We start from the raw sequence: 1,153,433 nt of genomic DNA on the forward strand, positions 1-1,153,433 counted from the left end.
TCATTGATTAGCTCTAGTAGATTTCTGGTAACATCTTTAGGATTCCCTATGTAGAGTATCATGTCATCTCCAAACAGTGACAGCTTTACTTATTCTTTTCTGATTTGGATTCCTTTTATTTCCTTGTCTTCTCTGATTGCTGTAGTTAAAACTTCCAAAACTAGGTTGAATAAGAGTGGTGAGAGTGGGCAACCTTGTCTTGTTCCTGATCTTAGTGGAAATGGTTTCAGTTTTTCACCATTGATGATGATGCTGGCCGTGGGTTTGTCATATATGGCCTTTATTATGTTGAGGAAAGTTCCCTCTATGCCTACTTTCTGTAGGGCTTTTATCATAAATGGGTTGTGAATTTTGTCAAAAGCTTTCTCTGCATCTATTGAGATGATCATATGGTTTTTCTCCTTCAATTTGTTAATATGGTGTATCACGTTGATTGATTTGCGTATATTGAAGAATCCTTGCATTCCTGGAATAAACCCCACTTGATCATGGTGTATGATCCTTTTAATGTGCTGTTGGATTCTGTTTGCTAGTATTTTGTTGAGGATTTTTGCATCTATGTTCATCAGTGATATTGGCCTGTAGTTTTCTTTCTTTGTGACATCCTTGTCTGGTTTTGGTATCAAGGTGATGGTGGCCTCGCAGAATGAGTTTGGGAGTGTTCCTTCCTCTGCTATATTTTGCAAGAGTTTGAGAAGGATAGGTGTTAGCTCTTCTCTAAATGCTTGATAGAATTCGCCTGTGAAGCCATCTGGTCCTGGGCTTTTGTTTGTTGGAAGATTTTTTATCACAGTTTCAATTTCAGTGCTTGTTATTGGTCTGTTCATATTTTCTACTTCTTCCTGATTCAGTCTTGACAGGTTGAGCATTTCTAAGAATTTGTCCATTTCTTCCAGGTTGTCCACTTTATTGACATAGAGTTGCTTGTAGTAATCTCTCATGATCTTTTGTATTTCTGCAGTGTCAGTTGTTACTTCTCCTTTTTCATTTATAATTCTATTGATTTGAGTCTTCTCCCTTTTTTTCTTGATGAGTCTGGCTAATGGTTTATCAATTTTGTTTATCTTCTCAAAGAACCAGCTTTTAGTTTTATTGATCTTTGCTATTGTTTCCTTCATTTCTTTTTCATTTATTTCTGATCTGATTTTTATGATTTCTTTCCTTCTGCTAACATTGGGATGTTTTTGTTCTTCTTTCTCTAATTGCTTCAGGTGCAAGGTTAGTTTGTTTATTCGAGATGTTTCCTGTTTCTTAAGGTAGGATTGTGTTGCTCTAAACTTCCCTCTTAGCACTGCTTTTGCTGCATCCCATAGGTTTTGGGTTGTATGTCTCCATTGTCATTTGTTTCTAGGTATTTTTTTAATTTCCTTTTTGATTTCTTCAGTGATCACTTCGTTATTAAGTAGTGTATTGTTTAGCCTCCATAGTGTTTAGTGTTAGTGTTTGTATTTTTTACAGCTCTTTCCCTGTAATTGATATCTAGTCTCATAGCACTGTGGTCAGAAAAGATACTTGATACAATTTCAATTTTCTTAAGTTTACCAAGGCTTTATTTGTGACCAAAGATATGATCGATCTTGGAGAATGTTCCATGAGTACTTGAGAAAAATGTGTATTCTGTTGTTTTTGGATGGAATGTCCTATAAATATCAATTAAGTCCATCTTGTTTAATGTATCATTTAAAGCTTGTGTTCCTTATTTATTTTCATTTTGGGTGATCTGTCCATTGGTGAAAGCAGGGTGTTAAAGTCCCCTACTATGATTGTGTTACTGTCAATTTCTCCTTTTATGGCTGTTAGTATTTGCCTTATGTATTGAGGTACTCCTATGTTGGGTACATAAATATTTAAATTGTTATATCTTCTTCTTGGATCGATCCCTTGATCATTATGTAGTGTCCTTCTTTGTCTCTTCTAGTAGTCTTTATTTTAAAGTCTATTTTTTCGTATATGAGAATTGCTCCTCCAGCTTTCTTTTGGTTTCCATTTGCATGGAATATCTTTTTCCATCCCCTTACTTTCAATCTGTATGTGTCTCTAGGTCTGAAGTGGGTCTCTTGTAGACAGCATATATATGCGTCTTGCTTTTGTATCCATTCAGCCAATCTGTGTCTTTTGGTGGGAGCATTTAGTCCATTTACATTTAAGGTAATTATTGATATGTATGTTCCTATTCCCATTTTCTTAATTGTTTTGGGTTGGTTGTTGTAGGACTTTTCCTTCTCTTGTTTTTCTTGCCTGGATAAGTTACTTTAGCATTTGTTGTAAAGCTGGTTTTGTGGTGCTGAACTCTCTCATCTTTTGCTTGTCTGTAAAGGTTTTAATTTCTTCATCAAATCTGAATGAGATCCTTGCTGGGTAGAGTAATCTTGGTTGCAGGTTTTTCTCCTTCATCACTTTAAATATGTCCTGCCAGTCCCTTCTGGATTGTAGAGTTTCTGCTGAGAGATCAGCTGTTAACCTGATGGGGATTCCCTTGTGTGTTATTTGTTGTTTTTCCCTTGCTGCTTTTAATATGATTTCTTTGTGTTTAATTTTTGACAGTTTGATTAATATGTGTCTTGGCGTATTTCTCCTTGGATTTATTCTGTATGGGACTCTCTGTGCCTCCTGGACTTGATTAGCTATTTCCTTTCCCATATTAGGGAAGTTTTCAACTATAATCTCTTCAAATATTTTCTCAGTCCCTTTCTTTTTCTCTTCTTCCTCTGGAACCCCTATAATTCGAATGTTGGTGCATTTAATGTTGTCCCAGAGGTCTCTAAGGCTTTCCTCTGTTCTTTTCATTCTTTTTTCTTTATTTTGCTCTGCATCAGTTTTTTCCACTATTTTATCTTCCACCTCACTTATCCGTTCTTCTTCCTCAGTTATTCTGCTATTGATCCAATCTAGAGTATTTTTCATTTCATTTATTGTGTTTTGAATTGATGCTTGATTCATCTTTAGTTCTTCTAGGTCCTTGTTAACTGTTTCTTGCATTTTGTCTATTCTATTTCCAAGATTTTGGATCTTGGAAATAGAATCTTGGATCATCTTTACTATCATTATTCTGAATTATTTTTCAGGTAGACTGCCTATTACCTCTTCATTTGTTAGGTCTGGTGGGTTTTTATGTTGCTCCTTCTCCTGCTGTGTGATTTTCTGTCTTCTCATTTTGCTTATGTTACTGTGTTTGGGGTCTCTTTTTTGCAGGCTGCAGGTTCATAGTTCCCGTTGTTTTTGGTGTCTGTCCCCAGTGGCTAAGGTTGGTTTAGTGGGTTGTGTAGGCTTTCTGGTGGAGGGGAGTAGTGCCTGTGTTCTGGTGGATGAGGCTGCATCTTGTCTTTCTGGTGGGCAGGTCCACGTCTGATGGTGTGTTTTGGGGTGTCTGTGGACTTTTTATGATTTTAGGCAGCCTCTCTGCTAATGGGTGGCATTGTGTTCCTGTCTTGCTAGTTGTTTGGCATAGGGTGTCCAGCACTGTAGCTTGCTGGTCGTTGAGTGAAGCTGGGTGTTGTTAGATGGAGATCTCTGGAAGATTTTCGCCATTTGATATTATGTGGAGCTGAGAGGTCTCTTGTGGACTAGTGTCCTGAAGTTGGCTCTCCCACCTCAGAGGCACAGCACTGACTCCTGGCTCCTCAATTTGGGATGATTTGTTGTCTATTCATGTATTCCACAGATGCAGGGTACATCAAGTTGATTGTGGAGCTTTAATTCACTGCTTTTGAGGCTGCTGGGAGAGATTTCTGCTGATCTTGAATAAACCCATTTTGCTGGAGAAATAACTGGCAGACTATTTGTTTTAGGTCAACAATGATGAGTATTTTTTTTATAACTTTTCTCCTAGGAATTGAAGGAACACCTCAAATCTTACAACTAAGCTAGTTTAATTCTTTAAAAGAAAGAGAGTTCTTGTGGTTCGTGGTGGTTTTTCCCCAATGGATTGAGACAAAGGTAAGTCAAATGTCATTGATGGATATTTGGCTGTGATTCAAGGCTGAGAAATGCAGGCATCTATTTCTTTTTCTATTTTTCATGCACTTATTGTTCATTTCCAATCTACCAGTTGGTTTGTGCAAATATTTTGGAATTAGTGAAATCCGTCTGTGAAGGCAAGGATATTCAGTTCACAAACATGATATATAGATAAACTATTCCTTATTGTCTTGACATAACTTCACATAATATGAACACAAAGCTAACAGTTCATTTCAAAACATTTATGTAATTAAAATTATTTAATAACTAAGAATTTCATTCTCAAAATTACAAAAAGAACTATTTATTTTTAAATGGTTGATTTATTGATTTATTCACATTTAAATTTAATATTTTTGTGAAAAAGAAAATGTAGCTCCCAACTATTAAAAAAAAACACAAAAACTAAAACAATTAACAAAATTTGATAGAGCTTTCAAAAATAATAACCCCAAAGCAAATTTTAAAATAAGTTAAATATAATATTCTCATCCTACTCTTTCCACTGCACTCAGTTGTCTCACTTTATAATTGGAGATGAATGCCCATAACAAGTTCCCTAAAATGCCTTTATGTATATTCTTCCCTATCCCCAAAGGAATTGCAGAGTTTACAGAATATCTAATTAACTTTGGAATCTGAGATATTTTATAAAACTATGTACACAACACACTCACATACCATATGTGTTTCTGTTAATATTGTTATTAAATTTTACCATAATATTTATCATTTTATTCTCTGAGCATTTCATGTTGCTTTATAGACAGTTGGAGAAGAGAAATGGTTCTTGATGTTTATAATAGAGATGACGGTGTCTTTCCCCCAATCCCCACCCAACTTACCTCTTCACAGCCAAACCCTTCCCCAAACTGCTAAGTGTCAGCTACTGACTTTTCATAGCTGGGCCCTCATGTAGACTTGCTCAGGATTATGGTCCTCCCAGAAGTCAGCATTAGCCAGTGACTGACTAAAGCAAGAATGCCTCATCTGATAACTCCAAAGGACCATCACAGTTCCAGAGCTACAGGTGGGATCAGTGAAAGCCTCAACTGTGAGTGGAATTTGATCACCTTCTACTGTCCAACTCGACTTCCTCACTTTTTTATTTTGTATCCAATTCACACTTATATACCTTTTTACATGTTAAGTTTATGAATCTTTATCTTAATCAATATAAAGCATTTTTAAAAACTAATGTAAAGACTTTACTTGGATTTTATCAGTTTCTGCAAATGTCATTTTTCTGTTCCAACATCCAGTCTAGGACACCACATTGCATTCAGTAGCTCTATCTTCTTAGTTTCCTGCAATCTATAACAACTCCTCAGTCTTTGTTTTTCATCTTAACAATTTTAAAGACTCGTGGTCAGGTATTTGGTAGAATGTCTTTCACTTTGGGTTTGTCTGATGTGTTCTCATCATCACACTGGAGTTACTGATGGGGTAAAATTACCTCAGATGTAAAGCATTCTTCACATTGCCTCCTGTGGGGGTGTCTGATATCAACAAAATGTTACTTGTGACTCTAACCTTGATTATTTGCAATAAGTAGCATCTGCCAGGTTTCCCATTGTAAAATTGTTATTTTGCCTTCTTCTACTTCTCTCCTGAATAAATAAATTCTCTCCTTGCAATAAAACTCCTGCATGTAGCTCTCAGTCTCATAGTCTGTTTCCACAGGATAAAAATTAAGAAAATATTTATTGTAACATTCACTGTAACCTGGAAAAAGAAATACTGAATAATTTAGTCTTTGAAATTTAATTTTGTCAATACCTATAGAATAGGGGCAATATAATCAAGTTAATATTAATTTTGCAGCCATATTAATGTTACACCAGGATATACATTTATAAAGTTTACCAGATAATTTAATAGCTTTTTTTAATGCAATAGCTTTAATTCAAGGAGCTCATAGAAATAACAATATATATTCAATAATCACATACATATTCTCACATATATGTTGTTCCTGGCTGTGATTTGATATGCAAAGTATACAAAATTAATGTTGCATAAAATTGTGGTACAAGGCTCTAAACCTCTATCTTCACCAGTTGTCCAAACTACTAATTAACCACGCCAAAAATTAGCACAGTCCACTCGGAGTCCTTTTAAACCACTTCAATGAGACCATATTTTATGAAAATCACTAACATTAGTAGAACTTACATTGAAAATTATTAGATCCAACATTCTCATCTTTGCCACATCAAGTTGTCCACTGGAAAAATCTTTACAAGAAGGCTTAATCAACTATGTAAAATCACTGTCACTTCTGTTTCAATGACTTTTTCTTTATTTTCAGAAGAGAAATACTTTTTTGAGAAGAATTAAGTTATTAACTTTTTTTTCTCTCAGCTTAATTTATCGAAATTGGAAGTTTTCTAATAAAGACTTTCAAATTATCTTTGGCTCACCTTAGCTCACATGTGGTATATAAATATATCTGTCAAATTGTTAGGTATACCGTAAATTCTCTATTTTATGCTAATTCACTGTTAAATACTTTGTGAAAAGTCATGCATTTTTTCACATATTTTAGAAACACAGTAGTATCTAGCCTCAAAAAAGCCACCTTCCTCCCCCCCCCCATAAAAAGAAGGAACAGGATACTTGGTACTTTTTCTTAAAAAAAAAAGAAAAGAAAGAAAAGCACAGGAGAGGTGATGATTTAGACCATAGGCTTTGATGAGGTTTACTGCAATCACCTCGGAAGACAAAACATCCTTCATTTTTGTAGGCAGTCTTGAGAAAAGTGTACACTGGTACAGCATATTATGTGTGATCATGATACCAGATTACTCTTCCTTGACAGAAGACACAAATCCTGAATTTTCTCCCCTTGGCATGGTAGGGTCATCCTTGCTATAAATTGAGTCACATATATCAAGTTAAATTAAAAGTCTCCTTGGGGATTGAACAGAATGATTTCCTTCATAGTTCAATGAAATCGTCCTGGATAGTGATGTGGCTTTCCCCATGACACTGCTTTCTTTGGGCCACTGCTCTAATGTTACCTTATCAGTGAGGACTATCAAAAAACTCTGTTTAAAATATCTCACTCCCCCAGCAATTACACCACTTCCTTGTTTATTTTTTTCCATAGCACTAATTATTACTATCCTAGTTGGCTCTACATTTTACTTATTTTTAAATGTCTGTCTCCTTGTTCTAGAATGCCAGGGATTGTACATGAAGACAGAGACTCCTTGTCTTGTCCACATTTTATTCCTAGTGCCTACAATAGTGACTGACATATAGTAGATGCTTAAAAGTTTTTAATGAATGCATAAATTAATACATTCATTTAACAAATATATGTGGATTGTATGCTACTCTAGATACATACAGGGAAAGGAAACATGTCATATTGACCTTTATGTTACTTTAAACCAAACACAAAACAGATATTATCAATTTTAATCTACTTCCAAATATGTTTTTAGTATTATACTACAAAGAACTTTACTTAAAACTAATAGCTTATCCTTCTCTCCACCTCCTTTGCTACATACTATGAATAAAAGAACCAGTGTGATACTGTCTTTATCAGACTCCTTTTGCTATAGCATTCAACGTGTCAAATTAATTTCAACAATTCAAATAGTAACTAACTTCTTAGAAGGCCCATTTTTCTTGAGCAAATTCATAGCCTACAAATAATCTGTTGTGCTTTTCCTTGTCAGAGCCAAGATTTTTCAGTATTTCAAGGTAAGCATGTGTATTTCTACCTAATTGTGTTGATCTTTTCCATAGGATTACTAATGACCTCCAGGGTTATACTGTGGTCTAAATAGCATGTTTTATTCATTCTCTACCCATCTTGTTGCATCTTCCTGAATGTATTGAGGTTAATTCCATTTGACATTAATTCTTGCAACCTTAAAAAATACAGTAAACAATTGAAAGTAATAAACATTTGTTTTTATATTTTTTCCCAAATAGAAAGTTTGGCTGTGTCACAAGATATGTTCTACAAAGACTGATGTTATCAGGACTATTAAAAGATCAGAACCAGAAGCCAAATCTTCACAATTTTATTCTAGTTACTTATGGTTGTTAGCTGAAATTTATGGAGGAAAATATCATAGTAATATGCATCATCCTCCTTAATACACCAGGTCAGTCTTAAGAATGATATTTATATTTGAAAGGTCATTTTCAGGTGAGACAAATAGTATGATGCCACACCAATTTCAGAACCTCATCTTTACTGATATGATTGTGTTGCCAAAACTATCAAACTTGCACTACTTTTTTAAAGTTATGTTGTAAAGGTTTTCTTTAGGAAATTTGAAACTAGTGAACTTGGCTTTGTCTATAAGTTTGCAAGGGCCATCCCCAAAAGGATGTGTCACAGGTAATAAAATAGAGCAGATGGTAAAAAGAAGTTGAAGCTACAGACTTTTTCATCTTTTGGGCTATTGGGATAGTTATAGGCTATGGCAATTTGTTCCATATATATATTCCCAGTCTTGATATTTTCAATGCTATTATGAAAATTGCCTTCAGATTAGGATGACGCACAGATCTTCCTGTCACTTAGATAGTAGTCATCACCTGAAGAGATGAACAGCAGCTCTGAATTAGCCCTTGCTGGAAATGTCTTCCTTTTACTTTGTTTATATTATATTTGGTTTACTGTGTTCCCCAAAGTGCCACACATTCTTCCTCTTCCAGGTTCAATAGCTTATTATTTCAATTAGACTTTCTTATTACAGGAAACTTTCCATTAAAAAAGATTTCAATTTATGAACATTTACTTTTAATATGTTTTTCATCACTTTTCTTGTCACTTTTCTTCATTGTCAAAAGAAACAGATAGAATAACCTTATCTACCCTTTCAAAGGTAATTACTCATAGGACAAGGAGGATGGAATGTATTTCACAATGTTTGAAAATTGTGTCTTTTCTTTGCCAATCCCATGTCCTTTATCCTACAGTGAAATAATCATATTAAATACAGTCCTAAACATGGGATTATAACTATTTTCATTGTAGTATCCCATCAGCATTAGGGTAAAATATTTTATAACTTGGAGAATTTTACTTTTTACTATAGAAAAATTATTAAAAGTGCTTGTACTATAATTTCTCTTGCAATTATAAAGGTTACTGTATGAAAAAAATATCTCAGTTAAAGTGTTACTTCGAGAAATTACCAGGAGATTAACAGAGTGACAATCTCAGCTCCTTTACATAAAACACTTGAAATATCCATCCTAATGAATTCCCTAAAAAAAAAAAAAAAAAGTATTGCCCTTAAAATATTGAAGCTTATCTTTGAGCTGTATTGTTTCAGAAATTCTCCTTTGTTGGGAAATATTGAGAGAAGTTGAATCACTTCGTACTAGTGTCTCTTTCAGTGCTTTATCAGTTGCAATATAAATTTCACTAGAATAAATCAAATTAGTCAATTTAGGTAAGGGTATTATTTCTCACAGCTACGCTTAGCCCAGATATTTTCCCATTGTCTTATGTATAATAGACATTCAATGAATATTTGATAAAAACATAAGTGAACACTAATTTTCAAATGAACTTTCTAATGTACACACTACACACTATAGTAAACAATCCCTGCCTCATGACACATATTCTAAGAAGTCACTCTTGATGAAATTAATTCAGTTGAGTAGTCAACACATTTTTCACTTTCACATATTATTCTCTGCAGGGGAGGAGAAGAGTAAGGTGCATCTGGTAGAAAGAGTTCTGTATTTTATATAAATGCATATATATAAATAAGTTGGTGGAATACTGTGTACATATGACATGTAATATGGTCAAATATGGAACTGTCATTGAACAAAATATATTTTAGGGAATAGATGAGAAGAGATGATTATTTTCTCATGTTAAAGTATCCTCTCAGTCATTAGGTACTATTTTTTTAAACATATTTGTAAAGTAGTTGGCTTTCTTTGAATACTGTCCAACATATTGGTCAGTCTACAGGCTCACCCCCACTTAAATATACATTGGCTGCCATTGACTGGCACCACCTGGAGAGAGCAAAAGGAAGTCATTTTTAACACCTGGAAGATTTTCCTCTGGGTAGTGGGTTATAATAAATATCCTGTCAGGCATATGTCTCAAGGTTTCTACCACCTTCTCCAGTGAGTTCTCCTATAATGAGTTGGGGGGAGCAGAGTGTCAAGGTAAAATAATTGCAAGTGACTTCCTTTTGTTAACTTTCATCCCAGGAGGCACCAAAAAACTACCTGGTAAAGTGGAATTACACAGATATAGATTCACAGGTAGATCTGAGGCTTCAATATTCTGAACTATATTTTGCTCTTCTTATGAGTATCTTAAAATTATCTTATTATGTTGATGTGGTGATAAATTCAGATAATCTATCTCAAGTGGTAAGCACAACTAGCATATTATTAAAATGAATAAATATATTAATGTTATTTTACTATATCAATTTTGAGCAAGAGGAAAAGGAAGAAATATATTAGTTTCACCTCTCTGAAATGATGATACCTGTTGGTTGGAAACAAGAGAATATATAAAAGTGTAAAGATAAAAAGGAAATTACTCTGAATATTCAGTCATTCACATTTTGATATATTGAATATTTCTACACTTTCTTCAAATAGTTTGCTATTTTTAAAAAGTGCAGCAATGAAAACCTCAGCAAGTAATCTTCATTTGTGTTTCTAATTATGTCCATAGGATAAATTCCTAGATGTAGAATTGATTTTAGTTTTAAAGTTAACATTTTAAAGTCTTTTACTGTATATTATCATATTGCTTTATGGAAAAGTTTTATCAGTTTACACTACAGCAATATAGCAATTCCTAGGTGATCTCATCCTGGCTAGTGTCTCTTAATTGTTATCCATTTGACAAAGGAAGATTGTACTCTGGTGTTTTTGTTTAATTTTACATTCTCATATTATTAAGGTCATCTTGACTTTGTTTATATTTATTTGAATTACTTCTTTTTGACTATCTACATGTGCTTCATTTTTATTTTTGGTTCTAATCACTTTTTTACAATGTTAGTCAAAAATGCATCTTCTAATTTGCTAACTGCTTTTTACTTTTGCTATGTAGGCTTTGATAAACACTCCAATTTTTGGTGATCAACTTTTTATTTATTTTCCTTTTGATTTCTTCTATTATACGTTTCTTGTAGAAGTCTTTCTGCATAGGAAGATAAAATACATTTCATGCTATATTTTCCTCATTTTTTGGTACTCTTTAACTTCTTCCTATTTAACCTTTTTGTTTGTTTCTTTGTTTTCGTGGTACACGGGCCCCTTACTGTTGTGGCCTCTCCCATTGTGGAGCACAGGCTCCAGACATGCAGGCTCAGTGACCATGGCTCACGGGTCCAGCCGCTCTGCAGATGTGGGATCTTCCCGGACCAGGGCACGCACCCGTGTCCCCTGCATCAGCAGGCGGACTCTCAACAGCTGCGCCACCAGGGAAGCTCCTATTTAACTTTTTAATCTCTCTAATTGTGTGAACATAAGAGCATGTATATGTGTTCTTGCACCTATTTGTTATTTAATATGAAAAGAGACTTTAAATTTTTCTAAAAGCCTAAATTTTCCAAAAATGTAGACTTTGTTTTGTTTACTTCTTTCTTCTTCAGTGGCTGAAAGATCTCTTTGTTGTTTTTAAGTCTATTAGTAGTTCTCTTTGTTTTTCATAAATATTCTTGAACTTTCTCTTTTCACCATAACAAAATAATTAAACAGGATACTTTTAAGACTTGTAAGGTCTGAAACTTAATATCAAACTCACCATTGTCTTTTTTTTTTTAAATTTGGAGTATTAGACTCTTATTCTAATTAATAAAGTATTATTTATTTTCCTTTTATATCTTCCCTTTCAAATGTATAAACTGGCATTTGTAATTAGATAATTATCAGTAATGTATTACATAACCAGTTTTAGTACTCAACAGCAAATTTTAAATGTTTAATTTTGGTTGATTTTTACTTGTCCATCTTTTATGATTTAAGAAATATTTTCAAAAGGGTTATATGGTATAAATGATTCCCCATTTCTTTCCTAAACAAATAACCTAGAACATTAATTATAAGCAACATTTCTTCACTTCTTTAAGCATCACATCCCTTCTCTGTGAAAAGGGGGACTGGCCATATTATCTAACTCATAAACTTTGTGTGGGAATTAAGTGAACTAAAGCTAGCTAGCAGTTACCCACTGCGTTTGACACTATTCAGTTAATATCATTATCCTGAGATTCTTTTAATTTCTTTAATAAGTGATGTCACTTGGTTAGCAGGAAAAGTCTTTGGCTATAGTATTGGTCCCTCAAATATCTAACTTCTCTTTTAGCATTTAATATGCTAGAGAAATCTGAAACTTGCTTGATTTTTATTCCATTTTTAATATTATGTATTTGGTTATTGTGGATTGAGGCTTACTTCTTTTCACATTTGATGGGAGGACGAGTGGCTTTCTCAAGACTGATTTTCCCTAGTTCATGACGAGGCATTTCAATCCACATAGCTACAGTTAGATGTCTTCTTCATCTTTGGAAATTCTTCTTCAATTATATCTATAAGTATCTTTTCCATTTCAACTGTTTTGTTTTCTGCACTCTTCTCCAGATCCTTCTTTAATTCAAAGGTTGTCTTTCCATTATTATTATTATTATTTTTAAATCACATCTGAACCCTTTGTCCTTCTGGGAGAACTTCTTTTATTTATCATACACCTACTGATTTCATCTCACACTGTATTTTCTGCCTTAGATGAAGCATCTATTTTTTCATTTTACCCATTGTAGTGGGTTGAATTTTATCCCGCCAAAAGTTAATTTCAGATCTTAAACCCCAGTACCTGTAAATATGTGGAAATAAGGTCTTTACAGATGTGATACATTTAAAGATTTCAAGGTGAAATTATCTTGAATTTAGAATGTATCCTAAATCCAATGACATATTATTTTTAAAGAAAGGAGAGTGATATTTGAGACACAGAAATATAGACAGTGAGACCATGTGATGAAGGAAACGGAGATATAAACCAAAGAACACCAAGGATCACATCACTGACAATCAATGGAAGCTAAGAGTAGCATGGAAAATATTTTCCCTCAGACCTGTTTGCATACCTCAATTTTGGACTTGTCGTTTTTCAGAATTGCGAGACAATAAATGTCTTTTGTTTTAAGCTGCCAGATTTGTGTTACTGTATTGTGGCAGCATTAGGAAACCCAATTTTTATTTTATATTTTTATAATTCATTTGCATCCATTTTGTATTAAATGACACTTCTTCCAAGAGTCAGGAAGTAAGTAGTAAGTCCTATTGTTTATTGCCATTTTTTCATTTCTTATTTCCTTACTTTTTTTTTTTTTCCATTGGTATGCGGGCCTCTCACTGTTGTGGCCTCTCCTGCTGTGGAGCACAGGCTCCGGACGCGCAGGCCCAGTGGCCATGGCTCACGGGCCCAGCCGCTCCGTGGCATGTGGGATCCTCCCAGACCGGGGCACGAACCCGCATCCCCTGCATCTGCAGGCGGACCACCAACCACTGTGCCACCAGGGAATCCCCCTTATTTTTTCTTTCAAAGATATTTTAGTAGGCAATTATGGAGGTCTCATTGGAGGATAGAAGCCAAATGCTATTTAAAAAAAAAAAACTTTACTTATATTGGTAATGGAATGCTTACACGCTTAATCATAAATAGGGGATACAGTGAAGACCAAATCACATTGTATAGGAAATGAGAAAAAGAAAATCTAATATACTGCATGATATTTAACATCAAGTGCTAGAATAACCTTTTATATTTATAACTCTAAATGAAAATCATATTAAAGACGTGCATCTTTTAAATTCAATGCATAAAAGATGTCTTAGTTTGGAGTTTCCCAGAACAAAATCCTAAAGCAAAGATTAGAGTAGATTTAGTTTATTTTGGAGGTGATCCCAAGAAACACTGGTAAAGAAGTGAGACCAGGATGGAAAGTCAGCCAATAAGGATTGCTATTAAGTAATAATATGACAGAGCTTAGCCATGCAGGGAACTCTGGGCACTAGTGTAAACAAAGTCATTTCACTCAAGAGGGATATGTTTATACGCCAACTGCCTTTTGTCATTGGTTGAAGTCTGCTCTTACAGGTGGGAATGGCAGTGTTCCCTTGAACACTTTTGGTTTACTAATTGGGTGGGAAATCAGGCTCTGATTAACTGAGAAAGCTCTTAGGGAAAAAATATAGATTATGTCAATTAAAATCAAGCCAGTGCATTCTAAAGTGGTATAGAGCATGGGCAGGGCACAAGTCACGTCTGCTACAGTGGCATTAAAATACAGGGACTCTCTCAAAATATCTGAAAGTCCAAGATTAGCATTTGCTAGCATTGATTCTATATCAAAAGAGCACTGACACAGTGGGAGCTCTGGATGGCATTTCTGTAGTTCTCTTGACCTTCCTGTCATGCTTGCTAGTTGAGTGTAGTATCTCCAAGCTTTGTGTTCTTTTAACTTTAGTCAAAGAAGAACAAAAAAAAAAAAAGAAAAGAAAAGAAAAAGAAAAAGGAGCAATGCTCAGTAGAGATTTTCTCTTTTTTAACAGGAGAGAAAAATCTTCCCCAGAATTCCCCCAGCTGACTTCTTAATACCTCACTGATCTGATGGAAAAAGGGATGGACCTATTTTTTTCAGATCAAGGGCTCTCAATCTAGTATCTGAACTAAACTGAGGTTTGATAGCAAGGAACATGTAGAAAATAGAGATGGCTTCTGGAACAAACAGCCTAACCTGCTATAAGATGTAAAAGAAAAAATAAGCCTGAAGATGTTTTAGGTGCAAAAAACAGTTGCCTCAGTTTTATTTTGTTAACTATTCTTATATATAATGTTATTACTATAGGTAACAAAATAACATACTTACCTACTATATATATATACTTACATACTCTCTCTCTCTCTCTCTCTCTCTCTCTCTCTCTCTATATATATATATATATATATATATATATATATATATATATTGAATTAGTTTCAATGTGACAAGTTCAAATTTTTCAGTGTTCTCAAAATTCAAGAGAGATTATCTCCTACTTTTGAAGTCCCTCAGGTCTCTCTTGTTACTTTATTTTCTGGCAGTCAGTACTCCATGTAATCACAGAACTTAATCATTATTCCCAACTAAATTTTTAAGACTTAGACATGTATAACTAAAATATATACAATGAAAAGACATATATTATTTTGAAGACTTTAAAAGGACAGTGAGTCTCTCTTCTATATAACCTTTGGTCTCATTTAAATAATAGAAAATGCTGTAAACGTGAGTGGCTTCTGTCATCTTTCAAATATTAGTATTGATGTATGTGCTGTCTTAGAGACGTCATGTTTTTCCTTTTCACTGCATTTCATTCAGTAGTTCCCCAGAACTTAACAAGATTTATAAGCTTAATTTAAACTTAATTTAAATTAGACAAAGAAAAACAAGTTGTTCAGAAAATCATGAAGCATTATCTTAGATTCGTATGAACTTACTTTTTAGATCTAAAAAAATCCCATTCCATTTGATTTGGGAATTGTTCACTCCGCTAACCTATAAAACTCCAAATCTCAGAGGCTTGACATGATACATTTATTTCTCATCTAACCAAAATGAAATTTAAAACAGAGTTCATTTTTGGTCCAAGTTGGTCCTTGTTTCTCCAAGACCAGATCTACCTTTGGTTTTTATCTCCTTTAACAAATTGTTTCCAAGACCACTAAGCTAGGGAAGATACTGATAGAAAGGGCATGTAGGAGGGACTAGGGAGATATGTATGGGTAAGTCCTAGAAGCAGCACACATGAAATACCCACTCACATTTCATTGACTAGACTCAGACACATATTCGCGACTAATTGCAAGGGAGTCTGGGAAATACAGTCTAACTCTGGGAGCAATAATAAAAGAAGAGATTTAGTGATCAGATAGTATACTCATGACATTCTCTTAATCACTCCATGGTCCTCTTCCCAAAATTATAAAATGCAAGAAAATAATTATGTCATTCATTAACAAACAGATAAACAACAATGTAAGGTGCTTTCTAAGGTTTATTCATTAAATAATGTTGTGGTCAATTCAGTTAATATTGGATCAAACTAAACATTATATTTGTAAGTGATTTTAAAATTGGAAAGCAACTTGCAAGTGTTAATCTCTTGGCAAAATGCTTTTTGAAAAAAAAAAATCATTGCTTTATTCCACAAATATTGTCTACTCTCCACCAAGACTTGTAATTACATTTAGCACTGTATAATAATATTTTAATTGGTTAGCTTTACCACATACTGATAACACCTAAGAAGTAATAGTGAGGTTTATTCATCTCTTTTTACATATGAGAGCAGAAAGACAACTTCTCATTTCATCAAAAAAACATAAAAGTATCTGGTGGTGGTTTTGTTCTCTATCACCAAGATGACTTCTTTTTTGTGATGTAATAGGAATGACAACCATTCTTACCTAATTACTGGTACAAAAGATGTAAACACGCCAACTTTTATGGAGAAATTTCATACTTTATATTTATTCCAAATTGTATTCAATGAAGAGCACAATTTACTCTAATTCAATCTAATTCACTTAGAGTTTAAAATTTAGTGCCCATGCAGTATATTCTCAACTTTTGGAAAAATTTTAAAACTGTGTCCTTGGTGAATTGTAAAGACATGAATTTTTAAAACAGACTTATTCTCATAAGTAGCTTTTGTTTATTTTGCTTTTGTTTTATTTACCTTTTTTTTTAATGGCATAAGGCTGTATGGTAAATACTTAGTATTAGCACTAAAACACCTTCACAGAAATTTAATATTACAAAGTTTCTTTCATCACGTTCATTTACCTAATGAATTATAACTCTAATTAGTAGTTCTTGATATTATTTTACTTTGTCATTTTCTTGTTGGAATTGAAAAACAGTGAAGCCTTAAGCCACATAGTGGGGAACTCCACTTATTCCAAGATGTTCCACCTTGATTACCAAACAATCAAAATTCCTGATCCAGATAGAGGCTGTTTCCCCAGAACAAAGAAGATAAAGAATTAAGAATTGCACACACACACACATACATGCACACAAACCTGAAAAATACAAGAAATAATTTAGGAACAAGGCATAGGCATATGTTTCCTGGTCTCAAGTCAGAGTTTTTTCATTAACCTTCTTCCTGCTAAAAATAAAGAGATATTTATTTTATTTTTTCCTGTTAAATGTAAATGGAAACCTCAAACTGACAAGATTTGTTTCCTTGTCCCTTTTTTTTTTTAATTCACAATACTTGAGTAACCTCTCTTGTATGGTCTGCATAACATAAAAGGAGAGATAATTGTTCCTTTGAGAATGGCATCATATATATATATATATATATATATATATAAAATATTATATACAATAAATCAATAAGCAGAAAATGCACCTAATTATCTCTCTTTATATTTGTGAAGAACTTTTTGGGAGTGTGGGAAATAGAGGCTACAAATCTATTTATATGTTTATTTTTTAAAGTATGAAGTTAAGAGAAAATGGTTAATGAATTACAGAGTTAGATAGTTCCCATTTTGTAGCAAAGGTATCTGAGGATTATGACACAAATATATGTATACACTCAGAATAATTACCACCAGCACCTAGCATGAGGTCAAAAATAACTTACTGACCAAATATTTAAATATTTTGTCAATGCAAGACTCTTCATGTATTGTTTGTAGTCTTATACTGTATTATATATTTGAAAATTAGGCAGTCAGTTCTACATATTTAACAAAAGAGATTATGCATGGAGTTGAGGGTCCATACTTTGAAAAACTTTCCACCAGACCTACTTAGCATGGAAACCTGATCTGTTAACCCATTGTGATAGCCAGACTCCAAGATGGTCCACAGTAATTCTCACCATCTGGTATTTATACCACAATGTTATTCCTTTCACAGTTAACATGACTGACCTGTTCAACCAAGAAAATATTGCAGAATTTATGGTGTGTGACTTTCTAGGCTAGGTCATAGAAGATAATATTACTTCTACATTGCTCTCTACCATATAATTATTCTATAGGAAGCTAGACAATAAAGCCAGCTCCCAAGCCTTGAAGATTTTCAAGCAGTCTGTGGAGAGGTACCCATGACAAGGAACTGAAGCCTCCTGTCAATAGCCAGTATCAACTTGTTAGTGATATGTTAACCATCTTGGAAGAATGTCCTCCAGACTCAGTCAAGCTTTCAGATGCCTGCTTTATTAGCTAACATTTTTAAAACAAATAGTTGGACTAGAACCATCCAGCACAAATACATGTGCAAAATCTGGAGTCAAGAAAGAACATTCCACAACTGAAAGGTGTTATATTTGCCTTGGATGTAGATTTCACTCTGTAGCTTCAGGTTAAAAGCTCCTGGAAAGTTTTGAAAAGACATTCTCAATGATTACATAAGAAATAGTCTTGCATAGAGTTCAGGTTTCCTAGGCTCTTTAGAAGACAGGACAACAAAGACCCCCATATGTCTCTCCTCTCTTTGACTTGCTTCAGCACATACCCACATGTTTCACACAGATCCAGGTTGGATTGTGTCTTTGAGTGGGATGAGATGAGAGATGTGTTGCTGTAATATCCACTTCAAATACAGAAATGACTTCATGTGAATTCTCCTGAACTCCGCTCTCTGTCTTCTTTTAGAAGCTGGTCAGTTTGGAAAGATTTTTTTTCTTAGTTGAATGTCTGCTTTCTTAATCTCAATGCATTATTCTTTGGTAAGCCTTAGAATTTTAGTTGCTATAAATGATTCTCCATACCCTCACAATTAATTTGTATGCTCAATGTAAGCAAACTTGTGCTAGTTTAAGCAAAAGTGGGAAACGTATTTTAAGACATCTAACTGTGGCTAGAAGGGTTAAAATTGTTGCATAAACAAGACTTCCAGGTCATTGTTTTTGAAGGTTGTGACAGTTAACAGAATTACTGTTAGCTCAGTAATACTCAATGTTATTATAAATGTAAAGGCTAAAGTTTATGACAAAATGTTGTAAAGATTACTTTTTTAAACATATATTCACATGACAATGAATCACTATAGTTTCAGGAAAGTTGTCTGTGAACTTAACAGATATTGGATGAATCTATGTAAATATGATATATTATTCGAGGTTTTTAACATTAGATTTTTTCTAAAAATAAAATTCAAATAATTATGAATCTCCGTATTATATTGAGCTGCATTTCCTATATATCCTACTGTTCTATTTGAAATTTAGTATTCTATTAAAATACAATTAATCTATCTACCTTTTTTCCGCAAATTTCTTAAATCTTAATTGGAAATTTTGGTTGGGCAAAAAGAAAAAATCTTTATTTATGTTGATAAAATATCTGCACATTTTTAGTTAGTGATATCAGAAAATTATAAGGACACCAAATAAGTAAGAGTTCTTTCAAACTGAATGCCAGTAAAGGGTCAAATACATAAAATTCATCTACATATCAATAAAAATATGCATCATTCTATTAACACCATTTTCTCTTATAGTTATCTTAATTCACAAAGTGGGACTCTTCTTTATGGAAAACTCTATAGTTACTGAATATATTAACAGCTCCTAAGATAAAATATTCTTAAACAAAGGAGTTATATGATTAATTGGTGATGAGATATGCACACTCTTTCACTAAGACCTAATCAGAAAATGGGATCTCTCTGGAAGCATACTTTTTGTAGCCTGGCCTAAATTTGAACCAGTGATTTGAGGGATACAACTCTTCATGTTTGAAGTTTAGGAGAGTACATAGGAAGAGGTCAGATTTTTTTCCCAAAGAATATTTTCTAAAGGGTTTTATATGATTTAGGGGAGATTGTCAGGCTGGGAATTATCTCTCTGGGTTAACGTCTGCCTGTTCACCCTCTAGTCTGGCTTTGCCTGTGATGACTGTATGCATCGCTCTATGCATCTGTGACCCATTGTAAGAACTGTATATAATATATACACACTTCAAATAATTAAAATATGTATATATTGGCTCGTATCTCCTCAGTCTCCCCTGACTTTGCTGTTGATCAGTTTTAGAGCTAAGATATTTTTATCCTCTTCCCTTATCTCATACATCTCCAGGAACACAAGTCCGTAATTTATGAGAGGTTTTGTGAACATTTGGAAGCAATGGAGACTAGAGCATAAACAGCACACAACTTTAAGAAGAATGTCAAATATTATTGCTCCTTGAAAATCTTGATCCATTTCTCACTGCAGGGAACTTCTTGGTGATCATGTCCTTCCTAGGTCCCAGCTGCCAACAGAACATTCGAATCTCAAGATCCTCTCATTTTCTTTCTCAGGTTCCCAACACACTTCTCTGGAAATCAGAGAGAAATTGCAAATCCCTAATACTGGAATATGCAGGAATAAAAAAAAAAAAACTTTGGGAACTTATTCCATCTAGACTATAACCAGAGACATTTTCTTTCATAGCCATTAGTTTGAATTATTTTCTTTAGCAAATGAGTAATTCTCTTTGTAAGAGAATATTATTTATTTATTCAGTGCTTCAAGGCAAGATGACTCAAATTGTAGCCCTGTGTTAATAAAATTTACATACCCCTGCTTATACCATACAGAGTGGGGCATAGTGAAGCAGCATGTAACATCAACATGGTTGCCCAGTATCTCCAGGTGGCCAAAATAAAAACATAAAATCTATTTTAGTTCCTAGGGGGAAGAATTAAAAATAAATTAATAAATATTCTCCTTATTCTAGAAACATCCATCTTTTTTTTACAAAAATAGCATTCACTTAATTTGATTAATATAGCCCAGGCTTGAAAAAAAATATTTCCAAGGTGTCTAACATTTCTCAGGTTAGCTGATGAGTTTATGTCACCTGACTTCATAATAATATTTCTATGTAGTCTAAGTTTTTCTTGAATATTTGATGCATTTTAATTGTTTTTTTTTTTTTGTATGACCATCTGAGTGGAATTTTACAAAATGTTAATTTTCTGAGCATTTAACATGAAAACTTAGTAACTTATTTTGGATAGAATATCCCACTATCTGGGGGCATAAATGGAATTAGATATTAATACAATTGTCTTATTTTTTGCACATAAACACAAGGCCAAAATCATTTGCAGATTTAACTCGAGGAAGCAATATCTTCCTCAGGGCATTTTGCCATTTTGGCAGGGATCTTGAGTTGCTTTTTCCTCTCCTCTTTGGCCGTTCTCCCCAGGGCTCGGAGCAGGGACTATCCATTAAGATCAGATGCATATAATCATGATCAATTTCTTGCAAAAGCAGAAGGGGTGAGCAATCGGATGCTTGGCCTGTCATTTTTTATTCTGTTTCCACTGTAGTATTTTTCTATGTGTAATAGCAGCTGGAATCCAACTATGTAGTGGAGAGGAGAAGAGGGAAAATTAAACTCCTCTTAGGAATGAGTATTCTCCATTTCTCTGTTTTTTTTTTTTTTTCTTTAAGTGAATTTTCCATAGTTCCAGTTTCTCTACTACATGCAATGTGATGAAAGCTACGGGAACCCAGACTCAACTCAATGTATACGTATTTGATGTTACAAACCTGAAGGAATGTCACTTTATTTCAAATGTTAGTATCCAGTGTTTCATGAAGAACAAATCTGCCATACAAGTCTCCAAAGTACCTGTAACTGGATGTTGCTTGCTTAAAGTCTCAGCTGTGAAAAGTTATTTTCATTTTTGTTGGCACTCAATGTACTTGCAACTATAAGGACACCTGGTATATTGGTAAGTTATATAATGAATAACAAAAAGAGAGCAGAAAGGGCTTCTCTTGTTCTATAGAATATATATGTGTATGTGTACAAACATACATAACTCTTTCTATATATTATATATATATATATATATATATATATATATATACTTTCATATATGAGTTGTGTATTCTATGGTATATACTGCTTATTTTATATACTAGCTCATTTTTCTCATGAAAATAAAGATTCTGACTTAAAAAAAAAGCTTCCTGAAAAATCAGATATTTCAATACCTTGATGTCATTTTCTTTCAGTTCCCTTCGAACTACTTTACTAGACCTACAATTTTCTGATTATACTCTTAGCTTCATATCAAGAATAGAGATTTAAAAACATGTCATATGAAGAACATTCTGAATCTTTTATGAAACAGTTCCTTCAGAAATTGTTCATTATGATATCCAGTTCCTCTAATATGTAGATCTACACAATAGCAGCACAAGGAAAAAGCATCTCTCATTGTGTAATCGTTATTATATAAAGAGAGTATATAAAAGAGTTTCCTTCTCGTTTGGCAGGAAGCTCATTGCTAAAGTTTAAGCTTACCTGCAGTTATTCTCTTTAGCTCAGACATTCTGATAAAACTTTCCACCTCATATTATTATTATTATTGTAATAAGAAGTTTACTTCCTTCACACACTCAGCTAGACCTCAGGGCAGAGGATGTGGTGACTTAATAGTCATTTGAGAGCATAGTAAGGAGACATCTCCCCGGTATAGCTGGAAAAGTCACGGTTTGCCTTCCGTGGTTCCTACTACTTAACAGCTGGACAACAAGAAGGCTTGGTGCAAACAACTGGAAGTCTGACCTCACATAAAGACTGGGTGGTTTACTGGCCCAGTTTCTTAATCCAGGTGATATTAATTTTCCCTGTATAACAGTCCAGTCAGTTGGTGAAGGTTCCAAGGCATTAGAGCTTCTGAGAATGCAAGCAGTTACCTCCTCATGGTAGACTTTCTCTTAGCCAGACTCTTTCTGACACCTTCTGGACAGATGTTTTCATCTCAAAACAATTTCCTACTTGAGGCTCCCCATCAGTGAAATTTCCCAACTCTTCTTCCTTCCTTCCAAGCCTCTCTGGCTTACACACTCACCTCATCCCTGCAGACCACAAACCCTCGTCCCATCTTTACTTAATTGGAAGGTCCCCATGACTGTTCAACATGAACCTTAATTACCTGTGAAAACTAGACCACAAATTATTAGCAACAAAACATTTTCCTCTTCTGTTCTTTAATTCAGAGAAGACGTGGTTTTCAGAACATAACCAAGTGTCATCTTCCCTGAAGGAATGAATGAATTTTTTATTCAGCATGACAAAATGTCTCTCTGCTGTAGGATGGTATAAATCAATTAGTATAATGCAGCAACTAAAGAAACTAAGTTGAATTTTCATATGCAAATAATTTGAAGATTGAAATTCTGCTGATTTCTAATGATCATCAGTGCATTACTGTTCATAATAAGATTTTGTACACTTTCCCTTCATCCACATAGAAATCTGATTAGTTATTTTTATCCTCAATATACCAATGAAGACATAGAGGTTCAGGTAAATTGTAACTTGTCCAGGAGGTCAGGGCAGAGATTTGAAAGATAAATATCTCAGTCTGTTTTCTTTTTATCACATATCTAAACCATACAGAAGACTTCTCTAGATAACACTTCACCATACTCATTTTGTATTACCATTTTTAGTATACAGATTTTCTCTTTTTTTGTTGTTTTTATGGCAACTCGATGATTATTTTGAAATAAGATGGAGTAAAAATCTTAAGTACAATAAAGAATGGTGTTTTATGTGTAAAAAAAAACAATAAAAATTTCACCAATATTGTTAGTCAATTAAACTTCCAAACTTCAAAAGATGATACATTGTTTTGGGGGGAATAGAAATACTATCCAATATGTGCTTTGAATATTTTAAATACGATTCATGGTTAAAATTTGTCCTAAAGTAATGGTACCTGCAAAACTCACTATACTTTGTAAAGCAGAAAATCAACTTCATGGATAATTCTGAGCTTAATTCTAGCTCTCTCTGAGGATTTTACTCGTTTACTTTAATAGGATGGACTTTTAGACTCCATCATTCACCTTGAGAGACTTATGAGAGGCTCAAATTAAGTAAATGATTAGAAATGTCAGGTGATTAAATGTCTGTTTTTTTTAATATAAAATAAATCATTTCATGCCTGTGATCTCTGTCACTTGATCCTTCCCAGGGCTCTCAGTCTTTAAGCTGCTTCTGGCTACATTTAACCTCTTAGTCAAGCCAGACATAACTCTATGTTCCTATAGTTTCTTGGACATTCTTTTCCCCAAGGCCTTTACCTACATTTACTGAGTCTGGGGCTCAGGCCTGAGATTAGAGTCTAATTTCTCTCTCACTCTCCCTAGTTAAAATATGGCTGAAAAAAACAATACTTGTATGTGTTTAACTTAAACTGGGACTTTTAATTTTTCTGAGCAAGCAGAGTAATGGAGGAAACCTCTACCTCCTCCCATCCAACTAGGTCCCTCTCTTGGGAACAATACACTCTCATCTGATTTTTGAGATGGTATATTTGGACCTCTTTTCATAGTTTGTTTAAAACTCTTTAATTGGATACATTTTGGAAGGGTTCCACTATCTGCTAAAAAAACAAAATGTTTTCTCACTTGTATTTATTACAAATGAGGACGATTTGGGACACTTCTTGGATGCACTGTATATAATAAGAGTCAGTGGAGCATGGATTATTCTCCATGCCACACATCCAAAAGACATCATGCCTAAGAGGTTGACAGCTAAGTTTTGCCCCTGATAGGGAACATTTGTTAATTTTGTCATCCAGGAATCTATGATTCCTCCTCTGGTTTATGTTTGGAGACCACAGCTCCTTCAATCTCTCTCCATGGGTTCTATGGGACAATCTCCTACCTTGTTTCAAGGCTAGACCTGGATAATCAACTATTCCATCCCTCCGACATAGTAACCAGTTCAGTCATGAGAAAGTGAAGAATTAATGCCATTTCAATAAGATTCAATCCTTGGATTTTTCTGGGAAAATTACGAAGAGGAAGACCGTGTTTTGTTGAACTTGCTGAAAGAAGAGAATACAAGCAAGAAGTTTCTTCTGGTCATTTTTTCTACCAGAGGCAAAAGAATCTTGCCTTAATAACATGAAAAACTAAAACAGACAGGGAAGATTATGCAAAATGGAGTATAATAACTAGACACGACCAGAGCCTCTCTTTATGTGTTTCAGTAGAATAAATCAATGCATTCCTTTTTTGTTTAAAACAATTTGATTTGACTTGAAGATATTTTGGTTGTTGTTTTTGTTTTTATTTTTGTCTTTTACAATCAGAAGATTCTTGACCTATATAACTTTACATCAAAGGCTCAGATAATTTTAGTTTAGAGGTAAACTCCATTTGGGAAATAGTATAAATTGAAGCTTCTGAGTCCTGTTTTGAGCTCACTTTGGTTTCTTGTCTCTATTTTCAAATAAAATGGAGGGGAAGGAGTTAATTAGGCTTTCTGAAACTTCCAACATCCCATGACACTTTGATTCCTCTTTTGTAAGGGATAATTTGGTACAATTTTTCGCTCCATCACAAAACCTCTGTCTATAGTGGCTCACCTGGGGTTTCCCATTTGTTTCCCTGATTGTCTAATGTGTAAACTTACCTGATAAAACATAGTCATGGGCCATACTTAAATTAAAGAATTATTTGTTGTTTATTTGAAATTCAATGGTAACTTGTGTCCTCTATGTTTATTTGTTAAATTTGTCAACTCTACTTATTGTGCTAATAAAACCACAGAAAAAGCTGTCACTTACTCTGGTTTCATTTGAATTAAATGTTAACATCCTTTAATTATAGACCTAGTTCCACTATTATCTATACTAGCAAGATTTTATCTGACTATTGATTTTTCTATTTACTGTGTTCTAATCAAGCCTTAACTGTGAAGTGTCCAGGGAGATATGAAAGGGATATGGAAAAATGTGAGTCTCTTCAGCATTCTGAGATTATTTACTTTGGAGAAAAGAAAACTAAGGGCTAGTGATGGGGGAGACATTTTCGCCAAATAACCAAATGTGTCTTATATAAAAGAGGTGGCAAATACAATCCCTGTTTCTACAAAATATGCAACTCAAATTATAGGGCAAGTTACAGGATAACATGTTAGATTCTATTGCAATTCTAACTAAAAAGAAAACAAGTGTTAAAGTGGGCATTTGCTATGGAATGAAGCAGAATAGATTTCTGCTTATAAAGACTTCCGATGTTTCAGGAAACAGACTGTCAGGATCATTATAGAAAACGTCCGTTAAGTGTTGTGTTTTGCTGGCAGGTCATGGAAAATAGTTTTGGGAAGTGCATGGACCTGAGAAAAAAAAGAGAGACAGTGAACATTTCTGAGCACAGAGTAAGTGAAAGTTGTTCCCACAGAAAAGCATGTGTATGGGATTATGGGGAAAAAAAATGGATAGTAAAATATTTGTCACAGCTGGATAGCCAGAACTTTTTAAGAAAAAGGCAGACAAATATTCAATTTAAATTGTTTCTTACTTTTTGCTGGAATATGGTTTCCCTCTATTATCTCAAAACCTTCTCTTATTAAGGTGCAAGCACAAGTATTATGTTAGTGGAATTTTAGGGTATCAGGGGAGAGGAGCAGTGGCTATATGTGGAGTGAAATTCTGAGGAAAGGGGATGGCAGTCATAGATCTTGAAAAAAAGAAAGAAAATAAGGAAACTGGCAGAGAAGAAAAGTTAGACAGGATGAAGTTAGATAATTCAAGCTATCATTTGGAACCTCAGAAATTTAAGAAGACAAAACAGATGCTATGGGAGATAGTATCTCAACACTCTCACCCCATTTTTGAGTATTAAAATGTTTATCTTTTTAAGGGAAGAGTGCTTGGAGCTATGCCAATGACATGAGGAAAAGCTTTATAACTTTTAGAACTTTCCATCAAGGTGACGGGCTGCTTTCTATTACAGTGGAAGCCTGTACTTATACTTTCTGGCAAGAACATTTTAGAAGGCATCCTTGCATTGGGTGGGGAAGTAGATGGAGGTCTCTATCATCCTTTATATTCCACAATTATTTTATTAAATTCTCTGCAATTTTGTATATGCCTACCCTCTGACCATCTACTACACTGTGCTCAAATTCCCAGAGTATCCTCAGATGGATTTCAAGCTTCCTGGAAAACTATTTTATTATGTCTCTATAGCACCGATAATACAGTGTTAGAAATCATGTACTAGAAAGTTAATGCACAACTCAATGATTAAATATAAATTCTTACAACTCTGACAACAAATCAAGAAAATGTAGAGGCAAAATCAAAACAAAACAAAATGGCAAAATACTGTGTTCAATTTACTAAAGATTAAGATACATCTATAGGATCATGTAATTCTAGAATAAGCTAATATATTTTTAGACTACAATAAGAGCAGAATTGTGAAAAAGATAGGAAGTTAATGACTTCTTTCTCAAGCCACAAAAACAACATCTAAAATATTATTCTTAGTTTAGCTCCCTTTAATATAGGTAAATTTTGTCTTCTAATTAAAACTATAATGATAAATTGCCAAATGCAGAAATACTAAAATTTGTAAAGAAAAAACTATTCTTATATCCATCTCCTCATTTAGCCAGTTTCCACTTATGCATTTCCTCATTTCCTTGAGCTGTTTAATATTTTTCAATAGAATTTCAGTGTGTAAAATGAGCTTTTCTTTGGCCATGCTGCACGACTTGCAGATCTCAGTTCCCTGAACGGGGATTGAACCCCTGGGCCATAGCAGTGAAAGCGCCGAGTCCTAACCACTGGACTGCCAGGGAACTCCCTGAATGTTTTATATTGTCTTTGTTCTTGGTTGAATTATTTTTTTAAATTCTGCAATTTAAAAATTCTTACCACTTTAATGACTCACTAGTATACCATTGTGGGGATATAATACTATAGTTTAATGATTCCCCTTCTCTAAGTTTGTATGTTTTTAATTATAATTACCATGAAAATAAATTCATTTGTAAATCAAGTTTTCTATATTTTAAATTATGTTCTTTAGATTTACAAAAGTAGAATTTCTATATAAATAAAATGAACATCTTAAGGTGGATATAGATATAATCTTACTCTAATTAAATTGCCCATATTAATATATCAGGTATATTAAAACATATTATTATTATACATAAATAATATATTATTATTTATTTGCTTTTACAATTTAAATGATTTAAAATATAAATTTGCATTTTTTAGGATACTGGTGAGTTTTAAAATTTTCCCCAACGTGTATTAACTATTCATATTTTCTTTATTCTTATTTGTTTCTTAGTTGTTTGTTCAAGTTTTGCATATATATTATTGTGGATCATAATATTTCACATCAGTCTGTAAAATACTTACTTAGAATACATTAATTCTATATGTTTCACTTATTTTTTTTAACATCTTTTTTGGAGTACAATTGCTTTACAATGGTGTGTTAGTTTCTGCTGTATAACAAAAGTGAATCAGCTATACATATACATACATCACCATATATCCTCCCCCTTGCATATCCCTCCCACCTTCCCTATCCCACCCTTCTGTGTGGTCACAAAGCACCAAGCTGATCTCCCTGTACTATGCGGATGCTTCCTACTAGCTATTTTACATTTGGTAGTGTATATATGTCCATGCCAATCTCTCACTTCATCCCAGCTTACCCTTTCCCCTCCCCATGTCAGCAAGTCCATTCTCTCTGTCTCTGTCTTTATTCCTATCCTGCCCCTAGGTTCTTCAGAACAATTTTCTTTTTTTTTTTTTTTTAGATTCCACATATATGTGTCAGCATATGGTATTTGTTTTTCTCTTTCTGACTTACTTCACTCTGTATGACGGTCTCTATGTACATACATCTCACTACAAATAGCTCAATTTCATTTCTTTTTATGGCTGAGTAATATCCCATTGTATATATGTGCTACATATCCTTTATCCATTCATCTGTTGGTGGACACTTAGGCTGCTTCCATGTCCTGGCTATTGTAAATAGAGCTTCAATGAACATTGAGGTAAATGACACTTTTTGAATTATGGTTTTCTCAGGGTATATTACCTGTGGTTGGATTGCTGGGTCGTATGGTAGTTCTATTTTTTTGGTTTATGAGGAACATCCATAGTGTTTTCCATAATAGCTGTATCAATATATATTCTCACCAGCAATGCAAGAGGGTTCTTTTTTCTCCACATCCTCTCCAGCATTTATTGCTTGTGTGAGGTGATACATCATTGTAATTTTGATATGCATTTCTCTTATTATTACTGATGTTGAGCATCATTTCATTTGGTTGTTGCCAATATGTATATCTTCTTTGGGAAATGTCTATTTAGGTCTTCTGCCCATAGTTGGATTGGGTCGTTAGTTTTTTTGATATTGAGCTGCATGAGCTGCTTGTATATTTTGGAGATTAATCCCCTGTCAGTTCTTTCATTTGCAAATATTTTCTCCCATCCTCAGGGTCGTCGTTTTGTCTTGTTTATGGTTTCCTTTGTTGTGCAAAGGATTTAAGTTTCATTAGGTCCCATTTGTTTATTTTTGTTTTTATTTCCATTTCTCTAGGAGGTGGGTCAGAAAGGATCTTGCTGTGATTTATGTCATAGAGTGTTCTGCCTCTGTTTTCCTCTAAGAGTTTTATAGTGTCTGGCCTTACATTTAGGTCTTTAATCTATTTTGAGTTTATTTTTGTGTGTGGTGTTGGGAAGTGTTCTAATTTCATTATTTTACATGTAGCTGTCAGTTTTCCCAGCACCACTTATTGAAAAGGCTGTCTTTTCTCAATTTTATATTCTTGTCTCCTTCATCAAAGATATGGTGACCATATGTGCATGAGTTTATCTCTGGGCTTTCTATCCTGTTCCATTTATCTATATTTCTGTTTTTGTGCCAGTACCATACTATGTTGATTACTGTAGTTTGTAGTATAGTCTGAAGTCAGGGGGCCTGATTCCTCCAGCTCCATTTTTCCTTCTTAAGATAGATTTGGCTACTTGGGGTCTTTTGTGTTTCCATGCAAATTGTGCAAAATTCTGTTCTACTTCTGTGAAAAATGTCATTGGTAGTTTGATAGAGATTGCGTTGAATCTGTAACTTGCTTTGGGTAGTATAGTCATTTTCACAATGTTGATTCTTCCAATACAAGAACATGGTATATATCTCTAATTGTTGTGGGTTTTTTTTTTGTTTTTTTTTGTTTGTTTGTTTTTTGTTTTTTTTTTTTTGCTGTATGAGGGACTTTCACTGTTGTGGCCTCTCCCTTTGCAGAGCACAGGCTCCGGAAGTGCAGGCTCAGTGGCCATGGCTCATGGGCCCAGCTGCTCCATGGCATTTGGGATCCTCCCAGACTGTGGCACGAACCTGTATCCCCTGCATCTGCAGGAGGACTCTCAACCACTGTGCCACCAGGGAAGCACTCTCCAATTTTTTTTATCATCTTTAATTTCTTTCATCAGTGTCTTATCAGTTTCTGCAAACAGGTCTTTTGTCTCCTTAGGTAGGTTTATTCCTAGGTATTTTATTCTTTTTGTTGCAGTGGTAAATGGGAGCATTTCCTTAATTTCTCTTTCAGATTTTTCATCATTAGTGTATAGGAATGCAAGAGATTTCTGTGCATTAATTTTATATCCTGATATTTTACCAAATTCATTGATTAGCTCTAGTAATTTTCTGGTAGCATCTTTAGCAATTTTTATGTATAGTATCATGTCATCTGCAAACAGTGACAGCTTTACTTCTTCTTTTCTGATCTGGAATCCTTTTATTTCTTTTTCTCCTCTCATTTTTCTGGCTAAAACTTCCAAAACTATGTTGAATAATAGTGGTGAGAATGGGCAACCTTGTCTTTTTCCTGATCTTAGAGGATATGGTTTCACTTTTTCACCTTCAAGAACGATGTTGGCTGTGAGTTTGTCATATATGGCCTTTATCATGTTTAGGTAAGTTCTGTCTATGCTTAATCTCTGGAGAGGTTTTATCATAAATGGGTGTTGAATTTTTTCAAAAGCTTTTTCTGCATCTATTGAGATGATCATATCGTTTTTCTCCTTCAATTTGTTAATATGGTTTATCATGTTGATTGATTTGCATATATGGAAGAATCCTTGCATTCCTGGGATAAACCCCACTTGATCACAGTGTATAATCCGTTTAATATACTGTTGGATTATGTTTGCTAGTATATTGTTGAGGATTTTTGCATCTATGTTCATCAGTGATATTAGCCTGTAGTTTCCATTCTTTGTGACATCTTTGTCTGGTTTTGGTATCAGGGTGTTGGTGGCCTCATAAAATGAGTTTGGGAGTGTTCCTCTCTCTGCCATATTTTGGAAGAGTTTGAGAAGGATAGGTGTTAGCTCTTTAAGTGTTTGATAGAATTCATCTGTGAAGCCATCTGGTCCTGGGCTTTTGTTTGTTGGAAGAATGTTAATCACAGTTTCAATTTCAGTGCTTGTGATTGGTCTGTTCATATTTTTCTATTTCTTCCTTGTTCAGTCTCAGAAGTTGTGCTTTTCTAAGAATTTGTCCATTTCTTCTAGGTTGTCCATTTTACTGGCACATAGTTGCTTGTAGTAATCTCTCACGATACTTTGTATTTCTGCAGTGTCAGTTGTTACTTCTTTTTCATTTCTAATTCTATTGATTTGAGTCTTCTCCCTTTTTTTCTTGATGACTCTGGCTAATGATTTATCAATTTTGTTTATCTTCTCAAAGAACCAGCTTTTAGTTTTATTGATCTTTGTTATTGTTTCCTTCATTTCTTTTTCATTTATTTCTGATCTGATCTTTATGATTTCTTTCCTTCTGCTAACTTTGGGGATTTTGTTCTTTTTCTCTAGTTGCTTTATGTGTAATGTTGGTTGTTTATTTGAGATATTTCTTGTTTCTTTAGGTAGAATTGTATTGCTGAAATCTTCCCTTTTAGAACTGCTTTTGCTGCATCCCATAGATTATGGGTCATCGTGTTTTCATTGTCATTTGTTTCTAGGTAGTTTCTTATTTCCTCTTTGATTTCTTCAGTGATCTTTTAGGTTATTAAGTAGTGTATTGTTTAGCCTCCATGTGTTTGTATTTTTTACAGATTTTTTCCTGTAACTGATATGTAATCTCATAGCACTGTGATCAGAAAAGGTACTTGATATGATTTCAATTTTCTTAAATTTACTAAGTCTTGTTTTGTGACCCAAATATGATCTAACATGGAGAATGTTCCTTGAGCACATGACAAGAGAGTGTAATTTGCTCTTTTTAGAAGGAATGTCCTATAACTTTCAGTTAAGTCCATCTGGTTTAATGTATCTTTAAGGCTTGTGTTTCCTTATTTATTTTCATTTTAGGTGATCTGTCCATTGGTGAAAATGGGGTGTTTAAGTCCCCTACTATGATTGTATTACTGTCAAATTCTCCTTTTATATCTGTTAGCATTTCCATGTGTATTGAGGTGCTCCTATGTTGGGTGCATAAATATTTACAATTGTTACACCTTCTTGGCTTGATCCCCTGATGATTATGTAGTGTCCTTCTTTGTCTCTTGCAATAGTCTTTATTTTAATTTTATTTATTTATTTACTTATTTATGGCTGTGTTGGCTCTTCGTTTCTGTGCCAGGGCTTTCTGTAGTTGCGGCAAGCGGGGGCCACTCCTCATTGCGGTGCGCGGGCCTCTCACTATCGCGGCCTCTCTTGTTGTGGAGCACAGGCTCCAGATGCGCAGGCTCAGTAATTGTGGCTCACGGGGCTAGTTGCTCCGTGGCATGTGGGATCTTCCCCGACCAGGGCTCGAACCCGTGTCCCCTGCATTGGCAGGCAGACTCTCAACCACTGCGCCACCAGGGAAGCCCAGTCTTTATTTTAAAGGCTATTTTGTCTGATATGATAATTGTTCCTCCAGCTCTCTTTTGATTTCCATTTGCATGGAATATCTTTTTCCATCCCCTCACTTTCAGTCTGTATGTGTCCCTAGGTCTGAAGTGGGTCTCTTGTAGACAGCATATGTATGGGTCTTAGTTTTGAATCTATTCAGTCAGTTTATGTCTTTTGGTTGGCGCATTTAATCCACTTATATTTAAGGTAGTTTTCAATATGCATGTTCCTACTACCATTTTCCTAATTGTTTTGGATTTGTTATTGTAAGTCTTTTCCTTCTCTTGTGTTTCCTGCCTAAAGAAGTTCCTTTAGCATTTTTGTAGAGCTGGTTTGGTGGTGCTGAATTCTCTTAGCTTTTGTTTTTCTGTAATGTTTTTAATTTCTCCATTGAAGCAGAATGAGATCCTTGCTGGGTAGAGTAATCTTGGTTGTAGGTTTTTCCCTTTCATCACTTTAGATATGCCCTGCTACTCCCTTCTGGCTTGCAGATTTTCTGCTGAAAGATCAGCTGTTAACCTTATGTGGATTCCCTTTTATGTTAATTATTGCTTTTCCCTTGTTGATTTTAATATTTTTTCTTTTATTTAACTTTTGATAATTTGATTAATATGTGTCTTGGCATGTTTCTCCTTGGATTTATCCCTTATGGGACTCTCTGTGCTTCCTGGACTTGATTGACTACTTCTTTACCCATATTAAGGAAGTTTTCAACTATAATCTCTTCAAATATTTTCTCAGTCCCTGTTTTTTGTTTTGTTTTTGTTTTTGTTTGTTTTTTTCTCTTCTTCCTTTGGGGGCCCTATAATTCAAATGTTGGTGTGTTCAATGCTGTCCCAGATGTCTCTGAGACTATCCTCAATTATTTTCATTCTTTTACCTTTTTTCTGCTCTGCAATAGTTATTTCCAATCTTTTATCCTCCAGGTCACTTATCAGTTCTTCTGTCTCACTTATTCTGCTATTGATTCCTTCTGGAGAATTTTTAATTTCATTTATTGTGTTGTTCATCACTGTTTGTTTGCTCTTTAGTTCTTCTAAGTCCTTGTTAAATGTTTTTTGTATTTTCTCCATTCTATTTCCAAGATTTTGAATCATCTTTACTATCATTACTCTGAATTCTTTTTCAGGTAGACTGCTTATTTCTTCTTCATTTGTTTTGTCTGTTGGGTTTTTACCTTGCTCCTTCACTAGCTGTGTGTTTCTCTGTCTTCTCATTTTGCTTAACTTACTGTGTTTGGAGTCTCCTTTTTCAGGCTGCAGGTTCATAATTCACATTGATTTGGTGTCTGCTCTCAGTGGGTAAAGTTGGTTCGTTGGGTTGTGTAGGCTTCCTTGTGCAGGTGACTGGTGCCTGTGTTCTGGCACATGAGGCTGGATCTTGTCTTTCTGATGGACAGGACCATGTCTTGTGGTTTGTTTTGTGGTGTCTGCAACCTTATTATGATTTTAGGCAGCCTCTCTGTTAATGGGTGGTTTTGTGTTCCTGTCTTGCTAGTTGTTTAGCATAGGGTGTCCGGCAATGTAGCTTGCTGGTCGTTGAGTGGATCTGGGTCTTAGCATTGAGATGGAGATCTCTGGGAGAGCTTTCACTATTTGATATTATGTGGGGCTTGGAGGTCTCTGGTGGACCAATGTCCTGAACTTAGCTCTCCCACCTCAGAGGTTCAGGCCTCACACCTGGCCAGAGCACCAAGACCCCATCAGCCTCACAGCTCAGAAGAAAAAGGAGGAGAAGTATGAAAGAAGAAAGAAAGAAAGAAAGAAAGAAAAAAAGAAAGAAAGAAAGAAAGAAGAAAGAAAGAAAGAAAGAAAAAAGAAAGAAAGAGAAAAATAAAATAAAAGTTATTAAAGTAGAAAAACTATTAAGAATAAAAAATAAAAATGTAATAGAAATATAAGAGGAAAGAAAGTAGCATACACATACAAACTCACAAAAAAAAGAGAAAAAGGAATAATATATATATATATATATATATATATAGTTTAAAAAAGATGAGAATAACCAAATCAATAAACAAATCTCCTACTAAACTAAGATAAACAAAAAATCAGAAACAAATTAGATGCAGAAAGTGAACAACAAGTCTACAGTTGCTCCCAAAGTCAATTTTGGGGTGATTCATTTCCTATTCAGGTATTCCACAGATACAGGGTACATCAAATTGATTGTGGAGATATAATCCTCTTCCTCCGAGGCTGCTGAGACTTTCTCTTTCTGTTCTTTGTTCACAGAGCTCCTGGGGTTCAGCTTTGGATTTGGCCCCAACTCTGTGTGTAGGTCACTTGAAGATGTCTTTTGGGAAGTCTGAGGTCTTCTGTCAGTGTTCAGTAGGTGTTCTGTAGGAGTTGTTCCACATGTAGATGTAGTTTTGATGTATTTGTGGGGAGGAATGTGATCTCCACGTCTTACTCCTCTGCCTTCTTGAAGGTGCTGACTATATGTCTCAATTTATCACACTTATTTTTCCTCTTCAGCATTTGCATTTTAAGCTTGGTAGTATTATAGGGACACAATTTTAAAATCTTTTATGAGCTGAAACGTTTTGATCTATTGTTTGCTTTATCTGACATTCAGTATAACATTAGATAATTTTTCCTTTCTATGAACCAGTTGGATGTTTTTACTTTTAAAGTTAATTTTTATTTTATCTAATATCATATAGTTAACCTATTATGTTTATGAAGTAGGAGATACAGATATACACTTATTCTCTTCTAATTGATTAATTAACTGGCCAAGCACTGTTTATTAAATTACCTTTGCCTTCTTTATTGGTTCAGGATAAGTTTTTCATCTATTTAGTTATTTAATAAAATTAAATACATTTTCAATCAAACTATTTTTATTGCCCTTGTATTTTGAGTCCAGTATTATTATTTTAAATAATTTACTAATTAAAAAATGTAAAGTTCATTAGTATTGAGCTATCTATCATTACTCCTCTATTTCCAAATTCCTTATGCTATTCTCATAAATTTTTTCGGTCTACATTAATTTTTAAATTATTTTATTAATTGAAAAATTACCATTAAGATATCACACTACAGTAGCTGGTTATCCTCACTTTTGGGGCATATTGAAGTCTATAATTTCTAGCTTTCTTGCAGGTAGGCAAGGCAAAGTGAGTAGCTCTGGTCACTGGAATCTGGGCAATGTGACCTGTTTTACCTCTAGACCAAAACATGGAGGAATAAAAAGGAGATCTTCATGGACTTTCTTCCCTCGAAAACTGAAAAAGGAAATCACATTTTCAACGTGGAAGTCTCTTTCAGCTTAGAGTCCTGAGCATTATGGAAGATATCATTGCCCATAGACCTCCACTGGATATGCACTGTGAATGGAGTTAAGCACTTTTTATGTGCTAGAACTGATGAATCATTGCTTACTCCAACTTAACTAGGTTATCCTGACCTGTGTAGCACTGTTTTTGAATTATATTTATTTATCCTTAAGGAAAATCCTACAGGCATACTTTCCCTTTCCTTTGATGTAGACTCACCCTGCCTCCCCCCCACTCATTGGCTATTTGTGTTTCTTTTCATTTTACTAATCTTTAAGAGAAAGATTCGTTTTTACTTTTATAATAATAAGTGAGTAGGAACTCTGACTGGTGCTGCTACTTCATAAAACCAGTTCCCAGATGTGCTCTAATTTTAGGGACATGACTAGGCTCACAACATCAATGTGAGTCAAGAAGTAGGGTCTGTTGGCACCAAGTGGTCAAGATGTAGTATTTCAATGGCCCAAGCTATGTTGGATCCTAGAGAACTGAGGAATTTGAAGCTAGGAAGAGGGACAGGAGCAGCTGGGATTTAGAGAAGTAAAGAACATAGAACTAGCTTGGATAGGTAGGAGCATAGGTTAAAGCAATTCCTATAGCATTATAGTGATGAAGAATATTGATATTGAGAAAGGAATTAGATAAGGAGCTGAGTCCGAAGCTCTAATCTTTCACTAAAACATTTAAGAAAGGTTAAGGTAGACCTCAGTTGGAGTTGTCCTCTGAATACTCTCAGAGTCAGAAGCAAATCCACTTTATTGTAAGGGTTCTTCATGGAAGGTCCACAATATTCTCACAGATTAACAACAAGCATACTTTTACAAAGATTATTGAATGCATAAGAAGTCAAGCCACTATGCTTGAAACTCAGGAAAAAGAAAAGAAACAACAACTTTTGTTCTTTGATAACTCAAAATGTTAGTTAAGGTGCAAAATAAATAGCAGATATGTATTTTTTTTAGAAAAAATGCAAATAGAAAAATGAGTTTAAAAACAGAAACTCTTGACAATGAACAGACAAACATTAAAAGCAGAACTTAAGAAAATGTAAAATATAACTGTTAAAATTTAGCTGATGGGTTAAGCAGGAGGAATATAAACAGTTGAAGAATAAATTAGCAACACTGAAGAGTATGTAGATATATAGTATGTAGTATGTGTTAAAGAATGTTTATGAGGTGGAAAGAATGAAATAGAAGTAAGAGACATGAAAGACAAAATAAATTCTGACATCTGATGAAGGTTTAGGATGAGAAAAAGAAAGAGATTGTAGAAAAAGAAATAGTTTGAGATAATGTTGTTAATTTCCAAAAAATGATATAACACATATACAAGAAGCACAAAACATTCCAAGCAAGATTAAAATATATGTATATTTCTACTTATATTTAGAAACCATAGAATATCAAAGACAAATAAACTATATCACAAACTCCTAGAAAGAATGAAGAGACTGATTAAAAGAATGATATTAGAATGACAGCAATTGCAATCTATGACACAGTAGGATAATATTTACAAAGTCGAGCAAAATTAACTGTTCTTCTAAAGTAGTGTGCACTGGAAAACAATAAAAATGAAATTAAAATATTTACAATTACTTCAGGGAGTTACCACCAGGAGAATTTCTGAAAATAAAATTCTACAAGGAGACAAACAAAGATCAAAAAATGATGTTGATCAAATAAGTAGAGAAATTCAGACAAATATTTTTTTATAAATATTAATATTGAGCTTAAGAAAGGAGAGGATTTAAAAAATAGATTACAATACCATGTAAATAAGGATAAAATATTTTAGAGCTAAAGATTTTTCTTTCTTTGGGGGGTGTCCTAGACCATCAATAATTTGTTAATTTTAAGTCTTAGTTAAGGTCAATATATTTGACAAAAATATAAGTATGATAATTTTAATTGGAAAAATAGTGTAAAATTTCAAAACTACTAAAATGAAAATGAAAAAAGGGTGACAGTAGAATAAGAAGAAGCTCCAGTACATGCAAAAAAGGAATGAAAAATAAAATTTAAAAAAAAAATTGGGGCTTCCCTGGTGGCGCAGTGGTTGAGAGTCTACCTGCCGATGCAGGGGACATGGGTTCGTGCCCCGGTCCAGGAGGATCCCATGTGCCACAGAGCAGCTGGACCCATGAGCCATGGCCACTAGGCCTGCGTGTCTGGAGCCTGTGCTCCACAACGGGAGAGGCCACAACAGGGAGAGGCCTGCGTACCGCAAAAATAAATAAATAAATAAATAATTTAAGTGAATGGAAAATGAAAAGTCAGATGGTAGCAAAAAATCCAAAAGTATTAATCTTTATCAATGTAAACTTGAATGGACAATATCTGTGAATTAAAAGTCAGGATTGTCAACCAGACTAAAACAAAAGTGTGGCTAAATGCTATTTACAGGAGATATAAAGTATAAACTTGGGATGAGAAAATATTTATCAGATAATAGCTTTCAAAATAAAGCTTGAGAAACTATGTTAATATCAGGTAAAATTTACTTTTTCATAAAAATAACAATCCATAACAGAGAGAGCAATGGAATAATAGCACAGCACTTAATTTTAGCTTAATGTCAGAAAGTTGTAATAATTTTGAATGAGCATTTACCTTTTGTATGTGAGCTAAAAATGCATTGTACTATAAGAAGAATTAGGTAAATTATTCTTATAGTGGAAATTCAGCATACTGCAATTTAGATAAGCTAAAAATCAGCAAAAATATAGAAATAGTTAAATTTATATTGAGTTAATTAACATACAGAAAACTCTACATCCAAAAATAAGTACATATTTTTTCTCTACATATATGGCACATTTACAAAAATTGACCTCATACTAAGCCATCAAGTAAGCCTCAACCTATTTCAAATAATAGGCATCATTCAGGGAACTGTTTTGATATAAACTGCTTCCTTCCATGTATCTCACAAAAGAATTTAATCATGTTAGCACAGTCATTTAGCAGATATTTCTCTTTTTTTTAAAGGAATTTTGCCTTTTTTTAAAAAAAAATATTTATTTATTTATTTATTTATTTATTTATTTATGGTTGTGTTGGCTCTTCATCTCTGTGCGAGGGCTTTCTCCAGCCGTGGCAAGCTGGGACCAATCCTCATCTTGGTGTGCGGGCCTCTCACCATTGCGGCCTCTCTTTTTGTGGAGCACAGGCTCCAGACGCAGAGCCTCAGTAATTGTGGCTCACGGGGCCAGTTGCTCCACAGCATGTGGTATCCCCTCAGACCAGGGCTCGAACCCATGTCCCCTGCATCAGCAGGCAGACCCTCAACCACTGTACCACCAGGGAAGCCCCTAGATATTTCTTATAACTGAAAATATTAAAGAAGCCACTTTTGAAGAAAGGATAATAGGACCTCATTTGTCAAACGCTAGGAAAATTCTGGGTCAAGCAATCAGAATTTCCTGAGCCTTTTATAGCCTAATGTAGGGGTCAAAAGAGGGTAAGTTAAAGACCTCATCCCTGGCCTGAACCAAACTTAAATCCAGCTCTGGCATTCACAGCGCTATAGACACCTGGGACAGGATACTCTACCTCACAGCACCTCAGTTTTTTTATTGATAAAATGTGAACTCTACTATTACTGTAAAACTTAAGTGTGAAGATACATATAGAGTCTTTAAAACAGTGCCTGGCCCATATTAAGCAACTTAGAGATATCAACTTCTATTATGCATGTTCATATTGACTCTTAGAGAGGATTCATAGTACCTAACATTCTCCAAAATTGGTTCCACCTGGACTCCTTTTTATTTTTTATTTTACTTATTACCAGAAGCAGTGTAAGGAAATAGCATACACAACACATTTTGGGAAATGCTCTTGTAGAGGGATCTTTCTCATTTTATGGTTAGGATTCTGCACCCAATTTCAAGATATATATGTTTCTCCCACACTACCAGGCAATTCTTGAACACAGCTAGGTGTCCTACAATTAAATTCTGAAACTATCTACCTGGAAACATCATTAGATCCCACAGATGAAGGACTCAGTCCTATAAGACTGCACCCCTCTTCAGATGCCAATGGCAATTCCATGTTATCACCTGTGCTTTCAACCAACCAGCTACAGAGTGAAGGTTCCAATGACCCTCTTCTTGCATTCAGTTAATTTGCTAGAGCAACTCACAGAACTAAGAAAAACATTTTACTTACTGGATTACTGGTTTATCATAAAAAGATGTCAGGAAGAGCCAGATGGAAGACATGCATAGGGCAAGGATTGTGAAAAGGGCATAGGGCTTTCCTGCCCTCTCCTAGAATGCCACTCTCCCAGCACTTGAATGTGTTCACCAACCCAGAAGTCCTCCAAACCCTGTCCTTTTGGAATTTTATGAAGGCTTTATGACTTAGGCATGGTTGACTAAATCATTGGCCATTGGCAATATTTTCTACCTCCAGCCCCTCCTTTCCAGGGGGTTGGGACTGAAAGTTTCAAACTTCTAATCACAGGGTTGGTTCTCCTGGCAACCAGCCCTCATCCTTAGGTGCTTTCCAAAAGCACCTCATTAAGGTAGCAAAAGACACCTTTGTAGTTCTTGTCACTAGGAAATTCCAAAGATTTTAGGAGCTGTATGCCAGAAAAAGGGGACTAAGACCAAATATACATTCTTTTTGTAAATCCCAATATCACAGACTCATTAAATAAAAATTAACTTAGCAAATTTTCATTCCTCCAACAAATATTTCTTGAGCTCCTACTGTGTACTACATTTGTAGGTGGATTCTACATTGGCAGGTGGGAGTTAGGGTAGAGGAATCTTGTAGTATAGCTAAAGAACAATACTTTTCAAAAAGTATGTTTCAAAAAATTTCAGAAGTCATTAGGGAATGGTCTCTAACTTCAGAAATTGCAAAGATTTCCTTCTCCTCCTTAGAAATTATTTGATTCCTACATAGAGAATTATGGACTTTTTGTGTTTACTTTTGTTCCTCATGTAGTTTGCTTATGCACTATCCCCATGCCTTTTTGATGTCACAAAATTAATACTTCACTCAACAAATATATTTGTGCCTCTGCTATGGCATTGTGCTAGATACTGTAACTAAAACAGTAAGTATGAATGACACTATTATTCATTCAGTGAATTTAAATCTGTTTTGGGAGAAATCTATCTTAATTAGCAATGCAAAGACTACAGAGCATATGCCATTAAGTAACAGCAATGACGATTTATACATAAATTAATATTTGATTAATTTATATAATCCACATTATTTATTCAAAAAATACTCAACAAAAACAAAATTTTCTTTGACTTTAAACTTACAATGCAATTTATATTATTGACTAGAATGATCCATCATTAATTTGAAGACATTATGGATTTAAAAGAAGACAAAATGAGAACTCTGTCAGGGACATTAACAATTACAAATCTCATTTCCAAGGCAAAGACTGGGAGTCTAAGGACATTGGGAAGACATTTCCAAAGTTCTAGGCCTAGAGACACTCATCCAGAAGCACTAGGTTAAAGAAACTGGAAAGCAACACTAAGTATGCGCGTATGCCTATGTGTGGTGCATGCACAGGCATTTTCTTTAATGAGGTAGTACTGATAGCTTCCTTACCATCTCTCCATCTGAGATTCTTTAAAAAACTCTTCTAAGTTTTTGGCTTCCTGACAACCAAACAAACTGAGAAACAAGATGCTCATCTGATTATGTAAAAGCTGGCAAGGTAGAAGTCAAGTATATCCCCTTTAAGTGACCTTTCTAATAAGATTTTCTCCAGGTCTCTCCTCTCTGTGGGAATCAGCTGTATATTGCTAATTAATTTCTTTATTAGTTCACCTTTTCCTGTTAATTGGCACTGATCAATTTGTTTCTTATCACCTCCCTTCCAATATAATATTATTCATTAAGAATAGTTACAAAAATAATTATTCATGCTTATGTATTCAATTTGTTGGTTTGGAAAGGATTCAATATTGACAATTAAGTCTAAGCAACAGCCTTTGGAAGAAAGATAATTATAAAGACATTTTGATAAGTAGTGTTTATGGGTGTGGCAACTCATGCAATTTCAGTCACCTGATTGCCCAGAAAATTCGAGTTGGAGATTGAGACTCTAGGGGAGGAAACATATCTTCTTCCTCTATTCTTCTAAGCTCTCAATTGAGATTCCTGTAATAAAACATAGATGAACAAGGGGAAAACATTTACATTTATCTAATATAAATTTAATGTGACACAGAAACCTTCATAAGGAAATGGACACCCAAAGAAATGGTTAAAACTGTCTTAAAAATGAGTGTTTGTATGCTAGTTTTGCCGATGAGTAGAAAGTTCTGGAAAGATATAAGGCAAAGGTTATGAGATAAGCGTAGTAAACTGGAAGGAACTTGGTACCTATTGGTTCAGATAGCTCTCTGTGTCCCTTTGCCTTCTGAGCTAAGAATGCTCCTTTCCTGTGTGTATAGGGAGAACACCTCTCACATGAGGGTTTTATCACCTGCTTCAGAGAGGGTCAGAAATTCCTTCCTTCACATGCCATTTCTCAAATTCCTTCACCTTGAAATATTTAATATGTCCAAACTCCATAATTGGGGTAGCAATTCCTGAACCCCATCAGACAGAATCAGAGTTTTGTGGACACCCAAAAGTGGTTCATGAACTCCTAAGTTCATGGAACCCCACTTCACCAATTAGTTGGAAATATATGTTATGTCATAGATTTATGTAGAAAATCAGTGGTGCTGACATTGAATAACTAATGCTGTAAATGATGTTTCATTTCACAGCAGGTACAAAGAGCAAGTGATTCTTTACACAAATGCCTTGCCTTTTTAGAAATTCTTCTGTCACTCTGTCAAAGATATAACATATGGCTTTATAGGAAACTAAAGTATTTTTTTCTAAATATATACGTTTACCTGTGTTCACATGCTTATATTATGTGTGTGATTCTTTTAGAGGTATAGAAACTCCTCTCTTTTAAATGCATTAAGTTCTGAATGGGTGTTTTAACTTGGTGACTGAGACCTCCCCCTAATTTTCTGGTCTGAAAAACCCTCCTAGCCACCTGTATCTTCAAATGTAGCTTATTTTGATTTCTGCTTTATTGTGCATGACTGGATTTCCCATTGTTTGTTTTGAACATTTTCTCAGCCCAATCCACCACATAAACTTACCACTGCATTCCTGCCACCGCCTGTACTTCAACGGTGGATAGGTCTGCTCAAAAATCAGGAACTCTAAATCAGCTCTTTGGTAAGGAAGTAACTAGAGGATAACAGCCAATCAAGGCTCTAGTGTTCAGAACTTCTAATGGTATTAGGGCAGGATACCCCTCATAAACTTTATTTTCCACTCAGTTTTCTCTAACTTTTTTGTGGTGGAAATCTTTTCTCAGAACAAAATTGTCTGGGCAAGCTTGATATAGAAAACATATAAGGAGCATATCTGATTCAACCAGGGCAAAGTCTACCTCACTCCTTAATCATAAGTACAGTGAATCCTTAATTTCCGGTTGAGTCCACCAATCTGTTTTAATTTCATCATTTCATAAATGATAAAATTAAGGTCCGGAGCAGTAAAAATTACTTAGTATTAAAAAATATCAGAGACCTGAGGCTAGAACCAAGGGTTAGTGGGTTGTGTTGCCTGTGCCCACACATTCCTACATTTAAAACATACCAGCAAATTTAAAACATTAATGTTTATAACTGAAAGTAAAATCTGGTAATTCTCAATGGATTATAAAATATTAGACACTGTATTCCAAAGAAGTTATATAATAAGGCTGTTCACATTTTTACATTCTCATAATTTTATCGGGTTATAAATTATTCCATGTATTTTGTTCAATAAAATTATTTAATTGGTAAAAGAAATTACAGTTTGGATAAAGATACAATTTAACTCATTTTATGCATTTTGGCATACTATTCCATTGTGAAATTTATAAATTACAGTGAATGAAGTCACGTAAGTGGCAGTGGGAAATAAAATGCATCAATATACATGCATTTTTAATAGGATTCAGCAGATTTCAAGAGCACAAAAGCAATGTGAGCAGAGGCTTTTTGTAAATATTAAAAATACAACATTCAAGAAACCATATTTCTAAGATAATCTTTCCCTACTTTTCTCTGATTTCATTATAAAACTTCTTGTGTTTGGTTTGTAATTCATATTCTAATAATTGGATTCTATTGTTTTTTAGGTATATGAGAACAAAAATCCCAAGGCGGTGTTATTCATTAAGATAAATTGTCATAGATATATGATATAAATAGATAGATACACAGAGAGGTAGAAAGATAGACAAACATAACTTTATACACTCACAACTATACACACATACACAGCTATGACTGTAGACATAAAATCTTTTTGGGAAAGCATCATCTCTTTCCACACTTCCTTACCTTTGTGGTCCCAAATCTAGTATTTTTTGTTCTAGCTGTATAAACCTGGTTTTCAAAACATTTTGCACTGTTTTTCATCATCTTTGTGACTACTCTTTCCTTGTGACTAGATTGACAGAAAGCATGGCATCTGGAAAATAATTACCTTGAAATCTATTATTTTCTAAATAAAATCTTTCCACTGGCCATAATAGTAATTTGTATCTTCTCAACCTGCCTCACATATATTATCACCTCTCTCTTCCTTCCATTTAGTAAACAGAATAGAATGGTAGTTGCCAGAGGCTGGGGGGAGGAAGAAACAGGGAGCTGTTGTTCATTGGGTATAAAATTTTAGTTATGGTGATGAATGAGATCAGAAATCTGTGTAGCACAGTATATATAGTGAACAATATTCTACTGTGTATATAAAATTTTGGGAAAAGGTTAGATCTCATGTTGAATGTTTTCCCAACACACACAAAAAATAATAACAACAAATAAATGACATAAGAACAAAACCTCAAAACAAGTAAAGAAACACTTTGCTTTTGGAGGTGATAGATACAGAAACTTTTGGAGGTGATGTACATGGCTATTACTGTGATTGTGACGATGGTTTCATGGATGTGCATATGTCCAAACTCATCAAACTGTATACATTAAATACTTGTAGTTTTTTTAAATTAGGTGTGCATCAATTAATCTTTTAAATAATTAAATCATGGATGCCAATGAGCCGCTTGATATTTGAGAACCAAATGAATCACTTCTGCATAATTAACATTGTAGTCTGGAAGTCATGGTTAGTCTATGCATAGATGCTAATATAGTCCTGAACAAGCACATATGATTTCAAGTACTAAATAATTTAATATAAATTTATTTTATTTCACTTTATATTACAGTAATATATTGTGCTTCTAAAAATATATGTGATAGTAGACTATAGTATCATTTTTTTAACATTTTTATTGGAATATATTTGCTTAACAATGGTGTGTTAGTTTCTGTTACTAACAAATTGAATCAGCTATACATATACATATATCCCCATATACTCTCCCTCTTGCATCTCCCTCTCTCCCTCCCTATCCCACCCCTCCAGGTGGTCACAAAGCACCAAGCTAATATCCCTGTGCTATGTGACTGCCTCCCACTAGCTATCTATTTTACATTTGGTGGTGTATATATATATGTCCATACCACTCTCTCACTTCATCCAAGCTTACTCTTTCCCCTCCCCATGTCCTCAAGTCCATTCTCTACATCTGTGTCTTTACACAGGTCCTGCCCGTAGGTTCTTCAGGACCTTTTTTTTATGATTATTTCATATATATGTGTTAGCATACGGTATTTGTTTTTCTCTTTCTGACTTACTTCACTCTGTATGACAGACTCTAGGTCGATCCACCTCACTACAGATAACTCAATTTTGTTTTCTTTTATGGCTGAGTAATATTCCACTGAATATATGTGCCACATATTCTTTATCCATTCATCTGTCGATGGACACTTAAGTTGCTTCCATGTCCTGGCTATTGTAAATAGAGCTGCAATGAACATTGTGGTACATGACTCTTTATGAATTATGGTTTTCTCACGGTATATGCCCAGTAGTGGGATTGCTGGTTAGTATGGTAGTTCTATTTTTAGATTTTTAAGGAACCCCCATACTGTTCTCCATAGTGGCGGTATCAATTTACATTCCCACCAACAGTGCAAGAGGGTTCCATTTTCTCCACACCCTCTCCAGCATTTATTGTTTGTAGATCTTTTGATGATGGCCATTGTGACTGGTGTGAGGTGATACTTCATTGTAGTTTTGATTTACATTTCTCTAATGATTAGTGATGTTGAGCATACTTTCATGTGTTTGTTGGCAATCTGTATATCTTCTTTGGAGAAATGTCTATTTAGGTCTTCTGCCCATTTTTTTTTTTTTTTTTTTTTTGCGGTATGTGGGCCTCTCACTGTTGTGGCCTCTCCTGTTGCAGAGCACAGGCTCTGGACGCGCAGGCCCAGCAGCCATGGCCCACGGGCCCAGCCGCTCCACAGCATGTGGGATCCTCCCAGACCAGGGCACGAACCCATGTCCCCTGCATCAGCAGGTGGACTCTCAACCACTGTGCCACCAGGGAAGCCCTTCTGCCCATTTTTTGATTGTTTTTTTGTTTGTTTGTTTTTTAATATTGAGCTGCATGAGCTGTTTATATATTTCAGAGATTAATCATTTCTCTGTTGATTCATTTACAAATATTTTTTCCAAAATTGAGGGTTGTCTTTTCGTCTCCTTTTTAGTTTCCTTTACTGTTCAAAAGCTTTAAGTTTCATTAGGTCCCATTCGTTTATTTTTGTTTTTATTTCCATTTCTCTAAGAGGTGGGTCAAAAGGATCTTGCTGTGATTTATGTCATAGAGTGCTCTGCATATGGTTTCCCCTAAGATTTTTATAGTGTCTGGCCTTATATTTAGGTTTTTAATCCATTTTTAGTTTACTTTTGTGTATAGTGTTATGGAGTGTTCTAATTTCATTCTTTTACACGTAGCTGTCCAGTCTTCCCAGCACCATTTATTGAAGAGGCTGTCCTTTCTCCATTGTATATTCTTGCCTCCTTTATCAAAAATATGGTGACCATATGTGCGTGGATTTATCTCTGGGCATTCTATACTGTTCCATTGATCTATATTTCTGTTTTTGTGCCAGTACCATACTGTATTGATTACTGTAGCTTTGTAGTATAGTCTGAAATCAGGGAGACTGATCCTTCCAGCTCCGTTTTTCTCTCTCAATATAGCTTTGGCTATTTGGTGTTTCCATACAAATTTTGAAATTTTTTGTTCTACTTCTGTGAAAAAGTCCATTGGTTGTTTGATAGAGATTGCATTGAATCTGTAGATTGCTTTGGGTAGTATACTCATTCTCACAATGTTGATTCTTCTAGTCCAAGAACATGGTATATCTCTCCAACTGTTTGTATTCTCTTTAATTTCTTTCATTAGTGTCTTATAGTTTTCTGCATACAGGTCTTTTGTCTCCTTAGGTAGGTTTATTCGTAGGTATTTTATTCTTTTTGTTGCAGTGGTAAATGTGAGTGTTTCCTTAATTTCTCTTTCATATTTTTCATCATTAGTGTATAGGAATGCAAGTGATTTCTGTGTGTTGATTTTGTATCCTGCTACTTTACCAAATTCATTGATTACCTCTAGTAGTTTTCTGGTAGCATTTTTAGGATTCTCTATGTATAGTATCATGTCATCTGCAAACAGTTGACTGCTTTTCTTCTTTTCCAGTTTTTATTCCTTATATTTATGTTTGTTCTCTGATTGCTGTGTCTAAAACTTCCAAAACTATGTTGAATACTATGGTGAGAGGGGACAACCTTGTCTTGTTCCTGATCCTAGAGGAAAAGGTTTGTTTTTCACTATTGAGAACAATGTTGGGTGTGGGTTTGTCATATATGTCCTTTATTATGTTGAGGTCAGTTCTCTCTATGCCTACTATTTGGATAGTTTTTATCATAAATAGGTATTGAATTTTGTCAAAAGCTTTTTCTACATCTACTGAGTTGATCATGTGTTTTCTCTCCTTCAATTTGTTAATATGGTTTATCACATTGATTGATTTGCATATATGGAAGAATTCTTGCATTCCTGGGATAAACCCCACTTGATCATGTTGTATGATCCTTTTAATGTGCTGTTGGATTCTGTTTGCTAGTATTTTGTTGAGCAGATTTGCATCTATGTTCATCAGTGCAATTGGCCTGTAGTTTCCTTTTTTTTGTCACATCTTTGTCTGGTTTTGGTGTCAGGGTGATGGTGGCCTTGTAGAATGAGTTTGAGAGTGTTCCTCCCTCTGCTATATTTGGAAGAGTTTGAGAAGTATATGTGTTAGTTCTTCTCTAAGTGTTTGATAGAATTCGCTTGTGAAGTCATCTGGTGCTGGGCTTTTGTTTGTGGGATGATTTTTAACCACAGCCTCAATTTCAGTGCTTGTGATTGGTCTGTTTACATTTTCTATTTCTTCCTGGTTCAGTTTCAGAAGGTTGAGCTTTTCTAAGAATTTGTCCATTTTTTCCAGGTTGTCTATTTTATTGGCATAGCATTGTCTGTAGTAATCTCTCATTATCCTTTTTATTTCTGCAGTGTTAGTTGTTACTTCTCCTTTTTCATTTTAATTCTATTGATTTGAGTCTTCTCCCTTTTCTTCTTGATGAGTCTGGCTAATGGTTTATCAATTTTGTTTATCTTCTCAAAGAACCAGGTTATAGTTTTATTGATCTTTGCTATTGTTTCCTTCATTTCTTTTTCATTTATTTCTGATATGATCTTTATGATTTCTTTCCTTCTGCTATCTTTGGGGATTTTTGTTCTTCTTTCTCTAATTGCTTTAGGTGTAAGATTAGGTTGTTTATTCGAGATGTTTCTTGTTTCTTGAGGTAGGATTGTATTGCTGTAAACTTCCCTGTTAGAACTGCTTTTGCTGCATCCCTTAGATTTTGGGTCATCACATTTTCGTTTTCATTTGTTTCTAGGTATATTTTGTTTCCTCTTTGATTTATTTGGTGATCTCTTGGTTATTTAGTAGTGTATTATAATATCATTGTTTAAGCATTTAAAGAAAACCTTTATGTAATATTTATTATAAAAAGAAGACTTTTGGCTCTTACATGCTACATCAAGTTCTGCTTTAACCTTAATGTGAACAGCAGTCCTTATTTTTGAGATACTCACATACACATCAAATTTTTCCTTATCATTTATAGTTTTTGGATCTTGCTGAAGAAATTATTTATTACCCATGGGTCACAATATTCACATTTTCTTCTAATAACTGAACCTATAACATTCACATTTAAGTTTAATTCAAATGAAATCCAGGATTATACATAATGATATATATTTAGTTTGATATTTTTTTGTATTGTGAGTAAATTTTCCTAACACCATTTGTTTCCCAACAGTTCATACTTTGTTGCATTTTTTGGTGGTGCCACCCTATCAGATATCAATTTCCCACCATCTAATGGACCTCAGAGAATTCACTTTATGTGTGTTCACTATGTGAGTCCATGCCAGAAGCTGGAAGTACAAAGCAGAGGTCTGTCAAACAGACTCTGGTTTCTTTTAAAACAATAACTTAAAAAATACTTTGTTACAACAATGAAGTCGTAAACAGATATAAACTGGACTGTCCCAGGAAAATGGAGAGATTTGGCCATTCTATCTTTAAGAACCATTTCACAGGTTTTAATGCATAAATTTTATGGATAAACCTGAATGAAATTTTCAGCCAACCCAATATTTGTGTACTAGCCAAATGTATATTGTTATGTTCTGTACAGATGTAAGTCATATGGTATTATCTCTAGCATCATGTTGCTTTGTTGTTGTTGTTTCATTTGATTCTGTATTTTAAGATTCATCACTATTGTTATATGGGTGTTTAATGCATTGCTCCTAGCTTCTGACTGATGCTCCTTTACACCGTGAACAATACTCCACTGAACATCTCTTAGTCCCCTTGTGGACATACGTGAGAATTCATTTTACAATTTAATGTGAGGCATTGTACATATCTTTCCCCATTCATTTACTTAATGACCTTGTTATACATTTGAATACATATCTTGGTTTTGGTTTTAAAGGCTTTTCCCAACTTATTTATCTTATATTTTTATAATTTTGAACTTTTGCTTAAGAAGTTCTTTCCCCACCCCTAGGTCACAAAATTTTTTGTCAATAACTTATTTGATTAATGTTACAATTTTACCTTTCATAATTGCATCTTTCTTCTATTCTGCCCTTTATTTGCTATTAGACAGGGATCAAGTTTTGTTTTTGTGTTTGTTTGTTTTGTTAGATTTCTTCTCCATGTTATTTATCATATTCTCAACTCTCTCCATAACTTTTCCTCATCATTCATGTAACCACTTTTATCATGTAAGTTCACATGTCTTTATAAAAGTCTGGCTCTGAGCTCTCTATATATTCCTTTTGTCTATTTGCCTAATGATTTTCAAAAGTCATGGTGGTTTTGTGTTTATTATTGATATCATTTTAAAAATGTCAGTATTGGCTAGGGCAAGTCTCATTCATCAGGTTATTTTAGTGAAATATATTCAATTACTTGGGAAATTTTATTACTCATTTTGTATTTTAGTATAATTTTACTTATATTTAAAAATATTCAACCTGTATTTTGATTGAATCCATATTATATTTATATATTCATTTGGGGAGGATTAGCTTCTGCCTTAGTTAAGCTGTCCTATTCATGAGCAGGAATGGTCTTTCCATTCAGTCATTTAACACACTTTACTTGGGATTTAGAATTTTTCTCTATAGAGATGGGAGTATACTTGGTTAGTTATTTACTTTCATTGATTTGTAGATACTGTAAATGCCAATTTGTTTCTATATATCTTCATTGGTGTTTGATGATGTAAAGTAACAGTATTGACTTTCTAGAGGTTAATCATTTGTTTGGCCAAATTTCTGAACTATCTTATAAGTTCCAACAGTCTGTTGATAATATTCATTTTTCAACATAGATGAGCATAGACAATTTGCAAATGATGACATATTTTCTGTTTCCATTCAGCACTTATGTCCATTAGTAGTATTTCTTTTCTTTTCAATAGCATTGTCCAGAACCTCCAGTAGTGTGTTAAACAGCAGCACTGATATTGAGCATTCTTCTCTTATCCATCTAAAGATTTCCTTATGAAGTAAAATATTTTCTGTTGATTTTGGTTTATAACATATTTGAATCAAAAATATCTCCTTCTAGTGTAGTACAAGTTTTTTTCTTAATCAGTCTTGTTAGAGCTTTAAATTTGTATATTTAATAAAAACAGCTCAATTTGATTGAACTTATTTATTACTTTTGATATCTATTTTATTAAATTTTTCATTTTTCATTGTTGCTTGTTTTTGCTTTTCTTTTATGAGAATTTTCCTCCAAGGCAAAATACTTTGCTTATTTTTAAGATTTTCTGTCTCTTAATACTCTATTTAAACCTTTAAATTTCTCTAAGCACTGGCTAAACTATGTCTCATAATTATGATGTGTAAGATTTCCATTGTCATTTTTTTCTAAATGTTTCTTAATTCCCCTTTTGAATCTATTTAATACCATGTTTTATTTAAATATGTAATATAGGTTTCCTATGTATACAAATTTTAGCTACTCCTCTATTTATGGATTTCAATTTTATTACAATATCCTCAGCATACTTTATTTCTATGACTCAATTCTTTAGTGTCCATTGAGGTTTCCCTTGTCACTTTAAACATATTCTACTTTCCTCAGTATTCCATGTGTGCTTGAAATGAATAATTCTGTACCTTGTCTATGCAATACCTTGGATTTATTAATGCTATTTTTCAGATCTTCAATATTCCTGCTATGTTTGTCTGCTTGGATCAGTTAAATCTGATGACTTTCATATTCTTCCCTGCATACTATATTGCAAAAATGTATTATTAACTAAATATCCATTTATGATGGACCTGTTTTCTTGTTCTATTTTTTATTTTACTATTATATATTATTGTTTTCTTTCCCATGTGATATATTTGCTTTAAAATTTATTTTGATAGATTTTAAGAATGCTATTCTCCTGTTCTTTTTATTCATATTTGCCTAGTATGCCTTCCTCCAACATTTTATTCCAACTTTTTTGATTGTTGAACACTTTTCTCTTATTTATTATAGGGTCTCTGAAATCCAATTTGTGGTATTTAAACTTAATGGAACATTGAGATAGTGATACATTGGAAATGAACTAAGTATCCATTAGAAGGACAATAACTATACAATTTTATGTACTACAGTACTACAAAAGGACTAGATGAAATAACATGACAGGAACTAAAATAATAATTTAAGTAAAAGAGTTGCACAGCATATGTATAAGGTAAAATATGTTTTACATAAATTTCTAAAAGTTCTTTTTAATTTAATATAGTGAGTGTGTAAGCTTTCCATTGCTTGAGGTCCAAAAAGTACTTAATTTTTATGTACAAGTAATTATTTTTATAAACTGTCTTAAAATCATAATGATAAAATGTAAGCATGATTTTAACTTTACATGGCGGTAATGTGAATGTTTATTATATATATATATATATATATATATATATATATTGTTTATCTATGTATTTTCAAAATTTTCCAAAATATAAGAAAGTCCACAAAACTTAAGTGCTAAAAACACTGAATGGAGTGAGTCCATATAGGAAATCCTATATTAGTATACAAAATAATTTAAATAACTGACTGAAAAGTAGGATTTAAATTGATAAAAATTAATCTTAATGTGTATTCATTTAAAGTTTGACAAAACTTATTGCATAACTTTATTCACATTGTTTGAACATCAAGTGTTTCTGAATGTAAAATAGAAGTTTCCTGACTCTAAACATTCTGAATTTATTTAGTTCTTGCTAACTAGTTCTAAATACCATGAGGGATCTTTCCAATCAATTTAGATTTTTATCAGAAATAATATCTAAGTATAAAGGCATTTTCTTCAGTTTGAGATAAAAAGTAACATTCTAAGGGAATGGTCTGTCATAGTACTGCTAAAAACACATCCCTCCCCCTCTCAAATATTTAGATATCTTAGAGGTTTTCCTCCCATCTGTCATTAAGCAAATAGGCAATAACCCATGTTTAAAAATTCACTACTTCCTGAAGTAATAAACCCATCCAGGTTTGGAATTTGAATCCATCACCCACTAAATACCAGGTTCTTCAATGAACTAGTTTTATGCAAGAAATTTATCATTACTCCAATAATGATGTTTAAAAAAAAAAAGATTACCAAGTAAATTTTAACAATAACATAATTTTTAAAATTACTTTTAAAATTCAAAATCCAGTGTCGACTTCATATTGCTGGTTGTATCAGTCAGAAACTGTGAAAAGAAAATTTTGTGCAACTGAAGTTAAGGCTACAATGAAGACTTCAAATTGACCATTGAGTTTGGCAACATGGAAGATGAAGTTCACCTTGACATGGGTGGTTTTAGTGGGGAGAAAGGCTTGATGTTGTTAAGAACCAAATGGAGAGAAAGAAAGTGGAAATAATGGCTACAAACAACTTTTACTCTAAAGAAGAAAAGGGAGATGGAGAAGCACTAGAGTAAGCATGGAGACATTAGACAGATTTTGTTTCTTTGTGTAGGATATTTTAGGCTGAAGAGAATGACATTTTAGCAAGAATAAAACTTAAGATCCAGTAGAGAAAAGAGATACTTTGAATAGCCAGTTCCCAGAGTTGACATGAAAGAATGGGATACCAATATCAATTCTAGGATGGATTTAATAGAATTAAGAATGATTTGTTTATTGGGATGAAAGAAAAATCCATCTGTGCTAACACAGATGATTATCCACTGGTAGATTTAGTGGTGGTGCTATGAAATATTTTTCTTCTACTGCTTCTACTTTGTCAATAATGAAATAAGTTGTTGACATTTTGAGATAATGATATTAAAGAAAATGTAAAATAGTTTTCTCACTGATGTGGAGAACCCCTTAATCACAAAATTTTAGTAGTATTGCTTGATACTGTTTAAGGCCCACTTGAGATTTGTAGATATAATTTTTAAATGAAGTTTATAAATTGTTATCCAAATACCCTGAGTTATTGTGCACTTGGGTGCACACACAAACTAAACAAAGACTTAGTTTAATCTAGGTTGGTGTGTTGGCTGAAAAACATGATAAAGGGGGAAAGGGATAATAAAATTAATTGTGCATGTAAAGAACATTTAAAGGGCTGGAGAACAGAATACGAACTAGTCATTCATGATATAGAATGCTGTGTTTTTCAAAATTTCACTGAAATGTCAGATTTACTACAAGATCCAAGTTTAAGAGTGCACTCTGTGTCAGATCAGGAATTGTAGAATAAGAAGAAAAGAAGGGTCAGAATGAAAGTATGGTCATTGACTGCAATCAGAATATAGTTCACAAAATGTATGAACAACTAAATCAGAAATTTTGGAAATTAATAAAGTAGAAAAAATTCTTGGTAAAAATATTTAGAAAAAAACAGGATAATAAAAAAGTGTCATTAAGATTTTATAGTTCTAGATAAACTCACACACCTATGGTCAACTAATCTATGACAGAAGGGGAAAGGATATACAATGGAGAAAAGATAGTTCTTCATTAAGTGGTGATGGACAGCTACATGTAAAAGAATGAAATTAGGGCCTCCCTGGTGGCGCAGTGGTTGAGAGTCCGCCTGCCGATGCAGGGGATACGGGTTCGTGCCCTGGTCTGGGAGGATCCCATATGCCGCGGAGCGGCTGGGCCCGTGAGCCATGGCCGCTGGGCCTGCGCGTCCGGAGCCTGTGCTCCGCAACGGGGGAGGCCACAACAGTGAGAGGCCCGCATACCGCAAAAAAAAAAAAAAAAAAAAAAAAAGAATGAAATTAGAAAACTCCCTAACATCATACACAAAAATAAACTCAAAATGGATTAAAGACCTAAATGTAAGGCCAGACACTATAAAACTCTTAGAGGAAAACATAGGCAGAACACTCTATGATATGAATCACAGTAAGATCTTTTTTGACCCATCTCCTAGAATAATGAAAATAAAAACAAAAATAAACAAATGGGAGCTAATGAAACTTAAAGCTTTTTCATAGCAGAGGAAACTATAAGCAAGACAAAAAGACAAGAATGGGAGAAAATATTTGCAAACAAATCAACAGACAAAGGATTAATCTCAAAAATATATAAAGAGCTCATGCAACTCAATATTAGAAAAAAAAAAAAAATCAAAAAATGGGCAGAACACCCAAATAGACATTTCTCCAAAGAAGACATACAGATGGCCAAGAGGCATATGAAAAGCTGCTCAACATCACTGATTTTTAGAGAAATGCAAATGAAAGCTACAATGAGGTATCACCTCACACTGGTCAGAATAGGCATCATCAGAAAATCTACAAACAACAAATGCTGGAGAGGGTGAAGAAAAAAAGAACCTTCTTTCACCGTTGGTGGGAATGTAAATTGATACAGCCACTATAGAGAATAGTATGGAGGTGCCTTAAAAAACTAAAAATAGAACTACCATATGACCCAGCAACTCCACTCCTGGGCATATACCCTGAGAAAACTCAAAATTCAAAAAGACACATGAGGGGCTTCCCTGGTGGCGCAGTGGTTGAGAGTCTGCCTGCCAATGCAGGGGACATGAGTTTGTGCCCTGGTCTGGGAAGATGCCACATGCCACAGAGTGGCTGGGCCCGTGAGCCATGGCCACTGAGCCTGCACGTCCAGAGACTGTGTTCCACAATGGGAGAGACCACAACAGTGAGAGGCCCGCATACTGCAAAAAAAAAAAAAAAAGAAAGAAAGAAAGAAAAAGAAAAAGACATATGAACCCCAATATTCATTGCAGCACTATTTACAATAGTAAGGTCAGGAAGCAACTTAAATGCCCATTGACAGATGAATAGATAAGGAAGATGTGGTACATATATACAATGGAATATTACTCAGCCATAAAAAAAGAATGAAATTGGGTCATTTGTAGACATGGATGGACATAGAGACTGTCATACAGAGTGAAGTCAGAAAGAGAAAAACAAATACTGTGTATTAACGCATGTATGTGGAATCTAGAAAAATGGTACAGAGGAACCAGTTTGCAAGGCAGAAATAGAGACACAGATGTTGACAACAAATGTATGGACACCAAGGGGGAAAAGCAAAGTGGGTGGGGGGCATGAATTGGGGGATTGGGATTGACATATATACACTAATATTTATAAAACAGATAGCTAATAAGAACCTGCTGTTAAAAAATAATAAAAAGAAAATTTAAAAAAGATTTTACAGTTCTGAGAATACCACATTGGCCTGTTTTTCTGTCCATGCCTTTGGCGAAATGCATTTTTCACTGTGTACCTTCCTAGGCTGAATAAAAAATTGAACTTAATGAAGCTGAAATCATCTGTCTTGAGGAAGACCATTAATCAACTATCTCCCACTATTACATTTGGTGATTTATGCATTGTATTTGCACAAATTATCACTTAATGATGACTGTGCTCCATAGTTTAGGCCACTGAGAGTACATAAAATTCAAAGGGATATTGTTTTAGAACAGAATATCATAGATTAGGTGACTTAAACAACAAACATTTATTTCTCACAGTTCTGGAGGCTGGGAAGTCTAAGATCAAGGCTCCAGCAGATTAGATGTCTGGTGAGAGATTTCCTCCTGATTTACATGTTGGCCACCTTCTTGCTGTACAGTATCTTCACATGGAGGAGAGAGATGATCTCCCTCATGTCTCTTCCTATAAGTGCACTAATTCCATTCATGAGGCTTCACCCCATGACCTAATTACCTCTCAAAGGTCCCACTTCTTAATATCATCACCTTGGTCATTAGGGCTTCAACGTATGAATTTGGGGGACACAAACATGCAAATCTATTGCAGATATTTTAACAGAAATGATATATCTGGGGAACAAAGAAGATATTACAAACATCTATTCTTTTAAAATTGGCATCCCCTACTAGCCCTAGAAATCCTGTGTGACATTTTGTTAAGGAAGTTTTACACAAAAAAGTTTTCTTGAAAAGCAGTTAATCAACATATTCAAAATTTGAAAACAATGTTTCCTCTGGTAGCTAAACTTATTTTCTGTGTCTTACAATCAAACTGGGAGATGTGTCTAAAAGGTCTCAGAAATTACTTGGAAAGATTGTGGCCATACCTAATAACTAAAGTATTTTTCTCCTGAAAATATGTAGCAAATCTCCAAACAAATAGTAGTTTTTTTATGGAAATATTTGGATAAATTTACTACACCATTAGTGGTATTTCTTAGTAATGACACAGAAAAGGAAAAAAAAAAAGAAATCCCCAAACGCATAACTAGTCAGAAATAGCTATGGACACAATGATTTTGGTCCTCACACCCACTCAGTGAAAAATATTCTTCAAAAGAGTTCTGTCAGCATAAAATTAATGTAATTTTAAGAGTCTGTCTTTCTTTACAATGAATTTGAGTTGAACAAATCCGTCTGGCTGGGTCACCGCTGATTAAAAGATATGTTGCATGAGAAAAAATGAGTGTGCATGTATGTTTGTGTGTGTGTGTGTGTGTGTATTTGGTTGGATCATATGAAATTACCATTTTTATAGATAAAAACTGTCAAATATAATTAATTTTACATAGTTCATACTAAAAAAATACATGCATCTACTTGAATATATGTGAAATATAACATATTTGTTATTATTTATAATTGTGTTATGACAAAGGATATTTTGCATATATATGTAAAATATGATATCTGACACATGTACACCATTTGATAATTTAACCTTCTTAATCTTGCAAATTTCTTTGTACTTTTACCCCATCGCCATGATAGCATTATGATAACTTGCTTGAAAAGGAAACTAAAACCAGCACTCAAACTATTTGATTTAACCAGAATAAAAAATATTGTATTTTTGAAGATAGCAAGATATGAAGTTGGCAGAATTCCAAGATATTTTCAAACAGAACTATCTCTTTTCAAAGCTAAATTGTGCCAGTTTTTATAGGACTACATTGTCATCAAGTATTGATCATATAGGGAATTCCCTGGTGGTCCATTGGTTAGGATTCCATGCTCTCATTGTTGAGGGCCTGGGTTCAATCCCTGTTTGGGGCACTAAGATCCCACAAGCCACGTGGTGCAGGCTGCCCCCCCCTCAAAAAAAAGTATTGATCATATATAGAGAAAAACTGAAAGAGAGAAGAGAAGCACCAAGGTCAATCTTATGGAAAATGTGAGTAGCTGAATTTGTCACTTTCTTCCTTCCTCTTCTCACATAATATTGTTTTGTGACTGGTAGGTACAAAGCAATTAGCCCAAAAGGACACCGTGTGAAGTAAACTTAATTAAATCTCTGTTGACTTTGCTATGTTCTGTCCATACACTTTCCAACCTAGAGTAGTCTACAATCAAATTAGAAAGACTGAGCATATTTTTACAGTTATGTGCAATTAAATAAAACTTACAGTATGTTAATTTGTGAAGTATGTAATCAAACCTTTCATCTTTTTTGTCTATATAGTAATTAGATATAAACGTTAAGTAATATGCATAAATGTCATATAACATTACTTTGTCATAGCCAGTCTGTGTAGGGTTTTATTTTAATTTTGTTAGCTCCACAGTGTACATAAATTCATTTAACTACTTTCTGTAAGCTCCTCCTGTGTGCCAGAATAGTCACAGAAATGGGGGAAACAGTTCTAAACAAGGCAGCTTATCCATGTAAATGTCATGAATAACAAGTCTCATTTCCTCTTTAATTTCATTACTATCATAATCAATAACACATATAGCATAAGTATCCTCTTGTTCTGAATCAAAAGCCCCAATATGCAGTCTTCATTTGCTTCCACCTCTGTTTTTCTGCCCAGCCTTACCTAAGCACACAAATACATAAACCTCCGAGGCAGAGATTACAAACTCATTTCTCTTTTTTCTAGGCACACAGACAAATTACTTTCTGATCTTTTTTTTTTCTGGGTAAGTAAAGTTGTTTTACTGAGTTCTTGGCAATGGAATATGGATAAAAATGATGAATGCTACTCAGAAGAATAATTTCCCATCTAGATATAGAAAAATTCATGGAGAATTCTAAAGCACTAGCAGGTGACAGAGCAAAATGATGAAAAATTCCAGACCTCTGAACAACGAACTAGAATCTTATACCCCCAACCAACCATACTGGATGGTGACTTGAATTAGAAACCAATGTTTTTCCTTAAAACTTAGAGGTTTTTTTTTTTTTTCTTAAGCTATTAAAATTCTAAATTTTTTGTTTTAACTGTTAGCCTACTATGACTAGCACAACTTTTGTGATGAGGATTTCTGGTTTTGGAATGCACAATCTCAGCCTATGATGATATTCAACTCCTGGAGATAATGTTAAATTCACAAAATGGAATGAACAATTTAGAGTTTCTCACTGTGTTAACTCCTAAAGTGACATAAAGCTGAGGTTTGAAGAAGACGGGACATAAATTGACATTGCCTTAAATTTCTTATTCAACTGCAACTGAGTTTTGTTGCAAAAGTAATTGATAAAATCAAATCCTTTTATGGAGGAGAGAAGACAAATTCGGAAATACGTTGAAGAAGAACTTCTTTGATTTCAGGATTGAAACACATGGTGATGGCTATTACAAATATTTGGAGAGGACATATATTTATTCATTATAACTACAGAGAGCATAGCAAAGATTCATGGTTATATTTAGTGGAAGGAGAGTCCTGCTTAATACCAGAAGAAATTATTGCTAATTAGAGGTATCCCAATTACTGGAAATAACTAGTGACTGAATGACTAACTCTCAACTAGAGCACCCTTGATCATCTCTTGGCTTTGTTGCTGTACTTCCATTTCCACTGCTGTGATCACTATTTTGGTACCCTTATTAAAGCCCCCAAATCTCCTTCCTTAGGAGGGTCTGTGCTGTGCTCAAATGCCTTATACGTTGTAGACATCTGATTCATATGCCATGATCCCCATGCCTCATTCTAGAATTTTACTCTATATTAAATATCTTAATGTTTCAAGGCATTTGCCACTTTCTTTGTGTAAATATAGTTACCTTAAGAAATAAACAACAAAGACATATTTTTATTTTAGAATCCCTTCTACCTATGCTCACAAAACAATTTGAATAAATCAATTAATTTCTGTCCTTGAATTTAGGGCAGACTGGTTGCCTCTTAGACACTTACCACTTCTAAAGTTTCTTCCTTGCTAAGGTGGAAAATAAAACTTTAATCAAGTGTCTTTTATTGGATGATTGATAGACTTCAGAAAATTTTCAGAGGCATCATGTGCTTCTAGGAGGCTGGAACACTCAATAGCCCATTTTAATTTCTCACTTCCTCCCCTAGCTTGAAACTTTTCTTCTCCTTCACTGTCATACCATGCTTATTTTATTTTTCCCTCTACCCAATTTTATCTGAGCTGTTCTCTGAATATTAATAATGTCTCCTTTATGTTATACTTTTCATGTCTGTCCCAGTTTTATACTTCTAAAAGTTATTATTTTGCTTCCTTAAATGAACTTCTTTCTCTCTCTCTCTTTCCATATATATAAAATACATATATGTGTATAAACAAATAATATACATGTAATATATATAGTACATATACATGTGTATGTATATATATGAATATGTATACATTTCTGTCTTTATTACATATATGATATGTATGCTATTCTACTATTCTATGTGACATATATTAATAAATATGTTATACATATATATATTATGCAAGATGTATATAAACAAGATATATGCATCATTATATATATATACCATATGTGACATATATTGCACACTATATTTATCATATCACCATAATATATCATATATATAATACATATATTTTAAATTTTTTGGAATATAGTTGATTTTAAATGTGTTAGTTTCATATATCTTTTTCATATATTGACAGTACATATTTGTCAGAGACTTGCTATCTGCTAACCATCATGTATTAGTTGTATGATGAAAATATATATATATATATATATAAATTAAATTCTCTATGTCTCAGTTCCCTTATCTGTGAAAGAGGAAACACTATTTATCTCATAAAATTGGCAAGAGTATTAAAAGAGACCATACTGGCTACGTGCTGAAAAAAGTCTCCTTCCCCATAGCAGGCACCAAACAAATTGTAGTTGCTTACTAATAGCAAAATCACTTCTAATGTTCAGGTATTGGAGAGCCTGGCAGATAATGGTGCTTGAGAATACTTATTGAATTGACAGAGACCATGCCCTTCACTATTTATAATCTTAGTGAAAACAAACTATATCTCAGGTCTTATGTGCCAAATTGGTCAAGAAGATCTCAACTTCCAGGTAATTCTATCGCAGTAGGCATAACATTTTATGCCTTTAGCTGAAGTCTCATTCTAAAGCTACATAATGTTTATTCCCACTATCTGAATAAGTGCAGGATGAATCAAAATAAAGGTCTTCTTTTAAAAAGTGACTTTAGGTCCTGTAAGTTCAACACCTAATAAAGCGGCTTACATATTATAACAATCAATTCTTTATCACAGTGAGTAATGAACCATACACAGCTCACTCATTACCTGCTCGAATGATGCTGCCAGTTGCAATTCCTGGTCTCTCACCTTGTAGCTCATACTGGCATATAGCACTCTGAGTCTCCTGGGCAAAAAATATTGTTGAATTCATTAATCCCCCTCCCCAAACCTCCTCGTTCATCCTCCTACTAAACTGTGAGAAAAGGACTTGGGGCTGAATGACCTTCCACAGACCTCCTCTGCTCTTTCTTAGTCTGGCACATATAACAAAGTTTATGGTACACATATGAGCCTGTTTACTGAATTATTATAGGGAGAACATTTTTAATGCAACCTGATAGGGAAACTAATGTGGTAGATATGTTTTGGCTTGTGGTTACCATTCATGTGTGTTGTTAGGAAAATAATTCTATAATTTGCTTGTAAAGAATGAAAAGATACATAAATTCTTTAGTTCATTCTTAGTGAGTTTGTAAATTAGTATGTGAAAATCCATATAACTTGTCAGTGTGTAGGCTAACGTAGCTTGGGAACTGGCTTATAAAACACACTGGGCTCTTTAAATCATTTAAAACATTGTTTGGCAAATGGTTACATGGACTTGACAAATTGGGATTCATTATTAGTCTCAGTGTTGCTTTTGGCTCCAGTCTCCTCCACCCTGCCCTCCACTCCTAATTTCAAGCTGCATAATAGCAGTCTTTGACATATTGAAAAGGTTGTCGGCGGTGGAAATAGAGGGTTGGGTAAGATAAGCAAGTTGTAATGTATTAAAAGTTTTAAAGTGTATTAAATGAACTCTCTTTGAATAGTGTAGAATATGCCTGATCAGAACTTTTTTTTTTTTTTTAACTTTCTGGAATTCTTCAAACACAGAATCAGCTTACATATCAAGAGAAGAGAAAGTTGCTGACAGTGAAGTCCTGCCTGCCCCAAGAGATGGGATAGCCACTTATGAGCAAGTCATACTGAAAACTTCCAAATATGGCCAGCTCCTGAGGGCACTCAACCACAGGGATGGGACTTGGCAGTGACAACCGTTCCACTATCAACTAAGCCAGGTTCTGACATCAGCAGGTCAATTACAGTCAACCATAATTGGTGATTTTCTAGAGTACAGAAAGGAGAGTATTTTTACACAGAAGAGGCCTTCAGAAAGCATTGTTCCCAATTTTTAAATTTTGTGGATGTGGTAATATAGGCTCAAAGACATTAAGTGCCTTGCTCAAAGTGAAACAACTAAGGGCAATGCATGTATGAGTCTTCCATAAAATGTTGTTAATTTAAGTTTTAAATAAACTTTTCTAAGACTAGATTCAGATCTCGTAAAAACAGTATACCTATTTCCTTTTATATAATGGAGTTTCCAAAGATTAGAAGCCAAACTACTTCTGAGAAATAGCACAGCATAATTTTCTAATATTTTCCCAGTGTGCCTTACTCAGATATCCTACTAAAATTAAACTATCAACTTAATGTATGTCATAGTACTTCTAATTGTACCCTAGACACAAGAAAGCATAGATATAATCATACTCCTGGAATGTTAAAAGTCTTAAGGAAAGAAATAGATTTTTTAAATTACAGCACAGAAGTTAGAGAGTAAATATATTAAACATATTCAGCCTCTTACAGAGATATGAACATACACTGAAAAAAAAACTGTTGAAAGGAATATAACCAAGTGGGGATGTACCTGGAGATATTCATGAAGACAGTGAGTATGTAATGAGACTTTGAAGAGAAAAATATGCCAATAACCTCCTAATAGCTGACAGAAGAGAGGGAAAAATACATGAAAGTTTTATTTTAAGTGAGCAGTTGTGAGTTCAGTGGCAGATTAAACTTGGGAGGGAAGCCAATGGATAGAGGGACTTGAAGGCTTTGAATAGTCATTCCTCTTTTGTAGGTCAGAGAGTTTGGAAAATGTGGTAGACTTGTATAAAGAGTCATATGATCTGAATCTTTAATGCAATGATTTTCACTATTATTCCTAAATCAAAGGGTAATCAAGAAAATAGTGGAGGCTGTGCAGTCCACATAACTATGGTTGGATTAGTTGAAACATACAGCCATTAAGACAAGGAGAAGACACATTTTTCTGGATTATAAGTGATGGACTTTGATGAGAGACTAAATGCTGTGTGTGTAGTAAAGATTCAGCTTAGCAAAGTGGCCTAGGGGAGAATAATGCCTAGCTGAATGCAGTGAAATGGCAATGTTGATGTATATGAGGGAATGCATTTGGAAGAGTAATGGAGAAAATTGAAATGGGAATACCATAAATCTCTTTATCAACACTGTTTGAAAAAAAGACCTTCAGGATGTGGAGTAATGAGCTTGGCAGACCCTCTACCCCCAAAAACAACAGTTTAAATGGTAAAGATATTTTAAAACCATCACTTAAAATCCAAATTGTCTACATGGGGAAACATTCATTCAAGAAACTCTACTAAGTCTTGGTAAAAAGAGTAAAATAACCTAATCTCTAATTTGCTACTCAGCCCAGCTCCATGTTATGGGGACTCTACCCAGGGCATGTACAGCCAAGAAGAAAGGGGATCCTTCCTATCCCAGCTCCAAATTTGGGATTACAGTTTCTCACTAGAAGGAGAATATTGTTTTGCCTTCACTGTCTTGCTTTCTCTGCCCCCAATCATAGACCCCTTTTTTACTCATCCCCCCTCAGAGGGTGGAAACTTTATTTCAGGAGCTACAGACCAATAATTCAGAGTCCTTGCTCACCCATACCCCAGCTATCTCTTAGACTAGAGGGTCCAGTTGGAAGAGGAAGACATACTTCCTCTCAGTGCCCCTTAAAGGCAAGGGTGTCGCTCCAGGCAAGGCAGGTTCCCCTTTGGCCCCCAGCTCCAAACATTGACCCAAGGATTTTGCCTAGAGTGAAAAGAAGTCCCTAGGAATAAAGAGCTTCAGAACTCTGCCTGAGGGACTGACTTCATTTAGAACAAAAAATGGAGAAAGTCATGTCTAAGGGTATTGTTGAAAACAGTGGTGATCTTGGTGGGGAGCAATTAAGAAGACATGGGTAGCTTCTTTTTATAATATTAATTTTATTAGAGTATAGTTGATTTACAATGTTATGTTAGTTTCTGCTGTACTGCAAGGTGAATCTGTTACATGTTATCATTTGTATATATATATATCTCCACTTTTTTATCGATTCTATTCAAACATAGGTCATTACAGAGTATTAAGTAGAGCTTCCTGTGCTATACAGTAAGTTCTTATTATATAGCAGTGTGTATGTGCCAATCCCAAGCTCCCAATTTATCCCTCCTGACCCCCTTTCCCCCCTTGGTAACCACAAGCTTGTTTTCTGCATCTATGACTCTATTTCTGATTTGTAAATAGGTTCATTTGTACCATTTTCTTAGTTTCCATATATAAGTATTATCATATGATATCTGTCTTTCTCTGTTTGACGTACTTCACTCAGTATGACAATCTCTAGGTCCATCCATGTTGCTGCAAATGGCATTATAAATGGTAACTTCTAATGCCAGCAAAATGGCAGAATAGCAGGAAGCTTAATAGAGAGCCAAGAAAAGAGACAGACAAGAAGAGCCTTCCTAGGATCACAGGCAACTCTGGGACAGGAAGACCATGTATTTGTGATAAGCTGCACCCACTCAGGAGCAATCACAGCATGGCCTGGGTCAGATTTAACAGCATTACCCGACTTCACATAGACTCATTAAGACAGGACAGAAGATTCACTGGCAAAAGGGCATAAATGTAACTCTAACCAAACACTGGCTGAATGAACTACTCTGACTCAAAGGTAGCTTCTAGGAAACCAGGTTCAAAAATAAAATTACACACATCCCTGGAGTTCTGGAAGACTGTATGCATGCCTGAGGCTATAGCCTCTCTGGAGAGATCAGAGAGGAAACACCCAAACTAAAAGTCCCTAACTAAACATGGAGCATACATAAACACATAAACTCACTGAAACTTGAGAGTAGCCTATAAGCCGCATATATATCTGATGATAATAGGTAAATATCTGACTGACTAAGGGGCTTAAGCACAACCTTTGATCACTAAGTGGACTATGTTGACACAGGGACAATCCTTAAGTAGCTAAATTAAAAGATAAAAGCAAGGGGGGGTTGGAAATCTGAGCAGCGACATTGAAGATTGCACATTTTGGGGGGAAAAGATTTCACAGAATTAGTTCAGCCAAGTTCTAAAGAAATAAGCAAATGATTAAGTAAACAGCAACAACCTCTGGTGGGGGAGCAGTCTGCGGTTTCTTAATGTATTATCTAAAATGATCAATTTTCAATATAAAATTTGTGTCATCCAAAGAGATAGGAAAGTGTGGTCCATACACAGGGCAGGGGGTGGGGGAGACAGGAAATAAAAACTGCTTTGAAGGGGATGAGATGATAGACTTAGCAAACATTTCAAAACATTATAATACATATGTGAAAGGAACTAAAGAAAGCCATTCCTAAAGGATTAAAAGACAGTATGAAGATAATGATATTGATAAAGGGTCACTCCATGCAGAAGACCTAAAGTTTATAAAAGCATATTCATCTAAAACAGCCTCCAGATACATGAAGCAAACACTGAATTGACAGGAGAAATATACAATTCAATAATAATAGTTAGAGACTTCTATACACTACTTTTAGAAATGGGTAGAACAATTAAGGGTAAGATCAACAAAAAAAGAGACATGAACAATGTTGTAAGCCAACTAAAAATAGCAGAAATCTATAGAACACTCTACCCAACTGCATCAGAATACACATACTTTTCAAGCACTCATGAAATATTCTTTAAGATAGAACATATTCTATGCCATTGGTAATTTGAAAGGGATTGCCTTGAATTTGTAGATTGCTTTAGGTAGTATAGTCATTTTCACAATATTGATTCTTCCAATCCAAAAGCATGGTATATCTCTCCATCTGTTGGTATCATCTTTAATTTCTTTCATCAGTGTCTTATAGTTTTCTGCATACAGGTCTTTTGTCTCCCTAGGTAGGTTTATTCCTAGGTATTTTATTATTTTTGTTGCAATGGTAAATGAGAGCGTTTCCTTAATTTCTTTTTCAGACTTTTCATCATTAGTGTATAGGAATGCAAGTGATTTCTGTGCATTAATTTTGTATCCTGCAACTTTACCAAATTCATTGATTAGCTCTAGTTGTTTTCTGGTGACATTTTTAGGATTCTCTATGTATAGTATCATGTCATCTGCAAACAGTGACAGTTTTACTTCTTCTTTTCCAATTTGTATTCCTTTCATCTCCTTTTCTTCTCTGATTGCCATGGCTAGGTCTTCCAAAACTGTGTTGAATAATAGTGGTGAGAGTGGACATCCTTGTCTCTTTCCTGATCTTAGAGGAAATGCTTTCAGTTTTTCACCATTCAGAATGATGTTTGCTGTGGGTTTGTTGTATAAGGCCTTTATTATGTTGAGGTAGGTTCCCTCTATGCCCACTTTCTGGAGAGTTTTTATCATAACTGGGGGTTGAATTTTGTCAAAAGCTTTTTCTGCATCTATTGAGATGATCATATGGGTTTTATTCTTCAGTTTGTTAATATGGTGTATCACATTGATTGATTTCCATAGTTTCAAGAATCCTTGCATCCCTGGGAATCAGACTCCCTGACTTCAGACTACACTACAAAGCTACATTAATCAAGACAATATGGTACTGGCACAAAAACAGAAACATAGATCAATGGAATAAGATAGAAAGCTCAGAGATAAACCGACGCACCTAAGATCAACTAATCTTTGACAAAGGAGGCAAAGATATATAATGGAGAAAAGACAGTCTCTTCAGTAAGTGGTGCTGGGAAAACTGGACAGAGACATGTAAAAGAATGAAATTAGAACACTCCCTAACACCACAAACAAAAATATACTCAAAATGGATTCGAGACCTAAATGTAAGACCGGACACTATAAAACTCTTAGAGGAAAACATAGGAAGAACACTCTTTGACATAAATCACAGAAAGATCTTTTTTGATCTACCTCCTAGAGAAATGGAAATGAAAACAAAAATAAACAAATGGGACCTAATGAAACTTCAAAGCTTTTGCACAGCAAAGGAAACCATAAACAAGAACAAAAGACAACCCTCAGAATGGGAGAAAATATTTGCAAATGAATCAATGGAAAAAGGATTAATCTCCAAAATATATATACAGCTCATGCAGCTCAATATTAAAGAAACAAACAACCCAATCCAAAAATGGGCAGAAGATCTAAATAGACTTTGCTCCAAAGACAACATACAGATGGCCAAGAAGCACAGGAAAAGCTGCTCAACATCACTAATTATTAGAGAAATGCAAATCAAAACTACAGTGAGATATCACTTCACACCAGTTAGAATGGGCATCATAAGAAAATTTGCAAACAATAAATTCTGGAGAGGGTACGGAGAAAAGGGAACCGTCTTGCATTGTTGGTGGGAATGTAAATTGATACAGCCACTATGGAGAACAGTATGGAGGTTCCTTAAAAAACTAAACATATATTTACCATATGGTCCATCAGTCCCATTACTGGACATATACCCAGAGAAAACCATAATTCAAAAAGACACATGCACCCCAATATTCACTGCAACACTATTTACAATAGCCAGGTCATGGAAGCTTCATAAATGCCCATGGACAGACGAATGGATAAAGAAGATGTCGTACATATATACAATGCAATACTACTCAGCCATAAAAACGAACAGAATTGAGTCATTTGTTGAGACGTGGATGGATCTAGAGACTGTCATACAGAGTGAAGTAAGTCAAAAACAAATATTGTATATTAACACATGTATGTGGAACCTAGAAAAATGGTACAGATGAGCTGGTTTGCATGGCAGAAGTTAAGACACAGATGTAGAGAACAGACATATGGACACCAAGGGGGGAAAACTGCAGTGGGGTGAGGATGGTGGTGTGCTGAATTGGGTGATTGGGATGGACATGTATACAGTGATGTGTATAAAATTGATGACTAATAAGAACCTGCAGTATAAAACAAACACACAAACAAAACAACTAACACTAAACTTTCATTGAATTATTTGTATGGAAATATGTTAATATAAATGTTTCAGACATTACATGAAATTTCTAAAAATCTTATATATTCTGGTATAATGTTATAAGTCATAATTCTACTTATTACTTTTAAATGTATATCTCAGAAATAACTAAATTTCCTTGTCAATTGCATTATTATGAACTTTCATCAAATCTTTAAACATTGTCATTTTTAAGTCTTTTGTTATTTACAGACAGTTCTGGATGTACTCTGTTGCTTTTGCAAATATGTTCCTATAAGAGGGTTCATCTTCAAGGTATTCATGGAAAAGACACAGACAAGTACAGGTTTCTGGTAACTGTGCTGCTGAACTGAATGAATAAGCATTTTCAGAACTCTAATGAAAAACTGATGAACTCATAAAAGTGCTAACAAAAGATCAAGATTAAAAAAAATTAATTACATGGGACTGAGTGAACTGATGAAGATGATTATAATTTTTGTGACTTTCTGTTTGAATTAAAAAAAATCCCACAAGGCCTCAGAGGCAAAGAATATACAATTCAATTTTCACTGCAAAGTAAAGGAGCTGTTACAGTGGAGCATTACTGGACTGAATGTCAATATTATGACATAGTATGAGTGTGTTTTGTGTTTGGTAATTGTAATCATTGTTGCTTTTGTTGTGGTCATGCATTTACAATGCTTGGTGTCAGTCTATTTATCTCTTGTAAAAATAAAATACAGTGTTTGTGTGTGTGTGAAAAAAAAAAAGATAGAACATATTCTAGGCCATAAAACAAGCCTCAACAAACTTAAAAGCATTTCAGTGTTACAAAGTACGTTCTCCTACCAAAGTGGAATCAAATTAAAAGCTATACAGAAAAAAGTGTTGGAAATTCAAATTACCTGGGAGTTAAATGACTCCTAAATGATCAATGGGTGGAAGAGGAACTCACAAAAGAAATTAGAAAATAATTTTCCATGAAAGGAAATTAAAACACTACTAACGAAGACTTATAGAATGCAGGGATATTAGTGCTCAGAGGGAAAATTTTATCTGCAAACACCTACATTTTAAAAGAAGACATCTCACAATAATGTAATCTAAACTTCCACCTTAATAAGCTAGAAAAAATAAGATTAAGCCAAATCCAAAAGCAAGCAAAAGTAGGAAACAGTAAAGATTAAAGATAAGTAAAATAGGGAATGGGAAACAATAAAGAAAATATAGAGAAAATCAATGAGACACATTTTCCCTTGCAGTTTGAGATGGCATCAAAATCCTTAATTTATGCTTTGTAAGTTCACAATACATGTAGGGCATGATTTTCATATTAGCAAGGCAGAGAAGAAGCAAAGCTTAGGTTATGTGTGTCCTCTGTTTAGGATATCACCAGGCTAAAATCAAGGTATCAGCTGGGAATGCGATATTGCCTGAGGCTCGGGGCTTTCTTCCAAGATTACTGTTTCTGTGCAGAATTCATTTCCTTGTAGTTTTGCGACTAAAGTTATTTTTTTGTCAGTTCTTGGCTGGGGATGCTCTTGGCTCCTAGAAGCCTCCCTCTGCTGTTTGCCACCTGGTCCCCTACTCTTACAACATGGCTCTTTACTTTCTTCCAAGCCAGTAGGAGACCAATAAAGACCTCAACTGACTAGGTCGACCCACTCAGGCTAACTTCCCTTTGGATGAACGCAAATTCAACTGATCAGACATTTAACTGCATATGTGAAATTCAATTTGCCATATAACCTAACATAATTGTATAAGTAATAACCTCTCATATTCATAGATTTTATACATATATATAAAAGAGATCATATATATATATATATATATATATATATGAATGTATGTATAATAGCTGTTACCAAGTCCAACTAATAGGTTCATTTTTCTTCATGAACTCACAAAACAGTACAAATGGAATCATCAGCCTTATGAGTGATCAAATAATTTCTGGCAACCAAAAACTTCATACATTCAGTTGGGAGAGAAGTATTCAAATGATCTTCAGTGTGTTTATATACCAGTTGAAGGATGAATTAGCTGACATTCTCTTGCTAGCCTGTCTTAGATATGGGTAAAAAATAATGAAAAATTTTAGTTGTATATTAGAAATGTAGAGCCTTTTCACATGTATTTTATCATTTCATATTAGTTAAAATAAAGAATGTTTCCAAGCCAGTGGGAAGTACTTATTTAACATTTAGATTATAATTTTTATCTATTTCTATGACACATTTCCTCAACATGGTCCTGGAAGTATTAACAATAAATTGCATGCTTGTTTTAAAAGCATGGAGTACACTTTCAACTTTATAATTCATTATATTATAAGGAGTAATACAGGGGGAAAATGGAGGGAAAATGGGAAAAGGAAGAAAAATAAATTAGGGAGGCAAGAGATAATAAAGAAGGTAAAATAAGGAGAAAAAGATAAAACTCAGTTCATAACTATTTAGAAATAGGTTCAAATTTCAAGTCCCAAAGCACTCAGGATTCTTTGCTCTCAGATATGTGTGTCTACTGTGCTCTTCTCTAAAAAAGAAGCCCTGAATTCTTTCATATTTATTTTAAATTGCCTCACTTATAAGAACCATTCATTAAGGTAATGCTGACTTTTCATAATTTGCTACTACTGACGATGATCCTAGTCAAAATATTTGAGTCACTTAAGGCTTATGTTGTCATGCCTATTTATCTTCCACATTCAGTATCCTTCTCTTGTCCTTTCCTGCTTCTGGCCTCAGATTCCTACAACACTCTAGCTACCTATCTATCTTCATTTTTAGACAGCACTGAACAACTAGACTTTTTTCTAGTCTCAGCTTTTCTCTTCTCAATCAAAATGTGCCTGTTCTGTGGAGCTGCAGCTGAGAGCATTTTATTGTATTTCCTATTGCCCTTTGGGTGATTGGTAGATCAACGAAGTAGATCAGATCAACGAAGTACAGATCATTCTGGTCTTCTGATCCTTATTGATGTAGCTCTAGCACTTCATGTTATGTTTTGAATACATTCTAGAAGATACAAACTGAGAAAATCCTTTGTACCCCAGCCCACCCACTTAAGAAGGTAGTCTTCTATGAGAGAACTGGGTAAGTTCTAGACATTTTGTGTTTATTAAAATGTAAAGAAGAAATATATATACATATACACACATGTATATATGCCTGTATATGAAATATATATAAATCCATACATGAAACATACAGCTGGATTTAATGTGACAACTTTTAAAGCTATAGATGAGAATATTTACAAAACTTAGGCATTATTTAGCCAAGGGGTTATAAGATATACAAGCCTTAAAAGTTTCCATTTTGCTCAAGTGAGGTATTTTCACTTTCTCAGGGGTAAAGAATAACTTCATAAAGGAAAAGAGAAATTGTAACAGGCTATTTGTGTATAGACAGGTACTCTACTTCCTTCTTAAGGCTCCAGGTTTCCTATCCTCAGGACAGATGTTGACCTAGTTATTGACCTTTTTTTAATTAACATAACAAGGATTGAACAAACCGTAGGCTTGTCCCACTTCAGAACCAGAAGGGCAAGCACTTCAGAACACAAGGCTGTGGACATCTACAAGGTGAGTAGATGCCCTTGGATTGCTAACAGGGAGGCTCAATGTGAGAGAGTAAATTTTCAACATGGTGTTCTCTTAACACTCTTTGCTTGTTGCATATAAGACCATGTTTTATCCCTTCACTTATTTCTTGGCATACAGAATGTTCAATATGTTCTAGGCAAATTCCTTTTTTTTTTCATTTTGAAATAAAGTCAACCTTAAAGAACAATTGAAAGAGCAGTACAAAAAAATCCCTTCACCTGGATTCCCCATAGCTGAGAATTTATTTTACTTGATCCATTGAGAAGGATCCACAAAAGAGAGAGAGTAATGGGTCAATAGATCAAGTATCTATATCTATATATCAAAATAGATACTTGTTTTTATGAAGATATACATTTATATGTCTTTAGCAAATATTAGCAAACTGAGTCCAGCAACATGTAAAGAATAATATATCACAAATCAGTGAGATTTATCCAAGTAATATAGGGCTGGCTTAATATGCAAAAATCAGTTAATGTAATATATATTATAAATAGAATAAAAGACAAAAACCATGTGAGGATCTCCAGAGCCACAGAAAAATGTATTTGAGACTTCCAGGGAAGATGGTGGAAGAGTAAAACACAGAGATCACCTTCCTCCCCACAGATCCATCAGAAATACAGCTACACATGGAGCAACTCCTACAGAACACCTACTGAACGCTGGCAGAAGACATCAGACCTCCCAAAAGGCAAGAAACCCCCCACGTACATGGCTAGGGCAAAGGAAAAAAGAACAAACAGAGACAAAAGAATAGGAACGGGACCTGAACCAGTGGAATGGAAGTTGTGAAGGAGGAAAGGTTTCCACACAGTAGAAGCCCCTTCATGGGCGGAGACTGTGGGTGGCAGAGGGGGAAAGCTTCCATGTCGTGGAGGAGAAAACAGCAACAGGGGTGCGGAGAGCAAAGTGGAGAGATTTCCGCACAGAGGATCGGTGCAGACTGGCACTCAGCAGCCCGAGAGGTTTGTCTGCTCGCCCGCTGGGGTGGGCGGGGCTGAAAGCTGAGGCTCCAGTTTTGGTCAGAACACAGGGAAAGGACTGGGGCTGGTGGCATGAACACAGACTGAAGGGGTTAGTGCACCAAGGCTGGCCAAGAGGAAGTCTGGGAAAGAGTCTGGACCGAAGAGGCAAGAGACTTTTTCTTCCCTCTTTGTTTCCTGGTGTGCAAGGAGAAAAGATTAAGAGTTCTGTTTGAGGGAGCTCCAGAGACGGGTGCGAATCATGGCTGAAGGTGAGGACCCCAGAGATGGGCGTGGTACACTGGGGCTGCTGCTGCTGCCACCAGGAGACCTGTGTGCGAGCACAGGTCACTGTCCATGCGCCTCTTCCGGGGAGCCTGTGCAGCCCGTCACAGCCAGGGTCCTGGGATCCAGGGACAGTTTCCAGGGGACAGTGCATGGTGTGCCTCGGGCTGGTGCAACGTCGTGCCAGAGTCTGCCATGCAGGCTCCCACGGCACTCCATGCCCCTCCCACACCCCCGGCCTGAGTGAGCCAGAGTCCCCAAAGTGGCTGCTCCTTTGACCCTGTCCTGTCTGAGGGAAGAACAGATGCCCTCCGGCAGCGACCTACATGCAGAGGCGGGGCCAAATCCAAAGCTGAGACACTGGAGCTGTGAGAACAAAGAAGAGAAAGGGAAATCTCTCCCAGTAGCCTCAGAAGCAGCAGATTAAAGCTCCATAATCAACTCGATGTACCCTGCATGTGTGGAATACATGAACAGACAATGAATCATCCCAAATTGAGGAGCCGTGTGGACGAAAGGTTCTTGGTGCTGCAGCCAGGAATCAGTGCTGTGCCTCTGAGGTGGGAGAGACAACTTCAGGACACTGGCCCACAAGAGACCTCCCTGCTCCACATAATATCAAATGGCAAAAATCTTCCAGAGATCTCCATCTCAACACCAGCACCCAGCTTCACTCAACGACCAGCAAGCTACAGAGCTGGACACCCTATGCCAAACAACTAGCAAGACAGGAACATAATGACACCCATTAGCAGAGAGGCTGCCTAAAATCATAAAAAGTCCACAGACACCCCAAAACACACCACTAGACATGTACCTGCCCACCAGAAAGACAAGATGCAGCCTCATCCACCAGAACACAGTCACTAGTCCCCTCCACCAGGAAGCCTACACAAACCACTGAAACAACCTTAGCCACTGGGGACAGAAACCAAAAACAACGGGAAATACGAACCTGCAGCCTGCAAAATGAAAACCCCAAACACGGTAAGATAAGCAAAATGAGAAGACAGAAAAACACACAGCAGGAGAAGGAGCAAGATAAAAACCCACCAGACCTAACAAATGAAGAGGAAATAGGCAGTCTACCTGAAAAAGAATTCAGAATAATGATAGTAAAGATGATCCAAAATCTTGGAAATAGAGTAGACAAAATGCAAGAAACAGTTAACAAGGACCTAGAAGAACTAAAGATGAAGCAAGCAATGATTAGAAACACAATAAATGAAATGAAAAATACTCTAGATGGGATCAATAGCAGAATAACTGAGGCAGAAGAACGGATAAGTGACCTGGAAGATAAAATAGTGGAAAGAGCTACTTCAGAGCAGAAGAAACAAAAAAGAATGAAAAGAACTGAAGACAGTCTCAGAGACCTCTGGGACAACATTAAATGCACCAACATTCGAATTATAGGGGTTCCAGAAGAAGAAGAGAAAAAGAAAGGGACTGAGAAAATATCTGAAGAGATTATAGTTGAAATCTTCCCTAATAGGGGAAAGAAAATAGTCAATCAAGTCCAGGAGTCACAGAGAGTTCCCATATAGGATAAATCCAAGGAGAAATATGCCAAGACACATATTAATCAAACTGTCAAAAATTAAATACAAAGAAAACATATTAACAGCAGCAAGGGAAAAACAACAAATAACACACAAGGGGATCCCCATAATGTAAACAGCTGATCTTTCAGCAGAAACTCTGCAAGCCAGAAGGGACTGGCAGGACATAATTAAAATGATGAAGGAGAAAAACCTGCAACCAAGATTACTCTACCCAGCAAGGATCTCACTCAAATTTGATGGAGAAATTAAAAGGTTTACAGAAAAGGGAAAGCTGAGAGAGTTCAGCACCACCAAACCAGCTTTACAACAAATGCTAAAGGAACTTATCCAGGCAAGAAAAACAAGAGAAGGAAAAGTCCTACGACAACCAACCCAAAACAATTAAGAAAATGGGAATAGGAACATACATATCAATAATTACCTTAAATGTAAATGGACTAAATGCTCCCACCAAAAGACAGAGATTGGCTGAATGGATACAAAAGCAAGACCCATATATATGCTGTGTACAAGAGACTCACTTCAGACCTAGAGACACATACAGACTGAAAGTAAGGGGATGGAAAAAGATATTCCATGCAAATGGAACCCAAAAGAAAGCTGGAGGAGCAATTCTCATATACGACAAAATAGACTTTAAAATAAAGACATTAGAAGAGACAAAGAAGGACACTACATAATGATAAAGGGATCAATCCAAGAAGAAGATATAACAATTGTAAATATTTATGCAACCAATATAGGAGCACCTCAATACATAAGGCAAATACTTACAGCCATAAAAAGGGAAATCGACAGTAACACAATCATAGTAGGGAACTTTAACACCACACTTTCACTAATGGACAGATCATCCAAAATGAAAATAAATAAGGAAACACAAGCTTTAAATGATACATTAAACAAGATGGACTTAATTGATATTTATAGGACATTCAATCCAAAAACAACAGAATACATACTTTTCTCAAGTGCTCATGGAACATTCTCCAGGATAGATCATATCTTGGATCACAAATCAAGCCTTGGTAAATTTAAGAAAATTGAAATTTTATCAAGTATCTTTTCCGACCACAACACTATGAGACTAGATACCAATTACAGGAAAAGATCTGTAAAAAATACAAACACATGGAGGCTAAACAATACACTACTTAATAATGAAGTGATAACTGAAGAAATCAAAGAGGAAATAAAAAATTACCTAGAAACAAATGACAATGGAGACACGATGACCCAAAACCTATGGGATGCAGTGAAAGCAGTTCTAATAAGGAAGTTTATAGCAATAAAATCCCACCTTAAGAAACAGGAAACATCTCGAATAAAAAACCTTACCTTGCACCTAAAGTAATTAGAGAAAGAAGAACAAAAACACCCCAAAGTTAGCAGAAGGAAAGAAACCATAAAAATCAGATCAGAAATAAATGAAAAAGAAATGAAGGAAACGATAACAAAGATCAATAAAACTTAAAGCTGGTTCTTTGAGAAGGTAAGCAAAATTGATAAACCATTAGCCAGACTCATCAAGAAAAAAAAGGAGAAGACTCAAATCAATAGAATTAGAAATGAAAAAGGAGAAGTAACAACTGACACTGCAGAAATACAAAAGATCATGAAAGATTACTACAAGCAACTCTATGCCAATAAAATGGACAATCTGGAAGAAATGGACAAATTGTTAGAAATGCACAACCTGCCTAGACTGAATCAGGAAGAAATAGAAAATATGAACAGACCAATCACAAGCACTGAAATTGAAACTGTGATAAAAAATCTTCCAACAAACAAAAGCCAAGGACCAGATGGCTTCACAGGCGAATTCTATCAAATATTTAGAGAAGAGCTAACACCTATCATTCTCAAACTCATCCAAAATATAACAGAGGGAGGAACACTCCCAAACTCATTCTATGAGGCCACCATCACCTTGATACCAAAACTAGAAAAGGATTCCACAAACAAAGAAAAATTCAGGCCAATATCACTGATGAACATAGATGCAAAAATCCTCAACAAAATACTAGCAAACAGAATCCAACAGCACATTAAAAGGATCATACACCATGATCAAGTGGGGTTTATTCCAGGAATGCAAGGATTCTTCAATATATGCAAATCAATCAACGTGATACACCATATTAACAAATTGAAGGAGAAAAACCATATGATCATCTCAATAGATGCAGAGAAAGCTTTTGACAAAATTCAACACCCACTTGTGATAAAAACCCTGCAGAAAGTAGCCATAAAGGGAATTTTCCTCAACATAATAAAGGCCATATATGACAAACCCACAGCCAACATTGTGTTCAATGGTGAAAAACTGAAACCATTTCCACTAAGATCAGGAAGAAGACAAGGTTGCCCACTCTCACCACTTTTATTCAACATAGTTTTGGAAGTTTTAGCGACAGCAATCGGAGAAGAAAAGGAAATAAATGGAATCCAAATCAGAAAAGAAGAAGTAAAGATGTCACTGTTTGCAGAAGACATGATACTATACATAAAGAATCCTAAAGATGCTACCAGGAAACCACTAGAACTAATCAGTGAATTTGGTAAAGTAGCAGGATACAAAATTAATGCACAGAAATCTCTGGCATTCCTATATACTAATGATGAAAAATCTGAAAATGAAATCAAGAAAACACTACCATTATACCATTGCAACAAAAAGAATAAAATATCTAGGAATAAACCTACCTAAGGAGACAAAAGACATGTATGCAGAAAATTATAAGACACTGATGGAAAAATTAAAGATGATACAAACAGATTGAGAGATATTCCATGTTCTTGCATTGGAAGAATAAACATTGTGAAAATGACTCTACTACCCAGAGCAATCTACAGATTCAATGCAATCCCTATCAAACTACCACTGGCATTTTTCACAGAACTAGAACAAAAAAATTCACAATTTGTTTGGAAACACAAAAGACCCCAAATAGCCAAAGCAATCTTGAGAACATAAAATGGAGCTGAAGGAATCAGGCTCCCTGACTTCAGGCTATACTACAAAGCTACAGTAATCAAGACAGTATTGTACTGGCACAAAAACAGAAAGGTAGATCAATGGAACAGGATTGAAAGCCCAGAGATAAACCGACCTACATATGGTCACCTTATCTTTGATAAAGGAGGCAGGAATGTACAGTGGGGAACGGACAGCCTCTTCAATAAGTGGTGCTGGGAAAACTGGACAGCTACATGTAAAAGTATGAGATTAGATCACTCCATAACACCATACACAAACATAATCTCAAAATGGATTAAAGACCTAAATGTAAGGCCAGAAACTATCCAACTCTTAGAGGAAAACATAGGCAGAGCACTCTATGACATAAATCACAGCAAGATCCCTTTTGACCCACCTCTTAGAGAAATGGAAATAAAGACAAAAATAAACACATGGGACCTAATGAAACTTAAATATTTTGCACAACAACGGAAACCATAAACAGGACCAAAAGACAACCCTCAGAGTAGGAGAAAATATTTGCAAATGAAGCAACTGACAAAGGGTTAATCTCCAAAATTTATAAGCAGCTCATGCAGCTCAATAGCAAAAAAACAAACAACCCAATCCAAAAATGGGCAGAACACCTAAATAGACATTTCTCCACAGAAGATATACAGACTGCCAACAAACACATGAAAGAATACTCAACATCTTTAATCATTAGAGAAATGCAAATCAAAACTACAATGAGATATCATCTCACACCTGTCAGAATGGCCATAATCAAAAAATCTAGAAACAATAAATGCTAGAGAGGATGTGGAAAAAAGGGAACACTCTTGCACTGCTGGAGGGAATGAGAATTGGTACAGCCACTATGGAGAACAGTATGGAGGTTCCTTACAAACCTACTAATAGAACTACCATATGACCCAGCAATCCCACTACTAGGCATATACCCTGAGAAAACCATAATTCAAAAAGAGTCATGTACGAAAATGTTCAGAGCAGCCCTATTTACAATAGCCCGGAGATGGAAACACCCTAAGTGTCCATCATCAGATGAATGGATAAAGAAGACGTGGCTTATATATACAATGGAATATTGCTCAGCCATAAAAAGAAACAGAATTGAGCTGTTTGAAATGAGGTGGATAGACCTAGAGTCTGTCATACACAGTGAAGTAAGTCAGAAAGAGAAAGATAAATACCATATGCTAACACATATATATGGAATTTAAGAAGAAAAAAAAATGTCATGAAGAAGCTAGGGGTAAGACAGGAATAAAGACACAGACCTACTAGAGAGTGGACTTGAGGATATGGTGAGGGGGATGGGTAAGATGTGACAAAGCGAAAGAGAGTCATGGACATATATACATTACCAAACGTAAGGTAGACAGCTAGTGGGAAGCAGCTGCATAGCACAGGGAGATCAGCTCGGTGCTTTGTGACCACCTGGAGGTGTGGGATAGGGATGGTGGGAAGGAGATGCAAGAGTGAGGGGATATGGGAACATGTGTATATGTATAACTGATTCATTTTGTTATAAAGCAGAAACTAACAAAAAAAGTATTTGACAAAATCTTACACTCATTAATTGAACAACAATGAAAACTCTCAACAAGATAAGAATAAATGAAAAATCCTTCCACCTCTTAAAGGACATTTAATACAGATAACAACACCCTTAATGGTGAACGTAAATGTTTCCCTCCTAAGATCAGGAACAAGGCCTGGGTGTCTACTCTCATCAATGTTATTCAATATATTACTGAGGATTCTATCCAGTGTAATCAGGAAAGAAAAAGAAATAAAGTTATCCAAATTGGAAAGAAAGAAGTAAAATAGTTTTCATTCACAGATGATATGACCTTGTATGGAGAAAATCCTAGGATCCACAAAAAAACTACTAAAAGTAATAAACAAGTCAGAAACGTTGCAAGATGAAAAATCAATGTACAACATTTTAATGTTTGACAGGATGAAAGAACCTAACAAAAAGCAAGGTGGACAAAAATGGAAGGGGGAGGAATGTTAAAAGAGTGAAAAAAGACCTCAAAAATGGCAGCAACATTTGGGAAAGGGAGTACTCTGCCCTCAAAATGTGACCTGCAATACATCCCAGGTAGAAGGAGAGTTTTGTGGCTTTTAGAGGGGAAGTCTTGGAAAGACGTGGAAAAAAAAAAAGAAAAACTTTTTTTTTTCAAATTAGAAGAATCAGAAGAACATTTTTGCACCTTATTTTAAATTAATATCAGCATAAAAATAAGACAGGCTCCACTGGTGATAAAATTGATTGTCAAGGCCAATAATATAATTTCTGTTTTAAAGTAACCAAATAAAGAGGCATTAGACTGGGGGTAGTTTTAAAGCCTTGGCTGCTTATGTAAGCAAAGCAAAACCTAAGCCAGAGTCAACTCCTGTAAATGACTCAAGGTCAAGAAGATAACCAATCATAGCCAACTAGCCTTTCCTAAATAATGCAACCACTTAAGCTATAGCCATTCAAATAATTTCCTTTCTTTATTTCCTGGTCTTCTCTATAAAAACCTTCCACCAAATTCCTTTCAGTGGAGCACTCCTAATCACCTCCATTTTGGGACTGCCAATGTGAATCTATGATAGCTCAAACAAACTCTTCAAAAGGAAGAGTCAATACTGTGAGAATAACTACACTACCCAAAGCAATCTACAGATTCAATGCAATCCCTATCAACTTACCAATGGCATTTTTCATAGAATTTAAGTAAATAATGTAAACAAAAAACTTTAAAAATTGTATGGAAGCACAAAAGACCCTGAGTAGCCAAAGAAATCTTGAGAAAGAAAAATGGAGCTGGAAGAATCAGGCTCCCTGACTTCAGACTATACTACAAAGCTACAGTAATCAAGATAGTATGGTACAGGCACAAAAACAAAAATATAGATCAATGGAACAGAATAGAAAGCCCACAGATAAACCCACATGCATATGGTCAACTAATCTATGACAAAGGAGGCAAGTATATACAATGGAGAAAAGACTGTTTCTTCAATAAGTGGTGCTGGGAAAACTGGACAGCTACATGTAAAAGAATGAAATTAGAACACTCCCTAACACCATGCACAAAAATAAACTCAAAATAAATTAAAGACCTAAATGTAAGACTGGACACTATAAAACTCTTAGAGGAAAACATAGGAAGAGCACCCTTTGACATAAATCACAGCAAGATCTTTTTTGACCCACCACCTAGAGTAATGAAAATAAAAACAAAAATAAACAAATGGGACCTAATGAAACTTCAGAGCTTTTACACAGCAAAGGAAACCATAAACAAGATGAAAAGACAACCCTCAGGATGGGAGAAAATATTTGCAAACAAAGCAACTGACAAGGGAACAATCTCCAAAATATACAAACAGTTCATGCAGCTCAATATTAAAAAAACAAACAACTCAATCAAAGATTGGGCAGACGACCTAAGTAGACATTTCTCCAAAGAAGACATACAGATGGCCAAGAAGCACATGAAAGGCTGCTCAACATCACTAATTATTAAAGAAATGCAAATCAAAACTACAGTGAGGTATCACCTCACACCAGTCAGAATGGCCATCATCACAAATCTACAAACAATAAATGCTGGAGAGGGTGTGGAGAAAAGGGAACCCTCTTGCACTGTTGGTGGGAATGTAAATTGATACAGCCACTATGGAGAACTGTATGGAGGTTCCTTAAAAAAATAAAAATAGAACTACCATATGACCCAGCAATCCCACTCCAGGGAATATACCCCAAGAAAACCATAATTTAAAAAGACACACGCACCCCAGTGTTCATTGCAGCAGTATTTACAGTAGCCAGGTCATGGAAGCAATGTAAATGCCCATCGACAGATGAATGGATAAAGATGTGGTACATATATGCAATGGAATATTAGTCAGTCATAAAAAGGAACAAAATTGGTTCATTTGTAGAGATGTAGTTGGACCTAGAGACTGTCATACAGAGTGAAGTAGGTGAGAAAGAGAAAAACAAATATTGTATATTAATGTGTATATATGTGGAATCTAGAAAAAATCTTACAGATGAAGCTAGTTGCAAGCAGATATAGAGACACAGACGTAGAGAACAAACGTATGGACGTTAAGGGGGGAAACAGGGAGTGGGATGAATTGGGAGATTGAGATTGACATATATACACTATTATGTACAAAATAGATAACTAATGAGAACCTGTTGTACAGCACAGGAAACTCTACTCAAAGCTCTGTGGTGACCTAAATGGGAAGGAAATCCAAAAAAGAAGGGATTTATGTATACATATAGCTGATTCACTTTGCTGTATAGCAGGAACTAACACAATATTGTAAAGCAACTATATCCCAATAAAGAGAAATTTAATGTGCTTCACTTTACCTTTTAACATGTTTGTGAGAACTTACATGTCTTAACTATTAAAAAAAATATTTCTTTGACAAATTTCCTAATTCAGGGTACAATTCTCTGATATCTCCCTTGGGGCTAGTAGTCATTTTAACTCATTTCATAATCAACAAACTTAGGGAAATAGAGCAATGAAAAAGAAAAAAGAGCAGCAGTAGATTTAATATCTTTAACTTGTAACATTCCATGAAATGAAAAGGAAAACACTCCTCCCATTTTGTCCTCTTCTCTAAATATTCTACTGTGGCACTGCTACACTACTGATGTCAGACGTGTGGGTTTTTCACACATTAAGCAATTCTATGATACCAGCTAAGGGTCCTACAAATTTAACACTATGTACCTGGAGATAGATAGCATCATATTAAGGGCTCAGTCTCAACATCTGCCTCTTCTGTCCACTTCAGACTCCAACAACAAGTCCAGGTTATCACCTGTGCCTCTGATGGACTCCCTATAAACCAGAGTTTCTACAAGCCCTATCATGTTCATTTAATTTGCTAGAGAAGTTCACAGAATTCAGGAAAGCAATTTACTCACTAAAATACAGGTTTATTACAAAAGATATTAAAGGATAAAAACCAATGGCCAAAGAGAGACATAGGGTAAGATCCAGAGGGGACTGATGCTTGTGTTGCTAGGTTTAACTGGCTTTTTTAATATCTGAAAATGATCAGAAAAACAATGTAATCTTCCTGAGAATGAATCTAAGGGCACACGAGAATAATTGAATAGAGAAGGTTTTAAAAGTCTACTTCGAACTAATTCAATAAATATGTTTTTTCCATGTTCAGATAATAAACAGAACATATATGAGTATGACTAATGCATTAAATACAGGCACTTAAATAAATCAAATGAGCCATATGCAAACCACTATAATAAAACCAGTATTCAGCCACATTTTTATCAGTTTCTCCTTCATTCATCTTTCTATGAACTTGTAATTATATTTTAAATCTAGTTTTGCATACTACTCTTTTGCTTAATACTACAAAATAAGACATTCCTATATGATTAGATCTTATTTACAATATTATTTTTAGTAGTGGATCACTACACAATGCTAAATGAATATGCTATACATTAGCAAATCATACTTCTACCTTAGAATATTTTAAGTAATTCCATGTATTTCCAAAAAATACTGCATTAAGCATATTTTAATTTAGAATTTGTTTAAAATTTATTTCCATTTATTAATTTGGATATATTCCCAGAATATTGTTAAAATTTTTAACAAATATGAAAATTCCTTGATTACTTTCCATAAAGGTTATATCAATTTACACTGTCATAATCAGTGTATGCATGTCCATATTGCTGTATTATCAATAACATTTTTCAGAAAATTTGAAGGTCTAGCTAGATTTCACTCTGAGAAGAAATTAAAGGGATGCCTGTTAATTAGTAATCAAGTGATGGATGTGATTATGATATAGACTAAATATTTAGATTTCTGACCCTATGTACAGATATATAAACTTCTGTACAAGGGTAGAAACTCTAACCTTCACTTTTCAAAGAATGTATTTTCTGATACTGGCCAACATAGCGTCTGTTTTGGAATTCACATCATGTATAACTGATATGTACCACTGGGTCTCAAACTTCTCTGGGTAACTAGTTATCTGTAGCAAAACGAAATTATCTTTCATAGAGTAGGAAGAAAATGGAATAATAGTGTTCCCATTTAGCTTTGTGGTTTTAAAAGACTGTGCTAAAGTAAAGCCCTAAGCTACATATCAACCACTTGTAAATATCAGTATAACTAGAACCAGCAATTTTTCCCCTCTCTTTCTAATGAGTAACTGTCTTTCAAATATTACACATAAAGACGTTTTACAGGATGGTGTAAAATCAGTTCCAGTTTTAAGGTATCTAATTTCATGGTTTAAAAAAATTAGCGTATGCATTTCAGTTTTCTCTTTAATCTGATACACAATGCCTGCAAATCAAAATGAATTCTTTCTAATTTCAACTTGGAATTGGTGAAAATGTAAAATAAGATAGTGAAAAATAAAAGAGAAAAAATAGGCAGAAAACAAAATTGAAGGAATCTTATTAGATTCTTTTTTAAAATCGTGCATCTAGAAATTTTATTCCCTAGCATCAATCTTACAACTGTAGGTTCCTTGCCATGAAATTCATTCTCTTTTACGCTCTCAGGTTTAAAGAATAGAAAATGAAGTGCATCATGTGGATTTCAAGCTGTAATTTTCTTTGAAGTTGTTGAAGTCATAAATTGTAAGTGGGAACTGAAAGACGAAAGTACAACCCTCCTGATATCCTAAGCAGGCATTCTTTATTTTTATATAATGGATGTTTCCACCAACTCCACCAACACCAAATTTGCACACAATTGCCATTAAAAATAACTTTTTTTCCCTTTTATATAAAGAAAAAGGTGGGAACACCACTGAGTTTAAACTGTTGCCACTTTCAATAAACTGTTTCAGGCACAAATTACTTTTTTTAATAACTAAAATCAATAGCAAAAAAAAGATGACCATTTAAAAAATAGCTCTTCATTTACCACACTTAAGATGATATAAGTAGATGTTTATTAATTCTTTTTGCTTCATGAGAATCTTTGATAAATGACGGTGTGCAATGAAATAAGGACATAGCGAATATAAAGAGTTTGAAGGTATTTTAAACTAATTTTAAATAAATAAATAAATAGATAATTTCATTATAGATCTAATATGAGTATTATTTACTTCCTAAAAATGACAATACTTTTAATATCATTATTGTACAAAACCTTTTTAAAACACAATACCAATATTCTGTCACCCTAAATGTTATGGTTTACTTAATATTCTAACAAGTATTCCCCAAAACTGGACTGTATAGGGTAGCACATGAAAGGGAGGTTGAAGATGAAGATATTTAAGTCACTCAAGTACACATTACAGCTGTACTTTGCGAATGGGTAAGCCGATTAAAGCACACGTATTTTTTTTTTTAATGATGAAAAAAGGACATTGGAAAATACCCATATTTAAGGGTCTGGCAAAAGTAAAAATCAGACCCCAAAAGAATCATACCAAAATAGAATATAATACGTGACACAGGAAAGGGTTATGCAAATATTGGGATTCATAAATATCTACCCAAGATGAATGAAAATATATATCACAAAGATTTATATATGGAAGTTCATAGCAGAATTCACTTTAACAAAAATATGGAATGTCCATCAATATGTGAATGGATAAACACAATGGTGTGTCCATAAAATGGGATATTGTTCAGTAATAAAAAGAAGAGAGCCCAGATACATGCTCCTACTTGAATAAACCTCCCCTCAAAATACATAACTGAAAAAACTCAGCTGTAAAAGACCCATTACTCTATGAATCAATTTATATAAAATGTTCAGAAAGGTAAATGCATATAAAGAGAAAATAAACTGGTGGTTGCCTAAGACCAGGGGTGGGAACAAAGAGGGGGTGCTAATGATTTCTTTCTGGAGTGATAGAAATGCTCTAGAACTGGATTGCAGTGTTGGCTGACAACACTCTGAACTTCTCAAAAATCATTGAATTACATACATAGAATAAGTCAATAATGTGATATGTATGTTATATCAATAAAGTGGAAATACATTTGGTTAGGATTTGAAAGAGAGAATTGTAGTTGTAGTTATAGGAAGACCTCATAGAAGAGGAGATATTTCAGAAATATTTTAAAGCTTTAGTGTGATTTCATTTTATTTATTTATTTATCATACCTGTCTACTTACAAAAATGAATAAAGGTAGCATAAATAAAAGTGATATATGAATTTGAGTTAAACATTACTACAATATGAAAGATGAACATCTAAGCATAAGGGATGAGGCAAATAAAAAGTACTCAAAAATATCTAAGTTTAAGTTATAAACCTTTGCCTTGCAGTACAGCGTGTAATGCCACAAGGTTATATAATTCTCATTATCTAAGCCAGGAAGAACTTGGTGATGTGAAGTTCACCTGTACAAGTGGAGGAGAGGGTAGGTGGGGACATCTGAGCAAGAGCAGAGAAGCTAGAATTTATGAGCATGAGTAATAACAGTTCATTAACAGCAGTCAGAGTTTACTAGGCTCTTTATTATCTTTTATCCCCCAAGCTAAATGCTTTCTGTGTTGTAACTTTTAATCCCCATAACAACTCTATTAGTTATATACTATTATCACATTCATTCTACAAATGAAGGAACTGATGCAACACCTTTTTATGTAGATTCAAAATTCACAAAAGCTGGTGTGTGTGAGAGCTGAGATTTAATCCAGACAGACACTCCAATACTACTCACCTAACTATTCAACAATACTACTCCTTACATTTCATTTATGAGGATGTTCTTTCAAGTGTGAGGTCATGATCACCCTCCAACATGATTTCTGATGCCTTACATCAGCAGATTTTATTGTTCACTTCTACATTGCCTTCATGAGTCTACCATGATTTTCAACATTTTTCTACATTGACCCCTTCATTCAGAATCTCCACTCTTTACTGTCAGCCTTTTCTCAACTCAGCTTGTGATCCAGACCACTGGTGTCTGTTTACCTAGACTCATGGAAAATAGTTCATGGTATAAACAATCCCCATCATATACAACTGGTTTAGATGCATTCTTTTACATTTTAACCCAAATATTAAGAAGCTCAGAATTGTAATTTGATTTTTTGATTAATTAGCATGCTTTCTACCGTTAGTATGCTACTTCCAAAAAGCAGTACTATAGGTCTTGAAGGGTAGCCATTTTTATTAGGATCATTCACCCTGAAGCCCAAATCAGCACAAGAATCTGTTCTTTCCTGGTGCAGGAGCATTACAGGAGATGTGATTAGAATTTCTATGGAAGTTTTCTAACTTCATGGGTAACAGAATTTTAAAACAGGAATAAAATGAGACAGATTAAACATAGTTGATTATCTTAGCTCTTCTGAGAAACTCCCCTCAAAGAAAAAAAAGAGAGGAAAATTTAAATGTATAAACATACAAACCAAAAGGGAATTAGAAAATGTGACAATAGTAAATGAGAGATATCAACAGTTTTCTGAGGATGGAAATCAAACGCAGGAATCATGTTATTTGACTTAATAGAGAAGAGGAAATTCAAATAAGTGTGTGCAGAAGCATGATGACTCACAGAATCAAAGAAAGTTTATGGACTCTGAAGATCCAGTACAAGCAACTATGAAAGGGATTCATAGAACAGAAAACATAGGAAGGAGTTAAAAGATGTACAACAATCTATTTCTCAATTCTTCCCAACACACAAAAACTCCAGAAGTTAGGTGGTTACTTCTTGCCCACCTTAGAAAGATGCTAGAATTTTTTTGGGGGGTGTGGAGACATAAAACCTAAGAGGATATGTACTTGAACAAACCGAACATAAGAGAGCACAGAGGTCAGAGCCAGAGAAAGGAAAGGGGGGATTGAATAAATCAGCATACTGAATGGGGAGTTATGCTCCCAATGTCGTCAGTCATTCAGAGAACTCCAAGCAGATGACAGAAGCATTTTCCTCTGAAGAAAATGGAAAGGCCTCCAAGAAAGAACAAAACAAAATGCCAAACTTTTGAGAGATCTGCAAAGCACAGAAGACTTTATATGTGTATCATCTTGGAGTGAAGTAAATATGCTTTCATATAAATATCAAGTAAGAAGATTTTTAGTGACTCCCTCTTAAATATTATGGAAGGGTAAACATCACTACTCATTTGAAGAAAACGTCCAAACTGACAGAGATAAAAATAAATAGAAAAAATTCAGAGATACCACAGGAAGCAGAAGAAAGCTTTTTTAAAAATGTCATCAAGGGCTTCCCTGGTGGCGCAGTGGTTGAGAGTCCGCCTGCCGATGCAGGGGACACGGGTTCGTGCCCCGATCCCAGAAGATCCCACATGCCGCGGAGCGGCTGGGCCCGCGAGCCATGGCCGCGGAGCCTGTGTGTCCGGAGCCTGTGCTCCGCAACGGGAGAGGCCACAGCAGTGAGAGGCCCGCGTACAGCAAAAAAATAAAAAATAAAAAAAATAAAAAAAAATAAAAATAAAAATGTCATCAATACTCTCAAAAAAAAGTGCTTTTAAAAGAACACAAAAACAATTCTTATAAATCATATCAGTATAAATGAAAAAAAAAATCCCCTATAAGCTAATGCCAAAAGCCAACACAATAGGGGGCAAAAGTTTAATAATTGGAAGAACCATACAGAAAGTTTAGTGTGTACGTAACAGGAATTTTAATGTCATCTCAGTAATTTCTAAGGATTGAAGGACACAAATCTCTAAATGGTAAAAACACACCAAGTGCCTAGCACAATGAATAATAGTGCTCTCACAAAGGCACTATACTGTGAAATGTAAGAACATAAAAAAAATAATATATATTAAAAAATGACACCAAGAGCTTCAAGGGTAAGAGAGAGATTAGGCATATCTCATAAAAAGTGACACAATTCAGAATGGCATCCAGCTTCTTCGGAACAAGACTGGAAGCCAGAAATCAGTAGATTGAGTTCCTTTAAAATTCAAGGGGGAGATAATATACCTAGATAAACATGAATAAAGCAGGTTAGAACAAAAACATTTTCAGACAGAAAACATTTCTTTAAAATTTTAACCCAATATGTTTTCTTAGGGAGCTCCTAGAGGATGTGGTTCTGAAAAGTGAGTCAAACTAATAAACAAGAAGATATACTATCCAGGGAACACAACATTACACAGGAGAGTGCTGATTGAAATACCCAGGTGAGCAATTGTGTACTTCAACCAGTAAGCACCCAATCTAGATTGGAGCAGGAGAATAAGGTGCTAAGGAGGGAGATCTTCCAATAAAAGGGATGGATGAAGGAAGGAAGAGAGGGTGTTTGTGTGTGTGTGTGTGTGTGTCTGTGGTCTGTGTGTGTGTGAGAGAGAGAGAGAAAGAGAAAGCTTAGAGATGGAGATGTTTGGAGTTGTGTTTGAATATGTCTGAAAATAATTGTTGGATGATACAGTAATAATAATGATGATTATAATAATAACAATATAAACACTATCAACTTAACTAAGTATTGTAATAGAAATACAATGAAAGAATATAGTGAGGGCAAGCAGTCCATTTGGTGGAGCAAGTGTAAGAGAGCTGCATTAACATCTGTTAAAAGGAAGTCAGTAGAAAATATCCAAATTTGAAAAATCAAGAAATAGCTGTATAGGCATTCATTTAAAGCTACAGAATTGAGGAGTAGAAAAGCATATTTAAGAGCTGAAAGTCATTTTGGGGGAACTGAATTTGAATAATAAGGAGGACTGAGCAGCTGAAAGAGTTATTTTACTATATAACTAATAGCTATTTAATGTTCCTTTGTCATATATATATATATTTATTTAATGTAAATACACATTAATTATAAGGAATGAGAAATACAATATAAGAAATCTCAGTTCTGTTGACGATATTACAGGCAAAAGATGCATTGACAATATTGATTAGCTGTTTGTGTTAACATTCGTGGAAAAACTCCCAAGCCAATACCAACAATGAGAAATTTTCAAAGGGGAAATTAGTTTAGTGCTAAAAGAATTAACACTTTAATTCCAATAACTGGGAAAATTTTGGATGGACAAGAATAAATACCACGACATTTTAATGATACAGAATATATTCTCAATAATAACATGACTTTAAAACATAAGGCTTAGAAGGGAGGGGGTAGGGTGGACAAAATAGGTGAAGGGGATTTAGAGGTACAAATCTCCAGTTATAAAATAAATAAGCCACGGGGATGAACTATACAACAAAGGAGATATCATTAGCAATATTTAATAAATTTTGTATGGGGACAGCTACTAGACTTATCATGATAATTTCACAATGTATGAAAATGTCAAATCACTATGTAGAATGCAGGAAACTAACATATTTGGATTTTGACATTAAATCCACTGATCTTACACCTTAACCTCAAATGGAAGAAATGAATATTATCAAAATTTTAAAAGAGAAATGGTTAAACTATAAAGGATGTGGCATAATTTGCTCTGAACTTTATTATATTTTCTAGTATTATTATATTTTTAAATTATCTAGTAGTGTAATAGAAAGCTGGTCTATAGGAAGAGAGTATTTCAGGCTTTTATTATGTTAATGGTATAAATTTAGGTACAAATACATATATTTTATATTACCAACTTTACATTGCTTATTATTACTAAGAAACATTGTTTTACATTTTGTGTCATATAGTCACATTCAATAAATGTTGAAGATACATAGAGAGAATGTTTTCTGTGATGTGTAGGATTGTTTTTATGTTTGCTTTGTTGGAAAACTAGTTAGTGTTTATAATTTTAAAAAAAACTGTAGAACAGCAGCTTACCCCTTTCCAAATTTCTTTTCTGAAACCTTAAACTACCAGTCATCAACACACACACACACACACACACACACACACACACACGCACACCTCCCCATGTCAGTGATAGATTAAGGCAAGGAGAAAAGACAAAAACCTCACTCCTTTTCTATTCTTGGTAGTACAACAACCCAGTGATATTCTTCATATTTTTATGTGTGCTTGTCTGTGTCAAGAGGCTTAGCTAACACATTTGTTATATGAACTTGCTTCTTCCAAATGAAACAGTCTTAATAAATATGGGGAATGATAAATAATAAATGTATTTAAGGGGAAATAGCTGATAATTATGCATAACATAAAAAAGGAAAATGTATCACTGTTCTCTAAGGCACATCTATATCTGTGGTATATCTATCTATATAGCAGATAGATGGAGGATAGATAACAAATAACTCATTTCATAAATAAGAACCACAATATCAGAGTAAATTCCAGAGCTGGAATTGGGATCTGATACACAAACTGTTCCAGTATCTAATCAACATATGCATATACTAAGAATAATTTTGTTCTGAATACTAAGATTAAACATAGCGAATAAAGTCATATTTCTAAGGTGTATATTTATCACCAAAGCTAAACTTTCAAAGACTTGTCAGGAGTCATACTGACAATCTTTTTCCTCCTGAAAAAAAGTCCTTTCTCTGTTTCATATCAACAACTTTAATCATATTAACACAAACAAAAGAAAATTAATCTTTAATTAAAGGCAAATCCATGCACCTGGACAAGGGATATTTTAATTCAAAGGGGAAATTGTTATTTTGTACTATTTGTATTTTCTCTGAAAGCAAACACAAATTTTTTTACCATAACAGCATCCATGTTTCTGATTTATTTATTATTTACTTCTTAGTAAAAACTGCAAAATGAGTGCAGTGGTTGGATTTATATCTCCAAAGAATAATAAACAGGAGACATTAACTGGTAATTATTTCCACCTGCTCAACTCTATTTTGAGGAGATTTGATTAATTAACAACAAAGATCTGTCATCATTAGTTCCTGAGTCTTTGATTTTTTTCTTTTTCAAAACATGAAAATACTATTAACATTAGTTTGGAACAGTCTCCTGTCCATTTTCTGGGTCATTGCTCCTGAACTCATTACCCACATAATTGTAAAATATGGCTACTGTTAATCAATGTGAAAATGTGATTTCCTACTTAAAAGTTAATAGTAATTTTGAAAAATGGAAAACTATATTTGAAAAAAAAAGAGGGGAATTGCATTCTTGGTGATTATACCAAATGGTTGACTTGTTATCATTCAAGGATAGGAATATTTTTTATTAAAATAAAATCTATTTTTTAAATTTTTTTGGAAAGAAACTTAGTAACTAACTGATGTATTTATTTACCTGTGTCCTGAAAGGACTTTTAATCTTGTTTCTTTTATTATATGAATGGTACTGGCAGTCTTTTAGGTCAATTGGATATGGAATTCTTCCGGATTTGAGATAGTCTAGAAATGAACAGCTCTGTTTCTTGGCTGTCTTTCTTTCCTCTCAGATTAATTCATTGCAAAACTGTATGAACTTTTTAATCAGAGCATACAACTGGGACATTTCTCATTTTTAATCTTCATTATGTATGTTAGGCAATAAACGAAGGCCAGCATGAGCATTGAAGAAAAAATGCAAAGGACTGTTTTTTCCTAAAAAATTCATGAACTTGCTGGCACAGTAGCCCAACTGTGAGTGTTAGGAAATTTCATAACTTTCTTAAATCCAAAGTGACAAGTTCAATCTCACAAATGCTATATGCATCAAGCTGAAGAAATTCATTGTGCTTTCTATTTGGTTTGAAGGAAAAAAAAATCACATCCTGAAAAAGTATATAAAGTAATGAGCACTTACACTTCTGAAAGCTTAATTTCCTCACTTTGGGATTCAGAGCATAAAATTTGCCTTTATCACTATGAGTGTTGGTTGGAGGAGAGGAGACAGATTTCCCCAATCCTTCTTATGGTTTATTTGCTATATTTTATCAGAAGTCTTGCTCTGCTTATCATAAGTATGCATTATGATATGTATTTATCTAGCCTCTGGGAGAGAAGTTTGAGAAGTAACCCATAGTTCAGGTTTGTTTCTAATGCAATCTTGAACAAGCATGAGACCATAGTTCAAAGAAATTAAAAATATAATAAGCTCAGTTTATATGTAGATGATTATCCTCCTCATTAATCTCTTTCCAGGGGAAGATTCTTATTTATCCCACCTCTGATTTTTGTGTGTTTTTTTTTTTCTACCATCTGAAACATTTTATTTATTTATTTATTTATTTATTTATTTATTTATTTGCAGTATGCGGGCCTCTCACTTTTGTGGCCTCTCCTGTTGTAGAGCACAGGCTCTGGACATGCAGGCTCAGTGGCCATGGCTCATGGGCCCAGCCGCTCCGCAGCTTGTGGGATCTTCCCAGACCAGGGCACTAACCCACATCCCCTGCATCGGCAGGCGGACTCTCAACCACTGCACCACCAGGGAAACCCCATCTTAACCATTTTTAAGTGTACACTTCAGTAGTTTTAAGTATATTCAAATTATTGTGAAAGAGAGCTCTAGACGTTCTCACCTTATATATCTAAAATTATACCCAATACGCATTCCCTTCTCCCCCCTCCTCTCAGCCTCTAGTAACTCCCATTCTACTTTCTGCTTCTATGAATTTGACTACTTTAAAAAGCTCACATAAGTGGAATCATACAGTATTTGTCTTTTTGTGACTCGTTTTTTCAGTTAAAATAATGTCTCAAGGTTCATCCATGTTGTAGCTTGTGGCAGGATTTCTCTCCTTTTTAAGGCCGAAAAAATGTCATATGCCATTGCATATACCACATTTTCTTTATTTATTCATCCATCAACGGATATTTGGGCTGCATCCACCTCTTAGCATTTGTGAATAATGCTGCTATGAACATGGGAGTATAAATGTCACCCCCCCATTTTTTATTTTAAAGTGACAATTTATGCCATTTCCAGGTAATATCATCTCTTTATTTTTCATTTTCTCCTAAACAAGTTCCTAATGATCAGAACTGAATAAATATTTAGATTTAATGTGATTATCCCTCCATAATAAGGGTTATAATATTGTTATCCATATTTGTAACACACACACATAAACATTTAAAGTCATAGTTTAAACTGAAGTGAACAAGTGATTAGCTTAGATGTTCCTAGGTCTACAGTTCCACAGGTCTACAGTTGGAAACCTTACCTGAAGCTTCCAACAAATTCCTGAACCAAGTTTTAATAAAAAATTATTCATTTATTTATTTATTTTAGTCATTGAATTTCTAAGACACATCTGGGCCTATCTAAAATTATAGTTCCTCCCCTCTCCTTTCAATTGCTTGTCTCAGTTATTATCCTAATGCCAAAATAAAGCATGTTTATTTTTCTCAGTGATGTCATATTCAAGATTCCAATGGTATCATATTCATCATATCAATGATAGCACACTTAAGAGATTTTTAAATTTCAGTTGATTTTATGTGAAGAAATAGAAAGAGAGGAAGAATGAGGAGGAAGAAAGAGAGAGAGAGGGTAAGAAGAAAAGGAAGAACATGGGTACACTATAAGCAATATGGTTTTTAATTCTTAAAAATGGGGGATTTGGGGTCTGACCACCTGGGTTTGCATCCAGTAGCTGCTGGTTTATAGGTACCTGAGCTTGGGAAAATTACTTATTTCAGTTTATGGCTCAGTTTCTTCATATGGAAAAGAAGTTAATTACTTACTTTTTGAGATTTCTATGAAAATTTTATGGATTATTTCCATGCAAATTTCTTAGCCCAGAGTCTGGCATATAACAAATCTCAGTACATAGTATCTTAGCTCTTAAATAATAACTCCATGGTCCTTATAACTAACCTTGGTCAGCTTTGAATCTAAACCAAACCCAATTCAAAACTTTGCTTATTCCATAAGAAAACAAACCATCCAAAGTTAGTGCACTTTGTTCCTCTGGAATTTGGGCTCAAGATGAAGCAGTTTTAATTTGGGGAGTCACATTTTAAACACATAACTTAATTTAAATTCAGTTTCAAGGTGCCTTGATGACACATCTGGAAAAAATGTAATTCTTTGGCACAGAAATCTTTTTACATACAGTAATGTCTGATTTGTGATACTGTTGTTTAACCTCACAGTTGATCATGTGATAGAACAATCCAGATGTGCAGCAAGCTCTATGTCCAACAGGGTCTTGCTAATGCATACAGTGATGGAGCAAGTCCTGGTGATGTTATTGATAACCAGGCTGAAGAGTGATGCAAGGCAGATGGTGGATCATATTGTATGTTTACAGTGTAAAAATGACCACAGAACACGTGTGCTTCACAATTGTGTTCTATGGCCTTTTGATAATATTTTAACAAGGTCTGCATGAATAATTTAAGCAGAAGTAATCCATATCTACCAGGTACACCTACATCTCAGATTGAAAATTGAACCTGAACAGGGAAACATTTTCATTGGGAAAATGCCAATCGGGCTTTGGCAGCAGGTTAAACATCGGTTATCATTGGATCTGCCTAATTAAGTTCTAAAAGTCCTAATTAAGGGCTTTTGATTTCTTACTTCAAAGTCCAGCCTTGCCACTTATAGAGTGTGAACTTGGGAAAGTTACATATATTCTCCATGTTTCAGTTTTCAAATCTGTAAAAAAGGGATGATATTAATAATCTGTTTTATAGAAATATTGTGAGAATTTAATGAGTCCATGTATATACATCACTTAGAATAATTCCAGGTATATGATAAGCTCTCAGGTGATAGCCAGAGCAGTTACAAATTACATACAAAGTATATGGAGATTAGGAAGGAAGGAGAACTGAGACCCACCCTCTAGCGTGTACTAAGTAGTTGGCATCTTCTATGATAGGGTCTTATCTGACCCAGTTTCCCTCCCACCAATTCAGGGTTATATTATAATTTCCATGGGTCCCTTTCATCCTAAAACTTATTTAAAAGTATATTTTATAATTGTATTGGTATAAAGGCAAATATATTAATATATATTTAAATATTTTTGACCTGAAAGTTCAATGTTTTTTCCCCCAGTTTTAAAAGAAATTATAACATGTTCATTGGTCCCTGAAAGCACCATGGGCCATAGGCACTGTGCTTAGTGGATGTTGGTCTTGCACCAAAGACCATCTCTTCCATTCTACTGTTGAAAATCTGAAAGGTTAAGAAACCTAATGCAGACTTACATACTTAGTACATGGCAGGACAGGGATTTTAAATTCAAGTTTAACACCAAAGTTTGTATTCTTCTTCCCTTCTCACCTGGTGCTTCTCAAGAGGTACACTAGAAATAGTCCAAGTTTTCCTTTGCCACTGTCCGTCCTCCCTCAGCCAGGGCCACCTTCTCCCTGTTGACTTTCTTTCCCTAGCATCCCTCTTCCCACTCCTGATCTCATCCTTTAACATCCCCCAGGAACTTCCTCTTTTTTGTAGTATCAAAATATTCATTCCCTTCTAGTTATTAATCATATTAAAAACAATCCAATAGACTACCTATCACAAAGATATTAATGACTGATAATGACACATGTTCCCCATTGAAGAATATTCTCATTTTAACAAAAGAATCCTGAAGTTGAAGGTTTTTTATGTAAAAGATTGCCTTGATATGTTTAGTACTCTGTTTGGGCTGCCTTAACAAGATACCACAAACTGGGTGGCTTAAAAAACAGAAATTAATTATCACATGGATCTGGAGGCTAGAAGTTCAAAATCAAAATGTCAGCAGGGCTTATTCCTTCCGAGGGCTCTGAGGGAAGAATCTGTTATAAGCCTCTCTACTTAGCTTGTAGAGGGCTGTCTTTTCTCTGTGTCTCCTTGCATCGTTTTCCCTCTATATGTGTCTATGAGTCCAAATTTCCCCTTTTTATAAGAGGAAGTCATATTGGGTTGGAACCCACCCTAATGACCACATTTTAACTTGATTACATCTGTAAAGACCCTGCCTCCAAAGAAGGGAATATTCAGAGATACTGGTGGTTAGGACTTCAACATAGGAATTTTGGAGGGACACGGCTCCACCCATTATAATAATATTATAGATCAAAGTATAATGAAAGTCCAATTGTGAAGAAAGTTTTTTGATTGAAAGATATTTCTAACCTCCCTATCACTCTATTAAAAAAAAAAAAAAACTTCCCTCATTCCATCATTCCATGAGGAATGCATTCATTCAGACCAATACGTTCTTTTCCAGTCTGCTCTAAAATCTACTTTCTTTTCTTTCTGTTTCGATTTATCGCCACTTCTTAAAAATAAATCAAAATATATTAATATTATTAGGCAAAGGATAATAATGCATGAAACTAGAATTTCACAACTTTGGCACTATTGACATTTGGGAGAGACTGTCCTGTGCATTGTAGGATACTTAACCACACCTCTGGTCTCTGCTCACTAGATACTAGCAGCATCCCCTTCCCGCAAGACAACCAAAAGTGTCTCCAGACTTACAAATGTCCCCTGAAGGAGAGGGAGGCAAAATCACCTCTAGGTGAGAACCACTGCTCTAAACAAATGTAACTGAAATGCTTAGGCCAACAAGGTATTAAGTTACTTTAAGGAAAAAAAGTCTATTAATGAATAGTGACTGATAGTCTTAAAAGAACTTAACAACTTTAAAAAAAAAGCTATAATATTTTTCTTGTAAGAAAATGTAGGAGCTAAAAAGTTTGACCAGCAACACCTAGTGATAACTGACAGGGAAGAAACTCAAGGTAATTAAACAAAAAAACGGACAAATTAATGATTGATAAAATGGAAATTCTCTTGGCCCTACTTCTGACACTGGGAGCTAAATTATTTGCCCTTTTTCATCTCAGTGATCTTTCAGACACTGTGCATGCTTATAACATTGATAAACAATTCATTATAACATGTTTATTTGAGTGAAGTGTCAAGTAAATAGTGCCATTTTGGAATCCAAAAGAAATTAATGTGTAAGTCAAGGTTTTTTGATTGATGATTAGGAAAAGAAAACTATTCTGTTGGACCTAAATGAAGATGACAGTAGCCTTGCTTGTTACTGCAGCTGACTTACAACTACAGAGAGAATCTGTCCTAGACTGAAAAACAGAATTGCAGAAAAGGGAGATGAAAGCAAGTTTGGTACTGGATGGCATCATTAGGTAACCAGATAAACCTTTTTCTGGTGCTTGAAATGCTGCAGCTATTTTCTGAAACTATGTCAATTAACCCTCTTTTCTCAAAAGCTGTGTAGACTTGTTTATAATCTGCTACTAAAAGCATCCTGTCCAATTTAATCCTCCATGGACAAATATAGCAAACATGGAGGGGGCAATGTCTCTTTTTCTTCCTTGAGCCTCTTTATTTTAAGCAAATTAAACATCTCTTCTTGGTTGATGTAAAGAAGAGAAAGTTTGTGGCTTCTCCCATTGCGGAGCACAGGCTCCAGACACGCAGGCTCAGCGGCCATGGCTCACGGGCCCAGCCACTCCACGGCATGTGGGATCTTCCCGGACTGGGGCACGAACCAGCGTCCCCTGCATCGGCAGGCGGACTCTCAACCACTTCAGCCCTCAATCATTTCACTAGACTAATATTGACTAAGCTCTGCTTGCTATGTGTATGGTGGCACTGTCTTTGATGTGTTGACAAGCAAACCAAAGACATAAGGCATACTTATACTCAAAGGAGCTTTGGGTCCGACTGAGGAAATAATAATTGCAAATAAAATCATTTGTATTAAACATGACTCAACAACCTGTATATACTGAGGGATGGGACAATCAGAAAAAGCTTCATGAAGGAGGAAGGATTAGAGTAGAGGCAGATGAAATGACAAGTTAAAATGGATAGAAAGGATTGAGGGAGAGTATTACAAATCAGTGTGGGGTAGTGGGAACCAGACCAAAGACACAGACTTGAGAGTAGGCACGTAATAAGTATGTAGTAATACAAGTAATAATAATGATAATAAAGACTTTTACAGGTCCCTACCTTGTGCTAAACCGTCTACAAGGCATTTCACATATATTGTGTATCAGCCAGATAGGTTTTTATTATCCATTTATTTTCCACAATAAAATAGCTAGATTTTTCTTAAATGTAAATGATGATTTTTATCATAAAATGTTTGACTATGTATAAACATATAATATGTATGTACATATGTAAAGATATATATATTATATTATATTATATTTTGACTGTATATAAACATATATGCATGTACATATGTAAATATACATATATTATATTGTATTATATTATATTGTATGTATATAGATAAGCATATAAAATCATCTAAAGTCTTGCCCTTGAGATAATTACTTAGCTTTTCACAGTCATTTTTTCATATATCTCTTTTATGTATTTGTATACAAATTATAAAAGAGATTCTAGCAAATACTCTAGTAGAATCTGTGTGTGTATGTATCTTTTGCATAAAGAAATTTTTTTGAGAGAAACTTTCCGAAAGCTATTTTCATAAGTTTGTAGTTGTTTTTGCATTGCTTGTGTTGTTATTGTAAGGGAGATGAGTGTTGGATGCCCTAGTCTGTCATCTTACTGATGTCACCAGCAGTCCTCAAAACAACCTTTCTCTCTCATAGATGGATATTACTATTTATACAAAATATGATATGCTTTTATTTTTATCTTACTTATATTTGTTCACACTTTTTTTTACCTGAATTTTTCTTTTTTCCCTTTTGCTCATTTTTGGTGATTTGAACAAGTTATTCTTCAATCCAATTTCCCCTTGTAAATGTAGATATTCTATTGCCTTTCAAACTACTAATATGTACAGTCACTTTAACATTCACAGTCATGCCTGATCAAACATATTTATGTATTATTATATGAAAAAGATACCAACTCACTAAATTTCCTAACTGATCGTATACTTAACTCAGTAGGATAAAACTTTTAGAATTATTTTATCGCTGTGTTAAAATCAGATGTGACTTTTAGAATATTATAATTATACATTTATGAACTTAATGAATTAATGAATTATTACTAATTAATTATAATTTTCATTAATGAAAAAATTTCATCACTTAGTGAGCAGGGACCCAGTTATAAACTTGAAAATACCTTATTTAAGCAAATGAGAAATGATTCATGGAAGCCTAAAGGAGGAGGTAAAAGAACCAAAAGTGGTTATGGTCAAATGTGTAATCTTGTTTTTAAAATCAGAAAATTTGTTTGGGAATGTAGAGTTAAAAAGTAATTCATTTACGTTATCAAGATCTGAATGACACAGATAAAACAGGCAACTGTTATTTGTAATACTAAAAATGTGGCTATAAGTACACAAAACTATCTATATCAAGCTGAACCCTTTAACTGCGTATTCAATTGTTCTCTTTCACCTACTAGAAGTACAAATAAATCACAATCATTTCATAATTCTAACTAGAATTCTAGTTCTAACCACATAATCTATTACATAATTCAGTACCTCCTGCTGAGGCTCTGTTCCACAACCCATCTTGAGCCCATCTCATCATCCACATTTTTTTTTTTTTTTTTTTTTTGCAGTATGTGGGCCTCTCACTGTTGTGGCCTCTCCCATTGTGGAGCACAGGCTCCGGACGCACAGGCTCAGCTGCCGTGGCTCTCGGGCCCAGCCGCTCCGTGGCATGTGGGATCTTCCCAGACCGGGGCACGAACCCGTGTCCCCTGCATCGGCAGGCGGACTCTCAACCACTGTGCCACCAGGGAAGCCCTCATCATCCACATTTTTAAAGAATTCTAAATTAAACTTTCTCAGGCCTGCCTCCAATTTGCAGGGTGAGGTGTGATAAACGGAAAGTCTGATAATTTCACTATTGGCTTCGTCTCTGTTCTTACCCCTCCAGCTTTATTGTTGAGAAATTGTCACGTCCTGAATGAAGGGCACCAGTGGAAGGGGGATTTGTTGATTCTGATACTGAATAGGCTATAATGAGAATCAGTCCTTCCATCATGTTTATGCATCTTTTACTTCACACTGATGTGGTCAATCATTGTTTTGAAAGCACCACCACTATTCCAAAGTGGTTAAACTGAAGGAAATTCTACTTTTAGCCACATGGACAGAAAAGTGTTCGCTAATGGGCTGTACCTTTGTGTGCATGCACATACACACGCACACACACACACTCACACACACGCAATTTCTCACTGTACACAAATACCTTACCTGTTGCTGTTCTTCCCTCTAACTTTCCCTTCTCAGAGTCCCTCCACCCCAAACTATCCACAACCAAATATTTTCAGTTCCTATCTCAAATTCAGACAGCATTTCCAGAGCAAAATTTCTCCACCGTGTTTTTTTCCCTTTAATTTTTCCCCATCAGAAAACATCAGGAAGTATTATCCCATTTCATAAGAAAGGTTCTAATAAGACTGAACCTCAAGAGAAAAATGACCAGAGCCATCATCTTTTGCCTCTCAAGAGGTTAATTGAACTTAATGCAAATATACCGATGTCCTCCCCTAGGGTCAGCTTTACTATGAAGGGTCTTTTTAGAATGATCTTCATTAGACCATAAAGTGTCTGCAACAGAATGCCTACTTACCTGACATTTGTGTAATCTTAAAGAGCCATTTAAATGTTCTAGAAAGAGGAAAGAGAATTCCAGATAGGCAACTTCTGAATTCTTAGCTAAAGTATTTGCTTTCTTCTCAAGGTATCACATTTTAAATTCTACCCCATTAGGTAAGGGGGCAGCTGCTTAGGATAAGTAGGATAAGTAATCTTCAGAATTCTTACAAGGATCTACATTCATGGAAGCATGCAAATATACCACTCATAAGAAACAGATAGGAATAACTTTTAGATGGCATATGATTTCAGGCATGCAGTCCACGAAAACCAGAAATAAATTAAAAGCCCTATTATGTGGGCTTTAGCTATCTAATTTAATTTGTGATACTTGATGATATAGATTTTTTATAAAAGAAAAAATTATAAATGTTTCTTTCTCCAAATTAGTTCTGAATAAGTGGCTGAATGAAGTCAAAAACATAACTAATTTGGGGATACATTCCCAGAGTAATTTGGAGTTATATTTATGGCTCAGAAGAGAACTGGTTTCTAGAAGCCATTTAGACACCAGGCTTTGAAACTAATGATAGTAATCATAAACAGAACTTATCTATGTATGTCTTTCATGGCTCTCAGGAAAAATAAATTCTTGGGATTTATTGGGGGTGGAGGCATTCACCTCCAATACTTAGAGGAAAATAATTAGATATTTAGGGGAAAACTGAATACTCAACTTGTACCTATAATCATATAGGGCATTCTTTAGAGATATATAAAATAAAAGCAATAACCTTACCTTATTGATGACCTACAGCATAATAAGTTCTTGGAAATAAGGCCTAATGCCTTGACCCTCAGCCTGCATGGATCTGTTTTTCATATATTAACATGAGACATATTTTTCTTAATGTTATAAGGTGCTTTAGAGAAGAGCATTGGTTTCTAGTTAGACTATTCTGGATTCAAAAGCTGTGAAAGCCACCTAACATCTCTAAGCCTGAGTTTTCTCTTATGAAAAGCATAAAGATGATAATCCTATTTGCTGTGTGATTGTGAAGGTTAAATTGTACTGATTATGTGCAAGTATCCAACATAATCCTTGTCTCAAAGCTATTTGAAAAAGCATTTCCTTGACATCCTTACTTGCCATGTAATTATCTGATTTCAAAAATCCAAAAGTCTAATGAGCTGTCTCATATTTTTTACTTTAAATACAAACAGATTCCCCTGAAAAGGTTAAAAAAAACAACCAAAATATGGTTTGCTTAGCTACTATCTTATCCAAGAATTCGAGATTAGAAGGTAAATAAACCAATTTAAAAATAGATTAAGACAAAAAATGGAGTTTGTTGAAAGGTCACAGAGATTTCACAAGGACAGAGAATGTGATCAGGCCTGGCAGGAGCTAGTCACAGCAACTGGCATGTCATTGGTTATGAAGGTATTGTTGCTTATTCTCAATGTCTCCAGATCAGCTTGCTCTGCTCATGTATGACTTAACTTGGCTGCCCCAGTTATCTTCATTTCCCAGTGCCCCAAATCATGTAGACGGGCTCATCCAGAGACAACAGCTACTTAACTAGTTGCTTCTGGTTCAAATTGTCAGCCTGATCCTGACCCTCTGGGTTAAGAGTCCATGTCTAGTTCCATTTTCCCTGGGCATACTGGGCAAGTGAGGAAAGGGGAGAGGAAGTAGGTAGTACAGGATCATAAGACTCTCATCTCCAAGATTGTGAGTCAGACAAGTTCTCCATGGAGAGAATTTGGAACCAGGAGAAAATGTTTACCACTTCATATACATTTGCCTTCTGTTAGGGTGAGACAAACACAAGAGGGCTGCCAACCACTGACTTAAATTTTCCAGGAGAAATAACATGGTTGCCACTTACATGACAAATCACTAAGCTTGTGATCTCAGGGTATAGTGCTCACAAGATGATCAGAGATCCTTGAAGGTTGTTGTCTTAGTCATATTTCATCTTTCTCTCACCGTTTCTTTTTATCCAGCTCCTTTAAGCTCAAAGCCAATTTATCTAATTATTTTGTTGATAATTAGTAGGTGCAAAATACAAATGCCATGGTTAGTAAAAGTATTCACCTGAGCCCAGCTATCTGTCTGGAGAATGATTAATGGAATAGAAATTCACACCTATAATACTAAACCCTATTTCTCCCCCCCAAAAAAAAGTCATTTTAAGTATCTTGTCTCTATATTTAAATCAGGGTATATTAAAATGAATATTTTGAGGTGAGTTAACCAGGACACTCTGGATTGTACAAATCAGACATTTTTGACATTATTTCAAGTATATTAATTCAAAATTGAACAAAAGAATGTTTTTTCTCTTGCACCTCAATGGCGAGTTCATCTATTAAATAAAAAGCAACATCTGCTAGAGCTATAAAACAAATGAAAAATTAATTAGGTATTTGAAGGTCTCCTTTTAAGGCAATGCAGTTCAGTCATGTCTTAAATCCTCTTACAGCTTAAACTGTGTGTTCAGTCTGGAAAAGACCTTTCTTTGTTTCCTGATCATTATGTTTGCAGATCGTTTTCTTCTTCTTGGCTGGCCTGGGAGTTCTGGTTGGAGGAGTTGCAATGTCCTTCATTAAGTTCCAAATGTTTCTTCAGCATCCAGAAAGCCAGCTAAGAACATCTTCACATATTTAATAACTTTCTTATTCTTAAATCCTGCAGTACAGGATCCTGCAGTAAATTCTGCAGTAAAACGGCTTGTGAAAAATACTTTTTAAATATATTTAGTAAGTGTTTGGTGAGTATCTATTTTGCACCCTACTTATGTCTATTTTGTAAACGTCCTCTTGCCTACCTGTTGGTTCTCTTAATTCTGAAGTATCACACTTCAAGATACTTCCTGATGAGGGATTATTTTTCAAAATACATATACTAAATAGATTTTAAGCACCAGATAACATGATAGGTGCCAGAATTACACAAATTAAAAACAAACAAACACAAACAACCAAGTTTCTGCCTTCTAGGAAGTTTGCACTATAAAATGAAATGTAAAATTTTAGTATTGAACATTTTTTATACATCTTTATTGGAGTATAATTGCTTCACAATGTTGTGTTAGTTTCTGTTGTACAACAAAGTGAATCAGCCATATGCATACATATATCCCCATATCCCCTCCCTCTTGAGCTTCCCTCCCTCCATCCCTATACCACCCCTCTAGGTCGTTGCAAAGCACCGAGCTGATATCCCTGTGCTATGATAGACATTTGTTACAGAGTCTGGAGGATTTTATCTTCAGGGTTATTTAACTCATTTGTGAGATTTAGGGATGGTTTCTAGGAGGAGGAGACTACTGATATGTGTTTGGAAAGATGAGGAGAAGTTAACTTATCAGAGTGGGTGGGAGGTGTTCCAGGTAAGTAAAAGAACACAGACAAAAAACTGTGCTTTGAATGTTGAATTATTTTAAATAGTTGGAGCTTAAGAGTTACTGTCATACAGTGAATTCGCACACAGACACATATACAAAGCAACAGTAGTAGAGAAAAAGAATCATCTAAACTTTATACTAACAGAATTTGTCAAAATATAGTTAAGCGCTGGGAGAGGAGAGTTTAGTTTCCTTGACACACTCTTAGAAGAAAAGCCTTTTTCCATTCAGAAGTTTGAAGATGTGCTCCTCAAACAATAAAAAACCTTTTTTTTTTTACTGCCACAATTATAACGACAATGAGACTTACCTCTGTGGCAGCTTTCAAAAGTACCACTGGCTCTTCCAAGGCCTGGAATGTTCAAACCAAGAATCCCATGAACCTTAATCCTGGACAAATAATAAGAGAAACGACATGTAGTAGAGAAGCCACTCTGCAGTTTTCAGGTCATAATTAAAAGCAAACAAACAAAAAATATCCTGATTTAATTATATTCCTTGAGCTCATGTCCTGTGGTTGGTCCTCATGGAAGTATATCTGGTCAAAGCACCAGAAGGCTATCACAGAATTCACTTTTGTTTCTTGTTCTTCCTACATCTACCAACCCCAAAATGGTTATCTTCAAAGTTAGTTTTATAATCTCTCTCTCCCTATATTTTATCAGAAAGAGAATAATGGAAATAAATAAGTTGGAAGCTATTTTCAATGGGCTGCACACATGAGATTTAAAGATTCTATGTTTTAAGCACCCATTACTGAATGAAATGCCTTGCCCTCATGACTGGTCTTTCTTGCCAAGCCCAGACTATTTTCAAGATTTAGGTTTGTACATTTGATATTTGAAAAATATTCTTTCATGAAATCATACGTTCTCATAATAGAAAATGTAGGAATATAGAAAAAGTACATAGAAGCAAACACAAATTAGGCATAATCATACAACTCCATGGTATCTAACTACTCTGATACTTTTGCTCTATTTTTTTCAAATATTTTATCTACGTTTTAGTTTGCTCAAACTGTCTTAACAAAGTATAGGAATACCATACCCTGGAGATACTGTGGGTTTGGTTCCAAACAAGTGCAACAAGGTGAATATTGTAATAAAGTGAGTCACATGAATATTTTTGTTTCCTAGTGCAGATAAAAGTTATGTTTACACTCTACTATAGTGTATTAAGTGTGAAATAATATTCTGTCTAAACAAAACCCAATGTACATACCTTAATTAAAAAATACTTATTGCTAAAACATGCAAACCATCATCTGAGCCTTCAGTGGGTCATAATCTTTTATCAGGTTGAGGGTCTTACCTCAATTGATGTGGACGTCTGCTGACTGATCAGGGTGGTGTCTGTGGAAAGTTGTGGTAGCTGTGGAGATTTCTTAAAATAAGACCGCAGTGAAGTTTGCTGCATCAATTAACTCTTCCTTTCAGTTGAACACTAAGAGGCCACCTTAAGGTTATTAATGACATAATTTCAAATTTTGTTGTGTCTCAGGGAATAGGGAGGTTTGAGGAGAGGGAAAGAGACAGAGGAACAACTGGTCAGTGAAACAATAAGAACACACACAACATTTTTTGATTAAGTTCACCATCTTTATATGGTTACTCTTTATGTTGTCTCAAAACAATTACAGTAGTAACATTATAGATCACTGATCACACATCACCATAACAAATATAATAACAATGAAGAAATTTGAAATATTTAAAGAGTTACCAGGGCTTCCCTGGTGGCGCAGTGGTTGAGAGTCTGCCTGCCGATGCAGGGGACACGGGTTCGAGCCCTGGTCTGGGAAGATCCCACATGCCTCGGAGCAACTAGCCCCGTGAGCCACAAATACTGAGCCTGCGCGTCTGGAGCCTGTGCTCCACAACGAGAGGCCGCGATAGTGACAGGCCTGCGCACCGCGATGAGGAGTGGCCCCCACTTGCCGCAACTAGAGAAAGCCCTCACACAGAAACGAAGAGCCAACACAGCCATGAATAAATAAATAAATAAATAAATTATTAAAGAGTTACCAAAATGTGACAAAGAAACATGAAGTGAGCAAATACTGTTGGAAAAATGGAGCCCACAGACTTACTCATGGGAGGGTTAGCATAAGTCTTCAATTTGCATAAAGTGCAGTATCTTCAAAGAAGAATGAAGTGAAGCACAATAAAACGAAGTATGCCTGTGCTACAAATAGGTGATTTAAACAACAGAAATTTATTGTTTCATAGTTCTAAAGATTGAAAGACAGAGATCAAATGTTGGCAGAATTATTTCCTTCTGAGGGCTGAGAAGGAAAGATCTGTTTCTGCCTTCCTTCCTTGGCTGATAGATGGTCATCTTCTCCCAGTGTCTTATCTTCCTTCTGTACATATCTCTGTGTCCAAATTTCCCATTTCTATAAGGACACCAGTCATATGGGATTAGGGCCCACCATAACGATCTCACTTTAACTTGATTACCACTGTATAGACCATGTCTCCAAATAAGGTTACATTCTGAAATAATGTAGCTTAGGACTTCAACATATAAATTTGAAGAGGACACAATTCAACCCAAAACAACCTAATTGAGGTCAAAATGTGGTTTGAAATATGTGGTTTTTATTGAGAATCATAATGAGAGTATTTTTTCATATTAACAGATCTCTAAAAGGTGAGATTTAAAAATGTGTTAAAAATAGTTTGTGATGAATTAAATAAAGAAGTTTTGTAATAATATTATGCCAACTGAAAACAAGCTTAAATATATTTATGTATGCATATATTTTTATAAATGTGTGTATGTGTGAATGTATGTGTGTAGAACTGTGGTGGAATACGCAGCTTGGGTAGAACAGGGCATGTGTGTGTATGATTCTAGCACTAGATGGTTTAGAGGACAGGTTCCATAAAGATGGGAGATGGAATTGTATTTTTCTGGTTTGTTTATTCCCCATATCCAATAAGAAAACCCAGTGGGATGGAAGAGGACAAGATGAGTTAAAGGGTCTTCCTTGTACTGTCTCTGTGATTACCTGTGTTGTTTTATTTTGGGAGACTGAGGGATGACTAATGTTAACAGTTTGTTCTCAGTCCATCTTCAATGTTGATGAACTGTGTTTTTGACACAGTGTTTTTAACCAAAGTTTACTTTATAGGGCTTTTCTCACTTTTGCTTCATTTTACATTTAATAGGTATACTATTCAACTTTCTTTAGGTTATGTGGCAGTGGAAAACAACCCCAAATTTTAGTGATTTACAATATAAAGTTTTATGTACCACAGCTCTTATATGCTCTTCATGTTCCTGTGATTTGAATCCATATTATCTTCATTTAGACACCTAGGCTAAAGAAGCAGTCCTATCTGAACATGCCATGATTGCATAGAAGGTAGAGAGAGAGAACACAAGCAGAACCCTGTGATCTTAAAGCTCAAAGTTGTGCTCATTCATCTGTCACCTACACTGACCAAAGTTTATGGCCAATGTTGCTGTCAGTGGTGTGGAAATATAACATCTCACAAGGAGATACTTCAATTCCCATAGTCTTGGGTGAGGATAGATTAATTATCCTCTCACAAAAATGACAGAAAGTAATTGGAAATGATAATAATAATGAGACATAACTTTTTTTGTCACAAAGTTCCTTCTCTTCTGGACATAAAATGGGGTCATTTATGCTTGAAGTAAAGCATTCCAAAGATCTCACCCAATCGTAGCATTAGGCTCAAAGTTTAGAATCTTGTGGCATTTTCTATATGACATGCAGATAAGGCTCCTGTTGATGCAGAACTTGATGAGCCCTAAAGATAAATTATCTGTTCTCTCTCCCAAAACCTACACAATGGTGGATAAAAAGCAGAATAAACACAACTAACATTTCTATTTAGAAAGCTGGATAATGGGAGGCATACTGTAGCCCCTGGTCCAAAGCAATTCTGAAATCTTGTGCAGACGTTTGAAGGGCTTTCAACCCTGTGAGTAGAGGATGCTCCTTAGTTAGGTTCTGGTTCTCCTCCCAAGAAATAACAACTTAGCCCCTTGTACTCCATAATTCTTGTGTCAGAGGGAAAAGAGAAATGGCAGAACCATGAGATTGCTCTGCATATGTCACTTTGTGCTCATTACATTGTTCAATGAAACTCACATGGACAGGCCTGATGTTAATGGGACAGGGAAGTGTGCTCCTTCACAGGGAAGTTCTGCAAGTCTCACAGCAATAGTTTCAACGCAAGATCCTCTGGAAGGGAGTGGGGAAGGGGAAGAAAGAAAATACTTGTAAACAATCATGGAATCTATGCCAGTGGATATTTTAATACAGTGTTAGGTAGAATTTGGTCTCTTGTTCAATGAGACAAAAATAAGAACTTTTTAATTTCTAAACCTCAGAGTGGAATAATAACCTATAGGGTAGGGAAAGAGAGAATGTCTCTTATTGCTGAGCCGATAATTTTATACTCTGATCTCTTTTTCCTCTCATAGATCAAAAACATTAGTAAAAATTTATGGTAGAAGGAATGACCATTAAAAACTAAGCCAGATCTACTTTCATTTTTACTGTTGGTGCCAGTTAGCAATTGCAAGTTTGATGGTGCTGAGAGAAAATTCACTCAACTAGATTTTATATGGTTTAAATAGTAGCTAATAATAAAAAGATTTTAAAGAAAAAGAGAAAAGGTGTTTCCAAACATTGCAGATCCACCCGTCTTTCTCAAGGGCCAGCTCCTGTGCTCCTCTAATAAGAAGTTATTTTATTAGTTGAGTCCCCAGAAGGTAATGGTTATTTCTCCCTATTCCAATTTTGTTTCCAAAACCTAAGAATAAAATTCAGAAGGTTTCTGTGTCTGTGTCTTCAAAACCTATGGCCTTACACTCAATTTTATTTTATTGTTATTCTGAAAGATAGAGCTGTGTCAATAAAGAACTAGAGAAAAATGAATATCCTGGAATGCTCTGTAGCAAGGACATGAAGCTGTGCTGACTCACAGTATACTAGTTTTGAAACTATAGAGACTGCCATTGGTCAGCAGTAAAACTCAGAGGAAGTTGGGGTCAGAAGGAAAGAAACAGAAAAGAAACTCTATTATCTGATAGTAGTAAAACACAATCCCTCAAAAGATAGCATTAGTATAAGCCAATGGATAAAATCTTTCATGTTCTGAATGAAAAGAAATAGTTTTTAGCCCAAAGTTTGCTAACACTTGAACAGATGTTTGTATATGCAGTAAAAGTACTAGAAAATACAGAACCACTTTCTGATATGTGTTCCTGCTTCTCTAAAATGAATTGTTCCTGAAATTTAATGATGGGGACTTTCGAAAGAAGCAGTGACAGAGTCAAACAATGCCTCACTTACTAAGGTGAATCTCACAGTTAATTAGAAACATGGGATAAATACATACATTCTTAGATTCATTTAGTGTGAATCTTATCTGAGAAAAACAGATACAACCAAAGAAACATTTGCTGCTACAAATGTCCTTATTGATGTTTGAACTGTTCTATCCACATTTAAAAATTTTTTAAAGTTGAGATTCACACACCATAAAATTTACCCATTTTTTTGTTTGTTTGTTTGTTAAAGAAGATGTTGGGGGTAGGAGTTTAATTTATTTATTTATTTTTGTTGTGTTGGGTCTTTGTTTCTGTGTGAGGGCTTTCGCTAGTTGAGGCAAGTGGGGGCCACACTTCATTGTGGTATGTGGGCCTCTCACTATCGTGGCCTCTCTTGTTGCAGAGCACAGGCTCCAGAAGCGCAGGCTCAGTAGCTGTGACTCACAGGCCTAGTTGCTCCACGGCACATGGGATCCTCCCAGACGAGAGCTCAAACCCATGCCCCCTGCATTAGCAGGCAGATTCTCAACCACTGCGCCACCAGGGAAGCCCCAAAATTTAATGTGCACAATTTTTGAGTATATTTAGAGAGTTGTGCAAACATTATAACAATCTAATTTTAGAATATTTTTATCACCTCTGAAAGGAAATTCTGTACCCATTAGCAGACAAGCCCCTAGCACCAGCCATAGGCAACCATAAGTCTATTTTTGGTCTCTATATAATTGCTTACTCTGGACATTTAATATAAATGGAATAATACAATATGCATCTTTTTGTGACTGGCATCTTTTACTTAGCATTATGTTTTCAAGGTCCATCCACATTGTAGCATGTATCAATACTTTATTCCTTTTTATTGCCCAATAACAATCCATTGAATGAACATGCCACATTTCTTTATCCTTTCCACAGTTGATGGGTATTTAAATTGTTTCCACTTTTTGGCTGTTATGAATATTTCTGCTATGAATCTCCATTTTTGTGTGGATATGTTTTTCTTTACCCTGTGTGAATGTCTAGCAGTGGAACTGCTGAGTTATATAGAAACTCTGTGTTAAATCTTTCGAGGAACTACCAAATTGTTTTCTAAAGTGGCTGCACCATTCCTGCTAACCACATTTTGCATCTACATTTCAAACTCTTCATTTTTATAATCCTAACTTATAGCAGGTGTGCTGGAATACCAATAAACTATCTACAGAAAAGGGTCAAAACATGGTTGATGCTGTAATAATGTGAAGGTCAAATTAAATTAGCCCTGAAATCCCATAAGCCTCTTTTGAAAGCGTCAGTAAATAGCCTTCACAATTGCCATCATAACAATAAGCTGTGTAATTATATGTTGATGTCCAAAGAGATCTTGGCTCTCATTAATATTTACAAACCCGCTGGGATTCAGGGAGGGATCCTTCACACTTTTAATTACAGCAGAACAAAGTAGTTGCTGTGAGTGGCTGTGGCTCTGAGTCTATCACTGGGAAAGCAGAAGGGGATTCCCAGAGCATGAACAAACCTGCATGGGGAAGGAAGTCACTCTGAGTGGCTGAAAGTGCTTTATTTGTCACATTTAAAGGGAGAAACTTTTAAGAATTTGATAGCATAATGATAAGAAGGAAATCTCTTATTGCAGGGTTTACTTAGGATCCAGTAAAACACTAGTTGTCCATTCTTTTTTTTTTTTTTTTTTTTGTGGTATGAGGGCCTCTCACTGCTGTGGCCTCTCCCTCTGCAGAGCACAGCCTCCGGATGTGCAGGCTCAGTAGCCACGGCTCACGGGCCCAGCTGCCCTGCAGCACGAGGAATCCTCCCGGACCGGGGCACGAACCCACGTCCCCTGCATCGGCAGGCATACTCCCAACCACTGTGCCACCAGGGAAGCCCCTGTCCATCCACTTTTAAAACTGGATCTAAAATTTAGGGACATTGATTTATCCAGCTGAAACTTTAAAAGGAATACCTCAAGGGGAAATTAATTGGCATAATTAAATGAATGAAATAAACACTAGAAATATTAGTCTTTTAAATATGACAGTTGCCTTTACGAATCAAATAACATTAGAAAGGGTCTCATTTAGTTGTACAAATTCTTTGCCCAGATGCTCTTTAGTAGCTGAAAGGGTAAGAAAATGAAGAGCTGGAGTTTGGAGGATCCATGCTACCATGTGCCTTTTCAATACCTCTTTTTAAAACTACAAACTACTGAGCTTCCCATTCTGCCCTGTAAGGACTGTATACATTCTGTTTGTCACATGACAATTTTGAAACTGAACCTAGTGATTTATAGCAACAAATTTTATAACAACTTTTTTGAGGGTATCCTACATTATTAATTTAATGTTTTTCCTTCTTATTATTTGATCAATCTGCATTTTTATCTCATCCCCCCACCATTTACCATCCCATCCCATTGGATTTCTTCCTCGTGTTTACATAAATTTAATGTAAAATGTACTTACCACTACTTTCTGTGTTGTACCCCTAAAATGAAATGGCTACAGTTAGTACAGGTAACCCAAAGACTGGCTGCTTGCTTATGCCGTCTTACCTACACATCTTTATTCAAGCTCTTTCTACCCTTCTATTTTTCTCTATATGTCACATTCTGTAAAGTATAAATCTCATCCTGCCCATCCTTAAAACACCCAGTAAAAGCAAGAATTGTTCTCTATAAATAATCATTAAAATGTATCAGTTGTATTCTCCTGGAAGTTATCAATTTCTCTCATATCTTAACAGAAATTGAAGTACATGTTTTCTCTATTGGAAGGCCAGAGCTGGTGTTTTATTAAGAGAGTATCCCTTTCCAGCATTATACCCTGCAGGTTATAGTAGAAACTCAAAAGTGTTGCATAAATGACTGAATTTCACTTGCATTTATTTTATCTATAAAATAACCATAATTATTTTATCTATAACCACACCATAATCCAGAAAAAAATTAGGGGTAGTAATACAATAGTTAATGCTGTATGAAAATGGAATACAATAAACATTGGCTCCTACTTTAACCATATGAACCCACCTAGTGGACAATGCTCTGTATTTTGTATCCAAACCTGCCAATATAATTTTAGGCCTCCTAACCTAAGAGCTGTTCAGAGCTGTGGAACTTGGGTTTGTGGTCAGGGGAGGTGCATTTTATTCCAGCTCTTCCACGAATTAATAAAGGAAACCAAGGCATCTAACATAATGGTAGGCCTCAGTTTTTGAATTTTCAAATGGACATTGTAATTAAAGACTGCCTTGCCAATAGTGCAAGATCATTATGAGCTTTCAATGCACTAACTGGCCCAGTTATGAGTGGGAGTTCCAGATTGCCAGGGGTACCAGAGCATTTCAGTTCTTATGGTGGGATTCCACAGCAAGCTTCTTGTTCTTCTTTGCCTGTGAAATTGATGGGAGGATAAAGCCACATCTCTTTATGTGTATATTATTTAAATAATATTTTAAATATTATTAGATAATTAGATAATGTGAAATATAACATATGTAGAAAAGAATATATTAATCATATGTGTATATTTTTGAATATATTAAAATACATAAATCAATATGCATACCACCCAGCTTAAGAAATAGATAATTACCAGGGACTCAGAAGCACTCTGTGTGACCTCTCTGAATTTTTTTGTAAATAATTTTCTTGTTTGTATTTATTTATTTATTTTGAATTTCTGGGATGCAGTATGAAATCTGAAATTTATTTGAAATATCTGTTTCTAATAGCAACTATAATGGTAAACTTTCATAATTTGCTAAAGAACAGTAATTCTTTTCAGGGTCAGTTGCTGTATTTATCCCATAGCCATGCTATTGTACAGTTGTGATACCAAATACTTTCTTTTTCAACTGGCATATTTAATAATATAACAAACTTCTTATGGCTAGTTGAATATAATAGAGGAAAAAGTTTTTCATAAAATATTTTCTAGTAGTAACTTCATATGTGGAATCCAAAAATTGAAAAAAACTTTTATTTTCACAAATTATATTTTTTATGAAATATGCAGAATAGATAAATTAGCAGAAACAGAAAGCCAGTGGTGGTTGCTGGGACCAAGGGAGGGGAAGTGAGAAGCATTGCTCAAAATTTCAGGGTTGTTTTTTTTTTACTAATTTTTATTGGAGTATGATTGCTTTACAATGTTGTATTAGCCTCCACTTCACAAAAAAATTAATCAACCATACACATACAGACATCCCTTCCCTTTTGGACTTCCCTCCCATTTAGTTTACCACAGTGCATCAGGTAGAGTTCCTTATGCTATACAGTATGTTCCCATCTGTTGTCTATTTTATACATAGTATCAATAATGTGTATGTGTCAATCCCAGCATAACTATATTCATAGTGTTACCATCCATGTATGTGTCATTTGACTTTAATGATGTATTTCATTTAATGAGTTGTCCCATTTGTATTATTCTGGGACTTGTTTCTTTTGAACAATATTTTGAGTTTATCCAAGTTGATGTGTATACCTACAGCACATTCACATCTGCTACCTTGAATATACTACATATGTTAATTGTTTCTGTCATTCATGGGCAATTGGATCAGTTCCAGGTTCTGCTATGCCAAAAATTTCAATGACTATCTTAATATACGTTATCAAGTGCACACATATAAGAGTTTCCCTAGGGTATTTATAGCATATTTCATCAAGTTTAAAATGCTATCAATAGTAAGATACACACCATTGTTTTGCACAACCAAGAAAGAAATATTTTCAATTAAACAATATCATAATGCTTTCTTATTGACTTAGTGCATTTCAATTTCAGAACTATTAAACTTAAAAAAATGTGCTTTAGAATCAGTGAAATAAAATACCCTGGAGTGGGGTTGCTGGACCAAAGATAATGTACAACTTCAAATTTACTAGAAGTCAATCCAGTGGTCCACAAAAATTATTGTAGGAATTTACAGATCCACCTGCAGAGTACTAGGGTCCTGGTTGCTTTACATCTCTTAGCTTTCAGTTTTTTCTGTCTATTGCCTCTTGAGCCAGGACAGTAATGAATTTTAATATTTATTTTAAACTTTATCAGTATTTTAGTGCTTCATTGAAGTATCTAATCTTCAATATCATCAGAAATAGAAACTTCCACCAGTAATCTTCATTGAGCAACGTATACTTTTGAGCATCAAATGAAACCTTGTTATTTATTTTTGCTCCTCAAATTTTCTCTATTTTCATCCCATGGCCAAATCTTTGGCATGTTTTTTAATTTGGCTCAAACTTCATGTCCACTATGCTTCCTTTCCAGCTTCTCCCTGGAAGGATCAAGCACTAACTCCTCTGGTTTCAGGAAACCTCTTTAGTCCATTGAAGTGTATTTATACGTTTACATATTTATTGTGCCCATAGAGTGCAGCCTTTATTTTTGTGATAACTACCTGACTTTCCTGTTTATTTTCTGGCTCCAGGACTTGCTTAGTTTGCAGTTTCTCCTTTCCAGCCACTTCCAGGTGCAAGAAACTGCAACCTTTGTACTCACCTGCTGCAGCTATGAACAAATGCATAATGATGTCAATTAGTGATAAACAAGAGGAAAAAGCAGATATTACCATGTGTAAAAAAGGGAACAGTGGGCTTCCCTGGTGACGCAGTGGTTAAGAGTCCACCTGCCGGTGCAGGGGACATGGGTTCGTGCCCCGGTCTGGGAAGATCCCACATGCCGCGGAGTGACTAGGCCCATGAGCCATGGCTGCTGAGCCGGCACGTCCGGAGCCTGTGCTCCGCAATGGGAGAGGCCACAAAAGTGAGAGGCCAGCATACCACAAAAAAAAAAAAAAGAAAGAAAAGAAAAAGAGGAATACTCATCTCCATTATGCAATAAATTACATATTTTGCCTCCTTCATATTCCTCAAATCTGTACAATTCCTGCCATTGTGTTAGTTTAAAACTCCATGCATTTCTCCATGGTGACTGTGACAGCTCTAAACCAGAGGCAGATTTTCATAAAACTTTCACTCTTATGGGCTACTTTTAAGGGCTTGGGAGGGACCATGACATTGTATTTATACATTTATGTAAAATCTGCAAAAGTAACTATGTGAACCATAATCTATTTAAAGTACTGTCTCTCCCTCCGTCAATTCCTCCATCATACTTCTAAATTGCTTGGTCTGATGTATGGATGAGCATTTTTGGAAGCTAGCCAGAAGGAGATTAACACCAAATACAGGTATCAATGGATAAAACACAAAATAGACCAGGATGGCAGAGACATCAAGGACAAATAGATTAACAAGTAACAGTAATTTAAGTGGTTTTAATTTCAGCCACTGCACAGGAAAACTTGAACTGCTAGGAAATCAGAATTCATATACGAAAGGAATTTAACAGAGATTTCACCAAACTTTAAATCAAACCTCAACTATTTTTATGGCCTTGCCAATAATGAATTACTAAACTTAAATAATCAATTTAAAGATAAAAAGAGAAAAATCAAATTTTGATCATGCTACAGGAGAGAGTAAAACATCTTTCTCTTTTCTCTATAGAGAAATGTCATGTGAAGCATCATTCAAAGAAAATATAGTCAGATAGAAGTAAAAAAAAGTATTACAGCTGTATCTAAGTTAATTCATACAAATAGTATGCTGCTTTTAATATATATTTTTTAATATTTATGTATAAGAAGTACACTTTTGAGAGAGTAGTTTCAAGATGGTGGAAGAGTAAGATGTGCAGATCACCTTCCTCCCCACAAATACATCAGAAATACATCTACATATGGAACAGCTCATACAGAACACCGACTAGAACACTGGCAGAAGACCTCAGACTTCCCAAAAGGCAAGAAACGCCCCAATACCTGGGTATGACAAAAGAAAAAAGAATAAACAGAGACAAAAGAATAAGAATGGGACCTGAACCAGTGGGAGGGAGCCATGAAGGAGGAAAGGTTTCCACACACTAGGATGCCCCTTCACGGGAGGAGACTGAGGGTAGCAGAGGGGGAAGCTTCAGAGCCACGGAGGAGAACACAGCATCAAGGGTGTGGAGGGCAAAGCAGAGAGATTCCCGCACAGAGTATTGGTGCCGACCAGCACTCACTAGCCCAAGAGGCTTGTCTGCTCACCTGCTGGGGTGGGCGGGGCTGGGAGCTGAGGCTCAGGCCTTGGTCGGAGCTCGGGGAGAGGACTGGCGGCATGAACACAGTCTGAAGGGGTTAGTGCATCACGGTTAAATGGGAGGGGGTCCGGGAAAAAGTCTGGACTTGCCAAAGAGGCAAGAGACATTTTCTTCCCTCTTTGTTTCCTGGTGCGCGAGGAGAGGGGATTCAGAGCACCGCTTAAAGGAGCTCCAGAGATGGGCATGAGCTGCAGTGAAGATTGTGGGGCCCAGAGATGGGCATGAGATGCTAAGGCTGCTGCTGCCACCACCAAGAAGCCTGTGTGCAAGCCCAGGTCACTATCCCCACTTCCCTCCCGGGAGCCTGTGCAGCCCGCCACTGCCAGGGTCCCAGGATCCAGGGACAATCTCCCCGGGAGAACAGATGGTGCGCTCAGGCTAGTGCAACGTCATGCCAGCCTCTGCTGCCACAGGCTCACCCCACATCTGCACCCCTCCCTGCCCCCGGCCTGAGTGAGCCAGAGCCCCCGAATGAGCAGCTCCTTTAACCCCGTCCTGTCTGAGTGACGAACAGACTCCCTCAGGTGACCTACATGCAGAGACGGGTCCAAATCCAAAGCTGAACCCCGGCAGCTGTGTGAACAAAGAAGAGAATGGGAAATCTCTCCCAGCAGCCTCAGGAGCAGTGGATTAAATCTCCACAATCAACTTGATGTACCCTGCATTGGTGGAATACCTGAATAGACATCGAATCATCCCAAATTGAGGAGGTGGACTTTGGGAGCAACAATATATATATATTTTTCCCATTTTTCTCTTTTTGTGAGTGTCTATGTGTATGCTTCCGTGTGTGATTTTGTCTGTATAGCTTTGTGTTTACCATTTTTCTAAGGTTCTGTCTGTCTGTTTTTCTTTTTATTACTTAAAAATTTTTATCGTAATAATTATTTTTTATTTTAATAACTTTATTTTATTTTATTTTACTTTATTTTATTTTATCTTCTTCTTTCTTTCTTTTGTTTCCCTTTTATTCTGAGCCATGTGGAGGACAGGCTCTTGGTGATCCAGCAAGGAGTCAGGGCTGTGCCACTGATGTGGGAGAGCCAAGTTCAGGAAACAGGTCCACAAGAGACCTCCTAACTCCACGTAATATCAAATGGTGAAAATCTCCCAGAGATCTCCATGTCAAAGCCAAGACCCAGCTCCACTCAACGAGCAGCAAGCTGCAGGGCTGAGCACCCTATGCCAAACAACTAGGAAGACAGGAACACAAACCTACCCATTAGCAGAGAGGCTGCCTAAAATCATAATAAGGCCACAGACACCCAAAACACACCACCAGATGTGGGCCTGCCCAGAAGAAAGACAAGATCCAACCTCATCCACCAGAACACAGACACTAGTCCCCTCCACCAGGAAAACTACACAACCGACAAAACCAACCTTAGCCACTGGGGACAGACACCAAAAACAATGGAAACTATGAACCTGCAGCCTGTGAAAGGGAGACGCAAAACATAGTAAGTTAAGCAAAATGAGAAGACAGAGAAGCACACAGCAGATGAAGGAGCAAGGCAAAAACCCACCAGACCTAACAAAGGAAGAGGAAATAGGCAGTCTACCTGAAAAACAATTCAGAATAATGATAGTAGAGATGATACAAAATATCTGAAATAGCATGGAGAAAATAGAACAATGTTTAACAAAGATCTAGAAGAACTAAATAGCAAACAAACAGTGATGAACAACACAATAAATGAAATTAAAAATTCTCTAGAAGGGATCAATAGCAGAATAACAGAGGCATAAGAATGGATAAGTGACCTGGAAGCTAAAATAGTGGAAATACTGCAGAGCAGAATAAAGAAAAAAGAATGAGAAGAATTAAAGACAGTCTCAGAGACTTCTGGGACAACATTAAATGCTCCACATTTGAATTATAGGGGTCCAGGAAGAAGAAGAGAAAAAGAAGTGACTGAGAAAATATTTGAAGAGATTATAGTTGAAAACTTCCCTAATATGGGAAAGTAAATAGCTAATCAAGTCTGGGAAGCACAGAGTCCCATACAGGATAAATCCAAGGAGAAACACGCTAAGACACATATAAATCAAACTATCAAAAATTAAATACAAAGAAAAATTATTAAAAGCAGCAAGGGAAAAACAACAAATAACACATAAGGGAATCACTTTAAGGTTAACAGATGATCTTTCAGCAGAAACTCTGCAAGCCAGAAGGGAGTGGCAGGACATATTTAAAGTGAAGAAGGAGAAAAACTTACAACCAATATTACTCTACCCAGCAAGGATCTCATTCACATTTGGTGGAGAAATTAAAAGCTTTACAGGCAAGCAAAAGCTAAGAGAATTCAGAACCAACAAACCAACATTACAACAAATGCTAAAGGAAATTGTCTAGGCAGGAAACACAAGAGAAGAAAAAGACTTACAATAATAAACCCAAAACAATTAAGAAAATGGTAATGGGAACATACATATTGATAATTACCTTAAATGTAAATGGATTAAATACTCCAACCAAAAGACATCGATGGGCTGAATGGATACAAAAACAAGACCCATATATATGCTCTCTACAACAGACCCACTTCAGACCTAGGGACACATACAGACTGAAAGTGAGGGGATGGAAAAAGATATTCCATGCAAATGGAAATCAAAAGAAAACTGGAGTAACAATTCTCATATCAGACAAAATAGACTTTAAAACAAAGATTATACAAGAGACAAAGAAGGACACTACATAATGATCAAGGGATCAATCCAAGGAGAAGATATAACAGTTGTAAATATTTATGCACCCAACATAGGAGCACCTCAATACATAAGGCAAGTGCTAGCACCCATAAAAGGGGAAATCAACAGTAACAGAATCATAGTAGGGGACGTTAACACCTCACTTGCACCAATGGACAGATCATCCAAAATGAAAATAAATAAGGAAACACAAGCTTTAAATGATACATTAAACAAGACGGACTTAATTGATATTACAGGACATTCCATCCAAAAACAACAGAACACAGATTCTTCTCAAGTGTTCATGAAACATTCTCCAGGATAGATCATATTTTGGATCACGAATCAATCCTTGGTAAATTTAAGAAAATTGAAATCGTACCAAGTATCTTTTCTGACCACAATGCTATGAGACTAGATATCAATTACAAGAAAACATCTGCAAGAAATACAAACATATGGATGCATCATATTAGATGATGCAGAAATTACCTAGGTTGCTGGAAAAATAGGTTTGACATTAGAGTAAACAATGTAGCTGCCTCTAAAATGAACCCCCATGATCTTAATGATGTAACACAAAATTGTGTATTTTTTTCTCACACCATAGTCAGATGTAGGTATTGGGGTTTTCTTCATCTTGTAGCCCTACGATCTGGAACATATCACTTCTAAGATTGTCTCAGAAAGACAAGATAGGACTGTTAATATCATTCCTAATGTTTTTAATGGCCAGTTCTGAAAGTGTTTTGCACTATCTCCGTGTATGTTCCATTGGCTAAAATTTATGAGCTGGTCCCCACCTAACTGCAAAGAAGGCTGGGAAACACAGATTTTTAGTGAATAGTAAAAGGCTCTGTAACAGTGTATCCTTCTGGTCAACAAGTTTTCTTTTACTCCTTGCTTCTTCTGCCCAAAGTTCCATCCACTGGTTGCATTCAGCTCAAGGTCAAGTCTCTTTGGGTGAAACGTAGTCTTCTCCATCAGATTTGCCTGTGGTTCTTCTTGGTGAAATGATTTACTGGCTAATAAAATTGATAGGCTATCCATACTTTTCTTATACACACACATAAACACATACATACTGAGGGGTGGAGTAGGGACTGGATAACTACAACAAAATCTCAGCATTAGATTTAGAAAGAAAAGCAGACACATAATAGGCATTGCATAATGTTTATGTGAAAGTCATATAGTGCAGAAATAGAATGATTTTCTTCCATAGCAGTGGAGGAGGCTCGATGGTTTGATTCTTTGTGCAATTAACCCCTTTGAATTTGCTCCCACGTGCCCCCATGTGACATTTGTCATTGTTTCTGTTGCAGGTGTCTTTTTGCTCAGGGAAGATGTTTCTCCCTAACTAGTTACATTACATATTTTGAATGACCAAATTTCACAGTTAGTGCAAATAAAGGTAGCTTCCAAACAGTAGGGTATGTCTTCCATTCTTACAACCCCTTATTTTAATAATGGGGGAAAGCAATTATTCTGCATTCAAAGATTTGAGGAATCATCCTTGGAATCACCTGACTGCCTTTTGAATAAAGGGTCACAGAAACATCCATTCATAACACATTCACCTCTGGGCAAGATGTCTACCAGACACTCTCCAACACAGGCTGTGACTTCTTGCCTTCGTTTGTTGCAGCTTTATTCCCAGTGACCTATCCACCAGTTCCTAAATCTTTCCTCAGTGTGATCCAAGGCAATGGAGAGCTTGAACTGGAGGGTTGTAGTAACCTCCAAGAAGGTCACAGAGATTTTGGACTGAGTAAACTGCAGCCACACTCTACTGGAGAGTAGGCATCTAAAGTCAGTGCCAAGGCAATCATCATATATTGGTGAAATTACCCTTGGGATATCCCTTAGAAAACCTTGTTGGAGGCTGACAATTTAGTGAGTCCAATGAAGCAATTTTTATTCAGTTTTGAATTAGATCATTGTTTCATTGGTCTAACATCAGGTATAGTAGCTGGATTAAGATTAGGGTATATGAAAATCTATATGTATCTTTAAACACTAGAAGCCTATTAAGGCAGTTTAAGATTCTATCCCTCTAAATGGTGAAAAAAACAAAGTGGATTAAACGAAGGCAAATTGGCATCTTCAACCCAGACTCACTTAGGGAGAGCAGCCAACAGAATGGCTTGCATGATTTAAATTTTTATTTATTTTTCTCTCTGTCTCACCTTGCAAAGCATATATAGTTGACTTTATGTGAGTTAAATGAACATAGAATGGGACTTCATACAGATTAGGCTGCCTGCTTCAGAATGATTGCTCATTTAGAGACAATTTTGAAACATACAATATTCCTGTGATGAAACTACCATTCCATATCCCAAGTCATCTTGCAGTTGCCTTCTGAGCCTCTGCAAAATTTCAGGAAATATATACAATTTCTTGTTATATAAAGAATCAAGAAAAACACATAACATTATATATATATATATATATATATATATATATATATATATATATATATAATGCACACACATATATTGCTTGCTGTATTTAACCATAAGCACAATTGAATTGGAAAATTAGGCTATAATGGCTCTATGGAAGAAAAGTGCTATATAAATCAGAGGCTATAAATGCACTACATGTAAAATGTCCTAGTGCAACTTTAAAATTTAATAACCTTGGATTAACCTATGGCAGAAGCAAATGGCAAGCATCATGTGAAATCATATTTCATAGACTCTAATGTGAATATTTAATGCCCTTTTATTCGGTGCTTACTGGGCTCTCAGAAAGCAATGCATTATTGACCCATTACTTTTCATAAAAGCAGTGGTCAATGTTAAATTTACCTTCTTGTAGTTTTGTAGCATTGCATTTTTCCTAATCTTTGATGGTGCCAATTTCTATTAGTGCTTTCTTCCAGTATAATGCTGCTTTTGCTACTTTGTTTGGCATACTTGACAACTGTAGGCAATTTCGTTTTCAGATCAATTTTCATGTTGACCAGTTTCTTGCCATCTCATGCACCTATTCCCATGGAAATGTTTTTGACTTTTAGTAGAACTTCACTTTGCTCATCAGACTGTATTATTTAGCATGTGTTGAGTATCCCCCAGAACTAGAAACCACACTGATGACAAATCTGATCTTCATTTGTCCTATCCCACTTTAAAATTTCATGAAGTTATTCTTTTTATTGAAATTTAAGTGGAAATCGGTATCTTCTTAATCAATACTCAACTTTCTGGTAATTCATCTAGGGTTTCATTTTGGTTTTTCACATTGTAATTTGTTTCACACTAATCAATCTAATTCCTGTGGCCAGAACAGATGCCCATTGTACACATATTTTAGCCTAACATACGAGGAGCAAATAATAAAATATATTGGTAATAGAAAGCAAAATAAAGATTTATCTTTTGTGTTTCCATGTGAACAATAGAAACATTAATAAAAGCCTACTTTACAGAGGTGTGGGTAGCATTAACAGAACAAAAAAAAATTGATGAGGAACCAAGGAATTAGCAACAGAGGGAAGTAATCACCACTTCATAGCTGAAGAGACAATGGAGGGAAATAGAATTACCAGAGTCTGGTGAGAACAGGAAATTTGGAAGATGGAGCTGTAGTCATGTGGGAATGTAGTTACTGTTAAATATGTAACTTTGATGTAGCAAGGGAACAAGAAAGAGATGGTCCTCCTCTGTCTTTCCTTACCTTCCTGTGTAATACTGGTGCTTTTTAGTGTGCACTACCCACTCTCCCTTCAGAATATGCCCAAGATCTGGCTAATAATCCCCATCACTTCTATATTTACCTCTCTGGTTCAAGCCATTATTACCATTTCTTTGTATTATTGCAGTAGCCTATGTGTGTGTACCAAATAGAAACCAGCCAGCAAGGGTATCTGAGGGCTGCAATCTGCAGGGCTCATCCTCCTATATACTGAACAAGACAGAGAATTTTGGAGAAGACTCTAGAGGGACAAGATAGAGACTTACCTGGCAGTAACAGGAACTCCAGTGGTTATCTTTTCATCAGGGGAGTGTTACAATAATTATATGAGCTTATAATGTTCACATGAGACTACTTATGTACCTCACAAATATTCATGACTAATGGATGGATTTTAGCCAATGGCTGAAACCACACATAGCTATTAATTGGAAGAATAATTTAGGTCAACAAAGTATATATTCTGTTGTCATTTACTTATGATTATTATTTTATGTCAGTCAGTAATGATGTAGTTGAATTGCAACACTGTGCATACTTTACAGTTGTATTCAATATTTTTATAAATTTCCTGTCACTCAAAAGGTTAGCATCTTATAAGAAATTACCCTTCATAATAGAATTATAGATATGACTTGAGAGTATGGAGCTAATAATAATTGTTACCTGTTTAGAGATTCCTCTTACATGGCAGTTGGTAGTCATTGTGTACTTTTCCTTCATATCATCTGATGTAGTTATATCCATTCATTGTAGGATGATTTTTCCATCCACAAAACTTTAGGTTAAATATCCTACAGTTTTCGGATTTAGGTAGAGTGCACACTCATAACTCTGTTTTCATTCTTTCATTCATCAAATATTTACTGAGCTGGTGTCAACTACTTGTCAATTTGCCTGGACAACAGACATTTTCTGTGACAAGTAATTTTCAGTACTAAAATTGGACAAGTTTCAGGCAACTTGGAATGAGTTGGTTATCCTAAGCACCTATTATATGCCTGTTATAAGAAAATTCCTATTCTTGAAGAACCATGTGCTAATAGGAGACAATAGTATGTTGGATTGTGCTAGGTGCTAAGTAAAAATATAATAGCTATGGAACGTGATTCTAATTTGAGTTAGGGTGGCCAGAAAGATTCATAGAGAAGGAGGAATTTAAGTAAAAGTATTAGAGAGGTGAGTTAACAAACATGGTAATATCTGGGGGAAGAGAAAAGAGGTCAATGAAACAGCAAACCAGAGTCCCTGAGGTGAAGGTGTGCCTGGTGTGTTCTAGGAATAGCAAAGAAGGTAACCTGGTGTGACTCAAGTGACTGAGGAGATGAAGTCAGAGATGAGGTCAGAAAAGTAATGAAACCAGAAATTATTTGAGAAAATGGATCACTGTGAGTGCTTGGGCTTTGGAAACTTTTGAGGAGAGATGTAATATGCTTTCACTTATATTTAAGAATTACTGTCCTGCATTATTGAGAATAAACTATGGAAAAGGGTCAAGAATTAAGAATAGAAATCCTTTAGGAGGCTACTTCAATAATACAAAGAAAGGGTGATAATGGCTTGAACCAGAGAGGTAAATGTAGAGGTGATGGGGATTATTAGTCAAATCTTGGACATATTCTGAAGTTAGAGTGGACAGTGTTTCCTAATGAATCGAACATAATCTGTGTAGAAAATAGAAGAATCAAACAGGAATCTAATTTTGATCTAAGCAACTGAAAGAATTGAGTTGCTTGTTACTGAGATGGGGAAAATGGAGAGGAATTAGGGCTACAGGGAGTGAGGGAGATCAGAAGTTCAATTTGGGCACATTATATTTGAAATATCTATTAGACCTCCAAGTGGGTATATTGAATAGACAGATGGTTATGCACATTTGGAGTTCAAGGGAGAAGGATGAGCTTGTTAGTGTTTAAGGACATGAGGTCAGGTGAGTGTAGACATGAAAGACAAGAGACAAGTACTGAGTCCTGGAGCACTCCATGTTTTAGAGGTCCAGGGGGAGAAAAGCTAAAGAGAGAAATAGAAAAGTAGGAGGAAATCTAGGAGCATGTGCTGTCCTGGAAGCTAAGGAAGAATTTCAAGGAGGAAAGAGTGATCAATTTTATTGCATGCTGCTTATAGGTGGAGCAAGGGAAGAACTAAAGATAGCTTCATAACCGGCAGGTCACCTCTGTGATGTGGAGATCGTTGGGGACTTTGAAAAGAGTAGTTTCAATAGAAAAGCCTGATTGAAGTGAACTCAAGAGATAATGGGAGGAGATATATTGAAGAGAGTGAATATATATAAAACTCCTAGGAGTTTTGCTGAAACAGGAAAGAGATAATGGAATAAGAAGCTTGATGTGGAAGTGTGGTTAAGACAGAATTTTTAAGATGGATTAACAATAGCATATATGTGTGCTGCTTATAAAGATTCAGAAAAGAGGAGAAAAGTTGATGGAGAGGCAAAGAAAAGGGAGAAGTCTTAGGCAAAGTCTATAAGTAGGGCAGAGAACAGAAGTGTTGAGGTAGTACACTGATGTTCTTAGAAGCCAATGGTAATACCTACTCTAGTTTGAGACAAAAGGGATTTACACGAGATATAAGGACAGTCACAGAATCTCTAGGCAGTACAGCAGAAACAACATCCAAATTATAATGCAGGACTTCCCCACAAGAAACCTCACAGGCCCCTGTTCCCACCACTGTGCTGGACCTGGATGTGATGGCTGGAACCTGTGCCACTGTGACCCACAAACTGTCTACTACTGCCACCACCTTTGTGAGAGGGGAATCTGCCTCACTGTTTGAAGCACAGTCTGTTTGGGTGAGTTTCTGTCACATATAGGTCCAAACAGCTGGAGAGGACATGAGAGAAATGCTTTCAGCTTCTAAGTTGGAGACGTGTGGACTACTTAAATGTGGAGAATTCCCCACACATAGGAAGGATGCTCAAATATATCAAGTGTTCAAAAAGACATGACAAATATTTGTTCTCGTGTGGTTCTAATATTTCAAGGCTTAAAAATTCCTTGAATTTTTTTTTTTTTTTTTTTTTTTGCTGTACGCGGGCCTCTCACTGCTGTGGCCTCTCCCATTGCGGAGCACAGGCTCCGGACACACAGGCTCCGCGGCCATGGCTCGCGGGCCCAGCTGCTCCGCGGCACGTGGGATCTTCCGGGATCGGGGCACGAACCCGTGTCCCCTGCATCGGCAGGCGGACTCTCAACCACTGCGCCACCAGGGAAGCCCAAAAAATTCCTTGAATTTTTGAACAGGATAAAAAGAGTTTAAAATATGTTTTTCCCAAACACACATATTCATACAAATAGATTGGCCAATGTTAGAGATCAGTTTTTAAAGCCAATGATTTGTCCCTACTTCCCCTCATTTTACATGTATTACAGATATAAATTATATGTATACAAAGATTTTATATCTCTCTATATATGTGTATATGGACACACATACACACACACATACATATATATGTTCTTATCTTCATAAGGCAGGAAATATAATCCGCACTCACACATGGATGAATAACAAAGACCTTAGTAAGTATATCCTGTCATTCTACATTAATGGACTTAGGCAATTTGGTTCAAAGTAAGCACACTCTGTTAAACATATTTTCAGATTCAATGTTTGTACTTGTTTGGTTACTTTATCTCTGAATAATGATTGTAGAACACTTGGAAGAATCTGCAGCCATGAGAGATGGCTTGCAAAAGCAAATATATATTAAATATTACATATATTTTTAATTTATATAAATGTGTATTTTTAAAAACCTACATGCAACTTAATCAATACCAAATAGCTCATTATTTTACTCAGTAATCCCTCAACATGATATTCCTTATTTCTATTTAAAGTCTCCACACCAGCAACTGAATTAACATATTTGCATAATAGAATATCTGTTTTGGGGATAATAAAATCTTATATTTTATGTATTCAAACTTTTAAAGGGTCACCTTTTATTTTTTCCCTCCTAACCTAAAATAAAACTCTAATTAGAATAAAGGTGTACTTTTTGGTAGAATATTTAACATGATTTGAGCAGGGGATTTAACAGATTCTCAAATAAAATTTTGAAGAGTCAATACAGTATAATATTCTAGGTTCTGACTTCGTTGTTAATGACTTTTTTTGGTGGACAAATTCACTCAGTAGCTTTGGTTAACTCAGGCATTTCTACTCAGAAGCAGTTGGGGGTTGTATGATTGAAGGAGTCATGTTAGCTCTGTAACCCCAGGTCCTGTTCCATGGACACATTATGAGAGTAAATTTGAGCAGGGTTTAGATACTCTCATAACCAGTCTCCACTGAGGAAATTTCTGTGCTCAAAGGCAAACTAACATCTACTGTCCCCCTTTCTCTTATGATTTTTAGAGTTTATGTTGTAGTTATGGTTACACCCTAAGCAGGATTAGTGACTTACTCTGGGAAAAAGCCTAGAGTAGCAAAGAACAAAAATTAACTATGGGAGATAAATCCCAGCAGAACAGGCACCGAAGTGAGAATTGACCTAGGATGGATACATGAATAATAAAATATGGCATTTGTAATATGAGAAGCTTCCTAGTGTCAGTGGTGGAAAAGGGAAATTAAGAAAGGTTCTTTGTGATCACCAAGAGGGGTAGGGTGGGATAGGGAGGGTGGGAGGGAGACGTAAGACAGAGGAGATATGGGGATATATGTATATTTATAGCTTATTCACTTTGTTATAAAGCAGAAACTAACACACCATTGTAAAGCAATTATATTCCAATAAAGATGTTTAAAAAATAAAATAAAATAAAACTGGTATACCACAGAAAAAAAAAAAAGAAAGAAAGATTAGGAGGGCCAGTGACCACTCAGAACTCTGAAAATCCCAGAGTCTGAAAAGCTACAGAGATATGTTTGTTCACCAGATATTTCTGTTTCTGTATCAGTGATAGAAAGGTCCCTATTACCTTCAAATTTTTCTAATACTAACTTACACACATGTATACACAAACACTCCACAGATTTATCCATTGATATTTGTTTTGGGTTACCTATATATATAAAATTGGTTATATATATATATATGTGTGTGTGTGTGTGTGTGTGTGTGTGTGTGTGTGTATAGATGGTTGACTGCTATTTGGTGTAAGAAATAAATGATTTCTATCAGATTGATTTTGTTTGTTCATTTTTGCCATATTTATTTATTAAATATAAGGTCCCTATTAGGGACTTTGCAGGATCTTAGGAATGCAAAAAGTGGCCTTTAGAGACAGAAGTTTCATCTATGAATCATGAGTCCACCAGTTCTTATTTGAGCAAGAGAAAATCTCTTTGCGTCTGAATTTCCTTCTCTGAAACATTATGGATAATTACAACTTACCTAGAAAGCGGGCAGAAGATGGAATTAGGTTGTTTATGTAAACCAGGTGACTGGGATGTAGTAGGCACCAAATAAGTCAATTATCTTTCATTCAGTCTGTTCTCTGGATGTGCAAATTGTGGATATGGGACATGTAACTAAAATGTTTAATTACAGCATGTTAATGTCTAATAGAGAAGTACGATATGGAAGAGGGCAGAAGTGCACAAAAGTTAGAATGACCATTTTCCCTGGGGAGAACAAAAGTTAATCAGGAGGATGAAGCTTGGTTGAGATTTTTCATGATTTAGGATTGGCAGCATGTTTGCTTTAATGAGGGATCTAAAGTGCAGAAGGGAAAAAGAGTGACCTGAAACATTTTCTAAGTTTCGTGAAGAGGCTGGAGTTGGGAGGAGGTGTTCTATAAATGGATATCAAGGCTAAGAAATTCTTTGCTTTTTCACTTATTCAGTATTTATCTGGTATCTCTCATGGTCAAGCATGTGCTAGAAGCTGGGGTTCTAGGAGAATGAAGCACATTAATGACTCTTGTTTAAGGCAATCAAGTCTGCCTAATGGCCATACATTTGCCCCTTAGAGCTTGGAATCTTGCAGACGAGCACTGGTTTATGTATATGACTTGTATATACATGCAAACAACTCACCCCCACATAACAGACTATTTTTGAATAAAGAAGGGAATCAAGGTCTCAAGTATAGAATATCAAGTATAGAGCTTTCATTATCTCTGTCTTTATAGGTCTAAGAACCTCAGAAGGTATCAACAGTTAAGAGAAAGTGCATATATATATATATATATATATATATATATATATATATATATATACTATATACTATATAGTCTAGAGTTGGTAGTGAGTCCAAAATAATGTGTTCAATTGAATAGAACAAAGGGAAGGGACAGATTCTGAGTCCCAGGATGTTTACTCACTCCACACAGAGCATAATAAATATACAGGTGAATAGCTAGAATCTCTTATTAGCTTTTGAGTAACTGTGTTCTACATTCAGGAAAGGACCCCAAAACTGCTTTTAGATATATTTGAAGGATGCTGTCTTGGCTTAACCAGAAAACTCCCAAATAAGATGAGGAAAATCTAGTAGTTTAAGGATAGAAATAACTTGATTTTGCATGATGGCCTGGACCAATAGTTCACTTTGCTAGTTATGAAATCATGTTTTCTTTTAACCTATCTCACAGTGAGAAAGTGGCAGTGTTATTTGCAGTAGCATCTTATTCTCTGTGATGACAGTAATGGAGAGGTATGTAAGGGCTATAGGGTACATACGTGAGTCCATAAGTGGCAGTGTAAACTCTTCAATAAGGGAAACCATACAAAGAATAAAAGATTATTGACTTAGGAGAAAAGGGTTAGACAAAGTTAATCTAATATAGACTAACTTTCCAGTCTTTTTGTAGTGAAAGTAAAAGAAAACTAGAATGCTCATAACAAATAAACATTGCCTTACTGAATACACCAATTTGTCCCCAAGACCAACATTATCCAATAGAACCTTCTGCAATGGTGACTATGTTCTATATCTATGCTACCTAATACAGTAAGACACTAGCCACATATAACTACTGAACACTTTAAATGTGGTTAGTATGATGGTGGAACTGTTTTTTAATTTTATTTAACTTTAATTTAAATATAAATAACTACATGTGGCAAATGGCTACCATTGAACAGCACCGAACTAAACCTTACAAAGAGCTGATCAAAGTTTGAGCATGGGATTATTTTGATTGTAATCCTGCCAGTCCTGTTCTCTTAGTAAGAAATGAGAAATAGACAAAGATAGTGTATTGGACTTAGGAACACAAACATAGGGCAGCAGTGCAGCTGCCTCATAAGTGCTCATAGGAACCAGACCTCAATATCATTTGGTCAAAGATAGAAACCATTATCCTTTGGTCCTAAATGAAAGCTAATCACCTGAATCTATATTTTTAGTTTATTTTATGGAGAAAGTTTAGATACAGAGCTTGCTGTAGTCAAAGAATAAGACAGGGCAAAGAGTGGTAGGTAAGTATAATAGAAGTTCGAAGTTTTATGTAATGATGATATTTGTTAGAACACTGTTTCTCTAGAGTTTCATTTCTTTTACCCTTATATGTGGATTCCTACTGAATCTCATAACTTGCATTTTTAACAAACAGCATATGACCATTTTCTTTGCCTCTTTAGGCAGATAATACCCACATGGAGATTCCAAGGGTTTTTTTCTCCATGCTGTTTAGCTTGTGGCTTTATTGATATTTTCATTATTACAAATAAGAAACCTGCACATCTCATTTTTATTTTTCCTTACAAAATGATGGTTGGCAACATTCATCCTTTGCTGTCTTTTTAAAATATTTTTTGTGTTTAAGTCAACTGTCATATGAATGGAGCTTGAATTAAATTAGGAAGCATTGGTAAATATTAAAGTAAAAGAAATACACACCACTGAAATGTAAGCTCTTAACTAATACATAATTAACACTTTACCCATTGCGTATTTTTGGAATGAAGATGATTTTTATTTTTGGTAAATCTTGTTATGACATATGTTTCAAAGACTTTGGAAGGAAGTTATTCCTATCCATTCAGTAGCCTAGGAAGTGTAGTGGAGAGAAGCATGCTGATATTCAATAAAAAAAAATAATTCCTTAATAGACCCAGAGGACACCTGTACACTTTCAGATGGGTCTAGCACCTGAAATTCATTAAGCTCAGATCCATTCATCCTTAAACTCCTCTTGATCATTACCTGTTCAAAGTGTTCTGCTCTTCTTTTCAATTACTTCCGATAAGATCAGGAATGACTTCCTATGTATGCTCTGAAGAAAAGGTGTTGGGGAAACATATGAGCCAATACACCATATGTACCAATGTACCACACAGACCGACAATGAACTCCTGTTTGATTCATGGAAGAGCATAGTCTATGTAATGCACAGTGGAGTCTGGGCTACTCAGCCATGAGGGCAGGTTATCATAAACTGCTCCTCTGAGAGGCTGTAAACCAGCCTGGGACAATAATCACCAACAAATGAGGATTCTGAAAAGGTGTCTAGATCTAAGGAGTGCAGCTCCTTTGAGTAAATGGACTAGCAGTCATGCCTAAGATATGGTTCTATCAGCGGCAGCAAATTTCAACGCAGTATACTATTCTTGAAGAATGGATTAGTAACATAGCAGGGCATTTAATGGCAACAATGGGCTCATCTGCAAATGGAAGCTTCTCCCAGTTCCTTTTCAGATTTGTGATATAAATACAATCATTTTTCCCTTCGTAACTGTACTGCTCCATTGGGAAATCATGACTGATGCCATCAAGTGGGTTCTTGCAGGAGGCATTTGAAGATATTCTCCTATATTGCACAGGATCTGAAGTTAGAGAAGGTTCTTGTCCAAGTTAAAATAGAAACTGAAGCAATGCCACATAGACTCCTCTGTTGGAATTTTGGGAAAGCCCGATGCATTTGTTTTAAAAAGTCAGTGGAGTCTGATATTGAAAGATAAGGATCGCAATGATGAAGTTAAAGTCTCAAAATTCTAGCAATACCTAGATTTAGAAAATTAGATATCTTGGCATCCAGTTCTCAAGTTTCCAGATGAAATTAATAAGGAAAATGAAGTTGGGAAATTAAACCTTTATATAGCATCCCCTATTATATTATAGGATGGCAGCGAAGTGTTGTGTTAATAGAATTCTAGAGCCAGTTTCCACCTTCAGCTTTAACTAGGTACTAACTCTATGGGGCCCTGGGCATGAGTTAATTTATAGAACTCTGTCAAAAATGGTCTGATAAGAGGAATATCTACTTCAGAGGATAAATGAAATTATTAAATAAGTTAATACATGAAAATACTTTAAAAATTCCCAGAACACAGAATAACATTCAATAAAATATTTGTTATTAATATTGGAAACATATAGCTATACAAAGTCAAAACTGATCCTACTTAGCACTGATTCCAGAAAGTAATAAAGATGTGTAGGAAAAAAACATGATTTATCAATTCGCTGATCACCTCTGAATGCTTTTGGGTTCTTCATTTAAATGTTGTTTATACCTACTTGAAACATTCTAGAAGATGGCATATTCCATTTTTCCTTACATCCCCTATTTGATTCTGTGAAGATTTTGAAACTGATGGAGGTTTCACTAAGTCTTTTCGCAGCTATGGAGCCTCAGTCAACACCCTAGATTTTGCATTATCCTTCTGTACAGTAAAGACTTTTGTGTCAGAATGCTATGAGTTGAATTCACATGATTTTCCTTGTTGAATTTGTTTTTCTCCCCACCGATTATACAAGAATGGACATATGTTCCCTAAATTGATTTATTAAAGAATATTTTTTGAAAGGATGCTCTCAACATCAGATGAACACAGGCATGAAAATAGCAAGAATTTTTTTTTAATCTTCTTTTCATTGCATTCAGAAAGCAGCAGACTAAGGAAGTGCTGGTGGTGAGGCAGAAGACAGTCATCAAAGGCAATGAATGCATCATATGGTTTACATCTTAGAAAAGCTGTTTTAAAAGACTTTGCAGAAGGAACCCTCATTTGCAGAAAATCAAGAAAATTTCATAGCTTTTATTCTGTGTTCTGTCATTTGAATACAAATGAAATCAATGGAAATATTCTTGCCTGAACTAGAAAACTTCGGATCAACCACAGTGACAGTCTGCAGCCCTGGAGTGACAATTTTGAAGAAGGGTTACTGTCTAGGTAACTGTCCTGGGAAGAGTGGTGTGAGAAAGAGAGAAGAATCAATATGTTCCTATGGCTTTAAGATATTAAATAAGTACTCTTCCATTACTGAGACCTGGCATTGTTTTACAAATGGAGAAAGTGAAGACAATAAATATGAATGATTTGCCTCATGTCTCAATGCTATTTTATCAGTAGAAGTAAACCTAAATTGTTTTGACCCATTAACTTAAAAATTAACTTTCATGAAATCTGCATTTAATTATTTTCAAAATCATTGCCAGCTCTTTATTCCAAGAATTTTTCGTTCTTAATTTTTTTATGCATACCTCAGCTACCAGGAGACTATTTTCTAGTAACATATTCAGGAAATATAATTTATTTTATGTCTCTTTCTCCCATATTCTACATGAATACCTGTGTATAGACTTCTTTTATCTTCTATCTGTCAAAATTCTAGAGATTCTGCTTCATACATTTGTAGTTTTTTATTAATATGAATGTGATACCTTTGTAGGCATTATGTGTTACTAACCAATGCTTGAAAAATTATTTTTTTCTTTTCCCTTAAAATTAAAAAAAGAAAAAAAGAACCCTTCAGGCTGTAGATTGATGTTGTTACCATTGCAGTCATATTTAATGATAGTCTAGGATTTTAAAAAATCTGGACACCGTCTTTTCATCAGCTCAGGAAAAAATATGGTTCAGTTATAGTTTTGAATAATGCTTCTCTTCCAATTGTCATTCTTAACTGATGTTTTATTATATTTCCACTTATTTAACCCCTGTTTTGCTTCACACTCTAGAAGAGTCTAAGTTTTCATTTACTTTTTGAAACGTTTTTCTTCTCTTCTACTTCTATCTTTTGCTGTTGTGGATAAAAATAATAAAATATTACTGTATTTTAATTTCCACTTCATTTTTTTCTTAATTCCTTCAAAACAGATTCTCTAATGTCAACTCTTTGCTCTCTCCTCATAGTTTCTCCAGGTTACTTGATCATATTCTACTGCATCATTTTTCAGGATATCAGGCATATAGCCTCTCAGATTTTCATGACTATCATTTCAAAGACCTAGTGCAGCCTTGTCTTCTGTTTATTCATCCTTGAATGGCAAGAGGTCTGTTCAGCATTTGGCTGAGTGTCCTTAGTCCTCCTCAATGTTTATGTGAAAATTGGGTACTTTATTACCTTCATATTCTAATACTAATCTATTCAGGTTATTTATCTGATGAATTCTCTCCAGTTTGATTTTTCCAGTCTTCCGAAATTTCCTTTTAGGTAGGTGTAGGTGTTCATTATCTAATATGAACTCCTTTTGCTATGCCTATCTCCACCCCATGATTATAACACTTTCATGAGCCCCTAAGCATCAGAGAATAGTGTGCCTACATACATTCTTTTCTAATTTTTAGCCTGTGTTGCATATTAAGTGCTATACTCTGGGGAAAGAAGGGAGGGGGTAACTTCAGTTTTGCTTCCTTCTCCCCCACTGATTTAGTTATTCAGTCATTTATATAATATGGTCTCATTATGCTTCTTTTATGCTTGGGTATTACAATACTATGTTATTTATTTTGTTGCACAAAATGTTCTAGCTTTACCCATTGGGACCTCTTTCTGACAGGCTCTTGTGTCCCTTTAATATGTTCCCAACATTTTGTTTCTTTGAGCACTTTTTTACTTTCTGGCTGAAAATTTTCATCAGTTTCCTTTAGTAAATCATTTTTAGTGATAAGCTCTTCAGAGGGACATTCTTTGGTGGAAATATCAGGACCCTATTTGTTAGGCTTTTTTGCTCACTATCATTTCAAAGACCTTTTAAAAAACCATTCCCAAGACTCTTTTTGTATATTTCTAGCATCAGCCCCAGAATCAGCCATTTCTCCAAGGAGGCTTGGCTCCTTTTGTTGGGAAATGCTCTTTAGAAACCAAGATACAAGTGCTAGGTATAATCTTTTTTTTTTTTAAATAATAATGATAAAAAAAGAACTATGGTGATGAACTGATGCTTATTTTCATGAATATCTGAAATTCAAGTCAGTGCATACACACAGTTCAATTTGCTTTTATGCTAAGCTAGTTAATATTGTGTCCTCACAAAGTAAAATTTATGAAAGATATAGCTTTTATTTTATTTTATTTTCCACCAGAATTTGATATTTCACTATTTTATCTAATTCAATTTTTAACATTTCATATTGTGAGAACTTTTTGAACAAAATAACACCTTTAAAATATTTATCCAAACTGAAATTAAAAAGAGCCTAAATTTCACTTTAAAAATTTAAACCAGCAGATGATATAATTTTATTTATGAGATATGTCTCTAAAATATCTTTCTTCCTTAGTTTTGAATAAAAGATCAGAAACAGAATCTTTAAACTGGTAAGAGGTTATTGTTTGTTTGCTTTTTTTGTTTGTTTGTTAATTTGACATTTATAGCCTGACAATTATAACAAAAATAAAATAGCACAGCATTTTCGGCATCTCATAAATCCAATAACAAAATAGCTACTGTAATGGAATTAGACAATAAACCATAAGCTCTGGAGAAAAGGATTAAAAGGGAATCAGTAGAGAAAAAGCTACTTCCATATAAACTTTAGAAAAATATATGAAGTTCTAAGGAAAACCATTTTGTGTTTGGAACATGAATATATGGGCTCAATTCTAAATCCATAGACAGCTGTCTGTAACCTTGGCCCAGTGACTTAATAGATTTGACCTGCAGTTTTCATATTGAAAACTGAAGAGAATTTCCCAACTCTGCTTACTTTCCAGCGTTCCTGTGAGATCAAATAATATAATGCACATGAGGGTTATTTTTAAATTGCAAAATGCTATGCAATGTAAATTGCTTTTGTTAGTCTTAATGAATATGTGTTATGACATTGTAAATAAGAACTGGAATTCTTGGACTAAAAGGGAAAACATAGATAATGAAGTGATTTTAATGGTATGTCCATGAAACTCACAGCTCATTTTTGTAATCCTAACAGCTACCATGGTACAGCATCTATCCCAGTTAGTAAGTACCTGAATAAAAGTGAAGAACATCAAAAAAACATGGTATTTCTCTTTCTGTTTCTACTGCTGGTGCCCTCTTTCAGCATGACCTATTTTGATGGCCTACAAACCAACAAGCTTTTCTTTGTATTCTAGCCAATTAGCCTAAAGTACTGCAGGAGTTATCTTTCTAAAGCTCAGTATTACCATGTCATTCCAGATCTGCAATAATGTCTCCTCATTACTATAAAATTTCTAAATTTTTCAACATAATATCAAAATATCCAACTTAGCTTTCTATATCTATTTCCACTATTCTGTCACACAAAAGTTATGCCTCAACTAAAATCGATTACTGCTTTTTTTTAATGAACATATACTACTTTTTCCTTCTTTTACTTAAGAACGATAGGTAGTATTTATTGAAAGCAGTGACAAGTGGATATTTGTCTCTTGCTAAATAGAATTACATTGACAATCTCACATGAAAGAAAAGGAAAGGAAGTTCAAATAAGTATTTTCAAATGACTAACTCTTGGGTTCAGCAGATGAGAACTACTCAGAAGGAACAAAAGACTGTAGTAATCACTGATAAATTATTGGTTTAGATTGTCAGAGTTATTGGGAATTTAAAGAAAAGGATTGCTGAGTATTGAAAGGAAGTTTTAGAGAATAAACAGGGTTTGAACTGACTCTTGATTGATGACAGGAATATATCTGTATGTCATCTGCATACAAGTGAACATTCTCATTCAGAAGAAAAATTGGAATCTGATGGGTAAAATTATTGTGTGATAAATACCTCAAGGTATTTTATTTATTCATCCTTTTATTTGTTCATTAATTCAGCAAATATTGATTGAGCACCTACTACATGCTTGACAATTTCCTACCCCTTAGAAATAAAGCAGTAAACAAACAAGTTCCAGCTCTCAAAGAACTTCTATTTTAGTGGGGGAAGACTCACCAAAACAAAGAAACAAAAAGACATGATATGCCAGGTTATAGTAAGTGCTATGAAGAAAAATAAAGCTGAGGATGGTGTTGAAGAGTGATGGGGACAGAGGAGTAGCTCTTTTATTCAGGGAGTTTAGGGAAGAACTAGCTGATGTGTGTGTATCTGAGAGAGACCTGTGTACTTGAGGGAATGAGCCATGTGCATACCTGGGAGAAGGCCTGTCTGAAGGACAAGAAGTACCAAAGCCCTGAGGCAAGGGCACTCTTGAAAAGTTCTGAAACAGTCACAGGACTCTCTAGCTGTAGCTGAGAGAACCAGGGAAAAGAGGGTTAGGCGACAAGGCTGGAGAGGAAGCTATGAACATAGCCATCGAAGACGTTAAGGTCAGCAGATGGACTCCGGATGATATTCTGAGAAAGACAGGATGTTGGTAATTTACTGCGAGCAGACAAGTAACACGATCTGACCTGAGTTTAAATCGATCCCTCTGGCTGCTGCTGAAATAGACCTTGAGAGGGACAAGGAGGGATCAGGGAGCAGTGAGGAGAACAGAGTCATATTCAGGCAAGAGAAGATGGGGATGGCTTAGGTCAGTAGCTGCAGAGATGGTGAGGCTCGCCCATCCATGATTTCCTGCTGTCTTTGGGATAAAGCAAACCTCTTTCATTTGGCCTAAAGGTGTGTTCCATTCTTGTGTCGAAAACCACATTTGCCTGCTCTTTTTGTCCCCATTACTGTCCACATTACATTTCTCTGTCCAAACCGTCTTTCACTGCGTGACCTTTGGAGGTTACTTTCTCTACCATAAATATTCTTCCGATCCTTATTCACCTAGTTGAGTATTCTCACCTTTTAAATTTCAGTTCTTCAAAAAAGTCCTCTCCAATCTAATACACTGGGTCAAATTCTCTTAACATAGTCTCTCATCACATGTGGTATTTACACTTCAAAGCAGTGGCCATAATTGTAAGTTTACATCTATTTATGTGACTTTTAATTTTTTTTTCTGTCCAACTGACTGTGAGTACAGTTAGGGAAGGAACCACGTGGTTTCTTTGCTCTCCATAAACCAGTCCAATACCTAATATATTTAGTGCTTTTACTTGTTGAGAAAGAGGGAATAAACATAAAGTAGGTAGTTGAACCAAAGTCTCATGCAAAGAGAACTGTTTGACATGTGAATACATGGGTTAATATCAGTTTTTCATGTTAAAACCAAAGGGTTTTTTTTTCTCCATGTATAAAATTCAGAATTTGGGGATGACTAGGATAATAGACTCTAAGTTTTCCTGAGGCTCTAAGATTTAAGACAAATAAGTAGTATTACTGACAACATTAATTTCCTCTTTTGATTACAGCATGGTATTTGCATAACTCTAAGAAATTGAACAAATGCAGTTACATCTTTGTTTTATATTTTTTTGTTTTTATGTTTTTACATCTTTGTTTTTAAGTTAAGGAAAATTAGTCTAAAAATATGTTTGCACAGTAGAAGTAGAAGAGGTTACCAATTAAAAATGACATGAACTATACAGAGAAAATTAAATAGGAAAACCTGAGAGAAGATGAATCTCGTGAAAATGTAGCTGGCTCTACATACAGGCAGAGGGGACTGGGGCCTCTGTGTGGTGACCTGAGAGATGTGCACTCAGGGACCCGGAACCCCAAACAGTTGTTATTAGATAGAGCCTGAAGAATACACATAAGTTAAACATGTTTCTCAATAGCTGTCCCAAATTGGAGACTAAAACACTCCATTTATGGCATATTTGGTACCTAGGCAAGAAGTCAGTTTAGGAGCTTAATATCAACACATTTCTAGATCAGAAATGTCCACCTAGTTGTCATTGAACATATAGGATATCACCCTCAAAATATTTGATCAGAGCAAAAACAAGAAGAGGAAAATATACACTGCAGGTATTTATCAGATTAACATGCTTCAATAGGTAGTAAGTATTCGCTCTGGAGAGCTAATAAGTATTTGCTCTGAACAAAATTTTGACAAGTGCCAGGGCAATGAGGGTAATGAGAAGAAAAGTACTTGAGAATGCACACAAGCTGATTTTTTTCTTTCTTTCTTATTTAGAAAATAAAATTTTAATTGACACATACTAATTTATACTCTAACACCATTAGGTAGAAAGAAAACATTTCTTCTCTGGTATAGACATGAGAGAAATTCCCATCTTATCATTATCTGTCACTCTCAGTACTACCAGAACTTATTGGAAACACCTGTAATATGATACTATGTTCCCTCATTTTGAGAAATGATCTGTGAACATGTCTGAGGAAACAAAGACAGGAAATGGGAGCAGAATAATTAAAGATGCATATACATGTATCATGTGTCACATTTGAAAACTAGTCTGTATATAAGATATAGGAGAATAATATACATATGTGTTACATTTAAAATGTGATAGTTTTGTGAGAAGCATCAAAGTTTGGTCTGAGAGTAGGGAAATCTGTGTATGTATGAATGGTGGTAACCAATCTATTTAAATAAAAGCATGTGAAACGAAACAAATAACCACCTATTCTGTTCAGTTAGCAATCTTGAGGAGACAGATCATGGTCTTAGCTTGAAATCTGTCATTAGTTGCAACAGGTTTCAAATAAGCTCACCCAGCTTATTTGAAAGGAGTTCTTTTCTCTATTTGCTCCAATACCCAGCCTTCCTGACAAGTTAGTTTTTGAAATTCAGCATCATAAACCTTAGGAACAATATCAGTGATGTTATTTATATCCGGAGAAAAATATTCGTCTTTGAATAATGCACACGCTCTTTGACATGCTCTCCATTTCCTGTTTTCTTTCTCTTTCATCACATGAAATCTTTTCAATTCTACTGAATTTCCTGGGAAGCAAAAACTCAATTAAATTCTCCATTTGACAGGATAACGTTTTAAACTATTAGGAAACAAATCATTCTTAGTTTCCAAGCACATATCTTGTCATTGATGCTTTGCTATTGATAATGATAGTATTAACCACATGAAACAATATTATCCAGTACAATAAGGCAGAGTAAGAGATGGAAATGTCTTTAGCTAGGGACCAAGAAGGGTGTCCTGTGTTTCTTTATAAACTAGAATCAAGCACATGGCATGCATATTATTGACTCTAGCCAAGGAGACATTTGTTTAGAGTTTTTGTTTGTTTGTTTGTTTGTTTTGTCACAAGACTTTATTTTTACAGAGCAGTGGTGCAGTCTTGGATTCACAGCATATTGAAGGGAAGGTCCAGTGATTTCCCATATACCTTTTGCCCCGACATATGCATAGCCTCTCCCAATATCAACATCTCCTACCAGGTGGTATATTTGTTAACCATATATGAACCTACACTGACATATCATAATCACCCAAAGTCTATAATTTACTTTAAGATTCACTCTTGTTATTATACATTCTATGAGTTTGGACAAACGGATAATGACATTTATTCATCACTGTCAAATACAGAGTATTTTCACTGCTTTAAAAATCTTCTGTTTTCTACTTATTTATCCCTCCCCATATCCAACCCCTGGAAATCACTGATCTTTTTTCTGTCTCCATGGATTGGCCTTTTCCAAGAAAGTTAAAAGTTGAAATCCTACAGTAGGTCAACTTTTCAGATTGGCTTGTTTCACTTAGTAATAAACATTTAAATTTTCTCCATGTATTTTTATGGCTTAAGAGCTCATTTCTCCTTAGTGCTGAATAACATTCCATTGTCTAGATATACAAGAGTTCATTTACCCATTCACCTATTGAAGGACATCTTGGTGGCATCTATATTTTGGCATATGAACAAAACTGTTATAAACATCCATGTGCACGTTTTTGTGTGGACATAAGTTTTCAGCCCTCTAGGGTAAATACCAAGGAGTGTGATTGCTGGATCATATGTGAAGAGTTGCTTCGTTTATAAGAAACTGCCAAACTCTTTTCCAAAGAGGCTTGTAGTATTTCGCGTTTCCACCAGCAATGTCTGAGTTTCTGTTGCTCCTTATCTGTACAAGCACTGGATATTGGCAGTGTTCCAGATTTTGGTCATTCTAAGAGGTGTGTGGTGCTATCTTGTTTTAATTTGCATTTCTCTAATGAGATATGATGTTGAGCATCTTTTAATATGCTTATTTGCCATCTGTTTATCCTCCATGCTAGAGTGTCTGTTAGGGTTTTGGCCAATATTTTAATGAGGTTGTTTATTTTCTACTGTTGAATTTTAAGAGTTCTTTGTACATTTGCATCAGTTCTTTATCAGATATGTCTTTTGCAAGACATATCTCCTAGTCTGTGGCTTGTCTTCTCATTCTCTTGACATTGTAATGGGAAAGTATTTTTATTTTGGAGAGTGCATAGTATTGTGTTTTTAATTTCAAATTTATCTTGTTTATTTCTATTATATAGGAAAGCAATTGGTTTTTGTATATTAATCTTGTATCTTACAACTTTGATATAAACACTTAATAGTTCCAGGAGGTTTTTTGCTGTTGTTTATTCTTTTGGATTTTCTACATAGACAATCATGTCATCTCTGAACAAAGACACTTTTATTTCTTCCTTCCCAATCTGTATGCCTTTTATTTACTTTTCTTGCCTTGTTGCATTAACTAAAACTTCCAGTACAATGTTGAAAAGGAGCGGTGAGAAGTGACATTCTTACCTTATACTTAATCTTAGAGAGAAAGCTTCAAGTACCTCACCATTGAGTATAATGTTAACTATAGAAATCTTTAGACTTTTTTTTTTTTACGTAGTTGAGGAAGTTCCCTTCTGTTCCTATTTTACTGAGAGATTTTATCATGAGTGTTGGATTTGGCCAAATGCTTTTTGTGCATCTATTGATATGATCATGTGATTTTTCTTTAGTTGATTGATACAGTGAATTACATTAACTGATTTTTGAATATTGAACCAGCCTTACATACATGGAATAAATTCCACTTGGTTATGGTATATAATTATTTTCATACAATGTTGAAATTGATATGCTAATGTTTTGTTGAGGATTTTTGCATCTATGCTTATGTGAGAGAATTTGTCTGTAGTTTTCTTCTCTTGTAATTTTTGTCTCATTTTGGCATTTGGGTAATTCTAGACTCATATAACTAATTACGAAGTATTCCCTCTACTTCTATTCTCTGAAAAACTTGTTAGAGAGTTGGTATAACTTCTTCCTTAGCTGTTTGGTAGAATTCAAGAGTGAACCCATCTGGGCCTGGTGCTTTCTTCTTAGAAGGTTATTAATTATTGACGCAGTTCTTTAACAAATATAGGCCTAGTCAGATTGTCTAGTTCTTCCTGTGGGAGTTCTGGAAAATTGGGTCTTTTAAGGAATTTGTCAATTTCATTTAGGTTATCAAATTTGTGGGCACAGTTATTCATAGTATTTCTTTATTATCCTTTAATGTCCATAAGACTTGTAATGATATTCCCTCTTTCATTTCTGATATTAGCAATTTGTGTCCTCTCTCTTTTTTTTTTCTTAGAGGCTTATCAATGTTATTGATTTTTTCAAAGAACCAGATTTTATTTTCACAATTTTCTCTTTTGATACTCTATTTTCAATTTCATTTCTTTCTGTTTTAATAATTATTATTTATTTTCTTTTGCTTACTTTGCATTTAATTTGCTGTTCTTTATCTGGTTTCCAACATAAGAACTTAGATTATTGATTTTAGATCTTTCCTCTTTTCTAATATATCACCCACTGATATAAATTTCCCACTAAGTACTGCTTTTTGCTGCATCCCCCAAATTTTGGTATGTTGTGTTTTCATTTTTATTTAGTTCAAAATATTTTGAGATTTTTTTCTTTGACCCATGTCTTATCTAGATGTGTGGGGTTTTTTGTTTTTTTTTTTTGTTTTTTTCTTTTTTGTGGTATGCAGACCTCTCATTGTTGTGGCCTCTCCCATTGCAGAGCACAGGCTCTGGACACGCAGGCTCAGCAGCCATGGCTCAAGGGCCCAGCTGCTCCATGGCATGTGGGATCTTCCTGGACCGGGGCACGAACCCATGTCCCCTACATTGGCAGGTGGACTCTCAACCACTGTGCCACCAGGGAAGCCCTAGATGTGTGTTTTTTAATCTCCATATATCTTGGGACTTTCTAGTTATCTGTCTGATATCAATTTCTGGTTTAATTCCCTGTAGTCTGAGAACAGATATTGTATGATTTCTTTCCTCTTTTTTTTTTTTTTAATTTGTAAAGGTGTGTTTTATGGTCCATAATGTGATCTATTTTGATGAATGTTCCTTGTGAGCTTGAGAAGAATGTGTGTTCTGCTCTTGTTGGATGAAATATTCCATAGATGTCCATTATATCCAGTTGATTGATAGTGTTGTTACATTTAACTATGTCCTTACTGATTTTCTGCTCTCTGGATGTGTCCATTCCCTGACAGGACAATGTTGAAGTCTTCAACTATGATAGTGGATTCATCTATTTCTCCTTGATGTTGTATTAAATTTTTCCTCACATGGTTTGTTGTTATGTGCACACACATTTAAGGATTGTTACATCTTCTTGGACAATAACCCCTTTATCATTATGCAGTGTCCTTCTTTATCCCTGATAACTTTCTTTGTTTCAAAGTCTTCTGTATCTAAAATTAATATAGCTTCTCATGCTTTCTATTGATATTTGTTAGTATGGAATATTTTTATCCATTCATTTACTTTTAATCTTCATGTGTCTTTATACTTATTTTTTTGTAGACAACATATAGTTGGGTCTTGTTTTTTGATCCAATCTGACAATTTCTGTCTTTTAATAGGTGCATTTAGACCATTAATATTCAAAGTGATTATTGTTTATAGTTGGATTGATATCTGTGATAGTCATTACTGTTTCCTATTTGTTACCCTTGTTCTTTGTTCCTGTTTTTGTCTTCCACTTTTCTTCTGCCTCTTGCAGTTTTAATTGAGAATTTTATATGATTCCACTTTCTCTCCTTTCTTAGCATATTGGTTATACTTCTTCTTTTACTTTTCTTTAGTGTTTGCTCTAGTGTTTGCCATGTACATTTGTGAAAATCTAAGTCCACTTTCAAATAACACTATACTACTTTATGGCTGGTGTGAATACCTTATAATAACAAAATGAATTTAATTCCCCTCTCTTGACCTTTGTATCATTGTTGTCATTTATCTTACTTATATTTAAGCATACATAAACATATATAAAATAAACATGTATAATAAAAATATGTATATAATAAAATACATTGTTGGTATAATTATTTTGAACAAATCTGTTTATTCAAGAACAGTAAGAAAAAAATACATTTTGTTATTTTACCTCCACTTATTCCTTCTTTGATGCACTTCTTTACTTTATACTGCCAAGTTTCTGATCTACATTATTTTCCTTCTCTCTAAAGATTTTTTAACTTTTATTGCAAGGCAGGTCATTTGCCTTGATTTTATTCTCTATAATTTCAGATTACTAGTTGTGAAAAACCTATGGCTTGGATACAGGGCATTATAGAATGCCAAAGTTCAGCAATTGATGTAGCAAAAACTATGGATAGCAATCCAAATGGAAATTAATCCCAGGGTGGTGAATAGATTTTTTTTTTAATCAGAGGTAGTGACCAACTACATACGGATCAGATTAGCATCGTGCATAAATGTTGAATTACAGCTAGTAGTAGGCTGTGTATGGTAGGGGATTCCATTAATTTATTAGAATTGCTCTTATATAAAATCCCTGTGCTTTGGACAGTTAAAAGTTAAATTGAAAACACTAGATAGTCGTGATCTCTAAGGTCCTAAGAAGTAGCTTATGTTCTAGCAAATGAACGTGTTATTTCCCCCAGGATGAAATCCAAAGGGTATTCAGGAGACCCAGGTCTCACCAGCATTTGGTGCTGTCAGAGTTTGGGATTTTTCCATTCTAATAGGTATGCAGTGGTATACTACTGCAGTATTAATTTCTAATTACCTTAATGAAATATGATGTGAAGCATCTTTTTATATGCTTATTACCATCTGGATATCTTCTTTGGTAAGGTGTATGTTCAGATCTCTGGTTGATTTTTTAATCAGATTGTTCATTATCTTATTGTTGAGTTTTGAGAATTCTTTGTATATTTTACATAACAGACCTTTCTCAGATATGTTTTTCTGCAAATATTTTCTCCCAGTCTGTGGCTTGTCTTCCACTTCTTGATAATGTCTTTTGCAGAGCAGTTTTAATTTTAATGAAGTCCAGCTTATCAGTTATTTCTTTTATAGATGGTTCCTTTGTTGTTATATCTAAAAAGTCATCATCTTATGTAAGGTCATCTAGATTTTCTCCCATGTTATCTTTTAAGAGTGTTATAGTTTATATATATATATATATATATATATATATATATATAGTTTATATATATATGTATATATACACACACACCACACACACACACACACATTCAAGAATGAATTGATTTACTCAAGTATTTTTATACCCCTATTAGATATATGTATTATAGTTCATGTTTTATTACTCACGTTTAAATGTTTAACAAAGACAAACTTTATTCAATATCTCTTCTCCTTACCTGAACAATAATGTGAGATTTGTACATTGGTTTAATCAATTTATCTTCCTTAATTGTTGATTTGTTTAGAGTTTTGCTTACAACTTATTTTGACATTTTCCAATTCATATATTATTATTTGGGTTATCATCAATGCTTACTTAGAGTTACCTAAATATTTGCTGATATTTTTCTTAACATTGCTGTTTGTACACCATCCTTCCATCCTTTAGCAATTATTTTAATAAAATTATGAGTCAAAAATTCAGACTTTTTTCTAATTTGTTTTAATTTTGTATTCACAACAAGATATTAACTGGACACAGAGTTAAGACAAACATTTTCTCTCAGCACTTAAAAATATCATTATTTTCTGGACTCTATTATTTTTGATAAGACACCTCTTTCCATTCAAGTTTTTATGATGTTTGTTTGTTTTTAACAGATAAACTTTTCTCAGTAGGTTAGTTAATGATTTTTAGTGACTTGGGTATTTTACATTTCAATAAATTTGTATAAAAAAAGAATATTATTTATCTTCTTGTGTACTTGGTGTGATTTGTGATTCTTTGGTATGAACAGTCATGTTTTTCATGATTTCTGGAGTATTTTTAATTGGTTAAATTTTATTTTCAAATGTTTACATTTGTCTATTCTTTTGTATCTCTCTGTATGAAATTAGTTTGGGGATACCCTTTTAAGTGTGTCTTCCATGTCTTTTAATATTTTTTCTATGTTTCAAAACAAAATAAATCTTTATAACTTTGTACACCTACATGGGTAATTTTTTTCCTATCTATCAGTTCATCAATCTGTGTTCAGCTAAGTCTAATCTTATCTTTAACTCCTCTGTTGAGTTCACGATATCAAAGGCCATGTATTTAGTAAATATTCTAGTATATTTTAAATAATTTTTCTTGTCTTTTTACCCCTTTTGTCCACTTTCTTCCAGTCTTGCTTTTACTTTTGGAATTATTTTTCATTTTTTTCCAGATTCTCCTGCAATGTAAATTTATTTTGTGCTCTATTTTATGTTACATCTGTTATCTCAGTTTCATATACATTATTTCCTAATGTTTTTGTTGTTTGATTTTGAGCTCACTTATTTTTTTTTCCTGAGTTTTTTTCTAGGAAATTTCCATCAGCCATAGGTTGTGGAATTATTCCTACATAGTAGCTTTGAACATTTCTTTTTGATCCAGTGTTATCTTTACATTTATCTTGTGGCTTGGAATTTCCACTTCCTCAGAACAATATAAATCTAGAATTGATACATAAATGTGCAAACCTATCTTTTTTGTTGTTCTCACTAGATACTTCTTTTTTCCTTTTCCATCTAGGATTCAAAGCAAATTCTTGTAGATTCAATGGCTTAAGAGCAGAGTTTTTCCTGAGTGGACAGTGAAATAGCCAGTGCAAAGCCTTTGAAGATTTGTTATACAAATGAACAATGTGACTTCTGCTTTAGATATGAGAGGTGTCAGTTACATATTGTCCATATTGGCATACAACTAAATATATCAATTACCAGGTGATAAGGGGGTGAGGGATAAATTGGGAGACTGGGATTGACATAGCCACACAACTGTATATAAAATAGATAACTAATAAGAACTTACTATATAGCACAGGGAACTCTACTCAGTGCTTTGTAATGGCCTATGTTAATGGAAATATAGGAAAGAATCTGAAAAAAGAGTGGATATATGTATACATATAACTGATATGTATACATATTCACTGTGCTGTACATCTGAAACTAACACAACATTGTAAGTCAACTATACTCAAGTAAAATTTTTTAAAAATAACAAATTACCTTTGTATTGTTCAGTTCAGCAAACCAATAAAGTTCCTTGAACTCTGAAAAAATTATGAGTTAAATTAATAAAAAACATTAATATATGTGAAGAACTCAGATGCTTGAGTGTATGGTAGATCTAGTGCTTTTGAATATGTAGGCATAACCCAGACATGATTTTAAATGTAAACTCTTTGTTATTGTTGTTTCTATTCCAAGTGTGGAATTTTAATTTTTCATCTCTTTTGTTTGTTGTGAAGCTTGGTTAGTATTCTTATCATACATAATTGAAGTGTAAATGTCACAGTATTTCTTTAAAACCAAATGCCAATTAAAGTGAGAGATGTTGGCAACAGGAACAAGCTCACTTCATTTATTGTAACATGTTCTGACCTTTTCATTATTTTGGTGGTAATTATTCCATGTTTTTGCAACCAACAAAAACTCAGAGAGATTCTTTGATACTGTTCTCTCATTTGATTCAGAGTTTACACTTTCCTTTCCCTTGTTCTCCTAAGAATCACTGGTGAATTTCTTAGCTATACTTCTAAGGTTTATTTTACTAACAGTTAATTTATAGGTCTGATCATTTAATTCCAGAAAAAAATAACAAGTTTAATGGTTTAAGTTCTCTATCTGAATTATCCATTTACTTCTATTAAAGCTTATTTTGATATTTACATTGTTGGGTTTTTATTGGTGATTCTCGTTTCTCTCTTGTAGCATATGATGAATAACTCCTTAAGGTAAAAGATAATATATTCATCTTGCTATCTTCAGCATCTAGTGTATTCACTAGGACAGAGAGTTGTGGTTTTCTTTTTTTTTATTAGTGAACTTGTGCATACATCTGAAAACTTCTATTTAACAGCTTGTACAAAGTTACTGGAGGTTACTAGAAAATAGTCAAGGTGTTTTATAGTTTTTGCATTGCCTGCAGCCTTAATGAAGTATTTTGCCTACAAATTTAAGTAAAATAGAATTACTTAAAATACTTTTTGATTTTACACTTGTTCTTAGCCTGACAATAGATAGTTATTTTGATGCATGTTAGTTTGGGTAGAACTAGTCAGTATATTATATATTTAAAGCAGCAAAACTCAGAAGAACAAACAAACATGAGTCAACTCCTAACAAACAATTCTATTGTTTCTGTGTATAGATAAAAGTTTGCTTCAATTTGTTTTGCTGATTTAATAGTTACTGTTTAACTGTAAGGAACCTTGGAAATGGGGTCAGTCCAAATCTAGAATAACAACAACAACAACAAACAGTTGGCACAGAGAATTAGTACAATTTGTGATTTCCACATGCACTATTTGGGAAAGATGGCACAGAGATATTCATCTCTAAGCCAAGTGGAAAGTCAGTCGAAAGTCATTAGTTATCCATTCTAATAACAAGGCAAAGTGCAGTTAAGTTAAATCAGGAGAGAAGGAAGGAACAACAGATGATTACATCAGTGGATATAACTGATAATGTGTGTGTGTGTCTGTGTGTCTAGAGATGTGTGTGGGTCTGCGTGTGTGTATATATATATATATATATATATATATATATATATATATATATATATACATATCCAGAAATAAGAACCAGACTAAATGATGTACCAATGGCTGTAATATTACAGAAGCTGTGAGTAATGAATTGGCAGGTGCTTACCTAATAAGATTTATGCTGTAAATAACTCAGCCACAGAAAAACTACAAGGACTGAGAAACGACACCCAAGGAAGAAACAGAGGTATGGTGCACATGTGGAAAATGCAACTCTCTGATTAGAGCTTAGGAGAAAAATCATGAGATCGTTACCCAGTAAATGACGACTTTCATAAATAAGTTGGGGAGAAAACTTTGCTATAGTCAAAGATGTGTTTAGAAGCACAGATATGACCTGAGAGGACCCAGAGTCCTATTTAAGGCTGTGACCATCTACGGCCAGTAGAATTGGATCTGAGTGAGGTTTGGGCTTCCTTTGGCTCTCCTCCACACAAAACGTGGGAAGGACCTCAATACCAGGTAGAGGCCTATAACACTTAGTCTAACAGGGTATTTTCGTTTCATTATTCTTTCCTTCTGACTGGGATAAATCTCACAACTCATCAAAGGAAGACATGAAAATTCATAGAGAACCCAGTTGAGAATCTAAGCCCGGACACTGAATTTTGGTTTTTGCAGCTTTACATCAACCTACTCTTAGAACATGAATGAGTGAACAAAGGAAGTTTCAGTGATTCCAGTTTGTTACCATATCTTGGGTCAGTTCATGAGCATTTTGACACGAGTCATTTCATGTTCAACAAACTATTCCCTCCCCTTTAAGCTCAAACTAAATACAAGTTAAACCTCATGGTGATGATGCAATTACCTTAGGCTGGAGTAGGCAAATGTAATAATGATGTCAATTATTTTCATGATTTAATCATTATCTACATACATTGTTACATATTTCTAATATTCAAACAATAATTTAGAAACTATTGGACATTTATATAATACATTTCTCTTTAAAAAGGGAGTTGGCAAACTTTTTTACTGTAAAGACACCAATAGTAAATACTTTGGCTTTGTAGCAATATGATCTCCATGGCAACTACTCAACTCCACCATTTTAATGAGAAAGCAGCTATAGAGAAAGTGCAAATCAATCAGAAGGGTTGTGTTACAATAAAACTTTATTTACAAAAACAGGTGGTGAGCTGGATTTGGCTAAGGGCCATACTTTACCAACCTTTGTCTTAAATAATTACTAAAATAAGCCATTTCCATCCACAGTCTTGAAACCCTTTGCATTTCTGTGTAACCTTTCACAGCACTGTTTTTTCTAAGGTCATGGCTACTTTTAGGTTAATACTCATTCTCCCAGCACCAGGAAAGGCTTAAGAAAAATCACTGAAGCTGTCTACTCCAGACCATGTGTGTCTTCACAGTTTCCCCATCAGAAGTAAGAAGGAGGGGGATCCCACACTGGATCTAATAAGGAAATAAGAAAGGAGAAGGGGCATTCGGACACCACTGCATGTTCCCACTTCTAATGAAACCACCTGATTTAAGTGGAAAGAATTGCCTTTAGTAGTCATAAATACTAGCATAAATTACTATTAAGCTTTCCATCTCTCATTCTTGTGATGTGTTCTGTAACATAAATGTATCACTTAAATAAATAATGATCAAATAACATATAATTTTATTAAAAATAAATAAGTCCATTATTAACAAAAGAGATCTAAGGAAAAATGTAGTTTGTACAAATTCTTCTGGATGGTCCATTTGATTGTGGTTATTAACAGAAGCATCTTTGATGATGAGACCCTAAGTATATAATTGTATTTAGCACGCAGACAGATACGCTGCTAAGAGCTAAGGCATATAAGAATTCAAACCACATGAAATTGCTGTTTGTAAGTCACAAAACAAGAAAATATCAGCAATTTCATGAGTCTAAAAAAACCAGTGAAGAAGATTGTCATTGACTCTTTCCCCAGGGAGTGGGACAAGTAATCACAAGTACAATTAATGTGATGAATTAATGTCACCAGTAGGGAAATGTAGGGTGAAATAGAAGTTTAGAATGGCAGGATCTAACAAGTGCAGGATATCAGGGAAGGCATCCTGAGTAGGAGCCATTTAAATAGAGACCAACAAGACAAATAAGATTTAGAAAAACAAAGATGAAGAGAAGAAGAAAGGGCAGGAAGGGCTACAGCAAATGTCATTAGCCTTGAGAGTCAATTACCTCCAGGCTCAGAGGCAGGAGAGGGTTTGGAAACCTTTGGTAATGGATAATATGATTTCAAGGAATTCCTTCATATGTATGTATGTTTTATATATATATATATATATATATATAGTAATGTATATATATTTATATATGTATATTTTCCCCAAAAACATCTTAGTGTTTGTAGAGCCAGGTCTGAAAGGCTGCATTGAATCTCCAGCACTATGAGAAGTGTTGGTCAAAAGCAAAAACTCATAGCCCCTTCTGGTTAATCTAGAAACTTTGAACATGGAAATTGATTGATAAATCTGCAAGGGGATGCACCTCCAAAGTACCCTTCAAAATCTTGGCTTCTGATCAAGAATTCTATCTCTTCTGCCCTGATCTATTATTACAATATAATGAAAACTTTCTTCTCTGACATTCTACCAACACTATGTTCATGGCACCACCAATTTACACTTTCCTCCTTCCCTTCTTTTGTCTGAAGAGTATATTTAAATATTCTAGTTTGTAGGTGCACCTGAGAATGAAAGTGCATTCAGAATGTGCCCTTATGTAGAACACTCATTGTGAGTCCTTGTTTCCCTCTTTGTGAAGACCTAATGAGCACTGGAGCATTGAACGCAGTGTTAGTTCTGTCCAGGTGTGGGGTCTTCCTCAAGCCTGCAGAACAGCTCTTATGAACTATTTTCATTGTATGTGTTTGCCAATAATTTTCAGAGAGTAAATGCCTATGTGCATAATATAACCTGGTAGTGATGTGTGGATGTGGTTAGCTAACACTCTCCCACAAAATTTCTGGTAGCTACCATTTACCAGCAGTAATCTAAGAGGTGTGCATTAGTAAATTGAATCAAGGGCAGTTGAGAACAATGTGATATCTGTGATGACAGTGTGCTGTATACTGAAAGTTTGGGCAAAGAAGTGTCATACCTCTGTCATCCTTTCAAAACTAAGCATTGCAAAATATTTTTAAAGCATCTTTACTTTGTAGGAATGAATTATAGCAACTCCTAACTTTTAATTTTCACTTTTACAGTTTCACAGAGCCCCTTTACACACATTCCTTCATTTGATTCTTGCAGTGAGGTTGCCATTGTCACAGACTCTGGCATTTAGTTAAGGAAGAGCCATACACAAAGATGCAGTAATTTGCAGTTAACCCCACACCTCTCCTTGACCCCTACTCCTATCCAGTCGTCCAAAACCTGTTTAGGAATAAGGGCTTGATGTGAGACGCCTCTCTCTTGGCAACAGTACCTATTGACATTGTGTTGCTTTGGGTTAAAAAAAATACAGAGAGATGAGACAGGACATCTGTCATCACGTTGTCCACTGATGAAGGGAAGTGATATCGACTCTGAGGTTAAATCAAGGGCAACTTATGTCTATTTGTTTCCCAGAAGTTCAGGCATTGAGGGAGCTGTTATTCTATTTCAATCAAACACCTGCATTTACTTGCTTTGGATAATGAGGAAAAATGGTCTCCCTTAAATATAGCCCTTTGCTATAAATAGACAATCCATCTTAAATTTAATTATTGTCATTGTCAAAGTGTAGACTTGGAGAGGTAGAGCAGTGTTGCAGAAATATTCCCTGACTGGACGTAGGCACCTGGTTCCAATCGCAGCTCTGGTACTCATTAAGTGTGTGGCCCGGGTTGATTAATTTCACATCTTCAGGCCCTTCTGTTCTCTGGAGCATCCATTTTCTAACTTTAATGGTTTTCAGTGCATCTTGCTTTTCCATTCTTACTGAGGCTGCCTTTACTCCAGACTTCATCTTTTCTTACTTGGATTATTATAAGAAACTTCTTTCTGATTGCCATTTTCCCAGTCTCACCTCTTTAAGCACCCCAACCTCTGTTAAATCTACTTTTTATGTTCTGTCAGAAGCAGCTTATGAAAACCTAAATCTCATACTATCACTCCCTCAATTAAAGTCTTCCAAGGCGTTCCCTTAGTTTTCACATGAAGGTCCAACTCTTTAGCTTGGCATAAAGAGAACTGCAGGAGTGGGGATGCCTGTTTATTGCCCATTCTCAGGAAGTTTCCTACAGTCCAATCATTCCAAAACTATGATACTTTCCTGAATATGCCCATTGTATTCAGCTCTGTATTTTATCCTTTTGTGTGTTATATTACCCTCTGACGTCCTGCATTTTCACTTGGCTCACACCTTCTTGTCATTCTCCAACAGGCTCAGACATTGCCTCCTTCTGGAAGTCTTCCTTAGCATTCCCAGTCTGGATCCTGTTCTGCCTATTTGCAGATGTCACACTCTGAGAGACAATCCATCATAAGGCTTTGCAGTGGACTTCAATGACTACTATTTCCCTTTCTGCTTCAGGCCACTCCTAATAAATTGTGAGGTTTTCTGAGGGGAAAACCCGTGCTTTCATTTCTATTTCTTCTGCAAAGCACCTGATAAGTGGCTGGTGTGCAATAAATGAAAACAAGATGAATAGATAAGAAAACTGAACTCTACTAGTTCATCTATTTGTGACATTCCATGAATGTATAAACATTCTAAATCATTTTGCATTCTAGAAAGTCACTGGTATGGTGTTTTATCTTCCCTTTTGATCCAAAAAAAAAAAGTGTGAATTAAATAATTTTTGCAGAATAGAGAAAATGCTAAATCCTAAATCTACACCTGATATCAAGTGACAGCCAACACCACCGCCCCACACCAACCCCCTAGAGTTATATTCAACGTCCAGAAGAGTCACATTGCACAAGGATGTAGGTTAATACGTGCCAGTTGAAGTTCAGTGAAGATAAAAAGTAGAGAAATGAGCTTGAGAGCAAAGATGAAAATGAGAAACTAATAAATGGAAAATAGTTTGGGCTGACCAAAAAATAGATTTATGAACTATCCATTAAACACTTTTTTCTCAAAGTCAACAATAAACAAAATTTTTAAAAAAGAGAGTGAAAGCATGAAAGATGATCCCATATTTTAATACAATGTTTGGAAAACAGAGATGCTATAATTTAATCTGTTATAAGAAATAGATTTACACAGTGGTAAGAAGAAAGGAGTAAGTAATTTGGAACTTAGGCAATGTGATTTCTGTTCCTAGATTTACTGGTAACTGCTGTGTGACTCTGTTGGTTCTTTCATGTCTCTGGGCTTTATCTTTACTTGGCCATAGATTAAGGCAGTTGATTTATGGAATTCTGATTTCCTAATTTCACAGATTATCATTTTGTGAACCTGTAAACACCATGTAGCAGTAAACAATGAGTCTAGGCACCTACATAGAGAATGGTTGATTCTCTCTCATGAAAAGAGATGGAGGAGTCAGGGTAGGACAGGACCCAAAGGATGTTTGGGGAAGAAGATTGAGAATATAAACCACAGTTATTTGGGGATGCAGACACACTTCTTATGAAGGAAATCTAGCTAGCTTCCAAAAGGAATGGGCTGGGAATTAACAAAGGAAGCCAAGACCCCACAAACCCCATCCTCCTTCTAGCCCCTCAGAAGTCATGAGCCTGACCAAGAATCATGAATCTTTCCCTTGCTACAAAATGCTATGATTTGGTACCTGGTAGAAACCTTATGGATCATCTGGTGCAATTCTCTTGTTTGATTCATCTAAGGCCCAAAAAGTTAAGTGAATTGCATAATCTCACAAGCAGGTTGCTCTGTTTCTTAAGGGCACCTTTTCTCCTGCCTTCTGCCTGTTCCTACTGGTGGCTATTTTCCCCACCTCATCCCTCCCCAAACACCTGTACCTTTCCATTACTCCTTCTGAAAGGGAACAGAATGAGTTCTTGGAAATCTTAGATGGCAAATTTAAACTCTATGTCCCCAACTTATCTTATTTAAATTGCTTTGATCAACTCTCTCTCTCCCTTAAAGATATCAACTTATACAGCACAGTCTTTACTCAGCATACAGAAGAAATTAATATTTTGCAGAATTAAATTTCTCAGCCCTTTTGTGGCCACAATTTTTATTTGCGAAGACCTTTTTTTTTTTTTTAAATATGGCAATAGATTATTTGATTTGAACATGCCAAAAGACTGATCTTTTTTCTTCCCAGGATTATAGGTAAACATTAATTCTCATGTTAAAATCTAAACATAATAATGGAAACTACAGTCATTGGCAGAATAACATCATTTGAACCATCACTAAATTATCTATTTGTGCTACATGTTCTCTTAAATACTTTTTCAGTCTAGCTTATTGTAAGCTTCTCACCATCTGTGGTGCATGCCTCCCTTTAACAAACTGTTCTCTTTCTGGTTTTCTGCTTTTGAGTATTTGAATGCTGTCAGAGCAAGAAGTTCTGATTTCCCATCAGTTCATCTTACTACAATAAACAGCTATGAATGAGATGCACAAACTTTTGTGTGATGTTCCTTGTACTACTAAGAGACATGTATTCTTTTTTTTTTTTTTTTTTTTTTTTTTGCGGTATGTGGGCCTCGCACTGTTGTGGCCTCTCCCATTGTGGAGCACAGGCTCTGGACGCGCAGGATCAGTGGCCATGGCTCACGGGTCCAGCCGCTCTGCGGCATGTGGGATCTTCCCGGACCGGGGCACGAACCCGTGTCCCCTGCATCGGCAGGTGGGCTCTCAACCACTGAGCCACCAGGGAAGCCCGAGGCATGTTTTCTTGATCTCCACTTTTTAATAAAAATGTAAACAAGAATAAATAAATAAGAGTACCTACTTATTATCAAGTTGTTTCATGTTCTAAGCGCATAATAAGAAGAAACAGAGTTGGTGATATGTTCAGTACTTGCCTTAGAATAATAAGTAAATTGAAGTCTAAGATGAAACAAACAAAATGAAAGCAAAAAGGTAATAGAACAAGTAGGAAGAAAGTAAAAGATGAACAAAAATGTGAATAAAAAACCTAATGTGGTCTTACAGGATGATGTTCACTCCCTGAATTAACCTCCTTGGGGATGTCCCTCCCACACCTACAACCTGCTTGAATGAGCAATTTTTCATTCTATTTTTCATGTGTTCAAGGAAAAAGAAGTTGCTTTATTTCTACAGTTTCTTAGTTATATTTGAATCCATCTGTTTGTGGCTCTGTAGCACTCTGTTTATCTCAACACTTATACACCCATAAAGCTAGGAGAAATGATTTGTAAATAAAGACTTAAATATTTTAACAGGCTACCCCAAAATGCTTCTGAACAAGTGTTACTGTAGTAGGATAGTCATGTAGCAGGCTTTAGTTTTTCATTTGTTAAATAAATTATCATATATTACTTTATGTTATATTGTTAAAGAAGACAGTATAACAATTGAAATTAGACACTGCAATCTAGGGATGGTTTAAATGTTATTTTTAAATTAACTTTATTACATACTTTTACTAGAACTTTAACAGAATTCACTTCTAGTTGATTCTGAATTATTTTAATAATAAAAATCCTATTTAATTGCAAAGCACAAGTTATTTTAAACTTTCCTTTGGAGGAAAGAAATCTCGGCTGCTAAATTAATATTGCTATTACAGAGAATTTGCTGAGAAAGACAATAATGTTGAGGTTTTTACATGGTCTGTGATCACCAAAAAAACTTCATCTCTGGACATCACTACTAAAAACCATCTGACAATTTAGACCGAGTCCACAGGAGATTCATACTTTCATTCTATTTGGGATGCTAAATGAATTAATGATATGGTAATGTTTCAAGGGGAACATTAGCACTACGTTAAGGACCAGTGTTGAGGAATATAATTAATATGTAGTGAGTAGTTCCAAATTCATGTGATCAGCTCCCTTTTTAAAGAGATCACCGCACATTTGATAGTGTATTTGCTTCTGTATGCAATTGGAAGTGAATTGTGAATACATCTTCCATTCCAGAAATGTTTATCACAACTTTGTTGAAAGAATGCAGGAATATTTAAAATTAAATCTTGGTTTTGCCAGTTGCAAATTGTGCTATCTTTGACAAGTTACTTAACATCTGGGAGTCTGAGGTACCATTTGTAACATGAGGTCCAGCACAGCTGTTTTGCAGGATTTCTTTGAGAATTAGTGTAAATAAATACAAGTACATAGAACAGTGCTTGAGAGGTAATAGATATTTAAAAAGCCCTATTTCTTTTTCTGTAATTACTATTGTTCTTTCAAAGTGCATCTAAATTAGCTTGATTTACATGCATCATATTTTTGTATTGAATTGTGTCATTCAGGGGAGAATATATAATAATTATTTACATTTTTATATTATTATGTGGCTTACAAAGCATTTTCACAATGTTTGTGTAAAGAATTTTATACTCTGTTGCTTATTATTGCTTACTTTGGTAAAGTAAATTTTGTATCAGAGGATAGAAAAATCTGAGGGATTTTTAATTTTCCCAAATTAAAGCAAAGTTATATGAATATCAGTTATTATATGTATTTTATTGATAAAAAAATTACTTCATGAAAATGAAAGTATTCACTTATATTTTTTTTTAATGTTGGAAAGATTTGACCTGGGTATTGAAATGTACACATTTCCTAAAATAGCTATTCTCTCAGAACTTTTCTTTAAGATCTAGTACATAGGTAAATAATCAGGGTCTGCCACCTGATAGAAATTTAATCACTTTTAAAAAGGAATTTTAAACTTAATCCCATATATTGTGGTTGATAATAATTGTATTTGCACAAAATTACTTTCAATTTTTTATTTCAATGTTTCTAAATATTTTCAATTCTTAAATCCTTAAGTGAAGCCCTTTGTGTTGATGGGCACAATAGGAAATTTAATTTTATGTTCCTCCTTTATAGGTGGTTTATTTGACTCAATATATCTACCAACCACCTCTTCCTCTCCCTGGACTAATTTTAATCCTGACCATTTTACACACAATCATTCCCATATGTCTCTTCACTCAAGGACTACCAACTCCACTGTCAATGCCTTTCAAATGATTATGAAGGGACTGTAGACCGTCATAAATTTTCAAAACTGGAAACATTGACTTAACATTGATGCCACTTCAAACCACACTTTGTCTTCTTCAAATTCTGGTACTCTTCTCCCTCTAGCCTGGATTTCTAGTCTTGTATTATCAAAATACTCAGAGCAGAGACATTTTGCAGTGGTTTCCAAATTTTGCAGTGCTGCTTCTAACTACCTGACTTGGAGTTATCTGTGATGATTTTAAAAAAAAATTGCATTTCTTGGTCACACTGCCACGACCTGAATCAGAATCTCTAAGGTAGTTTGAATTTGCATATTTAGTGAGCTCATGTGTTTTTATTATGCACACTCAACATGGGAACCACTGACATGAGGGGATGCACTTTGTAAACAAGTTTTCACCAACCACAACAAAGTAGGAAGCCCTGCCCCTTCTGCAGGTTCCATGAAAAAAATATCAGAAGCCAGGGCTCATGTGAGCATAAATCACAAACATGTGCAATTCCATACTTCGCCTAGGATAACTGCAAAGTTGAAACTAGGGCTTAAATTTGAATTAAAAGGATTAAATTTCATTTAAACTTATTTGCTAATTAAAAAATAGGACTGCAGGACTTCCGGAGAAGATGGCAGAAGAGTAAGACGTGGAGATCACCTTCCTTCCCACAGATACACCAGAAATACAGCTACACGTGAAACAACTCCTACAGAACACCTACTGAACACTGGCAGAAGACCCCAGACCTCCCAAAAGGCAAGAAACTCCCCACGTACCTGGGTAGGGCAAAGCAGAGAGATTCCCACACAGAGGATCAGTGCCGACTGGCACTCACCAGCCTGAGAGGCTTGTCTGCTCGTCCCGGGGTTGGCAGTGCTGGAAGCTGAGGCTTGGGCTTTGGTCAGAGTGCAGGGAGAGGACTGGGGTTGGTGGCGAGAACTTAGCCTGAAGGGGGTTAATGTGCCACAGCTAGCCGAGAGGGAGTCCGGGAAAACTCTGGAGCTGCCAAAGAGGCAAGAGACTTTTTCTTCCCTCTTGGTTTCCTGGTGTGCGAGGAGAGGGGATTAAGAGCACTGCTTAAAGGAGCTCCACAGATGGGTGCGAGCCACAGCTGAAAACATGGAGCCCAGAGACGGGCGTGGGATGCAGGGGCTGCTGCAGCCACCGCCAAGAGGCCTCCGTGTGAGCGCAGGTCACTGAAAATGCCGCCCTTCTGGGAGCCTGTGCAGCCAGTCACTGCCAGGGTCCCGGGATCCAGGGATGGCTTCCATGGGAGAATGCATGGCGCACCTTTGGCTGGTGCAACGTCACGCCAGCCTCTACTGCTGCAGGCTTGCCCCGCACTCCATGCCCCTCCCTCCCCCCAGCCTGAGTGAGCCAGAGTCCCCGAAGAGGCTGCTCCTTTAACCCTGTCCTATCTGAGCGAAGAACAGACGTCCTCCGGCGACCTACATGCAGAGGCAGGGCCAAATCCAAAGCTGAGACCCAGGAGCTGTGAGAACAAAGAAGAAAAAGGGAAATCTCTCCCAACAGCCTCAGGAGCAGTGGACTAAAGCTCCACAATCAACTTGATGTACCCTGCATCTGTGGAATACATGAATAGACAACAAATTATCCCAAATTGAGGAGCCAGGAGTCAGTGCTTTGCCTCTGAGGTGGGAGAGCCAACTTCAGGACACTGGCCCACAAGAGACCTCCCAGCTCCACATAATATCAAATGTCGAAAATCTTCCAGAGATCTCCACCTCAACACCAACACCCAGCTTCACTCAACGACCAGCAAGCTACAGATGCCAAACAACTAGCAAGACAGGAACACAACGCCACCCATTAGCAGAGAGGCTGCCTAAAATCATAAAAAGTCCACAGACACCCCAAAACACACAAACAGACATGGACCAGCCCACCAGAAAGACAAGATCCAGCCTCATCCACCAGAACACAGGCACTAGTCCCCTCCACCAGGAAGCCTACACAACCCACTAAACCAACCTTAGCCACTGGGGACAGACACCAAAAACAACGGGAACTACGAACCTGCAGCCTGCAAAAAGGAGACCCCAAACAGTAACATAAGCAAAATCAGAAGACAGAAAAACACACAGCAGGAGAAAGAGCAAGATAAAAACCCACCAGACCTAACAAATGAAGAGGTACTAGGCAGTCTACCTGAAAAAGAATTCAGAATAATGATAGTAAAGATGATCTAAGATTCTATTTCCAAGATCCAAAATCTTGGAAATAGAATAGACAAAATGCAAGAAACTGTTAACAAGGACCTAGAAGAACTAAAGATGAATCAAGCATCGATTAAAAACACAATAAATGAAATGAAAAATACTCTATATGGGATCAATAGCAGAATAACTGGGGCAGAAGAACGGATAAGTGAGGTGGAAGATAAAATAGTGGAAATAACTGATGCAGAGCAAAATAAAGAAAAAAGCATGAAAAGAACAGAGGACAGTCTCAGAGACCTCTGGGACAACATTAAACGCACCAACATTCGAATTATAGGGGTTCCAGAAGAAGAAGAGAAAAAGAAAGGGACTGAGAAAATATTTGAAGAGATTATACTTGAAAACTTCCCTAATATGGGAAAGGAAATAGTTAATCAAGTCCAGGAGGCACAGAGCGTCCCAAACAGAATAAATCCAAGGAGAAATATGCCAAGACACATATTAATCAAACTGTCAAAAATTAAACACAAATAAAACATATTAAAAGCAGCAAGGGAAAAACAACAAATAACACACAAGGGAATCCCCATCAGGATAACAGCTAATCTCTCAGCAGAAACTCTACAAGCCAGAAGGGAGTGGCAGGACATAATTAAAGTGATGAAGGAGAAAAACCTGCAACCAAAATTACTCTACCCAGCAAGGATCTCATTCAGATTTGATGGAGAAATTAAAATGTTTACAGACAAGCAAAAGCTGAAAGAGCTCAGCACCACCAAACCAGCTTTCCAACAAATACTAAAGGAACTTCTCTTGGCAAGGAAAACAACAGAAGGAAAAGACCTACAATAACGAACCCAAAACAATTAAGAAAATGGGAATAGGAACATACATATCGATAATTACCTTAAATGTAAATGGACTAAATGCTCCCACCAAAAGACACAGATTGGCTGAATGGATACAAAAACAAGACCCATATATATGCTGTCTACAAGAGACCCACTTCAAACCTAGAGTCACATACAGACTGAAAGTAAGGGGATGGAAAAAGATATTCCATGCAAATGGAAACCTAAAGAAAGCTGGAGGAGCAATTCTCATATCCGACAAAAGAGACTTTAAAATAAAGACTACTAGAAGAGACAAAGAAGGACACTACATAATGATCAAGGGATCGATCCAAGAAGAAGATATAAAAATTGTAAATATTTATGCACCCAACGTAGGAGCACCTCAATACATAAGGCAAATACTAACAGCCATAAAAGGAGAAATCGACAGTAACACAATCATAGTAGGGGACTTCAACACCCCACTTCCACCAATGGACAGATCATCCAAAATGAAAATAAATAAGGAAACACAAGCTTTAAAAGATACATTAAACAAGATGGACTTAATTGATATTTATAGGACATTCCATCCAAAAACAACAGAATACACATTTTTCTCAAGTGCTCATGGAACATTCTCCAGGATAGATCATATGTTGGGTCACAAATCAAGCCTTGGTAAATTTAAGAAAATTGAAATTGTATCAAGTATCTTTTCTGAACACAATGCTATGAGACTAGACATCAATTACAGGAAAAGAGCTGTAAAAAATACAAATACATGGAGACTAAACAATACACTACATAATAACGAAGTGATCACTGAAGAAATCAAAAAGAAAATTAAAAAATACCTAGAAACAAATGACAGTGGAAACACGATGACCCAAAACCTATGGGATGCAGCGAAAGCAGTTCTAAGAGGGAAGTTTATAGAAATACAATCCTACCTTAAGAAACAGGAAACATCTCAAATAAACAACCTAACCTTGCACCTAAAGCAATTAGAGAAAGAAGAACAAAAACATCCCAAAGTTAGCAGAAGGAAAGAAATCATAAAAATCAGATCAGAAATAAATGAAAAAGAAATGAAGGAAATGATAACAAAGATCAATAAAACTTAAAGCTAGTTCTTTGAGAAGATAAACAAAATTGACAAACCATTAGCCAGACTCATCAAGAAAAAAAGGGAGAAGACTCAAATCAATAGAATTAGAAATGAAAAAGGAGAAGTAACAACTGACACTGCAGAAATACAAAAGATCATGAGAGATTACTACAAGCAACTCTATGCCAATAAAATGGACAACCTGGAAGAAATGGACAAATTCTTAGAAATGCACAACCTGCCAAGGCTGAATCAGGAAGAAATAGAAAATATGAACAGCCCAATCACAAGCACTGAAATTGAAACTGTGATAAAAAATCTTCCAACAAACAAAAGCCCAGGACCAGATGGCTTCACAGGCGAATTCTATCAAGCATTTAGAGAAGAGCTAACACCTATCCTTCTCAAGCTCTTCCAAAATATAGCAGAGGGAGGAACACTCCCAAACTCATTCTACGAGGCCAGCATCACCTTGATATCAAAACCAGACAAGGATGTCACAAAGAAAGAAAACTACAGGCCAATATCACTGATGAACATAGATGCAAAAATCCTCAACAAAATACTAGCAAACAGAATCCAACAGCACATTAAAAGGATCATACACCATGATCAAGTGGGGTTTATTCCAGGAATGCAAGGATTCTTCAATATATGCAAATCAATCAACGTGATACACCATATTAACAAACTGAAGGAGAAAAACCATATGATCATCTCAATAGATGCAGAGGAATCTTTCGACAAAATTCAACACCCATTTATGATAAAAACCCTGCAGAAAGTAGGCATAGAGGGAACTTTCCTCAACATAATAAAGGCCATATATGACAAACCCACAGCCAACATCATCCTCAATGGTGAAACACTGAAACCATTTCCACTAAGAACAGGAACAAGAAAAGGTTGCCCACTCTCACCACTCTTATTCAACATAGTTTTGGAAGTTTTAGCCACAGCAATCAGAGAAGAAAAGAAATAAAAGGAATCCAAATTGGAAAAGAAGAAGTAAAACTGTCACTGTTTGCAGATGACATGATACTATACATAGAGAATCCTAAAGATGCTACCAGAAAACTACTAGAGCTAATCAATGAATTTGGTAAAGTAGCAGGATACAAAATTAATGCACAGAAATCTCTGGCATTCCTATATACTAATGATGAAAAATCTGAAAATGAAATCAAGAAAACACTCCCATTTACCATTGCAACAAAAAGAATAAAATATCTAGGAATAAACCTACCTAAGGAGACAAAAGACCTGTATGCCGAAAATTATGACACTGATGAAAGAAATTAAAGATGATACAAATAAATGGAGAGATGTACCATGTTCTTGGATTGGAAGAATCAACATTGTGAATATGACTCTACTATCCAAAGCAATCTACAGATTCAATGCAATCCCTATCAAACTACCACTGGCATTTTTCACAGAATTAGAACAAAAAATTTCACAATTTGTATGGAAACACAAAAGACCCCGAATAGCCAAAGCAATCTTGAGAACGAAAAATGGAGCTGGAGGAATCAGGCTCCCTGACTTCAGACTATACTACAAAGCTACAGTAATCAAGACAGCATGGTACTGGCACAAAAACAGAAAGATACATCAATGGAACAGGATAGAAAGCCCAGAGATAAACCCACGCACATATGGTCAACTTATCTTTGATAAAGGAGGCAGGAATGTACAGTGGAGAAAGGACAGCCTCTTCAATAAGTGGTGCTGGGAAAACTGGACAGGGACATGTAAAAGTATGAGATTAGATCACTCCCTAACACCATACACAAAAATAATCTCAAAATGGATTAAAGACCTAAATGTAAGGCCAGACACTATCAAACTCTTAGAGGAAAACATAAGTACAACACTCTATGACATAAATCACAGCAAGATCCTTTTTGACCCACCTCCTAGAGAAACGGAAATAAAGACAAAAATAAACACATGGGACCTAATGAAACTTCAAAGCTTTTGCACAGCAAAGGAAACCATAAACAAGACCAAAAGACAACCCTCAGAATGGGAGAAAATATTTGCAAATGAAGCAACTGACAAAGGATTAATCTCCAAAATTTATAAGCAGCTCATGCAGCTCAATAACAAAAAACCAACAACCCAATCCATAAATGGGCAGAAGACCTAAATAGACATTTCTCCACAGAAGATAAGCAGACTGCCAACAACACATGAATGGATGCTCAACACCTTTACTCATTAGAGAGATGCAAATCAAAACTACAATGAGATATCATCTCACACCAGTCACAGTGGCCATCATCAAAAAATCTAGAAACAATAAATGCTGGAGAGGGTGTGGAAAAAAGGGAACACTCTTGCACTGCTGGTGGGAATGTGAATTGGTACAGCCACTATGGAGAACATTATGGAGATTCCTTAAAAAACTACAAATAGAACTACCATATGACCCAGCAATCCCACTACTAGGCATATACCCTGAGAAAACCATAATTCAAAAAGAGTCATGTACCAAAATATTCATAGCAGCCCTACTTACAGTAGTGTGGAGATGGAAACACCCTAAGTGTCCATCATCGGATGAATGGATAAAGAAGATGTGGCACATGTATACAATGGAATATTACTCAGCCATAAAAAGAAACGAAATTGAGCTATTTGTAGTGAGGTGGATAGACCTAGAGTCTGTCATACAGAGTGAAGTAAGTCAGAAAGAGAAAGACAAATACTGTATACTGACACATATATATGGAATTTAAGAAAAAAAAATGTCATGAAGAACATAGGTGTAAGACAGGAATAAAGACACAGACCTACTAGAAAATGACTTGAGGATATGGGGAGGGGGAAGGGTAAGCTGTGACAAAGCGAAAGAGCGGCATGGACATATATACACTACCAAACGTAAGGTAGATAGCTAGTGGGAAGCAGCCACATAGCACAGGGAGATCAGCTCGTTGCTTTGTGACCACCTGGAGGTGTGGGATAAGGAGGGTGGGAGGGAGACACAAAAGGGAGGGGATATGGGAACATATGTATATATATAACTGATTAAATTTGTTATAAAGCAGAAAAAAATATACAACTTGTTAATCAACTATACTTCAATAAAAATAAATTTGAAAAAAAATATGACTGCAGTTTTTGAAGCATTAAACAAATTTATTTAAGCTAATATTTTTATGAATTTTCAGGATTTTCATTATAATCATGTGTATATTTTTTAAAATATTTTCCACTAATGTTATTAAAGAATAATACTTATTAAGCAGTTACAACATACAGGAACTTCTCTTAGCATTTTACATGTATTAGCACACTTGATTCTTCCAACAAACCTATCTCATTGTTCCATATGAAACTGAAGTTTGGTAAGATCCAGTAAATCTTAGATAATACATGGCAAAGCTAAGATTCTGACTCAGTTCTATATAATTTCACATGTCATGCTTTGTGTTTTTATGCATTAGATTATTATTTCTTCTTCAAATGGTAATTTTCTATAAGCTGGAGCTCTGTCTTCCACAGCTTTGTATCCTCTTTCCATCATTAATATTAACATCACACATGCCACACAGTAGTAACACCAACAAGGCAAACATTTACCAACCCTGTTTAGCATAAACGTCTCCTCAAATCCTACCTTGTAGATATAATCAGATGACAGTTTCAGTTAGTGTAGTTTTGGATCTATAGATTAAGTGTATGGGAACAATGACTGCCAATCTCATCTATTTCCTCTATATAAATAATCCTATAATAATAGTGACAGTAAGATGAAGACTGATACACTCAATTCACAAACTAGCAACTCTGGTTAAAAGAAATGTCAAGATAAATGCTCATAATACAGTAAAACCTAAGTCAATGGATTAAATATGATTTAATTAATTGTGTGGTTAATGCTCAAAATCCCACATACTTTCTCTTGTTTACTTTCTATGTTAATACACATTTTAAACACACAATACATTTTTGTTAACTATAGACACTATTCTTTACACATTGAACAATATAGCCCTCTTCCTATCTTCTGATAATCATCATTCTATTCTATTTCTATACCTTTGACTACTTTAGATGTCTTATATAAGAGGAACCATGCAGTATTTGTCCTTCTGTGACTCACTTATTTCACTTAGTATAATGTGTTCCAGGTCCACCCATGTTGTCACAAATCATAGAATTTCCTTCTTTTTTAAGGCTGAATGATATTCCATCATATGTATATATCACACTTTCTTTATCCATTCATTTCTTGATAGACATTTGGATTGTTTCCATACCTTGACTATTGTGAAAAATGCTGCAGCAAACTTGGGAACTCTTAGAGATCCTGATTTCAATTCTTTTGGATATACGCCCAGAAATGGTATTGCTAGATCATGTGGCAGTTTTGTTTTTAATTTTGAGGGGAAGCACCATACTGTCTTCTGTAGCTGCTGAATCAATTTACATTTCCACCAGCTGTGTGAAATGTTCCAATTTCTCTGCAACCTTGCCAACAATTAATATCTCTTTTTTTATAATAGTCATCCTAACAGATGTGAGGCGATATCTCATTGTGGATTTGATTTATATTTCCCTAATGATTGATGTTGAACATCTTTTTGTATACCAGTTGGCCATTTGTATGTCTTCTTTGGAGAAATGTCTATTAAAATCCTTTGCCAATTGTTTGATGGGGTTATTTTATTTTATTTATTTTGCTATTGAGTTACTGCTATATTTTGGAAATTAATCCCTTATCAGATACATGGTTTGCAAATATTTTCTCCTATCCCATAGGTTGCTTTTTAACTCTGTTAATGGTTTCCTTTATTATGCACAACTTTTTAGTTTGAGGTAGTCCCACTTAAGTATTTTTTGCTTTTGTTGCCTGTGTTATTGTTATGTCATGTTCAAGAAACTGTTTGTGAAGAGGGTAGATATCATGTTAAGTGTTTTTAATCACAAAACAAACAAACAAACAACAACACAAAAAACCCCAAGGTGACAGGGAAAATTTTTGGAGGTGATGGATATGTTTATTACCTGGATTGTGCTGATGGAAGTGGGTGTGGATACATTTGTCTAAAGTCACCAAATTGCATACTTTAGTTATGTGCAGTCTTTATATACAAATTATACCTTGATAAAAAAGTTGGGGGGAAAATTAAGAAAATAGCCATTAGAAATTAGTCACTTTTTTTTTTTTTTTTTTTTTTTTTTTTTTTTTTGCGGTACACAGGCCCCTCACTGCTGTGGCCTCTCCCATTGAGGAGCACAGGCTCTGGACATGCAAGCCCAGTGGCCATGGCTCACGGGCCCAGCCGCTCCACGGCCTGTGGGATCCTCCCGGACTGGGGCACGAACCCGTGTCCACTGCATTGGCAGGCGGACTCCCAACCACTGTGCCACCAGGGAAGCCCAGCCTCCTAGTTTTGACATCCCTTTTTCTCCACTCAGATCATATCTAACCTACCAAGTTGCCATAGGAGTCAATTCATTCAACCTGTTCTAGCTGGTTATTGTAGGGGAAGACATATTTTCCCTTCTTCCCTTCTAGGTTCTTTGGCTGGACAAATAATTAAATTGACTTAAGACAGAGTAACAAGAGAAAAATAAATTTAATTTCATACATACAGGAGCTCATAAAAATTTGAGACTCAAGGAAGTGACCAAAGCAGGTAATTTTTATACTTTTAGACAAGGAAACAATAAATATGCCAAGACACAGGGGTTTGAGCTAAAGCAAAGTGAATTAGGAAGTAACAAGTTTTGTTTATACAGGCTCTTCAGTCCTAAATTCTGTGTCTCTGGTGGTGAGGTTACCTTCTACCCTCCTGGTACAGGGAGGGTACTTTACACATGGGAGATTTATTTCATACATTCAGTGGGACAAAGAAGAGTCAGAGTGTCCTTCTTGCATTGGCTGTTTCTTAAGTAACTTTAATTCAAAATAATCAATATATCAAAGTGGCATATTTTGGGGTGGCATATTTTGCTCTTCATTATATGTGCAGCAATAAGAATAAGATTATATTGATGATCAGCATTGAATTGCATAAAAATATTATCAGAATTTAGCCAATATCATATACATTTTAATTAATCCATCAGATATCTGGCATTATCTGGTACAGTACTTGCATTAATGGCCTCCCTGTAATCGTAATGTTTATCCTATAATTTTTGCCCTGTAGTCCTCTCGTACTCTGAAGCTGGCTCAACCATGTGACCTGATTTGGCCAATAGGATATTAGCAGGCTTGACACAGAGACTTGAAATATCTCTTACACATTTACAGTCCTAGTTCTTGCTTCTCTGCAATCACTGTTAGAACAGGGTTGAGCAAACTTGGTAACAGCCTGAGCTAGTCTCCTGGAAGATGAAAGAACATATGGAACACAGGCAAATAATTTTGACCAAAGCCTTAGACATGTGTAAGAACACAGCCAGGATCAGCAAAGCCACCTAACCAACCCTCAGCAGATTGTAGACAACAGTTAAGATCTTCTAGCCCTGAGGATCATGAGAAATAGTAAACAGCTGATCATTTAAGCTGCTATGTTTGGGGGAGTTAGCAGTAAAAAATAACTGATATACATGAAGGAATATTTTATGAAGACTACTTAAATTATACTAATTACACAAACTCTGTCTTGTTTATGAATGCAGATGTGGAGGAGGATACCAAAGTGCATATAATTTAATACAAAACTTGAGATTCCCAGTTCACCTAAGGGGTTGTGAAGGGTTGTAAAGTATTATAAATCAGAACAACCAGAGTAACTAAAGTGTTGAGATAAATCTCCCCCAGTAGCAATCATAGATATATATATATAGATAGATAGATATAGATTGAATTTACAAATCAAGTCAGAAAATGATAATTTCATCATCAAATCTGTTCATAATGAAACAATAAGAGCATCAGAATAGATATTTGTATTACAATTAGCAATACAAAGATAATTTATGTTCATGCTCTGTAGATAAATGATTTTGCATAATTCTTTCACACTTAGTAACAGAAATTATAAAAATTTGAGTGTTGTCTTTAAAAACCTCCTTAGCCCCTGACCGCTACTGAAAACAGTTACTGGAATTTTTTCATTCTAGTTTTAACCCAAGTTGAAAGCAGATATTTAATTATGCTTTTGCAATTTCCTATGTTTTGTAGCCAAATGCAAATATGGCATCAGATTTGTTATGAAGGATTTTAACCACAGCTGACAAAGTTTTATTTTGCCTCAGTTACTTCTCTTTCTTTTTTAATTGAAGTATAGTTGATTTACATTGTTGTGCCCATCTCTGCTGTACAGCAAAGTGACTCAGTTAGACACATATAGACATTCTTTTTTTATATTATTTTCCTTTATGGTTTATCACAGGATGTTGAATATAATTCCCTGTGTTATACATTAGGACATTGTTGTTTATCCATATTAAATGTAATATGCCTCAGTTACTTCTTGATTACAAATTTATAGAAGACAAGTGCAGAAACCCAGTTGCAAGCCTTGATATAATCAATGATGAGTTGCATGACCTTGGGCAATTAACTTCATTTCCACTTGATGCTATTCCTCATCAGGGAGATGAGAGAGCAAGAACAAATAATACTTTATCTCAGCGACTTTAAGAAGCAAATTGCAGATTTAAGACTATGGGACTTATAGATAGGAAGACCCTGTTCAAACCCTAGCTCTACCATTTACGATGTGGCATTCAGCATTTTAATTATAAAGTTTCTGATTTCTCATTTGTAAAATAAGAATAATAGGTATTTTAAGAGCTACTGAATGGTCTAAATGGATTAAGACACGCTTCAATGTTGTAAACCTTGAGTCTTAAAAAAGACCCTTGATGAAAAACATTTCTCTTCTCTACTAGCTTCTGGTATTTTGAGAAAAAAGACAAGGAGTAGATATGGAGACCAAAATATACTTAATATTAATGGAAAGAAGGTAGCTTTAAGAGACAGCCAAATGAGTCTCCTAAGTAAACCCCTAAATTGGGCAAAGTTTACCCACCAATCACAGCCAGAGTTTGAGTGGAGTATGAGGTAATCACAAATGAGGGTGCAGATAACATTAGCACAGGGTGGAGCAGAAGGAAACTCATGCTTTCTGGGAGCTCTCTTGCTCCCATATAAAATAAAGCGCAGAGCTGAGCCGAACATGGACACTTTACAGATTACTAATCAGAGAAGTCACATTCTCTCCCCTTGGTCAGGATGAAGAAAATAGCAGAGAGGCCAATGATTGTAATCACCAAATTCTCTGTCCAGGAGGAAAGATCTAGCATGGGTTAGAAGTATGGCCAGCCAATAACAAGAGATCCACATCCAGTAGTTATTGAGATCATGTTTTTGAAATGTTACACTAGTTTTTTAGATCACCAGAATTTTATTTAGATCATTTTGATCTGCAGTTACTTTCATTTATATATGGAAATGGTCAGTTGAGATTTGCTGAGTTAACTTTTATCATGCTGAATTGTGTCTTTCTACATAGACATACTTCTTTCCAGAATACTTGGTAAAGTTCTGTCCAAGGTACTAAAGGTTGCATAATGTTATTTCTACACTTCCAATTTTAATTGGAAAGACAGTCATTATGAGACTATTTGTATAGGCATTGTATGCTAGTGTATCTCAAAAATCTATAACGAAAATAGAACCAAGGATTGGGATGGTAATGAAATGTGGTCAAGAACAATGGAGCCAAACAGATTAAAGGTTATTAGAATTTAATGTGTGCTATTCTTGCACTTGAGACCAAGATTTCCTCAGCTTTTAAATTTTATGAGACATAAAAATTCACAAAAACAAATTCTCACATTCATAAAAATAGTATTTGGAATTGTCATTAGTCACAGTAAAAGTAAAATGAATTTGCTCCAGAAGAGTACTAAATTTTTTGCATATTTCCTCAACAGAAAAGTCTACCTGAAGTCTTTACACTCTAGCTATATTCATTATTATTGGAGAAATCTCTCATTGGATCCCTGACTTAAATTCTCCTCGTTTCATTTCTGTGAAGTTAAGTAACATCTTCTCTTCCTACTGCAAGAATGTGTCATAAGGCTACATTAAGACAGTGAGTAGGGAAGTGCTTTAAATAGTACCAGTACTAACAGATACTTGAAGCTTCATTTGGATGTGTTTTCAATATTCTTCTGAACATAAGTCCCAGTGCCTTGTGCCCTGTATCCTTCACTGACTTTTCCCCTTCATCACTACTTGAGATGATGTAAAGACAATCTTATAAACTCATACAAAATATGATAGGAAAACTGTCTAATGTGAATATTGATGAAGAATCCACATGAACAAGTTAGAAAGGAGCATATAAGAAAACATTGTTACCTAGTCTACTGGGCATATGTGTGGGGGGTTGATGGGGTGAGGTGGAGAGACCCTGATTCAATGCCCTAAACATCAACAACACTCAAATCACTGATGTGGGTAGGGAGAGAATAAGTTTATCACTCACAGTCCAATGCCCAAGTGAGCTTTCTTCTTGTGACGTCCTATGAAGAAGGAGGAGAATATGGTCCCATTGCTTCTGTACCGGATGAACTTGACCTCAAGTCTTACAAAAGCTGTCATAAGAAGAAAGTGGATACTTTAAGAGAAAATAAAATTGAGTTGTCCTAACAAGAATTATTTTAGGAAGAATACGCCAGGGTTTCTAGTCCCACAGAGCTACAATAGCCCTAAGAAGAAGGGGGAAGGGGGAAATAAAGGTCTTTTCTTCCCTACTCTATGTTAAAGCTACAAAGATGCCTTCCGATAGAAGGACATGCTGTAATTTTGTTTTAATGTCTTCAGTAGAATGGTGCCATTTAGTTCAGCTTTTAATGTGGCCTTAAATTGCTATTTTATTACCCTTGTTGACATTCTGGAAGCATGAAATTAGCAAATCACATTAAAGAAGCAAACAAAAAAAGCAAGAAACCTTAGACTAGTTAAACAATGCCAGCATAAACCACATATTTAACTAATGTTCTTACCTTAAAACATTGAGCATATATTTATTTGAAGGCTTATTTTTTCATAGCCAATGAATTAGTTGTATGAATAATTATATATTCCATTACGTTGCAAATGCATGCACTCATGGTGACCTTGAACAATGCTTTGTGCTGTGTGGGAGAAAGAAGATAGTTTGTGATTCTTCTGCTTCCTTCTGAGAAATAGGATTCCTCTTGACTCCACTTGAAGAAAGAATCCTGTTCTTAAAACACTTGTCAATACCTTTGCTGTTCCACCCAGAAGGCACTTCCTTCTGTTATATTACAACACTGATCATTTTATTCAAACAAAAGCAATTTCACAGTTACAAAGTAAAAACTATTTCAACTGAGATACCTTTATTCTGTTAGAATTTAAAAATGTAGCTTAATCATGTATTTTTTCTTATCAAACTAAAAGTAGTAATATGAAACACATTAGTATGTTTACCTGCTCTTGTCTTATAAAACAAAGAAGACAATATCATATATTCATTTCAGTGGAGTGTGATGAAGGGCAGGCTTTTTATAACATAACATTTAAAAAAAGTTTTTGGCTCTTTGACATCCATTTCCCCTTTCTAACCATGTCCTAATTTCATTATGAGAATTAGCCCTTCCTTATTGGAATTAGGCTGGTGAGACTGTAATTAGGGTTTCTTTTCTGCTAGCCAAAGGATGGAAAGGAGACTCAAACTAGGCTAATCTGATGACCTTATCAGTCAGTTTGAATTTTGAGCAGAAAGTCAAAGAGACTGAAAAAACCTTGGCGTCCTCTTATAAAAAGTGGCATCAGTGTTCTACAGAACATAAGAGCCAGCCTGCCTGGGCTTTCATCCTGACTCTATCACTAACTAGGTGTGTGATATTGGACAGGTAGCTTAACTACTCTCCCTTAGTTTGTTCATTTATTAATGGGGAGAAGAACACAAATGTCATAGGGTTATGATAATTAAATGAGCTAACAGATATAAACACATAGTAGTTGATGCATATTGGCTATTAGTGTCATTTTTGCACATTCAAACAGTGGTTGCCTTGACCATTTTGCTTTTCTGTGGCACATTTTTGTGGGTCCTGCTTCCAGCCTCAGGATCTGCCTTCATTCTCCTCCTTCCCAAGTTGGTTCTTCATTTTCCTGTTGATTTTGAGTCTCCTGTGATCTTCCAATAAATTATTTTGTATTTAACTTATTCAGAATAATTTCCTGATACTCATAACCAGAGAAACTTTTCTGATACACACTTATATTGAAGTGATGTAGTTTATAGACAAATCCAGAACAGATTATTGGTTTTAATAGTTAAAAATTCAAGCTGTAAAAATTGGCAGATTAAAAGATTGATATTCAACCCCTAACAGTAGGATAAATTGAAGTCCAAATGTTAAAAGTTGGAAGATATTCCTTTAGTTAAATTCTCTCAAAATGATTCAATTGATTATACACCACAATCAGCAATGCAGTGTTTCTTTTTAACAAGTAAACTTGAGTCTGTAAAGTATATAAGTATATTACTAGGAACTCTCCTGGGAATAGTAATGCAATTAAGGTCATAAGTAAAGCATTCTTTAATCTGTTGGGTCCTGTACTTAAAGCAAGAAATTAAGACTCGAATGACAGCTTAGAGGAAAATAGGGTAAATTATTAAAATAATGAAGTAATAGATTATATAAGAAAAGACTAGAAGAATTGAAAATTTTCAGAACAGCAATCTCTATAAGTTTCTAGCTTTGAAATACATACTGAAGATTATTTTATATGGTGATACATTTCACTTTCAGATCTATATCAAGTAATTTTGTTTGTGAAATATAGGCTAGATAGTAAGAAGATCTTATAGACTCTCCATTTTATGGGAAAAAGATACACATAATCAAGGACAATTTGGAATATAGTTTTTCCAGAATTTCTTGTAGAGATAAGTATCTGACATGGTTTGGCCCAGAGTGACCCAATGACTGCAGCTGTACTACCTAATTCATAAATGTAGCAGGTGGCAGTAAGGTCCTCTTGCTTCCACACCAAAGCTTTATTATTTAAGTACATTTACCAAAAAGTTATCAAAAAGGAGTCTTTGAACCAGTGTCACAATCACACAAACAAGAGAATCTTGAGAGGGTTTTATGTGCTCATTAACCACATCCTAGATTTGATTAAGAAGCACACAGAGAAGAACATTTCAGCTGAGGCCCACCTAGCTAGCCACATGGTAATGCTTTTGCTAAAATAAACAGGGCCAAAGAGTTTGATTCTCAAGGACACTAAACAGCAAGAGTTTGGGTGTATGAGATATTTTTAGTTTGTTTTCATTTAAAATGTATCTAACTTAGAAAATTTTTATTTGTTTTATTTAGATACCATCAGTATCTTCTCATTCCATAACAATATTGACCATTTTTGTTTTTAAGGAAAATACAGCAATTTGACAGAGAGAAAGTGTTTATAATTCACATTTAATGTCAAAAGGTTCTTATGACTTTGAGAATGATCTGGAGTGTCTGTTTCAACTGCATCCTTTGGAAAATGGGGATAATAATAAGGGCTTATTCTGCATCACCTTCTTTAGAGAGTTATTGAGAGTAACCAGAATACTGAGGTAGCCAGATCTTTTAGTCTCATACAGCATCCTAAACATCACAGTTAAGATAAATAGGATACAAAGAGAGCTTTTAGAATTGAATCCTTATTTGTGCTAATGAAATACTCAAAATTTATAGTCTAGAATAAAAAAACAGTTCTTTTTTAAAATACTTATATAGTATTTCTAGTCACCTTAAAATATTTAATTTAGTCATCACAGCAATCTGTAAGGTAGGTCCTATTATCATCTGCATTTTACAAATAGCTTATCCAATGGTGTACTGATATAATGAGGTGAAGTCAAATTTGAACCCAGGAGTTCTGGCTACAAACTCTGTTCTCACAACCACTATGTAGTCTGCCTCACTGCATAGAAATTATAACTCCCAAACAAGGGAAGTCTTAATCCAAAAGATGTAGTAAAACTTTGACCTAGTACACATCTTTTCTAGACAGCTTCTAAGACTTCTTTCAGACTGTAATTTTGTGATGCTCTCCAGTTGACAAAGGAGACACTGAAAATACTATAGTGGGTGACTGATGTGAGCAAATCATGTCCATAAAGCTCTTTGAGGGCTTTTTCCTCCAGGAGCTCACAATACTACGCTTACTTCTATCTCCTAGAAAATAACAAAGTCGAGATGGTCTGATATTGGCAGATGAGTATTTGAATTGTCAAGTTGTAAGTGACAAAAGAGGTTCTTTCAGGAAGTCTCTTACAGCTATTGACATATCAAGCCAAAAATCCAGGTTGCTGCCCAAGGGTATTCCAGGTGCAAGAATCTGAGATTTTTTATATCAAACAGGTATGTATGTAATGGAGATGGAGAAATCAACCAAGGAAACAAGAAGAAGGAAGATGACTCTAGTGGAATGTATCTATTTCTGATGCTAGTGTATAGATAGCAACCTTAGGTGAAAATACAGTATTGAATAAATTCCAACTATAGATGTAGTTATTTGGGTTAAATCACAAAGCACTGTTAAGATGCTTTCCCAATTATTAACTGCTAATACTCTAAAAAAGGTAAATGTGTGCCAAGTTCTATATTATAAAGTTCTATTTTATAAAGTTATTTTGTACGACCTTGCTGAAAAGGGCCAAAAATGGTCAAACCATGTTATGAGTACATATTTCTGGAAATTTCCCTATCTCAGAAGATTAAGCACCATTATACACCAATAGGGTTGGTTCTGCAAACATATTTAGACCACACTATGAACCAGATACTATTAGGTATTACATCCCCCCAGTGCCCTTCACTCAGGAATTCCTAAGTGGAACTTACAGTCTAAGCAAAGAATATAGGTATTTGAAAGAATTAAAGTTTAAATGCAGAATGGGAGAAAATATTTGCAAATGAAGTAACTAACAAAGGATTAATCTCCAAAATTTACAAGCAACTAATGCAGCTCAATATAAAAAAAAAAAAAACCAAACAACCCAGTCCAAAAATGGGCAGAAGACCTAAATAGATATTTCTCCAAAGAAGATTGCCAAAAAACACATGAAAGAATGCTCAACATAATTAATCATTAGAGAAATACAAATCAAAGCTACAATGAGATATCATCTCACACTGGTCAGAATGGTCATCTTCAAAAAATCTACAAACAATAAAAGGTGGAGAGGGTGTGCAGAAAACGGAAACCTCTTGCACTGTTGGTGGGAATGTAAGTTGATACAGCCACTATGGAGAACAGTATGGAAGTTCCTTAAAAAACTAAAAATAGAACTACCATACGACCCAGCAATCCCACTACTGGGCATATACCCTGAGAAATCCATAATTCAAAGAGAGTCATGTACCAAAATGTTTATTGCAGCTCTATTTACAATAGTCAGGACATGGAAGCAACCTAAGTGTCCATCAACAGATGAGTGGATAAAGAAGACATGGCACATATATACAATGGAATATTACTCAGCCATAAAAAGAAATGAAATTGAGTTATTTGTAATGAGGTGGATAGACCTAGCATCTGTCATACGGAGTGAAGTAAGTCAGAAAGAGAAAAACAAATACCACATGCTAACACATATATATGGAACCTAAAAAAAAAAAAAAAAAAAAAAAAAAGGCCATGAAGAACCTAGGGGCAAGACAGGAATAGAGACACAGACCTACTAGAGAATGGACTTGAGGATACGGGGAGGGGGAAGGGTAAGGTGGGATGAAGTGAGAGAGTGTCATGGATATATATACACTACCAAATGTAAGATAGATAGCTAGTGGGAAGCAGCTGCATAGCACAGGGAGATCAGCTTGGTGCTTTGTGACCACCTAGAGGGGTGGGATAGGGAGCGTGGGAAGGAGGGAGGCACAAGAGGGAAGAGATATGGGGACATATGTATATATATAGTTGATTCACTTTGTTATAAAGGAGAAACTAACACACCATTGTAAAACAGTTATACTCCAATAAAGATGTTAAAAAATAAAAAAAAGAACTAATGCAGCCAAAAATAAATAAATTTGTTTTAAAAAAAAGTTTAATTGCAAATTTTGAAAAAGTATTACAAAAGAAGGAACGGTGTTCTACTTTGAGAGTAGTTTGGGAAGGGTGGTGATTGAGGATAAAGAAAGCTTTTATTAACAAACAACAGCTTTCTACTCTTGAATATTTCCTAGCTCAGGGATATCCTTCCACATAATTAAGCAACACAGTTTAATAGCAGGAACACAGGCATTAAAATTAAACAGTCAGGAGTTAAAATCAAACTATGTTAAAATCAACTTATTTCATTTCCTTTATCATCAGTTTCCTTGTCAGTAAAATGGAGTCATTACCACCTTGAAGGTTGTTTGGAGAAGTACAATAATTTCAAGTGCCCGGTACATAGTGGAACTCAAGAAATTATAGAATTATACCTGCTTTCATTGTTATTTCTGTTAATTACAGCAATAAAATACATTTTGTTAAGCTTTGGGCTATTTGCTTCTTTGAGAATGTGAACACGTAAATCTTTAAGCTAACATATGGATTTATACTGGAAAATCGTATTCACTGCCAAATAACTTTAGGGCATACACAAATATGGAAGCTGCCATTGATGTAGTCTGTTCATTGTAAAATATGAAAAAAGGCAGGAAGACTGGCAGTCTCGTTGGGAAGTTGGAAGACAAAGTAAGTAAATATGATTTCAATGCTTTATTAGGCTCTGTGTTAATTGTCTATGAAAGTGTGGACATGAAAGATAATGTGCTTGTCATCACATGTCCCCATGTGATTTCATGAACAATTTCATTGAAATAAAACATTTCAATTAAGTCTCATGCATTGATCTGTGCACAATAGAATCCAAAACAGCTATTCTTTTCTTGAGAATTTCCATCAGAGAAGAAAAGTTTTGGCAACTTCTTTATCATTCAAAGATTAAAATTAGGGATTTTTTAAAAATCAGTATTTTTAAGGGAGAATCTGTAAGTTGCTCTAGTCAAATGTTTACTTTTAGGCTTTAGAAATTAGCTGGAAGGATTAAAAGTAGGAGATTCAAAATTATTTAATTAGAAGTAGGAGCTACCAAATGTCTGATTCCCCTTCCTAGAAGGGATGGAAGACTAGGGACCTGGTTGCAGGGAATCTGGGTATTTGGGCTGATCATGAGGATGGAGATCCTTTGGGGCCAATCTTGTAAAAAATTGTAGTATGGGAGCAATTACCAAGGACTAAGTTCTGAGAATTTCTACTTTTCAGGGAGTCTAGGGGGATTTGTCAAAGTGTGGTCCATTATAACCTGCTTCAAAATTACTCATAGTGTCTCTTAAAAATTCCTGAACCTCACCGAGAACAATGGAATTTGGCTCTTGGAGATAGATCCCAGAGACCTGCTTTTCTAACAGGTTCCCCAGGTCATACATTTGCACACCAAAGTTTGGGTGGCACTTAGGTAGGTGATATGGGCCCAGATAACCAAATCCATCTTGTGCAATAAAACATGGCTCAGGGGTCATGGAGAGCACATATGCATTGCTTTTGGAGCAGGTTTTAGATTTAAAGGGACTGAGTAGATCTTCCTGAACTTGAAACCAAGCAGCTTCCTTCAAAATGTACGATGTTCTGTAGTCATGGTCACACATTGAGTGGTGAAGTGTCCAGTCCTGGAAAGACAACAGTAAACTGTATTCATAGAAAGCCTTTCAGCTTTCATCTAAGACATTTTTCCCTGTCCTGCATATTAAATTCCATCCAAGCAGGGTACTAGTGGAGTAAATTATGTCAGTGATTTTTTTTCTCCTGCTAATGTGTAATTTTAAAAATATCTTGTTTAGAAACATATATACCAAAATTAAATTCTACGTCTGACATATTTACTGACGATTTTTTTAAATCACAGGTATAGAAAAAATGCACCAGATATTTCTTAAAAAATGGCAAGGAAGACTTCATACCAAACTACTGCCATAAAGGTCAAGACTATTGAAATAGGGGAGAAAGAATGAGCTCAACTTTACTGAAACAAAAGGTGAGACAGATTGTAAATGCTGGTCTGTGCAAATGAGAAAGTACTGGATGACTTAGAGGGGAGCGTGGTCTAAGTGATTAGGATGTCCGTGTTTGCCAGTCAGTTACTTATGGAAGTTAGATTCCTACCCTCCCACAGAGAATAGGAGACAGGGGCCCTATATTCCTTGCTGATTATATTTCAAAAGTTTAACTCCCACCTCTTTTACCTTGAGAAAGACCTTTCTGGATTATCAGAGGTTCACATTTCAAAAAAGGCAGAGAAGGAATTTACAATTGCAGATTTTCTAATGCAAATGCTCCAAGGAAAGAGAGGTCAGGGGCTTGAGGTTAGGAAGAAGCCTGTCCAACATTTAATCAAGCTGAGGGGAAATTTAAGGCCATTTTGGTCACAGAATATAGACTAGGAAATTCTGTTTTCTTAAAGACCCATGGAAGTTCTTCTGCTTTTCAGATTTTTCTGGAATGATCCTGCTTTCAAATAGTATTCCCCCATTTTCCATCTTATGTATCTTTATATCAGAATAGGAACACCAAATCTATGATCATTACTATTTGTCAGTGATATATGGGAATATGCTAGTTACAGTTGCTTCTTCAGTCTGTGTTCAAAATTATTCAATATAGAGATCAAACCTGATATATTAGCCATCTTGATGTTCAAATAAAATGCATATTTAGCTTTGTATAGACTAGTGATTGAGGTTTTCCATTTTCATCTGGAAGTTTAGTAGGATATGTATACAAGGGATCTTTTCTTTAAATTTGTGGATAATGACATGTTAAAGTAGATTCTCAGTATTTGATTATTTTTTGTATCTCATACCCTCTAACATGCCAGAGGTGTTATTTTTGCTTCAGAAGAATCTAGTACTGAGTGTAGGCATGAGATTGACATTAAGAATTAATGAAAGGTATACCTTAAATAGAAGTCCATCATACTTTACTAACATTAAAATTATGGGTCCTAACTGCATATTTTCTCTTTTCTCATATTTTCTGATAGTGTATATCTCACCCATACCACTGATGAATGCTCTGATATGCTCATCTCTTTCTCAAGTGTTTGCATGTTACAACACCCTTGCCAATTAGTGTGAAGTGCTGTCAGTCCTACAAGGGGCTCTATGCCTGTTCCAACTTTCTACAACATCCTGCAGAAATCAATACAAAGCCGCCAGTTTGTTAATAAATCTGCAATTAAGATGTAATGAATTTTGAATGAGAAATGATTTCTTTTAAGTGTGACTGCAGACTATGCATTCATAGTGAAATGAGAGAAGGACAGTTAAAAACTTGACTTCAAGCTCTAGCTCTTGGCTTTGCCTCATAGTTTCAGTGACCTTGGAATTTACAAGTATGAATTTTTACATTTCTTCCTACCCCAGGTTCAGCTAGGCAAGAAATACCTGGTGGATTAAATGCAGCATGCATTTGATAAAAATTTTAAAGGTCAAAAGGTGTATTTAACTATTAAGAAATGTCTGGGGATAATATACAAACCTGAGGGTGTATCACCATCCTAGACAAATCTTAATTAGGGTAATGTTATTCTTGTGTTCCTATAGTACTTTCTCTAGGAACAGAAATCTCAGCCCAGTCTTTAATTAAGGCATCAAATGTTACTGATTATTTTCAGTTTAGTGAGTAGCACTTACCATTTATATACTTCTGTAAAGAAGACAGAAGAGAATTTTCATACCTCCAGAGCAGGACATCATTTTATGAGTTCAAGAGTAACTGCTGTCCTCCTTGACCACCACATGAAGAGCTACAATGCATCCCATTCCAAGGACCATGTGACATATTCCCAGATTGTTCACTTCATCTCCCACAACATACCAGTTATTAAAGTAATTCAGTTCTGTAATATTAACACATCTAGCTGCCATCTCTTCTACTTCCTCAGTTCCGCTTCGTATTTCATGAAACTAAAATATTACCATAATCTCCTCACTAAGCACTTTTACATTCTTTTTCAGCCAACTCCAACTAGCCATTCATCTTCCCAGAGTGCATTTTCTTTTATTTCCCTATTTAAAACATTCAGTAGTTTCCAATCATTTAATAGATAAAGTGTTGTTAGATAAACCTCTGCCATCTAGCCCAAGCCTATTATTCCAACAGTTTTACCTGCCATTGCCTTCAATTAAACCTTTAAATAAAGTGTTCACTGCTATTCCCACCTGTGGCATCCTTCAGAGCATCATCATTTTGTGCAGGTTTAAATTGTAGCTGTCTTTAAATTCTCTATCAAAGTGATAACCTCTGATACCTTCCCTGATGCCTCCGACATGCCATACCAAGCCCAGCTAGAAGTCATCTTTCCCTCCTTTGAACCCCTGTAGAAGTTTAGTTGTCATTTTCTTGATGACACTAGCATATTGTATTGTTTTTAAGAATGTCTTATCTCTCTTAATAAATTATATACTCCTTAAAAGAAAAACCATGTCAGATTTGTTTTTCTTTTCTGTATTCAGGAAACTACTGGGCACAACAACTTTGATATAGGAGGTCTTCAATAAAATTGAGCAACTCTTTGATGGTAAATTACTTTGATCCTTTTCATACTTGATAAAATATTGAAAAACAATAAAGTAAATGTAACAAATTTTGATGTCGTTTTGCAGGGTAATCTTACTATAATTGCTGATTTTACTTATATGTTAACCCTAACTTATCATTATTTATTTTTTGACCATTCTTTTTATATTAAAATTTATTTCAATACTAAATTAAAATATATTACATTACCTTAATGCATTAAGAATTACCTTTATTCCCATCAGTCTCAAATCCCAAACTCTTAGTTTCCTGAACAATTTTCAAACTTTGATTAAATTTCCAACATAAACCACTGGAATTACATCACATTTCAAGAATGGCAATACATAATTCTAAAACATTCTCATAACCTTCAGTATTATACTAGCACCAAATTATATCAATTTATGAGGACAATAGACAGACTTTATCATTTCCAGAATAGTGTTCTACTCACATAACTCAGAGCATTGACTTCTATCATTCAAAATATTTCCTAATATACAAATAGTGAAAGTTACATTCAAGGAGGAAAAAAAAAAGTAATGCAAGGATACTCAAGTTCCCAGTCATTCAGAAGAAGATGTCAGTTTCTTGTGGCTGTGATAGAACAGGTAAATATGAAGTAGATGATTTATATTGCCTATTGCACAACCATATTGAATCATTTCTAAAATATAATAAACTGTAGTTAAATGCAAACCTAAAGTTGCTGACCTCTTTATTACCTGTTTCATTGTGCTACACACACTTTGGAGGGAAAATGAGCTCATCAATCAGATGTTAATGTTTACCAGCACAGACCTTTCTTCTGAGCTGATGACTTTCAGTAGCAAAAATACATGAATAGCTTTGTAAGCTTCTTTGGGATAAAGGCTTTGCCATTTCCAAATGATTCACTGCAAATAGCCTTTTTATTCTAAACACATAACCTTCCTGCTAGTCCAATCTGACCAACCACAAATGCAGGAGGACTTGAAAAATTCAAGGTCTCCAAAGTTGTTTGAAGCCAAAAACTCTTGTTGAGGAATTCACCCTGTACTATTAGTGGAGTACTAATAGAACTAGTAATACTGTACTGAGCTGTGTAATAACTTCCTTTAGAAAAGCATTTCTTTTGAATTAAAGTAGGTGCATGCCTTTGATTTGGAGTATCACTATTTTGTTACATCTGAAAAAGAAAGTGTTTCTTATGAAAAGAAAACCTCTGGAGATATATCCAAGTGTTGGCTGCCCTCAATTCAGAAAAGGTCCCCATTAGAATGTAACTCTCTGGTAAGAATCAGTTCTAGCCTTCCAGCCCACTCTCTGCTTCTTTTTGTTTGTACTGCTTCTCTAAAAACAAACATCACCTAGATTAACATTTGTATTATATTAGTTTTCATATTGTTCCCTCATTCCATCACTCCTGCTCAAAAAACGTTATTAGTTTCCTCTTCTTTGAAAAGTGAGGTCCATATTACATATCTTGGCACTCCAGCTTCCCTTAAAACCTTTCCTAACCCTATTTTCAACATCTGTACTGCAAGAACTTGAGCATCTTTCCAAATTAGTTTTCCAAAATTTATATCAATTTTCACCTACCATCATCCTCCCAAACAGACACTTAAACTCTCTTTTATCCCTGTTATGTCTGCCTTCTCTCTATGTGCAGGACCTGCCTCCCCATTTAGACTATAAGTCAAGTCTCACCACCCCCCTCCAGGAACCTCAGCACTGAGCTGAGGGAGACCCTCAATAAATATTCAAGATCATGATTATAGAGTTGTAAGGTCAATTCTTCTTCCAGGAAATGCAAGATGAAGTAGTCATTTGGTACATCATTTTATTTTAGATGCTAATGTGTATGTGTGTATGGGGGAAGAGGGCAGTGGGAGAATTGGAAGGACATATTAGCTTCTAACTCAATTGAAAATATATAAATCAAATGTTTACACAGGGTTCAGAACTTAGTAAGAATTCAATATATGATGTATCAAACAATGTAGGTTGGCAATGTTACTTTCTTGCTACCTTCCAGTATAGTTGGAAAACATAGAACACTCATTTTCACATCTTGGTACAGTTTTGGAAAAGAATTATGGGGTAAATGTTAAAATAAACAGTAACTATTAACATAGGTCTTGTGTGAGAAATGGGAGGTCACTTATACCCATTTTGTGGTATTAGAGATTCTTTTGAATTATCTCAGCTGAGATTTGAAGGATAAATAGGAAAAAGGCAATCTAAGGTAAAGTTAAGATCCTTCTCGGTAAGAAGCATAACTCGTGACATTTAAGTGAAAGAGTGGATATAGATAAGATTTAGGAACCAAACTGTAGTAGGACATGGGATCTTTAATAAAGAATTATTTGTTTATGTGCCTTTTTAAACTAAAATAAATAGAAGTTATTGAAATAAGCTTTAAGTGTCTGAATAACATGATCAGATTTGCATTTTAGAAAGGTCACTTTGGCTTATGGGGTGGCAAATAAATTAGAGAAGTTTGTCTGAAAGCAGCGAAAGTTTCTATTTATTTGAGTATCTTTCTCAGGTTAGCCATTCAGAAACAGTTGTAACATCCCATGTGAGAAATGGTGGAGAGCACCTGACTTGGATGTGGACAAAATAGTCTGGAAATGCTAGGGTCAATGGTGACCCTGTGTTGTTCCCAGATCTCAGGTTGTCAAGACTTGGAAGATGAATCAGCCATTACCTTTGCCTATTGCAGAAGTGATATTTTCAGGAAAGTTTTCATATACAGAGGTGGTGGAAATATTTTATAAAACTTTTGAGGATGTGAGGGTGTTTTAATTGTATAATGTGAGTTTAATTGTGTAGGTTGTGAGGATTAGGAAGGCAAAAGAAAGAAAAGAGAGAAACCCAGTAGAGGATGTGTCAAACTGAAACAAATAAATGAATAAACAAACAAACAAAATGCAGTGTTTTGGGAGATGGGAGCCAAAGAACATATTGACAGTGTATGGGGGGGTTAGGATACTGTCTGTAACCTTGGGAATTAGGGGTGAAACTCCTAATAGATTTTTAATTAGTTTATTTGTTTGCTGTATGTTTTTCCTTACTAAAATGTAAATTTATGAGGGTAGGAAGTTGTCTGTTTTGTTCACTACCATATTCCCAGTGTGAAAGAGCTGAAGGAGCTCAATAAATATTTGTTGAGCTATTTAATATATGAATGAATAAATTCTGCTCAAGTTGACTGCTTTGAGTGGAGTAATTCTGAGTAGGCAGCAATGGATAGGATCAGATACATAGTGATAACAGATTCTATAAAAGCTTGGTATCCAATTTTCCATGACTTATGAAAGAAAGAACAAATTTCTTTAAATGTGGTAACTTTACCTAATCACTAAACTCTTAAATCAATGGTAATGGTAATTATGCACCATGTTCCAAAGAAAAGATCCCATAAGCACATGTTCACCCCTGGATGACCATATGCCTCTGAATCTCAAATAGAATAGAGCAGTTCAGCATATGCTCAATAAACCACAGCAGCAATTCCAAAAACTGCCAGGCTAAGCAAAAAATACAAGGAATCAAAACTTCAAATGACCCTGATACCAACATTTCCTTTACTGATCTTACTCCCAAGAAATACAGTAAGAATTCGACTAATGATGTGTCTGTAAAGATCATACCCATATGAAGGGTAGATTCACTTGTTTTTATTATTGTGTATTTTTTTGCCTTTTCTCCTAGTAACAGGGACTTAGTTATTACATCTCACATCTACTCCAGAAGCTAATGGCATCATAGAACTTTCTCTCACATATAGGCTATATTTTTAGATATGAGAAAGGGTAAGTAGACACAGACACATAGCTAAAATCTAAAGTGTGACCCGTGGCTTTACGGAAGTGTTATTCTACAATTATTTGCATATGATAGCAAGAAATTAAAAAAAACCACAAAGACTAATTGAAAAATATTAACATTCTCATTTTAGTTTGCTAATCAGAATTAAGGAGGTATGCCTTGTGAAGGGAATAGAGCATTAGTGTCAGAAGATGGGGACTCAGGTTCTGACACAGCCAATGATTAGGACCTGACCTGAAGGTCATCCTAATCTCTGTGGATCTCTGTCTCCTCAAACTCCAAGTGAAAAGATGCCTTCAGGCTCTAAAATGCTCATTAATTTCATAAAATAAATAATCTGAATAAGATAGATTGTGGAACTGCTACTTTTTGAAGAACATCCTGAATGTCAAAACTACAATGAGCTAGAGGTAAAAGGATCATCAGAAAAACCCTGTCCAAATCCTTCCTTGAGGAAATGGAGAATTTCAAGAATATGACAATTTAATATGTGTCTGAAAACAAATATAGTATTTCCCCCTTATATGCAGGGGATATGTCCCAAAACCCCCAGTAGATGCCTAAAACTGCAGATAGTATATATACTATGTTCTTTCTTTCTATACATACCTATGATAAAGTTCAATTTATAAATTAGACATAGTAAGAGATGAACAAAAATAACTAAAAATAAAATAGAACAATTATAATAATCTACTGTAATAAAAGTTATGTGTTTATTCCAGTCCTGCTCCTAGGTTCTTCATGACAAATTTTTTTTCTTATTTTTATATTCCATATATATGTGTTAGCATATGGTATTTGTTTTTCTCTTTCTGACTTACTTCACTGTGTATGACAGACTCTCGGTCCATCCACCTCACTACAAATAACTCAATTTCGTTTCTTTTTATGGCTGAGTAATATTCCACTTTATATATATATGTGCCACATCTTCATTATTTATTCATCTGTCAATGGACACTTAGGCTGCTTCCATGTCCTGGTTATTGTAAATAGAGCTTCAATGAACATTGTGATACATGACTCTTTTTGAATTATGGTTTTCTCAGGGTATATGTCCAATAGTGGGATTGCTGGGTCATATGGTAGCTCTATTTTTAGTTTTTTAAGGAACCTCCATACTTTTCTCCATAGTGGCTGTATCAATTCACATTCCCACCAACAGGCAATAGGGTTCCCTTTTCTCCACACCCTCTCCAGCATTTATTGTTTCTAGATTTTTTGATGATGGCCATTCTGACTAACACACTACTGTAAAGCAATTATACTCCAATAAAGAAGTTAAAAAAAAAGTTATGTGAATGTAGCCTCTCTCTTTCTCTCTCAAAATATCTTATTGTACAAACATAATGCCTTTTCCATCTTAACTAAGCACTTATCATGCACTGTGGCCATAACTTTTGATGTTTGAGGTATAACAGCAAAACTAACATGAATTTATTTTTCCCTCTTCACAATTTCATGTATAGATGATTCGTTTTTATCATAGGTCTTAGCAAACTTTGCATACATTTTTTTTCTCTCCTTATTAAGTCAAGAACTTTCACCTTTTCACTTATAGGAAGCACTTTTTGTCTTCTCTTTGGCATATCTGAGTTGTCAGCATCACTTCTCTCACACCTTATGGCATTATTAGGTAAAATAAGGGTGATTTGAACATATGCCCTTGGATATCAAAAGTCAGTGTGATGACCCAGAGGGTTACTAAGTGACTAACACTGGACCAAGGGATACATCATGTCCCAGGCAGGATGGAGCTGGAGAGCGTGAGATTTCACCACATTATTCAGAATACCACACAATTTAAAATTTATGAATTGTTTATTTCTGGAATATTCCATTTAATATTTTCAGACTGCAGTTGATCTAGAGTAACTGAAACCAAGAAAAGTGAAATAACATATAAGGCAGGACTACTGCAAATTAGCAGGAGAGCTAAGCTTCCTAGAGGCCCTGGCTTATAAACCAGAGTTCCTGCAATATGTTCTCTTTTTTCCAGAAACAAACATTCATCAATTTATTTCATTCTTTATAAAACTTTTTCGAATGGCAAAGCTTCATTCCAAGAGCTTCAAAATATTTTTAAACAACTTATTTTACAGAAGGCCCTCAATTTTTAAATCCTTGGTTGTCATACTATGACAACTAAAACGGAAAACTGCTAAGAGTCACTTGTAAAAGTGTCAAATGAAATCGGAGCACAGACAAGACTATCAATTCCCATTTGCATATGAACTTATATCTCAGAAATAGTTTTTCCAGGAGACATTGTTTCATGCTGAGACTTCTCCTTCTGTACTATTTTCAATTTAAAAATCTAGTTAGTTGTTAGTTACCCAAGCCTATTTCTCCAAAGAAGATGTACAGATTGCCAACAAACACATGAAAGGATGCTCAACATCACTAATCATCAGAGAAATGCAAATCAAAACTACAATGAGGTATCACCTCACAGAATGGCCATCAACAAAAAATCTACAAACAATAAATGCTGAAGAGGGTGTGGAGAAAAGGGAACCCTCTTGCACTGTTGGTGGGAATGTAAATTGATGCAGCCACTATGGAGAACCGTGTGGAGGTTCCTTAAAAAGCTAAAAATAGAACTACCATATGACCCAGCAATCCCACTCCTGGGCATATACCCTGAGAAAACCATAATTCAAAAAGAGTCATAGGGGCTTCCCTGGTGGCGCAGTGGTTGAGAATCCGCCTGCCGATGCAGGGGACACGGGTTCGTGCCCCGATCCCGGAAGATCCCACATGCCGCGGAGCGGCTGGGCCCGCGAGCCATGGCCGCGGAGCCTGTGTGTCCGGAGCCTGTGCTCCGCAATGGGAGAGGCCACAGCAGTGAGAGGCCCGCGTACAGCAAAAAAAAAAAAAAAAAAAAAAAAAAAAAAAGAGTCATGTACCACAATGTTCATTGCAGCAGTATTTACAATAGCCAGGATATGGAAACAACCTAAGTGTCCATCGACAGATGAATGTATAAAGAAGATGTGGCACATATATACAATGGAATATTACTCAGCCATAAAAAGAAACAAAATTGAGTTATTTGTAGTGAAGTGGATGGACCTAGCGTCTGTCATACAGAGTGAAGTAAGTCAGAAAGAGAAAAATAAATACCATATGCTAACACATATATATGGAATCTAAAAAAAAAAAAAAAAAGTTTCTGATGTACCTAAGGGCAGGACAGGAATAAAGATGCAGATGTAGAGAATGGACTTGAGGACACAGGGAAGGGGAAGGGGAAGCTGAGATGAAGTGAGAGAGTAGCACTGACATATGTACACTACCAAATGTAAAATAGATAGCTAGTGGGAAGTAGCTGCATTGCACAGTGACATCAACTTGGTGCTTTTTGACCACCTAGAGGAGTGGGATAGAGAGTGTGGGAGGGAAACACAAGAGAGAAGGGATAAGGGGATATATGTATAAATATAGCTGACTCACTTTGTTATACAGCTTAAATTAACACAACATTTTAAAGCAATTATACTCCAATAATGTTAAAAATAATATTAATGTATTTCAAAGGGCTGTTTCTCAAAACTCAACCTAGCTAGTTCAGATACAGTGGAGCACGTGATAGGTTATTTTGTCCAACTGGATAAGAAGAGATGCAATGTTGATTTCATGTATTATGCCACTTAGTATAATAAAGCCTCTTAAACTTTCTAATGTTGATTTATTACAAAATGTTATTGCAGGAGAAATATTTCAGTATATTAGACTTAAGCCACCTATCTGTCTAACTTCCAATACTAGTTGGCCATGCCTTGTTGCCTGTATGTTGGAATGATTACTTGAAGTCATCCATATAAGAGCTTACATATTTTAAAGTAGTGTTGCCAACAGAACATGAAAACTATAGCAACACCAATGTACCCAACTAACTATCTTCCTTCTTTCCCCATTAGGCCTCCAGAAAACTGACACAAAATTGCTAACATGAAAGAGAATCTAAGAAAATTTGAGTAGAAATTTAAGAGAAGATGAAAAACACAGATATAGACACAGAAGTAAAACGTTGTGGAAGATTGAAAGAGAAAGCTAGAAAGAACACATTCATTCATTTATCATTTATTCAGTAATTAATATAGGATGAGCACTACCCAATAATGGGAATGCAGGAAGGAAACTGTATAGCCCCTACCCAAGAGAAGATATGATGGAAGTATTAAACTGGAGCTTAGTAGAAGGAAAAAGCTGTGTCTTCTGCGGAGATCAGTACAAATAGGTTCACAGAAAGAGGTGACATATGGACACTTGGCTAATGAAGCAGTAGGTATAGGTAGACAGAGGAGATCTGAGGCCTAAGGGTCTTTGAAAACTAATAGTAAGATTAAACAAAGAAGTACTCTTGTTTGAGTGGCACATTCTTTCTTGTCCTTTAATAATAAATGCCAAGTGTTGGATCGGAAGGTAGAAAGGTCCAGGTCTTAAGAGGTGGAGAGTCCGTGGCAGTTGCTGAAGTGACATAATAAGATTTGTTTAAGAACCAAAGACCAAGTATGTGACAGACAGGCAACATGAAGACTAGACAAGAGGATTTTGCAATAGTCCAGGAGTTATTCAAGATGTGAACAAAGGTATGAGTAGTGAGCACACAGAGGACACAAAGATGTGGGCAGGCAACTGCACTATTCAAGTGTCATAGACTATCACCTGTGTCACCTGTATGACACACTATGAACGTGTACCAGGACAGAACATGAAGCATGAGTAGCACTTCACTGAGCCAGCATGAAACCCCTTACTAAGGACATCTCGTGAGAACTGGCAGCTCCATGAAAACTGTTCTCTGTCATCCCTCTCCCCCACACCATGTTCATCCCAGCCTTATTTATCTCTCCATATAAATTAAAATTCCCTTCTGCTTAACATTTGCATATCTTATAGTCAGAGTGTTCTCCTTGCTATAGTCACCTTTCCCCTATCGCAATAATCCTTTCCGATAAAGTCCCTACTTAACTTTACATTTGTTTTTATTTGATAGTTTAGTGATTCTTATTTGTTCAGATTTCATATCCCCCCCTTTTTTATTCTCCTAGCTCTTCTGTGTACTATATATTATACTTCTGGAATGTGGACTTACTTTAAGGAAAATATTCTCTTTAGCATCTATTTAAAGTACCAACATTTTCAAATAGTACATCTATGTCAAAGCAGAAGTCAAAAGGCATAAATGAGATGATACACATAAAGCACTCAGTATAGGGTTTGACACAGAGTAAACTTTAAATAACTGTTGGCTGGTTGATGTCATTGTTATTATTGTAAATGTTATTATATAATGCACTTCTTAGCTCATCATTTTCTCTGATAAAATTATCTTTTGTTCCCTAGGCCTAAGATAAAATCTAAACTCCTTAACATAACTCACATGGTCTTTGATGAGAAGGATCCCATCTATCTATTAACCCCATGGCTGGAATGAATGTTTCATTTGCTTTGTTAAACTTCCAAGTCATGTAAACACTAGGGCTTTGTGTTCTTGCATATTATATTTCAACTGCCTCAAACCCTCACCATCTCATCCCCCAATTAATATGAAAAATAATTATTGTATATTATTGACATTCAAAACTATAATGAAGTATCAAGAACAAGTCTAAAATTACTCTTCTTAGAGATCATTATTCTTAACTTTTTTCTCAGTATTTGTCTTGTTTGAATCATCTTATCCCATTTTCTTATAAATACAATTCTATTGAATAAGTATTTCTATGTAATTAAAGTATTTTATAAACATACCAGTGGTGGTACAATAGTTCATTTTACAAATAACCTATAATTTATATGACTAATTTAATAGTGTTTAGGTTTTTATGTTTAATTTATTTTCTGGCTTTTTTAAAAATTAATTTCTGCTTTATAATAAAGTGAATCAGTCATACATATACATCTGTTCCCATATCCCTTCCCTCTTGCATCTCCCTCCCTCCCACCCTCCCTATCCCACCCCTCCAGGCGGTCACAAAGCACCGAGCTGATCTCCCTGTGCTATGCTGCTGCTTCCCACTAGCTATCTATTTTACGTTTGGTAGTGTATATATGTCCATACCTCTCTCTCGCTTTGTCACAGCTTACCCTTCCCCCTCCCCATAACCTGAAGTCCATTCTCAAGTAGGTCTGTGTCTTTATTCCTGTTTTATCTCTAGGTTCTTCATGACATTTTTTTTTCTTAAATTCCATATATATGTGTTAGCATACGGTATTTGTCTTTCTCTTTCTGACTTACTTCACTCTGTATGACAGACTCTAGGCCTATCCACCTCATTACAAATAGTTCAATTTCGTTTCTTTTTATGGCTGAGTAATATTCCATTGCATATATGTGTTTCTGGCTATTTTTAATAAGACTATGATGAGTATTTATGTACATGTACACTTATCAACATTTTTGATAATTACCCAAAGTTTCATTATGTTCTTAGAATCATTTACCAGAACTAGATCACTAGATCAAAGTATATAAATATTTTACAAGTTTATACTCCCAGAAGTGGATGAAAGTTCTGCTTGCATTGCACTCACCAAGATTGCATAAGTTAAATTTTTTTATCTTTTGCTAATTTATTGTCTTTCTGTATCCTACTAAAAACGATTATAGTAATGATTTTTGAACACCGATTATATGCCAGACTCAGTAGGAATCATTGTATTTTTAAAATTATTTATGTAATACTCAATGTGATTTTTTTTGAATTTTATTTTATTTATTTTTTATACAGCAGGTTCTTATTAGTCATCCCTTTTATACACATCAGTGTATACATGTCGATCCCAATCCCCCAATTCATCACACCACCACCCTCACCCCCGCCACTTTCCCCCCTTGGTGTCCATATGTTTGTTCTCTACATCTGTGTCTCAATTTCTGCCCTGCAAACCGGTTCATCTGTACTATTTTTCTAGGTTCCACATATATGTGCTAATACACGATATTTGTTTTTCTCTTTCTGACGTACTTCACTCTGTAGGACAGTCTCTAGATCCATCCACATCTCTACAAATGACCCAATTTTGTTCCTTTTTATGGCTGAGTAATATTCCATTGTACATATATACCACATTTTCTTTATCCATTTGTCTGTTGATGGGCATTTAGGTTGCTTCCATGTCCTGGCTATTGTAAATGGAGCTGCAATGAATATTGGGGTGCATGTGTCTTTTTGAATTATGGTTTTCTCTGGGTATATGCCCAGTAGTGGGATTGCTGGGTCATATGGTAATTCTATTTTCACTTTTTAAGGAACCTCTATACTGTTCTCCATAGTGGCTGTATCAACTTACATTCCCACCAACTGTGCAAGAGAGTTCCCTTTTCTCCACACCCTCTCCAACATTTATTGTTTGTAGATTTTGTGATGATGGCCATTCTGACTGGTGTGAGGTGATACCTCATTGTAGTTTTGATTTGTGTTTCTCTAGTAGTTACTGATGTTGAGCAGCTTTTCATGTGCTTCTTGGCCATCTGTATGTCTTCTTTGGAGAAATGTCTATTTAGGTCTTCTGTCCATTTTTGGATTGGGTTGTTTGTTTTTTTAATATTGAGCTGCATGAGCTGTTTATATATTTTGGAGATTAATCCTTTGTCTGTTTCTTTGTTTGTAAATATTTTCTCCCATTCTGAGGGTTGTCTTTTCATCTTGTTTATAGTTTCCTTTGCTTTGCAAAAGCTTTTAAGTTTCATTAGCTCCCATTTGTTTATTTTTATTTTTATTTCCATTACTCTAGGAGGTGGATCAAAAAAGATCTTGCTGTGATTTATGTCAAAGAGTTATATTGTGAAAATGACTATACTACCCAAAGCAGTCTACAGATTCAATTCAATCCCTATCAAATTACCAATAGCATTTTTTACAGAACTAGAACAAAAAAAATCTTAAAATTTGTATGGAGACACAAAAGACCCCAAATAGCCAAAGCAGTCTGGAGGGGAAAAAATGGAGTGGGAGGAATCAGACTCCCTGACATCAGACTATACTACATAGTTACAGTAATCCAGACAATATGGTACTAGCACAAAAACAGAAATATAGATCAATGGAACAGGATAGAAAGCTCAGAGATAAACCCATGCACCTATGGTGAACTAATCTATGACAAAGGAGGCAAGGATATACAATGGAGAAAAGACAGTCTCTTCAATAAGTGGTGCTGGGAAAACTGGACAGCTCCATGTAAAAGAATGAAATTAGAACACTCCCTAACACCATACACAAAAATAAACTCAAAATGTATTAGAGACTTAAATGTAAGACTAGATGCTATAAAACTCTTAAAGGTAACATTCTTTTTAAAAACTTGGAATCTAAAAAAATGATACAAATGAACTTATTTACTAAACAGAAACAGACTCACAGACTTCAAAAACTAATTTCTGGTTACTAAAGAGGAAAGGTGAGGGGAAGGGATAAATTAGTAGTTTGGGATTAACATATACACACTATTGTATATAAAATAGATAACCAAAAAGGACCTACTGTATAGCACAGGGAACTCTACTCAATATTTTTTTTAAATTAGTATGTAATCAACATTTTGACTCCCTTTTTAAAAATATCAGTTCATACCATTTCCTCATTCATCTAGCTGGGTCCTAGGATTGCTTTTGTTATTTGGGATGAGCTGTTTGTATAGTAAAATATTAGTTTTTTTGTTTCTGTTATTTCTGTGACATTTTAATTTATTATTATTTGAATGTTTAATTTATGTTTACAATAAAAACAATTAATGAATATTTTAGACAATTCATAATATATATAGTTATTAGTTAAATAATTAAAAGTATTATAAGCCCATATATGAACAATTAATAACTTAATACTAAGAAAATATTTAATAATCATTTTAACATAAGAATTTAGTATATTGTTTAGATTTTCCTTGTAATTATAATATATACATTTTTCAAAAGAAAAATGATTAAATATATAATGTTTTTAGCTAGCGAAATGAATATATCTTCATTTTCTTTCAAAGAGATAAATGAATGTAACTTCATTTTTACATTTAACAATTACCTTGTTAGACATTTGTATGAATCTTTTATATATTTTACTTTTTTAAATGATGTTATGATAAACATCCTTGCATGCAAACATATGTGTTGTTTTCCAATTGTATCATTAGGTGAAATTTTGAGAGACTGAATTGTGAATTTATATGAAGGGATTTGCTACAGAGATCTGTCCTTAAGCAATTGTTGAAGCTGGTTAAGCAGTCTCTATAAGGCTGTTGTCTGCACGTCTGATGCTGGAGCTTGAAGTCTGAGGGCAGGTAATCAGGAAGGGAAAGTGGATATGAAGAAGGTGAGGAGAGCAAGCACGAGCTGGAATCCACAACCTCTGGGATATATATATATTGGTGAGTCTTTTCTATCAGTGAATCCAAACTGACACACAGAAAAAGATCAGAGAACACAGAAATGCAAGAACTATGGTGAAAATGATTGCTAACCCTTGCATAACATTTACTATATCCAGGCATTTTTCAAAATGTTTAATACATAGTAAAACTTTTAATCCCCATAGTAGCTCTATGAGATAACTACTACTATTGTTTTTATCCAAAAGAAAAATTGAGGCACAGAGATATTAAGTAACTACTAATGGATACTTAGATAATATGTTTGTTTCCTAGAAAATTTTGAAAAAAACAAAAGGATGATACCTTTATTTGTTACTATGTTTTTGCTTGTTTTTATTTGTTATTGATATTTCCTCTTATCCAAACTTTACCCCAGGTGAATATCTACTGCTAGGCAATCACGAAGTAGGGTCAGCAGGAGGAGGTTGGAAAGGTTTATAGTCATTTTGTATTTTCCATTTCTAATGTGACTTTCAGCAACTCAATTTCTTGAGCTTCATTTTCCTTATTGTTAAAATATTGAGTGACTTATTGTACTGGCTCCACTTTGTGTTTGTTGTGTAGTGCTGTTGTTTTTTGAGTTTAATTTTAAATTTTGGAAGTTGTTTTCAAGATGAAGAAAGCTGCCTGGTAAGGTAGTAAAATTTGAAAGAATTAGGATAGGAGGGGAGAAGGAACTTTTTTGTTGGCATGCATAAAAGCACTTAGTAAGCTTTAGTAGATATATTTGAACCTGCTTTATCTCAAAAAAGACAACCTACAGAAAAATGGATAAAATAATCAAAAACAATTCATTTTTATTTAATACAGAATGATAAATTAATTTTTCCTGAATGCAGAGAAGCAGCCAGACTAGAAAGAACAATAAGAGTGCAAGTGGTTTAGGTGATGCCTAAAGATTCTAATTTAATAGGTTGAGGTGGTGGTCAGGTAATCTACATTTCCAAAGTGCCCAAATATATCCAATGTGCAGCTGATTTGGGAACCCTCACTGTAAACATAAAGGAGGCTCTCTGAAGTTTTTAATCAGTGATAAAAAGGTTCAGATTTGTGTTTCAGAATGACCTCTTTTTTGCCATATTAGATAATGGATCAGAATGAAAAACAGAAGAAATCCTAAACAACTTCATAAATTAAAGATTTATAATATTTCCTGAGGAAATGAGATAGAGCAGTTTGATTCATATTTACAAAAAAAATAAATTAATGTGAAACATAAATATATTAGAGTGGATTCTCAAAATTGGGCAAACTAGGTCTTTACATTAACCTCACTTTACAAAGGAAGAAACCAGGCTTTCTACTGCTAGCACTTGCTTCCCCATAGAAGACTATGATTTCTTCATTGGTAGGAATGTTGTAGCCAGAAAAGCCAAGTTTTTATATTACTATCATGACATTTAGCTTGTATTCCAAGGAAAGACATTTAAACTTCTCAAGTACTCAGTTTCTAATTTTATAGAAAAGAGATAATAAAATAATACATTTTAAATTACATATAAGGATAATAGCAATAAAATAGGGAATGCCTTCAGCAGGTTTTTGATACATGTTAAAAATTGCTACTGTAATCAATACAAAATCAGATGGTCACAAAAAGCAACAAAAACAATTTTTAAGACTTTATTTTTATCTCAGTTTTAAGTTTGTAACAAAATGAGGAGAAAAGTACAGAAATATCCCAGATACCTCCTGTGCCCATATATGCATAACCTCCTCCATTATCAACATTCATCCTTCACCAAAGGGTGCATTACTTAAAATTGATGAACCTACACTGACACATCATAATCACCCAAAGTCCATGATTTCCCTTAGTGTCCACTCTGTGTTGTACATTGTATTGGTTTGGACAACTGTATAATGACGTGCACACATTCTTATAGTATCATACAGAGTATTTTCACTGCCCTAATAAGTCTTCTGCATTCAGCTATTCATGCCACTCCTCCTTCAGCTCATGACCACCCAAAGCAACCATTGATTTTTTTACTGTTTCTCCACAGTTTTGCCTTTTCTGGAATTTTATATAGTTGGAACTATACAGTATGTAGCCTTTTCAGATTGGCTTCTTTTACTTAATAATATGCATTTGAGTTTCCTTTATGTATTTTCATGGTTTGATAGTTCATTTCTTTTTAGTGCTGAATAATATTTAATTGTCTAGAAACTAAGCATCAACCAATGTTCATTCTTATAATCCTTTTACTTCATTGTAGGAAATTCTTGCCTAATATAAAACAAAATCATGTAGATTAAGGAAAACCCAACCATTTTCTTTGGGTAACATCTTAGAGATGCTGATGGTTGATCCAGATTCAATTGTGGTATAATTCAAAAGGAAAAAATAAATTGAGATGGAACAAGAGTAAAGAAGAGGAAGGAAATGGGAAAGAGGAAAAAGTAAAGGAATAAAATGAGAGTGAGTTGTGGCAAAGGGTGACAAGGAAATGAATTTGAAAATAGTCTTGAAGGAAAGAACCAGAAACAAGCTAATCTTGTCTCCACTGTGTCCATGACCCACAATGGCTGTTACCGACACAGTTCACATAGATACAATTCAACTATGTTGTAGAATGAAAAGAAGTGTTGGGGACATTTACATTTAGATCACAAATGCATATTTTTCAGATAATAGTAGATAAACATTCAACTGAAAGTAATAAAAACAAAATCACATGACATGATTTGTAAATATGCAAATTGTAAACAATTTGGCTTAGTAATATAAACAGTGGAATATCCTTACTTCAGTGTTCATCTTGGCTCTTGAAAATGATTACCTTTATCCAAACCATGTATTACTGGAAAGCAAGACAGATGTAGAAATCCTCCCAACTTTTCATGGCTAATCAAAAAGACTGCTCTGCTCTCACATATTTTGTTATCAGAAGCACCTCCATTCTTCCTCGATGACTCCTATAAAACTCAGCGATGACTTTTTCTTTTACCTGTCTCTATAAAACCCTGAATCATATTTCTTTTCTTTAAGATAGTCCTCATTAACAAAACTCCTCCCCATTGCAATAAACTGCATATAATTATTTCCTCAATTTGGGGTAAATTTTGTCTTCTATACTCTCATCTATCTCTTATACTAATACTTTTTGGAACTCCTTACCATGTCATTAATGTGCACCATTTACCACCATTTACCACTTCATAGATTATTCTTTCTTCAGGGGGGCAGTTTGTTCTATTTATTTGGGCTTAACATTTATATTTTTGTAATATGCACTTTCATATGTCTTTTACCCCAATAGAATCTGAACTCCCTATTTCAGAAACCAATACTACCTGTATCTCTGAAAACTATCATAGTGCCAAAAACATAGGTGTCTTATAAAGGTTTTATTAGAAATAAATCCATGCATGCATACATGCTTCAATGCAATAAAACAACCCATGTAGTTGACATGAAACACTTGGCAATAAGACATGCTCTGCCTATAGGATTTTTCAAGTCTCCTTTGGGAGTGTTGGCTAACCACAGAAGAATTTATTATCCCCGCAAAATCTTTTATTGATGAATTTTAATTAAAAGCATTTTGATGTGCTCTGTAGTTCCTTTAGATAATATGTGCATTCCCAACTCCTAACTAAATTGGTAAGAGATCACAAAAAACAGTCTGAAATCATACTCCCATCCTCATGTACTTGTTATATATTGTTACATAATGAATTAATACAAAACATAGTGGACACTTCCCTAGTGATGCAGTGGTTAAGAATCTGCCTGCCAATGCAGAGGACATGGGTTCGAGCCCTGGTCCAGGAAGATCCCACATGTCACAGAGCAACTAAGCCTATGCACCACAACTACTGAGCCTGCACTCTAGAGCCCGTGAGCCACAACTACTGAGCCCATTCACCACAACTACTGAAGCTCATGCACCTAGAGCCCATGCTCTGCAACAAAAGAAGCCACCACAATGACAAGCCTGTGTACCACAACAAAGAGCAACCCCCCCAACTATAGAAAGCCCACACACAGCAAAGAAGACCCAACACAGCCAAAAATAAATAAATAAAAATAAATAAATTTATTTAAAAAACATAATGGCTTAAAATAATAATATTCATTTAGTTCAGGCATCTATGAGTCCGTTGGGTACTTCTTGTTTTCAGGTATGAACTCAACCATGTATCTGCGGTTAGCTATGGGTCATTTCAGCATCTCTGCTAACTGGCCAGTTCTGGCTTCTGCTGGGGCTCATTCACGTGTCTGATGATTGACTTGCTGTCATCCGAGCATGACTGGTGACTAGGCCACCTACCTTACATCCTTCAGTAGGCTGCTTTTGTTTTTTATTCTAGCATGTCAGGAATACAAGAGGGAAACTAGAAGCGCATAGATTTCCTGAGACCTAGGTTTGGAAATGGCACAAAGCTGCATGTTATTGGCCAGATCAAGTCACAAGTCCAGCCCAAAGTCAAGGGTGGGAAAAGAGAACCATCTTTTGATGGAAACAGCTACCAACTCACATTAAACAGGGTATTCATACAGGGAGGAGTGAAGCATTGGAACTATTTCTGCAATCAGTCTGTAACACATCATTTGTATAAATTCTGCTCTCCCCTTGGGATAAGTAAATAAAATGTCAATCCTAGAGAAGTAGTTTAACCCAAATGATATTTAAGACCACAAGGGTGACACAGAAATGAAAAAGAAAATGAACACTAACATTTTTGATTGCCTACTTTGTATGAGGTACAGGGTGTGCTCTGCACATTTATTAGGTCATAAGATACTCACTATAAAGCCCCCCCAAAAGATATTATCCCCATTATTTCTCAGATGAAGAAACTGAAGTAAAAGAGTTTAAATTTCTCAATGTCACATTACAAGTAAGTGGCTGAACCATGATTCCAATCCCATTCCAAAATTCATGTTCTTTAGTTAACCCATAACTGCCATTGAAGTGCTGCTTTTCTGTCTTTTTGGTTGTTTATTTAATTCCCCAACAGTACAATAAGCCTTAGAAGACAGAGACCTTGCATCCTTTCAATCAACCACTACTTCTAGCAGAATGATGGTATTGGTTTACAAGTTTGAATATGTTCAAATGTCTTATTGTTAAAAGACAAAAATCTCAATTAGTTGGACTTTGTCTATATAGAAAATAGAAGTCTGTGTCAACAGTACTAAAAAAAATATTGAAATCTTCTTGGAATCAACAAGGACACAGTAATAATATTTTTTTCTCATGATTATAGTTCCAAAGCCCATTAACTCCCCTACAAGTTCCATGAAATAAAAGCAAAGACAGTAACCAGGAGGGGTGGGGGACTCCAGGCTTTCACATAATCCCATACTGAATAATTCTGTAATAAGAAAGTGAATAAAAAATATGTTCCCATCAAGTAATCCTATCCACAAAAGACAGATCTTTTCCATGTGGTCCCCAGGAGGATGAAGTAGCTGTAGGGAATCTCTGCTATTCCTGCTTTTTCCCCCTTTTGTTCAAGAGGCAGAAACAAATCTTCCCAAAATGAGCTCTTTAAATATGAAATGATCACCAGAGGCTAATTGAAACAACAGACAACTGAAACAAATTATGCATTCTTCCCTTAGATAAGAAACTTAAATTATAAATCCTTCAAGACTAGAAAGTGTGAAATAAATTTAAATGCAATTAAGTGTCAGAATTGTTGACATTTCTAAGGTATTTCTGATAGAATCTCTTGAAATGCTTTGAGGTTTTGGGAACTTTGTATTTATCTTAATCAAGCTTATCTCAAGTTTTGTTTAAAAAAAAAGAAACAAGTTTTGTTTAAAAGAAAAAGGTGGACCTTAAGATCCACTCCTTAGTCTCTACCTGAAAATGCGAGCTTTTAATTTTTTTTTTTTTTGCTTTGCTTTTTATCCACCCTCTCCACTCTTCCTCAGCTAGCATTTGATTGATCAGTAGGCAGACTGGACAGCATGACTTGTTTCAAATCATCAAGTCAGCTGTATCTTCCTTGGTTATTATTTTGTAAAGTTTATTGAAAGAGATAATTATATTGAGTTTAGTTTTATGCTGGAAATTGTACAAATATGATAATCTTGTGAGGACAATTGCCCCCAAAAGCTGAGGGACTGCTGCTGCTGATGAATTCAATCTGAATGACTATCAACATAATTTGTTTGGCTGGCAATTATTTTATTAGATAAGCCTATGAGTGGTTAAAATGACCTAGTTAATCCAAGGGCGGGAATCTGTGATAGGACCTAGTGAGGTAAATTATAAATTTATTCCCAGTGTCGTAGTCAGCAGGTTAATCGTTCCCTAACATAAATGGATACAGAATAAATAAACTAATTTCCCTACCATTTAAGAAAGCATCAGAGCTAATGAATGGTGTAAGCCAATGTCTTCTTAGACAAATCATGCTATGTTTCTTTTATGAAATTTGGTTTGGACAGGACATAGACTGAAACAAATGAAACTTAACTATGTAGATGTCAAAAGCTCTGTGGAACAAAATAAGTAATTATAAAAGGAAGACAGGTCATCCAATATCAGAATCTAAAAATCACTGCCATTACTATAACGACCAAAAAAAAAACTATGTAAAATAATTCATTAAAAAAGAGAGTACTCATGTTCCCAAATTTCAGTGAAATTAAATGAACTTCTTTCTTTGAGGAGGACATAAATATACCGTGTGGTTTGAGTTTTACTTATCACAAATTAAAGTGGCTCTGATCCCAAGGCTACTTATAGTAGTAATCTTATATAGTAATCTAATTATCTAAAAATGCTACAAGAAATACAGAAAGGCCAAATAAAAAAGAAAGAGTTTAATTTAGGGCTGGAAGCAAAGAATGTAGACTTCATGGTCTATACTCAAGGGAATTCCTGTATTTCCATGCAAACATTAGGCAAGAGTTCTTTTGAGATAAAAGCTATGACTTTCTATGAAATAGTGTCATGTCACACTATGTGTAAATCCACCAAATTAATGTCATGATAAAGCTGTATAACCTCAAAGGAATTATATAAATAAACACTATCATTCAGAAATGTACTTCCCTTATGCATTAGTCAAGATCAAATCCTGTGGTTGGAAAAATCAGTTATTTTCCATGTTATAAAAACTTGGATTACATTATTTTTTTCTAAATCATACTATTAGGAAATGTCTGAGTGTGTCTGTCTGGATCGTTGATCATATATTAAACCATCCTGACTTCCTTATATGCATTGTCTAGACAATATTATAAATTCCCCAAGAGCAGGGACGGTATATCATTGCAAGTTGAAATTCTAAGCCCTCCTGCAAATGTTTAAAGAAAAGAGCCTTTCTTAATTACAAAGTAAGCAAATGTCCCATTGGCATATCTCATTCCATGCTTTCCCCCTCCCGAGGCCTCCTTCCCCTTTACCACCATCATATACTCTCATGTAGGGGATGCCTAAGCAAGTTTTATCTGTGGCCCATGTCTGCCTTATACTTTAATAAGCCACTCTTACTATTACAGAAAATCAGAAAGAAAAGAACAACTGAGAATTGAAACCTTTAAATTATGTCTTCAGCTAACATTTATTAAAACTTTATGATGACTGCAAATCTAGTGATAATTAAATAAGATGTGTAATTTTCTTAAAAAGTATTTTTCCAGTTTTTCAATTTTCGTTTTTTTTTCTTTCTTTTTTTTTTTAATATTTGAGACCATTAGGGTGAAATGTACAGGAGAACTCTGTATTCAATTTCTGTGAGTTTTAAATTATTTCAAAATAAAAAACTAGAAACACTAAAAATAAAACAACCTTGCTGTGTGGCAGACATTGTGTTTGATAGTCATATACTATTACATCATTTAATTAAATTAAGGAAAAATAAAATGAAATTATTTTCTATTATTTTCTATTCAAATGAATTATGTGTGTGTGTGTGTTTGTGTGTGAGTGGGTGTGGTAGGGTCACACTTGAATTTCTAAGTATACTAGGCCATAAATTAAATGAAGAAATCTAGAAATCTAAATCCATTCTAACAACAAGCAGAGTTATACTCCAACATAATATCATCAATCAATCCAAAATTAGGGAATGTATTTCCATTCAAATCTATCTTATCCTGCTCAATATAGCACAGTTCTGTTCTAATCCATCATCAATTCCTCTTGATTTCAACTATTAAGACTTTTCAGATCCATCAATTTCCCCACCTTCTCTGTAGCTAACTCTTACCATCAACTTTGCCTGGAAATTGCCTCTGAACTGACCTCCATATGTTTTGTCTTTCTTCTCTCATAATCGCTGTCTCTTTCAGGACATTGTAAATTCCTTGAGGATTAAGGATTGAGATTATGTATTTGTTTTAGGTTGGGTTTCCCCAGAAACAGGCCCTGAGACAAGAATTTGAGTTTGAGGTGGTACATGGAAGCACCAGTACGGGAATGGAAAAGAGAGATAGGGGAAGGATGAAAGCTGATAAAGGGTCCAGACAACAATCTTTCTGTGGCGGGAGCAGTGTAGAGTATGTCCCATAGCTACCTATGGGAGAGAAAAGTAGAGTGTTTATTTTTTAAAGTTCATCCAGCATTTTCTCAGGGCTGCTCCTAAAAAGTGGGGGAGGCAGGGAATAAATGCTCATACTCCCAGCCTGCTGTTCAGTGGTCTGGGTGGTAGAAAGCCATCAAACAGCATCAAGCAGATTTGTACATGTTCTTGCATTAGACTGCTGTGGGCAAAAGTTTTGCTGGTGAGAACTGAGGGGAGAAACGTGCGTCCACAGTAGTGTTTGCTCTCCTTTTATTTTTGCCCACTATTGTCTATTTAATATTATGCCTAACACAATGTATAGCATAGTAGGCAGGAAAAGAATAATTAACTAACTCAAATTGTAATCTTTATATAAAAGTAGCTTAGAATACAGTAGAAAAAATAATCTCCTTGGCTTGCCACAATAAAACAGACTTATTACATTGGCTCTGATCATTAATAGATACATTTAATGGCTCTGAAATAGCTAACGTTCATAAATTTCCCCCTTATTAAGAAGATAAATATTTTCCAAGATGGATGAGCTCAAGGTTTGTTTTTAAGCATGGAGTTCGTAAATAATATAAATAATATTTTACTTAATATATATCTTTCAACCTCAAGCATTATTGCTCTTAATTATACTTATTTTTGCTTCCACTTTTATATTGAAATGTGATTTTTGACAAAGAGCTGTGATGATAGGTTATCAGTTTCTTGAAGGTAAGAATTGCATCTTGTTTCTTATAGCTGCAATGACATGTACAGACTAGGTGTTCAAATAAATGTGCTTCAGACTAAGTTGTTAGATGTGGCTAACTATATTTTTGGCTTGAATTGGATACAATTAAATAGAAAGTATTTATATCAGTCAAAGACACAAAGAAAAAACATAGTGGAAAACACTCATATTTCTCTTTCCAGGCTTATTACTCTGTGATTGACTTCAGCAAAGTATGAACTACTTTTTTTTTCCCCAAATACCTAAATACCTTTGCTTTTGAAATATATGTATCTAACTGAGCTTCTTATTTCTTCACAAAACCTCCTTCTATTCCTGACAGAATAAAACAAGGGCTTCTGGGTGAATAGGATAGTACTGTCTCATTTGAAAAGAAAGTTCTGAATCATCCTGTCATTTGGGCACGTAACTGAGCCAATCCAACCAGAGAAGTATGCACTTTTGCCTCTGGTCTGGGATTGGTTCAAGTTGTATCCCGTTAGGGTCTGTGGGGCAGGAAGAAGGACACGTACTTTGTGGCATTTTGTTCTGTCTTTGACATGGTCTTCTCTATTTAATCGTTTCATGGCTGTCAGTTTCCTGATCCCTAAATGTCACCTTCTTATCTGTAAAAGGCACATTAATAACCATCTCAAGGTGCTGCTCTGAGGAAAAGTGGGAAAATGCATGAACATTCACAAAGCATCAGAATTGTGTGTGATACAAAAGAGATAACTGATACACATCAACATTTCCCTTCTCTTCACTTCGTGAGGTTGTGACAGTGTATTTCCAAATAACCTTGCATCTATCCTAAATCGTATTCTTATTTGCTTACTCCTGCAATTTCACCTCAAATCTTCCAATAGTGGTCCTTTAAGACCATGACGTATCCACCTATATCTCATTTCAGCTTTTTCAGAAAATGCCTTAGAAGTTGCTGCCTGTCTGACCTCACAGGAGCCTGCCATATGAGGCTTCATTCTTTCTCCTTCACTTTTCTCTTGGGGAAGGCATCATGAATCCACTCATTGCTTGGGAGTGAACTCAACTTGAATCATTGTATTTTTGAGTCCCAGGTTTCTTTAGCTGTATAAAGAGTGTTGGCAGCTGCTAGCAAAACTCCCTTTTGGTTTCATTGACTCTGTGTACCCATGTGACCCATAGTTCAGCTAAAGGTCATGCTTTGTTTTGTTTTTAAATACCCAGTTCCATATCATACATTCTATAGAAAAATGTTCTTCTGGTCATTTATGGAAAATATTTCTTTCTTTTACTTTTTTTTTTTTTAATTTATTCATTTATTTTTGGCTGTCTTAGGTCTTCACTGCTGCGCGCGGGCTTTCTCTAGTTGCAGTGAGCATGGGCTACTCTTCACAGCAGTGTGCGGGCTTTTCATTGTGGTGGCTTCTCTTGTTGCGGAGCACGGGCTCTCTAGGCCAGTGGGTTTCAGAAGCTGCAGCAAGTGGACTCAGTAGTTGAGGCATGCAGGCTCTAGAGCGCAGGCCCTGTAGTTGTGGTGCATGGGCTTAGTTGCTCCACGGCACGTGGGATCTTCCCAGACCAGGGCTCGAACCCGTTTCCCCTGTGCTGGCAGGCAGATTCTTAACCACTGCGCCACCAGGGAAGTCCCATATGACAAAGATTTCTGACTATCAATAAACTCTTGATCTCTCTTTTATCTTATACCGAATTAGCTGTCTCTTCTCTCTTTGTGTCAGTGTAAAATCAGAAGTCAACCCTCTTTCTGTGAATTCTCACTGCAGTAACTCCCTACTCAGTTGCCTTTGGGTCTCACAGACTTTACTTAAGATTTGGCGTATTTGAGGGATTACACATTACCATCTGACTTGTTCCTCTCTCCCCTTAAATACTTTACATTTCTTAACTGGCCAGGTTATCCACATTTCTGCTTCTCAGGAAACACAGTTCTCAGATTTTCTTATGCAAATAAGCTTAGCTTTGCACCATCCATGGCCTGGGGTGCCATTTACATATGTAAGATTCATTAAGGAGTTCTAAAAAACCATGGATCACTTTCTCCAACTTGAGAAGTAAATGCAGGTTTTTATGGATTAAAACTTATATGATGTTACAGGTCCTTTTTAAGAAAAATAATTTAAGAAATAGTACTTTTGCAAAAATTTTAGAGCACAGGAACATATGCACACCCTGTTATATCCCTCTTCCAAGAACCATGTAAGTGAGAATCTCTAAAGCTTAACATTTTTTTAATTTCATGATAAGCCATCTTTGTCCAAGACCCACCCACTTTTTAGGTGAATAGAATAACTGGTAAAGGATCTGAAATTTCCAACTCATCCTATTCTTCTTCCAATGGTCTTTGGGAATAAGGAGAGGTTAGTAGTGTATTTATTTCACTTTGGATTTTAATTGTTAAACAAATTTGAAAAAAAAAAACCCAACTATGGTCAATATTGTTTCTAAATTATTATTATCTTGTTGAATATTTCCTTAGACCTTCATTCAATGACTTCAGCTTCCTCAATTATGATAAAACGATTCAAAATTGGTCCTATGACTTGGGCCAGCTCCTTGGAAATTCCCAAAAGTACCCTTTGAACTCTAAATCAAATTACATATTTGAAAATACACAGCCTATAAAGTGGTGCTCACTATAAGAATTTTGTAAATGCTTTCTTGTAGGAGAAGAAACATTTGAGAATCTGATCTTGACATTTCAGCAGACCTGACCTTGCTCTTGCAATTTCAAGCTACTTTCCTATGAGCTCCAAAGTTTGTGGATAAAATAAAGTCTCCTGATGGACATGGATGGCACTGCTGTCCCTGATCTGTTGATGAGTTGTCTTAAAAATTTAGCTGGGATATTTCAGTGGCCTTATCCTTTTACAGAAGAATTAATAGTCAGTCATTCAGCTCCAGATTAAATGCCTCTGATTTCACATTCACCATTACTCTGCCAACCTCCTGGTCTACCTAGACCTCTAAAATGAAAACAGATATTCCTTCCTTTTATTACCTGCCCTAGGGTGCATTAGGGGGCCTACTGTAATGTAATTAACACTGCACTGGGAATCAAACACCTCCTGATTCTACTACTTTCTCCTAGGAGAATTTAGGCTGGTGCCTCCATTTTTTAATTAGGTCAAATGTAAGTAATATTAACTCTATAAACCTAAACTAATTACTATGGGAATCAAATTAGATAATTTATAAAGGCAATTTTAAATATCAGTGATCTAATCTGGCATGGAGATTTTTGTTTTATTTTATTCTTATTATTTTTAAATAGTCAATGCCAGAGATTATTAAAAATTAAAAAAAAGGATATATTTTAAAAAGTAAGTATCTCATCCTATCTGTTCCATATTCTCCAGCCACATTATTCTCCTATCCTATATGTATTGATTGTGGTTCTCCAAAACACAGAATCAATAGGACGTGTGGGTAAGTAGATAATAGATAGATAGATAGATAGACAGATACAGAGATAGACAGATACAGAAAGATAATGAAAAAGAGATTTATTTTAAAGAATTGTATCACATGATTATAGGGACTGGCAAGTCTGAAATGTGCCAGGCAGACCAAAGCACTGGAAATTCCTGCAAGACTTAATGTTATAGTCTCAAGCTGGACGTGATCAAAAGGCAGGATTTCTCCCTTTTTGGAGAACCTCAATTTTTTCGTCTTAATTATTTCAACTGGTTAAATGATGCCCACCCACATTATGAAGAGTAATCTGCTTTACTTAGTTTACTGAGTTAAATATTAATCATGTACAAAAAAGTATCTTCATAGCAACATCTAAACTAGTGTGTGACCAAAAAACTGGGTATCATAGGTGAGTCAAGTTCATATAAAATTGTCACACCATAGAGCACTTTTTTAAACAAACTTTAAATTTTAGAATAGTTTTAGATTTATAAAATATTATAAAGAGAGTATAGAGAGTTCTTATATATTTTATATTCAGATTTCCCTATTATTGCATATTGAATTTGTATGGTACATTTGTCACAATTAACAAACCAATATTGACACGTTATTGTTCAATAAAGCCCATACTTCATTCAGATTTCTTTAGATTTATCTATGTCACTTTTCTGTTCCAAGATTCCATCCAAGATGCCACATTGCATTTAATCATCACCTCTCTTTCAGCTCCTCTTGGCTGTTACATTTTCTCAGACTTCCCTTGTTTTTGATAATATTGACAGTTTGAGAAGAACTGGTTAGGTATTAGTTTAGGGGAAAAAAAAACACAACAATAAAGTGTCATTCTCATCATATTATATCAAGGGTACATATTTATCATGTGACTTATCACTGTTGATATTATGTATTACCTGACTGAAGTAATACATAATTGCTTTTGGTTTTTTTTTTAATGTCCTTGGAGAGCTACTCTATAAATATAAATGTTAATGTGTATGTATACATATGTGTGTTTTAAAATATATACATACAAATGCATTATGTGTATATACAGGTTTATATTTGTATATTATTCTACTCACTCTATAATGGAGACGATGCTATGGAACCATATACAGAGAAGGAAATTGTCATTCTGAAAAGATGCATAATGTTCCATTATATAGATGGACTAATTTTTTTAACTTTCCTCTACTGAAAGATATTTACCTTGTTTTCATTCTTTAACGCTTACAAACAGTGCTACATTGAATATCTTTGTATTGAGCTCATGGTGGAGAAAATCCATAAGGTACATTCTGGGAAATGGAATCCAACAACAAATGTGTGTATTTTTTATTTGATAGGTATGGCAAAATTGAACTCATTAAAGGTTGTAACAATTTATATTCACTGTGTCTGTTTTTTCATACATTTGCACACACAGTATATTATCAAATCTTTTTTTATATTTTCCAACCTGATAAGTAAAAATATATTTAATCATAGTTTAAATTTGTTCTTCTTACTAGTAAAGGCAAGTATCTTTTCATACATTTGAAAGATATCTGTGTTTCCTCTACTAAGAAATGTCCTGGGCTTTTGCCCATTTTTCAGTTGAATTATTGATAATTTTCTCATTAGTTGAATATAGAAAATCAGCACATTATAACATAACCTGCAAACATTCCCCAATGTGTCAATGTCTTACTTTTTAAGGTCTGTTTTTAAAGGTTATACAGATTTTTTTGTATTTGAGTTCTTAAAATAATTTTAAAATATTATCTGTGTTTTGCAGTACACTTTGAATAATCTTTGAATGTTTTCTGTTAGAATTTTATGAATTACTTTTTATAGTTAAAACTTTGAGCAGACCAGAATTTATTTTGGAGTAAGGAATGGGGTAGGGGTTCATTTTCTACCAGAAATGGCTGCATAATTGCTGTCCCTTTGTTGACTACTCCATCATTTCCCTACTGATGTGTAATGTCAATTTTATCATATTGTTTTTAATTCTTCATTATGTTCCATAGTGTTTCTACCCTGCAGGTTTTGTTTGTTTGTTTGTTTTTTGTTTTCTTTGATTGGCTATCACTTGAGCAGTTGCCTCATTTGTGAAAGCCTTGTTGGCTGTTTGTGATTTGTTGTTTCAATTTCTTAAGTTTCAATTTCTTAACCTTGAGGCATATGCAAACTGAGGTTTTGATTTGCTTACATAGGTACTGAGGCATTAGAATCACTTCAGTCTGATGGCCTCTTTGTTTAATTGACACTAGTAAGAGGCTGTGCTGGGATTTGAACCCAGAAAGTTGAACTCCAGGACTCACATTCTTAACTATGAAATGTTATGTATTAAATATACCTCCAGGGAAATAATATTAGCTGGGGACATATGAGGATCATATTTTTCTGTTCGGATTGATATTGACTCTGTGCTTTTTGTTGCTGCTGTCCTTGAAAGTGATGGTAACAGTGTCAATGAATTCAGCTTTATTATACAGACAATGAGAAAACAAAGTGATGCTAGATTATCCAGCAAATTATCTTTATATGGTTTCTATCAAAGATGGTTACTAATAGAGGGAAGTATATATTACATATATATACACACACAGACACTTATATATTACATATGTTAAATATATATTACATATATATGTAAAAAGACAGCAAAATCCTTCAAGTCTGATACAAAAATCAGAAATCTTTCCTATCATTTTTCTTGTGTTAAGCTATTTAACGCATAGGTTTTTCAACTTGTGGAAAGAAATTACATAGATAGAATTTTTGAGCTTTTCCTTGTGAGAATACTAGATGAAAAGGACTTTTCTTTCTTGGGTACTATAAATAGAAGGGTGAAATGATCACACACATATGCCCCAAATTGTCACTGGTTTCACCAAAAATGCAGTTAATTTATTCTCTTTTCATCACAGAAATATGACTATTTTAACAGTATTTTCATGCTTAAAAATACAAAAAATAATTTCTAAACGAGAAAATAAACATTTTTTACATAAAACTGGAACTTTTCTTTGTTTCTACGTTGCTTAGATATCCTCCCAGAAACAAGTGGTTGCCTCTAAGGGTAAGAGCTTATCTGCAGTAGACAGAAGGATACACAGAATAGATTATGTGATTCTTTTTTTTTTTTTTTTTTTTTTTTTTGCGTACGGGGGCCTCTCACTGTTGTGGCCTCTCCCCTGGTGGAGTACAGGCTCCGGACATGCAGGCTCAGCGGCCATGGCTCACGGGTTCAGCAGCTCCACAACATGTGGGATCTTCCCAGACCGGGGATGAACCCGTGTCCCCTGCATCGGCAGGCAGACTCTCAACCACTGCGCCACCAGGGAAGACCCCGATTATGTGATTCTTTACAAAACGTCCCATACTGACTGCATCACAGCCGGGAAACTTTCATTTTGGCTTTATATAAATATTCTAAATGGCCAGCACTTGATTCTTCTTTTTTTTTTTAAGGAGCCCAATTATTCTTGGATAACATCTGTGCAAACTGTGAAGTAAGTAAATCAATCTTTGGAGCTTTTGGTAAAAGTTCAATATCTTACAGTCAGCATGGTATATACACGGTTCTGTTCTTTGCTGTAACATCCTTGTGCTCTGGTCCATTTTAAGCAATCTTGAAAATGTGATTACGGCCCAAGTTGGCTTTATGTCTTTTTCCTTTCAACATCTATGTAAAATGAGACCCTTATTTAGCAGATATCTTCTTGTATTCTGTGTTTTAGCTCAAGAAAAATAAAGGGCTTATCTATCATTAGAACTTTGGGTTATTGAGAGTAGATGAAAGGCCAACTGGCTCCAATTTTACCGCCTGCATCATTAAAATATATGCCAACTGTAGAGATTTTTCCAGCAATTGCCTACTACTGGTACACATACTGATCTGATATCTTAGAGACCTTCACGGCTGGGACTGCCAAAGCCTTCCACAGATGTATGCAACTTACACCAAGGATTACATCACCCACCACTGAAGGGCAGCCACCTCCCTGATGAGACACAGACACCTGTACTTTTAATGGGGAACAGCAAGAATATGGAATAGGTATGGTTTTCAGTTTGAGAGTGCAAGAAATCAACTCAAGTTTAGAATACATTTAGTAAAAAGAAATTGATAGATTCTGGAAGAAATAGTTATATATATATTTTTTTTGGGGGGGGAGGTGTTGTTTTCTAGATCTTAAAAGGAACGATTCTTTTAAAAAAAACTAATGTCTAATCAATTTAAGAATGAGGGAAGCATTCTAACTTTCACATTAGAATGGATTCAGAGAGTAAAGAGAGAATGAGAGAGGGAGGAAGGAGGCCTGGGATTTTATCTCATACATTTGTTTATTCAAAAACACTTGTTGATTACTTCCCTCAAGCAGCCTAATAAAATTTTCCTGGCACCACGGGGAGGCAAAGGTAAGAACTACCCAGATAATCCATCCCAAATTTGAAAACCAGTTAACTTAGGAAACACAAGAACTATACTTTTCTAATCGAAAATAACTCTTCTCTGGAGCTATTTTCCACCTTGTTTATAAGTGACTCGCCTTAGCTCTTAAGCTAGTTGATAATAAGTGTGCACTTTACAAAAAATGTAATGCTTTTGCAGCGGTATAGAAGAGTTTATTATTATTATTATTACTATTTTAAAAAAGAAAAACATTAATTTGTGATCTGTAAGTAAACGTTACTGCTTGCCTCAAAATTGGCGAGCACAATTCTCTGTTCTTTTACAATGAGAAGTAGATTTACATTTTGTCTTTGAGGAAGTTTTTTAACATTCTCGAACCTCACTTTTCTCATTTTCAAAGTAAAGAAAAAGGAAAACCTCTGTGTAAAGTTGTTGTAAGAATTAAAATCATACTTGCAAGGCAGGAAGTGCAATTTAACATCCATCCATGGTCTCTCACAAAACGAGATATTCTCATCATAAGGATTTAACCACATCTCCATTTCTCTGTTTACTTTTATCCAAGACATGATGGTTAATTTATAGGATGACTTATGTTTAACATCTTAATTGGAGTTTAATTGCTTTACAATGGTGTGTTAGTTCCTGCTTTATAACAAAGTGAATCAGCTACACATATACATATATCCCCGTATCTCCCCGCTCTTGCGGCTCCCTTCCACCCTCCCTATCCCACACCTCTGGGTGGTCACAAAGCACCAAGCTGATCTCCCTGTTTCATGTGGCTGCTTCCCACTAGCTATCTGTTTTACATTTGATAGTATGTACAAGTCAATGCCAATCTCTCACTTCGTCCCAGCTTACCCTTCCCCCTCCCCATGTCCTCAAGTCCATTCTCTATGCCTGCGTCTTTATTCCTATCCTGCTCCCAGGTTCTTCAGAACCATTTTTTTTAATTTTTAGATTCCATATATATGTATTAGCATATAGTGTTTGTTTTTCTCTTTCTGACTTACTTCACTCTGTATGACAGACTCTAGATTCATCAACCTCACTACAAATAACTCAATTTCGTTTCTTTTTATGGCTGAGTAATATTCCATTGTATATATGTGCCACATATTCGTTATCCATTCATCTGTCGATGGAAACTATATATCTTTTTGGAGAAATGTCTGTTTAGGTCTTCTGTCCATTTTTGGATTGGGTTTTTTGTTTTTAGATATTGAGCTGTATTAGTTGCTTGTAAATGTTAGAGATTAATCCTTTGTCAGTTGCTTCATTAGCAAATATTTTCTCCCATTCTGAGGGTTGTCCTTTTGTCTAATTTATGGTTTTCTTTACTGTGCAAAAGTTTTTAAGTTTCACTGGGTCCCATTTGTTTATTTATTTTTATTTTTTCCATTTTGCTAACAAATGGATCAAAAAGGTTCTTGCTGTGATTTATGTCATACAGTGTTCTGCCTATGTTTTCCTCTAAGTTTTTTTAGTGTCTGGCCTTACATTTATGTCTTTAATCTATTTTGAGTTTATTTTTGTCTATGCTGATAGAAAGTGTTCCAATTTCATTCTTTTACATGTACCTCTCCAGTTTTCCCAGCATCACTTATTGAAGAGGCTGTCTTTCCTCCATTGTATATTCTTGTCTCCTTTATCAAAACTAAGGTGACCATATGTGCGTGGGTTTATCTCTGGGCTTTCTATCCTGTTCTATTGATCTATATTTCTGTTTTGTGCCAGTACCATACTGTCTTGATTACTGTAGCCTTACAGGATAGTGTGAAGTCTGGGAGCCTGATTCCTCCAGCTCCATTTTTCTTTCTCAAGATTGCTTTGGCTATTTGGGGTCTCTTGTGTTTACATACAAATTGTGAAATTTTTTGTTCTAGTTCTGTGAAAAATGCCACTTGTAGTTTGATAGGGATTGCATTGAATCTGTAGATTGCTTTGAGTAGTAGTCATTTTCGCAATGTTGGTTCTTGCAATCCAAGAACATGTTATACTCTCCATCTGTTTGTATCATCTTTACTTTCTTTCATCAGTGTCTTATAGTTTTCTGCATACAGGTCTTTTATCTCCATAGGTAAGTTTATTCCTAGGTATTTTATTCTTTTTGTTGCAATGGTAAATGGGAGTGTTTTCTTAATTTCTCTTTCAGAGTTTTCATCATTAGTGTATAGGAATGCAAGAGATTTATGTGCATTACTTTTGTATCCTGCTACTTTACCAAATTCATTGATTAGCTCTAGTAGCTTTCTGGTAGCATCTTTAGGATTCTCTATGTATACTATCATGTCATCTGCAAACAGTGACAACTTTACTTCATCTTTTCCAATTGGGATTCATTTTATTTCTTTTTCTTCTCTGATTGTTGTGGCCAAAACTTCCAAAACTATGTTGAATAATACAGTTTCTATGGTGAGAGCGGACAACCTTGTCTTGTTCCTGATATTAGAGGAAATGTTTTCAGTTTTTCACCCTTGAGAATGATGTTGGCTGTGGGTTTGTCATATATGGCCTTTATTATGTTGATGTAAGTTCCCTCTATGCCTACTTTCTGGAGGATTTTTATCATAAATGGATGTTGAATTTTGTTGCAAGCTTTTTCTGAATCTATTGAGATGATCATATGTTTTTTCTCCTTCAATTTGTTAATATGGTTTAACACATTGTTTGACTTGTGTATATTGAAGAATCCTTGCATTCCTGGGATAAACCTCACCTGATCATGATGCATGATCCTTTTAACGTACTGTTGGATTCTGTTTGCTAGTATTTTTTTGAGGATTTTTGCATCTATGTTGATCAGTGATATTGGCCTGTACTTTTCCTTTTTTTGGTAACATCTTTGTCAAGTTTTGGTATCAGAGTGATAATGGCCTCGTAGAATGAGTTTGGGAGTGTTCCTCCCTCTGCCATATTTTGGAAGAGTTTGAGAAGGATAGGTGTTAGCTCTTCTCTAACTGTTTGATAGAATTTGCCTGTGAAGCCATCTTTTCCTGGGCTTTTGCTTGTTGCAAGATTTTTAATCACAGTCTCAATTTCAGTGCTTGTGATTGGTCTGTATATATTTTCTATTTCTTCCTGGTTCAGTCTTGGAATGTTGTGCTTTCCTAAGAATTTGTCCATTTCTTCCAGGTTGTCCATTTTATTGGCATACAGTTTCTTGTGGTAATCTCTCATGATCCTTTGTATTTCTGCCATGTTAGTTGTTACTTCTCATTTTTCATTTCTAATTCTATTGATTTGAGTCTTCTCCCTTTTTTTTTCTTGATGAGGCTGGCTAATGGCTATCCATTTTGTTTATCTTCTCAAAGAACCAGCTTTTAGTTTTATTGAAATTTGTTATTGTTTCCTTCATTTCTTTTTCAATTATTTCTGATCTGATCTTTATGATTTCTCTCCTTCTGCTAACTTTGTGGTGTTTTTATTCTTCTTTCTCTAATTGCTTTAGTTGTAAGGTTAGGTTGTTTATTTGAGATGTTTCTTGTTCCTTGAAGTAGGATTGTATTGCTATAAACTTCCCTCTTACAACTGCTTTTCCTGCCACCCATACATTTTGGGTCGTTGGGGTTTCATTGTCATTTTTTACTAGGTATTTTTTGATTTCCTCTTTGATTTCTTCAATGATCTCTTGGTTGTTAAGTAGTGTATGGTTTAGCCTCCATGTGTTTGTATTTTTTGCAGATTTTTTCCTGTAATTGTTATCTAGTCTCATAATGTTGTGGTTGGAAAAGATACTTAATACGATTTCAATTTTCTTAAATTTACCAAGGCTAGATTTGTGGCCCAAGGTATGATCTATCCTAGAGGATGTTCCATGTGCACTTGAGAAGAAAGTGTATTCTGTTGTTTTTGAATGGAATATCCTATAAATATCAATTAATCCCATCTTATTTAATGTATCATTTAAAGCTTGTGTTTCCTTATTTATTTTCATTTTGGATGATTTGTCCATTGGTGAAAGTGGGGTTTTAAAGTCCCTTAGTATGACTGTGCTACTGTCAACTTCCCCTCTTTGGCTGTTAGCTTTTTCCTTACGTAGTGAGGTGCTCTTATGTTGGATGCAAAAATATTTACAATTGTTGTATCTTCTTCTTGGATTGATCCTTTGATCATTATGTAGTGTCCTTCTTTGTCTATTTTAATAGTCTTTATTTTAAAGTCTATTTTTTTCTGATATGAGAATTCTACTCCAGCTTTCCTTTGATTTCCATTTGCATGGAATATCATTTTCCATCCTCTCACTTTCAGTCTGTATGTGTCCCTAGGTCTGAAGTGGGTCTCTTGTAGACAGCATATATATATATATATATATATATATATATATATATATACACATATATATATATATATGTCTTGTTTTTGTATACATTCAGCAATTCTATATCTTTTGGTTGGAGTATTTAATCCATTTACATTTAAGATAATTATTGATATGTATGTTCCTATTACCATTTTCTTAATTGTTTTGGGTTTGTTATTGTTGATCTTTTCCTTCTCTTGTTTTTTCTGCCTAGAGAAGTTCCTTTAGCATTTTTTGTAAAGCTGGTTTGGTGGTGCTTTCGCTTTTGATTTTCTTTAACCGTTTTAATTTTTTCATCGAATCTGAATGAGATCCTTCCTGGGTAGAGTAATCTTGGTTGTATATTTTTCTCCTTCATCACTTTAAATATGTCCTGCCACTCCCTTCTGGCTTGCAGATTTTCTGCTGAAACTTCAGCTGTTAACCATATGGGGATTCCCTTGTGTGTTATTTCTTGTTTTTCCCTTGCTGATTTTAATATTTTTGCTTTGTATTTAATTTTTGATAGGTTGATTAATATGTGTCTTGGTGTGTTTCTCCTTGTATTTATCCTGTACTGTACTCTCTGTGCTTCCTGGACTTGATTAACTATTTACTTTTCCATATTAGGGAAGTTTTCAACTGTAATCTCTTCAAATATTTTCTCAGTCCCTTTCTTTTTCTCTTCTTCTTCTGTGACCCCTATAATTCGAATGTTGTTGCATTTAATGTTGTCCCAGAAGTCTCTGAGACTGTCCTCAATTTGTTTCATTTTCTTCTTTATTCTGCTCTACAATAATTATTTCCACTATTTCATCTTCCAAGTTACTTATCCATTCTTCTGCCTCAGTTATTCAGCTGTTGAATCCTTCTAGAGAATTTTTAATTCATTTATTGTGTTGTTCATCATTTTTTCTTTGCTCTTTAGTTCTTCTAGGTCACTGTGAAATTTTTTTTTTTTATTATTTTTTATTTTCTCCATTCTGTTTCCAAGGTTTTGGATCATCTTTACTATTATATCTTAGAATCCTTTTTCAGGTAGATGGCTTATTTCCTCTTCATTTGTTTGCTCTGGTGGGTTTTTACCTTGCTCCTTACTTTGCTGTGTGTTTCTCTGTCTTCTCATTTTGCTTAACTTACTGTGTTTGGGGTCTCCTTTTCACAGGCTGCATGTTCACAGTTCCCATTGTTTCTGGTGTGTGCCCCCAGTGGCTACGTTTGTTCAGTGGTTGTGTAGGCTTCCTGGTGGAGGGGACTAGTGCCTGTATTCTGGTGGGTGAGGCTGGATATTGTCTTTCTGGTGGGCAGGACCATGTCCAGTGGTGTATTTTTGGGTGTCTGTGACCTTATTATGATTTTAGGCAGCCTCTCTGCTAATGGGTGAAGTTGTGTTCCTGTCATGTTAGTTGTTTGGAATAAGGTGTCCAGCACTGTAGCTTGGTGGTTGTTGAGTGGAGCTGGGTCTTAGCGTTGTAATGGAGATCGCTGGAAGTGCATTTGCCTTTTGATAACATGGAGTCAGGAGGTCTCTGGTAGACCAATATCCTGAACTCGGCTCTCCCACCTCAGAGGCACAGGTTTGACATCCGGCCGGAGCACCATGACCCTCTCAGCCACACAGCTCAGAAGAAAAAGGAGGAAAAAAGACAGAAAGAAAAAAGTAAAATAAAATAAAGTTATTAAAATAAAAAATAATAAGTAATTTAAAAAATAGAAAGAAGAGAGCAACCAAACCAAGAAAACAAATCCACCAATGATAACCAGTGCTAAAACCTATACTTTAAAAAAAAAAAAAAAAGGAAAAAACAGACAGACAGAACCCTAGGACAAATGGTAAAAGCAAAGCTATACAGACAAAATCACAAAAGAAGCATACACATACACACTCACAACAAGAGAAAAAGGGAAATATATATATATATTATTTTTTTTAAAAGGAGGAAGAGAGTAACCAAATCAATAAACAAATCTACCAATGATAATAATCTCTAAATACTAAACTAAAATAAACATAAAACCAGAAACAAATTAGATGCAGAAAGCAAACCCCAAGTCTACAGTTGCTCCCAAAGTCCACCACCTCCATTTTGGGATGATTCATTGCCTATTCAAGTATTCTACAGATGAAGGTACCTCAAGTTGATTGTGGAGATTTATCTGCTGCTCATGAGTCTGCTGGGAGAGATTTCCCTTCCTCTTCTTTGTTCACACAGCTCCTGGGGTTCAGCTTTGGATTTGGCCCCGCCTCTGCATGTAGGTCACCTGAGGGCATCTGTTCCTGCCCAGACATGAGGGGGTTAGAGGAAAAGCTGATTATGTGGCTCTGGCTCACTCAGGCCAGGGGGAGGGAGGGGTATGGATGAGGGGCGAGCCTGCAGCAGCAGAGGCCAGCATGACATTGCACCAACCTGAGGCATGCCATGTGTTCTCCCGGGGAAGTTGTGCCTGGATCACAGGACCCTGGCAGTGGCAGACTGCACAGGCTACTGGGAAGGGAGGTGTGGATAGTGACCTGTGTTTGCACACAGGCTTTTTGGTGGTTACAGCAGCAGCCTTAGCATCTCATGCCCGTCTCTGGTGTCCATGCTGATAACTGCAGCTTGCGCCCATCTCTGGAGGCTGTTTAGGCAGTGCTCTGAATCTCCACTCCTCGTGCACCTATGGGATGACTTTTAATCTGTTCCAAAATATCCTGCAATGAACAATTGATTTGATAGAGGCTATCCAATTATATTTCTCTGAGGTAAATTTTCTCAGTTTTCTAAGTGGTCAGCATAATCACAGTGACAAATATTCTATAATACAGTCAGTGAGAAGGATGTGTTTGGAATTTATAACTATGCAATGAAAACTTGTATGTTTAAGTGTGATTTCTCAAATAGGTATACATTTTAAAGTTGGAGATAAATTCTCACATTAAAAAGAAGCCTGATGTTCAATACCTACCTCATTTCTCTGTGGTCTATCACAGGCAGGCTTCCCAAGAATCCTCTGAAGAAAGGAAGGCTAAATCATTGCAATCATTGGCTAAAGAGAATAACAGAATTTTGAAAAGCTCATAAACGATGATACAGCTTACAAGTATAAAAGGACATTTCATTTCAATGGTATTTTTTCTCAGAAGTACAATTTTTCACTTCACAGTTTTTAAGGAGTGTGAATTTCTAAATGATTACCATTAAAATGACTCAGAAATAAATAAGACTCAAATCTGAAAGTTACTTTTTCTTGATCTGACCAGTTTCTCCACATTTTGAATGTTCTCTCCCTGTTGAACTTCATGTTTTACTACTTATCTTTGTATTTTCCTATTCCTCACCAAATAACATATGTTGGGTTCTTACGACATCATTGTTGGCTTGCTAAAATATCATGGAGGTTTAACATTAATGAAGCTCTTCCAGCTGTGACAATTGCCTTTGCAATATTCTTTAAAATCTGTACCTTTCACCACAAAGGAAAAAATTTCTCCATAATTACTAAAATTATTTACTCTTCTCTGTTTTTCCTACTGATTCATCAGAAGAAAATGGTTCGATGCAAATTTTATTCCTTTGTAGATCATCCTAATTTGTTTAACTTTCACTTTTGAGGATGAACTTATTTTAAATCTTAAATATAATAAAATGTAAAGTTATCCTGGCTATTGGATAAGGCTGGATCCAGACAGAAGAGAATCCACACATGTGACATTTTTGGTTCAGGAAATAGTCAATTGCCCTGTTCGTCATTCCTGTCTCTACTATTCTATGCCTCAGAGGCCTAACAATTAATTTTGAAGAGATGTTGAAATTTCACATAATTGTGGTTTCATTGTCCATCAGTCTTTCCTTTCTTTCTGTCCAGGGACCATTGCACATTCTCCCTTTCATCATCCTCTGCAGTGACCCAGGACCAAATGACTGATTATATTTTAGTGAGCTGGTCCTTGCATTTCTGGAGCCACTAAATTCTCCATTTAAACGGAAGACTCTTGCCCCATTTTTTATCTTCATTGTGCTGATGTGGGAGCCATCTAAGTGTATCTTTTGAATAGTTTAGCATCCTCAGGAGTATGCTGAATTTCTGTAATGCTTCATATGTCATCTGCTCCTTTGTCACACACATGGCTCCAATTTTAGTACTTTATTTCTAGTTGGTCCAACAATTTAGTTTATTTTTCCCTGATTGTATCAATTTATTTTAAGTCTCCTATTTCTGTGTTTGGATTTCTACCCCTGTCATTCCCACACCCTTTGGTTTGTAACTTTGTTTTTCTATCAAAATATTTGATCTGATTCTTCCCTGTTCTTTTTATCCTCATCTGGGTTTCATCTTAATATTTCTTTTTTTTTTTTTTTTTAGCCCTACAAAATATTTTCAATGCCCCATAAGCATCAGCTGGCTCTTTTTGAACTAGCCACTTTGAAGCAGGCTTTCAGGTTTTCACATTACAGTAACTCCTTGTAAAAATTCATAATCCTTGTAATGTAGGTTTGGACTGGGAAGGAAGACTCTGGTCAATTTAAGTTAGAGTCACTCTCCAGCAATGACCACTCTTACATTCTGTCATACTAAAGGGTAATCTTCCTTACATGGACAGCAGTCTCAGAAAGCTCACAAAATAGAAAAAAGAAGGAAAATCAGGGAAAAGGGAGAACATAGAGACCAGGAGCAGCTTGATCTCTCTTTAATAAGTTTTGGACTCTGTCTTTCAAAATCCTGGTCTGGGGTATCTTTGACCCCGGGGAAGATTAAAGAAATCGTATCATTCATTCTGGAATCAAATATAAGTCAGCTTAAGTTATATATAAAATGGAATATTGATATTGTTTGCTTGAATATAATTAATATGAATAATAGCATTCTTTAGCTGCTGCTGCTGATAATGATTTTACTTATGTATCTCTTATTGTGTATAAGTTTTAGCATGGAAACTGTCAACATATGAACAGAAAAGGATCAAATCAGAATTATTTATTGTATTCCACTTTCAGCTCCATCACTAATTCTCCTCACCTACAACTTTAAGAACACAATTTATTTGTATATACTTTTAAAACACTCTAATATCTTAATTTTATATCACATGTATTTAGGAAATGTCTTTGTTCTTATATATACCATAAACTTTAATTTTAAATTATTTGATTTGTTCCATTTTGGAAAACATATAGCAATAATAGATTTAAATGCAATTCAGATTAGAAAAAAATGCATAGTCTCTCTCTGTGTGTCTTTCTCTCACACACACATAGACATAGAGGCAAAATAGCTACTCAGTTACAAGCAAAGTCAAAAGTTCTAATGTATAGTATTCACTCAGTTACCCTCACTACAAAAACGATCCAACATTCATTTGGAGCTTAGTATCAGATCTTATGGTATATGTTGGTGATATCCCAAATAATAAAGACTAGTTTTTGCCAATAATGAACTTTTAGTCCAATTTGGGAGGCATCCTGGTACCTTATCTGCTTGTGTGTCTAAATGCCAGAGTATTAGAAATGGTCGAGTGTCCAGAGAGCAGAGAGTAGAGAATGGCATATTCTCTATGGGGGAATTCAGGTAAAGAATAAACAAAGATGTGCAATTTTGTAAATAACTTGGGCATAGAATCAAATTGGCCTGGATTTTAGTACAATATTTTCAATATAACATTTGCATCACTTGAACAAAATATCTCATTCTCTACTTTAATTTTCTCCTCTGAAAAAATACAATAACTACCTCCAAGGAGTTTCTTTGAAGTTTAAGTGATATGATATAGAGAAAATGTCTAAGAAAGTTTTGGAACATCGTATATTTTTATCTCTTTCAATTTGATTTCTCCCTTTATGTCTTCTCTCCATTTCTCTCTCTCTCTCTCTCTTTTCTCTGTTTCCTGTAAAATGATTAGCAGGTGGAGAAGCACGTGGTTATGCCATAATATGTTACTCATGGCTCGAACAGGAGGGAGCAATCCCAGTTGTACTTGAACGCAATGATGAAAATTTGGACAGGACTAGATTATCTAAGTCTCACTGATCATATTAGATATTTTGGACTTGAGAATTGAAACCACCAATAACCACTCAGGTTATGGTCTACTACATAAGCAAGTTTTTACTATTTCAGGAAATTCTTGCCCAGGGAGAAGGAGCTTCAATAACTTTATTGTTTGCTTCAGGAAACTCCTAAAAATCCATATATTTGAACAGCTTTCATCTGTCAGTGTAAACGGCACCTTCTCAAAACACTTGACTCATACAACTGTTTACATTTCTAAAGCTCACTTCAAAATATTTGTCTCCTGTATCTTCCAGTCCTAAAGTATAATATCATGAACTTTGGTTGATGCCAATCAGATCCCTGCATTGGATAATTCACCTTAACCCTCCTCCAAGTTTATAAATATTCTGTCTTTGACCTCCCACTTTGGAGATGCTACTAAAACTGTTAAAATAGTGACCTCCCTCACTGCAGTAAGCAAGAAACTTGGCTTGCCTTATCAAGAAATAAAGTTAGTGGGTTTTTTTTTCTAGGAATTGGCAGTCAAAAGACTTTATCTTTAATTACTTTTAAAGTTGTTTTGTTTTATATTTGCATGATTTCATGAAACATGAATCATTAAGAGCATAAACGTGAGAGCACTAGAATAAACCAAAACAGAGAAGAGAGGTGGAAAAATATGGACAAAGCCTATCAAAAGCATCTGGGTAAAAGCCAATAAACAACTAAAGTAATGGTAATGCAACTGCAAAGAAGTGACTAGATTAGAGCGATATGTATGATGGAGGGCTTTCCAAGAGATGAGTTAAAAGTAAAGAATAATTAGTATCACAAGACTCCAAGGTTTTGCATCTTTGAGACTTAGTGAGTCAGTGAACTCACTAATTATAATAGAGAATAAAGATGTAAGATTCATTGGGTGGGATGGAGTGGGTAATGGGATTGATGTTTAATTGCCAAATTTGAAAAAAATGTATAGCAATGGATTTCAACTGAGAGCACTTACCCATACCTTCAAACCCAAAAAAGGGACATTTGGAAATATCTGGAGACATTTTTGGTTGTTACAACTCAGGATGTAGTGGTATCTTGTGAGTCAAAACCAGGAATGCTACTCAACAGGCTGCAATGTACATGAGTGTCCTCACATAATAAAAATTATCCTGTTTAAAATGTCAATAGTGCCACAATTGAGAAAACTTGGTCTACAGGCACAAATAGATAACAAAAATGAATTGTTAAAACACTTGTTGAATTAATTACTTCCATACCTAAAGGTATGTCCAAGGTAATTTATTATAACCAATAGAAAAGTGGTGTCAAAGACAAGAATAATTTATCAGGAGGAAAGAGCAGATTGTTTGTTCTGTCTGAGCCTAGTCTTCTCACTTTCACACTTGCCCTTGCCCTCAGTGCTTCTGTTACTTGGTTGACCTCTTTCTCTGAGTACTACAGGCTGAAATCCAGCCCACCTTGCAAGAGGCATATACAAAGCCATGTGATTAAAGAGCTTGTTCACATACCTCAGCTCTGTCCAGATGTGAAGTAGTAGTTCTCATAGTGCTTTATTTAAGCTTGCAGTTCAAACCCTCTTTCAAAATATAACCATCAGCACTCCAATCTCACTAGTCTGTAATGTTTTCAATTTCTTATGTGAGACACATTTATAACTTAATTCTTTGTCCCTTCACTTTCTAAAAGGTAGTTTACTTCTGCACACAGAGTAGATGTGCAACAAATGAATGTGGGATTGAACACCTCTTCCTCAGACTGATAACTGAGTAAAGTTGCATTATTCATTGCATGTCTTCATAAGTTCTGTTAATGTTGATTTTTTAAAAACAAGTCAAATCATGACTTTCCCACAAGTATAAAGAGAATATGAACTCAATATTTTATTTAACTAATTAATTAGAGAACCGAGTAGATGTTATAACTGGTTCAAAGAAGAAGTCAAAAATGCACAAGTTTATATGGAGAAAACTGTTGAAAAGAATGTACAAATCGATGAACACTGCTTTTCCCAAGGGGAAGAGGAAGGAAAGTCAACTGAAATCTCCACTGGACAGAAAACATTTGCATGTCTAGAGACAAGAATTATTTTGCATTGCTCTCTGTTATCCACAACTTTCAGAGTTGTAAAATAGCTCCCAGAGAATCTAGTCAGATAACCCTGAAGGGTTTGCTCTAGACAATACATTGCCTTCGCTTGAAATACATTTTCCCTTGCACTTATAATAATACACCCCCATAAAGATCTAAACCTCTTAGATCAAAAACAAAAGTTTTCAGAGAGAATAGCAATTAGGTCTATTCTAATCTATCGTGTGTTTTCATCTAACTTTCCCTTTTAATTCCAATGTAATCTTGTCCAGTAGAACTACTTTAAAACCCATAAAATGCCACTTCAAGTTTTAATTTTTAGGTAATAGATTATGCAATCTTGTGGTATGTAAAAAATATCACTATCAAAGCTGTAATTTCTCTTTGTTCGACAAATTATGTTATGGTACATGAAAAGTAGGTTGCTACTTATTTCTTCAGAACATGATTGTCTCAGAAAAAAAATGTATTGATATGAAAAAAGTATTAGAATGTTTATATATATATATATATATATATATATATATATATATATATATATATATATTTGTACTAATACCACTGCCAGTGCATACCTAAACTTCCCATTATATAAATAATAGTTTTGAAATAAGTAAAAAAAAAATAGTGGACTCAACTTCAAAACTATTTACAATGAAAAGTTTATTTTATTCAGTTTCTTAAAAGATTCTTAAGTTCTACATTAAGTTCCATCATATTTCCCTTCTAAATGTTCCCAATTATTTTTTGACTTGACAGTTTCATCTATTGCCTACATTAATTTCTAATTTCTCAGACTGTGTCAGACAATGCTCAGATACTACTGCTTGTCCCAGTGGTAATTTCCTGCAGATTTTGTGTTCTAAACCAGGGACCACACAAAAACTTTACTTCAGAGTTTTTTTTCAAAGCTTCCAGTACTTACAAATTCCAGCTTTAAAAATTCCTTCCCAAGGTTGGTATTATATCTCCCTGTACAGTAATCCTCCTTTTACCTTCCTACATTATGCTTTTCTTCTTGAGGATAAACTAAAAACACTGGGAAGATTACATTTAGACTTTAAAAAATGTCTCTCCTTTATTTCAGGATGTACCAAAACCTTTTAGGTGATTATACTAGTTTATGATCAATACTCCTAGAAGAATCAGAAACAGAAATGAAGGAAACACTCCCATTTACCATTGCAACAAAAAGAATAAAATACCTAGGAATAAACCCGCCTAAGGAGACAAAAGACCTGTATGCAGAAAACTATAAGACACTGATGAAAGAAAATAAAGATGATACTAACAGATGAAGAGATATACCATATTCTTGGATTGGAAGAATCAACAATGTTTTATTTTTGAGTTTCAAGTAGACACTTAAATTCTTGGCACAGATTTTGTATCAAAGAAAGTGTTTTAGAGTCATTTTTTTTCTCCTTAGAATCAAAATCCAGAGTCTGAAATGACTGAAGGCATAAAATTTATGCCATAAACAGTAGGCATCAAAGAATTCCTAATCAGTTAGAGCCAATCTTCCTGCATATTCAGAGAGAAAGATGAAATGCCCCACACAATTAAGGAGATGATTTTATTCAGGCCATTGCAGTAAGGAACTTCATTAATGAGAAACATCTTTTAATAAAAAAAGGAGGCTTGGGTTTTATAGAGTCAGATAAATAACTGAGTCATGGGAAAAGGTAAAAGTGACTTTTATCTGGGAATATGGGAGAATATGGTGGTCCTTTACTATTAACCTTTTCTGAGAAAGAAAATGATGGAGGGATTTTTTAAGCTTAATTGCTTCCCAGCAGCACAAAGTTCAATGTTATCATCTGGTGAGAAAAATATCCCATGGGCTGGGATTATGAGGTAGAGTCAGAGAGGTGAGCAAAAGAGTTAAATGCCAGTGTGAACTTTGTGAAGGCACCTCTTCCTTTGATTTCACACCCAACCTAAGGTATCGTTAAGTTAGAGTCCAAATTTGAAAATCTGGGAAGGATGGGACAAAGATGAGTGTAAGGATCTGCGAGTAGGAGAGATGTGTATCATTGCTGAGTGTAGTCTGGGAATGCAACAGGTCTCAAATCCACACTTGACCCTCCACTCCTCCTCTTCCTCTCCACTTACCTATCTCCATTCTCTGTAGGGCTCAGCATCAGTGGAATGGACAAGCAGCACTGTGTATTGACTGGAAAGGACAGACACAACCTCAGTAACCCCATCACACTTCCAAAGAGAGGCAGAAAGGCATGCAATTTCCTAGCAAACACTAGCATTTTTCTTGTTGCAGCTGAGAGGGCTCTTTAGGGTTACTAGATCCTTCTGGGCTCTTTCTCTCGCATCTTAAGGAACACAGGAATGATATTCAACTTTATATGTCAGTATATCATTAATGTTCAGTATATATTTGAATACAAAACTCAAAAGATCTGTGATAAATTTCATGATTCACTTATCATGGCTTCTCGACTTCAGAATTATTGACATTTTGAGCAGGATAATTCTTTGTTTTGAGAGAATAAAGGGTTGTCTTGTTCATCGTAGGATGTTTCCACATATCTTTGAACTCTACTCATAGATGACAGTAATACTTCTCCCCTTCTCCTGAATTGTAAGTTATGACAATCAAAATAACTTCTCCAGCCATTGCAAGTTGTCCCCTGGAAACAAACTCACTCTCAATTGGGTGAGAGCCACTGGTTTCAGCTATGGATCGCCCTTGAAAGTAACTGGCATAGAAGTGGGCATGTGATATTGTTCTGACCAATAAGAACAAGGAAGAGTCTTCTGGGGAGACTTCCTTCCATCTTAGTTTGCTAAGGCTGCCCTAAAAGAATACCATAGGCTGGTTGGCTTAAACAATAGAAATTTATTTCTATTTGGTTCCTTGTGAGAGCTCTGTTCCTGACTTTCATGTTATTACATTTTCATTGTCTTCAGTGGTGGAGACTGAATGATGAGGTGGGGAGAGAGAGAGAGAGATTGAGACAGAGATTCTTTTTCCTCCTCATTTTATAATGCCACAATCTAATCAGATTAGGGCTCTAAGCTTATTTAACCATAATTTCTTCCTAAAGTTTCTATCCTCAGAGGTAGTCACATTGGGGATTATGACTACAACATATGAATTTGGGGGGAACACAATTCAGTCACCTTCTGAGAATGTTCTTTTTCCTACTCTTACAAGGGACCACAAACAAAGTGGCCTGTTCCCTATTTCTACCTTTTAATATGGCCATTTGAGGAGTTGATTCATTGATCTACCTCCTCATGCCACCTTGAGGGGCATAACTAACCAACTAATGATGATTGAGGAGTAGAAACAATTTTTAATTTCCCTGCTTGAATAGATTTGTTTCAACACATTACCCCTTGTACAATCCTCAAGCTTCAGTGCTAACCTGTTCTGACTCTCTGATCAATAATTAAGTCCATAAGCTCCCAATGTACATTATCAGACAAAAAATTAAATCAACACAGCAGAGTCCAGATATCCTCAAATACTTTGTTCTAGGGTTATTTCCAGGAAACTCAATTTAATTTTTTTTCTCTCATTTGGCTGCAGAAAAATATCTTCAGTATATCTTTATTTAGTAGTAAGGAGAGGTGGAGACCTTCACTGAGAAGGAATGAAAGGTATACCTGTGTACTTCACAGACTCAGAATAGATTACCTTTTTCAAGGATCATCATATCTTATTGTGTCATAAAAGAGAGAAAATGAAAGGAAATCTATATGAGGAAGTGGGGGCAATTTAGAAGCTCCAGATTTTTTGTATAGAAAGAGCTTAAGGGAGAGGCTTTGCTGGGAAGAATGTCAAGAAAAAGTACGGAATTCATCTTGAAGCTGTACTGTTTGAACCCATGACTGAGGACAAGATGTATGGGGAAGAATCACCCTAGGCAACCCTACATAAAAGTCCAGAAGTAAAGCTGGACAAAAGGTCCAACCTTAGCATAGCAATTTGAGAACAGTTCTACTGATCTAACAATTTAGTGGGGAGGTATCACTTCCTACGATTCAAGACCTTGCAGTCTCACTTGTCTTATCACCACAGAAGATACTCCAGAATGGTCATGAGGTCAGGAGACCACTGTAAGTCTATATATATTTGTGTGATGTTGGTGCAGATTCATAAATTACTTAGTGTGGGCTGAACAGAGTTTCTCTTCTCAAAAATTATGACCTCCAGAGGGAAGAAGTCCCCCATATTTGTGTCCCCCATATTTACCTGAGCAAATGAACAACTAAATCTTTCTGGAGGCAAAAGAAGAAATTATTCAAGTGTATCAGTCACCCTCAGTTAAGTTGTAGACAAAAGCACAAAACTCAAGCTAAAGGAGTAACTAACATTTGGACATTTGGAAGAATAAGGATGTAAGTTCCATAAAAGACTGTGCTTGTCTTGGTTATCACTCTATCCCACGTGGTGTGACCAGTGCCTGGCTGGTATACAGCTGTCACTTCATAAATATTTGTTAACTGAATTAAAGTGAATTTTTCCTTTAACCTATGGCTGCTAAATGTGAGATATTTTTATTTATTTTTAACTTTTCTCAAATAAGTTGTTTCAAGTTTTTTTCTTTCATGATTTATTTAGTTAGACCTGTCCATGGAGTTAATTCTGTTTTGTTGTCGTTGTTGTTGTTTTTAAACTCATTCTCCTTATTTGCCAATCAACAAAGTTATCTGAAAATCTTCTGTAATGAAAATTCCACGCATTCAGAAGCAATGAAGGCAAAGCCCTTAGGGGATCTGGATTCTGGATCAAAGGCAAATTTAAAAGAAAGCAAAGATGCCTGGTTCCAAACTGAATAAGGTAAAGCATATAACTCTCTGCCTGCTTTAATTGGTGAAGTGGGCAGATAATCGATATGGGGTATTGTTGAGAACAGGACATTCATTTCAGTGCTGATTACTACCAGACCTGCCTCAGGGGAGAGAGATCCCACTAAAGCTATGTCACCTGCTCCTAAAACCACTTCAAAAGGAAAGGAGGAGGGAAGTTTCTTTCACACAACATAAAGCTGATTTCTGAGAAAGTAAATATGTATAAATTGATAAAAAAGACATGCCAATATTTCCCCCTAGGCATCCTGGCTGATAAAACTTGCTGCCTTTTATCTAGAGGTTTTCTAGCAAGTTACATACATAAAAAACAAAATAGAAAATATTTTTCTTAATTTAATTTATAAAACTTAAAAATGTTATCTAGGCAGTTTAAAGCTGTGAAAGAAGACCAGATACAATAATACCATATGGCTGTTTAACGTTTTACAATATTGAACATGTTGCCACATATTACCATTATTTGATTCTTGAGAGCTTTGCCAGGCATATTTGGTGAGTATGATTGGACAAGAACTGTTATTCCCATTTGACAAATAAGGGAAATGAGACTCATAGAAGTTAAATGATTTAAAAGAAGTTGCAGAGATAAAATTTTAGAAATAAGACAAAAAAATAATGTTTTCTCACTATATCAGGTAAGAGAAAAAGTTTCAACTCAGTGATGTCAACTTAACCAAAAACATATTAGAAAAAGAAAAGCAAATGAAATACACAGTAAGCATAGGAAGGAAATCATAAAGATCAAGACAGAAATCAATGAAATGGGATACAAAAAATAAGAAGATCAATGGAAAAAAAACCTGACTCTTTGAGAAGATCATTAAAATTGATGAGCCTTTAGTCAAAATCCTCAGGAGAAAAAGAGAGAAGACACAAATTACTGAAATCAGGAATTAAAGAGGTGACATCACTATAGACTCTACAGATAATAAAAGGATAATATGTGACTCTAATGAACAATGTTACATCAATACATTTGACAAGTTAGATTAAATGGGAAAATTTATTTAAATACTAAAGCTTACTCAAGAAAACAAGATAACCTAAAATCCACTATATATAAAAATAATGACATTTGTAGCTAAAAACCTTCTGGCTAGGAGACTTTCAGGTGCAGATAGTTTCACTGTGAATTCTATCAAACGTGTAAAGGATAAATAATACAAATTATATGTAAACTCTTCCAAATATTTTAAGAGGAAGGAATACTTCTGAATTCATGCAATAATATGCAACTATTATTACCAATAACATGAACATAGATGCAAAAAATTTAAACAAATGTTAAATATAAAAATTTAAATATGACCAAGTGGGGTCAATCCAAGAAATACAAGGTTTGATTTATTATTTTAGAATCAATCAATGTAATTCACCACATTGGAACAACTAAAACAGAAAAAAAAATTCTTCAATAGACACAATAGAAGCATTTGACAAAAGCTAAAATCCATTCATCAAAAAGTCTCTCAGCAAACTAGAAATAGAAGAGAATTTCTTCAGTCTGATAGAAAGCATCTACCAAAACGTACAGCAAGTATTATACTTGTTGGTGAAAGACCAAATACTTTTCCCCTATTATCAGGAACAAAAATAGTATGTCCACTCTCACTACTTCTATTCAACGTTATGCTCTAAGTTCTTGACTGTGAAATCAGGCAAGATACAGAAATAAAAATCTCCAGATTTGAAAGGAAGAGGTTAAATGTATTTATCTCAGATAGCATGATTATTTATGATAATCTGATGGAATCCACAAAAAAAAGCTATTAGAACTAATAATTGAGTTTAATAAGGTGACATGATGTGGAGAAATAGAGTTGGGCACAATAAATTATTCCAGAAGAATACTTGGCCAACTTGTAAATTTCTGCTGGGATAGTAACAGTTAGAGTTTCAGCTTCCCTTACTTTTGTTGTGTCCAGTAAGTCACAAGCAAAGTAAATGTCTGATTTCATCTTTCAGTTTTGAATTTCTCCAAGTGCACATTTTCAGCTAAGCTGGAACAAGATGATCCTTTGTCTTCTTTTTTCAGCTCTAATATTATAAACGAGTATCCTGTTTGTGGTATATTTAGGGCCACATTTTTCACAATTTTGTGTCTTTTGGTGGAGACTTTGCTGTTTAAAATGGCCCTCAGTAGCAGTGATGAAGTTCTGTCTAGTGTCACTAAGTACAAGAAAGCTGTGATACACCCCAGGGAGAAAGTACATGTCTGAGAAGCTTCACTATGATATGAGCTATAGTGCTATTGACCATGATGAGTTCAGTGTTAATGAATCACCCATATATTTCCAATAAGATGACTTTATTCAGGAATACACAAAACAAAGTTATGTACTGACTTGTTGATAAAAATGTTGTGAGTACAGGTTTGTAGTATTGTAGTAATCTAACCCTGCATTACCCCTAGAGCAACGGTGCAGCATTCACTAATTCAGGATTTGTGGTGACTTTATAGAACACAACTACCAAGAATAATGATAACTGACTGTGTCTGATAAATGATTGTGTCTAGTTTACTGAAAATTAAGAAACTCAAGCCTCAACAATACACACAAAAAAATTAAAATGAGTAAATTATTTGAACAGATATATTAACAAAAAAATATATGGATAGCAAATTAGCATATGTAAAGATGGTCAACATCATTAGTTATTAAGGAAAAGGAAATAGAACCACAATACGATATTAAAGCATACCTATTAGGATGGCTAAAATTAAAAGAATATGGAGGAACTAGAATTCTCAGACACTGGTGGTGGGAATGTAAAATAGTACAAGTTGGGAAAGTAGTTTGGCATTTTTAAAAGTTAAACATACACCCACCATATGATCCTGGCATTCTACTCTTAGATATTTTTCCAAATGCAAAGAAAACATATGTCCATACAAGGACTTGTATATGAATGGAAGTTTTCTTTGTATTAGCACACAAATGGAAATAATCTAAAAGTCCATCAACAGATGAATAAATAAACAAATTCTGGAATATCCCCAAACAGGATATCATTCAGTAATAAAAAGGAATAAACTATTGATACACAGTATGGCATTAATGAAACTCGAAGTAATAAGCAGAGTGAAAATAAGCCAGATAAAAAAAAGAATGCAAACTATGTGGTCCTATTTATATAAAACACAAGTGACAGAGAGACGATCAATGGTTACCTGAGAACTGGAATGAAGGGTAGGGAAAGGGAAAGGATGGGCAGGAAAGATTAAAAAGGAATGGTAGGAGACTTTGGGGTGATGGTTAAGTTCATTATCTTGATTAAGGTGATAGTGTGAGCAGCATATACTTCTGTCAAAAGTTATTAAATTATAAACTTTAAATATATATAGTTATATTAATTATAGCTCAATAAAAGTATTTATTTTTTTAAGTCAATAAGCCCTAAAATTAATAGTTTCTTTTAAATCCCTAGTTTAGTGCTTTCAACTACATGTGTAAAGTAACAAGATGTAAATATAAAAGATATATTATATATATAGCTATATAATATATAATTTCTGTCTCTGTATATATATATATATATATATATATATATATATATATGCTAAATAACCACACATTATAATTTTTATTCATCACATTATAACATATTAGCTACTGATAACATATGATTTGTACATCATTTATTCCTCATATTAGGTGTTTAGAGGCAGGGACAATGTTGTTGTGTAGTGAAAATAATATTTATAGAGCAACTATTATCAGCCAGCAACAATGTTGAGCTCTTCAGACATGTGATTTGGTTGCATCCTTACAAAATTCTTTAAGGTATAAAAGAATTTCTCATTTTATAATTGATAAAACTGAGGCATAGAAAAAAGTTTCTCAGTGTCACATTTTCAGTGAGAGGTTGACTTGCAATTCAACCCCAAGTTTTGGTGACTCCAGAGTTCCTGTTTTCTTGAAATACATGATATATATTATATTACATTATGTTATATATACTTATTATATATGTTAGATATTGTAAATATCATATTCTTGTGCTCATACCTCTGAAATAAATGATAGAGCTCAGAAACTTTCAAAGTAAGCTCTCCAGTGCCATGATTCTATATGCATTTTATCTAGCCTTACTATAACAATATAATAAACACATGTTTATGTAATATATTCATGGTAACACCTGTTTTTGTCAATCAATATAAAATATATCTCTGGGAAAAATGTGCATGTTCCATAGTTAAATACCAAACTCCAGATGTCTGCATCAGTGAAGAATATGTTTACACTCCAATTGTTAAAATTAATTATTTGTTTATGTAAGACATTCTGCCTTCATTAATGCACATGATTAAATATAAATGCTTCAGAACATAATAATTATTAACTTCTCTTCACTAAAAGGAGTCTCACATTCAGTCAAGAGCCTTATAAGTATGATTACAATAAAGGCAAAGGATCTTTCTTAAACTAATTCAAGGTTTGCTTGAAAAAAAAATAAATTCCACTGATGTGCTTACCCATTGCTCTTCACTTGCACAGGCTTCAATCATTGTACCATCTTCAGTTATAAAATTGTATATATGCATGTGTATACCCACATGTCTACAAATGCATACAAAACCCAAAGCAACATCAGATATTAATTTAAAGTAGAGTAAGATTCTCACCTGTGGGGCTCAGGCTAGGAGCCCATTATTGCCATTCTCTACAAAGAAAAGTTCAACTAATTGAATAGCAATGCAAATGTAGTTTCCTACAACAACCCTGACCAGTCCATCTTAACCTGAAATGCTACACATTGGTAAGACCTGACTGACCTAATCAATTCTGATGAAAATGTCTCAGTCTTACTAGTAGGCTGAAATACAAGTAGTTAAATTAGATTTGGCATTTCAATAGAAACGTATTCATGTAAACATGGGAATGCACCACAAGAAAATGAGACATAGCAATTATTTTATTTCCAGTACAGATAGATTGAAACTTTGTTGTTAAAGACACCAAAAGAGTTGAGCATATAGTCTGGGTCTTGTACTAATTTTGGAGAATTAATAAATTATATATTTGTATTGTGTTACCCAAAAAGTCATGTTGAACCTACAGAAAAGCGATTTTTTTTTTCTGTTCTCCTCTACGTGTTCTTTACATCATCATGTTCATCTGAGAATATGGTTATATACATATGGGGCAAATAATGAGTATGCAATATATTTTCCCCTGAAGAGATTAATAGCTTGGAAAATGGGGAGATTTTTTGCCAATCATGAATTAAGATAGAGCAATGATTTTCAATGTACAATCTTTGACCTATTGTTAGGTCAAGAAAATCCTTCCAATGGACTGTGAAACTAATTCAAAAATGTCAGTCCTTTACACTGTTCTTACTGGTCTATGACACTTAATTCCATGGGCTTTGTTTTTTATAAATAAATAAGAACTACTTCCTGATAATCAATTAACTGAATTATTACGCACTCTTAAGATTTGGAATTCACAAGTTTAAAAAGTTCACTGAGGACAGTAAACATTTTGCTAAAAAGTCTGATTGCCATGTAAAGATGGAAAATACTGTGAATTCTCCCTCTGGGCTTGGGCACAGAGGGTTTTCCAGAAATATCACTGTTGTCTTGAGTTGCACATTTATAATTGCTGCTCCTCTTTGTTTGCAGTAATTACTTACTGCAAGTGTATACTTTAGTTTGCTATGGAGTCTACAGTGAGTACTGCTGTATTTTTCTCTAACTAGTATTTGTAGTTGGTGTTTTTCCAAAAACTATATATTAATGTGTTTAGATACATGTGGATTAAACATGAAATCACCAGTAACTCCTAAAATGTGCTACTTTGGAGCCACTTCATTGGAAACTGGTGATGTAGATGAGCCATGGGTTAAATTATCTTCCACCTAAACATGTTTCTATTTAAAAATAATGAGAGGCACTGGAATGAAGAAGGTTGCAAATGACATACGTAGTCTGAGTTTAATTTTGTCTTACATTGTATTTTTTCTGTATATACTCTGTGTGGTGTATGTGTTTGTAAGAGAGAAGGAGACAGAGAGAGACACTACTGACAGAAAGACCAACTATAGGATAATTATGCTGCTTCAATGCCTAGCTATCTATTCATCTATCTACAAAATGTTAACAACATTTCTCTCTACATAAGGAGATTATAAGTAATATTAACTGTGTTGTATATATATTTATATTTTTCAAAATTCTGACTTTCATATGTATTAACATTAAAAAGAAAAATTCATTATTAATAACTTTGTCTTGGATTAAGCATGCTCTGCTGCCTAATTTGGGGTCCAGAAAGCTGGGGGCAGGGAGGGAAGGGAGGGATATAACTATACATATATCCACACCCAGATGCTTCCTAGGTGGAGTTTCAATAAGACAAGTGAGTACAGACTGAGAATGAATGAACTTCCATTTCAAAATGACAATATCTCTGTTCTATTCTTTAACATCAAGCACAGTTATGTTCTATGCAGGGGGATTCAGATATTAACTTCTGCTGGCTCCTAATAACTTATGCAAATATTTTGACCTCTTCTCAGACTAGACTCTTCTTTTTCCAGGCCCTTCACTTCATCTTTTGTAATTCCTATGGCATCTTGTACATACAGTCTCATTCTTGCTTCAGTGCTCATACTGATTTTTGAAGTCTCTCTCTTTTTTTTTTAAGATTTAATTTTTTTTTTTAAATTTTTATTTTTGGCTGCATTGGGCCTTGTTTGCTGCATGCGGGCTTCCCCTAGTTGTGGCGAGCAGGGGCTACTCTTCATTGTGGTGTGAGGGCTCCTCCTTGCAGTGGCTTCCCTCATTGTGGAGCCTGGCCACAGGCTCAGTAGTTGTGGCATGTGAGCTTAGTTGCCCTGCGGCATGTGGGATAATCCCAGACCAGGGATCAAACCCGTGTCCCCTTAATTGGCAGGCGGATTCTTATCCACTGTGCCACCAGGGAAGTACTGAAGTCTCCTAATTTTGATGACACTTGCTCTTCTCACTGTCTTTATATCACACACTTCTTGTTAACTGCTTTCTAAGAAATCGTAGGCTTCTCTCAATAGCTCTGCAAAACTTGCCTTTATATAGGTATATGACTTCCCTTTTACCTTCACAGAATTCCTGGGTACTTGTGTGTTCTCTCAGTGGCTTCTCCCTATCCTAATCACTATCTACACAGTGGTATACTCAGAAACTTTTTAATCTTTTCAAATCAGGAAGAATCACTGTCTTACTTGGGGTCTGAGCTAAAAACAGATTCTCCAGCAGGCACCCATGTGACATTTGCCTTGTAGCACCCTCAAGTGATCTACAACAGCAAGCTTTCACGAATAGCTCAGGGAAATTAGTGTTTAATGGTCACAAATCCTGTTTTGATATAGCTGGATGGAGTCTTGGAGTCTCACTTTTCATGTGGATTTTTAACTTTGACCACCCCTAAGTGTTTTTGCAGTCTCTGTTGTTCAACAACAGACTGTTTGACACTAGCATGGACACCCTAGATAGAACCGTCTGCTGACCTCCACCTACCTTAGAAATCCACCACCTTTGGGAGTGGTTGAACCATGAATAGCAACCCAAGACTTTATAGGACCCAACCTAAGGTACATTAAGTGGACACCAGAGTTCATATAAGCCCAGCCACTTGTTAACTGCTGCACTTTTATAGTGTTCTTTTAAAAATGGCAAAACAGTTACACCAGCTAGATAATTTAAACCCTTCAACAATTTTCCAGCATTTGTAGAATGAAAGCCAAAATCTTTAACGTGACTTTTTAGACCGTGTGTGATATAGTCCTGGCCTCCATGTCATCATGGAGTGCTATTTTCCCCCTCATTATCTTTCTTTAAATCACATTAGCTTTCTTTCAATTTCACAAAAGAAACATTCTGTTTTTCATCTCAGGAGTTTTACACATGCTGTTCCTTGTACCTGGAATGATCTTATCTCCCACACCTCTTTCTAACCAATTCTTACTTATCTGTCAGAGCTTAGCATACATTTAAGATCAAAGATGACTCACTCCTTGATTTTCTAATATGAAGTCAGAGTGTCCTCCGATTTCTCAAGTCACCCTGCACTTTATTACTTTAAATAATAATTGTCTAAAAAATAAATAGTTGGAATAAATTAATGGATTTTATCTAATAAGAATGTATCAATATTGGTTAATTCTTGTAACAACTGTACCACACTAATGTAAGAGACTAATAAAAAGTGAAACTGGCTGGGTGTACAGGACCATTCTATACTACCTTTGCCATTTTTCTGTAAATCTAAAATTGTTCTAAAAATAAAGTTAATTTAAAAATAAATGGATGGGGGGGTGCTTCAAGATGGTGGACGTGAAGATCACCTTCCTCCCCACAAATACATCAGAAATACATCTACACATGGAACAACTCCTACAGAACACCTACTGAACACTGGCAGAGGACCTCAGACCTCCCAAAAGGCAAGAAAATCCCCACCCACCTGGGTAGGGCAAAAGAAAAAACAGAGACAAAAGGATAGGGACGGGACCTGCACCAGTGGGAGGGAGCGGTGAAGGAGGAAAGGTTTCCACACACTAAGAAGCCCCTTCGCTGGTGGAGACTGCATGTGGCAGAGCGGGGAGCTTCGGAGCCATGGAGGAGAGTGCAAGAACAGTGGTGCAGAGGGCAAAGTGGAGAGATTCCTGCACAGAAGATTGGTGCAGACCAGCACTCACCAGCTTGAGAGGCTTGTCTGCTCACCCACTGGGGCAGGTCAGGGCTGGGAGCTGAGGCTCAGTCTTTGGAGTTCAGATCACAGGGAGAGGACTGGGGTTGGCTTCACGAACACAGCCTGAAGGGGTCGAGTGCACCACAGCTAGCCGGGAGGGAGTACAGGAAAAAGTCTGGACCTTCCTAAGAGGCAGGAGACCATTGTTTCATGGTGTACAAGAGAGGGGATTTAGACCACTCCCTAAATGAGCTCCAGAGACGGGCACAAGCCACAGCTATCAGCACAGACATCAGAGACCAGCATGAAATGCTAAGGCCGCTGCAGCCACCAAGAAGCCTGTGTGCAAGAACAGGTCACTATACACACCTCCCCACCTGACCACCCCCCTGCCACGGGAGTCTGTGCATCCCACCACTACCAGGGTCCCATGATCCAGGGACAACTTCCTGGGAGAACACACGACATACCCCAAGCTGTTGCAACATCACATCAGTCTCTGCCAGCACACTGGCCCTGCATTCCATACCCTTCCCCACACCCCACAGGCTGAGTGAGCCAGAGCCCTGTAATCAGCTGCTACTTTAAAAATTTAACACCCTCCTTTCTGGGCAAAGAACAGATGCAAGAGGGTGACATACATGCAGATGCAGGGTCAAAACCAAAGCTGAACACCAGGAGCTGTGTAAACAAAGAAGAGAAAGGGAAATTTCTTCATGCAGCATCAGAAACAGTGGATTAAGTCCCCAGAATCAGCTTGATGTACCCTGCATCTGTAGAATACATGAAGAGATAACAAATCATCCCAAAATTGAGGCAGTGGACTTTGGGAACAAATGTAGACTTGGAGTTTGCTGTCTGCAGCTGACTTGTTTCTGATTTTTATGTTTATCTTAGTATAGATTTTAGCACTTGATATCATTGATGGATTTGTTTATTGGTTTAGTTGCTCTCTTCTTTTTATCTTATTACTTTTTAATTTTTTTTTTAATTTTAATAATTATTTTTCTATTTTAATTATTGTATGTATTGTATTTATTTATTTTCTTTATTTATTTTTTCTCCCTCTTTTTCTGAGCCATGTGGCTGACAGGGTCTTGGTGCTCCAGCCTGGTGTCAGACCTGAACCTCTGAGGGCAGAGAGCTGAGTTCAAATCATTGGACCAAAAGAGACCTCCTGGCCCCATGTAATATCAATCAGTGAGAGCTCTCCCAGAGTTCTCTGTCTCAATGCAAAGACCAGCTCCACTCAATGGCCAGCAAGCTCCAGTGCTGGAAACCACATGCCAAACAACTACCAAGTCAGGAACACAGCCCCACCCATTAGCAGAGAGGATGCCTAAAATCACACTAAGTTCACAGACACAAGGAAACACACCACTGGATGTGGTCTTGCTCACCAGAAACACAAGATCCAGACCCATCCACCAGAACAGAGGCACCAGTCCCCTTCACCAGGAAGCCTACACAACCCATTGAACTCACCTTAGCCACTAGAGGCAGACACCAAAAACGACAGAAGCTACGAACCTATAGCCTGCAAAAAGGAGACCCCAAACACGGTAAGTTAAGCAAAATGAGAAGACAGGCAAATATGCATCCAATGAAGGAGCGAGCTAAAAACCCACCAGACCAAACAAACGAAAAGGAAATAGGCAGCCTACCTGAAAAGAATTCAGAGTAATGATAGTAAAGATGATCTAAAATCTTAGAAATAGAATGGAGAAAATACAAGAACAATTTAACAAGGACCTAGAAAAATTAAAAAGGGAGCGAACAATGGTGAAAAATAAAATAAATGAAACTAAAAATTATCTAGAAGGAATCAATAGCAGAATAAATGATGCAGAAGAATGGATAAGTGACCTGGAAAATAAAATAGTGGAAATAACTACTGCAGAGCAGAATAAAGAAAAAAGAATGAAAAGAATTGAGGGCAGTCTCAGAGACTTCTGGGACAACATTAAATGCACCAACATTCAAATTATATGGGTCCCAGAAGAAGAAGAGAAAAAGAAGGGGAATGAGAAAATATTTGAAGAGATGATGGTTGAAAACTTCCCTAACATGAGAACAGAAAGAGTTCATCAAGTCCAGGAAGAGCAGAGTACAGGATAAATCCAAAGGAGAAAAATGCCAAGACACATATTAATCAAACTATCAAAAATTAAATACAAAGAAAAAATATTAAAAGCAGCAAGGGAAAAGCAAAAAATAACATACAAGGGACTCCCCATAAAGTTAACAACTGATCTTTCCACAGAAACTCTAAAAGGCAGAGGGATTGGCAGGACATATTTAAGTGATGAAAGGGGAAAGCCTACAACCAAGATTATTCTACCCAGCAAGGATCTCATTTAGATACGTTGGGGAAATTAAAACCTTTACAGTCAAGCAAAAACTAAGAGAAATCAGCACCACCAAACCAGCTTTACAACAAATGCTAAAGGAATTTCTCTAGGCAAGAAGCACAAGCAAAGGAAAAGACCTACAATAACGAACCCAAAACAATTAAGAAAATGGTAATACGAACATACATAACAATAATTACGTTAAATGTAAATGGATTAAATGCTCCAACCAAAAGACACAGACTGGCTGAATGGATAAAAAAATGAGACCCATATATATGCTGTCTACAAGAGACCCACTTCAGACCTAGGGACACATACAGACTGAAAGTCAGGGGATGGAAAACGATATTCCATGCAAATGGAAACCAAAAGAAAGCTGGAGTAGCAATTCTCATATCAGAAAAAAATATACTTTAAAATAAAGACTGTCACAAGACACAAAGAAGGACACTACATAATGATAAAGGGATCAATCCAATAAGAAGATATAACAATTGTAAATATTTATGCACCTAACATAAGAGCACCTCAATACCTAAGGCAAATGTTAACATCCATAAAAGGGGAAATCAACAGTAAAACAATAATAGTAGGGGACTTTAACACCCCACTTTCACCAATGGAGAGATCATCCAAAATGAAAATAAATAAAGAAACACAGGCTTTAAATGACACATTAAACAAGATAGACTTAATTGATATTTATAGGACATTCCATCCAAAAACAACAGAATACACTTTCTTCTCAAGTGCTTATGGAACATTCTCCAGGATAGATAATATCTTGAGTCACAAATCAAGCCTTTGCAAATTTAAGAAAATTAAAATTGTGTCAAGTATCACTTCCAACCACAACACTATGAGACTAGATATCAATTACAGGAAAAACAACTGTCAAAAAATACAAACACATGGAGGTTAAACAATAAGCTACTAAATAACCATGAGGTCACTGTAGAAATCAAAGAGGAAATCAAAAAAGACCTAGAAACAAGTGACAATGAAAACACAATGACCCAAAACCTATGGGATGCAGCAAAAGCAGTTTGAAGAGGGATGATTATAGCAATACAATCCTATATCAAGAAACAAGAAACATCTCAAATAAATAACATAACTTTACACCTAAAACAATTAGAGAAAGAAAAAGAAAAAAACCCCAAAGTTAGCAGAAGGAAAAAAAATCATAGAGATCAGATCAGAAAGAAATGAAAAGAAATGAAAGAAACAATAGCCAAGATCAATACAACTAAATGCTGGTTCTTTGAGAAGATAAACAAAATTGATAAACCATTAGACAGACTCATTAAGAAAAAAGAGAGAACACTCAAATCAACACTATTAGAATTGAAAAAGTAGAAGTAACAACTGATACTGCAGAAATAAAAAGTATTATCAGAGATTACTACAAGCCACTCTATGCCAAAAAAATGGACAACCTGGAAGAAATGGACAAATTCTTAGAAAAACACAACTTTCTGAGACTGAACAAGAAAGAAATAGAAAATATGAACAGACCAATCACAAGCAATGAAATTGAAACTGTGCTTAAAAATCTTCCAACAAACAAAAGCCCAGGACCACATGGCTTCAGAATTCAGGTGAATTCTATCAAATATTTAGAGAAGAGCTAACACCTATCCTTCTCAAACTCTTCCAAAATATAACAGAAGGAGGAACACTTCCAAACTCATTCTATGAGGCCACCATCACCTGGATACCAAAATCAGACAAAAATGTCACAAAAAGAGAATACTATAGGCCAATATCATTGATGAACATAGATGCAAAAATCCTCAACAAAATACTAGCACACAGAATCCAACAGCACATTCAAAGGATCATACACCATGATCAGGTGAAGTTTATCCCAGTAATGCAAGGATTCTTCAATAAATGCAAATTAATCAATGTTATACAACATATTAACAAACTGAAGGATGAAAACCATATGATCATCTCAATAGATGCAAAAAAAAGCTTTCAACAAAACTCAACATCCATTCAAGATAAAAACTCTCCATAAAGAGGCATAGAGGGAACCTACCTCAACATAATAAAGAGATATATGACAAATCCACATCCAACATCATTCTCAAGGGTGAAAAACTGAAACTATTTCCTCTAAGATCAGGAACAAGACAAGGTTGTCCACTCTCACCACTATTATTCAACATAGTTTTGGAAGTTTTAGCCACAGCAATCAGAGAAGAAAAAGAAATAAAATGAATCAAAATCAGAAAAGAAGAAGTAAAACTGTCACTGTTTCCAGATGACATGATAGTATACATAGAGAATCCTAAAGATGCTACCAGAAAACTACTAGAGCTAATCAATGAATTTGGTAAAGTAGCAGGATACAAAATTAATGCACAGAAATATCTTGCATTCCTATGAACTAAGGATGAAAACACTGAAAGAGAAATAAGGAAACTGTCTCATTTACCATTGCAACAAAAAAAATAAAATGCCTAGGAATAAACCTTCCTAAGTAGACAAAAGAACTGTATGCAGAAAACTATAAGACACTGATGAAAGAAATTAAAGATGATACAAACAGATGGAGAGATATACCATGTTCTTGGATTGCAAGAATCAACACTGTGAAAATGACTATACTACACAAAGCAATCTGCAGATTCAGTGCAAACCCTATCAAACTACCAATGGCATATTTCACAGAAGTAGAACAAAAAAAATTTCACAATTTGTATGGAAACACAAAAGACCCCGTATAGCCAAAGCATTTTGAGAGAGAAAAACGGAGCTGGAGCAACAAGGTTCCCAGACTTCACACTGTACTACAATGTTACAGTAATCAAGACAATATGGTACTAGCACAAAAGCAGAAATATAGATCAATGGAACAGGATAGAAAGCCCAGAGATAAACCCATGCACATATGGTCACCTTATCTTTGATAAAGGAGGTATGAATATACAATGGAAAAGAGACAATCTCTTCAATAAGTGGTCTTGGGAAAACTGGACAGCTACATATAAAAGAATGAAATTAGAACACTTTCTAACACCATATACAAAAATAAGCTCAAAATGGATTAAAGTCCTAAATGTAAGGCCAGACACTATAAAACTCTTAGAGGAAAACTAGGAAGAACACTGATATAAACCACATCAAAATCCTTTTTGTCTCACCTCTTAAGAGAAATGGAAATAAAAACAAAAATAAACAAATGGGACCTAATGAAACGTAAAAGCTTTGCACAGCAAAGGAAACCATAAACAAGACCAAAAGACAACCCTCAGAATTGGAGAAAATATTTGCAAACAAGCAATTGACAAATGATTAATCTCTAAAATATAGAAGCAACACATGCAGCTTAATATCAAATAAACAAACAACCCAATCCAAAAATTGGCCAAAGACCTAAATAGACATTTCTCCAAAGAAAATATACAGATTGCTGACAAACACATGAAAAGATGGTCAACATCACTAATCATTAGAGAAATGCAAAGCAAAACTACAATTAGGTATCATCTCACAACAGTCAGAATGGCCATCATCAACTAACACAACATTGTAAAGCAATTATACTCCAGTACAGGTGTTAAAAAAAAAAATTACAAACAATTAATGCTAGAGAGGGTGTGGAGAAAAGGGAACCTTCTTGCACTGTTGGTGGTAATGTTATTGATACAGCCACTATGGAGAACACTATGGAGGTTCCTTAAAAAACTAAAAACAGAACTACCATATGACCTAACAATCCCACTACTGGGCATATACCCTGAGAAAACTATAATTCAGAAATAGTCATGTACCACAGTGTTCACTGAAACTCTATTTACAATAGCCAGACATGGAAGCAACCTAAGTGTCCATCGACAGATGATGGGTAAAGATGATGTGGCACATATATACAATGGAATATTACTCAACCATAAAAATAAATGGAATTGAGTTATTTTTAATGAGATAGATGTACCTAGAGTCTGTTATACAGAGTGAAGTAAGTCAGAAAGAGAAAAAAAGATACCATATGTTATATATGGAATATATATGGAATCCAAAAAAAAAAAAGTTCTTATGAACTTAGTGGCAGGACAGGAATAAAGATGCAGATGTAGAGAATGGACTAGGGAGGGGGAAGGGTAAGCTGGGACCAATTGAGAGAGTAACATTGACATATATACACTACCAAATATAAAATAGATAGCTAGTGGGAAGCAGTCGCATAGCACAGTGAGATCAGCTCCATGCTTTGTGACCACCTGGAGGGGTGCAATAGCAAGTGTGGGAGGGAGACACAAGGGGGAGGGTATATGGGTTTATATGTATACATATAGCTGATTCACTTTGTTATACAGCAGAAACTAACATAACATTGTAAAACAATTATACTCCAATAAAGATGTAAAATAAATAAATAAATAAATAAGTAAGTAAGTAAGTAAGTAAGTAAATAAATAAATAAATAAATGGATAGTTTTATAGTTTGTCGTTCCTTCAGTTTGCACATTGCATACATAAAGCATCCCCATGTCTAGTTTTCCACTGTGCCTACACATCCCTTGCATAGAGTAAGCATTTTATACATTTTTGTATGAATGAATAATAAACATGTAAACATATTGAAGTCTATCAGACAACGTCAGGGAACCTTAGCGCTTTCAGCACATCTGTTAGTATCATCATTTTTCATATACTCAGGTCTGTTTCCCCAGCTGGCTCTGGGCTTCTCAATGCCATGAGCCATAACTAAATATTTATCTTTGTATGTTAGGCATTTAAATAGCACCTGACACATACAAGGCCCTCAAAAACAGCTTGCATATTATGGTATATATACCATATGACATTTATATGGGAAACTGTATAAACAATACTTAATTAGTTTATTTGGGGGATACTTTTTTCCTTTGTATTCAACCTCACTGTGAGGTCTACCTTTTAAAAACAGGAACACAAGAGTTTCATGGCAGGGGGTAGAATTTGGGGAATATATTCATTGATTGTCACCATGCTCTCAATAATGTATATAAAAAAATTCAGGAAAAAATGTGTTTAGTTGCATTCAAGTAACTCTCTTTTTTGTTCTTTAAAAAAACAGCTTGTTTGTTGATTAAATGTAATGACCTGAAGGAGAACAATAGTTAGATAATCTATTCCTCAGTGGAGATGCTTATTTTTGTATTTGAAGTTCTACATATATTTTAACATATATTTCCTTATATTGTTCATATATTGTTTTGTATATGAATACCAAATTTTAATGAGGAATTTGCAATAAAATAGCCACAAAGCATTTAAGAGTGATATTTTAAATTTATTAAATATTTCTTCAAATAAATGACTGTCACAGTTTTCTATCTATACCACATTAATTCAAATTAAATGTATTACAAAATAATATTAAATGCACTCAAAGAACTCCAGAAAGGAACTTTTGGAAATTAGTCTTAATAATGACAAAATTATAAAATCTCAAAAGTTAAATTTATATATGGAAGTTTCTGCTCAAAATAAAATATGAAACGGTCATTAGAGGACATTTTTGCTAGGTTTCACTGAAAATAACTTATCTGCCCCGTGCAAATTATCAAAATGTGATCAAATGTATAGAATTGTCAGAATCTAGTATTTGTAATATCAGTTCCTGCTAGATTATTTTCTTTACTAATAACCTAATACTTTAGAACATTAAAAATGTTCACATATTTTATACCCATTCTTTATTCTTATCTGGCTCAGGTGGGCATTGCTCAGTTAAGCATGGAGATCTCATTGACGTCTGAAGGACTCTGGGTTTGGTCAAGTCCCCAGGGTGTGCTACAAAATGAGAAATTATGCCTCTTGACATTAAGGTCACAGAAGAGAAAAACATTCTTTAGCAAAATAGTGGGAAATAATCTCCCTCGTGTCAGAAATCAACAGAGTTAGATATATTTCTAGTTGGTTTTGAGCTTGGTGGGAAAAATGTGGGGCAGAGTAAAAGAAATGCAGTAACAAAATTATTTCTAATGTCTAATTATGAATGTTTATCTTGTCCATAAAGCTGGCTCCAGAAATATTACATGTTGAATGACTAAGTTTTAGATGGGGACAAAATATTCTGAAAGAGATTTTTAATATTTAATTGAGGAGACATTAAAAACAGGAACAATAGTAGCTTTGTCATTCTCACCTTGCATTAGAAACACTACAGAATAAATTTGGAGAAATTGGGGGATTGTATGGATTTCCCTAATAAAATAAGCTGTCTTGTTATGTTGTGATTGTCGCCAGTATAATACATAATATCTTCTAATTTACCTTCTTCATGTCTGAATCTTCTACTAGTCAAAGAGTTTCTTGAAGGCTCTTACTAAATCCAGTTCTTTTTTATATTCCTGGTTCTTGGCATGTGGAATGAATATCAAAGCCTTCCTAAATAAAACATAAATGAATGAAACTCTACTCTGTTTCTCCCACCTTTCCTGAAATCAACTATGGCTCAATCTACTTTCAATAAGCATCTACGTTGTTACTGATTGAATTGGAACTGGGATGATCAGAATCTATGAGCCCAGAGGAGGAGCCCTGCAAAACACAGAACAGGCTTCTGATGAACAAGAACCGATTTTGCAGTTCTCATCTCTGATGGGACAAGATGAGCTGCTACCTTCCTTATGTGCTGAAACCAATTGGAGGCTGGAGCCAACCACTGGGGCTACTGCTGTGTGCTCTGCTGGAACAGTACTGTCAGGATTGACAAGTAAGTTAGAAAAGTAAATTATTTTTTTTCCTCTTCTTCCTGCCTTCCACTCCCTCTAATAACTTCTTGGGGCAGAACAAACCAGGAAGCCAGTTGACAAAGAAAAATTGATTTTGTAAAGTCCTATTCCCAACATCACAAAGTAGCAAATAGAAGAGTAGAGTTCAGAGCTAATATGTGGTGCTATATTAGATAACAAACTCAATTACAAACTCCTTGAAAGCTAAGGCCTTCTCCAGTGCCTATCAAAATGAATGGAAAACTAAAGGTGCTTGAAACTCTTTGCTAAATTGAAATAATGTATTCACATTTAAATTAACTCTAGAAATCTGCATTGAAAACAAATATTTATTACAGGCACTGCTGCATACTTCAAATAAAAACATGAATTAGACACCATCTCTCCTCTTAGATAATTTACAGCCTAAAGAGGAAAATAGATTGTTAACAAAAGCAATTGTAGGCAGTCAGTGTGGTATTTGTACCATGGGGACCAAGATATTGGGAAGGAGGGAGAAAAGGACCCAGTTACTGAAAAGATGGATATTTATTCCATTTGGTCAACAATAAACACCATTCACGCTACTGCTCTATGCTTTGGGAGTACAATGGGCACCTCGATGAACATAATCTCTGCCTTCCCTGTGCTTACAGACGAGTGGAGGCAAGAGACAGTAGGGAAGAACTTAGCCTCATCTGTCGCAGGATGGGTTTAACAGGTCAGTGTAACTGAGCAGGTAATCTTCAGTGCCTTTTTGCCCCAGCTGAAGGAGTGAGCATCCACAGACACCATCCATGCTTTTGACCTAGCCTCAAACATAGCATATGGGCTTCCCTGGTGGCACAGTGGTTGAGAGTCCGCCTGCCGATGCAGGGGACACGGGTTCGTGCCCCGGTCCGGGATGATCCCACATGCCGCGGAGAGGCTGGGCCCGTGAGCCATGGCCGCTGAGCCTCCGCGTCCGGAGCCTGTGATCCGCAACGGGAGAGGCCACAACAGCGAGAGGCCTGCGTGCCGGAAAAAAAAAAAAAAAATCAAACATAGCATAAAGACTCAAGGGCTCTGGATGTTCCCAATAGACAGAAAAATGATCACTCCCAAGAATAATATTCTGTGATGCAACTGATCCATCAGTGATGTCACCGCCTCCAGACCTGGCAAGGAAATCAGGGAACTGCTGCACAGGCAGATTAAATAGCCCAGCACTTTTAAAACCACAGCAATTTTACTACTAATGTATGGTAGAGTGGAGGAGCCTGGGCTCTGGATTTAGACTGGGGTCTGAATTATGAATCTCTCATTTAATAGCTGATATACTACAAAGAGGTCATTTAAATTATCTAAGCCTCACTTTGTGATCAGAAACATGAGAAATACAGCACCCAATTTGTGTGGTTATTTTGGGACTAAATGAATACTTTTATAGCCCCTAATGCTCCACCTGGGCTATTGTAGATACAAGTATAAAAAGCTCCCTACTGTCTGATCCCTTACACTTTTCAGATTGCTTTAAGGTTGCATTCCACTATCAGGTAACTCTAAGAATTACATGTGCTTGGACTACTTACTAATCCCTCTGTACTGCTGAAGAAAATAAATAGAAAATGCTTTTTTTCCCTCTTTTTTGCTGACGTCGTATTACAATTAGGTGGCAAAATGCAGCCTACAAACCTGGTCCCCTGATTATTAGTAGCATTAATTATAGATAGAAAAGGGGGAAAGCACACACAGTTTAGAATAAATACGTAAACAGAGAAACAAATAAATAAAAAGATAATAAATGAATGAATACATTAATAAGCTGGTGTGTATTTACCAGAGAAAGGCTTAATCACTTTGGTTAATACTATGTGAAATTATAAGACCTTAAAACTAAGGCTCATCAGTAAGAAGTCCTTTACAATTACTATTCCACTGCACACCAACACATAAAGTGAATGTATTCAGATTTTAAAACAGACACTATGACTTTTTAGAGATATCTATAGAGACTCAAACACACACCCACACTCTCAAACACAAAGTGAATATCTTCCAACACTAAAGCAACCATTATGCACATATTCTCAGAGAAGCAAAACAGAGCCCAAATCAAAAAGAAGCATGATGTCAGGGAAAGCTGGTCCTGCAACTCAGGTTGCCTACATTTATAAACAGAGAGATTTGATCTCCAGGGGTTACTTTGTTTAACTTTTATTTTTTGAAGAAAGGAATAAAAATGCAATAAACTCTAATAGAAACCATGTTTCTCTTCTGGTTCCAGAAGGGATTACAATATTATTCATTTTTTTATATGCCTTACTCTATGAAAAGGGAATATGAGTAAGAGAAGGAAAAAAGAAAACAACTATAGATTTGTTTTAACATTTCAGAGCAGAAAATGGTAACAAAGTAATCCCCGTTTGAAAAGAAAAATGCATTTTTCTCCCAATGGCTAAGGAAAACCACATTATTGAACTTTATATTTGTAGAATGCAGATGGAGAAGAATCAGTTGGTGGAAACTTTTTAACTTGCTAGTAGAGGGTCCTGAAAACTCCAGAGAATGAATAGGGTCTGTGATATCTTAAAAGGAGGGCAATAGTGGACAGCAACGGGGATTGATAGCCTCGGATGAGAACAATTACAGAACGTAAAGAGGAAAATTTACATGCATGCAAGGTTGTTGAGCTTTGTAAAGAAATCAAAAACCTTTAATTATGTGAGGCAAGTCAATTATTGAGAGGGTCATTGTAAGCTGTGCAATGCTGCCCATTAAAAATGATGAGGTATAGTAGTAGGTAGCTGTGCTCTGAGATGTCACCATCATTCACTGTCTCATTCTAATTGGCAGTGGCAGAACCCACATAGCTTAAAAAAATACAAGTTCCATGTCATCATAACCTATACTAGAGGAATAATAGTATAGCTTAGGTCAACATACCCATTATCTTTTCCTTAAAGGATAAATCTAAGAAATTGTTTTGGCTTATGTGTTTTTCTTTCTGTTTCTCCAGACATGAGGGTTTGGTTGGAAAGTCTGTTGTGAGCTAGATGTCTATTTTCAGTGCATCTTGAAAGCCAAGTCACCTTGGTCCTATCGAGACTGACTTCCTCTGAAACTAGCAGATCCAGTGTGTCCTTCTACTTTTAGGTAGAAACCTACCTGCATGGATATCATGCAGACATCTCAAAATCAACATGTTCAAAATTTTAGCCATCCTCTTTCTCTTCTTCCCTTCTCCTATTGTCCCTGTACTTCCTATATCTGTCAACATGACCAATAGTCTACAGAATTACCCAAACCATGAAACTGAACAGAACCATTCATTAATCTCTGTAAAACCACTCAGGTATCTACTTATATATATTTTACCCCCTACATATCTCTGAATGGCTATTCTCTCTTGATTCCCACTGCCAATATCCTTGTTCAGGCCACCATCATCCCAGTCTCTGTTATTAAAACAGTGCCCTACCTGGTCTCCGCATCTGCCATCCTATGCCCTTCCTATCTGGTTTCCACCAGGTCACATTTTTAAGTGCCAGGTCAGATTTTTAAGTTCTCATGGTCAGATTTTTAAGTGCCCATGTGATCACATCAATTCCCTGCTTAAAACCTACTTATTGCTTTGCTGTTGATTTTTTGATAAGTCCAAACACTTTAATGTAGTTTGTAAGGGTTTCATATCTCACTATTATTTCTTCTTAGTGTCTAATAGAAGCCTGTGACCACCCATCCCATTTTTGGGCAGATTCTAGCACAAACATCCAAGGATTTATGGGTCTGGCACAAAGAGCATGGTGAGGGGAAGGGAGGCCAGAAAAGAGAAAGGAAGCTTACATTTTCTATTATAAGCTTGTTATTTCTAGGTATTATGCTGTGTTTTCACCATATTATCTCCTTTAGTTTCACAGATGTTCAGCAAACGTGGTTATTATTCCTCTTTCATACTTGAGGAAAGTAAAAGTCTAGGAGAAAAAAGATCTAAAATCACCCATAGCTCATTATTGCCTGGACCAGGATTTAAATCCAGGTCTGTCATCATCTGGTTCCCATGTTTTCTTCACTATTCCAGACCACAGTGGGAGTGGGTCAGAGCAAGTCTGCATACATTTCCTATGCTTTTCAGCTAGGACTTCTACCCTGTTTTTCAGGGTCCTTCCTCCACTTCTTTTTATTTCCCAGGAGGAGAATGGACTGTAAAGCTAATAAGATAGATTATATGATTATCCCATCTTAGAGACAAAAAGAATGAACTCCTGAATTATTCTCTTCTTCTTTCCTCAGTAAGGAAGTGTCCCTAAGATTGGAGTTAAAATCTAGAAAAGACAGTACTATAAAGCATAAACAAAAAGGTTATCTCTATGGTGGTCTTTTGGGGATATATTGGGCCATGTTTTGCATAGAGAGTGGAGTTTTGGAAACTGATGATTTTGGAGATACCCTGGACCCCAGGAGAGTAGACAAGGCCTGGCACAGCCAGTGGCCTCTGGTTTATGGAGAAGTGCCCATGGTGACTTTGCGGTTTCTCTCTACTAATATCTTCTGTTTATTGGACTCTGTCTTAGTCAGCCTGGGCTGCCATAGAACAGGTTGCTTAAACAACAGCCATTTATTTCTCAAAGTTCTGTAGACTGAGAAGTCCAAGATCAAGGTGCTTGCCAATGTGGCTCCTGGTGAAAACACTTCCTGGCTTGCTGACAGCCGCCTTCTGACTGTTTCCTCACACAATGAAGAGATAGCTCTGGTCTCTCTTTCACTTCTTATATAAGCACTAATGCCATTATGAAAGCCCCACCTTCATGACCTCATCTAAACCTAACTACCTATCAAAGGCCCCATCTCCAGATACCATCACATTGGGGTTAGGACTTCAATATATGAATTTGAGGGGTAGCACAACAATTTATTTCATAACAGACACTCACCATAGGTTAGTCAGGCACGAGGCTGTAAATGTCACATATATTATCTCATTTAATATTCACAAGCCAGCCACTGAGGTTAAATCTATAGACATATCCAGCAGTACGATCCAAATCTCCTGGGGCCCAAACAGAACAACAACGGCAATAACATTTTCTCTTATGATTAAGCTGCTAGTAGGAATGACTTTTTTTTTACTAAATTGATGCCCTGGAGCCTTTTGATGTATTGGGTTGGTGAAAAAGTTTGTTCGGGTTTTTCCGTAACATGTTACAGAAAAACCCGAACGACCTTTTTCGCCAGCCCAATACTATAGCTCAAATCAGAAATACATTACCCTTCTCTCCTCCACGAGTACAACTGCAATCACATCTGCTCATTTGCAGTTGGCCGGTGCCTCAGTCCTCCCTGTACAATGCTTCTTGGATGAGTGAATACTCTAGTCCCTGGTTGTCCCCAGCCTTGCCCAGTTGTGTTACAGGCTTTGAAATACGTCACTTTAGCACACCCTTCTTCCCATCACTAAGGCTGCTGCTTTAATAACTCTATTCCTTCTTCTCCTTTCTGGTATTCTTAAGGAGTGTATACGCATTTTCTTTCTTTCTTTTTTTTTTTTTTCGGTATGTGGGCCTCTCACTGTTGTGGTCTCTCCCATTGTGGAGAACAGGCTCCGGAGGCGCAGGCTCAGCGGCCATGGCTCACGGGCCCAGCCGCTCTGCAGTATGTGGGATCTTCCCGGACTGGGGCACAAACCCGCATCCCCTGCATCAGCAGGCAGACTCTCAACCACTGCGCCACCAGGGAAGCCCTATATGCATTTTCATAATCTCTTCCTTCTGCCTCACCTCCTATTACTGGCAGCCCTATCATAAATACACTGGTGGTAGACTGAATAATAGGCATCAAAGATGTCCACATTCTGATCCTTGGAAACAGTGAACATGCAACCTTCTCTGGCAAAAGGGACTTTCCAGATGTGATTAATTATCTTGAGAAGGGGATATTAATATGGATTCTCCAGCAGGGAGTAATATAATCACAAGGGTCCTGGTAAGGGAGGAGGCAGGAGCATCAGAGTCAGAAGTAGGATATATGATGACAGAAGTAAGAGGCTGCAGGATGAGAGGAAGGAGCCACAAGCCAAGATATTCATGCAGCTTCTAGCGCCTGGAAACACAAAGAAATGCATTCTCCCCTTACAGCCTCCAAAAGGACCCAGCCCTGCTGATACCTTGACTTTAGTCCAGTGAGACTGAATTTGGACTTCTGACCTCGAGAACTACAATATAATAAATCTGTGTTGTTTTATTTTTATTTATTTATTTATTTATTTATTTTGTGGTACGCGGGCCTCTAACTGTTGTGGCCTCTCCCGTTGTGGAGCACAGGCTCTGGACGCACAGGCTCAGCAACCATGGCTCACAGGCCTAGCCGCTCTGCGGCATGTGGGATCTTCCCGGACCAGGGCATGAACCCGTGTCTCCTGCATCGGCAGGCTGACTCTCAACCACTGCGCCACCAGGGAAGCCCAATCTGTGTTGTTTTAAACCACTAAGTTTGTGATAATTTTTTACAGCAGTAATAGGAAAACAATACACTTCTCCTTCTCCATTCTGAAATATCTTCCATTAAGTCAGTCTCAGAGGGGATTTACTTAAGAATTCGACATGTTCTGAATGCTTGAAAATATTGTTTATATGTGAAACAGGACTAAATTTAAAAATGCAGATGGTCTGAAAAGATAAATAACTTAACCATCTTTCATATACATAACTCTCATTTTGTTTCAACACACATTTAGTGAGGTGAAACTGATCTTCGGATAGAATATATAATTTTTTTTTCACCAAAGACTCCCAAATGTCTAGCATGCAATACCATACATGTAACACATCAGCAATATCGATTTGTTGAATGATTTTATGTGGTATTTTGAAATAAAGATGTTATTTACATTTAAGACTCTGAAATATAAATAATGAAATATGCCACTCTTTCCCAATAGTCAGTACTGTGCATGTCTTATTTTGTTTTAGAATTTCAACCACTAACTCTCAAATTCAGGAAGCAGTTAGCTGACTATCTCAGAGTTGAGGTTATAGATCTGTACCATACAACTTGTGTAGAACCACCAAAAAATATCTTCTCAATACAAAAAGTTGGATCTGACATTTAAACATAGTTTTTATTAAAGGATTATATTGAATTAGTTGAAGCAGAACCAATGTTTCATCAATTAGAAGGGACTGCAGTTGGAAGTCTATGTTAACTGGATTCATATCTCTGATTTACATCAATGATATGTTGGTGCTCCTTACAGAATAGTTATCGGTGGAATATCCAGCTAGTTGCCCTTAATCTGTCTCTGACTCCCAAATACTGCTAAAAAAAAAAATCTAATTCTCACATCTGAGACAGCAAAAGAAAGGGTTCATCAAGAAGCACTTAGTGTTACTTCACATACTGAAGAAATAAAACTCCTTTTTTTTTTTTTTTTTTTTTTTTTTTGCAGTACGCAGGCCTCTCACTGCTGTGACTTCTCCCGTTGCAGAGCACAGGCTACGGACGCGCAGGCTCAGCGGCCATGGCCCACGGGCCCAGCCGCTCCGCGGCATGTGGGATCCTCCCGGAACGGAACACGAACCCGTGTCCCCTGCATCGGCAGGCGGACTCTCAACCACTGAGCCACCAGGGAAGCCCTACTTTATTTTTAATCATTCAAAATTGTTTAAATTTAATTCAAAATGTCCACTTCTATGCCAGTCTCCTCCTACTCTCCAGGTTATCAATGAGGTTTTGTAAATTTGTATGGCAGGAAAAGGAAAGAAAAAGGAAAAAGCTTTGTTCTGAGAGCCACAAGAAAAGGTTTCTGGTTTTGTTTTGGTAAGTGACTTGCTCATGTGAGACAAGTTAGAAAAGCATGAAGATGAGTGCTAATTTGCAGAGGTGCTAGTCTAGGCTTGGTCACCAAATTTCATAATCTTTAAGTAAAATCTTTATGGTTAAGAAAAGTATTCCTGGAGTCCAATGGACTCATGTTCATTCATTGCAATTTCAGGATAACCTGCTTAATAGCTGAGTAAATTTGGGTAAATAATTTAGCCCCTCTAAGCCTTAGATTTTATTTATAAACTGAATTAAAGCAATGATAATAGTGAAAAGTGTTTATTCATGCATTGAAATATTGATTGAGTTCTTACTGTGTGCTGTAAACAGTCTCCAATTAGAGGAAGGGCTACTACTTGGTCTCCCGGGATTAATGTATAAATTAATGAGAAAATTATTGGGATGTCTTAGCACAGTACCTGGAATCTAGTATGCTCTTAATAAATATTAACTATTAGTAGTAGCTGACCTAGCAATGTAAAAAATAGGGGACATTTCTAAGAACTCCTCTATGCTGTGTGTCTTTCTCAGGTCTAATGAATGATGTGACAGTGATAATTATGAAAACACCTTAGAAACAGATATGTTACATAAAGGCAAAGCATTAATGCTCACAATTGTTACAATTTGTCCATGCCAAATTGAAAGACCCGAAACACTCAGTCTCCACATCTGGCATCCTCTTGGCAGCCAGTAAACAAGACACATTTTCAATTTATATGAGGGCTTATGCTTTACCATACCAGCTCTAACATGTTGTAAAAGAGAAAAATTCACTCTCCCTTAAGAATACACATCTTGCCTCATGTGAAGATTCTGTTAGCTTTCTAAAGAAACTGTTACTGCCTTGGATTGATGCTAGAAAAGGGTCATTGTATTTGGCATTGTGCTAAGTACTATTGAGAGAAACTATACAAGATCCTTAACTTCTGACATTTTAGAGAGTGAAGCAGAAATGAAAGCAGCAAACCAGTGTAACTGAATATAGATAAATGTTCTTGCATGTGAACAAATGACTTGAAGAGTGGAGATAATCCATTGGGGGAAAACCTTAGTAATAGGAAATTTCGTTGGATTTTAAATGGTTGTCTCTCAGGAATCTTGATCAGGGAAAGAATTCACCATCCTAATCCTTTTTACTCCAGGGTATAAGCAATGATAGTGTGTTGGTCGCACAAAATTCGAGCTAAGGAAAGAAGGTTTTAGAGAATCAGAATGAATAAAGAATCTATGTTCATAGCAACATGCTCCTGTATTTTGGTTTCTTTCCCGTTTCTTTCCTTTCCTCTGAAGGTCACTCATCACATGTATTGTTCTAGATCTTTCTCTTGTCACTGATCTCTCCTACATTATAAAATCAAATATCTTGCATATATTTTTCCCTGCTCAATGAATCCTCTCACTGTATTCTAAACTATTAAGTTTAAACTCTATTCTTTTACTGTAAGGTGAGGTTAAGAATGCTTTTAGAAAACTATTAAAGTTATTTGGCACAATTCAATGATGTATTTTTGTCTAGTTTTTAAATCTGTTCTTCTTATTTTTACTCATTCTTTAGGAGAGATTAATCTGACTTAATAGCAACACATACAAACTTTAAGAAGAATTATATTAAGACCATGGGCTTGGTTCTCTTCCTAAGCTTGTCATATTGTCTTCTGCCTCGTAGCACAGGTTTCCTTCTACCTAATCTCCTCTATTCTATTTCCCTTCCTCTTTTCCTGTCTTTTGACTTTCAATCATTCATAGTGAAGCCCTAGCAGTTTTACAGAACAGACTCCATTTTATGCTTTATAAATATTTTCCCATCAATATGTTTTCTCTATAAAAGCATCCAGGAAAGAAGTGAAACAATCAAATGTCACTTATCATTTGTCTACTGTCAACTGACATAGTCAATAAAGTTTGACTGAAAATTCCTTGAGAAAACCTTACAACTTTTTAATTTTATTTAAAGAATTTTAAATCTCAGCCATCTGAACAGACTCACTCTAAAAGCCAGCTTCGTTCAGTTTTTCCAAGGTACTATTCTGTTGCCTTTCTAAAAGATCCAGGGGGCAGTAAGAGGAAATATTGGACCAACTGAAGACTTTTGAAGGAGGAATACAATCACTACCACAGAATAAATTAGATTATAATCATACAATTGAACTGTAATAGAACATCCTTCCAAATAGAAATTAACATACCACAAATGTGCAATTAGTACGCAATAAATCACACTAAGAAGAGTGTCAATACAGTAAGGTGTACCTAGTCATCACAATTAATGCCTGTGTCCTGTTGGAGAAGGCAAGCTGTTATCATGTTACAGTCATTAGGGATGAGATCCTTTCTGCAGCTGAACTGCTAAAAGCAGTTAAGTACGTAATAGAGGTGCTGCACTTTGAACAAGAACTTTTAAATTCCACAAACTACAGGAGTTGCTAAGCCATTTTAAAGAAAAAAAAATAGTAAGAGCTGCTATTTTATTTGGAACACAGCAACTTTGTAAGGGCACTTAATTAAAACAAAAATATATGGTTGGATGAGAATGGCTTTGTTTTTCTTCCTATTGCTTAATTTTCCAATCAGTGTCAGAGATATCAAAGTCAAACATAAAATATTCAGCAAAATACCATTCAAAACAAACAGATGTATGATTTGCAAATGAATTCTAAAGAAAACACAAACTGAGGAGGTAGTGTTTTCCTTCCTAGGATTCTGGAATTTTCAACTGTGAACTGAAAGATGGGTGGTTTAAAATGGAAATAGTTGCGGTAGGAATTAGGAAATTTGAGTTGTAATGTAGAATCTTCTACAAATGGTCTGTCTGATCAGTCTAGCTTTAGATGGGCATTTAATTTAATTATTAGTATTTCTTCAGTTATTTGGGGAGGAAAACAGAAGAACTGGGTGAAGAATAATTCATAGATGCACTCAGAAGAATCCTTCACAGGTAACAAGTACAGTTTGGAGACAACAATGAATTGTATTCTCTTTTGGTTATAGTAAAAAAAGAAAAAAACAATGAAAGACTTAAAAAGAAGATTCAATATGTATTTTAGAACTATTTTCAAACTGGAGTACAAAGTACAGACCATGGGGCAGTTAGGATCTTCTGGAAGATGACAGATAATGAATGACTTGGACTAAGATTATAGCAATGGAGATGGTGAGAAGTGTTTGAACTCAGGTTACATTTTCTAAGGGACAACTGGGCTTAATAAGAGATTGCAAGTTAGGATTTAAAGAAAAGAGTTAGCAATCAAGTATGACAGCAAATCACTGAAGTGGCTCAATTTGCTGGGATTAAAAGGTTTAGGGTGGGAGTGGATATGGGAACAAGTGTTTTAGTCATATTAACAATTAGATGCTAGTAGAAATCCAACTAGGATAAGTGAATATATAGTTAAATATGAGTCTAGCACCCAGAGTAAGATATCTAGGTTAAAGTTGGAAATTTGGGGGTCATTAACACATAGTTGATATTTAAAGATTTGGGGCAGACTGAGATCATGTGAGAGGAGTGTAGACAGAGAAAAGAAGAGCTGGAGGAGAAGAGCCCTGGAGCACTTAAAACCCTGTAAAGTAGTATAAAAAAATAACAAAGTATAAAAAAATGACAAATATAAAGGCAGAAAAGTACCATCAGAATGGGGGGGCTGGGCCAGAGGAACGGGAGGTTGGTGTCATACTTTGGTTTCCTGTGGCTGGTATGAAGGCTTATGTTTGTATGTCAATGGTAATTATCTGGTAGACAAGAAGAAACTGATAACTAAGAAGAGAGAGAGAGAAATTCAGGAACTAAGTCCTTCAGAGTGAGAATAGGATCCAAAGTACAAAAGGATGTCCCGGGTTACATGTTTGATTGTAACAAGGAAACAAAAATAACTAAGTGTCTTTCTTCCTTTTGATTCAATGTAAAATTATGCTTTCTGATTGAATTTATTTTTTTCATTGTTTGTAATGTTAAAGTAACTAAACAAGGTGGCCATTAGATTGAGGTGGCAGCCTATGTAAGCAAACCAAAATCCAAACCCAAACATGTAAATGCCTCAAGGTCATGAAATCAAAATGCTAAGGACAACCAATTCTAGGCTTTAAACTATGGTCATTAAATAATCTCCTTTCTCTTCTTCCGCAACTTCCTTATGTAAGTCTTTCTCCTAGCTTCTTTTAGCAAAACACTCCTAACCACTTCCAATTTGGTGCTGTTGTATTGGAATGGATTTTTGCTCAAATAAACTCTTAACTTTTTTTTTATGCCTCAGTTTATCTTTTAGCCGTGGCCAAGTAATCTGCAGAGAGTGAGAGGAAGAAGAGGTTTTAGAAATTAGAGGAAAGACTAGAAAGGATGAATTAGTTGTTTCCGGGAGTAAAAATGAATTCACAAGGGAGGTAGTAAGATTGTCTGCTACTAGAATGATCTAGTTGAGAGTTATGATTCTAAATTTCAAGTGGAATTAGCACGGTTGTTATGTGATTTTTCTCCAATAATATTCAGCTACCTGGATGCAGATGAAAAGTTAAGGGGAGAGTTGGTTTTAACCAAGAGTGGAAGGTTGTCATAAAGGTACAACATAGGAAGAGGATACTGGCAATTATATGTATTAGCAAGAGAGTGGTTATAATGTGGAATGATAGAATCTAAACTGAGCTAATAAGAAAGTGAGGACCTGATAAGTTTAAGGACTAGTAAAAAGCATTTGAGTCCATGAATTAGATGTAGCAAGGAGGTCAGATCTTTCTACCATCTTATATTTTTGCCTTTTCCAAAATGTCATGTAGTTGAAATCATACAGTATGTAGCCTTTCAGATTGGATTCTTTCACTGAATAATATGCATTTAAGGTTCTTCCATGCCTTTCATGTCTTGATAGATCATTTCTTTTTAACACTAAATAATATTCCATTGTCTGGCTGCACCACAGCTTATTTATCCATTCACTCACTGAAGAACACCTTGGTTACTTCCAAGAGTTGGTAATTATGAATAAAGCTGCTATAAACATTCATGTGTAAATTTTGTCATGGACATCATTTTCAACTCCTTTGAGTAATTATGATGGATCACAATTCCTGGATCCTATGAATGAGATTGCATTGACAGAAAAACTGACATCTTGATAATATTGACTATTCTGATCCATGACCATTGACTATCTCTCTAGTTCTCCTTTGATTTCATTAATCAGTGATTTAAATTTTTAAATTAATTTCATGAAATTTTGAAGATAAAAGTCCAAACATATTATAAGCATTCTAAAATTTAAAAAAAGAGATAATTCCTGTAATATTTCAAATGCAGAGATTTAATTATATCTAAAAACCCAAGATCTTTAAACACATTATTTCTTAAATCTTCATAAAAGATTCATTCCAAATTTCTAATGAAAAAATGTCTTTCTATTTCTCCCTAGAAAGCAGTAGATAAGCATGGAATATAGGACACTGAACTAAGTAAAATTATAAATGCCTACTTTCTTTCAGAAGCTAGTAATCATGGGCAGCCTAATTACAATGGAAAACATTTCAAGTATGTATAGGTATTATTGTTGCATTAAAAAAATTACTTCAGAAAAATAGCATATTGAAACAACAGACACTTATTTATCTCACCAAACTTCTGAAGGTTAAGAATCTGGGAAAACTTAGCAAAATGTTCTGACTCAGGATCTTTCATGAGGTTGGAGTCAAGTTGTCAGCTAAGATTAGCATCATCTCAAGGCTCAATCTGAGGTAAAGAATCCACAGCTAACCTCACTCACCTGACCTGGCAAGTCTCACTTCCTCACTGGCTGTTGGTTGTGGGCCTCCATTCCTGGCCAAGTATGCCTATCCATAGGCTGCATTAGTTAAATACATGCAACTGACTTCTTCCAGGTAAATAATATGACAGAGGGAGAGAGAGAGGGAGAAAGATGCCCAAGGTGGAAGACTCAGCTTTCATAGCCTAATATTGTAAATAACACATCATCATCTTAGCTATATGTTATGCTTCACACTCTAATTCTAGTACAATTACAATTTCAGGAAGACTACGCAGGTGGCGAACATCAGGTAGTGAGGAGGCATCTTGGAGGCTAGCTAAAACAAAATGTAAAATAATAAAGACAGCTTTTAAATTATTTATTTTAAAAAATAGGAGAAAATTTAGTTTAGTTTTTTTTTTTCACGTTCTTATCTCAGCTTTGCAGTATACATGCAAGGGCCCTACTACCTCAAACTAAACCATATCACGAGAAAGCTCAATAATAGCACAAACAGAAATATAAGTTAGTGTTAGATGATGATGAGTAAAGTTTTTGCTGAGTACGAGTTCAAAGAAGTGAACTAAAACCACCAAATGTCTTTAAACTATGGAATGAGCTTTTTTCATACAGACTTTTCTTTTTATTTGCTATATTTACTTTAAGTTAGATTTAGAGATCTTCCTGGAAAATGTGTTATGTAGAATTAAAATAAAAAACCTCCATCCTTGTAGCCATTATTATGTAGAGACATTATTCTAAACATTGGACCCATATCATCTCAATTCTTACAAAAGACCCTCAATGTATAGAAGACACTGAATCCAAATATGTCTGAGTCAAAGTCTATATTATTTTTCAAGCCAAAATTATCTTTAGAAATCATTCTAGTGCAAATTTGCTGTTGTCCTAAGAATAGAGTCTAGGAGCCAATGAGATTAAGATACCCACTCAAATATACAGAATTTAGTAGTAGAGCTACTAAAAAATATTAGATTTTTTGGCATCCTACCTGAGTACCCTCGAGAATGTACAATAAATTCAACAGAACTCTCATTTGATACTGCAGCAAATGAAACTCTGTTGATTGGCATTTTGTTTGAAGTCTTTTATGTCTGCAATTATATATATGTAGTTTGAAGAAAAAATATCTTAAGTGCACAAAATTGAAAATGGAAATGAGACATTTGGACTAAAATCCCTCAACTCCTTGTCGATTTTGTCAACTGAAAATTACAAATATATAGAATATTGGTTTTTGTGCTGTTTCAATGGTGGGATCTGAAAGCACCCACATTTAGATTAAATGGGACTTTGATTAAGTACAGGATGCCAAAGATTATCTCTCTTAAATATGTATGTGGACTTAAAAATATATTTTAAAAAGAAAGATAAAATGATGACAAGTAATTTGAAAATTTGAAAAATTTAAGGAAATATCTAAGCTGCCTTCCAACTCTAGCACTTCATAATTATGTAATATTGATTATAAATTCTTTGATTTCATTATTAAATATATAAATGCTACAAAGAGATGTATATGTGCATCTATGAAGCTTCAAACATAATGGCCTTATAATGTCAGGTAAGTTAATATATATGTATAACATGTAAAGTATAATGCTGCTTATTACACATTATTACAATGTATATAATGTATATATCATAGGAACACAGTAATAAAAATATGTGGGCATGTATGCATGAAAATTAAATTAAACTGTATGAAATTGCTGTTTTATAGATCAAAACAGTCAAATATAGAGAATTTTGTATGGATCAACCTAATAGTAGTTGTGGCTATTGCTAGGTTTTGGAGCTATAAGATATTTTAAATTATTCTTATGCTTTCCTACATTTGATAAAAGATCTTTGAGGAACATGTATTCTTTTTATTATCAGCAACAAGTAAAATATACATGAATTTGAAAAGGAAGAGAAATTTAGGGCAATTGACTTGTAAATATGACGAGCCTCCTAGAACCATTTCATGGAGGAAGCACACAGAGGATGCAGGGGATATCAAAGAAAGAGCAATATTTGTAAATAGGACTTCCCCTGTTGCTACAGTGTCACAGTTGGGTGATGATCATAAATAAACTTTTAGGCATCTCCAGAGATCTCTCATTCAGAACGGCAGGGCAGAGAACTCTCACCTCTTTAAGAACTTGTTCTCCTTTATTTCTAAACACACATCTTAAATAATTTCTACTCGGATGCAGTTTCCATTAGATGTAGACAACCAAAATAATTTGTTATACTCACAAATGTTAGTGTACTTGTTAATGGCTGTGGTGAAGATAAGAAAGGTTTCAGGTTGTTGGCAACTCCACTCTTTCCTCCTTACAAGAAAGAAGAACAAACACTAGTTGACATTGTTATACAGGTAGATTTCTATCCACCACATCCTTTTTATTGACTGAACAAGACTCCAATTTGTGTAAGTAGATTATCCTGCTGGAAATCTCCAGTTGCAATTTCCATGACACTACCAGCTGGCTACATAAAGCTTCACTGCTCAGTGCCTAAGCATCTGGCAGTACATCCATACAAACTCTCTATGTTAGGGTTCCACTCTCTTGAACAAAATATCTATGAAGATGGTGCCAAGCCTGCTCTCTTTAACATGGGTTCTGGTCCCCAGGACACACTCATCCTTGCCATGACCTTGGTAGCTGTTTAAAGCTGGCCCAGTGCAGGTATCTTCTATGTTCTTGGCTAATGCAAGGCAATCCCACAATTCTCAGACTAGAGTTGGGTAGTCCACTGTGTCTAACAAGCTTTGGGTGACACATATCGAGTTCTCAGTGTGGTCCTTGAAGCCCCACTCATAAGACATGAAACAAGCAGGAAGCCCTCTCTTCTCCCCAAGTATGATGGCAGGGCCCAGCACTCCGACAGTTGACTGCAAAGCATAGTTATTTTAAGCTCTTCACCTTCTGTCCTCTGACATTCTCTAGAGTGCTGTGCCAAAGGTCAAAAAAACAGATTTTTTGCATCTTCTTGGTAAACCCTCCACACATAGGCCAGTGTCTCACCTAGGGATGTGGGGTATCTAGCACAAATGTTTTATTTTTGTCCTTTGGGGCTTCAGCCAAAGAAACAAAGAACCCATTTTGGCTTCCTATTAAATACATTAATTGATAAAAGAAAAATAAATGTTCCTTAGACTTCAGTATTCTACCTCTTATTCTTAGCAACTTGGCATGCATATCACAGATAACTGTGGTACAGTACTTGGTCATATCTTAACTTAAAGATCAGAGTTCTGTAAAAGGAAGGGTCTTTCCTGAGAGAATCTGGGGCCCTGCAAGGCAAGGGGTTGTTACAGATCTCTCTCCGTTCACAGGTTCATGCCACAGTCCCTTGAAGTTAGCAGGGACTGAATTTCCAGCAGTAGATGAGTCACTGTGGTTTCAAAGCCCTGATAAAATAGTATTGGTATTTGTTAAAAGAAAATCCTGTCTTTAAAAGTCTATAATTTTATCTTGGGCAGATGCCCATGTAAAAATCTTTTAATGGCCATTATCTTTGAAAATTTTGGTTTAGTTGGAGAAAAATATTCTAACAAAGAGAAATATCCAACTTTGCTAATCTATAACTTCTGGGGCCTTTTATAATAGAAAAGATTAAATAACAATGTCACTAAACATGGTAATTCAGAACAGATTAAAAATAAAAATACAAATGGTTGAAAATAAGGCAATAATATTAGATAACTCCATGATTATGGTGATATCATTGCATGTATTTATGGTCGAATAAGCCCATCTGATTATTCTGACTTCATCTTCTCTTGGCATGTGATGATTTCAGTCAACTCACAAAAAAAATCTAATAGCTACATGAGAAGAAAGTAATGGCCGAGAAGGCCAAAGAGAGAAGTTATGCTAGGCAATGATGTTTGTAGTTAAACCCTGTAATTGTTTGCTCTGTAACCCCTGGCAACCTCTCAGAACTCACCAGTTTATTCCCGTGTGAGTTGGTAAAGTTCCTACCAACAGTTATTGATAAACTGATGGTAGATCAGCTTCAAGGCAAGGGAGAGGGAGAGGTTCCACAAGGCATAGCTCTAAAAACAACAGCTCAGTGTTTTGTGACCACCTAGAGGGGTGGGATAGGCAGGGTGGGAGGGAGACACAAGATGGAGGGGCTATAGGGATATATGTATACATATAATTGACTCATTTTGTTATACAGCAGAAACTAACACAACATTGTAAAGCAATTATACTCCAATAAAGATGTTAAAAATAATAATAATAATAAAAAAAACAGTCCTTTACTAAGCACCAATTTTATGAAAGCCATGGTATCATATGTTAAGGAGGTAGGGATAGAGGGATGATAGAACTTTTATTCCCAGTACTGATAAACTATATACTACTTATTAGGTGGAAACAGAGATGCACACAAATAACCCAAAATAATAAACAGGAGGAAATTTGCTACGGGACAGACTGTGGCCAACTCTGAGGCTGGAATTGTCAATTTTGTTAGCAATATGGACAGATTCTAAAGCCTCAATTCAGAGTCTCAGGGAAAACTAGAGTCCTGGCTACCAATGAATATAGCAGTAATGCAGCAATTCTAAACAGATCGCTGTCCATAGGACTGGGGCATATGAGTACTGTCCCTAACCAGGCAGCATTTTGTAAGAGACTTCTTTACTTGTCCATCAAACCAAGATGCAAAGATAAAACTATCCATTTGATTTGTTAATCCCAGGTCAAGAAACTCTGTTTCACTAAGCAAGAAATGGTGTGCTTAGCATAAAAATCCATTTATTTTTTTAAGAGAATTAAATGCATGTAATGTACACATAGATTTGACCCTCAACCAATCTGTAAAATGGATTTCTTGTTCTTAGGCAGGCCACTTAACCTTTCAGTCTCTATTTATCACTAAAATGGGTGGTTATGAGGATTTATATAACACTTTACAGACACTTATTACAGTGCTTTACACATAGAAAGAACCTGTTTTTGATGTTCAAGATGAAAATAGAATACCAAATTTGTATGTTATCCCAAGTTTAAAGTGTATACTGATTTAGGCACTCATAAATATTCATTGAGGCTTGTTATTGCTAAATACTCTTTCAGGTTTTAGGGATTCAGAGATGATAAATTGACACAGATCTTAAGGAGCTTATACATACTAGTTGGGGAAAATATAACCGACAAATAAACAAGAGCATGACATGGATAAGAAGACACAACAAATTTGCAATGGCTGGACATGACATAAATAATTATGAGTATGTTGTTCTATAACTATTCTGTAAGTACAGTAGTAATTGAAAGTTCCTCTTCATTAAAATGTGGGAAAATCCTTAGTCAGATGGGTTGGGGAATATAGTTAGGTTAGTGTGTTGCTGACCAAGATTTCCTTCTTTCATTGGGCTTGTTCTCTACTTGCATGCTTCGGTTTCATGCTGTGTCCTATTTTTCATTTCCTATTTTCAGAGCTAGAAGGCTAATTATGTTGGTTTCTATTGTTTGAAGTTCAGACTTCAACATAAAAGAAATGTTTGCCAGATAACATAGATTATATTATTATTCTCCCATTGGTCTATCTTTTTATGTTCCTAATTCCTTCTGGTAAAATCTGGGAAGGTTTTTGCTCCTCTCTGACAAAAGTTTTCTTTAAACATCTTTGGAAACCATGTTGAGGGAAGGAGACTTCATACACATCCTTGTATTCACAAAGCAAAGTAAAATTCATGTTTCCAGTTGAATGCTAATTACTATTTCCCCACCATAGCTTGAAAGACTTTTATGTCCTTTGTTGCTTCAAATCCCACCCCAGTAACTCCCAAACCCAGCTGTTGTATTTTAAAACTATCATTTGAAAACAAAACTTTACCTGGGTAAGCATTTTATATTTTAAATCACATATTCATGATATGTTAACATGAATGTATTTCTGTCACATTGAATAATATCTAAATTCTGTTTCCTGGTGTCAGAACATGACATAAATCCATGGCACAACCAGACATAGGAACACTTGATAACTTTTAAAAAATATTTTGTTAAAACTAGCACCCACTAAGATATGTCAAAAGGAGATTAAGTATAACTCAATACATTTTATAATATTTCTCCTTTTGCAAATATTAATCACTATATAAACAGAATTTAAAACTGTGACCATGGTGTCAGTTTTATCCCATAGTCTTGTAGTTAAACTCCTTGACTTCAATCTAACCAATGAGTAACATGCTGTCTATAATGCAGACATTATGTTTCTTTCTAATAATGTATTGATCTAACACTTTCCAGTATTGAAGAAAGTTTCACACTGCAGTGTATTTAAACTTTTAACACCTTGGAAGATCTGTGTCCCAAGTTAAGACAAAGTCACAGAACTGGCTTTGTGACAGCTTCTAGTGATCAATTCATGTGATTTATAACATAAAATTTGTTTAATAGTGCAGTTATTTGGGTTCTATGTTTCGACACTTGGAGAATAAAACATATAAAGATCAAAAGAATGGTGTTCCCTGAATTCACGGCTCATGGCTAGAACATATTTCAGAAATGTTGAAGTAGAAGGGGAATGATAATTCTGGGCAATCAAAAGGAAGTTAAATGACCTGTTCGTGACACTGACTAGGCAGGAGAGCCATTATCTTCCTCACCCACGTTGCTGGTTCCTTCTGCTCTAGAAGAGTAATTGCCCATACAGGTCACCAATCCGTTGTTTGGTGAGTTGATGAAATTTGTCTTTGTACATTTGCAATCACTGATTCCTTTTGCTTAGTTGATAAACTGTTGTCAGTGAATTTTCTGTGGTCACTATTTCCGTGCTGCTCTGTTCATTAAGAAAATATGTCTCTATTTTATTTGTGGTAGTGTTATATGTCAGTCCCAATCTCCCAATTTATCCCTCCCCCCCCTCCTTATCCCCTGGTAACCATAAGTTTGTTTTCTACCTCTCTGGTTCTACTTCTGTTTTGTAAATAAGTTCATTTGTATCCTTTTTTTAGATTCCACATATAAGCAATATCATATGATATTTGTCTTTCTGTGTCTGACTTACTTCACTCAGTATGACAATATCTAGATCCATCCATGTTGCTGCAAATGGCATGATTTCATTCTTTTTATGGCTGAGTAATATTCCATTGTATATATGTACCACATCTTCCTTATCCATTCCTCTGTTGATGGACATTTAGGTTGCTTCCATGTCCTGGTTATTGTAAATAGTGCTGCAATGAACATTGGGGTGCATGTATCTTTTTGAATTATGGTTTTCTCTGGGGATATGTCCAGGAGTGGGATTGCTGCGTCATATGGTAGTACTATTTTTAGTTTTTTAAGCAACCTCCATACTGTTTTCCATAGTGGCTGTACCAATTACATTCCCACCAACAGTGCAAGAGGGTTCCATTTTCTCCACACCCTCTTCAGCATTTATTGTTTGTAGATTTTTTGATGATGGACATTCTGATCGGTGTGAGGTGATACCTTATTGTAGTTTGATTTGCATTTCTCTAATAATTAGTGATGTTGAGCATGTTTTCATGTGCTGTATATAAAATTGATAACTAATAAGAACCTGCTATATAGCACAGGGAACTCTACTCAATACTGTGTAATGGCCTATATGGATATATATATAGGTATACCTGATTCACTTTGCTGTACACCTGAAACTAATATGACATTGTAAATCAACTAAACTACAATATATATATATATATATTTTTAATAGATTGCTGCCCCCCACCCCGAAAAAAAGAAAATAAGTTTTGGAAGGTTGGAAATTGTTTCCCTCCACTTCTCTTTTCCTATTTTCTTTCTAAAAACTTAAGTTGAATTATTTTTATTATTTTTATTTTTATTTTTTTGCAGTACTCGGGCCTCTCACTGTTTTGCCCTCTCCCTTTGCAGAGCACAGGCTACGGACGCGCAAGCTCAGCGGCCATGGCTCACGGGCCCAGCCACTCCGTGGCATGTGGCATCTTCCAGGACCAGGGCACGAACCCATGTCCCCTGCATCTGCAGGCGGACTCTCAACCACTGTGCCACCAGGGAAGCCCAAGTTGGAGTATTTTGATCCTTTTTTAAAAGCTCTTTAGCAGCTCCCCAACATAAGGCCCACAAAACATAAAATAGACATTCAAGGCTCTCTAATTTCTAGTTTCATGAAAACATAATTGTCTTACATCACCTAAAACCCCTGCAATTTCCTGAGCCTACCAGACAATGTGTGTACATTCTGTTCCCTTTCTGGCTCTCCTCCTCTTAGTATTTCCTTCAAGATCTAGTTCCATGTCATCAACTGGATCAAGCCTTTCATAAGTGGTCACTAGCTTTTCTGTACTTCCATAGTCCATACCTGTATTATACAATGCTTTTCAGTTGACTATGGTTATTAGCCTATGGATTCATCTTCTCCACTGTGCTGTGAAGCTCCTAGAAGCCAAAAGTTTGTCTTCTGCTTTGATTGCCTGCACTTCATGTGGTGCCTGGTTTTTCCCTGTCTGATGATGCTCTGCCCTTAATACCCTCTTTGAGAAATTCCTGTCACCTTAGAACCAAATTAAGTCTCTCTAAGTGTGTAGCCCTGGTCATCTATCTGTGTCACACACACAGACACAGGCACACACCCCCACACCCCCCCACACACACACACCACACACACACATACAGAGTGACAGAAAGTTAATGTGATTGGTAAAGAAAATATTTAGAATCTTGGGAAAAATATGTCTACAACATTTATTTCCATTATCATTAGAATAAAACTCAATTGTGTATTTGTTAAAGATGTAATTCTAGGCTATAAATCAAGGAAAAGATTTTTAGAATGTACATTTTCAAAACAAAGTTCAGTGGTAGTGCCATAATGAGCTTTGGTTTTATATGAATATTCCAAAGCATTTAGTTGCTGTGCATTTAGTGGCAATGCACTGTATCTGGCCATTAATACACATATTACAGTAAAAACATTTGGCAGAATATGGTCTAGCAATAATAATAATTTTTACTTATAGCTCAAAACTAATAGCTCAAAGCACTTCATAATGTGCTGTTTAATTTCTGCTTGTCCCCATATGCTACTTATTTCATCTTCATTCATCCTGCAAGTTATGTGAGTGTATGACTTTCATTAAAATAATAAAAATAAATGAAATGTTTAATATGAAAAAGAAAACTGAATAGTTTTTTTTATAATTATCTAGAGTAACTGGAGAGCTGATGGCAGGGAGGGAAACATAAGGATTATTTGCTTGTATTTTCTCTAAGCTCTAGGATCACTTGGAGGTGAGTGGAAAAATGTTCTTGTGGATGAAGTGCTAATTCTAGTATTTGATTTTTACCTGAGGTGGTTCTGAGAGTCAAGTTTCTGAGAGCAATTGAGGAAACTGTTTTTTTTTTTTTTTTTTTTTTTTAGGTTTTCCCTGGTAATCTCAGCAATTAGTACGCATAGAAGAGAGAAGCATATTTACTTCTTGTAGCAACTAGTCTGAAGATCTCCTTAGAGGGTTACAAGACTTATTACTGAATCTCAGTCTTCTTTTGGAATCTCTGGGGTATTTCCTCAATCTGTACCTGGGTTCTGAATGTACTTTCATACAGAAAGCCAGGATTTTTTGCTATGTTCACCTTGTTTGGTTTTCTTCTCTCAGAATCCTACAGCAGAGTTAGTGAAGACATAATGAATATCTTAGTTGTTTGCTAAGATCTGAAAATGAGTCATTTAAAATGATTTTGTCCAATTTTCCAGTTGGTTTATATTGGGAAAGTATTTTAGTCCCTGCTACTCACTGGCCATAAGTGAAAGTCAATTTCTTTTAATACATATACATTTATTCAGATGTTCTTTCTTCTCGTGTTAGGTTTGGCAAACTATGTTTTACAAGAAATTTTTTTCATCCAAGTTGTTGAGTTTATTTTTGTATCATTTTTCTTAGTATCCTCTTATTATCTTCTTAATGTATCTCTTGTGATTTCCCCTTTTTCATTCCTGATTTTTGTCATTTGTACCTTATTTCTTATTCTTTGATCAGTAGTGCCAGAGCTCTATCAACTTCTGCTCTGGTAGTCTGGTCCTTTGTAGTTTTCTTTTCTGTTTCAGAAATACATACCCTTTGGCTAAACCCAAAGTCAGTGAGGAATGAATGGAGGAAAGCAATCTGAATGAATGTTTGGGGAATAGTAATTCACTATCTTACATTGAGTTGCCTCTTGTTCTGATGTCTTGCTTAAAGCAAATTCTGTTTATCACCTACATTGGCTCATATATGTGTACCCCTTGAACACACGGTGGGCACTGCCCTGTTTCTTCATTTTCCTTACTAACAATTTAGGATTACAGAAAACGAATACAACTAAACTTGGTGGAAGTGATTGTTTAAGGCTGAGTATTCCATGCCATTGTCCAAAATCCTCCCACACAGGAAAGGTTTCTTGGGCATACACAGCAGTTTATCATCAATTTTGGCCCCTTCCTTAAGTCCTCAACACTCTTTTCCACCCATCTCTACGTCCCAGTCTTTAATCCCAAACTTCTAGTGCCATTTGAGTTATTTTTGTTTATTACTGTGGTAAGAAAACACTTGACATGAGATTTACCCTCTTAACAGATTTTCAAGTGTGCAATACCGTTTTGTTAATTATAAGAAAAATTTGTCTAGCAGATCTCTAGAACTTATTCATCTTGCATAATTGAAAATTTTGTACCGGTTGAATAGCAACTTCTCATTTTCCACACATCTTAGCCTTTGACAACAACCATTCTACTCTCTGTTTCTATGAATTTGACTATTTTAGAGACCTTATATAAGTGGAAACATGCAGTATTTGTCCTTCTGTGACTAGCTTATATTTTTCTAGGATAATGACCCCCAGATTCATCAATGTTGTTGCCCTTGGCAGAGTTTCCTTCTTTATAAAAGCTGAATAATATTCCATTGTATTATATTATATTATATATATATGTGTGTATATATATATATACACACATATGTGTATATATATATAAGCTATATATATATATTTTTTTTCTTTATCCATTCATGGATGTATATTTAGGTTGTTTCCATGCTTGCTGCATCCAGCAGGTCTCTGCAAAATTGGGAGAAGATTCAGATCCTGAGGATCCAATGACACTCTTATGCAGGAAAATCTAGTTCACTCCTTTCACTGTCCTTTACAGTCTATATCTACAGAATTTTCTCAATCAAAAAGTCTCATCAGGGTTCATTAAGTGTTTCCTCAGAATGAAGGCAGTCTACCCCAGAAATATATTCTACAAATATGCATTTACAAAATTTTCTTTCAAATATTATTTTGTATTCTATTCCAAACAAATGGGTCCTTGTTCTGTTGCTCTCTCAAAATTTCTTAATATATCTTTCTCACATGCATATATGCACACAAACACACACACATAGAAACTATTCATACATAACATACACATTGATGATATATTGAGATACATATATTTATCTCAACAGCTTTCAATAGAATAAATTTGAGATACAAATATAATTTTAACAGTGATTTCTTGAGCAGAATGGGAGTGTGGGTGGTGATGAGGGGGAAGGACTCTTATACACTTTTGTTTTCTTTATTTTTTTCCCCTGAGCTGATAATACCTTTTTTACTTAAAATAAATATATTTTAAAAACCCATGCCTATTATGTGTTCTGTTTTATGTACTTTTGTTTCTCTCACCATCATGAGAGAACATGTTGATAGTTTAAGTTTTCATATACTCTAATCCTAAAATTATTTTCCTGACCTGTGTTTTATTGATTATCTGCTTAAGTTATAATTCATTTTGGCATTTTCTTAATGTGACACACAGTCCTTGAATCCACTGGGCTTCCAGTTTATTTCAGGATGAAATGTTTAAAAATGGCCCTATCTGCTTGCAGAAAGTTCAGAAATATCCAAACAATCTCTACTCTCCTGAGCATAAATATAAGTGAATATTAAATTCCTTTCAATCAGGTTAGTCATTAGTTTAACAGTCTATGTTGGAATATCTATATTTAGCAATCAAATTTCCTGCATTTTAATGAACTTGATCAAATGTATGGTTTAAGACCATAAGTAAACAATTATTATATAAGCAACTTCACTGTTACCATAGTAATGAAATAGAAGCAGCTCACTTTATGTTCAGTGTGGAAGCTTAAAATAAAGACAGTCTAAAATGTGTATACTTAGGAGAAGAGCAACAACAGTTCCTGTTCTATTCAGTCTTTAGATTCCAATTATCATGACACTATTTTTGTTAAGCAGATTTCTTGAAGCTCTAAAAAAATAGATATTAGGAAGCAATTCCTTGTAATAACAATTTTAAACGTCCCATATAACTTTCATTTCCTTAAAGTCTCTCCCACCCTATGCTGGAAACCATGGGTGAGAAATGTAAGACATAGCACCTAAGATCAAGAAGATGATTGTCTAACTGATGAGATATGTACCTAATTATATGTATTCATACATATAATTAGTTTTAAAAAACCTCAGTATTCCATAGAATGAAACTCTAAATTGCATGATATAAATAAATTAGCTGGGAAGAAAGGGAGATTTGAGTAGTATGGAATACTTTAGAAAATCTTAGTTGAAACTAGGAGGAGTTTTGCTAAAGCATTGTGGACATTTAATTCATTGAAGATGCACATAAAAGACTCAGCTACGACCTATATATTTAGCTAGGTGCTTTAGGGAATACAAAGAAGAATAAAACAGGATTCTTGTATGTGGATGCTTTACAGTTTAGTGGAACATTGTAGATATAAAGGTAAATCCAGAACCAATACTGTGATGAGTACTACAATATCAAGAGAAATAGGAGACTGGGAGGGTGAAGTATTAGCTCTTGAGGTATTGATAGTTCAATAGGAAGAATTGATGAATGGTGCTAAGAAGGGAGGAAGGTGTGGTATATTTATTGTATTTATGACCATAATTAAAAAGGTCACTCTGTTTCCATACATTTTCCCTTCAAATTTGTAGTTCTTTGGGGCCCTGGCTCTGGGTTAAGTAAATGACTTTTTAAGGCCAATGAGCTGTTAGAAGTTTGGTGGAAGCAGAGGTTTATAAAAAGCATGCAACTTCCAAAACTATTGTGTGTTTGGCTTTATTCCAATGAAGTCATTCAAATCAGATTCATAGAAAGCCCACAACATTTGTAATGGATCTGTTGAGGCTAAGGAGCCTAAACTAAACTCAAAGGGACAGACAGGTAAATTAGTATTAAGGCCTCTGGGACCCCAACTTTATATAGGCAGGAAATATGCTGAGAAAATTTCTCAAATACATATTTTCCAATGCTCTCTTAAGAAGTGGTTAAAGAATACCATGAAAAGAAAGTAGCTCACAGGGATCCAGGCTAAAACTTCAGACCTAGGTTAATAAAGGAACAATTCTATCCTTGGAATTGCAGGACTTGGCAATGTGTGCTTCATTGTCTTCAGTTAGTTATGGACAAGTGACTGCTCCATGTTTCCTATTCTTTCCTTCTGTGAATGGCCCTGACTGTCATGGATATCTTGCCTCTGTCTCACCACTGTGGCTGAGTAGGAAAAGGATTAGTTCATAATTCTCTATATCAAAAGGAGCCAAATCTGAGGAGCTTCATGTTGACCTGATGTAAAGCAAAAGACCCTGGACTATTCTATGATTAGATATGACTCATTTTGCATGCGGAGGGCAGAGAGGGAGGACTATGACAGACTGACTGCATTAATGACCCTAATTATTTGTCTCCCTGCACCTATGCCCTTTACCATGTAACTTTACTCTGTGATCCCCACCACTCTGACTTTGGGCTCAGTTATGTGATATGCTCTAGCTGATGCAATGTTAGTAATGTGATGCAATCAGCAGCTTGAAAGGTGAATTTTTTTGCTGGCAATCTTCTACAGTTGAACTTTTCTCTTGCCCAGGATAACCTGCTGGAGGATGAAAGAAATTGGAAGAACTGCCCATTCAAGTCCAGCCCAGATCACTAACCTGCAGGTTCAAAAACAATAGTAAATGATTGTCATTTTAAGGCACAATGTTTGGGGAAGCATTTGTTATACAGCATTATTGTGGCAATAGTGACAGATACAGAGATTGTTCCAAGTAAAAGGAGATTAGGAATGTGTGCCTCATCCATGGTCTCTTCAAAGACATAATAATAAACATTAAATAATTGTTGTTGACTGGCTATTCTACGTAAGGTACTATTCTCAGTTGATTTATGTGTACTTGATCTTTTCTTGCAACCCTTAAAAAATTTGAAATAAGTTGATGCTATTATAACCCCTAATTTGTCAATTAATAAACTAAGAAATGTTAAATAATTTACTTGAGTTCACATAACTACTAAGTAGCAGATACAGTGAGAACATCATGAAGAGGCATAGTTGGCACAGTGTGAAATATGACAGTAGATCCGTGACATATTGAATTTAAGAGTCAGCAACATTGTCCACAGGATCAAAGGTTAATTTAACAATGTAAGAAAAGTCAAGATTGTATATTGAATTGATAAAGAGTAATGTAAAAGAAGGCAAGGGAATAAGACCTGGCGAGCATCAGAAATAGAGGGACAGACAAAGGTAAACACAGTAAGAGATAATAAAAAAATTGGTTGACGAAGAGGGAAGAAAAGTTGGAAAGAATAACAAAGAAAGAAAGAAATGGAAGAAGGAGAAAGTGGGCAGTAGTGTTTCTTACCCCTGAGAAGCTGTAGTAACTTAAGGACTATTAGTATCTGTTGATTTCCATAGTTTTCATAAAATAATGGAAACCAAGCTATAGTAGATTCAGAAGGGAGTGGGGATTCAAAAAGTTTAAGGTCTGATTGTGATCTATTATCTTCTATCTAAGAAGGAAAAAGAAAGAAAAATAAAGGTCTTATTATTCAGAAGAAATGGAAAAGAATTATTTTATATATATATAAAAAATAATGGTTAATGATATTGAATCACTTCAAAAGTGGAAGGGAATGTGACCAAGAACTGAACTGAAAGAATTTGTTTTAAGTGAATAACAACCCCTTTCATGGAGAAAATTGGAAAGTTTTTCTCCAGATGATAGACATACATGCAAGTAAATATGTATATGTGCAGTTTGGAAGGTAAAGGATTTCATGACCAGTGGCTTGTGCTTTTCTCAGTGAAATGGAAAATTAGTTCCTCTGCTTAAAATGAGAGCCATGGAGGGCAGATAGGAAGATGGATATAAAAGGAGTTTACCTAAGTAAAGTAAAATAATTAAATATTTAAAATCCCAATTGTGTTCTGAGAGTATGAATTTGTGTGGTTCCAAAATGCACAGTTGTGTAGTGCCAGGCATTAGATGTAGAAACAAAGAAGATGATGAATTCAGCTGTAAGAAGTGGTTGGAAAGGAGTAGCAGAAGGGTAAAGGAATGAGGCACAGAAGTTGCAGATGAGAAAGCAGCAAAGTAGTCTATTTTGGGTCCAGGATTCTCTCCTGCGTGGGCCAGGAGACCTTCTATGATATCTACCGAAAGGCAGAAAAGCAGTATCTACAGAAAGGCAGTATCAGAGAAGGCTGGAAAACGCATCAGAGACTGAACTTCAGCAGCCAATAAAGTGAATATGGAACATAAAAAATAAGAAAGAATCTGAAAGTGAAAGAACTTAATAAGAAACACCCACCCCTACCACTACCACTAGGCTCAGGTCACACTGAATTTCTCTCTGTCCCTTGAAAGCACCAAGTACATTCCCAATCTAGGTCTTGTTCCAATTATCTCCTCTGCCTGGAAGAGTCTTAACTCAAGAGTTTTACTTGCTGATTCTTTCTTGTAATTCAGACTTCAGCTCAAATGTCACCTGCTCATAGAGACTTCCTCAGTTGCTCTCCCCACTTACACAAATAAACAAATAGTAACTTCATTGCATTATTCTCTCAATACCCTGGTGTTTATCACTTGTCCCACTCGTTAGAAAGCAGGCAGCATGCGGGCATTTACTTGGTCTCATTCGTCATCATATACTTACTCCTAACATGGTGCCTGGCACCTTAGAGTGATTCAAGGAATACTTGCAGCCTGATCAGGTGTATTCTTGGAAAATAGACTATAGAAGATCCGAAAGGTGAACTAATCCTGAGTGAGAAAAAATATATAGAATATGAACACAAAAGCAGTTGCTAAAATAAAGTATAAGTGAGAGTATTGTCATTCAAGAAGCCAAGGGTGGGGTTTCCCTGGTGGCGCAGTGGTTGAGAGTCCGTCTGCTGATGCAGGGGACACGGGTTTGTGCCTGGGAAGATCCCACATGTCGTGGAGCGGCTGGGCCCATGAGCCATGACCACTGGCCTGTGTGTCTGGAGCCTGTGCTCCACAACGGGAGAGGTCAAAACAGTGAGAGGCCCACATACCGCAAAAAAAAAAAAAAAAAAAAAAAAAGAAGCCAAGGGTGAAGGTCTAGAGACAGTTTGATGGAGTTGCCAAATACTTGTTTAAGTCAACAAGATTCATAACACATAGGAAAACAATAAACCATGAATCTGTCTCTGTGGACACTACAATAAGTTTTGAAGGAATATGAGACAAAGCAGAGAATGGCACCCACATATCCTGGTCTTTGGGTTGCAGGAACATGATCAGGCTCCACTCTGAGCCCTTAACCAAGTCAAGAGTAGTCTCTGAAAAAGTTGAGGATAGAGAAGGGTGTGTTTAAAATGAATTATTACTTCCAGATAGTGTTGTTTTATTTATTATTTTTCCAGATCTCTCAGCTTTGTTAAATCCTGGATAAACGTGATTTTTTAGGACTTGAGTCAGTGACAAAATGAACATAGTGATGGCAGTATGGAGCCCAGAACATCTTGCCACTCAATAAATAACTGTTCAATTAACAGGTGGATCATGGTAGATCTCATCAGGATCCAGCATATATGGCTTTTATTTAATTTTATTTTCTCTCTCATTGAAAATGCTGACATTGTTATCATGCCCTATAACTGTTTTATTCAATGTGATATCCACCATTCACATGTGGCTATTTAAATCTCAAATTAAATGAATTAAAATGAAATAAAATGTTAAGTGCTCAATTGCTACATGTGGGCTAGTGACTACAACAGTGGACAATGTGAGCATTAGAACAGGTCCATCACCCCAGAAAATTCTATTAGAGAGAATTGACATAAAACAAATGCAGCCGTGGTCTCTTTTCCTAATTCACTCATCATATCTCATGTGTTTTTGACCTTTCAATCATCCTATGCTATTCCTCTAAGACACTGGAGAATTACATTAAGATACACACGTTTTCACTGATGATGTACTTAAGTTCCCTGCAAACATATTTGAACATCAGGCAACCTTCAGCTCAGATTTCTCTGACCAGCCTCCTAACTATGCTGGCTTGCATCCATTTCCTATCAACCCAAGTTGCTCAAGTCCCGGCATGCCTCAAGCCTAGATCTTTAAGTAATAAAAGTGAGTAGTGATTGGTGATTACCACCACAGAAAAATATTTTTCTGATATTTCATTTTAGAAGAAGATGCAGGCAAAATTATATTCCTATTTTATTATATTTTTATTGGAGTATAATTGCTTTACAATGTTGTGTTAGTTTCTGCTGTACAAAGTGAATCATCTATATGTATACATATATACCTTCCCTCCCCTCCATCCGACCCATCTAGGTGTCACAGAGCAACAAGCTGAGCTCCCTGTGCTTTATAGCATGATCCCAATGGCTATCTATTTTACACATGGTAGTGTATATATGTCATTCCTGATCTTCCAGTTTGTCCCACCCTCCCCTTCCACCCCTATGTCCACACGTCCGTTCTCTACATCTAGGTCTCTATTGCTGCCCTACAAATAGGTTCATCTGTACCATTATTCTAGATTCCACACATATGCATTAATATACAATATTTGTTTTTCTCTTTCTGACTTCACATTTTATGACAGACTCTAGGTCCATCCACTTCTCTAAAAATGACACAGTTTCATTCCTCTTTATGGCTGAGTCATATTCCATTGCATATATGTACCAAATCTTCTTTATCCATTCATCTGTTGTTGGACAATTAGTTGTTTCCATGTCCTGGCTATTGTAAATAGTACTGCAATGAACATTGGGGTGCATGTGTCCTTTTGAATTATGGTTTTCTCAGGGTATATGACAAGTAGTAGGATTGCTGGGTCATATGGTAGTTTTATTTTTAGTTTTTTAAGGAACCTTCATATTGTTCTCCACAGTGGCTGTATCAATTTACATTCCCACCAACAGTGTAAGAGGGTTTACTTTTCTCCTCACCCTCTCCAGCATTTATTGTTTGTAGCATTTTTGATGATGGACATTCTCACCAGTGTGAGATGATACCTCATTGTAGTTTTGATTTGCATTTCTCTAATAATTAATCATGTTGAGCATATTTTCATATGCCTTTGGCCATCTGTATGTTTTCTTTTGTGAAATGTCTATTTAGATCTTCTGCCCATTTTTCAATTGGGTTGTGTGATTTTTTTGATATTGAGTTCCATGAGCTGTTTGTATATTTTGGAGATTAATCCTTTGTCAGTTGCTTCATTTGCAAATATTTTCTCCCATTCTGAGGGCTGTCTTTTCATCTTGTTTATGGTCTCCTTTGCCATGCAAGAGCTTTTAAGTTTCATTAGGTATCATTTGTTTATTTTTTCATTTTTCTTTTCATTACTCTAGGAAGTGGGTCCAAAAAGACCTTACAGTGGTTTATGTCAAAGAGTGTTCTGCCTATGTTTTCCTCTAAGGGCTTTATAGTGTCCAGTGTTACATTTAGGTCTTTAATCTATTTTGAGTTTATTTTTGTGTATGGTGTTAGGTAATGTTCTAATTTCATTCTTTTATATGTAACTGTCCATCGTTCCCATCACCATGTACTGAAGATGCTGTCTTTTCTCCATTGTACGTTCTTGCCTCCTTTGTGGTATATTAGCTGACAATATGTGTGTGGGTTTACGTTTGGGCCTTTTTTTTTTTTTTTTTTGTGGTATGCAGGCCTTTCACTGTTGTGGACTCTCCTGCTGTGGAGCACAGGTTCCAGATGGGCAGGCTCAGCGGCCATGGCCCAAGGGCCCAGCCACTCTGCGGCACGTGGGATCCTCCCAGACCGGGGCACAAACCCGTGTCCCCTGCATCGACAGGAGGACTCTCAACCACTGCATCACCAGGGAAGCCCCTATGTTTGGGCTTTTTATCCTGTACCATTAATCCATATTTCTGTTTTTGTGCCAGTACCATACTGTCTTGATTACTGTAGCTTTGTACTATAGTTTGAAGTTAGGGAGCCTGATTCCTCCATCTCCATTTTTCTTTCTCAAGATTGCTTTGGCTCTTCGGTGTCTTTTGTATTTCCATATGAATTGTAAAATTTTTGTTTTAATTCTGTGCAGAATGCCATTGGTAGTTTGATAGGGATTGCATTGAACCTGTAGATTGTTTTGGGTAGTATAGTCATTTTCAAATATTGATTCTTCCCATCCAAGGACATGGTATATTTCTCCATCTGTTTATGTTATCTTTGATTTCTTTCATCAGTGTTTTATAGTTTGCTTTGTACAGGTCTTTTGCCTCCTTAGGTAGGTTTACTCCTAGGTATATTATTCTTTTATTTGCGATGGTAAATGGGATTGTTTGCTTAATTTCTCTTTCTGATTTTTCATTGTTAATTTATAAGAATTCAAGGGATTTCTGTGCATTAACTTTGTGTCCTGCAACATTAGCAAATTCATTGATTAGTTCTAGTAGTTTTTTGGTGACATCTTTAGGATTTTCTATGTATAGTATCATGTCATCTGGAAACAGTGACAGTTTTATTTCTTCTTTTCCAATTTGTATTCCTTTTATTTATTTTTCTTTTGTGATTGCTGTGGCTAGGACTTCCAAAACTATGTTGAATAAGAGTGGCAGGAGTGGACATCCTTGCCTTGTTCCTGATCTTAGTGGAAATGCTTTCAGTTTTTCACCTTTGAGAATGATGTTTGCTGTGGGTTTGTATATATGGTCTTTATTATGTTGAGGTAGATTCTCTCTATGCCCATTTTCAGGAGAGTTTTTATCATAAATCGGTGTTGAATTTTGTCTAAAGTTTTTTCTGCATCTGTTGAGATGATCATATGATTTTTATTCTTTAATTTGTTAATTTGTTGTATCACATTGATTGATTTGTATATCTTGAAGAATCCTTGCTTTTCTGGGATAAATCCCACTTGATCATGGTGTATGATCCTTTTAATGTGTTGTTGAGTTCTGTTTGCTAGAATTTTGTTGAGGATTTTTGCGTCTATATTCATCAGTGGTATTGGTCTGTGATTTTCTTTCTTTGTGATATTTTTTTCTGGTTTTGGTATCAGGGAGATGATGACCTCGTAGAATGAATTTGTGAGTGTTCCTCCCTCTGCAACTTTTTGGAGAGTTTGAGGATAGGTGTTAGCTCTTCTCTAAATCTTTGATAGAATTATCCTGTGAAGTTACCTGGTCCTGGACTTTTGTTTGTTGGAATATTTTTAATTACAGTTTCAATTTCATTACTTGTGATTGGTCTGTTTATAATTTTTAATTCTTCCTGGTTCAGTCTTGGAAAATTATTCCTTTTCTAGAATTTGTCCATTTCTTTGAGGTTGTCCATTTAATTGGCATATAATTTTTTGTAGTGGTCTCTTATAATCCTTTGTATTTTTGCAGTGTTAGTTGTGATTTCTTCTCTTTCCTTTCTAATTTTATTAGCTTGAGTCCTCTCCCTTTTTATCTTGATGAGTCTGACTAAAGGTTTATCAATTTTGTTTATCTTCTCAAAGAACCAAATTTTAGTTTTATTTAATTTAAAGTAGTAACTTTTCTACTGTTTTCTTCATTTCTATTTCATTTATTTCTGCTCTGATCTTTATGATTTCTTTCCTTCTACCAACTTTGGGTTTTCTTTGTTCTTCTTCCTCTAGTTGCTTTAGGTGTAAAGTTCGATTGTTTGAGATTTTTCTTGTTTCTTGAGGTGATATTAAATTGCTGTGAACTTCCCTCTTAGAACTGCTTTCACTGTATCCCCTAGGTTTTGGGTCATCAAGTTTTCATTGTCATTTGTTTCTCTGTATTTTTTGATTTCCTTTTTGATTTCTTCAGTGATCTCTTGGTTATTTACTAGTGCACTGTTTAGTCTCCATGTGTTTGTGTTTTTTACAGTGTTTTTCCTGTAATTGATATATAATCTCATAGCTTCATGGTCGGCAAAAATGCTTGATAGGATTTCAACTTTCTTAAATTTTCTGAGCCTTGATTTGTGACCCAAGATGTGATCTATCTTGGAGAATGTTTCACGTGCACTTGAGAAGAATGTATTCTGCCACTTTTATGGGAATGTGCTATAAATATCAATTAAATCTATCTGGTTTATTGTGTCCTTTAAAGCTTGTGTTTTCTTATGTATTTTCTGTTTGGATGATCTGTCCATTGGTATAAGTGGGTTGTTAAAGTTCCCTACTATTGTGTGTTACTGTCCATTTCTCCTTTTATGATTTTTAGCATTTGCCTTATGTATTGAGGTGCTCCTATGCTGGGTGCATAAATATTTATAATTGTCATATCTTCTTCTTTGATTGATTCCTTGCTCATTATGTAGTGTCCTTCCTTATCTCTTGTAGCAGTCTTTATTTTAAAGTCTATTTTATCTGATATGAGTATTGTTACTCCAGCTTTCTTTTGATTTCTATTTTCATGGAATATCTTTTTCCATCCCCTGACTTTCAGTCTGTATGTGTTCCTAGGTCTGAAGTGGATATCTTGTAGACAGCATATATATGGGTCTCATTTTTTTATCCATTCAGCCAGTCTGTGTCTTTTGGTTGGGGAATTTAATCCTTTTACATTTAAGGTAATTATCACTATGTATGTTCCTATTACCATTTTCTTAATTATTTTACGTTTGTTTTTGTGAGTCTTTTACTTCTCTTGTGTTTCCCGTCTAGAGAAGGTCCTTTAACATTTATTGTAAAGCTGGTTTGGTGGTGCTGAGTTCTCTTATCTTTTGCTTGTCTGTTAAGCTTTCAACTTCTCTGTGGAATCTGAATGAGATCCTTGCTGGGTAAAGTAATCTTGGTTGTAGGTTTTTCTCTTTCATCACTTTAAGTATATCTAGCCACTCCCTCTGGCCTGCAGAGTTTCTCCTGAAAAATCAGCTGATAACCTTATAGGGATTCCCTTATGGTATTTTTTGCTTTTCCCTTGCTGCTTTTCATATTTTTGTTAGTCATATTACTATGTGTCTTGGTGTGTTTCTCCTAGGGTTTATCCTGTATGGGGCTCTCTGCACTTCCTGGACTTGGGTGGGTATTTCCTTTCCTATGTTAGGGAAGTTTTTGACTATAATGTCTTTGAATATTTTTTCAGACCCTTTCTTTTTCTCTTCTTCTGGGAAAGCTATAATTCGAATATTGGTGCATTTAGTGTTGACTCAAGTCCTCTCTGAGGTTGTCTTCAATTCTTTTCATTCTTTTTTCTTTATTCTGCTCCTCTGCAGTTATTTCCTCCATTCTGTCTTCCAGCTCACCCATTCCTTCTTCTGCCTCAGTTATTCAGTTATTGATTCCTTCTAGTGTATTTTTCATTTCATTTATTGTGTTGTTCATCTTTGTTTGTCTTTAGTTCTTCTAGGTCTTCATTAAAATTTTCTTATATTTTCTCAATTCATTTTTCCATTCTATTTTTGAGATTCTGGATCATCTTTACTATCAATACTCTGAATTATTTTTCAAGTAAGTTGCCTATTTCTCTTTTTATTTATTTGGTCTTGTAGATTTTTATCTTGCTCCTTCATCTGTAACATACTTTTTTGTCATCTAAATTTTTCTTTATTTTTTTGATGGGTGGGATTGTGTTCCTGCCTTACTGGTTGCTTAGCCTGAGGCTACCAGCAGTAGAGTTTCTAGGCAGTTGTGTTGAGCTGGGTCTTGCTGCCAAGATGAGGACCTCTGGGAGACTTCAGTCTGATGAATATTCCCTGGGGTCTGAGGTTCTCTGTTAGTCCAATGGTTCAGACTTGGAGCTCCCACCACAGGAGGTCAGGCCAGACCCCTGGCTCATGAACCAAGATCCCACAAGCCATGCAGGGTGCCCCCCCACACACAAAGCCAAAAAGGCCTTTGTTGTAGGGGGTTGGGCTTAGGCAGAGGCAGGGTTTATGCAGCAGGCGGGGTCTAGGCTTAGGACTCACATGGCCAGAAAAGGCCCTGGACAGGTGGGGACCAGAACTTAGGCTCAATGTGGCTAGAGAGCCCCTGGAGTGCCTCTGGCCTCAGAGGGCAGAGGAACAGGCCCAGGACCCCAGCAGGCTCCCTGGGTGGAGTAGGTGGGAAAAAAGCTAGGCACATTTCCCCCTGATCCTCTGATTCAGAGGGTCCCTCCCCATCTGCCTCTCCTCTTCTTCCCCCACTACACCCCTAGAGTCAACGTGGCTAGAGGGGGACATGGAGGGTGGAGGACCCTGCCTGGAAGCCCAACAGGCTTCCTAGAGCAAGAGTGGGTGGGGGAAATGCCAGCCATGCTTCCTCTGATCCTCTGGTCCTGGAGGGCTCCTCCATCCGCCCCTCCTCTTCCCCCCTCCTCCTTCCCTCCTATGCCCCTAGCACCCATTCAGCCATAGGGGGCCTCGGAGGCTGGACAACCAGGCCAGGGACCCCAGCAAGCTTCCCAGGAACTTATTGGGCAGGGGAAACACTAGCTGCATTTCTCCCTGATCCTCTGATTCCCAGAGGTTACCTCTAGGAATGGAACTCCTTCCCTCCCCAGCCACCCCACAGGGACACTGGTCCCATCTGGCCTCCACTTCTCCTCCCACTTACTCGCCCCCATATCCTACCTGGTCACTTGGTAGTTCCTCCCATTCCCTTGGGTGTCAAGATCCCCCACCAGCATCTGGTAGGGGCCTTAGTTGTGGGGAGACATTAACTCTGTGGCCTCCCACTCTGCCATTTGACTCCACCCTTGAAAAATTATATTCCTTAGCAGAAGAAGATGAGTATGAAAAGCCACAATGCTGGTAAAGGTTTTTTTCTAGCTCCTGATTTTATCATTTATTACTCTTGATTTTGTACATTTTTTAAAGAATTTTTCTTTGTTTTGTATTGGTCACTAGTATTGTTAGTCAACTGTGCATTAACTTCTTCCTCAATTATCTTCCTCTTTAAAATTTGGGTATTTAGTATTTATTCCTCCCTTATCACTACAATAGCTAAGAGTGCATATTTATTGCATTTAGTGATAATAATTCAAGCAAAGTTTCTCCTTCTCCAAAGTGCAGCCAACCTTATTATTTGTTAACTCTCTTCCAATTTATTTGTAAAGTTCATTTTTAATTCTCCAAATTTCAAATATGCATTATGTCATGCATATTGAAGGTAAATATTGCAAATCAATGTAATCTTACTGTGTTAGTGATACATGCAGACTTACAATTTTTAAATAAACAATGTGTTAACTGTCTGGTAGTTCAGCAGCTTGAAAAATGAAAACAAAAACAAAACACTGTAAATGTTCATAGCCTTTAAAAATCTTATATCTGTTCTCATGTTCAGGAGTGAAATAGTGTTAAACCAGATAGCAATAACATTGTTCTTCTTAACTTCTTAGAAGACTGTTCTTAAGTTTCAGTAGAAATCAATTGGTTTAGAATTTCAACATTCCCTTTTTAACAGGTATTCAAAATAGTCATGAACTGTATACAATTTTAGAAACTTCTTACCAAAAATGCATGAGAATAAAATTATACAACTACACTAACATGTAATGAAGAAAAATGGTTTCCTCTTTGACTATTAAAATCTTGACCTTTGCTGTTGTCTTATATTTGCTGTTTAGCAATGCAAAGGTATTGGAAAGATAGCCTTGTTGCAAAAGTGGTGTGGTGGTTCCCAAATAGAAGAAATAAATATATTTATTTGATTTGAATGACCAGTAAAAATAAAATAAAAGCAAGATTAAAGATCTTGCCTGTATTCTATCAGTGCCACAGATGTTGCAAACTATTTTTTTTCCCAGTAATCCAGCTGTTTACAAATATGGTGTGCCTGGCCTCACATGAGCCATATTTGTAATAAAGTGGAGGACTTTTTACTTTTTTAATAAATGTTTTGGAGATATACAACCTCTGTGTGGTTCCCATTAACAGCAGTTTAATGAGTGTGTTTCCCAGGGCCAAGCATATATTCTGGTTATGGCAGTGCTAGACTGTCTACAACATACACTCAGAATGCCTGGGGTAATTGTGACCTGGGCTAATGAATTGTGGAAAGATAATTTCCTCTTCCCATTTTTCCCTTTAAACAAATTGCAGCTTCATATTTCAACCAAATGACCTTTCTAAAACTCCACAGTGACTAATTATAAGAGAATGAGGGGGCATTGACTATTAACAGAAATGAGATTAAGTTTTGCTGTAACCTTGGGAGGCAGCATAGCCAATGATGTTTATAATCCAGGGTGATTAGAAGGGGGTCTCCTCCAAAGGCTGTTGTAGATTGCTCCTGGCACAGTGCAGTTGAGTGCAGCCTATTCAATGCCACAAAGACAGAAGCTTAAAACTTCCTGTCTGTTTTTTATGTTGCTAATAATCTTCAATTTAGTACTGTTGAAAGGGAGGAGGGAAGAAAAGAGGAACAGAGAACATGGGTGATAAAGCAACAGTATGAGAAAATAGAAATAAGAAAAGGTAAGAGAGAATAAACTAAGAATAGCTATTTACTTACTCCCAAAATATTTATTAAGATCCTACTATGTATGAAGCACAAGGTTCTAGGTATTCAGAGTACAGAATGAAAGAGACATGAAAAGTCCCTGGCTTTGTGGTGTTTGCAGTTAATTTGGAGAGGAGACAGACCAAAAATAACAAAACAAGAAAATAATATCAATCACAATGTATGAAGGTATCTAAAGAAAATGAATAGGATGCAAAAATATAGATGATACTAATAAATCCTCCAGAAATTACAGAATTGTTTTTACAGTGAAGCTGAATGATGAGAAGGATCCAGGCATTTCATCATTGTTGAAAAGAGAGAAAAAGAACAGTGGAAGTCTTGAAATATAAAGAAGATTAAGCATATTAATAGTACATAAAATGCTAATTGGGCTGAATTAAAACAGCAAGAGGAGAGTGGAAAGAGGAGGTGTTGAAACTATGTGTCAAATCCTATATGTGTTCTTAAGTTGAGCAATGGAGTTTCTTTAGAGTTTTGAGTATGTGACATGCCTGATTTATATTTTATGGGGAATGGATGGATTGGACCTAGGCAAAATTGGAAGACAAGAGATCAGTAAGATGATTGCAACAGTGTTGGCAAGAGATGGTGATGGTGGCAGAGGTGCAGAGTGAAAGAGACATGGAAAGGTTTGACAAATATTTACAAGGCAACCTATTAATATATTAGATTTACTGATGGATTGGATAAGGGGTTTAGAGAAATTGAGAACATTTCCCATGTTTCTGACTTGAGCAAGCTGGTTTATAAAATTAAATATGTCAAGTAGGTTATTATAGGTTCTAGAGCTTTGAAAAGGGATCAATGCTAGTATATTAGTCAGAGTTCTCCAGAGAAAAAGAACCAATAGGAGAGAGAAAAAAGAGAGAAAGGTATTTATTATAAGAAATTGGCTCTTGTGATTATGGAAGTTGACAAATCTCAAGATCTGTAGTCTGCAAGTTGGAGACCCAGGAGAACCGATGTATAGCTTCAGTCCCACTTTAAAGGCCTGAGGCCATGAGAGCCAAGGGTGTACTTCAGACCAAAAGCCAGCAGGTTGAAGGCCCAAGAAGAACTGATGTTTCAATTTGAGTTTGAAAGGCAGGAAAAGGTGATGTCCCAACTTGAAGGCAATCAGTCAGAAGGAATTGTTTTTCACTCAGCCTTTTGTTCTATAGAGAGCTTCAACTGACTAGATGAGATGCATTGGAAAGAGCAATCTCTCTCTCTCTCTCTTTTTTAATAAATGTATTTATTTTATTTATTTATTTTTGGCTGCATTGGGTCTTTGCTGTTGTGTGTGGGCTTTCTCTAGTTGCTGCAAGCAGGGGCTAATCTTCATTGTGGTTCGAAGGCTTCTCATTGTGGTGGTTTCTCTTGTTGCAGAGCACGGGCTCTAAGGGTGCAGGTTTCAGTAGTTGTGCCACACAGGCTCAGTAGTTGTGGCTCGTGGGCTCTAGAGCACAGTCTTGGTAGTTGTTATGCATGTGCTTAGTTGCTCCATGGCACGTGGGATCTTCCTGGACCAGGGCTCGAACCCGTGTCCCTTGCATTGGCAGACAAATTCTTAACCAGTGTGCCACTGGGGAAGCCCTGAGGGCAATCTCTTTTATTCAGTCTACCTATTCCAATATTAAACTCATCCAGAAATGCCCTCATAGACACACCCAGGATAATGCTTGATCAAATATTTGGGCAATCAGTGGCTCAGTGAAACTGACAAATAAAATTAACCATCACAACTAGAAATATAAACTTTAGGGCTACAAGCATAGAGACAGGATTTAAGCCATTGGATGGATAAGCTCAGTTAAGGAAATAATACACACACACACACATGCAGATCAGAGAACATAGTACTAGTCCCAAAGAAACTGCATATTTTACAATTTGTACAAAGCAGGAGGAGTTGGAGAAGGAGACCAATAAGAAATGTCCTGGTTCAAAGAAAACCTGAAGAATGTGTACTAGGTAAGTCTATTTCCTATTGAATGAAATTCAAACTTTTGAGACTTTCATTTTTTAGATTATCCATGATTTTAATATTTTCTCTCTGTTTTTCACGGCTTTTTTTGTATTCCAGATAACATTTTCACTCACGAGAGAACACTCTCAACCCTTACTCTACTTCTCTTATGGTCCCCATTGTGTGCTTTCTCAAAATTATGTACAGGTATCTTATCCTTACTGGAATTTCAGCTTCTTGGTATTCATATTATTTGTTTTGTTTTGTTTTTACTTCTCCTCAGGACTGTCAGAATACACCCTCTGTAAGTTGCCACTGTGATGGTTTCAGTCAATGGGCATCGTCTTCTGAAAGGTTTCTTATGCTAAAAGTTCAGGAAAATTATAAAGAGCATTTCCCACACACCTTCCAGATGGTTCTGTATACGAGTTAGATTTTTGCCCAATAAAAGCAATAGCTTGAGGGTTGGTAAGTATAAGTAAAGTGCAGATTGTCTTCCTATCCCTTTTTCTTCTGGCAAGGAGATCTGTGATGTTAAAAACAATTGTGGTGGTTGGATAGGCATTCCAATGTCTAGACAGTGGCTCTGTGAATATTGCATGACAATGACAGTCCTTGAGGCTCCCTGACCTCTAGAATATCACTGTATAACTATAGGGATATGTCCTTAATGATATTTCAGTGGTGTCCATCTGACTGCTCCCATCTTCCAACAGTTTTGTACAAACTGAATTCCTATATTAAATCAATTTCTGCTCAAAATACCCAGAGGTACTTCTCTTCCATTCATTGAACTTTAACTGCAGAATACATGGTAAGGATTCAATTAAGGATGCTTGAAGGAACACATGAAATAAGAGGCCAATTATGACATCACAGTGATATTAGTTACAATGAATTCTTAGTGGGGTTTCTTTACCAGGCTCAGAGATGCTCTACAACTCAAAGATAAGAAGTGGAATACAGCTAATGATGCTAAGTCAAGACTGAGGCAGAGGCAATGGAGTGAAGAGGAACAGTACTTTAATAAGAGCTTATCTGTTGAGTACATGCTGGGAAATCGTGTTTCCTAAATCGTGTTTCCTAAAAAACTTATATGTGGAGTTCTAACCTTCAGAATGAGATTTTATTTGGAAATAGCATTGTTACAGATATAATTAGTAAATTAAGATGAGGTCATACTCGAATAGGGTAGGCTCTTAACCCAATATATCTGTTGCCCTTACTAGGAAAAAAACAAAAACAAAAACAAAAAGAAACCATGTGAAAATTGGAGAGATGTTGCCATAAATCAGGACACTACCAGTATCTAGGAGGAGGCCTGGGAGATCCTTCCTTGCTGTCCTCAGAGGGAGTATTATGGTCCTCCTGACACCTTGATTTTAAACTTTTTATCTCCAGAACTGTGAGATAGTAAGTTTCTGTGGTTGTAAGCCATCTAATTTGTGGTACTTTGTTATGGCAGTTCCAGGAAACAAATACATTCGGTACTCATAAATTCTAAGTGGTTTTACTGAAATGTGGTTAGTAACATTTCCTCTAACTTAGACAATTAGTACAGATAATAGATCCATATTTAACAAGACTTTTAGAAAATTCTGAAATATAAAGCAGAGTCATCATAAACCTGGAAATATGCATTAGCAATTTTCCTATGGATTTCTTTTTAATGATTTTTACTTCCAATTATGATTTTTATGTACACGGATGATTCTACTTTATGTAGTCATTCTGATGCATATTAGTTGTCCTTGAGAACAAGGCCTAGACAATACTAGGCTCTTCATTATCTTTGTACTATCAATATACATGGAGGAAGAGGATTTTACTACAGTGAAAAAAATGGAAAGCACATGAAGCATTCACACAAGGCTTTTTTGACAGGTGTAAATGTTGTAACTATGAATTCAATTATGTGATAAATCCTGATTTATACTTATTTAATTTTAACACCACATCTTATTTTTCATTTCTAAAAGGGAAATTGGAAGAGACACATTATTGATTAAGTAAAAATTATTTAATTAAGGTCATCATATTATAGTTGAAAATGTGTGATACGATATATCAGGCTTCATGCCACTTTTTGGGAAATCTAGCCAATATATTTATCAGTACTTAGTATAAGGATAAAATCTAATTTCACTCATAGAATTTATTGCAACAGAGTGTTTATTGGCTTAAAAATAAATAACAAGTTCCTAAGATCCAATGAAGTAACAAAACTTATGTGAAGCTTTCACTCATGAAAAAAAAAGAAAAAAAAAGCAGAAAATACATACATATTAGAAATATACTAGTGCATCAGAATGGAAAAGTTCTAGAAGACCAAGGCCAAAAAAATCTCTGCTACATCAGAAATTAAGTAAATCCAGCATAAAATAAAACACAGCCACAGCTAGTTTTAAATGAGCTACAAAGACTGCCATTGGCCTGCCTTATTTTTCTGTCCTTAAAATGAGAAAAATATTATTATGAAACAGTCTTTTGTAGCTACTGAAGTCACTCTTGTTTTTTGTTTGTTTTCTTAAGTTTAAAGGCTTGATGGGCACAATCATGAAAAAAATATAAAAGAAGACCAAACTCTTAAAACTAATTTCACCTTTACAGTTTTTTAAACTTCTACAAAATCACACTGGTAGCTGTAACTGCTAATAGGTGACCAAACAAGCTAGAATGTTTAATTCACATCCATGGCCCTGACAGTTCTCTGTAAGTTAGAAAGAATTGTGGTTCCCAGGTGACTCTTTTGCAAGTGACCTATGATGGTCTTTTCTACTAGAGAAAGAAACAAACTCATTCTTTCCAGCTCAGATGTTGGAGTCTGTCATACACAGCACTGATTTCAAATCAAGTCCCTTAAACACTTAGTGTTTAGAATAAAACCAGAAAATGGTTAAGAGGCCTTAGCCCCACTTAAAAGAGAGTTCGCTGAAAATAGACGTTTTTGTCCAAACCACAACAGACTTGGTATCAACAACAAACAGTACAACAAGCAAAATGTGGTTGAAATGAAACAATTTGTTTAGAAATCAACTTGCTACATCCATTTGTTTGCATTTAACCTTTTTTACAAAATACATTTTCCTGTGTATGGGTAAAAAGACTGAGGTATAAATAATAAAAAAGACAGTCTAACTTTTGTAACCAAATTACTGAATAATGAAACCTTAGAAATTGAAAGGCGCCTCACAAATCTTCGAGTACTTATGCATGGTTTCGCTAGAAATTCTTGAAAACTCACCATTTGGAAAAGTAGCCCACTGAACTTTGAAGTAACAATTATTGTAAGAAATACTTTTTCAGTATTCATTCAAAATGTCCATTTATATCTTCCTTCTACAGAGCCAATTTCAAACTTCTTGTATTCATATAAATCTAATTCCTCATAAAGACGACTGACCTTCTAATATGTGAATCATAGGAAATCCTTGATTTCCAGGATTTTACAAGTGAAATATTCATCAGTTGCAACATCTTTTGTCCTCTTTTTTTCTGACATTTTTTCATACCTGGGTTTGTCTACTTCCTTCTGGAAGTATGATCTGGCAGTAGGGTTCCAGATATGGAGTGAAGTCTTCTTCGTTGTGGATACCATACTTTGATGAATGCATCTGAGGTCCATGTTGACTTCAGTGGTGACTCCATCACCCTGCTGGCTCACATTAATCTTAGAGCTGGTGAAAATGCCTCTAACATTTTAAGCCATGCTGCTGTTCAGCTTTGCCTCTCCCTTACTCTTTTGAGCCATATGCTTTCTGACCCAAGCACAGGATATCACATTCATCTTTATTAAATGTCATCTTCTTAGATTCAATCCACTGTTTCAGCCTGTCAAGATGCTTTTGAATCCTGATTCTGTCATCCCTTGTGTTAGTTATCTCCCTGAGCTTGTTGTCAGCCGCAGATTTGATAACAGGTCTTTTTGTCCTCACCAAGTCAATGATAAAAATGCTAAGGGGACCAAACTAAGGAAAGAGCAATGCTGCTGGCAGTCCTCCAAGTTGTGAATGCTATGTGGATCTGAATTTCATTCAACCTGTTGAAAATCTATTCAACCATATTAAAATTCCATACTGTATCTGATATGTAAAGATATTTTGAATCTGGTCCCTGCCTTCTTCCTTGACATTATCTGATCCTTTATTCTCAGCACTTGCTGCATTTCAGCCAGTCTAGCAATCTTTCTGTCCCTTACTGATACTGAGCTCCTTTCTCATCTCAGAACTTCTGTAATTTTTGTTCCCTTTACCTGAATTACTCTTCTCCTAGATATTTGCATGACTGGCTCCTTATTCAGGTCTTAGCTCAAAAACCACCTCCTGGAGCTGTGTTTCTCAACCTTTATTTCTCAACCATTGACATTTCAAGCTGGATAGTTTTTGTCATAGGAGACTGTTTCCCTCAGTAATGTTTGGTGATTTTTAGTGTACATGCACTTCTTCTATCAAACATATTCCTAAATATGTTATTATTTGATGGTATTTTAATGGAATTATTTCCTTTTAAGATTGATCTTTACATAAAGCTTTTAAATAATGTTTTTAAAACATATATATTTCTCAGTGAATATTTTTAATACTGATTTCTAATCACATAAAATCAGGTGTAGGTCTTTTAAAAGAAATATTCTATAAAATAAAATCCACCTATTATGTACCTGGTGTTGGATTTAAGGCTATGTTAGGCATTTCACTTGGTTACTATATTAAATATGAATAAATGCCCTCATTTTGCTCAAATAAATTTACATATATCCTGTTTCTACAAATATAATTCCTAAAATAGAGATCCTACAAATTGATACTTTATAATCCTGCCCACCCATATCTTAATAATTCACTGTGAATTCAAGTTAAAATGCACGGCTTCTTACCTTTATATAGAATCAAACCCTATATATATAGGTCAAGTTGTTTAACTTATTTGACCTAGAGTAGATGACTTGGGTGATGTGGAATCTTGGTTGAATGGTGATGGTTGTAAGATCTTTGACTTTCCCCTTGCATTATTCTTTATAATCCACTGACAATGAAGATTTATCATTTATTCTTATTATGAAATGTGTTTCATATTTAGTCTTCATTTCATTTATGGAAACACTCTTCTAAACCTCAGATTTAATACAGTACATGAAAGAAAGGCTGGATCAGAGTCACAAAGCACTGAGAAGAGTATACTATGTATTTAAAAATAAAAACAACACAAAATTTAAAAATAAGGCCTCCCTGGTGGAGCAGTGGTTGAGAGTCCGCCTGCCGATGCAGGGCACATGGGTTTGTGCCCAGATCCGGGAGGATCCCACTTGTCACAGAGTGGCTGGGCCTGTGAGCCATGGCCACTGAGCCTGAGCATCCGGAGCCTGTGCTCCACAACGGGAGAGACCACAACAGTGAGAGGCCCAAGTACCGCAAAAAAAAAAAAAAAAAAAAAAAAAAAAAATTAAAAATATATGGTGTAGGAAAGTCTGACAAAATTTTGCGTTTTCTCTGGGAGACTATTTCATTGCCTTTTAAAAAAAGAAATCAAATATCAAATAGAGTTTTCTAATTTTTCCTCAATGCTCTAATTTTCTAGTGTCCTAAACATATGTTTAGGATTAACTGGCTAAGCCATCACTCTATGGAGGCTATAGTAGTATACTTCTTTACAAATTCTGAAATTTTATATATATATATATATATATATATATATATATATATATATATATATAATGCATAGTAATATAGAAGAATGTACTATAATATGGAAGTCACACACAACTGAGGGTTTAATTCTCCAACCGCTTTTTATTTTATAATTTCCTAGTGTACAAACTATCAATGGTTGACTGTTGCCTATAAATCTATAGTCCTAATCTTGTATTAGATGCCCTTTATTATCTAGTGACACAGAAGAAGGAAAGCTGACTTTCATTAACTTACTACTATGTGCCACGAACTTTAATACATTATGCCATTTAATCCTATAAATCTGATGAAGCAGGTATTTTATTTATTTATTTATTTATTTATTTATTTATTTATGGCTGTGTTGGGTCTTCGTTTCTGTGCGAGGGCTTTCTCTAGTTGTGGCAAGCGGGGGCCACTCTTCATTGTGGTGCACGGGCCTCTCACTATCGTGGCCTTTCTTGTTGCAGAGCACAGGCTCCAGACGCGCAGGCTCAGTAGTTGTGGCTCACAGGCCCAGTTGCTCCATGGCATGTGGGATCCTCCCAGACCAGGGCTCGAACCCGTGTCCCCTGCATTGGCAGGCAGATTCTCAACCACCGTGCCACCAGGGAAGCCCTGAAGCAGGTATTTTAAACAACTTAATTAACCTGCTCAAAGTCACATAATGAATAAATGGTAAAGCCAAATTTGAAAACCAGATCTGTTCTTCCAGATCAGTCTAGAAAATGATGTAGAGAAGGAGAACAGCAAGTAGGTTAATCAGGGTCCTATTGCTGACAAGGATTAAGAAAGTGGGGAGACCAGAGAATAAACAGTCATTTGGGAAATCTCTTATTATTAGTTTGATATTATAGCCCAGCACTAACACACTGCCATGGATTAGCCAGAGTCAAGAACAGAGATCAGGGACTACAGTCATGCCCATACCCTAAATAAAAATTAAACATTTATTAATTCAATAAATTCTTAGTTTGGTATATTTCTTAATGACCACAAATTCCTCCCACTTCAATATGAATATTCCTTTGCACTGTGACTATATCATTCTTCAAAACAAACAAACAAACAGAAACAAATGAACAAGCAGGTGGTCATGGTAATCTCCAATTTATAGCCAGTGGCCTAGAAGCACAGGTAACAACATGGACTTGCAATTGGTATCTGTAGTGGGGGCAGTCTTGTGGGACACACCCTTAACCCAAGGTATCTGATGCTAATTCCAGGTAGATAGTGTCAGAATTGAGCTGAATTGTAGGGCACGCAGCTGGTGTCACAGACTTGCCTGATGTGTGGAAAAATCAACACATTTGGAATCAGTAGTGAAGTATGGTATTAAGAGTATAGGAGACAAACGAGAATGTTTTTTCTTGAATAATCAATGATGAAAATGATTATAAAACTGTTTTAAGATAGTTCTAGCTAACTACATGTTTACACTTATCTACAAGTTTTTGTTTTGTTTTGTTTTGTTTGTGGTACGCGGGCCTCTCACTGCTGTGGTCTCTCCCGTTGCGGAGCACAGGCTCCAGATGCGCAGGTTCAGTGGCCATGGCTCACGGGACCAGCCGCTCCACGGCATGTGGGATCTTCCTGGACTGGGGCACGAACCCATATCCCCTGTATCGGCAGGCAGACTCTCAACAACTGCACCACCAGGGAAGCCCTATCTACAAGTTTTAATCTAGTATGTTCTCTTAATATAGCATGAGGAAAACACACATTATATGTATTAACCCTGTTTGTATATCCATCGTCCGAAAAATTCCACTAGGAGTGTAGCTGTTTACTTGTACCCTTTCATTCCCCACGATGTGGTGTTATGTCACAGGAGTTGGCTCTCCCAAAATTTCATAAGTTGGGTGTAGAAAAGTCACTGAACTTGGAGTGACAAGATTTGAGTTCCGTTCCCAGGTCTACAACTCAAGAGCAATGTGCTGGGGCCAGATCATTTAGTCTCCAGGTGCTACATTACAACAGTTTAAATGACAAAAGCAGTATGACTGCAGAGGACGTTTTATGATCTGGTAGTATTCTCAGCCATGCATACTGAAGCCAGAGGACAGAGGCTTCAATAACACATGACATGGATGCAAAGCATTATTATATCAGTTAAGGAATGAGTTATAGGTGTTTTGTAAAATAAATTTCCATCCCGAATCTGCTCATGTGAACATTCAAATGTATGTTTGATCAGAGTACTTCATCAATGTTGAAATTACATGGAGAGGAATAGACTCCTTGTTCCCAGGAGTAGATGATGGTCTTCATAGTATTGTACTAGGACATATATTATAGAGTCATACTCAATCAAGACCTGGTTTGAGCATGAAATGATCATGTGTCTAAAATGTCTTATAATTATTTTTCATTTCTCAAGCTGAGACATGTAACTCAAATTATGTTACTTGCCTTATTCCTAATTTGGAACAAATTAATCATGTCAGTCAAGCACTCATAAGGACTCTAGCAAAGTGAGGAAAACTACCACTAAGGGCACCCCAGTTGAAGGCTGAAAGGGACATGATCAAATCAGTATGGTTACATCATAGGCAAAAAGATGATCAAATTATGAAATAATTCCCCACCTATGAGGGAGAGTGAAATAGGTCATTAACAATCTGAAATAGTTAATTTAAAGATCATAGGATTCTTAATTTACTTGTGAGATGAGGGGGACAGAATCCTTGTAGATTTGAAAACATCAAGATGTTTTCAATTCTAAAAGAAGGCTATACTTCACATCACTAATGACAAACTAAAAATAATATTATTAACTTTAAAAAGTGCCAGAGCAAGAAATACATAAAGATTCAAACTGAATTTAGGAAAATATCAGGATGCCAATGTCATAAATTGACAAAGACAGCCTGGGTGAGGCAAACTTTTGAAGGCGAAGAGAACGTTATCTAATGTGACATTAAGTTGTTTAAGGGTAGGAGGAGGGAGAAGGTGCATGGGTGGTGAGGGTAGGTTTGAGCAGGCTGCCACAGTGGACAGGGTTGAGCTTGGAGGCAGTTGGGGAAAGCACAGCACTACACACTTGCTGATTTTGTCCACAGGTGTCCCTGATCAGTGGTAAACCCAGAATTTGCATAATAATTTGCATTAGAATATATTACACTGAAATGTATATATTTTTAGTATTGAAATTTTAATAAGGAAGTCAATCACAATTATCATAAAAAGACCTAAAGAACTAACATCACACACACACAATTAATGTTTGATGATTTCATCTGCCTGGAGAGAAACTGAAACAGAAACATGTAAGAATTAAATCAAGCCCACATTTTCTTCCAAGAAAGGATTTTTCCCCCACAAACCAGACTGTGCATAGTAAATTGAATACACTATATGATTTTTATTCAAACACTGGCACAATTGAGAAATTGCAAAAAACATAGTTGAATAAGTCATTTAGGCATCTGCATCTAGATTTGAATCCGTTTACTCAAGGTTTACACAACAAATTTATTATCTGTTTTCTTAGGAGATGAGGGTTATTTAAGACATGGAGCTTACCAGTCCAGACAAGATCCTTGCATTGTATATTTGGATTCTGCAGGGAAGTTTCACAATTTTATTTCAAATTTAAGAGAAGTACATCATCCAGCAGCCCACAGGCTCCTACATTTGCTCTAATATGCTTAATTACTTTTATCTTAATATGCAAGACCTATGTATATTGAGCCTTAAAAAATATTCTCCTTTTGGCTCAAGGTGCTCATCAGCCATCTGGAACTGCCTCCCAAGCTTCATCCATTATGCAAATGAGGTTTAGTATTCGTCATGTTTCATCTACTGATACTAATACATTAATGTTGGATGTTACAACACAAGCCCCTGAGAAGACATTGCCTTTTCATCAGTCATTGGCTTGAGCTCACACCTCATTACTTTTAATGGTTCTGTGGCACTTAAGGTCACTGAGCTTCTAACTGCTGCTGCCTAGGGTGTTAACAATAAAAGCAATATTCTTTGTTTAAGTGAAGCAGTTTCCCCATTTCATTCTCTTCTTCCTGTTCTTTTATTTTATTTTAACTTTTTTTGTCATTATGGAATTTCCAGCACTTGGGAATAGATAAGGACGGTTTGAAGAAGTAGAGCTGTCTTTCAGAAATTTAGGTAAACAAAACTAATATTTCTGGGAAGGGTTTAAGAAGAAAAAGTCCATTGGCCTGTGTGTGTCTATATATGTAACATATATATATATATATATATATATATATATATATATATATATATATATATATATATATAACTTTTATAGCATTTTTCAATGATCTCTCTTAAAAATGTTTTTCCTTTTAGCATACTGTAGAGTGCTTAAAGTACTCTTGAGACAAACAGCTCAGCTTCATTCCTGACTCTTCCACTTTCTAGCTGTGTGAGTTTAAGCAAGTTACTTAATCTCTCTGTGCCTCAGTTTGTTCTTTTATCTGTAAAACGGGAATAATAAGAGAATTTATTTCATAGGCTTATAGTGAGAATTAAATCAATTAATATTAGTGCTTAAACACTCTGGCACATAATATGCGCTAAATACGTAGTTGTTAAATCAAATTGCATTGACAATAATGTACAGATTTAGAAATAATTTTAAAAACATGATTGTAAATAAATATTCAAACTAAATTAAGTTGTTAAAAATTAAATGAGAGGGCTTCTCTGGTGGCACAGTGGTTGAGAGTCCGCCTGCCGATGCAGGGGACACAGGTTCGTGCCCCGGTCAGGGAGGATCCCACATGCCGCGGAGCGGCTGGGCCCGTGAGTCATGGTCGCTGAGCCTGCACGTCCGGAGCCTCTGCTCCACAACGGGAGAGGCCGCAACAGTGAGAGGCCCGCATAATGAAAAAAAAAAAAAAATTAAATGAGAAAAGCAGCACAAGTTAATGTTAATAAGCATGAATATTAATAGAATTCAATTTTCAAAGAAAAATACGTTAAAATTTATACAAAAGTTAATTTAGAAAGACTTATTAGACTGATAATTACAAAATAACTGCATATATATTTTTAAAAGCTCCTTAAAAGCACCAGATTTAGCAATATTACAGGCAATATCTTCCAAAAAATAAAGAACAGAAAATTCCAGCAATCTGCTAACAGTCCCAAAGTCTCAGTGTGTGGGTACGTTTTTGTGTACCAGTCTTACATGAATATAGATGTAAAAATCCTAACACAAATTAGCAAATTGAATCCATCCTGATATTAAAATAACATCATAATGAATTCCAAGAATGTAATAGTGTTTCAATAATGAGAAAACAGTATTGTTATTCATCATATCATAAGTTAAAAGAGAAATAGTATTGGAACTTGCAATCCAAGGTGCCAGACTAAGCACATGAATTAACCTTCCTTTCCTCTCCAAATTCAGTTGATACAGAGAAAATGCTTAAGAAAATGTACATTAATAATAGCTCTGGGAAACAGCAATAGATACTAAAAACAGAGCAGAAATTTGAAGGATGGTAAAGTACTTTCTAAACAAAGCCTCAGAGGTAGAAATAAAGGTCAATATTGATATATTTGATTGTAGACATATTCAAACATTATTTAGTATCAGGAAAATATAAGCCATATTAGAGGGCAAATAAGTAGCTCAGAAACATATTTGTATGACAAAGGATTAATTTTCTTTTTATACCAAATCACTTAATAATCAATAAGCCAAAGAAAGGTCTCTAACAGACATGGCTGGTCTCATTAAGCAGGAACTGTGTATTTCAGTGAGAAAAATATTCAGTATATATATAGGGCTCCTAACACTCACAATGAGTCACAAAGAAACATGTTCACAAACACATGTGCACACATACAAACATGTGCAAACATTCAAATACAAGCACATATCAGTCCATGAAAAATTACTCAACATTGCCAATGAAGTGTAAATTACAATAAGGCAACGTATTTTCCCAACTCGCTTAAAAAAGAGAGAATAACAATGCACAGATTGAAAATAGTTTGAGGGAAATAATCATTAGTTAGTAAATTAGGCAATGTACAACAAAAATATTCAATACTCTGACCGTGGGTTTCCACTTCTAGGAAATTTCCTGAAGAAATATATCTTTGAATACAATTTTTAATAGAAAATATTGGAATGTACATCAACACCTAAGTTTAGGAAACATAGTGTTAGTATATTATGATACTTCAATGCAATACAGCACTATGCAGTCACTGATAGAATGATGTGACTGGACACATAATTACTTATATGTAAGTATTTTCATATTGTAGTAAGAAAAATAATATTGTCTATAAGTATTAATATTATAGTATTAAGTAAAATGATAGGCTGCCAAACAGTGTCTATAGTATCTTATATGTGTACTGGATTCTCATTATTCACAGAAATTATGTTCTATAATGTCACTTCAAATGCTGAATTAGTGAATATTAAACTGCTACTTTTAGGATTAGGATTAGAAATACAGGATTAGGTTCCTGCAAGCCCCTGGTCACATTTTTGTAACCTAAGTGCATAACCTTGTTCTATGTATGTTTCTATTTAAAGACACATTATTACATATATTTATTTATTATATATTATATATACATAGATATACATATATATTTGTTGACCCCTTAAGTGAACTCACAGTCATAAACCCTATCACTTATGCCTGAAGGAAGTTTATCGAATACATATTTTCTTGATAAGTTTTATCACAACCTTCATACACTTAGGAACTCTGGACAGTACTTCATCACTACACTTGAAGGTTATTTTAAATATGAAAATCATCAAGAGAAAACTATTATAGCAAGTAGAAAAATGTTCAAACACAGAATTCAAGAATAATGATGATAACTATATGTATTAGTAAAGACCTTTTTGGATGGAAGTGCCACAATATGTCAGTTTAAACTAGATAGAGTTAAAAAGAAATTTACTGCACTATAAAACAGGAAAATTCATGGTATGAAACTTGCTTCAGGTACACTGGACTTGAGGATAGCCACGTCTAGCTCTTCCTTTCTTTCACCCTCTTTGTTCTGCTTTTCGTTCATTGAGGTTGCAAGGATGGCTGGTAGCCTCTGCAATATTTCATTCAAGGAGCTCAGTGAGTATACTTGAAACAGTGTGTCTATTTCCCAATATCTTCAATAAGAGTCACAAGCAGTGATCATGGGACCCTGAGCCATCACATGCCTCTCTCTGAAACTAGGAAGTGGAGTCAGAAGTGCAGTGAAGGAGCTTGCCTGGGACTCAAGCCAGAAAAGAAAAGTACACTTCTACCAACAGAGTGTGATGGAGAGAGAGCAAATTATGAATATTCTTGAGGCCTTGGGTCCACTGTTCTGGAAGCAAGCTTTACTCCATGAATTTCCCTATTTTGTGACCCAGTGATTTTCCTTTAGCTTAAACTAGTTTAAATGGACATATTGTCTCTGCCACCTAAACAGTTCTTACTAAAACCACAGATCAAGATTAGGAAAAGAGGTACTCCTCAGAGAACAGGGATAATCTATTACCCTATCTTTTCAGATAATTTCAGGGAGTATATGCACACCAGAAAAGATACATGAAATATGCATTGCTAACTTTGGATGGAGGGATTTTAAGTGACTTATGTTTGTTTGTTTGTTTATTTGAATTTTCTTTCTTTTTTTTGTCTAAAATAAGCATAAATTATTGGTGTATTGGAAAAACATCATAACCAAAATATAATATTTACATTAAAGTTAGCAGGGGAGAAGTTAGGACCGAGATGACATTTTCAATATTCGTATCATTAGACTTGTATCTTGTGAGACATGTTGGGTGAAGAGTTAGACTCTACTGAATTATTTAGCAATCTTTTTGGTAAGGCTAGCTGACCCATGTGCCTGGTGCATCTCTTTCTCATTGCTGGAGGCCAGCTGTGCTGATATTCAGAGGTGTGAAATGCAAATGTCACATATCCATTCTAAACCTAATTCTATGCAAACAAATGAGTTTTCAGAAAAAACTTATTTTTAGTTAGTGTTCTCAAAGTGTGGCCCTGAACCACCTGCATCACAATTACTGCAGTATTTGTTAAAAATTGAAGTTACTACATCCAACATTAGATATTACTGAATCAGAATATTTGCTGTTAGGGTATTGGGGTGAATATAGAAGCTTATATGATAATCATTATATCTTCCACATTTTATAAACCAATGATCTAGTGGGATAAAATCTTACTGTCTTCATAAGAATGTATTGTAAACTAAAATTTATTTAAATTAATGTTCAGAAGTAAACATTATTAGTCACTAAAAGAAAATATATTCATGTTCATGTACCATAGGTGATTCTCAGCTGAAAGCAAATACCATGTCATACCCAGATAGAGGAGAAAAAATAAAAATAAAATGTATATTCTCAAACGTAGAATAAAAATTTTTATTTTCAAAGAGACAGCTCTTAGAGAAAAATATGATGATAGGCTTTAGTATTCAAGGAAAGTAATAGAGTAAAACAATGATTTTTATGCCTTCAAGTAGAAGAATGAAACATCTAAAAACAGCTGGAGATTGAATTACAGGTAGAACTAAAAGAAAATGGGTCCTGAGTTAAAATTCCAGCAAATAAGTGAATCTAATGCTACTGAATTTGGAAACTAACTTTCATTACAGTATAGTTTGATTATAATCCATGCCCTGAGTTCATGCATTTCAGGATACATGGTATTAATTTTCTGAGTGGTTTTTATAAAATTCCACAAAGCTGGAGGTTGCATCTGAATGAGTAGAGAGAATTGGCAACAGAGTTGTATCTAAGAATTGATTCAATGTTAAAACATATTGGAAAACAATTTATAAAGTGTTACGTATTTTTTAAATATTATACAATATTATGTTATTGCATTTTCTTAGTAGACCTAAAGCAGATCTTCTTCTTAATATGATATCAGAGTGTTTTTCAAAACATTGAAACTAAGACCTTTTAAAATATCGATAATATCATTAAGGTTTACCGTAGGAAATGTTTAAGAATAGAAACACATGTATAGCATTTAGTCATTCATTTAGCAAACAATTCTGAGTTCTTGCTATGGACCAGGCACTATCAATGTTTTGAGAGCCAGTTTCATAGGGAAGCAAAGTAATAGATAAATATATTGCAAGGTATATATGCTTTGACAGGGGCAAGAGCAGAAAGCTCTGGGTCTATGTATTAGGGGCATATACCTCTGACCTCCAGGGTGAAGGAAAATTGTCCATAAAAGGAATTATTGGTATCAAGCTGTGCAAGATGAGAAGTAGTTTACCAAAGTCATAATGGCTAGTGACTGGAGATTATGAGTCAAGGACTATTGGGTGTGGTATGGCTGGGAATTAGGTTTTGAATAAGGAAGTGTTGAGAGATAAACCTGAAGGTTGGTGTGGGATTTATATCCTCAGGACAATGGAAGACCTTTGAAATCTTTTAAACTAGGGAACTGGATAATTTACAACAGGGATTAGTACAACTGTTCTATAAAAGGCATATAGTAAATACTTTAGGCTCCTTAGACTATTTGCTTAACTCTGTAGCACAAAAGCAACATAGATAAAACGTAAGCACAAATGCTCATAGCTGAGTTGCAATAAAACCTTAATTACCAAAACAAGTAACTGGCTGGGTTTAGCCCATTGGCTGTAGTTTCCCAACCATTGTTTTTGAAGTTCACCATGGCTGAAGAATGAAGGATGGGTTTAAGAGCGACAAGGATGAAGGCAGACGGAATATATAGGATATTGCTGCAAAAATGCAAGTATAAGAGTCATAATTAAGAGAAAAGCAGTGTATGAATGGATTAGAAGGAGATGAATACAGGACACATTAGAAATTTAAAAGATGTAGGAGTTGATGATATGAAGGATGTATATGGATGTGATAAATGCAGATTAAGGTTGGCTTGGGCACTGGGAAGGTGTAGATACTGAGATAGAAAACATAAGAGCTGGAGCAGGATTGGAGTTGAGTGGAAAAGAAATGGTTTCTGTTGTGTACTACATGAAATCTAAGAATTGTGATATCCAAATAGACAATAATGATGTCTATTAGGTCAGAAACTCAGGGCTGAGATCTTGGGTTCAGACATCATTTAAATGCTCCAACTCCAGAATTATTCTATCTATAAGAATATTGAGACAAAGAAATACCTAACACAAATAAAAAAAATAAATAAACCACAACACCATCAAAAGTTGAAACCTATATTCTGTGGCACATCAATGTGAGGGAGGTAGTAAAGGAGGTTTCCACTGAGAGAATAATTGGAATGTTGAATGGCATAGGGTAAAAAATACATTTGCATTTCTGTAGACTAGAGTACTTGAGGGCAGCTTTTTTTTTTATTTGTAAACTTTACAATGCTAAGAAGATCTTTATTATAAACCTGACCCAATACACTAGGAATGTTAAAATGTAATTATGTCCTATGGACTCAATTTGAAAATGCCAGTCTGGTGGTACTGAAAGAAGCTCACCTATTTCACTGACAGACAGCTTTAGATATTGAGGTAGAAGATTTCAAGCAAATGATGAGAAGATGTTCTCTCGCTGATAATGACAATGTTTATTAAAATTAACTCTATTGGACATTAATATAATAAACACAACATTGATTATGTTATTGTGTATACTCTTCCTTTTTTTTCACATGACAAAAAATATATAATTTCCTTAAATAGTTTTTCTGTATGATAGAATTCCATGATAACATGTTTCATGACTGCACGGATTTGGTACATAACAGAGTTCAAATAAAAAGCTCACTGAAGCACAATTACATTTAGCAAATACCAAAAATATGAGTGTTAAAGTTATTCCTATAAAGGTATGCAGTGAAAAATTTTCACCATATAGGTTTAGATTTTATTTTACATAAGTGAAGTTATAGCAATTTCCAGGGTCATTTTTCTAATTTGTCTGCAGCTTAAATTGCATTGCATTGTCATTTTATTATAAGTGTGAATGTTGTGATCCTAAACAGTTTATCTGACTGTTGTGATTCTTAATGTTGTATGACACTTGAAGATATACTTGTTCACAACCCAGGGCAAATATTTTATCTCCTACTTAGTAAAATTTTCATACTTTTACATTAAGTGTATATAAACATCCAAGAATAAATGTAAAGGGTCAAGGAAAATGTTTCAGTGTTTATTAGAGAACAATATACTATATTTACCTTCCATGATCATTATCTCTATTCTCACTTATTCTGAGCTGAAAAAGTGGTATTTATTTTTCACATCACAGAAGAGTCAACTGACTACTACTTTGTGTAGAATGTGAAGTTGCATCTCATGAGTTGATAATGTTTGCATAAATAGAAGTCAGGAATTTTATTGTCAAATGCACTGTTATTTTATTCTGAAAGTTAAGAAAATAACAGAAGTGAATAATGGCTATTGATGCAGTTAGCAGTGGCCCTAATCTGATGCTTATTCACTGGGAAAGGACTCACTGAGTTGAATTTTATACATGTATTATAAAAGTTTGTGAAATCAAGTAAGGTATTCCAGATGGAAGATTAGCATGTCTTGCTGAACATTTTATGACACTGTTAAGTGCAAAGTCAATGAACAGTACCAGAAGAAAGAACCTATCTATAAATCAAAGACAATTTGCAATGAATCATAGGAATATTTTACATGATAAATGCAGTTAAAATATGCCATCAGGGATTTAATTACAACCAAGGTTCATGATTATACCTCTCTGCTTTCTCCCCCCAAGCATGCTTTTCTGTGACCTACAAGACTTTATCATTATGAAGTGTATCATTCACTGAATGCTATACCTCCTTTCATGGATTTTGTTTTGTTTTGTTTTTTTGTGAATATAGAGCTTGGATGGATCAGTCTCCAAGAAATATTTGAAAGTCACATGTCATAAAGTGGTAGCTCTCATAAACCCATATTAAGAATGGTGAACTTTGTGCCACTTTTCTATCTATATTTTCCCCTGTTAAGTAATCAAATTTTTAACCTTCCTCTAAGCCGTCCAAGAAAAATATAACCTAGCTTAGCATTAACAGTAATTTCAAAGCAGTCAGATATTCAAGCAAAAATCTCACCTCTGTTCAAATATTGAAAGTTGGCCTTCACGACTTTGTCCCAGATTAGCCAATTAAAACCTGGAAAAACTGATGTGCACAAGATATGGACTCTTTAAGAATTTTATGCAAATGATTTTTCTCAACTGATCTGCTTCAAATTATCTCCTTCTTAATTCTTTCCATACTTAAATTTGACAACATTCCTTATTTAGTAAAATATTTCTAAGAGCATTGAATATGAATTCAGAATAAGAAAAATCTTGAAGTTGAAATAAGTCTTTCGATGTCACTATCTTTAATAACATGAAATGAATCAAGTTTGCTGACAAACATTAACTGTTGCCTGTACTTTTCTTTATCTCTAAAATATAATTCATCTGGTTATTATTTATAGAAGCACATTTTGAAATTAAGCGTAGAAAATTGCAGTCTTTTAAATTTTCTGCATTTATTACATATTATCAGAGCTAATTCAACTTTATTAATCCTACTGAAATTGAACTTGGTTTTATATTAGTGCTTAAAATGAATTCCAACTTGGAAAATCAATAAGAAACTTGTAAATACTCTTTCTTACCCCAAGTTCTAGATAATTTTGGAATTCATAATGCATGCACAGGTTGTTTAATACCATTCAAATTTTCTAAAGAGTAATTTAATTTCATCTGGACTAATGGCAAACTGTGTACAAAAGAATTCAGAGTTAATCCATATGCCTCGGAAGAGCAGTATGTGACTGAGAAGTCTGGATTAAAAGAGAAAAGAAAGCAGATGTTAAAAATAGAAAAAGATAGCAATTAGAGTTCTTTAGTGATATTATCACTTAATCCTTCACCTGTGCAAACTTGTGCTAAAATCCATTCCAGTGTTTCTCAACCCTAGGAGCATTCATCATAGAAACCTAGATTATTTACCCAAATCATGGAAAATACTAGCTAACACATAGTTAGGTACAATTTCTGCCCAGAAATCTTCAGGTGGCAATGGTTTACATGGTCCCAAAGCCTGACAAAACCATGTCGGGGTGTAATGGAGATAAATATAAAACACATATGTATATATACATGTATATATATGTATGTAAAGCTAGATATATATTTATATTATGTATGTATAGATAGAGATACATACAATGAGAAAGAGAAAGAGAAAGAGAAAAAGAGAGAGACCTATAGCTGTACTTGTTTCAGAGTCTAAATCTATATGTATTTATTTTCATTTCATGTTTCCTGGTGTTTTCAAAGTAAATCACTCTAACTTAAGCATGAATTTCACCATTTCCAAATCCAAATCCGCAGTGGTCATCTAAATATGTCCATGACATTTTAAAAATTACCTTTTATTTTTCAGATGAACAAGTATGAACAAGTATGAACAATTGAAAACATTTTAAATAAGCTTTAAATATATATAACATAAAATAAGAGGTTTAGATAATTGTTTGGAAAGTTTCAATTACAATGATGTGAAGCCTCAGGAATATATTCCTGTATAAAAGTTTATATATTTTAATACTTTGGAATAATATAATCATGAGTGCTTTAAAAGCATTCAATGTGATTGAATAAATCACCATTACATATGCAATAATAAAATCATATTTTTGTTGTTACTCATAATTAGGTCTGTGTGTCAGTTCTACAAAGCATTGATTTTTATGTTTGTTTCATAATTATCTTTGGAGGAGATGACCTACTTTAACAAATTAGTTAGTGCCACCAAAGGGCTAGACCAGAGGTGTGTGGTTATGCTTTAGTGTTGACCAGAAGGTAAGTCATAATGAAGCATAAATCATGTCTTTGATTTCATCTTCATCTTCATCAAGCTCCTTCTCTCTTTTTGATATCACCACTCTCTTTTATTTTCTGCAAAATTTTTCTCTTCCCTTAATGTTCTTTGAACATTTCCTCTCTCACTTACTCTCAGGCAACTTGTACAATTTTCACAACTGACTCATAGGTTAGGCATATTTCCCCCAATTTCAAAGATGAGAGAATGGAGACAATGCAGTTACTGACCAGTCCAAGGTTGTACAGTACTAAGTGTCAGAGATTTGAATCAAAACAGTTCTGTTGGATTCCTATCCTTACAGATCCAGTCTGGACATTTATTGTTAAAAATATTATTTCTTTCCTTTTCCAACTCTTTCTATGTCATAACCATTCAAAAAAGAACTAATGGGTTAATGGCTGATGATTTCTTTCATAAATAATATACAAATGCTATTATTTATACTGTGTGTTGCAGTGAACAGCTTTGGGGTTTTTTGCACGCTTTAGTAACCATCTTCCTGACCCATTCACCCAGCTTCAAGGTTGCTTTTTTTGGAGCTCTCTAGCTTTCTAACACTGGTTTATCCCCAGAGTGCAGCTGTCAGGCACAGTCTTCCTAGTGGCTGAGCTTGAGCCCTGAGTTGGCAGAGTGTCACTAAGCAACTTGGTTCTCCTCTTATCTTGCACCTTACACTTGCAAAGGTGTTAGCGATGTCACCGCCAGCCCATGCCCATGGCCACTCCAACTGTCAGCGTCTTGACTGACAAGTTTGCAAATCCTTCCCCATGTAGTTCTTGTCCTTAGAGTTACAGACCTTGGATAGTGATGCATCTACTGAATGTCATTGTAAGGTGCCAGAAGGATGACTCTAGGACTAGATTTCCTTTCCAATTTTACTTTTTTAAAAATGTTTTTCTAATGTATTTGTTTTCTTTTTTATTTAATTTTATTTTTTTATACAACATGTTCTTATTAGTTATCTATTTTATACAAATCAGTGTATACATGTCAATCCCAACCTCCCAATTCATCCCACCAACACCACCACGGCCCCCGCCCCTGCTTTCCCCCCTTGGTGTCCATATGTTTGTTCTCTACATCTGTGTCTCTATTTCTGCCTTGCAAACCAGTTCATCTGTATGCTCTGCATGTACTGCTTCAAATTTATTTTTGATGAAACTTTGTAAAATCTGTCATGGAAACACCTTTTGTTTTTTTCACGACCCACATCAGTCTCAATATCATTTCCCGTTCTTCCAATTTTATGGTTGAGGTTTCAATGTAGCCTTATCATTGTATTTCTTTATTTTCTACATTATAATTTCTGCTATTATATATTTTAAATGTTCTTCTATCATTTATGTTTTAAATAATAAACCACCACCAAAAACAAATGATTTGACACTTAGGAGTTGGGCTAGGCTTGGAGTAATTTTTAATGTTATCAGAAATTTGAACAATTGTGTTGGGACATCTTCCCTTTTAGGCCCAAAGTCACAAAAATTTCTTATTATTTATGTAACCACAGAGCACCAATTCTCTGTATTATCTGTTCATCCCACTGCTAATGCCTTCATTGAAATCCCCATTGGCACTTGTCAGCACCCTCACCTCACTGATACAGACTCTACCTGGTACCGATTAGGGTTCTTGGCCTTCCCCAATCAATAAAAATTGATAAGAGGCCAGGCAAGAAATTCTGGCTAGGCTTTACTGAGGCTTCTGCTGCAGGAGCGGGGAGTGAAAACAAGTTACATTTTCCCTACCTCACTCCCTAAGTAAGGTTAGCTGGTTCCTTATACATAGTGAGGGCAGGGGTGTGTCCAGGAGTCGGGCCGGAGCGGTGACTTAGGGGGTCTGTCCACCCCTTTGGTGGTGTTGAGTGCAGGGGCATGTGCAGTACCCTGCTTTTGCTCCTGGCTCTTCAGTAGTGGCAGCTGTTTTTTTTTTTTTTTTTCTTTCTTTCTTTTTTGGTCTTTTTGTATCTTGTCCATAATTTGCCCCAACTGTACATGCAAACAGTTGTTTTTAGTCCCTTGTAGTTTCTTGGTATTTTGCTGCTGGAGGAGAGGTTTGTCCAAGTGAAAGCACTGCAGCAGAGGGTCCCAGGTCCCAGGTCCCAGCCTGTCTTATACCCACACTGTTTCATCCTCCTGGATTTATCTTTCTAAAATAGCTGATCATTTTATGATGCCGGCCCCTGTATAAAATCTAACATCATTTCATACTTCCTAAAGGACACAGATTATAATCCTTCATTATTTGTTCCCCAAATATTTTCCCAATAGATTTAATAAAACCTTTCAGCCCTTGTCTTACCACTTTCTGGTCACCCAAAGCCCAGTTAACTGCTCTCTCCAAATCAGTTTCTCTTCTTCAAACAGAAACTCTCCACCTAGTATATCTGGCTCTGACACTCTCTTACCAAAAAAATTCCCCTGATTCCCATAAACAGAAGGGTGCCACTCTAAGTGTGCAGGACGGCACAGCAGCCTTACTCTTCTCCATCCCACTCTCTCATTATTTGCCATCGATCAAAACTGAACACTTTGAAGTTCCTCAAACTCAACTTCTCTCAGCTCTAAGTCTTTGTTGTGCATATACTGTGTCCACTGCCTGTGTCTTTCACAAACACACACACAAACACACACACACACACACACACACACACACAATATCCTCATCTGGAAGACTTCCATTCAGCTTAGGCATAGTATCCTCCAGTAAGCTTGGTTATTATGGTTCTTAAAATTTCCTTGTTCGTTTTCTTCAGCAGTCATCACAGTGGATTATAATAATCTATACTTGTTTCTTCATTAGAACATAAGCTTCTTTAAGGCAGTGCTACATTTTGTTTTTGAACTTATTTACCCAGTGCCTCAAATGATATCCAGGATAGCACCAGTTCCTGGTAAACATTAGAGATTCAAGTACTAAATGAAGGAATGACTGTAAAACAAGGAGTAATTCTCACTGCTCTAATTTTACATCTGTCAATTTGTTCCTTTTCTCTAACAACTTACCTGTCAGACTCTGGAAAGAAATTTGTTTCCTATTCCCAATACACTGCAACATTTCTGTGTTTATAAGCATGCATAACCCCCACTTGTCTCCATCTGGAGAACTCATTCAACCCTCAGCCCAAATATCATCTCCACCGTGAAAACTTTCTTATCTACTACAGTAGCTCTTTTTTTTGTGCTCCCATAATATTTTGCATATGTTACTGCATTTGTGTTTTATTTTACTGATTTATGTATATGTCTTCCTTCTTTGCTCAGCTTTAGAGAATGATGTGTTCACCATAGAATATTTAATTTCTAACACTGTACTGGACACATATTAGGTGTTTAATAAGTAATTGATCAATATATTTGAACAATTGTCAGATGGTTTCTGACTTGAGACCAAGATTCTAACTATGTAGGATGTTATCTGTATGTGTAACTATTCTCATACAATATAGGAGTTATTATTGATTCCTCAGTACAAAACATCTCAACTTATGTATTTGAAATCGTGTATTCTCATCTACAGACATTACTTCAGTTCTACAGGGACCACCTCTTATCTTATAAGAATCATTAAAAAAACTAAAATATTTTTCTGCATCAATTTTATGGATATGCGCTTATATTCCCATACTACTTGTTTCTATATCTGCCTTTAATCCTTGACTATTCTCTTAGGATTTGGGGCTACTTAGACTTTCTTTCATTTGATTTCAGTTTTTTTTTTTTTTTTGACATCCTAGAACTGTAGCACCCTACCTTATCCATTAACTAATTTAATAATTAAATGCAGAAAACCTACTGTGTGCCAAGTACTATTCTAGGTTAGAGATACATTAGCAAATGCAAATAGATAAAACTCTCACTTTTATGCAGCTTACATTCTATAGAGAGGAAACAGGCAATAAGCAAAACAAAGAAGTACATTACATTGTTTCTTAGAAGGTGATAAATGTTATCACATAAATTAAATTGGGGTAGGGTGGCAGGAGAGCAGAGATGTTGTGGTGGTTGGATTCAAAATAGAATGGTCAATGAGGGCCTTGCAGAAAGTAACTCTGAGCAATGACTTGAAAGGAGTGAGGTGGGAGCCCTGCAAATTCTGTGAAAATTACAAAGTAGAGAATTATAGTACATGGAAATACACTCAAGCAACAACACATTTGGGCTATTCTAGGAAAAGAAAGGAGGCCACCATATCTAGAATAGAGCAAGAGAGGAGAGAGTTATTAGAAATAAGAACAGAGAAGCAACAAGAAGATAGGAGGTCTTCAAGGATTTTGACCAGAGGAACAGAAGAATTTAACAGAATCACTCAGGCTATTGTGTTGACAGTAGACTCCAGGGTGGAAGGCAGGAGACCAGTCAGTGGTTGAAAACTACAATCTAGCCCAGAGATGGTGGTTGCTGGGACCATGGTGGTTGTGGTGGAAGTGATGAGAAGTAGTAAGAATTTGAATATGCTTTGAAGGTAGAACAGAATTTGTTATGAATTGAATGTGAGGATTTAAAAAAAGAGAAGAGTCAAAAGTGGCTACAAGCCAAGTTGTCCTGAACAATTCAGAAATGCAATTTCTAATACATGTAGGAAAATTTGTTCTGGGAAGACAGGAATATCAGAAATTTGGTTTTTCCTGTGGTGAGGGTGAGATGTTTGTTAGACATGTAAGTGGAGAGGTCAAGTAGACAATTTTCTGTGAGCCTAAAGTTCAGAGAAAAGATACAAAATGGAGGTAAACTTTGGATACACAAGCAGTATTTAAAGCCATGAGATTAAATGTGAGAAGATTTGAGGACTGGTTTCTGTCTTATTTGAAGGCTAGGGGAAGTGGAAGAAGAACCATCATAGTAGACCATGAAAGAGCAGCCAGGAAGGAAGAACATCAAGAAAGCGCATGGTGTTACAAATAGAAAGGAGTGGAAAATTGTGTCCAAATGAGAGCTCAGGTGAAATGAGAACTGGAAAGTAACCATTGCAATTGGCAGTGAGGAGGTTACTGGTGACCCAGGAAAAGCATTTAATGAAAGAGTAGAGACAAACCTGATTGTAGTTTGTTTCTGTAATTATTTCATTAATACTGTGGGAAGAATTGAATCTTATCAGTGTTTTCTCACGTTTTTGGCATTGCTCCCCTGAGTGCTCTGCAGTTCAGTGAAGTAACATACTGTACATATGGAACTAAATTCTCTTTGATAAAAATAGTATAAACAATAAGACAAAAGGGGGACATGGCTGCATGGTATTTTTTGTTTTGTTTTTTGTTTTTTGTTTTTTGCAGTATGAGGGCCTCTCACTGTTGTGACCTCTCCCATTGCAGAGCACAGGCTCCGGACGTGCAGGCTCAGCAGCCATGGCTCAAGGGCTAGCCTCTCTGCATCATGTGGGATCTTCCCAATCCAGGGCATGAACCCATGTCCCCTGCATTGGCAGGCGGACTCTCAACCACTGTGCCACCAAGGAAGCCCCGCTGCATGGTATTTTTAAGAAGACAGAGAATAAGAGACAAATGTAAATAGTTGAAGGGTTATTCCATCATACCCAAGGAGACTGCTGTCTAGAGAAGGCAGACAGTGTACAGCTGGACACGTTGGGCAATGCATAAATCCTAGAAAAGCCATTCATATCATAGTGAATGTGAATGACACCATCCAGGGTTGTAGAGGTTAAATCTGGAATGATTGTACATGATGGCTCTGCTCTACACTGGTATGGGATGGAAGATATACCTCTATTGTTGTTGTAGTCTCAATTTTCATATTTCTCATGTTTGAGCATTTCTTAGCATAAAATAGGATTCACCAGTTTAAACAAATGTATTTTTCGAATAGTATGTAAATTTAGTCCAACTTCTTTGGAATGCACAAAACCACATATTCTGTTTGATCATAAGCATTTTAAACTGTGTTAAGAATAAGGTTTGGGCTTCCCTGGTGGCGCAGTTGTTGAGAGTCCACCTGCCGATGGAAGGGACACGGGTTCATGATCCGGTCCGGGAAGATCCCACATGCCACGGAGCGGCTAGGCCCGTGAGCCATAGCCACTGAGCCTGTGCGTCCGGAGCCTGTGCTCCGCAACGGGAGAAGCCACAACAGTGAGAGGCCCGCATACCGCAAAAAAAAAAAAATAATAAAAAGAATAAATTTTAATGATATGCCTTGTATATCAGCCTTAGAACTTAACTCCTTATAAGATGAATGTCTCCATCTCATACCTCCTCACTGGTCAAACTCTGGGATTGAGATAGTTTAATCACATTTTTCATCCCATGATTCACCAGATGTGTCAAACCCTCATGCTTAAATGTATCTTTCCATCATTCAAGAACCCATGTCTTTATCCTAGATATATCCACTCAGTAAATAACTCCTAAACCCCCAACATACACCAGACTCTAAATGTTAGAGATTCCAAGAAAATAAAAACATGATATCCATTGTTTTTGCTGTTAGGTTATCTCCTGTTGTGAGGCAAATTCTCCCCAAACTTTTAAAGAACAGCCATTTTACTATATCTTATGATTTAATGGATCAGGAAATTGTGCAGGGCTCAGCTGAACAATTCTTCTATTTCATGTATCAGAGGCTGATCATTTGGTCATGTTCAACTGGGGTCTTTGTTAGTTTAGAGGGTTTAAGACAGCTTTACTCACATTCCTAATGCCTCGGGCTTGGAGGGATGGTTGGAAGGCTGGGCTTGACTGGGTTTTACTCTCAGTAGTCTCAGATCCTTTCGACATGCTCTCTCCAGAAGGCAGGAGGACTTCTTTCATCATAACTCAGGAGTCCAAAAATGAATGGTTCAAGAGAAACGAAGTAGAAGGGAAGTTTCAACTCCAGGCCAGCAAACTAGCTCATCCCTTCTGATGTATTCTTTTGGTGAAAGGAGTCACATATCCTTCCTAGATGTAAATGAATTGTACATAGACCACTACTCTCAGATGGGTTGTGCAGCAAAAGTTTTGTGGCTGTTTTTAATCTGCCACATCCACTAATCTTTTCATGAAGAAAGTATATTTATTAACACAATGTATTACAACGGCTGAGAAAAGAATTACTGACAGTCTAGGGAGTGGTTGATAAGATCATTTTCTTCTGCCAAGTATATCTGGAAAGCCTATGTTAGGGCTTAAGTGACAAAATATTTGCTTTGCCAATCCAAATATGGAAAAAGATGGAGGAAACACAAGCCTTAAATTCTTTCCACTTAATTCTCTGCTCATTAAAGGAAGTGTTTCTGAGAAGACAAAGACCACCAACATAACCAACAAAAATGTGACACTTTATTTTCAAGATCTCCTCCAGTTCTAAATACCTTATCTCACCTTATAGTCCTTTAAAACTGGGATTATATAGCAATGGAATAGCAAGATAACCACCTGAAAAATGCAAGCAAGCAAAATGCCCTCTGCACGGTGACCCTGCCTGGAGTGAGTGTGAAATGGAGACATAAATCTATTGTTCCCTTGGTTCCTTATGAAAAAAAGGAGTCATTTTCTGGCAATTGAAGACAAGTTAATTGTAATATTATATTAGGCCCCCAATGTCTTACACTCCTTAAGGACCCAAAGTCAGGCTGTGGAAGAAAGATTGGTAGGACATAAATGTCAAAGGTTAGTAAGAGTCTATACAAACAATCCATGATTCTACTGAAGTATTTTAAAGCAACCTGTATCCGTAAAAGAATTGTGAGAAGTGCTGTTGTATATCCACTATGTAGCCATATGTGAGGCTACCGTCGTTAGCAGAGAACAGCATCAGAGTAGAGCTTTATTATTTTAGGAATAAATGACTCACTGCATTTAGAAGGCAAAACTTCTAGAATTGTTTCTACTCCAAAATCACAAGAGCAAGATTATTTTTTGTGTGAGGCTTCACTACCAATATCCCCTTTTAAATACCGACAGAAGATTTTGTATTTTCATGAGGAATTAAATGTGTAATGAAGTAAGATTGACTTTTAGACTTCTTGAATTTTCAGAAGTGACAAAAAAGAAAAACACAACAGCTCAGGAATCCTAAATGGAATAATTTTGGTTGTTGTTGTTGAGGTATTCAGATCCTTATAACATCAGCTTTACCTTTCCTGAGTATGCTATTAAAAAAAAAAGAAAAAAGAAAAACAAAGAGATATACCACAGTAAGAAATAATCCATTAAAAGAAGAGAGCTATATAAATTTTCTTGTAATACAATAAATTATTTTAATGAATTATGCATTTTTAAAGATTTCTTTCCACAATGTGAACAGTCTTGTAAAAATGATCTACTTTCCTATGAACATGATTACATACAGAAAATATGTGTGTAGCTGTGCAAAACCATTTTTAACTTGCTTGTTTTCAAAATTAGAAGTTTGATTATGAATTATTATACTTCTTTTAGCATTTTTATAATAGAATATGAATTAGAAACTGAGAATTTTACCCTCTTCCTAAAAATATACTGAATTTTAGCTTAAAGTTACTTGGTATCTAAACTATAGCTCTGACAGATAACATTCTTTTTACTTTGGTCAAGAGGTTATAAACAGTAGTAAAAGATAAAGTTAGAGAATGCTCATGGTGTCATCAAAATATGGTATTTTCTATTTACCTAGCAGTTTACAATTTCTAAAGCTTTTGTCAACTCTTCGATTTCGTTTACTTCTCACAAATCTCTGTGAAACAAGTTACAATAAGTACTTTGGTGTGAATTGTGTTCTTCAGCTGAAGACACTAAAGCACAATGACACAATCAAACTGGCAAAGACAAGTTTGAACTAAATTTCCCCCTCTGCTACCAGGGTTCTTACCTGCATGAAGTAATGTAACATTCAGTCCCTCATGCTTTTGAGCCCAGTGGGTGCTACACAAATTGCCACCTGCTGTTCTATATTTTAGTGCCAAATGTTAAGTATATGCTTAAATTCATTCTAAATTGCATCTTACGATACTCAACTAGAGTTTGCCGCTATTCAGATATGGTTGAGACTGGGAGAATCCTCCAATCAAGAACAAAAAACACTACATCCTTTATTTATGTTCTAACCAAAACCTAGATACATGACAGAAACATTTATTATTCACCAAATATTGGATTCCTCTACCTTTTGCAAGCTCCTTTGAAGTAAGATAATGGTCATATGATTATTGATGGCCAGTTGAAATAGGAGCCAAACTGACATGTGCTACTTCTGGATCAGTGCAGTTAAGGAGGTGATGAGTGTGGTGCTGCTTCCATTACCCAATTGCATGTACCAAATTGTAGAGTTTTATGATAAAGGAGGATGACCTGGCTTGCATCAGGCTGAGACATGAGCAAGAATAAACCAACATTATGTTAAATCACTACATTTTCAGGGGTTTGTCATTGCAGCATCTAGCCTTAAATGTTCTAATGAATATAACATAGTACTTTCAAGAAACAGAAAATGGTTTCTGGATCTGTTGCAGTCCACATAACGGTTACCATAAATTGATTAAATAGTAACATTTCAACTACAGAGCATGTTTCAGGGTCCCTGAACTTTTGTACAGATGGAGAACTTAGAACTTATACTGACCTGGAAATCCTTTATTCCCACCAACGTCCAGAGCATAAAATAAAACCTCCTCTATTGTACAACCTATGACACATCATGAATTGTACAGGTCACAGAGAAACCAAGAACCACACATAATGTGGCAGTGCTAAAGAAGATAAGAAATGACAAAGAAATGATCAGTAACTGAAAGATATTTTGAGATGGAACCTTTAAATATATGTCATTAACAATACAAATAATTAGAGATTTAGGCACAATATCAGAGAAGTCTCTGAAATGACAGTTTGTACTTTCACCATTTAAAGATTGAAAGAGAGAGAGATCTTCACTCTTAGGAATTCTAAACACTAACACAAGAAAATTTACTAGCCTTCCCACTGCACACTCACTTGGGATGTTGACAACATAGAATATGTAAAAGGAGACACAAAATAAAATAGAGTTAAAGGGACATTTTTCTTTTTCTTATTCCTTTAAGGAAACCTGGATAATAATTTTGCCAAGTCCTAAAAACAAAAAGTAGAAGTTAATACCCAAGCACACTTGGGATTTTCTCTTTTGGTGCCCACGTGAGTGTGAAACATTTAATGCGTTTTAGATAAATTAGAACTCAGGGACTTTCCTGGTGGCACAGTGGTTAAGACACCATGCTCCCAATGTAGGGGGCCAGGGGTTTGATCCCCAGTCGGGGAACTAGATCCCACATGCATGTCACAATGAAGAGTTTTCATCCCATGCCACAACTAAGGAGCCCGCATGCTGCAACTAAGACACAGCGTAGGCAAATAAATAAATATTAAAAATAAATAAATTAGAACTTGGAGTGGTTTAGGTCTTAAGTATCTATTCAAATATCCATAAAGGAACCTCTTTTTTTTGAATTGGATTAGACCAAGAATAAAATCTCAGCCCTATTCTCGATTAAAAGTTACCTTCTGTTAGAATTAGATAAAGATAATGTTTATAGCTGGCTCTGTTAAGCAGCAGAAGTTAAGTGGGTACTGCTTTGAGTTTTTCCTTGTAGCTGTTGGGACAACTGGGATGGAAACTTTAATGCTCTCTCTCATTACTAAAATACCCCTAAAAGCCAGAGTGAAGGAAGCTGAGCAATGTCATGGGGAAGGAGCAATCCATAGAGTTTGTTCTTGATCACGTATCAGATTGTAAAGAGAAGCCAACCTTTGTTTAATGAGGCAGAGTTCCAGTTGGAAGCCAGAATAAAGCATAATCATTTCAGTAACTTTTCCTATTTCTTTAATCCTTAAGTTATCAACAAAGCAAAGGAAACAGTCACACAATGCACATCCACAAACATAGGGCTGAGGAAAGAAGGAAAGGCTTAGGAGGGGCTACAGGAGCTTACATGTTCATGTTCCTAGAAAAGGTCCTTTTCTAGGACCTTTTTAATCACTGGATTAGCTTGAGAACTTTGAATTCTCTTTCTGTATCTCTTTGGAATGACACCAATCTACTTTGCCAATAAATAGGCTATATGTGTTTTGTTATAGGTATTTACATCTGTGTTGGGTTTTTGTATATCAAATAATTTAAAAACCATGACATGCAAATAACCTGTGTAGCAATGACTAATCTTACATCCCAAATGTTGTAACTGATTTATAGGGAAAAGATTCATCAGTGATATTAAGCCAAACGTGGGAAGCTTTTCTAATATTGCAAATACATCTTTTGAATGTTCACTTTTATCTTTTCTTTCCTTTTTCTATTATTGGAATTCTTGCATTGTATGTTTTTTCCAATCCAGACATTATCACAGTTTTCAATCCTGCATGTTCCCTGTCCTTGATAAATGAGTGTTCATTGATTTTTTTTTCAAAGTGGCATTTCCAATTTAATGAATGAGACACTTACTGTGTGACCTTAGGAAGAACACTTAACCTCTCTGAGCATTACCTTCTTCCTGTGGAAATGTAAATGAAAGAGCAGGGATCATTCAGTATTTTCCTTAAGTTCTGTTACTGGATAACATTTGACTACTATTCTCAAAGCACAATTTTATTTCTTCCAAAAAATGTATTACTGCACATTCATCCTGGTGAATAAAAGGATAGTGAATTGAATACATTTCTAACAGCACCCATAACCCTAGGTTTTTCTAAAAGATATTTTCTTAGACTCTGCTTTCCAAGCATGTGTTTCATATCTTTTATTGAAGCTTCTTTCCCTTGGGGAAGGGAACCGATGCTTAAAAGAAGCATTTGCATCACAGAAATTGTGGTCCCTACTAATGCCTGTCCAAGGACAAGAATATATCAAAAGGGAAGGAATCGTTGTCCTATGTTGAGGTTAAATAGTTACCACCCCTAGGGAAAGCTTACATTTCTTTTGTGCTATGTGTCTGTGAAAGTTTTATGAATCCAATTGAGCTTCAGAATCAAGTTTCTCCAACAGACATAGTTTATTCAGAAGAATAAAGATACAGCAGAAAGTTATTGATTTTTGAGGGATCCACGCCTTGTGAAAAATTAACCAGACATTCCTTCAAAATCAATATGATTACCCTTACACCGAGTCTGACACAAAGAATGTCTTCATCGTAGAGGGCAGTGGTTGCTTTTGTGGGTCTTTCGAAAACCAAGGGCAGGTGATTTTCCCCTTTGAATGAATCTCTCCTTTCCTCCTGTGATTTCTAATCCTTGACCCCTTTCCACAAATGTGTGAGTAAAATACACCTTCAACTTTCTCAGGATCCATGTGCGGTTTTGCTGGCCTCTATAGCAGTCACATGGAGGCTTGGAGTTACCCATTGAATCCACTTACGGGCTGGGTAATTAGCAAGACGTTGATATTAGGTTTCATTGTCGCTTTCCAATTGAGGCTACCACTCTGCTCTCTGTGACTTATCAATTCTGATCACTTTGCTTTTTGATAACTGAGCATGGACTGCCCTTTCCCATATCTGCTCAGATGCAAGAGTGTCTCATCTCTCTGTCATTGAATCAATATAAAGTCATACATTTATGCATTTCTATATTCCTATCTAGCTCATTGGTAAGTAACTGAAGTCCATCTCCAATATGCATTTGCTGTAGGTCTAGCAATGAGCTTGCTGCTGGAACACACAGAGGAGCAAGATATAAACCCATTAGTCAAGGAACTCCTTGACTCACAGCATTCCTCCATCAGAGTGCTCTTGGCACTTAGCGCAAGGAAATCTTTTGTTGTAAAAATCTGCCCTGTGCTTTTGCAGGGTATTTAGCATCCTTAGCCTCAATCCATCATCAGTAACGCCCTTCTGTTAGCCCCTCTGCTATTGTGGCAGCTGGAAATACCTCCTGGTATTTATAAAACAACATTGGCTAAATAGTAATGTCCTGATTTGAGCTTTTGGTGTACAATTTAATGTCTGTCTTGATGCCTGGGTACCAGATATCTAACCTTCTTCTGAACACAGACTCGTGGGCTAAACTCTTTACTTTCATCTTTTGGCTCCCAAACCCTTTGTTCAATAAAGTCCCTGGTCCTGACATGGCAGGGATCTGGGATCTCTTGTCCATCACTTCCACATATGTAGAAACTGACTAACTCACTTGGTCTCCTCTTAATGGGCAGACTGTGTCTCAATAAATCTAGGCCTTCAGAGTAATGTCTTCTTTAATGCTACAGTGTTCAGTAATTTCCCTAGCAGAATATTTGAGATATATGGATACTTATTCCTAAGATCTTATTAAATAATTAACAATGTAATATAATATGTTTATCAGTGTAGTTTTACTATGAAAACTACTTCTTTTGCTTTTTCATTAAATCACTCCAGCTGTTGATGATTAATTGAGCCACTAGTAAATGCCAGGCATTTGACGAATCTTTAGGAATATAGATGCAAGCTTAAATCCGATCCCTCCCCTCAAAAACTTTACATTGTATTAGCAAAAGATACTAATCAAAGAATCACACAAATTAATGAAAATTATAATGATAAGTATGAGAGAGAGAGAGAGAGAGAGAAAGAGAGAACTCTGAAAGGATATAATGGGAGAATCATCCTTGTTAGAGAGCACTGTGACAGTTATCCAGAGGAACCGTCACTTGAGATGAGGTCTAAATTTCATATTCTAAAGAAGAAGCAGTAATTAACTAAATGAAGATAAGAGGGGAGAATATTCCATCCAGAAGATTAGCATGAGGAAAGGCCTTCTATATCAAGATTTACACATATTTAAATCAATTTGTATATGTATATATATATATATATATATATATATATATATATATAATGTGACTGGGATAAGAACTTTCAATATTTGAAAGAAATTAGCTGGCTTTTCCCTCTAAGTCTGTCTTACATGTTCTTATTTATATTAGACAAATCATTTAGCCCCTTTAGACCTTAGTTTTCCCATGTGAAAAGTGAAACAATGAAACCTGAAGTATTTTAATGGCCCTTCAAGTTTAGGTCTACAGATTTGTTTAGTAAAAATAGGCAAGAAAAAAATAACCATCACTGCTCTTTAAAATACCAGAATTTGGAAATTCAGGAGAAAGAAATTTTAAATGTATATAGTTTCAAAAAAGTTTTTAATGACATTATATATTTTATTCAGGTTAAAAACATAAATGTTATTATATTGTGTTAAGAGAATCTTTTAATGAGCCCTTGGTTTTCTAGAAAGTATAAAAATTTTAAGCCATAGTAAAATGTAAATGTTAATGAAAATACCTTATGCTGAATATTTGTTCTCTTACATGATTTTTCTAGCCTATAATTGGTTACACATATCTTTTGACAATACCTACGGCTATTTCTGGATATGTCAATTCAAAATTATTGCTACTTTTTTGTTTTCTTTTTTATGCTCCTGGGCCATACAAAATGACTCTTTAAATTTCTGTCTGTTACAGGGATTAATAGGTACAGATTTAGCCATCAATCTAATTGTTGGACAGATCACATGTCACGTGCATGTCAAGCTAGTTTGTATATTAATTGGTTAAACCCTAATAGTAATCTCAGTAAAGTGCTCTCTCATTTGTTTAATTAGCTCTACTTTACATTGATGGTTTAAATCTATTTGTCTTCTATTCCTAAGCCAAATCCTGCCCGAAGGACTGCTCTTGAGAATTACAACACCCAAAGTGAATCGAATTGAGCAGAGCTGATTCTAGTCCCACCAACTCTCTTTGCTTCAGCTAGTCATGCCATCTCCTTATTCCTTGTTTTCTTATTTACCAAAATAGTGTTTGAAAAGAGATCAGTGGTTTTCCTACTGTGTTTCTTGGTGCCTTAGTTTTTTTTTTTTTGTTTGTTTTTTGTTTTTGTTTTTTTTTTTGCGGTACGTGGGCCTCTCAGTGCTGTGGCCTCTGCCGTTGCGGAGCACAGACTCTGGATGCACAGGCTCAGCGCCCATGGCCCACGGGCCCAGCCGCTCCACGGCATCTTCCCGGACCAGGGCACGAACCCATGTCCCCTGTATCGGCAGGCGGACTCTCAACCACTGCGCCACCAGGGAAGCCCGGTGCCTTACTTTTTAAAGAAGCACTCCTGGAAAAGCCTTGAGAAAGGGTAAAGAAAACATTCAGTTTACAGCACAGATATATTTTTACTGACTTATCTTCTGGTATTACATGGGAAATTGCATGTAATGAAGAGTTATATGGCCATACAAACAAAACACACCCTGAACTGGATTTTTTGTTTTTGATGTTCCTTCCATTTCTAACTTTCTGTAGATTTATAAATTCAACAATTGATGCATTAATTTTATTCCTAAAAAGGAACAAAGTATCTATACAACCTTGGCTAATACCTGTCTCTAATAAAGCATGGATTGTGTAAGTGAAGACAGAAACATTTCCTCAAACAGCAAGATAAGGCAATTCAACTTCACAAGAGAGACTGATGGATTCATTCATTCATTTGATAGCATGCCAAGGATCCAATGGTGAATGAAACATAATCTGTTATCTTAGAGCTCATGGTATATTGGAGGAAATAGAAACCGACAAATGAGAATGCACACACACATAAAATAACATGTTAAATACTGCAGCAAAGCATGAAAAAAAAACAAATCAGGGCACAGGCATAGTGAGTGATGGGGAGTTTATCAACTATCTATTGTTGTGAGCAAACATTCCTAAAATTTAGGGGTCAAGAGCAAACAAAAAACATTTTAATTGCTCATAATTCAGTCATTTGAACTGGGCTCAGCTGCATATGCTCCTGCTGGCCTTGTAGGAAATAACACTCGACTTCATTCAGGGGTTGGTTAATTGAGTGCTGGGCTCAGCTGGATGGCTGGGCTTCTCTCTCTTTCTGCTTACTTTCTCCACATCTGTGCACCTGATTTCCTCACGGGGCTGCTCTACAAGTTCTGCTCGGCAGTGCAGCTGGACTTCTGACATGGCTGGAATGAACACAAAAGCAGAAGCTCTTGGGGTTACCTAAGGCTTAGGCCCAGAAATCCTGAAATGGTCTTTGTATTTGTCCTATTGATTAAATTGAGCCCCAGGGATAGCCCAGCTCCAGCAGAGGTGAATACAAATGTGTGTGAGTACCAGAGATCACATTTTATTAGGAGGCACAAATCTAACAAAATTATCCCAGGAGGTTCTAATGTATAAAGTTTTGAAGAGCAGAGGCCTCCCTGAGCAGAGACCTGAAGTGGGAATGAATGGAAAAAGAAAGTCATGCAAAGACTTGGGGAAAAGCTTTCAAGTGGACAGAAAAGCAAATAAATGGCCCCAAGATGGGAAAGCTCAATTGTATGAGAACTGGATAGAAGATGAGCATGAGTAGAAGAGAGGGTCTAGGTAGGAGAATGATAAGAAATCTGGTCAGAAAGACAAGGTTCATATCACATAGAACCTGAAAGATCATGGCCAGATGCTTGAATTTTATTATTTTTTCAATAGAAAATTAATGGAGATTATTGTCCAGAGGAGTGACACAATTTGATTTTTAAAAAGTCACTTGCCTTCTGTGTGAGTTGACTTATTGGCCCCAGAGTGGAGAAAAATAAGAGAAAGAGGAAGTAATTGTACCCTTGAATAAAGAACATTACAAAAATTGGTCACGGTGGTGTTAGAGGATTAAGAAGTAGATAGATTCTAAAAATATTTTGGAGGCAGACTGACAGGACTTGGTAATGAGTATGCTATGGATTGGGCAAAGAGGAGCCTGATTTTAGCATGAAAAATAGAGTTGGGATGAGCCATTTACAGATACGTAGAAAACTGAAGAGGCTGGTAGGAGCTTGAGAAAGCAAGAGATCTAGTTTGGACCTCTTAAGTTTGAGATGCTTCCTCAGCATTTAAATGGGTTTGAAGACTGACAGTTAGATATTATAACTCAGGAATGGGACAGAGCCAAAAACATTTCTAAAGTCTTTAAAGCCAAGAGACTGTATGATATCACTGAGGAGATGAGTATAAAGAGATAAGAGAAGAGCTGAAAACTGAGAGATTTTGAGGCCAGGAAGAAGAACTCTAGCAGCAGGGAGAGACTGAGCACAGGTCCCAGTAGCAGGGATACAAATTAGGAAGCATTGCAACAACACAAGTGAAAGATGACTGTCAAATTCAGGGAGTAGCAATTAGAGTGGAAGAGGGAAATTCGGGTTCACTTGGGGAGAGAAACCATAGGATTCAGTGGTCTACAGGACATAGAGGTGCTGTCAAAGATTTTATTATATTATTTACTTAATTTTTTCTCCACAGATTGGGGTTTTAAGGTCTTGAGTTCAAATAGTTCTCTCAGATGTAGACTGAATCATTTGCAAAATTATAAAAATGACATAGAACATGGTTTGTAAAGAAATATTGAATGAATAGAGAGGTGGCTTCTCTTAGAACCCAGAACAAGACAAAACCATTAAAATCCAGTTTCTTCTGCACAGGTTGTGGTGCCTTAAAGCACTGGGCAATACTCAGATATCTCCTATCACTGTTTTCTCCTTTTTTAAAGTCATCATTTCCTCAAATTTCATGTCTTTTTTAGCCCCTGAAGCGTTTTGAGTGTAGAAGATATTTCATTCATTTAGTATTAATCATTTCTGTGTCTAGCATTTTCCCTTTTGGTATCTTCCTTCTGGTACCTTATTTGGGAGAACAAAACCAATCTATGTAAAATGATCACAGAACAGTTAGTGGCTACACACTGTGGTACTGACTGAATACGATAGGGAACCAGAAGAGAGAGACATCAGGGTAGGCTAGAAGCTTAAAGAATGGTTCGTAGAAGAGGTGGGACCTGAACTGTTTTCTTTGCGCTTGGACTTTAGATTGACAGGAGACATAGGGAGGACATTTTAGGTGGAAAATCAGCAAAAACAGCAGACATGCAAATCCAAGGAACTGTGTAGTTCTGTCTAGTTTGAAGAAATAAGTTGTAAGGTGGAATGGAGATTAGTGGTGCAACAACAGGCTGTAGGATTTAAACTCGAGTCAAGCAGAAGCCATTGCAGATTTCAAAAGGACAAGATTTTCATTTTATGAAAGCAGTGTCCAAAGGTTAGTGTACTAGTTATACTCAGGATGGATTGCTAGAAAAAAGAGGACCTCACTAAGGTCCTCTTTTTTCAGTAAGTCCTGTTTGGATTGTTTATAGTCTTCTAAAAGACAAGTTCAGGGTGTCATCCATGGGAAAAAGAGATGTGGGTGAGAACTAATTACTACACCTCCACTCTGCTCCTCCTGGTATGAGTGTTGGAACCTTTGGTTTTACTTCAGGTTAAATAAACTCCTGCTGCCCCCTAGTGGCAAATTGTTGGGGAACAAAGTCTCTGCATCTCTTGTTTATTTTGTGACGCAAGTGTGCATTGGTGACACCAACATAGTACATAGAGGAGAATTCTAGAAACCAAGGCACTTTATAGACCTCAAAACCCTGAATGTGCATTCGTAATTGCATAAAATATTGATTTGTCTGTTGTCATTGCAATCAGTGACGTTCTTAATCCATAGGGTTGTTCAGTGATAGCAGTACTGTGCCATCCATATGTCAGTCAGAAGATGGTCATTTCTTGATGGGTCTAGCAATTTATTCTTTTCTTTTCTTTTCTTTTCTTTTTTTTTTTTTTTTTTTTTTTTTTGCAGTACGTGGGCCTCTCACTGTTGTGGCCTCTCCCGTTGCAGAGCACAGGCTCCGGACGCGCAGGCTCAGCAGCCATGGCTCACGGGCCCAGCCGCTCTGCGGCATGTGGGGTCTTCCCTGACCAGGGCACGAACCCGTGTCCCCTGCATCGGCAGGCGGACTCTCAACCACTGCGCCACCAGGGAAGCCCACTTTATTTATTTTAATTACTGAAGTTCTGAACCTTTTTAGCCACAATCATCATCATCATGTGATCATCTGGGCTTACTGAACCTTGAACAGGCATGATAGCAAGAATGTGTTCTAGCTTAAGACTTGTAGCTTAAGATTCTACTCCTCAATTTGTATTTCCTGATTCCCTGTCCCATGCTTATCGTCTAAGGGAAATGTCATTTCCTTCAGGAGAAACCCAACTCCCATTCGCGGTATTGGGATATAGCTTTCTGGCCTAAAGAACGTAATCACATCAGGAAACAGTGGTTCAAGTGACCACCCACTCTTGCTCCTCTTCATAGTCTTTTCATGGTTGAAATAAAACATGGCCTTCATCATTTTCCTAAGATCCTTCCAGGGCAGCTTTTCATTTACAAACTGCTCAAAGAAGGCTACACACAAATTCATAAGGAAAACCCACACTTTACAAAAATAAGAATCGTATTCTAAATCAAACATTAAAAAAGTTAATATTTCTTCCCAAAGAGGCATGGAAAAAAATCGCACTTATTTTCTTCTGGAAGATATATCCAATTTAATTTACCAAACAGAACAATTCACTTGTAAACCTAAGACATCTGCATAAATAGATTATATCTGTTCCAGGAGTACAATGGTGAGTAATTGTTTTGCACTCATAGAATAAGAAATTTTCTTCTTGTGATTTTTTGGCAAAACAAAGGTACCTTTGTTTTCATCCAGATAAATTCACTCCCAAGGATATAGGAACTATTTTAAACAGTTTAAACAACAACATTTGCTATTTAAATTGTAAATTTTTAGTGTAAGCTTTCTCCTCCCTGGATTCTATACTCTTAAAAATTAAGGGCTTCCCTGGTGGTGCAGTGGTTGAGAGTCCGCCTGCCGATGCAGGGGACATGGCTTCGTGCCGCGGTCTGGGAAGATCCCACATGCCGCGGAGCGGCTGGGCCCGTGAGCCATGGCTGCTGAGCCTGCGCGTCCGGAGCCTGTGCTCCGCAATGGGAGAGACCACAACAGTGAGAGACCCGCATACCCCCCCCCCAAAAAAAAAAAACAACTTTAAATGGCTCTCACTTTTAAGGTAGAGTCATTTAGGAATTAGGTGTGATTCTGTGTCCCCTCTTTGCCCTCCTCTTAGACCTTTGAACTTCTTAGTCAGAAGAGATGACAAACACATCTTTGCAATCCAAGCATCTAGAAATAGTCTGGTTTATAATAGATGATCAAAGAAAGTTTGTTGAAAGGAACCGAGAAAGAGGGATATAGGTGACATTGTTAGCAAGAGACAAAACGTAAGCAGTATCCATTGAGAGACAGGATGTCACTAAGGGGGAACCTATGGGATGATTTAATATTGATTGACAGGGAATTAAAATCCCTTAATTACACTTTGAATTAAAAACTCATGGCCTGGGCTTCCCTGGTGGCGCAGTGGTTGAGAGTCCGCCTGCCGATGCAGGGGACACGGGTTCGTGCCCCGGTCTGGGAAGATCCCACATGCCGCGGAGCGGCTAGGCCCGTGAGCCATGGCTGTTGGGCCTGCGCGTCCAGAGCCTGTGCTCCACAACGGGAGAGGCCACAGCAGTGAGAAGCCCACGTAATGCAAAAAAAAAAAAAAAAAAAAAAAACTCATGGCCTACTCATGTTAAGTCTTTCAATGTGAATTTTATATTTCAAAATATTGAATAAACTGTGAAGCTGAATTCATGGATGTGATTCCAGCTAAATTCGAGACTATGTTTAGATACAGTGGGGAAGAACACAAAGTTTGCTATTGGTGTCTTCTGTTTCTCATCACAAAATACTTTATTTTCTTCCTATGTCATCCAGGGATATCCTGTTAAGAAAGAAAATTATCTAATGTACAATCTCCATTGCTGGAATATAAGCATTTTTAAAGAAGACTTTACAGAAGAGTGTGATGCTAAAGATACAGTCATACTATGGTAATGAAGGTATTTTAGGCATGGTAGGAAGCACATTTTGGAAATGGGGTTTGGGAAATAACGTCCCTCAATTATAAGACATAAGCATCAGTTGATATCACTTAATAAGTCTGTAGTTTTGGCTAGTCATAATTGTTATACCTTATGCCACATCCCTCTGGGTTCTTTCACTCAGAGCCTTTATTGTTTCTATGAATGCACATTCTACGAATGCACATTAAAGGGCTAGGAACTCAACATCACCTTTCTCAATAAGCTTATCTGTGAATCATATTTTCCATTGAAATCCTATGTTTACATCAACTTGTAACATTCTTGAAACATATGCGTAGCTTTACAAATGAACAAAACATTCAAGATGTACTTGTTGTTATTCCAATAGGCAGAGATATTGGAAGATCTTTTAAATCTAGTGGTGAAAACGCTGGTGGTGTGTTCAACCTCAGTTCTCATTTTTATAATAATCAATAGCATATCTCCATTCATCCCAACAATTAATATACATAATAATAAGAATCAGTTACTATTTTCCAGCGATTTTAAACCAGTTCATTTGTTTCAAACTCTAGGATGTAGTATTTCAGCTCGGAAGGAAATTAATTACTTTAGTTTTAATTTTAATTGATTTTTAAGGCATCTTTCATATGTAGCACTTTGCTTCTCATGTTTCTCCGTAAGGACTTATCTAAATGGCATTCCTTCTTGCAATTTATAACTATAGAGGTAATTTCTCCAGTTTATCTTTAACTTGAACTGCCTGTCCAAAATGGTAATTCCTGCAGAAAAGAGGCAGTAGATATAAAATAGTACAAAGGGCACACATTTTAAGGCAGATCAAGCCAGACTGAAATCTCACCTCTGAAACTTATTAGATACAAGATTGAACAAGTTATTTTACCTGTTTAATTTTCTTTTTCATGTATTAAATTATTTATATCTTCTTCCTAGAACTGTTTTGAAGAATAACTAAAATAATACCTATTAAGACCCTGATGAAAATAAATACAGAAGAAAGATTAATTCCCACCATTTCCTATCCAGATCTTCATAGCTATTTTGTTCAGGTTTTACTAAAATATCCTATTAAGTGTCTAAATAAAGTGAGCATCTGCAGCAATATAAATTATTTACTTTATGAAGAGGAAGTGTAATTAGACAAGTCTTAAAAATACCTCAGGGTGATGAAATGTGTATTCCTCGTTTATGTACTTGCTCACCAATAAACCATGGTAAGAGATAAGAAAAATTTAAGAACATATGCAGAAAGCTGGGCTAGAACAGTATGCTGGACCTTATATAATGCATTAACAGCAGTAAAGAAACAAGCAGAAATGAATGTAATTAGGTGCCTCTCTGTAAATAATGTTTAATATGCAGTGCTAGCCGAGTGAGCTAATGAAAGACGTTTTAATTATAAGAAAATTATTTCTGTAATACCTTAGGCAGAGTGTCTTAAACAGGGTCTTAAAGATACTGTATATATCAGTCAATTGCTTAAACAGTGACATTCATTTCACTACTTTTTGGGACAAAGTTTTGCTATTTGCTAGATGAAGTTAAGCAAGGGAAAGCAAGTGTAGACTTAGTTTTTAAAAGGTGGGCAGACATAAAAGAATGTGGTAACAAACTCTGCTGAGGTAATGTTTTAGAAGTAATTTAGGCTGTGTTAACTCAATGGGATAGTATTAGAAATAAGCAAAAGGCCTCCTGAACATTTGAAGTTGTGAAGAACTTCCCTCGTTTACTGAGTTTTGATATATACACATCATGTGTTTTGGTGAGGTTGCACCACACAGACAAAACACGCAGGCATCTCGCCTTCCATCCAGGAATTTAAAATAATAAATAGCCTCATCAGATTCCAAACACAGCTGGTTATTTTCTAATAATATTTGTAGAAGCTAACATCAGGCAATGTCGTGTGCATGCTTTCCCAAATATAAACATTGCATCAATAAAGTACAGTTTCATTTATTTGATAGAACAAGGAGCTGGAAGTATAATGGCAGATGTTTCAATCATTTTATCATTGACTTGCTCTGTAACTGTCTGTCAGTCAACAGGCTTTTGCTGTTTCTGTGCTGAATTCATCAATGGTAATGTAGTTATCTGTACTCTTCTTTGACTCATTACCAGGTGAATTGAAAAATAGCATTTATTAAACAAAGTTTGCCAATACTAAACTCAAATCACTATCAAAAACTAAGTAAGAGAAGGCTTGAAATGCTGTCCAAAACAGTTCTCAAAAAAAACTGTCAGACTTCACATGACAGAAAATTACAGGGGATAACTTTGCTTTGGAGATCATGAAATATGGCATTAATCTAATATTCCCACAGGTCATACTATCACCATATTCTAAATCCAGCCCTTTAATTAGTGCATGCTGCCATGAAAATATCTGAGTAAAAGAATCCCAATGTTGGAAGTAACCTTTAAGAATACTTATCAAAGTATCTATGTGAGGCTCACTTCACCCCTAGAATCTCATGGATAAATGGTTGTCCAGTGCAAGCTTGAACATTCACTCCTATGGAAGCCACTGATTCACCTGGGAACAATTTTGATAGTGAGGATTAATGTCCTTGTATTAATTCCCAATTTTACTGCCTCCACCTTCTACTGTAATTGTGCTTTGTGAGGGGATTATAAGCTAGCTTAATCATTTTTTTCACATTCAGTAGCAATTTAGCATATAAGAAGCATGTGCCTGCTGCAAATCAGGCACTGTTTTGGATACAGGGAATAAAATACTGAATAAAAGGGGGCCCCCAATCACATGGTGTTAACTGTCTTGCTGCGGGATGGCTAGGAAACAGGCACATACATAAGCAAGTACAGTACAGTAATATGACTTAGTATAGGTATTTGTGTAGAATGGAATGGAATTATCCAGCAGGTAGTTGGATTAGGGGTGCTGCCTAAGTGAAGAACAGAGGTATGATAATGCTGTGTGCTTCCAGGAAACAGATAGCACTCACATATATAGCAAGTTAATCAGCTAATAATAAATATCTTGACCAAACCCTATTGGGTGGCCACCATTCAGCAGCTACTGAGTCATGTACCTTTCCTGGACCATGTCACCTAATACTATGGATGCCATATGAGAATGTACTATCATTATTTACCTTCTTATAGATGAGAGAACTGAAGTTGGGAGAGGTCAAGTTATTAACCCAATGTCACCCAATGAATAGGTGGCTAAGCAAAGACTCAAATCTTAATCTCTGACTAACACCTCTCCAGAGTAATGCTGTGAGAATGAACTTCACAGGAAAGGTGACTTACAAATAAGATTTCTTCTTTACCAACCTTTTCTCTTTTAGAAAACACTAGATAATTTCCAGAGTTTCAAGGGAGCGCTTTCAGTTCACAAGCCAAATCCTGATAATGTGGTACATTTCACAAGTTAACAAAGCAAATTCTGGTGTCACCTGGATTCTGTTCTGGTGTCATTCCATTCTGGAGTCAGTTCCTTGCTTTAGGCAAGACCTGCAAGCCTGACACCCTTTAAATTTCTCACCTCTAAACACCCTTGTACTAGCTCATTGGTCTACAGCCCACTGGACTTTTCTCTATTGCTCAAGCACCCCTCCCAAACCTTCCTACTCTGGGCCTTTGTACTTGCTCTTTCCTCTTCCTAAGACATTATTCTCCATATTTTTCCCATAGCCCTTTAGCCCCTTATTGTCTCAGAGCCAATGTAGATAGCCAGCTTTGCTGCCTTAGAATTCCACTGCTCTCTACAACTCAAAGTTCTCTCCATCTTATTAGCCAACACTATTTCCTTCAGCGTACTCATCATCTGACTGATAGTGTATATTTATTTGCTTAATCAGTATTTTAATATTCTCCACTGGAATGAAAGCACCATAAGGTTAAGGGTTCTGGCCAGCATGGTCACTATGTATCCCGAACAACTAGAACAATTCTTGGCTTCTAGTGAGACTGGAAAAGATAAAAGATAAAAGGATGATGCATTTACTTTTTCAGTGAATATTTGCTGAGTGCCTCCTGTGTGTTGGGCCCAAATGCAATTAAAAAATAACTTGCCTATACCAAAATAGTATATATATAACGCTATACAGATAATTCTCATTTTTGCCAGTTTGAGATGAGACTGAGAAGTTACAAACTTGGGTCAGTAGCCCAGCCAGCCAGGTAGAAGATGGATGAGGAAGAATCAAAATTAAACTCTCTCCTACTCCAAAGCATTTGCCCCTATATTTCAGAAAATATGGTGAGGGCTAAAATAAAAGTGTGACAATGAAGAGAAATCAGAGCATAAGAGGAACTGATTCAACCTGGGAGAATCAGAGAAGTTTCTCAGAAGTGACTATTTCCCTGTGTTTGGAAATTTGAGGAAGAATTTGACAGGAAGAGAAGACCAGCAAGGAGACATTCCTGCCGGAAAGGAAGCCGTGTGCAAGAAGCAGGGCTGTGCAAATCAACAAAGGTCCATTGAACACCTGCCTTTATGAAAATAGACTCCGCCATGGCAGCAGGCTTTTACAAGTTGCTTGTAAGAATATCTACAAAACAAGATTTAGCCACTAAAATTCAAACCAATACATTGATAGCTAGCATGCAACCCAATGAAAGCGTAACAAATCAGCACCAGGTTCTGTCTACCAAGCGGAGACGGACAAATTGAACACTGCCGAGTGGACATCAAAAGCTCACTGCAGGGACAGGAATAAAGACGCAGACGGGACTTCCCTGGTGGTGCAGTGGTTGAGAGTCCGCCTGCCGATGCAGGGGACACGGGTTCGTGCCCCGGTCCGGGAAGATCCCACATGCCGCGGAGCAGCTGGGCCCGTGAGCCATGGCCGCTGAGCCTGCACGTCCGGAGCCTGTGCTCCACAATGGGAGAGGCAGCAGCAGTGAGAGGCCCGCGTAACGAAGAAAAAAAAATAAAAAATAAGACACAGACGTAGAGAATGGACTTGAGGACACCGGGAGGGGGAAGGGGAAGCTGGGACGAAGTGAGAGATTGGCATTGACATATACACACTACCAAATGTAAAATAGACAGCTAGTGGGAAGCAGCCGCATAGCACAGGGAGATCAGCTCGGAGATCAGCTTTGTGACAACCTAGAAGGGTGGGATAAGGAGGGTGGGAGGGAGATGCAAGAGGGAGGGGATATGGGGATATAAGTATACGTATAGCTGATTCACTTTGTTATACAGCAGAAACGAATTCACCATTGTAAAGCAATTATACTCCAATAATGATGTTAAAAAAAAAAAAAGAAAAAGAAATGGGGGAAGAGGAAAGATTCACTTCATAGAGTTTGAAGAAGCAAATTTTAATTTTATTTTTATTAAATAAAATATTGAATTAAAAAGAAAAAAAATCTCACTGCAGTGAATGGGGATGGAGTCTGAGCACCAGAGACCACAAGCTTGCCCTCCTAATTTATTAGATTCTCGTGAGAAATACAGATTACAGTCTGTCATTTTTATATTCATGTTCATTTGAGACCCACCATCAGAGCAACAAGGCTAACTGCCCATTGACAGCAGCGTGAAGTCTGCAAAAGCGAAGATGGGCACTGACTGCCAGGCTTCCGGAGACAAGCTGGCGTCAGAAATTGCCTCTAAGGGTAGTACACATATTGGTACCCCAGAGTCATTGGGAAATTGTTCCAGAGACAGACTTAAGTGAGAACTCAAGTAACTGTCAGACATATTTCATTACTGATGTAAATACTAAACAGAGTAATTTTGCTGATGTTTCTGGGATTAGTATTAAATCCCAACTCTGCAGAAAAACCTATTGTCTGTAAGGAGGAAATTTCCTTACAGGTTTCTGGTGGTGTGAATGTGCTAATGCCAAAACGCATATTACTTTCCTCCCAGAATCATTTTTCCTTAACAACTTTCCCTACACTGGGCTTGGAACAGGTTAGGTTTATTTAAAGAACTCTATTTCAAATAGTATCTATCACATGGAAGTAGGTTGTTTGGTGTGTGCCTCTGTGCCTGCACCTGAGTGTCTGTCCATCTGTGTGTTTTTCTCCAAAGGATATTTTATTTCTGAAGAAAATGTCAGAAGTCAAACAGCACAAAGGCCATTTTTTTCTCATAAATCCTTACAGTGGTTTCTTTTCTAGAGGTGTCCCCTTGAATTGCTTGCATTTTAAACATCTGTAATAAGCTATGTATCATTTCTAACTGTATTAGCACTGAATCACTTACTTACTTTTCCAGGAAATAAAATATTTTTCTCTGTTTCATCACTTTTTATTTCATGATCATGCACATGTAAATGTCCTAGATATTTTTTACCCTCAGGGGTTTTGCATACTTACCAGGAATAAAAATGAAAATAGAGGTAACCAACCCATCAAACATCTCTCTCTCTCCAACAGCCAATAGAAATGTATTTGTGAACTAAAAAAGTGGTATGGTTTGAACAAAGAAAGCTGTTAAATGTACCTTTAGAACTCTATGTAGGATATAAAATTCTGGAGATATAGCTCTGTTTCTACTTCATCTCAACCAGCTTTAATTGCTATACAAAGGGAATATTAAATCTTGAAAAGGTCTAGAAAAGGACAAAGCATATTTCTTTGTGAGCACATTAAATATACCAGGCTTCCACTTTGTCATAAAACTTGTATGAACAGATATAAGAACAGGTAAGGAATGAGGGTTGCTCCTTTTGTCCAAGCTAAATTCACCAGTTCTCCCCCTAGCAAATCACTTACAGATTCCATCAAATTGTGAATTAATGAATTATAGTACATAATATCCACTGGCAACACAATTTTGCTATGCCTTTTTTTAAATATCCTGCTGAAACCATTTTTTTTAGATTGAAGGAGGTAAAGAATTAATTAACACAGGCTTATTAATACTTTCAGGATAAAGTTGTAAACATTTTCATTTTTTTATGGAAAAGGAAATATATATAAGAAATGGTATTGAATGTAGGGAACTTATGCTAACTATACATAAAAAAATCTTTTATAAACATATATGATATTTGTAAAATTAAATTTGTGTTTTGAGCTTGCCACAAGTCTTAATTTATAATAGAGATGACTTCATGAATGTACTATAATTCTTTTTTCCTTTTCATGTAATTTATAGTCAAATTTGAATATATGATTAATAAAACCATTGCTTCTGGGTCCTATTATTTTAGCTTAGCTCTCAAGGTTTGGACAAAGCAGAAATGTGAATAGGCTAGTTAAGGATGGTATATAGTTACAGAGTCAGAGTACATCCTTTTGTAATATTAACCCACCAACATGACTTCTCCATGAGCCTCCTGAAAATCTAGAATCAAACCCTTCCTTAATAAAAGGAAATCTCAGATTCGAGGTATAAGTTAGACTTCAACCTCACAAGAACTTGAAAATGTTTGATTTCCTAACCATTCAGTGGGGAAATTTTAGCTGGTTTGGGCTTCTAGTTTAGAACACCTGAGAGCCCTACCATCTCTAAGAGAGAGTTGGAGTTAACAGTAAGTATGCTTTCAAAGATTTGAACTTCTACAGCAGCATCCTTAAGAGTTACTCACAACTGTGCTTGGGACTTAGACTTAGAAATTGAACTTGAAATCTTAGCCATGAGAAATTTACTTTTCTCTCAATATAGACGGTGCTCTTTTTTTTTTTTTTTTTTTTTTTTTTGCGGTATGTGGGCCTCTCACTGCCGTGGCCTCTCCCGTTGCAGAGCACAGGCTCCGGACATGCAGGCTCAGTGGCCATGGCTCACGGGCCCAGCTGCTCCATGGCATGTGGGATCTTCCCGGACCAGGGCACAAACCCGCGTCCCCTGCATCAGCAGGCGGACTCTCAACCACTGAGCCACCAGGGAAGCCCTAAATGGTGCTCTTGACTTCCATCAAATCAGCATCATCTGAAGGATACCTTGTCACTGGATTTCTTACTTCTTCACCTAGAACCTTATAAAAACTGCCTACAAAGGCAGAACTGTATATGTATAATCTACTGATACCCTTCTTATTGGAAGACAACACTTCTTGCTGGTAATTCATGTAATATAGGAACTAAGAATAATCCTTCGCCTCCTTCCCCTCAGTTATTTATAGGACCACAAGAAGAGTACATTACACAAAGCAAAAATGACCTATTAAAAACAACCAGAGTAAGAGGAATTCTACCATTTTTAAAATCATACAAGCACAATTTTTTTGTCATATGGAGTGATGCATTGAAAGGAGCCTAGTTCTAAGATTAAGAAAAAGGCAAATTTTAAATTTTGAAAGACAGTAAAATGGGATTTCCTTAAGAGCTGTTTTTGTGGTAAAAAATTATGAGATAACTGTATTTGTTTTGTATCATCATTCCTTCTCTGCCAGCTCCACAAAATAAACTTTAAAAATAGCTGTGCTGTAACAGCTAAGAATGGAAATGGTTTTAGGTAATTTTTTGGTAGTGTGCAGAGGCACCTGAAAGGATGTGGCATTTCCTGTCCTTAGGAAGCTTTTTATCCTGAAACTCTGGGTGGAGGAGAGGAGAAGAAAATAGAAAGATTTCATCACAACAGAACTCAATCAATGTTAAAAATGTCTTATGTACATGCAATTGAGGCCAGATCTGGAAATTTTACTTATAATTATATATACATAATACATTTATAAAGCAGTCACTTGGACTCTGTAGTCTACAGTATATCTTCAGCTTTATTATCCTTGGGCCTGATTTTTTGTTTGGCAGCAAATGGAATTTTAACTTGGCAGAGGAGTTTTTTGCAGTTAGCAGATATGCGTGGTGTGCTACCAAGCCTCTACAAATCGACTAGATTGTAGACTGCTAAGGAGAGTCTAAAAGGAATGGAGAGAGGTCTGTCATTGTTTGACACTTGTCCTGGATTCATATACATCATCATTATGCATCCATTCCTCACTTGCTTGGTGACCATTGACCTGTTAATGGTCCCAGCTCAATCTAGAATCTTCATCTATGAAAAAGAATGTTTGCCTCACCATAGTGATATGGGGCCTGGAGCTGGCATATTTTTAAAATCACCTATCATACTGTAAGACACAGAGTTTAGGCTGAATAAATAATAACTGGTTTTGTTGGTATTACCTTGTTTTCTTCTTTCTTATCATGTGAATATACAAATGTGTTCTAATGTCTCCCATAGAAAAAGTAAAAATACAACCTTCTTTAGCTCTACTCCTCCCCTAGTCCACACACCAGCCAGTTTCTCTGTTACTATAGAAAAGTTAAACTTGAAGGAAATATGGCAGCCTCCATATGCTCTCCTCTCATTCTCTCTTCAACCCTACTCCAGCCAAGGTGTTGCCTCCATTTTTCTCTCATGTTGCCAAATCCTTTGAGTATTTCTGTCTACTCAAATTATGTGGCAGCATTCAACATAATCAATTCCCATTTCTCAAAACTTTCTACTCTTGGCCTTCTGACACACCCATTTCTCAGTTTTCTATCTACAATACTGGGCTTTCTTGCTCAGCCTTTTTTTTAATATAAGATTCTTACCTCTGAATAAGCATATTTCTCAGTTTTAGTCACAAGTACCTTTTATTCCTCTGTTGTATGTTTACCATGTAGTGTCACCCATTTCTATGACTTTAAATATCACATATACATTGAGACATAAATTTAGAAATCCTATGCTCATCTCCTGGTAAGAACTCGCCTCTGCATGACAAACCATCAAGTTGAAATCTCAGGCTTTTCTTGTCCAAAATTATGCTCTTGATTCAACACTTCACCTCTATTTTAACTCCTTGATTTTTCCATCATTCTAAAAGGCTTTATCATTGCCTAGTTGCTCAAGCTATAAAACCTAAATTTCCATAAGATACCATGACCAAGACCATAGTCTCTATGATTTAAATCTTTGTCCTGTCATATTACGCTAGACAACTGCCTAAGTCCATTTGTGTTGCTATAACAAAATACAGCACACTAGATGGCGTAAAAAACAGAAATTTACTTTTCAAAGTTTGGAGGCTGGGAAGTCCAAGACCCAGGTTACAGATTTGGTGCCTGGTGAGGCCCATTTCATAGTTCACAGATGGTCATATTTTTGCTGTGTGCTTATACAACAGAAGGGGTGGTGGAGCTCTCTGGATCTTCTTTTTATAAGGACACTAAAGCCATTCATGGGGGCTCCACTCTTGTGATCCAATCACCTCCTAAAGGCTCCAGTCCTAAACACCATCACATTGGGGCTTAGGTTTCAATATGTGAATTTGAGGGGGGCACAAATACTCAGTATATAAAAGTGACTTGGAAATTTTCTGTACCTCTCTGTGTCACAGCTTCCTCATTTACATTTCAATCAGTTTGGGCTGCTTTAAGAAAATACCATAGACTGTGTGGTTGAAACAACAAAAATGTATCTCACATAGTTCCAGAGCCTGGAAAGTTCAAGATCTGGGTGCCAGGATGATCAAGTTCTGGTGAAAACCCTCTGGATGATTTACAGATGACTGTCATCATACTGTGTCCTGAGAAGGCAAGGAGAGACATCATCTTTTTCATGTGTCTTCTTATAAGGGCACTGATCTCATTCATGAGGGCTTTACTCTTATGACCAAATTATTCCCAAAAGCCCTACTTCTAAGTATCTTCATGTTGGGCATTAGAGCCTCAACATATGAATTTTGGGAAAACACAAACCTTCAGTCCATAACAACTTACAAAATGGAGATAATGATAGTAATACCTTTATGTTGAGGTTATTATAAGGAATAAATTAATGAATTTATTAAGTGTTGTGCATAGTGCTCTACTTAGAGAAAATATACAACAAGTACTACCTGTCATCTTCAGCAGCATCAACAATATCAACTTCAGTGTTGCCACCATCATCATCATCATCATCATCATCATCTTTGGCTTTTAACTATCACCTTCCACACCCAACCTAAAGGAACTCAGGCAGATTTCCAAATGTGTTTTATAATATTTTAAATCTACCCATTCTCTTTTCTCTGCCATCACTCTATCCAAGCCAATGTCACTTCTTACTTGGATTATTGAAATAGCCTCTAGTTGGCCTTGACAATTCTTTTCTTATTGTCTTCTAGTTCTCCAATGTAGAAAGCAAATTTTCGACATGACAATAATTTGTCCTTCAATAACTTTAAATATTATAATTTAGAATAACATTAAAACTCCTTATGTCTTAAAAGTCTAGTAGGGCTTTCCTGGTGGTGCAGTGGTTGAGAGTCTGCCTGCCAATGCAGGGGACACGAGTCCATGCCCCGGTCTGGGAAGATCCCACATGATGTGGAGTGGCTGGGCCAGTGAGCCATGGCCGCTGAGCCTGCGTGCCTGGAGCCTGTGCTCTGTAACGGGAGAGGCCACAACAGTGAGAGGCCTGTGTACCGCCAAAAAAAAAAAAAAAAAAAAAATTTAGTATGGTATGGTCATATACCAACTCTACAACTTCACCTTATTCCACTTTTTACTTGGTTCATCAGAGAATAACACAGTTTCTTATATATTTTTTGAATGTTTTGAGCATGCCTAGATACTTCTTGCCTCAAGGTTTTCTCACATATTTTTCCCAGTCTACCTTCTTCTGTTTATCATATTTGCTTTTTGATTAAATAGTTTTAAATATTTCAAATGGAAGTGGAAGAGTAGTTATACATTAATTGGCAGATGAAGATTACCCATATTGTTGCTGTAGAGTCCAAAATTAATAATTAGTTTCCACAGAGTCAGTTTTCAAATACAAACTTCATAAGTTGTCACTCAAGTGAAACTATGAAACCTACCAAAATAACAAAGAAAAATAAAAAGAAGGATTAGGAGAAGAAGGAAAAGGAGAAATCAATTTAAGAAAAAACAGACAATGGATAAACCCAGTCTCTACTAAAAACAATGTCACATGGCTTAGATGTTAATTGCACAGCAAATACAATTATATTCATATATTATTAACATATTAAGTATTAAATATAAAACATATTAATATATATTAGTACATATAATTTAAATTCATGTATATTATGTATACACATATTTTAAATACATATATACATGTATATATGTATTTAAAATATCTAATTCTCAATATCAAGGAGAAAATTATGAAGTCAATTTTATTTTTAATACAAAGGTGTTTTCCTTCTTATTTGAGCAGTTATTTAAGCAAATTTCCATATAGAGAAGTTATATATTAATAAAAATAATTTTTAAAATCACCAAAGGCCAAAACTCAAATTCAGCTACTGTTCTCATTATGATCTAATTGTTTCCAATTATACCTATTTTAACAAGATGAACTTGTATAAGTTTACAGAAGATTCTTGGCAAATATTAGAATATATGCAAATAAAAACTTGCCATTAACTCATCATATAGTAATCTAACTTCCGTTACAGAGAACCTTTTCAGTATAGTGAAGAAGCTTGCTCCAAAATGTGTATACATCACAAAACAAAAACAAAAACAAAAACAAAACTAATTGGATTCTTTGCAACAAGAGAATCCAGGAGAAATATTTTTTGAAATTATATAGAATGATATTTATGTAAACTGTAAAAAAACCTTTTTTTCTCAGTAGTTTTTTAGCCTACAGTGATATAAACAGATAAATAATGGAAGAAAACATAGCATTTAAAACAAAGCAAATGATTCCTCATTGTATTTCTTGGGTTTTTATAGTTTTTTATTCATCACACACTTTTTATGTAGTTTAGTGACTTTGTACTAACTCACATTTTATGTGTTTTCTCTTATTTTTTTTTTCTTCAGCTGTAAAATTTTATCACCCTTTGATTAGATGAACAGAGAAGTCTAAAGCTAATTAAAAGCTACAAGCATTTGGTGAGGTTCATTGAGTTCATTGAAACACAAAACTGTTTCCTAAGAAGATGGTCCTGAAATCTGGAGTACCAAATATGACTTCTCAGATAGCTGCATAGCCTCTACATAATTTCAGAACCTGCCAAAACACTTGCACTTATGTCAGTGTTGGCACAAAACAATGACTTACCCAAATATTCATGCTGACTTAAGAAAAAGAAAACAGAAGCAAACATAATATGTAAATGATAAATTCAAACTGAAACAAGACTAAGCAACACTAAAGTACACTACATGAACAAAGGCTGTGTGCTACATTAAAATGAGAATAATCGCAGAAAAACTGAATCACCATTCAGTGCGTAGAAGTAACAGTGTACTAAAATAAAGTAAAATAAATTTCATTTTAGTAGTCAGAGCCATATTCACATTGTAATTGCTGATTTAGTGTCAACAAAAGAACATCATTTGTCACAGTAAACTAATGATGTTAGTTTGGATTTTATGGTTTGTTTAGTTTTGTTAGAATTTAATATATAAATTATTTTGACTTCATAGCTTCCTATAAGCTATAAATAAATAAGTTTAGACACTTTGTTTATGTTTATACTACTTAACTAACATAATAAAAATTATAAAAGTCAACAATGAAGGTTAAGAAATACCATGAATTCTAAAAAAACACAAAACTGAAATTTTGTTACATCTTTGTATATTATTCACACACATGTAAATCAAGTACTTTTGCAAGTAAACAAGGAGTCTTCATCATTTTCCCCTTCATTATTTTCTTCTTTAAACTTTTTATTTAGAGATAATTGTAGTTTCAAAAGCAGTAATAAGAAATAATACATAGTTCTAGTTCTCCTCAATAATAACATGGTACAAAACTATAACACAATATCTAAACCAGAATACTCACGTTGATATAGCCAAGGTATAGAATATTTCCATCACTAGGCTCCCTCATGTTTCCCTTTTTTAGCTAAACCCACTTTTCTTCCACATTTACCCCACCTCCCTTAGCTCCTGGCAAAAACTAAAATGGTTGACATATTTTTTTATAAATTTGTCATTTCAAGAATATTGTATAAATGAAATCATAGCGTATGTAACCACTTGGATAGGCTATATTCACTGAACATAATTCTCTGGATATTCATTCAGTTTGTGGTGTGTATCAGTTATTCATTCCTTTTATTGCTGAGTAGATTGCAGAGTATGGGTACACCACAACGTATTTAACCATTCATTCACCCACTGAAGGACATCTAGGTTAGTTCCAGGTTTGGGCTAATATAAATAAGACTGCCATCAGCATTTGTGTACAGGTTCTTGTGTGAACATACATTTTCATAAATGCCCAATGTGCAACTGTTGGGTAACAATTTATTTCCATGTTTAGATTTAAAAAATAAACTTCCAACTTTCTTCCAGAGTGGCTGTACCATTTTACATTCCTATCAGCAATATATGAGTGATAGGTTTCTCTGTAGAGTTAACATAACTTGGTGCTGTTAATGTTTCCACCACGCACTGCCCCCACCCCAGACCCCTGCATCGCCAAGCCATCCAATAGCTCTGTATTGATAAATTGATAATTCATGGTTTTAATTTGAATTTCCCTAATGGCTAATGATGTTGAACATCTTTTGATGTGCTTATTTACCATTTTTAATTCTCTTGAGCAAAAGGTCTCTTCATTTACTTTTCCCATTTTCTAATTGGATTTTTAAAACTGTTTACTTTTAGGGGTTCTTTGTATATTGTAAAGACTAGTCTTTTCCTGGTTATATGAATTGCACATACTTTCTCCCAGTGTTTCCTTTGCTGGTTTCCTTTGTTGTGCAAAAGGTTTTAAGTTTAATTAGGTCCAATTTGTTTACTTTTGCTTTTATTTCTTTTGCCTTAGTGCTTTGATTTACACCAAAGAGTGCAGTGCCTATGTTTTTTCTAGGAGTTTTATGGTTTTGGGTCTTAAATTTAGGTCTTTAATCCATTTTGAGTTTATTTCTGTATATGATGTGAAGAAATGTTTTAGTCTCATTCTTTTACATGTAGTTGTCTAGTTTTCCCAGGAGCACTTATTGAAGAAACTGTCTTTTCCCCATTATATATACATGCCTCCTTTGTCATAGAATAATCGACCATAAGTGTGTGGGTTTATTTCCAGGTTCTTTTTTCTGTTTAATTGATCTATGTGTCTGTTTTTGTGCCCCTATCATGCTGTTTTGATTGATGTAGCTTTGTAGTATAGTCTGAAATCATGGAGCATGATACCTCCAGCTTCATTCTTTTTTCTTAGGATAGCTTTGGCTATTCAGTGTCTTCTGTAGTTCCATATATATTTTAGGATTATTTGTTATAGTTCTGTGAAAAAAGTCCTGTGTATTTTGATTGGGACTGCATTAAATCTGTAGATTACTTTGGGTAGTAGGGCTATTTTTAAAATATTTATTCTTCCAATTCAAGAACAAAATACATCTTTCCATGTCTTTGTATCATTTTCAAATTCCTTCATCAATGTTTTATAGTTTTTTGTATATAGGTTTTCATCTCCTTGGTTAAGTTTATTTCTAGGCATTTTATTCTTTTATTATATGATTGTAAATGAAATTATTTCCTTACTTTCTATTTCTGATTATCTATTATTAGTGTATAGAAAGGCAACAGATTTCTGTATATCAATCTTGTATCCTGCAACTTTAATGGATTCATTTGTTAGTTCTGATAGTATTTTAGTGGAGACTTAGAGTTTTCTATATAGAGTATCATGTCATCTGCAAACAGTGACAGTTTTACATCTTCCCTTCCAAGTTGGATGTCTTTTATTTCTTGTTTTCTTTCCTGAAAGCTATGCCTAGGACTTCCAATACTACGTTAAATAGAAGTGGTGAGAGTGGGCATCTTTGTCTTTTTCCTGATTTTAGAGGAAAAGTTTTTAGCTTTTCAATGAAGAGTATGATGTTAGCTGTGGGTTTGTCACAAATGGCCTTTATTATGTTGAGATGTTTTCCCTCCATATCCACTTTGATGAGAGGTTTTATCATGAATGGATGTTGAATTTTGTTAAATGCTTTTATCCTGAGTGCTTTGAATTTTTTTTCAGATAATTCTAACATCTACGTCACCTCATTTTTTAATTTATTGATTGTCTTATTTCATTCAATTTGAGCTTATTGATATGACTTCTTCACATCCAGTTTGAGGTTCTTCATATGACTAACAATTTTCTATTGGAATTTGGACAGTTTTTTATTATGTTTTGAAACACTGGATCTCATTTAAACCTTATGTTTTAGCTTGCTTTCTCTGACAGTGTTCTCTAAGGGAGGGAGGCATTGTCCATTTACTGCCAAATGCAGGTAGAAATCCAGTTTCTGCACTCTCATTATGACTGCTGGTTAGGGATATGAGTCCTGGCTCTCACTAGGCCTCCAATGTTAAATCCCTGGCTAGGAAGGGTAGCAATGTCTCATACAGTTGCCCACATATCTTGCACTGACATCATGGGTGGATGGCTTACTACTGTTGGCTGATGGTCAAAATCTTGACTCTTCATTAGGTCTCCTCTTATACTACTCTAATGAAGAGGGTGAGTAAAAGTCTCTTCACTGTCAGATGGGGGTAAAAATCCAGTCTCCTCATATGTTCTCCACCAACACTGCAGAGGGATAGGGGCTCATTATTGGCTGGTGGGTAAGAAAGTTGTGGCTCCCTATTTGACTTTTTCTGGTACCACTTAATCAGGGAAGTTGAAGCACCATTTTAAAACTTACTAGTGTGGACATCTGGGTTTCTCATTCAGTCTTAGTTGATGTGGGTATTGAGGGGGACAGATTTTTTTTTTTTCTGTGGTGTTTGGCTAGAGTAGAGTAGTTATCACCTAAGATATTTTTTTTTCTTTCTGGGCTACCCCTTTCCTTGTCATTTCCCTAGAGAGAGCAAGCTTTGAGGGATCATTTTTGTCATCACTCAGGATTTCCAGGATGCCCGATACTTCAGCTCCAAGATTGGGAAATGTGAAGAAAAAATAAATCTCACCACCATGTCCTTCCTTGGGTCCTGAAGCCCTTAGATGTTCTGCCTTTTTCTCTCCACCTTTCAGAGTTTTCTTATGTTTTTTTAAATATATAATGTTCAGGGTTTTTACTCATAACCTTAGCAGGAAAAATAGGAAATCGTATGTCTACTACAACTTCTCAGAGTTTGAACCTTCCCTTTCTTTTTAAAACAAAATAAAATAGTAAACTTATGCAAGTAACTCATGGTGGGCCCAACAAAATGTGTTTTTTCTAGTATTCCTGTTTTCAACTCCATGGCCCACTAAATCTTTGTATCTATCTGACCTCCTATTTTACATTTTTCACATCAGTTAAATGCTTTCCCATCTAAAAGAGACTGGCATCTTCTTCCCCAACTCTACTCAAAATCTGCTGTTATTTTGTCCAGCATAACCATCAAGTTTTTAACCTGGGCTCCTCCCATTTAGTATTTGTTTGTTTCTTTTTATTTACTTGTCTGATGCTTTTCTGCTTCCTCTTGTCTTCCATTACTGCTTTTATATTATATATAATTGGGCCAAATCTTGCCTGGTTAAACAAACTCTAATGCTATGCATGGCAGAAACTCAATTCCTTAATAAACTACTGCTGAATTTAAGGAACTCATAGATACAAATCATCTCAAAGGATGGTGCTTTCTCAAATGGAAGATAAAAGGATTATCCTCTGGTATCAAACCATGAATTAGACTTCTGGTACTCAACTAATTCTTATACTTTCTGACCTCAGAGACTTAGCCCTTTCTTCTCGACTTCCGGGCCTTTGAGTTTTGACTTGCTTTTGACCAAACTGGTCTCTCCTTGAGTTAATTCAGCTTTTAATAAACACTGATATCTGCCCAACCTAGTCCATGTTATATTCTTTCCAAAGCATTTTTTCCTGCAACTTGTCTACCCCCATCCAAGCATTTTAATGGTTTTGTTTTGATTATTAAATCACAGCTCTGGAAACTGTATATCCTGTTAATCCTTCTTTAAACTAGTTGTTTTATGAGGTATATGTGAATGTACTTAGAAAAGCTAAAAACATTTTTACTGAAATGCAGGGAATTATTATCAGTAGGAGTTTATTTTAAAGTAATTTAATACCCAACTATGTTTATGGGATTCAGAGCTAAAAAATAGTTCTTATAGAATATGGTATACATTTAGCCCTTTTGGGATGAGATGGGGGTAAAATGCATATTTCTTCAGTAGTCTCATTTATTAGCATACTATTCATTTATTATGTATATATTTTTTATATAATTGCACATTTTCTCAAGTTATTATTTCATGACAACATTTATTTACATTAAGTAAATCTATATTCTCAGTTCTTGAGAAGAATTAAAGAAGCCAGCCGATGAAAGCAAGGAAAAGTTAAATATTTTGTACACTGCCTAGATTATGATAAGCAATGGTATGTAAGGAGCTACTCTATTCCAAATATAGCTGTAAATTTCACATGCTTGGTGAGAATGCTCTTTTTACATTAAAAGATGCTACATAAGCAGAATACAATTTAAATAATTTACCTCTTCATTTCTGATTGTGTTTCCCTTCCATGGAGAAGGAAGCAAAGCAGAAGAGAGAATACACTGAAAACCATTGTTTCCTCTGCTCCAGCATTCATTCCTTTTTATTTAAAGCATAGAACCCCTGTTTTCTTTTGGAAAACTCCCTGCTTTATTATCAATATTTTGTATCCAGGATGGCAACTCAACCTAGTTATGGGCAATCAGCATACTCAAGCTACTGCTATTCACTCCAACTACTCTAACCAGAGTGGCTGACTCAGCAATAGCCATGCAATCCAAACCAGGCAGATAAGTTTCAGATCTTTCATTGAAAATAATGAGAAAGTGATAAATAAAAATATGAAAAAGAAGAAGCATAGACTAGAAACTCTGAGCACAGACTCTGGAGCCAGATTGTCTGCCTCCAAAGCTTGTGTTATCATGGGCAAGTTTCTTAACCTCTCTGTGTCTCAGTTTCCAGCCTGCAAAATGTGGATAACAATAGTGCCTACTTCATAGATATTATCAGGATTAAATGAGTTGCTATGTCTAAAGTGCTTGGAATAGGTGTTTGTTTTATTATTATTTTCTTACTGACATTTTGCTAAGCTGGTAGGACATAAATATGGAGCTGTGAATAGCCATTTGCCATAAACACACATGAGGGAATAAATCCAGCAGAAAGAAAGAGTATAGTTAAGAGATGGAGAGAGATAGGTCCCTTGAACATCAGTTGATCATCTGAATCCAGCTCTATCTTGATGTGCAAACTTTATAACTTCTCTATTATCTAAACCAATGGGCATTGTGTCTGTCCACTGTAAGTGAAAGAGCTCGAAGGAATACAGAAAAAGAAGGAAATAAACTTTCTAGAGCAGTCTGTCCAAGATCCAGAGTGGAACAGCAAACTAAGATTCTCTCAAAGAAAAGCTCAGTAATATATTCAGTCAACTCATTCAGAACGTATTTATTAAGTGCCTATTATGTACAAAGTAAGCATTTTGGATACCACAGAAAAGGAGCGGTCCCCACGTTAGAGGAAGTTACTATCTAATAGGGAGATAAGTGTCTTAGTCACCTCAGGCTGCCATAACAGAATCCTGAAGACTGGAATGGCTTAAATGAGAGAAATATATTTTCTCACCATTCTGGAAACTAAAAATCCAAGATTAAGGTGCCAGATAATTCAATTTCTTTTTTGTTGTTGTTTTGCGATATGATTGATGTATAGCACTACATTAGTTTCAGGCATACAACATAATGATTCTATATATGTACATATTATAAAATAATCACCAAAATAAGTCTAGTTAACATCCATCTGCACTCATAGTAACATTTTTTTCCTTGTGATGAGAACTTTTAAGATCTACTCTCTTAACAACTTTCAAGTATACAATACAATATTATTAACTATAGTCAGCATGCTGTGTATTACATCTGCAAATCAAATTTTTGGTGAGGGTCCTACTCCCAGCTTACAGATAGCTTTTTTTCTCACTGTCCTCACATGGCAGAGAGAGAAATAGAGAGAATGGATATTTCTTCCTCTTCTTACCATGACACTAATCTTATCAAATTAGAACACATCCTTATGACTTCATTAAACCTTAATTACCTCCCTAGAGGCCCAAATCTCCAAATATAGTTACATTGGTGGTTAAACCTTCAACATACAAATTTGCAGTGGGGGGGTGTGTGTCACATAATCCAGTCCATAACAGTAAGTTACAATACCTGGTTGAGTATTGTTTAGAGAAATACCTGGTTGAATAATAAATCTTTAAGCATTTTCTAAAATGGTCTATTCATTCAATGAAATGCAATTCTTGGAGACAAATTCACTTAGAAACAGCTTCTATTAAGTAAATGCCTAATATAAAATGATACATTGGGAAGATAATTCTTAGTGAAAATAATTCTGCTATTCTAAAAGACATTTCATAGGAAAAAATGTTTATTTTGCAAGATACATTGAAAAGTATATTTATCACAAGTTTATGAAATAAACTATTGATACTGAGACAAAATGATTAAAGAATAATCTATTAGAGCATGCCTGAGCCTAGCTGTATTTGTTAACTTTACCAGGTCATTCTACTGAACTTGTCAATGGAAGCAGTAAAAAAAAAACAAAAAAAAAACAAACAAAAAAACAACCAAAACAGAAAAATCAACCAAACCAGGAACTTGACATGCTAAAAAATTAATATAAATAAGCAAAAAACCTATTAATTGATCTAACAACAGATTGAGTTGGCAAATGTTTGAATCAGTTAATTGATTTAAGCCTTTGTAATTCCAAACACTGAAAAAGGTAACACTTTCAAGGTCAAGTTGGTAGTAGAAATGCATGGGTTGCAGATGAAAAAATGCTGCTAGGTGAGTCACACTTGACAGCAGAATGCCAACAAATAACGAGTAACTCTTTAGGCACTTTTTATGTGAAACTAATTTGATTTTCACTACAAATTGAAGAGGTGGGTATTATTGACCCTACTTTGTAGATGAGGAAACTAGGCAAGACTTTCACTCTCCAGGCACAGCCACAGATCAGTGGCATCTCAGCCAGAACACGTGAAACTGAGTCCAATACCTTGTTCTTTCTACTTCAACATGCACTATGTTAGACAGGAGCAGGCATTAACTACAAACGCCTCTACTGACATATGTGATTAATAGTGGGGGTGAAGAGCCATGATAGATCAGAGATTTAAAAAAAAAACATGATGCTATGCTCAGTGCCCATTTATTTTGCTTTTGTTTTCACAATATATATTGAAGTGCATGGTCTTTTATTTAATTGTTTATTTTAACTATTTAAAAAATGTTATCATGTGCTTGATTTTAAAAAGCAAACCATCTAAAAATCCTCACTTTACAGAAACAAAAAAATAGCAATTATCTGCTTTGCTTCTTGCCAGTCCTCAGTTCCACTTTCCAGAAGCAATGGTTCTATTCAATTTTAGCTTTTTCTTTTGTTATTTAACACATTTCTGTATAATGTGTTTATATTACTATTTCTTGATTCAATTATTTAGATATTAACTATCAACTCCCTATGATGGTGTATGCAGATGTTTGCTCTCTTTACACCTCCCACCACTCCCACTTCCTCCACATATAATTAAACATCTCTATTCAATCTGATGACTGTAATTATGTCTCATTCTTAAGCCAGGTAATGGACAATAATTATATTTTCTTTCTTGTACAGTTCTTGTGTTGTTTTGCTTTCCTTCATTTTAACTTCTGTATTGTTTTCTTTAGCTCTGTGACAGTTAGTGGGGTACTGGCTTTTCCACATTTTGCTGGGGGTTATCCTGCTGGAGGTCTTTACATTCCTGCTGCAGTCAAAATTAGTGGATCTTAAATGTGCTGTCCTGGAACAACTCTGTCTTTCCACTGGGTGAGATGCCATCTTTCCTGGATCCCAGATGTTCTTCATTTTACTGAAGCACATCTACCAGTAGCTTCTTGGGAGAGAGGGGAAGGTTATAAGTGCAAGAGATACATTATTTGAGACCAGGACAGTCAGAAAAACATTTCTCCTGTCTACTTATGGTCATTGGTAATATATCAGTCTGTACATTTCTGGACTGAAGAACATTTCCTTTTGGAATTTTGGAAGCATTATTCCACTGGATTCCAGTTCCTCATAGGATATTTGGTATTTCCCCTAAACCCCAGAATAATTTAGGACTTTTGCCTCTGGTCTTTTAAAGTTATGTGACAAGACTAGATGTCAATTACAGGAAAAAAATTGTAAAAATACAAACACATGGAGGCTAAACAATACACTACTAACTAACCAAGAGATCAAAGAAGAAATAAAAAAATACCTAGAACCAAATGACAATGAAAACACGACAGCCCAAAACCTATGGGATACAGCAAAAGCAGTTCTAAGGGGGAAGTTTATAGCAATACAATCCTACCTCAAAAAACAAGAAAAATCTCAAATAAAAACCTGAATTTAAACCTAAAGAAATTAGAGAAAGAAGAACAAAAATCACCCAAGTTAGCAGAAAGAAAGTAATTGCAAAGAACAGATCAGAAATAACTGAAAAAGAAATGAAGGAAACAATAACAAAGATCAATAAAACTAAAAGCTGGTTCTTAGAGAAGATAAGCAAAAATGATAAACCATTAGCCAAACTCATCAAGAAAAAAAGGGAGAAGACTCAAATCAATAGAATTAGAAATGAAAAAGGAGTAACAACTGACATGCAGAAATACAAAGGAACATGACAGACTATTAAAAGCAACTATATGCCAATAAAATGGACAACCTGGAAGAAATGGCACATTCTTAGAAAAGCACAACCTTCTGAGGCTGAACCAGGAAGAAATAGAAAATGTAAACAGACCAATCACAAGCATTGAAATTCAAACTGTGATTATAAATCTTCCAGCAAACAAAAGCCCATGACCAGATGGCTTCACATGCGAATTCTATCAAACATTTAGAGAAGAGCTAGCAACTATCCTTCTCAAACTCTTCCAAAATATAGCAGAGAGAGGAACACTCCCAAACTCATTCTACGAGGCCACCATCATCCTGATACTGAAACCAGACAAAGATGTCACAAAAAAAAAGAAAAGTACAGGTCAGTATCACTGATGAACATAGATGCAAAAATTATCAACAAAATGCTAGCAAACAGAATCCAACAGCACATTAAAAGAATCATACACCACGATCAAGTTGGGTGTACACCAGTGATGCAATGATTCTTCAATATACACAAATCAATCAATGTGATAAACCATATTAACAGATTAAAGGAGAAAAACCATATAATTATCTCAATAGATGTAGGAAAAGCTTTCGACAAAATTCAACAACATTTATGAGAAAAACCCTCCAGAAAGTAGGCATAGAGGCAACTTAACTCAACATAATAAAGGCTATATATGACAAACCCACAGCCAACATCATTCTCAATGCTGAAACACTGAAACCATTTCCACTAAGATCAGGAACAAAACAAGGGTGCCCACTCTCACCACTGTTATTCAACATAAATTTTAGAAGTTTTAATCATAGCAATCAGAGAAGAAAAAGAAAGATAAGGAATCCAAATCAGAAAAGAGGATGTAAAACTGTCACTGTTTGGACATGACATGATACTATACATACAGAATCCTAGAGATGTTACCAGAAAACTACTAGAGCTAATCAATGAATCTGGTAAAGTATCAGGATACAAAATTAATGCACAGAAATCTCTTGCACACCTATACACTAATGATGAAAAATCTGAAAGAGAAATTAAGGAAACACTCCCATTTACCACTGCAATGAAAATAATGAAATACCTAGTAATAAACCTACCTAAGGAGACAAAATACCTGTATGCAGAAAACTATAAGACACTGATGAAAGAAAGTAAAGATGATACAAACAGATGGAGAGATATACCATGTTCTTGGATTGGAAGAATCGATACTGTGAAAATGACTACACTACCCAAAGCAATCTACAGATTCAGTGCAATTCCTATCAAACTACCAATGACATTTTTCACAGAACTAGAACAAAAATATTCACAGTTTGTATGAAAACACAAAAAAACCCTGAATAGCAAAAGCAAACTTGAGAAATAAAAGCAGAGTTGGAGAAATCAGGCTCCCTGACTTCAGACTATACCACCTAGCTACAGTAATCAAGACAATATTGTACTGGCACAAAAACAGAAAATTAAGTCAGTGGAACAGGATAGAAAGCCCAGAGATAAACCCACGTACATATGTTCACCTTATCTTTGGTAAGGGAGGTAAGAATATACAATGCAGAAAAGACAGCTTCTTCAATAAGCAGTGCTGGGAAAACTGGACAGCTACATGTAAAACAATGAAATTAGAACACTCCCTAACACGATATACAAAAATAAACTCAAAATGGATTAAAGACCTAATTGTAAGGGCAGACACTATAAAACTCTTAGAGGAAAACATAGGCAGAACACTCCATGACATAAATCACAGCAAGATCTTTCTTGACCCATCTCCTAGAGAAATGGAAATAAAAACAAAAATAAACAAATGGGACCTAATGAAACTTAAATGCTTTTGCACAACAAAGGAAACCATAAAACAGAGGAAAAGATAAGCCTCAGAATGGGAGAAAATATTTGCAAATTAAATAAATGACAAAGGATTAATCTCTAAAATTTACACGCAGCTCACTATCAAAAAAACAAACATCCCAATTCAAAAATGAGCAGAAGACCTACGTAGACATTTCTCCAAAGAAGATATACAGATTGCCAAAAAACACATGAAAGGATGCTCAATATCATTAATCATTAGAGAAGTGCAAATCAAAACTGCAATATGTTATCACCTCACACCAGTCAGAAAGGCCATCATCAAAAAATCTACAAACAGTAAATGCTGGAGAAGGTGTGTAGAAAAGGGAAGCCTCTTGCACCATTGGTGGGAATGTAAACTGATACAGCCACTATGGAGAACAGTATAGAGGTTTCTCAAAAAATGTATAAATAGAACTACCATACGACCCAGCAATCCCACTACTGGGCATATACTCTGAGAAAACCATAATTCAAAAAGAAACATGTACCACAATGTTCATTGCAGCTCTATTTACAATAGACAGGACATGGAAGCAACCTAAGTGTCCATCAATAGGTGAATGAACAAAGAAGATGTGGCACATATATACAATGGAATATTACTCAACCATAAAAAGAAATGAAATTGAGTTATTTGTAGTGAGGTGGGTGGGGACCTAGAGGCTGTCATACAGAGTGAAGGCAGTAAGAAAGAGAAAAACAAATACCGTATGCTAACACATATAAATGGAATTTTTTTTAAAAAGGGGTTCTGAAGAACCTAGGGGCAGGACAGGAATAAAGACACACTTATAGAGAATGGACTTGAGGACTTGGGGAAGGGGAATGGTAAACTGGGATGAAGTGAGAGAGTGGCATGGCATATATACACTACCAAATGTAAAATAGATAGCTAGTTGGAAGCAGCCATATAGCACAGGGTGATCAGCTCGGTGCTTTGTGTCCACCTAGACACTGTGATAGGGAGGGTGGGAGGGTGATGCAAGAGGGAGGAGCTATGGGGATATATGTATATGTATAGCTGTTTCACTTTGTTATACAGCAGAAACTAACACACTATTGTAAAGGAATTAAACTCCAATAAAGATGTTAAAAAAAAAGAAATGCATAAGGTTTGTGATGTGATTAGTAAGCAGTAAAAAATAAATAATAATAAATAAAAAGCTATCATTCTTTAAATTTAAAATAAATATTTCTTATTTTTTTATTGTATTAGCTTCTCATTCTTATAAATAAATATTTTTTCTTATCTTTCAGAGATTATCAGTGATGGTATATTGAAGTTTTCTTCTGTTCTCTGCATTTTCTCTGATAAACTATTCCCTGTTGCCTTGTATTGACCTCTGACTTCTTACTGGAGGCTTTCTTCAAAAACCCTGCTAATTTTACTGTGCATTTGTTTTTCAGAGTGTGAAACAAAAATACTAATTGGACTGAGACTTTTGATTGGTAGGGTAGTCAGGTGTTTAGCTGGATTTTCTTTAGAAAATGTAAAATATTGTTTTGTTACTTTGTCTGGAACTGATGTCTTTGCGGAGAAGAATCTTCCAGCCTCTTACACAGGGGTTATAACCCTCTATTTTTAGTTGGGCAGCTCAATTTCTTCATGTCTTGTTGTCCTGAGTTCAGAGTGTCTGCATTAATCTCTCCAGTGAATGTATCTGGAATGAGAGACTAATTGCCTAACTAAATGGGGAGGGATGGTTATAGAAGGGTCTAATTGCTCTTTGTATTAACTTTATGTTATCCTTTTTTGGTCTTCTGTATCAACCTACATTTCTTGGTGTCTGGTGTTTCTATTTCTGAGAGTTGCAGTTTATCACTGTCTTTCTCTATGGGCACATAGTCCTAAACTCCCTCTGCCAGTGGATTCAACACTCCTCTATGTACTATCCACATTCTTATACTATGGTATAGAAATTTGATCTTTCCTTGTTTCATCAATGATAACACTTTGGTGCCTGTCTCTTGATCTTTCATTTTTTCAGTGATTACTTTCAAGAAACAAATTTTTTGAGGTCTTAGAAAATATTTTTTTTACCCCTTCTTTCTTGAAACCAGAATATCATATCACCAGTGGTAATATGATGTAGTTACTGAACAAGCTTTACCTGAAGTACTAAGTAAGAGAAAGACAGTGTTTGTAGCAGACTGAATAATCATAGATTGAATGTTTGGAGCCATTGGCTACTTGTTGTGTAAGAACCATCAGGGGGAGTTATTGTGGGTTGAGAAAGATGTAATAACTTTGGGAGATAATGTTTTCTCCAAGAGAATTTTGGTATTCTATTTAGGCAAGATATATTTTCTATTGTTGTATAACTCATAACTGTAAACTTAAGTGAGAATTTTAGCTCAGAACTTCTGTATTCTTTACCCAACGTAGTGTGAAGTGAAAATTAAGGTGTTACCCTAGCTGAATTCTTGTCTAGAGTCTTTGGAGATGTAGCCACTTCCAATCTCATTCTTGCTATTGGCAGAATTCTTTTCTCGTGGTTTTAATACTGAGATCCCTGTTCCCTTGCTGGCTGTCAGCCAAGGGGGTGCTTTCAGCTCCTAGAAGTTGTATGTATTACTTGACACATGGTCCCCTCCATCTTCAAGCCAACAAAAATGCATAAAATCCCTCTCTCATATTTTTAATCTCTGACCTTTTTCCATGTAACTACCCAGATAAAGCTCACTGCTTTTAACAGGCATGTGTGATCAAGCCAGGCCCACCTAGATAATCTCCTTATTTTAAGATCAACTGTGCCAAATAACGTAAGCTATTATGGGAGTAAAAACCATCATATTCAGAGTCCCATGGATTATGCAGGCCCTGTACCTGGGGGAGTGGGAAATCTTGGGGGCCATTTTAGGATTCTGCCAACTACAATTAATGACACAAAGTCTTTTTTCATCTTTTATTAAACATATATTTAGAGCTACATTTAAAAGTATAGAAAAAGTCCCCCAAATATTCCATCTTCCTTATGTCCCTCATCCAGCCTCCCCCAAAGTTACCATCTTCCATAACTAGAATAGAATCATCAGAACCAGGAAACTGGCCTTGGTAAAAGACTTCAGTCATCTCTCTAACCCACAAAGAACTGGAATTATCACCTCCATGCACCACTCTTCCTTCCTTTTAAAATTCTTACTCCTTTTTCAAGTATTAGCACAAAATTTTTCTTCTTGTATGGGGTATGGATTCATTCTCCATCCTCTGAATACTCCACACCCCTTTGTGAATACCTGTATTATATCACTTACACAAATATTTAGAGAACAATATATCTGTTTCCCCAATCTATAATGTATATTTATTCATCATATATTTTTTAAGGTTCATTATGCCACATAGGGAGATATTAAAAGTAGAAACCATAGGTATTCACCTTTTGCTCACCCCACTCTCTATCTAGGTAAACCCTAGAAAATAATATGCTATTTATTAATATCCAGCTGAATAAATTAGGTGTAGGATTAGAGTATTCACAAACACTGGGTTGAAAAGTCCTTTGGATACAAAATATACTGAAATGATATCATTATATACTAACATATATGGTATATATTTTTAAAAACTTAGGTTTGAAGGTTATTTACTTATTTTTTTTCCTTCAGTTTACTATATTATTATGCAAATTTTATTTGTTTGATAGGGGTAATAAATAGCAATCTATATAGTCATGTTCCCTTTAGCCCATGCATATTCTCTTAGACCATTTTGTAAAAGTAATGGAGACTTTTCCTTCTTTATTTCCATATGCTAAAATGAATTTTTGGTAATACTGTTCTTAAATTCATTGACTAGGTCCTTAAAAGCCAAAGCTTGGCAGATACCTCTGGAGAGTATACGAAAATTCACAACTTCAAGAGGTAATTCCATGACATTCCACTCTTTCATGCACAAATAAAATGTTGGAATGATGTTAGACATCAAGGACAGAGCAGGGAAAAGGGTGCCCACCAGACCTCCACCTTGTAAAAGAAGTCCTCACCAGGAAAGACCTTAGAGCAGAAGGGCACATAACATATGGAGAGCATCACATAGACAGCAGGACAAATTAATGGCCCCATAATCAAATATGTTTTCACATGCTTTTTTTTTAACATCTTTATTGGAGTATAATTGCTTTACAGTGGTGTGTTAGTTTCTTCTGTATAACAAAGTGAATCAACTATACATATACATATATCCCCATAACTCCTCCCTCTTGTGTCTCCCTACCACCCTCCTTATCCCACCCCTCTAGGTGGTCACAAAGCACCGAACTGATCTCCCTTTGCTATGTGGGTGCTGTTGTCACATTTCATTGCAAAGGTGACTAGAAGCTCATGATGATGGAAGGTGAGGTCAGCTTCCTAAACCAGCCTGAGTTGTAAGTGGGCAGTTCATTCCTGTAAAGTTCCCTGGAGCTTAGGGAATTCCCTGTATCCAGTTTGGTCACTTTTGTTAAAAGGAAATAAGTAATGGCCTTTCCACGCAGAGACTTAGAAATAAAGGTGCAAAATGATCCTTCCTGGTTGGTACTGCTAAATGAGGTTTCATCAAGATGATAAAAACAGAAAGGTGACTAAATCCCCTTTAGGAAAATTAGTTGCTTACATATGGAGTGACTGGATTATGGAAGATGTATTATAGTTTCTGTGAAATGGAGAATGGATTGACACTTCTAGAAATTAATGTCTTCCGACATGTATTACATTAACATTCTGTGCAAAAGTAACGTACAGGACTTCCCTGGTGACACAGTGGTTGAGAGCCCTCCTGCCGATGCAGGGGACATGGGTTCATGCCCCAGTCCAGGAAGATCCCACATGCCGTGGAGCGGCTAGGCCCGTGAGCCATGGCCACTGAGCCTATGCGTCCGGAGCCTGTGCTCCGCAACGGGAGAGGCCACAACAGTGAGAGGCCCGCGTACCAAAAAATAAAAAATAAAATAACCTACAGACATTTGCTTGGACCTGCATTATGGACCACCAAAACACTTCAGTAGAAAGTGCAACTTGTTCCACTCAATGATTATTTAGCGACCTAGTTAAATACCAGAAAATCGTGACATATTCCACCACCTGATAATTTCTGGTTGTAGAGTTTATACTTTTTTGAAGAAATTAAATTAAAAGAAGATGGTGCCTTATTCATATTATTACCACATAATAGCTGCTCAGTAATAGTTGTTACTTTAATGTATATATACCAGAAACAAAATAATGTGGTGGGGTAGAAATGTCACTGTTTTGAAAATCAGAAATATTTGTGTCAATGTCTGGTCTGCATCTACCTTGCTGTGTCACCCTAGACCATCATCCCATCTTTCATTTTCTTTTCTTTTCCTTTTTTTAAAAATTTTTATTGGAGTATAGTTGATTTACAATGTTGTGTTAGTTTCAGGTGTACAGTAAAGTGAATCACTCATACATATACATATGTCCATTCTTTTTTAGATTATTTTCCCAAAAGTTTATTATTGACTAGAATTCCCTGTGCTATACGATAAGTCCCTTTTAGTTACTTATTTTATATATAGTAGTGTGTATATGTCAGTCTCAATCATGTTTTTCTTATATTTTAAAATGAGAGAGCTAAAAAAGATAAACTGTACACTTCCTTCTTTCTCAGCATTACATGATTTTTCTAGGTCATTGGCTAGTAGCAACTTCTTCAGAAATTTCAATATGCTAAAAGGGTCGTATAGAATAAAATGGAAATTATAAATACTGAGCATCATTGCTTCATAATATGTCTTTTATTTCAGGATTCTTTATAAGCATTCTGGTTCTTATAAACTGCAGAAGAGTTAATCACAAAACTTTTCTAGTCAAGAGCTGAATGCTTGTCTTGTCTTATATGGATCACAACAAATGCAGTTGACCTGGCACATAATTTTTCACACAGAAGGACGTGGTGAACCCACAGGAAAGGGATAAGCTCCCCTTATGCATTCCAAGCATTAACAGATTTTGCTTTTTGCATCTCCTCTCAGAGTTTTCTCTTTTACTCATCTAAGAGTCCATTTCCTGAACCTAATCTTACAAATGTCTGCATTCACTTGTGACAAGACTATGGAAGGTCATGTTATGAACAGTCAAACATAAGTTGAAAAATCAAAAAGTGAGTTTGCAGATGAATGTATAGTTAATTGCACCATTACTATGGACCCTATACAATCTTCCAACACAAGGATATAAATACTAAAGGAATGACGGGGAAAAGTGTTTACAGTTTATTAGGCTGTTATAAGATTTTCTTAAACTACAAATGGAACACACTACCTGCTTCTGCACACACAAATATCATGCATTCGATGGCACAAGATGGTTCCCCAAAATAAGTTTTTCAGAATGCTATGGGTCCTCAAATAAAATGAGAACATCTTCTAGCTATCTCCTTATTTAAAAAATTCTAACAGCCATGAATATAAAATATCAATATATAAAATAAAGAATACAGATGGCTAGATAAACTTATAGAATTTGTTCCCACTAGTGCTTAAAGGCCTGAAAATTAAAATAAAATAGAAATCACCATTTTTTGGTTTTGGTCAAAATTAAGGCATTAAAATATTTAATGTTGAGGATGTAGCAAAATGAGCACATCTTTTCCCTCTCGCCCTCAAATCATTATCCCACTAAACAGTGATGGATTTGGATACATGCTGATTTCCCTAAACAGCTTTATAAAATTACAAACATGGGTAACATAGAAATTTTCACAGTAAAAATAAGTATATATAAGTATATATAAAAGTATATAAGTATATACAAAATTACATAATTGATTGTTTCCTAGTGAGACACAGTTAATTAGATTAAAAGGATATAAAATAAAGAAAATAGCTCTTGAAATGTTCAGAAGTTGGAAGAATCAAATCCTGAATCTAAAAAAGAGAAGTCAAAATAATCCAAGAGAAGGTTAGAATGATTATCACAAGTGAAATAATCATTTCCTCTGTGTAAAATCTGTCTTCTACCCCCTTTGCTTTGATGGAATGAGCTGCTCACCAATTTTTGTCAAGTAGACTGAGTACAGAGTCTGATCCCATGTTCTGGCTCCCTCTTCTGAAGTAGCGGTTAGGATGGGAATGACACTGAATTTTTTTTTCTTTAAATATTCCCTATTTTATTTTATTATCTGTTAATCTTATTTTTTAATTTTTTTATTGGAGTGTAATTGATTTAAAATGTTGTGTTAGTTTCTGCTGTACAGCAAAGTTAATCAGTTATACATATACATATATCCACTCTTTTTAAAATTCTTTTTCCATGTAGGTCATTACACAATACTGAAAAGATTTCCCTGTGCTATATAGTAGGTCCTTATTGGTTATCAACTTTATATTTAGTAGTGTGTATATGTCAATCTCAATCTCCCAATTTATCCCTCCCGCCTTTCCCTCCCAGTAACTGTAAGCTTGTTTTCCACATCTGTGACTCTATTGTTGTTTTGTAAATAAATGGAACAAACGGACACTACATTTTGATGTAGTTTGGCACCATTCAGCAGTGGATAATAGAAGAGATACCATGGGTGTTAGTGATGGTGAGTCTGGATTTGATTATTCAAGTGCCTCCAAGGAGTGAGAATTTCCCACTCTGCTCCTTGAAAGGCAGAGCTCCAATCTGACCTCTCTCATTTTTTGTTGTTAAACTATTAGATTCCTTTGACTTTGCACTACTTATTTTGGTGCCTTTCTTTTGTGAAAGAATTCCATTCCAAAGTAATTTTTAGTTTACTAATTCTCCTACATTTTATAATATTTCAGACTAATGCTACTCATTATCACCTTTTAAAAACAGATAATAGAAATAAAGCAGAAAGAAATTAAGTAGCTTCCCAAGACCTGATGCTTATGAAGTGTCAATGAAATGGAGGGTCATATTTATTTCTCTCCCTAAACAGCTTCTGGCTTTTGCCAAAATGGTCTGCACAATTGGAAAGGGACCAGAATCCTTGCTTGGTAAGTTATTATGGGAGTCACTCCCCTGTATAATTTCCCATCTGTTATTCTGTATTAAGACTATAATAAATTCAAACTTGTAAATTTTTAAGCATTAATCGATTAATTTTTCAGTTGAGGGACTGGGAAATATAGACTCAGGTTAAGCATGAGACTACTGAGAGAAACGAAAATTAACTGATTTGATAAAAGGTCAGGGAGGTACTTAACTAAAGAATTAGTTCTTCAACTCATGACGTCTAATAACCAGTACTATATTTTGTTTTGCTTGTTTGTTTCTCCCTACAGCAGGGTGACTTTCTATTTCCTATGAATCATATGAATATTTTTTCTAACATCTTTTTCTCCTGTTAAAACTTATAAAAGAAAAAAAACCTGATTTCTTCTGAAAACACCTTTTTCTTCTATCAGCTTAATTATTCAACATTTAAAGTTTTATTTTCTTATTATTTTACTTGGACGATTAACATGTGATGTCTGAGCCCAGTGACTATGAAATTTATGTTTCCATTGTTCATTCTTACTAGAAACTCGATATTAGGTTAGTGCATCTGTAAGTATATTTTAATCTGCCAATTGTTAATTGACTATCTCCAATACTTAAGATCATGATTTCCAAGGTAGATTCTTCAGAGCAGAATTCTATACTTTTTTTAGCCAAGACTACCACAAGTGCAATAGGAAAAGAATGCCTTCCCCAAGTACATATTCCTATAATTGTTGTCACTTCCACCACTCTGCTCATCTCATGATTAAATCAAGTTCAGATTGTGCTTCTCAGCTCTCTCTGATGCCATGCATCATTCTGTAGAAAAATATTTATAAGCCGTATTAAATCAAATATTCCCACACACCCCAATCATTATAGGTGATTAATTTTCTTTTCTAGACTCCATTAAGGGCCTTCACTGATATTCTTACCACAGGCTGAAGTCTCTAATTTATTTCTCTCCTCCGCTCCTCACAACACCCCCCTTTTAATGGGCCAGGGTCATGCTGGGATACTCATTAGTTTCCTGCTAGCTGTTCTGCCAAGTGGCCTCCAAAGCCTCAGTGTCACCTCAGAAACCATTAACGTAACTGGCGCTGCAATCTCCACCTGCCAAGCGTAGAGTAATCATTTAGAGACTGAAACCTGTTCCTCCATAAATGAGCATTTTGGGGGGAGAGAGAAGTAGAGAGGGAAAGCTCATGTGTTGCAGTCATTTTCTCCAAACAAATGAAATCTCAGTAACTGAGATGAGAAGGAAGGTGTTTGCTAGCATCCTTGTCGTGTTTGGGGACCAGAAATGGTTTGGTGTAGAGGCAGATGTGATTTACTTTTGGCTAAAGAAAAAGACACAATAATATATTGAGGGTCCAAGGACATCTAATTACATTTGTGATTTTCTAGAGCTGCCTTCACTTCCACTGTGTTCATACCTGGTGATAGAATCTAGTTGCAGATGTGTCTTGATGAAGTGATGATGCTATTCTTAGCAAGGATATGGAAAACCCATTCAACCTTCAATCAAAGAAGAATGTATATACATTTATTTATATGTGGTTTATAGGTTTTATGGTTAAAGACACAACTGCTGGCATTGTTCCTTATGTCATCATTCAAAGATGTCTTATACAATCAGGAGTGCAGGTTCTATATTAAGATTGCTGGCCCGAAAATATAGTTCTCCTAAGAGCCAACCAAACAAAAAACAAGGGTCAGTGAACACAAGGTTACAGCCTTATTAAATACAAAGGAAATAGGAATCTTGCATGGAAAAAATGCAGAGACTCTGCGTATATGTGTTCCTATGGACAGGATCTCTGCCTATTTTTTTTCCCTGTGGACTTTGTTTTGTTTTTTTGTTTTTTTTTTTTTTTGCTTGTTTGTTTTTTTTGTAGCATCTTTATTGGAGTATAATTGCTTTACAATGATGTGTTAGTTTCTGCTGTATAACAAAGTGAATCAGCTATACATATACATATACCCCCATATCTCCTCCCTCTTGCGTCTCCCTTGTACCCTCCTTATCCGACCCCTCTGGGTGGACACAAAGCACGGAGCTGATCGCCCTGTGCTATGCACCTGCTTCCCACTAGCTATCTATTTTATACTTGGTAGTGTATATATGTCCATGTCACTCTTTCACTTCATCCCAACTTACCCTTTTCCCTCCCCATGTCCTCAAGTCCATTCACTATGTATGTGTCTTTATTCCTGTCCTGCATCTAGGTTCTTCAGAACCATTTTTTTTTTAATTCCATATATATGTGGTAGCATACAGTATTTGTTTTCCTCTTTCTGACTTACTTCACTCCATATGACAGTCTGTAGGTCCATCCATGTCTCTGCAAATAACCCAGTTTCCTTCCTTTTTATGGCTGACTGATATTCTATCTTATATATGTACCATATCTTCTTTATCCATTCATCTGTTGATGGACATTTAGGTTTCTTCCATGTCCTGCTATTGTAAATAGTGCTCTAATGAACATTGTGGTACATGCTTCTTTTTGAATTATGGTTTTCTCTGGGTATATGCCCAGTAGTGGGATTGCTGGGTCATATGGTAGTTCTGCTTTTAGTTTTTTAAGGAATCTCCATACTGTTCTCCATAGTGATTGTATCAGTTTACATTCCCACCAACAGTGCAAAAGGGTTTCCTTTTCTCCACAACCTCTCTGGCATTTATTGTTTGTAGATTTTTTGATGATGGCCATTCTCACCAGTGTGAGATGATACTTCATTGTAGTTTTGATTTGCATTTCTCTAATAATTTGTGACGTTGAACATCTTTTCATATGTTTTTTGGTCATCTGTATGTCTTCTTTGGAGAAATGTCTATTTAGGTCTTCTGCCCATTTTTCAATTGGGTGGTTTTGTTTTTAGTTTTTTGGTTTTTTTGATATTGAGCTGCATGAGCTGTTTGTATATTTTGCAGATTAATCCCTTATCATTTGCTTCATTTGAAAATATTTTCTCCCATTCTGAGGGTTGTCTTTTTGTCTTGTTTATGCTTTCTTTTGATGTGCAAAAGCTTTTAAATTTTCATTAGGTCCCATTTGTTTGTTTTTATTTTCCTTACTCTAGGAAGTGGGTCAAAAAAGATCTTGCTGTGATTTATGTAAAAGAGTGTTCTGCCTATGTTTTCCTCTAAGAGTTTTATAGTGTCTGGCCTTAGATTTAGGTCTTTACTCCATTTTGAGTTTATTTTTGTGTATGGTTTTAGGACGTGTTCTAATTTCATTCTTTTACATGTAACTGTCCAGTTTTCCCAGCACCACTTATTGAAGAGGCTGTCTTTTCTCCATTGTATATTCTTGCCTCCTTTGTCATAGATTAGGTGACCATAGGTGTGTGGGTTTATCTCTGGGTTTTCTATTCTGTTCCATTAATCTATATTTCTGTTTTTGTGCCAGTACCATACTGTCTTGCTTACTGTAGCTTTGTAGTATAGTCTGAAGTCAGGGAGCCTGTTTACTCCAGCTCAATTTTTCTTTCTCAGGATTGCTTTGGCTATTTGGGGTCTTTTGTCTTTCAATACAAATTGTAAATTTTTTTAATCTAATTCTGTGAAAAATGCTGTTGGTAATTTATCGGTTTTGCATTGAATATGTAGATTGCTTTGGGTAGTATAGTCATTTTCACAATATTGATTCTTCCAATCCAAAAACATGGTATATTTTTCCATCTGTTTGTGTCATGCCTGATTTCTTTCATCAGTATATTATAGTTTTCTGTGTTCAGGTTTTTTGCCACCTTAGGTAGGTTTATTCCTCAGTATTTTATTCTTTTTGTTGCAATGGTAAATGGGATTGTTTCCTTAATTTCACTTTCTGATCTTTTGTTGTTAGTACACAGGATTGCACGAGATTTCTGTGCATTAACTATGTATCCTGCAACCTTACCAAATTCATTGATTAGTTCTAGTAGTTTTCTGGTGGCATCTTTAGGATTTTCTTATGTACAATATCATGTCATCTGCAAACAGTGACAATTTTACTTCTTTTCCAATTTGGATTCCTTTTATTTCTTTTTCTTCACTGATTGCTGTGGCTAAAACTTCCAAAACTCTGTTGAATAATAGTGGTGAGAGTGGGAAACCTTGTCTTATTCCTGATCTTAGTGGAAATGCTTGTTTTTCACCATTGAGAACAATGTTGGCTGTGTGTTTGTCATATATGGCCTTTATTATGTTGAGGTAAGTTCCCTCTATGCACACTTTCTGGAGAGTTTTTATCATAAATGGGCATTGAACTTTGTCAAAAGCTTTTTCTGCTTATACTGAGATGATCATATGGTTTTTATTCTTCAATTTGTTAATATGATGTATCAAATTGATTGATTTATGTTTATTGAAGAATCCTTGCATCCCTGGGATAAATCCCACCTGATCATGGTATATGATCCTTTTAATATGTTGTAAGATTCTGTTTTCTAGTATTTTGTTCAGGATTTTTGCATCTATGTTCATCAGTGATATTGGCCTGTAATTTTCTTTTTTTGTGTGATATCTTTGTCTGGTTTTGGTATCAAGGTGATGGTGGCCTCGTAGAATGGGTTTGGGAGTGTTCCTCCCTCTGCAATTTTTTACAAGTGTTTGAGAAGGACAGGTGTTAACTCTTCTCTAAATGTTAGATAGAATTCACCCATGAAGCCATCTGGTCCTGGACTTTTGTTTGTTGAGAGATTTTTAATCACAGTTTCAATTTCAGTGCTTGTGATTGCTCTGTTCATATTTTCTATTTCTTCCTAAGTCAGTCTTGGAAAGCTGTAGTTTTCTAAGAATTTGTCTATTTCTTCCAGCTTGTCCATTTTATTGGCATATAGTTGCTTGTAGAAGTCTCTTATGATCCTTCATATTTCTAATGTATCTCTTAGAGAAAACTCTAAAGTTCAAAATAAAGAGAATGCTTAGAAGTGGTTTCACACATGAATTCTGGTCATTTAATCTGTTTGACTATATAGTTGAAGTAGGAAAAAAAGGTGAGAAGGAAGAAGATAAAGAGGAAGAGGAGGAGAAGAAATGTTACATATGTAGTATTAACACTAATAGTTTAAAAAGTATATCTTGCCTCATTTACCTGGTTAACTACCCAAAGTCCTTATTTTCTCATATTAGACTTCTAGATCTAATCTGAAGAGAGCATATTTAAAGAACTAGCATTAGAAATAGCCAAATAAGCAAAAATCGCTTTTTTACCTGAAGATAATAAATAATAGATATTGTAAGCATCATATGACATTTTTTGAAACCTGGTTTATTTAGGAGAAGTGTAGGTTAATAGTGTAACTGTAGGATAATGAATCTACATATAATCCTTTGAAGAAGTCACTTGCAATAAAAGACCCTGCAGACTTGCAGTGAAGTAAATCTAATTATTTATTGAAATGATAGAAAAATAATGAGTAAAGTCATAATTCAGAAAGAAGATAATAGAATCATGCAAAACAAGTAGCATGGGACTATAGCTAATAAATCATCTTATGCCAACATCATACTACTCCCCAAATTAATAAGATAATAAATAAAAAAAAGAACTGTGTAATATTGCATGTTACTTTTAAATTTTAGAAAGGCATTTGAGTCGCTCAAGTACATTCTAATTTTAACATATTATTTGGAACATGTGATTAGTTTCTATGTTATTGCTGACTAGTTTATGTGACACATACAGAAATGGAATTAAAAAACAAATACAGTATGTGGATGAAAATAATCACACTCTAGCACAGAAGTCTCCAACCCCCAGGCCACAGACTTGTACTGGTCCTAGGCCTGTTAGGAACTGGGCCGCACTGCAGGAGGTGAGCGACAGGGGAGTGAGAGAAGCTTCATCCACTACTCCCCATCTCTTGCATTACCCCCTGAATCATCTCCCCTATGCCCCGTCCTTGGAAAAATTGTCTTCCATGAAACGAGTCCCTGGTGCCAAAAAGGTTGGGGACCGCTGCTCTAATGTATTCACGTGTCAACTTGGAACCAGAATATGAATCACTTGGGTTCCCTTTTGGCCATACCATTTATAAGATGTGTGAACATGATTACATCAAAGAGCTTTTTTGCATCTAAACAAGTTTCATCCATCCCTTAAGTTCTAGCATCTATATCCACTCTTCCATCACCAGCTCTATTTCATGGTTTATGATGAATACATATCAGATGAATTGCCTTATGTAATGTAAGGTTTGAGTCTTCTAAGAACATTAACATACTTTTAATTCAATTCACCAATCATCCATAACTCCTAACTTGTGCTCAGGATTCTTTCTTCTTAAAATTCCTCTCTCTCTCTCTCTCTCTCTCTCTCTCTCTCTCTCTCTCTCTGTGTGTGTGTGTCTCTTCTGTTCCATGATAAGCCTTGGCATCATTGTTCTTCATTCTAATAAGATTAATTTAATTTTTAAACTATTTTATATCAAGTTTATTGTGATGTAATTTACATACCATAACATTCACCCCTTAAAGTATATAGTTCAGTGTTTTTTCTATATTCACAGATTTGTGCAACCATCATCACTACCTAATTTTAAAACATTTTCATTACCCCCCAAGGAAACTATACTTCTTAGCATTCACTCCCAGTTATCCTCTGCCCCAAGTCCCGGGAAAGCATTACTCTATTCTCTTTCTCATTGGATTTTCCTATTATGGATATTTCATATAATGGAATCATACAGCTGTGGCCTTTTCTGCATAGCTCTTTTCACTTAGCATAATGTTTTCAAGGTTTATCCATATTGTAGCATGTATCCTTTATTTCTTCTCATTGCCAAATAATATTCCATTGAATGGATATATCATATTTGATTTAGCCATTCATCACATTGATGTTCATTTGAGTTGTTTCCACTTTTTGGCTACTAAGAATAATTCTGCCATGATCATTAGCATACACTTTTTTAGACATGTGTTTTCATTCTCTTGGACATGTACCTAGGAGTGTAATTTCTGGACTGTATGGTAAATCTATGTTTAACAGTTTTAAGAACAGTCAAACTGTTTTCCAAAGTTGCTGCAACATTTTACAGTCTTACCCACAACAGTGTATGAGTGTTCTAATTACTACACATTCTCCACACCACTTGTTATTGTCTGGCCATCCTAGTGGGTATGATAAGTTATCACATTATGGTTTTGATTTGTATTCCCCTAATGACTAATAACCTTTAAGTATCTCATGTGCTTACTGGTCATTTGAATATCTTCTATGGTGAAATATCTATTCAAATCCATTGTCTATTTTTAAATTATGTTGCCACCTTATTGTTGAGTCATAAGTGTTCTTTGTATATTCTACAAGTAGTTTTCTGATGAGATATATGACTTGCAAAACATTTCTTAATTTTTATAAGTTGTCATTTTATTTTCTTTATGGTGTCTTTAGAAACACAAAACTTTAAAATAGTTATGGATTCCAATTTATCTAATTTTGTTGTCTGCACTTTTAGTGTCATAAAAACTATTGCCTGAATGAATGCCACAACAATTTTCTCCTATGCTTCTAAGAGTTTTATAGTTTACCTTTTAACTTTAGATTTAAGAGCTATTTTTTTTCATTTGTATATATGAGGTATAAATAAAATTAGGTAGGGGCTCCACTTCATTCTTTTACATGTCACTGTCCAGGTGTTCTGGCAACATTTGTTGAAAAGAGTATTCTTTCCCTCATTGTATTGCTTCAGCACCCTTGTAAAAATGGTTCAGATGAACCTAGGAGCAGGACAGGAATAAAGACGCAGACGTAGAGAATGGATTTGAGGACACGGGGTGGGGGGGAAAGGTAAGCTGAGATGAAGTGAGAGAGTAGCATTGACATATATACACTACCAAATGTAAAATAGATAGCTAGTGGGAAGCAGCTGCATAGCACAGGGAGATCAGTTCGGTGTTTTGTAACTCCTTAGAGGGATGGAATGAAGAAGTGGGAGGAAGGTGCAAGAGGGAGGGGATATGGGGATATATATATACACACATATAGCTGTTTCACTTTGTTATATGCAGAAAATAATGCAACATTGTAAAGCAATTTTACTCCAATAAAGATGTTAAAAATAAAAAAAAAATAAACTGTAAATGTAGGGTTTATAGGTGTATTGCCAATTCTAGTCCAATTATCTTTTTGTTTATTCTTATGCCAGTACCACACTCTCGATTGTTGTATATTTGTAGTAAGTTTTGAAATTAGGAAGTTTGAATCCTCCAAACTTGTTCTTTTATTTTTCAATATTATTTTAGCTCTTCATTTATGTTTGAATATTAGGATCAGTCAGTAAATTTCTGAAAAAAACAAGCAGCTGAGATTTTTACAAGGATTGGGTAGTATTTTTTGATCAATTGGGGAAGTCTTTCCATCTTAGCCATATTATATCTTGCCATCTAGGAACATGGGTGTCTTTTCCACTATTTAATTATTTAGTTTTTTTCAGCAATTTTTTGTGCTTTTCAGTGTACTAGTTCTATACTGCCATTGTTAAATTTATTACTAAATATTTTAGTATTTTTATACTATGATGCTATTATAAATGGAGTTGTTTTCTCCATTTCATTTTCAGATTGTAAAATTAATTTAATTAGAATACTGTCCTCAGTCTTAAAAATTTATGGAGTAATTATAAACGTGTAGTTCACACTATTCCTTGGCTTAAAAATAATAGTTAACATTTATTTATCATTTTTTATGTGCCTGGTATTGTTCTAAATATGTTATACATATATATTGTTCTAAGTGTATAATATATATATATATATATATATATATATATATATATATATACTCTTTGTTTGTTTGTTTGTTTTGAGATATGTGGGCCTCTCACTGTTGTGGCCTCTCCCGTTGCAGAGCACAGGCTCTGGACGCGCAGGATCAGCAGCCATGGCTCACGGGCCTAGCCGTTCTGTGGCAGGTGGGATCTTCCTGGACCAGGGCACGAACCTGTGTCCCCTGCATCAGCAGGCGGACTTTCAACCACTGCGCCACCAGGGAAGCACTATATATATATTCTTTAATGTAATCTTTATAGCTACATTATGAGATCATTTCACAAATGAGACATAAAGAGATTAAGTGGTCCTTTCTTATTAAAACAACAACAAAAGAAAACGACAGTATATTCTCTTATACCTCTCAGAATACCGCTTATAATTTCATTGAACTTTTCTTCTGCTCCTTGGCTTCTGTTTCCTGTGAGATTGCTTTTTCATGTTAGTTAATGTTGAATTTTATTTTTCATTTCTTATGAGGCTTGACTGCTAATTGGAACTCTGTCCAGGTGTAGGACTTATTAACTGGTGGCCCTCAGCATACAAAGATCATGACTTTTCATGTGGAAGACCCCATATCCAATATAAAGTTACCTATGGTTTTTCTCACTTAGTTCTTCAGCCTCTCTAAGAATGAATCTGTACTCTGCTGTTGAAGGATAGGTGAACTGGCTGCTGTGTGAAACCTCCTTCACCCCTCTGTTTTGAAATTTGAATTGTCCCTGAATTTGAAAGATCCAGTATTCTGTGTGTGTGTGTGTGTGTGCATGTGTGTGTGTGTGTGTATAAATGTATTCCCATGGGTGGATGGCTGGCTTGGAGAGAAGGTGGTACAAAGCAAGGGTTACCTTGGGGAGGATCTATTTCCTGTAGATTTTTACATTGTCCCCTGTTATTACCATGATGTGTTTCTCTCATCTTTTAAAGCAGCAGTCCCCAAACTTTTTGGCACTAGGAACTGGTTTCGTGGAAGACAATTTTTCCACAGAAGGTGGGGGGAATGGTTCAGGCGGTAATGCGAGCTATGGGGAGAGGCACATGAAGATTCGCTCACCTGCCACTCACCTCCTGCTCTGTGGCCCGGTTCCTAACAGGCTGCAGACGGGAACCAGTCCACGCCCCGTGGTTAGGGACCCCTGTTCTAAAGTATTTGTACTTTCAACTTCTAAGTCTTCGTGATCTGTTGACATAAGTCAATAGATTTATGAGTTAGAGTCCCACTTTATTCAGGGACATTTCAGCCTTTTGAGCTGTACTGTTAATTACTGTTAATTACCATGTCTCTACATGTTTCCCTCCTTCAATTCTTTACATTCTAGTGAGCATGTATATGCTCTGTCAATGCATATAATTCATCTACCAAAGCTACAATTATCCCAGGTGGTTTTTTTACACACTTTTTTTCTCTTGAAACCATCACAATGCTTGGCACATAGTAGGTAATCAATAAAATACTGGTGAAGTCAATGAAGTCAAATGGAATTGAATGGGACACAGTTTGGAAAATTATATATAACCAATGTACCTAAATATTATAATTCAGTAAAATTACTACATATGACTAGTGAAAAAACACATTTTATTGAAGTATATAAATTAATTGTTAATATAGCCAAAACATATGGAGTAAGAAAGCCAGTGGAAATATATTTAATCAATAAAATCTAGATCTCTGTGTCAGTGATGGCTAAATATTCACTGACTATTCATGTTGCCTTGCTCATGGTAAGGCTGTTGCTTGAAAGCCACAGTCCAGCCATTGAATACATTTTAATATCCTTAGTATCCCAGTTGAGACATTGGGATTCAGTTCTAAAATATGGAGTACAAAGAGAATAAATGAATGATACAACCAATCTCGGCCCATATAAACATTCATCCCTCCTTTTGAGTAAATATCAATATTTAAGGAAGCTATGTGTTGAAACTTGTGGAGCTTATGTCAGACTTGGTCCCTGGATGATAACGTAAAGGAAAGTTCTCTCATCCCTGACTTCTGAGTTAATTAGACATAATAGAAACAAGAAATTAACTCATGTTATTATATAACACTAGGACTTGAGAGTTTATTTGTTACTAGCATTCCTCTAATGATAAAAAATTGAACAAGTAAATATAATGTCATCAGTATTTCATTAGTAGAAAGTAATTTAAAAGTTGATTTGAAAATATGTTAGTATATAGCATCATCCCTGCATACTTAGCAAAACTCCTGCCTTCCTTAGTAATTACTTCCACTAGGAAGTCCTTGAAAGTAAAACATTTTGATCGAGTATTTCTGTTGATTCTGTTTATTTCTGTTTATTATCCTCTGTGTGTATATGTTGTTTTACATAATGTATCTTTTCCCAGCCTTAAAATACAAGGACTCTATTCAGTAACTGTCTTTCCTTGATGTGAAAGTCACAAGTTATTTACCCAAAATCTGATACAGATTCTAATTATTGTTTAATTGAGTAAAATTGAAAAACATTAAAAATTCACCTAGAAATCTGGAATGTTCAGCTTCTGTTGACAGTTAGAATATCTGACAAATGTGCTTCATTCCAGCATGACCATATGAGCTGGAGCTAACTGGCTTCTCCTCCTTTGGTAGAGTATATGGTTTTGATTCCCCTTAGGTGCAGCCATTCTTTCAATGTACGCATGCATTCTTATACCTGGCCTCATTTATGTTACTTATCTGGTCCCAAAAGGAATTTGGATTACAACCAGTTTTTCAACGATGCCAAAAAATTAGAACACAAATATATTAAGTTGTTTTGTGGCATTTGAATTTTGTAATTTTTACACAGGTTTATTGTCATGTAGAGTCTTGAATCTGTGATTATCTTAGCTGAGTGTCACAGAGGTAGATTGCTATGTTGTCTTACTTTTACATATTACTTTATATTTAAAAACCTGTTAGTTACATTTAGTCTTATCTACTTACTTTCTGGGGGAAAACATGAAGCAGTGGTTGTGCTTCATCATGAAATGGAGAGTAAATTTAAGAAATATAAACTATTATCCATATGTTAGCCTACATGAGTTTAATAGGAAAAGTATGTACATTATGGATCAGACTTCCAAAGGTATTTGGAAGAAGTTGTCATCAACTCACACACTATCCACCTGAATCTGTAATATTCTCAATAACAATTTCAGATGTAAACTTGGGTAAATCAGTATCAATTTAATTATATTTAGTGTTGAAAATAGAAATTAATTTTATTTATTCCCCAGGATCTGGGGAATTCTCCACTCTATTCATTAAAATGTGTTCAGTTTTAAGTAATAGAAAACTTGAGTTCAAAAGCCTAAACAAACAGGGGTTTATTTTTCTTACATTACAAGAATTCTGTACCTTGTTTTTTCTAGCATGGAATCACTGGTTCGATATTATCAGTGTTTGCATCTCTGTAATTTTTCTATTCTTGTTACAGTCACAAGTTATTGCTACAAATCCAGACCTTATGCCCACATTCAAAGCAATGCAGGGACATCAGTTGAAACTACCTTTATTATCAGGAAAAGCAAAAACATTCCCAGAAATCCATCAGCATAATTCAACATATGTCTCATTGGCTAAAAAGATTTCAGATGGCCACTTCTAATTCAAATAGAAGCTTGGACTGAAAATACTTAGAGGAAATGGTCAAGGGAAAAGAGACAGGAATGAGTGTTCAGTTAGCCAATCATTTGTATATGTCCATAAACTATATGGGTAATAATAGGGAAACACATACTGTCTCCTACAGTTGACAATGTCTACCCAGTCACTCTTGCTAAGCAGGTGTCCCCATTGCAGTCTTCTCACTAGATATTTGCTAAGAAGCAGAGAAGGTGTAGCAGTAGCATTGAAATTCTAGGAGCAGAGTGTCAAAAATGCAAAGCAGGGCTTCCCTGGTGGCGCGGTGGTTGGGAGTCTGCCTGCTAATGCAGGGGACACGGGTTCGAGCCCTGGTCTGGGAGGATCCCACATGCCGCGGAGCGACTGGGCCTGTGAGCCACAATTACTGAGCCTGCGCATTTGGAGCCTGTGCACCGCAACAAGAGAGGCTGCGATAGTGAGAGGCCGGTGCACCGCGATGAAGAGTGGCCCCCGCTTGCCACAACTAGAGAAAGCCCTTGCACAGAAACGAAGACCCAACACAGCCATAAATAAAAAATAAAAATAAAAATATAAAAGAGTTCCAATTTCAACGGTCAGATACTCTAAAAAAAAAAAATGCAAAGCAATTTCTAGAGGCAGTGGGGTGATGAAAGAAATGCAAGCTTGGTAGCCAGTAATCAGCATCATCAGCAATTGATCAGTTTGTAGCATGGTTTTGCTGTGGTCCTGGCTACAACTTAACCTACCTTATCCCTATCCATTTCCCTTGCCTAATTCTGTAGCCTTCCTGGATATTCTTTGAATGTCCCGTGTTCTTTAGTTAAACCCTTCATCTCTTTCATGTATACAAGAACGTAACACAGGAATTGACACAAGGAATTGTTGTAAGCCAAAGACATTCACAGAAATAAGGAGAATCTGGGGTATGTTATTTGAGTCAGTTGAGACTAAAGGCAATAACAAAATAAATTCTAATGAGCATTAACGGAAGGGTGTCTGGCAGTCCATGATATGCAATAGGAAATGACAAACCACTTATGTTATTATCAGTGGTCACCTGGAAGAAGCACCCACTGAAAATAATGTTTAGAGAGCCAACAAAATAAGAAATAAAATTCAAGACTGCAGAGTAGAATGATTTACTCCAGTGGGACAGGAAATATTAAATAAATAATTTGATAAGTTCAAATCCCCTTACTGTTGTTGTTATTGTTGTTCAAATCCAGACAGAAAAACCGAAAAATTCCTATGCCTTCTCTGAAAGATTTCCTTATCTCTTAGAGCCACTGGACTAAAAGCCAAATCCCAGACAGAGTTTGCTTCTGTGGGTTGCTAAATTATTATGTTAATTGAATTCACAGCCTCTCAAAGGACATTTAGGGATATGGAAAGAATGAACCTATAATCTTTAGAAAATTGGCTTATATGAGGAATCAGAGGATTATGAATACCAAAATTCAATCCACTTTTAGACTTTTTTGGCAGCAGAAATGACACTCTTCCCAGTTTACTGAAGCTGTTCTCTGCTTCGCTTGAAAATATTGAAAGGTTTGAGATATGGATATTTAGTGATTCTTGGTTTTGATAGAATGGTCAGGAACTTAGAAGAAACCTGATTGGATGGTGGATGACATGAGATTTGGAAAATAATTATGCGGATGGGGCTCTTAGAATTGACTCTGAGTGTAGGAAAATTTGTATTCTACAGGAATCTTCACAAAAATGCCCCCACTTCAAAGGAGCTTCTTAGTAGTCACAAAATTACTTTTATAGCAATATCAGCTAGTATTCTTTCCAACCACCCTGGAAAGGACTTAATGAGATCATGAACAGAAAAAACACATTAATCATGGTAGCTTTAAAGATGTATAAACTATATTCATGTTCAGCTACTTTGATCTCACTTGACCAATGTTAACTGATGTACTTTCCAGGACCAATGCCAAAACTGAGAATCAATATGACAATGTATGTCAGAAGACCAGACAATCACCTTTTGGCATTTTGCTTTCCTCCACCATGGTGAAGGTGACATTTTACCCTTTCTAAGAGTCATATTCTCAGTTTGATTTTGCTTTTTCCACCTCACAGGTAAACTACATATTTTAAAACAATAATAAAGCTAAACACTTGTATTAGTCTGCTGGGGCTCCCATAACAAAATACCATTGACTGGGTAGCTTAAACAACAGACATTTATTTTCACACTGTTTTGGAGGCTGAAAAGTCCAAGATCAAGGACCATCAAGGTTCATTTTCTGTTGAGAGTTATCTTCCTAGTTTGTAGATAATCACCTTCTTGCTAGGTCTTTACATGGATGAGAGAGTTCTGGTGTCCCTCTTTTTATAAGGACACCAATCCTATAAGATTAAGGCCACACCCTTATTAATGCATTTAACCTTAATTACCTCCTAAAGACTCTGCTTCCAAATACAGTCACTTTAATGGTTAAGGTTTCAACATAATTTTGAGGGGACACCATTTATTTTCAGCACCATTCAACGTTGCTGTTGATGTAGGAATTCCCTTTACCAATTAACAAGAAACAAACACATGAACAAAGGAATGCATAAATAAAGGCAATATATTGATGTACATTGTTGTTGTGGGTCTTTTCTTTTATCAGTAACTCAGAAGCAGCTGACCATACAGAATGACAAAATGCTTAATGTCTTTGTTATGACACAATTGTCCAATATCACCTCCAGATGAAAGTGATATCCTTTGAACCACAACTGATTTATGGTGTTGTTTTTCCTACATCCAGTATTCATAGACACAGAAACTAAGGGCAGGAAGTTAGAGTGTCACCTCTTCCTATTACACAATGATCTACTCACAAAATATCTGCTTCCTTTCCCGCATGACCCTGGGTTTTCAGTTCAGAGGTTTCATTACACAAGGGAGAAAAACACACCAGTGGGCATAGCAGGGCCTTGTTCTACTAAATCAGAAGCTAAATTGTCACTGGCCATTTTGGGCTCTTCACGCCAACAGATGAACAGAACAAAAAGGGTTTACAGAGCTGTCTGGTATGACTGATCATGACCATCAGAGTGAAATAGGATTGCTGCCACATAGAGGGGACAGGAAGGTACATAGGTGCAACCCAGGGTTTATAATGTTCCAGAATTACCTTGTTCAGTGTTAAAAGTTAATGGAATTCTATAGCAATTCTATACAGATGGGGCCAACAAGAGATCTAAAACAAAGGCTTGGATCACCTCACTCAATAAAGAGCAACAACAGACTGAGATACTGATTGAAAGTAAATGAAAATTAATACAGCCTGATTAGTTGAGGAGGAAAGTTGTAAATTCTAAATACAGGCTTATGAACAGCTCTGGAAATGAGGGCTACATATAACCCATATCTTCCTCTGTGTTTGTGTGCGTGTGCATATGTGTGTGTTGGACGGTTTGATTTAAATCTGCTTGAAATCAAAATCATAATTGTGAACTAGATAACCTAATCAATCAATCTAGATCCCTATCTGATGATAGGATTTATAACACCACTGCATTCCAAAAGATGCTGAGTTTTACTGAAAAGCTGATGCTATTGAATAGCTGTCAATGGGACATGCACCCTGAGTTGTTGTTCCAAGTGGGTCAGAACATTTGCATTGAATCTTCAGCATTTTCATACTTGATTTCATCATAGCCAACAGCATGAACATAAGAGTTAAGTAGAGATTCAGAGAAATTTACTAGGTTTCTCAGGAACCAATCATTTCTCTAGGAAAATGAACCCAAGTTGCTGGCTGCAGGAGTATTAGGCTCTAACCAATTGGAATAACTGTTCTTAGATAATTGTAGCAATGGAAGCCTCTTACACATGTGTGTTAATAACTTATAAGGTTCTGTAATATGGATTAATCTTTTGGTTCTCCCAAGAAGTAGGCAAACATGCATATGACCTTATTTGTAATATTGATGATGAAACAAAGCCAGACAAATTACAGTCATGATCACAAAGTTTATAAATGAAGAAGCTTGAACTGGAATGTGTGCTTCAGAACCCATATTATTGATGGCATTATAGACATACCGGAAAACACTGTATCTGACACTTATAAATAAAATCATGCAACTTTGATAGCTTTGTTGCACAAAAGTTTTCTAAACGTGTCCTTGAAATGAAGCATGAGAATATTCATAATTTATGGAACAGCAATGACTAAATAAAATTGTTGGTAACTGGTTTTACGCTTCCTGTCTCATTCTGGATTGGGTGATGATGGAGGCCATAAGAGAGATTATACTCTGGGCGTAAGAAAGGTATTGCTTTAACTTCACTCCTCCATAATGAAATTACAAATCTTTGATTTTCTCTAATTGAAAATAATTTATGTCATCTTGTTTTAGAAGTTATTTTTTAAAAATGACCTAGCAACTAATACCTTTGGGGAACTCTTTCTGGATTTGTACTTAGAGTCACTTCATGGACCAACTGTGATATTTCTCCAAAAAAACCATTTAATAGTTGTTATGTACCCATTTTAGTTCATATTTGTGGATGCAAGAAGCTCTTGCTGATCCTCTTGTTTTTGTGTGAAAATTCAGGAAACAAAAGAAACCCTATCCTTAGCTCCAAATTCTAGAGCAGACATTGTGTTAAGCTCTGAGATCAGGTAAGGATAGCTGGTAAATATTAATGAAATAGCAAAATGAAAAGGAACATATATTTGCACTGTAATATCCTGTAATTTTCAAAATGAATAAACTAAAAACATATTAATAAAGTAAAGAACAAGGAAAATAAAAATTCATAAGCAGCAATGTTTCATCTTTCTTTGTAGGAACAGTTCCTTTTCCATTTCAATTGACACAAATATAAAATGTTTTTCTTTAACTGAGTATCTATATTGATTTCGCTTTATGATCCATACATCTTCTCCATGACTTCATTCCCCTCACTAAGACCACAAATAAGCTAAAATCCATCCATTCTCTAGAGTAGTTTCAATTTTCATGATGAATCAACCAAGTTTTGACCAGAACACCAACAGTAATTCTCTTCTTTGTCTCTTTTGACAATTGTATTTGCTCTATAAAAAACAGTGCTCATTAATCCACATTGTTCTTTTTCAAAACCAAAGGTTTAAGATTTTATGTTAGATGTTGCTGACCATGCATCTCAAATACCCTTTTATTATATTGAAAAGTTTCATAGGATGGTACTCATAAATGAATGCCACACCTTGGAAAACAATGTAGTTAAAAAGATAGCATAGATGCCTGGGTGAGACCTGAATTAACTAGACATTTTAAGAATGCTGAACATTTGCATTTTCAGCACATCAAATTAACTTGTAGGTATTACATTCCAGTTGATTCAGGGAAACTCATACACATGCATGACATGAAAAAATCATTGCCACTGTGAAATGGTGTTTTACACTTACACCCCTACAGGCAGTTTTCTTTTTTCAGAATTAAATATGCGTCAAGCTGCATATTAGAATCCACCTGAAACGTTTCCAATATTTCTTCCTTTTCTTTCATGCCTTTTCACTTTTAACTCCTAGTGAGAATGGTAAATGGAGACTGTAAAGAATCATAAAAGAAAAATTCTGACCATATTCTCAACCACAAACATAAAGAAAGCATAGTTTTTATACTTCATGGGACTTTGGTTTTTTCTTTTGAATTTTATTTTGTTTTATTTTTTTATACAGCAGGTTCTTATTAGTTATACATATTAGTGTATATATGTCAATCCCAATCTCCCAATTCATCCCACCCCTCACCATGGGACTTTGTTTTAATCAAATTCAATCACTTGTAGATTCATTCCTCCACTTCTACTCCAGGAAGCAACACCCAATGTTCACTTTAATGAGTAAAAGTAAAAGCTTTACTCAATACATTACCTTCCAACATAAAGTACAAATAATATCATTGCATGCTTATAGGAAACCTTTTTCATAATCTGGTAATTCCTAAATTGACTCTTGAAAAGGTAAATGATCATTTGGAAAATTCTTCTTATGTATGCTGTATACCTTTTAAAGACAACTTGGAGTTCAAAATAATACAATAAATGACACTCATCATTTCTTATATCATGAATTTCATCACAAAGAAGCAATATTTTCTAAAACAATATATAAAACTATTGAGTTCAGCATGTAAATAATTCAAAATAAATCCGTTTCAAATAAAAAATTACTTGTTTTCTTCAAGCAAAAACCAATAGCTCAAGAAGTCACTCCAGTGGCTTCCCTGGTGGCGCAGTGGTTGAGAGTCCACCTGCCAATACAGGGGACATGGGTTCGTGCCCTGGTCTGGGAAGATCCCACATCCTGCGGAGCGGCTGGGCCTGTGAGCCGTGACCGCTGAGCCTGCGCGTCTGGAGCCTGTGCTCCGCAACGTGAGAGGCCACAACAGTGAAAGGCCCGCGTACCGCAAAAAAAAAAAAAAAAAAAGTCACTCCAGTGCTTTGACACTTTTAAGTAACCAGCTAAGAACAAGTGCATGACTAATTCAGCTGGCTATGTAAAAACAATTGTCTCTCAGATGGTCAAAACTTAGCCACAGAATGCACTAATGGGGATAAATAATCTCTGTGCACACCAACTAAATAGAATATAAAACATTTTTTCCATGAAAAATATGCAAAATTTGCACATATAAGCAAACAGGGAAGACTTCTTCAAGACTGATCTGTTGTCCTTGAAGTTTGTACATTTTATTGGAGTTTTGATGCTGCTACTTTATTTTGCTTTTTTCTGGTGGTTTTATTTTTATTTAAATGTCAGTAGGGAATTTTTAACCTCTTTGACTACCCACATTTTAGTCTGCAAGCTAACGTCACTTTTTTTCTCAAATTTCCCTTAAAGATATCCAGGATTAAACATGTTATTAATATTTCTCAGAAACAGTGAATCACACAAATACTTTTAAACAGAAACATAAAAACAGAGGAGAAAGAAGAAAAGAGAGGCTATATAAAACTGAAAGCAAGCAAGAATTCCCCCCTCAATCATAATGTGAAAATACACTTTATCTCTTTAAATTTTAGACAAAAAATTTTCTAAGAGCGAGACTGTGTCTGCTTAATCTCCTTGCCAACAGTTTTCTTTTTCTCCTTACTTCACTGTTTTTCTAAGATAGATCCAGAGAGCACATCAGAGAAGTAAACACTATAGTCTACAGATATCATATCACACACACAACAATTTGTATAATTTTCTTTCTTGATTGCAATTTAACTCTTTAAATGTGCAAATTGTATAATTACTGCCAAAAAAATGTTCTCCATGTGTAATGACAAAAATTCCACAAAAGTGCTATAAATTTTGCAGAATAATGTGTTTAAAGATGAAAAAAAAAAAAAGAGTGTACTCTATTAGACAAGTCCATTATGGAAGAAAAACACACTGGGTTGAAAATCCTTAGAGTTAAAATTTTCTAGGTTGTTGTTGATTACTGCCTGGAGCCCTACCCTGTCTTCAAAACCTGTTGTAGAGGGTAAAACATTTTTTTTCCTTTCTGATATATTTCCCAGTTATATCAATTATATCAAAAGTAATGTCAGAAAATCTAAAAGTAAGCATTCAAACCTGCAACTACTTGAAACATAGGCAATAAAGCATTAGACAAATCACATCTATGCTTACAATCAATTTTACAAATAGTTGAAAATATGGACATTGGTAAATATATACACATACCTACTATATACACTATATATCCTTTTTCTTGACAAGCTTTTGTGACTAGATAGAAGAAGAGCAATGAATTCTCCTAAAGCAGAGTGTCATCATAGGCACCAAATTTAGCAATATAACAGCTAAACTTTCCTGAATACCTGCTGGGTGTCAGTCTCTGTGTTTAGTGTTTTATGAAGATCAGATCCTTCATAATCCCCAACTGGAAGGCATGAACAGCATCCCTTTATTCAGATAAGAACTTGAGATGCAAAGGGTGATTAAGAGGTGAGTCACAAAGCCCAGATCTAACTGTGCATACCTGATCCCACAGCCAGCACCCATACTGTTCTACCTCCTTTCTCCCCAGTGAAAAAACAGATCCATTTACCACTTGACTTGACTGGGCACATGGGCAAGTTAATTATTTGGTGTGTGCCCAGTCACTCACACCTGATAAATAGAAAAGCTAATTCACTTACCTAATGCACAAAGAAGCTGTGAAACATTATACAAATGAGCTTTGAAAATTGGTGTATTATGTAAGTGTAAACAATAGAAATTTTCACAAGTGATTATTTTTGATGCATAATGTTTAAAGGATTAAGCAGTATTTATAATAAAAAACACTGTCTTCAAAATCAAATACAAATAGTCAAGTCCTGAATTTATCATTTAATAGCTAAGTAAGCACAGAAAGGATCCTTAAACTCAATGAGGCTAATTTTCCTCTTCTTTAAAATGGGGATAGTGAGAATTACAGAATTATTGGAGGAACTAAAATAATGCATGAAAAATAATTTGACATAGAGTAGACACTAAACAAAGTATATCTGTTATTATTATTTTATGAATCAGAAAAAATCTGAGTACCAAATTAATACATGAATTCCCTATTTGTGTACTGCTTTCATATGTAGAATCATCTGCTGATTAAGGGAAAGGGAACCTTAAATTTTAAATTTATTTATTTAATTATTTATTTGGTTGTGTTGGGTCTTTGTTGTGTGCGCAGGCTTCCTCTAGTCGCGGCGAGCAGGGGCTACTCTTCATTGCGGTGCACGGGCTTCTCATTGTGGTGGCTTCTCTTGTTGCAGAGCACGGGTTCTAGGCACGCAGGCTTCAGTAGTGTGGCACACAGGCTCAGTAGTTGTGGCTCACGGGTTTAGTTGCTCCATGGCGTGTGGGATCTTCCCGGACCAGGGATCGAACCCGTGTTCCCTGCATTGGCAAGCAGATTCTTAACCACTGAACCACCAGGGAAGTCCCGGAACCTTAAATTTTAACAAGCAAGAAAGTAAACATAATTATTTCCCTCTTAATATCATATATATATATATATATATATATATATATATATATATATATATAATATTACATATAATATAGTAATTGGCTTAACTATATTGGAGAAAGCCATCTGGCTATGGCATATTTGTAACATGCCATCTTGAGTCTAATTTATTGATATGTTGCATGTTTAACTGTATGTTAAAAATGTGACTTACTTGGTATAAGTTTCTTGTGAAAGACCAAGGGAATAGGAAGTACCCTCACGAGTGTTGCCAGACCACTGATGCTGGACTTGCAAAGGAGTAGGGAAAAACCAGTCATGTAACACTTTGTTGACCATCACTTCTAGCCTATAGGTGATTAGAAAGTTTAAGAATATAGTGGGAGATTAAAAAGATAATTATTTGCAGAAAGACGTGCTGTGGGTGCTGCCATTCTTCTGTGGCAGAGTGGTGTGCAATCATGTTCCCACCTCACATCTCATGAAAAGGGATTCAGAGCAACCATGCAAAGAACTTGATGTATGTCCTCTACAGTTGTGGGCAGGATGACTGGTGTTTGATAGACACCTAAGGAAAATAAGGCTCAGAGGCTTGCTTGCTAACATACGCATCTGGAGTTTGTCAGGTCAAAGGTTGCATGAGTGCATCCTGTGGACCAGATGTGGGTCATGTGTGCAAGAATCAGTCTGGACATGTCTTAGATTCTGTTCAAGAAGGGCACTCTGTAGGTAAAGAAAAGCTAATAAACAGGTACAGCCATCTTCCTCCCCTGTGGATAAAGCCAACAAATAAAGGATCTATAGACATATAGAGCCAGGAGAATGACTAAGGAGTTTAGCTAGGAAGGTGACACACTGCTTCTGATGCCTGCCTAACGTCTGGTCTTCTGGTCATATAAGAGAATAATATTGTGGTTAGGGATTTTGTTTCTTGTAGCCAAAAACATCATAACTACTACCATAGCTAATCTACAGGATTTATGTGAGAATTAGTGGAAATTTATGAAAAGTCCTTAGTAAGATATTTTTGAATGTAGTTGACAGGCACTAGATAAACAGTAGATGTTTTCTTAAGGTTTTTGATAGAAAGAAGAGAGAAATGAAGACAATGTAAATGAATTGAAATATATTAAGGAAGAGAAAACGTGTATGCACAAGTACAATATATAATAAACATTATAATGTTTTAAATGCTACACAAAACTATGAGTTTTCAGAGGAGGGACAGATTATTTCCAGCAGGGAATATATTTGAGGACATTATTTGAGAGAGAGATTGCTGTCTGATTTCTCCCAGGCAAGTTTCAGCTCACAGATGTGTTTGCCCATGTATAAATCAGCATTCAATCAGAGGAGCAGGACCCAAGGAATTACATAGAATAGGGAATTTGTTTACAGAGATTAAACCTTCCACAATCATGGGAGCTGGTGGGGAGATCTATGAAAGTCTGTTGGCTCTGCATCTGGTGTTGGATGTGATGTTTCTGTAGTTCAAACAGTAGAGCATTTGGAGAGGAAAATTAGACCTGAAATGGGCTAGAATAAGAAAAAAGTGGCGTCTTTGCTGATGAACCTGAACACACAAGGACAAACTGAAACCCATGTTTGTCTCTTTTTCCCCAAACCTTGCTGATACAGGTAACTTTCCAGGGTTTCTGGCACCTTTGACCACAGACCAACACATACATTTCTCTGGGCCTAGACTCAGAGAAACTTTAGGAGATCCAGTGTGAGTTGCAGGAGCTAGAGGTCTGGACACTGCCCCATGCCTAGAGCATGAGCTCAAAGATCAGATGCATCATGCCTGACCAGAGAGGAGGCTGAATTTCAGAGAATACAAATAACCACTACATCACTTCTAGTCTCCACCTTTCACACAAAGTTTGACCTATCTTGTGGCCAACCCTAACCCAGAGCCACACAGGGAAGGGTATTCTGAGAAATGTAACTGTAGCTTAGCTAAGTGACAAAGACAGCAGAGCCAATAACTTTGTTATTTTAATTATTTTGTATCATTTAAACTTTAGGAGATTTCACAGAATGACCAAATATTTGGGCTTCCCTTAAAGAAAGAAGTTTGTGAAGATATTAACGAAGTGATTGTAAAGTTTATATGGAGAGGCACAAGACCAAGGATAGCCAACACAGTATGGAAAGAGAGCAAAGTGAGAGGACTGACACTACCTGACTTCAAGACTTACTATAAAGCTACAGAAATCAACACAATATGTTATTGGTGAAATAATAGGCAAAAAGACCAATGGAGATGAATAGAGAGCCCAGAAATAGACCCACATAAATATAGTCAACCCATCTTTAACAAAGGACCAAGACAACACAATAGAACAAAGGTAGTCTTTTCAATTAATGTTGCTGGAACAACTGGACATCCACATGCAAAGAAATGAATCTAGATGCACATTTTGCAAAACCTAACTCAAAATGGACCCCAGACCTAAATGTAAAACATAAAACTACTAGAAGACAAAATAGACAAAACCTGGGTGGCCTTAGCTATGGTGATAACTTTTTAGATACAATACAAGGGCATGATCCATGAAACAAATAACTGAAAAATTAGACTTAATTAAAATTAAAATGTTTTCTCTGTGAAAGGCAATGTCAAGGGAATGAGAACAAGCCACATACTGGAAAAAAATATTTCCACAAGGTACATCTGATGAAAGACTGTTATCCAAAATACAGAAAGAAATCTTAAAACTCAATAATATGTAAACAAACAATCTAATTAAAAAAATAGGCCAAATATCTTAACAGATACCTCACCAGAAGATACACAGTTGGCAAATAAGCATATGAAAAGATATTCTACATCATATGTCATTAAGGAAATGCAGATTAAGAGCAATGTAATATCACAACACACCAATTAGAATGGAAAAAATCTGGAATACCAGCAACACCAATGCTGGTGATGATGTAGAGCAACAGGAACTCTCATTCACTGCTGTTGGGAATGAAAAATGGTACAAACACTTTGGCAGACAGTTTAATGATTTCTTACAAAACTAAACATACTCTTACCATGCAATCCCTCAATCATACTCCTTGGTAGTTACCCAATTGAGTTTGAAGTTATGTCCACACAAAAACCTGTACATGGACATTTATAGAAACTATTCATAATTGCCAAAACTTGCAAACAACCAAGATATCATTCAGTAGAGCAATGAATAAGTGAACTGTGGTACATCCAGACAATGGGATGTTATTCAGCGCTTAAAGAGAAATGAGCTATCAAGCCATGAAAAGACATGAAGTATCCTTAAATTCATATTACTAAGTGGAAGAACCCAATCTGAAAAGGCTACATGATATATGACTCTAGTTATATGACTTTCTGGAAAAGCCAAAACTATGGAGATAGTAAAAAAAAAAAAAATCAGTGGTAGCTAGGAGTTGGAGGCTGGGGTGGGGTGAATAGGTAGAGTACAGAGGATTTTTAGGGCAGTGAAGATATACTGATGGATAAACGTCATTATACATTTGTCCAACCCACAGGATGTCCAACCCCAAGAGTCAGCGATAATGTAAACTGAGGACTTCAGGTGACTATTATGTCAGTGTACGTTCAAATGCACCCTCTCGTGGGCGGTGTTAATAACGGAGAATGATTTGCATGTGTGGAAGCAAAGTGTATATGGGAAATCTCTGTGCCTTCTCTTGCTGTAGACTTAAAGCTACCCTAAAAAATAAAGTTCTAATTAAAAGAAAAGAAAAGAGGGCTTCCCTGGTGGCGCAGTGGTTGAGAGTCCACCTGCCGATGCAGGGGACACATGTTCATGCCCCGGTCCGGGAAGATCCCACATGCCACGGAGCGGCAAGGCCCGTGAGCCATGGCTGCTGAGCCTGTGCGTCCGGAGCCTGTGCTCCACAATGGGAGAGGCCACAACAGTGAGAGGCCCACGTACTGCAAAAAAAAAAAAAAAAAAAAAAAAGAAAGAAAGAAAAGAAAAGAAAAGAAAAGAAAAAAACCCATCAGTTGAGCTGACATTCATACATGACAGCAGGTGACTTGAGGTGGGGAGAAGCAGCCCCCTTGCATGGGTTTGAGCTCCCTTGTTTGCCATCATCCCCATCATTTCCTATCAACTTCCAACACCAAAACCTTGTCAGCTATCATTTACTGTCACTGTAGACTGAATGTTTGTGTTCCCTCAGAATCCATATTTTGAAACCCTAATCCCCAATGTGATAGTATTTGGAGGTGGGGCTTTTGAGAGGTGACTAGGAGACACCATAGTGGGACGGATGCCCTCATAAGAAGATTAAGAGACCAGAGCTACCTGCCATTTGAAGATACAGCAAGGAGGCTATCCACAAGCCAGGAAGGCTTTTACTAGAAACAACCATGCTATCTGTTGATCTTGGCCTTCTAGCCTCCAGAACTGTGAGAAATAAACCTCGGCTGTTTAAACCACCCAGTTTATGGTATTTATTTGTTAGAGCAGCCCGAGTTGACTAAGATAAGCATACTGCTTTTCTTTTTTCTTTCATTCATTAAGCCTGGGTTCTGAAGAGTTTTGCATTTGGGACCCCATATTTTGAAGGAGGCTTCGGATTGAATATCTGAGAAGGGTTTGCATTTGATATGGAAAGTGATAGATATCTTAGGAAAAATTGTTACTAGAAATATTTCTTAAACTCATGAGCAGTCTTAGGCCTGATGAAGATTAAAGTGTGAAGGAGAGTTTGGTGAGATATGGTAGTCAGAAAGTGACTTGGTGCCAGATGGTAAAGGGTCCGGAATGCCAGTTTTATTTGGTAGACATCAGGAAACAATTGAAGCATTTTAAAGAGATGAGGGAAATGACCACAACTATGGTATAGGAAAATCAATCTAGAAGTTGTATAATAGTGAATTAGGTGGTAACAGAGATGGAAAGCATCTTTTGTAATGCAGCAATTTTTGCTTTATTACCAGTCTTGCCTGAAGACCAGTCTGATTATTCTTATGGCCACTGGGCCATTGTCTTTGTTCCACTTAAAAATATCACAGAATTTGAAGCCCTAGATTGATTTATCACTGTGGTTGATAGACAGAACTCCAAGTTTTCCTTTGTTTAAGGGAAACACATTCAAGCTGGTATTCAAGTTCATATACAAGCTCCCCAGGCAGTTTGGTTGCCAAAACTGTTCTGGAAATCTTGCAAACTCTGTTCTGTGGCATTTAGCACTGCTGCTTTCAATCTTGGCTGGAAACCATAAAAATAATATTTCATTCATTATGTTGTAGAAGAGGCCCTTAGAGCCTCATACTTGAAAGAGGAGATATTGTGCAGATAGCATCACATTTCTATGCACAGAAAGGCACCAGATTGACAAACAGTTAAGTTATGACTTAAGGGATATTATTAAAATGGTAGTATTACTTTATCACCAAAGAATTATGAGGTCTTATAGTTATATCCTCTAAGTGACTGACTGAGAAGGAAATTATTCAAACTAGTAAGACTGGGAAGACACTTTAGTTTATTCCTGAGCAAACCTGTGCTTACTACGAATAATAAATGGGGTTGGTGTCTTTCATTAGAAACCCCCAAATCACAATGAGACAAAGGAATATTACTACACTGACTATATTTCAGAAAATAGGGTTAGAATTGAAGAACTCAAAAGCAACACCGGTGACTATCCTCCAAATCTCAAATGCATTCAAAATACTGAACTGCTTCAATAGAGATGAAGAAGTAAATATTAAACAAAAATCTTTGACTTACACATTGCACACAGGAATAGACATCACATTACCCCTCTACTGCTCACATATCTAGTTGGATTCCATTGAGAGAACTTTAGCAATCAGTGAAAGTACTACAGCTAAAAGGACAATATACATACATAAAATAAGAATGTTTTGGTACTTAGTAAAATAAAATAAGCACCCATATTAGGGTAGGCTGTCTCCCAAGAAGTCCTCTGCATTGGAGTTCTCTGTCTTCATCTTTGGCACTTCCAGTACCTTGTTCAATTTGAGGAAATATTGACTGCTAGACTGGTGAACTTCGTATCCCTATAGAGTGAAAGCTATTTCAAGGCAGGACAGAGACCTTATTCTGTAACCAATGGCCAAGTTCCTTTTCTCCACTTTTGTGTAAGCCAAACTACCAACACAAGAGTCTATTCTGCTATTTCCTGGTCCTAAGTCTATTTGCTTTTTACACTCTTCATATCTAATTTAGACCACAAATACTACTCAATTAATAATTCATAATCAGAACATCTCTAAATACACCTACATTTGAGGTTAGGGCTTCGACGTATCATTTTTTTTTTTCTTTTCTGGAGGGGTGCATAATTCAGTTTGTAGCACAGAGGAATTCAGAAAGTTAACTTATAAGCCTCAATGTCTTCATGTGGAACATCAGGATAATGATATCTTCTTCAAATTGTTGTTACCCGGAACAAATGAGATAGTACTTTTTTTTTTTTGCAGTACGCGTGCCTCTCACTGTCATGACCTCTCCCGTTGCTGAGCACAGGCTCTGGATGTGCAGGCTCAGCAGCCATGGCTAACGGGCCCAGCCGCTCCGCAGCATGTGGGATCTTCCTGGACCGGGGCACGAGCCCGTGTCCCCTGCATTGGCAGGCGGACTCTCAACCACTGCGCCACCAGGGAAGCCCGAATAGTACATTTTAACAATATAATAGTTGAACAATAAATCTAAGGTTTCCCCTACATCAAACCATCTGGTTAGAAGTCCACACTATCCTTGGACTTGTATTTTGCCCAAATCCCTGCCTCTGCCCTCCTACTAGGTTTGGATCTTTGGCTGGGGTCCCCAGGCCCATAATTGCCAGAATCAGACATCTGAATGCCTACTCAAGTCCCCTTTACCTGTTTACTGGTGTTCAGATATGCCCTCAAAAATCCCAGTATAAACAAAACGTATAGATATAGTTATAAGATATATAGATATTCATATATAGATAAAATCCCTTACCTCAACCATATAGAGATTCTACATTTCCCCACCTGTCCAGTGGCCACTTCAAAAGTGTACTGCAGTCAGATTCCAGAAGGGCTGATGAATAATATTTTAAAAGAAAGTTAGGAATATATTTAATACTAGCACTCTTTCTATTTTTCTGGCCCTATCTTGCCTTTTATTTTCATCCTATTACCTGCTGCTTTCACCAGACCTCTAGATCAAAGGTTCTCTACTGACAACATAAAGAGAAATGACATTAATTCTTCTAAAGATGCTTTTTGAAATTTTTAAACTAATAATGCATTATTTGTGAAGAACTTAGCTCAGCACATGAACGTTAAACTGTATATTTCCAAGAGTTGCTGTACATGTATATAGTTGATTCTTTCACCTTTCCCACTGAGACACTTGTGATGTCTGATATAATAATTGCTTTCTGGTTACAGTATGTGTGGTCTCATCTAATCCTCACAAAAACCTTATGGGTGTACCGAAGCACAGAGAGACAGTTGACTTTTCCAAGGTCACCCAGCTGGACAGTGGTAGAGCCAGAATTTGAACTCAAGCAGTCTCTCTTCTGAGGACACACTTAACCACTGTGCAATATCACCTTGAAATGGCGGGAAAAGTGGAGTCATATAGTCAGTATCCATGGAATTGTCCATAGCCAAGGCTGTCTCCCTGGGATGCCATGCCACTTGTCATGTGTCATTTCAGCTCCTGAAGAATGAATGGTCAATGCAGCTATTTTATATTCTTGCTGGAAAGGAGATTGCATCTGCTAGAAAAAGACTCTGAGAGCACAGTTGACATCAGTCAGGTTTCTGCCCCATGGATTAAATCTGACAAAAAGCAGATTACAAAACCCTCTCCCCAAATCCTGCACCTTCATATTATTTTAAGATCTAATTTATTTTGAAGAAAAAGTCCTATAAAGATGCCTGCAAGCTGAAAATATTCAGAAAATGACTGATTGTCTGCATTAGGAATTTAAATTTACATGATATAAACAAAATGCAGAATTAGCCTATTATATTTGCATTCACACAGGAAAATAAAAAACTCTCTTAGATCTTGGACAGATTGGCCACTAGAAAGGTCTTAGATCCACTGGTGATTTGGCTGATCAGCTTGGGAATTAAGCCCTAGCATGCGCAGAATGAGAGAAATGCTGCTTTGTAGAAATGCAGGCAGATCTGGAAAAGGGAAAAGGAGAAACAAGACACACATGGTATCTTGATTCAGCTTTTTCAGTCTGTCTTATTCACACAGCATTCCTCAGAGATTTGATATTTGCCTTCTTATTGAAAGAAACGCACACGATTGTAAAAGGAAAAGACTGTCTTTAAATGTTTTTACATTAATATAATGTAAATGCCCGCCACTATACAAAAAGTAAAGAAAAGCAGTATAATACAGTGAAAAACATATGCTTTCTGGTATCATGCAGTCTTAGCCAAATTTTAAGCTCCCTGAATCTGAGTTTTCTTATTTTTGAAATAGATATTTATCTTACAGAGTTTCTGTGAAAAGAAGTGAAATATCCCCAAATCATCGTGCACTGGGAGAGGTAGCACAGTTATATTGAGAGTGGGGACTTGGGAGATGGACTGTGTTCAAATCTCACTTCACTCTCTTATTAGCTGTGTGAGTTCAGGAAAGTTACTTCAGCACCCTGGACCTACAAAATGAGGATGATAATCATAGCGCCTACTACACAGAATTATTATGAGAATTTAATGAGTAACTGGTTGTAAAGTGGTTAGAACAGTGCCCAGATCAGAGTAAATAATATGTAAAAATTGAAAAACCAACAGTGTGTTGGCTATTAACAGTCTGACAGTCATTTCCTCTACTTCCAGATACAGCATCTCACCTTTGCTTTCAGTAATGTTACCACCTGTCTTTAAAGAGTCTTAACTAAGCAGTCAATCCAAGTGCTTCAACCAGTTGTGGCTGAGGGGTGGGAATGTGACCCAATCTAGGCTAATCAGATACTCTCTCCCTGGAATTTGACTCATTAGCAGATACTACACAGACTGTATTGAAATGTATTCATCCTGACTATTGCACCCTAAAGGTACCCTCCATTAATTTCTCACTTTAAGATTTCCAAGGTTGCCCTAGTCTCTGTCTGCTCTAGGACATATTTCAATAGGGTATCCATCAATTCTATGAGCCAACCCCTATCCTTTTGATAAATCAGCCCCTATTTCCTTTGTTTTCTTAAATCCATTTCTTTTACTTTTTTAATTTATAATCTCACATATTATATTTATTTATGTTTTAAAATTTTTATTGGAGTGTAGTTGATTTACAATGTTGTGTTAGTTTCAGGTATACAGCAAAGTGAATCAGTTATATATATGCATATATCCACTCTTTTTAGATTCTTTTCCCGTATAGGCCATTATAGAGTATTGAGTAGAGTTCCCTGTGCTATGTGGTAGGTCCTTATTAGTTATCTATTTTATATATGGCAATGTGTGTATGTCAGTCCCAATCTCCCAATTTATCCCTACCCCCTCTCCCTCTCTGGTAACCATAAGATTGTTTTCTACATCTGTGACTCTATTTCTGTTTGGTAAATGAGTTCAATTGTACCATATTTTTAGATTCCACATATAAGCGATATCATATGATACTTGTCTTTGTCTGACTTACTTCACTCAGTATGACAGTCTCTAGGTCCATCCATGTTGCTGCAAAAGACATTATTTTGTTGATTTTATGGCTAATATTCCATTGTATATATGTACCACATCTTATTTATCCATTCCTCATCAAATACTCCCCAAATATGTACAATAGGCACACAATACAATTTTATTCATTATTAGAATCAGAGTAATCATTCTAAATTGTTCTTCTGTACTCAAGTCATTAGTTGTGCTCATTTAAACTGATGAAATGATTTAGTCCTATGTCACCTCCATTCCCACCCATGGCAAGCAAAAAGGATATATATGTAATTATTACCTGGTAAGGTTGGAAGCGTGTATGACTGGAGAGGGATTTCTCCTAATGACCAGTCCTAGCCCTGGGATCTATGAGATGAGCCTGGGCAATCAAAGACTCAAGGTTGGCTCTTCATTTCCTTTCAGTCTCAGAGGTGCATAGAATTTAAAACAATTCAGAGGTTGAAAGAAGCAAAGTCACTGAGACTTCATGTGCTCTGATTTTGCTAATATGTCTCTCCCCCTCCTGCTAAAAGATGGACAGAAACTCATCAGAGAACAAAATGTAGTGTGTCTGTATAATGTGAGTATGGCTAATTGGACTTTGAAAAATACACACATACAACAAAATAAATCTCTAATTGTTGACATTTCCAACACTAATACAAAGTAAATAACTTCATACTGAGAAGTTAGAAATCATGTAGTGAGCAATTTGTGGAGAAAAAATGAGTCTTTTCTGGACTGGTTAAATCATTTATCAAAAATTATAAGCAAATCTATAGAGACAGAAAATACATTAGCAGTTGCCTAGGGCCAAGAGATGGTGGTGTGGGAACTGATTGCTAATGGGTACAAGGCTGCTTTGGGGTACGATGAAAATGTTCTAAAATTAGATTATATGATGGTTGCACAACTCTGTAAATATACTAACAATCACTGAATTCTGCACTTTAAACAGGTAAACTTTCTAGTGTGCAAATTATTCCTCCATATGTTGTTTTAAAAAACAATATCTGAATTTCCATATTTTGAGTGATTAGAAATCTCTAGCTAGCCTGGATGAAAGTTAGCAGGCTTGGATTAGGGATTCCAGAACAGGACGGAAACCATAAAGATTAGTAAAGTGCATACAAATCAAAATCTGTGTTCAGATCCCTTAGGTCAGTATCAGACAGCTAATGGAAACCAGGGGCTGGATTACAAATGAGAAATGGGCCTGGGTTGTAAGGAGATGGACACTGGACAAAGCAGGAGCAAGTTCAATTCAACTTGTCACCCTGAGAGACTGGGCGCCATGGTCTAGTGAACATTTCTCAATGAGATATAGTCCACCTGTACTATTTACCTGTCTGGTGTAGAGTCTAAGAGAATCTTTAGGCCAAAGAGTACCCAGGATTCTGAAGAACACCCTTCATAATGTTCTTATTTCCTTATCTCAGGCTAAGTAATTTGCCAGCAGCCAGCACATTCTCTGAGTGTGGCTACACAGAACACACACCAGGCTGCTGGGTGTGTATTTGGCTATCCAATGGAAATATGAAGTTTATTGATAAAGACTTCTTTCCTTTATGTCACAAAGTACACATGACTAGAAGCTCTCCCTGTTGATACTTTATAAATCACATATTCATTGCATACTGAAAGGAACCTAAGATAAAAAAAAAAGAATAAGAATTTTAAAAAATGATATTCAAGAGAAAGTTGAAATTAGAATGTTCAATTATCCTAACGTTTTGTAGTTCTGCTTCCATTCACTATTTTTTTTTCAGAGCTTAAGGATGATTCAAACACTGTCCCCTTCAAAAGTTCTCAGCCATTTTTTTTTCCGCTATCACACTTGTGATCGATGGCACTTAACACAACTCATATTTTATGGAACATGTGCATATAAGCTGCTGGATATAGGTGATTCCCACCTCTTTTCCTTTCAAGGAAGCAAGTCAAGTGGCAGAAGAATTAGACTAATACAGTAGGAATGTTGTAAATAAACATATAGTGACATATTTATCATTAACAAAAGTTAAATCCTATCAGTAAAAATTAATTTGAAATATCCCTCATAATTGATTGTTACACACACAGATCACACACAAACATTACAAAAGCACTTCAGAGAATCTCCGTAATGGTTTTCTCTCATAGATTTAGGTTAAGAGAAAGAAGATTCAGAGATTTTAGGCATTTTGCTTAAACATTATCAGTCTAAGTTAACGTTGACTATTGCCAGGATTAAGGATGTCTCCCACTGCACAATCCCCACCCCTTTTAGACCAGTGCGTCTCGAAACTGAACATACATATGAAATACAAATCAACTTGGGAGTCTTGTCAAAATCCAGAATCTCACTTTATGTTGTGAGGTCCTCTACCTATATTTGAAAGCACCTCTCAAATTTTCAAAGCACTTTACGTAGGCTAATAGCATTTTGTTACCATGACACTTATGAAAACAATACATTGTAAACTCAGTTTTATAAATGGGAATGTAATATGTCTTACATTGTATAGTAAATGATAGATCAAGAATTCAAACTAGGGACCTGTAGCCCTAAATCTTGACCCCTAAACATTTCCTCCTTGGTAGAAACACATGTTCTATGAGTGTTTCCTTCTGAAGTCTAAGAGGAGATTATAACCCTGACTTTCCTAAATGTCCTCTTATTTTATTTCTTTTTCATTCTCTGTCTGAGATTTTTCTTGACATGTTTTCTGTTTTTGAATATGACCCTTTGTAACTTTTACAATCAGTCTCCACCATGGACCCTTTTAAGGTAAATTTGTATTTTCTTCTCTAGGTTATTTACATATTTCTCCACTGGTTTCAAATCTCCTAGTCAGTTCTTTAGCCATGATACCTTAAACATATTATATTCCCATATTTTATTTCTAACTATTAATTTCTCTTTTAATCATATTTACTGTTTCCCTAGAACCTATCTGAACTTCTTAGCCTCATCTTTGTATCAGAATTAGAGGATGTGGAGAAAGGGAAATCTCTTGCACTGTTGGTGGGAAGATAAATTAATACAGCCACTATGGAGAACAATATGGAGTTTCCTTAAAAAACTAAAAGTAGAACTACCATATGACCCAGCAATCCCACTACTGGGCATATACCTTGAGAAAGCCATAATTCAAAAAGAGTCATGTAACACAATGTTCATTTCAGCACTATTTACAATAACCAGGACATGGACGCAACCTAAATGTCTATTGACAGATGAATGGATAAAGAAGATGTGGCACATATGTACAATGAAATATTACTCAGCCATAAAGATAAACGAAATTGAGTTATTTGTAGTGAGGTGGATGGACCTAGTGTTTGTCATACAAGTGAAGTCAGAAAGAGAAAAACAAATACTGTATGCTAACACATATATATATGGAATCTAAAAAAAAAAAGGTTCTGATGAACTTAGGGGCAGGACAGGAAAAAAGACACAGATGTAGAGAATGGACCTGAGGACACGGGGAGGAAGAAGGGTGAGCTGAGATGAAGTGAGAGAGTAGCACTGACGTATATACACTACCAAATGTAAAATAGATAGCTAGTGGGAAGCAGCTGCATAGAAGAGGGAGATCAGTTCGGTGCTTTGTGACCACCTAGATGGGTGGGATAGAGAGGGTGGAAGGGAGATGCAACGGGGAGGGGATATGGGGATATATGTATACATATAGCTGATTCACTTTGTTATACAGCAGAAACTAACACACCATTTTAAAGCAATTATACTCCAATAAAGATGTTAAAAAAAAGTTAAAATCATGAAAAATGTAAAAAAAAAAAAAAAAAAAAAGAAACAAGTACTCACAGTCCCAAGTTTCCTACATTTGAATTTATATAATAAGGCATTTCATTGTTCTTTTTAAGGTCTTTAAAAAAATAATAGATATTAAAAGGCTCCAAGCTAAATTTGTTTTGTTTTTTTTTTAATTTTGAGATAAAGAAGTCATATGGGGAAAAGAGAGAGGGAACCCATTTTGAAGGATGATTTACTGGAATTACAAAATGCAATATTTAGCTACATATTATTTTATTGGGATATTGGAAAAATATAAAAGAAACACTACAACTAATTTTTCCATGTGGCATTCTTAAAAATTCATAGCATCTGTATTAGTTAAAAAAGACTTTCCTATTATTTGTAGTAAAAAAAAATATTTAGCCATCCTATTAATGATAAAGCATGACTTTCTATCATGAATAATATAGTCTTTTACTACTATTAGGGTGAAAGGCCATTGAGTGAAATAATAGTCATTCAAGAAAACCCAGGGATGTATAACAACATTTCTAGATTTGGGAACCATGTTTTCTTTTTGTTTAAATTTCTGAAATGATATGAAACAATATCTGTCCCATCCATTCTAATCCTAGAATCAAGGCAAACAGGTCTCTGATTTTGAGAACGTTTGTACCAAATGCTGATGAGAGAGGAAATAAGTGCACTCTAGTTTTAGAGCAAGTATGTCTTTGTTTCACATGTCCCTTATTAGAACAAGGATATGATGCTAAGGTATTTGTTATTTCTGAGGATTTCTCCGGATATCTGGGTGTATGTCTGCAAGAGAATTAACTCTCCTTCTAGTCTTGACTAATTCCTTTACTTACCTGGAGAAGTAAGAAGGAACAACAAATTTGCAACACAAGAACAAATTCCTTCAAGAAGGGAGAATCAAAGTCCCAAGACAGTGATTCTCAACCTAGGCTGAAAATTAGATAAATAAAGAAATTTTAAAAACTGCAAAAGCCCAGGTCCCAATCCTGGATCAGCTAAATAGGATCATCTGGTGAAGGAATCCCAAAGCTTTAAACCTTCTCTAATGATTTTAAAGTCCACCAGTTTTGGAGGCTGCTCTGGAGATGATCTAGGTGTATATCTAGTTAAAAAATAAATATAAAATAAATTGGCAACAGAGTTAAGATGCCTCCTTTCTAGTCAAGGAATCTTTTTGCTCCAATGAGAATTATTGAACATAAATTTTAAAGAGGATACACATAAAATGACTATTTAGCAAATGGCAACTGAAGAAGCCATGACTGTATGTTTCAGTAAAAGAGGGCAATAGAAATCAAATTTAAAACCTCAAGGGGAGGAAATCACCAGGGTCAGTGAAAGTTTGTAGTCAGGGGAGATTATGTCACATATTTACATTATTATTTAATTGTATGTTAAACAGGATTTGTAAAATGAACTACAAATCCAAATACCACCACAGAGTCAGAGTGCTAAAAACTTTCATCTCAGGTTGATGCGGATTAGAGATTTGAAAGCCCACTTCTCCTTTTACCATGTCAAATTATAAAAGGAAAAATAAAATGCTGATTTGAGTCTCTAATGAAAGGTAACTGCACCGTTATTGGAAACATACGTTCATTGCAAACGGCTCTTATTACAGCACAGAGCAGGGCCTGCGTCTTTCTACCTTTAGGTTTTGATGGTGGGATTGCTGTTTACATTCATCTGGTTTTCATTTGAAAAATCCCATCTGTGCTGAGCCTGAAAGAACTGTAAAAATACTAACGTTACAAGCATTTAAGTAAGGTGAACAGAATTTCCTGGGCTTACTTTGCTAAAATGATGTTTAAAGAAGATTTTGGTGATGTAGGCTGTGAGACCACTATAATATACCTGCTACAACTAATTATGTGTCTGAGATGAGATGCAAAACAGAACTTCAATACCAGAGGGGAGGGGAAAAAATATCCTAGCAGCATGATGCACTTATACTAAGTATGGACATTTTCAAAAGTGAATGCATTATACTTAGACTAATTATGTAAAACTTTTTATAATAGCATATTTATCTGCCATTTTCTATTATAACCCAAACACTTATTGCTACACACATAAAATATGGAAATAATGGAGTGGAGAAGAGAATGTTTCCATATTAAAAAAAAACTAAAAATCAAATCGAATCAAATAAGCCAGAAAGTTCTCCTTTTCTATATTGCTCATTAAGGATAAGACTTGCCATGAGAAAGCTTAGTTACTCTGGCATCAACAGGTGAAGTGTGCCTCAGAGAAAAGAAGAGATTTGAGAGAAGTGGAAATGTCAATGTTAGATGTGAATGTTTTAAAAGACAACTTGGGGCTAGGCATTATAGAGGTAAAAGAGAGTTCTTGAGTCAGGCATGACATCTGGGCAAGTAGAACAGTATTATTCCCCACTTCCATCCCAGGTACGTCATTTATATTAATGTAAATAACCCAAGTCAGACATCTGAAAAGATTACTTGGATATTTCTAAGGTCTCCATTCCAGAGTTCAAAGGAAGCACTGAGCAACTATTTGGTCTTTCCCCAATTTGGATGATCATTCATTGAGTGTTTAGATGAAGTTCAGACTAGACATTGGTCCAGGTAACAGTATCTATGTTTAGGTGACTTTAATACTGTTGTTCTAAATTCCTTGCAAGCTCTGTATCTATCAATTGTTGCCTCCATATGCCTTTGTAAAAGTGTAAGTCCTATTAAAATTATTAAAAGAGACCAAAGTCACTCAATCTCTAATTCCTTCCTGGTTGGGCAGTGGAGAATTTACAGAAGTTCCTCACTTCATTTCTCGTTTCTTCCTCTGTCACTGCTTCTGTGAAGGATTATTCTGGAAATTACACACACACACACACACACACACACACACACACACACCCTAAAACTGCACTATAAATACAGAGCCAAATCAAGGGCTTCTGCTAGCTGAGAATCACTCCATCGGAAGTGAGATTGTCACTGATATTTTTCTTCAGTGGCTACTCAGCAGCTTCTTACCGTTTACAATTCACTTGTGTCACAGCCTCCAGGTAAAATTCCCTGACCTCCTAATTATGATAGATCCTGATGTGTATATTTCTCCATTATGTTTTCATAATGATATGTGCATTTAAAATAAATCTTGTGACACTCCTTTATGATTACTTAATGATCTGTTTCTCCCCCAGCCCTGTAGGTTAGGGTAGACACAATCTCTTGATTCACCACAAGCAGGTATCAATAAATATTTGGTGAATAAATCAGGATGTGAATGAATATTTAAATGGCAGATGTAAAATTTATTATATCTATTTGCAAGAGCTTTGAGATCCTCAAATATCTAGTGGAATGTTCAGAATATTCATTCCTTCTTCTATAAATTATTTTAGATTGAGCCTTAATGATTTTTTAAGATAGACTATTTTTAGAACAGTTATAGGTTCACAAAAAAATTGAGTGGAAGGTACAGAGATTTTCCATATGCTTCCTACTGCCACACAATCACAGCCTCTCCCATTATCAACATCTCCTATCAGAGTGTTACACTGATAACAATAGGTGAACCTACAGTGACACATCATAATCACCCAAACTCCATAGTTCACATTAGGTTTCTTTCTTGGTGTTGTATATTTTATAGGTTTTGAAAACTGTGTAATGACATGTATCCATCTTTATAGTATCATACAGAATAGTTTCACTGGCCTCCAAATTCTACATGCTCCACCTATTCATCCTGCCCTCCCCCCCAGCTCCTGGCCACCACTGATCTCTTTACTGTCTACATAGCTTTACCTTTTCCAGAATGACATATGCTTGAATTTATACAGTATGTAACCTTTTTAGATTGGCTTCTTTCCCTTCGTAACATGCATTTAAATTTCCTCCATATCTTTTCATGGCTTGATAGTTCATTTCTTTTTAGTGCTGAACAATATACCATTGTCTGGATATACCATCATTTATTTATCCATTCACCTACTGAAGAGTATCTTGGCTGCTTCCAAGTTTGAGCAGTTATGAATAAAGCTGACATAAACATTTATTTATAGCAAGTTTTTGTGTGGACATATGTTTTCAGCTCAGTTGGTTAAATACCACAGAGCATTATCACTGGATCATATGGTAAGAGTATGTTTAGTTTTGTAAGAAACCACAAAACTAAAGTGTCTTCCAAAGTGGTTGTACCATTTTGCATTGCCACCAGCAATGACTGAGAGTTCCTCTTGCTCTACTTCATCACAAGCACTTGTTGTTGGCAGTGTTCCAGATTTTAGTTGTTCTAATTTGTGTGTAGTGGTACCTCATTGTTTTTTTAAATTTACATTTCCCTGATGCAAATTCCCATATGATGTTGTGCATACTTTCATATGCTTATTTGACAATCTGTACATCTTCTTTGGTGAACTCTCTATTCATGTCTTTTGCCCATTTTTTCATCAAGTTGCTCATTTTCTTATTGTTAAATTAATTTTTTTTTAATTAGTAAGATTTATCTGGAATTTTTTTCTTCAAAATTTCTATCAAAATTTTAATCAATAAACTGCTCAAACACAGTTCTCGGAGATACTGATCAGTGGCCCTTAAGTCTAATTTTCAGTTTAAATGTTTATAATCTATACTGATGATCTTTTCTAAACTCATGTTTTATTGCCAAACATTGTTTAAATAACAGTCAAACTGAATAGAGATTCTAGTGATGGGCATCCTGCACTCTGATATGCTGGAAAAAGTGAGACCTTCTTTTGCTGGACCTTTTTCTGGAGAAAAGTGAGTAAATAAACCAACAAAAAGTACTATAAAACATTGTTTAATTTGCCTTTCTAAAATTAAATAAATAGTAGTATAGGTTTACTTCTAAGAGTGACATCCAAAAAAGTTAATACGGTTGAGTACCACAGAAGCCCACATTTCCCAGCTTTATTCCCAGCATTATAACCTCCCCAAAAATATCTCAAAAGAGAAAACTGTGGCCATGCTCGATACCTGTATTTAGTCACCCTCAAGATTTATAAATGATATTTTGGGTAATTTTAATAAAGTAAAAAAATATATATAAATGAAAGAACTTTCTTTACAATTGGCCACTTCCTAGCCTTTGGTCTAAGCCTTTTAGATTTCTAAATAATGTTTCTTCAGGGTAAGCCAGGCCTTCTTGCCATGACTCACTTTCTGGTACAACAGCTTGTTAGAGAACAAAAATGGAATTCCAGTTAGAAATGTATACATAATGTTCAAGTTATGTCCAGATCTGCAAATGGATAGGACAGAAAATAGCAAATGTATTCCATTTATATAAAACAAACAGATTTTCCTCTATAGGAGGCATCTATTAAAGCAGGACTCTGCTCAACCAATTGGCGTTCCATGCAAATCCAAATAAGACAAGTGTAGAGATTTCTAAAACCAAACCCTGGCTACCATGATATGAAATTTATTTTTTAAGAGAAGGAAAAAAATCAAATTGTATAGTTAAAAAAATTGTTTATACTAATTGAAGTTCAGGAAATACAGCAAATATTAAAACAGATTTTATTTGTTAACACTGGGAATATGAACACATTCAAGGAAGAGTTTTCAAGATCCTGTTATCAATAACAATTTGTATATTGTTACAAATTGACAGCCATCATTTTTTATCTTTCTTTCCATATCACATAGAATTAATACTGAAATATTGATCAAGATGAAGGCAAATGACTCCATCCTGTGAATAAGACTGAAGCCCAGCAGCTCTAGACTTTAATGATAATTTTGCTCAAGCCAGTTCAATATTTCATGAACTACCTATACATCCAGTTGATTTATTCTGTAATCTTTTTGGAAGCAGATGTTTGCCTTGCCTTCCAATCAATGATTGTTTTATTGAGTGCTCATTATGTTTGGTGGGATATGTGGTATTTGTCCTCAAGGGGCTTATAACATGTGATTGGTTGTCTTGATTAATTTAACAGCTATCTAAAACAAGAACTCTCCTTGACTATGTGCCAGTCCCTACACTAAGCAGCTCTTAATCCCCTTAATATTCCTACATGGTGGAAGTTTTTATTGCCATTTTACAGGTGGGGAAATAAAAGCACATAGCCCAAGTTCTCTTAATTCATAAACCTGGAATCCAAGCCCAAAATGCCATGCTCCAAAACCCAGTGTGATTAATTTCACATAATTTCCTTTGTTGGCTTCCCTTCAATTTCCAAAAAGAGGCTTCCTTTTCACCTTTCCTTTTTTATGACATAAAATAGCTTATTTGCATTCAAATTTCTTTATATCAACGACAGTGATCTTTGTATATTTTTAGGCCATAATACCTTTAGAGGAAACCAGGGAAAAAAATGAAGATAATTATCAGCTAGTTAAAACTGCTCAATATGTAGTCAAGAGAAATTTTTATTTGGAGACTATGTTGAGAACCTTAAATTTTTACAAATAGAAATACACTCTAGAATGAATAAATGCCCATAACAATAACAACAGCAGTAACAGAAGCAGTGTTCCCAAAGAAGAAATGTATTTGGATGAGGTTTTGATCTCAGAGAATTAAAAATAATGTATTTATACAGTAGCAATATTATACTTTGGTATTGTAGTTTTAATCAAATCACTGACTATATGAAGGTGAAGACTCAGTAGAAATGTGTTATGGAAATAAAAATGCGAAGTAAGCATTCTATGGCAGTGCTTACTGTGGGCTCTTTGGAGGAAACCCTCTGGGCCAAACACAACATAAAGGGGCTTTTGCCTATATATGTGGCTCAGTGAGTTAGGTCACATCAGAGGAAGTTATGCTTTATCAAAACATATTGACTGAATTCTACAATTTGTTTCCTCTTTTTAAGACTACTTATTTTAAAAAGTAAACAATTTAGCTATTCAATAAATATTTATTTACTAAGCACGTTATTTAGTGGTTTGGCAAGCACTTCAGTAGCTCTTACTATGTGCCAAGTATTGTTATAAATTATTTACAAATGTTAATTATTCCTCTTAATAGGTTTTTAGTCCTATTTATTCCTCTTAGTTTCTTTCATCCTCATAACAATAGGTACAATTTTCATCCCATTTTACAATTGAAGAAACTAAAGCACAACAAAGCTAAAAGACTTAGTCATGGTCAGTTGGCAAGTAGCAGAAATCCGTTCCTAAAATACATACTACTAAACATTATATTATGTGCCTCTCACTTCCTAAGTAAATTGTCTACATTGTTTAGCTCTGAAGAAGCAGTGTGGTGGAGAGCCAATTCTTTGTTATGGTACAATAAAAGAAAAAGAAAATATTTTCTAGAAACATTTTTTAAAAACACATGAAAAATAATGTCTTGGATTATATATAAAATATGTGTGTCCTTAGAAATGTGACAACCTAGTTGGTCAGACAACGGAATGTAAGAAAATCTACACTGCCTTTAGCCACAGAAATGCTAATATCTAGTCATGTTGGGGGAAAAAATAATTTGAAGGCTGAATTGTATTTTATTTTTTATTTTGAACTTAAAATGTGTGCATTTTGCAAAGCTCAATACCTACATGCCTCCCACCTCTATGTAATATTTATCACTACAGATTTCAGAAGATGGAGGCCTTGGTTGGTTAAGCTATCTGCAGAATGGTGTCTGTTCGTCATTTTTCTGGTAGCAATGTGGACTGGAAACTGTAATGAAGACTTACAGAAGACATTCAAGCCAAATGAGTGCCATTTCCCACTTGCCCTCTTATTGAAGGCAGAGGTGCTGTTAGTGGAAATTGCTTTACAAACCAGGGGAAAAAGGCATAGCACAGGGGAACAAAGCATTGTTTCCATATTATATCAGAAGGCCATAACAGCAATGTTACAAGTTAGATGGACCTTGTGAAAAGTTTGGTCATGCTTGACTAAAATCGTATGTTTATCTTGAGACTCTTGCATTTGAAAATACATATTTATTTGCATTATGAAATTAGCCAAAATTCTTGATTTTTACAATATCTGTCCAGATATATCTGTCTACACAGATCACATAATTTGCAAACAAATCCGATTGGTTATCATTAGCCCACTCTTCTCTTTGTAACTCCCAAATGTGTGGTTAATTTCCTCAGACTTAAAGAAGAGTCAGTTTCTGAGAATGGCACCTTGTTTTATTTACCCAAATAAGCATGTTCCTTGTAAGAATTTCCATAACATTTGGCTGATAATGTTTAATCAGATTATTCATGGGTGAGGTCTGGCGAATTATCTAGGTAAAAGTAGCAAGCTATGTAACAATGTACCATCATCAGAAAGACTTGGGATGAACATATACTGTGTAGTCATTTCCTTGTCCACTGCTTGCTGCCTGGGGAAGACAGTCAGACATCTTTAAAGTACACCACCTCCTGTTTTCAGAATGTCCCTTGCTATCCTCCTTTCTTGCTTTTCTGTCCTCATTTGAGAGTGATAGAGGAGGCCACATTTTTGACATAAATGTGAAGCAAAAATTTGTTCTTAAATATACCCTTTAAAGACATTTCAGTGGTAAGTGCAATCACATTGTGGTAAAAATCTCCTTTCTCAACAATTTCTAATTTATTTAATAGCAATTCTCCTTCCTTCACCCCTCCACCTCACCGCTGGAGTCCTGATTTTTTTTCAAACTGGTTTGCCACAGAGAGAGAGAGATACAAAAATTTTGGACTCAAATAACAACTGAGGAAGATGGTGGGAAGTGCTCAGCTGTGAAATCTCTGAAAGTTGTAATAGGAATCAGATGAGTAAGTGACATCATTACGGCTCAGGCACTGCCTTGGCAAAAATCTGTTCTCAATTTTTGAGTTGCCTAGAAGCAAAAATAATATTTAAGCAAAATAGGTTATAAAATCAGTATGTTAGCTGGTATCATGTAAGTCAGTCATTTTATCATTTCAAATATCTAAAAACACTCATGTACATTAATGAGACATTGACATTTAGAGTGGGGAACAGGACACTGGGATATCAAAATAAACAGAGTTAATATCCCCATTGCTCATTTGCTTTTAAGGGTCATGGCCATGGCTAGCTCCTCAAATAGCAGTTTATTATGTGCCTTGAACACAGTGGGGCTAGGAGGTGGGGCGGGAAGCTTGGAACATTTTATTTTTTTACCACTATCTTCAATGGGTTACAAAGGATCTGCCATTCCTGATTTTTTTTTAAATTGCTATTGATTTCTTGGCTTATTCTTATAATATTCCTTCATTTTTGAACTACTAAGAGTGTAGGCTATTTGAATTCAGTACTCACGTGTTTAGCCTGGCTGTTCATGTCTAATGCCAGCTCTATTTTGGAACATAAGAATGAGTGTTTTTAAGCAAGCTCTTGGGTGAGACTCTATATGGCAGAGTTACCCATTTAGCCCTAGGTTCCTGTTTTTCAGTGTGATCACAACTTGTAGCCTTTTGTAGCCTTTTGGTGATTTGGTCAGTCTACTCACCAGGTAACGAGGCCTATGGGTGAGTTAGCAGCCAGAGAGTGGTTGCTGGGCTATCTACTACAATGCCTATTGGGCCACATAGGATACTCAGCCATTTTTGCCAAAACAAAATGTGAAAGTATTGGTATCTTCACTGTTGTCTTCTATCTGTGCTCAGGTATCTCCTTCTAAATCTCTTTTCTTCAGATCAGGTAGCTGCAGAAAAAATAAACAAATTTACTACCAAAACTGATATCCACCATGGGAAGGAGATAACTCTTATCTTCTTGCAAAAATACTCCATGTTTGTAAGTAATTTTCTTGGTGCCAACTTAACTAGATATGTTTGTTGTAGCATCCTCTTCCCTGTAGGGGTCAGAGGGAAAGCCCTAGTATTCCTCAGCTCAATGCCTTTTAAATCTGAAGATTCCCTCTATTCTTAACATTTTCAAAGAGCAAAGGGTAGGGCGAAGGTTAAGGCATGGAGCCTTTTCTTACCAACCCCAAGAGAGATATCTGACCCTCACTTTGGGCATCTCTCTCTTTAGGATATAGACTAGTTTATGTCCAATTATCTTGAACTTTCAGCTTTAGTCATCAATTCCAGGATATGTAGAAAGGTATTTCTACAAATGATGTTATGCTAGCTCAGTGTCACCTGCTATCACTGCTCCTACAAGAGGTGTAATTTTCAATAAAGGAACCAACTAAAAGTATTGGTAAGAATTGTAAGCAAATTTCAAGCAGCGTTTTCATTTTAAGTTGTTTTATAAATAGAAGGTGAACAAGTATAAGATTCTTTCTCACTCTATCATTCCTATCACCCTCCTTAGTTCCTTCCTTTCCCAGGTATACTCCAAGTTAAAGAGAAGAATAGTTCATTTTATTATCTATTTGAAGTATTTCCCATCCTCCCTGAGTCCCTAGAACAGTTCAAACATGAAGAAAGTCCACTTTATCCACGTGACACCAGGTATTCTGGAAACACAATAGGTGTTTATAAAATACCCTGCTGTATAAATAATCAGAAGACTGGAGAATCTGGGCTTATCAATTCATTTACTTGAATACAATTAAGATAATAATAGTGAAAAGTAACACTATAATAAGAATGAAAATAGAGATGTCCTTTCCTCCAAAGAGTTAAAAGCTTTGTAAAAGTTATGATGCTTATTATGGAATTTTTTTAAGATAAATACTACTCATTTTCATATTTCATGGTTTTGAAATTTGACAAATTGATGCACACAGTGGCTGATTCCAATGCTCATAAACTCAGTGGTTAAGGAAGCCAAAACCTAAGACGTGGGTTTTTGGAATTTCAGGCAAGGGAGGCTAGGCTACATGAGCACTGCTTAAAGTGTGGTATCTTGATATCCTGCAGTGTCCATTCCTGCTTAAGATCAGTTTCCTTTATTCTAGCTCTCTGGCACATTGCAGAACCTCAAGTTGCATGGAAATAATTGAGGATGGCTTATGGTGATCATTCATATCATATGCAAACCTTATGAGGTTGGTGAGCTATGTAAAATAGCACTGCTGTGTCCTAGCCACTGAAATTATCTGTATGAATGGTTATTGTCTGTGTCACTCCAAACCTCAAATATGTATAATGCTACTTTCATTCAAGTCATATGTGTTCAGAACCTTTCAACATAGCATTTCAAAATAGCTGTGAAAGTGGAAGCTATGCATAAGTTCCACACTCTGCCCATTACAACCCATGCTCAGTAATTCCTCACCTGTTAATGCAGATTCTTCCTAAGATCTTAGGCTTCCCCTGTCTTGTTTGAGATAAGTGATATTGAAATGAACCACGTTTCAAAACATAGAGAAGTGAAGTTCTGACAGGGCACATATTTCTCTTCTACCAGGATTATTTAGAGGATTTTTAAAACTTGGCTTCTGAAAAAGTGAAGCTGAATGTACAACATGTGATAGAGCTGTAATGTTTTCTGAACAAGGGAACGGATTGCTTTTAAAGGCATAGAACTATGTTCATATACACAAATGTGTTTATACAGACACACCCATGCATGCGTTGAGAGGTGATTTTTCTTCCTTTTTAGTGCTGGAATACAATTTGGCCAATACTTTAAAAACGTTATTTTCTTTATGCTCAAACTTTTTCATTTCAAAACACAAAAAGCATAATGCTATGGAAATGGAGTAAAATATACCATCCAAAATATGCCTCTTTGGCATATTGATTGTCTTAAGATGGTTATTAAAAGAAACCGAGCAGACATGAGAGAATCTCTGAAAACTGAATAGACATTATTCTTTTAAAAGAACATCTACTTTTATAAGGATAAACTGAAATACTGTTTTTCCCTGTATCTCATGTTTCTAAATTCCCCACATTCCATCTTCATCTTAGTAAAATAAATGTCTTATTTTTTTGCAGTGACATTAGATGTCACAATGTGACAGGAAACTTGCTGCCACTTGACAAAGAGAACTGTATCCATTTTTTTGCTGTTCGTTCCAGTTCTCCTGGTAACTTAAATCCTGGGGAAGAACTTGTCCTGCACTGATGAAGCCCATGTTCTATCCAGAGTTGAACATATTGCCTTTCTTGCTGGCACTGGTGCCTTTAACTATCTCTGGAAATTGTCAAGGACGAGGAGGGTCAAAAATAGCTTTCTCGGGCTTTCCTGGTGGTGCAGTGGTTGAGAGTCCGCCTGCCGATGCAGGTGACACGACACGGGTTCGTGCCCCGGTCCAGGAAGATCTCACATGCCGCGGAGTGGCTGGGTCCGTGAGCCATGGCCGCTGAGCCTGCGTGTCCGGAGCCTGTGCTCCGCGGCGGGAGAGGCCACAACAGTGAGAGGTCCGCATACTGCAAAAAAAAAAAAAAAAAAAAAAAAAAGAAGAAGAATAGCTTTCTCATTTTAAGCAACGTGACAAAACACCATAAAATGTCCCATTTCAGCAAGTCTGCATGAAGTTTATTCCTGCAATTGGTGCAATCAAATCAAATCTGTTCACCAGAAGTCAAATGTATGAGCTTCATTCTCCCTTGTAATTCAGGAATTAGAGAGCCATCTACTGGTCTCATCTTCCCAAGTGATTTTCCAAACAGACAGGAGAATATCATGAAGAAGTGAAACATAGGCCACAATTTTAAGCCAAACAAAAAATATTTACCTTTCTCATTATAGTTGGAGAAAATAATTGTATTCTTTTCTTCTCTGAGACTGAAGGATAAAATAGAAGTAGAACTTCTATTGGGCAAATTAGATAAAATAGAGACTACATCATACAAGTAAAATACAATGGTAATTTATACTAATTAAACAGTTAATCTGCAAGTAGTGGAAACTGCTACATATTTAGTTTGCTTTTCTAGAATAAGTATGAGACATGATAACTTCTGTCAGAAAACTTTTATTCTAATTTGAAACAAAAGAAAATTAAAAATAGGACACTGAATGGATGATACAATAATTTGGCATCAAAGTAAATGTACAGGACTTAAAGTTAGAACGCCTGAGTCTAAATGTTGCATATTCCATTTATTAGCCTGATAATGTGGACTAGCTCACTTACCCTCACTTTTTCTTTATTTTTATTTTTGACTTTTTTTTTCGACATCCTTACTGGAGTATAATTGCTTTACATTGTTGTGTTGCTTTCTGCTGTATAACAAAGTAAATCAGCTATATGTATACATATATCCCCATATTCCTTCCCTCTTGCGTCTCCCTCCCACCCTCCCTATACCACCCCTCTAGGTGGTCACAAAGCACCTAGCTGATCTCCCAGTGCTATGCAGCTGATTCCCACTAGCTATCTATTTTACATTTGATAGTATATATATATATATGTCCATGTCACTCTCTCACTTCGTCTCAGCTTACCCTTCCCACTCCCCATGTATGCAAGCCCATTCTCTATGTCTGCGTCTTTATTCCTGTCCTGTACCTAGGTTCTTCAGAACCATTTTTTCTTCTTTAGATTCCATATATATGTGTTAGTGTAGGGTAGGTGTTTCTCTCTTTCTGACTTACTTCACTCTGTATGACAGGCTCTAGGTCCATCAACTTCACTACAAATAACTCAATTTCGTTTCGTTTTATGGCTGAGTAATATTCCCTTGTATATATGTGCCGCATCTTCTTTATCCATTCATCTGTCGGTGGACATTTAGGTTGCTTCCATGTCCTGGCTATTGTAAATAGAGCTGCAATGAACCTTGTGGTATATGACTCTTTTTTCTTTCTTTTTTTTTTCATTTATTTACTTATTTTCTTGTTAGTAATCCATTTTATACACATCAGTGTATACATGTCAATCCCAGTGTCCCAATTCATCACACCACCCCCACCACCCCCTGCTACTTTCCCCCCTTGGTGTCCATACATTTTTTCTCTACTTCTGTGTCTCAATTTCTGCTCTGCAAACCGGTTCATCTGTACCATTTTTTTTAGGTTTCATATATATGCATTAATATACAATATTTGTTTTTCTCTTTCTGACTTACTTCACTCTGTATGATAGTTGTTAGATGCATCCACGTCTCTACAAATGACCCAATTTCGTTCCTTTTTATGGCTAAGTAATATTCCATTGTATATATGTACCACATCTTCTTTAACCATTCATCTGTTGATGTGCATTTAGGTTGCTTCCATGACATGGCTATTGTAAATAGTGCTGCATTGAACATTGGGGTGCATGTGTCTTTTTGAATTATGGTTTTCTCTGGGTATATGCCCAGTAGTGGGATTGCTGGATCATATGTTAATTCTATTTTTAGTTCTTTAAGGAACCTCCATACTGTTCTCCATAGTGGCTGTATCAATTTACATTCTCACCAACAGTGCAAGAGGGCTCCCTTTCTCCACACCCCCTCCAGCATTTGTTGTTTGTAGATTTTCTGATGATGCCCATTCTAACTGCTGTGAGGTGATACCTCATCATACTTTTGATTTGCATTTCTCTAATAATTAGTGACATTGAGCAGCTTTTCATGTGCTTCTTGGCCAAGTGTATGTCTTCTTTGGAGAAATGTCTAGCTCTTCTGCCCATTTTTGGATTGGGTTGTTTATTTTTTTAATATTGAGCTGCATGTGCTGTTTATATATTTTGGAGATTAATCCCTTGTCCGATGATTCATTTGCAAATATTTTCTCCCATTCTGAGGGGTGTCTTTTCATCTTGTTTAAGGTTTCCTTTGCTGTACAATAGCTTTTAAGTTTCATTAGGTCCCATTTGTTTATTTTTGTTTTTATTTCCATTATTCTAGGAGGTGAATCAAAAAAGGTCTTTCTGTGATTTATGTCAAAGAGTGTTCTTTCTATGTTTTCCTCTAAGAGTTTTATAGTGTCCAGTCTTACATTTAGGTCTCTAATCCACTTTGAGTTTATTTTTGTATATGGTGTTAGGGAGTTTTCTAATTTCATTCTTTTACATGTAGCTATCCAGTTTTCCCAGCACCACTTATTGAAGAGACTGTCTTTTCTCCATTGTATATTCTAGCCTCCTTTGTCACAGATTACTTGACCATAGGTGCATGGGTTTATCTCTGGGTGTTCTATCCTGTTCCATTGATCTATATTTCTGTTTTTGTGCCAGTACCATATTTTCTTGATTACTGTAGCTTTGTAGTATAGTCTGAAGATAGGGAATCTAATTCCTCCCACTCTGTTTTTTTTCCCCCCTCAAGACTGCTTTGGCTATTCAAGGTCTTTTGTGTCTCCATACAAATTTTAAGATTTTTTTGTTCTAGTTCTGTAAAAAATGCCATTGGTTATTTGATAGAGATTACATTGAATCTGTAGATTGCTTTGGGTAGTATAGTCATTTTCACAATATTGATTCTTCCAATCCAAGAACATGGTATATCTCTCCATCTGTTGGTATCATATTTAATTCCTTTCATCAGTGTCTTATAGTTTTCTGCATACAGGTCTTTTGTCTCCCTCGGTACGTGTATTCCTAAGTATTTTATTCTTTTTCTTGCAATGGTAAATGGGAGAGTTTCCTTAATTTCTCTTTCAAATGGTTCATCATTAGTGTATAGGAATGCAAGAGATTTCTGTGCATTAATTTTGTATCCTGCTACTTTACCAAATACATTGATTAGCTCTAGTAGTTTTCTGGTGGCATCTTTAGGATTCTCTATGTATAGTATCATGTCATCTGAAAACAGTGACAGTTTTACTTCTTCTTTTCCAATTTGGATTTCTTTTCCTTCTCTGATTGCCGTGGCTAGGACTTCCAAAACTATGTTGAATAATAGTGGTGAGAGTGGACATCTTTGTCTTGTTCCTGATCTTAGAGGAAATGTTTTCAGTTTTTCACCATTGAGAATGAGGTTTTTTGCTGTGGGTTTGTCATTTATGGCCTTTATTATGTTGAAGTAGGTTCCCTTTATGCCCACTTTCTGGAGAGTTTTTATCATAAATTGGTGTTGAATTTTGTCAAAAGGTTTTTCTACATCTATTGAGATGATCATATGGTCTTTATTTTTCAATTTGTTAATATGGTGTACCACATTGATTGATTTGTGTATATTGAAGAATCCTTGTATCACTGGGATAAATCCCACTTGATCATGGTGTATGATCCTTTTAATGTGCTGTTGGATTCCATTTGCTAACATTTTCTTGAGGATTTTTGCATCTATATTCATCAGTGATATTGGTCTGTAATTTTCTTTTTTTGTACTATCTTTGTCTGGTTTTGGTATCAGGGTGATGGTGGCCTCAGAGAATGAGTTTGGGAGTGTTCGTTTCTCTGTAATTTTTTGGAAGAGTTTGAGAAGGATGGGTGTTAATTCTTCTCTAAATATTTGATAGAATTCACCTGTGAAGCCATCTGGTCTTGGACTTTTGTTTGTTGGAAGATTTTTAATCACAGTCTCAATTTTATTATTTGAAATTGGTCTGTTCATATTTTCTATTTCTTCCTGGTTCAGTCTTGGAAGGTTATACCCCTAAGAATTCGTCCATTTCTTCCAGGTTGTTCATTTTATTGGCATAGAGTTGCTTGTAGTAGAATCTTGGGATGCTTTGTATTTCTGCAGTGTCTGTTGTAACTTCTTCTTTTAATTTCTAATTTTATTCATTTGAGTCCTCTCCCTCTTTTTCTTGATGAGTCTGACTAAAGGTTTATCAAGTTTGTTTATCTTCTCAAAGAACCAGCTTTTAGTTTTATTGATCTTTGCTATTGTTTTCTTTGTTTCTATTTCATTTATTTCTGCTCTGATTTTTATTTCTTTTCTTCTGCTAACTTTCTGTTTTGTTTGTTCTTCTTTCTCTAGTTCCTATAGATGTAACCTTAGATTGCTTATTTGAGAGTTTTCTTCTTTCTTGAGGTAGTGTTGTATAGCTATAAACTACCCTCTTAGAACTGCTTTTGCTGAATCCCATAAGTTTTGGATTGTCGTGTTTTCATTGGCATTTGTCTCTAGGTATATTTTAATTTCCTCTTTGATTTCTTCAGTGATCTCTTGGTTATTTAGTAATGTATTGTTTTGCCTTCATGTATTTGTGTTTTTTTTAATGTTTCTTTCCCTGTAAGTGATTTCTAATCTCATTGCATTGTGTTTAGAAAAGATACCTGATATGGTTTCAATTTTCTTAAATTTACTGAGGCTTGATTTGTGACCCAAGATGTGATCTATCTTAGAGAATGTTCCAAGTGCACTTGAGAAGAAAAGATAATCTGCTGTTTCTGGATGGAATGTCCTATAAATATCAATTAAATCTATCTGGTCTATTGTGTCATTTAAAGTTTATGGTTCCTTATTAATTTTCTCTTTGAGTGGTCTGTCCATTGGTGTAAGTGAGGTGTTAAACTCCCCCCACTATTATTATGTTACTGTCAATTTCCTCTTCTAGAGCTGTTAGCAGTTGCCTTATGTATTGAGGTGCTCCTATATTGGGTGCATAAATATTTACAATTGTTATAACTTTTCTTGAATTTATCCCTTGATCATTATGTAGTGTCCTTCTTTGGCTCTTGTTATAGTCTTTATTATAAAGTCTATTTTGTCTGATATGAGAATTGCTACTGCAGCTTTCTTTTGATTTCCATTTGCATGGAATATCTTTTTCCATTCCCTCACTTTCAGTCTGCATGTGTCCTTAGGTCTGAAGCAGGTCTCTTGTAGACAGCATATATACAACTCTTGTTTTTTTATCCATCCAGCCAGTCCATGTCTTTTGGTTGGAGTATTTAATCCATTTACATTTAAGGTAGTGATCTATATGTAAGTTCCTATTATCATTTTCTTAATTGTTTTGGGTTGTTATTGCAGGTGTTTTCCTTCTTTTGTGTTTCCTGCTTAGAGAAGTTCCTTTAGCATTTGTTGTAAAGCTGGTTTGGTGGTACTGAATTCTCTTAGCTTTTGCTTGTCTGTAAAGTTTTTAATTTCTCCATCAAATCTGAATGAGATCCTTGCTGGGTAGAGTAATCTTTGTTGTAGGGTTTCCCTTTCATCCTTTTAAATATGTCATGCCACTCCCTTCTGGCTTGTAGAGTTTCTGTTGAAAGATCAGCTGTTAACCTTATGGGGATTTCTTTGTATGTTATTTGTTGTTTTTCCTTTTTTACTTTCAATAATTTTTGTCCTTAATTTTTTTTTCAATTTGATTACTATGTGTCTTGGCATTTTTCTACTTGTTTCTATTTTTTCTTTGCATTTAATTTTTGATAGTTTGATTAATATGTGTCTTGGAGCGTTTCTCCTTGGATTTATCCTGTATGGGTCTCTGCACTTCTTGGACTTGATTGACTATTTCCTTTCTCATGTTAGTGAAGTTTTCAACTATAATCTCTTCAAATATTTCTCAGTCTCTTTCTTTTCCTCTTCTTCTCTGGGACCCTTATAATTCGAATTTTGGTACATTTAATATTGTCCCAGAGGTCTCTGAGACCATCCTGAATTCTTTTCATTCTTTTTTCTTTATTCTGCTCTGTGGTAGTTATTTCTACTATTTTACCTTCCAGGTCACTTATCCTTGCTTCTGCCTCAGGTATTCTGCTATCGATTCCTTCTAGAGAATTTTTTTTACTTTCATTTATTGTGTTATTCATCATTGTTTGTTTGCTCTTTAGTTCTTCTAGGTCCTTGTTAAACGTTTCTTATAATTTCTCCATTCTATTTCCAAGATTTTGGATCATCTTTACTATCATTACTCTGAATTCTTTTTCAAGTAGACTGCCTATTTCCTCTTCATTTGTTTGGTCTGGTGGGTTTTTACCTTGCTCCTTCATCTGCTGTGTGTTTCTGTGTCTTCTCATTTTGCTTAACTTACTGTTAAGTTAAATGGGGTCTCCTTTTCACAGGCTGCAGGTTCATAGTTCCCATTGTTGTTGGTGTCTGCCTGCAGTGGGTAAGGTTGGTTCAGTTGGTTATGTAGGCTTCCTGGAGATGTCTGGTACCTGTTTTTTGGTGGATGATGCTGGATCTTGTCTTTCTGATGGGCAGGACCATGTCTGGCAGTGTGTTTTGGGGTATCTGTTAACTTATTGTGATTTTAGGCAGCCTCTTTGCTAATGGCTGGGGTTGTGTTCCTGTCTTGCTAGTTGTTTGGTATGTGGTGTCCCACATTGTAGCTCGCTGGTCATTGAGTGGAGCTGGGTGTTAGTGTTGAGATGGAGATCTCTGGGAGAGTTCTCACTGATTGATATTGCATGTGGCCAGGAGGTCTCTGGTTGTCTAGTGTCCTGAACTCTGCTCTCCCACCTCAGAGGCTCAGGCCTGACACCCACCTGGAGCACAAAGACCCTGTCTGCTGCATGGCTGTAGTGCCTTCAGAGTTGGAGAACCTGGCCTGTAGTGGCTGTCCTTCTGTGCTGCACATTAGAATCACCTGCTTCTTCCTTGTTTTGCCCCAAAGGCAATGTTCCACAGAGAAAAACAGTAGCCTTGAAAATAGTCACAGCTCTGAGATGGACTTTTTTTTTCCTTTTTGCTTAGTCGGTTTTCACTTGCTCACAAGGTGCTATATGCAGAGACCTCGCACCTGGTTCTTCTGAAGAGATTTGCTAGTGTGGAATGGCTGCAGCCAGCACCTCAGCTTAGGCAGGTGTGTGCAGAAGTGGGATGAAGGACATTGCATCCAAGTTTAGCCTCAGTTTTTCTATCTGATAACTGTGGAAGATAATATCTACCTCACCAATTTATTGTAACATAATGCTCTAAATTTTTAAAAGTTTTTTATATGCAGGGTATAAAATGCTAATATCATGGAGTCCAATAAAATTCATGAACTGTTGAAATCTAAACCTGAAGGAGGAGCAATTAAGGTCAGAGTACGTATGTGGGTGTTATAAAGAGCACCTGGATAATGGAAAATATTTCCAAAAGTGAAAGTGAGTTAAATGGGCATTTATAAAGTGCTAAAGTATGTAAACATAGGACACATCAATCTGAGGGGGAAATATGTTAATCCTTGATTTCCCCATGGATAGTAGCAGTTTAGTTTATAGTGAACTGCTGGAAGGTTGGGAGAGAGGTTGGAGTAAGTTGAAATTTAATCTCTGGCTCATTGAACATAGGTTTTAAAAAAATCAGCAAGGGAGAGAATAAAAAATCAAGTATTGAATAAAATGAAGAAGAGGAAGATGATGGAGGGAAAGTGTTCCAGAGAGCATTAGGTGAAAAAGGAGACCTCATAAAATATGAGTGAAAACGTTGAAAGACTCAAATTCGCTTGGAGAGTAGAAAGTAAGAATAATGATGGCTAAAATCTTTGGGATTTCTAGAGGTTTTGTATAAGCATTAGAACTCTAAGGTGAGGGTAGTCGTTACAGGCATGGGCTGGTCTTCTGCAACTGCTAAATAATGAAATACACTCCTGCGAGCAAACTGCTCCCTTCATTCAAATGTTCATTTTTGTACATCAGAAATTTACAACCCATCTAGCCAAAAGGTCTAAGATTCCTGGGAGGCTTCTTTGCAAAGGGAATTCTAAAGCCAATCTTTACTTTAAAGAGTAAACAAAGGTGTGAACGGGTTTTCTTTGCATGTCTTCATTCAGGAAAATTTATTATGTTTCTTTAGAATATAATAATAAAAAGCTTTATATCATCATTTTCTTTTTAAGGATTGCATGATGAGGGTGAGTAATATAGCTATTGTTAATTTTTAGACAATGAAAGTAAATTAATACTGTGCAATCTTGGGTATTTTCCAAAGCCTTCCAAATTTCAGTACCAATTAAAGAGCATATTTTCCCCTTCCGTATTTCTAATTTAAAATAACTAATTAAGCATGATGTATATTAACATTAATATCATTAATGGAAAATGCTTAAGATGATTATATTCTTGAATTCTATTTTCTGGATAAAACATTTAACCATCTGCAGTCTCTATGTTTGTTGTACAGAATTTAAACTCCATTCTCTCTCACACATACCATCTTTAAAAGCTGAACTCACAGGATGCCTCCTTCCTGAAGTAAGTGAATTCCCAGTTCTGTTAAAGTTCTGAAGGTGAAATTCACTACAAGTTGTGAAAGCACATCTTGCTTATTTAAAGGATCATCGTCTCCCACAATGAACTAAACTCATGATTATGAAAGTCTTATTTTGCTTCCATTCCTCTCTCAATTGCCTTGTAAAATATCTCTTTTGAACATGAACATTTATGTCATCGCTCAAATGAAAATCACTTCTTCCCTCTGAAGCCCCAGAGGTTTTAATGGATTCCTGTTACAGCATTCATTATATTTCCCTTGTATTTTAATTATTTTCATTGTTAATCGATCCTAGCAAAAAGTGTTGTTCAAAATAGGACTTATCCTCTGGGAGTGGTCAGTGGATTGACAAATGACCTTTAGCCCAGTGCAGACCACAAACATACACTCACATCTCTCAGCCCATATCAGTGATATGGATATGACAGGAACAGGAGCAGGAACAGGGCACCTCATCCACTAGGAGTCCTGCTATGTTGATTAGGCCATTTATGCTAGAAATGGAATCATTGTACTTGATTAAAGGGTCTATGCAATGGTGGCCAAAACTAGTTAGATGTCAAAATAACCAGGGAGCTTAAAAAAGGGGGGTGCTTACCTAGGCTCTATATTAGAATTCTACATTATACTTCCCTAGGATTTAGTTCTATAAGTTGTCTTTAAGACTCTTTCATTTGAAAACACTGGTTAGTCCAAAAACACCTAGCAAAGTAACTAAGTCCTGAGATACACATAAATTAGTTCGAAGGATTTATATCTCTACTCTCCAACGTAGCTAACAAAAATTCTTTATAAAGTGTTAAGGCTCAAATCCAATTTAATTTTGTTTGCCTTCCTTTGTCTTGTTTTGTATGTTTCTACCTCAAAGACCGTTCGGGGCGGGATAAATTTTGCAATCAGAATTCTGGATACTGTTTTTAGTATCCAGGACATCCTGGCATAATCTAAATCTGCTAGTCCCACCCCAGTGTCCACAATACTTTTAATACTTATAACTTTATATTGTTCTAATAAATCTAATTGAATAAAAATCAGTTTAGAATTTGAGGGAGAGCCATCAAATCACTAAGGTCCACTTTTTATCAGGGATATGTTGATCATGAACCCATAATTCAGGACACATTTAATGGTCCTGGAAATCTTTGGAAAGCTGTGGCTAAGTGTTTGAATTTTTCACATCAAACCACTGGAGTTCAAAGTACATCTTCCACTTACTTGCTTGCAGTCATTCTGAAGTTGTATAGTCTTGCTAAGAATTCATGGCAGAATCCATGAAATGTATTTAGCACAGTGTCCAGAAAATAAATACAAACCACCGGCTAGGTAACACTAATTTTTACTGTGATTATTGTTGTCATCCTATTGCAAATTTAATGATAGTTACCTTTAGCAGTTGGAGAAGCCAAGCTGGTAGCAGCTGGAGAAGCCAAGCTGGTTTACTTAGCTTTGCCCATGCCTCCTTAGTATCCTTGTCAAGCTATTCCTCAGTCCTGTTAAATCCACCACTAGTGGATACACTTACTAATTGGACCATTGCCTCCTACAGAGAAATAAGTTATTGAGCACATGTCTCTCGTGTGCCTCTCTTTTGCTTCTATTTCTCAACTGCACTATAAAATGTCTCTTACACATGGAATTCATATATACAAAATCACTATGAGAAGTTTGGAAGTTTTGATTGCAGTATCAGAGACTTCCTTGAGATCATGGGAAAGTCATTTAATGTCCCTTATTCTTATTCCACTTAAAGCAGAAAAATAGATCTGTCCAAAACTTCAGTATTCCTACAGGGAAAAATATCTGTGCAGAATCAGGTAATTACAGTCATTGAATGAGATTCCACTTTGAGATAAATTGATGAAAAGAAAAACCTTCGAAAAAAGGATTAAGTATATGTATAATGACCCAGACTTTTACCTCTACCACTTGGGTAGTTTTAATCTCTGACTTCTTCATTGTAGTTGATTGAATAAATTGATCTCTTAACTGTAAGACCTGAATTCTATACATCTCAGACAGTACTTGGTTTCTGTGTGTTCCATAGCAGTTGCATCATGCTGTGAGGATTTATCTGTCCATATGCCTCTGAAAAGATCTCAGTATGAGCTGTTAAATATTATTGGATTTGGTCAATATTACATGTGAGTTGGTAAGTACAGCTCAGCTGAGTCACTTGACAAGTCCCTGCAGTTAAGGATGTAATTTGTAACACCTCCCAGAAAAAAGAAATAAAAATAAAGTACCGCTAACATCTACTTTATATAATAAGTCTATATATCTCAATTCCTCCAGAGACTGAAGCTGTTGGGCCAGCTGCACAACTGATAGAATCTTACATTTTCATAAACAGAGTATCCTAAAAATTTCCTTCCTCCCAAGGTAGCATGAGGAGAAGAGAGTCTTTTTCCCATTTAACCCAAGCATTGCTTTAAAAAGATTTGCCATTGTCATGAAATGTTAATTGCACATGAATCTTTCAGTCTAAAATATAAAAACTTTTTTCTTTCAAACATGAAGCAAATCTCTCAGAATTAAAGAGTAAACACTTTTAGAGATACGGCAATTTATAGAAGTGGATGTTCAGTGGTCGGCACAGGACAATTGGCAGGATATAAGAAAAATAAAAGCAGGGATCCTGGAAGGGTGGTATTTTAATAATTGATGGCTTTTGGATGTGTCTGATGTGAATGAAGGAGTTTCTGTTGAAAGTATAAAATACAGGACAAGGAGTTAAGAGTGGGGAACATGCGGAGTGATTCCCAGAGCCTGCTAGCTCCCTCTGGGTTGCTTAGGCAAACTTTATAGTGGTCTTATCTTTAATATGAAAGGCATAGAGGAAAGATCATCTGAGGAAATAATAATAATTATGATATTGATGATAATACCAATAGATAACATTTATTGATTGATAATTATATGTAAGCAGTGTTCTTTTATTTCATTGCTTTATGATATTAAAAAAAAAAAGATCTTTAAAATAATAACAACCACACTAAGGACCTCAGAAATAAGGCAAAGGAGCTTTAATAACATTAGGTCAAAGTATCAAAAATGAAGAAAATCGATGAGTTCTGTGTATTACATCTCACCAAATAAAGTCTTGAGACTCAGCTTGGCATGTAAGACCCTTGGCATTATCTGGCTTTCTCTCTTTCCAGTATCTTCTCAACTTTTCTAATTGCTGTAATCCAGTGTATATTTCTTGGTTTTGATGACAGTTCTTGGATTCATACTGTGCTCAGTGTGCCTTAGCATAGCCTGTTCCCAGTGTTCAGTGGACTTTCCATTCCCCTCTTGTTTACCTGCCTAGCTGCACTTTGTCCTTTCTTCAAATACTGCGACAGGTATTCGCTTCCTCTGTGAAACATTTTCTGCAGAACAGGGAGGGTGGGGAAGCCAGTGAGCCTTGACACTACACAAACTCAAGATTGAACCATATCTTTTTTTCCCTTCTGACATCTTTTTATTATTTTTTCCTTTTATTTATATTGAGATATAACTGACATATAACATTGTGTAAGACTGAGGGGCACAACGTGTTGATTTGATACATTTATATACTGCAATATGATCACCACTGTAACGTTAGCAAACACCTCGATCATGTCACGTAATTATCATTTTTTGGTGTTAAGACAATTAAGATCTAGTCTCAACAACTTTGAAGTATATAATACAATATTTTTAAATATATTCATATTGCTGAGCATTAGAGCTGCAGAACTTATTCATCTTGTAACTGCAAGTTTGTGCCCTTTGACAAACATTATTCCCATTTCCCCAACCCTGCAGCTCCTGGTAACCATTCCACTCTGCTACTATGAGTTCAGCTTTTGTAGATTCCACATATGAGATCACATAATATGTGTCATTCTCTGTCTGACTTATCTCACTTAGCATAATGCCTTCAAGTTTCATCCATGTTGTCACAAATAGCAGGATTTCCTTTTCTTCCCATGGCTAGAAAATATTTCATTAATTATACATACATACATACATACATACATACACACACACTTACACACACACATACACACTGCATTTTCTTTATCCATTAGTCCATTGAAAAACACTTAGGTTGTTTCCATATCTTGTTTCCGTATCATTGTGTATAATGCTGTAAAAAATGAGAGTACAGACATATTTTCAATATCCTGTTTTCATTTCCCTTGGATATATATATCCAAAAATGGGATTGCTGGATCTTATGGTAATCTATTTTATAGGTAATAATTTGAGGAAACACTATACTATTTCTCATAGTGGTTGGATCAACTTAAATTTCCTTCAACACTGCAGAAGTGTTCCCTTTCCTCCACATCTTTGCCAGCATTTGTTATCTCTTGTCTTTTTGATGATAATTATTCTAACAGGTGTGAGGTGATATCTCATTGTGGTTTGAATTTTCATTTCCCTGATCATTAGTTTCATTTCCCTGATAATTAGTTCATCTTTTAATGAACCTCTTGACATTCATATGTACTCTGGAAAAATGTCTATTGAGGTTCCTCTGACCATTTTTTAATCATATTTTAAAATTTATTTATTGAAGTTCATGAGTTCTTTATATATTTTGAATATTAATCCCTTGTCACATAAAATTTACAAATATTTTCCCTATTTCATAGATTGCCTTTTCATTTTGTTGATTGATTTTTTTTTTTTTTTTTTTTTGCTGTGAGAAGATTTTTAGTTTGATATCGTCCCACTTCTTGACTTTTGCTTTTGTTGCTTGTCCTTTTGGTGTCATATCCAAAAAATTCTTGCCAAGACCAACATTGAGCAGCATTTTCCCTATGTTTTCTTCTAGGGGTTTTACAGTTTGGGGTAATATATTTAAGACTTTAATTTATTTTGAGTTAATTTTTATAAGTGTTATAAGGGTCTGGTTTTATTTTGTTTCATGTGGTTATACAGTTTTCTCAACACCATTTATTGAAGAGAACACCATTTTCCCATTTTATATTCTTGACTCCCTTTCCAAATATTAGTTGACTGTATATGTAGGGACTTATTCATGGGCTCTCAATTCTGTTCCATAGGTTGATGTGTCTATTTTTATACCATTACCATAATGTTTTGATTACTATAGCTTTGTCGTATAGCTTGAAATCAGGACAAGGGGTACCTCCAAGTTTGTTCTTCTTTATCAGGGTTGCTTTTTCTATTTGGTGTCTTTGTTCCATACAAATGTTAAGATTTTTTTCTGTTTCTGTGAAAAATATCATTGGAATGCTGATAGTTACTAATGATCTTACAGACGGTGTTGGTGGGATGAACATTTTAACAATATTAATTCTTCTGATCCATCAAGGTGGATATCTTTTAATTTGTTTGTGTCCTCTTCAATTTCTTTCATCAGTCTTGTGGTTTTCATTGTTCAGATCTTTCATGGTTAAATTTCTTCTTGAGTATTTTAGTTTTTGAGGCTATTATAAATGAGATTGTTTTCTTTATTTTTTCAAGATGTTGATATTCTATTGTTAGTGTATAGAAATACAACCATTTTTGTCTGTTAATTTAATATCCTGCCGATGAACAGAATTCACTAATTAGTTCTACCAATTTTTTGATTGAGGCTTAAGGATTTTCTAAGTATAAGATCAAATTATCTGCAAATAAACACAATTTTATTTCCTTTCTGATTAGAATGCCTTTTATTTGCTTATTTATTTTATTTTGCCTGATTCCTCTAGCTAGGATTTCCTGTACTTTGTGAAATAAGAGTAGTGATAGTGAACATCTTTGTCTTGTTCCTGATCTTAATGTAAAAGCTATACATCTTTCACTATTTAACATGATGCAGTGTGGGTTTGTAATACATGGTCATTATTATGTTGAGGTATGTTCCTTCTATACCCAACTTGACATATTTTATCATGAAAACATGTATTTTGTCATATGATACTTTTGCATCTATTGAGATGATCATATGACTTCTTTCATTAATACAATGTATCATATTTCTTGACTTGAGTATGTTGAACCATATTTGCATCCAAGAGATAAATCTCACTTGTTCATGGTGAATGAACTTTTTAATGTGTTGTTGAATTTGATTTGCTAATATCTTGTTGAAAACTTATGCATCTATATTCATTGGAGGTGCTGGTCTACAGTTTTCTTACATTTTTCTTCTCTGGCTTTGGTATCAGAATAATGCTGGCTGTGTAAAGTAAGTTTGAGAGTACTTCTTTTCAATTTTTGGGAAATTTTGAGAAGGACTGGTGTTAATTCTTTGTAATGTTCAGTAGGATTCACCACTGAAACCACCTGGTCCTGGGCTTTTCTATATTGGGAAGATTTATGATTCAATCTCCTTACACATCATTGATGTATTAATATATTGAATTTCTTTCAGTCATATCAACTTGTATATTTCTAGAAATATAACCATTTTTCTAGGTTTCTCAATTTGTTCACATACAGTTGTCCACAGTTGTTACTAATCCTGTGTATTTCTGTGGTCTCAACTGTAATGTCTCCTCTTTCATTGCAGATTTTATGAGTTTTTTTTTTTTTTTTTTTTTTTTTTTTTTACTTAGTCTAGCTAAAGCTTTTTCTTATTAAAAATCTTTTCAAAACACCAGGTCTTAGTTTCATTGATTTTTTTAACATCTTTATTGTAGTATAATTGCTTTACAATGTTGTATTGGTTTCTGCTGTATAACACAGTGAATCAGCTATATGCATACATATATCTCCATATCCCCTCCCTCATGCATCTGCCTACCACCCTCCCTATAACCTCTCTAAGTGGTCACAAAGCACTGAGCCAATCAACCTGTGCAATGCAGATGCTTCCCACTAGCTATCTATTTTACATTTGGTAGTGTATATATGACAATGCTACTCTCTCACTTTGTCCCAGCTTATTCTTCCCCCTCTCCATGTCCTCAAGTCCATTCATCATGTAAGTGTCTTTATTCCTGTCCTGCACCTAGGTTCTTCAGAAACTTTTTTTTTTTTTTAGATTCCATATATATGTCTTAGCATATGGTATTTGCTTGTCTCTTTCTGACTTACTTCACTCTGTATGACAGACTCTAGGTTCTTTCACCTCACTAAAAATAACTTAATTTCATTTCTTTTTATGGCTGAGTAATATTCCATTGTATATATATATATATATATATATATATATATATATATATGCCACACCTTCTTTATCCATTCATCTGTCAATGGACACTTAGGTTGCTTCCATGTCCTGGCTATTGTAAATAGTGCTACAATGAATATTGTGGTAGATGACTCTTTTTGAATTATGGTTTCCTCAGGGTATATACCCAGTAGTGGGATTGCTGGGTCATATGGTAGTGATATTTTTAGTTTTTAAAGGAACCTCCATACTGTTCTCCATAGTGGCTGTATCAGTTTACATTACCACCAACAGTGCAAGAGGGTTCCCTTTTCTCCACACCCTCTCTAGCATTTATTGTTTGTCTATTTTTTGATGATGGCCATTCTAACCAGTGTGAGGTGATACCATATTGTAGTTTTGATTTGCATTTCTCTTATCATTAGTGATGTTGAGCATCCTTTCATGTGTTTGCTGGCAATCTGTATATCCTCATTGGAGATGTGTCTATTTAGGTCATCTGCCCATTGTTGGATTGGGTTGTTTGTTTTTTGATGTTGACCTGCATGAGCTGCTTGTATATTTTGGAGATTAACCCTTTGTCAGATGCTTCATTTGTAAATATTTTCTCCCATTCTGAGGGTTGTCTTTTCATTTTGTTTATGGTTTTCTTTGCTGTGCAAAAGCTTTTAAGTTTCATTAGGTCTGATGTGTTTATTTTTTGTTTTTATTTCCATTTCTCTTAGAGGTGGGTCTAAAAGGATCTTACTGTGATTTATGTCATACAGTGTTCTGCCTATGTTTTCCTCTAAGAGTTTTATAGTGTCTGGCCTTACATTTAGGTCTTTAAACCATTTTGAGTTTATTTTTGTGTATGGTGTTAGGAAGTGTTCTAATTTCATTCTTTTACATGTAGCTGTCTAGTTTTCCCAGCACTGCTTATTGAAGAGGTTGTCTTTTCTCTATTGTATATTCTTGCCTCCTTTATCAAAGATAAGTTGACCGTGTGTGCATGGCTTTATCTCTGGTCTTTCTATCCTGCCCTGTGAATCGATTTTTTTTGGGGGGGGGCAGTTCCATAATGTCTTGATTACAGTAGCTTTGTAGTATAGTCTGAAGTCAGGGAGCATGATTCTTCCAGCTCCGTTTCTCTTTCTTAAGATTGCTTTAACTATTCAGGGTCTTTTGTGTTTCCATACAAATTGTGGAATTTTTTGTTTTAGTTCTGTGAAAAATGCCATTGGTAGTTTGATAGGTATTATATTGAATCTGTAGATTGCTTTGGGTAGTATAGTCATTTTCACAATGGTGATTCTTCCTTTTCAAAATGTTTATTCTTCCAATCTAAGAACATGGTATATCTCTCCATCTGTTTGTATCATCTTTAATTTCTTTCATCAGTGTCATAGTTTTCTCCATATAGGTCTTTTGTCTCCTTACATAGGCTTATTCCTAGGTATTTTATTCTTTTTGTTGCAATGGTAAATGGGACTGTTTCCTTAATTTCTCTTTCAGATTTTTCATCATTAGTGTACAGGAATGCAAGAGATTTCTGTGCATTAATTTTGTATCCTGCTACTTTACCAAATACATTGATTAGTTCTAGTAGTTTTCTAGTAGCATCTTTAGGATTCTCTATGTATAGGATCATGTCATGTGAAAACAGTGACAGTTTTACTTCTTTTCCAATTTGGATTCCTTTTATTTATTTTTCTTCTCTGATTGCTATGGCTAAAACTTCCAAAACTCTGTTGAATAATAGTAGTGAGAGTGGGCACCTTTGTCTTTTTCCTGATATTGTTGGAAATGGTTTCAGTTTTTCACCAGTCAGAAGGATGATGGCTGTGGGTTTGTCATTTATGGCCTTTATTATGATGATGTAAGTTCCCTCTATGCCTTCTTTCTGGAGAGTTCTTATCATAAATTCATGTTGAATATTGTCAAAAGCTTTTTCTGCATCTACTGAGATTATCATATGCTTTTTATCCTTCAATTTATTAATATAGTGTTTCACACAGATTGATTTGTGTATATTGAATAATCCTTGCATTCCTTAGATAAACCCCACTTGATCATGGTGTATGATCCTTTTAATGTGCTGCTGGATTCCGTTTGCTAGTATTTTGTTGTGGATTTTTGCATATATGTTCGTCAGTGATATTGGCCTGTAGTTTTCTTTTTTTTGTAATATCTTTGTTTGGTTTTGGTATCATTGTGATGGTGACCTCATAGAATGAGTGTGGGAGTGTTCCTTCCTCTGCTATATTTTGGAAGAGTTTGAGAATGATAGGTGTTAGATCTTCTCTAAATATTTGATAGAATTCGCCTATGAAGCCATCTGATCCTGGGTCTTTGTTTGTTGGAAAATTTTTCATCACAGTTTCAATTTCAGTACTTGTGATTGGTCTGTTTATAGTTTATATTTTTTCCCTCATTCAGTCTTGGAAGGTTGTGTTTTTCTAAGAATTTGCCCGTTTCTTCCAGGTTGTCCATTTTATTGGCATATAGGTGCTTGTAGTAATCTCTCATGATCCTTTGTATTTCTGCAGTGTCAGTTGCTACTTCCCCTTTTTCATTTCTAATTTTGTTAATTTGAGTCTTCTCCCTTTTTTTCTTGATGAGTCTGGTTAATGGTTTATCAATTTTGTTTATCTTCTCAAAGAACAAACTCATAGCTTTATTGATCTTTGTTATTGTTTCTTTCATTTCTTTTTTATTCATTTCTAATTGATCTTTATGATTTCTTTCCTTCTTCTCACTTTGGGGTATTTTGTTCTTGTTTCTCTGGTTGCTTCAGGTGTAAGGTTAGGTTGTTTATTTGAGATGTTTCTTGTTCCTTGATGTAGGATTGTATTGCTATAAACTTCCCTCTAAGAACTGCTTTCTCTGAATCCCATACATTTTCTGTCATGTTTTCATTGTCTTTTGTTTCTAGGTATTTATTGATTTCCTCTTTAATTTCTTCAGTGATCTCGGTTATTTATTTGTGTGTTGTTTAGCCTTCATGTGTTTGTATTTTTCCGGATTTTTTTTTCCTGTAATTGATATCTAGTCTCATAGAATTGTGGTCAGATAATATACTTGATATGGTTTCAACTTTCTTAAATTTACCAAAGCTTGATTTGTGACCCAAGATATGATAGATCATGGAGAATATTCCATGAGCACTTGAGAAGAAAGTATTCTGTTGTTTTGGGGTGGAATGTCCTGTAAATATCAATTAATTCCATCTTGCTTAATGTATCATTTAAAGCTTGTGTTTGCTTATTTATTTTCATTTTGGATAATCTGTCCATTGGTGAAAGTGGGGTGTTAAAGTCCCCTACTATGATTGTGTTACTATTGATTTTCCCTTTTATGGCTGTTAGCATTTGCCTTATGTATTGATGTGCTCCTATGTTGAATGCATAAATATTTACAGTTATTATATATTCTTCTTGGATTCATCCCTTGAACATTATGTAGTGTCCTTCTTTGGCTCTTGTCATAGTCTTTATTTTAAAGTCTATTTTGTCTGATATGAGAATTGCTACTCCAGCTTTCTTTTGATTTCCATTTGCATGGAATATCTTTTTCCATCCCCTCACTTTCAGTCTGTATGTTTCCCTAGGTCTGAAGTGGGTCTCTTATAGACAGCATATATATGTGTCTTGTTTTTTTATCCATTCAGCCAGTCTATGACTTTTGGTTTGAGCATTTAATCCATTTACATTTAAGGTAATTATCAATACATATGTTCTTATTCCCATTTTCTTAATTATTTTGGGTTTGTTTTCATAGGTCTTTTCCTTCTCTTGTGTTTCCTGCCTAGAGAAGTTCCTTTAGCATTTGTTGTAGAGCTGGTTTGCTGGTGCTGAATTCTATTAAATTTTGCTTGTCTGTAAAGTTTTTAATTTCTCCATCAAATCCGAATGAGAGTGTTGCTAGGTAGAGTAACCTTGGTTGTGTTTATTTTCTCTTTCATCACTTTAAATATGTCCTGCCACACCCTTCTGTCTTGCAGAGTTTCTGCTGAAAGATCAGCTGTTAGCCTTATGGGTATTCCTTTGTATATTATTTTTTTTTCATTTGCTGTTTTAATATTTTGTATTTATATTTAATTTTTGATGGTTTGATTAATATGTGTTTTGGCTCCTTGGATTTATCCTGCATGGGACCCTCTTCATTTCCTGGACTTTGGTGGCTATTTCTTTTCCCATGTTAGGGAAGTTTTCATCCATGGTCTCTTCAAATATTTTTCCTTTCTTTTTCTCTTCTTCTTCTGGGACCCCTATAATTCGAATTTTGGTGTTTTTAATGTTGCCGCAGAAGTCTCTGAGACTGTTCTCAATTCTTTTCATTCTTTTTTCTTTATTCTGACCTGTGGTAGTTATTTCTACTATTTTATCTTCCAGGTCACTTACTCATTCTTCTGCCTCAGTTATTCTGCTCTTGATTCCTTTTAGACATTTTTAATTTCATTCATTGTGTTGTTCATCATTGTTTGTTTGCTCTTTAGTTCTTCTAGGTCCTTGTTACACATTTCTTGTATTTTCTCCATTCTATTTCCAAGATTTTGGATCATCTTTACTATCATTACTCTGAATTTTTTTTCAGGTAGACTGTCTATTTCCTCTTTATTCGTTTGGTCTAGTGAGTTTTTACCTTGCTCCTTCATCTGCTGCATATTTCTCTGCCTTCTTATTTTTCTTATCTTACTGTTTTTGGGGTATCCTTTTCACAGGCTGCATGTTTGTAGTTCCTGTTGTTTTTGGTGTCTGCTCCCAGTGGGTATGGTTGCTTCAGTGGCTTGTTTAGGCTTCCTGGTGGAAGGGACTTGTGTCTGTGTGCTGGTGGGTGAGGCTAGATCTTGTCTTTCTGGTGGGCAGGTCTGCGTCTTGTGATCGGTTTTGGGGTGTCTCCGAACTTAGTATGATTTTAAGCGGCCTCTCTGCTAATGGATGGGGTTTTGTTCCTGTCTTGCTCGTTGTTTTTCATGGGGCCTCCAGCACTGTAGTTTACTGTCCATTGGGTGGAGCTGGGTCTTAGCATTGAGACAGAGATCTCTGGGAGAGCTCTCGCTGATTGATATTATCCGGGGCCAGGAGGTCTTTGGTGGCCCAATGTCCTGAACTCGGATCTCCCACCTCAGAGGGTCAGGCTTGACCCCTGGACAGAGCACCAAGACCCTGTCAGCCACACAGAAGCCAAGGAAGAGGTTTCAGGAGAAACCGAATCTTCTGTCACCTTGATCTTAGACTTCCATCCTCCAGAACAGTGAAAAAATAAATTTCTGTTGTTCAAGCCACCAAATCTGATATTTTTGGGGGGAACCCTAGAAGATTGGCAGAAGCCCCTCTGTGCCATCGTCTCTGAGGGCTGCTGCCTGCCTTGGCCCCAGTCCAGCAGCTCCTTGGCACCCAGGAATTGGATCATGAAGCCCCAGCAGTGGCCCAGATCTGCTCCAGCTTCTCTCAGACACCTCAGAGGCCCCAGCACTCTATTGATCTCTTCTATTGCTTTACAAATCCCTATTTCACTTATTTTCACTCTGATCTTTGTTATTTCCTTCCTTCTACAAACATAGGCTTAGTTTCTTCTTCTTTTCTAATTCCTTAATGTGTATAGTCAGGTGGTTTATTTGAGGTTTTTTTTCTTAAAATATGCATTTATCTCTTTAAGCTTCCCTCTAAGGAGTTCTTTTGCAACATCTCATAGGTTTTGATATGTTGTGTTTCAATTTCATGTATTTTGAGATATTTTTATTTCCCTTTTGATTTCTTCTTTGATCTATTGGTTGTTCATGTGTGTGTTGCTTAATTTCTATATGTTAGTAAAATTTCCAACTTTCTTGCTGTTATTTTTCTCTAGTTTCATTCCATTGTGATTGGAAAAGATACTTGGTATGATTTCAACTTTCTTAAATTTGCTAAAACTTGTTTTGTGGCCTACTATATGACTATCCTGGAGAAAATTTCATGTATATTTGAGAAGAATAGGTATTCTACTACTCTTAGGTGGAATATCCTATATACATCTATTAGGTCCATTTGATCTAATGTATGGCTCAAATAAATGTTCCCTTGTTGATTTTCTGTTTAGGAGATCTATCCATTGCTGAAAGTTGTGTATTAAAATTCTCTAGTATTATTTCATTGTTGTCTACTTGTCCCTTTAAATCTGTACGTATTTAATTAATATATTTAGGTGTTCACCAGTTGGGTGGGTATATATTTACAATTTTTATACCTTCTTGATGAGGTGGCCCCTTTATAATTATATAATGATATTCTTTGTCTCTTGGTACTATCTTTGGCTTAAAGTCTACTTTGTCTCATCTAACTATGGCTACCCCCTCTTTCTTTAGGTTTTTATTTGGGTAAAATATCTTTTCCCATCTCATCACTTTGAGCCTATGTATGCTTAAAGCTGAAGCAAATCTCTTGTAGGTAACATAGAGTTGGGTCTTTTTTTGTTTAATCTGTTCAGCCACTATGTGACTTTTAATTAGAGAATTCAGTCTATGTCCATTTAGAAGATTTACTGATGTGTGAGGGTTTAGTAATGCTATCTTGTTGTTTTATGGCTGATTTTTGTTCCACTATTCATTTTATTCTCTCTTGCTGACTACCTTTGTGAATTGGTGTTTATCTGTGGTGATATGCTCTGATTCCCTTCTCTTTATCTTTTGTGAATCTGCTATAGGTTTTTCCTTTGTGGTGACTATGAAGCTTTCATCAAATAACTTATACGTCTATTTTATGATGAGAGCAACGTAACTTTGATCACATAAGAAATTTTATTCTTTTACTCCTCCCCTTTTATGTTTTTAATGTCAAAATTTACCTCTTTTTTGTATTCTCTACTCATTAAGAAATTATAATATAGTTGTTTTTATTACTCTTTTAAACTATAATATATTTAGTTAGAGCATCATAATATTACAAACTTAGAGGTTTCTGAATCTGACAGTATATATTTACCTTTACCTGTGTGTTGTATATTTTTGTATGTTTTCATGTTACTAATCAGCATCTTTTTATTTCAGCTTAAAGAACTCCTTCCAGCATTTCTAGTAAAGCATGTCTAGTGGTAAAGTCCTTCTGTTTTTGTTTGCCTGGGAAAGTCTTTATTTTTCCTTCATTTCTGAAAGATAAATTTGCCAATGGAGTATTCTTGGTGACTATTTTTCTCTTTCAGTACTTTGAATACATCATTCCACTCTCTCCTTCCTTAAACTTTTCATCTGAGAAATCCACTGATAGTCCAGTGAAGGTTCCTTTGTAGGTTACCACCTTTTTTATTTGCTGATTTTAAGATTATCTCTTTATCTGTGATTTTTAACAGCTTCATTATGATGTGTCTTGGAGAAGATTGTTTTGAATTGAAATAATTAGATGACATATTCATTTCAGGAACTTAGATGTCCAAGTCTCTCCCCAGGTTTGGGAAGTCCTCAGTCATTATTTCTTTAAATAAGCTTTCTGCTCCCTTCCTTTTTCCTCTCTTCTTCTTCTGGAATTCCAACAATTCTGATATTGGTTCTTTTGATGATGTTTCATAGATCATATTGGCTTTCTTAGCTCTTTTTCATTCTTTTGCCTTTGTTCTCCTCTAATGGGGTTATTTCCAAGTTCCTTAATCTTGTACATCTTCTCTTGATCTTACAATGTACAAAGACAGGTACTGGTAACCTCTTTTTTGTTTTCCTGATTAGCCCTACTGCTCAACATTATAGTTTCTCCCTTGCCAGTAGACCCTGACTTGTTTTCTGCATACATTCTCTATTTACTCAAGATTTTTCTCACCATCATGCTCAGAAGTGTGCACAAGGAGCCAGCTACAGAGCTGTGGGTTTGTCACTCAGGTTACTGGGGGTTCCTGTACTTGAGGTTTTCCCAGCAGCTCATGGGCAGGCTTCCTGCTAGAGTCTAGAAGGCATTCAGCAGGAACCATGTTCCTTTCATGCCCTCTGATATTCTTATCCAACTTTTCCCCCATCTCCTCCCTCACTACGGTCATGGAGCTCTGGTTTTAATACTCTGGGTGCTGCAAGAGAGAGACAGCTTTCTATAGCAGCTTCTGGCACAGCTGTGGAAGCTGAGAACTCATGCACTGCCCTCACTTTTCCCCCAAGGGAGAGATGCCCAGTCCTTCTTCTCTAAGCTGTGCTGCCTAGGTGGAGGAATGATGTGGCAAAGATCCTCTTACCCACTCCATTGTGTCCAAACTCTTTTTTTTTTGGGGGGGGGGAGTATAGTAGAATGCTGAAACTTTTCCAGAAACCTGGAGTTATGCAAAGGCTCTCTTGTCCGTGGGTATCTGCCCAAGTCAGTATTTTCCAGGTACTTCCAGATGGTGGCTGAGAGCATCTGGAGACAGTTGACAGGATCCTGCAGTTCCAGAGCCCATATGGGGATTTGTCTGCCTTAACTAACACACAGGTGGGTGAGACCCTTACCAGGTCTCTTAGTGCATGGTGCTGGTTTCCACAGTACTCTCAAAGACACTTTTGTTTGTGGATAGATGTCGAATTTCAGAGGTTAAAGGAAGGAAAATATGAGGTGCATCTTATGCCTGCATGATGTGGATATTACTCTGGACTATGCATTTATTAAACATTTTTATATTTTTTTATCAAGGATTTTATATTAATTCTTAGTTTATAAAATATTGCATTAAACTATTATCTTGGTTACTGAGGTTTTGGATCACCATTTAAATGGTGTGCTCTAGATGAGTGCCTTACTCTCCTCACCCTAATACTGCCCCTGCTTCCATTATCACTCACCATGCAAGATAAAAGTAGTCACCCTCTCCCTTTTCTTTCATACAAAATTATATTATTACACAATGATGTTTACACATTGGTAAGCATTGCTTATACCCATTTAGTCATCAAAAATATGAAAATGATACTATATAAACAAATTTAAGGTAGATAATAGTGTTTCCCCACTTCACAGATGTGAACACTGATGTTTGGAGTAATTATCCAATGCTATACACTAGTGAGTGTTGGACCAGGGATGTGAAACCTAGTCTCTCTAACAGCAAATCCTCCACTTTTAAACAGAATACTATATTGAACATATTTTTAGCTTCTGGTAACCCCTGAAGGAAGGAGATGATAGAAAATGGCTGTTTCTGTTGCAGTTGGGAAAGCTGTGAAAGCTGTGGACCCTTCTCCAGCCTAAGGAAAATTAGCTGATTCGAAGAATTGTGAAATTAGTTCTTACAGAGAATCTTAGGGGTCAGCTTCCCAAAACGAATTTCCTTCTCCAAAGTTATGCCCGCATTTTTAGGCTCTTACATTCCATATTCCCTAGAATTGCTACCACCTCTTAGGTACTCAAGAGACATTTAACAGAAATCAATATGTACTTGTAACTGTCACTGACAAGGAAAATTGGAGTCTTGTTTCCCAATATTTTAGAGTAACTTACTCCTGCAAAATTATTAGGTCTGTGTGACTTTCTGGCCAACCTGATTTCAAATAAAGTTATTTCAATAGATAATGAAAGTCCTCCAAGCTCACAATACAAGGAAGACCTTAATTAAAATCGATGAAGAAAAAAATCAGTAAAAACAATTAAGCACTGAAGTTGACTCCTTTTAATTTGGGGTCTGAAGGTCTTCTTGGGAAATTACTGAATCTTTGGGGTGATTTAATTTGGCTGCCTTGAATTAAGTTTTGGTGTACTAGAACTGTCTCTCAGATATCGTATAATGTGCAATCTTGAGAAACATTACAGGAACCGTAAAACTCCTAAGAGAAAGCAAAACATTTAAAGAATCAATTAGATAGAGGAGTAATAAGTAATAAGGAGTAATAAGAAATAAGTTAGTGAACAAAATAGGTCAGGGGTGGCTATGTGATTCAATTCTGTCCAAAACATAACAAATAAACAAAAATCAGGCCTAAGGCCTTATGTTTAAATGATTAGAGAAACATAAGTTTTCTCTCTCACTCTCTCTTTTTTTATTTAATGGATTTGAACCAAGAGAATGTGAGCCTGAGTCTGCTATGGTCACCATGGGAAGAGAGTAAAAAATGGAGAGAAGACAAAACTTGATATCATTTGGACTCCTGGATCAAACTGATTCTAGAGCCTACACCTAAGCTTTTTAATATTGTTACTCTTCTGCATAATACAGTTTGGATCTGGCTTTCTCTTACCTGTGAACAGTGAAGTAAATATTTGTTAAGAACCTTATTTTCTCCCACCTGACTTTCAATCAGGTGATACCATTTCATGATTGAAATGTACACCTTCACTCAGGATATATTAGTAGGAAGTAGTTAATCCTCATTTTTAAGAAAGGCTTCTTTGTGGGCAACATTTTTCTCTTAAAGATACTCGATCTATTTGGAGAGTTTTCTAATTTATCTCAAATTTGCATATGTACAAACACTGAATAGGTTTTTGAAAAATTCAGCCTTTAAATTGTATGAAGCTCTCTCTCTTTTGAAAGTATGATTTAAGCAAATAGGGCATCATAAAACAGGTTATAATCTGTGATTTCATAATTTGTTATATAGGACTGATCTTACTATGGTCAATTGACAGTAGTTACAGGCAGATGAGGCGTAAATAGTGAAAGCTACAGTTCTAAAATGAATTCAGGATAGCAATCGTTGACTAATGGATGGAGAGCATTACACTGAAAGAAAAATGGTATAAATAATTTGAAATATCAATATAGATATCAATAATATCTTTAATTTCTTAAGCCTATGAACTTGTCAAGTAAGTCACTGTTGTACCACCATCAAAATGGATTGTTTCTGTTAATTAAATCTCTCCCCCAAATGTTTATTTAGGGGAAAAAAAAGAGAAACAGCCAAACTAATGATATCCAGTTGTGTGAATTTTCACTTCCTTGGTTGAGTCAGTCTCATGCAGACATATGTATTTAGAAAACCCATGTCCAGATACTTTGGTTAATGATGAACTTGTTCTGCAATTGTTTAACTCCCTTTGGCTTTTCGTTCCCCATCTGTAATGGGTGACACATCCCCCACTGAGTCACTCTGGACTTTAAATTATGAAACCATGCCAAAGTTCTTTGCAAAAATAAAGTGTTCTGTATGTGATTCATAATCAAAATAATGCTGTTAACCTCTACAGGGTCTCCTAAAAATAATTATGCTTATAGATTCCAATTCAGTACAGCTGGCTTGAGTTTCATTTTGAAACCCATATTAAGTTAGAAGCATTTGATCAAGTAAACTCAGCTTTAAAAGCAATAGACAAGCTACAGAAGAGGCGGGGAATCTAGTTATGAAGAGACCAAGTAGAAAGAGTGAGAATGTGTTTTTTTGGTATTTTGTGTACATAAACACAGACCATTTCCCAAAGCAAGGAAGTAATTCCTTGTTAGAGAGAGAGAGAGAAAGTTGATAAAGCCAGATGGGTTAATATCCTTTGGAAGAACAATGATAATAGTTTACACTTATTGATGGTATTGTCTGCACCAGAAACTAGCTGAGTTATACACACATACATTCTCAATTATTATATAAACAACTTTAAGATTTGTGTATTATTAAATTCCACATTTTACCAAAAAGGAAACTGAACTTTTAAGAGGTTAACTTGTTTTACCAGAATTACAGATTAGTTAGTGATAAAATAGGTATTCATATTAAGCTTGGCAAGTTGCTAGAAAGTACAATATCTAACAAGAAGCACCATATTCCCCATTTACTAAGTCATGTGTACCTAAAAACAACAATTTTGATCATATTTGAGATGAGCAACATAATCTACGACCTTATTTTTAAATTTAAAGTAGTTGATAGACTAAATTTTTTTCTTTTCTTTTCTTTTCTCTCTCTCTCTTTTTTCCCATTAATCAATCCTTATTATGATGAAGAGTGAAAAATGACAATCATAATCAGGCAAAAGAGTATTTTTTTCCCACAAATCCTAATTACACCAAAATGTGGCTGAAGATTGCAATAGAATTCCAAGGAAGTCCAAAAGTGGTTAGTGGATACTGATTATATCAGTCAGAACCTCCAATTGTGGGTGACAGGATCCCAGGGCAATAAGCTAAAGCAAAGAAAAAGTTTGGGCAGACTAATTGGATAACATAAATGGTAATTCCAAGAGTAGATATAGCTTCAGTCACAGCTAGAAGCCAGAGCTGAAATGATCACAAAACCTTTTACTTTCTTCCCAAGCACACCCACCCATCTTTCAGTTTGGCTTCCCTTTGTGTAGGTCTCACTCTTTTGGTGGGACAATGACTCCCAACACCTTCAAGATCATAGACCCAACTTAGTGGGTGTAGCAGAATGAATTTCATCCTTGTCCCTTGTAGCTGTGGGTCAATTTCAGGTAAGGAGTATGAGCGACTTGCTTGGAATACATGTCCAAACTTAGGAGCAGTCAATGCCACCAACAGGTGGAGTCTGGGGAGGTACAGACCGACACATACCTATCCCCTATTTTAATCTTAAATGGGAGGAAAGGACACAGAGAAGAGAAAGTGAGAAATATTCATTATAGAAGCTACTGTTTTCCTATGTGTCATATATAATATCTTATTTTGCCCTCACAAACATCTAACGAAGTAGTGTTATTATCCTTATTTTAGAAAAATTTTGGTTCAGGGATTTTAAGCATTTGGTACATTTTAATACAAGTGTCATCTTCAACATATGTACATGCTCTGGGCCACAATATATTATGCCTCTAGGAAAGACTGATGTCACTTACCTATCGAAGATGCAGATTATTTTTCTTACTCTGTGCCAAAGCTATGCAGACATAATAAACCATATTGGATACCTAGAAATTGGGAAAATCCTCCATTTCCTTTAAATATAACCTAGGCTTTCCAAAATTTTATGAAAACCAAGATTTATCTGTAGGGAGGTGGAAACTGGGTCTGCCTAGGGCTTCACAAACTGTGATGGAAATCTCCTTGTTACTTTATTATCACATAGGGAAAGTTTATACTGCTCAGCATTCCTGTTTCTACTTTCCTTACCAACCTGATTGAGGCTGATTGAATTAGACATACTGGCTTGCAAGCTTTTTAAAAAAGAAGCTCATTTACAGGAAGGCAGGGGCTAAAATAAAGGATATATTATAGGCTTTTCTTCAAACCTTTCTACCTCTCTTCTACCCAGAGATAAAGGCTTCAGTCTGATATGGATCTGTAAGCATTTGGAACCCTCTGAAGTAGAAATAGTGAATGTGATGGAGTGAGTCCACCCTGCCTTCGGCTATGAATGATTCACCAGTTATTTACCTTAGGAAAGCAGAGAATAAAAGGGACAAGATTTTGCCCCTTTAGAAGATTCCGTTTTTATAGCTCTAGGCTATTTGACACAGAAGAGGATTGGGTGGTGTTTCTCTTAGTGTTTACTCCCCGAAATGGAAGACAGTGATATTGTTCTGTTCTAAATTTACTTATGTTTCTGTTGTGTTTTAAATTATCTCCTTTTAAATGTTTTTGTTCTATTCCAAGTTTTCTTTACAAATTCTCCTTTATACTCTAATACATTCTTTGGCTGATATGTAAATGGTGGGCATAATAATTAGTACAAGATATTGTAGAGCATGTATTAGGCTAGTTTCATTTCAGTAACAATTCCTAAAAGAAGTTTATGCATAAGTTGTCTTATAAGTTCACATAACCTAAGACTACAGTGTAGAAAATAATACCATCGTGAGGTTGTACCATGGGTGTAGGCAACAGATGATGACCCTGATTTCTAAAATTATTTCATCTCAAGAGATTTAGTCAATTCATCCCAACCAATGTATATTAAACACTGACTAAAAACTGAGCAGTGTTTTTGGAAGTCTGGGAGCCATTGGTGAAAAATATGTGACTGTCCAACTGCTGGGAAGACCATAGTTCATTCTATGCCAGCTACAGCCTGTGGAGGATAAATAGGCACATTCTTAATTAATTATGTGTCTAGAACCTGAAATCCCCAAAAGCATTATTAAAGTTCTAGAATTCCAAGCTGAGATACTTAGAAGCACCACAACATCATAATTTTGCAAATGTATCATTTTTCAAAGAAACTTAGTATGACCTTTCACTACTCATCTTTAAAGAACTCCTTGCACTCAAATAAATTGTTGATTTTGACAAGCACAATAGCCTAGTCAAAAAGTTATTAACACTCAGTAACTTTATGCCTACGGAAAAAGTAAACATCCAAATTTAATGGCACATAAAAAATATGGAAACAGTGTTTGCTTAAGAGGTCACAACATCACTTTCTTCTTGGAACCAATTTAGAATATGACTTAGAGAACATAAAATCTACTTGAAAAATAGATTTTTCTTACTTTTCTTGTAAGATGTTATTTTTGAGTGCATTTTTATTTTATTTTTATTATTTCCCAGTTTTGTTTTTAGGTCTACTAGATTGAAGTATGATTAAGGTATTGAACCAAATAGAGTATGAGTTGGTTCTTGGTTGAGAAAAGACTGAAGATAGTATTTAGGAAATTTTTAGTATTTATTGTAATTTTCTGCTGAATTAACTTGCAAACTATCTTTAAAACCCCAGGATGATATTGATGACTCTATATCTCTATTTATCTTCTATCTATCATCTATCTATCTATCTATCTATCTCTTGTGAACATTTAAGTTTAATCTGGTTCTCATTGCCGGTTTGAAATATTATTGACTCTTTTTCTGAAAAATGGTGCAGATACTGAGATGGGAAGGCTACAAGAGAAATGTAATTTTTTTTTTTTTTTTGCTTTTTGCTTTTTGTTTTTGTTTTTGTTCTTTGAGGTTTTGTTAGCAGTATAAAGTCTCCTGCTAAAATCTTCCCTGGAGACAGTCTCAGTCACAGTACTTCAGGAACCACATAATTGCTGTCAAAGAAGTTTTGCCTATTTCAACCAAAACTAAGTCAGTCTTCAAAGTCATACTATGGAAAAAAAGAGTGGGAGAAGTTAGCTTATTCTCACCAGATAAGTGATGAATCCATAATGATCTAACCTCAGATTAAAACGTTTCACCTGAGTTGATGAACATTTATTCAAGCAACATCTCACACATAAAGTTATAGATCCACACAAAAGAGAACACAACCTTGAAATGAGGACTTTAGTCCGTTTAAACAAAAATAAATAGTAAATTCTCCACTCCAAAACCCTGTGAATGGGAAGGGGAGATATTGAGATGAGAGATGTTAAGATAGGATTTATAGAGCAAATAGGGAGATTAAAGGAAGAATAACTTTTGGAAGCTGTAGTAGCAGTATTGGGGATAATTTTTTGGTTAATCCTTGGAGATTAGAACTTGCATGCATCTGTCCACAACACCTGCCTAACTGAACAGTTACCTTTACTGAGGAGAGCCTACCTTATATGACTGTGAACCTCCAACTTCCATGTAATCTTTTTTATCAAGAACATGCTTGCTAGTGTGTATTTATTGATGAATGGGCTTAGCTTTAAATGTATCAAAAGACAATATTTAGCATTCGTATGTGTGTGAAATTTCTAATAATACATGCATTAAGATGCTTCATGAGTATCATTCTAATAAAATATTTGATTAGCAGTGTACAAGTGTTATATTCTCCTGTATTGCTTCATTTGAACCCACTACTGCCTTATAAAATAGGCAAGGTAGATATTTTTTCATTCTGTTACACAGAAGGGAAAAAAATTGAGATTTGAGGTCTTAAATAACTACCCCAATTTACATAGCTAGTAAAGGGCTAATGAGTAGCTTTGTAATGGAAGAGGACGTAGACAACTGCACACTGTTTATCAGTCTCTAAGTAGTGGGTTTACTGCTGGAACTCTACAGGACACCTGGTCCTCATAAAACTGATGAAGGAAGCCCCGAGAGAGCCAATTTTAGTATACAGATAAAACAGGCAATTTCTGGGTTTTATCTTCATTCATTCAGTCGGTCCTTTATTTACTTTCAATAGTAAAGTAAATTATAGTGGAACTACCATCCAAGCCTAAAACTGGAATATTCCGAATCAGTTAATGTGCTCTTTCCGTATCTCACACCCTCATGTTCTCATCTTCCCTAAAAGTTACAGCTACATTGAATTTTGTGTGATATATAAACATATATATCATACATTTATATATATATGTGTATTTCAATATGTATTTACCATACACACGTGCATATACACACATAAATCAAAACTAAGTACAATTTTATAAAAACAATAAAATTAATTTGCTTTTCTTTAGTTTGTTTTTAAATTTTATATTATTCCAAATTTTGCTACTACAATTTTTCACTTTTTGTTTAGTCACAATTCATTTATTTTCACTGCTGTATAATATTCAATTGTGGGGATATGTCACATTTTTAAAAATCTGTTTTCCCATTGAAAATCTTTTAGTTATTCATTGTATATTATGAATAGAAATGCTTTGAACATTTCTGGGAATAAATCTATGCACATAAGCTAAAATTCATCTTGAGTGTATACTTAGTTCTGGACATGGCAAGTAATAGGTCATGTGAATATTCAACTTTCTAAGACAATGCTAAATTATTTTCTGAAGCTGCTGTACTTATTTACACTTTGACCAACAATGTGTAGCACAGCACTTTGACACTGGATATTATAAGACTTCTTAGCTTTTTCCAATCAAATGATTGTAGAACAGTTTCTCATTATGTCCTTAATGTGCATTTTCCTGGTTAGTAGTGAGATTGATATTTAGTTATATGGTTATTAAATACATGTTCAAGTCTACTACTGTTGACATTTCTTTTATTGATATGTTGTAATCCTTTGTTGATTAAATGTGCTGCAATTTTTTTTCTAGGTTTTTAGGTTATCCTTTCACATTTTTAAAGGTGTCTTTTGATGAACTGAACTATTTAATTTTGATTTAGTCATTGTAGGTATGGCCCAGACTTTGTGTTTGCTTAAGAGATTTTTCCATATCTTGAGGTGAGAAAGATATTCATCTATTATTTTTATAATTTCAAAATTTTCTTTAGGTATTTAAAATTTTAAATACATCTGGAGACTGTTTTGTGCATAACGTTAGCTAGAGATTTGATTTTTAACATAGGCATAATATATTTTTCATCTACATTTGTTGAACAACACATTCTTTCCTCAATAATTTGCTATGCTATCTCTTTATATATATAATTCTTACTATGAGTCTGCTTCTGAGTTCTTCATTCTATTCAAATGGTCAATGTTTCCTTCCCTGTGTAAACACCATATCATCATAATAACTGATACTTTGTCATATGTCTTTTCATCTTCCCCTCCTAAATAGGCTTTTTCAAAAATATCTTTGATCTTTTCCCAATTTGCAAGTCTGTACACATTTTCTAAAACATTATTTTACTGTGAAATATGACACACAGAAGAGTGCATAAAATATAAATGAGCAGCTGCATAAAATACTATAATGCTAACACTAAGAAATGGAACATGGCCTTCTCCCCAAAAGTCCCCCATATACCTCGTCTCAATTACAATCTCCTTCTTTTCCGTGAATATAAACAATCTGCTATTTTCATTGATAATCACTTACCTGCTATGCTTTATATTTGCATTATCTGAGGATGCACATGTTAGCAATACAGATTAATTTTGATTGTTTTTAAGTATTGTATCAGTGGAAAAATACAGTAACTATTATTTCCATCTTGCTTCATTTAAATAACTTTATGTTTTGAAAATTCATCCATGTTGTGACATACCTGTATTGTTCATTCATTTTTATTTCTAAATAGTATTCCACAGCACGAATATATACCACAAAATTAATTTATCTTATGGAAATGTGAGTTGTTTCCAGTTCGAAACTATTAAGAATAAAAACAAAAATAAACAAATGGGACCCAATAAAACTTAAAATCATTTGCATAGCAAAGGAAACAAGATGAAAAGACAAGCCTCAGAATGGGAGAAAATATTTGCAAATGAAGCAACGGACAAAGGATTAATCTCCAAAATATATAAACAGCTCGTGCAGCTCAATATCAAAAGAACAAACAACCCAATCAAAAAATGGGCAGAAGATCTAAATAGACATTTCTCCAAAGAAGACATACGGATGGCCAAGAGGCACATGAAAAGATGCTAGATATCACTAATTATTAGAGAAATGCAAATCAAAACCACGATGAGATATCACCTCACACCAGTCAGAATGGCCATTCTCCAAAAATCTACAAACAATCAATGCTGGAGAGGGTGTGGAGAAAAGGGAACCCTCTTGCACTGTTGGTGGGAATGTAAATTGATACAGCCACTGTGGAAAACAGTATGGAGGTTCCTTAAAAAACTAAAAATAGAATTACCATATGACCCAGCATTCCCACTACTGGGCATACACCATGAGAAAACCATAACTCAAAAAGAGCCATGTACCACAGTGTTCATTGCAGCACTATTTACAATATCCAGGTCATGCAAGCAACCTAAATGCCCAACAAGAGACGAATGGATAAAGAAGATGTGGCACATATATACAATGGAATATTACTCAACCATAAAAAGGAAAGAAGTTGGGTCATTTGTAGAGACATGGATGGACCTAAAGACTGTCATACAGAATGAAGTAAGTCAGAAAAAGAAAAACAAATGTCGTATATTAACCCAAATATGTGGAATCTGGAAAAATGGTACAGATAAACCTTCTTGCAAGGCAGAAATATAGACACAGACGTAGAGAACAAACTTATGGATAACAAGGGGAGAAAGGGGAGGTGGGACAAATTGGTAGATTGTGATTAACATATATACACTAACATGTATAAAATAGATAACTAATGAGAACCTGCTGTATAACACAGGGAACTCCACTTCACTGTACAGTAGAAACTAACACAACATTGTAAAACAACTATACCCCAATTAAAAAAAAAATAAAGAATTGCATCTCTATGGATTATTGTAAATATCTTCTTGGATACACACACATATTTCTCTAAAGTAATGCTGAGACTGAAATTTTGGGGTCATAGGGATACATAACTCAAAGTTAAACAGATAAATGCTTAACTGAAGACCAATTTGAACATCCGTATGAAGTATATGAAAGTTCTTGCTACAGTATATTTTCACCAACATCTGATGGTAAACTTTTTGTTTTGTTTTTGTTAATGTTTTGCTATTCTAGTGGATGGGTAGTGGTAGATCATGATTTAAATGTGCATTTTTATGATTAATAATAATATTGAGTTATTTCCATATGATTATATGATTATTGGTCATATATTATTCCCATTGTAAATGTCCACTTTTTTCCTATTTGATCTCTCTTTAGCTTATTGAGTTTAAATTTTTTTAATGTTTTAGATATCATTTTTCTGGTTAAATTTATACTAAATATCTTCTTCAACTGTACTGTTTGCCTTTCTTTTTTATTTATTTTTTGACTCTCTAAATGGTGGTCTCTTTCTCCCACCTCTGCCTGCTGTCCTTCTTTTTATTACACAAACAGGAGCTCTAAATATATAGTCAAATTCATTAATTATTTTTCCTTTGTGATTGGTGAAGTTTTGTACTGTTTATATAATCTCTCTATTCCAAAATATTAAGAGACTTTTCTGTATTACACTCTAAAGTTGTACATAGTTTTTATATTATATATTTGGTGCATTTTTATAATTGGATGTGTAATCTACATGGAATTGATTTTGGGGGTAAGGTGTAAGGTTGTGGTCAATATTCTTTACCGTCCTTGACTCTGGATACCAATTTGTTCCCAAATGTTGACTGAAAAAACAGCTTTCTATCTGTTATTCTGAAATGTCATCTTTCTCTCAAATAAGTGTCAAAGTTGGCATGGTTCTATTTGTATCTTATGTCTTTTGTTTGTGTGTATAAGTTTACCCTTGCATAATAATCTACTTGTTGAATTATTTCAACAAGTAGATTGAAATAATCTACTAGAGGCCAGATTTTAAAAGTCGTCTTACCATTTTTTATCTTCTAGAGCATCTCAGCTTCTAGTTCTTTGCATTTCCATATAATATTTTAAGTGACTTGTCAATTTTACACATACACACACATACACCTATATATGACTAATGGATTTTCATTACAACTGCATTAAAACTATGAACAATCTGGGGGAAATATGAATCTCTACATTGTTTATTCTTTTACTCCATGAATATATTATAGTTGTTTTATTAATTATTCCCAGTATTTTTTTTTTTTTAGTAATTTATTTATTTATTTTTGCTGCGTTGGTTCTTCGTTTCTGTGCGAGGGCTTTCTCTAGTTGAGGCGAGCAGTTGTATTGTACCTGATTTGCTCACACTCTATTGGACAGAGCAAGTCATTGACTAGTCCTGACATTGAGGCAGGCGTACACATTCAGTCTACCTGGAGACATGACACAGTTGGGAATAATTATACTCTAACAGGTAAGGGATCATATAATTGGAAATAATGGTAAAATCTGCCATAATGTTTGAAAAGTGTCTGTTCTAGTTTTTCTTTGCAGAATTATTATATGCCCATTAGAGCATGCTTTCTCATTGTGTTGTTAAATCTCTGTGCATTATTGATCTGTCTGCTTGACGTAGAAATAATTGAGATAAGTTTACCAGGGAGATAAAATGCATATACTTGTTAAAATAGCCTCATATGTATGAAACAAAAATTACTAGACCTATTGAAGAATTACATAAATCCAGCATCACAATGGGACATTGTGAAACACTTTATCTCTGGCTAAGAAGGGAAAATCTTGCCTGTTCAACTGCTTGTTTGAGCAGTTTATTTTTGTGTAAATTTATGCAAGTAGTTTTTTGCTTTTCTTAAGACAAAATAATGGAAGAATAAAGAGAATATGTAATTTCTGAACCTACTTCTATATAGTTTAGTTCTCCAGACTATTTTTGGTGAAGTGGTTTGAAAGAGAAAAGACAAGTTACTTAAGTTCCAAAAATGATTTAAGTTTTTACATTTAGAAGGGAGTAATGAGTCTTAGATTGTTAAAATAGATTTTAATTTACATTATTATTTTGTCACTTGTGGCTCAGTTACATACAAATATGTAGAGTCTCTTCCAAAGGCCAAAATTCACTTATTCATGTGAGCCAAAGGTAAATATAAGGAAGTTAAGAGAGACTTAGCTTTTGCCTGTGATAAGACTCAAAGTTCAGTTTATATGAGTGATAAGCTGGAATGTCAAGTAAAAGAAGACCTGTAAATTGACAAAAAAAATAGTTGATTGGAAAGATTGGTGTTTCCTACACAAATTGCATTGATAGATGGTTTCTAGTTAAAGGAAAAAATGCTACTGTTAGTAACAGCTGAAATGTATATAACAAGGCAATGTTATCCCAAAATATATTTTTTTAATTAGGAATTCTGTGTGTGAATGTGTATGTATGTGTGTTTATAGTTTTGTCAATTTAGATAAACTATTCTGTGGTCCAATTCTAATTTTTTATAAATACCCATCAGAATTTTTCAGCCAGTTCTCCAAAATGTTTTAATTTTGATAGATTTTGTTAAAATGTGCAGTTTCGGCATTTGGAAGATGGCAAGTCATAGACAAAGATGAGACTTTGCCTTTCTCCAATGAACTTTACAGTTTCTCAGTTGATAAGGTTCAAGTTAGACTAGGAAATAAGTAATTCCTTGAGTCCTTTATAAACCATGGCATACCACATTGAACAATGTGGAAAAATAATTTTCAATTTACAGAAAATTTCAGTCCATATACTATCTCCACAGGCATGAACACAGGAGCTTCCCTGTATCAATCAGAATATTTTGCACTCAGTTACATCCTGAACTATACAACAAGACAAATGACTCCAAACAAGTCCACTACACTGTTCTTTAATTCATTCTGGGTATTGCCTAGATATTGTCTTCCCACAAATTATCTATTGACAATAAAACTATGCTCAGCCTCCCAGTTATTCTACTTAACCAAGAATATTTTTATTCATTCATTCATTCATTCAGTAAATTGTGCTGTGAACACCTAATGCCTGCCAGGGACTATGTTGGGCACTTAAGATACATCCTGTGACACAAGGTGAAAAACAGTCACCATACCTGTTCTTGTGGAGATCTTTGAGTATGTTTTAGCTCCTTTGAGAGTTTAGGGGGAAGAGTTAATTCCATCCTAAATTCCACTACATGGTATACTATAATGCAAGACTTTATAAAGAAATACCTGATGGCTGAGGGTTAGTGTTTCTATTTGACTTCCTCTATCAAAAAGGGATGATCTACGGAAAAATTGGAGAGATTTTGGACACTGACCAAAGGTTGCTTCACATGATTGTACTAACACTGTTTTCTTTTTCTTCTTACCTCAGAATTCAACAGCTCTTGCAGGAGTCAGTTAGTCATTATCCTTATCCCAATCCATCTTTTACTAGTTCCTGGTACAGAACTTCATGACATGCCACTTCATGGCATCATTCTTCACATAAAGAACTTACAGCTGCCACCTCTCCCATTGTTGCTCAACTTAAATTCAAGACCCTTTCACCTGTCCTTCCCCCAATCTATTCTAATCAGGTAGTTTGTCATTCAGTAATGCCATCAATTTGCTACAACCAGCTAAAGCTCTTCTCACGCTCTTTCATCATCCCATGAACTTTTGACTTTCTATGCGCTCACTTCAATTCCAACAGAGCAAGTTTCTTTTCTTTTTTTTTTTTTTTGACCAAATGAATCTCAGAAAACGTACAGTGCAATATCTCACTCTGTGGTCTTGGGAAATCATAGGGCTTTTTTCTAGACTGGTCTTTCCTTCAAATCCAAACTCTTTTCCATGAAGAGAGATTCTGTTTTCAAAATCTGTTTGAACCAGTTTAGCTCTCCTCAGTTTGAAGCTGAGATTTATATGGGAGTTGGGTATGAATGGTAGACCTGAGTTTAAAAAGTAGAGTTTTTCCATAATTCAAAAAGGGGCATGTATGACAATGTTCATTGCAGCACTATTTACAATAGCCAGGACATGGAACCAAACAAAATGTCCATCAACAGATGAATGGATAAAGAAGATGTGGTACATATATACAATGGACTATTACTCAGCCATAAAAAGAAATGAAATTGAGCTATTTGTAGTGAGGTGGATGGACGTAGAGTCTGTCATACAGAGTGAAGTAAGTCAGAAACAGAAAAATAAATACCGTATGCTAACACATATATATGAAATCTAAAAAAAAAAAAAGAATGGTACTGATGAACCAAGTTGCAGGGCAGGAATAAAGAGATAGACATAGAAAATGGACTTGAGGGCATGGGGTGAGAGGGTGAAGCTGGGGCGAAGTGAGAGTGGCATCGACATACATACACTACCAAATGTAAAATAGTTGGCTGGTGGGAAGCAGCAGCGTAGCACAGGGAGATCCACTCTGTGCTTTGCGATAACCTAGAGGGGAGGGATAGGGAAGATGGGAGGGAAGCTCAAGAGGGAGGGGATAGGGGGACATGTGTATGCCTATGGTTGATTCGCTTTATTGTGCAACAGAAGTAATTATACTCCAATAAAGATCTATTAAAAATAAAAATAAATAAATAAATGAAAAGTAGAGGCTTTCATAAGCACTGGATCAATAGAAAATGCATTTACGAAGGTTTGGATTTGTTTTCAAAAGCTGAGAAAGGTGAAAGCCCTGATTTATGAGCTAAGGATGAAGGGTGAATTATGGGCAGTAGGAAAGACAATGTGAGGCACTTTTTTTTTTTTTCAAGATGACTAATCTCTAAAACCGGAGCAAAGAGAAGCTTGTCGTTCAGATCAAAATGAAGAGTTGCACTTGAGTTCAAAGAATGAAGTTTTCTCATACCCTTTCTAAATGTGTGACAAAATATTTTGATTTTTAATGTGAGATTACAACCATGGATAGTGTGAATTATGGTGCTCAAGAGTGATATATAAATTACAGTTAGTTTCATTAAAATTGAAATAAACCCTTGTGTTTTATTGAAATTATTGAATTCATCTGTTGCATTATTGAAATGAGAGAGGATTTTACAAATAGAGATATCACTGCCAACACCTTTTAAATATCAATTAAGGAAAAATTTTCCTTGCAGAAGTGATAATAATATTTAATAATAGAAATCCTTGCTTTTGAGATTCTTAACAAGCATAGATAAACAATTATTGTGCCAACAAAAGGTCCTGCATTAAATCAATTAATGGTAAGCTTACTCTGACATTTTGATATACACTTGCTATGAAAATAATAAGGACATGTATCCAGCAAAACCAACAATAATTCATTAGTTTTCATATTTCTGAATCAAAATGGAAAAGAAAAACATCCTTGATATTCAGGATTTTAGGATCTGATTACGCCAGAAAGAAGGTAGAATTAAGGAAAGCCCTTCCAAATTCTGTTTCCAGCAAAACTTTATTGGATTTGTTGAAAGAAAAAGAGGAGATTTCTCATTAGGTGAGGAAGAAGCAAAAAAACTCTTTTCAAAGTACATTTTTCTAGTCTACATGAAACGCCTATGATGTAGTCCATCTAATCAGTAGAAGCACATGTATACTGTATAATCAATATTTATCCAGAGTGAAACACTATTGTTCTCGGAACCAACCATCCATCAGTCTCTGGTCTAGTTCTTAACAAAACTATCATGTGAACACCCCTCCAACTAGTACCTCCCCCATTTGTGATAGGCCATCCCAGTTTAATGTGAATTTGATGATAAAGGTGATGGACTGTTGATGTGCTGCTTCAAAAAGCCTGTGGCATTTGTAGGAGGGAGGCAGTGTTTTCTCAGATTACAGGTGGAGTGTATACTCTGTCCCTGCCAGGGTTATTCATAATATTTTTTTTTCTGATTACAATTTCTAAAGAAGAATACCAAAATATTTTTCTATACTATTGACACTGTAGTTAAATGTGATTCATCTAAGAGGAGAAAGGACACAGTCTTGGGCATCAGAACATCGGCAAGCAAGGTACTATAAGAGGCAGGAAGAATGCAGGATTTGAGGAGCTTGGTTCTGGCTTATATTGGTTATATAACCTCCAGAGATAGTTACTTCTTAGACCTCAGTTTTCTCATCTTTACAGTCAGGAAAATGAGAATCACTGTACTTTAAATTCTTGAGAGTTCTTGTGAATCTGTGGATACACCTTGTATGTATGTTTAATTCTTTATTTCAAGTTGTCAGAGTATCCCAAAATGGAATGTTTTTCTGTGGCCCTAGTTGTTCCCTAAATTACTGCCAAGCAATTGGATTACATTCATGATAGCTTCACATCTTTTCCCCAAACCCTGGTTATTCTTGCCGTGTTCTCTGATTCACAGAGCTGCCTTTTCTTTCTCTCTGCTTCTTCTACTTCATTCTCCTCACTCTCCTGCTTGGTCTCTATTTCTGTTTTATTGAGTCCTATTGTTTATTATTTAACAATATTCCCCTATAAAACATAGCAACACAATTTAAACACTTAAAAACAATGAAGACAATATCTTGGCCTCACATAGCATTATTTAGTTCAAAATTTGGAATCATCATTCCCTCTCCTTGGTTTCTGGATCCCCTTTCTTTGCAAAACGACATCTCAGCATTCTGGGGACTGAATTTTTGACTGGTGTTCAGCTTTTGACTTACAACAACTATGAAATATTTCTCCCACCCTGTGTTCTTCTGCAGGAGTTAAGTGACATCTGTTTGGCATCTCTTTCAATCTGGTTTAGTTGAGGTAACCATCTTCCATGATTATATTTAAGGAAAGGAGAGATGAGACTGAGACAAGCTAAAAACTGTAAGAGTACTAAATTCTGTGCCTACATTAATTGTATAAATGTAATATAAGTCTCTTTGGATCAGAGAAGTTTGCAGTAACAATGAGACCTACCTCATACAGAAATGAAGACCTGTTCAAAAGCCAGGGTCCTTCACAGAATAGCTCTTATGTTTGTCTGAAATGACTAACTCCCAATTCAAAACATTGTCTATTTGATGTCCTTCTCTTATCAAAATTGTACACTCTTTTCAATAAATAACTTATTACCTTTTCTGTGGCATTTGAACACCCAGAGTCCTGGCAAAAAATACTTTAGGGAATCCAAAGTCCATATCAATATATCCCAATAGTGACTGTTATTTTTCCAAAGCAAATAAGATCTCAGAATTTGAAATTATCATAAGATTGCATTAAAACTGAAAAGTATGCAGATACAACATATGAACAACATCCGATTTTGTAAACTCTACATAAAGCCGAGCTTGACAGTTGAATACATGTGTTAAGTGCTATATTATACTGAATACTGAGAATTATTCTTGTAATGCACTATTGGTTTCAAGGTTTATTTTTCTTTGAGTATTTCAGATCATAGTTATGTAAGCAAGGGCAATACTCTTACTGGCTGATCAGCCAGCACCTGGATGGTGTTAATCAGTCTCTAAACATCAGTGCTGAGACATGCACATGCATAAATCACATTTGATCAAACATAACAATTAGTACTAAGCCACATGGCTGAAGACTTAAAAGTATGAACTATAAAATTTGGGTAGCCAGATCAGAAGAAACTGAATACTCTTACACTTGTAAGTTTTTTTCTTAAATGTATTGTTTATTGCTGGTAGTGGAACCTACTTTAGAGCACAAATTTAAAAAAAATAGACTCACAACATTTTTTAATCTTTATAAATACTTTGTATATGCATATTTAGTGATATTCAAAAGGGTTTTAAGAGCAGAATCTTGCTTTAAAGAGAATGTAACGCAGAAGACCATTCTAATTTACAAGTACAAGCTGGCGATACTATGGGGGAGATTGAGACAAATATATAGATATTAACACGTACTCTCCAGAGACTTGAAGAGGCCTCAGGGACCCCTTCTTTTGGAGAATAATTAGGACTCTGTCCAGGGTAATTTTCTGACCATTGCATTTGAATTTTTTGATCTTAAAAACTATCCCAAGATCAAATGTTATGTTAGAGAGAGCAAAGCCTGAGTGACATGGGTATTTGCCCAAGTTCTTTGGCCAGCAATACTGAGTTTTCTAAATCCTAAATATTTGCCCTTTTTTATGACACTACCTTTGTCTACAGGAGAAAATAGTAGCTACATGTTAATTAAATAGAAATCACTATAGAAAAGAGGTTAGTATAGATGATTGTTGAACAGTCAAATATAATTAATTTGGTGTAATGTTTAGAGAAACACCTACGAATGGTTTTGGACCTGGGAAATGCTGACAATCAAGGCCATACAAGCAGCCCTATAAAAGAGTAGACTTCTCTGGATTATTTCAAGTGGGGAAAGGTGATTTTCTGAGTTGAAAGATGTCAGAGTATGAATAAATATAAAACTTCTCTAACTTAAGAGTCTGATCACTAAGAGCATTGGTCAATTTCATTGGCTTTATGCTTATTGTGACTTTGCTGCTTGTCACTGGTGAAGCTACCCTTTATTGAGTAGCTATATGCACATATAACTTCCAGTTAATGAGCATTTTAAGGCCATCAATTTGTGGGAAGAAAAAATCAGTATCTTTAATAGCTCACACTTATATGGAAAATTCAATATAAGGAGAGGGTTAAAAGACTTTATTTCAGTGTCTTTTTTTTTTTTTTTTTTTTTTTTTTTTTTTTTTTTGCTGTATGTGGGCCTCTCACTGTTGTGACCTCTCCCGTTGCAGAGCAAAGGCTCTGGACACGCAGGCTCAGCGGCCATGGCTCACAGGCCCAGCCTCTCCACGGTATGTGGGATCTTCCCGGACCTGGGCATGAACCCAAGTCCCCTGCATCAGCAGGCGGACTCTCAACCACTGTGCCACCAGGGAAGACCCAATTGTCTTTTTTTTTTAATCGGTGTAGAATTTTGATTAAGAAGATAAAGAGAAAAAAAAAATCAACCTTCCTGAGAGCTAGATAACCTAAAGACTCCATTATATGTATGATTTAGGGACCTTAACATCTTATTTAGAAGAAAAGGAAAAGTGAATATAGAACTCTGGACCCTTCAGTTTTTGTCTCATAATGCTTATAACAACACTCACATGTGTTGTTATGAGTGAGACTAGCCAGAATATTTAAGATTATGTCAACTCCTTAGTTGTAAAGTACTTGCTAAGAATCAAATAGTTATATTTAAGTTTCTTAATTTGGCAAAATTATGTTAGTAAAAAATTCAGTGGGTTAGAAAAAAGTAAATTCTTTAACACATATTAATAGAAACCCATTTGTGCACCAGACACTTCACCAATAGCTTAGAGACCAAGAAATTCCTCCAATGTCCACTAGGATAGGGACAAACACCCCAAAATAATACACATGAATACTTATGACTAAATTAAAAGAAATAATTGTGTGTCTTCCCCTTTGCTTTTCTTTCTATCTTATTTCCAGCAGAAGAGGCAGGTAACCCCTAGATCCTTGGAAGGGAACTAAGTCTTCCCCTGATAGCCATATTCTCAGCAAGTGCCCCAAGTAGTGGTAGTACCTGAACAGGGAATACCTGTATGACAGATGTAAAAAGATTGGACCTTATTTTCCCCAAATTTCTCCATGCCCTTAGCATGGTGCAGAAGAGGCTGGGAAGAGAGCTGTCACATAATGTGAGGAATCTTCCTAATGCTCTGTGCTATGTTGCATCCCAGGAATTTTCCAGAGCTCTTGGGCCAAAAAGCTTCTAAAATGACAGTGCTTGAATTTCTCATCATCCTAAGAGAATGAATATTTAAGGTCAGAATTAAATTGATATAAAGAAAAAACAAATGTGGTATATTTTTTATTCCTGAAACTTGGATGCAGAGCTATAAAACAGAAAAATTGCTTTTATTGGAAACTATGGAAAATAAAAATAAGCAAATGTGTCAGCAAAGGAAGTTTCTCTGTGGAGGTGATGATTAACTTGAGAATTAGATGCAAGAAGAGTTATATGGAGAAAATTGTTCAGGCAAATATTAGATTTAAGGGCCTAAACTCATCACTTCTCCACCAATAAGGTGTCCTGTGGTCCCACATGAGTGATGTGATAGCATTACTTGCCAGTGTGTTTCCATTTTTAAAAGATAAAGACATACTTCTGTGCTGGACATACAGGACCCTTGAGGACTTGCCCCATCTTATCCTTCCATGCTCATGTATGGATGCTCTTCACTCACACTCTACATCCCATCTACACCGAAATGATGACAGAAAAGGTCCCCAGATAAGCAACACTCTTTCTCTGTTCCACACCTTTGCAAGCTAAAATTCTCTTTGCCTCAGGTGCCTCATCAAATTCCTATCCATTCCCAACACTGAATAAAATATCCACTCTCCCTCAAATGGTGCTTTGCACTTCTCAAGGTAAACTGAGCTCTCAGCTACCCCACTGTGACATGAACTGCATTTCTTACCCACTTGTTCTGTCACATTGACTGTAGATATCTGTGTTCTCTAACAGAAAGGTTATCTTTGTATTGGCAGAATTTAAGACAGAACCTGGCACTTTTCTGAAAATGATTACATTTAATGGAAACTGTTCTTACGAAGGCCAGAGACAGTGTTTACCACTTACAAATTACCGAGACACTGCCCAGCTTCTTATAAATTGTCCAACCTTTGCATCAGTAAGAGCCTGGTCTTGATCCCAGGATAGATACACTGCTTTCTCACTGTCCTGAAAACAAGAGATGCTTTCTCCTCTCACAGTCTAGGGTTGTGCATCTTCTGTTTGTCATGATTTTTGCTTGGTCACCTGCATTCTCTTCCTCTGCATGATCACACCAAACTTTCATTGGTCTGGCATTGTATGGAGTAGTTTACACTCAGTGGCATGCTGGAGCCTGCTCACACCAGCTTCCCAGAGCCATTTCTGCACATATTGTCCCAAATCCACATTCACTGACTCCACGTTAGTAGCTTGAAGTCTGCCATGGTGGAATTATTATACCATGGAAACCGGCAAATGCTATTAAGGACACAGAAGCTGAGATGAGAGAGAGAGAGAGAGAGCCCATAAGAGAGAGAAAAAGAATGAGAAGGAGAGTTTTAAATTAAGGCTTACAAAGGTTAGAAAACTTGCTCAAGACCCTGAAATGACAGAGCCAGAATTTAACCACAGGCGTGTTTATTACCTTAACGTCATGCAGACCTTCTCTCATCTCTCAACTAGATACCCTATACATTTCCTATTTCCCAGCCCCTTTAACTTTGAGTTGACAAACTGCCCAAACTTGAATAATGCTAATTTGCCAAAGGTATATGCAGAGTCAGGGCTGAAGCCCAAATGTTTTACTAAACAGATCAGAAGGTAGAAGGAATTATCAAGAAATATTGCTTTGGTGATCCTTTGCCCATAACCTGTAACCACATGGTGAGTCATCACTCGGGAATAATCAGATATGCTACCTGAAGCAACACTGCAGCTATGTGTCTTTAGCTCAGTATTTTGTTCTCCTTCCCTGTGAAGCTGGATGGTCTCCAAGGGCTGGTAAGCACCAAAAAATGGGTGCGAGTTTCTTACCTCTAAACCCAGGATTTGCTTGATTATGAATCACACTTGGGACATACAGGTATGTAGAAATGCAAAGTGTTGTATAGTATAAACTGAGTCTCATTCTTATGTACCTTTTGACAAAAGAGAGTGCATGTATTTGATTGACTGTATTATACAATTCATTTATCTTGAAAATTGACCTGAAACAGTACCACTTTGGATGTGCCCTAAAGCCCCCATGGCATTCATCAGAGAAGAGTGGCAGGAAAACCTGAGTGCATGAAACCTTAAAGCTTCTAGCAGCTCCCCTTTTAAAGCTCACTAAACTCTCTGTTTGCTTCTAAATCAAGCCTTAAAACAATGACGTAAGGCAGGTGTCAGTGAAATGCTTTGCACTTTTAAGGGTAAGAAGGTAGAGGCTCTGAGGTAAGTGGGCTTCTGATGTCCTCATGAGTCAGTAAAATTAGCCAGGAAAACAGATGGATTTCCTCTGCTAACCCCAACAGAAACCTCTTTCTACCACGAGGAATGACAATTTTATTGCAGCCACTCAGAGGGACAGATTTGCAAAAGCAAGACACAGAAGCCATCTTCTAAGTTTCTGGTACTTTCCTCAAACTTGAAAATTTCCCAAAGGTGTTCAAAGAAAAAAAAAAAAAAGATAAACTTTTTCATCTGGGGAAGTTAAGTGGGTATCGTAATGCTAAAATATTAGCACTGTAATCTTTCTCTGGGATGAACATGATTTAGTAAGATCCTTCCTTAACCAAGAGATAGTAAGATAATTTCCTGTCATGCTGCTCCAGAAATTGAGATCCTGTCTCTCTACTTCTCCATGGGCACTTAGAAAGTATCTCCATGTATTTTAAATGAGAAAAAAATACAAATACTCTGTCTGCAAATCCTTTCTCATTTCATGTCAATATCCACCCCTCCCATCATCCTGTGTTGACAGGACCAATTTGCTGAAGGAGGGTTTAACATGACACACACCCTTTCATCAGCTTAAAAATTGAGGCAAGTCAATATTTACATCATGTTGCTGATCTGTAAAGTACATACCCTGTGTTCTGTCCTAATAAATAGCTGTCACTCTTGCCTGCATCAGAGATTAGCTGAGTGGGTTTGCATGCTCAGTGGCCCCTGCATTATGGGAACATCTAATATTTCAGGTCTCTCCTGTAGCAGCAGGTCGATTTCTTTCTCTCACTCCTTCATATTGGTTTCCAATGACAGACCTTATAAAACCTTTTAGGTCTGCTTAAAGAAAAAAATCCATAATCATGCTGGGTTTATCTTTCACCAGAAATGCATGAAATCTAATACTTGATGAGCGAGGATAAGCAGGATCTGTGTTATCTATTTTGCAATGCAATGTTTAGGACATATTTTTAGCCTAAAACACTGGCTGAACTTACCATATTTCTAGTGCTTACCAGTGAAAAGGAATCATACTAAACTGGGACAATTAAATGCTTTCATCCTTTCCCAGAGAGTTCATGACTCTTGCACACTTGTCCACAATCCTTCTTCCATCCATAAATGCTATCACTAGCTCTTGGATAAGTTTAAGTGGGGTTTACTCAGGGCACAGTTATCCCAGTGGACCCACACTGATCACAGAGGAATCTCAAGATGTTTTTATTTTTTTAATTTTTCTTTGGTTGCTAGTGTTGTTGGTTCAGGAACACAGAGGAGTCAAGAACAGAAATGAGTACTCTTTTTGGACCATTTGCTTCTCAGACTGCAGAAGACCGACCTCAGAAGAGCTTGGTAAGTACATTAAAAAAATAAGCAAATGGGACATAAAGAGATATAATTTGAGAAAATAGAGATGTTCTGAAATACTTGAAGTGATACTTATTTTAAAAGTGTTTATTAAGAAACCTGGGATTAAGAACAAATGAGGGTAAGAATTCTATCCCCGAATTCACACAGCATCTCTGAAGACAAAATAAGAAAGTGCGACATCAAAGCAGTTGTTCCTTTCCTGTATTTCGTTGCCTTCCTCAGGCTATGCCTTAAAGATGTGAACTATGAACACTCAATGGGCGTGATCCTTCAGAGGCTGGAGGGGAATTTGGCCACAATGCTGTAGATGGAGATGTGACCCCTGCCCCAAATTTTGTGTTTGTGTGTGTGTGTGGGGGGGGAGAGCCAGACCAAGTTCCAGCTTGATTTCTTCTACTTCAAAAATTTGATGATGTCTTGCCTCTAAGATGTCACCTTAATTCACTGACAAAACACAATGACATAATTTACCTGGGCTATTTGGCTCAAAGATGTTTAACTCTCATTTTATGATTATTAAGGCCAGATAAGTGCAAGGTTTTTAGAATTGACAGGTACAAATAAAACAGGACTAGAGTATAAGAAATATTCAGCCCTTGATATCCTCTGAAATCCATCTCTGAGCTCAGTACCCCAAGCTGAAGTACAATCAGAGAACATTTCCATGTGGCTTATGACTCAGCTCTTGCTATGGATTTAATGTCAGCAGGTATTTTTGAGTTACAAATGACACCAAAAGTCACTTCTTATGCCTTATCAATAACAGTGATCAAACAACCAAGGTGAAAAGAAAAATTCTACAAATAGATTCGCAGAAGTTAAACATCCTCAATGGAAGTGGGAAAATGTCCAAACCATCAATTATAAAGGCCACGTTAGTAATTACATAGATACATAGTCAATAATTAATTAGGCTATTGATTGATTATCAACCAGGTCAATTTCAGTCCTTGACTCCATATTTTTCTAGGTATTTTCTCTTGTAAAATAAGGCAATGTTTGTTTTGTTTTGTTTTTTCTCTCCATGATCCCAGGATGCTAGTGAGCATTTTTTTTAAAGATCTATTCACTGTTAATGGCTGCTTTGTTTTGTTTTATCTTGGCACAGTGTATTAGCCATTATGTGATGAGTTTTTATTATTATAGTTTCTAAAGTATGAGAGGAAATGAAGTAAATGATTAATGGCAGAGTAACTTAAATCAAGATGGAATTATAGGGAGCCATTGAAAAATAGATGGGAAATATGGCTTCCCAAATGGAATTTGGTCCAGCTCCAAGGGTAACAGTCTTATCAAAGGTGCCACACGGTTTTATTAATGATCCCAAGCAGAGGGGGCTCTCAGTATTCAATCTTAGCAACTGCACAACACCTTGCAGTGACAGGAAGCTTCTCAGCCCTGGCACGTGAGCCATCTTGTCTCAGAGGGAAGCTCTCTTTGCTCCAGGGTTAGCATCATTTTTATACATCAACTACTCTTTATTTATAAATCTGGAGTTCAGCTTACTTCTACTTTGGAGATCTTCTTAGAGATCAGCTATGTACACTTCAAATGAGGCTAGTTTTGTTCCACTTTCTAAGGTTGCAAAATAAAGAGTTTGGTGGATTGATGTTGGTCACATGACCAGAAGATCTAAATTCTCGTTCTGTTCTGGGATCACATTTACAGCATAAACAGAGGCTATTTCTTCATTTAACATGCAACCCACTCTTCACTCAGGGTTTATTGCATTGTTATGAAGATAAGTTTGAAAATGTGCATGATTGATTCCAGATGAAAGAGAGTTAACCCAATCAACTAGATAGATAGAGTTCATAGCTTATTGTCTCACATTCTTAAATACCAGAAATTTAAAAGTACTAAACAGTTGCATTATTTCACTTCCAAGAGTACAAGTGAATATTGTCTTCTATGCCACTTGGTAGACTAACCCATTCCAGCTAACAGAGAGCCAATATATAAATACCTTATTTTTTCCTCCAGGGCTCACTGACCCTATTCCCACCATATAACAATAATGAATACCATCATTTTTAACTAAAGGCACTAGTAATTAAGGGAACAATTGTTTGATGTTCTATACACACACATTTCCTGAATCCTCTGAAGAACAATATGAGGTAGATTTTATTATTGTCATCATTTTTACAAATGTGGAGACTGAAGTCCCAGGTTAGTGCCTTGTCCAAATGGCTCACCTGGGACTTGAATCCCACATTTTATTTGAAGTTATATTGCTTTCAGGAAAAGGTTTTGGGGGTTCTCACTAAAAATACATTTCTGAAAGCCTCACAAGTCTCTTTAGCTAAGAAGTCCCAAAGCAGCTCAAAGAATTTTGCAAGAACTAAGCTGCTGATTCTGTTACCTCAGCTTGTCACCAAGATGAAATCTTTCAGAGGAAAAGCTAAAGATAGAATAGCATTTTTCTACCCTACCCTTCCTGCCTACCTACTCCCCACTCTACTCATTCATACTGATCTTTAAGCAGCAAAACGAATGGGATCAAGCTGGATGTTCTTTCCTAAGAGAAATGCTTCAGGCCAGAGAGAAAGATAACATAGATGAACCATGTGCCTTGGAGGCAAGTTCAATAGAGAGGAGAGATTAAGTTAAAGCCTAACAAGGACATAAACACGTTGGCCAAGCAGCATACACAGATAAACAGTGAGGCATAGAAAGAACCAAATGATAGACTAGCTTCTCTAGAATTAAACTAGAATGTTCTAATCATCTCCGTGAGAAGAGATTACATTTCCAATTAGCTTTTTTCATTTGTATATACTTTTAATGAAATAACTTTGCAGCACTGAGTACCTTCTTATTGTACAAAAAGTTATATATTCTTTTCATAGTCTGAACTCTCATCAGTTCATGGACAGTTTACAGGATATCACCTTTTAACCTCACTTCACTGTATGTTGTCTGAATTTCTCATAAGGGAAAACTCCAGCTCAGAATTAGATTGCCCTCTAGAGAAAGGCTGACTAGACTTAGCTGTGTGCATGCAGCAGATGACTTATTTTTTCAATAAAACCCTTGGTGTGGCTTGGTAGTGATGTGTTACTGTCTCTCTAAAGAGCCCAAGGAGCCACAGAGATCATTTTCAAAGTGAGCAATCGAGTTTGCAGTGCTGTGCAGCAGGGGAGCTCGACTTGGATGGTCAGAGAAGAAGGGAGAGGAGAGGAAGACGAGATGACAGCTGTCATTCCACACCCCATAAGGACACACTGTCTGGCCCTGAATATGAATCTCTGACAAAGAGGAAATTCAGCACTGGAGGAAGGACCCATAACTGCCGTAACTCACTGCTTCCTGCATGTTTATAGAACGGTGTTATTGTACAGGTTGTTAAATTGATACCTTAATTACATGCATTGTGGCCAAGTTATGGCTATCATGAGAGGCATAAATCTGGTCTTTCTGACGTGCTCCCAACGACAGCATTTTGTTAGGAGAGTCTTGAATACAATTTTGATGTTAAAAAGAAGATCTGCAATACAAAGATTTGCTTCGCCAGTAAATAAATACTACAACTGTTCTCTACCCTGCTGCTGATGGATGTGATTTTTAAAAAGGTGAAGTATAATCAGATGGCAGATTCTGAAGGAAATATATGTTGCAGAATTTTTAAATGAGGATCTCTCTCTTGGCTAATTTAATAGCTAGTTCAGATTTATAGTCAGTATAACAAAGGCAGATTCAATTAGGACTTCTGAAAATCCAATTATATATATAAATTCTATCAAATAAGCAAGAGGCTGGTCTTTGGAGTAAATAGTTCTCTTATTGTTTTTCTACCAAATACTTCTAACAACTGATTGGCTTGTGTTAAACCACAGCTGATTTGTCTGACAATTTTATTATTCTCAGCATCTACCATCAGTCTTACCTATCATAAATCTCGTCTGTCTGTATTGCGATTTTCAAGCTACTGTTCTTAAAAAAGCATACACACAGGACTGTAGGCAACTACTGTATGATATAAATAAAGTACACTTGATCTTCTCCTAGTTTACATTAAGCTATTAAAAAATAAGTACAGGCACTTATGGTGCATATTACTATTAGTTTACCATTCCAAAATTATCTTAATCTCTGTTCTGCATTATATGAGAGCAAGAGCTTAAATGTGGAAGCCCAGAGAGAACTAGTAAAATTTCAGGTAAGAAATATTTAGGACACTCTCATTAAAACCTACATGAAAATGTCCTAAATATTTCCCTACATAAACTGGTCCATATTATATCCTATCAGAACTGAAAACATAACAAGGTGTTCCTTACCTGAGCTTTGAAGCTATTAAAATAGGTAACTAAAAATATTTTTGGAAGAATAAACCAGAAAATTATATTGGTCAGGCAAACTAAATGACAGGGACTGGGGTGGGGTAGAAACTTTTATTTGCATACCCTGTTATACCTATACATTTTAATTCATGTGAATGCATCATCTTGCTATAAACTAAGCATTTTAAACTGTGATTGGCAACATTTACCATATTTTTAGACTTATAAACTCTATCTTGGTAAGGATGAGATGTACTGAAGTTGTAATTATTCATTATATTTTAAAAGCTCTTTTTTTTTGGTTGCTATCTTAGCAGAAATATAGAAAGACTATTCTTTATTTGAAAAGAAACAGCACCCTCATTTAGTGGAGAGGATAGATATAATGTCCAATGTGATGGTCACCAACTATACATATGTATTTGTTGAACATTTGAAATGTGCCTACTCTGAATTGAGATATACTGAAAGTCATAAAATATATACTGGATTTAGGGAATTCCCTGGTTGTCCAGTGGTTAGGACTCCGTGCTTTCACTGCCAAGGTCCTGGGTTCAATCCCTGGTCTGGGATGTAAGATCCGGCAAGCTGTGTGGCATGACCAAAAGCAACAAAGGAAAAAAATATATATTTACTGGATTTCAAGGACTTAGTACAAAATAAAGAATGCAAACTATCATATTAATAATGTATTTATTAATTGCATATTGAAATTATACTATTTTAATATATTAGATGAAATAATACATTACTAAAGTTAATTTCATATGTTTCCTTTTACTTTTTAAAGAGTCTACTAGAATACTAAAAATTACACATATGGTTTCCATTCATGATTCTCTTTATTTTTCTAAAGTGCTCTTCTAGACAAATGGGTAGCAAATACAACCTACAGCCTGTTTTTGTAAATAAAGCTGTACTGGGACATAGCCACATCCATTTATTTATATACTGTAGTTGACTGTGTTTGCACTGCAATGGCAGAGTCTAGTAGTTGAGACATATGTCCTGCAAAGCCTAGAATATTTATTATCTGGCTCTTTCCAGAAAATGTTTGTGGATCATGTAAACTATAAGCTTCTAAAAGTAACATTATATGCAAATAGTTTAGTGTGCACGCTTATTGTTTTTTAAATGGCTTGAAAAATGCAAAACATACAGAAAAGATATAATTGGGGTAAGACTGTGTTACATAATGAAAGTCCTCTTCAAAAATTACTTTTACTTTCTAATATTTCAGTGGGAATCTGACATAGATGAGCCACAAAATGTTGGATGGGTTAGTAAATATTCTATAACTTCCATTTCAAAGTTCTTCAAAGAATTAAGGTTAATGAAACATTAAAATATCATCTAAAAATGTCATTCCTGCTATATTCCATAAGACTATTTAACAAAGTGTTTCATAGTATACTAGTCCCAACCACTGTTAATGTTTTATTCAAATATATTACGTGATTTTAAAAGTTTGTTTTTCAAGTTTGTTTAACAATGTTTAGTGAGTTTACTATAGTGTTTTTCAGAGCATTTACTGTATTGATGTGTATTACAAATATCAAGGAAGATAAACTTGTACAGCTTATGTTCCAAAATTATTTGACAACAGAATCTTTTTTTTTCTTTTTTCTTTCTTTTTTTTTTTTTTTTTTTTTGCAGTGACTGTCATGACACATGTATATATACTACACAATGGTACCTATGATGGTCACTTTTATATGTCAACTTGGCTTGGCCACAGTGCCCAGATATTTGATCAAACATTATTCTGGATGTTTCTGAGAGGCAGGATTTTTGGGTGATATTAACATTTAAATCAGTAGACTTTTAGTAAACTAGACTGTTTTCTACAAGGCAAACGGGGCTCATCCAGTCAGTCAAAGGCCTAATAGAACAAAGACTGACTGCCTCTGAGCAAGAAGGAATTCGGCCAACGGATGTCCTTCAGACATGAATTACAGTATTGGCTCTCCCCTGTGTCTTCAGCCTGACAGCCTACCCTGCAGATTTTGGACTTGTCAGCCTCCATAATTGCATGAACCAGTTTCTTAAAATTAATCTATCTCTCTGTCTCTCTGGCTCTGCTTTTGCCTCTGTCTCTCTCCCACCTTATATATACATATTTGTTGACCCAACCTACAAGTAACTGTTCAGACCACAGCAGAGAAAGAAAATGCTCTCTTACACTAAGAAGATATATCTAGTTTCTCCAACCTCATATAAGAATGTCAATCTTATCTTGATTGCTATCCAGTACCTTTGAGGAAGGGAAGAATAATAATATTTTTGAAAAAGAAAATGTCTAAAAGACATTCTATCTACTCAGAACTCCATATCTAAATAAATAAATATCAATAACAGTGAAGAGTCTGAAGTTTTACCCTATTTTCAAACTAACAAGTTAATCTGTCTCAGTTTCATGGATGCAGGCAGAAGATATGAAACTCCAGGGTCAGAGACAAAGGACTTTTTACTCAAAGCAATGGTAGTAGCCAGAGTCCCCACATTTTCTTCCACTGGTTCCCTGAGCTTCAATTCTCACAAAGTGACAAGAAAAGGAATAGGTGGCACTTGAAGTGGGTTGATAGAAGAGAGGAACTCAGAACTTAAGGACAATAATCTTGTATAATGGGCATAAGCCTGCCCTCCCTTTGTTCTGAAGGGAAACACTATATCTTCCAATACTCTTTGCTATATATTATATATACTTCCTTGAGCAAATTGCTAGAATGAATGCATTCAGTGTCTTTGCTCACAAGATATGCTGAAATGGTGGATTCTCATGGATTATTCATCTCAACAAAAAGCAAGTAAGTAAATAAATAATTATATACATACCTATATAAAGCACATTTGATTTTATCCTCCTGTCAACTCAAAATAACAGAAAGCTACACAGACAGCTCCACCTCAATGGTTTGGTTATTCTTCTGAAATATATTCACTAAGTTATATTGTAGTGTTTTTTATTTTTACAGTAGTTTGATCCAAGGACCGATCATCTAAAGATCACCTCTGCTTGCTCTATAAAGCTACTTCAAACATAATGTTAATTCTGTGTTTCAATGCCTCTTGTATAAGAACCCACTGAATAAATCCTTTTTTTTAAATATGGCATCAAGGAAAAGCTTCTCTCATGGATGACTGCAATGCTTTCCTTAGCAAAGGATACCTCTGAGGATGCTCTTACACCTTCTCTACTATAAAGTGTATCATTTTGTCTGACATGATGTCATGTGGCATCCCGTGACAATGGATTCTAAGTTCTTGAATAGTGAGTGATGCTGGCTGAGGCCCCAAGGGCAGGAAAGACAAACCAACAATTATAATATGTATTTATTTCAATGAGAATGAACCACTGTCCCTTCAGAATGGAAGAAGAACAACGCAGTCAACTTACCAGCAAGTAATCAGTTGGTCTCCCCAAAATGGTGTCATACCAGTGGCTTGACACTGTTAGCAAGTTGGCCATTCAGAGGCTGAAACAGTTAGATAAGCCATCGTAAGTCAGAATTCCATGCTGTTGGTCCTCTGTCCCTTCTATCAAGGCCATATTTTTAATGTGTTCATTGTGCTAGATCTGGGAACGCTGATGAGAAGTTTGTTGACATTAATTGACCAGTTGTATTTGCACTTGGTCATTTTAGTGTCCCTGTGCTCTCTGGTGAGCATCAGTATGTGATGCAAGGACCTTCACCCTTGTCCACTCCTGTATGTCTACACACATGTGTGGATCTCACCCCTTTCCCCCAACTTCCAGTCTTTGTCTATACATGGAAGCCTTTATCTACCAACACTCCTTCTAATACCATAGGGTCTGCCAGATTGTATGGCCTAAGCAGTGGGGTTGCTTGCACCATAGGTTAGACTTGCAGTAGCTCTATCCTCTTCGGGATCCTATGCAAAGACTCACACAGTATATGAGCTAGACCACTCTGTCCTTAGGTGTGGAGTATGCTGCCTCCAGAACCCCAAGAAGTCCCCCCAGGTGTTTTGTTTACTTCTTCATGGTAGGATGTGAAAAATGAAAAGGTAGTTTTGTTGTTGTTGTTTGTGTTTTTTTGTTTTTGTTTTGTTTTGTTTTTACTTTGGAAGGGCTGTCCTAGCATGCCTCTGACCACTGAGCCCCTAAATTTTTTATGAACATGCAGGCCCTTGCATATTTTCTTCCCAAGGAGCCTGGAGAGTTAAAATCTTTGGGTGTATGTCCATGCAGATGTCCTCAAGTGTCAGGTTACCAGATTTTCAGGTTTTATTTTCAAATAGGGCCCTAAGCTTGTTGTAACATATTTGCCTTATTTGGGCATTTAATTCTTCTGAAGTTCAACCACTTTGACTAATAAATATTAGGCTTGATCCTTGATTTTTCTTCTGCTAGAAGAAATGAGGCCTTTTCTGTATGCATTCTAAATCTGTTCTGCATATGACTTTCAAGTTCTATGTTATTCCCTCAGCTCTCCATTATCTTTACGTAGAACAGAAATGGTGCACAGTAATAACCATCTAATGTCTTATCCTTATAGCTACTCTTTTCTTCATCCATCTCAACTGATATTTTAAGTCCAGCAGCACATTCCCTTCTACTTATATACCCTCTCAACTCCCACAGGTCAGTATTTACCAATTGGAAGGCCACCTTATGCCAGCGGCAACCTGTGCTCCACCTACCAGCCGTGATGGGTTTTTCATTGCTAGCTGAGCTGTAAATGGCTTAGCTCAAAACCCCATTTTGTCTCCTGCTGACTTGGACCACCCTCGATATCCTATGTTGTATGTTAAGTTCTCTAGCAGCAGCTGAAACGGAGTCTAATGTGTAAGATGTTAATTACAGATCAACACCTGTGGAAAGAACAGGGAAGAAGAAAGATGGGACAGAGGAAAAATTTAAACTCCAATGCAGGGTGACATAGTTCAGGGTAACCTCAGCGAATCTAGTAGGCAGCTCTAGAATAAGACGTTATAACTCTGCTTCACTCAACTGTGGACTATCACGGTAGTGGAAGGATGTGAGCTGGAGCAAGACAGCTCTCAGAACCTGAGGCAGACCCTGAAATTGCTGAGAACTGGAAGATATCTGTTGACCACATACTCTACAGTGGGGTGTCAAGTCCTTCCCTGTAGGGGCACTAGGAGAACATCTCTGTGCCTGCCACAGCAAACACCCATCTAGAACACACACACACACACACACACACACACACACACACACATACACACAGAAAGTAAACTTCAAGAACTGACAACTTAATTCATAAGAAGCCTAGAATGTTTAACTTGCCTCACGGTCTCTCTTTGAGCTCTAGCACATTGGCTTTGACTTTCAAATTTTGAGGTTTTAAATGACTGTCTTTCACTACCTGTGAGACTGAGGAAGAATCATCAAAGTGATTACGTTTTTGGCTGGAGACATGAATAAATTTGTCCAAGTGGATGGATGTCACCCTGCCACTATTAGCCAACATGACAGTGAGAGCTAACTGCCTCCAGGGGGTCTACTCACTTGTTGCTTTTACCATGGAACTAGCCTGGCTAGAGCCCTACTCATGCCCTTCTCCAGCAGGCATGAAATGCCCCCTGATTCTTATTATAAAAAGCAGATTGCTTCTAACAGAATAGTCTAACCAGCTTACTAATTGTCATACATTTGCAAAAATTCCAAATGTGATTCTCTCAAAATTCAGAATCACATGTACTGATACTTCTGAGTCCCAGAAAACAATTTTAGGCACTGAAGAGAAATTAGGAATGAGAAAAAAGGTAATTTTACCCTTCACTTCATGCAGCTCAGAGGGTTAAGTCTCCGATATAACTAAAGATTTTGTGACTCTTTCTTCTCAGGTCTACTAAAAATAATTATAATACACACAATTTATTAAGTGGACTATGTGCCAGGCATTTTATACACTTTATTTCAAAAATAACCCTATGTAGTGTATACAGACACTGAGTCTTAGCCCCAATAAGGGAATTGTCCAGAGTCCCATGAGAGGCACGTGCTGTTAGAGCTCTGCCAGACAGCTAGCCAGATAACATCCTTGCATTGGAGTAGAAAGTGAAGCTCATTAAGATTAAACAGTGTGTCCACATTCACTTTAAAATGTTAATCCTTACAGCGATCCTTTACTTTGGGTGGGAAAACATTTTATCCCCACCTTGTAGATGAGGAATTTAAGGTTCATAAGAGCAAAATGGCTTGCAGAAGATAATGTGTTTAGTCATCTGAAGATATAAAAATTAAATCCAAATGTGTATGTTGCCTTCTTTTTCTTTCTCTTTTTTTCCAAAAAGGAAGTCACAAATCATGCATAAGAAAATATTATATATAAGCTTCTAATAAAACCAGTAAGTCCAGATTGCATATTACCAAACTATCCAAACAATCTTCCACAAATAATGAATTTTGTTTGAGGAAATTAAAACACGATTTATTGGAAAGGGCATTCAGCTGAGCATTAATGCCTGAATTCCAAGCATGGTTTCACTCCCAAATTCAAGTACAACTGAACTGTTGCTGCTACTACTGCTACTGCTGTTGCAAATGTCAGTAATGACTCACAGAGCTGCCCCCTTGTAGCAGGCGCTCAGCCCCACACTTCTCATACATGGCCATATACTCCTCTCTAAAGCACTGTGAGTTGGGTGTCATCATCTCCATTTTCTAGATAATGAAATGGAATTCTAGAGAAGTTAATTGCTCAAAGCCAAAGAATATTGCTAGTCATTAAAAAGCTCACGCTTTGAAATCATAACCATGAATTTTTTTATACCAGCTCAGCCACTTACGAGCTTTGTAAATTTGGAAAAGTTACTTAACCTTCCTGGTCTCAGTTTTAATGATAGAATTTGGATCAGACAGTCCCTAAGGATCCATCCAATTCTGAGAGTCTCTGTTTTTGGTACTGTTTTTAATTTAGGTGGGCCCTCTGTGTTACTGGGCTCCCATGGGACCTCCAGCAATTTGATTGCAACTCACTTCATCGGGGGGTGCTTAGAAATTAATTTCAATGCCAGCAAGTTTCATGCTCCATGAATGGCATCCCTCCTATCTGAGTTATCCATAAAGAGACTAGGGGTAATTTGAATTAACCTAACTGTCCGGGAGTACACGGTGATGTGAAGGTGGTAATGTTTTTCTGGGTGGGGGACACAGAGATGGAATGGTGTTAATTCTCACACATATTTGGTCATTATCTCCCAAGTTCCATCTGTTGCATGCATCCATTCTTATATCTCCGTGAGCTCAACATTATTTTCCCTTTTTTATTAGCTTTAAGCTTCATTTTCTGTTAAATGGCCAGCAGGAAGCTCTGAAAGGGGACCAAGAAGCCAAAGAAAAGACACAAAATATTAATTTGATATCAATAATCATTGTGTGAATTATTTCCTGTTTCTGATAAGACCCATAAAATCATTTAGAAATTACAAGGCTTAGACCGTCATTCAACTTTTGATTATTAACATGCAGCACCTTGAGTTTGGTGAACTGTGTGGAAGTGGAGTCTGGGCCCTTGTAATCTCTCATAATGGAATGGAATTGCATGCATGTTTTAGAAATAAACTGAAAAAATAGGAAGGTCTTTCAAAAATATATTGCATTCCAAAATTCTAAAGCGATTTCCAAAGCAAATTCTTGGTATACAGAAGAGGGTTTGAGATTTCATGTCAGAGTTAGGTTTGAATCCCAGCTCTAACACTCATTGATGTGTGGACCTTTGGTAAATTATTCAATCTCTCTGGGCCTCTTCAGTGATATCAGAATAACAATATTTACATTAAAATGTTTTCATGAGGATTAAAGGGGATAACATTTATAAAGTATCATACAGAATATGACAAAATGAGGGCCCTAATAATTGTTGATTTCCTTCATTATTTCCTTCCTTCATTCATAAAGAGACAAGTAAAATCTAATTTCTGATGCCTTATTTCCTAGTGAATGAGAACTGAAGGGTAATATTTATGTTGGAGAGAATATTACACTTGAATGACCTTGAGAAAAAGGGAGCTTAGCTTCCTTTCCATTTAGAATTGTCATGCAGGAATTACAGGACAGATTCATTTAAAATAAGAACTTTCATACCTGAGCCACTGCCCAGAAATTATGGCAGCACTCCTGGGAAGTTTTGAAAACACTTTGAACTTACTTTCTAAAGTTGCTTTGCATTCTGTACTGCTGGGCCCCGCTGCACATCCATGACTTGGCTGGAGCTGATGCTGGCTGTGCCAGCATATTTTCAAACTGATCAAGTCATAGAGCCTTGAAAATTTCATGAGATTCTGTTTTTGTGAGATTTCCAAGTTTATACCAAGCTTTACAGATTCCAAAGGGATGCATAATCCAGAAAAAAAAATAAAGTCTACCAACTCTAAGATACAACAGTTGACATGCTTATTTCAGGTTGAATTAGGGGCTGATTGGAAGTGTGACTTCTTATTTCCCCTTTAGTGGAGAAAGTCTCTTATTGTTTTACAGGATTAACTTTTAAATTTAACAATAGTGGAAACTTCCTAGAAACTGGAACAGAATCATGCCTGGCAACACTAATAATGATTTAGAATCAGGTCCTGTACTGAATCAAACTAGGTATGTGTTCTACTGGATTAACCATAAATTTACTTGCTTGCATGCTTTTTTAATGAAGTACTAATCAGGACATACAGACTCGGTAATTTTTTTTTTTTTTTTTTTTTTAGCAATTATCAGATATCTGTTAAATGAGGCACTATTTCTTATTTTCTTTGATTGTCTATTGTTTTAATGTTGAATACAACATATTCAACCACCAATAATAATACAGTTTCATCAGTCACTTCTGGAAATATCTTATCAATCCAACAAAACTGATTATGTAACAGCTAATCAATTTCTTACTTTTTAATCAAGCATATAATATCAATCAGAGTTTCTGCACAACATGAGACATCCAACATGGCACATTGATCTGATCCAATTCTAGGCAAAAGGAAAGAAACATGGTGATTTACTTAACCTAGAGTAACAATATTATAGAAAAATGTTCAGTTTCTGTCATATTTCTAAAAACATTGAAAGCAAAAAATTCACTTGACTCTCTCTGCTGGTTTATAATGAGGGTTTCCAGGCTGGGAACCATTATTTCATTCATTTATTCACCCATTCATTCACTCAGAAAACAATTTTTCATCATGTATTATATACTAGGTGCCAGATATAGATGCAGTGTATCCTTTATTTGAAGTCTTTACTAACATAGATTCAGATGGAATTGTTGAAGAATGAATCTTATAAATATTCAAAGAAATGGGTTCACTTGTCATGAAAATAAGGTATTCTTCATATAGCCAATGTTTGGCACTGATTTTTCAGTTTTATATCCTTATCCTATGTGGGAAAAATGTTTGCTTTTTCAAAACAACATTTGAGACTATCTGAAAATAGATTTAAAAAATTAGTATGGGTCAGTGTGGTCTTATATAAAATGAAAACATGTATGTAACAATATGACACAAGACACCTCTTCTGCTGAGCTTGTGCTTGCCACTATCATTTTGTCAATTGTTATGATGGATATGCTGTCCTATAAAATTCTCATTAGATTAGACAACAAAGGGGGTACAAAATGGGCAATATGTCTAGAAGGTTAAATACAGAGCTGTTTTTCCATTAGATGGTAGGAAGATGTTGACCCTCTTCCACTGGCATTGATTAGTTGATCACATCCAGCCTTAAGGATCTGGGATATAAGACTTTAGCTTCCACAATTAATAGAATGATCTTAGGAGAAGAAGGCAAGATTGGCTTGATCAATTATTAGCTTTATGACTTTGGCCGAAGTCATTTCATCTTTATGTCTCAGAGACCTTATCTGGAAAATGGGGAAAATACACATATTCCTTCTTTCCAGACTCAGACTCTGAGCATCAGAAATGTTATCATGTGACTATTAACCAGTCAAGGGTTGATTTGAAAAATAACAAAAGGATCCCCTTTCAAGCCTGTGAGAAAGGGCAGAATAAGTGGAAAGATGACAGAAACTTTATTCATCAGGATGAATAACACCAGGTGTTGATACAGGAAATCCTAAAAGCTCAGGAACTTAACACAATAGAGTTGTGTGGCACACACCTGACACAACCCAAAGCAGCCTATAGATTTGGAGGAAGGGAGGTCTTTTTCCTAAATGACATTGGTGGCCCTTGGAACCACAGAATCCTGTGATGGATTCTCTGCATTTGGCTAGCCAAAAAGTGAAAAGAGAGATTAAGCCTAAAAATCTCATGGGGAGTTTGGGGGCAGGCTGGGAAGGGGTATATAACCATTTTGCCCACTTTCTACTGTCTAGAGCTAATCCTGAACACCCCTCTGCCAAGATATAAGTGTTCTTGGATATGTATGCTTTCAGTGTCCCCATTAAATAGTGGAAAAAAATAATCATGAATACATAGCATCAACTCACTTACAAAAGTCTCCTGAAAGGGTGAAACTTTCTAATGGTATCCAGAAATATTTCTGAAGATAAAAGAATTATATGCAGAGTTTAAAGTCTAAACCACGGATCAAAGAAGTTATTCTCATTCTACAAACTCCGGATGCCTAGATGTTAATTATGATAGCAACAGGAGTCTTCCAGTTATTATCTAAGGAAAGAATGTGTTTGCTAATTAAAATGAAAAAAACAAACAAAAAGCACAGGATAGCTAAATATCAAGCATCTAATTAAATAAGGCAATTTAATATCATTTGAAAATTACTGCTTTTATTGCATGCTCAGTTATATTTGTCTTTGATTAATGCAAAATTAGAGGGTTACTTATATTTTTCTTATACACATTTGTTTGGTTAACAATATCTTTCAAATAGAGAATCCCTTGAAGACAGTACTAAAAAAACTTGTAAAGTGGTAGTGAATGATCATCCTAGATATAATCATTAGACTAAATATATATTGTAGGAAATCAAATTTGGATTAAGCAAGATATCTTTTGTGGGTGATCCTTCACCATTTATTCTAGCCATGATCCTCAAGGGTTGATTGAAATTGTTTAGTGGATCTTCAATATTGACTGAATCAGTCAGGGAATCAACAGAAATAAGCATGTCTTTAATCACCGTGACCTAAACACTGACCCTTTCTTCAAAGGTAGAAAAGTAAATGAACTCAACTGGTGATGAAAATGAAGCACTGAAGTTCTTCACCAATTTCATTGGTCATTTTATTCAGTTATGATGAAATCCAAGTTTTCATTTTATATAAGAGAAAACAGAGTTCATACAAGAAAAGTGACTTCCTGGTTAAAAGAAAAAATGATGTTTAATCTTCTAGCCCAATTTCTTTCCATACAGCATGAAACATGTATAAACCTCAAGAATCTGTTCATCATTCATTGGCCAATGTAATGTCTAAATCCAGACCTAGATAAGTCATGATTCTTATCACTCTTTCAGAGCTATAAATAGGTAAGAAAAATAACTCAAGTAATGAAGTAAGAAGTCAAAGGAAGTGGGCTCAAGGAGAGTTATTTTTTATCACAATACAAACTTATTTTACTTCTTCTTCCTTAAAAATCCATTCTTTAGTCAAGTGGGCCAAATATATCCCTGTTCTTTTTTCATGCTAGCATACATTTTATTTTGGAAATGGAAGTAGGTCAAGAGCTCTCTCTAAGGCAGAAGTTGAAAAGCAGTGGCTCTGTGACCATTAGATATGCTTTTCATTATTTTTATTTTTTGCCCACATTCAAATTAGTTGCCAAAGTTTAACAACTAGGAGGTTTCACAGAAAAACAAACAAACAAACAAACCTGAATTTCTGGCTTCTTTTGAGAAATGGGATGATCTAACAACTTCACTAAAACATTTCTGGAGCAGAGTGGTAGGTACAATGTTTATATGGAACTTGCCCTCTCCAATTCACCTGAGGTTCCACCACTCCCTAATTATTTACCTAACTTTGGAGTCCAGGCACTTTCTTCCATCTTGTCTAATCTCTAATGTGTCACTTTCTCAGTCTCTGGAGGCTTGTGATTTGGCGACTTCTGTCTAAGACAGTGCAGTGCGTCATCGAGACAGATCTGAGGATTGAAAACTTGATGTTTTACTTTCCATCTCTGTGGCTTCATGAAAGTCAATTTAACTCCCAGTGACTTCATCTGTAAAATACATTATTAATCCTATTTTATAATGTTGTATCTCCGACTTTGTAACAATATGTGAAGGAATTTGCATGTATCCTGATTCACAGGAGATGCTCCATAAGTAAACTCCATTCCCTTTCCAAAATTTCCTTATTTCAATCAGTAAATATTCCAAGAGAATTTATTAAGTTGCTGCAATTTTCAAAGTGCTTAGCAGTGCTTTAGCAATGATTCTGTTCTAATTGGTAACATTCATCAGATTTATGTAAGTTCAAAAATTATTATAATAATAGTCAACCTGTATCCAGTAAGTGTAGTGTACCAGAAGCTTTTTTAAACACAGAAACATTTTTAAATGTTAAATGATGTACTTTTTATATTACTAAAAATAATATGACACATCTGTGATATCCCTGATATTCTCACATTGAGTAAGACATGGGGGAGTGGGTTTAGTCAATTTAAAGTTTACTTGAAAAAGTCTCATAAATAAAAGTATGACAGACCTGCATTTGGATATAATCAAAGTATGTTGATTATCATCTAATAGATAATCATTCAAAAATGCCAATTTAGCAGGTTGATATCTGACCAGTCTACTATCACATTTAGAGCTCAAATTTTTAACCTCAACAGGCACTAAAAGAAAAAGGTGTTGCATACCCAATACTTAGTCACTAATGGCCAAGCTGTCAGTATTTTACCTTCTCTAGTGTAAATGTATTTCTCTCTGGTATTTCTCTTTGGTTAGTGCTTATTTATACTGAGAACATCACCTGCACAACACACCTGTTTCTTCCAGGAGACAGGTGGCTTAAGAAGGTAAATGGGCCTAGCTCCTATGGCATTGTGTTAAGCAAGGAATAATGCAAAACAAAATCTCTTAAGGCTCATGAAGTCTTGCTAATAGGACAGATGTCCTCTGTGCAGTTCCTTGGGAACTAAAATGCAAATATTGATGTGCTAATATCACTGGACCCTAGTTTCATTGATTGTTTCTATCTTCATTATCCTCTATTATTCCCCATAAAAAATCCATTTTTAGTTAAGAAATCTGATGCACATAATACAACTGATATCAAAGGTTTAATGGGCTTCCCATCAATAAATTGAATTAAATATCTGTTTAACAGTAATGATTCTTCAGACGGGGCAATAGATAATAAGACCATGGCAATAGAACATTCAGTGGGTGATTCTTACACCCTGAAACATAACATTATGGCTAATTGGTCATTGCTACCTATTCTTTTAGATGTATTGGTTATGTCTTATAAATATCTCAATTCTAGCTCACTTGCTTCAAGAGAAAGTCTTTATTGGCAGTATGACACATCATTAAACTATACAATAGGGGCTTCCCTGGTGGTGCAGTGGTTGAGAATCTGCCTGCCAATGCAGGGGACACGGGTTCGAGTCCTGGTCTGGGAAGATCCCACATGCCGCAGAGCAAGTAGGCCTGTGAGACACAACTACTGAACCTGCGCGTCTGGAGCCTGCGCCCTGCAACAAGAAGCCGTGACAGTGAAAGGCCTGTGCACCACAATGAAGAGTGGCCCCCGCTAGCCGCAACTAGAGAAAGCCCTCGCACAGAAACAAAGACCCAACACAGCCAAAAATAAATAAATAAATAAATAAATTTTAAAAAATATGCTTTGCTGAACTCCCCCCCCCAAAAAAACTATACAATAGGGCAACATCTTTCAACTTAGACAATGCTAAAGAACATATCGTGTCAAATCGTCTAATAAAAAAGCTCTACCCAAGTTCCCACTCAGTAACACTCATACAAGAAACAAGTTGTGACTATGAAAATATCAACTTTCTTGTCTTTTGCCAATCTTAATCCCAAGCATCTTTCTTTTTCATTTTGCTTTCGTTTTCCCTTAATTTTCCAGTGGTCTCTTAAATTATGTCCCAGTAAAGCTATGACTTTCTCTTCGTTATATGGTTTAATAATAACATATAACTTGTTTTCATATTGAAAAAACTAGCAGGGAAGAATAACTGGAAGGAGAAATTGAGCAATGATATGTAAGTTTGCTGCCATCTATAGGCTGACAGTAAATTCCTGGGCAAAATGAACCTTGAGGACTAGGCTCACCCACACTGTTTATACAGGACCCAGGTGTTTCCTGACAATTAAGAATCCTAGGAATTTTAGGAGAAGGTCTGGTCAATATCACTTTGCTTAATTTCTCCTTACATAATACTTGGTTTGAAGACATATGAGTCAAAAGTGAAAGAAGTATAAGTCAAAATTACAAGTTTAAAGTAATATTAGGATAGGCAATTCTTTAAAATGTATATGTTTTCTGTTTAGTTGACTATCAGCAAATTTTTTAAAGCAAGAATAAAATTTAAATATTAAGGTAAATTTATTTTGGTCACTTGAAATAAATTTGGAAGTCATATATCGTTTACCATTTGATATCCTATATTCTCTAGACAGTAATTCAATTATCTTCTTTATCTTTATATACCATCTTTTTTCCTAAAAATCTGAATCATGCTTAGTATTTACAACTACTAAGTAAGGGAAGAATATTCAAAACACTCCTTTGAAATTTGTGCATATATTTATTTACAGATTTTTCTTTGGCCTTAAATACCCAATCCAGATTTTGACAAGATCTCTGATCTATACAGGTACTTGCAAAATATTCTTCCTTCCTCAGTCTTCTGCCTCTGGATTTAAAAGTCATTGTGGGACCCTGTGCAGAGTGCCCCAGGGGTGACGCCTGGAGGAAAAGCAGCCAACTAGGTCATGGCTCAGATAGCATTTCTTGAAATGTGCAAAATGCAACAGACTTGGACAGGGCAGTGCTACAGGCTCTGCTAGAGGCTTGCCAAAGGGACCAGCAGCAGTTGTCACCACAGGTGGCTTCCAAATACATCCCAGAGGAAAGACAGAAATCAATTGCTAATCATTCTATCTCATCCCTGCTGTTAACACATGTCTGAAAGTGTCTCCTAGCACTGTCTTAACTGCCTTGGGTTAGAAATGTATTGTTCAAGGCTTAACTCCTTAGCTAGATTGTCGACTATGACTTAACAATAGTGGCTTTGTACCCTTACGGTCAGACTTACAATGTTTTGAGCCTATTAGAAACAATAAATGGTTATTAGAAACAATAAATGGTTGAAAGGACTGAAAAGCTGAAAACTGCCACTGTGAATTAAAATCTAGAACACCTACATTACTCTTGGTAAGGATTAGAAATGGGTTCTCTCCAACCATCTCCAGCAAAGTAGAAAGTGTATCAATCCTTGCCAATTAAGAGGCTGTATCTGCCTAATCCTCCTTATTTTTGTCTATACACATCTTTTTTAAGTTTTTTCCCCAGACATTTAGAACTTGCCTTACACCTATGGGATTATAGCAACACTGGTTATCTTTTTAATTTTTTTTTTATTGTGGTAAAAGTCACATAATATAACAAATACTATTTTAACCATATTTAACTCTACAGTTCAGTGACACTAAGTACATTCACATTGTCATGCAACTCTCACCATCATCCATTTCCCAAATTTTTCACCTTCCTAAACTGAAACCCTGTTCCCCTTGAACACTAACTCCCCATTCCCTTTCCACATCCCCCCACCCTCCAGCTTCTGGCATCTACCAATGTACTTTCTCACTCTATGAATTTGACTATTCTAGGTACCTCATATAAGTGGAATGAAACAGTGTTCGTCTGCACCTAAGGTATATTGGAATGCATTTTTTAAGGTTAACTTAATATATGTCACGCAAACAGATTGTACCTTCTTTTTTTTCTGCTGCGCTATACAGTAGACACTCAACAGCCATCTACATCATACAAGTAGTGTACATACGTCAATCCCAATCTCTCAATCCATCCCATCCCCCCATCCCCCTTGGTGTCTATACGTTTGTTCTCTACATCTGTGTCTCTGTTTCTGCTTTGCAAATAAGGTCATCTATAATATTTTTCTAGATTCCACACATATGTGTTAAAATATGATATTTGTTTTTCTCTTTATGACTTACTTCACTCTATATGACAGTCTCTAGGTATATCCACATCTCTGCAAATGGCACAATTTCATTCCTTTTTATGGCTGAGTAATATTCTATTGTGTATATGTATGTACCGCATCTTCTTTATCCATTTGTCTGTCGATGGACATTTAGGTTGCTTCCTTGTCCTGGCCATTGTAAATAGTGCTGCACTGAACATTGGGGTGCGTGTGTCTTTTTGAATTATGGTTTTCTCTGGGTATATGCCCAAGAGTGGGATAGTTGGGTCATATGGTAGTTCTTTTTTGTGTGTGTGGTACGCAGGCCTCTCACTGTTGTGGCCTCTCCCATTGCAGAGCACAGGCTCCGGACGCGCAGGCTCAGTAGCCATGGCTCATGGGCCCAGCCTCTCCACGGCATGTGGGATCCTCCTGGACCGGGGCACGAACCCTTTTCCCCTGCGTCGGCAGGCGGACCCTCAACCACTGTGCCACCAGGGAAGCCCTGGTAGTTCTATTTTTAGCTTTTTAAGGAACTGTTCTCCATAGTGGCTGTATCAATTTACATTCCCACCAACAGTTTAAGAGGGTTCCCTTTTCGCTCACCCTCTCCAGAATTTACTGTTTGTAGATTTTTTGGCGATGGCCATTCTGACTGGTGTGAGGTGGTACCTCATGGTAGATTTGATTTGATTGGGTTGTTTGTCTTTTTGATACTACTGATATTATTTGAGAGCTTATTATATTCCTAGGACTGTGGCTGGTTGTGAAACACTAGAGTGGATACCTTGGAGCATGTTTACTCCATCCAATTCAGTCAACATGCATTTCACTGTTTGAGTATTGTTAAATCCCATAGTCAAGTTGTGACTTTGACTCTTGCACCTAACTCTATCTTATATGATTCTGTCATAGAAAGATCACTGGATTAGAAGTCAGAGGGCTTAGTGCTAGCGTTGGTTCTTCCACTTACTGAATGTGGAATTAGTAAGTCACTTAATTCCATTAAGCCTCAGTTTCCTTGCATATATAAAGGAGCTAATGTTTTTTAAAATGTTCCTTAAAATGTGTTCATGTATGTGAAAGAAATGTGTAAACTATAAATGCCTATAAACACGTAGAGATCAATCAGTATTATTGTTACCAAATTAATACTGGAAATCAGTGGAGTGATGAGAGCCACTCACCTTCCAGAGCAAGCTACATACCTCCTTTCCAAGAGTCTTCCTTGACTCCTTTAGCCTAAGTCAGGATTTCTGGCTCTCAAATTGTCTTTAGTATTCTCTGATTTGCTTCATATATATATATATCAGTTTTGCCTAACTTGCTCATTGAGATCAAGATTTTTTTTCTAAGAAAGGACTTCTATCATGTCATGTTCATATACACTATACTTAATGGGGAGCTTGGTACAAAAGAGGGGTAAACATATAAGTATAATCATACAAGGAATCTTTGCTGTGTATCAAATCCTTCTCCTGCACCAATTCAAAATAATCTTGCTCTACCTTTATTCGAATCATGGCTGCAGGAACCAATTTCTCCTAAGCTTCCAATGGCTTCTCTTCTGGCAGGTATAACCTCTGCCTGAGATCAGTGAAGTAGCTTTTACTTGCTGCCCTGGGGCTTCCTTTCTTATACTTTGGCAGCTAAAGTATGTGTGGGGTGGGCGAGGGGGGATGGAGGTCAATGTCCATGGGGCAGATAAGTGTTTCCCCCTTTCATTCCTAAGGGAATGTTTGAGTGATAATAATGTGGCATTGTAGGTTCATCAATTGTAACAAATGTACCAGTCTGGTGGGAACTACTGATAGGGACAAGGGCATGCATGTGTGGGAGCATTGAGCATATGGCAAATCTTTGTACTTCTCTTTCAATTTTGCTACGAATTTAAGACTTCTTTTAAAAATTAAGTCTTAATAAAGAAAAAGAAAAGAAGCATTAAGTCAGCCATCAGCCACTGCAAACCCCTCTACCACCACTATCACCAAAGAGACAATTCACACTGCTCCTCAGAAACCATGAGCAGCAACCCCAAAACCATCGCAATGGGAAGTGGCAAGTCTGGACTTGAACCTAGGTATTTTTTTAAACTAATCGCACCAAATTCGACTGTATAGCAGACATCCTGTAGGTGAGGATAAAAAGATTCCTTCCGGGCTCCCCTAGTGGCGCAGTGGTTGAGAGTCCACCTGCCAGTGCAGGGGACACGGGTTCGTGCCCTGGTCTGGGAAGATCCCACATGCCGCAGAGAGGCTGGGCCCATGAGCCATGGCCGCTGAACCTGCACGTCCGGAGCCTGTGCTCTGCAACGGGAGAGGCCATAACAGTTAGAGGCCCGCATACTGCAAAAAAAAAAAAAAAAAAAAAAAAAAAAAAAAAAAAAATTTGCATCAAAATTTCCATGGCTTACCTCAATAGAAGTTTATTTCTCTAATACACCTGTGCAGGTATCCTTGGTCATAGGGGGATGTCCTCCAAGTGATACTTTGAGGATGCAAGTTCTTTCCATTCTGTGCCTTCTTCTCAGTTGACTGGGGCCTCAATATTCTTTGCAGCCCCCAGAGGAAGGACAAGCAATAGGGAGAAAACATATCTAGCTCATTAGATACATTAGCACGAAAAATGAAACTTATCACCCTCTCTCATATTCCACACATAAGAATTAAACACTTGGCCCCACCTCAATGCAAGGCAGTCTGGGAAACATTCTGATAACATGGCCACTTTCCAGCCAAAATAGGGGCACAAATTTTGATGTATAACTGTCTTTGTCACAAATCTCAAGCTAATCCTTCAGCCAGGATGGTGATATTTTATTTCAGTGATACTTATCCCATAAGAATAAAAAACAACCAAGAAGGAAATATGAAAAATGCAAATTGTAGTCATTTTAGGACTGGGAAGCTATCTTCATCTTGGGCAAATAATTTGAATTTACATAGAGGATCTTGTCCTTTTTGATGACAGGAAATTTTTTTTCCTTCTGAAAATGATTTCTCTTGAATAATAAATAGAGACTAGGAGTTAATGGTTGCATAAGAGTAGACTACCTGGAAAAATCTGTTGCCATGACAATGTAATTCACATTATTAATTACTTTTATTTACTTCCTCTTTTTCCAAACTGGTGAAATTTAAGAAAAGCTTAAAACAGCTTCAAAATGCCCAAAAACTAGGAGATTTTCATTAAGATCATAAATAGTCATCTTTCTACCACTTGAAAATGATTAGAAATAAAGGAAATAAATTTTCCCTGTAGTCAGCTTAGATGCACACTGATTTTATTTGAGACAAAATACCCTGTTTTTAACCTTGAGCAATGTGCTCATACAGGTACATGAAATAGCAGTTCATGTTCAGTTTGCCCTCTGTATAACATATATATTAAGTGTGCATATTTTATGTGTGATTTTGAATAAGGAAGGATAAAGTAAAATAAAATAGCAATAATGGCAGTGTTTAGAACACTGAAAGTGGGTACAATGTAACCCAGAATATTGGGAGAATGGGTATTAATTTCAGGTTCATTAGCTTAATAAAATATTCCTATATATACATAGTTCCCATTTACTAAATTGCATTATTCCTGTCCTAACTTGTAACTCCAGAATGCTAAGGGGATTATAATCCTTACTACTTACTGCAAAAAGAAGAGAAAAAAGGTAAAAAATTAGATTTTTCAATAATATACTAATGCTCCCAGACCATGAAGTTTCATTTTGCCACCTACCTTCTCCCTCCATATTTAATCTCCAGCTTCCTTTTCCACAAGATATTAAAATCTGTACTTTTTTTCCTTTTCTTTCATTCAGAGGAATAGGAAGAGAGAAAGGGCCATACTCCTCACCATTGTCTCTCTCATTTCCAGTTTTTCTTTCTTTACTGCTTGGACCTGTTGGAGGGAATTATGTGATAGAAGGGCTTTCTCAAAACCGTGAGATACTAGTCCTTCCTAATGTTAACAGGTAGTATAGGGAAAATTTCTTCTTCCACATGTCTAGGATTTAGTAGTATAAGCAAATTAAATAGTTTTGTTTCTCTCTATTTCCTTAACTGTAAGATTTCCAGTAGCTTGCAATTACAAATATGCCTTCTGACTATCAAAGAAGTGGAATACGTAGGGGTTTCCCAAAGTTATTTGTAATGGAACCCTTCTTTCCAGACATCTTACAAGATTAATACTGAGTTGAATGTTCTCTGGGAAACACCAAATCACACTCTCATACAGACTCTCAGGGACCCATTAAATCTTTTCTCTATTATTGCCTAATTTGAGCCATATTTCAAATATTATGCTGTTCTCTACCCCACTTCCTTTTATGCATGGCTCCAATATTTGTTTCAATGACTTATTTTATACAAAACCAGCTAAAACACTCTTTGCCCTGTATAGAAAGATATCTTTGCTAGGGTAGGAGAGCAGAAAACATGATTCACTAAGTTTTTGGTTTCAGTATGGCTCCTTTGCTTCATTGACTATAAATTTGAAAGACAAGACATTATCCTTGCAATAAAAGCTGCACAGTAGTAATACTAATAGCTCTCTGATATTCAGCCCAACACCAGGGAAGAAAGCACATTACATAGCAAATGGAAAATGGTCCCTTTCTGAAACCTTTTATTTTAACAGTGAATTTTTGAGATCAACTTAGACCTACAGGAGAGTTTTCAAAGTAGTATAGAGAATTTCATACAGTCTACACTCAGCTCCTCTTATGTTAGCATCTTACATAACCATAGAACTTTAATCAAAGCTAAGAAATGAACTTGGGACAATATTATTAATTAAAGTACAGAACTCATTAGAATTCTACCAATTTTTCCTTATGTCTTCTTTTTGTTCCAGGATCCAATCCAACATTGTATTGAGTTGTCACATCCCCTGTAATCTGTGCCCAATATTTTGTCTTTTCTTGTCTTTCATGACCTTGACCATTTTGTGAAATGTTCCTGTACTTCGGGTTGTCTGATGTTTTCTCATAATTTGATTGAGATTATGCATTATTGAAAATGATACTGCAGAAGTGCTATGCCCTTTTTCAGTGCATGACAGCTAGGAGTTAACAATGCTGATATGTACTAGCAATGATCTTAACTTTGATACTTTGTTAAAATGCTGTGTGCTGGGATTCTCCACTGTAAACTTTTCTTTTTCTTTATAATTACTAAATATTTTGGAGAAGATACTTTGAGAACAAGCAAATATTCTTTTTTCTGCTTAAATTTTCTTAATCATTTCAGCATCCATTGGTGGTTCTTGTCTTTGGAAATTACTACTGTGGCATTCTAATGGTGATTTTCTAACGTCTTTAATCTTTCCGTAGTTATTCATTGAAATTCTCCAGTAAGGAAGATTTGTTGCGTTTCCTTCATTTATTTATTCAGTTATAAATTTATATCAATATGAATTTGTAGTTACTTAATTCTTTAGGTTATAATCCAATACTATAGTTATTTATGGCATTGCTCAAGTTATTCCAAGCAGAAGCTTTTAACAAGCACTAATTAAAAGCAATTACATCATCTTTATAGAGTGTTTTAGAACTCTGCATGTTTAATGGGACAAGTTCAGTGACACGGGTGGTAGGGATGGAAATGATTTGTTCTGGGAGCCCTCCCTACGCTTTGGCTGAATTGTGTGCAGACTACAGACACTTATGTATGTATTGGCGTTGTGTTCCACGTTCTCTCCTGCCCCTGTTGATCTGTGGCACCAGATGAACCGACCTCTGGCAAAAGTCATTCTCAACCATTGTTGCTGTATGTGCATTATAAGCACTTGACGTAGACCTTGGTCACTGTTGAATATCGGTCATCTAGTAGACCCATGAAAGAGTTTCTTTTCTGGATACCACCATTGTTCTTTCTGCACTTATATGCTCTACCTGGCAAATTAAATGGACATGATTATAAGGACAAATAGCCTTTACTTGCTCATTCCAGATGCCTTCCCTTATTCATCAAAGAGAAGTACTGGCTCATTCAAACCATAAAGACTTTACCTTGAGCATCAAGTAATTGTGTAGGCCAAAACATGCACTTCCATTTAATGTTATATCTGCGTGTCATCAATGCAATCACACATTTAGCTAATCTCAGCCTTTATAGAGGGGATGGTTTTGAGAATTGCTTTAAGTCTAGGGAGAAAGAATCAGTTTCTTTTCTTCTTTCCTTTCTTTGTATTATTTATAAGTTTCATAAAATTGTTCATCCCTTTAAATAGAGGAAATACAAAAAGACATCTCTCAGGAAATCTGAGTAACTTTATCAAAAGAGCAGGTGTACCAAAGATGCCTTGCTCTACTGGAGCAGGAACAACTATATATGCAGGGCTCTGCTCTTAGCACTTTACATGTATAATTGATATAATCTCCTAACAACTTATGATACAGAGGCTATTATTGCATCCAGTTTACAGATGAGAAAACAGAGACATAAAAGTTAAGCAAATCACCATTGCTCAGGCAGTCATGGGTGGTGAGCATAGCTTTGAGTTCAAGGGTTTGGCTCCAGAGACTACATCTTAATCATTGAACACATAATAAATCTCAGTTCTAAAATTTTACCAGTTGTGAAAACTTGGGCAAATTTCTTTTCTGAACCTATGTTATTTGTGAAATTAAGGAAATGTCTGTTTTCAGGATTCTACCAAGGATTCAGTGATGTATATGAACGGGTTAGTCCAGGAACTACCACAATGTTGATACCCAATGAATAGTATATCTTTCAGATTCTGCACTCTTAACCAGTAACATACTTCCTAACCATTAATATATGCCATTTGGTTTTATTTTCTTGCATTTCTTTGGCTTCTCCCTCATCCCAGTAAAGCCTTCACTTATCAGGCTTAGCAATAACTGTTATTATATTAAGTAGGAAAAGGGAGAGAGAAAAGGGAGGAGAAAAACTCATTTTTATGTAGTATTTTCCAAATGTCTGTTCTGAGTGAATATTTATATACATATTCAATGTATATATATGTAGTTAATCTTTATAAAATCCCTAAGAGTTAGATACTATTATTATTGTATATTTTTAGAAAAGGCAACTGAGACCCACAAAAGGCAAGTAATCTATGAATTTATCTCACACTAGCTAGTAAGTAGCAGAACTGGGCTTTGAACCAAAAAAGTCTAGTTCCAAAGTCTGTGCTACTAACCACAAAAGGATACCAAATATATTATTTGGTCATCTTAGCCTGAACTTTGTATAATCAGTCACCTGAGACATAAGAGCGTCCTCTATGACCATTATGGGTTATAAGTTATAAGAATGTCTTAGTCAATGACACTCCCTTTTGGCAATTTAGTGTCAGTTGGTTTACTCATTTTTTTCCCTTCATTTAACATTTACTGAGACTCTGCCCTGTGTCAGGTTCTGTGCCAAATGCTAGGGGAAGGAAAGATGAAGAGAATACAGAAATAAGTAAGAAAAGATCTTGGTCTTCAAGAAAAAAGACTAAGACTTTTTTTCAATGGTTCGAACGGCTGCTACTGAATAGATGTTTTGAGATGTTTATCGAGAATCTTGGGAGGAAGCAACTTACCATGAAGTAGGAAGTAGGTACGGCTTCGTGGAGAAGGCAAGATGTCATCTGAGTATTAAAAGCTGCACAGAGAAGAATTCCACCTGTGTTGCAAGTGAGGCCAACAACTCACTCATGGTGTATTAAGGGGGCTGTGGGAAGTTGGAAGTGCCTCCAATTAAAAGTACTTGGTGAAGGAAGGTGATGGAAGTGAGAACGTAGAACACAGGGAAATAAAGTTAGAGAAACAAGCAGGTTTCAGCAGATCTTGAAGAGCCATATACCAGAATGGAGTCTTGTTTTCTCTGGTGAAGAGGAGCCATTGCTGGTCAAAGAAAAGATACTCAACAGAAATAGCCCTGGACCAGGTATCAGTACACATATGTTTTGTCCCAGGTTTGGCCAAAACCAGGCTCTGTGATGCTGGATGGAGCAGTACTCCTTTCTGGACTTCAGTTACTCATTTGCAAAGTGAAGATCTAGCCTCCCATTATTTCTAGGATCCCTTCCAGCTCTAAAATCGTATCTATTTCCATAATTATCCACTTGTGGTCTTTGTATAGGAAGTGGTCTGAAACACATGGGGAAATGAAAAACACCACTGATCCCAGCCAAAGATGCCAGGAACTTTCAGAGGTAATTGGTAGCATCCGTCATAGAGCATCAACATTTACTGCTCGGGGGCTGGGGTTCTGCTGCTGTTGCTGCACAGACTGGAACAACTCAGTTCTACCCAAGATTTAGCCTTTGCATTTCTACAAATTGTTATTCTAATGCCTGAGGGGATCAAGTTTCATAACTGCAACCCACTCTATCAGAGGGCTATTTGGCCCATGGTACCTTCATTCTTGAAGCAAAATGTTTTATTTAGCACTCAAGTTTCTCATGGGAAGAGGGAAAGATAGTTGCTCTGTGTTTGGATGCCTCACACAGTTTTTATAGCTGGAGAGGAAAAGAAAAAACTGTCACACTTTGTGTATATATTTGTTTAGCAGTTATATCCATTTCTTCTCTGAAATACCCTTTTGCAATATATATGATCACCAAATATTTGTTTTTCAGTCAGCAAATATTTAATGAAGCATTTTGGAGAACATTTACAATTAAACACACACACACACACACACACATACACACATATATACAGAGTTTAGGGGCCAGATATAAAGCTTCCTCTTTCCCAGGGCAAATAACTTAGCTGAAATATATCCCCTACCTGTAGTTCCCATGCTGGATGCTTTTTTCTCCAAAGTCGTGTATTAGTAGGCATCTGTGAAATCAAAATGCATGTCAGACTTCCTCTGTTCCCTTCAATTTTGTTCTTCTGGTGGAAAAATATGCCAGAAAGTGAGAAAATATTAGAGAATGCCAAGAAAAATTTCTTCCTGTTCAAATCCTGTGAGTTTGAGAGCAATCATTAAGGAGGCTTCCCTCCTTGGGACACCAGATTCGCAGAGCAGAGGTCAAAGGTGAGCTTATATGAGCAGGTAGTTCTGGGTATCAAGGCCTCAGCCCCCAGCATTCTGGCTTAGCTACCCTGATCATCTCTTCGGGGAGAGCACAAGAACTCTGATATCGCCTCTCCTATTTCACTCACAAAGCACATTAGAATGTTTTCTGGTTATTCTACAGTTTCCATAACTTTGGTCATTTTTTTTTAATGTCCTAGTTTTCCCCTTAGTCCTATGTGTGACTTCCTACCCTGTAAGTGATGGAGACCTATATCCACAAAGTGTTTCAGCCAATCACTGTACACTTTCTGTATTCCTTTTATCCTGTTGTGGAGTCCTTTCCATTTGTACTTAATCTTTTCTTCTTTATCTCACTTCCAGAGCCCTCTTTTAAGGGGATAGGAGCCTCATAAATTCAATACCAAGGTTCTAGATTACTTTGGCTGTGTGGCTACAAGGCTAATATTTACACTGCAGCTGGTTATTGGGTAAAGGAAGACCAACTTTTTGTTTGTTTTGCTTCATCTCAGTATTGCTTTTCTCCAGTAAGTTCTGGTAAAGGGAAGGTATAATAATAGTAAAATGACAAACTCTCAAAAATCATCCTTGCACAAATGACACAAAGATATTGCATAAACTACATTCCTGTGTGAATATTCCTTTTATTTCCCGGACAGCATGGAAGACCTAGTGAACATTTACTCGTATTTCAAGTCCAAGCCAAAGCATTCCCCTTTCATGACTTGTCCAGGGTGCTCAACCCTCTGTATGCACCAGAATGACTGCTGGTTCACACTGCATGGACTTTAGGTATTTCCCTGTCTCTTTCTCAGACTGAGCATGACTACCTCCAGAGCAGGTATTGTGCTTTATGCCAATTTCCATCCAAAGCATAGGGCATGTTATTTGACATCTAGAAAACACTCAAAAGATACTGACTAGCTGGATAAATAAGTGAACAAAGTGATAGCTGGATTGATGATCAAAATTGAGCAATATGAATTATCTCAGTTCCAAAGAAGAAACTTAGCTACATTCAATTTGATTACTTGTGCCTTCTGTTTCACTCTTCTTTTGAAAAGGGTCAGTGATGAGCTCTAAAGAATATCATTTTTTTTCTCCCCAAGCAGAGAAAGGCCACTGAAATGAGTCCCTGAATGACTATCAAACCCTGGCTGCCCTCAAGATGCTGATTCACAGGGAATTCCATCATCACCCATCCCATTTCTGTGTGTGTGTGTGTGTGTGTGTGTGTGTGTGTGTGTAGGGAGTGTATATCTTTGAGCACATCTAAATCAGGTCTTTTTTCCTGTACAATTTTAGGAAACAAAGGGAAAATATCTTGCTTAAATCTAACTTTGAAATTCCCTCTTCTCTTTCTGGTAGGAACCCATTCCCAGCAGACGTGAGACTTTCTGTGTGGTCAAAGCTTATGCAACTATTCCTGAGAACTAGATAACTGGGTAAACAGGAGGAGAAGAGCAGCCAAATTTCTGCCTGGCAAGAAAGGGCCTGGGACCATCTATATTATCCCCTTTCCCTTAGCTTGTCCAGACTCTGACCATGGCTCTCTAATAGGCACGTTTCCATGTCAGTTTCTAAAAATCTCCTACAAGCTTCCTAACAAGGCGAATCAGCAGGCACTTCTCTCAGACTGACATCTACATTTTTAATAAGCATTCAAGTCATTCAGAAGCAGGTAGTCCTGTTCATACTTGGAGCAACTCTGTTCTTTAAGGCACCAAGAGTAAAATCGTCAGTTCTCTTTGGCTTCAAAATCTCCACTCAACCTTTCAGTTACTTCACTCAGGACCACACCTCTTCAGAGCTCTTTACCCTTTCATTCATCCTTCACCTTCACCTTTTAAAGCCATCTTGCTTCCTATTCTCCATTCCCAGACTCCTAACTTATATCCCTTGTGGTCCCAGATTCTGGAAAAAAATCACCTAACTCTTCATTACAAAAGTAGGATGTCTAACTTCTCTGGCATCTCAATGCCTTTTTGACTTTTTCTATCTTATTCTACCTTAGTAAGGCTCTTCCAGTTAATCCTAACTTTCCTCTGTTCTCCACTGGTCTCTTTAACAGAAGTTGAGCATAACCTTCAGCGTTCCAAGAACACAGAGCTCATCAAGTTAGAATCTCCTCACTTTCCCTTTCCTCTCCCTCCAACACTTCAAATGCATTTGGGAAACAATGACTACTCTCTCATTATCTTAGGTATTCATTTGTGTATGGGCTTTGAAATATCTCTGAAAAAAGTTGTCTTTCACCTTTAAAAGCTGATTCCTTGACCTAGAGCTTAAAGAGCCTCACTTTACATAAGGCTCTTTACATAGAGCTTCTCCTACATTTCAACTTTTCCTTTTCCACGCTATACTTTCTCTCACTCTTAAAAATATCCCACCCTTAAAAAATATTTTTTTCTGCTGATCATCAAAACTACACTTCCACTGATTTCCTTCCATTCAACACCAATTTTTAAAACTCTATACCTGCTCTCTTTACTTCTCCCATTCATTCCTTAATCCCCTGACCCAATCTCTCAGCCGCTACAGTGAAACTCCTTTTATTGAGGTCACCAATAATAACTGAAATGTTAAATGAAAAAGTCTCATTGAAGACCTTATGTTATTTGAACATAATAGAATGAAACTTAGGTATCTTGAAACTCTCATCTCTCTTTGACCTGTGACAAGACTGGATCTCCTTCCTCTCTCACTCTTCCTTCTTGTGGTAGAGATTGCTGGAACTCCGTTATATCTACAGGAATCTCTTCTTCTTGGGCACACACTTAAATCACAATTTTCAGTCTTCCTGCAATTACATGTGGCCATGCGACTGAGTCCTGGCATTTGAATGTGAGGGAAAAGGGGGTGACCCACAAGAAGAAAGAACTCTCTGATTGACTGTGTCAAGCAGAGTCTCTCTAATGATTTACATTGGATCGTGTCGTGAGCAAGAATTTAACACATTGTGTTAAGCCACTGATATTTTAAAAAACATTCAGCCTAACCTATTAATGCAATTCTTTATTCTTTCCTATGCACTCACTTTGTAAACCTGGATTTTCCTTGTGTTCTTGTTTCCAACTGTCTTCTCAGTATTTTTATATATTATCTTAGTAAAAATTTCTCTTTTCCTATGGTTCTAACCTCCCAGTCTAGCTCTGTCTAGCCCTACCTCTTTCATATCTGTGCTTACCTCTGGCCACTGAATTTCAACATCTGGATATTCTATAAATACCTCAAATTCAACATGACCAAACATAAAAACATTATCACCTCTGCCCACCATACCTCCCCAAAAAAGAAAAAGAAACAAACAAGCAAAAAAACAAAAGCAAATAAAAACTCAGGTGGGGGCTTCCCTGGTGATGCAGTCATTGAGAGTCCGCCTGCCGATGCAGGGGACATGGGTTCGTGCCCCAGTCCAGGAGGATCCCACATGCCGTGGAGCGGCTGGGCCCAGGAGCCATGGATGCTGAGCCTGCGTGTCCGGAGCCTCTGCTCCACAGCGGGAGAGGTCACAACGGTGAGAGGTCCGCCTACTGAAAAAAAACAAAAAAACAAAAAAACCTCAGGTGGATAGACTGAGGCATAGATACATGGATAGCTATAAAATAAATCAAGCATAGACATGGATTTCAATATTTTTGTATTTAAAAAAATAATTTCAAATATTTGAAAATTTTTATAATAAAATACTAGAAAATTTTGAAAAACAGAAATCATTTATTCTTATTATTCTTATTATTTGTTCATAATTGATCATAATAAGGTGACCAAACAATACCTCACTTTCCCTGACCCAAGAGGATCAGTAAATGGCAGATCAGACTGTATTGTCTCCCAGCAGCTCTTCTTCAAAATGTGCCCCAGGAAATACACTACACTAGTTCTTGGGAGTCAAACAAATTTTTGTAATACCGTAGACTTCATATTTTAGAGACTCAAAATGCATTAAGATTCTCACAGCAGTCCTGAATTTTTTAAATAGATTTTTTTTACCTCCCTCTCTCCAGTTTTTAAATTTATTTGAATATGGAATCCAGTTATCATGTAATATCCATCAACATCTAGTGTATACTGTAGAAAGTGCCAATCTAAATTTAAAACTAACTTCTCACCATTCCCTGAACATGAAGTGTTTATTCCTACTGCTAATCCTGGACAGTGTTGATTCCTTTCCCTGGAACATGCTTGCCTTCATCGCTGCCCGGTTAATGAATTCATGTCTGTAATTAAGCCTTTAGATCTAGGTTCTGTCACTTCCTAACTTTGTAATTCTAGAATAATTATTTAAACATTCTGAGCTTCCTACCTCATTTCTGAAAAAAAATACATAACAATATCTACCTGACTGGGTGATACTGAAGTTTAATAAGATAATATTCTTCAAAATGGCAAGCCTATAGTCAACAATAAACATGCTTCCATTTGCTTTTATTTCAGGGATGTGGTGTAGTGAAGTATAAATGATATTAAAAAGCACACAGTGACTGTCTTTAAAAATGTATTTCCTTGGTGGTGGTTTATCTTTCCATAACTAAATGTACCTATAGTCATACTCTCTTGCTAAACAAATCATAAAAGTTCAAAACACAAAGCCCTTCAGTGAGTGTGCATTTTTCTCCTAATATAATGCAAATCATTCATAAGGCTTATAAGGCCCTTTGTGATGTGACAGGAGGGTTACAGATGTGCTGAAATACAGATGCTTTCATAAGTTGAGGGACATAATACTCAGGTTAATGGTTTGAGCTAGAAATAGCCCCTTTTATATGCTCCAAGGTGGCTGTGATAGATACTTTTATGTGTCAACCTGGCTGGGCTACAGGGTGCTGAGATATTTGGTAAAATATTATTCTAGGTGTTTCTGTGAAGGTGATTTTGTATGAGATTAACATTTAAATCAGTGGACTTTGAGTAAAGTAGATTACTCTTCACAATGTGGGTGAGCCTCATGCAATCAGTTGAAGCCTTGAATAGATCAGAAAGACCGGCTTCTTCCTAGCAAGGGAGAATTCTCCAGCAGACTGCCTTTGGACTTCATTGTGATATCAATTCTTCCTGGTTATACAGAAGATTGCCTTCAGATTCAAGCTGGAACATTGGGTCCCCTGGACCTCCCTCTTACCAACCTTCGGACTGGAACTGCAGCATATCATCTCTCCTAGGTTTCTAGCCCTCTGGGCTACTCTACAAATTTGAACTTGACAGCCTCTATAATTGTATGAGCCAATTCCTCATAATAATCTTTCTGTACCTATGTCTATATCTATATCTATATCTATACCTACATCCTGTTGTTTCTGTTTCTCTGAAGACCTCTGAGTAATACAGTGGCATAAAAATTTTACCATTTTCTGTGATTTTCACTAAATGAAGAAATTTGGGAAACAAGGCTGGTTCTTGTTCTCAAATTCACTGTGGTATGCCTTCTTCCAGGTCTTTGGTTTCTGTTCTCTCTACCTGAAAATAGTTTTTGTTTTCCTAATTCCCTCATGGCTATCTAACCTCTGCTCAGCCATCAGTTCTCATCTTTAGCATTGTTTCTTCTGGTAGGACTTCCCACTTGCCCCCTGTGCAGCCCCACAAAACTGCATTAGGTGCTTCTTTTATCAGCTCCCTAAAGTCCTGTTCTTGGCTCTGTCCTGGTTATTACTCCAGGGTTCTGTAACTGCCCATTTACTGACCTACCTCCCCACTAGATCCCAAGACACTTGAGTGAATAAGTCACTTGATCTGCTTCATGTTATATCCCTAACTCTTAGCTCAGTACTTACCTTATGACAGGTCCTCAAATGATATTTGATAAATGAACAAATAAATAGAAAATATATCCACAGTTTCAAGAAGAAAAAATAGAGTTACAACTCAAAGCAATATAGAAACACTGCAACTCAAGAAAAATCAAGTGAAACAGAGTCCAGGACCAAAGCAGCAGCAAGACTTCTTGTTTCTCAGCAACGCAATTAAAATGGAGTAGGGTGTTTTCCTTATGTTAGCATCTGGAAGAAGGACCGTTCACACGGATGTGCTTTCTTTGTATTTAACATAATAATCAGCTTGGGAGTCATTTTACATCAGAGGTCAAAAATATTTTCTCTACAGTCTTATACATTATATATTTTAAGCCACATGGTCTTTGTTGCAACTACTCAACCCTGCATTATAGCACAAAATAATCCATAGACAATACATAAACAAATGAGCTTGTGTGTGTTCCAATAAAACTTTATTTAAGAATACTGCTGATGGGTCAGATTTGGCTCACAGACCATACTTTGCCTACCCCTGTTCTGGATGAAAGTTTCTCAGCCCATGAATGGGATTGACTGTTTGTATTGTTTCTCCATGAGCCATTATCATCAATCCCAAAACAGTTTCTATAATCACTATTTTCAGGGGGCCTGAAAAACTAATTGGTATTACTCTTCATTTTCACACTAGAGCACGTTGCAAGCAGTAGATTCCATTTGGATGATTCTTTCTTGAAGACACACAAAACCAAACTCTTTCCTGCACACACAGTAACTCTTAGAGAAAGCAAACCAGGGAACTGGTGAACTTTACATTGGTACCACAGCTGGAATCTTAGATCCGGACCTTCTCTGACTGACATTGCCCTGAGACACAAGAAGAAGTTCTCTTCATAAGAAAATAAGTATAAGGTAAAACTGTCCCACAACACTGGGATCCCTCAGTGTGATAAAGGATATAAAAAGGATCTGGCATTTAGGAGAGAGATTTATTTGGAGAGAGCTATCTTTGTGTTGTGATCACTCCCCCTTCATAACAAAGGGGAGACTTGCTACTTTCTAACCCCAAGTCAAGTGAGTGAGTGAGTGTGTGTGTGTGTGTGTGTGTGTGTGTGTGTTGGGAGGAAGAGGAGAATTCAAAAGGAACACTCAGAAAGCTCCAAAAATTATTTCCTACATTGAGTAGACACAGAGGTCAGAGTGCAGGTACAAAGAGAAAGCTACATCACACTGTGGACCTAGTTTTGCTTGGAAACTCAGTGATGTCCAGATGCATGAGTTGGAGACCATCCCAGGGGAGTGCTGTTGTCCTGGGACTCCTGCCCCCTTGACAGAATATACCACCTCAAATATACCACTTTGGATATTATTTTGAGCTGAAAGCAACTGAAAAACTGCAGATGTAGGAAGTTTCTCTGTTCTTTCCCCCTCTACCTAAAAGCAAGGCATACATTTCCCATGAGACAAGTGCCTTCCTTGTATCTGGAAAAGAAAACATTCTTAACACCAGAGATGGGGTGTGGTTGCTGAGATGAGTCTTTACAAAAAAATCTTGCCAAAATAACTTGTATTTTCCATTACTTTCCCTCACATATTTTCTATAAACTTTTCTATAATTTACCACCCCTAACCCAAAGCCCCCTTTTCCTTTGCCTTGTCATATCACCACAATTTATCGCTCTTTGTCAAAATGATATATAAACCCTTGGATCTAACTGCTTCTTTGAGATTTTTACTTCTTCCCAAGAAGAAGTCTCTTGTGCCACATAAAAATATTAACATGAATACAATTTGTCTGTTTTTTCTCCTGTTATTGTGTCTTTTGTCCATTTAATTAAAAAACCCCAGTCATAGAATCTAAGAGGGTAGAGGAAAAGTCCTTCTCTCATACACTGTCAAGGCATAAGAGCCAAAGTTCACTTGAAGTCAGATGAAGGTCCCACCCTTGAGAACGCTGGTGTGGAATCCTCTTTAGATCTTGTCCACAGACTCCTTGAGCAGCTGATGGAGAAGCAGTGGAAAGCAGCTGCATGTATACCACAGAAGTTCAAGACTGACAAAGGGAGCAACCAAAGATTCCATGCAGTTGCTATAGAGAAGGTGACCTACACCATTACTAATCTACATGACCCAGAGAGGATGAAACATGGCTAGGTAACCTGGGCACCCTTACATTCCTCCACTGACCCCTCAACATATACACACACGTAGAGAGACCTTGACAGGGCTAAAGGGCAACTAGCAAGAAAGGCAGGAGGTGAGCCTGAAAAAGAAGATAGAGGTTCCATTTGTTCTCTCTTACTCAGACTGAATCAGTTCTGAAAGATGGAAATATTTAACCCTATGTCAAGTTTAACCTTAAATTCTTATACTTTACTATACAGGCTAAGTACTGCTTTGAGACTCTATCTATGACTTAAAGTGTTGACAGGACCTAAGAATAATGAGACAAAGTCATGGGATCTGCTGGAGGTGGTATTCTGGAAGGGGGGAAGACTGCCTCCATCGAATGCCTGAATAAAGTTTCAGAGGAAGTAGAAGAGAAGAAAAACTGGCTTTTGATCATGGTCTCTGTATTATTTCTTACAGTTACACATTTTTTTGGAGAAAAAGATAATTGTCAAATAGACTAATTTCTTTAACACTGTGCTAATCAACATGAGTTGAACGTCCACCTTTTGCCACCACTGTATTAGGTGTCAATGAGTATATAAAGAATTGTACATTAACCCCATCTTCAATCAGTTAATGATAAAGCAGAGTCAGCTAAATAGTTAAGTAAAAAGTATCATAAGAAATAGTTCTTTCCTTCCAGTCCTGAAACTCTTTGAGGGTCAGGAACATGCATTTTTCCAGCTCCAGCTAGATCATTGACTAGAAGCACTTAATAGGCAGTCAAGGATATTTGAAAAATGAATAAATAAGTGTTATGTAATATAAGAGATTTTAAGATTGTTTAAAATAGAAAGTAACACCAATTCTGGAGTTTTACAGTACAGTTCCCTAAAAACAGATGCTTGATTTCGATGACATGTGATTTTTACTTCTAACTTGTAGATAATGGGCCAAAGAAACCTTGGGATTTTTCATGATAAAAGCTCATATTAACAGACATTTACACAAAATTGGCCTTTTAACAAAGAGATTTTTTTTAAAAAAAAACAGTTCTAAAATATTATCTTTCTCATTTTGCTTTTTACAGAGAAGTGGTGATTATGAATTGCTTTTCATTAAGGAATTACCATTTATCTTATCACAATATTTACTCTCTTTTCATATGTTTTATATTTCCTTATTGCTGAAGAAAGAGCTCAGAAACTTGATTGCATGAAAATAACTGTTGATTTTTACATTCAAAGGACTGTATATTTCCTCTATACTTCTGATGGTTTTCCTAGCTTGATGTTAGAAGAGCGTGCTAATGTCAAGGGTCATGGAGAAGTTCATTAGTTTGATGCTGCAATTCCTAGGTAAGATCTGACTGCAGTTCAGTCACAGACATCTTGTTGCTCCTTTACAAATGCATCACTATAGCTCCTAAAATTTAACTCAATTTGCCATCTTAGAAGAGGCCCTAGGAGAAACACCCATCATAAAAAATAAAAAAGTGGACCCATTAAAAAGAAAAAGAAAAACAGTCCTCCCCCAAACACCTCTTTGCAAGACAGAGTGAAAAATGTGAGTTCTGGCCAGACTGCTTCTCCGAGGAAAGGGGGAAAATGTCTGAAGATAAACACACACACACACACACACACACACACACACACACACATGCACATTTAGATGCAGCTGGAAAAACAAAGTCAGGTTTAGAAGGCCTGACTCCAAAGAAAATAGGTTTTTAAAACTTCTCTGGGGAATCTCTCATCTGTGCTCAGTGGTGAGCTATGTATCTCATGCATCCGCCTCTCTCTCAATTAACAGATGCCAGGCACAGGGCAACAAGGAAGAACTCCTGCTCTGTCTCTGGAGAGTCCAAGATGGTGTGAACTTCAGATCCTTATTGACCCAGGCCATCACCACCAGTTGCTTTCCTAGTAAAAGAACATATTCATCCAGTAGTGTAGGGCTCTCTCATTAAGCAGGAATGCATTCTCAACTGGCCAGTGCTTCTCTGTTGATGACAGATTTAGAGACATGTTTATGTACAATGGCAATTCTAAGGCACAATTAAACCTTAAAAACGTATTTTTGTGTAAGAAATATGCACATACCTAATACTACTAAGAGTTATTAAAAACATAATCTCTTACTTGGGATAGTTCTAAGTACTTTTCATTAGCTTGTTTAGTTCTTGATATGACTCTGAAATAGAGACTATTATTTTTTTCATATTTTGGGGATGAGGGAGCAGAGAGACAAGAGAGTTCACATATGGCCAAGGTCATAAAGCTAGGAAGTGGTAGAGCCAACACTTGAACCCAAGTATTCTGGCTCCAGAATCCATCCTTTTATTCCCTATATTTAATACAACCAGTCACTAAATTAATGTTAGGCTCTTATACTTCATGGCAACAAGATTTAAAGACCTAATAGTCAATAACATAACTAGCATGCCCCACTTTATTGGTCTGGGGTGTGAATTAAATCACATATCTTTTAAATGCCAAATAACATAATTCAATACTCCTACTAAGACACAGAATATTCCTTTTTTTCCCCCAAGTCAGTTCCATTCCTTAAGAGGCACATTCATACAATTCTGTCTTGATCAGGATTCCCCTTTGAGCAGAAATCAAGGGTTCTACCTGGAGACTCACTGCCACTAAAACCCTAATTAAGAGCTGATTTCTTCAGAACAAGACTCCCAGCTTGCCCAGTCATCACTGTGGAAGAACCTGTGTGTCATAACTAAAGAACTTCGGCCAATGACAAGGACTTCACTGTGGAGGTACCTAGAGAGAACCAACTGGAACCAACTGGGGGTAGAATTGGAAAGTCCTCTATCATTGCCATGAGCATCACTGATGAATCAGGCTAGCCTTAGGCACAGTCCTGCTGTACTCACACCTCTGCTGGAGCCTCTGTCTGTCAGGGAATAGAATGATAAGAAGGAGAAGGCTCTGTCCCATGCTTCTGCTCCCTTTACTATGGTACTTTATTTAAAATTTATATTCACTGACAGTAATGACAAAGTGTATCCATAATACCAAATGGCTGGGTTAAGAGAATCAAAAATTCCTCATTATTATCAGGCCTGGATGTACGGCTTGGTTCAACAATTCAAGTGACTCAGTCATTTGCTATTAAGTTCTCTTATGAGAAAGTGTCATGGAAATCAGTGTCTTTTATTGCCCATCAAATTCACTTAAGTCTATGTCAATCTTGAGATAGGCTCTGTTAATCATAAAGCTCAAAAAGGAAAGAAATGGTACTCTGGAACCTTTTTGTCTCAGGAGCTTTCCTGAGTCCCAGGCAGTTAATCCTGCCTTTCCCAATATCCTTGGATTTCTGCATAATAAGGCATTAGAGGGGAAGTGTTGTCAAAGCACACATACTATCTTTTGACATCAATCTTCTCTACAGCCCTAAATAATTACCTTATGGGACACTGATTATTGTTTTAGAATATAGGGAGGGTTTTGAATTTTGCCTTAAGAAGCAAATAATAAATATCAGCTAGGCAAATGGGGTCAAATGATTTAGGATCCACTGTTAGGTGAAGAAATAAACAGGTGGCTATACTGATAAGCTGGGTTTAGACATATTGAACAGTAAACTTTAGTAATTAATGCTTTGACTTTATTTAGTTTTCCCAATGAGTGTAAAAATATTTCAAAATGTACATTGTCCTATACAGATTACTCCATGCCATCCTCTGCCCTTCTTACCCTTCTCAAGGAAGAAGGGTGTTGTTTGTTTTAAATCAATACTTAGAATCTTAGACTGAAAAAGAACTTGAGAAATTACCTGATATTTCCCTTGTGAAATCTAAGACCCAGATGAGTTGTTGTGACCTGTGTTCTGTGCCCAGATGGTACAGGAAAAAGTAGGGTGAGAATCCAGGTCTTTGGAATCAGTACACAGGGTTCTCCTATACACAGACCCCTGCTGATCCAGTTGCATCAATTTAATTTGCACTGATGATGTGATTCTAACTGGACTACAAGGAAAGCTCCAGTTGTTAGCAATGACAACTTTCTTTCTTTAGCTGGGTTGTGGCTTGGGAAGTGTGATGCTGCCAGGAGGTCAGGATGTTCATGGAACATCAAGTCACATTTTATGATGACTCACAAAAGACAACTTGTATGGAAACAGTAACTAAAGTGCCTGATAGTAAATTTGATTTATTCATGTTACACTATTCATACACATTATTTCATATTAAGTTCCTATCCTTATGAAGTCAGGAGACTTACTCTGATTTTCTTAAGTAGAGACAAGAGACTATTCTTCTTATGACCATGGTGTAACATGGTAGTTACAATTTGAACAAAGTGATTTGGTTTCCAACCCCCGTTCTACCTCTTGAACAAGTTACACAACCAACTAGAGCTCCAAGTTCTACAATTGGGATAATGAATATTAAAATGTTACTGGTTTATTATGAAGATTAGAGAGTCTGGCACACAGTTGAAGTAGACTGCTATTATCAAAATCTCCATTTCAAACCTCTGGGGTTTCCGGTCCCACATATAGAGCTTAGAAGTCATTCTCCTGCCTTCACAGCAAGAAAAAAAGCTGAACACACTGAAAATCAACAACTCTTCTTAAGTCCATCAGAGAATTGAGGTCACAGGGCAAACTGCTACCCTGAAAATGAGAGACAGACAGGAAGATACAGAAAATCACAGCTTATAAGGAGAAGCCCACAGCCCTAGCCAATATTCTTAGGAAAAATTTAAACTATAATTGAAGAATTGCTATGTGCTCAGTGTATATTATTGTGAGAATTAAGAACTCCAACGTGATGCAGTGTTGGGGGAGGGCACACTTGTGAGTTTCACCTCTAAGAATGCTAACAAATTCTCATTGTGGAGAAAACAATCATTCTTTTAGTAAGAAAGAGAGGAAAAATAACCATTTTGAAATATAACCAGAGCTTTCTATTCTTCTCAACTAGAACTGCCCTCAAGGGAACTTATTTTACCAGAGCTTAACCAAACTGGGATTTTACCAAAGCCTAACAAACGTGGGGGAAAAATATTTAACTCCAGGCCAGTTTAACCTTCCATAGTGGAGGAAGGAAAGATCCAACTCCAACCCCCTTTAGCCTTCAGCATGGAGAAAGGCAATTACCCAACTCAGGCTCACTGAAAGATTGAAAACTAATCATTAAGAATGTAGAATGCTTCCTCTTCCCTAAAAATCTTATACCACATCAATAGGGATCCTGTATAACAACAGATTACAGCTAAAAGAGATGCAAGCCTCAGATCCTATTTAAGAAATCTCTAGGAAAACCCCAAAACAAAAAGAGAGACAAAAACAAGGACAATAGAGGAAATTTTAGCTTCTGACACCACAGCTACAGCAAACAGTAAACACAGAAAACTCTTAGCCTGATAAACATAACACCTCACACTAAAGGTATATCTAACTGCTCTCCATTTCAGGCTTAAACTTAGTATACTATTTAGTATACCCTTTCTTCTACCCATATATATTTGGTTGAATAGTGTCCCCTCAAAATCCATGTCCATTCAGAAACTCAAATGTGGCCTTATTTGGAATAGTCTGTTGATATAATTAGTTAAAATAAAGCCACACTTTAGGGTGGGCCTTAAATCCAATGACTGGAGTCCTCTCAAAAAGAGGAAAGAGAGGCTGAGACATACTCAGAGACAGAGAAACACACAGGAAAGAAGGCCATGTGACTATGAAGGCTGAGATCAGTCTATAAGCCAAGAAACACCAAGGGTTGTTGAGAGCCACCAGAAGTTAGGAAGAAGCAAGGCAGGATTTTTCCCTAGACTCTTCAGAGAGAGCAAGATCCTGCTGAGAACTTGATTTTGAACTTCTAGACTTCAGAACTTTGAGAGAATTAATTTCTGTTTTTTTAAGCCACCCAGACTGTGGAGTTTGTTACCACACCCCCAGGAAATTAATAAAGTAATAAACCATCCAATTAAAAATGTCAGTATAATAATACTAATGCAATTGCTCAGACTTGGAATGAGCTTTCCAGTGGTGGAAATGTGGATTCAGGAGATGCCTGGAAGAACTTGGAAACCTTCATTCATATACATTACTTATTCAATACATTTTTAGTCCTCATTCATATACATTACTTATTCAATACATTTTTAATAAGTATTGTAGAGAAGATTTCCTTAAGTTTTATTTATAATGTCCATAATTTGGAGGATAACATAGAATTAGAGAAAATGTAAGATTGGAGAATTTTTCACAGAATATTAATGAGATTATCTATTTCCCAGTGGAGGTCAGCAGAGATGGGGAGATAAAGGAGAAGAAAAAGTCATAGGGACAGGACTAGGTTTTGGCTCACTTCTTGAACATGATTTGATTAAAAGCATGCAAAAAAGAAAAAGAAAAAAGGAAAAATTAATGCCAATTAGGATGACCCAGTTTGAAGAATGGTTTGATTATAATATTGTTAAAAATCCTGACCGCCTAAACAATGTAAAGGAATTGAACACAAAATAGACATTCTTCCAACTGAGTTTTAGGAGGAATTATACCAGTTAAAACTTACGTCTACCCCTTTGATAGCCTTGGAAAAGAAACCTTATTGAATAGATGTGGGAGGTGGAAGGCAGAAATATTAGTTCCTATCAAGTCGTTGGAATACCATATTGCTTACCTTGTTTGTAAAAATGATACGTTGACTTTCGGTTAACTTCCACCATAACAGCAAGGCAAGCTACCAGAAATAGGGGCTTATGGAAGCTAAACTGTCATCTGAGAGATGTCATTAATAATGCATCTTGACCAGACACATCCATCCTAAGCAAGGAGGTCTTAGTTGGGGGTATATTGTTTCTTCCTAGTTGTACCAGAATCTGTAGTCAGCTAACACCAATTTCATCTTTACCTTGATCATGACACCCACTTTTTCTTCTGTGTCCATTTTTAACAGCATTCAATTTGGTCAAATCAAGAAATTTGGGGAGGTTTTGGAAAAGTTAATTTTCAAACCAGTGCAGAAAACATTCTGTAAGCAGAATTTGACAGGGTACCTGGCACAGGAATAGGCACTAGGGATTCAGAGATGAAAAAAAAAAAACACCCAAAAATGTTCTAATTGAATGAGTTTTCATGAAGAGATGCTTTGCTTTATTTACACAGGAATACTCCTAAGGTGGACTGCATGGTAAGGTCATGGGCAGAATGGCCCCATATAGATTCATAGTCCCTAAGGAGAAAGACACTAAGATTGTTTCCACTATCTCCAGGAGCCTCTTTTCTCCACTAGTGTTTATGGGGATCCAAATTTGGTTCACTATGTCACTCTGTGCCCTCCAAGTCTGTAATACTGTCTTTAGAGATAGACAGACCTAGGCTATATTAAACATGATACTATAGTCCAGTGGTTAAAACCGGGCTCTAAACTTGACTGTCTGAGTTTAAATTCTGGTCCAGTCACTATCAACTTTGAAACCCTGGGCATGTTACTGATGTTACCAGTCATTCATTCCCTCACTGGAAAATAAGAAGACTAACAGTGCCTTTCTCAGAGTTATTGGGAAGATTAATGCATCTACATATAAAAGATGCTTAAGACAGTGTTTGGCTCAAAATAATCACTCAATAATGTAAATTACTATGGTGATGAAGAAGAAGGAGATGATGATGATAGTTCCTTATAAGCTGAGTCATTAAGATAACTCATTAAACTCTTTCAGACTCAGCTCCTCTAGTTGTAAATTTGAAGATAACACATTTTACTCCAAAAGATTGTCTTTAGGATACCAAGAAACACAATATGTGAAAGCTTTATGAAATACAAATGGCTATGTGAAAGAAAAATTGCTATTATATCATGTTTTTCCTCCCCCTTGAGCTGTGAACCCATCTGACAATCTGGAGCCAGGAACCCTCTTTGAAGGTGAGCATCTACTATTCATTTACAGTTGAATGCTATGAAGAGGCCCAAGATTGCCAGGTCTCCTGATTTTTCAAGAGAAAATGCAAATACACATTTTTGTACATCTCTCTCCCACTTCCATCCCCGCAGTTTTAAATGTTGGTAACTAAGTCAAATTGGGCAACAGCAAAACAAATTTTGGTACTGCCAGCAGCCCACAGAATTCTGGTATCCATCTCTGTTTAAAATAAGTTGGTACTGGGTCCATAATCAGATACATAGCTGGTACTTCTCTTACGTATCATATGTGAAAATGGTACAAATAGAAGGCAGGTATAAGATTCTAGTTCCTGAGTCAAGTGATCACATGGAATGCAACTCTGTATACCTGAGGGCCAATACATATAATCCCTAGTACACAGTAGTCACTAATAAATATTGATTGAAAGTATCATAAAATTCAATCTGTACACAATAATATCAGAAATATCCAAATTAAAGAATAGCAACTGAGAACATATCAGGGACTAGGAACAACCAAAATATTCTAAAAAATTTCCTGATTTCTCTTTGTTTTTTCCTTCATTCATTCACTGAAAATAACATTTACTAGCCATTTACCAGGTGCCAGTTGATGTGCTAAAATCTATTTTACTAAGTTGTATTCAGCAAGTACAAGAGAAAGCAAAGCAGCTGGTGGGGTTAAAAAGGAGAGAGCTGGAAAAAAATCAGATGGTGTCGGGCCTTGCAGAAGTTCAAAGAACTTTCTTGTTTTCTCTAGACAATGTGGGAAGCCACTGGAAAGTTTTGAGCAAAGGAGTGACCTGATTAGACATGTTTTAAGAGAGGCAGACTGGCTTTTTTGTTGAGAATAGACCAAGGGTGAAAGCAGAGCTCACAGGTAAGATGATTTGCAGTAATACATGCAAAAGATGATGGAGACTTGGGCCAAGGTGGTCACAGTGGAGGTGTTGAGACATTGATGTGGTTTTGAATTTTTCCTTAAAGTGTAGCTAGTAGCATTTGTTCCTAAATTAAAAGTGGAGAGTGAGAGAAAGGAAAGATTCAAGGAAGCCAAGATTTCTTAATCTGAGTAGCTGAAGAGCTAGAGTTCCCATTTACTGAGATGGAAAGGACTTCAGGAAAAGCAAGTTTAAGGGGTGAAATCAGTTTCAACATGTAAATTCGATATGCCTATTTGTTATCCCAGTGGTGATGTCGAGGAGGCAATTGGATATATGAGTCTGAAGTTCAAGTAAAAGGTCTAAGCTATAGATATTAATTTGAGAGTTATCATCATATAGATGCCATTTAAAGCCATAAAGCTGGATGACATCACCAGGCAGTGAGTGTAGATGCAAAGAGAAGAGATTCAAGCATGAGTCCTGTCTCTCCTCCCCCACCATGCTGTTTCATGTTAATTCTTATGCTACAGTACAATGGCAATAAATAAGCAATTTATACTTTGCAGTCTTTTGTAATTCTGAAGATAATATTTTAATGTTTTAAGATGTAAGCAATTTGGTGATACAGCGTTCCTTCGTCTAAAGCAAATGTTACAAGACTAAGGCATATGGAGAAAAGATGAAGTAAGTTTGCTTATTTTAGAATAAATTTATTTTCTTGTCTCCCTGGACACACAAATAGAGAACTGGGAGTAATATTTTTTCTAACCATTCTTAATCTCTGAAGCTATAAGCCATTAGCATTGTACTTGAATATAAAGTGAATGCTTTCTGAGTTACAGTGGTCTTTTAAGAACTAAGGAGAAAATCATGGCAGTTTTCCATGTGTCTTTAATCTTCCTGTCACAAAAGTATGTTAGACCTGGATCTTGAATATGATAACTCTCACACAGAAAAATTAAATCTCACTACCAGTAAGTTAAAAGCTAGGTCCTTGTTTTGTGTTAATTTTAATCAAATTATTAGCACAATAGCAAAGTTGCCTGAATGAACTTTATTCCATCTAGTTTCATCTCTCTGGATGACTATAGAGAAAATAATTAAATTTCTTATGGAAATTAGCAATTTTCCATAGCATACAAAGGGATGGAGTATTGCCTTCTAGTCCTTAAGTCAGCACATTTGACATTCTGTTTGGTCTTTTTCTAATTTTTATTTGTAATGAGAATGAACGATTTTAATGAATACTCACAAAGCAGTAAAAATATGAAATGTGAAATCAAAGATACAAAGCTAACCAAACTACAAAAACCGTGCTTAGCATGTTAAAAATGAAAGGCATTCCTAAATTCAAAACTTTAACATGGAAGATTTTATGCAATTTGATCAAAACTAACTGAGCAGCATCTCATTACTATATAATACCCAGAACATCGAGTAAGGAGGAGAAAAATCTATGGCTCTATCCACTCCCCTTCAATTACTTTCGTGGAATAAATGTGATTCTCAATCCACTTGGCAAAACCACCTAGACGGAAAATGGTGTTGATCAGAAATGTTCCCTAAATCATGGACGGAGTTAAAATATCCTACAGGAAGGTAATGAGAGAGAGGTGGAGAGCTAACAAGGTGAGGTCTTTATAGGTACTGCAATGGGGATCGTTTGAAATATGGTGACTAAGTCTATTTTAAAGTTAGAAATACTTTAACTTCTAGCCCTAGGAACTCACGGGAACCAGAGTGTTTACACTGGGTGTACACACCATCCCTCATTTCCTTCTCAAACCCACCACTGCCACGGTGTGTGTGTGTGGGGGGTGCTTCTGTCAACAAAGCCATTTTTTATTTCTTGGGCTTTCAGTAGGGAGAGAGCAGGGTTGGGTGTGAGATGTGGCTTGTCAGTCCCACCTCACCTCCCCCAAAACAGAATAAAAATAGTTACTTTGCTTATATTTCATTAGCGTCATACTCCCTTTTACTCACACTTAATCAAGGTCCTTTTTGGACTCAGGAGCGAAGAAGAGTTTAAAAGTTGCCCTTGGGCTTCCCTGGTGGCGCAGTGGTTGAGAGTCCGCCTGCCGATGCAGGGGACACGGGTTCGTGCCCCCGTCTGGGAAGATCCCACATGCCGTGGAGCGGCTGGGCCCATGAGCCATGGCTGCTGAGCCTGCGCGAACGGAGCCTGTGCTCCACAATGGGAGAGGCCAGAACAGTGAGAGGTCCGTGTACCGCAAAAAAAAAAAAAAAAAAAAAAAAAAAAGTTGCCCTTCTCCTGTGTGTGATGTGCTCTGAACCCTGAGTTAACAGGGCCTGTTGATTTTTGTGAACTGTATTAAATCAACACTGGTGTGTTGGGGGCCTCCTGGCTCTCCTACTGACCAATACTGTGATTTGCAGGTTTATTACCATTTCTGTGTACATCAGGAGCTTATTTCTTTTGGCACTTTAATTTCAAAGACAGGCATTTTTTAAATCCATTTTTCACCGTGAATGTGATTCAGATCCTCTTCTGTGACTTTTCTCATAAGAGAATGTTTAGTTATTTTTCAACAATGTGGTTCCAGAGTAAAACACAATAATAATCCTTTTCCTAGGGAAGCTCATCTGTGTATTGCCAGAAGGCCCCTTGCGGTGGTCAGGCTGATTGCTTCATTTTCTTACCATAGTAATAAGAGCATATGTTTTGAGCTTGTACAAATCTGCGTTCAAATCCCACCTATGTCACCTTCTTACATGGTCTGTTATTTCAATTCCCGAAGCCTCAGTGTCTTCATCGTAAAAAAGGAAAAAGTAAATCTATTGGGGAGAGTTGGGATGAGGGTTAGATTTGACGATGTGTAAAACAAGCTTGTACAAGTGTTGGCACATAAGTGCTCTCTTCCAGAATCCTGGTTTCATTCCTTCCAATGGTGTTTCATTGATCATACCATACACATCATGCCTATGAACAAATCCTTAATGGAAAATGAGCTAGGCCAATAATAGAGCTAGTTATGCTAAGGACTATACTAAAGATTTTATATAGCTCCTCTCTTTTATTACTAGAAAATCCCACCATAAAAATATGAGCAGCCTCACTTTCAGAACAGAAAATGGAGGCAGAGAATGTTTAAATAACTTGCCAAATTCATAAAGCTGACCAGTAGGTATGTCTTTGAAGATCTTATAGTCAAACACAGAGCAACTCTGCTCACTTGCCAGATACACCCATGTGTAGCACTAGGGGCCGTGCATTTGTGAAAGGTTTAATTCTAGTCTTCACTGTCCTGAAACATGACCCCAACTTCATTGTGCTTAACTTCTATTCACTTTGGCAGTATCTATAATGAAGGTGCAATTGGATCATGAATTTATAAAAATTGAGACTATCCAGTGATTCCCAACTCCAGTTTCAAGACAGACTTGTGTTAGGTTAAGTCGTGAGGTATGGCTAAATTGATAATTCCCAGCAATACTAAGAATTCTATTTGTTGACATTCATTTTCTCTAAAATCATAATAATGAATTTTAGCAGAATCTCATTCAGTGTGTTCCCATATGCATTCTTGGGTGGGTTAAGGAGGCGGGGAGATGACAGCCTGTGTCCTTCTTCTGGACCCTCAGTCCTCAAGGGCAAAGTTGATAATCCTGGCCCCCCATGGAAAACATCAGCCCTCTTCTTGTTACTGAAGAAAATAAGTTTGAAAACTACAGTCTGTGGTATAAACTGAAGGGAAGGGTTTTCTCTGTTCTCCTGTTGATCCCCTGCCTTGGATGTCTATTGAGTCACAAATGCTTCTTGGAAGAAACCTAAGATTACCTTGAAAATAAGGTGTGATAGAATTCCCTCTAAGCCTCTATGATGGTTAATTTTATGTGTCAACTTGACTAGAATTTATACCACTGGCTTTCCTGGGTCTCCAGCTTACAGATTGCAGGTCATGGGACTTCTCCACCTCCATAATTGCATGAGATAATTTCTTATAATAAATCTCATTATATATATATATATATATATATATATATATATATATATATATATATATATATATATATATATATATATAACTTATTAGTTCTTTTTCTCTGGGGAACTGTGACTAATACACCCTCAATACATTATAATAAGACTGAGTGAGAAGGACACTGAAAGAAAAAGAAAGAAAAAATATATATACTGATACTCTTCTATTTCAATTATTTTATCAATTTCCACCCCACCTCCACCCCAAACAGATCTCTGGTTTTCTGTATAAGAATAAATGGAACATCTATCCAATGATGACCAACTGGGGTGAAATTCCCACTCTGAATGTCCCTGGAAGGCTTTAAGGAGTGGGTAGTATGCTCTAAACTGGGTTTCTTTTCTTCTCCAAACACATACTCTGAGCTCTTCCTAGGGAAAAACCTTCTGGTATATCACCAAATAAATTGCTTTCCCTTTGCAAGGCACTGGCTAGTTTGCTGCCTACCCCTGGCCATGAGTGTTTGTCAGGCTTGCCACAAGGAGGCAAACACAGAGTGACAGGGCAAGCAGAACTGGCACGGGGCAGATTCCATAAATTTCTGGTTGGCTTTATGTTTTTTAAAAAAATCATCACCTAACTTTCAATAATATTTTTAAAATGAGTTTTAATGATGTTAGTAAATATATTTATATTCATTCAGAACTAAAATAAGGTGAAACTTGCAAGACACAGAATGAATAAAAATCATGTTTGCTTTTTTATTTTTTTTAGCAGCTGAAGTTTCTAAACATCCTCTTCTACAGAGGTCAAGTGACCAAAATTTAGAATCTCGGAGAGGAAGAGACACATAATCACACTGATGACTTTAATGAGGAAAATCATCAGCTAGGCAATGACATAGGGAGCACTTCACAAGATCAGACTTTCCTTGACATTCTGCAACCTTCTCTAAATAAAATTAGTATGTCATGTTCAATTCATCTCTCATTCCTCACACTTTTAAGTACTTGAGACAGGATCACATTGTTTTCCTCCTGCCAAATCAGCTTTTGGATTGACCTGTTCCAGTTTGCATGCAGATTCATCTGATTGTAAGTGAAATGGTGGCCTCAGATCTCTGGTGCTACCCTGATACTTAATCCACCCCTACATTTTACTCATGCTTTTTGATCTTTCTAGACATCTTGTTCTTCAGATGTGAAGGTACCAGCATCTTGAAATTCTTCCAGATAATATTACGTGAGCTGATCAGTGGTTTTGTTTCAGTAGGTTCAGAGAAAAAATATTTTAAAATGTACTGAGGGTAGACCCCAGTTCTGGCCACAGACTAGAGTGGGAATTAAAACTTGAGTCTTGTGGTTGGAAAGGTGTATCTCTAAAGCAGCTTGCCTCTGGATTTCCTAGATGGCCTATTTGCAAAGAGGAGACCAGACTCACTGTGTACCACTGCTTGGTCCAGTTGGCATACTAAGTGCCCCTTGAGTCTGCTGGGTAATATTTTCTGTAGTTAAAAAGCTTATCATATACACATATTGAAACAAAACAGCTAGGCACAGTGTATCATTGGAAGCAACTACTATCTTCAGGTCAACTAAACACCCTATTTTTGTGTGTGTGTCAGAAATTCCAACTTTACTTGAGCCAAATTTTTTTTCTTTTTTTCTTTTTTTTTTTTCTGTGAAGGGGGTGTCCATAGGAAATCTTCACTTTGTGTGCATAAAGTAGCATCTGTTAGAGTCCTAAGAGACACCTCAAAAGATTAATCAGGAAGAAAATAGACTGTAATTTTGAGTTATTAATTACTCCATATTATATTTAATTTTTAATTCTATCTTCATTCTTCTCCTTCTCCCCCCTCCCCCACTTTTCTCACCTTTCTCCTCCTCTTACTGCATTCATTTTTAATATTTCCTGTGTGGGAACACCACTGGGAGATGGCCATCAGGGAAAAGAGGAATAGATTAAACTTCAATCACATCTGAAAATATGGGGTCTTTCTTCTTCCTTTCCTCTACGCCTTCCTATTCCTCCTCTTCCTTTGTTTTATTTAAGAGTCAGGAGAGGTGAAGCTCAGGAGTGGGGGAGGTGACATGTAAAGTGGTATCTATGGATTTCAATGCTTTTATTATCCACCAACTCTACAGTACAAAAGAGGAGCAAAGAAAGAAGGAAAGAAAGAAAGAAGCAAACAAGCAAACAAAGAGCTTAAGAATCAGACTAGATTAAGAATGCAAATCAACTGCTTTAAGAACTCAAATTGGTATTTGAATCTCGACTCTTGCTGGCTGAGTTAAATCATGTCATCTCTCTGAACCTCAGTTACCTCATTTACAAAATTCAAAAATGCACACCTTCCTTGAGTGTTTTTTATGGAGATTTAGTAAGAGAATGTGTGCGAAACTTCCGACATAGTAAAAATAAAGTATACCCATTATAATTATTTCAGATATTGAAAGTTACTGATATCTTATAGCTAATTATTATCATCTATTAATATAAGAACGATTTTCCATATATATTTAATATATCATATATATATATATATATATATATTAGTTTTTATTGTGGTATTAAAGAACATAAATGTAACTAGTACCAGATTTCTAATTCCTAACTTTAATATAAACTCTCTAAGTTAAATCTATATCTCGGGCTTATGGGGGAAAACTAGACTACAACACATTTAAATTCTAGCAGTGTCCTGTCTATAATACTGTCTTCTTGATAATAGGGACATGTGCAATTGGGTATATTTTGATCAGTAAAAAGTCTAATCGTTATCTATAGCATCTTCTTGGCTTTATTACAGTGCTCTAATGTGCAGCATAAATTGCACCTGCTTCTATAAAAAGTAAATCAATATTCAAGAATTAGAATAGAGACATATGTTCAAATTATTCATTCATGAGCTATTCTAAAAATAAGCTCTATTCTGGGCACAAGTGCAATAAATGAATCAATCAATTTCCAATAAAAGTAAATAGCCAGAATCTTGCTTTAAGGAAGTGAAAGTTTTTGTCAGAAAAGTGGACATTGTACCAACTCTAGGCTAAGTGGCAAAATTCAATGTTAAATTAGTTGCTTATCTGAACTCCTGCCTTAAGGAAAGATGTAATTCTGCACCCTAGAAACAAAGAAGCAATGAAAATAATTGATGGTAAGCATCCACTAGTCACTGGCTAACTGTTTTACATTATTCAAAAATGGGTGAACTTCCAAAATCTTACACACACGCACACACACACACACACAAATATTGATTTTTTTTCTTATACTTCAAGTGAGCATGGACTCATACAGAAACAGAATAATTTAACTTGAAGCCAAACAAACCAGGGTTGAATCTTGGTCAGTCACTGACTTGTGAACCACAACCAAGTTTCCACATCTGTAAAACAGTAATAATAATAATATCAACTTTATTATTAGGTGGTTGAGAGAATTCAGTCAGTTACATTTTGGTCTGATATATTCCTCTTTGTTGTAAATTCTATGATAATAAGGATTAAGTATATCTTCACTTCTATATTGCTAGTTTCTAGTGGACTCAATAAATATCCACTGCATGAATAAATGAGCAGATGAATGAATTAACACATTATATGTGTTATTTAATTCCAAGCATGGTAAAGAGGAGGAATAAATAATTATGCATTTTTTCTGTTTTTTGTAACTTTCCTTCCTATCTAAACTTTTCCATTACTTTCTAGCAAAATGCTTTTCTTTCTTTCCTCCCTACTTCTTTTCCTAACTCTGTCTTCTTTCTTTTTTCTCCTTTCCTACCTCTTTTTTCCCTTGTTGCCAACGTTTGTCCTTTCCTCCCTCCCATTTTCTCTCCCTCCTACCATTCTGCCTCACTTCCTTATATCCAATTATCCCTACTACATTCTACTGTAAATTAATTAGTCTATAAAAAAACAGTAAAATAATGAAGCATCATGTACACTATCCCAGTAGGGAAATGTTAGATGTGAAAGTTATTTTTGCCATTTATATATTAGCCCAACTTATATTTTTACTTCTAGATTCTAGCTATAATGCCCATCTATCTCGTGACAAGTTTATTCCGTTGCAAGCATGTCAGCTGAGTATATTTTTTTACCAATAAAAACTATCTTCATTTTTTAAGATAGAAAAGAAATACTCTTGAAAAATATGATCACTAACTTAATTTTTATCTTTTTTAGGGTCTTTCTTGAGTATATAATGTATAGCATTTACCAATCATCCACTGCAGCTCCACCCATTATATTTATAAGCTCATTTATTCCATGCAGCAATCCTACAAGCTAGATGTAATTCTACCTGTGTTGAACAAATGCTAAAAACGAGGTTCAGGAAACTTAAAAATTTCCTTGTACAATGTCTCAGAACAAGTAAGTGGTGGAATCAGTATGTAAATTCAGCATTTTCTACAAAGCTTACGATCTTTCCACCACACCAGGCTCTCTCTAGATAGACTCTCTTGACAAAAAGCAGTCTGGTTTCCTTGACTGAACTTCTCATCTACTCTTGCTTTGGCATAATTATGGTCTGAGTTTCTCAAACACCTGGACGGAAATGTGTTGCCAAGTAATGTAAAAAAATCACATCCCCCATAATTTTCATAATACAGCAATGTTGATGCAGCCGGCAGCTGCTGTTTTATGTGGGGCATGCAGAATAGAGCCAAGGGTGGGGAAGTTGGGCCAAGCATGGGAAGCTCTCTGAGATTTTAAGGACCTTTATGAATTGGTGTCAGAGTCTCTAATCCCCAGCTCCTCTCTTGACATATTGTGCCATATTAGGTTACCACACAGATTTCTAAGGGGTATGCCTTTGAGAAAACCTTTGAAAAAAGCCCCCTGCTTTAAGGACTTGTGGTCCATCTTTCTGCCTAAACCTTGCCTTCTGAGTTTATTTCTGTTGATTCTAGTTTTCTCATATCTTATATCAAGTCCTTTCTCTCCAATGCCCCTGATGAGGTGCAGACCACTTGTACCTCATCATTTTTCATTAAAACAACCTGTGACTCATTTTCCCACTTCTAGTCTAGTTGCTTTCTATATTTGTTTCCTATTGCTGCTATACCAAATCACCTCAGGTTAGTGGCTTAAAACAACACAAATTTATTACCTTTTTGGTCTGGAGATAAGAGGTCAGAAATGAGTCTCACTGGGTGAAAATCAGGATATTGATATAGCTATGTTGTTTTTGATAATCCATTTCCTTTCTTTCTTTAGCTTCTAGAGGCCACTCATACATTCTTTGCCTTCAAAGCAGCAGCATAGGGATAAGTCTTCCTCATCTTGCATCTCTTTGGTCCTCTGCCTTCTGCCTTCTTCTGCTTAGAAGTAATCTTGTGATTATATTGGACCTACCTGGATAATCTCATCTCAAAATCCTTAACCACCCCTGCAAAGTACCCTTTACCATGTAAAGTAACATTTTCACAGGTTCTGGACATTAGGATGTAGACATCTTTGGGAGTGGAGGGTCATTATTCTGCCTATTACTCCTTCCAACTCATTTAACAAATTATCACTGCAGCGATGTCTCAAAACTTTAGATCAAGTCATCTCACCCCCTTCTACTCATGGTTGTTCCTTACTTTGTTTCCAATGATCTGACCTTCACTGACCTAAAGCCCTGTGTTGCTATACCCCTCCTCAAATGTGGATGAGCCAGAGCAGATGACATACTGCTTCTCTGCCTCAGTTTCCTCATCTCTAAAATAGGACTGTTAATAGTTTTTGACAAGGTCGCTAAAAGGATTATATAAGATAACTTCATTCATTGTCCCTACAAAAATTTCTAGTCCATATTGATGTGGGTAATTCTCTGATTTAGATCTCTAAACTTCCTTGTCTCATAAGGTAAGCCACTAGATACACGTTAACTATTTAAATTTCAATTAATTGAAATAAAACAGAATTAAAAAATCAGCCCTTCCATAACCTTAACCACATTTCACTGCTGACTAGTGGCTACCACACTGAGCAGTGCAGATAGAGAAATCTCCAACAATTATGAAAGTTCAATTAGACTGTCTTTTTAAAACATTAATATATAGCATTAGGTTGCACTACATAAAATTGCTCTTTCTGTAAGTCAAAAAAACAAAAATCAAACATCAGCAATACCATATAGTTTAACCACACACTTCTTAGATACCAATAGTCATTTCAAATTCAACATTTTCAAGCATCCCTCATAAACCTCTCACCCTAAAATACAGCCAACTAAGAATTAAAATAAACCCTAATTTAGCTTATGCCCTTCCTCTATTTCATACACAGAAATACTGAGAGCAATTTGTAAATCAGATTTATAAATCTATCCTTTAAAAATCCACATATTATTTTTTCTCTCTAACAATGAATGTGTCCTGAAGTTGAAACATGTTTATTTTCACAAACTGGCTTGCATTTTGGATGTTTACACCTGGAGTTGTCTTTTTATTTTTTTAATTTAATACATGTATTTAGTATTCTTTTTTTTTCTTTTTTTTATTAGTTTCTGCTTTATAACAAAGTGAATCAGTCATACATATACATCTGTTCCCACATCCCTTCCCTCTTGCATCTCCCTCCCTCCCACCCTCCCTATCCCACCCCTCCAGGCGGTCACAAAGCACTGAGCTGATCTCCCTGTGCTATGCGGCTGCTTCCCACTATCTATCTACCTTACGTTTAGTACTGTATATATGTCCATGCCTCTCTTTCGCTTTGTCACAGCTTACCCTTCTCCCTCCCCATATCCTCAAGTCCATTCTCAAGTAGGTCTGTGTCTTTATTCCTGTTTTACCCCTAGGTTCTTCATGACATTTTTTTTTCTTGAATTCCATATATATGTGTTAGCATACGTTATTTGTCTTTCTCTTTCTGACTTACTTCACTCTGTATGACAGACTCTAGGTCTATCCACCTCATTACAAATAGCTCAGTTTCATTTCTTTTTATGGCTGAGTAATATTCCGTTGTATATATGTGCCACATCTTCTTTATCCATTCATCCGATGATGGACACTTGGGTTGTTTCCATCTCCGGGCTATTGTGAATAGAGCTGCAATTAACATTTTGGTACATGTCTCTTTTTGAATTATGGTTTTCTCAGGGTATATGCCTAGTAGTGGGATTGCTGGGTCATATGGTAGTTCTATTTTTAGTTTTTTAAGGAACCTCCATACTGTTCTCCATAGTGGCTGTACCAATTCACATTCCCACCAGCAGTGCAAGAGTGTTCCCTTTTCTCCACACCCTCTCCAGCATTTATTGTTTCTAGATTTCTTGATGATGGTCATTCTGACTGGTGTGAGATGATATCTCATTGTAGTTTTCATTTGCATTTCTCTAATGATTAATGATGTTGAGCATTCTTTCATGTGCTTGTTGGCAGTCTGTATATCTTCTTTGGAGAAATGCCTATTTAAGTCTTCTGCCCATTTTTGGATTGGGTTGTTTGTTTTTTTGCTATTGAGCTGCATGAGCTGCTTATAAATTTTGGAGATTAATCCTCAGTATTTAGTATTCTTAAAGAGTTCTTGGCAAGCATAAACTTGGCTGTTTTGGTTTAAAAGTCATGGATGTGGTGGTCACTTTCAGGAAAAAAAGACAATATTTAGCAATTTAATGGAACACTTCAAGACTAAGTTTTGCATTTTGGGATATCTATAAAACTTCATTAAGCCTTATATTAAATTACCCCCAAATAAGTTAAACATACTGTCAGAATTGGGATCCTAGTTCCTACTTAAATAGTTACTTATTGAGTATTCTGTCAAGTAGTTGACACAGCTGCAGACCAAGGGAAAAACACTAGAATGAAAATTTCACAAGTTCAAGGATATTTGTTTGGTGATTGCTGAATCCCCTGCCTGTAGTACAATATCTGACATATAGTATGTGCTCAATAAATATTTATGAAAGACTGAAATATTTAATATATCATATTAAGTAAGGAAATGATGATCACATACAGTTACAATGTTATATAAATGCTTTGGAACTGTTAATATAAAGTACAAAATCATATATATTCATATATGTACATCTTGGAATGACAGACCTGGGGTCTTGGCTTTGTATGATGTAACAACTCCATTTCAGAGATGAGGCAACAGATTCCAAAAATTAGTATGGATTTCTCATTTAGTGGCAGCAAGTGAGTGCAAAGCTAGTGTAAATGATTTGTCAAAATTATAGTAAAAGTTGCCATTTGTATAGCACTGACCAAGTCCCAGGCACTGTTCTAGTTGCTCCAAAAATGTTAACAAATTTAATCCTCACAACAACCCTTTGAGGGGTGTGCCTTTAATATACTCATTTAACAGGTGAGGAAACTGAATCATACAGAGGTGTGATTCTCCCTCAAGATTGCCCGGATGTTACAAAGCCAGAATTAAAACCCTGGAAGTGTGATTCCAGAAACTTCATTCTTAGCCATTAGCCGTACTAACTAAATAAGAAATTGACTGAAGCACATGGCATTTTTAGGGAGAGTCATAACTTGTCTCAGAAATACCTGGCTTTCACTCAGGAAACCTAGCCAAGGAGCCTATCAGCACAGGCAAAATGCAGGCTGAGCATCGGAGTTGGATGTTGGGAGAGAAATTGTTCCCTACAATCAAGTAGGCAGAGTTTTATAGCAGCCCCTCCTGACTCTAGAGGGCTGGACTTGTAGTAGCTGCTTTCATTGAGGATCACAGGACAGAACAGCAGTATTCATCCTGGGTTCTGACTTTGAGTCATTTTCCCTACCTTAAATCAGTAATTTAATTCTCACAGGCATGCCTGTGCACTTGTGGCAGGAAAAAGGAACCATCTTTTTCAGGTATGGTTTCATTTTACTGCAAAGAAGTGTAGATCAGAGCAGACGACAGCCTCTCTGAACAGAGATCTCCTTGAAGGATGAAACTGAGTCCCTTTAAAACACAAAATTCTCAACTTCAAAGGTCTAGAGTTAGCAGAGGATCAGACACTTTCAAGGAAAAGCCCCGGAAGACTGTATTTAAAAAATTCACAGTCTGTCTTCTGGGCACGGCAAACATCTTCACTAAAGTTTATTTTCTCATAGAAAATAGAGGGTGACTATTTCCACAAGGAAAGAAATGGTCAACTAATGCAAAGAATGACCATTTATTAAAAAAAAAAGGATGTTTTGCTTCTGTTTTCTTAAAATTTTCACCCTCACTTCCTTCTATAGAGCAGTTGTTCTTTTTCACAGATCAGGAATAAGCATCATGTAAGGTTTTCTATATAAAATTGAAGTTCCATATTTAAGAGTAATCTTACCAAGCTTTCAACAATGACTCTTGAACAAAACAAATCCAATTACAACTCCAATTAAAAACATTTCTTAACTACAGAGACATCCCTAACTCTTCAGTTTCTTTGATATTTATAATTTGAATATGATTGTATTTTTTCTTCCTCATATTTTGTACCTAAGACTTATCTCCCCAGTTGGTTATGAACAATAGGTGGGTAATACCTTCTATATTTTGTGCCAGACACCAAAATTCTCCAAAGCTACTTAATAATTAAGTAGCTTCTGAAGATATGATAGTTGTTTATACAGATTCAAAACATTAAGGGTCATTTTGTCTTCTTCTCTGAGCTTCAGGCTGTACCCTAGAAAACAGAGACTGTCACAAGTGTGTGCACTAGATAAATAAATTGTTACACTGTATTCAGTTAGGCCAGAGATAATCATGAAGCAAAGAGGTAAGCCTGGCATCTATAACAATGATAAAACATCTCCTTTTTTAAATTTTACAAAATTCAAAGGTTGTACGAGACACATTACTACAACATGTTTTAGTATTGAATGGTGTAAACAAACATCTGCTTTGCATAGTTTATAGTGTCAGGTACTTGTTACCAAGGTACCACTGCCTAATAGCTAATCACAAAATCTCTGTGATCTAGAACAACGTACCTTTGCTGTCCACATGTCTGAGTGGCCATATAGGCAGCTCTGCTGATCTTGGCTGGGCTCACTTGAATGAAATGGGTGAGCTGGCGATTAACTCCTCAAGGCTGGTCTTGGCTGGGATGACATGGATAACTCAGTCCCAGTGCATGTTTCCTTATTTTTGGTCTTGGCTGGGATGACATAGATAGCTCAGTCCTGGCGCATGTTTCCTTATCCTCCAGAAGTCTATCCCAAGCATATGTTCATGATGAAGGCACAAGAGAGTGCAGGCAAGCCCAGTCACACAAGAGTTATTCAAGTCTCTCTTTGTGTCACATTGACTAATATCCCTTTGGCCAAAGGGGGTCACACAGCTGAACACAGAGCCAAAGGGACAGGCACGTTGCTTTACCCAAAGCGAGAACTGCTGCAAAGTCACACAGCCCGGTTGGTCATGTGTCTAAGTAGGGGTGATGAATGGGAGTCAACCTTAAAATCGACTACATCCATCATTTGCAAGGATAAAAGTAAGAGTATAATTCTAACCACTAATGAAACTAGAGAATCTCTGGAAGAGATCAAAGATTATATTTGAGTACTACATATATAGATAAAATGAGCAAATAGTCAATAAAATGTATGTATCACTAGTGGTTTATGGTTTGAATCTTATCTAAGCATTAAGCCATGAGTAGGAATTGGAGAAGATGTTTGAGGCAAAGTAGACAGAGTATATAAGGATAAAGAAAGAACACTTCTATGAAGGGGAATATCACAGAAAATTGGTCTCTATCAAAAGTGTTCTTGGGCTTCCCTGGTGGCTCAGTGGTTGAGAGTCCACCTGCCAATGCAGGGGACATGGGTTCATGCCCCAGTCCGGGAGGATCCCTCATGCTGCGGAGCGGCTGGGTCCGTGAGCCATGGCCGCTGAGCCTGCGCATCCAGCGCCTGTGCTCCGCAATGGGAGAGGCCACGACAGTGAGAGGCCTGCGTACCACAAAATAAATAAGTAAATAAAAGTGTTCTTATTTAAATTGGTATAACACTGGCAGGATTTCATTGACAGCAAACAAACAAAAAAATACCTTCTGGCCTCTCTGTGTTTCTTGATTACTCTAGGCAATCTCCTACTCAGGTCTTGGGTACTTTCATTTCCCTCAGTTTTTAACTCACTTCCTTCCCTCACGTTCACACATTCTCTCATTTAATTGAGACCTCTGCTTGTCTATGATGTCCCCAGAGAGGTTTCTTCTGAGGACCCTCCCCAAAGGAGCCCCTTCCTGCCCTGTCATGTTCAGTCTCTCAACTTTCCTCAGCACATTTTCCAACTGATGACACATTGCACTGTTTATTGTACTGTCCCAACTCACCTCATGTAATGTAAGCTCCCTGAGAGGAGGGATGATATATCCAATTACTCCTTGCTATAGCTCAGTGTCTTGAATAATCCTGGCATGTTGTAAGTACTCCTCCCATTTTTATTTTTTTAATGAGTTGACTGGCTGGCTGAATAAATGAATGATGTTAAGTACCTGAAAATGACCTCTCCACTCCCACTCTCTCTCATGTAGTCATGCCGGTGTTGGAGCTAACACTCCACTTCCCTTTTTCTATGAAAAATACACACCTTTTATCTCTACTTTTCCTTAGTTACTCTTGACTCTGCAGGTTTGTTTTGTAATTGCTTTCCTCCTTCTACTCACATGTATCTTGATATTTCTCTCCTGCTGCTGGAAATTAGGACTGAAGAGCCATTACTTAACTCTATGTGGCTCTTTGGCACATAATCAGGTTAGTAAAGCAGCTCTAACAAAACGTGGCTGTATTGAAATATGGGTAATAGACACTTGGTTAAAATAACTGCTTGCCAAATAAGTTGATATAGTGACCTATAAATAAGAATAGTGACTATCTTATATAGCATGTGTTATTTTATAGACATCCAAAATTACAAAATGCAAGGTAATGCTTTATTTTACTCTTAAATGTACAAAGTGTATTTTTTTATAAAGTTCTATCTTTTGGTGGAAAAAAAAAGTTAATTTCAAGATAAATTACACTTGGAGAACTAGGTCTACTTAACCATCTTGCAGATTTACAATATTAACATAGTAAGAACGATCTGAGAATTCTTTTAGCAAAGAAACCACTTTGTTGAACCCAGAAGTTTCCAAATTAATTTGACCATAAATGTTTTGATTGATTCCTTTGCTTGCTTGTTTGCTTACTTGCTGCTTTCTTGTTTGCTTGCATTTTACACAGCATTTAAAATATTCAGTGGACTATATCTTGGGAAAGACTGTTCTAATCATGTATGTCATTACTTGCTTGTAATTCTAATGCTTTGCTTAAATATAAGATGATTTCCTCAAAAGTGTCAAGCCCTCATTATGCATTTTTCTTTAGGAAACTCAAAGGGTATTAGTCAATGGAATGGGCAAGATAAGTTCCACAATAGTTTAATTCTAGAGCCAGTAATGAAATCATCCTTCGAGACAATGTTCAAGGTTGAGGCAGCTGATGGAGCACAGAAAATACATGCAGGTGAGGCTCAGAGAGGTTAAACAAGAAGATGGATAGTGTCTGTCCTTGCAGGACAATTCTCCCCATCTCAGCTCCTGGAGGAGGATCTATACAGACCTTACCAGAAGGTTCCCTTGCCCTCTGGCTTCCAACTCATTTCCCCAATAGGAAATGAATTTAGACTGGGGAAGAGTGTTGTCCTAGTACAGTAGAGTTGGCAGTGCTTTTGCAAGCAGTCTTTACAGATCTCTCTCTCCATCTCTCTCTCCTCTCTCTTTCTCTCTCTCATTCTCATTCTCACTCTCGCTGTCTCTCAGATCCAATGATCATACCTTCCTTTTGCCCCTTTAGCCTCGACCTGAAGTGGTCCCAGGCTTTCTAACTCCTAGTGTTTACTATCTCTCCTTGGCTGCCCTAACCCTGACTATAACTTTAAAAGTTTCTTTCTCAAATTCTCCTCAATTCTTAGAGTGTGTAGACCAACTCTTTCCCACTGGTACTCTGATTAAAGGAGTGGTACCAGAATTTGAGCTTAAGTCTGTCTGATCAAAGGTCTGTTCTCTTTATCACTACTCTAGATTATATCCAGGTTAAGGGTATTGATGTTTTGGTAAATTCTGAATTTCTATTTCTTATGTGAATAATGACAACATCCACAAAGTTGTTAGTTATAACCATTAACCATTCTTGAGTGCTTACTGTATATCAAACTTTGTTCTAAGTCTTTATAAATATTAACTCCTTTAAACCTCACTATAAAGCTATGAGGTAGATGTAATTATACTCTCTTTTCCACATGGGAGAAATTAGGCAAGATTAAGTTGAGTTACTGCCCAATAGCATTCTGTCAGTGAAGGGGATGTAAACCCATGCAGGCTGGGCCAAGAGGCTGAATTTCTAATTGCTACTACATAAAGCTCTCAGCGCAGTAGAAATTCATAGCAATGCCAGGTTATTAATATTCACATTTCACAGTATAATTCCCACTTTCTTCTTCTTACAAGGTCCACTGTGTCAATGCCTCAATTAATCAGCATTTTTAAGTCACTGCTGTATACCTTTCACTATGAAAAACAAATAAAGAACAAAGAACGCAGTTCTTCTAGTCGATTAAGAAATGCAAACCCCTTGAAAAGAAATGATGAATATACAGAAAAAGTTGGAGGACAAGAGAAAGTATACCCATGTTATTTAAAATTTATGAAATACAATGAAGAGAATTTTAGCCCTGATCCTAGGTAAAGATCTCAAAAAGCACTCATTACCAAATGACATTTAGGAACTTGAATATATTTGCCACCTGTCATCTTACTTCCTCTCACCTGGTTAAATGGCATTTATCTCTGTCAACAACCTGATTATAATGTTATCATTACTTTTCAGTTATTTCTACTAACTCATGACAGTATTCTTTATTCACATGCCATTTGTTTGACATTTTTTGCTTTCTTTAATTTGTGTTTAAATATGAATTCCTAAAATCTGCTTTGATTATATGTTGCTGCTTAGCTGATATCATACACCTCCTTTGAGATTAGCCTCAATGGAAAGTACCAAGTGATAATCATTTACTTTTTAATAGTTTTTTTATGGAAGTTTCAACAATAGATAATGTCCTGAACAATGGCTTTCAAACTTGAAGTTTAATGGTATCAGAAGCAGTGGCTAAACATTTTTCCCCTAGATACACATGGATTGTCATCTTGTCGTGACTTCTGGCATGTGGGAGGAGGGAGGTTCCAAGTGTATCTTTGATAAAAAAACATCCTTACAGATGGTTTCAACAGCAAGGAGGGTAATGTGGTAGAAGAAGAAAGGGAAAGGGGGAACAAAGCAGCGACTCGAGCAAGTCTGAACTTGAAAATGGAGTTACAGTAGGGACAAAACGATGCCAAGCCTGGGACGTGGGTAAGATATGATAACAAGCTGGTGAGTACACCAGAGTTTCTTGTTGAATCGGTTCAAGGGATTGTTGTAAGAACATATGAGAAAAGGCAATGTGCAGTATGTCTGGCACAGTATGTCTGCAATATGTCTGACATATGCCCAATAAATCTAATTAGTATCACTATTAAAATTCTGTGATAGCAACGTATACACTAGAAAACACCATAGAAGTGTAAGGTGGAACCATATGATATTGTCATTCTTTGGGTGAAAAATAATTGAATGTAGGCAATTCCATGAGGCTCAACCTAGTATTGTCTGTTATAATTAACATGTAGATCATTGTCATCCTGATCCCTGATGTCCAGGCTAAGGACAACAATCATAAAGGGTGAGACCTTTCTCTGGGTTGTGAAAGGTGATAAATTATTTCCTGACTCTTTAGTTACCCATTCTAGAATATCCATCCTTACAAAGAGTCCAAAAAAACCTATGGTTGATAGGAGTAAAGATAAAATCTTACTGGAGTTCATGGCTGAAGGAAATGAGAATATACATCACCTTTTCTGGAAAGTCACCTAGCAACATAGCAATATTTATTAAAAATTTTAGAATGTAAATATTCTTCATCCTATAAATCCAAATCCTAGAAATCTACTCATAGGAATAAAAGCACTAGTATATAAGTGTATATGCACAGGAAGTTTATTATAGCATTGTTGATAGTGACAAAAAAATCTGGGAACAAAATACTTGTTCATTACTAGTGGAATACTTAAATAAACTATAGTGCAACCATTCCCTGTGATATTATTATACATCCATTAAAAAGCAAAGAATTAGAAATATGCAAGTTAAATTGGAGGAATATCCAAGAATATTAAGTAATAAATGTAAAATATAATAATAAATTTATTGTATTGTGACATATTTTATAAAATATAAGACATTTCATATGTATGTTAAGTGTTATTATCAGAGCATGGAGAAAGATATACAAGGATACATTCAGGACAGTTGCATGATAAGAGTATAAAGTGGCTAGAAGTAGAAGAAAAGGGAAAGATAAACAAAGAAAGAATTTTAAAAGATTGCATCTAAAATTAACAATATGTATGGTATGGTTCTGACTAAATACTTATGTAAAATTCACGGTAAAAAAAATTTTATTTAAAAATACAAAATTTAAGTACTAAAAGTGTATTTTTTCTGATGAACTGAACTATGCTAAGATCCATGCTCTCAAAGGATAATTCCATTTCTTCAGTGTTGAATTATTGTCCATTCTCATGTACCACTAGAAGAGAACTGTCTTGAAAAAGATTTATATCCATTCACAATCAGCCACAGTCTTGGTTAAATAAGTCATTCATACTTAGTTTTGATAGACAAATTGTTTCCCCAAAACTAGCCTCTAAAGACAAAGGTGAATGTTGGGTAAACTGGCATAGAAAGGGTTATGTTAACTGCTTTTCCTCCAAATTGGCCACTCTATATTTTGTCTAACCTGAGATTTCTGTTTTCAAAAATAAATTCAATTTTTGCCTGAAGATGCAGACTTTAATGACTTTTATATTATGAAACAGGATTTCAGCTTATAATAAAGATATTTAACATTTTGAAATTTATCAATAAAAAATGTCTGAGGTTTTGCCACTAATCAAAGAGAAATGGCTTTTTCAGATACATGTGGCATATGCCATATGCACTTAAAGAAAACAAAACAAAACAGAAAACTACCAGGGGTAATTAGCAGACTCGTTTGATACTATGCTTGACTAAAGTTTCTTTACATTGTAAGATTTTAGCATAATTGCAAAATTCCCACCTCTGCCAGCACATAATAAGTGTTATTACTGCATATAACAGAACCCTAACATGCCACAGTGAGATATGTAATAGTTTTCTTAAAAACCCATCAGATTTGTGATTGTGATTTTTTTCAAGTAATTATTAGAAAATAGGCAAGTATTATCTCGAATATGTTGCATTCATTAGTGGGTGGCCAAAGGTACCTATGCTTCTAAGTACATCTGGTTGTTCAAGTTATACTCATTTTAATGGAAGAATTCATTTCAAGTCTAATTAATGACTAGTTTCTCTAAATATGTGTCCCAAGAAGAAAGAGTTTTTGAGTGGTTTTCAGATTGTGAACTAATGAGTCAACAATTTGCAAAATGTCATATATCACAGTGATCAAAATGGCTTTTTATGGGATTTTTTTTCTGTCATGTGTTAAAACACTGATTGCTGGGAGACAGTTCTCCATGGGGCTGTCACATTTCTATGTGTCTTGTGAAGGGAGGCACCCACTGCTCTTTGTTGTGCACTGTCTCTTCATGAATGTTTGTTCAGTGAAGACAAAGATATAGTGTCTCCTTGTGAAGCAAAGGGCAGGCATGCTTAAGTCCAATATAATAAAGATAATGTGTCCCTCAAGAACGTAGGGAAGCATGCTTTCTGCCCATTATAAAAGATTGGGGTTCTCTAAGCTCAAGCCTCCTTTCCTGAAATGCAACCCACTGTATGTGCAGGTATCATTCCTCTTCATGTCACCCAGTGGGAAACAGGGCTTGGGAAACTGGTACAAAAATACTCATGCTCTGACTACCACTATTGCTGTTGAGTAACAAACTGTCTTCTACACAACCGTGAAAATAACCTATTCGCTTGCAAATAGGGTAAAATCTCAGACACTTCACTGTTCTTGACGTAGATGCTGCTGTTTCAGAGTATAGCAGAATATAGCTAAAATCAAGGTGTATCCTCTCTCTGTTTATATCTGAAGAATTTAGACTCTACACCATGTAGCCTCATTGATACTGATGATACATATGCTTTTATCATTCTCTAATTCAGAGCTTTCCAAACTTAAACATTATGATATTACCTGAAACTAATATTACTTGATTTTTTTAACCACTTTACATTATAACTTAAAATATATTTATTTTAAAATAATGTATTGAAAGGAAACATCATTACTAGTTTAAAAGATTGTATCAATTGTCATAAATAGACAGTAAGCCTGAAAATGCTGGAGGATATCATCAGGCACTCTGAAGCTAAAAGACTTCTGAGAAATGATGCCTCTTATACTCCCAAACAGAAAAAGAACCCCACCTGACGTAGGGAAAGTAAAGTTGCTCCCTTTACAAACTCTGGTTTGGAGATGGAAAGAATAGGTAGTTTTAGCTGAGACTGTCTCATGTAAAGCCAGATCTTCTCTTAGAGAAGGAGGGACCTTGTTCATTTCTATATGCCCAGAGCTGAGCACCAGCAAGTAGGAGCTATATAAGTACAAATTTAATGGATGAACAAGTCAAATGAAAAAGCCAAATCCCCCAAACTGTGTGCAAGATAAGCAATAGGAAAAGTGACAGGCTGTTCTTTTAGATGAATGTGGGTGTTGGAGCAGAGCAGAGGATGGCTGAGATGGTGCTGACGTGTAACGTGGAGCAGGCAGGACAGTCATCTGCAACGCATGGAAGAGGGATGCTGCACTGGGTGTCAGAGGTGAGCTGTGTCTCTCCCTCCATCTCTCTCTCTGGGACCATTGACACACCATCTCACTGTTTCTCAGAAAGTCACTTAACTCTTTGCCTCTGTGACATTACATTGACTTGATTCTTCTCCTGCTTTTCTGTATTCTTGTTTTGCTTTTAGGTTGGCTTCTTTTCCTTTCTTGGTCTAAATGCTGGCAAACCAAAGTTCCTCAATCCCCATTCCCTCTAAGTCTCCTTCTCTCTTGCAGAATTCATCCACAAACTTGACATCCACACTTTTACTGAAGAGTCCTTCTTTGCCCAAGTTCCCTGTAGACATGTTCATGTATTTTCTAGGCATCTCTACAGAGGTCTCTTGATATCAACTCTAACTCAGCATGTGCACAATTGAACTTTTAATCTCCAATCCATCCATCCCTCAAAATTACTCTTACTTACTTGTTTTTTACAAAATAATAAACCTATACTCTACCTACACATTCAACAGCATTTTTTGATAAATTCATCTTATTTTTCCTATCTTACTGGCTGGCGAGTCTTAGCCAATGTAACTCTATTCTCTCTGCTTCTGTCTATTGTTCCCTCACAATGAATATTCTTCTAGACCTTCACTGTCCAACACCATAGCCACATGTAAATGCTGAGTACTTAAAATGTAGAGAGCCAGGTCGAGGAACTGAATTTTTAAATTTTATTTAATTTTAATCAGTTTAAATATAAACACAAAATTAAAAACATTTCATTTATAAACTCATATCAATTACTTATTGAAAAGATAATGTTGTAGATTTATCGTGTATTATTAAGATTAATTTTGTGTTTCTTTTTACTTTTTTTATGTGGCTATGAGAAAATTTAAAATGTATGTGTGCTTTATATTATATTTCTATTAGGCAGCATTAGTTTAGACCATAGCAAGTCTAAGCAGAATGAGATTAACTGTTTCTGAATACCTAAGGTGTGCCAGACTGCATGATAGACATTCTATAATTTAGATCGCATAATCTTCAAATTATTTCTAAGAAATAAGTCATGATATTGCCCAGTTTTACAATGAAAAACTCAACAGGACAAGGAGCAAAAGAACATTGCACAAGGTCACATGGTGAGTAAGTGCATATAGCAAGAACTCAAGTTCAGAACTACTAACATGGATCCAATGCATTTGTACTTGGCCCAGCTGTGTGTTGCTGAAAGAGCTTGGGGAAGTACAAAGGATTGTACAGGCTCTAGGGGAGACTGTTACTGCTAACTGTTTCATGGAGTCTCAGGGTTGTGCTATGTGGTTTAGTGCACCAGCCAACAGCACCTGCTTTGGCATCTGTGTTCATGAAACATCCCACGACATTCTCTCCATCCTTGTGATACTTCCCATGCCTGTGTGATCTGACCCAGCTGTACAAACCCAGAGCTGTCTACCACCTGGGCTGGGGGAAGTGACTCAATACCAGATCACGGATGCATGTCCAGAGTTCTGACTGAGACCATACCCGAACTGCTACACAATGCAGTCAGGCACGGCAGCTTTCCGGCCTCATCCATCTTCGACCTTGGCAGAAACCTGTCGTGGGGGTTGATGGGATTCTCCTAACATAGGGCTTGCTACCTTTGTACTTTCAGCTAAGAACAAAGTCAGGTGAAATCCCTTTATGACTACTCCAAGGCGAATGCAATCTGTTTGTACTTGAGGCATTCAGTCTACAAGCCAAGGCCAGTCTTACAAGTAGATAATCCTCTACATAACATGGTTTATGGAGTTTCACAGGACCGCCTTTTGGAAACAGCTCCTCATCAGGTTCTCACAGGTTATGTTAAATTTTTCCACTTAAGGTGCATGCTTTCTGGACTTTTTCATCTGATATTACAAATTAAAATTCAGGGAGCCCTGGTAATTATTTTCAGGCTAATGATTTAACAAGTTTGCTATGAAAGTACAGTCTGGTAGAAATATGACATTGAATATTCCACTGTGATAATAAATAAGTATATATATATCACATATGCTATTTACGTTTCTCATGACTACCTACAATGCACTTTATACTATACATTTCCTTTGATCTGTACAACTATCTCACATTATGCATATAATTATTATCACAATTTTTAAGAGAAGAAAACTACATCATTAAGAAATTTGCTTAAAGTTGTACTTTTCAGATGGCACAGCTAGAACCTAAACCATGATCTTATCATAAGTCCCATAACCTTTTATATATTGTAATAAAATTAGTAGACATGTCATTTTCATAGGTCATCTAAAAATACTAGCAGATATTTTACATACTCAGATTAATTTCTTGTTTGGTGCTTTACCAGTTCATTATTTTGATTTTGATATGTCTTTTGTTTTTCTATTTCAAGAGAAAAATATGTTTTCATTTACTCATTCACTTGTCAATACATTGGACAAGCATTCAGAGAGTACCTTTTCTTTGTAAGATATTCTGCTGCAAAGATTAGAAAGAAGAGCAAAAACACTATGTCTACCTTCAGAGAATTCTAATCTAGTTGCACAGAGGAAATTGTAGGGGAGCAAAACTTGCCACGCCAAAATGTCTTTTTGGTATGTGGATTATTTTTAGCTGAAAACAATCAAGGCCTAAGAATCTAAGGAAAAATCTTTGACCTTCCCCTTAACAGCCTAAAAAATGTTTTTTAGATAGTGTGTTTATTCTAGGAACATAACTATTTCCATAGATATCTGCAAAGAATATGGGCTAGGTGTGGGGGAGGGGCGGGGGGAGGGCACCTAAGAGACCATAGTCCACTCTGTGTCCCATTGTTTTTGCATGGCCCAGCAAACATTTGTTTACCAAACATTCGCTTTCCATCTCCATGTGATTTGCCTTCCTCAACTTTGAAATCCCAAACCCCTGCCTACAACATCCTTTTCTGTCTTTAGGTGAAGATGGTATTTAAGGTGAGGGTTTTGGCCATTTTGGGGAAATACTTAGTGTTCCTGCATCTCTCCCATGTACACATGTTATTAAATTTTTGTTCAGTTTTCTCCTGTTAATCTGTTTCATGTCAATTTAATTCTCAGACCAGCCAGAAGAACCTAAAAAGGTAGAGGACAATTTCTTCCTTCTGGACAACATGAAACACATACCTGTGCAGCTACACAACTCCTACCTTATAACTCTGTATCTCAAAGTTCCATGGCCTTAAATGCAATCGTTATGCTAAGGCCTTCAAATGAATATCCCCAGCACTGACCTCTTCATTGAAGACCAGACTGATATATGCAAGTGACTGATATCCCTGTTTGCACATCCGAAATGTATTGTAAACTTAACATGGGCAAAAAAGAACTCTTCACATCCTGCAAGATTTACCATACATACCTACTCTCCAACATTGTTCCTTTCTTAAGACTTCACAGTCTCTGGAAAGAGTGATGTTATCCACCAAGTTTTCTCTACCAAAATCAAAGAAGCATCCTTGAATCCTCTTTCTCTCACCCTTGTATCAGAATCCATCAGCAATTTCTGCCAGTTTCACCTTCAAACATCATGACTTACCTAATTGCTCCCCAACTGTATTCTTAACATGCTAGTCTGAACTGTCATCATCTCTTGTCCAGACTGCTGAATTATCCTCCTAACTCTTCTAGCTTTCATTCACATCTATCCCTCAAATAAACCATTAAAATGACATCAAGTTGGCATTCAGTAGAAATGCATTAATTTCATGTGTACAATTTGAAGACTTCCAATAAATGTATACACTCATCCTAATCAAGATATCAGATATTTTCATTACACCTCCACAACCCTTTCTGTCAATCCCAGCCCACTCTGTAGACAACTCCTACTCTGATGCCTCTTGCTATAATAGATTCATTTCTTTGTTCTTGAGCACATATCAAAGTAACCATGCAGTATGTACTCCTTTATATCAATGTGCAGATTTCTTTCACTCTGTGTCGTATTTATGACATTTATTCATGTTTTTGCATGTATTGTAAGTTGATTCCTTCTTACTGCTCAGTAGAATTCCATTGTGTAAATAACAATTTATATATCCATTCTCCCATTGATGAACATTAAGTTGTTTCCAGTTTTGTGCTACTTTGAATAAAGGTACAATGAAAATCTGGGTTCAAGCTTAAGTGCAGACATATGTTTTAATTTCTCTTGAGTTAAGTATCTAGGACTAGAAATGTTGGATCATATGGTAAGTGTATATTTAACTCTATAAGAAATTGCCAAACTATTTTTTAATTGTGGTTGTACCTCACCAACAATTTGTAAGAAGTCCGGTTGCTCCATATCCTCTCTAAACATTTAGTGTTGCTAGTCTTTAATTTTAGCCACTCTAAAGCAGTTTTAATTTGCAATTCTCTGATTAAAAGATGTTGAACATCTTTTCATATGCTTATTGGCCATTTGTATGTTTTCTTTATGGAAGGGTCCATTCAAATCTTTTGTCCAATATTTTTTTGGCTTTCTTGTCTTTTTATTATTAATCTGTAGGCGTTCTTTATGTATTTTGTACTCAGATCCTTTGTCAGATATATTTATTGATAATGTCTGTACTTCTCCCAGAATGTACTTGGCTCTCTTGTCTTTTGATAAACAAAGGTTTTTAATGTAGATGAAGCCCATTTACGTTTTTCTCTTTTCATTGTTAGTGGGCTTTTGTGTATTGTTCAAGAAGTTGTTGCCAACCTCAAGGTCATGAAGATAATATTTTATGTTTCCTCTTAGAATTGATAGTATTGGTGGTTATGTTTTAGTCTATGATCTGGATTGTATTAAATTCATGTGTATGAAGTGAGGCAAGATCTTTTTTCTTTTTTCCTGACAAAGATATTTACTTTCCCCACCTTTGCCTCTATGCCTCCCAAATCTTGGGGAAAAGTCTTAGAAAAAAGAATTTCCTTTCACCATTGAATTGACTTGGAGCTTTGGTTGAAAATCGAATTTGAGTGGGACTGTTTTGGACTTCTCCATTCTGCCCTACTGATTTTTTTATTTATATGTCAATATCACACCTTCTCAGTTTCAATAGCTTTATAGTTAATCTTAAAATCAGGTACTTTGAGTCCACCAATTGTACTCTTTATTTTCAGACTTGCTTTGCCTATTATAGTACCTTTTAATTTTCATGTAAAATTAAGAATTAATTCTTTAAAGCCTACTTTATTAAAAAAGCTGTTTTAATTTTGGCTGTGATTTTATGAATTTCTTTAATTTCCTTCAGTAATGTGTTACTGTTTTCTTTGTAGAGGTTTTGCATTAAAATTAATCCTAAGAATTTATGATTTTGATATGATTTAAAAATTAATTTTTTAAATTGTATTTTCAAATTCTTTGCTACTACTATACAGAGACAAAAACAATTCTTGTATAATAACCTTGTATTCTGTGACCTTGACAAATTCTTATATGAGTTCTAGCAGTTATTTGGTACATTCTTAATATTTTCTACAAAAACCCATCGTTAATCTCTGAGTAATAAATTTTATCTTTTCCTTTACAAATCTTTGTCTTCTACTTATGTTTCTCATCTTATTGCACTGACTAGGACCTCAAGGACAGTGGTGAATAGATGTGGTAAGAGCAGACATCCTTGCATTATTCCCAATTACCACTAAGAAAATGTTTAATATTTTACCCTCTGGTGCGATGTTAACTTTGGGTTTTGAAGATGACTTCTATTAGACTGAAGAGGTTCCCTTTCACTCCATTTGCTGGGTTATTTTTTAAACCCATGAGTGGTATTAAATTTTGTCAAATGCTTGATTGAAATTATATTTTCTCCTGTATTTATTTATATTGTAAATTATATTGATATGTTTCAAGTTCTAAACAAAACTTGTATTCCTTATAACCTTAGATTAAAACACTTGGTTGTGTATTATATATTCTTTTTGAAATACCGCTGAATTTAATTTGCCAATATTTTTAGGAAATGTCTTGGTTTCTATGTTCAAAGATGCTGGTCTATAATTTCTTTTTTCTTATAATTTCTTTGTTAAGGCTTGGCATCTGGGCTATGCTGGTTTTATAAAACAAATTGGGAAGTTTTTCTTCCTCTGTTTTCTAAAGGAATTTGTTTGAGATTGTCATTGTTTCTTTCTTAAATGCTTGACAGAATTCATAGATAGAAACTGTGTCTGAAATTTTCTTTAATAAGGCACTTGAATTTTTACATTTCATCTAAGATTTCAAATTTATTGGCATAAATTGTTTATAATAGTCTTTATTATAGCTTTAGTATCTACATAATCTATAATGATATCATGCCTTAAATTCCTGATATAGGTAAACATGCCTTGTCTCATTTTTCTAAGCACTCTTGTTAGAGGTTTAGCAATGTTATTTAAAGACCTAGCTTTTAGTGTGGTTGATTTTCTCTATCATTTTTCTCTTTTCTATTTCATTTATTTCTGCTCTTATTTTAATTATTTACTTTTATCTATATACTGTGGGTTTAACATTTTTATATCTAGCTTCACAAGATGGAAACATAGACAATTTTAAGCACATATTTGTTTGTAATATAAGCATACATCTTTTGATTTATTAAGACATTTAGTTGGTAACCATATGCTCTGTCTTGAACGTTCCATGTGTATATGAAAGGAATGGTATTTCGCAGTTTGAAGTGCCAAATGCTTATTAGATCAATTTCAGTGATATCATTGATTAGATATTTATGCCTTTACTGACTTTTTGTCTAGTTGTTATATCAATCACTGAGAGTGATGTTAAAATCAACTATGTTTGTGAATTTGTTTACTACTCTACATATTTTTGTTTACTACTCTATATATTTCCATTTTTTAAAAACATATACATTCAAGCTCTGTTATTAAGTCCTACATAGTTATGATAGTTATACCTTCCTGATAAATTGATTTTTTTATCATTATGAAATCTTTCTACTTCTAACAATACACTTACTTTGCAGTCAACTTGTATATCAACGAAGCCACATAGGTATTTTATGCTTGCATTTTGAATGATATCTCTTTTTGAATTCTTTTATTTTAATTTCTTTGTCACTAGATTTTTAAATTGTGTGTTACAGACAACAAATACTTTGTTTTTTCTCTTTTTTCTAATCTGATAGCAACTCTTTTAAATTGAGTAATTTATTTATTTTTAATATAGCTATTTGTATAGCTGGGTTTAGCTTTAACATGTTTCTATTTCATTTGTATACGTCTACACTGTTTTTCCCCTCTCTTTGTCTGCCTTCTTTGGAGGTAACTATTTTTATTATTCTGTTTTAATTTCTCTACTAGAGTTTTACTTGTACATTTATGCTTCATCTTAGTGAGTCTCCTGAGATTTTGACATGTATTCTTAATTTATCTCAGTGTAATAGAGTTAATCTTGTATCCTTTCAATGATAATAAAAGAAATTTGTAACAGTTTAATACCCTCCCCCAGCCTGTGTGATCTTATAGTCATATATGGTTTATACATTAAAGCACTATAATATAATGTTAAAGTTTTTTGCTGATTCTTTTGATAGTCTTTAACAAATTGTGGAACTATTTTCTTTTATCACATTAAATATTTTTTCCATCCCATTCTCTATCTCTGTTTCCTCAGGAATTTCAATTAGATGTTATTTAGACTGTTTGATATTTTCCTAAAAGTCACTGAGACTGTGTTCATTTTCTCTATTCTTCAAGTTGGAAATATTTTATTGATTTGACTTAAAGCTCATTTTCTAAGTCTGTAAAGCAGAATTTTCAATTCAGATATTGTAATTTTCAGTTTTAGAATTTCCACTTGCTTCTTTATTTTTCATAGTTTTTATGTCTACTGAGATTCTCTATCAGTTCACTCATTATGATCATATTTTCCTTTGAGTCATGAACATATTAATACTACTTGCTTTAAAATTATTTTCTGCTAATTTCAACTTTTGGTCATTTTGCGACTGCTCTTTTCTCTCTAAAAAATTATATATATATATATATATACTATGGGAAGCAATTCTGTTTCTTCACAGGTCTAGTAATTCTTATTGTATACTAGACATTGCAGGTGATATGTTTGTAGAGACCTTGGATCTTGTTTTCCTTTGAAGTGAGTCTATTTTTGATCTACCCAGAACTTAAATTACTACTGGATCACCTTGAATTTTGTTTTATGTGTTTCAGGGCACCTGTGTTTTAGTTTTACCCCTAGTTATAAGGCATATTTCATAGTTCTGTCACTGCATCTGGGACTTTGTCCTAGGACTTCATCTATACTCTTAAGTTGTGACTCTTATAGGGTTTTAGAGGAAATCCAGAGGTTTACCCAGGGCTTCTACTTTAGCTGGATTCAAGCCCTAAACTCAAGTGTCTGTGAGCAGCAGGAGTCTCTTCTCACCTTTATCAGACTTGCTTATGACAAGGCTTATTGGAGTCTCCTCCATAAGCATGTGGTTTAGGACTTAGCTAAGTCTATAACTTAGGTATATATGAAGTTTGGGGATCTCCTTTTCTGTAGTTCTAATCTAGGTTTACTCTCACCCAGCCCCAATTCCAAGTCTTTCCAACAGCTCAAAACTCCATTCTATTTTATCTTCAGCCAATATAACTGCAAATGTATCCTTGAGTTCTAGCCAATCTGTGCTACACACACTGGGAAGTGCCCTTGGGAAAAAGTTACATACATAATCATCCATGTACTTTCCTTTTTCTAGTGTCAGATTACCTCTATCTTCTGACTCTTTTGGTTTGCTCTCCAATGTCATCAATTTATTTATTTATTTTTTTGAATAATTTCGTTCAGTTTTGTGATTGTTTTCAGAAGCAATGTCCAGCCATTCTTGGAATCAGAATTCCTTCCATAATGATTTTTTTAATGTGGAACATGTCATGCACCTTACCTTCTTAAAACTTACTAGTAACATCATCTTTCATTGGAATAAAATCTTAGCACTGGGTTTCCATGTGTTCTCAACCTTGTACTGCACATTGAATTACATGGGGAACCTACTGATGCTTTGGTTACACTCCCAGAGCCTTTTTTTAAGCTCCCCCAGTGATTCTAATAGTCAAAGTTTAATTTGACTTTCCCTAATTCCCCTACTTTCTCAATCACTTTCCAGCTTATTCACTGCACTCCAGTCATGCTGGCTTTCTTTCTGTTTCTCAAACGCAAAACATTATTTTTTGTGCTTATTCTTCCTAGTTGTTGAAATTCTTTCCCCTTGTATCTCTTACATTCATGTTTTAACTTAAATGTTACTTCCTGCAAAGCTTAATTTTATTTGTCAGTTTGGCTGGGTCACAGTGCCCAGATGTTATTCTGGATGTTTCTGTGAGGATGTTTTTAGTTGAAATTAACATTTAAATCAGTAGACTCTCAGTAAAAGCAGATTGCTCTCCATAATGTGGGTGGGACTTGTTCAATCAGTTGAAGGCCTTAACAGCACAAAGACAGACCTCCCCTGAGCAGGAAGGAATTCTGCAGCAGATGGCCTTCAGACTTGAACATCAACATGAGATCTTCTCTGGGTGTCCAGCCTGATGACCTTTGGACTTGGACCTCAACATTAGCTCTCAGTCTCTCAATCTCTCTCTCTCTCTTTCTCTCCCTACACACACACACACACACACACACACACACACACACACACACACACACATTGTATTTATTGGTTTTGTTTATCTGGTGAACCCTCACTAATATACTTCCTCAGAGCTAGAATTCCCTCCTGCTCCGTGTCAGCAAACACAATCTATCACATGACTTTTGTTATTATTTTTATAGCCTTTCCTTCATAGCACCTCTTAACAGTCAAATATCATCCTACTCCTTTTTTTTTTGCTTACTTATTGCCTGCTACCCACACCCAACACACTATTATAGATTCTTTATGAAAGAAAAGATACTTTCAAGTATGTTATCTGCTGTGCCAAGAACATTTAACACTTATATACAAATACTTGTTCAGTAAACTATAAACTATATAAATTAATGAAAGAAAAAGTAACTGGTAATGTGTACTGTGAAAGAAGTACCAGAAAAGTATAATGGGGGATTATACTATTCCTAAAACAAATAACCAGGTCATAATAAAACATCACTTTTTGCAGAAGTCTCTTTTAGGATCTTTGTCCTGTTTTTACTCTTGTATATGTACATAAAGCAACCAAGGTCCTGAAATTGACTGAAATTGGTGTCCCCCAGTGTCACCTCTAAATACTAAGCTAACAGCCAGTAATAGCCTGTATATGACATTTAGGTTAAGAATTCAATTCAGATTAGCATGTCAATGTTTCCACTGGATTGCTGAAAAATGTTGAATATTTCTTTACTTATCCATTCACACCAACCCCTTCTCTAGGGAAACAATTATGGAGCTTGCATCAGACTACTTCACAATGCCTGACTTGGGCCCTAACACAAGTAGGAGAAATCAGATGTCAAGATTCAAAGAGATGTAAATAAAGCATTCAGTCTTCCACTGCATGAAAGCATCAAATGGATCTTTCAGAGGTCTTTTTCTAGCTTCATAAGTAAAATAAGGAGCAGTGAGTACATATTCTAATCAACACTTACAACTTTAAACTGCAAAGAAATTCTTTGTTACATTGTTTTAAAAATTACTTTTCTGTAATGTTCATCCATTGGTGCTAACTCCACTATCTGGAACAGTACAGGTGGCATCTTTTCATGCACATGATAATTTCCCAGTTATATGGAGCAAACTAAGCTGTTTACTCTTAGTCTTCTCTTGCCCCACCATAACTCTGTCAAGATCCCTTGAGAGATCCAAATAGCCCATGGATTGTGGACACTTCACCTTCCTGGTTGCTCTCTTTCTAGATGCTTTAAATATGATGGCTGACACTTAAAATGTGACCTCCATGAAATTTCACATGAGATCTGACCACAAAGTCAAACATATATTTTCTCCAAGTAATCACTGAAGCTACAACAACTCTTATCCTGAGAGAAAGGTAGATTTGTATTACATTAAATTCAAAGTATCAGGAACCACACATGTTACTTGTTTAACTCATAATCTCTGACTGTGTCTCTCAGGCTGACTTGTTTTTTGTTTTACAGTCCTTCAGAAAACAAATATCCAAAGACAAAATGCAAACAACCCAACAAAAATATCTTTCTTGTTGCACTGATAGGTCTTTTGTACCTTTATGTCTAATGATGCAGGGTTAAAATAGAAAATATAAATAAAGCAACCAAGGTTTGAAACTGACTAGCTGAATAGGAAAAATGTAACCACTACTTAAATGACCATTAATGTGCATTTATTTTACTATTTTTAATAGGGACTAGGCGGACAAATCAATGTTTCCATCAGAGAGAAAGTGCCTTTTAAGTGCAAAGCATTTTTCAGAAGCTCTTTCCAACACCAGCATAGATGACATCACCAGAGAGAGATTGTTTAACTAACAGGGATCATTATATGTTGTTGGGATTTTTCTTCAGTGAACAAGCAATTAGTCTGTCAAAGATGGGCTGAGTTTCTAAAATAAATGTCTAAAAGATGCTTACAACTCCTCTCTGTGTTCCTGACAAAAAGAAAGATTGGTTTTCATGTAGAAGTGAGTTTTGGCTGGTTTTTTTCCATGAGAAAAAATAGTCTTCAGAAAGTCTTTCATATCTTCTTAATTTGTCTCCAGTTTTATTTTGCATATTTTAAGCTAATTCTATGCAAGCTTATTTCCCATTATCTGTATGTTAGGTTGCAGGATTGCAAAGGTTTCACCATTATTCATCTTTCTCCAAACATATGACAGGTAAAAGGCACTGATAAGCAGTGAAGTAAATATTATATAAGAGGATATAACCTATTCCACAGTAGAGGTTCTGGCCATTCTTGCCATTAATTTTAAGATCAATTGCATTAAAGTAATTAAATTTGCCCCTGAACCCATAAAGAATGATTGAGAGAAGGTAAGTGTAAAAAGAGAGAAGCAGTTCTACCTACTCAGTTAGAAGCAAATGTTGTCTCCACTAAACTGAATCCAACTCTGGATGAAACTAATCAGACTTTTGGTCAAATTAGCAGTTCACTGGGTAAACAGCAGAAGGTTACTTTTAAATTAAATGCTCTTAATATCAACTCCATAACATGGTAAACTTGATCTGTTACATTCATCCTCACTAAAAGCATCACCAATCATCTATGGATTTTTTTTTAAAAGTGAGAAGTTGCATATTACATCAGAACTAAAATTTTAAATAAGTTTAGGAAAACACTTTAGATTAATTTTTCACAATAATGATGTATCTATTGAAAAATCATTTTCTAACATTACAAATAGATACAGCAACTATTTATTTACCTGACATCATAACATTCTATAAAACCATTGGGTTGTTTTTCTTTTTTAATTTTTTTTTTTTTTTTTTTTTTTGCGGTACACGGGCTTCTCACTGTTTTGGCCTCTCCCGTTGCAGAGCACAGGCTCCGGACGCACAGGCTCAGCGGCCATGGCTCATGGGCCCAGCCACTCCACGGCATGTGGGATCCTCCCGGATGGGGGCACGAACCCATGTCTCCTGCATCGGCAGGCAGACTCTCAACCACCACGCCACCAGGGAAGCCCGGGTTCTTTTTCTTAAACTCTTAACTAGAAATAAATATCCAGCTCCTACTGGCAAATTCACAGGTATTTTTTTCTCCTTTGAAATTTTTAAGATAAAATTATATTCTTACATGTAAATTTAAATTAGCTTTTTGCTTATTTTGTTTTCCCCAGTTGTTTCTTCTCTCCCAACCTGTTAAGCACAAACCTAATTTGTTATGTATCCTTTCATATATATTTACATTTTTATATATATGTGCACACATATGTTCATAAATACATACTATATACAGCATAGTTTGTTTGATTTTTAAATTGTATGTAAAAGGCAACATATTATAGATACCTGTCTTAGTCAGTTCAGGCTGCTATAACAGAATATCATAGAATGGATGGTTTATAAAACACAGAAATTTATTTCTCACAGATCTGGAGTTTGAGAAGTTCAAGATCAAGGGGTTGGCAGATTTGGTGTCTGATGAAAGCTGGAGAGGGCTTACTTCTTGGTTCAAAAAGTGTCACATTCTTGTTATGTCCTTACAAGAGGGAAGGGATTAGAGAGATTTCTGGGGTCTCTGTTATAATGGTACTAATCCCATTCCTGAGGGTTCCACCCTCATGACCTAATCACCTCCCAAAGGCCCCACCTCTTAACACTATTACATTGGGGGTTAGAATCTGAACATATGAATTTGGGGGTAAATGGGGAGCACAAATATTCAGTCTGTAATAATACCATTCTGCAATTTACTTTTTTCACTTTAATATTATACTTTTGAAACTTTTAAATGCACTGTAAGTGTTTTAAGTACTGCATAGGATTCTAATTTGAAATATACCAAAAGTTATTCATCTATTACCATATTATGACCAATTTAGTTGTTGTTGTTGTTGTTTTTCTTTCTGAGTTTTCTTAGTTTTTGCTTCTGAATTTAGGATTGCAGTTCTCCTTTGCCCAGGCTCTCTCCTCTCATCCATTCCCATCCTTACTTTCCAGGGGCTATGGTTATCCTGAATTCTGTCTTTGGTTTTTCAATCCCAACACATAATGGGTTTTCTATGGGAGTTTAGCTACCCCACAGGGCAGGCTGGGATCTGCCTTCAGGGTAGAAACCATGAAAACGTGAAACTCACCAGATCCATCTCTTTCCTCTACATTGTCTTCCTCCTTTATTTGTCTGCTCTCTGGACACTTTTGAGTTTTAGTTTTATTTTCTAATATTTATCAGAATTTATAATTAGCTGAAGAAGAAGCAGTTCAATGACAGTTACTTAGTTGTTAACTTATATTGTGCTTATTTTTTTGTTTGCCCATCTGTGAATTAATAGAAAATATATTTATTGGTTTCTGCCCTCGGTTTCCAGAACAGAGTTACTGAAACCCTTGTAAATAGGGGGTCCTAGGAGAATCTTTATTGCAACATTTAATCTCTGACCCTGGTTCCTAACACAGAGCTCCTGAAACCCCTGGAATTTCCTAAGTGATAAAAGTGTGAGGAGCATCTTATGTTCTAATATTTGGTCCTTGACCCGGTTCCTGACACAGGGTTCCTAAATTCCCTGGAATTTCTTAAATGACAGGATTGTCTTTTGTTCTAATGAAATGACTCTGGGGTGGGTTTCTGGATGACTTCTGGATCAGGTCTGGTCTCCCCAGTCAAGACCAAACAATGTTACAATCTTGGAAATTTCAACCCTGTCCCCCATTCTCTAGAGAAGGGAGAGGGGCAGGAAACGGGGTTCAAAATTGGTCATGCCTTTGTAAGGAAGCTTCCATAAAAATCCCAAGGGTATGGGGTTTGAGGTCTTCCGTGTTGGTAAACAAATCCATGTTCAAAGAAGGTGACACTCCCCAACTCCATGAGGACAGATGCTGCTGTGTTAGGGACCCTCCCAGTCCTCACCCTATGTATCTCCTCACCTGATGACTTATATGTATCCTTTATTGTTCTTTTAATAAATTGATAAACTAAGTAAGTATTTCCCTGACTTCTGTGAGCAGGTTGAGCAAATAATAAATCCAAGTGGGAGGAGGTCGGGGGAACCTCCAGTGTGTAGCAAAGTCAGACAGAAGTTGTGGGTAACCTAGGGATTTACTACTTGCAGTTGGCATCTTGGGACTGAGCCCTTAAACTGTGGGATCTAACACTGTCTCCAAGTAGGTAGTGTCAAAAGTGCCTTCAATTGTAGGACACACAGCTGGTGTCCCATAATTGCTTGGTGTGGGGGAAAAATCCCACACCCTGTCTTTATCCCAAATTGCAATCTTCTGGAGAACAAATATCCTGAAATTATTTATCTTTGTTTCCTCTAATAATATCTGAACAAAAAAGATAAACAGTAGAAAATTCTTTGCAGAACTGTACTGATATGATAATACTTAATACATCCTTTAAATTCTTCAAGTTGAGACAGCTGTAGTGCTATATTTTTACTAGTTAAAAATATAAATTCTATATCAATATCATATACTTGAAACTCCCCACTAACCATTTGAAAATTATAGATGTTAGATTATCCCCAGTAGCTTTTAAACTAAAATATGGGCAAATAGACACTCATTGGGGAAAAAAAGGAACATAGGAACATACATACATACAACAATGGCTCACAAAATATAGAATCATCTCTGGGAAAAAAAAATATTGCTGCAAAGCAGGCACAATAAAGATGTTACCTTAAACATTTAAGCTAGAAGTGGTGAGAATTAGAAAGAAGTTTCAGATTAAATAGGAATTGGATCCCACTAGTGTCTCTGTATTATTAGGGCCAAATGCACTGTCCTCTAAGAGCCTGAGAGGTTCTTGAAAGCTCCATGCAGTCCACATTTGAATTAAGCATAGGCAATGTGAATTCCTCAGAATGTGTCCATTTATATAAATTCTTAATGGATAAACATGAGATTTTGAATTGCCATACTGTTTCTTCAAAGAATTTCCTTGAAAAAAAAATTATCCAAATGTGAGCAAGAAGTGAGGATTGTTTTCAGCCAACAACAGGGTGTTGAATATTCTCGGCATTTATCTCAACAATACCATGAATAATAAATGCTCTTTAAAGAAATTACATGCTATATAAAGCACAGTTCCTTTATTTTCTGAGACGTCAAACTGCCGTTTCTGCTACAAACTAAAGCATAATAATCATGCCTTAAAAGATGAGATTTGGCATTATTAAAATTCATTAACAAAGATTAAAAATCAGAGGTGAATCCTCCTTCCCCCTAATACTCCAATTCCACAAGCGTTTATTAGGCAGCAATCATGGTTCAGGAAAAATGGTGAGCAGTTAAATTATTACACACTCATAATGCAAGTGTAGCTGAGAAGTTACAAACACGCCTAAAAATGACGTATTCTTATCCATCCTATTCACAATCTTATGAATTCCCTTTTTCCAGACACACAAAAATCACTTTTTTCTGTATTTTCACCTGCCATTTGGGCATTATCTCATGTTTCTCACCACTAACCCACCTTTGAGTAATTTTTCCATCTTTTTCCCAAAATGTGTGTAATACTTTCTTATGAGTAATATGATTTTCTTTCCCAGATTTTCCCTTCACTCTAATTAATCCCCACTTGTTCTCACATTCTCTTTTTTCCAAGTAACCTATTTTTCTAAATCCTATGTTGCACTACTCTCTGAGCTCTGCAAACAAGTGTATGTAGAAAAAAATCAGGTAGTGCTAGAACTGCATCAGATTAAACTCTTCCTTTATTCTTTTGCCAAGGCACTTAGCCTACATGACAAAAATTAAATTCATAAGCAACAACTCTATAGTGCAAATCTAGCAGGATTAAATCGTCCTACTTAAATACAAAATAAACTGTGTAATCACATTCCTATAAATGGTGGGATATATTCTTCTGTACCACATCCTATCCCACCCACTTTTTTCAGAGAGAAAATATAAATCAAAATAATTTAATTAAGGCCAGAGCCATTTCCTGGGTAAAAGAGAGAGGAGGCATTAAAAATTATGTAGCAGGATAATTTATAGAAGTACAAATTTCTATCCTGTTCTCATTGTTATAGGAACATAAAGAAATAAAAACAAAATTCTTGCCAATTCTGTAACTGGAAGGGCAGCCAAGCCTTTTCATTTAAAAATCAAGTTTTTTCAAATCAGCTTCACCTTTAACAAATTAGGCTGCAATATCCTTCTGAGGCCAGAAATGAGACTGAGATCTCTGTTCAGGTTAAAAGAGAAGTGCAGAAAGATGGTTTCCCAAAGACAGGAAAGATAATGCCTTGTAGGGGAGAAGTCCTTCAACTAGTGCAGATCTATGTACACTCTGAGAAGTAGGTGCAGGAAGTTGAATTTTTAGTGCCACAGCTTGGGAAACTTGATCAAAATCTCTATGTCCAAAGTTGGCATTACTTTTTCCTAAATATTTGGACTTGCCTAAAAATGGTACCCAAATCCAATTAATTTGATTTACTTTTGTTTGTTTTTTAATATGACAGCTCCTTTACCTATGTACTGCAGAGAAAACAGAGAAAACCTGGAAGGTAGTGCTGCCAGCTGCAGAGTAGAATGGAAAAGAACCAAAAGTGCCCAACACAATAATGGGAAGCCATTTTTTCTAATGACATGGCCAAACCCTTGCTTTTAGGGATTTTTTGTTTGTTTGTTTTTCATCAAAATGAGTTTAGTCTGTAGAAGATGTGATTAGTGGTTAGCTATTGACCCTTTATGTCTTCAACACAAGTTCTTCCAAAGCCTCTGATTCTCATTTGAGGATTTAACCCGACCAGGATGTTCCTCTCAGCTTGACTAAACATTCTTTAGCCAGATTTCTTCCTGACTATAGGCTCTTGATCTCCCTTTTTTTAGAGCATTTACTTTAGAAAACTTTCAATTGTAAATTCTTTCTCTGCCCCTTGGTGATGTAAATCTTTTGCCTGTCTCTTGCCAGTTTTACAGCCAAGGAATGTTTTTCTTAAGGACCTGGGAACTATTTTTTGAAATATAATCATTTCAGTCATCAAGAAAGATAGAACCCCTGTCTCCCAGTCTGTGGGAGGGTAAGAAACTAACTTCTGTAAGTGTCAATTAGCAAACACAGATGGCTTAATCACACTGACCAACTTCCCCATTAATCTTCTCTAGTACTTTTTCACTAGCTCACCCCAGTGGTTAAAAACCCTCCTACCTTGAGGTTCAGTGAGGTTGAGTTCAGTCTTTCAATTCTATTGCAAGTCTTGAATAAAGTCTTCTTTGACTGATTAACTCCATTCAGTACAGTTTTTCTTTGGCAACTCCTCTCCACTTTCAGTTCATTTGATCTAGGGTGAACCAGTTCAAAAGGGGCTGAGAAATGGAGCATAAGACTGGTGATATTATTTAAGCTAGTCTGAAGCAATCAGTATTTACAGATTTTTTCATGAGTGAAAGTCAGTCTATTTCTTTTTTGCTGAATCCAGTTAGAGTTGAGAGGCTTCATATTTGTCTCCATTTTGTTTTGTTATTTTCTTTTACATTTGCAACACAAGGTCACAGTTGGTCAACTATTAAAAGAACCAGCACAGCTGTAGTTCTTACTTTCAGTGAGGTTGAAAATAAAAACTTGTACCAGATAGTTAACTTGGATCCTTGTTTATGGGACCACAGCTTGTTCTTCATCATCACTCCATCTAACCTTTTCTTATTCTTGAAGGATAAGGCAAAAGAAACATTAACTCCATCTGGCTGATGTCTAGGACACTTCCCAAGACTGGATGACCCTAGAGGAAACCAAAGTGATATCTCTTCCTGAGATAAGAGAAGGAGTTTTCCCCAAAGGACAATTGGGTTCCAGCCTGTGAGTCTTGAAGGATAGGGTACTTGAGAGGTCACCATACTAATTAGAGAGCAGGGAATCTTCTAGAATGTCCTTTGCATATACCTTCAGATTTCAGGCATCTTCTCATTTGATATTCAAAATGAAAGTCACACTCTCCTTTTTCACAGTTCCCTTGTGTGTTTGCCCTACATCTCTGTGTACCTTGTATAGCTTACACAATCTGGCATTCTTTCTAGAACACAGGAGGGAAGTACATGACTATTTTTCCTCATTGTTCCTAATTGGGGAATGGGGTAGGGGTTAGACCATGAAGGGTCTAAGGCTCATGGTCTCCACTAATAAAACTGATTATGGAGATCAGTCCATAGAAAGTTAGAGAACATTAAAAGATTTGTGACCTTATAAGAGTGTCCTGGAGAGGCCAAGGACAAGTGTGACAGTGTGACAATAAAACCAAACCTTCTGGTCCCCCCACAATGGGTTAGCAAGTGGGAGATGTTGATAAGTGTTTTAACTCAGTCCTGAGTTATACATATAGGACAGTTTAAAGGAGATCAGAGAAAATAAACATGGGAAAAAGAAAATCTTGCTGTGTATAATCTTAACAAGATGGATAATTTTGCTCTATAGTATCCTCATCCAATTAACAGATGTCTTTGGAACACAAGGAAAATAAAGAATTCAGTTAGCCATCTGATTTTGCCTGAGGTTTCCTAGTAAGGCAAACAATCCTCTACTTTCTTGTATCGTATATAAACAAACGTGACACACTCTAATTTAATTACCCTTATTTCTGGTGATACTCTGGATGTCTTTAAATGCAGATAGAATTTTTTTTTTCAATTTGAAAAAAGTAAAAGCAAAAACAATAACTTATGTATGAAAAAATAAAAAAACCCGCCCTGCTATGCCCCTTCAAAAAAAGCACAACATACAGCTCTTTTAAAGATCATTTTAAATTAGCAAACAGCATAACATGTCACTTAAGTTTAAACTAAAACTTAAAAAAGCAGGCTTAAGAATGCTCATATTTAATTATGTCTCCACGTAATTAAGTGTGGCAAGCTGATGATAAAATCTTTAAGTGATGACTCATAAAGAGATAAAAATGGAGCATGTGTTTAATCAGTTCACAGCCTTCCTCAGAAACTGGCATCGCTCAGGTGCTAATGAGACACCTGTTGTTGGGAACACCAGAGAGAGCAGTGAATCAGCTGGAACAGAAAGAGAAGGGCTCACTGTTTCTGCAGGCAGGTGGCTCTGTCAAGATGACTGCCAGGAGGTTTAAGCTCTGAGAAGATATTTAAATACAAGCACACAACCAATTCCAGATTTTTAAATAGAAAAAAGGGAAAGAAAAGGTATTTCTTCCTCCAGTTCAGTGATAAATTGTGAAACAATCTTTTAATTTTTAGATCATAACGATTTTAAGTTTTCAGTGGTTGATACATGTAAAATTCCTTTTCTTCATGGTTTTCCAAGGAACTGTGTTATGTGCATTCAAGAAATGTTATTTATACTGTGTAACCAAGTTTCACTTCTTTCTGCAATTTAAAGGGTTATTTTCTCTATCTTCAAAATGAATAGTGAGTTATTTCCACATGATATGATAATAGAAAAATAAACTTGTATTCTGGTTTCCATGCTCTTTTTCTGGCTAGGTTGTCTGGTATCTATGTGTTAAGAGATATGACTGTGCATCAGGATGGAGAAATGGGGCATTAATATCTGGGTTCCTATGGAACCTTAAATATGTATTAGAATTTGACAAGCCTAATGGTCCAATAATGAGAAATAAAGACAAGACCATTCCTCCTGAAAGGTGAAAGGTACAATGGCTAGTACTGTCTTCCCTAGAGGACTTTAGACTTGTTGCAGAACAAACTCTTCCACTCTTCAAATTATTCTCTGTGGGCTATTCAACTTTTGCCTCTAAGCAGAAACCACCACCAAGGAGCTATTTGGCACTGAATTTAAATAAACTCATGCTGTATTAAAAGAGGCTTTAACAACATCTCAGAAGGATGCCTTACTATTTCTGAAATGGAAATTGCTCATGAGCTTCACAGAGCATCAGAAGTTTTGGAAGTTTAGAGTAAAATAGATGGGCTTTTATTAAACATATGCAGAGGAAAAGCCAAAAGAGTAATGAATAATTGTTTTTGAGGCAAGACAAATACAAGGTCATATTTGAAAGGAAGAATAGAGATTGAACGATAAAACAGGCTAGATGTGAATTGGAATCCTGATGGGTAATACTGGTAATAATTCCACTTTGAGTATTTGCCACACAAATTTGGCTACCACAACCTGGCATGTGTCATAGCTCAGAATAAGGAGCTCAGGCAACTTTAACATAGACTGCTTGTTCTAAACACAGTCCCTTTATAGCCAAAATAAGTGAGAGAACACTCGGATGCCACATCTGATGCCCCCATCCCCCAATTCCTCCAAAAAGCTAGAAGTTATTCAGGCTGGAAAGTGAATTATTATCTAATAGATTATCTGCCATCAAGAAGTCCACCAGATAACTACTCAACCTCCTATTATTATTTTTTTATTTTTATTTATTTTATTTTTTTTTTTTTGCGGTACGCGGGCCTCTCACTGTTGTGGCCTCTCCTGTTGCGGAGCACAGGCTCCGGACGTGCACAGGCCCAGCCGCTCTGCTGCATGTGGGATCTTCCCAGACCGGGGTACGAACCCGTGTCCCCTGCATCAGCAGGCGGACTCTCAACCACTGTGCCACCAGGGAAGCCCTAATTTTGATTCTCTATGTATGCACTGCTTATGAAAATATTTTGAATCTCCATTATAAAAAAGCAAATGGATGAAGGTCTTAGTTCTGTTTAAACTTTGGAAGAGTCTTAACTTTAGAACGTATTAACTTTATACCCAAATAACTTGTTTTCATACTCCATATAAGTAATGATTCCAGTTTACATAAAATTTAGATAACATTTTGTAAAAAATTATATGTTTACATAAATTATTTTAGGAAAACATTAATTGTGTAAAGTAACATCAACTTGGATAGAACCTATGTATTATTTATTTTATATTAATTTTTAAATCCATAGGTTAACATTAATTTTATATTTTTGCATTGTCTATTTTTGTTCATAGATTTTATTTCTACAAGAGAATTCCATAGGATTCCTTTAGCAACTGACTACTTCCTGCCAATGACATCTTAAGTGAAACAACACTATGTATGTAAAACATCAAGATATGAAACAGTGAGTCGTAGCAGACCTTCTTTGTGGAAAGGTGTGGGGAAGACGTGACCAAAGGGTATTGAGGGTAGAGGAAGCAGAAAAGGATGGAATACCTGTGTATTCATTTATAAACAAATTCCGCCTCTTTTCAGGAGGTGTACTTTAGATTTTAACTCTCTGAAATTTCACAGAATTGAAAAGTTTGGAGTTCAGAAAAAGAATATAATCAACAATTTGATTTTAAAAGAATATTTAAGAGTGACTGTCAAATTTGCGTTCTTTGACCAGGTAACTTTTCAGCCAGAAGCCTTACTTTGGTTGCTGAGTGCTGACCTGCCTTTGCTGGAAGTTGGTCTGCGCACAGGACAAGCCTCCATTCCACATGCTGGTTCCACTCAATGCAAGTGCTCTTAGTGGGGTTGCCCCTTTCTGGTACAAAGGGCATCTGCAGAAGGAGGGGTCTCTCAAAGGTGGAAGGATCTGCTTTGTAATATGTTGAGAGCAGAGGAAGATGCTTACTGAAGGAATTGCTTGTACTGTATTCTTTTTTCACTTCATCTCATGTTTTCACATTGCGAGTTATGATTTATACTTTTCAAAGGCTGATTTGCATAATCTCTCATGTTCTTGTTTCAGTTGCAGATTCTTATTCAGACCCTAGATAGGTAAAGTGTATATTTTAATGGTCCTTTTGGCTACCCTTAGAAGAATAGAAGTTTGTCCTTTCTCATTAAAACGTATGAGCTTTTACTGTATATTTTCTTATTAGCTGTATTGTGTTGTATTCTTAGCTCATAATAGTTGCCATAAACTATTGAGTTTCTAAATATAACTAATTGTTTTTATTGGAGATATTTTTGATAGATTTTCCATCCCTTCTCATGAAAATTATTCTTTTTTCTCCCCTCAGTCACTTATGGTTTATATAGATACAGTAAGTGCTTTATATGTCCTTTCAAAAACAAGACTCAGAAAAAATAACCTCATTTATTAAGTACAATTGTACTGAAAAACTACAATTAGAGGTTCTGAAACCTGTTTATAAAATTTTGGGAAAAGTTTCAAATCTTGCTTCTGACACAATATTGCTATGAAACAAAAATGGCATGTATTAACATCTCTTATAAATCCATTTTTCAAAAATAAGTAACTTTGTAAACTTTGTAAACTTCCAACCAATTAACTCCAAAATGGTTAATCTAGTCTAAGTATGGTCTGTGTGCTAAACTGTTTAAACTTCTTAATCCATCTATTGATGTAAATAATTATAAAAATTAGCTTTCTTTAGAAGCTCTAGTTATTATTTTGGGGTCATGCATAGATAGCCAGCCCCTACTCAGATTTTAGAATTTTTCATGAATTCTTGGGGAAATAGAGCCAAGGAAGTAAACGCACCATTATTTTTATTTATTCATATATTTTGAGTTCTCTTTGTCTTCATTTTATTAAAGTCAAAAACATAAAGTTATCATTGATCAACAATATGATTAAGAATATACTTCCTGCACTTTATGTAATTATTTTATAGTTCAAAACACTTTCTATTCATGTTTATTCTTTGAATAGCTTTGGCCTTTCTTGTTAGTGTGTTATAAATGAAAATCATTGTAGCGCAGATATAATTAAGCTCCTTTCTTTCAAAAATTCTGCCTCACAAAATTAAGTACTTAATCAAAAAATGTTTTGACTAGTTTGCATTTAAACAGCAAACTGAAGACCTGATTTAGAATTTCATTTGGCACATGAATGGGTTTCCTTTCTCTGAATAGTAAAATACAGTCACTCCTTAGTGATCATTACCCCCTCCTGGTGACTAGGTTTCTATTCCTACTCAAGCTACCACCATGGAGTAGTCAGATTAATTTTTTACAGTATTTGATTAGCCATAGTAATGCATTGCCTACATGTTTAGAAAAAGTTAATTAGTGTGTTTTAGGTGATTGCAATCATAGTTACTCAACTGAAAATGCTTTCTTCTTTTCTTTATTAATAATTATAACAATCTGTATCACAATCCTTAAATTCTGTAAATATTTCAGATATATAATAAATAAGAAAGTATGTGAGAATCTTCATATATATATATATATATATTCTGTGTAGATAAAAACTAAAGTTTTGAAACTGGAAGGTAGTTAATTCATTTTGACTAGTGAGATAACCTGTAATGTTTTGAATTTTCTGGGAACACAGCTGCCACTGACCAAGACAGAACAAAAATCCTTTTTGTGTGACTCTAGAAATGATTTTTTTTTTACCAAAAGATTTGTTACCCTTAGAATATGGGTGAGACTAGGAAAGGATGTGGAATTGTCTGTGTGTGTGTTTTGTAGGTGTGTGTCATGTGTGTGCCTTCATGTGTGATGCAGAGAAAGATAAGAGGATTAAGAAAATCACTCCAGGCTTACATATTTATAGGGATTCTTGCTTAAGGTATTATATTGAGAATTATTTTCATACAATTTCTAAAGTAATTTTGGGAAGTGGAAGATCGAATATTTGTTCTCAATTAGCATGAATGTCACTGTATCGAGAACCAATAACACAAAGAATGTGTAAAATAGATCACTGTTTAATAAATTAATAGAAGTGGAAGGAAAGATGTTCCTGGTTGAGAAAACAAGAAGGCAAGGCAGGTGTGTGTGTTGGGGATATCACAAATCACTGATATGTGAAGAATGGGAGACACTTTGAAGGGAGATAAGCCTGGAATAGCAAGTAGGTTTAGTCCAGACTCCTGAGCACTTTGGAGTTCCATGCCAGGTAGCTGTGTCTTGTTTCCAGACCCAATGAAATACTGGATATCACTGACGAAAAAGAAATGGCTTCTTTCACATCTTAGAAGACGAGCTCTGTACAGAAAAAGAGTTTGAAATGTTAAGAGATGAAATCCTTAACCGTTAAAATGTGTGACTATTTTCCTCCCTTATTTTAATTTCCTTCCCTCCATAGGTCTCCCTTTCTTTCCTTTTTGTCCTTTACCTTCGTTTTTACCAAAAGAGTAAAAAAAAAAAAAAAAAAAGGTACTGGTATTTGTACCCTTTGGAATCACTGATCCAATCAGTCAGATATTTGTATTAAACTGTGTCTGAAGAAAAACTGAAAGATGAGTGAGAGAGAGAGAGAGAGAGAGAGAGCGTTCTGATCAAAATCATCATTTCCAGCCCACCTTTTAAAAATCCCCTTCTCTCCTCCTATCTCTCTCTCTACCTTCTACCAGGCCTTCTCATCATTCAGCACATTCCCCCCAACTTGCTCCCTGAACCCTCAGCTGAAAAACCTCTTACGTTTTCTCCCTTCTTCCACTTAAACCAACTTAACTTACATCTTGCTAAGCCCTTCAATTTCCCCTCTAGCTACTCTGCTACTCCATCTGCACATTCTCCATTTCTCCATCATAAAAGTCCAAAAACTTCTCTGGCAAGGATCAGACTATCCTTAAAGTTCTGGGATATTGAGGAGAAAGACTGTTCTCCAGCTACAAGCTTTGGAAGGAGGAGAGCTGAGAACATGCATACACAAATCAGGTTTGATATTGTAGTCGTTTAGTTAAAAAAAATATACACACACACACACACACACACACACACACACACATGTGTTTTCCCCAAGACTTATTTTGGCCTTTATGGCCCTTTTTTTTCTGCTTGAAATAATGTGAGTCTGGCAAAATGCTGATATTTGCCTTTCACCAAGGCACTTAAGGGCTAGGATAGAACTAAGTGAAAAAAAGAAAATTAAAAAAAAAAAAAAACCTTCACTGAGTTACAAAACTGTGTGTATCAGTGTCATATTTGTTACATTTAATGTGTGGAAGGATCCTTGGTGACTATTTGTGAAACCAGAATCACTCAAACGGGTCTTAATAGGAGCATCCGAACCTGTGATTTTGATGTTCCTTTTAAGCTGAGAAAATCAGGCCTTGTGAGTAATTGAATGAGTGTCTAGAGACTTATATAGACGACGGCTTCATCAAGTGGTTTGGATGATGACTCAGGTGGAATGCTGCCTCCAATTTGGGGCCCATTATGGCTCAGGGACAATGATAATGTGCCCATAAAAGCAACAGATTGGTCCAGAATGGGTACTATAAAGACAGCCTTTTCCTAATCATGTCACCATTTTGTGTCTGCTGGTTGGGATTATAGCCTAGATGTTCAAAGGCAAGACCATAAATGGAAAATATTGAAAAGTATGTCATCATAAGCCAGAGTGATCTTTAAAATATTGCAATCAGATTACCCCAGCTCCCCAGTGTAAAAACCTTCAATAGCTTCCTAGGCATTTAAGAAAATATCTTTCAACCTGGATTAAAAGGCCCTGCATGACTTTTCTCCTGTCTCCCACTTCAGGACCATCTCCTCCAGGCCTAACCCTATACCTACTAGATCCTCACAGAATACTGTCAGGTTTTAATAGCTGCCAGCCCATTCCTACTTTATGATGCTGGACTGCATTCTCTCTGCCTGGAATACTCTCTCAAATGATCTTCCCATGAGAGGTTGGCTTTGTCATTAAAGTCTCAGATATTTTTATATGCTTAGCAATTGACATGGTCAAGCAGCTTCTATTTCTCTCTCTCTCTCTCTCTCTCTCTCTCTCTCTCTCTCTCTCATCCATGAATCTCTCTTTTCCCATCCTTGAATCTACCTTACTCATGATCTAAAAATAGAAAGAGTCTTCCAGGAATACATGCCCTTTCTTTCATATTTGAATGAGTCTGAGAGTGTAGAAACTTATCAAACATGATATATTAATTCTTAAATGTGTTTTAAACTCTATATAGGACTTCTGAGCAATGTAGTTTTATCCTGTCCTCCCTGGAACACTACAACAAAGCCATGCCAACAAATGAGTTCCCTAGACTGACCCTGACATTTATTTCTGAGCCTGTTTTCTCAGGGTGTCAAGTGCACACTGCACAGATGCGCTGACCTAAGATATCCTGATTGAGGGCCTGAGCATGCCCTGGGGGCTTCCTTCAGAGATAGTTTCATCCTTACATGCTCCTGCAGGTGTTTTGTTAGGTGTTTCTTCTAATCTCTGTGATAACTACTACAGCTCGTTTTCCCCCGCTGAGGGAGCATCTGGCTATTTGTCTAAGAGAAGATGCTCAGGAAATTAGAGTCTGGTCTCATTTTAAATCTTCCTTCATCTGAATTTGCAAAAAAGGCATGCATATGGGCAAAGTGAAGTGGAGTTGAGAATCAAACTCAGGGTAAAAATCATGAACATAGCAGGATAAGATGCAGTTTGATATTATGACTGGTTTTCATTTTGTTCCATTAATAAATGTGTTCTATATTATGCAATAAATTTGGCAGAGAATATAATACATATACACTTACAGATACACAGATATGTGCAAAAAATTTAAGTGACAGAGTCACTAGAGTCGCTATCCAGAAAACTGAGAAAAAAGATCATTTATAATTTTCTTCCCTAACCCATCCGTACTTAACATTTTTTATATCAGTATTGTTTTAATTCAGCAACTTTTTTAAATTAGCTTCATATTCCAAATTTCTTATACTATTTTTCTCTCTTTGACATTAGAATTGATTTATTTTCTCATCTTTGTAAAAGATTTACTGTCATTTTTGAACATGTTAATATTTTTTCAAGTAAGTTAGTTTGCTCCATCACTCCCCTATTGATGTTATTGCTTTATATATAATTTGTTTTCAATTTTTCATTGGTTAGCTTCTTTTCTAAATGTCATATTACTAATTAAATTTAAATGTATAGAAATTTTAACTCTATGTATATATATATATTCATATCTAGACATTGATTTATTTTGTGAAATTCTAGGTAAAGGCAGTGGTCCTTGAAATTTGAGTCATGGTCACTTTGCTATCAAAACATATATCAAAATTGTCTGACATCAAAGTGCCATTTTATGGAAGTATATACACAGGAAGGAAAGACAGTTTTGAAAGAAAGATTGTTACTCCCCCTCTTTCAGAGATAGAAAATATTCACTTTCCAAGTCTATTTTGATGTTTAAGAAATCTTGAGAAATGTGATGAATTGTATCCTAAGATGCAGCTTTGGTTAGAAAGATAAAAATGATCAATGGGTCAAATTATTGCTAGTGCTTCCCTAACCCCAAGAACAAAGAGTTACACTGTGGCTGCCTTTCAGCTAAGGGTGTTTTCAGTTTCTTAATAGAATTCATTGTGAACATTTCATGAGAGTTTCACTGAAGATAAATCTGGAGTTTGAGCATCTCTAGAAATACTAGAATCTGAAGCAATATTAGATGCTTGTTTTCCCTTCATAATAAGCTACTGGAGCTTAGCGGAGGCAGCCCCTCGGGTGGCCTGTTTGCCACAGTCCTCATCTTCATCTGTTTCCTTTATGCTCACCATTGAGTTCAAGACCTTTGATAACCTCTGCAGTCCCAACTTTACAAAGGGTGATACTGAGGCACAGGGAAATTAATGATTTGACTGGACAAGTGATTAGTCATTGGTAGAGCCAAGACATTTCAAATTCAAAAAGCTCTCATTTGAAATATTTATTGCTTTAAAACTTTATCACTCTATTTCAAATGAGCATTTGTTGGGCATCAATTATGTGTCAAGTCATTATGGTTGCTATAGGGACAATGATAAACAAGACAGGAATCCTGCTCACCTGGAGCTTACATTTTAGTGTCTAATGGATGAATACCGAAGAGGAAATAAATGCACAAGTAATCATTTCTGAAGAGGGTAAGCCAGTGCTCTAGAGAACTGAAAAATGAATATGTCCTTCATCCCAGGAAAGGTTACCAAGTGTAGTGGAAAGGGAGCCAGGACATGTCAAGGAGGTGATGCTAAGAGGAAGGGAGAGTGGTGATAGAGAAGGGTGGTGTTTTGAAATGAAGGATTTATCTCAGGCCATTTGATTCAAAGGAAAGGGGGAGCTAGGTTAGGTGTCAGAGAACAAGGAAGATTGGAGAAAGACATTTAGAAGCCTTGTTGGTAAGCAGGTTTGCATAGTTCTGATTATAGTACATAATATGATGATACCTTTCTTTCCCAACTTGCAATCTCTAAGAGCATGGATTCTTCCAGAGGTTTTCCAGACATAGTATGTTATTAGAAGTGATATTTCAATGACGATGATTCAATGTTGTTATTAGAAATGATACTTCAGCAACCTAAAAAGACTATCAAGGCACTATACCCAAACAACTTGGTTGGATGAAATACAAACAAATTGAAAAATAAAACTAATATATGCTATTAGAAATGAAGAGAGTTGGTACGTTCACCTTGGGGGTAGCTAGTGACTGGGACGGAGCATGAGGGGACTTCTGGGTGCTGGCAATGTTTCGTTCTTTGATAAAATGCACTTCCATAGGTGTATTCAGTTTTTTAAAAATACCCTCAAGCTATACATGTAAGATATTGGCACATTATTTATTCTTTGATAAAAAGAAAAAGTTTAAACAGTAAATGAAATAAAAACTGGCAAACAAGTTACACAGATATTACTGGTATGAAAAAATTTTCAGGAGAAAGGAATCTTTTTAATACTTAAAAAATGAGTAGACTTCATAAACAGAGACAGAGAGAAAGGGTATCCAGAGGGAGGGAGCAGCATGACACAGAGGAAAAGAGGAAAAGTATAGACAAAATACATGGAACAAGAAGTCAGTATAAGCTCCTCAGGTGACCTGGTCACCTCGGGTTCTCCTCGCCCAAGCCTGCAAAAATACCTCATCAGGATTCACTTGTGAATCTATGGCAAGTGACTTGATAGCCACCCCAAATCTCAGCCATAGCTGATCCTTAATTTTGCTTTTATTTATTTTTTTAATTCTTTACACATCCATGACCTTGAACAGTGGTTCTCAAGCTTGAGCATTCCTCAGAATCACCAGGGAGATGTGTTAAAACATAGAATGCTGAGACCTACACAGAGTTTCTGATTTAGCAGTTCTGGAATGGGGTCTGAGAACTTGCATTTCTAACAAATCCCAGGTGGTGTTGATGTTGCATGTTTAGGGATTACGTTTTAAAATCCACTGCCTAGAAAAATATTCCTAGCCTTTCCTAATTTTTCTAGCTGTACTTTTCTTTGTAATCCCAAAGAGAGTCACTGAATTTCCAAATTGCAAGAGACCTTAAAGGTGAGTTGAGTCCCCACCAAGTCATGCTCATCTGGTCTACCCTGACACAGCTCTTTCTTTTTTCTATTTATTTAACCCTTATTGATCCCTCAAAGCTTACTTTAAATTGCATAAGGCTGTACAATTGGAGCGGACTTTAGTGATCTTCTTCCTCTGAATGACTGGATCAATTATCATAGAAGCATAGATAACACTGAAGGCCTAGCCTTCCTACTATTTGTCTGCATTTTCTTCCTTTTTCCAACTATATTGTAATCCAATCTATACACAGACCTCAAACACAAACCTCCACTCCCCACCACACACATGCAAGTTTTGCTGATCTTTACTTGTATGTCTACTGCATAACAGTCTCATGGTTAATCCCATAGTTTATGATACTTTAATTTTTCACAGTGGCCCTTGATCATGCTATAACTTCACATTACTCCCACCACTGGGCAAATTGACTTTTATGTAGTAGATGTTGAATACCAAAGGACAGAGACTGCTTTCTGTTTATTCCCAGAACATAGCACAGTGCCTGGCATGTATTTTTTGCTTGAAAATATTTATTGAATGAATGAATAATGCAGAGCTTATTTTTGCCATAGAAATACTGAATATATATGGTATACCTCTAAACATAAAATCTGTAGATGATATTTGAGACTAGTGCTAAGGTAAATAAAAATGTAGTTAAATGGTTTCTTTCTCCAAACCAAATCATATAATACCCTTGAAAATACACCTACAGCTCAGCCAAATAACATTATTTCAATTTTCCAAAATTCAACGACCACTTTATGTTAAGACCAGATGCAATCCTTATGTAAGTTTCTGGTGTGAATCACATAATTCTCACAGCTATCCTCCTCCAGACATTTTGTCTTTTAGAATTGTATTTTCGAGTGCTTTACAAGAGAATAAAAAAAAATCTGAAGAAACTCTCTTGCCTTGGTACATAAATGCATCACTTACAATGGATGTGACAGTGGCTTGTTGACAGTATGAATATAGAACTAGTAAGAGCAGCTTCCAAATGCCATGTACAATAAAATAACACACAAGACAACTGGGCAGCCTTTAATTTTAGTTTGTATCCTGAGAGCTATTCTCTTATGTTTTATCTTTTTATTACCTGTAGTACCTTTCTCATGATTCAGTGCTAATATCAGAGAACCTAACTGTTAAGCTAATCTAGGAGGTCAACATTAATTCATTTGATTAACAAAATACTTGTTGAATGTCTAACATGTGCCAGGCACTGTTTTATGCACTAGAGATACAGTAGTGAAAAAGACAGACAAGGTCTTGCCATCATTAAACTTATAATCAAATGAAGGAGCAGACAGACAATTAAATATATGTATATGTGAATAAATGCACAATACATAACTTCAGGTAATGACATGTGCCGTGGAGAAAAAAAATGATCAAGTGACAGAGAACATTGTGATGGGTTACTTTAGGTGGTCTGGACAGGGGTTGCCTCTCTGTAAAGGGAACATTTGATCCAAGAAGTAAATGTCAAGAAAAACTCCACCATGCAAGATACAGGGAAGACCATTCTAGGGCAGAGGAAAAGTGCAAAAGTGAAATTGCCGATGAAATCCACAAGAGTGTACAGGGTGTTCTACTTAACATTATTGTTGAATTTCCAAGAAACTGCTTTATCACAAATCAAGATATAAAATAATTACTTCAATGGAGAAAAAAAAGAAGTGAGGCACTAAAACATTGCAGCCCGGCAACAACAGTTATTTTCCTTAAAATAATTCCAGTGAAGGGGTTTCTAAATCTCTAAGCAGAGCTGGCATTCAAAATACTAAACAGTCAATCAGAATGGACATTAACAGGGATGCTGCTTGGAAGTCAGCTCTAGGATTATCGCTATAAAACATAAACATCAGTAAGTAAATACAGCACTGGATGGGAATAGCTCTGCAAAAGAATGTTAGCTTTTCTCATCCTGTAGCATTAGAGCTACTACAATCAGCATCATTGATACAAAGCATGCCCATCTCCCTTTCCACAGTAGTAGGTGCTCACCTTAGTGGTAGTTCCAGATGCAAATTCCAAGAGTAGTCTGGATATTGCAAACTGTACTCCCAAAGTAATTAATTATATTATTGCCATTTTGTTATCAAATCACATTATTTACTAATTCTCTAGAGATTTATTGAGTCCCTATGCCAACTAAAAATTGTCACTCACCATCTGGCACTGCAATAATAAAGTCACTAGCCACTGGAATCACTAACCTTCAACACACCCTGAAAGGAATTCAGGGTGGAGATCAGGAATGAGGCACTCTGTCTTCTGGAAAAAACTGGCAGAACGGGCCTTCAGATAGTTAGATATTTTCAGGAGAAGATTTTATGAGCCCAACTTCTTGCATCTTCTCATAATTAGAAAAGCACTAATATCATTAATGGAGATATCTGCTCCTTGTGACTAGCAAAATGCCTCTGCCCAAATGTGTGCTTGATTGCACATGCCCCCTTCACTAAAATCACATGTGTACTGACCATCACCCCTTACCTCTTCAGAACAGTTCCTCAGAGCTATCTGAGATGCTGCCTCCTGGGCTACAGTCGTCATTTTGTCCCAAATAAAACTTAACTCACAACTCTCACACTGTGTATTTTTTTTTCAGTCGACACCTACTATGTGCCCCTCCCTGCTCTGGGAACTGGGATTGTGGGAGTGAACAAAATAATAGAAGTTCTGCCGTTGTGATGCTTATATTTTATGAAAGAAATCAACAATAAACAAGATGTATAAATGAAATGTAAAGCATTTCATGTAATGATAAGAAAAAAAAAGGAAATCAGGCAATGAGAACACAAAATGTTAATGAGAGATTAAAATTGGAGGAAGCCTGTATTTACGAGAGGGTGAGTTGGGAACCAAGACCCTCAAGGAGATGAGGAATCTAACTGTACATTTGTTTTGTGGTGAGAACTTTCCAAGAACAAGGAAGGACAAGTGCCATGGCACTGAGGCAAGAGTGAGAAAAGCGAAAGATAAATAGAAGATGGTTCAAAGAAGCAAGGAAGAAACATCATCCATGCCTTGGATGGCAAAACTAAGCCCTAGCTTTTGCTTTGAGTAAAACAGGAAGTCAATGGAGGTTATGAGTAGAAAATGACATGGCCAAAGAACACTCCCATAAAAATACAGCAAAACTCACAGAACAGAAACAATATAAAAAATGGAAGAAAACTTAACTAAATGATATTAACAATTTAGCAATCGTAATCCTATGATGTAAAACAGGAGTTTTGATTTACCAGGAAAACTGAAATTTCAAAAGATAAATTTCAAAGACAAAAAAAAATATTCAGAATACATGTAGGCAGAAAGATCTGCTTCTATGTAGATAAAATCATAGAATGGTTTCAAATTCCTTTTCCATCCTAAAGGACAGAAGACACTGGCATAGAGTTTTGTGAGAAAAAAATAACCAGTGAAGTCATTCTTAGGTGATATTGAGTGAATGACAAGGAAATGCAGAAAATAGACCTTACGTGTAACATTCTGGCAAGAGGGACAGAGCAGGCTGTGGATTTTAGTAACTTCCCCTTAATAAGAGATGAATAGAACAGCTACTATTCAAACGCTGGTATAAAATAAATAGTGGTAAGTAATAAAATTAGTTAAACATAGAATTTAGAAAAATGTGGTTATAAATCTCAATACAAAATTAAGAAAACATAATGTGAAAAACATCTCATAGCCCTGATATCTATACCTAACAAACAGGTCACAAAAATAAAACTATAGAAAAGTATCATTTTTGAGTTTAGATGTGAAATCTAAATAAAATACTAGAAAATCAAATTCATCATGATATTAAAAATAATACACTGGAAACAAACAGTGTTTATGACAAGAATGCAAGGGTTGTTTAATATTAGAAAATCTAATAATATAGGTCTTACATCATTAGATCAAAAGTAAAAAATAATAATAATAATAATTTTATCATTTCATGAGATCCTAAAGTGTTTAGTAAAACTCAAAATTCAAGCCCAAGCAAACTCTTAGCAAATGAGGAATACAATGAATTTCTTTAACAAAATGAAGGATAGCTGTCTCAAGCCACCAACTAACACTACTCTCAATGACTCATCGATTTTGATTCAACAGATATTTGCTAAGCTCCACCTAAGATGTGAGTAAACAGAGAAGAGTCAAGACAGACAGTTCCTGTCTTTCATGGAGTTTACATTGTAATGGAGGGTGAACTTTGAATAAAGACCCACAGAGGTGAATAACCTAGCTGTGCACTTGTGGAAACAAGTACATTCCAGGCATAGGGGAGCAGTGGGATAGAACTGGTAATTGAATGGAACTACGGCAATAGAATCAGAGGCAAGGCTTTTATTAGTTCTATCACTTTCTATCATCACTACCTATCAATGCTCTGGAAGTTCTAGTAACTGTCATAGGAGAAGGAGGAAGAAGGTAAGAAAGAGAGGAGGAAGGGGGGAGGGGGGAAGGAGAAGGAAGAAGAAGAAAAGGAAAAACAGGAGGAGGGAAAGAGGAGGAGGAAGATGAGATAGAGGAAGAAAAGGAAGAGGAAGGGGAAAGGAAGAAGTGTAGTAATAAAATTCAAAAATAAGACAATTATAACAAATTATAGATTATATAATTGTATAATGAGACAAAAACAAACTATTAAAATGTGTTGGAATATTTGGGTAAATAGTGATAAACATTTTTAAAAATTAATATTTTCTTATACTAGCAAGAAAAAAACAGAAAGCTTAATGGAAAATAAATGCTATTGTCAATACTAACCATATCACAAAATACTTAGGAATAAACTCAAAAAGAAAGTTTAGAAAACCATTATGAGAAAATCTACAGAGCATTACTGAAGGATACAGCAAAAACCTTAATAAACAAAGAAAATATGAAGAACCCCTGGAGGAATGATTCCAACTAAGAATTTAACTTAATTTAGACGATAAAGGAGTCTGAGCAAAAATTTCAATGGTGTTTTTGGAAGTAGGATGTTGCAATTTTCTATTCTTAACCAAAATGATAAAAATAAGTAAATGTGTATCTGACAATTTGGAAAACAAAACTAATGAAAGGAATTTAGAATATTAGCTATCATAGCAATACATAATAATCAAAACAGGATAGTACTGGCAATACAGTAGAAAAATAAATGTACTATGTTAAAAAGCCCACCTTGATTTAAGAAGATATATAGTTTAGAATATTAAAATATTTTCAACTGAAGATTTAGATGTTACAAAAAAGTGGTGGAGGCAGAAAAATCTACACATTGTTTAAATAATTTTTATAAAAAGTAAAAATGATTTATTTTTTGCAACATACACCAGACCTCAGCGGCATGTAGAGACAATGTGTGATCCCTGAAATCTTTCCTATTCTAAGGCAATAAGAGAAAATAATTCTACATGTTCCCTTTGTAATCATTCTTGTAATGATGGGTTTCACTCTGTATATTGAATATATATCTTCCATGTGGCAACATTATTTCCTTGGCTTTCTAGTGGGAAGTAACATGGTATAGGGGGAAAATCATGGGTTTTGACCTTTCAAAATCCGGATTCAATCTTGACTGTAACACTTGGTATATATGGAATCTTGGAAACATTAACCTTTCATAACTTCAACTTCCTCATTAATATAATTTGCTAATTATACCTACTTTAGAATCTAAAAATTTGAAATTCATTTACAAACTAGCAAATTTGCAAACTTCAATTTGCCTTTAGTACCTTGTAATTTCTAATCCAAATATTATCCCTCAACTTTGCTTAAGTGCTTTACTCTTTATTTTATGTGTCTGTACAGAGATTCCCAGCACTATCTCTGCCCTTTAAGTTATTCCCTGTATTAGAGGAGCTAAAAGCCTTTAAACTATCTAGCAGATTCTCTTGCCAACAGAGTTCTATTTAAATTCCATCAATGAGAGACACCCTATGAAATGTTAAAGATGGAAAAAAAGAAACTATTTCCCCCTGTGGCGATAGGTAGACACATGGGCAATGGCAAGCATGAGGTTTATACTTGACTTCTAGTTAAGACACCTTCAGTATTATAGGCAGCTGAGAATCAACAGATGTAGCTTCCTGTGGTTCCAATAATTCCTATATTTTTAGAATTAAAAGCAGTTCTCCATGACCTTCACCTCCCTGGATTTTGAAAGCATACAATTAAACTATAATATATCATCAATTTTAAGACGTTTTGAGATTTCAGAGGTAAAGAAAGTGGAAATACATGTCTTCTAGAAACAATGAAATATGAAGCCAAGAAAAATTTCTGTCTCTGTATGGAACTCTCACTGATACTATACCTAACATTATTAGATATATCTCTGAATTTCAAGCTGAGTCTTTTTCTTCTGAGTCTGGTTCAGAGTAATTGTCTATACAAAGTTACCTGAGTGGATACAGAATGAATTCTCTCACTCACACCACAAAAATATACACTCCTACATGCACACACACAAAGAGAATCACAGAAATCTTATCACTGATCACATAATTACATTATCAACAGTGCTTCTGTTGTTGTTTTTTTATGGAATATTATTTAAGAAAAGTAAAGTTACTAACTGGATGTCTTAGAAAGACAAGAAAATGAAAAATAGTTCGTAATACTTAATTATCCCAGCATGGCCTATTTTGTTGATAAATTAACAACCTACTTAGTGTATCAAGTGCATTTTGTTTGGATAAATTCCCAGTAGTATAACTCCCTTCTATTAAAATTCTATTCCTAATTATACAATGCTAAGTATTTTTTTTAATATATTAGCTTCTATCAGTCTAGGATATTTAACTTCTCTGCTTTTGAAGGTAACAATTCTAGACTTTCTTGAACTTCCTCCTCTCTTAATTTCCCTGAGGTTATGACACTGAACTTCTTCTAGCTTCTCTGGTTGTAACTTCTCTATTATCTTCACTAGTTTCTTTTCCTTCCTTTTTTTTTTTTTTTAACGAGGTATCATCCACATTTCAGCCTTCTCATCCTCCTACTGAAGGAGGAACCGTCCTCAACGTGAATTGCTGCCAAGTCTAGCGTAATCTCCCAACTCGCTGATTTTAAGCAATTAAAGAGAGATGTAAATATCCACAGCTGCCAATCAATTGATTTTTCTACATTCTGGTACATTTTGCAGATTCAATGGATACAGTTTTCCTCTCCCCACAGACTACAGCTGCAAATTTGCAACTTTTGAATTTCTGTTCATTTGCCACTTGAAAATTTTGTTTGGAAAAAATTAAAACTTTTTGTGCTGAGAAAAAAAAAATCAGTCAGCATTCTCTATAAGCACCATAGAAGGCAAGGATATGGAGCAAGTCCAGTGACTTAGTCCATAAGAATGGGCTACAAAGGGCTTCAAACCATACTCCACCCCACAGTTTCTCACCTCTGACACCTGCATGAATGGGTTTGGTCATAAAACAGAAAGTTCCCCAAGACAATGAAATTTTAGTGTCATAGAGAAAGCCCTCTTTAGGCATCCATATTCCCTGATACTTAATTGTGTATTGCAACTTCATACTCATGCCTACATGCGAATACTTCTACTTTTTAATATTTTGCAAGTAATTGGATTTTCTGTCTGTGGTCTACCAAACACCTATAGATTTTTTATTGGGTCAGGTCACTTATACATCATTTCCACGCTGTGAAGGTATTATTTTATTAAGCATTTTTTTTGTTCAGCACATCCAATGTGCCAGTGTTTCAAGCAAGATATAGTCCTTGACTAAAAATGCTGATATTTCATGCTGTAATTAATTAATCTCACAAATACACTCTTTATTCAGCTTTGTGTGGTTAATCATCACCATTTTTTACCTTCAAAGAACATGTTTTGGGGTTGTTATAATATCCTTAATATGGAGAAGGGAGTTAAAGGATCGTTGATAAGAGTTCTTTAACATTCTTCAGGTAGAAATGAAGTGGTCCCAGGAGGAAAGGGAAAAAGTCAAGGATATTCTCAAAGTTTAGGTTATTCAAATATTGTTGAACAGCTAAGAAATGCAGCTATAAAAGAGATTTCAAGCTCTAAAACATGTCAAAAAATAGTAATTAGATTTAGCCCACTAGCCGAAACTTATACAACAAATTCTGTGTCTAATTCTAAAAAGCTGCCTCTGTTTTCCGATTCCATTCAATCATGATGCCCTATTGCAGAAAATACCAGTCCAAGAGTGAAAGATGAAAGTACTACAGGTATCCCTGTATTGATGAAAGATCACTTTACACCACTTCACTTTTACAAAAGACCTGTTTTTCACTAACCATAAGAAATCTGAAGAGGATTTTCACTTTTACAAAAAAAGGTAGAAAGCAAAAAAATGCATTCAGTGTTGGTTTTGCAGGGAGCCCTCAAAGAGGCAGCAAGCATCCTGAGCAGTAAGGGCGCACCACCAAGCTCCTTCGCTGGTAACTGCATTCAGCATCTCAGCATCAAGCCACCACAGCTTTGAACTGTGTCTGAGAGCATCTGTGCTTTATCTGAATTTTTTTTGTGCATCCCTTAGCAAGATGTGCCCTAAGGTAATGGCTTCTTTGCTTTATGGCATTTCAGATTACGAAAAGTTTCATAGGAATGTTCTACTTTTGGATAGTGGAGGAAATCTGTATCTGATGTAGCAAGGTAGTTAACAACACTTTCAGCACCTCCTTTGCTATGTGTGAGTGAGGAGAGATACCTAGGGTTTGGCAGTGGCTGCATCCTCATTTGTCTGCTTCCAGGTACATTATCAAAATCCTATAGGAATGAGGTGCCCCTGACCAGACAATTCCTTTGGGTACATAACCAAGGGACTTAAGGAAAGGTGAGGGACCTCATTGGCAAAACGAACACACAAGCAGTAATCCTGACAGAGCAACTGGCAATAAGCAGGTAAAACAACACATTTCCAAGAAGCAGAAGAAAACAAAATAATTATCATCATGAGGGTAAATGAAACCAGCCCTGATAACACCACCCAGAGTGGAAGCAGCAGCAGAGGGCATGGAAGTGGCCATTAACCTTGATGACTGCCGAGAGAAAGTGACGGGCTTGGAAATGTGGACAGAGAGCTAGACTTCTGAGTCACAGGAAGAATAAATTCTTTCCAATGCAGGATTGCCTGTTTGATTTGTTTTTGTAGCCTGCAAATAAAACATTCCATATGTTTCTAATTGTGAGTGAAATGGAGGGGAAAATAAAACATCCTACTTTCAAAGTGGGATCCAAATGTTCTCAAGTGTCTCCTTCCATGGATGGGGATTCTATTATGGTCTCCAGAAATATTATGATGGACAGGGTGTACAATTCATAAAGAATTTGTACAGGTGTCCAAGCAAGATGATTCTTTTCTGAGGCCTCTTTAAATTCTCCTGTTTCTTGTACAGGGAAGCATAATTTTAAAACATTATTTGGACATGATTGATTGCACATAATGTTAAATTTAAGAATTATGATGACTGAAACTTTTAAATTTTAGGTCAAAAAGCAAATTTCAAATGACATCAACAGGCTTATGGTTAGACAAATGAAATTGAAAAATACAGGGAAATGCTGAGATACCAGAAAAATGTCCAGTGTAGGCATTTCTCTTCAACTATTTTTCTCTGATTTGATTAAAAAACATTCATTACAGGTAATTTTGGAGAAGGATTTGTCGTATTTTTTTTAATATGCATATATATATATATATATTTTTTTTTTTCTTCCGGTACGCGGGCCTCTCACTGCCGTGGCCTCTCCTGTTGCGGAGCACAGGCTCTGGACGTGCAGGCTCAGCGGCCATGGCTCAGGGGCCCAGACGCTCCACGGCATGTGGGATCTTCCTGGACCGGGGCACGAACCCGTGTCCCCTGCATCGGCAGGCGGACTCTCAACCACTGCGCCACCAGGGAAGCCCTAATTTATATTTTAACTAAATATATAGCAAGCCATTTTCTATCCCAAGATTGTCCTAGTACTAACCCATGATTTCTTCTCATTTTGATAGATTGAAGTCTTGTATTTAAGATTAACTCATGTAAAAAATTCTTTGGTGCATAGAGTATGAGGAGACCCTAACTTACTTATTTTCTAATCAGCAAAATTTCCCAATATAATTTCATGAATAATCTATCTCTTTACTAATGGTTTCTGATGTTTCTATAATGGTATTAGATGTTAGTTAATATATCTTAGGGAGTATTTCCAGGTTGCTGCTGTTACACCAGTCTGGCCGTTGATTCTCAGATCTTCACTATATATTCTACTCACTGTCATTTTATAACAGTTTTTAATAACTCATTGGGGAATCCTCACTATATTGTCCTTTTAATTTTATTTCTTAGTTATATTTTCCTCCAGAGGTCTGTAGAAATATTTTGTCCAATTTAAAAATATTACATTGAAATAAGATTAAATGAAAATATATAAATTGACCAAGGAGTTTTAGTAAAATGAAATACTACATCTGTGCTGGTCAATTGCTGTTCTTCCAAAATGCCCAGGAATGTCCGACCTTAGAATGTCCCTGCCTCAAACACTCTTCCCCAGATAGTGACACGCTGCCCCCCTCACTACACTCAGGTTTCTGATTAAATGTCATCTTTCCTGAAAGGCATTCCCTGACCACCTATGATCAAATAACACTGCCTTCCTCACACTTCATCCTCTTCCCCTGCTTTATTTTACTTCATAGAAATTATTATTACATGACATTTATGTCATATACTTGTTTATTTTATGAGAAGAGGAATTTTGTCTGTTACCTGGTAATTCGTCAGCCTGGCTCATCAAAAATTCTAATAAATACATTTTGAAAAAATAAATAATGAACTGAATGCTGCCTCCATTCCGTAGTTTGTGATTCTTCAACGAGGTCACTCCAGTCAGTGGAACCTTAGTCTCCCCCTTTCAATAGCAGTTCTACTGAATTATTTCTCTGGGAGTGTGGAAGAAGGGGACGTTGTTTCACATTTAACTGTTTACTACCTGTAACTCAAACATCTTTTCACTGCCCCGAATTCTCTTATAGATCTTCAGAGATTGTGTCTGAAATGACTATGCTCAGCCAAGAGTAGAAGTTTACCTGAAGTTGCTTCCAAGAGCCTGTCCTGAATTTTGAACAATAAACTAATGTTTATGAAGCACCTACCAGGTGTCAGACATCATACTGAGAACCTCCTGTAGATAGGCTCTTTTGATCCTCACAGCAATTCTGCTAGGTGTGTTGTATCAACCCCCATATTATTAGATGGAAAATCACGGAGTTAAAATAAGTTGTCTGCGGTGCGCTAAGTTGCATGGAGCAGCTCCAAAAATTGGATATAATTTTAAAAATTTCAAGGCCAGATATTGATTCTCTCTGTCTCTCTGTCTCTGTGTCTTTCCCTCCCCCTTTTCTGCGAAGCTGTGTATCTACCTAACTGCAATTAGCTAAACTGCAAAGTTTGAGGTCATGGTTACCAAGACTGCTCTCACTTCTGACACCAACTGCAAGTTGAGAAGGTTCCCAAAATGACTTTTACTTTTGATAATTCACTACGAGGACTCACAGAACACACTAAAAGCTATTATATTCACAGTTATGGCTTATTACAGGGAAAAGATACAGATTAAATTCAGCCGAAGGAAGACACACATTGGGCAGTCTGGGAGGGGTCCAGATATAAATGTTCAGGACGCATTATCCTCCCAGCATTGACATGCAACAATTTTCATAGAGTATTTATTGACTACCAGGGAATTTCACTCAAGACTTAGTGCCCATAATTTTTACTGGGGCTTCATTATGTATTCATGATTGACTGATTAATTGCCTTCACACTCGGACTCAGTTTCAAGGTCAACTGTTACTAAATGACATAAATCACATGATTGCTTTTTCTGTTACTTTCACCCCCCACCCTAAGACTATCAGGTACTGCTGGCTGCACCCTAAGATCTGGCATCAGCCTCCCCCTTTAACAAATACACTTCTATTAGGTATGATGTATGTTACCTCCTAGAAACTGAGGGCAATAGCAGGATCTCTCTTTGGGCAAGACCAAATTCTTTACTACCCAGTGCCTAAATTATCCATGCAGCCTTCAACATATCCTTGTGAATACAACATGGCACGTTATCGCGGCCAGGGTGCTTTGCCAAGTTACATAAACAAACTTAAATTTGTGGAACCAGGGAAGTTACTGCAACAGAATGGAGGCAGGCTAACACACACATGCAGACTAGATCTGATCATCCTGTCATCTGTTTCTCCAAGTGCTATGCTCCATCTCTCAAAGCTTGTTATAGGTTTGGCAGGTTTTTACAGTACTAAGTTGAGAAAAAAGCTCAGATGACAGCAAAAGTGAAACATCAGGACTGTAAACTGCTAATTGCCAATTCCATATGTTTGCAAGGCAAACAACAGCGAGGGATATTGGTGGTGAGAAATTGTTACAGTTTGTACTTACATAGCTAGTGGAAAAATTCAGTTATGTAAAATCATATCCCTCATTAATTCTGTCTTCATCCCCAAATCAAGAATCCTTAATATAAAAAATAAGGATCTTTGAATTTAAATCCTAGGTCTCCCAAGCATTTGCTCTATATTTTATGTAATCTACTTAACCTTGTTTCCATGTTTTGGGGATATGAGACTGATGAGCAAGGTAATATCATACATTATAAAAAGGATTAACTTAGACTCTGAACTGAGATTGCCTGAGTTCAAATCTAACTTCTGATCTTCACCAGATGAGTAATTATCAGCATATTGTTCAATATTTCTGAGCCTCAGTTTCCTCATCTATAATATACATAATTTATAAAGTCTTTGACATAGAAGAAATGTTCCAACGTATGTTATCTACTATTATTATGAAAGCATTGGGGGGAAGTGAAAACCAGCTAGTTAAAATGTTTTTGCAGTTAAATATGCCTAATTTAAAAAGACTTTGTGTTAGCTTAGTTTAAAATCAGCTAGGCTAACTATGGAGAACAGTACGGAGGTTCTTTAAAAAACTAAAAATGGAACTACCATACGACCCAGCAATCCCACTACTGGGCATATACCCTGAGAAAACCATGATTCAAAAAGAGGCATGTACCACAATGTTCATTACAGCTCTATTTACAATAACCAGGACATGGAGCAACCTAAGTGTCCATCGACAGATGAATGGATAAAGAAGATGTGGCACATGTATACAATGGAATATTACTCAGCCATAAAATGAAATGAAATTGAGTTATTTATAGTGAGATGGATGGACCTAGAGTCTGTCATACAGAGTGAAGTAAGTCCGAAAGAGAAAAACAAATACCGTATGCTAACACATATATATGTAATCTAAAAAAAAAAAAAAAAAAAGGTCATGAAGAACCTAGGGGCAAGACAGGAATAAAGACACAGACCTACTAGAGAATGGACTTGAGGATATGGGGAGGGGGAAGGGTAAGCTGGGACAAAGTGAGAGAGTGGCATGGACATATAAACACTACCAAATGTAAAATAGCTAGCTAGTGGGAAGCAGCTGCATAGCACAGGGAGATCAGCTCGGTGCTTTGTGACCACATAGAGGGATGGGATAGGGAGGGTGGGAGGGAGGGAGACACAAGAGGGAAGGGATGTGGGAACAGATGTATATGTATGACTGATTCACTTTGTTATAAAGCAGAAACTAATAAAAAAAAAGAGAGAGAGGAATGTTACTGTCCTGTTCCCGTGTTAATAACTGAATAGAGGACCATCAATTTTTTTTCAATCCACAAAGGAGGTAGAATTTAGAATAGAATGTAGCTAAGGACGGCTGATCCAGGGGTAAACTCTTCAGAAAGTCCTTTTCTTTCTTTCTCTTTCAATTGGAGGTTAACCCTCATTAATCACTGGTTTTTAAAATCCCTATTCTTTACTCCATTTTTGGTAAAGATCTGCTACTATAAATGCTTCGCTAATTGCCCTGCAGTTTAAAATAAGACTAGTAATAGTTTGTTGGCAAAAATACATGATTAAATGTGTCCATTCATAAATATGAATAATGATAATAATATAATATTTATGATACATATATTTTATTTATATATTATAGCACATATCATACATAAAATAGGTTATATTATTTATATTTACAAAATATAGATTTATAAGTATACAATGTTATATAATAAACATAACTTCCATTTTTATTGATTTTAATGTGATCTATACTGTATTTATACTTATTTTTTAATATTGCTCCTAGATAATTCTGTTATCCTCAAATTTTAGATTAAAGTACAGAGATTCTGGGATGGCAAGAGATTTTTCTAGAGTCACACAAGTAATTGCAGAATTACTGGTTTGTGAATCCTGACCTCTGACAAAAATGTCCAAGTCTCTGCCAGTATTCCATGGAGGTCATGATAAAGAAAAACAAATTTAGGATAATTGCTATCATATCTTGACTGTTTAGCATGTACCAACAATTCTGACAGGTGTCAAACATTGTGCTAAATGTTTTGTTTCTCTTATCTGAGAAAATAAAGATAGTCTCAGATTAATCAAACGATTTGATCAAGTCGGTAGTTAGGGACTTCCTAGATTATGCCATGCCCTAAGACTTCTCTCCAATTGAAATGGTGTTTCTGTTGTTTTGAAGACATTTTGAGCATTCCTGGCACACCTACTCAGGTGAGAGGTATCAAAACTCCAGCCACCGTGAAAGATCAGGAAACAAAAATGAAAAAATTCTAAATTCTGTAGTTAATAACCCATGATTTTATTGCTGATCAGACACACTTTGTCAGTTTCAGGGCTGAGTCAAGTCATTTCATTCTTCTATACTTGGAAGCCATTGTCAGTATAGAAGTAAAACAAATGTGCATTGTAGTACATCTATAAATAGCATTAAATATATTGCAATGTAGAGAAGCTTAGGAACATTTGTGCACTGGATGCTATTGTGACTTGGCTGCCTTACTTTCAAAAAGGATATTATCACACAGTAGAATAAAAGCAGCATATCATCTAAGAGGAACCAGAGAAGCCTGAATCTAAAATCTGCCCTGACCTCAATTTCTTACAAAATTTCATTTATTCTTATCTAAGTGTATAATCTGGACCTCCGTAAAAGCCTTATTAGCATTGATTTCTTACTGATTTGTCATATACCAATGCTCTCTTGCAATGTTCTTGATATTTGGCTATCATAAAAAATGAGGATTGGCAGATTTGTGTCAACTTAACTTTTAACCAAACTGCTATGTAATTGAGCAGGAAAGCAATGTTAACATTATGCATTTGATTCCAGTTCATGTGCTCATTGAGCTAACATTTTAGAGTGTCCACCCTAAAAATTCTAATGTATGTCAAATTACTATGTAAATACCAGCAAATCTGAGGAGATTTGTTGTGTCTATATGTGCCTTATGCTGATGAGCACTAAGCCAAGGAACCGGAGGATTTCCCTTCCCTCTGAAATGTGAATCAGAGGATGTTTTTGGAAAGCAGATCAATTTAGGAAGTTGTTTGGAGACTCTGAGCTGCTAATAGATGTTAAGTGCCAAGACCAGGGCCTTGAACTGTATACCAGGGATGATAAATAGTAATAAATAAATATTAATTCCTTTTAGAGTCACTTAACGCTCTCTATTGATAACAAAACAAAATTAAATGAATCAAATCCCCAACAACAATACCCAGTTGCAGAGAGTTGATGAAGGGAAATAAGAAACATACATGTTCTATAACCAATGCAGAGAAAGTGCTCTTATTCATCCTGTTTTGGAAACTTTCAAGTATAGAGATAAAATGTCTTCCTCAACAGGTATTTAAAAAATATGACTGGATGTTTGTTGTTTGTTATATGTGAAGAGGGAAGGGCACGGTAGTATCTCTGATTAGAGTACTGTTTAAAGTTTACTTTCTTATTAATTGTCCTACAGGCAAAATACTTCCATTATAGAAAGCCTCCTTGTTACTCCTACTAAAATATTGTGGGGTAACAGAAAGAAGGATTCTGGTCTAACCTGTCCTAGCATGCTCTCATCTCAGTGCTATTATTTATTTATTATGGAGTTTCTTAAGCTCTATGTATTACAAAATGGAATAAGACATAACTCATTCTTTTAGATGTTATTGCAAGGACTAAACACGACATGCTTTAGCAAATATAAAGCATTGTATAGCTATAAGCAGTACTATTGACAGCATCTTTTATTGGCTGTTTGCTACGGAATAAATAATGCCATGCCTCCAAAGTTTGAAAGAGATCTTGTCTTCAGTCAATATAAGTATTCTGTAAAGGGATTCCTCCACATTTAAATTATATTTTAAAAGCAGCCTATTAAAGTACCTTTGACAATTTTACTGCAGTTTCTCTCGCATGTATGGATCTTTTCCTCTTGTGAAATCCCAGGGCATTTCAAATAAGGAAAGTTCATTTAGCTCATCTGGTCGATTATAGCTGTGATCCATTTCCCCAACGAGAAGCAAGGGAAGCATTTCTCAATGTGTATCAGGGAGGAAAACTCTTAGGCCATTAGGACTAAAACACTGCATATGCCACAAGCACTAGGCACCTAATTTCATCACAGATGATTAATGATTCTGCCATCTGGGCTGAATCAGGCCCGGGACACGGGGACTCTGTACTTCAGTAAGAAGGCACGTTCACTGCAGCATTCATCTAGTTTAAAAATATTTTATTGATACACAGAGCATTCAGAGTCATAAAAATATATCATGTTTATCACTGCTTTTATGGCATGCATAGATATGACACAGGGGCATTGAGCCGTACAGTAGTAGACAAGCATTTATTTCACCCTAAGCTCCCACGAATAATGCAGAGTTCAGCTTCCATCCTCTTAGCAGGCTGGACAGATTTCATCAGAAATAAGCATTTAAGAAAAACAGAAAAATCAATGCTGATGCGTATATTAGTGAAATGCCCTGATTGGGTTTTGTACATGCTCAACAGTCCTGTTAGTAATCCACCCCAGTGCACATTTCTGCCAAAGGCATCAGATTGCTAAACTGGAGATTTTTAAAAATGATCATCTTTCATGGATGTGGGAATCCAGCCAGGAAATGTACCTTTAAGTACTTTGACTAACACCCATAGTTTATGATTACATTATCACCCAGATTCTGATATACATTTTTATGGAGAGCTATTTCCTGAAGAATTATGGTCCAAGACATTTGGTTTTTGAGTTACTGAGTGGACAAACAGTTGAGTACGGATCTAGATTTAACAAACACACCTTTCCATTAACTAAGGCCAGGTTAGGGCAAAGTTTGTGAGATAAAGTGTTGCAAAGAGATCAGAGAAAAGATTTACATTTGCCTATAAATGGCAAGTGTAAGTAAGTGGAAAGGAAGCATTAAGACACTTGCATCTGATTTAAGCCTTGTCCTTATTCAGCAGAATACACTTGTCTCAACTTGTTGGGCTGTGTTAGAAAGGGAGACAGAGGCCAATACAATATCAAAAGAGATGATGCGAAATGAAGGCTTTATAAACATGGATTGCATATCTGTCAAGTGCTCAGAGAAAGTTCTCAAGACCTTCCCACGTCCTGACCTGGCTAAATGGTTAGCTTACCTGGAGGCATAGACAATCTCCCCTTATTAACCCTCCACTCCTATAGCCACCAAAAACATTGTTATTCTTCTGAGACACCATCAGAGTTTCCTACATGTTAAAGCACGTGCATATGACTTTTTCGTGTAGGTGATTTAAATTCCTTCAAGTCAGAAACAATCTCATTAATGTGTCTATATCTCACAATTCCCAGTATCTCATGATAGTGCAGAACATGGCATGTATTAGACCCTAAAGAAATAAATGGTGAACAGTGAACAAAGAAAGAAAAGCTGCAATGCAGAATAGCATGGTAATAACACTCTGCTTAGAGTGTACTTCATTCATTGAACTAAGATGCATCACCATCAATAAGTACTACTGAAAATAGAAAATTTAGAGATGATATGGTTTCCTTAAGAACACAAACATAAGAAGTAAATACTGCCTTTGTTACAAAACTTCCTATTCTTTGTTCCAAGTTTCTTTAAATTATAGCACTGGATTTTCTTTGGGTCCAAGCCAAGCATACACAAGCAGGTACGGTCTTGAAATCAGACGAGCAGTGGTAGACATACCTGCAGTCTAATATCAAAGAATAAAGCAAGAAAGGGTTTGCTTTTCACTAAAAATAATGGTATATATTATTTTGTTTTATTGTGTTTAAAATCCGGTGTCAGCTACCATGTAATGAACTAGGTAACAGCAGGTGTCTTCTGAAATAACCTGATAAGACATATTGAATTATCCTCCATATTCTAGAAAGAGAGTGGCATGGAAGGAGTACTTTGGCTCCTTGACACTATGGAGTCATTTGCCTGTGCAGGATGGCTTGCTAGAGGATTGTAAGAATTGCAGGCAGGCACTTTTCCCTTGGTAGAGCAATTGCTCATGCAGAATTTAACTTGTCTCTATGGCTTCCAAGATGCTTCTGATGTGTGCTATTTAGAGGAGGAGGAAAAAAAAAAAAGTTGTTTTCAAGCAAGAGACATAAAAAAAGAAAGGGAAAAATGATGCATGTTTTATTCCATCTGATCTTATTTTAAAGCAGCAGTGTTTAAAGAGGTATGCCCTCACTGCTCACTACTTATCATCTTAGGTGGCAAAGGGCAAATTTGTGTCATCTGGCAGCTCCATCACTCACCTGCTGTGGAAGTTTGGATGAGGTACTTACTTAACTTCTCTGTGGTCTCAGTGTCTCCATCTGTAAAACAGGGGACAATAAAATACTTATTTCTAAGGAATAAATGAGTTGACACATGTAAAACTTAGGACAGTGCCTGACACATAGTCTTTTATGTGTCAAATGCTATTTGTGTGGTCAAAAGGTTATTTTGGGAGCTTGACCAAAATTTGCTTCTCCTACTTCTTTTGCATCCTGGTTCAGAGTGTGACAAAGGTTCCTGTTAAAAATGTGAGCATCCAGAATTTACTGAAACATTTATCATACACTGAGAAGATCACCTGCACCAAGTTTTCATCACCCACTGAGTGAAGCTCTGACTCCTTAGGCCCTGGTTGTAGTATTCATATGTCTTAATGTGACCCTTACCTTTTCCATCCATTATCTCCCTGCTCACCCCAACCACTTCCCTTAAGTTATATGCAATGCAGACTGCTTATCAATCCTCAAACACATCTGAGCATTTTGACCTCTGTTCCTTCTACCTAGAATGACTTTCCTCCCCAAATCTTGCCTTTTCTTCAAGGTTAAATGTATATGTTATTTCCTATGAAAGACTGTCCTCAATTCACCCAGGAAGAAAAAATAACTTTTCCCTCCAGATTTTAGCATCATTTTCTCATGCTTTCTAAATAGCTCACTTATTTGTGTATCTGTCCCACTTCCACCAATAAACCATTTGCCTCCAAAAACTGAAACTGAAGCAACAAACAACATCCTTGCCTGCAACAGACACTTGATAAATGTTTCATGAATCAATGACTCCAAACACAGAAACATGGATTTGACAAAACGTCTCCATTCCTAATACAAGAAATATAGACATCTCCCAATATTTATTCAGGGAATATTTATTGAGAAGCAAATATTTCTGGGGTCTGGGGTTGGTACAAGAAATAGAAAGATTAAAATCTGATGTGGAGGGCCTTGTGACATTTGCCTCCTCTTCTTGAAGACTACATTTAAATGGACAAGTGATAGTTTGGTAAGCCTTAGCGTGTGCCATAGATATAAATAACCGTACCTGAAATGCATCTGGGCAGGCTTCACAGGACAGGTAGCACTTGTATCGACTCCCGGATGAGTTTTCCAGGTGAAGTGATTTAGAATGGCATCCAAGTGGAGGAAAAGAATGATCAAAGCTAGGTAGTCCAAGAGTTAGAGGCAAGCAGGAATACAATCAATGTGGGAACAGCTGTTGAACAGAAAGAGGCTTTGCAATGCCTCATCACCTTCTCGGGCAGTTGAGTGCATGGATGCATTGGTGGATTAGCTTGAGTTACAGGAAAAGTGGGCTTGAAGACAGGCTGACCAGAATCTGGCCAACCAACCAAAAGATTGTTGTGAAAACTCTGGCCCAACATGATGGGAGTCCAAGTTAAGGATAATAACAAAATAGTTAATACAGATATGAAGCAAGTCTAGTTCAAGTTCACATAGCTGGCAAATTGCAGAACTCTTGACCCTATTCTGCAACTACATTTATTTAGTTAACTTTGGCCAGGTTCTCAGGGTTGCTGAGCAGATGAAGACAATGAGAGAGATGCACAGAGACATTAAATGCAACCAGAGAAAAACTCAAGGAAGATAATCAATGATAGATGCCAGGTAATAACTATGGTGTCATGTTAATAAATCTGTAATATACAAAGCCTTGAAATGACATATGAGAAAAAAATTAGCTACATTAGAAAATTATCCCATCTTGTGCTAGAAGAAAAAGCATTCTAAATAGATAAAATGTAAAGAATGAATAAAAGAAAGATGAAAGTAACTTTATTGATTAACAAGGTACTGTGTTATACTCTTCAGATATGTAATCTAATTTAATCCATTTGATATTATCGAAGATAAATGTTCGTATCCTTGTTACTTCAAGAAGATTAAGTTATTGCCCAAGAACCCATAGCTGGTGGTAGCAGATATGGTTTGTGGGCCCAGGAATGGCTGCCTTCAAATCCCATGTAATTTTCCTTTCAATAGGACCATTCAGACAGAAGAATAAGTGGGGACATTAGTTGTTCCCTGAGTGTCACAGGTGAGAAGATGCTTATTTAGAATATTTTTTCTTTTAATAGTAAGCTCTGTTGAAGGGCTCAGTGACCAAAGTCACTTGCTTCCAAAACATTGGTCTTACAGATATAACATTTCACAAACAATTCCAGAACCAAGAATACATATCCACCATCCACTCTACACTGTAGAAAGCCTGGCATAATCCTAGAGTTATCCTACCAGTTGAGAAATTGAGGCTGTCCCAGGAATCTCCCCTTATTCTGACCTCATTATTTCCTGTTACAGATGGTTCTCTTGGCGGAAGTCCAACTGGCTGTCCTTCCGGTTCTAGGCCAGATGTCCCACACGTGGGGGGTATAAACGGCCACATTGTGTTCAGTGAATTATTGCTGCCCTCCCGGCTCCTGATGAACTAGGCAGGATCAGAAAGCAGCTTCCCATTGCATCTAGTAAATCAGAGCACAAAATACCAGCCTGCTGCGTGTATCGTTCACATCCCAAGTCATCCTTAAAAGCCCAGGTAAACAGTCCGATAAATTTAAGAAAATTGCAGTTGCTCATAAATTATAAACACTTCAGCTCTCTGCACATTTTTCTATCAGCATATAAAGCCATAAAACTGATTATTTTGTAAACTATAATATGGTAATAGAGAATTTACAAAATGTCTTTAAACTTCCAAGTTAACCGATAGGGAATGGTTACTGAAAATCATCATATATTCATACACTCTTAAAAAAATTATGTAAAAAATTAACACTGCCTTCTACTTAAAAAAATACTGTTAATTTTTATGTTTGTATTGCCTGCTTTTTCATAAAAATATTCTATGGTATCTATAGGATATCAGTGAAAGAAAAGAATTGTCCTTCCTTTTTATTTAAATCTTCAGGAAAAGAATAGAGAAATATATGTGATACTTACACAATCACATGCCCAAAGACCAGCATTATTCAGCAAATACTTTTGGAACACCTATTATATGCTAGACTCCGGGGATTCAAAGTCATCAAGATATAACACCTACTCTGACTGAAGACAAAACTTAGGAAAAAGAGATAACCAATCAGGTAGTTTTATACAGTGAAACCAGTGCATCAAACATAAATAGATAACTAGATAGGTGGATGTGTCAGTGGATAGACAGACAGATACTAGATGGTGTTATGGACTGAATTGTGTGCCCCTAGAATTCATATGTTGAATCCCCATCCCCCAAATGTGACTTTATTTGGAGATAGGGCCTTTAAGAAGGCAATTAAGGTTGAATAAGATCATAATGGTAGGGCCCTAATCAGTTAAGACTGGTATCCTTATAAGAAGAGGAGGAGATACCAGAGAGCTAGCTCTCTCTCTCTCTCTCTCTCTCTCTCTCTCTCTCTCAGCACACAAAGGCCATGTGAGGACACAGTGAGAAGGTCATTAGCTGCAAGCCAGGAAGAAAGCCCTCACCAGAAACCAATCCTGCTGGCACCTTGACCTTCGATTTCTGCCCTCCATAACTGTGAGAGAATGAATGCCTATTGTTTAAGCCACTCAGTGTGTGGCTTTCTTGGTATCTGATATCTATCTGTGGATATCTGTGACATCTTGCTATGGCAGCTCAAGCACACTAAGACAGGTGGATATATGAATAGATAGTAATATGGAATCAGAGGATGGGTTATCTAAACCTCTAACTGGGTGATAAGGAAGTCTTCAAAAGGAGATTCAAGAATTTTTCCTCTTAGATTTGCTTATTTTAAGTTATAAATGTAATACATACTTATTTTAAGTTTACAACAATTTAGAAGGCATATAAAATTTAAAAACATGAAAGTGCTCTGCTTGAGTCCAACTCTTTAAAGGCAGGCACTATTAAAGAGCTCAGCATGAAGATCTTCAGACCACTTTAAGGGAGCTAATTTGCAACAGTGAGAGGGCATTCCCTAGGGGGTACCTAGAAGGTAGAGCAGGTAGAGCAAAGGGAAGGGTATGTGCAAAAGTGAGAGGTATAAGCAGAGAGGAAAGTGCAGAACCTCTCATTTAGGCAATTGCAAGTAGTTTGGGTGTAAAGTTAGTGTGCATCAGGCCATAAATTACATGTGAAAGGGCAGGCACCACATTGTGAAAGTATTGTATAGAAGTGGGCTAACAATAGGAACACACAGTTCCTTAAAAAAAGAAAAAACAAACAGAAAAAGAAAAACAAAAAACAGTTCGTGAACATAGGAAAAGATCCTCAACTTCAATCAAAATTAGACAAATAAGTTAAAACTGTACTGAGAATAGTTCTCATCTTTCTGATTGACAAAAATCCAAAACTTTTACATAACACTTTCTTGATGAGGCTGTGTGAATACATCACTCTTACACATTGTTGTTGAGAAAGGTAGATGGCACAACCTTATAGAGGGGAATTTGATAGTATCTAGCAAAATTATAGACAGTTACCCTTTGACCTAGTATTCCCACTTCTGGGAATATATTACAGAGATACACTGGTAAAATATGAAAATATATATAAACAAGGAATCCAATGCATTTTCTGTAAAGGTAAAATACTGGAAACAACCTAAATGTCTGCCAGTAAATGACTAGTTGAATATACTGGTCCATCCCTGTAATGGAGCACTATGCAGCTGTAAAAAATGGAAATATATTGCTATGATGTGATCACCAGGATATACCAACAAGTGGGAAAAATGCAAAATGAAAAAAAGAACATATAGTGAGATACAATTTACCCCAAAAGAGAGTTCAGAATATCTAGAGTGTACATATTTGCTTACATTAAAAATAAAAGAATAAACAAATTTAAATGGCTACCAATTAGTGAGACTGGGGAAGAATTTGAAGAAGACAGGAATAGAAGCTAAACTCTTCTGAATATAACTTTTGTAAACTTGACTTTGGAAATATTTGACTATGCAAATATTTGAAATTTATGAAAAATAAAAAAATTATAATAATAAATTAACAAAAAGCAATTTATAAAATTTGGAAGAAAAATGAAATGAAAGAACTTAACTGTATAAAGTGTGGTTGTTTTAACCACACAAAATGGAACTATCCCAAACCACTTTAAGACCAATCATTTGACCATACATCATAATAGCATTCCCCAAGAAAAAAGGAAATGCAGAAGCAAGCAAAACAAAGAAACGAACAAAAAAAAACTTCACACTCTTTTTAATGATCCTCTGATCATGGAGCTGATGGTGGAAGTTGATAGCGTTATTCTGGGCCTGTGACATGTATATTGGGGAATTAAGTAAATGAATAATTATACTGGTGCATCTGACCACTGTGATTTTTGGCAGGAGAGAAAATACACATGGAAAGACTGATGAAGTTAAGTAAAAACCATATTAAATTGGGTGTGTTAGTATTAAACTACTACAAATTTTCCTTGTAAATATATGCACATTGTAGAACTATGCACTGAAACAAGACTAATAGCAAACAGCAGGCCGGTAGCAGGAAGCACTTTTCTTACTCATACCATAAGCTCTAAAGAGCATACAGCTCACTGAAAGGACTCAAAGCTTGTTGGAGAAACATCTAAAGCCAGGTCTGAGATAGAAAGGGACAAACTGTTTTCCTAACAAGGAAGTTATTAGACTATGGTGGTCCTGGCAAATGACTCAGGAGCCAACTGAAAAAAATTCTCATTAGCCACATATGGGATAATTTGAGTATCAGTAAAGACAATTGCAAGGGACTGAAACACTTCAAATAATCTTACCTGTTAGATCTGGGAGTCTACCATTTTACAGAAAGGAAAAAAAAAAAACCTTATTGCTTACCTTTAAAAATAAATCCTTATGGCTTACTTTTTAGAAGATTCTAGAAAATCAACTCAACAGTTGGAAAACTGCTAAATAAAAAGAATTATTCAAAATTTATAAATTTTGAGGCATTTATGTTGCTTTTTTGATGAATTCTACCTCAGTATTACCAAGTAGGTGATAACTGGTAATTTCTCTATTTAAAAATAGTCCATATAATAAATAAAGGACTAGCACAATTAGAACAAATTAGAATTTATTCATAAGTAAAGGGAGTCAGATTATTCTGTAAACAATAAATTGTACATTCCAGTTCTAATCCCTCTTCCACATTTATCATTCTTATTCCTCATTCACAAACCTGTTTGTGAAGTTTGTGGCAAAGCACTTCCTCCCTCCAGTGCATTCTGCATGCTTCTGCTGGATTAATATCAGTAAGGTCAGTTCTAATCACACCATCTGCTTCTCAACACGTTGCAATAGTTCTTCATTGTTTTAAACATTAAATAGCCTTCTTCGATATTATGCAAATCCAACTTTTCCACAGTAATCAAATGTTATTTCCATAATTTATCCTATATTTCAGTGGTTAACAAAGTTTTTCTGTAAAGGGCCAGGTAGTAAATATTTTAGGGTTGGCAGACCAGAAGGTCAGTCACAACTACGAAAATTTGAAAAAGCAGTCATAGACATGATGTAAATGAGTGGGTGAGGCTGTGTTCCAATAAAACTTTATTTTACAAAAACAAGATTAAGCCCAAGGTCATAGTTTATTGTTCCTGATAAAGCTGAATTGATTTACTCCCTGTTCCAGAGCACACTTCATGCTACTCCCTCCATTTCTGCAGGTCCATGCCCTACTCAGGATTCATTCCAAAGGCTACTCCTTTAAACATCTTTCCTAAACATCTTAGTAAAGAATTCCTTCAGTGCCTATAACATGGTGCCTGGTAGTCTTACTAGCCTGATTTTTTAGTTGTGTACCTGATTGTTTCTCTAATTTAAGGGCAAGGATGCCTCTGTTTGCCTCATAACCTCTGGTTTTCTGGCTTTGTTTATTCAACAAATATTTTGGCATAAATGTAGAGTGCACATGCAGTGGGCATCTATGGCTTAAGCCCAACAGCATCCATTCACTGTTCAACTAAAGGTCCAGTCCTTCCCTCACTCGGTCCTTATGCTGCACATAAAATGGAGCCCACTCAGGAATTCAGGGGTGTACCTCCAACTCCATCTTGGACAACCACAGCACTGCCTTCTACCCACCTACAGTGATTGATTCAGAGATGAACATGTGAGCAATATGACAGACTTTTGCTGGAACTGCTGACCCACTGTCATTTCTTCATTTCCACCTGCTTTAGACATGGGATGATTAAGGCCAAAAATGTCCAGTTATTCTATGAGCACAAGGAGTCTGAGATTAAAGCCAACTTGAAATAAAAGGAATAAATTGGTTAGAAAGACTGATTCCTGGAGAAATCTTTTTAGCCTTCTGTACCAAGAACTTTAAGCAGTCTGTGCCCTCCAGACATGTCCCTGGCCCACAGCCTTCTCTTCGATATGAGGCAATAAATTCCCTTTTATCCTAAACCAGTTTGGGTGAGGTTTATATTATCTGCTACTAAAAAAAAAAAAAAAAAAAAAAAAAAAAAAAAAAAAAAAACTGTTATTAATGTATGTTATCAATAAAGTTCAGAGGAATCAGTGAAATAATAACCCCACTAGAAGGCATAGTAATCAGTGTCTAAAAATTAACTCTCCTTTCCTATATCCAAAGATCACCCAAAAAGAGAATGCGACATATGATCCAACTTTTCAACATTTACTTCAGATCATTTCAAAACCATAGGAACTTTGAGAAATGGGGAAAAGGGAAGAGATGGCATTTTATAGCTCATTTCAGAGGCCAACAATAGGTGTGACATTTATCTTCCATAACAAAGTATCTTGGGTGAAAATCATTAAGCATTGCTCTAGAAGTTCTCTCTTGGAGAATGTGACACTTGTTTTAAGCTTTAAAAAAAGTCAGCAAAGTGAAGGGAGCAAGCCAAAATCTTACTGAATAGAACCCAGGCAGTGACAAAATGCAGGTAAACAGAGAAAAGCAGCTTCCTTTAGTTGGTCTCTGAGCCACAGATTACATGGAACAAAACTGCTTTTCAAAATGTTTTCAGCTGAATGAAAAATGATGTTTGCTCTCTTTCATTTGAGGATTTTTCATATCTAAGAAATGGCCTCACCATAAAAATCACTGTTGAAATGAAAGAGCTAATATCAGCCTGACCGTGAGATAATAGGTCTAGTTAAAAGTTATTTATTGACATAAATGATCTTGCATATCTGACACGTTTTTATGCAGAAAGGGATAGAGTAATAGATCCATGCTTTTATAATGCAATGCCCTGTAACAAATGATTTTTTGTAAAACAATTTTGCATTCCTAACAATTTCATGGGGAAGCTGATGATTCAAATGATGAATGGCTATTCAGAAAAAAAAAAAAAAAAGGAGAGACTGACTTTGTGTGGTTAATGGTTTCTCATAGCTAATGAGAGAACACATCTCCTCCAGTTTTAGGGAGTGTTGCTCTCTGAGTGATGATAGATACTAAAGATGTTTACAACTTTACCCAATGACTTGTATGTGAATCTTCTAAGGTGGATTTCCATGCATGTAGTATTATTTTGTTGAATATGCATATATTGTATTATGACTTCTTTAAACATTAAGAATGCTGAAAGAGGAATATCCAAATAGATTGCTGTTTTTGTTGAGTTGGTGCTGATAATCTCTTAACTTCTGGTTATTTCTCTTTGTTCTTTTAATATCTTATAACTTGTTGAAAATAACTTTGAAGCAGAAAATATAGCAATGGAAATAAACGATACTGGGTTTTCTCCCTAGAGAGGTCCTTCTTAAGTGGAGCCAATTAAGTGGAGCAAAGACTGGAGACATTTTTGGTTGTCACAATTGATGAGGCGGGGGTGGGGGGGAGGGGGCGTGTACTGACATCTAATGGGTAGAGGCCAGGGATGCTGTTAAACATCCTAAATGCATAGGACAGACCCTAACACGTAACTATCTAATTTAAAAAGTCAATAGTGCTGGCCAACTATTCCCCAAAAGGAGAATTTAAAGACTCAACTAAGTGAAATTTTTTGGTTTCCTTCTCTCACTTACATTCAGACCAATTCTTTATTCTTTATGAAACATTAACAATCTGATAATGCCTGTTAGAATGTATGACATCCCACCAGCAGCCAGACAATTTTTTTCCAGCCCCACAACTAATGTGCTGCCCTCTTACTGCTTTCTGGTTGTCTCTTTAACTGAAATCATGTTATTGAAGAGGTTTCCAGCCATGTTCATGTCATCAGCTTCAGACGAACTCTTTCAGCATCTGGATGGGCATTTAGGTAATATGGGAGATGTAGGAGAATCTAATGAGGTTTCTTTCCACCTCCTAAGGTACAGAGAAGATGAATTCATGAGTTGGAACATAGAATAAAAAAGTTAAAAGACCACAATTTAGAATTGGCTTCATGGCTTTAAACCAGTATTGTCTGCATTGTAAAGGTGATTAAATGGGAAAAAGAGGGGTAATTTCCCACTTGTTTCTAAAGTATATAGGTTCTATCTGAAGAGAGAAAAAAAAAAGATTCTTTTATGGAATCTAATAACAAAATAGCAGTCACTTTAAGACCTAAAATTTCAGTGCTTGGCTCAGAGAGTTGGTAAATGTGCCATTTTACGTTGGCTGACACCTCTGTGCAGAGTTCCAGAAGAGTACCATTCAGTCACAGCTTTGGCAGATTGCTATCACCCAGAGACCTTTTTATAAGACCAAAATTGAACAGTGCATTGTGAAGCCCACCACATTATTGGACCACGTAGATGAACCCAGTGGTCTGGAGCTTTATGAGGTAAAATCTACTTCCAAGTTTAAATACCTGCCAACCTGAGATGAATGGAAAAATACCAACTAGCTTCTTCCAGAGTTAGAATAATCTATTCTTATTGGATAAGAAATTGCAGGTAAATAACCCTGTTCTCAGAATAGGGTACTTATAAGGTTTTGTCTGTATAATGAATTAAGGAAATTAATTATCTAACATCACCAGTATTGTGGATATCTTCGGATATTCTCTTTCTGGAAGACTATACTTATATTTCAAGAGTCAGTGGATAAGAAGGGACATCAGTGGTTAGTATATGCTATTATTTGGAAAGGAAACACCTTTTTGTTTCATTTCAAAGATTTCAGGAGCCTAGATTATACACACTACCATTGAAATAAAAATGTAAAATGTTAATAATTAGCTCTGAGGTGAGTTAGCTGACCTCAGTTAATAGATCATTTAAAATACTATGGCTTCTTTTCAGAGGGATTGAAAAAAATTTTTTGTAATACCCTATTTTGCATGATTTAGGTTGGTTCTGAAGAACAGTTTCCTGTGACATGTAAACGTATTATCGTCTGATAATTATAATTTTAATTCTTCATAAAAATGCAAAGAGACATGAAAAGTGTTTGAAAGAAAGAGAATATTAACATGAGAAATCAACATGAGAAGAAACTCGTTTGAACCATGGTATGATATTTGATTCCTAAAACTTCTCTAAACATAATTTCCATCATTTAATGACTCAGGTAAAACAGAAATATCATTCCACTTAGAACTGTTTTTTGTTATAAAATATAATGATAGTTTTGAACAGTACTATGTGGTATAAATTCTTTTAAGCCCCTTCTAGAAAATGAAGAGCATCTCTTTCTTAACTAGACATTTCTAAGAAGAATTATATTTCTTGGAAATTACATTTCCTACTAAAGCCTGTATTTCCCTCTCCTTCTTCTGCAAACTTAAGATTCTAATTATTATCATTTAAATTTTTCTCATTCACGTATTAAAAACCTTGTATTTAGTGCTTCTTATATGCAAGACCCTCTACCAGGCATAATTGAGAATATGGCAGCTCTTTTGCCTCTTCTTATCTTAAGATTATAGCAAGTGTAGGAGAAGAAATTTAAAAAGAGGGCAAAGTGAAAAGAAAATAATAAAGTTTCACGAAAGAGTCTATTTCATGCTGGTGTGGACAAACTATCTTGAGTCCCTGTGGTGTAAAATCCTATATACAAATGAAAGTGAAATGAAAAATTTAATTTATTAATGTCTGCTAAAATTTGATTAGTATTTGAAATATTGAAATAATGAAATGCATATGGGAAGCAATTTTGAGTAGTAGCAGCAACATATGCTTGAAATGCATACTTACTTATAACCCATTGCAAACATTATGAATAGGCCATATTTCTTTACAGAAGTAAAATATCTGAATAAAGTATAAGGAAAAACCTAATGAAAAGAATAAGATGTACAAGAAAGAAAAGCAAGATGAGGAAAGTCATTATGCCAAGGATGAAACAGCAATTTGTATTTTGTTATCTGAATTTTTAAAATATTATTTCTATTTAAATATTCCTATTGAGCTTCTATCAACCTGAAGACTTCTATTAATCTGAAAAGTCATGAAATTTAAAAATCTTTACAACTGGAAAGACCTCAAGTTTAATCTTGTCCAAATTTCCTGTTATTTCATATGAAGAATTGAGCCTGAAATTTAGTTAATTCTGTCTTTTTCCACCATCAGAGCTTGAAGTAACTCAACTGAATTCAGAATTGAATTTTTTTTTCCCCAGATGAGATCTGAGATTTAGGATTCACATGTGAAAAGTAAGACACAAAAGCAATCTAACAATCTACTGGCACTGAGGACAAAGCAGTGACAGAATTTGATGCATTGGGCAACAGAAGCTCTTTCTTTTATTTTAATCACAAGTTGACATTAATATGAAAGGTAAAGGGTTGGATTTTTGTCTGTATGCATGTATTTATAAATGCTCTAGGCACTGGTATCCTAACTTGAATAATTGTTGAGTACTTTTCTGGGGTTGGGAGTTTGATGTGGTTGAATGGAAATTCACTGAGATAAAACTATATTACAATGATTGTCAGGGGAGGCCCCTTTTGCCATTATACAAATGAGCCAAACACTAGAAAATAGCTCCAGTACATCTGCTTATAATGGTGTTTGGCATTTGAAACAAGATTATTTGGATCATCTGTGATATCTTAACAATGATCCAGTCCCCAGCTTGTTAATAATTCAAGCCTTTCAGTATAGAAATATTAAACTTGTTGTTTGTGCAGAAATAAATAATATGTAAGCTTTATTTTTAATCTGAAATGAACATTGTAAATAATTCTAAGTGAAGTTCATTTTTTTTTTTCCAGTCATACAATGAATTTCCTGGGTACAGCAAGTAAAGAGACTTTACTAGGATGCAGGCTCTACTGCAAAGTTAACATTTTTTTTTTTTGGCTATAAAACATAATTATTAGAGATTGAGATGAAAAAACAGGAACCTTTACCTGATCAAAGACTTAACACCATTTAAACAAAACAACTCAGAAGTTAAGATTTTCCAAAAGAAAATAATGACAGTCAGTTAGTTTGTAAATAATACAGGTATAAATCCAGTCTTTGACTCTAATCTTGGGCAAGTACTCTTGGCTCATAACTGAACTCACATCGATGGTTCCCCTTCTTTGGCTCATCCTGAGAAACTCCTGGGGTACCCCAGATCTACTATAAAAGAATCCCTGGGGGAAAGGTTTTTATTTTAAAAATTATATATATAGCTTTATATATTTTTAAATATCTTTATTGGAGTATAATTGCTTTACAGTGGTGTGTTAGTTTCTGCTTTATAACAAAGTGAATCAGCTACACATATACATATGTCCCCATATCTCCTCACTCTTGTGTCTCTCTCCTACCCTCCCTATCCCACCCCTCTAGGTGGTCACAACGCGCCGAGCTGATCTCCCTGTGCTATGCGGCTGCTTCCCACTAGCTATCTATTTTACATTTGGTAGTGTATATACGACAATGCTACTCTCTCACTTCATCTCAGTTTATCCTTCCCCCTCCCCATGTCCTCAAGTCCATTCGCTATGTGTGCGTCTTTATTCCTGTCCTGCACCTAGGTTCTTCAGAACGATTATTTTTTTTTTAGATTCCATATATATGTCTTAGCATATGGTATTTGCTTGTCTCTTTCTGACTTACTTCACTCTGTATGACAGACTCTAGGTTCTTTCACCTCACTAAAAATAACTCAATTTAGTTTCTTTTTATGGCTGAGTAATATTCCATTGTATATATGTGCCACGTCTTCTTTATCCATTCATCTGCCGATGGACACTTAGGTTGCTTCCATGTCCTGGCTATTGTAAATAGTGCTGCAATAAATATTGTGGTATATGACTCTTTTTGAATAATGGTTTTCTCAGGGTATATGTCCAGCTTTATGTTTTTAAAAGCTTTTGATTATCCATCAAACATGGGGACCACTAGTCTGGATGAAACATTTTAATCAAAATAGGATTTAGAAGAATGGAGATTGAAATCAATTTCTTATAGCATGTAAATCTTTCAAATATAATGGGAGCTCAGTATATTAAGGAACATCAGTATGGAAAGGTAACTTATTTAATAATTTATTGTCCCATGAAATTCATTGGGTTGATAGGGTTGGGGTTTTGTGTAGAATAAAAAGTTTTCTTACAATAGAGTCATTTGCTTTGGATCCTGACACCTAAGGAATGAATCTCTGACATCTTAGTGAAGAAATTTTACATAAATTAAATCAAATTATAACTCAGGCTCATCCAGTCCTCCAATTTATGGCCTTGCAAGGTGACTTGGTTTGTGTTTGCTTTGGCATGCCATAAACTTTTGACCAAAGATAAAATACTAAATATGTTATATCTATTTTATGCCTGATTTGTTTGTATCCAGGAATTGGACAAAACAATGATTGCTCCAGATTCAAGGTGACTTTGAAATGAATTCATTCAATAAACATTTATTAAATCTGTGCCAGGCCCTAATTTGTCTGATAAAGTAAAGCTTTTTTATTAGTTTAGTATCCATTAAAAGTATCACAAATCATGTATTGATTTTTTTATAGACATATAAAAAGTACCAGGTAACAAAATGTGTAAGAACTGGGCTGATGCAGTTGTTAAGTATGAAGTACCAGGAATGCACAACTGACTTCTTAGTCTTATTTCTGTTAAGTTCAGAGTCATTTATTGCACGGTTGTGATGTTCAAGGCATCAGTTAAGTGTGAGAGATACAAATGTGGACCCTGCATTCTATGAGCTCACAATTTAAAGTGAACATATCAATAGCCTAAAGAGCTGGTACTTGTGTCTCTTCAGCATATTGCAAATTATCTATTGATTTTAAAAAATAAAAATGAACATATTCCAATGGAAAATGGTCTAAGGAATCTTTATTAAAAAATATGAAGATGATATATTAAAAATAAATCATGTTGTATGTTGTATGATTGTAGAAGACCTAAGAACAACATTTTATTCAATGTAGTCAGCATTCTTTTTAAGATGGCTTTGACTTTTGTCAGATCTGAGAGCTACATTTAAGAATTTAACTCGCACATTTACATATATATTGAGGTCAGAGCTTCTAGAATGCCTGCGTCCTGCTGACAAAACCAGCTTTTAATAATGATCTTGTATCACCTCCATAAGTAATTATACTTGCTAGAGATTCAATTTGACAAAACGTACGTTTACTGTACAGCTATTGTGCTATCGTAAGATTCCAGTATTGGTGGATATGTTTTATAATTTCTCACTATGTTTTACCCATATTTGATTTTTTATGACTTCAAATATCAATTGAGGAAAAAGAGATATATTGGGTTGGCCAAAATGTTTGTTCAGATTTTTCCATAAGATCTTCCTCAAACTAGTCTCACTTGTTCAAAAAATGTGTTTCTAGTTTACCAAGTCCCATTCTTCATGCCATTGTAAATATTGCTATGACTCAAAATGTAAGTAAAAATCACAATTCAGCTGGGGGATCCCCTATCAAACCCAGAACATTCCATGGCCAGCAGAAATCCAAAGATTGGTGCAAAATTTCAAAGAATTATGGCTTCATCTGACACCCCTTTGCCTCTGTCTTCACATATATGCATTCTCTGTGCTGTGTCATGTTGCTCTAGATAGGAGATTCAACAATATATTCATTGTAGAAACAACAATAATGAACACATATACAATAACAACATGAAATATTTGTGAATATAGAAAATTTTTCCCAAAATTTAAAGAGAAAGAGACAAGGAAATTGTTACCTCCATCCTAATTTCCTAATCTCTCACTGGGAGGCTCTCTCTCCTTCAGTCTCATCAATGTTCTTTCAGTGGAGCCAGTACCATCCCTAAATAGAGGACTCTCACGATCCTGGATGGAGTGGCCATAAGAGAGATCAGCATATTATCAGGTTTAAAGAGACAAATGAAGATTTTGACTGGAAAGACTCTTGGCTGCAGGGTTTCAACCTAGAAATGCCTAGAAGCCATCTTGTGATGACAAGGAAATGAAAACAACAGATGGAAAAGAATGAAGAAATACATCTTGCTTACTTAGTTCAAGGCCTGAATACAGTCAATTTGCTTTTTGACTTGCAGTTAAGGGAAGCAGTGAATTTTGCTTTGTTTCTTAGCTTCTTTTGCCACTTGCACCTGAGAGACTCCTCATTGATAGAAAGACTGAAGACATTGTCAATAATGTGATCCATTGTCTCATATAAAATTAATGTGAAAATATCTTTAAAGACTTCATAGGCAGGGAAAAATTTTTCTTTCATGCTGAGCTTTCTTAGTTAAGGTAATGGAATTAGATAACATACCATATTTCAATATTTTTTTAGTTATCATAATTAAAGCAATTGCTTAAGTTTCTGCCCCCATACAATAAAAAACTGGCTCGGTTGGAGTACTGTCATCTTTCCACAGTCTTATTTATTTCCCCATTATATTTTATTTTTATTTTAATATTCTCTCTGTGTCATTTTCTTTCACTGAAAGCCATTTTAATGGCATGTTTTTTTAATTTTTCAGAATAAAATAGAATAAATCATCTAAATTTCTCCAACATTAGATAGGAAATCCTCCTGTAGAAATGGCATTTGCCATAATATCAGAGCTTTGCATTGAATAATGAACATTCTGAATTAATAAAATAACACTGGTATAATTTAACAGATAAACAGATTGTTAAGGCTTTCCAGGAAATTACTAAGGATTATAGGAATGGGACCAAAAGATGACTCTGTACAAAATTCATTAGCTGGTTTTAAATTAATAAATCAAAGAAAACATACTTTCTTTATGAATGATTAATTTTTAGATAGTGAATGTACATTATATATATACAATATAAATATACATGTATATGTATGCATATACATATACATATATATGTATATTCACATACCCCTCCATCCCACATAGCTAATTCGTTTTTATTTTTCAAACTAATGAAAGAATAAAAACATACCACAAGGAAAAATAAATTTTAAAGAATATCTGGTTTCTCTTCTGGCCTCTCTTAACTGTCTATACTACTAAGGAGGCAGATAACAGTGGAAGGTAATTCTGAAATAACAGTACTGATTTCAGACTTACTTCCAGGATGGTAGAATAATTTCCCCATCTCTCATTGTGTTGATAGATAAACCTAGATGGTGTAAGCAGTGTCTAAAATCCTAAATTGAAGGGGAATAATGGATTCAAGCAACCAGAAACACAGTACTGTATGGATAAATTCAGCCCAAGGAAAAAATTTGCTGAAAGAATAAGAAAATGTTCAATGGATCAAAGAATATACAGAAGAACTAGAACTTCTACGAAACGGGGTCCTGTTCTAAGGACCTATTAGAAATAAATGGGCAACAATTCCCTTTGGGGACTGCAGAAGTGATGAACGGGCAGCATTTATCTACCTTATGCCTCCCAGATACAGACTGATGATTCCTGGAGAGTCTGAGGTCTACACTTCACTCACTCACCCACCCTAGGTTATGGGAGTTGAGACTCTGATTGGAAATGATTTGAAGAGCACAGACACTGGGAGAGACCATTTCTCAAAGGAATATCAGGGAGCTGCTTCCAAAAGACATGGAAACGGGTATTAATTAGGCCAAAAATATAATGTCCACTACACAGACTGGGCTGAAATCCAAATCAGCTTAGAAGGAGAGAGGTAGTAAGAAGCTGATTTACAAGATAAAGAAAAGTAAAGCCATAAACTCAAGTAAAATAATCTGAGAATGTTTATACACTCTTTCCAAAGACAGGTCCTAAGTTGTAGCTTATGATACTGTGTTTGTGAATAGTTATTTCAAAGGGGAGAACAAGTCAATTCTTTTTTCCTTTCCAAGTTTCCTAGATAGGGAAGCAAACACACTGTAATATTTTTCCAACAGTCAAGCCTAGATTGGCTTTGCTTTCTTCTGACCCAGTTGGTGATACCCATTTTATCCATTTATATAGCATCTTAAGCTTTTACTTCTTTATCTGTTGTGTATATGATAGTTTGCTGCTCTGTGTGCTTAGCTCCAGATGTTTCTTCCTTTTACCCTGAGTTGCACAGATATACACATGTATTTGTGGTTGTAATATTTTAATGATGATTTCTATTAATGGGCTGCAAGTGCCTTCTACAAGGTTATTTTTAAAGAATGGATCCCAGTCCTAACATGCATCTTGGAATTTGAAACCTAGAAATGTATAGAATTTGCATGTATATGGCAAGGCATTAGTTCTTCATCATCTGATTTTAATAATTTCAAGACAATGCTATGTCACAATTTTATCAGGAAAGTAATTTTTGGTGAGTCAGTCAGTCTTGTTACTGATTTTTTCCCTAATAATTAAATGAAAGGAGTCATAACTCTTTTTTCTATTGAAAACATGAAGTTCATTGCTTTATTTGTGATTTACCAGTGGTTTTAGTATATTCACAAAGTTGTACAACCATGGCCACTATAATTCCAGAACATTTCCATCACTTTAAGAAGAAACTGCATACAAATTGTAAATTTTTTTTGTTCTAGTTCTGTGAAAAATGCCATTGGTAATTTGATAGGGATTGCATTGAATCTGTAGATTGCTTTGGGTAGTATAGTCATTTTCACAATATTAATTCTTCCAATCCAAGAACACGGTATATCTCTCCATCTGTTTGTATCATCTTTGGTTTCTTTCATCAGTATCTTATAGTTTTCTACATACAGGTCTTTTGCCTCCTTAGGTAGGTTTATTCCTAGGTATTTTATTATTTTTGTTGAAATGGTATTTTTTCCTTAATTTCTCTTTCTGATCTTTGGAAAACAGTATGGAGGTTCCTTAAAAAAAACAAATATTAGAATTACCGTATGACTCAGCAATTCCACTACTGGGTATATACCCAGAGAAAACCATAATACAAAAAGACACATGTATCCAAATGTTCATTGTAGCACTATTTACAATAGCCAGGATATGGAAGCAACTTAAATGTCCATCTACAGAGGAATGGTTAAAGATGTGGAACATATATACAATGGAACATTACTCAGCCCTAAAAAGGAATGAAACTGGGTCATTTGTAGAGACATGGATTGACCTAGAGAATGCCATACAGAGTGAAATAAGTCAGAAAGAGAAAAACAAATACCGTATATTAACGCATATATGTGGAATCTAGAAAAATGGTATAGATGATCTAACTTGCAAAGCAGAAATAGAGACACAGATGTAGAGAACAAATATATGGATACCAATGGGGAAAGGGGGGTGGGAAGAATTGGGAGATTGGGATTGACACATATACACTATTGATACTATGTATAAAATAGACAATGAATAAGAACATACTATATAGCACAGGGGACTTTATTTAATGCACTGTGGTAACCTAATGGGAAGGAAATTCATAAAGAGGGGATATATGAATATATATAGCTGATTAATTCTGCTGTACAGTAGAAACTAGCACAACACTGTACAGCAACAATACTCCAATAAAAATTAATTTAAAAAAAGAAAAAGAAACTGCATACCTATTAGCAGTTACACTCCATACCCCCTCCCTCCACCTTCATCCAGCCTCTGGCAAACTCTAGTATATTTTCTGGCTCTATTAATTTACCTTTGCTGGACCCTTCAGAACCATAAATGGAATTATTCAATATGTGACCTTTTGTGTCTGGCCTGGGTCCTTTGCCATAATGTTTTAAAAATTCTCCCCTGTTGTATCACATATCAGTAAATCATTCCTTTTTGTGTCTGAATAATATTCTATTATGTGGCTGTATTACATTTTGTCCATTTGTCAACTGAATTTGGGTTCTTTCCACATTTCTGCTCTTATGAACAGTAATGCTATGAACATACAGGTACAAGTTCTTATGTGGACATATGTTTTCAATTCTCTGTGGATGTGTACCAAGAATTGGAATTACTGGGTCATATGGTAACTCTGTATATAGCTTTTTGAGGAATTGCCAAACCATTTTCCAAAGAAGTTTTCCCATTTTACATTCCAACCAGCCGTGTATAAGGGATTCAATTTCTCTACATCCTCTCCAACACTTGTCGTTACTGGTCTTTTTGATTAGTCATCACAGTAGATGTAAAGTGATATCTCATTATGGATTTTTTTTTTTTTTTTGGTACGTGGGCCTCTCACTGCTGTGGCCTCTCCTGTTGTGGAGCACAGGCTCCAGACGCACAGGCCCAGTGGCCATGGCTCATGGGCCCAGCTGCTCCGCGGCATGTGGGATCTTCCCGGACCGGGGCATGAACCCGTGTCCCCTGCATCGGTAGGCAGACTCTCAACCACTGTGCCACCAGGGAAGCCCCTCATTATGGTTTTGATTTGAATTTTCCTAATGACTAATGATGCTGAGAAATTTTTTGTGTGCTTATTGATCACTGGTGCATCTTCTTTGGAAAAATATTCAAATCCTTTTGTCATGTTTTAATTATGTTATTTTTCTTTTTATTGTTCTGGTGATTGTGTCCTTTACATATTGAGTGCAAGTACTTCACAAGATATATAGTTTGCAAATACTTTCTTCTACTTTGTGGGTTGTCATTTCACTTTCTTACTGGCATTCTTTGAAAAACAAAAGTTTTTAATTTTGATGAATCCCACTTTCTTTTTTTTTCTTTTTTCTTTTTTGCCTGTGCGTTTGTCTCATCCTTCAAAAAATCACTGCCTAATCCAATGTTATGAAAAGGTTCACCCATGTTTTCTTTTAAGAGTTTTGTGATTTTAGCTTTCACATTTCGATCTTTGAACCACTTCAAATTAATTTTTGTATGTGGTGTGAGAAGGATTTCAAATTCATTCTTTTGCATGTAGATATCCAGTTGGCCAACAGTCTGTTATAGCCTATTCTTTTCCTTTTGAATTATTCTGGCCCCCTTGTCAAAAATCAGTTCATTCCTGATTTTAGTCATTTCAGTCTTCTACTTTTTTCTCTGGGTCAGTCTAGCTTAAAGTTTGTCAATTTTGTTTCTTTTTTTCAAAGAGCCAATTTTTGTTTTATTGATTTTCTCTAATTTTTTTATTCTCTATTTCATTAATTTCTGCTCTAATCTTTACTATTCCCTTCATTTTGCTGTTTTGAGTTTAGTTTGCTTTTTCTAGTTTCTTAAGGTAGGTTAGTTATTGATTTGAGATTTTCTATATAGATATTTAAAACTAACAATTTCTAAGTACTTTTACTGCATTCTGTAAGGTTTGATATATTGTTTCTTCATTTTCACACATTTCAAAGTATTTTCTAATTTTCCTTTTGATTTAATTTTTGATCATTACTTATTTAGTAATATGCTGCTTAATTTCCAAATATTTGTGAATTTCTCAAATTTTCTTCTATTACTGATTTCTAATTTCATTCCACTATGATCTGAGATATAACTTTGTATCTTTGTATAACTTTTTTTTTTAATTTGAGATTTTTGTGGCAATAAGTCTTTATTTTTCATACCAGGTAACCATCAGAGAACACATTACTATTTTTACACATACAGAACTGAACAAAAGCACTTTAGCATGCTGCTTTACTGTACATGGAAACTGGCTAACTTCCTCAGACATTAAGTCTAGGAAATAAAATGAGTTAACACCATTTGTTGATATGTTTATGAATTACTCTGCAGTCTTAATATAAGCTGTCTTTACCTGAAAATACAATTATAGTAACTTTTTCAGGCTTTGGGCAATTTTAAAATGCTTGTTAATATTTGAAATATCAACTTTAGAGAAATGTCTCTTCAATTTCTTTGTCCATTTGTTAATTTGATTATTTGACTTTTTATTTGTTGAGTTGTAGGAGTTCTTTATATATTCTGAATATTTTCCCCTTATTAGATATATGATTTGCAAATATTTTCTCCCAATCTGTAGCTTGCCTTTTCTTTCTGTTGATCGTGTCCTTTGATTCAGAAAAGTATTTACATTCTATGTAGTCCCATTTGTCTATTTATACTTTTGTGCTTGTGCTTTCGGTGTCATAGACAATAAACCATTGCCGAGTTCAATGTCATGAGCGTTTGCCCTATGTTTTCTTCTAGAAGTTTGAGTTTTAAAGCTTACATTTAGGTCTTTAATACATTTTGAATTAAATTTCTGTATATGGTATAAAATAAGTGTCCAATTTTATTCTTTTGCATTTGTATATTAGATGTGCACTTATTTTAGCTTATATTACTTGGAGTTGCTTCTTAAATATATATATGTATGTGTATGTGTGTCATATTTGGAAAGTTTTATTTTTGTTGTAATTTTCAACCCCAGAATTTCAGTGTGGTTCTGTTTTCTACTGCTACTCTGTATTTTGTGAGACATCATTCTAATACTTTCTTTTCATCCTTAGATATTGCTTTCTTTAGTTCTTAGAATATATTTTAAATAGTTGATTTAAAATCTGTTTAGTTAAGTCCAATGTGGACTTCCTCAGGGACAGTTTCTTTTGACTCCTTTTTTTGCCTGTATATGGGTCATATATTCTTGAGGGTTTTTTTTTTTTTTTTGTCTCATGTTTTTGATAAAGAACATGGAAATTTAAAATAATATGATGTGGCAAATATGAAACTCTGAGCATCCCCCCAGGAGTTTTTTGTGTTGTCATTTGCTATTGTTGGTAGCGGTTGTATTTGTTTAGTGGCTTTCTTGAACTAATTCTGTAAAGCCGGTATTTTTTTTGTCATATGTGTTCACTGAAGTCTCTGTTCGGTTAGCAAATGGTAAGCTAATTATTGGTCAGAGATTTCCTCAAATGCTTTGAACCCACACATTTCCCAGTCTGTTGAGGGTCTCTATATGCAAGTTTGAGCATGCCTTCAAACTCAGGCAGGCAGTTTACTACTTTGCTTTTTTTGCTTTTTGTTCCAACATGTGCAAAGCCTCAAGGTCAGCCAGTGGTGAGAGAGCACTCCATTGTGCCACTCCAGTGGCTGTTGGACTGCTGGTTTATGAGGCTACCATGATTATCAGCCTTTTGTTTTCAAGACTACTTAGACCTGGAGAGAAAGGGATGGGAATATGTTAAAATGCCACAAAGCCCACTCTTCTTCTTGAGATTCAGCTATGTTTCTTGAGTAAACACTCCTTGGATTTTTTATTTTTTATTTTTATTTTTTTGCCGTACGTGGGCCTCTTACTGTTGTGGCCTCTCCCGTTGTGGAGCACAGGCTTTGGACACGCAGGCTCAGCGGCCATGGCTCACGGGCCCAGCCGCTCCGCGGCATGTGGGATCCTCCCAGACTGGGGCACGAACCCGTGTCCCCTGCATCGGCAGGTGGACTCTCAACCATTGTGCCACCATGGAAGCCCCACTCCTTGGATTTTTGCAGGTCTTAATTTCATTTCCAGAGTTCTGAAAAAGTTGATTTGGACAATTTTGCCATCAGTATTTTCACTTTTTTGAATAAAGGGGTAGATTATTGGAAGACTTTGTCATTCCCACATGCTCACATATTTTAAACAGGGTTAGTAGTCACTTATTAAATCATTTAATATACCTTATTGCTCTTCAAATAATGAATATGTGGGGATCCTGCTCCATATTTTCTAAAGTGTGGAGCACATGTACAACTACATTGCTTTGAGGATTCCTCCCTTATTTATAGGAGTAATTGCAATCTCCTAGGCTTGGTTTTCCTCCCAATTGAACTCTAGTGTCAGTGGCTTAGGAGTTTTTGATTTGGGGGAATCATATCTACATTGATTGGACTGGTAGATATTTTATCAATACGTAACATAATTTAAATTGCTTTTTGTACTGAGTGGGCCAAAACGTTCGTTTTTTTTTTGTTTTGTTTTGTTTTTTTTCTGTAAGATGGCTCTAGTAGCACTTAGTTGTTTTTAACTTCATTTGAAACAATTTTGTTAGATTGTATGTGACAGCTGTCATATCAGTGTGCATTTAAAGAATGACATCAAAATTGGTGAATTTTTGTGTAGCCATTTTGAAATTGAAGATGGAAGAAAAAAACTTCATTTTCACTATATTATGCTTTTTTCTTTCAAGAAAGGTAAAACACAACTGAAATGCACAAAAAGATTTGTGCAGTGTATGCAGAAGGTGCTGTGACTGATCAAACATGTCAAAAGTGGCTTGTGAAATTTCACACTGGAGATTTCTTGCTGTATGATGCTCCATGGTTGGGTAGACCAGTTGAAGTTGATAGCAATCAAATCAAAACAATACTTGAGAACAATCAACATTATGCCACGTGGGAGATAGCCGACATACTCAAAATATCCATATCAAGTTTAAAATAATTTGCACCATCTTGGTTACGTTCATCGCTTTGATGTTCGGGGTCCACATAGGTTAAGCAAAAAAAACCTTCTTGACCGTATTTCCGCGTGTGATTCTGTACTTAATGTAATGAAAAAGTTCCACTTTTAAAACAAATTGTGATGGGTAATGCAAAGTGGATACTGTACAACAATGTGGAATGGAAGTGGGGCAGGCGAAAGGAACAACCACCAACCACACCAAAGGCCAGTCTTCATCTAAAGAAGGTGATGTTGTGTATATAGTGGGATTGGAAGGGAGTCCTCTATTATGAGCTCCTTCCAGAAAACTGAACGATTAATTCCAACGAGTACTGCTCCCAATTAGACCAACTGAAAGCAGCACTCAATAAAAAGCATCCAGAATTAGTCAACAGAAAATGCATAATCTTCCATCAGGATAACGCAATACTGCATGTTTCTTCAATGACCAGGCAAAAATTGTTACAGTTTGGCTGGGAAGTTCTGATTCATCTGCCATATTCACCAGACATTGCACCTTCCGATTTCCATTTATTTTGGTCTTTACAAAATTCTCTTAAAGGAAAAAAATTCAATTCCCTGGAAGACTGTAAAAGTCACCTGGAACAGTTCTTTGCTTAAAAAGATAAAAAGTTTTGGGAAGATGGAATTATGAAGTTGCCTGAAAAATGGCAGAAGGTAGTGGAACAAAAGAGTGAGTATGTTGTTCAATAAAGTAATAGTGAAAATGAAAAATGTGTCTTTTATTTTCATTTAAAAAAACAAAGGCACTTTTTGACCCACCTAATAATAAACACTAACTCTGTTTACACTCTGAGTAAAGGACAAACACTCTAAGCATGATTTTAGAAGACATTCATGAGATGAGCTCAAGCAGATTTTGACAGCTTTTTTTATTGATTTTATGTAAATTAAAAGTGGTTTTAACTTCCTTCCAGTTGCAATTATCATAACTCATAGATGGATATTCTCTTCCTTTATAACTTGGAGTTGTGGAGGAGCGAATCATGCCCAATTACATAGTCAGGAGTTTAAACTCAAATTGTCCATTTTATGCATATTATCTAAATAATTAGAATTTCATTATAATAAGGCAAAAAGCACTGAATTTAAAATGCTAATTTCCATTGGATGTTCTTCAAAAATGATGTACATTGAACACAATACTCATTATTTAACCAAATTTCAATGAATGTTGAAAGAAAGGAGGAAGTGAAGATTTTGTTCATTTCAATTTGTTTTCAATCTGGCTTTCAAAAGGGTTCTTCATATACAAATAAAATACTTTATTACTTATCTTGTAAACACATATCCAAGTAGATGACAAGCTTTCAGGAAAATCGCTAATGTTACTAATGTTAAAACACACTCATCAGAGTTCATAAAATACTTTGTGATACTCTTGCTAAAGCTATAGAAAATGAATTTCTATAATATGAACATTATAAAGAAAACTTTATCTTAAGGAAAGTGCAAGTAAACAGAAATTTGCAGGATTTGGGGTTAAATTTATGTTTACATTCTTTTTTTTTTTTTTTTTTTTTTGTGGTACGTGGGCCTCTCACTGCTGTGGCCTCCCCCGTTGTGGAGCACAGGCTCCGGACATGCAGGCTCAGCAGCCATGGCTCACGGGCCCAGCCACTCCGCAGCATGTGAGATCCTCCCAGACCGGGGCACGAACCCATGTCCCCTGCATCGGCAGGCGGACTCTCAACAACTGCACCACCAGGGATGCCCCTATGTTTACATTCTAAGATACATCTAAGAATCCTCTGGTCATTGTAAATATTGAAGGATTACCATCTACTGAAAGTTTATTAAATATTCTGCTCATGCAACTCAACAGCAAAAGAATAAACAATCCGATTAAAAAATAAGCAGGAGATCTGAGTGGACGTTTTTCCAAAGAAAATATACAGATGACCAACAGGTACATAAAAGGGTGCTCACAATCATTAATCATCAAGGAAATGCAAATCAGAACCACATTGAGCTATCACCTCACACCTGTTAGAATGCTTATTATCATAAATTCAAGAGATGACAAGTGATGGCAAGAATGTGGAGAAAAGGGAACACTTGTGCACTGTTGGTGGTTATGTAGATTGGTACAGCCACTATGGAAAACAGTAGAGACGGTCCTCAATTTTTTTTTTTAAAACTACTGCATAATTCTGCAAATCCACTTCTGGGTGCTTATCCAAAGGAAACAAAAACACTCACTCAAAAAGACATAATGTATCCCCATGTTCGTTGCAGCATTACTTAAAATAGCAGAGACTTGGAAGCAACTTACATCCACTGACGAAGGTATGGATAAAGAAAATGTGATTATGTGTGTATGTACATACACATCCAATGGAATATTATTCAGCCATTGAAAAGAAGGAAATTTTGTCATTTGGGACAACATGGGTAGGCATTGAAGACATTATGCTAGGTGAAATGAGTCAGACAGAAAAAGACGAATACTGTATGATCTCACTTATATGTGGAATTTGGAAAGAAAAATGAACTCAAAGATATGTGAAATGGGCGAAGGTGCTTAAAAGGTACAAACTTCCAGTTGTAAAATAGATAAAAAATGTAAACATACTCTCTTAAGAAAGGATCTTAAAAGTTAGCATCACAAGAAAGAAATTTGTGTGACGGATGTTATTTAGACTTATTGTGTGACCATTTTGCAATATATACGTATATTGAACCATGTTGTACACCTGAAACTAACATAAGGTTACATACCAATTATATCTCAGTTTTTAAAAAGTAAATATAATAACATTTTAAAAAGGAATAAAAACATTCTACTGTTTTGATGTGATGCTTTCTTCATTGTTCATGAACTTTTTACAAAAAATGTTAGAGCCTTAACTATTTAATACAAGTCTTTCTAGACATTCTAGAAATGGATCCACTTATGAAGATGCCACAATGAATTGAAAGTAAATTGAATTCCACTCTTGTTATACCAATATATGTTTGATATCCTATGTTTTAAGTACCTGTTATGTTAAAAGGAACAAGGAGGTTATGATATAAGAAGGAGAGCTTAAAGACATTAGGCTAGCAGCATAGCATAGCGCTAGAGTGTTTGAAACACTGGATTCTGCCCTTACCTGCTGTGCTGCCTTGGACAATTTGATTAACCCCTCTTTGTATAGAGTTTTCCCATCTGTGAAATGATCGTAATATCCACATTTCAGGGTGCTAAGCAAAATAGGTGTTAAACAAGCATAAAACGTTTGTTATGGAGTGGAAAACTGAATTAGCTGGGATGCTCTAAGTTGAATGTTAACTCCCTGGGTTTGTAGGTCAATAAGAAGTAAGAAGTTTTCTGCAGGAGAGATGAGTGGAAAATTCAAGACATTTTGTGGAAATGATGTTGGCAGCGATAGGCTTCTTCCCCTCTACTAAAGGCTCACTCTTCAGGTGATCTGTGCTACATCGGATGGGTTTATATGTAGATTCTATTGGCAAGGTACTCCACCTTCAAAGGGCTAACCTGAGGAAACTGGCCCTAAATGCCAGGCGTGCTGCTGGAGTTGCTCCCAGCCCAGAGCAGAGAGTGATGGCCAGTGGCCTCTTCTACCTTCTTACCAACAGCATCCAGAGAAAGGTTTGTGAGGAGATCGCAAATGCTGACATATACATCATCTACAAATGGGAGGAATATTTTGTATTGATAAATAACACAGTATTATAGCGTGGTGAAGGTCCCTGGCTCAGTTAGAATTCCTGCTCTTCCACTTACTAGCTATATAATTTTGGCTGAGACTCAGTTTCCTCATATATAAAATGAATAACTGCAATCAACCCAAGAGGATTATTATGAGACTTCAATGATATTATGTATAGAAATTATTTAGTGCAGTGACAGAAACATTATAAATACCCACTGTATATTGATATAGTAATAAACTCTTATCAGTAAAGATTATTACATGCTCCAGGATTATTAATAATATACATGCAGGAAATACCCTCATCTAAAATGTACTGTAAACATTTTGTAAAATATTTGCAGAGGGAGGCCAATTATTTGTCTATTGTAAATGTGTCTGATTCCAGAAGATTTCTGGTTATAACGCATGAGTACTCACAAACTATTATATAAAGCATGTCAGGTGTAAAACTCTTGGACTGGAAATTCCTAAACCATGTACAAAAAGTAACATTGAAGAAGAAACTGAAATTTGAATACAAATATCACTTTATAAAAAGTGTGAATCTAATCACGACTTACTGCAAGTGGAGAGTCACAGAAAACTCAGTCACAGTCCTGCTTCTAAGAAGAGGCTGCAGAGACAGGGAAACTAGGAAACTAAGTGGCTGGAAACCAGTTTGAAGAGCTCAAGCCTTTAGTGGGTGATAAAGTTGTTTTCAGAGTATTATCACAGAGCTGATATTATCATCAGTGCAATATATCTGCCCAGATTATGAAATAGGTTGGGTGGATAATCAGCATTTGTATGAGTAGATTAGAGTTCCGGCTGTGCTTTGTTGAAACATTTTGGTAAAGATTTGAGAGAAAGACCCCAAATGAGGGATGTTTGAATGAACTAGAAAGGAAGTGGAAAAAAAATATTTGGAAACTGCAAGTTTTCCAATTACAATTGACACAGGAGACAAATCCAATGTGGGGAGAAGTTCTTTAAAATGTGGTCCTCACTGTGCTAAGACATTGTTGAGCAGGGATGTTAAGAGATTCTCAGTAAATATGAATTGAGATTAATCATTTTTCTTAAAGACAATTGAAGAAACAAAATTTAGTAGGGATTAACCAGGGATCTTATTTGATGAGTATATCTGGAATAATATAGTTATTAGACATGTGCAGATTGGGATATATATTAATTTGTGCCTCAGATTTTTCACCTGTGAAATGAGGATGGGGTTGAGAGATAAAATCGAGGATGCCCCTTAAATTTGAATTTTGGATTAGGAATAAATAATTTTCATTCATATATCCCATTCAGTATTTGGGACATACTTATAATAAATGTATTACTACCCTCATGTGAATATAGAAGACATATCTTATGAATTGAGATTTTCAAACATTTCCCATGTACAAGTTTTTCACTCTCCACACCTCCAAAAGCCATAATCACTCCATGCAAGTAATATTTTAATCTGAAGTCATGCTATTTGGATCTTATGGTCTTACATGGATAGCAACATAATGTTTACCTTGCTTATAACTTTTGGTTTGCCAAATTAATCTTTTAGGAATTGATTGCTTCTAGTTAGGTATCTAATCCCCAATTTTGTTATTTGTCCATAAGAGAAAAATAGAAAAATGATATCTGACTTTGCATGAATGTGTCAAATGGCTAGTCTATTGCCAAGTACTGATAGATGAAATAAAACTGTCCTAATTCAAGATATATTTCATTTATTTTCTCATGAGAAAAATGGAAAAAGCTAACATTTTGAAGTATTAGTCTATGCATATCATATTTCCTGTCCCCAATTCCTTTTTTACCCTGTCAGAATTCCTGCTCCATTTTAGTCCAAGAGACAGGAGGCCTTGGCTTGCTCCAAGGCAACCTTATCAATTAGAACTATCACTAGCATCAAGTTCTTGTGTTTGTTTGGGCCACATTCAAGTGTAAGTATAATTTAAAGCATACATGACCCAATTCTATCACCACTGCCCAGGCTACAAAAAGACCCTTTAAGCTAAACAAAGAAACAAAACTTAGAGGGGAACCAAGAGTATTAGATGTTGGGGAAGTTGCAGCCAATGTTTTTCACTAAGAGGAAGACTAGAACCCCGGAGAAATTTGGGTATTAGGAATGGAAGAGAGTATACCCCTTCCTGTCTGACTGCCTTGAGGACTGGCAAGCTTCCCAGAGTTATCCAGCCCACTATGGAATTGATGTGTGGAATATAAATGGCAGCATTGAGATCTCAGAGAGGTGGTTTGTGATAGCCCAAGTCAAGTTCCCACACATGTTATTGAAGGGGCATAAACTGTCACCCATGTCATTGCACTAAATCAGAATGTTTCAGACAAGACACTAAGAACCAGTCAAGTCACAGCAGTTTTTCCTAGTGGATAAAGGCCATATACCAAAGACAAAGTGACAAAGTAAGTATTTCTGCAGATATTGTCATAAAGTAGTTCAAGCTAATGATCAGATGCAACTCCTGAAGACAGGAGGCTATGTAATCCTCCAAACCTCCAAGTTAATGCTTCTGCAATGAGAAATGATGGAGGAGTAGCATACATTGCTTCAGTTTTCTTTCTGAAGCAAAATAAAACACTGGAGTGGTTGTTTTCACCCTACAAGAAGTAAAAGTTTAAGATGGAGAGGAAATCGATTTATTTCAGACAAGGAAAGTTACACTTATAATCCTTCCTCCAAAGCCCCCATGGAGTATAAGGTTTGAAGATTTATACCTGCCTTTAGTAATTATAAAACAAGCCTAAATACCGCTATTATTGAAAATGTGCATAACAAATTTATGACAAGGTTTAAATGAATACCTGATTAGATATATGAAAATGTTTATACAGATGTTAGGATAAACGTTGAATGAGTGCCTACTATTTTCCAGGCACCATGCTAGGTCCTTTATAAGTATATTCACTTTGCTCTTGGCCATAATCTTAAGAGATTCACAACTCTACCAATATTAAACCTGAGGCTCAAAGAGATTGAATAATTTGTGCAAGTCTCATACTGCTTGTAATTGGAAAGGTTGGGTTTGAATGTGAGCCATTTACTTCAAAGTAGAAACTCTTTGGGATATCAGAACACAGAGTTTCCCTGCTAAACATCATTTGTTATCAGTTCCTGCTCAACTTAACCTTGGGTAGCCCTACTGAAGTTTATAGGGATCTTCTAACTCTCTTTCATCTTCATTTCAAGAATCCAAAGCCCTTGGCCAATGCCAAGTTTTGCAGAGGGCGCTTCTGCCTTATTCAGCAGCTTTGAAATAATTTTGCCATCAATTTTTAGCTCTCCACTGCAAACTGAACATGCAGAATGTAGAAAAATGTGTTTTTTTCACTCCCGATGAAAGGAGAAAGGTCTACTTGATTTTTGACAAAGGCCTTGGCTTAGTAAAAACATTAGTAGCATAATGCCTCACAATAAGTCACCTCAACTCTTGAACACACATGTTCTCTCATAGAAAGTAGGGATATTGAAAGTGTATTTGGAATTATACTTAAGGGCTGACTATGGTGTCCTCCCAATGTCAAGCTCAGGAGATGTCAGTCTTGTTATCTTTTAACTGAGTCCTGACCAAATGGTGTACTTTCTGGCATTCCTCATATCTCTTATGTCTTGTCTCTTAATCCTGGGCCATTGCTCTAGAAACTTATAGAAAACTCTAATGGTTTCCAGCATACACTAAATCATTCTTATTAATTGTGCATCCTGAGGCAGTTTTTCTTTTTTACATGATTTTATGGCTATATCATTGGAAACTTTGAAAGAAATGTCTCTGACACTTTAATTCACTCCATCATTTTTTTTCTGGAAATTTCTCACCAATTAATTTGTAATTTCTGTTGCCTGTTTTGCTACAAGTGCATTTCCTTAATTAGCCTATGAGGACAGACATTTATTAAAAAAAAAAAAAAGACTGCTTGGAGAACATTATTTCAGTCTCACCACTGCCTAAGAAAATAAGCTCTCTACAGAACTTAGAGAAAAGAATCTCAGGGGCTATTATCTCAATGTTAAGCATGGTTTGACAAAGCATATTAAATTAAATTGCTCGCATTAGAATAGCTCTCCTCTTGCTACTGAGGCTGAGGAATAGATTGGTCTAAATACCTTAGTGGTGGGATGAATTGGGAGATTGAGATTGACATATATACACTGATATGTATAAAATAGATAACTAATAAGAACCTGCAGTATAAAAAATAAATAAATTTAATTTAATTTAAAAAAACACCTTGATGAAACATTCACAAAATGTAAATTTTATTGTGGAAACAAATTACTTGTCATAATTTGAAAATGTGATATAATCAATGTTTTACATATTGCCTTTAAGACTTTTAAAAAAATAATCTATTTTCATACCATACTATTATTGATCGAAGAAAATGCTAGGATTTTATAAAAATTCTTGGATGAAGTAAATAGATTTTTCACCTTAAAAAACGAGAATGTAGAGAGTCTTTTTGCAGTCTGATAACATATTCCAGTCTCCATACAAGGGGGAAGGACTCTTTTAGCAACCTCAGAAATGTCTGTTCTTGTCAATTCAGAGACTCTGAAAATGTCCTTAAATCCAAGAAATTTGCTTTTTCCCCTTGACTGTGTTTCTAATGGCTGGAAGCAAATTTTTCCATTTATGAATGACTAATCCATTCTTCTAGAGAGATTTCTTCTATTCCCTTGAACAGAATAATTTAAAATATCACTAACTTTTCCTTAGCTCATATTCTTGTAAGTATTTTAAGAATTTGTGGGTAATTATAAGATTTTATCCAAAATAACACAGTGTGCTGAAAAACTCCTAACTTTTTCTTTTGTAATAATATAATTTAAAAACTAGAATAATTATTTCTGAAATAAACATAATATGTTATGATTTAAACAATTTAACCTCCTCCTAACCATAGCCTTGACATTCTGACTTATTAAGGGAAGAGATTTTGTGTCGATAAACTAATGGTCTTTATGTTTCACTTAAAATCACACTCTGATTTTTTCAGAAGCTTATAGAAAAAATTTTAGGATCTGTAAGAAAAATTTCTCAAAGAAACAATTTATCTTAAGTCCAGGATTGAAACACAAGGAGAGTTTTGACATTTTGAATCAGGTCCAAGGAACTGACAGTGTGAAACCACGTGAAAATGCAAAAAAACATTTTAAAGAAAAGGTTACTATAGTCTTTTGCAGTAATCCTAAAGATATATAGTTCATATTATGCCAGATTTAGATAGAATTACTTAAGGGAAAATGATCTTATTCTACTGAAACTAGCTTTCATCTCCTCCTCAATTAGATAACATATTAGACATTAGTGATAGAAAGACATTTGAAAGCAATGCCGTTTTAGCATAATCCTGATTAATATCTATAAAGTTCTATAGGCTGAATTAAGAAAAACTCCATATTAAGGGGGAAATATATCCACATATCTATAGCACAGGAAGAAATATGCTCAAAACAATGACCTGGAGACTCTCTATGATACCACCCAATTACCTTCCAAATCATCAAAGAACTTTTAACCACTGTAATCTGTAGTTTTAACAGTAAATGCATGGTGCATTAATCTACTAATAATTAGTAATTCACGGACAGTCTATATTAAAACATTATTTAAATTATATCTTCTATTAATAGGCCAGTCATTATATTACAAGTTCAAAAGTTAAGAGTGTAAACAGAAATACACATAAAGCCAGTATTTGAACCTTCTTATTTTGGAATCAAAAACCATAAATTGAGGAAATCACTATGAAGAGGGAACTTGATGGGGAGTCTAGGGAATTAAATGCTTGGTTTCTGAGACATCTGAGTGTCCTTAATTTTTTTAACCAGGTGTTAACATCCCCAAGGTGTGCCAGAAAAGTTCAATAATGTCTAAGGTGGTTTGACTTGCTCTGTGGTGATCACCGGGCATTGACATCTTGGAATGTCCATAATGATGTAGCAGCAGACAAAGCATGAGCCATTTCAGGGGCAACAAATGCTGACTGACTCCAACGTACATGTTTCAGACTAAGTTGCTTTGAAATATACCTACGACAAAGAGAAATTATTAGGGATTTAATGAAGAGTTGGGGCACACCTAGTCTTTTAGTGGTGTCCTTTCTCAGAGGTTCAAAGTTTTAAGATTGTGACTTCCCTGGTGGTTCAGTGGTAAAGAATCTGCCTTCCAATGCAAGGGACATGGGTTCAATCCCTGGTCAGGGAACTAAGATCCCACATGCTGTGGGGCAACTAAACCTGCACACCACAACTACTGGGCCCACGCACCTCAACTAGAGAAGAGAAAACCTGCACGCCCCAACTAGAGAGAAGCCCACAAGCTGCAACAAAGAGTCCGCGTGCCACAACAAAATATCCCACATGCCTCAATGAAGATCCCGCATGCTGCAACTAAAACCCGATGCAGCCAATAAATAAAAATGAAAATAAAAACTTTAAGATTAAAAAATGGTAAATGTTAGGAGGGAAAAAAAGAATTTTTCTCTTTTATCCATGTGATTGAGTCTGATAAATACGTATTGTTTACATTTATATTTTAAGAAACTATAATCCATTCAGTCTCTCATGTCACAATACTACATAAGGATATAAATTTTAACTGGCACTGCCTTGAAAAAAGGGCATCTCTTCATCAGGACAGCAAATAAGTTTATCAAATCCAAATAATCCAAATGCATTATTAAAATACAACATTTTTAAATAAGTTCATTTGTATCTTTTTTTTTCAGACTGCACATATAACGTGTCATTCTGTTATTTACAAAACAGAAATAGGCTCACAGACATAGGAAACAAACTTATGGTTACCAAAGGGGAAAGGGAGGGAGGGATAAATTAGGTGGATGGGATTAACAGATACACACTACTATATATAAAATAGATAAACAACATGTACCTACTGTATAATACAGGGAACTATACTAAATATTTTGAAATAACCCATAAGGGAAAAGAATCTGAAAAGGAATATATATAACAGAATCACTGTGCTGTACACCTGAAACTAACATGGCATTGTAAATCAACTATATTTCAATTAAAAAATAAAATAAAATACAACACTTTTACTAAAGCTACTTGAAAATCTTTTAATTTGATCAACATGTATGTGCGTGTGTGTGTGTGTGTGTGTGTGTGTGTGTGTGTGTGTGTAGTGGTCCTACTGCTATATCAAGGACCAAATATCTAATTGATATTTTATGCATGTAAACATGTTTATAGAAAACCAATCTTTCCCCACAAAGAATTTAATCTAGAATACTGCATTAGTTAACTTGGGCTGCCATAACAAAATACCATAGACGTGACTTAGATAACATTTATTTATTTTCTCATAGTTCTGGAGGCTAGAAATACAAGATCAGCATGCCAGCATGGGCAGGTTCTGGTGAGAGCCCTCTTCCTTGCTTGCAAATGGCCTTCCTCCTGCTGTGTCCTCACATGATGGAGAGAAAGAGACCTCTCTCATGTCTCTTCAAGGACACTAATCCTATAGGATCAGGGCCCTATTCTTATGATCTTTAAGGTAATTAACCTTAATTACTTCTGTAATGACCATATCTCCAAAAAGTCACATTGGGGGGTTAGGGCTTCAACATATGAATTTGAGGGGAACACAAATATTCAGTCCATGAAGACTAGTACTTTCTCTTTCCCTATAATATAACTATTAGAAAAAAAGATAAAAATAAAAGAGGAAAATTAAAAGAATAAAAAAGAATAGTATGAGAAAACATAGATAAGTTGCTGTGGATGTTTAGATGAGAAAGAGACTGTTTTTAGAAAGCAGTTCATGCAAGATGGCGGAAGAGTAAGACGCGGAGATCACCTTCCTCCCCACGGATACACCAGAAATACAGCTACACGTGGAACAACTCCTACAGAACACCTACTGAACGCTGGCAGAAGACCCCAGACCTCCCAAAAGGCAAGAAACCCCCCACATACCTGGGTAGGGCAAAACGGAGAGATCCCCACACAGAGGATCGGTGCCGAGCGGCACTCACCAGCCCGAGAGGCTTGTCTGCTCGCCCGCCAGGGCGCGCAGCGCTGGAAGCTGAGGCTCAGGCTTCGGTCAGAGCGCAGGGAGAGGACTGGGGCTGGCGGCGAGAACTCAGCCTGAAGGGGGCTAATGTGCCACAGCTAGCCGGGAGGGAGTCCGGGAAAACTCTGGAGCTGCTGAAGAGGCAAGAGACTTTTTCTTCCCTCTTGGTTTCCTGGTGCGCGAGGAGAGGGGATTAAGAGCGCTGCTTAAAGGGGCTCCGCAGACGGGCGCGAGTCGCGACTGAAAGCGCGGAGTCCAGAGACGGGCGTGGGACGCTGGGGCTGCTGCTGCCGCCGCCAAGAAGCCTGTGTGCGAGCACAGGTCACTGTCCACACTGCCCTTCCGGGAGCCTGTGCAGCCCGCCACTGCCGGGGTCCCGGGATCCAGGGGCGGCTTCCCTGGGAGAACGCACGGCGCGCCTCGGGCTGGTGCAACGTCACGCCGACCTTTGCCGCTGCAGGCTCGCCCCACACTCCGTGCCCCTCCCTCCCGCCCGGCCTGAGTGAGCCAGAGTCCCCGAAGAGAATGCTCCTTTAACCCTGTCCTGCCTGAGCGAAGAACAGACGCCCTCCGGCGACCTACACGCAGAGGCGGGGCCAAATCCAAAGCTGAGACCCAGGAGCTGTGAGAACAAAGAAGAGAAAGGGAAACCTCTCCCAGCAGCCTCAGAAGCAGCGGATTAAAGCTCCACAATCAACTTGATGTACCCTGCATCTGTGGAATACATGAATAGACAACACATCATCCCAAATTGAGGAGCCCGGAGTCAGTGCTGTGCCTCTGAGGTGGGAGAGCCAACTTCAGGACACTGGTCCACAAGAGACCTCCCAGCTCCACATAATATCAAACGGCGAAAATCTTCCAGAGATCTCCATCTCAACACCAGCACCCAGCTTCACTCAACGACCAGCAAGCTACAGTGCTGGACACCCTAAGCCAAACAACTAGCAAGACAGGAACACAACGCCACCCATTAGCAGAGAGGTGGCCTAAACTCATAAAAAGTCTGCAGACACCCCAAAACACACCACCAGACGTGGACCTGCCCACCAGAAAGACAAGATCCAGCCTCATCCACTAGAACACAGGCACTAGTCCCCTCCACCAGGAAGCCTACACAACCCACTAAACCAACCTTAGCCACTGGGGACAGACACCAAAAACAACGGGAACTACGAACCTGCAGCCTGCAAAAAGGAGACCCCAAACACAGTAACATAAGCAAAATGAGAAGACAGAAAAACACACAGCAGGAGAAGGAGCAAGATAAAAACCCACCAGATCTAACAAATGAAGAGGTAATAGGCAGTCTACCTGAAAAAGAATTCAGAATAATGATGGTAAAGATGATCCAAGATTCTATTTCCCAGATCCAAAATCTTGGAAATAGAATAGACAAAATGCAAGAAACAGTTAACAAGGACCTAGAAGAACTAAAGATGAATCAAGCATCGATTAAAAACACAATACATGAAATAAAAAATACTCTAGATGGGATCAATAGCAGAATAACTGAGGCAGAAGAACGGATAAGTGAGGTGGAAGATAAAATAGTGGAAATAACTGCTGCAGAGCAAAATAAAGAAAAAAGAATGAAAAGAACAGAGGACAGTCTCAGAGACCTCTGGGACAACATTAAACGCACCAACATTCGAATGATAGGGGTTCCAGAAGAAGAAGAGAAAAAGAAAGGGACTGAGAAAATATTTGAAGAGATTATAGTTGAAAACTTCCCTAATATGGGAAAGGAAATAGTTAATCAAGTCCAGGAGGCACAGAGAGTCCCATACAGAATAAATCCAAGGAGAAATACGCCAAGACACATATTAATCAAACTGTCAAAAATTAAACACAAAGAAATCATATTAAAAGCAGCAAGGCAAAAACAACAAATAACACACAAGGGAATCCCCATTAGGATACTAGCTGATCTCTCAGCAGAAACTCTACAAGCCAGAAGGGAGTGGCAGGACATAATTAAAGTGATGAAGGAGAAAAACCTGCAACCAAGATTACTCTACCCAGCAAGGATCTCATTCAGATTTGATGGAGAAATTAAAACGTTTACAGACAAGCAAAAGCTGAGAGAGTTCAGCACCACCAAACCAGCTTTACAACAAATGCTAAAGGAACTTCTCTAGGCAAGAAACACAACAGAAGTAAAAGACCTACAATAACGAACCCAAAACAATTAAGAAAATGGGAACAGGAACATACATATCAATAATTACCTTAAATGTAAATGGACTAAATGCTCCCACCAAAAGACACAGATTGGCTGAATGGATACAAAAACAAGACCCATATATATGCTGTCTACAAGAGACCCACTTCAGACCTAGAGACACATACAGACTGAAAGTAAGGGGATGGAAAAAGATATTCCATGCAAATGGAAACCAAAAGAAAGCTGGAGTAGCAATTCTCATATCAGACAAAATAGACTTTAAAGTAAAGACTACTAGAAGAGACAAAGAAGGACACTACATAATGATCAAGGGATCGATCCAAGAAGAAGATATAACAATTGTAAATATTTATGCACCAAACATAGGAGCACCTCAATACATAAGGCAAATACTAACAGCCATAAAAGGAGAAATCGACAGTAACACACTCATAGTAGGGGACTTTAACACCCCACTTTCACCAATGGACAGATCATCCAAAATGAAAATAAATAAGGAAACACAAGCTTTAAATGATACATTAAACAAGATGGACTTTATTGATATTTATAGGACATTCCATCCAAAAACAACAGAATACACATTTTTCTCAAGTGCTCATGGAACATTCTCCAGGATAGATCATATCTTGGGTCACAAATCAAGCCTTGGTAAATTTAAGAAAATTGAAATTGTATCAAGTATCTTTTCCGACCACAATGCTATGAGACTAGATATCAATTACAGGAAAAGATCTGTAAAAAATACAAACACATGGAGGCTAAACAATACACTACTTAATAATGAAGTGATCACTGAAGAAATCAAAGAGGAAATTAAAAAATGCCTAGAAACAAATGACAATGGAGACACGACGACCCAAAACCTCTGGGATGCAGCAAAAGCAGTTCTAAGAGGGAAGTTTATAGCAATACAATCCCACCTTAAGAAACAGGAAACATCTCGAATAAACAACCTAACCTTGCACCTAAAGCAATTAGAGAAAGAAGAACAAAAACATCCCAAAGTTAGCAGAAGGAAAGAAATCATAAAAATCAGATCAGAAATAAATGAAAAAGAAATGAAGGAAACGATAGCAAAGATCAATAAAACTAAAAGCTGGTTCTTTGAGAAGATAAACAAAATTGATAAACCATTAGCCAGACTCATCAAGAAAAAAAGGGAGAAGACTCAAATCAATAGAATTAGAAATGAAAAAGGAGAAGTAACAACTGACACTGCAGAAATACAAAAGATCATGAGAGATTACTATAAGCAACTCTATGCCAATAAAATGGACAACCTGGAAGAAATGGACAAATTCTTAGAAATGCACAACCTGCCAAGACTGAACCAGGAAGAAATAGAAAATATGAACAGACCAATCACAAGCACTGAAATTGAGACTGTGATAAAAAATCTTCCAACAAACAAAAGCCCAGGACCAGATGGCTTCACAGGCGAATTCTATCAAGCATTTAGAGAAGAGCTAACACCTATCCTTCTGAAACTCTTCCAAAATATAGCAGAGGGGGGAACACTCCCAAACTCATTCTACGAGGCCACCATCACCTTGATACCAAAACCAGACAAGGATGTCACAAAGAAAGAAAACTACAGGCCAATATCACTGATGAACATAGATGCAAAAATCCTCAACAAAATCCTAGCAAACAGAATCCAACAGCACATTAAAAGGATCATACACCATGATCAAGTGGGGTTTATTCCAGGAATGCAAGGATTCTTCAATATACGCAAATCAATCAACGTGATACACCATATTAACAAACTGAAGGAGAAAAACCATATGATCATCTCAATAGATGCAGAGAAAGCTTTCGACAAAATTCAACACCCATTTATGATAAAAACCCTGCAGAAAGTAGGCATAGAGGGAACTTTCCTCAACATAATAAAGGCCATATATGACAAACCCACAGCCAGCATCGTCCTCAATGGTGAAAAACTGAAACCATTTCCACTAAGATTAGGAACAAGACAAGGCTGCCCACTCTCACCACTCTTATTCAACCTAGTTTTGGAAGTTTTAGCCACAGCAATCAGAGAAGAAAAGGAAATAAAAGGAATCCAAATCGGAAAAGAAGAAGTAAAGCTGTCACTGTTTGCAGATGACATGATACTATACATAGAGAATCCTAAAGATGCTACCAGAAAACTACTAGAGTTAATCAATGAATTTGGTCAAGTTGCAGGATACAAAATTAATGCACAGAAATCTCTGGCATTCCTATATACTAATGATGAAAAATCTGAAAGTGAAATCAAGGAAACACTCCCATTTACCATTGCAACAAAAAGAATAAAATATCTAGGAATAAACCTACCTAAGGAGACAAAAGACCTGTATGCAGAAAATTATAAGACACTGATGAAAGAAATTAAAGATGATACAAATAGATGGAGAGATGTGCCATGTTCTTGGATTGGAAGAATCAACATTGTGAAAATGACTCTACTACCCAAAGCAATCTACAGATTCAATGCAATCCCTATCAAACTACCACTGGCATTTTTCACAGAACTAGAACAAAAAATTTCACAATTTGTATGGAAACACAAAAGACCCCGAATAGCCAAAGCAATCTTGAGAATGAAAAATGGAGCTGGAGGAATCAGGCTCCCTGACTTCAGACTATACTACAAAGCTACAGTAATCAAGACAGTATGGTACTGGCACAAAAACAGAAAGATAGATCAATGGAACAGGATAGAAAGCCCAGAGTTAAACCCACGGACATATGGTCACCTTATCTTTGATAAAGGAGGCAGGAATGTACAGTGGAGAAAGGACAGTCTCTTCAATAAGTGGTGCTGGGAAAACTGGATAGGGACATGTAAAAGTATGAGATTAGATCACTCCCTAACACCATACACAAAAATAAGCTCAAAATGGATTAAAGACCTAAATGTAAGGCCAGACACTATCAAACTCTTAGAGGAACACATAGGCAGAACACTCTATGACATAAATCACAGCAAGATCCTTTTTGACCCACCTCCTAGAGAAATGGAAATAAAGACAAAAATAAACACATGGGACCTAATGAAACTTAAAAGCTTTTGCACAGCAAAGGAAACCATAAACAAGACCAAAAGACAACCCTCAGAATGGGAGAAAATATTTGCAAATGAAGCAACTGACAAAGGATTAATCTCCAAAATTTATAAGCAGTTCATGCAGCTCAATAACAAAAAAACAAACAACCCAATCCAAAAATGGGCAGAAGACCTAAATAGACATTTCTCCAGAGAAGACATACAGACTGCCAACAAACACATGAAAGGATGCTCAACATCTTTACTCATTAGAGAAATGCAAATCAAAACTACAATGAGATATCATCTCACACCAGTCAGAATGGCCATCATCAAAAAATCTAGAAACAATAAATGCTGGAGAGGGTGTGGAAAAAAGGGAACACTCTTGCACTGCTGGTGGGAATGAGAATTGGTACAGCCGCTATGGAGAACGGTATGGAGGTTCCTTAAAAAACTACAAATAGAACTACCATATGACCCAGCAATCCCACTACTGGGCATATACCCTGAGAAAACCATAATTCAAAAAGAGACATGTACCAAAATGTTCATAGCAGCCCTATTTACAATAGCCCGGAGATGGTAACAACCTAAGTGTCCATCATCGGATGAATGGATAAAGAAGATGTGGCACATATATACAATGGAATATTACTCAGCCATAAAAAGAAATGAAATTGAGCTATTTGTAATGAGGTGGATAGACCTAGAGTCTGTCATACAGAGTGAAGTAAGTCAGAAAGAGAAAGACAAATACTGTATGCTAACACATATATATGGAATTTAAGAAAAAAAAATGTCATGAAGAACATAGGGGTAAGACAGGAATAAAGACACAGACCTACTAGAGAAAAAAAAAAAAAAAGAAAGCAGTTCATGGAGAATGCAGTATCATGTATAGGTAATATTTACAGCAACCATATAATTGATTTTCCAAGGTGGGTCACTCTTAGAATTAAAGGAGCACCATTAATCATTGCAGAATTGGCCAAGCCCAAAGGCAGCCCATGTAATGGCACCTGGACTCATTTAGCTTTATTGAAGAATAGAGAGTATAAGAGGAACATGGCAGGGAAGATTTCTTTGCGTTAAAATCAGTCGAGGTTTAGACTCAGATTGGAAGTAAATGGAAGGCAATTCAAAGCTTCCAGAGGCAGGAGTGCCCTGATCAGAGCTGGGCTTCATTGTGATAAATTGGGAAGCAGTGTAAGTGGAGTATATGGCAGATTTTAATAAAGATGGTGGCTGTGGAAATAAAGAAGATGATACAAGTGAGATATGTGGAGATTGAGTTGGCAGAACATAGGGGCTGATGATGAGAAACATGTGGTTCAGGTCTACAAGGAGATGATTGCCTATTTGTCCACTATTCTCTCCTTACGTACTCCTTATTCTCTGCTCTGTTCTGCGGACTTGGCACTGCATATTCAAAACCCGCCCTTTATAGTATAGAAGAAGGTTGTTAAGTTCCAAACATCATGAAATGCTGCTGTCCAGTTGAAAATTTGTGTGAGTGAACAGTAAGCACAGGTGACCTCTCAAAGGTAATATTTTCTATGCCACTAAAGCATACCTAGGGTGTTAAAAGAGTAATATATTAAACACTGTTCTGCTTGAGGGATCTTCCAAAAGTCTCTGGGTACCTCCTAGCTGAGATCTCTTCATCCTTCAAAATAAAAGTAAAAGGCAATGAAGTCTGGGAGTTAAAGTGTTTCAAGATTTCTTATGCTGCCCTTTAAAAGCAGTGTTAGGTAGGTTTTACATAAGAAATAGTAAAAAACTATTATGTTATAAACCCTATACCACATGATTAAAAACATTCTGAATGTGAAAGCAAGCAACTTACTCTTCTCTTCTCCTCACCCTCTACCCCACTCCCACCCACTAGAGGAAAAGTCCATTTTAGAACTCATCAGGTTACCTGAAAAATATTTATATTTTGCATTTCTAGTTAGAAGGGCAGGAAAACTATGTCATACATAATATTTTTCACTGATCAGACCAAAGTGTTTTCATTTTGTCGTTTGTGGCAGCTTTGAATATTTGGTGTTCAGACTTTTCTTGCTTTTCATGGACTAGGATACAGTAGATTTTTTTAAACTTTACTGTTGCAAGTGAAAGGAGTGCTGAGGAATGATTATCTAAGAAGTTAAGTTTATCCATAGACATATAGACAGAAATCTCTTAAGTAAGAACTGCTGCACCAGACCTTATGTAGCTTTTTAAAAGAGTTAGTATTCACTTGTTACCATCACATGCTTCAGAACAACTCATGGAAATATCATTTAATTATAACAATTTATGAAAGTCATTTACTTCTGAATCCATTGCTAAGCACTGGTCATACTCAGGAGTAATTAATTCTCAGCCTGATGAAAGCTGTACCTCTTCTCTCAGGTAGGGAATAAGTGTGACTCTTTGTTCTGAGCTATGAATACAGGTTTTAAGCAATGCAAATGGAAAGCATAGGCAGGGAGGGAAAACAAGACAAGCACACATCAATAAACCATAAAGACCTTGAAATAAGTTACTGAGCATCTGAGAAAATATAAGATCTTGCAGTGAGATGAAATGTGTATATTTACAACATTCTGGGGAGATCTGAAACCATTTTGACTTTTAATCATAAAGCCATTGATTCCTTTGTAGAATGTGCTTAGGGCAAGCAAGATACCAGAAAGACAGAGGTATTAAAAACTGATTCAAGGGCTTCCCTGGTGGCGGAGAGGTTGAGAATCTGCCTGCTAATGCAGAGGACACGGGTTCGAGCCCTGGTCTGGGAGGATCCCACATGCCACGGAGCAACTGGGTCCGTGAGCCACAACTACTGAGCCTGTGCGTCTGGAGCCTGTGCTCCGCAACAAGAGAGGCCACGATAGTGAGAGGCCCGCTCACCGCGATGAAGAGTGGCCCCCGCTCGCCACAACTAGAGAAAGCTCTTGCACAGAAATGAAGACCCAACACAGCAAAAATAAATAAATTAATTAATAAACTCCTACCCCCAACATCTTCTTTAAAACAAAGCAAAACAAAACAACAAAAAAAAACTGATTCAAGGGAAAAAAGGAAAGCTGAAAAACACAAGATTGGTATGTGGCACAAATATAATTTCAAAATAATATTTCAGAGAATTTCATAGAAAGAAAGCTTAAAATAATAAAGATGTGTAGGCATGTGAACTTCATAGAATATAGGCTACTTTCTGAAAGACTTAACTAATGAGAAAAATAAGAGGCTGCAGAATGGGGATAAATCATGCATGGAGCCAAAGTTTAAAAGTCAAGACTAGGTAAGACAAGCCCAGTGATGATTAGAAACAGTTGGGACATTTTTCCTTGAAGAAAACAAGAGGTTTAATTCCTAGTGTCAAAGTTGACTTTATATATATATATTTTAAGATTTTTTTGATATGGACTATTTTTAAAGTCTTTATTGAATTTGTTACAACATTGCTTCTGTTCTATGTTTTGGTTTTTTGGCCACGAGGCATGTGGGACCTTAGCTCCCTGACCAGGGATGGAACCTGCACTCCCTGCATTGGAAGGTGAAGTCTTAACCACTGGACCACCAGGGAAGTACCCAAACTTGACTTTAGAACCTTGAAAGAAGAAGAAGAAGGAAATAATGACAAGAGGACCATTGAAGGAAACTTCTGGAAAAATACTTTCTCCTTTATTGTCTGAGCTCCCAAAGGAGATTAAAATAATAAGGAATGTCCACGCTTAGGTGGTGAGATATAAAGGAAGACCCAGCAAATGAGGCTGAGGTAAGAGAACCAGTTTCAGGACAAAGCTCTATGACTGTTAAGTTAAAGACAATAATCAATGGGCCCTTTTCAGCAATCCTGAAGCCCTACCATTCATGTTATACTTGGGTCATAAAGAATTCCTTGGGGTGGGAGGTAGGGTGAGTGCTTATTTTCCCAGAGTTCCCTCTCATTTCAATTTTACAATATACAGATTTGAACAACAAAGCCATTCTCTTCACGGTAGTCAAGAAATAGAGGGTTCTGTGAGCATTATGGTGAGAGAGGGAGAAGTAACCCTGGGATTTGGCGAGCACTGGCGATAGGGATTTCGAGAGAGACTTGGCATAGTGGAAGGACTAGAAGCAACACTGCACAGGACTAAGTCAATGTCCCGCAAGCATCCATGTGTCCAAGATCCACATTTAGTGTTTGCTCAAGTGCAGATTCACAGGCTCCACCTCCTAAGACTCTGATTCAAGTGGGCATGTGAGACTGGCTTGAATCTGCTCTTTTTTCCAAGTACCCACTTTTTTGTTGATAGAGTTATTTATTTATTAATTGGTGATATTTTGGTTTAAAAAGATGTAGTTCCAAAATTCATATTAACACTGTATTGTATACTTGAAATATGCCAAGAGAGTAGCTCTTAACTGTTCTTACTACAGACACAAAAATTTGTAACTATGAGAGCTGATGAATGTGCTAATTAATGTGTTAATTAACTTGATTATAGTAATCATCTTATAAGTTATACATATATTAAATCATCACATTGTACACCTTAAAAAATAAGTATGTCAGGGAAATAGGTAATAAAATATGTAATTTTCTGAAAAAAAGAAAAACACAATGAGTTACCATTCTAAATAATAGACTCCTTAGAATGATTAAATTGAAAAGTCTGACCACACCTAGGGTTGATGAGGATGCAGATAAGCATGGAGAGAAACTGGAACACATCCACTGCTGATAGGAATGTAAAATGGTACTATAATTCTAGAAAACAGTTTGAGAGTTTCTTACAAAGTTAATAGTATGTATTCCTCACCACTCAATCTTAAGTATTTACCCAAGAGAAAATGAAAGCAAAAATCCATAAAAGCTAGATTTTCATAGGAGCCCTATCTATAATAGCCAAACAATCCAAATGTCCATCAATAGATGGACAAATAAATTACGATATATCCATTCAATGAAATATTACTCAGCAAAGCAAAGGAATGAACTGTTGATACATGTAACGAGATGGATGCATCTGAAAATAATTATGTTGAGTGAAAGAAACCAAACAAAAAATAATATTATTTATACTATTCCATTATATAAAGTTTGAGAAAATGCTAACTAATCTCTAGTGATAGACAGCAGATCAGTGGCTGTCTAAGGAAGGGAGAAGGGGCAGGAAATCTGGATTACAAAGAGGTACAAGGTTACTTTGAGGGGTAAGAATTACTTTGACTGTGGTAATGGTTTCATGGTGTATACATGAATATGTGTCAAACATATGTATATGTCATATTTATATGTGAAACTTAACAAATTGAAGACAAAATATATGCAGTTTATTGTATGTCCATTTTAGTTCAATAAAACTCTTTTATAAAGGGTAAAAGACTTTGGCCTTCTCTCTTTGTTAAAGTTTGATAGAATTTACCAGTGAGACCATCTGTCATAGTGTGTGTGTGTGTGTGTGTGTGTGTGTGTTCTAATGGGAGTAATTTAGTTTCTTGAATAAATTAGTAAATAATTGATATATTTATCAATAAAATAATATATTTTATATATTATTATATTAATATATTTTGTAATAATCTATCAATATAATATATATATATTAGTTTATTTATTTCAACTATTTTTAAAAATGAACCATTATGTCTTTGCACTATTTTTAAAAATGAACCATTGGATTTATTTTTTGGTTGATTCTATATTTTTTTTACAATTACAGCATTGATTTATTTTGACAAATTAAGAAACAATGGATACAGTTGACAGATCAGGTTCACAGAACAGGTCTGGGAATGGAAAAAAAATTCAATATTTTAAGCAAAATTACAAGATTTTTTAAAATTAGCATATAAAATCGGGAAAAAATTAAGTAATACAGTCGAAGTAAGTCTTTGAATAAATATTGGTATTTAAACACACATGAGTCTTATAATAGTTAAAAGCATGAATAATTTTTTCAAGATTTGTGCTTATTATCCAATTAAAAATTAATTTGCACTAATTAAATGCACCATAAGTTACTTTACTGTTTGAAATAGATTGCATTGTTTCTAATATGTTTACAAATGATAAGTATAGCAATTATACTTTCAAATAATCAAGTTATAAGTGATGGCTTATAAAAGTGGATGATTCATCTAATGCTATAGATCATAATGATTTGCTCAATCTGTTTTTATACATTATAAACTGGCTATATCAGGTAAGGGTGGAAAGGATGGATACACAATATTGGCTCTTATTGGTATTCATGTTCATGTTTGCCACTTTAAGAAATGTAAAACAGTATGACTGAATGGAATATCTTATGTGTGCTCAGGAGTTGCAAATAGTTTTACCTGGAGTTCTGTTGCTCTGATCAGTGCTTAAATATGACAGAGTGACCATTTACCTGCCTCCCAGCTTTTTCTGTGCTGTAGGGAAATAGAAGTTAATCACTTTCGTTAAAAGTTGTAGCTATTATGTCTGGAAGGAACTATGTTTCTTAAATGGTTGCAGAAAAATATATAAATGAAAATAAAATGAATATGCTATTGAGGAAAAAAGTATAATTGTGTCAAAGTAAAATTGCTCATTTGTGGCAGTAGAGAAAAAAGGAAAGACAGTATACAGCATAGTTAAGTTATAGAAAATTTTAAGGGTAGTGACGATTATTTGCCTTGATTTAAAATACTTGCAAATAATGAGTTTGAAAGAAGCATTACAATCATAAAATTTTTACAAAGTTGGTTCAGTGTTTGTGACTTTATTCATAAGATGAAGAACTGTCTTGCTAATACAAAAAAATGTTATATCAGTTGTACAAAAATAGGTAAAGCTAAGATTCGGTTTACTTTCTGTTAAAATAGTTTTTTTTTTTTAATCTGTGTCTTCTGTATATTTTGCCTGAATAACAAACATTTTTTTATATAATGAGAGCCTGTTAAATTTTTGTGACAGTTTTTGCATACTCCTGAATAATATTTTAATAAGTCATTTCTGAAAAAGCTAGAGACCTTAAAATTCTTTGATACTTGGTACAAAGTAAGCAAGTGTTTATCTTAAATAAAACATGTTTATCTTAAATATTACATCAAACTTGGTCTCTATACAACTATGACTTATACCCATGCTTTTTTTCTGCTTTGACAATTATTTTTGATATTGCCTTTTTCAAATTCAGACCCCCAATTCACAGTAATTAAATATCTTTTATACTCAACTTACCTTTGGTGTTTCCCAAACTACTTCTGGGCAATGTGAAAAATCAACTTGCTCACCTTACAAAATGAAAAAGCTAGGAATAAGTAGATATGTTTGGCATTTTTCATGTTTTTAATTTACTCAACATTATTGTGAGAGCTGCCCTATTCTTCAAACCCATGGTGTAAGAAGAGCTAGAAAAATCAAAAGAGAAACTCAGCCTTTGTAGGTTAATTATATACAAGTTGAATGATATCAATATGTATGCATTTACACAAATATGTGCTTTTCATGTTGGATAGAAGCAAAATCATGTTCATGTACAAAGACTGTGGAATAACTGTCAACAAATTGTTTTTTTAAATGTTTTATGTCTAAGTTTAAATAGAATTTTTATTTATGAGCACTCTTTGGGGAATTTTTTCTACAATGAAGACTCATCCAATTAGGAAAAAAATAATGATACAAAAAACTCTGTTCTTAATTTTAGATGAAGTCATCAATGAAACAACCTCAACCCTGAGAGGCAGTCAGGTCAGCTTCAACTGACTGGCCAAGGTTGTTATGGATGATGGAATGATCTAGACTTCCTCTTTTCCGGTCAAGGTGTAGTCTGTGTAATTACTAACACATCCTATGGTACCTCAATTAATGCCTTGAACCAGTGGAAAAGTCAATAAAGAAATGTAAGGAAAATTCCACCTGACTTTGTAAGGTAGACTGACCATTTTGGGATTTGTTCAGCTGGCTGGATTAGTCCATGACCCTGCGTGGCATAGTTGAGGTCAAGACTGCAGATTGGTCTTATCCTTATGCTTAGAACTCTGTTGATGGTAGCCTTAATTAAACACTGTATGAGACAAGTTGAATGGATTTGTTGCCAACCTCTTTTGGCTAGATAATAATTAGAGTGGCTGACAGAGCAGTATATATTCATTGGAAGGTTTGCTGAAAGCAAAAACAGTCAAGAAAAGAGGCGTGGATATCTTGGGGACACAAATCTCTCTGTGTTTCTTGCAGTTCTACACATTTTTCAAACAAAGCACAAACTGTCTTTTGTTGTAGACTATCTTTTCTTTCTCTTTTTTTTTTAGCAGCTCAAATAATGATCATTTATTTATTCTTATGATTCTGTGGGTTGACAAGGTAATTCTTAAACTTCTCTTGGTTGCAGGCACTAGATATTTAAAAATGGACTCACTCACCTAGTTGGAACTTGGTGCTAGCTGCTGATTAAAAGCTCAACTTAGATAGCCAGAAGCTTCAGTTCTCTAACATGTCAGCCTCTTCGTGAGGCTGCTTGGGTTTACTCAGAGGGAGGTATATAGGTTTCAAGAAGGAGTGTTCCAAGATGCAAAGGCAGAACCTGTGGTTGTCTTAAAATTCAGCCTTGAAAGTTACCCAGCACCCCTTCCACAATATACTATCTGTCAAAATATGTCAAAAGGTCAGCTCATATACAAGGAGAGAAGAAATATTCTCCTTCATTTGATGGGCTAAGTTACATCTCAAACTAGAATGTGGAGTGGAAAATATGCTGACCAATCTGTAGTAGATATTCCTCATATTTAGTGTTCATATATTTTGTATAAATAAAAGTACTGTTATAATTTTCCTGCAACTAGACATCTAGTATTTGGAAGTGATTTAATTATTTTAATAGAATAAATTAATAAATATACATATTGTGGGTACTTTGCATATTGTTTGTGTGTGTGCACAATATCTTTAGATGCATAAACAAAAATGTATATTCTATTATTTCCCACTACCTGCCAATCTCTGTCTTCTTCCACATGCAGACTTCTTTGCATATATTACGGTGTTAGACTATTCTTGGCAGATAGAGACAGTGTCTCACCCAAGACTAAGGTGGAAGGTTTACTTACTGTCCAATATAATAAATACTATATTTCCCTTTGGTACAAAGGGTAGATTTGCTTGTAGTCCACTTAAAAAGATTTGGGTTCTCTAATTTTTGGGTTCCTCAGCTTTTACACAAACATAATTCACCATTGTCCTTCTGCATTGCCCCATAAGACATAGGGACATGAGAAACTGACACAATCATGAAGCTTATGTTGCTTGCTGTGCTGTGAGTAATTTTCTCTCACCCAGGAATCTTGTATCTTCTGTAAGAGCCCATGCACAATGACAAGTTACCTTGCAAGTACAGTAAACTCTCATAATTCTTGATACTGTTCAGTTCTGTTCAAAAATACTAAGATCATGAAAGACAAAGAGAGTCTGAGAGCATGTTTCAGATTAAAAAGACTAAAGAGACATAACAACTAAATACAATGTATCCTCCTTGATTGGATCTTGGTACAGATAAAATATTAGGGAGGCACTTGGTGGAACTGGAATAAGGTGTGTCAATTAGATAATAGTATTGTATCAATGATCATTTTATGAATGTGATTATTATTTCATGTTGTGTGGAAATATACACATGTATTTTGAAGTAAAGAGGAATCAATTCTGCAACTTATTCTCAAAAGTCTCAGAAAAATATGAAGAGAAAGAAAGAGAAAAAGTAAGACAGAATGAAAGAATAATAAAGCTAGTGTAAATGTTTATATTTGGGGAATCTGGGTGAAGGATAAACAGGAATACCTTATATTACTTTTGCAACTTTCTTGTAAGTATAAAATTATTTTTAAATAAACCATTTTTTTTAAATAGTGGAAAACCCCAAAGGGAGGAGATTTCTTTTTTTCTTTTTTTTTTTTTTATGGTATGCAGGCCTCTCACTGTTGTGGCCTCTCCTGTTGTGGAGCACAGGCTCTGGACGTGCAGGCTCAGTGGCCATGGCTCACGGGCCTAGCCTTTCCGCGGCATGAGGAATCTTCCCGGGCCGGGGCATGAACCCGTGTCCCCTGCATTGGCAGGCGGACTCTCAACCACTGTGCTACCAGGGGAGTCCAGAGAAGATTTCTTTAATAAATAAATTGCAAGGAAGGATCTGATGGTGGGGCAAATTATTATTTAGAAGTAACTTAGAGATACATTAACCAATTGTAAATAAATCAATGTTATTAGATCTTAATTCAAACATACTACAAAATTTTTTAAACATGATAAGATAAATTTGAACATTGACTAAATGTTTGATGACTCTAAAGAAAAGTTTAAGCATAATATATTCTTGTAGATATATGTTAAAAAGTTTCCTTTTCTCTTAGAAGCATATATGGAAATATTCATAGATGGAATTAACTTCCAAATAATCTGATGGCAGTGGAGAACAAAGGGAGTGTAAATAGAACAAGTATGACAATAAATTCATAACTGCTGAAACTGAGTAATTGTTACATGGGAGTTCACTATGCTACTTTTCTATTTTTGCCTATGCTTGAAAGTTTCAATAATATATAAACTTAAATAACTTCATATGGAAATGTAGAGAGGCAAAAAGAACAAAGGCAATCTTTAAGAACAGTATGTTAGGACTCATTATATTGGATAGAAAAACTTGTAAACATAACTAATTAAAACAGTGTGGTATTAATGTAAAGATAAACATGTATCAAGAAACAGTCCCTCCATACACAAGCAATTGATGTATGTAAAAACTGTTCTGTAGATCAGCAAAGAAAGAACTGTTTCAAAATAAATTGTGGTATTGGTTAATTGGCTATCCATATAGAAAAAATTACATTTACCCCACCCTCTCAATGGACACAAAAATCAATTGTAGTGAATCATAGATAAAAATGTGAAAAAATAAAACAATAAAACCTCTAGAAGATAAGAGAATATCTTCATAGCCTTAAGGTGGGGAATATTTTTTAAAATGTCACTAATATACTTAAAAAATGAAAATATGGATAAATTGACTTATGTTAGCTTCCAAATATCAAAAAGTACCATGAAGACAGTAAAACAGCAAACCTCAGAGTGGTAAAAGATATTATACAATACATAAACCAAAATAGGGCTTGTATCAAGAATATATAAGAAACTCCTACAGACACAGAAGAAAAAAATGATAATTTTTAAAATGGGAAAGACACTCAAATAAGCAATTCTAAAACAAGATACTCAAATGATCAATGAAAAATTTTTTTTAAAGTTTTAATTGGTTAGTTATCAAGTAAATGCAAAGTAAAACTACAATAAAATAATACATTGGAATGGTTAAAATAAAATATTCATAGCAGCACTGCTTACAATAGCCAGCACATGGAAGCAACCTAAATGTCCATCAACAGAGGAATGGATAAAGAAGATGTGGTACATATATACAATGGAATATTACTCAGCCATAAAAAGAACAAGATGATGCCATTTGCAGCAACATAGATGGACCTAGAGATTGTCATACTGAGTAAAGTAAGTCAGACACAGAAAGACAAATATCATATGCTATCACTTATATGTGGAATCTAAAAAAAGAGTATAAATGAATTTATTACAAAACAGAAATAGAGTCACTGATGTAGAAAACAAACTTGTGATTACCTGGGGAATAAGACAGGGGGGAGGGTTAAATTGGGAGACTGGGATTGACATATTCATACTATTATATATAAAATAGATAACATAGACACACTACTATATATAAAATAGATAACATACTATATGTAATAAGAACCTACTGTATAGCACAGGGAACTCTACTCAGTACTTTGTAATGGTCTATATAGGAACAAGAATCTAAAAAAAGAGTATATATATATATATATATATACACACACACACACATATACATACATTGAGGTTGAACATACACTATTTTGTTCCTGGTCATATACTCAGCTGAAATATGAGCACATGTTTACCAAAAAGCAGGTACAAGAAAGTTCAAAGGACATTATATGAAATAGCTAAAACCTGGAAAGAGCCAGGTTCATCAGCATCAGATTGAATAAGTGACACAAAGGAATACTATACAACGTAAAATTAAGCTACTGCCTCACAGAATACCAAAGATGAATCTCACTATTACAGTGTGAAAAGTAGACAGTAACACTATAATGTGTTTCATGTATAATTCTTATTTATATACAGTTCAAAAGCAGGCAAATATAATTTATAGTGTTAGAAAGTAAGATAGTGATGACCTTTAGGGAAAATGGAGGTGTCAATGATTGAATAGGGACATGAAGGGCCCCTTAGGAACTGATAACATGTTAGTCATTGATTGGGTGGGGCGTGGTTATACAGATATGTTTATTTTGTGATAATCCACTGAATTGTATACTTATGACTTATTTGATCCTCTAGATGTATGTTACACTTAAGTGAAAAAATTAAATACACACTACATAAACATACATGCCCTTAGCCAAAATTCCAGCTCCATCTCCCTTTAATTTTAAACAGTAAATGCTCTTTAGAGGAAAATGGCTGAGGTTGCCAACTTTCTTTCTGACAGAATCTCTAAATCAGAGCACGACAGTGTTTATAATCTTTATTAAAATTGCTAATATTTATTATTAATAATCTTTAAAATAATCAATATTCAGTATTTACTAGGGATTAGTACCATGCCAACTCTTCTACTTAGATTATCTCATTTAATCCCCCTATTCCAAGTCATATAATGTAGGTATAATTATTTTCCTCATTTTCAGGTAGAGAAGCTGAGTCTTAGGTTGGGTAAGTCACTGGTTCATAATCATAAATCTAGCAGATGCTGGAACTATGATTGAAATGTAGGCTGTCCTACTCTGTACCCCTTGAGGTCATCCCAATGCTATACTGACTTCTACAAAAACCTTCCAGATGTGGGTGTCTGTGACCCACTGAAAGGGAAAAATCAGGCAAGCCAATGCATAGAATTACTCCAATGCTCAAATACACTGAGCATTGAGAAGCAGTTGCTAAGCAAAGGGATGTTAGTAATAACATTCTCTTTTTTACAGGACTGAGGTGACTGTGTCTAGTCAGAACAAGTCATTAAGATCAAGCAAAAGTTCACTGAAGAAAAGGCACCTATTGTTTATCTCACAAAATAGCTGGAGGGTTTTCCAGAGAGAGTGGACCAAAAGGTAAATTACCTAGTGGAAATGTCAGCAGGACAGGACTGCACACTAGGACACTAGGGTCTTTTTCATGTACAATTGACAACAGCTAAAAATAAATTGAACATTGCAATGGCTCCCCATGTTCCAGTAGCCCCAGGATGCTATTTTCATTTTAATAAATGATTGAACAAAGTGTTTAAATTCTTTCTGCTTTTAGACTGATATTCATGGGCACAGGAAATGTATTATTGAATATTTTGCTCTGACCTTGCTTTAAGTAAAGGACTGCCATTAATAGCTAGTGGGTAAATAGTGGCTTCACCATTAAAAGTACAGGAAATTTGAGTCATTTTATTGTTAGAAGTGAAGGCATGTCTCCTGCCATCCATGTTCCCTTTCTACTTCTCCAGTGTGTCAAAGAGTCTATCCTATGGGCACAGCCTGGCTTAAGGAAATGTTTTGGAGAATTTCTAGTAAGTTCAATTATGTCCTGTAAACTCTGTTTAAGAAGGCAGGAGGAAGACTAATATAGTTGAGAAAGTCATCTTTTTAGAAAATGCTAATTATTTTAGGGTTTCATAACAAGGTAGTGACCTTCACCCATCTGGAAAATCAAATTATGCAGAACATATCATGGTGGAGAAATAAGATACTACATGAATTATGTCTTCCATGGCACCAAATGATAGTTTTCATAAAGTATCACAAGGAATTGACAAATTCATTTGGATCTCTTCATCCACAAATAAACATGGTGTTGAAAGCTTACCTTGTGCCTATTTGGGTGTTTTTTAATTGGTATGCAACTCTTTCTCTGCCTCCTGTGATAGTTATTCACAGGCTGTTGCATACTGATTTTCATATGCTTTCTTCCTGCCTTGGACCAATGAAGCAATAAATAAGCAGGAAAAAAAAAAAAAAGATAGGTCTCTAAACAGCATCAGAGCAGTGGTGCAGGAAATAGAAAGCAACTCCCCGAAGAAGCAAATGCATTCATAGCAAATTCCACCAGCAAATGAGTAGTGTCATCCAGCTAATTATATGTAATTGTCCCCTATATTATAACAATAAATAATTCAGGAAGCCAGTGCTGCTTGTTGGAGATTACAGCTCTATATAAATAGCAGGAAAACAAATGAAGAAAACTTAAACTAGGTAGTATGTACTAAAATCGTTGTCATAGGCATTTTATGGTACTGTCCACTGCCATAAAATTTTTTGTATGTATCCACTGAATACTACATCTTGGTGTACCTAAATCAGAATGGAAGCTGTAGATTTTCCAAATTCTAGGGTGATTCTGAGCCACCTAATATGGCTCATTAGGCTGATTACCACCTAATATGAATAAGCAGCCAAAACAATTGTTAATATTGTAGTCTTATTAACATAGCCACCTGGCCAGGGGTAACAATATCTCAGAATTTCTTAGGCACTTGAAAAGATGAATATATTGCCTTAAAATATGGCATAAAAAATCAGTGAACTCTGCTACTATCATGAGTGTGACCAAAACATTCATTGGTAGCCATTCCCCTGTACCACAAACAAACATATGCTGAAAGAATCTCTGTGATTTAGAACAAAAATTCCAAACGGTAGCAGCAAAGCCACTAGCTCAATGTTATGGCAGCCTATTCTGATTATAAAGCCCACTCACTACTTCCTATAATTCATCATGAGCTGACCAAGTCCATGTCTCTATGCATAAAGAGGCAGTTCCTTGCCTTTTCCACAATTTCAATTTATGCATGGACATGTCTTTCTCTATTTATATTAAGTCTTTTGCTTAAGGCAAAGGCCTAAATCCTTCCTACTCTTCTCTAATCCCAATAGACGAAGGCCAAGATTATAACCACATATTTACAGAAACACAGCCCATCATCAATTGCCTGCATTCCAAGCAGATAGCAGAAGGGACCAAGATTCAAGTTTAGCATAGCAGGGTCCTAGAAGGCTAGAACCTCTCTAATTGTCACTACCATACATTTATTTTCATCACTGTCTTCGATAATCCAAAATAGTACAGTCTTAGAAATATTTGTCATCCATATGTACATCCATCCATCCACCTGTTTACTTTCTCTTTCATTCAAAGAGTATGTGTTGAGTACCTAATATGCAGGAGGCCCATGACAGACCCTGGGGACAGAAAGATGAATAACAACTCCTCTTAAAGAGTACTTAGACTGGAGAAAATGAACTGAAATGCCATTTTTTCACATTAACAATTCAAAGCAGTTTATAATAACTCAGATATTGGAGGTGGAGAGAGGAGAAGCAATCAAAAGATACATAAAGCAAGTTCAGTGTATCCATCCAGCTTATAGTTTTTATTGATAAAATAAGACAGGAAAAGAAATACAGCAGTGTATGCTAAAATGCTCAACTAAATAAAATCAATATGAAAATACATGGTATAGACTTATATTCTTTGTCATCAGAAAACCTTTTATCTGATTTCTGGGTCTACCTGAAATAACCATTGGCAGTGGGAGAGGGAATGAGATTTCAAAAGTAGATAGGATGGCAGTCATATGCTTTAAGCTGGAAGCATGTGACCGTTGATCTAAGACTTCTCCTTGAGATCTTTACTAGACAGCCTTAGCCAGGAATTTATATTCTGTATTATATCAGCCAGGCAAGGCTCCTGGGAGTCTGCCTAAGTGAGATCAGTCCACCAAAAGCATATCAATATTTTGATGGCAAATCCCCAAAAGATATGAGTTTGAAATCTGAGCAGACTCTTCTCTCCCACTTAAATTTTCTTTTGTGTTGTTAAATCAACACCAGATAGCATGCATTCTTCACTTCCAGATATAATTTTGTCTTGGAATTGTCCTGATAATGCCTCTTTCCTTCCATCCTTATGTAGGCAGAATTCACTCAAGGGACATTTTGTTTGTTTGTCGGCTTGCTTGTTTGCTTGCTTTGAGCGGTTGGGAAATCTGTTAAGAAGAATGTGAAGTCTATCAAAGTAATTTTTTTAATAAAAAGGAACTTGAGAAAATTGTATGTTACTGTATATTTGAGAAATCTTGCATGAGTGACTACTATGAAAAAATGTTTTATGCAAGGCATTGAGGAGGACACTGAATAAGAGGAGAAATATAAAGGTCAAATATGAGTGACAACAGGGAAGCCTATTAATTATATAAATAGACAGCTACAGATCTGCTGTGATAAATTCCTGAAGGTCTCCTTTTCAAAAATTATACCTTCCTACATACAAAATGCTAATATATGACAGGACACCATTAAATGTTAATTTCTTTTGGTAAATATTTAGTCATCTGATATCATGTAAATGAGGGTCTACATTGTAAATGTGACTGCTTTTGAAGCTGATGGTTTTTTGCTCCAATACCACATTTACTTAGCCAAAACCCAGCACATAAGAGCTCATATAATAATAAAGAATCAAATGAATAAAGAATCCAAAATTAGGAGAAGTGGTAATCTCTCTCAAATAAGCATAACAACAGCAATAAAAAACAAAATAAAACAAAACAAACATACCCAGTAGATATATACAAATACTAAATTAGTTACATGTAAGAACACAAAATACCATTGGCAATAGAAGTTTCTTTAGGAAGTATTTTCATAGAAGATGGATCTGGAGTTTATTTTAAAGGCCTGGGGAAACACAAAATGGTGGAAGGCAATGCATGGGTTATACCCCATGGAGTTTTCTTTTGACACATGAGTACATTTAAAAATAGCCTGATGGACTACAAGCCCCAGGAACTAGCTGTTCATAGCTAATTATCCAAAGACTTGAAGATGCCAAGCTGTACAAAGTCAATTTGACTTTGCCTAGTACAGCCTGAAGCTACTTTAGTTAAACCTCAGTCATGGTGTTTCTAATGAAAGGGGCAAAATAGAATAAAAATGGCAAACCCAATTCAATATAAGTGAACAAAATTGTAAGAGGTAAAGGCACACAGCAGCCAATAATTAAGACTACCAGTACTATTGTTTCTCTAGAAACTTGGACTGTAAAAGAGATTAACTGTCTTAATACTTAATTCAAAAATAAAACTCATTTGATTAGGACTCAAGCTTACAACTTATGCAAACTTACTCACAAAGAAAACATGCCATAGAAAAAAATATTAAATGTCTGTTAAAAATAAAATGTTCAATGAATTTATTTTTATAAAATTAAGACATAGAAAAAAATGTCCACAATATATCAGTAAGTGAATCATAAGGATGTTATAGGGTCAGAAACATTGACATATCCTCATCAAGGTTAATTTGGCCACTGGCTCTAGTGAATGCCTATCCTGCCCATAGCAGAGACCAACACTTGAAGCCTCCCTGATGGGACCATTTCCCTGTGGGACAAGCCAGCCCCCTGGTGGCAGACTGACTGCTGTATTTATCCTTTCATCATGGAGGTGGCAACAACTTCTATTTTTTACTTGTATAGACATGTATTCTGGATAAGGATCTGCTTTCCTTGCCCATAATCCCTCTACTGGTCTGTAGACTTCTAGAATATTTTACTTATCCTCAGGATATCCCCAGCAACATTGCTTCTGACAAAGGAACTCAGATCAAAAAAGAAGCATGACAATGAGCTCATGCCCAGAGAATTTACTGGTATTACCTACCATGTATCGCATCACACAGAAGCAGCTGAACTGGCACAATGATGAAACAGCCTAGCGAAGGTTCAGATACAAGGCTAATGAGGATAAAAGATCCTGAAATATTAGCATAATATTTTAAATAGTGGGTTACATGTTTGAATAATCTATCAATATAATCGTGCTATTTTTCTGATAGCCAGAATACTTAAGTAGAGAAAACAAGGTTTGGAAACAGGAGTGACTACAGACACTCTTTTACTTAATGAATGGGATATTGTGATTTAAAAAAAGAAATATATGTCTTTGTCCTTGTTCTTGGCACAGAGCTCCTAATATTCTTGGAATTTCCCAAGTGATAAGAAGAATAAATATGGCTTGGTATTCCTTCTAAACCTCTTTCAACTACACCTGAGTTTATGTAAATAAGGTGACTTTTGATAATATTTAAGGATGGGGGCTGGTTTCTAGGAGAACTAATCATGTGATTAGAAGATTGGAACTTTCAATCCCATCCCCTTGACCTCCAGGGATGGGAGACGGGCTGGAGTTGAATTAGTTGCCAATGGCCAATGGTTTAATCGATACTGCCTAAGTAATGAAACCTCCATAAAAACCCAAAGGATGGCGTTTGGCAAGCTTTTGGATTGGTGAATTCATGAAGATGAGGTGAGAGTTGTTGGCTCAGAGAGAGCATGGGAACCAGACCCCTTCTTGTATATCTTGCCATATGCACCTCTTCCATCTTGCTATTCTTGAACAATATCATTTTATAATAAGATGGTAATCTAGAAAATCAAATGTTTCTCTGAGTTCTGTGAGCCACTCTTAAATTAATCAAACCTAAGGAGGGGGTTATGGGAACCTCCCATCTATAGCCACTCTATCAGAAGCACAGGTGACAATCTGGACTTGCAATTGGTGTCTGAATTTAGGGGTGGGGAACATTCCTGTAAGACTGAGCCCTTAACCTGTGGGATCTGACACTATCTACAGGTATCAGAGTCAAGTTAAATTATAGGATACCCAGTCAGTTCCACTGAGAATTGGAGAATTGCCTGGTGGTGTGGGAAAAAAAGCACATATCAAAATAATCCCCTCACAAATTTTTATTTTCTTTTCTAAAAAATTTGGATTCTGTGTGTCAAACTCCCCTAGTTCTTAAGGGCCAAATGTTGCCAGCAGATAATACATTTCCTTTGAGTTAAAAGATGAGATTTTCACCTGATAATTTGGGGTTTCTCAGTCCACAGCACCAATAAGGCTTACTGTATTGGCTGTGGGATGGACCCTGTTTAGCAAGGGAAAATTGGGTTACTACACTGTGTGGTTGGGAAAATATGTGTCTAGAGCCCAGGGGATTCTCTAGGGTGTCTCTTAGTATCCCCATGTCTCAAAAGTAAAAGTTAGTGGAAAATTGGAGCAACCCAATAAGCACGAATCCACCTAAGATTTAGACACTCTAGGACTGATGGTTTGGCCATTCCACCAGGTAAAGAACCAAGACAAGTGGAGGTACTGGCTAAGGACAAAGGCAATGTAGATATTTTACTCGATATAGTATCCAGTAAAAACTACAAACACAGAGATTATAGACTTATGATTAATTATAGAAATGATATAAATATGAAGATTATAGTAACTATACACATATACTCACTGCAATTGTCATAGAAATTGTGGAGGATGCCTCATATTGATTAGCACAGATAATACAAAAATTTCCCCTTTGTCAGCTTTTTTGCTTATTATTTTATATAAGAATAGGTTGGTGATACTTATCTTCATAACTGAATGTTTAGGGTAAAGAATATCCAAATAATTTTGTGACTGAACTAAAAGAGAAATTGAGTCACTTTTTGATTTTTTTCCTACCTTCTTTAAAGAGAAGGTGAGAGCATCTCCACATGTCCTAAGAGTCTTTCATCTTATAAAGCAGAGGAAGTCATTTCTATTTTGTTGTATGAAGAGTCAAATATGTACACTATGATGTGTAAGTTTGCTGAGCAGCCACAAGGGCAGACAGTGCTGTTTTACTTACCTATTGCCTTCTTTGATGTCCAAATTCACCTTTCTTGACTCTTTTATAAAACTAAGCCTAGAATTCTGTAAGCTATGTATACCAGACATGCTTGCTAACTGGCTTACTTTTAGATGCTACCAGTAGAAATCATTAGAGGAAACAGAGAAGATAGGAGAAGGGAAAAAACAGGACTTCCTTATGTACACACGTATATATGTATTTTGTGGTTACTGTTTCCATCAGTGATGCTCCATTAATGGCTGCTGGCTCCAATCCCCAGCTTCCTCTGGTGCTGCCAAACCAGCCTCATTGTGCCTCCCAGTCATACCAGAGAAAGCCAGATAGAACTCCCTCCTCAAAACCTGATTGCATGCTCTGTAAGAATCTCTCTTCAGCTCCTGAAATACCAACTGGAGATAAGTAACATCCCCTGCCCAGAGGTCTGAGCACTATTCCAAGAAATTCTAGTCTAAACACATATGTCCTAGTAACTCCCAGTTGAGAGGAGCACGTTCCCAGTTGAGGCAATGGGCTGATAAAGGAAGTTAACTGAATTAAACCACTCTTGAGACATAACATTTAATTGTCAGTACAGACTTTTCCAGTCTTCTCATTCCTTGATGCAATGACATCAAGAAAGCTTCATGTTGTGATAGCAGAGCTACAAGACTGAAGAAGCATAAATTTCTCAACCCTTTCCTAGTGGTCAGTTGTTCTAGAAAGTCATCTGGAAATTGGTGTGAATGAGATACAAACTTTTATTTTATGTTAAGCCACTGATATTTTGAAGTTGTTTGTTACTACAACATGACCTAGTCTCTCCTGATGAATATAGAAATCAACATCAAGACAAAGACATGCTACCATGACAAACACTAAAATATATAGCATTGGCACAGTGGACATAGAGATGAAACTGAGAAGAAACTCAGGCTGAAACAATGGTGATCCATGTAATGCAATGGCAAAACATAATAAAAGTATTACCTGCAACAACCTGAGAAACAAATGTTTGAGGAACTTGAAGTTTTAGGGAAAGAGATTAGAAAATAAAACTGTACCAGTGTTTGTTATCTGCTGTCATGGTTTATCATATCAAATGGGAAATATATATGTGTGTGTATATATATATATATATATATATATATATATATATATATATCCCAAGTATTTATCATATGTAAAAGTCTAAGAAATAAAAACTGAAGATATAAGTATGAATGAAATATAACCTTTGCCATCCACAAGCTCTAATTTGGGTCTATCTGTCCAATCTCTCACCTTTAATCCAGTCAACGTTCCTGAGCTTCATACTGTGGTAAGAACATAAGTACCAGCCACAGACAGATGAGTTCTCCCTCATAAATTTTACTAGAATTTCACAAAAGCTTGCTCTGTGCTGCCTACTCTTGTGCCTCTAATATTGCCCATGTCCTGAATATACCACCCTTCTGCCCAGTATATCTGCCCTTGAGTACTCCATTGGGGTAGATCATTGGACTGTATTCTCTGAATCAGCAACCATGTTTCGCCACGCAGCTCCCAGCTAGGTAGACTTCATTACTTTGGGCAACTTCCAGAGAATCCAGACCTCTGAGTAACATACCTTCGGCCAACTCCCCTGGCCTTCTGTTAGAGGGAATTTTTAAAAAGAGAATATGGTCATACTTCTCACACAAATATAAAATGAATGTGTGTCAAAGATTTTATATAACTCACTAATTAATGAGGGCATTGGTTAAGATACAACAACCCATCCAAATGAGGATTTGACTTAGAGAGTTTTATATTGTCGACCAGAAATGATCCTTTTGCATTTCTATGAGTAGGAATTATTTGCAGAACTATGGACAGCAAATATTTGCATTACTATCAGTTTTCTACTAGTCACCTTTTATCTCTACAGACTGGTAAAATAACCTGGTTACACAATCAAAGGCAAAGACAGCTGTAGAATCAGATAATTCCAGCACTGTCTACTAGACGATGTCCAGCATTCAATTGAAGAGAGATCTAGTAATCTCCTTTGCTCATTTCAAAGTCTTCCACATTTTTTCCTCATGCACAATCAATTAAACTCATACCTCAACAAGTAACCTCCCCCACAAAAGGAAATAAAAATTCAGATATAGTGAAAGAGTCTTACATACAAATAAATATTTGAATATTGTTTACCTAGAAGAGGAATTTTATATTCCACATGTAAACATATTTTTAAGTGAGTTGGATTTACTAGTATTTTAGCAGAAAAAAATATTTTCTTCCACTACAACCTCTTTTAATTCACTTTTTCAATTTGTTCTTCCTAACTATGGATGTAAGCTTTCCCAGTGACTGTCAGGCAATTCATGAAGACTCTCTTTTCCCCTGGTAATAAAATCTAGTTTCAGGCATCATGAAACCTTTAAATATCATCAAAATTAAAATTTCTTCCCTTCTTCTTATCAGGCCTGATTTTGACTTGGAGATCTGCAGAAGAGGAAGGGGATATGATCAGTTTTACCTCCATTCTCTGCTCCTCCTATTGTATTCAGTGCGTAATGTTTTGGGTCTCACATGTTGAAGGCAAGGAAGCTAAAGGGAGGGAGAGCTATACCTGATTAATAAGAATTGGAATCAGGTATTGGAGCCTTATGGGCATGGTGTGTTGCAATTTTGCATCCTGTGATGAGGGTTTTGTCACTTCCACCTGGCCTCTTTTGGCTTCTCCAGTTCTTGGTTTCCAGAAGTTTTCCCTGCTTTTAGAGTCCTTCTAATTCCTAGTTGTTATTCTAGGGAAGAGTCCCTCTCAGGAGACAATGGAACCCTTTTCCGTGATGGTCACATCTGCCTTGCTGGAGACCAGTGCAATACTCGGAATGTTAGTGCCATGCTCAATGCAAGCTCTTCTCTCTGCTTTGTTTCCAAATAGGGTGCTTTAGCCACACCTTCCTACCATTAAACTTTTCAGATAAAAGTTAGATGTTAGGTTCTCTGTCCTTCAAACTCCAGGGAAAGCATGTCAAGCATTTAATCCTTCTGAAACCCACACTTACTTGACTTGAAATGGCAAAGAGAAAATAGCAACCATAATTTTCTGCAAACTTGCCATGGAGGATCCTCACTCTTCAATCTCCTCAGTCTCTGCCAATGCATTCTTAATATTTGCTTAAACTGCCAGGTTGTGAATGAGAGGCCAAGGTAGAAGGAACTAGTTTGCAGCCAACTCCATTGCAAGTCCTGAATAGATGATCTAGGTAATCTTATTTTAAGATAAGTGTGTACCTTGCACCAACTATTTTGTTGTTGGCTGTTGGAGGGTTTGTTAAAATTCCAACACAACAAGAAGAGTTACGTCTCACATCTTGTTACATATATTATCCAAAAATGAAGACCGGTGGTGTGTGTTAGGCAGCTGTATTTGTGCTCAGTATAAGGTGAGCTATTTTTAAGAATGAAAGCTAACCAAATATGATGTGAACCTCCTCATGAGATGATGGGCCTCCTGTAACTTGTAATGTTTAAGCAAAGACAAGATGGCCATCTATTTGAATGTGACTAGTCGATTATTGAATAAAATTATCCCCCAGTCCTATATCTTATGAGTATTGGGGTTAGATGGCATTTTCCAATGCATAGAACCAACAGTGTTTTATTTTATTTTTGCATATTTGGAAAAAAGGTCTTGTGAAAGCAAATGTCAGCTAATACGTACTGTTCATTCAAACACTCACTCAACAAATATTTTTTGAGGGCCTAATACGTGTCAGGCACTATACTAGGCACTGAGGAAATTAGGAAGATACATTGTCCCTGTGATCTTAGAACTGATAGTAGCAGAATGAGGAAAAGAGCCAAACATCCCTTGGGTATTTCCATGCCACAGCACTATCTTATCTTGCCTACTTAAAGTTCCTCATTTGAAATGGACCATAAACCAAAATAATTTTTTCCATAGATAATTTAAAATGACAAATCACTGGCAATTTAATGTACATCAAGTTAGTATCAGTAATTAATTCACACATGTCACATTTTATATACTAGACTGTAATTCACTTATTACACGTTGTCACATTTCAAAGAGCTGCCTGCACACGCAGTTTCCACTGAACTGCATCCTACATTTATGGAAGTGTTCTTTTTCCAATTCTGGGGAAAACAGAAGGTACAACAACATAAACTTAGACTGAACCACTCAGGACACAGCATGCTAAACCCTATGCACTTTCTATTTGCAAAGTATTCAAATGCCTTTACAAGGAAAGTCAGCTAGGAAGGAAGGACTGCCTGCAGAATTAAGAGCGAGAGTGTAGCTGTGCATTTTTCTTTCAGTTAACTGAAAGTTAACTGAAAATCAATTTCCTATTTTAAAAGCAGACCCATCAAAGGCAAAGGCAAGTGTCCAATTTTAAGCTAAGTTCTATAATATGCTTTTCAATAAAATGTCTTTCTGCCTCTTTCCCTTTTCTGAATTCAATGTCCTGTTACATATTTTCGAAAGCTTGCCTTTCAAACTTGGTGTATGCTATGATTGTATGGAATGAAAAACTCCAAAAGGCCACAAAGAAAAGTGTCACTTGCCTCCATCTCTGAGGAGAGGGCACTTTGAATTAAGACTGCTTCCACCTGCAAAGCCTGATTGAGCCTGAATTGATAATGCCCACATGTTGTGGGTTTTCTCGCTTTATTTCCCTTTGCATTCCTTTTCATTCCAGGATGTACTGTGGGCCATTATCCAATTTTCATAGCTGCATGAGTGATTACTAAAATGCTGTGAAAGAGAAACTAAATCCTTAAAAAGAGGCATTCATCGAAGGCTCCTAGGAATCATACACCAATATTCTTCTCTGATTATTGGGATTCAAAGGGGAACGTTGGAAACATCCAAAGGAATTTAACTTTACCTCACAAAGGTTTTTAAATGCTTAGAGTTCTTTCTTGAGACTGAGGGGTTTCCATTTAGTTTTATGTCTTCACTGTTGTAAGTCTTTACTTCTATCCCCAATGTGGTCTGGTAGAACATGACAAACATAGGTAAGTTTTTACTCAAATTAACTGTTTTTTCTCCAAAACCCATATCTAGACCTTACTTCTACAAAGCACATTGCCCTCTGCCCTAAGGTAATGTAAAGTGTGGGTTTTAAGCAGACTGTGTTTCAACAACTTGCCAGTAGTAAGCACAAAATTGAAAACAACAACAAAAAAATGCAAGCCGCTAGGAAGAGGCAGTGCAGAAAATGGAAATGCAGCCTGTATAGAAGTCGTGAGGACTGTAATTACTGATGTTCTGGCAGAACTAGCAGTTTGGGTCAGGTAAACAATACACGACTGCAATACACAATACTCCTTGAACACCTACAGTTTGCCAGATACAGGTATAGGCTGTGGGTATAGAAAAGTGAATCAGATATACGTCTTTCCCTATTCAAAACTACTATATAATATGTCACGTGCTATAAAGAAGTGGGCATGAAATATTATAGGAAAAAATGTACATTAAGGTATTATGAAAGACAACCCAAGTGTCCATCAACCTTTAACTGGACAAACAAAATATGAAATATCTACCCAATGGGATAATATTCAGTGATAAAAAGGAATAAAGTACTGATATGTACCACAACATGGATGAACCTCAAAAAAAACATTGTGGTAAGTGAAAGAATCCAGACAGAAAACACCACGTATTGTATAATTTCACGTACATGAAATTTCCAGAAAAGGTAAACCAACAGGAACAGGAAGTAGACTGCTGGTTGTCTGGGGCTGAGGCTGGGAATGGGGATTATCTGTAATCAACCATGAGGGATCATATTGGGGTGATGGGAATGGTCTAAAACTAGTTTACACTGATCATTTCACAACTTGGTAAATTTACTAAAAGTCATTGACTTGTACACTTAAATATTCAATTTTATGGTATATAAATTGCACGTCAGTAAAGCTGTTGTAAAATCAATTTTCACCTGAGGCAGGGGGAAGATGAAGAAGACAGACGAAGGAAGAACTTTGAGAAGACACTTTCATTATTTTCCTAGTGCTGCTGGAACAGATTACCACAAATGTGGTTTTGTAAAACAACACAATTTTTTTCACTTCCAGTGCTGGTGCTCAGAACCTGAAATCAGTTTCACTGGCCTAAAGTCAAGATATTGGCATGGTTGAGTCCCTCTGGAGGCTCTGAGGGGAGAATCTGTTTCCTTGCCTTTCTCAGCTTCTAGTGACTGACTATATTCTTTAGCATGTGGCCCCTAAATCCTTCTCGAATTGCATCACTCCAATATCTGTTTCCATCATTACATCTTCTTCTCTGAGACTTCTCCTACATCATTCTTATCAGGACAGTTTTAATCACATTAGAACCCCCTGGGGTAATCTCCTCATTCCAAAATCCTTGACTTAATCACTTCCGCAAAATCCCTTTTGCCATATCAGGTAACATTTCCAGGTTCTGGAGATTAAGATGTAAATATATTTGAGGATCCATTATTCAGCCCAATATAAGGCCCATTTTTTCCAGAAGATAGAAATTTTGAATTGGGATATTGAAGAATGTATGCTTTTCAGGTAGAAAAATTGAGGAAATTAATTCCAAGTAGATAGAATGTTTTCAGGAAAGGAATAGAGAGAGAAACCTGCATATAATCTGTGAAATCAGACAACAACAGTTGGATTTAGCTATGGAAAAACAGATAACAATTCTAATTGCTCTCATTTCACATTTATGGTTGGATTTTTTTTCCTGCGTGTACACTTTGCTCTAGTTTATCATCATCTGTTCCCCGATTAACTGGTTAGATTGGGATTCAAATATGCTACAATATTCTCCAACCTTTAAATATTCTTCCTCGAGTACACAACTTCCTTCAGCTACAGCCCAAATGTTTTGTTTCCTTATTATTTTCACAAGCCTTTCAACAGTTTCTACACTCACTTTTTCTCTTCCTTTCTTACCAATATATTTGAAATTCATACCATTTTGGATTTTGCCCTCACCACTCCACTATAATTGCTCCACCAACTCAGCAATGACCTCCACATTGCCAAATCCAATGGTCCATACTCATTCTCATCTTACATGACCCATCAGCTGTAATTGACTTAGCTGATCATCCTCCTTTCAAAGACTACACCTTCTCTTGGCTTCCAGAACAATATTGTCCCTTTCAGGTCTATTACATCACTGTATCCTTCATTTCTTCCTATCTCCAAATATAGGTATTTAAATTCTTTGAACTTTGTCTTGTTTCTCCCTATGCTCACTTTCTAGATTATCTCATCCACCTCATGTTCCTAAATACCATTTTTACTATGATGACTGCATTTATAATTTTATGGCTCCCATTTTTATATCTACAACCTCTACTTCTCTCCTGAAAACCAAACTTGTAATTCAACAGCCTACCTGACCTCTCTATTTGAATGTCTAATAGGCATCTCAAATTTTATGTATTTCAAACAGAATTCTAGATTCCTCTTGCTCCAAGTTGGTCCCTCTACCAATCTTCCTCTTCTTAATGTTATCACCATCTATTCAGTTTCTTAGGCCAAATTCCAGCATTGTCTTTAATTTCTCTAATTCTCACACTTCACCTCCGATCCATCATCAAGTCCTCCAGGTTATACCTTAAAAATATGCATATAGCTTGATTACTTTGTTTTTTATTTTATTTTATATTGGAGTATAGTTGATTAACAATGTTGTGTTAGTGTCAGGTGTACAGCAAAGTGATTCAGTTATACATATACATGTATCTATTCTTTTTCAAACCTTTTCCCATTTAGGTTATTACAGAATATTGAACAGGGTTCCCTGTGCTATACAGTAGGCCCTTGTTGGTTATCTATTTTAAATATAGCAGTGTGATCCCTTATTAATACCATCATTTCTACAACCCTTGTTCAAGTAACAATTTATTATCTATTTCCTCAATTACAACAGCCTTGTATTTGATCTACTTGTTTCTACTCTTGATTTTCTTCATTTTATTTTTCACCAAGCAACAAGAATTATCATTTATACATAAGTCAGAAAATGCTATATACTTGCTCAAAATTCTTCCTATGCAGCCGTCACAATGGTCCCCAACAACCTCACACCCTGGTCTTCACACCTTTGTAGGATTCCCTCCCATGTTGCATCAGGGTCTGGTTCGTGTGACCATTAGAATATGGCTGATGGTATGTCACTTCTAAAATAACATTATAAAAGACTATGTCTTCTGCTTGAGTTCCTCTCTCTCTCTTTCTTCCCACCCCCAGCTTCCCTTCTCCTTCTCTCTCACATCACCCATCTTGGGGGAGCCATGTCATAGGCTGATGTTAAGGAACATCTCCATCTATGGAGAGGCACAAATGTTAAGGAACCAAAGCCTTCTGTTAACAGCCATGTGAGTTCAGAAACTGATCCTCCAGACCCAGTTAAGTCTGAGATGACTGCAACATTGGCTGAAACTTTGATTGCTGACACATGAGAGACCCTGAGCCAAAACCATCTAACTAACTGTCCTGATTCATGACTCAAATGTGAGATTCCAAAAAAAGTACTTACTGTTTAAGCTTTTTAAGCTGTAACATTTGGAGCAATGTGTTATGCATCAGTAGATAACTAATTTTTATAGTAAATGGGAAAATAATGACTTTAGATTATCTATTTGGAAAATAAAATTGAAAGGTGAGATATATTTGTCATCTGAGGTTTTCCATCTCTGATGGATTTTTGTTAATTTTGGAGAACTCGAACTCACTCTTGAATTAATGACTGAAATAAAAGCCATTTAGGAGACTTCTATCTCAAGACTATTTAAAAACCAGCCATGGAATAATTGTCTATTTATTAATTTGGTGGCTCAGTCCAATAAATGAAGTATATAGTTAAGAAAAGTAAAGCAAAATAGAGAAGTATGAGGACACTGTTTGTATATTAGCAACAAGGCAAGAAGAGTGAGTCTGTGGTCACTCATTTACTAATTTATTCCTTCTTTCTATTAACAGATGTGTATGGTGCAGCTACTTTGGGGCAGACACTGAGGGTCTAATAGTTAAAAAGGCACAATCCATACCCTCAAGGAAGAGAGATATAGGAAGACAGGCATTTTCAAAACATCACAGTAAATACATGCCACAGTGAATTACTCAACAAAAAGACCAGTTTTCATTAGGGTCACAGCAATATAGGGACATGAATTTTTAAAATTGTGTAGCTGATGTTTCAACATAAGCAATACATAATCATACTGGGAAAAATCAACACTTTTTTTAGATTTCCATACACTTACTGTATGATTCAACATCATTTTCAGTTCTTAAATTACACATGCTGGGTTAGCATGGAACTGTATACTTTTTAGTGCTTGGAGCTTCTAAGATCCAAATCCAGCAATAAGTATGTGATAAGAATAACTACATGTTGCATGGAGCATGTAGGAGAGGTATGCAATCACTCTAAAGAGGCCACTGTTATGAGGTAAACAGAAGTTACGTTGTTCTAAGGAAAAGGGAGCAGCGAGTCAAGAATTTGTAAAAGGGCACTCTAGAAAGTGCAGCCATCATTGGCAAGCAAAAGCTACATGGGGATAGTCAGAAGCTTATAATATCTGGGCAGTAATAAAACAGTAATATTGACAGGTGAGACCTGAGATGTACAAGATAAATGAAGAAGGCTGTATGTTATGCTTTGAGGAAGTTGCATTTTATCCTCAGACCAATGCGGAACCTTTGCAATATGAGAGCAACACGATTAGATTTGTGTTTTTGGGAAAATGACACCTGCTACATGGTTCGAAGATGGTATTGGGGGCACAGATGGTGATGGAAAGCAGTTATGTTGCAATAACCTGGGAGACTAAATATGGTGATTATCTTGTCTAGAGGAGTAACATTGAGGATGGAGAAAAATGGATAGCGTCAACGGCTATTGAATATCCCTAAAGGAGAGCACTTGGTGATGTAGTACAGGTGATATGGAGGTGACTCAGGAGTCACGAATAATATCCAAGTTTCTCCCACAGCTTGGAAAGTGTTTGCACTCTCTGCTGGGATAGGGAACACAGGAGGGAGAAAATCGCATTATTATGTAGACTTTCCAAGTTACCCATTCAAATCATGTGAGAGCTATCATCACACCAGTGATTTTCAAAGTGTGATGCCCAGAACCATAGAACTGCCTTAGCAGTCTATGCTGGGAGGGGGCCAGGAAAGAATAGAAAGACACAACAAAGAGGCCATTGCATGCTTCACAAGATGTCCTCTTCAGTGTCTTTGAGAAAAGCTATGCTTATTTTTAATTTTTTATTAGTTTGTGATGCATACATTATATATGTATATGTATGTGTATATATATATATATATATATATATATATATATATATATATACACACACACATCAGTATTAAGGTATAGTGATGAAATGAATGTCATACAAACAACACTCTTCTGTAGAACTAGAATGTTACCAATTACTTTCATGTGTACCTACTTGACTGCTACTTCCTTATCCCACCACTTTTCATTTTCCTGGAAGGTGAAGACTTATCCAGAATCTGTCATTCACTCATTTTATGTTCATAGTGTTTTCATATACATCCCATAGCAGACTTGTTTTGAGACTTATAAAACTGGTATCATACTCTATGCACTCTAAAAACTACTTATTTCCTTCATTATAGTTCTAGTCGTTATCTGTGAATTTGTATCCACCCCAACTTCATTTATTTTCTCTGCTGTGTATTATTCTGTTGTGTTAATACACTGAACTTTGTGTATCCACTCCCCAGGAGTTGTTTCCATTATTTTGCTTTCACGAAAAATCCTCTTATGAGCAATCTTTGACTTGGTTCTAGATGCTCAAAACAAGTGTTTCTACACCTACACATGGAGTCAAAGGATATACAGATAGATTTACGAATTTTCAACTTTGCGAGGTAGTAAAAAATTATTTTCCAGTTGTTACACCAAATCTTAATCTTTCTGGCATTGTTTAAGTGTTCCCTTCCTTGCCAGTTCTTGGTACTCTGAGATTTCTTTGTGTCAATGTGCAAATGTTGGGTGGTGGAAATTACATCAGGCAGGCTGGGACAAATGCTGGCTTGTACCCATCTGCTGTTTCACTCCAAATGGTGCATTGTGCTGTGGTTGCTGCCACTGTTACTGTGGGATTTGCAGTCTCCAAGTAGCTGCCTAGAAGAGCCAGGTAACAACCAATCTGTGCAGGAAGTTAATGCTGCAAGGAACAATCTTTGACCACTGAGACAGGAGATGGGAAAAAAACCTGCTAGTGGGAAGCAGCCGCATAGCACAGGGAGATCAGCTAGGTGTTCTGTGACCACCTAGAAGGGTGGGATAGGGAGGGTGGGAGAGAGGGAGAGAGACACAAGAGGGAAGAGATATGGGAACATATGTATATGTATAGCTGATTCACTTTGTTATAAAGCAGAAACTAACACACCATTGTAAAGTAATTATACTCCAATAAAGATGTTAAAAAAATAATGTTTTCATTTTTCCCAACTCCAAGAATTGTTCTATAATCCAGTATTTTTAGTCAACCCACTACATTTATTCAACCTCTCTGGATTTACTCCCATTACCAAATATTAGCTGTGTAATTATTATTACTATTAATTATTATTATTATTTTCTTACATGTCTTCACTTCTTCCCTGCCACTCATCTATTATCCCCTCCCACTTGTTTATCTGGGACTATATCCACTAATAAAGCATTAGCACATCATTGTATTTAGGAAACTCAGGCTAAGCAATGAGTAATCTTATTTTTTCATGACTATTCCTGGGGTTTTCTCTTTTATATAACTTTAACAATCAGCTTGCCCTCAAAAACCATGATTGGATTGTTATTGGAATTCATGAAATTTATGAATTAATTGGAGGAGAAATGGCAAGTACATCAGTCCATGTTTTTTTGTTTATTGTTTTTTTTGTTTTTGTGGTACGTGGGCCTCTCACTGTTGTGGCCTCTCCCGTCATGGAGCACAGGCTCCGGACGCACAGGCTCAGTGGCCATGGCTCACGGGCCCAGCCACTCTGCGGCACGTGGGATCTTCCCGGACTGGGGCACGAACCCGTGTCCCCTGCATTGGCAGGCAGACTCTCAACCACTGCACCACCAGGGAAGTCCACAGTCCATTCTTATAAATGATCATGGTATAGCTCTCATTTGTTTAGGTCACTTTTAGCTTTTTCAGTGAATTTGCTGCAACTAAACATCTTTTGTTAGTTTTCCTAGGCACTTTGTTTTTGTTATTGTACAGACCATTCTTCATGAATTACATTTTCTACATATTTGTTGCTAGTGTATAGAAATGCATTTTACTTTTTCATATTGACCTAATATTCAGTCACTACTGTAAACTATTTTCTTAGTTATCATCTTTGTAGTGTATTTTTCTATGTAGTCAATGTCATTATTTATAAAAAACAACAGTAGAATTCATTGGTAAAATTCATCTGGATATTGTTTTCATTATCGACAGGTTTTTGAATATTGGTTAATATTTTGGATAGTTAAAGAAATATCCAGACATTATTTTTTTTCTGATTTAATGTGCATATATTACATTTTTCTAGTGGCAATAAATTAGAAAATGTATTGGTCACCAAGAGACAAATTCGGATTTCTAAACAACATAATATTAAGGGGGAAAATCTGGAAAATATGCTGAGCATAGCAGCAATATTTCAACACAATCCTCTGTGATTGCTAATCACATTAATTCATAAGTAATCATTAATGTATTCAGCCAGCCATATATATCAGTCACTGATTATAAGCATTGCATGTATTATAATACGATACATTAAAAACTCAAACTTTAAGAGATTACAGTTCAATTTTAAAAAGGTAAGAAATGAACTTAAAATAACTAAAACTTAAAGTAAGCAATGCTCCATGATCCCTAGTGGCATAGAGAAAGTAGTGCAAGCACTGGGAGGAAAGATGGATAACTGTCCGATGAGGGGTTTGGGAACTCTTTGACCTGGATTTCCTACGGTACTCACACATTGTCCAGGTTTAACAATTTCATTAACATCACTTCCATACTATGATGAATATTCATGACCAGGACTGTAAAACAGTACCATGGAAGTAAGCTCCCTGACCTCTCTAGGCTAAGGAAATGTGTGGAGATGGGCCAGCAAGAAGTGCAGCCAAGCAGCTGCCATAAAACAAGCTGGCTTGAGCCAAATGTGAGCAGGGCTGGTTGAAGCATTTTAAGGAAATGATTAAACAATAAAAAAATTATCTGCCAACTCCTAAAAGAGCAGTTTGATGCTTAGACAGTAGTTATTTTGAAAAAGGACATAGAAACTGGCAAATAATAACAAAACTGATTTGTTACTATGATACAGGTACCTGCTAGATATTTTATAAGTAACATTTTATTTAGAGAGAAAGGAGGTAGATATTATCATCTCATTTTTCTAAACGGATGTATCAGACGTGTTTGTCAGTGCCAGCCCAGGAAGCCAAGTCTTTTAACTTAAACAGCAAAGCAATTGGCAAGAAAGCTAGAGAACTTACACCAAAAAGTGGACAGAAATCAAGGAAGTCTAGACGCAAGACCCAAAACAAAGATTACCCCACAGAGTAGGTGGTACCCCTTTGTTCAACACTGCTCAACACTCCTGCCCCGAAGCTCTGGACAATCACTCCAGCTGCCTCCTGAACACTATGCAATGAATTAATTATTAACTGTTCCTTCCTCTTGTTGGCATCCACTGAAGATCCAGAGCTGTAGATGAGAGTGTTTGATAATCCATGCCCTGACTGCTGGCAGGAGTCAGGAGGAAGAAAGCATTTGCTCTTCTCAGGTCTCCAACAGAAAGAGTTTCATGCCTCCCACACTGACTCTCAGAATTGGATATTGTCCCCAAATTAGAAAGATTTCTGATGCTCATGAGCATGGAATCAGACTTCATTTTCAAGATGGCTGAGTTAATGAGCAGAAATGTTTTTCAGGCTCAGGTCTTGTCTGAATCAAAACCCCATCATCTTTACTCTACATGGAACTGACTCAGTGGCAATAAATTGTACAGAAAAGTTTTGTTATAGAAAGTGCATAATTTTTACAGCAATATACTGAGAATAGTTCTCCCATTGAGAACCTATCCTGTACAAGAAAATGTTAAGCTGGACAGAGTAGGGGATTACAGTCTTATATTCTTAGATTTTATGGTCTAATTAGAGAACATGTTTTAAAAAATGTACTTGTTAACATGTGAGTTCAGTGCTGAAATAGCTATGGTCATTCAAGCCTGGAAGATAACAGTGTGAGCTGTGATGTTCCAGAAAACTACAGGAAGGGATTCAGATGTGCAGGGGATGATATTTCAGGCAAGGGAGGATTTGCTTCTGCAACAGTATATGTAGGCACAAATCCATCAGATTGTAATGCAAAAGTTTTTGGATTAAATTCATGATGTCATTAAGGAAACAAAACAGTTAATTATTGTAGCCACTGGATTTTAACTATAAATCAAAATCCAGTCATAAGGATAACAGACAGGATTATGGGGAGTCAGGAAGTAACTGCCGGGTATTTCAATTTGAAGGAATCCTTTTTCTGGAGGAAAAAGCAAGAATTGAATACAAGCCTGCAGTGATTAGGATATAGACATGGAGAACACGGGAATGGAGAGCCATACCTCCAGCCAAGATGTGTTTGCAAGGAGGTTATCAACCCAGAGAGCAGGTTGCTGGCTGACAAAGAGTATGGACGGCTTTGGGCAAAAATCACTAGTGACAGGTCAGAAATACAAACATCCAAACCCTGTGTTTTGTTGCTTCGGGTAGGGTTCCATTTACTCTGGCTTTGACCTTATGAAAAAATTGTGAGTGGCCTTGGAGCAAAAAGAGTAGTGTTGCCTTCTGAAGTAAAGCCAAGAAAAATGCTTCAGTAAAGAATTGTAAAGCAAACTCTCAACAAATACTGCATTCTAGAGATGTGTCATTCAGTCCTGCTCACATGAGGTGGTCAAGTGGTAAAGTACATGTCTGCTTGGACCAAAGACACTGACATGAGTATTGAAGCCCCAATGTCTTCTATAGGGAATGCCTTCCTTCTTTATAATTATCTTAACATAAATATCCTCACTTATCGGAAGTCCTTTGTTGGTGAGTTGCACAATTACAATCATGCATGAAGGATCCAAAGGGATCTTAGAGATCTGGCTTTTAGCTACTTAATCTGGTGTTTTGTTTTTTTTTTCTGCTTTTTGAGAAAATGGAATCTCATTACACATGCAAATGAATATCAGAAGTTTTTTTACTGCTTATGTAACATAGTGAGTATTGCTAACAAAGGAGGGACTCCATTTTTCAACATCACACGGTACACTGTTTTAGATATATTCAGTGACTGGTATTATTTACTGCATAGATATTTGAATGATTAGATGATTACATGAGTGAATGTAGAATTAAGAGTGATATAATGATGCACAGAATCAAGGGATTTTCTTTGAGCTATGAATCAAATAACCAAAATGCAAACATGAAGATGATTCTTGTCTGACTCGTGCAGGCTGTAATTAATATTTATTAGGTAAGGAGTAGATTCTCTGGCTGGGAATTTAAATTAACAAGCAGATGGTTTCTCTAATGTTGAAAGTGTAGGTTGGAATTTTTTAGCCCAGTTAACATCAATCAGCTCCAAACCTCTATATTCTACTTGCACTGTTCACACAAAATTGTGATACTTTGGCTACAAGCAGCACCTTCAGGGGCAGATGGTTTAGGGCAAAGTTATTCTGTTTCTAGGAAAGACAACTTGAAATGTTTTATCACAGCCTGGGGACAGTTCTTTGTTCATTGCTACCCTGACAGGTAGGAAATCAATGCTGTAAAAATGAATTTAAGGGCATCACTATTTTGTTCAGTATGATAAAATAATTGTAGTAAGCCAAAAAACTTTCAATAAGTTTCAGAATGTTCATGAAAATCTGCTAGGAAACCTAATGCATTTTACTCCATTTTCAATCTAGAAAAAAAAAGTCTGATTATTTCTAAAGTCTTATTGCAACTCTCTTTTGATTGTATTATGGATGTAAAATGCCTTGCATGTGACGATTGGAATGTAGTAAACGCTCAGTAAATGTTACTTTCCTTCCTTCCCATAACACTTAAAAAGTACAGTTTGCTTACAATTTTTTTTTTTTTTTTTTTTTGCAGTACGCGGGCCTCTCACTGTTGTGGCCTCTCCCGTTGTGGGGCACAGGGTCCGACGCACAGGCTCAGCGGCCATGGCTCACGGGCCCAGCTGCTCCACGGCATGTGGGATCTTCCTGGACTGGGGCACGAACCCATGTCCCCTGCATCGGCAGGCAGACTCTCAACTACTGTGCCACCGGGGAAGCCCGCTTACAAATTTTAATAGTTATTTATGAAGCACTCAATTTATTTCAGACATTGTATGAGTGCTTTGCAGGCATTATTTTGGTTAATACTCATCCTGTCCATGTGAGGTAGGGACTATGATTATCCCCATTTTCTAGTTTAGAGAAGTAAGTCACTCATCAAGGGTCATAACTAGTGATCCAGGTCTGTCTTATCTCGAAATCTAAGCTAGTAGGTATTTTACTACTAAATTAAATATGTTCACCACTTTAAAAGAATTGGTACATTTACCGCGGAGCGGCTGGGCCCGTGAGCCATGGCCGCTGAGCCTGCGCTTCCGGAGCCTGTGCTCCACAACTGGAGAGACCACAACAGTGAGAGTCCCACGTACGGCAAACAAATAATGGGTACATTTAAAGCCCTGATTACAAGAATTCTATTGTGATTTATATGTGTTTGTGTAAAGTGTTTTATAGTTTTAGTTAGTGATGAACTCCATAAGAGTGAGAACTGTTTTTTTCTTACATCCTCATATCTTCCCCAAAGCCTGAGGTAGAGTTCGTGCTTGATAGATATTTGGTGAGTTAGTGAGTGAATGATTCCAGAAGAAATACGTGACAAGAACTGCTGGTGAGTATTCAGTCTCTCCTTATTCTTCAGGCTGAAGCTGTGTGGTCACCTGTCATAGATGATTTAAAAGAATTACTAAATCATCAGAAAAATTGTCCTGGATGAGGATGTAAGCAATTTGTGCAAATGAAATTATTTTCAACTTGTTTCTACCAGTGTCAAGAAATTTAGAATCTTATTTATGTTATCCCCAAGAAACTTTTCCTTGCTCTAAAAAGTATGAATCTGAATCTAAAAGAGAAAAACAAAAAGATCCATGTTATCCCCCCATCACCACCTTCAAACTTCAGAGAATCCTTTATTGTTCCGAAAGCTTTGCTCCAATAATGTATAATCTCCTACCCAGTTGTCTTAGTTCATTTGGGCTGCTATAACACAATACCACAGACTGAGTAGCTTATAAACAACAGAAGTCCAAGATCAGGGTGCCAGAATGCTCAGATTCTTGTAAAAGCTCTCTCGTGGGTTATAGATTGCTAACTTCTCACTTTGTCCTCACATGGTGGGAGGGGATGGAGAGTGGCAGGGCCTCTTTTATGAGATGCTAACCCCATTCATAGGGTCCATACTCATAACCTAATCCCTTCCCCAAAGTCCCACCTCTTAGTACAGCACATGGGGGATTAGGATTCCAACATATGAATTTTGAGGGGACACAAACATTCAGACCATAGTGCCTATCTTGAGAAGTGACACTCCCATGGCCATTGTTTCTAACTAAATTGTGTGAACAAAGTGTATTGGAACAATCTCAGGGTGTTTGTTAGAAAAGGCAGGTTTCCTGAGGCTCTACCTCAGACCTATTAAAGCAGAATATTTGGTTGTGAGGCTCAGAAAAATCATGTTTTACCCTATTTCCATGTTGGGATATCACTATAGTCTGAAAATTGCTGTACCCAGACTGTCCAGAGACAAGAATAAAACCCCAGGTCCTATTATCTCCCTCTTACCATACACATACACACAGACATGCACTAATGTCTGTCCTCTCTCAGTGTATTAGTCAGTGTTCTCCAGAGAAAAGGAACCAAGAGGATATGTGTATAGAGAGAAAGAGGAAGAGAAAAACAGAGAGAGATTTATTTTAAGGAATTGGCTCATGCAGTTGTGGGCACTGGCAAGTCCAAAATCTTCAGGGCAGGCCAGCAGGCTGGAGATCCAGGGAAGAGTTAACATTGCAGCTGAAGTCCAAAGGCAGGCTATAGACAGAATTCCCTCTTCTTCAGGGAAAGTCAATCTTTTTCTAAAGGCCTTCAACTGATTGGACGAGGCCCACCCACATTAGGGAGGATAATCTGCTTTACTCAAAGTGTACTGAAGGAAACATTAATTTCATTCAAAAATTATCTTCACAGTGACATCTAGACTGTGACCAAATATCTAGTTATGGTGCCCCAGCCAAGCCAACACGTAAAATTAACCATGATTCTCAACAATAGCACATGAGAATGCTCATAGGGTTTTATTCATCATAAGATCTCAGAGAATAAATGATTCTGGACAGAGAGTTCACAGACTCACAGTTTCATAGTGACACTTTAAGCACAAAGTAATGCCAGAGATTGAATGTGTGTAGTTCCATTTATCTTAATTGAAAAATGACCAGATGAATCCAAAGAGAAAATTCCAATAAGTGATTTTTTACTATGGTTTTAAATATTATTCACACACACACACACACACACACACACACACACACACACAGGAATTTGCATATTTAATATGCCAAGTCATTACATACAAGGTTTTGAATCGTTTTTATCCTCTACCAAAAACGGATGGAAAAAAAAGAAACATAGGCAGCAGTGAGGGGTAACCTATCCCTCTGATCAATGTCAAACTCAAGAGGAGGTAAAATTATTCCCCAGTTCATTTGACCACAAAGTGAGATTTGTTTACCCTCCCAGTCCTGATTCAGTCAATGTTGATGACAAGTTGGAATTCCACCAGAAGGAAAAATATTCCCGGTAAATGTTTCACTCTTGATGTTTAAGCCAGAGAGATTATTTCTCTGATTCACTGAAGGAGAGAGAGACTGGCCACCACTCTCATGGGCCCTCAAGTTTCCACTGTGGAGTGCCAGCAGGGCTGCAGGAGAGTATGATTCCAAAATGCAGGGGTTTTCCTCGTGGCGCAGTGGTTGAGAGTCTGCCTGCCGATGCAGGGGACACGGGTTCGTGCCCCGGTCCAGAGAGATCCCACATGCTGCGGAGTGGCTGGGCCCGTGAGCCATGGCTGCTGAGCCTGCACGTCCGGAGCCTGTGCTCCACAACAGGAGAGGCCACAACAGTGAGAGGCCCGTGTACCGCAAAAAAAAAAAAAAAAAAAAAGGAACCTCCCTGAAATGACTGCTTTTGCTCATGAGGGCTACATAATCCATATTGCTCTGGAACTTTTATTCTGGCATTGATTTGGTGAAATAAGTTAGGAGGTATCAAGATTCTACTTTTTATAACACATCAATTCTTCTTAATGGACCTTTAGTTGAAAGTCCTCAAACTGGTTTTCCTTTACTTATTAATGGTAAAATGGGAGCTTTTAAAGTATATACATGAAATTCCTCATTAATAATTTTCTTATAATTTGGCAAAGACAACAACTTCATCCATTGTGATAACTTTGCTAAACTAATCTGCAGGAATTTTTGTGTCTGATGATTATCTCATGGGATATCATTTCATTCAGAGTGTTCTCATGGGATGCTTTTAAGAAAAGAGCTCAAGTACACATGCCTTTCAACTTCATGGGATTAGAATTTTGGCTTATCTTCTGTTGGCTTTACCATGTCTCTCTCACTAGAACTCACGTATGCTATGGAGGCTTTTATTTTCACCCAGTTTCCTCTTGGACTTCTGCACCTGTGACTAGGAATAAGTTATGGGGACAGAATCTAAGGACTGAGTGACTTTGCACTTGTAAGTGAAAAAATTACAAATATTTGCCCTGAGGGCACCTCAAAGGCAAATTCCTTCTTGAACTCTTTTCTTTCTGTCATTAGACACGGGATATTAGTAAACTCATGATAGATAGATAGATAGATAGATAGATAGATAGATAGATAGATAGATGATAGAAAGATATAGATAGATAAGGGGAGAGAGAGAACATTTCTAAAATAATTTTTCTAAAATAGGTATATTTTTAGAAATCTGCCTCACTGGTTTGGGGCCCCATTTTCCACATGAAGTCAGTGTTTCAGGTAATCAGTTGCCTAACTATTCCCCCAAATCTTCAATGTCATTCCATCTTCTCTGCTTCTGTGAAAGCTGTTTATAGCTTTTTCAAGATGTTCTCCATCATAGCCTCTCTACCCACCAAATCCTACTCATCCTTCTAAATCTAAGTAAAGAGATCTATTATCCCCGTTCCTCCAACTCCTTAGACCTAAAGCAATCTCTCCACTCTTCTGATTGCCTGTTGCACATACTGTCAGTACCATAGACTGTACTTTCAGTATAAAGTATTGTCTCTTAATTGTAGTGTGTTTATTAGTCTATTCAAGGTGCTTATTCACCTCATACAGTGCCTAGTCACTTACTGAGTATTCAAAATTATGGGTAGATTGAAAAGACAACCTTAATCAAATAGGCTCTCAAATTATGTCCACATGGTTGTCGGATATCTCAACCGTTGAGGTGAAATGACACCTCAACAACCTGCACTTGGTAGGGGTTGGGAGTGATATCCTCTCTTGAAAAAAGGTGTGAATTCTAGTGTCTCTAAATAAAGACAGATTCATGACTTCTGTTTCATAATCATTCCCCATCCCCCCTTCCCTGGTAGTGAGAAATTCCCATTCTTTTCATTGTTAAAAAGGAAGATAGTTAAATTAGAGGTAGATAATTCTCTAATCATGTCATTTGGTGTTACAACTGTTATCAGGAACAAGTTACTAACAATAAGCCTTACATTTTTCTCACTCACTACCCAACCATGGAGAATAATAAGCCTTACATTTTTCTCACTCACTATCCAACCATGGAGAATCTCTTCAGGGACTCAGCATCTATTTCGATGCTCTTTTTTTTCTATGCTCTATGCATAAACATAACATTGGGATGAGTCAACAAATGCTATTTTGGGGTGGCGATGGGAGAGAACAATGGTAACTGTCAGAAATATTTTAGAACTCCTATAGTTCATGAATTAGATTCATAGTTATGAAAATTTTGGAATAGGTCATGTAAAAGAAGTTTAATTTTAATATGTACCATGGTTGTGAAAAATGTTAAACAATGGTTTCTGGATTTGTAAATATCACAAATGCCCATTCATTCATTTATTTATTTATCTGATAGTATTTGTAATCTGTGACTTGGAATGGCCTTCCCCAAATTTAGAAGGGAGCTGTGGGGATCTGCAAAAGTACCCATGATATGGCATGTATTCCATGAAGTTTTCTCTCACCAGAAGTAGAATGGCATAACCAGTATCTTCTCTTAGTATGGACGGGAATCACAAGTCAAATGAGACATCAATCTCTTGCTTATGCCTCGTTTGTAAGCCACACTGGTTGAATGAAGAAAGGCATTCCAAATTAAACATTATAGAAATTGATTTGTGATAATGCAGGAGTTTCCTTTGGGAATGTTTTTTCTTGGCAACTTCTTTTGACATGAGTAATTCCCATTATAAACAAGGAAAATCTAAACAACAGAATTCATTTTTCTTCCCTTAATGTGCATACTTTTGGAGCTGTTCCTCTAGAATAGTATATATCCTTTCCCTTTCCATGATTAGCCAGTAGTTTCTACACTGTGATAAAAATATTTGCCATTTTTGGGAGAGTTGAGGCATTCCTATAAGAAAGAAACAACAATTTCAACCCCTCATCTTAAAAAAAATATTTGCCTATTACAACAGAGTTAAAAATGAAGGCTAACTTTTTATACACAAGAATTTCACAAATTTTTTTCTAGTTATAGTAGCAATGATTTGGCCTTGGAAAATCTTGAGAGAAATTTATTCTTAAGCTATTTAGATTGTTTATAAGAGCTCCATGGTTTCAACTGTGAACATACATCTGGCTGATAAAGATTTTGTCATATTTTTAGACACCTTTACTCAAAGTATGTCAATAGGCTATTTTCAAACACCTTTCTTTCTGGCTTAAGGTAAATTAAGGTAAATCTTCCCAAAAAATACAATGACGGGGACACAGAATGATTTTCTTTTTTATCTTAACAAATAATATCGATGCGTAAGTACTGATGATTTACAGGCATGGTACCATATCGCTATGCATGGTTTTGAGCTGGACAGTAAGTTAGTCTCTGGAATGAGGTCACACAATCCTCAAATGCTGAGGTTATAAACTATACATAAATGCAAGGTAATACTTGAAAACAATGCTATTTCAGGCAAGTTAGATTTTGTCCAGTAAGCAATATGAGATATTGAAATAATTATCTGAAGGACAAAACAAATTATGGACCCCTTCCTTTTCCCTGCATCTGTTCCTATATGTCAGAAATTGTAGAAAGAGAAATCAATTTTAACAATTTAAAAATTGAAATAAGTTTTGATAGATTTATACCAAAAGGGATTGTTCATTTTTGACACTATCAGAAATATTCTTCATTTAAAAACAAAAGAGAGGGAACAAATTTTTAAATTGAATAATGGATTACATTGTAAACTCTATAACATTAGGGAACAGATTGAATTCCAAAATATGCTAAGAGGAATCACAGATTGAAGGTGTGGTTTAAAACAATCATTATAAAACGTGCCACTATAAACAATGCTCTATCCAAAAATATTCCCCAATAAACATGAATTTAATCTGAGGCAAAGGAATCAAAATCTTAAAGTTTTATTTAGTGGAAAACAAATATTTTATTGCAGAATTTTTTGAAATGGTCAGGGGATGAGATATATTGGAACAGAAACATGGGGAATGATGATCTATTTTATAGACAGAGAACAAAATAACGTAAACAATTTTAACTTAATGCATATTTACACCTCCCTAGTAAACAATAAAGAGGAGAAATTTTTAATATAATAATTGGTGTTGTATTTTTAAAACCTCTACCATATGTTATTTAGACCCAATCAAACTATAATTCATATGAATTTTTAAAATAGTCTTCTAATTAGTATTCCTGTTTCTGATCTTCTTTTCCTGAAACATATCCTTTAAAATGTAACCAGAGTCATCTGTCTGAAAAGCAAAACTTATCATGTTTGTTTACTTCAAAACCTTCAAATTCTGACTGCTTCTCATAGGATGAAGTTCAGAATTTTCAGCATAAAGAAGAAACTCATCATAGGGTCTCTGCCTCCTTTTCTAAATGTATCTTCTATAGCTCCCTACATTTATACACTCTCACCTATATATTTCAAAATAATGCCTATGCTGCTTATCCTCAAATGCAAGGCTTTCCATGAAGAACTGACTCCCTCATTCCCCTTTAGTCCTTTTTTATACCCTCCATTCTTTGGTCTTTACACTTCAGTCATGACAAACACCTGCTGTTTTCCCACTCATCATGTTATTTCATTCCTCTGGGCCTTTGTTCATGTTTCCCTTCTGCCTCAGTTTCCAATCCACCCCATTCTTCACTTGACTAACTTATAATATATTGTCCTCCAGGAAGCTTCTCTCATCTTCTTCTGCCAGTTTGACTTATTTTTCCCTTGCTGCATTCCCATAACACCTAGCCCAGACTGGTGATAGAAAGCTTGCTTCACTATATTGAAATTGTCCTTTTAAGTCTATTTCCCTTATTAGAATAAAAGCTACATGAGGGCAGGGACTGACTCATCTTTATATTCCTGGCTTCTAACAAAATATTCTAATATAATATGCTTGGCATATTATAAGTTCTCTGTAATGTATTTTTGAAATGAATGTTATCTTTACAAGGTGCAAATCATCAGGGACCATGCATTGGACAGACTCAATATTTTTAGAAAAAGATAATCTAGCAAAGCTTCATCATGTTTTATGATGCCTCCACTTTTTGTTTCTATACAAAGATATATCTCCCAGCCACAGAGTTTCTGCAAATTGCTAAAATGCTAAAATTATCTAAGCATTTGAGATTCTATTATATTGTCAAACAAGTAGCATTATAAATCATGTGAAAACTTGGGTTTGCATTTGAAGTATTGTAAAAATGGCATGTAAGCCTGGTGTCCCACAACAGGTTCAACACTGACATTAGTGGTGTAGGGAAGGGAAAGGGGTTCCTGAACAAGAATTGTAAAAGGAGGTAGTTGACCAGTATTAGAATTGAGGGAAAAACCAATGTCTCTTAGAGAGAAGCACAGATGAATAGCTCTCTACAACTTACCCACCAGCCCCAAAAACAACTCAGTTAAAACAAAAAGAAATGAAAATCAGGACAAAACCTGCTATAAAAGAAGATGTAGATAAGTCATCCTAGTGGTACAGGGATATGTGCCTGAAGACAATAGCAACAGAATGATAAAGAGGACACATCAGTGTATAGCACAAGTAGAGTGAAGTGTTCTACTACTTTAGGTAAACAGTGCTCTGAGAGTCCATTCATTCAACAAATATTTGTTGTATTCAAAATATTTTTGGTCTCTATGTGCCAGGCACTGTGTCAATCTTTAGGATTATGGGTGTGAAGACAGAGAGATTCCTTCTTCCTATAGAATACACTGTGGAATATGGAGAATTGGGAGCACATAACTGACCATAAATCACCTTCAGTGGAAATTGTACTGTTTTTCTCTTCATTATATTGACTAACTAATATTGACTGGGGAAATTTCCATAACGTAACTTTTTTTTTTTTTTTTTTGCGGTATGCAGGCCTCTCACTGTTGTGGCCTCACCCATTGTGGAGCACAGGCTCTGGACACACAGGCTCAGTGGCCATGGCTCATGGGCCCAGCTGCTCCGCAGCATGTGTGGTCTTCCCAGACCGGGGCACGAACCCGTGTCCCCTGCATCGGCAGGCAGACTCTCAACCACTGCGCCACCAGGGAAACCCAACATAACTTTTAAATTAATTTTCACATAACTATGTGGTATCTCTTTGGGTCCCTAAGTGTGGGAAATAATCTAGAAAAAGAGAGCTAATGCAAGTCTAGTGAGTAAACAGTTTATTGAAAGGTACAAACACAAGGTAGCCGAGTGAGGGAAAAAAAAAAAAAAAGAAATGAGCTGAGAATAGAAAAGAGGAAAAGCAAGTACAGGTGGCACATTATCAAGCTGGTCTCAGCCTTTCAACAAAAACAAATACAACACATGATTTGGTTTTGTAAGATGACCCCAGAGAGGCCACCCAGAACTTCCTCCTGTATCTGGTGACCTTCTTTCCTTCCTTCCTTTCTTTCTTTTTCTTTCTTTCTTTCTTTCTTTCTTTCTTTCTTTCTTTCTTTCTTTCTTCCTTCCTTCCTTTCTTTCTTCCTTCCTTTCTTTCCTTCTTTCTTCTTCCTTCCTTCCTTCTTTCTTTCCTTCTTCTCCTCCTTTCTTCCTTTCTTCCTTTATCTCTTTTTTTTTCTTCTTTCTTTTCAGCTGCCTCTGGATATTCAGTCTTCCCACAGGGTATTAACCCTCATAGTTCTTAGCAGTGCTACCAACTCCCTTATGACAGACACTGGGGAGGCAGAGCTACTATGGATCCAGTTAGCCCAGGCTTTGGCCTCACAGGAGGTTTCTGCTATACTGGTCTCTGAAGATAAGGCAGAGGGGGCAGGAGATCTACTAACATGGTAAGAGAGGATTGAGTGGAACTGGGGTGGTGCATAACTGGGTCCAACACATGTGGGATATATACCACTCAGCAGAGGTGATACTTTGTGGTACATGGACAAGGCATTAGCTAACATTGAACATAGTGAGTACATTTTCCCTTCATAATACTTCTCACTATATTAGAAAGTCTCAGCTGTTGCTAATCTAAAAATAGTACCATTATTTTTAGAAGCACCACTTTTCCCACACTTATTCTTTTTTGTTTTTGTTTTTAACAGATAAGAAAAATTTAATTGAAGACTATTGCAATAGGGGAGAGAGACTGAACTCAAATTTGAATATAGCAGAGAGAGCTGGGGATTTATAGGCAATGGCAGAATGAGGGAGTGGATTCTTAAGAAGAACTTGGTTAGATATCAAGAGTGGGGTAAGAGGAACTTGGCTGGCTATCAGGAGTGGATGAATTTACTCTAAACTGACCTAGCACGATACTTGCTAAAATTGGTCTCAACACTGATCTCCTTTTGTAAAAAATAGAGATGGTAGGTAAATAGAATCTAGCTAGAATTTATTTATATTGCTTTATTTTCATAATATTTCTAGTATATTTTGCATATGAATATATGTATTTTACATATTACAACTCTTGCATTTATGGAGAGTGGCACTGGTATATATTTATTATAGTGAAGAAAGGTTTCCTTTCAAAATAAATGTAAGTATAAAAAGATATCATGTCAAAAAAAATCATGCAACTGATATGATACAACTATATTGATAGGGATATACAGATAAGGAAAAGATCCAAAAGGAAGAATACAAATGATAAAAGGTTAAGAAGTGACACATGGTATGATTGAACCTGATATACACCTGAATATACATAGGATAACTTTGTTGCAATGAATTTTCTAATTAAATATCTTGTTCTTAAATCTGTTTTTAAAAATATCTGGATGCACAGGCCTGAAAAAATGGATTTAACTACATAAAACAACTAGTATGCTTCCAAACACATAGTTGGCATTCTATAAATGTTTTTGTCATTTTACTTTTACTGGCATAGGAGTGTCTTTAATTTAGGAAACAGGAAAAAAAAAAGATGAACAAACAATCTGGTGCTGGTACAGTGACATTTTTCTTCCACTTGTTTTGAGAAATATACCTTTTATTTGCAGACTTTTAGAGCCAAAAAGTTGAGAGATAATCTGACCAACTCCTTCTTTGCATAAGGAAAACACAGAGGGGTTAAGAAACTTCCCAAAGGTCACACAGCTTGTTGCTTAAAAAGTTTGAACTAAAAACTCAGTCACAGGAGGTCCATTTTGAGATTTTGTTAAAACATATTCAGTGATATGATAAAATAATATAATCACCCAATTAGACTTCTACACCAACATATCCCAGGAAGAAAACTGCCATTAAGCCATATTCCATATACAAGTAGAAGGTCACAATTGAGCTGCTCCTTCTGAAACATTTAAAAGTATCTATCATTCCCCTCTTCTTCAGATCTATTCCCTTCATTCCCTTATATTCTAGGACAACTTTGTCTTCTGGTTTCCCTCCCATTTGTCTAGTCACAAATTACTTGTCTACTTTATTACTCCCTCATTTTTTTCCTGCCCTTTAGGTTTGTTTTTGAATATTTTTCTAGTCTTACTCTAAGCATTTGAGGAAACAACCAGATATTATGTGCCACCAAATACTGGGTGGCCCACAAAGTTCATTCAGGTTTTTCCATAATATCTGGTGAAACCCCCAAATGAACATTTTGGCCAATCCAATAAAGGTACAAAATGTTACCACTGAATCATTCTTGCAAGGAAAAAAAAAACACTAAAATTATATCTGAATCTGATCAGCCCTATAATTCCAATTGGGAATTAATAGGAAAATTAATAGAAAATACAGGAGACAAGGTTACATGTTAATCAACACCACAGACATGCAATGATCCATATAAAGACTGTGGGAAAATTTACAGGGCAGTAATCTTAAATTTCCAACAAGTAAATGCCAGGGGGGAAAAGTGAGGAAGAGACATATCAATGTACTGTAATGAATATAACTTATTTGGATTCTGCTTTTTAAAATGTAAAGATTATAGACAATCAAAAAAATATGAGCAGTGTCTAAATACTTGATATTTCAGAATTATTATAAGTTTTCTTAGGTTTGATTGTGTTACTGGAGTTTAACCTTGAATAAAACACTCACTTAGCGTTATATACTGAAATATTTACAGGTGATTTAAAAAAAAAGACTCAGTGAAGACATAGACCACAAAATCCATATAGTAGAAAATTCTTCAGGACAAACTACCCACTTTGTTGAACAACTAGATTGCAAGGAAAAAAATAAATGAAGAAAAGACTTATGAATTTGTAGATTAAAAGATACTTTAGAGATATATTAAGCAGTGACATACAGGGGTTTAACTGGATCACGAGTCACAGCAAATGGTTTAAAAAAAAGATTATGAGACAATTTAGGAAATTTGACACTAATTTAATTCTTTGATGTTATTAAAGAACAATAGTTAAATTTTAAGTGGGATAATGATGCTGTAATTGTATGTTTTTGATGGAGGCCTTATCTTTTAAAAATATTTATAGATTAAAATGCTGTGGTGCTTTGAGTTTCTCAGACGGAGAAGTGGGGAAGCAATGAGGATTACAGAGATGACATAAAGTCAGCTCTGAGTCTATAATGGTTTAAACTGGATTCTGGGTCCATGGGGGTCCACTGTAGTCTTCTTTACATATTTTATATGTTTGAAATTTTTCATGTTTAAAGAATAATGATTACAACCAATTTAAATGCATGTAATTTATTAAAACATAAATTCATAAGAATTTTTTTTAAAAATAAGAAAAAGAAACAAAACAAAACTCTTTGGACATTATTGGAGATTACTAGAGTGCCTACTCACCACTCTGAAATCTGACACATAAAAGGAAAATAATTTAGATATTTATTTTTACTTTCTGGTGTGAACTGAATTTCAAGGTAACTAAATAGTCTAGTGTATAATAATCTTCTATACAGAATTCCAGCTAATAATGCAACAAAATTTTAGAATTAGAAAAAAAGACAATCCTGCTTTCATCCTTAGTGAAATACCTGGTTCAATCAATAGTCATAAATGGATGGCAAAGCTATTAGGTAAATTTTGATAGGGATCTCTATAATTGAGGGATAAGGCTGTTACCCACCTGTATCCACTGATTTTTTTTTTTATTGGAGTATGTTGCTTTACACTATTGTGTTAATTTCTGCTGTACAGCAAAGTGAATCAGCCATACCTATACATATATCCCCTCTTTCTTGGATTTCCTTCCCTTTTATGTCACAGAACACTGAGGTGAGTTCCCCGTGCTATACAGCAACTTCTCATTAGTTGTCTATTTTATACATAGTAGTGTACATATGTCAATCCCAATCCCCCAATTCATCCCACACTCCCTCTCCCTCTTGGTATCCATATTTTTGTTCTCTATGTCTGTGTCTCTATTTCTGCTTTGCAAATAAGATCATCTATACCTTTTTTCTAGATTCCACATATATGTGTTCATATATGATATTTGTTTTTCTCTTTCTGAAAAACAGAATGTTTTTCTGTATGACAGTTTCTAGATCCATCCACATCTCTGCAAATGACACAGTTTCATTCCTTTTTTATGGCTGAGAAATATTCCATTGTATATATGTACCACATCTTCTTAATCCATTCCTCTGTTGATGGACATTTAGATTGCTTCCATGTCCTGGTTATTGTAAATAGTGCTGCAATGAATATTGGGGTGCATGTATCTTTTTGAATTATGGTTTTCTCAGGGTATATGCCCAAGAGCAGGATTGCTGGGTCATATGTTAGTTCTATTTTTAGCTTTTTAAGGAACCTCCATACTCTTCTCCATAGTGGCTGTATCAATTTATATTCCCACCAACAGTGTAATAGGGTTCCCTTTTCTCCACACCCTCTCCAGCATTTATTGTTTATAAATTTTTTGATGATGGCCTTTCTGACGGGTGTGAGGTGATAACTTCATTGTAGTTTCGATTTGTATTCTCTAATAATTAGTGATATTGAGCATCTTTTCATGTATTTGGTGACCATCTGTATGTCTTCTTTGGAGAAATGTCTATTTAGTTCTTCTGCCCATTTTTTGATCGGTTTGTTGTTGTTGTTGTTTTTGATATTGAGCTGCATGAGCTGTTTGTGTACCCTTGTAATTTGCTTCACTTGCAAATATTTTCTCCCATTCTGAGAGTTGTTTTTTTTGTCTTGTTTATGGTTTCCTTGCTGTGCAAAAACTCTGTTTATTTTTGTTTTTATTTTAATTACTCTAGGAGGTGGAGCCACTGACATTTAAATCCCAAAGATTATGTGCCTCTGAAGGTAATGCTTCATGAATAGGAAGTCATACCACCACATTTAAAGTTTTTTTTTAAAAAAAACAAATTTTAGATGTAACGGCCAGCCTACAAAGTGTACAGTCAAGTGGGACAACTTAAACAATACCATGAGGAAGCAACTTAAAGGACAATTACCTAATTTCTTCAACAATAATTGCATGAAAGAAGTTCAAGAAGTATAACAATTAAATACAGTAAGTGGATATTTTTGGATTCTAATTCAAATAAACCAATTATTAAAAATGATATTTTAGAACACGGGAAAATTTGAAATTACACTGTTAGATAATATTAAAATTATTTTTAAAATGTAAGTTGATAAAATCATTGGGATAATAGATATACATATATTATACTATTATATATTATCTACTATATATATTTATACTTATATCTACATCACATATATACATATACAGTTGGCTCTCTATATCTCAGAGTACCACATCCACAGATTCAACCAACCACAAGATCAAAAATATTTTTTAATTCCAGAAATTTCCATAAAAGCAAATCTTGAATTTGCCACATGCCAGCAACTATTTACATAGCATTTATATCATATTAGGTATTATAAGTAACCTAAAGATGATTTAAAGTATACAGGAGGATGAGTGTAGGTTACATGCAAGTTCTATGCTATTTTATATAAGGCATTTGAGCATCTTGGGATTTTAGTATCCTTTGGGTGTCCTGGAACTAATCCTCAGCATATACCAAGGGACAACTGTATATGGATATAAAATATACATAATGAAATGTTTAGGATAAATTGGCATGGTGACTTGGATTTATTTTAACACACTCTAGCAGACAAAAGGTTGGAGGAAATAGACAAACCAAGGAAAGCAAAATGTGAATGTTTTTTGATACTGGGCTTCAGGTACTTGGAGATTCACTGCACTCCTTACTAGTGTGCATGTATAAAGATTTTTATAATACACATTTTAAATAATATCATCATAAAGATTAGAACAAATTTATTGCATGCCAATTTCACCCACTTTACTCTTGTTTTTTGTTCACTATTTTTGGTTAGACAGATCAAGGGAGAGCAATCAGCTAGTATGGAGGAATAAGCAAATTCAGAATAGCCACTATCCTATACGGATTCCTTCTGTCATTATTTCCATCTAATATCTATTTGTTCTTCAAACTCTGCCAAGATGTTTAATAATATTTCAACTGCAACTGTTCCCAGTGTCGAAATGAGCAGGAATGGCTTGAACTGAGGCCATATCTTTCCCACCAGCAACAATCAGATCCCCACCATCCCAGTAGTTCAAACTGAGATCCTTTTATCCAGGCATCAGCGGGTTCTCAGAAGCCATCCTGACAGACTGCTGTACCATGTGAGAATCTAAAATCCCCATTAGTTTTGCAAGTAAAGCTCTTCCTTTCTGAAAGTTTCTCTTTGGATATAATACTTAGGATATTCTTATTTAAATTTCTTTTTAGCAGGTATTTAAAAGAGGTTTTGAAAAGTTCTTTCTGCATCTTTCCTTTGGAGTGTTGACTATTCAATTTTAAAGCCATTTTAGAACACCTATATCTATTTGATTTATTTACCCTTTTTGACAAACTGAAGATTTTTGTTATACCTGCTAGAAGTTGTGGTAGTGCAGTGAGCCCCTTCCCCTAGCCTCATTTCATTTTTAATAAATCAGACAAAACCATAATGTTCTATTTTCTCCTTAATAATTCAGGTCATATCATTTCAACTGCATTTTTTTTTCTGTTAATCATCCTCCATCTCTCTAAGTCTATTGATCTATTCTATTTGTCGCCCTTTAAAAGTTTCTCAAAACCATTTTCTCTCTAACTTTATATAAATCAATCTAAACGGGTATATGTAGGGCAAACAAAATGAAGAAATGCTTATGATTATTATTTATTTAGTTATTTTGGACTACATTGGGTCTTTGGTGTTGTGTGCGGGCTTTCTGTAGTTGCAACGAGAGGGAGCTACTGCTTGTTGCAGTGCGCAGGCTGTTCATTGCGGTGACTTCTCTTGTGGAGCACGGGTTCTAGGCACACAGGTTTCAGTAGTTGTGGCATGCGGGCTCAGTAGTTGTGGCTCGCAGGCTCTAGAGTGCAGTCTCAGTAGTTGTGGCGCACGGACTTAGTTGCTCAGCAGCATGTGGGATGTTCCTGGACCAGGGCTCGAACCTGTGTCCCCTGCATTGGCAGGAAAATTCTTAACCACTGTGACACCAGGGAAGTCCTCATGTTTCTTAAATTCTAACTTGAGCTTGAATTTCCATTTCTCCATCTAGCTTTCCAAAAATTTGTTTGTATGAAAAAGTTCACATTTTTACTTGCTACATTCCTTAACATTGCTTATACCAATGAATATCTTAACTGGATCACTAAACTATTGGTCTCTATTAAAGAGTGATTATTTATTTTCTTTATTGGGATTATTAATAGCCCTCATAACAATAATAGCCCTGATTCACTGAGTATGTGTGAGGTGCAACTATTATTATGCACACCTTATAGGTAAATAAACTGAGACTTAGGTTATGTGGCATTAGCTCTCTCACACTCAGTTGGGCAAACTCCAGACAATGTAGGTCTCAACGTTACTTAGAGTAGCTAAAATGTTAGGGGAAATTACATTATACTTATTGACAAGTACCAAGCAGAGGGAGTCAAAAGAGAAGTCAGAAGAATGGGAAAATGAGAGTTAGACTGAAAATGGAAAGAATAAAGTAAAATCATTCTGAAGAGCACAGAAAACAATATCTTAGTCTGTAACTAAAGCTTTGATCTTTGGTTTTGGGGAAAATAAGGTCATTGACAATGTTTGAACTAAAAAAAAAATGAGCAGAAAAAAAGTAACTCTAATACTACTCTCTTATCCTTAGTACTTCTAAATTCCTTACTCAACACTCATCTCCATTCTGTGTCTGGCCCTGTAGAAATAATGTTCATTCTACTGGGTACTTGCTATAGAGTTTGCATTTTGTTTACAATGTGGTCTTTAGAGTTTCGTTTTGCTTTTCAAAGCAACCCTAATCCTCCTCTTCACCCATGTCAACATTTCTCAGGAACAAAGAGACTTGTTTTTTGGCACTTGGGGAAGTGCCTTGGAGGACGAACATTTCAACTTCCTCAAGAAAACACACTGAGCCCAAAACACAGCACTGAGATGCTTCAGGAAAAAGCAAACTACTTAATATGCAAACACAAGCACTTCTCAGATCCAGAAGTTGGAAGTGATGTCTCCTGCCTTGAAGTCACTCTTGAGAAGAACAGTTGCTGGAAAAGAGAAGCAAACATATGGCAAATGTGACCAGCAAAGATGTGAGTGTTGCCAACCCAAAGTCCAAAATAGACCGCCCCTGCTTCTTCTCATCTCCTAAAATATTTGTGCATGTAAATCACCCACAACTATGTCAAATCACAAGACAGTTGAAGTTACATTTAATTATATTTAGGTACAATCATAATGAACAGGATTTAGAAAGATGTGTTAGCAGGAAATACATTTTATTCACAACCAAATGTTTTGTCAAAGGATGAAGCTCTTAAGAGCGATCAAACTAAGAAGTAGAAAAATAAGTGTTTAACTAGGGAATAATTTTTATTAAAAGCAAAATATAATGTTTTATGTCAGTAACTTTGAAGAAAATGCAAAAACTTAAATCTCCTGCCTAACAAAATATCTTATGTCCTATTTTTTTGGGGGGGGGGCGCGGTTTGCGGGCCTCTCACTGCTGTGGCCTCTCCCGTTGCGGAGCACAGGCTCCAAACACGCAGGCTTAGTGGCCATGACTCATGGAACCAGCTACTCCACGGCATGTGGGATCTTCCCAAACTGGGGCACGAACCTGTGTCCCCTGCATCGGCAGGTGGACTCTCAACCACTGTGCCACCAGGGAAGCCCTTATGTCCTATTTTTTAATAATTAATAGAAATGAAGCAGATTCCAATAAACATAGTACTAAATCAGTGTCAATATTCACATTTCATTCACTAATATGTAGATATAGCATTTGGTACATTTCAGGTACCATAGTAGGAGCTGAAATTTCAATGTCAACAAAAGAGATTTTGTCTCTATTGCTTTAATATATAAGTTGTATTATTATGTGGGTGTGACAAGGCCAACAGATCAGGAGACAAGTACCATTGAAAAGACAGATTGTTATACTCACATATTCCCAGGAGAAGGAGGCATGCCATGCCATGCAGGGCTACAGCGAGAAGCACTGGAGTCAGTCAGCAGGCAGAGGAAGTGCGAGGAGAGCACAGGCCAAAGCCTTTGTTATAGTTTCCATGAAACAGAATGGGTGAGGCAGGGTAAGTAGGTTTAGGATTGGTTAGTTGAAATAATTTCACAGCTCAGAGATCACAGATTCTAGCTCTCTGGCGCCTGGCCCTTAGGTGGCGGGGGCAGGGGAATAGTTGCCCTGAGTATGAGAGCCTGATGGAAGAAGTGGCTGAGGAGTTGGCTCTGGATTAGTGGGTTTGCATATCAAAGGTCCATGCATAGGAGTTGTCTACTACCTCAAGTAATTGGCTAACCCTTGGGAGGGACAGTCCCTCCAGTATTGGCAAGACACTAGATGTCAAAGCATGACAGTATGAAAAAATATGACATAGTTAACACATCTATGTGCAAGGATTTTGCTGCATAGTAGAAAGAGGATAAACCAGTAACTGCCACAAAATACAACAGTGGGAATGGTAGGAAATTCCATATGGAATCTATAGAAGGGGGACCTAATCCAGACCAGGAAGCAGAGAATATTTCCTTGAAATAATGTCTAAACTGAATCTTGAGAATTGTAGGAGACAAAGGTTGAATGGGGAGTGGAGAGAGGGAAAGGCAGAACTCACAGCATGTGCTATAACCTAGATTCACAAACTTGTCTGAGAAATTTAGTGACAGAAAGGGGTTTGATATGAATGGGGTACACAGCAAGAGGGGTATTAGGAGAAAGACTATTAGTCAGACACCAGATACCTACTCAACACCTTCTAGGAATCTGTTCCTCTGCTGTAATTAGAGGTTGACAAAGTGGGCAGTATGCAATTGTGGACAGCCTTGGAATCCAGGTAAAGAGTTCAAATTTTATCCTAGGTGTAGTGGGAATGCATTGGGTGGTTTTCAGCATATGCTTGGGGAAAGTGGAGAATGTGGTAAGGCTGAGTTGTAAAATAATAATTTGATATTTTCATATAACTGTGATCTATAATAAACTCGGAGTTTCATCGGGGAAGAAGAAAAAAATTGAAAGCAAGTAGTGAGGCAAAGGTTTACTTTGGAGAGTTTTGGATTTCTGGATTTCATATACAGGTTCTGTAAACTGGGGACTTATAATGTTTTAAAGTATTTTTCAGGAGAATTGAAGCTGGAATATAGGACACGACTGTAGTTGCTATTGTCCAAAAAGAAAATGAATTGTTTTACCTGCTTTTTCATCATGTTACTCCTTCTCAGTTCAAGTGAGAAATAGTAAATTAAAAATCATCCCTCAGCGTTGTGAAATTGATCATTGCCTGTTGTGCAGTGATGTTGCTTTTCTCTTTATTTCTTGTAAGAAGGAAGGAATTGCATAAAAATCTTGAAAACCACTAAAGATGAATTTGGGGGGTTGCTTTTGAGGTATCTAAATAAATTTGGAATTATAACAACTTTAGGCTAACAACCATTTGTTAAGGGTCATGAAAAACTTTAAGTGTATTACCACATTTACAACTGTACAGGTAGATACATGATAAAAATGACAATTTTGTATAAAGGTTCATGAGAAGTAAGTAGCCTGCCCAAGGTGAAGAGCTACTAAGTAGGAGAATTTGGAATGCAAACCCAGCTCAGCCTGACACCAAAGCCCAGGCTCTTAACTACCATGTTATAGAGTCACACCTTCTTCCACATTCCCTGGACTTGCTGTGCTCCTCTGTACATAACATAGTCCATCATCAAGAAAACAAAAACAAAAACAAAAAACAAAAGCAGCTGAGAATTTTCTATCACAATTCACAACACACAGTGAGGGCATTTATTAGGTCACAACACAGCTCCTGACCTCACTAACCTTATAACATTTAATTTAATTGATTCTTTCCAGTGTCAAGCATGGCATGTCATTTGAGCCTCTGCAAGCATAATCCAGTTTCCCATATGAGCTTCTGTCCATCCCACCTAAGTGAATTGGTTCTGTTTACTAGGATGCTGGGGGAAGCCAAGCAAAGTGAGTCAGTGAAGGCTTCCCAACACAGAAAAGGTTCAAAGTGACACCCTAGGGCTCACCAGATTTCCTCATTTCTTTTGGAGGAAAAAAAATATATGTTAAAGATATATTTTCAGGCACTCACATGACCCTCGTTCTTCAATTCCAGTCACTTTGGTGGGGTGACAAATAGACAAATCATCATAAAAGTAGTTAAAATCTAGGGGAAATAAATAAGCTCTGTTAAAATATGTCATCAGATATGCCAGAGTGCTAAAACACAAAGATACCATCAGTAGCCATTTATGTTTTTTATCTTTTCAAAATATACTTTCCTTTTGTTTATTACAGTCACTTCATAAATTATAAGGAAATAAACAAAGTATAAGGAAAAAAAAGGAATAGAAAGAATGAAAAATAGATTATCTAATGACTCCATTTTTGAAAATATTCTATATATAGAGTTTATTTTAAAAGTTTTATTAGTTCGTGTTTGTTCAGAAGAAAAGGTAATTTACCTAAAGTTAAACGTTGTATAAAATAGGGGCTTCCCTGGTGTCCCAGTGGTTGAGAGTCTGCCCGTCGATTCAGGGAACACGGGTTTGTGCCCCAGTCTGGGAAGATCCCACATGCCGTGGAGCGGCTAGGCCCATGACCCATGGCAGCTGAGTCTGTGCGTCTGGAGCCTGTGCTCTGCAACAGGAGAGGCCATAACAGTGAGAGGTCAGTGTACCACAAAAAAAAAAAAAAAAAAAAAAAAAGTTGCATAAAATAAGCAGCTATTTATTTAAAGGAGAGCAGGTGCTGTTCCAAAATACCTCCCCAGTTGCACTGATATGTGGCCTAACATTTTACACTGTGTAATTCTGTAGGTCATAGTCTGGAAAACACCACTTAAAATGCTACTGTAACCCATTAAACCATTAGTCATTAAACCAGACCTGTCTTATACACCAACCACTTCAGATCCTGTATCCCTCTTGTCTATCTGTGGCTCCGTCTGCTGCTGGATGCCCTGCTGTATATGACCTCCAGCCAATGTCAGGGCTGACCCCACCTCAGTTCCTGCTCAAGCTGCATAACGCCCTATCCTCCTGTTGATGCCAAGGGACAAACATCAACAAACAAGACCCTGTTGACACCTACACAAACTCAATCTAGAAATTATAGGGACTTGATGTCCCATAGGGTAAAATTTTAACCAGTGGAAGTTGGGAACAGGAGATTACTTCTTCACCTTCCTACTCCACTAAACTGAGAAGTGACTCTAGAATACAAGATCCAGCAATCAACCCCATCCTCTGTCCCTCACTCATTCCTTGCCTCACTTTATTTGTCCCTCATACATAATCCCTTGGTTTGTGCTCCCTAGTAAAGCAATAGAACATAACACTTGCCTCAGGCTCTGCTTTCTGGGAAATCTAGACTAAGACAGATATTTCCATGTTCAGTTATTTATATCTATTTGATGTTTTTATGGTTTTATGATTTACTGAAGTATTTTCATAACAATATTTCATTGAAACTTTTAATATAAGATTTTGGAAATAAAGGAAATAAGAATACATAACTCATGCCCTTGATAAAGTATAAACCAATTATGCAAAACATATAACTTCAAGCTTTTCAAAGTTATTTGTATCTAATCCTGACAGCTTTCACTTAAGCCTTTCTTTTTTAGGAATTCAGTTGAGGTCTCGCCAGCCTTATGTTTTAAAAGAATTTTTTTCTGCTATTTCTTATCCCTGTTATCTTCACATGTATTCTTCTCTTTCTGTTTCTTTTTATGTATTTTTTTCAAGGAGCTTTACATTGACTTGTTTTATGCTCAGTGCTCTAGACATATTCTTGTCTTAAGAGTACTATACGGTGGTTATGACCACTGGTATGGGGACAGTCTACCTGGTTTCACAGTTCCAGCTCTGCCAATTACCAGTTTTGTGGCTTTGCACAAGTTGCTTAATTTTCTTGGATTTTTTCTCATCTGTAAAATTAGGATAAAAATGGTACCTACATCATAAGACTATGTAAAGGATCAAGTGAGTAAATGAAATTAGAGCAATGCCTAGCAAATATTAAATGTATAATTAGAGGTGTGTTGACTTCTTTCTTTTCTGCTACTATAATTGAAGAGAAAGAAGAATCACAAGGCTGGAGCCAGAAAAACTTAGATTCAAACCTCGGGTTCCCAACTGAAAACTTGCTTGACCTGAGCAAGTCTTTTAGTCAACTCTGCAAATCTACTTAAAGTCTTGGTCCCTTTATGAACTTCCATATGTCCACAGTTCCTTATCTGAAACCCTTGGGGTTAGGAGGTGTTTAGAAATTAAAGAATGTTCTTATTTTAGAAATATAAGGAGGCACATATCCAGTATATTATAATAATATCCCCAGCTGGGGACTGGTACAGCACCTGGTAATCAAACACATGAACATGTCTACTGAAAAACTTTAGAAAATTTATATGAGATGGAATAAATTTTAAAATCTAAAGAAATTTAGTGGAATCAGAGCAGGTTTTACCAGTGAACAAGCTTGCCACATGTCTTTAATCTTTTTGTATATCCTGAATTGCAGAAAATGGCTGTGGAACTGAATTTCCAAGACCTCTAGGACACAAACCCCTCACTGTGACATGCCTGACCTTGAAGGAAATGACTTTTTCTCCTAAGCCCCTTCTTCCCTTCTTATATTTCCTGAGATGCTCATGAGGCAGAATCAGGGCCTTGCATTTGCACATACCACTGCTCCACCAGAAACTTCCCCTTTCTTTACTCAGATCTTTCATCTAATCCATACATAAACTTTGATTGAGTACTTACAGTATACAAGGTAGAATACTAACCAAGAGAGGAACACAATAGCAAAAAGTGTGATTTACTATCTAAGAGGCAGAACAATTTAAAAGTGTTGAAAGAATTAAAATATTCTATATAGATGGTCGGCTAGAAATAGGTGGGTGTTTTACATGTCTCTCTCTCCCAATTATATGTTTAGACTAAGCCATTTGAGAAACAGGATGGTCTTATTCATAAATAGGCACTGAGTAATTGTCACAAAACTGCAGACAGTTCCTTCTTTAAAATGCTATAAATTCTCAAAGGATCATTTTATGATGTCTCCAGGGTTCTATGTTTTGACAAATAAAAAATATTACATTTTAAATTACTTGTATTCTCAGTTAGCATGGGAATCTATGTCCCTGGAAGCATGAATCTGAAGTTGGACTTTATTGACATTGGGAAACACTTTAAATCTTTCTACCCTCTAAAAGGAGAGAATGTTCTTATCATATGGACCTACTCATAGTTGAACTGCTCTCTAGGGATATGTTTTCATTATCACATGATACGACATAGTTCATTAATGTCCTTAAAGATGAAAACAAAACGCCAGCTAACTCAAACAAAATATCCATCAAATCTACTACTTCGTATCTGTTAGAGGAGATGACCAATTTGTGAGACTATAATATTCAGTCTTCAGCTCCCCACTCAGTTTTCTGTGGTGCTAAAACCTGTTCTTTGGATTTGATTTTTTTTTTATCAATAAACATTTACCTCTCTGTGTGGTTCTCACCTCAGAGGTGTCCAAATATTTGTTCCATCATCGTCGCCCTTAATTGTTATTTATTGAGCACATTGCCCTGTCCCCGTGGTGTCCCCACTAGTGCTGGGCATGCTGCACAGCTGGGCAATGTGTCTCTCACTGTGTTCATATCTATCTCCCTGTCCCAATGGTCATACATCACACAACACAAATAATCTTTGAAAGCCCAGGCTGATGTTGTTATTGAAATAGAAAAGTTGTGCATCTTTTTCAATATTAATTTATTTTAGCTTCTTTACCCATCCCTGTGAACCAGTTCAAACCAGTTAATTTGTTAAGTAGATTAAATAGAAATAAGACAGACTCATTTGTAAGAAACAGCTCAATTCCATTTTTCTTTTCATTGAAAAATCAACCCAGGTATTGCAGCATTTCTTTCAAACCTTTCCTTCTGAAACTCATTAAAAAAAAAAAAAAGCTAGAATGCATAGACACATATTGCACATTTATCTTGTTTTAGACCTTTAATGTCAAGGTGATGCCTGAAACAAATATTTAGTCAGGCAAATTATAATCTTATCAAAAGAAGGGTTTATAAGAGAAATAATACTAGCACAAAGCTCTCTGTAATGAGAGCTGGGTGAATGGCACCCAGGTAATCATCTCTATTCTTTGTGTGGATATTTGACAACATCCTACTCAGTGACAGTTGCTTTATCACTGCCTTTAATAACCATAAACCAGAATACCTTGTGTAATTCAGCAAGAGTATTCTGAAGGCCTTCCATCTGTTTGAGGATGTCTGCTTTGCTGTACAGTTTTATGTCCCAGGGATTTCTTGACTAACAGGGGCCTCATTATACACACCAACAACTGGAAGACTAAGGAGTTCTATAATTCAGTGTGCATCACATAATGATAACTGCATAAAGAAATGAACTTCCATAAGGAAGGGAAAATGGAGAACTATTTGACTTGTCCAAATGCATTTAAGCTGAGATTTTAGGGAAGACAATTTGGATTCTGAACAAGTATTTGTGGTTTAATCTCAATCCTCTTTCCATGCAGCTATGGTTTTTCCTCACAAACAGAACTACCTTGAGCAACATTATTTTTCCCTTTGCAGACTTGTACTGTTTCTAAGTTAATGCATATGGGAGTGCTTAAAATACTGACTAAGTTAAAAATTTTGTCTTGAGAAATTGTCTATTCAACCAAAAGGAAAATAACACAAAGATTTTACCTATGAAGAACCCACCATAGCTATAGTAAGAACAATCTTAAATTTGATTTAAAATCTAAGCTTGGGTTAAGGGTCCAGTTCATGGACTTTGGAATACCTCTTCATATCTCTGAAATTTTTACCACCGAAACTAAGTAGAAGCTGAGATTCTGAAAGACTTCCTTAGATGTGTGTCTTTTGAGAATTTGGAGAGAGACATACAGGGTTACAGCACTGAGACTTTTAATAGTGCACAGAATGTGGAATAATAATAATAACAGTGCACAGATTGTTCATACACAAAATGTCAAATATTAAATTGTAAAACCTCATGACAAACAAGAAGTCTAAGATTCTGACCCAGGACAGACTGTGACCTCAGGTTCGTCCCCTGGATTCAATGGCCATGATAATGGCTATCCTATCTACTAGTTATCACAAGGGTTTGTAAGAATCAAATGGAACAATGCAGGATATCACTTAAGAAATGATAATGTACTATATAAGGATGGAATAAAAATGTTATTGATGAAGTTGTATTGACATTATATGGAGGTGTAAAGTTGCCATTGATGATTATATCTGTCTCAAATGAAGTTCTTCTCCAAGCAGACAGACACTGTCAATGTTAGACCTCATCACCCTCTGGGCTGACTCTTGCAATGGTCCCTTCAAGGTTCCCTGTCTCTAGTCTTCTAACACTAAGTCTTTCTGAGCTCCACCCAGTGACAATTCTGGTCACATCACTCCCTTTCTTAAAACACTTCTGAAGATTCCCCACTACCAAGTCCAGCTGCTTAACAAGTAAGAGAGAATATGAATGTTCCATCAACCAAGGGTGAATGGCATGCATATGTATCAGGAACAAATCACTGGGCAACAAACAACCCTAGCAAAACCCTCAGCCACTTCTCCACCCTGTGCTCATTGCTCCCCCTCAAGCACCTGCAGCTCCCAGTTGCTTGAAACACTTGGTTACTCCTCAACCTATCAACTCATCATCCTCAAGCAGTGTTGGTGATTCCCTCCTTTATTTCTCCAGCCAGCAGTATGTCCCCATCACAGTGCTTGAATTTTAATTCTTTATTTCTAAGACCGCCCTCCACACAAACTTAGAGAGCAAAATGTGAGTCTTTTCCCTTTTGGTAGTGCTATCGGTTAGGAAAGGACTGGCACAAAATAATTAGTGTTTGTTGAGTGAATGGATGTGCTGCCCAACATTAGCCACTACTGCTTGAAGCACAGAGGAATTACTATGGATACAGATGATACCTGCATTCCAGCCTTGCTCTTTTCTCATTGAATCCCTCAAAATCCAAGTAAAGCTCCAGGGAATCTCTTTATAAACTCATATCATAGAGTTTCCACAATTGCATATTGAATTAATGAACAAAAATGGAAGTGAAACTTTGGCCCTTTTTTCCCAATTTACTTTAGTTAATTTCTAACAAAAGCTTATTCTCAGCTTACTTTCATAATATTTGATGTTTTCATAACATTTTGAAATCTCTTAGAGTACTTTAATTCTGTTAGCAACAACCAAGCATATCCTTTGACCTGTAGCCTCCATTCTCTTGCCTAGACGGTCTGTTTCAGCATTAACCTTGTAATCTAATACTGGTCCCACCTTACTTTTTTTCCTTTCCCAAATGGGATGATATGACATGGATGTACAATTAGACTGTATCTCTCTTTCTTGGGTAATTTTATAGCATGGGATATTGGAAAAATGTTGACCTTGCTTTTTGTTTAGAAGATCTGATTTTATTCCTCTTCACACTGGCTACATAATTTCAGGACCCAATGCAAAGTGCAAATGAAATTGTTTTATCCTTTGATCAATACAAAGGAAAAATATTTTTCCTTTTTTTCTGTGATCACAGTCTCAGCTGGTCAAGAGTAGATTTATGTAATGCTGGGCCACCTAAGGTCTAAGGCCACTCTCAGAGTGACCACAGAGTCTTACAGGTATCCCCACTCCACAGGTCAGCACTGGTGGCACATACTTAATTCTGGTCCTCCCCAGTTCCTATGCCCAGACCCCTGCCAGGGGCCTAGGCCTGTAGTGGCCATTGGGTAAGAGTCTGGAAACAGGAAGCTGAGAATCAGTCCTAGAGAGTGGAGAGAAAAAAGTAGGTTGTAGGATCATACATGAGCAGAGGCTCCAAGTGCCCTGCTATGCTCCATTGCCCCAGCAGTCTTCTTTGAGAAAAATACAACTTCAAATATAAAATTATCAAGGGCTTCAAGATGGCAACACAGAGCATTTAACCTCAAGCATGGCACCCCCTTCTGAGCAGAGGGTCCTGTGGGACTGCACTAGTTGCACCTAAGATAGCCTTATCTCTTCACTTTCAACACTCACTATCTACTCTTGGGAAAAATACTCCCTGAGCCTCCATCTTATAAGACCTCCTCGCAATTTTGTTGTAGAGTTAAATTAAAATGTTTGTAATTTTCTGTATCTGTTGTGAATTATCACTTAAAATAAGTGCTTAATGTGGTAGTGGTTTGGGGCACAGCCTCTCTAGCTTGACTTCCTGACTTCAAATCCCAACTCTCTTTCTTGCTAGTTAGGGAAACTTGGGACCGTGACACTTGCCATTTACTTTAAATTGCTTAATTTACTTTAAATGAAAGACTTCGGTCTCTACAGTGGGATAGCATTTGTGTATGTTAGTTATGTTAAACAAATGCCCAGGTACTATCCAAAAAAAAAGTTCATATTTGAAATGGTCAGCCAGCACATTATCATGAATGTTCAGTCCAGAAGTCAGCTAGCTTTCTTTCAGCAAAAGCACATTTTCCTGGTGGCTGCTACAAGCATTCCTCTTATCCACATCTTTTAATAATAACTAATGCTTTGCTGACTACTATACTGTATGTCAATATATGGATTTGAAAATAATCTCATTATTTTAATGACACTATTATTGTCATTAATTAATGCTAATTAATTATTGAAATTAACGTCATTATTTTCATGAAATAATTCATGTTAATCAGCATGATGAAAATTAGACATGGCCTCTCTTGGGTGAAATTAAATGCATTCAGGATAGTTGGACTGCCTAAAAATAGTTAGGAATACTCACCACTCTTGATGATCAGGATATACAAATCCAGTGCAACCTACACACTTAGAGATGGTACATTAGGTTGAATCCCTCAACCATATGAAGTCCAGCCATAAATTCTGGATTTTGTACTGTATGTATGATAGATCTTCCTGTGCACTCTGGGTGTTTGCTTCAAGAAATCTTTCCTGAAAATTAAGAGTTGGAACATATGAAAGGACAGAGAATTGGGACATCCTTGAGTCAACAGAACAGATCATAGGAATTGAGTTTCTTTTTTTAGTGTATGTGAATAAATATTGAGTTAATAATGTGACATATATGTAGCAAAATTTTATCTAAGACATGTGCATTAGTTTGCTGGAGCTGCTATAACAAAGTACTACAGACTGGGTGGCTTAAACAACAGAAATTAATTTTCTCACAATTCTGGAGGCTAGAAGTCTGAGATCAAGGTGTTGGCAGGTTTAGTTTCTTCTGAGGCCTCTCTCCTTCTCTTATAGATGGCTATCATCTACTGTATCCTCACATTTTCTTCCTTCTGTACATATCTGTTTCCAAATTTCCTCTTCTAATAAGAACACCAGTCAAGTTGGATTAGGGCCCACCCTAATGACTTCATTTTAACTAAAGTACTTATTTAAATTCCCTATCTCAATATATAGTCACGTTCTGAGGTACTAGAAATTGGAACTTCAACATAGGAATTTTTGGGAGATATGACAGCCCATAACAACTTGTTTTTGTTATAAACCACGAGGGAGACTGGGAGAGTAAGTAACTTTTAGTACCTTGAGCTTTTTGGCCACTACTACTCTTTACCAAAAGAAACCAAGAGCTGTTCATATTTACATTGGCTTGGGTCAGTTCACAATCCTTGGGAAATCTACCTATTGCCTCTTTTCCTCAGTGTCTTCTTGGGTTATAAAAGTATCTACATCATAAGATTGCTCTAATGATGAAATTTGTTGAGGAATATGGGCTGTTTAAAACAAATACCTGGTGAATAGTATTTGCTATTATTAGTGTTATCATTTATTGAATCAATGATGAATGGAATAAGAGAAAGAATGAATGAATGATTCAATCAATAAGAATAGCTTTACTCTTTCATTAACAAAGGAGTAAATTAAAAGCAAGTGATGTTCACTGCCCTGCCCAGCTCTTCAGAGATAGAAACTGTATAAGAACTTAGGTACCCAGACTTAAAATCCAATTTTCTCTCCCTTCACTATATCGCATGATTGCTTTTAAGAGCCAGCTTCACAAATATCCATCAAAGTATGATTTCCACCTGGCCATACCAAAAAGATAAAGAAAAAGTCTCTGACATTTTGCGAACTGAAAATGAAGGTGACTCTATTTCAATTACTAAGATCTCTGTGTAAATTTGTATATGGTTGATTTTAATTTGAACTGTTACTCAATTAAATGAATTAAGTATTTAGTAAATACTAATTAGGCCAAGAGTGTTGTTGTTGAAAGAATGTCACATAACTGACACTGAAAATAATTTATCATGAACCAATTTAAACCAATTTGATCACACCAATCTATTAGGTTCTGTTTAGTGAATCTTAGTAGCCACCAAAACTTATAGGCTAGCTACTTCTTCACAAGACCTATTACCAGATTTCAGAGAAAGAAAACCTCAGATCATAGCCTACAAAATATCTAGACATTGTCTTAGTAGTCAGGAATAGTCATATAATCTCTTTTGTTAGCTCAGTGAAGTCCCAGCTCTCTGTTCTCTTTACAGATGCCAAAATACTTTGCATAAACAACGAGTCACCAAGTCAAACACCAAATTAAACTAACCACCCTCAGAGTCAGGCAAATAAGACACTTCACTTCCTGTGGCAGGACTCAGGATCATCCAGAAGTCAAGCCAGTGGTCAAACCAGGGGACCATTCCCAAGGACAAAAGGTAAAGGGTCTGCTAGATTCTATACCCTCCCTGTTCATGCAAAGGCAGGGAGTTTCTCTAAAATAGTTTTATCAGTCCACTTTTTTTTTTTTTTTTTTTTTTTTTTTTTGCGGTACGCGGGCCTCTCACTGTTGTAGCCTCTCCCATTGCGGAGCACAGCCTCCGAAAGCTCAGGCTTAGTGGCCATGGCTCACGGGCCTCGCTGCTCCACAGCATGTGGGATCTTCCCGGGCCGGGGCACGAACCCCTGTCCCCTGCATCGGCAGGCGGACTATCAACCACTGCACCACCAGGGAAGCCCAGTCCACATATTTTAAACAACACTTATTTCAGTAATGTTGCCTCTTTCTAACATTCATGTGCTGATTGTTAAAGTCTCTTTGAATGAACTGAGGTAAAGTAATTTTAAGTAGCTGCTCCTGAGCACAGGAGATTATTTCTGATTAATGGGAGAGGGTCTTTAGTGGGGTATGAATGTTGGATAAGGGCAACTGACTGACCCTAGGAAGAAGATTGAAACTAGCAGACAGATCTCCATGCTAAAGTATTTTAAAATAAATTATGGACATAATATCTATCATGTTATCAGCTGGCCTGTATGAAATTCACAGAGATGGTCTTTCTAGAAAAGCAAACATGCACCTTGTTGAATGATTTCTCCTCCAGAAGATGCTCACTAACACATTTGTTCCATTCAGAGTAAATGAAAGCATATACTTGAAAGGAAAGACATTAAATAAATATAAACACATATATATGTATATACATATATGTACAATATGTGTCTATGTGTACACTCCATGATTATCTTGATAAAAATGACCATCATCTATTGCAAATAATATTTCCCCAGCTTCATTTGTCTGCAGAATCCTAGACTTCAAGGTGTATAATCCCTTCACACAAAATATATTTAGAAATCTAAAAATAGATAATCACCCCCAAAGATCTAAGTGTAACATTTATTAATGGCAGAATTTTAGATATATTAGATGTGAGGTATTGTCTAGTATAATATTTAGACGTTCATAGTTACTTAGATACCGAGCAAGGGATTTTAAAATATTTGACTTGAGTTAGAAAGAAAATAGTCCATTTAACAACAAAAACTTACATAATCCCTTCAGTTATATAATAAGCACTTCAAGGCCACCCACTTTTGTAGGAGGAATGCATTACAGATATATTTTAAGAACAGAGGAGGCACTGTCAATGCATGGCTCTATGGTACCTTCTTGAAATATCACAAAAACATTGTTATTATTACAGTGAGGGATGATGATGACTCAAGTTATACAAGAATGTAGCTCCTTTAGCTCAAGACCGTTTTAGATAAATGTGTGTATACCCAAAAAAAGGTCTGGCATAATGCCATCTACATATTAAGAATTAAGGATTCTCACATGATAACTTGATAAAGATAGTATTAAATTCTAATGTCAGGCCACCAATTTTCTGGATAGGCCTTAAAAACCCCAAAAGGAGAGAGGAACAGGTGTGATTGCACAGACTGAAGTTTGACACTAGAAAGAACACAGGAGTACATGACACACTATATTGTCATTTTCCTTGTTTCTGATATGGATTTGCACTTTGGAACCCTGAAATGGAGGAGCTAAGAGGTATGCTCAGTTATCCAGCCCAGTGTTTTGTTGTTTGTCTTGTTTTGTTTTGTTTTGTTTTGTTTTGACAGAGAAGATCTTCTTTTAAATAAAGTAAAATCTCCATAATAGTATTTAAATATTTCAATCGTTATTCTGGTGGCTCTCAGAGGATTGATTGGAGAGGTAGATCTGAAGGAAGACAGTCCACTTCAGAGCTATTATGATAACCATAACTCAGATAGTAAGGATGAAGAAAAGACCATGAATTCAAGAGATGCTTAGAACTTAGACTCATACATGGGGATAAACGAAAGATGTTGAGTTTGAATCCTAGGCTTCCCACTTGGGCACCTGGTTACAATACAGAAGTGAATTTCCACAGTAAGGAAACCCATCTGGGAGAACAAAATTGGGATGGGAGATAATGAGTTAGATCCATCTGTGTTGATTTTGAGAAGTATAGTGACAGTGCAAGAGGGTGATCTCAGCGCATATACACACACACAAACACACACACACAAAATCTTTTTGTCCTGATTTGTGGATACCCAATTACTTGACCTCTTAGTAAGTCCTTTATTATGAGGACCTGTCAATTGGAAAGATAAAGAACTTGAATAGATGGTTCCTCTCAACTAACTCTTTCCTGATTAACCTGCAGTCTAGCCTCCAACACACCCCCATAGCTATATGGTCCCAGAAAGTTGAGGGTCATGATTGAATGACATGCCTGCCTCTTGTGTATGTGTGTTCTAAATCTCTCTCACTTTTCACATTTCCAGTAATAAATCCCAGATTTTTACATACTTCCTAGGACAAATTGAAGTCTACACCTTAGCCAACTTAATAGGTCCCTTCCATTCACTAGCATCTGGAGAATCAAGCATAATGCATCCATCCTAACTCACGTCAAAATGGGCACTAGTCATTTTGAATAAGAACTTCAAATTCTATAAAAGTTACAAAAAATAGGCTGCTAAATATTTTTTTTCTTTTGGAATCATCAGGGTGGGGAACTCCACTCACACTATTTAATCAGAAAGGCCTTAACTCTGATCCCTTCTCCTAGCTGCACTCTCAACAACTTTAAGGAGCACCTTATAGGCATTACAGAAAAAAAATTTATTTTTAGGCTCATAGAATGGTTTGAATCACTGGGATGTCACTACCTGACTCTGGTCCAAGCAGTTGTATTTTCTGTAAATAATTTTTTGTGTTCCTTTATTTAAATGGAAGATGATTAGAATTGTTACTTTGTCCATTTTTGTCACTCATGATTAGAAAAAGTTTATCTACGTTTGTCTGAAGAAGAAATAGTTCAAATATCCAGGATGGGTTATAAGCTCTTAGCATTATGACAAGATATTTTTTTAATGGGTGTGGAGAGGGGAAGCCGTGCTTTGCTTAGAGATTTTTTTAAATAGCTGCTGAGAGAAAATGGTATGTAAGAAATAGTGAGAAATAAAGATTTGAAACTCAGAAATGGTCTTGGCCTAGAAATTCATCAAGGTATAAATATTTGTACAATTAAAGGAAAGGGCAAGATCACCCATATATTCAAGGTATGGTCTGGAAAGAAGAGGGCCCAAGATGAAATCTTGAATAATACCACTATGTAAAGTGTGGCCAAAGAAGACCAACAGGAGAAGGAAGCCAGGAAGTGGCAAGAGGTAAGAAGTGAACCAGAAAGTAATAACATTATAGAAACTAAAGGAAATACAATTTCAAGATGTAGGAAACAATAAACTGAGTCAAGGTTTATGTAGAAGTTATGTAAGATGAAAACTGAGAATTTTCTATTGAATTTGTCATTTGGAGAATCACTAGAGCACTTTTTCCTGTAGTTTTAATAGAGTGGTACAGTCATGATCATGATTACAAAGCATCACAGAGTGATCAGGATGTGAGTAAATGGGGACACTGAGTGTAACCTGTGAGACAAACATTTGATTAAGAAGAAAAAGGAAAAGGTAGTATGATAGCTAGAGAAGAATACAAAGTTAAGGAGAGTGTTTTGCTTCTCCTGTGTGCTTGCTTGTGCACAATTCTTTTGTTTTCAGGGTAAAAGAAAAGAGCAAATGGATATGATAAAGAAGGTTAGTAATTGGACAGGGAAACAGAATTGTCAGAAGTGAGAAAAAGGTAATTGATTGTGTTTGTTTATTAGATTTAACAGAGTTTGGATGATTTAACAGAGATTTATTTTGTTACAGTTCTGGAGGCTAGAACTCCAGGTGTTGGCAGGTTTGGTTTCTTCTGAGGACTCTCCTCTTGGCTTGCAGATAACCACCTTATTGCTGAGTTTTCCCATGGTTTTTCCTCTGGGCATGTACACCTTATGTCTCTTTGTGTATCCAAATTTCCTCTTTTTGCAAGTATACAGTCATATTGGATTAGCACTGGCTTTAAGGCCTCATTTTTTTTTTTTTTTTTTTTTTTTTGCAGTACACAGGCCTCTCATTGTTGTGGCCTCTCCCGTTGCGGAGCACAGGCTCCGGACGTGCAGGCTCAGCAGCCATGGCTCACGGGCCCAGCCACTCCACGGCATGTGGGATCTTCCCGGACCAGGGAACGAACCCGTGTCCCCTGCATCAGCAGGCAGACTCTCAACCACTGCACCACCAGGGAAGCCCTAAGGCCTCATTTTAATCTGACTTACATTAGCACCCCAAAAAGAGCAAACACTTAGGTATAAATCTAACAAAATAGGTACAAGATCTATATGAAGAAAATTATAGAATTCTGATGAATGAAATTAAAGAACTAACTAAATGGAGAGATATTCCATGTTCATGGAAAGGAAGGTTCAATATTGTCAAGATGTCAGTTCTTCACAACTTGATCCATTGCAATACCAATACAAATCCCAGAAAGTTATTTTGTGAATATCAATAAATTCATTCTAAAGTTTATTTGGTGAGAAAAAAGACCCAGACTAACCAACACAGCATTAAAGGAGAACAAAGTTGAAAGACTAACACTACTCAACTTCATGACTTACATAAAGCTATAGTAATCAAGATGGTGTAGTAATGGCAAAATAATAGGCAAATGGATCAATGAAACAGAATAGAGAGCCCAGAAATAGAGTCAACTTATCTTTGACCAAGGAGCAAAGGCAATACAATAGAGAAATGACAGTTTTCTTCACAAATAGTACCAGAACAACTGTACATCCACGTGCAAAAAAAAAAAAAAAAAAAAACCTGGACACACACTTTACTCCCTTCACAAAATTTAATTCAAAATGAACCACAGACCTATACATAAAATGCAAAACTATAAAACTCCTAGAAGATATAATGGGAGAAAACCTAGATGACCTTGTGTGTGGTGATGACTTTTAAATACACCAAAGGCACAATCCATGGAAGAAATCGATAATTTGAACCTTATTAAAATGTTACAAATTACACTCTGTGAAAGATAAGGACGAGAGTAAGTCAAATTATATACTGGGAGAAAATACTTACAAAAGACATATTGAGCAAAGGATGGTTATCCAAGATATTAGAGGAATTCTTAAAACTCAAGAATAGAAAAACAAACAACACAATTGAAAAAATAGACCAAAGACCTTAACAGACACCTCACCAAAGAAGTTATACAGATAACAAATAAACATATGAAAAAAATGCTCCACATTATGTGTTATCAGGGAAATGTGAATTAAAACAACAATAAGATATCACTACGCACCAATTAGAATGACCAAAATCCAGAACACTGACAACAACGAATGTTAACAAGGATGTGGTACAACAGGAAGTATCATTCATTGCTGGTGGGACTGCAAAATTGTACAGCAACTTTGGAAGGCAGTATGGCTGTTTCTTACAAAACTAAACATATTCTCAGCAAACCATCCAGCAACTGTGCTCCTTAGAATTTACTCAGAGGAGTTGAAAATTTATGTCTACACCAAAACCTGCACACAGATGTTTATAGCAGCTTTATTCATAAGGTTATACATTCATTTCAAATGTATAACCTTAATGAAAATTGTATAAATATTTATACAGTTGAGTTTTAATCAGGTAGACTTTAATTTTTAAATATAGTTAAGACTTGATTTTTAAGCCTGTACATTAGTAACATTAAGATGTATTTGAAATATTTATAACAAGAGAAAAATCTGAGGTCATTAGCTTTATCCTCTATTATAAATTGTATACACTCTGTGAATAAAAAACACAGAAATCAGATCTCCTCAGTAACCAAGAATCATAAATTCTTTGTTAATGAAACACACTTTTGCTTTTTTGGCATTATTATAATGAAGAACAGTGTTTTACAAAAGCAAGTCAAGCAAATACATTAAATCATGACCTTTTACTTTGCACTACTCTAGTTTAAGTGCCCTGAAATGACCTTTTTAGTTAATTAACATTCTTATGTTTGTCACTTTAAGTAATTACTCTTCTCGATTTAATTGAAGTGTTATATGTGAGGCAATAAGAGCTTGGAAGCAGACCCACCTGATGAATTAAGTTAACTAGGAATGAAGCAGATGCATTCAGGAGTCAAAAGAGCAGCCTGTTGGGAGGTGTGGAGCAAAGTAATGGGAATAATTAACATCTCTTGCTCCAATAATTGTATTGGAAGGATGGATTTCAAATACCCCATTAATTTAAGTGGTCTTTATTCCATCATTAAGCAAACTGCAGATTTGGCACCGACTTTTGCATATGCTTAGCACAAATAGATCATGTTGTGCTTGTATGCCCTTGGGAGTGATTGTTATAAGAAGCTTCAGGGGCTCTTCACATCTGTGCCTCTTGTCCCTGTTGCTATAACCAGGGCTGGGCTGATAACTGGGCAAGGTCTTAAGGACAACACTACTTGGAAGAGCAAAAATTAAGTTTTCACCTCAGAGCTTAAACCTCAAGGTCTGTTTGTTCAAGGATAATTTGTCCTTGAGAAAATTGATGGTAGCATCTAAGCTCATACATGTCTTAAAATTTCAGCTTAATAATTCATAAATAAAAATGCTATATTTGCTTATATTTAACCAGCATGAATTTTTTTCATGTTTTAATGTTTCTGAAACTGTAATGCATCTTACAGTTTCCATTTCTACCTTTTCAAAGGATTTGGTTAAAAGATTGATGTATGTTAAAATAGATTAAATCTTAGAGATGAAAAATATATAATGCCTCAATTACGTGGAACTTATATGATAAGCAGGACAGTTTATTCTTCTCATTATAAACCTTACCATGTATCAAATGAGGTATCAGGTGTTTTCAGATGACTGATCTCATATAGTCTTCCCCACAAATGGATAATTATGTATTATCCTCACTTGGCTGAATAGTAAAGAGCTGGAAAATGTTAAAGTCTGAATTCATTCATTCATTCATTCATTCATTATTAATCTGTTGATGTAGTCAATCAGCACCTGTTTCGAGCACCTGCAAAATAAATGACAATGATAAAAGTGAATGTACTGAGCATTCATTGTGGACCAACCACTAAGCTAGGACTGTAAAGGGAATGGTGAACAATAATGGTCACAGATTCAAATCTATACCTGGCTGACTGAAAGCACAGGCTGTGAAGCAATGCTGCCTTTAGAAACCAAGCTAAAATGAGGATGTATAACTTCTGCCTGAGACATTCACCACTGAAATAATCAACAGGATAATACCTGGTGATCTGGTATGGTATACAATTATCCCCCAAAGAGAATTCCAGACACACTCAGTTTTTGAGGCCTGGCCTTACCTCACTGATTACCAAACACTGGGTGCATCCATATACGCTTCTAAGATTATATCCCCATCTATAAAATAACCCCATGGTCCTGTGTTCTAGTTAGGGTCACTTTTCACAGGATAGTATAAGCTTAAGCTCTGCCTTTCTTTTTAGAATGCCATTGTGTCACAGAAATAACTTCACTTTAGGTTTTTGTTTCTGTTTTTTGGTTTTGTTTTGTTTTTTGCTAGAAAATATAACCTCAGCTTCTGGATACCCATTCATTATCAAAAGCTCATTTAAGGAATGGTATTGAGGTACACTGTCTGAAACATAAGCAGTCTATTCATTACCAAAAATATCATAAAATTTAACCTTGAATCAGCCAGATTTAAAGAGCTGCATTAATGGACCCAATGTTCTGTATTATCATGTCTTTAGCTTACATGAAAATGATTATCTATATCTAGGTAAATGATGGTGACAGATAGGTATATACATAGATAGGTAGAAATATAGAATATGTTAAAATGTTTGCCACTGCATCATGTTATGCTTCTGAGGGGACTAATTTAGAAATTTTGGCAGCTGAGCACTAGGACAAAGTTATGGACAATAATTTATGAACAAACATGAGTCTCCTAATAAATCATATTTCTACCTTTATGCTTTTGCTCCAAGAGCTAATTTACAATCTAGCTCTAGTGATGGTACAGCTTGTTCTGGTGGACATCACTCTGTACTCACTTTGCCTCTGCTTCTTCTTACTTCCTTATACTCACTTTCGCTTTCTACCTACTTGCCTTGCCTACTTTATCCTATCATATTACCTATATTTATATAAGTATCTCAGCTTATTTCAGTAATTTATAAAAATAATCATTAAAAAGTAATGTCTGAGTAACACTACAGTGGAGAAACCTGACAAAAGCTACCTCAGCCAGGTGATCAAGGTAACATATCAGTGATAAATCCTGTCGAATGTATGATCCCTTGATACGATGTGATGAGAATGGCATTTTACCTCTGTGGTCCTTTTCCCCCAAACACATAACTTCAGTCTATTTATTTAAGAAAATCAAACAAAACAAACTGTGGGACATTCTACAAAATATCTGACTAGTGCCCCTTAAAATTATTAAGAACATCAAAAACAAGGAAAGTCTGAGAAACTGTCACAGCCAAGAAGAAAAGTCTTGCTGACTAAATACGATGTGGTATCCTGGACAGGATCCTGGAACAGAAAAAAGACAGTAAGTAAAAACTAGGGAAATTTGAATAAAATATGGACTTTAGTTAGTATTAGTCAATAGTAATTAATTATGGCAAACTATCATCACTTAAGATAATAATACTAGGGGAAAGAGTGTGGGGTATATGGAAACTATTGTCACAACTTTTCTATAAATCTTAAATTATTTTAAAATCGATTGAGTGTGATGCTGTATGTTATATGGTTTTGCATGCTATGAAGTGCAACAAAAATATGGTTTCTGTGTGTATCTATGTACAAGTAGATAACAGGGGATGTTTCCTAATAGAGAAGACATATTCTATAGCTAAGTTGGTTCAGAAAGTTGTTCTGGACACCATGGAATCAAAGCTAAAAACAGTGCTCATTGTACTGCCTGCAGGTCAGATGTGCCTGATGTGAAACCCCTCTTTAAATGAGATTATCAACTCCGGAGAAGAGGGAAAGAAAAACTAATAAACAATTAACAATATCTTTTCCCAAACCTGTCTAACTTCCTCTGCAACTCTCCTTCCCAACATGGACAGATCCACAGAACCCTACAGAGAGAGGGTCCTATGGTAAATGTGGGTGTGTCTTTATGAATCGCTAAATAGCTTCTGAATGTGGGAAACCTGCCCACTTTACCTGTCAACTGACTATAGCTCCTTCACTCAGACACAGTTTTGATAGCTCTCAGGCTCCCCCTCAGTCTGGGAAGCTGTCTGAATGTGCTTCTTTACCAATGGGAGTAGCCTTCTGGTCTTGATTCCATTTGGCCAATCTCTTTCTTCCGATCTTCAGATTCATATTGTGTCACCTCAGGGACAAAACCTCTAATAGGTGCTAGATTACCTAGGGTGGGATTTGGCTATGGTAGAGACCCCAACACAGCAACAGTGTAAAAGTGATGGAATATTTTTTTTTCTCACAGAGAAGTTCAGAAGTGAGCTCTCCGGGTCTGGTATGATGTTTTCCCAGTTGTCTGGGACTCAGAATCTTTCAATCTTTCTTCTCCAACATCTCCAGTATGTGTCCTTTGAGGGTATGGTCCACGGTGGACCTTCTTGTTTCAGGAAGAAAGAAGAAGATAGGAGGAAATGAAACAAAGGGTATGTGTCAGTTACCTTATAAGGAAGGTTCTCAGAAGAAAATGGACCACAGCTGAGGGGAAGCTGGGAGATATTTGCACTATTCTAGGGGGTCACGTGCTTTGGCAATAGAGGTTCTAACTCTAAGAGAAAAGGGGAGAATTGACATTAGGAGACACCTAGGAGCCTCCGTTACAATAGAAAGTTTTCTCCTTAACATTTAATCTCATTTATTTCCAGTGTTACAAAATTGTGCTGGGAAGACCTAAGTTCTATTCTCAGGTCTATTATGTACTAAGTAAGTATATGACCTTCGTTAAATCATTTAACCTTTCTGAGATGTAGTTCTCTCACCTGTAATATGAGGCTACTAATTTCTCCTCTTTCATCCTCAAAGGATTTAAGTAGATAAATGTATGTGAAAATGCACCATGAACTATCAAATGACTGCACTCTACAACTACAGGACAATGCCACCATGATCATCTTTCTAATTGTCTCTAATAAATAGCATGTCCCCTATCCACCCACCTTCCTTTCAACATGCACATACTAATCTGTATATACTACCTTGACTCTGTATATACTACCTTGACTCTGCCTGCAGGTCAGATGTGCCTGATGTGAAACCCCTCTTTAAATGAGATTAGCAACTCTGGAGAAGAGGGAAAGAAAAACTAATAAACAATTAACAATATCTTTTCCCAAACCTGTCTAACTTCCTCTGCAACTCTCTTTCCCAACATGGACAGATCCACAGAACCCTACAGAGAGAGGATCCTATGGTAAATGTGGTTATGGACAATAATTTATGAACAAACATGAGTCTCCTAATAAATCATATTTCTACTTTTATGCTTTTGCTCCAAGAGCTAATTTACAATCTAGCTCTAGTGATGGTACAACTTGTTCTGGTGGACATTACTCTGTACTTTCTAAGTATATACTACCTTGACTCTGAAGCATTATTATATTAATAACAGATTTTCAAAAGTGATAAACATTCACATCATTTGTTAAACTCATCCTGATTTAAGAAACCATGATGTGGTTAATGACTGTCAGTGTTTTAAATACCAAAGATAGTTGGTAGAAGGTAAGGGGACAGGTTTATTTACTAAAAGGCAAACATCAAGAGCTGATATGTAGTAGTCAGAACATGGTACATTAATGGAGTTTAAGAATTAGACAGATGTGAGTTCCAATCTCAGCTCCTCCATGAATTATCTGTCAAATCTCAAGCAATTCTGTAGCTTTCTCAGACTGAATTTTCCCATTTTTGTTGGTGTAACATGTTAAGGAGTCTTATAAAAATCAAGTGATGTAATCATTTATAATTCCTAGTACTGTGTCTTGCACATAATTGGTACAAAAAATGGGAGTCTAACCCTTACACTCCTCTGTTCTCGATAATAGGAGCAAAGAATAGATCATGGTGATCTGATACTTGCAAGATGATATTTCACAGTACTTTAAGCACTTACTCTGTACTTCATTGTGTTAAGCCCATTGCATGGGTTACCTCATTGATGAAAGTAATACTTTCATCATTACTATTTTACGGATGCAAAGATTGAAGGTCATAAAGATTCACTTGTCAAGGTTATCCAGCTGGCAAGTGGTGAAGCTAAAGTACAGAAGCCAGAAGTCAATGTTAAACACAAACGCTTGGATCTTCATAAATTCAACAAAACCTAATTCACTGAGAGCCAATTTGGCAAATATTGACTCAACATATGACTAATTTGCCAAAAACTGTCAAAGGACGTATGTGGTTAGGGTTGGAGCAGACACAGCTTTGGGGCAGGGGGTAAGTATGCAGGAGATTAAACAACCTTTAAGAAATAGCCCATCCCTTTTCAAATAAAGTGATGGGCATTGCAAAAGTCAACCATGCTGGTTTGAAAAGACTCTTGGCAGCAGCAAAACCCCAATGAAATCAAACATTGGAGAACATCTCTAAGGTGGTTAATCAGTCATTAGTCAAATTGATCATTTTCTGAATTAAATTTTAGTTAACTGGCTAGTATTCCAACCTCTCAACCACCACACTCTACTGCCAGGTCAGTTTGTCTTTAAATGATAGACAGCAGTCCAATTTTCCCCTATTTAAATACTTGTATATCTGTCGTTAATGCTCTAAGCATGTCATTTATCCAGAAGACCCATCAGAGCAAAAGAGTAGAATCCAGAACTAATTAGATGACAGCTGTGGAACAACAGTTAATGGGATGTTGCATGAAAACAAGCAAGCCCTATTCCCCTCCCCCCAAAAAAGACAATCACAAAGGCTTTTCTGGAAGAATCATGAAAACATTAGTCCGAGGTGTACAGGAGCATGGTCACTAGACTGCAAGGCAGAGGGCACTGCCATCTGTCTAAGAGTCAGGATTTGGACTAAGCAATCTCAGTAGCCAGAGCAGTGGAGGAAATGGGGAGAAGAAAAGAATTAACAGGACATGCCTTCACTGTACACAGAGGAGCACCTGATTTTCATTACAACAATACTATTGTAAGGGCATTTTTGTTCCCATTTTGTAATTGATAAAACCAAAGCACACATAGTTTGTCCTTCTTTTTCTTAGCATGCTGTTTTAATTCATTTACATCAGATACTATGTTAGGTTTGAGGGTTTGAGAGACAGGAAGTCATAAAAGAAAATTGTGGGAAGAGTTGAGTTAAAAATAAAATAACAATTGTTTTCATAATCTTGAATGAAACCTTTTTATTAGTTTAAAACAACAAGAAAATCTTAGTGTTAGTAATTTCCATCCACCACCTTGTGCCCCCCAGAAATCAGCCAATATTCTCTCTTACTCTTTGGTCCCAGTTCAAGTGAAATAAGCTGACATTTTGCCAGGCAAGTGTGTGGTGATATTGTCCATTTCTGAAATGTTTATTTTCTACTTGTGTTCTCTAGTTCAGCTTCAGAAGAGCAACCTTCCACATCAAGCCTAATCACAACATTAGGAAGATCAGGACTCAGCAAGGTCATACCAGATCCAGTGGCTCCCACAGGACAAGGCTGGCATTAGAGATTAGAGAACAGATGGATTCCCAGTGGGAATCAGGAGAATTGGATCAGCTACTGTAGGAGGAGTGGCCTTTTTGCAATGGGCAGGCTGATCCTATGAGTAGTCTTGTCACCAGGCTCGCAGCCACCAGCTCCTGGAGGAGCCTGAAAGACTGAAGTAGACTAAGGAGAGAATGGTGATTTTGTAAAGAACCCTGGGTGGCATTATATGGCTTTCTTTCCTAAGTGTTTTTCAGCAAATGCTCTTAGCCTGTTTGCACTTATTAAAGCTGCTAACAGTAATTCTGGCTGAAAATCAAATTTAGCTCTCCTCTTATCTTTGCCAATTTCCTCTTCTCCTGAGTCCTTAATGGACCAAGTACAAATATGTAAATATCATGCCTAGGTTGGTAATTAATTTCCTTAAGGCCAAGACTGACTGATAAGAATGCTACCTTCACTTTATGAATAATTCATTTCTGCTAAGATCTTTATTAATTCAGACTTCATGGAAACAGCATAAACTTTTAGATTCACATATCTGTGACTGCATCTCAGTTCTGCCCCTGTGAGCTGAGTGACTGGGTAGTTTACTTAATCTTTCTGAGCTTCTATGTTTATATCTAAAAGATGAGTTTAAAAATGTGTACCTCACATTCTCATAGCTTGATAGCAGTTTTAAAAAGTGAATACATTTAAATACTTATGGAAAGTAGGTTTCCAGGACATGTCCTTTCTTTCCCCCTTCCCAGATTTGAGCCTAATAAAAAGTTTAGCTAAGTCAAGATATTTTCATATAAAATGCATGTTGCTTTAAAAAAGATGAACATAAATAACCTTGGCATATAAAGAAAGTAAGCAAGCAAGCAAAACCAACATGACACATTTATTTGCTTAAGATTTTAGGAATTTGGCATTGATTATGTGCTTAACACAGTGATAAATGCTTTATGTGCATTATCTTGTCTGAGCCTTATAACACTCCAATAAAGTAGACTAATACTTTTATGACCTCCATTTCACCATTGGGAAAACTTTTTAGAGAGGTTAATTTACCTGGCCAAAACCATCCAGGTAATTAGTGTCAGGTACAGATGTGCAATTTACCATGAAGTGAATGAAGCTGAAGACACCTCGCTTTCACAATGCCCTTCCAAAAGTTGGCAGAGCCCCCAGCAAAGGGTTCCCATGGAGGTAAGTTAGTTATTGTAAAATTTGCAAAAGTATTATATAAACTTTAGGCAACACAAAATATGGGTCTTCTACTGACATCCCCAAGCTACCCTAAAATTTCAACCTTCTTATCTGATTTTTTTTTCTCTTTAACACGTAACACAATCTAATATACTATATAATGTATTAACTTTGTTCTTGCGAACTCCTCCATTGAAATGTTAAATACCATTTCAGGGACAGATTTTTTTTTTTTCTGTTACATCCCAGCACCTAGAACAGTGCCCAGAACACAGAAGTAACTCAATAAATATTTTTGAGTTGGATGAATGAGTAAATGAATAAATTGGAATTCCTTATTCCAGAGTCTATACCCTTTACCATAGCACGGTACTGTCTTTCTGAGGGAGACATACACCCTCCATCATAAACACCCCCCCTTCCCCAGGTGTATGTGAACAAAAATCCAACTTGTAAGGCTTTAAACTGCCTCCAAGATAATGATGAATTTGTTACCATTTAATCGGTGTCTAAGAATTATGGGACAACATTTGAGATCTGACAAGTATATAGCAACAGATGAAGCCCAATTAAAAGGGAAACACTACCATGAAAAAGAAGCTAACAGCAGGAAAGTAAAAAATGGAAGTAACACAATTCCATGGGCTAAGCATATTCTCAGAACTCTTAAGAAACAAGAGTTGGTGTGAGAGATTCTGTTGAGGACAGACCTTCCCTTGGATATATGTCCCACCTTAAACTGCTCCTTCTATATGATCGTTTAACATAAAATATTCTTCTTGTAAGTTACCTCTCTGGTTTGCATTTCTCAGGAAATATATATCAGAGAATACTAAAAGGTAACAACAGTCACCTTTGTAAACATTAGCCATCTCATGACCGGAGTTTCCTTTGGTATGGATGTATTATGTCAAGTCATGGGGACATCAATTTCTGTCTACACATCAAATTCCATCTAACAATGTATGATTACATGTGCTTCCTCTAAATATTAAAATTTTTAATTAATTAACTGAATCAGAATATTCTAATGAACTGAATATTCTATTATATATTTTTCTCCAGAGCAAAAGAAACATCTATATTTATTGTTTTCAAGTGTTCTAAATGTTTTAGTGTTTTTTCTACCTTACTACACATTGAAGTTGTGAAAACATCTCGTTAATAATTAAAAGGCCAATATTAAGGATTACATTAAAAATAATTTTCTAATCCTGCAGAGATTTGAAGGGTTATTGCCCCCAGATCCACGCTGCGAACTTTTTGTGTGTAAGTAGTAAATCTCAAATTCAAATTATTTCACTGTTGATGTATGCAATCATAGAATTTTGGACCTTAAAGATTTCATTCATTCCCTCATTTTATAGATAATTCTGAGACTCAGAGAGAATAAATACCTTTCCCAACATCCCACAGACAGCTCAGAGTAGAAACAAACCTTCAAATTCTGCTTGAATCAAACACAAACTATGTGCACCTCATCAGATTCCCTCGGCCATGGCCACCTCTTGGACTTAATCAGCCATTTTCCTACCTGGGTAAGTCTTCGTGGCTTTCTCTAAGAGTGCCGTACCTCCTGCTGGCCTGTGCTGCATGACCAAGACTCAGCCAACATCATGTGTTTGGTCCCCTCATATCACTTCTAGACGTGGATGAAAGCTGCATTGCAGAGTGAGCTTGGGTCTGGCATCTGGAGAGCAGCTGCTAAGAAGGCCAGATGGCAGTGTGGGGCATTACCTCCCCATGTGGCATGTTTTAATCAATGAGAAGTTGGAGATAGGATGGATCTGGGCAAATGCATTCCCTATTTTCCTCTCACCCATGGACTATGTAGTGATTTGTACATTCAGTATACTTTCAGATGTCCCATCTTCCCAGACAGCACACCTGCTGAAGGACTTGCTATATCTCTTTAAAGCTTGTCATGAAGTGGTAGCCAGAATGATAATGCTTCACTTTGCATTACATCCTTCTTTGCTCACTTACCTTTCTCTTAAACTTTACTGCCCTGGGTTTGCATTTCCCTAACAAATATTACTCCATTAATCCTTGACTCAGGTTTTGTTTTCTAGACAATCTTGTTAAAGTCACTACCAATTATACTTCAAGATATATTTTGAGTCATGTGTTTTAAATCTAGAAGTGTTTTTAAAAGATAAAAGTTTTTAAATCCTTAAAGTATTTCAAGAAGCCTGCTACTAACATACTAGAAAGGATAAATATAAATTCTCTCCATGTAGAATATAAGTACACAGGCAAGAGTTGGTCCCAGTTATCTGCTTGGCCAATTGGTTCTCTGCCAGGATCACCAGAACATGGAGATTGAGGTCAAACTGACACTGTCACTGTGGGACTGCCAAAATAAAGGACATATTTAGTAAGAAAGTATGACTTGGTTTTTGCTTTTAAAAATACACACATAATTGGCACAAAACTCAAATAATTTCTTGAACTATATTGGGAACTAGATGCCATGATTCTGCTACCAACCGGTTATTTTGCAATTGGCAAAGGTATTTAATATTCCTGGTTTCATTTGTCATTGAACCCTGTTTTCCAAAATTCACCACTTTAAAAATATAAATTTTTAGAACTGTGAATCCTCTCTATAGGCATATGCACATAAAATCTTATTTCAAAAAATGTAATAAGGTACAGGGATTTTTTTTTTCTGACTTCTTAAAATCCACTCGTACATTCCAGGTTACAAACCCCTTATCTAGGTGATATTGATTATAAACTTTTAGCAAGAAAGGCAGGGAGATGATATTATTCAGAAAAGCTCAGTCTGGGATAGTATCACAAGCTTTGAATCCAGTTTCAGCTCCCCAGTTGATTGAAATAGAGCTTTTAGAGAGGAGATGGAAGATAAAAAATAAACAAGATACACAGAAGGATCCTGACAAAGAGAATGACTTTTAATGCTCAGGTTGACTTCTCAGGGCTGGATATAGTGCTTCAGTTCCCAAGGTTGCTATTACTTCCTCTGTTCTGCAGGGGTTTTTTTTCTCTTGTTGATAAGAAAATTGAATATCAGGAAAAATATAAAGGAGCTTTATATGCTTAAATATTTAGTGTCTAATTGCTGATTTTTTGCCACCAAGTATCCTTTCTCTTGCCCTGATTTCTACTGCAGAATGTTCCCTTTCTCATGGTATATAATCATAGGACATGGAAACTCCAGTTTCAGAAGCTGACAAGTTCAGGACTTCCACTCTCCTTCCCAATACAGGTAGAGAGTGGGAATGTGACCTAACTTTGACCAGGTAGGCAGCTTTCTGGGAACATTTGAATCCTGAGCCTCTGATGCAAGGAACAATGGTTGGGGTCATTTATAGTGCAGGCTGAAGTAGGATTGGCTGTGGCAACTGACCAGGATGTTTCAGCTATAAGATATTGCTATGTTCCTGATTCCCAGTTCTTTACTTGTTGGATAGTCATTGGGTGTTTTTCACTCCCAAGTCTGGTCTGTCAATTCCATGAATTCTCAGTAACTTTTTTGTAAGTCATCTTCTTTTAAATTAGACTTGGTTTTTGCTTGCAACCAAGAATCCTAAGTAATACACTTTTGTCTATGAAGTTTGAGGGTACTTATGCCACAAGGATTTGATTTTCTTCTAGGAAAGTCAAGTTTTGGTATGGCAGAAGACCAAAGTGAAACTCACACTATCAGCCTATAAAATATACAATAAGTAGTGAGCCATCCAATGATGATACTGCTCGCTTCATCTACATATAGATAGATACAGATAGACAACCTCTTCCCAACCATGGTATGGGTAATAGGATACAATGAGACTTCAGATATGTACTTTAGTTTGTAATCTCTATATAGAACTGGGAAACAATATGAGTTTTTAGTTGAGTAAAAGGAATTTTCAGTTATATACTCATTTGCTTTTTATTGCTATTTCTGGATGAAATGATCATTACCACAAAAACTACCACCCCTGATATGTATTTGAGAGAATTTCCAAGTAAAATACAGGATACACTGTTAAAGTTGAATTTCAGATAAACAATAATTTTTAAGTTTATGTCTCAGACAATACAAGGAACATATTATACTAAAAATATTTATCATTAATCTGAAATTCAAATTTAACTGGTTATCCTCTATTTTTATTTTCTAAATTTAGAAACCCTAATTTGAGAGTCTGTAAGTCCATGTATTCAAAGAAAGAGCAGATGATGGGGGGTCCAAGACGGCAGAGTAAGAAGATCCTGAATTCACCTCCTCCAACAGATACACCAAAATTACAACTACTTAGAGAGCAACTATCTCTGAGAACCACCTGAAGACTAGCGCAAATGATTTTCCAAACTAAAGACATAAAGAAGGAACCACAATAAGATGGGTAGGAGGGGTGGAGATGCTCTATGGTCAAGACCCACACCTCTGGGCTGGCAACTCACAAACAGAAGAACAGCACAATTGTAGAGGTCCTCCCCAAGGAGTGAGGGGTCTGAGCCCAGCACTGGGCTCCAAAGCCCAAGGGTCCTGCACTGGGAAAGTAATCCCCCAGAATATCTGACTTTGAAACCCAGCAAAGCTTATGTCCGGGAGAGCTAAAGCACCACAGGTAACAAGGACTCTGCTCCTAAGGAGCACGCAAAATCTCACATGATCCAAGGCTCACTGCAGAGGCAGTAATTTAAAATGAGCCTGGGTCAGAACCACTTGCTGATCTTGGAGAGCCTCCTGGAGAGGGAGGAGGCAACTGGGACTCTCCCTGAGATGGAAACGCTACTGACAGCCATTTGGTGGGCTTGTTCTACAATGATTACCTTGGTTCTAACAAACATCATTTTGAAATCTTCCCCTAGCCTCTTAGTGCCAGAAGCTTACCAGACCACCAGTTGGCTGACATCAGTCCCAAGCTCCCCAGACCACAGAGAGAGCTAAATGGGACTTAGCTCCGCCTCCTGTGGGCCTACAGAAGTCCCACACCACCCTGGGCTGTGCAGCTAACCACACACAAAGCCTAACCCACCTTCCAACAGACCCACAGACATAGCATGAGGCAGTGTCTCTCAGCAAACAGAGCCAGGGCCTAGTCCCACCTACCACAGCACTCACATTAGTTGGCCTTGTCAAAAGAGAAGGGTGCATGAAGCTCACATAGGAGGCATCCCCAGAGCATATAGCTCTGATAATGAGAGGGGAGCATGCTGATGGGCTCTATAAGATGTCTACTACATAAGGTCAATTCTCCAAGATTAGGATATGTAACAAACTTACAGACACATAGAAATAAATACAGACAATTGGGAAAAATGAGAAGCTGGAGGAATATGTTCCAAATGAAGTGAAGGTATAAGACAAAATGTCAGAAGAATTAAATGAAGTGGAGATAATCAATCTACTCAATAAATAGTTCAAGGTAATGGTCATAAAAATGCTCACTGAACTCAATGCAAGAATGGATAAATTTCAGTGAAAATTTCAACAAAGAGTTAATTTTTTTTTAAACTGAGAATACAATAACTAAAACTTAAAAAAAAAAATAGAAGGAATCAACAGTATTAGATTAGATACAGAGGAATGAATCAGTGATCTGGAGCCAGAATAGTAGTAATCATACAAGTGGAACAGAAAAAAAAGAAAAAAGAATTAAAAACAAAAAACAAGGACAGTTTAAGAGACCTCTACATCAACATCAAGAGTACTAACATTTACATTGTAGGGTCCCAGGAGGAGGAGAGAGAGAAAGGACAGAGAACTCACTTGAAGAAATAATTGCTGAAAAACTTCGCTAACCAAGTGAACAAAACTGACATCCAGGTCCAGGAGAATCCCAGACAAGATGAACACAAAGAGATCTACACCAAGACATATTATAATAAATATGACAAAAATTAAAGATAAACAGAATATATTAAAAGCAGCACTAGAAAAGCAACTAGTTCCTACAAAGGAACTCTTGTAAGACCATCAGGTGACTTTTCAGTGTAAACTTTGTAGGCCAAACTAGAGGCATGATATATTCAAAGTGATGAAAAGAAAAAAGAAAAACTACAACCAAGAATACTATACCCAGCAAGGTTGTCATTCAGACTTGAAAGAGAGACAAAAAGTTTTACAGGCAAGAAAAACTAGAGTTCAGCACTACTAAACTGGCTTTACAAGAAATGTTAAAAGTACTAAGTGGAAAAGAAAAGGCCACAACTAAAATACAAAAATTATGAAAGGAAAAATCGTAGTGGTAAAAGCAAACTTAAAGTAAAGATAGTAGATCAACCACTTTTAAAGCTAGTATGAAGGTTAAATGACAATAGTATTAAAATCATGTATATCTACAATAAATAAGGGATATACAAAAATGATTTAAAATATGATGTCAAAAATATTAAATGTGGCAGGAGAAGGACTAAAAATACAGGCTTATTAGAATGCATTCAAACTTAAGAGATCATCAACTTAAAATAACCACAATATTCACTATATATAAAAGCATGGTAATAACAGATCAAAAATCTGTAATAGATACACACATAAGAAAGAAAGCAGAATCCAAACATAACAGTAAATATAGTCATTAAATCACATGGGAAGAGAACGAAAGAAGAAGAAAGGGGGAAAGAAAAGAACTACAAAAAAAATCCTGGAAACAATTAACAAAATGACAATAAAAACATACTTATCAATAATTAGTTTAAATGTAAATTGACTAAATGCTCCAGTTAAAAAACATAAAGTCACTGAACAGATTAAAAAAATAAGACCCATATATACACTGCCTATGAGAGACTCATTTCAGATCTAAAGACACATATAGACTGAAAGTGAGGGCATGAAAATAGGTATTCCATGCAAATGAAAATGAAAAGAGAGCTGGGATAGCAATTCTTATATCAGACAAAAATTGACATTTTAAGAAACTGTAACAAGAGACAAAGAAGTACATAACATAATAATAAAGGGATTGATCCAACAAGAAGGTATAACAATTGTAAATATATATGTATCCAACTTAGAGTTACCATATGATTCAGCAATTACATTCCTGGGCATATATCCAGACAAAACTACAATCCAAAAAGATACATGCACCCCTATGTTCATAGCAGCACTATTCACAATAACCAAAACATGGAAACAACTTAAATGTCCATCAACAGATGAATAGGTAAAGAAGATATGGTACAAACATACAATGGAATACTACTCAGCCATAAGAAAGAACAAAATAATGCCATTTCCAGCAAATGGATACAACTAGAAAATATACTGAGTGAAGCAACTCAGAAACAGAAAGACAAATACTGTATGACAAATACTGTATGAATCTAAAATATGGCACAAATGAACCTACCTGCAAAACAGAAACAGACTCACAGAGATAGAGATCAGACTTGTGGTTGCCAAGGGGGAAGGGGGAGGGAGAGGGATGGACTGGGAATTTGGGGTTGGTAGATGCAAACTATTTCATTTAGAATGGATAAACAACATTCCCTGTGCTGTATAGCACAGGGACCTATATCCAACCTCCTGAGATAAACCATAATGGAAAAGAATATTAAAAAAAAGAATGTATATATGTCTATAACTGAGTCACTTTTTTGTACAGCAGAAATTGTCATAGCATTGTAAATCACTATACTTCAATATAAAAAAAAGAAAATAATCATTGGGAAAGTATGGGAATTCCTTATATTATTTTTGCTACTTTCAAGTACTTTTGAAAATTTCTGTAAAAAAAAGTTTTGTTTTAAAAAACACTGGAATCATTTCTTCAAATAAATCTCACATTGAAACAAACAAACAATCAAACTATATATATATATATATATATATATATATATATATATATATACACACACACACAACTTAAAAGCACCTAAATACATAAAGCAAATATCAACAGACAAAAGGGAGAAGTTGACAGTAACACAATAAGAGTAGGGGACTTTAACACTCTACTTACATGAATGGACAGATTATCCAGACAGAAAATCAATAAGGAAACACATGTCATAAACAACACATTGGACCAAGTGGAATATATATACATGGATAAACATTCCACCCAGAAGTAATAAGATACTCCTTTTTTTCAAGTTCACATGGAATATTCTGCAGAATGATCTCTCATACATTCTAGGCCTCAAAACAAGTCTCAATATATTTAAGAAGATTGAAATCATATCAGGCATCTTTTCTGACCACAACAGTATGAGACTAGAAATCAACTACAAGGAAAACAACTACAAAAGCATAAACATGTGGATGTTAAACACCATGGTACTAGACAACCAATGGGTTAATGAAGAAATCAAAGAGAAAATCAAAAAATACCTAGAGACAAATGAAAATGGAAACACAATGATTCAAGATTTATGGGGCCCTGTGAATATAATACTAAGAATAAAGTTTAGAGCAATACAAGCCTACCTCAAGAAACAAGCAAAATTTCAAATAAACCACCTAACCTTTTACCTAAAGGAGCTGAAAAAGAAGAACAAAAAAACATCAAAGTTAGTAGACAAAAAGACATTTAAAAAATCAGAGCAGAAATAAATGAAATAGAGACTAAAAAACAAAAAAAATAGACATGATCAAAGAAACTAAGAACTGGTTCATTGCAAAAATACATGAAATTGATAAATCTTTAGCAAAATTCATCAAGGAACAAAAGAGAGTGCCCAAATAATAAAATCAGAAACAAAAAAGTTACAACCAACAACTCAGAAATACAAAGGCTCATGAGACTACTGTGAACAATTATATGCCAATAAATGAACAATGTAGAGAAATAAATAAATTCCTAGAAATGTATGATCTCCCAAGACAGAATGAGGGGGAAAAAATACAAACAGGCAAATCACCAGTAATAAAACAGAAACAGTAATTAAAAAAAAAAAAAAAAACTCCTAACAGCAAAAGTTTAGGATACACATTCACAGGTGCATTCTACCAAACATTTAAAGAAAACCTATTCTTCTCAAACTATTTCCAAAACTTGAAAAGAAAGGGACATTTTAGAACTCATTCTACAAGGCCAGTATCAGCCAGATACCAAAACCAGACAAAGATAACACAAAAAATAACAGCACAGGCCAATATCACACTAATGAATATGGATGCAAAAATTCTCAACAAAATATTAGCAAACTGAATTCTACCACACATTAAAAGGGTCATACATCATGATCCAGTGGGATTTTACTCAAGGATACAAGGATGATTCAATATCCACAAGTGTATCAATGTGATACACCACATTAACAAACTGAAAAATTAAAATTATATAATCATCTCAATAGAGGCAGAAAAATCTTTTGACAAAATTCAACATCCATTTACAATAAAAACTTTCAATAAAGTGTGTGTAGAGGAAACATACCTCAACATAATAGAGGCCATATATGAACAAACACAGCCAACACCATGCTCAATGGGGAAAAGCTGAAAACATTATCTCTAAGATCAGGAAAATGACAAGTATCCCCACTCTCACTTTTATTCAATGTAGTATTGGAAGTCCTAGCCACAGCAATCAGACAAGAAGAAGAAATAAAATGAATTCAAATTGGAAAAGAAGAGGTAAAATTTTCCCTTTTTGCATCTGACATGACATGATACTATTATATAGAAAATCCAAAACACACTACCAAAATACTATTAGAACTAATAAATGAATCAATGAAGTTTCAGAGTACCAAATTACTATACAGAAATCTATGGTGTTTCTATACAATAATAAAAACTATCAGAGAAATTAAGAAAGCAACCTCACATACAACTGTATCAAAAAGAATAAAATACCTAGGAATACATCTAACCAAAGAGGTAAAAGACTTTTACTTGGGAAACTATAACACACTGATGAAAGAAATGTCAGACAGCACAAACAGATGGAAAGACATACTCTGCTTATAAACTGAAATAATTAATATTTTAAAAATATAATAATACTCAAGGCAATCTACAGATTCAATTCAATCCCTATCAAAGTATCAAAGGGATTTTTCACAGAAGTAGAATAAAAAATTCTAAAATTTGTATGTAAACATAAAAGACCACAAATAGCCAAAGTCATCTTGAGAAAGAACAAAGCTGGAGGTATCACACTCCCTGATTTGAAACTATACTACAAAGCTACAGTAATCACAAACTTGGTGTCCATCAATAGATGAATGAATAAAGAGAAGATGAAGTTCTTAAATATATGTATGTATATATATATATATATATATATATATATATATATATATATATATATTTACTCAGCTATTAAAAAAATCTTGCCATTTGCAGCAACCTGGAAGGATCTAAAGGGGCATATGCTTAATGAAATAGTCAGACAGAGAAAGAAAAACACCGTGTGATCTCACTTATATGTGGAAACTAAAAAACAAAACAAATAAACAAAACAAACAAAGAAACACAAACTCATAGCTACAGAGAAAAAATAGGTGGTTGCCAAAGGGAAGTGGAGTGGGGGAGAGCAAAATAGTTGAAAAGAATTAAGAGGTACAAATCTGCAGTTATAAAATAAATAAGCCATGTGTATGTAATATACAGCATAAGGACATGATCAATAATATTGCAATAACTTTGGGTGGTGACAGATGGTTACTACACTTATTGTGGTGATCATTTCATAATGTATGCAAATGTCAAATCTCTATGTAGTATACCTGAAACTAACATAATACTGTATGTCAACTATATCTCCAAAAAAATGAAAAAGAAAAAGAAAGAATGTGCAGGTAAATTAGGAGAAAACTACATTATTGCCTCAGGTAGACAAAATGACATGAAGAGAGAATTAAATTTGCAAGATCCCTGAATAATCAGTAAAGTTCTACTTCTTTGATTAAAATGGACAAAGTTATAATATAATTGGTTCACTATCAAGCTTAACTGGTTCATTTGTAGAAATTATAGAGACACAGGAGAATCCATAATCAAATAGATAATGAGAAAGCATGGTTTAGAAGAAAGAATAGAGATAATTGAGTCAGACAAACTTAAATATGTTATGATAAAAATAACTAAATTAATATATGCTCATAAATATTATTTTTAAAATAGATATTCTTAAAGATAAGACTACTGGATCAAATAGTTTGCACATTTTAATTCTAATAGTGATTACCAAATTGCCCATCTAAACATATATATTGAGCTACCGTCTAAGAATATTCTTTTACTTTAGCAGTATGTGAAAAACAAAAATGTGATTTCTCATTATATCTTTAATTTGCTTTGGGCATGTTGGGAAAGTAGAGAAGTAAGTATTTTTGTGCTGAGTCTACCATCTTGAAAGAAGTAGACAGAACTCAAGTCTCTATTGACCAGCAATGTAACCTTCAGTGATTTTCCCAGACCTGTGCTTCATTTTTCCCAGGTGCCAGATGTTAGTAATCATAACACTCAATATTTGTTATGCAGATGAATAAGCACATAATTGAAAGCACTGCGTCTGAAACATTAAAATAAAACCTGTATAAATATATATATTTTTTCTTCTCCTCTTCTTTTACTTCTCCTCATTGTCCTAATTGTGGTATACTCCTATACAATCAAGGAGGTATCTTTTTGGTAGTTTTAATAGACAACTCCATGTTACTGTTTTTATAGCACTCTAAGTTATTCATTTTCATGAATATCTTTATTTAATTTCCCATAAGATAATAATAACAGTTCTTCTCATTGTCATTCCTCTGCTTCTTCTCCTTCTCCTCTTCTTCCTCCTCCTCCTTCTTTTTCTTCTTCTTATTCTTATTACTTTAAAGATGAAAACTAGAGGTCCTGAGGATCTTCAGCATAGTAATTCATAGAGGGATACCCCAGATCAAGAATAATAATATACAAAACATAGAAACTTCTTCATTGTTCACTGAACAATCCATTCTCCAGGCAATTTCAGCTTAATACCTGATAATACAAGTTAAGTAAGGTGGAGGCAAAATAATTTTTAACCATGTATTAAGATTTTCTCAAAATAATCAGGAGCTATTTGGGATTTTAATCATGAAACTTCTTAAGACTCTACTTTCAGTCTTTTGTTAATGGAATATAAGAAGGTGATTGGAATAATTTACAGTTTTGAGAAATAACACCTTAAATAAAATTTAAAATTTTACATAGACAAGCCCTAAACATAGTGCTATTAGTAGATAAGAATAACAATGAAATTAGTAACTACCACAAGTGAAACACTTGGTAAATGGTGGGATTCCACACCAAGCACTTTACATGGTTTATTGCATGTAACCCTTACTATATCCATGCAAGGTAGGGGCTATTTTCCTTCCAATTTTTTTCAGGCAAAAGACACCAAAGATTAGGGAAACATTCCCAGGTTTGCATAGTAAATGCTAGAATTTAACAAAGTTCTCTCTGAATGCTGTCTATATAGAGAAACATCAAGATGAAATAATTAGTTCTTGGAGTATTTCCAGAAACATGAATGAAGACAGCAACGTTTATTGAATGCTTACTGGATGTCAAGTTATGTTAATGATGATGATTTTTTTTCCCAATTTTTACATAAGTGGAGCTCAGCGGGCTTTCCAGAATCACACAAGTAACATGAGGCCAAACCAAGATTTAAATGCAGGGGTTTCCACATAGATTTACATGTTCCATCTGAATGCCATTCAGTTCATATGAATTTACTCAGTGCTCCCAGTTTCAGTGGAAGCCCAAGCCAAATATCTGCCAAAAAATACCCTTTACATGAAAGTGGCAATATTCTCAAACTATGTTATGATATTTCCATTTCTTGATCCTGGTAAGGCCCCTGTTTTTTGTGTGTTTTGTTTTGCTTTGGGTTTTGGTTTTAATGTGGGAAGTATGGGGCATTTGCAAAGTACAGTGGAAGAGAAGAGTCTTTGATCAATGAGACAGTGAGGACGGAGGAGGGCTTGACTTCTAAACTCAGCACTTAGGAGAGTCTTGTTCAAATGGGATTTTTAAAACAAGCATAAATCCTAGCATTGAACTGAACGTGGAGGTTGCAAGCAATGGAATTTGCTTCATATACATTGATCTTTTTTTTTTCTGTCTCTGACTCTCTATGTGTGACCTTGGTTTAGTCACTTAACCTTAGGGGGCATCAATCTTGTCATCATATGAAAGAAAAAACTACCCTTTTCTATTCTGCTTTTTAATAGAAAAAAGTTCTGCTGCTATGATTTTGTCAGCACGTATCATGCTGACACCCTAATTTATTCCTCAAAATAATCTTTTTTGTGGAAAATTTATAAAATTCAAACAAGAAATTTGGCTATAATACAACCACACATTACCCTTCCCAAAATATTACTGGCTACAGCCAGCCATCTGAGAAATAAAACAGACAGATTTTGAGAATAGAGAATACTTGGTACTAAAGAAATGACAGTGAGTGGTGAAGCCAGTAAAATTGGGAGTTAACCTCTAGACTAGACTTCTTTATAAAGAGGCAATATGCAAATGTTATGGGTTGAACCCAAAAATAAACTGAAGTCCTAAATGCCAGTACCTCAGAAGGTGACTTTATTTGGAATAATGGTCTTTAGAGAAGTAATCAAGTAAAAATGAAGTTATTAGTGTGGACTCTAATCTAATCTAACTGGTGTTGCTATAAGAAGGGAAGTTTGGACACAGAGACAATCACACACAGGTAAAGACAATGTGAAGACACACGGGGGCAAACAGCTATGTGACTGGAGTGATGCATGTACAAGCCAAGGAATGCTGAGTATTGCTGGCAAACACCTGAAGCTAGAGAAGGCAAGGAAAGATTATCCCCTAGAGCAGTCAGAGAGTGCATGGGGCTGCTGGTACCTAGATTCCAGACTTCTTAACTTAACAACAGTGAGAGAATAAATTCCAGTTGTCTTAAGGCACCCATGTGTGGTACTTTGTTACGGTAGCCCGAGCAAACTAATACAGCCAGTATCTCCCAATATCACTAACTGTCTTCTACACTAACAATCCTCACTTGTCATAGTCAAGTGTATGCACACACACACACTTATTAAATGCTAGCAAATTAAATAATGTTTTACAGGAAAAAACAAAGGCCTCCTGCTTTATTCCACTCCATTTTAAATGACCTGTGGGTTCTGCTCTCTTCTATGTGTTTGTTTCTTGCACAGAAACAGCAGCTATAAAGTCCACTATGGATTCCTATAAAACAGCTCATAAAAGCTTCAACTTAAATTCATTCCGAAAATTAAATGCACATAACACATATTACAACAATTGAAAGCCTCTTATTGCACATTTAAAGTTGTGTGGTTTGTGCAGACTTTGATATAGAAATATGTTGAAAATTGAATTGACGGTGATGATATGGAGGAAAGAGCATCAGTATAAGGGGAGAGCTGGCTCCTGGGCCACTGATCACTTCTTTGATAATACTCCCACCCCCTTGGCTGGAGCATTCTGCTTCTCTGGTTGACCAGCTCTCCCTTTTTCACTTCATAGAACATGTGAGCCTCCTTGTTGTTAAAACTGTTGCTTTGAAGAGGGACACTCTCTACTGAAGGTGGAATATTTTATATACCAGACATCAATGGATACGTTGTACTAACAGAAGAAAGTGAAGTCAATGGTGCCCAAAACACACTAATATAACCACCAATAAAATGTCTGGATATTCTGGTGATTGACACCATGCAAAATGAAATTAAAAAATCACCTATGAACACATACTTCTTGAATGATCCATAAACTGTCCCACTCTTTGACCTTTCCCCCGACTTCCCTCTTCCATTTGAATGATACCACTTGGACCATTGCTTAATTCTTCATAACATATTGTTAAAAATTTTTTGATATTAAGCTGCATGAGCTGTTTTTTTATTTTGGAGATTAATCCCTTGTCAGTAACATCATTTGCAAATATTTTCTCCCATTATGTGTGTTGTCTTTTTGTTTTGTTTATGGTTTTCTTTGCTGTACAAAAGCTCTTCAGTTTAATTAGATCCCATTTCTATATTTGTTTTTATTTTCATTACTCTAGGAGGTGGATGCAAAAAGATATTGCTGCAATTTATGTCAAAGTGTTTTGCCTTCTTTTCGCTAAGAGTTTTACAGTATCAGGTCTTATGTTTGGGTCGTTAATCCATTTTGAGTTTATTTTTGTGTATGGTGTTATAGCTCAATATCAAAAAAACAAACAACACAACCAAAAAATGGGCAGAAGACCTAAATAGACATTTCTCCAAAGAAGATGGCCAAAAAGCACATGAAAATATGCTCAACATCACTAATTATTAGAGAAATGCAAATCAAAACTACAATGGGGTATCACCTCACACTGGTCAGAATGGCCATCATCAAGAAGTCTACAAACAATAAATGCTGGAGAGGGTGTGGAGAAAAGGGAACCTTCCTACACTGTTAGTGGGAATGTAAATTGTTACAGCCACTGTGGGGAACAGTATGGAGGTTTCTTAAAAAACTAAAAATACAGCTACCATATAACCCAGCAATCCCACTCCTGGGCATATATCCAGAGAAAACCATAATTCAAAAAGATACATGCACCCCCAATGTTCATTGCTGCACTATTTACATTAACCAAGACCTGGAAGCAACCTAAATGTCCACTGATGGATGAATGGATAAAGAAGATGTGGTACATATATACAATGGAATACCACTTGCTATAAAAGAGAATGAAATAATGCCATTTGCAGAAACATGGATAGACATATCATATTAAGTAAAGTAAGTCAGACAAAGGAAAATATCATATATCGCTTATATGTTGAATCTAAAACAATGATACAAATGAACTGATTTACAAAACAGAAACAGACTCACAGACTTAGAAAACAAACTTATGGTTACCATAAAGGACAGGTTGGGGGGAGGGATAAATTAGGAGGTTGGGGTTAACATATACACACTACTATATATAAAATAGATAATCAACAAGACCTACTGTATAACACAGGAAACTCTACTCAGTACTCTGTAATATGCTATATGGGAAAAGAATCTGAAAAAGAATAGATATAAGTATATATATAACTAAATCACTTTGCTGTATGCATAAAACATTGTAAATCAACTATACTCCAATATAAAATAAAAAATTTTTAGAAAGAAAGAAAAACATCAAAGTAAAGAAAAAGAGAAGAATACATATGAGCTTCATTTGTGTTCAGGAAAGAAAAATTTGTGAAATTCTCCCCAGCTGACCATTCAAATATTTTGCAGACCAATGTTTATTCCCCTCTATTAATTTATACACACTTTGAGGGTAAGAACCTCAGTTTGTACAATTCCATATTTGTGTAACTCCACTCATTCATCCCAGAATATATCAGATTTTCTGCTTATAGTGACAGTCTAGTAAGTATTTATTGATATAAAACATCAGGAAAAAAATAAGACAAATTCAGTTAATCTTTCCTTTTTACGTTTGGTTGGAGGTGGATGAGAAACCCGTGCTTGAACATAAAACCATTCAACACAACTTCTCCATCAGGTTACTTCTCATACTTTTTTTCCTATTGGAAAAATGGTAAAAACTTTAAGGGAATGAAATATTCTGATAACCACTTCAACTCTAGACACATAGACATCTTCATAAATGATCTTCATTATAAAAGAAGGGTCTGTGTTGTTTTTCTCCATGTTTCAAGCAGAAAGCATCCCCCTTCTTCCCCCACTGCTTATTAATGCCTTTTTAAAAATACGGCCAATGATCAAACATGATCTGCAGTATAGATGGCATGTTTATTTTTCTTTCTTTTACTTTTAATGGCAAAAATTATTAGATATTTTGATCAACAGAGTTTAATTCTTTCATCATTTTTAAATAGGAGCACACTAATTTTTTAAGGACAATTTCCTCATATCAGTTGGTTCTAAAATCCAAAATAAGGTTAAATATTCCAAAGCTGTAACAGTGTAGGGGTACAAAATTTTTCACCCCAAAGTATGTGTTAAACTTTGGCATGAGAATTATATTAGGCTGATTATTTAAGAAACAGAAGACTCAGGAAGTTTTTCTTTCTACCTCCCCTTAACCACCTAAGAGAATTTAGCTAGAGGGCCTACCTCCAGAGATAACTATAGAATATTAGCTAGGTATGGTAGACTGGGGGAAAATTAGCCAGGCCTGTTGACATTCCTCTTGGTGTCCATCTATCTCTGCATGGGGGCAACATTTGTTTACTAAACATTTGCTCTTCCAATCTCCATGTGAATTGTCTTCCTCCTCTTTGGAGTCTCAAACCCCTACCCTCTTCTTTTTAGCTTAGAATGGCAACTGCCCAACTTCCTTTGGGCCTCATATTCTTATGGAGCCCCAAGGCACACATAATTAAACTTTTTTTTCTTCTGTTAATGTGTTACATGGGGATTTGATTATTAGACCAGTCAGAAGAAACAGGAAGGTTAGGAGAAAATTTTTCTCCCTAACAGCAGAGAGTTGGATGTTAGATAGATGGGAAGATGGGAACTGCAACACGAAAACCATCATGAATAAGGAGCATATGCAGGAAGGATTCTCTCACAGAAATGATAAATGCAGAGCATTAATTCATGAAATAGCACTGTAGGGCCATTTTTAAATGGAAACCAAGAATAGAATCAACCATGCCACACCTCTAAAAAAGTAATGTTGAAAAAGAAGGTGAGAGGCTTTCAATATTCTCATTACTGCTAACCAGGTAACCTGTTTGTAGTCTTCCCTAAAGCCACTATCTGCCCAAACACAATGACCAGTGTGCAGATGTCAACACACTGTTAATCTTTCCAACCCAAAAAGGGTCAACAGTTCAGGTAATAAGTCATACAACAATAGAGTCACACAGGCTCTATTGCTGAATCTAATGCATGGAGACAGAGGGATGTAAACAGGTGGAAGGCAAAAGCATAGCTAACCAAATGGCTCCCTTGGAGGGAAGAAGCAAGTTTATTACATACGCAGTTGGCTACCATGCTCTTCAACTAAAAGCATTAAAGAAGGAATCCTTGCTTCAGATTTCTCAGTCTTCCTCTTTTAGCCTAAAATATTTCAAACTGACTACCTAATTATACAAATATAATGTAATATTCTTTCTTACTAATCATATATTTTGATTAATTTTTTCAGTAGTTATATTTTCTTTTACTTTTCCTATGAAAAATCCAAGATGACTAATGTATCTGACAAACCTAGAATTGGTAGAATTTTAAGGTTTTTTTTGTGTGTGTGTGTGTGTGGTATGTGGGCCTCTCACTGTTGTGGCCTCTCCCGTTGCGGAGCACAGGCTCCAGATGCGCAGGCTCCGGATGTGCAGGCTCAGCAGCCATGGCTCATGGGCCCAGCCACTCCGCGGCATGTGGGATCTTCCCGGACTGGGGCATGAACCTGTGTCCCCTGCATCGGCAGGCGGACTCTCAACCACTGCGCCACCAGGGAAGCCCGAATTTTAAGTTATTGTTAGAATGTGTTCCGTTGCTTACATGGGTATATACATATCCAATACAGTGGTTGGTTCTGAAACCAAGAAGAGCCCTGTCCCCACCCCAGTACAAAGGCTCCTCCAGGTCCATTCTTACTTGTAGAAAAGCTGAAGTTTCCCAAGCCTCCCTGAGCCATCAAGCAGTTAATGATTAAGACAAGAGAGTCACAGAATCTTTTGTTGTCTGATGCACCTTCCTGAGCTGTTCTATAGATACTTTATCTGCCACCAGAGGGAAAAAGCTAACTGCATGATGACCAGACTGCAGCCATGACATAAGCTGCTTCAACTGGAGCAGTACTGAATCTATGGCTAGCACAGTTCCAAGCACTGGCCTCAAGAGAAAGGGATTAACATTATTGCTCATAACAATCTACATCTTTGTGGGCCTCAAAATAATTGTAGCCACCTTGATAGGGTCAAGAGGGAAAATAAGAGAAGATGTTTATAAAAGGGCTGAGACTGGACGATTTTAAGGCAAGGCAGAATTTATGGCATAATAGCTTTGGATTAATGGGAGCATTGACCTTCTTCCTCTTTGAAGTCCCAAACCACTACTCTCAACATCCTCTTTTGTCTTTCACTGAAGATTTTATTTAAGGTGAAGTTTTCAGATATTTTGGCAAGTTACTCCATTCTTCTAGGTCTCTCCCATGTATACACATTATTAAATCTTTGTTTTATTTTCTACTATTAATGTGTCTCAAGTCAATTTAATTCTTAGGCCAACCAGAAGAACCTAGGAAGATAGAGGAAAATTTCTTCCTCCCTGACATCTTATTTTCTGGTTTGGTAATAAACAAGTCTAAAAACTTGATTCAGTTTCATGATCTGGCCTGGATCAATGAATTAGTTGTCTTCCTCTTAAACTCACCGATATAGTATACAGTATTCTTGAATGCAATTGCCAGAGACCCATCAGATTTTCACTGAAGGCTACAACATAGCAAAAAGTGACTTGAGAAACTGCCCAAACCTAGCCCTAAAGTTTAGAAATATCTGTAAACATTCAACACACACACACACACACACACACACACACACACATAGTACATTTTTCTTCTGTCTTAAATTACACTACTCCAGGATCTGCTTATCTATCTCTGCAATGGTGTGAAAAAGACTAAATGCCTCACATCATTATACATGGGAAGATGGAGTAAGGAGGAGAGTGTTAGAATTAATACTGAGGCCATTTGGGCAGTCACTGACGGAGGGAGGAGGTCCCCAGGAGAAAAGAAAGATACTTTGGTTTTTTTGCTACTTCTGAGGAAAGCGGTTGCTCAGGCTCATCCAGTTGCATATCCATCTGTCCCAAGTAGCATTAATGACAGTGAATTAAGATCGCCCCTCCCCTTCCACATACACCATCAGGAGTTATATCTGGTTTTGCTACCATCCCCAGCCCCTGAAAGTGATGCTTATTTGAATCAAATCTCAAATCCCACCTAAAATTAAAATAATCCCAGGGTTGGAGAGAGGATGATCAAGGCTGTAATTTGGCCAAATGTCTTCCAGTACCTGTGTTCTGGGGTTCTGTCCTCTCCTAGGGACATCCCAGGTAATAGTCTTACACTTGTGACAAATCTAGCACCAGAGAAGCAACCAGCTTATATTCTACCTCTGGCAACATTTATTCCATTTTTTAAAATCTGGATAAGCTTGGCTTTGGCTCATTTTTAATAGTCTTGGTTTGTATTTTGATTAATGTTTAAGCTCCTTCAAATCCCTTTGGAAAAAGCTGAGAGCTGAAGCTTAAATAAACAATGGGATATTCTCAGACTTCAAAGAAGTATTACCTTAAGGGGACTAGTCAGGCTGTGGAATGCCGGGCTTCTTTCTGTCTGGTCCTAATTAGCTTTGGATCTGGCAAATCTGTGCAATCCAAATGCACTGTGCAGAGGCCTCTGGCATGCTTTCTCAGCTATCCTCGTGTCTGGGCTCACCATGTTATCGGATCGTCATCTGAAGAAAACATTTCCTTCTGTTCTTGTCAGGTTCTATCTGGGGAATATCAGTCCTTCTCCCTCTCCTCCCTATCTTTCCTTTGAGATGTGATGAAAATCAGTTAGGCAACCAAGTCTTTTTTGCCCCAAGAGTCCTGCCTTGAGGTTAAGGATTTTGACCTTTAAGAGAAATAAAAGAGAAAGAACACCTTTGAAACACTGGGGAATATGAGCTCTGGCTTCAATTCTCTCCATTGGGAGTTCCTCTATAGATCCTGACTAGGGAAAACACTTCCTAATTCAAGTGACAAGCCAGGTAAAAAACTCTCCAGTGCCCTCCCCTGGGCAGCACAAGATGTGCAGTGCTGAAGCTGAACTCTGCACAGTTGGAAGAAATCAACTAGGCTGAGGAGAAAAAAGGAAGAGCTAGAGAAGGCTGCTCACTCTTCATCTTCCTCAATAGGGCTTCAGTTCTGCTCTCCCCAGGATGTCAATCATTCCAAGATTTTGCTAGGTATCACTGAGGCTGTGGGGCATGTATCAATAGATCAGAGGTTAGCAAACTATGGTCCACAGGCTAAATCCAACTCACTACCTATTTTTGTAAATAAAGTTTTATTGGAACACAGCCACACCCATTTGTTTATGAACTATCTACGTCTTCTTTCAAACAACAGTGACAGAGTTGAGTAGTTGAAACTGGGACTGTGTTGTCTGCAAAGCTAAAAATATCTACTATCTGGATCTTTACAGGAAGTTTGCTAATAGAGGAAAGACAAAGGGAAGCCAAAAATAAAGCTGGTTTCAAAATGCAATATAATTTCAGCTCCCATTCATCTGGCCAGAATCTTTTTTCCCCCATATTTTCTGACATAGAGCAAAATATTCTCAAGAATTATACTCAGAAATCAATGAGGGTCCAATTGATAATAGATATTCCCAACAAAACATGCATTTTCTAAGAAAAGTTTGCCATGGAAATTATTTCACAACATGTATAAGGAGGGCCAAGATACGGTATAATTTCCATCATGGTTAAACCCATATTCTTTTGATCTTCCATGCAGCTTCCCAAACCAAAATTAAGTCTCCAGCTATTTACTGTAAACGACTTCTGAAAGCATCCTTTATGGGATTGCACACAGTGGTAGAGGGGTTCTTCTAAACCCTTGCAGAGAACATGCAACTACAAAGAGGCCTTGGCAACTAGATAAGAATAAAATCAATACAGAGATCTGTATAAGCTGTGTGTTCCTCAGAGAGAATTAAAAACCTGTTGGGTTGCTTGTCCTTACTGCCTGCTGGTAAAGCATATTCAATTATTCATTTTATTCACCTGACTGACCACTTAAAAACTATGTAGTCATCGCTTCAGCAATAATTTCATTTCTAAGTGTTCCGCCTGGTTATTTTTCTGTGTGTGCACACTATTAATTAATGATGATGGCAAAGTCCATAAATTTAAGCATTCAGTAGCAGCAGTGCTTGAATCTATTACCCATGAAAACCAGAGTCTACAGTCACTGATTAGGCACAAAAGAGATAAGTATTGATTTTACTTGGGGGTTTTAATTTCTTCTCATTGAATCTGAATGAGTGGATTGCATTTGAACACCCCACACAGAGCAGCAAAGTACATCAAGATCCACACAGCCGTTTCCCCATGGGTTGGGCTCAGCCTACCAGCTCACGTTTTGGTGGCATTATGTGTGTCATTGATGGAGGATCAATGATAAACCATTTTGAGGCCCTAAAAAATGCAGCCAAATCCTCTCTGAGAATTAGTGTCTTATTAAATTGGGACAAGAGTATTAAGGACCCCCTGTGCTCAAAACCTAAGACCTCAATAAAAACCCTGATATGGTTGCATTTGGTTGTTTCAGCCTCCCAGAGTATCATGAAGCTGGCATTAATAAGACAGCTGAAAGGCTCCAACTCGTGGGTGGGGATTCCAGGTGCTAGTGTCGCCCTAGGCTTGACTGATGCAACCTGCAACTCAATCAGATGAGGTGGATATTTGATGGACCTCTATGCTCCATCTCTTTAATAGAGATGAGAAAACCCAGATCTTGGTCTGAACCAAGATCCAAGTAGATAAACAGGAGGAAAATTCCTACTTCTTTTGAGAAAAACTGAAGCCTGTAGCTACTGTACATTTGTGGCGTCAGACACAGAGAAAATGTTTTAAACAGTGGAGTGGATAGAAAAAAACTACTGCATTCTGACAGTTGAGGCTTAAAAAGTCTAGAATTATTCCATTTTATAAATATTCTCGTAGTACTTACTATATGCTGATTAGTGTCATAAGTATTTTATAAAAAGAACATGCTTAACCCTCCTAACAATAATCAGATGTGGGTATTATTATTACCAGCCCTGTATTACAGATGAGGAAACTGAGGCTTAAACACAGCTAAAGTCACAAAGCTAGTACGTGGCCCCTAGCCCTGCATCCAGGTCCCTGAGCCTAAAGCTGAGCTGTCTCTCGCCCTTCAGGCTGCCTCTCATGGAACAGGGCCCAGCACACCTTTTCACACTGGAAGACTCGTAAGTAAGGGCACAGTGAGAAAATGCTGGTTCTAGTTGTGATTTTTAAACTAATTATTATGTTGCCTCAGGAAAGTCGTTCACCACTTGGGGACAATCAGAATCATTTGGAGAGTTGCTTTGGTTTGGTTTATTTTCAAAACAGATTCCAAGACACCACCCCAGAACCAAAGTCTCTGGTAGTTGATTCCAGAAAATCTGAATTTTTCAAAGCTCCCCAGGGGAATTTGAGGCAGCCAGAGGAGTGTTTAGCGATCACTGAAGTTGGGCCATGCCAGAGAGTGGGTGCATAGCCTGCTCTTACCTTCAAATGAGTCTAGAATCTAGTTCTACTATTCTCTCCCAATCACAGCCTCAGTTCCTCAGCTGTAAAAAGAGGGTCTCCTAGCTATATAGAACCTCAAGTTTCCCATCTCTAACGTGAAGAGCTTTTGTAACCTTGTTAACACATTTCCTAGAAGGAGCATAAAGATCGAGTTTAACTCTGGTTGAGGATTTTGAGGAATGGGATGATAGTGAGGGAAAAGACATACAGGGGAGGTAGTTTTAATGACTCATCCTACCGCTCCCAAATCAGAACTTTCAAAAATAAGTTAATATATTCACCTGTGTCACTCACACTCACAGACAGGAATAAGCCGTGTCGGGGCTCCATTTTTTCAGCCATCCCCTTTAACTGATTTGCTCACCAAGGGAACAAACGTTGACAGAAAATATCAAGGGGTCTATTCTGTCCATATTTCTATCTACAAAATAACTCAAAGAGTTCTTTGAGACAAAACTTTCTAAAGCAATAAAATGTATGCTTGAGCAGGGTTAGATTTATTAGAAATAAAATTGCCACTGGTACAATTGTGGCAGTGATGGATGCAAAGGCAGGATTGTGTAGTGGAAAGAATGAAGTTTGCTAGTCAGAAAAAACTGGAAAAACTGGCATCTGTCAAGAAAAACTGGCATCTGTAAGCCTTAGTTTTCATGATCTGCAAAATGAAAATAATACCTGCAGATTGCAAACTGCCTTAAAAATAGAAAGGGGTTAACATGTGTCATTCCCTATTTTATTTCAGAAACAAAATCCACTCTTTTCTTACTATGATGATCACAGTCTTTCATATTCTTCATTCTTTGGTGGTCACCTTCTCTGTGTCCCATTCCTGCCTGTACTGGAATGGCCCTCCTTCATTTGTTCATTTAAGAAATATCTTTTAGGGCTTCCCTGGTGGCACAGTGGTTGAGAGTCCGCCTGCCGATGCAGGGGACACGAGTTCGTGCCCCAGTCCGGGAGGATCCCATATGCCGCGGAGCGGCTGGGCCCATGAGCCGTGCCCGCTGAGCCTGCGTGTCCAGAGCCTGCGCTCCGCAACGGGAGAGGCCACAACAGTGAGAGGCCCGCGTACCGCAAAAAAAAAAAAAAAAAAAAAGAAATATCTTTTAGCACAAGTAATTGTCCAAGTTCACCAATTAATATTTGTTTGTAATATATTTTATGTGCTGAAAAAATTATATCAACAAATAAATCATGTGTGATTTTATCCATTGCTTCTTGGAATTCTTCTGATCCCCAATGAAATAAATTGTTTACCTATGTGTTTTTCAAGTTGTTGTTTGGTGCCTTTTTTTTGTTTTTTTGTTTGTTTATTAACACACTGATTCATCTAATACCAATTTTGTTACATCATGGAATGTCAGGATATTAATTTTTTTGATATTTGATCCTTCAAATTTAATTACACAATTAATTACACACTTACGTACACATATATCTCAGCCTACTTTAACTTGGAGAGTCTTGATATTGCTCAGCAGCCCAGAGTTGGATCTGAGAGTATCTCAAGAAGATTATCTTCCAATTTATTCTTTGAATTTGCATAGCTCATAAAGGAGTATAAATAATTTGCCTCTCTCTGTGACAATGAAATAGCTGTGGGGTGGGGAGGATCTTAAAGAATAGTGTCTGGTTGTTATCAGCAGAGGTATGAATGGAGGTAATGTTTCCAAAGGAAGAGACAACATGGAAGACAAAGTGAGAAATGATGGAGTATTGCCCTCCAAGACCTTACCCTTAATGTGATGGAGAAAGCAGAGAAGGGAAGCATTCAGGAAGGGGTACAATGAGCAGGCCTGTCTGATAAGTAGGGTCTGCATTAAATGTCAGCAGTGACCAGTGCTCTGGAATTTGTACAGAGTAGATTAAAGAAATCCATACAAGATGTTATATTAAAATGTAGGTAAATGTGTGCTTTAACTAGAGGTTGAGCTGTGTCATTCAAAGAGACAATATTTTTTTTTTTTTTACTGAAAACATTAATATAAGTTTGACTCTTCTGATTAAATTGTGCTTGAAATACATGGCTTGCATTTTAGAGCAATCTTTATTTCTGTTAGACATTTATGTTGCATTCTTATTAACCTGCACTATCTTTTAGTAGGAATTTTCAGTTGTTTCATTTAAAATAATTAGGACTTTGTGCTATGAACACTGATAGTACATTTGAAATAATAGTGGATACATTTTTTACTTTCTCTTTCTTTGCAAATAGGTAAAAAATTATGTTCTGGGATTCCAGTTGGTTTGATTTCAGTTAAATAAAATGTATTGTTGCAGTATGGACTAAAGTACACATATTTTTGTACCTGTTGTTAACTTTTTCCTCAGCACTGTGGGAGAATGCAGAAGTAGTAAGATAAACTTACGAAGATCAACAAGCATACAGTTTAACAGAAGGGAAGTGACGAAGGCAAAGCAACTAAGATGGTCAAGGATGAATTTGAATATGTATCTAGGATTATCCTATATAAACTGTGTGGTATAGAATGAAAGGTCCATGGATATTTAGAATTGAGGTCTACAGTCCAACATTTCCAGAACAGTGTACAATATGAAACTCACCCAGCTAGTGCTAGGCTCAAATATGACAACACCCACTAAGCACTTTATACACTGTGAGGCATAATTCACTTGTAACATAGAAAAGAGCTTCTCATCTGCTAGGACACAAGGAATTAGAAGACTTTCATTTGAAACCTATCTCTGCCTCTTCTCCATTGCATGTCCTTATATAACTGATATTTTTCTGAAAATCTGTTTCCTTTTTGAAAAATTGGCATGTTACTACTCCTAATTAAAACTCATTGAAAAATCAATTTAGTTCACATTCTTTTTTCAGTTGAAAAAAAAAAAAACTCTCTATAGATATTAATGTAATCATCAACCTCATGAGGATATTGGAAGGATTCATGTGATAAATGGGATAAAATACACAAAAGTACTTTATAAATTGGAAAGTGCTCTTTCTTTTTTTTGTTAACTGGAAATTGATTTTTTTTTTTTTTTTTTTTTTTTTTTTTTGCCAAAATGCTACTTAGGAAAACTTCCTTTTTGAGTTTTCTTAACTGGCCTTTATTAATTGAGTAAGCAGTTGCTTAAAGGCTAGGAAATTAGAAGATGCAATAATTGAACAATCAATCATGAGCTTTATAGTAATGGTTGTTTTAGGAAGTAACAAAATTCATCCCAGTATTCCCTTATTAAGAGTATATCTCAAATTAGATCGGAAGCACCAAGGAGAATTAGAAGACGAAAATAATATAGGCTCAGAATGGGCACCTTTATATTCACTCATCTCTCTCAGAACCAAGCAGTGTGAGTGCAAATCCATTCAAGACCCAGAGGATGCGTTTGATTTCAATCTTCTCTCCCCTGCCACTCTAAATGAGAAATCGAAATAGACGCCAATGCAATTTTTTAAATTCTGGAAATAGTAGCATTTGAGCAGCAAGTTTCTTGTCATTTTCCTATTAATGCCAATTTCTGAAGTAAACCAACCTATAATATTTTTGACAAGTCAATGGCTAGAGTAATAGAGAAATTTCAATATATCAGTTTTCATTTCATATTTACGAGGAAAAAGACCTGAATATCATTCCAGCAATTCAAATTTTCTAACAAAACCCAGTGACACATAAAACTCTCATTTAACAGGCCTCCTTTCTCAGGGAGAAAATACATTTTAATGTTTTAATTCTATTTATTTATAATTATAATTTAATGTCCTAAGGAATTCTGTTCAATGAACTTTTAGAATTTTTTCTCCATAGCCTATATAACTAGTTTTCAGTTGCGATATTATTCAGGTGTTAAGACAAACACTTAATTGTAGAAACTTATGGAATTGAGGGAGAGGTGGCATATGTAGTTTTCAATTTTATATATATTCTTCTCAGCTAAGTGAGAGAAACCTTGGTATAGGAAATTAACCAACAGTCCGAGACAAACTCTTTTTCAGGTCCTGAGATTAATACAAACTAGTGCTTGCAAACTTGGCTGCCTTTCCTGAAAGTAAAATAAAAGTTATCACAAGACCCAGAAGTCAAACTAGGTAAATGGAAAAGAGTTTTCATAGTAATTAAATGCAAATTATACTTTTGGTCTCTAGACATGATGTACACCAAGAACCAACATAGTGTTGTAGGTCAGTTATACTTCAAGTAGAAAAAAATGTCCCAAGTTCCCACATGTTACTTAATCATGAAGGAGGTTCTGCTTACTTTCTTAAACTAGGTAATTATGTTTACCAACATAGCCTTCAAAGTTAATTGAAAAATTTAAGTTCATGAAAATCTATCTTTTTAAAGAACAGTTTATTATTTCTGTAGAATAATGCTTAGTTTTTCAAGTAAGCTAACAAAGGTGTACAATATGACAATATAGAAGGGTAAACAGATTTTTTATGACCTTAAATGAATAAAGAATAGTCAACTTATTGGAATATAAAAGAAGTAACATATGTTCAGCATATTGCTATTTGTGAAATTACATACCACTTAGCACCAACTGTCAATGGCTATTTTTTATAATCAGTGTTTCCAAAATGCAAAATTAAAATACGAAGTTTCTGTCTTCTCCCTTGACTTTTCTTTTGCAGGGCTGGTAGTGGGAGAATTATGGCAGTATTTTGTTTCCACTCTGTCTTTTAAATGGTTATGGTTTTTATAACAATAACAAAAATCTGAAGTATCAACACCACCTCTTCAAGAGCTGACAAGCTCTGTTTTGGAGTTTTCATGACCCCACCTGGAACAGACAATAGCTGAAACATTAGGTAGGAATATGAGTTATTTATGTATTTTCATTCTATTTGTTTTAAAGGCAGAGCTTCTGAGATTATATAGGAATTGTCTCTTATTCTGTATTGGTCATTTTTGAACCAGGGTTGAGGGAATGTTTGAAGCTTAGGGATTTTCTCATCTTAGTGTAATGCAGGTCTGACACCAAGGATGGAACTGCAGATGGCCTAGTAGATGAAAGAGACAACTCCTAATTACCAGTTGTATGCTTTCCTTTCACAGAGAAGCTGATTTTCATGGATAGTAGAAGTCAAGACCATGGGCTCTTAGAGAAAAATCTGGAGAGAGACCTGATCTTTGCTACTTCACAGTGATGTGATCCTGGCAAAGGAGTGAACTTCTCAGTTTGCTTTTTAGTTACATGAGAATATTGAAGTCACATAAGGTGGTTGTGAGGGGATTAAATAAGGAAATATGTAAAATGGGCAGCAAAAATAGTTGATGATGATTATTGTTAACATTACCCCCCTTCATGTGGTCCCTTCCCATTGGTAAATATGCTTCAGCTGCTAGTCTTAAATTTTAGATAGCTGCTATTGTGTTTGTCCTATTCTGGCAGTACCAAAGTCTTGCCCATGTCTGATATCTTTTGATATCTATTTATGTCTTGTTTGTCTCAGATATAACTGTAAGAACTCTCTCAGAACTGCTACCTCCCCCTTTGTTCCTTTTTTCACTTTGAGGGAAGGACTTCAATGTGCTCTTTCTGAGACAGACAGATGACAAAAAAAAAAAAAAAAAAAAAGCAAAAACTTTTTCAGATTTCCAGGATGACTGTAACTGCAAACAGCCTTCACCAAAATGTTCCAAGCAGAAATGAACTCTCAGGTTAAGACCTCAAAGTTCAGTGTGAGGCCATTCTGTTGTGCAGTTTAGAGTAAAGCTTTTAAGAGGTTTTATATAATTAAGTTTTACCAAATTTTAAAGATCTGGGAAAAATTATAGTTAATGGCTTTAGCTTAAACTGAGCCTTCCTTTCTGAAAATATTCCTCTCCCTCCCTTTTTGGGAGTTAAATCACTGAGGTTTGGGGCTGTTTATCATAGCAAGTAGAGTTATCTACCCTAACTAGTACAATTTCGAGTTAAGACTAGTAGAAATCATATTCAAATACTGGTCCAAATGACTCCAGTGAAATGTTTTGTCTACTAGTCAACTCAAGGCTGAATTTATGAAAATCAAATACGTGGTTTACTGGACTCCTAGAAACTTTGTATTTAATGCTGGCAACATAAGTAAATAGTAAGGCGGGCTGTATTAAAGTTAAGGAAATAATTGTTAGAATAGACAAAACCCCCCAATCCCAGTCAGTTAACACAATAGTTTATTTCTGCTGTGATAGGAAAATATGAGTCCTTGAAGTCGGGGAGGGTAGGGGTGTGTGGACTTACTCCATGAACTTGTGGAGTTGTTCAGGAACCCAGGCTGAAGGAGAATCTGTCATCTTAAACACATCCTGATGTCTGCAAACCATCAGCTAAGTCCTTCTTACTCTCTTATCCTAGAAGTGATGCACGTCACTTTCACTTGAATTCTACTGGCATGAATCACTTATATGGTCTCACCTTAACAGAGAGCTGGGAATATAATGCCTGTCTTACAACTCTACCCTGTGTAAGGGAGCACACATCTTTATTAGAGAGTTAGTTTTTCTCTGCCACAGGCTAGCTATGTGTTTGGAATGTAAAGAAGAAAGTAAGTTTCAAGTGATCTTGCAACTGGCCTGCTCTCATTCTATTGCGAGTTAAGAGAGGGAGGAGAAGGTGGCCAGAATCTACCATGTGGGCTCACAGGAGTTGGCTAGGCATCAGCAAGTGTTTTCTTTTCTGCTAAGTGTTGTGGGATTTGCTGTTTGCCGTCTCCCAGCTACATCACAGATTGGTTAACTGCTGGATTTATTCCAGAGCGTCTAGTGGGTTTGATGAAACTCACAATAAGGGACTAGGAACAAAGATTGGAACAAGTCCTATTACCAGAAGTTTACTGAGTAATGAACTGGCCATGAACAGAAACTGCAGGATGGCTACAAACAAACACTATCACTTCCAAAAAAACTGTTTTCCAGGAACTATAAGAGAAAGTTGTGAATTTCATATCCTTATGAACAACTCGCAATCATGCAGTATTGATTAAAATTATCCCTTAGTTGTTCTCCCTAGAAAATGCTAGGAAAATGCTAGAACTGGCCATTAAGTCTCTCTATGCTTTGCTTCCCTTTCTAGGTGGTGTCATGTTATTTTTTCATGTTTTAAATTGTTAATTATTTTCACTGATAGAGCAGCCTAAAACATAACCTTCTGGAGGGAAAATAGCTAGAGTTATGTAAATCCATGCATTTATGAATTCATTCATTCATTCATCACATGTTTGTTGAGTATCTACTATATGCCAGGTACTGCATTAATATTGGGAAAATAAAGATAATAACAGGGCTTCCCTGGTGGTGCAGTGGTTGAGAATCTGCCTGCTAATGCAGGGGACATGGGTTCGAGCCCTGGTCTGGGAGGATCCCACATGCCACGGAGCGACTGGGCCCGTGGGCCACAACTACTGAGCCTGCACGTCTGGAGCCTGTGCTCCACAACAAGAGAGGCCACGGTAGTGAGAGGCCCACACACCGCAATGAAGAGTGGCCCCTGCTCGCCTCAACTAGAGAAAGCCCTCGCACAGAAACGAATACCCAACACAGCAAAAATAAATTAATTAATTTAAAAAAAAGATAATAACAATAAAGCAATTCTACCATCAGCTATGTCTAACGCTTATGGAGGACATACTATTTGCCAGGCACTATGCTAAAAATGTTATAAGCATTAAGCATTTGATCCTTACCATTATTATGAATCCTTTGCATAACTTAAAAATCCAAGGCTAAGAGACAGATAATGGTCAGCAGAGCAGGACTTGAAATCACACTTGCTTGATTCTGAGTATCAGTCTTAACCAATATTCAGTAAAACCCTACTGATGAAAGAAAGCTCACGGGGCTATATGGCTTTTATCCAACACTATCTTTTTTTTTTTTTTTTTTTTTTTTTTACACAATTTTTTTTATTAGTTTCTGCTTTATAACAAAGTGAATCAGTCATACACATACATCTGTTCCCACATCCCTTCCCTCATGCATCTCCCTCCCTCCCACCCTCCCCATCCCACCCCTCCAGGCGGTCACAAAGCACCGAGCTGATCTCCCTGTGCCATGCGGCCGCTTCCCACCATCTATCTACCCCACGTTTGGTAGTGTATATATGTCCATGCCTCTCTTTCGCTTTGTCACAGCTTACCCTTCCCCCTCCCCATATCCTCAAGTCCATTCTCAAGTAGGTCTGTGTCTTTATTCCCGTTTTACCCCTAGGTTCTTCATGCCATTTTTTTTTTTTTAAATTCCGTATATGTGTGTTAGCATACGGTATTTGTCTTTCTCTTTCTGACTTACTTCACTCTGTATGACAGACTCTAGGTCTATCCACCTCATTACAAATATCTCAGTTTCGTTTCTTTTTATGACTGAGTAATATTCCATTGTATATATGTGCCACATCTTCTTTATCCATTCATCCGATGATGGACACTTAGGTTGTTTCCAGCTCCGGGCTATTGTGAATAGAGCTGCAATGAACATTTTGGTACATGTCTCTTTTTGAATTATGGTTTCCTCAGGGTATATGCCTAGTAGTGGGATTGCTGGGTCATATGGTAGTTCTATTTTTAGTTTTTTAAGGAACCTCCATACTGTTCTCCATAGTGGCTGTACCAATTCACATTCCCACCAGCAGTGCAAGAGTGTTCCCTTTTCTCCACACCCTCTCCAGCATTTATTGTTTCTAGATTTCTTGATGATGGCCATTCTGACTGGTGTGAGATGATATCTCATTGTAGTTTTGATTTGCATTTCTCTGATGATTAATGATGTTGAGCATTCTTTCATGTGTTTGTTGGCAGTCTGTATATCTTCTTTGGAGAAATGCCTATTTAAGTCTTCTGCCCATTTTTGGATTGGGTTGTTTGTTTTTTTGCTATTGAGCTGCATGAGCTGTTTATAAATTTTGGAGATTAATCCTTTGTCAGTTGCTTCATTTGCAAATATTTTCTCCCATTCTGAGGGTTGTCTTTTGGTCTTGTTTATGGTTTCCTTTGTTGTGCAAAAGCTTTGAAGTTTCATTAGGTCCCATTTGTTTATCTTTGTTTTTATTTCCATTTCTCTAGGAGGTGGGTCCAAAAGGATCTTGCTGTGATTTATGTCATAGAGTGTTCTACCTATGTTTTCCTCTAAGAGTTTGATAGTTTCTGGCCTTACATTTAAGTCTTTAATCCATTTTGAGCTTATTTTTGTGTATGGTGTTAGGGAATGATCTAATCTCAAACTTTTACATGTCCTTGTCCAGTTTTCCCAGCACCACTTATTGAAGAGGCTGTCCTTTCTCCACTGTACATTCCTGCCTCCTTTATCAAAGATAAGTTGGCCATATGTGCATGGGTTTATCTCTGGGCTTTCTATCCTGATCCACTGATCTATCTTTCTGTTTTTATGCCAGTACCACACTGTCTTAATTACTGTAGCTTTGTAGTATAGTCTGAAGTCAGGGAGCCTGATTCCTCCAGCTCCGTTTTTCGTTCTCAAGATTGCTTTGGCTATTCGGGGTCTTTTGTTTTTCCAAACAAATTTTGAAAATTTTTGTTCTAGTTCTGTGAAAAATGCCAGTGGTAGTTTGATAGGGATTGCATTGAATCTGTAGATTGCTTTGGGTAGTACAGTCATTTTCACAATATTGATTCTTCCAATCCAGGAGCATGGTATATCTCTCCATCTATTTGTATCTTCTTTAATTTCTTTCATCAGTGTCTTATAATTTTCTGCATACAGGTCTTTTGTCTCCTTAGGTAGGTTTATTCCTAGATATTTTATTCTTTTTGTTGCGATGGTAAATGGGAGTGTTTTCTTGATTTCATTTTCAGATTTTTCATCATTAGTGTACAGGAATGCCAGAGATTTCTGTACATTAATTTTGTATCCTGCTACTTTACCAAATTCATTGATTAGCTCTAGTAGTTTTTCGGTAGCATCTTTAGGATTCTCTATGTACAGTATCATGTCATCTGCAAACAGTGACAGCTTTACTTCTTCTTTTCCGATTTGGATTCCTTTTATTTCCTTTTCTTCTCTGATTGCTGTGGCTAAAACTTCCAAAACTAGGTTGAATAAGAGTGGTGAGAGTGGGCAGCCTTGTCTTGTTCCTAATCTTAGTGGAAATGGTTTCAGTTTTTCACCATTGAGGACGATGTTGGCTGTGGGTTTGTCATATATGGCCTTTATTATGTTGAGGAAAGATCCCTCTATGCCTACTTTCTGCAGGGTTTTTATCATAAATGGGTGTTGAATTTTGTCGAAAGCTTTCTCTGCATCTATTGAGATGATCATATGGTTTTTCTCCTTCAACTTGTTAATATGGTGTATCACATTGATTGATTTGCGTATATTGAAGAATCCTTGCATTCCTGGAATAAACCCCACTTGATCATGGTGTATGATCCTTTTAATATGCTGTTGGATTCTGTTTGCTAGTATTTTATTGAGAATTTTTGCATCTATGTTCATCAGTGATATTGGCCTGTAGTTTTCTTTCTTTGTGACATCCTTGCCTGGTTTTGGTATCAAGGTGATGGTGGCCTCGTAGAATGAGTTTGGGAGTGTTCCTTCCTCTGATATTGTTTGGAAGAGTTTGAGAAGGATAGGTGTTAGCTCTTCTCTAAATGTTTGATAGAATTCGCCTGTGAAGCCATCTGGTCCTGGGCTTTTGTTTGATGGAAGATTTTTAATCACAGTTTCAATTTCAGTGCTTGTGATTGGTCTGTTCATATTTTCTATTTCTTCCTGAGTCAGTCTTGGCAGGTTGTGCATTTCTAAGAATTTGTCCATTTCTTCCAGGTTGTCCATTTTATTGGCATAGAGTTGCTTATAGTAATCTCTCATGATCTTTTGTATTTCTGCAGTGTCAGTTGTTACTTCTCCTTTTTCATTTCTAATTCTATTGATTTGAGTCTTCTCCCTTCTTTTCTTGATGAGTCTGGCTAATGGTTTGTCAATTTTGTTTATCTTCTCAAAGAACCAGCTTTTAGTTTGGTTGATCTTTGCTATCTTTTCCTTCATTTCTTTTTCATTTATTTCTGATCTGATCTTTATGATTTCTTTCCTTCTGCTAGCTTTGGGGGTTTTTTGTTCTTCTTTCTCTAATTGCTTTAGGTGCAGGGTCAGGTTGTTTACTCGAAATGTTTCCTGTTTCTTAAGGTGGGATTGTATTGCTATAAACTTCCCCCTTAGAACTGCTTTTGCTGCGTCCCATAGGTTTTGGGTCGTCGTGTCTCCATTGTCATTTGTTTCTAGGTATTTTTTAATTTCCTCTTTGATTTCTTCAGTGATCACTTCGTTATTGAGTAGTGTATTGTTTAGCCTCCATGTGTTTGTATTTTTTACAGATCTTTTCCTGTAATTGATGTCTAGTCTCATAGCATTGTGGTTGGAAAAGATACTTGATACAATTTCAATTTTCTTAAATTTACCAAGGCTTGATTTGTGACCCAAGATATGATCTATCCTGGAGAATGTTCCATGAGCACTTGAGAAAAATGTGTATTCTGTTGTTTTTGGATGGAATGTCCTATAAATATCAACTAAGTCCATCTTGTTTAATGTATCATTTAAAGCTTGTGTTTCCTTATTTATTTTCATTTTGGATGATCTGTCCATTGGTGAAAGTGGGGTGTTAAAGTCCCCTACTATGATTGTGTTACTGTCGATTTCCCCTTTTATGGCTGTTAGTATTTGCCGTATGTATTGAGGTGCTCCTATGTTGGGTGCATAAATATTTACAATTGTTATATCTTCTTCTTGGATCGATCCCTTTATCGTTATGTAGTGTCCTTCTTTGTCTCTTCTAATAGTCTTTATTTTAAAGTCTATTTTGTCTGATATGAGAATTGCTACTCCAGCTTTCTTTTGATTTCCATTTGCATGGAATATCTTTTTCCATCCCCTTACTTTCAATCTGTATGTGCCTCGAGGTCTGAAGTGGGTCTCTTGTAGACAGCATATATATGGGTCTTGTTTTTGTATCCATTCAGCCACTCTGTGTCTTTTGGTGGGAGCATTTAGTCCATTTACATTTAAGGTAATTATTGATATGTATGTTCCTATTCCCATTTCCTTAATTGCTTTGGGATGTTATTGTAGGTATATTCCTTCTGTTGTGCTTCTTGCCTAGAGAAGTTCCTTTAGCATTTGTTGTAGAGCTGGTTTGGTGGTGCTGAACTCTCTCAGCTTTTGCTTGTCTGTAAACGTTTTAATTTCTCCATCAAATCTGAATGAGATCCTTGCTGGGTAGAGTAATCTTGGTTGCAGGTTTCTCTCCTTCATCACTTTAATTATGTCCTGCCACTCCCTTCTGGCTTGTAGAGTTTCTGCTGAGAGATCAGCTGTTAACCTGATGGGGATTCCCTTGTGTGTTATTTGTTGTTTTTGCCTTGCTGCTTTTAATATGATTTCTTTGTGTTTAACTTTTGACAGTTTGATTAATATGTGTCTTGGTGTATTTCTCCTTGGATTTATTCTGTATGGGACTCTCTGTGCCTCCTGGACTTGATTAACTATTTCCTTTCCCATATTGGGGAAGTTTTCAACTATAATCTCTTCAAATATTTTCTCAGTCCCTTTCTTTTTCTCTTCTTCTTCTGGAACCCCTATAATTCGAATGTTGGTGCGTTTAATGTTGTCCCAGAGGTCTCTGAGACTGTCCTCTGTTCTTTTCATTCTTTTTTCTTTATTTTGCTCTGCATCAGTTATTTCCACTATTTTATCTTCCACCTCACTTATCCGTTCTTCTGCCTCAGTTATTCTGCTATTGATCCCATCTAGAGTATTTTTCATTTCATTTATTGTGTTTTTAATCGATGCTTGATTCATCTTTAGTTCTTCTAGGTCCTTGTTAACTGTTTCTTGCATTTTGTCTATTCTATTTCCAAGATTATGGATCTTGGAAATAGAATCTTGGATCAGCTTTACTATCATTATTCTGAATTCTTTTTCAGGTAGACTGCCTATTACCTCTTCATTTGTTAGGTCTGGTAGGCTTTTATCTTGCTCCTTCTCCTGCTGTGTGTTTTTCTGTCTTCTCATTTTGCTTATGTTACTGTGTTTGGGGTCTCCTTTTTGCAGGCTGTAGATTCGTAGTTCCCGTTGTTTTTGGTGTCTGACCCCAGTGGCTAAGGTTGTTTCAGTAGGTTGTGTAGGCTTCCTGGTGGGGGGGACTAATGCCTGTGTTCTGGTGGTTGAGGCTCGATCTTGTCTTTCTGGGGGACAGGTCCACGTCTGGTGGTGTGTTTTGGGGTGCCTACTGCCTTATTATGTTTTTAGGTAGCCTCTCTGCTAATGGGTGGGGTTGTGTTCCTGCCTTGCTAGTTGCTTTGCATAGGGTGACCAGCACTGTAGCTTGCTGGTCGTTGACTGAAGCTGGGTGCTGGTGTTGGGATGGAGATCTCTGGGAGATTTTCGCTGCTTGATATTATGTGGAGCTGGGAGGTCTCTTGTGGACCCGTGTCCTGAAGTTGGCTCTCCCACTTCAGAGGCACAGCACTGGCTCCTGGCTGCAGCACCAAGAGCCTTTCATCCACCCGGCTCAGAATAACAGGGAGAAAAGGTAGAGAGAAAGAATTAGTAGAAGAAAGAAAGAGAGAGGGAAAGAAAGGAAGAAGGGAAGAAAGGAAGGAAGGAAGGAAGAAAGAAAGGAGGGAGGGAGGAAGGATGGAAAGAAAGAAGGAAAGAAAGGAGGAAGGGAGGGAGGAATGAAAGCAAAAGGAAGAGTGAATGGAAGAAGGGAGGGAGGGAGGGAGGAAGGAAAGAAAGAAAGAAAGACAGGAGGGAGGGAGGGCGGAAGGAAAGAAAAAGAAAGTGGAAAGAAGAAGGGTGGGAGGGAGGGAGGGAGGAAAGAAGAAAGAAGGAAAGGAGGAGCGGAGGGAGGGAGGGAGGAAGGGAAGGTAGGAAAAAAAGAAAGAGCAGGTAAAGTAAATTAGAATAAAGTATGAAATATAGTAGCGTTATTAAAATTAGAAAGTAATTATTGAAAAAAAAAAAAAAAACGGACCGATAGAACCCTGGGACATATGGTGGAAGCAAAGCTATACAGAGAGAATCTTACACAGAAGATTACACATACACATTCACAAAAAGAGAGCAGGGGGAAAAATCAAAAATCTTGCTCTCCAAGTCCACCTCCTCAATTTGGAATAATTCGTTGTAAAAAGAGGAAAAGGGGGGAAAGTCTTAAATCTTGTCCTCAAAGTCCACTTCCTCAATTTGGGATGATTCGCTGTCCATTCATGCACTCCACAGACGCAGGGCACATCAAATGGACCGTGGAGCTTTAATCCGCTGCCTCCGAGACTGCACAGAGAGATTTCCCTGTCTCTGCTCTCACAGCTCCCGGTCTCAGCCTTGGACCCGGCCCCGCCTCTGTGCGTAGGTCGCCGGAGGGCGTCCGTTCTTCGCTCAGACAGGACGGGTTTAAAGGAGCCGCTGATTCGGGGGCTCTGGCTCACTCAGGCAGAGGGGAGGGAGGGGCGCGCAGTGTGGGGCGGGCCTGCGGCGGCAGAGGCCAGCGTGACGTTGCAGCAGCCCGTGGCGCTCCGTGCGCTTTACAGGGAAAGCCGCCCCCGGGTCTCGGGACCCCGGCAGTGGCGGGGTGCACAGGCCCCCCGGAAGGCGGGGCGGACAGCGACCCGCGCCCGCACACAGGCCCCGCAGCGGCGGGCGTCGGCGTCGGCGGCGGGCCGCGTCGGCGGCGGGCCGCAGCGGCGGCGGCGGTGGGCCGCGTCGGCAGCGGCGTCGGCGGCGGGCGTCGGCGGCGGGCCGCGGCGGCGGCGGCGTCGGCGGGCCGCGGCGGCGGCGGCGGCGGCGGCGGTGGGCCGCGTCGGCGGCGGCGGCGGCGGCGGGCCGCAGCGGCGGCGGTGGCGGGCCGCGTTGGCGGCGGCGGCGGCGGCGGGCCGCGGCGGCGGCGGCGGCGGGCCGCGTCGGCGGTGGCGGCGGCGGCGGCGTCGGCGGCGGGCCGCGGCGACGGCGGCGGCGGCCGCCCACACCCGTCTCCGAGGTCCGCGCCTTACCCGCGGCTCGCGCCTGTCTCCAGCGCTTCCCTAAGCAGCCCTCTTAATGCCCTCTCCTCGCGCACCAGGAAACAAAAGGGAAAAAAGTCTCTTGCCTCTTCGGCAGCTCCAGACCCTTTCCCCGGACTCCCTCCGGGCTAGCCGTGGTGCACTAACCCCTTCAGGCTCTCTTCCTGCCGCCAGCCCCAGTCCTCTCCCTGCGCTCTGACTGAAAGCCGATACCCGAGCCTCAGCTCCCAGCCCCCCCGCCACAGCGGCCGAGCAGACAAGCCTCTCGGGCTGGTGAGTGCCTGAGGGCACCGATCCTCTGTGCCGGAATCTCTCCGCTTTGCCCTCCACACCCCTGTTGCTGTGCTCTCCTCCGCTACTCCGAAGCTTTCCCCCTCCGCCACCTGCAGTCTCCGCCCGCGAAGGGGCTTGTAGTGTGTAGAAACCTTCCCTCCTTCACGGCTCCCTCCCACTGGTGCAGGTCCCGTCCCTATCCTATTGTCTCTGTTTATTCTTTTTTTCTTTTGCCCTACCCAGGTATGTGGGGAGTTTCTTGCCTTTTGAGGGGTCTGAGGTCTTCTGTCAGCGTTCAATAGGTGTTCTGTAGGAGTTGTTCCACGTGTAGATGAATTTCTGATGTATCTGTGGGGAGGAAGGTGATCTCCGCGTCTTACTCTTCCGCCATCTTCCTCCGGGGTCCTATCCAACACTATCTTATAGTATAGAAGGAAAGGTGGATGAATGAGATAATTAAAATAAATATTAAATGTGCTCAAATATTACTCCTCATGATTATCCACAAAAATTTACATTTGGAATTTAATCTAAAACATAACCAAGAAATTGTGCTGTGTTTTTCATATAGGTGCCTAGCTCCCCAAGTAAGCCCACATATCTTTAACAACATCTTGTTCACTGATTGGCACATAGTAGGTACTCAATAGATGGTGAATAATTGAATGAAAAGAGGACTGTTGGGAAAACAAAGAAGAAAGTTATTAATTCTACTTGGGGGAAATCAGAGAAAGCTTCATAGTGACATTTGGACATATTTTTCATGGATGGGTATTTTGTGAAGCAAACTATATTTGTATTGTGGGAGGCTGGTGGATGTTACATAACATTTCAAGGAGAAGACCAACAGCTCATGGAAAGCATGGAACCATGACAATGCACTGCATGCTTAGGGGACACTAAGTATGCCCATGTGGCTGGCTATTAGTAGGAGTATCAGGATATGATTCACAAATTATGTTAAATGCTGATGAGAATGAAGTGGTAATGGGAGAAACTGGACAGAGGACAAAGATGGAAGAATTGTTCTTAAGGAGGCTAGAAGGGTTGGGATTTAGTGCACAAATAGAGGTTAGTTTACCAGTTAATGCTAATGGAAAAAGAAAAGGTAAAATATGTACATAGAGGCTAGAGACAAAGGTGACGATGGAGGTTTGTGTGCATTGTTCTTAATTTCTTCAAATTTTCTTAGTTAAGTGGAATTAACAACTTCAGAGGGAGTCAAAGTATCTAAAGCATTAGATGAGATAATTGATCTAACAGAAGTTGTGATTGATAACTCCTTGTCTTGTATTCTTCCTTTCACGTATTCCTTTTATGTTCATTTCCAGGTTTCAGTGTCCATTCAGTGTGAGCTGGTTTTGCAAGCTGATTTCTGGTAATGACTAACCATCAGGTCTGTCTAGTAAAACTTGCTGGATCAATAGGCTATACAGTGGAATAAAAGTCTCAGCAGCTTAAAACCACAGTTTACTTCTCATTCATGTCATGGGTCCATCATGTGTTGTCAGTGAATCTCTGCTTCTCCTGGTTCATGATACACCCAGGCAGACAGAAACGTCACCTCGTTACATGCTTTCATACATGTGGAGGAAAAAAAAAGAACATGTCACGTGAATCAGGCACTGACTATGAAAGCTTCCCCATAGATGTGACACATGTCACTTTCCGTCATTTTATTTGCTGTAGTAAGTCATATGGCCCCACCTGAGTTCTACAGTCTAGGTAAGTGTAATTTTCCCACTGGAAGAGAAAGTCATACATTGGACAAATAATAACACAGCCTTTCACGATTGGTAACCTCAAGGATTTAGAGGAATATGGAAACCCTATGTCCCCTCCTCCAAAACCTGGCTACTGGGTGGTTTATTACAATAAAAGCAAGTTTCCAACCAAATTCTGCCAAATAACATTTATGGGCAAACAGGCCCCCAAACTGTCAAAAAAGACTTTTCTTGATAGGTTTGGGAAATTCCCATTCTCTGGCTTTAGACATTCTCACAAGCGAGCTCCTAGAATGAAAATTTCACTCCAGGACAGAGGCTGTGATGGGTCCACTAGAGAAACAGTCACTGCTATTGTTGCATCAGGCTATTAAGGGAGACCATTGGAACCATGGAGCTCTAGAACACAGGTGCTGCTGTAAAGGTGTGTGCCCACTGGGCTACCTGAATACTTACACTTCATTTTCATACAGGATGGTGAACTACATTTAATTGTCCTAATCGAAGCCATGTCTTTCACATCACTTATACTTTAGGAATAAAAGCTATTTTTAAGAATCCATTATGCTAAATATAGGTCTTCTGTCGATTTCTGTAACAATATGTGTGACCCCACTGGAATGAAGATTCACGATTAGGGTCCTTCAAATGCTACCTGACCACCTCCGAGGAGGAGAAACAAGTTAACTGAAACATCCACATATATTCCACTCTTTATATTGAAGTATAAAGGACAAAACAGAAAATATAGTGTTTCACCTTTAAATATTTATACATACTTTAGTTACGAAAATATCTTCTTGTAGAGACAAAATAACATTATCCTAACTAACATAATTAATGATTCCCCAATATATTTCAATACCAAATCTATATTCACATTCTTCTGTCCCAGGAACGTCTTTGTCCCTTTTCTGTGCAAATCAAGATACAAATCAAAACTCTGTTGCATCTCATGTTTCTTCCAGTGTTCAACAGTCCCTTTGGTGATGATACCTGTCTTGAGGAAGAATGCATGATAATTGTTTTGTAGAATGCTCCACCTTTCAAACTTACCTAAATGCTTTTTCATGGTGTTATTTGGTTTATGTGATAATTATCTATTGCTGTGTAGCAAATTATCCCAAAACGTAGCGCCTTAAACAACAAGCATGTATTACCTCACAGTTTTCTTTGCTTCTGACTCAGTCTCACACTGGACTGCAATCAAGTTATCAGCAGGGGCTGCAGTCACTTCAAGGCTTGACTGAGGGAGGATCCTCTTCCAAGTTCACTCATTTGATTGTTCACTCACTCGATTGTAAACTGATCCCTGAACAGAGGTAACGGCAGCTTGATTCCTCCATGGTAAAATTATGCTTCTCTCCTTCAACCAGAATGTGACTGGTGGATTTTATTTTGATATCACATAACTGTCCATCCACAAAAGTGTTTTAACATTGTATTCCAGTGATTGAAAAGTACATTTTTGTTTTCCAACTCTGTTATTCATTCTATATGTCTATCTGGACTTCTATAAAGTAGAGATTTCCCTCTTGACAAAGACTAGTTACCCTGAAACATAACACCTATGAGAAGGGCAAGAAAATTGTTCAATTCATTTTCTTTCATTACCTCTAAACTTAGTCTTCAGTACCCAGAGTTTACTGAAGGCTAACTGCACATCTCTGGTCAACTCTGTTCCTTTTAAAATCCTCCCTGGATCTGGTTTGTGATAATTCTCTAGGAAAAATAATTACATTTTATCACCTCTTTTGTTTCATGTTGTTATTGAAATTCCCTTTAATATCTGTATTCCCCCAGGCACTTCTCTTAGCAAGTCCTACATAGCCCCATGTAAGAATGTACTCAGCTCTTGTTTTTTTTTTTTTTTTTTTTTTGGCGGTACGCGGGCCTCTCACTGTTGTGGCCTCTCCCGTTGCAGAGCACAGGCTCCGGACTTGCAGGCTCAGCGGCCATGGCTCACAGGCCCAGCCACTCTGCGGCAGGTGGGATCTTCCCGGACCGGGGCACGAACCCGTGTCCCCTGCATCGGCAGGCGGACTCTCAACCACTGCGCCACCAGGGAAGCCCTACTCAGCTCATTTAATGCTACCTTTCTGCCACGGTATTCCCAAGCTGTGTCTTAAACATTTCAGTCATATCATTGATTGGCTACTGGATTGATTCCAACAAGTTTATAATATTCTAATCCTAATATTCAGTTCCAACTTGCTCTATCACCCTTAATGTCATCTCTGTACATCTGGACTGGCCAACTCATGCTCTTTTATATGGCTTCAAAAATAATTTAGACACACAATATTCATTAAAGTATGAATACCAGGGATATAGCATACCTGCCAAGAAATCATCCCCATAAAACCACAGGATGGTATGTTGTAAAATTGCCCTAAAATTGACAATTTCTGTGTTTGTTTTTATAAGCTCCTGTCTTTTTTTTTTTTTTGGAGTTTTGTTGAAAACTTAAATAATATTATGTACCCTCTCTAGACCAATATAACACTTGAAAGAGACTATGGATAACAGGCAGAATCCATATGTAAGAGAATTGTTACAGATTCTCCACAAGTTTGTGAATCTCTATTATTGATGCCCTGGGCCACAAGGATGGGACTTCATAGGGAACTGGAATTTCCAAGGAGTCTGGATCATAACACGGCCCTACTCTATTGTGCCACATGTCATGGTACTGTTAAATGACACCTATAAAATACCAGTTAGATGTCTGATTAAGTCTTTGATTGTTAGGAGACTCGGAGAACTGTAAATGAAATGAAAGTGCCTATACTACTTTGTTCTTGCACTAAAATTCTTCAACTCCATGAATCTTAGCTGTAGCAGTCCTATTCTTGTAGCTGTTTTAATACAGAATATGGCCTTTCTGTCTAGTCAGGTGTGAAGGTCGTATATTCCTGAAATAGTCTAGTAAAAATTTTGTCCCATGAATAAATCGGTATACCTATGGTTTAATACTTCCTTCTACATTTCAGAATGGCTTTCATATCTGTGCCAAATGCCACCAACATAGTAGTGTTTTACACTTGTCTTAACTTCTTCTCATTGCAAGTGGCATTGTCAAAGTGGGGAGTGGGTGTCAATTGTCTTTCAATGATCCTAATCTGCTGGTTTCCTGTTAACCAAACTGCCATCAGAGACGTCACCTTTAAGACAATCCCTAGAGGAATTTTCCATTTATTCCCATTATATATGCTCAGATCAAATTCCTATGATTCATTTACTAATTAGGGGTATCTAGATGAAGCATTTCGGCATCTCATTGTGATGTTGGAAAAAAAAAAACACCACCTTCTTCATACCCTTGCTCAATTATCTCCTCAACGAGGTCTTTTTAAACTACTCTATCTCAAATTTCCATTCACAACCCGTCATTCTATATATTTCACATGACCATATATATGTGTATGGTCCATTTCCTACTTACTAGAATATAACCTCCGTTGGGGCAGGGATTTTGGTCTTCTCCTCCTTGCTTTGTTCCCAGTGCCTAGAAAAGTGCCTGACTCATAGATCAGCATACAGTAACATTTGTTATATAAATAAATAATGTTGAATAAATAAACATGAGTATATAATTTTACGTTTTTATCAAAATGGAATGTAATTTTAACATAGCAGCTTCTGAAATTCCCTTATTGCCAACATAAGGTGGTTTCCATTTTAATGTCCATTTTAATAATAAAGGCAGTTTAAAAACAGTACTCAGATTTGCTGAATTTCTTTAGTATTTCTCTTAAATCATTTATTTTTACTTTTGACTTATTAATGATCCTGACCATTCCATTTGTAATACAAGTTACCTCAAGATTATTTGATGTCTTGAGGCAGAGCTAGCATCCCAAACAAAGCAAACTTAATGATTACAAAATATATGAAATTGGGCTACCAAGTTAGTATCAGAAGCAAATGATATTTTGCTCCCTGAGTGAAAAGCACCAAATTTTTACACTGGTTCATGGGATGACACCTATTTTTGATAAAGAAATAATTGATAGGCTGTTCTTGATGACTCTTTATAATACACGGGCTTTGTCTTTTCTCTAACATGTAGGATTTTGTCCACAAGGAACAGATATCAAAACTAGCTGTTGTGCTTGTACAAACACCTGTGTTATTGGTTGCATATGTGGTTTGTTTGTGATGAAGATAGAAGGAATTGGGGCATGGATGTCACTAACATCTGGATCAGGGACACCATAGCACACAGGGGATGTTTATGTATACAGCTTTAGCAAATGTTACATAAGTAACCACAGTAAAAGCAACCAGTCTAAGTACCCATAAACACAGGAATAGAGTAATGTTTTGGTTAGACTCATTCACCAAAAATGAAGAATTTCCCAGTGGGTCACAAAGTTTGTCAAGAAGTGGTATTAGTGGTCTTCCCTGGTGGCGCAGTGGTTGAGAGTCCACCTGCCGATGCAGGGGATGCAGGTTCGTGCCCCAATCCGGGAAGATCCCACATGCCGCGGAGTGGCTGGGCCCGTGAGCCATGGCCACTGAACCTGTGCATCCGGAGCCTGTGCTCCGGCTCCGCAACAGGAGAGGCCACAACAGTGAGAGGCCTGCATACCGAAAAAAAAAAAAAAAAAAAAGAAGTGGTATTAGTATCACAACCATTCTCAAAGTCAACATTGGAGTTATTCCAAAAAGACAATGTCAATTTTGACCATTCTATCTCATCCATTTTTCCTTAGCTTATTAATCTTCACCATGTGAAAGTTGTCAGATCTCAGCTGAATATATTATTCCTGCTTCTGCTTCTACCACTACTACTTCAATTGTATTTCAATTTCCTTGGCAAACCTTTGTGTGTTTCTGTGTGTGGTTAGCACACTGCCTGCCAGCAGAATTAGAGAGTACCTCTGGTTGGTCTTGCTCTAATGGAGAGTATTCAATGCACCCTAAATAATCCTTCTACTTTCCTGAGCCAGTTAATTTTATTGTTAGAAGGTTAATTCTTCAAAATACCTTGTCTTTGGGGAAAATTCCATTGAGGCATATCGGCTGGAGACACAAAACATTTTTCTTGGCAACATCATAGGTCTTTTGGACATTAGTAAAGATTTTAGCATATATATGTCTGGTTAGTGTTCTTTTGACCACTGCTATGGGTATCACTATTTGTGATAGCAAATAGTATCCCCTTGATGGTCTCTCATTTGAATCCCTAACAGAGCTGAAACATATTGCCCATTTCCTATTAAATTTAGGACCCAGGTGTTTTCTTAACTCTCTTTTAACAGAAATTTCACCTTTTCAACATCAGGGTTACTTCATATGGGGTGTGAAAAAACCCACTGACTATCCATGTCACTTGCCCATTCCAGCCTAATTTTTGTCTTACAATGAGTTTATCATGTCTGAATTCCAATGTCAGAGGCTTCACATCTTGCACACAATTTTTCCAACTCTTTTGATTGTATTTCGATCATAGCTGAGGAACAAATGCAGCTCCCACTCCCTCATTAGGAGCCAGTGACAGAGAGAAAACAAAGACTTTGTTGCTTTTGACAAAGGGCCTGTTTAATCCACCTACCACTGTTTCCCAGGAATTAGCCCTCTAGGCACTTGGCCTTCGGATTTTAAAAATCTAACTCAGTTATCACACTGGAATATTCACTACTGTATTTTAAAAATTTTATGTTTACAAGTATAAGCCCCTTTCTTGAACTGCTCTCACTTAAAAAAACCAAAAACCTGAAAAACCAAATATACCCTTGTCCTTACATGTCTGTGAAAGGGTCTTAGGAAGGTACTATCTCCAATTGTGCCAGGCAATTTTACATGGTTTTTATGCCTCCAGCATAAAACCTCCTCATTTGTTCTTTTGGGAGACCTTCTTCCACTGCTTTGATTGATCACATACTCAAATTGGTATTGATGACTTACTCAGTGTCTTCCTTTGTTCTTTCTCCAAAACTGCTTTTCTATTACTTAGAAAAAATTTCCAATTACTTGACCATATAGACAGTCCATTAGCCATCATCCAAAGTCTGGAAAACTATGAGCTTCTGAGAGATTTAATATCTGTGCTTGATACTGCCATCCAGAGTGCCTGGAATTCAGGCTACTGTACTGATTGGCTTAGTTCTTTCCATATTTAAGATTTTTCCAGTATTAGGGTAAAAGCAGAAATTTCCTAACTAACCTCCTTATCATTGTAAGGACATTGCTTTCTGTAAGCCAGAGTTTTTGTGTTCTTTTTGTAAGTTATCTCAGAGATGTCTGAATTAACAAGAAACTTTCCTTAAATCTTTAATTTACTGGTATAAAAAGCACTGTTTATATAGAGGGCCCAGTGGTTTATTGGCTGTCCCTGAGTATAATGTGGACTTTTGCTTGGTTTGGTCCCTTCCCGGAGGTACAATTCTATTTCATTTGATTAGGACAAACTCTGAACAACCTCTTTAAACAGCTTAGAGTTTGAACAACACCATATTGCTACTGGAAGTTTTGTTCATATGGCCTTAGGTACATGTTCTATCAGGTCTTGGTTTCAGCAAGGCCCAATTATTTTGGAAGCAGTTGGTTGGGTAGGAGTGTTTAACTGGCTTGTTCCACCTGGAATTTCTTGTATTCAAATCCTATCAGTTGACATTGATTGCCATACTTGATTATGCAGAGACCATCTATGACCCTAAATGCAAAGTCCCTAATGACCATCACTTCTAAAGTGAATTATTGGCTGGTTGAAACTGGTACCAAAGCATAGTCTATTGTACTGTTATTTTTATTTAGTTGGACTCATTCAGGACCCTACATAAAATACTTTTTTTTTTTTTTTGGTATTACCTTATAAATTGGTGTAAGTGATATCCCTAAAGGGGGAATATGCTTCTTCTCATAGCTGAATAATCTTGTAACCACTCCACTTATTTTTTTCTCCTCCTCCTCCTCCTCTTCTTCTTCACCTTCCGACTCATCTCACCTCAAAACTTAGTGGCGGGGCTTCCCTGGTGGTGCAGTAGTTGAGAGTCCCCTGCCGATGCAGGAGACACGGGTTCGTGCCCCGGTCTGGGAAGATCCCACATGCCACAGAGCGGCTGGGCCCGTGAGCCATGGCCGCTGAGCCTGCGCGTCCGGAGCCTGTGCTCCGCAACGGTAGAGGCCACAACAGTGAGGGGCCCGCATACCGCAAAAACAAAAACAAAAACAAAAAAGCAAACAAACAAAAAAAAACCTTAGTGGCTAAAAAGAAAAAGAACAATAATTATTATATATATATATATATATATATATATATATATATATATATATATATATATATATATATATATATTGCTTCAAACTGCATCTGTAATGTTTTTTTTTTTATTCATTTATTTATTTATTTATTTATTTATTTATTTTAATTTTTTGCCTTATAACAAATTTAATCAGTTATACATATACATATGTTTCCATATCCCCTCCCTTTTGCGTCTCCCTCCCACCCTCCCTATCCCACCCCTCCAGGCGGTCACAAAGCACCGAGCTGATCTCCCTGTGCTATGCGGCTGCTTCCCACTAGCTATCTACCTTACGTTTGGTAGTGTATATATGTCCATGCCGCTCTTTCACTTTGTCACAGCTTACCCTTCCCCCTCCCCATATCCTCAAGTCCATTCTCTAGTAGGTCTGTGTCTTTATTCCTGTCTTACCCCTATGTTCTTCATGACATTTTTTTTTCTTAAATTCCATATATATGTGTTAGCATACAGTATTTGTCTTTCTCTTTCTGACTTACTTCACTCTGTATGACAGACTCTAGGTCTATCCACCTCATTACAAATAGCTCAATTTCATTTCTTTTTATGGCTGAGTAATATTCCATTGTATATATGTGCCACATCTTCTTTATCCATTCATCTGATGATGGACACTTAGCTTGTTTCCATCTCCGGGCTATTGTAAATAGGGCTGCTATGAACATTTTGGTACATGTCTCTTTTTGAATTATGGTTTTCTCAGGGTATATGCCCAGTAGTGAGGTTGCTGGGTCATATGGTAGTTCTATTCGTAGATTTTTAAGGAACCTCCATACCGTTCTCCATAGCGGCTGTACCAATTCACATTCCCACCAGCAGTGCAAGAGTGTTCCCTTTTTTCCACACCCTCTCCAGCATTTATTGTTTCTAGATTTTTTGATGATGGCCATTCTGACTGGTGTGAGATGATATCTCATTGTAGTTTTGATTTGCATTTCTCTAATGAGTAAAGATGTTGAGCATCCTTTCATGTGTTTGTTGGCAGTCTGTATATCTTCTGTGGAGAAATGTCTATTTAGGTCTTCTGCCCATTTTTGGATTGGGTTGTTTGTTTTTTTGTTATTGAGCTGCATGAGCTGCTTATAAATTTTGGAGATTAATCCTTTGTCAGTTGCTTCATTTGCAAATATTTTCTCCCATTCTGAGGGTTGTCTTTTGGTCTTGTTTATGGTTTCCTTTGCTGTGCAAAAGCTTTTAAGTTTCATTAGGTCCCATGTGTTTATTTTTGTCTTTATTTCCATTTCTCTAGGAGGTGGGTCAAAAAGGATCTTGCTGTGATTTATGTCATAGAGTGTTCTGCCTATGTTTTCCTCTAAGAGTTTGATAGTGTCTGGCCTTACATTTAGGTCTTTAATCCATTTTGAGCTTATTTTTGTGTATGGTGTTAGGGAGTGATCTAATCTCATACTTTTACATGTCCCTATCCAGTTTTCCCAGCACCACTTATTGAAGAGACTGTCCTTTCTCCACTGTACATTCCTGCCTCCTTTATCAAAGATAAGGTGACCATATGTCCGTGGGTTTAACTCTGGGCTTTCTATCCTGTTCCATTGATCTATCTTTCTGTTTTTGTGCCAGTACCATACTGTCTTGATTACTGTAGCTTTGTAGTATAGTCTGAAGTCAGGGAGCCTGATTCCTCCAGCTCCATTTTTCGTTCTCAAGATTGCTTTGGCTATTCGGGGTCTTTTGTGTTTCCATACAAATTGTGAAATTTTTTGTTCTAGTTCTGTGAAAAATGCCAGTGGTAGTTTGATAGGGATTGCATTGAACCTGTAGATTGCTTTGGGTAGTAGAGTCATTTTCACAATGTTGATTCTTCCAATCCAAGAACATGGTACATCTCTCCATCTATTTGTATCATCTTTAATTTCTTTCATCAGTGTCTTATAATTTTCTGCATACAGGTCTTTTGTCTCCTTAGGTAGGTTTATTCCTAGATATTTTATTCTTTTTGTTGCAGTGGTAAATGGGAGTGTTTCCTTGATTTCACTTTCAGATTTTTCATCATTAGTATATAGGAATGCCAGAGATTTCTGTGCATTAATTTTGTATCCTGCAACTTTACCAAATTCATTGATTAGCTCTAGTAGTTTTCTGGTAGCATCTTTAGGATTCTCTATGTATAGTATCATGTCATCTGCAAACAGTGACAGCTTTACTTCTTCTTTTCTGATTTGGATTCCTTTTATTTCCTTTTCTTCTCTGATTGCTGTGGCTAAAACTTCCAAAACTAGGTTGAATAAGAGTGGTGAGAGTGGGCAACCTTGTCTTGTTCCTGATCTTAGTGGAAATGGTTTCAGTTTTTCACCATTGAGGACGATGCTGGCTGTGGGTTTGTCATATATGGCCTTTATTATGTTGAGGAAAGTTCCCTCTATGCCTACTTTCTGCAGGGTTTTTATCATAAATGGGTGTTGAATTTTGTCGAAAGCTTTCTCTGCATCTATTGAGATGATCATATGGTTTTTCTCCTTCAATTTGTTAATATGGTGTATCACGTTGATTGATTTGCGTATATTGAAGAATCCTTGCATTCCTGGAATAAACCCCACTTGATCATGGTGTATGATCCTTTTAATGTGCTGTTGGATTCTGTTTGCTAGTATTTTGTTGAGGATTTTTGCATCTGTGTTCATCAGTGATATTGGCCTGTAGTTTTCTTTCTTTGTGACATCCTTGTCTGGTTTTGGTATCAAGGTGATGGTGGCCTCGTAGAATGAGTTTGGGAGTGTTCCTCCCTCTGCTATATTTTGGAAGAGTTTCAGAAGGATAGGTGTTAGCTCTTCTCTAAATGCTTGATAGAATTCGCCTGTGAAGCCATCTGGTCCTGGGCTTTTGTTTGTTGGAAGATTTTTTATCACAGTTTCAATTTCAGTGCTTGTGATTGGTCTGTTCATATTTTCTATTTCTTCCTGATTCAGTCTTGGCAGGTTGTGCATTTCTAAGAATTTGTCCATTTCTTCCAGGTTGTCCATTTTATTGGCATAGAGTTGCTTATAGTAATCTCTCATGATCTTTTGTATTTCTGCAGTGTCAGTTGTTACTTCTCCTTTTTCATTTCTAATTCTATTGATTTGAGTCTTCTCCCTTTTTTTCTTGATGAGTCTGGCTAATGGTTTGTCAATTTTGTTTATCTTCTCAAAGAACCAGCTTTTAGTTTTATTGATCTTTGCTATCGTTTCCTTCATTTCTTTTTCATTTATTTCTGATCTGATTTTTATGATTTCTTTCCTTCTGCTAACTTTGGGATGTTTTTGTTCTTCTTTCTCTAATTGCTTTAGGTGCAAGGTTAGGTTGTTTAATCGAGATGTTTCCTGTTTCTTAAGATGGGATTGTATTGCTATAAACTTCCCTCTTAGAACTGCTTTTGCTGCATCCCATAGGTTTTGGGTCGTCGTGTCTCCATTGTCATTTGTTTCTAGGTATTTTTTAATTTCCTCTTTGATTTCTTCAGTGATCACTTCGTTATTAAGTAGTGTATTGTTTAGCCTCCATGTGTTTGTATTTTTTACAGATCTTTTCCTGTAATTGATATCTAGTCTCATAGCATTGTGGTCGGAAAAGATACTTGATACAATTTCAATTTTCTTAAATTTACCAAGGCTCGATTTGTGACCCAAGATATGATCTATCCTGGAGAATGTTCCATGAGCACTTGAGAAAAATGTGTATTCTGTTGTTTTTGGATGGAATGTCCTATAAATATCAATTAAGTCCATCTTGTTTAATGTATCATTTAAAGCTTGTGTTTCCTTATTTATTTTCATTTTGGATGATCTGTCCATTGGTGAAAGTGGGGTGTTAAAGTCCACCACTATGAGTGTGTTACTGTCGATTTCTCCTTTTATGGCTGTTAGTATTTGCCTTATGTATTGAGGTGCTCCTATGTTTGGTGCATAAATATTTACAATTGTTATATCTTCTTCTTGGATCAATCCCTTGATCATTATGTAGTGTCCTTCTTTGTCTCTTCTAGTAGTCTTTACTTTAAAGTCTATTTTGTCTGATATGAGAATTGCTACTCCAGCTTTCTTTTGGTTTCCATTTGCATGGAATATCTTTTGCCATCCCCTTACTTTCAGTCTGTATGTGTCTCTAGGTCTGAAGTGGGTCTCTTGTAGACAGCATATATATGGGTCTTGTTTTTGTATCCATTCAGCCAATCTGTGTCTTTTGGTGGGAGCATTTAGTCCATTTACATTTAAGGTAATTATTGATATGTATGTTCCTATTCCCATTTTCTTAATTGTTTTGGGTTCGTTATTGTAGGTCTTTTACTTCTGTTGTGTTTCTTGCCTAGAGAAGTTCCTTTAGCATTTGTTGTAAAGCTGGTTTGGTGGTGCTGAACTCTCTCAGCTTTTGCTTGTCTGTAAACGTTTTAATTTCTCCATCAAATCTGAATGAGATCCTTGCTGGGTAGAGTAATCTTGGTTGCAGGTTTTTCTCCTTCATCACTTTAATTATGTCCTGCCACTCCCTTCTGGCTTGTAGAGTTTCTGCTGAGAGATCAGCTGTTATCCTGATGGGGATTCCCTTGTGTGTTATTTGTTGTTTTTGCCTTGCTGCTTTTAATATGATTTCTTTGTGTTTAATTTTTGACAGTTTGATTAATATGTGTCTTGGCGTATTTCTCCTTGGATTTATTCTGTATGGGACTCTCTGTGCCTCCTGGACTTGATTAACTATTTCCTTTCCCATATTAGGGAAGTTTTCAACTATAATCTCTTCAAATATTTTCTCAGTCCCTTTCTTTTTCTCTTCTTCTTCTGGAACCCCTATAATTCGAATGTTGGTGCGTTTAATGTTGTCCCAGAGGTCTCTGAGACTGTCCTCTGTTCGTTTCATTCTTTTTTCTTTATTTTGCTCTGCAGCAGTTATTTCCACTATTTTATCTTCCACCTCACTTATCCGTTCTTCTGCCTCAGTTATTCTGCTATTGATCCCATCTAGAGTATTTTTTATTTCATGTATTGTGTTTTTAATCGATGCTTGATTCATCTTTAGTTCTTCTAGGTCCTTGTTAACTGTTTCTTGCATTTTGTCTATTCTATTTCCAAGATTTTGGATCTGGGAAATAGAATCTTGGATCATCTTTACCATCATTATTCTGAATTCTTTTTCAGGTAGACTGCCTATTACCTCTTCATTTGTTAGATCTGGTGGGTTTTTATCTTGCTCCTTCTCCTGCTGTGTGTTTTTCTGTCTTCTCATTTTGCTTATGTTACTGTGTTTGGGGTCTCCTTTTTGCAGGGTGCAGGTTCGTAGTTCCCGTTGTTTTTGGTGTCTGTCCCCAGTGGCTAAGGTTGGTTTAGTGCGTTGTGTAGGCTTCCTGGTGGAGGGGACTAGTGCCTGTGTTCTGGTGGATGAGGCTGGATCTTGTCTTTCTGGTGGGCAGGTCCACGTCTGGTGGTGTGTTTTGGGGTGTCTGCAGACTTTTTATGAGTTTAGGCCACCTCTCTGCTAATGGGTGGCGTTGTGTTCCTGTCTTGCTAGTTGTTTGGCATAGGGTGTCCAGCACTGTAGCTTGCTGGTCGTTGAGTGAAGCTGGGTGCTGGTGTTGAGATGGAGATCTCTGGAAGATTTTTGCCGTTTGATATTATGTGGAGCTGGGAGGTCTCTTGTGGACCAGTGTCCTGAAGTTGGCTCTCCCACCTCAGAGGCACAGCACTGACTCCTGGCTCCTCAATTTGGGATGATGTGTTGTCTATTCATGTATTCCACAGATGCAGAGTACATCAAGTTGATTGTGGAGCTTTAATCCGCTGCTTCTGAGGCTGCTGGGAGAGGTTTCCCTTTCTTCTCTTTGTTCTCACAGCTCCTGGGTCTCAGCTTTGGATTTGGCCCCGCCTCTGCGTGTAGGTCGCCGGAGGGCGTCTGTTCTTCGCTCAAGCAGGACAGGGTTAAAGGAGCAGCCTCTTCGGGGACTCTGGATCACTCAGACCGGGCGGGAGGGAGGGGCACGGAGTGCGGGGCGAGCCTGCAGTGGCAAAGGTCGGCGTGACGTTGCACCAGTCCGAGGCGCGCCGTGCGTTCTTCCAGGGAAGCCGCCCCGGATCCCGGGACCCCGGCAGTGGCGGGCTGCACAGGCTCCCGGAAGGGCGGTGTGGGCAGTGACCTGCGCTCGCACACAGGCTTCTTGGCGGCGGCAGCAGCAGCCCCAGCGTCCCACGCCCGTCTCTGGGCTCCGCGCTTTCAGTCGCGACTCGCGCCCGTCTGTGGAGCCCCTTTAAGCAGCGCTCTTAATCCCCTCTCCTCGCGCACCAGGAAACCAAGAGGGAAGAAAAAGTCTCTTGCCTCTTCGGCAGCTCCAGAGTCTTCCCGGACTCCCTCCCGGCTAGCTGTGGCACATTAGCCCCCTTCAGGCTGAGTTCTCGCCGCCAGCCCCAGTCCTCTCCCTGCGCTCTGACGGAAGCCCGAGCCTCAGCTTCCAGCGCTGCGTGCCCCGGCGGGCGAGCAGACAAGCCTCTCGGGCTGGTGAGTGCTGCTCGGCACTGATCCTCTGTGTGGGGATCTCTCCGCTTTGCCCTACCCAGGTATGTGGGGGGTTTCTTGCCTTTTGGGAGGTCTGGGGTCTTCTGCCAGCGTTCAGTAGGTGTTCTGTAGGAGTTGTTCCACGTGTAGCTGTATTTCTGGTGTATCCGTGGGGAGGAAGGTGATCTCCGCGTCTTACTCTTCCACCATCTTACCCGGAAGTCCTCTACAAGAGTGACTTTTAAAAGTGTTGAACAAATGATCGCATCTGTAATGTTTTATATATAAAATTCCTTGCAGTCAATCAAAAATCCTAATAGTTGAACATACAAGGAGATCAAACAACACAACCAAAAAAAAACACAAAGAAATGACAGAAATATAAACAGAAGCACTGATGAAAGAGATAATGTTTCAGTTGTGAACTTTATATTCACATTTATTTCTTTTTAAACTGAATATTTAAGTTCCTAATTTGCATCATTCTAAACAAATAATATGTTCAGGGTAACAATACTATCATTATTACTAACACTAAGACTATTAGTGTTTATTTTCTGCTTCCTTTTGATCTCTCTTTTCCTTAGAATATATCCCACTAGGTATATATAATCCTTCTATAAAGTCGCTTATAGTAGTTCTCTCTCTGCCATGCCTACTGTGAGAACAGAAACAATTTTTAAAAATATCTAAATGGACATAGAGTTATTGTAACAGTCCCTAGAAAACCTGCAGAGAGAATTCAATCACTCAATGGAGAACTAAATATCTTTGGAAATAAAAAGACGAAGCTCTGGGTTGACAAATATTGAGGAAAATATAAATAACTGTCTATAGTTTGCATGATCTGTTGTCATGTACTAAACATGATCATAAGTATTATACTGGGCTTTTGTTACAAGGTGAGATAGATGTGTGATCAGTTTCTTATTAATGTCATTATGTTGGAGAGAAAGAACTTTAACAGTCAGTGTTTTATGTGGAAAATTTATCTACAGAGTTCAGATAAACCAGGTGTTTTTTTCAATATCTCAATCCCAGAAAATTAGTCCTTGTAGGACACAGCAATAAATGTGTATCAAATTCACCTTCCTTGATCCAGCAAGCCATCGCAGTTAAAAACAAACTCATGACTCTTTCAAAAATCTTCAAAAATTTTCCAGCTGCTAAAACAGCAAGATGCTGGATGATAATATGAAGTTGTGATATTTTTAAAAATTAGAATAAACTGCATCTGTTCATGGGAAAACTCCTATCTTTCTGGTTTAACAACCAATTTTATACACAATTAGATTTATTTTTTTTAATTTGCATTCAGCTTTTAGAAGAAGACATTTTCAATTTGAGTTTTATGCATTTTATAATTATATAAAACACTGACATTGTACTGGTTGGCCTGGTCATTTCCTTACTTAGTGCTTTTCAACATTATACCAAAAAGGAGGATGCTCCCAATTACCATCCTCACTGGTTATAATGAGATTGCCTTCTGTAAGCCAGTTTTCACGTTCCCTTTGTAAATATACTTACACCACACACACACACACACACACACACACACTCATAAGTAAGTACATATACACAATCTTCATACCCCTCTACATTGTGCAGCAACTCAATTTTTTTTAGTTAATATTAAATCCTGGAATTTTTTTCATATCATGTATAGAGAGCTTCCTCATTCTCTTTTAAATATTCAAATCAAATTTATCAGGGTATAGTTTACATAAAGTAAAATGCACCCATCTTAGGTGCACAAGATTGATGAATTTTGACAATTAAACACCACGACACTCAAAATAGAACATTTTTGTCAACCCCAAAAGTTACCTTGTTTTCCTTAGCAGTTAATTCATACACTCCCACTCATCTGATTTCTGTCAATACAGATTAGTTTTGTGTGTTCTAGGATTTCATATAAACGGCATCAAGCAGTATGAACCATTTTATGTCTGGATTTTTTTACTCAGCATAACGTTTTTCAGATTCATCAATGTTGTTTCTTATATCAGTAGCGCATTTCCAATTTATTGATGATTAGTATTTGTTTTATGGGTATTACCAATTTGTTTATCCATTCACCTGTTGATAGACATACGAGTCATTTCTAGTTTGGAGGATTTCTTAAGAATTCATAAGAATTCATTCTATAAGAATTAATCTTTATGTACTTTGGTAAATGTAAGTTTTCATCTCTCTTATGTAAATATTTAGGAATGGGATTGCTGAGTTATATGCAAGGTGTATGTTTAACTTAACAAGGTACTCTCAAACTGTTTTACAAAGAGGTTGTATAATTTTATCAGTACATTCCCACCAGCCATGATGTTCCAGTTGCTCCACATCCCTGCCAACATTTGGCATTGTTAGTCTTTTTATTTTTTGACATGTTAATTTGTGTGTAATGATATTTTACAGTGTGTTTCCATTTCCCTGATAATAAATAATGTAAGATTTTTTTCATGTGTCTGTTGGGGATTCTTATATTTCTTTTTATAAAGTGTTTACTCAATATTTTGCTCATTCTTAAAATAGTTGCTTTAAGGTAAATCTTGAAGTCAGAATAAGCCCTTCAATTTTGTAGGTTTTTTAAAACATTGTTTTAGCTAATCTAGGTTCTTTACAGTTCCATGTAAAATTGAGAGTTTTTAAATTTCTAATGAGAAAAGTATACTGGGATTTTGATTGATTTGTGCATCAATTAGAGAAAAATTGACATCTTAAAAGTATTTAGTCTTCCAATTCATACACATGGTATATATCTCCATTTAGTTATATATTCTTTAATTTCTCACATTGTACAAGTTTTTCACATATTTTCTTAAAAGTATTGCTAAGTATTTATCTCTTCCTCTTTATGTTTTAGAAAATTTCCACTTCCATTACTTTCCAATTTAACCTTAGTTCTCATTGTGTGAATATGACTGTTTTACCAAAATATCTGATGCTACTTTTACCACTCCTTTACACAACCTTAACAAACTCTGCATTTACCAGAAAAATTATCCCATGGATTCCAGTATCACTTAATGCCATTTCTGACTGCTGATATTTTGAACCTCAGTGAATCTTTAGAATTTTGGATGGGGAAATTTTCTAGGTTATTACCTGACTAGTTTGAAGCGCTTCAGTACCCTAAGTAAAACTCATCAAATCAGCAAGTTCCAGGAGCTTCCATTGTGTCTTGGGGAATCTTGTGCCAGTCGATCTTGGCTCTGTTTGTATGACCTGCTGTAGATGGTAGAGGTTAGTAGGCGTCTTAATAACATTTCTGTCTTCTGAGGTGTCCTGTTCAAGCAACTTTCTCCCTGAATCTGGGATTACTTTTTTGCCCTTCATATTATTTTTCAATACATCATTTTTCTACTAATTCGTCCCAACTTTCTCTGTGTCAGCCTATTGCCCCATTCCTTTCATTGAATGTCTAAGGTTAACCTAATCTCCCAGCATTCTAATAGCATGGCTTCGGTTGTCATCCAGACTGTATCTGTACCCCTTAAAATGTTGATTGGGGCCCCATTTCAAAATGAGGTGCTCCCAGAATGAGTTTAATTTCCTTTACTAGAGGCGGTTTTCCCAGGGATTCTCCCATTACTTAAGTTCTAAGTGTTTCTGCCTCTTGATAAGCCCCTCCAATACTGCCTTGCTGCTTCAGCATTTCCCTGACTTCTGCAATATTTCCCACCCCTGGGCCATTAAAGCGGTGGTTTTAGCTGTAGGTCAGTCCTTTTGGTGTACCAGCAAGTGTCTATTTCAGTAGTGGGGATTCTTCCTCATTAATGAGCCCCATAAATAAGTTGTCTGTACTTATTCTTCTCTCTCATCCTGGAGACTAGAGACTGGAGACTAATGAACGTTAGTCTAATGAATGTTCTAATTTACCATCATCTTCAGTGTAGATGATGGTAAATTAGAACAACTTTTCCTTTTTTTTCTTTTTCCCCTGAATATATTCTTTCCTTGTGGTTTGGAACTCTAGTCTGTGCAAGACTTTTCTTCCTCACTCTGTAGTTTCACTTCTCTGTATCACGTGGCATCTCCTCACCAACATCTGTACTCTCCATGGGTGGTGTTCTCTCGGACAGTTGACACTGTTAAAAACCCTGGGCAGTGGATCCACTGATTGGAGATTAAAAGGACGCCATCCTTCTAACTGCTCATTATCTGGATTTTTGGAGAAGTTATTTTCTCCTGTTACCTTCTTTTCCCCTTTCTATATTTGAAAACATGAGAGTACTCTCTATCATCTTTGTTTCACATTTTAAACAAAGACCTACCCCTAGATGTCACGTCAGATTGCTGCTTCCAATTATTCCTTTAACTTGTCTACAATGAAGTACAATGGATCTGCTTTTAAATAACCCAGGGTTTTCCTTTACACAACACACAAACTTAGGTAGAGTTGGGATGACAACCCCACAGCATCCTAACCTCAATACCCAGTCCTCCTCTCCAGAGACTCAGATTTAATTGTTCTGGAGTATACCTAACCATTAATATATTTTAAAAGCCCCATAGGTGATTCCAACTGTAAGTCTGGAAGAAGGACTTCAGTAACTGCTGAGTTCATTGAATGGTTGGTCTTGTGCTGATACATGTCTCTTCTGTGAACCCAGAAATATTTCTAGTCAACCATAAACACACACTTGTTATTTCTCATAATTCCTATACTGATGTACAAATCCTTTGGTGTAGAGTTTGAAAAAAATATTTAAAGAATCTCATCAACCTCTGTAGTATGGATTTTTGTTTAGGGTTCTCCAAACACTAATGATGCTAAGGCATAGATTAAGGTGTAATGCACACATATGTTCATGACACTATTTATCTTTAATTACTTTTAAAGTAAATGACTAAATAAAAAAAAATCTTACAAGGGTAAGATGAAGAGAAACACTGCCACCACCACCTTCATCCTAAAGAAAAGCAGATACCTATGATACCCCTTTAGTGGTTTATCCTTCATATGTAATGATTAAGAAAAGAGTACTTCTACTGCTAGTCCCTGCCAAAATCTACTGCTTCTATAGTTTTTATATACTACTGTACTGCATGGTTGATTGAACATAATTTTTGCCAAGACTTCTTTTCAAGTGTTTTTAATCTTCTCCACTTTTGTACTATTGCAGTGTTTTTAAACATCTGTACCTGTGTCTTTTCTTAAAATACATTTCTATAATTGAATTTAACATACACACATCAGAGCTTTCTAGTTTGCCTTTACTGAGAGGTCACTTCAAGTGATAAAGGTTTTAAGAACAAAACCACAGGTGCCAGAAATAATATATAACTTCATACAAAATGTCATTTAAAATGATGACCTCTGCCCCTCATCCAAGACAAAACACTTAAAAAGATAAGCTTTAATTTCCAGAATAAGTTTTAAAAATAGTTTAATATTTTGTACTTCTGACCCATGGGTGTAGGGACACAAATTATGTCTAATAGCAGAAAACCAGGACAATCCTTTGTCATTCTTTAAAAGAATAAAATGCTTTCAAATGTGTTGTAATTGCACATAAATAGCAAAGTTTTTTTTTAAATGATAACCTCTGTGCCCTGTGGAAACCACTGACTTAGATCCTTTGTTGATTATAAGGTGATTTAAGGAAAAAAGAAAATCTGGAACAATTGAAATCCTGAGGTCTAGAATCAGATGGATAAGAGCAAGATGCATATGTTAGTGTTAACACCCACCAGCCAGAGACCGCCGGGAACCCACCTGTGTCACACAAAGCTGGCTTTATTACTTTTAACAACAGAGACCATATCACCAGGGAAACCATGGGGTATGCCACTAAAAATGACGTTAAAACGTGTTTTTTATAGAATTTTGGCTTAGGATAGATAGCTTTGGTGGGGAGTGAGCAGGTTCAAAGAAGTATTTTGCTCTAGGTACTAATCCCTGGAAACTGTGAATGTTACTTCTAAAAAGGGTTTTTGCAGATAGGATTAAGCTAAGGATCTTGAGATGGAGAGATGATCCTGGATGATCCATGTGGGGCCTTAATGCAATCATGAGTGTCCCAATCATGAGTGTCCCAGAAAGAATGAGGCAGAGGGAGATTTGAGTCCAGACCTAAGAGGAGAAGGCAGTGTGAATATGGAGGCAGAGATTAGAGTGATGCAGCTGCAAGACAAGGAATGCCAGCAGCCACCAGGAGCTGGAAGAAACAAGGAGGCAATCTTCTTTAGAACCTTCAGAAAGAACACAGCTCTGCTCACTCCTGCATTTCAGACTTCTGGTCTCAAGATCTGGGAGAGAATAAAATTATCTTGTTTACCCAGTTGGTGGAAATCTGTAACCACAACCACAGGAAATGCCTGATTTAGGCATCTTGATGAGTTATATCTAGGAGGCAATTGTAAAACGTAGCAGTTACAACTGTTCGCTGGGAGAGGAGATGTTTGAGCATCTCTGTGCTTTGCATAGTGTTCATGTTTTGTCTGTGCTTAGACATAATCATGGAGGGGTATGGTTTTTGTCTCACTCCATCATGGTCTCACACTGACCTTGTCTGATGTTGTGTTCTGTGAAACTGCTTATATTCAACAGGAGAACACCAAGGCCTAGTTGTTCCTGCCAGGCCAGTTTCCAACTGACAGCTGTCAAGACTGTGTTTTTCTTTCTCATTACTTATTGAATGAGTGATATTGGTCATGCTATTCCGTCCCTCAGAAATCCCTATTCACTTCAATCATTCATTCACAAAAAATATTTGATCTGATGTATCAGAAGTTCTTTTAGATTCTGAAGATAAATCCATAAAGAAAAACCCAAACCCTCACTGAGGCTGTAAAGAGGGAAAAAAGTAAATTATGTAACATGTCAACTGGTGATAAGTGTTATAGCGAAAAGTGAAGTGAGAAGGTGTTAGAATGTATTGGAAGGATTGTTGTTTTAACTGAGGCAGCAAGAGAAAGGCTCATTGATAAGGTAGTGTTTGAGAAGAAACCTGAAATAAATGTCCAAGGAAGCTAGGAGAAATCATTCTAAACAGAGCGAACAGCAAGGCATCAGGAGATCCTTGTTATCCTCCAGGATGGCCGTTGTAGTAGTGAGAGAAGGAAGAGAGAAGCAGGAGATAATATCAGTGAGGAAGCTGGTTGTTTGGGAGGGGAACGGTGGGGAGGGGTGTTGGAGGCCTTCGAGGGAGAAGTTATTGAGGGAGAGGGTTGAACAGAAAAGTGATACACTCTTACCCACCTTTGAGGAGGATCATTCTTCTTTACAGGGGAAATAGAGACAATATTTTAGAAGGAATAATAGAATTTCACCATATTATAACCCCTAATAAAATAATACATCAGTGGATGAAAAGTGCCTAGGTGAAAAAGGTTGATGGGGAACTGGATATATGTGTGCTGTCAAAGTGTCATTACCTCCTGATCATGAAGGGGCAAAGGTGGTTTTAGGATGGATGGATCGAGCAGCCACCACCTTAACCCTGGGATCAAAAGCATCATTGCTAATGGTAGGAAGGCCAGACAGGATGTGCTTACTGCCACAATGTAATATGATGTATAAAACAGCACCTCTGAGGTGTTCTTGCCTAAAGTGTTTAACCTGAGCCTAAGTAAGCTTAGAGACCTGGTTTCTGGTTTATAGGAAATTCAGGGAAACAAGGCAAATGACATCATAAAGAAACAATCAGACAAATTCAAAAGGTAGAACTTTCTATAAGACAACTAGTCTGATCATTTCAATAGGTCAATGGTATTTATTTATTTATTTATTTAATTGAAGTATAGTTGATTTACAATGGTTTGTTAATTTCTGCTGTACAGCAAAGTGGTTCAGATATATATATATGTATATATATATTCTTTTATACATTCTTTTCCATTATGATTTTTCACAGGATATTGAATATAGTTCCCTGTGCTATACAGTAGGACCATATTGTTTGTCCATCCTCTATATACTGGTTTGCATCTGCTAATCCCAAACTTCCAATCCTTTCCTCCCCCAACCACCTCCCCCTTGGCAACCACAAGTCTGTTCTCTATGTCTGTGAGTATGTTTCTGTTTCATAGTTAAGTTCATTTGTGTCATATTTTAGATTCCATATATAAGTGATATCATATATTATTTGTCTTTCTCTTTCTGACTTACTTAGTATGAAAATCTCTAGTTCCATCTATGTTGCTACAAATGGCACTATTTCATTCTTTTTATGGTTGAGTAGTATTCCATTGTGTGTGTGTGTGTGTGTGTGTGTGTGTGTGTGAACAGTACTTATAAAGAGACAGGACCTGCTCTAGATTACAAAGAACTTGAGACATTAAAAACACCCAAGGGTCCTCCTGGATGCAGATGTGTGGTCTACATGAGTGGCTCTCATATTTTAGTGTATATCAGAATCACTGAGGGAACATATTAAAAATGTGATGTTTCAGTCTCTAATAATAGATATTCTTATTGAGTAACAATGGAGTCGATGATGAAAGAGTATGACTTTGGTCTCCACTTTGAGAAACACGGGAAGGCATGTTTCGATTTGGAACTAACGCTCTTCTGGCTATTCTCACAGAAACTTCCAGGTCCATGTAAGGGACTTGGTGGGATTCTGGTACTCATAGCAGAGACAGGCCACCATCAGTAAAAGTTCTGCCATCCACTCAGCTTGCATTCATCACAATCCTCCATCCTGACTTCCAGTCAGAATCACCTGTGGGGCTTTTTAACACATTAAGGGCTGGGCCTCTCTCCAGACCAGTTAAATCTGAGTCCCTGGGAAAGACAACTGGGCATTGGTGTTTTAAAACAAATCTCCTTGAGTGGTTCTAATGTGTGGTTAAGGCTGAGAACTAGCTGAAGTTTCTTTAACATGCAGGGCTATGCTGTATGTATTCAAATAGTAAAAGAGCTGACCTTGAGTAGTGAAAATCTACAGTTACACTAGTTATACAATTTCAACAAGCATAGCTCACATATTAAAATGAATACGTTTTTGATTTTTAAAGAAAAACCAAGGAAGACTCTTTTAAAAGCTGTTATTATGGAATAATGAGGAAAGAAATGGAAGATATTAAAAATTAATACAATTTTGCATTTTGGTTGATGCAAAACTAACTAGAACCAACAGTACCTCTTCTTTGCACAAAGAAGATGGTGTAGGTTGTCCCAGCACCCACAGAACATTGATGTGTGCTTAGTAGTGGGGATGATACAAAGCCAGAACCATTCTATTGTCCTTTTCCAGGATTAGTTGTTTTAGAAGAATAGCATATCTAAAAAGGAAAACTCAACAACAAATGATTTACCTAACAGTTGTAGCATAGTGAGGAGGAAAGTTATTAAAAACTAAGAACCTGAAGGGGAAAATCTGAGCTAAGTGTGTTAATCTGAGATCAGTGGTAGGATGGAGAATGGGGTCATCAGTAAGTGAAGTTCAAGGAAGACAAGGAAAATTGGTATCCAATAAACCAAACATCTTTATCTTGAAATGACTCTTCTACACACAAAATCAACATACAGTCCTCTTTCCGATAAAATCCTAATGGAGAAGACACAACATGCATTTCTTGACAAGCAATGTGGCTTTCTCTAGAAAACTGCTGGCTACATTGATTTAATTATAACTCATGCAATGTGGCATAGAGAAAAGAGCCCAGGATTTAGAGTTTCACTGCCTGTATTCAAGCCTTGGCTTTGTTGCTGACTCTCCAATAGCCCTAAATATGTCACTTAATGTTCACCTTTTTTTTTTTAATTTTCCAGATGAAATTAACAAAATCTATGTAAAGGGCTTCCCTGGTGGCACAGTGGTTGAGAGTCCACCTGCTGATGCAGGGGACACGGGTTCGCCCCCGGTCCAGGAAGATCCCACATGCCACGGAGAGGATGGGCCCATGAGCCATGGCCACTGAGCCTATGTATCCGGAGCCTGTGCTCCACAGCGGGAGAGGCCACAGAAGTGAGAGGCCCGCGTACTGAAAAAAAAAAAAAAAATCTATGTAAAGATTTTCTATGGGAATTAAATTTTATCAATAAAGTGTGGTTAAAGGAGTTTTGCAAGCTATAAAATTTTAGTAGTGGTTATTATGGCTGTCTACTATGATATTTTACCAGCTCCTAGAATTCCAGCGAATGGATGGATAATGGTACAATAGGGGTGTTCAATAAATATTTACCGAATGCACAAAGTATGAATGATTGAATATGTGGGACAAAGAGGAAGGAGGGAAGGAAAGAAGGAAAAAAGGAAGAGAGTGAAGAGGAAGGAAGGGAGGAGGAAGGGTGTTTTAAAACATTTTAAACATTTTATTTGAATAAAGAATCATCCATCAGGAGTTATTGAGATCTTTGCTGTGCACAGTGCTTTAATTTTTAAAAAAGACAAGGAAAAGAGGATTCCAAAGGACCATAAACAGCATCCAGCAAAATCCCAGTTTTATAGGAGAGAGAAATAAGTGATTTGGTTTTCCATTGTCATAATATGAGATTATAGGGCCATTTTAATATCTTTCAACAAGTACAGAGAAAGTATGCAAAGATGGGGTGGTGATACCAGGTCTTTGACTCTTCAACATTTCCAAAATAAATTGCCCCTAAAAATGCAGAACTCCACATCCCCTTTCCACTAGGATTGCATGAAGTCATACATCTCGGAAGTCACAAAATAAGTGGTCAGAGATTATACACCATGAATTTCCAAAAACCTGGCAAAAATCCTTAAAAGTCTCAGGACAGACAAAATTAAGTCCATAAAATACCCATTCTGCCAAAAGGAAAGCACATATGTTATTACTGCTAGAAAGGAAATATTCAAACAAGTCTCAAGGATAAATTGCACAAACAATTTAGCAAATCTGGCAGAACAACCCACTGAGATATAAGCAGGCAGACCCTCTGCTTTCATCTGTCATGGAGCATTTTCTCTCTCTTGGAGTCCTTTCTCTATGAGGCTAACTCTTCTATGACCTATTCTGTTAGATATCTTCCAGGCACACTATTCTATAACAAGGTTCTGTTTGAACTTCAATAACTAGACCCCTTGGATGAGGTGCAAAGATGACCCACTTTATATTAAACTCAATTCTATAAGAAATAATAGGGTCCTGTGATGGGGTTATGGAATATTTAAACTGATTGATAGACTCAAAAACCTTGCTTTAGCCCAGCAGGCAGGGAATTTATATTGGAAAGAACAAAGGATATGAAACCAGAAAACCAAAATTCAGGTAATTGTGTTCTCTGCTGGTGAATGATATAATTGTTGAAGCAATAACCTCTTCTTATCTCAACTTTTCCACCTATCAATGGAATATGCCATTACTATCTCTTATTCATATTATGGAGTTGCTGTGATGCTAGGAAAAAATGTAGGCAATGAATCTTATTACTATATTTATTATGGATTGTACATGTGATCCTTTTTGTCAGTTTCCATCATTCCTCTCAGTTTCTTGGAAACAGCAAGAAAATTGTTCCTGGTGCATCAGGGATCTTGATGAGCCTGCGCTGAGTCGAGTGTTATCCCTCTTACCCATCACTAGTTTAAAGCCTTCAGGTGAATTATGTTGTATGGTACTTGTAGATTGCAATTCACTTATTGAAGGAGTTCTATTTAACTTCAATTTTCTTAAGCCTATTTCATACATCTTAAAGTTTCTTATTCAACTGTTATGCTATTTCCCAATTTTTCTATTTGCTACGTTTCAATGGCCTGTCCATATTTCAGTATCTGTTTCACTCTTTGCTTCAGTTGTCATCTCTAAATGGGACATTTTACACAGAATGACCCAAATACAAAAAGAAGGGCATGCTCACTCAATCACTAACATAGCTCTAAACTGCCAAACATCTGCTGGAGTTTGGTGGGATTACTTCCAGCTTCCATAAAGATTTTGTACTTTTCAAATAATCTCTGTTTTTCCTTTAAAAAGAGTGGAAAAATTAAAAATATATTAGAGTTATGTTTATAAAAGAGTAAAGCTTATTATAAATTAGACAGAAGAAAATATTACACTAGCCTATAGAGCATTCATTCCACAAAATTATTTTATCAATAACAATGCAGATCCTAAACCTACATTGTAAGTACTTTGGGAGAAAGTCATTAAGTCTTTACAATATTCGTTTAGCTCAAAAAATTGGCATTCCATTTACAATATCTTTTGGTAACAAGTACACAAACATATTTTCACAGAATATCAATAACATTCATCCCTCCTTGGTCTCAAGGATTACTAGTGGAATTATAGACTGGTGAAGTCTTTTAGGAGCTAGTTTGGCAGTATATATCATAGTTACAACTATGTTTAGCTTATGACCTAGAAATTGTATTTTACATCTGCCCAAAGATGTGATATATAAAAATGTTCTTTGTATCATTAGTTGAAGTATAAAAGGTGAAGGAAAAATACATACTCACTAGTAAATAAGTTATAGTGCAAAGATTGTATGGCACAGTGCAGAAGCCTAAATATACAGACATGACAAGATCTTCAAGATATATCATTAAATTATCAAAGCAAGTTCCTTAGTAATATGTATAATATGATCTTATTTAAGCTGTATGTAGCTATGAACATACACACCACTCACTGGAAAATAGACAATACACAGAATCATTGATAGTAACAGGGATAGAAAGAATGGGAATAGATAGAGATAAGGGAATTTTTTATGTTTTGTTCTAAACACCTCTATTTTTGAATCATATATGATATAATGAGAAAGTATGCCTATATAACTTAATAAAAAACTGATATTTTTAAAATGTGTTTCAACCATTCTGGAATATGACTAGGAAAGAAAAATAAATACTAAGAATATGTTAGATCCCCCTATCTGATTTCCTTTATATGCCTTTTGGTTTATTTTAGTTCCTGAATATGCATTACAGAATGTATAACTCTGCTTGTATGTAGAACTGTAATGCAAATATCTCAGGCATGGTCATATTTGCTTCATTCAATAAATAATTTTGAAGTAAACATCCAAATAAAGGAAGGAATAAATGGGTGAAACCCATGAGTAACTCCAAGTGTCTACCAGCTTACCAAGAAGTCTACATCCTTGCAGCCTTCGTCCACAATCTCAAATCCCAAAATTTCTGGAGCTCGCTAAGAGGTAGGGTATGGATAAACACTGTGAATGGCCCCAGTCTCCTTCGTTTTGTGGATCTTTGATGAAGTCTCGTTGAGTCTCACTGACTTTGTCCCACTTTCCCTGTTTCTGGCTTTCTGGTAGACCACAAGGGGGCAGAGAGGCGTCACCCATTTAATCGGTGTCCAGGCTGTGCGGACCTCACACAGCCTGGTGGGTCCTCCACAGCTCCAGGGCCCCTCCTGGGCTGCCATCTAGATGGAGGCTGACAACCTTCACACAGCTGCCCTGTGCCCTGCCCATAGGCTGCCTGTGCCCTTGGCTCTGCCACCTCCCTCTAGATTTCCAGCATATACTGACTTGCAGATTTATCTTAACCTGAAGTTTGTGAGGGTGCGAAACATCTGTTTTCTCAAATGCCACTGCCAGAAGTTTCTCTCTAGCTACTTCTGGATCTTTGAACTTTCCACACACTTAGGAAATGCATTCCCTTCTTCTACCCAGCTCTTTCTATAAAATGAACCAGAGCTTCCTTTGAGTTTTCTAGCTCAACTCCTACTTTAGGTGGTATCATGTCTTTGGATTCTTTCTAAACTCTAGAAATCCATGATTCTATTGTGACTATGACTGAACCAATTCTTGTGGATCAAGCAAAACCAAGATGAATTTTACAGTTTCCAATTAATCTCAGGTTTATTTGATTACTATCTCTCTATGCACAAATCTTATTTTCTGTTCTAATTGTAACATTGTCAGATGATGATGATAATGACAACGATGATCCCTAATATCTGTTGAGCCCTTCCACGTGCCCATCCTTGTGCTCCCACTTTAAACACATAACATCATTAATCCTCATAACAACCTACTTAGGCAGGTATTGTCAATGGTCCCATTTTACTTTTGAGAACCTGAGACTTGACAGATTGAAGAACTTGGTGAAGCGGTCTGGTACCAGAATTTCTCAGCCACCGCCCTTTGCATCTTTAGAAGGCTTTCAGCTGAAATGTAAGAACATAAATGAGAATTGATTTTGCACATTGAAGTTTTTAAAGAACAAAGCCATCAAATAATAAAAGATGGCATACAACAGTTTATTTGTGCCATGCCAACATTTGTAAGCCAATTGTACTTCAGTTGAAGAAAAGTATGTCCACATGCCTCCTTTGAATAGAAAGAGGCTGTTCAATTTTTTTTTCAGAAAAAAGAAATGTACAGCAGAAAATGGAGCAAACAGAATATGTATGTTAAAAATCTTCCCTGAGGCTGAAACAGGTAGGTAGTGATTCTCTATGCCCCTGAGAAAATAATAAGAAAGGAAATAAATGAGCTCCTAGCTTTTGAAAGTTTCCATCTTGGATACTTGCCAAATACAAACAGTGTTCAGTCTTCCAGCAGGCCCTGGTGAGGGTTTAATTATGTGGCTGCAAAGCATCATTATTGCTAACCAGGGGAACTTGCTAACTGAGAGAGGCCTGGGCAGTTCACTTCCTCCACAGATTTCAGATTTTTTTTTTCATTTTTTTCTTTTTCAAGTTGGGACTCTAATGGAACCTTCCCAGGTACTCATCTCTTAGTAACTCTTTGAACTTACAACACCATAGAGAAATGGCATTGATTGAACTTTCACAATGGCGAACACTAACACCGATTAATCAGTTCTCTTGAAAAGAAAATTGGAACAGGTAGAGCTGGAGACTGGCTTACAGACGCAGGAGTTGGAATCATTATTCTGAAATAATCTCCTGCAGTTATAAACTAGGAAAGATGTTTTTTTTTTTCCCTCTAGCAGACAGAACACTAAGATAATAATGCATATTTATCTATTTAATGGGGATGTTGAAATGTTTACTTAGTTGCTGTTTGTAAATTGTTTGGGAAATGAAAACTGCTATATAAGTGCTAAATATGATTATTATTCAACCTGGCACTTTTATGTGAACCTTCTGTTCTGGTTTCTTCCTCTAAGTCTATTTCAGGACAGTTTAGCACCTCCACACAGAGCTTTCATAAAGGCTTCCACGCTGAGTCTGTTGAGAAGCCAAAAGTCCCTGATCACCCTGGACAACACAAAAATTAAGCCTTGGATATAATTCACAGACATTTTAAGACATCCTCAAAAGGCTTCATCATTCATAACAGAGGTCTCCCTAATCAGAAGAATATCACTGTAAAATCAACGGAAGAGTCAAACAGAAAAATGACCAATGTCGTGACTTGTCAAAAGAAACAAACACTCCCCCATTAACCATGCCATGCGACCACAGGAGGAAAGTCTCTCCTAGGAAGGAAGATGAAAAATTAAAGTCATTTGGGTGTTCAACTCTTCATCCAGAAGTCCTCCCTCTACAGTTTCCAAGCGTCTTCAGATTGGTCCTAATTTTTCTGACTCACCCTTCTTTCAAACTTTCAATGAGACACAAAAGCATCCCAGAGGATGGAATACATTTTTGAAGGCATGAAAAAGTGTAATTAAAGAAAATGTCCTTTGTTTGGAAATCTTTTGTATTGGATATGCAACGTGTCTCACAAATCTCAACATTTCATCTTTTGAACTGTGTGACCTAGAAAATGTATTCATGGGAGCAACGCGAGACAATTGAGGAGTGCCTCAATTGGTCTTACTCAACTCTAACTTCGAGAAGTTCGTTAGAAAGTATGAGAAAAAAGTACCAGGGCTCCCACTGCAATCAACATCAGCTGCCATGCAATCAAGCATGAACAACTTGCAGGTGTTTTAGGGACTGCTGGGGAATAGCTGACATTTCTGTATAACATGTCAAACCAGGGCAGGAGTTGAAAGAGATCAAAATGAAACAGGGAGAAAGCTCTTAGCAGTTGGCTAATATCGCATCCAATTAAACAAATGACAGATGCTCACTAGAAGCTCCGGGGGTGGAGAGCTATACACAACTACAAGAAAATAAAAATAGCCACCATAACTTTTAAAGAATTTGGAGTTGGTTTGTGTGGGTGAATGTGCATGTATGCTGGTGCATGAGTGGGTGTAGGAGTGAGTGTGCGGTTTAACAAGGTTTCTAACAAGATTTTTTCAAGTTGTTGTTTTTGAAGAAATTACTGTTCTATTACATCTATATTAAAAGTATCTGTGTTTGTAGCAGTCACTTTATTTTCTGCAACTAAATGCACTTTGGCCAGCTTTATTACAGAAAACTAATGGGCATTTTAGCGTGGAATTTAAGTTGGCACAAATTTCCAGAGGGTGTTAATTAGAAACAGCTCCAATGGCAAAAGGGAGACCAAAGCCAAAGTTATTTGCCCTGGCCAAGTTCCAATCACTCTCTGGAGTTCTTGCTGTAAAAAGATAAGATATTGTTAAAGATGAAATTATTCCCATTCCCATTTCTTTATCCAATTTTATATTGTCTACAACAAAAATGTCCACTTTCTTGATGAAAGGGGCTACCGAAAATAAGTAAAACCCCAAATTCCTATCCTCAAAAGTCAAAAGATATTAGTCTTGCCTAGAAAAAATTTGGCTCATTGATTTCCGGCTAGTTGTTCAGTATTCAGAAAAATTATCCAAATCTTGGAAATAGGCAAAAGGATGGCTGCATGCCTCTTAATATTGTACTGGAATATGCTTTAAGAGCATGTCCAAGGATTATTTATGTCTCTAAGGGAGTTCCTTTTCTGATTTGTTATTTACTATGGATTAGGGCCTAGAGTTTGTGAAGCTGAATGCTAACTTATAGATTTTTGTCTGTAGAGATGCAAATAATTTGGTCAGATAGAAAAGATAATCCCAAATGATATAGTTTTATTGCCCTGTAGGACATTAACAAGTTTTGCCTTTAATTTAGCCAACACTTTCAGCATGCTTTTCCTAATAGACTCATATATACCCCTATTTTCAAAGGCTTTGTGAATCAGTTTTCCTATTCTGCTGGTTTACTCATTAATAAGTTAAATACATTTTGCCATATATTTATTCAATATTTATATGAGATTCATGTTTTTAATATTTTGAAAATTGTGCATTGACAGTTTTGGAGGATATCCCACCGAAATGCCCAAATGGACTCAAATGCCAAGGCCAATTAAAGTACCTTTTCGGAGAAGTGCACCTCCTGGGCTATTTAAACATAGGGAGATATTTTCTTGCTTGCAGGAGTGAATCTCAGGTGACACTAGGGTTTTATCTTTGCTGATTCTCTGTTGTTTTTCGTTGTTGTTCTTTTTCATGCTTGTGGCCACCTCTCTTCTCCCTTTTCTAATTCTGTTTTTTCCTGATTCTTGGTCAGGTCTGTCCACACGTAATTGAGCTTATTAGTCATTTTCATCTGTTTATCTATTTGTCTATCTGTGAACTGAGAGCAAATACCGTTAAAATTATGTAATATTCACCAGAATGCAGAACTGCCCTTTGAGATCTGAACAGGTGGGTTTGGGCTTCTAGAGTTACCTCTGGGTTCCTGCTGACATTGTCCAATGGAAGCTGCTTGCTTTCCGTGTGTCTGTGTGTCTGTAATTGAGAAAAATTCCATAATGCCATAAAAATTCTTCATGTGTTATCTCTTATCGGTGTGGTATATAATACAATTTTATTTTTTATAAAATTTTATGATTTTATAAGGTTGGGTTTATTTTCCCATGAAAAAAGAATGTCTCAAAGTTCTCATATTTATTTATTGCTCAGATAAATTAGTAGTATTTCTACTAAATATTTAAAATTAAGAAAATATAAAATTATTTATTTAATTAAATTCTAGTCTTGACAAACATTTTTACATTAACAGTACTTATGTTCTAAAGCATATCTGATTAAATATCATTCTCACAATCCTTTAAACCCCTAATCCATTCTTAAGTTAATTAATGGATAATCTTTGGATATCTGGAAATGGGTATAAGATAGAATACTGAAACCTTGTCACTATTACAACTGTGTATACAATACATGAGATATATTTTTGTTTTTGAAGGAATAAAGAGAGTAGTTTAGTCTTAAAGTATCAGATTGTTCCAATATGATATTATCATAAAGGACAAGCGAGCAAATTTACAGCAAGTTGCAGAAGGTTTGAGTGCAGTGAATGTTATTCATCATGGTTTCTAGTAATTGCAAATGATCATGAAAAAAAGGAATGAAATATGTCAAAATTTTGCAAAGTTGGCTCATTTTGAAAGATTTATTTATAGCTGGTTAATCTTTTACTGTCAAATGTTATATTAACACTAGATTTTTTTCTCAGTGATAAAATGACAAATGATCTTGCAGTATTTAGTAGCCTCTAAGACAGAGTAAATATCAGTCTTTACTTTCTATGTAATCTGCCCAGGTAGCAGATTCTCTATCTCACTAGAATCACTTTCTGTGCTATGGGCAAATTTTATATCTATGATCTGAAAAAGTAGGAAGAACAAAGACAGTTCTTCATTCCTGACAGAGCTAAGTTTCCTTTTAATTGTTTTATATTCTATGTTTATTTAAAATATTGCACCATCACTTCGATGAACTGGTAATCAAGCCAACATTCTCGGGACCCATGATCCTATCTTAGTCAAGAGATCAAATATTTTTTGACAAATCTGTTGATTTTGTCTTGTCAAGATCAGACTTTATATCTATTAACTATGAGTGTGTTAAATATCTTTTGCATGTAAAAGTGGATTTCAAATGGGTACACACACAAATATCTTCTTTCACTCTATGTAAAGAGAGATGGTAAAAGTAACTTGGTTTGGTTGATGTATCTGTATTTCTTTATTACTCCAACAATTATCATAAGAACTTCATAGGAAGGGTTTCTCAAATCAAAGAAGTTCTGCTTACCTCAGATTAATTTTATGTAGGTAAAAACAGTAATTACAAATATTTCAGAGATTATAAATTTCACAGATTTGTCAGTCATCTTTCCATCCTTGGCATGTTTTTACCTTCAGAGGAAACACTGATCAGATTCTCACAACCCAATGGAGAATTTTACTCTCCTCTGTTCTCATATTATTGGTTACCATAACAAATTAGCTGTAGTCATTTCATCAGCAGATACTTGAAAGTTTTGCTATAAGCTATGGACTGGAAATTGGGCTTTTAACAAAAAAGGATAGTCTCAGTGCCTCAGAAAAAATGACTCAGTCAGGTGCTTTTAACTATTGATATTTCAAGAAATAAACTCATGGGACCAAGCTTTGAAGCTTGAGCTGGCACCACTTAAATAACTCTGAGATTGTCTGAGTTAACTCTGAATTGAATCACGATTTCCAGGAGCCTTTTTCATTCAGAAGCAGACAACTTTCCTGGAAGCCAACTGCTGACGCCAAATCCAAAAGATCAACAAAATGTAACTCACAGAGTATAGAATGAGCAGGGAAGGGAAATCAAATTGCAGTTATTCGTTTTGGAATATTTTTGCATTAGTTTTATGTTCTATTTTCCTAAGGGTAAAAGAAGATCTTTCTCTTCTTTTGAATAACTCTTTATTCCTTAATTTGTAAATGGTATCTTCTCCCTGACACTTAAATTTAAAACCAAACTAACAAACACACATACACACAAAAACTCTTCTGAGTCTCATTACTTCTCTTGGATATGTACTTATTTGCCAGAATTTGACTTCCTTTTTACCAGGACATAATTGGATAAATTGATTTTACAATCAAGGCTACCCTGGCAATAACATAGTTGAGAATAAATCTCATTCTGATTAGATATGACAAACCCATCATTAAGGCATAGGAATTGTACTTCACATGTAGAACTGTTGCCCACAGAGTCTTCCCAAGATCCTGGGGCAATACCTGTTCTGTGTTTTACAGGGTCTCGTATACACAGGCAGAACCTAATCAGATTTGGTAGACTTTGAGCAGAGAGCAATTCTCCCAAATTTATAGGAACTGCAGATACAACCTATAGGTATGAAAGTTTCAGGTTTGTATTTTCTTTCCTAGCCATGGTATAGAAGAACAAGCAGGAGCAATTTTTTTAAAAAGAAAGTAAAAAGAGGACTTCCCTGGTGGCACAATGGTTAAGAATCCTCCTGCCAATGCAGGGGGCATGGGTTCGAGCCCTGGTCCAGGAAGATCCCATGTGCCACGGAGCAACTAAGCCTGTGCACTACAACTACTGAGCCAGTGCTCTAGAGCCTATGAGCCACATCTACTGAGCCTACGTGCCACAACTGATGAAGCCCATGCACCTAGAGCCCATGCTACACAATAAGAGAAGCCACCGCAATGAGAAGCCCGCGCACTACAACAAAGAGTTTCCCCTGCTCGCCACAACTAGAGAAAAGCCGTGTGCAGCAACGAAGATCCAGTGCAGCCATAAATCAATCAATCAATCAATAGAAAAAAGAAAAACCCTCAAGAATAATAGATGTCATTGAAAATGAAATCCAAGATTCCTTATGAATTTTTCAGTCAGAAGTTAATTATCTGGACTTGGTACTTGTGCAACCCTGTGAATCTCTGGATTTGCTGAGTGGCAAGGAGGCTTACGTGGTTAATTAACACCTCTTGCTGCACCTCTGAAAATTAATCCATCAAAAACAGGATGAGATCAGCATTTTCGTAATCAAGAATAACCTTTTGAGATTTGTTATTCACTTATGATCACCAGAAGGACTACTAAAAAAAAAAAATCTCAAATTTGAAAATAGGCTAAAAAAGAATGACTGCATGTTCTTTTAATGTCATACTTCATCATTGTTTAATAGACACTTCCAAGGAATATTGAATTCTCTAGGGGATTTTACCTTTATTTAATGTGCAAGTTACTATTGATTGAGGCCTAGACTCCTTGAGGTTACAAGTTAACTTGTCATTTCCATCCTGTAGACATGGAAGTAATGTCAGTCTTGAACAGAAAATAACTCCAAATATCATGCCTTCCAAGACTTACACCAGGTTCATCCCTAAATTGACCAACTATTTCAGCATGCCTTTCCTGAATATATAAACTCCTGCTCTTCAAATGTTCTCCAGATTTGCTATTGTTCTGGTTTTCTCATCAATGAGTTAAATTTTTGACGTGTTCATTCTATAAGAAATTCATGTGAATCATTCTTACATGAGTCATTCTATGAGGACATGGGCCATGATTCCTAACTTTTTGAAAATTACACTTTGACATAAGCCAATCTCTATTAATTGAAAAAAGAATTGAATAAGCTAAGGTGAGCATCACATCTCATTACAATTCATTTCAACTTTTCACTTCCTGAAAAAGTCCACAAAGTGTTTGGTTCTAGCTTAACTAAAAAATTTGGTACTCTTACAAATAACTCCTATAAGATGATTTTAAGTTATAATTTATCTCCAATGTCCTGATTCTGTCCCTTAATTCACTAAAATATGTGTATGCTTATTTATTCTGTGTAAAAATGAACTAGGGAAGATGAGTAAGAAATGAGAGGGTGAGTCATAGTCTTAGATGTCATATCATTGTAATCATTATAGAATTATCAGCGAGTTTGGAGATTTACTCAATAAAATGTATCACTCGGCCCAGTACTCTTGCCAAGATATAATGTCAAGACCTCATCATCCCCCAGAAGGAGCAATTATAACTGAAATACCAAATTGAGACAAATCTTTGATTTAGGTTACATTTTTATCACTTTCTTGACCCACAATTCCCTTTCCCTCCTGTCCATCCCACACATTGATATGAAAGGAACTCCAGTTGATATATGTCAGAACTGTGTTGATCCAGTTCAAGTTTGAAATAAAGCATCTTCTAAAAACAAAGCAAAGACAGGACAAAGAGCAAATCCGTTCTATTCTACTGCATGGAATAATGCCATTCCGCAGGCAGTACATATATATAGCGAACTGGCTTGACTAACATACGTTTGGCTTAAGAGTGATTTTTTTAGAGTATTTACTTATGAATATGATGGCAAGAAAACCTTGACTTAGAACCAAATGTTACACTAGATGTAGACTCAGTGATGGATCTGTAATTTTTATATATTTATTTTTATATTCCCAGCTTCAAATAAATCTCATACCAATTCCTTTAATTATGCATTTGAAGAGAACAAAAGCAACAGTAGCTGGAAAAGGTCTCCAGGGAGAGAATAGTATGTGTGATGGTTGGTAAGGGACTTCTGCAGGCAGGTGTCAGTCACTCCAGATTTGGCAAAGTGACCTCTTTGAGTTATCAATTATCTATCTCATTGCAGCAGAATCCTGAGCAAGGAGAAGCCAGAGTAGATATCTAGATGGTCCTCAACTACTTTCAATCCAAGAAATAAAGCTCACTCCCACTCCATCCTGCAGTGTTCAACATTTCCCCACCAATAGTCCAGAGCTTCAAGCACAAATGACTTCAGGGTCAATAACAAACACACTAAGCAGCCTGCTACAAGGCAAGTGGAAACAGTGGGGAAGGTGACAATATGTTACGTATGAAAGCTTTAGGTTCAAACACAAAACAATCATTAATTGTCTCTGGGTTATATTTGACTCTCATCCAACTCTTCATGGGTCTGATCTTGGACTGTAGAGCCTCATCTCCTAATTAGTAAAGGAAAATTATGGACTAGAACCAAGTTATCAAGCAGGTCAATAAGACATCCCAAGTTAACCAATGCATGATTGAGCATTTACTGCGAAATAAAGACTGTACCACAGTGAAGAAAATAATTAATACTTGTGCAGAGCTTCATACAAACAAAACAACGGATGTATCATCACATTTATATAAGACAATAAGGTTATTTTCTTTTATGGCTATTGCACTGCTTTTAACTACCTCTGCTAACACTGCTACTACTACTACTAAACTTTTTGTTATGATTGCAACTATAAATACAGAAATTCCCCTATTTTCATACAACAGTATCATCCTAAGACTTGTCAGATAACGGAAATGAAAGTTATAGGAAGAAAATAAACTTACCCAAAGTGCATATGAACCTGCAAACATGACCCACTTTGTAGATATAATCATTGATACTCTTTATCCACCACTAATACATAGTCTTTAATTCTGTCATTTTCCTTCAAATTTATCTCACATCCACACACCTTAAGTCTGGTGTGTGTCCAATTGAGGTTAAAGAGTCACCATTTCTGCTCACCTGTACTTTTACCTGTGTCTCAGTTACATTGTGTTTGAAACCAATTCTCATTTTCATGTTATCACTTTCTTATTTCAAAAAAATAAACTGTTAAATGCAAAACACAATAAAATGTTCACAAACCCTGCTACATGAAAAGATGATGAAATGCCCCAATTGACACCTGGATGGCAGGCAAGGTCACTGTGGAATAGTTTGAAATACTGTTTGGTCTTCTGGTGTAAGAGAGTCTGATTTGTGTTTTAGAAAAGGAGTTTGGACTTGTCTAATACTTAATGGTAAAACACACAAAGACACACAAACACACACACTCTTCTCTTCCTTTTTCTAATTCTGCCACAGTCAGGATTTTGTCTGGTGTTGACAGTTACTGCTCTATTCCGGGTTCGTTGATCTCAAACCTCGTGACCTTTCATGTTCCCCACTTGAACATATAGTCCAGCAAAGAAAAGTGAAAAGGCTTGCAACTTACTAAAGCTTCTGTGGACATTTTCCAGCAAACTGTATGTGGATAAAGGTGAAAAAATCCAAAAACCTTCCCTTTCACATTGCTTGAGGAGGGCAAGCAGCAGATGAGGAAGCATTAGTCAGTTTACTTCTGGTTGTGTGGGAGGAAAAACAGCTTTTCTTTGTTCCCAGAGATGATCTTTCTTGATCACTGTTGTGAAAAGCTTTATGGCTGTTTTAGAACCTTGTTAAAAGTTAAATGTATTTGTAAAACTTATGACCGAGTAAACTCGTGTAATGTAACTTCAAGCCTTTTAACAGAAAGCAGCTGTATCAGGAAGTGGCCCTGAATTTGGTCCTGTACATATTTATGGGAGCTGAGGGACTATTTGATGTAGACTAAGGATAACAAAAGACAAGGTCTCAAAGGGCAATGAGCTGGGGTTAACGGAGGTGGTGTAGCAGCTGTGAAAGCCCCTTATAATTGGAAAAAGACAACCACTGGGAGATTTCATGCTAGCACATGCACAAATTTGAGCTCTCTCTCTCTCTCTCTCTCTCTCTCTCTCTCTCTCTCTCTCTCTCTCTCTCTCTCCTTCTCCCTCTCCCCCACCCACTGCCCATTCATTTCTTCCTCTCTCTGTCTTCCAGATTTCTTTTCAGCTACTTCTTTAATAGAAAGATTGAGGAGGTAGTTTTTTTTGATAATGACACAAAGAAAGCAACTAAGAATGCTGCCTCTCTGATTAATTTCTAAATGAATGGAAGGGTATGTGATCCAGGCAAGGGTTTTAGCAAAATGTTTTCTGTAGATTCCGAGTTTAGAAGGTATCAATTCTAAAATAAAATAATCAAGTGATTGGGAGGACTTCCCTGGTGGCTCAGTGGTTAAGAATCAGCCTGCCAATGCAGGGAACATGGATTTGAGCCCTGGCCCAGGAAGATCCCACATCCATGAAGCAACTAAGCCCGTGTGCCACAACTACTGAGCCTGCGCTCTAGAGCCCATGAGCCACAACTACTGAGCCCATGTGCCACAACTACTGAAGCCCATGTGCCTAGGTGCTCCTCAACCAGAAAATCCACCGCAATGAGAAGCCTATGTACCTCAACGAAGAGTAGCCCCCGCTCGCTGCAACTAGAGAAAGCCTGCATGCAGCAACAAAGACCCAATGCAGCCAAAAATAAATATTTTTTTAAGTGATTGGGAAACTGCTGACTAAGCATAATTTGGAGCTAACTTGCCTGGTTTCAAATCAGGACTTCACAGCAATGTCCAGCTGTGTGACCTTTGGCAAGTCACATAATTCTCTGAGCCTCATCTGTGAACTGAGCACATGGTAGTCCCCTATAAGGCTGATGTGAGCATTAAATCAGTTATTACTATTAAGGTGCTTAGAATAGTTCCAGGCACATCATAAGTGCTCAATAAATGTTAGCTATTTCCCATATCTGGACAGAGCCTCAGGATTTGGCTCAGCAGTGATTATTAATAGTTTAGATTTATAGAACACAACTGCCAGTTGAAACAGGAGGTTTACATTTTAGAAAGCAGGTGTAATTGGGTACATTCTTTAATGTGGTTCAGGGGATTTATTAACCCACATGTTTGTTTTTTAAAATAATTATATTTGTACAAACAAAAGTTGTGTAACAGAAAAGATAGTATGTATCCTCTCCTTCTTTTCTCTTTCTTGTTAGCCCACTCAAATGGAAATCATGAAATATTACCAAGATACTAGCATAGACAGGTATCTTGGAGAGAATAAATCATGTCTTTTAGGCATTAGAAACCCCAAAATGTGCTGGGAAAAACTTTTAACAGTAGATTATAATTTTCCCATTCAGATGCATGGTAAGAAAAAAACAAGGTTGAAATGATACTCCTTCTCATGTCAAGCATATAGAGCATTTCTGGCCATCACCCCAAGAGTCAGAGGCAGTCTGCAACCCAGCTTCCTTGACTTGAAGTTGGATTAAAGCCCTGAGTTGAGTAGCCTGCCAGCCTGACCCATGGATTACAGATGGTTTTCCCCATGCACAGTCATAGTGGGACATCTGGCACAATTTCAATCAATTTTGAATGATCCTTTTGGGTCACAGTCATCTTTGTCATGGTCTGTTGTTATTTTTTATCAGAATCTCTCCTCTTTTGTGCTTGAAATTATCCCATTTCAGATTCCCATAGACAGCAGGCTTTTTATGGAGCTGTGATCCTATTCTGGTTGGTGTATTTCTGTTACAATAAACATAGCCCCGGTTGGTGGATGGGGACTCCTCCAGGACTTCCTTATAAATGACCTTCACCTGTCACTAGATATTAAGTGCCAGGATGGCAGTGATGAAACCATGTGCAAGTTGAAATGGATGTTGAAGGGGTTCAAGTCTGACTTCAACAAAAGGTGTTGAATGAACACCACTGATGTGTGGTACTTTTAGTCTGACTTGGAACTTTAGGCAACTTTTACAAATCTTGCCAAGTTCTGTTTAAATACTTTTCTTCTAATCGAGCCCTATTAAATGTAAATTCTGGCACAAAGCAGTTTGAAGAGAATCAGAATATAATGCATTTTCTATCTAATATCATATACTTTCTTACCTCCTAGAGGACTTTGCAGAATTTTTTACTGGGGATGTTTATTTTGGGAATCTCTGACTAATGGGCTCCAGGCTGTCTGTGTAACAAAAGTTAGGGCTAGTTCTAAGTTCTGAGGAGCTTACAATAATTTCTCTGGAAATGTTGATCTATGTTTCCACTTGTCATCAGACCTGTTAGCAGTTTATGGTCATGGTCACTCTGCAAACTAGAGCTCAGGGGCTAAATCGAGCCTATTACTGTTTTTGGTAAAGAAAGCTTTATGAAACACAGCCATGCCTTTTCATTTACCTACTGTCTGTGGCTGCTTTGGACTTACAATGGTAGAGTTGAGTGGTTGCAACAAAGACCTTGGTCCACGAAGCCTAAAATATTTACTATCTGACTCTTTATAGAATAAGCTTATCTAATCCCTGTTCTAGAGCAAAATGTTATAGAAATTGGGCAAGCAAAGATTCTCCAAAGAGTGTGAGTGCTTAAAAAGTTCTCAAAAATCAATTTCCATATTCTCATGGACTTTCCTAAAGGCCATCCTGCAAAAACCTCAGAAGAGTCTAGCTCTTTCTTGGAAGGGAGGGAGGGAGAGAAAAGAAGGAGAAAGGGAAGGATGGAAGGAAGAGAGAGAGGAGACAAGGAAGAAAGCATCACCTTTCCCCAAAGGGGGCAAAGGGAGTGAAACCTTATTTTAATGACTAATCAAGACATTACAAAATACCTTCCAGTCTTTCCCTGTCCTGTAGTGTTATTGTTGGAAGCAGAACTTCTTTTCAAATGGGTATTCTAGACTCAGAATACTCTGAGCTGAGATGAATGGATAGCAGAGTCAGACTGTGGGAGTAATGAAAATTTATATTTCACAGCTTTAATTTGTCCATCTCCTTGCCACCCAAAACAAAACCAAAAACAAAACCCACCAAAATCAGTATGGTGAAATAATGTACCCCTCTTGAGGGAAACATTTTAAGAATAAAGCATAAGTCATTGATACTAAATATTGAACTTTAAAATAAATATCTTCACTTATTTAAATATAAACAGATGTGAATTTACCTTGAAGCTACTGAAGCTTAAGCTTCAAGGACCCTCACTGGCATGGGACCCTTCCAAGGCCCTGAGAGGGGCACAAGCAATGTGTCCACAGAGTCATGTGTTTTTGTAAAAAGGATGGAAGTTAAGCTATTTTAACTGCAACCTGTTAAAACCATTCTTTGTGTCCATACTAACTTGCATGCTTCTTCATTATGTAGAGTAGCATCTGATTAGCTGTGAGAAGTTTAGGATCCTTCTAAGGAGAGTTGAGCAGCCGATACATCCAGTCTGGCTTTAGGGGATGTATTTATGTGGTTTACAGTCACATCAGTATATAGTTGCATTTTTACCAGCTGTCCAGTGCAGGAACAGCTTCTAGGAAATCTTTCCCATCCTCTGTGCTGACTCACCTATCATCCTGGTTCACATGTAGGATCATGATGTGAACTTGTCCTAGAGGATCGAAAACACGTGGGTGGTGAAGGAGGAACAAAGTCTGAAATATATAGAACCAGAATTAGTCTAAGGAAAATTCTTTCAATCATCAGACTTGAAAAGTGATAAAAAGGACTCAGTTTACATCCATCAGTGGCCAACACACAGTTCTCTCCCTTCAAGAAAAAGCAATATAAACAATAATCAAAACCTCAGGTACTTTTTTTGTTTTTTGATGAGAAAATCTGTGAAATAGAGTTTATCAGAAAGCCTGTATTTATTAAGCCCAACCCTGATACGGTACTACAATGAGCAGATGTGTCTTTGAGTGAACTCACATGTCTTACACATCCCAACTATTCAGAGAAGAAAATAAATTTTGACACACAGTAAAGAATGAGTGGGAGAGAGTGGCATGGACTTATATATACTACCAAATGTAAAATAGATAGCTAGTAGGAAGAAGCTGCATAGCACAGGGAGATCAGCTCGGTGCTTTTTGACCACCTAGAGGGGTGGGATAGGGAGGGTGGGAGGGAGACGCAAGATGGAGAAGATATGGGGATATACGTATATGTATAGCTGATTCACTTTGTTATAAAGCAGAAACTAATACACCATTGTGAAGCAATTATACTCTAATAAAGATATTTAAAGAAAAAATCTCCAGGATGGAGGAAGATTGCTTTCCATGCTGCATGTGGAAATATAGTCAAATATAGAAACGCCTTATTTTTGTAAAAAAAAAAAAAAATATATATATATATATATATATATAGCCTGATCTGTGAATTGTTTTTCTAAGCACATAAAGAACTATTTCCATGAGTCCATGGAAAATGTGTGTTGTATCATATAAAATGCCACATTTAGTCTCTGTTCTCAGGCTTAAATGGAGGAAATGGAGGAGAGTACCAAAGATATTTTCTAAGTTATTTTATGATTATAAACTTAACCACGCATCTTGCAGAAAACTTGGAAAATACAGAAAAGTATAAAACTAAAAATAAAAGCTACGTATAATTCCACATTGCAAAAAAAAAAAAAAGAATGAGTTATCCTTCTGTTTTCTATATAGAGAAAATGATATTACATTTTTTATTATATGAAGAAATCTTCAGAGTTTACAGACAACAATTTAGAAAAAATAATTATACAGGTATGACAGGCAGTTAATTAATTAAGAAAATATCATGGCACATATCTGGATTCTGTGATTGTTGCGCTATTTGTCAGGTTTTTATTTTTTTTAATAAATTTATTTATTTTTGACTGCATTGGGTCTTTGTTGCTGCACGTGGGCTTTCTCTAGTTGTGGTGAGCAAGGGCTACTCTTCGTTGCCGTGCATGCCCTTCTCATTGCGGTGGCTTCTCTTGTTGCAGAGCGTGGGCTCTAGGGCACATGGGCTTCAGTAGTTGTGGCATGGGGGATCAGTAGTTGTGGCTCACGGGCTCTAGAGCACAGGCTCAATAGTTGTAGCCCACGGGCTTAGTTGCCCTGCGGCATGTGGGATCTTCGCGGACCGTGTCTTGAACCCGTGTCCCCTGAATTGGCAGGTGGATTCTTAACCACTGCACCACCAGGGAAGTCCCTGTCGGCTTTTTAAAATTTGTAATGTGTTATGATTTCTTTTCTTATTCTAAATACTCACTTTTGCACTCACTTTCAATTATAGCTATATTTATTGTACCATTTGTCTTTCAAAAGCCACCCACCAAGTTTGTATAAACTTTAAGGTCCACAAAACTCGAATCTACCCTAAACATAAGCAATTCTTCTCAACTCTTTCAATCCTCATCATTAGAACTTGTCATTAGCTGCCAAGAAAAGCTCTTTCAAACAGCCAGAGCAGAAGTTACTAATGTTGAAACTTTTAAGTGTAAACGGAATGCTTTCAAAGACTGCAAAACTTTTGAAATATTCTATATAAAATCAGTAAGACATTATTTCTTTCATATTTGCTGTGCATTTCTAAAATAGATAAAACCTATTTTATCAATTATATTAAAAATATTTATTCCAAATAGAGTAAATCTTTATTTCTTCTTATCAAATATATAATATATATATATATATATATATATATATATATATATATATATATATATATATATATATATTATCTCCTACTAATAAAAAGTAAATTATATGCAAACTTTTGGACCAAAGAATTTTTAGCATTACATAACTTTCATTAAATTTATAGGAAAATATAATATGTTCTTTTTTAAATTTTTACTTTTATACTTAATTTATATTTAATTATTCTCAGAAGTTAAACACAAGAGTTCAATACACGACATGCGGAGTAACCAGAAATATACATTTTCTTTCTTGTCACTTCCTAAATAATCTCCTTTAATTACACATTTTATTGCATCATCATCATTTAATGATAAATAAAATACCAGTTTATAATTTTTTATACCTTATAAAATGAATACCTCAATTATATAAAATCTTTAGCATTTTATCTTAATTATTTTAATACTCCATTTTATAAGATTTGTTTTAAAGTGTATTTCTGTACTTTAAAAAATAACACTTCTCAACATTTTAATATGCCACTTGAATTATAAAATGAAGAAAGACTTTTCCAGACAGAAAGCAAGTGATTGTTTTAAACTAATTTGGCTAACCATTTGGTTAAAAGATAGACATTTTTCATAAATAGAAAGAGCTAAGTTTGAAAGTTTTAACTAAATTATATTTAAAGTTTCCACAGGTGGAATTGTCCAGAAGGAGATGAAGTCTAAGGTGAAAGATGTTTTCACTGGAATCAATACCTGTGGAGCAGAGGTTGAGGAAACGGGATTGGGCCAAGTAAAAACTTGAACTGTGATGCCAGCGCAACACTGCCTAGGCCAATCCCTGTGGAGGGATCTGGAACAAGAAGTGCCTTGTTGGGCATCATGCCAAAGCAATGGGGCCTCAACACCCTGGCCTGGCTCAGTCTCCAGATGTGTACTACCCTGGGCAGTGCTTGCCATCCATCAAGGAGGCTCTCTGTAGCTGAGACAGACCCTGAAGGAGCCGGCAGCTTGGGGAGGTATGCCGGCCACACTGCCCACAACTGGGCAGCAAGTCTGCCCTTAAAAGGCTCCTGGATCTCTGTGCCCACGTCAAAACCACTAAGAAAATAAATACATTTTATAAAATAGAAAAAAAAAGGGTTAGTAAAGATGTAAAGATATGAATAATAAAATTCCATGTTCCCAATTCATTACGGTGTGTTAGGTTAAAAACTCACAGATATATTTAAGAGTAATTTGAAAAATCTTTGGAAAGCATTTTGACACAAATTTGTAACAAATTATTTCAGAAGTCACATAGTCTCCAACTTTTTGCTAACCATGGGGAACCTAACTGAGTCATTAGCTGGCAAATCACTAGAAATAAAGTTATATAGGAGAGAAATATGCAGCTTTAGACATAGCACATGGAAAAAGTTCAAAAATCTGACCAGCATTACATTTTCCTTCCCACCACTTTAATGGAACAAGATTACTCAGTGATTTTTATCTATAAAAATATAAAATAGGTTTTTAGAAATGATATGGAACCCTATGTCATTTTATTAGTCAATCATATGTTTCAATGAATACAGAAAAAAATTATTTTAATTCCTCATTTGTTTATTAAGAGATGCATGTCCAACAGCATTTTTTTTTTTACTGTTTAATGTTTTAAACTTATTTTTGACATTTACTATATTTATGGTATTTACTATATTTGGAGCAAATGTTTATTAATAATAATTTTGATGACACCTAAGACAGAATATGTTTCTGTAAAACATTTAGAACCTATGGTCAGAGTAATTTGTTTAAGTTCCTTCTAAAATGTTAGTTATACATGTTTAATGGTTTAAGTAAACATTTAAGCATAAAAATAAATTTAGGATAAAACTCCAGTGAAGATGGTAATAGAAATATGGATCAAAAGAGAAATAGCTAAGATATAAAATTAAATGTTAAACTAAAGCTTGTTCATTTATTTTTAAATAGATCACTGTGTGTTTATAGTAATTAAGGTTACGTTCCAATGGATGCATTTTTAAGAAGTAATGTAATAATTTTCTGTAAAAATACTAATACTCATGACAGAAATAATATAGCTTCTTAATATTTAAACTAATAAAAACCTGTAGAGGTCAACTTACAAATATGAGAAGAGGTACATAATTTTCAAAATTCTTTCAAGGGGTATCAGGAGGATCACCAATTACAGCCCTGGGAATGGGTGAAGTGGATTCTTCACTACTCACCATCTGCCTCATCAGCACTTCTCTAGACCAGCAGATTTCATAACATCTGACCATGTCCATCACTTCCAAGGTCAGGGAAGGATTCACAATGGCCAGAGAGGGTTTCACCTCCCATCCCCAATACTTTGGGCTTTTTGCTGAATCCTCACTCCCAGAGTCACAGCATGGAGGATACAAACCCTAACCCCATCATTCATTAGATTTCATTTAATTCACAGTAAAAAAGAATCATCTTCTACATAAATTTAAAATGGAAATGAGATTATTCATCACTACCCTGTTTAACTACTTTCAATGGTCTTTTAACTTTGAATGAAATCTGAAGTATGCAGAATAATGACTCCCAAATATGTCCATAATCAAGTCCTTGAACTCTGATTATATTCAAAGGGATTTTGAGATGTGATTAAGATTATGAATTTTAACATAGGGAGATCATCCTGGATTATCCAGGATGCCCCAATCTGATATTAAGAGCTCTTAAAAACCTAGAACTTTCTCCAGCTGGAAGCAGAAAGAGATGTAGCAGAAGTGGAAATCTAAGAGATTACAAGTGTGTAGTTCTGAGATATGGTCCCACTTGTGAAGACCAGAGAGAGGTTTCTATGAGTTAAGGGCTTCCCCCAGCTGACAGCCAACAAGGAAGTGGGACCTCAGTCCATTAACTGCAAGGAACTGAAGCCCACAGTCAACCAGAATGAGACTGGAAGCAAATTCTTCCTAGGAACTTCCATTAAGAGCACAGTCATTGGACACTTTGACATTGATTTTGGAAGACCTAGGGCAGAAGATGCAGCTGAGACATGCTGAGTCGATTTCTGACACACAGACACTGTGAGATAATAAATGGGTCTTGTTTTAAGCTGCTATATCAGTGCTAAATTGTTGTATGACAGTGGAAAACTAATACAAAAATCCAAATTTTCTGCACAGCCATGCAGTCCTGGGCCCTCATCTACCTCTCTAATTTCAGCTTCAGCCATTGTCCCCTTGTAGGTTTGGGTTACTCCTGTTTCCTCATTCTGAAAATTCCCTTCTGACAGTTCCCAGAAAGCCCCCCACCCCATTTCCCCCAACCCACATCAAAGGTATTTACATTTACTATTTCTGTGGGGCTCTCTGGGGATATCATCACCATCCCACTTTCCCTTACTGCCCACTCAGGAGGGCCTCCCACTCTTCCATAGGACTCACAATGTTTATTTCCTATCTAGACCTTCCTCTGAGGCCTCAGTCACAATTCCAGATGTTTATTTGATACATTACCAGCACAGTTTTAACCCCCACCAAACCTGCTCCCCTCCAATTTTCCTTAATTGGAGAATGGTAGAAACAGGACTTGTCATCACCCTAGCCCCATAAGAAGGGTGGGACTAGGCATGTTCTAAGGGTAATAACTCTTTCAGAGCTTTGAAGGATTGAGACACAACTAAGCACAATGGGTTTAAGTACTGTCTTTTCAGAGTCTCATGGTATGCATTTCTCACCCAACATTCTCCATTATATTCCACCCTCAATCTACATTTTTCGGGTGCTGGTGTCTAAATCTAACAGCTCAAATCTATTCCTTTGGCTTAGAATTTGTCACCTGTTAGAGAATAAATAAGCTAGGAGAAGGTGGTCATTTAGTTTTTCTTTATAATTTACTTTTTAGAACCCACTTGATAATAATTAGTTCCATGGATTGAAATCACCTTGATCCCACTCTAGCTCTCTCAAACTCATTCTATGAGGCCACCATCACCCTGATACCAAAACCAGACAAAGATACTACAAAAAAAAAGAAAATCACAGACCAATATCACTGATGAATATAGATGCAAAAATCCTCAACAAAATACTAGCAAACAGAATGCAACAACACATTAAAAGGATCATACACCATGATCAAGTGGGATTTATCCCAGGGATGCAAGGATTCTTCAATATATGCAAATCAATCAATGTGATACACCATATTAATAAATTGAAGAATAAAAACCATATGATCATCTCAATAGATGCAGAAATAGCTTTTGACAAAATTCAACACTCATTTATGATAAAAACTCTCCAGAAAGTGGGCATGCAAGGAACCTACTTTAACATAATAGAGGCCATATATGACAAATCCACAGCAAATATCATTCTCAATGGTGAAAAACTGAAAGCATTTCCTCTAAGATCAGGAACAAAACAAGAATGTCCACTCTCACCACTATTATTCAACATAGTTTTGGAAGTCCTAGCCACAGCAATCAGAGAAGAAAAAGAAATAAAAGGAATCTAAATTGGAAAAGAAGTAAAACTGTCACTGTTTGCAGATGACATGATACTATACACAGAGTCCTAAAGATGCCACCAGAAACTACTAGAGCTAATCAATGAATTTGGTAAATTTGCAGGATACAAAATTAATGCACAGAAAACTCTTGCATTCCTATACACTAATGATGAAAAATCTGAAAGAGAAATTAAGGAAACATTACCATTTACCATTGCAAAAAAAAAAGAATAATATACCTAGGAATAAATCTACCTAGGGAGACAAAAGACCTGTATGCAGAAAACTAGAAGACATTGATGAAAGAAATTAACAATGATACCAAGAGATGGAGAGATACACCATGTTCTTGGATTGGAAGAATCAATATTGTGAAGATGACTATACTATCCAAAGCAATCTACAGATTCAATGCAATCCCTATCAAATTACCAATGGCATTTTTTACAGAACTAGAACAAAAAATCTTAAAATTTGTATGGAGACACAAAAGACCCCGAATAGTCAAAGCAGTCTTGAGTAAAAAAAACAGAGCTGGAGGAATCAGACTCCCTGACTTCAGACTATACTACAAAGCTACAGTAATCGAGACAATATGGTACTGGCACAAAAACAGAAATATGGATCAATGGAACAGGATAGAAAACCCAGATATAAACCCACGCACACATGGTCAACTAATCTATGACAAAGGAGGCAAGGATATACAATGGAGAAAAGACAGTCTCTTCAAGAAGTGGTGTTGGGAAAACTGGATAGCTACATGTAAAAAAATGAAATTAGAACACTCCCTTACACCATACACAAAAATAAACTCAAAATGAATTTGAGACCTAAATGTAAGACTGTACACTATAAAACTCTTAGAGGAGAACATAGGAAGAACACTCTTTGACATAAATCTCAGCAAGATATTTTTTGATCCACCTCCTAGAGTAATGGAAATAAAAACAAAAATAAACAAATGGGGCCTAATGAAAAACCTTCAAAGCTTTTGCACAACAAATAAACCATAAACAAGATGAAAAGACAACCCTCAGAATGGGAGAAAATATTTGCAAATGAATCAATGGACAAAGGATTAATCTCCAAAATATATAGATATGTCATGCAGCTCAATATTAAGAAAACAAACAACCTAATCCAAAAATGGGCAGAAGACCTACATAGACATTTCTCCAAAGAAGACATACAGATGGCCATGAAGCACATGAAAAGCTGCTCAACATCACTAATTATTGGAGAAATGTAAATCAAACTACAATGAAGTATCACCTCACACCAGTTAGAATGGGCATTATCAGAAAATCGACAAACAACAAATGCTGGAGAGGGTGTGGAGAAAAGGGAACCCTCTTGCACTGTTAGTGGGAATGTAAATTGATACAGCCACTATGGAGAACAGTATAGAGGTTCCTTAAAGAACTAAAAATAGAATTACATATGACCCAGCAATACTACTACTGGGCATATACCTAGAGAAAACCATAATTCAAAAAGACACATGCACCCCACTGTTCATTGCAACACTATTTACAATAGCCAGGTCATAGAAGCAACCTAAATGCCCATTGACAGATGAATGGATAAAGAAGTTGTGGTACATATATACAATGGAATATTACACAGCCATAAAAAGGAACGAAATTGGGTCATTTGTAGAGACATGGATACATCTAGAGACTGTCATACAGAGTGAAGTAAGTCAGAAAGAGAAAAACAAATATCATATATTAACACATATATGTGGAACCTAGAAACTGGTACAAATGAACCGGTTTGCAGAGCAGAAATTGAGACACAGAAGTAGAGAAAATAACGTGTGGACACCAAGGGGGAAAGCAGCAGGGGGTGAGGGTGGTGGTGTGATGAATTGGGAGATTGGGATTGACATGTATACACTGATGTGTATAAAATGGATGACTAATAATAAAATAAATAAATAAATAACCATTTTTAAAATAAATAAAATATAAACAGAGGGCCTGGTACATAATTTATGTCCAGTTAACTCCATATTAGGCAAAATTTTTGCTGTTTTATTTACTGTTGTTTCTCAACAATGAACACAGTGCTTGGCACATAGAAGGCCCTCAGGATAATACAAGAATTGGTAAATGACTGAATTATAGGATTATAGAATTTTCGGACAATGCTTTTGCAAAGGTAAAAATAATCAAGAAAACAGTGAACATGGTTGCAATTGGAGAGTGTGGTAAAAGAGCAAAGAACAGAACCAAAAGGAGGAGGCCGCATACTAACTGCATTAATACCAATTATTTCTCGGTGCTTCCAAGGACTGGCTCCAGAAATGTAATCACAAATGCCATTTCCTATGTTTGCCTTGAGTGGGATCTGTTCCCATCATTTTCTTCTGTGCTGGATTCTTTCTTGTTGTTTATTTGTTTTGACATAAACAGCAGCAATCCTGTAAGATAAATATTGTGCCACACAGCCAGAAGGCTGTCAAAAAAGAAAGACAGCTCTAAAGAACCCAGAGCCACCAACTCCACAGCTCCATGGAACAGGCGGCTTGATCAACACGCTTCTCTCTCTCCTCACTCCCTGCATGTCTCTCCAACTTAGTCACGTTGTTTACATGAAGGAAAATGAAAAGGAAGCCCATATTGTGCATTACAGGGAGCGACTAATAGATAGCCACGAGCAGCAGCCATGCAGTGATCCACTAGGTGCATGGTCTCCGACAGGGGTTACAGGTCAGTATTGGGAGCTGGGTTTGTATATTGGGGAATAGAAATGACAAAAGTCATTTTTCACTACCATGGCTTGAAGGCAAGACACACTGGGGATTTTTCACACAGCATGTTCAAATTAACAAGGTTTGATGCTTCCCACCTTACGGGGGGAACAGGAAAAATCAAGGAGCTGGGGAAAGTACATCTGTGGCTGTATCAATTTACACTCCCACTAACAGTGCAAGAGGGTTCCCTTTTCTCCACAACCTCTCCAGCATTTGTTGTTTGAAAGTACATCTTAAAATTTAACAACAGAGCTGCTGTTAAATGGTTTTAAAGTGCTAGAAAGATCAACATGTAGAATTGGTTTCTCAGAGTGTGGTACACAGGCCCCTGGGATCTGAATTACTAGTTTGTAAAAATATAGATTCCTGAGTCCCAAGCCAGAAGTACTGTATCAGTACGTATCAGGGTTGAACCTAGGAAGGTATACTCTAACCATCCCCCTGGGGGATTCAAAAGCAGTACAAAGGTACTCTAAAATTAAAGGACCAGAGATATAGAATATCTCTGACTTAAGAAAATGGAATAAGGGGACACACTCTATAGGACAGACCTAGACAGTCTATGATGCTTTTAGTGCCCCAGTACATTTCTCATGACCAAAAGAAACACTTAACAGTTTCACTTATTAAGTAGTTAGGTACAAACAACCTAATAAGTATTTATATCCTAACAACTTAATAACAGTTAGATAAAATAGTAAAAATTGAAAAAATCCACTATTTTATACTTATCCACAATTACTAATTACAACTACTAATTACTAATGAGCTGTGAATATCTATTGGTCACTGTACAACCTTCCATCCTTGGGATTAGATTGGGCACCACCACCCTCATTTCCTATTACATATTAATTTTCACAGTGTGCTTACATTTCAACAACAGCACCTGCTAAGAACTTCTCAAAGAAATGATGTAATTGAAAGGAATGTAGTGCAGCTAATGTTGAAACTGTGAACTACCTTGAGGTAGTATTCCACATAGTTTATGACAGATGACAAGTATCAATATTTCCCTCAAATATTTAAACTATCCCAGCAACACTCCTTTGAGTTCACTGTCACCCCAGGGTACTTTGATACCTAGTTTGAGAATCAACAATATAGAAATTGATAAGTTGAGTCTTAGTCAGTGAGGAACCTTGCATGGACTTTACAAAGTATAGTGAATATATGTGTTTAGATGGCCATTCTTTAAGTCTAACTTTATTAAGCCAGTAATGAACATCAGTTGAGGTGGCTCTCCAGTTCCTAAGGAGTCATTATTTTCTGAAAACATCTTCAATCCACTGGGTGATACTTCCAGAGCTGTGGGCTATGTGACCCTATAGCTCTAGATATAGCTGATTGACATCAACTTAAGATAAAGTAAGAGATTATTATTCTTGTGAATTTACAAATGAAAACAGACAGACTGATGGCTAATGGAACTGGGTCAGTTCTTTTTCTTGTTGTCATAATATGCAGGGGAATGAATCCAGGGATGAAAGTAGGAGTGGCACCTCTTCCAATTATAGCTAACACACCTTTCCAAAGATTCCCTTTCCAATTTCATAATCTTATTGTTGAGCAGAACACTGTATACAGGTTAGCAATCCCTGCTCAGGACTCCCAACATTTCAGCCCACCACATCTTTGCTTCAGAGTTACCAAGGAAAACACAAAGTCAAGTGCTGGATGGAATACGCTTTTACTAGTATAGAGAAGAGGCCAAGCAAGATTGGCTTCAATAGTCTGCAGTGGTCAGTCATGGCTGGCAGGTCCAACCTTCTCGTGCCAAAGCAGGACCCCAATTCCTCCCCATTGGAGACTGAAATACTGTAAGCTGGAGGCCAGCCTGAGGAATATTTAAATTATAAGCCTAAGTAGAAAAAAGGAACACACGTTTCTCCTGAAACAGACTATTTTGAATATCCTGAGTGATAGTTTGATACAAAATGATAAGCTTGGCACAGGCTGTGCAGGCTCTTTATGTAACAGAGCAGAACCCTATGAGGCCCTCCCAGGACGGAACCATCCCCCCACCATATTCTCTGCCTGCCTCTTGTTTATAGAAAAACTTTAGTCAAAGAATAAGTTTAATCAAAAAAGTGAGAAAATGCAGAAGAAAAGGAAAGCAGTCAAACAAGATCAAATAATAATAATTTAGTCATTAAACAAAATCAAGGACCTTTAGTTTCTCTTCAAGGGCTATAGATAATATTCTGAGCCGTATCCTGTGAGCTGTCTTATAGATACTGAAACCCCCACCAGGTGGAAGAGTTAACTATATGATGACCAGACTCTAACCATGATTTAAGGTGCCACAATTCCAAGAACTGCCCTCAAAGAAAATGGGAACAAACAAACCCTTGAACGAAAGATTAACTGTATTTAAAACAATCAGTATGATGCTGATCAGACCACCACATAACCAATGTCAAGATGATTGTCAGAGCTGACTGTGCTGTCATGGATGTAGCCCCCTCTCTCTACCTATACACCCTTGAACCTCCTCTTTAAAAGCTCTTGCCCTCTGATCAACATAGGGGAGTTGATTCTTTGGGACGTGAGTCCACCTTCTCCCCAGGATTTCCAGATTCCTCAATAAAACTATATTTCCTTTTATCCAACACTTGTCTCTCAGTATTAGATTCTGAGAAAGCAATGAGTTGAGCCCGAATCTGAGTTCACAGGAACCTGAGTTTGGTAACACTTACCTCTTGGAAAAGAAGTGTTCCAGGCCCAAGACTCTTTCATGTGTGGCTGAATGGGGCTTAAAAGACTGTACACATTAGACTGCCTTTTCCAACACATCTCTGTTTATTTAGAAGTGATTGTACATACACGAGGAACACTTTTACCTATGTAGTATAATAAAGATTCCACTAAATTGGAAAATGGTTATACTGGTGTCCCTCTAGCTACTATGAAATGCTGACTGTCAACTCCTTACAAAGACCATGAAGGAAATCTATTGCTATGGTCTAAAAGTTTGTATTCTTTCACAATTCACCTGTTGGGATCTGAACTCCCAGTGTAATGGTGTTGGGAGGTTTGGACCTTTGGGAGGTAATTAGATCATGATGGTGGAGCCCTCATGAATGGGATTAGCGTGCTTATGAAAGAGACCCCACAGAGTTCCCTAGCCTCTTCTACCTGTGAGGAAACCACAAGAAGTCTGTGACCCAGAAGAGGGCCCCCATCTGACCACTCTGGTACCCTGATCTTAGACTTCCAGCCTCCAGAACTTTGAGAAATAAATTTTTGCTGTTTGTAACAGATTATACCCAGTCTGTGGAATTTTGTTATGGCAGTGTAAACAGACTAAGATACCTGTGAATCAAGGAAAGCAGACCTTTAAATTCACAGCAGTAAAAGAGAATATCATGGTGACAGTCTCTATAGAGACACAGAAGGGAGATTTAGAGAAGGATATTTATAAAAGTAAATTGACTACTCCCTAGGGGTCATACACACACACACACACACACACACACACACACACACACACATATATATATATATATATACACACACACAGAGGGAGAGAGAGAGAGGGAGAGAGAGGGAGGGAGAGAGAGAGAGAGAGAGAGAGAGAATTTTTTTTGGGCTAAAGAGGTTTCAGGTAGGACTCTCAAAAAGGGAAACTGGTTGAATTAGGCAAAAGTTATGAATTAATACTTTAGAACTGGTAGCCACAGTGAGGTGAAGATTTTGAATAAATCTTAATAGGCAATGGTCATCTACTAAGGGAGCCCTTTGTCCAGATTAGAAAGCTGTTTACACAGAAAATCTAATTTTCAAGAAGGCCTTAAAGCAGTGGAGTTATTTGTTAGTGTACAGCTTACCTTCTTTGGCAAGAATTTTCTGGTAAACCAGTTAAGACAGATTGACACAAATGTTCTCAATCCTCAGACCAAGTTTAAGAAAAAGTGTTTCACAGAATTGGCTGTGGTGATAAACCCTGTGTTATGTGTTTGGTGTCTCACCAAAATTCATGTTGAAGCCCTAACCCCCAATATGACTACCTTTGGAGACAGGGCCTTTATGAAGGTAATTAAGGTTAAATTAGGTCTTAAGGGTGGGGTCCTAATCTGGTAGAATTGGTATCCTTATAAGAACTGGAAGAGACACCAGAGATATCTCTCCATGCATGCATAGAGAATAGACCATGGGTCCCCATGGTGAGAAAAGGGCCAGGAAGAGATGTTGTGCCAGAAACCAAACCTGATGGCACCTTGATCTTGGACTCCAAGCTTCCAGAACAGTGAGAAAATAAATTTCTGTCCTTTAAGCTACCCAACCTGTGATATTCTGTTTCATAGTCTAAGGCAACTAATATACCTTGAGTATAAAAGACAGATAACATTGCAACTATGAAATAGAAGGAGGAGTATGAACAGAACTGTCATGAACTCTTTTTATACAAAGTCCTTTGTTAAAAATTAATGAAGAAGATGGCAGTGTGGAAGACATGGAGTTCGCATCTCCCCACAACTAAGGTGCCTGCCAGACACTGGTGGGAGACCTCAATGACAAAGGAGATGGGAGGAACCCCAAGAAAACCTGTAGGATGTGTGGGGACTAAGGAGGGAGGAGAAGTGGAGGCCAGATAGGACGAGGTGCCCCAGAGGGGTGGCTGAGAGGGTGGAGGGGTTCCCACACCTGTCTTGGGGGCTCAGATCAGGGGGGAGTGTGCCCAGTATTTCCCCTGCCCAATCGGCCAGGGAGGTCTGCCCAGCTCTCAGGCGGGGTCCTATGCCCTCAGAGGTCCCCTCTGGGCCTCATGTGTCCTGGGGACATAGGAAGGAGGCTGGGAGAGAACAGGAGAGGCAGGCAGGTGGTGCCCTCCAGGACCAGAGGAGTGGGAGAGGAGTAGAAGGTGTTTCCCTGCCCACTCAAGCTCAGGAAGCCTGCTGGACTCCCAGGTGGGGTCCCCCACCCCGTGAGACCAAAAGTGAGAGGCACACCTGGGCCCCTTCTGTTCCATTGAGCCTAAGCCCCACCCCCCACAGCCCCCAGGGCTATTTCCAGCCCTGTGGGACCTAAGCATAGGCCCCACCCACCACACAAACCCTGCCCCTGCCTAGGCCCCACCCTCCACAGCCAAGGCCTTTTCCAACTTTTTTTTTTTTCTCCTTCTCTTTTTTCCTATTGTGGTTCTCTTTTACCTTCCTGGTGCTGTTTCATCTATATTTTTATTTTTACATTCTTTCTAATGTATCTGTTAGTTTCCTAGTCTAATTTTATTTTTTACATTGTTATTGTTCTCCTTTTTTGTTGTTGTTGTTGCCACCCCACATGGCTTACGGGATCTTGGTTCACAAGCTGGGGTTTGGGCTGAGGCTCTTGTTGTGGGACCTCTGAGTCCAAACCACTGGACTAATAGAGAACTTCAGACCCCAGGGAATATTCATCACAGTGATGTCTCCCAGAGGTCCTCATCTCAGCACCAACACCCAGCTCTACATGGAAGCCTCAGGCCAAACAACCAGTAAGACAGGAACACAATCTCAATCATCAAAAAACAAACAAAAAAATGAGATAGCAAAAAAATATATCACAGATGAAGAAGCAAAGTAAAAACCAACCAGCCCAAATGAATGAAGAGGAAAGAGGCAAGCTACCTGAAAAAGAATTCAGAGTAATGATAGTAAAGATGATCCCGAATCTCAGAAATAGAATGGAGACACTGATTAAGAAAATACAAGAAACCTTTCACAAAGATCTAGAAGAACTAAAGAACAAACAGAGATGAAGAACACAGTAAATGAAATTAAAAATACACTAGAAGGAATCAATAACGGAATAACTGAGGCAGAAGAAAGAATAAGTGAGCTGGAAGACAAAATGATGGAAATAACTGCCAAGAAGCAAAATAGATAAAAAAGAATGAAAAGAATTGAAGACAATCTCAGAGACCTCTGGGACAACACTAAATGCACCAGCATTGGAATTATAGGGGTCACAGAAGAAGAGAAAAAGAAAGGGCCTGAGAAAATATTTGAAGAGATTATAGAGGAAAACTTCCCTAACATAGGAAAGGAAATAGTCAGTCAAGTCCAAGAAGTGCAGAGAGTCCCATACAGGATAAATCCAAGGAGAAACACATGCAAGCACATATTAATCAAACTAACAAAAATTAAATTCAAAGAAAAAATATTAAAAAGAAGCAAGGGAAAAACAGAAAATAACATACAAAGGAATCTGCATAAGGTTATCAGCTGATTTTTCAGCAGAAACTCTGCAGGCCAGAAGAGAGTGGCAGGATATGCTTAAAGTGATGAAAGAGAAAAACCTACAACCAAGATTACCCTACCCAGCAAGGATCTCATTCAAATTTGATGGAAAAATCAAAAGTTTTTCAGACAAGCAAAAGTTAAGAGAATTCAGCACCACCAAACCAGCTTTACAACAAATGCTAAAGAAACTTCTCTAGGTGGGAAACACAAGAGAAGAAAAAGACCCACAAAAACAAACACAAAACAACTAAGAAAATGGTAATAGGAACATACATATCAGTTATAACCTTGAATGTAAATGGATTAAATTCCCCAACCAAAAGACATAGACTGGCTGAATGGATACAAAAACAAGACCCATATATATGCTGTCTACAAGAGACCCACTTCAGACCTAGGGACACATACAGACTGAAAGTGAAGGGATGGAAAAGGATATCCCATGCAAATGGAAATCAAAAGAAAGCTGGAGTCGAAATACTAGTATCAGATAAAATTGACTTTAAAATAAAGACTGTTACAAGAGATAAGGAAGGACACTTCATAATGATCAAGGGATCAATCCAAGAAGAAGATATAACAATTATAAATGTTTATGCACCCAACATAGGAGCAGCTCAATACATAATGCAAATGCAAATGCTAACAACGATAAAAGGGGAAATTTTCAGTAACACAATAATAGTAGGGGACTTTTAACATCCCACGTACACCAATGGACAGATCATCCAAACAGAAAATAAATGAGGAAATACAAGCTTTAAAGGACACAATATACCAGATAGATTTAACTGATATTTATAGAACATTCCACCAGAAAGTGGCAGAATACACTTTCTTCTCAAGTGCACATGGAACATTCGTCAGGATAGGTCACATCTTGGGTCACACATTAAGCCTCGGAAAATTTAAGAAAATTGAAATCATATCAAGCATCTTTTCTGACCACAACGCTATGAGATTTGAAATCAATTACAGGAAAACACTTTAAAAAACACAAATACATGGAGGCTAAAGGGTGTGCTACTAAATAACCAAGAGAGCACTGAAGAAATCAAAGAAGAAATTCAAAGGTACATAGAAATGAATGACAATGAAAACACTACAACCCAAAACCTATGAGAAACAGCAAAAGCAGTTCAAAGAGGGAAGTTTATAGCATTCAATCTCACCTCAAGAATAAAGAAAAACCTCAAATAAATAATCTAACCCTACACCTAAAGCAACTAGAGAAAGAAGAACAAAGAAAACCCAAAGTCAGTAGAAGGAAAGAAATCATAAAGATCAGAGCAGAAATAAATGAAATAAAAATGAAGAAAATGATAGCAAAGATCAATAAAACTAAAAGCTGATTCTTTGAGAAGGGAAACAAAATTGATTAACCCTTAGCCAGACTCACCAAGAAAAAAAGGGGGAGGACACAATCAATAAAATTAGATATGAACAAGGAGAAATCACAACTGACACCACAGAAATAAAAAGTATTATAAGAGACTACTACAAACAACTATATGCCAATAAAATGGGCAACCTGGAAGAAATGGGCAAATTCTTGGAAAGATGCAATTTTCCAAGACTGAACCAGTGAGACTAAAAATATAAAGAGACCTATCACAAGTAATGAAATTGAAACTGTAATTTAAAATCTTCCAACAAAAAAAATCCAGGACTAGATGGCTTCACAGGGGAATTCTATCAAATATTTAGAAAAGAGTTAACACCGATCCATCTCAAACTCTTCCAAAAAATTGCAGAGGGAGAAACACTCCCAAATTCATTCTATGAAGCCACCATCACCCCAATACCAAAACCAGAAAAAGAGATCACAAAGAAAGAAAATTATAGACCAATATCACTGATGAACATAGATGCAAAAATCCTGGACAAAATATTAGCAAACAGAATCCAACAACATATTAAAAGGATCATACACCATGATCAAGTGGGATTCATCCTAGGGATGAAGGGATTCTTCAATATATATATGCAAATCAATTAATGTGATACACCATACTAACAAATGAAGGAATAAAAACCATATGATCATCTCAATAGATGCAGAAAAAGCTTTTTGACAAAATTCAACACCAACTTATGATAAAAACTCTCCAGAAAATGGGCATACAGGGAACCTACCTCAACATAATAAAGGCCATATATGATAAACCCACAGCAAGCATCATACTCGATGGTGAAAAACTGAAAGCAACTCCACTAAGATCAGGAACAAGTCAAATTTGTCCACTCTTGCCATTCTTATTCAACATAATTTTGGAAGTCCTAGTCATGGCAATCAGAGAAGAAAAAGAAATAAAAGGAATCCAAATTGGAAAAGAAGTAGTAAAACTGTCACTGTTTGGAGACGACATGATACTATACATAGAAAATCCTAAAGATGTCACCAGAAAACTACTAGAACTTATCAATGAATTTGTTAAGGTTGCAGGATACAAAATTAATGCACAGAAATCTCTGGCATTCCTATACACTAACAACAAAAAATCAGAAAGACAAATTAAAGAAGCAATCCCATTTACCATCGCAACAAAAAGAATAAAATACCTAGGAATAAACCTACCTAAGGAGGTGAAAGACTTGTATTCAGAAAACTATTAAACACTGACACAAGAAATCAAAGATCACATAAACAGATGGAGAAATATACCATGATCTTGGATTGGAAGAAACAATATTGTGAAAACGACTCTACTACCCAAAGAAATCTACAGATTCAAAGCAATCCCTATCAAACTATCAATGGCATTCTTCACAGAATTAGAACAAAAAAAATTTACAATTCGTATGGAAACACAAAAGACCCCAAATAGCCAAAGCAATCTTGTGAAAGAACAATGGACCTGGAGGAATGAGGCTCCCTGTCTTCAGGCTATACTACAAAGTTACAGTAATCAAGAAAATATGGTACTGGCACAAAAACAGAAATATAGATCAATGGTACAGGCTAGAAAGCCCAGAAATAAACCCATGCACATATGTCACCTAATTTATGACAAAGGAGGCAAGAACATACAATGGAGAAAAGACAGCCTCTTCAATAAGTGGTGCTGGTAAAACTGGACAGCTACATGTAAAAGAATGGAATTAGAACACTACCTAGCACCATACACAAAAATAAACCCAAAATGGATTAAAGATTTAAATGTAAGACCAGACACTATAAAACTCTTAGAGGAAAATATAGGAAAAACACTCTTTTACATAAGCCACACCAAGACCTTTTTTGGCCCACCTCCTAGAGTAATGAAAATAAACACCAAAATACACAAATGGGACCTAATGAAACTTAAAATCTTTTGTACAGCAAAGGAAACCATAAACAAGATGAAAAGACAACACTCAGAATGGGAGAAAATATTTGCAAATGAAACAAAGTACAAAGGATTAATCTCTAAAATATACAAACACCTCATGGAGCTCAATATCAAAAAAACAAACAACCCAAATAAAAAATGGGCAGAGGACCTAAATAGACATTTCACCAAAGAAGACATACAGATGGCCAAGAGGCACATGAAAAGATGATCATAGCACAGGGAAATCAGCTCGGTGTGTTGCAATGAAATAAAGGGGTGGGATAGGGAGAGTGGGAGGGAGGCTCAAGAAGGAGGAGATATGGAGATATATGTATGCATATGGCTGATTCACTTTGTTGTACAACAGAAACTAACACAGTATTGTGAAGGAATTGTACTCCAAAAAAAATCTATTAAAAAAATGAAAATTATCATTATCCAGATAGGACTACCATGAACTCAGAGAACTTATGGATTTTCCTACTAGGTAAGTCTCCCAACTACTGATGAGCTAAATGGCTCATCAAAAACAGAGAAGAAGAAGAAGAAGAAGAAAAAAAAAACAGGTTTAAAATGAAGGAAGCCAATAACAGGCTGCAAGAATAAGAATTGAAGCCTATGTTATTTCCTTGCTTGTTACCCTATTGGATCTGGTAAGGCTTCTCAAAAACTCACCTTATCTTAATGTAGTCTTATGGCATTAATATTTTTTAACCAGAGATTCTACTTCCATTGCATTGAGAGTTAAGATGTATGGCATACATCCTTGGGTAATGCTTAGAAGTCTTCACATGAATGAAAATTTTTTGTCAAAAATTTCTGAGTATTCCTCTGGGTTTCAGGGAACCTTGTGGCATCTTGCATGGCAAGTGCTGTGAGTTTTGCATCTCACCTTATAATAATCCTCATCAAATGATTGGAGACTTGACTCCAAATAGTTCCCTCCTTTAGCCTCTTCTGAATACTTCACCCAGAGTTGTCAACCCGTAACAATAGCAATAAAAGTAATTTGGCTACTCCCTAGGGCGCATATTTGTAGTAGATTCCAGTAATATAATGACAGAAACATTCTTTAAATACAAAAGGCCTGTCTTTTTATGCTTTTATAGGTTCTGTTATTGATTTGTTTATATTCCATTTTCTTGTTAATGGTTTAGAAATACAGTGTATAGTATCTAACTCAGGATTATAATATTTAATTCATTTTTTTCTTTTATTTGTAGCAATATCTGGGATTTCTTAAGAAGAATAAGATGAGAATACAAGTAGTTTATCTTCAGCAGTGATGAAGATGGATATTTACTAGAATGTGTAAATGGCAAACAGGGAAACTAAAATGTTGAGATAAACTAGGATTTAAGCCATTGCTTCAGACAGGCTATAAAAGTGTTATTAGGGATTTGCTACAGAAATAAAAGGAAACTGCTGTTTCTAATTGTTTTCTTGGTTGAATCATACAAAACTTTAATAAGCTATGTACCTAAATGGGAGATGGATTTTGCAATTTTGGAATAACAGTATGTTTATATATCCATTTTGTACCTTCTTTGCAAATGAAAATATAGATCTGTCATTTTTGGGCTTCAGATGGACACAAATTCTTACTCTCTTTACAAATTGATCCTTTTAAGAACCAGGTGGAACAGTCATGATAGTTGCATGGATGCATTTTCAATTACTCAAGGATTTATAATATTAAAGGTCTGCAATATGTCTTATTTATCTTTTCATCCTTCACTGGTCTAACCACAATGCCTTAACCAAAGTTCAGGGAATTTAATTGAATGCTCAGAGATGACTTCCCCTATTTCCTCAATTCTAAGATGCATGTATTTTCATATTTTAACATTTTAAAACTGAATTAACTATAATTATTATAAGGTTTTCCCCCAAGGTATGTTAATAAATCAGTTGTCTTTTTAAATTGATAATATCTCAGAATTGGAGAAGTACGTAATCTGGAACCACAAAAATTCTCTCATTTTATTCTTTCAGACATCACTCTATAACCTCAGGACTGAGTTGAAACATTTGTCCTTTACAATCAATACAATTAATATTTATTAAGCCCTTTCCACCTGCCAGACACTGTGCCAGATTTGTTCTTGATTGAGAATTTTCTCCTCTTCACTTTAACTGGAATATTGGGATGCATAGGGGTTTTTGTTTTTTTAAGGTGAAAAACCACTTCTCATAGGATGAGTTTTTGTTGTATTTCTTTGTTCTTTTTTTTTTTAAGAAAAAGAACATTCTCCAGAATTAGCATACACTCAACCATTCAATGGTAGATCTCTTTGACTATTGATTTTTTTGGGGGGTGGGTACGCGGACCTCTCACTGTTGTAGCCTCTCCTGTTGCGGAGCACAGGCTCCGGACACGCAGGCTCAGTGGCCATGGCTCACGGGCCCAGCCGCTCTGCGGCATGTGGGATCTTCCCGGACCGGGGCACAAACCCGTGTCCCCTGCATCGGTAGGTGGACTCTCAACCACTGCGCCACCAGGGAAGCCCCTGACTATTGATTTTTGACAATCAGTCTGAATTCTCCGATGATTCAGTCCCAATGGTTTTTCAAAATGTGTACCAAGCTCAGCCAGAAAGCACACTCTGAAACTGCAGTGACACAGGCAGGTCTAAGTACACAGCAGAAAGGCAGGCATTCCTAGAGCTGGATACATGAAAAGAGAGGGCTCCTACATTTTTAAGTGGAGTGGACTGCCTGTCTACATCTCAGAGCACTGGGCTTTGTGGCATTCTGTGCTATCTCAAATAGGAAGCAACCAATAGCCTTGAAACAGTCACTTAAAATAATCTGAAACATCTGCTTAGAAGCATTAGTACCTACCTTTCCCTGCCCACCGCCTTTAGATTATGGATATTCTCTTAGTCTTACTGAACCTATATTAAATGTTAAAGGAAGAAAGGAGTAGAAAGTAAAATGATACACATATATCAAAAGGATGAACCTGATTCCCTCACCAAGATGCTATTCCACCATGAGATTGCACTTGTAAGTTACTGCTGTCAAATCAGGTGGCTATTGTTGGAACCCCAGCTGTACTACTTACTAACTGTGATCATGGCAAGTTACTCCATTACTCACGTCTCTGCATCTCAGTTTTAGCATGTAGAACACTGAACAACACTTTTTTTCATAGAGTTGTTGTCAAGATTAGAGAAGATGAAGAGAAGAGGAAGCAAAGTGCTTCACAAGATCGCGGCATAGCACATGCTCAATAAACAAATCACTTGTGGTTGCTGTTTTTAATTGTTGTGTTATAGTTAATTGATCTCTTTCTACCAAATGTCTTGTCAGTAAGTTGCCATCCAAAAGGAGCTCTAATTAAAAACTCAACCAATAGAAGAGTGATTTTCTTTAGTTGATTGCAAGAATTAAATTGTCACAAATCTCTATACACAGAAAGAAGAAAATATTTTGTGTTGGAGGCAACAATGAGCCTAACTTTTGTTCAATCTGGGATGCAAGTGGTGAGTAAAGGAGATGACAACCCCAGGTCAGGGTCAGAATGGCTCAAGATGGGGGAAGCTAACGATATGGTTTCTTTCAACTGCACTCACTGCCCTAAGGAACCAGCAGGCATGCCAAGCTAAGAGCGTTACAAAGAACTGCCTTAGGGTTTGCTTTACCCTGAAGCACAAACCAGAGCAAGACAAAAGGAGTGAAACATTTTGCCCTGAAAATGAAAGAATCTTCGGTTTCCTTTCTTTTTTTTAAGAGAAATATTGTGGGTTTCGTATGCCCACCAAATAATCAGCTTCATTATTCTTTTCCTTAGTACAAGGTACTTTGAGGTTGTCTTGCATCCTATCATCACTCTTTCAGGTGAAATTTCATCATTCATTCATTTGGACAATGTTCATTGCTCTCAGACAATGTGCCAAGAACTTCTCTAGAGGCTGGGGATAAACAGACAAGTAGGACATGCTCTCTAACTTCCAGAACCAACCTCTCAGACTTGTTAGTCATGTAAAAAAAAAAAAAAAAAAAGAATGCACTTTGGGCTTCCCTGGTGGCGCAGTGGTTGAGAGTCCGCCTGCCGATGCAGGGGACACGGGTTCATGCCCCGGTCCAGGAAGATCCCACGTGCCGTGGAGTGGCTGGGCCCGTGAGCCATGGCCGCTGAGCCTGCGCGTTCGGAGCCTGTGCTCCACAATGGGAGAGGCATAACAGTGAGAGGCCTGCGTACCGCAAAAAGTAAGTAAGTAAATAAATAAATAATAAAAAAATTACCTGACTTACTGAAGAAGTTCCAAGGCCAGGGAATATATAGCCATTTTACATTGCTGAAAGAAACCCAAATTGTTTACTGTTAAGATGCTTTTATATATTTTTAAGATAGAATCACTTTCCCATTAGAGTAATGACTTCATTAGAGTAAAAGAAATCATACCTACTTGAGGTTAAATTGAATTTGTTTTCTTTAATAATTATGAATTATTAGTTTTTATTTTTCCGGCTGTATGAAATGAAGCTAACTAACTCTTACAGGATTCTTAAGTCTCTATTGGATATAGCTCCCTTAATAACTTACTAAAGGTGCTGTAAAATTATTTTCAAGTGGAAGGTCCTCTTCCAAAATTCAGGGGCTGTAATTTCCAAATTCCTAAAGTTGAGGATAGTGAGAAACAAGAAGACAGGTTTGGCAGTGTTATTGAAGCAATACAGAAAGAAAAAAAATTGAAACTTAAAGGTAAAAATCAGTTAAGGATAGTTTTAGAAACCCAAAGTTTCATTAACTTTAAAGGAATCACTAATATTTAACATTATTAAAGCAAATAAGGAATTGACGTCTCAAATATCCAACCTCTGGGTACATGATCTTAGATTTAGCTGACAAAATATTTCTTCAATTTCTAATGAAGAGTATATGTTTTGTTGTCTTTTTGGTTCCCTTTGTTAATTTAAAATATTCAGACTCAATTTATGACAGTTGTCAACGAATTAGAGTTCTGGTATTAAAAGTTTATGAATCCACTTAACTTATGTTGGATTTGTGGAAGAAAGTTTTCTGAATGATGTTGATGTTTCTGCAACTTCCTTGAGTCATTAAAACTCAGAGTAAACACCAGGATGATTTATGTAAAGGCAAACAAAGGAAAACATTTTCTTAATGACACCCCAAAACCTTATCCAGTTGAAATTTTGTTTAAGATTAAATAATGGGTACTTTATTTAGATTAATTAGCAAGAAGATCACAGTAGTCAATAGGTAACTGAAAGACACCATCTGTTCCGTTTTCCAGTTGTGTCTATGAGCTTTGCATTGGTGTACCAGGGAACACAGGAGAATTAATTAGGCAGCAAATGAAATCTTCTCACAGATGGCACCCATTTGCTTCTCACAAATGCATACCAGCAAATTTGTGTGCTTTTGCTTTAATCTTGCTGACCTCCTTGAAAGTTTTGAAGGATCGCTGGACTCTGACCACCAGTTGCTTATTTGGAAAAAGTACAAAAATGGAGAAAATTCGTGTGGAGCTTATTATTGAAAGAAAATGCCTGGTTAGAAATAACATCATGAGATCTTCATGAAAGCTTGAAATCTCACTTTGATAAGAGTTTAAATCAAGTGTTTGTTTCTAATCCCAAGATTGTTGTTGTTTGTCTTTCTTTTTTATTGTGTGAGTTTTAGTGTATCCTAAGAATTCTGTACACTAAATTCTCTAATCTCTTTGCATATCTATACAGAGATCTGATTTGTTTTATAAAAGCTGTCCTCCAAAGCCTTGTGGTGATATAATTTAGAAATCACATTTTTTAACATCTTTATTGGAGTATAATTACTTTACAATGGTGTGTTAGTTTCTGCTTTATAATAAAATGAATCAGCTATATGTATACTTATATCCCCATATCTCCTCCCTCTTGCATCTCCCTCCCACCCTCCCTATCCCACCCCTCTAGGTGGTCACAAAGCACCCAACTGATCACCCTGTGTTATGCAGCTGCTTAAATTGATATTCTTATCTCTTTCTCCATAATGGTAACATCTATGGTTTGCTTATTTACTACTGTATTGAGCACAGAGCCTGAAACATATAAGAGCTCAATAAATATGTGTTGCTTGGATGATGACTAAATAAATAATATAATCTGCTGAGCAGTTTTTATGTTAATGAGTCAGCTGTGTTGAGATTATATAAGCTTCTGACCATTGCCTCCTTCTCTAGATTTTAAGGAGAGCCCTTGAATGTAAGAAGCACATTTTATTTTTGTTTTTATTCTAAGTGCCTTATACATAGGAAATACATAATAACCATTGGTTAAATAATGGCAATTTTCAACAAACATAACTGACCAAATGATAACAGGCATACAACAACAGATTTCACAGTAGAAAATGAGAAAAAAAAGAAAGCTTGTGGCATCTCAAGACTTTATATGAGGTCCGAATGCACACTTATATTTATATGCGTGTACTGATTGCATTAATACATTAATATTTTAAGAGATGAGCATGTAGGCCAATATATGTACTGCTTTGTTCTCTGGTTCTTTTGCCAAATGAACAAGTTGAAATCAGGAATACTTGCCTGAATAGGTATCATTATGATTCTGAAAAAAATAAATAAATAAAACAGCTTTGCTACACTGTGCCATTGTATACCCTCAAAAAAAAAAAAAAACCCACACAATTATTGTGTACCTGTCTCCTTATAATGGCTTTTTTAAGAAGAAACAATGTTAACTTATTTACCTTTAAATGTCCAGTTCCAGGTTTAGCGTAACCACATATTTTACAAAATAAACATTAGAGAGAGAAGTAAACTGGATTATTATAGAGAAAGGCTTTCCTTAGGTAACCAATTTAAAGATGGGTTGACCATTGGAAAATACAATATTATGTTTTCCTTGATTACAAAATGTAAGACCTATTTAGTAAAGAGCAAAACCAGCATTCAATGATTTGTGAATGGATTTAGCTACATATATCCTATGGTAGCATTATTCTGATAATAAGTGCTTGTAAGCAACTGAAGTAATCAACATTATATCATGGTTACAAATAAATTATATAATCCATATAATGATATATAACTTAATAAATAAGTAAATATATATTGTTATAAATATATGTTTATGAGATGTCGATTAGTGTAAAAATGCCATTTATAAAACTATATAGAGAGCATAATCTTTTCGCTCCAAAATATATAGTAACAAAAATATCTATAAGACTATACACAAAATTATTAAATAGTAATTACCTCTGATTATCTGTATTTTTAATATTTCTACAATTAACATGTTTTGTTGTGTAATTAAATGCAATTATTTTAAAGACAAAATGCAGCATTTTTTTAGAGCAGATTTGAAGTATCCTGAAAAGTACATAGAAGAATATTGAAAACCATCCCTAATATAATTACCCAGAGATAAACACCATAACATGTCATACACATACCTCCAATCTTTCTATTGTTAAATATATATAAACATATATATATATATATATATATATATTTTTTTTTTTTTTTTTTCTGTACACGGGCCTCTCACTGTTGTGGCCTCTCCCGTTGTGGAGCACAGTCTCCGGACGCACAGGCTCAGTGGCCATGGCTCACGGGCCCATCCGCTCTGCGGCATGTGGGGTCTTCCCAGACCGGGGCACAAATCCATGTACCCTGCATCGGCAGGCGGACTCAACCACTGCACCACCAGGGAAGCCCTATATTTTTTAACACAGTGAAATAATACATTGTCCCAGATTATATATGCTTTATAAAAATTATATCTCAAAGAATGTCTCAAAGTGTAAGACTTTTTGAAAACATGATTTTTGCTGACTGCATGGTATTTTACATCATTTTATAAATCCTTAAGTAACTCAAGGGTTAGACATTTTGATTGCTTCCAGGTTTCCACTACCATAAAAAATATTAAAATGAGCCTCCTTATAGATATTTCATTGCTGATGTTTTCTCAAAATAAGTATCCAGGAGAGGTTCTGTTAGCTTAAAGAATAAGTATGAGGATTTAGATATGTGTTATCAAATCATTCAACAGAAAACTTACAGCACAGAGCAGGAAAGCAGGAGAGTGCATATTCCTCTGCACTATAAGAAAAAATAAATTCCTTAAAAAGATTTCTATGTAAAAAATACCTTGACTTGATTTAAAAGAAATTATGAACTTAGTGAGACTTTCACCCATTTCATAAACCCAGTCTGAAACCACTGTCAAAACTTTCTTAAACATTTATCCAGTAATTTTCCATGTAAATGATGCATATATGTATATTGCATAGACATGAATGTGCACATGCATATATATGTGTGCATATGTGCATATATGTTTATATACACACAAACATATATACTATTACATATGTCTGTGTGCATGTCTGTGTTCCTTTTCCCAAAGAGAAGTATGTTTCCTCTTATTCTGAACATTTCCTCTCAGTTAATAATATATGTTGCCTATCTTCCTACATCAGCATGTGAATCTATCTCATTCTTTAATGATTTTCTAATGTTGCATAGTATTTTAATCTTTTTTATGCTATAAAATATTTCATGATATGGGTATACATTATTTAACAGTTTCTTATGTATGAGCATTTAGGATGCTTCTAGAAATCATTTTTAATATATATAATAAAATATACAAAAAAGGAGGCCCTAATTATTTTACTTGACTTGGCAATGGAATGTGTTCAACTTGGTCATTGAATTCTTTCGTGTGTGCTTTAATTGCCTGTTCTTGTATATATCTATTTTTATTGTTATTAATCCTTTCCTCAAATTTATGAGTTGCTTCTATACTTAGAATAACTTTTTGACATGTAACTAAAATATATTTTGTCATTCCTGTTTTTTGTTTTTTAATATATATTTTAATTTTTATTTTTCCAAACATATTAATCTTTTCCACTAAAATTTTTGTTTTTTATTACACTTATAAAACCTTCTCTATCCAAATTATTTGTCATCTACATTTTCTTGAAGTTCTATTATAAATGACTTAAACAATTAATTAGTTTTGTTTGTAAAGCCACTTTCTGAGACTTCCATATCATAATATAGCAAAAACTTGAACTGAAAAAAAATGGTAGATTTCATGTTATAAAATAGGCCACAGATATAGTGCCATTTCTCTGCTGTGCATTGAGAAGAGTTGCTCTAATCTATTTTTCATTGCTGATGTTAAAAAAAAGTGGGGGATGTAGTCATTGAAAGGGTCATGTAATTTTTAATGGGGTAGCCTATCGTCATGTCCAAATGCCTGCTGAAGTGATTACATTCTGCTTATAAGCAGTAGCAGTATAATTTCAATTAGAATGGCATCAAATGGACTGATATAAACCTGAGGGTCTGAAACCCACTCAGGTCACTAGAAGATAACTGAGACATGTGACTGGAGATAAGCTCAGAGGTAAAATTAATTTTTAGGCTGTTTCTAACGACCAAAAGCCAATGGCCTGTTTTCAAGATGGACAGATATGAGAAAGAAGGAAAGGGAAGGGGTGGGGAGAAGAAAAGGAAATGATAGAATATACAAAATATAATAGCAAGATTTATAAGGTCTATTCCATGCCAGGCACTGTTCTGAGTGCTTTAAACTGAATTTCCATAACAACCCATCCCCATGATACAGATGAGGAAAAGGCTACGATATGATAAGTGATCAGAAAGATGAAATGATTACCCAGCTCACACAGTCATTAAGGGGCAGAGGTGACATTTGACCCCAAGCATTCAAACTTTAGTGTCTGTCACCCTCCACTAAGCTATATTTTCTCAAAAGCCTCATTTTTTCTCATTCTGAATAGCATCCTCAGAAAGAAGTTCTTGGCAGTTGGTTTTTAATTTTCCAATCTCCTCCTTGTTTACTATATTCCCTATTCAATAATTAAATGAGTTCATATTTATAAAGTGCTTAAAACAATGGTTGGCACATAGTAAGCAGCATATAAATGTTATTATTGAATAAAATAAAGAAGCTCAATTATCTTTATTGAATGTTTATTGTGTTGCAGGCACTCTGCCAGATGCTGGAAATACAAAGTTGAACAAAGGATATAAAATCCCCATTCCCTTTGACCTACAGTCAAGTAGAGAAAAAAAGACATTTAAAGTAAAATTTCACAAATTTCATAGCTCTTGTGAAAAGTGCCATATAAAGAAGTATTGTATATCTTGAGGGAAGTCAGGTTAAGATCTAGCTCACACAAGATCCTAAGGTGCTGACAATTGATCTGAAGACCAAGAGATGATAAGAAGGTAGGCAAAAAGAAAGTTGGGGTGAGAGCCTTCTAGGAAGAGGGAAACTCAAGTGCAAGGGCCCTGAGGCAGAAGGAAGACTGGCCACCTGGGAGGTCTTAGAAGAGGGCCACTATCTTCAGTTCATATTGAGCAAAAACAAAGGGGGCAACCAGGCAAACTTCAGGTGGGACCTCAACTTTCCACTGGCCCTGTCTCAGCACACACCTTAACTTTTATTTCAGCTCACATCTCTATAATACCTACTGCTGTGGACCACTCATTCCCTTTCTCATCAGCCTTCCTTGCCACGGCTCTTTCCTGGTGTTCTAGGTGGAATTCTAAACACACTTTCTCTCCTTTTACATGTTGGGCATCCCAAGGTTCCATCTCAACCCCTTTCTCTTACACTATAGACACAACCCAGATGAGCTCATCCACTGTTAAAACTTCACTGCCGTCTGTTTCTTGGTGACACCTATATCTGCACACACAGTTTGATTTTCTGCACTGAATTCAGAAGCTATATATTTGTATATGCAGTTCCCTAATGCATGGTATCCCTGTGTGTCTCCTGAACATGTGCATGTCAGTACGTGCAAACCTGAACTCCTCCATCCCCTGCCAGGCTTTCTCCTGTCTGTGTTTCAGTTTTTAGTTAGTGACACCACTGTTTATCAGTTGCCTAAGCCAAACACCTAGAAACTCTCTCTCACTTCTTTCTCTCCTGTATGTTTAATCAGTCACCAAATACTATCACCTCTACTTTCTTCATATTCCTGGAACCTCTTAACTTCTGTCTAGGCCCATTAGCTCAAGTTCTACTTATTTTTTGCCAGTGTTGTGTACTGGCCATCTAAATGCTTTCCCTGTCACCGGCTTTGTATCTAATGATTCGTCTCTCATATCATTGCTGGGATGATCTTTCAGACCTGTAATGTGCTCACATATTCCCTCCCTCTTTAAAAATCCTTTTGTGACTGAATTGCCTGCAAAATCAAATCAGAACATAAGGTCTCCATGATGTAAGTTCCATGTGTAATGCTCTGTTCTGACCACTCTTCCCCTTTATGTTGATTCTCATCTCATGCAAAACTTCTTGTTGGTTCTGAACCCAGTCATGACCTTCCTCCTCCAGTCTTTTGTAAATGTTTCCCTCTGCACTTTTTCTTAATACTCCCCAGGCTAATCCCTTCTGTCTCAACAAACCTGTTGTGATCCAATCCTGGGACAGGACTTTATTCTTCACTTGAGGCACAGGCATCTCCTCTCTAACAGGGCTGCCATGATGATGCTTTGGTCCCCAGGTATCGACATCAATGGTAACCCAGATCCTACAGTCCTGAAGAGACTGTGTGCTTCTCTCCCACAGTGCACCAATGTAAGTGGTAAGAGTTGTCCTTGGGCAAGGACTGAGAAATCATGTTCACTTGCCATCGTGTTGCAGGATCCTTTCTCCTGGATACTGGCTTCTCCTTTAGTCAATGGGTTCTGAGTTGGAAAGTTGTCTCAGATCGAACACACTGGAAAAGTGTGAAACATACAAATCTAGCTTCTATGCATATATTACCTCTAATAGTTCAAAAAAAACAGGCAGAATTATTAACACTTTACAAATAAGAAAAGCAAGGCTCAGTGAGCTTATATAATATGCCAGTGTAATGAAGCATACAGACTGTGCCACTGTTGGAAAGAAGGTCTGCCTTAGAGGGCAGCTCATTCTCCTCCCACAAACTAATGCAGGCTCCATACAAGCAACATAATCTGACTTAAAAGTACCTTTACCTTTAGGTGTTCTTTCATATTCCCTAGAGATCTAAACCTGTCCCCTTTATATCAGAATAGTAAGACTGTTTTGGTTCAATTCCTGCTTAATTCCTAATTAGTTTTATATCTTAGAGTAAATCATCTTTCTATAGATGAGTTTTACTTATAAAATATTAATATCAGTAGTGCCTATATGATAGAGTTGGTGTGAAGATTAAATGAGATAAAGTATATAAAGGGTTTAACAGGATATGGGGCATGTAATAACCTCATTACATGTTAGCTATCATCAATGTCACCAAATTATTTTTGTTGTTATTACTAATTGAATAAAATATGTAAAGCAATGAACACAATATCTTGAACAAAAGTATTATCTATTGTTATATGGTTTTAATATTAGTAACACCATTAATAATATAATTATTATTCATGTTTGGGGAATATATAAATGCATCAAGGTAGCACCTGTCCTACCCTGTTTTCAAAAATTTTTCATATTTAACAGTGATCTCAGGTATAGGGCAACTCTATATACATTGTTGAAACCTGAATGTGTTTCTAAAAAACATATACTTTGTGTTTCCCAATATCTTAATTGTTAGAAGATCATCACTGTGCTGCTGTGAAAATCCTTGATACCACTCTCAGATGTGGCCTCAAGTCTGAATGTCTACGCACACCTGAGTCAAATTACCTCAGAACTAAGGTACCTTTGTTCAAGTTCCTAAACTGGGAATAGTCTAACCCATCACCCCAATTCACTGATGTGAAAGCAAAATCAGACATCCATTTTAGAAAACCATTTGGTATAGTGTTAAGCATACAACTTACCTAGGATTGACCTAGCAAAGCTACTCCTACATATTCACTCAAGAGAAATTAAAACATATATCCATGAAAGGCTAAACGTTTATAACAGCTGTGTTCATAACAGCCAAAAACTGCAAACAATCCCAATGCCCATCAAGTAGTGAAAGGATACATAATTGTCAGATGTCTGTCCAATGGAAAACCATTCAGCAAAAAAAGGAGAAACTACTGAGATATGTAATGACAGGGATGGATCTCAAAATATTATCTACAGTGAAAAAAGCCAGACATAAAAGGATAACTACTGAATGATTCCCTTTGTATGTCATCCAGAAAAGACAAAGCTACAGGGATAAAAATCAGATGTGTGGTTGCCAGGGGCTGGGTGTAGGGGGCAGGGGATTTATGACAACAAGGGACAAGGAAATTTTGGAGGGTGATGGATTATGATAATGGTTATGTCTGTATACATTTGTCAAAATGCATTGGACTACAAACTTCAAGTGGATGGATTTTAATAAACCATAAATCTGTCATTTAAAAAATCCAGTGAAAGAATGCTTTCTATGAAATATTTCACATAATTAGCAAAAAAAGTTACATAAAAGTCTTTCAGCTGCAATCTGAATATGATTATGATAAAATAATATTTAATTACACTGCCTCTTTGTGCTTCAACAATTTCATTCATTTGATATATATCGAGTTCCTTTTATGTACTATAGGTATCAAGTCTCCCTAATTAAATAGGAAATTCAAGATGCTGTGAAGACTCATGACTTATCCATATTGGTCTGGAAGTCTCTGTCTTGACAGTGTCTGGCTTGTATACCTGTGCCTGGTGAAATATGAGACCAGAGGAGGAGAAACCAAAGAAATGAAAATGTAACTGGACTATTGACCATTCCTGACTTTCAGGATGCTTTCTAAGTGAAAATTCCCTTTTGTCTCCCACTCTTTCTTTAAGTTGTCTTCCCATGGCTAAGTTTTACTGCCTCTGGATGGACATTCAGGCAGGTCCCATGATTTTTCTGGTTATGTTAATATAACACTCTATGGTCACTCTAAGTTGAAAGGTATAATCAAAATTTAGAACACCCGGTGTAACACACAAATCAATGCTTCAATTTTCATCCAGAGGCAACATTTCAGATTTTGATCAACCGCGGATTTGCCACTCGCCCACAGGAGCTTGTCGTCTGCTTTCAGGGAAGGGATTTTCATTGACTTCTTTTTATCCACACTCATTTTCTTCCCCATTTACCACCCACCCCACATCTAAATGTTATAAGCGATCCCTCCCTGGTGGGAGAATGTGGTGAAAAACGAGGAAGAAGGAGCGGGTCATGGTTATTTGACTCTCATGAGCAAATCAAAACAGAATAATAATAAAGTACTCTTGATAGCTGAGAACTCTCAGGTAGCTGGCCTGGCAACTAACTTGGTGCTGATCATAAATAATTTCACAACATATCATTTTCGGAAAAGCTAACTCTGTAACTATGATGGAAGGAGACACAAACAAAGGACACTTGGGCCACCCCAGAAAGGATAAAACATCTTTGTTGCCTGGCTAACATGAAGGGCCATTGGTTCTTTATCGATGACAATCCTGTCTAACTTTGTTAGCATTACCTCCTTTGCAAAAGGTACTCAGAGACCCATCACATAACTACCCTTTGCTTTCTGATAGCTTCCAATACAGATCAAGCCCTCACTTTCTTAAATCTCCCCAGTCACCCATACAAACATAAACCTTATCACAAGCATGTCCTAAGTCCTTTATCTGATCGGTCCCACAGTTCTTCATGGTATAAGGTTTCCCTTGATGCAGCAAGTTGATAAATCTAGCATCATTTGATCACAAATGCATTCTTTCTTGCCTGGGTTTTATTATTTGTAAGATGGTTTTGCACTCTCTGAGCTTGGCAAACTTTTAATAGCTGATTCTTTCTCTTATGAGCATGCCCATGGGCTCCTTAGATTTCATGTGGGGTCATTCCAGCCAGAACACTTGTTCCATGGAGGTGTATTCTGTTTCTCCATTGCAGCCACACTTAGCCCCTGTTTATTTCAGAGTTCTGCTCTACATAAACTCTCCACTGGACTCCCAGGAGGTCCTCCTAGGAAGAAGTTGAAAGACTCTAAGATGATGAAAAGCCAGATCACCTACATCCCCTATAACTCTTAGCTCTGATCCAAGGGAAAGAGTCATGCATCATTTTTGCTTGATACACTTTGGCAGAGGCCAGTCCCAATACAGCTGTAGCTCTACCTCACCCTTCCAGCAAGGTTGCTTACCTGCCCAGATATCTTGCAATCTGGATCTCTACGGTGAGAGTCAGGCATCATTTCTTTGGGCACCCCAATTTCAGGAGGCTCAAAGCACAGCTTATGCCAAAGAAAAAATCTCTCCTGATATTGCTCACTCTATCTAAAATCTCTCACTCTTTTGTGGGATTTTAGACTGCCTGCCAGTTCCTAGGAACCTGGACTTTACTTGTTAGCCAATCATGTCCCTTTCGGGACCTCCACATCTATTGCACATAGTGGCTGGTGCCTGGGTCAATAGGACCTATACACAATCCTGTTTTTCCTCTAACACTGTACCCATTTTAATAATTTCACTTTTCCACAATTTATAGAAGTCAGAAATTCAAAATAGAACTCTCCTTACTCTTTCCCTGAATTTATGTTTTTGCTCTGAACTCCTATTTCCAATGATAGTACACTAAAATGTGTATGGCTTCAATCTATGATTTTAAGTAAATTTAGTTCCATACCACAATTATTTTTCAGTGAAATCAAGATTATTATTCCAGTCCCAGTCAAGTCTATGGATGCCATTTAGGTTTTCCTTCCCTGTCCCCCTTCCCCACCAACTATGTCCCCCCAGTTCTACATACCCTTTGCCCACTGCCTATCCATGCCAGGCTGGGAGTAATCTGCTTACATGATAGTATGCAACTGGTGGCATTCTTATTGCATTTTCCTTCTGGATTGTTTTTCATTGTTTTTGGTGAAACTCACGGTGTCTTTTATGAAGAGGAAAGGATATTTGGATTTTTCCTTTCTTGCTTTAAAAATTAATGTTTGATTTATTAAAGTAACCAATTAAAATTCTTAGTTCCTTAACTTTTTTTAAGTCCAGTTTGGAAACCTTATTCTATGTGTATTCTAGCTGATTTTAGCTATCATTTTAAAGGATCTTTTGAATAATTTTTGGTTCCATTTGCAAACATTTTAAATGAAGCCCTTTCAAATATTTTAGTTTTTAATTTTAATATTTTTAATTCCTCTTTAACTATTTTACATGACCTAATAATTGCAATGCCTATCTGATAACTTACAGCATTAACTAACAGCATTGATTATGTAAGAAATGCAGGGCTTCCCTGGTGGCGCAGTGGTTAAGAATCTACCTGCCAATGCAGGGGACACAGGTTCGAGCCCTGGTCTGGGAGGATCCCACATGCTGCGGAGCAACTTAGCCCGTGCACCACAACTATTGAGCCTGTGCACCACAACTGCTGAAGCCTGCGCGCCTAGAGCCTGTGCTCCACAACAAGGAAAGCCACAGCAGTGAGAAGCCCGAGCACCAGAACGAAGAGTAACTGGCAGCAACTAGAGAAAACCCGCGCACAGGAACGAAAACCCATCACAGCCAAAAATTAAATAAATAAATAAATATTTTTTTAAAGTGCATCATTTTATATACTTAATGGTTATAAGAAACAATAGATTATTTTATATTCATCCTCATTATTCAGGGACTTCGTGTATGCTATTTGCTAAAATTTATTTGTAACTCCAAAATCAATATTTGTGGCATGTTCAAGGTCATTCACAGGTATGTGAATGCACAGGGCAGAGAAAAATTTTGATTGCCTGCCCAATGAATTCAAAGGTGGTTTTCAGTAAACAAGTGTCCTTTCTACAGTCTATTTAGTGCTACATTTTTTCTGCATTTTTGTGTTTTGTTAGTTATTTCTCCATTTAAAAATGGTTCCCAAGCACAGTGTTGAAGTGCTGGCTATTGTCTCTAGGTACAAGAGGACGGTGATGCGTCTTATGAAGAAAATAGGTGCATTCAGTATACTTCATTCCTGCTGTTCCTTCATAGCTATTGGCCACGCATGAGTTCAGTGTTCATGAATAAACAATATATATTAAATAAGGTGTCTTACTTATGAAACACACATAAAACAATTTAGGTATTGATTTGTTAATGAAAATGTTATGATCAGAGGCTCACAACCTAATTCTGTATTTCCCCTAGGAATAAGAGTTCAGTACTCGCTAATTCACTGTTCATGGTGACCTACACATAGAACATAACTAATGCAAATGTGAGAGTCAGCGCTACCCTCCAAAAAGAAAAAAGCTGCCAGTTAAACTATGACACACCATTGATTGAAAGACACACCTAGATGTCAGCAATAAATGTGTCTCAAATATGAAAAATACCTCAAAATTAATTTAAAAATTGACAAATATTTGATAAGTTGATAAATAATTCTTATAAATCTGTTGAGTTACACTTATAATTACAGTGACCTTTAATTTCTCTTGGATCTTCCATCAGTGAGCACAAACTTAGAACTGATTTCAACTCAAAATCATAAATCTAAATTACCTGCTTAATTACACAATTTGGAGATATTATATTAGATGAAGTTCTATTAAAATTATAATTACAAAAAATAACCAATATGTGCAGATTTCTTCATAAACTAATTTTAAAAATCACATTTTAATTTTAATTGTGTAAGCTTACAGTAGAAGGTGTCTCAGATTTGGTGAAATCCAGTATTGTCCCCAATACCTTAGAATGTCCCCCTTGCACTTGTTCCCTGATACACTTTCACTATTCCAAGGTTTTAACTCAAGACTTGTGTCTCTGTGTTCTTTCCTGATGCCACCAGACAGAGTTAAATACTGTCTCCTATCCCTCATCTCGATGAATCTATCACATATGATTTATGTCTTTAAAATCATATTAATATATACTTATTTATTTAGGTGTATTCTCTTCCCATTATGTGGCAGAGACCTGTCCTTATCTGAATCCTGAGTGTCCCACATAGCAGGTCCTCAGTACATATTAATTCTTTTTAAAAAATATCTGTCTACCATGTGCCAGGCCCTGGGCTAAGCACTGTCGATAAAATGTCAAGTGAGGATGGCTCTGACTTCCAAAAGATTACAGTTGAGTAAGGAAAGCATGGGGTGCTACTTGAGAACATACCAGAGGATCCAAATCAGATGGAGGTGGTGAGATGGGAGAGGGAGGGCCAGGAAGATCATCCAGGAGACTCAGTTTGAAGTTTGCATGTGAATTAAGTGGATGAAGAAGGTGTCAACAGAACAAACTCAGAAGTTGTGTCTCCTTGTCAAGAAAATCCTCATGAGTTATCAAAATTTCATCAAACAGTATTGAATAAAAGAGATCTATCATCCGAAGTTCATAAACAAATGCAAGATTTAATCAAACTCAAAGTCTGTGTTATTAGAAGCAAAATTGGGGGGGGATGTAATACTTGATAAAGAAGACATTGTAGAGAATGATGGTTGGGCTTTGGTTTAAATGATTCATGGACATAGTTAATCAAAAAAATAAATCTAGAAGAGAAGCAGTTACTTCTGTTGTTGGCTTGGATTTGCAGGTGTGAGGGAGATACTAGCAAAGGAAATTGAGAAATTTGTGGCAAAAGAGAACAAAAAGTAGTTTAGGGAGCAATTCATAACTTCATCTTAAAATAAAATGTTTTAACTTTCTACTTGTCTAAAACGTTGATTAGAGCTAAAGACCAAACAGTCACCAGTCCTTGTCTCTGACTCTCAATGTGCAGCTCAGGGTGGAGGGGAAGCTCAGAGAAGCCTGCGGTGTGGGCAGAATTTGTATGGCAGTGGTACCCTCCATCTCAAGAGAAGGTAAGGACTTAGCCACTTGAAATGTTGGGTGTCCCCCTCAACAGTTTTAAGATTGTCTGTGTCAAACAATCCCTGAAGACACATTAGGGCATTTGGGGCCAGATATGGTGCTCCAGAACAAGCACTGTCTAATGCACAATCTAGTGAGAGACATGCATGCAAGCAAGTGTAATACATTATGTAATTACTTAAATAGAGATGTGTCTAGAGTGAGCTGGGGGATACAGGGAACTTGTACTTGACCAGTAGATGTTTAATGTCAATTTGAATGTTATATAGGAGATGGTTTAGAAAATACAACAAATGTACTAATGAACTCCCATTTCTTTCATTTTCTTCTGTAATTTGGGCTTTATAATTGTTTTTGTTTCCTATAACATTTGTAGAGGGCACTGCACTTCAAAATGTGTTCTGGGGGGTTCCCGAGGGTTCCTGAAACCTTCCAGCAATACCCACAGAGGGAATATAAGAGTGAGCAGCATTTCAGTCAAAGGAGCTCCACTTTTATAGGTCTTGTTTTTTCAGGTTTCAGCGTTAGTATTTCATTTGAACAAATAGTTCCATGACCAAAAACTTAGGAATAAAAATGTTAACAGCATAACTTATTATACATGTTCATCCTTAGCAACAATTAAGGGCTATGTTTTTAATATAGGAAATAAGAATGACAAATATCATCAGGTTTAGATTTGCTTACAGTTGGTCTATGGTGACTACCTAATAATATTTAAAAACTACGTAAGTCCTACAAAACCAAAAGGATTTCTACGACCACAATGATTGATACAGATAGGTCTTAGAATGCCATAAAAAGAATTGGATTAATAGCAAGAAGGTACAATATATTTCAGCAACATAGAAAAACAAAACAACTGTGGAGTACTTTTCTCCTTTTACAGGTTTCATAACAGAAGAAAAATAAATAAATAAATAATGGATAACCGTTGTCTTCTGAGCCCTGATCCATTAATACAACTAGCTAAATATAAACATCAAATAGTTTAGGGTGGGGAGAAAAACCCGCACTACATCAGTAAAGAAAAAAAAAGAGGATGAGAGTTAGAACATATTAAAATTTAATCTAAAAAGTGGATAGAGTTTAAAAAGTGCTTTAAAAATGGTTGCCAATAAATTAAGTTGTTAAATTTAACAATGACCCATCTTACCTCACTCCTTCCCAGAATTGACATCCACCTTCCCTCTTTTGTGCCTCTGATTAACTCAACATTTATAATACATGGCAATACAGCACTGTAATGAGCTAAGGTGCCTAAATCTTGTAAAGATTCTATAACCAGCAGCTGGAAACTAAAATTAGGATGAAATCTTTTAAGTCCAAATAATGTAAACTTCCCCTAACATCTGTCAAACACTCGGCCTTTAATGTTGTGATTAGAAATGTGTATTGCCACATGAACAGAGTTTTCCTGGTTAACCCAGTCATTGTCATTGTTAAAGTGAATTTTATGGTGATTTTATGGCAGAATTTCAGTTAATTCTCTGAAGATTCTACTACACAGGGACAGAGGAGACACCTGAAAAGCAAGAATTTTTTTTGTTTTGTTTGTCTTGTTTTGTGCTACTTTCTATTATCTCTGTGAGCTCTCTAAAGGGGAGAAGTAGTTCTGGCTTCTGCATGGAATGATCAAAATCTTTGCTCTGAAGGGGCCAGAGTGAGTCAGGGAAAGGTTCTTTGAGACCCAGTGGGTTTTTTCTTGGAGATACATACCTTTCTTGAATGCTTATCTTTTCACTTTATCATTTTTTTTTCCCCTCATTCTGCATCTCTTAAAAATCTGGAATATTGGTGAGGACCAATGAGATGGAGGCACATCAAAATCTTTTCCTAAGTTTGTGGGATTAAATACAAGATGCATAGATAAATATGGATTTCAGATAAACAAGGAATAATCTTTAGCATAAGTATGTCACACGCAATAAATATTGGAGACATATGATTGATCAATATGTATTATCCAGAGAAACAGAGCCAATAGAAGATAGATATGTGGAGATATATTATATATATATATATATATAATATGAGATTTATTATAAGGTATTGGCTCAAGTGATTATCAAGTCTGAGAAGTTCCACGATCTTTCACAATCTACCATCTTCAAGCTGGACACCCAGGAAAGCAGGTGGTGTAAATATGAAGACTTGAGAGCCAGGGAGCTGGTATAGATTACAGCCTAGATCTTAAGGTCCAAGAACCAGGAGCACCAAGGGCAAGATTCATGTCCCTGCCCAAACAGTCAAGCAGAGAATGTGAATCCTTCCTTTCTCCACTTTTTATTCTATTCGGACCCCCAACAGACTGAATGATGCCCTCCCACATAGGGAGGTCAACCTGTGTTACTTCATCTACCAACTTGAATGCTAATCTCTTCCAGAACCACCCAGAAATTATGTTTAACCAGACACCTGGCCATCCCATGATCCAATTAAGTTGACACATAAAACTAACTATCATACTATACTAAAAACTTTATTTTTCTGAAACACTGATTTAACTGGGAATCCTGTATTTTTTTAATTTTTGCTAAATCTGATAGCCCTACTAGGCACATAGATATTAAAGTATGTTTGTGCACTTGGTGACATGAAGTTTCTAAAGTTCAGTTACAGCATGTCTCATTGCATCTCCATAGGAAATATTTTACTTTCTCTAAAATATTGGAGTGAATTTAAAGGTAAATTATAAATAATTTTAATTATTATTTGTTTTTCATATTACTCATACAATTTCTCCCTCTATTAGTTCAGAAAACAAGCAGTTTGATTCCGCCTGACTTCTTTAGATGATATAACTTGGTATGATTGGGAATGAAACACTGACAATGATTCACTGAAATTATAACTAATATTTGTAAATGACTTCAAGATTTATAGATGGAAAATATTCCCCAAACCTCCAGTATTTTCATTATAATTTTTTCTATTTCTTTATAAATATCATTACACCTTAGCTCACAGAAAAAAAGATTATGCTCTCAAGCTGAGGGGCTGAAAAACTTTCTTTTTCCAATAGGAAATTCATTTATAAATCATTCAGTAAACTTTAATAAATCTTACCAGAGGTACACTCTGCTCCATTGAGTATCAAAATCTTGTAACAGCTAATTATGAAATGTGAAGGTTACATATTTTCCAGCCCAATAATTTTAAGATGCTAAACAAAAGATCAAAAATTATTTTCAATAAAACTCAGTAAACCAAAAAGTGTAAATAGCATGGGTGAAGAAGCTTGGAAATGTCAATATGGCTTCTATATGAGATTTTACTTCTTTTGTAAGTAAACAAGAAAAAGAATTTAGGCAAAACCAATTTTACTACACTTCACTTTGATTTAAATGGTGGTGTTATTAACACAGATTAAAAAATAGAATCTATTTAAGAAAATTTTGCATAAATTTGGAGGTTCTTAAATAATTTTGCTTATTGAAAAGTAAAATGTTTCAAATATGTAATGGTAAATATGTAAAATATCTATGTCCCCCATATTAACTGATCAAGAAAAATAGAAAAGAAAATTAGAATATTTTTAACAATAGGTAATTGATAGGAGCAGGTAAATTTATTTGTAAAAAATCTAGCTGAATTTTGCTAATTAAAGAAACAGAATTTAAAGATAAAATGTTTTGAGTTTGAACTTAAACTAAGCACAATATAACTGTATTTCTCTATAAATGAACCAGCACATTGAGTACAGCTTTCTGCCATGCTGATCCTAGCTCCACGAGAGGGGGCTAATCTATACTTATCCAGTGGTGGGTCACACTTTAGAGCCTGATGGATTTTCTTTTTTTTAACATCTTTATTGGAGTATAGTTGTTTTATAATGGTGTGTTAGTTTCTGATGTATAGCAAAGTGAGTCAGCTATATGTATACATATATTTCCATATCCCCTCTCTCTTGTGTCTCCCTCCCACCCTCCCTATCTGACCCCTCTACATGGTCACAAAGCACCAAGCTGATCACCCTGTGTTATGCAGCTGCTTCCAATTAGCTATTTTATATTTGATAGTATATATTAGTCCATGCCACTCTCTCGCTGTCTCCCAGCTTACTCTTCCCTCTCCCTGTGTCCTCAAGTCCACTCTCTATGTCTGTGTTTTTATTCCTATCCTTCCCCTAGGCTCTTCAGAACCATTTTTTTTTTTTACATTCCATATGTATGTGTTAGCATACGGTATTTGTATTTCTCTTTCTGACTTACTTCACTCTCTATGACATACTCTAAGTCCATCCACCTCACTACAAGTAACTCAATTTCATTTCTTTTTATGGCTGAGTAATATTCCATTGTATATATGTGCTACATCTTCTTTATCCATTCATCTGTCGACGGACACTTAGGTTGCTTCCATGTCCTGGCTATTGTAAATAGTGCTGCAATTAACATTGTGGTACATGACTCTTTTTAAATTATGGTTTTCTCAGGATATATGCCCAGTAGTGGGATTGCTGGGTTGTATGGTAGTTCTATTTTTAGTTTTTTAAGGAGCCTCCATACTGTTCTCCATAGTGGCTGTATCAATTTACATTCCCACTAACAGTGCAAGAGGGTTCCCTTTTCTCCACACCCTCTCCAGCATTTATTGTTTGTAGATTTTTTATTGATGGCCAGTCTGACCAGTGTGAGGTAATACCTCATTGTAGTTTTGATTTGCATTTCTCTAATGATTAGTGATGTTGAGCATCCTTTCATGTGTTTGTTGGCAATCTGTATATCTTCTTGGGAGAAATGTCCATTTAGCAGTTCTGCCCATTTTTGGATTGGTTTGTTTGTTTATTTGATATTGAGCTGCATGACCCGCTTGTATATTTTGGAGATTAATCCTCTGTCAGTTGCTTCATTCGCAAATATTTTCTCCCATACTAAGGGTCATCTTCTTGTCTTATTTATGGTTTCCTTTGCTGTGCAAAAGCTGTTAAGTTTCATTAGGTCCCATTTATTTATTTTTGTTTTTATTTCCATTTATCTAGGAGGTGGGTCAAAAAGGATGTTGCTGGGATTTATGTCATAGAGTGTTCTGCTTATGTTTTCCTCTAAGAGTTTTATAGTGTCTGGCTTAAATTTAGGTTTTTAATCCATTTTGAGTTTATTTTTCTATACAGTGTTAGGGAGTGTTCTAATTTCATTCTTTTACATGTAGCTGACCCCTATAATTTGAAAACATTTACTGTTTTCCCAGAGGTCTCTGAGACTGTCCTCAATTCTTTTCATTATTTTTTCTTTATTCTGCTCTGTGGTAGTTATTTCCACTATTTTATCTTCCAGGTCATGTATCTGTTTTTCTGCCTATTTATTCTGTTATTGATTCCTTCTAGAGAATTTTTAGTTTCATTTATTGTGTTGTTCATCATTGTTTGTTTGCTTTTTAGTTCTTCTAGTTCCTTGTTAATGTTTCTTTTATTTACTCCATTCTATTTCCAAGATTTGGGATCATCTTTACTATCATTACTCTGAATTCTTTTTCAGGTAGACTGCCTATTTCCTCTTCATTTGTTTGTTCTGGTGGGTTTTTACCTTGCTCCTTCATCTGCTGTGTATTTCTCTGTCTTCTCATTTTGCTTAACTTACTGTGTTTAGGGTCTCCTTTTCACAGGTTGCAGGTTCGTAGTTCCTGTTGTTTTTGGTGTCTGCCCTCAGTGGGTAAGGTTGGTTCATTGGATTGTGTAGGCTTCCTGGTGGAAGCAACTGGTGCCTCTGTTCTGGTGGATGAGGCTGGATTTTGCCTTTCTGGTGGGCAGGACCACATCTGGTAGTGTGTTTTGGGATGTCTGTGAACTTACGATTTTAGGCAGCCTCTCTGCTAATGGGTGGGCTTGTGTTTCTGTCTTGCTAATTGTTTGGCTGGGGTGTCCAGCACTGGAGCTTGCTGGTCATTGACTGGAGCTGGCTTTTAGTGTTGAGATGGAGATCTCTGGGAGCACTCTCACTGATTGATGTTACGAGGAGCTGGGAGGTCTCTGGTGGACCAATGTCCTGAACTTGGCTCTCTCACCTCAGAGGCTCAGGCCTGACACCAGGCCTTACAAAATTACATCTTGTCGGTAAGGGCCCCATTTGTTTCTAATTCAGTGAAACAAGCGATGGAAAGGGAAGGGCTTAACACAGAGGGTTATCAAATGAAAAAGACAAACTCACTGTGTATGTGAAAAGAAATTATGACAACAAATTTTTCACTTGTTTGACTGACCTTGAGAAGAAATGTCCCCAAATAGTATATTCCCAAATGAAAAATCAGTACAGTTTCTTCTTCAGACATGCCACATAGGCTGTACCCCAAGTGGATATTTTAGGGGCACACCTCCTTCTGTAGTTCAGTGGGGTTTACATCCCAGCAGTTAGATCTGATTACTCACTGATAGTGGATATGGGAATACATCCTACCAGTCTCTGTCACAGCAAAGCTGTAGGTATTTACCAGAGACACATCCCCATGAAATGAAAGCAACTTATTTAAAAAATAGATATTGAAGAAGCTTCATTACTTAGAGAACATCATGTTTTTTGGAATCACTTAAAATGTTTTTTGTGGGTTTTTTTAACATCTTTATTGGAGTATAATTGCTTTACAATGGTGTGTTAGTTTCTGCTTTATAACAAAGTTCTTAAAATGTTTTTAAGATCAATTTAAAGTCATTGCAATGTCTCAATATAACCCACTATCTGGTCATAAAAATTATTTTTCAAAATTTAAAATTGAATTTCAATATCATCTTTAAATTGGTTAGGAAGAGGCATCAGTGTAAAATATGGCCTTTCAAGTTAGAAAGATATGAGTCTTGCTATTCAGTATGTGACTTTGGATACATTCAATAACCTCACTGAGCCTCAGTTCTGTCCTCTACAGGTTGGAGGAAAAATTAGCTACATCAGGGCTTCCCTGGTGGAGCAGTGGTTGAGAGTCCGCCTGCCGATGCAGGGGACACGGGTTCATGCCCCGGTCCGGGAAGATCCCACATGTTGTGGAGTGGTTTGGCCCGTGAGCCATGGCCACTGAGCTTGCGCATCCAGAGCCTGTGCTCCACAACCGAAGAGGCCACAACAGTGAGAGGCCCGCATACTGCAAAAAAAAAAAAAAAAAGCTACATCATAGGCTCATGGTTATTATCAAATTATGTTGTTTGAAATGTTGACTTAATTATTAATTATAGTATTTATTATTAAGGAGACATTTCAAATATACTTTATATGTTATATCAAGGAGATAATACAATTATTTTGCAAGAAAGTGAAAGTATCAGTTTACTATATTCAGCAAGTACAAATTATGCTGTTTTTACAGCTAACTGTTGCAATATATCATTACAAATATTCAAGTAAATGTCTTAGATGCTCTAAATTTCCATTTGTAACCCATCTCTGGAGGTCCCCATCCTCATACACTACTGAAGTTGAAAAAAATCTTTCAGATGAAGAGGTTTTATACTGGCTCAGAGGATGGATGGATGGTTTTTCAAAAGCACACCAAAGATTGGTTTTCTGTATGCCAGCCTCTGAGTACTAGGTTTAACTGTAAAGCTGCCCAGTTCAAAGATAATTAAAAGTTATGTCCTTTTCACCAATTTCCAAGTTGGAAAACATATGTGGCAATACTTAGTAATACAACCCATGTCAAAGGTTTTTTAAAAAGTAGAAACAGAAAGCCAGCTGGATTTCATAGGTCAGAACAAAGTTTTGATGTTATAAAGTACACTGATATTTGTCTTTAATTCAGCAAGATGGGAAACTTCTCTTGAGAGAGAGAGCAAGAGAGAGAAAGAAAACCAAGTGATAGGAAATCAGGGTCAGAAAAAAACAAGTGTAAAAAAGAAAGTGACAAGAATTTCCTGAGGTATCAAAATTTGGGATTTTGTTTTCAAATTTGACAGTTACTCAGTATAATTCCCAGGAATGAAGCTGAGTTACATCATTCATTCACTCATTCTTCTATCCATCCGCCCATTCATTCTTGCCACCAGTAAATGACCAATGCCTTTTTTATGACAGACACTTTGCTAGTCCTTCAGGATACAGGGTAACTAAGAGAAGATTCCAGCATTGGATGACAGCACATGAGACCACATGACCAAGTGACCCAGCAGAAGAATGCACTTTGAGTTTGTGAGTTCATGGTAGAGTGACATATGCTTGGAGGTGCCAGAAGTTTTAAATCAGTTCACATAAAAGCCCAGGGTTAACATCTATTCTCCTTCCATATTACATAGCTATTAACTTTACAAGAATATCCAACAGTGATTAGAGCTTTTCTACTGGCTACTTTTTCTCGTTATGCCCTCTTACAAAAATTGAGGAGATGTATGACCAAGATTATATCATCAAATCCATGACCACCATCCCATCTAATCCATGTACGATGGGTCCTTAGAGTGCTTTCTAACCTGTTGTTCATGGAATCATAATAGTTCAGAGGATAGGGTTTCCATGGCTTCCCTTGCATGATGAGTTCAAGGAATAATAAATTTCAAAGTCAAGAAGTAGATCTTGATATAAATCTTCATTAGTCATTCTTTGCTTTACATGAACTTGTGAACATATGAATAATGCATTCATTTGCCTAAGGATACATAAGTCACAATTCATTATTTTCTTGAACAGAACAATACTAGTCCACTTTCTTGCCAGGAGTAAGGGGAATCAAACAGCAGGCACTACAGGTACTGTTAGTCTTGCCTATGGATATTTCACCATTAAGCCCCATTTCTCCTGGAGATCCTAAATATGCAAATCGGCTAACTCTCTAGGAGTTCACCTGGACACCTTAGAACAGTGCCTACAAGGTGTAGAACCTGACAACCATAAGCCTTCAGATTGAAGAGAATGTGCTCTTTTGAATCATTTCTGTGATTGTATTACCATATAATATCTTTTTATTAACATTTGAATCTGATTTTTTCAAGTAGCATTATTCATTAATTCAATGGATATATATTGAATGTAAATAGTATCCTTCCTCATGAACCTTATGGTCTAGAATAGAGATATTAATCAAAGATTCACATAAATACATGTAAATTTAAAATTATGGTTAGTGTTTCAAAAGGAGAGTAGTAAATTGTGTTAAGAGAAGGTATGGTATAACAGGGATGAATTCATTAGTGCAGGATCTCTCAGGAAGGTTTCTGAGGGAAGTGACATAAGGATAAATAAGACTTAATAAGGGGAATAGAGAACAGGGATGAGTATGGCAATCAGTGAGACCAGTACATATGACATCCCTATAGGTTGAGAGAGGAAGGCACAGTCATGAGACCTAAAGAAAGTCACTGTTTCTTGGGTGCAGAGATTTTGTAGCCCCTACACTGTGTAGGTGTTGTAAAAGGAAAGGCAAAATGAACAGGTTTGCATTTTAATGAAGTTATCTAGCTGCAGTGCAAAAAAGAATTTGAGTGATGTGGTACCAGTTTTAATATAGAAAAAAAATTAGGAGGTTATTGAAATAGTTCAGTTAAGTGATAATGGTAATGTCGACTAATTTTGTGACCATGAAACAATAACAACAACTTTAATAATAATTAGAGAAAACTTGTATTGAACATTTACTTTGTGGTAGGGAGAAAAATGAGGTGCTTCACTAGTTCTTTTTTTTTTAGAAGATAAGATTGACAGATTACTGATAGATTGCAAATGGGCGGTTAAGGAGAGGAAGGTGTTCAGAATACAAGCAAGCATCTGGTTTGTAGGCTTGTAGAATGACGACACCATTTATTGAACTAGGAACTAGTATGATCGGTCTTCCGTCCACCTACATCATAGTAATCTTTACCATCAGAAAAAATTATGCTTTTAAAAAAGCTGACAGAATGATCCAGTGATTTGTTAATCTATCAACATCAAAGCCTCACTCTGTTTTGTGAACTCAAAGAGTGACTGGCAGTGATATGAGGTGTAATTCCTGTAGCTGTTATTCAGGCCTTTCCAAATTTCCATTAGTATTAATAATAATTTTTATCTTTCTCCAAGGCCAATGAGTTCTATAAGACACACATATTTTCTTAAACTTCTCATCATATGCTATCAACAAGGTAGGTATTTTTTTTAAGTTCTAGGCAAGAGTTTTTGAGAATTTATAACTGTAGGAACTTAAAATTTCTCTTCAAGAGAGAACAAGTAAATCATGCTTCTTCCCATTAGTTTCAGTGCAAAATGCCCACATTATTCCAGATTCTACACTAAGTCCAGGGAAATAAGGCACTGATAATCCAAACTGGCATACCAGATTTCCCCTGTTGGGTAGATGGTGTTCATGGAGATTAAAATGAGCATAGGCAGTGGAATCAGACAGTCCTAGATAGAAATCTGTGTGTCTATGGGGCATTTATTTACATTCATGTAATGGGTTTCTCTCTGTGAAATAAGAATGATAGGAGCCGCTATTAGAAAGTAGAAACTCTAGTTCTCAGTGAAGAAAGCCTGCAAAAATAATGCACAATACTCAACACAGCATCGAACCAAAAATGTAAGCTGTTGTCATTATATAAGTACCAGACAGTAAGTGATTAAGGAGTAAGAAAGACGTATGTCAAAAAGAAGACTGGATGAGGGGATATATTTGCCACACAGAAGATTTTACACACATTGAGAAAGGAAGCATGTCTTACCCATAACTTTATCTCTAGAATCCAAAGTTGTGATACCTTTTGCAGAGAAGATACAGAATAACTACTTATTAAATTGAAATCACCTACCTCAGTGTGTTGCAGATTTTCACATTAAAAATTGCAAAATATGCATTATTTTGTCCCTACAGCTGGATAGTCTGGAAAATATAACATGTACACAAGCAGCAAAGCAAGGAAAACTCTTTCTTATGCCTGTTGCTTAGGCCAGTAAGTATAAGCATTTCCATTGACACTTCTGGGGCTTCCAAAGCATCATAAGAAAGTTTATAGAAGTCAATTTACCTGGTACAAACTTGTCTGCCCGTAGTCAGTCTGTATAGAGGAATTGACTACTATTTCAACAGAAACTGCACATTTTAGAGTAAAATGCCAAGAGCAGAAATGGAAAGCTAGTGGCATAAAAATATATATTTTGTTTATCCCCATAGAGTTTTCAAAAATATTTAATTAATTGTCAATTTCAGTTGAAGATGTTCACATTTAAAACCTGGAATTCTGACTTTTCTTGAAAAAGAATGATCTAGCAACATTGGGACTGACTTCGCCTTTCCTTCCCCATCACCTGGTACTGAAGTCTGGCCTTCACCCTTTTTCAAAAGGCACTGCACTCCCTGTTACCGAGTCCAAACTCGTTCTGCTTGCCACCCCATGACAGGACCATAAGTCTGGGGACGAGTTGCTGGGGCAAGGAATAACGACTTTATTCAGAAAGCCAGCAGACCCAGAAGATGGTGAGCTAGTGTCCTGGAGAACCATCTTACCTGAATTAGATTTAGGCTTCTTTTATACTAAAAGGGGAGGGGGCGTGTTTGGTTGTTACAAACTTCTTGGTGCCAGAATCCCTTGTCCTTGCAGCTGTCCTGGTAGGTCAGATCATGATGCTCCTATAAACCTGCAACAGACAAATGTTATTCTCTGTTCTGCAGATATTGTATCTCTATCTGAATGGAAGAGGGTTATACCTTTAAAGGTCAGAGCCTTGAGAATGGGCTATCCTATATATTTCATGCTATAGGCAACATTCTTTTACAAAAGTGCAGAGCCAGCATGACTAAGCACAGGCAACAGAGCACAAAGGTTAAAGTAAAAGAAACAAATCCAACATGGAGTCAGATTTGTTCTTCCCTATTATATCACCAGTGTTCCTCAGACGTCACCTGGCCTGTTTCACTCACACTATCACCCGGCTGAGTGCTGTAGGTATTTGAGATTGAGATTGCTGCCTCAAAGATCAGTGATGTGGATTCCATGCACGATGCAAATGAAGATAAATAATATAGACAAGGTAATGTTTCCTTATAGAGTTCACACAATGCCAGGATTAAAGATAAACAGTTTGAGATAATAAGCTATTAATTTAGGCATGATACAACATGAACTTGATGATCTAAGGTTTCTCTAGATTTAAAAGTCTATAATTTTACACTATGTGAGAAGGAAAATAGTTTCTATTTAATGAGGTAAGTTTTAAAAATTATTAAAACATGTTTTCTTAAATATATGCCATCTTCCCTTAACTATGTCATATACAATTTATATTACCTAGTCAATGTTATGAGACTAACTTATGGGTTTCAAATGCAGAAAATGTGCACACAATGATTTTGTGAGATCTGATGCTTCTTTTAAAGTGATAAAATAGATTAATATATGTATCTCTATTTTCACTTACCTAATAGGAACTTCTTCATAACCATTTCTTTATATACAGAAGAGAAGATACAATAGGGTAGAAACTTCCAATGAATTTGAAAATGGCACTGCGGAGCTCTGCTAGGGAGAGAGGCTTTACAACCTAATAGGTACATTTAGAAAATATTATTCAGGATCTGATACTTTTCTTACTGAAATGACAGTGCTGGAAAATAATTATCCAAAGACATTCTTAGCTCGTATTGCATAAGGTATTGCCTTGGACTTTAAAGCCATTGCTCAACCAAAGCCTTTTTTTAAAGAAAACTTTCACAGGACTACTTTGTGGAAAGAGGTTTGAATCTTGAACTTTTAAAATGTTACTTTAAAAAATTCAACTTGTAAGAGTGATTTTTTGGTAGGAAAATTAAGCCAGTTACAAAAGGACAAGAACTGTGTAACTTCATTTATCTGAGGTACATAGAGTAGTCAAATTCATAGAGACAGAAAGTAGAATGGTGGCTGCCAGGGGCTTCTAGACATGTCTTGATTTCTTTTTTTTTTTTTTTTTTTACTTTCATCATATTTTTTTATTATTAGTTTCTGCTTTATAACAAAGTATATCAGTCATACATATACATCTGTTCCCACATCCCTTCCCTCTTGTGTCTCCCTCCCTCCCACCCTCTCTATCCCACCCCGCCAGGCGATCACAAAGCACCGAGATGATCTCCCTGTGCTATGAGGCTGCTTCCCACTATCTATCTACCTTATGTTTGGTACTGTATATATGTCCATGCCTCTTGCTTGCTTTGTCACAGCTTACGCTTCCCCCTCCCCATATCCTCAAGTCCATTCTCAAGTAGGTCTGTGTCTTTATTCCTGTTTTACCCCTAGGTTCTTCATGACATTTTTTTTCTTGAATTCCATATATATGTGTTAGCATACAGTATTTGTCTTTCTCTTTCTGACTTACTTCACTCTGTATGACAGACTCTAGTTCTATCCACCTCATTACAAATAGCTCAGTTTCGTTTCTTTTTATGGCTGAGTAATATTCCATTGTATATATGTGCCACATCTTCTTTATCCATTCATCCGATGATGGACACTTAGGTTGTTTCCATCTCCGGGGTATTGTAACTAGGGCTGCTATGAACATTTTGGTACATGTCTCTTTTTGAATTATGGTTTTCTCAGGGTATATGCCTAGTAGTGGGATTGCTGGGTCATATGGTAGTTCTATTTTTCGTTTTTTAAGGAACCTCCACACTGTTCTCCATAGTGGTTGTACCAATTCACATTCCCACCAGCAGTGCAAGAGTGTTCCCTTTTCTCCACACCCTCTCCAGCATTTATTGTTTCTAGATTTCTTGATGATGGCCATTCTGACTGGTGTGAGATGATATCTCATTGTAGTTTTGATTTGCATTTCTCTTATGATTAATGATGTTGAGCATTCTTTCATGTGCTTGTTGGCAGTCTGTATATCTTCTGTGGAGAAATGCCTATTTAAGTCTTCTGCCCATTTTTGGATTGGGTTGTTTGATTTTTTGCTATTGAGCTGCATGAGCTGCTTATAAATTTTGGAGATTAATCCTTTGTCAGTTGCTTCATTTGCAAATATTTTCTCCCATTCTGAGGGTTGTCTTTTGGTCTTGTTTATGGTTTCCTTTGCTGTGCAAAAGCTTTGAAGTTTCATTAGGTCCCATTTGTTTATCTTTGTTTTTATTTCCCTTTCTCTAGGACGTGGGTCCAAAGGGATCATGCTGTGATTTATGTCATAGGGTGTTCTGCCTATGTTTTCCTCAAAGAGTTTGATAGTTTCTGGCCTTACATTTAGCTCTTTAATCCATTTTGAGCTTATTTTTGTGTATGGTATTAGGGAATGATCTAATCTCATAATTTTACATGTCCCTGTCCAGTTTTCCCAGCACCACTTATTGAAGAGACTGTCCTTTCTCCACTGTACATTCCTTCCTCCTTTATCAAAGATAAGGTGACCATATGTGTGTGGGTTTATCTCTGGGCTTTCTATCCTGTTCCATTGATCTATCTTTCTGTTTTTGTGCCAGTACCACACTGTCTTGATTACTGTAGCTTTATAGTATAGTCTGAAGTCAGGGAGCCTGATTCCTCCAGCTCCGTTTTTCGTTCTCAAGATTGCTTTGGCTATTCGGGGTCTTTTGTTTTTCCAAACAAATTTTGAAATATTTTGTTCTACTTCTGTGAAAAATGCCAGTGGTAGTTTGATAGGGATTGCATTGAATCTGTAGATTGCTTTGGGTAGTAGAGTCATTTTCACATTATTGATTCTTCCAATCCAGGAACATGGTATATCTCTCCATCTGTTTGTATCATCTTTAATTTCTTTCATCAGTGTCTTATAATTTTCTGCATACAGGTCTTTTGTCTCCTTAGGTAGGTTTATTCATAGATACTTTATTCTTTGTGTTGCAATGGTAAATGGGAGTGTTTTCTTGATTTCACTTTCAGATTTTTCATCATTAGTGTACAGGAATACCAGCGATTTCTGTGCATTAATTTTGTATCCTGCTACTTTACCGAATTCATTGATTAGCTCTAGGAGTTTTCTGGTAGCATCTTTAGGATTCTCTATGTATAGTATCGTGTCATCTTCAAACAGTGACAGCTTTACTTCTTCTTTTCCAATTTAGATACCCTTTATTTCCTTTACTTCTCTGATTGCTGTGGCTAAAACTTCCAAAACTATGTTGAAAAAAAGTGGTGAGAGTGGGCAGCCTTGTCTTCTTCCTGATCTTAGTTGAAATGGTTTCAGTTGTTCACCATTGAGGACGATGTTGGCTGTGGGTTTGTCATATATGGCCTTTATTATGTTGAGGAATGTTCCCTCTATGCCTACTTTCTGCAGGGTTTTTGTCATAAATGGGTGTTGAATTTTGTCGAACGCTTTCTCTGCATCTATTGAGATGATCATATGGTTTTTCTCCTTCCATTTGTTAATATGGTGTATCACATTGATTGATTTGCATATATTGAAGAATCCTTGCATTCCTGGAATAAACCCCACTTGATCATGGTGTATGATCCTTTTAATGTGCTGTTGGATTCTGTTTGCTCGTATTTTGTTGAGGATTTTTGCATCTATGTTCTTCAGTGATATTGGCCTGTAGTTTTCTTTCTTTGTGACATCCTTGTCTGGTTTTGGTATCAAGGTGATGGTGGCCTCATAGAATGAGTTTGGGAGTGTTCCTCCCTCTGCTATATTTTGGAAGAGTTTGAGAAGGATAGGTATTAGCTCTTCTCTAAATGTTTGATAGAATTCGCCTGTGAAGCCATCTGGTCCTGGGCTTTTGTTTGTTGGAAGATTTTTAATGACAGTTTCAATTTCAGTGCTTGTGATTGGTCTATTCATATTTTCTATTTCTTCCTGAGTCAGTCTTGGCAGGTTGTGCATTTCTAAGAATTTGTCCATTTCTTCCAGGTTGTCCATTTTATTGGCGTAGAGTTGCTTGTAGTAATCTCTCATGATCTTTTGTATTTCTGCAGTGTCAGTTGTTACTTCTCCTTTTTCATTTCTAATTCTATTGATTTGAGTCTTCTCCCTTTTTTTCTTGATGAATCTGGCTGATGGTTTATCAATTTTGTTTATCTTCTCAAAGAACCAGCTTTTAGTTTTATTGATCTTTGCTATCGTTTCCTTCATTTCTTTTTCATTTATTTCTGATCTGTTCTTTATGATTTCTTTTCTTCTGCTAACTTTGGGGGTTTTTTGTCCTTCTTTCTCTAATTGCTTTAGGTGCAGGGTCAGGTTGTTTATTCGAGATGCTTCCTGTTTCTTAAGGTGGGATTGTATTGCTATAAACTTCCCCTTTAGAACTGCTTTTGCTCCATCCCATAGGTTTTGGGTCGTTGTGTCTCCATTGTCATTTGTTTCTAGGTATTTTTTTTATTTTCTCTTTGATTTCTTCAGTGATCACTTTGTTATTATGTAGTGTATTGTTTAGCCTCCATGTGTTTGTATTTTTTACAGATCTTTTCCTGTAATTGATATCTAGTCTCATAGCATTGTGGTCAGAAAAGATACTTGATACAATTTCAATTTTCTTAAATTTACTGAGGCCAGGTTTGTGACCCAAGATATGATCTATCCTGGAGAATGTTCCATGAGCACTTGAGAAAAATGTGTATTCTGTTGTTTTTGGATGGAATGTCCTATAAATATCAATTAAGTCCATCTTGTTTAATGTATCATTTAAAGCTTGTGTTTCCTTATTTATTTTCATTTTGGATGAACTGTCCATTGGTGAAAGTGGGGTGTTGAAGTCCCCTACTATGAGTGTGTTACTGTCGATTTCCCCTTTTATGGCTGTTAGTATTTCCCTTATGTATTGAGGTGCTCCTATGTTGGGTGCATAAATATTTACAATTGTTATATCTTCTTCTTGGATCGATCCCTTGATCATTATGTAGTGTCCTTCTTTGTCTCTTCTAATAGCCTTTATTTTAATGTCTATTTTGTCTGATATAAGGATTGCTACTCCAGCTTTCTTTTGATTTCCATTTGCATGGAATATCTTTTTCCATCCCCTTACTTTCAATCTGTATGTGTCTCTAGGTCTGAAGTGGGTCTCTTGTAGACAGCATATATATGGGTCTTGTTTTTGTATCCATTCAGCCAATCTGTGTCTTTTGGTGGGAGCATTTAGTCCATTTACATTTAAGGTAATTATTGATATGTATGTTCCTATTCCCATTTCCTTAATTGTTTTGGGTTTGTTATTATAGGTATTTTCCTTCCGTTGTGTTTCTTGCCTAGAGAAGTTCCTTTAGCATTTGTTGTAAAGCTGGTTTGGTGGTGCTGAACTCTCTCAGCTTTTGCTTATCTGTAAAGGTTTAAATTTCTCCATCAAATCTGAATGAGATCCTTGTTGGGTAGAGTAATCTTGGTTGCAGGTTTCTCTCCTTCATCACTTTAATTATGTCCTGCCACTCCCTTCTGGCTTGTAGAGTTTCTGCTGAAAGATCAGCTGTTAACCTGATGGGGATTCCTTTGTGTGTTATTTGTTGTTTTTCCCTTGCTGCTTTTAATATGTTTTCTTTGTGTTTAATTGTTGACAGTTTGATTAATATGTGTCTTGGCATATTTCTCCTTGGATTTATCCTGTATGGGACTCTCTGTGCCTCCTGGACTTGATTAATTATTTCCTTTCCCATATTCGAGAAGTTTTCATCTATAACCTCTTCAAATATTTTCTCAGTCCCTTTCTTTTTCTCTTCTTCTTCTGGAACCCATATCATTCGAATGTTGGTGCATTTAATGTTGTCCCAGAGATCTCTGAGATTGTCCTCAGTTCTTTTCATTCTTTTTTCTTATTTTATCTTCCACTTCACTTATCCGTTCTTCTGCCTCTGTTATTCTGCTATTGATCACATCTATAGTATTTTTCATTTCATTTATTGTGTTTTTAATCAATGCTTGATTCATCTTTAGTTCTTCTAGGTCCTTGTTAACTGTTTCTTGCATTTTGTCTATTCTATTTCCAAGATTTTGGATCATCTTTACTATCATTATTCTGAATTCTTTTTCAGGTAGACTGCCTATTACCTCTTCATTTGTTAGGTCTGGTAGGTATTTATCTTGCTCCTTCACCTGCTGTGAGTTTTTCTGTCTTCTCATTTTGCTTATCTTACTGTGTTTGGGGTCTCCTTTTTGCAGGCTGCAGATTCATAGTTCCCGTTGTTTTTGGTGTCTATCCCCAGTGGCTAAGGTTGTTTCAGTGGGTTGTGTAGGCTTCCTGGTGGAGGGGATTAGTGCCTGTGTTCTGGTGGATGAGGCTCGATCTTGTCGACAGGTCCACGTCTGGTGGTGTGTTTTGGAGTGCCTGTGGCCTTATTATATTTTTATGCAGCCTCTCTGCTAATGGGTGGGGTTGTGTTCCTTTCTTGCTATTTGCTTGGCATAGGGTGACCAGCACTGTACTTTGCTGGTCGTTGAGTGAAGCTGGGTGCTGGTGTTGAGATGGAGATCTTTGGGAGATTTTCGCCGCCTGATATTATGTGGAGCTGGGAGGTCTCTTGTGGACCCGTGTCCTGAAGTTGGCTCTCCCAGTTCAGAGGCACAGCACTGACTCCTGGCTGCAGCACCAAGAGCCTTTCATCTACCCAGCTCAGAATAAAAGGAAGAAAAAGTAGAAAGAAAGAATTAGTAGAAGAAAGAAAGAGAGAAAGAAAGAAAGAAAGAAGGAAAGAAAGGAAGGAAGCAAGGAAGGAAGGAAGGAAGAAAGAAAGGAGGGAGGGAGAGAGGGAGGAAAGAAAGATAGCCAGGAGGGAGGGAGGGAGGGAGGAAGGAAGGAATGGTACGAAAAAGAGAAAGAGAGAAGATAAAGTAAAATAGAATAAAGTATTAAAAAATATAGTAGCGTTATTAAAATTAAAAATAATTATTAAAAAAAAACAGACAGATAGAACCCTGGGACAAATGGTGGAAGCAAAGCTATACAGAGAAAATCTCACACAGAAGCATGCACATACACATTCACAAAAACAGAACAAGGGGAAAAAAATCGTAAATCTTGCTCTCAAAGTCCACCTCCTCAATTTCGGATAATTCGTTGTAAAAAGAGGAAAAGGGGAAAAAATCTTAAATCTTGTTCTCAAAGTCCACCTCCTCAATTTGGTATGATTCGTTGTCTATTCATGTATTCCACAGATGCAGGGTATATCAAGTTGATTGTGGAGCTTTAATCCGCTGCTTCTGAGGCTGCAGAGAGAGATTTCCCTGTCTCTTCTTTGTTCTCACAGCTCCTGGGTCTCAGCTTTGGATTTGGCACCTCCTCTCCGTGTAGGTCGCCGGAGGGCGTCTATTCTTCACTCAGACAGGACGGGGTTAAAGGAACCGCTGATTCGGGGGCTCTGGCTCACGCAGGCTGAGGGGAGGGATGGGTACGGAGTGCGGGGCAAGCCTGCGGCGGCACAGGCCAGCGTGACGTTGCACCAGGCGGAGGCGCTCCGTGCGCTTTCCCAGGGAAGCCGTCCCTGGATCCCGGGACCCCGGCAGTGGTGGTCTGCACAGGCTCCCCGGAAAGGGGGCGTGGACAGTGACCTGCGCTTGGACACAGGCCTCTTGGCGGCGGCAGCAGCATCCCCAGCGTCCCACGCCCGTCTCCAGGGTCTGCACCTTTAGCTGCAGCTCTCGCCTGTCTCTGGAGCTCTTTTAAGCAGAGCTCTTAATCCCCTCTCCTTGCGCACCAGGAAACAAAGAGGGAAGAAAAAGTCTCTTGCCTCTTCGGCAGCTCCAGTCTTTTTCCCGTACTCCCTCCCGGCTAGCCATGGTGCACTAATCCCCTTCAGGCTGTGTTCACGCCGCCAGCCCCAGTCCTCTCACTGCGCTCCGACTGAAACCCGAACCCGAGCCTCAGCTCCCAGCCCCGCCCGCCCCGGTGGCCGAGCAGACAAGCCTCTCGGGCTGGTGAGTGCCTGTCGGCACCGATCCTCTGTGCAGGAATCTCTCCGCTTTACCCTCTGCACCCCTGTTGCTGCGCTCTCTTCCGCTACTCTGAAGTTTTCCCCCTCCGCCACCCACAGTCTCCGCCCGTGAAGGGGCTCCTAGTGTGTGGAAACCTTTCCTCCTCCTTCACGGTTCTCTCCCACTGGTGCAGGTCCCGTCCCTATCCTTTTGTCTCTGTTTATTCTTTTTTATTTTGCCCTACCCAGGTATGTGGGGAGTTTCTTGCCTTTTGGGGGATCTGAGGTATTCTGTCAGCGTTCAGTAGGTGTTCTATAGGAATTGTTCCACGTGTAGATGAATTTCTGATGTATCTGTGTATCTCCGCGTCTTACTCTTCCACCATCTTCACCCGGGATCCCATCTTGATGTCTGAGATGTTAAAAATGTTGGATGGGGGAGAAGTACATGCACTAGTTTTCTAGGGCTGCTGTAACAAAGTTTTACACACTGGGTCCCTTAAAGCAACAGAAATGTATTCTCTCACAGTTCCGGAGGTTAGAAGTCTGAAATCAGGATGTCAGCAGGACCATGCTCCCTCTGAAGGCTCTGGAGAAGACTCTTTCCTTTCCTCTCCCCTAGCTTCTAGTGACGGTGAGCATTCTTAGATGGAATACAGTCATTGCTATTAATATTTATGTGGACCTACCTCAATTAATAACCACAACCATACACATTAGGTTGTCCCTATTTTACATACCTGATAAGAAGGAAGCCATTAAGTAACTTGCCCAGAGTCACTAAGTTAATCACTAGAGAACCCTAGACTTGAATGTATATGTGTTCAACAGAACAGTCCATACACTAATTTTTTTGTGCTGTGCATGGCACAACTGAGAATGGTGCTCTTATATTCCATTCGTCCCCCAGCTCCATACTTCAGTGACCCACTCTGGGCTCCTGGATCTGAACCCTAAAAGCTACATCACCCAAACAGCACTTCGCTCCCCTCCAGTTTTGTTCAGCCAGTGGGAAGCACCAGTAGGAGATAGGAGGGTGGGGTCAAGGCAAGGCAGCATAGGTATTCCCAAGCTCCTTCTCTGCTGGCCATGGGTCATGCCCATGTGACTGCATATATCCACTTATGTCTCCTATTGAATGGTCCATCTCCAAGTGCCACAGTTCCATTTGGGTTGTAGTGATGCTACTTTCAGGCATAGGCTAGTCCCTGGGTCCTTTACAATCCCTCCTTGGTTTCTTTAACCTTGCCTCTAGCTTTGTAAAAATTTGACTAAACTTTCTTCAGTTATCCATGAGTGTGCCATCTATTTCCAAACAAAGAAACCAGATTAGATCTGGTTTCACATACTAGCAGGATATGCCAAAACTCCTTCAGCTGGATGGAGCCTCTTACAACCTTATGGCTAAGAAAGAGAAATCAAATGATTTTCTGGGGAGATGAGAAGGCAGAAATGTTAAAGGCAAAAGTGGATTGCCTAAGGAGTAGTACTCAGAGCCATTGGTGAGAGACTGAATCTAAGTCAAAGATAGGATATTTTCTTTTAGAGTGGTTCCTTAGCTTTTCATCTTTTACTATGCATAACTCCCATGCCACAGAGCCCAAGATTTTGAAGATTTTATTTCAATAATGATGATAATATAATTAATCTTTCTATTACCCAATCAGGAATACCAGATTCAGCTTCTACAATACGAGCAAAAGCAGAAAACTAAAAAATAAAAATAAATAAGTGTTTAAAAAGTCTCTGTAGCTAAATGGAAAGAAAAGCATTATAATGATATCATTCCCCCAAACCACAATTCTTCCCACTCCTGTCTAAATCTACCTTAATAGACTTTTAGAGGGCCTAAAATTTCTGATTGGGAACCGCTTCATTAGACAACTATGGAAGTATTGAATGTTTAGACAAATACACTCAGGCAACACTAGAAATTAGTTTTTAAATTACACTCTATATACTAAAGTCATCTTTCTGAGGTGTATCTAACTGACCTCACAGTGACAGTTACTAAGAAATGGAGGGCTTCCCTGGTGGCGAAGTGGTTGAGAGTCCGCCTGCCGATGCAGGGGACACGGGTTCGAGCCCTGGTCTGGGAATATCCCACATGCCATGGAGCAACTAGGCCCGTGAGCCACAACTACTGGGCCTGCACGTCTGGAGCCTGTGCTCCGCAACAAGAGAGGCCGCGATAGTGAGAGGCCCGTGCACCGCGATGAAGAATGGCCCCTGCTCTCTGCAACTAGAGAAAGCCCTCGCATAGAAATGAAGACCCAACACAGCCAAAAATAAATAAATAAATAAATGTAAAAAAGAAATGTTTTAATACTCAAGTTTTCTGTGAAACTACTGATTCATTCTGCATCACTAGATCAAACACAATCGTTTAAACTAACTCCAGTTATACATTCAAGTAAATACTCTGGCAAGGGTAGATAATATGACTCTATGGACAGTGAGATGAGATGTCAACTTCCAAAGAAAAATAATTTTATGGTTATGTTTTCAAGATAATAATTTAGAAAAGTCTTTCAATGTAACTTCGATTTCCTAAATCATCTTACAGTTTAACCTAAAGTTGTTCTCAGGGCTCACTGCTTTCCTTGCTGATTTTTTGAAGCAACATTGCTAAAACATACTTGAATTTTAGAGAAGATTCAGGGGAAATTGAATTTCTATTGCTTACATTTGTGTAAAATTCTATTTTGACTCTCAGCTAGCAAGAAGTTTAATTAATTAGTTGTCCCTTGCAACTAACATATGAATTTCACACATCTGTTTTAAAAAATCAACACAGGATACAATTAGAATAAAACAGTCTGTAGAAAAACAAACACTTTTCGCAGGTGTTTGATAAGTGTCTAAATTCACTTATATATAGTTTCTTAGGGAGAAGATAAGTTAAATTCCTGAAATTGTTATTCTTTCTGAAATGATTTGAAGTTTATAGAACCAGCAGAGAAACTTTCTATAATGCTTCATCACTGGGCCAATTCTCTGATACTGATTTTCCAATGAGGTAGTCCAATAAAGAGCACTAAACATGAAAAGTTATTTATTATAATGTGGTATAATGTCTTTCATATTTTTGCACAACTTTCTGTACGAGGGTTCCCTATAGTCCAGGGATCACATAGAGCTTTCCAATCACCTTCCTTCTTATGATAGTCATTGTTTAGTTTTGTTTGCCTTCTCTGATGACCTACATCTACTTCCACATAAAGATGATAGCCTGACCCATTGGACCTGAACCTGTGTTGGGTCTCTCATCAAACACTGAGTTTCTCTCACCAGACTGTGCCTTTGGTAACACAGAGGACATCAGAGACTTTAAGAAGCCTATATCTTCCTGAAATTCTGGTAACAAGTTGCAACAAGGTAGACCCCAAAGAGTGTTTACCCATTTATCTAGTCATTGCTTCTATCACCAAATAAGGGGCTGTAAGAGGTAGATAACATAGAAGAAGGAAATGGTACCGTGGTTCGTATTCTTTCTTTATTTAAGATCCTTGCCTATAACTCATCATAGTTGTAGCCATTTCTAGAACAATAAAGTAACAGGAAGAAGTAGGCTGACATGACCAAGTGTGTGTCTTTTTTTTTTCTCCATAGCAGAACAGAGAGAGCTTGAGGCTGCACAAATGGAGCAATCATATACTTCTCTTATTTCAGCCTAAATGTGAATTTCAGGAACATTCATCTTTGAAATTTTTTCCTTTGCGTCTTTCTTGGCTTGTTCCAACACTACTTTCTGGTGCGTTTCTGCTGGTGTTAGTGTACTGACTACAAAGGAAATTGTTGTCTATCTCACCAAACACTCCGGAACAGGAGAAATGTGTCACAGTAAACAAAACATGAGCAGAAGCTAACAAACTGTTAAGACTCTTTATTTTTTAATGTTTACTTGGCAACCACAGTATGCAAAATTGCAAATAAAATCTATGCAGAATAAGCTTTTAGTCAAGAAATACACTTCTGGAGAAAGAATTGCACTCTATTGCATAAACAATTTACACCGTCAGTTTATGAGAAGTTATACCTTCAGCAAGGGACTGAAACATCTTAACTGGAACATTCAATGCTGAGTGATACAAAAGGTATACAGTGGCCTTGGCATAGCCAAGGATGGGTAAAATGCTAGATCAGTCCCTTTTCAAAACTCTGGGGCCAGCTGTATCTCAGTTTTTTGTTTTGTTTGCTTTTTTATGTTGTTTTGGAATTAAACAACAACAACAACAGCTATATATTATCTATGCAGCATATTACATAACACTTGCAACAGAGATTGGGATAAAACCCCATGATTAAACACATTACTATTTCTGCAGGTTTATGTATCAATATTCACACCAAGTAGTACAAGTACAACCTATAAGTAGCTTCACATCAGTTCTGTCAGTTTTGCCACCAAATTAGTTAAAAAAAAAATAAATCCTTTTTCTAAGACTGGTGGACTTTGCAATTATGGATAAGGAAAGATTTTGGATTTTCAATATTAGCAGCATCAGAAATATTAGGAGCAGTATGGTAACTGCCATCCTTTTTTTGTGTGTGTGAGTATTTACTCAATGCCAGGCAGTTATGACAAACACTTTGTGTATATGGTCAATAATTCTTGTAAAATCTTGCAAGATTGGTATTGTGACCACTTTACAAATGAGAAAACTGAGAATCAGGCAGGTTGAGTTATTTACCCAAAGTCAGCTTGATTGTGATTCCAATTGAAGCTGGAGGGCTTCCCTGGTGGTGCAGTGGTTGAGAGTCTGCCTGCCGATGCAGGGGACGCGGGTTCGTCCCCTGGTCCGGGAAGATCCCACATGCCGCGGAGCGGCTGGGCTGGTGAGCCATGGCCGCTGAGGCTGCGCGTCCGGAGCCTGTGCTCCACAACGGGAGAGGCCACAACAGTGAGAGGAACCCCCACCCCCCCCAAAAAAAAAATTGAAGCTGGCTCCTCTTTATAGCACCTCTCATTACTGCAGTAATTTATACATCTCACAGTAATATATACATCTTACCACGTGTCCTCCCAGACACAACCATTACATTCACTGAATGTGTGATAAGGCACCAAGGAATAGGCTTGTACTGATTCCTTCCCCCAAATCCCCAAGAACACTATCATCTAGCACATAATGATCACTCATGTTTATCGAATGAATGAATAAATGAGTTGATTAGCATTATTTTATAATTTAATATTAACTCAAGATGTTACTTTTAAGTGGTTTTCATTTGTTAATGCACTTATCAGCAGAACTGCCTATTCAATCAAGCAAAGCCTCTGCGCTACGTTCCATGTCTCAGGGAACCCCATGCTCCAAATGTCTGTCTCAGAGCTCTCTATGCCTGACTACTGTGCCTGGGACCAGCCAGAGCAACCAGCTACAAAGGTGGCTCTAACTCTTATGCAATTTTAAATTATTTTTATTCAAAGTCATACTTGGTTTGTTTCAATTATGGGCACTCGGACAAAGACAAGAAGTATGAGGAATATTGATGTGGAAAAACAAGTTAATGGAAACTACTAACAGGAAAATCGTTTTGCAAATATGCTTCAGTATCTTCATCATATCTATATTCAAAAGCCTGGAATTCTCTTCTAGCAAAGCAATATGTTTCTCATAGTTCGCTCATTTTTTTAAAGAGAAAAATGGTGACAATATAGCTTCTCAGTCTTTGAATCAATACTAGCCAAATCTGAAATGGGTTGGTGGAAAACCCTACGAAACAAAGGCTTCTCTCTCTAATTTCATGACTTAAAAATAAATACACAAAGTGGAACTAATCTGTTTGGGTATCTAAAGAGGAAAATGGAAGAACTCCCAAAAGAAGGTAATAAAGCATATTTTTACTTTGGATGATATAATAAGCAGTGAACTCCCAGGATATAAAATAATAATATATCTTTAGTCACAAAACTTGAACCTAATATAATGTCATTTTAAAAAATCATGTATTGACAAATCATGCTTCCTCTTACACACTTAAGATTAACCAAGTAGGGTGTGCCAGAATCAAATAGAGAAAACAAATGTGTGTTGACACAGGATAAATACTATAAAATATTGTATTAAAGTAAATTTTATAAAATTATTTTAAACTATACTAATACTTGAGATAACATTTTAAGGTAATTAATTTATTAAAATCTTTATAAAATGTAAAAGCTATCCTGAAAGCATTCATGAGATCATGTGTTACTTACAAATGGATTCTGAAGTTTGTGAAATCCTGGCTCAAAACTAATGATATTAGAAGAAGGGAATCTCTTATTATTCTCAGTATGTCATACATTATGGCCCATTAAGGAGAAAAAGCTGAACTTTTCACATTACAGGGATTTAATATTTCAGAAAAGGAAGCAAACAGATTTGTGTAAATATTTTCCTGACATCTCTTGACAATGTTTTTTAATGGAAAAACCTATTGTTTAAACAGATCTCACTTTTTTGTGATCACTTCTATTGCCTTTAAATGAAGATTTGTATATTCAAGACTGGGGTTTCATATGGAAGAAGTGGATGCCATTTTTTTTTAAATTTATTTATCTATTTTTGGCTGTGTTGGGTCTTCGTTTCTGTGAGAGGGCTTTCTCTAGTTGTGGCAAGCAGGGGCCACTCTTCATCGCGGTGCGCAGGCCTCTCACTATCGCGGCCTCTCTTATTGCAGAGCACAGGCTCCAGACGTGCAGGCTCAGTACCCGTGGCCCACGGGCCTAGTTGCTCCGTGGCATGTGGGATCCTCCCAGACTTAGGGCTCGAACCCGTGTTCCCTGCATTACCAGGCAGATTCTCAACCACTGTGCCACCAGGGAAGCCCAATGCCATTTTTGATGGATCTCAGTCAAGAACATAAGAAGATGACACGTATATTTTTCCCATGCAAATACCAACCAACATTTACACTTTTTTTTTTTTTTTTTTTTTTTTTTTTTTTTTTTTGCGGTATGTGGGCCTCTCACTGTTGTGGCCTCATCCGTTGCGGAGCACAGGCTCTGGACGTGCAGGCTCAGCGGTCACGGCTCACGGGCCCAGCCGCTCCGCGGCATGTGGGATCTTCCCAGACCGGGGCACGAACCCGTGTCACCTGCATCGGCAGGCAGACTCTCAACCACTGCGCCACCAGGGAAGCCCCATTTACACCTTTTTAAAGTCATGCCAGAGAGGCCTCACTCTTCTGGGAAGGGGCAAAAGCTCAGTGGAATAGACTACACTAGCCATGCTCTGGAGCATTCAAGGCTGAGCATTGCCAGGGTGGATTTACGGGACTTGATGGTCTGTATATGATGTTAGCCAACTGATTCTTCCTGTTTTTGTTTTGTTGGACTCTTTGGTTAGCCTCCTTATCTAAGGATAATAATAACATCCCTTGAAGAACTGTTGTGATAATTGAGATAATGTGTATTAGGCTCTGGGCATAGTTTATGGCACATGGCATGTGTTAATAATGCTAAATATTACTACTTTTGAAATATCATTAGGATTATTAATTGTCATTGTTGTTCCTTTCCCGCTTCTCAAAATAATCTGCCTACCTTAAACCCAACACTACCCCAACCGACCAATTCCTCCTGGTATGTGTGATACATTTCATTTCATCCACATTTACTCAAATATTGCATCAACAATAGTCTTCAAGAGTAAGAGGAAATATGTTTATTACATCCAATGTCATCCAGTCCTTAAATGGTAGACAAGGTAAAAAAGTAAGCAAACAAATAGGTAAAAAGCATGAATTATTAGAAGAGAAATTTGGAAGCCAGAAGTAAATTTCTCAACAAAGGCCATTTAACAAGGCAGTAAGGGAGCCAGAGTCGGAATAATCATATTTGCCCATTTGGATCTTCTCACACTGACATTTGTTTAAGGTCATAGTGTAAAAACAGTTACAGAATGAGCAGTATCACAACAGGGACATCCAGATGATCTTGGCATAAGCAGCAGTTCTGCCAAAGAGGAAACTGAGGCTCATAGAGGCTAATGGAATTCCTAAAGACACATTAACAGTTAGTGAAATTCAGAATACTTAAAAGAACATAACCCAGGAGGATTTAATTTTCTCAAATCACATATACTGTTCTTCAAATTCTCACTATTGAAAAATTAGGAAAACATTACTTAGAACAAAAATTACCAGAAACAACTCATTAGTTAGTTTGACTTTTGTTTTCATTATTTTGAATTATTAATTATACCAAACAAATAGACAAAAATAGAGGATAATATGAATACCAATGAATTCATAACCCTGCTTAATTAGATCTTAATGTTTTGCCATATTTGCTTTCTATTTCTTCTTTCCGAGTAATACAACATCATGGAAAGGATGGAAGCTGCTGTTTGAATCAACTCCAGTACCATCCTCTCATTTCTTTTCTCCCTCCCCAAGGGAAAAGAAAGTCTCTAAATGGATTCTAAGTGGAGATTTGAGTAAATCCAGGCAGAACACAGATAGGATGCTCTGCACTTCTCTTTATCCCCACATCGTCTCGGATCCATGGAGCGTGTATGCACCCTACTCTGTGTGTTTCCCATGAAGAAGACTTCAGCTAGACCTTCTGCTTCTTTTTTTTAAAAAAAAACAATCTTGTGCTTATTTTCTTTTAATTAGTGAATTAAATAAGTTTCTGTTTATTGTGGTTTCTGATATATTTTACTTAAACCTTGTGTTTTTTTACTTACTCTTCTATATCTCTTTATTCATAAGAAGTCTACTAAATTTTATTATTCTTTTATAGATAATTTGCACATTATAGTTCAAGATTGTCTATGTTTAGTTTTCTATAGATTCACTATTTAATTGTGGTTCTCATATTGCAATATATAAATGTATCAAATCAACACAGCCCAGTCCTACACCTTAAACTTACACAATGTTATATGTTAATTGTATCTCAATTAAAAAAAATATTTACTGGTAGGTGGTAGAACTTCTGCCTGACGGAAATATCCAGGACATCAAAGATGCAACAGGCAAGCCATGAGTGGCCTGATTCAAGTCCCAGCTATGGCTGTGTCTTTGCCTTCCCCACATCTTAGGTTAGAGCTTCCTGGAAATCTGCAGCCCTAGCAATACGAATCCACAGTGTGTCTCTCAATGGTCTATATTGCGGAGGAAGGTGTCCCACATCATCTTTCAGGTTCAAATGCCAGGCCTGGTTCTGACCCCAACTCAAGAGGAGCATTTTAAATTTCCTATAAAGCTAGACACTGATCTCCTGTCACCATTACCAGCTTACAACTCCAGAAAACAGCTTGCCCCAGATCCCATCCAAAACCATTTTACATTTTCCTTCTTTGTCTGAACCAGAGAGTGTTTATCACGTTTTCAAGTCTCCTTCTGTGTTTTCATTATCTCTTTATGTTTCCCATCTGTTCCCTAAGTTTAGAGCAAAAAGACATATCAAATTGTGAACTTGTTTCACCAACTTGACCTGAAGTCGATATTTTTAAATATGCTGCCCAGCCATCAGAACAGGAAAATGAGGAGAAAACAAGCCCTTATCAAAATTTTTTCTCAAAAAAAATAGCTTCAGGAAAGCACATTCAGGCCAATTCCTACACCTGTCAGACCTAACAGTCTTTGCTGATTTTGCCTATCCATGCAATTTGTAACGGATGTTATTCACTTATCCGTTCACCTATCCATGAAAAAAGTAAATACTGAGAATCTATTACATGTGCTTGGCTAGGTGCTCATGATGTGGCCGTGCACAAAGGAACAGCAGCCCAACCCTTGGAATGGATGTGTGGCCAAACAGGGTCAGGACACAAAGGAACTACATGATCATTATCCCAGTGATAGTGTTAAAATGACAGCTAGCATTTATATATTAGTGATTATATCCTAGGCTCATACACACACGCACTCACACTCACTTGCTTTTATGCACATGTAACTTAATCCTTACAACAACCTTGTGATTAAAGTACTATTATAATCCTCATTTTTATGAATTAAGAATTTGAGTCAGAGAGATTAAGGAACTTGTCTAAGGTCACACAGCTAAAAATGGTAGAGTAAGGACCTAATCCCAGGCAGACAGTCTTCAGATTCCATGGTGTTAACCCCTCCGCTCTGCCTCTGTGTACTTGAGTATTTTGTTGTAAACATGTCTGTGGATTGACAGTCTGCCAGGAAACATGCTGGGTGTAGGGCATTCAGGGTTAATAAGATACTGAGTTTGCCCTCAAGGAACTGTTGATCTACTGCTAACCCTCTAAATTATTGCATAGTTTTCTATTGTTACTGTACAAATTACCACAATTTAACAGCTTAAAACAATGAAAGTGCATTATTTTACAGCTCTGTATTTCAGAAGTCCAGTGGGCTTGGCTGGCTTCTATGATCCAGGTCTCTGAAGGTGTCAGGAGACGGGGCTCCTATCAGAAAGCTCTGGGAAGAATCTGCTTCTAAGAACATTCAGATTGCTAGCAGAATTCAATTCTATATGGCTGTAGGACCAGGGTCCCTGTTTCCTTGCTGACTTTTGGTCAGGGGTTTTCCTCAGCACCCAGGGGCCATATCTCCCTGTGGTTCTCGTCTTCCATTTTCATATCCAGTAACTGTGGGTCAGCCTTCTCACTCTTGAAATCTCTCCCCTTTTTCCTCATCTTTCCTCGATCTCCCTCTACTTTCTTCTGCCTTTCTTTTCCCTGAAGACATTGAGACAACCTTCATAATCCAGGATAACCTTCCCATTTTAAGGTCCATCCATTAATAATTAGTACATTAATTCTGTCAGCAAAGACCTACAGAGTACCTAAATTAGGACTAATTGAATAATCTGGGCACAGGCATTTCAGGACATCTTTAAAATTCTGCCTACCACACCCTCACTTGGAGAACTGTCAGTGGGTACCAGTATCTTCTCTGACAGTAATGCCTGGCATCCAGCAGAAGCACACATTCAACAGGGGCAAGAATGGGGGATTCGTTGGGTACAACTCCAGAGCATGAAGCACTGAATACATAGGGTAGAATTATAGGCAACTAAGTAACAAGGAAGAGTCAGAGATGCCCCATGAAACTGGAAAGGAACATCAGCATAACTGAGGTAGAATTGGCGGGGAGGAGGACATAGGACCTTTTAAAGCAGAGAGGTCAAAGGCACAGCTCAATGGAATTCACCATTTTGCCCCAGCTTGATCCAAATCAGGACCTTTCTATCAACCACTGTCAGACTTTCTGAGGAAACTGGGCTCTGCCACCTTTTCCTCCTGTATGCACGCATTGTTCTTCAGAGCTTTAAAGATAGGAATGTACATACAAATTGTAGTTCATTCTTCTTCAGTCAATATTTTAGTGTTGATGAGTAATGAGGGAATGATTAAATAACCAGAGAGAGAGAGAGAGAGAGAGAGGACACCCCTTACTCCAGGAATCTTTCCTACTTGCCCAGAACCAGGCTCTGCGACACTTTCTACTTCCACTCTCATTACACTTTTTGTAATCACTCATTGAATGTCCCCCTTCTGTGCCAGATGACCAGATCTATGGGTTATTAACCATCTTACTCACTTCTGTACTTATAGCTCATTCTCTCACACATAGTAAACTTTCAAAAATACTTGCCAAATAAATGACTTTCAGAAGCATGTCTCATAAATAAAAATACCATCAAGGGGTGGCAGTCTTCTTCAGCTTCCTAAGTCTTGCTCTGGTCTCTACATAAAGAACCCTTGACGTTGTTGGAGTTTGCAGACAGTGTCAGAGCCCTCGAGAGTGGATCCCTGCTCCTCTTCAAATCACACTCAGTGACCCTCCTTACTACTGACCTTCCTTTCCTAGAGTCAGGAAGTGGCGAGTATCCTTTTGTTTGAAATGAAAGGAAGAGTTTTGGAAACTCAAGTAAAAACTGGTGGTCACAAGTAGGGGTCCAGGGATCTATAGAAGATGTTTATTTGACTAGAATAGTTTTGTTTTGTTTTAAACTGACTAACTCTATTTTTTTAATATTTATTTATTTGGCTACGCCGGGTCTTCATTGCAGTATACAGGATCTTTGTTGTGGTATGTGGGATCTAGTTCCCTGACCAGGGATGGAACCTGGGCCCGCTGCATTGGGAGCATGGAGTCTTAACCACTGGACCACCAGGGACGTCCCTAAACTAACTTTAGATTGCAATGCATTCTCAAATTTGCCCCACTCCCCAGCACTATCTAATACTTAGAGCAACCCAATTTTACTTGTTTTTTTGTTACATGCCTGAGCCCTATAGACATTTGTGTTTCTTTCTCTACAGCTGCACACCCCACTCCCCAGGGGAAATATAAACCAACCAGCAAAGTTCACATGAGGAGGAGGGACTCTACTCCCCTTAGCACTGGCCTGTCACCCCACTGGCTGTCCTAACCCCTGAGACATCTTTAGGTCAATTAATAGTACCAAGAGGCATGTCCTCAGATTGTCTTTCTCCTAATTCGTTCTCAATTTTCCTTTGGCTCCAGCCCTGCTCATTCTTTTAAGCATTAGCAGTTGATACCTAGCCTTCACCTTCCCCATTACCATGGCAATTTGCCGGGTATTACTTGGTCCCAATAGTTGCTTTGGCATAAAAAGGAGTGGATGATCCAGGGAAGGCTGAGCCTTTGAGTTGATGCCATTTGCATTCACTGAGCTAGAAGAGAAAAGCAGAACAGAACAGATCCCACATTTGTTCATTTGCTTTTGTTTGTTTTGACCCACACTTGCTCTGTCTTGTCTGGGTTCCATATTAACCTTTCTTACAGTAACTATTCTCCTGTATACTCCTCCCTATAAGTGGAATAACCAGACGTCCTAGCTGCATGGGACCGTCTCTGTTTATTCCTTTTGTCCAGTGTAATTATTTACAGCATTCTTTTTTACTCTCAAAAGTGTCCTTGTTTGGGCAATAAATTGTATGGTCACCATCACCATTAGCCAAGTCAGAGCAATGTCCCTGTTAAAAATACCATAATGCCAGACCCTCACTTGCTTGTTGTGATTTGCTGCGAAAAAGAAACTACACTTGTCTAGATCTTGCCTCCCATGCACCACAATTAATTTTGTTCTTTATAAAACTCTCAGGCATAACCCCCTCACCACCTGCTCTTCATGTGTTATCTGTTCTATAATTTTTCCCATTGTATCTTGATGCCCTGTCGATTTTCAGGATCTTACATTCCCTTGCCACTCACATAGTGATATTTCATTATTTTCCCTACCCCTTGGGATTATGGGTTTCTCTTTCATCTCGGTTTTGAATTAATATACACTTCATATGGCTTCAGAGAGGCTGAACTCCTGCTGTCCCTCATTTCTGAGTCCATTGGAACTTATTTGCTGACCCCTTGTGTTGGTCTGACTCTGCTTTTCATGGTTATTTTATTCTTTTAATTCTTGCCCTTCCCTTCTCCATTCTTAGTCTGATGAACTCCAACATTTTGTGATCAATCACACTTTAACTACCTCAGCATTTACTGTCAGACTTTAAATGGTCACACCGTACACCTTTTCTCTCTCTTTAGCAAAAATTCTACCTCTGCCTGGATTTTTGTTTATCTCACCTTTTCTAATTCCGTTTAGTTTTATTTCCAATGGATATCTAGTTAATGCTTTAATTTGAATAAATAGGCCCATGACATTCTGAACATTGTGTTGGAGCAGGAGAGAACAACCAATCGATGACTGTGCCTTCAACGGGATTTTGTTATGGGGGTAGTGGGAAAAAGGATCCACTTTGGGTGAGCCCAACCTTAAGTCACTGTTGTGAGCAAGCACATGTATTCAGAAAGGGAATAATCCACCACAATTTTCTGAGCACACAGAACATTCCTTCACCTTTCTCCTTGGCCTCACAATAAAAAATCCGATGACCAGTAAGGGAAACCCATTTCTGAGACTGTCTTTATATGTGAGTGGTGTCTAGATCAGCAATTGTGCCAGTAAAATTATCACTTCCTGACCAGTATAGATGTGAAGAACTGTACATTTAGCTACCTGAGGCTTTCCCAGGGTCTATGAACCAACAAAGGAGGGACAGCCACCTGAGAATAGAGCCCTTCTATCATGTCCAAGGCTCAGGGCACCAGCCTTTACCGTCACACACTTCTTATAACAGTTTAAAATCCAGCAGAATTCAAAAAAAAAAAAACCCTGATTAATAACCATTATTTTACAGTAGTTATTTTCAATTCTTTATTTTGTTTGCATTTGTTTAAACAACCAACACCCATCCATACTCTGTTTGGATCTCTCGGAATCCAAATAGGAAAACAGAAATCACTAGAGTACAGGTATTTCAAACAGAAAGGATGAAATACAGGTATTGGTTATAGCTATGGGCTGGAGGAGCAAAAAGGGAAAATGTACTAATGAGACCCCAGGATCAGTTTCCACCAGGGGTTTTCCACAGGAGGACATGAGCTGCCTGAGTGGGATCCCAGGAGCCTGTGTAATCACAACACTGCTACTGTCACCCTCTCCATGGCTGCTGTCACAGTCACTGCTGCTAGAAACACAGGCAGACCCGGCAAGGAGAGAGTGGCTTCTCTTCCTTGTTTTCCATGCTCTGCCTGGCAGAGCCCACCCTGAAGCCAAGTGGCAAAGGAGTCTAGGAAATTTAATATGTGGAACCCCGACCCTTGCAATGACTCAGAAGGGTCCAAATGCAGCTATAAACAGTCATTGACTTGCATAGGTTATGTCTCATCCCCAAGCCCATTTTTCCTTTTTTGTTTAAGAAATCTGATGTGGAATCCTAATACATAATACCAGGAAAAACAAAGTACCTTGGCAGAATAGGTCCAGGGTAATCTGGAGCTACACTCACTGTCTCTCCCTCCCCTTCTGCCATGGTCTGTATGAAACTATTTGAGCTCTGGTTCACCAGAGCGCAGTTTGAAAATCCACCACTAATGGTTCTGGGTTTTTTGTGGGTTTTTTCCATATCATGAACAGAGTATTTTGGAGTTGGTTCTGTAAAGGCCAAAAAGAGATGTGGGCAGTTTTCCTTCTATAAGTGAAGATCTATTGTAAGGACAAAAGGGACTAGGATATGTGGCTTCTAGCATGGTGCATGGTATGTAGCAGATATTGAATACATATATTTGAATGAATGCGGGTCAGGTCACTGTTCCTTTCTAAGATACGTGGTCGCACTCGGTCTCAGATGTTCTAATATTGGAATGCGCAGCTGGCCTCAGGGAGAATGAGAACAAACAACAGCTCAATGTAGCTTGCTATGCAGGTTGGCCCAAGAGTCCCTTACTTTCTCAAAGGGAGGCTATGGAGAAGTTGGGTTGTTTCTACACTGTGCTGTTCTCTTGCTGCACAGAGGATGCCAAACCTGAAGAAGATCATTCTCTGTCCACTCCGGGCCATTTCTGGTTTCCACTGACTCAGACAATGACCTCAGGGTCAATCAGTAAAGCTCAAGATTAACTGATTCAGTTTTTCTTGAGCTGTTGGCAAAAGCTATAGCAACCTCATGCAGAAAGATCCACTTAGGTCCGTTTCCATCAGGGAACAGGAGCTTGGCAGAACTTGAGATCATCATGGATTCATCTCTGTGTAAAGACGGGCGACTTTATACAGATGATTAACTTGGCGACAGGGCAACAGTTTGTGATCATGATCTCAAGCCACAGTTCAAATACTTCCTTCTTTATGTCTTTATGCAACAATACACAAGGACTGACTGTCCCTCGTGCTCCTATAGCACCTGTGCCAGACCTTTCTTATGTCCCATATATTGTGTTGAAATTATCTGTCTCACAGTGCCTGTTTCTCTCACTAATCCATCAATGCATTGAGAGGAGGAAACATCTTACTGAATATTGTATCCCTGGGGTATAGTCAGTGTCTGGTTGGCTCCTCTTGAACTAAAATGAACCTCTAGCTTTAAATTAGTCACCTCCCAGGGCTTCCCTGGTGGCGCAGTGGTTGGGAGTCTGCCTGCCAATGTAGGGGACACGGGTTCGTGCCCCGGTCTGGGAAGATCCCACATGCTGCAGAGTGGCTGGGCCTATGAGCCATGGCCGCTGAGCCTGTGCATCTGGAGCCTGTGCTCCACAACGGGAGAGGCCACAGTAGTGAGAGGCCTGCGTATCGCAAAAAAAAAAAATTTAGTCATCTCTCAATGACAATTTTTCTCTACTTTCATAATAATAGAAAGTCAGCAGGTGACATTACTGCCCAAACAAAGACTGAATTTCCTTTCTGTCACCTAACTGCAGTCATGAGAATAAGGTACTGCCTATGTAATATGAGGGGAAATAATGTGCTGCATTCTGGAATCTTGCTCTTAAAAGGATAGGGTGTGAACTCCCTTGGTTGTTTTCCTCCTTACTTCTGGCTGGGAGACAGTAGACCAGAGCAGCTAACTTGTATCCATCCACCCAGTGGAAGATGTGTGTCAGGGAGGGCAGAACTGCTTACCAGGCCTGCACAGCCCACTTTTCTCTGATGGAGAATTTTTCCATATGAAAGAGAAATACAATCCAATATTTTTAAGTCCCTGCACATTGAGTCTTCTTGTTAGTTTACACACTAGCTAGCTAATGCAACAGTCTAGTTTCAAATTCTGAACACAAAAAATGTCAGCCACAGTCCAACAGGAAACAAAGAACACACACAAAAATTGGGATAACTCAAGGAAGATTTATTTACAAAATGATTATCATAAGCTTGTGGTTGTAGGGGAATCAATGAGATAAAGTAGTACCCCGGATCTAATAGTGTCTGAGCTTTCACCACTTCCAGGTCCTAAGAGCTGAGTTAAGGGAACAGTTTCTCAGCTCTTGATGGACAGATGGTTATAAAGAGTTGGAATCTTTTATAGGAGCAGCTTTTTTTCAGTCGAGGGACCACCCAGTCCAACACCCTGACCTCATTATTCTCCCTAACTTCTCCCTCTCCAAAGGCTGCCCTCTGAAGGGTGCGAATTCAATAGGAAGCTGAGCATCCAGGAATCCTATTGATGTTGCCCATAAGGTCAGCCTCTTGGGGCAGAGAAAAGCAAAGAAGCACCTGGAAGTGTCTCAGCTTAAAGAGGAATTCTGCTAAAGAAAGGAGGAAAATATAGGTACAGAGAGAATAGCATTGTGTTCTGCTTTTATGTCCCTACATATGTTTAAATAGGGGTTTTTAATTAATTTCTAAGAAGCTGTTTAATTAGAATTTCAGTGGGACTCATTCCCTCCTGTTGCTGGTAATGCAGTGACATAGTCAATAAATAATTCAACAAACATTCCTTAGACATCAACTACAAATCAGGCACAGTGGAGACTAGAGTCTTGGGACTAGTCCCTGAAGAGCTGATGGACTACGTATATTTTCCCCCTAATCTTTTTTAGATGTTCAACTCAATGCATCTTTAGTGGTCTGTGTCAACTTTTAACAATTTCTTGAGAGACATGAAGCACGATGATGACAGCAGTCTGCATGCTTTTTAAAACTCATATTTAGTAAATGCAAGCCCATTAAGAGAAAAATTAGTGCCTGGCAGTGGTATACTAAAAAATCAGCAAAAACAAACAAACACAAAAAAACATGATTATTGCAGCAGAGGTTTCAGGGGAAACTAAAAGCACGCTAAATCATATAATGAGGAAGACCGTATCAGTCAGAGTTCTCGGTGGTAAGCAATAAAAATCAAATTTGACCATCTTAATCAAAATGTAATTCACTGGAGACATATCAGGAATACACAGAATTGAAGGAGACTGAAGGGTCTGGTGTAAAAAAATAATGAGAAGATTCTAAATATATTAATTAGGTAGAGACTCCCCAGCTATAATAAAGAGATGCCCCAGTATCGTGGATTATGCTTGCTGGACTTTATTTCGTTCTCACTCAAGAGTCAAGTTAGTCTGTATAAGTGGGTCTGCCCTTTCCACAAAGTCAGTCAGGGATCCAGGTCCCTCCATGTTGTTGTTCTGCCATCCCCTAAGGTGTTGCCCTTTTTTGCAATGTCAGAGCTTCATTGCTACAATAGCTTCATTTGAAAGCTGCAGAAATGGAGAAGGAAAGGAGCGTCAGGGCAAGGAAACCAGTGTTTGAACCCATCACTTCTGCTCACATCCCATTGTCTGAAGCATAGTCATTTGGCCACATGTAGCTACAAGGAAGAATGGAAATTTGCACATATATTTGTCAGCCATGTGCCTTGCTTAAACTTTACCAAAATGCATGGAGGAGAATGGATACTGTGGGAGCGGGCATTGTCTCAGCCACATCAAGGGAATTCCAAAGGATTTGCCAAGTAGGAGCCACAGCAAACATCACTCTGCAGAAATAGTCTGGTTCATGTGCCTCCATGGCCACTGCAATTGAGACTGACCTCTTACTGCTCTCATATAGGTACTTCATCCACTGAAGTTTCAGAATATCAGGAAAGAGTGACTTATTGGCCTAGCCAAAATCAGTAAGTGCCCACATATAGCTACACTGAGGCAGGCAGAGAGGGGATCTATCCCCTTCAAATTCCACAGCAGGACACAGCATTTACACCATCAAAAGTAAATATGATGAAGAGTTCCCCAAATTGGAAAACCAGAAGAATGTATTTGATATTAGAAAACTGTAATATGCTATAAAATATATAATTATAAAGAAGTTTTTACCTTAAAATTATTCTACAAAGTTTTTTTTTTATTTTTCATTTACTTCTTTTGTCCATTCTAGTTCTATGTATTATAAACTCTGTGAGCTATCGGTGGCACAATGCTCAGAATATCATTATAAATTCTTTTTTTTTTTTTTTTTTTTTTGCTGTACGCGGGCCTCTCACTGTTGTGGCCTCTCCCGTTGCGGAGCACAGGCTCCGGACGCACAGGCTTAGCGGCCATGGCTCACGGGCCCAGCCGCTCCGCGGCATATGGGATCCTCCCAGACCGGGGCACGAACCCGTATCCCCTGCATCGGCAGGCGGACTCTCAACCACTGCGCCACCAGGGAGGCCCCATTATAAATTCTTGACCAGAATTTTTGGTCACTCTAAAAGGAAAAATGTGATGATTTTAGTGAATTAGGGAGTATTCTTATTAATCAAATAGTTCCTAGCTAATTATGGAAATAATCCTCAGGTACAGTAGTAGAAAGTTCATGACTTTGGAGTTAAATCAACCTGGGCTTAACCCATGTAATATAGTTTGGCCAAATAAATTTACCTTTTTGAATTTCATTTTCTCATCTGTACAGTAGGCATAATAATCTTACCATATAGGGCTATTTAAAAAGCTAAATTAGAGCATGAATAACAACTGCTTTGCATGTGATAAGCACTCAAAAATATCCGTTCCATTCTCTACCATTTGCATCCCCCAAATATGCTTCATTTAGTTGCCAAGATAATGTGATGTCTGCTTTAGGGATATGATATATACTCCAGTTAAAAGGTATCATTTCTAGCCAGAAAACATATGGCCAACACACATGAATAGCTTGAATTGCCTAGGCAATTTTTCTAATGAGTACTTTTCCCTCATCCAAATTATAGTTTAAGCCTGCCTGGAATTCTAAGCAGTTAATAGTGTGAGATCTGATTGATTTAAAGAAATAGATCAGAGAATGTTACAAAGATTATCCATTTGATTGGTATCCCAGTGTAATTTTCAAAAAGATTAAAACATGACTCTCATGCAAACATAGAATAACCATGTGCCTAATGTTTTATTCAACTCATTAGCCAACAAGAATTCAGTAAGATGATAAAGGTAGTTCAAAACCTCTTAAGAATGGTGATGTATACTGTGAGTGAAAGGAATATCGGAATTTATTTGGTAATAGATTGAAAACTGATTAAAACACTATAGAGCAATAAAACAGTACCCTTTAAGATTATCTCTCTTATTGGAAGATATTTTCAAGTTAACATGTAACTTCTTGGTGTCTGGACTCCAACCAAATAGTAAATAGCAAAGTCAAACAAATGTGTGTTCTCCTAGATAATTAAGTAAACTGTATGTGAACCTGTTAAACAACATCCCAAAATAATGTTAAAAAGACATGGAATCATACTTTTGGCTTTATTTTCAAATTGTAGGTAATCTTGCTTAACAAAAATAAGCCCATTGTTGACTGACTATACCTCCTAAATATAGGTACTAACAGCCTTATTTCAGTTATTCAAAAATAACCTACTAAGCACCTGATCTTTTCCAACTTTGAAATTAATTGATGCAAAAATAATCAAAATATCACATTTACCTCTCAAATCATTTTTCTAAGGGAGACAAGTCTCTATTTCTTTCCCCCTCCTTTTCTTAATCATAATTTCACTATTCATTAAAAACAGAAATGATTTAAAAATGACATATGGATAATAGATTTTTTTGAACAGTAACAAAAATTATTAAATTTCCAGAAAGTTATTAATATTGGGTGAGCTCAAGGAGTTATGTGTGAGAAAAACTTTCATTTGCCCTAATCTGCCCACAGAAAATATTGCAAATGAAGGCAAAGATATATTTTAAAGTTCACATTCTCTTAAATAAACTAGGAATTCAGATTTTAAATGACAATCAAACTGTCTGGTAGCTCCAGGGTTGGCCGGAAGCAAAACTGTAAAATCTGCGAAGTGTGATTTCTATTTCTCTCATCCTCTTCTAGGAACTGCTCTACTCTTTTCTACCCATCTGTCCATGACAATATTCACTCATCTTCAATCTAATCTCCCATTATACTCTGCTCCAGACTGTTTTTTCTAGTAAATGCTTGAGGCATTTTTCCCATCTCAGAGAATAAGAAATTTCTATGCCCCTGTGTATTCACTTTTTCATACATGCACAAAGCCTTTTATAAATAATTTCTGCTGAGTATAAGAAACAGCTTGGTTCTGATCTGTCAATTTGCTCACTATCTCATGTAATAGTGTGTGTGAGTATGTTGTGTAATTTACTCAGCATCTGAAGGTAAAGGGCAATCAACATGATTCTGTTGAGCCAGCTTCTCAGGATACTTCTAAAACCAAACCTGTAGCAGCCTTATAGGGTGTCCCTTATTGACTGACACTGCCCGTCCACATCCAGACTGACGTTGCCTCCACCCTCATTAATGAAGTCCTTAACATGCCGTAAGTCGGACATTAGGTCAAACACCTTTTTTCCCCTTCATCTTCTCAGACATCGAAGAGTCTGGATATGTGTAAAGGGCTTTTTATTAAGAGAAGTGACATGAAAAGGTAATTTAAGAATGACATATATCTCAGGGACTATATGAGACAAAATTCTTCCTACGTCTCACAACAAATGTACCTAGCATAGCACCATGGATATCCATAGCACCATGGATATGTCGGATGCTCACTGTTTTTCTTATTTTTAAATCTTTCAAATATTTTATTTATGTGAAACAGAAGCAAATTCTGTTTAAGTTAACTCACTACTATACCATGAGCATAAGTTATTTCAAATTTTAAAAAATATTGATTGAATACTTATTGCGTAAAGCACTCTAGGTATTACAAAGAATACAAATATCATACAACATACCAAAGGGTCTCAAACTTTCTTGGTTCACAGCATCCTCAGTGTCTCAATAGGTTGTGTTGTTGTTATTGTTGTTGTTTTAACAGCATTCACTTAGTGAAAAGAAAGATACACTAATAGTTTCATTTATTAAATAATTAGGTCCCATCAACTTTTTAACTATTATGTCATAAGTTAATAGCCATTTGAAAATAATACACAAAAACTGAGAGAAAATATAAAATGTTTTACTTTATTTGTATTTACTAATGGGATGTATATGCTGTTGAACACAGCACAAATTCTCAAATATTGGAATCAGATTGAACATGGCTACCCTTGTTTCTTGCCCCACATTAATTTTTTGCATGTTTTTAAACAATGCAACCACCAAAAACCCAGCTTTGCAAAATGTGACATCATGAAAAAGAATACAGCATGGTCCAATATTGAAACCTGCCGACTACTCAAGCTTGTAGTTCATGCAGTAACCAATAGATGTCAGCTGTCACTGTTTTCCTGGAAAACCTAAAATACCCAGCAGCACTCTTGTAAATTCACTGTGGGTCCCCAGAGTGCAGCGGCATATGATTTAGTAATCATGCCTGTATATGTTACTATTTCTACCCTCAAAAATTTATAATTGATTAAGCATTTTAATAACCTTGACAACAATCAGGAAAATAGAAAATATATTTCTTAAAACCAGCATTTGGAAAGATCAAGCCTGGATCTAAAAAAAAAAAAGAAAGAAAGATTCATTTTTAAGAAGAGCCTTGAAATTTGGGTGGCATTTTCACAGGTAAAGATGGAGACCAGGGGAATTGTGACGTTAGAGCCACAGATCATTCTGAGTGTTTTGGTGCAGGTTTTGAGCAAGATGTTATGGATAAAAAGATAAGTAAAACACAGCCACAACCCTTGGGGTTGTTCACTCATCTTCCAGGAAAGAAGGCAGAGCAAACTACCTAATCTGCAGAATGCATGGCATGAGGGATGGAGAGTGGGAAAGAGTTACCAAAATTAAGGCTTGCATATGAATCTAGCCATATTTAGAATATCTTTATTGCCTGTATAAAAATAATCTGGATCTCTCTTACTATCATTACTAAGAAACTAATGGAAAATGTCATCTACTTCTCTTATTGCATATGTGACCATAAAAAATTATCCAGAGCAGAATTCATTTCCTTTAACATGGACCAATCAGAGTAATGAGAAAAAGTTACAACAGATGAGAAAAAAACTCTGAAATTGAAGGGAAAAATCTTTACTCCATTTTTATTCATTTCCCAAATGAATCAAATTTCCCAAATTAGTGCTCTCTACTTTTTTTGCCAAACCAGAATAAATGTATAAGTTCTAGTATTTTTAAAAAAACATAATAATTTTAATTATTCACCCAGACCTTTCCAAAGTGCTTGTGTAAGTCAAGCAAAATTTATTATTTAGCAGCTACTGGCTGATATAGTTTTAAGCTTAAATAGAAATTATTATGCTTATATATCTAAACTTTTACTAAGACTTATCAGACATCCACACAGCCTAGAAACACACACAAACTGAGCAAGAAATTAAAGTTGTCAACAAAATATAGTAGCACCTCACTGAAAATATCCCTCCTCAAGGTATTATCATCTGTTCATCCACTAAATTGCAATCCACAATAAGCATAGAAAATATTTTAATAAAGTTGCCCTAAATTAGAATGAAGTTCTTGAAGGATTAAGGACTTCCAAATATTGCTCTGAAAAAATATTCATGGAAATACCAAAGTGGCCTTTGGTATTCTGGTTCTAAAAACTTTCAGGAGCCTTGTTAGTAACAAACACCAGCATAACTAGGATATATATGGATCATTTCAAATTACAAATCGATAGTGAAATCTAATCTCTGCTACCACGCATAAAGGTCTTATTGATTATACTGCATTTATTGATGAAGAGACTAAAGTTCAGGGAATTTCAGTGATAGCTGAAGATCACATTCTATAAAAGATGCTCATTCCTAATTTAGAGCTTCTGACTCATATTTTATACACTTTCTAATAAATATCTTTCCACAAATAAAATAGATGATAGACCACCAGATGTGATTTGAGAAGCTCCATGTTTGGTAGCTAATAAAAACACTCTCTCCCGCCTGCTAGGAGCCCAGAGTTCTGCTATTTTGGCCATTTTCTTGGGTTAAATCATTAGGTACCTTTCAAAATGAAAATGTTAACTTGGTTGGAGGTAATATATGTGAACACTTTTAATATATTTCCTGACATAGAGAAAGCTTTCAATAAATGGTTGTTATTACTTTTTAGTGAATGCATTAACACTCGATCTATTAGTAAGAACTCACTTGTCAAATTTACAGTCACTTAACAGAGTAGAATTGGAGAAAACAAGACAAGGAGAGATAAATTTGATTGAGGATGGAGAGGAAGAAAATGGTTAGTTCCAAACTGAAAATTGACTAGGCAGATGGGTTACTGTGATTTTAATTTTGATGTTGTTAAAGAGAAGAGAAGGATGCTGCAGGCATGATTTACCTTCCTCAGATTTTTTTCTTTGGGGCAGCCATAAGGATAATTTTCATCCTTCTGTGATATTTTTTTCCAGCATTCTAGCACTGGCAATCTGCTCTTAGCTGCTGGCTAAGTGTTACGGTGAGTGGCAATTGGAAGACATTGTTAGAATTGAAAGAAAAAAAATAAATAAGAATCACTCTATTAAGTGCTGAATTTCAGATCTACATTGGATCATCTGTGGTAGTTTTAAGGGTTTCAAAATGTCACCTTGAGAAGCTGGATGTGAAGTTTTGTGTGTATTTTTCATTCAGTAGAGCTGCATAAACTTCCACTAACTCTCACTCAGGCTACATTTTCCAGGGAAAATTCATAATCTGTCTTCAGCTGTGATCTCTTCCATAGCTTGCAATTCCTCACCCCCAGCTTTCAGGGCCATCTGCACTCTCTCTTCCTGAGGAAGGGCCCTTGGTGCCAACTCTTTCTCCCCATCCCATGCCTTACTCCATGGAAAGAACATACTGATATAACTGAATTGGCAGGCAAATGTAAAACACTAGAGTTTCTAGTAACTCTAAATAGTGCGCTCCAAATCTGGTTTATTTCAAATTACATAGAGCCAGAAGAATTACTGATGAGTCATATAACCCAGAACCACAAGTTTCACCAGGAGAAATCTTCCGCAGACCCAGCACTACAGAGAAAAACTTTATGTACTAATGAATGACGTGGTCATCTTGGGGAATATTACTGTTTTTTTTCTATTAAGTTCAAGTAAACAAACCCTTTTCCAAAGGGCCCAGCTCATTAAATTTAGGATTTTAATACTCATCGGTAATATGTATCCTTATTCCCTGTGAAGAATAATGAAAAGATGATCTGCTCTCCAGAAATGTCATCTTCTCTCCTCTTCCTCCTCAAATCCATCCCACCCTTGAGCACTTTAAATCGTTGGTTTATCACACATACAATGTGCATGTGTGTGAGTGGGCGCACATAAAACATTCAGCTTGGTTACTTTATTTAGAAACTGAATATCTCACCCAGGAATTTCATTGGGTTCAATGATGACCCAGAGTTACTGATGTATAAAGGAAAGGGAACAATTTCCAAGTCAAGGACCTCATACAGAGGTTCTCGATTTTGATTGCATATTGAAATAGTATGAGAAACTTTAAAAAACACAAATACTCTGATCCCTCCCTGAGAGATTCCAGTGTAACTGGCCGAGGGCATGGCCTGAGTATATGGATTTTCACAAGCTCCTTGGTGATTCTAGTATGTGGCCAAGGTTGAGAGCCACTGCTTCGGAGAGACAAACCTCTGCCATTTGCCTTGTTTCCAGTGGTGAACACTGGCACATACCAGACTGCTATTGGAACATTACATGTTCTAAAATTGTAGGGCAGTTAGGATGCACACCTACTAGGGCCAGCAGTTGTACCAAGTGCATTCCTTTGCCTCATTTCATCCTCAAAACAATCCTATAAAGGCTAAATTGCTATTTTTCAGACAGTGACACTAATACACTCTTGTCAAGATGATGAACTAGCAAGAACTATGTGTTGCTTCCCTCCAGAATAAACCCTGAGGAAACAACTGCAGCAAGAGGAGATCATGGATCTAAAGGATGAAGAGCAAAAAACTGCCAGAAACTCTGGGAGAATCTGAAGGGTCTTGTGAGCTGGAGGGTGTCTATGAGGGGCTGTGCTGTGGTCTGGAGTGGAGGGTGGAGAGAGGGAGCAGAGAGGGGAGAGTTGGAAGAGTGTTCAGTTCTGCTCTTGCCTCTTCAGCAAATGTTCACCCACACACACACTCAGGAGGGATGGTCATTGGCTGCACCATCACCTCAAGCCCTGCTGATGGCCATCGGAGTCCACAGAGTAACAGTAGAGCAAGACAAAGGCCCTGTTGGGATGGTACATTGATGAAACAAATCTTGGTGGCCATTTACCCTTGCCCTTGTGTTTCTCCACCTTCAAACTTCCAGGGTTATAGGAAAGGATGCACCTTTCAATGCTGACACTTTTTAGAGGTTAAATCTGTGATCCTGACCCAAGCAGATGCCCAGTGGTCTGACTGCAGATGGGTGTTGTCAAGAGTAGTCAGTGATGACCAAGGCTCAGACCATTTTCTTTCCTTAAACCAAGGATTCTTAACCTGGAATTCATAATATCCTTCAGTGATAAATATTGAAAACCATAGTATCAGTAGTACCTGTGACTTCATCACCAACTTAATCACAGGTATTTTCTTATCACATTACAGTTGTTGCAGACAATTATTATACATGATGTTAGATTTTGTTATTTAATGCATCAACAAAAACAGATAATTTTAACACAATATGGTTTAATATTTTATAACCTAATTTCAGTATGATTGGTTTCTTCTGTAATCACATAAATTTTATTTTATACATTTAAAAATAACACTCTGAGAAGAGTTTCATAGGCTTTCCTGGGTTGCCAAAAGTCTCCGTGACCCAAGGAAGATTAGGGAATCCTGCCTTTTTCTCACCAGAAAGAACACAGAAGGACCTTTGGGTCTTCCATAACACACATTACCAGACTATGGCAGAAGGGTGAATAGACTTTCAGCATTTTTTCATACCTCCTCCTAATTTGCCTTCCTATATAGCAGAGGCTGGAATGCCATGAACCTATATGCCCAGACTTCAAGATAACACTTTCTAGGTCATAGTACATGTGTATGCCTGTATATGAGTATATTTCCATATCCTCTGTGGTCTAGATCTATATCCCTCTGCTGAGGCATGCATGCACCTGCATACATACACATACACACAGACTCTACTCTCCAGAGTGGGCATGACCATCTACCCTCCTACCAACAGTGTATGAGGATTCTGTATCCCAATCACTTGGAAATATCCAGTTTCCTAATTTCTAACAGTCCAGTAAGACAACTGGAGGTAATTCAGATGCCCATAACTGAGGTAATGGAGAGGAACAACATAGTGGAGTTATACAATGCTATAAAATGTAGATTTCTACACACACACCATGGATGAACTTTTAAAACAAAGTATTGAGTAGAAAATGAAAAAATGATATCTGTTGCACATTATAATTTATATAAATTAGAACTATATGCAATCAATAATACATGTTTTATAAGAACATATACAAATGAAAGGATACAAATCAACACCTTGAAAAGTTCACCTATGGGAAGCAAGAGTAATGAGACAGAGGAAAATGTATAAAGTGAAATGAATAAGTACAATGGGAGGAGACTTGCATGGACCAATGGCAATGGCGTCCAATGAACTAAGGAGGAGGATTAACTCAATTCTCTGCACCTGAGTGCCTTTAGCCATAAAAAAGAAACAAATTAACTCAAAGTATTAGTAATTTCTCCAAACTTATACAGATAACCCACGATGGAAATAAGTTTCAAAGACAGATCTTTCTTCTCAGATTACTGCTAGAGAGAAGGCAAAGAAACATAGATGGCACTAATATATTTATATTTATTCTCTCAATTTCATCATTAAAACTAATGTCTGAGACATATGTAAGTATTCCTATTTCCTAGAAGAGAATCCTGAGACTCATAGACATCACATAACAAGTCACAGGGCCAGGAATTCAAGCCAGGTTTTCTGACTTCAAAGTGCATGGTTTCTGATGTACAACATGGCCTCAACGAATTCTCCCACTGCCCCATTCACTGTTTAGTTTCATTGGCATTTTATATAAGATGTGACTTTCCAAGTAGCTATACTGATAATTAAGTCTCTACTGACCTATGGAATTAACAGCGGACAATGGCTCCCTGTTCTCTGTTTCCAAAACGTTCACCAATGGCAAGATTTTACTATGTTCCATCTTAGAAGTGAACCGCCAACAGCAGTTAGAGAAGCATTTTGTTTAACTGCTATGGTCTGTCCATACATTTTGTACGGATGTGAACATTAAAGAGGGTCTGCCTTCAGAGGAGTACTCAAGGAAGGGTTTGGGGGCACTGATACAGAATCATTCATTTCTCTAAATGTGAAGTAAAAATCAGAACTTTCACTACACCAAAAAGTAAAGGATCAGAAGTGACTCAAAGACAAAAGACCTCGGATGGGTTGTAAAAGGGGAAAAAAAGAATGAGGGAAAATAAGAGAGAAGAAAAATTAATTTAGTATATCTTTTTAAATTAAAAATTCTCATCAGAGAAATGTAACTATAGAGAACTGATGGCAAAACTTCAAAAATAATGAGCAACCTTCTGAACAAATTGGTCTGCATAATGTTTACACTCTGAGAGCTCTTTTCATTTATTTGCTGAACACAGACACATGCATTGCTATTCATGGAAGGGTTGAGAGGCTTCTAGGAAGGGACTCAGAACCACCTGGGAAAGTTAATATCCTCTCTTCTCTGACTAATGTGAAAGATGTAAGCGATTTCCAAATCGTGAAGGAATAAAAACAGTTTCAGTCGTGCCAGAAACAGCTGTCTTCCTCTGACATTTAAGAAGACAGATCCAGAGGGATTTAACTCTATTGTGGCTTTGCAAAGCATCTTCAAGACAATCAATATTACCTCACTGAGGAAGTAAACCAGAATGAAGTGATCTTTTCCAAGTCTGCATTGCTTTATTCGTCCTGATATCTTCTGACTACCACTGCCCCATCCTTCCTTCTCCAGTAAAATCTCCAGTGTTTTGTTGTAAATGGAGAACAGGTTAAATTTTTTCACTTCTAAGAGGAAGATTACATTTGCACATCCTTGGTGACACTTCTTTCCTTCGTGGTAAAAGAGAATCTTTGAATTAACAGGTGGAAAGTGTCAAATAGCCAATTCCAGGGCTTTGGAGGATCACGGCCGTCTTCCCCACTGCCTTCCTCAATGCTATTCTCACAAACCACCAATCCCACACTTCAGTTAAGCTTCCAGGAGAATAGAAACTAAAATTGTTGAAATAATTCAGCCCATAAATACTTAGTAATCAGTTACTATGTCCAAGACACAATGCTAGAATCTTGGAATAACACAAACAATAAATATAGATATAGTCTTGTCTTTAATGAGACTACTGTCTATCTGAAAAACAAGTAACTGCATAATTGATTTTTTAATGAAAAATTGAATGTCTTGTTTTGTGCCAGACACTGTGCTAAGTAACCAAGATTATCTCCTCTAATTCTCATAACAGCCCTTTGAAATAGATATTATTTACCTACTTTACAAATAAATTAAAAAAACTAACACTCAGGAGAAATAAGTCATTCACTTTTCCAGTATTGTAAAATCAGTAAGCAAAATCAGTTCAGGTCTGCTTGAGTCCAAACCCCATTTTTTTTCAAGCACAGTCAGTTCTTTCCATGGATAAGGCTCTTTATCCTTTCTATCACCTATATTTTGGTTTGCTGAATTTAAGTCAGTAAGGATTTATCTGGTAGAATTCCCCTTTATTTTTACCATGTCCATATATTCTTAACACTGTCATAAAATTAATATCTGAAACTCCAAAGCCTTTTGGTAATGACACTTAGTTATCCCTTGGGCTATCTTTTCATGGTCCACCTGTAGGATCTCTTAGAGCAGCATTTGTTCCTCTGCTCTGGAGTAAAAGATCCTCTTCCTTCATCCTAGAGATTTAAACAAGACTGAAGAATTGAAGTGCTGCATTGTATGTTTAAATACTTCTTTATTTCCCGAGGGAAAATAATGATTTAATAAATGAAGAGATTTTCAAAAGTTTATTTTGATCTAATAGTTAATTTGGTTTATCCATAAATTGGCTGTTATTCCTTGCATAAAATCCGAACATAAGTCTAAGGGTCGTCTACCATGATCTCCTCTAAGGCATTCCATTGAGTAAAGAAAAAAATACTCATCCTTTTTTATTCAGCATGGCCAACATAAGCTTGTAGAAGAATAATGTGTCAGGGATTCAAATAAACATACTTCCTTATATCTGCCCTAGAAATGCTAAGTTCTCTCCAGGCTTTGAACTTCATCCAGCAGTGGGCAGGCCCACCCTCTGTTTTCTCTCTTTGTTGCCCTAGGAGAGATGATTCATGCATTGATCAAGAAAGAAACAACCATCTATCAAATTAAGAGATTTGGCTGCACCAAACATCAGCAAACTCAGCCAGTGTGCTCCCTACGTTAAAGTATTCTTGCACATTAATTTCAAACCTGCACCCTGTAGATATATTTGGAGCAGTCTAGGGCTACTGTTCTACAGACAAATAAATCACATTTAATCAGTACTGTGCAGCATCTAATATTATTTACATATATAATCCATATAAATCATTATCTTGGGGTAAATATTTTAAACACCTTGACCCTTAGGGGGGAAAATACACATACACACACACACACACAGAGAGAGAGAGAATACTATGCTAGAAGTAGTATTAACACAGTAAATTATACAAGTGGAAGCATCACTCAGATATTTAGTGAGAAAAAAATCATAGAATATTTATGTTGGAAAAGATCTTACAGCTTGTTTTTCCTTGCTTCCTACCTGATTCAGAATTCCCTTCTGCAGTATTAAAAGGCAAGCGTCACTTGGTCTCTGGTTTAACTTTCCAGTGACGGCAATGAAACAGTGTTATAAAACAGTCTACTTCATTTTTAAATAAGTTTAATTGTCAGAAATGTCTTTTACTCAATAACCCCAATAGATACCTTTTATCTGTTGGCTTTAATTAACCCATTAAGTTTATAGAGAGGAAAATCTAATCCCTCTCTCACATGACAGCATGTCAAAATATGACCACAATCATTACTTTGGCAATTTCTAAGTTTTTTAACAAGGTCTTTCTCAATGTCACTATTCCCAGCAACTCTAATGGCTTTGCTCCAAAATCTGTCATTTCAAACAGTTTGTTTCCCCAAAACTGTAGCCTCTTTATTTCTACATTGTCATCTAGTTTACATAGGTTTAAATTTAGTTTTAAGATACTCATCTTCCAGAATTGCATGAATTCAGAAAAAAAAAGTGAGGAAACTTCTTTTAACTATTTATTTCAAAAATTTTTCAGACTCTTACAAAAGATTTGAACAAATAATGCAAGGAATCTTCTACACTTTTCAACCAGATTCAAGATCAGGGAATTATTAGTGATATCACATTACTATCTAATCTACAGGCTTCTTTTTCATGTTTCATCTGTTTTCCTACTGTCTATTTCTGATTCCAGATCCAATCCAGGATCATTCATTAAGTGAGGAATCTCAAAGTTCACAAAAAGCCCATAGTGAGTGGAAATAATATTATATGCATCCTTCCCTATTCTTTTTCTTTCTACCCTACCCCCAAACAAGAAGAATTCTTTAGTAGAAGTTTCATTTAAATAAAACATCATCTGATAATAGGAATGAGAAATTAGTTCAGAGCAACTGGCAAAGCCAAGGTGGTAACCATGATAAGCAACTTTTATATTAGAAGAAATCAAAGGCTATTTCATGAGAATAAACTCAATGTCCCCCACTGCTCCTGGAACTAATTCACAAAAAGGCTGTGATGTTATCATGGCTGTACAGAAGGGCAAGGGAATTTCAAAGAAACCCCAGGCATTAATTAAAGTGATTAAAACTTCCTTCTACTACCATAATTAAAGGGGAAAGAGCACCTTCTCCCTTAGTGTGAGCCTGTCCTTGAGCAAGTCTCCCATCAAAATCTACTGAAGGACCAGTGTTTCTGTCATGTGGATCAGTCAGGTGTGTACAGGTATTTAACTCAACGCATGTGCTCAGAAAGGAAATGTAGAATACTGGTCTTCATGCACTTTCCAACAATATAGTATCCCTACTCTCCTTTGAAAATATTTCAAATTAAAAATTCATATACGCAAAAACACATTATTGAATTCTCACACTCCCACATTTTAAAGATGCCACATTTACTTTGTGGACCATGTTTCACTCCACAAAAAGGGGAGACTTAGGAAGAGCTGAAAGCAGAAAATGGCAACCCAACTAGTGATTTCATTGATGAAATTAGAAGCAGCCCCTCACTAGCTAGGGGAAAATAGTTGATTTCTGTTCCACACACTGTTCGGTTTTTTTTTTTTTAACATCCTCATGGCTTATTTATTTTATAATTGGAAGTTTGTGCCTCTAAATCCCCTTCCCCTGCTTCACCCAATCCCCTCCATCCTCTCCTCTGGCAACCACCAGTTTGTTTTCTGTATCTGTGACTCTGTTTTTGTTCTGTTTTGTTTGCTTTCTCTTTAGATTCCACATATAATTGAGATCATACAGTATTTGTCTTTCTCTGTCTGGCTTATTTTACTTAGCATAATATCCTCTAGATCCATCCATGTTGCTGCAAACAGCAAGATTTCCTTTTTTAATGGAGTTATATTTTAGTTTTTTGATAAACTTCCATACTGCCTTCCACAGTGGCTGCACCAATTTACAATCCCACCAGTGGTACACGAGGGCCCCCTTTTCTTCTCATCCATCTTCTCATCACTTGTTATTCATTGTCTCTTTGATGGTTGCCATTCTGACTGGTGTGAGGTGGTATCTCATAGTGGTTTTGAGTTGCATTTCCCTTGTGATTAGTGACGTTGAGCATCTTGTCATGTGTCTGTTGTCTGTCTGTATGTCTTCTTTGGAAAAAGATCTATTCAGGTCCACTGCCCATTTTTTAATCAGGTTGTTTGTTTTATTGGTATTGAGTTATATAAGTTCTTTGTATATTTTGGATATTAATCTTTTATCGGATGTATTGTTTGTTCCCTTCTGCATGGCCTGAGCAGCCAAGGTGCTGGTGTCAGCCCTGGTGGTGGGAAGTCCCTGGCTCTAATAGGCTGGAGGGAAGATTCCAAAATGGCTCTTGCTAGCACCAGGGTCCACTTAGTAGAATGAGCTCCCCAAAATTGCTGTTACCAGCATCTCCATCCTCCAGGGGGAGTCCCAGTTGTTTCCTGCCTCTCTGGGATGCTCTGCAAGATCAGCAAGTGGGTCTGACCCAGGCTCCTTTCAAACTACTGTCTCTGCGCTGGGATTTGGAGCATGTAAGATTTTGTGTGCACCCTTTAAGAGTGGAGTCTTTCCTACAGCCCTTCAACTCTCCCTACATGCAGGCCCCACTGGCCTTCAAAGCCAGACGTTCTGGGGGTTTGTCTCCTTGGTGCAGGACTAATGTTAGAGGAAAACGTGACTAAGCACAATTTAGCTAATATGGATATTGATGACCGATATTCAACTCTTTCTCTGTTTTACCATGAATGACTCTCTTCTCCTATCAAAGGTCAGCTTTCCTCTTGTGCACACATTCTGTCTCCTCTCACTTCTTCAAGGACACTGCTTCAGCAATTATTCCCTCTCTTTCCTGAATCAACAACATTTCCCACAATATTGGATCAATCTCAATAGCATATAAACAAGCTATTATTTTCCCATCTCTCCATAATAACGATAATAATAATAGCTTCTCCTGATTGTGCACTTTTTTCATTGGGTTCCCAACTTTTTGGTTCTCCATTTCTGGAAAACTCCTTAAAAGTGTCATCTATACTTGCTTTCTTCAATTGTTCTACTCCTGTTGTCTCTTAATCAGACTCCCATCAAGCTATCGATTATCAAGATTACCTGTGGTCTCTACGTTGTTAAATCCCATTGTCAGTTTTAGCTACACATCAGCACCTAGAACAATGTCTGACACACAGCTGGTGCACAAGTATTATTCGTTAAGTACATGAATAAATGAATGGAGTTAACATATAGTCAAGAAGATATTTTTAACCTACACAACACAATTTGTACAGGCATACTTTGGAGATATTGTGGGTTCAGTGGTAGAACAGCACAGTAAAGCAATTGTCATAATAAAGCAATTACACAAATTTTTTGGTTCCCCAGTGCATATAAAAGTTATTTTTGTACTTTACTGTAGTCTTTTAAGTGTGCAATAGCATCATGTCTAAACAATGTACATACCTTAATTTAAAAATACTTTATTGCTAAAAAATGCTAACGATCATCTGAGCCTTCAGTGATTCATAGTAATAACATCAAAGATCACAGATCATCATAACAAATATAACAATAATAAAAAACTGGAAAGATTGCAAGATTATCAAAACTGTGACACAGAGACACAAAGTGAGCAAATGCTGTCAGAAAAATGATACCAGTAAACTTGCTAGACACAGGATTGCCACAAACATTCCATTTGTAAAAAACCACAGTATCTGTGAAGTGTAATAAAACAAGGTATGCCTATACACTCAGAGTAAAGATAATACTTGAAAAAAGTACTTTCAAAAATGATTAAGGCATGAATCAAAAATTTTACTAACCAATCAACTTTTAGACATGTTAACATAAAATATGAGTCATGCAATCAATAGTCAGTGTGGTGGAAAGAAAGTGCCTTTCACATTCAAAGAAAAATCCATTTAAACAGCATATAAAGACAAAATGCTATTTTAGAGACACAAATTATTACAAACTCATGTTTAGTATTTTTAGGTCCAAGTTAAAGAATATTCAAGAATCCCTGACTCATGAACTGGATAAAGGAGGGCAAATTGAAGGGTGAGAAAGGGGATCCTAAGAAGGTTGGTCAATAACCACAAAAACAACAACAGTAATAAAAGTACAACTCACTTTGGAGCATTTAATTACTTGTCAGGTAACTGCTTCATGCATTTTGTATTTGTGATTCTATTTAACCCTCTCACCAACCCTTTTAAGTGATTATAATTATTCTCCCCAATTCTGTGATGAGCAAGCTGAAGCCTAGAAATTGAAGTAACTTGTCCAAGATCCTGCAGGTTATATGCAGCTAGTATGAGATTTGGCCAGGATTCGATCCCAAAGAGACCAAGGACACTCAGATGAGGGAACTATTTCAGAGCTCAGAGTCCACCAAATGCACAGAGCATTTCATAAAATCTTCTCAAAGTCTCAGAAAAGTCCTTCAGACTTTTCTCTGTGATAAGGCCAATTCCCTCTGAGTCAACTCATTAAGTTAGTATCTGGACATGTGAATGACACCTAAAACAAAATGTGATTCACATTATTTATGGCTCTCTAAATTATGACCTGGTCTTCCTAAATTGAAGGCTATGTCATTAGCCCATATCACCATCATAAAAGACTCATCTAGAAATTCATCCAAAAACAATTAATTAAAGAAAACCAGCTAATGTTTTCAACCTCCACAAATTAAATTAATTTGTAATTAATAAGGTAACAGCAAATCCACTAGGCTATAATCACTTAAACCAGTAAATCAGGGTAATAATAATCATTTTTATCTCTCATAACAAAGAGGTCTTAACACATAGTTTATTTATGTGAAAGAAGCATGGTCAGTGACCTGCAGGGAGTGAATGTAAGAAATGAATTAATCAAAGGGATCCTGGGGTGATAAATTTTCTTGTTTCAAAATCAAAGACTCTTTCTTTAGATGGGATCGGCATCTTTATCTTTTAATAGGTTAATATAGATAAATGATGAATAATCTACTACTGATAATCACCATCTATGTTACAGGAAAAGATTATAGAATTTCCATAGCATAGGATTTAGTGGAGGCACAATCTGTCTTGATGTGAAAGTGTAATTATGGAAGAGCTAATATTCTGCAAATAAAAATTGTATTATTACATCTAGATTTGCATTTAAGAGTACAAGAAGGGAAAAAGGGTCCATGAAAAAGCCAAATTTGTGGAAACAGAGTAGAATGATGGTTACCAACATCTGAAGTATGGGAGAAATGGTGAAATGTTGGTCAGAAATTACAAAATTCCAGTTACAGGATGACGAAGTTCTGGGACTCTAATTAACAGCATTCGGATCATAGATAAAAGCACTTCTCCAAATACTTAAAAGTTGCTTAGAGAGTAGATCTTAAATGTTCTCACTACAAAAAAAAAAAAAAAAGTTAAATATTTGACATGATGGAGGTGTTAGCTAACATTCTGATGGTAATTATAGTGTATCAAACCCACAATTTGTACACTTTAAAGTTACACAATGTCATATGTCAGTTATATCTCAATAAAGTTGGAAAAAAAGAAGAGTCCATGAAAGAAGAAACTTTAGAAGTAAAGACTAATATATCCCTTAAGCATGGGAACAGTTGTGCCAGATTTGAGGGAAAGACAGGCCAGTTCATTAAAGAGTCACACACCACCTCAGATTCTGAAACTTTTGTTCTAGGGGAATTTGAAAGCAGATGTTACTCCAAGGATAAGTCCATCAGGAAGAGATGGCCAAAAAAATCCTAATGAAAGATGATGTCATTGGTCATGGGGAGAAATTGTCTAAGACCTCAGACCGGGTAATCTTGCCATGCACAATCCAGTGCTAGGTTAGTGCCATTGCAGAGATAGGAAAATTTACCTTTCTTCCATTCTAAGTTCTTTGCCTGGTCTAATAATTAAATCAACATAAGACAAAGTCAGAAGAAAGACAAATTTAATTTCATACCTATGGGAGCCCATAAAAAATATGAGACTCAAAAAAGTGGCCAAAGCAGGCAGCTTTTGTACCTTTTAGATAAGGAAACAATAAATTTGTGAAGAATTGAAAAGACAAAGAGGTTGATACCTAGAAGCGACTTGCTGGGTTTCATGGTAAATATATGTTTATCTTTTTAATAAACTGACAAACCGTTATCCAAAGTGATTGTACCATTTTTTTCCCAACAGCAATGCATGAGGGTTCCAACTTCTCCAAATAATTACCAAAATATAATATTTTCAGTCTTTGGAAAGATATCATTATACACATTATAGAGGGTATGTAAGTGTATGGCTCAGTAGTTTTAATGTGCATTTCCCCAATGTCTAATGATATTGAATATCTTTTCATGTGCTTATTAGAAATTTTGATATCTTTATATCATCTTTGTCAAAGTGTCTATTCAAATATTTTGCCCAATTTTTAATTGGCTGTTAGTCTTCTTATTAGTGAGTTGTAAGAGTTTTTAATATATTCCAAATACAAATTGTTTTTCAAATATACAATTTTCAAATATCTTCTGCCCATCTGTGGCTTGTCTTTTCATTTTATTAGTGGAGTCTTTTGAAGAGAAAAGGTGTTAATTTTGGTAATAAAGTTAAATTATTAAATTCTATTTCATGGGCGTTTTATCTAGGAATTTTTGCCTAACCAAGGAGAGAAATGTTTTGTCCTATGTTTTATTCTAGGCATTTTATAGTTGTAGCTCTTACATATAGATTTGTATTCCATTTTGAGTTAATTTTAATAGTGTGTGATTTACAAAGATTCATGTTTTTGCATAAGAATTTCTAATCATTCCTATCCAGCACTATCCAGCACTATTACTATTTTATCATAAATATTGAATTTTGTGAAATGCTTTTTCTTCATCTATTGAGATCATGTCATTTTTATCATTTGTTTTCTTAATGTGATGCATCATGTTGATTGATTTGCAGTTATTGAACCATATTTGTATCCATAGAATAAATCCCATTTGATCAGGTTGCATGATCTTTTTAATGTACTGTTGAATTTGGTTTGCTAATGTTTTGTTGAGGATTTTTGCATCTATGTTCATCAGAGATATTGGCCTGTAAGTTTCTTCTCTTGTGGTGTTCTTCTCTGTTTTTGTATTGGGGTAATGCTAGCCTCATAAGAATGCGTTTGGGAACATTCCCTACTCTACAGCTTTTTCAAAGTATTTGAGAAGGATAGGTATTAAATCTTCTTTGAATATTTGGTCAAATTCACCAGTGAAGCTACGTGGTCCTAGACTATTTTTTGTTGGGATATTTTTGGTGACAGATGCAATCTCCTTATTACTAATCAATGTATTCAGATTTTCTATTTCTTCATGGTGCAGTCTTGGGGTACTGTATGTTTCTAGGAATTTATCCATTTCTTCTAGGTTGTCCAATGTCCTGGCATATAATTGTTCATAGTAGTCTCTTATGATCCTTTTAATTTCTTTGGTATTAATTTTAATTTCTGCTCTTTCAGTTCTATTTTATTTATATGAGTGTTCTCTTTCTTCTTAGTGAGTCTAGCTAAAATTTTGTTAATTTTGTTTATCTTTCAGAGAACGAGCTCTTCATTCTATTGATCTTTTCTATTGTCCTTTTAGTCTCTATTTCATTTATTTTCACTCAGATCTTTATTATTTCCTTCCTTCCACTAAATTTGCACTTCTTTTGTTCTTCTCTTTCTAGGTATAAGTATAACTTTAGGTATAAAGTTAAGTTGTTTATTTGAGTTTTTTTGTTGTTTCTTGAGGTAGGCCTGTATCACTGTAAACTTTCCTCTTAGAACTGCTTTTGCTGCATCACATAGATTTTGGTATGTTGTACTTCCATTTTCATTTCTCCCAAGGTGTTTCTTTCTTTCCCCTTTGAATTCTTTGTTGACCAATTTGTTTTTCAGAAGCATGTTGTTTAATCTTCATATATTTGTGATTTTACCAGTTTTCTTCTTGTAATTGATTTTTAGTTTCATACCACTATGGTTAGATAAAAGATGAGGTTTACATACATCATCATTGTTGTATGTTACATACATACAACAAACATATATATATATACTGAAACTCTATATTTTTACTACCCCCAATGTTTTATGCTTTTGATATAATATTGTACATCTTTTTCTGTTTATCCCTTAATTAATTATAATGGCTATAGTTATTTTACTACTTTTGTCTTTTAATCTTTATACCAGCTTTATAAGTGATTAATCCATGTCATTTACTATATATTTACCTTTACCAGTGAAATGTTTATTTTCATATGTTTTTTGTCACTAATTAGTGTTCTTTCTTTCCAACTTAAAGAATTCCCTTTAACACTTTTTGCAGGGCCAGTTTAGTATTGATGAACTCCTTTAGCTTTTGTTTGTCTGGAAAGCTCTTTATCTCACTTTCAATTCTTGATAACCTTTCAAGGTAGTGCATTCTTGGGTTGAACTTTTTTTTCTTTCATCACTTTGAATATATCATGCCATTTCCTTCTGGACTGCAAGGTTTCTGCTGAAAAATCTGCTTATAGTTTTATGGGGGTTCCATTGTATTTAACAAGTTAGTTTTCTCTTGCTGTTTTTAAGATTCTCTCTTTATCTTTAACTTTTGACATTTTAATTATAATGTGTCTTGGTGTGGGTCTTTTAGTGTTCATCTTATTTGTAACTCCCTGGGATTCCTGAATTGGGATGTCTGTTTCCTTCCCTAAGTTAGGGACACTTTTAGCCATTGTCCCCTCAAAGACATTTTCTGTCCCTTTCTCTCTCTCTTCTTTTTCTAGAATCCCTATAATGCAAATGTTATTCTGCTTGCTGCTGTCCCATAGGTCCCTTACTCTATCTTCACTTTATTTTAATACTATTTTTTTCTTTTTGCTACTTTGTTTGGATGAGTTTTATTGCCTGGTCTTACAGATCACTGATTCTTTCTTCTCCTTCATCTATTCTGCTGACAAACTCCTCTAGTGTATGTTTCACTTCAGTTTTTGTGTTCTTCAGCTCTGTGACTTCTGCCTGTTATTTTTAATATTCTCTATCTTTTTGTTTAAGTTCCCACTGTGTTCATCCATTCTTCTGAGTTCCATGTGCATGTTTATGACCATTACTTTTAACTCTTATCAGTTAAATTACTTATTTCCATTTCATTAAGGGTCTCCCCCACCCTCCCCAGGATTTTATCTTGTTCTCTTGTTTGGAACATATTTCTCTGCTTCCTCATCTTTCTTGATTCTCTATGTTTGTTTCTATGTATTAGGTGAAACCACTCTCTCTCCCAGTCTTTAAGTAGTGGCCTTGTGAATGGGATAAACCTTATCATTTAACCTTGTCCTAGCTGTTGGTTATCTCTCAGACTTTTGTGATTGTGCCTTAACAGTCTGATTTATTCTTGATAGGACCCAGTTGTTGAAGGTGTCCCAAGACCTGTGAATGTTCCAGAGAGAGGGATCTCAGTTAGCCCTTAGTTTCAGGCTGATGGGAAGTGAGAATCTCAGGCAGTAGTTTTAAGGTGTGCAACAATATACAATCCTGTCAGATCACAATTATAAACCTTCCTGGCCTCCAGGTCAGGCAATCTGGAGATGTCTCCTTTGTAACAATTCCTGAAATGAAGGCCCCATACAAGTGTTTGGGCTCCTTTCTGGCAGTTACCAGTGAGCTGAAGCAAAGTCAAAAGAGAGTACAAAAAATAGTATCCCCTGACCTACATTGCCTGAGAGCACTCCATAGTCTGTAGATGTGTGGAAACCTGAAGTGTGCCCCTCAGGCAGAAGTAAATAAGCCTTTTTCACAGGAAGACTGAGGGTGTCTTATCCTATCTGTGCAGTGCTATAAGGGTGATAGCCTGAAAAGAACTAGCTCTCCAATTGTTTTGGACCCAATGGGCCACCAGAGCCAAGTGCTTCAGAGACATTCTCTGTGTGAGTTGTGCACACCCGCTGGCTTTGGTGGAGCTGTGGGAGTGGTAGAGGAGCAGGGTACTTGCTTGCTGGCTTTGGAGGGGCTACAGGGGTAGCATGGGGGCATACTGCTCACCCAATAGCTTTGGAGGGGCCACTGAAGTGGTGCAGCAGTGGGTGTTTCCAGTGGTGCTAGTCAGTTAGAGGGAAAGTGCAAAAATAGTTCCCACTAGCACAAGCAAGGTAGAGGGAAAAGGCAAAAATGGTGTCTGCCAATGTTTCCGTCTCCAGAAAGAGTTCCAACAGATTCCTACTCCTCCAGCATATGCTTTAATAGTTGCAAATGAATCTCCTTCACATATGGTCTGGGCACTTTCAAACTGCTGCTTTTGCACTGAGTTCTGGGGCAAATGAGTGCACACATGAGCCCTTTAAGTGCTGGTTCTCTAATCCCTATATCTCTATGGTTCTCTTGGATGTAAGCCCCATTAGCTTTCAAAGTCAAAGTGTTGGGGAGCTCATTTCATGATTGCAGGTCCCAAGGATTGCCTGATGTGGACAACAGGGAAAAAACTCCATATTTGTGAGATCCCTCCCAATTCTGGGTAACTGCACTAGGGTGGAGTTTTTGACTAGAATGTCTCTGCCTCTCCTACCTGTCTTAAGATTGCCCATTTATCCTTTGTTGTGGAGGAGCTATTTGGCTAGTTTTCAGATCTTTTTCACAGGGAATTTTTGCATATGTAGCTGTAAATATGTTGTGTCTCTGACGAGACAAATTCAGGATCTTCCTGTGTCACCATCTTGAACTGCCTCCTCTGAGCAGTCTTGATCTAACTTTTTGTGAGTATATGTATACATTTCTGTGAGCATATTCTTATATATGGAATTTCTGAATCATAAGATATATGTATGATCAGCTTCAGAGTATACTGCTAAAAAGTTGCCCAAAATGATTGTTGCTAATTTATACTCACATCAACCATGTATGAGTATTTCAACACTTAGTATTGTCAGACTTTTGGATTTAGCTTTTATCTGGTGCCTAGATATACAATATCATTTTGATTTTTATTTCCTCTATGATAAATACTGTTGAGAACATCTTCATATGTTTATTGGCCATTTGGATATTCCTTGTTGTAGGTTATTTTTCTTTTTTTATTGAATTTTTCAACCCTTTATAAATTCTAACAAATATTTATGTACTCCAAGGTTATGAATATATTTGCTTATGTTATTTTCTAGAAGCTCTATTGTTTTCATATTATATTTTGATCTATAATCACTTGGAATTGAATTTTATGTAGTTTTTATTCAATTTCATATGTATTTGTATGAAAGCATTTAGCAAAAAGCCTGATATAACAAATAAATAATAGTTAAATGTGAGATAAATGTAAGAAATTTATGTTAGTATAAACCTAACTCTATGAGGGTGGATAGAATAAACATGGAGATAAAACTCAAACTTTCAAAAAAAAAATCCTCTGTGTTTTTCTCATCTATAAAAGGAGAAACATCATTCACCAACTGAACAAAAAATAGGAACATTAAATTATAATGACAAAAGATTATATTATATAATCTTGATGTAGTGTCATGATTTATCCAAATCCTAAACCTATGGGAAGATGATTATTATCTATCAATATATCCTCAATCAACTTAAAATATAGTGTGATCACTGTGCCTGGGGATCTGCCTTTTCCTTTTATCTCTTTTTTTTAGCTATCACTTGTATTTTTTATAATAAACATACTTTAGGGCATTGTCAATTCTTAACAAGTCACAAAAAATACAGTTTCTAGGCTCAATAAAATATTTATTCTAGGGAAACCTTAGTTTCAAATTACAAAAAAAAATTCAGTACTTAGCTATAGTAAAACAAAGGGAGCTTAGCTTTGAAAATATAATCAAACTGCTCTATCACTTACAGAGAAGCCTTTTTTAAAAATAAACTGGATTCTTAGTAAGTGATGTAATACAAAAAGTAGAACTCTTTTCCTTAAAAAGAAATAAAAAGAGAACCTTCCAACTAGCAGACTAAAATGTGAAGCTGGAAAAAGAAAACAAACTTAACATTTAGCCTCCTGGGAAAAGAAATGACAAACAAACAAGAAAGTTTAGAAAGATGTATTTAGCCTTTGCCTTTTAAATAATGCCTTGGTATTACACTGCATTTAGTTCTCACTGCAAAAACTGATCTAACCCAAGTTAATTACATTTCCAATGATAGTTGTTAGAGCAATTGCCAAGATTTACTACATAAATGACATATAAATTTAGTTGCAGAATAATTAAGTCAGAATTTGAGTCCATACATTAAGCAATGGAAGCGTAATTACATTCTTATGGATGCTAAAAACTTCACTTGCAATTCTTTAAAAATGGATTCAACACAGATTCAAACTGCATTTACTTTCATTTATGACTTCTTTTCTTTCAATTATAATAGAAGGAAAACAACAACTGTAATTTGAGTAGTGCTTTATAGGCTATGCCACATTTTTTAAATATATTGGGACATCTTTGTTCATTACATGCTAATGGCAGCACCAAGGGCTACTTTGGAGACTGGGGTAGGAGTAAGAGGTCTTGGCCTCTTAGCAAGCTCCATCAGTGACTCTTCCTCTTTGCCTTCCCAAAAAGCTTTTTATTTTAAAAATATGTCCTTGTCATGTTCATGTGGTTTGAAAACAAATGTCTTGAATTTCCCACCAGATTTTTGCTCTGAAATTCCACCTTCATAAATGAACATTCAGGAGTCACCTCTGGAACCAAGATCCCAATTAAGTCTATGACTTTTCATTTTCTCTCTGATCTACCCACTTTAAAGCTTGACTCACTTTACTTTTTAAATTTTATATTTGCTACTATTATTATTATTATTGTTCTTATTTTCCTGATAGCAATACCCATTTTATATTCACCATTTTGATCCTGGAACAAGTAACTGAACAGGTTACATTCTGTTATCTCTGGTGTTTCATCTTTTACAGCTCCCTGGTCCTACAAGATAGTACAAGAAACAGAGGTTTCTCACCCAGAGAAGGAAATTTTAGAGTATTGGTTGGTAACCAACTGTTCTTTCATGCAAAAAAAAAAAACAAAAAAGAATCTGCAGCTATTTAATTAGTGTATAACAAGATTGATTAAGCAATACAGTGTCAACTAATACATTTAAAGTGGAAGAAGATGATATCTAGCACTTAACTGATATCCTGTTTTTCTTAAAAGTTATATGATGAATAAGAATAAAGCTAGCTAATAATCTACTTTTCTGTTCTTTTCACTTGACTACCTAATAGCTAAATTTTCTATCTATTCCCACTGTGAAGTCTCTTCTACTGTTTCTTCTAACAACTAATTTATACCTAATCATGTATAAAATTAGACTTATAGAATGAAAAAATTAATGGTGATATCTGAATCACAAGGTAGGAAGACACAAAGCCCAAGACTGAATTGATGTGCTTGTCACATGTAGAACTGAGTGACTATTTGGGACTAAAATTATTCTAGCTTTGTTATTGAGAGTTGTGCCAATCCTTTTATCCATGCAAGATTCTTGTTATTTTAAGAGTGGCCTCAATCCAGCAGTACAGACATCATTTCAGAGCTTGTTAGAAATGCAAATTCTAAGACCACACCCCAGACCTACCATAATATGGACAAGGTCTCCAAGTGATTCAAATGTCCATTCAATTTTTTTAATTGAAAGAAAAGTGTTTAATAATCTATTCCTACAAATATATGATTTAAATTTAGAATTAATAACAAATTATATTTCAAGTTTTCAACCTCAAAAGCATTAGCTAGATATGGAAAAATATGAATACAACAAACTTTAATTTTTAATTCTGCCCTCTGAATATTTCTTTATTCTCATATTCTAAGTATATTTTTTCATAGTTTGACCTTAAAAGTAGGTTTTAGAGTGATGGCCAAGAAGAAAATAAGGTATACTTTTAATCAGACTTAAGTGTAATATTTAAAATAACTGCTGTAAACTAGAAGGAGCTACTTGAAAATTTCACTAATGTTGAATCACTTAATAATTCTAAGAAAACATGTTATATATATATATATATATATATATATATATATATATATATATATATATATATATTACATAAAGACATCTAGATAGATAGACATTTTTCAGTTCCTTTGGCTATTACAGGGTCATAGACTGGTATACTATGCTATGCGATGCTACATTATGTTACATTTTGTTGTATTATGGGAGAAAGCTTATCCTTAAAATGAATAGAATTCTAGTGGCTATTAGCTTTCCAACTGTAGTATAAATACAACTGCCATGCTATAATGTTGGCACACTTCTCTAGACTGTTGAAAACTGGTGTATCTTCCTTTCTCCCTGGGGAAATTTAACCCATTTGCAAATATGAACATGGATATCTGTCTTTTTTAACTTTGTTTTTCCCTGGGGATCCTACTTTAAGACCTGCAATTTTGAGAAGTACTCAACTCTTCATGTCATTCTAAATGTCTTATTGATGGGTCTTTCACCATTACTTATAGAAGCAAAAAAGCGACTGCTTGGTAGTCATTTCCCCATCAGTTCATAACCCACTTTGTTGCTAAGCTTCAAATCCCCAAGTACAATATTATTTCCCCAAAATTTAGTCATCACAATGTACTTATTCTTTGTTTTGACCTTCTCTTCATATAACTGATATAATAGACATTGAAGAGATGACTAACCCTGGAGCTAAAAATCAACGTTTGTTCTTTTCCTTCTATTTTAAAATCTCTACAAAGTCACAGGATGATTCATTTCAGTTTAGTTCAATGAACAGTTTGGGGCACCTACTCTGGGTCAGACCTTGTTCTAGGGGCTGGAGACCCCACCCTCTGGAGTTTACCATCTATTGTAGTAAGCAAGTTCAACCACAAAGCATCAGGATTTAGTGTGATTAATTTGCCTGAGAAGGAAGAGAAAAGTCTTCTGGGAAGAAATGCTATCAGAGCTAGAAGTCTAGGAATGCATAAGAGGGCAGATTGAGAGGGCATTTCAGAGAGAAAGCACAGAAGCATGAAACAACTGGAGATGTTTGGGGAACTTCAAGTGTTATCGGGGTGGGTGAAAGAGAGAGAGAGATAACTAGAAAGATAAGCAAGGCTGGTCCATGAAGATCATGCTGATGAAAGATGCTAGATGACTTTTAGACAATCCTCTAAAATTTTATTTTTTTTCCAATGTAGAGAATACTATAGCACAGAATTAAACTCTAAGCCCTTTAGAAGTGGTTCAGAAGTTTTCTATTTGTTATTCCCAGAAACATCCGTGAAATCCTGCAGTCTTGAAACAGTAGCTTCTGACTTTTTAACCACTTAGAACTATTTTTAATATTAAAAAGTCCTACATAGACATTTTAAGTATTTAAAAATGTTTGCATATCAAAAATATTGAATTCATTAACCAGAGCCTTTATGACCAAATGATGGATATTTGCATTGTTTGACTACCAATTTTGGAAATATTGACTGCTTTTGAAGACCTCCAGGTCAGGAACAATTGACACCATCCAGTGCAATCCCCATTTGGGTACAGAATGCTCTCTTCAGCTCTCTGAGCTATTAAGAGCTTCCCTCCTACCCCCTAGCTCCCTCACCTATTTCTACTGATGTCTGGGTCAGTACTTAAAGATAGCTTGCACTTAAGCATGTCTAAGGGAAGGGGTTAAAGAAGACAATCACTTAATAAAATGGAGAGAAGTCAGGCAAGCAGAGAGATCTAACAAACATCTTAGTACCTATAGCATTTTTTTTTCGGTCTTTTTTTATCTGGTCAGTCTCCTCCACAACCCTCTAAGGTGCTTTAAGGAAAGGTCTCTTAAGAGAAAGAATCTATTTCAAATCAATTTCTGTATCTCCAGCACTTAGCCCAGGGCTTGACATAGTAACCACTTAGTACACTTATAGTGAGTTATTTGAATAATAAATGCCTAACCTCACAATTCACATTGCTATTTACTTCTGCTTTTACACGTTATTTGCTAGGTTTAAGGTTTTTTTTAATTTGTGTCAATTTCTTGTTTCTTTGTGAGAATAGGGGAGGAAGAGATGTTTTTATCCAAGTGTGTGATTAATGATAATTCTTGGAGGAGATGTTTTTAACCAACATGTAGTCAATAAATCTACTAAATCCCTCAGACCCCTATGTCCTAAGAGAAGATGGAGGCTGAGACAAAAGGAGAAGAGTCTTTGGTCTCTCTCGGAGACAAAGGAATGCCAGGGGTACTTCCCTCCCACATGTAAGGGAGTGAGTCTGAGACATAAACAAGGGTCCCCCGGGTACCAGGCAGCACAGTACTAAGAGGAGAGATGGGCCCTCCTATAGGCTAAAATCATAGAGCCCAGCTAAACAGTCCTCAGGGGTATTGCTTGGAGTTTAAGAAGGAGAATTTTAGGACAGCTAAAGGGAGGCACTCCTTTACACAGCAGAAGTGAATTTTTTTGAATTGTTAAGCCCAGGAGACAGCACCGGCCAAGAATATAAATAGCTCAAGGTTTAAGATAAAGTACAGTTAATAGTACTCAAACATTGTGTCATGACTCACGATCAAAATGCTTTCATGTTCTTTATCTTACTTGGATTCTAAGACTCACAGGCTATCTAGAAGATGGATATTCTTATTTTCATTTTGCAGATGAGGAAACTTAAGCTCAAAAAGGTATAGAACTTGTTCAAAGTCACATATCTTTTAAGTGGCACAGTCAGATGAAAATTTGGGTTATTACCATTAACCAATTAAGAATGTGGAAAGAAATGGTCGAGGAGGAGGCCATGGACAGATTACAGAAATGTGAAGAGAAAAGAGACATTCTCTTCCTACTTTTCATAATTAGTTTAGGGGAAGATGACCATTCTCGAGCTTTGAGCTAGCTCCCTGAAGACCACTAGTGTCCTGGGAGATATTTGGAGGCGTTTCATTGAAAAAAGAACTCCATATCAAAAATAATAATAATTTAAAGAAATTAAAATGATATATTTATTAAATAACCCTGAACCATTAATATGCAAAATACATTGCATATCTCCTGGAGGCTAGATATGTCAGCTCAGCATTTTCTAAATATTTGTTTTCATGAATGGCTATAAACATCTCACTGAAACTATGAAACCAGAGGGATGGTGAGCTATCAGAGTGATGAATCAGAGCCTGAGTATTATGATGCTAAAGACAGAAGTAAGACACTCTTCAGGGTTTTCGCCCTTCTCTGCTGGGAACAATGGAGGCTTGCGGGAGCGACACAGCTCCAGAGTTTCCCTTTGTAACGAGCTTCACTTGGGATGTTCTATCTCTTACTCTCCAGCCCATAGTCACCTGAGTCCTCAGCTTGTATCAGACACTATACTTTTGACCTTCAGCCAAATCCCAAATTCTTCAAGGTGAGGAACCATAACCCCATCTACTTTTATTCCCCACACATATAGTTCATGAAGAAAGTAAATTATTTAACATGTATTGTACAACTACTACCTTCTGTGCCTCTGCACAAGGTGCTCCCTCAGACACAGGAATTCAAAAGTAAATGAATGGATGAATGTCACTGTGGTTAAATAAAATCCAGAATTAAGTCCTTGGCCATTTGTGATCAATCTAAAACTGCCAAGATAATTTTTCTTTCTCTCTATTTAAAAGGGCAAAAAAGTGGTCAATGATGAGAAAGTCTATCCAGTAACTTCTGGCAATTTCAATTTTAGGATTTAGTCACTACTCTATAGGGTGCCCCTTTATGATTCAATTTCAGTTTAATTTATAATTATATTTCTTGTTCATGAACATGAAATAACATCTAAAGATTGAGGACTGTGGATAAAAGCAGCATTCCAATGCATCTGAAGGAGGCTCCATGCTAGTGGTGACAGGTAATTTACTGTCATATCAAATGCTTTAAGAATGGACTATGGAATGTTCATTACTTGCACTAATACTAATATTAGTAAAGATAACACCCACAATTATTATTGGAATAGTCACCATTTTTGAGGATGAACCAAATCCCAGTCACTGTTCTAAGCAATATACTTGTATTAACCTGTTTAATCTTCACATCAACCCTAATGAATTAGCTATTCATCCCTTTATGGAATGAAGGAAACTGAGGATCAGAGTGGTTAAGTAACCCCCCCACCAAGGTCACATAGCTAGTCAATGCAGTCCACAGGCTGATGCATCCAAAAGGCCAAACGCTAGAGCACAAAAAGCACCTATTAGAGTCAGGGGATATTTGTTTTGCCTTGACTGGACATCAACTGCTCTCAGTTTCTCCATCTGCAGCACAAAGAAGCTTAAAGGAGAATAAGATCCTTTAATATCTAAAATTCAATAGAATATAGATTGAGGGGTCAGAGTTAAAAGAGTGAAGGTGTAGGAGCCACCCTCCCCTTGAGAACTTCTGATGGAAAAAATGCAAACTTCCTCTGGGGCTTCATTTTTTATGGTTATTACACTTTAAGGAGGTGGTGGTTTGTTTTCTAACTGTCTTATTTTTCCAAATAAAAGCAAATGAAATATCTATTGTAACAGGTGGCCCTTTGTAGGAAAATCACCAAAACAGAAGTAGCAACAGCTGCGGAAGAGAGTGTTTCAAGCCACATATTAACACAAGGCATCATTTGTTTTTATAAAGAGATGTTTATTTTGTGATAATGGATAAAATTAATAGCAACATATGCTGCAGGGTACATACCCACCAGTAATTAATGTGGCATTAATTTAGATGCGTTTAAGAAAATGTAATAAATCCACAAAAACAGCCAAGCTCCCGGACTCCTCTCCAATGTAAGCTGGCTATGTTTAATCACTGGAGTCTCAAGCTATATTCTGATGTCTCGTACCACAGGCGAGTTCTTCAGCCTGAACCTGATCCTAATAACAATGATGAAGAAAAGTGCTTTGTGCTACTAAATTAATAGTGTAGGCATTGTGAACAAAGATCCAGGGGAGTGAGCAGTAATTATTTAACTTAAGAACAGCTGTGAACTGACACCATTAATGTTCACCTACCTTCATTTACACTTGCAGCAATATGGATTTTTTAAGCAAAATTTAAATGAAAGAAAACTGGATTTAAATATGAAAGTAAAGATCTTCACATGAAAAATCATACCTTAGCTGGTGACAACAGGCACATCCCAGCTGGACTAATTGGGCTTTAATAGTGTAACTCCATAACTCAGAGGCAGTGGGACACAGGATAACTAAATCAGGGCTCTGCAGAGACCCGTCTTCCGGTCAGAACCAGGGACTAGAACTTGGCTTAGTAGCTGTTTGGTTTTAACACCAAAAGCAATGCCTCTCCTCTCTGCTCTTTCCCATTCAAGTTTTATTTATGAATTATACCTGATGCAAATTTGCCTTCCGCTCAGTCTCAGGGGCAGATATTCCCAGATTTTATTCAGCAGGGCAAATTTCAGGATTAAGACACCCATGATTTAACATTTATACACCTAAGTCTGCTGAAATCCGCATGCCTCCAAATTTGCTAATGGGATAAGGTGGGGTGTGGCAAGCACAGGATTATGAGCCAGGAAACCAGGGGTCCTCTTTTATTCTGCCCCCAGATGGAGGTCTTCTGGGGTGTTTTAGCTCCCTTTCTGCAAAAAGCCATGGTTTTATCATCTTCAAAAGAAGTCCTAACAGTAAATGTCTCACCTTGCCTGGCTGACTCTTACACTTTTAGATCTAGACACAAGATGGCTTAATGACCAGAAACCTGAAAAAGGAAAAAGAAAATCTGTTCTCTAGTCTCTTGATACTCAAAATGTGTCCTGGTGCAGCAGCAGTGACATTGCCCGGGGGTTTGTTAGAAATACAGCATCTCACCGCCATGTCCATCAACCACTGCCCCCAGCCCCTCCACCATCACAGACACTATAACAGAAACTGCAAGATCCCCAGGTGATTGCATTGCACATTAAAATCTGAGCAGCACTGCATTCATCTCAGCTCTGCTTCTGGCTAACTAAGAATTTTGAAGTGATATAGATCTTTAAAATTCCATTCTTAATTTTAGAGATGAGCCCTCATCGTCTGTGTTGCCAACCAGACCTTATTCTAATCAGATAATGTATATAAAACTCCTGAAAAAACTGCAAAGGGCTAGGCTGATGCAGAGTATTATTGAATTTTTCTAAAGAAAATGAACTATAATATTTGATGAGATTATTTCTGAGATTCAGATATGAGCTCACCAATTGTAATGAGGTCCCATAACCTAGACCTGACATCTTCACCTGCACCAAATTTGAAAAACACATATAAATAAGCTCACTCTCCCCTGATTCTTACATCAGTGTGGATCTCCTGTCTCCTGAGTTATAGAATCATATGTTAGACTGTCTACTGGACACCCATCATGTTTTCCCAAACCCCCTCAAACTCCGCACACTCGCGTTGGCACCTGTCCTCATCATGCCTTCAACCTGCTCCAGTCTCTTGCCTCCATAGATGGCCTGCCGTTTTACCCACTTGCTCAAGTCAAAACCCTGGGGTCATCCTTCAGTCCTCTCCATCTGTACCCCAGCCCTCTGTGGATCCAATCACATTTCCTTTCGATCTATCTCCTAACATTGCTTGAACCTCTTCACTTCTCTTTATCCCTCTTGTTCCCACCCTAGTTCACAAGTTACTGTCTTCTCATTTCAAGGATGGCTATAACAGCTTGCTCCACGGGTCTGCCAGCCTTCAGTCTTAGCCCACAAGCCCACTCAAACATAGATCTGACACTGTTCCTGCTCTGCTAAAGCCCCTTCCGTGGCTTCTCACTACTTGGACAAGATCTTGACTCCTACACATGGCCCGGACGTCACTTATCACATTTTCTATGTACTCCTTCATCATGCTTGTATTACAGTCAAATGGAATCACTTGCAGTTCCACAAAATAAACCTGGTCCCCTCTTCTCTCTGCATCCTCTCCTGGGCTGCTCCCCATCCTGACATCCTCTTCTCCCAAATCTTCACCTGGCCCAATACTGCACAACGTTCACAATTTAGCTCAACCCTCCCCTCTTATATGATCCCTTTTCTAACTCTTCCTCCCCCATCTAACTTAATTTTAACACATGTTCTTTCTGGCTTCAGCCCTTGATTCTCCAAAGCACAGCGTCAGAAGGAGACAGAATAGCTTAAAAGTGCAGGCTATGGGGTCAGCCTCCCTGCCTCCAAATATTGGCTCTGCCCTTCACCAGCTATGTGAATTCAAGCAAGTTCCACCACTGCTGGGTGCCTCAGTTTCCCTATATATAAATTTAGGACAATGACAACAGTGTCCTCTTCAGAGAGTGATTGTGAGGATGGAATGAAGTCATAGACACAAAATACTCAGATTGGTGCTTGGCACATAGGAATATTATCCATTTTATTAAACTCAATGAATATTATCCATTTTATTAAAATTTTCTTTTTTATTGTTGCCTTCCTCATGAAAGCCCACACTCTTGGAGACCTGGAACTTGAGCAGAGGGTGGGACCAGAGCCAGACCTGTTGTCATTTCTACCCTGGAACTACTGTCTCTGTGACAGTGGACAAGTTTCTTAACTTTTCTGAACCTCAATTTCCTCAACTGTACGAGGGTGCAGAAATAGCACCTGCCCCATAGACTCATGAGAATAAATTAAGTAGAGCACTTAGAGCCTCATCTGGAATGTCATAAGAGCTCAATGGAGAAAAATTAGCTGTTATTATTGCTCTAATGGTTGTTGGTAGCTTTTTGTTTGTTTGTTTGTATTTTTTGTATCCTCGATGTCTGATAAAGTACCTAATAGATGCTCAATAAAATCCACTGAATGGATATGAACAAATGAATTAGCCAACCCATGGGATTAAGTCTAAAATGGACTTACCTTTGGTAGGTTCACCTTCCTGTCTTCTCTAGTCCCATCTGCAGTGGACAATAGCCAATTGCTGAGTCTGAAACTGTACTGCACTGCTTCAATCCACAGTGAAGCTGACAGCACTTGTAACTCAGGAATCAGATGTGAAGATAAAATAACTGATTCCTGGATCCCTGGACATGGCTGGCTCCTGTGAGACCAAGGCCAGAATGTAATCCCTAATCTTCATAAGGACACCATGTCTTACATTTTTCTTTTTAAACAAGCATCAGCAAAGTGAATTACCACATCCACGAAGCTTTACAGTCTGACTTGTGAAAATAAACTCAAGGAGGCCTTGAAAATCTACTTGGAAAGCTAGGAGAATGAACTCCTCTACAGGAAAATGGTGCTATCATCCACCCGGCACAGCAGCCAATTCTGTGACCAAGTCCAAGTTCATACTGCTCATCGCACATCAGGCCAATAAATGGAGAGACGGGTTGCTGGGGCAAGGAATAGCGACTCTATTCAGAAAGTCAGCAGACCCAGAAGATGGTGAACTTGTGTCCCAAAGAACCATCTTCCTCGGGTTTGGAAGCTGGTTTCTTTTATAGAACAAAGAGGGGGGAAGTGAGGAGGTAAAGTACAAAGGTGATAAGTTGTTGCAAATATTTCCTCATTCTGGCCAGATTCCAGAGGGGATGTGTTAATTTCTTCTTTCCTGCAGCCATTCACAGGTGGGCCTTGTCAGGAGGTTTCCTGTGAGCTAAACAAAGGTATTTTATTTTATTTATTTATTTTTTGCCGTATGCGGGCCTCTCACTGTTGTGGCCTCTCCTGTTGTGGAGCACAGGCTCCAGACGCGCAGGCTCAGCGGCCATGGCTCACGGGCCCAGCGGCTCCGCGGCATGTGGGATCTTCCCGGACCGGGGGCACGAACCCGTGTCCCCTACATCGGCAGGCGGACTCCCAACCACTGCACCATCAGGGAAGCCCCAACAAAGGTATTTTAGCTTAATGGTCAGGCATGAGGCAGGGCAGGTTTCCTGGAGATGGGCCATTACCTGTACTCAAAGCTACAGGCAACATCCCTTTAGCGATTAGCTTGTAGCAAAAGCAATAGAATACAAAGATTCAAGTAAAAGAAACAGACCCAATATGGAGCCAGATTTGTTCTTCTCTATTACAATTCCACACGTGGGTACCTCCAAAGGAAAAATCTGGGAATTTGTCTTAACACTGCTGTGTGTGTGTGTGTGTGTGTGTGTGTGCGTGTGTTGTGAGAATGGAGAAGGAAAAGAGTCAATGGACAGCTCACTCCCAGGGGGATGTGTATTTTCTTCTTTCTATTTTTTTGCAGTTTTGTTTCCTGCAACATAAATGCGTTAAATAAGTGGGGAACATTTTCAGTTCCACTAGCGCACCAAGCTCTTTCCCACCCCGTGGTCTCTGTGAATGATGTGACACATCATGTGACACATCTGGAAAATTCTCACCACCCACCCATTACCTCAGAGCAGCCTGCCCAGCCCTTCCTCCTATAACTTAGCACTGTCATGTTCTTGACTCACACCCTTTATTTGCCCTCACAAGTGGCTCACAATTTACATATAATTGTAATTGTCATTATTGTTGTGCTTACATATGTCTTCCTCACAGGACTGTAAGTTCTGAGAGGCCGGGAGCCGCCAGTTTTCTTTCCCTGTGTGTACCACAGGCCTTGGCACAGCATCACAGTGTGTGAATGAATGAATGAACAGGCCCATGTACCTGCTGCATGTATCTTAAAGAACACAGATGTCCATTACAGACACCACTAGTATGGCCATCAAGACACAGAAAGCACCTGGGCCTGAGGAGGACCAGGCAAGCCTTCATGGAGGAGGTCATATACAAAACAGGACTGTAGATGGGTCCAGGGCTTCCACAGATTGTACGGCACTAAAACTGGGGTTTGAGAGCAGTTGGCCAATGAGAGGTAGAGTAGATTTAGCAGATCAGGTCAGTGTCCCTTACTTTGTCATTACAGTGCACGCTGCCCAACTCCCACCTTCCCAAGTACCTGCCTCTTTTTGCCTCCGGGCTCTCTCTGGGTACCAGCTCTGCCTATATACACAAGGCAGAGTATGAGAAAGTGATGCCCAACCTTCAGTCAATGGCTGATGGGAGTTGGTTGGAAATATTCCAGCCCCCTGACTCTTGGTGAGGCAAGGCTGAGACATTTGTTCTCTACTTGTTCTCAGATTCACTCAGCAGGGCTAAACACCGGAGTGTTGCTCTCTGCCCTGATACTAAGCAGGGGCCTGTGCCTTCTCTGGGCCAAGCATTGTCTACGCTGCTGCAGATATAGAAAAGTATAAGACACAGGCACTGTTACCGAAGAACCCCAGATTAATCAGGGTGATGGACACACCAACAGATCATTATAAATGTGATACAGGGTAGCAAGGGCAATGATGAACTGGTGTCCAGAAGGCTTGAATTCCCAGTGGGTCACAGGAAGAATAGGATGCTGAAACATTAGGATCCTCAGACTCATGGTGGGCACTTTACACCTGGCATCCTCATTCCCAAATGCACAAATTGCCTGGTACTGTTCCCCACCGATAACGAGACTAGAATAGGGAAAGAATGCTTGGTGAGAATTTGAAAAATTGCTACTCTTAAAACCTCACAAAGCTCCCTGGGGCATGAGAGGTTCTTTTCAGGAGAAGAGAAGGACACAAGTTTTATGCTATACAATGTAAAATATCCACCTCAGCTCTCTTGTCTACCCCATTGAGACAGATGGCAATATGCTTTCTCAGAATCAAGGCATTTGACTCATCTTGAAATTGCAGTTCTGTGATCAGAAATCTTTAGGGTATATAAAAGGTTTTTAGGGTTCAAAAACTCAGTGATAAAATCTAATTTGATATTGAGCAAATTAAATTTCTATTGAGCCGTTTTGAAAGAAAGAAATAGTGTTGTAACCTACAGCTGCACACAGCATAAGTTCTCCATAAATACAACCCAAAGGGATTTTCTTCATGATTCAAACATCATGAAGTGTTTCTAAAGTTATTTCAACATGTAGTAATTATTTCTAGATTTCATTAAGTTTCTGACCTCCAATTTTTGTTCTCCCTTTATAGTGTTTGTCACAAAATTTGAAGGAGGCTAAGGACATAAAGTGGAATGGATCATGGGAACTCTGTTAGCTGTCTAAGGCTGCTGTAACAAAGTACCATAAACTGAGTGGCCTAAACAACAGAAATGTATGCTCATAGTTCTGGAGGCTAAAAGTTCAAGACTGGTGTCTGAAGGATAGGTTACTTCTGAGGCTATAAGGGAGAATCTGTTCGCTGCCTCTCCCTTAGCTTCTAGAAGTTTGCCGGCAACATTTGACATTCCTTGGCATGTAGAAGCATCACTCTGATCTCCATCTTCATGTTCAATGGGGTTTCTCCTTGTTTGCACGTCTGTCTCCAAATTTCCCTTTTTATAAGGACATCAGTCATATGGATTAGAGCCTACTCTAATGACCGCATTTTAACTTGATTACCTCTGTAAAGACCCTATGTCCAGGTAAGGTTACACTCTCAGGTACTGGGGTTAGGACTTCAACATATAAGTTTAGGGAAACACGACTCAACCCATAGCAGAGGCAAACATTTATTGAGAATCTCCTCCATAGAAGACCTGGTTCTAGTTACATTACTCACTTTATTTTTGCAATACTCTTTGAAATACATTTCATTGTTACCATTTTGTAGTTTGATTCCTTCATTCCTTTAACAAATATTTTTTAAGCATCTGCTCATACCAGGAACTCTGTGGTTGAGTGAGAGTTGTCTCTACAATTTGCAATAGATTTTCATTTTTGGTCCGTATTCCTTAATGTACACTCTTATTAGTTAAAAGAAAATAGAAAAAGGTCAAATGCAAATTGGAACATAAAACTTTTCTCAAGATTAACATTGTCAAATATATAAATTGCATATCAAATCAAATATTTATATGGCACCTTAAAGGCCTCTTGCACTATAAAACACAATGATAATAGAGTAGATGTAATAATTATTAAACCCTATTTGACTTTTTATTTATTAGAAATAAACCTGATCTATGCTAAAATGTGTGCACTGGGGAAGAATGCTTGCAAAGAGCCACTCATATTTTTATTTAGAAATAAAACGTGAAAGTTATCTATACTGTACTTGAGTTTCTTAGCATGAAATTTAATAATTCCAAATGTCAGTTGGTCAAAGCTATTTAGGTCTTTTTTGATGCTGGAACATATAGCTCTACTTCAACAAACATTTTAACATGCATTAGTTCTCAACATAAAACAAAATGAATGTCACTTCAAAACTGAGTCATTGACAAATCACTTGTCTACAAACATAATGACCACTAACATAAACTGCATACATTATTTCTTACATGGCAAAATGTGCTCAAGTTTTTATAAATTGATAGTTTATAATTTAGTATATAATAAACTATAATTTAATAATTATATAATATATTGTAAAGGTTTTTCTTTAAATGAATGGAATAATATGATATTAACATACTGAGCTGAAATAAGTTTTTTAGTTAAAATTACTCATCATAAATCATCCAAAATTATGGGGGGGGGGACTGATGGGTAGGGTAGAGATTCAAGAGTTTTTATACCACTTTGAAACTGTTAGTGGGTCCAAAATAGTCTGGGAAATATGAAGGAAAGAAAAATCATTTTCTAAATGCTAACTGGAAAAATCAGCCTTCCTTAAAAGTTTTCACAAGTTTCTCATCCCCTACAGGTGAAGTGCAACCTCCTTGACAAGATGAAGGAGGTTGGTGTTCATGATCTTTCCCAGTTTTCTCCATCTCTCACTCCTCTCCCACCACACACACAACCTCCCGTTACTTCAACCCATTTCTACTCTTTGAACTGAGCATGCTGAGGTTTTTCACACCTCTGTGTTTCATGACAAGATATTCTCTCTATTCGAAAACCCTCATATTCCTCATCTGCCTTTGAAATACCCCAAAGCCCACTCAGGCTTGACCTTCTCTGCTAAGCTTCTATGCATCCTCCCTCCCAATCCCTAGTAAATGTATCCTTTCCTCCTCCTCCAGTCAAACTCTGTGCCAGGCCCGTAAAGGATTTTATGGATGCAGCTGCCCTCTACTGTGAGTGTGTCAACACTTACCTCTCCCTGTTGTCTGGGACTCCCTGAGGGCAGAAACTAAAGTCATTTGCTAGCAGATGCTTGTATGATGGACTGAATGAATGGACGCATAAATAACCAATTGAATGTGCCTCAGCTCCCTCATCTGGAAGGGAGGAATATCTTCCTATCAAACCACATGTGGCAATACCCTCCTGTGGAGGGTATTCACAGGAATGGCCACATTCCTCTTATAAAACACAGTCCCTGTCAGGCAATGATTACTTGATGTGCCTGACTACTGATGTCCAATCTGAAAGATTTTGTAAGAAAAATTTTGTTTGCCCCAGATTTTATTCCAATCTGCAAATGCTTTGAAATTCTCACAGTGAGACTACTTCCCATGCAATCATCCATAAATGTATTAGGGGGCAATTACTATAAGCCCTGAGTATCCTGGGTGCTAGGGATACAGTGTTCCCTGTCTCACAGAGATTGTAGTCCAGATGAAGTAAAAAAAAAAAAAAAAAAAAAAAAAAACAAACACATCCTTACCCACAGGTTTATTTCTCTGACTTCATTTCTCAAAGTACAGTTTTCTTCTTTCTTTGTTTTTTAAGTTTCCTAATCATAGCCTAATTATCAGTAATGTGTTGCATGGTGGATGATTTGTAGTATATTATGAACATCTGGTATTGTGTGCTAAATCTCAAATACTTCAGATTTTACTGACCAAACACATGGTTATATAGTACTCTTTATTCTGTTCAACATTTGAGTTTCTGTGGAGAATGGCACCAACAAAATTCCAAATTAAAAAATAAAATGGGACATTTAAATAGCTGAAAAAGTAAAATATGCTTTTTTAATTTCTTTTCATTGGTTTTTTTTATCCATTTGCACCATGGAAATGTTAGTGGTATGAAATAGACTATATATTTTAAAAATCTCTCAAATGGGCTCTCTCACAGATTAGATATATACCAATGTCTCCACTAGCATTTTGTATAGATATTTAATATAAATGGCTGGGTCCTCAAGGCTGATAATTTTTTCATTTGTTTATAATGAGAAAAGTGTGTTTAACATTTCCCTGCACTAAAGCCCAGAGTTTTACAAAATCTGATTAAGTGATTCAGTTACAGTGACATAGACTAAAGGGGAAGACCAAAATCTTCTGAATCAGCCTCCAGGTATCTAATATGAGACTGGCAGATTGTTTCAGCTCAATGTGAAGCCATTCCAATTCTCAGCAAATATGTTCAATCTGTACTTGATATTATAAAGCACGTCTAATAATTAGCCATGTGTTAAAATCCTGGGATTTTGTTTCACCAATGGAAGAGATAATTCTTACATAATATCAATCCCAGTCTCTGAATGAACGGATCTGTCAATCAAACATCTAGATAGTAAAGACAAACTGCTGGGGCAGGGAAGCAAAAATTTCCACATAAATCCATAATTAAATTGAATCTAGAAACAAGCTTCAAATTTTCCCTCCTCATATAACTGTCTACTGTTACATATATTCTAATTAGTGTCTTACCATGTCTTTAAAATTAGAGAAACAAGGAGCAAAGGTGATAGCTCATTTTTCAAATATTGGCTATTTTTCAATAGCCTTAAATAATTATCTAATTGGTGAGATTACTTCTGGGGATGAAAGGTAGGCTATAAATAAAAATAATGAAGACTTTGTGGTAATTACAGGGGCGTGTGTTGGTACACATTTCTTTTCCTTCCCCTGAAATACATGGTGCAATTATTTATACATGAAGTCAAAGAAATGGTTATTAAACCTTTACTAAAGAGGTTAGAGATGGGTTATTCTCCCACTAAAATGTTTAATGTTTTTTAAACCAAACAACCTTTAAGGTGTGGTGACAATTTGGTCGACTACTGAGACTCAGTAAGATGACTAATAGGCTGGTAACAAATGGTGCATCCCACCAGCCTCAAATGAATAACCCTTTAGATGTAAACACTTTTCATCATAAATAAATCACTTTTAAATGAGACTTTTATACACACATGCTTTCATTGACTGAGTTCCTATTACATGCCCAGCATGGTTACCAAGGGTGGAGAGAACGAATTATATACTTTGTCTTTGTACTCTATACCTTGTTTGAGAGATAAAGCATCATTGGTAGACTCAGTGAGGGCATGCAAACTGTGTGATAAAGCAAGAATGGTCATCAGAGAAGAGGGAAGTAAAAGTGGGGTGTTGGTGACAGCCTTGTAAGAAAAGTGATTTTTTTAATCTGAAATGAAAAGATGGGTATAATCTTGGAGAAAATTAAATGCATATTCCATATGGGGAAAGAAATGAGAAAAGCCTGTGCTCTAAATGAGTTCAGTGTGCTTGGAGAATCCAAAGGGGAGAAGGAGATAATTCATAGGGGGAGTAGAATATAGTAGAGCTGAATAGGTATGGTGACATCAAATTACAGAGGACTTTAAATGACAAGCCTATTTCTAATTGTTTTCTTTTCTTTCTTTTTTTTTTTTTTGCTTCTATTATACAATTTTCCAGGAAAAAGAAAAAGAGTCCACTGATTCAATAATTAATCTGTATGACCGTGAATAAGGACTTCACTATGTCTGGGTCTCCATGTTCATTATGTACACATTGATCTACTGGCCTAAAGGCCCTTTAATATCTCTATCTTCTAGAAGAGTCTATGATCTTAAAATTCAAAGAGGCCTACTAATAAAATATGATAGTAAAAGGACATTGGGGCCAACACAATGCAGATACTCACAGATCAACTTGATCTGGAAGAAGTTACTTACAATGCGAAAAAAGGGTGGAACTATATAGGGTTTATACATAATTTATTTCCCTTCCATGGCGTCATGTCTCTCTCTCACTGTCTACCAAACACTGACTCCCATTCTGTGCCAGAAATCATGCTAGTCATTTGATGTGAAGTCAATGCTATATTCATTTTTGATATAAGTAAAACCAAGGCTCAGAGAGAATAACACCAAAGATGTGCACCTAGTGAGAGGCCAACCTGTCATTTAAACCCAAATAAATTCCATTTAAAAGCTTACTTATTACATACCCTTTAAAAATTTCTTTAGTGAAGAAGGTCAGCTGAAGTTAAACTTCTCAGGTTTATTTTTTTAAACCTAAAAATTCCTATATTGTGCCCATGTTCTTAGCAGATTTTCTGGGTCCACAATTCCAGGTCGACAGCAATTTTTTTCTTACAACTATAACGCATTTGTATTCTTCTGGTTTTCATGTTGCTGTTGAAGAGACTGTTATCAATGGAATTTTCTGTAGTTCTATATTTTTGTGTGATAGTCTCTGTTTTGAGTCTTCCAATGTTTCACTACATTGTATAGGCATGAATTTCTTTTTGTTTGTTCTGTGTGGTTAATATCATGCTTCTGAAACATTAATGCTTCAATTATCACCTCATCCATATTCCCAATTTTCACATTCTGGAAATCTGATTTAAAGTATTGTAAACTTTCTCAAGATATCCTTTATGACTCTTAGCCTCTTTTTCTTATTTTTCCATACCCTAGTCTTCCTGTGTTGCACTCTGGATAATTTCTTTAATCATTAATATCCTCTTAATCTGTACCTAGACTGTTTCCTTCATTCACTGTTTTACACTTCAATGATTATATTTTTGATGTCTAAAATTCTAATTAATTCTCTTTCAAACCTCCTTGGTAAATTTTAAATAGATTTTGGGTACTTTATTTCTTTATGTGTAATAAATTTAAATTTATTTAGATTTTAAAATGTTATGTCTTTACAGATTTCATGCATAGTTATTTCATATATTTGAATAGTTTGAAGTTGAAATGTTATTAATTTTTTTACTTCTGTCAGCTGTAACCCATGGTAGGCTGTTTCCTTATGTGTTTGGTAAATTTTGATAGTAGGTTCCTAATATATTGAACTTAAATTATGGAGATATATAGGGTCTAATTGGGGATGCTCTTCTCTAGAAATGGTGATATTTTATTCTGCCAAAGGCCAAATAATGTTCATTGACCCAGGCCATATTAACTTCTTAGATGATCCTAGTTTAATTTGGATATATGTTTTTTTTACCTGTTCTCAGACCCAAGACTTAGTCATTTGATCTTGATTACCAAAGAGATATTTCTCTGTCCCACAGACCAGTGGTGTTCATTTACTGTCTTCTCCTCTTAGAAGTTCTTTTCACCACTTTTCCCCTCCTCGACTCACCTTTTTGGAGATATTGTTGACTCCGTCACCCTCCACATTTGGTCAGCTGCCAAGTGTTATCAGCATTTCCTTCATAGTAGGTTTTTCATTTGTCTTTTCCTTTCTAGAACCTGTGCCCCTCTTGCCACCCATATTTTCTTCCATAATACTCTGAACTTCCTCAAGGGAAAAGCTTCTACTTGGTTGTCCTAATGTCACTTATCTCTCTCTATCATCACTGACACAACACTACTAAATCACACTTCCTGAAGCACTTATTTGTGAATTTATTGCTTAAAAGCTTTGAATTTATCACAGTCAACTATAGCAGGCTTCAGCAGAGTTTTATTGGAATATAGCATCACTTTTTCATTTACATATTTTCTACGCCTGCTTTCTCACTACAACAACAAAGTTGAGTGGTTACAATAGAGATTGCATGGTCCTCGAACCTTAAAATATTTATTGTGCTTTAAGAAAAGGTTTTCTGGTTATTGAACTACAGAATGAAATCCAAATTCTTATCTTGCTATTCAAGGATCCCAAGTACCTTTTCAATTTTCTCTCCCAGCATTCTCCTAAAAGAACCAACAGCTCAGTAAAATTATTTTTTTAACTAGGCACATTCAATTCTAGGCCTTCTATTTGGGATGTGCTTTCTCACCCCTCTGCTACCCTATCTATTTATCTAATATGTTTATGTACTCCAGGGCCCCACTTACCTACATATCCCCCCACAAATGTTTTTCCCAAACATCTCAGCCCATAGCTTCATTAATTGAAGCTCATAAACTATTGTCTCAAAATATTAGTCTATATTGATCTTTTCTTTCTTATGTACATGTCCCATTTCTCCAACAAGACTGTAGGTTATAATCTCAAATATTTTGAATGTTCAGCACCTAGGACAGTGCCTGAAACTTGGCAGAGTAGAAATGCTGGGGGCGAGGAGAGGAGACAGAGCTGGGTTTAAAGCTATCTCTATCACGTCCTGGTTTGAACAAGGTTCTTAGCCTAACAGCCTCAGCTTCCTAATCTGTAAAATACATAAAAAATCATATTGCTTTGCTTCTTCCCTTCTCATCACACTGTCTTTACTTTACTTATTCAATGCCTGCCATCCACTCAAGATAGTAAAGCTCAACGAAGGAGGATCCACAACTGACTTATTCACTGAAGTATCCTCAACTCTTCACACAGAACCTGGAAACATTTGTTCAATGAATGAATTAAAGTGTCTACCTTAAACGGTTTTCAACAAATGTTTGTCCTCTTCCACTTTTCCCTTTTACTTTCCCTACAATATATAATATGAACTCATTAACCATGGTGATTTCATGCAGATTAGGATGCACAGAAACAGTTGATATACAAATTATTTGTTAGGAAACAAATTAATAAAAAATATAAGGCAGGGCTTCCCTGGTGGCGCAGTGGTTGAGAGTCCGCCTGCCGATGCAGGGGACACGGGTTCGTGCCCCGGTCCGGGAAGATCCCACATGCCACGGAGCAGCTGGGCCCGTGAGCCATGGCCGCTGAGCCTGCGCGTCTGGAGCCTGTGCTCCGCAAGGGGAGAGGCCACAGTGGTGAGAGGCCCGCGTACCGCAAAAAAAAAAAAAAAAAATAAGGCAAAAAAAGTTGAATGCATTACATTTGTGAAGATCATGTACTTACTTCAGAGTCTACAGAAGACAGAGTAATCTTGTTTATAATTTTTTAAGGTGCCCTAACTCTGGAAGTCATGAAAAGTTGCATATTTGACCTGAAAAAATAACTGGAGTTTCATAAATTCTTAATATGTAAAGAAAAAAAAACACAAAGTGATGCCCAGGGCTTTCCAATCAGGTTTCCTTGGGCTATTTCCCTGTAGTCATTCTTTTCTGTGCTGGATTCTTACATAACAAAAAAGGCATGAGAATGTATTCCATGTTTACTTTCTCTTTGTTCCTATCAGACATTTGAGTGTCAAATGCAAATTATAAAATTAGGTGGGAAGACAGCTGTGCTCGCCAATACACAACAACAACAAAAAAAATTATCCTAAAATTAGGATAACAATTCCATTTACAATAGCATCAGAAAGAATAAAATACTTAGGAATAAATTTAACCAAGAAGGTGAAAAATCTATATGACATTGATGAAAGAAGACACAAATACATGGAAAGTTACCCTATACTCATGGATCAGAAAAATTAATATTGTTAAAATGTCCATATTATCCAAAGTGATCACAGATTCAATGCAATTCTTATAAAAATTTCAATGGCATTTTTCACAGAAATAGAAAAAATAACACTAAAATTCATATTGAACCACAAAAAAACCCTGAATAGCCAAAATAACCTTGAGAAAGAAGAACAAGGCTGAAGGCATCACTCTTCCTGGTTTCAAATTATATTACAATGCTATAGTAACCAAAACATTATGTTACACATAAAAAAAACAGACTCATAGGCCAATGGAACAGAATATAAAGCCCAGTAATAAACCTATACATATGGTTAACTAATATTCAATAAGGGTGCCAGTAATACACATTGGGGAAAAGATAGTCTCCTCAATAAATGATGTTGGGAAAACCAGATATTCACTTGTGAAATAAGGAAATTGGATCTTTACCTTACACCATACACAAAAGTCAACTCAAAATGGATCAAAGACTTAAATGTAAGACCTTAAACCATAAAATGCCCAGAAGAAAACAGGGAAAAAGTTCTTGACATTGGTCTTGGCAAAATTTTTTGGACATGACACCAAAAATACAGGCAACAAAAGCAAAAACATTCAAGTGGGACTATATCAAACTAAAAAGTTTCTGCACAACAAAGGAAACAATCAACAAAATGAAGAGATTAACTATGGAATAGTAGAAAATATTTGCAAGGCATATATCTGATAAGAGGTTAATATATAAGGAACTCATAAAACTCAATAGCAAACAATAAATAAATAATAACTCGATTTTTAAAATGGGCAAAAGATCTGAATTAACATTTTTTCCAAGGAAGGCATACAAATGGTCAAAAAATATATGAAAAGGGGCTCAAGATCACTAATCATCAGGGAAATGCAAATCAAAATCACAGTGAGCTATCACCTTATACCTGTTAGGATGGTTATTATTTAAAACCAACAACAACAAAAAAGATAACAAGTGTTGGCAAGGATGTGGAGAAAAGAGAACCCTGGTACACTGTTGGTGGAAATGTAAATTGGTACAGCCACTTTGGAAAACAAAGTTTCCTCAAAATTGTTTAAATAAATCTACTATGTGATCCAACTATTCCACTTCTGGGTATTTATTCAAAAGAATTAAAGTCATGATCTTGAAGAGATTCTTGCACTCCCATATTTACTGCAACATTTTTCAAGATAACAAAGATATGGAAACAACCCAGATGTCCATCAACATATGAATGGATAAATAAAATGTGGTATATACATACTATAGAATATTATTCAGCTTTATAAAAGAAGGAAATCCTACCATTTGCAACATATGGATGAACCTGGAGGCTATTATGCTAAATTACATAAGCAACACAGAAAGACAAATATTGATTTCACTTATATGTGGAATTTAAAGTTGTCTAATTCATGGAAGCAGAGAGTAGAGTTAATAGGAGCTGAGGAGAGGAGGAAATAGGGAAATGTTGATCAAGGAGTACAAATTTTCAGTTACACAAGAGGAATAAGTTCTGAAAATCTAATCTATGGCATGGTGACTAAAGGTAACAACGCTGTACTGTGTACTTGAAATTTGCCAAGAGGGTAGATGCTAACTGTTCTCACAACGTACATACAAAAGTAACTATATGAGATGATGGATGTTTTGATTAACTTGATTGTAGTGATTTTTTTACAGTGTATATATATATATATATATCAAATCATGAAGTTACACACCTTAAATATATAAAAACCAACAAAGAAACAAATAAATAGTAGGGCTTTAGTAGAAGTGACTGGTTAAGAGGTTCAATTCAACATTAAAGAAGCATCATACCAGAGGTCAAATGCCAAAGACCTCACCTTAACCTTAGAGCCTAATGGGCATAACAGTGGGTTAAGTCAACTAATATCTCTGATTTCTTCACCTAATGTTTTGTATGATCTCTGATGTTTCTTCTAGCACCAGACATATCCATGAGCCTTTATGAATGCCTGAGACAGTTTGGATTCAAGAGTGATATTAGCCTTATTTTTCTTTCAAAAACACTTCCTTTTTCCTTCACCAAGAAGACAGGAAACATTTTTCAGTAGAGAAAATCCAAGCGTGCAGTGACTTGCTTCCAGACAGATTTATTGAAGATGGAGAATCCCAAACACACAACAGCATCAAGAAAATCAATGCAAGACACTTCTAAGGGTTTTAAGAAGCAATATTTTCCTCCTATATTTAGGTAGGAGGAATTTGTAAAAATCTGTGTGCTAATAATATTAAACAATGAAGCAAATCCCCCTTCAGGTGACTTCTTTCCCTAATTTTCTACATGTTTTTACAGTCAACCAATCTCCTATGGTCATTTTATCCAATGATAGATTCTTCCCCTGACTCTTTTTTCAGCAACTTATTCCAGATTCCTAAATGTTCAATGCATTGTGGCCACAGCTGCCTTTTGTATCCCTTTTCCTGATTTGAAGCCTTGGCAGCAGTTCTTGGGCATTATTTAAAGTAAACTAAGTAATATTATTCATAAATGCCTATAATCACCTCCCTTCCCCCCTTCCGCCACTCTTCACATGATGATATTGGAGCTGGGATGCAGAGGAAGTCAGGTGAAGTGCAAAATAATTTATTATACTTTATAATTCCTCAAAGAACATTTTATCTCAGCTTTCCTCCCACACACATTGTATACACACCACTGCCCTGTGGGTCACTTCAGACACCCAAAGCCAAGTCAGACAAAACATATATTACCCGTAAATTATCTCTGTAAACCATGTGAATCAGTTAGCACAAAGACCAAGGGCACATCCAGCAAAAAGGCTGAGCCCTGTGATTAATGAATTGGAGAAACCAGAGGCAAATAAAGTAGACAATTTTAATGAACCTCTGACCCACCTCTAAAATGTGTGAGGAAGGAGCATGCAGGCTTTGAAGGAGAGCAGGAGCAAAGATGTACAGGAAGGGAAGGCATTTTAAGGATCCAACACTCAGCAAGGTAAAGACAATTAGAAGCAAAACAAATTTTATCCTTGGAGGCATAAATTATAAAGGTTCTAACCCAAATGTCCACCCATTATCAAGTACATCTAAAGTACAGACGACCTCAGAAAAACAACAATTCAAAATTTAATTGATTGCTGTCTCTATCAACTGACAAACAAAGTCCAATATATGCAAAGCTCCCTCTCTCTATCCATCCAGGTGTGTCTGTATCCCAGGGCATATTTTAAATGTTTTCACAAAATAAATCTAATACTAGATTTAATATGCCACTGCTTTATCACATCCAATCATGACCCTCTTGTCTCATCTGTAACTTACCTGCCCCATCTTTTCCTGTCAGTGGTCACCACCACTCCACTAGCTACCACTGCCAACTGGTGTTCTTCCACACCACCCAGTAGGACTTGGCATTTTCCTGCCAGTGACTGTCCCTCGTCCCTTGGCTTGCAACCTCCTGAAGTTGGCTGCTGCTTATCTACCACTGATTCATTTATTCATTCAACCAACGTTTGGACCTACTGTGTTCCAACCATTGTCTAGGTACTTAGAATACAGTGGCAAACAAGTCAGATTGTTCTTAAATTCTGGTGAGGTAAGAAGACTTTAAAAGCAAAGAAAAAGTAAACAAGATAATTTCAACAATTGTTAAGTATAACAAAGAAAATAAATCATGATAATGTGATGTCCTCACATGGCTGAGCAGCAACACAGAAAGAGCTTGGTTCGTGACACCATGGAACACTGACCCAGTCCTCCCACTGTGACCTCCTTTCATCAAAGGTTCAACATGGCCGTTTCCACTTTAATACCTGCATCCCTTTCTAGTCAGCAGAAAAGAGAACAGAGAAAGTTAAAGGGCAGGGCTCCTACCTTTAAAGACACATTCTCAAAGTTGTATATTCCATTATCTTTATATTCTACTGTCCAGAATTTAGTCATCTGACTGCATATAACTGCAAGGGAAGATGAAATGTAGTCTGTATTCCAGTAGGTCACATGTCTAACTAAGAATTTGGAGTTCAATTACTCTAGAGGAAAGGGGTTAATAGGTTGTAGCAAGTAACCATCTGACACTTACATAGGCAAATTTATTACTCTCCTTTGACAAAATGAGGAAACTACAGGGGAAAAAGAGAGAAAGAGAGAGAAATGACTTGCCCAAAGTTACACAGCTAATATGCGGCAGAGCCAGGATTTGAACCTAAGAAATCTGGGTCTCTATTTGGCATATTGGGATAAATACATTTAAATAAATGAAAAAAAAGGAAAGGGAGGAGGTTGAGTGCCTTAGTAAAGAGGAGTGGGAAACCAATGGTGACTTCCTTAATTTGTGTAGCTTCAATTTAGGAGAAATATGTTAAGATTTAAGAAAGAAAAGTCTAATTCTGACGGTGAAAGTCGCATACCCCTCTTCTTTGAAGATTCACCTGCCACATGAAAAGACCAAAGACATGGACAAGATTAAGGTTGACAAAGAAGATAGAATGAAGTATTCAAAGTCATTTGGGTACAGAAAGAGGAGGGTATATGGAGAATGTCAATTTAGCATCGCTAATTATCCAATTCTCCTCAGCATTAAAAATGAGAAAACTAACTCTTAGCTGGTCCACGAGGATCTCACCTGCTTTCTCAGTGTACTAAACAGCAAACAGAAAAGCAGACGGATCAAAGAGAGCAGAAGTTTGCCTTCAAACAAACTCACCAAGCAATAATTCTAAATTCTCACAACTGCTAATAATTTTTCCAAATTATGTTTATGTTTTGTAGAAATGAGAGAGCTCAAGAGACTCCCAATTCAGGAGTGTTTATCAGTTTTCATTCTTTGATCAGTGCAAGGCTTGCCATTTTTCAAGAATACAAGCACATCAAGATGTTCAATCAAGGACACTGGACTGTAACTCCTAGGGGTCCAGGGGGAGGTAGGGGGAGGCAGGTGTGGGGAGCACAGACTCTGTGTGGTGGTATAAGTGCAAAGGCTGTGGGGAAGAGGCACGTGAAAGGCAGTCACAATATAACTTCTCATTTCTCTATTTACCATGCAAATCTTCTTTATAGCTATAAAATTAAGGAGGTGTTTTCAGTGATTTCTCCTGGAAGCTAGCAATGGCCTGATGGCAAAGTTGACAGGACTGAAACAACCCTCAAGAATACAAGGGAGTCATGAAGAAGTGAACTCAGGAATTTGCACAGATTCACGGGAAGTTGTGGTCTTGTAACTTTTTCATAGTTTCCAACCAGGAGTTTCTAAACCTCTGAGGCATAGAAAATACCCAAGTGATTTGTGGATCACATCAGAAAGCAAAGCCCAAGGTCTATACTGATAATGAACTCAGGTACTTTGACACTTGGGCACTACGGTGAATTAGTTAAGTAAGTTAGTAACTGCTAGACACTGTGTTAATAATGAAGAGAGGTTATAGGACCAGCACTCCTCTGGCTGTGGCTCATCACCCGGAACAGCTCCTGGAGTTCATGGCTGCACAAAGACACCCCCTCCCCAGACATGTAGTCAGTGATGCTTCATGATCAGCTGGCTGGTTCTCCACTCCCATTGCCCAGCCCCATTTATGTATCCTCTTCAACTCGAAAACTACCACATCATCACACATATCTTATCTTACATGGTGATTTGATGCCAAACCTTCCACACATATATTCCAAAACCCTGTAAAGACACATAAGAGAAACACCCATAGAAAAATTTATTATTATTATCATTATCATTAAATTGAGTGTTTACTGTACAGAAGGTAATTTAATTGCCTTATGTCCATTAAACTCATTTAATAATCACAGTAACCTATGAGGTAAGACAACATGCAGAGAGCAGGAGGTGCCAGGTTTACCAGGAAGGTGGAGAGACCCTAATCTTATTCCAGGGAATGGGGGAAATGGCAGCTGTGCCTGCTAAAGAAGATCTCAGCTTCTTTGCCTTTGTTCATTAGTGGCACCAACTTCATGCCGAAGTGTCACTTTATGACTGGGGAATTGAGCCTTCTCTTCCCATTCATCATTTCATTTCATCTTGCATTTTGCATAAGATATTACTATCTAAAAGCCTAACTATAGTATCTTTAAAGGATTCCCAGGCATCATTAGCATGTAAATAAATTATCATCCTTCAATCCTGCATCTTTGTTCAGTCAACAGTTTCTGGTTAGAGAGTAAGGAGAAACACCTTCTCAGAGCTTTACCTTGGTTATTTTAAATATGAATTATTGATTATGGAGTAAGTAATATTAAAAGCACTTAGCACAGCCATAGAGATGACAAATCCACCAGACACACTCCTAAAGACAACTTTTCTACAAACTACCAATAAACTCTGAGAATTAGCTACTTCACAAGTTCTTTTCTTTCTCATGGAGGAGAAACTGCATGAGGTTAAAGATCATAAAATAAAAGGGTCAGCTGGTTCTCCTTTGAGGTAACAGACATATTTCAAATATTTTCTCTACCCTGTCTGTCAATATATGATGTGGAGGAAAACCCAACTTGTCATATCAGAGGAGAAACTGAACCACTAACAGCTCACTTGAAGGATGCCTGCCCTCTATACCAATCTAGATCTGCCCCACTCTTAAGAGAAGTTACGTCTTCAGTATGGACATCAAGAAAAAAGAAAGATGAGGAAGAGGAGGGTAGATGGGGAGAAAAAAGGAGAAGAAAGAGATGAAGGGGAATAAAAAGAGAAAGATGAGGAGGAAGAAGAAGGGGGAAGAATTGACTTTTACAAGTGCTCACCATTGAAACCCTGACAGCCTGTCTCCAGTTTGAACCATTATCTGGGAATATACAATTATTTTATCTAGTTAAAAACTGTGGGACAAACTATGGAAGTAAGCAAATGACTCTATACTTTTTTTGTGTTAAGACAGATGACCATTGTCAGGGAAGTTGACAGTATCAACTATTTAAAGCATTTTTCTGACAATATATTGAAGGGCCAATTACTCCTTGATATGACACTACTGATTTGAACTTGTCAGTTTGATGGCAAACCATTTATTTCTGTTTGCATTTTTGCTTTCTTGACAGATAAAATCTAGTTCTGGAACTTCTGTAAACAAGGTAATGCATGAGGTAAGCACTATCTCCTTGCCATTAATACCACTCTTGTTTGTGTTTTTACTTCTTATTTTAAAGGATGAGCTCTCGGAGAGAACATTCTTGAGAAAAGACTGATAATATACACTGAAAAGAGACATTAACAACCAAACATTTTTCTTACAGTGGATGAAATAAAACATAAATATCACATAACTAGACTTGCCATCTTTGTTTTGCAAGTACATCTTTCTTGCTTTAATGTAGGTGAAAAGAGAGTAAAAAGGTTGGAGAATATTGTATTTTTATTATATAAACATATGTATAAATACATATGTATGTTTCTCTATAGACACATATTTTATATAAATACACACATGTATATATACATACATGTGTGTATATATACATGTGTGCCTAAATATGTGTCTGTGTGTGTAATAATAAACTAATAAATAAATAATAATAAAAATAAATATTTATTTTTAGAATGTTTTTTAAAGGAGAAATATATCTCTTTTTTTAACTTTTATGGGAGAATAGTTGCTTTACAATGTGTTAGTTTCTGCTGTACAGCAAAGTGAATCAGCTATACATATACATATATCCCCTCTTTTTTGGATTTCCTTCCCGTTTAGGCCACCACAGAGCACTGAGTAGAGTTCCCTGTGTTATATAGTAGGTGCTCATTAGTTACCTATTTTATACATAGTAACGTATATATGTCAATCCCAATCTCCCAATTCATTCCACCCTCTCTTCCCCCCTTGGTATCCATACATTTGTTCTCTACATCTGTGTCTCTATTTCTGCTTTGCAAATAAGTTCATCTGTACCATTTTTCTAGATTCCACATATAAGCGATATAATATGATATTTGTTTTTCTCTTTCTGACTTACTTCACTCTGTATGACCATCTCTAGGCCCATCCACGTCTCTGCAAATGGCACAATTTTGTTCCTTTTTATGGCTGAATAGTATTCCATTGTATATATGTACCACATCTTCTTTATCCATTCCTCTGTTGATGGACATTTAGGTTGTTTCCATGTCCTGGTTATTGTAAATAGTGCTGCAATGAACACTGGGGTGCATGTATCTTTTTGAATTACGGTTTTCTCTGGTTATATACCCAGGAGTAGGATTGTGGTCCTCCTCATCTTTATTTGATTTTTAGTCATATATATATATATATATGTATATATGAAGAAATTTCTGTGTATATAGAAGGAGATTTGTTTTAAGGAATTGGCTCATGCAATTATGGAGGCTGACATGATGCACAGGCTGAGTCAACAAGCTAGAGACCTAGGAAAACCAATGATGTGTTCCTGTCTAAGTCTGAAAGTCAAAGAACCAGAGGACCCAATAGTATACAGTTCCAGCCCAAAGGCCAGCAGTCTTCAGACTCAGGAAGAGCTGATGTTTCAGTTCAAGTCTAAAGGAAGGAAAGTTTATTTCCCAGTTTGAAGACAGTTAGACAAGAGGAATTCTCTCTTCCTCTGGGGGGGGTCTTTTTGTTTTATTCAGGCCTTCACCTGATAGGATAAGGCCCACATGGTGGAGAGCGATTTGCTTTACTCAACCCATCTATTCAAATGTTAACCTCATCCAAAACTCCCTTGCAGAACACCCAAAATAACTGAATATCTGGGCACCCACTAGCCCAGTCAAGTTGACAGATAAAATTAACCATCATATTCCTAAATCTCAGTTTTTTTAATCTGTAATACAGAAACTAATATGAATACCTATTTCATAAAGTTGCTGAGTGGGATACATTTTTTATAAAATGTGAAACAGTTAGACAAACGGCTGTAACATGGTGAGATCCCAGTGATTGTTGGTTGGAGTCAGAGCCAAGAATAGTGATTTTCAAGCTGGGCCCTGATATGGAGTACCCCCAGCCCCCCAGGAAAGAATCGATTCTGTCCTTTGCTGACTATGTGATATTGAGCCCCCGTCTCAGTTTCCTCAACTGTAAAATGCAGTGATAGCACCTTCCTTACTGGGTATGGTGAGGATTAATTAAACTGATGCTTCTCCATTAATCCAGCACAATGCTGGCACTTAGAGCAATTGCATATTGGGTAATCATGTTATCACAAATGCAAATATACTTTACTTCTACAAAGAGATTTTAATTTCCTCCTTATTTAAATCAGGAAGGCAGCTACTTTTATTATCACAATTTTACAGAAGAGAAAACAGAATGGGAGTGACTGAGAGCCTTGCCGGGGATCATTTGGTGTGAGAATTCCTCCCAGATCTCGCTCAACTGCTCTCTTATTCCCTCAGCAGGTTGATTTCTTCCACAGATGATTAGCAATATTCAACACAGCTGAGTCCTAAGCATATCATTTTTGAAAATCCAGGTATTTGCTCAGGATGATTGGCTGAAAACAATGTGCTCTATAACTCTAGATTAGGGGAAATTTGACAAAGATGGTGTGGATCATAACAGTCTTTTCACCCCTTACCTTTCTCTCTCTCTCTCTCACACACACGTACACACCACCCCACCTGGCAAAGGTAGCTCTTTTTCTTTACATGTTATTTAGCACTGACTACATTAGGTACTTTACTGAGCACTTGACATACATTATCTTGTTTAGTCCTCATAGCACACTGTGATTTAGGAACTGTTATTATTCCCTCTTTAAAAATGAAGAAATGAGGTTTAGGAAGTTTGTCTGAGGTCACAAGTGTAAATCCAGAAAGCGCACCCAGCCATGCTGTCCCCAGAATGCTTTTCCCAGGCAGCCAATTCATTTATTCAATTCATTCAACACAAGTTTATTGAGCACTTACTATGTTGCAGCATCAGGCCCAGTGTTGGGTGTACAGAGAGGAATGGAAGAAGCAATTCCCTGACTGTCATGGAGGTTACCCTGTAGTGCATGCATTCTCTACAGGGCCAATGTCACCCCCTATGGGTTGAAAAATGGCTCTTGGGACAAAATAAACAAAATCTTACTCTTTTTATGTACATAGCACACATATACATACAGTACATAAACAGATGGATAACATATTTGTGGTGGCAGGTGATTAGGAAAAAATGTTGACAAAGGCTCCTTAGAGGGTGATGATAAAAAACAGGTTGAGAAATGCTGTATTAATGTGAGATACAGCTATTAAAAATAATTACACCAATAAATATATGATTACGAACTGTCACATACACTATGAAGCAAAGGAAAATCTTATTATAAAAGTGATTTTTTAAAAAAGAGAGATCTCATTGTGTTCAGGTCAGGAAAAGCATTTCTGCATAAATGACATTTAAGCTGAAACCCAAAAGATGAAGAGTTTTCCAGGGTAAGAGCAGCACATGTGAAGACCTTGGGGTGTACATTAGTCAGAGTTCCCCAGAGAAACAGAACTAACAAGATTAACATGTGTGTGTGTGTGTGTGTGTACACAGAAAGAGAGAGAGAGAGAGAGAGCGATGGATTTTAAGGAATTGGCCCATTCAACTGTGAAGGCTTAGTGAGTCTGAGATCTGCAGGACATTATAGCAGGCTACAGACCCAGGGAAGAATCAGTGTTGCAGCTCAAATCTGAAGGCAGCCTGCTGGCAGAATTCCTTCTTGCTCAGGGGAGGTCAGACTTTGTTCTGTTTAAGACCATCAACTGATTGGATGAGGCCCACCCATATTATGATGGGTAATCTCTTTTACACAAAGTCCACTGATTGAAATGTTAATCTCATTAAGAAAATATCCAAACAGAAACATCCAAAATAATATTTGACCAAATATCTAGGCCCAGTCAGCTTGACACAAAAAATTGATCATTACATTCAGTCTCCACATTTTGAAGGATGGAAAGAAAGCAATTTGGTTGAAGGAGGAGCTAGGAGGAACATGGTGCAGCATGAAGAGGCAAAGGTAGCAGAGGCGATGGAGCAGGGCTCTGGAGCCATGATGAGGGCTAGAACCATAGCTTACAAGTGATGAAAACCACTGGATTACATGGAGCAGGGGGGCCTGATTCACATCATTGTCACTGTAACTGTTATTAAGAACCATTGATGTCAAATGACAATAGGAGATGTGAGAGAGGAGGCTGAGCCTCCAGGGCAGAATTTGTGATGATCTGGACTAGAATAATAGACTTGGTGGAGAGAAATGCTTGGATTCCGTGTATATCTGGGGACAGACTTGCTGGGATTTATTGATAGATTGGGCATGTGAGTGAGGCAGAAAGAATCAAAGTTTATCCCCATATTCTTGGAATTCTTCAAGAATCCCTGGAACATCACTCTCTCAGTAAAGATTTCCCTGACTCCACCAACACCTAGTTATGAATCTCTTGCAACACTTGTTTGTATTTTTATATGTCTTTCTCCTGTCTGTCTTCCCAACTGGTTTATTACTGCCCCAGCTTATCTACCTTTGTATAACTGATTAGCACTGACACAGATTCTCATTAACTGCCAAATGAATGTGTGACAGTGGAAAGTAGACAGAATTAAGAATCCTAATTTCATCTTTAACCTTTACCAGGGACCTAGCAATCATCTAACTTTTAGCTTGCCATCACTGAGTTTCAGTTTCTTCTTTCATTGGAAAAATTATTTCTTGTTCTGTGTACCTTTTGTGGCTGCTGTATCACATAAAGTAATACATGTGAAATGTGCAAAAAGAAGTACCACTGTGTAGGAAAAAAATCAATATTTAAAAAAATCAATATTTCAGCATTTTAAAAATAAACCAACATTCTGGATACATAACAATCTTTCACTTCCACTTGTTACATGGATAAGACATTAATTTAACACTTTACAAAGAGCATCCTGTATTGTGCATAAAAGTCACTGAGAAAAATAAGGATGAGAGTCACTGGGATTTTCAAAGAGATGAAATGCACATAAACATAAAAAGGAAGAAAAGCCATCAAATATGGTCTAATATTTCTGTTCTTTAGGAACAATACTGTTTCTGTCCAAATCAGGAAATATACTCTAAAAACACTTAAGTGGTAGACATTTTCGTTCCTATATATAATATGTTCTCAAGGCATTTTGTCTTGTTTGACAAATTATATATCACAATGTGGTCAAAAACAGACATATTTCTATTTTGAATTTTGAAAGTTACAGGGGTCAAGTAATTTTCAAAAAGAAACAAGTCAATATCAGAGTCAGGACTCATAACTAACATTACTAATTCTCTATCTCAAAATTTGACCATGAATGTTATCCATTATAAAATTTGAAAAGAATACAATTGCCTTAGGTTGTCTTATTTAAAAGTTAGATCACAAAAATGACTTATAAAAATTGAGCATTGAGGATGCAATGTAAGATCATTTTATTTCTTCATATTTCTGCTCTTATAAGAGTCATCTAAAGTGAGTATTTCTACAAGTCTCCGTTCGGACCAGGGCATGTATTCCGGATAATGTTTCTATACATATATCCACTATATGGTTGTATAACCTATTATTGATTTAGCATTTATTTAAATGTAAGCAATAAAGTACTTTAAATTGTTATAGACAAAAGAAAATCAATAAGTAATCACCAAAAAAAGAATATCTGTTCTACTCCCTGAAACAATATATTATCTATAAAATGTATTTATGTTAGAAATCAAAAACTTGAGATGCTCTGTCTCTTCAAAGCTTCCTGTAGAATAAATGTATTAAATTCTTACTTATATTTCCCAACACATGTGCATGCTCACATACAAATGCACATACAACATACAGATGCACATACAAACATTCAATAGGTTAATCACATAAGAAAGATCTTTTTAAATCGCTCAGAATGTGTACTCTCACTATACAGGTTTGTGATTTGTTAAAAATAGATCTAAATTCACCAAGTAAGCAAGATAACTTCATGATCAGTCTTCAGAATAGTTCTTAGAATTTAAAAATTTCCTATAAATAAAATGACTTACAGATCTCTTTGTTACATCATTCTGTTATTGGTCAAATCAGTCATACAATCAACTGGGTCATTCTATCATTGGATGACTTGAGTAATATATATATATATATATATATATATATATATATATATATATATTTATTTATTTATTTATTTATTTATTTATTTATTTATTTATACAGCAGGTTCATATTAGTCATCAATTTTATACACATCAGTGTATACATGTCAATCCCAATTGCCCAATTCATAACACCACCACCCCCACTCCCACACCCACACCACTTTCCCCCCTTGGTGTCCATACGTTTCTTCTCTACATCTGTGTCTCTATTTTTGCCCTGCAAACCAGTTCATCTGTACCATTTTTCTAGGTTCCACATATATGTGTTAATATATGATATTTGTTTTTCTCTTTCTGACTTACTTCACTCTGTATGAAAGTCTCTAAATCCATCCAAGTCTCAACAAATGGCCCAATTTCGTTCATTTTTATGGCTGAGTAATATTCCATTGTATATATGTGCCACATCTTCTTTATCCATTCATCTGTTGATGGGCATTTAGGTTGCTTCCATGACCTGTCTATTGTAAATAGTGCTGCAATGAACATTGGGGTGCATGTGTCTTTTTGAATTATGGCTTTCTCTGGGTATATGCCCAGTGGTGGGATTGCTGGATCATATGGTAATTCTATTTTTAGATATTTAAGGAACCTCCATACTGTTCTCCATAGTGGCCATATCAATTTACATTCCCACCAACAGTGTAAGAGGGTTCCCTTCTCCCCACACCCTCTCCAGCATTTGTTGTTTGTAGATTTTCTGATGATGCCCATTCTAACTGGTGTGAGGTGATACCTCATTGTAGATTTGATTTGCATTTCTCTAATAATTAGTGACGTTGAGGAGCTTTTCATGTGCCTCTTGGCAATCTGTATGTCTTCTCTGGAGAAATGTCTATTTAGGTCTTCTGTCCATTTTTCTATTGGGTTGTTTGTTTTTTTTAATATTCAGCTGCATGAGATGTTTATATATTTTGGAGATTAATCCTTTGTCTGTTGATTCATTTGCAAATATTTTCTCCAGTTGTGAGGATTGTCTTTTCCTCTTGTTTATGGTTTCCTTTGCTGTGCAAAAGCTTTGAAATTTCATTAGGTCCCATTTGTTTATTTTTGTTTTTATTTCCATTACTCTAGGTGGTGGATCAAAAAAGATCTGGCGTGATTTATGTCAAAGTGTTCTTCCTATGTTTTACTTTAAGAGTTTTATAGTGTCCGGTCTTATATTTAGGTCTCTAATCCATTTTAAGTTTATTTTCGTGTATGGTGTTATGGAGTGTTCTAATTTCATTCTTTTACATGTAGCTGTCCAGTTTTCCCAGCACAACTTATTGAAGAGACTGTCTTTTCTCCATTGTATATCCTTGCCTCCTTTGTCATAGATTAGTTCACCATAGGTGCGTGGGTTTATCTCTGGGTTTTCTATCTCACTCCATTGATCTATGTTTCTGTTTTTGTGCCAGTACTATATTGTCTTGATTACTGTAGCTTTATAGTATAGTCTGAAGTCAGGGAGTCTGATTCCTCCAGCTCCATTTTTTCACCTAAAAACTGCTTTGTCTATTCGGGGTGTTTTTTGTCTCCATACAAACTTAAGATTTTTTGTTGTAGTTCCATAAAAAATGCCATTGGTAATTTGAGAGGGATTACATTGAATCTGTAGATTGCTTTGGGTAGTATAGTCATTTTCACAATATTGATTCTTCCAATCCAAGAATATGGTATATCTCTCCATCTGTTGGTATCATCTTTAATTTCTTTCATCAGTGTCTTATAATTTTCTGCATATAGGTCTTTTGTCTCCCTAGGTAGGTTTATTCCTAGGTATTTTATTCTTTTTGTTGCAATGGTAAATGGGAGTGTTTCCTTAATTTCTCTTTCAGATATTTAATCATTAGTGTGTAGGAATGCAACAGATTTCTGTGCATTAATTTTGTATCCTGCAACTTTACCAAAATCATTGATTGGCTCTAGTAGTTTTCTGGTGGCATCTTTAGGATTTTCTATATATGGTATCATGTCATCTGCAAACACTGACAGTTTTTCTTCTTCTTTTCCAATTTGTATTCCTTTTATTTCTTTTTCTTCTCTGATTGCTGTGGCTAGGACTTCCAAAACTATGTTGAATAATAGTGGTGAGAGTGGACATCCCTGTCTTGTTCCTGATCTTAGAGGAAATGCTTTCAGTTTTTCACCATTGAGAATGAGGTTTGCTGTGGGTTTTGTCATATATGACCTTTATTATATTGAGGTAGGTTCCCTCTATGCCCACTTTCTAGAGAGTTTTTATCATAAATGGGTGCTGAATTTTGTCAAAAGCTTTTTCTGCATCTGTTGAGATGATCATATGGTTTTTAGTCTTCAATTTGTTAATATGGTATATCACATTGATTGATTTGCGTATATTGAAGAATCCTTGCATCCTTGAGATAAATCCCAGTTGGTCATGTTGTATGATCCTTTTAATGTGTTGTTGGATTCTGTTTGCTAGTATTTTGTTGAGGATTTTTGCATCTATATTCATCAGTGATATTGGTACATAATTTCCTTTTTTTGTAGTATCTTTGTCTGGTTTTGGTGTCAGGGTGATGGTGGCCTCAGAGAATGAGTTTGGGGGTGTTCCTTTCTCTGCAATTTTTTGGAAGAGTTTGAGAAGGATGGGTGTTTGTTCTTCTCTAAATGTTTGATAGAATTCACCTGTGAAGCCATCTGGTCCTGGACTTTTGTTTGTTGGAAGATTTTTAATCACACTTTCAATTCCATTGCTTGTGATTGGCCTGTTCATATTTTCTATTACTTCCTGGTTCAGTCTTGGAAGGTTATACCTTTCTAAGAATTTGTCCATTTCTTCCAGGTTGTCCATTTTATTGGCATGCAGTTGCTTGTAGTAGTCTCTTAGGATGCTTTGTATTTCTGCAGTGTTTGTTGTGACTTCTTTTTTCATTTCTAATTTTATTGATTTGAGTCTTCTCCCTCTTTTTCTTGATGAGTCTGGCTAATGGTTTATCAATTTTGTTTATCTTCTCAAAGAACCAGCTTGTAGTTTTATTGATGTTTGCTATTGTTTTCTTTGTTTCTACTTCATTTATTTCTGCTCTGATCTTTATGATTTCTTTCCTTCTGCTAACTTCGGGTTTTGTTTGTTCTTCTTTCTCTAGTTCCTTTAGATGTAAGTTTAGATTGTTTATTTGAGATTTTTCTTGTTTCTTGAGGTAGGCTTGTATAGCTATAAACTCCCCTCTTAGAACTGCTTTTGCTGCATCCCATAGGTTTTGGGTCATCGTGTGTTCATTATTATTTGTCTCTACGTATTTTTCAATTTCCTCTTTGATTTCTTCAGTGATCTCTTGGTTATTTAGTAATGTATCATTTAGCCTCCATGTGTTTGTGTTTTTTACATTTTTTTCTCTGTAATTCATTTCTAATCTCATAGCATTGTGGTCAGAAAAGGTGCTTGATCTGACTTCAATTTTATTAAATTTACTGGGGCTTAATTTGTGTCACAAGATGTGATCTATCCTGGAGAATGTTCCATGTGCACTTGAGAAGAAAGTGTAATCTGCTGTTTTTGGATGGAATGTCATCTAAATATCAATTAAATCTATCTTGTCTATTGTGTCATTTAAAGCTTCTGTTTCCTTATTTATTTTAATTTTGGATGAGCTGTCCATTGGTGTAAGTGAGGTGTTAAAGTCCCACACTATTATTGTGTTACAGTCGATTTCCTCTTTTAGAGCTGTTAGCAGTTGACTTATGTATTGAGGTGCTCCTCTGTTGGGTGCATATATATTTATAATTGTTTTATCTTCTTCTTGGATTGATCCCTTCATCATTATGTAGTGTCCTTCCTTGTCTCTTGTATCATTCTTTATTTTAAAGTATATTTTATCTTATATGAGTATTGCTACTCCAACTTTCTTTTGATTTCCATTTGAATGGAATGTCTTTTTCCATCCCCTCACTTTCAGTCTGTATGTGTCCCTAGGTCTGAAGTGGGTCTCTTGTAGACAGCATGTATATGGGTCTTGTTTTTGTATCCATTCAGCAAGCCTGTGTCTTTGGGTTGGAGCATTTAATCCATTCACGTTTAAGGTAATTATTGATATATATGTTCCATTTACCATTTTCTTAATTGTTATGGGTTTACTTTTGTAGGTCCTTTTCTTCTCTTGTGTTTTCCACTTAGAGAAGTTCCTTTAGCATTTGTTGTGGAGCTGGTTTGGTGATGATGAATTCTCTTAGCTTTTGCTTGTCTGTAAAGCTTTTGATTTCTCCATCAAATCTGAATGAGATCTTTGCTGGGTAGAGTAATCTTGGTTGTAGGTTCTTCCCTTTCATCACTTTAAGTATATCATGCCACTCCCTTCTGGCTTGTAGAGTTTCTGCTGAGAAATCAGCTGTTAACCTAATGGGAGTTCCTTGTATGTTATTTGTCATTTTCCCCTTGTTTTTAATAATTTTTCTGTCTTTAATTTTTTCTAATTTGATTACTGTGTGTCTCAGCGTGTTTTTCCTTGGGTTTTTCCTGTATGTGACTCTCTGCGCTTCCTGGACTTGGGTGGTATTTCCTTTCCCATGTTAGGGAAGTTTTCAACTATAATCTCTTGAAATATTTTCTCTGGTCCTTTCTCTCTCTCTTCTCCTTCTGGGACCCCTATAATGCGAATGTTGTTTCATTTAATGTTGTCCCAGAGGTCTCTTAGGCTGTCTTCATTTCTTTTCATTCTTTTTTCTTTATTTTGTTCTGCAGCAGTGAATTCCACCATTCTGTCTTCCAGGTCACTTATCCGTTCTTCTGCCTCAGTTTTCTGCTATTGATTCCTTCCAGTGTAGTTTTCATTTCAGTTATTGTATTCTTCATCTCTGTTTTTTTGTTCTTTAATTCTTCTGGGTCTTTGTGAAACATTCCTTGCATCTTCTCAATCTTTGCCTCCATTCTTTTTCCGAGGTCCTGGGTCATCTTCACTATCATTATTCTGAATTCTTTTTCTGGAAGGTTGCCTATCTCCACTTCATTTAGTTGTTTTTCTGGGGTTTTATCTTGTTCCTTCATCTGGTACATAGCCCTCTGACTTTTCATCTTGTCTATCTTTCTGTGAATGTATTTTTTGTTCCACAGTCTGCAGGATCGTATTTCTTCTTGCTTCTCCTGTCTGCCCTCTGGTGGATGAGGCTATCTAAGAGGCTTGTGCAAGTTTCCTGATGGGAGGGACTGGTGGTGGGGTAGAACTGACTGTTGCTCTGGTGGGCAGAGCTCAGTAAAACTTTAATCTGCTTGACTGTTGATGGGTGGGGCTGGGTTCCCTCCCTGTTGGTTGTTTGGCCTGAGGCAGCCCAACACTGGAGCCTACCTGGGCTCTTTGGTGGGGCTAATGGCAGACTCTGGGAGGGCTTACACCAATGAATACTTCCCAGAACTTCCGCTGCCAGTGTCCTTGTCCCCACAGTGAACCACAGCCACTCCCTGCCTCCACAGGAGACCCTCCAACACTAGCAGGTAGGTCTGGTCATTCTCCCCTGGGGTCACTGCTCCTTCCCCTGGGTCCTGATGCATATACCTCTTTGTGTGTGCCCTCCAAGAGTGTAGTCTCTGTTTCCCCCAGTTCTGTTGAAGTCCTGCAATCAAATCCCAGTTGCCTTCAAAGTCTGATTCTCTAGGAATTCCTCCTCCCATTGCCAGACCCCCAGGTTGGGAAGCCTGACATGGGGCTCAGAACTTTCACTCCACTGGGTGAACTTCTGTGGTATAAAAGTGTTCTCCAGTCTGTGAGTCACCCCCCCCCAGCAATTATGGGACTTGATTTTACTGTTATTGTGCCCCTCTTACCGTCTACTGTGGCTTCTCCTTTGTCCTTGGACGTGGGGTATCTTTTTTGGTGAGTTCCAGTGTTCTCCTGTCGATGATTGTCCAGCAGCTAGTTGTGATCCTGGTGCTCTTGCAAGAGGGAATGAGAGCACGTCCTTCTACTCCACTGTCTTTGTTCCAATCCCCAGAAGTAGTTTTGTTTACCCTATTTTTTTATCAAAACCACTTTATCCTTATACCCTTCTGAACTTTTAGGACAGAATGCAACAGAGTCAGTGAAGTTACCCTTGTCTTAAAGGGCCCCAATTACTTTGATTCAGGACTATGAATGGGATTCTTGAATAATATTTTTCACCTGCCAACTATCCAACTAAAGAAAGCAGTTACAGGTACACATATAAGATCAAGATTATGAAATGTTCCTATTGCTGGTGTTCCTCTAAGATATACCCCATATTTTTTCTAGCATTTTTATTTTTATACATTTAACAAACTAGGTTACATAGAAAATAACTGTCATTAATGAGAAGTCTAAATTGTTTTTGGTCTCTTAAAATAAGGCACTCAGAATTCCACAGGGACCTGGGGGGAAAAGTTTGACATCTGATTGAAATGAACTCTAATCCAACTATCTTTCTAACTACCCAGTAGAAATTGTACCTTGTACCAAATTAGAGTTATATCTTGTCTAATGATCAAAATATGGCACACAAAATATATATTACACAATATACATATGTATTACATATTTTTTAAAAGTATTCTGAGCAACCTGGAAGAAATTTTTAGAAACTTGAAATATTTTAGGAATAAGATGTTTGATCAGTTCCTTATCAACTATATCACTTCATTTCACTTCTGGAAGATGTGTCTTTTCTTTCCCTTTTTCAGAATCACCATGCTGAATAGGTTTGGAGACAGTAATTGATTAAAAATCTTGAATGCCATTATCAACTCAAGGTTTTACTTCCAATTTTAGCTTATGAAGCTAGAATCAAACTTTCATTGAGCAGCATAATTAATTAATCCTTCACTAGTCTCCTTAAGCACAACTATAGCACTAATAGAGAAGAACATTTTTCTGATCATTTCCTGCAGCACAGTTTTAAAATTGCTTATAATAGACATTGTGCGCTTTTTTTTGTCATACTACTATCTAGGAAATTAAATATTTTGTAAGTTTCTTTTTTGGGGGGGAAAGTGGGGTCACTATTGCTGTCCTCTGGTTTGCAAAACTTTACTTATTTTACTTAGTAACTTGGAAAGCTGGTCAATAAAAAATACACGAAAATTAATTACAGGCATACTGCATTGTATTGTGCTTTGCAGATAGTGTGTTCTTTACAAATTGAAGGCTTGTGGCAACCCTGTGTGAAGCAAGTCTATTGGCACCATTTTTCTAACAGCATTTGTTCACTCGTGTTTCTGTGTCACATTTTGGTAGTTCTTGCAATACTTCAACCTTTTTCATTATCATTATATTTGTTATAATGATCTACGACCAGTCATCTTTGGTGTTATATTACAAAAAGCTTACAACTTGCTGAAGGCTCAGATGATGGTTAGTGTTTTTTTAGTAATAAAGAATTTGTAATTAAGGTATGTACACTGTTCTTTCAGGCATCATGCTATTGTACACTTAAGAGACTACAGTATAGTATACACATAAGTCTTATATGCACTGGGAAACGAAAAATATTGTGTGACTCACTTTATCGTGATATTTGCTTTATTGTGATGGTCAGAACTGAAGCTGCACAATCTCTGACGACTGCCTGTACATGGTTATTGAAGTCATATTCGGTAAGACAACAAAGCAAGCAAGTCCTGTTGCAGGGTAGATTTGTCTCTCATTCTATGTGAACTTTGCAACCAGCCAATTAGTCCCAAACCACAATTCATAAGGGAATTGCGAAAACTAAAATAGGGAGGTGTCTGACTCTGTAAACATGTAAAAATATATATCGTGTGTGTTTTATATATTTTAATTATATGTATATATATATATATATATATATATATATATTTGTGTTCATATACACACAGAGAAACATATTCTGGATATAGTTTTATTCATTCATTTGTTTCATAAATAGCTATTGTTTGTTAAATGTTAATATATGTATCAATAAGTTATTACCACAAAAGTGTAAACCACACAAAATATAGTGATTCAAAGCAATAATCATTGACTATTATATAGTGTGTGTCTGTAGATGACTGGGAGGTCTACTGACCTAGGCTGGGTCAATGCCTTGCTCCTGCATCTGTGGGCTGGTTGCCACCTTGTGCATCTGTAGATAAGCCGGAGGCCTAGGACAAAAACAGAGATACAAGAAGAACAGAAAGATGCAAAAACCCTTTGCTCAGAACTGGCAGCCATAACCTCTGCTTCATTCCATTGGCTGAAGAAAATCACATGGTGTTGGGAAACAGATTCTACCTCTTTAGTGAGAGGAATTGCAAAAGCATGGGACAAATGGTATGCATACAGAGATGGATCAAGAATTAGGGCCATAGATGCCATCAACCACAACTCTTAAATGTAGGAGTTCTCTTAGATGTAGAAGTCCTCAGTAGTGACCTAAAAAATAATAATGATAACCTGGAGGGAACAACCCTTTAAAATTTTTCATTAAAAATCAAATTATCAAAAGATATAGTTCCTGATCCAACACTTCTGACAAATCCTTCTGTGTTTATGGGTAGCAAGAGTTTCTCTTGGGGTACAACATCAGGACAGAAAGGAAGGAATAATTCACCTTTCTTGCCCTACCTATGAGCTGCAGAACAGTGCAGAAGAGTAAGATGTTTGGAAACAGGCAAAACTTATATTCAGGGGCACCTCCCCCACCTCTTACTCATTGTTTACATCCATTTAGGCGGATACAGAAATATTTGCTGAACTTCTGTCACTGTTGTTTTCTCTAAATTTGCAAAAAAAAAAAAGTCTGATCCCACACAGAGAATTCTTAAAGAGTGACTGCAAAGGTCTTTATCCATTTTAGGAACTTGACAGATGAAATAACAGAATGTAAATCCACATTTTTCTAGCATGAAACCCACCACACTTTAAGTCCTCATCCTCTCCTTCTGCTTAAGCTGAGTTCCTCTAGGGGAAGCCCCTGGGAACCACCAGTCCCTGACTTCTTTGCCTTAGGTCACAAACTGCCAGATGCCACCTGGGAAACTGCATTCGGCTCCTGCCATAAAGCTTTGCTTTGTGCCAACTCGATTGCAGATGAGCCATGAACCATTATTACATCCTCGAGAAACTGAAGAACTTTAGCTCTTGTGCGGTGCACAAGCTGAACTCCTAGAAGAAATAGCAGAAGAGGCCGTAAGAGATTCAGGGCTGTGTTTATAAAACTACTGTCACTTTGTGTTTGGGGAATGATTCCAGAATACTCCAGAATACGAAAGCTGAATGTTAAGGTGTTGAAGAGTCAGAGGTTTTCATAAGAATAAGCAAGTTAGTTTCTGACCAGAGTGAAAATAAGTTGCAATCAATTCATACAACCCCTCTGGGTAGAAGTGTTTGATTGACGATTCAATGTTCCATTGCGAGTCTGCCCAAAATGGGTTTTCTGTTTGGTATTTCTTTGTATTTTTCCAGGGTTGTGTGTTTGGTGTGTGTTTTAATATCTAAATTTAAAGATGCAAGTGACATTCACTTGCAGTAGAAAAGGCTTCCCAGCTGGCCCTCCTAGCTATCAAATGGATATATGAACATTCAGCACAGCACACTTCTGATATTTTAATTGGCATGTGTGGAAAATGAATTCTGACTGAAGTTATCATCTGCAGCTCCAACAGAAGTTGATAAAATACTTAATAGACTTTTAGTAGAGTTTCTGAGACCCAGATCACAAAAAAAAGCAAGCCTGCCATGCAATTCATTCCCTAACTTTCCATTAGCATGCGAGACTTCCAAGAAAAAGATTCATGGTGGTTTTTTCAGTGGAGTTCATTTATAGTTTGAAGGAGAGGCTCTTGCAGCCAACAGTTTTTGCTAATAGTTCCTCAATAGAGAGGCAGGGCTCACTAGATAGAAAGAGCCACAAGGAATCTTGTAAAAGCAGGCAAGATGCTAAGAAGTGGCAGAGTATAGAAACCTCTTTAATGACAAAAAATGGATTGAGTAAATCCTCTGCATTCTGCTAGAGAAAAGGGAGCAAGGCGAATTTTAATGAAAACTTAGGCCCTAAAATTAGGAAGGAAAAAACGAAATTGTTTCTACTAAATGATTGTTCTCATTGCAATAGTGTCTTTCTCAAAATGATGCAATTAACACTTTATTTCTAAAAAAATCATTTTTGGTTGGACTATGAATTCATATAATCTCAAGGCTCTATTTTATGCTTCTGGTTGGTAGAATAACGTCCTTCTATGCCCAAAGATGTCCACGTCCTAATCCCTGGAACTTGTGAATATGTTGCTTTACATGGCAAGCAGACTTAGTAGATGTGATTAGGGTTAAGTACGTTGAGATAGGAAGATTATCCTGGATTATCCAAATGGGCCTAATCTAATCATACTTGTATCAGAGAACTGACCTTTACAGCAGAAAACTTTTGCTGGCTGAAGAGATGTGATGAGGGAAAAATGGTCAAAGAGGTGCTATGCTCCTGTCCTTTAAGATTGTTTTAGTGTGCTAGGGCTGCCATAACAAAATATCACAGGCTCTGTGGTTTAAACATCAGAATTTTTTTTCTCAAATTCTGGAGGATGGAAGTCCAAGATAAAGGTGTCGGTTGGTTTGGTTTCTTGTGAGGCCTCTCTTCATGACTTGCTGACAGCTGCCTCCTCTTTGTATACTCACATGGCCTTTTTCTGTGCACACTCACCTTGATGTCTTATCAGGACACCTCTCCTTACAAGGACACCAGTCATATTGGACATCTTGAGATGTCTTATAGGCATTTAGTGAAGATTCATTGTGCATTGAATCTTCCCTTTGGTTTTCACAACTGTAGCAATTTTGGAAAAAAACTGTTTTGATTCTTCTAGATATTTGTGGTTATACTGGCCTCCTAAATGAAACATCCACAAAACCTTCAGTGATTTTGAAGAGCACTGAAGTAAGGCTGTTCTGTTCTTCCACACATGCATTCACCTCCTATTTCCATTTTCTGGCTGGTTATCATTTGTTAAACAATTCAAGAACTGTTTAATGTTTTTGCAGGTATTCCCATCTGCAGCAATTCTAACTCTTGGTTCAACTTGTTACCTGAAGAATAAGCAGAAAGATTGGAAGGGGCCCAAATCAGTTTAGATAATTTCTTTGATTTTTTTTCAGCACATCACTAGCCATTCCATTTTAACATTATTAACCTCATAATAATATGCTAATTACATCACTGCTGTATTTTTTTTAAGCCACAACAGTAATTCTAAAATTTTATTGCTGGCCAGAATAGAAATTTTATAGGCAATGGGGGCAAATGAAGACTTCAAGAGCAAATTCTTATCTGCATATATTGTCAGAATCGAGCTGTTGGAATTTGTGCCCCTACTCCAGATGTTTTGAAAATATTTTTTTTTCCAAATGTGTTCTCCACACACTCTGATCATTTGATCAGAGTGATGGACTGTGGATTATAAAATTGATGGATGCCTCCCCTTTTCCATTCTCTCACCAGATAACTGGCCAAAAATGACAGTTTTGAGAAATTGATATATTTTACTGTTCAGATAAAAAGGGGATCTTCTTGTCAGGTTTTCTTTTTCTTTTTCTTTTTTTGCAAAAGGAATTCCTTCCAGGATGAGATCATTGTCTGTATCTATCTTAATCAGTCCTCTACCTTAGTAGGTAAATCTGATAGTGTATTAAACATAATGACAGGGTTCCCTAGCCCAAAATGTGTCCTTTTACTCCAAAGTACTTGGGAAAATAAAGATCTAGGATATATAGTACCTCAGGGATCCCATACACCAAGTATTACAGCAGACTCCAAGGGCATCATTCATTTCATTAAAAATTCTTACTGCACTCAACACACAATTAACTCTATCTTTCTGCTTGTAAATAGGCTTAAGGTTTCCCTTTCCCCTGAGGTTAATATTTCTAATCCTCAAATGCCTTCAAATGAGTCAATTCCTCTCCTTTTCCCTTCATGGTCTTTCAATAAAGAAAGAGAGAAGAAAGAAAGAAAGAAAGAAAGAAAGAAAGAAAGAAAGAAAGAAAGAAAGAAAGAAAGAAAGAAAGAGAAAGAGAGAGTGGGAGGGATGGAGGAAGGAAGGAAAGGAGGGATGGAGGAAGGAAAGAAGGAAGGAAAGAAGGAAGGAAGGAAGGAAGATGGAAGGAAGAGAGAGAGGCAGGGATGGAGGAAGGAAGAAAGAAGGAAAGGAAGAAAGAAAGGGGGAGAGAGAGGGAGGGAGGAAGGAAGGAAGGAAGAAAGAAAGAAAGAAAGAAAGAAAGAAAAGAAAGGGAGAGAGAGAGAGGAGGGAGGGATGGAGGAAGGAACGAAGGGAGAAAGGAAGGAAGGAAGAAAGAAAGAAGAAAGGAAAGAAGGAAGGAAGATGGAAGGGAGAGAGAGAGGGAGGGATGGAGGAAGGAAGGAAGGGAGGGAGAAAGAAAGAAAGAAAGGAAGAAAGAAAGAAAGAAAGAAAGAAAGAAAGAAAGAAAGAAGGAAGGAAAGAAAGAAAGAAAAGAAGAAGAAAGAAGGAAGAGAAAGGAAGGAAGAAAGGAAAAAAGAATGGAAAGAAAGGGAGAGGAAGAGAGAGAGAGAGGGAGGGAGGGACGGAGGAAGGAAGAGAGGGAGAGAGAAAGGAAGGAAGAAGGAAGGAAAGAAAGAAGGAAAGAACAGGCTTCCCTGGTGGTGCAGTGGTTGAAAGTCGGCCTGCCGATGCGAGGGACACGGGTTCGCGCCCCAGTCCGGGAGGATCCCACATGCCGCGGAGCAGCTGGGCCGGTGAGCCGTGGCTGCTGAGCCTGTGCGTCTGGAGCCTGTGCTCGGCAACGGGAGAGGCCACAACAGTGAGAGACCCGCGTACCGGAAAAAAAGAAAAGAAAGGGAGGGACGGATGGAGGGAGGGAGGGAAGGAGAAAACACTCTATTTTTTAACTTCTACCCCACACCTCCTGGTTTATGTCTTCATTATTCTGATAAACTTTATTCTCAGGCGTCACCAATAGCAAATATAATAGTTTCCCTGTAGCAAATGTTTCTCCTTTAATAGAGATAGCAGTCAAATGCCAACAGGACGAGCCAGGATACACACATGAGGGCAGCAGATCTTAAGAAAACCCCAGGTCCCATCTAAAGGGACTGAGGTTCTGAACCGCAGCCTCTGTTGCAAGGTGAGCACTGGAGCCAAGTATGCAAAAATCAATATTGACTTTTATAGGAAAAACCCTGATTTTTTGGGCATCTGTTTTAAAATTTTCTGTAAGCCAGGTATATACCACAAAATGCTTATGGTCTAAATGTGCTGTCCATGTGTGCCTTTTGTTGTAAGTCTGATTTTCTTATTATCTCTCACCCAAGTGGCTGTATTCACTCCTTCTCCTGAACTGTCATTGCACTTTGTATCTCTCTTTTTGTGTTTCTCATATTCTGCATTATTGTTGCAATAAATTTATCCTTTATCACTTCAACCCATATCAGTAAGGAAGCATTCAGCCAGTAGCCGGTGTTAGCATCAAAGAATATTTATTATGAATCAAAATGGACAATCTATTGTAGGATAACTCTAGTTTGGGTTTTTGTTTATTTTTTTTTTTTTTTTTTGTGGTACACGGGCCTCTCACTGCTGTGGCCTCTCCCGCTGTGGAGCACAGGCTCCGGACGCGCAGGCTCAGTGGCCATGGCTCATGGGCCCAGCCGCTCTGCGGCATTTGAGATCTTCCTGGACCGGGGCACGAACCCGTGTCCCCTGAATCGGCAGGCGGACTCTCAACCACTGCGCCACCAGGGAAGCCCTCTAGTTTGGGTTATTTGAACAACTGAAAGATAGCATCAAGGACCCAGATTTTCCCCACCTTTTTTCTATCCTGGTGTCTTCTCTAAGGACAAGCTCTCCTCTGGGGAGCAAGCAAATATAGAGTTTCCAAGCATGAAATCTAAAAATTAAAATATACTTCATTCCTGTGTGTCTCTGTACATCAATGAAGAAATCTTTCCTAGAAGCCTCTGCTGCCAACTTCCCTTTATGTCTCCTTGGCCAGTGTTGTATCACATGACTCCTCACAAACCAATCACTGGCTTGCCATGATGGGTTTAGACTGATTGGAATCTCATCTAAGTCAATGTGATGGAGGATGAGCCATCAGAATCAAAAATGAGGTCTCTTCCAGTAAAGAACAGAAATAATACTTGTTTGTTGTTTAACCCGCAACGTCTGTAACACTCTTACCAGACTGTAAATTTCTTGGGAATGAGGATTATACTCCTGAGTGCACCAGTCCAAGATAGAGCAGGAATGGAGACTGAATTAATGCACTGCTAATGCACTTTAGTACAGAACTTGACATCTAATAAGAACTGAATAAATATTTGATTAACTGAATGGATTTGAGAAGTCCCTTAGCAGAGATATATCCAGGGCATTATGAGACAAGAAAGGAAAGGAGGAGTAACTTTGCCTGGGAGGGTCAGAGAAGTCTTTAGCACAGAGGTAATGCATCGAGAGCAACTGTTACATATTTATTAAGTGAAATCTATTTGCCTTTATTAAGTGAATCTGTTATTCTTTCACCACCATTGCCAGGTGGAATGACTAAGCTACATGCCAAGCCTACACAGTCACTGTCAGAATTTACTATTCTTCTGTTGTTCTTCACTAGGCTCACACAGTTGGAACATATCTTTGTCTAAAAATAACTTGATAGCAACTTAAAAACAGCAAAGCTGCCTCCCATCTGTGTTCCAAATACTAAGGTCTCGAGACCCTTGCACTGTTACAAAAAGGTAAACCAGTAAGTCTGTAATATTCTAAATATTTCCCAAATACCTGTCCTATGCATCTCTCAGTAGTAACATCTTTGAGATGAGAGCAGAAGTTTTTCATTCCTTGCCTCCAGCTTTCTTACACTCTCCATTTTCTTACAGATTGATATGAATAAAGATTGCCACTCTACCTCAGCCTTGCATTTTTCTTCTGAATGATACCAGGATTGGGTAATCAGATCAATCTATTGCTAATCTGGAGGAATTTTCTTTCCCATGGGACTTGTCAGACACATTTATGTCCTTTGAAATCACTGCAGTTGACCCAGCAGAGGTAAAATGTAGAAAAGCCCCTGTCTGCTCAGGCAATCAATGACAAAACAGGAGGTACTGAAAGCAGAAATCCTGGCTCCTTACCCCTCCAGGAGCACTCAGACTGTGATGGATAGGAGGAGAGTCCCAGAAGACTTCCCAGTTCAAGCAGCAGCTAATAAAAGCATCCCCATGAAACAGCATATGGATAAGCATTAAGGATGAAAGGCAGTAGCACATAAAGAAGAACCAAAGCCCTGACAATTGGTCCCAGCTGAGCACCTAGCTGGCAGCTAGCACTAACTGCCATCCATGGGAGGGAGGGCATTTTGGACCTTCCAGCCATCCCAGGGCACTAGATGACACCACTTGATGCAGAGGAAGTGCCTGGTCAGCCCACAAACTCATGAGAAATAAGATAGTCTTGTTGTTTTAAGCCAAAATGTTTTGGGGTAGTTTGTTACACAGCACTAGGTGACTAAAACATAGAGATCCTGTGAGAGAAACACTGAGGACCATGAAAGGCTGATACCAAGATTGTAACTGGTCCTGAGAGTTGCCTTGGTTTCCAAAGACCTTCCTCTTCTGCTTCTGTGGTTTGTTTAGCCTCATAAGAAACCCTCTTTTTGTTCAAGATGGCTTCTGTTCCTTGCAACAACTAATTAACCAACAACAGGAAGAAACTGGGCTCAGGCCAAAAAGCTCAGCTCTGGATATTGGTATTGAGAGTGAAGCAGATGCTACCCTGGGAGGACCCTGGGCCCTGGGTAAAAGCCAAAAGAAGAGCTCAGGGACAGGAAAGCAGCCCACAGAGGCACCAGGGAAGGCAAGACTGACAATGCCAGACCTAACAAGTAGGACGGCCGGTGCTCAGATCTCCCCAACCCAACTGCTGGGACATGGAAGCAGGGTGGAGGCTGTATATGGAGATGAAGTGACCCTGTATCAGTGAGGAAGACAGATAGACAGCTCCAAGGAAGACAAGGATGGACACTGCCCCTGCTCACCATAGGGAATGTCACTGGAGGGAGGGCAGGAGGCTCAAGAATAGCAACGCAGCCTCTGTCCATCAGTACCAGGCCCCAAACTCTGCCTTATCCCAGTCCCAGCCTCCCTGTAGGGCATTACATGTGCACAACGAGCTTGAGCAGAGAGCACAGAATGAGAGGCAGGAAATGAAAGGAAAGTGGAAGAATTGAAGCTTCCCAGAGGCACCCTCCCCAGCTTTGGCTTTCTGTATGTCTATATATTACAATTCAGTTTGACAGGTGAGAGCAGGTTAGAGCCCAAGTACAGTACGTAGGAGGAGAAGACAGTCTGAATGGGCATGGATCTGAAAGAAGCATCAGCTTGTGGCCTTACTGCACCCATCTGATGGTTATTGGACAGGCAGAGCAACTTGAGAGGAAGCAAAGATCTACACAGGTTGATGGGGCTGTTGACAGGTGAAGAGAACTCTTAACTCAGAGCTAGATTTAAGGATAAGGCTTGTAGTAATTAGGATGGGCCAGGTTATACTTTGGTATCAAATTTAAAAAGCCCTTGACTTACAGTGGAAAAGTTGACTTCTTACACACACGATCTCTATCACGGTCATCAGTGGACCTCTGTACATCACAATCACTCAGGGGCTTAAGCCTTGGGAAGATCCGTCCCAATGTGGGCTCCATGATGGCCGAGAGAAAGGAAAATGGCAACCATATGTTAGAAGCTCTGCCTGGCAGTGACACACCACTTTTGCTTACATTGTCCTGCCCAAAGTAAAGCACATGGCCACACACATGCACATTCAGTAGATAGGTCTATAGAGTCCTCCCGAGAGGAGGGCCTCCAATGTGGGTGAAGAATAAAAGCCTGCCACGGGGCCCAGGCTGTAAGAAAGGACCAAGGCAAGACTCCAGACATCTGGAAGCTAAGGTGCTCAGCACCTCGCCAAGTGAAGTATTTGAGCACAAAGAGAGGTCAGACATATGTGGCTGAGACTATGGGGTAAGGGTCCCAGAGAACAGGTGAAAGCAGGTTCATGAAGCAAGTAATAAAAATAAATAATAGTGACAATAGTATTAACAACTGTATCCACTGAATCCCCCTTTTTCAGAGCCAGATCCTTTACATCCTTTACATATATTATTTTATCCCCATCATACCTCATATATACATCATTCTATCCTCATCAGAATTAAATGGGTCTAGTGCTTCTGCTTCTATATTACAGAGCAGAGTCTGGGGTCAGAAAGATTATATCACTTAACCAGGGTCATAATGCTAGAGAATGGCAGAACTAGGATTTGAACTTAGCACTGGTTCCCTCCAAAGCCCATATTTCTTCTCTTTCCACAGTACAACCCTACTTCTCTCGGTACCACTGCAAAGTAGGACCAGCAACAAGAAACATGTAATCTGACCTACCTAGTCAATGGTCTTAAATTTATAGAGGTATTAAAATTAGCAACTTGAGTGTATTTGGAACTTACAATATTGTGGAGGATGGAGTGAGGGGGGCAGGAGAGCACAGAGGAACAGGTTATCATCAAGTTTCTTCTTCCAAATTAACCCCCACTACCCTTACACATTTATCAAGACCCTAATGCAGCAGAAGTCAGCACCTAAAGAGTTATCGGTTGCAAGTCGGGATCAAACTTTCTCTTTCATGCCTTATGGAAAGCCCAGTGAACCTTATAACAAAAGCAAATCCCCAAGTCAAATTGCACTGCTGAGGAGCAGCTGTGAAGGCTTCTGTCAAACACAGATTACCATATTCACTGACTTCACAGATAGGCGGAGGGAATTTCACTTTGCTAGACTATTTAAGATTCACTCCGAGCATCAGTTCTGCTGAACTGCACACCCATAATGAAGGCAGTCACTGTTCTCCATCTCTCCTCCATGTCTGCTTGTACTTGTTCACTTAATGTAAGCCTCGAACCTGATAGAGTTCAAATTAAAATGCCGTTTGTCATTAAGCATTAAAAATTCTCCCAACTACAATACGTAGTAGTTAAATCTGGAGGCATCCGGCTCCCCGGCTAAGGAAATAAGGCACCTCGGAGCACACACATCACCTTGGCACATGCCCCAGGCCTCCCCACACACATCTGACCTGTGCGCTTCTTTATTGTATAATACAGGTCAAATCGCTGAAAGAAGACTTTGGTCATCTCTTGAGATTTATCCTTCTGGGAAGTCAGGAGACTCAGAAAATGCATCATCTCACTGAATGATCAAAAGACAGACATTCAACAACATTAAACAAGCACTTATCAAGTTCCCACTCAGTACCAGATATTTGGCTCAATGATAGGAAGATAAAGGTAGATGAGACATCATGCCTGCTCTCAGGAACTGTATCTGGAGGGGGTTGTAGACACACAAACACTGTGCCACAGGAACAATACAAGGTGCCAGAGAAACACTATGGATACACCAGTGTGTGGGAGTTACTTTTTCTTCTGTAAAATTCATAAGCCAAATTAACATGACTGCTTTCAAATAAAACAGGGTGGGTTTTTGATTACCTATATGATTCCGAATAACAAGATGGCTATTTTCCATGAATGAAGGAATAACCTGATTGTTGTGCAGATTGCGTTGCTGTATTGGATGTGCTTTTTAGATGCTGCTAAATATTTGCCTAAGGATGAGTTAACTAAAATACATAGCATATCAGTTTCAGTTCAGAAACATAGAGAGATGAAAAGAGCATCCAAACTTCTAACACAAGACAAAATGCAAATTACTAAATTTTCTTGGACCCACTAGAAAGTTTAGACCATGGAGAAAATAAACAACGTGATATCTGGCTAGAGATTGGCATCTGCAGGGAAAAACAGGAACCAAGGATTCACTTAATTGGGGCAGAGTCTGCTGGGCATGATATAAGCTAGTATGAAGAATAAAGCAAAAATGTTTTAATGAGTTGTTAAAATATAACAAATTACAATTAAATAATTGTACCAGTGTGAGAGTATGACACCTCCAGGAGCCACAGATATAAGAGGATCCACATCCTGGTGCACATGTCTGTCCACGAATCCCACAGGTGCTCAGGGGGAGATGGAAATATCCTGAGAAGGCTTCCCAGACAGTAACATTTTGGGAAGTGGAACAGCAGCCTCTTCTGAAATTCTACCTGGACCCATCTCCACCATTGTCCCTAAAGAACACGGGAAAGAGTAACTAACAAAATCTGTTACCTTAGGACACTGGTGGAGGGAAGAGTCTAAAAAAGCTCTATCCTTGGGGTGTGGGGCAGGAATGCTTGCTGGTCCACACATTACAGCTGGAGAACATGCAAGATCATAGACCTGAGAGGCAGGAGTGAAGTATCTGCTTAACACTGAGGCTTCCTAAGAGTCTCAGAGAACTCCTTCAACTCCCCAGCTCTACCACCTGGCTAGCAATCTCAAGTGAAAGTAACAGGAGAATATAGCTGAGAGAGCTTTAAGAGACATATTCTCTTCAGGGCAAAGCACAAAGGAAAACCCGAACACAAGGGAAAGTAGAAATTGAGAAAATAACCTCTGCTGAACCAACCTACACCCTTAACACAAAATATCGTTAGAGGAATTTGATGCCTGTGATGCACTCAGGGTAACTATAGCAACAACAAGCCTCAAACACAATTTAACACCTAACTAGACTAGTTCACCCTCCCCACAACTTTAAAGATCTAAAAGGAGAAAATGAATGTCCATTTACAAACATAAAAAATATTTTCCTTACTAACTACTCTCCTACATAAGATGTCTAGGTTTTAACAACAACAACAAAAATTATGACACATACTAAAAGCAACAGAAAAGACACTGTGAAGAGACAAAGCAATCATTGGAACCAAACTTGGACATGGCAAACATACTGGAACAATTGGACAGAGCATTTAAATAATTATTAAGATACTAAAGCTCCTAATGTAAAAAGTAGACAACTCATAAGTTTAGATGGGTAGCATCAACAAAGAGGTAGTATTTATAACAAAGAATCAAATGTAAATGCTAGAATTGAAAAACACTGTAAATGGAGAATGCCCTCTATGTGTTCCTCAGTAGATTGAACATGGCCAAGAAAAGAAGCAATAAACTTGGAACTAGAAATTACCCAAACTGAAATACCAAGGGAAAAAGAGTGGAAATAAAAACAGAACTGCTCTTATGAACTGTAAGAAAATATCAAATGGTCCAAGATATATTTGACTTAAATCACAGAAGAAGAGATTTCAATGGGTATAAAGTATTTTGCCAAGAATTTTCCAAAATTAACAACAGATATCAAACCACAAATCCAAGAAGCTCAGAGAACACCAAGCAGGAACAAAATTTAACCAAGGCATATCATATTCAAATTGCTGTAAACCAAAAATTTAAGGGCATCCAAAGAAAAGAGATATACCGCCTATGGAAGAACAAAAGTTACAGAAACCTTCTCATCAGAAATCATATAAACAGAAGGACAGCAGAGCGATATCTTTAAAGTTCTGAAAGGAAACAAAACTGCAACATAGAATTCTACACTCAGTAAAAATATCTTTTATTAAAAACACAAAGAAATATTTTCTTAGACAAAAACTGAGGGAATTTATTGCCAATAGACCTTTTCTGAAAAAAACAGTAAAGAAAGCTCTTCAGACAGAAGGAATTAATCAATCAAAAACTTGAATCTACATAAAGTAATTAGCAATGTTGGGGAAAAAATGAAGGTAAAAATGAAAGAGCTTATTTATTTATTGATTTTTGCAGTACGCAGGCCTCTCACTGTTGTGGCCTCTCCCGTTGCGGAGCACAGGCTCCAGATGCGCAGGCTCAGTGGCCATGGCTCATGGGCCCAGCCGCTCCTTGGCATGTGAGATCTCCCGGACCGGGGCACGAACCCATGTCCCCTGCATCGACAGGCAGACTCTCCACCACTGCGCCACCAGGGAAGCCCAATGAAAGAGCTTTTTATCCTTATTTGTAATTGTTCTAAAAGATAGGCAAAAGTAGTAACAATGTTCTGTTTGTTTGTAGCACATATAAAAGTAAAATATATAGCAACAACGGCCCAAAGGATGGGAGGCAGGAGGATGCGAAGTAGGCATAATTATAATTCTAAACATGACCCCATGCATGTCGCACTCCAAGATCAATGCCCTAATCCTCAGAACATGTGAATATGATGAAATATCACTCTTATGACTAGAGGAATTATCTTATATGGCACAGTTGACCTTAATCAGCCTATGCTGATTATCCAGGCAGGGCTGATATAATCACATCACCCCTTAAACACAGAACTTTCTCAGGCTGGAAATGAAAGTCGAAGACATTTGAAGCAAGCAGACTCCACATACCTGTTGCTCTTTTGAAGACTGATGGGATATGTGGGAAGGAGCACTGGTGGTCCTGAAGAGTTGAGGACAACCAGCAATGGAACAAGGACCTCAGGTGCATAGCCACAGGGAATTGGATTCTACCAACCTGAATGACCTTGAAAGTGGGTTCCTCCCCAAAGCCTCCAAGTGGGAGCCCAGCCCAGGCAAGACTTGGAGTGTGAAAACCTGATAAGAAAACCCAATCAAGCCCCACCCAGGTTTCTGACTTATAGAACTATGAGGATAAAAAAAAAAAAGTGTGTAGTTTTAAGCTGCTACATTTGTGTTAATGTTTTACAGAGGGATAGAACAATAATATATGGTCAATAAGTGCAAGCAAACTAGACATAAGCTTAAAACGTAAGTAGAGAAGTTTTCCAAAAAATTACCTGAGGGGGAAGAAATCTGAGCCATAGGGGGCATTACTTCAGCAAGCTAGAAACAGCAAAAATTGTGGCCAGCTTGGCTTTATAAAAGATGAGAGAAAATCACCAGATATAGTGAAAAAATAAAAAACACAAGAAGGTGACCATTTTGAGTCTTCATGGCAAATAATCTCTTAAGAGAAAACTTCCCTCCAAGAAGAAAAGAAAAATTCTCACAGAAAAATTTCTGATTCATTTTCTGAATGAATTTCAAGGGCAAGTTTCTTAATTGAAGTAGGGACAAGATTTGGCTCTTGAAAAACATGACTAGCGAAATTCAAAATGCTTTGGGAGCAATGAACAGTAGATTATATGATGTAGCAAACCAAATATGTGATTTACAATATCAACTCAAGAAATCCTCCAAGAACATAGAGGCAAAGAGAAAAAATGATAATGAGAAAAAGCTAAGAGAATGGTGAAGGACTGATCCAAGAGACCTAAAACTTGTAAAACCAGAATTCCAGAAGAAGATAACAAAGTAAACAGAGGATATACAATAAACAAATAATATTAGAATATTTGCTTTGTAGAAGAAGAAATTTTCAGATTCAAAGAGCCCATTGGGATCCATGCAAAATCAAAGAAAATGTGCTATATGTAACTATACACAAGTTCATATCTTTTAATTTCTTTTTTTTTTTTTTTTTTTTTTTTTTTTTTTTTTTTCTTTTTGCGGTATGCGGGCCTCTCACTGTTGTGGCCTCCCCCGTTGTGGAGCACAGGCTCCGGATGCGCAGGCCCAGCGGCCATGGCTCACGGGCCCAGCCGCTCCGCGGCATATGGGATCCTCCCAGACCGGGGCACGAACCCGTATCCCCTGCATCGGCAGGCGGACTCTCAACCACTGCGCCACCAGGGAGGCCCCCATATCTTTTAATTTCTAAGAAAAAAGTATGTATAAACAGCCAGGGAAATGGGGAAAAAGAAACAAAGAAAATAGTTGCTGACAAAGAAAAAAAAAAAACTTCTGACATCAAAACTGCAGTAGCACTGAATGTCCTTATATTTGAGTTTAAAAACTGCCAATCCAGGTCAGATTCAGTCAGAAAATCTATTTTGTGCAAAAATTCCAAGCTTTTTGAAAAATTAAAAAGTCTTACTACAACAAGCCTAAATTTCCTGTGACAATCCTGGCAAAATGGGGACTGAAAATTTTTAAAAGGCCATTTATAAGTTATACTTAATTCTCTTCATAACTGTGTCAATGGTTAATCATGTTTTAATGCATCCAAAGAGAATGCAGCTATCCATAGAAGAAACTATGAGGGACAGTTAACAAAATCCTGGATTTGGAGCCATAACACTGACTTGAGTCCAAACCCTGCCTTCTCCATGCCTACCAGTTATGTGATTTCAGGAAAATTACTTTTACATTTGAGGACTTTGGTTTCTTCTACTATGGGCATAAGAATTTGTTCTGTAGTCCATGTCATACCCCCACCAATTCTTATTAGGATGCATTAACACAAGAAAACTGATGACATATGCAAAAAATGTGACAAGAAATTAGAAGGATAGTTTCTAATGAAATTTGAGGGTTAATCATAAAAGGCAGATATTAAAAGGAGCCACAAGATATTATACTAAACACTGGTACAAGCAGAACCATGACATTGTCTCAGGTTCTCATTAACTTGATCATTAACTGTTAATAACATGCTCATCACATGCATGAAAGCAATCTTGACTCTGCAGAGTTAAAAAAAAAAAACATTGAATGGTATGACTATTGGTCCTACAAGTGCTCATAATTCCTAATGGAAAATAAAACATACATCCCTGAATAGACAATATACAAGGATATTTGTGGACTATGTAAATGAAGAGATGGAAAAATAAGTTCTCTAGAAATTTAGAAGACATTCCCCAGCCTGAAGCAGCTGAATAATAAGTAGGGATTTAGTTGGATCCAAGAAAATGGATAGGTGAGGCACAGACTGACTCAGAATTTGCCAGGACCATTTCCTCCTCCTCCTAGGCAAAAAAGATGGATGACACTTCTCAGCCTCTCTTGCAGCTAGGTGTGGCCATGTGATTGTGTTCTCACCACTGAGATGCAGGCTGAAGTTGTGTATTTCCTCCAAACCTGGCCCATGTTCTGCATCTTCCTTCTCTGAAAGCTCAGAATCAGGGTGTCCAGTGGAGAAATGTGAGGTTCCTGGGGATAGAAAAGCCACTAGATGGTAAGAATGGCCCCCAAGTGAGTGCATGAGGAAGATTTTCCCCCAACCCCACCCACAATGGAACTTAGGGGAAAAATAAGCTTAAATTTTGTTAAGCTTCTGTGATTTGGGGTTGTTTCTTGTGAAGATGCCTACTCTGAATAATATTATACTATTTGGTGGAGTGGGGCCAAAAGGAAAACAGAGGAATAATTGGAGCCTAGAATGTTCTACACCTGTGCTTATCAAATATTAATCTTTCACATGAGTATTCATGGGCTTTTAATAAAATGCAGATTGCAACTCAGCAGGTCTATCATAGAACCTGAGATTCTCCGCTAACAAGCTCCCAGCTGACGCTGATGCTGCTGGTCCATTCTGAGCAGAAAGAAGCCCCAGAAAAAATGGGAAGAACAGCCCCCCTCCTCAGTAAGCCACTTTAGAGCCACGTGTTGGTGTGTGCTTCATTTTGGATCTGAGTTCTATATATTTAGTCCTGTCAGCAATGATGCAAATGGCAAAGAAGTTTTGTTGAATGACAAAATAATATACTGTTATACCCACTAATTAAATGGATGTGGACACAGAAAGTCTCACTTAAAAATATCAGAATCATGATCAGAAATAAGTGCCACTTTTCACTGTCATTTATACTAATGGAACATTTATAAGGACCTTCATTTTACAGCATCTCAACCAAATAAACACCTGAATTAAGGTGCATAATGTAAGCCAGCAAAACTTTTGAAATTAGTTCATCTTTAAGACAGGAAAAAAACATTCAACAAGGCATTGGAGTGTTTTCCATTATTTAGTTACTGTGATGAAGGACGGAGTGAGAACCCACACGCTACTGTAAACGTTCAGATTAACAGGAAATTAAGTTACCTTTTACAGTTAACTTCCTATTATGGCTTTTCTATTTCCACTTAATCATGACATCTTTTCCTAAATGAAGAGGGAGAAAAAGTAAAAATATAAAGAGAGAGAAAATCTCCACCCCAGTCATTCCTCGGAAACAGGGTATAACAGTTTTAAATTTGCATTGTAACTACTTATAAAAGGAAATTTAATTCATTTGCCTCTCATAACTCATTTTTCAGATATAATTAAAATGACCCCAGGAAGCAGGTTAAAATAAGCAGAGTTGATTTGTACAGAGTATATTCTAGACTTTGCAGTTTTCAGTTCTTATCAATTCTGGTTTTTGACAGTCAGAAAGAATGTACCTGCCATTCTCTTCTAAATAAGCACAGTTTTAGTTTGCTTTTTTTTCTTCTGAAGTAATCTGGTCAAAAAGCCTATCATGCATGTGAATAGGGGTTCTTGATCCTCAAAGCAGGCCAGGTTTTGTGTTACCATTTCAACTTAGGGGAAATGCTGAGTTTTTATCTCCACACATTTGCAGGTCATACGGAATGCTTGAATTCTATAAACAATTATTTTCTGCTTCCCAGGGAGTTACGAGCTCCCTTTAGAAATTTAACCTGATCTTTCACTGCAAAGTAAAGGAGCTGTTACCGTGGAGGATTACTGGACTGAATGTCAATATTATGACACAGTGTGAGTGTGTTTCGTGTTTGATAATTGCAATCATTGTTGCTTTTGTTGTGGTCATCTATTTACAATGCTTGGTGTCAGTTTATTTATATCTTGTAAAAATAAAATACAGTGTTTGTGAAAAAAAAGAAAGAAATTTAACCTGATCGATAATTTCCACCTTGTCAATGAGTTTAACAAATAATTTTTCAGAGCTGGCATTGGTCAAGCAAAAGTTGTGTAAACACAAAAATTCTGGGACCTAAAGAGAAGGGACAAGACAGCAGAAAAGGGAGCCTGGGAAAAAATATCTGCAGTTACTTGAGCTACTCTTTATTTCATCTAGGTCTCTCCCTAACTAATCCATATCCTGAAGGTAGGAGTGATGAAGAGGAAGTTGGGACACATAGAGTTTACAAGTTGGTAAACCTGCAATTTCTCACAGGGTCACCCCGGACATTATCACCTCAAAACTGTACAGGAAGCTTCAGGAATCTCTGAAAATAATAGCATCTTTTTTCTAAGGCAGCGACACAGTCAGATAAAGTGGAAGTTCACTGTCGCTATATCTACATAGCTCAGAAATGTGTCCCAAATCACTCTAGAATTCCCTTATGATTTTCCAGATGTTCCTGAAATTCACTGTGGTCCCCAGGAGCACCTGGCATACCTCTTGTCATGGTAGTCTTTCAAAGCAAAACTCTCCAGGGGAAATATGAAACGGAAAACAGATTCAGTGATAATTCGCTAAGTTTAGCCCAGGGCCACAGAACAAAAGACCTCCACTCTCCTGAGGTTTCATATCCCAGTGAGTCAAGCCAGGGACAATACAACATACCCGAATCCTCTGGATCATGCCAGAAGGAACACCATCCTCCTCTCTGGCCAGTGCAGATCCCTAAGCAAAACCCCTAATCCAAAGGACAGCATAATGATGTAAGTTAGAAATCATTGCTCCATTCTCTTAGCTAATCACACCTTACCTGGAAAGGCTTTTTCTGCTCGAGCCACCACCTAACAGGAAGTGATATAACATAAAAAACTAAAATGACTCCTCTCTGGTTTTAGAAAAGACACTTCTTTCGAAAAAAATATTTCTTATCATTGTATACTAGACTCTTCCCCCATCCCCTGGCATCCTATACCCTGGTTATACTGAAATGCTTTGATTTTCATAAACTTGCCTTATTGCTCACCCATGTCTCCTACTGTACCTCTTTTCTAAAATGTCTTTAACCCTTTTAGATCAGGTCCATTTTCTCATTAATCAACCAATAAACATATTCTACAAACATACTGAATGTATTAATATCCAATAAATTACTCATTACTGAATATTCAAAGCACTGGAAATTCACATCCACATAAGACCTTCTGTTAGCAAGCATTTATTGTAGGGCTATGTGCTAGGCACAGTCTCTGCCCCAAAAGGACCTAGAGTTGTCAGTACTCTCCAGCCAAAGACCACCAGGAGCATACCTATAAAGTTGGGTTTATCAACTTGTTGCCACACGGAGCCCGCACACACACAGAGCCATGGCGTATCTGGCTAAAGGGTGTTAGAAAGAACTCATCATCACATGTGAGCTTGTGCTAGGTTTGGGGGGAAGGGTCAAGGAAGCAGGGCTTGGTTCTGCTTGGATGTTGTCAGAAAGTGGGGATAATTCTATTCTTCAGCATCTCAATAATTACTTCTGGTATATTAATAATTCTTACCTAGAAAATAGGAGAAACAAAGCAAAGCTAAATCTATATTTGGTCCCAAAAGAAAGAGCAGGAATCACTCCTGTTAGTCAAGATTGGGGGATGTTTGGTCATTTTTGCAGCTTGGACAAACTCTTATTTTTGTCTGACTATAGACATGATTACACAGTAGCCTTGTTTTTGTCTTGATCTATCACAACCATGGTGACCTTGACTGATGTTGATGTTTTGTGAGATTATGTTCAGTTGGAGAAAATCAGGACCAACCTGTGACTGTCAGATCAGCTCTTAACAATAGCAAGGTCCAGCTAAGTGTCAGGCCACTTCCTTGGCATTTAACTACCAGACTAGAAAAGATGCTTTTGGTAGAAGTTTCCATAACATCAGAGATGGAACTGTAACCCATAGTCATATCTCCCTTCATAAATGAAGACCCCAGCTGAGTGGGGTGCTGCTAGCAGACAGCCTTCAGCTGTTGGCCCCCTTCAGGGATTGCCTCAGCTAAAGAGAGTAGCCTGATCCAAGGTCATGCCTGCTTCATGGAGAGGCCCTCATCAAATCACTGGTTACTGTAGGGATACAAAGGCCCCGCACTCTTGCTCCAACTTGGAACAGTTCTGAAGGATTATCCTGTCGTTAGACCATACCATCAGGTCACCTGAGGTTCCCAAAGAAAGTTGATCACAACCCAACTTCTCTCTCTGTCCATTTCCGCTTCTGTCCCATCCCAGCCTCACTCAACCTCTTGCAAGCTGTCTCTGTCTCAGAGTCAGCCTCCTAGCAAACCTAGCCTGCAGTAGCATCTCATACACATCTTTATCACTAGCCTTGTAATTCTATGGAGTGCTCATCTGTTACTAAGTGCAAAATCCCTAGCACCTAACATAGCATCTCTTTGACAGTGGTTCCCAATATATTATAAATAAACAAAAGCCCTGGGAAAGTGATCAGAAAAATGTACATTCAACACCATGCCATATGCAGAAGGAAAATGGGTAAGGATAGGCAGGAAAAGGGAAGACTTTGGAAAGGTCAGCATGGTAAGCAGAATAATGCTCCCTAAATATGTCTATGCCCTAATATTCAGAACCTGTGAATATGTAAATTACATGGCAAGGCAGTATTACAGTTGCAGATAGAATAAATTTGCTAATCAAGTGAGCTTAAGGTAAGGAGATTATACTAGATTATTGGAGTTGATTCAATGTAATCACAAGGATCTTTAAATGTGGAAGACAGACAGAGAGGACCAGAGAAAGAGATGTGATGATAGAAACAGAATCAGATAGATGTCACATTGCTGGCTTTGAAGATGAAGAAATGGCCCTGGGAGCCAAAGAATGTGGGTAGACTCTAGGAACTTTAAGAAGCAAGAAAATGGATTCTCTCAGAAAGGAATGAAGCCCTGCTGCATGCAGAAAGGATTTCAGCTCAGCGAGACTCCTGTTGGACTTCTGATCTCTAGCACCACAAAATAATAAATTTGTGCTGTTTTAAGCCACCAGCTGTGTGGTAATTTGTTATGGCAGAAAGAGACAGCTGCAAATATTTGGAGCCATGGTTGTTCCAGTATTTTTATAGACCATGGGCTTAAGGGGCTGTGGTCTGATGAAGGAGACTCTCCAGAAGCAGGGTTTGCAAACTTGTTCCCGCTGAAACTGTGTGTTCACTTGGGATACCTTGGCACTGCTTTTGCACATCAAGCACACTTATAGTTAAACCAAGATTGTACGTTCAATTATAATATGGAGGGTTCGCACAGAAATAATGAGGAGGCTAAAGTCCTTCTCCAAGCTACACCTTAATGTCACCAAATTATTTCATTGCTGGCCTAAGCAAGAGGATTAGATGGATTTTGTGTTGCACAAGAGCTTACATATGAGTGGTGCTTTGTTGTTTACACAATATCCTCCCATCTGTGTGGGTCTGAAGGACACAACTGGGACAAGAAGATGAAAATTATAACATTGCAGATTACAAATCAATAAAAAAGTAACAACTAACCTCTTTTCCAAATGAGAGCTACCTTTTGAGGGAGTATATTGCACATTCAAAGAGAGTTGATATCTAGTGGAAGGAGAAGGGACAAGAAATTGAAAAAAGTTAATCTCGAGGTTTCTTCCAATTTTGATATTGTATAATCAGAATTGTTTCTAAACTAAGACAACCCTAATATACTTTTCAGACCCCACCTGTAATATCTTATGAAGCAAAATAAAACATTCATGTATTCCTAAAAGGCAAAAAGAGCACTTTTATAGGATTCCAAGAATGGTGACAGTTAGTTAAATAAAGCAAAACTCATTTGTAGCATTTTAATGTTTCCCCAGAGTGGTGTTTAACTTTTACATCTAATGTAAACACCAGAAGTCAAATGGTAATAAAGATCCTTTTAACTGTAAGTGTCAGCAAACACTCGCTTGCCATACAGTTAATTCACAGGAGCTCAGCTTTCTCTCCTTTTAAATTAGGTGTCCTAGTTACTAATCAGTCTCACTGCAAATTATAAAATGTATAAAATGTAATTTACAGTGTCTGTAAATGTAAAAGAGCATCTGGTCAACCCTGAAAGAATTTGTGAGGCAACACAGTCTAGTGAAAATGCCACAGCAGGACTTCCCTGGTGGCGCAGTGGTTGAGAGTCTGCCTGCCGATGCAGGGGACGTGGGTTCGTGCCCCGGTCCAGGAGGATCCCACATGCCGCGGAGCGGCTGGGCCCGTGAGCCATGACCGCTGAGCCTGCGCGTCCGGAGCCTGTGCTCCGCAAAGGGAGAGGCCTTTGTGGCCTTTGTGGGAAGCCCGCGTACTGCAAAAAAAAAAAAAAAGAAAGAAAGAAAATGCCAGAGCATTTGAATTTAGAAAACCTGTCTTTGAATCTCCGTTTCTTAAGGGCTGTAACAATAGGTAAGTCAAGTCACCTTCCTCATCTCAGTTTTCTCATCTGGAGAATAGATTTAAAATATATCATGCTCTTCTTCCTTCACAGAATCTTGAGCCTCAAAGGACATCATGGGTCCTATAAATATGAACGTGAGTCCTGATAACCACTCACTGAGTTTCCATCCATTTTATGAAGCATCCCTGTGTCACACTCCTTAAGACTAATAGGACGAGAGCTTCCATTCCATGCTAACACCATTCTAAGCACTGGGAACACCAGTGCTCTGACGGCTTGCAAAATGTGACGGTAATGCTTCAGCTCTGGGGAGAAAAGAAGGCTGCGCCCCTTGTTTCATCAACTGAAAGCTTGCCCATCAGATATTGAACATCATGAATAGAAATGTGTGCACAGAAATGTGAAGAAACATTTCTCTACAAAATTGCTAATGAAATTAATCCTTTATGCGCCTTACAGCTGACAAGATTTGCAGAGGGAATGAAGGGAAATAGGAATATTCTGGAGAATATGAAAGCAGAATGAGGGCCAGAAACTGAGCTGTCAGGTGGTCACTCATAAATGGTGCACTCTTGCTTTCACAGTAAAGTGAAAAATAAGAATATCCTTTTATTATCCTACAATAGAGATGGATATATTTACCTTGCAAAAGAGAATGTCTAAATTTTACAGATAAGTAAATCCCTTTGAAGGCCATCTCAATCTTGGGCTTCCTCTCAACTCTTTCTAGAGGTAGTACTATTCAATTCTATACATATCGTCTAAGACCTTTTCCTCTGCATTTGCATATATATGTCACATATATCTACTCACAGAAGTCATACTGTGAAGAGTTTTTTTTAAACATAAATGGCATCACACTGAACATATCATTCTGAAATATAAGAATATAGACTCTGAGTTCAGACTGCCAGATTCAAATATCTTGACTTAATACATGTGTGACCTTGGGAAATTACTTAGCTTCCATAATTCACATCTTCATTTATAAAATGGGGACACTAATACAACCTATCTTATGAGATTGTGATGAGGAATAAATGAGCTCATTCATGTGAAGAAGTTAGCTCAGTGCCTAGCAGGTCACAAGCATCCCGTAAATGTTAGCAGCTAGTTTACCATTTTTCCTGGGCATGTGAGCAGCTCCTATGCATACCTGATTAAAGATTTGAAATACCTGTGCTACTAGGATGTCTGGCGAACATATTAGATGTGTTGCAAACATAGCTCAACCATATTAAATTGTTCAGACAATAGGTTTCTCTTCTATAAAATGGGTTGTTGTGAAAAATAGCCCAGTACCTGGTACATATTAAATATTGAGTAAATATTAGCTTAAAAATGCATTTCACAAATAAAATCAGTGAATGCAACTGGAAATTTCTTAAATAAAATTGTGTGGAGAAGATATGATGACAAAATCCAAATATAATGTCAGAAAAAACACTTGAGTGACAAGAGGTAGTCAGCATGCGGAGATCCGAGTATCAAATAAAAGGGGCTGTTCAGCCGAGCAGGACCTGACAGGTCCTATTGTAATTAAAAAGATATACGCCCCCTAGTGTTCATAGTAGCACTTTTTACAATTGCCAAGATATGGAAGCAACCAAAGTGTCCATCAACAGATGAATGGATAAAGAAGATGTGGTATATGTACACAATGGAATGGTACTCAGCCTTAAAAAAGAATGAAATTTTGCCATTTGCAGCAACATGGATGAACTTGGAGGGCATTATGCTAAGTGAAATAAGTCAGACAGAGAAAGACAAATACTGTATGATACACTTATATGTGAAATCTAAAAAATACAACAAACTAGTGAATATAACAAAAAAGAAGCAGGCTCACAGATATAGAGAACAAACTAGTGGTTACCAGTGCAGAGAGGGAAGTGGTGGTGGAGAGGAGATAGGAGTAGGGGATTAAGAGGTGCAAACTATTAGGTATAAAATAAGCTACAAGGATATATTGTAAAACACAGGGAATATAGCCAATATTTTATAATAACTATAAATGGAGTATAACCTTTAAAAATTGTGAATCACTATATTGTACACCTGTAGTTTATATAATATTATACATCAACTACTTTTCAATTAAGAAAAGAACACTATGGTATTTGTACACAAGTTTATGTGATATACACATTCACTACATCAAAAAAATAAAGGAAAACAAATTTCCAAGAGTCATAGAGCAAATGCTCCGTGAATGTTGAATAAACAAAGAACATTAGGAGAAAAAAATGATATACGGTCATAGACACCTATGTAATATGACCTTATTCTGATGTATATACTTGGGAAAATGAATTAAAGGAAGGACACAAAGTAAAACATTCAAAACAGTTAACTCCAGTGGGGGAAAAGATGGTAATTACACACAATTTCTTTTTTCTTAAGAGTTATCTGTCCTTTCCAAGTTTTCCTCAGTAAGTAGATATCACTTTTATAAACAAAAAAATATTAAATCAATATAATTTTAAATGTAAAGATGTAACTTTGCTTACCTCAAGCACCTTCTTTGGGCTCCACTTAGCACCTTTCAATTCCTTCTCTTTCATGTTAATTCCACGTTTATTGCTACATTTCACCCTGACATTCTAGCCTGCAGCATTTCTAGGTCTTTACTCTGACTCCCCTGGGCCTCACTGTCTTTACTGTCTCATCAGCATGCCTCCTGGCATCCCACCTCCAGACCCCATCTTGCAGCAGACTCCCAGGGGTGCCCCAAGCCCAGAAAGGTCTTTTCTCTCAGGCTTCACCAGCCCCAATAATCAAGAAGCTCTGTCCTGGGTTTAGCAAAGAACAGGAGAATACATTTGTAGGTACAAAGGAAACTTTGTCCACACATCTCCTAAGTTTTTACCTAAAGTCGAGCAAACTGGGATTCTCTCTTACCTATCATACTAAATTGCAAAATTCGATCCAGTAAACTATCCTAGGGAGCACGTTCAATTTAGTTACAAAACAGAGGTTATAATATGTAGGGGGACTAACTGAACATCAAAAGTCCCAACTCCAGGGAAGAAGATATGAAATTTCATATACCATCTATCCTGGGAGATTTTCTCACACTGTAGAGGTACCTTGCAGCTAACAGAAGAGTAGAAAGGATAAATTATTGTTTTTTTTAATTCATTAGTATCTTTCCTATGCCATAAGTTTGCATTAAAAATGCTATTTCAGGGGGGTTCCCTGGTGGCCCAGTGGTTGAGAGTCCGCCTGCTGATGCAGGGGACGTGGGTTCGTGTCCCGGTCCGGGAAGATCCCACATGCCGTGGAGCGGCTGGGCCCATGAGCCATGGCCGCTGAGCCTGCGTGTCTGGAGACTGTGCTCAGCAACACGAGAAGCCACAGGGGTGAGAGGTCCGTGTACCGCAAAAAAAAAAAAAAAAAAAAAAAAATGCTATTTCAAGCTCACTAAAATTCATTTTAATGGAGTATGTGATTACTAATAGGCATTTTTATTTTTATATTTTCACACATGTGTAGTGTCAACCAAGAAATACAGAAGTCTGCAAAGAATAAAAGAGTTTGTTTGGGGTCTTCGAATTGCAATTCTGAAGACACATTTTCAGGTAAAACCAAGAGTGTTCTGGGGATGAGAAAGAGCCAGGGGCTTATAAAGGTAAAAGCCACAAGGTTGTTAAAGTTGTCTGACACAGAAAAGGAAATATCTGTCCTTAATGGATAGACTGTCACAAACTATTTTAGGGTAAGGGTCTGATAAGTATCTTGAGCTTCTGGAACCTTGGGCAGATGTTCTAGTTGCCTGCTGCTATGTTAAGACAATAAGTGGTCAAAGGTCAGATTCCATCCAGACTGAGAAGCTCCGAAGTCACGCTTCCTCAGTGGCCTCCCGGCTCCATATCAACTCCATTCTGATTTTCCTTCCACAGTAGTGACAGTGGTTTTATGTTTTATTTCTGCCTTAAAATATGGCCTTGCCTTTGGTATTTATACTTTAAATTACAACCCAAAGACAAATTTGAAATATTTGGCAGCTCTGATAGAAACACCCCTTCAACACATACATACTCACAAACTGTTGTGTTTGACATTGATCTCAGTGACAACAATATTTTGACAAGACCCCCATCACTGAATGGCTAGATCGCTAGTCACCCCTGACCTGAGAAAATGTGTGAGAGAAGTTTTAATTTTCTCCCACTATTTTCTACTTTAGAAGGCATAAAGTCTCCTAATCTCCCTTCCTTGGAACATCTCCCTCTCAAATAATCCTGCCAGAAGCAGATTTTTTTTTTTTTTTTTTTTTTTTTTTTTTTTTTTTTTGCGGTACTTGGGCCTCTCACTGTTGTGGCCTCTCCCGTTGTGGAGCACAGACTCCGGACGCGCAGGCTCAGCGGCCATGGCTCACGGGTCTAGCCACTCCGCGACATGTGGGATCTTCCCGGACCGGGGCACGAACCCGTGTCCCCTGCATCGGCAGGCGGACTTTCAACCACTGCGCCAACAGGGAAGCCCCAGAAGCAAATTTTTTTGAAGTGAAATAAAAAGCCTACAAAAAATTCCAGAACAAAAATGAGATAGTGATGAGAACACTTGAGAACAGAGCAGTAAATCTCTACACTCTGACTGCAAATCTGATGCCTTCAAAAGGGCCACCAACAGCTGGGGCAGCCTTATTTAGAATAATGTTTATAAATGATTTTATCTAATGTTAATTGTCTTGCATTCACAGCAATCTGTTAGCTTTTAACCAGGTTAGACACTCTCACAGCTGGAGAGGGCCTTCAATTCACCAGAGAACCCAGAAAAAGAGCAAGCCAGAAAAATATCCTTCCCCCTGCTGGTCTCTATCCTATTGTGGGGAGAAGCACCTGTATGCAGGAGGATCGTCACACAGGGCTAAACAGCAGCCACCCTCAGGAGCTCCACCAAGCATCTCTCAGAGAATTGTTGGAGAAGAAAAATTTCCCTCCTACCCTTCTAGGTTCTTCTGGCTGGTCCAAGAGTTAAACTGACATGAAGTAGTTTAATAGGAGAAAATCAGACAAAAGTTTAATAACACTGTACACATGCGTTGACTAAGAAAAATATCCACAACCTAAAAGTGAAGAGTAATGTTTTATTCAGTGGACATGCTGAGGACTTCAAGCCTGGGAGGCAGCATCTCAAGTAACCCTGAGAAACCTGCTCCAAGGAGGCGAGGGGGAAGCTAGGATACATAAGAGTTTTGCAACAAAGGGCAGGTAGTAGGAACAAAAGATTACTGTTAATAAAAGAAAGCTAGATATCTCAAGTTAAGGAATTTAGTGCTTTTCTATGTGTGGAAAGATACAAGAGTCTGGGCTCACTGAAATCATTCCTTTGATATGCACCTCAGCTATCTGGGGCTAGCATCCTGTGTTTCCACATCCTGAGTTTCCTCAGGCTCACCATAGGGAGTGGCTACAGTCTGACGGCTGCTAGATGGCATTCTTTCCCTTCCTGAGATTCCTTGGGGCTCACCAGCTCACCAAGGCTGTGGCTGCAATTGCTGGTGACTGTGGCATCCTTTGTTTACTGATAAGGCAGGCAATATTCCATTTCTCACCTGGGAGAGACCCAAGAAAATAAACTCGCCAAAATGGATGAAGCCACCACCTTAAATACCATCTTCAGCTAAAGGCAAAAGATGTCAGGTAGGGAGGCCAGTTATAGAAGGTGACCAGGGAAAGCACAGTCAACAAGTTTGAGGTTGTGTGGAGGAAGAATTTTGCCTGCCATGTCAGTAAACAAAGGATGTTGAGACCATCAAGTCATCAGCCACTGCAGCCATGTCCAACCATGCCCCCTGAGGGGATCCAGGATGGAGAAAAACAGAATACTGTCTCTAGTTAGTGAAGGTGCACATCAAAGGACTGATTTCTATGAGCCCAGACTCTTGTATCTTCCTATACATAGAAAAGTGCTAAATTCATTAATCTGAGATGTCTGGTTTTCTTTAATTTACAGTAATCTTTTGATGTTTCGACTACCCGGTTTTTGTTGCAAACACTCCTATATATCCGATTCCTCCCTTACCTTTCCAGAGTAGTTCCTCAGAGCAATCTGAGAGGCTGTCTTCCGGGCTTGAAGTCCTCAGAAAGTCCACCAAATAAAACATAATTTTCAACTTTTAGGTTGTGCCTTTTTTTTTTTTCAGCCGACAGTTGTTTTGAATATTTAAATCCTTGTCTTCTCCACTGATAAGGGTTTCTCTGGATAAGACCAACTAAAGCCTGTCTTCCTCTGTTTATCATTTTCAAAATTTCATCCTGCCTTTATAATTCATATTTTCCCTGGGCCCCATTTTCCTTGAAGTCTGCTCTTAAAAATGCGCAACGTGAGCTTTCTCTGGACGCTCCATGAGAATTTGAATGTGCCTACTTTCTCCTATTCCCACCCAGCAAAACCTCTTATAACACAGATAAAATGGGACTGGTCTTAGCATAGTGTGATACTCAAAGAAGACACAAGTTGAACATAAACATAGCATTAAGAAGCAATTTAAACTTTCACTGAAGTCTTGAAGAGTGAAAAACATGCTTTATATTTTTGTGACACATATAGGGAAATTTCCTAAATATCTTCTCTGTGCATCTATTTCCCCAAAAATCTTCCCAGCAGCTACTGAACAATCTCTCCCCCAGGAATATATTTTTTCCAGATTTGGTGTGTTGCCTTTCCTAATGTGGATAAATCTAGTCCTTCTCAGCCAGTTTTAATGCTGCAGCTTTACACATCTACCTTGCTCAGCCAAAAGGAGTCGTGGCCAGAGAGTGGGAGCATCAGACTCAGCCCCACTGAGAAGCAGAAGGATGGGAGATTTGACTAGTTATGTGTCAGTAGTAGGTAGTGTTGTCTGTTACAGGCAGATAACAGGGGCTCAACTAATTTGAATCTGTCCTAATTTCTTTTAATGTCCTCCTTATCTCCTTCTCTTCCTTCCTTTCCATCCTTCCTCTCTCTCTTCCTTTCTTCTTTCTTCCTTCCTACCTCTCCCATTTCCTTTCTCCCTCTCTCTCTCTCCCTTCTTTCTTGCCAAGCCCTAACTCATGTATCGTCAAATATTACTGCTGGAAGACACCTTAACATTTCCCAGTGCAACCCCTCATTTTACTTTAGACCAACTTGAGGTCCAAGGCAGCTGTTTGTCCAAGGCCCCCAGCCAGTAATCTCTGGCAGACCAGAGACTGGAGACCTGGGCTGTGTCTCAGGATCCTGTGCTCATTGCCTTCTCTTAGACCACATTGCCTGAAAGAAAGAAATGGCAGCAAGACAGGTTTGTGTCAGGAACTGTTTGTAATCTAAGTTCTCAGGGATAACCTGGGATTTGTACACATGCAGCCGTTTATCCTAAACCTTCTACGACTGTATTACCAAATAATGAAAATTAAGTTCAGAACGATGGCCCTCAGGTACTATAAATTCTCAAGGACAAAACCATGATTCATTTATGGTTCCTATAATGACCTTGCTTTTTAAAAGGGTGTATAGTTCTCTGCTTAAATTTTCTGTAAACAGAAAGTCAACTAAGCAAAATGTCCTTTCCATAAGTATTCTGGTTTGTTGAGTGGTTTTGAGGTAATGACACTGTCATCACTTTATGAAATAGGTCTCCCTCCACAGTCACTGCTCACTTTTACAAAGAAGCCCTCTTGCCTGAGCCACACCAGACCACGATTGTCTCCATCCTCTGAGCCACTTCATTCGCATTAGTTACCAAGTGTCCAATAGCTGTGTCATTAGGACCCCAAATAGGTTGAGACCAGACCTGACCACAGCCCAGCTCCCTCCTCTTCCCTACACACTCAAGAAAGTCTGCACAAGCTTTACCTTCAAGGTCAGAAATTACATGTCTTCATCAAATCTTAATTCTCTGCAGCCTCCAGTGCCCAAGTCTGTCTACCCCAGAATCTAGCTTGTACTGGAACAAGTGGCCATTTGAAATCAAAGCATGAACTTCAGACATTGATTTCTTTAAAAACCTTTAAGAGAATAAATTTTGGAAGAAGAGAGGAAAGAGTCAAAGAATCTGAAAGAGATGAGAAGTGTACATAAATTACTAAATATTGACCCTTGAAAGATTCTCATTTGTTACCTCAGGACAATGCTCAGGATCTCCTAGTGTGACAGGCATTCAGGCATTTTGGTCCCCATTTCTGAGTGACATGGTGCAGTCATGCCCACTAGAGGCTGGAGGGTGTCCAGTCCTGCAAACAGCTCCAGGTATGGGGGGGCCTGGGTTAGTTCCACTAAATTACTTCCCTCCATCTTGATCTGCAACAAGGAAGGACTGGGTCACACTCTTCCACTCTGAACATTGGTGGGGGGGGGTTGCTACTCTCCCTTTCTGTGTGCCTCAATTTCCTCACTGTAAAATAGGGACATAATGACAAAAACTACCACGAAGTGTTATTGAGAGGATTAACTATGGCCCTTAGTATGTGTTATAAAAGAAGTGTGGGTAATTATTTCTATTATAGCTGCCCTCAATTATTAACAGCACCACTATGTGCTGCCCTGAACAGAGCTTTTATTCCCAAGCTTGTGAGGAGCTTAAAGAAAGTTCCAGATATATATTATTTTTATGTTTTGTGGATTTTTTGAATTTTAATACAATTTTTAAAGGTTACTTTCATTTACAGTTATCACAAAATATTGGCTAGGGTTTCCCTGGTGGCGCAGTGGTTGAGAGTCCGCCTGCTGATGCAGGGGACACGGGTTCGTGCCCCGGTCTGGGAAGAGCCCACATGCCGCAGAGTGGCTGGACCTGTGAAGCATGGCCACTGAGCCTGCGGGTCCAGAGCCTGTGCTCTGCAACGGGAGAGGCCACAATAGTGAGAGGCCCGCGTTCCACACACACACACACACAAAATATATTGGCTATATTCCCCATGTTGTACAATACACCCTTGAGCCTAACTTACACCCAGTAGTTTGTACCTCCCACTCCCCCACCCCCATGTTGACCCTCCCCGTTGGTAACCACTAACTTTCTCTCTGTGAGTCTGTTTCTTCCAGATAACAAGTGAAATCTTAGTTTCTCCCTCTCTCTCTCCCTCTCCTTTGCCCTCTTTCTCTCCTATTTTTCTCTTTCTTTTTAATGGATGTAACTGAAACAATTTCCCATTTCTTCAATGCTTTGATTCCTTAAAGATGTCCATCTATACACATGAATTGCCCTGTCTACCCTTTCAATATCAACATCCTGGGCAAATCCCTTGAAGGTGCCAGGGGAAGATGCCCTTGCAGATCATGTAAAATTAAGTGCAACAGGATAGTTGAAGGAAGAAAGCCAAGGTCTGAGAAACATGACTCACGCCACTGAGGCTATTGGTCCAAATCCCCTCTCACTATGGATGATTGAAACTGACACCAAGAAAGGGTTCCTAGTTGATAAAAGAAATAATAGCATACCCATTCAATAGAATACCAGATAGTCATTAACAACATTCTGTAAAATAGAATAGGTAGACAAATTAGTTGATTCATATTAATATTTTAAAGAATCTGTGACTATTAGGTAAATATAATATATATACAAATACGTAAGTAGAAAAACACTGGATTCATCAAAATAGGAATATGGATACCTCTGGATAATGGAATTATGACTACATTTATGCACTTCCTAAATTTTCTATATAAAGAATTTTGAAAAAAAAATTTTTAAAAACTTATCACAGTGCAGCATCTCCTTTCACCCTATTGAAGCAAACGCACACACACACACACACACACACACAGAGTCACAGAGATACCACTAAATTGAGGGCACAGGCACATTCTATGCTCCTCAGTTTTCTCTGCCCAGTGAGGATAAGCTCAGCCTTCCTAGCCTCCCTGAGATCAACAATAACTGAAGAAAGCAGGATCCATCAGGTGAGATAAACTTTAACTTGCCAAACTGCAGTAAGGGCCCAAAGGGTCCCCTCCCATCCTCCCTGCATAAATCTGCAGGTTGTCACTCATGAGTGTTGAGCCATCTGTGAAAAACATCAGGTTCTCTCAAGGCAGATTCCACAGCTGGCTCCAGGCCACCAAAGTTTGAATTTGCAATGCCATTTTAAATTCTAAGAAATAAGGGGCTGGTCTTCAATTTTTTCATCAAAGAGATTCAAATCTGGCTCTTCCCTGCAAATCTGAGACCAGAAGCCCTGTTTGGACCAGGATCCTTGAAAAGTGAGTCAGTCAGGAGCACACTAAAGGGGAATATCAGAAAGTAGGTTCATAAAGGCGTTTGAACAAAATGAAAAGAAAGAGAAGACCTTGGAGCATCAGTCACCCTACCTGAAGGCTTTTGCTTTAAGAGGGACATGTACTGGTTGAGAACATCAGCTTTGGGGTCAGACAGTCCAGGGTTTGATTCCCTGGGATCTCCATTGACTAGCCATGTGGCCTCTGGTAAATTTTTCTGTTGTATAAAATGAAACAATAATGGGAGCTATCTCATTAAGATTATTGAGACTGTGAAAGAAAACATACTACATAAAAGTGCTTATTACCATGCCAGCCAGAGTCAGTGGCTCACCTGAGTAACTGTTACCCCCATTCTAAACTTGTACTCCCATGCCTTTGAGAAAGGCACTGAACTAGGCATTGAATTAGGTTCTGTATAGGACATATGAAATGAAATAAGATATGGTTTCAGCCTAAAGAATATCATAATCCAGCTAGATAGTCTATTCTTTCCTCTCCTCTCCTCTTTTTCTTTCTCTGTTTTTCTGCCTCTCTTTCTGTATATATATAACATTATGTACACACACGTATGTGTTGAAAACCACGAGATATGTAAAATTGTAAAACAATAGAGAAGCAGATAGGAAAAGCTCTGGAGAAAAGATAGTGGTAAAAGTCTCCTCCAAAAGCTGAATAAAGTAAACTGAAAAATAAGGTAAGGAATTAATGATACTTCTCCCATCCTGCTTGACCATTGTCTCTCTTCCCATCTTCCTAGCCACCAGCTTTGTTCATATGTGCATCAAGCAATCAAATGACAGAACAAGGGGGAAAAAAAAACCTTACTAAATATGGTTTCCAACCCACCATGCTTGTGCCCTAAGGAAATATTTACACATTGCCCATGAAAGAAAAGAAGCAAACTGAGATACATCTAAGTACAGATTGAGGGATCAAGAGGAAGATCTGGACAGAAAATCAACACTCAGGAGATGAATAAATGTTTTTAAATGAAGGAGGAGACATCTGCAAAACAATGTCTACAAGGACAATAACAGAAAAGAAAGAAAAAGAGGAAATAAATGACAATAAAGAAAGCAATCTTGGGAAGATTTACCTCCAAGAAAGAAAAGAAATATTTCAGCAACAATACTTCATATCTTCAAAGAAATTAAAGGAACATGTCCTCCATAAATTCAAATGAAAGATGAAATAACAAAACAGTTTTCAATGGAAAGGGAGATGGAATTAAAACAGAATAGCAGCAGTGAAAAACTTAATGAGCACTGCAGGAAAAAAAAAAAGTTCTGGATTTAAAAAGTCACACACAATAGAAACAAAATGGAAAAATTCAAAGTGCTCAGAAGAAGATGGTCCACTTGGGGAACCCACTGTAGGGACCCAATATACAGCTTTTTGGCCCTGAATAGAAAGAGAACAGAGTAGCTAGTGCACACACAATATTCAAAGGCATAATGGAAGAGAATGTTCCTGAAATAAAATATGAATACAGATTTAACAGGATCATCTTATACTACCTAACATTTATAAATATAAAGAGTATACCTTCATTCTTGAATAAGTTATTGAATTTAAAAAGTAGCCCGATTTTTTTAAAAACAAATGCAGATACTGAAAAAACAGTGGAGCTAGTCTACCAAATTCTGAAAGAATAAAGGGACATATGATCCAAGAACTTTCCCCAATTTAGGTTTTATTCTTTATGACAACAACAGAAAGAAGTTCTCAAATATGCAGGGATTCTGGAAACATAATTAATATATACCCTTCTTTAAAATAACATAACAACATAACCCTGCCAATCAAGATGAAAATCAAAATAATCACAGATACACAAATTTCTATGTGAAAGAACTGGAAATATCTTTGAACTATTTCAGCAGAAAATTTAGTCTAGATAGTTATTTTGACTATGGTTATAAGACTGAATATATCTTAATTCTTATAAAAAAGAAACATTTTATTCTAGTTTTATATCATAGTATTATGTTATACTTTATTATAGCATTTTAGTTTTATTAATGTATTTACTATACTATTATAGTTTATTAAGGTTTCATTTCAGTTCATTGTAAGTATTTATCCTTTTAATTACAATGAACTGTAATAAAAACTCTTGAGTCTACTAATACAGAACAGAAGGTAGAAAGGGGTAGCAGGTATGTCATGAGCCATTGAAAGTGAACTGATTTCCTCATCTTTCATGGAGGGAGTCAATAGTCACCAATAATTTCATAAATTGCAATATGACTTAAGCATTTTAAATATTCAAATCAATAATGTGAAGAACAATAAATTTGGCTACGTGTTCCAAATTACTGGAAGGAATATTACTAAAAAAATAAGGTCCAGCTAAACGTACAAAGTAATATAATCATCAAAGAAGCAAATATGGGTTGTCTTGGGATTTCCCTGTTTAAAGATAATTGGGGCTACCATGATTAAAAGTTATCAAAGAATGTTTTAAATCTCAAATCAAGAAATAGTGATTGAGTATATTATTTAGTAATATAGAAGTAAACATAAGAAGCAAAGGAAACCATAAGCAAAACAAAAAGACAACCCTCAGAATGGGAGAAAATATTTGCAAATGAAGCAACTGACAAAAGACTGATCTCCAAAATTCACAAGCAGCTCATGCAGCTCAATATCAAAAATACAAAAAACCCAATCCAAAAATGGGCAGAAGACCTAAATAGACATTTCTCCAAAGAAGACATACAGATTGCCAACAAACACATGAAAGAATGCTCAACGTCACTAATCATTAGAGAAATGCAAATCAAAACTACAATGAGGTAGCACCTCACACCAGTCAGAATGGCCATCATCAAAAAATCTACAAACAATAAATGCTGGAGAGGGTATGGAGAAAAGGGAACCCTCTTGCACTGTTGGTGGGTATGTAAATTGATATAGCCACTATGGAGAACAGTATGGAGGTTCCTTAAAAAACTAAAAATAGAACAACCATATGACCCAGCAATCCCTCTACTGGGCATATACCTGAGAAAACCATAATTCAAAAAGAGACATGTACCACAATGTTCATTGCAACTCTATTTCCAATAGCCAAGACCTGGAAGCAACCTAAGTGTCCATCGACAGATGAATGGATAAAGAAGATGTGGCACATATAAACAATGGAATATTACTCAGTCATAAAAAGAAACGAAACTGAGTTATTTGTAGTGAGGTGGATGGACCTAGAGACTGTCATACAGAGTGAAGTAAGTCAGAAAGAGAAAAAAGGTTACAAGTAACCTAAAGATTTAAAGTAGAGGGGAGGATGTGTGTAAGTTATATGTAAATACTACACCATTTTACATAAGGGACTTGAGTATCTGTGGATTTTTGGTATCCATGGGTGGGGGGCGGGGGGGGGGGGTTCCTGGAACCAATCCACCATGGATACCAAGGGATGACTATAATATCTATAGCACATTGTCTTTCCAGTAAGAAAGTACATAAAAACATAAATGTATCCATGCATCTCTTAGGAAAGAAATGTAAGAATAGCTTAGAAACTAATAAGCTTAGTGCCAACAGACTGTGTGTGGGAATGAGGTAGAAAAATGGGGAACTGGAAGTGGAGTAAACACTTCTCTTGTTTACTTTTCATATAGCCCATACTTTTAAAACAATTGTTATGTTTCATATACCTAATAAATAAATAAACAATTAAAACCAATCAGTATGTAGAAGAACCCCAAACTGGACGGCAACAAATGAACCTAAATATACTGCAAATGAGTAACATAACTCACTGATGGAGGTGGGGAAAGAAAATGCTCCTCTGAATGACTTTGAAAAATAGTATTTGACTGCATATTCTAAGGCTGAAGACAAACAGCATTGTATATAAATTGTATTTTAGTTAGTAAATTTTTCAGAGCAGTTTGGGTTAGCAACTGTAAAGCTACATTATGTGTATACCTGGACTCAGCAAATAAGTAAATATATGGTGGGTGATCAGAATCTGATTTTTATAAAACTTAGGGGTGAAGTAAGAATCTGGTTTTTCACTATCAGAGGAAAGAGTTACAAATAAAAGGGAAAGATTAGAATAAAACCTGTGGAGTAGATTAAAATGAGAGGTATCAGTTTGAAATCAAATTTAGATAGATAGATAGGTAGACAGATGATGATGATAGATAGATAGATAGATAGATAAAGATAGAAATACAGATGTTCATATGTTATATTTTCTACTACTGCCTACTGAAAGAGCCTAGAAACTATGGTACCTAGTGGCAGTGAGCACACCCAGGATCCAGATTTTACTTTCTAAATACCATACTTAAATGAAAGGAATGAGAGCTCCTTGTGAAATTGGTTGATACCAGGTCTAGGGCAAGCAGATTACAAGATAAGCATTGGAACTTTGTGTGGTGCCAGCATGTAAGGAAATGTTCAAACAATGATAAGGAAAGTATGTTGAAAGCACATGAGGGTCAACTTGAAGGAACCCCTCAAAACCCAAAACTAGGAGAACTTGATTATCAAATTAAATGATAGTAATAGATTATAACCCAGAGAATAGAGATATCCATGAGTCCTTACTCAAGTAACTAAGTAGATGAACAAATAAATAAATGAGAGAAATGGGGCAGCTTTTCCTTACAATAGAATTCTAACTAATGAATGTAGAAAGAATAATGGAAACACACAATCTCCATTAGGCAAGCACAGTAATAATGTTATAGACAGGAATCAATAAAGGATGCTAAAATTAGTGGGTGAAAGTATGTTGAGAAATGGGATCTTTGCACAGTCCCCAATTACCTCCCTATAAATTACTTATTAATTTCAAAGAGAAAAATAGTAACTTAATAGTGGAAAATCCTGGCAGAGACCATGAGAAACAAGTTATCACAGTAATGTCATTACCACTAATAAGACTTAAGATCATGTACACTTCTGACATTATACACTGAGAAGGGCACATCACTTCTGTGGTACTCTTGCCCAAAATACATAACCTCAATTATCATGAGAAAACATTGAACAAATACAATTGAAAGAAACACTGGAAAACAACTGGCCGGTCCTTTTTAAAAGTCTCAAGGTCGTGAAAGACAAAGAACAAGAGAGAAATAGTCACAGATGATAGAAAATGCAGTGTAGGAGCCTGGAACAAAAAAGAGGTATTTGTAGAAAAACTGGTGAAATATTAATAGGGTCTATAGATTAGTTAATAGTATTGTAACAGTGTTAATTTCCTATGCTTAGGTTCTGTAGCTTGTCAGTATTAGGGAATGCAGGTGAAAGATAGATGGAGACTCCTGTACTATTTCTGTGACTTTTCTATAAGTTTAAATTTATTTTTTACAAGGACAAATAAAATGTTTAAGATTTTGTCATGAAACAAAAAACAGATTTATTTACTATCTCAATAACAAAGGACTATATTTTACTATTAAATGCAATCAAAATGAAACATGAAGGTAATGGTCTTCAGGACAAAGAGGACAGAATCACACACACACTTCTGTCTATCTATCTATCTATCTGTCTGTCTATCTATCTACCTATCTATCTATCTATCTATCCATCTATCTAAATCACAAAGAAATGTAAAAGAGCCAACAGTCTGTTTACAAAGCAGACCTAAGCACAGACATGGTATAACTAACGTGTTTAGGGTACAGGAAAAGAGAGAAAATTACTTAAATGTGGAAATGGTTGCTTTTATTTCTCTTGATTAAAAACAAGGGATTTCATGCTGTTAAGAAACAAATGGAATCACAACTTTTGCTTTACCGTGTATGTACATGAACTTTTGATCTTTCCATTATGTTTCCACCCCATTTGCCCCTCAAGGAATTGAAAGAGCAAATGTCCTCCACACATACGGCTTCCTCCCACACCATCACCATCTTTGAGCCTAAGTGAGGAGAAACTGTAGTTCTGTAAAATTGATTCTCTAATGAGTGATGGATGGTCATACAAAACTGAGGAAACAGAGTGAGACAGGTCCCCAAAAGATCAATAACAAGTACAAGCTGCATTGATTATTGTGACTTAAGTTTCATTTCCTGGAAATAACCACAGTGATTGAATATTTCCATTCAGTTAGGCATTGCCATCAGAACTGACCTTGTTGATCAAATTCCAAATTATTTCTTTATTTTCCAAATTATTTCTCTTTTTTTCAAATGAAAATTTTCAAACAGAAAAATGAACTCCACTTAGATTTGACCAGTAACATTTTATAATACCTCTTTATTATTTGTCTATTTGTTTACTCCTATCCATCCATCACTCCATCTTATTTTTTGATGGATTTCAAAGTAAGAAGCAGACATCCATATATTTTCCCCTAAACATTTCAGCCTTCATTTCACTAATCAGGAAATTCCAATGGAACCACCCTGGTTTCTGGGTCTACTGGTTACAATGTAGTTCACAGTTATTGGAGTCTACCCTCACCTCTGCTTCTGACCTTGAGTGGAAAGGAAGCCTGATAGGCAAAGTTGACCATATCAAGAGTCCCAGAATCTCAGTGGTGGTCCCCACCTGCTGGGTCAGGCGTGCCCTTGACAAAGTCATTAGAGTCATTCTCCTGCATGAATTCACTCACCTACCTTACTCGCAGGTGGGTTGAGAGAACAGGGAAGTAATTACTATTTCATGAGCATAGGCAGTGCTCAGTCCATAGGAAACGCTGAATATGAAATTAAATATTGACAGCATATGGTGGTTAGGGAAGAACATTTACTGCATAATAGTCTACCCAAACTTTTATATGTACATGACTTCTTCTGAGAGAGTTTCACAGCTTACATATTTTCAAAGAAATCAGTGACTTTAAAAATATTGAGGACCACTGGTCTAACACTTCCCTCCTTCCAGACACTGCATTAGTAATCTCAGATTGCATTATCTCTTTTGTCTGCCACATCCCACTGTTGACTTATATTTAGCTTAATTCAACTGAAACCCCAATTTATTCTCCCTACATTATGCTTTTAGTGTAGATCATTTTTGTTTATTTGTCTATCTTGGTGATTAGTGAATAACTTTGTCCATTAAGCCAAAGTGGATGCATCATTAACCAGAGAAAAAGAGAAAACAGGTAGTGAAAAGTCAATAGTTGGTGATATTTATGACACCCCTCAGTGGGTGAACAAAAGAAAGATGGTTCTGGCATCGTGACTCTAGTCTTAACCCTACGACTCATTATTCGGAAGACGTTAAAGAATTATATCTTCCAGCTACATTTCTGTGCAGAAAAATCTAGCAGGAAATCATAGGTCCAGAAAAGCATATTGGATTCTCCCCATAGCTATAGCCATTGTGATGCTGGACCCTGGACTGCTTCCTCCATAGTGTCTACTCTGCCGTGGAATCTGGCACAATACTGTGCCTAGAGCAGGGGCTCAGGAAGCCCTTATTTTACTAGAACATTCAGAGGAAGAACCAGTTTGGAATTCAGCTTTATTGCAATAATATTAACCTCCTTGAGAACCAACATTTTAGGAATAGCAAGACCCTAAATCACATATGCTTGCCCAGTTAAAGTGATCTTTAGGTTTAAAGGTAATGAAACATATTTTTAATTGTTCTATTTCAAACCAGCCTTCTGACTTTCAAGAGGAAATACCACATTTAGGAAGCTGGTTCGTTAAGACTTGAATTCCTTCTCTCCTCAGGTCTACTACCATTAACTGACTATTTCATCTTGGCAGCCAGGTCTTCTCATCTGTGAAATGCTATCTGGGAGTGACTGTCTGCAGCTTATGTACTATGGAGAGGCCACTGTGGACCTGCTTCTGAGTTCAGAGAGAAACAGTACTATGATTGGTTACAAAAATCTGTCCTGAACCAGGCATCAAAAGAAATCCTAATTACAAATTCTCTGAAACAGCCCAGTCACGTGGAATAATAATCGTTAGTTTTGTAAAGGCCATGTTTATTGAGTAACTACTGAATGGCAGCCTTTATATGCATATAGCTCACAACTCTATGAATTTAGTACTGTTATTATCCCCATTTTACTGATGAGAACACTGAGACTCAGGTTTTAGAGCTAAAACTCCCTGAATGGTAACCCCACAGAGTGCAATCTGGGAGCAGAGTCTTGAGTGGAATACCTTCCTGAGACAAAAAGAGGGCCCATCTCTCTCACGTGGTGGAGTGGTTAGAGGAGGTAACCTTGGTGAGTTGTAGTCCCTCCATCAGGAGCATCCTATCCAAGAGCAGCTCTCTGCTGTCCTCCAGGGCCACTGGCCGCACTGTTTTTCCTGGAATGTAGACAGACTTCATTGCACAGCCCTGGGCAGTTGGCGGGATGCACAATAGCTATTATTTAACTATACAACACCAAAATAGGATACAGAAATAATTTCTTCTGCCTCTCTTATCACTATTAAGTAATTTGATATGGGGGGAGGTTGTTTTGTCATTGTTGTTTTTAGGAAAATCAGTTATTTGAGGAGCTGAGAAGTTTGCCTGGTTCTCATCCTTTTGACTTGATATGACACATTCGGATGACTAAAAACATCTTGCCCCTCTTCACTCTCCATTTCCCATTAGTCTAGACTTCAAATTTCACCTTAGTCTGTCACTCCCCTCCATCTCTTTCTTGACCCACTCACATGCTGATTTGCATACCTGCAATCTCTCAAAATGCTTTTTCAGTGGTAGTATTAGAGCATATCTAACAGTACCACAAAATCCCCCTGTTCTGATTTAAATACAAAGGAACACAGAAGTGTTTGATAATAATTACTAGCTTTGATATCTTCCAAAAAGTCCAAAAATTCTGCAGCATTAAAAGAAATAAAAGGAACCAGGGAGAACAGGATAGGGGCCTATAGTAAATAACAAGAAGTATTAAATTGATGGATGGGTACTGGAAAAGATGGGTCACTTTCAACTCTATTCAACGAGAGAAGGTAAGAAAATGTATCATCTATAATTTACTTCTTGCACCTAGATATGTAGTGATTTGTTTCCAACTAATGAGTAATACTAGGCTCCCTGATGGAAAATATTAACCCGTTGTTATCATCATTCAATAAATATATTTCAGCTTTTATGAAAACCTCTGAATATTCAGTATAGCCTTGTTAAAAGTTCTCTATTTATCCCCAGAACACCTCACAGGTATTTCTGCCTTCCTCTAAAGCACAGGCATCTCGTATCACTTATCAATCCCTCTCCTCAGAGTTCTTTGAGTTGACTTTTGCTTTTCACTGTCTCCCTGGAAACAGCAATGCTGATTCAGTGTAGAACTATTTCAGTAAGAGAGGAAACAAAGAAAATAAAGTGACCCGACTTTTCCGTGGAGGGAGGAGATAATACAGAGGGGATGGGACTTGAATTCTCCGATGTTCAGAGCATGGATGACAGGATCATTACAACTGCACTGTAGCAGTCACAGCAGTTAAAGAAAAAACGGCTTTGGAAAGATGACATAACAGTCAGTAAACAAGCTGTTATACTCAACTCGAAAATCTGACACATAGGTGACAAGTATGATTGTAAAAGTTCCAGAAAGTTTTCAGGTCCAAACAAAATCTATCTTCTTGCTACATACTGGTTCTTGAAATTATATCAGAATGTGACTAAGCCTTTTCCAACCCGAGACCCCTTAGGAGAAATATATCTCAAGTCCTCCTGCAATACTGTTTAAAAGTTCAAGTTAAATAACTTACCTAAAAACAATGACCCAGCTCTATAATAAATAAGTCATAATCAATATCCTAGACTCTCACTCACTGAGATTGGTCCTCCCAGAAATAGACTCTTCTGAAGCAGAGATCTGTACATGCAGAAAGTTTATTGGAGGGTATTTCAGGGTCATCCCTTTGGTGTGGGAGGAAGGACGGTGAAAAAAGCAAGGTGACACAGAGAAAAGTTGAACAGCCATGCAGGTGCAACAAAGGCCTCCACTCACCTTCAGGATTGTCCTGAATTGAGGCGAGTAGCCTGGGCCTTTGTTCCTAGCATCAAAAGTCATTGGATAAAGTCTATGCCTGGGGAAGGGGCATGACCTTGGGCAAGGCAGCTCCCTTAAGCCAGGAACAATTCCTGGGAGGCTCACAGCTGTGAGCTGTCAGTAATAAGTGCTCGCAGCAGTCGGGGTGACAAGTGTCCCCTTCTGAAGGGAGGACCTGGGCCATGCATCAGAGCATCTACTAAACTCACCAATCAGGTTATTATCCTTCCCTTTGTGGCAGGAAGCAAATGGGACCGAGGTAGCAGCCCTCCTTCAAAAGGCCTGTAACTGGACTTCCCTGGTGGCACAGTGGTTAAGAATCCACCTTCCAGTGCAGAGGACATGGGTTTGGTCCAGGAAAATCCCACATGCCACAACTACTGAGCCCGTGCACCACAACTACTGAGACCGCATGCCACAACTACTGAAGCCCACGCACCTAGATCCCAAGCTCCACAACAAGGGAAGCCACCATAATGAGAAGCCCACGCACCGCAAAGAAGAGTAGCCCCTGTTCGCAGCAACTAGAGAAAGCCCATGTGCAACAACGAAGATCCAATGCAGCCAAAAATAAATAAATAAAATTTTTAAATAAAATAAACAAGAAATTTAAAAAAAAGAAAAGCCTGTAACTATCATCATTGTATCCTCTGAAGTCCCAAAGCACAAAGGTAGTTCCCTAACCAATCTCACACAGACCTCAGAGGAGGAGTCAGGGCTGGAATGGAGGACACCAAATCCTCTCCCAGTTCTCTAAGCAGAAGATGAAAGCCCAGCTTTTCTTAGCCTATTGCCTTGGCCTATCAATAAATCCCAATGAACTCCCATGGATCCAACACCCTAGAGGAAGTCTTGTAGTTTGCAATTACAGGAAGCCGCTTTATCTTCTGTGACCACTCTCCCACCATAATTCTTCTTTGGACTCAACATTCTGGAACTAAGAGTGATTTCAGTAAGAATGCAGATTCACGCATCGTGTAAGTCTTAAATGTTATAGAAGATTCACTGCAAAAGAAGGCAACTCTGGAGATTAAGCTCTTCTCATAGGGCACAGTGCAGTTTCCTACAGTTGCTGGAAAGTGGTTACAGCTCTCACAGCTTCACCTCCATCCTGTGCCCCGAGGGCTTGTCATGGGCTCTGGAAGCAGACTGTCCCAGTCCTGGAGCCCAGTTTCCCACCATGAGTGGGTTTGGGCAGATATTTTTATATTCTGTAACCCACCTTATCTGTTTGGCTGTTTTGCACAAGGCAACTCACAGAAACATAGCTCAGCTCTCATTTTCCACCCTGTTTCTGAACTCCTCTGAATTCCGCGGTGTTTAGCACTTCATCGGAAACCCTCCGTCTGATTGTTTGACAGACATTGTATTTACGATCTCCTCCAAGAAACATCTCTCCACGTACGAATAAGAAACCAACAGGCGAACTCGGCACTTTTTTTGTGAAAATGGGAAATCTGTGAGCCAGTTAATAGGATTCTAACAGACCAGGCCTTGCTTTGCTTGTCGTGCTTTTGTGGAGAATTCTCCCCGTCATTTTGACCCTCGGCTAAAATTTTCTGTTCAGAAAAACGCAGAAACAGCTTTCTCCAACCCTCAGCAGGGAGCAAAAAAGTCTGGAACTCTGTTTACACCTCTCCCGAACAGTGATGTATCCCTAAGTTAAAATCCAGGAATCAAATTTATTTAAAATTCATCAGTGGCAAGAGAAAAGAACAATGCTTTCTCCCTTTAACCATCCCCCGCTGATTATTGACCCCGTTTTGTTTTTAGAGCACCTGTGGAACGAGTCAGAACAAGTTGCTTCCTGGTTCAAGTTCAGGCTTTGCCAAGAGAGACAGAAAATCATTACCAGCTGGAGAAAGTTTAGTTATTTATAGAAAATGATTAGAAGCCCTCTACCCTGGTCCCGTGGTCAGCTGTCCACAGTCCCCAAATCACCCTCACAATTTACACTTCTGTCGGCAGAGAGTATTAAACTATCAGAATGAGCCTTTCGCCCTGTCACAGTGGAGGTAAATGCAGAAGCTTGCAGTCCAGTGTGAGTGCAGGAAAGACCTTGAGGATTGAGAGGGCATGCAGCAGGGATTTGATGGTGATGCTCCCCCTGCCCCCCAGTGGAAACTTAGTCTTCCCTGGAGGAGAGCGTAAAATGTGGAAGGAGCACCCTGAGGCTATTTTGACGTTTTTCAAGAGGGCAGTGGAGTCTGGGATATTTGTCTTTTCTGCCCTTACTTGGTACAGATATACTTCTTCTATTTTTCCCAAGTATAATCTTTTGGTTATGTTGGTCTTTGCGTCCCCACACACAAGCCTTCCCACTCCCACTTCCCACTTAAGGCATCCTTGGCAACTCAAGTCCTATCCACACCCAGCTCAAATCTTACCTCTTCCTTAACTGCCAAGACCACTGTGATCTTTCCCTCCTCTGACATCCTACAAGAGTTTTTGTATTTAGCATAGAAGTTGACACTTACTTGCATCCTCACATGTGTATGTTGTTTCTTGTCATCCGGGTACCCATTGCTTGGGCATCTAGCTCTCTGGCATCATGGATGTGACCTAAAGACTATCTCTGCCTCAGCCACTCCTGCATGGCTCTACTTGCTCTCCTCTCCTCTCACTCCCTCCATGCCATTGCTTCCACCACCTCATGGAATTTGTTCTCTGCCATTCTTTGGCTTCTGCTATATCCTACTGCTTTCTGTTTCCATTGCATGTTTCATATTCACACTTGCAAAGGGAAGAAACGTGTTGGGGACAGCCAATCATTTCCCCACAGAAAGACCTTGTTGGTCCAGCTTTCATACCAACCCTCACTTAAACCACACTGGCCCCAAATTGCATTTATTTTCCTTCCCTTTAGCCATGGCCAGAATGCCAGGGTCACGGGGTGCCAAGAATGGTGGCCTATGTGTAGGAACCACTCAGACAGGGGTGAGCGTGTGGGAACCACTGGGCCCCTCTGAAAGACAAGGTCCCCAATGCCATGCCCACAATCTCCACCCCTTCTACATCCCTTCAATACACCCAACAGGGCATATAGAAATACATGTTTTAAAGTGTTTTTTTGTTTGTTTGTTTTACTTAATTACAATTCACTTTGCATAGACAACTCAAGACCTACCTCCATCACTGGTGAAATTAAATGTCTGCCCATTTTTTTAAGAATGTTAAATCTCAACATTTCTCTATCCTATCATTTTCCCCATTCATTTCTGAAACTAGAGTCCTTAACTCATTCAAAATTTTAACTCGAATGTCTTTAGGATAATTTTCTTGGTTAAATACTTTGGTCAGTCATGTGGACTGTAAGTTTGGTGAAGTCAAAACGTTTTCAGTGCTTGCCTAACTTCTGGAGGGCCCAGTGAATTGGCTGACACAGAGAAGCGGTCAAAATAGTTGTAGAAATGAATTAAATTCATTAATTTAACAACCTTATGGAATCTTAGCATAGGAAAGAATCATAGAAGCTGTATGGTTCAGTCTTTAATTTAGTTACCATGCCTGAAAAATGGTCATTCAGGCCCAAAAAGGGCAATTCTAATGATGGGAAGATCAACTCTCAGCAGAAAGCCTTCTGTACATTGAAGCAAAATCAATCTTCCTGTAACTTCCACTCATTTGTCTTATTTCTAAATAAGGTTCAACACGGAGAAAGCCTTATTTTATTTTCCACATAAAAGTCTGTTAAATAGTTTAAGAGAGCAATTGAGCATTTCCCAAGTGCTTTTTCCAGGCTAAATGTGCAAAATTAGCTGACTCAGAGATTCTTCCTGGTTTGGCTTTGTTTTAACATAATAAGGTATCATCAATTACAATAGCAGTATCAATGGGAAACCCTCAATCATTCCATTCATTCTTCATGTGTCAGAGTTTTTAAAATTTTTATTATCCATAGCACCCTTTTCTGGAGGTCCCTTGCAATATTCTTTCCAAGAACCAAACATAAATCCCCATATTCAATAGGGCTATGTAATAAGTGTATGACCTCATGATTTGAACAAAATAATGAAGGAAGTTTGTGTTCAGCTGACATCAGCATTGCCTGGACTCCTCCATCACTTCACATGGTGGGTTGTGTTGCATCTGCTGTGTTCACCACTGAATTCTCTGTACTAGCACCTTCACCTTCCTCATAGCAACCAGCGTGATGACTGGCACTAAGTAGCTGGTAAGCAAAAATACATGCTTAATGAATAACTCACAGCCAAAATTCTGGACCTTAGCCCTTTGTCATGGTATACTCTTGTAAGCCTAGGATACTCTGTCCTGTGATTTTACTTCTAATTAACTTTATCCATATTAAATTCCATCCCATTAGCATCAGTTCATGATGGTAGTCTATCAAAATACTTTTGAATCATGCATCAATCACCTAAAGTTTTAGCTCTTCCTTCTAATGTAGCATCAGTCACGTATTTGATTGATCATGCCTATACGTCTTCCATGAAGGCACCAAATTAAACATGAAACAGGACAGAGCCAACAGCAAAGTTCTCTGACCTCTCATTGGAATCCACTCTCTAGCCTACCATAATCCATTAATCTAAGTCTCTGAGTAGTTACTGAACTGACACAAATCTATCAGCCTTACCATCCAGCCTATATTTCTCCTTTTCCACAAAAGAACATAAAATAATAATTTGTCAGATGCTTCCCTAAAGTATTATAGGATATACTCACTGTATGCTCTTTCTTCAGATCCTTTAAAGCAAGAATTTCTCTATGGAGATATAAAGATTGTTTCTTCTAGAAGGCCCTTCCCATCTTACAACCCTAAGATAAATCATATCCATACAGAACTTGTATCTTACAGGGTATATTTACAAGTAGCACATTACTACTTAACGAACACCTGTCAAATATAAAGGGATCTGCCCAGTGAGGCATGTACAGAATCTTGTGAAATGATCTTTATTACAAACCCATTCATGGGTTATTCTTATCTGCATTTTAGAGCAGAGGAAATTGAGGCTCAGAAATGTTAAGTAATGTCTGCAAGTTCTTATATGTAACAATATCTGTTCTCGTGTGACTTATCACTATACATGATTTGTGGAGTCCAGTGAAAAATTAAAATGCAAGGTCCCTTGTTAGGGATTGAATATTTGTGCCCTGCCCCCAAATTCATACATTGAAATCCTTACCTCCAAGGATGGTATTAGAAGTTGGGGCCTTTGGGTGGTGATTAGGTTCTGCCTTCACAAATGGGATTAATACCCTCATGAAAGAGACCTCAGAGAGCTCCCTTGTCCCTTCTGCCATGTGAGGACACAAAAAGAAGACAGCCATATGAACCAGGAAGATGAGCCTCACTAGAAACCAAATCTGCCAGCACTCTGATCTCGGACTTCCCAGCCTCCAAAACTGTGGGAAATAAACTTCTGTTATAGTAGCCCAAATGGACTAAGACAACCCCTGTTCAAAAAAGCAGGAAAGCAGGAAAAAAAGTAAGTACTTAAATGTTGAATGTACTAAAATATAAGGCTTTCTCCTTTCTTCCACAGTCTCAACCTGTAATGTTGTTTTTCATTTGCTATTTAATGTCATTCTCAGTAAAGAAAAATGAAAACTTTAAATTATTAGCATGAATTTTACCGTTCATCTTTACATTATGCAATGCCAATGTTAAATGCAAATATTTGTGCATTTAATTGTTATGTGGAATCATAGAAATTACACAATCTGTGTTCAGTAAGTCATACATGTATATGTACTTCATTCTTTTTTTAAAACAAACAATCTGATTTTATTTTATTTTATTTTATTTTATATTTTATTTTATTTTATTTTACCTTTTGGCAGCACTGCATGGCTTGTGGGATCTCAGTTCCCCAACCAGCGACTGAACCCGGGCCACAGCAGTGAAAGCACTGAATCCTAACCACTAGACCACCAGGGAACTCCCTCATTCTTACCAAAATAGTAAAAATTATGCATAAAACTCACTTAACCAATTTTATTTCACTTCTAGATACCTACACATTCTACCAACACTCTCTATTTTGGGATGATAAATAAGGAAGGACTGAAAGGAAACAAACCCAAAAAACTCTGAGTTGTCCTATTTTTCCTTCTGCTTCTATGTCATCATTTTCAATATATGTGATTGGCTAATGTAGGATAAAAGCATGAGAAAGAAAGGATATGATATGTTTCCTTGATCTTTAGTGTTTCTTAGAACACCACTGCCTTCTTTCTGTCTCAAAGCAAGTTCTGGTTCAAACGAAGTGCGTGGCCACTCTGGGCCATTAATGCCCCCACTTACCCAGTTATTGATAACACAATTAACTTGTACTTTCTTTGAGTCTTGATGAACTGTCACATATCCTGGATCTACTGGAATTCTGCGTTCATGGGCCATCGTGACGCTATATGCAGATGGATCTGTAAGGAACAGCAGACAGACATATTGTGAGTATGGCCTCTGCTCACACATGTGCTCCATTGCCTCATCAGACTTCATTTACAAAACACAAGTTCAAAGATAAAACCATGAAGAATTTCAAGATAGCAACAGTAGAGCATTAAACCACATGAAGCTGGCCCTGGTTGTCACCACCCATCCCTGGTCCCCTGCCCACCTCTGAGACCTCCTCTCCTCCTCTTCATTCCCTTGCTCCCTACTCTACAGACTCTTCAATTTTTTTTCATTAAAAACTTTCAAGCAATTATATGCCTCAGTTTCTTTGCACTTGCTGTTCCCTCTGCCTGAAAAGCCTTTTCCCATGATGTTCACACGCTCCACTCCTCAGTTCTAATGTCAACTGTCCAGGCTTTCCCTGAGTGCCCTGTCCGGTGCTCCCGCGTCACTCCGTCATAGTACTCTATTTGAAACAGCACATAAGCCATTGGCCAGCTTAAACTGGTTCTACTTCCTTAAACCAGGTTGCTGATGAATCAAACCTGGAGTTATTTTACAGAGACGGCATTGCACACGTGTAAGCTGGGAATCCGTGACTACAGAATGACCCCGAAACCAAAAATCTTCAGTCTATGGAACTCAAAGAATGGAAATGTTGCCACTGGAGCCCTGAAGGAAACAAAGCATCCTTCAACAAGGAAAATCTAGCTTCCAGCAGCACAAGTAGCTTGATGGACTAATTCAAGACTAGCCAATCAGCTTCCAAGATTGAAATTCCCCTAACCCCTTAAATTTCACCCCGAATCCTGGATCAGGGAGATGGATTTGAGCCCTGTCTCCTGTCTCCTTGCTGGTAGACCTCACAATAAAGCTCTTTCTTTTCTCAAAAGCTGATGCCCTACTATTGGCTTCTACACAAGCCTTTTGCTCAGTAACATATTACCTTCTTCGTGCCACATATAATCACCTGAGTTCATCTCATGCATGAATTTACTTGTTCAATGCCTGACTCTTCACCAGACTGTAAGCTCCAGGACAGCCATGCCATCGTCTGGTACATTCACTGCTGGGTTCAGCTCCTAAAACCTTCCCTGGCACAAAACAGTCAATACATATTTATGGATCTACCGACATTAATGAACTACTGTGCCTATCCTAGACCATGCCTCATGGTTCCCTCTCAATAAATATTAATTAAATGGTAAATGTGCATAAGATGACACATTTAGCAGAACTCAGGGTCCTTGAAAGGAAAGAATTATGCAAAAGAATTAACTACAACAGTGGTGATAAGATAAATTACTTAAAAATAGATATGTGGAAATTATCACATGTTCTCCTATATCCCCAACCCGGAGCTCATTCCTCTTCTCCTTTTCTTGCAGTAAAACCATAATTTAGAGCTGGTAACAGCCCAGCTGTTGCCATAACAACAGACTTTATGGACACAAACTTTGAGCTGAGATGAAACCACATGATGGAGAAAGAATTGTTTGGCCAAGACCTAACGGAAATAATTACAAAGATGACAGAGGAAAGAATTAGCCAAGTAAATTGGTTTTGAACAACTGCATCCTCTTAGGCAGATAAGAAAATAGAAGATAAATCTGAATGGCACCTAAGACTATATATCTGTGGTGGAAAGTCACACAAAGTTAAAAATTTTTTTGGTTTCCATTTTGTAAGGAAATAAGTATAAGCTGATCTGGAAGAAAGAGTACTCTTTAGACACTATGGTCACTTCCAATTTAAGTTGAAACTGAACTGGCCTGGCTTTGCCTGCATTTCAACATGTTTTTATGCAATTGAAGGGTTCTTGAAAAATTGTGGGTAAATCAAATATCTAAAAATCAAGTCGGAATTCAAATGCACTGCCTGGCTTCGATTTTAAAGAACTTTGGAAAAATCCTTCTGTAAACCGAGCAAGTCCTTTGCTGCTGGACTAGACATTCCTTCATGTATAGATCTCACAAGTTTTTATATGATAAGTATTCTTGAAGACAAATTCTCTCAGTGATGACACCAACATTATTTAAATGGTTATTTTCATATGGCATCATCTTTCTGGTCCTCAAGCTGCCCCCATGAAAAATGGAAAATGATGGTTTGCCAGCCACCAACCTCACCATTTGAAAACCTATGTTTTTTAAAGTTCTCAGGATTTATTTCTTAAAAAGCACACACACACATCAAATACCCTGATGGTGGCCAAATCAGCTGTTTGTTTTCTCTTACATTCCTTCTCCCCTGCATTTCTTCTTTATCACTGTCAAACATGGATCACACCTTTGTGACTCTTGGATTATGTAGGGCTTTTGATTTCTGCTCTTTAGGGATTCTGTCTTCTTGCTTCAACCTGGAAAATTAAACCACAACAAAAACCTCATTTAAACTAAAATGAAGTCTTCTCTAGGCACTGTTTCAGGATTTTTGGGAGAAATGAGATTATAGAAACCCAAAAAATACATAACCACCTAAAGCAACTGTATTAATACGTGAAAGTCTCTTTGGATGAGACTTCAGTTAAAGAAAAAGCAACTCATACATAGGTGTGTCCAAACGGCGACTTGTTTACTCCTTTACCTGCTCCCAGGAAGGGTCATTCCTTAGCTTAGCGGTAGAAATGTTACAAATTCCTGTATGTATTTACGTTATATTAAGTTAATTTCGGCAAATTGTTCAAAGGTACTGCAGGATGATTCCCATTTTCCTGGAAAATTCAAGGTTTATTTGTGTACATCTCCCATTTCCTAACACCTCATCCCTTCTTACCCTACCCTAATAGTTTTATGCCAGTCATCCTGCAAGGTATACCCTGAAACCCAGCTTGGTTCCAATCTCATAGCTATTTATTTGTTTTCACAGTATGCTTGGCCCTGAGGATAGAAGAGAAAGAGTTACAGAGCAAACTTCCTTCAAGGAGCTTACAATCTAATTGGTAAAAAGAGTCAGGCTCAGAACATAACAAAGACGGCTAGGAATGAAGATGGTAGAACAGGCTGGGATTCAGAAATCTGAATTTCAGAAACGATGGAGTTGAGTGCTGGAGAGGCTGAGGAAGTGGAAGACCTGAGTTGGATCTTGAAGAATGAGAAGAATGTGGCCTGTCAGAGAGGAATGGAAAATGTATTCTGGATTGGGAGACTCATAAGAGGCAAGACCCAATTCTATTCACCATCCGACCATTCAGGGGATTGCTGGATGTGCTTGAGAATTTCAGTGCCTAATAAGCGAGCATCACCTCTCTGGTTTAATCTAGTCTGGTCTGGTCTATGCTTCTGATATCCCACCTCCTCCCAGGCCCCTTTCCCCAGCGCATCTTCCACCCTGCCTTGTAATGATGGTAAAACAAAGCCATGGCCATGTCATTTCCACGCCCCAAACTCTTCAGTGGCTCCAACATCCAAAAGAATTGAACAACTCCAGAAGGTTGATTTATAACCCACAGCAAAGCTTTTATTTTTTTTCTTTTTTTTTTTTCCCCATCCTCTTGCTCTGCTTTGCATCTCTCATGGCAGAGCACAGGATATGTCCACCACTCCCTTCTCTTCCCAAATTCCCAAATGCTTTCTCAAACATGCAATCCATTCTGGCCCCCTGCCTCTTCCTCTCATCGGTCTGCCGTTATAATTTTCCTTCCAGGAATAAATCTCTGCCCTTCCCAATTCCAGATGGTTTTCCAGAACTTTCCAAACTGCCCTCCTACCTTTTATCCTGATTCTGCACAACCAGAACAGACAAGAAGACTCAAAATTTCCCTTAGGCAGTGGGTGAGGAGAAAGGGTAAGAAAACACTTAAAATTTTTCCTGTTGTTGATATTATTCAGTTAAATATGCCCAGGAGCCTTTTGAATTAGACTCAGTTATTACAGATAAGGATGTAGCCTAAGGCCCAAGCTAAGAAGGGACTTAGGGTTTATCATCCAATTCTGTTTGACCTTAAAGCTTAGAGTTCCATCCACTCTAGTGCATTGTCTCCTTCTGTGCCTTGCATAAAACAGGTGGCCAAAAATGCTTCCAGAAACATGGCAGAGGCAGTTGTGAGACTGTGGAGCATCTCATGAACCCAACAGTTAAGTGGATTTTTCTGCACAGTTGTAAGCCTGTCAGACAAGCCGGGAGGAAGCCTATGAGTCCTGCCTTTACAGGTTCCTCAGACAATCTGAACAGCTTTAGAAATGTTTCACTTAAGGAAATTAGAGGCTTAATACCAGCAGCGCTGAATGTTTCTCAGGAGCTTGTCTCCCTAGAATCTGTAGCAGCTGTGTGCAAATTAATCAGTGATTTGCAAGCTACACAGAGCCGAGATTGGGGAAACAGCTGGGCGTATTTATGAAAGTTTGTCAGGGATGTAGCAGCGTGTTCAGAGGTGCCTTTTTCATGAAGTGTCATTTTGCTGGCAAAGAAAAGGAGAAAGCAAGACAGATCCCACCGATGTCTAGGGGATTAATGAAAGCGTGGTGGAAATCTGAAGCTGAATATCTTTTCTCGTTCTAATTTAGGCAGAGATTTACATGAGTGGGTCTGGAGAGTCAAAATGCATCAGGCACAGTGCTGATGGGTGACTTGTCTGATCACGACGGTGGCGTTCAATTTTCCATAAGAGTTGCCAGCTGTCCTATAGAAGAGCTGTGACATCGGCCAGGGGTCTGGTTTGAAGGACCAGGGCCTGGCCAACCCATCTCTGCCTTCCCTTCTCTCTGCTTCCAGCCCCCACCCACATTTAGAGAAAGGATAAAGAAAACACGCAGAGAATCCACATGGGGTCTAAGTGAATCATGTCACCTTTTTATCCTGAAATACATACGGAGTTAGCACTGAGGATGAAAAGGAATCAAGAGAGAGAAAAAGGAACAAACTCTTCTGGAAACACTAATTGACCAACAGGGATAACTATTTTTGGAGACCAAAAGTCCTGTTTTACATTTGTTTTATTCACTGAATTTGATGTATTTGTGTATCTTTGTCACGACAATACCCTGGAGGTTTCCAGAGCCCTTCCCATTACCTAACTAGATAGCTTATGAAACTTGAATCAGCTCACATGTGTTGAATATTTCCTTACATTTGCTTAGAACCCAATTGTAGAACCCTGTAAATTGTTTTACATTTTGTTTTGCTGTTGAACTCAACATTTTGCATGTATCAATTATTGAACCATCTAATTTAGCATCCAATGGGATGTTAGAAGGTAACTAGCCTACATCAAGGTGAAGAAACCAAAGGCATGAAAGATGGAGTAACTTCCAAGGTCTCACCACTGGGTAAGAGAAAAGCCGCCCATAGGGTTTGAGCTCTTCCAGTCCGGGGTGCAAGATAGAGAATAATTTTTTTGTAAGACAAGAAACTGAAGAAGAGAATAATTTGTTAACTGTCTCAACTAGAGGGGGATCAAGGCATATACATAGTGTGGCTAGATCAACTACAAGATGCCAGTTACATTTGAATGCCACATAAACAATGGATAATTTTTGTGTATAAGTATGTCCTATGCAATATTCGACATATAACTTGGGCTCAAAAATCATTCGTTGATTTCTGACATTCAAATGTAAGTGACCATCATCTATTTTTATAATTCTGACAACCCTACCTGTAAAGAAGGAAAGTGGAAACTATTTGGCAATCATGCCAAATCCAGCACAGTGGATGGCCCCTCTGTGTCTCTTGTCCACAGTCTGGTTCCACCACATGGTTCTGTGCATGGAACCAGCATTTTTCCTAACCAGTGTTTCTCCTAGTGCCATATATAGGTCTCTGGCACTATGTCTTTCTGTTTCCCAACTTCCTATCAGAGACATCCTCCAGACTTAGGTTTCACATTAGTATTCTACAAAAGTTTGCCAGAGTTCTTTGGGGGATTGCTTAGTTAAAGTGGGGTTTAAATGTGTTGTGCAATTAGTATTTTCTTAAATCATATGCAAGTGTGTATACAGATATTTTGAATGTATTCCTATGTCAGTTAGGAATGTATGCAGCTGCAATTGACAATCCATCTCAAACAAACAGTTGTTTACTTTCTCACATGATAAGAACTTTGGAATGTTGATGACATTGATTCAGTGGTTCAACAACGTTAAGGCCAACACTTCTGCTGTTCTCTGGACCTTTCTTTTGTGATAGCAAGATGGCTGCTGCAGCTCCAGCCTTCACATATATAGTCTGGCAGAGATAAGGGGAAGGAAAGGTGCCAGCTTTGTTTGTGCTTTCGTTCAGGAAAGCAAAAGCTTCTCTAGGAACTATCTGGCTAGTCCAGGTCACATGGATACTCCTAGCTACCAGGGGGACAAGAAAAGAAAACACAGGATTTCATGAAAGACCAATCATGATCCACCCTCTGAGTCTGGGCACATTACTGCCTGAATAAAATCAAGGTCTTCTTTATAAGAAAGCAAGTGAAATGAATACTGAGTAGGTCCCCAAGAGAGTCTGTACAATTCTTTATTTTTAAATATAATTTTATCTTTATCCTATTGGGGATCCTCACTCCCCTTACAATCCAGGGCTTCACCAGAACTTAAACATTGTAAATGATGCCAACAAGAGAGAGAACATTTCATTATATTTGGGGGGAGGCCCAGTGCCTAGCACAGTGTATAACTTCCAAGTACTGAAGAAGTATTTGTTGCTGGCTGACTGAGATGAATGAAAAAATATGACGAAGATAAATAATAAAAGAAGAATTTCAGTGTCAAGACAACATTTTGACCATAGTCCCCTAATGGTAATTTTTTTTAACTTAAAAGTTTTATTTGGTTTTATTTTATAACTTAGTAATAGAAAAGTACTATATTACCACTACTAACAGTAAATATAATAGCACAGAAAACATGCTTGTTATGTAATATGGGAGTACAATATTCAAGTCTCCCCTCAACCTCCTCCTGACCATTCCTTCCCTACAGGTAACCATATCTACTATCTGGGCATCACCACAGTTCTGTGCACACCCTTCCCATCTTTTTTCTACATACTGACATTCATCTGTGGACACTGATACACACATTTTTCTTATGGTTTTTTTGACTGTATACAAATTCACATAAGTGCAAATCACACCATACAGAATATTTTTCGGTCTTGTTTTGTTTTGTTTGTTTTACTAACGAGTCCTGTAATTCTTTCCAGGTCACTACATAGAGATCCTTCGTATTTTATTTTAGACATTCTTAGTAGCAATATCTCACATAAATCTAGCACTTTACAGTTTGAAAAGCCCTTTCATATGTATTCCTTAATCTAATCTTCACTACATGGATCATTATCCATATGTTTCATAGTTAAAGATTCTAAAGGTCAGAGAGGTTGTCAAAGCCAGAAGAAAATCCAGATCCAGCTACTCCCTTCCCAAGGCCTTATTCCAACAATGTATCTTTGCCCACAAACACATACCAAATGTGCCTTATGGCCACATGATACATGACACTTATTAGAATGTTATTGTTTGGATAAAGTTCTGTAATTTTTAATACCCATGACTCCCAAAATGTATAACCTCCTGATCTCAGTTAATTGAAAGAGAGAAGAGAAGGGAAAAGGAAAAGAGAAAAAGGAAAGGAAAGAGAAAAGAAGGGAAGAGGTGTCTGGCAGTGGCTTAGGGGCACTTGAAACCATACGGGACCATTTCTGGTGAATTTTTCATATGCAAAACTGTAAAACGGTGTTGTGAGCAAATGCATGCAGGTTTTCACAGAGCTGGGATGCAGTTCTTTAGTCAGCATGGAAAACTCAGTACTTGAATCTGACCTGTGGTCAGATACACACACTTCGCAGAAGGGAAAAGCTGTCTCATCTCCTTCTGCTTCCAGATCCTAATATGCTGCTTTATGTTAACACAGAGCCAGACCTCAATGGCAAGCCAGCTAAATGCTCATCCAGCAGATCTGGATTTCCTCAAATACTTTAAAAGGCACTGTCACGTGTGCTTCAAAACATCATAACTTGGAATGACTCTTCTAAGGGACATAAGAGGAAATCAATACATTCTGATTTTCTCCTCCATTAAACTCTCAATGACTGAAACAGTAGTGTAGCTGGGGAGAGTTTAATAGCTCAACAACCACATACTAAATTTTTCTTCTTCAAGATTATAGGGCTTTATTTAGGTGCCTATTGGTAGAGCTTTAGGGCTTTAATTGGTTCAAAAAATGCACCAGTGACCGGCAAAAATAAATAGAACACTCATGTAAGTATGAAGATAATTATTTGTGGAACCATCTTGTATAATAGCTTCCCTCATAGCTTGGTAACTACATGGTATAGCACTATTAAAGTTAATAAACAAGAGGTTGTTAAGGGAAATGATGCCAAGAAATTGGTGAGCAAGGATTTCAGAGGTACTATGAATATTGCTCAGCTAGAAGACAGACCACGTTATAGGTAAGATGGAAAGAAACTCTCAAGGGCTGGGTGATCCTTGAACCTTCTCTTTCCCTATTCTCTGCATCCAATCCACCAGCAAATCCCATTGGGTCAATTTCCAAAATTCTTCCATGACCCATCTCTTCTGTCCATTTCCATAGCCATGACCACAATCCTTGCCACATCACCTAAGAAACAGCTCCCTTCTAATCTTGATTTCTAGTCTCCCTCATCCTGCTTCCTTTCAAAGTACTCTTTACAAAGCAGAAGTCATCTTATTAAAATGTCAGTCTTGTCCCTCACTGGCTTAAAACCTTCCGCTGGCTTCCCATCTACTATATTTGTTTCCTAGGACTGCCTGAACAAATTGCCACAAACTGGGTGGCTTAAGATGAGAGAAATGTATTGTCTCACAGTTCTGGAGGCTAGAAGTCTGAAATCAAGGTGTCAACAGGGCCATGCATACTTCCCCTAAAACCTGTAGGGAATCCCTTCCTTGCCTCTTGTAGCTTCTGAGGGTTTGCCAGCAGTTTTGGGGGTTCCATGGCTTGTAGATGCATCACTCCAATCCTCCAGCTTCATGTGGTGACCTCCCTCTGTCTTCTCTCATCTTCCATCTATGCATTCCTGTCTCTGTGTCCCAATTTCCCCTTTTTATAAGGATGCAAGTCATTTTGGCTTCTGGCCTACCTAGTATCCTCATTTTAACTCAATAATCTCTGCAAAGACTCTACTTCCAAATGAGGGCACATTCTTAGGTAGTGAGAGTTAGGACTTCAACATATCTTTGGGGCAGGGAGGGAGGCACAATTCAACCCATAATCCCAACCCAGAGTGAGCCCAAAGGCCTTACTTAGGGGACAAGTCCCTACAGGACCCGACCCCTACCCACCTCACTAGGCCCTGGCCCCCCTGACCTCTTTGACACCCCTTGAGTCTGTTGAGCTCTTTGCACATGTGACCCCCTCTACCTGGAAGGCACTTCCCCTGAGTCTGTACATGGCCGACCCCTTCTAACTGTAATAAGGTGATTCCTCATTTATCACCTCCTCTGTAGAAGTATGTCCAGGATTTGTGAAACATACACAGCTTATGAGGAACCCCCTCAAAAAGAAGAGTACACAACTTCACATTGAATTTCTAAGGCCTTGGAAGGGATCCAAGCAGCACATTGATCCAAAGAAAACCTCACCACTTACTCTCTATAATTATCCAGTTTTACCTCCTTCTCATCATACCTATAGCATCACTGGCACTTATAATGATCTGAAAGTATCTTAAAAATATATTTACTTTTTTATACATTGTCTCCTCACACCAAATTAGAATCTCTGTAGAACCTAGGTCCTACCATAGTGCCTTGAACATTGCTGGCACTCTGAATATTTATTGATTTTAGAAATGGATAAATGAATGCATAATAGTAATATCAGTGACTATCAGTCATGTAGAGTTTGCTTTGTTCCAGATACACCTATTATCAGCTCTCATCTTACAGGTGCTCCTGGTTGGCTGCCAGGAAATGACAAAGCCGGGGATTTGGGAGACACCACTGTGGGTGTAGACTTCATGCTCCTAACCCCTATGCTATACTGTGGAGTAAAGGAAGCTTGCTTGACTGACTCAGTGTGCCCTAGAGACAGGGATTTTTTTTCACAGGGATGAGGATTTGGCAGAGAAGAATGAAGTATATTGCCCTTCACACCATGTACATGGAAAAGAAAGGAAACGCACAAAATCTTTTGACCCAGGGTTTCTATAGAGCAATGGAGGCCTTCCACGGAAGCCAATTGCACAGAATCATCCTCTCCTCTGCCAGACTTTTTTCTTGCTTAAGATGTATATATATGGTGAATTAGGAAAAATATGGGTGATCATCTTCAAGTCAAATATACAACCCCATAGGAGCTTTCTGTGACCTAACCAAGGGTTCAGAATTATTATGAGAGTGCTTGCTGTCATGACGTACATGCTTCTCTTTCTGAGTGGGTATGTGTGCACACACATAGAAAAATGATATTAGCTGGTACAGCATATCAATATTCTTCAGGTGTGCTCACCTGTACTGACCCACTGAATTCCATTCACATCACTTCTTATCCACTGAGTTTTAAAATAAGGAAATATTTAGTTCTTAAATTAAAAAAAAAAAAGACTTCTGCATTCTTCCTGGCTTAAAATAAACTCTTCTTGACTTCTCTCTGATAAATCTGACAGCCTCTTTCTGTCTAGGCTCCTGCTATCATAAATAAGGCAAAAGGAGAAGTCTACAGAGGTCTCTAGCTTTTTCTGAAGCGTAGCAGCAGCAGGCAATCAACTTGATTGGAAATGAGCAGATGAGATAACAGGGAAAAGTTGATGGGAGGGAAAGGAAAGTGCACATTTTTAAGTGGAATTCTCCTGTATAAAAAAAGGTCCCCATGGAGCCCTCATCTCATCTCATCCAGTACTACCATCTCATCCAGTACTACCTTCCCTGCTTGTTTAGCTCTGCTCTCTTTTGTAATGTTTCCGTAATCCATGATAACAACCGAGGATCTCAAACACTCTCTCCCACCACCATCTGGGCCAAAGGATGAATTTTATTCTCAGCATAACCACACTCCCAGAAGTGATATCAGAAAGACAAAGTGAAAATAGTGGGACCCTGAGGCCCAGTCCACCTCTGTTTTGTATTTCCTGATGCTGATAATGAGAAGAAAATACCATTGGCCAATAAGAAATATCTGGTTTTTATTTAACTACAAGGGGCAGGTGGAGTCAGAAAGACAACATATGTCTTTCTCTTTTGGCTTCAGTTAGAATTTCCTTCATTTGTTGAGAGTTTTTAACTATCAACCACCTTGTAGAAATATGTACTGCCTACCTACACTTATATTCTCTCCTAACTTAGAATCTGTCATCAAAGAAGGTACAGAAAGGGGGAAACATTTTCTTTTCAAATTGTTGTAATAAATTCCTGGTGATATAGAAGGTTTTGCTTCCAGGGGTAGCTCATTTCTTTAGCTCACTGGAGTCACAGTTGAGACATATGAACTGCCCACTCTCAACAACTTCTTTTTGCCTGGTCCAGAATCCACACAGATTATCACCAAGGCCCTGGTCTGGGTTTGGAATACCATTCACCCTTGAACAACACTGGTTTGAACCGCGCGGGTCCAATTATACACGGATTTTCTTTTTTTTCAGTAGTAAATACTACAGTACTGCATGATCTGCAGTTGGTTGAATCTGCCAACATGGAACCACAAATACGGAGGAACCACAGAGCTGGACAGCCAACTGGAAAATTATATGTGGATTTTCCACTGTGCAGAGGGTTGGCGCACCTAACTCCTGCATTGTTCAGGGGTCAGCTGTACATTAACTAGATGGACACACACCAGGGACTGTAGTTACTGGAGCTGCAGTGAATTCGATAGAAAACTTTCAGTTCTGAGACCAAGGCTCAGATTCTGTATTCCCTAGGGGTCCTTTTTACGGTCCCTCATGCCACTTGCCAAGTTTTGATGGAGATGGCTAACACAATGTCTGTCTTTAGATGGAGGCAGCAAATTCTCTCCACTATCAATAGAACTTTATAGAGCAGTGGTTTCCCATAAATTTAAGATGGTAGCATCATTCTGCCTAACATGGTGGAATCAGGCCCCAAGAATGGTCAACACACCCCGGGGACATCAGGTCAAGAATGCTGTCCCCAGACTCTCTGGTATGTCTTATACGAAGTCATGTCACTGCCTGTTAAGCACCAAAGCAAAACAGAAAATCATGCTTTGATTAGCAGCACTTTTCTTTTAAAATTCACAAATTGATGGAACATCCTATCTTCTAAAGAGTAGGTTCCTTGAAAGCTGGTGCTCTTTTCTTCTCCTTTTATTTCCAAACTCTCAAAGGCAAGATTTCAATAAATGCTTGTTCCTTCCTTCCTTCAAACAACATTCCTTAAACTCCTATTATTTTCTAGGATACAATGGTGATCAAAACAGGGTAAATTTTTGCTCTGCTGGAATTTTTGGAATGAATCTCAATATCAACTGAAAATGTATAAACCAGCCATTACAATCTGTCACAAGAGTTATGAAATAAGATACATAGGGCAGTGAATGAATGACTGACTAAAGGTGCAAACTCTTACTTCCTAGGGTGGACCGGCCAGTTCAGAGTGTGAACTGAGATCTCAAACAGAAGAATTTATGTTTTCACAAGTTCAGTACTCCATTTCCCAGGCACCAGAATACACGTGGAGGAAACTCTTACTAAATTAAATGCACATGCACTGCTCTTGCTCGAAAACTCTCCCAAACATAAATCGTGCTCTAAGACTTAATTGATGTGATTCCTTGCACATATGAGGGGAGAATAGGTATTAAATTTCCTATCAAACTATTTTCTGTCTATTATATCTATAGATATGTTGAAAAAGCTTCCTCCAGTGTAACTTTTTTGCCAAATGACTAAGAATGAAATACTTTTGGGGGCATTTAATATGAAATGGACAGTTTCAAATAGCTTTACATATGTTGAAAGTTTAAAAAGTTGTTTGTTAACTACTTTAGTTATAATTCATTTAAAAATCCCATTATGTTTGGTTACACAAGAGTGACTTTAATACATTTAAAGCTGCAGTACTCCTTAGCTGTGACATATTTATAGTCTGAACATTAAAAGGTTTATAAAATCAGGCTATATTTTCTCAGTGTCAAACATCCCTCAATGAAGACAATTATTCAGTCTGCCTATTTGTAATTAGGTATGAAATAATTTATGATTATGAAGATAAGTGAGTAAAATTTTTTAGAATGGCTGCATATTGTGTTTTATTATTAAAAGATTTCTGTAATCTTTCTAGGCTTTGAGGAGTCATAAATTGCCCAGATCTGATTTCCACTAGATTTTTCTTGGAATTAACAAACATATGGATTTCATCTTAAGGTTGTGTGTCAAAAATAATGAAGGGAATGGCTTCACACAAAGCTGAAAATGAAATGGGATCGACATGAGATGACTTTGGTTTGGACAACTACCACAAGCTGCCTAAAGTCAACCCACAAAGACAGAGCCTGGCAGTGCAGAGGGAGAAAGAACACCCCACTGGAGTCAGAGATGCAGCATAGGTCCAAATATCCCAGGACTGCAGAGCTTTTCCTTTGCCGCACTTCCTTCTTCTTGACAGGGACCAAGGACACTTCCAACGTGTGATCCCACATGGTAACTATGGCTTCCTGGGGTATGCAGGTGGCTGAAAGGAGTGGAAAGGGCCGAGTCAGCCTTCCTCCTCACTCCCTTTCCCAATGGAATGACCAGACAAAAGAGACACCAACCTATTTCTCTTGGTTCTCTTCTCTTCCATTCAAAAGCAGTTGTAGGAATATGGGGTTACAATTCGTTTCTTTCATGCTTTCTTTCTGTCCAACTTAGTTCCCCTTACATAACCCCTCAATTAATATCCATTTTTTTCTTCTGAAACCTGACCAGGGATTGTCTAATTTGTACTAATATTTTGTAGTTCCTCAATCTCCCAAAATTTCTGTGTAAAATACGTTGTTTTTTTCAAAGTTGAAATGAATTTAAGAAAATGTTGTAGAATAATTTTTGTGATGCCCCTAGAAAGTCTGGCAATTTTCAATAGTTAGCCCCAAAAATGAGAACTGGAACACAAAGTTAGACACAATACAATCTCATTTTCTAATTGCCACGTCATTCCAGAGAGAAAGCCTCCATGGAGGCCAAATAGAAAAATTACTAAGCCAATTATATGTCAGTGAATCTGAACATGCCACGGAAGTAGCCTCTGAGCAAATCATTTCTGCCAACTAACGTTCTGTGAGTCCAGTGAGTATTCACAGAGTGCTTGGCCTGAGGCCACAGATGGAGATTCCACCAAATGTGAAGCTGTAGTTACTAAACAACAAATCTCTTCATCGTCAGAACAGAGCTGCTTGGTTCTACCAACTTCTTTCACAAGTGACCCCTGACACTTTCAATTATGGAAGCTCAGCAGGAAATGCACACCAGGATCGACTTGCTGATTAAGACAAATCTGCCCCTAAAACCCCCCAAAGTTTGAAATTAGGCTACCAGAACTAAAAGGATGCATTCTGAAATGCTTTTCAACCACAATTTTTAAAAGATTGTGTAGCGCATGCTGTCAACCAGGTGCACCAAACTAAACCCAAGTGGGGGTCATAAAACAGAGCTGGTGACTCCTGGCTGCAGCTAGCAACCAATCCATACTGGCAGGAAGCAAAAGCCCTCCTAGCCTGAACCACTCTAAGAAACCATTTGGTATCATCCTAATTTATTCTTTTATTTGATCTCTCTTCCGTCAGGCAATGCACAAACACAACCTCCGGTATCATGGTGTACAACCAGACTAGAAACACAGGCATCTGGGGCCTTCATGCATTTCCCCCACATGGAGGTGGCTTGCACATGTCAGACACACAATCATGACTGCTGAATGAATGAAGTGTTATTGTCATTCCCTCTCTATTTCTTTGCTCAAAGTTCCTCCCATGAAAGGATATAAAGCAAAAGTAAAACAACAGAGACATGGGGGAAACCAGGTGAATCCTGAGATAGAAGAAACTCAAGATATCATCTAGTCCAAGTCACCCTGCTACACCACAAACCAGTTTACAACCACATTCACCAGGGTTTGTTTGAACATTTCAAACAAATCAAATAGATGATTTCCTTGTTGGACAGCTCTAATTATTTTAAAGCTCCTTCTTGTATGGGACCTGAACACCAGTAATTTCTAACCATGGCTCTCATTAGGACCCCTTAAAACAAAATATGTCACCTCCTCTCCACAAGCCTTCATATATTTGAGGACAGCTCTTGTCTTCCCCAAATGTCCCTTTCTCCAAGCAAAATCATCCCATTCCCTTCAATCACTCATTCAATTATTAAATATGGTTTCCACAACCTTCATTATGCTGGTCAACATCCAGATAGTAAATGACTGTCAAAAAATGCAGCACCCAAACTGAAATCCATACTCTACACATATTCCTACGGTACCATGGCAATTGGTAGGAATCTCTCCACACAGAGTTAATGTTATGAAACCCCTTTTAAATTTGCCAAGGTAGGGGTCCACATTTTCTGCTTGTTCTATGTTTTCTACTTAATTTACAGTGTCGGCCACCAGCCATTAGGAAGGTGTGGGGAAAGCGCTTGTTGCCCATAATTGACCATTCCCTGGTTCAGGAGATACATAAAACCCTAATGGAACCATTATTCTTAAACCCACAGGACATATAACAAGAACAATAAAGGAATGCATTTGTAATATCAGCTTTCTTTTTCTTTAAAAAAAAAAGATGCACATTGAAAATGTCTATGTTTATTTTATCTCAAATGATGATGTACAAAGTAACTACCTTAAAGTGAGATTCTTATGCTAAGTGTTAAGAGAACATACAGAGCCTTGCATTCCACACACACTCCCAGAGCATACTAACTGCTGAAACATTTCATTAATGCATCAGTGTCATAGAGCTAGATGACTTTGGGCATTGTGATATTGGCTTCCATGGCAACCCATTGTCCTTGCACACTTATTTGTTGAATTGTATGTCTGCACATGGAGCTGTGCCATACCTAGAAAAATGTGTTCAATCACCAAGCAGCTTTAGTAATGAGATCACAAAAGGCTCTTGAAATTGAAGTGGCTTGGCCTCACTTCCAGAGTATTCTACCTGTAAGTCTTTTATCTGTGAAAATAAGAGGATGGGAACCTTGCTGAGGTAATATGAACCCAATACTGCTACAAAACACCTGGGTTAATTGTGGCTTAGAAATGGAACGTGGATACACTGGTACAGAATGGGAGAGGTTAGCACTGAGGATTAGCAAGGCTGGGGCAAGCTGAGAAATAAAAATAATAGCCATGACAATAGTGATAGTTTTAGATAATAATAGCTAGTTATAGACAATAACTGACATCACTGAGGATCTATTATGTTTCTCCTCTGTCATGCAATTTATAACCATCACTTTATTGTAACCTTGTAGAAAAGATGTGGGGGGGAAATATTCATCTTTGAAACTTTTTTAAAGGTGTTCAATACTTTTGATAACCCAAGGTCATCATTATGATTACTTGCGAAGCATGTAGAGTTTATAAAGGTGGTTATAGTGACACATGTTATTTGGCCTCATAATTCTCTGCGTTTTGAACTTGTGGTTCTCTTTTGCATTTGTTCTGTCGTCCCCTAAGAGGTCATCTCTTGGCACTCTTTGGGGTTCCACCTCTGGTGGTCCATTTCTTCCCATTACTCCTCTCCTAAAGCCAAAAAAACAAAAAACAAAACCAGATAACCAAGACTAATAGAATTATAAAGCAAGGGGGAAAGCCTCTTAGAAAGTTTCTCCATTGATTAAGCACACAAGCATTAATATCCAAACTTTTAAATATCTATATTCACAGCTCAGGTACATTTTACTTTTCTTTATTACATGTTCTTGTTGAGTAGAGACATGAGTCAGGATACCTGTGGGTATATGTGTTACTTATTTTCTAGTACATATCACTATTTATCCTAATGACTGACTTATTTCTTCAGATACAGTAATCGTATTAAATAATCATCTTTAAATGAAATAGTTATTAAAGACTTCCTTTGCTGAAAAGAGTTGAACTCCTACCCACCCTAACTTCTACTGAAGAATCCATCTGCATTGTAAAGGTTAGAGTTTCTTAAATTCTTTTGACATTGAGGAACTTTTCTAATTACAATTTTTTGATGGAATGATGAATTAGCACTTATATAATATTCACTTAGATTAAGAAAAATACTTTTTAATTTCATTATGAAGTAACAAACTAGAGAAAGTAAACCATTTTATAAAATACTACAAACTTGAAATTATCAGATAAATTACTACCTTGAATAAATGATATGCATTAGTTTAACTGGCAGTTGTTAAATTTTGCTTAGGCAGCAATGAGTTGCTGAAACACCTTGCATAAATACATCAGGTAATTTCTCAGGCAATTCTTTTTTGTGTCTGACATGCCATTATTTAATGGAAGATTGTAGCAGAAAAAGAACAATCATATACAAGTATGTAGCAAAGGTCACTAGTTGCATATCTGTGGTAGACACATCCTAGGGTGATCCCCAGTGAGTCAGTCCATGTATAATCCTTCTCCTTGAGTGCAGACAAGACCCGTGACTTGCTTCTAATCAACAGAATATGACAGAGAGAAAGGAATTTTTCAGGTCATTAAGTCCCTAATCAGTGATTTTGAGTTAGTCAAAGGGGAGATTATCTTGGGTGGGCCTGAACTAATCAGGTGAGGCCTTGAGAAGGGGATCAGTTTTCCCTGAAGTTAGAAACTCGAAGCAGCAGAGACTCTTTCTGTGTTGCCAGCTTGAAGAGGCAAACAGCCATGAATCTGTAGTTGTAAGGAAATAATTCTGCTGACAACCTGACAGAGTTTGAAGCAGATCCTTCCCTAGTTGAGACTCTAGATGAGAATGAAGCCCAGCCAACACCTTGATTTCAGCCCTGTGGGACCCCAGATACAGAACCCAGCTAAGCCATGCCTGGACTCCTGACCCACAGAAACTGTGCAATAATAAATGGGTATTTGTTTAGGCTACTAAATTTGTGGCAATGTGTTACATAGCAATAGAAAAATGAATGCATTACACAATGTTTCTCTTTTGTAGTGCAATCTGTATTTCTAGCTGAGAACACTGCTGCACAGCTGAAAACACATTTCCAAGACTTATCTGAAGCATGGTGTGGACATCAGTTAATTTGGTGTATAACTGAGCTCTGATCAATGAGACTTAATTGTAAATCATTTTGGGCCACTCCAGAAGTATTCTTAAGTGAGAACTTGCACCGTTCTTCCACCCTTCATTCTGCTGCATAGAATAAGTTTGTGATGGCTGGATCTATAGCAGCCATCTTAAACCATGAGTATGGGAGCTTCATGCTAGGTAGAACAGCAAGCTAACACAAGTCTGGATCATAGGTGATTTCATGGAGATACCAAACTAGCTCTGTAATACTATCTCTAGGCTTCTTTTATGTAAGAGAGAAACAAACTTCTATTTAAGCCACTCTTCTAGGAATCTGTATTACTCATGGCAGAATCTAATTCTAAGATACTTTTTATTTTAAAATATATAGTACATATATTCAAAATAAATTACTACAAATATAAAAATGGCAGCATAGTTTATCTTGGTTCAACCATTAGTAGCATCTACAGAGAATTAATAAATGCTTCATGCTGTCCAAATACTAACATGGACTAACACTTTTAATAGAAATGAGACCATTCATCAAGAAGCAACCTAGATTTAGATATGTAAAAGAGGTTGTACATAAAAATATGCAGGTCAGCTCATGCCTCCATAGCATCAAAACATCCAATTCTGTCCATAATTGAAAATAGTTATTTGAAAATGGTAGTGCATTTGGGCAGTTTAATTCATCTGTTTTGTGAACAGAACTGGGCAATTTTCGGCCTATAGTGACTGGGTGATCACAAATGTGTGTGATTTTAGGGCTCTAGGAAGGCACCAATGCCCAAAACCATTATCAGGTACCTACATGTCAGGCTGGCTGATGCTTGAAATTTTACCAATCAGATTTTCATCTTAAGGTCTCTGCTCCGTGTTAATTGCAAATCTCCATGTCACAGGCACCTTGGTTAGTGTGATGCTATAAATAGACGGGAACAGCTGAGTAAAGGTGAGGGAGTGGCACAGTGATACTTTTCAGGGAACCTCAGGCTCATGGGCTCATGGTGGTGAGTCCGGAGGGGAAAGAAAGATAATCAGAGATAAGCAGCACTTACTTCAAAATGTTCACTAAGCCATGAATCCTTTCAATGAGTGGTTAATTAAAAAGTCCCAGGGGGCTTCCCTGGTGGCGCAGTGGTTGATAGTCTGCCTGACGATGCAGGGGACACAGGTTTGTGCCCCGGTCCGGGAGGATCCCACATACCGCGGAGCGGCTGGGTCCGTGAGCCATGGCCGCTGAGCCTGCGCATCCCATCCGGAGCCTGTGCTCCGCGAAGGGAGGGAGAGGCCCCAACAGTGAGAGGCCCGCATACCGCAAAAAAAAAAAAAAAAAAAAAAGTCCCAGGCACTGAAGATGCAACAGTGAATAAGACAGAACCCACCTTCACAATAATTTTGGCTGCGTGAGAGATGAGACATCACCCAAAATTTCTAAGCTGACGCTATTTAGGATTACTGACTTTGAGAGCAAGATGCAAGTGAATGCCTCTTTAGATGTCAAAAATCTAGATTTGAAAAGGAAGTTCTCAAATTGTTACTCAGTTGATCAGTTAATTCAGTCAAAAATATCCAAATTATTTTCTATTTGAATAGGTACAATTTTTAAAGTGTAAATGCATAAAGTGTATGAATACTAGTAGAGAAAATGGCTTAGACTGTCCACATGTGCCAGCAAAAGCATCTCTTTCTGACTCTTGATCAAGTCTAAGAAAGTTTATCCTGACAATATTTGGAGGAAATTATTATACCTGCTTCTACTAAAAAGAGCATTCAACCATAACTGTTACATTACTATAGGATGCTGTAATATTCTGCACCCCAGTCTACTGCATGGTCCTACTTGGCTGGTAGCATATTTCACAATTATACACACACATGACAGAGATGAGCATTTATATGCTAATCACTGCAATATGGGCAGATGCGGCCTTTCACTACAAGCCATGAGCCTTTTAATCAGGAAAAGCCACTAGGGCACAATATACCACCAAAAAATGTGTTTGGCTGGCTTAGATATTAGAAAAATACTTTTTCTTGCCCATATTTTAAGTAGTAGCAGGAGTGCTCATTATGCCTTTACATCAAAAAACAAAACAAAACAAATGAGTATTTGGGTAGTAAGAAAATAAATATACAAACAAAAGGGAATTCTCAAGCTTCCTCCCATATGCCCATTGCCCTCACCAGGAGACACAGAGCCCCATGTGAAGTGGAGCAAATGTCGCCATAAATAGTCAGTACCTATAGAAAAAGACTGAGGTGTTTAGGAGAAAAATTATTATTGTGGGATTGATTATAATAACTCTAGTGACATCAGTAGCTCTGGATAATAATTTTCATGGCTAATATTTATTGAATGCTTATCACATGGGCCCATCATCCTACTAAATGCTCTACATAAGTTTCTCATTTAATTCTCATACACACACTACCTCTTCAGGGCTACTACTGACCCATTTTTACAGCTGGGTAAACTGAGGCTTAAAGAGAAACAGTAACCTGCCCCAAATCACTAAGTAGCAGATCTGAGTTTTGGACCCACTTCTGTCTGATTCTAGTGTGAGCTCGTCTCATTGAGGTGGAGAGAAGGCCATTCCCTCCCTCCCAGAGACCACCAGGCAATGGAGCCACCCCGTGGGCCCAGTCTGGTCACCAGGGGGTGAGTGTGGCACCTGCTAGAAGGGTGAGGGGTGTTGGCATCCCGGGGAGTGGGATTTTGGGAGACATGCCTGCCTCAAATGGCAATGAGTGAACATATACTGAGAAGCTCCTGGGAAATGTGACTGGCAGGTGGGGGTTGAGGGAGTTTAGGGAGAGGATGTCCCTAAATGGGCCGGCAAAATGGAGAGCATATAGCCTCAGATTTCCCAACGTTGGGGCCTTTGCTTTATACCCTTCAAGTGATTCAGTAAAACTGTATGGAACCTTGACAGTATGCTCTTTGTGCTGAGGAGGTCACTACAGCAGGGGTCCCCAGTCCCCCTGTTAGGAAGCGGGCTGCACAGCAGGAGGTGAGCAATGGGCAAGGGAGCAAAGCTTCATCTCTGCTTCCCATCGCTCCCGGTAGCTCGCATTACTTCCTGAACCACCAGCTCCCCACCCCCCGCCACCCACCCGTCCGTGGAAAAATTGTCTTCCACGAAACCAGTCCCTGGTGACCAAAAGGTTGGGGACTGCTACACTAGAGCACTTTTTTATTCCTACCTTCCAGGAGGTTCCAGTGTGTAGAGATATATAACATCTCGTGATGCAAGATTATATATCTTGATGCAAGATTGACTATAAAGCCTGACAACAGAGATAGAACCATCATAAAATTTCCTCTGCATCTCTAGCAATCCATCTAGAGACCCCTGGAGCATCGCCAAAGATGAGAGTGAGTCTGTGCATCATTTAGGGGGAAAATGTGCTATGCAAAGAAGTTGTTTCATTTTTACCTCTATTTCAAAGCTCCTAGCCTTGGGTTTTCCTGTTATTTTCATCTGGTGTGTGTTCTGCTTCCTGACATTTAATGCCAGGCAGGGAGAGAGACTGCTTTCTGGCAGGAATGGGGTAAGAGCTTGTGGACCTATAATCTGCTTTTTAAATTAACGTCAGCCAAATCCCCTTCTGCTTAAGTTAGCCACAGCTAAATTCTTTGTCTAAGAATACAGTTTAGTTAAAATCGTCAAGTGACACTGAAATTAACATAGGAGAATGGGAGGGAGAGAGAGAGAGGAGAGAGAGAATAAAAGAATAATAGAATAACATCTGGCTAGGAAGATTCATTGAATAAGTACATTATGACTCATTTAATTTGACTCAGAAGTGACATTTCATCAAAGTTAGTCCTCTAAGGTCAAGAGCTATCCTTTACCTCAAAATAAAATCCGTCTTAAAGTGAACACACACGATCATTTATATATCTCGCTAAACAAATCAGTTGCATAGATTGTGCAAAAAGATGTAAATTGCTTTTGACATGCAAAAATAGGAAAGAATGTCTGAAAGGCAAATTATTTCATTCAAACTAAGGTTTTTGCATAATTTATGCTAGTGACATACTTTGCCAGAAGGACAGCTTCAGGGCTCATATTTTGATAAGCTGAGTTTTATGGAATTGTCAAAAATATTTGGGAGAAATCAGCTTCAGGGACTCATGATCACCAGGGCAGGGATGTGTCCAGGTCCTCTGGCAATAATCCTGTTTTCGGTGTGCCCAGAAGCGCGGCGGGACCTTCCACCTTCTGAGTTTGGTTCAAAAATCAGAAGAGTTCGCTGTCTTTAAAAAAAATGCCTCAAATCAGAAATATATAATATTTCAGTGGAAATTCTTCCAAAATGGTGGCATAAACCTAGACTATAATGAGGCCGTGGCATAGGAAGAAGAGGTCTTCCAGAGTGAAGAACCCCAGCCTCACATGCTGTAGGTTAGGTCGACAGCAGTCGCAAGCCCACCGCTAAATGATGTTTCATCTTTGTCCACCCTCACCTTGACATGTGAAAACCCTATTCTGGGCAGAGGGCGCTTAAGTCTGGTGGGTTCTTTGTCTTTTTGAAACACGCCCCAGACCTCTCTGAAAATATTGTCGCTTTCACACAATATTCTGAAATTTCTGTGTACTGCTTGCTTCCCCTGCTTTACAATCTAGTGATGACTTCACTGCTCAAATCTCTGGTTCTATGTGTAGAGAATCCTGCAAGGAACAATCGTCTGGTGCTAAAAGGGCACGTTGGATGTCTTCAGGAACTGAGCGATATCAGAAGCAACTAGGCCAATCTTCATATTTGAGGAAAGAGCCTTTTCAAGGACTGCATTCGCGTTGTTGTCTCTTAATTACATCCACTAAGTTCTTTCTTAGTGGTTTCAATATAAGAGACTTTTCATGTATCCCTCTTCCATTTGGGCTACTAGACTTTACATCTCCATTCGCTGAGTATAAGAGGTTGCAAACTGGAGGCCAGCAGGTAGCATTTCCAGGATGTGTTTTGTTTGGTTTACACAATGTTTCCTTAAAAATGTCACTTAGATGCCAATGTTTTTAAACTGAGAAGATTTGCATAAATAAATGATTTGGGAAATCGCTGGTGCAGGGGCAACACTGGGCTTGAATTCTCATTGTTTGTCTCCTGTTGTTGAGCTTTGATCAGCCAGAATCTAAAAGAAGCTGCCCTCTTCCTCGAGTCAAGCACATTTCAGTTTACCAAAACGTTCTTTCTCCTGACCCAGGAGACTCAGTCAGTTATGTTACATGCTGGGCCCTGTAGACAATTGAGTTTGCAGACCCCGGTGACAGCACAAATATAAAGGTGTAATCCAAATATATGTAATACAAACTGGCATAACTGAGGGTATCCACCAAGAGTGCAGATGTCGGTTACCAGTACCGATGAGGGTTAAGCCTGGATGAGAGTCCAAGAAGGCAGGTATTGGGTGAGAGCCAATGTAACTGCAGAGAAGGAAGTAGGAAAGGGAAGCCTGGCATAGTTCCAGGAACTTCCATGAGGAAGTTGTCCTGTTGCCCAGGCAGCCTTTTGTGTGATTCCCATGATACTGTGAATTAAATCCTCAGCACTACTTAGCCATGCCAATCATCTGCTAATTGATATCATGGTCTTGTACTATTAGCTTTTCCATATATAGATCTTATTATCCCAGTGAGTTTATAAGCAGTGTTGTGTGTATGTATGTGTGTGTGTGTGTGAGAGAGAGAGAGAAAGAGAGACAGCATGTTAAAAGATAACATATACTGTTAAGAATGTTTTCCTCCCCCCCCAAATTGGGGAAGTTTAATAAAAATTCAAGAGACCAATTTCCAGACCCACTCAGTGATATGATCTCAACACACACACACACACACACACACACACACACACACACACACACACCAAACTCCTCCTCTTCAGGATCATATCACCATTAGGAATTTGGAACACAAAGCTAACTCTGCATAATAATACAGTGATTTCTTAATGAATGGAAAAAAAACTGTTTCTCTCATCCATGACATGAAAAGTCCAGGTCACCACAGCATAATTATTCTACAACTTTTTGACTGCTTTGTGTTCTTCTGGGCTCGTTTCCAAGCATTTCTCATTTAGGGAATTGGTGGAGTAGAAAAAGCGTCAGGCTGGAGACACTTAGAAGGCAGAGGGAAAAGTCACGTGAGGCCTGAAGTTACTTCTCTCCTAATAAAGTCCTGAATCATAAAGACAGACATTGATGTGTTCTTCTCCCAACTCGGAAAATGGCAAATCAAACAAGGAAACAGCAGTATTTCCTCTGTCCTTCCTTGAGGGTGAGATTCCAAGCCATTCCTTGTCCCTGAAGCTGTAGGAAGACAGCTGTCTTGGCCGAGGAATGCTCCCCTGCAGGTGCTCCGTGGAACACAACCCTTATGTTGCCCTCCAGCATCTCCTCAGCCCAAATTATTCAATCCAGGAGTGCACATCGGGGAAATCTGCTCCAGGCCCAACTGCCACATCAGACACAGAAAGTAAGCCATAGGCACATAGCAGATAAAATAATGTTAATAATTAAGACTCATAAATTCTTGGCACACATTAACTAATGGTGTCTTACAATGCCCCAGAGGCGAGCAGTTACGACCTCCGCTTGATTATTCATTCATTTATCCCAGACACACTTACTAAGCACTTACTGCGTAGCTGGTACTGGAGAGGGTGGGAGGACCCAGAGATGAGTAAGGCCTGTCTTAGCTTGAAATGCTTTCCAGTCCAGTGGCAGAGGAAGAGAAAGGACTCATCTGGGAACACTGGTCCTGAGAGGGGTGAAGTGGACACTCAGCCTCACATGTGTGACACATCCTTCCCCCACACCCACACGCATTCACACAGGTCCCTAAGCACCACTGAGAACTTGAGGTTATATTAAGTTGGGCAGGAAGGGGAATCTGACTCCTGGCATGTTCCCTTGTGTAGGGATGGGGACTAGATAGTTCCTATACTCAACTCTGGGCCGTGCTCTATGGAGTCTCCTTGGCATGGACCATTCTTTCCTACCCCTCCACCCCTCAACTTCCCCGTTACCCTGTGGACTAACACCTCTCCTCCACAGCTCTGCTCAGGTGGAGTGAGGACCCTCCTGTGTGCTCCCCTTGCACTCTTAAACACAGCTCTCTACTACTGTTCATGCCAAACTGCATAAAAATGATGTGCCATATCTCTCTCTCCTATCAGACTTCTTGAAGTCTGCATCTCACTCACAACATAGGACTTGGCATGTGGGAAACATTCAAGCAATACCACTGAATGAACGAGCTCACGTTTTCACACACTGTATCTGAATGGCTGTCAGGACTTCAGGGGAAGATGTGCAGCAGGCTGGTGGTATGCATAACTCAAGTTCAGCACTGGAAATCAAACTTGAGAAAGTTCTCCAGGCTGGGGTGATGGCTGCATCCTCGGGGGATGGTGAAATTAAGAAAAGAGATAGAAACGATCCATGAGGGGAGAGGAAGCCAATCGTGGAGGAGAACTAAAAGATTGCAGTATTCTGGAAAGACAAAAAGGAAAAGGCTCCAAGATGGAATGTGTGACCCAACATGGTGGCATTCTGAAAGGTGGAAACTTTTTTGCATAAACTAGATTGTAGCAAGCTAAGGAACAGAGTAAAGAAATGACAATTATGGACTATTCTTCCAAGGAATATGGTGAAGTCAAAGACTGACAACAGGTGAAACAAAGAAAAAGCAGGAGTGCTTTTGGAAAAGATATTTTTTGGATGAGCACATTTGTACGTTGAAGAGGATGAGATCAAGGTGGTTAGGAAATCAATGACAACAACAATAAAGAATGATAGTCCAAGGTCCCAGAGGAGGTGCAAACAGATGAAATCCAGAGCCAAGGGTTAATGCTGAATGGAGTTGGGATATCTCTTACTCTAGGACAAAGGCTACAAACACTTTTGAGGCAGTAGAAGTAACTTTAATCGACAGAGAGGCAGTATCCGCAGCAGTTAAAGAACAGACTCTTGACTTCAAATCCCAACTCTATCACCAACCAGTTGTGAAGTTCCAAGTAAGGGTCTTTGTGTATAACTTTCATTACACGTAAAATGAGTATTATAGTCGTACCTACCGTGTTGTGTTGTCATGACAACTGATAAGACAACTACTCTTTCCTCTGCCAAGATAAACTAGTCAAAGAAGAAAATGGGCAGTTGGGGAGTTTGAAGTTACAGAGGGATAAGGGTCTGCTAGAGGACAAATCTTCAGCAATCCCAAATAAGAGTGGTGAATCAGAGAGACACAGAAGCGAGATCTAAATGCATCCAATGGCCCTGGACTGGAGGTATGGTAGGAAGAATAAGGTGCCATCCCCAAAGATGTCCACATCCTAATCCCTAGAACATGTAAATATGTTACCTTAATAGCAAGAGAGACTTTGCAGTTGTGATAAATAAAGATCATGAGATGAGGAGATTATCCTGAATTGTCTGGTAGAGCCTGATATAATTATAAGGGTCTTTATAAAAGGGAGGCAGGAGGGTAAGAGTGAGAAAAGGATGTATGATGAAGGAAACAGAGGTTGGAGCGATTCTCTTTGACGATAGAGAAAGGGACCATGAGTCAAGGAATGCAGGCAGCTTCTAGAAGCTGAAAAAAGAAGGAGTGGAGCCCTGTTGACTTTGATTTTAGCCTCATAAGACTCATTTTGGATTTCTAACCTCCAGCTATGTAAAAGAATACATTTGTGTTGTTGTAAGCCACTAAGTCTATAGTATTTTGTTATGGCATCCACAGGAAACGAATACACATAGGGAACCCAAGGCGCTGACTCAGCTGAAGAATCAGAGGTGCAGAATTAAGTCAGGGAAGCATATGGCCCAGGAACTGACTCTGGTGTAGATGGAGACCTGTATTTTTACACCACTCATTTCTCACACTATGTCCCCTTTCAAACCCCAGTGGTGAGAATGAAGCTAAATGGAACAACTCACAAGGAAATAAACTTTGAAATCCAAGGCAAAACAGTAGCAGATATTTTCCACTCAGTTTACTTGGGCAACACCCAGCAACTTACCAGTTAGGAAGGATATTGTAATTAAACGCTAAATTAAACGGTGGCATTGCTTCATTCCTCAAAGCTTGATAAAGCCACACTTATCTCATTGCTAAATATATCAGGGAGCTACAGAGGATAAAAATTTGGCCCAATCTCCTAACCAGAAGATAGGCAGCATAGGCAGATGCTACAATGTGGATTTCATAGAACTTATGCATAAATATGAGCAGGTTCAGAGTCTGAAATGTCAAAAGTTCTGAAAAATCTGCCAAGTAACTATGTTTTCATAAATAAAAGACCTCTTGCCTATAAGCTGGCCTGGGAGCAGAAGACCACCATCATCCCATGGTAGAGCACATAGTACATAGGACTTGAATGGGCCTCAGGTAGGTTGCCAGGTTGGAACCCATTTGATAGATGAAGAAACAGAGGCTCTGAGGGTAAAGCAATGAACCCAAGGCTACGAGGCTAATAAGAGTCAGACTGATTTCCTGACTCACTCAGGTATGTTTTCTTCCACATCATGTAGAAGAGATGTCTGTCTTCCTGGAAGAGATGTCAGAATGAGGTCTTCAGTACATGCCTAGCAGCCCGATAGAAAGAAACAATTCTCCTACAACAAATTCCTGAAGAACTCTCTCTGATTTTTTTTCCCTCCTGCCTTGCTGGGCAGGACCTACCACACCTTGCTGTGTATTGTGCCAATGGATCAAGGAAGGAAAGGGAGACCTGCAGCCATCCCTTGAGGTTCCCTGGTCCCCTGAGCAACCTTGTAAAAGTCTGAGGGACCGGTTTGCCACAAACAGAATTCCTCAGAGGATTTTACTGACGGCATGAGTCCAAGCCAGTGTGGTGTTTTGTGAGCCACGGAGGACTCTGGGAGTTCTTGCTCAGCCTTTGTGGAATTAGAAGTTTACACTGGTTAGGAAGAACCAATGCTCATCAGTAGAAGAATAAGCCAGTAGGACTAGATTCCTCTCTGTCATTTTACAGAGCAGGGCAGTGTAGTGACAGCTCCCATGTTTATGGCTTCCAAAGTCGTGCTTTTAGATGCTGGAACTTGGAGCTGGTTGGGAGTGAGACAAACATGGTCAAGATTGGAGTGCTTTGCTGTTCCCCATAAAGGTGGTAGTGGGGGGCAAGGTTGAGTCAGAAAGTGTTTTTGAAAATAATAGGAGATCCAAACACAGTTAATAGGCCTGCCATCAATTCATCAACCCACCCCTCTGTGGTCTAACTGGATTCATCCACAGTATAACATAGACAGTGATTAAAAGCACAAGCTTTGGAGCCAATTATATTTGGGATTAAATCCTGACCCTGTCACTTAGTACCGCTGTGACCATGGACAAATCACTTCATCTTTCTGTGTCTTCATTTCCTAGTCTATAAAATGGGAATAAGAATGCTTATTTATCAGAGTTGTTGTTAGGATTTGAAATAACAAATCTAAAGTATTTGTGCATACTTGGCATTAAATAAATGTTGGGAGTATTACTATTATTATTATTACCTTCATGTTTCATGAAACTTTTAAGTGTAAACACATCCATCTATTTGGAACTCCGTAATCTCTATATGCAAGTACATGTTTAACAAAGATAAAATAGAGTTAAAGAAATATATACTTGAGATGAATGAAATCATCATTTCTGCAGAGGGAATGAGTCACAGTATTCCTCCTTTGGTTGTGTATTATTAATGATGATTTCCCTGAGATACATTAAGAGTGGACTCAGGACAGAGAGAGAGAATGAGAATTTACCCAGGGCTGGCACTTCAATTAATCAACTTCTGTTTCTGTAAATGGCCCTAAGTGAAAGAATCAAACTATTATGTTTTGTAGATGAATGATCAGCAAATGCTCAGAAACTCATCTGTCGTGGTCTAGTTTTGCCACCTGACAAGAATAAGAAGCCAGCTTATTTTGAATTCATAAAAAGTCTGGGTTACAGTTTACGTAAAGTCCGCATTTAATTAGGGTGGAAGCAGCAGAGATTGAATGCTTCCCTAGCTTGGCAGTGGGTTGGAAGTTTTTATCACCTGTCCTTCTCGGATGTGAGAGGTGAAAACTGCATGCAGAGAGGTTTCCAAGTGGAGGCTAACTGTGCAACTCCTATTTGGATGGAGACGTTTTTTCACCCGTAGACTGTGTATCAGAGGAGTCTGTTCTTGTCACTCACTATGCCATATGTACCTCAAAAAAGACAGGGTTTTAGGGCTGCTGGGGTTTCTTTTGGTTTCTTTTGTAGTGGCAAACAAACAGGAAACCTAACCTGAATATTTTATATTTCGATATCATATAAGACACCGATGTATAAGAATTATTTCAGTTCTATAAGGAGATCTCCGGGGGAACAAAATAGAAACACTGTACCTTTTTTGTAGTTGTGTTGGAAGCGTTATTAATGTGGTTTTCTATGGGCAAAAAGAGTTCTGTTTATTTAAATGCAGAATACCATGTACTACAAGCCAAAAAGGATTTCTTACCAACCTTAAAATATAAGGTATAAAGTCACATAGATAAAAAGACATAGGTTGATATTTGTGAACACTGATATGAAGCAGGTCACAAAAACTATAAAGGTATGAGAAAATGAAGCCCCAGACTGTATAGCGTGTCTGTAAATACTAATGTCAGCCCTATATTTCACTGAACACCACAAGCTAAAAAGCAGCCTACTGTATAAAGTAGGGTGAGCTAATTCCATACAGTAAACACAAAGTAAATAGATCCGGAAAAACTGGTATATGAGAAATAGCAAAACTCAGTGAATTTGAGTGAATATTTGTGCAGGCAGACAGTGTACTCAGGAGATGCCACTCATGGCTCTGACATTGAGGGTGACCACACCTTGCACCAGCAATATCGTCTTCCACTCTAGTAAATTCCACTTGTCAACTGAGTTTCTATTACCATGTCTGTATTTCTTTTCTTTAAATGGACTTTTACATTTTAATAGTGCTTAAATGTGCTTTAGACTTGGGAAATAAATCTCATATGAGTTTTGATTCCTGGAAGTTCACGAAAAATAAAGTGAACAGAAACAAATATCCTGCTGCCATTGGGTAAGTGGTCGTTTGTCTTTACAGGGATTCAACTTTGGCAATTTGCTGGCAAAGTTGAGCTAAGTGGATCTTTCTAGAGCTCTTTCTCCATAAGATTCTAGAGCAGCCTTACCAGCAGCAGAACATGAAGCTATTAAAGAAGAAAAAAGAAGTAAAACACTTTTTATTGTGTATTTCTTTATTACTCAGGCACAAACAGGAACCATATGAAATTTCATCTCCTATGTCCTGCTATGTAGGGATTAGAGTTGTGAGAAACGTGCTTTGTCTCTTCCTCTCTCACCTCCCCCCTGACTTTTCTGTGAAAGAGCTAAAACACTCACGTTAAGCTCTCTGAATCTGATTAGCAGAAGCTGCCACATGGCATGGCCTCAGGTGGCATCTCTGTGAACAGTGCCCCTAGAGTTGCAAGGCAGGGAGCTAACACTTGACATCCAAAGAGCTTTAGGGAAATCCAGATGGACAATACAGCAGTGCTGGTCAGCTTTATTCTGCCTCTGTTTGATTTCTATGGATATATGAGGAAGCCCTTTCTGTTTTTGCTTAAGCCATTGCTGATCTTCAGTTTAGCAGACTCTGCTTCTGTAAACTGAAATGAAATATTTTTAAATGGTGTTCGATCCTTATTGGCCTCTCAAAATTCAGAAACCCAAACTTTTACCAAGTCTTTCTGCTTTTCATGGCAATAGAGTTATTTGCATACATTCACTATGAATCCATCCTCCTTTTTACAGGATATAATTGGACAAATAGACTGTACAACCAGGCCTTAAGTAGAGTGTCATACTTGTGACTAATGCTTTTTCAATGAGGTATAGCAAGCTTATATTAAGGAACAAGGATTGACTTCCTATCTGGAGCCCATGCCTTCATAATCCTCCCCAGAAAAACTGGCCCAGAACCTGCATAGAGGGCCCTAACCACAGAGGTGTAAGGAAAGTCACTTCCAGGCAAGCCAGGGACCTTAGCAAATTTGGGAGGGCTCAAGGAGAGGAATTCATCCAAATTTATAGTAACTTCAAGTGAAATCTGATGGAGGGTCTTGGTTTTCTAGCCCTTGGATAGAAAACTAAATAATTTGGGCCTTTAATAGACCAATCTGAAATTCATTAGGGAGATTTCCAGTCAGAGTTAGTTCTCAGGCATTAGTAGATGCTCAATACTATATAGCTCTGGATTTGCAAAGCAAACTCGAACAGGCTTGTATGGTTAATTAACATGCTTGCTGTATCTTTATAAATAATCAGGCCAAACATAAGAGACCAGCCTCTGTGTGATCAAGAATATTCTTTGAAGATGGAAGAGAGATGCTCAGAAAAAAATATCCTAAACTTGGAAATAAGCAAAAGAGATTACTGGCCATTGTTTCTGTGCAGTCCTAAGCTTAACTTTCTGTTAACTGGTTACTTTTTATCTCCATGGGGCCAAAGTTAGCGTGTAGATTTTTACAAATAGATATGCAAATAATTTTTGGCCAGTGAAACAGAAAACCTCAATGGTCTTGTTAATTGCTCTGTGAGATATTGGCTCTAACTTAGCAATAGTATCCTTTTGAGTGTGTATATACTTATATATAATAAGATATATCATATTATATATATATATATATATATATATATAAAACATATATATATATATGACTTCTCAAATGCCCTTGGAACCGCTTTTAACATCCATTGGTTCACTCATCAATTTAAATGAGTTAAATAAAATGTTGACACGTGTTCATTTTACATTTTCATGAGATTCATGCTTTTGTCCTTTTGAATTCATAATTTCATAACATCTAAATACATTTAAAATTGAATTTCAACAAACAGAAGTCTATAAACTGCAGAAAGAATCTGGGCTCTCGATATGAAGACTTAGGTATGAATACTGGCATGAGCAATAAGTTTTATTTTTTAATAACTTTTTATTTTAGAAAAATTTTAGATTTACAGAAAAGTTGCAAAGATAGCACAAAGAGTTGCCATATACTCCTCACACAATTTTCCCTATAGTTAATCCCTTATATTGTCATGGTACATTTGCTACAACTAAGGAACCAACATTGATGTATCACCGTTAATTAAACTTTATATATTCAGGTTTCACTAGTTTTTTCCCATTGTCCTCCTGCTGTTACAGGATTCCATCCAGGACACCTCATTACATTTAGTCCTCAGGTCTCGTTAGCCTCCACTGCTCTGTGACAGTTTCTCAGACTTTCCTTGTTTTTGGTGACCTTGAAAGTTTCATCAGGTGTTTTGCAGAATGCCTTTTAATCTGAGCATGTTTGATATTTTTCTCATGATTATGCTAGAACTATGAATGTTGAGGTGAATGATCACGGAAGTGAAGTGCCGTTCTCACCACATCACATCAAGGGCGCTTGCTTTCAACATGACTTAGCAGTGATAATGTTAAAACCTTGACCCCCTGGCTGAAACTGTGTTTTTCTGGTTTCTCCACTATCCCGTCACTTTCCCCCTCTTTCCATACTCTTACTGTTTGGAAACGAGTCATCAGGAGAAGTCCACAGCTGGTGGGGGAGAGGGAAGATTTAACTGTACCTCCTATAGGGGAGAGTATCTACATAAATTCTTTGGAATTCTTCTGTACAGGAGATTTGTCTCTTCTCTCTATTTATGTATTCAATCATTTATTTATATCAGCATGGATTCGTGGATGTTTATTTTGCTCTTTGGGTTAAATCCAAAACTACATTATTTATTTCATTGCTCAAGTGGTCCCACCTTTGTCCACAGGGTTTTCTTTCCAGTTGGTGCCTGTGTCCCTTTGACAGGCCCCCATCTTTTGTTTTCTGAGTGCAGCAAGTTTTAAACCCTGAACCTCAGATTTCTCATCAGCAGAAGAGAGAATAGTAAAGCTGATCTTTCAATACTGTTATAAGAAATGATAACAAACAAGAATGATAATAATCACAGTTCCATTCCCAGAGGGCTTGTTATGCCTCAGGCACTATTCTAAGCACTTAACAATATCAACTCATTTAAAAGAATTAGTGTCTATCAAGTGCCAAACTCACTGCCTGGCACTTAACATACATTCAAAAACAGACTTCTCATCTGGAGTGACCCAGATTCCAAATAGGCAGCTTCTAGTGTGGCACATAGACGTGCCTTCATCAGTGGTTCATACCAGACGGACAACTGTAAATGACAGTGGAAACAGAAGCCCAGGTCCCACACTCCTGATTATTCAGCCTCCACTCAGAGGTCTGCCCTCTTATTGACAGTTTAATTAGGTGAGATGTCATTATTGGTGTAGTCAGCATCCTCCAAGTACCAAAGCAACTAACCTTGGCGACCCTGAAGATTTGGTCCTGATTAAGGATTTTATGTTTAACAGCAAGCTCAGCCTGGCACCCAGAAACATTTGGAAATAGAGCTGAATCTCTGAGAAGTCAGCTAGACTGAGTCAGGTGGCTTCTTCCTGCACTTTCTCAAGAGTTTTTTTTTTTACAAGATATCTTTCTTTGAGGCTTTTTCTAAGGGATTTATGTATATATATATATATATATATATATATATATATATATATATATATATATATATTAGATGGTTAGCAGTCAGAAATAGTGTAAAGAAGAAACCTTCCTCTCAACATGAAAATTTTGTTCAACGCTGAAACTGTTTCCACCAATCTAGAGCTAACACTCTCATTACTATCATCCATCATTTTTATAAGGGATAAAATTAGAAGACTCAGGCCTAATAGGTATAGTTATAGCCTCATTATTTAAGTACCAAATATTAACAAGGGTGTTTATACCACCTAGTGTCTGAGGTGAATAAAATGAAAAATAAACAGGTTTGCTAAGGCCTACAAAATTCACCTAAAGCAACATGCACCTTTGTCCGAAAACTTAAAACCAATGTACAGAAAGAGATAAAATGAAATCATTTGCTGTATTCCAATACCGAAGTAACGGCAAGGAAGCTGCCAAATAAGAAATGCCAGAGGCTCCCTTTGTTCTGGGGAAGTCTGCAAAATTACCCAGGGGATTTCAAAAGAAAACTCAAAGGTAACCTGCAGACCAAAAATGATTTAACCTTTACAATAAGCCCTTTGGAGGCAAGGAAATAGGATTCAGGCCTGGTTTGGCACAAGAGTCTAAGAAAACTCACACATTAGGTCTGCAAAATGAGGAAAGTAATCTTGTGAGAATGAGAAACTGAGAAGGTGTGGAATATTCGAGAGACAGGAAGATACAGAAAGCACCCTTAGGATAAGTTTCCTTCCCCCTTTTTCCATCCCCACCTCTGCTACTGGCTGCTCCCTGCTCTGCTCAGGGCAACAGATGCACCTCTATAAACAGGTCTGTAATAAAGTAAAAGACTAACTAGTGTTGGCATCCTTTCCTGCTGCCACATTCTGAAAAATAGAAAGCCCCATAATGGGTTCCTGGAATCCATCAGAGGAGGATTTTGCTGAGTCATTCTGGAGCAGCTAGGAGGGGATTAAGAAAGGAAGTGCTTTCTTAGGAGAGGGGTGGAGCTTTCAGACCAGTGGGAGGGTTGGAGCATCAAGCAGTAGGACTGGGGATGAGGATTTCCCTGACAGTGGGGAGCCATGCCTCTCCTGCATGGATCACCATTGCCCATGGAATGCTTACAAGGGCTGGAATGGAAGGGTAAAAACACTTGTGCAAATCTATAGAGCAAAGTGTCTCTGCCTGGGTCTCACTCTCAACATCAGGAACCAGAAATACAAGGAGCACTAGCAAAGATGGGAGCAATCTAGACAAAGGATCTGGTGCTTCCTCTGTTCCCAACACCTTTAGAAGTCTGAGATTATCGTAGATCTCCCAGAGAAGGAAAGGGAATCCCAATAATGACCGAGATTGAATTTCCCACCAGCCGGGTGATAAGGACTCAAGAGCAGAATGAAACTGATTTAGAGAAATAAAGAAGGTGATGTTTCTTGCACTTTAGAGTTAAGGACTAAAAATCATGATTCTTTTGATACAGTATACAATTTTTCATTAGAATTATACAATATATGGCCCTCATTTTCCTGAAACAGCCACCAACACAACAGGCGAAGGAGAAGATGGGCTCAGGACTCATTCATAGCTCCATCTTCCTGCCTTGCTCTCTTGTGGTCCAACTCTCACCTGGGATACACATGCTCGAACTGAAGCAACTCAGCTGTATTTCTGATGGAAATGTGCTCCCAGCATCAACATGTGATGGCCAATCCCAATGCATAAATACATACTAATGATGCTTATTCAGACAATCACTCATTGTACATCTCCTGTATACTGGATGCTATGCTAGACTGTGACATTGTAGAAACAAACACTCCTCCAAGTGTTCAGTCCAATACAGGAGGCAGATAGTCAAAGAGCTAGGCTCCAACCATAATGTACTAACTATACGATGGCAGTTCTGTACACAGGCAGAAGCTCAGGTTTCCAGAGTCTGACAGAATTGGCTTCAAACCTTGGCTCCACCACTTACCAAGTATGTACCTTTGATCAAGTCCTTTGACTTTTCTGGCCCTTAATTTCTGCACCTGTAAAACAATGATAACAATGCCTGCCTTATAAGGGGGTTGTAGTGATTAAATAAAACAAAAGTGATAGCTAATATTTACTGAATGATCACTAGACACTGTTCTAAGAATTATACATTTCTGCAATGCATTTAAACTGCACAATATCCTATGTGGTGCTTATTACTATTATCCTCATTAGACAGATGAGGAAACTGAGGCACAAAGAGATTAAGTAATTTCTCCAAAGTCAAACAATTTGGTAAAGAAATAAAGCCATAAGTATTAAGATTTAATGTACTTTGAAAAAATTAATTCAAATGAATAGTAAATGGTTTCATAGACATACAAACAAAATTTTTGTAGTAGATCAAATAAAAGGGTAACTAGTCTACTAGCTGATTAGGAAAGGGATAACATTTGATCTGGGTCTTGCAGAGTGAAGAGGAGTTTGCCAAATGAAGATAAAGAGGAAAAACATTTCAAATAGAGATAGGAGTATTTGTCAGTTGAGGGGTATGAAATAGCCTGAAATAGTTATAGATGGGGAGAAAGAAGACCCATGGGGCTCCAGTAGAGGTTTGGGGGATAATGAAGCAGAAATAGAGATCCAGGATATTTTTTAGCCTAAGTCAGTCTTATCTTACATACACAGTCCAGGCTCTGTATGCACAATGAGAGTTCTAACATCATCCTCTAGGCCGTGGGTGGCCATTGGAGTCTTTGAGCAAAGGAGGGACATGAGTACATTGTTTTGCGGGTGGATAACTAAGAAGAGGCTGGCAGGGCAGGCAGAGGTAAGGAGACATAAGTAGTGACAGGAAGACCAGTTAGGAGATTGTCGTGTTAATCAAAGTGGGGATGATGATGTCTTCCATGAATAGAGCAGCAGTGAAAATGCAAAGAATTGATGGGGGAAAGAGATCTTACTGAGGTAGAATTGGAGGTAGTTGGTAACCAATCGGATACATCTATTTATTTACTCCACAAATAGTAAATGAGTACCTACTAAATGCCAGGTGCTATGGATAGACCAAGGAACAGCATAGAAACTGATAATGGATGCCATTTACACCGAGAGCTGAGAATTATGTTTGAATCTGACTCCCCCTCACCGTGCAGACCCAGTGGTTCACTTCACTTGTGAAAACGTATTTCCCTGTCAAATATTGCCCAAGCCAAGTCAGCTGGTAGCTGATGCATCTGTAAAAGTGCTTGCTCACCCAAACTCTTTGCTGAGGGCTCCAAATATACTTGTCAGCATCTTGTCACACATTTTGGGTCCTGGATTAGATTCCTTCAATCACACAACAAAAATGTATAAAACACCACTTTCATAGCACTCCTCTATGGGTTGGAAGAAATAGTAATAATCATCTCTAATATTTGTTGAGCCCCTGTACCTGAGTACTGAATACCATGCCACGTGATTTACTTGTATTATTTCCTTCTATCCTCACAATGCCTTTCAGTACCTTTTGTTTTCCAGTGTTTAATAGTTTCATTTCTTTATCCCCTTACATAATATCTGATATACACTAAAATACTTGATATAGGGCTTCCCTGGTGGCGCAGTGGTTGAGAGTCTGCCTGCCGATGCAGGGGACATAGGTTCGTGCCCCAGTCCAGGAAGATCCCACATGCCGTGGAGCGGCTGTGCCCATGGGCCATGGCCAATGAGCCTGCGCATCTGGAGCCTGTGCTCCACAACGGGAGAGGCCAAAACAGTGAGAGGCCCGCGTACCGAAAATAAAATAAAATAAAATAAAATACTTGATAAATGATTTTGGAATACATATGTAAGTAAAAGAGTGGAGTGAAGGATAAGTCTCTTTTTCAACAGGGTATTTGTTGGTAGATAACATTCATTAGTCCTCAGCTCAGGAAGAAGTTTACAATCAGGTTGTAAATACAAAATAAGCACAAATGAAGCTGCAAAAACTCTTGCAAAACAATATAATATATAAATGAGCATTGATGGCAAAGGACAGATAAGTTATCTAAGCACCCAGGATACCAGGAGGGAATGAGAGCTGGGAGCCTGATAAGGACAGTCAGCAAAGGGTGCATGGAGAAGAGATTCAAGAGCAGTCAGATTTGCACAAAGCCTCATGGAAGTGGGAAAAATGACCAGTGACCCCAGTTGTCTTGTTTCTTGGCTAACGTTTTACATCCCTGTGCATGTGCACTTGTGATCAATAACTCCTTAACTGTTGTTCTCACATAATTGGAAAACTGCAGGAGAATTCTGGGCCCACCTTTAAGGATGAGTCATGATGTGACAGCTCTATAGAAAGAGGACTTGAATTTCTTCCAAAAAACGCTAGTGCTGACACTCAGCTGCCCAGCATCAGCCTTTCAGTAAAAAACTCAAGAACCTCTTGGGTATACTTCATGAAAGAGGAAACGTGAAGACTTTTTCTGACAGTTACTTAAACTCTTCAAGCCAGAGCTGCCTCATCAGTAAAACAGGAATGTCCTCTGTCTCTCAGGGGCGTTGCGAGGAGAAACTAAAATTACCAAAGCTTCGTACCTCCTCAGTGGGGAGTATTTCTGATTCTTTATTATCAGTTTCTAGAGAGATTTAAGATTTTTGAGATTGAGACATCAGTCTATGTGTAATCCTATGAGTTATAAGAATCCACATCAGGGTTTCTTGAACTCAGCACTGTTGACTTTTTGGGCTAGATCAGTCTTTGCGATGGCAGCTGTCCTGTGCATTGTAGGACTGTTAGCAGCATCGCTGGCCTCCACCCACTAGATGCCAGTAGAAGCTCCTTAGTCGTGACAATTAAATGTGTCCAGATATTTCCAGTTGTCCCCTGGGAGGGACAAAGTTGTTCCCAGTGGAGAACCACTAACCTATATTATTATAAAATGAGATATGTGTTACTCAGTCCTTTTCTTAGCCTTCATTGTAAAGGGTAACATAGGGCATTTGTCATGTCTCCATAAATAGAGGCTAAATGTGCAAATTAATGAGGAGGTGGATGGATCACTCAGGAAACTGAGACACTTTCATATCTAAACCGACTGAAAGTAAAGTTAGGACATCCTTCCACACTCCATGCTTGTGATAAGAAAAACAAATACTACCCTCAAAGAAAGAACTAAAATGCAATGGGAGAGAGAGACATCCAGGACAAAGTCAAGTCTAACTGTGATGACAATAATAATGAGACAAATAACACTGTATGTTCTCAAAGTAGACAATATATAGCATTTATCTTTGTCACCTAAATAACAACTAGCACCTAAGAAATGTCTTATTTCTGATAAAGAAACATCAAGGAAGTTGTCCAGGAGGTCCATTTAAAGAGGGTGGGGCTGAAAGAAATGTCTCAGGCAAAGATTAGAGCACTCAGGAAAGTGGGGAGGACGGAACATGCATACTTAACTTTGGCTACATCACCCCATGCAGTCTGTAACCCAGACATCTAAAAAATCATAAAGGTGGTAAGTACCATTACAAAAGTATATACTCTGTCTTCATATTTATGTAATGCTCATTAATACTTAATTCAGCATTTAGAAGATGATCAATACAATTTTGTTGAACAACACCAAAAATTTGATACACTGAAACCACAGAACTCTAGAATAAGGGATTCTGCTGAAAATAAAGAGGTGGCACTTAACTCAGCAGGTAGTAAACTGGCAGTATTCCCTACCATAAAAGGTGATAAAGGCTAAAACTATAAATAATATTAATCAGTTCAAGAATAGTACAGCCATTGACAGTGTGGTATGTAGATCATTCTGATCAAGGTTTGAACCTCACTCTGCTACTTCATAAGCATGTGACTGACTGTGGGCAAGTCATTTGTCCCCTCCTGGATGTTTTCTCCTGGTATGTCAATGGGAGTAATTATACCTTTCTTAAAGATGTCTTTGAGAGCTATGATAGCCATATATTATTTCATGTGCTCAGTTCCTTCTTTGGGAGGACAAATCCCTCTTTCCACCTCAAATGGAAGCTCTCATTCTCCTGGCTCTCCACCAGCCGCATTGGCCATCATCTTTAGTCTAGAGATGTGGACATAACCCAAGCCAGGCCCCAGGAACTTTCAAATAATAAGTATGCATTTTGTAACTATAAAAATGAGTCCCAGCACTATTAACATGGGCTCCAAAAAATGGACATTATTATTTTGATTATTCCTAGAATGTTGGGCTATAACATTTATACATTTATGCACTTCACAAATATTTACTGAGCTCCAACTTAGTGTCTGGCACTATGTCATGTATTTTATATGTATTTCCATTAACTCCCAAGATAAACACAAAAATAAGGAATCATTAACATCCCTATTATCCAAATGAAGAAATTAAGAACAGATATGTTGATTAATTTTCACAGCTTCATCCAGCTGCTAAGTGATATAGCCGAGATTCAAACTCACATTTTTATGTATATATTATTATTATCGCTGAACCCTTCAGAATAAAGTGCATATGTAATCCCCATTTACTCCTAAATACTTTGATGTATATTTCCTAAGAACAGGGACCTTCTCTTACATATCCGTAGTACAATTCATAAGTTTTTTTTTCATAAGTTTTAACATCGATACAATGCTGTTATATAATGATGGCTCATATTCAAATTTCACCAACTATCCCAATAATCTCCTTTATAGACATTTTTTGACCCAGAATCCAATGCAAGATCAAACATTACCTGTAAGTGTTGTATCTTTTTGGTCTCCTTTAGACAGAGCATGTTTTTAAGTGGGTACATTTTTTAGTCCCAGAGCTAACTGACATGATACATCTAGTCTCTGGCTGTAGCCCTAGTCCCCACACTCGAAACATGGTCCTAGTCTCCCTTTTTCTGTAGGGAAGGAAAATCTACAATCTCTATTAAAAGCAAGACTTCAATTCTTAAAAGTTACTGCCACTGACAAAGGAGCCATCCAAGTGAGGAAGCAGCCTACTAAGGCAGTAGCCAGGATAGTTGGGAGATTTGGTACATACAGGGAGTTGAGCAAATAAATATAGTAAGAATTACAGGAAGCAGGTTTTCACTGTCACAGAAAGTAGTTACAAATAAGGAAAGGAAAAAAACAGAATGGATCCTTGGGGATCTTTGTGATTAGATACAAACTGAAGGCATTGGTGTGAACTATCCATGGTGAAAAATGGATAGATAGATAAATAGATAGATAGATATGTGTCTTCCTGTGTCTGCTGCTAGAACTTAGAAGCATTGGCACCCCAGTGGCAATAAACACACCCTGTGCATGGACCATGGTTTCCAAATATTACTCTCCATTAAAAGGAGCCATGCCTCCTTGGAGAAATGGCTGATTCCAGGTCTAGGTCTGGGAAAGTACAGAATGAGCCTGAAACATCTAGTTGTCCAGAAAATAAGGAAGTGCTCAAAATATGGTGTCAAAGAACACAGAAGTCGGCTTGAAAAGGCTCCTATAGCCAATCTGAGACATTTTGAGATTCAATATAAGAAATTAAAGTAACTGTATATCACTGATTAAATAAAATAGGACTCTATGAGTCTCCACTGTTATAAAGAAATGAGTAATAAATAAGAAGAGAAAGCTCTTTCTTACAGACTACCAGTAACTATAAATAGCTTAGACAAAGCACATTTGGCATCCATCCTAACAATAGTTGATTCAGACAGAAACCATTCAATAGATGTTAAAACCAGCAAATAAAAGTAATACAGAAAATGATATCTACAAAGTCTTAAAGTATATCCCTCAAAATACTTGGTAAACATAAAAGGAAAAATAGTAACTTAACAGCAGAAAGCCTAAGCAAAGCCATCTTCACAAAGTGACCAAAGTTAACATCCCCATAAAGCAACAAAGCAGTCTGAATATTCTGTAGATAAGGTGGTTGTAATGTATCAATATGAATTTTCAGAATTTGTTATCTGTACTTTGGTTATGAAGTAATGCCTTTCTATTAAGAAAATATACACAAAATTATCTAGGATTAATGAGGCACTCTGTCTGTAACTTACTCTCCAATGATCCAGAAAAAAAAATGTGTATGTGTGTGTGTGTGTGTGTGACAGAATGTGGAAGAGAGAGATTGATAAAGTAAATGTTATAAAATGTTAACAATAATTGGGGAATCTGAATACAGGATATGTGAGGTAATCTCACAAAAATTTTGTAAAGTTTCAGTTATCTCATTTTTTAAAAAATTGAAGTTATTAAATCTAAATGGTGGCATATTTTCTGAAATAAGACTACTCAATAAAGTAGTAAATCATACTATAGGAATCATGTTTCTATCTGAATTATTTTTTTAATAAATTTATTTATTTTATTTATTTTTATTTTTGGCTGCGTTGGGTCTTCATTGCTGCGCGCAGGCTTTTCTCTAGTTGTGGCAAGCGGGGGCTACTCTTCATTGCAGTGCACAGGCTTCTCATTGCAGTGGCTTCTCTTGTTGTGGAGCATGGTCTCTAGGCACGCGGGCTTCAGTAGTTGTGGCGCACTTAATTAGTTGCTCCGTGGCATGTGGGATCCTCCCGTACCAGGGTTCAAACCCGTGTACCCTGCACTGGCAGGCGGATTCTCAACCACTACACCACCAGGGAAGCCTCTCCATCTTAATTATATAAAAAGTTTAGAATATCTCAAGCAAATGCGTTATAGTAATAACAAAAAAATAAAAAGAAAGACAGAGAGCCTATTTACTTTCAAGGTTTCCTTATTTAAAGACATGTGAGTTACAAAAAAATTTTCTAAAGACACTGCAAAAAACGTAGGTGTATTAAAGTGGTCATTTCTTTCTAACGATCCATAATATTTTTAAGCATGATAGTTGAAAGGAAAATGCATGTAAATGATATCACTTGCTCAAGGATATCATTCATTCTAAAAACTAAGTATTTTATAGCAGAGATGATGGGAAAATAGAAAATGCAGCCATTCTGAAATAGTTCTCCATTCCAGAAGCTTGCCAACTGACAAAACCCATCTGGTAAGCCTAGGAAATAAAATGTCTCCTCCAAATAAAGTAGGGTTTCTCAACCTTGGCACCATGGATATTTTGGACCAGATAATTTTTTTATGGGGCACTGTCCCATGCATCATAGAATGTTTAGCAGCATCCCTGGCCTTACCCACTAGGTGCTAGTAGCACCCGTTAAGCCATAATGATCAAAAATGTCTCCAGACATTGCCAAAGGGGGCCTGGATGTATGTGTGTGTGTGTGTGTGTGTGTGTGTCTGTGTGTGTGAAATTCATTCCTGGTTAAAACCATTGGTGTAAGCCCACAAATTTTTGTCCCATGTGTGAGAAGTAACACTCTCCTCCCTTGGGAAGTTGTCTATTCTTATATTCTGGAATGCTCTCCCATGTGCTTCTAGAACATTTTAGGTGTAATATAGAAAGAAAGAAGAAAAAAAAAAAACAAGACATCTAACCCAGAGGGAAAAAAAGGTAAGAGGTTCTGGCAAAGTTACAGCTGAAGTTGCTGCTAATAGTGTCTTCTTATCAGAGTTGGGACTGTGAGATAAGGAAGAGGCTATAAATAATAATAACCACTTCTCTTTGTAAAGCATTAGACATCTTAAAAGTGATTTCCTGTGCACTGATGCCTTGAATTCTCTTGGCAATTTTATGAAAGAGGCTATAATTCCTCTATTTTACAGATGAGACCAGTAAGGCTTCCCTAATTTTAAATCATATGCCAAATAAGAAACAAAACCAGGACTTGGTCCAGATTTTTTTTTTTTTTTTTTTTTTTTTGCGGTATGCGGGCCTCTCAGTGTTGTGGCCTCTCCCATTGTGGAGCACAGGCTCTGGGCATGCAGGCTCAGTGGCCATGGCTCACGGGCCCAGCCCCTCCGCGGCATGTGGGATCTTCCCGGACCGGGGCACAAACCTGTGTCCCCTACATCGGCAGGTGGACTCTCAACCACTGCGCCACCAGGGAAGCCCTTGGTCCAGATTTTAGACTCCAGGTTCAGTGCCCTTCCCACAGTGCTGAGCTGCCACGTGAGGTCAAACAGAGTTTGTTTTGTTTTGTTTTTGTTCGTTTGGGGTTTTTTTTTGCAGTTGGCAAGGAAAATCGTGAACCAGTTTACTGACTTGGTCTTGACAGAGAGCCTGGAAGTTCATGCTCAGGACACTAGCAATGCAACCTGATTGCTTCCCTCATCAGCAACTGGTGACCTCTCAGAAATCCACAGTGCTACTTCCCAGAGCTCCGCAAGACCATCATTTTAGCCTTTAATCCACATTCTCTCCCACACCCGACACACACACACAGAATTGCAGTTACCAATGTGTTTTTTACTTCTTGATTTATCAGAAAAGCTTATGGCTGAAAATGGGAAGGCAGGGGGCCGGGGCGGGGGCGGTGAAGGGACTGAGTTCTAAAAGCCGGTGAGTGCCAATAGCAAGGATTAAATTATGTGCTCTCACCTCCTTTATGATCTTTTTCCCCTCCTTTCATTTACCTCTGTTGGATTTCTCAAGGCTGCCCTGTAAAAATAAGTTGTCAGCACTTGAGTCTGTGTGATGCTAAACTTATACCCTTAGCTATCTGGTTACCAATAATAACAGGAAAGGATATATACATATACATATGTGTGTTTTGAGTTTGCAGAAGTGTGACAGAGGTTCTGTAATGCTTGGACAGGAGCCTTATTCCTGTCTGCATGGTTTATTACTGCTTCTCAGTGGTATTTAGAAGGTCTGTTTGGCTAAGGGTTTTATCCTCATGCAGTGGTATTTGAGTCTGACTGGCTGAGCTATCTCTGCCTGTCAAGTCTCCTACCTCACTCCCTCTACCCTCAGATAAATCAAGTGATGTGATAAGCAAAGGGAGCCTTAACTGAGTCCCCCGCCCACAAACGTCCTTGTAAAAAGTGGCAGGCACTTTTCTCCAACTTCAACAATAGGGTGCCTGCAGTAAGGATGGATTTAGCCTGAACACATAGAATTTGGGAATGTTATATGAACAACTGGAGGGGATTCTTTTTTTTTCTTTTCATTTTTTTTGGAAGAGTATTTGATGACCTAAAAGAAACCCATTTAACAAAACGGAATGCAATTTGATAGTGATTCAAAGAAAGCTGGGCCAATATAACATAGGGAATGACTGGCTAAGCCAAATTATAACTTTGAAAGAGATAATATTTACTGTGAAACATAGATCACTAAGTTAGCAACATAGCACTGTGAAGAAAAACATTGACTATGACCGTGTCCTAAATAAGTAGGAATACAACATCCACTGTGTGTCAAAATTATAACTAAGTTCTCCTTATTACCCATCACATTCTCTCTCTCTGAAAACAAGCACTGTCCAAAGGGAAGAACATGTGATCTAACCTTGACCAATGAATGTTCCATATCCTTAGGTAGAATGCTTGGTTCAAGAGTGAGCACATGACTCAAGCTCAGCCAGTCAGAGTTCCTCCTCCAAATTATCTGAATCAAATCTGGTGGGAAAGACCCCTAAACACTTGAGAGCTAGAAACAAGGAGATCCAGAGCTACTAACAAAAATGTTTTCCGTGTGGAAACAGCTTATCAGCATTTCTCCACAGCCTTCCTTTGAGTCTATGAGTTTCTGTTATATCCTCCTAATAAATTCAGTTACCTATGTTACCTAAACTAGTCTAAAGGTGGTTTCTTTTTTTCTTTTAATACATCTTTATGGGAGTATAATTGCTTTACAATACTGTGTTAGTTTCTGTTGTACAACAAAGTGAATCAGCCATATGCATACATATATCCCCATATCCCTTCCCTGTTGCATCTGCCTCCCACCCTCTTATCCCACTCCTCTAGGTCGTCACAAAGCACTGAGCTGATTTCCCTGTGCTATGTTGCTGCTTGCCACTAGCTATCTATTTTACATTTGGTAGTGTATATATGTCAATGCTACTCTCACTTCACCCCAGCTTCCCCCTCCCTCCCCCCACCATGTCCTCAAGTCCATTCTCTATGTCTACATCTTTATTCCTGCCCTGCCACTAGGTTCATCAGTACTTTTTTTCTTTTTTTTTTTTAGATTCCATATATATGTGTTAGCATACGATATTTGTTTTCCTCTTTCTGACTTACTTCACTCTGTATGACAGACTCTAGGTCCATCTACCTCACTACAAATAACTCAATTTTGTTTCATTTTATGGCTGAGTAATATTCCATTGTATATATGTACCACATCTTCTTTATCCATTCACCTGTTGATGGACATTTAGGTTGGTTCCATTTCCTGGCTATTGTAAATAGTGCTGCAATGAATATTGTGGTACATGTCTCTTTTTGAATTATGGTTTTCTCAGAGTATATGCCCAGTAGTGGGATTGCTGGGTCATATGGTAATTCTATTTTTAGATTTTTAAGGAACCTCCATACTTTTCTCCATAGTGGTTGCATCAAATTACATTCCCACCAACAGTGCAGGAAGGTTCCCTTTTCACCACACCTTTTCCAGCATTTATTGTTTCTAGCTTTTTTGATAATGGCCATTCTGACCAGTGTGAAGTGATATTTTAATTGTGTTGTTTGTTTTTTTTTTGATATTGAGCTCCATGAGGTGTTTGTATATTTGGGAGATTAATCCTTTGTCTGTTTTTTCATTTGCAAATATTTTCTCCCATTCTGAGGGTTGTCTTTTGGTCTTGTTTATGGTTTCCTTTGCTGTGCAAAAGCTTTTAAGTTTAATTAGGCCCCATTTGTTTATTTTTGTTTCTATTTTCATTACTCTAGGAGGTGGGTCAAAAAGGATCTTGCTGTGGTTTATGTCAAAGGGTGTTCTTCCTATGTTTTCCTCTAAGAGTTTTATAGTGTCCAGTCTTACACTTAGGTCTCTAATCCATTTTGAGTTTATTTTTGTGTATGGTGTTAGGGAGTGTTCTAATTTCATTCTTTTACATGTAGCTGTCTAGTTATCCCAGCACCATTTATTGAAGAAGCTGTCTTTTCTTCATTGTATGTTCTTGCCTCCTTTGTCGTAAATTAGGTGACTATATGTGAGTGGGTTTATCTCTGGGCTTTCTATCCGGTACCACTGATCTATATTTCTGTTTCTGTCACATGCTTCCAACATGCTTGTCATTTTTTGACCCTTAAAATACTACTCTTGCTACATTCAACTGTAGTTGACCCCTTACTGAAGTGACTCAATATCATTTTTTAATCTATTGTAAAATAGGAGATGTTGCAGAGGCTTAGAAAGGATGGTGAACAGAATCACCCAGCTGAACATCAGACTGTGAAGGAGTGACATCCACTAATTTGTAAAAGAGAAAACAGAGATGCAAGATTATTTTCGTATAGATTAGAAGATAGTGAATGACTGCATTCTTCAATATAAATGTTCATTCACCTATATTGACCATTGGCTTCCCAGTTATTCAATTCACCTGTCTCATTTGCAGTTTCTATCCTTAGCTCTCTCTGTTCACCTCTTAGGCAGACAAGCACTTGAACAGCCCCTAGTCCCCTTCTTGGGGAAGTCTGAGAGGGAATGTGCCATGGACCAGTCCTAAAGTGTCCTCAGTCCTAAATGGTCTGTTCCCAGCAGGAGCCCAGAAGAGAAGCAAAGAACCACTGTGGAAGAAGCCACCTGGGGAAATTATGCAGTCTCCAAAACATCCCAGACACAGGTCTGCCCCTCCGGAGACTTTGCTTGAAAGTACATTCCCAGAATGTCTGACTCCCTGGTATTCCCACGTAAGGGCAAAAAGACCTTCCCCAACCAGGGCTGATGGTTTTCTACTCCCCTGCTCAGCCTCCACCTGTGCAAATTACCATGGGACAACTATTGTCTGAAAAACACCTTATCCTATTGGTCTGTTCAAATGTCAGATACTAAGGTGCTTACACCCTAGTTGACGTATTACCAAAGTGCCAACTTTACACTAGAGTAAAAAAAGGGTCCTGAAAATTGCCCAAATTTTCAATCTCACAGAACTAACCCATCCCAGGGAGCATTTTCACTCCCACCTAAATGTGAAACACACCAGGCTTTAACAAAAAAAAAAAAAAAAAAAAAAAAGCTTGTGTCCAAGAAACTCACTGCATACAAATTCCTCTTTCTCTACCCACCCCTCCTCTCCTGTCCACTGTCCACCACCCTCCCTCCTCAGCATCACTCCCGCTGAAATCATTTCCATTGATTTTAGCCTCTCCTAAGCCTTTTTTTTAGGAGTATATAAATTTGAGAGCTTAACTAAACTGAATATGTCCCATTAAATAAAGTCATATCACTCTGTAAAAGTCAGCACAAAGTGACTCTCTAAGTCTGGCTCTCACCCACAGGGTTAAAGTGCCTGCTATTCAGGGGGAGCTTCGTGGAGGCTCCCCCGGAAGGCGAGCTCTGGAAGGTATTTTGGCATGCTACATGCAAACGCAGCAGCCAACAGATCTCATCATTTCTAAATGTCAGCCTTAGTATAATCCCTCTGACCCATTCCAGAGCTTATAGGTCACAGAACATTTTATCTGGCAGTGCCTTTTATACACATATATATATTTTTTTCCTCCCAGGTTTAAAGTGTTATCCATTTTCCCTTCCATCCCCCTCTGAAGGAGACCTGGCTCTTCTATACATATGGTGAGTAAAGCATCAAGGAATTCAAGCAAGTGATAAAAATATGTCTGCAGGGAAATGAATTTCTTTTTCTGAAATCAATCATGCGCTATTCACACAAGCAGAAGAATAGCCTGAAATACCCCTTATCTCACCGTCCCACTCCACTCAGGCATCCGTGCAAACACTTAGAGGCCAGAGACTCTCTCCTGGCCTTCTTTCTCCCACAGTGAAAGGGAACGGAGGCCGAGATATGTGGACCACCGGGCCGAGGGGCATGATTAGCCTGCAGTGATTGGCTGGCTGTCATGCGGATAGATAGCCGTAGCCGGATGGGTCCACTATTCTGAGCAGGTAGTGTGCATAGCAATCAGCACCTTGGGAAGAAGAGCCTTCCTCCTCCCCACAGTTCAGAATAGAAATGGGACTTTGTATTATTCCCACCTCCCCATATTGCCTCATTTTGATTTTGGTGCCCATGGCTTCTTGCCTCCTGGAGAACAGGGGTACTGCTGTAACTGGCACTTTCAAAACCCATTTTATAATGGAGAGCAGTGATGTGGCCAAGCCAGGGTTCTTAACTACATCATGGAAAGGTGAGCCTTGGCCGTAATTCCCCAGTGTCATACTGAAGAGGGCTCCGAGGCAGGCTGCCTAGGGGCAGTCCTGCTCTGCCACGTACTAGCTGAGTGACTTTGGGGAAATGCCCAAGCCTCTCCAGCCTCAGACATTAATTGGATTGTTGTTTGGATTAACTGACAGGTGCCTGTAAGCACTTAACCCAGCAGGTAACCCATGGTAGGAAGCGCTTTAAGTGTTAGGTGTGGAAAGGAGTTGAATCTAACAGTGATTAGTGCTGCTTACAGAAAACCTGTTTCCAACCACTAAAACTGTACATTTTCAATTGGGTAGTAGTTACTTGGTGCCAACCTCTAAGGACCTCATAGTACGTTAGAGGCTGAAACCTTCTTCCACGATGTCTTTGGGTGACAGTTGAAGGCACAAGTGGAGAAACCGGGGCAGAGTAAACTGTTGTTGACTTATGTGGTCATACTATGGATGATTAAAACTTCAGGGTTGCCCCCCTTATATAACTTTCTATGTGAGTTTACTTGGAAAAAATGTTTTTTTAGATTAAATCTACCTTTTGTTTTATGCTTATGATTCCTACAAATTTCTAAGAAAAAAATATTTACTTAGGGCTTCCCTGGTGGTGCAGTGGTTGAGAGTCCACCTGCCGATTCAGGGGACACAGGTTCGTGCCCCGGTCTGGGAAGATCCCGCATGCCGCGGAGTGGCTGGGCCCGTGAGCCATGGCCGCTGGGCCTGCACATCCGGAGCCTGTGCTCCGCAACGGGAGAGGCCACAACAGTGAGAGGCCTGCGTACCGCAAAAAAAAAAAAAAAAAAAAAAAAAAAAAAAACTCGCTTAAAATTAACTGTAGTAGGAATTCCCTGGAGGTCCAGTGGTTAGGACTTGGCCCTTTCACTGCTGGCGTGTGGGTTCAAGCCCTGGTTGGGGAACTAAGATCCCTGCAAGCCGCGTGGCATGGCCAAAAAAACACCCCCCAAAAACAAGCAACATAAGAAACAGTACTGTAGAAAAATAAAGTGTGGTAGGGAAAAAAACCAACAAATTCTGCTCTTAACTGGACTCACACAATGACTACTGATAGTCTCATGTTTCAGGAATGAAATGAGAGGTATTTAAAACTAAAAAGAATAAAATAGAACCTAAAGAGAATACAACTCATTTTGCCTTGTATTATGTAATCAACTAAAATTAAAGATTTTGCTGGATTAGGAATCAAGTGCCTAGTATAAGTTTGGGACTTTGCTAGGCTCTGATCCACTATCTATCATCTGAAATCCTCACATAGCCCTACAAAGTAGGTATTATATTGCCCATGTTAGAGATAGAGAAACCCACAGAGGTTGCGTGAAGTCACACAGCTGGTCTGTGACAAGATCAAGCTTTGAATCCAGATCTATCAGACCCTAAGTTCATTATCTGTCTGTATGTATTCTATCTTTCCATGCCTTAGGGAACAGTTGTTTAAGACATCTTAGGTAACTAAGGTAGAATTTTAATAACTCGCAGGCTTGTAGTAATGCAAAACAAAACACTGAGATGTTAGATAAAGGGAAAGCTTCATTCAATCACGCAGGTCCGCATAATAGCATGGAGTTGGGTGTGCACATCTAAACCCAGAATGAAGCTCTGGGCCCAAACCTCCTACCTGCCCATCTGGATAAGACCCCAAAGCCCTGACTTGAAGGCACTGGTCATCATCATTCGTGTCTCTCCCAGCCCCGCTCATCGGGGGTGAGGTTGAGAGTAGGTGGGGACTCAGAATTTGACAGCACTTCCATTAGTTTGCTCTTCCCAAACTCTCCCCACTCTTATACTACATCCTATTCTAATTATCTCCCTCCCTGTCTGAATGATCTTCCATTTATTTCAAAAGTCTATTTTTTATTAACCCTCCATCCATTTAATAGCTTTTTAATCCCCAGCACCTTTCAGAGTCTTTTTACTTGAACGCTCCCCTGCTTTCCTCTGCCTTCTGCTCCAAGCAGCCCGGAAAACTTCACAAACAGGACTTCACTAGCCAAGCACCTCTATTTGGAATCACATCCTCCCCCCACTTTTTTTTTTTTTTTTTTTTTTTTTGCGGTACGTGGGCCTCTCGCTGTTGTGGCCTCTCCCGTTGCGGAGCACAGGCTCCGGACGCGCAGGCTCAGCGGCCATGGCTCACGGGCCCAGCTGCTCCGCGGCATGTGGGATCTTCCCGGACCGGGACACGAACCCGCGTTCCCTGCATCAGCAGGCGGACTCTCAACCACTGCGCCACCAAGGAAGCCCCTCCCCCCACTCTTAAAGTGCACTCAGGCTGACATTGACTGGGTAGGTTTAGGGAACCAGCAGAACAACGACCTCAACACCTTCCAAAGTTGGGACCAGTATCCCCACTGTGTACCAGTGAGGAATCTGGCCCTTGAGAGGTAGCACAGCTTGTCCAAGGTCGTGAAGCTCGTAGAAGGCTGAGCTTGGGGGTAAACTAGGATCTAAACACTATGATCTAAAATCTTCAGAGTTCAAGCGTCTAGAAAAAAATCCAGGCTCTACACCACCTCACCAGTGAGCTGTATAAGTTTGGGAAAGTTAGTTACCAAAAAGTCACTGCTCACTTATTTACTGTCTGTCTCCGCCCACCAGAATAGAAATCCCCATCAAAGAGACACTCTGTCTGTTCTTTCCTTTCCAGCCAGAACAAAGCTCAGCTCAGACCTGGTATTTAATAAATATTCATTGCCTGAGTGCAGACTTCTTTTCTGCCACTTTTCTCCCAAGGTAATTATGTCAAGTATATTTGGTTTACTGTCCTTCTCCTGCATTGTGCCCCACTCCAGCATCCATCCATCCATCAATCATCATCCCCATCAAGAGTTTCTGGGTCTCTCAGGATTTTAGTAACAAAAGGATTTTTTGGATGAGCTAGCCACATATCTGGTGAGGTGCATAGTTATATTAATAAAAATATCAATAACATCCAACACTTAGAGGCATCGTGTAAGAGCTAAGCAGGTAATTCCCACCACAAAAATCTCCACATTAGAGATGATGTAATTAAGGCTTAAAAAGCATAAGAACTCACCTGGGGTTGCACAGTGCAGGGCCAGGAATTGTACCTGAAACTGATTGATTCTAGAGCCCTATCTCGACCATTAGACTAAGGGCTTGACAGACTAAGGGTGAAAATGTAAATCTTTTATATGGAATACAATGCTCTTTCCAAGACCCTGCCTTGAATCCTATGTCATGCTCTAATCCATAGAATGAGATTGCAGAATTTAATACAGTTCCTCTGGCTCTGAAAGCAAAGGCATTTTGCCTCTTCACGAAGTGTATGGACAGAGAAAGTGCCTCTAAAGTAGCTGACTGCTTGTATTCAAGCTGAACTGGAAACCTGGGGACTCAGACCATTCACAGGCAGAGTACATGAGCAGGGGGTGGTCCTCTGCTGCTGGCAGGTGCACGGTGACAGCAGCAGTGATTCCTGAGGGGGAGTCGGAGGTCTTAGCCTTCTTTTCAATTAGATCATTCCAGGTCTGCCAGCTCTTGGTACCACTGCAGTTCAGACAGACGGTGCTTGTTTGTGGGCAGGATGAGAGACCATCTGCACCAGGCACTCCTATCAGCTGCTCCATGTGAGGCCAGAGAATAACAACCCCCAGGCATCCTGTCACTTCAACAGGGCCTCTGGATGGGCCACCGGACAGCTGGTGCAGGCCTTGCTGTGTAGAATTCAGGGGCGAGCAGGAGAATCTCTGAAACCACTATTAATGTCCCCACAGTTCCAATCTAAGGAAGAAATGTCAGCTTCTCAGATCCCATTTCAGAAGAAATAGGGTTATGATGCACTGCTTAGGATACCATTTCAGCCACCATAACAGAGGCCAAGATAAGAGTGACTTTACCAGGGTAGCCTGTTCTTCTCTCATCCAAGAGTCCATACAGAGCAGTCCAGGGCTGTGTAGGGCTCCACAGGCTCAGGGAATGAGGTACCTTACAATATGATACTTCGGCATCTTCAACATGCAGATTCTTTTAACTCATGGTCCAACATGGTTGCTCCAGCTCCTTCCATCATGTTCATATTCCAGCCAGCAGAAATGGAGAGGAGAAGTTGAAGGGGAGAAATGTCTGTTTCTTTTAAAGCCTCAAGAAAGAAGCAGCACCCAGACCTCCTGCTCACAAGTTATTGGACAGAACTTAGTTAAGTAGCCAAGTTCACCATGGGAGTCTAGAAAATGGAGTCTTTTAGCTAGGAAGCCATGCAGTGGGGTAAATCTAATGAAGGCGGAAAATAGATATTGGAGGACACCAGCATTCTGTGATATGAACTTCCCTTTTTGCCAACCAAATATTTATGCATACTCTTCCTCTCAAGCATGGAACACCCTCCCATCATTCCCAAGAGAGGCAACCTGAGGTAGCGCCCAGTTCCTGCATAAAGCTCAAATCTAGTAACTCTGGATTTTGTACAGCTCTCTCCATTATGTCAGTTATGGATGCCCATAGTTTGAACTATCTGAAAGTTGATGTCCCTATAGCAACATGGTTGAGTGGGGTCAGGACAACAGCAATGAAAACTCCCATTCAGAAAAAGGAATGAATGAAAACCATAGCAGCTCCTTGTCTATAGCAATTTTCACATCCTCCTGGGCAGTGAAACAGGTTCCTTGGATAGGCTATCTGGCAGCTCCTGGTTTTCTCGGAGAAACACCCTTGTCCATTATCCTCCATGGCCTCATGTGAAATGGTTACTGGAGGTCGTTTCTCTCTTGAGGGCTGTACAAGTTAGCTGTTTCTTTCCTGGTGGTATGTATAAGAAAGTCTGGGGTTACTTTGGAGGCTGAATAATCACAGACTTTTGCAGACCTTGCAATTTCTTCGGAAATACTATTTCCTCAAAAACTTAAAGATGTATTTGCTTCCAGACACTTGTAATCGACTACAACCAAAAGTCTCATCTAGACCTACTTTTTGTATATAAAAATGTGGTGTCTATTTATTGGCTTCGTGCTCTGCCCAATCCCCTCTTCCCTCCTCTTCATGGTGACTTCCTAAAGGTCATCTGAAACAAAAGCCTCGGATGGGAAAACAGTGCCTATAATCAGATTCTGCAGCTGGGATGGCTCCCACTCTCTGGCCAGTAGTACTTACAGAGACACCTGAGAAAGGCTTGGGACCACTGTGTAATCTCCTGCTGTTGCTATTTCTTCATCCATTTGAGTTCATCTTTCTTTTTTTTTTTTTTTTGCGGTACACGGGCCTCTCACTCTTGCAGCCTCTCCCATTGCAGAGCACAGGCTCTGGACACGCAGGCTCAGTGGCCATGGCCCACGGGCCCAGCCGCTCCACAGCATGTGGGATCCTCCTGGACCGGGGCACGAACCCGTGTCCCCTGCATCGGCAGGCGGACTCCCAACCACTGCACCACCAGGGAAGCCCTTAAGTTCATCTTTTTGGTGGCCCTTCAAATAGCAGAAGAAACATTCAACACACACCAACATCCTGAGTTTTTCCAACTGGTTTTGCTGGAGTCATGTGCTCCGTTGGCATGAGGTTTGCCTTCTGAGCTGCTACAGGTCTTACCCAATGCTTTCCAATGCTATTATGGCAGCACCCCACGTCTAAACCCCAAATTCTAGATTAGTGAGAATACCAGCTCAGCTGCTCAAGCAAGAGCTAAGATAACAGTGGATTAAAGCAAATAGTTTATCTCTCTTTCTGGGATGGTCTGACCTTACACAGTCTGGGGCTGCTATAGTGGCTCTGTGATGTCACGAGCCCAGGTTCCTTCTATCTAGTTGCTTCCCATCCTCAGTGGGCTGTTCCCACCTTGTGGTCTAACGTGGCTGTTTCAGCTGCTGCTGCATTCCAACCACCAGAAAGCAATAAGGCCATGGAGGGAACAAGACCTTTATTTGGGAGTATAACATGAAATTCACATGACTCCCTTTTGCTCACACCCCAGTAAGCCAGGAATAAACTATGCGACCACCGCTAGCTTATGAGACTAGGAAATGAGTCTTGAGTTAAATAAGCATGTATTCTAGGGGTCCATTACTAGAAGAGTAGAAGAAAGTTGCCAGCAGCCTGGACAGGCTCTTTTCAGGACTGATTGCCCCTAAAACTGGGTCAAGTTTAAGATAGCTTTTGATTCAACTATCCAGCTACATGCCTAGAAACAAGGGGGACAGAGCACGATGGAGCTGGTGAAGTCAGTATTTGCAATTCACGGTCTTTTTCTCCCCGTGAAAGTAGTTTGGAAATGAATAGAACTCCACACAGAGAAAGCTCAACATCCCCAGCCAAAACAAGACAAAATTTCTTGGAAACACATTGATTCTCCAACTCTAACAGATCTTGAAGGTAAAGATGTCAATTCTGGGATAGTGACAGGCTGCAGGTGGACTCGGTGTGTTAAAAAAAAAATAACAGGGGACATGGTAAACTCTGCTTCAATAAAAGTGAGCGTATCTTTATCAGAGTTGACAGAGATCATTAAAAAGTGAAAGCAGGAACCCAATATATTGATGATGCCTCTAGAATATGGCCTTACAACCATGGGCTGTATTCAGTGTGTATGTTTTTTCCTATCTCACGCAGTGAAATCCAATCTCATATAAGTTTTTATTTGTTCAAAGTGATAGATAAGCCTCCTAAAGTATGGTTTAAATCAATATTCTATTCCCCAAGCTAACTGAAACTGTGCGTTCATTTAATGAATAGATGTACATGCAACTTTATAAAGACACAGCTATAACAAAAAGAATGGGAAGAAGGTACCCAGAGCAAGACTTTACTTCACAAGATGTACTTGACTGTGTTTCTCATACTGAAATAAATAGTATATGAACACATCCCACATTGCCGAATAAAACATCTTATACTGTGTTTTGGCAGGCTGGCTTTATCAGCTAGCACAGAAACAGGAGTCCTGAGATTAAAAAGAAAATGACTCAAACAATAAAAATAATAGCTAACATATATATATATATATATATATATATATATATGTATACATATATACATAGATATGCTTAGTAACTCAGTTGATTCTTTTAATAATCCTAATGGTACTATTATTTTTCCCATTTACAAATTTTTAAAAAGAAAAAGACACAGAGATGGTAAGTAATTTGCCTGAGGTCACACAGCTCTTAGGTGGTGGAACTGGGCTTCAGATTAGTTGATCAAGAGATCTTGAACACTTTACCCACCCAAAAGGGAGAATCTGGGTCCTAACAGAACTTAGTACTTAGTTATTTGGATTGGTGATAAATTAGGACAAATCAGGATACTTCAGTATTTAGGGCTTTCATGTGTTAGATACTCTGCAAAGAATCATTGACCATTGGTGAGTCCACTATGTCCATCCTCCCTCACATTTCCAAGTTCCTCTGTCCTAAAACTGTATCCTGGTAGAAAACAGTAACCTTCAAGTAAGTTGCCTCAAGGCAATGCCAAACCCGAATGTTGTTCAAATAATTCTTTTCTCAAAACCCCTCAAATACAGTTATGGATATCGTCACTTATGGCTACAGGAATTCCCTAAGACATTTTTGGCACTGTAACTGATTGACTTAAAGTGTTTTGATATGCCCTTGGGGGTGGAGGTGAGAGGAAGCGGGTATTAAATAACTTCCAGTAACAGCCATATTGTTGTTTTCTATAATTTAAACTACAGAGTCATGTCCAAATCTCAAGGTCCCAGACACAAAACGTGATCATAATGGACAAGAGCAGGGGTCAGGGCCAGATGCAATTCTGCCATTACAGGGCAAAAGTTGCCATAGACAGACATAAAATGATTGGGCATAGCTGCATTCTAATAAAAATTTGTTTACAAAAAAACAAGCATCAGGTGACCTTTGGCCCACAGACCAAGCATGATGAATACATCTTGTAACTGACAAGAACTCATCCTCCCAAAGATGGAGGAAACTCATCCTCCCAAAGATGGGAAAACTTGGGATTGCCCCTCCTATATTCAAAATGCTCAGACATAGTGCAAGCTATAGAGATAGTTGTGAGAGGGTGTCCCCTATATTCACAATGTGAAAGCCATAATGCAAATTATAGAGATCATTCATAATTGCATTTGCACCATCCTGCCATCCCCAACCCTAACACTTGGCACACTTTACTTCATTCTTCCAGGCCAAATCCAAGGTCACCTCATCGCCTTTGCTCACCACCCATTCCCACTCTCAGGTGGCCTTTGCTGTGCCCTATAAACCATTTATGCATATGAGATTGTAATTATCTGTTGACATATTTAGCTCCTGTCTGGACTACGTGATTCTGAGTGCTAGGAACCCTGCCTGGTACCCTTGTGTTCATAGCACCTAATCTAGAAGCTAACACCCTGCTCACTGAGAACATTAAGAAGCAGCACATGGTGAATCATGAGAGTGAGCTCAGAGAAAAACAACACAAAGAGCCATTTTACAAAGTGTGTGCTGAAATTGAAAAGAAATAAGAATTTTTTTTTGCCGTATGCGGGCCTCTCACTGTTGTGGCTTCTCCCGCTGCGGAGCAAGGCTCCGGATGTGCAGGCTCAGCGGCCATGGCTCACGGGCCCAGCAGCTCTGCGGCATGTGGGATCCTCCCAGACCGGGGCACGAACCCGCGTCCCCTGCATAGGCAGGCGGACTCTCAACCACTGCGCCACCAGGGAAGCCCAGAAATAAGATTTTGAATCTGAGTCATGAAGAGGATGGTGGGACAGTGACAAATGGGGAATCTGAAAGGAAACGGATAATAAATGGGCAGGGGGGGATTTGACTTGTTGATTGCGTGCATCATGGGGCAGTCGGGTCCAACTGTACTAGAGGCATTAGGAGCCCAAAGACCGACGTTCAGAGGGACAGGACTGGAGATGATAGTTGAGGAGTCGTCTACAGGAAGCAGTTAGAGAAACATGAGCCAGGGAAATTTTCCAAGGACAAGAGCGAAGAGCAGAACCAGACTCTTCTGTCTCCTGCCTTGTTCCCCAGGTCAGCAGCGTTCTGTTGAACACGCAGGGTTAAATCTGCAGTCTTCCTCAACGTCAGCTCCATTAGATCAAACACCAAGCTAATTTGCTAACACTATTAAATACATAAAGCCATCAGAAGTAATTTAATGCTTATCAGATATGCTTACTCCCTAATAGACCCTCATCTACCCCTTATTTCAGCCTAATGATCAAAATGGATTCAGAAAATGAATATGTAATGAAGATCCCTTCCATTTATTTCCATGAAAGAATTAGAGGGGGATTTAGATAGAAAAGGGGTTTGGCATTTCAGGGGACATTTAGCTGCTTCATTGATTTCTGTTTCATTTTGGAGCATGTGACGCACGGCTGAGGTTTGTCAACCTTTCATTAGCCTGGGTAATTCATCATAGTTAAATATCAGATATTTAGACTACAAATGCATTCCCACCATTTAGCATGCATCCAATATCCTTTAATTTACAAAGGGAATCACTGAGTGCCAGCCAGATAAAGGACCCAGTTTATTCATCAGAGGGAGCCCTGCAGAGGGAGAGATTAGCATGGAGCTAAATATCCACCCAGAGGGCACTCACTGTCCTGTGCACTAATATCAGCAGTCATCACACTCACCTTCTTTCTGTAAATCAATAAAAGTCTGTCTCTCATCTATAATTACCTCTCTGTCTTCCCCCACCCTGTTGAGGTGATGGCAAAGAATCCTGTAGCTGGAAGGGATGTTGGCAATCACCTTGTCCAAGCCCCCAACACCCTGCACTTTTCAAACGCAAACCTTGATGACATCCCAGTGGCTGCCACTGGGATACCCCCAGCCCTTCCAACCTCCTGGGGTGACCCTTTCACTAATATCTGGATAAAAATATTAAGGTCCTGCGTCAGTGAGCACTCTATGCAGTGCCCTCCCATGGATTCTGCTGGGTCCCTGGAAATGCTCACTTTGAGTTTCTGTCCTCCAGAAATGGCTCTTATTTGGGCCTCTCCACCTACAGATGTCTTGTCTCTTCTTTACATCAAGCCCAATGTGGACCACAGCCTCTTTCCTGTGATTGCCAAAGAACCACTAACATGAAACTACTCACATATTCATTCACTCACTACAAATCAGGTCACCTATTGAGTGCCAGACATTGTAGCGGGCACCAAGTACACAGGGGCGAGTGACACGGCCGTGGTCTCTGTTTCTGCAGAGTGCACAGTCGAATGGCAGAGACAGCCGTGAAGCAAGGATACACAGTGAGAATGATCATGAAACGACTAACGATGGCGAGAGCAAGAAAGGACAAAAGGGGAGCGTCACACCAGGAGCTGCTCTCAGGCTGGGCAGTTAAAGCCTCACAGAAGGTCAGACAGTTAGGCTGAGATCTGGAGGCTAAGAAGGACCTCCTTCCCTCCGGCAAAGTGTGTGTGTGAATGAAGAGTGGGAGGGTGTTTGGGGCTGAGAAGGAAAGTGTCTGAGAACTGAAAAGTGGCCCAAGTGGCGGAAGCACAGTGAGAAAGGGAGCGCACGAGGCAAGACGGGCTCAGGAAGGACTGTAAGCAGGGCAGGACTTGAAATAATTTTATCTATCTATCTATCTATCTATCTATTTATTTATTTATTTTAATTTTAGTAATTGTGAATTTTTCCATTGTGGGTTTTTAATTGACGTATAGTTGATTTACAATGTTGTGTGAGTTTCTGGTGTACAGCAAAGTGATTCAGTTTTATATATATATTATACATAATAATATATATTATTATATATATATATATATTCTTTCACAGATCCTTTTCCATTATAGGTTATTACAAAATGTTGAGACTAGCTCCCTGTGCTATACAGTAGGACCTTTTTGTTTATGTAGAAGTGATTTTGTAACAGGAAAGAGCTAAATCGGACTCCACGTTGGATCTCTTTCTGTGACCTTAACCTTGCTTTTCACTGCTTTGTTATGGTAGTCATACATAATGGCCTGCCTCAGGGAACCCTGCCCACCTGTGAATGGCTGCAAGAAAAAGGAAACTAACACGTCCCCTCACCGAGGCTGGTCATTCCAGGAGCTGTTTTACAAGACCATGGCCCTTTTACTTTTCTTCCTCACCGCCTCTCCCTTTCTGATTCTATGAAAGATACTGGCATCCAGACCCAGATAAGATGGTTTTCCAGAGACACTAGTCCGCCATCTTCTCGGTCTGCCAGATTTCCAGATAAAGTCGTATTCTTTGCCTCAACACCTCGTCTCCGGTTCATTGGCTTGTCGCGCAGCAAGCAGAGCGACCTCGAACTCCGTAATAATTTTAATTTTAAGATCTGCCTGGTAACCTGGAGGATCGTGGATTGAGGTGGACACAGCATGCATGTTGTTGACTTTTACTTGAGGTTTGACTTATCTTAGGAGGATGAAATCACCCCACAGGACAACAAACCCCTGAAAGCAGACTCTTCTGCTTCTTACTCTTCCCCAGCCTCCCCTCCACACCAGCCGCCCCTGGCCAAGTCCTCCCCGGGTCAGCCTCCAGCTTGATTATCTCCTTTCTATCTCCTCAAATCTCTCCTTTCCCTCCTCTCTATCCTCAGCCTCCTTTCTCTCAGGCTTGCCTCAGAAACTCAACATTCTTTTTTCTTTTCTTTTTTTTTTCAATGCAGAGAGATTCAACTCTCTCAACTTCTCAGTCTAGACCCTCCCTAGGGGTGCGGATAGACTCAACTTCCAGACTCAAGGAAGCTCATCCAAGTCTAATCTCATTTCTCCTGAGATTATCTTCCCACAGGCTTTGTGTATCCATTATCCATGTCTTGGTGATGCTGTGTAACAAGGATGCTGCTCTGCATGGGTGATGGAAGCAAACGCTAATTTCTAGTAAAATTGTGTTACACTGAAAAAAAAACAAAAAAACAAAAACAGTGACAAACAACAATAAATGTCTATTGCTGACACACCAGGGGTATTCAGCTCAGCATCTCTAATGATCTTGGCTGAGCCCACTCACACATCTGGGGGTTCTAGGATGGCGTCTGCTAGAATGATAAAGCAGCTTGTCTCCACGTGTCTCTCATCTTCCTCCTAGGATGAACAGAGTGTATCCTTTTCGCAGCAAGGGCAGAGGGTAAATGTAAGCAGAAACACACAAGCACTTTCTCACCCTCTGCTTACATCCAACACTGTAATATCCATTGACAAAAGCATGCCATGTGGCAGAGCCCAGAATCAGAGATGAGGGAATTATAATATGACATGACAAAGAATCTAGATGGGGGTATAAGGGACTGGGGCATTTAATGCAAGCAATCTACTATACCTTAGTTTAGGCAGAAGAGGCTATGGTCAATGAGGGGTTTTCTTCTTTCATTCCTGCATAATTGAACTCAAGGAGTTAAAGTGGCTTGCCCCAGGGTACACACCTTGGTTAGGACAGCCGGAATCCAGATCTCCAGCCAATCCAGGGCCCTTTCCATTCCACTATGCTAGTTCCCTAAAAGCCACCAACCACATAAGCCCACGTTTTCCTGTGCCCCCTGTAGGCCTGATATGAAATAGCTAAAAATTCTTGTAACCAAGCTGAGGAGTCACATGGCATACTTATGAGTAGAGGGAATGCACATCTAAATTTAAGTCTGTGCTACCACCTTGTCAGAGTATTTTAAATAGCTCAATAATTATAAATTGTTTACCTAATTTTACTTGCCTGGGAGATCATGATGCAGGCTTGAAAAAGCCGAAGTTATTACACCTACCCAGAGTCCGCATAAGGATAACCCCTCTACATTTTCTCTAAGTAAACATACATCTTTCCTACTTATGCTCAACCAATCAGGGTAAGCCTATTTTTCTGCATTTCATGATAAAAATCCTCCCCTACTCCCCAATCTGTTTAGCCAGATGCATTGGATACTAGGAACGTGATGGCAATTCTTTATAGATTTTACTTCTTTTGTTTCCTCCTGACTTATCTCTACTTTAAATCAGTGGCTCTTAAATGAGAGGAATATCTGGAGACGTTTTTGATTGTCTCATCTTGGCGGGTTCTACTGGCGTATGGTGAGTAGAGGTTAAGGATGCTGCTAAAGATACTACAGTGCACAAGGCAGCCTCCACAGCAAAGAACTATTCAGTGCAAAATGTCAGTAGTGCTGATCTGAGAAATCCTGCTTTAAATAAATAAGACATCAGTGCACGGATTGCTGACACCAACAAACTGATAACAGAACATCTTTTTTTAAATTAAGACAATTTACCCTGAGAATAGTGCTTTACTTAAACAATAGAAATAGTAACAAACCATAAACATCGGCCCCAAATTTCGTCATTCTTATATCTAGTTCATCTCTTCCCTTTAAGTCACACAATAGTCACAGGAGGCAGAAGGGTGCGGGGAGCATGATGGATGCTAGACAGACCTGACATTGAATCCCAGCTGTGCCCCAATGACTAGCTAGATGGCAGTGGTCAAATTTACTTATGCCTCCTCTGCCGCAGTTTCCCTTTTGGAAAAATGGGAATATGGCCAACTACCTCAGAGGGTTATGGTGGGGATTAATTTAGAGGAGCTATATAAACTCTCTGGCCCAGAGTAAGCATTCAGTAATTGCCAATTCCCACTCATTCGTATTAAAACTCCTCTTGGGGCTTCCTTGGTGGCGCAGTGGTTGAGAGTCTGCCTGCCGATACGGGGGACACGGGTTTGTGCCCCGGTCTGGGAAGATCCCACATGCCGCGGAGCGGCTGGGCCCGTGAGCCATGGCCGCTGAGCCTGCGCGTCCGGAGCCTGTGCTCCGCAATGGGAGAGGCCGCAATGGTGAGAGGCCCGCGTACCACCAAAAAAAAAAAAAAAAAAAACTACTCTTGATTTCAAATCTGGGTCTTATACCCTGGTTCTTTGGGACGAGGCAGACTCTAGAAAGAGCCAGAAAGTACCTAATGAGAGAAAAATTTCTGGCTCATATTTTCCATTCCCAAGGGATCAGGCTAGTTCAGATGGAGTTTCCAGGAGCATCTGAACTGATCTCGGCACACTTGTTACTAATAAGTTTTGGTGCTTGTGTATTCACATCACTTGCACATTAACCAGCTGAGAAGTCCAGTGGCCCTTTAAGGAACAGAGGTCTCAAGAATGGTTAAGTGCAAGTCTGAAAACAAGAAGCTGGAAGCAAATATATTCTAACACAGCTACAGTTTGTGATGCATTCTGGAAAATGACTGAGAATGTAGTCCTAGGGCAGAAGCCACTGAGCTAATGTTGGTGAGCTTAGGTCAGAAGCAGGCTCACTCCTATTCTTCCCAAGGCCTCTTCAGCCTTCAGTGAAAATATAAAAGTTCTTTAAATGTAGCCTCTCCAAAATTAGTCTTCTTCCAAATAGACACAGTTGAAGAGGTGATGTGATATTGGTTAGTAGCATCTTAGGTGTGAAATTCAAAAGCCTCTTCCTTGGTTTTAGTAGGAATGTGTACTGATGTATGATTTCAGAACTACTCATAAGATTCCAATTGTTTTTGCAAACCAAAGTGTGGCAAAATGTATCACACTGTGATATATGCAAGCCCTTTGACACAGCAAGTCTACTTCTAAGTATCTCTCTTGCTAAAATACTCATGTAGATATGCAAGGATATACCCACAAAAATATTCACTTGTAACATTATTTGTGATGAGGGAAAATTGGAGGTAACTTGAGTACCCATCAGTGGTAAATATGGCTAACCAAATGATGGCCCATCCATTCAATGGAATACTAAATTTAAAAAACAATGAGGTAGCTCTATTTGTATACATGGACTCAGGAGAATGGTTATAAAATACTGTTGCATCCAGAAAACAAACTTTAGAACAATATATATTGTATAATCCCATTTTTGCTTTTTTTAAAAATGTAGAGAGAATTGTATCTATAGAAAAATCTAGGAGGCCACAAACAAGCACTATAAAATTTAACAGTGGCCAAAACTGATAAGTGATTTAGAGAAGTAAGGAGCTTATAGAGAGAGACCTTCTTTTCTATACTTCTATATTGCTCATATATATATAATATATATAATATATAATGATATATTATTGCAAAATTTAAAAATAACTTCCCTCTTTTCATTTTACACACATGTATACCACCACACACACACACACACACACACACACACACAAAATAGATATAGTAGTTCATAGATATAATAGATAGATGTTTACTGGATCTTTAAATCAGCCAAAATTACGTCAGAAAAGCAGAAACCATTTTAAATATTCCAGAAATTAATGTTTTTTTGGTTTTTGGGGGGTTTTTTGCGGTATGCAGTCCTCTCACTGTTGTGACCTTTCCCGTTGCGGAGCACAGGCTCCGGACGCACAGGCTCAGCGGCCATGGCTCACGGGCCCAGCCGCTCCATGGCATGTGGGATCTTCCCAGACCGGGGCACAAACCCGTGTCCCCTGCATCGGCAGGCGGACTCTCAACCACTGAGCCACCAGGGAAGCCCTAATGGTTTTAATATAGGAAATTTGGGCTTACCTAGCAGATGGAAGAGCTTGGGAACAAAGGTCATGGAAGCCACACAGGCAATCTCAGCCTGAAGCACCAAGATTCTCAAGAGCTCACTGAGAAGCCTCTAGAATATTTAACATTTTCTGGAAATCTCCCACCAAGTTTTTCAGTCTACAGCAGCACAGGGGGTTGCTCTCAAGAGCTTGCTGCAAAGTTCCCATATAATCCTATATATTTGGACTGCAACTACCACAGAATCATAATGGCCTATCCTTATTTTATTTTATTTCTGTCTTACATATCTCGTATGAGTTCCTTTCATTGGCAAACTCAATCCCAGAACCATACAATGAAGGGAAATGCAGTTCTCAGCTTCTCTTCTACGGTACAGAAGAAGGAGATGGTGGCGTTTTTCAGTTGACAACAGGTAGTCCAAAGACATTTTTCACAGAACTATTAAAAACCATCCAAAAATTTGTATTAAACCACAAAAGAATCCAAATAGCCAAAGCAATGTTGAAAAAGAACAAACTTGAGGCATCACACATCTAAATTTCAAATATTAGAAAGCTTCAGTTATCAAAACAGTATGGTACTGGCATAAAAATAGACACATAGACCAATGGTACAGAATTAAAAACCCAGAAATAAACCCACACATATACAATTTACTAATACTTGACAAGGAAGCCAAGAACCCTCAATGGGAAAAGGATAGTCTCTTCAATAAATGGTGCTGGGAAAAGTAAATAATCACATGCAAAGAGATGAATTTGGACCTATCTTACACCACACACAAAAAATTAACTCAAAATGGACTAAAGACTCAATTTTTAAACCTGAAGCTGTAAAACTCGCAACCTACAGAATAGGAAAAATATATGTCGGATAAGGGGTTAATATCCAAAATATATAAGTAAATAATCAATAGCAAAGCAAATAATCCAATTAAAAATGGACAAAGAACCTGAATAGGCATTTTTCCAAAGAAGATATACAAATGAACAACAGGTATATAAAAATATATTCAACATCACTAATCTTCAAGGAAATGCAAATCAAAATCACAATGAGATCACCTCACACCTGTCAGAATAGTTATTATCAAAATGACAACAAATAACAAGTGTTGGTGAGGATGTGGAAAAAGGGGAACACACATGCATTGTTGGTAGAAACATAAACTGGTGCAGCCACTATGAAAAACAGTATAGAGTTTCCTTAAAAAACTAAAAGTAGAACTGCTGTATGATCCAGCAATTCTACTTCTGGATATATTTCTGAAAGAAATGAAATCACTGTCTCAATGAAAGCAGATTACCAGGCACAGTCCACTACTTTGGTCTCTCAGCAACCCATACCAGCACGTTGATCCATGTTTAACTTTTGAATAAAGGCAATAACAACAACATGCTTCTGCCTTACAACTATTCCTTGTAAAATTAAAGATGTACTCACTCTTTCACCCAAAGGGAAGACACGTATCCTATATGTTAATTTATCCTTGTCTAGGTATTGTTTGTTCCCTTTCTAGTTTAGTCACAATCCCTTGTTGATGTCTCATAACTTAAATAACAAAATATAAGTTAATTACAATTAAGCCACTTTATACTTTATTTTAAGGCAGTGAGAAAATAGAAAAATAAATAATTGTAACAAATAATAAAAAATGAAAATATATCAAAGCAAGAAAGTAGCAAGCAACTAAGAAAATATGTATAACTACCACAGTCCTTATTTCTTCAATAGGTCACATAGTCATAGCTGGGTGTTGTAACTTACTTCTTTCACTGTCCATTCTATATTCCCTTTGACCTCACTCAGTACCTCAACTAGTCGTGGTGCTTTACCTGTCAGGGTGATTCAAGACTCTATTAATGAAGGATCTGTGCCTGTATTAGGTTACTATAGTTTTCCATTAATTCAAAAAACTTAAGTAGTTTTAGGTTCACAGCAAAATTGAGAGGAAGGTACAAAGATTTCCCATATATCCCCAACCCCCATAATATGCATAGCTTCCCCCATTATCAACATGCTTCACCAGAGTGGTACAGTTCTTACAATTGATGAACCTACATTGACACATTATAATTATCCAAAATCCATAGGTTACATTACAGTTCACTCTGGGTGTTCCATTACATAGTGGCAACATTAATTCTACTTGGTAATCAGAATCACCATCTCAGCAAGTTCAGGGTAGTCATCCCTTCTTTGCCGGTTGGTTCAGTAGCATAAGTAGCCCAAGGGCCAGGTGGCATTCTCAATTTCCAGTTCAGTGGAACTTTTGTCACATATCTGGAAAAAGAGGTCCTCTTCTGGGAACCAAGACCACCAAAGCGGCAGAGCCCAAGTTGCAAGAATGGAAGCCAAATGTTTTTATTAGATCATTAGGGAGAACAGTGATAGAAGCCAGTACCAGTTCTTCCCTTTAGCTCCCAGACTCATGTATTCTGGCTATGGAAGAAAAGACATTATATATTATACACAGTGTTATAACTAAGCGTTCAGCTGGCCACTGTATTGCTATATTAGGCCAACTTCTTTGGGATGATAAAACATGTGTAAGACCATTGAATCCCATGGGTATGAACCCATTGCCATACTTCTTTCATTCTAAACTGATTTCCTGGTCAGAAAAGATGCTATGTAGAAGATCATCATGACAAATGAGGCATTTCAAAAATTCACACATCGTAGTGCTGGCAGAAGCATCCTCGGGAGGACAAATTGCTGCTGTTTCCAAGAAATGGAGCCACATCAGTTCAGGTTTAGTCTCTGCTGTTGACAGGTTGGACACTCATGTTGTGTTGCCACCTGATTGTTGAAAGCCTCTTCTTCCATAATTGTCCTTTGGTTGGCATTCACATGGGCACAAATATACTCACACTCTGTGCCCATTCTGAGAGGTCCATCCACATATCTCATCCCCCAGACCTCCTTGTCACCCATGTTCCAACTTTGTTCCAAGTCCTTGACCACCAGCCAAACCATCACCCATGGCCCAGGAATCACTATAGTTGTATATTGCTGGTCACCTCCCTTCCAGGCAAAGTGAATAGCCAGGTGCATGGCTCAAAGTCCTACCCGCTGGAAGGAGTTCCCTTTCATACTATTCTTTAGGGATACTCTTTAGACTGAGTCTAAAGTGCAACCATGTACTTTTGAATGATGCTAGCGTATCATGCTGTTTGCCTATCCAACAGTCATTCCATACTTCTTTCTTGCTAAAATAAATGCAATATTATTCAAATAATAGTATTTTCAAGAAGGTAGACTCAGTTCCAGTGTAAGAATCGTAACTGGTGTAAACTCATCCAAGTAAACCCAATCTATATGCTAATGATTGATTCAGAGGCGGTCACATGAACTAGTTCTGGGCAATGGGACCTGGCAGGAAGTCTAGGACTTTTAGAAGTGATTCTTTCCTCCTGATAACTAAAGACATGGGAGAAAGTGTCTCCTTTATATGTCTCTTTGGATATCACAGTGTGAAGTAGTGATTTTGGAACTATGGTTTATAGCCATGAGAAGAAAGACGAGAGGGTAGAAAAAAGCTGTCCAGAGCCCTGTTGAATTAACCATGCCTACAATTGCCTCTCTGTTAGATAAGTGGCATTTTAAGTCGATTTAGTCAGGTATTCTGCTGCAACTGAACTGATCCCAGTTTAAAAATAATGTTTTACATGTTCTATTTACAATTCCTATTACCTTGCATGAGGGATTTATATAAACATATGGTCAGCAGCTTTGCATAATTCGAACACCTTTTTGGACAATAAGTATGAGAATGAAAGAGTAGAGGAGAAAAGAAACAAACAAAAAAGAATTGGGGGTGAATTTTTTTCCCCAGGGATTAGAAAGACTAGAAGGTCACCCAGTCCATATCCCCAAACACACACACACACACCCCTTTACATCTCACCTCTAGGTAGAACATGGCAAGAATGGGTTTCGGTAGCTTTGGAACCAGTTTATGAGGCAAGGCTAAGGGCCAGGATGAAAAAAATGAACTGAGCAATGCGGGCAGAACCCATGCAGGCAGGCATTCAGGCCGGTCAGAGGTTTGGACTGCGTGATTTACATGAAAAAATAAAGCCTCAGTAGGAGCCCTGGATCAGCTCCACGCAGCGGTTATGGGTTAAACAAGGATACTTGGAAAGGCAGCTGTCAGATTCAGTAGCAATTCACCCTCTCCTGAGCTTTACAGTCTGCGCATATGGAAGAGATAACAGATGATGCCTGCTACTGGGAATTTTATTTTTGCACAACTCCTATATCACATTCCCCCAAAATGAACTGATGAATACAGTTGTACAGTTTATGAATTTATCTTCCTCAAATGAAATCAATATGTTTTTTGCAAAGGACTCTGCCTCGCGTTCGCCAGTGAACATTTGTGTCCTGCTGGGCAGCGAGGCCAGAGGAGCCTGAGTCGCGGGCGGTGAGCGATCTCTGCTGCCATCTTCCGATGCTGAGAGCGAGGGACAGACAGAGGCAGTAAAAGCAAAATGAAGCACACGCGCCTTTTCTCTAGTAAATTAAGATGCCCCGGGGAAAGGCTGGAACTGGAGGCAAGTCGGTCTCCTTGGAAGTAAAGAAACAATTTCTCAGTCCCTGCAGCAGCTACCCCATCCCATCCCATCCTGTCTGATTGGCCCCGGGCAGAATTATCCTAGGTTCCTCTGTGGTGGGTGACTCAACAGAACCCAGTTTTAGACTCTGTGCCACTGGGACGTATTGATCTCTCCAAGTGGTTTATAACTCAACTTAACAGGAATGGAAGCTTCACTTTTTTATTGTTCATAGAAAAAAAAAAAAAAGGCAATTTTGGCTCAGTGCCCCCAGACAGTGAAAGGGATGAGAGCCATTACAACCAGGACATTATGATTCATGTGTTCCCAAATGTCCCTTCAGGCTGTGCAATCTGGGGACGTATAGCCCATATCACATTAAGCATTTTTCTTAAATCTTTAGTACAGCTGACCTTCCTTCCCTCCAAAAGGAAATCATTCCAAAGGCTAAACGTTTTCACTTGTGAGAACAGTTCCCAGCTCTGTTCCCATATAAGGTTTCCCTTTGCTTATTTCATTTCGCCCCCTTTGCTCTGAATTGCTGGCACTTCTCAGCTTTCCCAGTTAACAGTTGCTTGGAAAAACTATGCACATTCTATTATTTCAACTTCAAACCATAAGGCAGGGCTTCCATCCCATTAATCACTTTGAATTCTTCCTCGAATGCTAACATTTTCCTACTCTTCACTTATCTTATAGAGCTGAGCTTGGAGTTTTAGGGGCTTTCACATCAACACAACATGGAGAAGACCAGTGGCTTTCCAGGGCTGATTTTCAGCTTTCTCTGCAGCTGTAGTCCTAATCATAGGCAGAGAGGCTAATCTCATGCTGGTTAGTGGCCACAGCGTGCTGGCCTGACCTGCTCTTTCTATGGCGTGTCATTGGACCACTTTAATAGAAAGCTTATGACTATCATCCCTTTCATCAGTCTCTTTCTCTTCTTCCCATATGGAGAGGTGTCTGGCTCTGTGTTCTTGTCCTCAGCAGAAGAATGAGGTAGGTGTACCATGGACATCCTGGCTCTGGTGTCCAAATCCTCAAGCCTCAGAGAGGTGAGTAAGTGGAGGCATAGCAAAGATGTTAAAAAGATCTGAAGGGACAAAACTTTCCCTGAAAACAGGACATTGAGAGGAGCAATGGGGAAGGAAGAGGTGGAAGATGGAAGGATTTACACATTACTTGCTGACACCAAAGAAGGAAGGCTGTAGGTTTCACAACAACACTGCCTCCGTGATGTCACTAAGCAGACAAGAGCTCTGGTGGTGTCACCACATGTAAACCTCTATGGAAAGATGAAAAATGAACAAAAACTCTTCCCCAATGGATGGAACTACCTAAGCCCCCAGAATTTTCACATGAAACCAGGGGGAAGTGGACCATAGGTCTCCTCTTAAGTTTCTCATGAGCTCAGTGAGATAGGAACTTGATATTGAAGTTGAGCGGTAAACAGTAAAGACCATAGACTGGCATATGGCTGATGACCACCCCTTGCCCCAACAAATATTTGTTAAATACATCTTGCAGAATGAATGCAAGCAGGCCTGCCCTGGTCAATTTTATGTTGCTGTGAAAATTCAATGAAATAATACATCTAAAATCATTTTGCACCTCTAAAACCCTTCACAAATGTAAGGAAGCCGCATTTTCATTCCCTCTTTGATTCTTACCCTCCACTGTTAGTGATGAAAATTGATTACCCATTAAGTGCTGAGTGAGAAGGTTAGCCACTTGGCTTGCACACAGAAAGCCCTGTTCCTGTCATACCTTAAATAATCATAGGCAGATATTTCTGCTGCTGGCTCCCTTCTTGTGTCCATTCTAGCCAAGGGTGCCAAATCCTTCCTTCCGTATATTGGATCCGAGATCCTGCAATGTCAGGTCTGATCAAGAAAATGTCAGGTTGAAGGAAAGGAAAGTGGCTCTGTCTTTCTCCACAGCTCCTGGTGACTGTGCTGTCCTATAATAGCAAATAATTCTTTTTTTTTTTTAAGGAGCCCTAGCAAATAAGTTTTATGAAATCCAAATACATTATATTATAGCACCATGTTATGGCAGATTCTCTTACTGGTTTCCTTGATAACAGTAATTTGTTTCCAAACACATAAATGGGGTAAAAATGGGTGGTAAAGAATATTAGGGGTGTGTCACTTGCCTTAACTGGATGGTTCCTGGCACAGTGAATAACTCAATAAAAACAGAATGTTCTCTGGCTTTATACAGTAAAAATTTTAGACACAGAATAAACAAGTTGGAAGAGACTCCTATGCATATTTGGTGTAGTCCTTTTTTTTTTTTTTTTCCAATCAGGTGAGAATGATCTAAAATGGAGGTTTCTTGTTTAAAGACATCCAGGAGTTGAGATGTTAACCCATCAATTACTGGTTCACTCTTGGAGTTTAAAGTCGGGCAAACATAATTTTAGCACATACTTTGTAAAAGAAATTGATTGGTTGTTTGCTAAATTATTTAGGGCAATACTGAAATAAATAAAACACAACCTCTGAAGTCTGGCTGAGAAGAGAAGGCATGTAAGCACAGACACATAGACACAGACACCCTTGTGCAATCCACAACGAGGAACATACTACAGTTCTGCATATGACAGTCTAATAACACATGAGGACTAGAGAAAAACATGAAAGGAAATTTTATTCAGCACTTAGAGGTTAGAAGAGTGGGGAAAAAATGAAGACAATTCTCAGGGAATAAAAATGTAGTGCCCTCATCTCACTGAGAAGATGGAAGAAGATAATATTTATTCAGCGTTAGTTGGATACTACACCCTGTGATGAACGGTATACATACATTATCTTATCAAGACCTCCAAACCACGACACCTACCACTGAGGTCAATACTAGATAAGGACACCGAGGATCAGAAAAGTTAAGTGATTTACTCAAGATGACACACCTATAAGAAGCAGAGCCCACATTCAAACCATAGGTGAGTAATCCTAAAGTTCAAGTTCAAGTCCATGAGTCTGTAACAAGACTCTATGGAGTCTGAGTTCCCAAAGTGGTCAAATTCTTGTACTAAAGAAAAATTTTGAATGATATAAAGAATGTAAGTGTATGCCAGTGTGTGTGTGTGTGTGTGTGTGTGTGTGTGTGTGTGTGTAAAAGCAACTGTTAAACATCCCAGTTGCAACAATTCTGGATGTTCAGAATTTAGAAGAAGTGAGCCACTGTTAAATATGTTGTCAATCTTTCATTTGTTCCAATTTCTTAATCCACTTCTACTGGAATTTTCACCTTCTTCACAGCATTATTTCAACATGCTGAAATGACCACCTAAGGATAAGTAATGGAAACATGTAATTTGAATTCTATTTTTATATACTGTTTTCATTCAGGCTCATGGAAATCCACTCCTGATAGCTGAGGTCATGCAAAGCAGGAGTCCCCAGCCTGTTAGGAACCCAGCCGCACAGCAGGAGGCAAGCGGCGGTGAGCGAGAGAAGCTTCATCTGCCGCTCCGCATCGCCTCCATCGCTGCGTTACTGCCTGAACTATCCCCGCCCCACCCCCTCCGTGGAAAAATTGTCTTCCACGAAATCGGTCCCTGGTGCCAAAAAGGTTGAGGACCGCTGATGTAAAGCCTCCGTACTTAACCCTGACCCTGTAAAGTTTAGCCCAATCTGAACTAATTCAGGAAACTAAATCTTAATTATTCTGTTAGTAACCTCTGGTTGGAAAGAGGCTCACCTGAGTGGCAGAGGGTCCAAGGGCGTCCCTAGATGGATTGATGCAGGAAACACACAGATGGGGCAAGAACAGCTGGGGCTTGGGGAGCAGAGATGGCCACCCCCACACTGCTCTCCACACAGCAAAAGCAGCACCATGAAATATCAGGACTAGTATGTAGCCCTGAAACATGAGATCTACGGTGTAGAAAGGTCTACAATGTGAACTTTGCAGTCACCAAAGGGGACACATAAGGAAACATGGATGATGTCACTTTGGAAGGTAACTTCCAACACAGAATGTTAATTACTTTCCCAAAATTTGGCTCGTTCATTATGCAATCAAATAAACATGTATTGAGCATCTATTTTGTGCCAGGAGCTATATTGGACTTTGAGTCAAAAATAAATAAAAGAAAATCTGTGTCCTTAAAGAGCTTAAAATGTTGCGTTAGAAACAGACAGTCTTGTCAGGGATGAGGTGTTCAAGACGGGAAGCAGAGAACCAATTAGGAGATAATGACAGACTAACCTAGCAGAGTATAGATAAAGAGGGACATGCGGATTTTTAAAAAATATTTAAGAGATAAGAATCACCAGTACTTGGTAGTTTATTAGATATGGAGGATGATTTATTTTTTAAAAGAAGAGTGAAAATTGTCTCTCACAAATTTCTAGCTTGGAGAAAAACCAAGAGATAATATGAGTTTCAGGTATCTATCCATCCATTTAAAATATTTATTAAATACCTCTTAAATGCCCTTAAGTACTACTTTAGCATCTCTTATTTAATTGAATCTACGTAATAGAAGAGAACAACTTTTTCTGAGATTTAGACATTAAAAAGGAACTTAAGATATAATGTGACCCAACCATTTCATATAAAGAATGGAAAAGCAGGTTCAAATATTAAGAATGAACACCTACTATCTGCCAAGCACTTTGTTAGAGGCTATTGCTTTATCACTAATCCTCAGGATAACCCTCCAGGGTGACTTGTAGCATCCCCATTTACAAACATAGAAACTGAGGCTGAAAGAGATTAAGTGTCTTATCCTCAGACTCATAGCTACGAAGTGGCAAAGACCACATTCAAACCCAGGCCTGACTCCCAGATCCTATGTCATTCCCACCAAGTCTTGCCACCTCCAAAGAGGACAGGTCAGCAGTCTTGAGCTAACACTGCTTTTCAACTCTATGCTTTAGCCCATTGGTCCTCAATACAATACCACAGCAACTTCTGTTACATTTTATTTCCAACTTGTTAATTTCAAAGTCATGTCACCTACTGAAAACACTTCTCTCCACAATTTGTATTTCAGCATGTTCTGCCTCATGAGGGCCAATTGTGCTAACTTCTTCCCAACTCTGCATGCGGTGATGTCACACTGGTAGCTTGAAATTGGTCATGGTGAGTATTTATACCACGAAAACTGAGATAACTGATAAATCAGGGCTTTTTACACTTTGTTTTGGTAAAGCCGGTTGTGAAACATTTACAAGCAGACATCTGTGTATAAACATTTATAGATATGCGTTTGATACACAAAAGTCTATCTGACAGTTTTAGAATCACTTCCTTAATCTGAATAAACTCAAACTTGACTAGTATAAGATATTTTTATCATCTTTGATGTAACCTGTTGAATTAGCAGAAAACAGTATTGTCGTCTGATGCTTTGTACATAGTGAAATTAAGTTCACTGACATTCAATATTAAAATATATTATCCTATTCCAGGGTTACTTTTTTGGTCCAGATTTCTCTTTACAATCACCTTGGCAAATTTCATGTTTCTAAATCATAGCATGTTCTGGAGCTTCTTTCTTTAGGTGGATTTATGAGGTTTAGGGGGAAGAATCTACAGCTATTTATTCACAGTGCAATTCTAGGATCTCCCCTTAACAGTGACTAAACTATCAGCTTTTAGAATTACATACACAGTTATCATGACATATGACAATTATATATGATCATGCAGTTGGCATGATTTCTCAACTGCCAAGATCGAAAGACTAGAAGACTTTTTGAACAATATAGCTCTAACAGAGAAATTGTCTTTCAAAGCAACTAATTCTGCAATCAAAAGAATCTTCCCATACCTCAAGATGAAGAATCGAACTATGATTTTTCCTTTCACTGGAAAAAAATGTACATTTTGGTGAACTATGCAGACACACATTAGCTCAGAATGGTGGATTCGAGGAAAGCATGAATATTAATTTGCAATATTTCGAGAAGGACATGTTTATGACAATTGTATGATTACTTACTGGTAATTGTATCATAATAATGTTAGTAGTTTATATACACTCTCAAAAACAAATAACCCAGGGAGCTTAGCACTGTAATATCATCAGCAGCACTTCAAAAGCAAATCTTTTGGGACTTTCCTAGTGGCACAGTGGTTAAAAATCCACCTGCCAATGCAGGGAACACTGGTTTGAGCCCTGGTCCAGGAAGATCCCACATGTCACAGACCAACTAAGCCCGTGCACCACAACTACTGAGCCTGCACTCTAGAACCCATGAGCCACAACTATTGAGCCCACGTGCCACAACTACTGAAGCCCACGTACCTAGAGCCCATGCTCCGCAACAAGAGAAGCCACTGCAATGAGAAGCCCGCACACCGCAATGAAGAGTAGCCCCCGCTTGCTGCAACTAGAGAAAAGCTCACGCACAGCAACGAAGGCTCAACACAGCCAAAAATAAAATTAAATAAAATAAATAAATTAAAAAACAATTCTCTAAAAAAAAGCAAATCTTTCTTTGAAGAAAAATACCTTAAAGAAAATTAAGCGAGAACTTCCAAAGAGTTCTGAAGCTCATAGATTCTGGTTCTCCTTGAATCAGCAGTATCCAAAGGAAGCTGGTCCTCACTGAGCACTGCCATAAACACACACAATTTTGGCCCAAACCCCAGTCAAACCCTGGATGCTGAAAAGTGCTGTTTGTTTCCCTAATCATTCCAGGGATAAGGAGGAAGTCAGAATGGAAAAATCCTGTGGTTTGGGGGCAGTTTGGCAAAACCTGTAGGATATTTTAAATTGGGAATTTCAAAGCTGCACTTTCCAATCTCTGTAAGTCATTCGTGGGTATAAGTAATTTTTTTTTAAATTCAAGAAAGTAGGAGTTCAGCTGTTAAAACAATAAATATTCTTTTCCAGAAAATGGCATATTGACTGTGTTACAGTACCCTGGAAAGGAGCCCACAGCCTGCCACCTTGCATTTGAAAGCATGGGCGTCATGAATCACAGATACAGGACACGTGGACATGTCGGGGAGAGACTGGGTTTTCATCATATGTTGCCAATTTCCAAAACTGTGCTTTAAAGAAGACATATGTGACATCTTGTGAGTAACCACTCACAGGTTGCCTTCCAATCCTCTCCATTTCCCTTGTATGTGAATTCTACAAACAAGCATTTGCTATACGTTAGCACACATGATGCTTATGGGCTCAAGCTACCAGCATTTGGTTCTCTTTGATCATGGAATTCCAATCTATTTTTTCTCTACTCTGTTTTTTCCTTTGCCTTTAAGCACATAGTAGGCATCCAGATTTACTACTGATGCCAAAAATTTGGCCTCTGTGAAACCAGTGCTGAATCGAATATCAGAGGCGGAGTTTTGGGCAAAGTAGAAAAGAATAGCTTTATTGCTTTGCCAGGCAAAGGGGGACACAGTGGGCTCATGCCCTCAAAATTGTGTGTCCCAATCCTGGAAGATTTGGTGAGGAGTTTTATAGCAAAGATTCAAGGGCAGGGTTGCTGATGAGGATCAGAGTGTGTGCAGGGCCTGCATTCCTTTAATCTGGCTTCGGGTGGTCTTCTGTGACTTTCTCTCTGGAATGAAGAATGCTTCATCAAGTAGTTAACATCTTCCATTTGTTGGGGGTTCAGTTCTGAAGAAGAGCTCAAAGATATTGTTGTATGTATCCCTTGAGGTGGAACCAGGACCCTGCCCCAAGGCTGCACTATTGTTTCTTGACTGATCCTCCCTTGTCTCTGCATCCCTTCCCTTCCCTGATTAGAAACTGTTTGAATCTGCCCTTTGGAACTCAGGGAAGGTCATGGAGGCTGGAGTCTGTTCCCGACAAATAAGAAATGGTGGACAGAAAGGCTTCCATGCCCAGGAGCCCCACAGGGACCTGCTCGGTTTCAAGAGGGTGCTGAGTCTCTGATGTGTTTGAGAAGAGGCTAGAAGGTCAGTGTGGTAGCTGGGAGGAGTGAGCTAGGGCCAGAGTAACAAGCAAGATGACAGTGGTAAAATTATGTGGGTTTTGTTGGGGGAGGACATGGTTCCGGAGAGGAACACAGGCCAGAATTGTTAGTCCGTGGTAAGGATTATATGTTTTCTCTGAGATGGGATGCCATGAGAGGGTCTTTGTTGAGAATAGACTTGGGGGAAGGGCAACAAGGCCAAAGCAGGGGGAACAGTTAGTTAGGAAGCCATTCCGACAGTGCAGGACCAGGGGATAGAGGTGGAGGTGATGAGAGGTGGCTGGGCTCTGGATGTGTTTTGTAAGTAAAGCCAATGGGATTTTGCTAATGGATTGGATGTGGGGTGTGACAGGAAGAGGAGTAAATATGATACAAGAAAAACAGTGGGGAGACAAGTGGGAAAAAATGAAGTTACTTTCTGAGACGGGGAATAATAGAGGGACGATCTGGTGTTAGGTTTTGGACAGTTAGGTTTGGGTGCCCATTAGACATTTGAGTAGAGAAATGGAGAAAACCCATTCATGGAGTTGCTCTAAGAATTAAATGAAGATGGTAGGTGACAAATAGAAATCAAAAGACAGACTAATAATAGCTAAAGCATAATGAGGGCTTTCGTGTCGAGTACTGTTCAGTACTGTTATTTGTCATCTCATTTAATCTTCACAACAATCTAACCAGGGTTATTATTGATTTTATTGATAAGGAAATTGAGGTTAAATGTGATAATTACCCAGAGCTGGGAGGGTCCACGCCCTTGATGCTAGACTCTCCTGTCTCCCTTGGATAAGGTGGGATATGCCGAGGTCACTGTGATAAGATGTCAAAACAGTAAACCTGTGTTCTCTACAGATTGCGTCTCCACAGATAGTCTTTTGACTTTGGTTTATTTTGTCCCTTGGGGGCATCCATACTTTCATGGACCAGGGAGTCCACTGTGGTTTCCACCCATCTGCAAATACCAAGCTGGAGCTAACCCAGTTTCTGCTAGTTCGTTGTTGCAGCAAAACTTACATATTAAAGAAATAGAAAAGCAAGAAATAGAGAACTACAGAGAGCAAAAGAACATAAACCTGTGACAATACAGGCCAGTGTGAAGGCACAAAACTGCAAGTCCTCGAAAGACACTCAGGTGTCCCCCACGGGAGCATGTTTTTAAGCTACTGGATTCAAATGAACAAATGAGCCCAGGACTCCTGAGGTAGAACACGGCTTGCCCTCCCATGCTTGTCAACAACGGGAGAGGGCCCAGCGGGAAGAGAGGGCAATCCGTCATTGTCAGAGTGAGAGTTCCCACCCACCCTTCACTGTTTTATACAAGACGCACTCACATTCACACACATGCAGGAGTCAGGGTATAAGGAGGGTGTAAGGCATCCAGATTTGAGATCCCCCAGTGGTAAAGCATTGCTGATTCTCTCTTAGAAACCACCACATCTCCAAGACCCCCCACTCCATGAGGCAGCACGCTGTTCACAGATGTTTGAGCCATTACAATGCAGCAGGACCTCCTGGTCCAGTTTGTTTTCAGCCAAAAAGTGCCCTCGGTGCAAAGATTGTAAAACCTGAAGGTAGAGATGGAGAGGAATGAGAGGTCTCTTCCCCATAGTAGCAACAAGGTCAGCAAGCCTCCGAGCCACACTAGTCAGTTTCCTGTGGGATCTTGTCTAAAGAGCTACCCCCTGGTTCCAGGTATGTCATGTTCGCATCTTTCCCATCCAAGAGTCTCCACTGGGTGAAGCTCTCTGGAGAAATGTGCCTCTGATAATCTGACAAGGAGCTCGGCAGACACAAGTGTGGCCATTCTTGGGAGTGGCTTGATGGGAATGGCTTCATTAGATGCAGGAGTCCCTAGCTGCTTCCTTACAGCTAGTACTCAGGTAGCTGGGGCTTTCACAGGCTCACCTGGGCAACATCCTGTGAGACCCCAGTTGCTGTCCCCTGAACCCCTAGGAAGTGTCCTTTGTTAGGCTGTCTGCAGATTCCATGGCTTCCCCTCTGCACCAAATCCCAGCCTCTAGCCTTCACAGAGTGCAGCATGCAAGAGAGGTTGAATCTGGCATACGACCCAGACCCACCAGGTAACCCTGGGGTGGAGTCCTTTGCAATCTCAGTTGTGCAGCTCAAAGAGAGACCACAATGAGAACCAGAAATGACATTTGAGTTTAAGCCTTTCCCAGGGAAGTAAACCACTGTGGAAAGATTTACTTGGAAAACTGATTGGGCCTTTTTCTTTTTTTCACCTGAATATCCCTTCAGAGGAAGAGAAGTTCACATCACAAAAGCTGTGTTTAGAGAGCATTAACTGGAGGCCAGATTGAAAGAGCAGAACTTTACAGTTAAGGATCAAGCCAGCACAAGCTGAAATAAGAACCCAGCTTGGGGAGGATCTTCCCTGCCAAGGTCCTGGTCAGTTCTTAATACAACAGGCTCTGACATCACTCAAGCTGGGACTTCTAGGAGGTGGTTCTGGGTCCCCACGGGAGGCTATGGCCCACTGGTGATATTAATTTTTTTAACATGAGAAATGCCTCTGCAGTGGTTTCTAACATGAAATACTTGAGAACACTTCCTTAAAGCTATTTCTTCCTGGATATGACATCTTCTTCTAGTTTATTTGGAAGGTGATTCCAGGAAACTGATTAGGAAGAGAGTGAGGAAGTGAGACGGAAGGAGGAGGGAAGGAAGGAAGGAAGGGAGGAAAGACGGGAGACAGGCAATAAAGCGGAAGTCTTTGAGCTGGGTCACCACCGTGGGCAGCTGGAGCTCAGTCCTGCCAGGAAATTTTGGGGCTGCTGTAGAGCATGCACCCCAGAGTCATCCCAGTTGAAGAGCTATGAAGTGGAATATGAAGGCTCCCTGCCCACCATTGGTCCAGAGCTGCTTCTGAGGCAATAAGGCACCACCTTGCAGCTTGCCCTGCCCACTGGCTGAGCAGTACCCAGAGGCCAGATGAAAGCCCTCAGCCGGAGGTTGGAGCCAGCTGCCTTCAACACCTTCAGCCCAAGGCAGGGAGTTCTAAGGGAATCAGAGTGATGGATAAACAGATATGTGTTTGTTTGTTTCTTTCTTTCTTGTAAACAAAAGTTAACCAGCAATATACATTGTTCCACAGCTTGCTATTTTTACTTTACAAGGTATCTTGGAAATTGTTTCAAATTCAGCATGTATAGACTTTCCTTCTTAACTGCTGTATAGTAGTCCACTGTAGGAATAAACCATAATTTCCTAAGCCAGTTACATAGTGTTGGCCATTCCGTTTCTTTTTAGTCTTTAACTATTACAAACAATATTGTATGCCTCATTTTTGCCCATACATACAAGTAAACCTGGAGACAAATTGTTACATAAACAGCTACCTCTACGGATCTAAGGAGGACAGAGGCACTCAGTCCCACCAGCAAAGCAGGGGGACAGCCTACTTCCTGCTTCTCTATCATGCCTGTGCACTATCAAACCTGGGGTTCGTGCCTTCTGTTCCTGTGACCTTCCCACAGGGTGGTATACATTAGCCCACTAGGCAGGTGTGATTCTGAGCCAGCTGCCAAGCCAGGTTGAAGAAGAAACCACTCATAGGAAGAGTCTGTGAAGGGTGGTCAAGCTAAAGGAAGGAAACACAGACACACACACACACACACACATACACAAGCACAACCTTGGACATTAGGTGGCTGCCTGGCCAAAAGCCTCCTCTCAGACAGTTTAAAACCTGTAATTTTCATTGGCCCTGCATTGATAGCTGCAAATGGAATGATCCTTTTTCACTCCTTGGAGACTAGCTGCAAGCAGCCTCATAGAAAAAGGCACCCTAGCAATGGCCTGGTATCAAGTCATGTTGATTCCCTAGGGCAGACTGTGTCTTGTGCTCCTTTATAGAACATTCCCTTTCCTGGGTGGTTTATCTATTATAAACCTACAAAAATGGATATGGTTTTTGAAAAAAAGAAGGACTTTCTTCTATCTTATGGCACAGGTAAATTATCTCATCTATTTTCCATGACTTATTAGAAATAAATGTCAGCTGTGATTTTGTCAGTCCTAAGAACAGGTGTGCGACTATGCCGACGGGAGGTCTGTCCTGCTCAACCCTGGCTGACAAGGATGAATCTTCTATTCTTACGAATCACCTTAATGCACTCATTTTTGCAGCAGCGCTCGTACATTTGTAAGGCTGTGGTGCTGTAAAAGTTGCATTCCAACTTTGAAATATTTATCACCTCTCTTCCTGTTTGTTCTGAAAACATTAGGTGCAAACATGGATGTGAGGTCGGCATCCTTCTCTTTCCTCCACTGCAGAAAATTCTGCCCATACACCATCGATAACACCAACGGATATGTGACAAAATGAAGACACATGCATCCTCTCTGCAGCTGCTGTGGAATTCCTCTAAAGAAGGGAAAGGTCTATGTGTGAAAATACACTATGCTTGGTGAGACCGCCAAGTTTTGGGTCTGGATTATGTGACGATGTCACCAGAGGAGGCCAGAAAGACCCCTCCCGTGCCTGCTCCCTAAAACCTTCAGGAGAAGTCTGAAATCACAGAGGGCTTGTTTTATGCATTCATGTCATGACTCTCTTTTGAGTGCCTACTATGTGTTTCAGGTACCAACATAATGGTGGGAGATGGGGTCCCAGTCAAGTTTGAGACCCTCACTGAGTAATAGCATGACCCAGATGTTCAAATCTTAGACCCAGCACTTGCTGGCTTCTTGGCTGTGGCAGGTGATGCCACATCTTTAAGCTTCCATTTCTTGATTGCTGTGATGATATTAATAAAATCTCCCCTCCCCGGGCTGTGAAGGTTAGTTGTGCTGACGTAAGCCATGCATCTGACACCCAATAAGCCTAAGTCCTCTTGCATGAGCCAAGAGAAGCTGTTTGAGGGTTCTGATCAGGGCAGCACTCATGGTAGCCAGATAACCAGGTAACATTGTCAAGAATGGATCAGCCCCAGAGAGTTATCCACATCAAGCAGAGAATAATTCCCTCTCAACCTGAAAACACTGTGTGTATTGACAAGTAAAATGATAGAAGTAGGCAAACCCTGCAGTCAAATATTGTCTCTAGTGCTGTGTGTCCTTGTGCCGTTACTTAACCTCTCTGAACCTCAGTGTCTTCAGATTCTCACCTATAAAATGGAGATGATTACAGTACACATCGCATAGGTGTGTGGTGAAGATTAAATTAAATGAGGAGTCTCTCTCTGTCTCTCACACACACACACAAAACAGTGTTTGCTGCATAATTAGAACTCAATAAATAAACATTAGCCATCATTATGGTTGTGTCATACAGAAAGCCCTGTTTCCCATCACACATTTGACTCAAAGATATGCAATCAACACACACACAAAAGTACAGATACATTTGCTTCGTTGTTGGAAAGCTGAGTAGAAGGGAAAGAGCATGGGGCTTATTCAGAAAAAGGGAGTTGACGTCCTGATTCTCTTGCCGCCCAACCCTGTCACCTTAGCCATCAAAGTTCTCCTTTTCTGAATTAGTTTCCTTACTGACCACTGGTTGTAAGGTTCTGTAAGATGAAGGTGTTTGTAAAGGACACAGTGTGATTGAAATGTAAGGTGGTGTAATTGATTGCACAAGGTAGAGAGTGGATTTGAAGTCAGACAGACTTGGGTTAGCTTTCCTGCTTTGCTACTCACTGACAGTGTGGCTTTGGGCTGGTCACACAACCCCTCTGGTGAACCTCTATTTCTATCTATGTCTATAAAATGCACATAATAATAGCTGCCCTGCTGATCTCAAGTGGCCAAGTCTCAAACCTGAAAAATGAATATCAAAGAGCTTTGTCATTTAAAAGTCCACATGGCTGTAATTTGAGATTGTGGTTCATCACAATGAGGGCATTTCTTTGGGCAGCTTCTTAGCCCACAACCCAACAGGGAGGAGCAGAAAGGCAATGCCAGTGCAGCCAGAGGAAGCAGGGAAGCTATCAAGAGAACAGAAGTGATTTTTTGAAACTGAGGTTTGACTGGAACCCAGGACCTATAGATTTGGGGCAAGAGGGGTGAATAGGGGGTTTCCCCCTCTGTGGAGGATAAAGACCCCAAGCTGCCACTGCCAACTGGGATCCTGGGAGAGCACCCAAGAAGGGATCCTAGGTGCTGTGCCCCCCGTGGCCTCCTCCAAAGGCTCAGATGTGAGTATCCCAACCTGCTTATCATGGAGGGGAGTCCAGCTCTGCAGCCAGAGGGCAGCTAAAGCATGTAGACCTGTGCTCACGCCCAAACAAACATCCAGGACTATTTCATCAAGCCCCACACACCTTCCCATCCTAAGTGGACTCATTCTGTTCTATGAATAATGCTGCCCTTAAGTTTTGCTTCCAATGCCATGTCTGGCCTAATGCACAAACATTAATTATGCTGTATTCCCTAACGTTTCTGTAAAGATAGTCAGCAACATCCCTATTAAGAATGCGGATAAGTAAAAAGGGGAAATCTCTGAAATCACCTGACTTGGTTCCGGAATAAACACTTAATTCATGATAATTGCTGTGCTTTCTTTAAGTTTCTGATGTAATCTGGTGTCAACATGATCCCGTTGGGGGAAAAGTCTGTGCAAAATAAAGGAATGTCAGAAAGCAAAGTTATTCACTCTTCAAGTGCTTTTCATCCTTTTTCTCTCTTGTAATGCTTACAAAACAAAGGTGATGGGCAGACTAAAGGTCCATCCCATCAGGCAGACTGCTCTGCTATTTATAGCTGCAGGATGCTCAGAACCATCCAAGAAGTCCCACTTTCAGGACTATTTTCAGTGCCAAAGAGAAAGCAAAGGGCCTGAAGGCCAAATCTTGCTATCAGAATGATGGTTATTATTTGCCTCTGTTTGCTATAGCCATTATTTTTTTATCCCAGAAAAAAGCCTGCTATGGGGATATCTGATGTTTTCCAACTGTGGTCCTCCTTCCTAATGTCCATTCTCCCTTCCCTGAATGTCGTAAATCAATCAGATGTTAGAAGAGAAAATAAAATGTTCCCTTGCCTGCAACCTCCAATCCCAGGAGCGCTGGAGCTTCAGCTCATACCCAGCAAAGGCGACTGACGCTGGCAGAGACCCCAGATCCTCAAAAATCCTGTCATCAGCGTCCCAGTTTCTCTCTGACTCCCCACCCCTACCTTGCTGTTCCACAGCATCTTTTGGGGCGTGGAGCAAACACTTCATCAAAATGAACCTGCTCTCACAGACTCTGCCCTGATTCAGAATTTGTATTGCAGATTGTCAGGAAAAGGATTTTACCTCTAGGATTTGGAGAGCTCTTGTTAGATTAATAAACCCCTTCACATCTAATACTCATTTCAGAAAAACAATCAGCACCGTGGAGACTGACTTGCAGCCTCCCCTTTTCTCACAAATCCCTTGGAGATCTAGTCAAAGATGCTCTTACCTCTCCCAAAAACTGACAGCTCAGAAGCAAAAGTGGACAGCTGCAAACCTCACGTCAGGATGGGCCACGCAAATGAACGTGAGCCTCCATTTAGTCCACTGCCCTGTGTGTTCTCAATTGAGAAAATGTGAGTTAACTCAGTCATTCTCCTTGGAGTCCATCATCTAGAGCACCTAGAAAGTCTGCTTAAATGAGAGGAGAGACATTTCCAGCCATCCTGACACAGAATCAGGCAGGGAGCCACTTAAAACACCCGCACTGGTTGCTGGGGTCCCGTAACAACACTTACCAACTGTTACTCCTTCCAAGAAAACCAAAAGCATGTCTGTCCTATAAATACTTGAACATTTAAACAGAAACTCATTTTAATTAAGTTGCACTTCTTTTCAATATTGAAATATCATTTTGTATGTATTTTCTAATTATAAAAATGATACATACTTGTAAAAAAAATTTATACAGTGAGGCAATAGATAAAGTAGAAAGAGAAATTCTCCAAAATCCTTCACATCTGAAGACAACCAGAGTAAATATTTTGGTGTATATCCTTCCAGAGTTTCATCTAGGTATATCTATTGTTTTTAGATAAAGTAGCAGGAATGTCTATTGAAAACTTTTTTTTTATTGTAGTGACAACTTTGAAACAACCTGAATGTCCATCAGTAAGAAAATAGTAAATTAAATTATAAGGCATCTGTACGTTGGAATCCCTTTCAGCTACTAAGAGGAAGAGATAGTTCTAGCTCCATTGACAAGGAAAGATGTGCACAGTATATTGTTAACTTAGAAAAGCAAGTCGTAGAACAATAAATGTTCCAAAACTTAAGCAATTGCCTGTGCCTTTAGCCCATTGCACATTCTTCATACCACCACTGATCATTTTACCTCAGTTTTCTTTATTTATATTTGGGTGAATGTGCACCTGCCAGAAGGTCACTATATCGGAGACCCAGGGAACTCACATTATCGAGCCCAAGCTTGCCACACAGGCCAGTAAATCAAGAGATGAGTTTTTGGGACAAGGAATAGAAAGCCAGCAGACTGAGAAAATGGTAGACTCGTGTCCCAAAGAACCATCTTCCCCAAATTAGAATCCAGGCTTATTTTATACTAAAAGGGGAAGACATAAAGTCCTGGTTGCGGCCAGACTCCAGAGGGGATGTGTTAATTTCTTCTTTCCTGCATTCCCAGATGGGCCTGGTCAGGAGGTTTCCTATGAGCTAAACAAAGGTACTTTAGCTTAATGTTAAAATACTTAGCCTCTCACATGAAGAAAAATTAAGAAAAGCAGCAACTAGGGGGAACAAAAGAAAATATAAAGGGCTAAAAGCCTGATTAGGCTCTTCCTCAAAACCTAAAAAACGTTGTGAATAAAAGAATTATCAAATAAATTATAATACATACATCCATAATTTAAATAGTATTCAGCAGTTAGGTCATCATGTAGTAACACTGTATTTCATGACATGGAAAGATTTTCAAGATATAATAACTGAAAAAAGCAATGTAAACAGTATGACTCCATTTGCATCTGTTAAAAAAGAATTGTATATATGTATCTATATATATTTATATATATATATATATATATATATATATTCATATGAATAGATGGGTAATAGATACAGGAGAAACTTATATGTATGGTTATATCTCTGGAGGGGAAAGTGGGATCCAGTGGGTACATGAAAGGGAAATTCCACTTTTTTTATGAACTTGGTAACTATTTGAGTATTGCAGTATTATATTTTGTATCACATACATATAATCTTTAAAAATCACAGTAATGACAATGTTAAAGACAATCCAGAGGGGGCAAAATTTCCTTCCCTTCCCCTTCTGACACTCCTTTTCTGGAGTGTTGGAGAAGCTAAGTCAGGTGCATCTTCACAGCTGCTTCAGTGAGCAAAGGAACCATCCCATCATACCGATGAGATGGATGGGGAACGGCAAACACAGACACGGGTGCTGTCTCCCCAGAGGTGAGCATGTGCTTGCTTGGTTTTCTGGCTACAAGAAACCCACAGAGAGGAAGTTACTCATTATGTTCCATTCTCCTGATCTTTCTTCTTCAGCAGGGATATTCTGAACTGAGCAGTAACGTTTGCCGCTGTCACGACATTCTACCATGTTCATGGGGATCATTTCCTCCTTTCATATCCTGCCACTGTTAGCTGGGTTTTAATTAGCAGCCAGTACATAACACCAAGCAAGTGCTAGAAATATGCAGACAGTTTCCATGAGCAGCCCGCTTCCCTCTTATTATGTTAATAATGAAGATATTCCCTGTCGTACCTTGGGACGATGTATCTGATAAAAGCCAGCAGAACTGCATGTTCCAGACACTCATGCTGAATAAACAGAACACGCAGCGATGGAAGGAGCTCCAACATAATGCTTCACAGGAATACCAATTGGTGAAAACTGCCATTTAAAATCCCCTTTTGTTTGGTCTATTAACTGAGCACACTTTGCTCACCAAAGGCCCAAGACTAAGATGGTGTCTGAATAGGGCCCAGATTAGATTATCCTTCTGCACCAAAGGAGAGCAGAAGCCATGGAGTTTGCTTCTACATCCCTCGACCTACTTCAGGGTTCAGAGTTTTGTTTACTTCGCGGCCCCCTCCCTAAACCTACAACCAAGCCACTGGTCTGAACTGGCATGTATTTTTATTGAGCACCATGGGCTGTAGCAGGTGCCGATCAAATCATCTGTCCCAGGCCTCACACTGGTGGTGGTGCTCCAAGACCCCTTCTTAAGTCTGAAGATCCATTTATAGATGAAAAAGCTATCATGGACCCCTATGGGATTAAAGATCTATTTTTAGCATTTACTGATTTTAAAAATATACAATGAAAAATCAACTATGAATTCAGCAACACTTGGAGATAAATTTGCATCTTATAATCAAAACAGTATTTACATATATTTGAAAATATTCATGTACTCATTTTGACACACTGTTATGGACTGAATGTATGTGTTCCACCCCCCAAACTCATATGTTGAAAACCGACTTCCTAATGTGATGGTATTTGGAGGTATTTAGGAGGTAATAGAGTCATGGGGGTGGAGCCCTCATGAATGGGATTCATATTCTTATAAAAGAGACCCCATGGAGCTCCCAAACCCCTTCAGCCATCTGTAAACTGGAGAAAGATCCTCATCAGAACCCAACCATGCTAGCACTCTAACCTTGGACTTCTAGGCTCTTGAATGTTGAGAAATAAATTTCTGTTGTTCATAAGCCACCCCATCTATGGCACTTTGTTATAGCAACCCAGATGGACTAAGATACCTATTATGTATCCAGTCCACAGACTACAGACCCAAGGATCCCCTAGCCATTTCTCCAAGGAGTCCTCCATCCATATTCAGGAATTACTAGTGCAGAATGTGCAAAAGAGAAAGTGAGCTGGGTTTTGCCCTTGAAGATCCTAACATTTAACACTACTAGACTCAAGGGTTTCAAGTTAAGCCAGTAGTGGACCAAAGATAGAGAGCCAATGGGAGCCTGGAGTAGACAATGGCAGTGTGGATGGGGAAGAAACAGACATAAAGGGGGAGAAGAGAAAGAGGTAAAAGCTGCAGGGGGAGGTGGCCCCCTGAAGGTGGGGTGTGGGGTGGAGGGAGGGTTGAGTGCTGGAGCCCTTCACCTCAACCAGGACAGGACTGGGGGAGCAGGACTGGGTCCAAAGAACTCCCTGAGCAGTTCTGTTTCTGGGCTTTCCAGAGTGATTCCTCCTCACAAATAGGATGATGTCTTGAGTGCTCTCATGGCCACAAAGGAGGTCCCATTTCACTATTACCCAGAAACATTTCAACTCCCATCTATTTATACCCAGGAAATCACAGCAGATCACAGAATCCTGGAAGAAAATATCTTCACATGAAGCCTCCTGTTGAGGATACTTTGAGCATCCAGAGACTGACCCCTTCTCTGATTTCTAGGTCAATGTCTCATTTGTACATAAAGAGTAACAAAGTCGTTTTCTCTAAGCACTTTTCTTTATCCTTTGCTCCATTGCTTGGAAGCTGCAGAAAAGGAGACAAGGGAGGCAATTATAACCACTTTCAGGCTGCGAATTCCACTGAATGTAGCAGAAATGAATGATTATACTTTTATTTGTTAGTATAACAGCATGTGTGGGTTCTTACCTACTGCAGGGCACTGGGCTGCACAAGTCACATTCATTCATTCCTCCTTGGAGAAGTCTTCTGGACCACCCAGTTTAGAGTAACCCCACTCCCGCTCATTACCCTTCATACATCCGTGAGGATTTTTTTTTGTTTTTCTTTTGCAATACGTGGGCCTCTCCCGTTGCAGAGCATAGGCTCTGGACATGCAGGCTCAGCGGCCATGGCTTATGGGCCCAGCCGCTCCGCGGCATGTGGGATCTTCCCGGACCGGGGCACGAACCCGTGTCTCCTGCATCGGCAGGCGGACTCTCGACCACTGCGCCATCAGGGAAGCCCCTTCACGCTGCTATGAGATTACTACCTTGGGCATAGGATGAGAGCAGGAAATAAGGTTCCTGTTCTTAGAAGGAAAACAAGTAGTTTACCCTTTAATGGAAATGAATGGGATATCTTGTAAACGATTCCCTTTATGCTATCTGTTTGACAAGAGCAGGACAGTATCTTAACAAGGCTTTTCTCTTTCTCCTTCACCCACCTCATGCCCAACCAAAGGAATAGCCTTTCCAATCAGACCTGCCACCAGATTGCTTAACTTTGAGGATGACAGCCAAGACCACAGGTACATTACTTCCTCCAACCAGCAGAAGGAGCTCTGATCAGACAATCCCAGCTTCCAATTTATGACCCAAATGTATCTGCCTGGCTGAAAATGTTATTACAAATGCACATTCCTAGGTAGCTTTGAAAGGGAGAAATGGGGATATGTATACAGCCTCTGAATGTTTCTAGCATAGAGCTAAACCAATGATGAGTCCTTCTCTGTCTTCTGAAGTTTGCATACCACACAATTCAACATCCTTTTAAAAAAAAAAACAGGTGAGGGGCTTCCCTGGTGGCGCAGTGGTTGAGAGTCCGCCTGCTGATGCAGGGGACACGGGTTCGTGCCCCGGTCCATGAAGATCCCACATGCCACGGAACGGCTGAGCCTGTGAGCCATGGCCACTGAGCCTGTGTGTCCGGAGCCTGTGCTCCGCAACGGGAGAAGCCACAACAGTGAGAGGCCCACGTACCGCAAAAAAAAAAAAAAAAAAAAAAAAAAAGGTGGAAGGAAGGGAGGAAGGAAGGAAGGGAGGGAGGGAGGGAAGGAGAGAGGGAGGGAGAAAGAAGGGGTGAATCTAACCAAATATGAATTGAATCAGAAGCCTCAACTGCTAAACTGCAAGCATGTGCACAGAAAAGTAAAGAGAAGGAGGGGGCAGAAGTGAAGGATGAGGGCGACAAAATCCAAATTAAAAGGCAGTGTGGGGCTTCCCTGGTGGCGCAGTGGTTGAGAGTCCGCCTGCCGATGCAGGGGACATGGGTTCATGCCCCGGTCCGGGAGGCTCCCACATGCCGTGGAGCAGCTGGGCTCCTGAGCCATGGCCGCTTAGCCTGCGCGTCCGGAGCCTGTGCTCCGTGGCGGGAGAGGCCACAGCAGTGAGAGGCCCGCATACCGTAAAAAAAAAAAAAAAAAAAAAGGCAGTGTGTACAGGATAATGATAGCTTTGGGCAGTGAGATGGATTATCCAGGGGGATGTGAGTAAAGTCAGCCAGACAATTTGCCATTACTCTGCAAAAGTCTCTGACATTTATCAACTGAATGTAGTCAGAATTGGAGTCTTGTCATGAATCGACGGGTTTGAAATGAAGGGTAATGAACCACCCTGTGGATAAGATGGTCTTCACTTCTGATGTTATGACAAATGCAGGGCTGTCCCAGAAATAACCAGCAGCCCCCTTCCCCCTGCAATTAGCATGACTTTCCTGCTCTGGTTCGTACTGCAGGGCTATTGTCCTACAGCTTCACTTTACACACCAGGCAGGCAGGACCTGGTACATAGGAGGGGCAAACGGTTGGTAGGCAATCATAACCAATTGACTAATAAACCTCAGGTATTGAAACTTCACACCCAACCTAAAAGGTGCTCTAACCCAAGGAAACTAAAGATATACCCATCATGACCTGCAGCTCTGTTGGCAACCTCTTATATTGCTCAGGGGTCCATGGGATTGTGATGGATGGAAGATAACAAAAGTTTCACAACAGGCTGAGGTTGAGTTCATGATCTATGAGGAAGGTGCTGGTCACTGTAAAGCTAAGCCAGATGTCTGGAAACTTTAATAAGTGTTTATGAAAGTCAAGAAAAAGACGGGGGGCCCATCAGTGGAGAACTCAGGCAGTAAACAGGCAGACCTCACCTTAAATTGGAAAGGCAGTTTCGTTCTCCCAAGTCAAATTGAACTTGAAATTGGGAAGGCATGCTCCATTCCAAAGGCTGTGTTTCCCTTCAAAACACTGAGTATCATTAAAAAGAGGAGGGAAATGCTCTGGGAACCCTCAGTCCTCTATGATCTGCAGTCCAGTGGGTCACTCTAGCCTTCCGGAGCTGGTATGGAGACCATAATGGTGAGAGACTAGGAGAGGGGAATATGTTTTTATTACTCTAGGTCAGTTAAGAAAATGCCTGTTTAGTGGAAAGTGAAATTCATGAGGATAATTATCTGCTGTGTTCATAAGAGTGGCTAAAAAGCTACTGCCTGCAACCCTATTTAAATATGATGCCTTAAAAAAGGGAAGCCCTTAAATGCATTTGTGCATATTTTCATTTATAGGATTTCAGAATGTTCAGGTTTTGCATTATTCACCTGACCCATCTGTTTTAAAGTATATACACAAGAATACATACCTAATCCTAAAGTCTGTCTTATTACTATATTGTTGTAGCAATATATAACTAACAATAAACATTTATCGTCTCACACAGTTTCAAAGGCTCAGGAATTCAGGAGCAGCTTAGCTGGCTTGGGGTCTCTTATGAAGTCATAAGCAAGCTGCCAGCCACGGTCCCCCTGGCTGTTGGCAGGACATCTCATTTCCTTACCATGTGGACCTCCTCGTAGGACTACTTGAGTGTCCTCACAACATGGAGACTGGCTTCCCCAGGTGGTCATAACAGGAGATGACTATACTTGCTTAAATAAAGTAGAAATGCATTCTCTCATTTATAAAAAGAGGTGCTTGATATAGCATAGTGGCTCCACTAAGTCATCAGGCTCCCAGGATTCTTCTTTCATTCTTCCCACCATCCTTATTACAAGAACTGAAGGTTGCCTCCCTTTTCAACATGGCTACTAGAGATCCAGCCATCTGTCCAGAATTCAACAGGAAGCAGAAGTTAGAAGGGAGAGGAAAAAATGGACCAAATGTTTGTCTCACAGTTGTAGTTTTCAGAGGATCTACCCAATAATTTCTGTCTCCATGTCATTAGCCAGAATGGCCCCATCAAGTTATAATGGAGGCTGGGAAATTTATATCTCAGGCTAGCATATTGCCACTCCAAATAAAATCAGCTTTTATAACTAAAGAAAAAAAAAAGACAATGGACATTGGATCAGCAACCAATGGTTTCTGTCATCTGTGTTTTGTAGAGATCCCCAGAAAGTTGAGTTATGCCAGAATTCCCACATGATATTTTCACAGATATGCATGTATTCCTTAAAACTGGTGAGGTCAGAAAAGAGAGGAATGGAGAATATGGGTGGATGGGGAGTAGCCAAGAAGAAGAGGTGTCTCATCTTTAGTAAAAGCACAAATTACCCTGGAAATTATCTCACTGTAAGGATAAGAAAGTTGACATGCTCCCTAAAGAGTTCTAGTGGTTCCAAGAAAAAGACACGTGCTTCATAGCACTGGCCACCATAACTGGATTATCTCTTTCCAAGGTGATTGGACCCATTTGAACATTAGGCTGAAATCCAAAGCTGTTTTTCCATTCTCTCTCCTGGACATTTACAGTAAGAGTCTGAATTTTCTGCCTAGTAAACTGTGAGGCACCCATAGTGGGTGTTGGAAAATGATGCAGAAACAAACAGAACATTAGTTATGTCAATGGAAACAGTAAATCACCCTTTCTTTGCATCCAAATGACACAACAAGTGCAAATCAAAAGTTCTCATGCTTCAGAAGGAAGATAATCCACGAGTTTCTCAGAGGACAAAATTACCTACCTGCCTATACAGTGCAATAAATGTCCCTTTTAAAGTGAAATAATTTCTGAGCTCTTCAGCACAAGAGTTACAGTGAAAAAAACAGTGCCAATATTAAAATTTAATATACCCAATATTGTCAGGTACCAATAAATCAACCAGTAAAAGGCAGCGAGTGTTTTCTTTCTACTTCTAAAAAGAGTTACAGTGCTTTAATTTGAATGGATGTTGGGTTATGATTATGGGTTATGATGATGAAAAGTATGAATTTGTGTCTCTATAGCAATCAGATGGGTTTTCCCAGAGCAGTTTATATAATATGCAGTGTACTTCTCTGTCAGTGTCAAGGAGTATTTACGTCTCTTACTAATTCAATCGACTGTAAAGATAAGTTCAGAAGCTGAAATAATGATTAAGCTTTGAATAGTTCAATCTTTTTGCCTTCATGGTTGTCTAGTTTTACTCTTAGACAAGGGTGTGTGTGTGTGTGTGTGTGTGTAGATCGATTTACCTTTATGTTAGTCGTAGAAGAAAACTGTAAGGCTCGGAGGAAAAACTCTTCTCTTTGGCGGCCTTTTCATCCTACTGTCTACATACAAGACTGACCTTTTCAGACCATCTCTATCCATAATGAGAGTTTGGGGTCAGACAAACTTGATTTAAATCGTGGCTCCGCCCCTTTAGCAACCATGTGTAATCTTGGACTTGCTACTAAATCTTCTTCAATCTCAGTTTTCACCTGTAAAGATATAGGTAGGAGGCGACCTAAGTTGCAAGGTTGGTGGAAGGAATACCCCACAGGGAAGGGCTGGATTAGTGTAAGGACTGGATAAATGTTATCCCCACCCCTTCAGCATTTCACAGTCAGGGTTCTGTCTCTACAGTCTGCAAGCATTCCCACCGAATAGGTCTTTGACCTGCTTTCTTAGCTCATTATTCCTGGAAGAATAAATACAACCGTATGTAAAGTGATTAGCAGTGCAGGGCACCTGGGAAGGTTTCATAAATGTTAGCGCTCATCATCATCATCGTTCTTATGAGAGCTTGCTGGGTTCTCTCTACAGCACTGCTGGAAATTGTACAAGTAACCCCGACGCAGCAGATTTCTCATTATGGCGTGAATGAGGGAGAGAGACGGGAGTGCCTCACAAAGTATGACGACTTTCACTGCTGCAATATGTTCAAAGACCCTTTTTCAATCCTTTCATTATTATAATTAGTCACAGAAAGGACAAACTGAGACTCCGGAAAGCCCTGGCTTCCTGACCTCTGTGCTGTTCTAGGTTCTGATTTATGAGAGTTCAAGGTTGCAAAGGAACCAGCCAGGAAGGCACAAATCCATTCTGGCCTTAGTCCCACAGCAGATGAAAATGCTGCCGCCTCCCCTGAAGAAGAAAGCCATGGCAGTGCCTGGAGTCTCCTCAATAGAGCACAGCTTTGTGCCAAGAGGGCCCTCTTAAAGTTGTACTGGAGGCATCTCCCTGCAATGATTTACAGAGTGGCCGGCCACACCTTCCATCAGAGGAGGAAAGAACAGGACAGCAGTTGCACTGCCATCCAAGCTGATTTGTTAGCTAACGATTAATCATCATGGCAGACAAATACAGTGGAGATTATAACATACATGGTAAATGTGAGAGCCTTCCCAGGAAGGGAGACGCAAAGGAGGGTGGGAAAGAAAAATGATGGATAGGGCTAAACAGATAAAGTTTCTTTTGCGGCGATGTTACATCACCCTTAGATAGAAAATGTGATTTATTTTCCCCAAGGCTGAGGACAGGCAAGACAATGCTTTGGGGATGACTTTGCTGTTAAGATTGCATTCAGTGAAACATTTTTTCAAGCCCTTGGGTAGTGAAAAGAAAAGCAGCCAATGATCACCAGAACAGCCACTATTTATTGATCACCAAGCACAGAACTAGATGCACGCATTCCCTCAACTCCTAAGAACAGGCTGAAAGTTAGTAATAGCCCGATGATATACAGGAGAATAAATTGAGGGCCAGCAAGTCAGAAAGTTCATGGTTGTTTGTTGAGGGTCCATTATGGACCAGTCACTGACTGCTCTATATGCTAAGGATACAGTGGTGAATATGAAAGACTTAGTTCCTCCCTGAAAGGAGCTGATGTCCTAGTAGGAAAAATTACATATAAACACTTAAACAAATAGTAAGGCTATTTCAAGTACAGATAAGCTCTGTGAAGGGAATGAAGTAGTTTGGTTTGTTACAGAGTGACTTGTTAGGAGCGAGGCTGCCACTTCTTCTGGAGTGCTCTGGGGAAGAGGTGGTGACACAAAGACAGGTCAGCCATGTGAACCCAGTGGAGAGGGACTTTCAAGAAGAATGAAGAGAAAGTGCAAAGGGCTAGAGATGAAAGAAGATGCAGAAAGAAAGCTAGCGGGGCACTGGGCACTGGGAAGGGGATGGGTAAGGCTGCCCAACATATCCAAAGTCACGCCATTAGGAAGGGTCCAAGCCTGAACGGCCACCCAAAACTATGTCAGAAACTCCCGGGCAGCACAATTTTGCACACTGAGATAAACACACAGCAACATCTGGAGGAGTGCAGCTCATGGGTGTGGAGTCAGCCTGCCCAGGTGTAAATTCTGACCTCACCAGGTAAAACCTGGAGGATCTAGTTTGGGGAAGTAACCTGACTTCTCTAAGGCCTCCGTTTCCTTATCTGAAACAGAAAAGGGTCACAATATTAATTCCTTCCCTAGTGAGTGATTGTGAGAATTAAGGCTAAACCATGTGAAAGACTGTGTAAGCATCGAGCAAGAGCTATTTTTCATACTTACATGTTTTTTTCTAAAAGGAATGAACTTTTTTTCTAAAAGGAACTGTTTTTGTCCCAAAGTTAGATGGGTCGGGGTTACGCTGATTTTCCTGGGGTGGGAGGGCTGGGAGACACTATGGGAGTAACCCAGTTCTCAAGAATTTTGATGCCCTAAGACTGGAATAAAACGCTGGTTTGGTATTTTTCCCAAAAGGAGGAGACCTAAACCATGAGGACACAGTGCCCAGAGGTGACAGGACCTCAGATAGGGATGGCTATAGAAATGATCATAGAGTCTTAATCCTAAGTTACATGCCCACAGAGCAGCAAGGAGGGTCTCCCTAGCCAGCAGGGAGGGTCCCCATAGCCAGCAAGGAGGGTTCCCCTAGCCAGCAGGGAGGGTCCCCATAGCCAGCAAGGAGGGTTCCCCTAGCCAGCAGGGAGGGTCCCCATAGCCAGCAGAGAGGGTCCCCCTAGCCAGCAGGGAGGGTTCCCCTAGCCAGCAAGGAGTGTCCCCCTAGCCAGCCATGTAAGGAGCAACCCTGACCACCTGTTACTTGGATTCAATCTGTCCTAAGCAGTTCATCTGAAGGAGGAGAATTTAACAAAAAGGATGCTATGGTTCTCCCTGTGTTTTTCTATGTTTGCATCGTGACCAGTGATAGGACAGATCTTCGGTTGGTAAGAGTCCAGAGCAAAACACACTTCACATACTATTTGTTACTTTGTTTTGCAAGTATAATATTTTATCTTATGGGAAATCTTGATAAACTTGGTCAGTTGTGATCTAGAAGGGAAACTGAAGCAGCTCAAGAACATCAAACTGTAGCACATTGCCAATGAGTGGTGAGCTCCAGTCCTGGGCACTGAGGGGCAAGAGATTCATGGTCATTGAAAAGAATCAGCTTTGGACATCAGCTGGCAGAGGGCCCTGCCATCTCTTCCTGTCTGCAGACTCCCAGAGCTATTCCAAAGTCTGGTTCTCCCCACAGCCGAGACCCATAGAGACAGTGAGCTTGACTGTGTCACAGGTTACAGAATGGAAGGTGGAAGGGTTTATGGGCTCACAGTGCAAATGTAGGTGGCCAGATCACTACCCAGGGACACTTGGGGCAGGTCTATCACTGACAAACCAGTTGCAAACAGCTCCTTGCTCTATGAAATTCTGGGGGTATTTGTCCCATACTACATCTTCAGTATGTGCATGTGTCGGCGGGGGAAAGACAATGCTTATTCCCATAGATCCTTAGATTCTACTGATAACCTTCATAAACCTATATACTGGACCCTGTGTCCTCTTAGGCTGTAACTTCCAGGTTTTCTCCCTCATTTTGTGGGACTGTCCAAAAGCAAGCCAGGATCCTTGGGCTACTCTCCCAATTCCTTCTTCATATCTCAAGTTTCAGGTAAGCACATTAATTAAAGCATTCTACTCCAGATAGGAGGAGTGCGGGAGACTCCACTGGAAATGAGAAATAAAGAATGGACATGGGTGCCTGTATATGGACATTTCCATTAGGATCTTTCTTTTATATTTTAGTTATCTTTTATATGGGCACTACCATCACACGGAAAACATTCCAAAAGACAAGATGGTTATACAATGAAGTGTGATCTACTTCCAGTCTCTACCAACCATTTCCCAATTTACTTCCCCGACAGTAACTACTGTTACCAATTTCTCAGGTATCCTTCCAGAGATAGTCTGTCTACATAAACATAAATCACTGATCAGAGTCTTTCTATACACAGATCCATACTGCATGACTCATATTGATGTTGAAAAGCAGAACCTGAGATGTCAAAGGAAACCATATCACACGAATTTGCCACATTCAAGTGGTGGTGCTACAGGCACCATTTACCGAAAAGAACTTTCCCCTACACATCACAATGAACACAGAGAGATTACTCCTCCAGGCAAAGGTGAAAAGTTTCAGTATCTGTGTATTGAACACCTACTGTGTGGCAGATCCTGAGCTTGGCACTTGTGAACACACCTGGAGAGAAGAAGGGGTCCTTCCAAGCCAGTCTCTGGACACAGCAGCACAGGGGAGTGGCTTGTGTTAACATGTGAGACAAATGATGAAAACAACAACAAATATCTGTCTACACCAATCAGGGAGGCATTCTTGGTCTGAAACAGGAAACCTGTACAAAATGCTTGCTTCCCTCCATTAAATGAGATATATTTCTTCCTGCAGTCCAACATTTTCTTCGTTAAAAATAAAGCATCGGGCTTCCCTAGTGGCGCAGTGGTTGAGAGTCCACCTGCCGATGCAGGGGACGTGGGTTCGTGCCCCAGTCCGGGAAGATCCCACATGCCGCGGAGCGGCTGGGCCCATGAGCCATGGCCGCTGAGCCTGCGCGTCCGGAGCCTGTGCTCCGCAACGGGAGAGGCCACAACGGTGAGAGGCCTGCGTAATGCAAATAAATAAATAAATAAATAAATAAAGCATTAAGAGGAGCCCTGAAGGGGACAAGTGGTCCTCAGAGGCAGGCAGGGTTTCTGGGTAGCAGATACAGTCTGGGCAAGGGGCAGTGAAGGCAGACGGCCCTGTTATTAGGCTGCTGGTACCATCTTGTATTTTCCCTGGCTGTTTTTCAATCTCTCAGCTCTCCACAGGTAACCAGATCTCATTGTTATTAATTATTGAAAGAATGCTTTGGAATGGATACATCACATTTATTAAAAGAAGAAAGAGCCCTTGATCAACACTTTGACAAATGTGCAGTCAGATGTGTAGTTAGAAAGGAGAAAAATTCTTTTCCAAGAAGAGCTAATCAGAAGCAGGCATGATTAAGCAAAACATAAAGATTTCATAGCAGCAGCATCAAGCCCAGGGCAGCACAATCGCATTCTCACTGGCTTTCAGAGAGATAGATTCCTCCATGAATCACTCCTTGCCCCTGCAAAAAAAAAAAAAAAAAAAAAAAATTTAATTCACACAGATGGACCGGATAGGACAATATGGTCTAAGGCTCCCCTTTGCTTACAGTTTTCCAATTCTGTTAAGTTGCCTTTACTTTTAGACTGTGCCAAAGAAATCTTCCAAAAGAAATCAACTTTGGACAATAAATAAAGGTTTATCGAGTGAATATGCTTTAAATCTTTAAAGAAAGCATTTTCCTGGGTTGTTTTTTTCTTTATTTCTAATCAAAACCCACCTCCTTATTCTCCTTCCATGCCCACTAGCCCATCTTCTCAGACACAGCTGCTGGTCCAATCCTGGGGTGAATCAGAGAAGGGAAAATACCCAACTCTACTTAGACCCTTAACTACCCAATAAAGAGAGAGAAACAAAGCCCTTGAGAAACCTTGAAAGTTTGACAGTAAAATACAGCATCTCCTCCTCTTTACCCACCATTCCTGAAGGTAGCTGCATCATCCTGGCTGGTTTTAGGGAGATGAAGAAGAGGCTGTTAACTTGAATATTTTACTTAGATCCAATGAAGAGCAGAGGATGGGTTTGAAGTCATTATCATTGCTACAGCCAATGAAACCACCATTCCATAAACAATGATCAGTCATCCACACTGTGCCAGGCACATGCCGTGACAAGAAGGTAAAAAGGCAATAAAGACCAAGTCCTTGGGACTTCCCTGGTGGTCCAGTGGTTAAGGCTTCTCCTTCAAATGCAGGGGGTGCGGGTTCGATCCCTGGTTGGGGAGCTACAATCCCACATGCCTTGTGGCCAAAAAACCAAAAAACATAAAACAGAAGCAATATTGTAACAAATTCAATAAAGACTTAAAAAAAAATGGTCCACATCCAGAAAAAAAAACAAAGACCAAGTCCTTGCTTGAAAAAGTTTTCAGTCTAATGTCAGAACCAGCTTAGAAACAGACATATGTGCCATATGTGACACCTAAAACAATCATGGGGGATGGATAAAATTCTGGAGAAATATAGATTTCTGTGGACACTGTTAGGCTCTAGAAACCAGAAGGGGTATAAAACAGAGTGCCAAGCCACAAAGAATCACAGTAGTTTGTAAAAAGCAAATCTAAGCAGAACAAAATTTATCAAAGAGAGTTTGGAAGAGGAAAAAGAAATAGGGTGGTAAAGAGAGAACACAGAATAAAACCCGCATAGACCAAGCAGGGAGAGTCACATCAGAATGGCCACTGATTGAACAAGCATCTAGAAGAGATGATGTGAGGACAATAACGAACCCACCTGCTGTAAAAGGAAACTCTGGTTACAAGGTCTGGAGGCCCAGGATTTGTGATCCCACAGTTCGAAGATGAATGAGCCTGACCCCTCTAGTCAAGGGAAGAGGTAGGACTTCCTGAGTAGGTGGATCCAGAGAGACCCTTCAGGCCTGCTGGAAACATGAAGATGCATCGCTGTCCTCAAGGAGGGTCCCAGCGCTGATAAAGACGAAACACAGTGCTGCTGTGACATAACTGGGGGTTGGATACCGGGGCCAAGAGGCCTTGAGGTAACAGTCACGTAAGATTCCCTTTATGACTTCTTACAGGTCTCTCTTCCTTACCAAACATGGGCCACTCAAGGGCAGAGAGTACATCTTCATTAATCTCTGAATTGTCAGGACCTAGACCCTGTAGGTACAGGATAATAATATTAAATGCTGAATATATGATAGGTTACTTGATAGTTTCCACAGGATTTTCATGCACGTGTGCACATTTAATGCCCCATTTCAATTCCAAGAGTTGGGTTTTAGAAATTCCATTTTAAAATGGAGAACTAGGGACAGGACAGCAGTAAAGACGCAGACATAGAGAATGGACTTGAGGACACAGGGAGGGCGAAGGGTAAGCTGGGACGAAGTGAGAGAGCGGCATGGATATATATATACTACCAACTGTAAAACAGATAGCTAGTGGGAAGCAGCCGCATAGCACAGGGAGATCAGCTCGGTGCTTTGTGACAACATACAGGGGTAGGATACGGAGGGTGGGAGGGAGGGAGATGCAAGAGGGAAGAGATATGGGGACATATGTATATGTATAGCTGATTCACTTTGTTATAAAGCAGAAACTAACTGTAAAGCAATTATACTGTAAAGCAATTGTAAAGCACTGTAAAGCAATTATACTCCAATAAAGATGTTAAAAAAAAGAAAATAAAAAAATAAAGTGGAGGACTAGAGGCTTGGAGAGACTGAATGCCTCTTCTAAGACTGACTATACAGCTGGGAAATAACAAAGCCTGCACCACCCATCTTCCCCGGCAAGCTCACTGTTCACCTCCCACCACCATCAGCACACCCACCCTGTGCAGATCCCACTGTGGACCATGAGAAACCCTCATGCTCTGCCCTCTCTCATCCCTCCTTGTCTCTGCACATTCTCTAATCAGGAGTGCTAGAAGTTTCCATGTGCCAGAGACTGAGCTAGGTGTCGGGCATACTGTGATGAATCAAAGTCCCTGCTTGGACTTCCCTGGTGGCGCAGTGATTGAGAGTCCGCCTGCCGATGCAGGGGACACAGGTTCGTGCCCCGGTCTGGGAAGATCCCACATGCCGCGGTGCAGCTGGGCCCGTGAGCCATGGCCGCTGAGCCTGCGCGTCCGGAGCCTGTGCTCCGCAACAGGAGAGGCCACAACAGTGAGACGCCTGCCTACCACAAAAAAAAAAAAAAAAAAAGTCCCTGCTTGCATGGAGTTTGCATTCTAGGAAGGAGACAGAGAATAAGCAAGAATGGACATACGAGATACGAGCTACAAAGAAAACAAAACTCAAGGTGGTGATAGAGTGTGATGGACAAGGCAAGCGTGACTCGGTAGGGTGGTCCAGAAAAGACTCTCTAAGGAGAGACACCTGAGCTGAGACCTAGTAAGAGAAGGAGCCAATCCCGCAAAAACCTTGGGTGCCGTATCCCAGGCAGGGGGAAGAGCATGTGCAAAGCCTCGCAAGTGGGAAGGGCTGGACACAGAGGAGGAACAGGATGTTACCCAAGCTGAGTTAGATGCTTCCTCCATTCTCATCAATGCCCTGTACAAATCCCTGCAATAGGTCTTTTCATGCTGTACAGTCTTCACAGACTTTCTTAGTTCTCCGTGGGCATCTTTAACTGGGGTCTGTCTCTTTCACCTCTTGGTTCCCGATGTCTGGCATAATTCCTGCCACATGGTTGATTTCCAACTTCCCCTGAGATCGGGTCAAGGAGGCAATCTGAATTAATTGGAACCTACTCAGAGATACTCTTGAGCCAGTCGACAGCAGGCCTGAGGTTTTCAGAGATGCTCAGAAGAATCAAAACAAAATCAGAAAGTAAGCGGCTACAGAGTTGAGCAGAAGGGGAAAAAAATTACCCGCATCTGTAGCTACCTTCTGAAAGATGTTACAAATAAGAAATTTATAAGTGCGTAATTTACAGGATATCTATGACAGAGCCCAGAGTGCTGATTCAGGGAGATCATAGGTGAGTAATGAGATTTTTATGGGACACTGTGTACAGGTTTGTTCGGGATTTGTGGTCTTGGTTTCTCAGGAATCACGAATGGCTTCCCTGTCCACTCCCAACCCCTTAGGCTGAAAAATATGGATTCAGACAGGATCCCAATAATACACATTTAAATAATTATATCATCCCTGACAAGGCCTACTCTTTGGACATGATCCCATGATCTCTCTTTCCCTGGCAGTCCCAGTAAACCCAGATGGGCAGACAGTCCCTTAAGAAGCTGTGGCATTTAGGAAAATGTATTCATTTCCACAGCTTGGTCCTTTATCCATTTCTACCTCCCATTCTTTATTTATGAGGCCACATTTGCATGAAAACAAAATCCTTGTTCATCCAAAAGGCATTGTTAGGCTAAGGTTTTCTGAAGACTCTTCTAATTATAGAGACAATCTTGGGATTGGTGCTCAGAATAGAAAGATAACTCATCAATAAATAAGTCAGTAAGTGCAGGTTCTAGGGCCAGTTCCACCACTAACTCACAGAGGAAATCACATTTCTAAATGTTTTTTCATGTATAATGAAAGGATTGAACAAGAATACTAGTTCCCAGCATAGAGTTCTAGGATGGTTGAACTCCTCAAAATACGCTTTATGTTTTTTGTTTGTTTGTTTCTTTGCTGTACGCAGGCCTCTCACTGTTGTGGCCTCTCCCGTTGCGGAGCACAGGCTCCGGACGCACAGGCTCAGCAGCCATGGCTCACAGGCCCAGCCGCTCCGCGGCATGTGGGATCCTCCCGGACCGGGTCACGAACCCGCATCCCCTGCATCGGCAGGCAGACCCTCAACCACTGCACCACCAGGGAAGCCCCATAAATACCTTTATTATGCTCACTTTATAGATGAAGCAACTTGGACACAGAGAGACCCAGACAAGTGCCTATGGACATTATAAAGCAAGGTGAGAGGACAGGGCTAGAACCCATGTTGTCTGAATCCCAAGTCCAGGCACTTAATCATTATAGTATTCTCCCTTTCTTAGTAGTTGCAACTTAGTCTTTTCCCTGCTAAAATTTCCAGGCAATAAAAATAATGAATACATGTCATTATCTGAAAAAAGTTCAGAAAAATTTGAAGATTATTTAAAAGTGCCTTAGAAGTCCAGCTGGTGCCACCATGGGGTTCTTTAGTCTAACAGCGGACAACTGATCTGTCAGCTGCCCAAGTTTCAGATACTGATCAACCTAGTTCACAGCTGCCATGTTGCTAATTTGTTCATTTCCACAGTGAGAAAATAGCTATCAAGCAGACATGATAGTGATGTTTGTGGATGAAGCCCAATCCACACAGGGAGCAAGATTAGGAACAAAATTTATTGGTAAGGATACAACAAAGGCAGGAAGATGAGTGAAAAGATGCTAATGGCCGAGGTTCCTGATTCTCTGGGACAGAAGGCTTGGAGGTGGAGTCTCTCCTGCAGAACAGACCTAGACAGGCTCTGACTCTCTTCAACTTCTTTCTCATAAGTACTTTCTTTGTCTATATCAATGCCGATAGTCTATTCATCATTATGTATTAGCCTAGAAAATATTTTATTTCTAGGATGACTTTACACTTTCTCACACTGATCTAAGGCAGTTTTATAGCTTAACCCTCAGAGAACAATCTTACCTACTTCAAATTCCTGTGAAGCATGTTGCTGTGGTCCCTATATTCTATGTGCAAAAAAGTATCCATGGGTCCAAAATGGACGGAAGGGAAGTGGAGAGCTGTCAGCTGGTAGTCTAGGTCCCTTCGAACACTCAATTCTGAGCCTTAAATGGGCAAGGAAAAAAATGTTCTTTCCCTTCTTTCCCCTTTCCCTTCAGAGGTTTAAATCTGACACCAGCAATAAGGCATCCTCTGCTTATAATTCTGTCTTAATTCATCATTTACAACAGCTGATCTTATAACCTTCCCTGCTTGTATCATAGTGAAGTGAAAAACTGATGGGCAGTCAGGGGAAAGGCTTTACCAACTCCTGTTGCTCTTCCATCAGGATTGCCTGTGAGCATGTTTGTTCTTTTTTTTTTCCCACTTCTCTCCCTAACCCATCACATGAATTAAAAGTCATAAGGGGGCTTCCCGGGTGGTGCAGTGGTTGAGAGTCCACCTGCCGATGAAGGGGACACGGGTTCGTGCCCCGGTCCGGGAAGATCCCACATGCCGCGGAGCGGCTGGGCCCGTGAGCCGTGGCCGCTGAGCCTGCGCGTCCGGAGCCTGTGCTCCGCAACGGGAGAGGCCACAACAGTGAGAGGCCCACGTACTACAAAAAAAAAAAAAAAAAAAAATTCATAGGGAACCTGGAAGAACCATCTCAAGCAAGGTTCTGATTTTCAGGAAGTCCCAGAGCCATGTCTTTGGGGTAGCCTGTGGGTAAGTGTCCTATTTTGATCAGAGAATATTTTCTTGGTATTGGCAATACATAGAGAAACAAAATTCTGGAAAAGAGGTTACCCTTTGAGAATTAAACTAGTAAAATACATGATATGATTGTGATTAGCCATCTGTGAGCATAAAGCAGAAGAGAGCTTGTAAATGTGTCACTGAAGAATTTTCAGACAACCAAACCTCCAATAAAGATGATGGGACTAGACTCAGGGAGATGAGTCTGGAAATTGACAGCAACTTAGAAAGCAGAAAACTAATCAATTGTAATGCACTCTGCCCAAAAAAAATCTTGGGGAGGGGGTGAGACTGCCACTCCAGAGAGCATTCAACACACACTCCCCGGGAGTATGGCCGTCCTGAGGCAAGGGGAGGGAGAGCCCCAGAAAAAACACCCTACACTTCCTAGAGCATCAATTTTATCTGAAGATCTTGGGGAAACTATATTCAAATAAACATGAATATTTTATAGAGTAGACAACTAAAGGGAATATTTTGTGCACCTTGAAGTTTGCAATTGACAAGAAGAGAATATTTGGGCTTCCCTGCTGGCGCAGTGGTTGAGAGTCCGCCTGCCGATGCAGGGGACACGGGTTCGTGCCCCGGTCTAGGAAGATCCCACATGCCGTGGAGCAGCTGGGCCCGTGAGCCATGGCCACTGAGCCTGCACGTCGGAGCCTGTGCTCCGCAACAGGAGAGACCACAACAGTGAGAGGCCCGCGTACTGAAAAAAAAAAAAAAAAAAAAAAAAAAAGAAGAAGAGAATGTTTTTCTACTGCTTTCCCCAAGTCCCTTCTGTACACAGATAGGCAAGCCTTGCCTCAAATGTTTGCTTGCTTGTTAGCTTCATTGTTTAGGGCTGCCACAAATTTGCATATTCTCCAAATGTGCATATTTTCCCATTTACTCTCTCTCTCTCCTGCAAACACTGAACAGAATTGTCAGATCCAGAACAAGGACTCTCTCAGCTAGCCCAAGTCACCCAAGCCAAGTCCTTACCTAAAATTTCAATATGTTGTATCTATCAGGGTCCAGTCAGAAGAAGAAACAACACTGGTAATTTGAACAGTGAAATTTTATTTGTAATGTAAAGAATTATTAACTAGTAGCAGAGGACTGATGACTGTGGGATAAGGAGTGGGCATGTGGGCCAACCTGCCATGCCCATTCATTTATGGATTGTCTGCCGCTGCTTTCTCATTAAAACATTGAGTTGAGTAATTCTGAACAGACTGTATGGCTGCAAAGCCTAAGATACTCTCTGGCCCTTTACAGAAAAAGTGTGCTAAATCCTGCTCTACAGAATATAGGTGTAGCAGATATAGGGCTAAGATAGAGCACCCAAAGAAGAACCATCTGAGAAAAAACCACCCACCATGCCAGGCTGAGATTCAGACCTTGCTCAAGAAGGTGTAGTTAGGGTCCTCTGGATAGTGGAAAATTCACTAAAGCGCTGTAGGTCGGTGCTGGCAAGTTGGAAACTGCCTGCTGGGGTATAACCGGACTCACCAGGAAGACCCCCATTAGGGTGCCACTGGGAATCACTAGGAATTCACAGATGGGTATCTGCAAAACTCACGGAAGGGTTTAGTCACTGGGTACCCCACATGGCACTGGCGGCCTCGCACTGCAAGAACCAGAGATAAAATTATACCAGAAGCCAGAGATAAAATTATACCATAACCCAGAAGAGGAGCCCCCCTCCTTGCAGTGTCCCTCCAAAGTCCCCTATTGACAAAGCCTGGTGTCAAGCCATCTGGTAAACAAGAAATGTTTACAGGGTACAGCTTCAGCATCACAAACCAGGGCAAAAAGCATGAATTTGGAACTGAGAAGCAACAAATTAGGTACCAGTGTTAAGAAATACATTAAAAGAACTGTAATTTCATAACTTCTGTTGAGTATTTCTATTTGTAGGTTGAAAAAATCTGAAATTTAGAAATGTGGCTTATGTTAAAAAAAAAAAGCATGTATAACTGCTCTGTCCTCCGAAACCCACTAAAATGGCAGTAAAGGAATTTTTTAAGTATAAAGTTCTAATGAATAAAGACAGTAGGAGGAAAACAAAGGAATTTTGTTTTAACTTCAACAAACTTTAGGAAGCCAGAAAGCTAGCCATTAGAGAAGTAGTAAATGATACAGAGTGGGGGCACCTATAACCCAAGATGCCTGCGAGGGGATGTGAAGCAGTTTACCCCACAGAAACTTTGAAAGGTGTAGATTTTGGAAGCAGCAGGTATCATACATGTTCAGGGTGAGTACAAGGCTGAAATCACAATGCATTCGTTTGCTCAGTCTGAGATAACCAAGTACCACAAACTGGGTGGCTTAAACAACAGAAATTCATTTTCTCATAGTTCTGGAAGCTAGAAGTCCCAGATCAAGGTGTCAGCAGAGCTTCTGTCTTCTGAGGTCTTTCTCCTTGTCTTGTAAATGACTGTCTCCTCCCTGTGTCTTCACATAGTTTTCCCACTGTAATTGTCTGTGTTCAAATTTCCTCTTCTTACAAGGACACAAGTCATATTGGATTAGGGCCCACTCTGATGACTTCATTTTTACTTAATTGCCTCTTTAAAGATTGTCTCCAAATACAGTCACATTCTGAGGTTCTTCAACATATGAATTTGTGGGGAAGGTGGTACACAAGTCAGCCCGTGAAACACAGGAAACAGTCAGAAGTCTCTTTGTAGAGTGGTTGGCCCCCATCTCCTCCTTCACCTCAGGAAACCAACCATCTACCTACAAGCACATGTGCACACACACAGGGGATCAGGGGCTTATTCTCAGGAGAAGCCAAATGGAAAAGGCTCAGGACATTCTTCAAAATACAGGAAAGAGAGGGGTCAAAAGTTGAAAACAAGAGTTTAAGTTACATTTCTGCTTCTATGAATAGGCCTTACAGATGGGTGATTTCAGAAGTCTTCTTTTGAGAAACCTAAGATCCCCAAATAAATGTCTGCTAGATACTGATGTCAGATCTACAGGTGGCTGTCAATCTCAGTATCTTAAAAATTATTTTAAAAGATGTTCAATCTACACTCTCAGTGCTTCTAATCAGTTTTTGAGTCATCATTATTAAATGTGAATGACCAACCAGACATTTATAAAAAGCATCCAACATTAGAAGAACCCCAAGCACAATGAAAGCTTTCAACATCTAGGGAAAGCCCGAAATGCAACAACTGAAAGAAGGATAAGGGGAAAGAGAAGGAAGAAGAGAAAGAGGAGGAAGAGGGGGAGGAGGGGAAGGAAAACGGGGAGGAGGGGTGAGAAAGGAAAACTATCAGCTATAGTGAATAAGCTAGAAGGAATAAAATCAGAGAGATAAAAAAAGACATTGAAGATATAAGATGGGATGTTGTATAGGCAATAGTAGAGGAGAGACAATTAGAAAAAAATGGAAAATTGTTAGTCCAAACAAAAAAAATAACACTAAGATTGGTAAGTAAAAATTGACACATTTCATGAAGTAGAAAAATAAAACAAAAAGCTGAAACTAAGAGGAAAAAAGATAAGACACCTAGAGTATTGACCCAGGAAGCTCAAAAACAGACTAACAAAATAGAAATAAAAAGGAGAGGAAATTATTTTCAAATTCATATCCAAGAACATTTCCCAGAACCAAAGGATATGAGAATCTCTAGATTGAAAGAACAGCCTACTGTGTCCAGCACAGTGAATGATAAAAGGCAAACACACAGGCTCTTCATTATGAAATTTCAGGACACCAGAGAGTAAAAGAAAAAAAATCCTATAAATTACCTGGGGAGTGGGAGGAAAGGTCACTGACAAAGTGTATGGAATGGACTAATATCAGACTTCTTGACAACAAATCTGGAGATCAGAAAGCAATAAAAAAATGATTTCTCAATTGTGAGGCACAATGATTTGTAACCTAGCATTATATACCCAGCCAAATTATCAACCAAGTATACAGGTAGATTAACAACATTTTCAGAAAAGCAAGAATTCAATCATGTAATTATCACTGTGAAAATCTTCCTATGAATTCAGGAGCATGTGCTCCAGCAAAGTGAAGGAGTAAACCAAGAGCTTCCAAGGAAAGAGTGGATCCAACACAAGAACACAAAAAAGAAAGTCCATGATGAGAGCCATGCAGCAGGCCTGGGAGGCAACTGTCCAGATAGAAACATAGAAACATAAGAGGGGAAGCATTTGGAGAGAGAAACTTGGTGAAAAATAATTAGTTTATAGATTTTTTTTTACCATTTGGAAAATAATATGGATGGATGTATAAGAAATAAAATGAAGCATTAAAAAAAAGTATAAGCACACAAAAAAGTAAGCAAAATATGAAGAAAATGTTAACTCTAGGGAAAAAAGCAATATATACAAGAAAGAAGATATATTTATGACATAGCTCTTGGTTATTAGCATTTTTTTCATAGTAATAATAATGTCAGTCTTGATCAGTGACTTGACCAAAATTCTTTACATCATTTTAATGAGAGTATAGGAAGAAAAGGTAGGTGGAAAAGGGGTGGGAGGAAAGTAAGAGAACTAAATCCTCATCTATCACAAGAGAATGTCAATACATAATGTCTAAAATTAATACATGACAAGACATGCATTTTATTTAGAAATATAGAGGTGAGTATGAGAAAACAAGAGCTAAAAGAGTTGAAAGCAATTGTCTATGGGGAGTTGAACTGTAGAGTTGGGAATGGTTAGTTGGGGACCTCTGGTTTTCATTATACACCATTTGCTATTTGAATTTCAAACTAGTGCACACATTACTTTATTAAAAATCGAATTTAAGGGGCTTCCCTGGTGGTGCAGTGGTTGAGAATCTGCCTGCCAGTGCAGGAGACACAGGTTCGAGCCCTGGTCTGGGAGGATCCCACATGCCGCGGAGCAACTAGGCCCGTGAGCCACAACTACTGAGCCTGCGCGTCTGGAGCCTGTGCTCCGCAACAAGAGAGGCCGTGATAATGAGAGGACCACGCACCGTGATGAAGAGTGGCCCCCGCTTGCCACAACGAGAGAAAGCCCTTGCACAGAAACAAAGACCCAATACAGCAAAAATAAATAAATTAATTAATAAACTCCTACCCCCAACATCTTCTTTAAAAAAAAAAAAAAAGAATTTAAGAAACAAAGAACTGGGCTAGGAGATTGGAGTGAGAATTGACAGGCAGCTACCTGGTAACCGAAGCACCTGTGGAACCTGATAAATCTTGGATTGAGTAGTGAACTTCCTGCAGGGCTGTGGAAAGGGGCTCATGTTATTTTAACTGCAGGTTAAAGGAAAATATAAGACGAGCAGAATGAAGGACTCAAGAATATTTGGGTTAAAAGCAAAACCCAAAATTCATGGACTTTAATATATCCTAGGGTCATTTACGGCTTAATCTTTGCAGACCAGTAATCAAAAGTAAGTCAAAAGTAACTCCATTAAAAAAGCATGAAAGGAAATTCAATTCACAATCCAGCACAACCATTTTTAAAGCCGTTCTTCCTGTCTTCACTTCTCTTGCTCTTCACAATGGCTTCGGATCTCGAAATCAAACCCTCCTCTCTCAGCAGCATGCACCCCACCAGTCCTTGATCATGTAAATTGACTTGGTTTCACTTTCTTTTCTCCACATCTGTGGCCGGTCCCTCTCCATGTTTTCTATCAATGTTATATTCACTAAGTAGGCTGGCAAGACCTTTTCTTTAGTTAGCAGAATTAGAGAAGAGAGGAAACCATAACAAGGTAATAAATATTGTCCTTATTCCCACTCCTAGAATTTTCTGGGTTAAAATCGAAGGCAGGAAAAAAAATTCACACCGCAATGCCCTTTCTTTAAGTTATTCCTTCAAAGTACTACAGTGGTATGCTTTCACTCCTGGGGTGAGTTTGTGAAGCTCTGAGCAGAGAAATTGGAACATCACACATAGGCTGTGCCCAGGCATAAGAGAACCAGAGCTCAGGGCTAAATAGTCACTAGAGCATATGCTCTCCTTGAGAGCAGGGATTCTCGTCTGCTTCGTTCATGCTGCTGTATTCCCAGTGCCTAGACCAGATCCTGCCCTGAACTAGGTACTCGATAAGTTTTTGAAAACTTGAACCTTTGGCAGCTAACATCCTAGCAAGGTCATACAGTTTCAGCAAGCAATCTCCTTCTCCGCGCAGTGACCCAGCCACAGTGCAAGGTGGTGTTTCTCTTGCATACTAAGAAACTGGAGTGCCAGGATCTGCCTCAGCCTCATAAGTTGGTGAACATGAGACCATTCCCCAGGACATTCTTTTTTTTTTTTTTTTTCGGTACGCGGGCCTCTCACCACTGTGACCTCTCCCGTTGCGGAGCACAGGCTCCGGACGCGCAGGCTCAGCGGCCATGGCTCATGGGCCCAGCCACTCCACAGCATGTGGGATCTTCCCGGACCAGGGCACGAACCCATGTCCCCTGCATCTGCAGGCGGACTCTCAACCACTGCGCCACCAGAGAAGCCCACACATTCTTGATATACTGAGAGAATCTGGTTTCTGAGCATACACTACCGGGTACCTAACCTCAAACTAGGGTGAAATCACCCAGGAAATCCACTCAGGAGGATCCGTTGCAGCCTGCCAGCTGGCCAGCCTCCCCTGGTGATACCTCCAGCTTAGTATATAACCTAGTGTTTACAGAACTAGAGTCCTGGGCTAGGAATCATGAGACCCAGAACTGAAAACCAAGTACAGAGCCCCTCACTCTATAGAAAGTGGGATTTCAGACCCAGGACCTGGTGGAGTGGCAGGGGAAATACCCAAGAACACACACAACAGAAAAGCAGAATTGCAGAGCTGCTGGGCAATCAGCATGTGGGGGAAACCAGGGCTCCCTGGTCACTGGGAAGGAGTTCATGGCGGGAATGAGTCAGCCAGCATGGGTGATTCTAGTAAGATATGGCGACTCAACTAAATATGATCTTTGAGGACATATCAAAATGACAGAGGGAATTTTAAAATGCATTTCTGTACAAATGCAGATGACTCACCGATGTATTCTGAAACAAGCTATTTGACATGGAGTTCCCTTGACCATGCCCTGGGATGACTCGACTTGTTCCCTGGGGTAGAGAGCAATGCCACGTCTCCTGGGGAGGAAGAGCAGAGGGAAATGGATTTCCCATTATAACGTGGTCTCCTTTGTTACTTTAGTGCTTATTGTCATCTAAGTCATTTCAAAAATCTGAAAAGAAGTCTTATTTTCAAATTCATAATGTTGACCAAAGAGGCTTACCTTTATTATGCTCATAAATCATTCATACCTCCTTCATAACAAAGAAATTATTTTTAATTTTTATAATGCTTTTTTTCCTCTTTCTTCACAACAGGAGAGGAAATGAGAATAATATTTTATGTTAATAGGAACAAAATGTTCAAAAAGTATGCGCTGTAGAGAAATCTTATAAAATGTTTCAGTGGAAATATTTTTTAACCAACAAAGGAAATGAAACACAAAAATCCACATTAAAAGAATGCTGATGATTTTTACTTTAATGAGGAACCTGAGAGGAGGGGATTATGGGTGTGTGGAGGGGAGCCTTGTGAGAAAATGACAGCCCACAGGGCTCGTGCGGTGAGGGGCTGTGTCGAATCCCAATGGGAAGCCCAGCCTGGCTCTCAGGTGCACTCCCTGCTGGTCAGCCCCTTCCAGAGGCCAGGCAGGTCTCCCGGGGAGGGATCGAAATCCCTGAGTTCAGTCTCCAGGGACTGAGGCAGATGCTGTAATATGGGAAATTCTTTCCCTCTGCCAGAAAGATGACATGACTCCTTGGACCATGCCATTGCTCTAATGATAACCCAAGGATTCATTTTCATGCACTGAAAGGTTAATGGTAAGGGGAGGGGAGAAGGAAATAGCTCATAGTAAAACAGAGGGAGCCCTGGCAGCTCATCAAAACCCACAGCATCAGAGGCAGTACTGGTGGGAAACAAGATTTAGAGGGGAGAGAGTCATTTCTTTGACACTGATTGAGTGCTACGCTCCTGTCGCACACAGGCCAGTGAATGCAAAGGTGGTACTTTGCAGTGAGACTGTTGGCACGTGGTGGGACAGAAGTGTGAGGCAACCAGGCTTCCCAGCATCCAGAGAGATTTGTGACCCACATTTTCAGGTTTCAGCACCTTCCTGTGGGAACAGCCACCTTGAGTCCTACAGGCAAGCTGATGGAGAAGGACCTTAACCCTCAAGGCAGGACAAACTAAACAAGCAGTTTCCCTTGCCATGAACTCTGAGAATGGAGACAAACCTCTCCTGTCCAACCAAAATGCCACTCCCCAAAATGCCAGTCACTGAGTTATTAACTTCTGAAATATCCAAAATGCTTTGAATTAGTCTCATTCTTGTTAAAATGCATTTTTTTGTTTGTTTGTTTTTTGCGGTACGCGGACCTCTCACTGTTGTGGCCTCTCCCGTTGTGGAGCACAGGCTCCGGACGCCCAGGCTCAGGGGCCATGGCTCATGGGCCAGCCACTCCGCGGCATGTGGGATCCTCCCGGACCAGGGCACGAACCCGTGTCCCCTGCATCGGCAGGCGGACTCTCAACCACTGCACCACCAAGGAAGCCCTAAAATGAATTTTTAAACCTTTACAGCTTGTGCAATAAATGAATCACAATTTTTGGAGAGCAGATTGTCATCAGTGAGAAAGGGGAAAGATGAAAGAGGAAAAAACATATTTTGAGGACCCATTATATGCCAATTACTTTGCCTGGGTGCTTTTTAAATTTATCTCATGTAAGTCTCAAAGTAGCCCTTGTAAATAAGCATGAGTTCCTAAACAGGTCACTTTGTTTGTTTGTTTGCCAGCTTCCTTTATTCTCCCTGCATCTGTTTTCTGCCCTACTGAATGCATCGCCCAGGCTCCCCCGTTTCTGGTAGAGATCGGCCAGTGGGAGACACTGGTATAAGATCACAAGGTTGGGGGAGAGAGAGAGAGATCAAGGTGTTTCTTGATCTTGATTCCCTCCATCTTTTCAAGCTGCATTTCTGGGGAAAAACCTGGTGAGAGAGGTGACTGTTAGTTACTTGGGAACTGAAACACTCCCCTTGGAACTTTGAAACTCTCAGAGAGCAATCAGAAGGCATGTGGGGGACCATGATACATCACACCCAAGCTCATCAACCCAGCACCACAGGTAACCCAGTTGGTGGCACATGTCTTCCAGCTTTCTCCTAATTAGGGCGATTTTCCTGTCTTCTTGCTTGGGGCAGTATTCATCTCTCCCCTTGTTTCAGAAGTGATTAAACTGATGGGACCTATAAGGCCAAAAGCCCCCTTTACTGTTTGCTTCCAGGAAAAGCAGCTAGTTCTCTGACAAACAGGAATTCTGTGTCCAACTCTGATATCTCGGCTTCATTCAGATCCCATCTCCACCATGACCCATGCTAAACTACAAGTAATCTAACGAAATATAAATGTTTACTTGTCTCTTTATTCCTACTGCAATGGAAAAAAAAATAGCTAAGCCATTGCTCGGTTCACTAACAAAATTAAATACAATTTAAAAGAATGCTAAATACTGAATTTTTATTTCCCATGTAGAAATGGTACAAAGTAAATATACCACATAAATAAGGAGAATATCAACTGTTTCCATATCCCCAGGATTTTATTATCTAATGTGAGTTATATTGAAAGAGGATAGTTAGTATAAACTATGATTTTTCATTTATTACACTCCTTTTGGTTTGAATTTCAGGGGCCTATTGTTTGAGACATACTTTTTGATGTCTGTAAATAAAGACCTTTTTTTAACCACACAGCTCTTCTGACATTAACAGAGCAGCTGTTCATCTGAAAAAATTGGCCCCTTTGAGGAAGCCATCAGAATTTGTGCAAAAATCAATACCTGTGAGTGCGAGCACTGGCTTGTAATGAAACAGTGAGGAGACATTTCATGGTCCCTCAGCGGCTGGGACTATCCCCTGCTCCGACCTTCTGGTAGGCAAGACACACCTGGATGGAAAGTAAAATTCTATCAACGGGAAAAGAAACAGCAACAAATTCTCAACTTTGCTTAAAGAGTGGGGCTTACGTCAAGAAGGATCACATTTCTCATCATTCTATCTGTAAGAAGCTTAAGAATCAAGCCTGCATATGCTGTGCTTTGTAAATAAAAGAAATCTGATATATATTTTTCTTAAAGAGCAGACTTATTAAAGGTGCAGAATAAAATGCTGCCAAAAGAGCTAGCGTAGGCATGATTCTCCTGAGCCAGAAATTTCTAAGAAAGCACTTACCTAAAGCTGAGAAATAAGTAATGTTCCTAACGATAACCTGGTGCCCCGGAGGTTCTGCAAGACCTTTCTGACTCAACTTGTTTCCTGTGGAGCTATACTGCTGGATCTCTGTTATAGCCTGCCCGTTTTTGATGAAGTCATGATTCTCACACAGTGTGCATAATCTTACTTTCATACCAAACAGACTATTTTAATAATCCGTGCAATTAATTCTTGAGCTAGGTTTGTGAAATTTTACTTTCAAAATGTTTCAAGAAGTGGTAGATTAACATCACCAAGTTAAATCACCTTCTGATCAATGGAATCTCCTTTGTGTCGATTAAATCTTCTCTGTGGCAGTATACATCATAATTGTGGTGGCTAATTTTGAGTGTCAACTTGACTCGGTGAAGAGATTCCCAGAAATTTGGTTAAATATTATTTATGGTTATGTCTGTGAGAGTGTTTTCAGTGAGATTAGCATTTTATTTTATTATTATTGTTTTTAATATTTATTTATTTATTTTATTTATTTGGTTGCACCAGGTCTTAGTTGCAGCAGATGGGCTTCTTAGTTGTGGCTCGCCAGCTCCTTAGTTGTGGCACAAGAACTCTTAGTTGCAGCATGCATGTGGGATCTAGTTCCCTGACCAAGGATCGAGCCCAGGCTCTCTGCATTGGAAGCGTAGAGTCTTATCCACTGCGCCACCAGGGAAGTCCTGAGATTAGCATTTTAATCAGGAGACTGAAAGTAGATTTCCCTCCCCAGTGTGGGAAAGGGAGGTATCATCCAGTCCATTGAGGGCTGGAGGAAGGGAAAATTCTCTCTCTCTCTCTCTCTGTCTCTCCCCCTGACACAGTGGGACATCAGTCTGCTCCTGCCCTTGGATTGGGACTTACATCATTGACACTCCTGGTTGTCAGGACGTTCTGTTCAAGCAGTAATTTATGCTGTAAGCTTTTCTGGTTCTCCACCTTGCCAACGGTAGATTGTGGGACTTCTCAGCCCCCAAATCACATAAGCCAATTCCTCATAATAAATCTCTTTTTATATGAATACTGTTTCTCTTGAGAAGCCTGACTAATACAATTACTGTCATCGTCAGTACTGTTATAAGTAATATAAATAATAAAAAATAATGCTAGCTAACAGTTACCAAATACTTAACTCTGGCCCTGGCACTGTCATGTCAAGGATTATCTCAGTTAAACCATCCTTTAAAAGGAAGAGGGATTATTTTATCCTCACTTTTCAAATTCAACATTCAATATCTATTTATTGAGCACTTATTGTATTTCAGGCACTGATTTGAGTTTACAGCTATAAACAAGTCTGGCGTGGAGCCTATTTTCTCCTATGAAATATGTTAATACATAAGTGAACCAACAGACAAACAAGATGATTCAGGAAGTAAAACTTTTCATAAAGATAATAAAATGATGTTAATATCAATGAGAATGATCATGGGGGCCAGGAAGTAACTAGAGAAAGCTTATTTGAAAAATGATATGTGAGCAGAAGCTTAAGGATAGAAAGTGGTTACCCGTTTGAAGGTTCTGGGAAGACGGTTGATCAGTTGTGTCTGGTGTTATGAGTGTTTCACTGGATGTGAAATCTCCCACTCCAACCAAAATTTCAGTGCTCTGTCATTCAATGTATTGTTAGCTTTTATATCCCCATAGGGTTATGTTGCTCTGAGATTTGTATCCTGCAGACTAGGCATTTACATATCCTTCTCATGGCCCTCCTCTCTGGTGATGCATGAGCAATTACATCTCTAATGTCCAGTTGCAGCTTTAATTATAATTACCTTTTCTTTCCAGTATCTAGGCATTTTAATTCTAAACCATGCATGTTATAGCTACTGTGTATTATCAGAACCAGCTGTTTGGCTCTTTTTGACTATTTTGAACAGACTGAGAATGAACAGAAGCATAAAGGTACTTCTGATGAACAAAGAAAACACACACACATAGCACACACACAATGAGTTAGCAATAAAACTAAACAAATCTGGCACAGCATTCATCAGCTTCATAAATACCAGGAATACCCACATGCTATTTGTTGAGCATGATATATTTTTTAAAGAGAGATGTTTTAAATTTTCCATTTTGTGCCAAGGTAAGTTTTATGCCTCTGTAATGTACAACATATGGATCTTATGACATTAGGCATTATTTGCATCCCAATAAAACAGCTCATTAATCAAATGGCCTATTATAACCTCCAGCTGCAGAAACCGTAAAACACGCCCAAGAAAGAGGGTCATTTTTCACTTAGAATGTGTCCTTTTAAAATAACATTTGTCTGATCATGTTAAACCGTGGTCAAATCTACAAGAGATGTTAGTGCATTAGGAAAGAGATGGTAATAAGGACACGGCCAGTCCTGAAACACACACATAGTGAATTTCTTCTCTGACTTTGGGCCACATGTTTTGCTTTCCTCCAGTTGATTTTGAATGGTGTTTTCTTATGAGGTCAAAACAAGGTCTTTTTGTAGTAACCAGCATTTAGCCATAATAATGTACGGCTAAATTAGGAGCAGGTCAATCGTTGAAGAGCTCATTAGAGAAGTAAATTGGAATTTTACACCCACATCAACGATTGCAAACCCACCAAACCTAATGAAATATGCAAACAGGACTATGTGCCCTAGCCTACCGGATCTTCCATATCAGTTCTTGACGTGTGTGTCAGCCAGGGTCCTAAGGGAAAACAATAAAAGCCAACTCCAGCTAACTTAAGCAAAGAAGGATTTCTTTGGAAGGATATTCATAGAGAAAGAGTGCTGCTGCTTCTAACACAATCAGTGAGAAGCTAGAGGGTCAGACTTTGGAATAAATAGAGAAACAGGAATCTCTAAAGGGAAGCAAAAAACACAGCAATGGCACCATAACTAAAACAGCTTGATCAGGAAGCCTCAGCTGCCATTGCCCCTAACATGAATGCTCTCTGTTTCTCCTGACTTTGCATCACTTTCTCAGGATGCAAAGCCCCAGGAGAGCATGGCTATCCAGGTAGAGTTTAGGTTATGGACCTGCTTGGAGTGGAAAGAGGATCATCCTCTTGGTTTCTTGGGTAGGAAAGGGGTGCCTGGAATTACTCTCCCACTAAGACCATTACCATGGTGAAAGAGAATCATTACACTCTGAAAAAGGGAGTGGTTACTAAGTTGTGTGAAACATTGAGTACTTTTTACGTGCCAGGAACTGTGCTAGATAATTTTCAACAGATGATTTCTCATTTAATTATATTTATATTATATATCTCATTTAATTAAAATCCCCACAGCCCTCACGTGGGGTTTTCTACTCACTTCATCTATGGGGACAATGAGGATTAGGAATATTAAGTGACCTGGTCAACTTGACAGTGCTTAGTAAAGTACAAGTCAATTATCCAGTCTTGGTCTCCTGACTCCTGGTCCAATGTTCTCTTTGCTGTTCCAGAGCTGCCTTATTAACTGAATTCAACTTGACCTCTAAATTTCAACTTTCTCAGCCCTGATTATTGGTCTATATGTAGACCAATTAGAAATCTGGGTGACTGAAATAGTCTAGCCAAGAGAATTAGGTTTAGAAAACCAGAGGTTTCACTGAAGGTACTCTTTTGCCTGTCTTTGTGTCATATGATGGTCCTTGTGTCATCTTTGGGATTCAACTATGGTCCTGAGTGTGCAAAGATAAATCACCTAGACTTATCTCAAGTATGGACACACAACTCCATCAGTATGGGCATCTTTCCATTGTCCCCATAATAGAGTTATTACACCAAGAGTGTAGCACAGCAGTTGTCCAGAGGCTGACAAACCACCCTGTTTGGTTTTCCCAATCACTGAGAACATATAAGAAGATGATGCTGACAGTCATATATGCCACTTGTACACATGAGGGCTACTACCCAGCCCCAAATACATGGGGCTACCTTCTAGGAATTCTAGGCTGAAAGACTGTGCTCTTGTTTTATGAAGAGCTCAAACTGGAGTCAAGCTGACCTGAGCTCAAGTCCTTTCACTGCCTTTCACAAACATGTTCTTGGGTAAATTTTACACTTTCTCTAAGACTCAATTTCATACTCTATAAATTAGAGATCATGATATTTACTTTGCAACATTTTAAAAAATATTGATAAAGGTAAAGCCCTCAGCTTCAAGGTTAGCTCATATAGATGTTCAATAAATGGTTGCTCCTATAATTAATATTGTTTTGAGTGATACCTGACCAGAAAATCTTTTCAACCTATTTTTCCTAGGTGGATGAAGTACAAGTTAATGAGTTTTCAGCATTATGATTCCACTACATAGCATTTTGCCCAATATAATAATTTTGAATTTGATGATATATATATCATTGCATATCTACTGTGCTATTTCTATTAGTCAGGGCTCTACCATAGAAATAGAATGAGTGATATAGGTAGACAGATAGAAAGATACACTTTATATATATATAATGTATATATTTATATATTATCTAATTATATATTTTATATAATATATATAATTTCAAAGAATTGGTTTCCACAATGTAGATACTGGAAAGTTTTAAATATCTAGAGTAGGCCAGCAGGCTGGAAATTCTCAAACAGGATCTGATGCTGCCATCCAGAGGTAGAGTTTCTTCTTCCTCTGTTTTGCTCTGAAGGCCTTTCAACTGATTGATGAGGCTCACCCAGATTAGTAAAATAATCTCCTGATTTGAAAGTCATCTGATTGTAGATGTTAATCACATAAAAATATCTTCACAGCAACACCTAAATCAATGCTTGATTGAATAACTGGGTATCACAGCCTAGCCAAGTGACACATAAAAGCATCAGAGTCCACCCTTTATCAACTTGGCACCTATAAATATCTCCTTAAACAATGCTTAAACTTCCATTAAAGACCAAAAAACAGTAATATTTCTGCCTAATAGAATACACCTATCTTGTATACAATCAAAAATACACTAACCCTCTCCTTAGAAGACGATGCAAAGTGGGTATTATGTACACTTCTCTTTGATATCCTATAACTTAAATACTGTGATGTAAACATAACTACTATTAATACATCTTACATTAGATGGTAATGGCATGAGAGAGAAAAGAAAACAAAAATATTATATATCTGAATACACACACGCACATACCTACACACAAATGAAAAAATTCATAAAAATTAGGAAGAAACATTAATAAAAATTATAGTCTTTGTTTCTGCAATTGGCCACGTGGTCATAGCTAGAACTTATAACCACTTTCTTCCACAATCCATTCCATATTCTCTTTGCCTCTGCAAACATCTCAGCTGGTCATGGTTTTTAGCTTGGTGGGGTGACCCAAAACTTCATTCCTAAAGGGTCTGGGCCATTAGCAATCTGGTTTGAATTAGTCATTGCGTTTTCCATTGACTTTAATCACAGGTCATGGTAGTACTAAGAAACACCCTAAGGGATCTCCTGTATTCCAGACATAATCTTCCTTAGCTCCACTGTGTAGTAGCAGCCCAATTTCCCCTTGGGAGTCAAGATCAATAAACCCAGCCAGCACAGAAATCCCTTCTTTGCCTGTTGATTCAGAGGCACGAGGAACAAAAAGTGGCTTAGTAGCAATCTTAACCTCCAGTTCAATGAAATCACCATTGTGTCTCCTAGTTGGAAGCATTCCTCCCTTTGGAACTAAGACCTCTAGAACAACAGAGAGTAAGGTCACAGGGACATGAAGCAAAAGTTTTGGTGAGGATCATTAAGGGTGATAGTAAATAGTGCCATTTCCATTTCTACCTCTTGTCTCCTGGACATGTTAATACTGGCTATTAGGAAAATGGCATCATACATTAGATGCTGATTTAGAGCATATATAGCCTGCTGGACAACACTGTTCCATCCCTGCAAGGTATTACCACCTCACTGGCATTGTAACTGAGTCTTCCAAAGACCATTTTATTGTTTAATCAAGCCACCTGCTTCAGGAAGATGGGGAACATGGCAAAGCTCATGATTTCCACAAACATAGGTCCATTGCTGCACTTCGTTTACTATGAAATGATCAGAAAAAATTCTGTGTGGAATACCATTTTGGGAGATAGGAATTCTGTAAGTCCACAGATGGCAGAAGCATTGTATGCATGGATGACAATCCATGTACAGAGTAAATGTCTGTTCTAATAAGAAAAAAGCACTGCCCCTTCCATGGTGGAAGTGCTCCAATGTAATCAACCTGCCACCAATTAGCTGGCTGATCACCCTGGAAAATGGTGCCATACTGGGGACTCAGTGTTAGATCTGCTACTGGCAGATTGGGCACTCAGTAGTGACCATAGTCAGGTTGACCTTAACGAGTGGAAGTCCATGTTGCTGAGTCCCTGCCACTGTACCCGCTCTGTTCATGAGTTCATTGCACAGTGATAGGGATGGCTGAGGAAAGAGGCTGACTGGTATCCATGGAACAGGTCATCCTATTCTATCGATTATTAATATTCTCCTCTATAGAGGTCAACCTTCAGTGAGCATTCACATAGGACACCAATGTCTTCGTGTTTTTCACCCATTCAGAGAGATTCACCCACATATCTCTTCCCCAGATATTGTCACTAATTTTCCTTCCAAGTCCCTGACCAAGACAAACCACTGGTGGCAACCCATGAATCAGTATAGGCTCATACCTCTGGCCACTTCTCTTTCCAAGCAAAATGAGTAACCACTGAGAGGATTTCTTTTTGCCACTGCTCTTCAGGGATGCTGCAGCTGTCCACTTGTGGGTGGTGCCTGATTATCATGCAGAATTATCTATAAATCAAAATTTTTTTCTCTTTTTTGATCAGTTGGTTCTAGGGAACTCCCTATTAGGCCATTGGTACAGATTTGGAGAAAGAAGGTAATATAGCAGGAGTAGGGACCATGGGCATTTGTGGCACTTCCTCATGTAACTTATTATGCCTTCAGGGTCTGATCTTGTAGATACTACTTCCATTTGATAAGGGAATGCATTCCATCTTGGCTTGGGTAAGTCAGAAAACAACAAGTTCATGATGCACAGTTCAGGTCAAATGGAAACTTAGTGACTTATGGTTAAGCATTCAGCCTCTATTAAGGCCCTGTAGTAAGCAAAAAGATTTTTCTCAAAAGGAGAGTAGTTATCTACAGAAGAAGGCAAGGCTTTGTCCCAAAATCCTAAAAGTCTACACTGACCAATCAGCATAGTATCATCAACGTAATGGATGTGACGTACAATGTGATGTCTTGTAGAGGGCAAAGTTGGTCAAGGTCCATGCAGACTAAATTATGACATAGGAATGGAGAGTTGATATACTCCTGTGGTGGGACAGTGAAGGTGTATTGTTGGCCTTGCCAGCTGAAATCAAACTGCTTCTGATGGTCTTTACTAATGGGTATCCAATAAAAGGCATTTTCAGCTCAAGAGCTGCATATCAGGTACCAGGAGATGTGTTAATTTGTTCAAGCAATGAAACCACATCTGGAACAGCAGCTGCAATTGGAGTGACCATGTGGTTAAGTTTACGATAACCCACTGTCATTCTCCAAGATTCATCTGTCTTCTACATAGGTCAAATAGGTGAGTTGAATGGAGATGTGGTGGGAATCACCACCCTTGCATCTTTGAAGGCCTTGATTAGAGGCACTAATGACTGCAGTCCCTCCAGGAATGCAATATTGTTTTTGGTTCACTACTTCCTTAGGTAGCAGCAGTTCTAATGGCATCCACATGGAATTTCCCACCATAATAGCCCTTATTACACAGGTCAAGAAACTAATGTGTGGATTCTGTCAGTTGCTGAGTATATTCATTTCAATTATGTATTCCAGAAATGAGGGGAAAAAAAACACAGGATGGGTTCAGCAACTCTCTGAATCCACTGTGTTATGATCTGACTAAAACTCCATTGACCACCTGATCTCCTTAGCCCCATTCTGTTTGCCCACTGTGATGTTTCAGGTCTTCTGGAATTAGTGTTAGTTCACAGCCAGTGTCCAGTAGTCCCTAAAAGGTCTGATTATTTCCTTTTCTCCTTTTCTTCTCTTTTATCCTGGCAAAAGATCATAGATCCCTTTGGGGAAGGCTGGGAAAAAATTTGAAAGTATTAGTTCTTGGCAGTATAGCAGGGTCCTTTATCAAGGGGTCCTGGCCTTAACTTGCTCAAGTCTGGGAATTAACTGAGGAGCCCTGACTCTCTTACTTTCCTAGGGCCGCCATAACAAAATACCACAGACTGGGTGGCTTAAACAACAGAAATTTTTTTCTCAGAGTTCTGGAGGCTGGAAGTCCAAGATCAAGACATTGGCAGCAATGGGTTTCCCTGAAGCCTCTCTAGTTGGCTGCAGATGATCACCTTCTCTCTTTGTCCTCCCATGGCCTTTTCTCTGTGCTCACACATCACTAGTGTCTCTTCCTCTTCTGATAGGACACCACTTATATTGGATTAGCACTCCATCCTTATGACCTTATTTAACCTTGATTACCTCTTTAAAGGCCCTATCTCCAAATTCATTCAAATTAGAGGTTAGGGCTTCGACCTTCAATTTCAGAGGGACACAGTTCAATCCATAGCACTCTGTTTTGGTGATTCAAGTTAGACTTCTTTTCATTCAGCCTAGAACTCTTCAACTTATACAGATCAAGTCAGAATTTAGTAGAATGTCCATCTATTCCTTCTCTAGAGACAGGATGATCCACTAGCCAACACCGTAGATCTCTGTGAGTCAGATTATTCTAATTACTGCTTTGATAGCAGCAGTACTTTCTGGCCTAAAGAGAAGGGTGATCACAAAGCACTTCAAGGACACTGGGACTGCCCTCAAATATTTATTTATCACAGTCATCGTGAAAGGTGTGTCCTCTATATCCTCCCCGGGTGGATGAGCAGGTCTTCTTATGTGATAAATCCACTCTAAAATTCCAACCTCCCTAAGCCTTTAAATACCTTCCGCTACAATACAACAAGGCAGTTCTGACATTTCAACTTAAGTTAGAGCAGGCAACTTTTTGGTCCACATTTCAGCCGATCAAACAAACAAATCTAAAGCCCTTTCTAAATCCTCAAGTTAAAAAATTGAATGCAGAATCTCTGCTCTGTGGGCACATGTCAATAAATTCAGCCTGATTCAACTTTATGTTCCTTCCAGTTTTATCCCACACATTTAATACCCACTCTCACATATAAATTGGAAAAATCATGCAGTCCTTTTGGTGTGTATTGCATCTCCCCATGCATCACACACTGCATTTCACCCTCTGGAAATTGAGTTTAGTTATAATTTTAGAAGCAAAGAGGAGTAGTGTATATGTCCTAAGGAAAATCAACAGTGTCTTGCCAGGGAACTACCTCAAGAGAGACCATTACAGATTCTTCAGACAAGACAGAGTTAACCTCCTCAGACAGAGAAGGAAGGGTGGTTTCTACTGGCAAAGAAGATTCAGCAGAACTTAGGAGTTCAATAACCTCAGGGTCATTGGGATATGTTTGTAGACCCTCATTCTAATTTTCAGGATCCCATTCCTTCCCAATCAATGCTCTCACTTTAACAGAAGAAACCCTATAAGGTTGGGAATTCAGTTTTTGTTTTATTATAGCCACTCACAGGATGAAACTCAGGGTTTGGCTTTCAGAAATCTCAGCCCTCAACTGTAGAAGATAAAGGCTGCTTTCAGGGCAGATTTAGAAGTTTTCAGGTCATGTACATGGAGCTTGAGCTAAGAATTCAGAGCTCTGAGTTCATTCTTTTATTTACCCAGTTTCTCCAGGGTAGTTAGGAGCAAACAGCCAATCTCATTATATATCTTAGTCTGACTAAAATGTTCTAAGCTATCAAATACATGGTCACTGATAACCTTGCCTTTTATACACACTTGATTAGGAGTATCAAATGATGGTATTTTGTGTATTTCTATTGCTACATCATGCCATGGACCTCCAGTGCCCTCTTTACCGCTGAAAATAAGTTATTAGTGCCTTTAAACCTAATCAATCTAATCAGATTCGAGAACCAATTCCAGAAAACCTAGAATAATTCAGAAATCTATCCTAAAGAATCTGTGCTTCTAGAACCACTCTTACTACCCAAATCTGTATCTGTCAGGATTCTGAAAGAGATGGACAGCCAGTTTAAAGAAGATAGATTAAAGAAAGTTAGAAGAAAAGGAAGGAAGGAAGGAAGGAAGGAAGAGAGAGAGAGATGGAGAAAAAAATTAAGGACTGGCAAATCTGCCATCCATATGGGAGGCCAGCAGACCAGAAACCTGGGCAAGAGCTGGTGCTGTCATCCACAGGAGTAATTCCTCCCTTCTCAGAGAAACCTCAGTTCTGCTCTTAGTCTTTCAAATGACTGGATGAAGCTCACCCAGATTATGAAGGATAATCTCCTTTACTTAAAGTCCACTGATTGACTGCCCACAACTACAAAATACATTCAGAGCAACACCCAGATTAGTATTTAATTGAATAACTCAGTACTCTTGCTTAACCAAGTAGAGACATAAAACTCACCATCACACTATTGTCTGCTCAGAAAAATTGGAACATTAGAACATGTGACATTTAAAGAAAATGAAGTCCATGTGATTGCCCCTCATTCTAAGTACTGCTCTGGCATTGAACTCAGGCCAGGTAATTCTGGAAATAAATCAAAATCCAATAACTGAGATGAAGCCAATGTTGATCTGTCAAAGACAGCACCAGGGCAATGAGACCTGCCTCTCAATATAGTTAAGCCTTTGGGTATGGGCATTGGTCACTCAGCGGGTGAGAATTAAGGGGGCTTCCTGCCCTAAAGTAGTTCTGTGGCATTAAAGCACACTGTTTCCAGGAGTCTCTTTTACAAAACTATTCCTGAGAATGTTCATATTATGTCATTAGTAAGAATTATATTGAATATTAAACAAGACTTTTGGCAGGAATCCAAGGAAATAAAACACATGAAAATGTGGGTTTTTTTTTTTTTTTATCAAAGCAGAGAAAGGAGGGAGGTGGACCTTGGTTGAACAGCTATTTAACTTTAAGACTACATTACATCACTTTACATTAATTCATCTTATCCTCAAAACAACCAGGAGCAAGTATAATTATCACCATTTTAAGTAGGAAAATTGAGGCTAATAATTGGTGCTGAAAGTTTCTCCATCAGTCTGGCTCAGGATACGCTTTCCATTACATCTAGTTACTGTCCAATCAGAATATATCTCCAAGAGATGCAGAGAGAGCCCAGGGGGCAGGAGGAGGGGGGGAGGAAAGGAGAGGTCGAGAAGAGACCTGGAATCTTTTTTTTTTTTTTTTGTGGTACGCGAGCCTCTCACTGTCGTGGCCTCTCCCGTTGCGGAGCACAGGCTCTGGACATGCAGGCTCAGCGGCCATGGCTCATGGGCCCAGCCGCTCTGCAGCATGTGGGGTCTTCCCGGACTGGGGCACGAACCCGTGTCCCTTGCATCGGCAGGTGGACTCTCAACCACTGCACCACCAGGGAAGCCCGAGACCTGGAATCTTTTTCACCTCTGACATTGACTGCCCGGCTGTAATTCCATCCTTCTCCAGACAACAGGTAAGTCATCCTTGGGGTTATCCAATCATGTCCAACCTAAGAGCAGCCCAAATTCTCAAAGCCTTCTATACCCTCCCAACAGCCAGTTCCTGCCAGTTTCAGCCCTAATATTTGCAGGGCCTGTTGCAGGAGTACAAATGAAGGCCCACACACCATATCTCTAGACTTTTAGATGTGAGAAACCAAGCTAACAACTTTTATGTGAAACATATTCTATCTGCCTACCTTGACAAGCATGCCTTCATAATGACCTAGAAGGCCAGTTTAACTTCGCCCATCGCAGACTCGGAGTTTCATGCTAGAGCAGCGTGGCGGTGAGGGGGGAGCTGGTCTGGCCCTCAGCCCAGAGCCCACCTCACTTTTCTCCTACCCCCACCTCCCTGTTGCACCCTGAGGAACATCACATGCACATGTGCGGACACACCATCCAGCAGCAAAGCTTTGGGCACACCTCTCCCAACAGCCTTCCCTGGACCATACCAGGGACCTAAAGATTTCTACCTGCAGAGTGGCCTCGTCACCTCAGGAGGATGGACTCCTGGAATAGACTCTGGAAAGGGGGCTGGGACTATTTGAGAGGGAATTCCAGGTACCAGGCTGCTTGAGCGAGATCTAGAAGGGATGAGTATAGCATAGCTCCTTGCTCTTGAGCTCTGAGCCCACTGGGGAAAGACACAGATGGAAAAGGACCAGAGCAGGACCCTCTAAAACATGGGAGCAGGGGCAGAGACCCCTTTTGCTTGTGTAAAGCACAGTATAAAGGCTCAAGATGGCCTGCCTGACAAACTGCAGCTCCCGGCCCCTCGGCTATTACTGTACCCGGCCCCCTGGCTCAGCCTGCCTCTCTCACTCACTGCCAGTTCCAGACCCATTAAGACAATGTATTGTCGCAATGTTCATTTCACAGTAACGTACGCAAGGCATGACTTCACAGTCAGCAAGTCTAAGTACACTCGCAAATCGCTATTGCTAGGAGAAATGGTCTGGTGGGGTTTTGCACTGTAATATTTATTGTGGCAATAACACAGAGCCTCCCACCAACACACACACACACACACACACACACACACACACGTGCGCGCGCGCGCGCATATACATGCTGCATCTGCTTGTTCCAGAGTCCATAAAAAGGGAGCAGCATATAAAAAGAATAAATTTGATTAAAGTCTCTAAGAACAGGCTTTCCCTTCAAAACAAAAAAGGAAAATAACTAAAACAGCCGAATTTCATTAGGCTTTCATTTCTCTGGATCACAAGGCATAATTTTGTTTAAATAGGATCTTGGAAGGTTCAGAAAAAACTTGTAACTTTCCTAAATACTTCTGGGCTCCTAGAATCTCAGGGATTGATTCCTGATTCCTAACATTCTAACTAGGCATTCTAGCCTCGAACATTGTAATAGCAGAATTTGCATACTGGGAGGGATAACTTCTGTAGTTGTATTATGGGAAATTGCTGGCCAGTGCCCAGCAGATGTTCACAAAACTCACAGAGGAAGAGACGGAGGAAGATGGCGGAAGAGTAAGACGCGGAGATCACCTTCCTCCCCACAGATACATCAGAAATTCATCTACACGTGGAACAACTCCTACAGAACACCTACTGAACGCTGACAGAAGACCTCAGACCCCCCAAAAGGCAAGAAACTCCCCACATACCTGGGTAGGGCAAAAGAAAAAAGAATAAACAGAGGCAAAATGATAGGGACGGGACCTGCACCAGTGGGAGGGAGCCGTGAAGGAGGGAAGGTTTCCACACACTACAAGCCCCTTCGCGGGCGGAGACTGCGGGTGGCGGAGGGGGAAAGCTTCGGAGTAGCGGAGGAGAGCACAGCAACAGGGGTGTGGAGGGCAAAGCAGAGAGATTCCCGCACAGAGGATCGGTGCCCTGAGGCACACACCAGCCCGAGAGTCTTGTCTGCTCGGCCACCGGGGCGGGCGGGGCTGGGAGCTGAGGCTCGGGTATCGGGTTTCAGTCGGAGCGCAGGGAGAGGACTGGGGCTGGCGGCAGGAAGAGAGCCTGAAGGGGTTAGTGCACCACGGCTAGCCCGGAGGGAGTCCGGGGAAAGGGTCTGGAGCTGCCGAAGAGGCAAGAGACTTTTTCTTCCCTTTTGTTTCCTGGTGCGCGAGGAGAGGGCATTAAGAGCGCTGCTTAAAGAAGCTCCAGAGACGGGCGCGAGCCGCGGCTAAAGGCGCGGACCCCAGAGACGGGCGTGGGACGCTGGGGCTGCTGCTGCCGCCGCCACAAGGCCTGTGTGCGAGCGCAGGTCACTGTACACCCCGCCTTCCGGGGAGCCTGTGCAGCCCGCCACTGCCGGGGTCCCGGGACCCAGGGACGGCTTCCCCGGGAAAGCGCACGGAGCGCCTCGGGCTGCTGCAATGTCACGCTGGCCTCTGCCGCCGCAGGCCCGCCCCACACTGCGCGCCCCTCCCTCCCCTCTGCCTAAGTGAGCCAGAGCCCCCGCATCAGCGGCTCCTTTAAACCCGTCCTGTCTGAGCGAAGAACGGATGCCCTCCGGCGACCTACGCCCAGAGGCGGGGCCAGGTCCAAGGCTGAGACCCTGGAGCTGTGAGAGCAGAGAAGAGACAGGGAAATCTCTCTGTGCAGCCTCGGAGGCAGCGGATTAAAGCTCCATGGTCCGCTTGATGTGCCCTGCATCTGTGGAGTGCATGAATGGACAGCGAATCATCCCAAATTGAGGAGGTGGACTTTGAGGACAAGATTTAAGATTTTTTCCCCTTTTCCTCTTTTTACAACGAATTATCCCAAATTAAGGAGGTGGACTTTGAGTGCAAGATTTCAGACTTTTTCCCCTTTTCCTCTTTTTACAACGAATTATCCCAAATTGAGGAGGTGAACTTTGAGAGCAAGATTTTCGATTTTTTTCCCCCTGTTCTCTTTTTGTGAATGTGTATGTGTATGCTTCTGTGTGAGATTTTCTCTGTATAGCTTTGCTTCCACCATATGTCCCAGGGTTCTATCTGTCCGTTTTTTTTTTCAATAATTACTTTTTTATTTTAATAATGCTACTATATTTTATACTTTATTCTATTTTACTTTATCTTCTCTCTTTCTTTTTTTACTACCTACCCTTCCTCCCTCCCTCCCTCCACCCCTCCTTTCTTTCTTTCTCTTTCTTTCCTTCCTCCCTCCCTCCCTCCTGTCTTTCTTTCCTTCTTTCTTTCTTTCTTTTTTCTTTCTTCCTTTCTTCCTTTCTTTCCTTCCTCCCTCCCTCCCTCCCTCCCTTCTTCCTTTCACTCTTTCTTTTTCTTTCCTTCCTCCCTCCCTCCCTCCTTTCTTTCTTTCCGTCCTCCCTCCCTCCCTCCCTCCCTCCTTTCTTTCTTTCTTTCTTTCTTCCTTCCTTCCTTTCTTTCCTTCTTCCTTTCTTTCTCTCTCTCTTTCTTTCTTCTACTAGTTCTTTCTTTCTACTTTTTCTCCCTTTTATTCTGAGCCAGGTAGATAAAAGGCTTTTGGTGCTGCAGCCAGGAGTCAGTGCTGTGCCTCTGAAGTGGGAGAGCCAACTTCAGGACACGGGTCCACAAGAGACCTCCCAGCTCCACATAATATCAAGCAGTGAAAATCTCCCAGAGATCTCCATCTCAACACCAGCACCCAGCTTCACTCAACGACCAGCAAGCAACAGTGCTGGTCACCCTATGCCAAGCAACTAGCAAGGCAGGAACACAACCCCACCCATTAGCAGAGAGGCTGCCTAAAAACATAATGAGGCCACAGGCACCCCAAAACACACCACCAGACGTGGACCTGTCCACCAGAAAGACAAGATCGAGCCTCAACCACCAGAACACAGGCACTAGTCCCCCCAACCAGGAAGCCTACACAACCTACTGAAACAACCTTAACCACTGGGGACAAACACCAAAAGCAACGGGAACTACGAATATGCAGCCTGCAAAAAGGAGACCCCAAACACAGTAAGATAAGCAAAATGAGAAGACAGAAAAACACACAGCAGGTGAAGGAGCAAGATAAAAACCTACCAGACCTAACAAATGAAGAGGTAATAGGCAGTCTACCTGAAAAAGAATTCAGAATAATGATAGTAAAGATGATCCAAGATTCTATTTCCAAGATCCAAAAGCTTGGAAATAGAATAGACAAAATGCAAGAAACAGTTAACAAGGACCTAGAAGAACTAAAGATGAATCAAGCATCGATGATAAACACAATAGATGAAATGAAAAATATTCTAGATGGGATCAATAGCAGAATAACTGAGGCAGAAGAACGGATAAGTGAGGTGGAAGATAAAATAGTGGAAATAACTGCTGCAGAGCAGAATAAAGAAAAAAGAATGCAAAGAACAGAGGACAGTCTCAGAGACCTCTGGGACAACATTAAACACACCAACATTCGAATGATAGGGGTTCCAGGAGAAGAAGAGAAAAAGAAAGGGACTGAGAAAATATTTGAAGAGATTAGAGTTGAAAACTTCCCTAATATGGGAAAGGAAATAGTTAATCAAGTCCAGGAGACACAGAGAGTCCCATACAGAATAAATCCAAGGAGAAATACGCCAAGACACATATTAATCAAACTGTCAAAAATTAGACACAAAGAAATCATATTAAAAGCACCAAGAGAAAAACAACAAATAAAACACAAGGGAATCCCCATCAGGTTAACAGCTGATCTCTCAGCAGAAACTCTACAAGCTAGAAGGGAGTGGCAGGACGTATTTAAAGTGATGAAGGAGAAAAACCTGCAACCAAGATTACTCTACCCAGCAAGGATCTCATTCAGATTTGATGGAGAAATTAAAACGTTTACAGACAAGCAAAAGCTGAGAGAGTTCAGCACCACCAAGCCAGCTTTACAACAAATGCTAAAGGAAATTCTCTAAGCAAGAAAGACAACAGAAGGAAAATACCTACAATAATGAACCCAAAACAATTAAGGAAATGGGAATAGGAACATACATATCAATAATTACCTTAAATGTAAATGGACTAAATGCTCCCACCAAAAGACACAGAGTGGCTGAATGGATACAAAAACAAGACCCATATATATGCTGTCTACAAGAGACCCACTTCAGACCTAGAGACACATACAGATTGAAAGTAAGGGGATGGAAAAAGATATTCCATGCAAATGGAAATCAAAAGAAAGCTGGAGTAGCAATCCTTATATCAGACAAAATAGACTTTAAAATGAAGACTATAAGAAGAGACAAAGAAGGACACTACATAATGATCAAGGGATCGATCCAAGAAGAAGATATAACAATTGTAAATATTTATGCACCCAACATAGGAGCACCTCAATACATAAGGCAAATACTAACAGCCATAAAAGGGGAAATCGACAGTAACACACTCATAGTAGGGGACTTTAACACCCCACTTTCACCAATGGACAGCTCATCCAAAATGAAAATAAATAAGGAAACACAAGCTTTAAATGATACATTAAACAAGATGGACTTAATTGATATTTATAGGACATTCCATCCAAAAACAACAGAATACACATTTTTCTCAAGTGTTCATGGAACATTCTCCAGGATAGATCATATCTTGGGTCACAAATCAAGCCTTGGTAAATTTAAGAAAATTGAAATTGTATCAAGTATCTTTTCTGACCACCATGCTATGAGACTAGACATCAATTACAGGAAAAGATCTGTAAAAATTACAAACACATGGAGGCTAAACAATACACTACTCAATAACGAAGTGATCACTGAAGAAATCAAAGAGGAAATAAAAAACATACCTAGAAACAAATGACAATGGAGACACGACGACCCAAAACCTATGGGACGCAGCAAAAGCAGTTCTAAGGGGGAAGTTTATAGCAATATAATCCCACCTTAAGAAACAGGAAACATCTCGAGTAAACAACCTGACCCTGCACCTAAAGCAATTAGAGAAAGAAGAACAAAAAACCCCCAAAGTTAGCAGAAGGAAAGAAATCATAAAGATCAGATCAGAAATAAATGAACAAGAAATGAAGGAAACGATAGCAAAGATCAATAAAACTAAAGGCTGGTTCTTTGAGCAGATAAACAAAATTGATAAACCATTAGCCAGACTCATCAAGAAAAAAAGGGAGAAGACTCAAATCAATAGAATTAGAAATGAAAAAGGAGAAGTAACAACTGACACTGCAGAAATACAAAAGATCATGAGAGATTACTACAAGCAACTCTATGCCAATAAAATGGACAACCGGGAAGAAATGGACAAATTCTTAGAAATGCACAACCTGCCAAGACTGAATCAGGAAGAAATAGAAAATATGAATAGACCAATCACAAGCACTGAAATTGACACTGTCATTAAAAATCTTCCAACAAACAAAAGCCCAGGACCAGATGACTTCACAGACGAATTCTATCAAACATTTAGAGAAGAGCTAACAGCCATCCTTCTCAAACTCTTCCAAAATATAGCAGAGGGAGGAACACTCCCAAACTCATTCTACGAGGCCACCATCACCTTGATACCAAAACCAGGCAAGGATGTCACAAAGAAAGAAAACTACAGGCCAATATCACTGATGAACATAGATGCAAAAATCCTCAACAAAATACTAGCAAACAGAATCCAACAGCACATTAAAAGGATCATACACCATGATCAAGTGGGGTTTATTCCAGGAATGCAAGGATTCTTCAATATATGCAAATCAATCAATGTGATACACCATATTAACAAATTGAAGGAGAAAAACCATATGATCATCTCAATAGATGCAGAGAAAGCTTTTGACAAAATTCAACACCCATTTATGATAAAAACCCTGCAGAAAGTAGGCATACAGGGAACTTTCCTCAACATAATAAAGGCCATATATGACAAACCCACAGCCAACATCGTCCTCAATGGTGAAAAACTGAAACAGTTCCACTAAGATCAGGAACAAGACAAGGCTGCCCACTCTCACCACTCTTATTCAACTTAGTTTTGGAAGTTTTAGCCACAGCAATCAGAGAAGAAAAGGAAATAAAAGGAATCCAAATTGGAAAAGAAGAAGTAAAGCTGTCACTGTTTGCAGATGACATGATACTATACATAGAGAATCCTAAAGATGCTACCAGAAAACTACTAGAGCTAATCAATGAATTCGGTAAAGTAGCAGGATACAAAATTAATGCACAGAAATCTCTGGCATTCCTGTACACTAATGATGAAAAATCTGAAAGTGAAATCAAGGAAACACTCCCATTTACCATTGCAACAAAAAGAATAAAATATCTAGGAATAAACCTACCTAAGGAGACAAAAGACCTGTATGCATAAAATTATAAGACACTGATGAAAGAAATTAAAGATGATACAAATAGATGGAGAGACATACCATGTTCCTGGATGGGAAGAATCAATATTGTGAAAATGACTCTACTTCCCAAAGCAATCTACAGATTCAATGCAATCCCTATCAAACTACCAATGGCATTTTTCACAGTACTAGAGCAAAAAATTTCACAATTTGTTTGGAAAAACAAAAGACCCCGAATAGCCAAAGCAATCTTGAGAACGAAAAACGGAGCTGGAGGAATCAGGCTCCCTGACTTCAGACTATACTACAAAGCTACAGTAATCAAGACAGTGTGGTACTGGCACAAAAACAGAAAGATAGATCAATGGAACAGGATAGAAAGCCCAGAGATAAACCCACGCACATATGGTCAACTTATCCTTGATAAAGGAGGCAGGAATGTACAGTGGAGAAAGGACAGCCTCTTCAATAAGTGGTGCTGGGAAAACTGGACAGGGACATGTAAAAGTATGGATTAGATCATTCCCTAACACCATACACAAAAATAAGCTCAAAATGGATTAAAAACCTAAATGTAAGGCCAGACACTATCAAACTCTTAGAGGAAAACATAGGCAGAACACTCTATGACATAAATCACAGCAAGATCCTTTTGGACCCACCTCCTAGAGAAATGGAAATAAAACCAACATAAACAAATGGGACCTAATGAAACTTCAAAGCTTTTGCACAGCAAAGGAAACCATAAACAAGACCAAAAGACAGCCCTTAGAATGGGAGACAATATTTGCAAATGAAGCAACTGACAAAGGATTAATCTCCAAAATTTATAAGCAGCTCATGCAGCTCAATAGCAAAAAAACAACCAACCCAATCCAAAAATGGGCAGAAGACTTAAATAGGCATTTCTCCAAAGAAGATATACAGACTGCCAACAAACACATGAAAGAATGCTCAACATCATTAATCATTAGAGAAATGCAAATCAAAACTACAATGAGATATCATCTCACACCAGTCAGAATGGCCATCATCAAAAAATCTAGAAACAATAAATGCTGGAGAGGCTGTGGAGAAAAGGGAACACTCTTGCACTGCTGGTGGGAATGTGAATTGGTACAACCACTATGGAGAACAGTATGGAGGTTCCTTAAAAAACTACAAATAGAAATACCATATGACCCAGCAATCCCACTACTAGGCATATACCCTGAGAAAACCATAATTCAAAAAGAGACATGTACCAAAATGTTCATTGCAGCTCTATTCACAATAGCCCGGAGATGGAAACAACCTAAGTGTCCATCATTGGATGAATGGATAAAGAAGATGTGGCACATATATACAACGGAATATTACTCAGCCATAAAAAGAAACGAAACTGAGCTATTTGTAATGAGGTGGATAGACCTAGAGTCTGTCATACAGAGTGAAGTAAGTCAGAAAGAGAAAGACAAATACCATATGCTAACACATATATATGGAATTTAAGGAAAAAAATGTCATGAAGAACCTAGGGGTAAAACAGGAATAAAGACACAGACCTACTTGAGAATCGACTTGAGGATATGGGGAGGGGGAAGGGTAAGCTGTGACAAAGCGAAAGAGAGGCATGGACATATATACAGTACCAAACATAAGGTAGATAGATAGTGGGAAGCAGCCGCATAGCACAGGGAGATCAGCTGCGTGCGTTGTGACCGCCTGGAGGGGTGGGATAGGGAGGGTGGGAGGGAGGGAGACACAAGAGGGAAGGGATGTGGGAACAGATGTATATGTATGACTGATTCACATTGTTATAAAGCAGAAACTAATAAAAATAAATAAATAAATAAATTAATTAATTAATTTAAAAAAAAAAACCTCACAGAGTAGGTTTTGGAGCCCTTGAGCCCTGTATTTGTGTCCTACTCCTGTCTTTCCCACCAGGACATTTTTAACACTTTTAATTTTTCTTATCACCTTGTCTGAATTATCTCTTTCATTTTCATCCATGATTGATTTTTATCACATGGGGTAGTCTGTTATTTTCTATTTCTTGCTAAGTTACAATGACATTCCTATTGTAAAATCATTTTATTATTTTTTTAATTTGAACATGCTGCAAGGCTTGTGGGATCCTAGTTCCCCAGCCAGGGATGGAACCCGGGCCCTCTGCGGCTAAAGTGTGGAGCCCTAACCACTGGACAACCAGTGGGAACTCCCGTAAAATCATTTTCACTGTCACGTGAAAAGCCCACATATGGCATTTTTAAGCCATGGGCACTACGATGTGTCCCGCACACAGGAGACAGCCTGTCTCCATGCCTTACACCATAAAAATCACTTCCTTATTGTAAGTAAACACAACAAGAATTAGAAGATTATTAACACCACGCAAAGAACCAATCACTCATTGAGTTAAATGAATTGATCACTACCACTATTAATAAGTGTTTTTTTGTCTTTGCTAGTCCTCCAGGAATTAAAACTAATTAAAACTAATCACTAAAGTGATTCTTATACATGAACTTTTATTTCTTTGGGAAGTAAAATTATATAATGGAAAAAAATAGACCAGTTAAAATATCAATGTCAACTTAACTTCCTCTATGACATTGGGCAAAAAAAATACCTGCCCAGGGAGCCTGCTCTATCAGTAAGTAGAGATAATTTCTACCTAATAGAGCCATTTTAAGATAAAGGAATCTATGCCCTGGAATGAAAGAGATGTTCAAAAAATATTAGTTTCTTCCCTTCCACTTGAGTATAACTAGTTAAATGTGCACTAGTAGATATGACATAGGTGCTACTGAAATCTGTAAGACCAGGGCTCAAATTCTACTATTTGCTGTCCAACCTTGGGCGAGTTACCCTCCCTGAGCCTCAGTTTCTCCATCTGTAAAATGGTACCCACCTCAAAGGGTAAAGGGGTCATAAGAATGGGATCCTTTGGTAAGTGCCAGACACAGAGTTAAGGACTCAATAAACTTCAGTATAGCTGAGTACATGGAGTGACACAGATCAAGTTTCACATCCTGACCCTATCACTTACCAACTATGTTACCTTGGGCAAATTAACCTCTCCAAGCATCATTTTCTTAAAATAATAATTCTTACCTCACCAGTTTTTTTATGAAGTTGATATTCAATAATATAAGAAAAGTGCTGAATTCAGAATGTGGACATATTAAGCGTTACTAAATGATAGCAATTATTAATACATTTTTAAAGGAGAGATTAAAAGCTACCAGGGGAAGAAAACTTTTAGATCCCTATATTGCAGACTCATATCATTAAATTGGAGAGAAATAGGCACGATTCAGAATCCAAAAATAGAGATAATCTGAAAAGCTGTTTCAGGAAACTTTCTTTGATGGATTCCATAAGATAGATAGATAGATAGATATTCCATAATATATTTTATATATATTATATATACACATATACTCTCTCTCTCTCTCTCTCTATATATATATATATATATATATATATATATATATATATATATATGTATATATATACACACACACAGAACACTAGTGCCCTAGAAAAAGTGTTGAATTGAACTGGGTGAATCCTGCAAATTCCCCTATCAAAGCCCCCATCACCCTGTATGGAACAGTGAGTGTTCTTGAAGGCCCAACGTAATACCCTTTCTCCCTGGATGTTTACCATAGAGCCTAGTGCACAAAACTACTCAGTAATTTTTACATAAATGTTTCTGCCTCTGTAGGTCTGTTTCCCTATCAGAACATAAGTGCCTGAAATGCACAGATGGTATAGTTCATGTCTGTATTCCTTGCATCTGATACAGAACCTGGCACATAGTGGGTCCTCCACAAGCCTTGAGCCATTCATTCATTCATTCATCTCAATTAATCTAACTAAATTAATGAAACTGTCAGCACAGCATTATGTGCGTCACTGGACTCCTCTGAAGCATGGGAATCCAGCCATGGTATTTTCTTGTTTACATGCCTATCAGTCAAACGCAAAATGGCTCGGCTGTACAGACAGTGGTAAAGCAGCCTTGCTATTGCTCTCTCCTCCTACTCTTATAACAAGCAACTCCTAACAGACTTCCCTTTCAGCAAGCTGCCACGTGCTGTGAGAGCACCAGATAAGCCAGGGTGATAATAACAAAGCTAATGTTTCAGAGATTAAGTCATAGTAGCCCACGAGAATGTTGGGATGTTAGAGGCAGCAATCTCCCTTGTAAGCAAGCACTCAAAAGAGGAGCAGGGGCGGGGGAAGGAAGGGGCTGAATAATGGTCCAGGAGAACCTGTCTCTGTGTTTCCAGCCCAGGAAGTCAGGGACGCGCCATAGGGGGTAAGACCTGTAAGGGAGAAAGCCCAGGAACTGTGAAAAGGGCAAAGCTTCACCATTCAGAATCTTGTGTTTACAGAAAACATAAATAAAATTATAAAACTGTAACTTTTGAATCATCTTCATTTCTTTGACAAGAAATCTCTTTCGTTTCATGGTCCAGTCTTCCCTTCTCCTCCTCCCCCAGGACTGTGTCTACGTTCTAGGGGGGTCTGTGCAGAATAAGGGTGTTTGCAGGTTCTAGAAATGGCTGCCTGGACCCCATTTGTGACCTGCCCACCCTGGCACGGGACATGTCCCTGTCCCCAACTGGTCTCCTGTCTTCAGTCTACCCCCGTTCTCAGTCTACACTGCTCAGTGCAGCATCGACCCTTGCGGATGTCAAGGCTTCTTTGGGTCCTGCTCTCTCTCTTGTTTGCCCTGATCCTCTCAGAGGTAGGAGGTCTTGCTGCTCTTCCATCACGCTGGGGTCAGACAGCTTCTGTGAGGCTGGCACCCTTTGCCTCTGGGACCCTACTCTCGGGTGCAGGGGGATGACTCTGTTGATGCCATGCCTGCTGGGGCTGGAGGGCTGGGTGAGTGAGGTTGCCACAGGACCACCTGCTAGACATCTGTGCAGCCACCTCTGTTCTGGAGCCTAATGCCTCCCAGACCTGTATGTGAGATTCGGACTCTGGATTACAGGATTTCTTTCCCTGCTCAAATCCTCCGAACCCAGCTGGGGTTTATGTAAGCCTACTCCTTCCCTGGTAAAAAGCTCAGTCCCCAGAGTGAGTCTTTCTCTTCCTTCCCTTCTATTTCCCCTCAGCCCAAGACTCCTGAACAGCGAAGCTGGTCCTCTCTCTTTTGTTGCTGATTTTCCTCAAGCCTGAGGTCTTTGAGACTCAGAGGCAAAAATCGGGCCCCTTTGGCATGTTGTGTGTCTTGCCCTCCCTTCCAGAAGCCATGACTGCTGCTCCGTTGGGCAGCTGCCTGCACTGTGGATCATACAAGAAAAAAGCAGGGGAAGGCCGCACTCAGAGATGGGAACAGCAGCTCTGACTCACCCTGGTGAGGGCACACGGCCATCCTAAGCCACCTCCCCACAGAATCTCCAATGGTTCAATCTTCATTTTCTTTGTCCCACGAAAACAGGGCATTCCAGAATAGGTCTAGCTGCAGAATGGCTCGAAATCAGAGGTGAATAGAGGATGCAGATGAGTTGGTGCCGTTCAGGAATCCTGACGATGAGGCTGAGGCCAGGCTGAAAGCTGCAGTTAAGGCGCCAAGGCATCAAGTCCCACCTGCAGGTTGGGGTGGGCGCCAGAACCCCCACTAAGCAGGGGGAGGGCGGTCAGGTGGAGGCAGATTCCAAAAGTAAGAAGTCTTAGGTGAGAATTTAAGCCAGAAAAATGGACAGGATCTGGAGTTCTGAGCCCTAGGCTGGGAAAGAAGACATTTAGATTACCACGTGGATGCTGACCCCTGGAGAGGCTCCTTCTTTGCTCTGCCCTGGCTTGACGTGACCTTCCCAGGGTAGGGAGAAAGAGCTGCAGGTCTGAGCTCAGGCAGCTGTGGTTCAAATCTCAGCTCTGCCCCTGACATAAGCAGGTGTTTTAACCTCTTGCTGCATTTCTGCAGGCTCCGGACGCACAGACTCAGCGGCCATGGCTCACGGGCCCAGCCGCTCCACGGCATGTGGGATCTTCCCGGACCGGGGCACAAACCCGTGTTCCCTGCATCAGCAGGCAGACTCTCAACCACTGTGCCACCAGGGAGGCCCTGTTTTCCTTGTTTCTAAAATGAGGTGAACTTTTCCCCAGCTTCAAGTTTTTGAAGTCATACACGCACACACACACACCTTATACAAACAGACTCAGTCACCTGCTCAGCCAGTGCTCTCCCCTCAGCTAATCAGGCGCTCAGTGGCTGCTAAGTAAAATCAGAACAACTTCCTCTGGGCTCTTCCCCCGCGGAGACGTCAGCTGGCTTTTCCCCAAGAGGGTGACTGACACTCCTCCTCCTTCCTGACGGTCGTCTGCAAGCCTTCAAGAAAATTAAACTCTTGGGCTTCCCTGGTGGCGCAGTGGTTGAGAGTCCGCCTGCCAATTCAGGGGACACGGGTTCGTGTCCCGGTCCGGGAAGCTCCCACATGCCGTGGAGCGGCTGGGCCGTGAGCCATGGCCGCTGAGCCTGCGCGTCCGGAGCCTGTGCTCTGCAACGGAAGAGGCCACAGCAGTGAGAGGCCCGCGTACTACAAAAAAAAAAAAGAAAAGAAAAGAAAATTAAACTCTTGATTTTATTCCCTGACAGTCACAACCCCACCTAGAATTACAGTACTAAAGCTATAGTTTTATTTAGGGAGCTTCCCTAATTATCTGGGTGGCTGCAGACTCCAGCCATGCTCATGATCAATCTCGGACCTGCACTAATCATCATAAAAGATAACGGCCTGCCATCTAAATGCACAGCAAATGCCCAGTGGAGGCCCATGGTGGGGGAAAATGGCACATCATTATTAACTCATCTCAGAGATTCAGGATGTCATTTATTTACTTTCTCTGTTTTTTCCCCTTATGAAGACCTAACACAAAGAAGCAGCACTGAACAACGAACAGAGCCTGGGGCTGGGAAAGGCAGAAGCAGGAGATCTGGGTGCTAGGCTTGGCTTGTAACCTTGAGCATTCACATCCCCCATTTGTACATAGGAAGATTGTGCTGGATCAATGGCTCCGGTGTCCAATCAACAGAATCACTTGTAGAATAGCAACAATAAAAAGATTCCCAGACTCTCTATCCACCTCAGGCCTATTGCATCAGAATTTCTAGAGCTGGTACCCAGGAATCTGTATTTTTCAAAGTTTTCCAGGAGATTCTTAAGATCTGTCATGTCTGAGAACCACTGGACTCTATAGATAAAACCCAGACCCCTCAGCTTCAGTAATCACCTTCCATTGCATTTACATTTTTTTGTGCTGCCATTATGAGATCTTGTTACAAAGGGTAGGGTCCTTCAGTATTTATTAGCAACTAACTCAAGTTGGGAGAGCTGAATGGTCCATCTTATAGGAAAATAACTCCACGTCCCATAGAAGATGTGCTGGGATAGTTCTCAGAAACTTGAGCATTTATTTAAGGCAAAAATGTTCTCAAGAGGTATTCTATTGGCATTTTGAGCCACTTCACCTTTTAGGAAACTGTTCCATGCATTTTAGGACATAGAGCATACCTGACTTCTATTCCCTAAGTACTTATAACACCCTCACATTCACCATGACTATCAAACACATTTCTCAGATGAGGAAACATGCCCAGCTTGTGGGGGTGGGGGAGGGAGGAAGTAATAATAACTCCTAACTTACAGGAATATTGTGAGAATTAAACGAACAAATGCATGTAAAGCACTTATTAGCACAATGCCTGGCACTAAGAAGTGTTCAATAAATGTTTACTATTATTATTCCAGAAACAATAAATTTTTAAAAAGATGAAAATTGATCTACAAACATAAAATAGAAATGACAAACCAGTCGAAAATTGATCCAGTCTTCCAGGCTTGGTACAAAATAAGACCATACTTGTCCATTCATACAGGATTCCTCTTCCCCTCAGCCCAGCCCCCCATCATTGTGTCCTGCCACCGTCAATCTAATACAATGTGTATATATATAGGATAAATGTGCTGCCCAAGTAACACCTTAGGGATAATGGAAAGAAATGGAATTTTCAGTAAGCTACCTCAGTACATATTAATATCATATTTTAAACTAAATTTCCCTGACTATAATTTAGCCCCCTTCTTATTTCCTTTGCCCTCCTTTACAGTGAGGAAAATTGCCTTTCACTATGTTCACTACATCAGCACGCATATTTATAGAGTTATTTCTCCCCCAAGTCTTCTTGACACAAGGCTGAACACGTTCAGTTCTCTTACCTCCTCCTCAAGGGTCTTATTTTTAAAACCTTTCATCATTTTTGTTGCTCTCCACTGAGCTTCCCTAGATCTCTCACTATGAGGGAATTTGTTTCAAATTGCATCACTCTTGAAAGAGAATTCCAGGGTGGAAAAATATGTCAAGCCAATACTGAGTGCCCACGTGGCTCTTCACACATTCAGGAGTTTGGCTCTCATTATGGGATGGCTGTGGATGCTCTTTTACAAGTTGGCCCCAAAGAACCAAGAAAAGAACATTCAATCAGTAGTAAAACTAACACTGCAAGAGGGAATCACTGCACATGTTAACATGAGTTCAGATATTTAATAGATCAGTGTAAGATAAAGAGAAATTTAAGAATAGGGTAGGAGGACTCCATTGTTATGGTTATAATCTTTTTACTGAATTTGCACCAGTGAAAGATAGATTCTGAAATGTAAAATCAAAATGAAAACAGCAAGAACCAATTGCTCCAAGAGAAAAGCATGTTTAATAATCGAAATCAAGGTGGTAACACAATGAAGTTAATGGAAATATCTCAGGACTGAGGGTAAGGAGACTATAATACTGTGTTTAATATCCTAGAATGGATTCATATTACTTATGTGGCCTTGGGTCAATTACTTAAACTTCCTGAGTGTCAGTTACTTTATCTGTAAAAGAAGAGGTAATAAGATTGACCTAAATCTTTCAGGGTTGTAAGGACTGAATGACACAATGGACACAAGGCAACAGTAGTACACAGTGGGTATCAATGAATGGGTATTGTTATTATCGTTGTCATAAGTATTTCTAGCAATGGGAAAGTGTATAGCACAGTAGGATAGTAGTAGTAGGTGCGTATGTGAGTTCCTCAGCTATGAGCCCTCCATCTCATTAGCCTGCACGGGCTTCATTCAACCGCTTTACCTACAAGTGAAAAAGCTAATGAGAAACAAAGTAAAGAAAAAGAAAGGTGTTTGAGAGGAGGCAGTCAAGATGCCCCTTTTATTATGTTTACAGAACAAAGTATGTGAATTTCTCCTGTGTTCTCATTCTGTCACCTTGAAGTTCAATGACCAGGTGCTAGGAAAATTCATTCTGCACTAGAAGCAGGACATCTCTTGCTTCTAGTAGAATTCATTTTGAGTTGGGATTTTTTAGAGCTCTGTCCAGAGTGAAGTCCATGCAGGATCTTATTGTAAGATGACCTCATCTTTATCTTGTTTCCACAGACAACTCCTCCAGTGCCATTTTCTGAGGCCCCGGAGTGTAATCTATGTATTTACCGACTGCCAAGAAATTCAGCTCTTTTCCTTCCTCCAGTTGCTCACTAACTAAATTGATTATTCTACTAAGTCAGGCAACACCTCGTTTTTTTTTTATTAGGACTTGGTCTCCGATCACACATCTTAAAAGTATTGAAAACGTCGTTAGGCATTTACGTCGGAAACCACACTGCCTCATTCCATTCTCTATGCTCACTGGCAAGGTTAAACAGGAAGCAATAAGAAATGGAACACTCAGGGGAAAAGTCTTTCCAAACATCTGAATCATCAGGATACTCTGTTAAAACCCCTTATTTAATTTGTAATTAAAAATAGACTTTTGATTGTTTTTGTCATATTACAAAAGCAATACATGCTCCTTACAGAAAAACAAATACAGATAAGCAAAGAGAAGGAAAAAAATCCACAATCTTACACAGATTACCAAGTTTAACCCTAAGGGTGATGCATTATTTATGATTGCTGTATTTATCAAGACCAAAGGGGGCGCCAGAGAGTAGTACCAGAAAGGGGCCATTTTCCCACTGCGGGAGGAGGGCAGGAGAGATTCACAGTAAGGACCTTCACCCATGGCGGATGGATGTAAAAGACTGAGCTTTCAGACTCTGCTTTGTCAGCTTTCCCTCTGCGATATGACATCCCAATGCTAAAGTCTCCTGCACCCAGTAGCCTAGCAATTGGTAGTATCTGGGAAGGATGGAGGGAGCCATGGAAGGAAAGTGGCCTCGGTGCCACCACTTCTCCTCCAAGGCACGATGGTGGTAACAGCAACACAGCCAGCAAGGGTGCTTGTCTCAGAGTTCCAGAAGGTGACCAGCAAGGAGACACTAGCCCAGAGCAGAAAGCAGCTATTAGGAGAGAGCAGAAGTACTGCAGGCAACATGTTTAATGAGGAAAAAGATGAGAGAAAACCTCCCCACTTTCAAAGAAAACACACTGAAAAAGAAGTCACATTTTGATGGTGTAAAGAGACTAAATCTTTAGTCTATTACCACAGAATACAGCCCAACGAGGTGGCTGGTGCCCGTGTTCCACATACCATTTTTTTTTTTACAAATCTTTATTTTTTACATTTATTTATTTTATTTATTTTATTTTTGGCTGCATTGGGTCTTTGTTGCTGCGCACGGGCTTTCTCTAGTTGCGGTGAGCGAGGGCACCTCTTCATTTTGGTGCATGGGCTTCTCATTGCGGTGGCTTCTCTTGCTGCGGAGCACTGGCTCTAGGCACGTGGGCTTCAGTAGTTGTGGCACACGGGCTCAGTAGTTGTGGCACACGGGCTTCGTTGCTCCGCAGCATGTGGGATCTTCCCGGACCAGGGCTCCAACCCGTGTCCCCTGCATCGGCAGGTGGATTCTTAACCACTGCGTCACCAGGGAAGCCCCGCATACCTTTATAAAGTAACATTCAACTACTTTCTGTGAAGTGTGAGTGAACAAGCTACAGTGCCATGGTAGATGGTTTCCAGAGGTGGCCTCGCCAGTCCCTTGCACGCACACGCTGCCTCACCTGTCAGGAGGGAGAGTCTGTTTCCCTTTGAATTTGAGTGGCCTCATGACTTGCCTTGAACAATAGAATGCAGTGTAAGTGACACTGTGCCAGATGGGGGTGCCGATGACCCCTAAACAAAGCTACCAGGCGCACACCTGTGGTCAAGCAAAATTGAGTTTGTTGACCAGCTGCAAGGAAGGGGAATGCACACCACGGGGGTGCAAGGAATGTCTCCATAAGAGGGTGTTAGAAAGGACTTTATAGAGACTGGCCTTGCAGTGGGTGATTTTGGAGAGCTCAGGAAGTGGGGCTTGTCTCTGGGATGGATGCTGTCAGAAAGTGGGGTAAGCCTATGACTGGGGAACCGTAGTAATTTTTATCTAGAAGCTAGAAAGAATAGAATGAGGCATGCATCATAATTAGAGAAGAAGCAGCAGTCACTGGGAGCAGCCACAGTGTTCTTAGCTTTGTCTGCATTTGGACATGATTATGGAGTGTTGTGAGGCTTTAGGGGTTTGGGGCTTTGGTTTTGGGGTTTTTTTTTTTTGGCTTTTTCTCTTGCTCCATCTTGGTTACAGAATGACCTTGTCTAATGTTCATCTTCAGTGAAAATGTTTATGTTTAAAAGAAAAGACCATGGCCTAACAGTGAGCACAGGGCAGCTCCCAGCAACATCAAGGTTTAGCTGAGAGCGCCCGGCCAGCTCCCAGAGGTCAAGGATTGTTTCTCTCCTTGGAAGGGACATAAACTTTACGGAGCCTGACAACTTCCACTTTTGCTTGAGATAAGCCAGCCACCATGTAAGAAGTCCAGTTACGGGCAGACCGTGTTCTCATCTTATTGCGCTTTGTTTTACTGCACTTGGCAAATATTGCATTTTTAACACATTATAGGTTTGTGGCAACCCTGAGTCAAGCAAGTCTATCGGCACCATTTTTCCAACAGTATCTGTAGTCACTTCATGTCTCCATGTCACATTCTGGTAGTTCTTGCACTATTTCAAACTTTTTTGTTATTATATTTGTTACGGTGATCTATGATCCATGATGTTTAATGTCATTCTTGCAAAAAGATTATGACTCAGTGAAGGCTCAGATTATGGTTAGCATTTTTCAGCAATAAAGTATTTTTTAATTAAGCTATGTGCATTGTTTGTTTAGACATAATGCTATTGCACTTACTAGACTACAGTATAGCGTGAATATAACATTTATATGCACTGGGAAACTAAAAAATTCCTGTGACTTGCTTTATTGCAATGTACTCTTTATTGAGCTGCTCTGGAACCAAACCTGCAATATCTCCAAGATATGCTTGTACGTTGAGACTACTATGCTGTAGGGAAGCCCACACTAATCACATGGCAAGACCATGCTGAAGAAAACCATGAAACCCAGCTGAAAGAACTGCAGCCCTAATCATATGGCTGTAGTCAAGCCATACCAGGCAGCGAATGTGAACTATCTTAGCTGATCTTGGAGCAGAGATAAACTGTCCCTTCTATGACCTAATGGAATTCCTGGCCCACAGAATTCTGAGAAATAAAATGGCTATTGTTTTAAACCACTATGCTTTGGACTAATTAGTGATACAGCAATATATAATTGAAATAAGTAGCGAGCAAGGTTATATTATGCTGGTAAGATAGTCCTTGCTTTACCCAACTGAAACTAAAGAGTTGGACACTGGGAAGGCCATCATTTAAAAAATTTTAAAGATGAATCTCAGGTTGATGAGAATAATAATTCCCTCATCTTTATGTATAAGAGCAAATTTCACTACACTGTATCTCCTGGAAGAGTGTGACCATACAATCATCATCTAACTTTGTACCTGTGAAAATGTATAGTACACCATTGTGAGAAAACCAGGCAAAAAGAAGGCATCTAGCAACCTGTTGAAATCAGCCAAGCACACCTCAGACTGCAGAGATGAGTGTAGATCCAGAGTCACCATGGTGTTTTCTGACTCAGGCTAGATCAGCCCTAGGAGGCAGTTCTGAAAATGGCTAGGGAATGTGCAAGAGATCGGAGCCAGTATTAAGGTCCATTCCAAGCAGGCTTATCATGATTGGGCCATGTCCAGAGCTGAGCCTGTCCTCCAGGACCAATCCAGAAATGCCAGGATCAGGTGGCCCTTGGCTTCAGTGTCGACTCGGCCACCCAGAGCACATCCATCACGTCAAAACAACAGCCCCATTTCACCCAAGTCCTTCTCAGGGCCTCCTGGGAGACTATGCTCTTCACACTCATTGTTTTCCACTCCAGAGCACCATGGCAGCCAGCAGAAAGTTGGGGATTTCTGGCTCAACTTCAGCTGGTATGTCAGCTAGACTCAGTGGTGGCTGAGTTCAGCAGAAATGGAGGGGAAAACATAGGCATATTTTTCAATACTAGGCTGTGTTTGCAACAGGGGTAGTTTGGGTGGGAGAAGTTATCTTTTGCCTTGTGGACAAAATAAGTTGTACATGTAGCAAAAATGTGGAATCAGACAAATTTCTAATACTTCCTTGTTGTCATTTCTTTGCTTCTCTTCTCCCTCTCTGGGTTCTACCCTTGTTCCCCCCATGAGCATTAGCTCTTCAAGAGCTTGCTACTCTCTGTGCTTGAGTTCAGCATAGTCCAATAAAACATGGTGCAAGCCACAAATGTGAACCATCTGTGGAACTTTAAAAGTTATGGTAGCCGTGTTGAAACAAAGAGAAACAGATAAAATTACTTTTAATAACCTTTTATTTAACCTAATATATCCAAAATGTTGTCATTTCAACATGTAGTCAATAAGAAAACATTTAATGAAATATTTTACTTTTTTTGGTTGTTGTTATAAAAATCCAGTATGTGATTTATAACTACAGCGCATCTCAATTTCAAACTAGTCACATTTCAAGTGTTCAGTTGCCATATATAAATATGGCTACCACCTTGGACAGCACATCTCTATTTAATTGAAATTTACCTGTCTAGTGTTCCCATTTCAATGATTATCTTGTAATTCTGTCCAATAAACTAATCCAACTATGAGATAGACTCACCTTCAATTCAATATATTGGCATGAATAGAAGTATACAATGCCTTGATAAACATTTCCAGAATTATGGCAATCTATCAAGTGCTCATCCACTGTGTCCCTCAAATCATACAGGTGGGCTTCTGTGCCTATATATGATGGCATTATGAAGGAGAAAATAAGAAGCCTAAGAAAAATTTTTACAGAGTCCAGAACTGATCCTGATTGGGTTTAACTTTTAGGTGATTTCATTTTCTAGAAGAATTTGCAGAGTAATAGGTAAATATCAATACATCCCTGAGGAATCTCTAAGTTATAACAATGATATACATTTTAAAAACTTACCTTATAAAAAACCAGAAAGTCTTTAAGAAATTTTCCTGAGCAAAGGAGCAACATCTGTAAAAAAGCATAAATTGGAGAAGGGCACATCAAAAAGCATGGAGGGGCTTCCCTGGTGGCGCAGTGGTTGAGAGTCCGCCTGCCGATGCGAGAGACATGGGTTCGTGGCCAGGTCCGGGAAGATCCCACATGCCGCGGAGTGGCTGGGTCCGTGAGCCATGGCTGCTGAGCCTGCGCGTCTGGAGCCTGTACTCTGCAACGGGAGAGGCCACAGCAGTGAGAGGCCCGCGTACCACAAAAAAAAAAAAAGCATGGAGGACAACATGTGGTGAGCTCTGAAGCATGAGCTCTGAAGTCAGGCAGACGCATTTACCATGCAAACATGGGCAGGTGCCTCCTGGGCACCAGTTTCCTTGGGAGGTGGAAAATCGCATTCTCCTTGCAAAGTCACCAAGATCTACATATGCCTGATACCACGTGCGACCCTAAGGAGACACTAAATGCTTACTTGCATGTTGTTCTAGAGTGAAGATCGATCAGCTTTGCCATTTCTTTTATTGTAGTATAGTTGCTTTACAATGTTGTGTTAGTTTGTACTGTACAGCAAAGTGAATCAGCTATATGTATACATATATCCCCTCTTTTTTGGATTTCCTTCCCATTTAAGTCACCACAGAGCACTGAGTTGAGTTCCCTGAGTTATAGAGTAGGTTCTCATTAGTTATCTATTTTATACATAGTATCAATAATTTATACATGTCAACCCCAATATCCCAGTTCATCCCACCCCCCCTTCCCCCCTTGGTATCCATACGTTTGTTCTCTATGTCTGTCATCCTTCCAATTTAAATAGCTACTGCTTTGGTCTGTGAAAACCCCAAGAGTGAGACAGTAAGCCATAGTGCATCATCTGCCCATTCAAGCCCAAATGCTGTCCTTTGGGCAGCTCCAAGGCAGGCTGGGAAAGGTCGTTTCAGAAAAGTCAGCTCCCTTGGGAGCAAACAAGCTCTCACAAACTATGGTTATCTTCTCAATCATAATCCTGGTTTCAGGAATAAGTATCTTCTGGTTAAAAAACACTACAAACAAATTGTGATTTTGCTACTGGCACAAGTCATAGGCTTTCAGCTAGCCTGTGGAGTGACCTCTCCTTGGCCAGGTGTTCACCCTCATCCAATCAGCTGTGGCCTGGCTGGAGGTGGGGTTCTGAAGTCAGCTCGATGTGTGGGCAGGAATTCATCGCAAAGGTGAGAAGATGGAGTGGGAAGACAATCTCCTGATTACTATACAACATCCCACGGATGAGGGAACTGAGTTCAGAGAGGATAAGCAGACTTGTCCAGCTCACTCCTTGAGTTCAAGGACTGTGTCTGGTTGCTGTTACAGGGCCCTAGTACCCCCTCCTCACCCCACTGCCCGGGTTATCGAAGAGTGCTGTAAATATTTGTTGAAAAAATAATCCCAAGGCCAAGGAACTCCAAAACTCAAGCTTGGTCTCCCATGCCTATTTTTCCAAATCTTGGCTGTACATTTGAATCACTGGGGGGTTTTAAAAACTGCCACCCCAGAGACGAATCAGGCTTTGAGATATTTAAAAAATCTCCTCAGATGATGCTGAGGTACATCCAGTGTTAAGAACCATTGTGCTAGTTCAGTAGTACTTAACCTTGACGGTACATTAGTATCATGGGGGGGGGGGGTGCTTTTAAAATCCAATTGCTCAGGTCATACCCCCAGGCCTACTATGGTTCTGATATGCAGCCAAAGTCGAGAACCCGGGTCCAGAGCAGCTCTTCTCAGGTTTCTGTTTGCACTGAATCCCCTGGGGATCTTATTAAAACGCAGACTCTGGGTCAATGAGTTTTGGATGGGCCTGAGAGTCAGCATTTCTAAAAAGTTCCCAGGTGGTACTAATGCGCTATTGGTCTGAGAACCACATTTTGACTCTAAGGTTCTGGGAAAGCTGCTTTAATGAAGTCAAGAATGATCTTGAGTTAGTTGCTTATCACTTGATTGTAGCAAATGGTTGCTTCCAAGCTGCCTCAAAAATCTGCAATGATCATTTTCAGGAACTCTCTTTCCCCTCATAGCTACAGTGAAGATGAATTTCGTGATTTGTTCATGGGGAAGTTGGTGTTGCTGAGGGGTTAGGAGCACAGACAATAGGTCAGATATCCTGGCTTGGAAACCTGCCACTGCCACTTAATAGCTGTGAACTTTGGGTAATTTCCTAAACTGTTCAATGCCTCAGTTTCCTTATATGTATATTGGAGAGTTTAAGAAGTACTTATATGCTCAACATCACCAACCACCGGTGATGATGTTACTCATCACAAATCAAAGCCACAATGAGATATAACACCTCACCCTTTTTAGAATGGTTATTGTCAAAATGACAAGAGACAACAAGTGTTGCCAAAGATGTAGAGAAAAGGAAACCCTTGTGCACCGTTGGTGGGAATGTAAATTGGTGCAAACACAATGGAAAACAATATGGCAAAAAAATGATACAAATGAACTTATATACAAAACAGAAATAAACTCACAGACATAGAAAACAAACATGCTTACCAAAGGGGCGTGGGAGAGGGATAAATTAGGAGATTGGTATTGACATATACACACTACTATATATAAAGTAGATAACTAATAAGGACTTACTGTAGAGCACAGGGAACTCTACTCAATACTCTGTAATGACCTATATGGGAAAGAATCTAAAAAAGAGTAGATATATGTATATGTATAACTGATGCACTTTGCTGTACACCTAAAACTAACACAACATTGTAAATCAAATATACTCCAATAAAAATTTTTAAAAAAACCAATATGGCAGTTCCTTTAAAAATTAAAAATAGAACCACCATATGATCTTGCAATCCCACTTCTGGTTATATGCCTGAAGGAAGTAAAATCACTATCTTGAAGAGATATCTGAACCCCCATGTTCACTGCAGCATTATTCATAAAGCCAAGATATGGAAACAATCTAAGAGTCCATCAGTGGATGAATGGAGATATAGATACATGGAATATTATTCAGCCCTTAAAAAGAAGGAAATCCTACCACTTACAATAACATGAGTGAAACTTGAGGGCATTATGCTAGTGAAATAAGTCAGACAGAAAAAGAAAACACTGTATGATCTCACTAATACGTAGAATCTAAAAAAAGGCAAAATCACAGGAACAGAAAGTAGACTCTCTGAGTAGAGTTGCCAGGGCCTGGAGGTTGGGGTAACTGGAGAGATCTTAGTCAAAGGGTACAGAATTCCAGTTATAAGATGAATATGTTCTGGGACTGCAGCATGGTGACTGTAGTTGGCAATACTATATAATATACTTGAAAGTCGCTAAGAGAACAGGTAAGTTCTCAACACACACACAGGCACACACAAACGGTAATTATGTGAGGTGATGGATACTCTAACTAATCTTACTGTGGTAATCGTTTTGCAATGTACACGTGTATCAAACCACCACCTTGTACATCTTAAACACACAGTGTTATGTGTTAATTATATGGCAATAAAGCTGGGAAAAAATATCTATGAATAAGTACTTATGGATATCAAATGAGTTAACACATGCAAAAGACATAGACCTGTGCTCTACTGTAAGTGCTTAAGTAAGAGTGAGTTTATTGCTATTTTTCACTGAGCATTTGCTGATCTTTCTGGAGCTTCAAAGGTCAACAGCTCTGGAACACAACCACCTGGATTCAAATACCACCTCCACTTAATGTGAGGCATGGGTGATGTACTTTTCCTCTCTGCACCCCGGTTTCTTCACGTGAGAATGGAAATAATGATAGCATCTGCCTCTTAAAGCTGTTGCAAAAATAAATTACATGCAATGCACTTAGAATAGGGCCAGAAGAAAGGTAAACATACAACAAATTTTGTGACTGCCCTCGTTATCATTATTAATACCATGTGCCAGGCACATAGGTAAATGAGGAACTTCAAGCAGAGCCCTTGTCAGAGCTAAAAGGAAATTGCAAATGTAAAACATTGGATTTAATGAGGTTTTACGGTATCCAGTCATCCTTGAAAAGAAAGTAGGAAAAAGGAAATTCTGTCAGTTAATATCTCCTGTATCTAGAGTCATTCTCTTGGTTTACAGCAGTTATTTTTCCTCTTTGCTTTAGGCCTCTCATTTGCTTAAAACTGATGGCTTGAAAAGGGAAATTCATCTGGATTCCTTCATTGAGCTGACAGTCCACCACCACTGTTATTACAATGATTTATCGGTATTCATTCTCTGCTGCTTTTGACAAGAAAAGAAAGGGGTTTGCTGTCTTAGGCTTTGACTTTGATAGACACATTCCTCCAAAAAAGCAGCTTATGTTTTCTGATCTCACATCCTAAGAGCTATATTCTCTGGTCCAGCTAAGCCAAAACCTCCCGAATAAGCCCTACATAAAGCACAGACTCCTACTTATGTAAATAATTACCAGATATGTTACACAGAAAAAAAATTCAATCTATCAGATAGTTACCAAAGAGTAATGATTACTATGCTTCAGCCTGTCTCCTAAGTACCAGCATATTTATGATAGAGATTTGGGGAACAAACCCCCAATTCCTGGGAATATCTGCTTTCTACAGAGCACACTTGGTAATGACTCTTCCCTGGGTTCAGCAGTGCTGAGAAAATAACTCTTATGGATAGGGATTGATGTGAATAAATGATTAAATAGACATTTTTCATATTATTTGTATTCATTAACACACACACACATTCACCCGTGTAAGCTGGCAAAAATAATGACTGAAAAAGGAGCTGGGTATAAGTGTAAGCTGGAGTTTGAGATTTATCTGTATTCATTTCCTAGGGCTACCATAATGAATTACCACAAACTTGGTAACTTAAAACAACAGAAATTTATTCCCTCACACTTCTGGAGGCCAGAAGTCAGAAATCAAAACGTGGGCAGGGCCGTGCTCCCTCTGAAGGCTCCAGGGGAGGATCCTTTCTTCACCTCCTTCAGCCTCCAGTGAGTCCTTGGCTTGTGGCTGCATCACTCCAGTCTCTGCCTCCCTCTTGGTATCCTCTCTGTGGGTCTCTCTTTTGTGTGTCTCTTACAAAGATACTTGTGAAAATCCAGGATGATTTCTTGAGATCCTTCATTTAATTACATCTACAAAGACCCCTTTTCCAAATAAGTTCACATTCCGAGATTCTCGGGATGCGAATGGAGATATACATTTTAGGGGCCACCATTCAACCCACTACAATATCCAAGGAACAAAATGATCTGTAATCATAATTAATTAAAAGGTGATTAAAATATCTGTCATGTCAGGGACCCTAAAGTTACAAAATAGTGGGCAGGAAAGACTGGAGGGCAAAAGACCCGTCACCTGGACAAGGCGTAACCTCAGCGCTAATGGTCTCAACTCTTGGATATTGCTTCATTTTCAGATTACAACCAAATAGGACGATTCTTTAAATTGATCCAACCACAGCAGATCGGATCAGCTCATGGATTGTCTCCACCTCAGATTTCACGAGGAACCCATCTACTTCCCTGTGCATTACAGAGAGACCAGCAAAGCCACTTAGATGCATCTCAGCATCTGTGGGGTCTCCAGTTCTTCCATTGTGATGTACAGTCCAGATTTTTAAATGCTTGCATGTCCTTCTCTCTCTCCCTCTGTGCCCTGTGTCTTCTTTCTGTGGGTTTTCTGCATAAATCAGGAAAGGGAAAGAAACAAACAGTCCTCTTAAAAAGCCATACTACTTCCATTCATTTGTGGCTCCTAAGAAACCATGAAAGAAAATATGGTAGTTTACTCCAGAAAGAGAAATTGTTTAGGAATTTAAATATGGAGTTTGGAAATTTTAAAATAACCCTTATCTTTCAAAAATAGATAGTCATTACTTTTCCCATCCTATAGATGAAGAAAGAACTTAGGACTTAGAAGGTTAGGTAACTTCCTCAGGACACAGGGAAGCTGGGAGCTGGGAAGAAAACACAGCTCATTTGGTCCCAAACCCTTTCTTTTGGGAACCAATCTGACAACTGTTTCTAAACTCCTCTTCCAGGTGTGTGAAGGCTTTCAGGCTGACTCTGGGGTGTGCAAGAGGAAGAAGAGGAAGTGGAGTGAAGAGCCATTCTCTGAGGCATCTGAACAGAGGGAGGGACCCCCCTGGTGCAAAGAACAGGGAAGGAGCTGATGGAAGAACGCTGAGCAGCCTATGCCTATAATGTCTTTACTCTAATGGGAATGATTCCCTAGGCTAGTTGGGAAGACGCATATAATGGAGTCCAGAAGCAACCACATGACTCCTGGGACCCCTGATACCATGTGCTCTTAATCCCTGACCAACAAGCTGCACTGCTCTTACAAGAGAGAGACTTTGGCATTTCGCTTCATGCTACCCATACACTCAGAGGGGAGGGCTGTGAGCCCAGGGGCCAGGTCAAGACACTGCTGGGCACAAACGGTGTTGCCCCATCATCCCCAGCCAGCCCATGTCCAGGGACAGAAAGGCTCCACTCTCTATAGATGTCCATCTCCTGAATCCTCCTCTCTCAGCAGCCGAACCCAGGTCAACCAGCCAAGAGTCACTTTTGTCCAATAGAGTACTCTGTGCAGAAGCATACCCATCATCAAGCTAATGACACTTATGCTGCAGGGACCCCTGAGTAGCAGGGGCCTCTCTCAAGGGGGCTACAGGCATTTCATATCCATAATCTACTATTTTTTTTCTTTGAGAGAGTCCCCCAAACTGTAGATGTTTCAGGCCACAAAAACCTGTATCTGCCACATCTCTTATGCTTCAGTCATACCTGGTTTCCTCGGGCTTTGCTTTGTTGCACTTTGTGGATACTGTGTGTTTTACAAATTGAAGGTCTGTGACAGCCCTGCATCGAGCAAGCCTATCAGCACCGTTTTCCCAACAGCATTTGCTCACCTCCTGTCTCTGTGTCACATTTTGGTAATTCTTGCAATCTTTCAAACTTTTTTCATTACTGTTATATTTGTGATGATGATCTGTGATCAGTGATCTTTGATGTCACTATTATAAGATTACAACTTGAAGGCTCAGATGATGACTAGTATTTGTTAGCAGTAAGGTAGTTTTTAATTAAGGTATGTGCATTGATTTTAGACATATTGTTATTGAACACTTGATAGACTACAGTATAGTGTATACATAACTTTTATATGCACTGGGAAACCAAAAAGGTCATGTGACTTGCTTTATTGCAATATTCGCTTTATTGCGGTGGTCTGGAAACAAACCCAGAACACCTCTGAGGTGTGCCTGTATATCCAATGGCCATTATAATTTATAGAGCACGTAATAGGGGCTTAATAAATATTAATCAAAATAACATAGAATCTATTATGCAGCAACACTAGTCACAGGCACAATCTTTGCCTTAGACAAGTCCAAAGTATAGTGGGGAAGAGAGATAGAACAGAATAATCACCAAAGAAATGTAACATCACGGCTCAGATAAATGCCATGCAGTAGCACAGTTTTAGTCAGGGACAAGTGGAGGACCCAACCTTAGGCAGAGAGGTTTCTGAAGAAGCAATAGTGGAGCTGAGATCAGTAAGGAGTAAGAATTCACCGGGCGGACAGCAGAGGAGTCGGGAGAGAGGACAGAACTGCTATCAAGGGAAAGAACACGATGTGTCCAAGGAGCCGAGAGAAGGCTAAGTTTGCTGCAGCCAGAGAGCGAGACGGATCTTGGTAGTAAATGAGTCTGGGAGGCAAACCAACCACGCAGGGTCTCGTCAGCCACATGAAGATCTTTACCTTTAGTATTATGAGAACAGCAGGAAGTGAGGAAAGGCATTTGGTTGTCGTGTTGGGGTTCTGGTGGAGAGCATGGATAAGAGGAATGACGTGATCAGGGTACATCAGGTTCCAGAGAAGGCAGGAGGTGATAGAGAAGAGCTCACAGGGGAAGGAATTGGCTGAAGGCAGGAGGAGGGACATTCCTCTGTTGTAACAGGAGCGGAAGTGGAGGAGATGGAGGGAGTTTATAGGGGAAGGAGGTACCCTCAGAGGCCTTTGTTTCCCTGCTGAGAAGAAGGGGCCTCAGGAAGACGGGGCAGAGGTTTGTGAAGAATGTGAGATGATCTGAACCCTGCAGACACCAGGCCATGTTGCCAGCAAGATCCTCATGCCAGCAAAGGGCTTTTATTTCCCAGACGCCCCCCGCCCCGCCCCATCCCCGTGAGGCCCTGTGAGTCTTCTCTGCTCTTTCCCACAGTGCTCTTGGCTTGTGTAGAAGGATTCACACTAACAGAGGGCCTTGGCAGGAGGACTTTATTTCAAATCTCCAGACAGGTTTCTGTTTTGCTTTGTTTTTTGTTTCTTTTTGTTCGGTCTCAGCAGTTTGGGTGATGTTTAAGCCTCTTAGATGCAAGTGGTTTCTCTCGTCCAAGAAAACCACCAGTTTTTCTTGAGGAAAACTATAAAGTTATACTCACCTGAACACAGAGATTTTAGTGGCCCAGCGGCACGCTCTCCGTGGTGGGGTAAAAGGGTGTGTACAACTCAGAAGCACAGCTCGCTGGTCCCGCCCTGGCTTCGGTGAGGGAGAAACGCCTCTTTGGTCTGTTTGGATTCATATGGCACTGGGGCTATGACCTGCCTCTCGCTCTTTGGGGATGTTTGCATACCTATTTGCATTTTTATTCTGATTCAGGAGGCCAGACTAATACATAAGGATGCAAATGGCAAATTGCCCAGGGCATGTGGTGATGGAAGTTGAGGAGAGGGCCTGTTGCAGAGGGTGCAGCAGCCGTCAGGGAAGTTTCTAAGGAGAAGAAGGTATTTGGACGAGGCCTTGAAGGACAGGGAGGGTTGGGGACGTGTGGGGTTAGGACAGGGCGTTTCCCATGAAGGGAGCAGCTTGCCTGTGATTCCTCTGCACTCTGGTCTGGCTCCGTCACTTACTGGCTTGAAAAAGATGACTTCACTTCTCTGTGCTTCCTTTTCCTTAACTGTGACAAGATCATATTCATACCGCCTGTGAGGCTGCACAGAGGCTGAAACGAGGTCATTCTTACAAAGGTCTTACCACAGTTCTTACACAGATATGAAGTAGGATGAAAATATTACCAGTATTTTTATTGTTTTTGTTATTATTATGTGTTAGGACATTCAATGCCAACTACTCTCACATTCCAAAGTGAACTCTGAGAGCACCAAGCACGACTTGCCAGGAAGGTGTAAAGGGACGCTTTGCAACTCCTAGCCCCACACCTACAGTACGGGTAGCTATAAAAAAGGATCATGAGGGGCTTCCCTGGTGGCGCAGTGGTTGGGAGTCCGCCTGCCGATGCAGGGGACACGGGTTCGTGCACCGGTCTGGGAGGATCCCACATGCCGCGGAGCGGCTGGGCCCGTGAGCCATGGCCGCTGAGCCTGCGCGTCCGGAGCCTGTGCTCTGCAACGGGAGAGGCCACAACAGTGAGAGGCCCGCGTACCGCAAAAAAAAAAAAAAAAAAAAAAAAAAAAAGGAACTATCCTATGCTCACCAAACAGTGTTCTGAGTTCTGATTACCAATTTAGTTTCATGGATTTGAGGAAAGAGTTTGGAATAATCCAGGAATTAACAATTAATAGTCTCCTCTAATTTAATAAACTTGTATTTTAGTTTATATATCTGATCTTAGGACAGCCTGAGTCATTCTCTAAAAAATTCTCTGGGCTTTCACAAATCCACCATACTGTGGCCGTCCACTGAGGGCCATCCAGGGTAGCCAGTCACAGCTGTCTCTCTGATTTCTATTCTTGACTCCTTGAACTTTGATCTATAGATCATTTAGAAATATTAATATTCTGGTAACCACACACACTTCATAGAGAACTCCTACCCATCCTTCAAGGCCCAACTTAAACGCTACACCACGGAGAAGTTTTTTTGGGCTTACTCAGTACTGCTGGGGATCAGGGGGATGGAGAAGGGAAGCAAAATATAATTGGTGGAATCTTAGATATCCTCTGGTTTTCAAACTTTTTCAGCTGAAGAACCCTTGTTCAACCACAAGAGGATATGGAAGCCAATATGTAAAACATAAAAAATGGATCTCCTCTGGTTAAAGAAGGAATAAGAAGCTCAGTAACTGATCCCTGGGCTTCCTCAATGTACCCCCATCACAGGGAAACCTCTCACATCACAGTTTGAAAACCACTTATCTATAGTCTCTCACTTTACAAATGAGGAAATTGATACAGAAGCTGATGTCAAAAAACAGTTTATACAATTGTTTCACGTGGTTCTCCCAAACCATAGACGATAAATAACATGACATTAATAGTGTCCCTTTCCAGCCTTGGCAGGCGTAGCTAATCAATCCCAGATGTGGCCTCAGAATCCTTCTCAATACAGAGTCCCAGTAAGCTGCGAACAATTTACCATTCTTATACTAAATATTAATGTTTATATCCTAAATGTTAACATATATTATTTTATATCCGTTATATTATCAACTGAAATCACTAATATGTAAAAGAATATAAAAGGCTTTAATATGACACCTAAGCTAACAGAAATCGCATTTACACTTCACCTCTCCATTGAAGTAATGGCCTTAAATTTTATATTTTGGTAGTTGACCTTCCAAATCTAGTGGTATTAAGTGAACAATTACTATCTTATTACATTTTCTTTACTAGATTAAAACATAAAAATAAAGGTGCTGGATCTAGTCCTTGTTGGTGTTGGGTAATGCTAGCTCAAAATTTAAAATGGTGGGAGGACGCCGTTACTTTGAACCGTCTCGAGTTTGGTTGATTCAAGCTCGAAGTGAAAAAGCACGGCAAAACATTCCAAATTCTGATTCTGGCTTAGCCATTCTCATTTTCTAAATATTCACCGCTTCCTCATTACGATTTGTCTTTGTGAGGAGGGAAATGAACGTCCTTTACCAATCAGCATAGCTGATTTTCACATATCAGCTATGTTCAAGGCGTACATGAGCTTGAAGGCACAGCAGACAGCACACCAGCTGGATCTTTGAACCAGTCTCTCTCCTTAGATTCCTGTGATGGGGTTCAGGACATGCTACTCCAAAATATGTCATCTTGTTATTAAATATCTTAAGCTGAGGACTTTTTTTTTAAATGGCAGAAGCAGGAAGGGTGCTCCGACCTCCCCCTGCCCCTACGCTTCTTCCCTGAAACAGGTCTTATAACTCCCCTGTGAAAGGTGCCCTCCCTGTTCCAGGAGAAGGGAAGACTTTGCCAGAAACAGGGAACTGGGGGGCTGAGAGGTCTGTCCGAACACACCGTGTTAAACTAACCTTTATCTTCCTAGTTACTTCTTCACCATTTACCACCCCCAGCCCAAACTCCTTTGTCTTGACAATTCCTCACAAATTTATTGCTCCTTTGTCTAAATGATATAAAAGCTTCCTGCTCTGATCACTTCTTCAGGTCTTTACTCTCTTGTGAAGGCTTCCATGTAAATGTAAAAATTCAATAAAATGTCATACTTTTCTCCTGTTAATCTGTCTCTGTCGATTTAATTTTCAGACCCAGCCAGGAACCCTAAGGAGGTAGAGGAAAACTTTTCCTTCCCTATACCTGCCTAGGAGCTTTGCAGAGGAAAGTGTTCCCTCTTGGAAGAACTTAGGAGAAAGTCATTGCCCTCCTCACCACCTCCTTTCTCCATCTCTCCCTTGGAGGAGGGGTCATTCATCTGCTTGGGCAGGTGAGGACAGAGCACTTGTACCCACCTGGTCAAGTCTTCACCTGTCTCTCTCCACCTGTCTCACTTGCTGGGCTTGCTTGAAGGGAGGCTCTTCCTGTGTCTGGGCTGGAGAGTTCAAGGGAAGGTAGAGGAGAGAGAATAAAGAGGAAGCCCTTCTGGGCCTCAGGTTCAATTCACAATGATGTCCAATCCAGCCTGTCAGCAATACAAATGACAAACTTTGACTTCTTGGGGACCCTCAGTTGCAGAATTTGGAGGAGAGAGGAGAGTTATCACATAGTCTCTTCCGGAGCTCCAACACTGCCCAAGATGCGGCTCTGTGTGCATGGTGTCTGTGTGCATGTGTGTTGTCAGCCATGGTTCTAGACACACATAAAAACTTCCAAACTTCCGGTAAGACAAACTTCAGGTGGTCTTTATTATCAACGAAGCTCAACCAATCAAGGAAACTTCCATTCTCCCCAAAGAAGAGGTTGTCCAGTGTGATCCTCCATCACCTTCACCAGCAGCATGCACACCTTCCCCCAATACACAGCTTTATGGAGCTTTACCAGCATGGCTTTATTCCAAGTCACAGCAGTACCACGCAAGATAATCCACCCTCACACTGTCACTGCCCTCATGATACATCAGCTGCCTTCTCCCTGACAGAAGCTTAGATTCAGCTTCCCATGTCTCTTATAAGGCTAGACTGTGAAACTAAGACTTCTGCTCTCCCATCCACAACACCTCCATGCTCTCTTCTGGGTGTGTCTTTGTCTAATCGTTACTAGGAGTGATCAGGCACTACCTCAGCCCCCTGAAGCTGACCACAATCAGAAAAGATGGGACTTTCCCTTCTCTAGAATTAGGACTGGGCAAACCTTCCTGCCACTCATCTCCATTTCTAGCAGCAAATCAGGTTTTTGGCTTTACAGCATGAGCCTTCAAAAGACTGATTTGTTGGGAGTATGACAAAGTTCTGATTAGCTACTATGTATACTGATATATACACCATGGTGAGGAGTTGGGGGGGCTTCAGATCTTCAGGTTCCCTCTTAAACCAGAATATGCATCCTACTGCAACTGTTTCAGGGCTAAAGTACCTATTATAATAAACTTTCTTCCAAAAATCTGCTTTTCAACTACTTTGAGCCCTAATTCATGCATTTTTTTCTGGGATCTTGGAAACCTTTAGGGAAAAGTTTTCATTTCTGTTTTTCATAACTTATTAAATATAAAGAAATATATCCATAAAGTAATACAAATTCAAATAGTACTAGATGGCTCAAAATAAAAAATAAGTCTTCCTTCCCTCTTTGCAACCAAGAATCCCACTCCTCAGATGTAACCACTCATAAACGCTTCTTTTGTGTAATGCTTATGGGCTTACCTTCACAATACTAAATTATATGCTTTATTTTTTAATCTGCTATTATATATTTTATACTTTACTTTTTAAATTTGCTAACTGTAAGCCTTATATATGGATTCCCTGAAATGAAAAATGAGGAGTTTTTAGTTAATACTGCCTTCCCTATTCATCTTCAATATTTCTGCCAGTCACTTTGTTTTTTAATTTTGTAGGTTATGTTCACAAGTCTAAATATGCATTTTGAGTCTTTGAACCATTGACTTTACACAATATCTTGACCCATTAACTTCAGACAATATGTTAGGACGAGGAAATTAGTGTCCCTACATTTGCCTTAACGTCTCCTCGTAGCCTTCCAATTCCTGCCTCTCCAGCTGCCTCTTAGTCCCACACACCGTTAACTTTACATGTTCAATGTCAAGGTTTATAACATTTACATCAAAGTCAAAATATGACTAAGGCCTTCATGCTTTATTTATAAGTTGATTCTACATTGAAAGCCAATAACTAGCATTAGCAATATATGATTATGTATACATTATTCACTGCAGACCATAAAATACATAATTGGACCAGCAGAGAAAATACTGTAATCCTACACCACTAAACCTGTTCTGCTTAAGTATCCAAACCTCAGAGGAGTAGAGAAGGAGGACCAGCATATTCCAATTATACATATATAATAATTATATATATAAAATAATTTAACAATATACTTTCACTGTATTACTAAGATCACCCAGTCTTTTCATTCCACTGTTGGTTGAAAGGACCAGCTTTCTTCATACAGATCTCCAAGAATTTTACTGTTCCCTGTGTTTCCTTGTTTGTTTTTGTTTTATTTGTTTGTTTAATCTTTAAAACTTTATTATAAAAAGAACTATTGATTAAATCACAACACCTGTTCACATACCTTTACATCCTCTTCTCTTACTTTGAACATTCATGGGTTTTGGTAAAGTTGTGTTCAATTATTTCTTATTTTATCTTTAAAAATAATTAGTATTAATTTATTTTGGCATACTTCTGAATCCTTAAGTGGTTTTTGTTTTGTTGTTTTGGTTTTTTAATGGATTAAAACATATAATTTTCATGTGTGCAATATTACACTTCAATTCTTTTTCTTTTTTCTTTTTTTTTTTTTTTTTTTTTGCGGTACGCGGGCCTCTCACTGCTGTGGCCTCTCCCGTTGCAGAGCACATGCTCCAGACGCGCAGGCTCAGCGGCCATGGCTCATGGGCCTAGCCGCTCCACGTCATGTGGGATCCTCCCCGACCGCGGCACGAACCCGTGTCCCCTGCATCAGCAGGCGGACTCTCAACAACTGCGCCACCAGGGAAGCCCTTCAATTCTTATATACACTACGGCATGCTCACCACCAAAAGTTTAGTTTCCATCCCTCACAATAGAGTTGCCTTCCTTTACCCATTTCACCCTCCACCTACACCATCCCCTTCCCCTCTGGTAACCACTACTCTGTTCTCTATATCTATGTTTTTGGTTTGGTTTGTTCATTAATTTTGCTTTGCTTTATTTTTTCTACATATGAGTGAAATCATGCAGTATCTGTCTTTCTCTAACTTATTTCACTTAGCATAATACCTTCAAGGTCCATCCACATATGAAATAGCAAGATTAGCAAGATTTCATCCTTTCTTATGGCTGAGTAGTATTCCATTGTGTATATAGCACATCTGGTGGTATAGTATCACCTACTGGAAAATAAAAGAAAGGCCTCTACACCATGTTTTTTTTTTAATATCTTTATTGGAGTATAATTGCTTTACAATGGTGTGTTAGTTTCTGCTTTATAACAAAGTGAATTAGCTATACATATACATATGTCCCCATATCGCCTCCCTTTTGCATCTCCCTACACCATGTTTTAAAGTGGACTGACTTTGGGACTAATGCATATTTATCATCCTAGGATTCCTTTTTATTGTATTCCTGGGTTGTATCCACTTTTTCTTGCATCCATGTCTTCTATTTCCATGGATTTTTTATTATTATTAAGAAACTTTTGATTTTAAGATAATTGTAGATTTATATGCACTTATAAGAAAGAATACAGAGAGATCCCAGGTAACTTTTACCCCAAAGGTAACATCTTGCAAAACTACAATGCAATATCACAACCAGCATATTGACATTGAAACAATTAAGATACAAAACATTTCCATCATCACAAGAAACCCTTATGTTGCCCTTTACAGCCACATTCACTTCTCTCCCACCTTAACCCTAAACAACTGATAATCTGTTCTCTATTTCTATAATCTTGTCATTTCAATCATGTTATACAAATGGAATCGTATCATATATAACCTTTTGGGATTGGCTTTTTTTTGCTCACTATAATTCTCTGAAGATTCATCCAAGTCTCTCTAAAAATAGATGATAGATAGATAGATGATAGATAGATAGATAGATAGATAGATAGATAGATATAAATATAATTATATACAATACAATTTGTTCCTTTTTGATGTGTTCCTGGAATAAACCCTATGTGGTCACTCTTCTTATAAACTACTGAATTTATCTGTTAAATTTTGTTAGGGATTTTTGCATGTATATTCACTACGGGTATTGGTCTCTAGTTTTCCTTTTTTGTACTGTCTTTGATTTTTGTGTCAGTGTAATACTAGGCCCATAAAGTGAACTGAGAAGTGTTACAGCCTCTTCTATTTCTTGGAAGAGATTGTGTAGTATTCTTCTTTAAACATTTGGTAGAATTCTCCAATGAAATCATCTGTGCCTGGAGATTTCTTTTATGGGAGTTCTTAAATTATAAATTTAACTTTCTTAATAGTTATTAATTTATTCAACTTATCTACTTAATATTAATTGAATTCTGGTAGTTTCTGTTTTTTGAGGAATTGATCCATTCCATCTAAGTTGTCAAATTTATGTGTGTAGAGTTCTTATTGTTCATAATATTCAGTTATTATCCTTTTGACATCAGTAGGAACTGAAATGATATTCCCTATTTCATTCCAAATATTGACAATTTGTGTCCTCTCTTTTTTTTGTCAGTTTTGCTAAATGACTATCAATTTTGTTGACTTTTTTCAAAGAACCAGCCTTTTGTTTCATTAATTTACCACTGCTGTTTTTCTGTTTTCAATACTATTGATGTCTGCTCCTTCTCTTAATTTCTTTTTAATAAATTTATTTATTTATTTATTTATTTATTTATTTAATTTTTGGCTGCGTTGGGTCTTTGTTGCTGTGCATGGGCTTTCTCTGGTTGTGGTGAGCAAGGGTTATTCTTCGTTGCAGTGCGTGGGCTTCTCACTGTGGTGGCTTCTCTTGTTGCAGAGCACAGGCTCTAGGCTCACAGGTTTCAGTAGTTGCAGCACACAGACTCAGTAGCTGTGGCTCCTGGGCTCTAGAGAGCAGGCTCAATAGTTGTGATGCATGGGCTTAGTTGCTCTGTGGCATGTGGGATCTTCCTGGACCAGGGCAGAAACCTGTGTCCCCTACATTGGCAGGCAGATTCTTAACCACTGTGCCACCAGGGAAGTTCCTGCTCCTTCCCTTTATTGTTTCCTTCCTTCTCCTTCCTTTGGATTTATTTTGTTCTTCTATTTCCAGTTTCCTAAAGTAGTAGTTTAGATTATTGATTTGATACTTTTCATCTTTCCTAATATAGGCATTTATGTTACAAATTTCCCTCTGAGCACTGCTCTAGCTATGTTCCAAAACTTTTACGTGTTGTGCTTTCATATTAACTCAATACATGTACTTTTTATTTCTTTTGTGCCTTCTCCATTGGCCCATTGATTATTTATGAATATGTTATTTAGTTTCCAAGTGTTTGGGGAGTTTCCTATTATCATTCCGCTACTAGTTCTCATTTGATTACATTGTGGTCAGAGAACACACTCTGAATGATTTTAATTCTGCTAAATTTGTTGAGGGTTGTTTTATGACTCAGAATATGATCTATCTTGGAATATGGTTCATGGGCACTTGAAAAGGATGTGTATTCTGCTGTTCAGTGAAGTGTTGTATTAATTTCAGTCAGATTCAGTTGATTGGTGGTATCAAGCTCTCCTCTATCCTTGCTGATTTTCTGTCTAGTTATTTTTATCAGTTTTTGAGAGAGGATGTTGATGTTTCCACCTACACTTGTGAATTATCTATTTCTACTTTTAGTTCTATCAGTTTTTACTTCACATATTTTGCAATTCCGTTGTTTGGTGCATATACATTTCATATTTTTAGGCCTTGGTGGTCTGACCCTTTTACAGTTGTGAAATATTCCCCTTTGTCTCTGGGAATTTTTGTTGCTATGAGGTGTATTTCATCTGATATTAATGTTTATCTGATTTCTTTTGATTAACTTTTGCATGATATATCTTCTTCCATCTTTTACCTTCAATTTTCCTATATCATTATTTTGAAGTGAGTTTCTTGTAGACAACATACAGTTGGCTCAATGTTTTTTAATCCACTCTGCCAATCTCTCTAATTAATGTAATTAGACTATTTACATTTAATGTAATTACTAATACATTATGGCTTAAGTCTGCCATTTTATTTTTCATTTTCTTCTTTTTCTCTGTTTTTTCAGGTCTCTGTTTTCTTTTTCCTGTTTACCTGATAGTTACTTGAACATTTTTTTTAGAATTCCATTTTGATTTTTCCGTAGTGTTTTTGAGTAGAACTGTGTATAATTTTTTAGTGGTTGTTGTAGATATAACTTTATTTATATGTAACTTAATTATCACAGTCCACTGGTGTCATAATTTTACCAGTTTGAGTGAAATATAGAATCCTTTCCACCCTTACATCCCTTTACACCTTCTGTTTGTAGCAAAATTGTCTTAAACATTTCTTGTACATGCATTTAGAACCATATCAGACAGTGTTATAATTTTTGCTTTAAACATCAAACATAACTTAGAAAACATAATAGAAGGAGGAAAATCTATTATATTTACTTATATTTTTGCTTACCATGTTCTTTCTTCCTTCTTAATATTCTTTTTATTGTTTCCTTTCTCCTAAGAGATCTTAAATTCTTATAAGCATTATTTTAGGGTAGGTCTCCTGGTGAAAAAATCCTTGTTGTTTTCCTTTATCTGAGAATATATAGATTTTCCCTTCATTTCTGAAGGATATCTTTACTAGGTATAGAAATCTGGGTTGATAGTTCTTCTCTTGCAGCATTAAAAAATACTGTACTGCTTCCTTCTGGCCTTTATGGTTTCTGATGAAAAATTTCTCATTCAAGTTCCTGTTCCTCCTTAGATAATGTATCATTTCTCTCTAGTTACTTTCAAGATTTTTTTTCTTTGCTTTTAGTTTTCTAAAAACATTGGACTATGATGTGTCTTGGTGTGGATTTCTTTGTTGTTTATCCTGTTCTGAGTTTTTCATCTTCTTGAATCTGTAAATTTAGGTCTTTTGCCAAATTTGAGGAGATATCAACCATTATTACTTTGAATGCTTTTTCAGTCCTGCCTTTTTTCTTCTTTCCTTCAGGTCTCCAATGATGCAAATGTTTACTCTTTTGTTTCACAGATCCTTTTGGTTCCATTCATTTTTATTTTTAGTATATTTTCTTTCTGTTTTTCAGATTGGGTAATTTCTATTTGTTCTGTCTTAATGTTAACTCATTCTTTGCTCTGCCCCCTCTGTTCACTATTCATCTCAACCACTAAGCTTTGTATTTTGCTTATTGTATTTTTCAGTTCTAACATACCCATTTGGTTCTTCTTTACATATTCTACTTTTCTTTTGCTGAGACTTTTAGTTTTTCATTTGTTTCCAGCATATTTGTTAATGCTCATTGAAGAATTTTTATAATGGCCTCTTTAAAATTTTTGTCAGATAATTCTAACATCAGTGTCATCTTGCTGTTAACATCTATTGATAATCTTTTTTAATTTAGTTTGAAATTTTCCTGGTTCTTGGTATAAGTGTTTTGAAATCTGGACATTTCAGTTATGTCATGATACTCTGGATCTTATTTAAATGCTCAAGGTTAGCTGGCTTCTTCTGGCATCACTCTGGCATGGGAAAGGGGAAGCATCATCTTGTTATTACCAACTGGCAGTAAAAGTCTAGATTTTCTACTCAGCCTCCAGAGATACCTAAGGAAGGGTGGTCCTCATCACTGCTGGGCAGAGCAAGAGATCCAGCTCCCCACTAGGCCTCCACAGATCCTATCTTGGTCAGGAGGGGTAAGAGTGTCTTGTCACTGTTCCCCACATAGCTTTCTTAACACAGAGAATAAGGGGCGGCCTCATTACCATATGATGATGGTGAAAGTCCTGGCTCCCTATTTGGCCCTCTCTGACACCACATTGATGGACTCTTGGGTTGCCTCATTACAACATGACAAAAGAGGAAGTCTAGACAGCCCCTGCTGAGCTTTGCTGGCATGGTTGGTGGTGGGACATCAGGTTATCTCTGTGTTATTTAGCTTGGGAAAAGCAGTTACTATGTAAAATCTTCTGTCTTGCTAGGCTTCCCCTTTTTTAGTCCTTTGGCTAAAGAGAACAGGCTTTGGTTAGGTCTCTCCTTTTTTCTGTCTCTCTTGTTTATGTTACTGGGTGGGTTATCAGCTTCCTCAATCCCTGGGATATATGAGGCAAAAAAAAAAAAATGTTTCAAGTTGTTTTGCTGGTCCTTCCAGGTTTTGGAGTTTTCCTCTGTTTGCTTTATATATAATAGTCAAGATTTTTAGTTGTACTTAGTAGGGAGAATAGAGAAAAGTGTGCCTACCCCATCTTCTGAAAAACAGAAGTCTGAATTTCTTTTTAATTTTACTATTTTTTTCAGACAATATGTCTAGGTAGTAAAATATCTGAATCCTTGCATGTAAAAAATATCTTTACTCTTACTAAATACATAATTTATCATGAGTCTAAAAAAGACTTCTATGCTGAGGGACTTTTAGTTTTAGCTCCAATATATAAGGAGATTGGAAGTTGTCCCCCATATTTAGAATGTGAAAAAAAAATGGAAAAACTGAAAATCAATGACTTGTGGACCCATCAGAGACCTGAGGTCTCAAGGAAAACCATCACCCTAAAATCTGGGGAGATGAGTGAATCCAGAGAGTCACAGCAGAGATCTGCTTACCTGGAGTAGAATCCACTGAAGCCATAACTGAAAGAAACAAATGATAATTTTGACGAGTTGCTGGAGGCTAGATGTACTAGCATTAGAATGAGAAACTCCTAAAGGCCACAATCTTAGGGGTGCCCTCATACTTTCTTTGGTTTTACCTCTTAGAGCTCCATCATGTTCTCATGGTGAAGAGCCAAGAAATATCCCCTAGTGGCTCTTACAGGAAGAGGGGAAAAGTTACCATTGTCAATATTCTCCATAACAAAGACCAGGAGAAAAGACTTCACCAGAGTCTTACCCCTCTTGATGGAAGGACAGTCTCCCACTCCATCTGTCTTGTCTCACCTAAGCAGTGGGGGAAAGCTAAGATACCCTTGTGATGGTCACAGCCTTGAGACACAAATCCACTATAACCAACTGAGATTTAATCATAAGATTATATGATTATAATTCCTCATACCTAACCACCAAACCACAAGGGCTCCAATATAAAGAGCAGATTACAGCTGAAAGAATTGCAAGACACAGACTCTCCCTGAAGAGGAGTGCTTACAGAAGCCCAAAACCAACAGGAGAGACAAAAACTAGGATGTTAAAGGAATTTGAAGTGTCAGGCACCTGCAGGTACAGCAAACAAGCACAACTCATCTCCTCACCAAATTAGCATAAAATATCACACTAAAGGCCTATTCACCTCAGTTTCTATTATCCAACATCTTGGGCTTTCAACAAAAAATTACACGGCATGCAAAAAGGAAAACAAAAAGTCTGAAGAGACAAAGCAAGCATCAGAACAAGACTTAGATGTGACAGAGATGTTGGAATTATCATACAGGGGATTTAAAATAACTATGATTAATATATTAAGGGCTCTAATGGAAAAAGTAGACAACTTTCAAGAAGAGATGGGTAATGTAAGCAAAAGTGACTATGCATGTTCTCACGACCTCCCTGCCTAAATATTAATAGTGTCTCCTTTGTCTTTCAAACCTGTCCAGGAAAAAAAAAAAAAAAAACCTGTCCTGGATTAGGTAACAAAACACATGGTCATCCTGCTGATATGTCAACCTAACAGACCTCAGATGTTTATCTCTAAAAACATTTAATTCAGTTTTACTTTTTGAAAGCTTCTTGAAGAATAGATACTCTACTGCTCTTGATTTGGGTTCTTTTGTTTTGTAGCAAAATTTGAAACTTTCCAGATGTTTTGATTATCCATCATAACTATCCCAGAACGCTCCCTAATTTGTAGAAATCAAATTGTTTATTGTTTCAGTTCTTCACCCAGAAGTCTAACAGTCCTTAAATGGAGCCATAGATAATAGAAGATCATTTTTCTAAAAGTTATAAAAACTACTAACACAAAGTATAGAGGATACCAAGGTATAGAGGACTATTTGCTCACCCTCCTTTATCTGGCAACTTCTTCCCTCCCACTGCAACTGTGAAAGCAGCTATTTTGTACAATAAGGCCCTGCCTACTGCCTACAGTTGATTGGTCCAGAGGCAGATACTTGACCCACTCTGGGCCAATCAGAGTCAACCTGAGTCCTTACCAGGAATGTATTCACTGGATCTCAAAGAGAGTGTATGATTCTCTGGGTAGTTAAAGCTCCATGATGTACAGCTTTGGATGTTGTCTGACCTGGTGAAGAAAGAGAAAGTGGGAAGGGAGGGAAAAAGAGAGAAAGAAAAAAAAAAGAGAGAAGACTGAAGTCAATGACAGCAAGAAGCAAAAACTGGAGACAAAGGAAAAAGCCCTGATGACATTTGAACACCTGTGTCAAGTCATTTCTGAGCCTAGCTGCCTTCTTATCTTTCTCCTGTCCCTTGACTGTTTTTATCTTCCACAAAATACCCAGATTCCTGCCAATAATTTCCCCTTTTTCTTTAAGTAGAATGAGTTTGCTTTCTGTCACCTTTGATCAAGGAGTCCTAACTAATACAAGAGGTTAATGTATATGTCCCATTTAAGAAGACTCTTATGGCAGGAAGTTCATAGAGAAACTACACAGTTAAAAGCCTCTACTTTTCAGCTGACATGCCCTCTGGCCATCTGCTGCAATTTCTCTACTTACCATTTAGGAATCTAAACAAAATTTTTTATATCGTCTCCTCACTTTCTATGTACCTCTAGAGTCATTCAACCACCCTTATCCTTTCAACTGTTTCCATTGAGGAAAATAGCAGATATTTTTAAAGAAAAGGGTGTTTGACTTCATAATCCCCCTGATTAAAAATCTCTTTCTTTCTTTCTTTCTTTTTTTTCTATGAAGGCCATTTCCAGCATTTACTTTTAAAGCATCAAGTCCTGACTTAGAAGCTCTTAACTCCTTTACAGGTTTTGTTTTGGGTTGGATTGTGTTCCCCTCCCCAAATTCACATGTGTAAGACTTAACCTCCACTGCCTCCGAATGTGACTATATTTGGAGATAGGGTCTTAAAGAGGTAATTAAGTTAAAATGAGGTCACTAGTGTTGGCCCTTATCCAATAAGACTGCTGTCTTTATAAGAATAGGAAATTAGGGCAGAAGTGTACAGAGGGAAGATGATGTAAATGCAGGGAGAAGGCAGACATCTACAAGCCAAGGAGAAAGGCCTCTGAAGAAACCAACTCTGTCAACATCTTGATCTCAGTCTTTTAGCCTCCAGAATTGTGAGAAAATAAATTTCTGTTGTTCAAGCCACTCAATCTAGAGTACTTTGTTATGTCAGCCCTGGAAAATGAATACCATCTCTATTAGTGTTTTCCAGAGAAACCAAACCAATAGGAAAGATGGAAAGATGGAAGTATGGATGGATAGATAGAGAGATAGAGAGATAGGGAATTGGCTCATGTGATTATGGAGGCTGACAAGTCTTGTCTTATGATCTGCAGTCAGAAGCTGGAGATCCAGGAGAGCCAATGATGTAGATACCCACAGGCTCAAGAGCCAGGAGAAGCTGATGTTTCAGTTCAAGTGAAAGGCAGGAAGAAAGTCAATGTCCCAGTTCAAAGGCAGTTAGACAGGATTTCTCTCTTACTTGGACAGGGTCACCCTTTTTGGTCTATTCAGACCTTCAACTCATTGGATGAGCCCATCTCTTTAGGAGGATGAACTGCTTTACTCATTCTACCCATTTAAATGTTAATCTCATTCAGAAACACGGACACACCTAGAATAGTGTTTGACCAAGTATCTGGGCACCCCATGGCCCAGTTAAGTTGACATATAAAACTATCACATCATCTTATAAAATGAAATCTATAACTTAACTTAGCCACCTGATATCCCAAATTATTGGGAACAAATTCCACCCAAATTCTTTACAAGTACAGTTGACCCTTGTCAACATAGGGGTTGGTGCACCCACCTTCCAAGCAGCTGAAAATCCATGTATAATTATAGTCAGCCCTCTGTATCCATGGTTCTAAATCCACAAATTCAACCAACCTCGGATTGTGTAGTACTGTAGTATTTACTGAAAAAAATCCATGAACAAGTGTATCTGTGCAATTCAAACCCATGTTGTTCAAGGGTCAACTGTATATTAGATAGTCATTTAGGTAGTAAAGTCACCTGATACCACCAGGATCCATAGATTAAGCCACTAAACTACATAAAGTTCCAAGTGAAGCTGTCCGGCTGGTAACTTTAATTTCTGATTCTGATCCCATGAGGATGCATCAGAGGCAACAGACCTGTGAGGAGAGAGCTCTTGTGCAAGAGGAACTTCACTTTTTAAAAACCCCCTTTACTCTTTTTCCTTTAATCTAGTGTATCTTATGAGGAATAAAAGGAGTTTTCATATTAAAATCCTCACCAGCAGCTTGGCATATGCCTCACTGCCTAAGAGGGCAATCAGCAAAGCTGTTCTCCATTCCACTTGCCCCTGTGGTTTGACAGCACGTTTGTCCACTTATTTTTGGCCACCACCTCCCTGAAGCATTAGCATGTATTAGGGTAATGCCTAATTATCAATTGCAGCCCATGAAACGTGGTTAATTGGGCATAATATGTAGGTCTGGGTAAAGACAGACTTGGCTAGGAACTTTGTGAATTATCAGAAAATTATTAGACCAGTACTTTACAAGCTGAAAATGCCAGAAAGTTTAGCAACATGGGAACAGAAAGACCTGGCATCCTCCCCTAGATGCATTACTTTCTGCCCCTTAAGTATCCTGAACTTCTTTCATCCCCAAATATCACACTACTTATTACTTCATCCTCAAAGTGCCTACTCATTGAAACTTCTTTAGGAAATAAGAAAATGATCGATTGTTAGAGATGCCATTTTGTTCTCATATTCAATACCACAAGTCTATTCAAATACTTGAACTACCTGAGGAAATGCTACATCATTTAAAATAATTGTCAGCCAAATATAGGTAGGGATCAATATATACAGAACTCTTTGAGAAAAAGAGAAAGAGTTGTTGAAGAGTCTGTAAGCTCACCCAAAAGATGTTGAAAAAAAATGGGATGGTTTGTGCAAAACTTTCTCCTGGCCCTGCGAATATCTTGTCGTATAGGTTGACCATGCATCAGATTTGCCTGGGACGGGCTTGGCTTGCCCATGATCTCCCTTTGTAATTATTAATAACACTTCATTTCACTCTCAAAATTGCCTTGATTTAGATGATAAAATATATGGTGGTCCTATTGATTTGACCCTGTAACAGAACGCTTAAGGAAATAGGCTCTCAAGCAAAAGGATTATCTTCCTGATGGGAATTTGAGGCTCACCTCAGATCAGACCCACTAGATGACTGCCCTTTCCAGCTATTCATGGGCCGGATTTAGCCGGACTCAGCAAGACAGTGCCAAGAGAGGTTTGTGAGCCAGCTCATGCTCTGACATGGAGAGCCCTCCAGAGCCCTGGAACACAGCATTTCATGCAGCTCCTCCTCCTCTGACTTCTCAGTGTGAGTGTCCCTCACAAGGTTCTGCCTTGTCATTGCTCCTCTGTCTCCTCCACAGTGTTCACTGTCCATACTACCTGAGATGCCAATCTCTCTTCATCTCTCTGAATTATCCCCTTAATCCATAGGTGCAGTGTGGCTCCCAAGTCCCAGCCCCAGCTCCTACACCAACAGTACTTACCCACCAGAAAAGCCCAACTCACTTTTCAACGCGCCTGTGTCTGAACTCATTCTTTCCCACAATACACATTCTCCTCTGGATCACTACTTCTTTTAAATGGTATTCATTTTTTATTTATCCTCCTTAAAGTTATCTATGCCTTTCCCTCTTCTTTTACCTGTCACCCCCCATCCAATCCTCCATAATTTCTCTTTAATGAGCTCTCACACACGTATTCTTTCTCTCTCTCATCACGACTGGCACACTGACCTAGAGGTCCATTTCCTCAGTTGATGAGACTCCCGTTATCCTGCTGTGGCCATCTTGCCATTCTCAAATTCGTAGCAACAAAGCATTGCTTGGTCATGACACCCTCCTGCTCTAAAAGGTTTCCCATGAATCCCATTTGTTCACAAAATGAAGTTCAGGGGATTTACTCAGGGAACCAAGACCCATCACAACCTTGCTCCAGCTCCCCTTTGGCTGGAATTCCTAAAACTCCCATCTTGAAGAGAGAATTGCGATGACGTGTTGTGTGCTGCAGTTTACAAATCACTTTCACAACCACAATCTTAGCAGCTCAAAGAACAACTGTGAGGATAGGGGCTTCAAGCAGGGCTCCCAAAGTCCCTCGTCCTTCTCAGCATAGCCCCCAGCAACAATGTGGGAGAAATAATTAGCATTTCATTGACATGTTACCTGGAATTAAGTATATATGATACTCTGTTTAGAATCCATAACCTAAAAATAAGAGAAATTGCTACCTGCTTCCTGGCCCCCATATTTCTATAGCTTCTTCAGCCTCAAAGTGTATTTCAAAAAACCCACAATGTCTTCTGGTTATTTCGTTTATGACACACACATGGACACATGAACTGCAACAAGTTTATGTAAAACTAATGAATATCTTTAAACAGTTTTAGATGTATAGAAAATTACAAAGGTGATAGAGTTCCCTATACCTCACAGCTAATTTCCCCTATTATTGGCATCTTATAATTTGTGATAATTAATGAAACAATATTCATAAATTACTATTAAATAAAGCCCATACTTTGTTCAGATTTCATTAGAGTTTACCTGCTATACTTTTTCTGTGCCAGCATACAATCCAGGACACCACACTATATCCAGTCATAGTGTGGCTCCTCCCAACTATGATAGTTTCTCAGAGTTTTCCTTGTTTCTGATGACCTTGACAGTTTTGAGGAGTGCTAATCAGGATTACATAAAATGCCATTCGATTGGAGTTTGTCTAATGTTTTTCTTATGACTACACTGGGGTTATGGGTTTTTAAGAAGACCACAGAGGTAAAGTAACAGTTTGCTTGCATCCTTGCTATTAGCATGACTTATCCCAGTTGGTGCTGACCTTGATTACTTGGCTGAGATAGTGTTTGTCAAGTTTCTTCTCTGTAAAATGACTCTTATTTCTGTACTTCCATACTGTTTTCTTTGGAAGGAAGTCACTCTGCACAGCCCACCCTTAAGGATGGAGAGTCACACTACATGAACTACAAAGAATCTACATAAATTATTTTTAATTCCTCTCTATGAGCTGTCTCTTCCTCCCATTTATTTAATTATTCAATCATTTAGTTATGTCAGTATGGACTCATGGATATTTACTGTATACGTTGTGTTATAATGCAATACTACTTTATTATCTTATTCATATTGTTCCAGTTTTGGCCATTGGGAGCTCTTGTGTCCCTTTGACATATGCCCCTCATTATGGTGTTTTTTGTCTGTTTGTTTGATGAGCACTTCCTTACTTTCTAGCACTACAAGATGATCCAGGCTCACCCTGTGTATTTCTTCCTCAGACCTAGGATCAGCCATTCCTCCAAGAAGCCCTGGATCCTTTTACTGAAGAATAATATTAGAAACCAAGATTTGGGCACTAGATGTGTACCAACTAAATTTGGATTAATCCAGATCCAACTGAATTTTTAAGGAGGCTTTGAATACAAGATTATTTCTTACACGTAAGTGGTAATAAATAGGTAAACTAACTTCCTTATTTTATCTACAGGTATGAGTCAATTTTGGCCTTTTTTATAAGGGGGCTTTAATCATAGCTCCTACTGATTGGATAACACTGGTGAGGTAAATAAAATTAAAATGATAATGATTACAGCTATAGGGAAGACATTAAGCTAAATACTATATACACATTATCTTATTATATCCTAATTATGTCTTTGAGAATTAGGCATTATTATTATGCCATTTTATAGATGATAAAAGTGATATCTGCCTTGATTATCATTCTGAGAACGAACTGAGAAATTATTGTAAGCCCGCAACACAGAGCATGTAGCAGTTGTTCAATACACCATTATTTTCTCACTCCTTTGCCTCTAGATAAAAAGAAAATAGGCAAACTTCAGTAACACATTAGCTATAAAAGTTCAGCTCAGTTCTGTGAGATGAAAAATATAGGGGTTATATTAGCTCATTTGTTTTCTTTGTTGCTATATAAATGTGATCTGATTCACAAGAGTTAAAGAAATCAACCTGCTCATAAAAGATTTCAAACAAAACGAAGTCATGACAGTCAACATCTGACAGTCAACTCTGTTTACAGAGTTGTTTATTATATAACCCAAATTCTCAGATATCAACAAAACTTATACAACAATTTTGTAGATATTTACATAGTCTCAAGCACTTTTCCAAAACTTTAGTATTTGAATTAAGATGGAGAAAACATTAAATGAATCCACAAACCCTCTTAAACTTATAAAGTTCTGAAATGGTACAAAGTTACAAAATATCTACATAACATGCAGAAAAGGTCTGGAAGATTTGCCTCCCCATGGGAGTAATTTCACTATTGTTATAAATCTTGGACAAAGAGGTTGAACCACATGCAAATTTGCAGGCTTTCTTAGAACAGATAGAATATTCTGAAAAGTGAAAGGCTTCTCATTCTCCATTGTTTCTTCCAACCATTTCCTCCTCTTAATGTATTAGGAAGACAAAAATTGAGAGTTGAAGGAAAATCTAAGGACATATATCTTGTAAGCAGCAAGAGTGGCATCTAGAATTTAGATCTGCTCTGAAAACACTCTTTTTAGAGCCTCTGTGCTGCCTTGGCTTCAGCAAGAAGCTTTATTCACTGCAGATCCAATTTCAAACATTTGGAAGTGACATTCTCCACTTGGTGAGCCCTAGCCTTCCTCTCTCACACTCCGGATCAGATTATCAGTTTACAAGGAGGCATTAAGCCCCACATCCACCCAAAACTTACCCCAATGGGCACTCAACTCCTAGTCTTGGAACTCCCCAGATTTTCTTCCTTGAACCAATCGATCATACACCCTTTACGACAGATGTACGTCTAGTGCCCCAGATAAATTATAAGGTCCCTCAGGAGTGTTGCTGTGTTTCAATTTTCTCACCTACTAAGCCTAGCCCAGATGGTCTCAATAAATATTTCGGAGTCCTTTTCATCGACTGATTATTCCTGGGGTTATTGTTATGGTCTTTGGAGGAAAAACCAGGTCAAGGATGTTTCCTACCCTAACTGTAGGCTGGTAAGGAGCTCAGAAGGTACCTGCCCTCAGCAAAGGTTTTCTCTAGGCTGGCATTTGGGAAGCTCCAGAGCTCTGAGAGTGTTCCTTTGATCAGATTCTTCTGCAAGGGAATAATGGAGCTTAAGACATTTTTTTTTTAATAAAAGAGCATAAAAAGTGAATTTAAAAGCAAATGGGCCAAGGATTTTCCCTAGGAAGTCTTTCAATTTCACACCTAGCAAATTCCTATGGTATGGACCTATTAGAAATGCTTTTTTTTAGTCTCTTTATGCATATTTATTATGTTCTTCTATGGCTTTGCTATTGCTTAATTTGACACCGAGCCTCCAAAGCCACATCTTCTTTCTTCTTCAACTATTAAAAAGGGGCAAAATATTTGAATCATGAAGCTCTGTATAATTTAGAGATTATCTTCTGTCTGCGTGAGTTACAGCAATAATCAAAGGGAGGCTGGGGATTTATAAAACTAAGGCACTAATTTTTTGACAGGTGTTCTGTTTGGTATGGAATTAACCTCTCTTCACATCTTATACATACATAAGAGCAAATCATTAACTGTATCCTTGGTATACACAGGCAACAAAGAGGCAGAATCCACTAGATGAGAACTACCCTGGCACAGCCTTAAGCCAGGCTCAGCTCCTCATGGATGAGAGGAAAAAATGATGGAGGATTCTATCAGCCAAAAGGAAGATTGGGAGTGGTTCCTGGGACCTGTACTATCTCCCAGTGCCCAACCAGTTTAGTGCAGTGATGAAAATAACAGCACCTGAAGTCAGACAGAACCAGGTTTGAATCCTGGAACCACTACCTGCTAGTTCTGTATCCTTTGGAAAGTTACATAACCTCCCAGAATTCCAGTCTCCTCATGTATATGACAGTGACATTCATCACATCTACCTCTGGGTTGTGTAAATGAGGTAACATATGGGTAGCACTTAACAAGTACCTGGCAAATGACAATTGCTCAATTAATGACACTTCTTCTCTGGCAACCTCATTGGTATCTTGTTATCCATTCATTTGTTTGTTCACTCATTGAACAAATAGTTTTTGAGCCAGATACAAAGTACCAGGTAGTGACTATGTCTTCGTAAATAAGATAAGACTTGTTCCTATATTCATGGAACTCACCATCAGGAGGGGATATATGCATAAAACAGCATACAAAATTTAAAATTACGTGTAACTATAAGTACATGAAGATAAAATAATGTTGAGTGAAGGAAAATAATGGGGGGAGGGAGATGTACTTAGATAGAGTACTATTTCAGTCAAGGTCCTGGCAGGAAGCAGATGGCAAACTCAAGCAGAGTAATTGAGGAAAGTTTAGAAAAAGACTATAGCATAAAAAAGTGTGAGGAGATTTGAGAGAAGCTAGCAAGGAATGGTGAAATTCCTTGGTGGGGGAGGGAAGAGAAAAGCTAGCGGTTTATGGGTTTACTAACCCAAAAGGGCAAGGAGAGGAAGTGGCCTGTGGTTGTAGGAAACATCCCCTTGGCAGAAGCTTTCAGTAGAGGTACACAGCCCAACCGTGTGACTTATCAGAGAGGGAGACCAAGGAGTAAATGCCCCAACCTCTCTCCACCCTCTGACCTTCTGAACCCAAGAGGAAGCCAGAGGTCATGGAAGCCTCTCAGTACTTCTCAGAACATAGAACCGGGTAGAGAATGGTAGAAAGCACATCTGAGGAGCAATCAGAAATAGCCATCACAGGCAATCAAGAAAGGCTTCTCTGAGAATGAGACTTATAAATGGAGGAAAAGAGATTAGAAAGGAACCAACCAAGCCAAGTCAGGGAAGGATATTCAAGATAGAGGTGACTGCATGTGCAAAGGCCCTGAGGAGTGGAAGTTGGTGGGTCAAGGGACAGAAAGAAGGTCAGTGGAACAGGACCACAATGGGTTAAGAGGAGAAAAGAGTGTAAGGAGTTTAGAGAAGTTCTCAGGGACCATTGACTTACCTGGGTCCTAGATCAAAGCAGAGAGATTTTCCTTCCCCCTGATTTTTGGCCTCACAACTAGTAGAGGCTGAATATTTAAACTTACTATAAGTTAAAACTTTAAGAAGCCTCCTGAAAATTTCTATTTCCAAATAACATTCTATCCATCTGAAATACTGATTCTTCTCCTCCAATCTATGCCCAGTGCTGACTCCAAGATCAAACTTGAAAATAATGCTTCCTTGAAATCAGCCTGGATTAACCATATTGATGAGAAGGATAGGTATCTGAAGCAATACCAGGTTGTGCTGAAAAATAGTCCAGGGAACATTGATTAAAGTATGCCCTTCCCCCTTCGGTGGCAACTAGGAAAGTGGAAGTTCACCAGAGTTAGTGACATCTGATTTCTAGACTTACCATCTGAACCCAGGGATGCCCCATGATAGTGGTAGTATGGGCAATAGCAGAGGGGTCCTCAGATTCCAGGTACCTTCCATGGTGACACAGACAGGCCATGAGCATGGACCAGGACTACAGTAGCTGGTGTCATTGAAGAAAGTCTCAAAAAAAGTAGTCACATCAAGAGGTTGAAGTAGAAGTGGTGGGAGTAGTTGGTTAAGGATGAGAATTGGACAGAAAACTTTATTAGAGCTGACTGAATGACAGATGAGCAGTGGAATGGTAGTCACAGATGTTGGAGTGTTTCTTGATTCTTCATTCACTCCTGCTATAGAGTTAAATATCCATAATCCTTGTCATGTAACTTAACAGCATCTCCCAATACTATAGGCTGAGTATACTTCCCTGCCTCTTTGATGTTAGGCTTAGCCATGTGACTTGATTTCATCAGTGGAATATTAGCAGGTATAATGGAGCAGAGGCTTCAAATGCACCTGCGTGACTTGGCTTGATCTCCTGTAACCCTGTGATGTCCCATGAGAAGAGCATGCCCCGAGATTCCACATGAGTAGACCTGAACCTGGCTGGAGTCCAGCCTGGCTCATCCAAATTCAGCCTAGATCAGGCAAACTTCAGCGGACCTGCAGATCAATGTTTATCATACATCTTTAGGTGAGAGATTTGTTACTCAGCAGACAGTGACTAACACTAGATTTCCAGCAAATGTGTGGTGGCAGAGACTGGGGTTGGTGAACAAATATGGGCAGGCTGGGGTGGTTTCTAGCATATATACATGTCAGACAACACAGACTCTTATCTCAGAAACTGATTGGCTACGTCCTTCTCGGGGTTTCATCTATTTTCAGTAAGTTCGTGCATGTAAGAGCAGGGCACTTCAACCAAAATGACTATTCCAGAGCCAGAGGGATTCTACTGGCATCAGTCAGAAGAAATACTGGGATCATGTTTCCCTTGTTCTTTGTTGTCCAAACTGTTCATTCCAAGCCATATGATGTGCCAAGATCTTATTCCCTCCTTGGGGTCCCCACATGTCAGGTAATTGCAGGTATTTCTTCCCTCCCAAAGTGCTTAACTTCCCACCCACTCCCCAGAGCCTCTCTTAAATAAATCAGACTGCCTGTCTCTTTGGCCATTCACATGGTTTTTGTTCCCAACTCCGCCCATCTGGCTACATCTGGCTCATGCTTCACCATACTCCTTCAGACATGATCTCACAAGAAAGACACCAGAAAGTCTCTACAGGATGTTTGCAATAATGCACAACTCAGAGGTGAAAATATCTCATGCTCTCCTTTGAAACAGCTGTAAAAGGAATTGGGAAAGAGCTTAAATTATCCAGATCCTCCATTTCCCTTTCCCTACAGAACCCAAAATACAAATAGCAAAAGGAATAACTCTGAGAGCATCCCAAAAAACTCATACTAATGTGCTGCCCACTGGTTGTCTAAGAGCCCTGCTATGCACCCGACACCACTGTGCAAGGCACTAGAAAGAATAAGAGGGAAAAAATAAATAAATTTCCTGCCCTCGAAGAATTCATGCATAAAAAGAAAACAAAAAGGCTTAAGCAAATGCTACTGTTTAATGATAACAACTGACAGGAAACTGGTCAAGCCCCTTTTTATAGAGTATGTCATTGAATCCTTGCAAAAAGCCTGCTATGGACCAAATGTTTGCATCCCCCCCAGATTCATGTGTTGAAACTCTATTCCCCTGCGTGATGGTATTTGAAGAAGGAGCTTTTGGGAGCTAGTTAGGATTAAATGAGATCATGAAGATGGGCCCCTCATGATGGGACTAATGCCCTTATAAAAAGAGAAGATAAGAGATTCTCTCTCTCCTTCTCCCTCTCTTTCCTCCTCCCTCCCCGTGCACCCACTAAGGAAATCCATGTGAGGACATGACCAGGAAAACAGCCCTCACCTATGACTCGACCATGCTGGCATCCTGATTTCAGACTTCCAGACTCCAGAATTGTAAGAAATATATGTTTGCTTGTTGTTTAAACCACCTTGTCTATGGTATTCTGTTATAGCAGCCAGAGCTCACAAGGACAATGTCCATTTTATAGCCAGGACAATTGAGGCTTGGAATGGTCTAAGGAACTCATCTAAGGTCACATAGCCCAGAAGCGGTTGATGTAGAACTTAGGCTGGATTCCTGACTCTGACCATGAAGACCATGTGCTTAGCCACTGCTCTTCCTACCTCTGCATGGTCACATTGCAATAAGACAAGAGCCCCAATGAAAGTGTTTACCAAGTGAGATGACCATACAGAGGAGATAGTGGCTCTCTGGGGGTGGATAGAACCATATCACAAAGATGAACAATGAATAGAATATTGAAGAATGTATCCAATTTTACAAATACAAATAAAAGGAAAAGGCATTTGGTCAAAGGGAACAGTATTTGCAAAAGCATGAAGGTATAAAAGATCATAGACCATTCAAGGAGATTATTGGGAAAAGGTGCTGGGGGGTTGGGGGTAGACAACAAATAGGAAAGGATGACTCAGACACAGATAGAGAGATAGGTTGGTACCCAACTAAAAAGGACTCTGAAGCATCTTGCAAATTAAATTCTTAGTGGCCTTCTAGGGATCATTTTTCTTTTATTTTTTCCCCTGATCTATCCTAGTTTGCTTTTTTTGAAAATGAATCTCATTTTGCTGTTTATTACCCATATATTGAACCTGTCTATATCTCTTAGAATAAATTCTATCTATCTTTCTTATTGGGCTTATTCCAGCACCACCCCAGTTTGTATAATTTGCAAATTTCATTAACATTCTCTTTACTTTCTCTTGGAAACCATTAATAACATTGTTGTATATGGTCAGGCTTAACACCAATCTCTTTTGCACCCCTGCTAATCAACTACCTCTGGCTGGATGTCACACTATTCATCACCATGCCTTATTTACAGACCCCCTGAAAATGAGCAATCCCCATGACAGTGTTCATATCCAAGCCAGTGTCAATTAATTCCATAGGTAAATTTTTGTGACGTGGTATCAAATACATTACCAAAATCAAGATGAATTGTAGTAACTTTGTTCCCCTCCACTGTGAATTTTAAACAGCTTTTAGATCGGTCCTGGATGATTTATTTGTGGCAACACCAAGCTGCTTATTCACTCATGATTCCATTACTTCTTGGATGTTCTGGGCTATTTTTCTCCATACAATTAAACTTCCTAGAGGTAATCTCAGGGATCATTCCTCTTTTGAAAATATAGACGAACACATTTGTTGCTGGCCTGAACTCCTGTGATCTCTGCAAATATGCCAAGCATTTAAAAGGCAATTCCTTTTTTCCTCATCTGGCAGCTTTTAAGAGGTAGCTGGATGTCTCTACTAGTACTGAGCTATTGCCCCAGTAAGGTGGTGTTAGGTGTCACTAGCTGGGGCGATGAGCACATGTTACTGCTTATGGAGAAAAACATCATGGTTTCAGGGGCTCCTTCAGGTCTACCTGTGCCTCCATTCTGGAATTTATTCATTCACTCAGCCCTGGGTGCTAATATCTACAGCATGAAATATACCCAGGCAATGTACCTCACTGCCAGCCAGTGCTCAGCAGATGCTGTGGGCTTTGCAGACATAAATAAAATCAAAAGTAAATGACTAGGAGTATAAATCTGCTCTTTAAAAATCAGAATGTAGCCATAAGCTGAATCCAAGCAATTTTTGGCGCCGAGAACATCGTGCTTTGTTGTACTTCTTTCTCATTTGTTCCTGACTTTGACTCCCACCTTCACCATCGCTGATAAAGATAATTGATAAATAAGATCTAAGTATGAACATTAACAATTTCTGTCCAAATGTCCTTTTTGTCTCAAAATAAGAAAGGAGAAAATATGCGTGGGAAAAGCTTACAGAGGGAAAGAAGAAAGGGACCCTTGGTTGGACAGTCTTGTGAGAAGGAATGAATTACATTCCTTGAATTACAATGAATTACATTGTATTACATTGTATTACATTGTATTACATTTTGAACAATTACATTGTTCAAAAACAATGAATTACATGAAAATTCAAGTACGCTTAGGTAGGGCTTCAAAGATTTTCAAATAATCATTCTTAAACCATCCAGGCTACGTCTCCCATGTATTTATATGACCACTTTGCTGTTGACTCATCCTGGTAGACACAAGAGACAAAATTTCCAATTTGCACACTGTTTACTGCAGAGACCAGGCTTCTGCAGGCACTTGGTAAAGGCTGCCCTAAGTGCTTTTCTGAATAAGGTGGGTCTCCCTCTAATACATGATTTAGAGCCCTGGGGCCTCAGCCCATGACTAGGAGAGGGTGAAATGAGTCAAATGTGTCTTTAAAAAAGTATGTATATGGCCACACGAGTGTGTGTCTGTGTGTGTGTGTGTATTTTCTCTGCCTCTGTCCAGCCATGAAACAATGTGATTGTGTTCATGGCAGCTGACCTTTTACTAGGACAGATCCACAGAAAGTCTCAATTGAGCCTCCTTCAATCTAGTACCTAAAGGGTGTGGCTTTCACTGTAAAGCAGATCTTCAAGCCTGTCTCTTGCTAGGGCACAAGACTCTGGCCTCAGCTTGGCTGTCCTCATGGGACGTGCGTGGCCACTTCATGGAGCCTGAGCTACTGGACACTGTAGGATCACCTGGCACACTTCACACATGAGCTACTTTGATCCCACACCCCATTAAGAGATTAAATCACCTCACCCTCATATTCTTCCATATATGCATTTGTCAGCTAGGTATCGAACATCTGTTATATCAGTAGACACTTTGGTGCCCCAAAGATGAACATGGTTTGGTGTCTACCCTCCAAGAAGTGAGAGTGATGGTGGGAGCGATCATAGGACACATACACCCATAGAGAAAAACACACGAGGCCAGATGTGGTGTAACGAGGATCACAAACATGGGATTGTGAGAATGCAGGGGAGGAAGAGGTCACAGCTGGCTTTGGGAAATCCAGAAAGGCTACCTGAGGGAGGTGGGATTTAAAGGAACACTCAGCAAGTCGAGATGGGGAGGAAGGCTTTGAAGTTGGAGAGAAGTTCATTCATGGTGAATCTGGGTCCACTCAGAGAACAGTGAGCAGGCAGATGTGATGGTGTGAATTGAGTGAGTGTAAGTGGGTGACATTACAGGGAAAGGCTTTGAATGTCAGGCTGAGTCTGAGTTTAATTTAACCGGCAGAAAAGACTTCAAGGAGGTTTGTTGTTTTTTTTGCGGTACTTGGGCCTCTCACTGTTGTGGTCTCTCCCGTTGCAGAGCACAGGCTCCAGACGTGCAGGCTCAGCGGCCATGGCTCACAGGCCCAGCCACTCCGCGGCATGCAGGATATTCCCGGACCAGGGCAGGAACTCGCGTCCCCTGCATCGGCAGGCGGACTCTCAACCACTGCGCCACCAGGGAAGCCCAAGGAGGTATAATTTAATTACACACCCCCTGTCGTTAGAGTTGACCTGTTGACGCATGTTTCCAAATCCTGTGTAACACTGTGCTCTTCATGCCTTTTCTGGCTTCATTCATGAATGCATAACTTACAGTGCTCCATTATGGAGAAGGTGCCCCTAGGGTACCTATACAAAGACAGATCATATAAGTTCTGTCTTCAGTCTTACTCAAAGGAGACCAGTGACGGTGGGTTCAACTGGGTTAAATTCTATATGTGCTGAATTTAAGCCAGTGGAACCCACGTCTCTTATCAACATCCCCTTCTCCCTTACCTCCTAGGGAACACGCTCCCCTTGCTCTCCTCCAGTCTCCTTGAATACCCTTCTCTGTCTCCTTCCTTGTGTCTTGTCCCTCTGCCTGCCCTAGAGTAGATTTTCTTCTATTCCAGAATCCAACCACTGTCCCTTCTCTCTTTTCACACCTCATGACCCCTTTGGAGAAGCTCATCTATTTCCATGGCTTCACCCGCCATCTGTGTGCCAATAACTCCTGTCCAGTTTTAACCTGTCCTCTGACCTCTGACACATATTTTCCAATGCCCCCTGATTATGTCTACCAGTAAATGCTTCAAAAGCAACATGTTAAATGCCAAGGTCTTTCTCTTCCCCTTCCAGAGTCCAGCTCTGCTCGAACCTGTTTTCTTAATGACTTCCTGCCTCAGTTAATAGCATCACTGTACACTGCAGTGTTCACGCTACAAACATGAGAAAACCTGTGAAGCCTCCTTATTCCTTAACCCCACATCCTGGTGATACTTTCAAGCATCTGTAGAATCCATACTCTCTTTTCATCCCAATCTAAGTGTGTCCACATTTGTGTCCTGAGTTATTCCAACAGTCCTATGATTGGTCACCGTATCTATGGATTTCCCTACTTTAATGATGAACTGGTGCAAGGGTGATCTCTCAAAAATGCAGACTTAACAGCAACACTAGGTGAAACCAGACTCCAAGATTTTTTTAATCCTTTTCATTGGGACACCAAAAAGAAACCATCATGATTCAACAATGTAGAAACGAATCAGACCTGGTCCCGATCTTTAAGCACCTCCCTCCTCTAGTCTGGTGGGAGGTAAGGTGAGGGAGACAGGCAAGGAAATGATGGGACTACATTGTAATTAGTACTATGAGAAGAATATGTATAGGATGCTGAGCCGAAAGAACACCCAGGCAAGCCCTCCAATTCAGATGAGAGGGTCCAGGGAAGATTTTCAGAAGAAATAATATCCAATCTACACTCTAAAGAAGGGGTAGGCACCAACTTGGCAAGCTAGGGAGCTGGCATTCCAGCAAGAAATGGCATCCCCGGTATTAGGAGAAGTATAGATAGACCCAGCTGTGTGTGAAGCAGTGTCCTAGAAGTTTGGCATGGCTGCAGGGAAGGGCTCGGGTAGAGGAAAGTCAAAGGCTGGAACTACAGAGGAGAGAGCAGCCAGGTGAGGAAACATCCTGTTCATTAAGCAAAGTAGTTTGGATTTTGCCTCCTCATCACCATCACACTAGCTCTGGTTGGTGATTACAAAAACTAGAAATGCCTGCAATACCTAAATACTAAAATTTGGTATTCTTTTTTAAATCATTAAAGAGAATAAAAGAAAGAATAGAAACACTAATAATAAATAGGACACTAGGTTTTTAAAAATGGATTTCTAAAAGAATCAAGTAAGACAAAAAAATGAAAAACACAGGGATTGAAATAAAAAATACAATGGGAAAATTAAGCAACAGATTAATGAAGAGAAGGCATTGCTACAGAAACCATCAGAATGGGGAGCTTCAAGACAGCGGAAGAGTAGGGCACGGAGATCACCTTCCTCCCCACAAATGCATCAGAAGTACATCTACACGTGGAACAACTCCTACAGAACACCTACTGAACGCTGGCAGAAGACCTCAGACCTCCCAAAAGGCAAGAAACTCCCCACATACCTGGGTAGAGCAAAAGGAAAAAGAAAAAACAGAGACAAGAGCATAGGGACGGGACCTGCACCAGTGGGAGGGAGCCCTGAAGGAGGAAAGGTTTCCACACACTAGGAAGCCCCTTCATGGGCGGAGACTGCGGGTGGCGGAGGGGGGAAGCTTCGGAGCCACGGAGGAGAGCACAGCAGCAGGGGTGCGGAGGGCAAAGCGGAGAGATTCCGTTACAAAGGATCGGTGCCGACTGGCACTCACCGGCCCGAGAGGCTTGTCTGCTCGGCCGCGGGGGCGGGCGGGGCTGGGAGCTGAGGCTCGGGCTTCGGTCAGAGCGCAGGAAGAGGACTGGGGTTGGAGGCGTGAACACAGCCTGAAGGGGTTAGTGCACCACGGCTAGCCGGGAGGGAGTCCGGGAAAAGGTCCGGACCTGCCGAAGAGGCAAGAGACTTTTTCTTCCCTCTTTGTTTCCTGGTGCACGAGGAGAGGGCATTAAGAGCGCTGCTTAAAGGAGCCCCAGAGACGGGCGCGAGCCGCGGCTAAAAGCGCGGACCCCAGAGACGGGCATGAGACGCTAAGGCTGCTGCTGCTGCCACCAAGAAGCCTTGTGCAAGCACAGGTCACTCTCCACACCTACCCTCCCGGGAGCCTGTGCAGCCTGACACTGCCGGGGTCCCGGGATCCAGGAACAAATTCCCTGGGAGAACGCACAGCACGCCTCAGGCTGGTGCAACGTCACGCCGGCCTCTGCCGCCGCAGGCTCACCCCACACTCCATACCCCTCCCTCCCCCCGGCCTGAGTGAGCCAGAGCCCCCGAATCAGCGGCTCCTTTAACCCCGTCTTGTCTGAGCGAAGAACAGACCCCCTCAGGAGACCTACACGCAGAGGCGGGGCCAAATCCAAAGCTGAACCCCAAGAGCTGTGCGAACAAAGAAGAGAAAGGGAAATCTCTTCCAGCAGCCTCAGGAGCAGCAGATTAAATCTCCACAATCAACTTGATGTACCCTGCATCTGTGGAATACCTGAAGACAACGAATCATCCCAAATTGAGGAGGTGGACTTTGGGAGCAAGATATATTATTTTTTCCCCTTTTCCTCTTTTTGTGAGTGTGTATGTGTGTGCTTCTGTGTGTGATTTCGTCTGTAGAGCTTTGCATTTACCATTTGTCCTAGGGTTCTGTCTGTCCTTTTTTTTTTTTTTTTTTTGATATAGTTTTTAGCACTTCTTATCATTGGTGGATTTCTTTTTTGGTTTGGTTGCTCTCTTCTTTTTTTTTTCTTAAATGAATATTTTATTATCAATGTAAAGTAGAAAAACTGAATTCCAAATTATACATACTATACACAACTATGTAAACAAATAAGAAATACAGAGGAAAGACCTATAGTTTCTTTCTTTTTTATTACTTTTTTAAAAATGTTATAATAATTATTTTTTATTTTAATAACTTTATTTTATTTTACTTCATTTTATTTTATCTTCTTTCTTTCTTTCTTTCTTTTCTCCTTTTATTCTCAGCCGTGTGGATGACAGGCTCTTGGTGCTCCAGCCAGGCGTCAGGGCTGTGCCTCTGAGATGGGAGAGCCAAGTTCAGGACACTGGTCCACAAGAGACCTCCCAGCTCCACGTAATATCAAACAGGGAAAGTCTGCCACAGATCTCCATCTGAACGCCAAGACCCAGCTCCATTCAACGACCAGCAAGCTCCAGTGCTGGATACCCTATGCCAAACAACTATCAAGACAGGAACACAACACCAGCCATTAACAAAAAGGCTGCCTAAAATCATAATAAGGCCACAGACACTCTAAAACACACCACCAGACATGGACCTGCCCACTAGAAAGACAAGATACAGCCTCATCCAACAGAACACAGCACTAGTCCCCTCCACCAGGAAGCCTACACAACCCACTGAACCAACCTTAGCCACTGGGGACAGACACCAAAAACAATGGGAACTACGAACATGCAGCCTGCGAAAAGGAGACCCCAAACACAGTAACTTAAGCAAGATGAGAAGACAGACAAACACACAGCAGATGAAGGAACAATGCAAAATCCCACCAGACCTAACAAATGAAGAGGAAATAGGCAGTCTACCTGAAAAAGAATTCAGAATAATGATAGTAAAGATGATCCAAAATCTTGGAACTAGAATGGAGAAAATACAAGAAACGTTTAACAAGAACCTAGGAGAACTAAAGAGCAAACAAACAGTGATAAACAACACAATAAGTGAAATTTAAAATTCTCTAGAAGGAATTAATAACAGAATAACTGAGGCAGAAGAATGGATAAGTGACCTAGAACATAAAATAGTGGAAATAACTACTGCAGAGCAGAAAAAAGAATGAAAAGAATTGAGGACAGTCTCAGAGACCTCTGGAACAACATTAAATGCACCAACATTTGAATTATAGGGGTCCCAGAAGAAGAAGAGAAAAAGAAAGGGACTGAGAAAATATTTGAAGAGATTATAGTTGTAAACTTCCTTAATATGGGAAAGGAAGTAGTTAATCAAGTGCAGGAGGAACAGAGAGTCCCATACAGAATAAATCCAAGGAGAAACATGCCAAGACACATATTAATCAAACTATCAAAAATTAAATACAAAGAAAAAATATTAAAAGCAGCAAGGGAAAAACAACAAATAACACACAAGGGAATCCCCATAAGGTTAACAGCTGGTCTTTCAGCAGAAACTCTGCAAGCCAGAAGGGAGTGGCAGGACATATTTAAAGTAATGAAGGAGAAAAACCTACAACCAAGATTACTCTACCCAGCAAGGATCTCATTCAGATTTGACGGAGAAATTAAAACCTTTACACACAAGCAAAAGCTAAGAGAATTCAGCACCATCAAACCAGCTTTACAACAAATGCTAAAGGAACTTCTCTAGGCAGGAAACACAAGAGAAGGAAAAGACCTACAATAACAAATCCAAAACAATTAAGAAAATGGTAATAGGAACATACATATAGATAATTACCTTAAATGTAAATGGATTAAATGCTCCAACAAAAAGACATAGACTGGCTGAATGGATACAAAAACAAGACCCATATATATGCTGTCTACAAGAGACCCACCTGAGACTGAGGAACACATACAGACTGAAAGTGAGGGGATAGAAAAAGATATTCCATGCAAATGGAAATCAAAATAAAGCTGGAGTAGCAATTCTCATATCAGAAAAAATAGACTTTAAAACAAACACTACCACAAGAGACAAAGAAGGACACTACATAACGATCAAGGGATCAATCCAAGAAGAAGATATAACAATTGTAAATATTTATGCACCCAACGTAGGAGCACCTCAAAACATAAGGCAAATACTAACAGCCATAAAAGGGGACATCGACAGTAACACAGCC

Source organism: Mesoplodon mirus (assembly GCF_964341445.2).
Source record: "Mesoplodon mirus genome assembly, chromosome: 4".
NCBI lineage: Eukaryota > Metazoa > Chordata > Mammalia > Artiodactyla > Ziphiidae > Mesoplodon > Mesoplodon mirus.